The sequence below is a fragment of the Mauremys reevesii genome, linkage group 4, assembly GCF_016161935.1.
Source record: "Mauremys reevesii isolate NIE-2019 linkage group 4, ASM1616193v1, whole genome shotgun sequence".
NCBI classification, from domain to species: domain Eukaryota; kingdom Metazoa; phylum Chordata; order Testudines; family Geoemydidae; genus Mauremys; species Mauremys reevesii.
In genome coordinates, this window is record NC_052626.1 from 4383615 (window position 1) to 5537047 (window position 1153433).

Below are 1153433 nucleotides of genomic sequence, written 5' to 3' on the forward strand. Positions count from 1 at the left end.
AGTATTTGCAGATTTTTTCTGTAGGCTGTGTAGGGAAGTGTATGCATGTGCTATATCTACTCAGGTAAACTTATTTACTGAAAGCACGGGGTCAAGATTTTAAGGGTGATCGCTGTGCCTCGAAAATCCATTGGACAACATAGATTCTCCTGTCTGCACAATTCTTTGGAACTGTAGAATTCAGTGGGTGTGAAGGGACATGCCCTCCTACTGGCAGGGAGGAGGCTAACGAGCACCTCTGGCCTTGTGCTGCCCTAAGGAGGTGCACCTGTACAACTTGTTTCTCCTGGAGGAGAAGGGGCTTTCAAGGGGAAGCTTACCAGGAAGAAGGCTGTTCCACAGAGACTGTTAGTAACAGCGGCAGGCCAGTTGAGGAAGAGACAGACAAGGAACACGCTGCTTCCAGAGCTGCCCTGGCTGACAGCCAAGCAATACACCCCAGGCAGAGGGGTAGGAGGTAAATCTCATGAAGGGCAATAGAGACTTTCAGAGACTGAGGCTCTAAAGCCCTATCCAGGGGCTGTCTGACAGATTGGCCCCTGTTGCAGCCAGACTCACCTTTCTTGCAAGGGGAAAGAAGGAAGAAGAACCAGTCCTCTGCCAGGGAGCGATTGCCCCAGAGAACTCCCCCAAGTGCAGCTGTAACCCACACATCTCCTGGGTGTGGTGCTCTGGCTCCCTCTAGTGGCACTGAGACCACTTTGAGAGCAGGGGGTGGGACTAGATGACCTCCTGAGGTCCCTTCCAACCCTGAGATTCTATGATTAATGAATCTGCTACAGCCTTAGCTAAGAGCCATGTGACTAGACGCGCATGCATTTAGCTCCCGAGGTCCCAGGTTCGATTCTGCCTGCCAACGACCAGGGTCTGTGGTCCTTACATAGCCACTGGGGGAGTAGAGAGGATAAATGAAGGACAGTGGGACCTGGGGGCGGGGGAAGTGTCTAGGGAATCTTGCCCCTTCCTATAATGGTTTGATAGTACTGGAAAAAGTGACCATACAAGTGTTTTTGTGCAGATGAGCTTGTGGCAGTCAGAGAGAGTCTTTAAAAAAATGGTATTAAAAATCTCCAAATATTTGAAGGAAATAAAGGGTAAGGAAGGTTTGGAGTTTAAGTTGAATATCAGCACTTCTCCACCCCCGTATAGTCTGTGGAAGAGTTGAAAATCCATCGCTTGAGTCAATTAGTCTGACTGAATAAATCTCTTTTGGATGTACTTCTGTACTGGTAGAGTTAGGCAGGATGACCTCGTTCAGTAGGGTTGTTTTTTTTTAGAATGGGTTGAATTTAGGGCTGGCTGGAAAACAAGAATTCCGTTCTGTGAAAAATGCTGTGCTTTTAGACATTTTGTTTTCTTTCCTCATTGGAACAAAAACAAGAGCTTTTTGGGGAAAAAACAAAACAAAACAAAAAAACATATGAGAGGCACCCACCCCAGAACTGCCAATATCCTGCTGGTCATGGCAGTCACCTGGGAGTCTCAGATTCAGGCCCTTGCTCTGACTGTTTTGTAGTGGAAGCTTGAATTCAGATGTCCTACCCACTGCACTATTGGCTTTTCAGCTGGGGGAAGGTGTCATTCCCTCCAGAAATTCCGTCCTGGACTTGAGACACTTTCCTAATGAAAGCTAGGTTGAAACTAGCAAGTTTCAGAAAAGTTTCAGTTTCAACAAATTGGTATTTTTCCAAGAAAAAAAAAGGTTCATTGAAAAATTCCTGACCAGTTCTAGCTGAATTCTTCACCGCAAATTATGTGTTGAGAATGTAACCCTTATTTATGCCTCAGTCAGTTGGTGTTTTAATAGCTATAATTAAAGAAGCAGTCAAAGGAATTGGTTTTGCCTTTTTGGAAGAGTGCCGTTCATTCCCTTCTGTGTAGGAATTACTGTACAACTTCCTTTCCACTCTAATTTCAATAGAATACAATGCCAGGTTACTGGTTTGGGAATCCAAAGTGGCTGTTTTAGGTGAAGCTAAATTTTGGATGTGTCAGACTTTCCCCTCTGGTTGCATGGCCTGTGTTTTTGTGATGTTAGGCGTATTTCAGACCATTTCTACAGAGATCTAATGTCTAGCTTTTGTAAACTAACTAAAGATAAAAAAAAATCTAATCAACCTTCTAACCCTCACCAGGTTATAGGCATAAAGATGCTCATACTTATCTACATAAGAGAGCCATCCAACTGTAACTAAAGCCAATAGAAAGTCTTCCACTGATTTTTCGTGGGAGATGGATCAGATGCAAAGTGTTTGCATAATTCTGTTGTTATAGCCCTTGTCCTCACCTCCTTCTATCCAGTGCCTTTGGGTTTTTTTTAATTGGCTTCTTATGTTTCAATGTAAATTGAGTAAAGCATCTGGAACACTCCAGGTGCTAATCAAATAAGAGTTTTCATCCCATTCACTTCTGAGGGTTGAAATAGATTGTATTTTAAATAGTTATGTTGCTATTATCCGGCATTACTTTCTGACTGGCCTACGATATACACACCCATTGTCTTCAAAAATACATTCAGAAAGTACATTCACCAACATGCTGCTTTTTATCTGGGGAATCCTACACTTTAGAGGACTTTTATGTTGAGAGATTTCTCTGGCCACTGTTTTCAACAAGATTGTGGTGCTGAGAGTTTCAAACGTCTTCCTTGGAACATTACATTAATATTTGATCTTCATTAAGACCAGAGAGTTGTATGGCTTCTGTAGACAGGACAGAGAATAGCAAAGCTTTCATTTCCCCTTGCTACATGACAAAAAGGGAGCTTCTTGTCTGTTGATGTAACGTGACTGTGAAGAGGTTCGTGAGTGGAGAGACTAAAGTCAATCACATGCAGCTTTGAGCATTCATACTGTTTCCAGAACTTTATACAGAGAACCCAATAAGTAAGGCACTATCACAATGATAGCATGCATATAGCACTGAATAACGTGGATTTTATTTGTCTCTATTCTGTGTGTGTTCAAAGAACTCCACTGTGAAGGAAAAATGCTACACAAGTTTTGTGTGTGTGTGTGTGTGTAAAAAAGACATTCATATCAGAATGAAGAGATTCAAATGTAGCTCCATCCTATCTTCACAAGAAAATCTCTGTTTTACAGATGTGCCCTAGTGGATCCATAGTTATGTTTCTGTCAGCTTTTACACTGGGAGAAGGGCTTAAGTCCTTGCAATTTATATTTTTAAACAATATACGAAAGACTAGTGTGACCCAATGTGAAGACTGAGAAATCACACATTTGACAGTAAGGATATTTGGAAAGTTAAAATTTCTACCAATGCTCATCTTGGCACATTTTACATCCCAGGCTGATGCCTGGGACCTACTGAAGTCAGTGAGGAGGGTTTTTGTTTATTTGTGTGTTTGTTTTAACAGGGCCACAGTTTCATCCTGAGCGCACCCTGGTATTGATTAAATAGCACAAACACATTCCATTTCATGTATATGGAAAGGAAAGTGAATACAAAATGCTAAACACATGGGAAAGATATTAACGAGGGTTAAATCAATCTCTCAATCATTAGATGAGACATAAAGTGGGGGCACCTACCTTTAAAGTAGGGTGACCAGATGTCCCAATTTTATAGGGACAGTCCCAATTTTTGGTCTTTTTTCTTATATAGGCTCCTATTACCCCCCACCTCCTGTCCCAATTTTTCACATTTGCTGTCTGGTCACCCTATTTAAAGCATCTGGTACTAGCCAATGTCAGAGACAGGATACTGGGCTAGATGGACCTGGGGTCTGATCCAGTCAGGGAATTCCAATGTTCCTATGCAAAATGGCACAGGTAAAATTAATCTAGGAACCTTCATTTTAGAATGAATGCCCTGATTTGTGAATGCTTCATTTCTCATCCTTAACACTGTGCTAAATAATTTCCCTCATTTTGGTTGTTGTTGTTTTAAAGAGAAGAATAGAAAAAGATTGAAGTGGGCAGGGTGTAGGCAGAAGAAAAGAAAGGGGAAAAATACCCACTGGTTAATGAGCCCAATGGTGTGTCCAGATGCATCTACAATCTAAGGTGTCCCAGGGCTGCCCAGAGGTTTCCGGGGTCTGGGGTCTTCGGTGGCGGGGGGCCCCCACAGCCGAATTGCCACCAAAGACCTGGCACTTCGGTGGCGGGTCCTGGAGCGGAAGGACCCCCCGCCGCCAAATTGCTGCCGAAGACCCAGAGCAGAAGATGCTCCAGGGCCCCAGGCCCCGTGAGTTTTCCAGGGCCCCCAAAGCAAGTGAAGGGCCCCCGCTCCAGGGGTCACGAAAAACTCTCATGGGGGCCTCTGCGGGGCCCAGGGCAAATTGCCCCACTTGCCCCCCACATCCCCGGGCGTCCCTGAGGTGTCCTAAACTCAGAAGGCCATATCCAATCTATCTTTAACTGCCAGATCCTTCCCTGAGGAATGTTTTAACAACCCATTGATTACCGAAATGCTCATAACCTTATATCATCAGGAACAAATATAATGTGTGTAAATTCCAAGTTTAAGCATTCATAGTGTTAAAGATAATACTGAGCCAAATTAGTTTTCCCTCCCCAGTGAACTGTAAAACAAGCCCAGGTTTCATCTAACTCCTATTAAAATCGACAGCAGTCTTCCCAGTCAAAATAATGGGAGCTGGATCAGCCATTTTAGCTCAGCCATTTTTGAGTTATATGAAAGTGTTGTATTTTTCACACTCTTAACTCAAGAATGGTGGAACCAGTTTTGCTCATCCTTTCCACAGGACATAAAAAATTATCTTTGGGCTGGGACCAAATGTGGAGGGCTGGATTCTGGTCTTGGCTTTGTTATAGGAAATGCAGAGTAGATCCACAGCTGTTAGCGGTTTTACATCTGTGTAACTGAGATCAGAATCTGACAAGTACGTTTTGGTCTAAATGAAATTTGGTCTAAATCACCGATCTTAATGCCTTAATTTCTCTTGCTGCCAGGGTCCCTCTGCAGTGCCATAGGATGGCGAGGCTCCTGGGGCAGGGTTTGCAGAGCTTCTCCTGGCTCCCATCTGTATGTTCCGCTCCCCTCTCTCTGTAGGGCTGGCTGCTGCCACTGCTTGCTGTCTTTCTGCTCATCATTGTCTTTGGTGAGAGGAATTCTGAGCCCTCCCTGCCTCTCTCTCTCCGCTTGTGCTCCCCATGTCAGAAGCCCTAGGACTTGGTGGAAGAAGAGCAGCTGAAAAGATGTATGCAACACTTTCCAGCGATGCCTTCTGGGTTAGCGAACAGGCCCTTCTCCGCCAGGCCGGGGACCGGGGAAGTGGAAGAAGCTGAGAGCCCTGTTGGCAGAGCTGGTGCACATGCTTTCATCCTGCAAACAGAAATAGCCACACTCGCTACACCATAGGTCTTTTGTCCTCAACAGATCAGCGCCAGGGGGACTCTCACCCCTTAGGACACATGGACAGATTCTACTGACCTCAGGATATTTTCAGTCTCTCTGTGGAAGCTATTAATTAGGGGAGGGGAGTTTTCAAAGGCAGCAGCTAATTCCCATCTGCGCCTTTTGCACATCGCTCCCCTAGTTAATAACATCTCATGTTCATGGTCATGCTGCAATCTCCTGCCAGGGACTGGGAAGGACTCTTACCACCCTAGATCCAGTATTGCAGATTGTTACACCATGGAGAACTTTTCACCCTCTTCAAAACAACAGGCATGAACCATGTCTCCCCTCCCGCCTTTGGGGAGGTAGGAATACACCAGAAATCACTCCAACATCAGTAACAAATCGTCTTTATGAGCATCAGTCGCCTTCATCACAAACCAACAGCCCCAGTGCCCCCAAACCTCAGCCCATCAGCCACCAACTGGGGGGTCTCCTTCCCTCTGGGCTCTGGCTGATGCCCATCTGCAGCCCAGTGCAGGCTGAGGGGGGTCCAGTGCTCCCTGGGCCTGTCCTACATGCAGCATGCAGACTCTTGGCCTGTTATGTCCCAGTAGCAGCACATGTCCTTTCCAGCAGGCTGCACAATCCTTTCTCCAGCGACAGCAGAAGAGCTTGGCAGCAGGAGGTAGGGGCGGGATTTCGTTCCAGCTGTCTAACCAACCAGCTTCTCTTGTTTGCTCATCCCCTCACCAATAACAGCTCCAGGGGCAGGGCACTTTCACAGCACAGCTGTTGGTCTGTGGAGTGGAGCTGCACACCATGTTCCTATTAAGTTAAATTCATCTTAAGTCACAAAGATGATTCCACCGATTACATGGAATAGCTGACAAACATCTGCCTCTCAAATCTATGGTAGATAGATGGACATGTTGATATCCCTACACAGATCTGCCCATCAGCCTGGCAAACATGTTAGCTTCCAAGGAAAAGACACACATTCTGTTTCTTATTGATCTTTCATAAATATAGTGAATCATAGACTTTAAGGTCAGAAGGGACCATTATGGTCGTCTAGTCTGACCTCCTGCACAATGCAGGCCACAGAATCTCACCCACCCACTCCTGTAACAAACCCCTAACCTATGTCTGAGTTATTGTGTGGTTTAAAGACCTCAAGGTGCAGAGAATCCTCCAGCAAGTGACCTGTGCCCCACGCTGCAGAGGAAGGCGAAGAACCTCCAGGGCCTCTGTCAATCTGCCCTGGAGGAAGATTTCTTCCTGACACCAAATATGGCGATCAGCTAAACCCTGAGCATGTGAGCAAGACTCACCAGCCAGCACCCAAAAAAGCATGGAAGGAGGGATAGCGCAGTGGTTTGGGCATTGGCCTGCTAAACCCAGGGTTGTGAGTTCAATCCTTGAAGGGGCCCACTTAGTGATCTGGGGCAAAATCAGTAGTTGGTCCTGCTAGTGAAGGCAGGGGGCTGGACTCAATGACCTTTCAGGGTCCCTTCCAGTTCTAGGAGATAGAATCATAGAATCTCAGGGTTGGAAGGGACCTCAGGAGGTCATCTAGTCCAACCCCCTGCTCAAAGCAGGACCAAACCCAACTAAATCATCCCAGCCAGGGCTTTGTCAAGCCTGACCTTAAAAACCTCTAAGGAAGGAGATTCCACCACCTCCCCAGGTAACCCATTCCAGTGCTTCACCACCCTCCTAGTGAAAACGTTTTTCCTAATATCCAGCCTAAACCTCCCCCTCTGCAACTTGAGACCATTACTCCTTGTTCTGTCATCTTCTACCACTGAGAACAGTCTAGATCCATCCTCTTTGGAACCCCCTTTCAGGTAGTTGAAAGCAGCTATCAAATCCCTCCTCATTCTTCTCTTCTGCAGACTAAACAATCCCAGTTCCCTCAGCCTCTCTTCATAAGTCATGTGCTCCAGCCCCCTAATCATTTTTGTTGCCCTCCGCTGGACTCTCTCCAATTTATCCACATCCTTCTTGTAGTGTGGGGCCCAAAACTGGACACAGTACTCCAAATGAGGCCTCACCAGTGCTGAGTAGAGGGGAATGATCACATCCCTCGATCTGCTGGAAAAGCCCCTACTTATACAACCCAAAATGCCATTAGCCTTCTTGGCAACAAGGGCACACTGTTGACTCATATTCAGCTTTTCGTCCACCGTAACCCCTAGGTCCTTTTCTGCAGAACTGCTGCCCAGCCATTTGGTCCCTAGTCTCCATTTATTTATTTAAGAATTCTCTGTAGTAACTCAGATTCCATCCCATCACCGGCCACTGGGCATGCTTACTGCTAACAGTCATAGCCTTCCCACCTAAAACCTGTAAATCCGGGAAACACAAACCAAACCACAACAGAACCCACAGCAAACCAAACCCCCAACGAGCACCAGAACACTGCCAGAACACCACACACTCCCATCACTAGCCTCTCTTCCTCTGCCTGCCTCTTAGTCTTCCCCCCAAACTCCCCTTGCAAACTCCTACTCAAACTCCTCTGTTTACGGCTCTGTTTGCTGGCTCCTGTGCCACTGCCTGACTGGCTGGCTACCTTTATAGGACCCCTAATCAGAGAAGCCCCGCCCCCTAATTAGGGCTCAGCTTCTCTCCCAGCACCCTGCCCCTACCAGCCTCTTCTCCTCCAACAGAACTCCCACTCAAACTCCCCTATTTACAGCTCTGTTTGCTGGCTCCTGTGCTGCTGCAGCTGTCTAGTATCGGACTAGTAAGAGTCTTGTGTTATAACCTATAACCATTCAGCAACATAGAGTCCAGTAAATCACAATCCATTGCCTTCCCACAGTCATCCCATCTGGTTTGCTGCTGCGGCACAAACATTTGAAGCAGTTTCTGCTGTGTTTAGTTCTCCCGAAATGCCACAGCCTGACACATATTTCTAAGTGGGTGGGGGGAAAACCCTCTTTGGACCACTGACGTCAGTGGAGTTATGCCAGGGATGAGTATGACCCATTATTTTCAACTCTCTCTGAAATCTGCTGTCATCTCTCATGAGGTGGAAGCTGCTTCCTGGTTCTCTGCCTGATGGCTTTTGAGGCCGTAATAAAACCCAGCCTCTGGATGCGTCCTCTTCTGTGTATGTCAACTAAGCTGGCTTGAGTGCACTATGAAAAGGTGGCATGTTATCTCTTCGTAACACAAACAAAAACCCAACGATGTAATCTGTAGATAGTGGCTGTGAGGAACTTGTTTGTTGCATTTCCTTTATAGCTCAGCAAGCACAACCAGTCAAAAGCAAACCGTGCAGTATATGCAACCATCTTCCCTGATTTCATTGCTTTTCAATGGTCCCTTCAATAAGGTAGTTTTTAATCTCAAGTCCTCTTGTGTCCATTGGAGGAATAATGTATTAAAATAATGTATTAATACTCTCAAATTCATCTGCCCCATAAGCCCTGTGATTGAAGGACCAATTTTACAGGAGACTTCCTCAAAGTCTCCTGTCTGCCCTACCCTAATTATTCATCACATCTTCCTTTGTGCTTCCATCATCATCGTCTGTGCATAAAACCAAACCACTCCTGAGCCCAGAGCTGCACAGGAAATGGTTTTCCTCTCCCACGATTATTTTTGAGAATTCAAATTTTTTTCTGGTCTTGAATTGGGGCATGTGGTCCATCTTGACATTTTCTGAACCAAAAAATGATTTTGGGGGGGTCAGTTAAAATATTTTGTTTCTATTTTGACCTTTTCTCATGTTTGAACTTTTTTTTTTTAAAAAAAAAAAATCAGCCTAATTAGTTTAAATTTTGAAACCAAATTTCATTTTGAACTGGAAAACTGTATGTGTGTGTGTATGTGTATATATTAAAAAATAAATGCTCTGTAAACATCAAAACTGTTTTTCTTGAAAAAAATTCAAGTCGGGAAAGTCGTCGAACCCAACGCTGTTTCATGAACAGTTTTTTGATTTTTGACAAATCATCATTTTCAATGAAAACATGATTAGTCAAAAAATTCCCAACTGGTCCTCGTTAATGACAAAGTCTTACATTCTACAGAATGGTCAAGCTTGGACCATCTCCTGAGGGAAGAGATTGCCTGGTGCCCTCTACCAAGTATAGTTTGCCTCCACCTCCTGTAAATTTCAACGCAGGATGTGTCAGTCTTAGTACCCTAATTATTTCAGTGCTGCTGTCCTAACAGGGGCCAGATGAGAGGCAGTTTCCAAAGGTTATAATATGATTGACTAATGGCATGAGCCTCCTTACAGACACGACCCAGCTACTTACTCTCCCTCGGGCAAATGGGTGGAGAAAAGGTGGAGATCCATTAATGGCAGCCCAGTTTAGCTGAGCTTCTGCAGGTGGAGTAATACCTTGCTGGTGGCATAGGCCTGTAGTCTAATGGAGGAATATTGATGGTTCTGACTCGGGGGTGGGGGTTCTAAGGGTTAACTGTGTGGACACTTACAACTGTCTGATTTAAGACTCGCTTTAAGTTTTCCTTTGAAAAGTAGTTGATGAAAAATGAGTTTTCATCTAAAATGCTGATTTTTCCATGAAACTCAAAATTGTCCTATAAACACTTTTAGCAGCTAATAGCATAAATATAATTCAAGATGGTTTTTCTTCTTTTCCTTTTCTTTTCTTATAAAATTTCATATTTTCAAAATTTCATATTTCATAGGAAATTTCAGGAAAAATGGGATGTTTTTCATTGGGAATTTAAAAAATGGTGTTTTTCGGTGACCTCTACTCTGACTCTGATATTAGTGGAAATGGAGCTAGCAGTTTTTGAACATAGCTCAGTAATGGCTAAAACCAGTGGTTCTCAACCAGAGGTCTGCCAGGGGGTACATCAAGTGATATAGATATTTGCCTAGTTTTACAACATGCTACATGAAAAGCACTAGCAAAGTCAGTACAAACTAAAATCTCATACCGACAATGACTTATTTATACTGCTGATTATACTATACAGTGAAATGTAAGTACAATATTTATATTCCAATGTATTTTATAATTGTATGGTAAAATGAGAAAGTTGGCAATTTTTCAGTAATAGTGGGCTGTGCTGTGACACTTTTGTATTTTGATGTATGAATTTGTTAGCAAGTTGTTTTTAAGTGAGGTGAAACTTGAGGTACACACGACAAATCCGACTCCTGAAAGGGGTACAGTTGTCTGGAAAGGTTAAGAGCCACTGTCTTAAACGACTTCATCCCACCTCTACGGTCAGCAAGAATCAAAGACTGCTGCTAGGCCCAGGGGCGGCTCTAGGTATTTTGCCGCCCCAAGCACGGCAGGCAGGCTGCTTTCAGCGGCTTGCCTGCGGGAGATCCCCGGTCCCGCGGATTCGGCGACCTGCCTGCAGGAGGTCCGCCGAAGCCACGGGACCAGAGGACCCTCTGCAGGCATGCTGCCAAAGGGAACCTACCTGCCGCCATTGCGGCAACCGGCAGAGCGCCCCCCACAGCTTGCCGCCCCAAGCACACACTTGGCGTGCTGGTGCCTGGAGCCTCCCTTGACTAGGCCAGTGAGAAAAGAAACCAGTGCTCTTTTCCTAGCTTCTTTCGCTGCTCCACACGGTGTCATTTATAGCCTTAAGTATCAGAGGGGTAGCCATGTTAGTCTGGATCTGTAAAAGCAGCAAAGAGTCTTGTGGCACCTTATAGACTAACAGATGTTTTGGAGCATGAGCTTTCGTGGGTGAATGCCCACTTCTTCGGATGCAAGGGATGAAGTGGGTATTCACCCACGAAAGCTCATGCTGCAAAACGTCTGTTAGGCCTGGTCTACACTAAGGGGGGGGGGGGTCGAACTAAGGTACGCAAGTTCAGGTACGCGAATAGCGTAGCTGAACTCGAAGTACCCTAGTTTGACTGACTTACCCGTCCAGACGCGGCGGGGTCGAACTCCGCGGCTCCAAGGTCGACTCCACCACCGCCGTTCGCGGTGGTGGAGTTCCGGAGTCGACCGGAGCGCGCGGGGAGTTCGAACTATCACGTCTTGATTAGACGCGATAGTTCGAACTCTGATAAGTCGAACTCACCGCGTCGACCCGGATGGTGAGTATAGACCTACCCTTAGTCTATAAGGTGCCACAGGATTCTTTGCTGCATTTATAGCCTTGTTCCACTACAACTGTGGGGTTTGTTCCTGACATCGCTGAATGATCAGCTCCTGTGCTAAACATCAATACAGCGTTATGTGAAGCATCACAAAATGGAATTGCATTTGCATTTTAAAAGGGATTTATTGAAAGAACTTTGGTTCCATTCAAATTTAAGAGGTCACCGAGTGTTCGAATCCCCTTGGGAATCAGTGTGTGTTTGCGTTGTGGGGGAGAGCTTGAACCGAATAGAAACCATTAATATTATCCTACATTATTGATTGTTTATAATTTGCAACACAAATTGGAAAAAAAATAGCATGTTGGGAGTGCTCTCGCTGCTCAAGAAGCCTATTATAAGATGTGTAGGGGTGGCATATTTGTGAATTATGCTGTGGTGTCTTCTGAGAATGAGAAACCCTTTTAAATTTAGGTTGGGGTTATATGTCCAGGAAATGGCGGTTCAGTGCTACGTCAACAATGCAAATGTATTTAGAGGTGAACTTCTAAGATGTTTCCATCACTTATATTTTTCTAATATTATGTCACTATTTCTGTCGAATTCGAATGTGGAGGTTATTGTTTCTGGGCCTGGATGGCTGGGCTTGGTTGCCAATCAATAACATTCCAGTGAAAGGCTTTTTATGGCTGGTATTTTTTATTTTAAGTCTAAGGTGCTGTAAAAAAGAAATAGAAGCAGAAAACAAACCATGCTTCCTGTCATTCACTAGTGTGCATAAGCCAAAAGGATTCGGAAAAAGGAAAGGATTTGGAGAATTAATTAAAGACTTTACTTTAAGAAGCTGCATTTTGTCAAGTATGTCTGAGATAGACTAACTCTAAATGGAACAAAAATTACATTCAAACTACACTAAAGGCCTGTGTGAAGATCTGGGGAATGTCTACGTACAGCTTATGAATTCTAGTTGAAGTTATGAAGTTGTTGGATCATGGAATGCCTTGATGTGGAATTCACCATTCCACAGGACCTATAGCATGTCTGTCACAGACCAGATACAATGGGGGTTCATTAGACCTTTTAGTGATAGCCTGTTCAGGTGGAAGCACTATGGGACAATGTGTATGCTAAAGAGTTTGCCTGAGTGGAGAAGCTAGTCCCTCCAATTTTTTCTGCATGGATGGGGCGTGGAAAATTCTCAAATGCGGAACAAAGAAGCCAGGTTGCGATAGGGGAGACTCAAGAGACTTACAGAGACAGGAAGCTTTGTACAGAAGAGAGGAAGAGTTGGGCAGGCTTTCATAGCAAGAGGGGCAGTTCAGCTGTGGGACCAGTTGAGGTCGGTCGAAGCTAGCTGGGCCGGAAAGATTCCATGATTCTAAAGAGAAGCCATGAGCTGAAGGTGAAAGATCCTGGGCACCTCAGAGGACACTGCCCAAAGAACTTTACAGAGAGGTGAGGAAAATGAGGCAGAGAAATACATACTGGTGTGTTTATTTTGTCTAGATCTGTCTTTCTCTCCCATGCTGGTAAGAAAAGAACAATAGTGTCTTACAATCCTGTGCAGTCTGTGTGTGTGTCTGTTGGCCTAGATTGTCCTGTGCCCCCCAAAAGGAGACTTGTGACCCGGAAGGCTGCTGAGGAGGCTTGGGAGTGATGGCAGTGGCTTTAAAGCCTGGGCAATTGCATTGGTGGGTCCCCCCTGCCAAGAGGGGTATCAGACAGGAGCTCGGCAGCTAGAGTGTATGCCCAGAGGACCAAACCCAGGGCCAGTGCTTAACCCTGCCCAGCCCCAACAAGCAAAGGGCATGTGGGATTTAACATAGGACCAGATCTATGACAATCGGACTTACACCTTTATTTCTCTATCTGCCCAACAAGGGGATGTCTCTTGCAACCTGGGTGCCCGCAGCCCTATGCACAATACGCACGCTGTGTACCACTGGCAGCGGCAAGGAGGAGCAGTGCTGACTGTCCCGCTGGCCCCACGTACATGACTCGGGGCTGAAGAGCCAAACCTGAGCTTGCAGTGGGTGGCCAGTGCTGATGCTCCTCGTTGCTGCCCAGAAGCTTGCTCCTGCCTGGCCTCGTCCCATTCCCAGCAGCCCGCATTCCCTCTCGGGGATGGGGAGTGGCACTGCACCTGGGAGGGTCAGGCTGGAAGATGGGGGCTGAGTGTGCATGGATGTGGCGGGCAAGGTGCTGGGGTTAGCATCTGCAGCCCAAATGGTTCCACAGTGTATACCATTGGAAACATTTCTGGCGGTGCCCTTGCTTGGTACAGGACATAACGGGCATAAATACCAACTATTCATTATTTACAGTGATTTCCATCTCAAAATAAACTCCACAGCGAAGATCATCAACGGGTAGCCAGGTACCTTATTAAATACACACAAGCGGTTTTAGAATCTTGTTTTCATTTAATTTCCATTGTATCTTCCAACTTGATCAACTTTCTTTACCAGTTCTGTGTGCTAGAAATCTGACAGCACTTTTATTCATGTGCTTTGAGTTAATTATGCAGCAACCCAGGTTTATTTCTTACATATTAAATCTCAGCAAGTACTCGTTTAACAATCAACTGATATTTAATTACAATGCAGTAGCTGCTCTATTAAATATAAATTAAATGCTCATTCAAGACTATTAAAATGTTACCAGGCTATCAAATACCAACTGCAATACAATGAAGCACAAACTACTGTGCAGTTGAGTTTCCCCTGGTGTGCTACCGTCCTGAGTAGAAAAGCTGACCTCAGAAAGATATTTCCCTTCATTTTAGGTGAATTATTTAACAAAATTACTTTTTCAAAATTGATATTTTTATTGTAAGTAACGTGACTTTCTTTTGTGTCTTGTAGCTTAACCATAATGGTTTTAGAATGAAAGAATCCACAAGAATTTCTGAGAGTGCAGCAAACAAACAGAGCTAACTCGCATCATTTTACTCTTGGAAGAGGATTGTGGCCAGATAGAGAGTTTGTGGTGGGGCATTGGCCCCACACAAATGTAAAAAAGGATTAACCCCAGCAGGGAGCAGTCGAGGTGAGTCCTCCAAGGGGCCTAGAGAGGCTGCAATGGAGCACAGCCAATAGGAGAGAGACTGCAATCAGCAGCCAATCAGGGACCATCAGGCTCACATTAAAGGAGCTGTAGGGCAGAGCCAAGGTCAGTTGCTGCTGGGAGCCCAAGAGGTGAAGACTGGGCACCTTGCAGGCTGAAGGAAAGCTAGCACCACGGACAGGTCAGTTGCTGTCAGGGACTGGGGAAGCAAGAGAGTGTCTGTCTGGCTGTAGGGACTGAGCAGCTAGGATGCCTTGAAGTAAGGGTGAAGAAGGTTCTGGGGCCATGGGGAAGTGGCCCAGTGGATCGTAGCAGCGGTGAAAGGAATTAGAGGAGCAGCAGGAGGCTGCCATCCAGAGGGTTCCTAGGCTGGGACCCAGAGCAGTGGGCGGGCCTGGGTCCCACCCACTCGATACAGGGAAAGTGGCATGATTATTGAACTGAGACACTAACCCGCGAAAGGGGGGAACACGGTGACACAGTCTGGGGGCTTTGTTCTGAAGAGGGTGCTGCAGCTCCTGAGACTGTGAGAGGGGCTGCAGGCAGAGACAGAGTGATGGTGTGCAAGCTGCAGCCAGGGGGCATCGGCCACCAGTTAATCCCCAGAGTGACCAGGAGGAGGTGCCAGTCTGGCAGTGAGTGCTGGGCCTCATGACAGGGTTCAAAAATACAGCGGCTCTCATGGAGCCACAATCCTCCCCAGTCAACATACACAGATTTGGGAGAACCATTGTAGACCTGCAGATGAAACAAGCAGGCTTTCTTCAGCAGTCTCTGCTTCCTCTTCCTCGCTGTTGTTTATCAGAGGCCACTCGCTCCCTTTCTGGGACATTCATCACAGTAGGGAAGCATCTAATGGCTGAATACCATATTGGGAGTGGATAGCCTCACATCTTTAGGGCAGGAGATATTGGGTCAGCAGCAATGCTGTTCAAAACGATCCGGACAGAGAGAGGTTCCGTGGGCCTGGAACATACTTATTCCAAAGCAGTGGGCTGACTGAGATTGCCGGAGCTTTAATTGTGTAGGAAAGAGGTGCCAGGCAAGCCCAACACTTAGCAGGCCAAATCCAGAAGGTCTTTGTCCGGTTTCACTCGGTCCTTACTCAGGCAGAACACCCACTGACTTCAGAAACTGCAAAGGGGTATCTGGGTTTGGCCCGTAGAACAGTTGAACAATGAAGCCATGAAAAGCAACCACTTCTACAGTTTACCTGACTCCAAACCATCGCCTGATCCAGAAAATGCCAGCCGCGCTGTGGCTGTTATGCCGGGCTCTCTAACCGGGCTGCGGCTCTTTTGTCATGTAGGGTTATTTTGTCCCACTCACTGCAGGAAGAAAGAAAAGAACAAGACACACAGGAATGTGGTTTAACGAGGCTGCAACTTTATCAATTTAACACAACTGGGAACCCCACAGTATAGGTCAGGTCGGCCATTTAATAGTCCCTACCACCTGGTTAGCTACAGTCCCCCAGCCCATTAACCTGGTGTCATGGGGTGCATGTATCTCACACTAGTGCAGCGACCAAAGGATGAATACAGACACTGCCAGGCTAACAGCAGCTGGCTGGATGAAGGAAGAAGGGTGGGGCAACCCTTTTGTCTCCCAACCCTTTTTATCCTGCCAGCTAACAGAGGAGTGAACAGGCAGGAGAAAGGAACTTGTGCCAGCAGATTTCTAGAGAGCTGCCCAGCGACAACACCCCAGAAAGGGGAGAACAGGCCAACAAACTGAAGAGCCTGCAGAGGCCCAAGGGAACAGAGGAAGAAGCTCAGGTCACTGTCAGAGTCAGCAAACCCTGATTCTCCTTGTCTAGCTTGAGGGCTCTGAGCTGGAACTTGGTGGAGTACGCAGGTCTGGGTTCCCCTACCTATCCCCCATGCCGAATGGAGAACAGAGAGGGTTTCCGTGCTCCTGGACACCAGGAATGAACTGACAACTCCGCTGAGCCGAGTGAGCCGGAGCCATGCTCCCCTCCCCCTATTTGGCCAGGGGGGCACGTTTGCACTGACACACTGCCTCACACCTGGCCCCTGCACTGCTCTTGGAACCTGTCACCATGTCCTCCCAGGAGTGCGGAGGGGTTGGGAAAGAGGTGAAACTCCAGAAGTTGGAGCCCAATCCCTTCCCCTACCTTCTTTGGGGGATGCTTCCTCTATGCCTGGTCCCAGTTCCAGTTTACCAGGGAACCAGAACATGTTTTAAGGTGTATCCATACTGGATCCTGGACAAGTCCAGACAAAGTCTGCTGAGGCCATAGAGGGTGTGGGGAGAGGGAAGAAGGCCATTCTTGGAAAATGGTCACCATGTTTAAGTGGGAAAGACGTTCTTCTGTTTTTACAAAGAAAGCAGCGTTTGAGTTAGAGATCGAAAAGGTGTTTGCAGTAGGATGTGGAATGCATTTGAGTGACTAATGTGTCACCTTTGAAAGATGAACCTCCATTATTCAGCATAAGGCATTGTTTCTGATGCGTTGTGGTCATTCATCAGTCAGCTCTGTGATGCATCATACATATTCATGTGGATGATTTCTTTGACAGGAGTTAATTTTGGTTTTCCTTGACATATTTTCCATCTTCATTTAGCTGCACTCCTGATAAGGTGCCATTTTTTAAAAAAATGGGTATCTGTTTGCTAATTTTGATTAGGGCAATTAGAAGTTAAACCCCAACCCTGTAAACATTTAAACACATGCTAAACTTTAAGCATGTGAACAGTCCCCATTTACTTGATGGGGAATGCTCATAGAATCATAGAAATGTAAAAGTGGAAGGATCCTGGATGGGTCATCTAGTCCAGTCCCCTGCACTGAGGCAGGACTAAGGATTGGACCATCCTCAACAAGTGTTTGTCTAATCTGTTCTTAAACACCTCCAAGGCAGAGATTCCAAAACCACAACTACTGACAGTTAGGAAATTTTTCTTAATGTCCAGCCTAAATCTCCCTTGCTGCAGTTTAAGTCCATTACTTCTTCTCTTGTCCGTGGTGGTTATGGAGAACAATTTATCACCCTACTCTTTATAACAACCTTTTACATACTTGAAGACTCTTATCAAGTCCCCCCTCAGTCTTCTCCAGACTAAACAAACCCACTTTTTTCAATCTTTCCTCGTAGATCATGTTTTCTAGACCTTTAATCATTTTTGTTGCTTTCTCCGATTTGTCCGCATCTTTCCTGAAATGCGTTGTCCAGAACTGGACACAATTCTCCACTTTGGGCCTTATCAATGATGAGTAGTGGAAGAATTACTTCTCATGTCTTGCGTACAACACCCCTTTGAATACATCCCAGAATGATGTTTGCTTTTTGCAACAGTGTTACACTCTTGACTCATATTCAGCCTGTGATCCACTCTAACCCCGAAATCCTTTTCTGCAATACTCCTTCCTAGGCAGTCATTTCCCATTTTGTATTTGCAATTAATTAGTCCTTCCTAAGTGGGGTACTTTGTATTTGCCCTTACTGAATTTTGTCCTATTTACCTGAGACCATTTCTCCAGTTTGTCAAGACCAATCTGAATTCTAATTCTGTTCTCCAAAGCACTTGCAACCCCTCCCAGCTTGCTATCATGAGGGAAAGTTAAGCACATGCATAAGTGTTTGCAGAGCTGGGAACGTTGGTCCAATAAGACATTAAAGATTAACTAATGTTAAGTTCCATTTTAATTAAGTCATATTTGCACTCAAGGTGTACTTGATTAAAACAGAAACTGCTAATCAGCTCTATGTAGAACAACAACAACATATAAGCAGGAAAAGGAACAAAGGAAATAAATCCCAGGCATTAAATAACATTTTTAAAAGGCCGATTAAAATATTCCTTTCTTGCTTTCGATATGGTCTGGTCTGTTGGGCCTGGGGCTGCGAGTCAGAAGACCTAGGTTCTATTCCTGATGCTGCTGTTTTCTTGTTGTGTAAACCTTGACTATGTCCCTTTGCCTTTCTGTGCCTCTGTTTCCCCCTTGTCTGATTTGTCTATTTAGACTGCAAGCTCTTCAGGACATGATCTGTCTCTCAATGTGGCCCTGATGTAAGTTGTTTTGATGTAAATAGTTTTCCTTTTTTGCATTGTTTTTTTTAAAGATGAAGAGCAAAACTGATTGAGTCGCATCTTCCATTTGCCCTGTGAGACGCATCTTGCTCTTTTCACACAGCAGGATAAGGATGGGGGAAACACCTTTGGTGGAATAGGAAGAGTATCCAGTGCGTGATTGTGTTGATATTTCAAAAGTAAGATTTAAAAAAAAATACTTTAAAGTAGCTAGAAGTTATTTCAACATTTAGAAGTAAAGAAGTGAAAGGAAAGATGATGAATAAATTAGGATAGCAACAGAAATGATTAAAGGTCTAGAAAACACAACCTATGAGTAGGGCCCTACCAATTTCATGGCCACGGAAAATGTGTCACAGACTATTAAGTAAGCCCTTCCCCATGAAATCTGATCTTCCCCTTGCTGCTGGGAGTGCCCCAGCCAGGGGGCTCCTAGCTGGGAGTCCCTGCTGAGCTGGGGAGGGACAGGACTTGTCCTTCCATTGCTTAGCAGCTGTGTGTGTGTGGGGGGGGGAGATCAGACCCACCTCCGAGTGCCTCCCCTGCTACATGAAGCTCCAGCCCCGCACCAGAGGTTCCTGCATCTGGAGGAAACTTGTGGCGGTGGGGTTGATATCTCTCTGCTCCTGGAAGCACCCCAGACAGGGGGCCCAGCTGGGCTGGGGAGGGAGAAGACTTGTCCTTCCCCTGCAGGGCTGCTCTCACTCTCCGGGGGAGATCAGACCCACCTCGGAGTGCCTCACCCTGCTGCAGGCAGCTCCAGCCCAGAGGTTCCTGCAGCTGGAGGAGACTTGTGGAGGTGGGTCCGATATCCCCCTGCTCCTGGAAGTGCCCCAGACAGGGGGCTCCTAGCTGTGAATCCCTGCTGGGCTGGGGAGGGGCAGGACTTGTCCTTCCTTTGCATGACAGCTTGGGGGGGGGGGGACAGGAGTGGGGAGATCAGACCCACTTCCGGGTACCTTTTGGGTTGAGACACCCACAGTTACAAGACCCTGAAATTTCAGATGTAAACAGCTGACAACGTGAAATTGACCAATTTTAAAAACCCTCTGGCTGTGAAATTGACCAAAATGGACCTGAATTTGGTAGGGCCCTACCTATGAGGAAAGATTGAAAACACTGGGTTTGTTTAGTCTGGAGAAGAGAAGACTGAGTGGGGACGTAACAGTTTTAAGTACCTAAAAAGCCGTTACAAAGAGGAGGGTGAAAAATTGTTCTTCTTAACCTCTAAGGACAGGACAAGAAGCAGTGGGCTTAAATTGCAGCAAGTGAAGTTTAGGTTGGACTTTAGGAGAAACTTCCCAACAGTCAGGGTGGTTAAGCACTGGAATAAATTACCAAGGTAGGTTGTGGAATCTCCGTCATTGGAGGTTTTCTAGAGCAGGTTAGACAAACACCTGTGTGGAATAGCCTAGCTACTATGTCCTCTCTTGAGTGCAGGGGACTGGAGTAGATGACTTATTGAGGTCCCTACCTGTCCTACACTTCTATGATTCCAAGTAAACAATTTAGCAGCCTCTCTCTGTTCTTTTAAGAATAGCATTATGCTCACAGCTTTCACTGAGGAACTGGAGACAACAATCAGTCTGTCAATATTTAAAAACATTAAGTGCTTGAGGTGTGCCAAAGCAGCTAAGAGAACTGCGATTTGGGAATTATCAAATAGAGCAATGCTAAACTGATAGTTTTCAAGTGTGAAATCAATCAAATGCACACAGCCCTGAACAGGTGGGGAGCGTGAATGTTCAAATTAATTCCTACCTTCCACCAATTCGCTGTGTATCTTTGGTTTTCTAAGGGCCAGTTCCTGACACTCTGACTCAGTGAGTAAAGTACCATGCAGCCTCAGTAACCCCACAGGAATAAGGGACTATTCAGCATGAGGAATGGTATCAGAATCTGACCCGAAGGAAAGAAAAACTTTCTTTAATTGCATGTTGTCCAAATCCCTCAAAATTCTCTTTGGTCTGGCGAATTCTTCACAAATTTAGTTAGCAGCTATTTGGGGAGGGGGATAAAGGCTTATGAGTCTGTTCTAATTCCCTGGTCTTCTACTGAAGCAGATGCTCCGGTCCTCAGATGTCCCCAAAACTGCAGTGCCAGTTCTAATGGTGCTGTCACAGTTCAGGGCAACCACACCTGTATTTCCACCTCGTGGTCCAGCAAGGACACTCAGGCTTCCGGATCCTAGCTTTGGGGGAGGACCTGTGTTCCTCTTTCCCTACTGACCCAGCATATTTCCAGACCGCACGGTTCCCTGACTACTCTGGCTTCCCCAGCAAAGTCAGACCGTCTAAGCAGGCCTGTTCTGCTTTGCTCCTCAAAGGCTTCAAACTGCGTAGCTGTCCACCTATACAAGTTACCCCACAACTCTTTCCAAGCAAGTATGCTTATTTTTAAGGTAAAAGCATTACAGAGAAAACTATAAAAATGATAAAATACCTACATATGTACTATTAAGCTTACAGGCGATCATAGAATCATAGAACTGGAAGGGACCTCAAGAGGTCATCTAGTCAGTCCCCTGCACTCAAGGATTTAAGCCAGTGAGCAGTCCTTCAAAGCCCTCCATGTGGTTTTTTTGTGGTCACAAGTTCGAACCAGCTGTGCCTCAGAACAAGCACCCCCTTAAATCTGGGAGTCAGTCCTTTATCCAGTTTGGGCCTTTCATCGTGTCCTTACATAACAGATTGTCAGCAGACCATGGGTTACTCCACAGGGTACAGCTTCAAAATGATGGACCTGGAAGTGGGTAATTTGCATCCCCCTGTATTTCCTAGGACATTCACTCAACTAAAAAAAACAACTTTTGTTTTAAGTGTCTTTTGATGGTCATAACACCTCCAAGGGTTTACATTAGTCCTGTCTCCCCCTTAAAGAGGTTACACACAATCCCATAGTAACACACAAACATCTGTAGTACAACACATTCCTAAGATACTTAAACTTAATTCAATAAGGTCTGTCCAGGATATTGCAGGAAACTGCCATACCTGTCACAAGTGCCTCCTCTTTGGAAGCAGAGCAAAGGATTCTGGGATGCTTGTTGACACAAATACCAAAAAAAAGTACTATTTCTAGTTGGCAGTTTTCACCTAGCTCTAGCCATAAATCTTGTTCCTTGCACTGGTCTCATCTACGCAGTCCTAAAACCAAAATATAATAAGCATCCTTCCACACAGTGTAAACTTGATTGAGGCCAAAACCGGTACCAGCATGGTCTGGCTGCCGAGTGGGGACAAGGTCAATCTGTGTTAGAACCGTGCTCAAAAGTTGTGCCCTGCCTATGTGGGGACTGAAGTGAGAGCACAGGTTTGGAGCGCTGGCTGGCTACACTGTATTAGAACCACATCTCAGTTAAAACTGTGCTTCATAACAGTTCTTGGAATGAATTGACAAGGCTTGTGCAGACGGGATCAGTTCTTTTACACAATATCCATTTCAGACCCTCTCCTGCCTGTGTCTGTTGTAATAACAGAATCACTCTCTCTTCCATTGCTGTTCTCTGCATTGTAGCCGATCATTTATTCTATTTAAAAAACCTTCCCAGAGCTCTTTGAACATACTGCGGTACATGCATTGTATGGCACGCAGGTACTCCAGTGATGGACAGCAGTAGGAGAAGATAGTTAGATTTACTCTGCATCTAAGTGTCGGCACACAAAGGCTGAAATGTTCAGCAAATGCCTAGGGGAGTTTGACACTATTAACATGAATGGGAATTGGGTGTCATTGAAAATCTCATCCAAAAGGTCTAGAATCTGAAAAGGCCCTTTCTGGTCACCTGAAGAGTCCTCTGGTCGATATATATGAAGCGTGCAAGATCTTTGCAGCTGCTTCAGGTGTCCACGCTCTCCGCTGTTATCTTTTAACCTTATCAAAAGTGCCTTCCCCCCAAAGACAGCTGTGTAATCTAATTTGTCTTCCATACGAATTCTTCAGGCATGTTGCAACGGTTATTTTGCACAGGTTCTTGCGGTCCAGTGCACATTCATCTAGATTTTCTTTTCAGATGTAGTTTTAATGCAAAAAAACAAAAGCAGAGCTTCTTTTCATAGCGGTGCTTACAAACCTTCTGAAAGATATTCAGGGGGAGGGAGGGGGAGAGAGAGAATAAACGAGGTAAGGAACTGAAGCAAAAAGCTTGATTGAAACAGAATTGGTTTCAGACATCTGACAGCTCCTGGCAAGAGGAAAAGGAAAGCAACTGTAACATCTTCCTTGGACACAATCTATTCACATGCACATTAGTCATTTTTCCACACTGATTCATAGGAAAAAAAAATCTATTAAGTTATCCAGTTCGTCTCTTTCCCATTGTACTTCTGTGCCTTGCAGTACAAGCTGGTTTGAATAACCCCAGAGCCCTTTGAATCCCGGCCGCAGCTCCGGTGGCTGGACATGGGCTGGGATTTAAAGGGCTCAGAGCTCCCTGCCACTGAGGGGAGCCCCGAGCCCTTTAAATCCCAGCCCCCGCCCAGCCACCAGAGCTGCGGCCGGGATTCAAAGGGCTCTGGGCTGCCCGCAGCCGCGGGGAGCTCTGAGCCCTTTCAATCCCCGCCGTGGAAGCCAGTGCGGTCCAGCACGGAGTACTGGCTCTTCCCGGTACGCCGGACCGGACCGGCTTACTTTCACCTCTGGATAATTCTACAGATTACTGAAAGTTGTTCCTGATATGCAACTCACATCTTCTCTCTCTTAATGTTATCTCATTGTTCCTCATCATAGCCCCTTGTCACACCCTAAGTCATTTCTCTCCAGCCTTGCCATTTACACTGTTCAAACGCTTGCAAATGTAAATGGTTACAGTGCGTCTTACCTTAGCCTCAGTCTCTGCCAGTGCTCTAGTGATGTATGCTCGGTTGTAGCTGTGTCAGTGGCAGGATATTAGAGAGACAAGGAGCGAGAGGTGATCTCTTTTATTGGACCAACTTCTCTTGGGAAGAGAGACAAGCTTTCGAGCTACACAGAGCTCTTGTTCAGGTCTGGGAAAGGTACTCGGGCTGTCACAGCTAAACTGAAGATCAAAAAGAATAAGTAGTTAGTGCATATGCTAAGGGCCCCTTCAAGGTGAAATGGTCCGTAACACCCCTCTAGTCAGAGGACAAAAAGTGGAGTTAGCGAGTTACAGATTGTTGTAATAAGCCATAAATCCAGCACCTTTATTAAGACCAGGCTTTTTAGTGTCTGGCAAAGTTATGAATTTAAGCTCCCAGGCTGGTCTTTGGAAGGTGGTTACTTTGAGGATGAGTTCTGATAGGTCAGACACAGAGTGTTCGCTTTGTGAACAGTGTTCACCCAGAGGTGATGTGGTGTTTTTTTTTTCTTTCCCATGTCAGTTCATTCGAGAGCGTCGTGATTGTCTGTCTGGTTTCACCCAGGTAGTTTTTGTTGGGACTAGCTCCTCCTAGCGCACTAAATGTCTCCCTCCCCAACAGATATTGGTCCAATAAAAGATATTACCTCACCCACCTTGTGTCTCCAATGCACTAACGAGTCTCTCCAGCCTCCTGGTAATTTCAGAACTCCCTCAAGTTTGTCAGTAGCTTTCTGCTATTGTGGCACTGAGAACTGCAGATGGTATTCTAGGTAGGAAGGCATGCAGCACGGCTCTGTCTACCTGATCTCTCTCTCCAGTCATTCCACCGCAGGTATTTATACTAGTCCTCTGCAGCACCCAGGAAGAGCTGTCGTCTTCCAGTGCTGTGCCATGACATGTCTCCAGAGCAGCCCAAAATTACACTGGACGCATGTGTGGCCATGCTAACAGCAAACACACTCCTAACTTGCTGCCCACACCTCTGCTAAGTCTATCTCAGAACATTTCTGCGCACTGTGGCCCTTTTCTGCTGTCTTTCAGCTAATTTCTAGTCCACATGAAAGTGCTGCTATCCAAGCCAATGTAATAAATTTTTCAGGCAGTGAGACAGTATCTGACGCTTCACTAAACTCCAGATCTGTTACTGGTTCCTTTCATCTAAGTTGATAATTCTACGAACAAAGCAATCCAGTCTGGCTGGCAAGATATATATATAGTTTGATATTCTGTAATGTTGCTGCCTCAGCTGTAATGCTGAACAATGCAGAGGCCCCACTCAGTCCAGATATGGAGAGAAATTGCTTCCCAAAGCTGATGGTGGGGTGCATGCATGCATACATACATACAACTAGCCAGATACAATCTCTGGGATTAGATTATCTTCTTTTCTTATGCAGCCACCCAGGGGACGAAGGGGGGATGGGACACTCGACCCACTCAGCCTCCTGTTCAGTCATGTAAGAACTGCCTAGATTGGGATCTGGCGAAAGTGAATGGCACGGACAACCTGGCTAATACTTTCCAGCCACACAGAAGCATGCTGGGAATGGCAGGAGAGCCAGGACTTTGTGAAGCCTGACCTTAAAAACCTCTAAGGAAGGAGATTCCACCACCTCCCTAGGTAACCCATTCCACTGCTTCACCACCCTCCTAGTTAAATAGTGTTTCCTAATATCCAACCTAGACCTCCCCCACTGCAACTTGAGACCATTGCTCCTTGTTCTGTCATCAGGTATCATGGAGAACAGTCTAGATCCATCCTCTTTGGAACCCCCTTTCAGGTGGTTGAAAGCAGCTATCAAATCCCCCATATCGTTTGGGGAAGTTGGGCCAGGTCTACACTACAAACTTACATCAGTATAATTCCGTTGCTCGGGGATGTGAAAAATTCAAACCCTTCAGTGACGTAGTTATACCAACCTAACCCCCAGTGTAGACAGTGCTACGTCAACAGGAGAGCTTCTCCCACCAACAGAGCTACTGCCTCTCAGGGAGGTGGATTAACTACCCTGCTGGCAGAAGATCTCCTGTTGGCATAGTAGCATCTTCACTAGAGCAGGACATCCCGTCCATGGAGACAAGCCCTGACTGTGTGTAAGGGTGTGCCGGGTCGTGTTCTGTAGGTGATGGAAGTAGGAGGCGTGTGTGGGATGCTTGATTTTTGTGAAGTATCAGAGGGGTAGCTGTGTTAGTCTGGTTCTGTAAAAGCAGCAAAGAATCCTGTGGCACCTTATAGACTAACAGACGTTTTGCAGCATGAGCTTTCGCGGGTGAATGCCCACTTCGACGAAAACGTCTGTTAGTCTATAAGGTGCCACAGGATTCTTTGCTGCTTGATGTTTGTGGTTGGTGTTAAGGTTGCATGTTTCCTGTGGAGGCGCGGAGGCATGTGTGCTGTGGATGGTGTGTACAAGCTGCAGAGGAGCTGCATGCTTGGGTACAGGGCTGTCCTTAGGCATATGCAGCATACCTGGCTGCTTAGGGCACCAGAAAATTTGGGGCACCCCTGGGTCTTAGTGTCCACCCTCCGAACCTTTCCTATTCCTGTTCTGATCCTTCTGGCAGGCTCCCACAGCTAGCTGTGGCAGCCTGGTGACTCTTACTCCGGAGGGGATCTAGTAACTTAACAGTGAGAGAGCCTCCCAGCCTGCCAGACCTATCAGCACAATGCTGAAACTGTTAAAAAGCCATTCAAGTGGTAATGAAGCCATTTAAGTCACTTGCCAACCCCCAGGTATATCCTGTCAGTTTCTGAATGTACTGAGGAAACCAGATGGGCATTACAGTAATATTTACTCAGAACATGTCAGTCTACAGGGCCTTAGTTTAAAATTTGCTTTAAAAATATTTCATTAGTGAGTTGCTGAAGATGATAAAATCACATCTAAAAAATTCTTGCATAGATTTTTAGCACAATCTAAAATGCACAATCATCTTTAACCTTAAATGCTTGGATCTTCAGACATATAGTTTTTAAAATAAATCCTTCAAAAGCCCACCCTTATGTAAAATACACATTTTAATTACTATAGTACCAAAAACTTGCTTCCAAAGCCTTCCTGTCCTTTCTGTCCATCCCTCCCCCCCCCCCCCTTTGAAGAGTGCCCTTAAAGACAGCTGGACAGAGGAGTTTCCCTTTCTTTACTTATGACCATTTCATGAACTAGTTTTAAGAGAACCCTCTTGCAAAATCGGTACCTTAATAAGACATAAACTCCTTTGTTATGCCTAAAATCTTTGGGAACATATTTTTAAAGTTGGTGAAATTTCATAATCATGTCTATTGTTATGGAGATCACACAAAGTAAATTAGTGTTCCCTTTTTCTAAAAGCAATGAACACACTAAAACCTCTGTGACTGATTAATTTAAAATAATGCCTTTGTTTCAGTGAGTTAACTCTGTAGTAATCTGGAATGAGGACTTTATGAAGGCTTAAGAGTACATTTAAAATATAACATCAGCTTAGAAATACTGATTAAGAAAATGTAAAACAGAGAAGAGCTGCATCATGTATTTCATAATATTTAATGTATTCAGCAGGACAGCTGACTTGCCCTTACTACAAAGTTTTTGCAAATAAATCTCTGACAAACCTCAGGGTATATAAAAAACCCATGCCTGACATTTTTTTATTCCCAAGTTTAGTGCTTTTAATTAGGTACCTTCTGCATGCCCAGTCTTCACCTTCTGGCATTCAGTGGAAAACATGCTCCATTTTCTTTAGAAAGAAATTGCAGAAGAGTGCTTTTTTCAAATGTCATTTGCTTCATTTGGGTTCAGGGATTTGGATGGGAAGGGTGATCGGGGGGGACTGGGCAGAGTGGGGGCGGGGCCTAGGGCAGAGCAGGGGTGGAGTATGGGCGGGGCCACAGGTGGGCTGGAGAGCTGGCCTCCCCAGGCGGCATCTTCACCCACCGCCCATGACAGCAGGTAAGAGCGGGTCGGCTCCTGCACACCCAGCGCACTGCAGTCTCCGTAGGCAGGGTCCGTACTCACAGAGCCGAATGCGTTGGCGCCTCACATTCTGTGTGAGGGAGAAGGTACGGGACTCTCTGCAGGGAACTGTGACTCTCCACCTGCCGTGAGGCGGGCCGGGCAGCTCAGTATCCTTTGCTGCCTTGTCCCGCCCCCTTCCCCCAGGCTGCTAGCCCAGGCTGCCATCGGGCATAGGGGCACCCCTTTAATAATACTGCGTAGGGCCCCATAAACCCTAAGGACGGCCCTACCTGGGTAAGCACCTTTCTAAAAGCCCCTGCATGGAGAGACCATCAGACTTATTCCCTTTCTTGTTAATCTACACCATGTTTGAATCCATTTCACCGCAAGCAAAAAATGGATACATTCATCTATGACCACGGAACAGCCCTTTCCCCTGACGTTTCTCGGGTGAAAAATAGGTAGTATTCAGTATCATTATAGTCCACTTTGGGAGAGATTTATGTTTCTCATAGTGCAGTTGGATATTATAACTAATGACTTTAAGTAAAAAAATTATTGGAAAGCTGCTGCCTTCATGTCAAGTTGGATTCGTAAATGCCGATGAAAAGTAGTTCCTCATAATGGATTCATCTTCTGACATTGAGCATCTCAGTGTATCCTTGGCAGCAAAGCTCTAGAAGAACAGCGAAACAAATGTACTTGTTAGGTTGGCTGAAAATTGCCTGGACCAAATCTAGATTGATCACTTCCTCTCCGCAGAGTTCAGCCAGCTAATGTGTCCCCAGCTGCCTCTTCCTTCAGTGTTCTCATCTCAGCCTTTTCATGTATATCCGAAATAATCTGCAATGTGCTGAACCAGAAGGGACCAAACCCAGAGCAAACCACAACGGCAACAACAAAAGAAGAGAACAGGACATAGTAATTCATCCAGTGAGCTTGTCTGCTTGAAGGAATGGGCACATGGATATGAATATTTATATATATGGCCATTAGTTATTTCTCTGCAGGTAACAGATTCATTAATGGTGGATCTAGGCTATATAGATCTATAGCTTCTATGTTTGAGGGGAATCATCCATGGAATTAAGTCTGTCGGCCTGCAGATCACTGGTACCGCTGCAATGTCTAGCACAGTGGGGTTCCAGTCCCTGATTGGGACCCATAGATAATGAGGGGAAATAAAAAGGTAGCAGTGGTCCCCAACTGTGGGGTGCACCCTTCTAGGGGAGCACCGAGTAACATTCTCGGCTCCCAGCCCAGCCTTGGCCCCCAACCGCAGCCCAGCCACAGCCCTGGCCCTGCCCCCAGCCTCAACCCCTGGCTGTGGCTCCCTTCTCAGCCCCAGCCTTGGCCTCCTTGTCCCTGTCTGTCACCCTGTGCCGTTATCTGATTAAAATCTGACCATATAGATCATTGTTGCAACCACTGTCAGATATTTGCAGCAAATCTTGTCCAAAGGTTATCGAGTGAGGTGTCTATGAAAAGGTTATGATTTGCTGGTTAGGATTTTGCTGTCTGTATGCAGGTGTCACTTTTGTATTTGAAGTTATAAGTATTGGCTCTGTCCCTGGATTTCAAATGTTTGCTCCTGGGGTACCGCCCACAAGGTAATTAGCCAGCACATCTCGGAGGGACTATTCAAATTAAGTGGTTCATCAAGAAACACTTGACTGACAATGGACCATGGGAGATGCCCATCTACACTGATGGACTGTCCTGTAAACGTGCTGTCTGGAGTGTAGGTAATGGCTTCCTGCAATGACTGAGGGCAGTTGGGCATGAACATGGGACTTGCCCATTTAACTCCAAACTCCATCTTGTTGCTGTAATTTTCCACAGTAAGAACCATGGGATGCCCGCCACATGATACAAGCTATAAAAGGCCCTGGAAATGCCTCCAATTGGTCTTCAGTCCTGCTTCTTACCTCTGGAGGGACTTTGCTACAACCTGAAACTCTGATCAGCGGGGGATGTGCTCCAGAGACTGACTTAAGCCAGCAGTTTATTCCATCACTGCTACAAGCCTGAACCAAGACCTTTGCCATTGCTGGATGTAATTGATTCCATTTAACCAACTTTAGCTCTCATCTCTATTTCTTTCTTTCTATAAACAAACCTTTAGATTTTAGATACTAAAGGATTGGCACCAGCATGATTTTCGGGTAAGATCTAAGTTGTATATTGACCTAGGTGTGTGGCTGGTCCTTTGGGATCAGGAGAGACTGGTTATAAAGAACCACTCATTTATGAACCCAGTGTTGAGGTGGTGACATAAGAACTGGGATGCCCGAGGAAACTGCCTTTGTTTTCTTGTTAGCCAGTGTGGTGAAACCGGAGTGTACTTTTGTTGCTGGTTTGGTATATCCTATGGGGGATTAGCCACCAGTCTTGGGGTGTATCTGCCCTATTTCTCAGCTGTTCATCCTGAATTTGGCATCCTCTATTGTGACCCACTGAGGCAGTTACACCCTCCCCCTTCCCAGGAGCCATGGCCACACTCCTAGCCTGGCTCCAAGGGGTGGGGGGTGCAGGCAGGTGTAAGGGGGGATGCAACCCTAAAAAGTGTGGAGACCAGTGTCCTATTGGAATAATTGGGAATCTCTCAGAATAAGACCTGACTAAGGACCCCAGTATTCAGCAAAATACTTCCTTGTAAAGAGATTTACATCTGCACACTGTGTTACAGAAAGCATCAGCTAATTAATCCATCATCTGACTTCCATGTAACCGAAATGTCTTCTGAAAGAGAGATTAGCCCGGGACACAGAGGAGAGACCCAGGATGGTTCTGACCTCCCCAACAGCTCTTACAGGTGCTTAGAGCCAGGGTTTTGTTTCCCATTGTAGGAAGGCCAGACAAAGAGTTCATTATGGGACAGAATTTACACACCATGCTGGGCTATTTTTTATATAGAGCTTTGTCTCCTCCATAGCTGCCGAGTACAGATGCAAGGCCTATCAGTGAGTGAAGCAGCAGCCATGTTCTTCCCTGGTAACCCACTAGATCCTAGTGGGGCTGTTTCTTATGAAGAAAATAAGTTCAGTTCATGTGGTCTAGTTCTTTGAAATATTTGTATTCTTCTCATCTGAAAAATGATGATTAAGCAAGGCCCTGATGGTTACATGGTCACAGCTGGAGTGGGGGCAGAAAAATCGCTGGTGGTTTGGCTGAATGAGAGGGAGAGAGACCACACCTGATTTGCTCATAGTCACACAGTGAGTTAAAGGCAGAGCCAGAATTGAGAACTTTGGTTGACATGTATCCGCTAGTTCTGCTGCAGCAAGCTAAGGCCTGTTGTACCTTTATATGCACAAGTTGTGGAGCCTGGCTTTCCTGACTGCAGCTTGCCTGCTGTGAGCCAGGATATTTTTCTTTCTCTTTTGGCCGGATTAACCCTCAGGATGTACAGGTGCAAGAATTTACCTTTTACCGAGGGGGAAATGTACTTGAATTTCAGTTCTGAAGCTGATGGTTGAAATTCAGGTCCATTCTCAAGGCAGAAAAGGAGTAGAGCTGTTCTTTACTGTGCCTCCACAGCATCAGCACCTTGAAGACAGTGATGCTAATCAGTTCTACCTAACTAACAAACAAACAAGGAGACAATGCTGTAATTGAGATCAGTTTTAAATAAACATAATGAAGATAAGGGAACTTAACACAGCCTTAGAAAGTAACTGATTTACCATTCTCAATAGCCTGGAGGAAGCTAGCAGATAATGCTTGTAAATGTTTCATGGGAAGGAATCATTTGTGTTCAGCCAGGCCAGAATCATTATCAATTTGCATATCTGGTTTGATTTGCTCCAAGTACTATTAGTATTTATTTGTTACATGGCTGGCTGTGTAAATTCATCCATGTAAATTCATAGAAGTCGATCCAATAAAAGGTATTACCTCACTCACCTTGTTTCTCTAATATCCTGGGACCAACAGGGCTACAACAACACTAAATTCATCCAGGCTGTTGAAAGAATCTCTTGATGTTGGCAATGAGATTTACATTTCTACTAATTAAAGTTTGGGGGTCGCTTCTGGGTCAGAAGGGAATCAGAAAGAGGCTTTGAGTGGTCTGCACTGTGGGTCCACTCCATAAATTGTTTGTCCTCTATTTGGGGATTGTCAGAGACACTGTATTACAGTCCAATCCAGTTCTCACCAGACTCCCCAGGAATCTTCCAATTGATCATAGTGGAGTTACCAGTTACCACAAGCCCCCCAGGTAGGAACCACTGGGCCAGACCACGCAATATGCTTTCCTTTCCCATTAGCAATGAGAGGGAAATACACTCTGAGGTTTGGAGACCCAATTCTGTTAGTATCTGCCCAACAGTATTTTTCAGTCCTTTCTGGAAGTGTCAGAGAAGGACTAGTGCTCACCAGGAGCACAGCCACAAAATATCCTCCCCAATCTCAATTAATCCTGGAGTGGGCGCTCCACAGAATGGTAGCCTGCCTTGAAAGAAAAAGTCAGCTCTGTGGCAGCAATAAGATACAGAACATTCCACAACTCCAAATAGCTGTTTATTTTGAACTGCAGAAAGACATTTTCCAGTGGTGGTCTCAGCTATTTAAACAATCATGGATTTCCCCAAGTGACTGGTGTGAAATCTGTATTCAAGAGGGGACAGTGTCTTTGCCAATTTTTCCTCTTTGAGCTGCTGCTCACTGCCCATTCTCCATTCCCCCAGCCTCACTGTGCTTCTGTCCGGCAGCAGAAAGCTGGGATCTCTCACACACCAAATCCCTGTGTTTAACCACAGATACAACTTTAAATATTCAGGAGCAAAACATAACGCCTCCCATGAGACTTAACATTTACAAAACTCCTGAGCAGTAGGTTTGCCAGCAGCAGCCCTGTGAGAATAAACAGAAGGGAAAATGGGGGAGGGGAGAGGTAAACAGGGACTCAGACATGGTTAGAAAATGCTATTGACATGCGTGACTATATTACCACTCAGTAGGTTGGCGAAACTGTGACTGGTGGCATGGAGAATATTGCAGCGATCATCGATAACTATGGGTCAGATTCCGTGTGCCCGCATTCGGTGTGGCAGGTGCAGGGCACTAGGCATGAGGCTAGACGTTGACTTGCTGCTGAGACAGGTAGGTTTGATACACCCCCACCACACACACCCCGTTAGATCTGAAAATATTCTGTCTCTGTTCTTTGTATACCCCGTTATCACTCCCTCTCTCTGTTTATGCAGCTATCACAGGGTGGTCTACTGCTGTCAATCACTGCAGTATCTGAATGCTTTCCGTGTAAAAGCCGTTGGCAAATGCAAAATCTCTACTGGATGTAATGGTGCGTCTGGCTCTTTTCCTTCCAAAATTCAAGCTGCCACTGCCCATACTGCTGCAGCTACCATACTATTTATACTCGTGCTAGCTCTCCTCAAGCTAGTGTGTGTGTGTGTGTGTGTGTGTGTGTGTGTGTGTGTACGAGCTGGAGATCGCACCCCTAGCTCACAGTGTAGATATAGCTTTGGGGTCTGATCCAAACGTCACTGACGGCAAAGGAAGCCTCCCTGTTGACTTCAGCGGGCAGGGCAAATTACAGAGGCAGATGCCATGGTATTTGACTCGGGCCATGTTATCACTCTTTGTATTGCTCTAGTGCCTAAAAGGCCCAAGCAATGTTCCCATTGCACTAGCATTGCACAGCCACTGAATAGGAAGCAATCAATACCCTAAAGAATTTACACTCTGCATAGGGCCACAAAGGAGCTCTGGCGCCCCCTGTCTTAGAATTGAGGCATGCTGCAATTCTGTGGGTTGCCCAAAGCCACGCAGGAAGTGGCAGGAATTGAACCCAGATCCAAGTGGTTTAACACAGGACCATCCTTCCCATCTGCTCCTCTTGCACCCTCCCATCTGGACCTCTCACGCAGACACACTGATGAAAGAACACTCTGCTCTGCCTTCACATGGAGAGCTTATCTTCTGATCAGCGTAGTCATTTGTTTAATTATTAGCATGATTGTGAGTTTTGGAAAATGTGATAATGGCTTAGTTAGCTTCAAATGCATCCGACGTTCCTTGAGCTTGCTAACTGATTATGGCAAAAAGAATACCCATTATGGTGCATTACGCTGAAGTGTTTGTTTTATACTAATTGTTGTGACCCTTTTCAACTGTATTTGATGAGATTTCTATAAATAATTAAAAGGCTCTTGGGGGGTGGAGGGGGGAATGTGTTGGCAAACTAAGCCATAGGACGGTAAATGCAGATAATTCCCATCATTCGTTTCAGATTCATAATCTGTTTTTCCTTAAGGTATTTTCTTCATCAGTGGCTGAGATGATCTGATTATGGGCAGGGCTTAAGCACCATGTACACTTACAGTTGCCAGACACATACCATTGTAAGACTCTGTTTTCTGTTGTTTCTAACTTTGACAAACTTTAACCATCTGGGCTGGAATTTTCCATGCTGGGCTAAATGACCTTAGGCTAAATGCTCTTAAAAATGTCTCCCCAAATGGTTCCGCTGTTTCTAAGAATGGAGTTAGGAAAAATGCTTTATTTTGACCACATTAAAATTTTGTAGTGACCTTTTCTTTAAAAAAAAAAAAAAAATGTCTAGTGTCCTTGTGCTTTGGCATATGAACATAAAATTTGGTAGGGGGCCTTGGTGTCAGTGACGTGCCTTTTTGCCATTGAAAATCCACCCCAATTTGGCCAAGCTATAGGCATCATGCTCCGTAGAGATGTGGTAGAGCTTAACTGCTAAATCTGAGGATCCTATCACTGATCCTTAACCATCTCACAGCTCCTAATGCTGACCCTGCATGTGTCATCCCATAAACCGACTAAACTAGAGGGTCTCAGAAGGACTTTTCCCTTTCATGGCTCCTCCTAGCTCCTCTGGGATGGGATGGTGCAGGCCCAGAACTGAGAGCAGAGAGCCTGTCTCTCCTGTGCTCTGCTGGCATCCAAGTAATATCCCGATGAAAATACTTAACTAGAAATGATTTTATCTTGATCTCCCTCCTCCCCGTTTAGTCTTTTAATGTATCTTATATTCTGTCTCTAAAATGCCAAGCATGGTTTTGGGTACTATATAAACAGCGATATAGACGTGGACAGTAAGACTGTGATACACTGGAAGTGAGTGGAGGGGGATAAAAGCTGCCAGAACGGACATGGCAATAAGGGGTAGAATGTCATCAGTCTGGTTGTCTGCAATCAGATTTGATTTCTGCTGAGCATCTCTTAGTATATAGCCCTAAGAACCCATAAACATCTACCTGGATCAAAACAGAATCCTGAACTGAGGTTTAAAAAACGGACTAGTGCAAGTAGTTGTAGCCGTGTTGGTCCCAGGATATTAGAGGGACAAGGTGGGTGAGGTGATATCTTCTATTGGACCAACTTCTGTTGGTGAGAGAGACAAGTAAAGTTGGTCCAATAAAAGATATTACCTCACCCGCCTTGTCTCTAATACCCTGGGAATGAACCAACAACACTGGAGGCTTGGTGCATGTCACTTTTCACCTTCATAGAATCACAGAATATCAGGGTTGGAAGGGACCTCAAGAGGTCATCTAGTCCAACCCCCTGCTCAAAGCAGGACCAAACCCAGCTAAATTATCCCAGCCAGGGCTTTGTCAAGCCTGATCTTAAAAACCTCTAAGGAAGGAGATTCATACATTCAAACACACAAACGAACATTTTTAACTAAAACCAGGACACTTTCCAAGGTGATGACATGTTATGTAAACTTGCTACTGAGTTCACTGAAGAGAATTAAAGGAGATAAAACGAACAAAGGTGGGAACCATGGCTTAGAACCGAGTCGTCAAAGTCAAATGTCCAATTGAACAGTAACTCTGTGCTTACAGGACACGATCTGCATCTCTTTAATGGTCTTTCTTTCTTCGATCTTGACATTTTAAATTGGTCAGTGGCTGTAACCTTGCATTGATTCCTTCATACTTTAAAGCAACTTTGAAAAGCAACTACGATGCATTTTAAAGAAAGACACATAGGCAGAAAGGTGAATTGTTGATTCAAACTATTTGGTAGAATCAACAGGAAACCCTCATGTTTTCTATGTGTGGTTTTTAAAAAAAAAAAAAAAGAAGCAAAAATCTTTGACACTCAGGTAACCTGCCTACTTTGCAGTGAGGACACAGGTTACATCACTTAAGTGCTGATAGTCCTCCAGTGCCTTCCCACAATTCCCCCGCTTTCCCAGAAGGACAAACAGGTTTTCTTACAATTCACTGGGAAGAATCATAAAGCAGCTCAGCTTACTGCAGCACAAGGTACCATGGGATATTCCCCCAGAAGTCCTAGCTACACACTCGTCAGCGCAGATGAGTGAGGGCACAGTGATCGGGGATGGTTTGGCAGTGTGGCTGCTCACAGCGAGACTAGACACACCTGCGTGCTGATCAGCCAGGTTAATTTTGCAGTGGAGATGGACCCTAACTGCAGCCCCTGGAATTAACGACTACTGAACACTGTTGTGTAATAGCCGCGTGATTGGTGTTTTTATAACCCGGCCCCATGTCGTGGGACTGCAGCTGGAAATAAATGCTCTGATCGGCACTCCTGTTTTACACATTTATTAACACGGTACAGACCAAATTAACTGCAATAATTAGGGATTAATTTTTGCTTTTAACCTCCTGCTCTCTTTGGGTAGACTTGCATCCTGTTGTAACTGTGGTACTGGCAGATTACTGGAAAAAGTGAATAGTATAAATATACTAAAGCTTCTTTGCCTGTTTTTGGCCAATGATCCTGTCAGAAAAAAAAATCTTTCAAGAGGCAAATTCATAGATTCCAAAGCCAGAAGGGTCCATTATGATCATCTAGTCCAGTGGTTGTCAACCTACCGGCTGCTTGTGGCCCAATCAGCACACAGCCGTGGCCCATATGACATTGTCAGGGCCATACAGGTAGTGTGTGTGCGTGTGTGTGTGTGTGTGTATCCCACATAACTCATAGAGAGCTGCATATGTGGCCCAGAATAGTAAATAGGTTGACACCAACTGATCTAATCTAACCTCCTTTATAACACAGGCCATAGAACTTCCCCACAATAATTCCAGTTTGATATAGAGCAAGTCTTAGAAACATCCGAGCTTGATTTAAAACTTGTCGGTGATGGAGAATCCACCAGGACCCTTGGTAAGTTGTCCCAATGGTTAATTATCCTCACTATTAAAAATTCTATGCTTTTTTTCCAGTCTGAATGTGTCTAGCTTCAATTTCACGGAGGGACAGTTTATATAAGCAGCTAATTTACAGTTTAGTGCACAATGGGGCTAGTGATATTTGTGATTTGGCTGGCAGGATAGTAAATGAAACATAGAATTGGACCTCAGGAGGTCATCTAGTCCAACCCCCTGCTCAAAGCAGGACCAGCCCCAACTAAATCATCCCAGCCAGGGCTTTGTCAAGCCGGACCTTAAAAACCTCTAAGGATGGAGATTCCATCACCTCCCTAGGTCACCCATTCCCGTGCTTCACCACCCTCCTAGTGAAATAGTGTTTCCTAATATCCAAACTAAACCTCCCCCACTGCAACTTGAGGCCCTTGCTTCTTGGTCTGTCTAAGCACGTCAGTGAGTTGTTATGAAAAGGAAAGAGAAGCTTTATAGAATTAGCAGTACAAATGCAGTTCTGCATGAAGTAGAGTTTTTAGGTATATTGCTCATATTTAAGACCTGCTAAAGTTCAAAGCACCCTAGCCTGCTCTCTTATCACCATTCCCACAGTGCAGCATCCTTTAAGTGTCATGATTCCAGAGCTTCTGAGCTGAATCGTTTCTTTCTGAGTGTCACTTTAACCATGTATCTAATCGTCTTTTTCCCCACACTGATCTCACTTAGATTAAACAATACAAAATCAAAAGCTCCTTTTGTTTGACCTAAAATAATGGATTAGATTTAACATCCTCATATTCTTCCTGTGTGGTGACTATGGGTAGCAAATTTAGCTGGGGGGAAAAAACAAAACCCCTGCACCTATAGAAAGATACTCTGATCATCAAAAGTACTTATGATTGCCAGTTTAACCTCCATTTTTTGTTAACGCACATTAAAACAGTTTAACGCAAGTTTGCCGGTGAGCGGGAGGTGCGGGGAGGGGGAGGAACTGATTGGGGGGCTGCTGATGTATTACTGTGGCTCTTTGGCAATGTACATTGGTAAATTCTGGCTCCTTCTCAGGCTCAGGTTGGCCACCCCTGCTCTAAACGTTCAGTCCAGAGTTCCAGGAGCTGGCAAACTCCACATGGGGATTACATCATTCCAGCTCTGTTGGGCTAGGAAGAGTGAGAGTGAGTCGAGCCCAGTGGTTAGAGCACTTCTCCGGGAGAGATCCTGCTCAATGGGTTCGGAGTTGCTTTGCTCTTCTTTAGGGTCTCGTGTGTGTTAACAAAGCCAGTCCTAAGCAAAAGAACTGCAAATGGACTATGTCTGGGGGCTTTATTTTACCTTCCCTGCCTAGTGTATTGCTTACACATCGCTCATCCAGACAATCTCCTGACCACGGCATGTGTCTATCGGTGGAATTAGTCCTTCGTTAGAACTGGATATAAATGCAGGCGGGGGCTTCAGTGTGAGTTAGTTGTCCAATTCCCATTGATTTTCAAAGGGGGGGGCAGCTACTCCTTTGAGCCCCTTTAGATATCCCAACCCTAGTGACTTATATGCACAGAGAAAAGAAGTAAGGGCGTCAATTGACATACGATCTATAACATTAATTTTCTTAACAGACTGAGTTTCTCCAGTATTGTATAAAATGCCATTTTGTTCCATTTCTGCCTCTAAGTGAAAAGCCTGACTCTTCTCTTCCCTTTCCCCTTCACCTGTCACTGGCTAATCACCTGTTTCCTAGACGACATAGTCTTCTGGGACACATGCCGGTTATTTCTGGACATAGAAGGTGACTGTGTTTGGGTCAGAACTAAACCCCTCCCCCGTCATAACATTTTACAGATTTCAGGTCAGTGGCATTGATAAAGGAAATGAAAGATTTCTTTTTATCTCCAACCCCTCTAGTATTTGTTTCCAGAGTGGTTTGGTCTTTATTTTAATCCGGAATGACTTGAGCATGATGCCTTGAGGGTTAATAATGTAAAAAGATCTAAGAGAGAGAAAAGCTAGTCTGAGCAGCTGGGAATGAAGTCAGTCTTCAAACTAAAGGCCATATCTTGCCACCCCCTTTCCACTAGCAGGAGTCAATGGAAGTTGTGTGTATGGCTTGATGGCAAGAAATCCCAGGTGCTATCTCAGCAGTGAAAAGGAGGGATTTTGATTTAGTTGATAAGCAGTTGGTGAGTGGGAGATTTATTTCTTTGGACAATGGTTTACCACTCTTAAAACTTTGTCTTGTGCATCAGTCAAAATAGATACAAGACCAACTACAAACGGAGAGTGGGTTTCACAAATTGGAGTTACTCCTTTAATGTTATCATCACTGTGCAGCGTTTGAGGTAGCTGTAAAAATGAATTTTCTTTGTCACAATTTTGCAGTGGAGACGTTTGGGACAGTTTCCTTCCCCTTATGCTTTAGGGTGCAAGTTTCTCTAACCAAGTTGGCGGGGAGGGAAGAGGAAGAGAAGGGTTTCTGCAAAGCTGCTCTCCTGCCAGTGTTCAGTAGGGAGCAGGACTCCTAGTTCATCCAATCCTAGAGAAATCGCCTGCCATGTAGCTTGGCAGGGCAGGGCGGGTCTGGGGAAAGAATTTGGGCCTAAGTGACTTTTTTTTAATAATCTCAGTCCAGAGAGTCTTGCTAATGTTAAGCATTTCCCAAATGCTTCTCAACTGTGTGCAAAGATGAAATAGCCAGTTGTGAACCCATCTCCTTAGGATACATGTGGAGATGTCAAAGAATGAACTTTGCTGTTTGGCGGGACAGGGGGACAGAGAAGATTAACCATCAATGCTGAAAACAGAACAAATTTTAGAACAGGAATCATGTGAATTTACTAGCCTACAGTAATTTGATTTTTTTAATTAATATATTTTGAGACCAGACAGGACTTTTCTGGTCATTTATGGCCTATACAGTGTTGTTAAAAAATAAGCCATGGAAGAAAAATAGAATCCCTCACTTACAGGTGTATGTGATTCTAGACATCAGTTCTTCTACCAGTGATGTCAATCAGCATTTATCAACTTAGTGGCATTGCTAAAAGTATCGCTTTCAAAGACCATTCATCTGGGGATGATATATTTAATATGGCAGATTCTAATCCAGACGTTTGTCAAGTAGTCAAAATACATCATGTATTGTAGCAATAATCCAGAAACACCCCTATCTGTGAAACTAACCAGTGTTTCCAAACCAATCCATCCATCTTAAGTCAGAAGCTTTGGCAACCCACTCAAGTTTTATTTTTGTATTACACAAAGACAATATAAAGATCTGAGTTTATATATATTAATTCAATGATATACCAGCAAATATGCAACACAGAAGTGGAGAATCTATCCATCAATCAAATCTTTTATCATCTTGTATTGGCACCTCCAGAAACAGGGGAGAAAAGAAGCACTAAATCTGTCACAGTAAAATTGCATTGAATGTTCTCTAGTTCAGGGAACACACAGTCTCTCTATCTATGTTTCTTTGTCTCTTGCAGCTCATGGAAAAAGCATTTTGACAGACTTAAACAGAGAAATCCTCTAAAAATGCTTTGCACATCAAATTGTGATGAAATCTGGATGGCCATAACTTTTGTATTCCTGGATCAGAAACAAACGTGATGGGTTTTGTTACTGGAGATGGGTGAATAATTCATTTCATAAAGCCTTCAGGTCACCTTTTGGAAAAGTGAATTAAATCTGTTTGTGGAATTGGGAATTATGTTGCTTGAGAGGAAATACACTTTGAAAAGAACAGGAAAGCATGATTTTCCAACTGCAGTCCAACCCTGCCCTTTAAATCCCTGCACTTGGTCCCATTAATATAAGGAGGAGTCACAAAAGAGAGAGAGATCCAACATTTCTGTATGAAAAGGAGCATTTAATTAGAAAGACTAATTGCAGGCTTCCATTGGCCCCTGTCTGGCTGTCCCCCATGCCAGACAGAAGGGAGCCAAGGTTCATGACAGTTCTGCAGCACGGTCCTGACCCTTCACTGAGAGTTTGCAGAGGAATCAGGGAGAAAGTGGGGTTGTTATCGCTGCTGGGTAGAGCCTGGGGGGCTGGAGCACTGCACGGCTCATTCCTCCTCCTCTGGCCCAGACACCCAGAAATGGTGTCTCCACAGTGAATGCCAGCTGGGGCTTTATTAACCATTGTCCTGAGCCTCTGTATAACACAGACCCATTTGGTGGCATTCCAAGAGCATGGAAAAAGCCCTGTCAACGCAGCTTCAGTGGAACCTTGCTGCCTGGGAGGAGACATAGGCACAAGAATTCTGGGCAGTTGGCCCAGACCCCTGCTGGGCGAACGCCCCCTGCCCATTCTGCAGGGCTAGGGTTGTGAAACATCTCCCACCCACTCCTCGTGTGATGGAAGTCTGGTGGAAGCTCCACCAGTTTGATGCCCAGTGTACAGAGGAGTCTGGGAATGCATGGCGAAGCCACCAGCAGTACAAACCCAACTCCTCCAACCAGAGACAGGCCTCAGCAGTCTCCCAAAACCCACAGCCAATTCACTGCTGCCTTCCAGCACCACCCCCCCCAACCCTGAGCATCTGTGACTTTAGAGAGCTGTGCAGAAGGGATGATGAGACGTGAGGGGAGTCGGGTCTGTTGGTGGTGGAAGGTGCAACTTGGGGAGGGTGTCCTCAGAAGCTGGCATCCCTACTGGAGCAGAGTTGAGGTTGTGGTGTGTGATGGTCATGCCGTTGGTGAGGGCTGTATCTACTAGGTATGTTGTACGTAAAGCGGCCTTAAGTGACACATAACACAGCTTAATATGCAATAGAATTAATCTTACTGGGCCTGATTCTCCTTTAGAGTAAGGCCCTTTTAAACCATTCTGACTACATAAAGGGGCCTTAAAATGAGTGTAGCTAATTTAGATCTGCTGCATGGCCCATCCACATTGCAGGAGTGGTATAAGGCGACCTTTATACAAATGAGAATCAGGGCCACCGTGTCCACGCTGGCTATCCCTGAACAGGAAAGGTTAATGTCTAAGCCATTCCCCCCAGCTAGTGCAAGCATCAGCTGTTTATGTTCAGAGCAAAGCGGCACTAAAAAGAAATAGTTTATGGCAGTGCTGTGAGAAGGAAACGTGGTGAAAGGCCATCACAATCACCACCCTTCAACACCCATTACAGCGTGGAGCACTAAACCCTAAGTGACAGCCTAAAAAGAAAGAAGTGTCATCTTTGATTCATGCCGCTGTAGAATTAAGCTATATAATCACTGACAAATCAATCATTACCAGCCGTAAACAACTGGTTCGTTAGTCTGCCTTCCTGCGGCAAAGCCATCGCCTATTAACATGTTATGCGCCAGGCTGTTCACAGCGATAAGGTTACTTGATGCTGCCAGGATAATTACCGAGGATAAAGACCAGTTTCCATCATCATGGGGTTGATCTGGATCTCCCTTTACACCAGTGCAAGTCATGAGTAACGCCACAGAACACAAAGGAGGCACTCTGGCCTGAATGCAGTGTGGAGAACAGCAGAATCAGACCCAGCATTTTAGCTTGCCTTGTGAAGAAAGTTTTCATCGGGGCTCGTGGGTGTAGGCAGGAAATGTGTCAGCCCTTGACAGAGGGCTTTTCCTGCAATGCACAGAGGGCCTTTATTACAGGGAGAAGCTGACCACCTGCTTTCCAGAGAGGTCTTGCCTTAAGACGAGCCTTGGGAGGCATGCCGACTTTTTCTAACCTTCAAAAGCGTTAAGCTCAGGGCAGCTTTGATTTGATTGAATTCCCTTACTCCTTATTTTAAATTAAAAAGCAGCCTCTAATGTCATTGGTTATTACAGCCTATTTTGTTGGCTGCTCACTTGCAGCAGAACGGCATCATCTGAGACATAAGAGATGGTTTATTAAACTGAGGGACATCCTAGCAGAGGAAGAATTCTAAGAATGACTCATATGCCAGTTACTTAGCCTCTAGGCTGCCGTTCAGTGAATGGCCACAAGGGGGCCTGCTCTGGATAAGCCAACGAAAATGCTTCTGTTTCACCTTATGAATGTTACACAGTCTTAGTGTCTTGATGGACTGAAGACTTGGGTGTATGTGGGGTGCTGTGATACATGGTATCTCAGCTTGCTCTTGTTGTTTATCGTTGTACTTTTTCTTTACTGTCTCTTCTCTGCCTCCCCACCCCACCCCACCCCTCTTATGTACAGAGAGAGACAATAAAAACTCATTTAAAAATAAAGCAACATATGTTAATTTAGGGCAGAATTCTCTTCGATCCACACATATTTATCTCTACACAGTGAATTAAGCATGGTCTATTGTGGCTAAAGGACTTAAATTATGCTCTTTGGAGCTGCTGCTCTTTATTTGTCTGCTATAACTTTCAACAGCGAATAATGAATAGATGGAAGAGCGATGTTGTCAGCAAACCAAGGCACCTATGCAAACTGGATGACCCATATTCCTGCTGGTCATAATCCTACCATACTTTGTATTTTTTATATAGGGTGATATTTGTTTTGTTTTATATTAGGATTTTCACTCATATTTTTAAATGTGTACCTTTGATTCGAGTGGGTTTTCCCCATTGATGTCTTGATATTTGATGAATAATTCACATTAGCATTTAAGAGAGTTGCTGTGAGCAGGCACAAATAGGGACAGTCCAGCGAGTGTTTCAATTAGATGAAAAGCAAAGCTGATAAAAAAAAATTTGTCCCAAGAAATGTGTTTTGGAGCTAAACAAAAGTGTGTGCAGAAATTATTTATCGTGGCCAAAATTGTCTGGTTTCTTGATGAAAATGCAGGTTGTTTGGTTTTGCTCTTTCTTCTTCTTTCCAACAGCTGTTTTTCCAGTGGGGAAAAATGGAGAGAGAGGTAGCGAAAACAACAGTTTGAAAAAAAAAATCTGCTATGTTTCATTTGAAAATTCTGCAGGTTTTTAATTAAATTAAATATTTTTCATTTGAAAGTTGTTGTTGAAAATGTACTACAGTTTTTGACTAGCTCTGCTAAAAAGACTGTAATGAAGTCGTGATGAAGGTCCTTGCAGCTGTTGAAAGAAAGTTAAACAAATAAGGAAGCATTATCGATATCATCTCTAGTCTCCTTTTCATCCATTTTTGTACTTATATAAAAATAAGTGTCAAAGGCCTAAATAAATAGGCCTACAGTCCTAGGCATGCTGTCTCACGGGGATGTGGCTGAGTCTATCCCAGAGACCAGATGTTCCTACAGCTCCAGACTCAACTGGGGTCATTAGAAAGTCTATCGGGGAGTACTTATTGCCAACGCAGTACAGCAGGGAGACAACAGCCCTCCAACGCATCTGTTTAGGTGACCTGAGTGGGGCAGTTGGTTTTAAACCCTGTTGCCAAGATTAGCTTCCAAAGTTGAGATCCTCTGAAACCTAAGAGAAATGAGAATAAAGCCTGTACCTGCACAACCAAGTCAAACCTGCACAATCCTCATCCCGCTGATTGAAAAGACCCTCAAATAAATCCCAGCAACCATAGGAAGGTCATTACAAGTGCATTTTTCAGAACTTTAATAATACCATAGTGCACAATACAAGAAGACACATGACACCGGTCGCACAGGTCGTGCTGGTGGGGGAGTGGCAGTATAAGTGAAAGAAAGTGTAGAATCAAATGAAGTAAAAATCTTAAATGACCCAAACTGTACCACCAAATCTCTATGGATAGTAATTCCATGCTTGAATAATAAGAATATAGCAGTAGGGATATATTACCGACCACCTGACCAGGAAGGTGATACTGACTGTGAAATGCTCAGGGAGATTAGAGAGGGTATTAAACTAATAAAACGCAATAATAGTGGGGGGATTTCAACTATCCCCATATTGACTGGGTACATGCCACCTCAGGTTGGGATGCAGAGATAAAGTTTTTGACACCTTAAATGACTGCTTCTTGGAGCAGCTAGTCCTGTAACCCACCAGAGGAGAGGCAATTCTTGATTTAGTCCTAAGTGGAGCACAGGATCTGGTCCAAGAAGTGAATATAGCTGGACCGCTTAGTAATAGTGACCATAATATAATTAAATTTAACATCCCGGTGGTGGGGAAAACACCACAGCAGCCCAACACTGTAGCATTTAATTTCAGGAAAAGGGAACTACACAAAAATGAGGAAGTTAGTCAAATAAATTGAAAGGTACAGCGCAAAAAGTGAAATCCCTGCAAGCTGCATGGAAGCTTTTAAAGACACCATAATAGAGGCTCAACTTAAATGTATCCCCCAAATTAAAAAACATAATAAGAGAACCAAAAAAGTGCCACCGTGGCTAAACAACAAAGTAAAAAGCTGTGAGAGGCAAAAAGGCCTCCTTTAAAAAGTGGAAGTTAAATCCTAATGAGGAAAATAGAAAGGAGCATAAACTCTGGCAAATGAAGTGTAAAAATATAATTAGGAAGGCCAAAAAAGAATGTGAAGAACAGCCAGACAAAGACTCAAAAAGTAATTGCAAAACATTTTTTTAAGTATATCTGAAGTAGGAAGCCTGCTGAACAGCCAGTGGGGCCTAGGGTGACCAGATGACAAAGGTGAAATATTGGGACTCGGGGGGCGGGGGGGAAGCCTCTGGAGGCCCCCCCGCACCAGCTTGCCTTGGGACCCCTTGGAAACCTGAGACATAGTCTGTGGGCCCCCGGGGACCCCAGGTTGAAAACCGCTGCTGAGTTCAGCCAGCCCCTCCAGCCGCACCGCAGGTGTCTGGGGAGCCCAGCAAGGGACAGGCAGGACGGGGACCACAGCCGAGCAGTGCAAAGAGGAGCAGAAACGGGGTCCCAGCTGCGGAGCAGCGCCCATGGAATTCTCCAGCTGTGGCTGCAGCGGGTGGGAGCCGGGCCAGGGGTGGCCAAGCTGGGCTGGGCGAGCAGCGGCAGCTCCCTGCAGCCCGGCTAGACCCCCTGCAGCACTAGATGGGGGGCTGGCGCGCCTGCAGGGCAGAGCCTTCTTGTGATGGCCGCCACCAGGCAGCACAGCCCCGTCTCCACCCAACTCTGTGGTGGCCACAACAGCTGAGCGTGCCCCGGCCCGGAGCTGCCAAGCCCACATGCTGCGCTAGATCCCCGGGGCAGCCTGGCTCGCTTCCCAGCCGCCCTTTGCGCCCAGGCCGGGCCGCTCCGTGAGCCATGGGCATGGCGCAGGAGGCCCAGGCCTGCCTCGCCTTCTACCGGGGGCTCAGGCGGAGGGAGCCGCTGCGAGATCTCAGCCGGGCCGTGCTCACCTTCCTAGAGAAGCTGGAGCAGGTCGCAGGGTGAGTGCGGGCGTCACCCCCTCCTTCCAGCGCTTGCGCCGCCATACAGCTGATCAGCACAAGCCTGGGAGGGAGGAGGAATGCGACATGCTTGGGGAAGAGGCGGGGATTTGGGGAGGGATCCAATGGGGGAAGGAGTGGGCGGATTCGGGGCGGGGGGGGCACCAGAGCGGGGGGCAAAATTGCTTGTTTGTCCACGTCCTGACCAAATCGGGACGTCTGGTCACCCTAGTGGGGCCACTGGATGATCCAGATGCTAAAGGAGCCCTCAAGGATGATAAGGCCATTGTGGAGAAACTAAATGAATTCTTTGCATCAGTCTTCACGGTTGAGGATGTGAGGGAGATTCCCAAACCTGAGCCAGTCTTTTTAGGTGACAAATCTGAGGGACTGTCCAAAACTGAGGTGTTACTACAGGAAGTTTTGAAACAAATTGATAAACTAAACAGTAATAAGTCACCAGGACCAGATAGTATCACCCAAGAGTTCTGAAGGAACTTGTCCCTGCCAGCAGGTATATGGGATCTTGGGGAACAATTACCACACGGGTGGGGTGCAAAATAAACTTTATTAAGAAAATACAAAAACAGGGAAAATTCAATAGTGAGGGGTATGGGGTTGTTAAGGTAGACAATTGGGGAGGGGTTCCTTTTTGGTGAACAGTAAGGGGGTTTCAATAGTGGGGTACAACACAGTAGGATACAATACAGTGGGTAATCAGTTAACACTGAGGTATAATTGTAACAGGTAACTAGCGATTTCTATGTAAAAAGGTGTGTCACAGCAGCATATAACCAACTAACAGTTATGGAAAAATATGTTAAATAACAATTTTAGGTAAAATGTGTCACAGTGGTGTAAATGTAGAATGTGAGGTGTATCAGAGAGGAAAAAGTAACCAATGGGGTTTTGTGCTAGACTTCAGCAATACAATTGAGGTTTGGCAGTAGGAGCACAGAGAGACAGACACACAGAGAACAAGCAGGCTAGGAAGACACAGAGAACAAGCAGTCTGTAAGTTTAAGCAGCGAGGACTTCTGGGAAGTTCAGAGGGTGATGCAGACGTGGGGGAAAAGGCAGCAAAAACCTTATCTATCTTCTAACTTAATCAAACTTATATAAAATGACAAGCAGCTTATATGGAGCAACAAAACAACGAACTATAGCAAGGCAGGTGAGACTTACAAGCTTTACAATCTTAACAAACTATGACTTATCAAACTAAGAAAGAAAAAACAAAACCTATGGTACACCTTATGCTATGGGGAAGTTACAGAGGGCAGAGTGGTATGTGCCCAGAATACAGCTCCCAAGGCAGCCCCCAAGGAAGCTAAGGGAGGTGGCTGCAGCAGTGGATACAGCTGAAAGCAGTCCAAGGCAAAGCCCACAGGAGCAGAGCTTAGCAGCAGCACCAACTTACTTTTAGTGGCAGAGTGCCACAGGGTTTAAGAGAGAGGTTTTAAAACACAGACCAAGGTTTAGATTGAGTCTGTGTGCTGGGGAGACAGAGCCAGCAGCTAAAATAATAAAATAAAAGTATAGAAAGTTTCACAGAGGGATTCTTACCATCCCACAAGGCAGCAGCACAGGCAGAAGCAGTAAGAACATCAGAAGGCTCGGTACAGTCTTGATAATCAGGAGATCTCTCAGGCAGCAATTCGTTCTTCGTGTTTTTTTTTTTCAAAAACGGGGGTACGCTCAAAAATAAAACGAGAGCTGAGAAAGGACCCCCAGAACCCCTGGTTGATCAGACTAGGCAGCAATGCAAGAACCTTTCTGAAGTCTGTTCAAAAAATGTCTGTTTTTAAAGGCAAACCCTGGCAGCTTCCCGCCAGTAACTCTGATTGGCTCCCCCTCTTACAGGTAGGAGAGAAGGCAGAGAAAAAAAAACTGCAGGCAGCCACCAAGACATGTTTGGACTAGTCCTGAGCCCAGAGGTATGACTCATGCCCAGGATCTTAAAAACACAATAGGTCTTGCAGCTCTGGACAGTGGCCACCCTACACCAAGCCCAGGTTTTGACAAGGTGATAACAGGACTAACCCTTTGAACAGGGCAGTGGTCCCACTTAGCATACGTGGCCATCCCTTTGAGAAGGGCAATGGCTTTTGTTAAACAACTTAAGGGGCCCTCCCTTTGAGAAGGGCAGAGGCCCTGGTAAACGACTTAACAGCCAGGGAGGGGCGGCCACAGAGGAGAACAAGAACAAAATGGAGTAAGGGGACAGCTTTAAGAAACAAAATGGAGCTGTAACAGACAGAACTCAAATGTGAAATTGCAGGACTACTAACTGTAGTCTTTCAGAGTAGCAGCCGTGTTAGTCTGTATCCGCAAAAAAAACAGGAGTACTTGTGGCACCTTAAAGACTAACAAATTTATTGTAGCATGAGCTTTCGTGAGCTAAAGCTCACTTCTTCGGATGCATAGAATGGAACACACAGACAGGAGATATTTATACATACAGAGAACATGAAAAGGTGGAAGTATGCATACCAACAGGCAGAGTCTAATCAATTGAGATGAGCTATCGTTAGCAGGAGGAAAAAAAACTTTTTGAAGTGATAATTAAGATGGCCCATAGAAGGTGTGAGGAGAACTTAACATAGGGAAATAGAATCAATTGGTGTAATGACCCAACCATTCCCAGTCTTTATTTAGACCACAGTTAATGGTATCTAGTTTGCATATTAATTCAAGTTCAGCAGTCTCTCTTTGGAGTCTGTTTTGAAGTTTTTGTTGCAAAATTGCCACCTTCAAGTCTGTCACTGAGTGGTTAGGAAGGTTGAAGTGTTCTCCCACTGGTTTTTGAATGTTATGATTCCTGATGTCAGATTTGTGTCCATTTATTCTTTTGCGTAGAGACTGTCCGGTTTGGCCAATGTACATGGCAGAGGGGCATTGCTGGCACATGATGGCATATATCACGTTGGTAGATGTGCAGGTGTACGAGCCCCTGATGGTGTGTCTGATGTGATTAGGTCCTGTGATGGTGTCACTTGAATGGATATGTGGACAGAGCTGGCATCGGGCTTTATTGCAAGGATAGGTTCCTGGGTTAGTGTTTATGTTGTATGGTGTGCGGTTGCTGGTGAGTATTTGCTTCAGGTTGGGAGGCTGTCTATAAGCAAGGACTGGCCTGTCTCCCAAGATCTGTGAGAGTGAGGATCATCTTTAAGGATAGGTTGTAAATCTTTGATGATGCGCTGGAGAGGTTTTAGTTGGGGGCTGTAGGTGATGGCTAGTGGTGTTCTGTTATTTTCTTTTTTAGGCCTGTCCTGTAGTAGGTGGCTTCTGGGTACTCTTCTGGCTCTGTCAATCTGTTTTTTCACTTCAGCAGGTGGGTATTGTAGGTTTAAGAATGCTTGATAGAGATCTTGTAGGTGTTTATCTCTGTCCGAGGGATTGGAGCAAATACGGTTGTATCTTAGAGCTTGGCTGTAGACAATGGATCGTGTGGTGTGTCCGGGATGGAAGCTGGAGGCATGTAAGTAAGTATAGCGGTCAGTGGGTGCTCATGCTACAATAAATTTGTTAGTCTTTAAGGTGCCACAAGTACTCCTGTTTTTTTTAACTGTAGTCTGTAAACTATCATTTAAATCAGCATCTGTACCAAATGACTGGAGTATAGCTAATGTAACACAAATTTAAACTGGTTTAAACTATAGTAAAGAACAAAATTGCCAGACACAGAGATGGACATAATTTGTTGAGGAATAGTCAACATGGTTTTTGTAAAGGGAAATCATGCCTCACCCATCTACTCAAATTCTTTGTGGGGATAAACAAGTATGTGGACAAGGGGGATTCAGTGGATACAGTGTACTTAGATTTCCAGAAAGTCTTTGACAAGGTCCCTCACCAAAGGCCCTTAAGCAAAGTAAGCTGTCATGGGATAAGAGGGAAGGTTTTTTCGTGGATTGGTAACTGGTTAAAAGATAGGAGACAGAGGGTAGGAATAAATGGTCAATTTTCAGAATGGAGAGAGGTAAATAGTGGTGTCCCCCAGGGGTCTGTACTGGGCCGAGTCCTATTCAACATATTCATAAATGATCTTGAAAAAGGGGTAAACAGCGAGGTGGCAAAAATTGCAGATGATACAAAATTACTCAAGATAGTTAAGTCCCAGGCAGACTGCAAAGAGCTACAAAAGGATCTCTCAAAACTGGGTGACTGGGCAACAAAATGGCAGATGAAATTCAGTGTTGATAAATGCAAAGAAATGCACATTAGAAAACATAATCCCAACTATATGTATAAAATGATGGGGTCTAAATTAACTATTACCACTAAAGAAAGATTTTGGAGTCATTGTGGATAGTTCTCTGAAAACATCCACTCAATGTGCAGCGGCAGTCAAAAAAGCGAACAGAATGTTGGGAATCATTAAGAAAGGGATAGATAATATGACAGAAAATATCATATTGCCTCTATATAAATCCATGGTACACTCACATCTTGAATACTGTGTGCAGATGTGGTCACCTCATCTCAAAAAAGATATATTGGACTTGGAAGAGGTTCAGAAAAGGGCAACAAAAATGATTAGGGGTATGGAACGGCAGCCATATGAGGAGAGATAAGACAGGGACTTTTCAGCTTGGAAAAGAGATGACTAAGGGGAGATATGATAGAGGTCTATAAAACCATGACTGGTGTGGAGAAAATAAATAAGGAAGTGTTATTTATTTACTCCTTCTCATAACACAAGAACTAGGGGCTCCAAATGAAATTAATAGGCAGCAGGTTTAAAAAAAAAGTATTTTTTCACACAACACACAGTCAACCTGTGGAACTCCTTGCCAGAGGATGTTGTGAAGGCCAAGACTGTAACAGAGTTCAATAAAGAACTAGATACATTCATGGAGGATAGGTCTATCAATGGCTATTAGCCAGGATGGGCAGGGATGGTGTCCCTAGCCTCTGTTTGCCAAAAGCTGGGAATGGGTGACAGGAAGTGGATCACTTGATGATTACCTGTTCTGTTCATTCCCTCTGGGGCACCTGGCATAGGCCACTGTTGGAAGACAGGATACTGGGCTAGATGGACCTTTGGTCTGACCCAGTATGACTGTTCTTATGTAAGAGAGATTGGATACATCCTTTGTGGATATTCTAGTCAAGGAGTCCTCAATGAGCCTCGTGATTCGCCCAGAGGAGTATTTGCTCAAGACACTCAGCTGATCTCAATGACTGGGGGATCACACAGCAATGAAGGAATCTTGGAAGTAGTTGTAGTTGACAATTCCAGATTTGGAGATCAAATTAGTATTGTAAATTGGACCCAGAAACAAATTGGCAGCCACCACAGATCATTCTCCTTGTGAGAGAAACCTCATAGCTAATAGGTTGGCCCATTCTGCACAAGGACTGCAATCCAGCTATTGTATGAACACTCAATGGAGTTACTCACATGATTAAAGTTAAGCACATGCTTAAATGCTTTACTGGATCGGTGCTCAGCAGAACTTTGCAAGTGGTCTTAAGGTATAATCCTGTGCATGGCACCATACATCGATTTAATACGGAGATGACAAAGGAGTGGGTCACTATGGGCACCTCTGCATCTGAATGAAAATAGCTCCATTGCTCTATTTCTAAACCGAGTTGTGAGCTGGACAACACAGGAAGCATAATGCGGGGGAAGGGAAGTTGGAATGAAAGGAGGGGAAGACGTAGAGGACAGCAGAGCAGCGGAATAGCTCAGTGGTTTGAGCATTGGCCTGCTAAACCCAGGGTTGTGAATTTAATCCTTAAGGAGGCCACTTAGGGATCTGGGGCAAAAATTGGTCCTGCTAGTGAAGGCAGGGGGCTGGACTCGATGACCTTTCAAGGTCCCTTCCAGTTCTAGGAGATTGGTATATCTCCAATTATTACCTAAGTGAGACGCTGTCAGCTCTTTTAAGGCCAGTACTGGGGACCCAGCCATTTCGTGTAGTGTGGTTGTGTCTACACTGCAGTAAAAGACCCACAGCCAGCCCGGATCAGGCTTATAAGTCTCAGACTGTGGGGCTATAAAATTGTAGCGTAGACATTTGGGCACAGCTAGACCCTGGGATCTAACCTCCCCACCCCATGATGGGGGTGGGGGTCCCAGAGCCTGGACTCCAAACCGATCCTGAACATCTACCGGGCAACTGTGTAGCCCCACAGCTTGAGCCCTGTGAAACTGAGTCAGCTGATCTGGACCAGCTGCGAGTCTTTTACTGCAGTGTAAACATGGCCCCACTGTGCAGTGAGGATTAGCGAATGGTGAGCCCCCATCAGCATGTGTCGTTGCCTGGCTCGATAGAGTGCCTAGGTGCAATGCAGTGACAGCTAAATGCTCATTTATCTAGGCCAGCGACAGAACAGACACACAAGGCCTTTTACAGCTGGGAGATGGTGGAGTCATTTGGGATGAACAGTACAAATATTCTCTGTAACATTAACACAATGTATCGTTTTTGAAGATAGACCAGGATAATATGTGCAAAACCAGAAATCCTCCAGTTAACGTAAAGAATCAAAACCAAGTCCCAAACCTGGATGCGTGATTATTTTTGTATTTTGAAGGAAAACACTCGCAGTTTTCGGCGGTTTAATGCAAATGCAAAACCAGAATGTTAATGAAAAAAATCTAGTGCACTGCACAACTTATCCCTTATGTTTTACACATGAGTTTCAGCTCATCCAAGGAACATCAAAGGTTTATCACTGATCATTGATAAACATATTCATCCTCGTCTGACTGCTTTGTTGTAATGTCATTGGCTTTATTGTCTTCTCTGATGTTTTCTTAGCAAACACGATTCTCATGGGAGCTTCCTGCAGTCCAAAGCCTGCTTTCAAGGGAGTCTTCAGCTCGAGCAGGCCTTTTCCAGCAAAGCTTCTGAAATGCAGGGCTCATTATTTCCCAGGTCTCCTTTTGCAGGTGAGAATTTCCATTCCCTTTGTTTTGTTGTTCTTTTCCTAGAAGCCTGGCTGGTTAACAGAGCACGATGCTAAGGACCAGGCCATGCCATCCTTGTAGAACTTGACATTACTACAGTCAGCCATTTTATGGGTCCAGTCACTGCTAGCTGAAAACCAAATACCACATAGCTAGGGATAACCTTAAGCTCTAAGAGGAAAGGCAAAACCGCTGCATGTTTGCAGTTTTGCTAATCAGAATGGGAGGATGGGACAGAAGGTTAATGTGTCATGAGAATGGAAGGACTGTTGACAGCCGACCTTGGTTAAATGCCCCTGACACATGTGTTATTGCTGTTATGACTAGAAATAATAGAAAGGCTTTGATGATAAGAGATCATGAGTAATTTGCTGAAATTAGGAGAATTGGTGACCCACTAGGAGTCACTATGAGTTATGTGCTGTGTTTAAGTTAGCTATACAAGATTAGACAAAAAAGATACACTTTGGAGCAGTCCAGGGAACTTTTCTTTGGGCAAGGAGCTGAAACTTAAACTCCCCAGCAGCTGGATGGACGTAGGGTCCCCAGAATCCTGGCTCTTGATTACATCTCAGACTTTGGGTAATGATAAATGTTTGGAATGCGCTGAATCTACTGCTACAGCATATGCATGTGTGTGTGTGCTTGAGACCTAATAAAAGAGTATTTTTAGGTAAAAGCCTCTTGTGTTTGTACCAGTGATTTATCAGATGGAGGAGCTGTGTCCCCATTGATTTATTCCTGACACCACTTGGAGAGAAACAGTTAAGTTACCACTGCTTTCGGTTCAGAAAACCCTGAGTAACATCCTGATGCACCTAATGCCAAGTTAACTCAATGAGAGCTCTGCTGAGGATTGGGCTATAGCTAGAACTGGGAGAAAAAATTTCAACTAAACACTTTTTGTAGAAAAATGCCATTTTGTCAAACTGGAAATGTTTAGTGGAAATGTGTTGGTTTTGATGAAAAATTCGTTGGGAAGGTTTCTCAGGCTCAGAGACACCTCCAAATCAGGCACAGTAAACACTTGAACCTGGAGTTCTCTCATCCCAAATGAGATACCCTGATCCCTTACTCAGTAAGGTAGATAGGGATATTGCAGAATGTACATCCATATACTCACACCATCTCCTGTAGAACAACCTGAAATGTTAGCCACCATCTTCCTCTTCACCGTCACCATCCCCCTCATCACTGGTGGCCATCATTTTGGCACCTCCCAAGGGCTACAGCTCTCTTTCCCACCGCCTTAGACTGGGATGCCACTTTTATAATACGTTACGCTGAAGCCGCTATGTTCGATGCATATTCAGTAGGGGATTTTTCCCCTTTTCCTTATTTGTATTTCCTCACCTTACTAATGTTGGGTGTCTTTTTTCTATAGGCTAGTATATCAATGACTTCAACTTATTATCACATATGTCCATTCATTACCATGGCCCTTTTGGGGTTATGTATCACATTTGGTATTTTTGTCCTAACGGGTTCTTTTGGTTCTTTCCAAGTGGTGGTTTACCCGTTAAGTTTTAAAAGGGTATGAACTTAGGAAAGCCCCTATGCCAACCTGCTTCAACACATCCTCTATGTTAAAGGTCGCAGCCATATATGGACCTTATGCTTTAGCTCATCTCCATCTATCTAGGTGAAAGGTCCCAAACGTGTATGCTAACTTTGCCTTAGCTCACCATACAGAATGTGGCCTGCAGGTCCCTTGTGTTACAGCCAACATATACCCTAATATAAACCTGTTATAATAAATAATCAAACCCATAAGAAAAGATATATAGACAAGCAAGCCCACCGTGCTACAGTAGCAGTGAATAAACTAAAGGCAAACTAGCCCACTGAGCTACATGTGGGAGAGGTGGGAATTGAATCCAAATCAACCTGAGTCCCAGTCACTGCTGCTTTCAGCCCAGGAGCACGCAGTCAGAGTTTGGGGGATATGTCTGTGTGAATTCTGTTTTTGTTTTGTGAATGCCCAAGGCGTTTCAATCTCTGTTCCGAAATGAATCTTTCGTACGGTTTTGCACATTTGTTATGTAGCAGGACTTGACACCTAGGGCAGAAACGCTGTCTGGAAACCTGTGACAGAGCTGTCAACATTGAATGACTCTTGCCTCCTAGAGCAATGGGGGTTCTCTAGGCAGCGCTATTGACTTTCAATGACTCTCTGCCCAGAAGCATGGAAAACCCCAGCAGAAGTAAAGTGCAGAGACTGTTCTGAAAAAGGGAATGTGCTCTAAGCCAAGGAAGCCATTTCATTGCCAGCAACATAACACTCAGCTGTCATTATATCAGGATGGAGTTTGCTTCTCCTAATGGCCTCAGACCAAAGCAGTTACTCACAAAAGGAGAGAGATCAGACTGAAGGGGATGGTGTTCGGGAGTTTGTTGTGTTCCACAGATCTGTTGCTCTCCTGTGCTTTTTAAGATTAAAGTAGGGATGCATAATTTTTTTTTTTTTTGCTAAACCGGTCTGTCCCTGCTTTACAGCCATGCTATCCCTGAAGGCGTTAGCTAGACACCGAAGCTCCCACACCCAGGTGGACCCTGTGGGGGCAACATGTCTAAGCAACTGGAGAACCAGGAGGGCTGAGTCACTGGTTCCAGGGTCTAAGTGACCATACTGTATGGTCCCACTGCTCAAGAAGGCCATGACTACAAACACTATAACCATTGATTGACATATAATAGAAAATAAATGGGGATCATATAAACCCACATTGGATCACTCTGTCCATACTGACAATATTCTCAGCCTTATTTGCCACAAAATCGTCACGGTGTCGTCTTCCAATTGGCTCCTTATGGAAAGACCTAATTGAGCTGACTTGCCTCTGAATTCCCAGTTTTGTTCTCGTTCCCCTAATCCCTGTCTACTTCTCTGCTGGTCCTCAGCCTGTGAGCTCCTTTGGTCAGGCACTGTCTCTTCTTGAATATTTGGAAGGTAGCTAGAGCATCATTAAGTGACTACCCTGATATCAATATACTATCAACATCCCACAGCCACCACCATTATTAAAGGACACAGCCGTATAGAAATATATGATACTGTCAATTAGCTAATGTAAAGACTGACACTGTAGCATGGTTGAAGATGGTGTTTTTTATGAATTCCCTGTGCCAGCTATCCAGCTCCAAATTGGATTGTTTTCATCTATTTTATTATACCTGCTAGAAGACCAGCTGGTCAATTATATCCTACTATCAGTTCTGGTGATAAGGGATTCAAACATTGCAGAGAAAACAAAATCTGGACAATGTAGGAGCTGGCTAGTTCTGTGTATACTCTAGAGAGTAAACATCAGCTGCGTTTTGCTGGTGACCACATCAGCCAGTTAATCCATTAACATGTTTTTTAATATGTAAATAGAAGGCTGAAGCCCAGGTGCTGTATGAATGTACAGAGAAGGTCTCCTCCAAATGCTCAGAGCAGTTGGGACCTTCACAGTTTCTAACAGATGGGCTCCTACAGATCTGGTCATGGCTTCAGCTGCCACCAATTTTCCCTTTTGTTTTACTTTCAATTTGCAGCATGTGAAAGTCCAAATACATATAAGGACTGTCACACAAACAAACAGGAAGTGAAAAACCAAGAGGAAGATGCAAGGACTGAAACAAGTCACTGTTAAAGAGTCAAAATTTGTTAACAGTCCCTGTACTGAAGTATCAGACACACCCCTCTCATTTTTTGTGATAACTATAGTGAGCCACTGTGGTAGCTGAAATACTGTGGTGTGTTACTGGTAATTGATGTCTTTGCCATGGTGACCATATGTGCTGATGAGACATCAGACACTGCCACAAGCCAGGAGTTTAGGTTTCTATTAAGAACTTTCATATCAATGAAGACAAAGGTCCAAATATTGAAGTCTTTACACGATTTTTACTTAGTCCATAATCTGGCAAACTCCCACTGAAGTCCAGGGGATATTGCCTGAATACATCGTGAGTAAGAGGGAGGAGAATTTTTTTAAATAGCTCATTGTCTTTCACATGCATGGAGCTGCTATACAGAATTACACCTTGCGCACAAATGGGGCTTCTCATGAAAGGGTTTATTTAGCTTCAGTCCATGAGCAGCCAATGAGAATTTCTTCCCCTGATGTAATGCATCTCATGATGTATACCTATCTCATAGAGCTGGAAGAGACCTTGGAAGGTCATCAAGTCCAGCCCCTGCCTTCACTAGCAGGACCAAGTACTGATTTTACCCCAGATCCCTAAGTAGCCCCCTCAAGGACTGAATTCACCACCCGGGGTTTAGCAGGCCAATGGCCAAACCACTGAGCTATCCCTTCTCCCATTATAATATATGGAGATATACCTATCATATATGGAGATATAATACTGATTGGCGTTTTTTGGTTGAGCATTGTCAGTTGGTATTCTGCTGTGCAGATATGGAGGATGGGATCATGGAATGAGACCTCTAAACTAGAACATGATTGTCATTAAAACACCAGCCATGTTGCACAATAGTTATAGTACCGAAAATTAAGAATACCGATATATTGGGTAAGGGGAGTGGAATTTAGGTATTTAGTCCCCTATATTGACTAGTTCACAGGGATTGTGACTGCTAGCACTGCCAAGAAAACGTTAATGACCATTACATCACACTCAGAAGACTGCACTTCTGACAACATGGTGCCCTCCAGAACCAAGCTGTGACACTGGTTGGATGCTGACAAAAGGGGAAGTAGCATGGCATACTAGTTCTAGCAAGATACTAGCTCTTTTACAGGGATTGAAGCACCAGATGATTTTCAGATGTCCAGTTACCATCACACATGGAAAAGTAGACCTCACTCCAGCATGCTGATCTTTTTTCACCACTTTTTTTCTTTACATCATGATTTTAATTTTATAATGAACATTTAATTTTCTCATCCCTGAAAAATTAAGATTCAGAGCCATCATCCCAAGAGAATATCAGCAGTCATGTCCAAAGGAAAAGAGCAAAACATCATCCCAATGAAGAATAATGAGGGCACCCTGCTGGGTCAAGGACACCCAGATTGGCTAATGAACCAAAGATTACAAAGAAATTAAAATTGCTTAGGAACTTTGCTGGGGTATTCATGAGATAAATTAATGTTGTAGAGCAATTCAGAGGAGGGAGCAATTACTGCCCATGGAAGTGACAGGCAGAATGGCTTTTGAAGTGTGAGACATACTGCAAAAAATAAAAATAAGTCCATTATATATCATTGGGACCTGATGGGACACATGCTTGGATAATAAGGGAGTTGGTTTACCTTGCATTTGAAAAGGCACTAAAAAGCAATACTAGACCATTATCATTAGATGTAACTAGGACTCACTAAAGACTGTTTAGAAAGGGGGAACAATCCAGGAAGAAGAGACCACTTAGCTTCAGGAAGTAGCATGAAGGAGGAAAGCTGACATGAATAATCCCGAGTAGGTATAGACCTATCCACCTGATTTTGATCCTGGGAAAATATAATGGCTGATATGAAACTCAACTGATAAAGAATTAAAGGAGGGTAATATAATTACTGCCAGTCAGCCTGGGGTTATGGAAACTAGATCTTGTCAAACTAATCTGATATTTTTTTTATGAAATTACAGGTTTGGTTGACCAAATAGAATAATAGAATATCAGGGCTGGAAGGGACCTCAGGAGATCATCTAGTCCAACCCCCTGCTCAAAGCAGGACCAATCCCCAGACAGATATTTGCCCCATATCCCTCAATGGCCCCCCTCAAGGACTGAACTCACAACCCTGGGTTATGGTTTAAGGCTAATGCTTAAACCAAATAGTATTGATGTATCATACTTTAGGCTTCTGTAAGACAGTTGACTCGGTACCACACAGCATTTTGATTAAGAAATGAGATGAGACATAATTAACATTGATTAAAAACTGACCCTTGATAGGTCTCAAAATGTAATTTTAAATAAGCAATCATTGTTAAGGGGTATATTTCTAGAGGGGTCCTACAGGGACCAGTTCTTGGCCCTATGCTATTTAATATTCTTATCAATTACATAGGCAAAAACATAAAATCACTGTAAAAGTTTTCAAATAGATCACTGATTTTGGATCACTTGATCAGCTGGGCAAGATAAAAAATGTGTTTTGCTACAGCCAACTGTATGAACAGGCTAGGGAACTCTACCCTAGGAAGCAGTGACTCTGAAAAGGACTTGGGTGGGGGGAGAGAGTCATAGTGAATAATTAGCTAAACATGAGCTCCCAGTACAAAAGGGCTAATGCAATCATGTAATGTATAAATAGGAGAATACTGAGTAGGAATAGGGAGGTGATTTTCCCTCTGAATTTGGCACTGATTCAGCCACTGCTGAAATACTGTGTCCAGTTCTTCTGTCTACAATTCAAGGAAGATGTTGAAAAATTGGAGAGGCTTTAGAGAAGAGCCATGAGGATGATTTCAGAATTGGTAAACGTGCTTTATATTGATAGACTCACAGTTTTTTCAAGAAGAAGGTTAAAGGGTGATTTGATCCCCGTCTCTGAGTAGCTCCGGGAGGAACAGAATTTGATGATAAAGGACTGCACAGTCTAAAATGCTTTTCTAAAACATATGCTCTAGTTGAACCAGAACTGTTGGACTTGAAGCAGGAATAAATTTAGTTAAGTCCCAGGGCCTGTGTTATGCAGGAGGTTAGACTGGATGACACACTGGTCCCTTCTGATCTTAAAATCCACGAAGACCAAAAAGAGTATGTTAGTGGGCCTTAGGGAGGTGGGAGTGGTTCTTAGAGGTTCTGTAGAAATTTAATCACCAACCAAACCCACATGAGTTTTAGCCAGTTCCAGTCTTGTGAATGGATCATGCAGGGACTGATTGCATGACCCAACTTGGCCTTAAGGACTGCAACACATTTGTACCAATTCCAGGCAGATTTGCTGCCATTCACTCTAAACCCACCTTCCGTACATTTGAGGGAACTCTCTAAAGAACTTGCCTGGGCTTTTCAGACAATGTCATTGCGATGGCTGGACTAAGTCCTGAGGCCCCCTGCTGGAGGCCTTGGGGCCCTGCCACACCCTGCCCCAAAAAGGGCAGTAGAGAGGTCCTCCAAGCTGCTTAGAGCAGCTGTGGAGGAAGCAGCCAATCAGGTTCCAGCAGGCTAGTAGAAGAAGAGCTGCACGGCCAGCTGGAGACTGGTTCCCTGCTAGAGCTGGAGGAGAGTGGATGGGGTGCCTGGCTGAGGGAGCTGCAGGACCTTGGACAGGGCAGTGCTGCCAGAAGCCAGGGAGAGCAGAAGGAGCTCCAGGCCAGCTGCTGGGACTCCACCAGGAGGAGGCCGTTAGGTAAGGGTGAAGAATGGGCTGGAGTCATGGGGTAGTGGCCAGGGAATTAGAGCAGCAGTGCGGCTTAGATTAAGGAGCATGGCACAGCTGCTATCTAGAGGGTCCCTGGGCTGGGACCCTGAATAGAGGGTGGGTCTGGGTCCCCCAGCCAGTGGGAAAGTGGCCTGGATTTGAGGCACCCCAGGGGAACTGAACTGTAGTTGTCCAGCAGGAGAGCTGGGGCCAGAAAGGGCCTGAGAGAGTAAAGACATTGCCTCCAAGGAGGAAGCCCTGGGGCACCACTCTATTCCAGACCAGGGACAACTTGAGAGAGACATTACAGAGAGCCCTGAGAGATGCCGCTGTTGGACTTGTACCATGAAAGGGGTTTGCTTTGATTTTATTTCACATGCAGATGGTGTGTGACTTGGCCGGAGGGCTGAGTCAGCGAAGACCCACCACAAATAGAGAGAAAGAGAGTGCAGGCACATGCACTTGGCCGGGGGGCTCTCGCAAGAGTTGAGTGCACCCCTTTACAGTCATGTGTTTGTTAAAGACTGAATCCTTGCGAATTGCAGCATGATTGGGGTATTCTGTATGATCGGGGAGTACAAAGAAAACATCCAATCCACCAATGTGCTAAGCACCTCTGGATGTTCTGAGTCCCAGTCCTTCAGTACTTTGCAGGACTGGACCCATAATCCATACAAGTCAAGCTATTTAGCTATGAAAATTAATCATCACATGATGAAGTATAGAGAGTGCTCACGTTAGAGCACTAATTTCACTAATGTAAAGTTTCTGTTATTTAAACTTTGACAAGTCACATATCTAAACTATGACCAGACTATTTGTATACATTACGTCACAGATGCTTCCATAACATTTTTTCCTATTTACCTTAAAAGCCACTATGATCGTGCACCCCCAAAGGCTTTATGGAAATATGCTTATGAATGTATAACTGGAATATATTTTATGCTACATATGCCATGTAACATATATCTGTAAAGGTTATGATCTACTTAATCTATTCATCCTATTTGTATGCACATATCATTTTTGTATTCAAAGTTATGAATATTGGCTGTGTACTGGCTTGATTTTTAAGTAGCCTTAGTAAAGCATTTGGTCAGCTTCTTGAGAAAGGAATGTGCAAATTAAGTGCCAAGTCAAGAAACGCTTAATGAACAATGGATCTTGGAAGGCTCCAATCCACATAAGTCTTCCTGGAGACGTTCAAGATAACATGTGGGCAATGGCTGCTGCCTGTAAAAACTGAGTCATGAATGGACATGTGACTTGCCCATGTGACTCCAAAACTCCATCTTGGAGCTGGACTTTGCATAGGAAAGAGGGGGTCTTCACTCACAAGAGAGAGGTCTATTTAAGCCTGTGGGAAACCCCTCCATTTTGTCTTCAGCTGGCTAGGGAGAGAGCCTCTCCACCCCCAAGCATACCTGAAGGAAACTAGAACAAAGGACAGTAACTACAGGGCGTGTGAGTGATTGCTGGACCCAGACTAGAAGGAGACTAGTCTGCAAAAGGAAGCTTATTGGAATTCCTCTGAGGGTGAGGTTTTTATCTATATTCAATTTTCTTACTGTATTAAACATAGACTTGCGTGTTTTATTTTATTTTGCTTGGTAATTCATTTGTTCTGTCTGCTATTACTTGGAACAACTTAAATCCTACTTTCTGTATTTAATAAAATATTTTTACTTAGTTAACCCAGAGTATGTATTAATATGTGGAGGGAGGAGGGGCAAACCTTTCTATCAGTGTTATAGAGTGTAAACAATGTATAAGTTTTATACAGGGTAAAACGGATTTATTTGGGGTTTGGCCCCCTTTGGGAGTTGGGCATCTGAGTTAAAGACAAGCACACGTCTGTGAGGTGCTTTCAGTTTAAGCCTACATCTGTTAGGGGACATGGTTCAGACCCAGGTCTGGGTTTGCAGCAGGCCAGTGGGTCTGGCTCAAACCAGGCAGGGCACTGAAGTCCCAGGCTGGGAGGGCAGGAAAGCAGGGGCAGAAGCAGTCTTGGCACATCAGTTGGCAGCCCCAGGGGGTTTCTGTGATCCAACCCCTCACAGCTACATTTTTAAATTACAATTTTTATCAGTAAATTTACAGCTCACTGAAGTGCAGCCTTGGAAAAGGTAGGGGCAAGTTGTTGTTAGGATGCCAAAAGATTGGCCCCAACCTCTCTGGTGTCAGTGAGGCTGTCCCAGCCACCAAGTGGTGATCTGAGAATAGGGCCAGCCGGATGCTGGAGGAGTGGCCCTGCGAGATGTGAAACGTAAATGTGGTCCAACTGGGAGTGGCATGACTGAGTGTCCTCCACCCAAACATAGATGCAGTTGGAGAAGTCATCCAGGCAGGTGCTAATAACAATAGCAGAGAGAGAGTCTCTTATGTTGCCACATCAAATCTAACTGAAAGGTCCAATGGATGAGGGTGTAACTGACTTCCATGCTTATTTATGACTTGGTTCAACTCCCATTGAAGTAAATGGAGAAACTCCTGTTTGTTGCAATGGGAGTTGGATCAGATGTTTGTTCGCTAATTCTCTAATGAGGAGCCAGCAAAGGACATAGTCCTGTCACCCCTACTTGTGGTAAAGTGATTACCCAGGTGACTAAGGTATCACTTCAAGGAGTTGTGTTTTACAGAGCCAGGATATTAAGATTATGAATGCAATTAAATGCAGTGATAGAAGAGAAATTAGGTCCCCAATAATATTAGATCTTCATTTCTCTTTTTCGCCAGCCACAGAATTTTCTTAGTGTAATGAAACCCAGCCTAAGCAACAATTCAGGGGACTGTAAAAATCATCTGCTTAATCCACAGGGGCTAATCAAGGTGGAATGGAATAGTAGTCAGTGTGTTTGGGGATATTTGGAAGCTGTCTCTAAAGACAGGAGGTTGTTTAATAAGAATGGCCTGTTGTATCCATTTAGATGGAATAAAGGCTCCCGAAGAGTCAAAGGTGTTAACAGGACTCTGAAAGTGTCCAGTATTAAACACTGTTGAACAAGATTTGGGGTTTGGTACACAGAGACCTTAGCCTGCTTAGTATGATGGCAAACACACTAGGAAATTCATGCCAAAGGTTAGAAATGTATTGTGTGAAACACACAAAAGGAAAAGACTCAAAACAAGGCAAAGAGCATTGAAACTAAAATTGAGTGATTATGCAAAACAAACTTAATTAAAACCTACCAAAGGCCCTCTTTGGAGTCAGACAATATTTGTTAAACAGCCCATTTTGGTGGGGAAGAAAAGGGTTAGCTCTGTTTGGAATAATAGTCAGTCTCCTGCTTTGAAGCAGCCAGACATACCAAAGGGAGAAGAGTGACAGGATAGTAAAGATGAGGGAAATACGGCTTTTGTTGATAGTCTCAGGCTACGGGGTGGGTAGTCAGTTACAGACGGATACTTTGGGCTAGCAGGTCGGCCACAACAGCTGTTGCTCTAGACCCAGCTCACCTCTCCAGGCAGGGACATCATCTGGTGGGTCTGGTCAGGTCCATCTCCTTCACTGGTCCTTCTCAGACCAAGCAGAGCTGAATGGGCCATCTCATCTCACCATGCTGGTGCTGTGAAGAATTGTGGATTTCAGGATCAGGTGAAAAGCCAAGAGAGATAGAGGAAGACCCAAAGGATCACACAAGGGAGTTGTTAGGGTTAATATAGAGCAGGACCTTACACGTATCAGTCTGAGGTCCTCACAGGCGCAGCACTGATGGTCATGTCCCTGCTGGAGTACCAAGATCTGGTGTCATGGCAACAATCCTGCTGTTGCAGCGATGGTAAAATGTGAATACCCACTTCGTCAGACGCATGTAATGGAAATTTCCAGAGGCAAGTATAAATATGCAGGCAAGGATCAGTCTAGAGATAACGAGGTTAGCTCAATCAGGGAGGCTGAGGCCCTCTTCTAGCAGTTAACTAGTAATCATCCTCCCTGATTGAACTAACCTCGTTACACAGATTAATTCAGCAGAAGAGTCTCTAGGTGGTACTGAACTGTCAATTTGGGACTAAAAGCAAATAGTGTCCATACAAAGAAGCCTGCGTTCACTGCTTGATAGCAAAGCGTTTCCTGCCACAGGGATTGCTTTAACCCCGGGTATGCTAAAGCTTTGTGCTCACTCAGTCACACCTCATTGGCATGTTACTCCTTGGGGCACAGAGGTGCCCTTTTGCCAGGTACAAAGGGACTTGCAGCAACCCACACATCATGGAGCAGGTTTAGCTCCAGCATGTTAGTTTGGAAAGGCAGTTCAGCGCTGGGAGCACGGCCTGCTAGTCCTATTGGCCTAGGGAAATGCTGGAACTTTCCATGCACCTCATCGGGTGCTGGGCCATAGGGTAGAGCACAAGAATCACCCTCAGCTTTTTAGAACCCGGTTTCTTTGCCCTCACTGTTCAGTACAACAGGTCAAAAAATACCCCTGGTTATTCCCTGACACAATTCTAATAACAATGGTTCATTTGAAATTTTAAAAAATGTTCCAGGGAAGTGTTCCAAACAAATGAACGTTTTCATTTCGTTTCAGTTCAAATTGCAGTTTTCACATGGGGGTGAGACCAGTCAGAAACTGAAACGCAATTTAATTACTGCCAATGGAACCTAATACTCGGATACAAATTACAGACAGAACTCTGTTTAATTTGTCTCCGTGACCTGCAATCCCCAGAAATCCCACTCCTCCAGTTTGCACGGCAAGACTTTATAGAGCGTTCTGCAAGCTATCATATGCCATCTCCCATGAGACTCCAGAGAGGAGCAAGAACGTTCAGCAAACACATGGCAAACTTCCCACCAAATGTCTCATAATCTCATCCCACCAAAATCTAGAATAATCCTCAGAAGTCAAGACAAGCCTCTTTAGGCCTAATGCCTAGCATACAAGGATCCTGATCTTAGTTGGGGCTTCTAGGAACTATTATTATTATAATACAAAGAAAATGGTTCTTATTTCAGTGTCATGATCTGTTACAGCAAGATAGCCATATGTGGATAAATTACAGTGACTAATAGTCTTCATCCTCATTAGGTCTGATTCAGAAAAACATCCTTATTGAGAATAGAATGCAACTTTAAGCCTGTTCTTAAATCCCATTGAAGTTGATGCATCTTAAACACATGATTAATTTAAGCATGTACACAAATGTTTTGATTTTTTTTAATTGGAGCCTTAATAGTTCAATTCCCTAGTGGAAAAGTCCTGTCAGATTTATGAGAAAACTTTTCAAAGGTTATTTTAATCCTCATACAGAATGTTTTAAAATTATAAACTGTAGAGAGGATTTCATTCTCTGTTATATTCTATGGGTTTTTAAGAGTGATTTCTATAGAAACCCATTGATTTTTATCCTCGTTCATTTCTACGGGACTCCGGTAAAAAGATTTGCCTTAGTTATCAGATGCATCAAAATAAAATCTATCTTCGATACTAATACTTTAAAAAAACAGTCGTTTTCCTTCATTGCGGGTGGAGCGTGCTAAGCCAATGAATGTAGTTCATGACATCTAGCCCTCCTCTAGGCACTGCAAGCATTAGGGGAACATTATGATAAGCAGCTCAAATCAGCTGCAGCTGCTGCATCAAGCCTGATAAAAATCTGATAGCTCTGTTACGCTGCTAACCAGTGTCCAAGGCTCATTATTCCCTTAGATAAATAGAACGAATATTGGGTGCAATACGCAGTTATTTTGCACGGCGGAGGAGTTATTCTAGCTGAAGGCGTACACTTTGTTTACTTTGGCCTCATAAGTCCATCAGATGGAGCTTTTAAAAGCCGAGCTCCGAAAGGAGAATATTGACAATAATTTCTGGGTTAATTCTTCCCACTGTTGAAAAAGCCACATTGTATTGATTTAGTGGTTTAAATTTAATCCAGAATTGGAATCACTGCATTTTATATAAGTAGAGCTGCTTGAAATTTTTTGAATGTCTGTAGTTGCACAATAGCTAAATGTTCTGGATAGGATAATGTCAACAGTACATGTATCTTTTCATGTTCATGAGGGGAGCAGCTAGCACGGTCCCAAATACAGTACTTGGGGAAATTTCCTATTATGTAATCAGTATTATGTGCAACTGCTACATCCCATAATTGAGATAGACCTGGTGCCTCCTGTATCCTTCTGAAAATAACCTGTGTCAAGGACTCTGAAGGCAGATAGCACCTTTGCAGACACTAAGGCAGAATTAAACTTTTCCTTTAGCAAAAGTGTCAAGAAATTTCCAAGTTTTCAAATGATACATTTCCTTAGCTGGTGTTGGAGCTCTATCCTGGCACTCCTACAAGGGCATTCTTGCAATGCAGTCATCTCCCAAAACAAAACACTCCCTCTAGTCCACAGATGTTTTGCAGATACACCATTGTGAAAGTTCATCCATGTCTAGCTTAAAGAACCACTGCAGAACTCTGGCAATATTTCCAAACTGTAATGTTAATCAAAATCTCATTCATTAGCTGTCATGTACTTTTTCTATTGTTATCACTGCTGATTGCAAAGATTTTTTGTATGCCTTCTTTCTAATCAGCATACTCCCTGCCTTGTTTATTCGGTAATACCACAATCCAGCACTTGTGATCTCAAAATTGCTTCCATGGTGATGAATGGATTATGTCAAAAACAGTTGAATGGATCAGGCTGAGTATAAAGGGAGTAGCTTCTACTTAGGATATTTGTATGTAATAATCAGCAATGATGGGAAAGGAAATGAAGAAAGATTGTATGACAATTTAATGGGGTTTTATTAATGGATTATAATTTTTAATGTCTAAAATGTGACAATGCTTTCTAATTGCAAAGTGGGAAAAACAAGAATTAAAGGCGTCTCGGCAGGATTTTGTGGGATGAAAATGTTGCAGATACAATTTTGGAAAGATGCAAAAATTTCTGCCTGGGTATTTCTTCCATGCCCTACCAAGGCCGGTGCAAGGATATTTTGTGCCCTAGGTGAAACTTCCACTGGCCCCATTCGGCCCATTGCCAGCCCCGCTCAACCCACTGCCGGCTGAGTGAACGGAACCCCAGACCGGCAGAGGGTTCAGCGGCAGCCAGGACCCACAGCCTGCCATTAAAAAAAAAATCGCCTTGCGTGCCACCTTTGGCACGCGTGCCGTAGGTTGAGGACCCCTGTTCTAGTGTATACTGTGTGTACTGTACTTTATGGTAATTTTCACTATATGCGATTTTCCTCTTACGCGCTGACCTTAGAGCCCAACCCCCGCGTAAGATGGGACTGCACTGTAGTGTGAAAGAAAATTTTGGGGCCCCGCTTTTTGGCACCCCCAAAACTTGGCACCCTTGGCGGCCGCCTAGTTCACCTAGTGGTTACACCAGTCCTGTGCCCTACCAGAGCCAGGAGTTCTGGTGAACCATTAAATGGTGGTTGTTTACAGAGCAATCGCAAAACAAAAACTATATTTGTTCACTCAAATTCTTTTTCTGTTTGGGTGAGGTCATGACATGCGTGCCATCAGCGTTCAAGGCGGACACTCCAAAATAGAATGTGTTATCACATGCCACATCCTACAGGACATGTTAGAAATGATATGCGTTTCCACTGTTCACAAGGGGTCGTTTTTTCAACACTGCCTTCATGACTAAGGAGCACAAGTTTCACACTCACATGCACCCACCCACATTCATCTTACCTATCAAGACAGTCTCTCTGACGAGCTTCCCTAGGTGAGTGATGCAGATCTGTCTAAAATTCAGCCCCACACCTGGCAGCGTTCCAGATGAAGCACAAGGCCACGACTAGGGACACTGCACTTACTGCTGAGGCTTCAGCCAGTCAACAGAGGAACTCTGTAGCACAGATCACAGGGAGAGCCGCCTACCAGCCACCCACTCAGCTGCGGTGAGGGAATCCAAACCTCTGTTACTCGGGATCCCCAGGTGTTTCAAGCCCCTGGAGCAGGAGCACAGTCTAGCCACTACCCCAAACTCAAGGTCTCAGGGTGCAGATCTCCTGTGACCCCTTCTGAGAGTTGGAACCAACTGTCCAGCAACCTAGTGCTAAACACCCCCCTCTCCCAGAGCGCTCCCCGCCCCCCAGGTGCAAGGCTTCTGCGTAAAGTTTAACTCTTTCAGGGACACGTAGCAATTGTGAGGCACAGACCGACGGACAGCCACACCTCTCTCGCAGAGTCTACATTAGAGAGACATGGTGGGTGACAGGTAGTATCTTTTATTGGACCAACTTCTGTTGGTGAGAGCCATGAGCTTTTGAGCGTACACAGCGCTCCTCTTCAGGTCATCACGGTTGAGGATTACGATGGAACCCCCTTTGTCTGCTGGTTTGAGATCATATAAAGCACAGAGAGTACAGAACATACAAAACGACAAACGTTGCACACCTTTCCCTTGCTAGCTCCCTGCTGTCTTGGGCGGCCTTAGGGACCGTCAGTGTCCAGGCAGCCCAGGTGTCCTCCACCTCATGCAGGCTGTTACATGGGGAGTGGGCTCTCCCTCCTGAAGCCCCTTATACAGCTTCTGGGATGATTACTCACTCATGCCTCATGCCCCATGTTTACTCATCCTGTCTCTCTATCCACCCCCCACCTCCCCTTCAGAGGATGCATCTTACCCATTGTTCCCAGATGTTTGCTCCTGAATTGGGTTGTTGAGTCCTAAGCACCTTCTATTGGATCTGGTCCGGTGTATACCTGCTAGAGGTCCTGTCAGCAATGGTGGACCCACATATACACATGGACACAAATGATACAGCAGTTTTGCATAGTACAGCTTCACAGTATCACTCAGAAGTCATAACTTGTACAGAAGTAGCCCCAATTCAGTACACCATGTTCTTAAAAAAAAAAAAAAAAGCCACCGAAAAGGTCCAAGATGAACCCGCCAATCAGTGGAGTGTGCGTGGGGCAGAGCCTGGGGATTCTGTGGCACTGGGAGGATAGCTCGCCAAAAGTGGGCCTGACAGGCCAGGTGACTGGGGGACCCGGGAGGACTACAGAGCTCAGAGGCAGCTGTGATATTGGAGCTGGCGCTGCAAGTGGAAGGATGGACTGAGGGGTGCACCCCAGGTGAGAGGCCTGAAGAGATTATCTCCTTAATATAACCTGTGCTGTGTAGACCCTCAGTGTTATGATTCAGCTATTTGGATGTCAGTCATTCATGGTCATGTAAGAAAGATCTCATAATATCTGCATGGGACAGAGGCAAATTTGGTTCTAAAATGAGGGCCAGTTGAAAGGAACGCTGATCTTCTGCCTAAATATACTGGATCAAGGTCTTGATCCAAAGTCCACTGAACTCAAAAGGAGTTTTCCATTTGGTTTGGATCAGGCCGTGAAAGCACCAACAGTTGCCTGCTGCCCCAAGGGACTCTCTCGTTTCAACCAGCCGGCAATTTCACAATCCCTCCTTGCTCCCACTTTGGCCTCAGCTCTCCAGCAGAGGCTGGTGGAATTATTTTGGGGACGTTCTGTGGCCTGTGTTACACAGGAGGTCAGACAATGGTCTCCTCTGGCCTTGGGATCTATACATCTACTTCTTGATGCGGATGCACTGAATAGCAAGATAGCTTAAAAATCAGTTTTATGTTTCTCAGATATCAAAAAAAAAGGCAAAATTCTTTGTTAAAAATAAATCCATTGTTCCCTCTCCACAGCACTTGCTGTCTCTAGTTGTCCAGTCCGGCTGCCTGGAGGTACCACTACCCTTTATCACACACAGCACTTCCGCCTCACACACACAGAAGCGAAATGCAGTGTACAACAAAGGGGAGGCAGATTCAACATAGCAAAATGAGTCTGGCACTTCATGAAGCCTTTTGTTCTACTCTTTATCTACTTTCTCAAATACCGCCGCTAGATGGAGAGGCCAGGTCTGTGACTTTCTTTCAGTTAGGCACTGGGCATAGGCCTATCCTTTTTTTCAGGTTATATACTAGAAAGACCTTAATAGTTTTCTCCCTTGATGTGAGGTGCTGTGGTCCATTCAGGCCAGTTTATGCCCTGGATCAATTAAGTTTATTATAATGGGAAAACATTTATTTCAGCTCTCCTAGGCTGTTATATGTCCTATGAAGAAAAGCAGTTCTTTCTTTCTGCTTGTAGTATACTTGACTGCTAGCACTGACAAAGGGGTGGGGAAGAAGGGAAATCATAGTGAGTATAGCTATTAGAAAAGAGCCTTTTAATCAGCAGGTCTTAATCAAGAAGCTCAGCAGGATAAACCATGTAGCTAATACATGAGTCTGTCAAACTGAGCCCTAGATAATGGCTAACATGAGAATTGACAGGTAAAAAACTCAATTATCCCAAATTTCAGAAGAATAATGGAGGAAAAGCAACCTCCTGGACTTATGTTTGATCAGAATCACTTGCAATATAATGGAACGGTGTCTCCTTTGCACTCGTTAGCAGTTAAAACCCACATTATAAAATCACTAGCGCTCTTTTCATTAAACACTAACCATGCCTGACCTGATGCTATCAACCAAGACAACACAATTCTGCATTTGGGGAGGGAGGACAATGAAAGGGAGGGTATTTCAACTCTAAAAGAAATAGAGCTTTGGGTAATGAGCACCTCTGAAAACCAGGCCCCATTCACCTAGGGGAACGTTAGGTACCCCGGCTTGAAAATGTTGACTTTAGCCAGCTGTTAATGCTTTATGTGACTCCAAATCTCAATGCTGATGTAACAAGTTTGTTCATCACCTACACACCCCTCATGGTCAGGGGGCTCTGCAGTGCCCTGTTTCAGTTTCCTTTCTTGGTTCTGCATAAACTCAGAGACACTTTCAGAAGCCAATAATAGCCCTTCTCAGGGTCTGGTTTTATTAATATAAAGTTCCAAATAAGCCCCAAATGTCCTCCACCCAGCCTTAAGTTACACATAGCCCCTCCTCCCTGAGGTACCTTCTCCTCTGCTCTTCTCTGAGCTGCGGGAGAAGACAGAAGTCCTTGTGACGGGATCCCCAGGGTGCAGCCTTGGACTGTGGGACTGCAGTGCCCCTTGAACTCTCTCCAGCCTGGGCTGTCTCTCTCAGTGCCTTGCTAGTGACCAGCAGCAAACCCCTCCAGGTGCTGTAATCACTCAGCACAACCACATTTGGAGATGCAACACCAAGCTAGATTGCATGAATGTTCCCAGATCCACTCATGAATCACACAGGGAAAGGCACCAGCCAAATCCTCCCAGCTTCCAACACTGTACCTCAGGAATATACCATCTTGCACTGCTCCAGACGAGCAGTGCAAATTTATTACTTGGTTCACCACTTTATCAATGGAAACAGCCTTTCCAAACATGAGCAGTTTTGCCGCACACTTCATACAAACTCACTGGTAAAGATAAACAGTAAAACAAATGTATTGACCACAAAAGATAGATTTTAAGTGATTATAAGTGATAGGCAGAAAGTCAGAGTTAGTTACCAAAATAAAATATGAGCATAAAGTCTAAACTCTCAACCCTATTAGACGGGGCAACATCTAGATTAAGCAGTTTTTCTCACCCCACTGGATACTGCAGTTCATAGTACACAGATTTCACCCTTGAAATCTGGACCAGTCCCCTCAGTTGGAGTCTTCAGAGTGTCCTTGTTGCTTGCAGTGTAGGTGGGTGAAGGAGAAAGGTCCCACATGGGGCCCCTGTGTTCTGTTTTATACCCTCAGTCCATGTGCTTGGGGAACACAAGTCCAGGCGTGTCTGCTGAGCATTGCTGAGTCTCCAGGCAAGGTTGAGCAGTTCCCCTGGTGTGGCCTCATGCAGGTGAGTCATTGAATTGTAGCTCCCCTGCTGGACAATGGTGGGTTGTTTGACACCCTGCCAGGGTCTTGGTTACTTTCCTTGCTATTGCCTCTGGGGAGCTAATATCTGGTTGATTCTCCAACTTACAGAATGTTTTAGTGACAACCATACAACACAATTCTCATAATTTCATAAGCATTAATGAGATACGTATATGGATAGAGAAATGACTTTCAGCAGATCATAACCTTTCCCCGATACCTCACATGACCTGCTTTATATGTAAGATCACAATTATGTAAAAATTGAGGAATATGGGGGTTACAGGATGCTCCCCCAAAGTATAGAATGGCACAGTCCTCTCCCACCTCTTTTACCTTCTCACAAAAGGAAAACAAAACTTCAGATGGGTCTGTCTACCCAACCCCAAATCCCTTCCTTAAGGACCATTGCAAGAGAAATCAGCACTCTCCCACCAACATTGTTTTGCAGTCACCCTTTGGGTGTCTACAAGCCTCTGTTTTATTGCTCTTTCAGATGCCTGCTTTAATCACATGACTGCCTGCCAAGTGTCTTAATTCATTCTCTCCACCTGGGGAGGTAAATCAGCTACATCTCAGTTGAGCTCAGACTTCTCTCTCTTTAGAAAGGTAAGATACCCTTTGAGCCTTTTTGTTTCTCTCCTCTGGACTCTCTCCAATTTATCCTCATCTTTCCTAAAGTGTGGCATCCAGAACTGGACACAGTACTTGAACTGTGGCCTCACCAGTGCTGAATAGAGCAGGACAATTACCTCCTGTGCCATACATAAAATGTTCCCGTTAATATAGCACAGAATGCTGTTAGCCTTTTTTGGAACTGCATCAATTTACTGGCACATATTCAGTTTGTGATCCCTATTACCCGCTAGATCCTTTTCGGCAGTACTGCTGCTGAATCAATTATTTCATATTTTGTAGTTGTGCATTTGATTTTTCCTACCTAAATGAAGTACTTTGCCCTTGTCTTTATTGAATTTCATTTTGTTAATTTCAGACCAATTCTCCAATTTGTCAAGGTCCTTTTGAATTCTAATCCTGCCCAACAGTGTGCTTGCAATCCCTCCCAGTTTGGTGTTGTGCACAAATTGTATAAGTAAATCCTCCACTACATCATGCAAGTCATTAATGAAAAATGTTTAACAGTACTGGACCGAGGACTGAGCCTGTGCAGGACGGCATTAGGTTGGCTTGCTGTCAAACTGGGAGGACATGTGATCACTACTCTGAGTATGGTCTTTCAACCAGTTATGCACCCACATTATTGTAATTTTATTGAGACCACATTTCCCTAGTTTGTTTATGAGACTGTCTCATGGGATTGTGACAAAAGCCTTACTAAAAGCAAGATATATCACATCTACTGCTTCCCCCACCCCATACTCTAAATCAGTAACCTTGTGAAAGAAGGAAATTAGGTTGTTTTGTTATAATTTGTTCATGAAAACTTATTACTCTGTAAGTCTCTAGGTTCTTACAAACTGATTGTTTGATCATTTGCTCCAGCATATTTCCAGGTATTGAAGTTAGGCTGACTGGTCTATAATTCTCTGGGTCCTGTTTGTTCCCCTTTTAAAGTCAGGCACCATGTTTGCTCTTCTCCAGTCCTGTGGGACCTCACCCATACTCCAGGAGTTCTCAAAGATAATTGCTAATAGTTCTGAGATTGCTTCAGCTAGTTCCTTAAGTATCCTAGGATGAATTTAATCAGGCCCGGCTGACTTGAACACATCTAATGTATCTAAATATTCTTTAACCTGTTCTTCCCTATTCTGTCTTGTGTTTCTTTCCCCTTGTTAATATTAATCATGTTAAATATTTGGTCACAATTAGCCTTTTAAATGAAGACTGAAGCAAAATAGGCATTAAGCGCCTCAATCTTTTTGATGTCATCCGTTATTAGCTCTCCTTCCCCACTAAGCAGTGGACCTAAACTTTCCTTCATCTTTCTCTTGCTCCTAACGTACTTAATGAATCTCTTCTTATTTCCTTTTCTGTTTCTTACTGGGTGTAATTTACTTTGTGCCAGAGGCTTGGTCTCGATTAACGAGGTAGGTCGCTCTAGGTTATGCTAGTTAAATTATGTAACCATGGGTGGTGGGTGAACCCCCCCTTTGGAGATGCTAGCCTCTGGCCCTGCCCCTTCCACACGAGGCTCTCCCCTCCCCCACCCCTTTCACCCCCACTCACTCACCAAAGCCTCAAGGCCACGACCACCACTGCAGCCAGAGGAGCCCTGGCTAACCCCCCATGACCCCAGGCTGGCTGGAGCACTGGACTGAGCACCTGCCCGGGCCGTCCCGAGCTGCCCTGGGCTGCCTGGGCTGCTGGCTGAGCCTGGAGCCCTGGCTGGCTTCCAGGGAGAGAGGGAAGGAGGGAGGGGAGAGGGAGAGGGGGGAGAGCGGGGGGGGAGGGAGGATGCAGCGAAAGGGGGGGGGGGGGGGGGGGGGGGTGGGGGGGATGGAGAGGAGGGGGGGGGGGGGAGGATGGGGGGGGGGGGGGGGGAGGAGAGGAGAGAGACACAGGGGAGAGGGGGAGGGGGGGGGTGGAGTGGAGGAGAGGAGAAAGACTCACGTGACATCGGGGAGCTGAGGGGGAAGGGGGAAGGAAGGAGGAGGGAAAGGAGGGGCAGAGGCAGGGCAGGGCCACCATCCAGCAGCAGTGTCCAGGCCTCCCCCCCCTTATATACCTGCCGCCCATGTACACATAATGACACATTGACATCGCTTAGATCTCCCATTGATCCACCTCCACCTGGGGGGGGTGGACTCTCCTACTCCAACCAAGCAAAACGTCACCACCTACCAAGACCTACTAAACTGATGGCACTGCATCGATCACAGCAGTGCTGATTTAGTCGGTAGTGAAGACAAGCCCTTAGACTTTCTAATTTTGCCCCTATATGCTTGTGCTATTCTTCCATACTCATCCTTAGCAATATGTCCATGTTTCTACTTTTTCTAGGATGTCTTTTTGATTTTTCAGGTCATATAGGAGTTCCTGATGGAGCCATTTTGGCTCCTTACTATTCTTCCTTTGCATCACAATAGCTTGCGTTGTGCATTTCATATTGTCTCCTTGAGAAACTGCCAGCTCTCCTGAACATCTTTCCCCTTATATTTTCTTCCCAATTGACCTTACCTAGCTGTTCTCAGTTTGTTAAAGTCTACTTTCTTGAAGTCCATTGTCTTTATTCGGCTGCTGTTAGGGTTCCCTCCCCACTCTGAACTCTAGGGTACAGACGTGGGGACCTGCATGAAAGACTCCCTAAGCTTATTTTCACCAGCTTAGGTTAAAAACTCCCCAAGGCACAAATTTTCCCTTGTATCTTGGATTAGGTAAACGCTGCCACCACCAAGTGATTAGACAAACCTCCGGGAAAGGACCACTCTCCAGTTTCACTCCCAGGTTCCTTCCCAGCTCCTCTCCCTCAGCTCCTCCATTACCCCTGACTTCCCCAAGCCTTTGCACTGCTTCTGGGGGGTGCAGGAAATACGGTTCTGTCTTGTAGTTTAAATGAATTATTACTCAAAGTTCTGTATTCATATACTTCATAAGGAGTCTATTTGTCACAAAACATTTCCTGAAACTTTTTTGTTGTTGTCACAGGCATACTTGCTGACTGGTGTTTTGAAATAAATTCCCAAAATAATTGAAACTGGCATGATTATATTGTGTAATTTTGACAAATAAAATATGCAGAATTTTGAATTCTTTGGTGCAGACTTTTTAGGCCAGAATTCCTGCAGGAGTAGTTGCTCCCATGATCCTATTGTAATTTTTCATGTCCTCCCACGAACATCTAACCCCCTATTAAGGTCACATTTTTTTATACCTATCTGTGGTCTTTTGTCACCTGTTCCCTTTTTTACCTAGTTTAAAGCCCTCCTCACTAGGCTGCAAGTCAGAGTCCAAAGATGATCTTCCCCTTCTTGGTCATATGTACCCCCATCTCTTCCCAGCAGTTCTCCTTCATGGAACAGCATCCCATAGTCAAGGAACCCAAAGCCCTCCCATCAACACTGTGACGTGTCATTCCATATTCTTTATGAACATATGCTTATGATATGAATATGACATAACTGAGATATATTTTACGCAAGAAGGCTCATGTGAGATATCATTGGAAAGGTTGTGATTTACTGCATGTGATTATCCAATGTGTTTGCCTGTATCATTTCTGTATCTGAAGTTAGGAATAGTGACTCTGTAGCTGTTTTTCAACTGTGCTACTTTGGGTGACGCCCACTGCTAACACTTCAGGTACAACAATGAAAAGCCAGACATGGGGATGGCTCCTCAGAGAGGACAATGGCCTGTGAAAAGCTTAGCCTTCCTGTGGATGCTCCATACTGCCACTGACTCATGACACTGTGATACTTCAGGGTCAGGTGGTCTTCTCACCTGATACTAAATCATTATCTGGGACGTCTTGTAACTTTCCACTGTAAGGGTGGGTGGGGGTCAAGTTTGGGAAACGAAGGATTCCTGCCTTATGTAAATCCTATTTAAGGGTGGGGAGGAAGGCAAATGGGGCTCCTCCTCTCCATGGCCTGTCTGCCCAAGAAGAAAGACGTAAAAGGGAAGGCAAGGGGGAAGGCCAGTCTGAAAAGGATTAGAACTGGAACTCTAAGCCACAGAAACTTTGCAAACTGCCTGCAACAATATCTAGGGTGAGAAATACTATTTGCAACTAATTTCTTTAGTGAAACTAGCTTAGTTTGCGGGTTTGTTTTCATTTGCTTAGAAATCTGCTTTGTTCTGTTTGTTACCCCTTTTACCACTTAAACTCTGCCTTTTCTAATTAACATCTGTTTTGTTTATTATTAAACCCAGTTTCTGTCATTTCTAACGGGGGTGGGGGTTAAGAAGTGTGAACACCTCTCTCCACATTGAGGGAGGGGTGAGTTTCATAATATATCTTTGGGTCTGCACTCCAAGGGAGGGGGATGTCTGAGTGCTGGAGCAAGTCTCTGAAGCTGAGTCTTCCCAGAGCTGATCTGTAGCTGGGTGTGGCCCTGCCTGTGAGTATTAGAGGAGGTTTTAAGAGCTTGGCTCAGCAAGACAGGTTAAAGGGGGCCCATGCTGGCAGAACAGGTTGACTCAGTGCATCTCAGCATATCAGGTGGCTTCCCAAGGGGTCCAACCCATCACAAACACCATCTATACACCCATGCATTCATTTCCACAATATGTGTATTCCTCCCTGGGCCCTTACTCTCAACTGGAAGAATGAATGAGAACACAAGCGGTACCCCCGACCACTTCACCCTCACTCCCAGAGCCCTGTAGTCACTGCTGATCTGCTCAGAGTCATCCCTGGTGGTCTCATTAGTGCCCAAGTGGCTGAGGTGGCATGGGGTAGTGGTCAGACGGGCAACTTTTCTGTCACATCTCAGGTGCAGGCTCTAGGCAACAGCACACCTCCTAGGACGTCGTGTCAGACTCAGAACCATCTCTGAAACCTTCTGCTGAAGCATTTATAATGTTCCACCACACATACTACTGATGGATGTAGCATGCAGTTATGACATCTATTAACCACTTATTAACATTTATAAACTATAAATGTCCACTTAATATACAGCATGACCACAATTATTAAGTGGAATAGTGTACAGTCACCAGCCAATTTCACCTACTCACTGTGCCATGCCCACTCCAAATCATTCAACACGATGGAAATAATTGTTGGTTCTCCTGTTATTCCCTGGAACACCTGTTGTTAACCTCTCCCGACAATAAGAAACAGCTATTCATTAGGACACCTTTTTTTCTTATCGCTTATTAAGTTTTTAATACAGGTCATAACGTTCCCCTTTCTCCTCTACTTATTTCTTTTCTTTAATAGTCTTTTATGTGGGAGCTTATCAAAAGTCCAAGTGTATTATATGTCCATTGGGTTACCTTTATTGCTCAGGATTATTACTAGTCTATTAATTTTGCAGAGGATCCCCTTATAAGTGAGAGAAGTACCATAGAAGTTATGCCTAGTTAACTCTAGATCACTGTCTATTCAAAGACAAGGACTGTGCTATTTTCTCTTTTAGCCCACCCAGGCCAAACTGTCAGTAGCACTTCATTCCAAGCTCTGGTCACATGCATGCACTTTTTTGCATGCAGCTATCTTGGGTGTAGAACTGTCGTAGTCTTTGGGCCCAATCCTGCAAATACGTACGCATATGTAGTCCCTCTGTCCCAAGATCTGTATACAGAAGGAATCCTGGCAAAGAGTTTCACCATCATAGCTCCATGCTATGGAATTTATCATGTCAGGGTTCAAAGAAGCTACTCATGACAAATAGTTACTCATGTGCATAAGGATTTGTAGGATCAATACCGTGGATGTATATGCACATATGATAACATTTACAGGCAAAACCCCATTTGATCTTCATTTATACAAAGGGATATGCTTTGCCTGTGCATATTCTATCATTTGCATGCCCAAATTTCACATCTAAATTGGTGCACACCCAAGACAGGCCATGTTTTGAAAATCTGTTACCATTTCCTTGGCCCAGAGGGGAGGTTACCCACTCTTCGGACCTTGTGTTCTTCAGTGTTTGGTTTTGTTTGTTTGTTTTTTATAAATGGCATCACATTAGTAACTTTCAAAATTTTCAGGGACAGATGCTTCTTTTCTTCAATATTTAAACAGCAAGCGTATATAAAACTTCTCTGCGCTTGACAAGAAGAAAACATCTCCAGTTTTGCATGCATCGATAATACTATAATTAATATACATAGCTTATTGTACATGACCTCTCTCTAAAACAAAACAAAAGGCATGCATTCTAGTCCCATCTGTGTCATATAAATTACTAGAGCAAAGGGATATTGTATTTCCTCTTCAGTGTCTCCAGTATTTCACAATTCATTTCCTTCAGAACCCTCCAAACTTTCACTCTTGGAGATTTACTGCACTTGAATTTCTTTAAGTGTTTCACACTTCCTCTTTAAAGACTTCAATCTCTGTCAAGGCCATATTTTAAACTCACATAAAAAGTGTCCTTGGATTAGCAATTCTCCATTGTCGTCTGAAATTGAAGAGTAATGAAAAAACGTAATTTAACTTTCCAGCTACTTCATCATCTTTTTTTTATCACTTCCTGTTCCGGCAGTCCCACAGTCATCCATTCAACTTCCATGGCATGAACCAGACCTTAATGTCTTCATTATGCACAGCACTCTGTGTAGTGTAAATGAGAATCTGGCTCTTGCCACTTCTCAGAATGAAATTAGAAAGACACTCGACAGTTGGCTCAATATGTACCCTCAACATTATGAGAAAGTTAGGAATATTTTTTCTAATCTTGTCACTTACAGCTTTGTTTTCCTCTTTTCACTGTACTTTTTGATTCAGGTCTAGTGCCCCAAGAGGGTTTGAAATGCCCAGCTACTTTTTAATAGTATTTGTCCAATGTAACATGAGATCTTATGCGCTCTTATGCTTTGTGAACAGAGGCCGCTAACAGGGAGTTTCGAGAGGAAGTTCTCCAGGTGAAGGAGGAGCCAGTACAGGAACACACAAGATCTTATGTTCTTAACTTACTCCAGTAAAGGTTGCTTGTAGAATGACTAAATTTCTTCCTCACGCCATCTCTCAGATCCAAACTTTCCTGTTCATCCATCCAGCTAAAACTCTCATGCAGTTCCTCCTCATCTCACATCGCAGGCCCAGCAACTCCCTCCTTTCTGGCTTTTATAACTCCCATCTTGCCCCACTTATTGCCATTCCAAATGATGCCACAAAGAAAAAAAAATCTGGCTTGTCCACATCCACCCCATGTTTTCTGCTAACTCCTTCTCCACCGCAACAAACACCTATTATTTTGTCGTCTCTTTTAAGGCCCATCACAAAGTCTCACTCATATGTTATCAGGATCTTGATCTCTCCACCTCTACGCTGTCCGTGATGCCCGCCTTCAATTCTCATTTACAAGATTTTTTCCAATAAGCACTTTCACATTTTCTCCCATGCTGGCACTTGCACGGGAGGAACTTTGCAGAAACATCCACAAAGCCACTACATTGTTCCCCTTCAAATCTCTCCTTAAAACTCTCCTCTGATATGATGCCTACAAAAAGCCTCACCCCTGGCTGGTGCACTAGGAACAGTACATACCGTGTTGATGAGTTCTGTCTCCTTGTTTCATTGTGATGGTCTTGGCTCTTTGTGCTAACCTAGTATTTATAGCTTTACACTTAGGTTATAAACTCTCTTTGATATTTTTGTAGAGCATGGAGTACAATAGAGCCCTGACTTTATGCTCTACCACAATATTACTAATAAATACAGGCTCATGAATGCACTAGCACAATAATAATAAAGATTTTTTTCCTGCACATAAGATGACAGTACCTGCCTGGCACATTTAATCATTTAAAATATAGACTTTAATGTCTTGAACTAACCTCCACTGACGTCAAAGGGAATCCTTCCACCGACATCACTGGGCACTAGCTCAGACCCTGTGTGAATTTTCCATCTCATGTTTCTTTTCTTCTTTGATTTTGTGTGACTCATTTTGATATGCTCTTCATAGAGGGTGATGTTTATTTCAAAATGCTCTACAGACACCATCATATTTTTTAGCTATGAGACAGTCCATAATTGTACACATCTATAATCTGATTGTATGCCCCTCCCCCTCATAAGATATGGGATTTTGTAATATAGGAATAATCACAGTAGGGTCAGATTTACACTGTAGTGGTAAAAATCATAATTTGACCTTGTTTATATAGGTTCATTCAGGTTGTTTAACTCTGTCTGGTGTTTGAATTAAACAATAATACTGAAAACAGAGTTTTTAAACTGAAAATCCTGATGTCCAAGATATTTGAAACTGCTGCGTGTGATTTTTTTATTGGTAAATGTTGAACTACATATCTCTGAATTAAATATTTTTTCCACAAATATTAGTTTTCTGTAATATTTTGAAATATTCACCATCTCCAAAAAGATCTGATCAACCTGCTGCAGCCTTATGAAAATAAGATTAAATTCGGTCTGTCTTTTTTTTATTAAAATTCTGTTGTGTCTTTTGAACCCCACAAAATTTAATAAATCTCTGCAGGACTTAATAAAGGAGTAGAAGATTTATATTTGTAATAAAACATTCATTTAGTCTTGATAGCTTCTATTGAATTTGTTTTCAATGGATCCCTCATCAGCTTAGAGCAACCATATTTATTGTCAAGTATCAGAGGGGTAGCTGTGTTAGTCTGGATCTTTAAAAAGCTACAAAGAGTCCCATGGCACCTTACAGACTAACAGACGTATTGGAGCATGAGCTTTCGTGGGTGAATACCCACTTCGTCAGACGCATTTATTTATTTATTGTGTTATCTCCATTGGTTCCCAAAGCATGCAGGCTTGAAATCTTCTGGGGAAGAGTTCCGAACCCATGATGAACTCATCAGGTTAATATAATATAGCACAATTGTCTCTTGAGGCAAGATGTTTGAACTCAAATGAATTGAGAGGTTCTGGGTTCAAGTCATAGCTGTCAGTGCTGTGCAAGCTTGCTAGAAAGCTCAGTTACCTGCTTTTCTCCTCAAATCAATATTTGCTATCTCAAGCAATAACTGCCAAAGCCAAATTTGCCCAAGAAACAGATATTGCATTGAGCAGATGTTGCATAATCACAGAGCAAATATATCATTTAGGGCAATGCAGGCCCAGTTTAGTCAGCCATCGATCCTTCAGAAAATTCCCAGGTTTAAGATTGTCCAGAAGTGGCGAGGGTTATGTTAGCAAAAGTGCAGCATGTTACAGTCTCTCTCTGGATGTTACACTGCTGGCCATCCCTGTGGTATCTGAGTCCTGCCTTTCAGCCCCTTGTATCGCTCCTCTCAGCCCTCAGGGCACCTTTGGGCCCTTATTACCTGTTCCCGAGCATTAACGAGCATGGGAGGTAATAAATGCTATTGCTGATTACTCTACAATATACACAAGGTACAAATAATCTGAGCAGTCTCTTCTGTGAGTTCTACGCCCTCCTTTCTGTTGGGCTTTCCAGGGCACACAGGGTGCAGAGAAACTCCTCCCCTACACACCTGTTGACCACGATGCCCTCCTACTACCGTCCTGAGTCCCCTCTCTCTAGCCATCACCAGCTCATCTCCTTCAGTTTCACCCACCAACTTGTATTTCCAACTGGCATGTCCATGAGCTTCAACCCTATCAATGTCCGTGACATGTCTGCTTCTCTCAGCTGTCTCTCCCCATTCTCTTCACCATAGGCAAAGTTCACCTAATCTCCAGTACCATCTCCCCACCACCCTTACTTCTTTGCACCTCTCTCACACCATAAAGTCCAACCCACAAGTCCCTAACCCTCCCCAGCATCTGCTTCATCTGCTCCTGCTCCCAAGCAGCCGAACACGACTGGAGGAAAGCTCTGGCCATGCACACCTCCTCCACTACAAAAGTGTTCCTCTAATACAAATGCATTCTCTGCACCTCTAGTTCTGCCACCTGTCTGTATCCTAACTGAATCCCACATCTGCCTTGCCAGCCTCCTAAAACCCTCCCCGGTCCTCCAGTACTCTCTTCTTTCCCCACACTGGATTGTGCTGACTCCTTCAAAGAGAAGCTCAACAATAGCCCAATGGATCCCGTCTCATGGTCCGCTGTCAACGGGACAGTCAGGGATTGACACTCAACTGATTAGATGGGCCTGATATGTGAAGGGGAGATATGGTCCAGAGGAATCTTAGCACTAGACGCATAAATTATCTGCTGCTTCCTTGTGTGCTTATCACAAATGGGCAACAAGGAATGAAAAGCAACTTCCTTTTCAATGATCAGTGAGCAGCTATTAGTTCTAGTGCATCTAGGAGGAACTGTGTTGTCTTGGATAAGGCTGGTTGTACACAGAGTGCTGAATATTTCCTAATATCATGATTGGATTTTCGTGATTAGAAGCCCCTTACAGACCTTTAATCAAGGAGCCGAATTGCTATTGGGAACTCAGAGTCCTTGAGGTCTTGTCTGATCCCATTTACCTTACTTAATGAAACAGCTATACAGAAAATATCAGCTGCACGAGTTGAATGGAATCTGGGGCAGTGTCAGTCATGAACTATGTAAATATTTTCTCAAAGCAACTGATTTTCCTACCTACTTTACTCTAAACCTTGCTAGCTAAAGGCTAGAGGAAGATTTGGATGTCGGGTACTTTGTGATACTATCGGTTGCCCAATATGCCCAATTCAGAACTGAGATGCCCATGTAAGCGGGGGAATGGTCCTGCTATTGTGAGGAACTTTCCTGGCTTCTGCACCACCCCGGTGAAGTAGGCTAGCAAAAGGAGCTGAGTCCTCGCTCCCACTTCCTTTACCCAGAGGCCTCCCTGCCCTTGAGGGCTCCCCTTCCACTCTCCTGTCTGGCAGAGTCCTCGTAACCCCAACAAGGCTGGGCCCAGGATTCCTGGGGGGGCTTGACCCCCAACCCTGCTGGTCACCTAGGACAGGGGCTAGGGTGTCCCCACTCCGGGGTACCCTCTCTGCACTGGGCACCGCCCTGACCCACTGATCATTACATACAATTTAAAGCAAATACAAGTTGTTTACTTAACAATTAATTTAAAGAAAAGAATAAGGAAAAAGTTAAAGGAAAACACATCACCCTGCTCTGTGGCAGGGAACATCACAAACAGTCGGTTCCATGTAGGTCCCAGGTGTCCTTCTCGGGCCCTGCCTGTGCTGCAGGGACGCTGCGGGTTGGACACTTGCAATGGTGGTGGCCACACACCTCCGGGCTTTGGGTGGGGGGACCCTTCTTCCCAGCACCAGCCCCCCCGTCGGGTTAAGATCCCCCTCCCAGTCTGGCCTGCAAGGACCCTTGGCTGGGGGTGTCTTTCTGTGCTGGGCCCTTTGCCCAGGGTCCCCCCTTGGCTGGCCCCAGTTGCTCACCACACCTGGTTCCAGACTGCTCCAGCGCCAGCCCCAGCTCCACTGTTCTAGCTCCGGCTCCACTCTGCCTCAGCACTGATGCTGCTGCTCTGCCTCCAGCCCCCTGGGCTGCTTCTCTGCCCCCCGGCTCTGTGGCTGCAGCTCTGCTCCCAGCACAGGATCTGCTCTCCCTGGGCCATGTCTCTGGCTCTGTGGCTGCTTCTCTGGCCCCTCTGGATCTGGCCTGGCTCTGCTCCCCAGCTCAGCTTGGGCCCCTGCTCTCTCCTTAGCTCGGCCCCACTCCGTCTGACCCAGGCACATTCCAGCTCACACGGAGGACGGGACCCCCCCCCGGCCTCCTGACTCCCTGATTAGCCGGCCTGCCCTGTCAATCAGGCTGACCTGGAGCATTGGCCTCTTGCCATTGTTCCTGGGGACTGTCAGTCTCATGCTCCTGATTTCCCATCGACCCTCCCCTTTTAGTGCTGGGAGCTAGCAACCAAAACACCCCCACCGAGTGTTAGTAAGGGGGCAACAGTCCCCTTACACACAGCAATGGAGCCTGAGGAGCTCCTAAAAGAAACCCGCCGAGCTTGGCATGAGGTTGCAAAAAGGCAATTTTGCATGGAGAAAAATGCAACTCCGCTGTCGCTATGAGACTTCAAATCCACTCACAAAGCCCTCAAAACAAGATGTAAGCATTCTTTACTAGTGCTAGTTGAAACCGGAATGAATATCCCTCACACAGAACAAAATGATATCAGAACAACCCAGCTGGAGATTGTCAAAGTAGAAATCTTTTCTGGTAACTGATCTATCTCAGGGAAAAAAAGAAAAACAAACAGCACATGTAGGCCAGTGCTAATGAATATCATTATTCATAATGCTGTTAATGACTCAGGCATGGATACCTTGTGTAATTAGATTATAAAGAAACATAGTTTAAACAGATGGAGCCTGTCGGAATTTTAATATGCCGCAAACTGCATTCCATACTAGAAACAAGACCAATTGATGTGTCATGATTTATTTTCTGGTAACATAATCTATTGCAATTGAATATAGCAAGTTACATCTTATCCAATGGTTATGTCATAGGCACGTATTAGCTCAATAATTGTCCAAGGCAATTATTTGTTATTGTTTCACCTTCCACAAAGTCCCAGAATCCTCAATTTAGTCTCAATTTTCGAATCCATAATAGTGTAAATTCAAATTATACTTTACCAATGAAGTTACATAAGAACATAAGAACGGCCGTACCGGGTCAGACCAAAGGTCCATCTAGCCCAGTATCTGTCTACCGACAGTGGCCAATGGCAGGTGCACCAGTGGGATTGAACCTAACAGGCAATGATCAAGAGATCACTCCCCTGCCATCCATCTCCATCCTCTGACAAACAGAGGCTAGCGACACCATTCCTTACCCATCCTGGCTAATAGCCATTTATGGACTTCACCACCATGAATTTATCCAGTTCTCTTTTAAACACTGTTATAGTCCTATCTTTCACAACCTCCTCAGGTAAGGAGTTCCACAGGTTGACTGTGCACTGTGTGAAGAAGAACTTCCTTTTATTTGTTTTAAATCTGCTGCCTATTAATTTCATTTGATGACCCCTAGTTCTTGTATTATGAGAATAAGTAAATAACTTTTCCTTATCCACTTTCTCCACATCACTCATGATTTTATATACCTCTATCATATCCCCCCTTAGTCTCCTATTTTCCAAGCTGAAGAGTCCTAGCCTCTTTAATCTTTCCTCATATGGGACCCTCTCCAAACCCCTAATCATTTTAGTTGCCCTTCTCTGAACCTTTTCTAGTGCCAATATATCTTTTTTGAGGTGAGGAGACCACATCTGTACACAGTATTCGAGATGTGGGCGTACCATGGATTTATATAAGGGCAATAATATATTCTCAGTCTTATTCTCTATCCCCTTTTTAATGATTCCTAACATCCTGTTTGCTTTTTTGACCGCCTCTGCACACTGTGTGGACATCTTCAGAGAACTGTCCACCATGACTCCAAGATCTTTTTCCTGACTCGTTGTAGCTAAATTAGCCCCTATCATATTGTATGTATAGTTGGAGTTATTTTTTCCAATGTGCATTACTTTACATTTATCCACATTAAATTTCATTTGCCATTTTGTTGTCCAATCACTTAGTTTTGTGAGATCTTTTTGAAGTTCTTCACAGTCTGCTTTGGTCTTAACTATCTTGAGCAGTTTAGTATCATCTGCAAACTTTGCCACCTCACTGTTTACCCCTTTCTCCAGTTCATTTATGAATACATTGAATAGGATTGGTCCGAGGACTGACCCTTGGGGAACACCACTAGTTACCCCTCTCCATTCTGAGAATTTACCATTTATTCCTACCCTTTGTTCCCTGTCTTTTAACCAGTTCTCAATCCATGAAAGGACCTTCCCTTTTATCCCGTGACAGCTTAATTTACGTAACAGCCTTTGGTGAGGGACCTTGTCAAAGGCTTTCTGGAAATCTAAGTACAAGTTGGTGTCTCACAGGGAGCTGTTCTAGCATCGTGGATGAGTATCCCCAGGTAGCCTATTAAGCCATTTCATAGTGACTTTGTGCACAAAACAGAATTAGTGGGGCCAAGTGTCTGGCCCATACTCAGGAGAATATCAAGAAAAACACAGACCCCCAATTCTAGCCAGGTTTGTTGTGAACACATGATAGTTGGTCAGCTAGCTCACAAATCTGTTACATCCAGGAGGTGATCCACCAAGCCCCATTACCATGAAGAAGGCCACATGCACTAATGTCATTGATTTGCTTAGAAGTTATGTCTATGAAAATAAACCAAACATTCCGGATTTCAAATGCCAGTATAATGAAAGGTGGACAGGGACAGTGTGCTTTATAATGGAGTCAGATTACTTTCAATTCATGTAACGGTAAAATCATATCATCATGTGTATCACTCAGCGTTTCCTTCTAAAATACCCTTACAGAAGAGGGAGAGCTGCTTTGATATATCCGGTCTGTAAGTAGCAATTTCATTTCCACAAAGCCCCAGGTGGCTGTGTCTGCAGTGCTCAGCTGGTATTTGTATGGCACTAGACTCGAGATTTACGATGATCATGCATGAGTAGGAACCATTGGATCCTGTTTCTATGGATACTAGCATCTAAGACAGGGAACTAAACTCAATGAGATGTAAGAGACATTTTAAATTAACTGGAGACAAAATATCATCCAGACAAGACACTCTTAAACAGTAATAATAGTAATCCCATATGGAGGAGAAACAAGATTGGATTGTAAATGCTTGTGCTTTAGGCTTCTTATTTGTTCTAAGCCTTCTCTCAATTGTTAATTTTAGCGTCTTCCAGAGATTAAGAGTTACTGCACATGAAGAAAGAGAAATGTAGATGGCATATTAGACTCAGATTAGTATCAGAATAAAAAGCAGCTCAGCATGGATGTACTTACAGGCCTCAATCCATCCTTTAAACCATCAAAACTCAGTCTTGAAGTAACATTTAACTAATGTGGCTGGTGGGAAGAGGAGAGTGTAAATAAATGAGAACCTGGATGAATGGGCACTTAAATGGACAGGATATTTTTCCTTTGTCCAGCCATCTTTTTATACTGTGCCTTTATTGTAGAAGCCAAGACCATATCAATGGTGTCAATGAAGCAACAAATCAATGGAGTTGTCCCTGCTCACACCAGGTGGAATTTGACTTAATGTTTTAATAAGAAGTCTCGTCTCCTTAGGAAACAATGCATATCAACCTGGTGCATTATAACGAACATGAATTGAATGTTAGTTCCAGGAGCTCCCATGGGACTGACTATGGAAATGTTATCTTTATATGGTTTTAGGGCAAAATACCGTGAAGTTTCATTGTATAGCATGGGAGATCCTAGCCTGTGAATATGGAATTGTTATGTAGCGCCACTGTCTAGCTCTTCATCTCAACACAAACAGTCTAGCTGGTGACTATATGTATGTATTTTCTCCTTTAAAATAAAACTCACACATACCTCAGGCAATGTCTTCAATAGATATACTGTACATACAATATTATATTTTACTAACATATAGAAATAGAATATCATAGAATATTAGGGTTGGGAGAGACCTCAGGAGGTATCTAGTCCAACCCCCTGCTCAAAGTAGGACCAACACCAACTAAATCATCCCAGCCAGGGCTTTGTCAAGCCCAATTTTAAAAACCTCTAAGGAAGGAGATTCCACCACCTCCCTAGGGAACCCATTCCAGTGCTTCACCACCCTCCTAGTGAAATAGTGTTTCCGAATAGCCAACCTAGACCTCCCGCACTGCAACTTGAGACCATTGCTCCTTGTTCTGTCATCTGGTACCACTCTGAACAGCCAAGCTCCATCCTCTTTGGAACCCCCCTTCAGGTAGTGGAAGGCTGCTATCAAATCCCCCCTCACTCTTCTCTTCTCAGACTAAATAACCCCAGTTCCCTCAGCCTCTCCTCACAAGTCATGTGCTCCAGCCCCCTAATCATTTTCGTTGCTCTCCGCTGGACTCTCTCCAATCTGCCCTATCCTTTCTGTAGTGGGGAGACCAAAACTGGACTTTATTCAAAGTCCACTGCAACCAATGGGCCTCGTTCACTGACTTCAAAGGGCTTTGAATCCAGGTCCCAGTGAGTGTATTCATATATAGCTCACCATTCAGTAAAGAATAATGGGTTTATAAATTATTTTTGTTGATAGAATTTTTAACACATCGTTACATTCCTAATGCGGGATGAGCAAATTGGTTTAGATATAATAAAACCTGGCTTGAATTTTGGCTTAAAACGTGTGCCAAAACCAAAGGGAACATTTTGGAACTTCAGCAAAGTTGATTTGCTTTAAACAAAAATGTTTTCTTGTTGCACCCCTGTGCCTTTCCTCTTTTAATCCAGGGCCAGAAGCAAAGAACAGAGACATTCTGGCACATGGTGGTTTTCTTGTGTTCCTGGCTAGCTCTGAAGCAGTCAGTATGGGAAATACATGATAACAGACAGAATCTATTATATAGCTGATAAGCATCGAATGCTGTATGATTTGTATAACCGAGATGTAATTATTTGAATAGAATAAATGGGGAATAAACCATGGTCCATCATTTACTGTGGTCTGTCCTCAACTCCCACCATGAGACAACCCAAGGACTCCTGCAGAGATGGGTTCCTCATAAAGCAGGGTTACCTGCCTCTTGCAAAGTCTCCACAAATGCTTCCCCACATTTGCAGAGCAGAGTCATGCCACTAACCCAGCAGGAGGGTCCTGAATACCAGACAAGGTAGAATTCAACCCTGACTTGTCTTAGCCAAACCCAGTAATTCACAAGAACTATTCAGTGTGAATTAGTGAGGTTCTGCTGTATTACAAGGAAAAGGCAACACATGGTCACACATCTGAGGTCCACTCTCTAGCATGAAGTTGAGTTAGTTGCAAAATGGAAGTTGAGGGGAGGGAAACTGCCGTAATTGTTACCCAAAAAGTCCTATTTTTTATGTCTGAAATTGGACATTCCAATGACATTTCCATCAAAATTCGGCAAATGTTGATGAGTTCTAGAGTAGGTTGAAAAGTGGGACGCTTTTTTCATGACAAGTTTAGTGAAGAGTTCCTGTCAAAATTTTGATGAAAAGTGTCAAAAACTAAAAAAAAACAAAAAGACAATTTCAACTAATTCCATTATGAAGTGAGGAATCGGAATAATGAGCTGGTGAGCTTACTGCATGCTCTTTTTCACTGTTCCTTTATCCTACCTCTATTTCCCACTTCTTCTTTTTTTGTCTTATCCACCCATTGCCCCTTGTCAGAACCTGGACTGTGAGCTCTTTGCATCAGGGACTTTTTTTCGCTCCATGTCTGCACAGCACCCAGCGGATCCTCAACTGGTGCTCCTGTGTGCTGTTATCATACAGATAAGTAAGAGTGATACACTGAATGTTAGGAAATGTAACTGAATGCAGAATACCCAAGTCAACATTCCAGCTGCACATCTAAGTTAGATGAAAATAACTGAATGTATTCACAGATTTTCACAATACAGAAGGTTTTCAGATAAATTTGTACTAGTGCATTTACACACACACACACATATATATATATATATATATATATATATATATATATATATATATATATATATCCACAATGCCATGTAATTTAACAAACATGATATAAAAATATATACACATAATTGTGGATTCTAAAATAATACCCAGCAATGGGTATGAGTCAGTATTTTAAGCAAAGGTATACACATTGAAATTACACTAACCACTGTCATATCGACTGCAGCTCTCGCTCCCCTGGTCTCTGAATGAAGCCGCTCAGGTCTCAGGCCTCAAGCTGTCACCTCTCTCTTGGGGTGGAATCACGGGATGCTCCCACTCTCAGACTGGGCACTGGGCTAAAGTCCTCTGCAAGCAGCTGTGAATATCTTGGCAGGCGTGACGTAAGCTCCAGTCCTGCAGTTCTGTGCCCACCGGGTGCAGTGCCCAGTGGTTAATACAGTGACCAGACAGCCTTCTGAAAGCAAAGCATTGTTTATTAGAACAAAAGCACTTCTGAAAAAAAAAGGATCTGAAAACAACCAACCAGTGTATACACATGCCAGCCTCTCCCTAAGGCTTCCATTCTATGGGGCTGCAGCTGGCTCAACTTCTTCTGACCCCAGGACAGCCCCTGACAATTTACTCCTCCTTCTCTTGTAAGAGGGCCTTTTAACCATTTAGTGTCCCTTTGCTGTCTAGCCTCACTGTGTCACACAACAGCTGCGTATCTTCAGGCTGCAGCCTGGAGATAGGCCATTGTTCTGTAATTGCCCCAGGTTTTGTTAGTAGGTCACTAATCTAGAGCTATTGTGTTGCTTTCCTGCTTGCTCTTCCCACAGACCCTATTTAACTAGCGAATACTTTCATACAGGAGAATGTCATAACCCAGTACACAGTACTTCCCCTCACTGGCTGGGTCATCTGCAGTGTTCATCAAGGTATTTCTATTTAGCAGTCTTGGATTGTTCGCAGCTCCATGGGACGTTCCACTCACCACTGTCAAAGTGAAAAGAACAACAGTGTATTGAAGAACACTTGGCTATTTGAGGACAGCTATAGCCTTGTAGCACACGGTAGGCAATCCACAAAGTCACTTCACAATCCACCATGCTTAATTAAATTGTTCTCAGTGTTAAAAGCTGGAAACATGCTCAAAGTAGTTTCACGTAGCATCTTTTGTTACCTAGAGTATGAGGACAGGAAAGGTAAAAGCAAACACTGTACAGGGGGGAAAAATCCCTCAGATCTTCAATGGTTGTAATCGTTTCTGAAAAGAAGCTAATGCTAATCATTTTCCTTTTGTGGTCATTCACAAAGATTTCATGTAGGGAAAATGTGCTTTCCCATGCCACCTTACGGCAACAGTCAAAGCCAAAATAATATTTGCCTTATTACACTTCTAAAGGAAGAGACTACAGAAAGAGAGAGGTCTTGTATCATCTCAGTCTTCTTTTCTTGCTGCCTTTTATCACTGCACACTAGATTGCCATAAGTATGAGCAAACAGCAGGCAAAGCCTGCAGGGTTCTGATTTTTTATTTTGGTGATATTAATAAAACACTAACACACATAATATCATTCCCGTCACTACATCATTCTTCCCATATACACACTTAGGGCTGGTCCACACTAAGAAGCGGGGTCGAACTAGGGTACGCAAATTCAGCTACGTGAATAGCGTAGCTGAATTCGAAGTACCCTAGTTCGAACTACTCACCCGTCCAGACACCGCGGAATCGAAGTCCGCGGCTCCAAGGTCGACTCCGCCACCGCCTTTTGCAGTGGTGTAGTACCGGAGTCGACCGCGGCGCTTCTGGAGTTCGAACTATCGCGTCCAGATTAGATGCGATAGTTCGAACTCCGAGAAGTCGAACTCACCGCGTCGACCCGGCTGGTAAGTGTAGACTAGCCCTTAGTCAATATAACAAAGAAGCTTAGAGAAATCGAAAAAGATCAGAAAAAGAGTGGAGGAGATGCACAAATCTGCTTTCTGACTCCATCTGTTTCCAGGGCAAGGCCAAGGGGCAGAGGCAGAGGCAGAAAAGAGACAGGTATGGACAAAAGGAAAGGAATATGTCAAAGGGCCTATTTTATATTTTCACCCATTAACACATCTCCCTCACAGCTCAAACACCTCCCCCACTCTCCCGATACACACACACACACACACACACACACACACACACACACACACACACACTGCACTAGAGCTGGTCTCGGAATTTTCCACTGGAGCGATTTTCTGATGGAAAATGCAGCTTCTGCAAAAATCAAAATTTTCTATAGCAAAATTTAAATGTTGCTGAAATTTTTTTTTTATTTTCCATTGGGGAAAATTGAAATTAAAGATTTGATTTGGGATCCATTTGACTCAAATCAGAATATTTTGGTTTTTAAACTGACCAGAAATGTTTTGTTTCTTACCAGTTAAACACTAAACTGAATTTCCCTATCGGGACATATTGCCTTATGGGAGCTGTAGTTCAAGACCCAATTCCCTCCTAAGAGCCATGGTCCCCGGAAGACTACAGCTCCCATAAGACCAGTGTTTCTCAAACTGGGGTTGCCACTTGTGTAGGGAAAGCCCTTGGGGGGCCGGGCCGGTTTGTTTACCTGCCCCGCCTGCAGGTCCGGCCAATCGCGGCTCCCAGGGGCCGCAGTTCGCTGCTCCAGGCCAATGGGAGCTGCTGGAAGCGGCGCGGGCTGAGGGACGTACTGACCGCCACTTCCGGCAGCCCACATTGGCCTAGAGCAGCGAACCGCGGCCACTGGGAGCCGCGATCGGCTGGACCTGCAGACGGGGCAGGTAAACAAACCTGCCCGGCCCGCCAGGTGCTTTCCCTAAACAAGCAGCAACCCCAGTTTGAGAAACACTGGGGTAACCCTTCTGCCAGGCATTTGTCAGCAACAACAAGGGCCAGGGTGAAACAGCGAGGAGGGCCTCTTGAAACTAACAAACACCACTTCTTGAGGTTAAACAGAGGTTAAAAAGACCCTAATTAACAACTAATAGTGTAATCCTAGCCCCACCGAAGCCAACGGGCGTTTTGTCATTGATTTCAATGGGGTCAGGATTTCATTGTGAATGAATTAAAGACAAATATTTGTGAAAATGGACAGATCCTGCAGCTCTTTGATTTAGTTTTCTTTGTTGATTGATGGTATAATAAACTGCAGAATCTTCTGCAGGAGTCTGGGGGGCGGGTTATGACTGCAATGGTGACCAGTGCAGAACCAGAGGCTCAGCTGGTGTAAATCATTGTAGCTCTGTTGACTTCAGTGGAACGATATCTGTTTACAGCCAGGGGCAGCTCTAGACATTTTGCCGCCTCAAGCAGGGCAGCAAGCCGCGGGGGGCACTCTGCCGGTCGCTGGTCCCGCAGCTTCGGTGGACCTCCTGCAGGCGAGCCTGTGGAGAGTCTGCTGGTCCCGCGGCTCCACCGAAGCTCCGGGACCAGCGGACCCTCCGCAGGCATGCCTGCGGGAGGGCCACCGGAGCCGCGGGACCAGTGGACCCTCCGCAGGCATGCCGCCACAGGCTGCCTGCCTGCCGCACTCCCGGCGACCGGCAGAGCGCCCCCCGCGGCATGCCACCCCAAGCACACGCTTGGCGTGCTGGGGCCTGGAGCCGCCCCTGTTTACAGCCAAAGAGAATCTAGCCTGTAACATTTTTATAAAAAGATTTGAGATCTTTCAGAATACAAAGCCACCTTTTCCTTGTTAGCCACCTCAGATGCTCACTATCCAGTTAAGCAGTATATATCGGATGTGAAAACAATGTTTAATTGCCTTTATTATAGGGTTTTTATGTCTGGTGATGTGGTACATATTGTTAAGCTAGTGCAAGTGAGGAAATTCAGCACTTTAAAATGAAGAAATTGTAATTCAGATGGTACTAAAGCTGTGCAGATGCTAAGATATCTGCAGCATTTACAAAGTGCCAGATCTTGTGATCTGTCTTCCACCCCAAACTGGATTTAAATAATTCAGCATATCATTCTAGTTTTTGTGTGTTTACATTTGGCTGTTAGAGCTCTGAGTTACCAAATTATCTCCCTGAATTCATTACAAGATATAGCACAATAAAATGAGAATCTAGAGGTAGTACAATGTTTGAACCATACGGAGGAAGTGCTGAGTACATTTGAGCTAAGTGTGCATTGGTAAAGGTCAATACAAATTAGCCTTCTTTTTCCATGTGGTCCCATTCTTTGCTGTGTAAAAATGTTAGCCCACATGTGTGATTTAACAGCTGCTGAGAGCCTGGGAAGAAAGGTTGCTTAACAAGCCTGGGATCTCATCAGTTCCAGAAGCATGTGTTCACAGATACTTTTCTCAGCCATTCGTAAATAAATGAAAGCTGGCCTGGTAATTTGCAGCTAGTTTTCACCATGCTAGAATCACAGAGAAGACATTAGTTCTTGGCAGTTTCCTTACTGGTACAAACAAGCTTGTAAAGCAAGCTCTAAATAACATGATCAGAGGTAAATAGCCCACTTCACACTGTAGCGCTTCTCCTGAACTTCCATAGCTTCCTGATACATTTCATTGGCCAGGTTGTACATAGCCAAATGTTGCTTCCACAAAAAAATAACAAATCAGCAATCTGGGGCAGGAGTGTCTTGTTGTTCTGTGTTGCACAATTGGATCCTCGTCTGTGCCTACGGTTCCTAGGCACTACCATAATAAACCTAATAAATAACGTACCGTGCCTAGCCTGGTGGAGCCCTGGTCCCTGCCTAGAGCTCCTAGGCTCTAAAATAAAATAATATAATAATATTAATAAAGTTGAATAACATAAATTATACAGTTGGGGGGGGGGAGTGAGACAGAATGAGCGAGAGAGGGAGGAGTAGAAAGATGGTTGCAGTTATTTTGGTCCGAAGAGAGTTGTCTAATATTTTCACTACATCCTGATTTCTGGTTGATGATGCGTGAAGTGGGCCGTGGAGCAAAGGGTCTCATGAACACAGTGCAGTATTGGTGTGAGGTTGGCTGGGCACCGTGTGTTGGAGATCAGTTGAAGCTTTTGTGTAAAACAATTCAGGTGTAGCCCTTCAAACTGCAAAGATAAATTTCCAAAGGTGACTCCATGCCCGGAATCTACAGACAACGAAGCAATAGGCCAGGTCCTGGCTCCAACGGCAGAGCCAGGTTTTGCAGCTAGAAACAGGGGAGGGATGGGTTATTGGTAGCAGGCTGGAGACCCACCCGCCTCGCCAGGTTTCAGAGCAGAAGCGGGAATAGCTTCACTGCTATTTTTCACCCGAGACCACAAACTTGTGTCAGTTGGCCTGAGCTCTGAGAGTCGCTGCCGCAGGTTTTGGGCTTGCAGCGTACACACACCCTAAGTGAGATTTGCTGAGGGAGATGGCCAAAAATCCAACTGTCAGACAGGGCACTAGGCAGGAAGCTGGACGTTACTTTCCATGTCCTACTGAAGGCCACTTCCCCAGCCTATGGGCTGGAAGAGTGAGAGACCACTGACCTGCCCCACTCCTGTGCTCCTGCCACTAAAGTGGCAGCAAGGTTCTAGTGGCTTCTTACCTGGCCTGTCCCTGTGGTCCCCTCTGTTTGGGGCTGGCACAGAGCCCACCATCCCTGTATATGGAGGCCCCCTGGCTGTTATCTACCTGCGTAGGGAGGCCATGGCGTGTCCATGTGTTGTATCAATGGCAAAAAATGAACTTTCAAATACAAAAGAAATGCAAGTTCTATAAAATAGGGGGAGAGAGAGAGAGAGAGAATGTGTCTTCCTATTCCATGGCACATGCTTCGCCTACACAATCAGGGACTCATTTATGAGACTTCTTCTAAGAATTCTCCACTCAAAGCTGAGGGATAGCTCAGAGGTTTGAGCATTGGCCTGCTAAATGCAGAGTTGTGAGCTCAATTCTTGAGGGGACCATTTGGTGGGGGTTGGTCCTGCTTTGAGCAGGGGGTTGGATTAGATGATCTCCTGAGGTCTCTTCCAACCCTAATCTTCTATGATTCTAAAGGCAGAAAATGAAAGGCCTGCAAAGACACTAATGGTGTATTTTTTTTAGCGCAGTGATGAATGACGGGCTGGAGTCCGAGGGCCTTTCCTCTTACGCGTCAGAACTGTACCATAAGGCCCTCAGGGACGGTCAGTCAGTCCGCTCATTGGCCTGGGTCGCTGGTGGGTTGAGCAGCGATAGCTCTCACGTTTTGCATCCATCTGCTGCCTGATGCTGCAGAACTAACTGCTCTCTTTTTAATGGCTGCATTGTTCCATTTGGTCAGGGTACGCTGAGGTAGCGGAAACCGCCTTCATTTCAATCCCATTTGATTTCATTCATTATTCGTATTGTTTTATATTGCTCTGGTTTATTATGAATGCTTGGGATGCCCTGCAATTGCCTCTTTGCACAATTAATCTATGATCCTCCCTTCCCTACCTGAGCACCAGTTTCCTACTTGCCTCTATTTATTCCTTTCTTCTCAAGACGGCCAAGGCAGACCTCTGTTTGATGGTATTGTTCTTGGAAAGATTACAGTGTAACATCACCAGGAATGCCTGTAGCACTATGTATTCACGCTACCTAGTACCTCACTCTGCAAGTAATTAATTTCAGTGGTGCTAAGGAACTACACAGAGTGAGTGAGAGTTTCAGAATCTGACCTTATGCAATCAATTATCAAATAAGAGACTGTTTGCAGTGTTCTTGTAGCTTGTTGGTCCCTGGATATGAGAGAGACGAGGGGGGCAGGGTGAGGTAATAGCTTTTATTGGAAGAAGTCCTGTTGGTGAACAAGGCCACCTTTCGAGGTATACAGATGCTCTGAGTGCCTTTCCCAGAGCTGAAACAGAACTCTGTGTAGCGTGAAAGCTGGCCTCTTTCACCAACAGAAGTTGGTCCAATAAAAGACATTACCTCATCCACCTTGTCTCTCTTGTATAGATTTTTGGCACTTTATATATGTTTATACATATGCTAAAACTTCAGAAAGTAGCATTTCACCAAATTAAGGTGCACACAGAATGCCAAATAAATGTATGAAAGGAAAACAGTTAAACTGTATCATTGAGGTATGTATGGTGTACTAAGATGGCCTTATTTTTGCTAGGTTAGATCCACGATGTAATACATGCACAACCACTGCACGTACAAGCTCACTGTGCTGCCTTTGAGAATCAGTTTGGCTGGTAGAATTGCATGTGTTACACACACACACATACACATATAAGTGTGCATTTCATATTGCGTGGACACAGCAATACTTAGTGCTTACGTAGCACTATACATTTTCAGTGCACTTTGGAGATGTTAATGAATTAAGAATCATTAGTGTGTATACACCATACATTTCTGATCTACTGATTGTTACAGTGTGGATCCGGCCCGGCAAAATGAAAGCCATCTTAGTCCACCGTACATATCCCAATGATTCCCCTGTTTTATCCATCCAAGGATCGCATTAGCTCTTTTGGCCGTAGCATTGCACTGGGAACTCATATTCATGTGATAATCCACCATGACCCCCAAAATTTTTTCAGAGTCTCCATTCCAAGGATAGAGTCCCCCATCTTGTAAGTATGGCCTGTATTCTTTGTTCCTAGCTATAGACATTTCGATTTAGCCATATTAAAATGCTCATTATTCGCTTCTCCCCAGTTTACACCCTGTCCTCTTCATTACATACCCCTCCCCCAATCTTTGTGTTGCCTTCAAGTGATGATGATATGTTTTCTTGCAGGTCATTGATAAAAGTGTTAGTTAGTGTAGGGTCAAACACCGATTCCTGCAGGACTCCCATTCAATGGTGATTCCCAGTTTATAATTAAATCTCAAGACTTATCATTTAGGCAGCTTTTAGTACATTTAAGGTGAGCCATGTTCATTTGATATCGTTATAGATTTCGTATTAAAATCTCACGCGCTACCAAGTCAAATGCCTTACAGAAGGGTAAGTATGTTGCATCAACACTATTATCTTTATCAGACAAACTTGTAATCTAGGGTGGCCAGATGTCCCGATTTTATAGGAACAATCCCGATTTTTGGGTCTTTTTCTTATATAGGATCCTATTATCCCCCACCCTCTGTCCTGATTTTTCACACTTGCTGTCTGGTCACCCCATAGTAATCTCATTTAAAAATAGATAAGTCTGACAAGATCTATTTTCCATAAACCCATGTTGACTGGCATTAATTATATTACCCTCCTTTAATTCCTTATGAGTCAGCTCCGTTACCTCAACTGGGATCGATGTCACACTGACAGGCCTATAATTACCTGAGTCATCTCATTTACCCTTTTTTAAAATTGGCAGAACACTGGCTCTCTTCCAGTTTTCTGGAACTTCTCAGATGATCCACAATATATTGAAAATCATTACTAATGGTCCAGCAAGCTCCTCAGTCAGCTCCCTTTTAAAACTCTTGGATGCAAGTGATCCTGACTTGCTGATTGAAACATTTCTGACTTTATTAGCTGTTCTTTAACATCCTCCTGAGAGACTAGTGGGATGGAAAGAGTGTTAGCATATGACATGAGTACGCCATCTGGTTCATCCTAAATATAGAACAGAAATATGTATTGATGTACAAATGTATTGTAATATATACTGCCTCCTTTGCATTAGCATTGCTAGTTCTACCATTCCCATTTAGCAATGGACCAATACCATTGCTAGGATTCTTTTTGTTCCTAAGATGCTTAAAAAACAACTTTGTATTGTCCTTAATTTCACAAAGCCTTCAATGCCATGTTATACCACCTGGCCGTCTGCTTTTTAGCAGCTTGACCTTTTGCTAATCACTGAATAAGTTGGTGAAGTTTTAGCCCTGTTCATGATGCTGTAGTGCCCATCAGCCTGCATGGCACACCTGCCCATCTCCTCAGGAAGGTGCTTTTCAATTCCAAAATGTACATTGGTCAGCAGTTATTTGGTTAAAAATATATCCATCAGCTTCTTCCCTGTGTGAATTGTGACGGCACGTCATTGTTTATGGGCTAGTGTTTGCAGTCGAATGACCAGATTTCATTCAATTAGATCTACTCATGTCCTACAGTATCTAATAATACAGTTGCTACAGAAAGACACAGATGAGAAAAAGGATCTTTTGGTCTGATTCCTGCATGATTTAATTTCAGCACTGGAATGGGTTACCTGGGTTACCTAGGTAGGTGGTGGAATCCCCTTCCTTAGAGGTTTTTAAGGTCAGGCTTGACAAAGCCCTGGCTGGGATGATTTAGTTGGGGATTGGTCCTGCTTTGAGCAGGGGGGTTGGACTAGTTACCTCCTGAGGTCCCTTCCAACCCGGATATTCTATGATTCTATGGTTGTCCCAAATTCAACCCAAAGTATTTAGTCCATTTTGTCACAAAAGAGAACTAGCGACGGGAACCAGGAATACGTTGGTATTAAAATGCTGTACCTCTGCTCTGATTAAGTTTCAATTTTCTATTAAAACTCTATGCCTGTTTTCCTGTAGCTTGTCTAGCTTTGCCCACCAGCTCCCCTCCATGCCAGCCTCAGCATATTTGTTTGGCTGCTGCTAGCTTGCAAACCTCATCCATGTGGGAATTACTAGGAAATAAAAATAGGTTTGGGCTTGTTCCCATTCACCTGCTGTTTGCAAGATGAAAACACACAGGAAAGCAATTTGGAGCAGCAGAAAGACTCTTTTAATTTAAAAACTATTTTGTTATGGAAACCTAGAGCATCAGCTGCGTTATGCACCAGGGGAGAAAGCGTTGCATTTTAGACTTCCCAGCATATCCTACACCATCCAATGCTGCTAACGGCCAAAAACGGCTGCCAGGAATCTACAGTACTCCAGTCAATTCAATCAAATTGATCCAAGGCAAGAGAGCACATTGGATATTTGTTAACATCTAAATAAAGCAAATATTTTTATCCGATACTGTATCTCAATTGTTAAACACAGCTCTGGGCCAACCCTGTTGGCCTTCTAGAGCCAGAGACTTCCTTGGGTCTTGTACTGTGGCTGGCTTAGGGCAGATTTAGGTCTCTGTGGAGTCTAGTCTTTGCAAGCCTGCTCTTTGGTGCCACCATTCACACAGGGTGAAATCCGGGCCCCTACTTCTGCAGGAGTGCAAGGCACTGAGCATCCTGTGTGATCAGGGCCAGCTTTAGGCCGATTCCCCCAATTCCCCTGAATTGGGCCCCGCGCCCAGTGGTGAGCTGGAGCCAGTTCCCAAGCTCCGGCAGCTGTCCGCCCGGCCCCGGCCCCAGCTCACCTCCCCTTCCTCCCCTGAATGCTCTGCACCCCTTCTCCTCCCCCTCCCCTGCTTCCCGTGAATCAGATGTTTGCGCAGGAAGCCTGGAAACAAGCAGCGGCAAGTAAGCTGGGGCGGGGTGGTTGGGCGAGGAGGGCTCCAGGGAGGCGCAGCACAGCCCAGTGCGGCTCCGGCCCCGCAGCTCCGGCCCCGCAGCACGGCTCCAGCATGGCCCCGGCCCTGACTCTGGCCAGGAGGCGCAGCTCTGGCTCCGGGTGGCGCGGCTCCAGCCCTGGCCGGGCTCCGGCAGGGGTAAGCAGCATGGTAAGAGACCGGGGCCGTGGAGGGGGGAGGGTTGGATAAGGCAGGGGCAGGAAGTCTTGGGGACAGGGAGCGGGTCGGGGGGGTGGATTGGGCAGAGGTTCTGCGGGGGCAGTCAGGGGATGGGGAAGAGGGGGGTTGGGTAGGCGTGGGAGTTCCGGTGGTCTGTCAGGGTGGTGGTGGATGGGGTCAGGGCAGTCAGGGGACAGGGAGCGGGTGGAGGGGTCGGATTGGGCAGAGGTTCTGCGGGGGCAGTCAGGGGATGGGGAAGGTGGGTGGGGGTCGGATTGGGCAGAGGTTCTGGGGGCAGTCAGGGGATGGGAAGGGGTGGGGTAGGCGTGGGAGTTCCGGTGGTCTGTCAGGGTGGTGGTGGATGGGGTCAGGGCAGTCAGGGGACAGGGAGCGGGGAGAGTTGGGTCAGGAGTGTGGTCCTGGGGGGCAGTTAGGGTGTGGGGGTCTTGGGAAGGAGTGGTCAGGGGACAAAGCGCAGGTGGGGTTGATGGGTTGCGGTTTCTGAGGGGGGCAGTGGGGGGCAGGACATCGGTGGGGGTCCGATGTGTGGGGGGGGAAGGGTACTCACCGGGCGGTTCCCTACCAGGTCTTTGGCGGCGGATCCTTCAGTGCCGTGGAAGACCCGGAGCGCCGCCAAGTGTGTAATCGCTGCCGGGGCCCCATCGAATTGGGCCCCGCACTTCCTAAAGCCGGCCCTGCATGTGATGGCCATGCCACAGCAGTCCTGTGCTTCTGCATACCCGGGAGCAGTCCTCTGCAGGGGCTTTCTGTCTTGGGATCCCAGAGCAGTGAGCAAATGACAAGGGAATAACAACTGGTCTGCACACCCACAACCACAGTGGTACTCCAGGCTATATCATTGGCTTTTAGTGTCTGCACACACGCCCTGTTTACTGTCTCTGAGGTGTGAGGGGAGGTTCCACCTCTTTTATCTTCTGTGCTAGGCCCACCCTGCAAAGTCTAGTCTCTCAGGCTTTATATGGGGGAGGGGGCCATGCGGAAACACCCATAGGAATGGATCCTACACACTTCTGCTGGGAGCCCAAAAAGGGTTTCTACAAAATATGCAAGCCAGAGGGTCTTCAGATTCTTTGTCTGCAACTTGGTGATGATCAGCTATGGCCAGCAAGAGTCACAGAGTACGTTACTCCGGACATCTGTAGCCTTGTGAAGCTAGAATGTGAGCTGGATACACGAAGGTCTGCAGTAATCCAGGCGCAGATGCAGCCAGGCACCTCTCTCACTTGAGGCCCCATTGGCTACGTTGCTGAGTCAGATCCTTAGTAAACACAGGGTTTCCTTCTGAATCAGATCTGATTGCTCTAGTTATTATCAAATTGCACAATAGTTGTGTTTCTTTCCAGTCAAGCAATCCCATAACCTGGGTGCATCTTTGACCTCTGACACCCCTGGGCCTCATTTCCAGGCAGTGTCCAAATCCTGCTGACTCTTTCTCCATATCACTGCCAAAGTCTGATCTTTTCTTTGCGTCCATGCAGCTAGAACACTAGTTTAGGCACTCGGCATCTCTGGTCTTGATGTATGGCAGCCACCCCCTTTCTGGCATCCCGAACATATACCCACATCTCTTGACCCCCGTCACCCCTTCTTTCAATTCCTCCACTCGCTCCCCTTCACCATTCTGCCTCTCCTTACTCATTCACTGTGTCTCTTCTCATGGCAATTCCTATTTTCTTTGCTCCCCAGCATATCCCAGCCTTTTCAGCCCATTTGCCAGCGTGTCCCACAGCTGTCTCCATGCCTCCTTCAGCACCACCCCGATGCATGGATTGTCCTCTCGGAATGACTGAAAATATGACCCACGTCCTCTCCTCCTTTAAACACTTGTTCAAGACCTAACTCTGCTGCAATGCCTATAAGAAACTAGCCAGCTGAGCAGGATGGATTTTATTTGCTTATTTTATGGTAAATTTTAAAAAGCAAACATTCGGCATCATCAAGAACCTCCACGTTATGCAATTGCTACCTATGTAACGTGATCTTGTAATGTGCTGCAGGCTGGGGACCGACTGGCTAAGCAGCAGTTCTGCAGAAAAGGACCAGGGGATTACAGTGGATGAGAAGCTGGATATGCATCAACAGTGTGGCTTTGTTGCCAAGAAGGCTAATGGCATATTGGTCTGTGTTAGTAGGCGCATTGCCAGCAGATCGAGGGAAGTGATTAATCCCCTCTATTCAGCAGTGCTGAGGCCACATCTGTGGTGGGGCCCCCCACTGCAGAAAGGATGTGGACAAATTGGAAAGAGTCCAGCAGAGGGCAATAAAAATGATTAGGGGGCTGGGGCACATGACTTACGGGGAGAGGCTGAGGGAACTGGGCTCCTATAGTCTGCAGAAGAGAAAAGTGAGTGGGGATTTGATAGCAGCCTTCAACTACCTGAAGGTTTCAAACAATAGCCAGGTTTATAGCTGTGTGTCCCGCTGCTGTCTGACTACTTCCTGTTCCAGGGGGTGTCCAGTTGACCAGTAAGTCTGGAACTCTGGTGTTTGTATCTTTGAGGTTCTACTCTAGTTAAAGTAGCACCACCCCTGTGTGGATGCTGTTATACCGGCATAGCATTTGCCTATATAGGTATCACTGTGGGTTGGAAATCCACAAAATGTTTTTCTGGCAGAAAAATGCCAATTTGGAGAAAGCAAAACATGTAGATATTGATTAAATTTATTTAAAAAAAAATCAGAACCGAGTGTGCCGCCTTTTATGCATCAGAACTTTTTGATTTTCTGTTTCCAAAAGCCTCTTCAATTTTCATTTTTAAATTATATCATAGAAAATAAATCAAAATTAGAAGAAAACATTTCAATTTTATCACAGTAAAATGTTTCAATCAACTCAGAACAGTTTTTATTTTTAGGTTGTCATTCCGGTGGGCGGGGGGAATAGTTCACTTTTGTTTGTTTTCGTTCTACTCTGGAACAGGGAATTTTTTTGAAATTGTGGATTTCCCCCCAAAACAGAAAATCCTGTTCCTGCTCAGATCTAATCAGTCCAGCTTATTTCTCTATACTGATAGAAGCATCTTTATACAGGTATAACTGCGTCCACACTAGGGGGTTGCTCTGCTTTAACAAGATCTGTTTCCTCCTCTTTTCATAGAATCATAGAATCATAGAATTCAAGATCAGAAGGGACCATTATGATCATCTAGTCTGACCTCCTGCAAGATGCAGGCCACATAAGCCGATCCACCCACTCCTGAACTAATTCACTCCCTTGACTCTGCTGTTGAATGCTCCAAATCATGATTTAAAGACTTCAAGTAGCAGATAATCCACCAGCAAGTGACCCCTGCCCCATGCTTCGGAGGAAGGCGAAAAACCTCCAGGGCCACTGCCAATCTACCCTGGAGGAAAATTCCTTCCCGACCCCAAATATGGCGATCAGCTGAACCCCGAGCATGTGGGCAAGACTCTCCAGCCAGACCCTCTGGAAAAGGCTAACAATATCCCAACATTGACCCTTTGTACTAATTACCAGTGTGGCACGTTATTGACCTATTGACTAAACCCGTTATCCTATCATACCATCCCCTCCATAAACTTATCCAGCTTAATCTTAAAGTCATGGAGGTCCTTCGCCCCCCCTGTTTCTCTCGGTAGGCTGTTCCAGAATTGCACTCCTCTGATGGTTAGAAACCTTCGTCTAATTTCAAGCCTAAATTTCCTGACTGACAATTTATATCATGTCCACATTAGCACTGAGCTGAAATAATTCCTCTCCTTCCCTGGTATTTATCCCTCTGATATATTTAAAGAGTGCAATCATATCTCCTCTTATCCTTCTTTTGGTTAAGGAAAACAAACCGAGCTCCTCAAGTCTCCTTTCATACGACAGGCTTTCCATTCCTCGGATCATTCTAGTGGCCCTTCTTTGTACCTGTTCCAGTTTGAATTCGTCCTTCTTAAGCATGGGAGACCAAAACTGCACACAATACTCCAAATGAGGTCTCACCAACGCCTTATATAACGGGACTAGCACCTCCTTATCTCTACTAGAAATACCTCGCCTAATGCATCCCAAGACCGCATTAGCTTTTTTAACGGCCACATCACATTGCCGACTCATAGTCATCCTGCGATCAACCAGGACTCCTAGGTCCTTCTCCTCCTCCGTTACTTCCAACTGGTGCGTCCCCAGCTTATAACTAAAATTCTTGTTAGTCATCCCTAAATGCATAACCTTACACTTCTCATTATTGAATTTCATCCTGTTACTAATACTCCAGTTTACAAGGTCATCCAAATCTCCCTGGAGGATATCCCGATCCTTTCCCGAATTGGCAATACCTCCCAACTTGGTGTCATCCGCAAACTTTATCAGCCCACTCCTACTTTTGGTTCCGAGGTCAGCGATAAATAGATTAAATAAAATCGGACCCAAAACCGAACCTTGAGGAACTCCACTGGTAACCCCCCTCCAACCCGACAAATCACCCTTCAATACGACCCTCTGCAGTCTCCCCTTTAACCAGCTCCTTACCCACCTCTGGATTTTCATTTCGATCCCCATCTTTTCCAATTTAACCAGTAATTCCTCATGCGGTACTGTATCAAAAGCCTTACTGAAATCAAGATATATTAGATCCACCGCATTTCCCTTGTCTAAAAAATCTGTTACTTTCTCAAAGAAGGAGATCAGGTTGGTTTGGCACGATCTACCTTTCGTAAAACCATGCTGTAATTTGTCCCAGTTGCCATCGGCCTCAAGGTCCGTAACCACTCTCTCCTTTAAAATTTTTTCCATGACTTTGCATACTACAGATGTTAAACTAACAGGCCTGTAGTTACCCGGGTCATTTTTTTTCCCCTTCTTGAATATAGGAACTATATTAGCTAATCTCCAGTCAAACGGTACAACCCCCGAGTTTAGAGATTTATTAAAAATCATCGCTAACGGGCTTGCAATTTCACTCGCCAATTCCCTTAATATTCTAGGATGAAGCTTATCTGGGCCCCCTGATTTACTTCCGTTAAGCTGTTCAAGTTTGACTTCTACCTCAGATACCGTAATGTCTACCCCCATATCTTCACTCCCATCAGTCCCTCTACCACTATTCATTAGCACTTCATTAGCCTCATTAAAGACCGAGGCAAAATATTCGTTTAGATATTGTGCCATGCCAAGATTATCCCTAATCTCCACTCCGTTTAAAGTTTTAAGCGGTCCCACTTCTTCCTTCTTGGTTTTCTTCCTATTTATATGGCTAAAAAACCTTTTGCTATTGGTTTTAATCCCCTTCGCTTGGTCCATCTCCACCCGGCTCTTTGCCTTTCTCACTGCTTCCCTACACCCTCTGACCTCAATAAGGTAGGTTTCTTTGCTGATCCCTCCCATTTTCCAGTCCTTGTACGCTTTCTGTTTTTTCTTAATCACCCCTCTGAGACGCTTGCTCATCCAGCTCGGTCTAAAACTGCTACCTACAAACTGTTTTCCCTTTCTCGGGATACAGGCCTCTGACAGCTCCTGCAACTTCAACCTGAAGTAACCCCAGGCATCTTCCGCCTTTAGATCCCTAAATATGTTAGTCCAATCCACTTCCCTAACTAGTCGCCTTAATTTAGTAAAGTTAGCCCTTTTGAAATCGTAAACCTTAGTCTCAGATGCAATTTTGTTTATCCTTCCATTTATTTTGAAACGAATTAGCTCATGATCACTCGAGCCAAGGTTGTCCCCTACAACTATTTCCTCAACAAGGTCCTCGTTACTCACCAAAATCAGATCTAAAATGGCATCCCCCCTCATCGGTTCAGCAACTACTTGATGAAGGAATTCATCAGCTATCACGTCTAGGAAAAGCTGAGCCCTATTATTATTACTAGCATTTGTTTCCCAATCTATATCGGGGAAGTTAAAGTCTCCCATGATCATACAGTTCCTATTAGTATTTACCTCCTTAAAAACATTAAAGAGCTCTCTATCCATATCCAGGCTAGATCCCGGCGGTCTATAGCCCACCCCAATCACTATCCCAGGGGACACTCTAGTAGTTTTCTTCCCCAATGTCACCATTGCCCAAACAGACTCCGTATTATCCATTGCATTGCTAGTTATTTCGTTACATTTCACCTCATTATTGACATACAATGCTACTCCCCCACCTTTACTTTTGTTTCAGTCTTTCCTAAACAGCACATACCCTTCCATACCTGTACTCCAGTCATGGCTACCATTCCACCATGTTTCGGTTATTCCTACGATATCCGGTTTCAATTCTCAGACCAGGAGCTCCAGTTCCTCCATTTTGTTACCTAAGCTTCTCGCATTGGTGAACAAACGTCCTAATTTTTGCTGTTTGGCTCCTCTCACCCTTTTCACCCAACTTGGTAGGGACACAGTACTACCAGTATGACCTGTCGGTCTAGTATCCGTCCCCCACCCCCCTTCCTTATACCTAACCCTGTTGTTCTCACTCTCAATGTATAAATTTGGCGTGGAGAGTACCTGGACCTCTCCCAACCTTTTCTTTGGGGTGGGATCCCACAGCCTACCCACTTTCCAACTGGGTCTCCAGGTTACACTCCCCTGGCTGCCAACGGTGTTACCTCGCAGTTCCAATGGGTTTGGCACCTCCGAGCATTTCCCTACAGGAGCCCGTGGACAGCACCAGTGTCCAGGGAAACAGGAGCAGCTCTCCAACACCAAGTCTGATTTATTCCGCCAAAAGGTTCCCAGTGCCTAGAGAAGTGGCTTTAAAATAACACAGGCTTGGCATGGCCTCCAGGCCTTGAGTCACCAGCACTTCCGCCATCCTCCCTGGGCCTCCCCTCCCTTGTTGCTGCCGACCTCTAACTCCCAGTCAATCTCTGTGTCAGCCTGCAGCTGCCGACGGCTTCCGCCCTCCCACTCTATACAGCAGATCCGGTAACAGACCAGATCTTGTAGGGTCTTCAGCCTCGGCAAACAGCCCTGCTACCTCGGCTGGGGCTGAGGAGTCCCTGTTCACAGCTATAAACCTGGCTATTGTTTGAAGAAATGCTCCTTATTAGGCCATTGTTTTACCTTTCCTGCCTCGTTTATTTTTACAGCCCCTTTCGATCAACCACAACTAACGAGTGACCAGAATCAATGGGGAACCTGGACTGCCTGATGGCCTGGTGACCGCCTGATGGACCAGTGGTGCAGGAGAAACAAAGGTCTAAGGTTTTGATCTCTCTTTCTCTGCACTCAGGCAGGGTAATATCACACAGAGACATGCCTGAGGGGCATAGCACATTTATAAATAATAATACGACTATTTCTCATTTATCCACAATTCCTACCAGCGTCAAGCTTGCTGTGAGTCATGAAGTTCTGAGAGCTATTTATTTCCCCTGTTTTTAGAAAACATTGTTCGCATTTGTGGAGGCGATGAGGAAAGTATTGAATTTTTAGTAACCCAAATGTCTGGCTATTAATGAAGAATTTTGAATCCGCCCACAGACGTAGCTAGTACATTTAGAGACAGATGTCAACGTCAGCAAAATAGGGGCTTGTTCCCTGCATTCTGGCACCAGGACAACACCCACAGAGCACAGAATGCCAGAAAGAACCCAGGCCCCAAAATTAGTATCTGAAGCATGATAATCAGCGTATTGTACTATGGATTGGTCCGTCATTTTAAATTTTGGATAACTGCTGACATGAAAAATGAAACAAATACAATTACTAATTCTCTTTCTTGAAACTGATCCTAAGCTGTGAAAATGATTTTCCTACTATCCGTAATAACACACACAAATATACCACATTTTCCCTAATGCCCGTGCCAGCATAAATAATCGCACTGGATTTCTGTACAAATATGTTTTAGGTAGCAGCAGAGTATGACAGATTTTCACAAAGGAATAAATGTAGCAAGATGCAGGGGTTTACAAAAAGGATTGCTCTTTATCCGAATAGACTGGCATGCTCTCTGAACAGGGGGTTTAGATAAGGGCAGCTAACATAATGCATGCTGGGAAACATGATGGGAGAAAATATTTTTTTAATATGTCTTTAAATTAGGTTGCCTCTCATCTGGGACCACAAACAGTAAAATACCTTAATCGTAATTGCATGGTTATTGAATCGTGTCATTACAAGGCAGAGTTAAGGTCATTTGGTGCATTTCTTTATTTTAACATGTTTGGATTTGGTATGAATGTAATCTTGATTTGGATTTCTTCCCTGGGGGTGTAATTTTTGGTTCTGTCCCTCTGGTTTTTACATGTACTCTTAACGTTAACTCCTTATTAATGTGGGGGATGGGTCTGGGAATTATACATACCGGGTTAGATCCTCAGCTTGTGTAAATCAGCATCAGTCCATTGATGTCAGAGGAATGCTGATTTACAGCCAGTGAGGCTCTGGCCCAAGGTGCCGAAGAAAGGATTTTACTCCACGCTGGCAGTGCCGTTTAATGAGATTCCCATTTTGAAAAAGTGACTTAGGCTCCTAAGCACTTAAGCCACTTTTGACAATGGGATTTAGGATCTTAAATCCCATCGGGTATGTCTACACTGCAGTTATACACCCGAGGTGGGCCCATGTCAGCTGACTCAGGCTCCCGGGGCCTGGGCTACAGGGCTGTTTAGTTGTGATATAGACATTTGGGCTCAGGCTGGAGCCCGGGCTCTGGGACCCTACGAGGGGGGGAGCCCAAATGTCTACACTACAGTTAAACATCCCTAAAGCCTGACCCCCTCGAGCCCTAGTCAGCTGATATGGGCCAGCCTCTGGTGTTCGGTTTCAGTGTAGCCATAATCTTAGGTGCTGCCAAAAATCGTATCCAGAGTCTCAAAAAGGAAGGAGGCTTGCAAATAGTATATCCTTCAGCTAGTGATACGATCCCCTAGCGAGAAGAGATTGAATTTACTGGGAAAGCAAAGGCAATGGGTATGGGCTGGAAATGAGATAGGAAGGGGTTAAAATCTGACAGACTGTCTCACCATCTGGGCACTGAATGTTTGCTTTCCTTTAAGGGACAAGAGAACCCCATTGAGGAGGGTGCCAGGAAATACCAGTCAAATCACATTTTATCCGCTCAGGCCTCTAGATCTTGTGAGTACTGCAGCTGTTTCTCTGTATTCGCTCCTACTCTGAAAATGTATTCAATTCCCCTCTGGTTTGCAGCACAATACCCAGTGTATAATACTGACTTTGACAGGTTTGCTCCTCCCTGTATTCCAATAGCCGTGGGTATAAAGATATTCTCTCTGAATGATCACCATTCAGCTTCAGTCCGTGACCTGTTACTTTGCATGGAGTCTTTATTTAAGGCACTATTCAGTGGAAATGTTCGATGCAGTCCCACCCTGGAGCCCAGCACATTGTAAGAGAGATGGTTTCCACTCTCAAATGAGCAATTCATCAGGAGCCCCATTCAGGCTACAAAGATTACTTCTGTCCTCGACTTCAGACCTCTCCCATGAAGAGAGAAAAAGGTAGAGCCCAGCTCACCTAAATCTGAACCAACTCAAACATCAAGTTTGAAACTGACTTAAACATAATTACCTCCAGTAGGGGCCTATTGCCAGACTATTTATTGTGGAACGCACCCAGATAGTGGTGATGACTGGCAGTATAAGATAGACAGATAGATGGGGTGGCTGGGGATAGATAGATAGATAGATAGATAGATAGATAGAGGGGGTGGCTGTAGATAGATAGATAGATAGATAGATATTCACGTTGAGAGACTGTGAAAACAAAAGTAAGGGATGTGATGCCCTGTTCCTTCAAATATTTGGATGCTCTGTACTCCTCCTACCCCGGGAAAAGCCTCACTTTGGTTTTGGTTTCTGTTGCTGCAGAACACTAAAGCCGTCACATCTGATGGCTGTGCTAAATCAGCACCCCCTGTCTCTATCTCCTTCTCTGCTAGGCCCAAAGATAACAGGGCGGTTATATTTCTGTACAGAAGGAGCAAAACCTTGTAGGCAAGTGACCTCTTCTGGATGAAACAGAAGAAGAAGGAACAAAAGTAAAGTCTCCCCGGACGCAGTTAGCCGCATGAGCTGCTGCATGCTCTATTTTCTACCTATTGTGGGCATGATATTCCGACCGTCACCACCCTCTTATAGGAAGAGAAGTGAGGCTGTAACACTGGAGCCAGAGGAAATATTCAAAAAAGTTCTGGGGAGCCGGTATCCTAAACTTGTTCAAACAGTTAGGAAGGAATCGGTGAGGGGAGGTCTTCTGATGTCTCTGACTGAGGATGTCTCTCTCGTGAACTCCAGTCAGCTCCCAATTTGATTAAGGCTGAACCGACATCCTGGAAGGAACTGCCTGCACACTCTGGAAGAAGATTGACTGTGTTGGATCGGAGGCCTCTCTCTGTTCTAAGTGAACCAGTGGAACTTCCGAAGTCTCTCCCAGCTACGACACCGGCTTCTTGTGCCACCTTGGGGGAGCCACTTGTCTTGTTTGGGGCTCTCTCTTCATGTATAAAACCCGCAAAGTTGTGACCAGTGTTCGATACCCTCTGAGAACATCTGGACTTCTCTAGCTGCTGGACAAAACCTGCAAGGGTTTAGGGTCGAAAAAGACCCCCCTTTTCCTCCAGGTTTTCAGTTAAAGCCCATGCAGGGAAGTGAGGAAGCACAAGGCACCCTCTTACTCTCCTGTATGGGCTTCCCATACTGTGGGCTGCAGTGCAGGAGAAGTGCGGCCTCCCCGGGGGAGGGGGAAGTAGACAGGCAGGGGCAGGCTGCAAGCAGAGTCTTGATTGGCCCCTTCCTCCAGCCGCTGGCCTGCAGAGAGGAAGCAGGTACAGGCCTAGCACCTCTCTCCCATCCTCCCCTGAGCAAAGGTGAAAGAGTTGTAATAGGTGACATGCTGCCCTTTGTGCATGGCTTGTATTCTCGTGTGTGTGTGTGTGGTGTGTGGAGTTAATGTTCTGTATGCAACATACACGGAGGCATTTGTAACTGTGGATTGTTGAGGTCCACAACGAAAGGAAAGCCGTAAACCATTTGCAAATGATTGGAAATAGTTTTCTGCCAGTAAGTTCGGATAAAAACCCCGTCACTCCGCACATATGGGGGCGGGTCTTGCTCGGCTTGCCTGCCCGCTAGGAATGGCGAACGCTGCTCTTTAAATCATCCATTGAAATTCTGCCCCGGCTCTAGTCCCGTCAGTGCCAGCAACCCATTCATCAGCTCTCTCATGCTGGTTCAATTAAATTCTATAGCGCTTGGAGGCAATGTAGCATCGGCTCTGGTGAAGAATTTCAATGCAGTAAACAGGCATGTAAATACGCTGCTGTGGATAAATTGGTCATCAGTGAGATAGAGAGAAGTAAAGTAAAATGTGTGATTACAGCTCGTTTTTATGTGGTAGGAAGATGCTGAGCTATTACGAAGAGACACAACAATGTTTTTGCACCCTGTGCTTATCTGGCAGTTTTGCACATATTTTATATTAGCTATTTCTGGGCAAATGATCTATGTCTGACTGATACTTCTCACTTGGAAAGCTACTTTTAAAATAATCTTGACCTAGATTTTCATGAGAAGAAAGCAGCAGCACATGTTGCAGGAATATGTTTTCACCTTAGTGCCATGTCTGTGTCTTTTTTCCTTAGTTACAGGAACACGTGGTTTATCTGAAAGATAGAAATTCAATCCATGATAGAGGACCAATGGACAGATACTTAGCCACACAAGCTGGAATCTATCTTCAAGCTGAGTGTTCAGATAAAATGTGGTTTTGCAGGTGACAAAGAGCTTTCTTTTTCAGCTGAGTTTGTTGTTTGCTGTTAAAAAGAAAAGCCCCATTTGAAGCAGTAACTTAGCAAAGGTCTCCATTACACCCTCCTGTTGTTTGGCTGTAATTATGGAGGCTAGTGCCTTATTCATCACGAAATTCACTTTCTGGAAACCTGGAGTCAGAGCCCAGAGGATAATCCCTTTATTCCAGTTCACTGGCCATGTGAACTTAAGGCTAAGGATCAGCAGCAGCTCTCTGATTGCAAGTGCTGTAGTGGATGGAAGGAGTCCAACCTGGTACCCGTGACCAAGATACCAATAACCACCTGTGTCTTAAAAACCATCACAGAGTGAGATATAATGGGCCATTGAAGAACCAGAACCAGTAAACATTCAGTCCTCATTCAAAGTCCCACTGTGCATTACTTTTCTTTGCTCAACTACCCTACATCTACTGTGGAGCCGGAAGTCATGCTTTCCCTGTCACCATCTGCTGAAAGTGGCAATATCAGCTGGAGGCCTTTCACCAAGTTGTGGAAGAACAACCATCCCAGTACGAAGGGGATCTCACCGAGAGGAGCCGTGATGCCCCTACTGCAGCAAATCTCTTTGAAAGGAAAAGAAAGTGCACACAGTTCAGCTGAGACGAAGCATCAATTTGCTCAGCAACGGGGAGGGATATGTTTGTACCAGACAAAAAAGCAAAGCGCCCAGGAGACATGATCTATTTTTTCTGCCACCGAATGACACTCAATTTAAACTGCTTGGCTGGCGCAAGAATCTGGTGCGTGAAACACAAACATGAAGAATAAAGTTTGCACCTACGAGATTCTGTTTCTGTGGGTGTGTTCTTTGGACTTGTGTGTCTCACGCTGCATGTCTCTGCCAACCAACCGACTAACACACAACTCCCACCGTCAGTTTTTTCACTCATAATCCGTCCTTCAGTTCCCCATTGATGTGGTTTCCACTGCACCTTAGAACACAGTGGTTATGTATCCTGTGGTTATAAGGAATATAGGTAAAATAAGCATCTGGCAGGACTCACCCGATCGTCTGCTTCCAAGGGCTAACCAGAGTGCATTCCTACTGGGACTTAATGCAGTTTTATTTCTTTATTTCTAGCTGGTTTAGGAAAAGCTTTTCTAGATGCAAAATGGCCAAAAGGCAGAGTTTAGCCCACTGGGTGGTTTTCAGTCTGTGAATTACGCTTTTCCGGGACATCCTCCGCATAAAAAGACAAAAAGCAGGAGAATGTACTAGGAGGAGACCTTGAGACATAAGCTCTTGTATGACAGGCCTGGTATGAGGCAGGACCTGATCACCAAATGTGGCAAGAACAGGGGAGAAATACACATTCCTAAGAAGTGCTAGGCACAGAGCACTCATGCAAACACATCCCATATCAAGTGGTATCAGAACATCTCTATATCAAGAGTGGTACAAAAACATTCCCCAATGATAACAAACACACTGACCCCTTCTAAAAGATAAGGTCGGGATGACAGTATATAATTGAGATGTTTTCATCAAACCAACATGTATGTGATAACTAGCCACGTCAGGAGGCAATAACTAACTATGTCATAGACGCAGTATGTAACTTGTTCATATCAGGTATAAAGATGTATCTCAGAGGGAGGAATGGAAAGTCCCACTATTCACTGAGCTGCGTCCATTGTCACTGACATACACGTCTTAGTATCCTCGTGGAGTCTGCCAGGAGCTATTACTGTGCTTTGTCGACAATAAACCTGGCCTGGCGTCTTTGTAACTTAACGGATCTTGTGGTCATTGGGCAGTTTGCTCGAGGTCTGCTGTGCAGCTGTCTGCGCAGAGCTGGGACAGCACACAGGGAGAACACACACATGCAGCCGAACGTCTAGCCAGAGATCCGTTTCAAACAGGACTATGTTAAGATGAACTAGGTACCTTTTAGTTCATGCTAGCAGGGTCTACACAGGGCAGTTGCAGTGCAGCATTTTAGTGCATGCCACAACTCACACCCGCTGTAATCCCCATTGTGGGGCCCCCTTAGACAAGCCCTGACACCTGCACTAGCATCAGGCCATAACAGGCAAAATTACATGGAAAAAAATCAGAAGTGATCCAAACCTTGGCCTGCTGCTTTCTGTCCAAGTGAATTCTGCTCAAGGTTTGAATTGGTGACATTAAGACATTCCAAATAGGAAACCCGTATCCCTTCCACAAATCTCCAGCTCATCCTCCTTCCCAGGCCTTTGAAAACAGGGAGGAGATGTTGGAGGGGGAGTGGGAATTGAATTACGGAGTTACCTAGTTTGCTAGTAGTGGATTATATTGAGCTTCACTGCTGCACATTAGTTATGTTTGGGTATTAATTTTGCTGTCTTTTTATGTTACGCCAAAGGCACCTGGAACATATGGATAGTGGGGATGACGAAATAAAATAAGCGCATAAAATATTGTTCTTTTTAGCATGCTTTGCCCAGAGCATCAGGATAGTGCTGTATTGCGGGAGACAGGTAAACTACACCATGCGATTCCCTGGCTTTCAGTGATCGACGTTGCAACAAGGGGTTTTCTGGTGAGGCAGCACATCTGAGAACAAGTGAACCAAGCATTGCTACTTCTGTACGATCCAGCATCAAGGACCCTCACAGCAGGACGGCGAGCACAGGCCCCCAGAGTGGGAAGGTGGGAAAGGGCTGTTTTATAAAGATGTGCTTTGGTAGACGCCACTGAAGTATTCTTCCTTTGGTGCTGTACAAGTAAATGTACCTGTATTCACCGATAGCAGGCCCCGGCAGTGGGATTAGTGATAGACTCATTGCTTATCTTCTCAGTGGGCTTTTCTGTTTTAATTTGAAATACTAAAACTCCCTTTTTTTCCTGTACCTCTCGGACTATAACACAATATTCACAATATTCAGTGAGAGCCGGTCACGATTACAACTGCCTGATGAACAAAACCGAGTGAGCTCCCAGCCCTCACCTAAGAAACGACTTGGCTTTTGTAGAGATAATCCACCTTCCTTCCCAGCCCAGCTAAGCCCCAGTTTAAAAGGGGCATGCACACGGTGAACATCAAATAAACCAAGAAAAGGCAAATACCAGCAAATCTAATGTATCACCATTTTGTACGACATATAGGCAACAAAATGTAAATCCTAACGATATCTGGCAGCTCCCTTCCTAAAGTTTCAAAACCATTTGCAGATTAAGTTCTCTCCTGCATTTACACCTCCCTCGGGAAAATCCCAGGCCATATTGAGTCTGTCAGTGCGCTAGCTTGAAAGTGAGTGTTTCATTTATTTATTTTTAATGTTACCTAAATTACCTTTTTAATGAGCACTAGCTACAATAAACCAAATGGAGGAAACATTCTTCTCCCAGATAGGTCACCAGTCAGCCCTCATCAATCATTCAGCATGACAGCTCACCTTTGCCAAGGCTTCAGCACATTGACAATAGCCCGGGGAACCGTTTGTTCAAAAGCTCAGTTTAGGTGGAAGTCATAAAGTTTGGAGCCGTCATCACCTTGCATGAAAATTAGTTGGTTAGAGGGGGAGGGAGGACAGTTCTCCTTCTATTTGTAGAGATGATCCTAGCGTTGTATGATACCTTTGGGATCAAGAGAGTGAGGCTGCTTAGCAACATTTCGGATATAGCCCCTTAGTGGAAATACATACTGTGATCTCCAACCTTTGTACCTGGAGTAATATATAAACTTTACTCGTGTTACTTTTATAGCTATTTCCTACCACATAATATCTTCCTTTTAAAGTTTTTTATATTACCAAAATAGATTTTTCCCTACAGTGTTTTGTGTTTGCCTTGAGAGACAGCAATGAAATCTTTTCTCCATCACCGAAAGGTCACAAGCAGTAAGAGAGTTCACATTGTCTGTAGCCAAGTCCCTTGCTTGCACATATAACACAATTATTGGCACTAAATCAGCTGCCTCATCTCTCACCAGCCCCAAAGGAGCTCCTAGGAGCTGTAGGTGCTTGCACTCCATTAGAGTCGCATTGATCACACCAGGGTGGTATGCAGCCTCGCTTTGTTTGGTTTGCCTCTGACTTGTGCTATTTCATTGTTTGCCCCATGCTTTATATGAGCTTATTTTGTGGACATTAAAATGTGTGACTGTATTGAATTTAAGCCATTTATCTGTACAGAGATTTCAGCAGAGCTGGAGCCTCCAATGTGCATATCCTAGTAAGGCCAAAAGAGACATTCCTCAATCACCACTGCTATTTATTCACCAGCCATACCTGTTTCACTGTTATACCAGCCATCTCCCCCCTCCTGTTTGTCTCCTGTATCTACCTGTTTTCCTCTTCCTATGTTATGATTGTAAACCCTTTGAGACAGGGACTGTCTTTGAGTTACATGAAAATAGACTCCTAGACATTAAGGTCAGAAATGACCATCATAGTCATCTCATCTGATCTTCTGCATATTTTGGGCCACAGAATCTCGCCCACCCATTCCTGTAATAGACCCCTAACCTCTGGCTGCGTGACTGAAGTCCTCAAATCATGATTTAAAGACTTAAAGTTACAGAGAATCCACCATTGACACTAGTTTAAACATGCAAACGTGCACCATGCTGCAGAGGAAGCCAAAAACAAAAAAACAAACAAACAAAAAGGGTCTCTGCCAATCTGACCAAGGGAAAATTCCTTCCAGACTCCAAATATGGCAGTCAGTTAGACCCTGAGCATTTCAGCAAGACCCACCAGCCAGACACCGTGGAAAGAATTCTCTGTAGTAACTCAGAGACCTCCTCATCTAGTGTCCCATCACCAGCCATTGCTACTAGTAGTTGCAGACGAGCTATATACCATTGTAGGCAGGATCATAATACCCTCCCCTCCATTAACTTGTCAAGCTCAGACTTGAAGTCACTTAGTTTTTTTGCTCCACTGCTCCCCTTGGATGACCTTGAAATTCCAGAACTTCACTTCCCTGATGGTTAGAAACCTTCCCCTAATTTCAAGCCTAAACTTGTTGCGGGTCAGTTTACATCCATTTGTTCTTGTGTCAACATTGGCACTTAACTTAAATAACTCTGCTCCATCCCTGGTATTTATTTACAAAAATGGACCCTGTGGTCTGGTATAGAAACACAGATGTAATAATCTCCAGATTGCTTGAGGGGCACTATTTAAAGTGTGCCCCCATACCTGAGTGTCCATACACCTGATTCCTGCAGGAAGCACAGTACTATACCCGCTGACAAATAATCGGAGCTGTTACAAAAATTGAAAGGATTTCTCATGGAAGATTTAAAATGTCAGAATTATATTATTTCTGCCATTTTAAAAAATAATGATCTTTTTAATTAAAAAATTTTCATGAAATTTATATGAAAAATTTGATTAGTTTTGGAATTCATATTTTCCATCTCTCTCCTTCCGCCCCGCCACCCACATTATCTCCCCCACCAAGATACTTTTTCCTGTTTCCCTTCCTTTGTGCCAAGAGAAAAAGAGGGGAAATATTTGTCTTCATTTCTTTGTTGAAAGAATAAAAATTTAGTAAGGTAGGGGTGTGTGTGTGTGTGTGTGTGTGTGTGTGTGTGTGTGTGTGTGTGTGTGAGAGAGAGAGAGAGAGAGAGAGATACCTGCATCAGAGCAAATATCTCTTTCATTTCTTAATAATGGACACGTTTATGAAAAAAATTCAAAATTTCAACCCACCCTATAAATAATCCTCCTCCATCTGCGACTCTGCTTCTACAGAACCTTCCTTTCTTCTCCCTCCCTACCTCGTCCTTATCTGAATTTCCTCAACTCAGGTTCTTGTTATTAATATAAAGCCTGAGCCTGGAACTGCATATACATAAGTAGACCTTTGCGCTGCATGAAGGCAGTGGGAGCTCCACGTCGCATTACAACCATAGATTACAGCATGAATTTTCTTCAGGATCATTTTCTAAACACGGCCTACATTTTTCAAACCATCACTACCAAAATAGCCAGGTGCTTTTCATAAGCAACCTCCACTGTGTTCTCGTCTTCCTATATATTAACTCAGTGCTTTATAATTACCCTCTGGATTCAGTAATGTTGGTGAAGGCTTTAGGACCTGGAAAGCAGAGTATAAGTGTGAGGTGTTAGTCCTGTGTATTATCATTGGGCTATTTTAATCATCACTTCCTGGGACTCAGCTGGAGTGTGGAGAAAGATGGAGCAGGTGGTTTAAAGGAGAATCTGGTCCTGCAAATCCCACTCCTTCAGGTGTCAGCAGCCAATAGGGCATCCTGATATCTTTGGGATCCTAAGCTCTCTGAATGGTCCTGTGGCTGAACTGTCCATTACTGCTGGTAGCCTCTGCCTCTGGCATGTAGCCTACACGGGGGGCATTTGAATAAACATATACAGTTAGCAGGGCCTGTTGCCAATGTCTGGCACTTCAAACAAAGGCAATTTGAGTTCATTAGCCAGCCAGGCATGGTTGGCCAATCAACCGTCTAAATCCTGGAATATCCTGGAGAAACTGGGAGGAGAGAGCGTGGATTCCTATGCTGCAGTATTATGTGTGTCCATGTCATTGCAACAGCCACCATCACGTCAGATAACGGGCATGTGATATTATCTAGAGCAGCAGCAGACGTGCATTGCTGCATTTTACGTTGCTGCATCAATTATTTTTGGAAGCTAGGAGAACGTGTCAATGACTGTTGCCCTGTTGGCTTGTGTCACCCCCTGAGTGAACAGCCCAGATTTTGCGTCTGACATAGTTCTAGCGGCAAGCTAGCTTGGCCTATTGTATTGTCCGTTCTAGTCGTCGACGCAATGGCATTGCACAAACTCAACACGCAAAGGCTGATCTGCGGCCACCAGCCTAGAGAGCAGCTTTCAAATGTTATTTCTTTGTCTGGCACATCACGATTCACAAAGTTGCTGCTAATTACAGTGGTAGTAGCTCTCCATGCAGGCAGCGGCATGATGAATCACGGTGCTGTCTCCTGAGCGGGGTAGGATTTATCCGCCAGCCCCCTGGTGTGTTAAATCGCTGTGCCACAGTTGGCTTGTTTAGAAAGGCTCCAGTTCTAATTAAGATTAAAAATAAGTTAAGATTGAGAGTCCAATAAAAATGTGGTGTGACTTGCATTCCTCAAGTCTTAATTTACTCGCCCGTAGGCTGAGTATCCTCATGACTTTAGAAAGAGCAGGAAACAATCATACCCGCAGTTTGGTCCACTTTCAGGGAGTATCAGTATTGCTCACCTGCAAAGGCTCATCTGCTTTTTTTAAAAGACTTTTAAGGGATTTGAATTGAATTATAGATTGGAAGCTAGCTGGCAAATGCAGCAGCACAATAGCCCTCTAAGACAACAAACAAAGGGGAAATGGAACAACAAGCGGGAGCAAGCTCCTGGATACATTCCTAAGCACTTTCAATGGCTGTTAGCGATCGCCAATCTGCATTCTTGCACTGTACAGTTAAAGTGGGGATTTTTAGGGGGGAGGAGAGGGCATCCATAGAAGAACTAAAACACCTTCATTCATATAGTTTAGGATTGACCACTACGGAGCATCCATGTGGTGGGAGGGTCAGCCCTATCTCCAGGAGCTCGGCTTCACAAAAAAGTGGGCAGAAAAGGGAGCTGGCTCTGGAGGCCGCAGAGGAAATCCCACTGCTACCATCATGTTGCCAGCCAGCCTCCCCTTTAGAGGGGAGGAAAGTCACTCCAGAGCAGGGGCAGGGGACTGGCTGCTGGAGAGCTGATTAGATGTGGGCCAGTCATTGGCACGGGGTGGGGCTAGTAAGAGAACACACATGCAGAGAACTGAGCACATGAGGCTGCTTGGTGCAACTGGAAGGAGCAGGCCCAAGGGTGGCCTGAAGTGGGTGTAGGGGATCAGCCCAGGGAGCAGGCCTGGGGCATGGCCACAACCAGGCTGAAGGGGCAGCCGAAAGCCAGCTGAGGAACTCTGGCCAGGCAAAGCTCCAGAAGCCAGGACTCTAAATAGATTGATCTTCTTTAGTCTCTCACTTTTCACAAGTTTTCCAGACTTCACATCATTCTAGCTCTCGTGTGAACTCTTTCCAGTTTTTTAACAACCTTTTTGAAGTGGGGACACCAGACCTGGACACAATACCCGGTAACATAAGAACGGCCGTATGGGTCAGACCAAAGGTCCATCTAGCCCAGTATCTGTCTACCGACAGTAGCCAATGCCAGGTGCCCCAGAGGGAGTGAACCTAACAGGTAATGATCAAGTGATCTCTCTCCTGCCATCCATCTCCATCCTCTGACGAACAGAGGCTAGGGACACCCTTCCTTACCCATCCTAGCTAATGATCTCCCTAATGCCCTATTAACCCGAAATGCCAGCTCCCTACCGCTACTTCATATTAGCTTGCTTATACAGGCCAGGACTGCATTTATCCTGTTACCTGTCATGTCACAAACTCAACACCCAAACTTGATCATGGGCTACATGTGTGGGGAAGAGATTTATGGTAGCAGGTGGCTTGTTAATCCAGGAGAAAAAGGTTGATAAGATCCAGTGGTTGGACGTTACAGCTAGAAAACTTCAGGCTAGAAAGAAGGTGCAAATTTCTAACATAAAGGGTAATTTACCACTGGAAGAACTTACCAAGGCAAATGGTAGATTTTCCATAAATTTAACTCTTTTAAACAAGCCTGTATGTCTTTCTAAAGTATATAATAAATGATGATATACCTATCTCATAGAACTTGAAGGGACCTTGAAAGGTCATTGAGTCTAGTCCCCTGCCTTTACTAGCAGGACCAAGTACTGCCCCTGAGGGGTTGGGTTTTTTTCCCCCCTGGTCCCTAAATGGCCCCCTCAAAGATTGAATTCACAAACCCTGGGTTTAGAAGGCCAATACTCAAACCACTGAGTTATCCCTCCACCCTATGCTGCAGCTCACTCAGAAGTTATGGACTTGATGCAAGTGAATTTTCTTTAGCCTGTGGTAAGCAGGAGACCAGACTAGATGATCCCTTCTGGTCTTAAATCTATGAGTCTATGAATGTTCATCAGAAAGTAATCTACACTTTATCATCATAATGCACACACAGTCCTCTGGCGACTGATAGATTAGCAACTCAGTGAACACCAGCTGAGTTGGAAATTTTTGTCTTGGACATTTTTAAGGAATATGTTGATGTGACAAATATCTCTCCTCTTCCCATAGTCATGTTAGATCACAAGAAGCTCAGTTTTGTAACACATCCATAGTTGGAGATATTGTTCCTAAAGATAACTGAGCATCCTTAATCTATAAATCTCACCCAGCATCCAGTCAGGCTGGGTATCTGTCAGAAATGACTTTTTACACAGTAGTTCAGTATTTCTGCTTCCAAATTAAACCAGGCATGGCAGAGGCACAAGATAATAATAGTAACCCTAAAAAAAGAAAGAAAAAAAACCCAATTGTTTCTTCAATTTTGACTTCAGATCTAGTTTGTGCCGGGTCTAATTCTGAATCCCCGTTGAAGTCAATGAATGCTCCTTCTGTAAAGTGGAGAGAGGATATGGCTCTAAATAGTTGTCTTCCTGAAAAACACACAGCATTATTATTAATACTGATAGTCATAATGATTCATATTATTGTTTATATTGTGGTGGCATGTTGAAGTCAAGAGGTTGGGCACCATTGTGCAAGATGCTGCACAAACTTTTAGAAAATGATGCTCTCTTCCTCAAAGAGCTTACATGCAAAAATGATTGGCCATAACAGGTGTTTGAGACAAACCAGGGGGTCAAGGTTGAGTGGGTAGGGCAATGAAAGACACGTTAACAGAAAGAACAGGATGTAGAGAATGACAGCTTACTACCTCCCTAACCATTGTCAGGTTACTGTTTACTGTATTCATTGAGCTATCCCGTTAGCATAGTAGGCTCTATAACCAGAAACAGGTGATGATAAACCTTACAGAAAAATTTCCTGGTGAACAACAACATAACATACACGATTAGCAGCAGAGCTGTGCTTTCGTAACTCATCTGCCATAAACTGTATGGACGGCAGACATCTGAAACTTTCTGCTGATTTAACACCATACTCTCTGGCACATATCATTAAGTCTATCGGTAATTTACAGGATGACTGAACAACTGTAATGATTTACCCTCAAATCCAATGCCCACATCTAAATATGGTAATGCTACTTGTCATTGAAATAATTACCAACTGTATTCAGAATGATCTGCAGCTTCTAGGAAAAGAATTCTCAAATAGATATACACTGAGTAATTCAGGAATGGTTGCATCCATTGGAACGCTAGCCTGTTTTCAGTTTGCATACCGCCACGCAATGTAGTTATACTGACCAAACTTCTGGTCAAGACAATGCTATGTAGCGGGGAGAGCTTCCCCCATCAGTGCAGCCACTGCCTCTTGGGTAGGTGGATTAACGAGGCTAATTGGAGAAGCTATCCCATTAGCATAGTAGTCTCTTCAATGAAGCGTGACAGCAGCACAGCTCCACCCCTGTATGGGAAATCAAGTCCTTTGCGACACTCAGAAATAGAGTTTTTTCTTCATACTTATTATAACTTTTAGTACAGGTCAGCAAGGTTTGAACCCATGACTTTTCACTCCACAGAACAAGCTTCTATCATTCCAAATAAAGGAGTAAGGCCTAGTAAACTGCTCTGCTAGTTGACCCACTAGACAGGAATGCAACGCCTGCTTCAACGGTATATTACAACTTCACGCTTCAGTTTTGCTTGGCACCAAAAAATCACGCAAAGTTTGTAGCTCACTACACTTTTGCTGAATGCACCTTCATTCTGCTTTCCTTTCCATACATAGAATCATAGAACTGGAAAGGACCTCAAGAGGTCATCTAGTCCAGTCCCCTGCACTCAAGGCAGGACTAAGGATTATCTAGACCATCCCTGACAGGTGTTTGTCCAACCTTTTCTTAAAAATCCCCAATGATGGAGATTCCACAACATCCCTGGGCAATTTATTCCAGTGCTTAACCACCCTGACGGTAAGAACATTTTATTTTCTAATGTCCAACCTAAACCTCCATTGCTGCCTATCCTCAGAGGTTAAGAAAAACATTTTTTTCTTCTTTCTCCTTGTAACAACCTTTTACATACTTGAAAACTGTTATCATATCCCCTCTCTGTCTTCTCTTCTCCAGACTAAACAAATCAAGTTTTTTCAATCTTCCCCCTTCCTTTGATCATTTTTGTCGCTCTTCTCTGGACTTTCTCCAATTTGTCTACATCTTTCCTGAAATCTGGTGCCCAGAACTGGACACAATACTCCAGTTGAGGCCTAATCAGTGCAGAGTATTGCTGAAGAATTACTTCTCGTGTCTTGCTTACAACACTCCTGCTAATACATCCCAGAATGATGCTTGGGTTTTTTTGCAACAGTGTTACACTGTTGACTCATATTTAGCTTGTGATCCACTATGACCCCCAGATCCCTTTCCGCAGTACTCTCTCCTAGGCAGTCATTTCCCATTTTGTATGTGTGCAACTGATTGTTCCTTCCTAAGTGGAGTTCTTTGCATTTGTCCTTATTGAATTTCATCCTATTTACTTCAGACCATTTCTCCAGTTTGTTCAGATCATGTTGAATTTTAATCCTATCTTCCAAAGCACTTGCAACCCCTCCCAGGTTGGTATTGTCCACAAATTTTATAAGTGTAGTCTCTATGCCATTATCTAAATCATTGATGAAGATATTGAACAGAACCAGACCCAGAACCAATCCCTGCGGGACCCTACTCATTATGCCCTTCCAGCATGACTGTGAACCACTGATAACTATTCTCTGGGAATGATTTTCCAACCAGTTATGCACCCACCTTTTAGTAGTTTCATCTAGGTTTTATTTCCCTAGTTTGTTTATGAGAAGGTCATGCGAGACAGTATCAAAAGCCTTACTAAAGTCAAGATATACCACATCTACCACTTCCCCCCATCCACAAAGCTTGTTACCCTGTCAAGGAAAGCTATCAGGTTGGTTTGATATGATTTGTTCTTGACAAATCCATGCTGACTGTTGTTTATCACCTTATTATCTTCTAGGTGTTTGCAAATTGATTGCTTAATTATTTGCTCCATTATCTTTCTGGGTACAGACGTTAAGCTGATTGGTCTGTAATTCCCTGGGTTGTCCTTATTTCCCTTTCTATAGATGGGCACTATGTTTTTTAGACTGCCAGTTCCTCAGAGTCATATATTCTGTAACAAGTTAATATTAGATATCTTCTTCTGCCTAGCTATGTCAACTGTATTTCAGGTGCTTGCCCATCAATCAGTCCAAATACCCTGGCCTGGCATTACACACTGGTTGATTAATAGCTTTAATGATGATCTCAGCAAACTTGTCACATGTATTGTGCAACTTTCTCTCTCATCATTTTGTCATTTACCCGATGGTTTTCCATACGCAAAAGTATTTGTAAAATTATCTGTCAATTGTGGGATAACATATTTGGTCCCAAAACTTTCCAAAGCTTTTATGACATGCTTTCCTAGGAGAACCCCTTCCGATTCTAAGGGAAATAGTTTTCACTCTAATCTAATATTAGATTTCATGGATAAATTAAACAACATTTCCCACCCAAATTAAATTTGTCTAACATGTTTAAGAAACTGGAGTAGCCAGTTATTACAGACTTCTGTATTGTAGCCCCTAAATCGCACAGTTGGTCCTCTGAATCCCAAAATGAGGTTTGCTTGTCCAGCTGTAAGTAGGAATAATAAATAAATTATTTGTTATAATAATAAATAAATGTCCCCCAGTTTCTTAAAGAGACATTGATCAATTAGTTTAGTGGATTTTAAACTCGGTCTTTCACTTTTCACCCACTAGTGTCTGCAGGTACATACTCCTGCATCTTGGCAGGGGGTTAAACTAGAAAACCCTTTCGGTCCCGTCAACCCCTATGGGTCTATGATTCTATATAGCTATAGCTACGATGATGGCAGCTAAATTCTACAACAGCTGCTGAATTGTGGTCACTGAGCCCAATCCACAGCTCACTGAAGTCAATGGAAAGACTCCAGCAGTCTTCACTAGGCTTTTGAGCAGGGCTCGATACTTGGGCCATTCTCTGTCCCTGCAAAACTGGGCACGCAAATACTTGAGGGTGCAAAATGGGAAGCAGATGTGACAAGTCATTGCCACTAAATTAACCTAGGCTCCATAAAGCTAGCACAGCTCCTGAGCCAACTCCTACCACAATACTATGCACAGTGGAGAGCACTGTTTTTTTTCTTTGTATTCAGTTCTGTGCGGCTGCGGGGGAAATAAAAGCATTCTACCTGTTTGTCACGAACACAGCGAAGAGGATGAATGAACCTGCATCCTGTTGTCGAATCACAGCTGGATGCTTGATTTGATTTGTTTAAAGTCACTGTTTGCATTGTGCTGAGGCATGTTGGAGAGGCTGGAGGTCTCAGCTAGCCAGCCACTTCCCCGCACTACAGGGTAGCAATGAACAAAACTAACACTGAGATGAAAAGCTACAACTATTGTCATGTTAAGAAATCGAGTGGAGGATTCTGAGGTAAACATGAGCTGGCCCGGCTCTTCCGAGAGGGACAAGGGCAAATGGACATTTAAAAAGAATAGGACATGGGCACAGATGTGGCCAGGGCAGAATATAGTTATAAACCAGGATAAAGGCGAGAAGGGATGCGAATTTCTTAAGTGCTCATTGAGACAGTTGTTTCTGACACTCTGAGGGACACTCACCAGTCTGCTGGAACTGGACCCAAGCTTTGGATCCTACGTGCTTCCAGGCCAGCTGGGTATGGTCAGAATCCAGGCACTGTGTCTAGCTCTGGTCTTTAAGGCTATATCTACACGACGAGCTAGAGGTGCGAGTCCCCTGCTCACGTACACTTGCTAGCAAAGGATCAATCCCCAGTGTGGTTACAGTAGCACAGTTAATGGCATCAAAGGCATGCTGAGCCATGCTGAATGGATAGTTTCACTGTTGCTGTTTGTGCTCCCACGGCTGTTTGTACTCACGCTAGCTCAAAGTCACAACTGACGACGTGCTGCTTAATGCAGTAGGAACATTTTGTTATCTTGGCAGCACTTCGTCTAACAACGCCATGATCGATGATGAAATCAGGCAGCGCAGGTTAAGGCCAGTCCTGCCTGTGGTCGACTTTGTTGCCCCCTGTGGAATGTGAGAGGCATTCGACACCACACCACAGTGACTGCCTCTCATGCAATCATGTTAAGCACTATTCTCTATGGCTGTGAAACATGGATGTGCTATGTCAGGACTGGGCTGTCGGTGGCCTGTGTGCACTGGTCAGCTGCTAAATTGCAGTCAAGAGATGAGTTGCAGGGTCGGGAGCAAGCCAGGACAAGACACTAGGAAGTCAGGGTCAAGCGCCAGGTCAGAACTCAGCATCGAGGGACTACAGCAAGGAGGGGCTGGAGCAGAGACAGGCAGGCAGTTTGTGTTGTTGCTCAGACATCTTCCCCTGTGGGCTTCCTGGTTAAATACCATCCTCAGCCAATCAGTGGACTGTGGGGGGCTGTCACTCAGTCCTTGCTGTGTGGTACTTCCTGCCAAGCCTAGCTTCACATGGTCCTCTAGTGGAAAGCCAGCGTAAGCTGCAGAAAAGTCAGCAGCCCGGACTCCAATGGTCCTTATGCTCTATACCAGGCGCTTGGAACAACTAGAGCATTTTCACATGCGTTGTGTATACCTCATGAATAACATCCAATGGGTGGCCAGGATACCGAACATCAAAGTCCTGGACTAGTGTTGCATGACTAGCATTGAATCCCTAAGAGGTGCACCGTCACTGTCTATGGACAGATGATACACAACTCCCCAAAGCCATATTTTATGGACAGTTGAAATCAGGAGCACATATGCGCAGAGGTCATGGAAAATGATATCAGGATGCCAGAAAAGCTGGCCAAATTGACCCAAACACATGGGAAGCCTCTGCCACCGCCAGGGCATCAGGATGGAAGCAGACCTGTTGGACTGCGCTTAAAGCCATTAGGAAGAGCAGACCAGAGACCATCGGAAAGAAACTTGAGTGAAGAGAGCAGGCTGTGGCAAAAACATGCCACCACGTCAGGCTTGCGTGGAGCCCTCATCAGTCTACATTCACACAAGCAGATTTACTGAAACAAAGTGATTCGCTGGCGTCGATTGGGACAAGAGACAGCCAGCTCAATGCGAGTCAGTGTGAGTACGTGTACGCGAGCAGAGGAGTCACCCCCTCGCTCCGACACAGCCTGAGCGTATGTCCACACTGCAGCCGGGGCGAGGCTGGTATCTCGTGAAGATGCACCCACTTTAGCTGTATCTCACTAGCTCACTAAAAATAGCAGTGAGAAAAGGCCTTTAGCGCAGATAGCACCTACCCAGCAGGTCAGGCGGGCTTGTGCTATCTTGCACAGCTTGTGCAGAAGCCCACGCTGCCACAGCCTCCCTGCTCTTTGTAGCAAGCTAGCTAGATTAAAGCTGGCACAGGTACTTCTACACGAGGAGCAAATCACACCCCCAGCCGCAGCGTAGCCGTACCCAAATGCACGTTCCCGGCTCCCTCCTGGGGATGTGGGACTCTGCAATCTCACTGCCTTAGATCCCGAAACCAGAGCTGGGCTTGCCAAACCGCTGCCGTGTGCGCCCCCAGAACTGTGCCCTGTGGGCGCTCTGCATGATGGTTAACTCTTCAGGGCCTTGTAGCGGGTAAAGGACGGGAGCACAGGTTTTGCACAGGGGTTTCTAAAGCCCTGTGACTTTTACTCTCAAAGCATAAAGAGTTACCTGTCTCTAGGCAAAACAACAAAAGTCTATATGCTCTTCCCCACCCCCGCCTCCAGCCTAAGCTCACCACAGCGTATAAAACCTTGGGCCCAGTCCAGGTGTCAGGCGAGTAGGTCCCCTCTACCTCCTGCTGTCCATCTGTCATTGCTCAGCCACTGAGGCAGGGGGAGCCTGGAGCAGATCCTGCCCTTAAATAAGGTTTCTTTCCCTTCTGTCATGCAACCAGCTGATCAGGTGCAGACCTCTGTTAGGTACTTAGCAGAGGAGGCCCCGTTCCCTGGACTCCAAACTGGGAAACCCAGTTTCCTTCAACCCAGCTGCACCCTATAGTGGAAACATGGTTTTAGGGTGCTTCCCTTTGAACCAATCCTAGCTGATGGCTCTGTTAGTCCATACATGGAAGTGTCAGGCAGTATAATAAACCGTGCTTGCTCTGGCCTAGACATCTCTAGTCATTTCCACTGACTGTCTCAAAAGCTAAGTCATGTTCTTCAGCATAGTGGTCACAATGGCAGCTGAAAGTCACGATTTGATACAGCCTTGTACAGACACATGCCAACCTCCATTGCAGCTCGAGATGGGTTTGGGCACAATTTTGGAATTCTTATTGCAGACGCTGTTTTCCTGTTCCAAAACTCATACGCTCATGCAGTGTTGCATGAAGGATCCCTGTGCGGTCACAGGAGAGTCAGTGCATATAGTCAAAACAAAATAGACAAATGGGATTTCATTCATCTGTGTTCCCCTTTGTGGAAGAATTGTATACACACTGAATTTCACCCCAAAAGCATTTAGTACATTTTTTTTTGCAGATCTTTGGAGATTTTACCATTTTTTGGGAAAACTTTATCACAGATTAATTGCAGTTGATGGAGTCCCACTCAGATTTGCCCCCAAATAAGGAAATTATAAGGTTTTTTGAAGGAGAAATCAAAAGCCATCTCTCAGAAATGACTATAAACATTGACAACTAACTGTCACAGTTCAGGGTAACTGCACCTGTATTTCCCACCCCATGGTCCACCAAGTGCACATGCTCTAAACTCAAACTCCTCATCTGTCCCTGCTCTTGGGCTGCGACCCCATGTCACACTCTCTCCTGACTGTTTTTTTCCAGGATGCATAGTTCCCTGCTGTTCCCAGCAAGCCAGACTGCCTAAGTAGGCCAGCATCTGTGCTTTGCTTTCTCTTTGAAGGATATGGCCAGCATAATTGCCCACAGTTACAAGTTTCTGTTGTTAGATGTTTGCTGTGTGTGTGTGTTCTCCCTGTGTGCTGCTCCAGCTCTGCACAGACAGCCGCACAGCAGACCTCGAGTGAACCACACAATGACCACAAGATCCGTTAAGGTACAAAGGCAACAAGCCAGGTTTATTGTCAACGAAGCATGGTCATAGCTCCTGGCAGACTCTACAGGGATACTAAGACATGTATGCCAGTGACAATGGCCGCAGCTCAGTGAATGGCGGGTCTTTCCACTGCCCCTGAAGCTGCCCAAAGATACTCCCCTCTGAGGTACATCTTTATTCCCCGATACAAACAAGTTACATACTGCCTCTGACACAGTTACTGCCCTGTGACGTGGCTAGTTATCACCCATTACCTTGTACGTGTTGGTACGATTAAAACTGGAATTCTGCAAGTCCCCAGGACCCACTCCCATAATAGGAGGAGCAGGTAAAACTTACTTTGTTGCGGATGGGATTGGGTGGGCAAAAAACCCAGACTGTGATAATTTGCAGGAAAACACTAAATCTTTATGTTTTTTTAAATAAAGGTTTTTATACTTAAATTTAAGCAAGGGCTAGAAAGAGATTCAATGTCTATTATAACTGGAGTTAAAATGTATTTTTCCATGGTTTAAGCAAGATTTGTATTATTTGTAAAAATTGTGCCTGAATTCCATTTGTATATATAATATATTAACCAACAGTTTTTGTTTTTCTCTAGTAGCATGAGGGGGAGGGGTTCTCTCTCTCTTGTGGGCTGTAAGGTTTTTGCAGGTGGGAGTCAGATAAAAATGCAAGAAACAATGCCGGAGGGAGTGGGAGTGGGTATTGCGGAGAGGGACAGGAGCAGGATTTTTAAAATAGTCCCACGCAGGGCTCTACCGCATAGCTCTTTCTAAGCTAGCACATTTATTCTCAAGGTGAAAGCATTACAGAGACTACATTTAAAATCAATTTTAAAACCTACATGCATTCTAAAAAGCTCACTAGAGGCCACCTCTCAACTCCAACCTTGGACTCCAGTAAGTGCCTGTCCTTCAAAACCCACAGCCGGGTTTTCCCCTTGGTTCCAAGTTCCTAACTGTCTCAGATTCAGAACCAGAGCCCAGGCTGGGCAGAAAAAACATTTCTTTCTACAGCTCAGGCCTTTGATCTTGACCTTTGGTAACAGGTAATTACCAGACAAAGACTCTCCTCAGAGCGGGCAGGGGTTTTGCACAACTGGAGCTGGAGAGTTATGAAACTCTCCCCAGGGATTTCCCAGGAAATCCACCTCACACTCATTGTCCCAAAAATCCATTCTTGTCTGGCACATTTTCAATAGAGCCCTTTGAACGTCCAGTCTCACATCTCCCCTCCAGAGAGGTTACATACAACCCCAGCCCACAATACTATGTAAACTCTGCATTTAATACAATGGACCCTAAAGATACCTAAGCTTAACTCAATGAGGTCTCCCAAGGATGTGCAGGACGGTACATGCTGCAATACTTACACGGTATGTCAGTTTACAGAAATACTTAGCACAGTGGTTCTCAACCTCTTCCATACTATGCTACAACAGAAAACAATTTCAAGACCCCCATCCCCACAAGTTTCAAGCCTGCCCATCCCATATAGCTGTAATGAAAGCTGGAAGGGTTGTAACCCTCAGAAACGTGTTTGCAGCTTTCAGGTTGAGACCACACAGTCTAGTACATAGATATTATTTTGGGGTGGTCAGCTTTGAGATCTCGGGCTAGGTAGCATAGGAGCTAGCATGCTCCAGTGGAAAGGACATTCAACTGATTGTTAAGAGAACTTGGTTCTACTCTTGTTTTTGCTAGTGACTTTGGACCAGTTACTTCACCTCCCTGTGCTGCACTTCCGCCTCCTATCCTGGCCTAGTTCGAGTGTAAACTCCTCAAGGCAGAGACTGTCTTTGTACAGCACCTAGTGTGGTGGGGAGCCGGGTTCAGCTGGGGGCCTGTCGTAGCTTCTGTAAAACAAGCAATGAATAGAGAGGGTTGAGTTGTTTTGAACAAAAAGCTTTTACATTAAAAAAATGGCCTTTTTTCTTCAAACACAAAAAAATGAAAAAAAAGGGACTCTTTGTTTTTTCCCAATATTCCTTCATTTGTTTTCATTCTGTATCAGAACAAAATGAAGGCAAGACCCTAGAATGGCCAATAGCCTAGTGAGTAGGGGTCTGACTCTGACAGGACAGGGACTTGAACCTGAATTGGGGTCTTCTACATCCAAGGTGAGGCCCTTCAAAAGAGTTCTGAGGAGCTGAAGATGCTTCCATTCCACTCAAGAGCAGATTTTTCCCTTAATTCACCACACCGGATTAATTATTTAAAAGCAAGGACTTTTGTGTGAGTATGACTCAAATATGTGAGTGGTTTGGTTTAGATATGCACCTTACCTGAACCATCCTAATATCTTGAGTTTGCCCAAAAGTCATTTGCTACAAATGTCACCAGAGCAGCATTTACTGCGTGGTCCCAGCATTGTTTTGCTCCAGTTGTTTTCAGATGTGCAACCAAGAACCTAGTGAAAAATCCCTCCTATTATCATCACACCTTAAAGGGTGAATAAATATTTAGCAAATAGTGTAAAGTGTCTGAAATTTGAATGCGGCTTGCATACTTTTCAACCTGAAACAATTAAACATCTTGAGACTTATGGTAGTTAAAAAACCCTTGATACGGTTAAAATGTCACTTTAAATAACAGGCAAAGGTTTGAGTTTTGCCTTTGAGGGAAACAAAACTCAGACAGCTGTTCCGTCAGAAAGGTCTCAAATTGCAGAGTTAAACTGAAGGGTTTTATTTAAAAAAAAAAATACTTTGTACGTAATCAGTCACACAGATCAATCAGCAAGGTTGATTTCTGATTGCATAAGGTATTTAAAACACAAACTGAGCATATTGCACGCATTTACCTCAGTCTGAATTAAGGTGGCATTTTTATGGAAATAGATAAGGCTGTATACATTTGACTGACACCAAGATTTCTTGGGCTTATTTTTGTCATCTTTGTAACTGCTTCCCAGGTACATTATCACCATCTGTGCAACGGTACAAGTAAAGGGGGAGGGAACCATTGAATGGCTTTTTAAAAGCACAGGGAACTGCTTTTAGTATTACTGGTATGTTATATAGGAGCTTGAATTTAACTTGAATAAAAAAATAGATAATCCATGTGAGGACCCTACAGTGAATGCAAAGACAGCATAAACATCACAGCCTGCTCAGCTGCCCACTGCTTCTGTCACTTTATATATTTGTTTGTGTAGGGTAAATTCACTGTGCAGACCAGGCATCTAAAATTGGACTGTGAGGAAGTGATGACGCATGCATTTGCTGGCTCTTTGCTGCAGTCCCTGGGCAGTAGCAATGCAGGCGACAAGGTGCAGTGAAAACTGGGAAAGTGGTTTGGAGAGTGTTTATTTGAACAAGGACATTTGCACAATTGTTCAGGTTGGAGTAGTGCTGGGGGACAGGCTTCATCCAGAACTTCCCTCCCACGCATGGAAAAGTGCAGATTTGGGTCAACCAAAACATTCTGCGAATTCATGTCAGCTTCGCCAAATTGTTTCAGCCCCAAAAAAATAAATCTGAGAAAAAAGTTCAGAGAAGAATCAAAACATTTTATTTCACAATTAAACATTTCAATTTTTTATTCAAAATGGTTTCAAAAGTAACTTCCATTTTATTTAAAAATATAAAAAATGGGGGAATAAAAGCAAAACATTTTGTTTGACTCAAACAATTTTTTCCAACTTTTTGCTTCATTGAAAAATTCAAAACTCATTGTTTGGGGTCAACCCCAAACTAATTAGTTTTAATTAATTGATATCTTTGGGAATGACTCATGAACCCAACAATCAGTTGTTCATACAGCTCTCGTGAGAAGTAGGGTTCTATGTTCTAAATGCACTCAGCACCCCCATGGACTTCAGGGCATGGCTGTGTGTGGATGGGATGCAAAGCTGGGCTCTTATTCCACAGCTAACAAAGAGGAAATGTGAAAAACCAGCTTGTGTCACTATAAGGTTCATCATGAGCTAATTCGGTTCAAAATAAATGGAAGGATAAACAAAATTGCATCTGAGACTAAGGTTTACGATTTCAAAAGGGCTAACTTTACTAAATTAAGGCGACTAGTTAGGGAAGTGGATTGGACTAACATATTTAGGGATCTAAAGGCGGAAGACGCCTGGGATTATTTCATGTTGAAGTTGCAGGAGCTGTCAGAGGCCTGTATCCCGAAAAAGGGAAAACGGTCCGTAGGTAGCAGTTTTAGACCGAGCTGGATGAGCAAGCGTCTCAGAGGGGTGATTAAGAAAAAACAGAAAGCGTACAAGGAGTGGAAGATGGGAGGGATCAGCAAAGAAACCTACCTTATTGAGGTCAGAGGGTGTAGGGATGCAGTGAGAAAGGCCAAAAGCCGGGTAGAGATGGAGGAATTAAAACCAATAGTACAAGGTTTTTAGCCATATAAATAGGAAGAAATCCAAAAAGAAGAAGTGGAACCACTTAAAACTGTAGATTAAGGATAAGCTAGGCATGGCACAATATCTAAATGAATATTTTGCCTCAGTCTTTAATGAGGCTAATGAAGGGCTTAGGAATAGTGGCAGAGTGACTGATGGGAATGAAGGTGCGGGGTTGGAAATTACAGTATCCGAGGTAGAAGCCAAACTTGAACAGCTTAATGGTAGTAAATCAGGCGGCCGGATAATCTTCATCCTAGAATATTAAAGGAACTGGCGAGTGAAATTAATGAATCTCTAAACTCAGGGACTGGAGATTAGCTAATATAGTTCCTATTTTGAAGAAGGGAAAAAAGTGACCCGGTAACTACAGGCCTGTTAGTTTAACATCTGTAGTATGTAAAGTCATGGAAAAATATTAAAGGAGAGGGACCTTGAGGTCAATGGCAATTGGGACAAATTACAACATGGTTTTATGAAAGGTAGATCATGCCAAACCAACCTGATCTCCTTCTTTGAGAAAGTAACAGATTTTTTAGACAAGGGAAATGCAGTGGATCTAATATATCTTGATTTCAGTAAGGCGTTTGATATGAAGAATTACTGGTTAAATTGGAAAAGATGGGGATCGAAATGAAAATCCAGAGGTGGATAAGGAACTGGTTAAAGGAGACTGCAGATTGAAAGGTGAGCTGTCAGGTTGGAGGGAGGTTACCAGTGGAGTTCGATCTTATTCAATCTATTTATCATTGACCTCGGAACCAAAAGTAGGAGTGGGCTGATAAAGTTTGCGGATGACACGAAGTTGGGAGGTATTGCGAGAAGGACCGGATATCCTCCAGGGAGATTTGGATGACCTTGTAAACTGGAGTATTAGTAATAGGATGAAATTCAATAGTGTGAAGTGTAAGGTTATGCATTTAGGGATGACTAACAAGAATTTTAGTTATAAGCTGGGAGTTGGAAGTAACGGAGGAGGAGAAGGACCTAGGAGTCCTGGTTGATCGCAGGATGACTATGAGTCGGCAATGTGATGAAAAGCTAATGCGGTCTTGGGATGCATTTATTTCTAGTAGAGATAAGGAGGTGCTAGTCCGAGACCTCATTTGGAGTACTGTGTGCAGTTTTGGTCTCCCATATTTAAGAAGGATGAATTCAAACTGAACGGGTACAAAGAAGGGCCACTAGAATGATCCGAGGAATGGAAAGCCTGTCATATGAAAGGAGACTTGAGGAGCTCGGTTTGTTTTCCTTAACCAAAAGAAGGTTGAGAGGAGATATGATTGCTCTCTTTAAATATATCAGAGGGATAAATACCAGGGAGGGAGAGGAATTATTTCAGCTCAGTACTAATGTGGACACGAGAACAAATGGATGTAAAGTGGCAGTCGGGAAGTTTAGGCTTGAAATTGTTTCTAACCATCAGAACAGCCAAACAGTGGGGCGAAGGACCTCTCTGGCTTTAAGATTAAACGATACGTTTATGGAGAATGGTTTGATAGGATAACGTGATTTAGTCAATAGGTCAATAACGCCACTGGTAATTAGTACCGAGGGTCAATGTTGGGATATTGAAAGTCTTTTTCCTGAGTGTCTGGCTGGAGAGTCTTGCCCACATGCTCGGGGTTCAGCTGATCGCCATATTTGGGGTCGGGAAGGAATTTTCCTCCAGGGTAGATTGGCAGTGGTCCTGGAGGTTTAGCATGGGGCAGGGTCGCTTGCTGGAGGATTATCTGCTACTTGAAGTCTTTAAATCAGGATTTGGGGACTTCAACATCTGAGTCAAGGGAGAGAATTATTTCAGGAGTGGGTGGGTCAGCTTTTGTGGCCTGCATCTTGCGGGAGGTCAGACTAGATGATCATAATGGTCCCTTCTGATCTTAAGTTCTATGATTCTATGAAGCTCCTCGTCAGTTTGACTTTTCCATCACATAAGAGTTGCATGTCTCTGGATTTCTCCTCCCCTTCCTCTGGCTGCCTATAACGTGCTCTTTGATGCCTGGTGGAATTGTGACATCAAGCATTAAGAACATAAGAACGGCCATACTGGCTCAGACCAGAGGTCCATCTAGCCCAGTGTCCTGTCTTCCAACAGTGGTCAATGCCAGGTGCCTCAGAGGGAATGAACAGAACAGGGAATCATCAAGTGATCCATCCCCTGTCACCTCCTGCTTTATTTCTCATACCTCTCACCTTTTCCTCCTCTTCCTCTTCCCTTCATCCTGTTCTCTCTTGACCCTCTACTGTTGCCTTTTGACCAGCTTGTTGACCAGTGATGGTACTGGGACAATAGAGATAAATCAATTCTTGGACAGTCCACTGGGTATCACAGCAAGGAAGGAGCCGGACTGATTCCAAATAGGTTATTACAGAGGGGCAGGCTGGCCCCTGACTCACTGACTGGGGAAAGTTGGGTTGTCCTTTAGTTTAGGCAAAGTGGATCCTGGGTCTTTCTGTTTGGCAGCTGTTTGCTTTGCCCAGGAGCAAGGACAGGAGGGTGGAGTGAAGAGGAAGTTATACACTCTAGACTGCAGTGGCTCAAGCCCAGGTACCCAACTCAATGACTATCAGTAAGTAGGAGGAAGGGAACTCACAAACACCATTGCACAAAACAAATTTACATTTTGATTTTGTTTCAGACTGCTCTGCGGAAGGGTGTTTATCATGGTTAAGATTTTATGGTCGGACTGCACCATCTGGAGATTTTTTTCATACTATCTCTCCTCTATTTTTATTCAATTTGCAGGCAAGCAAATAGGTTAATTTATAAAAGGTTTCCAAACTTTTCACCCAACTTTTGAGTAGCAGTGCTGTGCAACTGCTGCTGGGACTCGGGTGCGTTCGCATCTCCAACTTGGACCCAATTATCTGTTTCTCTCTATGATAGCTGAGCAAAACGCTAGCAATCAAAACAGCTTCGCACCGCTGGGAGCTGTCTAAAAGAGGGGTTTTACCATCAGAGTTTGCATAATGGCATTAGAGGCAGATAGTGAAGGCTGCTGGAAAACCTCAAGCACCCTGGCTTGGCGTGGAATTGTTAGCTTCCAAAACCCTTTTGAAGGTATTAGCCTTTAATTGGCCATTTTTTTTATTAAATATTGATCTGTAAATCTGATAGAAGAACAAATCAAGGGCTGTCACACCCCCTCTGTCTCTCCACACACATGCAGCGTCCTCCCGGCAGTCAATCCCTGTGGCCTCACAGCCATGTCAGAGCTCCTATTCTGAGCTCATAAACAGTTCCAAATCCATCTGCCTCAGAAGCTGTTTGTATTAGCCCCTCCCCCCATTTGGTGGGGTAACTTTTCTTTTAATTCCACATCTATAGGGGAAGCTTTGAAAGCTTTTGCCAAAAGATGGGATAAAACAGCAATTTCTTAGGAGGGGAAATAAAATCCAAAGTGATAACTATTAACCACGGTGCACCCCGAGACCGTGACCTCAACCAAATCTGTTTTCAGCAGGACACTGTACCTGCACTGTCTGCAATCTAGAGCCATTTGTTCTCCCTGCCAGTAGCAAAGTAATAAACTGCAAAACTTCTGTAGTGGAAAGTCATGGACAGACACCTCTCCTTAACTAACATCTTAACAGTACAACTGCACAGTGCTACCTAAGGGTTACCCAGCATGCACGTCCTAAGGACCTGCCCTTATCCAGGCTAAAAGTACCACATGCCGTAGGTAGGGCACAACTAGCGTACTAGCCCCCTGGGTGGAACTGAATACAGGACCTTTTGATCTACAAACAGGCGTGTCTACTAGTGAACCAAACCTAGAAGCATTTGCTGAGCGCAGGAGCAGATTCATAAACCTCACAGGGTCTGGACACTAGAGGGAGACAAAGACCTACATTGGGTTCATATGGGTTACACTACCATTGGCCATACTGTACTTTGTAAGTAAAGGGCCCTATGTTCTCACTATTGTCAATGAGTTAGATTATCTCTGCCTCTTGTACTGAGTGGTGGGGGAGGGCAAAGGAACCTACCCATCCTGCCAGCACTGTAGCCTGTGTAAGGACCAGAGACAAATCACAGTTTCCTACTTCCTACCACCCCCATGTGTGCAAACCATCTCCTAGGGGGTGGGGAGGAGGCAGGGCCATCACCTTCCCTTTCCTCCACAGTCAGCCAGCAGAGTTGGCTGGAAGCGCACGGGGCAGGAGGCTGAACCCCCCTAAGGTGTGGTGCCGCACACACACTCCCATGCATGCCTGGTATTAGACCTCAGCCCTTCATCACGCCAGTGTGTCCCTTACACAATCTGGCCCAGCGTTAACAGGACGCTCAACACAGTAATTAGTCCCGGCCTGCCTTCCCCGCCTGCTACTGTAACCCAGGCCTGCTGGGTGTGGCGCTCTGTCCCCCACTGGTAGCACCTAGCCCAGCTAGAGCTTGATGAGTCTGCTGCAGCCTTGGGCTAAGAGCCAGGTGCCTTTTAGCTCATGCAGTAGAGGCTCATGCATTGAGGACCCAGGTTCAATCCCACCCACCGACCACCAGGGTCTGTTGGCGTTACGCTAGTGTGTTAAAAGAGCAAACATCAACTGCTGCGCTCCCAATAAGCTGAGCACCCAAGGGTAGGTGATGCAGTAGCTCTCAAAGGCGACCACGCTTCCCTTTTGACAAGCCAGGCCCACTTTTCCTACCGCCTGCCTGGAAAGTGAGCAAGGCATATGCAGCCCCCAGGGTCAACAGCCTAGATCATGAGCTCTCTAGGGCACGCTCTGTCTTCTTCTAACTTGCTTGTACAGCACCTTGCACTATCGAGCCCTGGTCACTGATTGGCCTCACTGCGATCCAAATAATAAATAATAATGATGATGATAAAGGGCAGGATCTTTTCAGTATAATCTACATTCTTACAGAGAGTGTATTGTACCCACTATGTCAAATGCTTTCCAAGAATCAGCTGGAATAATCAGGCCCTTGGGCAATAAAGCACTGTTGGATTTCACACTGTATTTCAGTATGATAACGCAAGAGTTAAAGCCATTCATGGACTTGCAGCTTCCTGAGCGACTCGTGGTGACTAGTTCTCCTTGCTCTTCGGCTCCTTATGGAAAGCTGTAAGGTTTCATAGCCTGATGTCGGTGATGACAAATGCGCTAGCTGAACGGAACGTTCAGACTATAAACGAGAACTGATTATTCCAGGAGGACTCTGATGAGTTTAGAGAAAATCAGACATCACTTTCTGTCTGTACAGTCAGTGAAACAAATGACGGTTGCTGGAATGATAGTAATCTGTAAAAGCGTTTTTATGAGTAGTTAGTGATGTCCCTTTCTGGTTGGACACAATTATTTTTCATTTAGATAATCAGAATGACTAAACTAAGGAATTTGCGACTCATTTTATTCCCCATAACAGTACAGAAGCTGAAATCATCCTCAGGGTAAAAGAAAACAGAACAATGTACTAAGCAGGAATTTTAATTAATCATATAAATTCTTTAATAACCTTTTTTTTAATTGCACGGTCACACATTCTTGAATTAGACAATATATTTGGCACATAAAACAGTTCTCATCTGGGGGAGTCTGAGCTAACATCTGCTATTTTATTGCCTAACAATGAGTATATCCATAGATAAGTGACACCCTGGGAAGGACTAGTCAATTACAGTCATTTCTAGAACAAAATCGACAGGACTGGATTAGCAGCAAATAGGTTTGGATTGTTTGGTATGTGGAAATATTCCATTAGAATAGAATGACAACACAGAAATTGCTTTTTACAGATTTGTGTCTCAGCCTGACAATTATTTTAAAGTAGGATTTTACTATTTGTTTCCTTTGGTTCCTATTCAAGAGAACAAAATGTTCCCTATAATATAACTCAAGTCTGGTAAATATTATACTCAGATCTCCTGCACCATTTCATAGGTGATAGGAAAGCTTGAAATGCACCCATTGCTTCGCATTCAAAGGCATGGTACATCCTTGGCCACTAATATTCAATTTCCATCTGCTCCGTTAAAGTTATTTGTTTTCATGTGACTATAACAACTCAATTCAGTTTCAGAACCATATAGCCTTCGGCTAGAAATTACAAACTGGCCACATACTATCTTGTTTGTGAGTGTGAGCAATTAAAACCTTTTCAAGCATTTCATTTGCATTTCAGTTTTAGAATATTTGTAAAAATGCTGTGAATGCCTTTGGTAAGATATTGAATAAATTAGCAGAGCTCCTCCAATGGTGTCTCTCTGACAATGAGGAGATGCACTGTTCTTCCTGCTTGTTGTTAATAATGTGGTTTGAAGATTGATTTTGTGCCACCCTTCACGGCAGCTTCTTGCCAAGTAAGCATAAAGGAGTGATAACATTCATCACACTCGATATAGTATAGACATCCCTGTCCAGGTACATATGTGAATAAATATTTCAAGAACGGCCCGTGAGACTCCCTTTCTTTGGAGAATAAGGAAAATATGAAACTCTACACAGTCCATTCCCCTCTTTCAGATAAGAAGAATTTATGCCTAGAACCTACTCTGGCAGCTGGTGCTCTACCATTATAGTGATGGGCAACCTAATATGACAGGCAGATGCCTCCATCCCTTCTCCGCTGGGTTTCCTGCTGCTGACATTTACCATAAAAACTGAAGAAGAGAAGGTTCTCTAAGCTCGAAAGCTTGTCTCTTTCACCAACAGAAGTTGGTCCAACAAATGATATTACCGCTCCCACCTTGTCTCTTCAGTACCATGGGACCGACACGACTACAATCACCCTTCAGATAAATACATGTGGCAGATGTCTGTACCGTATTCAAGTAGAAATACAGCAGAATGTTAAATAATAGGAAAAATTACCCAGGCTTACCTGAAAATGTCCTTTTTTTGAGTAATAAAGTCCACAAATCCGTTACAGTGGGTACTTTGGCCAATATGCAGCTCGAGGGGAAGAACCAGCTTTGTTAATCACCACCAGCAAAGGAACGTCCCATCTCCTGAGGTTCCCTCCATTTCAGAAAACTTCCACAGTCAAGTTAGTTCAAATCTGCTCTCCAAAATTATAGTAAAATATACTTGGAGGGGGAAAAAAACAACAACTTCCCTACTGCAGAGCATCTCAGTTTCCATCTCAGTTCTAGATGATCCATCATTTCCAGGGTGGGATGGATCTTATTCAAAGGAAGGTAATTTTCAGATAGGCACAGGACATTCATCTGATTCTTCATGTTAAGGTCCACAGAGCCAATACAATAGGATTTTCATAGCTGTGTGCCTCCAGCATGGGAAACAGATTATGCTTTAAAACCGTGAACATCCAAAATGAGTAGATTGTACATAATCTTCTGCCTGGCACTGAAGTGTGGAGAAGACTTGTGCCAAAATGGGGGAAATGGTTAAAGCTTTGCAGAGAAAAGAAATTCTGTTTCATGAAGTATTTCATGATTTCCAAATCCGTTTTCATTCCGTTTACGAATGAAACCTAAAAATTTCAAAATTCTCAGTGAAAAAAAATTCTGGTTTTTTTTAGGTTGATTGATTTTTTAAAAAAAAATGTATAATATAAACTGAAAAATAAAATTAAATGCAAAGTTGGGACATTTGGACATTGTTGGAGCAAAAATTGATCTGCACTGACAATTTCACAAAGCATTTCAGTTTCGATGTATTGCATTTTCTGATGGAAAGTGGTTCTGTTGAAGTTTTTCTGACCAGCTTTAGCAATAGCATTGACTAAGTTGGGGTGAGCAACATGCAGAATTTGAACCGATGTCTGTCTTGCAGATCTCAGCACAGGGGGCATGACTAATCAGCCCTGACATGGTCAGTGCTCAACCTAAGGAGGAACTTTTCTTCAATTTACTTAAGGAATGAATGGTATAGCAGTGAAGAGGACTACCTGCCTGAACCAATAGTGTAATACTGGGTCTTCTTAGAGAAAGCTCCCAACTTCAAATAAAAAAAAACCCTCATCTGACTGGAGATAATAGCCATTGGGAAATCTACTGTTATGAAACAGTAGTACGGGTCAACTCAGTAGGGGTCCTCAAAGACTCAACTTTTAAGGAACACATCAAGGTACCTCAGATACTGGCGAGACACACATATGGATGGTGGCAAGCACCCCTTCTGAACTGCTGCACAGAGGTGTGAGCCAGATGAATCAGCTGATGTGATGCCCAAGGGGCGATGCAATCGTAGCCCAGACTATAGTAACGGGAAGGGATGCCAAGAAAGGGCTCATGTCGATTGCCCAGTTCGGCGGAGTGCCTGTAACGAACATCAACCATGTGCCACTTATCTGGGAAATGGTGAGTGATGTGTGATCATGCAGCAGTTATATATGCCCAGTTAATTAGTCCAGTTGGTGTTTTATACCTAATTTTGAAACTATAATTGGATCAGTCAAAAATCATACTTATACCCAGCTTTGTTAAACCAATAGTAGTAAAAGATTGACCACGCTTTGGTTCTGAGGCTTTGAGGTCAGCTCCCTAATTTTACAGGGCCTGTCGCTAAATGAAATCTACTTAAAATCTTGGATAAAATGAAATACAAATATTTTGCTCATATGCGAGAAAAGCTGTATATAGTAAATCATCAAGTAGAACGAGCTGGTGGGAATCAAAGGAGTACAACTGGGAGCATTCAGTGTTAAGATATTGTTATGGATACAAGTGTTAATACTTATATCAATGCTCACAATGTGTTGTAAATATGGCAGATGCTAAAAGATTGGTAAAAAAGACAGAAACGAACTCAGGCATTGGAATGTGCCACCCTACATTATCACAAAAAGTGAGGAGGACACTCCCGTGAATATTATATTCCCCAAAATGTTGGGCAACAGCTAAGCCAGGGCCTTGGTTAAAAAAAAAAAAGCCTCACAATGCAACTGGGAAAACTGCCGGCAAGACTCTTTAATGATTTACAAGCCTAGATAATAAATACTGAGCAAAAGTCCCCTAAAAAGCCATGTTTGGAAAATATAAGAATATGCTGACATTAGGGCATGTTGTTTCTCATAACTTTCCTACTCCAGTAAGAAAAATAAGGCTAAGTTAATGAGTAATTTAGGATGACCATAACCCCATTGTGTAGAAACCAGAGCCCGATATAACCGGCCTTTCCCTGGTATTGCCACTCCACCTGTGCAAATTGGGTGTAAACCGCTATCAAACAAGCATTCCCCACTCCGACTGGTGGGAGCGTCTGCACCCCTGTTACACAGATGTCAATGATACCCAGGAGCGTACGGCAGTGGAGATCCCGGCCAAAATGTAATTATTTACAGAATGATCCTGTACCCACTGATGTCACTGGTGGCAGGACTGGGCCCAGAGTGAAAAGAAAATTCAACAAGTACTTTCATGCCCTCCCAGGCTTTTCTCTGCACACTGTCAGCAGGTAAGGAAAACAGGGAATAGACTGTTTATGGGCCTTCCACAGTCCCTTGAGTTCTATTGTTGGGTTAGTTTACTAATGCAAGTGGCAAAGTTTGGATCGTCATACACTGATCAAGCCTAGGCTTGTCCCCCTTTGAGAGCCTGATCACCCGTATAGAGCTGTACTGGTGAACCAAGACGTGAAATAATTGTTATTCCAGACCTTCCTCCTGAGGAGCCCGGTTCCCATTCAGAAAGAGCTGTCGCACTTTTCACAAAGTGGGAGCTGTTAGTTGGTTCCCCACGAAGTTAAGGCAACATCTGAATTCTTGTAAAGAGAGGGAAGAGAATATATAATGACAGAGGAACATTCTCAATGAGCTTAACTCCTCATCCGAAGCTGTTTGCTATTTCTCTGCTGCTCTGTTGGGGTTCTTACCCTCCAGATACAGGCTTTTATTCTAAACAAATGATTCCATGTTGGTAAAGGGATCTAGTTGAGTCATAAGAAGATCTTACTGTTTTCCTATCAGTCGTAGCATTACTGATTCTCTCCTTCACAGCTGCATATAGGCCACTTCTCCATGATTACAGCCGCTCCTTGGGACATATTTATCTTGGTTCTGTACCTCCTGTGGTCACTTCAGTCATGCACAGTGAGTGTAAAAGGCTACTCCATGCTGTTTGCTTTCCTTTCCTTTCTTTCTTCTTCTGCCTCTCACTTTCTCTCTGCTTTTTCTGACCCTTTCCTTTTTTTTTTTTTTTTTGCTCACTTCTGCTGGGGAGCTAATATCAGTGTCGGTGTTGGCATCAGCCACTGAAGTAACCTGGCCAATATATTTGGAGCCCGTCACAATCTTCCCATGGCTGCATTAGACAACCACTTCCATAACACAATTCATCTGTGTCTCTCATCAGACACTCCACCCAAATCGAAACCCTGACAACCTCTGTTCTCCCACTCTTGGGGGGACATGAAATGTTTAGTTCACAAGACAATGTGAACTATTCTCATCTTTAAAACTCACTGCATTAGTCTGTGGAGTGATGGGCTTGTAGGTAAGGCACTGGGCTGGGACCCAGGAGATTTGGGTTAGGTTCCAGCTCTGCTACACGCTCCCTGGGTGACCTTGGGCCAACCACTTAGGCCCAGATACTCAAAGTTATTTCGATGCCTGTGACGGGGTCTGGGCTTACTGGTGGTGGGTAGAAGAGCCCTGGCCCTCCACTTCCCCCAGACTCTGACCCAGGTGATAGCCAGCACCCTGGAGAACTTCACCCCTGCCTCCCTTGCTACTTCCTATCACTTGCCTCCCACAAGGACTCAAATTTTCACTTAAAGACCAACAGAAAATAGCAAAAATAACTGTTTCTTCCTTGCAAGCTAGCCCCAGCTTCACACTGGCCCCAGTTCCGGGCTTTCGCTCCCACCGCCCGAGGCTGTCACGCTCCCCTTTGCCCAGAGAAAGCTCCCAGCTGCCTGTCACCTGCATCTCTTCCCTGCCTGCCCCACCCCCCCACCCCAGGGCAGCTACTGCTTGCAGGTCCCTCCCTTGCAGCGCAGACTCAGGACCTCCCAAGATGGGACTTTCCTCATCCACCTCTTCTCCCCACCACTTCTGAGCCATCTGGCTCCCTTTAAACTCCACCCCCTCCAGCCGGAGCAGACTCTGCAGGTGTAACAGGGTGGATTCACTTAGACCCAGAACTGCTCCTTAACCCCTTCTGTCCCAGCGTGAGGTTTACATGCCCCATCACAGTGCCAAACTCTCATCTAAATGCCTTTAGGGATCTAGACCTTAATCTCTCTGGGCCTCAGTTCTCCATCTGTAAAATGAGCACAGCAGCCCTGCCTGTCTCCCTCTCTGTCTGTCTGACCTCATAAGACTGCAAGCTCTTGTGGGCAGGGACTTGTTCTTACTACACATGTACACAGTACTTACCGCACCGGGGCTCTGATTGTTGTCAGGGCATCAGCGCTGCTGTCACGATTACTAACGGTTTGTATTAAAGACGCATGTCCTGGGAAAATGAGAGGTCGTTTAACACTAGCTAAAGCAAAGGACCGAGAAATGAAATTTAATCCCCTGATATTTTTCAGCTTTGGAAGGTCTAACCGACATGTGAACTCCTTCGCCATTTTATGACTCTTGAGGGCTTGCTCTACCATCTATTAGTCTTATTTTCTTTATTTTACACTCCAAGTCTTTTGTGTCAATAGAGTCATTTACAAGAGTCTAATAGGATTTACAGCCTTTTTATAAATTAGAGTTATGGAATATTACCTACTGCTCCTAGTTCTCAGCCAGAAAGCCTGGTGATTTATGACAGTTAATGACACTGTCTGGCATAACACATTTATTTATTTTAACATTTAACAAAGCACTGTACGATGAAAAAAAGTCATTTCTAAGGGTACTTGGGTGATTCAGACTGAAGATGTAGAAGGATACGTTCTATTTCCAGTCTGGCAGTCCTGCATTTATTACAGCAATTCAATATAAATAAAGGTAGCTTTTGATGATCAACCATCTTTAAAAAACACCCTATTCCCCCACATCGGTTTTATTCTTCTTATTTTTTTTAACCTTTCATGTCTGATCTCTTAAGAAATTAAGAGCGATATAACTTGATTGCATGAAACCTTTGGAAGTATTATTTCTGGAGAGTGTTAGAATGCTGAACAGGGAAGGTTATTTTCCTTCTCTTGGGTACAGGCTGGGCCCTGATCTCATCTACCCCATGTGTAACTTCACTGACATGACTAGTTCCTGGGCTCGAGTAGTTTCAGGGCTGGAGCCTAGGTGAACAGCCTGGGTGAAGTTCAGTTGCCTTTAAACCTGGGGAATTTGAAATCCATTAGTATTATGCCTGCCTCACCTCATGTCTGTCAAAGTCAATGGAAAGATTCTTTATTCTTCAGTGAGCTTTGCACCAGGTGCATATCTGGACAGATAAACACCATCATGTTAGCTGTTATCCTTCCTAGAAATATCACCTTAAATGTGGTACCACTGGAAACTAGATCACAGAACTAGACAACACGGCTTAGCTAACATTACCCTGAGGAATCCCAGTTTCCAAATGACAGCTACTTCTTGGAAGGATTAGACCCGGCAGTGCCTATAGATGGGACGAGTATTTGGGAAATACTGAAAATTACCAGATAACCTCAGGTGTGCCCTTTTCTGAACGTTTACTGTACTTCTGCTAATGAAATACCTGAATATTTAAAAAAAAAATCTTAAAATCACTGGATGAATATCCTGGCCCCACCAAATTTAATAGCAAAGCTCCCAAGCTAGAGTTTCACCCAATGTACGCAGCTAATAGCATGGGATTAGAAATGAACTTGGATACCAGTAACAATGGATGTTCACTGCCCCACAGTATTAATATTGACTGTAGTATCTGAAGTATTTTCAACGTATAGCATGGCAACCACAAACATTACTGTAAATGAACTGACCAATGATAATAAATATTCAGTTTACAGTAGGGCTCATGATACCAGTATTAATTAAATGGAGGATCAGAGTTCTGATTTTATTGATCATAAACTGAACAATAAGCTTCTGAGGTACATTGTTATGGTGTGGCAGCTTAAGAATGTGCATCTTAATAAAGAAGCAAAAAATGTTTTAAACAACTTAAAGATGATGGATGGAAAATGATTCTGTGGAGTTCCACATGTCCAGGGACCATCTAGGTCATGACCGCGAGATGCCAGACCAACAATCAAGTAACAAGAAGCAGGTGATGCAGACCGTGTGTATTATTCAGTCATTATTATACAGTGTATGGTGGTTGTATGCCACACGGAGGATCTGAAAAATATGCATTTTGTTATAACATCCTTGCGGATGTGCTAAATGAATAACAAGATGGGGCAACATCATTTCAGATCGTTTTGGGAAGATGATCAGAGCCTGGACAGATGCTCACATGTGATTATGTACAACTGCAACTACGGACTGTTATTGCTAGATCAAATCTGGAAAGGCAAAAAGACAACAAACCCTTTCACAAAGCCTGGTATGGAAGTTAAGCAAAATAATGATCTCAGCCTTCTCTAAAACACTGTCCATGCAATGGACCATGATTAAGGCTGCAAGTCTTTCACAGAGGTCACGGAAGTCACAGATTCCATGACTTTCTGGGACCTCCATGACTTCCCTAGCTGCAGTGGCTGGTGCAGCTGACCCCAGGGCCGCCCGAACAGCTGGGGCAGCTCTCAGGCCAGCCACACTGGCCGCTGCTTGGGTGGCCCTGGGCACCTGATCCCAGGTGCTGCCCCGGAGCAGCAGCAGTGATGCCCCGGGCCGCCCCTCCCCCCGCCATCAGCACCTAAGATTTAGTCACAGGTATTTTCAGTAAAAGTCATGGACAGGTGTAGCAGATCGCAGACTCACCGCCGCAGCACTTCCTGCTGGTCTTTTGGGAATTAGCTTGATTCCAGTACTCGGAGCGCCTCCTGCTGGCCAGTGTCTCTCCTGCCTCAGGCCCCCGTATCCCTCCCAGACCCCGGTGTCCCTTTCCCTTGGGCTTCTGCCCACAGCTGTACCCCCACACTCTGTGTCTCCCCTCCCAGGGGAATCCCCAACCCTCTAAGTCCACCTTGCCTCAGTGGTTACCACCAGTCGTCATCTAGCCCCCGTTCTCCGGACTATGCTAAATAGCATCCCTGTAGTCAAGGGTCAGCACTTTCGTTGCAGATCCCACTATGTGAAATTTAATTGAAACAATTTCATATGTCTTTGAGCTGGCACCGAATATCCAAAAACTTGAAGCTTATAAGTGAATTTCATACTTGAAATTATTTTCACTTCATTTATGAGCACCTAGTGCTTCTGGAGAGGCATTTTTAAAAACTCAAAATAAACCCACAAAACTTTCATCCATTTTGGCCAAGCAATTACCTAAAGCAGAATGGACTAACTAGTAAATCCAGAAAGTCAGATCCTCACCTGGTGTAAATTGGTATACCTCCATTGGGGTAAGCAGAGCTCCACTGATCTACAATGACCAAGTAACTGGCTGGCTTGAAAGTTTAAAACAGCAGAGTAAGCTTAGTTAGCATTGTTTGTACTGCATTCAGCACGTGCCAGCCAGAGATGCACGCTGCCCCTTCGTAACAACACAGCAGCGCCTGCCCATACCCATATCTCCATGGCCCCGGCAGCTATCATGCTATCACCACTGTGCCCCTTCCCTCTCAGCCCCACCAGCAGGGCTTCTGCAAGAAACAGCCAGATATTAGTTACTCTGTGTATAACACTCCAAACAGACAAATCGGAGCAGGGAAGGAATCTTATCCCCATTTTACAGATGGGGAACTGAGACAGAGAAATCAAGGGGCCTTCTCTCCTCACACCAGTGTGACTCCATTGATTTCAAATGAGTGACTCCCAGTTTAAACCAGTACAAGAAGTCAGTTTGATTCAATGCATCTCTCTTGATTTAGTTGGGAATTGGTCCTGCTTTGAGCAGGGGGTTGGACTAGATGACCTCCTGAGGTCCCTTCCAACCCTGATATTCTATGATTCTATGATTCCCAAGGTCACATAAGGAGCTTGTGGCAGAGCTACAGATTGAACTCAAATCGTCTGAGCCTCAGTCTAGTGTTCCAACCCCACTGTTCTTCCTCCCTCGATATATATAGCTTGATCCTGCAGTCATCGCCTACTTAAGAGGTCCTATTAAATTTCAGTGGGACTATTCTTGTGACTAAATACTGCCTGCCTGGGGAAGGGTTACAGGATCAGGCCTGTAAGGCCTTAGAATTTGGAGACTGTTTCCACTTGTCACCTATTAAAACAACATAATAATAATTTTGTCCATTATTTTATGTTAATCAGGTCTGTGACCCAAATAAAAAAAAATCTCAGTTAGAATATACAAAAAACCGAAAACATTCTGTGATGGTCTGTACCCCTATGTTCACCCCTTTTACAGGACTAAGATAAATTTTGTACAAAGTATGCCTTGTGAGGTGTCATTTGAAAACTCATAATTTGCTGAACAGTATTGTACTGGCAAAATATGTGTGGCAACATTGTATTTATTTAAAATTATAGGATTCCTCTGTATGGTATTACTAAGGCATGTTCCAAGTCTGGGGAGCATCCACAAATCAGACCCCAGAGTCAGGATGGCATATTGGGCTGTATTATTAGTAGGAGCATTGCCAGCAGATCGAGGGAGGTGATTATTCCCCTCTATTCGGCACTGGTGAGGCCACACCTGGACTATTGTGTCCAGTTTTGGTCCCCCCACTACACAAGGGATGTGGACAAATTGGAGAGAGTCCAGCGGAGGGCAACAAAAATGATTAGGGGGCTGGGGCACATGACTTATGAGGAGAGGCTGAGGGAACTGGGCTTATTTAGTCTGTAGAAGAGAAGGGTTCCAAAGAGGATGGAGTTAGGCTGTTCTCAGTGGTGGCAAATGACAGAACAAGAAGCAATGGTCTCAAGTTGCAGTGGGGGAGGTCTAGGTTGGATATTAGGAAAAACTATTTCACTAGGAGGGTGGTGAAGCACTGGAATGGGTTACCTAGGGAGGTGGTGGAATCTCCATCCTTAGAGGTTTTTAAGGTCAGGCTTGACAAAGCCCTGGCTGGGATGATTTAGTTGAGGTTGGTCCTGCTTTGAGCAGGGGGTTGGACTAGATACCTCCTGAGGTCCCTTCAAACCCTGATATTCTATGATTCTATGATGCAAGCTGATGCCTCAGCCAAGTGTCAACAAAATCAAATGGACCATCCCCTGGTTATATCCTTGGCTTACTCCTTGGCAGGAAAGAGTGTGTGGGAGAAACATCTGCATCTTGACAAAGAAACAGCTTGGGGTTCCTGTTCACATGGACTTTCAGTCTCCTGAACCCCCGCTAGAGATGCTTATCAAAGAAGAGAAAGAACTATAAGAAGGGAGAGCAGACACCCCAAAGGAGCTCTCCTTTTCTCTCTGCCCACAGCATCCACAAAACCGGAAGAACAAAGGAAGCAGCATCAGACTGGGGGAGGGATCCTGACTGAAAGAAGTTTCAGCCAGTTGGACTGCTGAAACTTAGTGAGAATAATTTTGCTTTAAATTCACACTAGTTTGTTAAATTAGGCATTAGTTTCATTTTACTTTTATTCTTCTTGTAACCAATTCTGACTTTTATGCCTCATTACTTATATCCACTTAAAATCTATCGTTTTGTAGTTAATAAACTTGTTTTATTGTTGTACTTAAACCAGTGTGTTTGAATTGATGTTTAGGAAATTCCATTTGAGATAACAAGATTTGTGCATATCATTTTCTATTACTAAAATGATAGACTTTATATGATCTGCTATTGTCCAGGAGAGAAGACATACATTGCTGGGGAAAGTCTGGGACTGGGAGTTTGCTGGTGTCACTCTGCATTGTAATTCAAGAGGAGTTGGCTGCATAATCCATAACTGGGAGTAATTTACATGCTAGAGGCTATGTGTAAGCAGACCAAGAGTAGTAGCTCTCTCAGTGAAGAAGTGTAAAAGCCCCCCTCAGAGAACTGGAAAGACAGCTGTTCCTCAATCCAGATTGTACCTTGGGTATGTCACACATTCCCATTCTAAGTGTTCTCATTTCTTCCTTTGTCTAACAGAAACTGAAATATGGCAGAATGCAAAACAATCTGTAGAAGCTGGAAGCATGAATTCACTGTAAGAATCGCCTACATGTCATCAATGTTATTTCCATGTTATATAATCTGCCATCTCTCTCAATAGTGTCTGTTAGACTTGACAGTAGTTCAAAAGTCAAACATCTATATTACACTCACGCAAAACAGTTTTACCGAGAAGCTCTGCAAGAGGTACCATCAGTGGAATTTCTTTCAACTTCAAATGTCTTTCATTTAAATAAGATGGTGATTAAATGTATGGAATAAATCACATTTATATCCAAGAAGCATAACAGCAGAATAAAAGTAACATTGCTTGTAAGCTTTTAGATCATTGCAGAATTCCACTGTACTTGCATGAAAATATAACTGTGGTAATTAACGCATCTAGTCAAATCTATGTATCTACCACTCCTAATGAGCTGGAGGATGGTGTGGACTGCACCCTCAGCAAGTTTGCAGGTGACAGTAAACTAGGAGTGGTAGATATGCTGGAGGGTAAAGATAGGATACAGAGGGATCTGGACAAATTAGAGGATTGGGCCAACAGAAATCTGAAGAGGTTCACCAAGGACAAGTGCAGAGTCTTGCACTTAGGACGGAAGAATCCCATGCACTGCTACAGGCTGGGGACCGACTGGCTAGGCAGCAGTTCTGCAGAAAAGGACCTGGGGATTGCAGTAGATGAGAAGCTGGATATAAGTCAGCAGTGTTCCCTTGTTGCCAAGAAGGCTAATTGCATATTGGGCTGTATTAGTAGGAGCATTGCCAGCAGATCAAGGGAAGTGATCATTCCCCTCTATTCAGCACTGGTGAGGCCACACCTGGAGTATTGCATCCAGTTTTGGTCCCCCCACTACAGAAGGGATGTGGACAAATTGGAGCAAGTCCAGCAGAGGGCAACAAAAATGATTAGGGGGCTGGAGCACACGATTTATGAGGATAGGCTGAGGGAACTGGGATTATGTAGTCTGCAGAAGAGAAGAATGAGGGGGGATTAGCCTATCTGAAAGGGCTACTCTAATTTCTTGCATGCCTTAAAGACACAGATGTGACTATGTACTTTACCCAACTGCATAATATACAATTTAAAAGCAATAACTATTAGGTATTCATCTCAGATCGTGACTCGATGCATTTATTGACAGGAAACTGGCCATTGTAAAGCTGCTTAGTAAAGGTATTCAGATAGGATGGATTTGGGATATTAATCAAATAACATTTAATGTTTCTTTTCTAACTTTTTTTTTTAAATTGGGGGGGAAGCTGACATTAGATAGCCCTGGATTATGAAGCCAGTGACCCCCTATTTCCCACCTCCAGACCCCCTAAGAAATAAAAACATTGCAATGAAATGAGCATAGGAATTGCCATCTTAGATCAGACTAGTGGTTCATCTAACCCAATGTCCTAAATCTGAGAGGAAGGATAGTTTTATAAATGGGACCAAGAAGAATCTGGATTCAGTTCCCTGCTCTGCAACAGACTTCCTGTGTGGCCTGCGGCAAGTTACTTAGTCTCTCTATGACTCAATTCCCCATGTGCAATAGGGATAACAACACTCCCTTTACCACCTCTGTTTTATTTACTTAGATTGGCAAAGTTATGGGGCACAGTCTCTGTCTTGCTGTGTGTGTTTACAGAGCCTAGCACAATGGGGACCTGATCTGCATTGGGGCCCCACAGTGTATAAATAACTGGAACATAAATAATAAACTTTATCTTGTCTCTGCTTCCGAGGAAGGTACAAGGCGGCCTGCAGCAGGCAGTTATGGAATAACCTGTCCCTAAGAAAAGTTTCTGCCTTATCCCCTCTCAGTAAGTTGTTGATTAATGTGCCAAAGATGGGTTTATATCCCCTCCAAAGATGATAATGAACTTTACAAGCACATTAGACCGATCATTGAAAGACCATTGAGCACCTTACAAATGAGAGATGTAGCTCTAGATAAATTTGGAAGGGCATTATTCTAATGCCTTTCAAAAGTGTGTCAAATATTTCTGTCTTGCACATTACCCAGCCATTAAACATGTATTAACTTTTGGAGGAAAAGCAGAGATGAATGACCCCAAACCAAAGTGATGAATGCACTGAGCAAGTGGAAGTAGACGTCCGAAACAAGCCAGCAAAGAGAAGCAAAAAAACATTAATGCTGGATAAAAAATGGAACAAGAAGGTCGAAGAAGGAGAAATGAATAGGCTTTTCTTTTAAATTATTTCCATTCCATACCTACTCTTTAAAAAAAAATTAACCAGACAAAATTGCATTTACATTTCTTTTGACTATCATTCCTCACACAAGAAATCTCTCTGCAGCTCAAAACTTCTGTGTAGCAAAGCAAATTCTGATGACTGCAGATCACTATCTGGGTGATGGCTGAGTAATAGGAAGGGAGACTGTGATACATATTGGTTTTAACATTTTAGAATTATTTTGGCATCTGAGTTGGGAAATCTGGTGAATTCACCATGTCAGACTCAGGTTTCTGCGCTGCATAAGCCACTGGCTAGTTTGGGCACGTTAGAAAACTCAGTTGGGGGATTGTTTCTCAATGCCCCCACCTTCTCTCTTCTTTTATTGCTTCCTCCGCTTCCTGTATATGCTGTACACAAAATACCATTGCTGAAATGGAAATTCGTTACATAAAGGATATTAATGTGGTTAATAAGACAAGCAATTGCCCACCAGTGGCCCTAGACTCATCCAATAACTGTGTAATGATTTTTTTATTGTTACAATTTGCTATTGTAAAACCACAAGACCAATTCCTGCCTGTCTCGTCTTTAGCAAGAGACTTTGTGATGAAAAAAAGAATTAATGGGTTCAAATATGAGCACTTCTTCCTAGGTGTTTGGATGTGTAGCATGATCAACTAGTATTAGCCTGCAGAGCAGTCAGCTTGTTCCAAACTTAGTGTAGTCAGCACTAAAGGCAAATGCTGAAAAGAAAGTCTGCTCAGAGGAGCAGATCTGAGTAGACATCAGGCACTTTGCAACAGAAGCCACCAGAACTGCCATTCCAGGCTACTGTGACCCAGAAAATTAAAGAAAATTGTCTGTATTTGGGGACAAATTGGTAGGAGACTCCAGGGGGAAAAGCACACGCAAGCAAGCAGTCACACAAAGGAATTGAATTTGAGAAGCCACTAAATGAAACACTATATGCAAAGAGCTACTACCTATTGAAAGCATGAGAGGTCCTACTGGCCAGGCAAAACAGCAGGAATTATTATGCTTGGTGCTATACTGTTGTTTCATGTGCAAGGCACAACTCACTGGTTCAGTGTGTGCTTGATGTCCCCCTCCGTGGCTGATCCACATAAATTATGTGACACAGTTCCTCCTCTACCTTGGTGGGTCCTGCGCTTATTGGCAGATTTGCTCACCTCAGAGATCTTCCCCTCTGGCGGAACCCACAGTCTGGGTCAACTCCTCCTGTGTCTGATCAGGAGTTGGGAGGTTTGGGGGGAACCCGGGCCCGCCCTCTACTCCAGGTTCCAGCCCAGGGCCCTGTGGATCGCAGCTGTCTATAGTGCCTCTTTATAACAGCTGCATGACAGCTACACCTCCCTGGGCTACTTCCCCATGGCCTCCTCCCAACACCTTCTGTATCCTCACCACCGGACCTTCCTCCTGGTGTCTGATAACGCTTGTACTCCTCAGTCCTCCAGCAGCACCCGCTCTCACTCTCAGCTCCTTGCACCTCTTGCTCCCAGCTCCTCACACACGCACCACAAACTGAAGTGAGCTCCTTTTTAAACCCAGGTACGCTGATTAGCCTGCCTTAATTGATTCTAGCAGCTTCTTGATTGGCTGCAGGTGTTCTAATCAGCTTGTCTGCCTTATTTGTTTCCAGAAAGCTCCTGATTGTTCTGGAGCCTTCCCTGTTACCTCACCCAGGGAAAGGGGACCTACTTAACCTGGGGCTAATATATCTGCCTTCGATCACTCTCCTGTAGCCCTCTGGCCTGACCCTGTCACACACAGTGGTGAGCTGATGTCCATAGGACCCGTAGTGATTCCACCAGGGGTTAGAGCAGGTCAAGCCAAGCACAGGAACGACGCCTTCCCCTTGAAGATGAAGAAACTGGCTTAGTGCCTACTGGGGATTATGACATATTATGCCCAGTGAGCCTGCTACATCTTTGTGAACGCTTCGGTGCAAAGATACTTGTAAAGGGGGCCTTGGTCCACTCACTGCAAGTGCACCCGCTGGTGGCTAGGTCTGGAAATGAGCTCTTCTTCTATCTGGTGCCCCCTTTTATCCACTGCTCACGCTGGGCCCCCCTCTCTCTGTGACTCAGCCCTCTGACTAGCTCCCGCCGTAGCCCTCCCCTTCCAGAGTAACAAAGTCCCACCAGACAAGCTGGCCAGACAAAGTCTGTTCCAAGTGCTATTTTCCCAGTAGCTAGTAGGGGAACCCAGGCCTGATGCTACTCTGGGTTCCAGCTCAGGGACCCTATGGCTAGCAACTGAAATCTACTCAATCTCAGATCCTGTGGCTGTATCCCTGGGCTCCTTCTTATCAGACCTCACTAGCTCCTTGCCCATCTCTCGAGAGTTTCCTCTGTTCCCCGTGGCTACTTCACCCTTCTCAGCCTCCTGCCAGACTGCCTATCCCAGGGCAGGACCCCAGGACTTACTATCCCCGACACTGCCTCCTTGTCCCTGGTCAACTCCCTTATCCTCTTGGGAGTGACTGAAGACCTCTTCCTTGCAGCACCATTCCTGCTCTCACTTCCTGGCTTCATCATCCTAGTCCAGCTCTTCCCCGGGCTGGGTTCATCTTCAATTAGGCCCTAACCCTCCCCTGTCCCTGTGGTTAATTGGCCCCTCCTAGCCCACATTAACCCACTCAGACCTTGTGCCATCACATTACTATATGGTTTTGGCGGGTCACAGCAGGATAATGCCTTCAATTGTCTGAAAGTAGCTCTGTGGGAATTTGAGCCACAGACACCAATATAGATTCAGGTTTTGGCATCAGAAAATACGTGGGAAAGGTGCTGAGTGCAACAAAGTTATTCAGTAGCCACACAACCAGCTCTCTGAATTCTGCTGGGTAGACCTCCGCCCAGACAGAAAAATTGCTACTGAGAGTGCTTAACACTCCAAGAAAATGTAATCCGTATTTATTCTGCAGAGAAGCTGCACAGACTGATCACAGACTGCACTTAATAAACCTTTAAGAAAAGCATCTGCTAGATTAGAGGGAATACTATTACAGCCGAAAAGGCATTTATACTCCATTCAACCTCACCAGTAATAGGCATGCTCTCTTAGATTGCCCACAAGAAGAAAAAGACACACACTGACAGAAGAGAGAATAATATTTGCTGTAGAAATAATTGAGACACTTAACAGTGAGATCAGGTAGAAGCTGGGATCTGAAGACACGAAATGATGCTGTATTGCCACTAGTCATGCAGCCCATATCGAATAATTCACCCAGGGAAAGTAAACAGCTAGTGGCTCATGCCAAACGATTTAGGACTCAGGACAGACTAGGTACAGTGAAGGACAAAGTAGTTCTACCGAGAGGGACAAGGAGAGAAATATTGCAGTGAGTCACCAGGTTCAGCAGACATCAGGGCAGCATGACCAGGGCCGGCTCTAGGCACTAGCATGTGCTTGGGGCGGCGCTTTCCAAGGGGCGGCACTCCGGCTCCTTTTTTTTTTTTTTGCTTGAGGCGGAAAAAGCCGGGAGCCAGCCCTGAGCGGAGGTGAGCTGCGGCGGTGGGGGGCGCGGGGAGGGCCGCAGGAAGTAACCCTGTGGGGGGGGCAGAGGAACCGCTCCCCCCCAGCTCACCTCCGCTCCACTGCCGCCTGCTCCCCCGAGCGTGCCGCCGCTCTGCTTCTCCACCCTCCCTCCCAGGCTTGCTGCGCGCATCAGCTGTTTTGCGGCAAGCCTGGGAGGGAGGGGGGAGAAGTGGAGCGGCGGTGGCGCCGCGCTCAGGGGAGCGGGCGGAGCGGAGGTGAGCTGCAGTGGTGGGGGCCATGGGGAGGGTCGCAGGAAGTAACCCGGGAGGGGGCAGAGGAACTGCTCCCCCCCAGTTCACCTCTGCCTCCTCCCCCGAGCGCACCATCGCTCCACTTCTCCCTCCTTCCCTCCCAGGCTTGCCGCAAAACAGCTGATTCATGCAGCAAGCCTGGGAGGGAGAGGTAGGAGGGGAAATGCGGCGCGCCCGAGGATTTGGGGAAGGGGTTGGAATGGGGCGGGGAAGGGGCAGTGTTGGGGCGGGGCCAGGGGGGCGCAGGAACATTTTTTTGCTGGGGGCGGCAAAAAACGTGGAGCCGGCCCTGAACATGACTCATGAACTGGCTAGGAATGGCTCAGGATGCCATATCAAGATGCTCAGGACGTAAATAAAATGTCAAGGCCAAAGCTTGATGTGCTGGCCCCTTGTAAACAACATGAAGCCGCAAACCACCCTTTTGCACTGAACACCGTGTCTGCATATGGAGACACTGGCGAAACCACATGAGGGTGAGTAAAAACACTGCAGGATATCGTCACGAGAGTGGCTATGGAGAGGAATAGTGAAGGTTCTTCCTGCCGACTGTGAGCTCATTTGTTGGAAAGAGGTTGCCTGTTCCTAAAATGCTACAGCAGCCTTTCTATCAATATTCATTGTTCTAGGTGACGAAACGGAGACAAGGGCCATCTGGCTGACCCCAGAACAATGAGAAGGTCGTGATTTGCAAACAAGAGGGAACTACAACAAGAAAATAAAGGACCAAGATTTGGGTGTCAGAAATTCGACCTAACAGGTGGACACAGTAATGAGGAGATGGATGGGCTATTCTGCCCATTACCCCTCATTGGGGTCCTTAAAAAAGAGACTTTGAGGAGCAAAATCAGGGACTCCTGCAGGGGAAGGGAAGGCCTCAGAAAAGGCCAACAAGTCTCTGCTGCGCTCTGGGGACTCTGCCCTTCACTGGTGAGCCTTGAGGATCAACCAGACCTGCAAACACTGATGAGGACTAGACCAGCGAGGACCCTGGGTTGATGCACGTGAGAGCCTGATCTGTCTCCTTTCCATCCCTCACTATCTCCCTCTTATGTTTCTCGGATTTTGTCCTTATCCTGAGACCAGCTGCACAGTATGGCAGCAGGACAAAAAGATGAGTCAGCCCATCCCGAGACGGACCAGGGAAAGAGAGGGGCCTGCCAGACCAGCCAATGATGTCCCAGAATGGGGAAGCGAGCGGACGTCTGCAGCAACAGTCGCTGAGGCCAATCTACCAGCTCAGAGCATCTGTCTGTGACTGACCTGCCACTGCAAGTCCTGAGAATTTCAACAGAAAGTCATATCCCCCCCACACCCACACCCACAGTGCTTTGCTATCTTGTGTGTTCCTCATCTTGTGCTTGTCTGTCTGGTTTTTGATAAAATTCACAGCTGCTTTAAAAATCCATCAGAAGAACTATCCCTTCCTTCCTCACGACGAAAGGCTGTTTGACAAAGTAAGGAACTCTAACCAAAACCCTTTCTCTGAAAAAGAGACTTTTAAGAAATTGAAATTAAGATGATTTTGCATAACTGCTCAGTTGCAGTTTCAAGATGCTACACATTTTGTTTTGGATTCTTTTACTTCTGCGTATCCTATTCGCACATTTCCAAATTTTGCCATGAATTTTCTAGCATGTTTGCCATGGAACTAAGCTGGCTGAGGTCTCAGGTCTCAAAACCCTGAACAATGTTTAACGTTATAGAGTAACTGGGCCACAGTAACTCTTTTCAGTCTCTGGGCCCATCAAAATGAACACAAAAGGGGTTATTTATTATCAAGAAAATACAGGACAAGCACATAGCTGTAATCAATGTAAAATGGATATGAGAATGAAAAAAAAAGTCTTTCTTTTGAGTCCCTTTTGCAATTATTATGATTTCCCCCCAAAAGGAAACTTCCCCCGACTGAGCCTGAAGAGTTCTTTTAGAGGGAAAAGACATTCCAAGAGTGGCTTGGCCATTATAAAATAAACTATAACCATGTCACATTATATTAGAACCCTGACAGGTTAGAAAGAGCTGTTAAACTCCAGGAAGCTGTATCCTTTGTGGGACACAAAAGCCTGCACAGTCATGATGATAAAGCCCAGGAAATATAATCTTTATCTCTAAATGGGAGGCCAGGGAACATGGAGAGAGAATCTGAGAAATAATTTCATCTCCACTTCATAGAGTGGCCCAGAAAGAAGAAGTGAGAAATGCCTATTACACTTTTTCATCAACAAGGCTACCCAGTGACTCTTTCATCTCTTTTATCTTTCTTGAAAAACAAGTGTGGCCTTTGAGGAGAAACTGACTTTTAATCTTTTTTCTTTTTGGCACTAGAGGAACAATAATATTTTGAAAACGCATTTTTTTGCATGGGGAAGAAGCGGGGAGGAGATCAGATTGACTGTAGTTGCCCAAATTGACCATTTTGTTACAACCTTGACACATTAACTTGGGCCAAAGTGGCAGATAGCTGGCTTTACTTACCTAGCGTTCCCGAGCCAATGTCTGCAAGCTTCCGTAGGGCTGAGGAATTTGCTGGTGTTCATCAGAAAGAGGAGGAGAGGGACTGGAACACTGGTGAATTTCACAGCTGATCTTTCTCTCCAGTCTTACTACTGACTCTCCAGGAAGGGAAAGTGAAGAAAGGAGGAGAGGAGAGGTCCATAGGACTACGGAAGAGCACAGGAGTAGAAGTAGGATGTGGATAGCAGGAACATCCTGGATGTGCCCATACGGGTTTCACTCTTGGCCCCCATGTCTGACACCAAGAGTTGCTGCAGGATTGATAGTATGAGTCAATGGTGTACATAATGAACAATTGCTGCTGTAAAGAGGTGAGCACTGGTCTGTGGAAGTGTATTGGAACTGATGGGGAAACACCGTGATATCAAACTCGTGGAGGGGTTAGATGGGCTGGATGGTGTCATGATGCAAAGGGCCTAAGGAGGATCATATGCAATAGCAGCAGCTGATTCTGGAGGGGAACTGGGCTCAGCAGGTGCACTGGCTGAGCCAGGACTCTGGATCGGGACCCTTCCCATTCAACTATGACGGTCATATAAATGATCTAATGAAGATACACAATGCCAAAGTTCTGCATGTTTCGGTTTGTGTTGCTTTTGTGACTTCTAGGACTGCAAGCCGGGCTCACAGGGTTGAGTCCTTTAATCCCTGCAGGTTTGCTCAACCTGAAGCCCCAGCAGGAACCCCCTGAGAATCCGTTGCTTTTCCTGATGAGCTACCCACGTGTTCTTCCCAGGAAGACAACCTCTTACCATTGAAGTTCTTCTGCATGGAGCAGGATGGTTCACCTTCACAGACACCTCACACAATCTGCCTCCAGTCCCATCTTAGCCCTCTCTAGGATCTTCTGCGGCACTGGGAAGCTCCCCCTGTTATGCTGATTCTTCACAGACATTGCCAAATAGTTTTGTTTAAAAAAAACAAAAACTAAAATATGTCTGAAAAATTGAAACATTTTTATTTTTTATTTGAAAAAAAAGTCTCAAAATTCCCTTTAATTTTATTGAAGGAAAAAAAACCTATGACATTGCTCTAAATCAAAAAGAAATGTTTTGTTTCAGGTTAAATGAAACATTTGATTCAACTTGAAACAAAATTTCTTGACTTTCTGATTCACAAAAAAAATTTCAAACAATTTCATTTTTGGTTTGACCCCCAAAAGATTTTTTAAATTATTTTGCAGAATTGCCAGTGATGCAAACAATTCATTATTTATCCAGCTGTAGCGATGCCAAAACACACCCTGTTCCTGCAGCTGTGTGAGAAGGAATTACTATCCGTGCCAGGTACCGCTTGTAATGAGGTGGAGATGCCTCGTTGGCAGTTTAAAGCCATGTTTTTTCTTAGCAACTGCTCAGGGATTTAGAGCCATATAAGAACCATGTCTGCAAGAGGGAAGAAGGAGGAAGATGTATTTGATTGCTGAACAGAAGAGATAGATGTCTTTCCATTAAAGTGTTATTTTGTTTCATACAAAGATACCCCTAAAAGGACTGGGTTGATAGGTTTTATGGTCCATCCATAGACAGCTGTCTGATACCTGAAGAATCACGGTATTACTCCTCCATTATATGGAGGATTTGAACTAACAATCACTTCTGCCATAACTAAGGCCATGACTGTGCTACAGGTATTACAGTCATACCATTGTAGTGCCGACGCTTCCTATAGCAACAGAAGAGGGTTTTTCATCTGTGAAAGGGCCTTCTGGGGCTGGGTGGCCTAGTGGCTAGATCACTGGTCTTTTTAGTCTGTAAGGCCAGAAGGGATGTTAGGGAGACCTGGACCCTCCCTGTCTACCAGGTCCCAGCCCAGGGCCCTGTGTAGATCAACCCCAAAGAGAAGATGGTGCGGAGTCAAGACCTGTTTCCCAGGGCTACTTCTTACAAGTCTCTTCAGTTTGGGGCGTGGTCCCGAGTGCTAGGAGTTACTTGCAGCCTCCCCATGGCTGCATTGGCTGGCAGGTCGCTGATCCATCCGTTCAGGCAGGCTGATGGAGAGCCTCGACTCCTCGCCAGTCCACCCCAACTGAGCCAGGCTCTCTTCTTTTCTCCCCGCTCCAAGCCTGGCATTGGCTGCCAGTATAGTGGGGCGGGGCTAGCAGAACCCAAAGGTTTTCTTTAATCCCCGCTGTGCCGGATGGCCGTTTCTCTACTCCCTCCCACCGTCGCTGTGGTTAATCCACCTCTCCGAGCAGCAGTAGCTAGTTCAATGGAAGAATTCATGAGTCTACACTGGGGGTTATGTCAGCTGAACTCTGGGGCTCAGCGATGCAAATTTTTCGCACTTCTGAGCGACATAACTGTTAGTTATTTAGTTGGGTTTGGTCCTGCTTTGAGCAGGGGGTTGGACTAGATAGACTCATAGACTTTAAGGTCAGAAGGGACCATTATGATCATCTAGTCTGACCTCCTGCACAATGCAGGGCACAGAATCTCACCCACCCACTCCTGTAACAAACCCCTAACTTATGTCTGAGTTATTGAAGTCCTCAAATTGTGGTTTGAAGACCTCAAGCTGCAGAGAATCCTCCAGCAAGTGACCCGTGCCCCATGCTGCAGAGGAAGGCGAAAAACCTCCAGGGCCTCTGCCAATCTGCCTTGGAGGAATATTCCTTCCCGACCCCAAATATGGTGATCAGTTAAACCCTGAGCATGTGGGCAAGACTCACCCGCCAGCACCCAGGAAAGAATTCTCCTTAGTAACTCAGATCTCACCCCATCTAACATCCCATCACAGATCACTGTCCATACTTACCTGCTGATAATCAAAGATCAATTGCCAAATTAATTGCCAAAATTAGGCTATCCCATCATGCTCCTCCCAATGTCCACACACGGCCATTTGACCTCCTGAGGTCCCTTCCAACCCTGAGATTCTATGATTCTATAAGTAAATAGGGTAGAGACTACATAATAATAATCTTGCTTCTGGCCTTGTTTTTAGTTTAAACCGAGTGAATAAGCAAGCAAGAGAATGTAACTGAAAGCACAAGGCTGCACCCCCCCGTCCTCCCGCCTTGCCTTTCAGTAACCAGAGACGATAAGGGGCTAATCGAGCAGCAGGAAGGCGTAAGGAGGAGATGCAAAGTCTGCAAAAAAGTGACCATGGCCAAAAGTAACCCCGCTCCTTACCCCTCCTATCAGGTACAAAAGAGGTGGTCTCCTCGCCCCCAGACCGAACATGACCATATATTGGAAGGGGTGGTACCGGGGGAGGGGCACTACATGTATAATGAAGGCAGAAGGGGAATTTCCCTTGGCATGCAGAGCTAGGGGTCAGAACAGTATAGGACAGCGTATAGAACAGTCGTTGGGGGAGGGAAAACTCTACCAGCGTATAGAGATAGCCTGACTGGTGTGAAGGGCTTCAGAATACGCTTGCTTGTTTAGCCCCAATAAACCCATTGAATTGCCTGCAGACTGGACCCTGGCAAACTGTGTCTGGGAACTGAGAGGGAGGAGGGCGCTAGATCCCCGCCAACAGTAACTAGGTTGATCTAATTTTAAGTGTAGACCAGGCCCAAGGTCTCATATGATCATTCCCATATCTCCTTACGGTATCTCTGGTTGGGGGGGGTGCTTTCAGTACAGCAGCTAACATCAGACCGCCTGAGAAATCAAGGATGGGGAAATTGGACACCTCTAGAATGAACTGTGACTAATTATGGCTTACTGAATGGAAACCTGAAGATCTCTGCAGCCGTGATTTCAAGCTGTTTACTTTTCTTCATTGAAATTTTTGGCTGTTGTCAGTCCAATCAAATTTATGTTTTCTTACAGGCATCTCTCCTTGTGTTATTCCCTCCTCAGTACAGGATTCCACAATTCACTTGCTTATTCAAACAGAAAGATCTATCCAAGTTTTACAATTGCTCACAATGAAATACTCCCAGATTTTTTTAAGGATTTCCTCCCCCCCTCCACACACACAGTATTGAAAGAAGCAAACTCAGAAATATTAACTCACTAGATACGTCTGGATTAGTTCTGAAGGTTGCGTGGAGATGGCATAAAAGGGATATATTAAACTCATTATTCCTTCTTTTCAAGTTAGTATTGCTTCTGTTGAGAGAGATGAAGCTATTCCGCTCCCTTTATACAATTAGATTTTTTAAAAGTATTATACTACTGATGCTGCTGGCCTGATAACCGCCAACACCGAGGAAACTCAAGCTCAACTTCAAAAATATTTTCAAAATTATATTTTCAGGTCATAAAACTTAAATCAGAACTGAAAATATGAAAGGCACTTTATGACAGTTGAAGGAGAACATTGGGAATTAGAATTTTTGAACATATTTCCAGAATTAAAAATCTGCATATTTTGGGTCTAAGTGAAGGTCTGATGTTTATTCTTCCTGGCTTGCTAGGGAAAAAAGAGAATTATGGTTTTAAATGTATACCTCATTTACAAGCTGAAAAAGCTTTATGCATTCCTTTTTTGACTTCTGGCCCTCAAGGCATAATTAGTGGTAATAAAAAAAAATGGTGGAATCTCTTTTACTGATCACAGCTGAACTCTGCTTGTGACCTTTTGTTCTATGTGGTGGATAGGGACAGAGATTGCTTTCAAATTAGAAAGAAAGAAAAAACAGTGACTTTGCTAGAAAAATGTTCAGGGAATGACTCAGCTGTCACTTATATCAGCATAAATCAGGGACAACTCCAGTGAAGTCCAATGAGTTACACTGGTGCAAAACCAGCTTAAGTGAGCTCAGAGTCAGTTTCACCATATTTACATGTTTCCTGATGTGTCTTGCGATACTCAAGCAAGCAGATTTGGAGATGAATCACTGAAAGCAGAGTTTGTTTAACTGGGTGCTGAAGCTTCAGGCTTTTTTAAATCCAGCCCATCTTTGAAATCTTTTTCAAGGGTAATAGAGACACCTTTGTAGAGTCTGGTGACACAAAAAGATTTTTAGATTCCAAATCCCTGCCCTCTGAGGTTCAAGAAGACTTGTCTGACATATCTGCCGATGCTGTTCCAACAATTTTGCTTTTTTACTTACCAGAGTGTTGATTGATTTATGCATGAATTCAACCCACTACGTAATGTATTTTGTACTGTACCTGCTTATTCTAATAATTTAGTACTTTCATATGTTGAGATCTATTAGGCACTTTCTCCCCTCCCAGCAGTCCCAGAAACTGAGGTCAGCCTTTAGTCTCCTCCACGCTTGACCTTATTCTTTTAATCATTTGTACCCTAGTAACACCGCGAGGCCCCAGCTGAGGTCGGGGTCCCATTGTCCTAGCTGCTGTACAGGCATATGGTAAGACACATCTGACGCCTCTCCTAGCACTGAGCAATGACCTACTCCGTGAGTAGACCCACCAAGGCAAATGGAGGAGTGGGACTACGGTCAATGAGTGTGTTTAATAAGAAGGAAGGTGCTACTCATGGTGAGTAGGGCAGGGAGACTTTCTGGCAGCTGGACACTCACCTCCTTTCCTGTCCTTCAGGCCGGGTTTGCCAGAGGGTTGGTATAGCAGCTGCTACACAGAAGGCCCATGTTTTAGGCATTAGGACAGCTTTGTGTTAGGGGACAGTTGGCCCCCTACTAAAATTTAGTGGGGAGTTTTGGTTGGCCATCTCCCAGTACCAAAAGAGAGGCAAAACAAGACCTTGAGACTGTCCGTCTCCAGGACAATGGGGAGAGGCCCCCTGGCCAAGATGCCTTGCAGGCCAGACGGGGAGGGGCGACGCTGGGAAGAAGGGTCCTGCCACCTAGCGCCTGAGGGCATGTGGCCACCACCAGAGCAAGTGTCCGAGCCGCAGCCTCCCTGCAGCACAGCCAGGAGCTGAGAAGGAGCCTGGGCCTTGTGAGGAACAGACTGAACTTTTCTGACATCCCAGAGACGCTGGTTGTGATGTCCCCGTGCCACCGAGCGGGGTGACGGGTTTTCCTTTCACCTTTCCCAGTTTTTTCCTTATTTTCTTAATTTTTTGCTGTTTAATCAATTGTATTTACTTTGAACTGTATGTAATGATCAGTGGGTCAGGGAAGTGCCCAGTGCAGAGAGCACCCCGGAGTGGGGACACCCTGGCCCCTGTCCTGAGTGACCACAACAAGACTGGTCAAGTCCCCCAGGAATCCTGGGCCCAGCCTTGTTGGGGTTACGAGGAGTCTGCCAGACAGGAGAGTGGAAGGGAGCCCTCGAGGGCAGGGAGGCCTCTGGGTAAAGGAAGAGGGAGCGAGGACTCAGATCCTTTCGCTAGCCCACTTCACTGGGGTCGTGTATAAGGCAGGAGAGTTCCCCACAATAACAGGACCATTCCCCTGCTTACATTTGCACAACGTACAAGAGGATCTGACCTTCTAGCTTCAACTGACTGAGCTGCAGCACACCGTGTCGGGGTACAGGCCTTAGAGCTAATCTGCAGCCCCGGGGGACTGTTTCTTTCCCACCTTTGTAGATGCTGGTGGAGGCATGGGAGATACTGCTCAATCAACCACGTTTGAAAGCCATCATTTAATTGTCCATGTAAATTTCAACAGGACAAGTCTCAGGTCAGAAAGTGACTTTTGGATCGTAGAAGGCTTGAAAATGATTGTAGAGCATTTCTGGGCCCAAATGCTTCCAGGAAATCTGAATGGAGACTGAAGGATGCCACTAGGCTGAAAAAAGGGATTATTGACCAAATGGCTCTGAAAAGAGACCAGCTCACAACCTTGCTAGACATTTATACATGACCCAATGTTGCTAAATCTTGTGATATCTGGTCATTTTCTTAAAGGCTCTGCTCCTGGAGTCATGTTATAACATGAGAACATCAATTTTCCTTTAGAAAATAAAGTACGTTTCTACCCCTCATGACTGACAAGAAAGTATGAAAATGTGAACCCTGAAGATGCAGATGAGAAGGCAAATGGAAGAAACCCGTACATTTATTATTTTAAAAATATCATGATTTGGAGGTATTGGGATCTGCTCAGACTTAGTCCAGTGTCCTATCCATAAGACTTTCCTTCCTCCAGTGCTAAGCCAAGCAGGAGATTAAAGGAGAAACAGAGATGGGAATGGAGAGCACAAGGGAGAGAGAGAGAGACAGAGAATGTGAGGGTACAATAGTGAAAATGAGAGGCAAAGCTCTGAACAGGAAGGGAGGCGAGGAGTGGTTTTAGCAATAGAGGAACAGAACGTATCAGAGAAGGGTTCAAAGAAAATGCAAAAATTCAAGAAGGGTAAAAGCAAGAATCCAGCTTCAGGGAAAACTTCTAGGGGCTGCATATATAAAAGGTCAAACTAGATGATCAGTGTGTTCCCTTCCATCCTCAACCTTAGACACATGACTTCTAGGGGAGTTAATTTCAGCTTCTGTTCCTGTGTGTTGTTGCGTTTCTTGGAGAGATGTTCTGGGGCGGCTCTAGGAATTGCGCCGCCCCAAGCAGGGCGGCACGCCACGGGGGGCGCTCTGGCGGTCGCCAGTCCCGCGGCTCCGGTGGACCTCCCGCAGACGTGCCTGCGGATGCTCCACCCCAGCCGCGGGACCAGCGGACCCGCCGCAGGCATGCCTGCAGGAGGTCCACCGGAGCCGCCTGCCGCCCTCCCGCGGCACGCTGGGGTCTGGAGCCGGCCCTGGAGATGTCCCATCTAGCTAAGCATTTGGGGGAGAAAGGATATGGTGGCTATTGTAAGTACTTATGTTGCTGGACACTTATTCGGGCTAGGTTAGCTTGGTAATCAGTGTGTTCTCTTGGGGTCTGAGCTAATAACACCTAGCTCCTATTTCATCACCTGATCTCAAAGCGCTGCTGTCTCAGTTGCTGCCTACTTCCTGAATTCCAGCTATGCACTCTTCAGGGATGGCATGACTATGCAGATAGCAAGTTGCATCCCAGCTCCTTATGAGACATGCTTGAATCCTCTTCCAGAAAAGCACTCACTGTTCAAAGCAATGACAGGACCAACTGCAAACAGACATTATGCACTAGAGATAGCTTAGAACAATTTTGCAAAATTTCCCCCCATTTTTCATTTGAAATTTAAAACGTTGATGAACACTCTGCTGGAAAAGCTCTCCGCTGTGTTACATAACCATCAATATCCTGATGGGGAGCTTTGGTGGGAATTGTGGCATAGATGGAGCGCTCCAGTGGCCCAGCACCGCTTGCAGGGAGTGCTGCGTATGGCTGTCACGTCCAGTGTGCACCTGAAGTAGAATGCATTACACCACAGCAACTTGCAGTGCTGCACATACTGTTGAAGCTCCATAATGCAGATACGATTCCAGATTATGACGAAGTTTGAGACAATGTTTAAAACAAAGCATAGTATCTCGATCAGCTGTAGCACAGAGCGGTGCTACATATCTTCAAGATCCTGTGTGCACTGCAGTGTCTGTATTGGGAACTAGGGGAGAGGAGGGGTCTACTGGTAGGGTGACCCGCTTGTATTCATTACCACACTTACTGCACAGCACATTTCTGTTATGATTAAGAATGAAAGGAATTGTTGTGTGCCCACGAACAAAGAAAAACTGTAAAATAATGGAAGTAGCAACTGTCTGCAAATGAAACATTCTCATTTTTATCCGAAATCTTTTCAGGTCAATCACCCAAGTTCATGCAAAAAGACCCGTAGATTTATTCTGTGGATGGTTATTACTAACTGTGCTAACCAATACAGAAAGACTAATGGGTTTCTTGAGGGAGAATTTATATGCAGGGTCAACTATTTTTTTTTTTGAGAGAGAGAGAGGCAGGCAATTACCACTACTTTTATTTAATGATGCTTTCTTTTATTCCAAAAAATATGTCATATTCAAAGACTACAAATTTGAGCATTCATTTTAAAATAGAATTATTGATTCATCTGGCATGGAATCTGCTATCTCATATTTATGGATGATGAAAAACTCCTCTTTTTGCTAACAGCATCAAGCTGTTCATGTCAATCTAAAAATGGAGAGGTGCACTACAAGAGAATGAACCATTCACAGTGAATGTTGGGAACTGGTGACTTGCTATTAGGTGCATCTTGCAAGATGCTAAGCACCCTCAAGACATACTGCATATTACATAACACATCTGCGTTACTTCCTTGTTAGGTATAATGGCAGACAGCACAATAATGATGTTCTCTACAGCTTTTTAATACAATGCAAAATGTGTTTTGCATGGTTGGAGCTCAATATAAGTCTATACATGTGATCCTAGCATTAGAGCCAATCAAAAAATTCCCATTGAACTTTTTTTTAATGGAAAATGGCTGGTTTTTTGTTTGTTTTGCAAAACAACAATTTGTGAAAAATGTTGATTTTATTTGAAATTTTCCACTTTTTCATTGAAAAAACAAGGAGAGAGACATTCTGTAAAAATACTTTTTGGTACAAACATTTTGGCTTTCAGCCAGCAAATTTACAAACATTTTTGAGGCAACCAAAATGTTTCATTCCTTTTTAAATTGTTTGTAGCCAGAGCACAACTCAGTGTGAATTGTTCACTCTTTTATAGGGCACTTATTGTCTTCTGACCAGCTCTGCCTAGCATAATAGCAAAGGTTGAAAGCACATGTATAAACAAGTTTAAAGTCTCCCTGAGAGTCAGAGTTTAAAATTTACTTATGAAAACAAACCTTTGCATGAATTTTGTGTTCCCTGAAACACAAACGATTAAGGCAAAGTTATTGAAACCTGGGTCCCTACAGTTAGGCACTTAAATAAGCGGCTTGATTTTCAGAAGTGTTGAATTAAACCTCCTCGGCTCCTCTTGATTTCATTGGAAGATGGTAGGAGTCCACCTCTGAAAATCAGACCATAGATTTTACCGAAATAGGTGCGTACATTTCACCCACAGGACATGCACGTGCAGGTGAAAAGAGAACAAAGCCTGCACAATGTACACAGTTGTTTGAATATTTAGTTACCCATTATGCTTGGGCAACTGCTTACTCTGTACTACTCTGCTTCCTACAGGCTCTACCCAAGAAAATGCCCCATTGTGCTAGACACTGTCCATACATATTCTAAGAGACAGCCTCCGCCCCGCAGTGCTTATACCTAACTAGGCAAGAAAGAACATATTATTTTGCCGACAGAATGCTGAGGAATTGAGAGTTGAAGTCCCTCAATCATGATCCCACAGGAAGTCTGAAAGATGCTGGAATCTAGCAAAGATCTCCTGAGTCCCAGTCTAGCGCTTTAACCTTCCCCTCTTATTAACGTTTTGGATATGCTCGTGTTTTTCAACATGTGGGCACAAAGGTTCGCATAGCATTGCCCCTGCTACTGGGAGATAGATGGGCGAATATCAAGCTAATCACCTGTGAGGACACATCAAATCCGTAAAACGATCAGAAGAATGTAGAGACGCGTAGGTGCTAATGAGTCTTTAAGAATGAGACATGTAGGATGCAGCAAGAATCGGTCATAATAAAATGAGCAAGAGTCAGCTAAGGGAAATAAAGCAGAAAGGAACAGTGAGGCCATGGTGAGCACTGCCCGCCCAGTGCGATTCAAGGCAAGGCATCAGAGAAGAGGTTTTTACAATAATAAACAGCCCGTGCATGTGTCTGCCTTACCTAAGGCTTAGGCAGGCCTATCTTATCTCATCCCAGAGCCCTGGCCTCTGGGGTCTGAGTGTCCATCTAGCCCCCCAAAGTCTCCACCCGTCAGTCTCTTTCCTTGGTCTCCCTCACTGTCCTCCAGCGACTCCCTTTTTAAAGCCAGCCAAAGACTTTTGTTCTCTCCTGTGTCTGCTGAGCTTGGTTAAACTGGTTCCTGCATCTTAGCAGGATGTCAGAGGTGGACTTCAAAGTGGGTGGTTCTGGATTGTCTCTGATCCCTCCGCACGTTTGCCAGGAGATGTGAGCATCAGGACCCATTCCTGCTTCCTGGTGCCAAATGAACTCAGTCTTTGCATTCAGTAAATACCACACTAACCTAGGGTTGCCAACTTTCTAATAGCACAAAATTGAACACCCTGGCCCCGCCCCCTGCCCGAGGCCCCACCCCTTCTCTGAGCCCCCTCCCCCCACTCACTACATTCCCCTTCCCTCAGTGGCTCCCTCTCCTCCACCCTCACTCACTTTCTCTGAGCTGGGGGTTGGAGTGCAGGAGGGGGTCAGGCCTCTAACTGAGGGTTGCAGGCTCCAGGATGGGGCCAGAAATGAGGGGTTCAGGGTGCGGGAGCGGGTTCCAGTCTGGGACAGGGAGTTGGGGTGCAGGAGGGAGTGAGGGCTCTGGATGGGGGTGCAGGCTTGGGGTGGGGATGAGGGGTGTGGGGTGCAAGAGGAGGATCCAGGTTTGGGGGGTCTCAGGGCCGGGGCAGGGAGTTGAGGCTCAGGCTTACCTTGGGCGGCTCCCAGTCAGGGGTGCACCAGGGCTAAGACAGGCTCCCTGCCTGTCCTGGCACCATGCTGCACCCCAGAAGCAGCTAGCAGGTCTGGCTCCTAGGCAGGTGGACCAGGAGGCTCAGCGCGCTGCTCTCACCCACAGGCACCTCCCCCCCAGCACCCATTGGCCGCGGTTCCTGGCCAATGGGAGTGCGGAGCTGTGTTTGCAGTGGGGGTAGTGCACAGAGCCCTGTGGCCCCCCCGCCTAGGAGCCGAACCTGCTGGCCACTTCTGGGGCGCAGCGCGGTGCCAGGACAGGTGGGGACTAGCCTGCCTTAGACCTGCAGCACCGCCAAATGGACTTTTAATGCCCCGGTCGGCGGTGTGGACTGGAGCCGCCAGGGCCCTTTTCCCACTGGACATTCCATTTGAAAACCAAACACCTGGCAACCCTAGGGTTTGTCTACATTACCCACAGGATCGGTGGGCAGCGATCCATCCAGCGGGGGTCGATTTACCGCATCTAATCTAGACGCGATAAATCGACCATCAGGCGCTCTCCCGTCGACTCCTGTACTCCACCGGAGTGAGAGGCACAGGCGGAGTCAACGGGGGAGTGTCAGCCATCGACTCTCCGCAGTGAAGACACCACGGTAAGTCAATCTACGTACGTCGACTTCACCTACGTTATTTGCGTAGCTGAAGTTGTATAACTTAGATCGATCCCCTCTCCCCCGTGTAGACCAGGCCCTATGCTAAACCAATCAAGAAACAGTATTCAGAAGGTAGTACAGGCAACTCTAAATCCAGGCTTTCAAGCAATCTAATATTGCTCATATGTGGCTGCGCACGTCTCCCCTTTCTCTCAGTAAACCTCTGTACGGACTTTATTCGGGCCAAAAGCTGGTACACTCCCAAGTTTCATGACCATACAACTGAACATTGCAAACATTCCTCCCCTTCCCTGTGTTGTTTGGCTTTAAGGTGACCAGACAGCAAGTGTGAAAAACTGGGACAGGAGGTGGGGGGTAATAGGCGCCTATGTAAGACAAAGACCCACATATCGGGACTGAACCTATAAAATCAGGACATCTGGTCACCCTATTTGCGGCAGCAGCAATATTCAGCAATACTATCTTTTACTGAATAGTGTCAAGTATCAGAGGGGTAGCCATGTTAGTCTGGTTCTGTAGAAGCAGCAAAGAATCCTGTGGCACCTTATAGACTAACAGACGTTTTGCAGCATGAGCTTTCGTGGGTGAATACCCACTTCTTCGGATGCAAGTAGTGGAAATTTCCAGGGGCAGGTTTATATAGGCAAGCAAGAAGCAAGCTAGAGATAACGAGGTTAGTTCAATCAGGGAGGATGAGGCCCTGTTCTAGCAGTTGAGTGAAAACCAAGGGAGGAGAAACTGGTTCTGTAGTTTCTCTTTGAAGTCTGGTCCTGAAGTTTTTTTGCTGCAGGATGGCCACCTTAAGATCTGCTATTGTGTGGCCAGGGAGGTTAAAGTGTTTTCCTACAGGTTTTTGTATATTGCCATTCCTAATATCTGTCCAGTTTGGCCGATGTACATAGCAATGCCCCTCTGCTATGTACATCGGCCAAACTGGACAGTCTCTAAGGAAAAGGATAAATGGACACAAATCAGATATTAGGAATGGCAATATACAAAAACCTGTAGGAGAACACTTCAACCTCCCTGGCCACACAATAGCAGATCTTAAGGTGGCCATCCTGCAGCAAAAAAACTTCAGGACCAGACTTCAAAGAGAAACTGCTGAGCTCCAGTTCATCTGCAAATTTGACACCATCAGCTCAGGATTAAACAAAGACTGTGAATGGCTAGCCAACTACAGAACCAGTTTCTCCTCTCTTGGTTTTCACTCAACTGCTAGAATAGGGCCTCATCCTCCCTGATTGAACTAACCTCGTTATCTCTAGCTTGCTTCTTGCTTGCCTATATAAACCTGCCCCTGGAAATTTCCACTACTTGCATCCGAAGAAGTGGGTATTCACCCACGAAAGCTCATGTTGCAAAACGTCTGTTAGTTTATAAGGTGCCACAGGATTCTTTGCTGCTTTTACTGAATAGTGAAATCCCAGTTATTGCAGCCAATGCTGACTTATGGAATGCACTGGGATAGTTTTGCTGTTTCTAGGTTCCTCTGGAGCACCGTATTCCTCCATATGCTCTGTCCCATTGCGATGGACATGGGTTACAATGAGGGGAATGCTGCATATTTCAAACATGCAGCTTTTCATTTGTTTTCCATTAGTCGGGAAGAAATGAGGCATGCCTGCCTGCCTACTGCTCCCCAGGTAGCGTCTGTAAGGAGGAAGAAAGATATTGAATTCTGTGGGCAGATACAAATGCTAATTTTTCAGCACAAGAGGTTGAAAGTCTGAAAGTAAATGAAGGGAAGAGGAATTACGTGCAGGCTGAAGGTTTTTAGTCGTGGAGAGAGGGTGTTCTCACCCCTACTCCAGAAGGAAACTGGCCCCCCAGGCTCTGAAACAAAACAAAGGAAACTTGTAGGACTGCTGCACCATGAGGAACATGCAGCATGAGTGGGAGTTTCAAAAACACTCAGTGCTGGCCTAGCACTTCTCCCACTGAAGTACAGAGTCACACTCCCATTGAGTTCCGTGAATAGATTTAGGCCAGCTTGAAGCATGAATTATTTGCCAAGTTAGCTTGCAAACTTCACCCAGATTTTTTTTTTTTTTTTAGAAGTTCAGCAAAAGAGGTACATACATGTCACCTACAGGACATCCATGTGTGAGTGAAAAGAGAAACCAGTTGTTTGAATATTCAGTTCCCCATTGCGCTCAGGTTTGCCAGACTATGAAGTATGAACAAATAGTGACATTTGCCAGTGTTGCCATTTTCATTTTTGGGCCACAAGATGCATTGCTTCAATTCAGATCCCAAAATATTATCGGTCATCACGATTTGCAATGCCTTGTTTCCCAGTCTTTCACTTCTTTGACTTATCAAATATGCAGAAAGGTGATTTTTTTTTAAATAGCTAAATTTTCTTCAAACTCTAAAAACCCAAAGCACTACACTGTTCTGTTGCATTTATTTAATCAGTTATGCCAGCAGTCACCTAGGCACTTTCCACCACCAAAAACCACTAATGCATTAACAAAGTATGACATCCCAAATAAAATACTCACAAATAAAGCCACTGCTCACTGTGATTACAAAATCTAATAGTTAATTAAAAGCTTGAGCAAACAGATAGGCCTAACATGCCATTTGGCAGTTCATTAGAGAGAGCAGAATCCAGAAGCATGAGGCCTCTACTTAGAAGATCTGGCAAATCTTCAAATCCAGGAGTGGACAGCAAAAAGACCTTCCAGGAAACGTGGTGCAATGGGATTGCTGGGTTACCCTGCTGTGTTAAGACAATGTTTCTTGTTGATCACTGACAGTGGGAACTCATGGGACTAGACAATCTGATACATGGCAGCAGTGGGGCACAGAAGAAAGAAAATAGTATATTAATTGGCACTGGGATAATACCAAAATCACAAAGCAACCACCTTAACTCTGTCCCAAAATAAACAGTATTCTTTCAAGTGTACTCTCAGGCACAAAACCCTTCCAAACACAAAACAGTTATGTGTACCAGAGACGACGTGGGGGGAGGAGGGGACAGGCAGGGAAAGTGATGTGGAGTCACATGCCTCTCCCCCCAATTTTCTCCTTGGTTTGGACTGAGCATGCTCACATGGACTGAGCATGCTCAGTAACACTGCTGAAGCCCGCTGCCCTCATTCTGCCCCCACCGCTATCAGCAGGCATTGGTTGCCTCTGATCTGTATGCATTAACAAGAACTCTTAAATACAAGTCCATGTGCATATCTAATTAAACCATAAATTAATGTCATACACTTTTCCTCTTTAAATGCACATACAGAATCATTCTAAACATCCAGCAGTTACAAGTATTCTATGGGAAAAGTTTAGTGTTGACAAAAATATCTTAATAACATTACTCAAATAACAGTATCTTTTAAGAAAATATTTAATCACCAAAATAAAAATAGAATACATTAAAAAACTGACACTCCAGAGGGTACAGCTAAGGTGGTTGTGTTTTGCTGAAATATGCATATGTGTATTTTTTTTAATTAAAAAAATCTCTTGGATTGAGACATTTTATGCCACGCTTCCGTCATGGAGTACAATTTGACACCTGAAGCATAAACCCCTGGATTTGTGAGCATGGTCCAGTGGGCAGGGTTTTGTACTGAGGTTCATAACATGTCTCAACCACTGATCGCTTGGGCAAGTCACTTTGGCTATATCTCCTCTCCAGCCCTAATGTCTGTCTTGTCTATTTAGCTTGTAATCTCTCTGGATCAGGGAGTGTCTTACTATGGGATCATTTAGTGCCTAGCACAATGGGACATCCACCGATGCAATAATCACTAATCAATGGACGGACTCTAGCAATTCAAAAATAAACCAAGTGCATCAACATGAGAGGGAGGGAAAAATCCTAAACCTCTCCTTGTTTGACTCGTCTCAGTCTGTTAGCTGTTTCAGGAGAGACTGCAACAGTAATTTAATAAATAGTATTTAATTAGATATATCAAATTAGAGTTGCACAAATATTTGCAAAGCTCATGTTTGTGGTATGCTTGAGGTAATTAACCAAACATTGGAACAAATTCGATTCCCCCCCCCGCCTTTTTGGAGGAAACTAGGAGGAATAAATTATGTACATATACTGTGGGGGCCTTGTGCTGTCTGGTTGTTTGTTAATAGCTTTGCTTTTCCTTCTGAATATGTATTATTTATGTACGTTAAGAAACAGCACACAACACAAAAGAACTTGGCCCTGAGCCCGTTCACTCAGAGCAAGGTCACGCTGCAGATTATCTGTTTCATAGCAAACGGTTTTATATGCTAATTAGGTGGGCTGGTAAATGCAGATTGAAACATCTCACGATTCCTAGCACATAGCAAACGGTGGAATATGATTATTTTAATGCTGTGTTTTGATGAGATTTCATGATGTGTGCAATTTGGACCTTGCCTCCTCCTCTCCCCTCAGTTGCTACCACGGCTGGTGAAAAACTTCACATCTGAATGAAAACAGGCAACAGGCATTTTGTTGTGGCCACTTGTTTCTGTGTTTTTGTTTTGTTTGTTTTTGTTTTTATAGGGCAGAATAATTTCATTCTCTTTCTACCTGGCAGGATTTTCCAGGATCAGATATGAACTAGGCACAGAGCTGATCAGCTTTCACCTTCTCTGCTGCCCATTGCTGATTGTGCTCCTAACCAGGTGTGGCTAGTTGTAAGCTAAGACCTCCAACCCCAAATGATCTAACTACGTCAACTTCAGTTATGTTTTTTCACGTAACTGAAGTTGCATCTCTTAGATCGATTTACTGCGGTAGTGTAGAGCAGGCCATTGTCTCTACAGTCTGTTGGCGAGTCCCTTGTAACACATCAGAGTAAGATACTTTATCCCACCAGTGGCCACCAAGTATTCTCCGCAAGCATCTCTGCTGGCGTGCGGTAAGTTTCCTGTGCTGTGCTTCTAGCATATGCCAGTTTTCAGAAACGTGTAACATAGGGGAATTCACAGTGACATTGTATAAACCTAAAAGCTCTCAGCCTGGACCAATCCACACAAGCGGTCCACTTCCTGGACACTACTGTACTCATAAACGATGGTCACATAAACACCACCCTATACTGGAAACCTACTGACCGCTATACTTACCTACATGCCTCCAGCTTCCATCCAGGACACACCACTCGATCCATTGTTTACAGCCAAGCTCAAAGATACAACCGCATTTCCTCCAATACCTCAGACAGAGACAAACACCTACAAGATCTCCATCAAGCATTCTTAAAACTACAATACCCACCTGCTGAAGTGAAAAAACAGATTGACAGAGCCAGAAGAGTACCCAGAAGTCACCTACTACAGGACAGGCCCAACAAAGAAAATAACAGAACACCACTAGCCATCACCTTCAGCCCCCAACTAAAACCTCTCCAGCGCATCATCAAAGATTTACAACCTATCCTGAAAGATGATCCCTCACTCTCACAGATCTTGGGAGATAGACCAGTCCTTGCTTACAGACAGCCCCCAAACCTGAAGCAAATACTCACCAGCAACCACACACCACACAACAAAAACACTAACCCAGGAACCTATCCTTGCAACAAAGCCCGATGCCAACTCTGTCCACATAGCTATTCAAGTGACACCATCACTGGACCTAATCACATCAGCCACGCCATCAGGGGCTCGTTCACCTGCACATCTACCAACGTGATATATGCCATCATGTGCCAGCAATGCTCCACTTCCATACACATTGGCCAAACCGGACAGTCCCTATGAAAAAGAATAAAAGGACACAAATCTGACATCAGGAATCGTAACACTCAAAAAACAGTAGGAGAACACTTCAACCTCTCTGGCCACTCAGTAACAGACCTGAAGGTGGCAATTTAGCAACAGAAAGACTTCAAAAAAAGACTCCAAAGAGAGACTGCTGAGCTTGAATTGATTTGCAAATGAGATACAATTAACTCTGGCTTGAACAGAGACTGGGAATGGCTGAGTCATTACACTACTTGAATCTATTTCCTTATGATAACTATCCTTACACCTCTTGTCAATTGACCGTGTTGATTATCACTACAAAAGTTTTTTCCTCCTTGTAACTGGGTCCTTTCCTGGCCTGCCTTCCCGCTGCTCTGGGCTCCTTTAATAAAGCACCTTCAGGCTTCTCTTTTGCAGCACCCGTGGTCTTTATTTATATCTAGTACTCACCACCAGCAACACTATATACAAAGTTTACAAGGCTTTGGTCTCCTCTTTACAGGGGTTCTCCCTTCTCTCTGGAGACTGCCCCTTCCCTGGCCAATCCCCCCTTTGCACTGGCTGCCTGCAGCCTTTATAGCTCTCCTCTGAGCAGGCCCACAGGTGCAGCCAGTTCCTGAGGCCAAGCACCAGCCTTCTCCCCAGCCCCAATCTATTTCCCCTGATTGAGGCTGGCTGAGCAGGGGCTAATTAGGTGCTTGTGCACCAGCACCCTGCTACACTCCTGATAACAGGTCATCTTTAGTAATTAGCCTCTTAGAGCTGGTATGGCACCTTCTCTGTATGTATCTATATATACACACACTCTTCTTATATGTTCCATTCTATGCATCCGATGAAGTGGGCTGTAGCCCACGAAAGCTCATGCTGAAATAAATGTGAGTCTCTAAGGTGCCACAAGTCCTCCTGTTCTTTTCACTTTGAGCTGTAACAGGAAAAGTCTCTGTACCTACGGTGTCTGCAACCTTTCCTTTTCCTGCCAGCCGTAGCGACCTACCCCCTCCCTTAGCCATGTGTCTGAGTGGGTCTTGGGACCTGTAGAGTCTAACAGCTGCCTAAGAGTTCCAGGGCACCTTAGGGATCGGGTGTGTACTCCAGCACTGAGCAGCTGTCATAACTGCATGTGCATTCATGGGGCACTGTGCAAGCAGCGGGCAGATGGGCCCTTATGATTCACACCTCCCTGGCCAGCAACCTTGGCTATTGCTTTATGCCTCGGAATGAAAACACGGCCCTTAAAAGAAAGCACCGTGTGCATCAGAAAGCAGCTGCAGAGCATTGAGAACATAGTACATCCTCCCTTGCTGTGCCCATTTTGATGATTCCTTATGGGCCCCAACGTGGTTCAAGCCTTCGGTAGTACGACGGAGCAGCTCTCCCAGCTCCCTGCTTGCCAAGGCGCATGCTGCAGAGGGACTGCCCCACTCTGTGCAGGAACAACGGCCAGGCTGCTCCGTCAGAATGGCCCTGCCAGCCGCAAGACTGGAGGCTACTGAGCCGGGGGACACAAATCGAGGGGTGGGAACATGCATTTCTTAGAGCTAGCCCCCTTCCTCCGAATGGGAAGCTGGCAGCTGCCTGGCTTCGAATTACTAAAGGGCTCAGAGAGCAGAGAGGACGGATACTGCAGAACGTCTAACACGGCGCTCGCCACAAATATGGTCACTTCCGACTTTCTTCCAGACGTTGCCAGGTGAGCAATTTGCTGTGCACATCTCTGGTCTAGTCACTCCCGCTGCAGACAGCTATGGTGGTGCTGGCCTGTTCTTCCACAACGTCGTTCCACTTCGCTGAGCAGGCGGCAGGAAGCGCCATGTGTGACCCTCAAGGGCTTGCAGTCCATGCCCTGACGCTGTGTGCTGAATACAAACAGTGCAATGGCAGGGCCTTCTTCGGAAAGCCGTGGTCGTGAGCAGGGATAGTGGAGAAGGCTGTTCTCTAAACAGACAAACAGTTCCTTTCAGACAGAAAGTGGGGAAGAAAAGAAGGAAAGGGACAGGAGAAGAAACAGGTTACCATAGCAACTAGCACCACTTTCATTAGAGAAAGTGAGGAAAGAATCAAAGATAAGAAAGTAATCAAACCAGCTTAAAGAATATAAAAAATAGAAATTGTTTATGAATTATATATAAGCTCGCAGAGCCCTCTTATGAATCAATTCAAAAGAAAATAGATATGTTGAATACATTTAAAAGAAAAGGAAAATATATTTGAATTCAGTCCCTTCACTATAAATTATGGCTATTTTATTTAGAATTACTGGTCTGCTTGGGAAATATCACAGCAAGGGAAGTGAATTAATAAACATCCAAATATCTTGCATTTTCACTGTAGTTCTTTTTTCTCATGATGCAAAAACAGGGAAAGATTCAATTAAACTGAAAGGTGGCAAATTCAAAACTGATCAAAGGAAATATTGTCCCACACAATGCACAGTTAGCTTGTGGAACTCATTGTCACAAGACATTGAGATGAAAAGCTTTAAAAAAAAGATTGTCCATTTATATGGCTGATGACGGAGCTGCATTTAGGGGTAGGCAACCCAGGCAACCGCCTGGGGTGCTGGGCTCAGGGGGTGCTGGGCTCGGGGTGCTGTTTTTGTGGTTAGCGACAAAAGGGAAAATAGACTCGTGATGTTGCACTCTATATGATTTTATGAAAATATGCTAATGAGTGTGTATATAATGTAACTGGAATACACTTCATGCAAAAGGTCTCTTGTAAGGTATTGTTACAAAGCTTATAATCTACTGAGTGTGATCATCCTATTTGTATGAATGTATCATTCTTGTACCTGAAACTAGAAATATGAAATATAACTCTGAGGGCCTATTGTAATTGTGCAAAGTGTGGGCCATTAATGGTGGTTTGGAATTTTCATGGCTCCCATTAACCAGGACAATTGTCTGTAGTTGGCTCTGTTTTACTTGTAAGTCTTTCTGTATATGTGTGTGCTGGCAAGAGGGTAATGAAGTCTTACAGTGACACCTGAACTAGAATCCATCTTTAACCTGGTGCTTTTCCATTTAGAAGTGGGGGGGGGGACCCAGAGAGGCAAAAGATTCCCACCTTAAAGATATATAAGAGGGTGGAACAGAACAAAGGAAAAGGAGCCATCATGAGGAACCCCCTAGCTACTACCTGAGCTGGAACAAGAGCTGTACCAGGGGAAAGGATTGTGCCCAGACTAGGAAGGTGTCCAGTCTGTGTTAGAAATTTATTGAAACATCTCTGAGGGTGAGATTTTATCTCTCTTCAGTTTTATTACTGTACTAGGCTTAGACTTGCATGTTTTATTTTAATTTGGTTTGTAATTCACTTTGTTCTGTCTGTTACTACTTGGAACCACTTAAATCCTACTTTCTGTATTTAAGAAAATCACTTTTTACTTATTAATTAACCCAGAGTATGTATTAATACCGGGGTGGTAGGGTAAGCAGCTGTGCATATCTCTCTATCGGTGTTATAGAGAGCGAACAATTTATGAGTTTACCCAGTATAAGTTTTATACGGGATAAAACGGATTTATTTGGGGTTTGGACCTCATAGGGAGTTGGGCATCTGAGTGTTAAAGACAGGAACACTTCTTAAGTTGCTTTCAGTTAAGACGGCAGCTTTGGGGCATGTGGTTCAGACCTTGGGTCGGTGTTGGAGCAGACGGGCGTGTCTGGCTCAACAAGGCAGGGTGCTGGAGTCCCAGGCTGGCAGGGAAAACAGGGGCAGAAGTAGTCTTGGCACATCAGGTGGCAGCCCCAATTGGGTTTCTGTGATCCAACCCGTCACAAGAACGTTTGAAGTAAAACATTTCAGGTATTCTTTTTCAGGTCATTTTTCACTAACCTCCTAGGATGTTCTGGACCTTTGTAGAATTTCATGGAATCTACTGGAAAAGGCCTAACAGAACTGTTTATGAACATTTTGAGTGAGAATAAAATAAAGCTTCATGACTGCTGTGGCCAAGGCTACGACAATGACGCACACATGAAGGGAAGAAACAGTGGCGTCCAGGCAAGGATCATTGTGCTGAATCCAAGAGCTTTCTTCATGCCTTGTGGCTGCCATTCCCTCAACCTGGTTGTGTCAGATGCAGCGTCATCATCTTTAGATTCAGCATCTCTCTGCGTAGTACTGCAAAGGAGATACGTCCTGTTTCCAGAATCAACTATCAGGTGGAAGATCCTCACGGACAGTGTTACAAATCTGACCCTCAAGCCACTAAGTGATACTCTCTGGAAGAGCCGCATTGACAGTGTAAAGCCAGTGAGGTACCAAGTAAATGAGATTTATGACTCCCGTAGAGGGCAGCGTGTGTCAGTTAGTTACATGTGTTAATTAGCTACACCCAGTCCTTTTTGCAGAGTTCAGAAACAAGTCTCCAAGTCTTAGATTACATCCTTTGTATGCTGCAACAATCAAGAAAAAATTTGCTGTTCTCCAAAAACATGCTAAATAACACTATTAATCATAGAGCTACACAATAATATTGGCATGCCACACACATTACTTCATAAATAGTGCACAGTTACTTAGCGGCTTCTTTTTTCTCAGGCTGTCCTTGATGTAAGACGTATTAGCATTCTTCTCCCCTGCGCCGCTGAAGTGCATTAAAATCCTGCTTTGTAACTAGCATCCCACTCAGATACATAAATCCCAAGTTCTTAAAAGGAACTTTACAAAGAAGATGCTTTATTTATTAATGCACACATTTATATCAAGTGCCAATCCCTGCAACAACTTACAGCTTTTAATACATATACCAGTAAAACAAGGCCACCCACAAAGAGCAGTCAAACCCCGCTGTTCTGATGAGCAAACCTCACAGTCCTACAGACTTCAAAGGTCACCTGTCAGGTAGGAATATGATGTCATTTAAATAGCAACTTTATGTTAGTCAGTGGCCCCTGCAGGACAGAAATTCCCCAGTGAACAGCAGGAATTTTCCATGCTTCAGGATTTTCCCCTGCTAGCAAGACAGGAGTAGCCTCAGTGCTTATAAAGTCCTCTTGCCAGGACTTTATAATGCACCGTTCCCTGAAACCCACTGATCTTGGCTCCAATGAATCATCTGTGACAGCAAGTACAAGAACAAAGGGCCAGCTAATGAAACTGGAAAGTGGCCAGTTCAAAAATAATCAAAGGATTTTTTTTCACAACACCCACAATCAGTCTGTGGAACTCACTGCCACCAAACTTCATTGAGGCCAAGGGAAAAAATGTCCAGAACACCTAAGTGACTTTCTAACACCCATTCAAAGTCCATGGAGTGAAGAGCCTAGCTGGGGTTTGTGCCTCTGCTAACCTCCTGCTTAGGCTTTTGGGAAGAGACCCTGTGCTTTTTAACATCGTTATCAGTGACCTGGAAGGAAACAGAAGATCACTGATAAAGTCTGCAGAAGACACAAAAAGTGTGTGGTGGGGGTAAATTGTGAAGAGGACAGGTCATTAATACAGAGCAGTGTGGAGCGCTTGAAAAGCTGTATGCATTTTAATACAGTCAAATGTAAATGGGCACATCTAGGAACAAAGTATGTAGGCCATTCGTACAGGATGGGGGACTCTATCCTGGGAACCAGTGACTCTGTAAAAGATTTGGAGGGCATGGTGGATAATCAGCTGAATATGAGCTCCCAGTGCGATTCTGAGGCCCAAAGGGCTAATGCGATCCTTGGATGTGTAAATGGGAATCTCAAGTAGACAGGTTATTTTACCTCTGTAATTAAGATCGTAAGAATGGCCATACTGGGTCAGACCAAACTAGCACTGGTGCAATCACTGCTGGAGTGTTATGTTCAGTTCTGGTGTCCACAGTTAAAGAAGGATGTTGGTAAATGGGAGAGGGTTCAGAGACGAGCCACGAGAATGATTAAAGACTTAGAAAACATCGTTTATAGTGAATTAAAAAGACTGGACATTTACATGTCTAGCAGAGATGGAATAGTAAATACTAACAACATACACAAGAGTTTGGAAGGGTAAACTTCAGCGCATACGACCACTTCTAACTATCTGTGTTTAGGAAGAAGCATTCCCTGGTGATAGGTTGTCCTATAACTGTGTGGCAACATCCCATGTGTCTCTTTGGAGGTTTGAGAGTGAGGGTCTAACTTAAATGGACAAAATCTATTTATTGTTATGTATTTATTTAGCTTTAAATAATAATGAAAAGGTGCCTATCCAAGACTGTACGTGCCCCCACTACACCATTCACCATACAAGAAAATCCCAGCAGCATCAAGATTATCATTTGGTCGATGTTTTATTTCCCATCGAACTGGCATTAATTATCATGAACCAAAGGCCAGGAGCCTCCTTTCCCAATAACTCCTCCCTCCTCGGGATGTGACACCAAAGGAAGAGAAATTAAACAACTTATTTGTGGCTTACCCCTTCTCCTTACCAATCTACCTCGTCTCCCTCTGCCAGCGAGAGCTGGTTGATATTTTTCATATGAATAATTTATTCACCAAAAGATGAAGTTTGGGTTGACACAAAGCTATTCGCGAATTTGACATGAATTTCCCCAATAGTTTCATCCCATGTATTTTTCCGAGACATGGATGCCATTCACAAAAGAAGAGAGGGCGGGGGAGGAAGATGGCTATGAATTGCCATTATTATTATTATTATTAATGGCATTGAATAGGCTATGAGGCAGGGAAAGAGTGTGAGAATCTATAGTCTAGTGGTTGTCCGGGCACCCACAGAGGATGTGAGTAGACCCAAGTTCATGTCCCTACTCCAATGACTAGTTACTTGTACAGTGTGGAACAGTTTCCAGAGGAGAAACTGCTTGAGTTCCTTGCCAGGATTCCCCTTAGCCTAGCAGCTAGACTGTTCCTGGGCAATTTGTGAGACCCATGTTCAAATCCCATTTTCACATCAGCCAGAGGCGGGAACAGACCCTGTGTCGCTTGCCTGCTGGGTGAGTGCCTTGACTACTAGGCTAAAAGTTATAAGCAGGTTGCTGCAGCCTCCTCTTCTAGCTGTTTTGTGAATCTAACCCTTTAGAACAATATGTTTTGTTTGTCCTGAAACAGACTTTTTTCAAGTTGCCATTTTAAAAAAAATTGGGGGGGCGATTTTTTGGATTCAGCTCAGGTTGATCAGATTTTGTATTAGTAGTAATTATTTATTATTATTATTATTATTATTATTCAGAACCACCAGCAAACCGAAACCCCAGTTCTTTGCCCAGTTCTATTGCCAGCTACCAGTGGGGTCAAGGACTCCAACACAACCCTACTGCACGCTCGGAACTCCATGTTCCCAGCACACGGCTGTGTCGTCCCGACAGCTGTCAAAGTCAGCTGGGCAGGCACCTAGTGAACCCCCCCAAATTGCTGTCAGAGATCTCTTGTCCCCGTCCTCCACCAGCTCACTACCTCACAGCACCCATCTCTCGTATCTAAGGGCCTCATGCCTACAGCCCCATCCCTTAAAACACAAAGGTCCCTCTCATCACTGCACTCCCCTGGGCCTCTCCCCGGCGCGTCTGTTCCCAGCCCAGATGCTGCTGAGGGGTCAAGGCCAGGCTGTGATTTGCCCACATGCTGCTGAAGCTCCCAGCCCTCGTGGTGCTGAGGGCTGTGGCCAGGCTGCGACGTGGCAAAGCAGTGGCTCCTGTCCCGGCCATAGGCTGTGCTGGCGGTGACGGGGTAGGGCAGAAGGAAAGTAGTTCAGAGCAGAGGAGGCTGTTCGGGTAGTTGAGGACACACCGTAGTGATCTAATGCCCAGGCAACTCCTGCCAGCACCCCATGGGTGCAGGACGTCCGGAACACCGTGGAACGGGGCGGTTTCAGCACATGGATTAAGCAGGATTTGGAAAGCGAGCACATGGAGGGCCTGATCCAAGCCCCCTGAAGTCAAAGAGCCTCTTTCCATGGACGTCAAGTCAGGCAGAGTGCATGGTCTCTAGCGATTGTAACACCATGATCCCGAGCTCATCGACAGCACTTTTCATTCATAGCGCTCCAAAGACTTAACGAGAAGATAAGCAGCATTCTCCCCATTTTACAGTTGGAGAAACCGAGGCACAGAATGGGGAAGTGACTTGCCCAAGGTCACCCAGCAATCCAGTGGCAGACCTGGGACTAGAACCCAAATCTCCTGACTCCCAGTCCAGTGCTCTACTGTTGCCTGGTCTGTTGACTGTGTATTAATTATGCTGATTACTTAGGAAGTCCCAGTTAACCCTCTGCGGTTTGGTAGGTTCTCATCCGAAGATCAGGCTCAGTTTTATCAGAATTACTGTCCGTGCACAGTTGCAGCGCTCAGAAGCCTTCTGTGTTTGCAGTAGTTTAGCACTCCAGCCCAGCAAGGTAGAGAGAGAGAGAGAACATGGAATGAGCATCCATATACTCAAACCATTCCTTGGAGAAAAAGCTGAGGCCTTAGCTATTATCTTCCTCATCACCTTCATGAGTGGCCCCCATTCTGGTACCTCTCAAGACATGCAAGCTGGGGTACAACTTTTATAATCTGTTACACTGATGACACTCCGCCTAGTGCATGTTCTGGAGGGGTATCCTCCCCTTTTCCTTATGTGTATTTCCTCACCCTACTAATGCTTGGGTGCCCTTCTCCCTAAGGGCAGGGCCAGCGCTAACTTTTTTGCTGCCCCAAGCAAAAAAAACAAAACTCCACCCCGCCAAAACACCCCCCCGAGCACCACCTCACTGCGCTGTAACAACCCCCCCTGAGTGCCACCCCGCCCTGCTGAAACAACCCCCCGAGCATCGCGCTGCCGAAACAACCCCCCAAGCACTGCACCACCCCACCGAAACAAACAAAACCCCCGAGTGCCGCCTTGCCACCCAAAGATTGGCCGCCCCAAGCACATGCTTGGTCAACTGGTGCCTGGAGCCGGCCCTGCCTAAGGGAACTGCTCCATTTACTGCTAGCTTATTAACATACACATCAATTAGTCACTATGGAAGTCTTGTGGTTGGGCATCTGCATCTGATGCTGTTCCTAAGCTGGTGTCACTGGTATCCTGTGGTTACCGGTGAGCAGTGCAGGCATTACAGCATTCTGTCTCGTCACACCCTCTGATCTAGGGTTACTCCTGGTTAACCACGTATGCTAAGACTTTGGGGGACCTTATGGCTTGTCTAGCTAAGTTATTGTCTTACAGGCTCAAGGCCTGACTGCCTTAACTTGCTTCTATGCCTTACGTAGCAAATACCTATGCCTAGAGGCTACACTATCCACTAGGCCAGGCTGCCTCTGCTTCCTCATATGTACAAAGGGAGAAACTGGGCATGGACTGAGGTCAGAGCCTGTGGACCTTTGACTAAGTGGATCCAGGACATATTCCCCCTGCACGGGAAGAGCTCACTTGTTGCAGAGATTTCACCATATCTGCGACTGCAGCAGGAACCTCAGAGTGTGTCTGAAGACCTGTGTAGGGACCCTGAGAGATCATGTTTCATATGTGGAAAGGAGACTGGCCCCCTAACTAACTGAGCCTCACACTGCCACTGTGAGGTAGGTCTAGGTTTTGTACCCCATTATACAGATGGGGAAACTGAGGCAGAGTTTGTCCAAGATGATACAGTGAAGCAATGATAGACTCAAAAGTAGAACTCAGAAGTGCCTGTTTCTTTTCTGAGTCTTACAATCTCTTGTATCAATCTATGTGATTCCTAAGCACTTTTTTCACTACACAGCTCTTTATAAAAAAAACTGCAAACATACACGGCAATATTTGAAATGCAGCCACAACAGCACAGGTTGACACCAAACAAGAAAATTCAAATGCACTAACAGGCACCTGTCTAGTGTCACTGCTCAAGCTGAGAGAAATACAACAGAGTGGGGGGCAGGGTGTAAGCAGTGAATAGTCAATGAAATGTAATATTGTTCAGTAGCTCTGATCTAAGATGTAGCTGTTCACACAGCCAATATCATTCCACACGCCAGAAACTTCACCGGAGCATGTGCCTTTTCCAATCCAGTTCACCTAAGTACAACAGAATTAAATGTGTTTGGGCTGGTGTACGACAAACCTGAACTTGACTGCAAATTTGCCTGATTAAAATAGTCAAACACTAAGCACTATGGAAATGGGACTAAAAACAGCCTTATTTAGTGTCTGAGGAAGTTTCTTGATTAAAATCCTTTTGGCTATACACATGGATTTTAAGTGCCCCAGTAAATCTGCCATTTTGCCAATTGGGAAATGTGTTTAAAGATGTTCTGAGTAAATAAAGCAAGAGTCAGGAAAGGCATCCATGAAATAATGCTGAACGTGCACTTCAGTGCGTGCACTGCATTGCAAAGTGCAGAAAAGCGCTTGCTTTCTCGTGGTGCAGCCAGAGATTGCATTGAAGATTGCTTACAAGCACCACCTATGAATGTCAAACTGGAAGCACGTTACAAACTCTTCATTATTCCCATGGAACCATTATTGCTGCTGAAGCAGTTTAGAAGCAGCAGAAGCTGAAATCAATACTTGGCATTGTTTTAAATAATAACAGAATGGCATTTTCTCTTGTTCCCAGGCAATTATAAAGACATTTTAAAGGGATGGGATGGGACAGGGCACTGTGATACTAGCGGTTATTTTATTTCTGTTCCTCTTTATTTTAATTAAACCTATGCATCATACGTAATGTGGTCTTGGCCTTGGCTAGTGAGACCAGGGGCCTGATCCTAGCCAACAACCTGAATGGGCGTCTTTCCCTTGACTCCAGTGGACTTTGCATCGGGCCCCAATTTTAGACAAGATTATTGTTAATTAATGTCACGGGTGAGCAAACATGCTAGGCCCAAAGGTGACTTGGAGGGGGAGGGCATGTGGGGTTATGTGCCCCCGCCCCAGATTTGCTGCTTGGCTTGTACTGAGCATGCTTGGTAAGACTGCTGAAGCCATCCACCCTCACTCTGCCCTCACACTATCGGGAAGCACGGGTCGCCTCTGCTAGCCCTCTTCAAAACAAACAGCATGACATCATCCTGGCCTCAGAGATTTGGCAGCCTGAGGCCTCTGATTCAGGCAAGGCTTTAAACCCCATTAATTGATGGCATTGCCAGTCACTCCTGGATTAGTGAGTTCAGGAAAGATTGATTTGTTCATGAGCTTTGAGCGTTTCCTTGCAAAGAACGAAAGGAAGCAACACAAAGCAAACGCTCCAGCATTCACACAAGCCCTTTGTGAAATGTATATTGTTTACTTGCTTACCATGGGTCTAAACCAGCTACTGGAATTGCGTAATTGGCGAAAGCTCTGCCATGAGCTTAAAGAACATCGTTTTCCACTCAAGAGCTGGAGAGTCTGACAGGCCAGCCTGTTCTCACGGCAGCGAGGGGAGACTGAAACGGGAGCTCAGAGCTCCCAACTGTTTCACTAATCTCTGGGAGATGGGGCCTGGTGTCTGGGAGCTGTCAGCTTTACCCACATGGTTCTACTCTACCTGTGTTGGATTCTTGGGTCAGAAGGGGTCAGTTTGTACTGAAGGCAGTCAGCCCACGGGAAAAAAAAATTATATTTGTTAATTCTTTTCTGTTCCAACAGAATAGGTGCAGCCACTCACCTAGGTTCTGGAGACATATAGGTTTATTTTAGGGCCAAATTCTACTCCTACTGAAAGCAATGGGAGTTTTTACCTCGATTGCAAAGAGAGTGGGACAGGGGTCTTTGTTGGCTCGATCATTTCTGCATAGTAAGAATCCTCCTTGGTATGTGTTAGCTATTTAGCTTCTCAGCGAGGGCTAGTCATTGTCAATTCCTCAACCATCCTTTTATTTCTGGATGGTGCTAAGTATTCAGACATGGCTTAAAGTGGTTTCTTTAGCTCTGGAAGACACAGCAGCAGCTGGGAAGAAATAAAATGGGAAGCATATGACCCTAGCAGCATCCCAGTGCAAGAGGCTGGGGGCTCACTGGTAACTGATAGTGAGTTTCAGCCGGCCTGCCCAGTTCAACGTGACCCAACTCACTAGTATCATAACCTGTATCTGATATGTGTCATGCAAGGTATCATTGGGAAACTAATAGCACATTGGTCATTAATATTCTTGTTTGGGTGTATGTGGTAAACACTCAAGGGATCATAAAAATATAAAGCAAATGTGAAACTGAAATGTGTTTACCAGAGAAGTCTGAGGAGGTTTCTCCCAGACAAAGGACAGGCGACAGCTCCAGACAGGTGCCATCAGAGTCCATTAGCAATCACCTGCCAAGTGGCCATTCATTTGCATTTTAGCAAACATCAGTGGAGCTAAAAAAACAGCCTGGAATTTCCTTCACCAGCAGACTCCATGACTCCCTCACAGCTTAAATGAACGTTACTTTGGGCATAGCCTTCAGAAGGAGCTATTTCAAAGGTTCCGTGGACTATAAAAGAGATGAGACATTATCTTTCACCTGAGAAGACAAAGGAACCAAGCACTTTGAACTTCTGGGCGATCCTGGGCAATCCAGAAGAGTCGCCAGCCGTCTTGCTGGAAGGTATGTTGAGAATCTTACCTTGAACCCACACTATCGTTTTGTTAAGTCTTAGCAACTAGAATGTGTTTTTCATTTTTTTGTAACTCTATCATTCATACCTGAGCTCATTTAAAATCCTATTTCCTTTTGTTAATAAACTTGTTTTACTTTTAACCCAGTGCTGGGTTGGAACTGAATTGATTGCTAACTCCAGTTAAATTCATAAGCTGGGCAATTTGTCACTTTAGAGAAACAAACAAACCTGAATGATCCAGGAAAGGGATGGACGCTGTTGGGATCATCTTGCCAGGCATCAGCAAGGCTGCAGGAATCAGAGCTGCTGATCCAGAGCTGCTTATCACACAGCGAGTGCTTGTCTACTGGCTGGGAATGGCCAAAGAAGGTAACTACAACTGCCGAGCATTTTAAGGCACCCAGGGTCATAGGCAGTGACTCTGTTGGTGGAGCATCCACGAAAAAGAAAAATAGCAGCCCCTCAGATCAGCTCCTCCGCTTTCCCTGCAGCCCGCTGGGATCAGCCGTTCAGCAGCGTGTAGTAGTGCTGGGGGGAGGTGAGGAGCGGGAGCAGGAAGAGTTGGGGGGACAGGAAGAGGTGTAGCAGGGCAGAGAGGGTGCAGAAAGACGCAGGGTGGTGGTGAAGGCTTGGGAGAAGGGATGGAGTGGAAGCAGGACCTGGGGCAGAGCGTGGGTCAAGCATCCCCTGGGAACTCAGGGATGCTCAGGTTTACAAGGCAGGTAATGACAACCCCTCACTTGTCTGGATTGCACCCCAGAACATGACAAAGGGCCACCAGGAGGTGTGAAAAGCTGTTAAGTGACTTCCACCTGATTCAATGCCAGACTTTCTCTCTTCACCAGAGGAGCCAGGTCTGGACAATAATTAACAATTAAGAAATATGTTGTGTCCCATTTATTTCTAAGATTCCCCATCTGCATATGCTAATAATCAATATTTCTTAGTCTCAATATTTGAGGGGTCTATAGAAACACCTGCCTTCTTTTCAGATCATTGTGCTTGGATTAATGGTGTACATTTTAATGGACTGAATCATTTCAACAGAATGCAAGGCACTAATTTGTATTGCATAAAAAGCTAATGCAACCTGAACTGTAGCCATCGCATTTTGAATATATCAAGTCACATTCAAAGACAGGCAAATCCTGTGTCAAACCAAATACTCTTTACGTAGTTCGCTAGGCAGGTTAGACACTTCTACCCACTGGTAAAAGACATCAGTCAATAGCAATACAATTAGTGTAAAGGATCTCACAGTCCGGGGCTGTGGCCTTTGACACTGAAGAGTAGGAGGCTTACACCCTGCCACCTGGGATTTAAATGGGCTACTTAAATAACGGCACAGGATGAGTTCATTCCCACAGGGTTCCTCATATTTTTCCGACAGATTTTGACAGATTTCTGTCTCCTGCATCCTAGCTGTAGGTTGTCATAACTACTATGAGGAAAGCAATTTACACCCACGCACCGCAATAAAACCATCTCTAGAAGCTTGTCAATAAGTACAAAAATAGAATAAAGCAGGAGACTTAGTTACAGGGCCCAGCTCTGATCTCATTCACACCAGCTGCAGGGAAATAGCTCCACCGCATGAAGGGGGGTTACCCGGGAGTTCCACTAATGGAACTGAGAGCAGAACCAAGCCTACCCTTGTCATGTGATAGAATATTATACACTGCCTCAGGATAATGGGAGATTTTTAAGCATTAGTGAACCTAAGTCCTGGATTGGGAGTGACCTGATATTCCATGAATAGGAGACAGACCTCTTTTCAGACAGCTTAAAAATAGAACTTACCATAGCAGATACGTGGCCTATTACCCGCAGGAGTTGAGCACATTAAAATATGGAGGTACCACATCCAGTAAAGTAAGGCAGCCTCAGAAGTTAGTCACACCAGTGTATTTTGCCAGAAGATAGATGCATTTTGCTCACCAGAGAAGTTACATTTGGGGAAAAAGGGTCTGGAGAAAGACAAACCAACACAGTGAATCAAAACGTTCAAAATATATTTGAATGTAATAGAAAATGAAAACTCAAGATGCTGTGCACTTAGCAGAAATGCCCAAGGGAATTTCATGAGGCAGCCACATTCGGAAGTGAGGACGGAGACATAATCAATAATTTAATCACAGTGCGTAGACCTCCCTCAGCACATACCGTGAGCACGGCTGAACTGTGTCATTCAGAAACACAGAACTTACTGCTACCATCTGAGCTAAAGGAACCTCCTCCTCAATTGTGACTAGTAGTAGGCTGTTATCTTCTAGTGAATTGGCTACTGGAGGGGAATGCAACACACTTCTGCCAACATTTTGGGAATATACAAATACTGTGGTGGAAGAATTGTCTCACCAGCTTCAGTGCTGATGAATGGGCAACTTAAATCCAGGCTACCAGACTTTGTCCAAATATTAATGCCAGCAGAGACGACATGTAGCGGGACCATGGGGGTCACGTGCCCCCCACCCCCCAGATTGGCCTGCTGGGGGCAGGGAGGGAGAGGGGCTCTGTCTTTCTCTCCCTGTGCCTTCCCCCAACACATTCGCCACTCTCCCTGACAGCTGGAAGCGAGCCAGAAACATGCCAGGGAGGAACAGGGGCAAAACAAACTTACCATCTAACAATTGGGTGCTGTTGCATCAACTAAAACATTTGGGGGCCACTGAACTGAGCCCATATAGAGTCACAGATTTTGAGTCTCCTCTCACTACATAGGTTTCAAACTTGTGAAACTAGATGGACTCGGGTGAAGTTACTCCTGATTCACACCAGTGCAGTCACACCAGATTGAGGCCTGTAATTCCTCCACAGTAAATACCCAAACCCCATCCTAGCTGAACCACAGCAAAGCATGTGAATTGGCTGTTATGCATGAAGTGGGATTGTAATTTATGTAGATAGAGAGATGGGTAAAATCTGGGGCTTGATTTTGTTTTTTCTAAGCCTCAGTTGGGGTTGGTCGTTCAGATTTGGTTCCAATTCTATTCGAACTCCAGAGTTTAGAAAATGTTCTTAATTCAGGTCCAGATCTTTGCAAACAGGCAGGTGTTGGTAAAGCCAGAGGTTCTCTTCATTTGGGTTTTGTAAATGTGAAAACCAGGGGTGTGCAGAGCAGCTCTTACTACTGTGCAGAGATGCGTGGTGGTCACTGTCCTTATTGGAAGGTGGAACTCTGGACTGCAGAGCAGAACAGACAGCTGAAGGCTACAGCTAACAGCAAGCTCTGGCTTCCATGGTGACACTTTTGTAATCTCTAATTAAAGAATGAAATAGTTAAATACAAGCTCCCTTGGCTTTCAAAAGAGCCCCACAAGGGCTAAGTTAGCCCTTTGCAAAATTATAGCAGCAGAGGTTACACTTTTTCCATTTGCCATCTGAAAATGAAGAATTTTCTGACTCCATACCAAACTTTGTAACACCTGGGAAGATGGAAGCACTTGGTCACATGGTAAACTCATCCCCATATTCAGCTGAAGGCAATAATACATGAGAAATGGGTTAGAAGCACAAAGTTCAGACCCATATCTGAACTTCTCCAAAGTTTGGGAAAGTTTGGAATCAGACAGAGCTTCACTTCAGGTTCATCTCCAGCATATACGCTTTTACCTCCTCTATCCAGGAGAGAGAGAGAAGGCAAGGTTTAATAAATAATTAAGGTCAAATCAACATCTGCGTTAAATGTTATGTTCCTCTATGTCTCCCATGCAATCCAGTATTTTTAGATCAGCAAAGTGCCAAGCACAAAGCTTATTAGATGCCATGTCTCCTTGTCACTATAAATGGCCTCCTGGCCTTGAAAACTCTTCCCAGAATTTTCTTTGGACGATGGAGAATTTTTCTTGAAGGAAATGGTAACTCTGATTTACACTGAGGAAAAATAAACTGCCTCAATTCACAGACCAGACATTCTTAAGAATATGGCCATAGAATTTTTCACTGCAATCCTGTAGACTCAAAACGAATGAAGATTTACAGCCAAACCTAGCTAAAAAGATCATCAAAACAGAGGAAATGGAGAAGGTGATGTGCTTGGAGGGAGCAAAAATCAGAGCGATTTGGAGTTCTTGTAGCAAAATGTCTGCTAGAGCAGAGACGTTATTTTCCACAATTTGTTTCCCCCTCGTTAGTATATTTTCTTTGTACCTGCCTCGTTATAGAGATGCTTGTCAGCAAGAAGCCAGTCGGTGTACTTCATTCAACTTCCAGCACAATGGAGCTGCAGTAGATTTTACTGCAGTGTCCACTCTGGCTTAAAAGAAAAGTGTGCCTGTGGTTATTAGATAAATTAACACAATAACCCCCTCTGCACAGAGCATTGTTATTATTTATTCATGGGGTCCCAGCGTGCTGATCACTGCACAGACGGAGAGGCCGACACAGTCCCTTGCTCTCGACGTGATCACGGCCCAATTCAAACAGCGCTGTTCAGATGCAAGTGCTTCTCAGAAGGAGGGTAAAATCTCAGAGAGGTGTGCTGCTTCTGGGAGGTGGATGATGCTTTTATTCATTGCAAAGACCTCAGTGGATTATCCAGCTGGGACTATTGTTCTTTGCAAGAGGAGCATGTTTTACTAGGGGATTGAAAGGAAGAGGAAGAGGTCATTTGACACACTGGGAATAGGAAGTAGTTCCATAGGAGACACCTGTTCTTGGCTTAATTTGAAGGATAATGTCTAGGGCAATGGTGGAAAAACCTCAGCAGTTTAATTTCATTACTGCACATCACCAGAGTGTGACTGTATCCAAATAACCCCATCTAGGTATTCTCACTTTCACAGCCACGCGTCCTCCCAACACAACCACAGCATTGTCCTTTCCCCTTCCTACTCCTGCTCTCCCTACACCTGAATCCTAGCAGGTGTCCGGCAAAGCCCACTGAGCTGGAAATATTGATTCTATCCTCCTCCTCAAACTTAATTCTGGTGTTTTCCACCCAGGGGACAGATTGGAAGAGAAAAAAGGGGGAAGAGATTCTAAGCTCCACACCACTCACAGAACACTATGCAAAATATGACCACATGGGTCTCTCTGTTCCTTGGGCTGTGCTCCCCATGGGCTGTTCTGGGCTCCTCTGCTTGGCTTCTCTTCAATGAGGTTCATATGCCAGGTTGGGCTTCTAACACTCGCGTGACACATTAGACTTCTCGAGCTTGGCTCTTCCTTGGCGGAGGCTCAGATGCCCTGTTGGGCTCCGCTAGGCTTCTTCTTGACTGGGGACAATAAAATGGCTTCACCCTCCCAAGCCCAGGCCCTGGCAATGCCGAAATGAGCTGACAGGCACAGTAGCTTGTGCAGCTCTCCATAATCTCCTCCCTGCCCCCACTTTATTTCATTGGCATCTGAGATGAGTGTGGGCCACATCACACCTCTCAGAGCCATCATTTCAGGGCCAGCAAATGCAGGCCACTGTTAGCAAAAGAGTTTCATGCAGGTCACAATTTTGAGGCTAACAGCTTGAGATTTTATTTTTAAAAAAAGCTGAGATGCTGGTGCACAAGGTGGCAGTATGGGAGTGGTGGGGCTTCACCTTTCCACTGCGTTCCAGCTGAGCTTGAGCCCTGCTTCCAAGCTGTGTTTGTCTCTCCTCCGAGCCATTACCTTTGGGCCACGGCCCTATTGAGACGTATCCTTTATGGGCCTGATTGAAGTCTTCAGTCTTGTGAGCATCAGGGCTTGTGGTGTGTCCTTAGGTTTCACACAGCAATCATCATATGAAGGACCAACACGGACACAGCGGGGTCCAAATAAGTGTTTATGGAACTGGCTGGAAATTTTCTGTCAACATTTTGGAGAAAGAATTGAGTTTTTTCTAAATGAATTTTTTTCACAAAAAGAATCTGCTTTCCATGGAAAATTTTGATTTTTGTTGAAAAAAACCAACTTCTGAAAACTGAGCAATTTTTTTGTAAAACCAGCAATTTTTGATTCAGCACACCACGCTGGTGTTGGGAGTTGTAGTTCAAGTGTCTCATGCCCCCATTCTCCTTTATGGGCCAAGTTCCCCAGACAGACTACATCTCCCATGATACACTGTGGCAGCTCAGCAAGAGGGGACACAGCCTGGTGCCTCATGGGAGATGAACTTTGGCTGGGAAGCCCAGCCTGTAGATGAGGTTGGGGGAGCATGAAGCACCTAATCTACAACTTCCAGGAGGTACCATGTCAGCACTTTCAAATATTTCGTTTCCAGTTGAAAGGTTTTGGCCAAAATTTTCCAATTTTTGATTTATCTCTGAAACATCAAATTTTCCATAGGTGGGGGAACCACTTTCTGACCAGCTGCAGTGTTCACTAATAAATACAATATATATACACTGCTGCTTTTGCAGGTGGCTTCTGAAATGGAAGACAGTGAGGGTCACTACAGTGCTCAAAAACTATTTAGAGGGACTACCCAGGTCCTGTACACTGTAGCTTCCTGGAAAGTAAAATCTGGAAGAGATTTTTCTTGCCAAAATATGGAAAACTTCTGCAAATCTATGGACAAGTTGAGGAAATCCCAGATTGCCTCACAAAACAAGTTTCTTTCATTTCCACTTTGAAATGGCCCAAACTAATGTCCCCGCACCAACCACCCCAAAGCTTGGATCCCTACGTGACTTTCTTGGTTGATTTCAGTCTGTCTAATGGGTGAAAACAAAAGCCTGGCTTTGAATTTAAGGAAAGTACGGATCTAATCCACATTTTGCAGCATTTTCCCTCTACTAACACTGAAAAATGTTATTTTCTGCAAATTGTGCTCCTCTAGTCCCCTGCCTTTAAACTACACCTGCCAGCATAGAAGGGAATGTGCAACAACCACCTGCTTTTAAAAAGACAGTTGGCCTCTGGCTAAAACATACACAAAAGAAGGGTCACGCAAATATCCATGTGCCTGTTGCTATCGTGAGCTGTTGCTCACTTATGTGCCGGTCACACAAAGATACACGCATATTAACGATATGCACATGAGTAGTTCCCTGGGATTAGTCACATGAACAAACTTAGACACATGCAGAAGTCTTTGCAGGATCGGGACCTTGAATTGCTATCCCAGAATAGAGACAACTAGCAGGAATTGCTGAGCTCCTCAAAAAGTGTTTTAATTCTGCCATCCCAGGAATTGACGTGAATTTTTCCCATTGCTTTCACTAGACATAGGATCAAGATAAATTTGAGCAAACATCCGGTACATGGAAAATGGAGCCCTTCTGTCGGTCAGTAAAAAGCAAACATCAGCCATAAAAAAAATCTTTCTAGCAAAAATTATGAAGACTTGTCAGCTTTCAGGTTAATCAAAGATGCCATAAAATAATATATTCTGACTAATGTCTACCATTGAAAGTGAAAGATAGTTTAGTCTTGATCTCACTATGATCATGTTCCTTAAGGGACTTATGTGAAAGTTTATTAGAAAAATAAATACACCATTTAAAAAGTGAAATGGAACATGTAGTTTAGGTAATGAAATTAAATCTCACCATATACAGCAACAGCTGAAGCAAGAAGATTAGTTGTTCAATTAATTTTCCATCTTAAATAAAAAAATCTCTGTATTAAAGAGAAAATGTTTTTTATATGCCAGTTGCGTATAGAATGTATGTCCCAGATGTGAGGAGATTTTCATTAGGAACGACAAAGGTAGAAAATATAGTCTTCAGCAAATTTCAGGAAATTTCACTGCGGTCCAAATTCTTTAGCTTCCCTTTAAAAGATCATTGCCCCAAACAACACGTATGTGCCTCACACACTCATTATACACACTAGGCCTGATGCAGAACTCAGTTAAGGCAATGGAAATCGATCCGGTCACTGGAAAGGGTTGTTCACCGTGCCGTATGGGTGTGCGAAGGGGTAGGGTGCATGTCGCTTTACAGAGGGCAGGATTTGGCTGTCAGTGCAGTGCCGAGCCAGCGAACGTTGCATGTGTTGCACCGTCTCCGGAATTGCACGGGAAGCACTGGGACTTGCAGGCAAACCTCTTATAGATGTGTATGTTCTAAGGCAGGATGGGACCACTAATCTGCCCGCCTGCATAACCCACGCCACAGAACTTTCCTGGAACAAGCCCTGTGGAACTAGAGTGTATCTTTGAGAAAAACATGCCGAGGCACATCTCCGTCTTCCTGGTACACTGGTCTGCACCAGCAGCAAGTTACACTCCCCGAGCACTGGCCCAGCGCTGCTGGCTGGAACGTCCCTCAGGGATGGAACCAAGGCTGCACCCATTCCCCACTCCTCCCTGCCCCCTGCTCCAGGGTGGGAGTGAGGGAGCACTCACCCGAGGCACCTGGACCCAAGGCCCTGCTAGTTCACAGGGAGCTGCAATGGGATTTCTTTGCTTCCTCCCTTCTGCTCCCTGCACAGATGTGTAATCCAAGCCCAGCAGGTATGGAGGCAGACTCCCTGCTGCAGGATGCTTAGAAACTAGGAATACAGCTGAGCTCGCTTAAAGATAAAGGGCCACATTGTGCCCTGCACACTCCGGACCTTTCAGTGAGACTACCGGCAACGCTAGCGTCCTTCTGTGCCTGAGGAAGAGGGGCAGAAACTGGCCCAAAGCGGCCGACTGTTTGCCTGTTACGCAATTCCACTGAGATGGGACAGCTGTTTTCTCCGTCATCCTCTTGTGTAGCTGGACAGAGCAGCGTTGGGCTCAGTATTATAAAGGTCCTGTGCTGAAGCAAATCCCCCTCCGCTAGGCACCATTGGTGTTTTGAAGACAACAGCTAAATGAACAGCGGTTATAAAGCAAGAGATATTTTCCCCCAAAGTTATTTAAACCATCACTATTTAAGGAGCCTCCTTCTGCTCTCAGCTCTGTAGGCAACACTGCCAGGCATTACCCTGGTTCTTGACTTGGGAACGTTGAATTGATATCACTGCATTAGACAAGACCATCTATCTGCCTAGACCCCCAGATGGCCCCATCACCCGGCTAAGGATTTGCCTGCACCACTGACATTCAAGGCAATTTCACTTTCCCTACGGAAAGCGGAGAAGAGGCTTTGGATACTGTTGTGCTCCTTACCAATACAACAACACTCACAGGAAAATGAAACCGAAGCAGCTGGATGTGTTTAAGTGGATAATTGTTATTCCTGTTCCTCAAGACTTTTAGAGGCTCTGACTGGGATTTGGGGGGGCCCATTTTGATAGACACGGTGCACCTATATGTAGACTTGGCAGAATTGAAGTGTTTTATGCACTTTTTGATGGATAACATTGATGTCTATTTTAAGCATTTTTTTCCTGATTTTGATCCATTTAAATTTCCACAGTTGCGCAAAATTATGAGGTTTAAACATTTTATTTGATTTTTCTTGATTTCAATTTTCACAACTGTAGGAAACTGGAAGGGGTCAGACAATAAGGTGAGGAGCGGTCAGGCAAAAATATTTAATTACAGTAGACGGGGAGATTCAAAGAGCTCCTGCTTTATAGCTTTTGAAACACAAACTGTCAAGATCACACGTCAAAATATGCACCATCAATATCCTTAAATTAAACTTCAACAAGTTCTCAAGGAGCATTTTTCTTACTTTGCCTAGCTGTCAATTTTGATTAACGATGGAAATACTTTATTCACCAGGGTCTGGTGAAATCGACGTTTGCCAATAAAAATCTAACCCTTCCAAGCCAACGTATATGTAACAAAGAGTCAGTCAGCGCACCAAGGAGGCAGTTGTACATATGACAAGAGAACAGTAAGTGGATAACAATGGATCCACCTCTGGTGTCCCTTTATTAGCCTGAGGCTTTGCTATCCAGAGCTAAGCCTCCTATATAAAGCGATCTGAACTCTTGCTGCCACTTCTCTTCCAACACCCCAAAGTTACACACCGTATTAGTTGTACGGAGTTAGCACACAAAAGCCTTATTTCATGCTTATTATGCATGAGACGTTTCCTGCCACATAAAAGGAAGTGGTTCCTGATGTGCTTTATTCAGAATCCAAAGGAAAATGTCAACCAGCACTTTCTACTGGTTATCAATTTAAATACAAGTCTTTTGCATTTAAAGAAAAGCTCTTGATTGTTTTTCCAAATCAAATCAAATATCTTATTTCCTTTCAAGTGGTCAATCTCAGCCACATTAGCCATGTATTAGCATTCAACAGCATTCAAACCCAGCAGGGAAGGAGCCTTACAATGGGAAGACCCTCGCTGAGTGAATGACCAGGCCTGTAATGACAGTTATCATTTAAACCTCATTCAGAATCTCTCAATGCCGACACATAGGCTGTGATTACCTTTGTGAACAAAGAAGCAGGTTTATTAGCAAGTTTAGTGCACTGGTGTCTTTTAAAGGAAAGCAAGAGGTACATTTCTCCTCATCCCCATGGAGTAGAGAGTTTGGGGAAACTGTTAACCCTTAAATGTGTGCTCTCTGGGCTCTTGAAATAACGCTTAACCAAATGACCACTCGCCCACACTGAGATGCCTGGGGGTGGCTGTGGGGTGCCACTTGAATGGGAGCAGAAATATAAACCCAAGCAAAATTGGTTCTAATTTCTATAATATCACAGTCGTGGAGGAGAGGGAGGGGTTAAAAATAGAGGATAGACAACATCACTCAATGATCCATATCTAATCGCGTTCCAGTCAGCTGGGAGACTTCACCAGCCTGTCGTTTGCAGAGTCACACATTAATACAGCTCAGTTGTGAAGACATGGGCTCATATAACCCACAACGCTGCACTCTGCTTACAAAGTGTGAGAGAGGCAGCCATTGCAGAGGTAATAATTGGAGATATACCAATCTCCTAGAACTGGAAGGGACCTTGAAAGGTCATCGAGTCCAGCCCCCTGCCTTCACTTGACTCACAACCCTGGGTTTAGCAGGCAACCACACCTTGTGATTCTGTTGTGCACTGGGGAGGGGCAGAGTTACAGCAAGGGCTGTTGGAAACAAAAATTAAAACAGTTCTGCGCAAGTGTGGAGCCCTGAGCAAGCTTCCTGCACCGTCCCCGTGGAGTGACCGTCAGTTGCATTGCAGCAGGATTGGTAAGAATTTCAGCACATGGCTCTTGCTCAGCAGCATCTCACTGCTGGAACAGGAGTCTTGCTAGCCCTTCCCCTGGTGGATGGGGTAAAATCCATGAGCAGAGTGTTAGAAATCTGACTGGGGACTATTCCAGATGGAAGTAATGGATCCTTTGTGATTATCCAACAGATACAAGACACCCTGAGCTTGGCTCAATCCAACTCAATTAAAGTCAAGGCAAGTCCTCTGATGGTGGACTTAAAGGTGAATTGGATCACACCCCCTGTGCCTATAGATAAAAGAAGAAGAAAAAGGAAACCGAAATGAAATTTGGGTCAGCTTGAAATGGATTCTGGGCAGAACTGGTTAAAAAATTGAAATTCAACATTTTTCAATAAAAATAATGGAACAAATTTTATCCAAACTGTGTGTTAAATTTTCTCATTCTTGACATGTGCCGACTCTGGGTAATATGCTTGTGACCCAAGGACCATGAGATGCCAACTGGCGGGCACAGGAGTACATAGAGACATATAAGGGTATAGGGACCGCCTTGGTTCACAATATTCTTGCTCACTATCATTTGAATCTCTGTTTTTTGATAACAAACTTACTCTTGTTTTCACTATAAATATATCTGAGTGCTATGTGGAGTGAGATCCTGTATGCTGCTATTCCTTTGCGAGTAGCATGTATGAGAGCTCTGCAAATGTTTGGTGGAACAGGGGCTGGGCAGCTCAGAGGGATGCTCAGAGGACTGGGGGAGGCGGGTGCCTACCACTCACCCGTACCGAGAGAGCAAGGCCTGCAGATGCCTGGAAAGCAGTACTTGTGCTGCTGGAGGCTGGTGGTTTCAGGGAGCTGACATCCAGCAGGCACAGACAAGACTTGCTTGTGCAAAGAGAAGGTGGTACCAAGGTGCCTCACAACCTTGGGTACTCACGGAAAGTGTCACAACACTGCTTGACGAAAACCTTGATTGATCAATCTACACCTCTGTGCTAATGAGGGAGGGGCCTATGCAATCTGTTGTGTGACATGAACAGGAATGATAGGAAGGAGGAAGAGACTTTGAACAATGACCATGTCCCAAGGAAAGAATGGGCAGCCAGGCTGATCTGAGAGGGTCACGTATGCCATGGGAAAACTCAGAGACAGCGGTCTAGATGGCAGCAGAGTAGGAGTGTTCGAAGTGAAGCTGTGGAGTGCCTCATAGCCCCAGGTGCTAAGCACCCCCAGCTTCCCCTGAAATTTGGTTGGTTACCAGGAATTCACACAAGCCATTGATGTGACTATACTCAGCATTCTTTGCGCCTGGCCGGAAGTCAATAGCAGACTTTCCAGTTACTTCAAAGGGCTTAGGATCAGGCCCTTTCTGAGTTATACCTTCTTTTTCACGCTTTAAAGTAAGAGTTCCTGCACTTACATGGCTTCACCCCAACCTTTCTCCCCATCCTAGGCTGCTAGCAATTCTGCATGGCTCTTGCTTCGTACTGTATTACCAATCAGAGTCACAGGCATCTGCTGCCAAGGAAGTAGGAAAACACCACCAGGGTGACACGTTCTGATTTCAAACAGAAATGGGCCTGAGCTGTGGTCTAAACTACTCCAAAATACAACATAAGAATGTCCAGACTGGGTCAGACCAAAGGTCCGTCCAGCCCAGTGTCCTGTCTTCCGACAGTGGCCAATGTACAAACCCCATTCAGAGGTTTCTCACGCCCATGGGCCTGTGAGGAGCAGCAGAACCTGAGGGTGCTTGAATCTGGCATTCCACTTTATCCCCAGCTTTAATTTAAAAACTCTTTAATGATCCCTTGGCACACAACTTTGATTAGCCTTTCCTAATGGGAATTGTGTGGTTGAGGTATTCTGTGTCACTCAGCTTCCCCTTGCCATCACGCATGGGAAGTTCCAGACACAATGGCGCTGTGACCATGGCAGTCACCAATGGCACCGTGGTAGATTATTTGATGTTCTAGGCTTGTTTCTTGGCTCATTCGTTCATGTCACAGAGGCACCGGTATCATGTTTTGCAACGTTTCAATCCTTGCCTGCCACGGCACTTCCAAGCTAAGGAATAATCCTGCAGTTGGATCCCTGTGGGCAGATACACCCACACAGAGCAGGTAAAGTAGATTGAAACAGGGGAAGACACACTCACTGCAAGATAAAGGGGCTGGGGTCGAGAGGGAAACTCGTGATTACCCAAGCTGGAGACAGGCGGGGGAGGGTCTCTATCCGCTTTTAGTGAAGGAAGGAGAGCTGCATTGCCCCCATTCCCTCCTAATTTAACTCTTGCCTGCGTGCATCTAACTGCAGGATCGTGGCCTAAAACATTGCAAACTGCTAAACTTTGCCAATTCTTTCTCCATGCGACGTAACCTGGAGTGGATTGGGAGCAATAGCCTTTAGCAGAAATTTGCATGCCTTTGGAGGAATTCGATTTTTTATTAATTTTCGCTTCTTAATTGAAGAGTGAGACAGAAGCAATGTGTTCCTAGGAGATTAATGCAAGCAACAGGGACATTGCCAGGCCTGGAGCCACTTCCGCAGTGCTATAATTCTCACACATCTACTGCCTGTCATCTTGTCTTTAAAAAATGGAACTTACTAAAAACCACAGTCCACTCCTCTCAGGAGGTCAAGGTCTCCCATCCGCCAGCTGCTCACAAGACTCCATTTGTGTCCGGGGCAGGCAGACGGCAAAGCCTACAAAAGAAGCAGCTGTTCGGGGATAAATATTGACCTGGCTGTGTGGTTTAGCCTTCAGGCTGGCCCCGTTCTGTTGTCTGACTGAGTACAGATATTAACTTTCTGCAAGAACAGAATTCATTAAAGAATAATGATAACAAAGTAATTTCTTTGGGCCTGATTTTCAGAGGGGCTCACTCCTGATGTCAGGAGGAGTCATAGGTGCTCAGAGTCTCAGAAAAATCAGGCCACTTGTTTACATATTACAACAAGGGAGTCAGCTTTCTTGTCAGTTTACATTGTGTAGATCCTGCTGTACACAACGCTGTTCTTTGCTGGTCATCAAAGACATTTCTTACAAGGTCTAGGATCTTCTGAAGCATGTACCGTAACCTTAACTATAGGCAACACTTAATTCTCTGCATATAACTTGAGTCAGAAGAGATAAATAAATTACAACCATGGAATTGTTACTGAAGACCTTCATGATACTGGGGTAGAATGACCCAAAAGAAAACCGCCAATGGATCATTGCCTGACAATGATTTCAAAAAGTAGTCAAACTGACAGTGAAATCTTCATCCCGATCCTTCTCTAAAATACCTACATGTTTGGGAACCATATTAAGTCAAGCCTTGTTCCTTCTCCACCTTATCTTGACAATATGCTGTTCTTGGGACCAACAAGTAGAAAATGTAACATAGCAAAGGATCTCTGCAAGAAGAATGTGTTTGGCACAATGAAATTACACCTGTAGATCTGCCTTGCTGCTACGACTGGTCAAACATTTTCAAACCAAACATTTTTCCATTGAAAAGTGGGATTTCATCAAAAATCAAATGTTCCCCAGGACCTCCTGTGAAGCACTGTGGTGCTCAGTTGGATGCAGAGATGAATGTCAAACCATCCTGAAATGAAACGCTTCATTTTGGGCCAATAAACCAAACTGAAACATGGCAACAATTCTGAATCAATTTGTTTTTGAATGTTTTATTCCACAACAAGTTTTGATATTTTGACTTTTTGCCCTGATTTGTTATAAAAACAAGTGTCAACATACCAGAATTTCTCATGGGATGCCAATTTTATTCCTCAGCCAGCTCTAGTAGGTGCTGATACATCTAATTACTCTTTGACAGCTTCTGAGATGCTCATTAAGAATATCTCTAATATACCAGTTCCTGAAGCTTCTCTAAGTTTGCTCACTCAGAGTCTCTTAGGCTATACATGTAAATAAGCAAAGTTCATTTATTTGCAGCCCATCAGATCTGAAGGGCCTGGGGAGTATGTTTGTGTTTGCACAATTAACTCTCTGTTTATCAACACTGGTTTATCCCCTGCATAGGATCAGGCTGGCGAGAGATGTTTTAAAGCACTTGATTTTTAAAAGTTATGTGTGAGTGCAGGTCTCTGGTGGTCCGACTGCCTCTCCTCTACAGATAGAAAATAGATTCTGGTGTCATGACTACTAGTGGTGTAATCCCACCATAAAGATCCTCCCTTATAGACACGCCAAACCATGCTCAAACACCATCTGAGCCATCCAGCTTCCTATGCCCTCATCCTGCAGCATCCAAACCTCCTGCAACACAATCCTCAGAACATGGCCTTCCATTGCTCATCACATGGCACCCCTGTACATAGTCAGTGCGTATATGCCCCCTATGAAACACTCAGCTATTTCAGCATTCCCTTTTCTATGCAACACCTGCCACCCATGGCCTCACCCCATGAGACACGAACATCCATGTGAATTTCACCTCCCCCATCACATGATGAAAGTCATTAACATGTTGATTCCAGCACATACTCAGCCTTTGAGCGGCCCTGGCATGAGAAGGAATATAATTGAAGGGACTGCCAGATTCTCTAGTCCAGTGGTTCTCAAACTGTGGGTTGGGACCCCAAAGTCAATCACAACCCCATTTTAATGGATTTGCCAGGGCTGGTGTTAGACTTGCTGGGACCTAGGGCAATCCATGATGTTATTACAATATTGCTAAATACAATAGCAATATTACAAATGATGATGATAATTTTTAATTTTTTCTTCCATTTCACATGTGATCATTTATACACCCATTTCCCTCAGCTATCCTGCGCCTTCTGGACCATGTCCTATATTGTATGTAGCTATGTCGGTCCCAGGATATTAGAGAGACGATGTGGGGGAGGTGATATCTTCCATTGGACCAACTTCTGTCGGTGAGAGACAAGCTCAGAAGCTCCGGGGTGTGGATTTAGTGATACCAACAGAGGGCTGCGGTACAGACCGAGCCTTATTCTTGTCTTTAATAAATTATTTACAAGCTGTTTTGCTGACAGACTGGCACTGCCACTCCTAGTTGAATCTTGCACATTATTCTAGCACTAGGCTGTGATGAGGACACCACTGTGCTAGGTGCCAGTAGATTACTGAGGATTTAACCATGCCATAGAAAGAGCTGAGGGCTGATTTCCATTTTGTGAGCTGCCGTAGCACTTTGAAATGGAACATCAATAATTCCTGGGGAAAGAACCTATGCAGAGATCTGTCAGCTCAATGCCAACTGTACAAAATTAAAATCAAGCCATTGTCTGGACATTGGTCTTTCCGTGAGGAGAAGTGTGAGCGAAAGAGTGTGACTGACAGCCATAAAATCCAGAAAATTGTGCCACATGTTACTGAACTTCTGCCTGTGCATCTCTTTGCTACATAGTTCACATCAGGGATCACAGCATGCCTAGATCAGGCTTAATTGTACAGGTAAACAAACCGGCCCGGCCCGCCAGGGCTTTCCCTACACAAGCGGTGACCCCAGTTTGAGAAACACTGTGATACATTAACAAAAAGATCTCTATGGCGGGTGTTCCAATAAAATAAGAGATTAAGTTTAGGGTACATACAGTAATTGAGCTGGTTAAATCATACTATTCACTTCGTATACTTTAGATATCTACAGTTACATATATATGAAGACACACACACTGACACATTACAGGTAATGTGCCTGTTGAAGCACATATGATCTTTCCTGAGAAGGTGCTGAAGCTGCTAACCCTTATGACCTCATCTTCCTTGTGTATTACATAGACATACCTTTTATTGGACCAACTTCTGTTGGTGGAAGAACAAACTTTCCAGTTACACCGAGCTCCTCTTCAGGTCTGGAAAAGGAAACAGAGTGACTGAGCGAAATACAAGTTGAGACCGATTGGTAAAAAGAAAGAGGCAGTCACTTGAAGTGAGCAATTGGGGGTTAGAGCAGGGGTCGGCAACCTTTCAGAAGTGGTGTGTGAGTCTTCATTTATTCACTCTCATTTAAGGTTTCGCATGCCTGTCGTACATTTTAACGTTTTTAGAAGGTCTCTTTCTATAAGTCTGTAATATATAACTAAACTATTGTTGTATGTAAAGTAAATAAGGTTTTTAAAATGTTTAAGAAGCTTCATTTTAAATTAAATTAAAATGCAGAGCTCCCTGGACCGGTGGCCAGGACCTGGGCAGTGTGAGTGCTGCTGAAAATCAGCTCGTGTGCCGCCTTCGGCACCCGTGCCATAGGTTGCCTACCCCCGGGTTATATTATCATCATAAAGGGTTTAAATGTGCAATTAAGAGTAGCAGGCAGTGTGGTGTGCTACAAATTGTTGTAATGAACTATAAAACCAGTGCCTCTGTGAAGTCCATGGTTTTTGGTGTCCAGCGGAGTTAGGAATTAAAGGGTGTGTCTGCAGTACAACACCTGCCTCTGGCCAGCGTCAGTTGGCTCAGGCTGGGACTGCAGGGCTATAAAATTGCACAAGCCTGGAGAGAATCATAGAAGATCAGGGTTGGATCATAGAAGATCAGGAGGTATCTAGTCCAACCCCCTGCTCAAAGCAGGACCAACCCCAACTAAATCATCCCAGCCAGGGCTTTGTCAAGCCGGGACTTAAAAACCTCTAAGGAAGGAGACAGCTACACTGCAATTTTATATCCCTGCAGCCGAGCCTCACAAGCCGTAGTCGGCTGACGTGGACCTGCTGGGGGTGTTTTATGGCAGTGTAGACAGACCCTAAGTGCCTTTTGAAGGTGTTGCACAGGGTTCCACTGAGGACAAGAATTGCAAGATCAGATACAGACTGATCACTTTGTGAAAAGTGTTCATTCGTGGGTCATTTTGTTGTTGTTGCCTTTTATCATTTTTCTATGTGAGTTCATTCGAGAGTATAGTGCTTGTCTTCTTTCCTCTAAGTAGTTGTTATCAGGGCATTCGATGCTCTGGATGAGGTACACCACATGTGATAAGAATGTGTAGGACCCACAAAGCTTGAAAGGTGTGTTGTGGTGGGTACCGATCATCATAGTAGTGGAGATATGGCCACTGGGTTTTGCAGCTGTTGTTCTGGCAGAATCTGGTGCCGCTTTGCAGGGCTGGCCCCAGGCACCAGCGAAGGAATCAGGTGCCTGGGGCAGCCAATAGAAAGGGGCGGCACTCCGTCCGGTGTTGGGCCAGTATGTCCAGGTCTTTGGCGGCAATTTGGCAGCAGGTCCTGCACACCCTCTCGTTCTCTTCGGCGGCACTTCGGCAGCAGCTCAATCGGGGGGGGGGTTCCTTCACCACTTGGGGCGGCAAAAAAGCTGGAGTCGGCCCTGCTGCTTTGAGTTGGTGTGTGCTAGTCTGTGGGGAACTTGCTTCTGATAACGAGCTTGGTGAGACTAGGGAGTTGTTTGAAGGCCAGAAGACCGGGGAAAGATTTATTTCAGGATGTGGTCCCCATCATATATGGTTATAACTCTTTGATGATGCTCTGTATGGGTCCTAGTATGAGGTGGCAGCAACAAACTCAAACTGCACCACACCTTGAAAAGGCAAGCCTGGGAACTTAAATTCAGAACTCTAGTAGACACCAAAAACCATGGGTTTAAACAGGTTTTAACACATTCTAGTAATGGTTTTATGGCCCATTACAATTAGTAACACAGCACACTGCCTGCTACCCTTTGTTGCACACTTCAAACCCCTTTGGGCATAATGATCTAACTCCCAACCGCTCACTTCAAATGACCACTTCCTTCTGCCTAACAATCTGTTCCAATTTGTATTTAGCTCAGACACTTTGCTTCCTTCCCCAGGCCCAACGAAGAGCTCCAGGTAGCTCGAAAACTTGGCCCTTCTACCAACAGAAGTTGGGCCAATATAAAATATTATCTTATTCACCTTCTCTCTTTCATATCCTGGAACCAACACAGCTTCAACACTGCAACTCAATGTAATAGACACTTTCTTCAATTAGCTTTTGTGGTGGGAGTTGTAAAATACACATCAATATACATTTTTGTTTGTCTCCTTTTCCGTATTTCTCCTTTGTGGGAGAACAATCAGAAGATCTGAGGCATGCAAGAGTTTTGTCTCCAAAGAAATCAGCTATAACATTTTCACAAGGCAAATTGTGGCAGTCTCTTCAATTTTCACTTGTCTCCGTTGCTATATAAGCAAAGTTTGAGTGATATAGGCCTGAGAATTTGTCAACAATAAAGTCACTTCTGTAATGTATGAAATACTCAGAAGATAGAACTGAAAGGAAATTGGTTATGGGCGACCTTTTCATAGAGCATTGGTGAGCTCAGAGCAAAACCAAAGCATATGGTACAAAGAACCAGCATCAGAAGAAAACTTACGAGAGGGGGAAGCAATCTCTTTAAGCTAATTTGCTTCTATGTAACACATTAAAAGTAATCAGTGATGGTGTTTTTTCATTAGAACTGCCAAGTTTATCATGTTTTTCTACAGATCTCTTGTCAGGAGTGCCAATGTTCACTCTATATTTCAATCACTTTGGTTCATTGCATCATAAACTTTTTAACACACTGAATTGCAAAATATGCCCCAGGATTATTCATTGTTGAAATAATAGTCTTATGCTTAGTGCATTGGGGGAGAATAAGGTATTCCACACACACAGGGCTCCGATTCCTTTTCTGAATACTCTATTCTCTATTACACAACAAACATTTCTCCTACAGACATGAATAAGACGCCATGTTAGAAAAGTTAAAAAAAACCCATAATTTAATATTGTTAAAGTATATGTGTAAGTTGTTCTCAAAAAGCTCTCACCTGTAACCGGGCTGACACTTCTCCTGTCTTGCCTCAGTTCATTTTCACTTTTTGACTGTAGTGTTCTGGAAAGAAATGGGGAGATTCCCCCCTAGATGACTCTATGGTATATAAAGCATTTGCCCAGAGACACTGAGATAAATATACATTGTGCAAACAGGATGTTAGGAGTCATTAAAAAGAGGATAGAGAATAAGACTGAGAATATATTATTGCCCTTATATAAATCCATGGTACGCCCACATCTCGAATACTGTGTACAGATGTGGTCTCCTCACCTCAAAAAAAATATTCTAGCACTAGAAAAGGTTCAGAAAAGGGCAACTAAAATGATTAGGGGTTTGGAGAGGGTCCCATATGAGGAAAGATTAAAGAGGCTAGGTCTCTTCAGCTTGGAAAAGAGGAGACTAAGGGGGGAATATGATAGAGGTATATAAAATCATGAGTTGATGTCGAGAGAGTGAATAAATAAAAGTTTTTTACTTATTCCCATAATACAAGAACTAGGGGGGTCACCAAATGAAATTAATAGGCAGCAGGTTTAGAACAAATAAAAGGAAGTTCTTCTTCACGCAGCGCACAGTCAACTTGTGGAACTCCTTGCCTGAGGAGGTTGTGAAGGCTAGGACTATAACAGCGTTTAAAAGAGAACTGGATAAATTCATGGTGGTGAAGTCCATAAATGGCTATTAGCCAGGATGGGGAAAGAATGGTGTCCCTAGCCTCTGTTCGTCAGAGGATGGAGATAGATGGCAGGAGAGAGATCACTTGATCATTGCCTGTTAGGTTCACTCCCTCTGGGGCACCTGGCATTGGCCACTGGTGGTAGACAGATACTGGGCTAGATGGACCTTTGGTCTGACCCGGTATGGCCGTTCTTATGTTCTTATTAAAAGGCCTCATCAGGTGTTATTCACTAGTGTTCTCTTCTGGAGTTGGATTTTTGCTAAACCAGGGATCCCAGTGTTAACCCAGGGATCCCAGTGATGCAGCTGGAAAGCAATAATGTTGGCCTGGATCAGTTGTGCTCATGACAAATCTCTGCAAAGAGGTCCCCACATTGTCCCATCAAGCAGGCTGGGATTTTCCACCCCATGGAACATGGTGTGGAGCCTGCGTTCAATCCCAATGGACCCCAGGAGCTCTGCAGAGGCAATGCTTCCATGGTGACTCTGGTCCCCAAGCCCCTCTTCCCAACAGTTATGGGGGCAGAGGAGGTCTCCATGCAAAATTCAGCTAGGGTGACCAGATAGTAAGTGTGAAAAATCTGCATGGGGGGTGGCAGGTAATAGGCACCCATGTAAGAAAAAGTCCTGAATATCAGACCCTCCTTATAAAATTGGGTCATCTGGTTGCCATAAATTTAGCCCCTGGTGGTTTTAACATTTCAGGGAAGTCTCCACAGCATTGGAGAGGGGATGATGCACATTCATCCCCACCTGCCGAAACATACCATTGGTTAGCCTCCTTCTCCTTTGGCTTCCACCTCCTTCCTGTGTGGTGCGCTCAGTCATGGAATGCCCTCTGCAAGGTTTGTAGAATGGGGAACAGTGCTGTGGAGGCAGGTACCACCACCTGCTTTTCCTGGAAGGTGGGGAGATCCGGGTGTGGAAAGCCCGATCTGCAACCCTGATTTGGGGACATGATTCAAGTCTTTGAATGGTAAGTGACTCCAGGCCACCTTGTGATACATGAAGGAAGAGGGCTTCCAGAATTCATTCAACCCTGCTGTTGAATTAAATATACTCTGAATCTGTTTGCCAATCTCAGATGGAAGGAGATTGGCTGTCCTCCCATTTTTTGTTGGCCTTCATTTGGCTAATCAATGAATGTGGGAGTGGAGTCCAGAATGGGAGGCTCCTTAGGACACTTTCTCAATGACTGGACCTGCTTTCACTAAACATTTGAGTCAGTGGATATTAATTGGGTGCTGTCAGATGGTAAAATTGGGGTCAGTGGGATCATCCCGGGTAAGTTTTTGCCCAGAGATGATAGAGAACTGAAAAAGAATGTCCTACAAGTGGGGGAGGAAATGCCATGGGTTCATGATTTGGGGGTTGGTGATCTCATCTGCATAAAGTGAAAGCAGATTATTAATTTGTCACATTCTAATTTTTTCTGTACTACTGAGGGTAACGTTTTTGTACTGCAGTGGTGAATGGAGCAGGTTACGTGGATATATTTGACGTGTCCCTTTCCTGGGGAAAAGGATTAAGAAATTGGTGCCTAACTTTGTTACTGCTTTTAGGAGCTGCCCACAAGTATGAGTCCAGCTGAAGCCCTGTTTCTCACAACAGCAAAGAGAGAGCCCTATTCTATCAAATCAAAGCCTGTTTCTAACTCAACACTGAGAACTCATTAGTCTGAGGGAAAGGGATTTGCCTTAGAAATGGAGGTGGTGTACAACAGTCCATTTCAATTAGAAAAAAGTTCAGATGAGGAAAACCTTCCTAAAATACAGCTAAATTGGCCTTCATCATTAAGGGAGGGAAGAATCTTGTGTGTGTGTGCCAGGCCAGAACTTTCACTACAAAACTGGGATTTTACAGAGTTTAAGAAATAACAGAAGTAAGGATAAGGCCATGCCTACACTACAGAGTTAAGTTGGCTTAAGTTACATCGACGCGCATAACCTGCTGTAATGACATCACTTGTGCATGTTCACACAACACTGCATGTGTCACTGGAGAGCATCCACAGTTGGTGCTCTAGCACCGACAGAGAGAACAGTGCCCTGTGGGTATCTATCCCATGGTGCAAATCACCACCTTCGCCCACTAGGAGTTCAGGGAATGATTGCAGTGCATCATGTGTATTAGAGGGCTTTCCCTTCAGCCTCTCCCCTGGTTCTTGTCATGCAGACAGAAAGCAGAAGAGCAGAAGTCTGAAGTGTAGACAATGTGATGTTTATTGGGGTTAGTTTCCAGCAAACATGTTTCATAACTGACACCACAGAGGCTTGTTTCTCAGTGTCTCGTCCTCCCTTCCCCCTCAGGAGGCATAATTATACCTGCAATGCAGGACCTCAGTCCCACCCCTTACAACTTAGGGTCATGTTCCATTTTGGTTCTGGGGTCTTCATCCCACCTCTTTGTACCCCATGGGAGGGGTCAGGAGTGAGGTTCTGCTCTAGTCAGGGTTGGGCATTTCTTTGGTCTTGTAATGTTTTATACCTTCCCCCCAAAGTCCCTCCCGACTGGTTGCTTGACTTTGGCTTGAGATGGGGTTGAGGCAACCTGAAAGTGTGCTCTGAGGAACATGTTCACTGCTCCTATCTGTTCCCACTGTCCTAACAAATCCAGCTGACTGGGCAGAAGCAACATCTCAGTGTCTTTTATACTAATATGTGTAAACAAGGGACATAGTATCAAAAAGTCAAACCCAAAATTCTATCCCAGGCTAACAAACAGATCTAGATACTAACAATGTAGGTGGATCCTATGATGCAGCTTTGTCCATTCCATAGTTCCCAGGGCTTCCAACCGTACTATGCGCCATTTTTAAACTGCCCCCATAAACTCTGCACCTGCCATCTCTGCCTGAACGCATAGATCCTGAATTGTTTACCAGCCTTGTGATAAACATTATGAACACAACGCAGCTGATGCTGCAGTATTTCATGAGCTGTGAATCTGAACAGGAATCCCTGGTACCTGCCCAGCTATGTGCCATGGAAACAATTCAAGAATGATGTTGGCATTCATGGAGCAGCTGAACATGGTGGACCATCGCTATTGGTCTCGGGAAACAAGCAACAAGTGGTGGGATTGGATTATGATGCAGGTATGCGATGATGCAAAGCGGCAGCAGAAACCACCTTCCTTGAACTCTGTACAGAGCTCGCGCCGATCCTGGCGCAAGGACATAAAAATGAGAGCTGCGCTAACAGTGGAAAAGCATGTGGCAATCGCTGTGCAGAAGCTGGCAACTCCAGATTGATACTGGGCAGCTGCAAATCAGTTTGGAGTTGGAAGGCCACCATGGGGGTTGCAGTGATGCAAGTGTGGAGGGCCATTAATCACCTCCTGTTACAAGGACTGTGATGCTGGACAATGTGCAGGAAATAGTGGATGGCTTTGCAGGAATGGGATTCCCTAACTGCAGTGGGGCAATAAATGGCAGGTATATGCCCATTTTGGCCCCACACCAACCTGTGAGAGAGTACATCAACAGAAAGGGCTTCCTCTCTATGGTATTGCAGGCGCTGGTGGATCACCGAGGTCATTTCACTGACATCAACTTGGGGTGGTCAGGGAATGTGCATGACGCATGGCTCTTCAGGAACACTGGCCTGTACATAAAGCTGCATGCAGGCATCTTCTTTCCAGACCAGAAGATTCCAGCAGGGGATGTGGAAATGCCCATAGTGATCCTGGGAGACCCAGCCTACCCCTTAGTGCTGTGGCTCATGAAATCATACTCTGGAAACCTTGAGAGCAGCAAAGAGTGCTTCAAGAACTGGCTCAACAGATGCAGAATGACTGTAGAATGTGTGTTTGGCAGATTAAAGGGTCGCTGGAGCTGCCTTTTTGGCAGGTTAGACCTCAAAAAAGAAAATATTTCCATGGTCATAGCAGCCTGCTGTGCTGTCCATAACATTTGTGAAGCCAAGGTGGGGGAAAGTTTCCCCAGGGATGTGGTGTTGTGCTGGATCACCTGGCAGCTGATTTTGAGCAGTCAGACACTATTAGAGGGACTCATTGGGGGGCTATTTGAATCAGGGTCTCTCTGTAATGAATTGAGCCAGCCATTGTTAACTTGCAACAGAAATGCATACAAATTGGCAAATCAGCACATTTGCAGACTACAATTTACGGTCAGGCAGGAATCATTACAGGGGTCATTCAATGTGGCAACTGCCCTATGTAGGTCACAAATAAAGAATCACAGTCTTTGTGAGACTAAATTTTTATTAAACAGCAATACACAGATTAACGTTTCTTACGAGGGACATGGCAGTGAGCAGCACTCTCTGAAGTGAGGACCTCACAGCTGTAAGTCCAGCTGTTGTTATATGGCCCCGGGGAGGAGTGCAAGGGGCACTGCAATGGGTCAGGATTGTGTTTGGGGAGGGCAAGGAAGGCAAAGCAGTAGGGGCTGCAGGGGGAGTCGAGCACGCATGAGTTCCACCAGCAGTGCAATCAGGGACCTCAGCATCGCTGCTTGGTCCTCCATGAGCTTTATCATCTGGTTCTGACCCTCTATCATGTGCTCCTGGCCATGTCTCCTCTCCTAGCTAGCCATTTCTAGCTTTTCATTTATTCTCTCTCTCCACATTCTGTGCTCGCTGTGGGCCTGATCTGACGATGCAGCACTTCGCGAAACGTGCCTTCCTTACGCCTCCTCGTTCATCTCCTTATCTGACGGAGGCGCTTTGCTCGGTTGCTGGAGCTGGCCCTCCGGGGCACATCTGCAGAAGCAAAAGAAACAATCCACAGAGTCAGTATTGTGTGTGCACTCACAGTCTTGAATCATAAAAGTTACATACACCTTTCTCACTTTCCCGTGGCAAGCACGCAGCATGGCCAGAGCACTAAACATGGCGAGTTTGGGCTGGGGGGCAGGAGAGCTGTGCAGGAAGGGACAAAGGGTCTGGGTGGTTTCAGAAGGGGATCAGTACAAGCGCCTAGGGACACTATTCTGAATACTGACACCATTTTCCACAGGCAGAGGTGATCGAACCTAATATCTCCAGGGTGCATCTCCTGCGTGCATGCGGCTTCAGACCCGGTCCATATGCTGCTTCGGTTCCTCCAGAAGTAATTGCCAATTGGGGTGGCAAAGTTTCCTACAATGGGGGAAGAAACAAAGCAGCTCTACCAAGGAACCTTCGGCAGAGGAATTGCAGAGTATCTGCAGGAAAGTTTCCCAGAGATCTCAATGGAGGATTCCCAGGAGAGCTTGGTGTGCATGAACAAACTTTTCTGCAGGGCCCCCTACTGCATAGGTGCACAAGGGAATGCAAAGTAGATTCAAACAATATCTAGTGTTGTTAAGTTCAATCCCTTCTCCCACATACACCATGTAACAAAATAAAGGACACCTCTACTTCATATAACCGTACAGTATCAAAGCAGAGAGTGGTTAGACCCCGCTGGAATCAAAAAGAGGCCCTGGTTCAGCATGCCACCCAGCGAGAACGTCGCCTGTCTCACATCCTCCTTCAACTTGTCCACCACTTCACCCTTGGGACTGACTCTGCTGGCCACTGCCTCCAGGCCCCCTGAAGTACCCACGGGGCTCTTCGGGTTGGAGGTGGGGTCGCCGCCAAGGATGTCATGAAGCTCCTTGTAGAAGCAGCATGGTTTTGGTGCCGCACCAGAGCGACAGTTGGCCTCCCTTGCCTTCTGGTACGCCGGACTCAGCTCCTTGACATAGCACGGCACTGCTGCCTGCCCAGTTTGTGCCCCTTCACATCCATGCCATGAGCAATCTGCTCGTAGGTGTGAAAGTTCCTACAGCTGGATTGGAACTGCAACTGCACAGACCCAACAGATCCAGGAACTTCTGTGTACTTCAGGTGGGGGCGCATTTCCCGCAGAACACTCACAGTTAGCTGGGAAGGTGTGATGTGAGCTGTTCATGCTGAGCAAACAGAAAGTGGAATTTCAAAAATTCCCAGGGCTTTAAAGGGGGAGGGGTGCATGCCTGTGTACCTGGCTGCAGGGAAGCAGAGTTGAAACTGATTACCAGAGTGGTCATGATGGGCATTGTGGGAAATCTCCTGGAGGCCACTTAGGGCAACATAAGCAAGAGCAGGGTCTACACTGACAGTGCGTCACTTTAACTTTGTCGCCAAACGCTCTATGCTGCTCATCGAGGTGGTTTTATGACGTTGGTGCAGCATGAGAGTTAAACCAGCAGGAGGAGCATTTTTGTGTGTACATCGCCACGGTTTCATCAGCAAACCCTGACGTGGCCTTAAAGGGAGGAATGAGGCAGTGCTTTAGCTGATAGGTGGTATTTAAAAAGTATGGGGTCTTGATTCCCCAACTCTGTTACAAATCAAATGGACTCATTGGAGGAAGGCTGTTGAAACAAAGTGGTGACAGAAGCCATCGAGTTGAGAGAGGGTACACCGAAGGCTGTAAGAAGCCCCATTGTGCATGAGGCCGTTAACGGCATGAGGACTTTCAGCTGCAGTTTAACTTACATCCAGCTGACCAAGCAGTTCTTCTTCCAAGGTCTCTAATGGACATTTCAGGAGAGAGATTTCTGGGCTTGAGCATTATTGTGGATTTCACATTTATACACATTTGAAGATTGTTCTGAAAAAGGCTTGGCTGATATAAAGTGGGTTGAGTGCAAAGAACCTATCCTCTACTCGTAGGGTAGCTAAATTTGCTATTTTTCTCCAACTACACACAGCCTCTTTGAGAGACTTGAATGAGGAGCCGTTCCCTGCCTTTAGAGTCTAATTAATGGAGCTGGCTTGAGTCAATGTTGTAGGTAGCGAGATGCAGTGTATTTGCAATGTATTCTGCAGTAATTTGTCCCTACTTAGCCTATGTTCTTTTGTTTTCCCATGAGAAACGAGGGTGTCCCTGGATAAGGCTGGCTGCAGGGGAAGAGCTGGGCTGGTATAGTGAGATCAAAGAACTTGGCTATATTATTTAGGATTTCATGTGCAAACTACACATTTAGAAAAGATGTGGGTTACAGTGCCATTGCTGGGTATAAAAGGAGATAGAGAATGGCAAATGCTAAGGTAACACCCCAGCTCTCTCAGATCCTGCTGGCATATTTACAAGACATGGGATGAAAAGGCTGCTGAATGTTTAATGTAGAGTCCACTTACCTGTGACTCTGAGAAGGCTCAGTTGGGACACGCTCTTGTAGCCACTCTACACCCATCATTCTCGCTGAAGTCAAGGGGATTTAATTATCCAAACTTTGCTCTCCCCCCCATTTTTCTTTAATAGAAACATTACATATGAACTGACATTTTTGCAAAGTTGACATCTGAACAATTCATTTTCATGACTAATTTAAAAATACACCAGAAACAGGATTAGATGGCTCAGGGAATTGGGTAACCACATATAACACCTTTCACTGCTCAGACCCCACTTCAGACACATCCTGCGTCTGCACAATAACCCAAAGTCTTTGCCACCTCATTGGTTTTCCAGTGGCTTACTAGAAAGACAAATACAAGTCCAGTCTATTCTCGAGCAAATAATGAACAAGAAGATCCGCACTAACTGGTGCTCTCTTTTACACCCAGTCAAGGAGCAAGGTTTGAAAATGAGCATGGAAAATAACCTATCCTCTCACCCCAAGAGTTGACCTCTGCAGGTCAAAGCTAAGACGGAGGGGTAGGGTAGTGTGTGGAAGGTGACTTACTCTGTGTTTACACTGCACTGGAACTACCAAAAGGACTTTCATCTCTGGAGCCGTTAAACCCGAACTTTAATAAACATTCAATTCATTTTAAAATTGAAAAAAAAAGATACTCAGACTAATTCTGGCATGTGCAAATCTGTTTGTATTTTGGTTTACAATCCCCCAAAAGAAAAAAACCCTCATTTTTCGCAAACTATCTTGATCAAAACCATTTGAATGTGAGTGGGCATTTCAAGAGCCTCTCCAAATTCTCTCTCTGCATTATTCTCACTACTTATGACAGCCAACGTCACGGACTGCTGCTGTCCACACAACACCAACAAGGAATCTGGTGGATTTTTTGTGGATACAGACTAACACAGAGTTTTTGTGGATACAGACTAACACAGCTACCCCGATACTTCATACAACACCGTGACTGTTTAGTACGATGCCACGGAACCGCTTCCGGGATGCTTCTGCGTCCCTGTGCTGAAGAACAGGCCTTCAGATTTCAGTCCTAGGTTGGTCTGGTTTTAGCAGTCATGAATTAGAGGAAAAGTAGCAAGCATAAAGGGAATGGTGCATGTTTTACTTTTAAAGGGGCACAGCCAATCTACACAGAGCAAAATGGTCTGGATTTTATAAAACAAAACAGCAACAGAATTGACAGCAATCTACTGTGAAGGATAAACCAGAAAACAGCATGCCAGATCCTCAGCTGATATGAATCTGGATAGCTCCCTTTGTACTAGCTGAGATACCAGCCCAGCCTCAGGTCCCTCTGCTGGCAGTCTTCAGGGACAGTCATGGGAAGGGTTTCCGACCTCTCTGATGAGAGGACCACTGAAGCTGGTGCTCAGACTGAAAAATGACCAAATGTGTTGTACTGCTTTCACGATGGCAGCTGACATACCGTACCTAAACATTAATGATGGGGGACCTGCAAAAGGTTCAGATGGGCTTGAAATAATGTTTCTGGAAATGTTGGAAATCTTGCAAGGCAGGCTCTCTCCAAAGACAGCCAAGCCAAAAATATGGGGCGAAAAATCTTCTCCGGTGATGTGTCACTACTTTGACGTTATCAGAACTGCTCTGAACCTCAAAATATACCAAGTGCAAGTTCTTATGGTTCTCCCATCCTTAATTAATGCTGATGCTTGCTAGCTGGAAGTGCCTTTTATTGAAAAGCATATAAGGCCCCAACCTCACAGTCAATCCATGCTCAGAGCTCCCACTTGACTTCCAAGTGGACTCCAGTTAGGGCACTCCCATACGACCAGCGTTTTACAAACAAGTGAAATCGCTTACAAATAGATAGTTGGCAGTGCCCTTGGGAAAATCTCTGTCCCTGAACGTCATGTAGTATTATGGATTCAGACAATGACAGATTACGACACAAGAAAGCGACTCTCGGTTACGCCCTTTTCGTGAATAAGTGCACAGAGCGCAACAAACACGCGAACCACTTAGAATACCTTACCTGGAAAGAGGCTTTATTGAACATAGCTGTAAAATTGTCTCTTCAGTTGAATTACTGAATTTGCACAAACATTTTTCTACAGAATAAAAAAAAAAATCAAGCCTTGTAATTGTTTTACTGCATCTTGTTGTGCTTTTTATATTAATATTTGCAAATGTTATATTTTGTGGTTGTTGTTTTTAATATTTGTAACCCAATTACTTGCATATCAGTTTTTTTAATCCTAGGGTGTTGAACATATAATAAAATAATCATCATCATCTTTAGACAAAAGTCTTTTTTAAATGAAGTTAAAAGCTGAGATAATTTAAGGAAAAAGGTTTTCAAATTTTCATAACCCACTGTATAAGGGAAATTTACAATGCATTGGAAAACTGGCCGGTTAAAGGTATGGTAGGTACTCAGGTAGCTCAAAATCATTTTTACAGGTTTTTTTTTTTTTTTGTAAAAGTGTCTTTTTTAATTATGCTAAAATAATAAAATAATATTTCACAATCTGCACAGAGTCTGACTAACGGGCAGAGGCATTATACCATCCGTGTTTTGAATAAAGCCAGATTTGCAGGCCCCCTTTGCGTTGGTGGCCCCCTTTTTGTGTTATTTTGTATGCACTGCAATCGCACACACACACCTTCTCGTCTCTCTAAAGCTCGGGCCAATTTCTTTTCAAATGGAGGTTAGAGTAAGAAAATCCCTTTTGTGTTTTACCACCTGCTGCGCTAAGTACATCTTAACAACCTTTTTCTCTGGTTGACCCACTTGATCATCTGGAAAAAAAAAAGTGCTGCTCCCATCTCCAGGACCAATGGAAGCTATTTTCTAATGGATAATAAGCTGAAAGGCCATGGCTGTCTGGAACATCTCGTCTGAAAGGGTCTTACGCAGCAACTTAGGTCCATCCTTCTCCAGAAGCGGCTCTGTTTCCTTGCCTGCTGTTTGCACACTTAGGCTCTGTGGTTTGTTTAGAAAATAGTTTGCACAAACCACATTTTTAGCAGTGCAAGCTTCTGTGTTGATTTTGTTTGTTTGTTTTTTAATCAGGCTTGTTTCATTGAAGGCACTTGGTTTCCATGGCAATTTATAAAAGACGGTGGTTTGGTTTCTTCACTTCATTAGAACAGATGACTTAGTTGGGGAGGAAAGGTGTTGAAGTGGCTGCAAGCAAACTCGGATAAGCCTGTGTCATATGTAAGCCCAGGTTACACACCCTGGACAGTAATGCATGCAAAAGGAGACAGCATACAGTTATCTAGCATAGCCATGAGAAAATGAAACAGAAATGTCTTAAACATCTTTGATCGAGGGTTATTCTCTAGGGGAGGTGACACCCCAAGGTGAAAGGGCCTACATTTATTTAATTCTAGACTAAAAACCTTCTTGAAGGGAAAATAAACGCCAGCTCTTCAGATACCCTGTTTACAGTGAGGTGTTGTTTCTCTCTCTCTCTCTTTTTTGGCCGGCCATTAGGTTTCCATGGTAACAAGCAAACTATTCATTTGAAACAAAACCAGCCATGACTTTGTGCTTTGACAAGGATTTCTATAGGTCTTTTTTTCAGAGTTCAACCAGATGATGCCGTATTTCTTATAGACCACAAAAGCACCTGAAGGTCTCTTTTACGCCAGATCGCTTTTCATATGTGGCTCAGAGTCAGTTACGCTCCCATGATGCCTTTTATCCCCAGTGCTTTTTTTTTTTAAATTTTTATTTATTTATTTTAATGTTTTGAGTCAGTCAGTGGAGGAATCTTTGGTAGTTTGTTTTTAAATGTCCATTTTACAAAGACTCTTTCTTCATGCCAATGCCTGGTGAATCTTTCATAGCCTCTGCCAGGATAAGGTCACCTTTGATGACTTAAGACAGACATGACGAGGATCACTGGAAAAAGCCATATATGTGCTAATGTCCCAACAGCACCTGCTCGTAAATCTACAGAGTGGGGCAGAAAAAAAGTAGAATTAACAAGCAGACAATCAAGAGTTTACCACGTAAGGGTAAATGGCAGACTGACACTGCACAGATTGAAAGATCCCGTATGGAAATGCAGAGGCTGGGGGACAGGATAACTCAGGGGTGCCGGCACCACCTTCCTGTCTCCCCCCCCCCAACTTTTAAAAGTGCGAGGGCCATGCCTGGCTGCTTTTTAACATGGGCATAGTTTGAGAGGAAGGAGGCCACGTTGCCTTGGGCAGATGCAGAGTGGTGCCCGTGGGACTGCGCTTCACAACGGAGGAGGTAAGCGGCTCCCCCGCTGCAAACTCTAGCCCCTGCTGATGCTGCCAGCCTCTTCCCGGTGCTGGCCAACAGACCAGGTCCCTCTCAGTAGCCCCGCCCCTGCCCTGCCTCTTCCCCCCAAGGCCACGCCCCCTGGCCAGGCTCCCTACTTCCACCAAGGTTCCCGCACTGTGGGATAAACTGGACGATATTTATTGATAAATAAGGGGACCAAGGTCAATCCTGGGGACTGAATAAGGCAGAGGTCTTGTGAGAAAAATAGTAAGTGATCATATCATTAAAGACTTTATCATAAAACCTGTGCACAAAGTGTCTGTGTGTGGGGGGTGAATTAAGGTTTCATAGGCAACCTACATTTGGGAATTTCCTAACTTTTGAGTGTTTGGCTTTGCAACCTTAAAATTCTTTTAGCATAGATGTGTGCCTGCAATAGCTATCTATCCATCCCCATACACCCAGTGCGTTCTCTCTCTCTCTCTCTCTCTCCCAATAGCTATCTATCTAGCCAACCATCCATCCCCATACACCCAGCGCGCTCTCTCTCTCCTTCCCTCTCTTTATTCAGTCAGATTTATAAGTAGGGTAATGGAGATTTTTATATATAATAATAAAATAAATAAATACATACGCACGCGCACGCGCACACACACACATATATCATGTTTATTAATTGTAAAAGAAAAGGAGATCTATACACTTGTAAAATTAAGTATGTTATTAATATCCAAATGTCTATTGTCCAGGGGACAGATTCTGATATCCTGACTTCAGTACAGTTGTACCTTACTCCACAAACAGTTCCACTGACTTCGAGAAGACCTATAGAGTAAGGCACAGAGCAATGGCTCTATATGAGGAGAACTAGTATTCCTTTAATATAGACCAGTGCCATTATATACATACATATATGCCCTCTAGCTACACAGCACAGTGCAATTTCATGGTTCCGGCCTGCCTGACTCCCATTTGGTTTTCCTTCTCTTTGCTGCCATTACATTTTTTAAAAAATGTCATGCATTTCATATTTGACTAGAGATATTTTGGCTCCAGATTTTGGTTCCAAAGAAATCTTTAAACATCTCCATCTTAACTGGGTAACGTTTTGTTTTGTTTTCTGCAGCACAGGGTCTGGTTCAGAACATGGCTCACAGTTACAGTGATGGGGCGCGGTATAAGTATCTAGACAGCTCATCACACTTACTGTTGGCTGGCTGGTCTGCTTTCATACACTCTCCTTCCACAATTGATACATCATCAATAGCAATATCACCTTCTATGCCAGGACCTCGGATCCCTTCAAAAATGAGCTGCAAAAAAATAAATATGATACAATTAACAATACAGGGAATTCATGACACAGAGGAAATATTCAACTCTATTCATGGACACAAATTAATGTGGTATTAAAGAGCTGTAGTTAATTACTCTCTGTGTGCCTTCAATAATGTACGTACACCTGTTGTGCTAGCAGGTCAGCATCCCAGTAAAGGAGAAATCATTAGTGCAGAGTCTGGGCATACGTGAACTGTAACTTGCTTTGTTTTCAAGTATACACCAGGCCTGGAACAGCCTGCAGGGATATCCTGTCTCCTAGGAGTCTCAGCCCAACACCAGTGACTAGTTCCAGGGAGCAACTCTATCCCCCCACAAAACAAACAAACAAAAGTCAGCAACAGCCAGTGGCAGCACAGCATGTCATCCCAAGACTGGACATTTGCTCGTCTGCTGCATGGCACCTGCGTCCCTCAAGGGGAGGCACTATAGAAATAAAGGTATGATGATAGTCTGGCACCATAGAGTAAAGGCATTTCAGATAATGTGCCATGAAAAAAGGGAGGCGTTAGCTAGCTATACAACAGGCTTAAACCCGAGTTTGCCCTCTGTGGGAGGTCTCTTGGCATTAAAACTTATTATTGCACTTGACCACGTTCCGGGGAAGACATGAGGGTGTGTCAATTAGACAGAGTCCAAAGACGCTCCTGGGTAAGATGAGATCAGTGGTTCTGCACTTTACCCAACTGGTTCCACCCATTACATTTCCATATGGCGACACCCATCTCATCTAGCTGGGATCAAGCCGGGATCCCCTTGCTACTCAGCAATATGGAAAGGACAGGGTGGTCTTAACCCCCTCGCACCTGTTTGCAACCTACCCCTGGTGGCCATTACCCCCAGTCTGAGAGAACCTGTGGAACAGACTGGTGTTGTATTCGGTCCTTCCTATTGGGAGGTTCCAGAGAGTCACATGGACACTCATTCACCCACTCTCTCTTTCATTTGGGGTTCTGCCAGATTCCATGGCTCTCTCACTGAGACAAGCTTGAGAAAATATTCATTGCAAGTCACTGGAGGACATGACTGATATTATGTCAGCACCACTGCTTATTGGGGTATATGTCCGTCATGTTTTTCCCAGGTTCATACACTGGAGGGGCCTGGCTGGATACTGGTCTCTCAGGAAGCACCAGGTGTCAACAGCACTTCCCGTTATTGCTTTGGTGAAGGAAATGAGCAGATCCTAGCTCAAAGATGAATCGCGAGAGGCTATTCCCATCCTTGTGATGATTAGCAGATCTCCAGTGTAGATGTTACCCCTTGTTTTCAGGGCAACTTGAGAAAAAAAATCAGACTTGGTCTAGTGTGTTCTCAGAATATGGTAAGCTCCAACCAAGAAAAGTATGTGACTGAGGAAAAAGAGCAACATTGTGAGACCATTAGAGGCAGAAATCTGTATTACTTCAGCTGGAGAGGAAAACTATCCCAGTTTGGAGATGTCTGCCCTGTAGCAAGGTAGTTACTCATATTTGCCATAATACCAGTTATTAATGATGGATTACTACGGTACTGTAGAACCATGAGAAAATGTATTCAATAGCAAACTTCAAAGTCTTTCTGTAGAGGTGATGGGAATTATGCAACACCTATTTTGCAAGCAATTGAATTCACACAGCTATCCTTTTGAAATGCTTTCAGTTGACAGAGATGACAAGTTTTAAACTTTCATCTACTACAACATATGCATGAAATTCAAAGATCATCAGACCGTGGCACTGATCCAGAAATTAACTCTTGGGGGTAGAGTCAATTGGCAGACGTTTAATGCTATGTGGAGTAATACAGTGCATTTAGTAATAATCTAGTTACAGTGCAGATGTATAGAGAACACTTAGCCGGATGCTGCTGCCATTGATTTCAGCAGCAGTTTTACCAGTGATTTATTGGGGCACAGGATTGAGTTCTTTTGGCAGGTTCCAACTTTTCTTTGCTAATTAATACAGTTCAGTCAGTGTTATGCAATGAGAATGAGCAGCTTTCATTACAACTGTCCAGCAAGTCCTCAGTTCCCAGTGAAACAGCGCACGGCTCAGCACCATGCCTGGATGGGCACAACCATAGAAATAATAGTCAAGCACTGCGATGTGCCAAAATACCAGATCACAAGACATGATGCTGGGCAGAAGCAGCTTTTACTTTCTTTATTAGACTTGATTGTGGGACTCACGCCCTCAGCAGTAGACACGTGTGCTACTTTCATTAAGCCAAATTTACTCTCTAGGCTATTGACACTACAGCGGTAAAGTGGCAGGGCTTGGGGATGTTTTTCAAAGCTGACTCGTGCGCCTTAAGTCACACGGCAAGTTCTGTACACGCAATGCTAAATAAACTTGAAAGCAGCACATTTGTAGTGGATGGCTCCATCGTTATTTTACTGAAGTGTGATATTGTAGGTTAATTACTGTAACAAGGCAGGCATTAGTGTAACCAGGAGCAGTAATTGGGAAAACAGCAAGCTTTTCCATTTTTAGCCCACTGTCTGAAAACAGTGTTTCCAGTAATTACCCTCTCATCACATTTCCCCCACTCTAACACCGATACTGGAATGTATTCAGCTTGAAAGGAAAATATCTTTCTCCTCTTTTCTCCCTCTCTTGGCAGACTGTACAGAACCTATCAACCGGATTTAAAATCAAATCTCTCCCGGTTAGGACAAGCACTGCTTCAAGACACCAAGAACTCTATAAACAAACATACAATAGGTTGCATTTAATTAAAATCTGCTTTTGGCAAGAAGCTGCATAGGTTTCAAAGATGGCTCCCTATTAGCCAGGCTGGCCACTGGCTCAAAACAAATCATGGCAGGAGAGTATTGGCAATGCATGAAGCACAGTCTAGTGTGCAGCTCATAGTTACTTGCAGGATGTGCCAGAGGATCACAATCCCCTACCAGTCTCTAGCAAAAGCTATTATCTGTACCCATGTAATTTTACACAGCTCTTGTTAGAAATGCTGCATTTAGCAGAAGAATAGCAGGGCTTACAAATATACTGAAGGCCACTTTACTCTCTTGACAAGTAAAATGGAAACTATTTCTTATGTTGTCCCATCGATCCAGGGAGTCTCAAAGGGAATTTAGCTTTTAGTTGCTTTTTCCAGTAGATGCCAGGCTGAGCGTACTTCCCTGGAGAGACTCCTCAATAGAAGTAGAAACAAGCCCAATCAAAATCCCAAGTCTGAACGCCCCCAAACTTGGCAAAGATTTCAACCTGGATCTAAATGTTGATGTTCAGACCACCTCTAATTGGAAGAAATGATGCAGTGGGCCCCATCTTGTATCCTTAGGGCCAGTCGACACTGGCAATGTTAAAGTGCTGGCCGTGGCAGCGCTTTAACATGGCTTGTGAAGGTGCGGCAGAGTGCTGGGGGAGCTCTCCCAATGCTCTAAAAACCCCTCCTGCACCAGGGGCATAGCTACCAGTGCTGGGGCACTGTCTACACTGACCTTTACAGTGCTGTAACTTGCAGTGCTCAGGAGGGTGTTTTTTCATACCCGAGTGAGAAAGTTGCAGCGCTGTAAAGTGCCAGTGTAGACAAGCCCTAAGTCTTCTTGAGGCCTTTTTTTATTCCCAAAGCCCAAGTAACAATTGTAGCCAGCTTTGGAGTTTATTGCCAACATTTCATTTGGGTCTAAGATGATGATGTTCTCAGCCTGTTTCTAGTAGCTGAAAGTCAAAATAATGAAAAAAGGGATCATCTCATATAGACTCTCACAGACTCATAGACATTAAGGTCAGAAAGGACCATTATGATCTTCTAGTCTGACCTCCTGCACAATGCAGGCTACAGAATCTCACCCACCCACTCCTGTAACAAACCTCTGACCTATGTCTGAGCTGCTGAAGTCTTCAAATCGTGGTTTAAAGACTTCAAGGTGCAGAGAATCCTCCAGCAAGTGACCTGTGCCCGACGCTGCAGAGGAAGGTGAAAAAAACCCAGGGCTTCTGTCAATCTGCCCTGACGGAAAATTCCTTCCCGAACCCAAATATGGCCATCAGCTAAACCCTGAGCAAGACTCACCAGCCAGACACCCAGGAAAGAATTCTCTGTAGTAACTCAGATCCCACCCCATCTAACATCCCATCACAAGCCATTGGGCATATTTACCGCTAGTAGTCAAAGATCAATTAATTGCCAAAATTAGGCTATCCCATCATACCATCCCCTCCATAAACTTCTCAAGCTTAGTCTTGAAGCCAGATATGTCTTTTGCCCCCACTACTCCCCTTGGGAGGCTGTTCCAGAACTTCACTCCTCTGATGGTTAGAAACCTTCATCTAATTTCAAATCTGCACTTGTGATGGTGCAGCCGAGGATAATGGGGCCCTGACCTTGTCTGGCATCCTTGTCGGGGGCTAAGTAGAGAGGACATGGACTGATGGGAATGAAAACTATGCCACATCCATAACCCCAGAGATGGCCCATCCGTTCTAGCTGAGGCACATGACATGCAGCTTAACTGCTTGCCTTGGGCAACCCCTGTGCTGTACCTGTTCTGTGGAGAAACAAAGCATTTAATTCCCCAGAGCAGCCTGTTCATCTTTCACAGTCTGTCAGTCTGTTCCAGGCACTAAAATTCATGTTATTTGTGTGCACGCGCAGGCTATTTGTTTATTTATTGACAGATCCATCCTTTAGTGTAAAATATCCATTTGTTTCTGAAGAATTAAATGAATCATGCTCATTATTCTGGACTAAATCACAACAGGTTTCAGAGTAGCAGCCATGTTAGTCTGCATCTGCAAAAAGAACAGGAGTACTTGTGGCACCTTAGAGACTAACAAATTTATTTCAGCATGAGCTGTAGCTCACGAAAGCTCATGCTGAAATAAATTTGTTAGTCTCTAAGGTGCCACAAGTACTCCTGTTCTTAAATCACAACAGAGGTTTATAAGCCTAATTAGATGTTGGAAGGCTGACATCTTGCCTGGCTTTGGATAACTTCCAAAGCAGTAAATTAGGGAGATAAGATGGGTGAGGTATTATCTTTTATTGGACTAACTCCTGTTGGTGAGAACATAAGAACGGCCAAACTGGGTCAGACCAAAGTCCATCTAGCCCAGTCTCCTGTCTTCTGACAGTGGCCAGTGCCAGATGCCCCAGAGGGAACGAACAGAACAGGGAATCATCAAGTGATCCATCCCCTGCCACCCATTCCCAGCTTCTGGCAAACAGAGGCTAGGGACACCACCCCTGCCCATCCTGGCTAATAGCCACTGATGGACCCATCGTCCATGAATTTATCTAGTTCTTTTTTGAACCCTATTATAGTCTTGGCCTTCACAATATCCTCTGGCAAGGAGTTCCACAGGTTGACTGTGTGTTGTGTGAAAGACAAGAGAGACAAGCTTTGGAACTATATAGAGCGCTTCAAGTCACCTGAAGAAGAGCTCTGTGTAAGCTAAAATGCTTGACTCCCTCACCAACTGAAGTTGGTCCAATAACCGATATCACCTCACCCACCTTGTCTCTCTAATGTACTGGGACCAACACAGCTACAACACTGCAAAAAGCCGTTAATGCTGGTTGACACAGGTTGCCCAGGTGCAAAACAAAGTCACATTAAAACAGACGCAACCACCAACTGAGTGTTTAATCTTTGTACATTGCAATTTTTTGGGGGGGGGGGTGTCAAAAACTGAAAATGTTCACTGTTTAGGTTTTCCAACTAAACATTTTAAAGAAAAGCAATCACTTTCTGTGAAAATTTACATTTAGTGGAAAATGTTTCCCTCGAAAAAAGTTGAGATGGAAACATTTTGCCCAGACATAAATACAACATTTCTTGTACTTGTCTTCCTGGGCCTGTTTTTTTTTCATATAAGAAATAACAAAACCCTGTAAAAAACAAATCAACCAACAAAACGAGCTGACTCATGAACAAACAAAAAGACTCTACACAGAGTTTTAATTTAAAAAGAGAGAACAATGAAGCCAAAACAGGCAGCTGCCAAACAACTAGAAGGGAGCATTTCACAACTTTAAATGAGCATGTTCCCTAATTGATCAGCAACTTAACATTGAAACAACGTTAACCAGGACGACTTTAAGTGAGGAGTTCCTGTATCAATCAGATTTCTGTGGCACAGCTTTCTGAAATCGGGCATGTGAAAAGACGAGTGGAAAAATATATAGGAAACGGGCCATTAAACTTAGAAGTGGTCGTTAGAGAGACAAGGTGGCTGAGGTAATAGCTTTATTTGAGAGAGACCAGCTTCTGAGCTTACAAAGAGCTCTTCTTCAGAAGTGAATGGTAAGAGAAGGGTCTGTGATGGGCTGTTAGATGGGCTGGGATCTGAGTTACTACAGAGAATTCTTTCCTGGGTGTCTGGCTGGTGAGTCTTGCCCACATGCTCTGGGTTTAGCTGATCGCCATATTTGGGGGTCGGGAAGGAATTTTCCTCCAGGGCAGATTGGCAGAGGCCCTGGAGGTTTTTCGCCTTCCTCTGCAGCATGGGGCACGGGTCACTTGCTGGAGGATTCTCTGCACCTTGAGGTCTTCAAACCACAATTTGAGGACTTCAATAACTCAGACATAGGTTAGGGGTTTGTTACAGGAGTGGGTGGGTGAGATTCTGTGGCCTGTGTTGTGCAGGAGGTCAGACTAGACGATCATAATGGTCCCTTCTGACCTTAAAGTCTATGAATCTATGTTGCTAGTGCTATTGATATTACATGAAAAGGGATTCACATACGGTGGTGGGTGGCGATATAAAACTCTACGACAGACATGAAGACAGTAACTGCAGTTTTTTGAGATATGAGTCCCTATGGGTGCTCCACTTCAGGTGCGCATGTGCCTCTTGAGCCCTTGACTAGAGATAGTATCAGAGGGGTGGCCATGTTAGTCTGGATCTGAAAAAGCAGCAAAGAGTCCTGTGGCACCTTATAGACTAACAGATGTATTGGAGCATGAGCTTTCGTGGGTGAATACCCACTTCGTCGGATGCATGTAGTGGAAATTTCCAGGGGCAGGTATATATATGCAAACAAGAAGCAGGCTAGAGATAACTAGGTTAGTTCAATCAGGGAGGATGAGGCCCTCTTCTAGCAGTTGAGGTGTGAAAACCAACTACAAAAGCAGTTTCTTCTCCCTTGGTTTTATTTTGACAACTATAATTTGCAGAATTTTGCAGAATTTTAACATATTATGTGCAGAATTTTTAATTTTTTGGAGCAGAATGCCCCCAGGAGTAAAATATGGTTGCCTAAAATTAGGCACCTAAGTCCATATATAAACTCCTAAAGGAAGGAGACTAATTTTCAAACATGCTGAGTGCTCAGTAAAATCAGTGGAAACGGCAGGTGCTCGGCATTGCTGAAAATCAAGCCACCTACTTACAAATTTACATATGGGTTTAGAGCCCTAACTTGGGGTACCCACATTTGAAGACATGGGCCTTCGGGTACTTGCGTGGGATGAGATGTTATTCAAAGGATTATCTTTGTCAGCCACGGTTAACGCCATTGAACAACCGCTATTGGAAATACAGAAATGGAGCCGGTTCTGTCATTCAACATCCTTCACAGCAGCCACCAAAAAAAAATTAGACAATAAAGATGACATGTAGCCACTGTAGTTTGGTAGCTCCACTGACTTCAATGGTATCCCCAGTTTAATGGCACTATGTTGATTAACGTCCAAGGACAACTAGTGACAGCAGCTGAGGATCAGGAAGATTGTGTCCTTATCCGCATCCTATTCAATGCTGGAAGTTCTTCCAGCAAAAAGAACCATTTTGGAAACAGCTCTTTGTGTGCGCCAAACTATGCAATATATTGCTGCAAGGAGCTCGAAAGCAGCAGTAGGAAGACTTCAAGGAAGTTGCAGCTAATGTTGGTCACAGTGTCTCTTCTGAAATGCGGTTTGAGAGCTGTTATGACACAGACAGCAGTGAGTGTTTCATTTTTATATGCTCTATTCTCATTTTATTTACCATTGCATACATTATTTGGTGAGGTAATACCTTTTCTTGGACCAACTTCTGTTGGTGAGAGAGACAAGCTTTCATGCCACACAGAGCTCTTCTTCAGGTTATTTAACAGACAGAATAAGCATTACATAAAGACTGGTTCTAAGCATTCATAATACCTTCATAATCTCTTCACCAGGAAGGCTTCGGTACTGGGTATGTGGATTGGGAAAAAGTACAAGAAATCTAGGAATAAATTAACCCATTAACAAGTTTTAATTTCTGTGTCAGAGGATACAGTTTACCACAGACAAAGATTTGTTTCAGTTCACTCCCCTTAAATTTAACTATAAAAACACAAAACTTGTGAACTGACTGGCTACAGATCTTGCTTAAACAGGTAGTAAATATTTCTGTGATGCTCCTCTGTCCACATTTTCGCATAAGAATGCTGAAAGGTGAGGGGCTAATTAGAAGTTAGTAGCACAGTGGGATAGGCAGGCAGAAAATATCTCCCTGCTTTGAAAGAAATAGAAGGAAGGTGAGGTGTGCTGGGTCCAATGGCTTCTCTTTTTGGAAATGCAGCAATGATATGCTCTTTTAATCACTGTGCAGACATCACAATGAACAATAACTTTATAAAAACTTAGATAAATCATTATGAACAGGAGGAACCAATACTGACAACTCTTTTTGTTGTTTGGAATATTTCTTAAAGCGCCAGCCCCCGGAGTCATGTGATTTTCTGAGACTCTCACTTTAAAACATTGTGATGTAAAATGCTCCTGGTATGTAAGTTCAGGGTCAGTTTCTACTAACATGCCTAGCTAGCCATACTGACTGCAGAGTTACATATCACGTAACGGGGAAGATTAATAGATCAAAAAACATCCATGAAAAAATCAAATAGTCCTTCACCTCATTCAGCAAAATATTTAAATCAGACTAGCGAAAAATGAAAACTAAAGTTCAAAAAACAATTTTGCATTTCAGAGGTTTTATTAAAAAAGCAATTCTTCATTTATTCAAAAATTTTCACTATTTTTTTTTAATAGAAAATTATTCTAACTCTCCCCTCCCCCCCCGGATTTTCAATTTTTTGGATCTGCTTTCCTCCCCTTCCTTTCTCTTTCTTATTTTTCCACTTGAAAAGGGAGAAGTAGATAAAAAACCAGAGATGATAAACACAAAAATAAAACCAAACAACACATTTTTCTCTTTTTATTTTTGCTGAAAAAACCTGAACCTTAAAACGAAATGACAATTTTCTGAGTGCCAAAACCCATTTCCATCAAAAAAAAGTTTCCATTCAAAAATTTCAACCAGTTCTCTCTAGCAGCATGTGCTCAAGTTCATCCTTTTTTAGCAAAACTCTGAAGCGTGTACATAGGTGCGCTGCTGAACAGGGACAGACTGCTGAATCGGGGGCTACGGCAGTGGTTCTCAACTTTCTGGGGCTCAGGACACATTTGTAAATATTGACAGCCTGTGGCAACCCAGTAAATAGGTTGGGGGGGCCGATCCTCCCCTCACAGTACCTACCCTGCAGTGCCAGATCTGGTTGAGCAGGGCTGGCCTTCGTTCCCTGGCTCCAGGCATTGTGACCTCCAGGGTGGCAGAGTTTGGCCCCAGCCCGGCTCATGGGGGCTACTGAGTCACATTTGTGTGTGTGGCCCTGGCTATACCTCAGCACTCATCTGCCTTCCCCTCCCCACAGTCTTTGCTCCGTTCACATTTTCTGGTTTATCACCTCCTCCTCCATGTCATCTTTCTCTCATTGTTTTCTTCCCATCCTCCTCCATGCTGCCTTTTATATGCTTGGAACAGCCTCTAGGAGCATGAGAACCAATAACTTTCCTTCTATCTCTGCCCCTTCCTTTGGCAATGAAAAATTCAGGGTCAGGCTCAGGAGTAATTGCCAATCCATGTTTTCAGGCTAGCAGCCTGGGAGGTGCATACGTTTTGGAGCCCAGAACCATAATCATCCTTGACGAGCAGGACAGCTTTAAAGACATAAGGTTCATTTATGCTGGAGAGGAGTTTCTCACTCAAGCAGCTATACTGAGTCCACTGGGCCCATTCATCCTCGTGAGTAGGGATAGCAGAATTGGGCCCATAAAATCACTTTTTTTTTTTGCAGAAATCTGTACACATCTCATGATCAAACCAAGCACAAAGTTTGTGACAAACTGCAGCAAGCTGTGCAATTCTAATGAATGCTGTGTGTATCTTTGCAAAGTCGGGAATTTTCTACAGGGAATACTGTTTCTTTGTCACCTAATTGTTACCAAAGATTCAGAGATAATTTCTTTTTTGTGGCGAAAGCATAAATTTCTAGGGATCTGATTGTGTATTGCTCCTTGGTCCCCAGACAAATTACACATGAAGCAAACTTTCTATTCAAGTTGCTGAGCTAAAAAAAACATGTTTTACATAAATTGCTAGCACCATTCCCAGCTGAAAACAGGTTACTATTCCAGCTAGGGGTTGGCATTCTGACATTAAATATGCATTGCTAATCTCTGCGATCTGCACCTATTTACAAGAGGGGAAGCAATTATCTGTCCAGAAAGCAGCTTTCAGAGCTGAAATGGAGCTGTGAAATGCTGTGTCAAAAAAGCAGGAGAAGTGTAAACAGGCCACTTGCTTGATTCCCCCATCAGTGTCAAAGAGAATGCTCTGTTTCCAGTGTGTGCACCAGAGAGCTTCACTCTCCTCTGCCTTACCTGAAACGAAGTGGTGGGGTGTATATTAACCCGGGCCTGGTTCCAGTGTTGTCCCTTATTCCCACTTGAAGACCATACTGGATTTTCTATTGTGGTCTGTCCCTTTAACCGCAGATAAACATTCAAGCTTCCTGCAAAAACAGCCAGGAACAACATTAGTCAGTTTGGTTCTTTTGCACAGACAGTTTCATTGTTAACAGTGTTGAGGTGCGTGCAGATTCCAGGGCAGACACTCTTTGCTACAGGTAACAGTCCGTCTTGCTGCTTTGCAGCCCCTCATGTAGGCATTTGCCCCTTTCCCATTGTGACACACTGTACACCAAAGTAGCACCCTGGAACCCCCTGATTCACCACTGTCATACAATTATATGTTTTGTACAATGCATGGCTTGTAAGGTATCATTTAAAAAGTCTCAATATCCCATTGGATTGTCTGTGCTGCCATTGTACATGACGTTATGACGTTTTGCGAAATGTGCTACTGAAGTACCTTGTGAGGTTGGGAGACACCACAGCCAGCTTTTCAGTAAGGACAAAGGAGCAGCTATTACTGGCCATCAAGAAGAATCCACTCTCTGAGAGATTGCTTGGAGAGGGCATGTACCCAGATGGGGACTGTCTGACTAACGGGAACTGCATGGTCAGGGCAAGGATCTTTCTAGCAGATGGATCAAAGTATAAAAGAGGGACTGTGAAATCATCACTTGGCCTTTCCGCCCCTGGCCCCATCTCAACTCCTGGAAGATCCTCTGGAAGACAATAACTTTGAACTAGGGAGATTGGTCCCAGTCTGTACATTGAAGAACTGTGAGCTGCCTGTAACGTCTGTTAGGTGAGAGATTGCTTGATTCCAATCTTGCTTAGTCTGTTTAAGATAGAAATGCAGCCTAAATTCTATTTTTATTTCTTAGATAACCAACTTTGATCTCCATGTCTGCTATTTATCACTTACAATCTCTCTTTCGGTGGTTAATAAACCTGTTTTATATTTTACCTAAAACAGTGTATGTTTTTGTTGCAGTGCTTGAGGAAGCTCAGCTTGGATTACAAAGCCTGGTGCATGTCCACATTCCTTTGAAGTGGCAAACTTACTAACAAGCTTGCACTATCCAAGGGAGACTTGAGCAGTGCAAGATGGTATATTTCTGGGGTGCAAGGCTGGGATGATTGACTGGTGCCGCTCTCTGTATGATTCATGGATGGCTCAAGGAGCATGCCTGGAATTTTGCTGGGTGTGGGACTCTACATGCTGATGATCGCAGCGTCTGGAGGGATTTTGCTGCCTGTCACTGGCATAGCATTGTGTGAGAGCCCAGGCTGAAGAGTTAAGGGAGCACAGAGGTCCCACAGATCCAGATTGTACCCCAGGGTGCCATCATACCCATACGTCTCCCTTAGGTATTCTTTATTCATTCTGCCTTGGATTAGGAACGTGACATGTTTTTTTCCTGCTGTTTCAAGTGACAAAATCATAAGTGTCACATAGAATTTGGCAGGATTTAAGAAGTCACAAAGTTCACAGACTCGGTGCATGTTTCTCATACGCTTCCCATCAGACACAGCTTTCTCCTGCTGCCTGGAGGCTGGAGGTGTCCTTTATATACCAGCCTTTTTAAAAAAAAATCGTTTTTGCCTTGATTTGAAAAAGTTCACAGCATCAAAGCTCTCAAAAGCCACTGTTCTCTGGGGATGCAAAGAACAGCAAAGCCTTGAGTAAAACACGTCCCCTGGAACATTAATTATGTAATTTCTCCAGCACCCTGGGAATGCAAAGTACAAGTTAAGTTTACAAATAGATCTCTGCTATGAGAGACACCTGCACAATGACACAGCTCAAAGTCACACAAAGTTCTGGTTCCTAGTGCAACTCACTGTCTTGAAAAACACAAGGTTAGATTAAAAAACAAAAACAAAAACGGAATGAAATGTGCATATGTAAAAAGCAGCAGGAAATGTGCCTGCAGCTGATGGTTACACAGGCACACCAAGAATTAGGCCCACACCTTACCTTCAAACTGGGTGAAAATCTGGATGTGCCTTAGTGCCTGAACAGTTTTTTTTTTTTTTTTACACTGTAGCATTTGATTTTTCAATCGAAAGGAAGAGGGAGAAGCAGTGGGGAGGAGACATGGACTTTAGGTGGACATGCTGTCTCTCTCTTCAAACACGCAGTGGGCAGGGCAACTCAGCTAGAAGGGCCCACAAACATCCAGAACGAGGGTGTGGCAGGTACTGCACATGCACTGTAGCTGTTTCTGAAGCTGTGTGGGAAGCTTGGGCCAGCAGTCATGCCGGTTCCACACATGTTCACCATCTGTAAGATGAGCCAACCAGGGCTCAGCATTGGGGGACGGGTCGCTTGGCTCTTGTGAAATAAGAACCAGCTCCAAACTGAATGGGAAGCTCTTGTAAGATTCATGCCAGTTCAGCTAAAATAATTCTCCTCCTTTCCTGCTTGCTTCTTCACTGGTCCTGGGTGCAAGATTTGAAATGAGGAAGCCTCCAAGGCTAAGCAGAAAGAACAGCTGTCGTTAGAGATTTCAGCTTGGCTAGAAGTATGGTAGCTTAAAGAGAGTTGGGATGGGAAGCTGGTAGGCTTCACAGCCCAGGTGGATGGGTGGGAAGAAAAGAATCAGAGGGCTAGGGAAGGTGGGGGGAGGGAACTGGATGAGTGCAGTAGTGGAAAGAAGAGTGGTGAGGAGAAACCCGGAAGAACAAAGGGAAGGGGAGCCAGGAGGAGGAAGATCCACCAAAGGTAATGCTGACACATAAGTCAACACGGAAGAGTTCAGAGTTATGGGCTCCCAGGGAAGAGAAGGTCTTGAGCAGACAAGAATGGCTTAGAGTGTTAAAAGCAGTAGTGAAGAATGACTATGGAGGGGAGACCTGTAGAGCAGGCGAAGAAAGCAACGAGCAGTGAGTTTTGTGCGGGCAAGTTCAGGGCACATGCCAGATTGGAGGGGATGAAGAGGACAGTAGGTGCATGTTCCAGGATGTTAGAGATGAAGGGAAGCAGGAAGTTAAGGTGATAACCGGGAGAGGAAGGAGGGTCTAAGTGAGGTTTTCTTATGGGCAGGGAAATGGAGCAGAATTGGAGCAGCGAGTTAGAAGAGTGAGATAAGTCGCCAGGGACTGCAGCATGGGAGCTGTTACGGGAGACATGGATTGTTTAGTACAAGGTTGAGCAGAACTGCAGGAGGAGAGTGTGGTACCCTAAAGGCTTGGGCACTTTCCAAACAACTACTGCAGATACATTAGAGAAAAGCCAGCCCACCTCTGACTAGTCACAGCATGAACTTAAATTTAATGCTAGTTTAAAGAAAACTATTACATATAATTTGACTTTTCATGAAGATTCAAAATAATGCCAATAGCAAGCAATGCACTGATGCTGTTTCAATGTATTATCCACTAGTGCTGAGAGATGCAGATTGTGGCATACAGCTAGGTGGGTACTACACACTGATCCAGGAGGAGGGATAGCTCAGTGGTTTGAACATTGGCCTGCTAAACCCAGGGTTGTGAGCTCAATCCTTGAGGGGGCCATTCAGGGAACTGGGATAAAAATCTGTCTGGGGATTAATCCCACTTTACACAGAGGGTTGGACTAGATGACCTCCTAAGGTCCCTTCCCACCCTGATATTCTATGATTACAAGACTCAATTATTTAGGCCATACAGGATGCCAAACATAAGATCATTCATACCACCACCAAACTCTGTCATGTAGTTCAAACTAATGACAAGACGACTACATCTTTGAGCATTCTTACTTAAAAGAACAGGCATTACTTCACCAGCTATGCGCAGGCCTTCTCAATCAAGCTGGCAGCTTCTTGAGTTTATTTACACACACCTACCTGTGTCAGCCCCAAATGCATTTGCAAGTTTGATGGATTCAACCTGCAGTAAACACCTACTCTTGAAATGTATAACTTGCTGCCAGTCATGGCTGTGCATACTTGCAGAAGACCACAAGTACTGCATGTAAGACTCATTTTGAAAAACTGACCCATGGTGAACATTTCTTTTAAACAGAGAACAATTCTGACCTACAGGAAAATGAGCAGCCAAGTGACCCTTGAGCAGATAATGCAAATTGCAATGGAGACATGTTACATTTTTGCATAAAAATAAATCAGAGGAGTTCACGTTTCGGATAGTTTTATAGCATGGGAACTCTTGAGCTAACTTGTTGAAGGTGAGGAGAAGCTTTAATGACTGTATTAGCTTTTCAGTGGCATCTACTGGACCCTATCTTACTGAAAGAGTGACAGTCAGACAATATTCTGGTACACTGTTGTTTTTAGTTTGGTTTGCCAGTCTTTCAATAAATACAGACTGACCCTGGTGCCTCTTTGCTTTATTCCTTGTTCCCCCAACAACACGACACTACACTGAGAGGCTGCCGTCGATCACGTAGATTGGAAATAAGGTGATGTAGGACACAGACCGACTGCACCACTTGTGAAAATATTTATGAAAATATTATTGTGGCCCAAACCTGCCAAGTGCCGATCACGCTGCACTCCCATTGAACAGGAGCTGGAGTTACAGGAGCTCAGCACCTCACAGGAAAGAGCCCACATGAGCAGCCATTCACAGAGACAACAGACACAAACGATCTTCTGTCTGTACTTTCAGGGATAATCAATGTTAACCCTTCGAAAACATGGCCATGCAAATTGCATCCGACAAAGTGGATATTCACCCACGAAAGCTCATGCTCCCAAACGTCTGTTAGTCTATAAGGTGCCACAAGACTCTTTGCTGCTTATGCAAAGTAGATGCGCCCTCGTTGGACTGGCAGTCAGGAGGATGTGAGCATTCTCAGGGTTAATTCTGTATGATCTGACAGGAACTTCTCATATGATTCGCAGTTAGAAGCAACGTATATTTGGGAGTAAGATTAGAAACATAGACCCTAGTTCCAAACCTAATTGTGATAGGACAGGGAATTCCATGCCTGCTTTTCTCTTGGGAGTTAGGCGTTAGCCTAACATTATAATGAATTTGGTAATCTCATACCCAGTCCTCATTTCTCCACATAAGCTCCCTTTTCCCTCTTGGCCATTATACCAATATTAGCGTGATTGGCAGGCTGCGCTCCAGAGGCACCCAAGCCCTGACAAGCAGAAGTACAGCTCCTCAGGACTGAGATGCTGTGGCAGAGCTGTCTCAAAGCAGTGCTATTATTTCACTCTCATCCTGGGGAGCACTAAACTCACCCATTTTTCAAAATGGCCAAACCAAACCTACCCATCTTACAACCACCATCAACTGTTGTCCTTGGAATCCTCTGCCATTTGGTTGGGAAGCTGTGCTGAGGGCAGAATTTGGCCCTGTCACCATTAGCACACACTGAACTCCCATTAAGTCTCAGCAGACAAGAATTGAGCAGACATGGAAACTTCCCCTGATACGTGGCCCCTACACTAGGCTGAGCAGCAGCGGAAGGAGCAATGATGTGATGATGCTTTGGACAGAAGTCCAAAGGGATGTCAAGCTGACACCTTACTCAGCTCTACCATTACCTTAGAAAATGCTGGCTACTTACACAGCCTCACTGTATCCTTTACTGCCCAATACCATCAGCAGCTTTCCATGGGATTTTAAGTTTCTTTGACTGATACTCATTAAACCCGACGCGGCCTCAGCATCTCTTGCCATTATGAAGAAAGCTCCGACTGAAGACCTGCCTTGGGGCTGCCTCGAAGTGGTTAGTCATGCAGTGGCATCTAACAAAACTCATTCAACTCCTCTGCTTTATTTAAGGGCTAAATCCTACCTGGAGATAGGCAGGTGAGTCCAAAAGGAGCCACTAACATGCATCTGAGGGAGGGGTTTGTCCCGAAAAATGTAATTTTGGCAACAATAACTTGAAATCAGCTTGATGCTGGAAATCCATTCAGACACATTCTGATATTCTGTTCACTTATATGGGGTTTTCCAGGATACAGAGAGATCTGCCAGCTGTTGCTTATGCCTTCTTAATACATAAATATATATCACTGAGATACACCAGGGTCCTTCAGATACGGCATGTACGTCATTAAAAAACAAAAACCTACTTTGGGATGTTTCTTTTGCTTTTTCATCTTGGGCCAGGGCCAGCCTGCAGAAATCCCTCCTGGGCTGTTGCAATAGCCATCAGAAGAGAGTTATAGCTGCTAATCAACTGACCCCAACCCTCGCCTCCCCACGGCAGGGGACGCAAAATACTGGTGTGTACCAGCAAAGTGCTTACAGCCCTTTCTCTCTGCCATACTTGAAAATTCCCTTTCTCAAAGCCAGTTTCACACGCACTTAAAAGGGTTTCCTGTTGCTGCCCCATGCATTGAAGGGAGTGGTTCTCTACTGCCCCCAAGCGTGGGCTATGCTGAACAAGCCCAAAGCGATGAAGGTGCTAATTGGCACATCTTATTATAATCTGTATTACCATAGCACCTGGCAGCTGCAGCCACGAAGCAGAACCCCACGGTGTTAGGTGCGGTACAAAGGGGTTACCATCTAGATGCTGCTGACCTTTCCTTTCTCGGTCAGATGTGTGTGTTATTTTTCCTTTAATAAACCATAGTTACTCGTGTAATTTAAATGACAATATGGTTGGGTTCCTCTCACCTATGTGCTGTCCGTACATGTGATAGTAGAAACTAAAACAATACGCTGTGTTGGTGACTCCATAAGGGTTTTTAGGGGCTACACTGAAAACAGGACTAAGAAGTCTGGCCTTTTCTCCTTCCAGCCGTGGGCGTGATGTTTCAATGTACATGTAGAAACCTAGAAGAAGGCCAGAACAGAAATTGTTAAGTTCAGTCTTTAAACAAACACTCTCTCTCTCTCATTCTCTCTCTCAGGGTATAGATGCTCAGCACCAGAGCTGTTAAGAACCTTGAACAATTTTTCACATTCATCTGACACCGCTGGGCCTTGTTTGCTGCACTTGACCTGCATAAATCCCATTTGCTTCCACAAACAAATGCTTCAATGAGATTTTTTTTCTATTAACGGTAAAAATCTCTGCTAGTACTTCAGTACTCACAAGCAACAGTAAAGCGATAAACCAGTGCGTATACTCAAGGAAGGGGGAAATTATTTGTTTAGGTTCCAGATCTCAGTCTCAAGGTTGCAAAGTGTTTATATGAATAGTGAAAGAAGAATTATTTTTAAAATAATGAAAAATTTCTTCATGGCATCGCTTCAAGGAGCCTTTTCGATAGCCCTAATAATCACAGTTCAAAAGCCCATCCTCAGTGAAAGAACACATTATTTAATTATCCTGATTCTAGTCTATGTCAGCATTATATATACTAGTTTTTTAACGTGACTTGCTCAATACTGTAACCAAGCACAGGCAACGCAAGCATTACTGTGTTTGGTAGTGCAGGTGGGGTGTGGAGTATATAGTTGTCTGAGCGATCATAGTCCTGCACTGTGAGTCTGAAAGTCACCATTCGAATGCATACAGAAAGCAGAATCCAGCGCTTTAGTTAACAGGGATGGCAGATTTCAAATCATGCCCTTTAGCAGGATACAAAATGAAGACAGGACAATTAAACTTTTAGCTCCCACAATCTGCTAGTAAGAATTTAAATGACTAAAAGCTACAGAACGTTGTAGGAAGTTTGAAATATACATCACTACAGAACCTACTGTCTGAATCTGATCATCTTTAAAATGGCATCAGAAATGGTAACAAATAGGACTGGTCAGGAGCCACAGAGTTTGGTTTTAGATACAGATCTGACCTCTGTATGTAAATGTTCAGATGCAAGATTTTGCTTTGGGATCATCTCTATTAAACGTTATGGAGTCCCTACAGAATTAACATAGGTCAGTATTTTCATCCTAAATACTGCTGGGGGTCAGTAAGAAAAGACAAGAGTTTGGGCCTCAGCATGTTGGGTAGATCCTCAGCGGAGCTCTGTTGATCTGCACTAGCTGAGGGTCTGTTACTGCAGAAATCTAAGCTACGCTTTACCTTCTTTGGAGCCACTTCGGTCTGCGTTGGGTCCAGTGTTTGGGGTGTATTTTGTGTCCCTGGTGGCAGTGCTTTGTTTCGTCCAGTCAAAATTATCCGTATCATCTTGAGTGAATAGACAGATGTTGCCATCTTCAAATCCACAGTGAAACTCTCCTACAGCCAACACAGTAAATGAACATGATTTCAGTCATTGCAACCATTGTATGCGTAACTGTCAAAAGTCTTGAAGTGCAACAACCTTTTTAAAGGACAACAGCCATTATTAACATTGGACATTGTGATTTTTTTTATAATCCAGGTAGAATGTCAAGGATGTGTCTTCCTTTAGGCTTGTTATTTTATTTATTATTGTCATTGCTAAAAAATACATCTGACTGTCACTCCAGGTGTACGTGTAAACGGAAAACGTACAGATCTTATCAAATAGATCCCCCTCCACCATTCAGCATAATCCTTCAGCCCTTCTTAGCCCTCCCACCCTTCAGAAAAGCAACAGAGAACAGATAAGCATTGCAGCATGCCCTTAAGGCCAAGAGAGTTGGACTCCACTTTAAGGAGTACGCAAGGCTTACAATCAAAGACTTCTAGCTGAGTAATTGCCAGAGGTCTCCTCCTGTTTACACATGCAACTCAGTGTATCACAGCTGAGTTTACATGAGCACAGAGTTGTAGCCAGTGGGTAGCCAGGTACCCAAACCATCCAAGGCTTTGGGGCCTGGATTCTCATCTCCCTCCCAGCAGTGTAAGGCCCCAAGGCACCTGCTGAACTTTACGCACACGAGCAGTCCCAGTGAGTGCACTGCTCCAGCAAGGTCAATGGATGTATTTCTTCACTGTCTGTATAGCATCTGTTTGTTACACCCTCCTCCACAGATGTGCATTTTGTACTCATCACTGTGGAGTACTGCTCCACTGGCCTCCAGAGAACTACAGCTGGGCAAATATTGGATTTTTTGGTTCACTGGCACGTCCAAATTTTTTTAAAAAAATAATAATTTTGGGTCAAACCAAAAATGAATTTAAAAAAAAAACTGAGTGAATTGTTAAGACAAAAAAATGTTGAGTCGAGGCAATGCTAAAAGTTTCATTTAAATGCAACTCCAAAAATTCCATGCCTATTTCAGGGATTTTGACCAAAGCCAACGAAGATGTAATTCACAAAATGGGTCAGGTGGGGTAGGAAGGAGACCTAACTGATAATCTTTAGCACAGTGATAACCTTTAGCCTCCTGGCATATGGGAGAGCCACATTCTATGCCCCCTACACCTCATATGAAAAAGGGATTTGAACATGGATCTTCCCCATTACAACAGCATGCACTAACCATCGAGCTAGGGGTCTCTATCAATTTCTCATGTTGAATCTGTTCTGTTTCTTATAAATAATTAAATAATTATGGGGGGGAAGGGATAGCTCAGTGGTTTGAACATTGGCCTGCTAAACCCAGGGTTGTGAGTTCAATCCTTGAGGAGGCCACTTAGGGATCTGGGGCAAAAATTGGTCCTACTAGTGAAGGCAGGGGGCTGGACTCAATGACCTTTCAAGGTCCCTTCCAGTTCTAGGAGATTGGCATATCTCCTATTATTATTTATTAATCATTGAAGCAGGAACTTGAACTTAGAGCATTCTCCTGGAATGCAGGAGATCCAACTACCAGTTATAGAGTCATTTTCTCATGTGCTTGCTGGCACAACAGCTATTTTGATAAGCTCTACATAGGACTACTCAGGGATGTTAAGTCGAGCAGGTGTCTAAATGTTTGCAGGTTTGGGAGTTTAAATATGTAATATATCCACTCAGGTCAGTGATGTTGTATTGTGTCAGTGAGATCAGCATACAGGCTAGGTTTGGGTAAGGATCCCAAAGAATGGAGGCCACCCTGAAGCTGATCTGAAATCATCTAATACTCAAGACTGAAAAATGAAGCTTGAAATTTCATCCCAATCCCATGGCCATTTTGAGAGATTTTTCTGGTTCTTCCTCATCCCGTTTCTGATTAGGCTAGGAGGACAGTAAGAAACGTGTCTACTTCATAGTACTGAGCGTGAAATATTCCCCTACAAAACCAGGTTATCCCAGACACACACGTCTACTCCCTCAGTACAATGATCAGTTTTACTTCTTTTCTCAGATAAATCCACTGAGCTGAGTAGAGTTGTCACCATTTGACTGTAAGAATCAAGTTAACTAAAGCACAAACCCTCAGTTGATCTGAAAGGATTGTTCACCATCAGTATGACTGAGAGTCAACTGTTCATTTGTTTAATTATGAAACCCTCCCCCCACATCATTTTGGAATCTAATTTAATGGAAAACTTGTAATATACACAATCGTTAAATACATGAGCACTGTCACAACCACAGTAGAGAAGAAATCTGAAAAACAGTTACACACTCTGTGGAATCCAATAACCCGAATAATGATGCATGTGAACTGATGCAGATTAGCATCTGCTGCTTTATTTCCTAGCTCACAAAAGAGTACACAGTGACACTGACAAAGCTCATGAAAGAAGCAGTGCAGTGCGATGCAGATGAAGGACTATGAATAAAATAGAAGCTGAGCGTGTCACCTTTAGAAAAGTTTCCACCACCTGATGGCCGTTCAGTAGCCATGTCTACACTTGACGCCAATGCAATCAATGCAGCAGCATCAATTTAGTGGGTCTGGTGAAGACATGCTAAGTTGATGAGAGAGTGCTCTCCCGTCGACATGTACATGTACACTGGGCTCCCCTCCACTTAGACAAGTCCTTACTGTAGCTTCCAAGGTGCTTAGCTGCCTAGGAATATGACGGATGGATGGAAACTGCAGCCTCTGATCCTTGTTTATATTGTGCTCAAAGGACAGGGTATTGCTAGCAGGTGCCTTGGAGGACCGGGGTGGGACTGGCAACACTTCCACTAAGATCCCCACTACAAAACCTGCAGGACACGCTAATGCTATAGAACAAGTTAATTCAGATCAATTTGGCATTAATTTGCATTGGCTCCTCCCACAAACCCTCCCTTGAGGTGATTCAAGGGGCAGTTGTGGTTCAAGGGGTGTCCTGACAACAGGACTCATGCTGATGAGGGGCTTGAGAGAGCTAAAAGTGGCCCCCTTTCACCTGCCCAAACATCCAAGCAGATCTTAGACAAGCCACAGGCTTTGTGGTCCCAACCCACTGCCACTTGTGGGGGCTGGCGTGGGAGCCCTCTCCCCTCTCTACTGACCCAAAGCGTTGCATTAATAGCAAGCTCGGAGGATGGAAACTCGGAGTCATCAGTATCTTACGCGCGCTGCTCCTGCACAGAGTGACACAATTCAAGGATGAAATATTGCTTCCGTGACAGCTAACCAGAGTGGAGAATGAGTAAAATCTGATTCAGCTCCAACAACAAACTGAGTTAAACCCAAAGTCAGCCTCACCGTCTGACTTGCCATTTCTAACTCTGCGGCAGTAGTTTAAAGGCTACATTTGCACTTTGAAGCAGGCTGCAGAAGGTTCATTTAGAAATTCCACATCAGCAGATGAAAAGCCTTTTTCTTTTGAGTGAGCAAAAAAATGATCAGGCCCAATGAAAAAGTAGGCACAAGTTTGCCATTTATTTAACACAGCGTCAGCTGCTAATGGGATTCAAGCATTTGGAATAAATTGGAAAGGGCTGGTGCCAAATATTTTTGGCGCTATATACATATAAACAAATAGACAAAAGTATAAACATGAAAATAACTTGAGAGATCAGATCTGTACATTTCCTGTCTGAGAATTCAAGAGGTTTTGAACAGATCTTCACTGTCCTTTATTCATCCATGAAATAGGTATATCATGAGTGCTGGCAGTCTGTGCTTCCCCACACAATCCTGTCTGGCTGAGATGCCCCAGCTCATGATAAGTTGGATAGGTCTTTAGGTGCATTCAAATTTTGTCCTATCTTCTAAGTGCATCAATAAGGGAACCATTTAGCACTATAGCCTGAGATTAATTTAGGTTGCAAAGTGCACCTGTCACAAAGAACAGGCTATTTGGTGCTAATTAAGAACATGAGATTGGTGAAAAACACACAAACTTTATGCGCTTGACTTAATACAAACGACTATAATTGAAATAATAGAAAAAAACAAATCCAGAAGTGTAAGAATAAGAGAAGTGCAGAAGTTTCCTGCATTGTTCATACTTACAGTTTTACACTACGCATACCTACAACCTTGCAGAGACCGTTAGAATCAAAGATGGAAGAACCAGTCGGTGGAGCACACCACAAGAGAGATGACGGTTTTGGATGTCACCTCCACTGTCATTCCACATCTCCCCACTAGGGCTAGGTTTGACAAACTTTTATACACCTTTCTCCATTCCACCCACATACATCTGAGGCCCTATCTGATTAAGTCTCAGCCCTTATTCATAGCGAGTATTCCAGGAGACCAGCGTTACGTTCCACCTGTCTACATGTGTTATTTCAGTTGACCATAGTCATATTTCCAACAGGTAAGCCAGCCACTCACATCAGTCCCATTCCCAACAGTTTTGGTATGTCAATGTGGTTACCGCTTATTGCAAAAAGCCCCTAAGATGCTACCATCTGTTTGTGGTTTACCTGTTTACCATAAAATGCATTGCTAAACTGTTACAAGACACACACTACTAAAATTTACAACCTCCAGCCCCAGGACCTCACTGGGCAGGGCCCCATAAATGGAAACGCTGGGATCAAGACACCTCAGGCTCCTGCGTCTCTGTTTACCACACCCCATGCTGCCTTTGGTGTGGGGAATGTGCAGCTGTTATGTATCATTTCATAACCTTCGTTCAGGGAATAATACCATGCTGACAAACGTATGCCTAACACACCTTAGTAGGCCTCAGCATATTCCAAGCCTCACTTAACATGAATATTCATACTTTACATCCTCCTATTTGCGTCTCAGCCATATTGGCTTCACTCACAATTATTAGAAGCACTTTTGCAATACGTAAATATTAAGCTGGCCTGATAATTCAGGATCAGGTCATGGGCCTCTGGTCAACAGCACCAATATGGTGGTGGCTTTTATTTTACAAGCACATGGCAATTTAGGAACTGGATTGAGGCCATTAATTAATTTTACTGCTAATCAGAGCCAAATGTGAAAAAGCATCCTCAAGATAAAATGCTCTGCATGCTATCATTAATCCCTCAGGTCATCCATTCCCCTATAAAACCCAGATTTAAATATGAATATTTATACTTGAATATCTTATTGAGACATAACTTCTGTTCACATTAATGGGAGCTACATACATGTATCATAACAACAGATTCTTAGTGGTCATTATAAACTCACAAAAGAAAGAGAATACAGATTTAAGGCTAAATCTCAGTCTTTAACCCACTGGAAAATGCTCATTTAGCTATTTCAGAAGTCTCATAATATGGAATAAATTTATGCCATTTGCATGCTGCAGAATTTATGCATGAAGGGAATGATTCTGGTCTCACACAAACCAGTTTTATCCAGGGCGAATCCACTGACTACTCTTGATTTACACAGAATCAGGCCCATCAAGTTAAATTAAAGGGCAGAATTTCCTGGGTTTTAAATCAGTTCTTAGTTGCCTATGAACACAGGTTTTTGGTGGTTTATTTATACAGACAGACGGCATCTTTAAATTGACACTTGTGAGATAAATAAGATGAGAATCTAGAAAACAAAGATGATGTGGGTAATGGAATACAGAATCTTTTATCTCTAGTTTACTGGTTTGAATCCATCTAAAGGATGAAGACCTGGCCCAACTGAAGTCAGTGAGAATTTTGTCATTGACTTCAGTAGGGCCAGGCTTTTTGCCCCAGATATTATTGACCTAAAGTTGTTACCACCTGATGGCCGTTCAGTAGCCATGTCTACACTACTCTTGATGCCAATGTGATCGATGTAGCAGCATCGATTTAGTGGGTCTGGTGAAGACATGCTAAGTCGATGAGAGAGCACGCTCCTGTCGACATCTTTAATCCACCTCAACTAGAGGCAGAAGCTATGTCACCAGAGAGCGTCTCCCATCAACATGGCGTGGTGCGGACACTGCTGTAAGTCGAACTAAGGCACATCCACTTAAGTGATGTTACTTATGTAACTTAACTAGCGTAACTTAGATCGAATGACAGTATTAGTGTAGCCCAGGCCTCAGTAAAATAATTGGATGGGCTCACTCCAGTTCGTGATTGACATGTTTCCCCATCTTCACGGACAGCTGGAAGCTGATCCTGACAGACCAAGGGCATGGGCATAGGTAGGGCAATGAGATACCCCAACTCACTGCTCAAAGTGATCCTTCTTACTAATGCAGCTCTGATGTTTCCCACATCAAAACTGTTCTGTAGACAGAGGACTTAATATCTAGGACTGTTAGTCTGGGTCCTTTAACTGAACAATAAATTTGCCAAGAAAGAAAAAAAGAAGGCAAGAACTTTTGAATTTTAAAATTGGAGACAAATGTCATTTAATGCACCTGGGATTGCTATTAAATATTTTCTTAATAAATTAAATATATATGTAGCCAATGAAGGGCTGATTAAATGCCCATTAAAGTAAATGGGAGTCTTTCCATTCTGCCCTAATTATTAACACACTACATGGGATCATCAGCGAGCATGTTTAAAGTGTTGAGTCATCTACAATAGAACCTCAGAGTTACGAACAGCAGAGTTATTAACTGACCGGTCAACCACACACCTCATTTGGACCGGAAGTATGCAATCAGGCAGCAGAAGAGACATTAAAAAAAAAAGCAAATGCAGTACAAGTGTACAGTACAGTACAAGCAAATACAGTGTTAAATGTAAACTACTAAAAAAAATAAAAGGAAAGTTTTAAAAAAGATTTGACAAGGTAAAGAAACTGTTTCTGTGCTTGTTTCTTTTAAATTAAGATGGTTAAAAGCATTTTTCTTATGCATAGTAAAGTTTCAAAGCTGTATTAAGTCAATGTTCAGTTGAAAACTTTTCATAGAACAACCATAATGTTTTGTTCAGAGTTAACAAACATTTCAGAATTACAAACAACCTCCATTCCTGAGGTTCTACTGTATTCTAGGCTGTTCTCAGTGGTGGCAGATGACAGAACAAGGAGTAATGGTCTCAAGTTGCAGTGGGGGAGGTCTAGGTTGGATATTAGGAAACACTATTTCACTAGGAGGATGGTGAAGCACTGGAATGGGTTACCTAGGAGGTGGTGGAATCTCTATCCTTAGAGGTTTTTAAGGCCCGGCTTGACAAAGCCCTGGCTGGGATGATTTAGTTGGGGTTGGTCCTGCTTTGAGCAGGGGGTTGGACTAGATGACCTCCTGAGGTCTCCTCCAACCCTAATCTGTGATTCTATGATTCTTGAACTTTAGAATCAGAGAAACTGTTCACAGTAGCTGAGAACCAGTTTTATTCCCACTGTAGTTGACTGATAGCAAGAATACTGATGGGACTGAAATATTTCCTTCTCTTTCCAGCTGCATTTCTGCACATCTGACTAAACACAATGTCTGGGCAATAAAAGGTATGTTTCTCATTGCCCGTAGCAGTTTACATCTTATGAGTCTGCCACAGGAGTCCCTAAAGCTCAACACACAGCCAAAATGCTTATTGAGATTTATTTTTGTCAAGTATCACTAGCGGGATATTTCATGAAATATTACCAACATAAGTAAATGTCTATGGATTTCAGCTTAGTAACATCCTTTTATAAAGCTAGTTTGCTTTGCCTTTGTTCTAGATAGAGTTATGTGTAGTGCTGGGGAGGAGCTGGTGGTCGTGGTATATGTAGGTACCAATGACCTAGACAAGGGTAGGAGAGATGTCCTGGAGGCCAAATTTAGGCTGCTAGGAAAGAGATTGAAATCCAGGACCTCTATGGTGGAATTCTCAGAAATGCTCCCAGTTCCACATGCAGGGCCAGGTAGGCAGGCAGAGCTTCAGAGTCTCAATGGGTGGATGAGACGATGGTGTAGAGAGGAAGGGTTTAGATTAATTAGGAACTGGGGAAACTTTTGGGATAGGGGGACCAGACTGCTGGCACTTAACATTAAAAAGGTTGCAGAACAGTTTTTAAACTAAGAGATGGGGGAAAGCCGACTGTTGCAGAGGAGCACGTGGATCGGACAGAGACTTCTCTTAGAGGAGAGTCTATTGATAGAGATTCTCTAGATTTTAGTCAGGAGGAGAGGATGGAACGGGATAATCTAGGGGCCAGATCAGATGAGAAACATTCACATAAAAAAGAATTGGATACATCAGAAAGGGGCAGACAAACAAACAGTGACAATTTTTTAAAGTGCTTGTATATAAATGCTAGAAGTGTAAATAATAAGATGGGTAAACTAGAGTGCCTCGTGATAAAGGAGGATATTGATATAATAGGCATCACAGAAACATGGTGGACTGAGGACAATCACTGGGACACAATCATTCCGGTGTACAAAATATATTGGAAGGACAGAACAGGCTTAACAACCATGCAAAAGAAGCAGTGAGAGATTAAAAAGGCATCTTTTAAAAAGTGGAAGTCAAATCCTAGTGAGGTAATAGAAAGGAGCATAAACACTGCCAAATTAAGTGTAAAAATGTAATAAGAAAAGCCAAAAAGGAGTTTGAGGAACAGCAAGCAAAAACTCAAAAGCTAATAACAAAATGTTTTTTAAGTACATCAGAAGCAGGAAGCCTGCTAAACAACCAGTGGGGCCCCTGGACAATCGAGATACAAAAGGAGCGCTTAAAGACGATAAAGCCATTGTGGAGAAATTAAATGGATTCTTTGCTTCAGTCTTCATGGCTGCGGATGTTAGGGAGATTCCCAAACCTGAGTCAGCTTTTGTAGGTGACAAATCTGAGGAATTGTCACAGACTGAGGTGTCACTAGAGGAGGTTTTGGAATTAATTGATAAAATCAACAGTAACAAGTCACTGGGACCAGATGGCATTTACCCAAGAGTTCTGAAAGAACTCAAATGTGAAAATGCGGAACTATTAAGTATGGTTTGTAACCTGTCCTTTAAATAGGCTTCTGTATCCAGTGTCTGGAAGTTAGCTAATGTAACGCCAATATTTAAAAAGGGCTCTAGAGGTGATCCCAGCAATTACAGACCAATAAGTCTAACGTCAGTACTGGGCAAATTAGTTGAAACAATAGTAAAGAATAAAATTGTCAGACACATAGAAGAATAAAAATTGTTGGGCAAAAGTGAACATGCTTTCTGTAAAGGGAATCGTGTCTTACTAATCTATTAGAGTTCTTTGAAGGGGTCAACATGTGGACAAGGGGGATCCAGTTGACATAGTGTACTTAGATTTCCAGAAAGCCTTTGACAAGGTCTCTCACCAAAGGCTCTTACGTAAATTAAGTTGTCATGGGATAAGCGGGAAGGTCCTTTCATGGATTGAGAACTGGTTAAAAGACAGGGAACAAAGGGTAGGAATAAATGGTAAATTCTCAGAATGGAGAGGGGTAACAAGTGGTATCCCCCAAGGGTCAGCCCTCGGACCAATCCTGTTCAACTTGTTCATAAATGATCTGGAGAAAGAGGTTTAAAAGTGAGGTGGCAAAGTTTGCAGATGATTCTAAACTGCTCAAGATAGTTAAGACCAAAGCAGACTGTGAAGAACTTCAAAAAGATCTCACAAAACTAAGCGATTGGGAAACAAAATGGCAAATTAAATTTAATGTGGATGAATGTAAAGTAATGCACACTGGAAGAAATAACCCCAACTATACATACAATATGATGGGGGTTAATTTAGCTACAACGAATCAGGAAAAAGATCTTGGAGTCGTCATGGATAGTTTTCTGAAGACTTCCCTGCAGTGTGCAGCAGCGGTCAAAAAAGCAAACAGGATGTTAGGAATCATTAAAAGGGGGACAGAAAATAAGACGGAGGGTATCGTATTGCCCTTATATAAATCCATGGTATGCCCACATCTTAAATCCTGAATACAGATGTAGTCTCCTCATGTCCAAAAAGATATACTGACATTAGAAAAGTTTCAGAGAAGGGCAACTAAAATGATTGGGGTTTGGAACGGGTCCCATATGAGGAGAGATTAAAGACGCTAGGACTTTTCAGCTTGGAAAAGAGGAGACTAAGGGGGGATATGATAGAGGTATATACAATCATGAGTGATGTAGAGAAAGTAAATAAGGAAAAGTTATTTACTTGTTCCTATAATACAAGAACTAGGGGCCACCAAATGAAATTAATGGGCAGCAGGTTTAAAACAAATAAAAGGAAGATCTTCTTCAGACAGAGCACAGTCAACTTGTGGAACTCCTTGCCTGAGGAGGTTATGAAGGCTAGGACTATAACAGCATTTAAAAGAGAACTGGATAAATTCATGGAGGTTAAGTCCGTTAATGGATATTAGCCAGGAGGGGTAAGGAAGGGTGTCCCTAGCCTCTGTTTGTCAGAGGGTGGAGATGGATGGCAGGAGAGAGATCACTTGATCATTGCCTGTTGGGTTCACTCCCTCTGGGGCATCTGGCATTGGCCAATGTCAGTAGACAGGATACTTGGCTAGATGGACCTTTGGGTCTGACCCAGTACGGCCATTCTTATGTTCTTATGAGAAACAGCAAGAAAGCTCTGCTTTCAGCTATTTGAGCATCTCATCCAATAAATGATCATAGTTTTTTTCAAAATCACAGTTATAAATAATGAGATATTCACTAAAGAGACTCAATGTCACAGCTAAATTTTCTCAGACCTGAAGAAGAGCTCTGTGTAAGCTAAAATGCTTGACTCCCTCACCAATTGAAATTGGTCCAATAAAAGATATCACCTCACCCACCTTGTCTCTCTAATATTCTGGGATCAAAATGGCTACACCACCACTGTATACATAGATATTGGATTCACTCATGAGGAGATAACTGGCTCTGTGGATATGAGGAAAGCGGTGGTCATGATATACCGTGACTTTAGCAAAACTTTTGATACGGTCTCCCACAGTATTCTTGCCAGCAAGTTAAAGAAGTAGGGATTGGATTAATAGACTACAAAGTGGATAGAAAGCTGGGTAGATCGTTGGATTCAACAGGTAGTGATCAACGGCTCAATGTCTAGTTGTCAGCTGGTATCAAGCAGAGTGCCCCAATGGAAGGTCCTGGGGCTGGTTCATTAATGATCTGGATGATGGGATGGATTACACCCTCAGCAAGTTCACGGATGACACTAAGATGGGGGAGAGGTAGATACGCTGGAGGGTAGGGATAGGGTCCAGAGTGACCTAGACAAATTGGAGGATTGGGCCAAAAGAAATCTGATGAGGTTCAACAAGGACAAGTGCAGAGTCCTGCACTTAGGATGGAAGAATCCCATGCACTGCTACAGACCAGGGACTGAATGGCTAAGCAGCAGTTCTGCAGAAAAGGACTTGGGGATTACAGTGGATGAGAAGCTGGATATGAGTCAACAGTGTGCCCTTGTTGCTAAGAAGGCTAATGGTATATTGGGCTGTATTAGTAGGAGCATTGCCAGCAGATCGAGGGAAGTGATTATTCCCCTCTATTCAGCACTGGTGACACCATATCTGGAGTATTGAGTCCAGTTTTGGGCACCCCACTACAGAAAGAATGTGGACAAATTGGAGAGTCCAGCAGAGGACATAAAAATTATTAGCGGGCTGGGGCACATGACTTATGAGGAGAGGCTGAGGGAACGGTCGTTATTTAGTCTGCAGAAGAGAAGAGTGAGGGGGGATTTGATAGCAGCCTTCAAATACCTGAAGGGGGGGTTCCAAAGAGGATGGAGCTCAGCTGATCTCAGTGGTGGCAGATGACAGAATAAGGAGCAATAGTCTCAAATTGCAGTGGGGGAGGTCTAGGATGGATATTAGGAAAAACTATTTCATTGGGAGGGTGGTGAAGCACTGGAATGGGTTACCTAGGGAGGTGGTGGAATCTTCATCCTTAGAGGTTTTTAAGGTCCGGCTTGACAAAGCCCTGGCTGGGATGATTTAGTTGTGATTGGTCCTGCTTTGAGCAAGGGGTTGGACTAGATGACCTCCTGGAGTCTTTTCCAACCCTAATCTTCTATGATTCTATGATATTCACTGTGCCTTCCACCCTATCTCCTCCAGCTCATTGAAAACAACCTTTCTTGTGTTTTTACAACACATCTGAACTCAGAGGTGTGTGAAGATGAGAATGAATAGAAAGGAAAGGTTAACCAACAAAAGTATAACTGGATTCGAAAAAGAATTTTATATGTTCACAGAGGACAGGTCCATCAATGGCTATTAGCCAAGATGGTCAGGTATTCCTAAACCTCTGACTGCCAGAAGCTGGGACTTGACGATGGGATGGATCACTCAATAAATTGCTCTGTTTTATTTATTCCCTCTGAAGCATCTGGCCCCTGAGCACTGTTGGAAGAGAGGATATTGGTCTAGATGGACCATTGGTCTGATCCAAAATAAGCATTCTTATGTTCAATACAGTAGTTTACAGAACCTCAGTAATGATTCAGGTTCACTCTCTGGTGATAGGTCTGGTTGGTTCTTATTTTATTTGAACCAGTTTGCCCTTCCCTAGTGCAAGTGTACACGTTCCCATAGCAACGCACCTAATCACTATGGCATGGAGCAATAGCTTCTCTCTCTTATCAATCCTGGAAGTAGGTGTATGCAGATGAGGTTCTGACCAGAATCAGAACTGTGAAAACATCATGACCAATACAATGGTGTTTCTGGTCCAACAGAAGAGGAAGTTTTAATAATCTTAGAAGAGTGTCTTTTCTTTCAAGATTATTAGCCTAATTTTGCAAACCCAGGAAGTTTGGATGTGGAGCTACATACTCAAGTATTTATGTATTTGTGCAAATTACACTGAGGAATCCATAGCTTCACCCACTCATTTACATTCACTTTCTCCTTTCGTTGTTAATCAAGGACCATTTGGAGGACCTTTGAAAGCATATGCGCCTTTTCCTTAGGGATTATTCATTGGTTTCGGACACAGGGGAAGGGGTACGTCCAGCAGCCGCAATCTTCTCTTGATCTGAGTACTATCTGTTTAGCAACTGGAAATTAAAAAAAGTTCCAGTCTCCCACTGCAAGCGAGTGCAGTCCTGTGTGACAGACTTAAAATGGACCTTATGGAATCCATGGACTATAGCTGAAAATGAAACGCTGCATAACCATGAAGCAACAATTAATGCAAAGCTAATTCTTCCAATGATGAAGTGCAGCAAAGGATAAAAATACTTACTTAAGTGAGGATTGACTGGAGCTGGAAGAAAGACAGAAAAGAACACATTTAGTGTCATTTGAAAGCCTTTTTAAAAGCAGTTCTCTACTCATCCTACATCTTCCCCTGGGGGCCATCTGAGAACGCTGATGATTGCACACGGTGAGGGTCAGCACCACAGCCACCATCCTGCTCTTTAACTATCTAAAGACATCGGCATGGAGTAATGGGAGACAGCCCGTCTTTCCAGGGATGAGCATGCTCTTCCACAGCGCACACAGTCAGGCATCAAACCTAGACCCTCACATCTATTTTAAGGAAGAAAGCTGTGGTCCAGCTAACAGCAGGCTGATGTCCTATTGCTGAAGCCAACACATGATAGAAAATGGGTAAAATTGAGCGTGCAGAGGGTTCACATTAGACTCTGTTCATCCCTTAATGTGGGGTCCTAGCAGTGCACTGGATTACAGGGAATTTCACCTGTAACGAATCCATTCTCATGTGTTTAAAAATGCTGCCATGTGAAATGTCAACAGCCTAAATCACACTTCCCATCTTACACTGGTTCAGGTTTCTTTAAATGCAGGGTGCAAAGGGGGGGGGGTCAGGCTCCCCCCGGATGCTGACCAGAGCTGGGTGGCACAGCAGCAGAGCCCCTTCCCGGCAGGCATGATGGAGGGGCAGCCAGGGCTGGTATTGCAACCCTGTGTGCTCCCCTCACACACTTTGCAGTCCTTTAAGTGCCATGGGCAACAGGCACCCCCAGCCTCTGGGAGGAGTGGAGCAGGGAGCACTGGGCATCCCAGCCTCCAGGAGGGTTCGGAAGATTGGATCTGGGCTTTTGATGCTTCCTGGGGAAGTGGAGACCAGATGGAGGATGCGGTCAAGGGCTCCCAGAACTGCCTGGCCTCTCTTGGGGATGCTGTCCGTCAGCCTGACAATCTCTCGGTGTGAGACCATGGGGCTGGGTATGGGGCAGGGAGACTGCAGGGCTGGGTGTAGGGGGCAGAGCTTGGGGCTGGGGATGGAAAGAGTGTGGGGCTGGGTGTGGGACAGCAGGAGGAGAGTGTGGAGCTGTGGGTGCAGAGAGGACAGCATGCGTTTTTGGTGCAGAGGCAGCATGAGAGAGCTCGGGGCTGGGGGGAGGGAAGAGTGTGGGGCTGGGGAGAGCTGAGAGCTCTGGGCTCCCTCCTTAGAGAAATTTCAGTTGCGCCCGTATTTAAGTGAAGTTTTATGTCAGAAAAACATGCTGGGAAACAGAACTTGTAGCATCCCCAAAAGCACCCATCTGACTTTCAAACAATAGCAGGGGAAACATACATAATTTCTTCGTAGTCAACGACAAAGTAATATAAATAAAGTATTCTATTCTAAAAACCAGTACACGACACTTCTAGGTATATCATTGCTCACTAGTTACATGATATACTTACCGTTAAAACAATAAAGGATTAACAGCTATTGGCCATGATATTAATAAAATACCGTTCTGAAATGCATTATCCCAGTGTCCTCTCTGTGATCTTCCAGGTACAATATATGCATATCAGAGAAGGATTATAAACTTGGAAGGTTAAGGCAGTAATTTTATAAAATATTACAGTAATTACTCTGCTAATCCCCACAGATCCAAAGTAGGATGATAAGGCACAGTGATTTTAAGTCTCAGAGCATGGTAGATAAACTTGGTTGTGTGATTCAAGATCTGGTGTGTAATTGCTTTGAACGCCTTTGGATCCATATCCCTTTTCCCATCTATAATTCGACAATTCCGCAATGTCGTATTTTTAATGGAGTAGGGATGAAATTCACCCCTGCTGAGAGGGTCAGCACCACGCCTGTGCATCACTGAAGACCTCAAAACAAGGCTGAAGTGGGAATTAGATGGTGCATAGGCCATGTGCTGGCCACACGCACAGGAGAGGATTTCAGCCGGATTATTTAGGAAACAGAGACCTGTTCCTGTAATCATGAGGGATTGTGGTTTAGGCCCGGAATCAGAAAGGGACAATTATCTAAAGAAACTCTGCAATCTAATTCTGGCTCCAAACGACGTTTGATGAAACCCTGTAACCCTACTGTACTGTAGATATGCAGATGAAGGCTTTGTTAATAATAGACTTCTACCCAATTATTGCTCCATGTGTTGATACTACTAGTCACCTGCTCTGTTTATGCACATACACACTTTGTGTCTGACCTTCCCTCATGAGTTATACTTAGCTGCAGATTCAACTTGACATTTTAAAAAAACCCTCCATTTAGTAGCTCTGCCATTTTATCTCACTCCACCTAAAAGAATGACCTGTGATTTGCCAGAGGAACTTAGTTGTTAACTTCCATTAGCTAACCTCACATGCATTTGTTAAAAAGAAAAAAATTACCTTTCACTCTTCAAGAAACATTCATTTTGTGTGCTTCTTGAGTGGCTGAACTCAGAATTAGCTGAAATTGCTAGAAACTGCATTTAGTGAGCTTGCTTTGTAATTGTACAGAGAAGCTTTTTTAGAAACTATCATTAATAGGTCACCTTGAGCCACGCTAGTCAGGCTGCTCAGAGTACAGCAACCAGACCGAAAAGGGCTGGCTGCCAAGCAAGCGTCAGCTCAGACTGATTGACAAAAGCAGAATAACCGATTAAGCTATGGTTGGGCTGGACTTATTTACACATGGTGAACTGGCAAAAAAGTACTTTCTTAAGTAATGCAGCAAGGAGCTATAAAACAGGGGCAAATGATTCTCAAAGTCTTATTTCTGAAAGGTCAGGTTGCTGTGTGAGCCAGAAGTAGTACGTAAAATTAGCCATGAAAGGAAACTAATGGATGACTGAAGGGCTACATTCCTGAGGTTGAGTTTGAACTGTCTAGAAAATCCTTAAAGTTCAGAGTTATAGCCATTCTTCGGTGAAATCGTCTGTGAGCTTAAACTCAAAGAGGAAGCTTACAAGAAGTGGCAATTTGGACACTAGGGACACTAAATGACTAGGGAGGAGTATAAAATATTGCTAGAGCATGCAGGGGCGTAATCAGGGAGGCCAACGCACAATTAGAGTTGTAGCTAGCAAGGGATGGGAAGGGTAACAAGAAGGGTTTCTACAGGTATATTAGCAACAAGAAGGTGGTCAGGGAAAGTGTGGGGCCCTTACTGAATGGAGGAGGCAACATAGTGACAGATGATATGGAAAAAGCTGACGCACTCAATGCTTTTTTGCCTCAGTCTTCACAGACAAGGGCAGCTCCTAGACTGCTGCACTGGGCAGCACAATATGGGGAGGAGGTGAGCAGCCCTCAGTGGTGAAAGAACAGGGTAAGGACTATTTAGAGAAGCTGGATGTGCACAAGTCCAAGGTCCAGATCTAATGCATCCAAGGGTGCTGAGGGAGTTGGCTGATGTGGTTGCAGAGCCACTGGCCATTATCTTTGCAAATTTGTGGCAATTGAGGCAGGTCCCGGACAACTGGAAAAAGGCCAATATAGTGTCCATCTTTAAAAAAGGGAAGAAAGAGAACCCAGGGAACTACAGACCGGTCAGCCTCACTTCAGTCCCCATTAAAATCATAGAGCAGGTCCTCAAGGAAACCATTTTGAAGCACTTGGAGGAGAGGAAGGTGATCAGGAACAGTCAACATGGGTTCACCAAGGGCAAGTCATGCCTGACCAACCTGACTGCATCTATGATGAGATAACTGGCTCTGTGAATATGGTGGAAGCAGTGGATGTGATATATCTTTACTTTAGCAAAGCTTTTGATACAGTCTCCCACAGTATTTTTTCCCAGCAAGTTAAAGAAGTATGGACTGGATGAATGGACTATAAGGTGGATAGAAAGCTGGTTAGATTGTCAGGCTCAACAGGTAGTAATCAACAGCTCAATGTCTATTTGGCAGCCGGTATCAAGCAGAGTGCCCCAGGGGTGGGTCATGGGGCCGGTTTTGTTCAACATCTTTATCAATGATCTGGATGATGGGATTAATTGCACCCTCAGCAAGTTCACAGATGACACTAAACTGGGGGAAGAGGTAGATATGCTGGAGGGTAGGGATAGGGTCCAGAGTGACCTAGACAAATTGGAGGATTGGGCCAAAAGAAATCTGAAGAGGTTCAACAAGGAAAAGTGCAGAGTTCTGCACTTAGGAAGGAAGAATCCCATGCACTGCTACAGGCTGGGGACCGACTGGCCAAGCAGCAGTTCTGCAGAAAAGGACCTGGGGATTACAGTGGATGAGAAGCTGGATATGAGTCAGCAGTGTGCCCTTGTTGCCAAGAAGGCCAACGGCATATTGGGCTGTATTAGCAGGAGCATTGCCAGCAGATCGAGGGAAGTGATTATTCCCCTCTATTCGGCACTGGTGAGGTCACACCTGGAGTACTGTCCAGTTTTGGTCCCAGAAGGGATGTGGACAAACTGGAGGGAGCCCAGCAGAGGGCAATGAAAATGATCAGGGGGCTGGGGCCCATGACTTACGAGGAGAGGCTGAGGGAACTGGGCTTATTTAGTCTGCAGAAGAGAAGAGGAGGGATTTGATAGCAGCCTTCAAATACCTGAAGGGGGGGTTCCAAAGATGATGGAGCTAGGCCGTTCTCAGTGGTGGCAAATGACAGAAAAAGAAGCAATGGTCTCAAGTTGCAGTGGGGGAGGTCTAGGTTGGATATTAGGAAACACTATTTCACTAGGAGGGTGGTGAAGCACTGGAATGGGTTCCCTAGGGAGGTGGTGGAATCTCCACCCTTAGAAGTTTTTAGGGCCCAGCTTGACAAAGCCTTGGCTGGGATGATTTTGCTGGTGTTGGTCCTGCTTTGAGCAGGGGATTGGACTAGATGTCCTCCTGAGGTCTCTTCCAACCCTAATATTCTATGATTGTGTGATTCTAGTCAGTTCACCCTGACTCTAGCTGATCTGACTGTTTTATACAGAAAGCGTTCTCAGAACAGAAAAAATTGTTATAAAGCTATTGGACTCTGCTGGGTCCACTTTGTCTGTTTTGTTAGCTTTTTACCTCAGGCACGTGGGCCATAAACCACACTTTCATTTTGAGACCTTATTTCTGGTAATCCTTGTCCATGTAGATTACACCACACAAATCTTGGCAGAGAGCTCTGTTATGCTCTTATCTTTTATTCTTAGTAAAAAAAAAATCCCTTTCACATTCAATGGGCGATTCTCTCTCATTATAAAACCTATCTAAAAACCTATTTAAATTTACCACAAATTCTTCCAAAATTGAAAACTTGATTAAGGAACAATTGAGGTGCCCTTATGTGCTAGTCCAAAGAACACATAAAATTACACTCATTGCCAGGGGAGGTTGTGAAGACTAAAAGTATAACTGAGTTTTCAAAAAAGAACAGGATAAGTTCATGGAGGACAGGTCCATCAATGGCTACTAGCCAAGATGGTCAGGGATGCAACCCCATGCTCAATTAATTGCCCTGTTCTGCTAATTCCCTCTGACGCACCTGGCATTGACTACTCTCAGAAGACAGTTTACTGGGCTAGATGGACCATTGGTCTGACCCAGTATGGCTGTTCTTAGACATCTCATTAAAAAAACAAACAATTTTGTACGTCAATAGCTAAGCTTAAATATACTCTATTATCAGCTGTCTGATTATATTTTTTTATTATTGGTATGATAATTAGAGCTTGGTGGGAAACAGTTTCCCCATCCTATGAAATTTTTTGAGATATCGGAAAAAATGTCCATCCAAAACTGGGACAAAAAGTCTAAATCTTCAAAATTTTTGCAAACCAAAAATCTTAAAGTTTTGGTTCAGGTCAATCAAAATGTTTGGTTTTGATTCTGACTTCTCGCTCTCTTTTTTTTTTAAAACATGTTTTAGTCTAAATTTACTAAATTTTTAAAATGAAAAGTTGTTTCAACTCAAACCTCCAAAACTTCCCAATTTGAAAATGTGGAAATGAGATTTTACCCAAAAACTTTTCCAGTAGGGACATTTATTGAAGTGGATCCTGTTCTGCAAAAAGGTTGTTGGGTTTTTTTGCAACAAACTGGCATTTTTCAGTGAAAAAATGGTTTGTTGAAAATTTCCTGATCGGCTCTTATACAATAGTGCATTAAGGCCCCAATCAAGATCAGGAACTGATAATATTAGGCAATACACATACACATGGTTAGAGAGAGCCCTTGCTCCAAAGAACATGCAATCTAAATAGGAAACACAAACAAAAGGAAAAAGGAAATATTAAGCCAATTAAGCTAAGAGACACAAAAGAAACCAGGGATGGGTGATGATCTGGCCTATTAATTGTGACACCTAACTTAACATGCTGTTTTAAACACACACCCGTGTCCTGGAATTTTTTGTTTGCGCATCCCCAAAATGGCCTTAATTTTGTGCTGTAGTGCTGCTCTCTAATCTTTTTATATAAGGTCCCTATCCTGCAACTGGATCCATGAGGCTGGATCTTTGTACACATCTGCGGTCTGATCTGACCTCAGGATCAAGGTGTGTAATAGTGATATACTTTTCTAACCTACAGAAAAGTCGGTTTTTTTTTAAATTAACATTTAGCCTATGAAAATGTAAGTGTTGTAGTAGTAATTGACAGCTTCATTGGCAGACCATTCCTGTTCTGTACACGTGTCCCAGTCTACAGACTGTGAAGAAATACTGCCCATTGCTTTTGGAGTGGTAAGAAGCAGCTCAGTTTGCAACTTTAATTGCTGCTTAAGATTTTTTTTTTATATAGGAAGTTCTATAAGGAAAATGTGCACAGATTTGAAATGGAGTCATTGAACATTCAGAGATTTTATAGTTGCCTTTTACCATACCAGCCTACATGGATTTATGTGAAATGATGATGATGATTTTTAAAATTGTTACTACAAGATGTATTTATACTGCACTAGCCTACACAGTCGATTAGTGCTATTTAAATTGATGTGATTCTGTTTACTTGGTGCACTGAATGTTCTCTTGCAGAATAATATATGCATCTAATAAGTGATTCGTCAAGCGTTAGCTGACTGTAATCATGATGTCATTAATACTACGCTGATTTCTCCTTTCTCCATGCCACAGTGGAGAGAAGGTAGAAAACCAAGCATGTGTACACACTTTTGGTTGATAGTATCCAGATACTAGTGTGTTTTCCCCTTTTTGTCTACGCCCAAAAAGTATGTGTTAGGAAAACACTTTACTGAGATTTTCCAATTTATACAGTTTCCACATTTCAAACATTCATTCAAACAGCTCCTAACAGATAAGCTCATTGAAAGTTGCATGTGTTTGTATCTGAGCAATGTAAATGTTAATCTGCAGTTGCTGATTTCATTCACGCTGTGCTGTGCTCTGGAACACTCCCATATTAGATTAACTTCATACTACTTGATAGTAAATATAGAAGTCACCGGAATATGTTCAGATTCCAATGCATTCATTATAGCCACGAAGAACTGTGACACATCTTGTGCATTTGTATATGAAATGCAGATTTTTCACTGTTTAATATTTTAAATGGTAAAAGACAACAAGAAACGCCACATCAACAGATATAAACATGAAAAATATTAATCTCAATATATTTCCATACAGTTATTCCAGTTGTTCAGCAATGAACTTGCTGATGGGAATATCTTTCGATGGGAAATTCACTGATGGTGCTAGATTTCAAGGCCAGAGATCCAACTTATAATTAGGAAATTTCATCTGTAAAAATTATGTTATACTTCATTTCCTGCAGACCTGTACAAATGTATGGATTTGGGAGTTATAAAGCAGCTGAGAAACTGTGGGTGGAAATTTTATGATGAACTGCATTATTGTGAATGGGAATATTTTGAAAACCCAGGAAAATTATGAATACTTAGCATAAAATACTCTTTGGGCTAGACCTCCAGCTCATGTAAACCAGCATAGCTTCACAAAGGGCTGGTCTTCATTACGGGGAGATCGACACTGTTGCAATCGCTGCAACAGGGATTGATTTAGCAGGTCTAGTGAAGACCCACTAAATCGAGAGCAGAGTGCTCTCTGGTCGACCTCGGTACTCCAGCTCTCTGAGTAAGGGAAGTCGACTGGAGACCATCTCCTGTCGATTCAGTGCAGTAGAGACACCGGGGTAAACTGACCTAAGCTACGTCGACTCCACCTACATTACTCACTTAGCTGGAGTGGCGTAACTTAGGTTGACTTACCCCCATAGTGAAGACAAGCCAGTGGTGGTATGTCTACTTGCATTAGTTGAAGATTTGGCACTTCAATCCCCAATTTACTACAAATCTCTTAAAAAAACCCTTATTCTAGCCTAAGTCAAGCATACCTATTTAAAGACAAATCAGATGCTTCAATCAAAAATTGTGCGATATATTGAAAAGCTTTGCAAAATGGGGATTTACAGTCAAGCTACCAAAGTAATTTGCACTTGTAACCTAGGACAGGGTTTGGAATTAGGTGGAAGGAAGGAAAGTTGGTGCACTAACCTAGCAGGGTCCCGGTTTCAGTCAATGGGAACTGAGGGCTATTGGACTCTTGTAGGATCCAGGCCCTGGTCCCAGTAAACGGTGCACTTAAAATCAGTCTGTTCTGTTTTTACTTTTCTGTAGTTCACAGACGGCTTTTTAACCAGTGCGAAACCACATAATTATAGTTACTCTGCCTCTGAACCAACATACTGTGTGTGCAAACTGGATTTATTTTTTTCATGTACGTCTTTCAATTTTTATGAAACTAGAATTTCATATTTTAACTCTTTGCTGGTAGCCAGAACTCTGCTACCTCTGCCAGAAGCACTGAGAGGAAATCAATTTCTGTAACTCATGAGGCCATAGAAGCAAAAGACATGATGAAAATTGATTGTTGATTCTTGAAAATGTTCCAACAACTCTTAAAGGGCGAAATTGGCTCTATGTGGAGCCAACACATAGACAATACAGGGGATGGATCACTTGATGATTACCTGTTCTGTTCATTCCTTCTGAGGCACCTTGCATTGGCCACTCTTGGAAGACAGGATACTGGGCTAGATGGACCTTTGGTCTGACCCAGTATGGCCGTTCTTATGTTCTAATGATGCACTATGTAAACCAGGGATCGGCAACCTTTCAGCAGTGCTGTGCCGAGTCTTCATTTATTCACTCTAATTTAAGGTTTCGTGTGCCAGTGATACATTTGAACGTTTTTAGAAGGTCTCTTTCTATAAGTCTATAACATATAACTAAACTATTGTTATATGCAAAGTAAATAAGGTTTTTAAAATGTTTAAGAAGCTTCATTTAAAATTAAATTAAAATGCAGAGCCCCCTGGACCGGTGGCCAGGACCCAGCAGTGTGAGTACCACTGAAAATCAGCTCGCATGCTGCCTTTGGCACGAGTGCCATAGGTTGCCTACCCTTGACGTAAACCCACCTTAAGCCCTCAAAGTAGGATTTAAGTTGTGCCCTGCCCATCAGTTCCCCCTTTGTACACTTGTAGGGTTCAGCTCCGTTCAAAGAAAGATGCAGCAAACAGCTCTAGCATCTCTAATTAGAATGAGTCTGATCTGCATTTTATCCGGGATAAAATAAAAAGTGAGTAAAAATATAATTAGCCTGATGATAAATATATAATATACTAAGAGATGTAGGTTACCAATAATAGAGCTCACAATGGAATACTAATCTATTAGTGTGAGAATTAAACCTACAGTATGTTTCAATAAGAAATGTTCAAAGAGATGATGTGAGAAACATAGGCTGGCACTGCTGGAATCCAGGATACATTCCTCTTGGAGACAGAATGCAACTCAACACACACTTGATTCAAAGTATATTGAAAATCTTACGATTCCAATGCTTCGCTGCTTGGCCAGATGCCCCAAAGAACAATCATTTGCAGTGAAAAATGGTTTGCAAATAGTTACCTTAATTGTCCTTTCTAGCCACGTTCCCTCTGCTTTTATTTTAATTCCTGGATAAATATTTACGGTTTACCATCTACATTTATGTGGACTTGCTGCTGTGAAATGCATCCTGTCAGCCTGTTAACAACATCTCTAGGAACCAAGCATTTTGAGGTTATAAATATAAAACTCTACACTGGGATAAATGTGTGAGATCTCATTATTTTATGGTTGAATCTATAACACCTTGAAAATAAAGCTTTATAATAGGTGTGCTGAGACAACCGTTATGATAATGATGCTCAGACGCACCCCATGTTTGAAGTGCATGAAGGTTAACTATCTCGAGTTCTACTTTAAGGGAAAGCAGCTTGAGATTTATCCTGTTGATTTGCAGCCTATTCATGATCTTTAAAACTGCAAAGTTGCAGGTACCAGCATCAATAGCACTGAACCGCGCTCCAAAACTAAGGTACCCATCTTGCATATAATGCAAACTGCTTGTTTTCTGCTGGGTGGTTTGATTTTGCAGCAGGGACCTGATCAGCACATTTGAAATGTGTGTTTATTTCATTCAAATCTGTATTAGTGACAGATCTGAGAACAAAGTTCCCTCCAGCAGAAACATGCCCTTTCTGTGGCAGGAAGGAGGTGTTTCTGCCAGTGCAGGGCTAGACACTTCAGTTGACTTAACAAGTCAGCAAAATCCTGAATTCAGCAAGTGACCTTGAGGGGTGTGTGAGTGTGTACGCCTCTAGCACACTGCCACAGCTAATACTTGAAACAACCTCTTGTGCTCCACAGGCCACAAGCACTGCCAGATGAGCCAAAGGAGAGATGAGTTCACCAAACCACCCATAAGTTGGATGCTGCTCTTTGCATCTGTCAGGAAGAGGAAGGATGATCCAGGAGTTAAGCTGCTAGCCTGGGACTCAGGAGACCTAAGTGACCTAAGCACCTGCTTTGGTAGTTCATACATTTGGACACAAATACATTGCTCAGACAACTACTTTCTGCAGGGCTCATCTTGTGTGTAGGGGAACTGTCCGGAAATGGAAAGTACAAATATGTGCCTGTGGAATCAATATTTTTGGTTGTCTCATCTCATTTTTTTTGTTGATATTAACACACTAAAATAAATTATTTGCATTGGGATTGAGCACAGCAGAGCTAATAATTGATCATGAATAATTTATTTGATAAATGTAGCCTATTTTTCTTTTCATGAATTGTGCACAAGCTGCTTACAGTTTCCTCAGTTCTTTTCATTATTCAAAATTATTTGACAAATAATTTCTGGGAGTAATTCTTAGTCTGCAGATTGCCTCTAAGCCATCTATTATAGCTGTTTTATCCAAAATTAAGCTCTCTCAAGTTTTTATATAGCACTGCTCATTGGGCTAGCTAGCTGCCAGAGTGTCTAGGAATTATGTTGCTTAGTTTTGACTCGACACGTCACATGCCGTCTGTTTCCTCTTTGGACGAGGGTACCACAGAATCAGGTTTCTAATGCCAACACTTGCATTTCCAAACTTTACAATTCCCTTGCTACAAAGATCCTCCAATATGTGCTTAAATTTACGTCATTTTTTTCAGTTAAAAATCCTTCCAGTCATTGGGCCAGGTCCTCAGCTGGTATTATTTTGCCCCAGCTTCACTGACTTCAGTAGAAATACCCCACATGGGCATGTGGTCCTTTCATTATGATATTTACAGAATGTGAACACAAAAGGGAAGCAAACAGGAAAAGAGAATTCAATTCATTAAGCAAATATTCACAAAAACTAAGGTATTTGTGCAGCTCTAGGAGTCAAATGTAGGAAATATTTGGAGATTTCTATAGCAACCAAAACCCGACTAGATCCATGTGGACAGGCTTCTGTGCCCACATGGCATCTGGGGGTCATCGTGGGAAGACTCTTGCACTTGTCCTCAACTAGAGCTCGTCAGAATTTTGTGGTTGAAACATTTTGTGCAAAAAAGAAGCTGTTTTAATCAAAACTGAAATGTTTTAAAAAGTGTCAAATCTGACAAAATTTTGTTTAGAAAAAGTTCCAAAATGAAGTGTTTTGACATTTTCTGAAAGGAATGTTTAAATTTTGTTTTGACACAACTTTTTGAAATGAACTTCATTGTTTTTATATAAAAAAAAAGTTTTAAAAAGTTGAAAATGGAACAAAGTATCCTAACAAACAAAATGTTTTAATCTACTCACAATGTTTTTTTCTGAATTATGTTTCAGGAGAAATTTCATTTTTTTTTTTTTGGCTTTCTTCCATTTTGGAATTGAAAAAAAAATTGAGACTGTGGAATTTCCTGGGAAATTGAAAATCCTGTCACTGTCCAGCTCTCCACAGAGCAGCAAGCTTCATGCAGGCACAAGGGTCTGCCTGTGACAATCTGGGCCCTAATTTGTTCAATTTCATAGTGTCCTAGAAATGTAGGACTGGACAGAACTTTGAGAGGTCATTGTCCAGCCCCCTGCACTGAGGCAGGACTGAGGAAACCTAGGCCATCCCTGTCAGATGGTTGTCCAACCTGTTCTTAAAATCTTCTCATGACAGGGATTCCACAACCTCCTTTGGAAGCCTATTCCAGTGCTTAACTATCCTTACAGTCAGAAAGCTTTTCATAGTATCTAACATCAATCTCCCTTGATGCAGATTTAGCTGATCAGTACTCGTCCTACCCTCCATGGACATCGAAAACAACTGATCACCATCCTCTTTATCACAGCCTTTAAAATATTTGAAGACTGTTACCAGGTCCCCCCCAGTCTTCTTTTCTCAGGACTAAACATGACCAGTTTGTTTGTTTGTTTGTTTGTTTGTTTGTTTAAGCTTTTCCTCACAGATCAGGCTTTCTAAACCTTTTGTTGTTTTTGTTGCTCTCCTTTGGAAACTCTCTAATTTGACCACACCTTTCCCAAAGTGTGGCACCTAGGATTGGTTACAATGCTCCAGCTGAGGCCTCACCAGTGCCAAGCAGAGCAGGGCAGTTACCTCCGGTGTCTTACCTACAACACTGCTCTTAATACACCCCAGGATGATATTACTTTTTCACAACTGCATCACATTGTTGACTCATATTCAGTTTGTGATCCATTATAACCCCAGACCCTTTTTAGCCGTACTACTGCCTAGTTCACCATTTTGTATTTGTGCATTTGATTTTTTTTTCTTCCTAAGTGTAGTACTTTGCATGTGTCTTTATTGAATTTCATCTTGTTTATTTCAGACCAATTCACCAATTTGTCAAGGTCATTTTGAATTCTAATCCCTGTCCTTCTAAGTGCTAGCAACCCCTCCCTGGTTAGTGACATCTGCAAATTTTAAAAATATCCTCTGCATTCCATTATCCAAGGTGTTAATGAAAATATTGAACAGTACTGGACCCAGAACAGACCCCTGCAAGACCCCACTAGATATATTCCGTCTGTTTGGCATCGAACCATTGATAATTCTTCTTTGAACATGATTATGCAGCTTACAGTGACAGCAACTAAAGTTTGCTCTTAACTGCACATTACAAGTTACATTAAACTGTGTGACCCATATTCCAATATGTCTCCTGTTACCATAACATCTCCTTACCACTATATTTGATGACACGAATGGTTGAATCTCCCTCCCCAAATCTGGTGATGGGAGTTAGGCGGACTTCATAGGCCTCTGGCTTGATCAGCTCAGTCAGGTTGTATGTAATTAACTCTCCTTTCTGAATGTTTCCGTTTACCGTGATCTCCTGTTCCCACCAACGCTGTTGTCCAGCCTGAAATCAGAAGAATCATGGAAAGATTGGAGCCACCCTTTCATTCTGGAAATGGAGCACAGGGGTCTGCAGAACATTTCATCATTTGCTTGATTGGCTCTAGATGAGAACACAAAATCGTTCGTATGCCACCTAACACATAAAAGCCCCATTTTTATAACTAATGGATCACTTAATTGAGGTTGCAGAGATAACTGGCCTTAAAACCACAATTCCTGCCCACTGCAATCTGCGGGCAAATAAATTATTTCCATTCTCACCTGCCTTTCCTATGCATCAAACTCCTCATTGCATTCTTTGTTGTAGCATATCTGCTCCTATCAAACATCACATAACTCCAGGTCTTTCAGAGTAACATGAAAGCAACCAAGCCTTTTCAGTTTTTCATCTTAAAAAGTTTCTAACACATCAGGGAAAGAGGCCTAATGCAAGGCACTAAGGGCCAGAGTTTTAAAAGAAATTAGTTGCCTAAAACTGCAGATAGGCATGTAGATGCTTTTATAAATCCCACTAGCACCTCTTTGCATCTTTAGACACCTAGACACCTTTGAAATTCTGGCCTTAAGTTCTAGATTCAACTGAGAGAATCAATTAGGTTTAAGAATGTTTAAAATGTGCCCTCTTAAAAAGCTGCCGTTCAGCTGATGCACTCGTAGGTCCCAAATTTGTGGGTATTTATAGTCCTTGATGGCCATTCACAGTGTGGCTGTATCCTGAAAAGAGACTACGTATGAAGGCAACTTTGTGCCTGGTAGACCTGCTCCCAATGTGTATTTGGGATCACACCAGCCGACTGCAGTGACAGAAGTAAGTGCTTTCGCCTAGAATTGCTTGGAAATTTTCTGATGAAACTCAGTTTTGTTGGAAAATGCCAATTTCATAGAGTGAAATGTTCTGCCGAATCTATTACAGACATGATCAAACATTCTGCAAAACACAGGAAAGTTTCCCTGCCTCACTCCCAGCTCCAGGGAATGGAGTGGAACAAAACCAGGTGCTCTGCCTTCGCACTTCCCCCTAAGCTCCAGAGCATGGACAATGCCTCTGCAGCTCCTGGAGCTGGCGGGGTGGCATGGAGGTAAAGTGAGGGCAGCTGAAAATTTCTGTTTCTGGTCTCCTGAAATGGAGTTTTTCCTGAAACCCCTTTCCGTGAATATTTTGCCTTTTTAACGCTTCGTCCCTGCTTCAGGATGAAACCTTTATTCGAAAACATGAACATTGTTGAGGAAAGGGATTCCCTCTTTTAGGCCAGCTCTCCTTACTCCTTTTCTGCTTGCAGAGCTCTCAGCCATGGCAGAGTGAGCTGAGATCCATTCCTCCTCATCAAGAGCATTGCCAGGTGCCCCCTGCAACCCCATTCACGGCAATGAGGTTGCCCATGTGTCACCTAGGGCAGAACCGAAGATAATGAGAAAGTACAGGAGTAACACAGTGCAGTATGGCTCCAGTGCTTTACCACTTTGTCGCTGAGTAAGAAGGGAATCACCCAGCTTGACTCTCAGAGCTCAGACTGAGTTTGCAGAGTCGGCAGTTAGAAGGAAATGTCTTTTAGTTGCACAATGAGCACATTTGACATGGAAATCATTGAGAGACAATTACATGACCCCAGGATGTCACACTTCACAGTAGAATTACACCATAAGTCAACAGGAGTTGAGGACACTCAGCACTGCATAGGAACAGACTCCACAATTATTAACAGCCCTGGTCACCTCAGAAAGGTGGATGGATTGAAAAGAACAATGAAACGTCAATATGAAGCAAATAAGGAGGAGTTGTATATGTTTACACTTCACAGAGTGTACAGGATTTTCAACATCTAAATCAATAAACTGTCATTTTCAATGCACTTGACCAAGAGATGAAAAATCTAGTTAGAGAAGATATCAGAGGGGTTAGTCTGGATCTGTAAAAAGTGACAGAGAGTCTTGTGGCACCTTATATACTAACTGCTATAGACTAACAGTCTATAAGGTGCCACCGGACTCTGTTGCTAATTAGAAAGAAAGTTTAACAAATACTGAATGCTACATTATTTCCTTCATGCTCTAAGTGGTTTATTAATGACCCAAACCACTCAAAGCGTGTGCATTTTGGGGAGCAAAGTTATTGGCTACTTCAATATTACTGAAGATACACTGGCTTATTACAGGCATTCTCTCCAGGCTATCAAGAACAAATCATTAAATATTTACTACACATCCCAAAGGAACTCTGCAGGTGCTATGCTGTTATAATGAGATGTTCTACTCAACTGATTCTGCTTGGCAGGTGCATTGATGTCATTAATTATTACAAACTTGCTATTATAGAACTTCATGTTTATTAAAAACAACCCCCCCCCTTTTCAGATTTGTAATTCAAAGTGGTCAGAAAAGCGTGTACAGAAATAGTTGGGGAAATAGGCTGCCAAAGCATCACATTTGATGCCAGCAAATGATGTGAAAAGCAAAATTAAAACATTGACTGGAAGGTTTATATCCGCCTCCCCGGAAAAGAAAGCAGGACTGGTCTATTATTAAACATACAGCACAAACCCACCTCAGATAAAAAGAAGGTTGAGAAACCAACAAAATGGAAGAACGTTCCAAAGGAAGGATGGGAAGTCCACTGAAGACAGTGAGGGTATTACATTAGCTTCCGAGGGAACTGAGTTAGACCAATGCTGAGCACTTTGGAAAACCTCATGCTAAGGTTCTGACCTTGCTAATGTTTAGGCTTCAGTGGAACTGTTCACGAGTTAAGGTATGCACCTGTGAAATGCAGGGGGGGGGGGAATAAAAACAATGGTGGTCAATTAAGAAAAAGCTGGAAGAGGAGAGAGAGATGGAACCATTTAAAACAAAGTATACATAAGAGGACCAGTATTGCCTATAAAAGATCAAAGTTCTGCTCTTTATTAAAAATGGTGTGTGTGCAGTATATGGCACTCTACTTGTTAAAATACATCCTTTCACTACAATGCTCTCCACTGAAAAGGTAGCTTTGAAATGGGCCGTGCAGTATGCTGTTGCAGGAGAAAGATTATTTATGTCATAGCAGTACCCAGAAGTCCATTAATACACGATCTGTTCATTCGTGGGGGTCTGTCAGTAGAAACAAGCAGCTGAGGCAGGGTACAGCAGCAAAAGCAACAATTTCATAGCCGCGTATGACAAATGACTACAGAAGAAAGGCTGGTTTTAAACTGCAGCCACGAAGAGACATACTCTAATTATTCCTTTCCTGTGCCTGGATCAGATAGGTAAAAAGGGAATTTTGCTCTCAAAATTGATTATATATTCCAGTAAGGCCAAACTGAAATTAACTGTTATACGGAAACATCTTTCTCTGCATGTGTAACTTATTTAAGCAAAATGTGGCAATGCAGCTCTTTGTTTGTAATTAGTCTCAGTAGGCTGTTGCCGCATTACCACCACCACACAGGACTTTGCAGAAAAGACCAAGTTGTCTTGAATTACAGGGAATTGATCTGAATCAGTCTCTACTTGCTAGGAAGGGACCGAACACATGCACAGTCATAAAACTGTGGACTTTAAGACTGTCAGAGTGGTAGAAAAGGAGGCAAATGCGTGGGATTTAGGGCTGGAAAGAATTTAGGGCTGGATGGGACAAGTGCAAACTGTAGTTCATCAAAGTGGACAGTTCTACAAACGTGTCATTGTTACTGTTTATACTGTCGATTCAAAGCTTACCATAAAAACGTTTGAGTGCGCACTGCATAGCCATTCTTCCTCTGTGGTAAGGTATTTAAAATATCACTCGGATACAGGAGGAAATTACACGTCTGCTCTCCTTGATGTCTTACTTCTAGGCTACCTAAGGACTACAAAGGCATGCAAATCTCTGACTAGAGGGAGACATGGGGAACAATTATTTAATTGTTTAATTCCATTTTAATTTAAGCAGAGCAAGGTGTAGCATGAACCAATGGCTGGAAGTTGAAGACAGACACATTCGGACTGCAAATAAGGTACATTTTTGACAGTTAGTGTGATTAACCATTGGTACAATGTACCAAGGGTCTTGGTGGATTCTCCTTCATTGACAATTTTTAAATCAAGACTGGATGTTTTTCTAAAAGATCTCCTGTAGGAATTATTTTGGGGAAGTTCTCTGACCTGTGTTATCCAGGTGGTCAGACTAGATCATCGCTGTGGTCCCTTTTGGTCTTGAAATCTATTAATCTAATTTTAAGCTTGTGAACGGTCCCACAGACAAGTGCTGAATGAGGGCTGCTTGCTCAGCAGCTTACAGGTTTGAGCCCTATACAGAAAGTGGTATTAACCTTCCACATTCATGAGCATGGAAATACCCAAACTTCAAAGACCAAATATTAATAAAATGTCAACTAAGTAGCAATGGGCCTACGTGTTTGTAGGATTCCTAGGCCACCACAATAAGTAAATAATTATAACTATATGACAAAATATGTGACATTATATTGTATCTTTAAAAAAGACCATATGAGCATTTTTAATACAAAATTACAAATTGACAGATGTCTGCTAGATGTCGGCTCCTCTGGTGTTAACTACTACATCACCGATAAGAGCCAATGAAATGAACTATGAAAGCCAAGGTACTCGTTGCATAACAGACATTCAGTCTCTTCTCTCTCTCCCCAGTTTGGATTCCCATGAACATAAACATAGTACGAATATCTGATATATTCAAGTTTTGCAGAATGCGTTATTTTGCAATCACACAGCTTACAAAGGAAATATTTGCGTACATCAGCATTTATGCCACTCTGAGAATTGCTCCTTATGTCGTTTGTATTGTATATGTTGTTATGCCACATGTACCTCTTCTATTCACGGCTCAAACCAACCCTTAATTCAAATGTAGTGAATGAACCAGGCTAAATGTGACTAGGGCAATACGCTGGATAAACTGCACATCACTTGTATGCCATGGTGAATGGGAGGGGAAAGAAAGCAGCACATACCCCTTGGAACTCAACACCGATTACACTTGCGGCTAAATTCCGACCTACATCAAATGCTCATAACATAAAGTGGAAACAAACACAAAGGACACGGGGACGTTTAATATTCCCTGAATAATGCATAATACACTGTGTACCTTCGCAATCTGTCAGGAAACTTTACATAATAATGAATAAACCTTGTCTCAAGTAGACGGTGCTGTCCTTGAGAGCTAAGCAACAAGAACGCCGCAGAGAAGATGTTAAGGGTAATTATAACAAGATTTAGGGCTACATTTTCAAAGCGGTGCATGGGGAATTCAGCCCTATGACTGTTATTCATCAAAATGGGAATCTCACGGACAGATGCATTGAGAGCTCTTACAGAGTTTACCTCAGCATTACTGATACTGGTATCCTGCATGCAAATCAGAACAAGCGTTCTAACTTCTAACCACATTTTCAGCAAACCTTTCAGAGACCCAATAAAACGGTTAGACTGTACGCATTTAGACATGGAAGCAGTCTTTTTGTTATATGTGTATACAATGTCTATCACAATGGAACCCCAATCCTTCAGCACTATACATAATAATAAAAACTCCTGGTGGCATGTTTCAATTCTTCACATTCTTTCAGCCTCAACTTTTTGGGATCCTTCATTTTGATTGGCTGACATAGGTCACCAGTTCTACCATGCTGCACATGTATTCCTGAGACCATCACTGTCTGAAATCCTTGTCAGTCACTCACTTTGTGCCACCAAGGCTGCCTTAGGCCTACTAGGCATTTCACTTGCATTCAGGCAGGTAGAATCATAGCATTGTGGGGCTGGAAGGGACCTCAAGAAGTCCTCTAGTCCATCCCCCTATGCTGAGGCAGTACCAGTAAATGGAGACCATCCCTGACAGGTTTTTGTCTAGCCTGTTCTTAAAAATTTCCATTGCAAGGATTCAACAGCCTCCCTTGATAACTTATTCCAGTGCTTAACTATCCTTACAGTGAGAACTTGCTTCTGATGTCTGAGCTACTCTGCTCCAGATTAAGCTGATTACTGCTTGTCCTTTCCTCAGCAGCCATAGAGAACGATCGATCAGCAGCCTCTTTAAAACAGCTATTCAGATTTTTGAAGACTATGATCAGGTTTCCCCTTCAGCCTTCTTTTCTAAGTTTTTAAAACCTTTCTTCATAGGTCATGTTTTCTAAACAGGAGCTAGGTTTGCTCTGTAAGACAGAAGCTTCCTTCACTGGAGTCGCATGTATAACATTCACTGTGCCATGGGCTGCTGGAGTATTCATACGTTGGTCTGATAACTGGATAATCACCACAGGGCTTACCTCTACAGAGTAACATCTGAGAAAGGATCTAGGCAGCAATGATCTTTTGGATATTTGTAGACTGTTCTATTTTCCTCCTTTAACAATACTTACCAAATGTGTACATATTAACTCTTCTAATCTTTCCTCAAAATTCAGCCCTTTCTGCTTCCTTGACACTTCTGGTAGGAATGCAGGAATTGCCATTATCCATATAAAGTGACTTAGGCCCAGATTTATAAAGGCATTTAGTCTTTGCTCTCGCTCAGCATTGCAATACCTAACTGACTTAGGAGCCTCAATGTCCTTGGAAACCAATGGGATTTTGTGGAGAATGTTAGGTAATGAGTTGAGTTACTGTCATGTTCTGCACGGGGGTGTGGGAAGTAAAGCCTGTGGTTGAACACGAGACAGGGATTTAACATCTCAAAACTCTGTAACGGCCCATTTTGTGCCTAGGAGCATGTTCGTTCAATTCCAGCAGTTGGGCAAGGACTGGTGGAAGGGAGAGGTGAGGCTTACTGGCTGGACCTGGCAGAAGACCAGAGACTAGCCCACCAGGAAGGTGGCATTAAGACCAAGTTTGGAGGATCTAGGAATCAGCAGCCTTTGAGAAAAAAGTCTGAGCTGGCATCTGTAGAAAGACTTCCCTGTGCTTGAGAAGGTAAAAAAAAAGGCACTTCTTGAAGAACAATGAATGAGTTAATTCATTGGTTCACATGTACGTAATAAAGCAAGATTTTGTTAAGCAGGTCCGGAGTGGACTGTGGTGACTGGGTTTTCCTGCAGTGATCTTCAAAGGGCACCTTCTGCATCTATCAGCAAGCCCCCTGCTCCTGGGGACACGGCTTTTGGAATAAGGTAGCAGAGTGAGGGATGACATGAGGCCAAATTTCCAAATGTGAAGCTCAGTGGGGGAAGCAGTTTTGTGAGCGTGGGACATAGGAAACCAGGGATTTTTAACATAAGGCTTGGGCTCCTAATCAGTTAGGCATTGCAACCCTGAAACAATGCCTAAATACATTTACGGCTTAAATTTCATTGACTTCAAAGAGACCCAGGGTACATTAAAAAGCACCTAAATAATGTAGGAACCACTCTTCCTGAGACTTAGGCTCCTAAGATTTTGAAATGTATATAGTTCCCTAAAGATGCAGGTAGGTACCTTTAGATGCCTAATCCCCATTGATTTCAACCTAACCTGCTTAGGTGCTTTAGAAACATCCCTCTAGGCACATATCTGCATCTTTAGAGCCTAAATACCTTTGCACACCTGGCCCTCAGTAGATTTTGAAAATGGCACCCCTAGCCTATTGTTCTGTTCCTATCAAATGAGTCAGAGATAGGTGCAAGAAGCTCCACAACTGACTGTTACGGAGTATCCTGTCCAAAGAGGGAGTATCTTCTGATCCTATCACTAAGCCCAGTTGTTCTTCTCTAAATGTCATCCTTCCATGTGATGTCCATCATCAAATTCCAGGTATGGCTGTGCCAGAGCCATAAACAGAGGGATTTTATCTCCCACTGATGTCTTTGGTATCCTAGGGTGTCATCAAATACTGAATGTAAGAGTCTCAGTATGCAGCCCTTTGTGTGGATAAAGTACAACACAGTCTATAATTATGTGATCACATACCATTTCCCACACACAATCTAGCATCATACTTCTTTTTCCTCACAACCACAGATATGCATGAGTAGACTCTGTGAACAATTCCATGCATGCCAGAGAGAGAACATATAAAGCTGTAACCAAATAAGGCAAGGGCTCCTGCTCTGCCTATGTTGTTTCTTGAATACTGCAAGTATCTCAAAAAAGATATGTTGGAATTGGAAAAGGTTCAGTAAAGAGCAACAAAAATTATTAGGGGTATGGAACGGCTTCCGTATTACGAGAGATTAATAAGACTGGGACTTTTCAGCTTGGAAAAGAGCTGGCTAAAGGGAGATATGATTGTGGTCTATAAAATCATGACTGGTGTGGAGAAAGTAGATAAGGAAGTGTTGTTTACTACTTCTCATAACACAAGAACTAGGGGTCACCAAATGAAATTAATAAGCAGCAGGTTTAAAACAAATAAAAGGAAGTATTTCTTCACACAACGCACAGTCAACCTGTGGAACTCCTTGCCTGAGGATGTTGTGAAGGCCAAGACCATAACAGGCTTCAAAAAAGAACTAGATACATTCATGGACGATAGGTCCATCAATGGCTATTAGCCAGGATGGGCAGGGATGGATCACTTGATGATTACCAGTTCTGTTCATTCCCTGTGGGGCACCTGCCATTGGCCACTGTCAGAAGACAGGATACTAGGCTAGATGGAACCTTTGGTCTGACCCAGTATGGCCGTTCTTATGTTCTTATGTCTCACTCATTTCATACCACACAATATTAATATTCACAGTGAATGAGGCAAGGGCTCCTACTAATCAAGATTCATTACAGGTCCTATATATGGCAGAACTGGCAGCCATGTATGTTAAGATGGAGACCAAGTACCCCATAGATTGGAATGCAGATCATGATCCAATGCGTATATTTGATTGACTTTAACTTGCACGTGACGAGGCAGCAGAGTTACTACAATTCAGAAAGAGAGAGACCACAGAACTCATTTGCCTGCACATACTCATCTATTTACAAATTGAGATGTAAGATCTAGATTTATTTTATTTGGCCTGGACAGTGCTTTTATAAAACAGAGCAATGGTAATATATTGGGAAAGAAGCAGCTCTGTAAACCCATTTACAGGTATGAGAAGTGTAAAAGGAGATTGTCACAATTCAGGGCAACTGCACCTGTATTTTCACCTCCATGGTCCAGCAAGGGCATCTCCTCTAGGCTGCCAGCTCCTCAGCTGTCTCCTCCCTTAAGTGGAGATATGGATCTTTCTCTCCCTCTTCCCTGACGGGTATTCCCAGGCTGCACAGATCCCTGCCTACACTGCGAATTCCCTAGCAAAATAAAACGGTCTAAGCAGGCCTGCTTTACTTTTTTCCCTCACAGATGGTAAACAGTGTAAATTGCCACAGTTAATTTACCACACAGCATGTTTATTCTTAGGTAAAAAGCATTATGGACATAAGAACATAAGAATGACCATACTGGATCTGACCAAAGGTTCATTTAGCTCAATATTCTATCTTCCAACAATGGCCAGTGCCAGGTGCCCCAGAGGGAATGAACAGAACAGGGAATCATCAAGTGATCCATCCCGTCGCCCATCCCCAACTTCTGGCAAACAGAGGCTAGAGACACCGTCCCTGCCCATCCTGGCTAATAGCCATCAAACATGTTAAAACAATACAAGAACCTACACACCTGCTAATAAGCCTACCAGAGATCACCCTCTCACCTCCACAATGGCTCTGGCCGGTGTCGGTCCTTCCAACCCTTCCCTAACGTTTGGGGGTCTCCCCTTGGACAGATGGTCCTGTTCATGTGCTGCATCAGAAAGAAGGCCCTGAGTCACTTTAAACTCAAGCTATTTATCCAGAAGACCTTTCTCTGCCTGACAGCCAGCTTCTGGAAAACCCAGTTTGAAGTAGTCCAGGTGAGCTCCCCCAGGAGATGTTACCTCTCTGGAGGTGTTACACCCCGAGTGAATTTGCCTAATCATCTCCCACTGTTCTTAGTTGCTGGAGGAGCTTCAGTTACCCTCCCCCATGGGATTACATAAAATCCCTGGCCAGCAACGATACTTAAACCCAAGACAGTACGGTATCTCAAAGATATCGCACGGAACTGCCACATTTGTCACAGAAATGACACTGATTTTATTTCTGCTTCAGTTATTGTTGTTCTCTGGCTTGGCAAAAGAAGCTTTTTATATTTAGAGTGCAAAAGACTTATATATAAGTGAAAGGAAAAATAGGGATAAAACATAAAAGCAATCTTTGCACTGAAGAGGAAAACAACTATCTGTACCGCAAAAGCAAACTACTTGCTGTTAAAGGAAAGTCCTCCATTCTGGAGTGGAGAACATTAGATAATTTGTAACAGTAAATAATCCAGCTCTTTCTTGGGACAGACAATAGAGGAATTGTACATTGGTAGCCTTATCTGGCTCCTACAAATGGTGTTTAGTCACAATTTTGAATATTTGTAATATCATCACTATGCTGCTAGATGCATGAACCAATGATTGCTGGGTTTCCAACGCATACGTGTTTTGCTATTAGTTATCTGTTTCTTACAGCCATTTGCTGAAGCTAACAACTTCCTAGAGTTGGGACTCTCTTATTACACTTAATTTTGGTGTGGGGGGGGAATTTGTCAAATAATTCTTGTTTGATAAGCTAGTAATTTGGGGTAAATTTTTTAAAGAGCCTAAGCCACTTAGGAACCTTATTTCAATGGGAATTCTGGAAATTAAGCATTGACATAAACACAGTATCCACTGAGTCCAGAAATATCTTATTCAGAGATATGTAATAAGTAATAATCATTGAGCTGCCTGTAAGATTCTGTCAGTGACAAGAGTGGAAATAGGCCTGTTAATTAACAATACAATCCTTGATGTGGCCAGCTAGTTAGTCATGCTAGACACATCCACACTGCCACATTCATTCAAGGAAGGGAAACATCTGAAATCCAGAATGAAAACCAGTGACATATTTTAATGGTAAATATTAAAAGCAAATGTATTGTAAAGAGTGTCATATACTGCGCCTACTATGTGCTTTGACAATTAGTTCAGCTACAGTAGTAAACATAACTGATTCCCAGTACTTGGATCCCTTTGCATGCATGAGGCTCTGCTTATGGGACATATCTCCTAGTAATTACATCATCAGCTAGTAATTACATCAACCAGCCATTTGTTTTAATGCAAGAAGATATGCTGGAAAAGATAAAAATAAAAATCCCTCTGAACTCTGAGGGGAATATAGGGGGATGGATCGGCATTGATCTTATAGAATAAAATTGTCAAAAGTGCCTACGTGCATTTTCAAAAGGCCTATAGGAGCCGAAGTGACTTTTGAAAATGGGGTTAATGCTCCTCAATCAAGCACTTTTGAAAATGTTATCCTAGGCTTGACTTTCAATTGAATTTGGCCCATAACTGACTTAATGCTTCTGAAATCTCTGTCCATAGTTACTTATTTATCAGCCAGATAGGTTAACTAATTTTCAAAGCACAGAGCAGACACAGTAGATAGCCTCTGTGTAATATGTTTCAGAGTGGTAGCCAAGTTATTCTGTATCAGCAAAAAGAACAGGAGTACTAACACATTTATCTGAGTATAAGCTTCCGTGGGCTGAAACCCACGATGCATCCAATGAAGTGGGCTGTAGCCCATGAAAGCTTATGCTCAAATAAATTTGTTAGCCTCTAAGGTGCCACAAGTACTCTATGTAATATGTTTACGTTAGTGTCAGTTAAGTTTCACATAGGTGCAAGTCTATCCACGCTGAGCTCATGGGCGAAAGGATGCAGGGAAGAAGGAGAGAGAAATCTAATGTTTCTGAAATGCAACAGAAGCTGGGTTCCAATTGTGTTTTGGATAAAAGTTTTAAAAGGAGGCTTCTTATTTCATCCAGATCAGTTTGCCCAACCTACACCCAGCTGAAATTCACTGAAGGAGCTCTGCCTATGCGCTAAACTGCAAGAGGAGCAGCTCTGATAGCTTACAAACACTAGCAGAGCTTTGAGAAGTGGACTCACCCTATGGGCATTTATTAATTATGATTATCCTGTAGCTAACACCTGATTACCTTTCCATAGCCTACCAAAGTATACACAATTCCAAAGCAAGGCAACTTTGCACTGACATCTTTTTGCAGTTCTCTTTTAATGTTTAGAAATTTTAGGTCACTGGTGTGAAGAAAAAGGGTAGAACAGCTTCCTGACGCCAGCAAAAGTGTAGTGTAAACACCTGGCAACACTTTATTATGATGTGCTGAAAATACCTTCTCCCTGTTGTTGATGAAAAGGTATTAGCAGTTTAGTCTTTGACTGTTTGCTAAGCAATATACTGGCACTCTGCCCTCTAAAAGGTTTCAACCGGTAGTGTTGTTTTGACAAATTAATCCCATGGGACATTTAAATATTGATTATATCACATGCACAGTTATGTTTATATAGACTAAATGCTTCCTTAATCCAGCGTACGTGGCCTATTGATTGCACCCACAAATTGTCCACATTGACTCAGATAAATCAAGCAAACATGTCTTTAGTTAATGAGGGCTAATATAAATGAATGTATTGCATCATTCCCATAAGTATCTGTGACAGCATTTAGTTAAAATCAATACATTAATAAATAATAAATAATAATAAAAATAAATAGATATGTAGCAATCCCATTTATTTTCCCCAATAAAACAAAAACTGCGAATGAGTTCTTCCTTGCTAAATACTTACTTATACGCACGCTCTACAGGGAATGGCCTTCCATACACTATGCAGCTAATCTGATTTACAGCTAGCAGGCTGTTACATTTCATTAACAATCTTGTTCAATATCATCTATCACTGGTGTCTCACTTTCACCATAAAGCTTTCCAAGTTAACATGAGGTTATTATACTGCCCCATTATATTTCAAAGCATAGGGGGAAAAACCCAAATGCACCTATATAGAATTGGGGGGTAGCTGGCTTGGCTGCAGCACTGCTCAGGGGGATTTGGGAGTTGTGGTGAATCAAAACCTCACCATGAGTCTGAAATGGGATGCTGTTGCAAAAACTGCAAATGCAATTGTAGGTTGTATTAACAGAGGCATAGCATGGAAGCCACGGGAGGTGATGGCACCACTCTATGCAAACATTGGTTAGGCCTCAGCTGGAGTGCTGTGTCCGATTTTGGTCACCGCCGTATAGAAAGGCAGTAGAGAAACAGGAAAGGATCCAGAGGCGAATGACAAAGATCATCAAAGGCTGAGCTTAAATTCTTATAGGCCATTTCCTGGAACCCACCACGCACCCCAATTTTCCAAGGGAGGCACCGGGGCTTCAGCCCAGCAGGAGGTGTGCTGAGACTCAAGGCTTCAGCGCAGGGCTCCGTGGACCCCTGAAACTGTCTCTAGAGGGCCACAGACCTCCAGTTGAGAACCGCAACACTAGCAGGCTGTCACCTGGATTTGAGGGATGTGAGTACCCCAGAATGTGATCAAGCCAATTGCAACCATTTTATGTGCATTCGGCCACCCTGAATTAATAAAATGGAACAGCACATAGTTAAGGGTTAATTGGAAAGCAGGCTTTTAGAGTCAAGGTGAAAATCTAGCTGGCAGTTTCTGTTAATCAGAATGGGAGGAGGAGAGACAAAAGTAAGTAATTGAGACTGAGAAAAGATGAGTGGATGGAAACCTTGAGTCTCTGATATTAGAAGTTTATTGGAAGTTAGGAAAAGTGATGATCCAGTAGGCGTCATTATGACCTATGTGTTTTGTAGAAGTTGGTTATAAAAAGGACTAGCTATAGAACGGGAGTATTTGTGGCACCGTAGAGAATGGAACATACGCATCCGATGAAGTGAGCTGTAGCCCACGAAAGCTTATGCTCAAATAAATTTTAGTCTCTAAGGTGCCACAAGTCCTCCTGTTCTTTTTATGGATACAGACTAACACGGCTGCTACTCTGAAACCTGTAGCTATAGAATGTACTTTGGAGCAGTCCTCGGAAGCCAGCTTGAGAGATGTTTTTCCTGACACCTTTTCTCCCCAGTGAGTGAGCAACTGGCCATTGCAAACCTGCGGTTAGTTATGCAATACCGTTCTAGAGTTTAGGTAAATATCTGGGATGATCTAAACCTATTGCTTATGTCTCTGTGTGCTTATATCTAATAGACTGCAGTTTGAGATAGAGCACACTTACTTGCATTCATCTTTTATCAGACAGAGTCGCTGTGTTCCCATTGAGTTATTCCTGACACCACCAGCAGTGAAATAGTTAAGTTGCCCCTGCTGTGGGTTCTGAAAACCCAGGGTAACAAGGTTGAAGTCAAGGTTTGAAAATATTTACGGAAGCTCTGCTCTGACCAGCTCCGGCTGAATTTAAGCCCTGACCAAAGGGACGGAATGCAAGCCATACGAGCAAAGGCAGAAGGAACTCAGTATGTTTCATTTGGAAAAGAGGAGATTTAGGGCGGACATAGTAGCGGTCTTCAAATAGTTGAAAGGCTCCATAAAAATGATGGAGAAAAGTTTTACTATCTTGGCACAGAGGGCAGGAAAAGAAGCAATGGGTTCAAATTGGCGTAGAGACACGGCCAGCAGAGCGGGTGGCGGAGAGGTGTGGCAAGCTGCTAGCGGGGCAGCTTGCAGAGAGGGTCAGAGCAGAGCCCCGCAGAGAGTCGCGGCAATCTGCTGTTGGGGCGATGAGTGAGTGCCAGAGCAGTGGAGCGTGTAAGGTGCCTCCACAGACCCCTTGACCCCTGGGAGGTGAACTCTGTGGATGAACCTGTGAACTCTGGGGCTGCACTGGCCAAGGACAACAACTGTGAGTGGGGTGCAGAGAAAGGACGGGCATGTGAAAGGGGCTTTTGGGTTGCTGGATTTAAGAACCTGAGGGGAAAAGGACACTGCCGAACTTATTTGGGGAGGGGGGGTCTTTTCCTCGTGGTTTATGTTCATAAACCCTAGCTGCGGTGTTTTCCTAAATTAATGCTGCATTACTTTCCTCATTTTATTAGAAGTTTTTGCTACACTCAGACTCTGTGCTTGCAAGAGGGGAAATATTGCCTCTCAGAGGCGCCCAGGGGGTAATTGTCCCAGGTCCCTGGGTGGGCGCTCAAGCTGGTTTTGTGTTGTATTGTTGAAAAGGAACCCCTAGATACTGAAACCGGCCCTTGTTGCTGCTGGCTCCACATTTTTAGATTAAATCTCAGGAAAACTTCCTAACTGTAAGAACAGTAGGGCAATGGAACAGACGCCTAGGGAGGTTGTGGAAGCTCCTTTACTGGAGGTTTTCAAAAGGAGGCTGGATAACTGTCTGCCTTGGGTGATTTAATCACAACAAATCCCACATCTTGGCAGGGGGGTTGCTTAGATGACCCTTGCGGTCCCTTCTAACCCTATGGTTCTATGATTCCATGGGACGAAAATAATCCAAAGTGATGAATTTCTGTAATATGGATGAAAAGAACTAAAGCAGAGCTGCTCTGAATCTTTTGCCATGGTCCCTAGTTTTTTTTTTTTTTTTTGCTGTTGTCTTAGTTTCCACTTTACGTGATGTGATAGAGCCATTTATGACATTTCAATTTTATCACATTTTCCGATGCAATCACTGGAACTGTCACTCAGCTCTGGTTTAGATGTTTAATTTAGTCTTTGGTCCCAGTTCATTTCGCAAGAGTAGTGGTTCAGCCTTTGTGCGTCAAGAAAATTCAGTCCCAAGGGCCAAATTCAGCCCTGGTATAAGCAACCTCAATTCCGCTGACGTTGTTGGAGTTGTGCCCATTTGTGCAAAGACTAAAGCTTGAGCCAATTCTCATGAGTGGATTTTGACGTAGGTGTATTACAAACACTGCACATATTTGGCTAGAGGATGATTTTGGAGGTGTAAGGAAGAGAGGCATCTGGGTGGTCCAGCATCCTTCTGCCTGTCCAGCCAGTACTGACTAGCCAGTAACTGTCCATGCTAGAATCCACATGCCTTCTCCTGCTCCTACCCATAAATGCTTTGCAGAAAGGGTATCAGTAGCAGACACACATGGACATAACAGCTGTCCTGCAAAATTCCCCCACACGGCGCAGAATAGCTGTTATGCAGAGCTCTGCTTTGCACAGAGGAGATGAATGTGATTAGATGGTGGAGCAATTGGAGTAAAGCAGATATCAACCCAATGTGGCATGTTCCCACTGAGCACTGTTGCCACCAATGAGGTAGTAAATTATTGTAAATCACTGCTCCTTGGAGTAGCAGCAACTCTTCTTCCCTTGTTTTTATAGACCAGGGACCTGTGGGGTTTCCATCCCCAGTCCTGCAGCTCTGCAGGCTTCCCTCCATGAGGGAGTTACGCAAGGGACTGAGAGTGCGTCAGGATATGTGTTTCTGTCCTTTCACCCAAGAAGGAAAAGATTTGTCCCTCAATGCTTAGTCAAAACAACCAGGAAATAACTGAATAAAAAATTAAGGATCTTAACTCTAATCCTAACTTTACAGCAAGCATTAAATACCTTAATGCAAATGATGACTCTCAGAAATAGAACTGTAGCAATCAGCAAAGGTATGGCAATATAGACATATTGTGCCAGAAACTCAGATTACATCCTGTCAGTGATGGATAAAATTTACTGCAATAGCATCACTAGGACCGAACACTAGAAACAAATATAAATAAGGAGGTTCAATGAAGTTTAGACAGCAGATCTCCACACTTTGTAGAGGAAAATATTTCATAGTGTAGTGTATGTGTATGCACTAGACTCTTACATTTGTCTCTGAGGAAATTGTGTCACTCTGTACCCTTACGTTCACCTCTTTTACAAGATTATGATACATTTTCTACAAAGTATGCCTTGTGAGATCATTTGAAAACTCATAATTTGCTGATCAATATTGTCCTGGCAGGGGTGGCTCTAGGCATTTCGCCGCCCCAAGCACGGCAGACAGGGTCCCTTCGGCGGCTTGCCTGCGGGAGGTCCGCTGGTCCCGCGGCTTCGGCAGACCTCCCGCAGCCATGCCTGCGGGAGATCCAGAAGCCGCAGGACCAGCGGACCTCCCGCAGGCAAGCCGCCGAAGGGACCCTGCCTGCCGCCCCCATGGTGCCGGCAGAGCGCTCCCTGCGGCTTGCCACCCCAAGCATGCACTTGGTGTGGTGGGGCCTGGAGCCGCCCCTGTGTCCTGGTAAAATATGTGGGGCAACATTGTATGTAAAGTTATAACATTCTACTGTATAACATTACTAAGACATGTTCCAAGTTTAAAAAACCAGGCACAAGCCAGTTCTTCAATAAGAAAAGGCAAATTGATGTCTCAGCCAGATGTCAACAAAATCACCTGGTTAGTGGCCATTGTTTGGCAAGAAAAAAGGTGAGAAAGAGAAATCTATATTTTGGCCAAGAAACAGCTGTAAGTTCCCATCCCTCCAGATCGTCTGTCTCCTGAACCTCAGCTGCAGGTGATTTTCAAAGAAAAAGAGAACAATAAGAAAGGGCAACAGACACCCTAAAAGACTCCTCCCCTTTCTCTCTGCCATAGGCATCAAGAACACCTGAAAGACAAGGACATTAACGCTAAACTGGGGGAGGAGTTTTGACTGAAACAAATCCAGCCAGTAAGTCTGCTAAAGCATGTGGTGAGAGAAACCTTTGCTTTAAATTCATTTAGTCGTTAAATTAGATGTTAATTGTGTTTTACATTTTATTTTCTTGCAACCAATTCTGACTTTTGCAGCTCAGCACTTGTAATCACCTAAAATCTATCTTTCTGTGGTTAATAAACTTGTTTTACTGTTTTACCTAAAACAGCGTGTTTGGATTGAAATGGTTGGGAAAATCCATTTGGGATAACGAGATTTGTGCATATCGTTTCTTATTATTAAATGATGGACCTTTATGAGCTGGAATTGTCCAGGAGAGGCTGGGCAGTACAAGACGTAAATTTCTGGGGGAAAGTCTGGGACTGGGAGTTTGCTGGGGATGCCCTGCAGTGTAGTTCATGGGTGGCTGGCGATAGCACTCATACAGTAGAGCTGGGAGTGATTTACATGCTGGAGGCTGGCTGTGAGCAGACCAGGAATGGTTGCTTTCACAGCGAAGCAGTGTAAAAGGCACTCCAGGTTAGAGACTTGAGGAGACACAGCTGTTCAACAGTCCAAATTGTGCCATGGGTAATGTCACAGAAACGTCAATTTAGGGTTAGATTGTTCATTTTGAGGAAGCTGCCCAGGGGTCATGATGAGTCAGAGAGAGACCTCTGAACTGCAATTGCTCTCCATAAACTGCAAACCTTTCTGCACAGGCCCTGCTCTGCCGGCCAGCAGAGGTGGTAGTGCTAGAGCTCTGCTCACTCCCTATCTACCGACTCCAGGGAGGGAGTAAATGGCCACTTCATCTAGTCATTCCAGAGAAGAAGGACTGTCCCATGGCTCAAGTGCTAGCCTGGGACTCAACTCCCTGCTCTGCCACTGTCTTCCTGTGTGACCCTGGGCAAGTCCCACAGGGGAAGAATTTCAAACACACATGGGTATATAGAGGCACCCAACTCCCACTGGAAGTCACTGGAAGTAGAGCATCTCCTTCTCAACCCTTCCCTTCAAAATGAGGATAATGAACCTGCCCTAGCTCCCAGGCGATCGTGAAGATAACTGCATTACATGCTGTGAAGTGCTCAGATACAATAACAATGGGGGATATATAAGCACCTACAGCATAGATTAGCCCCATTTACCTTTGTGTGCTCAGAGCCAAGGTCTGTGCAGGAGTAGTTCTTAGGCTCACTTGCATGGGTGTCTAGTTCCTGTGTAGCCCTTGGTAACTTGTAAAACCTGTTTGCAGAAATAATTCTAGCGCTGTTTGCAGCAAAGTAAAGCCAAGCTCTAATGAAACCGAGAGAAATAAAATTAACACCAAAAATACATAATCTTCATTCCGCTATCCTAGTTCTCCTCCCAATCTACACAATAAGCAAGGATTGAGTGGGGGTTTACACTACAAGTTATGTCATTTGTAGTCGGTAAAATTACATTTTTTATATTATTTGCTTCATTAGACAAATAGTATCACATTCTCAGCATCATCTTCAGTTATTCTGCATTTCTTGTGGCAATAAAAACCCACCAGCAATTATTTTTCTAGTGGTTAGACTCATAGATGTGCACGGCCCTGGAAGCCATCTGAGGCTAGTTTTGTGCTCATGCAACAAGGGCAAAATCTGGTGTTGGCTCATCTCAGCAAAGACTGAGGCACTTTACATACCAATGAATGACCCGGCCATCTCACGGGTTGCCTGAATTGTACCATTCTCTCTTGAAAAATCTGGAGAATGACAGTTAGTGTGTCCCCATCACTGCTAAACTAATTGATTTTATTGTGATTTGTAAACGCTATTCATGAACCACCACTCTTTCATACTAAATAACTGTGCAGTGACAAGTTAATGAAGATCGTAGCAATCAAGACGACAACAGAAAGCCTTTTTAAGTATCGCAGAGTAGTGCTTTACTACTCAGCCAATACTGTAAATAAACAAGGATTCTTAAATAATGAAATGGAAAACCAAGTCTGCATTACAAGCAACCTTCACGAGTCTCTTGCATAAATTGATCACTGAGTAACAAGGCAATTAGATGATGTTGAGGTGCATTTCCATGGAAAGTTCATGCCATTGTTGCCTATGTTGCTTTCATCAGATAATGCTATTTAACAAAAATTAGGTGAATTTTCAGACATGAATGTTTTCCCTAACCCATTGTTGAAACACTGCAGATAGTTACGGTTCACAAGAGTAAGGGAAATCTTGACCAGGTTCATTAATGAAGTTCTCAAAGTGTGAATGTGTTTTTGTTAAGAAAGCACAGAGGCAGTTCATTCCTGGTTTGTTTACAAGTGAATGATGATATGATTTTTATTCATTTAAAAATGGATACATTTAATTTAGAGGATGAAATGGTTTCTGTAACAAAAGAACAGATCAAATGGCCCCATTCAGTGGCCAGGAAGCAATGCAGTCCATTAGAGAAAAACTCACCATCAATCCTGTGTCTCATCATTTGTATAATACATGTTATTTAAGGTAAGCATGTATCCGCTAGCACTGGCTGTGTGCTGTAACACTCGTTATGCCGTTCCCACAGCTAGAAGCTTGGGGGAATGTGTGATGAAGGGATTACGAAGCGGGGTTGGTTTTAAAAAAACAGCCAACAAACTTGCCCATCATCTGCCCATCTCCTGCCATAGCTGAAATGTTATTCGGATCTTCTAAAAATATTGTCAACCCTCTTGGTCACAGTTATGGCAAATGCAGCTACCGACAGATCAACAGTGGCTCCCTGCTCCAGCACAATTGTGAGACGTTCTGACCATCTCAGCCCCATTTAAGGGTAAGACTATTATTACTGTTCTTGAGTAGTGCCCAGAAGCCCTAACCAAGACTGGGGGGGACATTGTGCTAGGTGATGTACAAACACGTGGGAAGAGAAACTCCCAGCTCCCAAGAGCTTACAGTCTCAGGCTCCCATCCTGCATAGACCTACACACGAGCAGGCAATAGACCTAGTCAGAGCTTCATAGGCCTTGTCTACAATGGCGGCAGCAGGTAGAGTATGTGGAGCCACAAGCCAGTAAAAGACTGGTGGGGGGAGGCAGAAGAGAAAGGATCTGGTAAGGGGGAGCTACAAAAAAAGCAGTGTAGATGTGGGAAGCACTGCTTGGGTTTTTAGTGACCCATGTGCATACCCTAAGGTCTGGCGTGTCTTAGCCGTGCCTCACCATCTACAGTGCTATTTATATCTCTGCTAGCTGGGCTTGCAGTGTCTGTACTCGACAGACCTACCCATAGAGTTTAAAGCCAGAAGGGACCAGCAGATTATCCCGTCTGACCTCCTGTATAACACAGGCCCTTAAATTTCACCCAGTTACCCCTGTATTGAGCCCAGTAATGTGTATTCAGGAGAATGACTACCTGTGTGACAGAAGGCTTACAGGATTGGCTGGAAGGCTATGAATCCATTATTGCTAATTGGGTAAGCAATAGTCTTGTTTGGAAAGCAGCTTTTTATAGATGCCCTAGTTATTAGCAGGGTTATACTAGTTCTAGGCAGACATCAAAAGAGTTAGGAGCTTCAGTTCATACAAACATCCAGGACTTTAAAAGTTTATCCACATTTCTTGGGTCTTAGACACCAAGCCACATATCTCATGAGATCAGGCTCTCTTTAGAGATTGCCACAGCTTCTTGGGTTTTGGCCAGTAGAGACTTGCTGAGTGAAAAAATCACTTTCCCCTTGATGTAGTATTTCCATTTCTGGCCAAAACAAGCAATGCAAAGATTATTTTAATACAGCCAACAACAAATTTTAAGCGCACTTTTACCCCCACACCAGTGAAAGATCAAATGTTTGGTTGTCTCTGATTTTATTTAAACTCTTTGCCCATCCATCATGCAGTCCCCAGCCTCTCTAAAAATATAGCAAATGTTCAGTACAGTTAGAGATGCATAAATCACATTTAGGCTTTTCCTCAGCTCCTCTCCTAATAGCACCAATAACTTGACTGAATAAAAATTAATAAAGAACATAAGAATGACCACACTGGGTCAGACCAATGGTCCAGCTAGCCCAGTATTCTGTCTTCTGACAGTGGCCAATGCCAGGTTCTTCAGAGGGAGTGAACAGAACAGGCAATCAAATGATCCATCGCCTGTCATCCACTTCCAACTTTTGGCAAACAGAGGCTAGGGACACTCCGAGCATGGGGCTGCATCCCTGCCCATCCTGACTAATAGCCATTGATGGACCTATTGTCCAAGGAACTTATCTAGGTCTTTTCTGAATCCTGTTATAGTTTTGGCCTTCACAACATCCCCTGGCAAAGAGTTCCACAGGTTGACTGTGCATTGTGTGAAGAAGTACTTTGTTTTGTTTATTTTAAACTGCTGCCTATTAATTTCATTGGGTGACCCCTAGTTCTTGTGTTATGTGAAGGAGTAAATAACATTTCTTTATTCACTTTTCCCACAACACTCAAGATATTAGAGATCTCTATCATATCCCTCCTTAGTCATCTCTTTTCCAAGCTGAAAAGTCCCAGTCTTTTTAATCTCTCTTCCTACGGAAGCTGTTTCATACCCCTAATCATTTTTGTTGCCCTTCTCTGTACCTTTTAAACAAGCCGCAGTTACAAAAAAAAGGCGAAGAAAAGAAACAAACATCTCATTGGCAGCACAAGAAGAAACATGCAAACCATTGTGCACATCTTCACACATTCAGATCCAGTTCAGTGCGCTCAGGTGTGTCGGAAGCCGTAAGACACTTAGCTGTTGTAATGGCAGCAGGAGGACAAGGCTCTGAAGTTCACCAAGTAGCTTTTGTACTGTGACTAATGCAGCATTTCTTTTACTGCAGAGGCAAATGTATCTGGATGTGAGTAAAAAGGCACTAGATACAACCAGAGATTAATTGCTTCTTGCTCACATGGAATTCTTAAACAGCCCTTGTTATTTTCCTCCTATGCAGCTTTACCAGCGGTGAGGAACAGTGCGTGTACTAAAGACCTTTCAAATATTTTTTTTGACAGGGAGCTATTTCTTGAAAGTTGAAAACCTTCTTTAACTTTCCTGAGGCAGCTTCCTCTCACTCTGCCTGGCAGTGGCATGGCTCAGTGAGATCCTGGGGAGGGGAAAAGATTGAGCCGCCACAGAGCCAGCACTGGAGACGGCAGCATACAAACTGCACACAAGCATTCTCCTTTCTAACTCTCTGTGGGCACTTGCTCCCTTTGGAGTGAGTGTCAGTCCCACCTTGGAAACACAGCTCAATAAGCTCCTTTGGGGTTGTTTTAAATAACTGTGGTGCCACCCCCCATTTGGGAGTAGAAGAGACCCACCAACCCCCTACTGTTCCTCCTGTTTGTCAAATGTTCACTCACAGGAGGCCTGATCCGAGCCCACAGAAATCAGTGAGAACCTTCCTGCTGAAGTCAATGGGCTTCGGATCAGGCCGATACTGTCTGTAAGCAGTCTGTGAGGTATTGCTTTCTGCACATGAGAACACTGCTGGAAGAGAAGCGTGCATTGGCTAGTCACTATATACTGCATTACTTCATCTTAAATCTCACACCTCGCAAATCTACCTGTCTACTGACGAGCTGTCACCCTTCATCCTATCTACTGTCTTAGCCTATCTTTCTGACATCTCTTTGTGGGTGTCCAGTCATCATCTTCATGGCCTCAACATGGCCAAAACTGGGCTCTTGCTTTTTTTGAAACATCCCTATCCTCTTCCCTTTTCTCCATCACTGTGGAGACCACCACTATCGTCCCAGCCACTTAGGTCTCTAACCTATGTGTTATCTTTGACTTGGTCTTCATACTGGACCTACATATTCCAACCATTCACAAAACCAGCTAGTGTTTCTTACTTCTTACTCGCCTTCTCTAAAATCCAGGCTTTCCTCTCTGCCCACTCAGCCAGAACTCTTGTCGAAGCCCTCATCATGTCAAACCTTGATTATCACAGCCTCCTTTTTTCTGGCCTGCGGACCACCAGATCCTGGAGTATTTTCTGGGTTTTGGATCCAACCTGGATCAGAAACCACAGGGGTATTTTCAAGTTTTCCGATTACAAACCTGCCCCACTCTGCCTGTGCTTCTCAACCCCCTTTTTCAACTCTTCACCATCCCTCTCCTTGTCCCTCCTCAACTCACTCACTGTTAAGAGTCTTCAGAGAGACGAGTCCCTCAGCCATCCATCCTCTCCCTGGCAGGAGCAGTCCATTCCTCAAAATTGACACTTCTGGGAAGATTACCACCCATGTGGCTCCTTCACTCTGTCCCATCCCAGCCTACTGCACACTCCCAGGGAGCTTTCCGCAGTGAATGGTAGCTGGTCTGACAGGCATGCACATGGGGATTGAGCCTGCACCATTCAAGTCCATAGCTCTGCCTGTTATTAGGGTTGCCTAACATTTCCCATTATAAGACCCTGTTTTTAGTTGCTTGCAACTTGGGCAAACATCAACAGTTTGGGCTGAGGTTAATTTTTAATTTAAGCAAAAATGGGTCAGCTGTTTCCAAGACTGAGGACGGGGAAAAGAAAGTTGTTTCTTCCCATGTTAAAAAATTCTGGGAACTCTTTCTTTGAAAAACTCTAGCGCCTCCATGCTTCGGAGAATGGATTTGGATATGTGGTCAGGGAGGAGGCTTTGTGGCAGGGACTTACAATTTGCCATCCTTGTGAAAATCTGCCCACATTCGGTACTAAGTTATAAGCCTTTGAAAAATTACAGTTCACAGATGCTCAGCAGAGACTTTAAATGCCAGGTTTAGAAGCTATATTCCCCAAAGATTCCATCCGCACTAGGTATGCTCCTGTCGAGGGCTGAGCGGGACTTTCTCCTATAATTGCAACTCCGGGCTGCTATGAGCTGTGCCCGGTCAGAGCACCTGACCTGAGAGCCTGGAGATTGTGACAGTGAGGTGGAAGCTGCCTGATTTGACTGCAGAGGGGACAAGAGCCAGACATGCAGGTGGGGAAGGGGGAGTAGATTGGGACAAACAGTCAGGGGTGAGGGGCAGGGAGACTGACACAAGCTAGCCACAGACACTGTGGGTTGGGAAGTGTATGTGTGTGTGTGTGTGTGTGGAGTGATATTGGATGAGTAGTGTGACAGAGCCAGGCTAGTGGAGTACAGGAATCTGGTAGAGGGCAAATATACTGGTCACTGGATGAGTAGTTTTCTGTTCCCTGAGTGACCAGAGCAAGGGCTGCACTAGAGTAATCAGGAACCTGCTAGAACCAATTAAGGTAGACAAGCTGATTAGAACACCTGCAGCCAATCAAGGCAGGCTAATGAGGGCACCTGGGTTTAAAAAGGAGCTCACTCCAGTCAGGGTGGGGGGAGCCAGAGGAGAGGAAGTGCGTGTGAGGAGCTGGGAGCAAGAGACACAAGGAACTAAGAACTGAGAGGGTGTACTACTGGAGGACTGAGTACAACAAATGTTATCAGACACCAGGAGGAAGGTTCTGTGGTGAGGATGCAGAAGGTGTTTGGAGGAGGCCATGGGGAAGTAGCCCAGGGAGTTGTAGCTGTCATGCAGCTGTTACAGGAGGCACTATAGACAGCTGCGATCCACAGGGCCCTGGGCTGGAACCCGGAGTAGAGGGTGGGCCCGGGTTCCCCCCAAAGCTCCCAACTCCTGATCAGACACAGGAGAAGTTGACCCAGACTGTGGGGAAGATCACGGAGGTGAGCAAATCTGCCAAATAAGCGCAGGACCCACCAAGATAGAGGAGGAACTTTGTCACAGTAGCTTTGAGTCACGCTGGAAATGGCCTGGCAAGGACACGGGATTGGGAACCAGGGAATCTTAGAAGATCCGGGTTGGAAGAGACCTCAGGAAGTCATCTAGTTCAACCCCCTGCTCAAAGCAGGACCAATCCCCAGCTTGAGGGAGAGGAGACAGATCTGACAAGGAGATAGGGTGTGGGGAGAAAACACCACAGACATCCTTAATACTGGCGTTTCCTAACTTTTCAGTGCTTGGCTTTTCATCTTAAAAATGTTCTTTTTTATGCAGGCTTGTTCTGTGTGTAACATATCTATATTTATTCAAATATTTTAGTGGAATAAACCTATTACAATCTGCATTTTAATTATGTTCTGCAGGATTTAGTGCTGCGCTGCCTGAATTGTAGGCATCCTTATAAACACACTCTTAGCCATCTCCACAAAAGAGGATGCTGTATCTGTCGGACTTTTCATTATGTTGACTGGTCTTTTAATATAGTCGTTATTTTTTTGCCATCTTTTAAGTTGCAGAGCATGGTGAATATGAGGCACGCGGCACTAACTTTTCCTGTGTCTCTCTCATAAAATGCATTGTGAGCTATTGACACAACATTTATGCTTATCCTGAATTTTAAAAGGTTTCTTGAGCTATTTTCCCTGTCGGTTTCCATGGGTGAATGTTCATGGACTTGGGGAACAACTATATGAAATCAATGCTAAGAATGAATCCACTGTTGTTGCCCAAAGAGAAAATTTGTACATTTGTAATGACAACAAATGATATAAAAAGTCAAAGCCCAGAATTTAAAAATCTTTTTAGCAACTAACATTAGGCAATTTGGATCTGATACCTGAGAAAACATGTGTCCTTCTGGACGGTGTTCACTGCTGGGTGAAGAAGAGATTAGCTTCCCACCTTTCTTGCTCTTGAAGTCACTTACTGTACTTTTATTTTCCTAACAGCTGCAGCTATCCCAAGACTGTAGTAACCCCTGTGCATGACCCCATGATCTAAAGAAGGTTATGCCTCAACCTAACCTGTGAATATAAAAGAGTTTGTATCTCAGCTACACAGATCACTGGATTGGGGCCTAAATGTGCTATCATGAAAATCTATATACTGCAGCTCGGAGCATAACACATTAGAAGCAAGAGGGAGACCAAGGACAGGGCAGGCCCATTACTCAATGAGGGGAAAAAAAACCGTAACAGAAAATGTGGAAATGGTAGAAGGCTAAATTACCTTTCTGTTTAAGTTTTCACCAAAAAAGTTTAGTAGCAATTGGACATCTAACATAGTGAATGCCAGTGAAAATGAAGTAGGATCAGAGGCTAAAATAGAGAAAGAACAAGTTAAAAATTACGTAGACAAGTTAGATGTCTTCAAGTCATCAGGGCCTGATGAAATGCATCCTGTAATACTCAAGGAACTGACTGAGGAGATATCTGAGACAGTAGCAATTATCTTCAAAAAGTCATGGGAGATGGGAAAGATTCCAGAGGACTGGAAAAGGGCAAATATAGTGCCCATCTATAAAAAGGGAAATAAGGACAACTCAGGGAATTACAGACCAGTCATCTTAACGTCAGTGCCCAGAAAGAGAATGGGGCAAATAATTAAGAAATCAATTTGCAGAGACCTAGAAGATAGTAAGGTGATAAGTAACAGTCAGCAGAACAAATCATTTCAAGAACAAATCATGTCAAACCAACCAAAGCGCTTTCTTTGATGGGTTAACAAGCCTTGTGAATGTGAGGAAGTGGTAGATGTGGTATATCTTGACTTCAGAAAGGCTTTTGATACGGTTTTGCATAACCTTCTCATAAACAAACTAGGGAAATGCAACCTAGATGGAGCTACTATAAGGTGGGTGCATAAGTGGTTGGAAAACCGTTCCCAGAGAGTAGTTATCAGTGGTTCATGGTCAAGCTGGAAGGGCATATCAAGTGGGCTACCACCGGGATCAGTTCTGGGTCCGGTTCTATTCAATATCTTTATCAATGATTGAGATAATGGCATATAGAGTACACTTACAAAGTTTGTGGATGGTACTGGGAGGGTTGCACATGCTTTGGAGGACAGGATTACAATTCAAAATGATCTGAACAAACTGGAGAAATGGTTTGAGGTAAATAGGATGAAATTCAATAAGGACAAATGCAAAGTACTCCACTTAGGAAGGAACAATCAGTTGTACATATATAAGAGTACTGAGGAAAGGGATCTGGGGTTCATAATGGACCACAAGCTAAATATAAGTCAACAGTGTAACACTGTTGCAAAAAAAATCAAACATCATTCTGGGATGTATTAGCAGGAGTGTTGTAAGCAAGACACGAAAAGTAATTCTTCCATTTTACTCTGCACCGATTAGGCCTCAGCTGGAGTATTGTGTTCAGTTCTGGGTACCACATTTCAGGAATGATGTGGACAAACTGGAGAAAGTCCACAGAAGAATAACAAAAATGATTAAAGGTCTAGAAACATGACCTATGAGGGAAGACTGAAAAAACTGGGTTTGTTTAGTCTGGAGAAGAAAAGACTGAGAGGGGACATAACAGTTTTCAAGTACATAAGAAAGTTGTTACAAAGAGGAGGAAGAAAAATTATTCTCCTTAACCTCTGAGGATAGGACAAGACACAATGGGCTTAAATTGCAGCAAGCAAGGTTTAGGTTGGACATTAGGATAAAGTTCCTGTCAGGGTGGTTAAGCACTTGAACAAATTGCCTGGGGAGGTTGTGGAATCTCCAGCATTGGAGATTTTTAAGAGCAGGTTAGACAAACACCTGTCAGGGATGGTCTAGATAATACTTAGTCCTGCCATGAATGCAGGGGACTGGACTAGATGACCTCTTGAGGTCCCTTCTGATCCTATGATTTTATGTTTCTATAAATGGGTGAAACAACTCAAAACTTTTTGTCATGTAGGTGGAGTCTGAATACCTAAATCAAGTGTCAAAATGTAATCAGATGCAAATAATGTTATGAAAATACATCCCTCTAGCTTTAGCAGCTCCGATCATGAAATTGCTTTTCCACTCACATCATTTTCTTCTACTGCCTCTCTAAAAGTCTGACTGATCCACTACATTTATCAGTAGAAATCCATTCAGATTATACAGTTTTCTGCTGAGAAGGAAGTAATGAAAGTTAAGGCATAATGCTATGCACAGGCTGAATTTTTTATGTGGAAATTAATTTTGGTAATGATAGATGAGAGTGTAAACTCTAAAGCATATGAAATTTCATATTCTTCACTGAAGTATAAGGTCATGCCGTTGTCATCGTTTTGTGTACAAGGTTATGATAATGCCCCCATCCTCCCCCACACACATAATGGATTAATCTTTTGGTAAGTTACCAGTCTGATAGTGTTAATCAAAGTCAGGAATATGACTTAGGAATCCCAGACATCTCTGCAGCATGAGAGTGCACGTAAAGAATGGATGTGGTGTGTGTGAGTGAGTCCGTATAGCTGGATTAGCTATTGTAAGAACAATTAATTGAGGACTCTTTCTCTTCTCCCTCTACACATCATCTCTGGGTAATCTCATCTGCAAACACAATTCAATACCCTCTCTATGTTGACAACTCACTGTTATCCCTACCTCAGACTTGTCTCCTTTGGTCCAAACTAAAATCTTGGCCTATCTTTCCGACATCTTCTTGTGGATGTCTAGCCACCAGCTGAAGTCCAACATGGCTAAAACCCTCCCTGTTGCCTCTTTTCTCAATCAGTGTGGATAACACCACCATCCCGCCTGTCACTCAGGCCTGTAGCCTGGGTGTCATCTTCGACTCAGGCCTCTCTCCATCCAGCCCGTGTAGATTCTTTCTGCAGAACAGTTCTAAAATGCGGCCTTTCCTACCCATCTGCACAGCTAAAATTCTCTCTGCCTTGTGCCTTTTTCACGGCAACATCCTTTTCTCTGGCCTTGCCAAATGCGGTCTTGCCTCACTCATATCCATGCAGAATGCTTCTGCAAAGAGCTTTGGCCACATCACCCTTCTCTTTGCCTGCCTTCACGGACTCCTCCTTCTTTATTACATCAAACATAAGCGACTTTTCTTCACTTTCAAGGCCTTTCATGGCCTATCCCCACCCTATCCATCATCTCACATACACTATCAAGATGTTGACTCCCGCTTCCGATCAGCCCATGGTTCTGGCCTCCATCACCTGCTTGTTACATTTTCAAACAAGCACCTTTGTGCTGTCTCCCATGCTGCCCCAATAAACATCCACAGATCTAATGCATTTTGTCCCTCAAATACCTCCTTAAAGCTCTCCTTTGCTGTGATGCCTATAAAAAACTTGACAACAATTAGGAAGCTGAAACCACTGCCTGTCATGATGACCAGTATTGCCACATTCTTTTGGTGTACTGCTTTCACTGTATTAGTTCTCTCTTGTTTTATAATTAGATTGTAAGCTCCTTGGGCAGGGACCAACTTTTTCACAAAGAATCCTGGTTCACAGGTAGGACTTCTAGGCACTATGTTATATATATAAATACCTATAAATAATAAGAAGAATGAAATAATACGAGCAAAAGAATAACAATTCAAAACAGCCAAAGGCTAAGTTTTCCAAACTTGGGAACAGATTTTCAAAGGAGCTGAGCACCCAACCTACAGCCAATGTACTGAGCTCATTTGAAAATCGGGCCACTTCTTTAGGTGCCTAAACGGGAGCTGAGCTCTTTTGAAATCTGGGCCCACTTGCAAGCCTCTAGGCTTTCTCAGCAAGTTGGCAAGGGGGTTCCTTTCAAAGTGGGCCATTGAAAAATTAACAAAAACAAAATAAATAAAAAAAACCCCATGACAATAATATGAAAGATTCAGAATTCCTAAAACATAACTGAACGATGAAATCTGAGCATACCATCTTATGAATGCTATTATCAAATTGTTTCTTACTTCTTTGTAGGCACTGAACTTTGGAGTTATGGAAATACTGCGTCCCTAGAGATGACATAATGTGCTCCCAATTGGTTGAGGCACCACCAGACTGCTAGCACTCTCCAATGTATGTCACCTTTCAAGAAACGATGGTTCCTACACTGCCCCTCATCCCTGGGATGAGCGCCCTGCAAACACCTCCAAAGTCATGTCATTGTACTCTACCAAAACCCTTCTTAAAGCTCTCCTGTGTGGTGATGCCTACTAAAAACTTCAGATTAAGTAGGAAGCTTGTGTGCTGTGACCACTGCCTGTCATACTGACCAATATCGTCTCCCGGTTTCCTTGTGCTCCCCCATCTGTCTGTATCTATCTGTTGTCTCTTGTATATTTAGATTGTGAGCTTCTTGCAGCAGGTCTGTTGTTTTGTTCTGTTTGTTTGTATAGGCCCTAGCACAAATGGGTACTGGGTCTATGATTAGGTCTCCTAAGCACAACAATAATACAAACAACAACAACATTAATGGTAGAGTAACAGAAAGGTTCCATTCAAGACCCATTCTTGCAATTATTGTAGTTGATACAATTTGGTATCTGCTAATACATGACCGGACAAAGCAACTGTCTTTCCCGTAATGCTCAAGAGGTAAATTCATTAATGCAAGCTAGATACTAGAAGTGCTAATAGAGCTGTGCATCATACCCACTGCATAAAGATATGTTTTGTACCGTAATGTGCTGAGCAGGTTTAAATTTACTCTTGCACGTTTATACTGTATAATGAAAAACTAATCAAGGCAGTCTGAGCAGGCAGCAATTACTTGTATTGACAGAATATGCCAGCTTCTGTGACAAATATATGGTGGCAGCGTATGGGGCATCTGTAATGGTGTGAATTGCATAAGTGTCAACAGCAGTGAAAGCAAGTACCTTGAAGGAGCAGCAAAGAATCCTGTGGCACCTTATAGACTAACAGACGTTTTGCAGCATGAGCTTTCGTGGGTGAATACCCACTTCTTCGGATGCAAGCAGTGGCACTGCATCCGAAGAAGTGGGTATTCACCCACGAAAGCTCATGCTGCAAAACGTCTGTTAGTCTATAAGGTGCCACAGGATTCTTTGCTGCTTCTACAAAACCAGACTAACACGGCTACCCCTCTGATACCTTGAAGGGAAAAGCACAGAGAAAATCTGCACAGCACGCAGAGATTTGCATTTGCAATGCAATGGACACCAAAGGTACTAAATGCAACTCAATATGGTTTAACTTAATTCCACAAGGTTTGCCCAGGACATTGCAGGATACCATCATATCTGTCACACTGCCCATGTGTAGCATCACGAGGACAGAAATTAGCTCAATGACCTGAGTTCCCTGTTGGTGTCAAAGGATACAGTTCTATTGACTTCAATGGAGTTTTGTCTATTTACACCAGAAGAGAATTTAGCCCATTATCTTCAGCGGGAGTCAAAGGTCCATTTAGGCACTTCCTGGAAGGAGAACTTCAATAGCTAGGACCTTATTCCAGCAGCAGCACCATTAACGTAAATAGGACTGGTGAGCTAAGATGCTCCTAGACCAGAAGTAGAGAATCAGCATTTGCTGGGTTAAGGTTTCAGGTAAACTCTTAACTTTGAAATTTCTTGATTTTTGAGTGATTAACTGAGCAACCTTCATGTTCTGAATATTGTTCTCTCTCTCTATTGTTGCCAATTGAATGATTTTCATATAAATACAGTCCCCTGCCTAACTCATACAAAGAATTTCAATTAAAAGAATCATTCACTACCTTATTGGCCATTGCATATAATGTTTACAATGACAGGGCTCCGCTTGCCACATTTGGAATTCAAGTCCCATCTGCTGTGGAATGAGCCTAACAGTTATCAATAATATTACAAAATGAAAATTGTACAACAGCACCGTTGTGTCTCCAACTCAATTTACCAAACTCCACAGAATCAATAAGAAGCATGCCTTCGCATGCTGTATTCACTTTATTTGCCAAACTCTCTCTCTCTGTTATTTCACAAGAACTGATGTAACAAGATGAATTTTAAAATAGCCTTATCTAGCCTCACAAAAGCAAATTCATGCCATGAACAACCCTGTAAGACTGCACACGTCCCTCTGCTGGAGGCTGTTTGAAATTTTCCATAAAGAGAACAATGTTAAAAGCATTCAATATATATTTGAATTAGCCTGCTCTACACCTTCTCTTCTCCCCCTCCCCATATGAAATACTACAGCCATGAGCACTTGTTTCTGGGTGGCTGAAAAATAGAAATATTTGCATTTTTAATCCCTAGTTTTTATACATGCTCTGTGACAGAGCAAATGAAAATGCCTTGATCTTAACTGGCTTTTTCCCTGCACCAGGCCGAGTATGTGGAAGATGGCAAAAGGTCCTCCTCTCATGTAACTTACACAGCATTTGTTTCCAGCAACTTGGATTTTGTGTATGTTCAAGTGAATATATTTCACAAAACTCACTTTCATTTAAATTATAATTTGCTGGTAAATATAGGTAAATATACAGGCGGCATTTTCAGGGCGATGTTTCCAACCACTCTAAGGCCTACTTATCCCCCCACAGTGGCCTAAAGTAGCATAACAGAGTCAGGCCCCTGTCTCATAAGAACATAAGACGATCCATACAGGGTCAGACCAAAGGTCCATCTAGCCCAATAGCCTGTCTTCTGCCAGTGGCCAATGCCAGGTGCCCCAGAGGAAATGAACAGAACAGGTAATCATCAAGTGATCCATCCCCTGTCGTCAACTCCCAACTCTTTCCCCTGTATGTTCTCATTGTCCCTGTTCTGCTGGAAACAGGACAGGAGACACTGGATGTGATTTAATTAGGGTGCAGTTTTATTCTTAAATGTCTGGGAGTACCTGGCCAATAAAAGTGCATGGTGCAGGTCATTCCATAATCATTTCAATGTACAGTGTGGGCTTCTGTCAGCCCACCCTATCACCCATCCTGGGCCCCAGCCAACGTGCTGCTGGGACTTCACCCCCTCCGCACCCCCTGAAAGAGGGTTAAGCAATAGGCTATAAAGGAGGAAGGGTTGGCTCCCTGTCATACCTGTCATGGGAGCCCTGAGCCCCGTTTCTGCTCCTTTAAAGAATACCTCTTTTAAATCCCTTCCCAATCCATTTTATCTGCACTGGACACCCGCCCCACATTTACATAATGAGTTCAACATCCTAACCTAGTTCCCATTTCATGTTCACCAAACTAAGCAATCCCCGAACCTGCTTCACCTTGGCCAATCTGGCAGTGAGGGGAAAATTCCTTCCCAGTCCCCTGAGAAAGAAACAACTAGTGCAATGCCCACAGCGCATCCTGAGGAGACCTGGTATTTCACCACTTCCGTGAGCAAGAGAGTGGGCGCTGCTCCACCGGGTCCCGGTAAATGAGGGTTTTCCCTGCACTGGCATGGACCTAGATAGTTCCCCCTCTCTTCTGGGGGTAGAAATGAGTCATGCTGAGCTGGGCTGCCACTGCAGTTGAAAATCACTCCCTGGCACTCTAGCCCTCAAAGGGGCACACACCATTTCCAAAAAGCCAGACAATGGCCCCCACCGCTTAATGTGAGGTGAGATCGTTCACTGCCATTTTGGAGTTTTCAGCTTCTGCTGTGCTGCCAGCAAACATGTGAGTGCCTGAGCCAGTCAGACCAGAGACTACATAAATGGAAAAATCGTACAAAGAGATACCTTTAACTCTGCAGCATTACTACACTCTGATTGGCTGACACCCCAATTTCCTTAGAGTGCTCTATAATCAAAGAACGATTTTACAGCACCACAATTTCTTTTTCATGAGGAAAAAGTTAGTCTGCAATCTTTTACCATCAGGTTTCTTTTATATTTAACAATTGAACTGTGACATTTATACCATGCACAAGCTTCCACAACGGTCCACCAAATGCACAAAATGTTGAGGAGAAAGCAAACATTTTATGAAAATTGCATTAAGACATCAAGAGATTTCATCTTGCTTCAGTCTCTTTACATTCACACTGAAGAACCCAGCAGGTATAAACATGCCATAGACTGTATACTCTGAAAATGGTATCTGATTTTTTCCCAGAATAAAAAAACAACGCATCGATTTTGTACGGAAAGCAGGAAAAGTTTTTTAAGTCTCTGGTTTCAGCATTAGTAATGTAACAATTAGTTTGTTAATGGGATAAATGTAGCCCTCTTTATCTATCACACACAGATACTAACCTTCCTACCTAGCCAATAATCTACCACTAGTGCTTCACAACACTTTAGGAAATTTTAAAAAACTCACACACTAAAAACTGCCACTTTCTCAAACAAAGCCATGCAGAAGTCTTAATTTTAGAGCAATATACTCAATATTGGCTGACTGATGAAAGCATGGTCTTGTGCTTCATAAAATGGCCTGGAACTAAGGATATTCTGGGTTCCACTTTGGGCTCTTGCAGGATTTGCTAATACCATAGGAGAACCTGTGTTCCTGTGGGCCTTCCACCTCTAGCTCTAAGTTTCTAGTGCCTTCCTTGTGGGTTATCTTGTTTCTGGGCCACCTCCCAGGAGTATCCTCCAACCTGCCAATGCATTCATCTCCTTCCCCTTTTTTATAAGAGTCTCCCTCTTCGTTTTTTAATTAAAGAGGGTGTTTGAGGACCTTGCTACCTAGGCCATTTGTGGCCAGCCAAATAAAAAGAAACATAGAATCAAACAAAAAAAAAATACCCCCCACCAACAAATGCTTGAAACCTGCATATAATAAATAATAGCTACAAGAATAGACGTTTCCTTGCCTGGGATGCTTTGGGAAGCCTGCAATGTGGCAGGTCGTACAAAGAAGGTGAGGACTGGGCACTTGTCAGTTCCCCATCTGGGTTCTTTATCTAAGCCAGGGGTCGGCAACCTTTCAGCAGTGCTGTGCCAAGTCTTCATTTATTCACTCTAATTTAAGGTTTCGCGTGCCAGTCATACATTTTAACATTTTAGAAGGTCTCTTTCTATAAGTCTATAATATATAACTAAACTACTGTTGTATGTAAAGTAAATACGGTTTTTAAAATGTTCAAGAAGCTTCATTTAAAATTAAATTAAAATGCAGAGCCCCTGGACCGGTGGCCAGGACCCGGGCAGTGTGAGTGCCACTGACAATCAGCTTGTGTGCCGCCTTTGGCACCCGTGCCATAGGTTGCCTACCCCTGATCTAAGCCTTATCAAAACAGCCAGATCAGCCAAGTCTTCCAAAATAAATAAGACAGAAGTAAACAAACTGACCTGCCCTTCACTTTCCAGGAGTGACATGGGGCACTGACTCCTAGTTCTGAGAGACAGAGCTTGGCTGGAAGCGTAAGGGACCAACCTGATTTCTCACCACTTCTGAGGGAAGTTCCAGCTCCTCCTATTCGTGGAAGATCAGCCTCAAGGGCTTAAACCAAAGTCAGCAACATGATGTCCTGACTGCTTCCCTGAGACCACTTCACCTCATCAGGAAGAGCATTGTCTGTCCCAGGAAATCCTGGTACAGGCCCATATGGATTCCCTTTACAAGCCTTAAAGGGCTGGTATGCTCTGTTACAAAGTGAGAGGAGAATCAGGCCAGCTGGATTCAGAAAGGCTTAGAACATAAGAACGGCCATACTGCATCAGACCAATGGTACATCGAGCCCAGTATCCTGTCTTCCGACAGTGGCCAGTGCCAGGTGCCCCAGAGGGAATGCACATAACAGGGCAATTATCGAGTGGTCCATCCCTTGTCATCCACTCCCAGCTTCTGGCAGTCAGAGGCTTAGGGACACCCAGAGCATCCTGGCTAATAGCCATTGATGGACCTATCCTGCATAGAGGTGTCTAAATCTGTTTTAACCAAGTTATAGTTTTGGCCTTCACAACATCCCCTGGCAATCAGTTCCAAGGTTGACTGTGTTGTGTGAAGAAATACATTCTTTTGTCCTGCTGCCCATTAATTTCATTGGGTGACCCCTAGTTCTTGTGTTATGAGGAGTAAATAACACTTCCTTATTCACTTTCTCCACACCAGTCATGATTTTACAGACTTCTATCATATCCCTGCTTAGTCGTCTCTTTTTCAAGATAGACAATCCCAGTCTTTTAAATCTCTCATATAGAAGTTACTCCATGCCCCTAATCATTGTGCTGCACGTCTCTGTACCTCTTCCATTTCTAATATATCTTTCTGAGATGGGGCAACCAGAACTGCACGCAGTATTCAAGGTATGGGAGGACCATGGATTTACACAGTGGCATTATGACTTATTTTCTATCCCTTTCCTAATGATTCCCAACATTATGTTATCTTTTTTGACGCCCGCTGCACCCTAAGTGGATGTTTTCAGAGAACTATCCTCAATGGCTCCAAGATCTCTTTATGGTCTGGTAACAGCTAATTTTGACCCCATCATTGTGCATGTATAGTTGGGATTATGTTTTCCAATGTTCATTACTTTGCATTTATCTACACTAAAAGAACAGGAATAAGTAATTTCATCTGCCATTTTGTTGCTCAGTCATCCAATTTTGTGAGATTCCTTTTTAACTCATCACAGTCTGCTTTGGATGTGACTATCTTGAGTAATTTTTGTATCATCTGCACATTTTGACACTTAACCCTTTACCCCTTTTTTCAGATCATTTATAAATATGTTGAACAGTATTGGTCCCACTACAGATCCCTTGGAGACATCACTATTTACCTGTCTCCAGTTTGAAAACTGACCATTTATTCCTACTCTTTGTTTCCTGTCTTTTAACCAGTTACTGATCCATGAGAGGGCCTTTCCTCTTAGCCTATGACTGCTTGCTTTGCGTCAGAGCCTTTGGTGAGGGGCCTTGTCAAAGGCTTTCTGAAACTCTAAAGTACACTATATCCACTGGCTCAACCTTTGTCCACATGTTTGTTGATCCCCTCAAAGTATTCTAATAGATTGGTGAGGCATGATTTCCCTTTAGAAAAGCTATGTTGATGCTTGCCCAACAAATCGCATTCATTTATGTGTCTGATAATTCTGTTCTTTATTATGGTTTCAACCAATTTGCCTGGTACTGAAGTTAGGCTTACCAGCCTGTAATTGCCAGGATCGCCTTTGGAGTTTTAAAAAAAATACTGGTACCACATTAGCTATCCTCTAGTCATCTGGTACAGAATCTGATTTTATCTAGTAGTTCTGCAGTTTCACATTTGAGTTCCTTCAGAACACTTGGGTGAATAGCATCTGGTCCAGGTGACTTATTACTGTTTAATTTATCAATTGGTTCAAACACCTCCTCTATTGACACCTCAGTTTGGACAGTTCCTCAGATTTGTCACCTACTCAGGTGTGGGAATCTCCCTCACATACTCTCTAGTGAAGACCAAGCATAGCATGACAGTGTCCATTTCTAGCTACAGTATGAAAGCTGATTCCATATCATTCCTGCCCAATCTGTCTGAAAAAAAACCAGAACACATATTGCAAAGTAAAGTATCTGAACACAAACATTTCTGAGGGCAAACTGCTGTTAGCAAACAGAATCAGAACTCTTAGCACACTTGTTTCAGGAGAAATCATATGAAAACGTGTAAATGGCTCACACAAAATGTAAATGTAGCCCGATAGATGAAAGAAAAATATTTTGAGTATGTTGATGTAAAGTATTGTTACTGAAATTTGATTAAAGGATCTACTAATTTAAGACCCAATGAAAGGTAATTAAAACTAAATTAAAATGGAATGGGTAAGGAAGGCTAAAAATTCTAAAATACACAGAAATATTGTCATGATTTCTTTTTTAATTCACCATAGACTTTTTGACTTTTAATCATTTTCTGGGGCTTTGGGCCTGACTGGCAAAGGTATTTAGGTGCCTTATGATGCAGACAGGTGCTCTCTGAGATTGTAAAAAATGTCTAAGTGAGTTAGGCACTTAACACCCATTTTCTTTCTGTAGGCGTTAGATGCTTCACCTGCTGAGGCACTTTGGAAAATCTCAATAGGCACCTGACTGCATAATTAGGCACCTAAATACCTTTATCAATCTGACCCAATAGCTAGTGCTACAGAACGAAAGAAAACAGAAACAAAACTAGCTGCAAAAGTGAAAGTGGCCAGCCTCTTTCATTGGCTAATCAGAACCAACTTTGTTTAGCAGAAATGTAAAACAAATATCACTAGCAATGAGAGACGGGCAAGGAACAGTTTCAAAACCTTATGGCAATGAACTGAATGCCAGTGAATTGTTCCATTAGCTGAAATCCCCCTGCATGGCTTTCAGCATGCATGTATCCTAACTGCCAAGGTAAGCAAACTCCCCATTGTTAACATTCCAACCTTTGAAAAAGATTCTTATCTTTAGGAACATTCTTTGATTTGCTTCCCAGGCCTACCCTGGAGGCCTTTTTATTTTAACCACCAGTCTGTGTAACACTTAACATGTCCTACAGCATTTCCTTTTGGTAGAAGAGTCAATTTACAAGTGTCAGCTGGAAGGTCTTAACATAAAGAATGAAAGGTAGCGGGTAATTTCTCAGATATAAATTATACGTTTAAGATCACAGACACACTTACACAGAATAAAAGGAAAGACCTCTTCTTTCTTTGTTTTATTAGCAGGTAGTAATTGTAGCTCAAGAAAGAGGTAATCAACCTGCTCCACCTCTCATGCTATGCCTGGTGAAGAATTTACCGATCAGGAGGCTGTCTGGGATATATGATTGTTAGTATTATAGTGGCACTCAAAGGTTCCAGCCAGGATTAGGGCCCTATTGTGCTATGTCATTGCTCCAAAGAGTTTAATTCTGATACATCACCAACAACTATGGAAGCCAACGGAGTCTCTTCTTCTTTTGCATCAGAAAATGACACAATCCCTCCTGAAGCAAATTGTTAAGGGAAGGCCTTCCCACTGTGGCTTTTCTTTGATTCTAGAATGCAAGCGTCTCCCTGCGCATCTCTGGATCTAGGTGTTTGAGGACACAGAAATCTCTGTTTGGAGTTCAACTAAAGATGGGAAAAAATTAGGTTCCAAAAGAGGGCTGCCTCAACTGCAAAATCTCCTCATTGGAGGCTGATGTTCTTTCAGGTCTGACCCATTGATCCAAACCAATTACTCGTAATAGTACTTAGCTTTTAGGTAGCACTTTTCAGCAGCAGATGTCAAAGTGCTCTGCCCAGGAGAACAATACCACGATCTCCACTGTACAGAGGTGGAAGGGAAATGCCCAAGGCCACCAAGCAGGCTAGTGGCAGAACTGAGACTACACTCCCCCTCCCTCATGTCTCCTTAGTCCAAGTCCAGTTCTCTACTCACTAAGCTACAGGAACTGAGAGCAGCTGTCCTGAAGCCAGTGACATTGCTGGGGACTGAACCCATATATCCTGAGTCCCAGTCCAGTACCTTAACCATAAGATTTCTGGATCAGACAGAGCAGGGACTATACCCTGGGTCTCCCACTTCCCATGCCAGTGCCCTAACCACCAGGCTATTGAGGGTGACAGTCATTGTGCCAAAACCATTCTGACCTATTCTAGGCCCAACGCAAAAGCGCCAGACACTCACAACAGCACAAATATATTGGTTAATCGTTATAGGAAACATGCTTACATTGTATGCAGGCTTTAGCACATATAAAACTCAGCCCAGTAAAAGGCCTGTAAGACATTCATGATGGAAGAAATACTTTCGCACTTTATAATTTTACAAAGGTTTCTCTTTAAGAATCATCCACAGTAGCTGATCCATATTCCCTCAGCACGAATATGCTTTCTTAGGTACAATGTAATCAAACCTTCTAGTTCAGAAACAATTAGTGGCAGTCCCTAGTAAGAAAGGCATGAATCACTGATACTCATAAAACAATTTAATATCAAATAGATTATGACAGAACCAGCACAATCACTTGATTCAGTCCACCATGGATAAGGCTGTAAAGGAGACACAACAACAGCTTTTTATAGTTGAGCGGTTATGCGAAGCTGTGCGCCAAGTGGCAACGCCACTCACTCGCGGGGTCACCACACCAACTCAAATTTGGCCCGGCCCCTCCTCCATCATGCTTGCCTTCAAAAAACCCAGCAGGACCCACAGCGTCTCTTCTGTACTGCTGCCCTGCTTTGGAAGGCATGCTCCATGCTACACCAAAACCAGCCCTTTAACCAACTATGACTGCATCTTTTCAACCAGAAATCTTACAGCCTTAATCATGTAGGACAACGGAGTGTAAGTTTGAGTTCAGGGCAGCTGCAGCTTGACTTGGTAAGGTCTGGGGGCATCACAGGTCTGATGCATTCATTCAGAAGGGAAGATATAGTCTGCCTCACCCTGTACATCACCTCTCCACCAGCTGTAGGTTAAAACTTGGACTGAGAAAGTGTTAGTGGCTGAGGAAGAACCCATTCCACAAGGATATTTTGGAATCAGGCATTTTACCCTCTACAATGTGTAGAAATATTGTAGATAAAAATGTCTTCAACTCGCATGGTGATTAAGCTACAGTACATCTGTAGGGCTTAGCACATACAAGTACTCCAGAATCCAGAGAGGACCATAATAACCAGCAATAATATACTCTAGTTTAGAATACATACTTCCAAGGTTTAGGTTAGGCGTACTGAGATCAATACAGAAGTCCAAAACCATCCATCTGTTTGGCCACATGTTATGGGTGGGAGTAGGAGGAGGCATTGCCTGTTAATCACAGTTTAGCAATGTACAGTTTTGTTCTGCTAGTTTAATTATTGCAGTCATCTTATTAGAAGATAGCTGATGTTGCTTTAAAAAATTCCCAAATGACAGACTAATTCTGACTGCTAACTTTTGTATATTAATGTAATAGTTCTTCTGCAGATGGACTGGTACTGTCCATCCTTCACTACATCAGTTCTGTTCTAAAATGTCAAAATCACAAGGGCTATATATTGAAATATGTTTAAGTAAAGTTTTCAAGATCTCAAAGATGACAAGATGCCCGTGTATGAAAGATATAACAGTCTCTATATTTATCTATCTTTATAGGGAGACATAGCAAAAGATACATCGGTATATGGCTAGATATAAAAAGTTTAATTTGGTTGCAAGTTTCTTTCAGGTAATCTTTCTAATATCTCTTGAGCGCAACTTCCTCTGAACCCCCTGAGGAATACCTCTTTAATCTCTGTGTTGTCACATGGGAAATACGCAAATTAGGTTCAAGGATTTGTAAGTGGTTCTGGACTGACTTTGTGGAACTGCAGCAAATCTTCAAAGAGAGGAAAGTATAAATTCTGAGTTTCACACAAGATGAGACGAAAACAAAGGGCAGGACAGTTCTCACAGAGGGGCACAACAGTAAACAGGCACCTGTTGTAAGAAGCAAATTATAACCTCACCTGTCTAATCCCTAAACGGTATGCAAGGATGCGGTCCACAGCATCGGGGTTCATTTGCGTCCACTGCAGACTGTAGGAGTAAACCCGGGGTCTGTTCTGCCAGAGGGGGCTGTAGGTGTCGTAGTAGAACTCTGGGGCATAGGCTTTGCCTGCAGAACACAGACATACAGAAACACGGAATGATAAAACAGTTCTCAAAAAAAGGATTCGATTTTTCAACTGCAATCTTTATTCATCTGCTAGAGTACCGTTTGGTGAAGGGCCCTTTTGCTACATGCACATCTCAAGTCTACCTTTAAATGTCTCACCCCTTGAGGAAATATGCACTAAGCTTGTTCATTTCTCCTTGGTTATTAAGTAATTCTCAAGTGTCATTTTTGGTCCAGGAGAAAATTGGTCTGCTAAATAAAGAAATCTTCTACAAAGAGGTCTTGCATGGCTAAAGTGACTGACATTGGATATTCAGACTATTATGCCTCCAGATCAGGGGTGGGCAAACTTTTTGGCCTGAGGGCCACATTTGGGAATGGAAATTGTATGGCGGGCCATGAATGCTCACAAAATTGGGGTTGGGGTGTGGGAAGGGGTGCAGGCTCCATTTGGGGGTGTGGGCTCTGGGATGGGGCTGGGGAGGAGGAGTTTGGGGTATAGGAGCATGCTCTGGGTTGGGACCAAGGGGTTTGGAGGGGGATCAGGGCTGGCACAGGGGTGTGGGAAGGGGCGTAGGTTCCGTTTGGGGGTGTGGGCTCTGGGGTGGGGCTGGGAATGAGAAGTTTGGGGTGCAGGAGGGTGCTCCGGGCTGGGATCGAGGGGTTTGGAGAGTGGGAGGGGGATCAGGGCTGGGGCAGGGGGTTGGGGCATGGGGAGAGGCTCAGGGATGCAGGCTCTGAGCAGAGCTTACCTCAAGTGGCTCCTGGAAGCAGTGGCATGTCCCTTCTCTGGCTCCTACAGGTGGAACGGGCCCCGACCCTCAGAGTGGGACCATGCTGTGGCTTCCGGGAGCCACGTGGTACATCGCCCCGGCACCCTGGCTGGAGTGCTGGAGGGCCAGAGCAGGGCCAAGCCACGTGATGCAGCCCCCGACCCAGTGCCCTGGCTGGAGGGCCGGAGCAGAGCCGAGCCGCATGGTGAGGTACCCTGAGCCGGCGCCCCGGTGGGAGCTCATGGGCCAGCTTAAAATGGCTCGCGGGCTGTAGTTTTCCCACCCCTGCTTCAAATTCTCTGTCAGAGCAAATATATTATGCATAGCTGCCACACATAACAGAATCAATTCCAAATGGCGTCATGTACTGCAACCTGAAAATACAAGACCTCTGTTCCATACTTCAGTCCTAGTCCTACAAATGTATAGTTATAGCCACAGTATATTATTTAGATACGTATGCAGATATTGCACAATAAACACAGAGTTTGAAGTGGCATTTTCAAATGCACTGTGATATACTAACAGTTTACCACAGTGTAAATTTTTGTTCCTTAAATTAGGAAAAGCCTAATATGATTTGCTGTACATATGATGAAATGATATTTGAGCTCTTATTAAAATGCAATCGCCTTAGGGTATTTCTTGATTCACACACAGAAATGCCATTAACATCTTTACATGCAATGTATTTTCTCACTGAAGGAGGAGACACTTTGCTTACAATTAGAACTGGCTGGAGAAACTTGGAGAGAACCATAATTCTGTTAGAATACACATTTCTGTTGAAACTGACACGCTTTTAAAAATCAGATCACTTTTGCTGGAATGTCATTTCAGACGGCCTCCTGCCTCCCAAAAGTCTGACAAAGTCTAAATCAGACATTTCAGCATTTTCATAATGAACAATTTCAATTTTTCTTTTTGAAACGGCTGTAGATTCTCTATCACTGGCAATTTTTTAAATCAAGATTGGATTTTTAAGAAAGATATGCTCTAGTTCAAACAGGAATTATTTCAGGGACGTTCTATGGCCTCTCATTATACAGAAGGCCAGGCTACATGACCACAGTGGTCTCTGTGGGTCTTGGAATCTGCAAACTGGTTTTTTGGTTTTGATTTTTGGGATTTTGTATTATATTATGTATTATAAAATAATACAACATTTTAAAAAGTCAAAATCAAAACAAAAGAGTTTGATTTTTATAGAAACACCTTTTTTTTGATTGACAAACATTGACTGATTATTTTTTTAATTTTCCTTTATGGAGAATTTGAAAATTTAAAATTTTCACTGCAATTTGGAATGAAGTCAAATGTTGAAATCTCAAAATACTTCATGAAATGGAACCTCCATCCTCTGCACAGGTCTGCCTACAATGTTAGTGTTAGTACAGTTATCAGACAAACAAAAACTGGTTGTGTTGGAATGAGAGTTGTAACTCTTAAAACAACATTGCATTTTTATCAAAAGAAACATTACAAAGCCAAAAAAATTTAAGTTCAGGTAAAATTTGAAAAATAAACCCCCTCAAGTTTAACAAAGTTTTTGTCTGGGAATTTCCTCAAGTATTTAAGAAGCTTTACAAAATGTTTTAAGACAGATTGCTAAAACATGTAGTCTATGAAAGATTGAATGTATTTGCATGTCGTGAAATATTAGTGTCATGTAAACAACTGCAAATCTCATTGTGTGGATTAAAATCTCCACTGGAGCCTGTGCTCAGAGAATGTAAAAGACCTTTATGGGATTAGGTCTGCCAAAACAGTCCATGAGAATTATTGGTTTTGGTGACCTGGTGCTCTCAGAAACCCTGTTCTAGGCCAGACCTTTCCAGGCCTTGTTTTCTGCTTCTATCATCCTGATAGGCCTTCTTCTGTGTCCAAACCCACCAACGTGTCAATGTTTGCAGACCACAGCTGTGCACATTGTAACATTCACATCAGATCTCCCAGAGATTATAATATGTGTGTATTCAAAATACTCTTTAATATCATCGTTGTCTAATTACCCACAAACATTATGAAAATTAAATGATGTTGTAACCTGGTAGAAGACCACAAGTGAAATCCCAGCCCTACTGAAGTCAATGCATGTGTTACCATTGATTTTAATGGGATGAAGACTTCACTCAACATGTGCAAAATTTCAGACAGATTGGCTTGGTTTGACCCACCCCAGGGAAGGGGAGGATCAAGACTAAGTTCACAACCAAAAGTGAGTCACAACTTAAATTATACAGAGAGAACTTCTAGCACTAATCGTGTGTAGCACAGCTAGCAACCCATCCAAGCTGATCTGCAGCTCAAGTTATCCTGAAGGATATAGCCAGGGTGGGTAGGTTTCAGACATCTTGGTCTCTGAACCCAGCATAACCAAATGGAGTTTGAGGGTCAGGCATTTTCAATGTGTGTCAGTGTTATAAACCATGGATTAAGAAGAATTAAGGACTGAAGGAACTACAATACTGTGAAGGTATAATGCACTGGCCAAGCACGTACAGTCGTGTCTCCCTCTAGTAGCTGTCTCCTGCAATGATGGTATACAGCCTGTGACTGCAGCCCAGCCCAGCTGACTGCAGCCCAGCCTTTCACTCTAGTACTGGGGCCTTGTGCTTTAGACACACAGGGTCTTTGGCTTCATTACCACTCATAACCATAGTGGCCATATATACAAATGGCCATCACTGCTACAGAGAGCCAGTAAGGTGGGGAAAAGTGAAAAAGGGAAATGAAATGTGAGATGAAAAAAATATAATGAGAAAAGACAAAAACCTTTGGCCCAAACTACACTATGCAAAACTCATAACCCTGACATTTATTTCAGCAATAACAATGAAGGCCCAGGGCATTTCCTGAGGATCACAGAATGTGAGGGTTGGAAGGGACATCAGGAGGTATCTAGTCCAACCCCCTGAGGTGAAGGTGAGAGCCAGGAACCTCAGTCAGTCATTGAAGCCTAGGGAAAGTTCCTAGACCGAGGACATTATTGCTATCACAAGTAGCTGCTGGAGGAAAAGTTTAGAACTAACTATTTGAAAAAGTCCCATATCTTTGTAATGTTCCATTCTGTTGGTGCTATGTTATGCCAGGGATAGACAAATATGTTTATGTTGCATATTGACCCTTTATTACTTTGGCTCATACTTATCTTTCAGAGAAAAAAGTCACATGAGAGTTTAAGCACCTTTCCTGTGTCAATCTTTATTGAGTACAGTTTTGCTGAACACAAATAATAATCTTCTCTCCTCTACTGCAGATAACCATAATGGCATCTCTAGAGGCCTACAGAATGGATACATTATCAGACTCTCGTCACAACATGGGTACATAGTCACCTTTTCTAATATAACAAGGACTCATGTACACTTCCAATCCCATCCTAACACACAAGCCTTACTTTATTAATGAAAATGTAACACCACAACATTAAGCACCTGATTTGTGAAATTTAGGAGCACCAGAAAGCTGGATATTGTTTTGGAATTCACCAAATGTCTCTTTTGAAGATGGTTCACTTGGGTCTTGGAGATCTAAGCCCTCACTGAAATCATTTGCTTTGAGCTAGGACAGATGTATAATAAATGCAAATCTGCAACAGTGCAATTGTGCTGCTTCCAGCAGACGGTGCTGTTCAGCAAAGGCTGTCCTTGGAACTACCTAGAGACTGGAGAGAAATGATCCAATAGCTGTAGCAATGACATTTGGCCAAATAAGGATTAAATGTCAGGATGCAGCAGTGCAAAGCAAGGCAAACGATCGATTCTATTAAGCGCTAGCTCACTGACCTGTTCTGAGGTGTTACACATAGTCGCAGCTAGCCAGTCCCTTGTGTTAATCCACTGAGCCAGGAAGGGTTTGTAACCACTGATAAGTGAGGCCTGGTTGGAGACTCCTGGGAGGACCAGTCCTGCCTCTCCCCATTTCCCTTCTGGCAATGATCTCTGCCTTCCTCTGCTGGGTCTCCTGTTGGGATGATCTCAGAATGATCACAGGTGGTCATGCGCCTCCCCTGCTTTACCTGGATACACTCTTAGGTGTGCTGAAGTCTGGGGTGCACAGCCCTAGGGTATGTGGAATTTGCACTGCCAGTTGCCAGGCCGTGTGAGAGAGAGTTACGGATATCGATGCATAACTGTACACTACAGGGCTAACCCAGTTCCCATTCGACGCAGTGGGCATCTTTCCACTGACTTTAATGGGAACTGGACCAGTCCCAGCGTCTCCTGGTGTCAGTAAAAACAATATCGTCCAATGTGTATGGGGGATACAATTCTCTCTCATTTATGAGGTCCCTAATTTGTCAATCCCTTTTAAAAATTAAAACACACATTCCTTATGGAGAGCGACGGACCAGATCTTCAGCTGCATTCTATTACGCCAATGCTGCTGAAGATCTGGCCCCATGTACCTGCCAAGTTTTATAACCGAAACCACTTTCAGTTACCTGAGCATTTAAAAGAAATGACTGACTTGAATTGTGTATTGAAGTGCAGAGGCAGGAAAGTGTTTTCGTATCACACTGTAAGAAAACAAAAAAGGTTGAACATGCATCACAGTGACTAGCACACTGGAGTCTAGTCCTTGGCTGGGGGTTCCAGGTCCAAATGTCATCACTACATGTTACAGCCCTTAGTGGGTCTCTCCCGCAATCGCACACAAGCTCTGCAATCTACCCGGTCTGCATGTTAATTGGTCAAAACCTGGCGATACTTCAGAAAAAAATCAGTGTTACCGTTTTCCTTTGAGATTATATTTTTGTAATAAAAACTGAGGTGCTTTTTGTAGCATCAGCTGCTGCTTGCATTTGGTGAACTGCCACCATAAAACAGATAGGGTTTGGTTTTTCTTTAAGCGATCTGGAAAACAACGCACACAAATCTCACTTCTGAACTGAGATCAAGCGTGAGAAATCTCACCCCAAAAGGTCTACGATTTGGAGGGTGAGGGAAAGTTATGCAGAGCACTGAATACAGTATTTGCTCTTAAGAAAGATACCATAATGTGTCTGATTCTTTCACTGATCTGTTCACTGTTCAGGGCACACCCAGAAAACACCACAATCTGAGCAAATTGCAGGTGCTCATGCAGTGTCTGCCAGGGTGCGCTGGATAAGCTGGGCTGACCATACGGACATGATGGATAAAGAACTTGGGTGGAAGAGAAGAGTCCATCCCCGGAGAAAGTCAGGTGAGGTGGGGATAGTATACTAGACTGGAAAGGGCTATTTAGGGGCACCAAGTGGTGAACCTTGTGGTTAAAATTTTAAACCTCCCCTGCCTGAAATCTCTGACCCCTCATCCCTTAAGAAGCTCAGGTTGCCTCGCATATCTTCTGTTCCGGTTTGAAATGTGGGCATGGCTCCTCAGACCATCAGCATCCTAGAGCATGAGACTTACAGCAAGTCTTCACCGCAGCAGAGACCTGTCTCAGTTGTAAAGCAAGCACATAACTGGGACAGAAATGAGGCTGTTTATATAAACCTCCCATCATTCCCCATGGGTCAGCAGAGTCATTTCTAACAGAGCAGCACAAGTCAAATATGCCTAAATGAAATGCAGCAAAGCCTGGAAAGGATTTTCCTCCTTTCCATATATGGGAGCCTCATGTAAGCTTATGCGTCTGAGCTGTGTTCAGTGTAATACAGAATGGAAATTCTAGGGTTAGATTCTAGCAGACTGTTTATATTCTTATTCATCCGCCTACTAATCAGCACTTATATTATCTAACCGTGGCCTCTACATGTTTCCAGCCTTTGATCTGCACACAGAAGTCCCACTGTTGTCATAAGAGTTGCAACATGGGGATCATGACGAGTATGCATCACCTAGAAGTAATGTCATTATAGCACAAATTCATTGTGTCTAGTAGCGATGTTACCCACAAACAACAACCCCAGGATAACCTTGTTAACAATACAGGTGATTTTCCCCTCAATAACAGCAGAAAATCAAGGTGAATACTTTCTTTGCAGATCCTTAAAATTGAGTAACTAAACAATTGTAGTGTACGCTATTTACAGCTGGGAGACATTGCTGAAATGTTATTCCACACAATGTTTAGCTGGATCAGGACATACAGGTGAATGAAAGACAGATATGGGTAGATTTAAGCAGCAGGATGCAAATTTATGAACTTAACAACTGGGAAGGGACTTGCTATCCACCCTCTATCTCTCATATACCAGGAATTTAACTGGGTTCAGTGCAGGGTTACAGGGTTCCCAACATATAACCAATAACTCAGGGTAGACCCTCGTCATCCTAGCCCCAGGATTCAGCTCACTTCTGAATCCTCTTCTGCCCCCACCCTCTGCAAAGGAGGGTAGATGATGCCAAGAGGGCTCTCAGCCTGTGAAGACGTCAGATTATAAAAACAGGAGCATTGTGATCATCTAATCCGATCTCCTGTGTAACACAGGCCACAGGATTTCCCTGAATTAATTCCTGCTTGAACCAGGGCATGACCTTTTAGAAAAAAAAATCCAATCTTGATTTAAAAATTTCCAGTGATGCAGAATCCATGTCAACCACTGGAAAATTGTTCTCATGGTTCATTACCATGACTATGAAAAATTTGCACCTTATTATACAGTCTAAATTTGTCTATGAGCTTTCATGGGTGAATACCCACTTGAAGTGGGTATTCACCCACGAAAGCTCATACTCCAATATGTCTGTTAGTCTATAAGGTGCCACAGGACTCTTTGCTGCTTTTACAGATCCAGAATAACATGGCTACCCCTCTGATACTAAATTTGTCTAGTTTCCACTTCCAGCCACTGGACCTTGTTAAACCTTTGTTTAAGAGCCCTCTATTATCAAATTTCTATTCCGCTCATAGGTACTTACAGACTGGTCAGTCACTCCTTAACCATCTATTAGTTAAGCTAAATAAATTGATCTCCTTGAAGCTATCACTTTAAGGCAGGTTTTCAAATCCTTTAATCATTCTCATGGCTCTTCTCTGAACCCTCTCAAATCTTTCAACATCCTTCTTGAATTGTGGACATCAAAACCGGACACAGGATTCCAGCAGTGGTTGGACCAGTGCCAAATACAGAAGTAAAATAATTTCTCTATTCCCACTGGAGATTCCCCTGTTTATACATCCAGGGATTGCATTAACCCTTTTGGCCACAGTGTCTCACTGGGAGCTCAGGTTCAGCTAATCCCATACGACTCGCAAGTCTTTTTCAGGGTCACTGCTTCTCAGGACAGAGTATCTCATCCTGTAAGGAGAGCCTGCATTTATGACCTTACATGTGGTTGTACTGAAAGAAGCATTGTTTGCTTAATCCAGTTTACCAAGTGTTCCAGATCGCTCTGTATCTGTGACCTGTTATCTTCATTATCTGCCACTCCCCCAATTTTTGTCTCATCTGTAAACTTTATCAATAAAAATTTTATGTTTTCATTTAGGTCATTGATGAAAATGTTAAATGGTGGAGGTCTGAGAGGCAATCTCTGCAGGACCCAGTAGAAACACACCCACTTGATGATTTCCATTTACGGTAATATTCTGAGATCTGTCTGACAGTTTTTAATCCATGTAATATATATTTCGTTTTGTTCCAGTTTCTTATTCAGAATGTTGCGTGGTGCTAAGTCAAACATCCTACAGAAATCTACACTGTTACCTTTATCATCCTAATTTATAATCTTATCAGAAAAAGGCAATTAGTTTGACAAGATCTATTTTCCATAAACCCATGTTAATTGGCATTAATTGTATTATTTGTTTCTTTATTACTTGAATCCCATTCAAGCCATTCCTTTATTTTGTCCATGATCTATGTCAGATTGACAAGCCTACAATGACCTGGGTCATTCTATTTATCCTTTCAAATATTAGCAAAACATTAGCTTTAATTCAGTTCTTTGGAACCTCTCCAGTGCTTCAAGACTTCTGAAAAAAAAAATCAGGTCTCCCTTCCCCTTCTCCCTGGAGGCAAAAGATCACCCATCCACATTGTGGATTTCATTCTCCCCTGGGTTATTGCCCTTTTATTCTTTATCTGCATGGACAGCAGCCACTAGTCGAGACAAGTGACGCATTCTTCTATTATCTCTTAGCATTAACATTTCTGTACTTACTTCTTTTAACCTAAACTTGAACACCACAATGTTGTGAGGAGGGTAAAAATACCTCCAGCCTCTGCCAATATGACCCAATGGAGGGAAAAAAAAAACAAAAAACCCTCCTTCCTAATTTCCAAAACAGGCCATCGGTCAGACTCCTGGCATCCTGGAAACCCAGCTCAATATCCCGCACCTACAGGGACAGAGAGCAGCAATATGGCAGATGGCCCCTGGGAAGGCTTTACACATTGAGAAGAGGACTGTGAAAGCCAATCAGTTCCCTTCATCCTTCCCTGGCTGGCCAATTGGAAGCAAAGGGGTCTCTCCCCTGCAAGCACATTCCTATGTGCACTTAGAGGTGCAAGGAATGGCTTGACTCCAACATGTCTGGGCATGAGCTATTCTCTCTTATGATTTGGCCATCCGCCCGCTGATCTGACCAAACCGCCACCTCACCCACCCGCTGCCTAATGGACATAGGAAGGGGCGTTGTCGGACTGCTTCACTGTGTGTGAAAGGACACACAGAGAGAGTGTGTATATCATAATCACTGTACATCACCAGTTGATAACCAGCAACTCTGCAGAGGTAGAAATGGAAGCTTTGTAACATAGGAAGGAGCAGCTTCCCAGCAGAATCTACCCCTAGCACTTCTTGAGGGATCAGACTTTAATGTCATTGTGTCTATTAAAGCAGTTGTGGAGGTGCTTTAAAATACAATAGAATATCAAGGTTGGAAGAGACCTCGGGAAGTCACCTAGTCCAACCCACTGCTCAAAGCAGGACCAATCCCCAGACAGATTTTTGCCCTAGATCCCTAAATGATTGAATCTCTCAAGGATTGAACTCACAACCCTGGGTTTAGGGGACCAATGTGCAAACCACTGAACTATCGCTTCCCCTGCCTTTCAGTTATTCTCTACTTCTCTACCCTGAACTGTTGGCCTCACAGTAACAGCTTTTACCAGGGAAAAGATACAAAAATAGTCAGACACATTTGTTCACCTCTACAGAACATTTCTAAAGTATTTTTTTTTGCCATGCATGATGTGGCATACATGGAATACGTGATGGCACGGTGGGGGATACAGAATTTGATTGTGCTCCATGGGTACGGCCTGTATAATGTACAGGGATGGATAGAGAAACAGAATGGTTGTATTCCGTGGCCTCCCACACAGCTAAAGGAGGCTGTGGATTTTTCAGTTTCTCTCCAGAGCTACCGCATGAAAGCAAATACACATTCTGATGTGTTTGCTAATATTGCTTCACCAGCGTGTGGCCCGTGAGGGCTATATTCACCATTAGTGGTACTCGGAGGAACTACTCAAACCTTTAGCTGGAGCAGATACTCAGATTGAAAAAAACCCACATGTTCATTGGCCTACTCTCCCTGGGATTCAGATGTAATGTTCTGGAAAGGAAAGGCAGCCCCCTCTTAACTCAAGCTCACTACATCCCCACAATTATCTAAACCTGGAAGTGGTTCTCGGGCCTAGACAGCCTTTCTGCATCTGTCACTTTCCACATGTGAGTTGTCCTAGTGCAGAAAGCCAGACATCATTATTGGTGAATACAGTCTTTGCCCCTTTATATCCTTCTGTCAGGGTTCCCTCCCCACTCTGAACTCTGGGGTACAGACCCCCTTATTTCTACCAGCTTGGGTTAAAAACTTCCCCTTCCTTGTCCTTGGGTGAGTACAGCTGCTACCACCAAGTGACTTAAACAAACATTCAGGGAGGGCCACTTGGAGCCCTACCTCCCCCAAAATATCCCCCCAAGCCCCTACACCCCCTTTCCTGGGGAGGCTTGAGAATAATATCCTCACCAATTGGTTACAAAGTGAGCACAGATCAACCCCCCTGGGTCTTTAAGACACTGAAAAACAATCAGGTTCTTAAAAGAAGTTTAATTTAAAAAAAAGATAAAAGCACCACCTCTGTAAAATCAGGATGGAAGATAACTTTACAGGGTAACAAAAAGATTCAAAACACAGAGGATTTTCCCTCTAGGCAGAACTTTAAAGTTACAAAACAGGGATAAACCTTCCTCTTAGCAGAGAGAAAATTCACAAGCTAAAACAAAACATAATCTAATGCATTTCCTTCCTATTACTGACAATTTGTAATCTTAGAGGCCTTTAGTTCAGGTCTGGCTTTAGGAGATGTATTTTCCCTGCCCTGTTTCCTCGCTGACCAGGAGAGAACAACACAAAGAGACAAAACAAAAACTTTCCCCACAGATCTGAAAGTATCTTCTTCCCTCATTGGTTCTTTTGGTCAGGTGCCAAGCAGGTTATCTGAGCTTCTTAACCCTTTACAGGTAAAGGAGGGATTTTATGCTACCCTTAGCTGTATGTTTATGATACCTTCATTTCAAGGCAGGTTTATGCACGGGGCATTGCTTGTGCATATTCTCTAACTCTAGCTGTTACCAACCATCTCAGCAGCAAGTTCAACAGCCTATATACACAAATAGAACCCCGCTCCAGGGAAATAACTATCCATGCTGAGAGTGCTAAAGAATATGCCTCCCCACTCACTGTCATTGCAAGATCGTTGAAATGAAATGTCGCAATATATTGGTCTCTTAGAAAGGCTAGAATAGAAATTTGAAGGAATGTAATATTAGATCTCAAGAAACATGAACGTGAGAATTTAATATTTCTAGTTCATTAATGGTGAGCAAAGGAGTTTGTTTGCGTTTATTCTTTAATGGTTCTGTTCATGAGAAGGGAAATTCTAAGAGGACAGCCAAAGCATCTTCTATCTAAATCAAACAAATGAGAGTTCCTTGGCTGTCATGCCTGCCAGGGTCAAGATTTTCAAAAGTGGCCAGTACTTTGGGGTACCTTAATTTGTAGGTGGCCAGCCTGAAACACTTTAAAGGGAACTGATTTTCATAGGATGGCTACATAACACATTCTGACACTTAGTCCCTCTTACAGCCACCCAAATATGGAGGTGCCCAAAAATCACTAGCCACTTTTGAAAATCATGGGCCAGGGCCATATCAACCATATGAGAAGGGCACAACGGGCATGATCCAAAGCCCACTGTTAATCGAAATCTTTCCATGCACTTTAACGTGCTTTGCATAGGCCCTAATCGCCCGGAAAATGAATAGCCTAACACGGCCCTTATCACATAGCACCTTGATTTTCCATTGCACATTTTCAGGCAAGCTTTAGGAAGAATCTTTGGGGGTGTGCAGTGGGATAAGTTAACATTGCCTTCTTTCCCTACCTGAAACCTCTCTCTGGCCCAGCATGGAGGTGGGCTTGTTTTATGTTGGGAGAAGATCCAGTGTTCTCAATCCACTTCCCTAAGCCAAAGTAAACTTGAAGCAGCCCAGACATTCCTAACGTGCTGATGAGCCACAAAACCATCATAATATGAGGTCTCTCCTTCCCCCCTGTCCCTTTGCAATTACAGGGCATGGAGCTCAAGGAGCTGAGTCTTCTGAGTTCCCTCTAATGTCAATGGGAGAAGAGGGCATTCAGCACATGCAGGGTTGTGAGTTCAATCCTTGAGGGGGCCCTTTAGGGATCTGGGGCAAAAATTGGTCCAGCTAGTGAAGGCAGGGGGCTGGACTCGATGACCTTTCGAGGTCCCTTCCAGCTCTAGGAGATTGGTATATCTCCAATTATTACCTTTATCACACACACAAGCGTACCCGTCACTAACTGCACACCGCTGATCCTGTTCTATGGAAATCCAGTACAGCAAAGCAATCTGCAATATTCCCACAAGAACCCACACATGACGGAGACATGACAGAGCTTTTTCACAAATGGCACCGGCCATCAAAATCTTCATGCTGTGTTCATCTACATTTCTGAACAATGCACACACACACACACTTTCCTGACAGTGTGCAGGAGAGGAAATCAGCTCAATGGTATTAAAGAAAATGTTATGGCAGATGGTGTTAAAACATTTTCTGAGGGATATGAATTGTCGAGTTCTGGAACGTAGCTTTCAGAATTACCTATTTTGTAAAGAATGCAAGAGTGGAGCAGACAAAGAAATAAACAGAACTCTTCCCATTTCTAGTTCCTCAATGTTACTGAAAAAGCCAAAGGACACACTACCCCACTACTGTACAAGCCCCTGTTATTTCATACTGTGCTTATGTGGCCATTAGCCCATCTCTTGTGCAGCTACTTCCATACATCACTTTGATTCCTCTTTGTGGTACATTATAAAATGCTGGTGAATAAGCGACCTAGTGGTATATTTTCAGCAAGGTATTCAGGGAGGAGAATACTATGGCCTCAATTCAGAAAAAAACCCAGAAACATTCAATGTGTTTAACTTTGAAACACACACTGAAGTCCCACAGCAGTCAATGAGACTTCAGCATATGCTTAGGTGCTGTCCTAAATACAGATGGAGTGAAGCACATGTGTAAATATTTCTTGGATGAGGATCTAGTCATCCAACTCCTGTTGTTTGTAGAAGATCTTTGCTTGATTTTTCACATATGACACTGATTTTCATCCCTTAAAGCTTCAGAAACTAAAACAATGTACACTGGAGAATTACATTTTGTCTAAGTTGACCATGTATAGTTTCCAAGTAGCATAAGACATTATGTTCCAGGAAACTTACCATACGCCTTAATGTGTATTGTATATTTAAATTATACTGGGTGCAACCACTATCTTTCAATTTCAAAAGGTCCCTCACAAAAGGCTTTTAAGCAAAGTAAGCTGTCATGGGATAAGAGGGAAGGTTCTCTCATGGACTGGTAATTAGTTACAAGATAGGAAACAGAGGGTAGGAATAAATGGTCAGTTTTCAGAATGGAGAGAGGTAAATAGTGGTGTCCCCCAGGGGTCTGTACTGGGCCGAGTCCTATTCAACATATTCATAAATGATCTGGAAAAAGGGGTAAACTGTGAGGTGGCAAAATTTGCAGATGATACAAAACTACTTAAGAGAGTTAAGTCCCAGGTAGACTGCAAAGAGCTACAAAAGGATCTCTCAAAACTGGGTGACTGGACAACAAAATGGCAGACTAAATTAGCTGTTACCACTCAAGAAACAGATCTTGGCGTCATTGTGGATAGTTCTCTGAAGACAGCCACTCAATGTGCAGCAGCAGTCAAAAAAGGGAACAGAATGTTGGGAATCATTAAGAAACGGATAGATAAGAAGACAGAAAATATCATACTGCCTCTATATAAATCCACAGTACGCCCACATCTTGAATACTGTGTGCAGATGTGGTCACCCCATCTCAAAAAAGATATATTGGAATTGGAAAAGGTTCAGAAAAGGGCAACAAAAATGATAAGGGATATGGAACGGCTTCCGTATGAAGAGAGATTAATAAGACTGGGACGTTTCAGCTTGGAAAAGAGATGACTACAGAGGGATATGATAGAGGTCTATAAAACCATGACTGGTGTGGAGAAAGTAAATAAGGAAGTGTTATTTACTCCTTCTCATAACACAAAAACTAGGGGCCATCAAATGAAATTAATAGGTAGCAGATTTACAACAAAGAAAACAAAGTATTTTTTCACACAACACACAGTCAACCTGTGGAACTCCTTGTTAGAGGATGTTGTGAAGGCGAAGACTATAACAGGGGTCAAAAAAGAACTAGATAAATTCATGGAGGGATAGGTCCATCAATGGCTATTAGCCATGATGGGCACGAATGGTGTCCTTAGCCTCTGTTTGCCAGAAGCTGGGAATGGGCGACAGGGGATGGATCACTTGATGATTATCTGTTCTGTTCATTCCCTCTGGGGCACCTGGCACTGGCCACTGTCGGAAGAGAGGATACTGGGCTAGATGGACCTTTGGTCTGACACGGTGGCCATTCTTATGATCTTAAACTCAACTACAATTTCTCCCTAATTATACAGGCAGACTACAGATGGAGTTTCAAAGTACCATCTTAGTGTTTACTTTAGCATGTCTTGCGTAGACAAACAGCAATAGATTTGCAGGCAGGATGCCACTAATAGTGAAATCTTAAGTAGATATGGAGATTGTTATTTAACTCCTTTGTCTGTTTATGCCCTCCCCCTCCCCCGATTCATATCTATTTCTGCTAATTTGTTTGGAATCAGTTTGTGAGTGCAGCATCTTGATGATCTCTGCTTCCTTTTGGGGAGGCATTCACAATTTTAACCTGACATGATCAGCAGTTCAGTACAGGAGATGATCAGGGTGTCTTGCACTTAAAAAAAAGAAGCTATAAACATATATTTTTTTAAATCGTAGATTTACAATTCTTCCCTTTGAAAAATGTAGCTGCACACCTCTCCTGAAATGCACCTGGATTATAAATCCTAAATGATACAATATATTTAACCGAATAGAATACTGCAAGATACGGTGTATGAAAGATGCTACACCTGTATTTTATCACACACTATACATACATTTTTGAAGGATTTCCAATAAAAACGGAAGGCACTTTATATTCTTTATGTGCACATGTGAAAGGAAACATATGTCTTCCCCTCTCGATTCTGATCCCCTACCAGCACAATCCCAGGTCCCACATCCACATCCACAATGTCCTCCTCCTCTCTGGTGATATCTGTCCCAAACCCGATCCTCCCTCCACCCCCACCCATCCCTGTGCCTCCATTCCTAACCTCACGCCTATCCCTCCTCCTTCCCTCACCATTTCTGTAATGTCCACTCCATCTCCAAAGGATTGCGGCCACCCATCACCTCTTTATAGCTGACTCCTTCAGCCCCTGTCCTCTCTCTCATCTGACAGAGCTGCTCATTCTTACAGAGGCCTCCGCTTCTCTCAGTTCCCCTTCTGTGGGTCAGACCATGGTGGGGCTGTTGGGCTTTTCCCTTTCCTCCTCCCCCTTTCCACTCTTACTATTCTTTCAAGCAGCCCTTCATCACATTCTTCTCTCCTCTCCTCCTCCATGTTGCTGTCATCTACTGTTTGCCCAACTCCTCACCAAAAGCTTTCCTCTCTGGCTTCAATTCCAGGCTTTCCCTCCCCCTCTTCTCATTAGTTCCCACACTCCTCCTCAGTGCCCTTTCCAACCCCGCCTCACCTCTTTATTCGACCTGCTGCCTGGGTTCAACCCTTCCACTTTCCAAAAGGGCCATTCACTTGACTTGGTCTACACCAAGCACTGCTCTCTTTGATCTCTCTCTGTTGTTGAGCCCCTGTCTCTGATCATCAGCTGGTCTCCTTCAGCATCGCCTGTCAGACCCCACACCCCGTCACTCGGTCTGTCTGTGACTTCCAGTCCTTTAGTGCTGATGACGTCTAGTCTGCTCTCAGCCCTCTCCTCTTTGCCATCTCCTCCCTTCCGTCCATTCATACAGTTGTTGATTCTCTCCAAGCTTCACTCTCCCCCACACTTGACTCTTCTTTCTCTCCTTCTCATGGCAAGATCTCTGCCAATCCCATGGCCTGGCACATCCACAACAGATGCTTCCTCCACTCCTGCTCTTGCATCATGGACTATCCTTGGCAGGAATCCCAGGACCAGGCTGTCTTCCTCCGGTACAAATTCATTCTCTCCTCATTCCATTCTGCCATCTTCATGGCCAAGCAACTCTGCCTCTCCACTCTCACTGACTCCATTGCACATGATCCCAGTGACCTTTTTTGCATTTTTGAATCCCTCCCCCACCTCACCTTTCCATCCCCTTCCCCCCTATCCTCCTACAATTCTTTCTTTCATCTCCCCTGGCCTGGACTCAGATGGTTATCATCGGCTCTTCTTCTCTAACCCCTCCATGCATCCAATGGACCTTGTAGCGAGGCGGTGGGATACCCCACAGCCCCGCTGAGGGACGGACCTCCCCTGACACCAATGAGGGCGGAGCCACTGGGTCCTGCGCCCGCCCCTCAGAGGTCACGGCGCAGACCCGGAAGTATAAAAGCTCACCTGCAGAGCTCAGTGGAGAACCTGCCGCCGCAGAGAACAGATGTCTGCGGCCGAGCTCCCTCGGGGGAGACAGCAGAAGGCCGCGGCCGGCCTGAGGTTGCACCGGGCTGGCCGAGCCTACCCCTCGCTGGTTACCCCAAGGAGGACTGGCCGATCCTACCCCGCTCCAGCTACCCCGAGGACTGGCCGAGCCTGCCCCTCCCCAGCTACCCCGAGGAGGAGCTGAGCCTGCCTCTTGCCAGCTACCCCGAGGAGCAGCTGAGCCTACCATCCGCTACTTACCCAGAGGAACCGATGGTGTTCAAGACCGCCGGCGATGCTACCACGACTCAGGTACCCTACGAGGGGGAGTGCGGAAGTAGCCCAGGGGCAGCCGACCCCAGTCTGGCTGCAACACTGCCAGAGCCTATGTCAGTGTGTTGCGGCCTGGATCCCCACTGACAGCAGCGAGTCTTTGCCGCTGCTAGGGCCCCGGGCTGGGACGCAGAGGAGTGGGAGTGCCTGCGTCCCCCCTGCCACCCACTCCTTGGGTGGCAGACTCCCCTTTCTCTCTGGCCTGGAGAGGGTAGGACCTCCTGATATTGAACTAGTGACTCAGCCCCTGCCTAAGGGCCTGAGTCCCTGATTATTTGCTTGCTGCCCCGCTCTGACCCAGGGCCTGGGCTGATAGTGAATTGCTGACTCAGTCCCTGCCTAAAGGCCTGAGTCTCTGACTGTTTGCTGGCTGCCCCGCCCTGACCTAGGGCCTGGGCCGCCACTTGACTATTGACTCAGCCCCGCTCCAAGGGCCTGAGCCGTTAACCGAGTGTACGCTATTCCCCCCGACCGCAGAGCCAACAGCCGACGAACTAGAGCGAGGCGGTGGGATACCCCACAGCCCTGCTGAGGGACGAACCGCGGCAAAGCTGCACCACACACCTCCTCCTATCCTGCCCCCTCTCCTGATCTGCCTTGCTCCCACTCTCACCCACTCCCTTACTCTTCTCCTTAACCTTTCACTCTCCTCTGGTTCTTTCCCCTCACAATGCAAACATGCCTTAATTTCATCCATCTTTGATTGCCCTTGTGTCTCCAACTACCATCTATCTCCCTTCTCTCTTTCACGGAATGTGTTGTCTACAATGTCTGTCTCGAGTTCCTCGCTTCCAATTCCATGCTAGACCCTCTCCAATCCTGCTTCCACCCCTTGCATTCCATTGAAACTGCTCTTGCCAATGTCCCTAATGACCTTTTCCTAGCCAGTGCTTCATCCTCCTCAATATATCAGCTGTCTTTGACACTGTTGACCAAACTCCTCTTCTCAAGATCTTGTCTTCTCTTGGCTCCCATGATTCTGTCCTCTCCTGATTCTCCTCTCACCTCTCTAATCATTCCTTCAGTGTGTCATTCAGAGCAGTGTCTCTCAACTTTTCCAGACCACTGGACCCCTTTCAAGAGTCTGATTTGTCTTCCATACTCACAAGTTTCACTTCACTTCAAAACTACTTGCTTACCAAATCAGACATAAACATACAAAAGTGTCACAGCACACTGTTACTGAGAAATTGATGCCTTTCTCATTTTTACCATATAACTATAAAATAAATCAATTGGAATATAAATATTGTAGTTACGTTTCAGAGTATAGCATATAAAGCAGTATAAACAAGTTGTTGTCTGTGTGAAATTTAATTTGTACTGACTTCACTAGTAGCCCGTTGTAAAACTAGGCAAATATTCAGATGAGTTGATGTACCCCCTGGAAGAGGTATGTGTACCCCAGAGTGAGAGCCATTGATTCAGAGAATCCTCCTCAGACACCCTCAAACATTCAGGGGTGGGGTACCAGAGGGCTCCACTCGTGGTCCCCTTCTCTTCTCCTTCTATGCCTTGTCTCTGGATAATTTCATTAACAAATTCAACTAGCATCTCTATGCCAGTGCACACAAGTGCAGCTATGGTGATGCAAATGGCAGGAGGGTCTACCCACACCAATATGTGCATAGGGTCTCAGACAGGATTGTGCCTGGTATGGCTGGCCCCTCCCACTGCTGCAGCTACCCTTCTATTTCTGGCACATGGGCTCAATCACAGATCAGGTGTGTCTACTTGAGATGGAATTACTCCTTCCAGCTCAAATGTAGACATGGCCTCTAACATCTCCTTCTGGATGTGTTGTCATGACCTCAAGCTCAACACGGCTAAAACAGACCTCTTAATCTCCACCCCCCAAAGGCCTCTATGCTCCCGCATTTCTCAATAATGGTGGACATGACCCCCATCTCACCTGTCTCTCAGGTCTGTAACCTGTATGTGATCTTCAACTCAGACCTCTCCCTAGATCCTACCATTCAGGCAATGGCTAAATTTGGCAATTTCTTTCTGTAGACACCTCTAAAATACAGCCTTCCTATCCAGCCACACGGCTAAAACTCTGGGCTCTCACCATCTCAATTACTGTGACATCCTTTTCTCTGGCATGCTACCGTAAAGTTAATTTTCCTACCTCATCGGGTCACTTTGACCATGTCACCCTTCTTTGCATCCCTCCACGGGCTCCCCTTTCTCGGCCACATCAAGCATAAGCTACTTGTCTTCACTTTCAAGGTTCTTCATAGCCTATTCCTCAACCAATCATCTTGGTTTCACTATCGAGATATCAGCTCGCATCTCTGATTGGCCCACGATGACAACCTTCATTGCCTGCTTGTTAAATTTTCAAAGAAGCACCTCTGTGCTTTCTTCCATGCTGTCCTCCTGCTTGGAAGGAGCTCCCTGTAAACATCCTCAAAGTCAGCTCATTGTCCTCTTTCAAATCCCTCCTTTAAACTCTCTTTTACTGCGATGCCTACAAAACAAACAAACTTGCAATGGCTAGGCTGCTGGTGTGCTAGGACCGCAGCCTTCCCTGGTGACCAGCACTGTCTCATTATTTCATGGTGCTCCCTGTTTTTAGAATAATAGAATCTCAGGGTTGGAAGGGACCTCAGGAAGTCATGTAGTCCAACCCCCTGCTCAAAGCAGCACCAACACCAACTAAATCATTCCAGCCAGGGCTTTGTCAAGCCTGGCTTTAAAAACCTCTAAGGATGGAGATTCCACCACCTCCCTGGGTATCCACCTGTCATCTCTTGTCTTATACTTAGATCATAAACTCTCTGAGGCAGAGACTTTTTGTTCTGTGTTCATAGAGTGCCTCGCACAAGGTAGTCCTGGTCTGTAACGAGGGTGCCTAGGCAATGCTGCAATACAAATAATATATAATGGCTTAGCACTTTGTGCAGAAAGGATGATTTTGGAATCTCTGAAGAAACAGGTACAAAGGCTCATTTTGAAAATGGATTAAAAAAAGATTCAAAAGAGATATTTGCTCTTTTCAGATGATTTAACATTCATCAGTTGCAAATGTAGCAATCCTTTTGCGCCGAACCAATAAACTGGTGTTTCAGTCAACAATCCAATTAACGTAAAAATGAGCAGTCATAGGAAATGCCCCACATTTCATCCAAAGGATTCTCTGCATTCACTTTACTTATTTCTTTTCCCTGTGATTCTTCTGAACCAATCAATAGCTGTGAACCTACAGCAGTTGGACTGCAGTGCTCACATCATGTATTGTCAGTGATAACCAAAAGTGACATCTGCTGGCTGAACTGGAGAAGAACTCCCACTATTTTGCCTTTTCCGATGTTTCTAATGTAATATTTGCTGTAAGAAGCATTTTCTCTTTTTCCTTGAAATCAGACGATACTGAGAATTGACCACATTGCTCCTCAGCTGAAATGTAATTTAAAATTCATTATTTTTGTCTTAACAAGTCATTTGATTATCTAGAAAAGTTTCAAGATAAATTGTAATTGGTTATATGAAATGTCTTTGTAAAATTTCTTGGAGCTGTCTTTCCAACTGGTCAACATGATACATGACCTGCATGATGACTCAAGATACTTGGAAAGGTAAATATTTAAGAATCAGATTAGTTTAGAACCGTCTCTGGAGTTCAAAATTCTCTTATCTTAGTCCTTTCAGATGTATACAAGGATCATATTTACCTGCACAGTAAATAAGGACTAATATATAGACATACACACACCCCAGGGAGATCAGTTATTGGCAAGTGTAGAAAAATAGTGAAGTAGGAAACAAAGTGGAACTTATGTAAGTAGTAGAAGTAGCAACTTATTTGCTGGTTGAACTGCACTCACTAAGGAAATCCAATGGGATTTAAAACATAAGAACTGGGGGGTGGGCAAGTGCTGCGTACCAACTAGTGCTACAGATCTGATAAATGAAGGATCAGTGTAAGAATTAGAATAAGTGTTGTACGGAAAACAGAACTGAGTGTCACCAAAAGATTGCTAAACAATAATATCTTGTCAACACAGCTATATGCAGCAAAACAGAGCATCTAAGTAAGAGGTGATGCAAATGGAAGCTTTCGACAGTGTCTGAAAAAATGTTCCTAGATCAGATAGCAACACTGAAAAATTTGAAGGACAAGTGATCGTTTGTATCAAATACAGTGCAGTCCTTTGGGAGCAAGTGCTATACAGGAGTGCTGCTGCATTTAACAGAGAGGAGCCAGTGGAACTGGTCTGTCACTTCGCTACTGCATTATTTCCACATTGTCTTAGGCATGGCTACACTTGCGAGTTAGAGAGCATTAAAGCAGCCCCGTGCGCTCTATCTCCCAACGCGTCCGCACTGGCAAGGCACGGAGAGCGCCCGGACTCCGCAGCTAGAGCCCTCCTGGTATTCCACCTTGGCGAGTGGAATAACGTTTGATGTGCCCCCCGCTGGAGCACGGCAGCACCAGTGTGGACGCCCTGGTCTGTGCTCTGATTGGCCTCCAGAAGTGTCCCACAATGCCTGTTCTAACCACTCTGGTCATCAGTTTGAACTCTACTGCCCTGCCCTCAGGTGACCAACCGTCAGACCTGCCCTTTAAATTCTCTGGGAATTTTGAAAATCCCCTCTCTGTTTGCTCAGCCCCCAGGCATGGAGTGCTCTCAGCGAATCTATCCAGGCGGCCATGCCTCCACGGGCCAGGCGATCCCCGCTATGGAGCAGTGGCAAGGTACTGGACCTCATCAGTGTTTGGGGGGAGGAAGCTGTCCGGTCTCAGCTGCGCTCCAGCCATAGGAATTACGATACCTTCAGGCAGATATCAAGGGACATGATGGAAAGGGGCCATGACCAGGACGCACTGCAGTGCAGGGTTAAAGTGAAGGAGCTGCAGAACGCCTACCACAAAGCCCGCGAGGCAAACTGCCGCTCCGGCGCTGCCCCTGCGACCTGCCGTTTCTACAAAGAGCTGGATGTGATACTTGGGGGTGACCCCACCTCCACTCTAAGTACCACCATGGACACTTCAGAACCCAGTTCAACAAGGCAGGAGGAGGAGGAGGAAGAAAGCAGGAGCGAGGAAGGAGGAGGAGGAAGACACCCTGTAATCCCTAGATGCATGCAGCCAGGAGCTGTTCTCAAGCCAGGAGGAAGGTAGCTAGTCACGGCGGCTGGTACTAGGGGAAGGACAAACACCAGAGGAAGTGCCCGGTAAGCGGCTTTTATTTTGGGAAGGAAGTTATTCGGTGCAGGCTCTTCGGGCGAGGAGGGTTAGGGCTGCATGCATGCCTAGATGTGGAATAGGGCGTTGATATGCTCTCTCACATCGTGGTAATCGGCCTCAGTGATCTCTTGAAAGATCTCATCCAGAACTTGGGCAATGCACTTGCACAGGTTTCTTGGGAGAGCCATTGTGGTCCTTGTCCCAGTCAGGCTTCCATGTCTGTGCCACTGTGCCGTGAGGGGTGGGGGGACCATTGCTCCACACAGGCAAGCTGCATATGGGCCAGGGCGGAAACCGCATTGCAGCAGAAGACCCTCCCTTGCTTCCCAGGTCACCTCAGCAGTGAGATATCTTCCAGGACGAACTCCTGTGGAAAATGTTGGGACAGTGTTCAGTATAGGGGCCAACGGGAGCTGTTGGCTCTTCCCAAGGCACAGAAACCCAGAGGACAGTACGGCCATTAAACAATCAGTCCCCCTTGACCCAGTGCTATTATATAGATTGTGCTTGCCCTTAAGTACAGAGGAATCATTGCTCTATCTGGTGTGAACAATGCTGCCTCTGCTAACTGTTGCATTTTGCCTTTACAGATACAACGTTGAGATCTTAGCCATCCATGTTATCACCGGCCGAAAGATTGCAAAAAATTAGGAAGAGGCCATGTGGAAGCAAAGAAGACACACTGCATGAAGTCATGCAGCACTCCCTTAATGAAAATCAAAAAGTGCAGGAGTGGAGGGATAGTGAAAGGAGGATGCACCAGCAGAACGAGGAGCACAGGCACAAAAGCGCGGAACTCTGGCAGCAAAGCACAGATCGGCTGATAAGCATCATGGAGCGCCAAGCGGACTTGATCCAGGTGCTCGTAGCCATGCAGGCGGAGCACTACCATGCCCCCGCCCCACAGCCCTTGTCCCAAAACTCTTTCCCTTGTGCCCCCATGTCACCACCAACCCACTTTCCCCAATATCCGGGTTCTTATCGCCACCAGCTGCCTCCAATGCCTGTAGCTTCACCATGCAGCCCTGAAAACTACAACCCTTACCCACTGCACTCAACCCCCATCACCATGCAGTACAGCCATCTTGAAGTGCAACACTCATGGCACAGCACTCCAGACAGGACATATGCAAACCTGTGATTGTACCATTCCCCACACCACCCCCTTGCCCTTTCTGTTTCCCAAGCAGTTGTGTTTCTTTTCAATAAATGAATTTTCTTTTCAATAAATGGATTTTTTGGCTTTGAAAATATTCTTTATTATTGCATAAAGCAGAAGATACCTTAGCCCAGGAAAGCAACAGGCACTGCAAGTCAGCTTAGCAAACACAGATTCCTATTAACATCGGAACCACTGCACTTCACTCCCGTGCAGGGCACCAGACATTACTGGTGGCTTTCCGCCTCAAATTGCTCCCTCAAGGCATCCCTAATCCTTGCAGCCCCACGCTGGGCCCCTCTAATAGCCCTGCTCTCTCGCTGTTCAAATTCAGCCTCCAGTGCTGAACCTCCGAGTTCCATGCCTGAGTGAATCTTTCACCCTTCCTTTCACAAATGTTATGGAGGGTACAGCACACGGATATAACCACAGGGATGTTGTCATTGGCCAGGTCCAGCTTTCCATACAGAGAGCACCAGCGGCCCTTTAAACGGCCAAAAGCACACTCCACAGTCATTCTGCACCAGCTCAGCCTGTTGTTGAATCACTCCTTGCTGCTGTCAAGGCTCCCTGTGTAGGTTTTCATGAGCCATGGCATGAAAGGGTAAGTGGGGTCTCCAAGGATCACAATGGGCATTTCAACTTCCCCTATGGTGATCTTCCGGTCTGGGAAAAAAGTCCCGGCTTGCAGCTTCCTCAACAGGCCAGTGTTCTGAAAGATGCATGCGCCATGCACCTTTCTGGGCCAGCCTGCGTTAATGTCAGTGAAATGCCCACGGTGATCCACAAGCACCTGGAGAACCATAGAGAGACCCCTTCTGACTAACTTACTCGCAGGCTAAGTGGGCTGGTGCTAGAATTGGATGGTCCCATCTGTCGCCTCTCCGGAGTTAGAGAAACCCATTTGTGCAAAGCCAGCCACAATGTCATGCACGTTACCCAGAATCACAGTTCTTCTGAGCAGGATGCGATTATTGGCCCTGCAAACTTGCATCAACACAATTCCAACAGTCGACTTTCCCACTCCAAACTGGTTAGCAATCGATCGGTAGCTGTCTGGAGTTGCCAGCTTCCAGATTGCAATAGCCACTCGCTTCTCCACTGTCAGGGCAGCTTTTAATCTCTTGTCCTTGCTCCGCAGGATGGGGGGCGAACTCCTCACACAGTCCCCTGAAAGTGGCTTTTCTCATCCGAAAGTTCTGCAGCCTCTGCTCATCAACCCAGATCTGCAGGACAATGTGATCCCACCACTCGGTGCTTGAGCGAACCACGGTGGTGAGCATGTCCGTGAATGCCACAAGCAATCTCGTGTCGTATGCGTTACTCGAGTAGATATCATCGTTGGAGTCCTCACTGTCAGTTTGGATCTTAAGGAGTAACTCGACTGCCAAACGTGATGTGCTGGTGAGACTCATCAGCATGTTCCTCAGCAGTTCAGGCTCCATTCCCACAGACCGAAAGGGAAGACAGAGCGTGTAGTACAAAAAACGTTGAAAGATGGTGCCAAATGTGGACGGAAGCACAGGGATTGCTGGGATGCAAACGATGCATCACGGGGCATTGGGACAGGACCCAGAATGCCCTGCACCCTTCCCACAAGCCACAGCGCCAGAATGGGAAGAGGTTCTCTGTGGGATAGCTGCCCACAATGCACCGCTCTCAATACTGCTGCAAGTGCCATAAATGTGGCCACACCAGCGTGCTTGCAGCTGTCAGTATGGACAGACTGCAGCGCTTTCCCTACTGCGCTCTACGAAGGCAGGTTTAACTCAAAGCGCTCTAGATTTGCAAGTGTGGCCATGCCCTTAGTTATTATGAAGCATGAGTTACAACTCATGGGGAACTACGCTCTCCAGGAAGCATGAAAAGGTCTGCAGTATATGGTGGCATATTCAAAGAATGTGAATTCCTGGCTATCTGACATGCTCTCAACTCAAAGATTTTCCTCTATGATTTAAATTCATTCTCAGCAGGCATTATCCAGGTTTATCTGGCAAGGCTGCAGCTCAGCAATACTCACCAGTTGCCAATGCGGCTTCTCCTTGCCAATGCTCATTAGGGTTGGCTGGAAAACAAGAATTTTGTTTCACACAAAATGTCGAGGTTTCGACATTTATTTTAATTTCACATTAGATCAAAAACTAGTTCTTTTGGATTTTTTTTGTGTGTGAAAAACCTGACAGAGTGCTTCCTATTTGCAATTGGGCTTCCTCCCAGGAAGGACACACTTCCTTCCTCTCTCTCCATTTTACAGCCATTGAGTTTCTATTGCCTCCTTCCTATATCCCTGGTACATGGAGGTCTTCCTAACGAAGAAACAGCTGTATTCAGCTCAGACAACCAGAAAGCAGCATACAAAGTGACCCATATCACACTCATAAACAAGCACTTTGGCGGAAGAAAGTCAAATACCAAATACCGACTAAACTCCCTCCCTCCTTCCCACCATCAATATTTCAATAAAATGCTTAGCTCTTCTCTTGCCATCCCTATATAGAGCACTACACTGGCAATCCTCGAGGGCTCTCTAGTAAATGCTCTTTAACATAAATTCTTCATGCTCTATAGGATTAAAATACTTACGAGAATATTTTTAGCAACCATGGCAAGCAGGGTTATTTCTTTTATAAAAAAAAAAATCAGCAGAGAAATAGAGTGTTTTTGCCCATTCATGCTTCTTAAAAATAAATCTTTCAGACCTGTGAACAGCAGAGTACAATCAGAAAACCTGATACACTCTGCATCCAAACTATGGAAGATTTCTCTTGCTGCTCCTAGAACAGGCAACATTCCACCTAAACAGGAACAGTATAAAATAATCTTCTGCGAGATTTGACCCTTACATGCTCAAAAATTGTTTGCATCACGTACAGTAATGGTTGCAAATTATATCGTATGAGATGACAGAAGTTTGCCTTCCAGGCAAATAGGGCTATTGGCGTCAGCAGCTGGAGCACAAAGGTTCACTTACAGCAAGGTCTGGCGTTTTCAAAGTTCTAACATTATTTACTTAGATTATTCTAATTGCAGAGAGCAGGCTGTGGAGGATAAAAGGGATCCTTTCACTTAAATCATTATTCTCTTAATTCTAAATTTGCAGATTCCCAGCCTCTCAGTAACAATGCAATTCTTTCCACGCATAATGTATGGTAGAAATGGAAGAAGCAATTTTGGAGTGCATTAGAACACTGTGAAACAGGTGGGCAGGCTATACTGATATCACACTTGGGGATGTGGGATTGCCTTGATGGAGCTTACTTAGATGGAGACAGGCTGCAATACCTTACACCTGTTAAATAGTACTTTCAGCCACATGCAATACCAGTGAAGTCAATGGGCTTATTTCAGAGCAAAACGATATTCAGAAGGAGTACCAAAACCTGGCCCACCATGTTTTTCCACTAGGTTTCTAGTATCAGTGCATGAATAAGCACTGCCCCCAACCTCCGCAGGCCAGTCTACTACTGCTGACGGACAAATGAATCTCTCATATGGCACCATTAATACTGCATGGATTATTTTCTGTAGTGTGTATTTGAGAATCATATTTATGGAAATCTTCTTGGCCAGAACAGGATTTAAAACCAAACATAACTCTGACCACCTCACATAACCTTTGTTTTTCCAAATGGAAGACCTCACTGCCAACTTGGAATTAATTAATATCACCTTTGGAAATTGCTATCCCTAATATAAAAGGGCACTTGAATGGTTGAAAGTCAATAAAAATTACTTGTGACCTTTGATGGAAAGGTCAAATTTGGTGGGTTTTTCTATTCTTAGCAGTCCATAGTGAATAAATGAATACATTTCAAGTTTTAATTCAGCTGAACCATGGAAATTAATGATCAATCAGTCAGAGCCTTCATAGACCATCAAAGTTAATAGGCGCCTTTTTCATGGCTTACAGTGGGCTTCAGAACTCTACATCAATGAACAACCAGTTACATTAAGACAATTGTCTTTGTTACATTAGATTGCACAATGGATAGTATCGCTCTGGTCAAGCATCTGAGGTGCTCCAGTTACATGTCTTCGAGTAGTCAGTTACAGCAATCCAGCTTTTTCACCAGTAGCGAAGTCAGAAGGAAACAAATTAAAATCAATCGCCTGCATTAATTGGAAATTGCGTCTTTTATACTACTCTTTTCCTGTAGTTTGAGGAGATATTGTTGGCTCAATAGTATTCTATTTTAACCCCCATGGTCATAGAGTCATTAATTAAAATCAAATACCAGATGTGTCTAGAAGAAGACTCAAATATATATATTTTTAAATTGTCGTACAAACTTACAGGAGGTTTTACGACTTAACAGATGTGCAAACAGTAGACATATGGTCACAGATTATTTTATACCTTCTATGTTCCATGAAATACACTACTCTATCCTGATTACAGGAATCTGTGAAAAAAAAATTCAAACTAGTGATGGGAGGAATTTATTAGCCCTGAATGCAATGGGACTGTTCATGGGTTAGAGGTAAAATCAGGACTTATATTCTCTGAAATATTATTATTTGTTAATATAGAGCAGGGTGTTGGCAACCTTTCAGAAGTGATGTGCCGAATCTTCATTTATTCACTCTAATTTAAGGTTTCGCGTGCCAGTCATACATTTTAACATTTAAGAAGGTCTCTTTCTATAAGTCTATAATATATAACTAAACTATTGTTGTAGGTAAAGTAAATAAGGTTTTAAAAATGTTTAAGAAGCTTCATTTAAAATTAAATTAAAATGCAGAGCCCCCCGGACCGGTGGCCAGGACCCGGGCAATGTGAGTGCCACTGAAAATCAGCTTGTGTGCCGCCTTTGGCACTCGTGCCATAGGTTGCCTACCTCTGATATAGAGCCAGGCTTTCAAAACTCAGGCAGCTCCACTGACATCAATAGTGCTAGACTAATTTATATCCGTTTAGGATCTGGCCCATAAAGTGCAAGTTTCAGAACATTTCAGTTTCAGAACAAAAGCGGAGCCATTTCCCAGGACCATTTCTTCACTGATGCTCCTGGACGTTCAGCGCTGTCTCTCAATGCTTAGAGCGGCCTCTCCCCCTCCCTGGTCTGCTGCCAGGCTTCTTCCTGAGGGTAAGGTCTAAAACTTTTTTGAGCTCAAGTGCCTCCAAGTATTCAAAGGAAACTCATTGCTGGGACCTTTCTCAAGGCTGTTTGGAGATGGGCCTGGATGAAATCCCTGAACTTTAGAGGGTGTTTGAAATGCAAACCTGACTCTGAACCCACATTCTGCAAAAGGGGCCTAATCTGTAGAGGAGGCCAAACTGAATCCCTGCAGGTGAATACTCACAAACATTTACGTGTTCGGAGCTGAGATCCTGATCTGGATGACAATGTAGACTGTGAGCTCTCTCGGGGCAGGGGCTGTTTCCCTTTGGTGTGTGTGTGTGGGGGAGGGGTGGCCACCTTTCTAATTACTGGTAATTGGACAGCCAAGGCCCCACCCCTGGCCCCACCTCTTCCCTCCAAGGCCTCCTGGGGCTGGACTGTCCACTGTTGAAAGCTGTAGGAGGGGGGTTCGGAATGGAAAACTCCAGTCAGATCCCCCTGTGGAGATTCCCCACGACTGCGCTGTCAAAGGTGGGGCAGAGGCAAATCACTGGGGCTCTGCAGGAGGCTCTGTGACTGCACCCCAGCTCTGACCACCATGTGTCTTAGTGCCAGCTCCCTGGCAGCATCTTTCCTGCCATGGACACCCCCTCTCCATGATAGTGAATGCCCTTTGGAGAAGAGACACACATCAAAATGGGTCTGTATTAGCTTTCCTGGGCAAGGTCTACAGGGCCAGGGTAGGACGATGTGTCATCCCCAAGCCCACCACATCTCCTCCCCCTCCCCAGCAGAGGTCCTGGACTTGCGGGGTGGACTCCACTGGAGCCGGGGTGCTGCTGCAGTGCCTCAGTCCCACCTCTGCTGGAGCACACGGGTCATAGAGCACAATCTGTCCCCAGAATTGTTTTAAAGAGTTTCAGCATCAGACTTGAGACATCCAATTAGAAAGGATGCTGGTGTCTTATTGTTAGATAGGTTGGTGGGAAGTGAGGCTGCCAGAGTCAGTGGTACAGTAAGAAGGACTTCTCCTGTCCTTGGGAAAGATATAGACATTACTGCAACAATCATTAAGACGTACACGAGAGCTTGCAACTTACAGTCAGTTTATAGCCTGCAACATTCCTTTAGACATACATGAAAGGTAATAACTTACAGTCAGCTGGTAATCAAATCTTCCTTTACAGAAACACTGTTACCGCCAGCCGAGATTTCCAGGTAGTTTGTATGCATGTCTTCATAAGGAAATAAATTAATTTCAATGATAATTCAAATCATCCACTCTATAATCTTGCTCTATATTTAAATCTAATATTCTCTAGATGTTAAATGAACCTTAGCTCTGCAGCAGAGTCTCAGGTCCTACCTCCGATTCAGGCTTGCTCAGATCTTTTTTACTCTAGGCTGCAGGGTACCTGGCCTTGATTTAGAATTAACCTCCATTTTTCATTTTCTTATTGGCATCCTGTGAAGTAGCATAAAGCTCTTTGCTCATGGCTGCAATAATTCCATTTGCTAATATATATCATATTAACTATTCTAAAACTTACCTGAGGAGAATCATTATTCCTGACATTTCATATTTGTTCTGAGAAGGGAAGGAAATTTAACATATTGCACTTAGCAGGTGTAGCATTAGTAATGTTCAAACACTTGGCATTTCCTCGTGAACGCTCCCAAGGTTGGGGTGCGGGAGAAGGCGAATCCCACTAGCGTGATAATGTGACAGGCTGGCCTCTGGCGCGTCTGCTAGCCATGCAGTTCACTGTGTCTTTCCGGAGGGCCAAGGCAATGATGTCGGCTCTAGGGAAAGACACTTAACCATAGCAGGCTAACTTGCCATAAGACTGAGCGTCCTAAATGTATGGAGGGGATGTGATGATGCGATTGCCTACAATGGCGTATGGCCCATCCGCTACTGCTATTAGCTAATATCTCTAATGGCCAGCACAGAGGGGAAGGGCTCTGAGTGACTACAGAGAATTCTTTCCCAGGTGTCTGGCTGGTAGGTCTCGGCCACATGTTCAGGGTATAACTGATAGCCATGTTTAGGATTGGGGGAAATTTCCTCCAGGTCAGATTGGCAGAGACCCTGGGGCTTTTTGCCTTCCTCTGCAACATGAAGCCTGGGTCATTTTTTGGTTTCAACTAGAGTAAAGGGTGGATTCTTTGTGTATTAAGATTTCAGGACTTCAGTAACTCAGCGAGAGATTATAGGTCTATTACAGGAGCGGGTGAGGTTCTGTGGCCTGTGATTAGCAGGAGATCAGACTATATGATCATGATGGTCCTTTCTGGCTTTAAAATCCGTGAGCCTATGAGCTAGATCTGGGCCATTGAGATAAATTCCTGAAATCTTTCTGATGGGAAATAGGAGACACAGAGCAGAGCTAAAAGGAGGAGACAATAGTGCCAGATTCAGATGCCTTACTCCTCAAGCAGTCCAGTGCATACGCGCTACCTGTAAATCTTTCAGTGGGGTTGTTAGCTGGAGGGGAGGAGAGGAGTCAAAATCTGACCCATAATTCTCGGCTACAGCAACTCAAACAACATCTGAACTTTCTATGTAATTGTGAGCTTCCTTAAGTACTAGAACATCTCTAGCAGCTAAACTCAATGAATTTAGCATAAAGCACACTCAGCAAGCGTCTTTCTTTTAACAAATCAACAGACAAAAGAACAAGAGAGAGGTTATAGACTTGAGATTGGCTTTCCAAAGTGGGTAGAGGGAGATACCTGTGGACAGCCAGTTATTTGTTTATTGATGACACTGATGAAATCTGTACATGTAATTCCAAATGAACTGCCTTTCACCTAAGCTGTGTGTAACTCCGTTCTAATGAGTGCTTCTTCCATGCATCCCCAGTCCTAATAGAGGCAGGTTGGTAAATCATAAACCACCTGAATAACGAAAAATTCAAAAAAGCAGCAGGACAGGTTATGAGCATGTCTGCACACAATGGAACAAAAACAAAAAACAATTATCCCATTGATGTATATAGGCTTGCATATGAATAACTGACTTCAAATAAAAGTGTGATAGGCTCAGTAATCCATGTTAGAACACATCCCATTATCTCATCCTCTACTTTACAGGGGATGAGACCTGTGCGTTTGGTGATGCTATTTTTCAGTGTAAACGTGATATCACAGCTGGGTGCAACTGGTGGACAACTGCAAGCGTGTTTTCTGCAGAGTCACAGACTCTTTGAGATTGCAGCAGCTCTCAGTGCTGGGGCTGAACTTTGATTCCAGATACTGCAGTTTACATTCCTTTTACAGATGAGTTCTTTCTAAAATGGGGCTGTTAGTGCCCTATAGCACTGGCTTGTGGGTACGGCTATCACAGAACTCCACTAACAATGTGGCGGGTGAACCTTTTGTGGACTCAGTTTCCCTCTACATAGTAAAGCGGTCGCTTGGCTCCCAGGGTAGGAGAGTAGGTTTTGGAGTTACAGATAATAAACTAAAATTCTGCAGCCCAAAGCATATTTCTATCACACCCTTAGCGATCATAAATCCATGTGCTTGATGACAAGGCCAAAGATAAACAACAAAGGGAAGGAGAAATCTGAATTGGAGGCAGAGGCTTGCAGACCTCACATCTCCCCATTACTTGCATGTAACGTTAAGAAATATTTAATGTTTGTATTACAACAGCAACTCTAGGCCTCCGGGGGGACCAGAACCCCATTGTGCCAGGGGCCGCAGAGACATGAAGTAAAATGATAGCCGAGGTCCGAAAGAGTTCACCACCTTGGTTTAGGAACAAGGTGACAGTGATCACCAACCGGTCAATCATGATTCACTGATCGATTCTGGAGCCTCTGCCAGTCAGTCGCCATCTCTGTCTGCTAAATGTCTAGCGGCATAGCGGGGCTAAGGCAGGCTGCCTGCCTGCCCTGGTCCCGGCCCCACGCCGCTCCTGGGAGCGGCTGGCATGTCTCTGCAGTCTCTGGGGGGTGGGGCAGGTGGCTCTGAGCACGGCTGCTGTCTCCACCTCCAGCTCTGACTCTGCAGCTCCCACTGGAGGGAACTGCAGCCAATGGGAGCTGCAGCGGTGGCACTTGCAGCCCCTGGGGTGGGGCAGCTGGTCACGGCATGCTGCCCGCGCCCGCAAGCACCACCCCCGCTGCTCCCATTGCCTGAAGTTCCCAGCCAACGGGAGCTGCAGGGTCGGCGCTGGGGATGGGGCAGCACGTGGAACCCCCCAGCCCCCCCAGGGGCTGCAGAGACAGGCCAGCCGCTTCCGGGAGCGACGTGGAGCCAGGGCAGGCAGGGAGCCTGCCTTAGCCCCACTGCGCTGCCGACCGGGAGCTGCCTGTGGTAAGCACCTCCTGGCTGGAGCATGCACCTCACACCCCCTCCTGCACCTCAATCCTCTGCCCTAGCCTGCACCCAAATGCCCTCCCAGAACCCACACCCCTCACTCCCTCCTGCACCCCAACCCTTTGCCCCAGGCCGGAGCCCCCTCCTACAGCCAAACGCCCTCCCAGAGCTTGCACCCCTCAACCCGCTCCTGTATGCCAACCCTCTGCCCCAGGCTCAGCCCAGAGCCCCCCCCAGCCTAGAGCCTGCATCCCAACCATCTGCCCCAGCCCAGTGAAAGTGAGTGAGGGTGGGGGAGAGCGAATGATGGAGGGAGGGGAGAATGGAGTGAGTGGGGCGGGACCTCAGGGAAGGGGCAGGGTAGATCCTGGGTTGATCTCAAATTTAAAAAGTGATCTTGTGCGTAAAAAGGTTGGAGACCACTGTTGTGGAGGAACAGGGAGACAAGGTATCAACAAACCAAGCAATTTCTGATTGATAAGCAGCAGCCAGAGCTCACCACGCTGGGATCAGCTGATGGGGCTTTGTAGGCATTACTGCAGAGGTGAGTTAAGGAGGATTTGAAGGAGGTAAGGTAGTGGCTTTATGGAATGCTGCAGGGACTCTGAATACTGCACTGCCAACTCTGTTTTCTTCTGGCATAGGGACTGAAAAGGTGATGGACACAATAAGGTATTAAGTGAATTCCCTCTTGCAGCTACACAAACGTTATGGGCTGTATTGTACAGCATGTTAAATAGGCAGTTAATACTGCTTCACCCTTAAACATATTAGCTTTGATACTGTGGCTGAAACACTAGCTAATATTTGGCAGCTAGGAATAAAATACAATCTGGTGGGAGGAGAACAGCTCCTTCGAATCAGTTTTAGTTTTGGATCTGCTCCCAGAACACAGAAATAAGACTCAGGATTGATTAAACTGTTTGGAATAATTGTAAGGCCGTCTTGATATCCAATTAGAGAGAGATTATTTCTCCAAATATGAATGAGATCTGATGAAAGCGCTATAGTCTTATTAAAGTGCAAAGAGAAGGGCACCTTAGGGCAAAAAAAAGTACCAGTTCACAGAATCATCATGGGCCTCAAGCAACCCTGTACAAAGTCCAAAGAGGTTCAAGCAACCTGTACAAAGTTTAGATACTAGTTCAGTGACGAGAACTGGAACTGGTTGACATTTTTTGAGAATGTGAAATTTCAGCAACGGAAATACTGGACAAATGTTGAGTTTTTTAAAATGTCACAATTTTCGCCAGCTTTTAAGAAAGCAAAAAGTAGCTGCTAGCGGGGTGTGCTCTATTGTAACATCAGACCATTCAGATAGATAGAAACAGCAAGATAAAAACGGAAATATTACGCCATGTATAGCTTGAAGATTAGGTAAGGGTGACACTATTGTTATATGACCTCTGAGTCGGAACCAGCCGAACGTAAGGGTTGTGAATGTACGTGGTGCTCCACAGAAAATGTGAATTAGTCACTCCTTAATGAAACTGGGATGTTTTTCCCTGAAAGATTTTGGTCACTTGGCTTCCGTGAGGCTTGTGGAGTAAGATGCTCTTTACTATGCATAAGGGAATCAGAATATGGCCTTGAGGGAATAGGGATTCTCCAATCAGTGCAATGACCTGAAACTACACAGGTCCTGCCATCATCCATATACAGGAGGACATTGGTCACTGACAAAAAAGTGAGGGTTGGATGAACTAAAGATAGGCCAAGTCATTTAAAATGAAATGCATTCAATTACCGTATGTTAGAATCTGTCTGTATAATTACTAGTTATTATTTCATAAATCTGCATTGGTAACCTAAACTGGTTTGATACAGAAACTTCTGGATGAGGTTCTCTGGCTTGTGTTATACAGGAGGTCAGACCAGATCAGAGGTCGGCAACATGTGCCGAAGGCAGCACGCAAGCTGGTTTTCAATGGCCCTCACACTGCCCGGGTCCTGGCCACTGGTCCGGGGGGCTCTGCATTTTAATTTAATTTTAAATGAAGCTTCTTAAACATTTTAAAAACCTTATTTACTTTACCTACAACAATAGTTTAGTTATATATTATAGACTTATAGAAAGAGACCTTCTAAAAAGGTTAAAATGTATGACTGGCACGCGAAACCTTAAATGAGAGTGAATAAATGAAGACTCGGCACAGCACTGCTGAAAGGTTGCCAACCCCTGGACTAGATCATCATAATGGTCCCTTCTGGCTTTAAAATCTCTGGTTTACAATAGTACAAATAAAGCATCAAGAACTCTTTTGCGACAAGAGGTCAGGACATCTGAGCGATACAGCATACAACCGAACATTAAACCAAGGCGGGAATGCACTAAAAACATACACTGGTATGAACAAGGAGAAATTCGAAATCACTCTCCTGGTCCAAATCATGGTAAAGACAAAGAACCTCTCTCCCACTGAATGCAAAGCAAGGACCCATTAAAATAACATTAGATTTCTCCCCTACACTGGGTATGTGGAACTGTGATACAGTGGTATAGGATATCCTGCAAAGCAGAGGAAGCACTCCTGTGTTAGCTATCACAAAAAGAGAAGTAAAAACAAACAAAACAAAAATGCATTTTAAGAATGTGTAAAAAGTTGCCACTTGAAATTGTTGCATACATGGATAATTTAAATCTGAAGATTGTTTACTCCCATCTGTCCTTTTAACTCTATTTAGGTTCAGTACAACTCAAAAGATTGATGGTGGGGTTCTGATCTTCTAAATACAGCTGCCAGAGATCTAGCCCCCCTCCCCCCAGTAATTGCTTAAAACACTGACCGCATACAAGGCAGAAATCACATCAGTGAAAAATATCTGCAATCTTTGATTTTTAAAAAGCTTAGGCTTCCTTGATAATTTGCATAGATTATTTCCATTGTCAGACATGAGCTGCCACAGAACAGAAGGAGTTTGTTTTGTGTTCCAGATAATATAAGCAGCACATCCTAGTGTCAATGGTGGCTCCAAGCATATGCATTAAAAACAAAACAAAATAAAACAAAACACCACAGAACTGCCAAACTGCTGTTGGGACTTGACCCATGTTACAGCAATGAAACCTACAATTATCTTTGGGCAGAAGGCCACAGAGGGGGTTTTAATTAGTCAGGATAGCCTGGAACCGCTGCCTAATTAGGTTTCAGGGTGGTAGCGATCACTCATCAGTTGGGGAGTCAGTATGATGAGTCTATGATCAACTGGGTAGAGCACTGGAGTGGGACACAGGAGTACTGGGTCCTATTGCCGTCTCCTGGGTGACCTTGAGCAAGTCAAGTCAATTTCCTGTGCCTCAGTTTCCCCTTCTATAAAACTGAGACAATGATACTGATCTCCTTGGTAAAGCACTTTGAGATCTACTGATAAAAAGTGCTACGTAACAGCCAGGTGTCATTGTTATTATTGATGGCACCATACATAGTGCAAACCTGCCCTTAGATTCCTAATCCAGTTATCAATGGGCGTGAAGGATAAACTGAGTTAGATTTTTTAAAATACCTTGGCGGTGAGTCCTACATCTCACCAGTGCTTTCCTGCTAGTCCAAAAATGTTTTACGTATGTGGTTTAGTGCCTGCTTTTTCATTTTTGCATACATCTGTAATGATGTATTTGGGCTGGGATCAGAAGTGGGACTATGGAAAGGCTGTTCTGTACCTTCAGCCACAATCAGGAAATCCCCCAAATTTCATCAGAAAGCATGTTCACAAGATTTCTAACCTGTTTTGCCAGATCTCAAATGTTTCTGACAAACTTTAATAAGCGGAGAACTCCTGAGTCCTTATCTGAAAAGCACCTGAACCTTCCTTTGGAGACGTGCATAGCACTACTTTGACATTCTGAAAAAAACATAGTGAAGTACAACCGAGGGCTTTGGGAGCAGAGAAATTTGGCTTCCTGTCTTTGTTATTCTGCTAACCAGTACACTAACACTGTGTACTTAGTGAATCACTAAGCCAGATCCACCTACTCAAGGTTTTGTTGCCAGCTAGCTAGTTATGGGAGCAGCCAGTTCATTTGTTGTTTTGATGTCAGGAGAACAGAACAGTTAAAACCCCAGGAGATGCCATCAAGAGCAGATAGCTTAACAAGGCAGGGGCAAGGACATCCAGCTCAGTCCCAGATTCCCTTTTAGAAAACCCTGAAAAGCACTGTCATAAACATACAGCTACGGGGAGCATAAAATCCCTCCTTTACCTGTTAGGGGTTAAGAAGCTCAAATAACCTGGTTGGCACCTGACCAAAAGGATCAATAAAGAAAGAAGATGCTTTCAAATCTGGTGGAGGGGGAGGTTTTGTTTGTGCTCTTTGTTTGTTCCCTCTCGCTAGACAGAAAGAGACACCAAGCAGGTAACCCACCTCCTGCTGAAATTATACATCTAAAATTACAGAAATTGTAAGTAATAGCAAGGAAATGCATTAGATTATCTTTTGTTTTAGCTTGTGAATTTTCCCTATGCTAAGAGGGAGGTTTATTCCTGTTTTTTGTAACTTTGAAGTTAAGCCTAAAGGGGAATCCTCTGTGTTTTAAATCTTTTTATTACCCTGTAGAATTACCTTCCATCCTGATTTTACAGAGGTGCTTCTTTTACTTTTTTCTTTATAATAAAGTTCTTTTTTTAAGAACCTGATTGGTTTTTAGTGTCCTAAAACCCCAAGGGTCTGGTCTGTGCTCACTTTGTAAACCTATTGGTTGGTATATTATTCTCAAGCCTCCCCAGGAAAGGGGTGAAGGGGCTTAGGGAGATATTTTTGGGGGGTGGGGGAGATAGGGCTCCAAATGACCCTCCCTGAACATTTGTTTAAATCACTTGGTGGTGGCAGCAATCCCGTCCAAGGACAAGGAAAGGATTTGTGCCTTGGGGAAGTTTTTAACCTAAGCTGGTGGAATATAAGCTTAGGGGGTCTTTCATGCGGGTCCCCACATCTGTATCCCAGAGTACCACACATCATGTGCCACGGACCTGATAATTGGTCATATTTGCAGCACTCTTTGCAGTTTGCCCCTGATGCAGCAAGCTCAGCCGGAACTGGTGAACCACTAGCACCGCGGCTGCACATATCGAGCCATTCATCTGAAAGCTTCTATGAGTGGCAATTCAAACACACTTTTCTTCCCCACTATTTGGCCGGTTAAATTGCAGGGATGTACATGCTGATGACAATGAAAGAGTGAGTGGTTCTTCAGTGAAGCCAGGAAGGTGTGGGGATGAGGAGCCCATCAGCCTCCACAAAGCCAAAGTACCTTGATCCTTGGGAGCTCAGTTTAAATGAACATGAGCACCTCAAAGATGCTGAATTGCATCTGCCGTGCAAGCTACTATTTTACCAGCCAAATGTTAGCAATTACCATGTGGAAATAGGCTCCTTATCAAGTAATAACTTTCTATTCCTACAATAGATGCTTGCAGAGATCACATCAAGCTGCGGTAACATACACTTCTCTTGTAGGGTTCTATTATGCCTTTTAGTCATTGTCTTGGGCAGGGAGAGATGTGCAGCCATTCAGAGCTGCTGGGAGCACTGGCAGTCCTTGTACCTCCCACACCCCCTAGTACACAGAGGGATTGTGCCTGCTGGTGCAGCATTTAATAGTGCATAGGTTCCCCCTGTGCAGCTGGGCAACCTTGATGGCTCATACGGAGTTGGAGGAACCAATCTCCCTGCCCTTCATCATCCACCTTGAAAAGGCTTGCACCCAAGTACGCTGCATGGCCTGAAAATGCAGCCAGCCCCTGCATGGGGACATAACGGAGTGGGGGAAAAAGCTCCTTGTTCCTTTCCCACTCCTTGACCACCACAACAGGACCAACCACAATCTAGCCCTTGCTTTGACTCGCTGCACCTCAGCGTGGTTAGAAACCGCATGCTGCACTGGAGTCCTGCTGGGCAACCAGCAAGCTGACACAAATTAAGCATTCGCCATAAAGACAAATCAGCCTGTAGAAACAATCCTTCTGCTTCTAATGCTATCTGGAGAAAAACACAACCGAAGATCAGAGGAAAATGAGAACGGCCTCCTCAGCTCCTAGGGTGTGAATTAGTACTAATCTTCTGGGAAAGTGGAGAAATTAAATGGGGCATGAGAATGCTCTTTCCCCTGCAGGTTCTATGTCTTTGTCACTGGTATGCACGGCACTACAGGTAGTGCGCGGACGTGCTTCAGCCAGCGACAGCCACACATCACTCATGCACAGCAGTGAAGCCGTTACCCAGTGAAGAGGTATGCACAGTTCTAGGGTGTGAGTCAGCAATAGCAACTGAAATATTTACAGCCTCTACCTTTCTGTAAACATCTTCAGAGCATCAAACAGAATATATCCAGCATTGCTGATCAACACCAGCAATCACTAACTAAAACCACATTGCCTGTTTCAGAGCATGTTAACTAGCCTTTAAAGAGTTATTAATAGAGGGAGCATGTTAATTCATCCAGAAGGATTTTACCAATGAGAAGACTAGAGATGATCAAACCACAATGGAAGATGCAATAAACATCTTCACATGCTGACAGAGGATGTAGTTAATGGTGAGGGTGGGGGAATAATCACTGATTTCACCATGGCCTTGCCCTTAGTATATAGGAAAGCCATATTAGCAGTTCACATTCGTTAGCCTTTGTAGATTGTCCCTCTTAAATAGGAATGCACAATGCCAAAGAGCAAAATTCACTCCAGTAAGCCCCACAGTCCTTCCCACATATATTGAGACTATCCAGAGGGTCCTTTCCAGAACAGCTGCATAATAATATTTTCACTGACTGCAACATTGGTAGTAGGGGAAAATAATCATGTTTTAAAGATTGCATGGAACCCATTTTCTGGGGTAGCCTCAACCTATGTAGCTGGTTTCTTCAAAAAAAAAAAAAAAAAGAGTGAATTCTGGATGGGAAAAAATCCTGTTTCTCAGTAGTAAATATGATATTTTGAGGTGAATATGATGAGATTTTCTATGAACTTCACAATTTTTTTAATACCATGCCCTCTTTTTCATGATTTGATTGTTCTGAACTCAACAGCAAAGCCCTTGTTTTCACGTTTAAATCCCTCTTAAAACTCACACAAAAACAAAACAACAATAATGAGGCCTTTTGCTTATGGCATGAACTGCACCACAACTAAAACTGACAGCTGTTTTTGGCAGTGGAAATGGATCAAATTTGCAGACTCTTGGGAAAATCTGAAGTGCAACACGTGAATACTCATGAAGAGAAAAGTATTAGTTTCGCTCAGCTCTACTCCCCAGACAACAGTTAGATTCTGTAGATTTGCTGAAACACTATTTTCTCCAGAACAATCAGTACAGGGTTTGATTTTTTTTTTGCCAGGAGATACCTTGTGTAATACAATTTATGGTTGGAATTTTCAGAAAAGATCAGCCCCCAAAATTGGAGTCAGATTTCAAACAAGCTCATCTCTCTTTTAGGCATCAGATTAAGCAGTCAGACTGTCAATAGAGGTTATCACGCTGGACATGGAGCTCTTCTGAAAATCCAGCCAGAAGTCTCATGTTGGGAGATGGTGGGTTTGGAGAACATTAAATCTGGCCCTTATTTAAGGTGTCTGAATTTGAGCTGAGCTGCCTGGCCACAGTTTGAGGTGCTGGGCACAGTCTGGCCCTGGGCTCCTCTGGAGCTGTAAGTCTACCTCCATTTCAGAATCTCCCAAGCTTCAGACACCAGACTGTTTTCAATGGTCTTTTCATTTTTGCAACATGATTAGATCGCTGAAGTGTTCACTCTTCAGTAGATTACTCCTGGGGGAATTCTGCACCACTGCGCACGTGCAGAACTCATGTCCCCTGTGGATTTTTTCTCTTCAAAAAGTACGTTCTGCCAGAGACACTGCAGTTACACCTTTCGCCCACCAGGGGCTGCTGTGGTGCCAGAACGGAGGGCAGCTGGCTCACCAGCAGCTGATAGGGATGAGGGGATGGGCTGCGTTCCTGACAGCACCCTGCCTGCGAGGCCAGGTGAGGAGGCACAGGATGGGGGGGCGACAGAGGGGTGCTCGAGGGTCACATAGACTGGGGTTCAGAAGGGCTAGTGGGGGGGACCACAGAATGGGGATGGGCTAGTGGGGGCTGGGACACATGGGCATGGGAAGAGGAAAGGGACACGGGCAGATGGGAAAGGCTGGGGTCAGCCCGGGTCTGCATGGGGGAACTCCCCAACTCCCTAACAATCCTTCCTCCCCCCCCCAATAAAAACCTCTTCCATACTTCTCCCACTCAGACCCAATAACGTTCCAAGTTCACTCCCAGGCTCCTTGCCAGGAATTACTTCCCTGTCCCTCAGCTCCTCCATTACCCCTGACTCCCCCAAGCCTTTGCACTGCTTCTGAGGGATGCAGGAAATACATTTCTGTATTGTAGTTTAAATGAATTATTACTCAAAGTCCTGTATTCCTACATCTAGTAAGGGATCTATTTGTCAAAAACATTTCCTGAATCTTTTTTGTTGTCTGTACTATTACAGACATACTTGTTGACAGGTGTTTTGAAATAAATTACCAAAATTATTGAAACGGGCATGATTATATTGTATTATTTTGACGAATAAAATATGAAGCATTTCAAAACATTGCATGCAGAATTTTTAATTTTTTTGGCACAGAATTCTCCCGGCAGTAAATAGATCCAGGATTTCTGTTAGTACGCTGGCATGCACGTCAAAGACACACACAAAAAGAACGTATGTTCACTCTAGTGTGATAAGGAATTTAAGAAATAAAAGAAACAAAGCGGGAGTGGCATGTATATTGGCATAAGAGAGCTCTCTATTGTTTAGTAACAAAATTAATTCACATCTCTTGTTAGTGATATTGATTCCCCTCAGGATCTTCGAGGACAATTCCCTTCTCCACAGCAGTGCAGAAGAAGCCCTAATGGAGTAGAATTCTATCTACTACAAATAAGATGACAAAGTTCTACCATAGCTGGGGGGTCTCCTCCACTGCAGAGGTGGCAGGACAGAGACCTTTGCCATTACTATACTATACTTATTAAACATAGCTTATTGGTTGGGAACTGACATACACAAAGTGTATGAAAACCTAAAGCAAGAATTTCCGTGGGATCTCAGTCTAAACCCTGACACAGTTAAGCAATGACACCCTACGTACAGTATATAAATCTGACTCCAATCAGCCATTTAACTAGTCCTTTTTGTGAGAGTATGTAAAATAGCCCAAATCCATCCCCAAGTTGATTTAAAAATAAAGCTTTCAGTGGGCTGCCACTCAGGAGACGTAGACATCCAGTCAGAGAAGCAGCTGATGTTCCAGTCGTACATTGGTGGCCTGATTTTTCAGAAATGCGGAGTGTTCACAAGTCCCACTTAAGTCAGCAGGCTCTGCACGTGATCAGCACCTTTGAAAATCAGACGGCTGGTCTTACCGGCACTGAGATGTAAAAAGGAAAACTCCTCCTCCTCCACTTTTGTATGGCTTAAAAGCAAATTTCAAAAACAGAAGTCAATGAGATACCATCTCTGCTCGAGCTGTAAATCTGTAAATCAGCAGCAAGGAGATGAAAATTCAATCCAAGGCTCTCAGTAATACGACTGAAGAGAAGAAGATAAAGAGCAAAAGGAATCGGACTTTGGACTCAACCCTGCAGTATGGCAGATTTCAAAAGGAGAACTGTGAGAAAATTGTCCATTAAAGCAAACTATCCGAGTATGTCTTGAGAGATAAGAATGCAGTCAGGGAATGAACCTGGGGCCAAACTACAAGCAGTATCTTAACAGTTCAAGCAAATGTCACAGCTAATCATAAGGTAGATGAAATAATATCTGAAAGCAGTAAGTGGGTTACTTCACCAAGATCAATGCAAGTAGTCGATCAGAAGCGACCCGTAACAATGCACTCGTGAAATTATGAGCAACCTAGACACCAGATGAGAGTTAAAGGACCACTTTATTTTAAGAAAAATACCTGAATGATGGGCTAGCTACAGGTTCTCTGAGCATTTAGACTTTTGTGGATAACTGTTACAAAATGAGTTAATACAGATTTAAAAATAGTCTGTCAGACACTAATTAAGAAAACAAGTCATTTGACTAAGATTCAGACAGGATGAGACAGATGATAGATTTTCTTGGAAGCAAAAACGAGATCCTTAGAAGACCAAAACACCACAGATTCACATTAGAGCACAGGAACTTTTTTAGATTCATTTCAAACATCTTAAAATGTGAACAGTCTATTTAAAAAGTGAATCCTGAGCGATCTGTGGGATATACATTTGCAGAAGTTCTTTAAAGTCATTTGTCTTTTCATGTCTTCACTGTGATGAAACATTTGGATTGTTCTGACATTAAATGTGAGTTAAGCTGCACCAAGATGATAAAACAGCTAACAAATACCTCCGGGAAGAGGGAATGCTAAAAACCCTGATTGAATTCACTCAGAACACAGCACAAAGCATCATAAGATTGGCACAGGATCCCTGCAACAGAGACCTACTTTGCAGAATCTTCACAATGAATTGTAATAATGGCCCTTGAGGCTACCATTTGCAGAGACAATTTGGGCTTCAAGATAAAATGAGAAAAAACAAACAGAAACAGAAACGCCAAAGAAAGACTCTTTAGATTAATGTTAATGGCAACCAGCTAACAGATGTTACTCACTTCGCTCAATGCATTATTGGAAGGCACTCAGATAGAATAGGAATGATTATGGTATAAGAACCTACATAGAAAAGAACAGATCCTCACGACAAATGTTAGAAACTACTGACACAAAACCAAAATTCTAGCAATTAACATATGCCGAACTATGACAGATATCACTCAGAAAACACCGGAGCCAACAGACTAGGTCAAACCTCGGATCTGCTGAAGTAATGAGTTTTGCCACTGACTTCAGTGGAACTGAATTACATCCTAGGAAAACTGACAATTACAAGTTTGGGAGAAAAATTGTTACATTTCTTAAAACACATCAGAAAATTCAGTGAAGGGTCACTGACTATGGGACATTTATGTAAGAGAAATTGAGGCCCGGAGCACCAAGAACAGTACCAATATCTTCAGGAATGCCTGCAGTTCATCCAAAGAACCTACTTTTCACACATTGGCAAGCTAAAGGTTCATCGATCATCAGAGTTGCTGTTCATGCCAAAATGTAACATACCTATGATGGTGTCTTAATCTCCTTCAGATTACAGAGACACCATCAGTTTAAAAACGACACTTCCGCCTGAAAAATTTTTTAACTACTGTTATTATAAGTAACATTTAAGATGATTAGAATGGAAAGAGATTAGAGAAAAAATCAGGTTTTTTTAATTGCACTTTGTGTTTAGACATTTTCATTGTTTCCCCCATATAAATCAGATATTTAGTCAGTTTCCCCATATCTTTACAAGCACCTTCCAACACATCAGCAGGAAAGAGAAAAGCATGTTTTTGAAATAGGAAAATGTAACTGCCAATCCATTAAAATGAGCTGGCAGAATTGGGGGAGGATGTAGTACCTGAAACTAGTTTTCACTCTAACAGATTTCAAGTTGACGTGTCCTTTCAAACAGGGATCAGGCAAACAGAGAATATTTTATGTTTCTGAAATACTGAGCTAATGGGCTACGTCTAAGTAGTCCCTTTAATTAGCTCTTTATGCACTAATGAAGTAAAAAAAAAAATCTGGTTAGTTTTTCCACACTGATTTCAGCTCATCCGTTTATCTTTTGTCACTTTAGAGCTACTGGTCTCTGAGTCAATCAAAAGCACTGCAAACAGGAAGAGTCTGTGCCTCATTCTGCCTTTCCTACTTTCAGTTTGCTAATGAGAGATCTTAACTCCGACCACATTCAACAGACACAGATTGCCAGAAATGTGCCCTCGATACCTGAAGGAAACCACTGAGGAAGACTGGGATGAATTAACAGGAACCAGACGTGTTTTAATTATTGAGGGATAGATTCAAATACCCTTGCTCAGACTGAATAATAATTCTTCCTAGAGCTGTCCCAGGGACTACTCAAAGTAAGCATATCATTATCTGGCCCTAAACACTTTGCAGCCAAAAGGCCTATAGCAAAGAGCGACTCCGACAGAGCTGGCCATCTACCCAGTTGAGCTGCTGTAGTCTATCACGTGAAATGACATCTCATCAATGGCAAAAATAAAAGGCCGGTGTTTTAAGAGCAAAGGTTAATGCCAATTTCAATGTTCTTTAGGTCAAGTAATTCACCTTTCCCCTGTTGGGCCTTTCATTCTGTGATGCCTGAATTAGCATCATTTTATCCTCCTCCACTCCTGCCTCTTCCCTGGTTTTACTTCTCTCCTCTTTTACCAGGCCCCTCTCCATTCTTCATCCATTCTTTCCCTTCTTACTTCTCTTAGCCCCACTCTCTTTGATAGTCTTCACAAGAGCTTTCTCTGCAACATTAGACACTAGAGCTACCATTACACATTCCATGCAGTCAACGTCTAATTCACGTAGCATTTAGCTGAGTTACTTGCATTGAATGTGAGCTGGGTTCCTGATGATCCCGCTGGCAGAATGCTCCACGCTACCCTAGGAAGATAAATGCTCTCTGACATCGGTTTGGGATCATTTGCTCAAGCACATTCCTAAATCCTGAAACAAATCCTGATGCTGTCAAATAAGCTTTCTAAAATCTGCGATTTTCCTTGTTGCTTCATGTGGTCTTTTGTTAAAAAAGACTTGGGAAGTGAACGTTCTGGTTTTGCTGCAAACAATATATATTTCATGTTTCCCTAGAAAGACTCTACTCTAAATGTATCGCACAATCTGAGATAACACGAGCTAGAAAAAAATCAAGAGCTAGAATAGGTTTAACTTGGCTAATAACTCCATTAGAAACGCATACAAAATATTTTAAGATGATGTCACAGGAGTGAAGCGTATAGTGGGTTTTATCAAATACAGCACTATAACTCTGATGCCATTTCAAGGTCATACTGCACAGTGCAGGTGCAGGGTGCTGTACAGATATATAAGCATAAGGGTAAAATGTGATGAGTCCAGACCCCTTAATGACCTGCTTTCTTAGACCAAAGGAAGAAAGGCATGAAACGGACTTGGAATTCCCATGCAGAACGGAAGGGATATACTGATTGCTTAAAGTGGAATCCGACTCTGAAAAGTAACTAGATTAAAAAAATGCTCCCTAGTTACCCAACAGCTCTGCTCCCTGTGTGTATTTAGTCATGTTTCTTTAATTTAGAAATGACAGTAAGTTTTTGCTGCTGCTAACTCCTGCCCCCCCTGCAGAGCCAATACAGCTAAGAGGAACTGAGTCTGATTCTATTCCTTTTTGTGCAGCATTGACAGAATTGTATATTATGTCCCAGTCAGTTTCATCTACACATGTCCATTGAAGGAACAGGGTTGAACAGGTATCGCTGAGGGCATATTTTGAAGATTATAAGTTCGTACAGCTATTTCTAAGGGCCGAAGTAGACCTGCAAAACCATTACCAGTTGGGCAAATAGCTGCCTCTTGGCTGACACATCAGGGACTTAACAAGGCACTTCCAAAGCTAAAAGCATGAGCTGCAGCAGCTTGAACTAAAGAGCCAAGGCTCTGTAGCTGGGGGCTCAAACAACTGATATTCTCTGTGCCGATGCATGGAGGGGAACTTATAACACACACAGGGACTAGTAGGTTACCAAACAGCCCCAAGAAGAAAAGAACTCAGTTGGACTCTGAGATGATATTTTTAAACTTCCAAAGCCTAATATTTTTTAAAGACTTGACCAAGAAGCACTCTGAACCACAGAGGTAAATTTTTAATACATCTTGGAACACTGGGGAAGTTCCAGAGGACTGGCAGAAACTAACTTTTTGCCAATATTTTAAAAAAGGTGAATGGAATGATCCATGTAACTGTAGACCAATTCATTTGGAATTAATCCTGGGCAAAATCATGGAACGGCTGATACGAGAGATGCAATCAGTAAAGAATGGAAGGATGGCAGCGTAATAATTTTCCATAAAATCAGTTTTTATACAAAAAGATCAACTAGCTCTCATATTTATTTTTAAAGGCAACTATCCACGGACCCAGGCATTTCTATCCACATTACAAGGAAATAATGTGTGAACGGGATTATTGCAGAATATTATCTCCCTTATGCTTATTTGATAATACTACATACAAAACCCTACATTAACTAAATGAACGTTAAGGTTGAAAGTCAAACACACAAAAGTAAGGAACTGCCAGTATTAAGGTTGCCTGTGCAACCTTAATTCAGCCCACCTTGTGCACATGCATTATGATACAGCCTTTAAGTACACGACCCCATGCTATTTTTTCCACAGGACCCCTGCTTCATTTAATGCACAGCATCGATGGTGTCACCCCCAGGGCTCCGCACCCATCTGCACTGCAGTCAGGAAGCATCCTCCTCCTCCTCCTCCTCCATGCTACCTAGTTCCCAGAGCGGGAGCATTGATAGCACAGGAGAGAGAGTCTTCCTGTTCTCAGGTCATATGCATTGCACAATAGCCGCCCCTGACTGTCAGGAGGATAAACTGCAGGAACATTCCTGCTGGGCACCTGAGCATGCTCCGTACTGACAGAATCTTTGGAGAATTTAGCTGCCAATTAAAACAGGTCTGTACTGAGCATGTGCAACTCAAATTTTCACAGAATTGTAACATGCACAAATGTGGATAGATTTTCATAGGGATAGCAAACGGTACATCCCTGACACCAGGCCGACCCTGTGGCTCAGTTTCAAGTGCCTGCTACAATGCATGGACTTGCTAGAGTTGCTCAACAAAATAGTTTTAAGTATTTTGTAATGTATAAAACTGACATCATTTCCCCTAACTTTATGCTTGCAAGTGACAACAACTGTTCTTGCTGAAAATTTCCCAAATAATTCAGCCTGATGCAGACACCCAACATGGAAAATTTCAGTCCAAATGGTTAAAGTTTGGCAAAGCTATAAGCAACTAAAACAGGGTCTTATAATGTGAAGTGTCAGGTAACCTTGAGCGTAGGCAGCAGAACCTGTAGTGCTAATAATACTCCATATTTCAGTGCTAGTCCTACAAATGTACAGTTATAACAACAATCCATTTGCCATCATGGAACTATTTGATTGACTAATGAATTTCAGCTCCCCCCGTCTGCCTGTGGGAGGTGTCTTTGAGGTGGAATTCATACACTACCACTGTGCACAGAAGCAGCTGGATGTGGGGAGGCATGCAGGTGGTGTGCAATCTGTGCAGCATTGAGTCCCACTTCCCACCCACCACCTGCGTGGAAATGAAGGGGTGGGAGAGATTAAGCGATAGGTAGGGCTACTTTGCAGATCTCCCCCCCAACATTTCTGCCACATGAGGAAGGGTGATGTGTGTAAGGCCTTGTGAATCTTGAACATTTTTATCAATGACTTGGATCAGAATATAAAATCATCACTGATAAAGTTTGTAGATGACACAAAAATTGGGGGAGTGATAAATAATGAAGAGAACAGATCACTGCTACAAAGCAATTTGGATTTCTTGGTAAGCTGGGCACAAGCAAACCACATACGTTTTAATATGGGCAAATGTAAACATCTTGGAACAAAGAATGAAACCCGTACTTACTGGATGGGGGACTCTATCCTGGGAAGAATGACTCTGAAAATGATTTGTGGGTCAAGGTGGATAATTAACTGAACATGAGCTTCCAGTGCAACATTGCAGCCCAAAGGGCTAATGCGATCCTTGGATGTATAAACAGGGGAATCTTGAGTAAGTAGACGAAGTTTCTATTATCTCTGTACTTGGCACTAGTGTTACTGCTGCTGGAATACTGTGCCCACTTCTCGTGTTAGCAGTTTTAGGAAGGATGCTGATAAATTAGAGAGGGTTTGGAGAAGAGCCATGAGAATGACGAAAGGATTAGAAAACATGTCTTATAGTGATAGACTCAAGGAGGTCAATCTATTTACCTTAACAAAAAGGAAGTTAAGGGGTGGTTTGATCACAGTCCCTACATGAGGAACAAATATTTGACAATGGGCTCTTCAATCTAGCAATTAAAGGTGTAACACAATCTAGTGACTGGAAGTTGAAGCTAGCAAATTCAGAATGCAAATAAGGTATACATTTGTAACAATGAGCGTAATTAACCATTGAAATAATTTAAAGAGGGCTGTGGTGGATTCTGTATTACTGGCAATTTTTAAATCATGACTAGATGTTTCTTCCAAAGATTTGCTCTAGGAATTTTTTGGTGGGGGAGTTCTCTGGCCTGTGCTACACCTGATGATCACAATGGTCCCTTCTGGAATCTTCTCCTGCCACTGGGTTCTGGAGCATCTCAGCAGCCTTAGGACAGTGGAAGGGAAGGTGTCCTTGTCGTGACACCTCCAGTGCATTTATCTAATGCTCGACCTGGCTATCTAGGCCAGACACTGTAGTCAGGAACTGAGTCTTAGGACACAGTTCCGGAGATCTTGTACACACAGAAAAATATCTCCTACTGAATTTAATGAGAGTTGAACAAAGTCTTCTGAATATGGCCTTACATCAAGAAGTCTGCCATTTACCTCATCCCACACATGTTCCACGGTGCCACATGCAGTAATTCTCATCTGCTGATTACATTTCATAACTGAGCATTCAAACAGTTCTTCCACATGCATGAGGGCTCATATACAGTCAGCAATATTCATGTCATTTTTCTGCATTCAAGCATTTTGTCAATTTTCTTTCAGTCTCTGCTGAATCTTAATTGCACCACATAATGCCTGAAAATTGCTTTCCATTGATCTTCACTTACGATGCGTGATGTCAGACTTTGAGATAAATATAGAATATTTTCATTTGTGAATGTTAAAATTTATCTTCATTTTGCACATGATTTGTGATTTTTCTAAGAACACTGAGGTCATATTTGACTCTGGTGAAACTGGAGTAATTATTTTTTTGTTTTCCATATCATTTGTTTTTTGTTTTTTTCCTCAAATTTGGCTCAAAAATATAAGTTTAGTAAAACTGAATTTTACAAATTCTAAGACCAATATGAATATTTCCACATACGTTTTTAATTCCGTAAGTTTTTTTTGCCTAAGTGCATGCATTTTCCTCTGCAGTCTTTGCAACCCAAACGTTGCGGCACTGTGTTACCGCATGAGAATTTAAAAATAAAATAGAATAGAAATAGACCCATCTGATTTATCATTGTTCAAGCTGACTCTGAGAGAAAAGCACCCTGCTGCTGTCAGATTCCTGCAGTAGTTTAAAAAACAATGGGGTTTTGCTGTAAGATGTGAGCTAATTTCTCTGTATTCACGCTCTGTAAAAAAATCTATTGGGTTCAGTCATTTCTTCAACCCTTTCCCCACTTCCTTTCTCTCCAATTCTTCATGTGCCTTGTTCAGATCTAGAAGCAGAATATGTCCCCTTGGCTGCAATTTGTCTCTTAACATGAGAGGAGGGTTTTGATCACACACCTCTAAAAGGCATATTTACCAACCATGAACATGCAGGCTTTAACCTGAAAGACTGAGAAAAGCATAGAGGTCACACCAGAAGAGGTTATAATGTTACTAAAAACAGGAAAATAAGAGCTGAACACACATAATGGTACAGATAAAAAAGTGATGTGGCACACGGTGGGATGGGGATTGAGTACATCATAAAACTATTTCATTACTAATTTCAGTTAGGTTCCTTGTTTTGTCACAGTAATAAATCACACCGAGGCTACACAGATTACCCCAATCTCAGCAAAATAATTGCCTTAGAATAGCTTTCCACAGTCCTGGGTCCAAAGAGTGATGAACAATAAATTGGATTTCATTGACTCATTCGAGGAAATGGACTTTTTCTCGCGTTTCCTTCCAAGCCACCCTGTGGATTAAACACCAATGCTTGGGAACCACAGTCATTGCAAAAACATAGGGTCGCTGGTAACAACTGCCTTCATTTAGGATCAAAATAGACAGGCCAACCTAAAGCTTGATTAAATTTTACCAAGGACCACAGACATCATTCATTGATATATTCACCTAGTCATGTTTGCATGGCATGTTGAGATCCATGGTGCCAACACTAAGAAAAAGATGCCAGGCAGCACTTGTTAAAAGAAAAAAAACAAAATTTCTTTAAACGCTTTGCAGTCTTCTTGGTCTTGATTTCTTCTACCACCATATTCCACATCTGTTGACTAAGGGGGCTGAATTTGGAGATAAATCTCATCACTTCTTTATTTTTAAGATTTGCGAGGCAGGTTTAACAACAATATGCAATGATCACTTCATTATGGGCACAATCCTGTAAATATTTACTGCCAGGCATAGTGCTAACTGCCAACATGAACTAGGCCATGAGGTCATATGGGGATCAGGCCCTCGAAGAGGACGAATACTTACAATGGCAACACAATTCCAACTGAAAAAGAACCAAGACATGTATTTCTGATAAATGCTTTACAGCCCCATCCTACCATTGATGCTGAATATTAAAGACATGTTATAAACTCAAATTTAAGTTTAGTACATTAATTATGTGATACGGTTAGACTAAAGCTGAGACCGTAAATCACACCTGACTTTGTGGTACTGCATTGCTGAAACATAAACTCTCTCTGTATGTCTTTTAATGAGGGATCCAGATTTCCACCCTCATTGTACAAGAGTTTCTTGAATCATGAGTTTTGGTCTTTTAACCTATCTTAAGCCAATGAGAAAGTCAGGGTTGATTGTAAAGTTTGTCATCTGTTTGCTCTCCCAGCAATGCCTTGTGTCACAATCTCGACCACAACCGTCTGCAGACATAATGAAGGATATTTGAGCAATTTTTGTCCTTGCACCAATGAAACATGCTTAATAACCTACTTCATTACCAACCTTGCTTTAATTCAAGCATTAGGCATTAAGTCGCCTAAAGTGTGTTACCAGAGATGCAAATCTTATGTTAAAAATAAACCCACTGGAGCAGCAGTGGTATTACTGTAGGACATACATGGATACTCAAAATGCTTTTCTTCTCATTCTCTCTGGTAGAAAACACCATTTTGCAGGAAAACTCATTGCCGGCACCTTGGAAAGCTTACCTGTAACGAGGAAGCTGCATCGGCCCGCCCCGGCTTCATTGATGATGTTACAATTGTAAATCCCATAACTGTCCCTGGAAAGGCTGCTCACTATGTACTCCGTAGAATCGTGAGCATCAAACTGACCAGTCCGCAGCAACTTGTTGCCCAGTCTCCACTCATACGTCAGAACCCGAGTTGGATACGCTCTCAGCACCCGGCAACTCATAGTGATGCTTCGACCCTGGCCCTGTCGAATCTCCAGAAATGCTGGTTCCACTGCAGGAGGATCTATAGGAGACAGATTATTAGAGAAGGTAAGCTATGAAAACAACATAAGTATGGCAAATAATGATAACACATCCCCAAAAGGTTTACAATATGGCAAATCTACCACGTGTCCATGAGATTAGAGGTGGATAACCATCAATGGGGATATTAATTTAAAAAAGTAACATCCAGAGTACTGTATTGTAATGTTTTATAGTCGATGTCCAATAGCGGAGATAAAACTTAATTTTGTAGACAGCTACAGTGTTCTTTAAAGGAGAGGAGGAGACACAACAGGAATTATTCTTTCACGTGACATACCAAGGGTGGATTGCAATGGAGAATAGGGGCCCTCCAGAGTGATGGAGACGTACACCAGTTATTGGTCCATGAACTCAGAGAAGAGTCAAAAAGTTGGACATGGATAGGTAATAGGATGAAGATCAGATTGTCTGAAAAACCTACTACCTTGATTTTTGTAGTCCCAGAGGGTGAGCCTCCTTGCAGGGTGCCAGGACTACAGTGAGAAGCATGGTATAAGGACCTGAACAGAACAAAACTCAGCAGTAGCTTAGGGGACATGAGATAATTTGGTACAATTCTCACCAGGGTGTTGCCTCCAGGAAACAAAGTGAGCAGTCCCATCCTTGTCTTTTCCATCTACCTGTTAAGTTAGTTTACTCCTCCAGTTAGCAGATGCCTGTAATTTTTACATGCCCTGATCTGAAATGCTATTTAAAGCTATTTAGATTTGCAATTTGGCACTTTGTCAGACTTTTGATTCTAATGGAATAAAAAATATGTAAAAACTGATATGTCTTAAATTTGTACTTGCCTTTCACTGGTTTTCTAATTGTAAAACAGAATTTTTTTTTTCAAAATCAATACTTTCTGAAAAAAAAGGGTTGATTTTGACAAAATTTTATTTGAATACATCCCGTTCTGACATTTTCAGAATGGAATGTTTTGATGTTTTGTTTCAAAATGACTTTTAGAAATCAAATGAATTGTTTTTATCTAAAACATTAAAACAATTTACAATGGTCAAAATCAAAACAAAAATATTTATTTTATAGGTTGTTGGTTTTTTTGCACAAAAATTTAAAATCTTTTGGTTTTTATTCCCTCTTGGAATGAAAAAAAAAAAAAAGAAATTGTAGAATTTCCCAGGAAAAGAAAATCTGGTTTCTGTCCTAGTCTAGCCAGAACTTTCTGAGTGGCTCTCTAGATCAGAAAAATCGGAATATGAAAGGGGAAGATATTTGGTGGTAGATAAACACAGTTTTAGAGAAAACTCTTAAAAGCTATGTGTCATTGTTATGCTCCTTTTAGACCAATAAAGAGAAGAAACCCTGAAAAGCTCCTATTCCAGAAACACACGAGAAATCTACATATCACTATTAAAAGGACTGTCTAATAGGTCTTACTTTCAGAGCCAGCCCTAGGCACAGTTATTACATATTGCATGAAACCTAGCTTGCTCATTCCAAACCCATCAAGACTCCCTACAGAGAAACTGCTCTCTTGTATGAAGCTTTCCTTCCATGTGACGGGTATTAATGGGGTAGAACTTTCATTCAAGGAACTGCCTGTTGAGAAGCGAAGACCTCTGCGGTTGTGTTTGAAACCATGTACTACAAGAGGCTTTGAATGGTGTGATAAAAGAGTGTACAGTCTATGGAGCACAGAAAGTTACAGATCACTCCTATTTCTCGGCAGGATGATTAAACTCTCTCTCTCACCCTTTCTCTTTCTCTTTTTTTGTGCTTTCCAAAAGTCCCAAGGCAGATTTCATTCCGTGTTAAATTTCCTGTCTGTAAAGGATGAAGTAAAATGTAAAACCTCTAAAAATAAACCAAACCTCTCCAAGTGAGCTGTTTAATGGACTGTAAAGCAGCCTTCCGTCAAGGAATTTGCAGTAGAAACTGGCTGTGGCTGCACTCATCAAAGGCCCTGCAATGCAGCAACCCTAGGACTGAAATTTTCATCAGGTAGGATTTAGCTGCACTATATGGCACATTACAAATTGTTCAATGTTAATAAGTAAAAGTCTTGCTGTGATAATACTACAAGTTTACTGTGGAATAGCACTGAGTGAAAACTGGAACTGTGGTCTGGTGGGAAATTTTGATATTTCAACCTTTGCTTTTGCTCTGATGAAAATAAGAATGAGGATATGAGACACCTAAACTACAACTCCCATCAGGCAATGTGCAGCTTTGACAATAAACTGCTTCAGTTTGAGTTGATGACTATAAATGTTTCAGTTCAAACTGACCAGAAACAAAAACAAATATTTCATTTAATTTTTCCCATGGAATTTTTCAATTTTGCTGAACCTGCATTTCCCACTGAAAAAAAATCATTTAGACAGAAAATTGCTACTGGAGAGAAATCTTTACTGAGTGTGTTTTGTTGTTTAAAATGTTACTATCTATTGGCAGCATCTGATAAAAAAACATATTGTTCCTAGATTCTTCACTGCTTTTAGCTTATTTTGCAGAGATCCCAATAATCTTCAAAGTGTTGGCATTTAACCCAGGTATGATATAAACTGAAAACGGCTACCACTACCCACCCAAATAGGAACTGCACCTCCAATGGTAGGGCATTGCTAACTGCCTGCAGCTTAAAGACAACACATAACCAGCATACTTTAAATGAAACTAAACCTTGCAGCATACCAGGTTTAGACAACATTTGTTACAGATGATGGTATTCAGCTGTTGTACTTCATGCCTGTGTAACAATCAGCAAGATGGACCTTTTAACAATGATTGTAAGCAGCTTGAAAGTCATAGGGAGGTAAAAACATCACCGGTGTGAAGGAAAATACCTGGGCAGAGACAGTCATGCAAAACAGAAGAATTTTGTTCATAGTATGTTGAGGTGGCAGACGTTAACTCTGGGACAGCCACCTCTACACGGGTGCTCGGCTGAACAGACAGAGCACAGACGGATCTGCACATCCATGATCCCAAGCCCCCATCCTCCCCCAGCCTGGGCATGCCCTGTCCCTTTCCATCTTTTGTGGCCCTCCAGTTCTACCACCGCTGGCAGCTAGGGTTAGACCTTCATCAATAGACTAGAGCAGCAGTTCTCACACTGTGGGTCGGGACCCCGTTTTAACGGGGTCGCCAGGCTGGCTTAGACTTGCTGGGGCCCGGGGCTAACACCAAAGCCTGAGTGCTTCAGCCTTGGGCAGCAGGACTCACGTTACAGGCCCCCTGCCTGTGGCTGAAGCCCTTGGGCTTCGGCTCTGGCCCCCCCACAGGAGTGGTGGGGCTTGGGCGAGCTCAGGCTTCAATAGCCCCTCCCAGGGTCCTGTAGTAACGTGTGTTGTCAGAAGGGGGTTGCGGTGTAATGACGTTTGAGAACCCCTGGGCTAGAGATGAATTGGGCTAGATCCTCAGCTGGTGCCGTGACGTCCACAGATCTGTACAGCCTGAAACCAGCTGACGAGGGGCCCCATTAAGTGTTCCAAAGAACGTAAAGCTTCTAAAACAGCAACATCCCTACATCCCTACCCCGCTCTCGTTTCCAGCCTCTCCCTATTAGTGTAGTATGTGTGCAGAAAACTTCTGGCGGTTAGACAGGTAGCAGGCAAGGCCATATTCAGTATAGTGAGTAGAGCTACCCAGAAACCCCTCAACTGTTCAGGTTTCAGAGTGGCAGCCGTGTTAGTCTGTATCAGCAGAAAGAACAGGAGTACTTGTGGCACCTTAGAGACTAACACATTTATTTGAGCATAAGCTTTTGTGGGCTAAAGCCCACTTCATCAGATGCATGGAGTGGAAAATACAGTAGGACGATATATATACACACACACACACACACACACAGAGAACATGAAAAAAATGGGTGTTGCCATGCCAACTCTAATGAGACTAATCGATTAAGTGGGCTATTATCAGGAGATAATACAACTGATTTTTTTTTCCTGCTGATAATAGCCCACCTTAATTGATGAATATAATATATATATATATATATATATATCTTCCTACTGTATTTTCCACTGCATGCATCCAATGAAGTGGGCTGTAGCCCACAAAAGCTTATGCTCAAATAAATTTGTTAGTCTCTAAGCTGCCACAAGTACTCCTCGTTCTTTCAACTATTCAGTTTGTCATTGGAGAATGCAGACACGTTTCAAAACGCACCTGATTTCCTGCCAGTTCATTTGCCCGGCTTCTCAACAGCTCACCTGGCGGGTTGCTGGGGAGCCCAGATTCCAGTCTTACAGCTCACTGGCACCCTGCCCGGTGGGCTGATGAGGAGCCGACAGAGTGGAAGCTCTGGGAATGCTGGCTCCCAAGCTTTGAGGTTCCCAGCTCAGCTGGCACTCCCAGAGCTCTTATGCATCAGGCTCCTCTTCCGCCTGCTAGGTGGAATTTCATATTGAAGCAAAACACTCCAGTGTTTCTAAACCAATAGTTTTCAGATTCTGTTTTGCAAAGATTTTTGAATGTTTTGGCTTTTGTTCCAAATCAGAAAGTAACTAAGTTTTGAAATTCTGAAATCCTCCACAAAATGGAATTTCTGGTCTCTGCAAAGATCTAATTGGGAAAGAGTTTACAATAGATTCTGATGGTACAGTTGTCAGAGCATCTCTCCAAGTAGGGGTGGACAGAAAGTATCTGGTCATGTTATTGCAACAACTTTGTGATCTGCGTATTCAGGTCAACAAGGTAAGGCCCTCATCCTTCATCCACTTCCCTTCCCCCAGCAACCTTGGGTAGGGAAGAAGGGGTGATTGGGGCTATCTTAGATTCCAACATCCCCTCCCCCCAACCAAATGCCTTGTTGTCCACAGTGTGAATAGTAATTTGCACTGGTTCCTCCCCATATTATTTGAAGAGTCACCCCCTCTCCGCACAACCCACTACAAGGCAGGTAGCATGTGATGTGGGAAGTTTCTGTGGGAACTATGAGTTCATGGGATGCAACGAGATGGAGCTGCGGGCAAGGCGAGTGACATCCTTGTGGATGTGCCTTAGCTCTGGAGGATTCCAAACTCTCAGGGAAATCATAGGGAACCACAAATCTGTGTGTGTGTGAGTGAAACCCAGCCATATGTTCTGCATCAAAGACGACCCTCACTCCTGATGGAAGAAAGCCATAGAAAATCCCACAAGTTTAAGTTAAGAATTCCCACTCCCCACCCCAGATAATGCCCGTATTGGGGCAAATATGGGGTATTTACTCTCATGAGATATTTGCCTTTTAAATAAAAGTTTCTTTGTTTAAAAAAGGCAAAAGCTCTTTAAATAATGAGGCTCAAACTCAGCATGATCCAACTATACCAATTGACTGGAAGAAACAACCAGCTCAGAACACTCATTCATTATTTATTTTATCTTTGCAGGTAATAACAGTTGTAGCTTGCATTAAAAAAAATAAAAGGTAAAAATCAACAATGAACACCACAGTTAGGATGGAGACCTGTTGTGTTAATTTCAAAGTCATAAATAAGCCCCGAGAGTCAAATGTGTTAACATGACCGTCCCCATATAACACTAAAGAGTTAACATTGCTTGGGGTCCGAGGGCTCACTCTGCTTAGTTCCATGGCAACAACCACTATTAAATATGTATTCAACCTTTTATAAAGGACACAGACAGGAAGGAAAAAACAATTATTACAACAGGACAGAGCTCGCAGTAGAATCTAGGTGAGGACCTTTTGACACGATATGACGACTCCTCAGCTGTTTCAGGATAAAATGGCATAGTCTGAAACTTCCACTGGAGGTGTTAATGGCCAGGAGGAAACGTATTCCCTTGCACAATAGGAATTATATGCCTGTCTGGCTCATTTGCATTATTTGTTCCCGCATTTCAGAATTCTATCCTCTCTGGAAAAACATTTAAGGAGAAATTGCGAAGGAAGTACACTTCACTCTCTCAAACAATTATCCTTGGGAGATGGACATTCTAGTGTTACAACAGAAGTTATTTGAATGTTTAATATGTTTGTGAGTCTAAGTACCATTGCATCATAATGATTATAACCCGGAAGATTTTAAGGATCTCTAGACGACAAGCTGAATGACAGCAAGTTTGGTTTTTTTTTTCTTTTTTTTTAAACTAGGTAACTGCTTTTCACTGTACGTTCTGTATCAAGGCAGTCCCGGGCTGTAGTAGGCTTTTCTAATGAGATAATATCCCATTCAGTGAATTTATTTAGATTTTGTGGCCATGAGTGGCAACTCCTCCCTATTAATTTGGTTTCTCCAAGTTCTTCTATACCAGCCCAGGCAAGATTATTTGCTCCTGTCTCCCAGTAGGCTGAGACAGGAAGAAATAAGACCTGTAATATCACTTCTCTTGGAGGTCACTTTTCAGCTGGTTCATCTCATAGGAACCATAACAATATATGCCCCTAAAATGGAGAATTATCCCCAAGCCTTAATACGGAGTAAACCCTGGTGAGATGTCTGGGCTGGTATAGGAGGACTCAGAAAAAACAAATCAATGGATGGGAAATTATTTTTCATCAGTATCTCCCTATATCAGCCCAGGCAAGTGGGCCTCCAACAGCAATACCTGATAGTAATAGCCAGCAGATCTAGCTGCAGAAAAGGACGTAGGGGTTACAGTGGACGAGAAGCTGGATATGAATCAGCAGTGTGCCCTTGTTGCCAAGAAGGCTAATGGCATTTTGGGCTGTATAAGTAGGGGCATTGCCAGCAGATCAAAGGACATGACCATTCCCCTCTATTCGACATTGGTGAGGCCTCATCTGGAGTACTGTGTCCAGTTTTGGGCCCCACACTACAAGAACGATGTGGAAAAATTGGAAAGAGTCCAGCAGAGGGCAACAAAAATGATTAGGGGGCTGGAGCACATGACTTATGAGGAGGGGCTGAGGGAACTGGGATTGTTTAGTCTGCAGAAGAGAAGAATGAGGGGGGATTTGATAGCTGCTTTCAACTACCTGAAAGGGGGTTCCAAAGAGGATGGGTCTAGACTGTTCTCAGTGGTAGCAGATGACAGAACAAGGAGCAATGGTCTCAAGTTGCAGTGGAGGAGGTTTAGGTTGGATATTAGGAAAAACTTTTTTACTAGGAGGGTGGTGAAGCACTGGAATGGGTTACCTAGGGAGGTGGTGGAATCTCCTTCCTTAGAGGTTTTTAAGGCCTGGCTTGGCGAAGCCCTGGCTGGGATGATTTAGTTGGGGTTGGTCCTGCTTTGAGCAGGGGGTTAGACTAGATGATCTCCTTAGGTCTCTTCCAAACCTAATCTTCTATGATTCTATGATCTAGATACAAGAGCCTACCAAACCCACCTCCCAAATTCAGCAATGGATGAAGCTGCACAAAACCCCAGAACATTATGTATAATACTAGTGGAAATGCCTTTGGACACTGAGTCCACTAGACTGACATTCCTCTCCTGGAGTGACCAATCTTTAATTATACTAATAGCCACGCTAGGGGGCTCTCGTATCTTTTTTGCTATCCAAAGACAATATAAGTGATCTGGCCATCTCATCACTTAAATCTGTCCCAGTCAAATCCTTCTATCAATCTGTGTATCTCAAGGTTTTTCTACAACACCAGTTGTCAGGCTAAAGTTTTTCCCTTCTGATAACAGTATCCGCTTCTAATATGTCCATGTCAGTGATGTCTGAGTATTTACTAGGGACCGGGCAAAAATTGGGTATGGTTCTCTCCATATTCTTTGTGATTAGAATTCCAGTTTTGCTTTTCCATGAAGAACAACAGAGTAACTGGTGATGTGATCTGCGATGGAAAATATTATATTCCTAAAATTTGGGGAAGACCGATAAGCATTTGATTTTGGCTCCTGATGTTGCTTTTCAGTGTTTAAAATGCTGGCGACGCAGGGCAAATTTAAACAAGTGCTGTTTCCAATAACTGACTGAAACATATTGTAAAGTGCTGCCTGAGGGATAGGCAGTGGAAAAGGCAGAATCATTCTAGCATCACTTAAAAGGCATTTTTTCCCAGTTACTGATGAAATGTTCGCCTTTGTAGCTAGGTTAGATGTTGTATTTGTATGATGCTTAATAACGAAGGTCAATTGCTTTTACAGTAGAACCGCGGAGTTACGAACACCACGGGAATGGAGGCTGTTCGTAATTCTGAAATGTTCATAACTCTGAACAAAATGTTATGGTTGATCTTTCAAAAGTTTACTACTGAACATTGACTTAATACAGCTCTGGAACTTTACTATGCAGAATAAAAATGCTGCTTTTAACCATCCTCATTTAAATGAAACAAGCACAGAAACAGTTTCCTTACCTTGTCAAATCTTTTTTTTTAAAGTTTCCCTTTATTATTTTAGTAGTTTATGTTTAACACAGCTCTGTACAGTATTTGCTTTTTGCTTTTTGGGGGGGGGGTCTCTGCTGCTGCCTGATGGTGTACTTTTGGTTCCAAATGAGGTGTGTGGTTGACCGGTCGGTTAGTAATTCTGTATTTATAACTCCAAGGTTCTACTGCATTTCTTTTATTTTTGTGTCTGTGTTTGGGTCTATAAATATACTTGGATGTGGGAAGTATACTTCAGGAATTTCTTGATACCTACACATGTATGCGTATGAGTGAGTGTTTGTCTGTATATACACACAGAAAATGTATATCACATATATAGCTTTTCCACATTTGATCTATACCTATAGTCTGATCTTCAAAAAAAGTTTGAGAGTAATTCTGCTTAGGCGAGTAATCCCACTGGCTTCTTTGGCAGTTGCTCACCTGTATTTGCAGGCTCAAGCAGTAGGAGGGAGGGATGGCTCTCTCTTAGATCCCATTGTTAAACCAAAAACATTTATAACAAAGCGCAAGACTACAGGAAACTCACCTGGAGTCATGTTTCCTTACAATCTCAGACCATGTTTACAGAAAGGTCAGGGAAATTCATATGTCTTTCAAGTGAACCTGGGCCAATTTAGGGTTGTATATGGATCTTCCATGATTATGATGCACAGCTAGGTGAAATGCAGCAATTGGAACACTGAATTTGGGGGTTGAAGGGCAGAAATTCAGAATTTTAATCTAAGAAGGGGCCATTTTGATAATCTTATCTGACCTGCTGTATAATATAAGCCACAGTATGTAACACAATAAAACCAAATCTCTTAACAGGAAACTGCACCAATACCCTCCGCGTGCCTCCTCATCTGGTCTGGATCATGCACTGAGCTGCTGGACTAATTACAGTGAAAGCCTCATTGACCCGCGCAGAAGGAAATATTCTCAGAAAGCCTTTGACAACTCCAACCCCTCGTATCCAGTCAGCCCGAGCCCTCCTCTTCTCTAACAGCTCTTCATGGGTGACTTAGAAAAAGCTGCACTGGAAACTTCCTAGCTCCTGATTTAGCCTCTTTAACAGGAAAAAAAAGTCTTCAAAGCAGCAGCCCAGCTGTCTGTGAGAAGCAGCTGGAGGAGGAGCAGCTGGTCTGAGAGAAGGGAGTTGAAAGCACATCCAGCTCCATCAGTGCTCCCTTGCCACTGACTTTTAGGCATTTGTATAAACGCTGACCTGGGAGTGTTAAACAGCTCCCGATCCAGCTCCTGTAAAACAAACTACACGTTAAAAATGCTGATGACAAGGGAAGCACCGAGGAAAGTGACTGGGAGCAGATGGCAGCTCTGCCTTTGACATCCCTTCCTGCCAGACACACTCAGCTGTGCTTCCTTGATGACTGAGCCACTGAGAAAAACTAAGGGCTAGATTGCACCAAGCCATGCCTGGGTCTGCAAAAAAGGTTAGATGATTTTCCCAAGGTTACGGAAGACATCACTGTCAGAGCTGAGATTAGAACGCAGGAATTCCTGGTTTCCCACTCTGGCTCCAGCAATCATAACAAACAGTTAGGGGAAATAAATATGGCATTTTTAAAGGGAGGTTAAATTTTAGCCATATCCCAAGCAGATCAGAGACTCCAAGGACGTTGAAAAATTGTAGAGGCTGCAGAAAAGAAAGACAAAAATGATTTGGGGGTCTAGAGAAAATGACTGACAGTGAGAGACTTAAGGAGCTTAATCTATTTAGTTTACCAGGAAAAAAAAAAGACTGAAAGGTGACTTGATTACAGTGTATAAGTGTATTCACAGGGAGTCAATACTGGGCACTAAATGGCTCTTTAATCTAGCAGAAAAAAGGCAGAACAAGAACCAATGCATGAAATTGAAACTAAACAAATCCAAATTAGAAATAAGGCACAGATTATCAAGTGAGGGTGATTAGTCAGTGGAACAAACTGCCAAGGGAAGTGGTGGATTCTCCATGTCTTAATGTCTTCAAGTCAAGACTGGAGGCCTTACTGGGAAATGTTTTAATCAAAAACAAGTTATTGGTGACATTTAATGGTCCCTGTGTTACACAGAGCTGACTAGAGGATCTAGTGGTCCCATCTGACCTTTAATCCATGAATCAATAACGTTCATGATCTCCATGAAAATGGTGCCAACTTTCCAGTGGAAGCCAGAATGCTGGATATCTCCAACCCAGATTCTGAACCTCTTTCACGAATGTTAATTACACGAAAATTGTAATTAAAAAGACACACTTGCACACATTTTAAAAATAATACCAAACAGTTCTGAAGCTTTACATTTAAAAAAAATGACTAAATAATTAATTTTCTTAGGTGACTGTTTATCAATTAAATGGAAATTTATTCTCAGTTCCTGGCATTAGCAGTTTCGAAGCGAATGACAGCTCGTTTCTATCCACAGCAATCTATTATTTTCCCATTTAGCAAAACACACTTTCTAAAATTCTAAACTATGAGAATAGGTACCTACTGTAGACTTGTTTATCATTTTGTACTGCAGATGAGGTATTTTATCTTACGATTATTATGTATGAGTAGAACAGTGGTAAATTAGATGCCTTTCTGAATCACATCTTTGATAACTAGAGATAATTAGAACAGGCAGGATTTTTCCTATGCCAATGAACCTGAAAAACTGCACTAGCAATGTTACCAATCACATCCTATGAATTACATAATTTGTATCTGAAAAATACCCGAGAGGGAAATAAAAAATAAGCTTGCCTACTGCAATGTATTCTCACCTATTTGCACAGGATTCTAAATACTGAGATTATTTCTCAGGCAGATGGCTTTTTAACACACTGGGTTAGATTCACACCAAACGTTGATTGGCACAGCTCCATTGACTTCGATGGAGCAACATCTATTTATGGCAGCTGATGGCATGCCACAACGCTTTTTATATATGCATTTATTTATTTTGCAAATAGGCAGGAGATAACTGTCGGTGACCATGCTGTAGCAGAGGTGAATGAAAAAGGCAAAAATATTTTTGTGAAAAATGTGCAACATTTTGGGTGACAATTTGTCACCAGCATTTTCACTACTCTGTCCAGAACTGTGAATTGGCCAGAAAACGGGGGATGGGGGGATGAAAAAAGAAAAAAAATAACCCTCATCAGTATTGTGATATTAAAAAAAAATTTCTACTAGCTCTTCTCCTGTGCATTTGTTATTAGCTTGCCAACATGTTTCACATTAAAACCTGACAACTTACATATTCAAACTTGTCAGGTGGGGTGCTGAGAGCCCTGTTTATTATGCTGATCAACACTGTCTCATTGTTTCCTTCTGCTCCTGAATCTGTCCACCTGTTGTCTTTTACTTAGAGTGTAAACTCTTTGAGGCAGGGGTCGTCTTTTTGTTCTGTGTTGGTACTGCTCCTAATGCAACAGCGTCCCGCTCCAGAACTAGGGCTCGTAGGTACTATGTTAGACTCATACTAATACATTTCGGTTAGTCTAGAAATGCTGAGCACTGGCAGTTCTGATAAATGCCAACAGCTCAGATAACTAAGATTTTTAGTTAGAGAACTTCAGTGTTTGCGGTATTCATGGGACTGTCCTTCCTCTAGCAGATAAGGAAAGTTCAGTTACTGAAGTAACCATATCTACTTATTTTAACTTAGAGTGGCAAGTTTACGAGTTCCCCCACAGTGAGAGGGCCTAGCTAGAGAGTAGTCAGCTAATGATACTCCACTTCTATTTTCTAACTATTTCATCCACTCTACTTGAGGTTGTGAGTAGCAGGACAAAAAGATTTTGTGGGAAGTCAGAAGAGCAGTAACAGAGGTTTGAAAAACAAGGATACCGCAGAAGAGCTTTAGCGGTGACAGACACAGCCTGTACAAGCAGGGACCATGGGATTTGTATAATTTATCTTCTTTCTAAACTTCTATCTTCTTTTTATCTTCTTTCTAAACAATCTACTCCACTGCTTATGTTTTATGTTTTCTGCTTCCATACTTCATATTCTGGCAAAAGCATTTGCATAGCAGAAGTATATTGTATAAAATAATAAACCATTTTATTGTAATTTCCCTTGTGACAGGACTAGCCAAACAATTTAAAAAATACTATTATGTTGCCCAGCTCGCCACTGTCCTGTGCCCATGTAATTTATACCAGTGCAAAGTGATTGCAAAGGGGATGCAGGATGCTACCATTCTGATGTAGGAGCCCAATACCCAATTTGCCTGGCTGGATATGACTACACAAGAGTGGCAATGGAGATGCAGACCCATAATTTCTTAGCCTATTGGCAAGCATCACCATATGCTGAAAGCAAGGCCATTACCTCTGATAAGCAACAGAGAGCTTTAAATACAAACAGCTCAAGACACTTACATCTGAATACTGCTTTTTATGATTGTTGGATATCATCATTATTAGTTATTTGTATTACCATAGCACCAAGGAGGCCTAGTCACAGACCAGGATCCCATTGTGCTAGGTGCTGTACAAACAGAATGAAAAGACAGTCACTGGCCACAAGAGCTTACAATCTAAGTATATGAATAGAGACAACACACAGCCAGACCAACGGGAGAACGCAAGGAACCTGTGAGTCAATATTAGTCAGCATGACCGGCAACCCCCTCAGCACACCAACGGCCTAACCATTGTCAAGTTTCTTGTAGGCATCACAACAAAGGATAGATTTAAGTAGGGTTTTGAATGAAGACTCTGAAGTAGTTTTGTGGATGTTTACATGGAGATCCTCCAAAGCATGAGATGCATGATGGGATAAAACACCAAGGGGCCTGTCTGAAAATTTAAGAAGCGGGCGATAGAGTATGGTGTCATGGGCTGATCAAAGGAGGGAGTCGACAGCTCCATAGTGAATGAGAGATGATAGTCAGGGTGGAGATAAGGCCTTGAAAGTGAAGACAGACAACTTGCGTTTGATGCACTAGGGAAGGGGGAACCAGCAGAGGGTACATGGGTTCCAACATAGCCTGTGTCAGCAGTGAGACATCTTGCAAATTGCCAATTTGTTATTAAAACATTCTTTTCAAATATTTCCTGTTTTCTGTATGTTGTTGGGATGAGGAGCAGGAAGGAGCACAGTTTATGCTAAAGACCCATGGCTAGATGCATTGAACCCTGCAGAGTGTGGATGGGCCTATTTGGGAGCCTAGCTGTACAAACATATGGATTGTGGCTGACTGTATGAAGTTATTATGAAGTGTTAGGATGACAACTGCTACTGTCACGAATGCCTCTCTGCATGTATCTTTACCAAGCCGCAAACTCCATTTTGAATGTGTAGCCTTTTGCCTTCTCTATTGCCTGTTGGCCTCCATGTCAGAAATTCCAAAGGCTCGTGGCAAAAGAAAAACAAAAGAGTCGTTGACGTGAAGTGCTCGGCCAGTGAAAGGAAAGAGCTCGAAAAGCCAGAAGAACAAGTTTAGCAGAGGACAGGTGGCTTTGGCAACGAAGTCTGATCGAGCTGGGGTCTTCTGCCATTTTGTCTCCAGCTCAGGAGGAGAGAGAGAAGCAACCCAGCTTCTAGGGCCTGCATGAGGCGGGAGACACTGTCTGCCTTCCTGAGCCCAGATGATCCCCCAGGACTCCCAAGGGAAGGGTGAGCTATACAGGGGCAGTGCAGTTAGAATGTCTGTTCTCTCTTGGGCTTTAGCTGATTAAGTAAAAGAGCGATTATGTCAGACCTCTGTAGAATGCCGGTGTGTGTTATGTGCTTCACAGCTACTGTAACCCTCCGGAGAGCATTCAGATGCAAACCAGCAGGCTCTCCCGGGGGGTGGAGTTCTGGGGGATGGTATTTTTAAATGCAGGGGAGTCTGAAGTGTTACTATTGCAACCAGAGGGGCTATGCAGCTGGACAGCGGGTTGCAGCTCTCAGGAGGAGTGCTATAGTCCAGGTCTTCACTCTGCATGTTTGCCTGGGGACCCCAAGATTGGGGTGCTGGCTTGACTTTCTCCAGGGGCTTAAAACACTCAGGGATGAAAGGACCCAGAGACGTAAATGCCCCTGGTGGGTGAAGAGCAGGAGACCGGATCGGTGACTGGACCAGGGCACATCTCTCACCTGCAAACAGAAATTCCACTCCTATCTCGACACTGATGATTCACAGATCTACCTCTCTGCTCCAGATCTGTCGCCTGTGCAAACTCGAATCTCAGCCTGTCTCTCTGACGTCTCCTCATGGAGGTCTTGAGCTGAACACGATGAAGACAGAGCTCTTAATCTCCCCCAGCCCCTCTCCCTACTACCTCTTTTCTTGGACAACTCCACACTTCTGCCCATCACTCGGGCCTGTAACCTACGTTATCTTCAACTTGGGACCTCTCTCTAGCTCCTCACATCCAGGGTGTGTCTAAATCTCGCAGACTGCTGCTGCATAACATTCCTAAGATACAGCCTTCCCGATCTACCCACACAGCTAATGCTGTCATCCAGGCTTTCGGCATCTCGAGTCTCAGTTACTGCAACATCCTTCTCCCTGGTCTCGATGAATCCAGCCTTGCCCTGCTGGTCTCCATTCACAAGGCTGTTGCACGGATCATTTTCCTAGTCTATTGCTCTGACCACGTCAGCCCTCTCTTTGCATCCCGCCACTGGCTCACCCTTCGCCATAAGCACAAGCTGCTTCTCTTCACTTGCAAGGCTTCTCCCTGTCCTACCTATTCTCTCTCATTCACAGTTGGCATGTTGACTCCTGCCTCTATCGTCCACTTGTTAAATGTTTACTTTAGCCCCTTTGTGCTTGCCCCATGCCGCCTCTCATGCTTGGGAAGAGCTGCATGGGCAGCGGGTGGAGCCCCCGCTTCGGGGAGGCTAGGCCCCAACTCTGCCCCTTCCTTCATGCCCCCCTCGCAGCCAGAGCCTCCCTGCCCTTCTCCCTTCCCCCCCTCCTGGAGGAGCCCTGGACCAGACAAAGCCCCAAAGCCTCCCCCTGCCACATGCCCGGAGGAGCCCCGGGCCAGCCGCAGCTGCAGTCCCATCTCCCCTCCCCTCCCCAGACCCCAAGCCGCCCTGGGGAAAGCTCTCCTCTTGCAAAGCAGCTTTTGAAATGCCCCAGGCAGGTTTGGGGGCATCTGAGGAGGCGGTATATGCTACTCCGCTTCCTAGGTTTCTTAGGCCTGGTCTACACTAAGGGGGGGGGGTCGAACTAAGGTACGCAAGTTCAGCTACGCGAATAGCGTAGCTGAACTCGAACTACCTTAGTTCGAAGTCCTCACGGCGCGGGATCGAAGTCTGCGGCTCCCCCGTCGACTCCGCCACCGCCGTTCGCGGTGGTGGAGTTCCGGAGTCGACGGGAGCGCGTTCGGAGTTCGATATATCGCGTCTAGATTAGACGCGATATATCGAACTCCGAGAAGTCGAACGCTAGCCGCCGACCCGGACGGTAAGTATAGACGTACCCTTAGTAATCACTCTGGAGGGCTGCCCCCATCAGGCTAGTTTTCAATGGCGCTACATTCCCACTTCAGGAGACAGTGTGTCCAGAGAGCAACCTGTCCCCAGAGCCAGAGACACAGTGGTGGATCCTCTGACCCCACAGAGCTGAAGACAATGGTGAACATGGGGTGCAAACCCCTCCCATGACCTCCTCACATCCACAGATCCTCTGCCAAGAAGCCAAAGCAGATGCCGCAGTTAAATTTACTAGAACTATTTTGCATATTCAGTGGCGGATTAGCCCCTGTGCCAATGGCTTGTTCCCCAGCTCCGGGAAAATGGGTGCCCCTGCACCCTGACCTGCTCCGCCCGATGCTCCTGCTGGGGAGCAGGGGAAGCCCCCGTGCTCCGCCCTGCTCCCCAGCAGATGCACAGGGCGGGCAGGACAGGGCAAGCCCCCACGCCCCGACCTCGCTCCCTGGCAGGAGAGCCGTGGGGGAAGGAATGGGGGAGACTGCAATCGGAAGGGATGGGGAAGGATCCCCACTTGTTCTGGTGCAGGGCCCCACAACCCCCTAATCAGCCTCTGTGCATACTCAGATCAATACTTTGTCATCTGAGCAGCTACAGAGATTTTTCTGAGATGCCAATTTTCCTTAAATGGTTGTTGTCAAGAACGGTTCAATATTTCACCTGAGGCACAGGCATATTTACTAGCAGGCCCTTTGCTCCAGTCCCTTTTGGGTATTACACCAGAGCCAACATTCCTTCTGCACTTTGTATGATAAAGGCCTGACAACAGCATTATTCCCCCCCCCACCCCCGATAAAGCCTTGGAACATTTCTGGCTAAGCCTCCATCCAAACTTGCAAAGCACTGTAACTTATATGTTTTGCAAAGGAGTCGCCTGACAGCTTAAGGGGGTAAGGGAAAATACAATTCTCCACACGCCATTGGAGCGTTCTTATGCCGGCAAGTTGTTAATACACATAAAAAAAAATGCAAACTTTGCACTCAGACCCCATTCTAAGCTGCATTCAGTTTTCGCCAACTGTGCACTCGGTTTCAAAATGTTTTATGGATTCATAAAAAGAAACTGCAATCCCACAACAATGCTGTAATACAAAGGAGAAACAGTACCATGCAGTGTCTTGTAATCACATAACAACAGCTGCGTGGGGCTGCAAGTCGGATGAGTTTATTGTGCACAGAACTGCTACCCACCAGAGCTAAGGTTCATAAACCAGCCCATTTGTTTTAAAAGTTCATACACAGGTTGTGAAAAAATAAAATCATGAAACAGCAGCCCAAGGTACATGAAACCCCAGGAAGCTTGTTTTCAACAGGATGTGGTGGGTTTTCTCATACATCTCTCCCCTTTCTTCTCTCCATAACGGACCCCCAACAGTTACCAAAGGTCTGTTCTACTCTGAGACCCCCTCAAAATAAAATCTAAAAGAACTCCTGCTGGAGCTGACCTTCCATAGATTTTCACCGCGTGTATCCAGACTCTTCATATCTCACTCCTCCCCGCCCAGCTCTCTCCAAATTGCTGCTGGTGAGATCATCCTCCTCCCCTGCCAGCCAGACCATATTGCTTTCCGTCTTCAAATCTCTTCACAGCTCCTGGATATTTTTGTCACTTCAGATTGAAGCTCGACGCTCTCTACCTCAAGTCCCTACACGATCTCATTGCTATTTATATCACCGCCTACTCTTCCTAATTTGCTGCTTCTAACTTCTCAGTCTAAGCTTTGCACTTCTTTTCCCACCGTGCCACAAGCAGCACCGTTGTCTCTCCCTTATTCCTAGATGTTAAGGCCAGAAAGGACCATTAGGATTATCCAGTCTTACTTCCTGCATAACATGGGGCACAGCGTTTCACCCAGTGATTCCAGCAACGAGCCCCATACTCTGTGCTTGCGCATCTGTAATGGTGCGTGTTCATGCCTGGAGGCAGTGTTGCAAGAATGTGTCTTTTGCACCCCTTTTTAACCACTTCCTCAACTCTGCGATGGCCTCTCTCTCTCTGGGTCTTGTGTGTCCTGGTCCTCTTGCACAGTCATGTAGAAGTGCACTCCTCTCCGAGGTAAAACAGATGCAACTGAAAGTCCAAAACTAACAACCAAACTAATAGTTTTTCTGCCCCTCCACTGAAGTCCTCTGCTTTTGGCTCCTTCTCCTGGCTCCTGCAGAGTTTCTCTTTTCTTGTTTCCTCCCCAGCAGGTTTCCCCCACTGCCTCCCTTCCCCAGGGACTCTGGCAGCTTCCTTTAGGGAGCTCCCTGCTTCGTGTAGGCTCTATCTCCGGGGTCCCTCATAGGAGCCTGCCAAGCTCCATGTGGGTTCTCTTACCTGCAGGAGAGTCCCTCCACAGTCTCTCTCTCATTCTGACCGCCAGCTCTATCAGTCCTTCCTGATTCCCTGCAGCTGAGGTCAGTGGTCACAATTAAATCCGCCTACCCCATTCAGCTGTGGTCACTGCTAGCTCACCAGTGAGGCTGAGAGATAGCTGCTAAGTCACGGGAAGGCTGATCCCAGCTTGTCTCAAAGGGCCGGTCAGATGTGATAGCATCTATTCTAGGAAGGTATCCAGTCTCAATCTGGACACTTCTGGTAGTGGAGACTCCACTGCCTCCCCTGCTAAGCTGTCCACATGGGGAATTACCCTCACTGTTAGAAAACCACACCTTTCTACATTTAACTTCCACTTCCAGACACAGGATGCCGCTACGCGATTGACTGGCAAGTGAAGAGCCCTGTGAAAGCCTGACAGTCCCCTTCTCCCAGGAATCATCCTGCAGCATGTTTTCTCCTCGACAAGGACATCGTCAAACCCTCTCATATCTGATCTGTTGCCTCATAGATCTGTTTTGTCTGAATTCACGTTTAAATTCCCTGTGGCAAGGACCACAAAGTGACACCCATATGGGTCGGAATCTGCAAAACTCTGAATGAGGAGTCTTTACTCATCTTCGGGGGAACTACTCATCTGAATAATGGTTCTTCACATGAGCTGGCAGGCTCAGGCCCTGTGTTCTCAGGGCAATATAATTATTGTAATGATAAAAAATTAGAATTGCAGTTATATCTTCATCATTTATTACAGCTGCCTCTTAGCTAGCACAAGCAAACCGTGGCACACAATAATCCGGTGGAGATATTTAGAAATAACCCAGCAATATCATGAAGCTTCCTTCCAAAAAGAGTAAAATCTGCACTGAATCCAAAACAGCTCAAGCAGTATTTTACCATAACTCTTCATGCAGTTACGGTACAATAATTAGATGTATTTTATCATATTTGAGTAAACATAACTTCCCAGAATCAAAGCCATCAACTCTAATCTAGCTTTTTCCATTTGTCAAATATAAACAAATTGCTATTTTTAAAAGCACGATTCACTTAGGCCCCTGTCCTCCAAGATGCCTCCAGGGGATTTAGATGTAAATGGAGGTGCTGAGGCTCTCTCAGGATTAGGCCCATCATAACGGAAAGGCTCATGGCTTCAGACTTTGCACCAGAAAATAGGCTGATAGTTTCTCCTTCAGCGTTTGGTCTGGAAAGTATCGTGCAGACCAGTGTTTCCCAAACTTGGGACGCCGCTTGTGTAGGGAAAGCCCCTGGTGGGCCGGGCTGGTTTGTTTACCTGCCGCGTCCGGAGATCCAGCCAATCGCGGCTTCCACTGGCTGTGGATCGCTGCTCCAGGCCAATGGGAGCTACTGGAAGCGGTGTGGGCCAAGTTTGGGAAACTGATGTAGGCTCTTTGGGATGCCATTTGGGTTGAGAGACCGGCTACTTCAATGGTGCAGAGCCTCTCTCTCATACTCACACCTCTCCATATTAGAAAAGAGAGTGTGCTATATCACTGAACCAAAGGAAAATTCAATTATAATACATAAACATACAGTTGTAGGATACATTAAGGACTACAGAGCATCTGAAAATGGGGTGGGAAAAACGTGGCTTTTCACTGAAAGCCCAAAATACTATTTTTTCCCAATCTTTTTATTTCAGTTTTCACATTATTGATTTTATGACACAAACAGTTTTTGTTTTTGTTGTTGTTGTTTTAAGAAAGCTGACACTTCCTTGGAAAATGTAATCAAATATCCAGTTTTCCATCAAAAAAGTGTTGATGAAAATATGTTGACCAGGCCTATTAAACATTACTACACTCAGGACCTGAAGACTGCCACACTACTGAATGCTTAAGCTTTCACCGGTTCTTCAGGATGATGCCACTGAAAAACACCGAGCTCCTGTTAACAAAATGAAAATAATAAAAAACCCCAATCCCTTCCAGCAGGATCAGTAGAATTTACGGGTCAACACTACTTTAGATGCCACCATTTATAGTGGCAGCACATGGTATCTGATTAAGCTAGTAATACAATTAAAATAGGGAGATGGTTTTTATTCCAAGACTGAATTCATTGAAGAGTGATTTTCTTACCAGATCTCCAAAGAGATCATCAAAAAGATGAACAATCTGTGCATCTGAGGGACTAACAGCAGCCTACATGCCAAACTGTGACTTCCTGTGATCATGCCATTCTCTACTTACAGAATTCAGACAGCTACTTGTGCCTACAAATTGCAGAAAATATGCACACATCTCCCAAACAGAGTGTGGTTTTAGTAAAAGTGGGAGTTCTTAGCCCTACGCACCTTGTCCTACAATCTCAAATGGGCACATCAGGAGCAAATGTATTGGGCAGACTCTGTCCTTGAATGATCACACGTAACCTGCACTAAAATCCCTGGAAACCATGCATGCACATCAAAGCACTGAATAAAGCTCATGTACAAATAATTGATGCCTCGGCTTGGAAGGATTAGATTTTTATTGGTAAATGTCAGTAAACATCAGTTTCTCCATATACGCACAAACCGACGAAAAAGTATTTCCATCAATAAGAATTGACATGTGCAGATAAGCAAAGTATGAAAAATGCTGCTTGAGAACTTAGAGCTTGATTTAAGGATATTCGCTTTCAACCTTTTGACGTGCGATGCTGACTTTTTGAGTTTTAAGTTATAAAACCATTAACTTTTCAATCTCAACATCTACTGTCCAGTGCTTAATCTTTAAAGAGGTGCCTGGGCTCAAGTAATCATAGAAGATTAGGGTGGGAAGAGACCTCAGGAGGTATCTAGTCCACCCACCTGCTCAAAGCAGGACCAACCCCAACTAAATCATCCCAGCCAGGGCTTTGTCAAACCGGGCCTTAAAAATCTCTAAGGATGGAGATGGCTTCTCCTGCAAAGTGTGACCTTGCACACACGGTATGAGCAGTGGGGTCACATCTTGCATGCCACTGACAGAAGAGTGCCCCAGCACAAATTAAGCTCTGCTAGTGTCATTAATTATTGTCTGACACCCCATAAATTTCCCACAACTATAAAAATTTAAATAGATAAAAATAAATTAACAATGCTTAAAAATCAACATTGAGATTATCCATCAAAATTATATGTCAAATTCGGCCAAGCATACTGGTTCCACACAGTTGCTGGAACACACACACCCTCCCTCTGGCTCAGATGTGCTCCAAAATCAGCTCAGTGTGCAGCAATTATGAACAAAGCTGGATAAACAATGGGATAGAAAACAATGCTTTTAAACTCAGTACCAATGTGGACACAAGAACAAATGGATATAAACTGGCTATCAGGAAGTTTAGACTTGAAATTAGATGAAGGTTTCTAAACATCACAGGAGTGAAGTTCTGGAACAGCCTTCCAAGGGGAGTAGTGGGGGCAAAAGACATATCTGGCTTCAAGACTAAGCTTGATAAGTTTATGGAGGGAATGGTATAATGGGATAGCCTAATTTTGGCAATTCATTCATCTTTGACTACTAGTGGTAAATATGCCCAATGGCTTGTGATGGGATGTTTAGATGGGATGGGATCTGAGTTGCTACAGAGAATTCTTTCCTTAGTGTCTGGCTGGTGAGTCTTGCCCACATGCTCTGGGTTTAGCTGATCGCCATATTTGGGACTGCAAAGGAATTTTCCTCCAGGGCAGATTGGCAGAAACCCTGTGGGATTTTCACCTTCCTCTGCAGCCTTGGGCACAGGTCACTTTCTGGAAGGTTCTCTGCACCTTGAAGTCTTTAAACCATGATCTGAGGACTTCAATGGCTCAGACACAGATTTGATACAGGAGTGGGTGGGTGAGATTCTGTGGCCTGCGTTGTGCAGGAGGTCAGACTAGATGATCATAATGGTCCCTTCTGACCTTAAAGTCTATGATTCTATGATGTCATGCCCTGACATAAAGGAACAATACACACACCCCTAGAATACCATGTTCCATTCTGGTCACCCAGTCTCAAGAAAAAAAATATATAACAGAGATACCAGGATTCCATAGACACATGCAGAAATTGTTTAGATGCATGGAAAGGCTGAGGGACAAGACTGAAGGGAGATGACTATGAAGGCATGTGATAGTCACAAAAGAATGAATGAAGGTCTGAAGAAGGCTATGAACCCTCTCTCATAGCAAAAGAACAGGGGGACGACCAATGAAATTGGAAGGTGGCCAATGTAGAAGTGATAACAGGAAATACTATTTTGCATGCCAAATTAACCTGCTGGAAGATATCATTGAGGCCACAAAATGAGATTCACCAGCATTTCTTAATTAATAGTTTCAGGTTACCCTATGTGAGAGAACATACCGGACTGGAAGATGCTTAAACGAAAGGTGAGATGAGATGGCGGCACTTTGTGTCACACAACATGGCTGCCAGTGAGGGGAATGGCACAACGCAGGCACATCATGGGCCAACCCTTCTGCTGCATTGTCCTGAGACCGCTGGATGAGGCACGCTCTTCACTTTAACGTTGAGACAGACAGACCTTTGTCTAGCTGCAGAAAAACAGTTCGGTTTGAGACAAGTGTATTACGTTGGAAAGGAAACCATTCCCCACTTGGTGAACAATTTCTCTTGGTTTGATTGGTTTCTCGAGGACTTTTCATACAGGCAGTGAATGATTGTTCAAGCGGCTTCTGTATAAGGGCTATTTACTAGACTGCTCCGTGTCCCTCTCCGCTACATCCCTGCCCTCGGTTAATGAGCCGTAGTTGGCATTTTAAAAATCAGCAGTAAAATGATTGCAGGTGTTAAAAGCCTCCCGTAAAACGTACCCAACAGCTTTAGATTTCCCTAAAATTCACTGCTGGATGGCAGAAAGCCCTGCAAGCAAACAGTCTTCAAAAGCATCCTAAACACAAATGAAAATAATTGCCACACTAATTAAAAACACGGAAAGGTTTGGGTCTGGGTTTATACCTTTTGCAAGCAGAACAACAAGGCTTGACACGTGCATAAGTAAAAGCATTTTTAATAATGAAAGTGTAAAAAAATGGAAAAAAAAATATAGGGATAGTTTCTCCATCCTGACTCACGCTGAGCAGTATCTTACCCTGTGGAGCACACATGCCGGAATCTAGTGCAGAATGATGATAAAAAACAGCTCTGCTAGTTTCTGTCTGACATCTTTTAGTGGGATTCACATTGTAATTTAAGGGGTATTATGTTTGTTCAGACATGAAAAACTGAGCCCAGTCAGCGTGCAACAGTTCAGAATCTGTTGTATAACAGACTTTTTGACTAAGTCTGTGGAGGTTAATATATGTCTTGAAAAGGAATGTTCTCCTGTGAATTCAGTGGAATTCATTTATTTCCTCGGGCTGAGCTTGACATGCACTCTGCATTCAATCTTTTATAGAGCCACGAGTAAAATGACTAATTAGCTTAAGTGTTCGCAGGATTGGACCCTAAAGTGTTACACAACACGAACCCCAGATGTAAGGAAAGCTCTGAATGACAGTCCTTCCCAGGTGCATCCATTCACAATGTAAGCATTCAGAAATAAGACTTATCAATGAAATTATGGCACACATCTCAAATGCACACAGTGCAAGAATTAATGAATTGGCCTAAGGCGACTATTTTACAGGACAGAGCTGTGCAGGTCAAGATTCCTTCTATCACTCAGTTCCTGCACGTTGGGTTCAGTGAAGAATCTATTTCAAATACTCTGTAACAAACGAAAGGCTTTGATGCTGCCGCCATCAGTACTGACACTGAATCAGTCGTTTCACTAAATTATTTTTCCGGTCATTGTCTGGCCCTTCAATCCGAATGAAGCAGTGTCAATATATTTAACTGGCCTTATCTAGGTCATCCAATCGCACACATTTTTCTATTATTCAAGTACTTCTTTGCTCCATACTTTCATATTTCTATTTAAGGTTCTTTGGAAATGTCATCTGCTTCAATAGAAACCTCAAGGTACAGTATAATAAGAGGGAAGTCATCCTCTTTTAAATTACCCTTCGTCAGAAAGGTCATCTACCGAGGATTATTCAAATCCTTCATGAAAAGTAAAGATCTTGTAGCTCTTCTAGCAAAACTACACTCTCCCCTCAAGCCTCAGAATCCTTGGAAATAACTTTTCCTAACATCGTATTAAGCTTTTAAAGATATTTCATAGTTACATCCAACATGGAGTCACTATTTGCTACCAGCGGGAGTTTAACCAAAACACCCCCTTAAAATGGGGGGCTAACCCACCTTCTTCGGTTAACTCATGTTCTTTTCATTTCAGTAGCTACAGAACAGACACCTTATATATTTAAGAGTTAATGCTTCTTTATTAACCTGACTTTACATGCAGTTTTCAGTGGAATCACATAATAAAAAAAGCCCTTTTGCAAAAGCAAGTGTTAAAGAGTGAAATACAGAGAAACTTCCTGTGTGTGAAAGAAGCGGTTGAAATTCAAATGCACGTCTTCTGGTTTCCTCTCCGTGTTACTGGTAGTTTCCCATATAGCACGTTTCTATGTAACAGGGCATATTCCTTGTGACCCTGCCTCCTTCTGCCACACACTACATGCAGGGCCTGATTCAGCAGCGGGGGCCTTTCCTGAGGTTCCCATCCCCGGGGAATAGCTGCACGGCTTCATCTAGAACAAGGGACAGCGCAGAAAAGTCCTTGCCCAGAGGGAGCACGGGGCTGCATTAGGCCTCGTGGGGTAACATCACTGTTTCCAATACTGACTTAAGGAAGCCTGTGAGAGGCGCATGGTATGTCCTGCACTGAGATCCCAGGTGGCCGGGTGTGACAAAACCCAGTGGCCAACCAAGATTAAATTGTGAACTAAGAACTTCAGATTTTAGTGCAACACAAAACCCACAGGACTCCTTGATAGTCTGTGGTCGAACAAGATTTGATGCAGGTGGCCAGATGATAACCGGGGTCCCTCCTGGCCTTAAAATGTCTAAAAAGAAACTCGTCACCTGTGAAACATGGTCTGTTGTTTTTTTTTTATTCTCACGGGAGATAAAGAACTAGATCTCCAGCTAGCCTAAGTTGGTGTAGCTCTATTGAAGTCAACAAAGCTTTGCTGATGTAATACCAGCTGAGGATCTTACCCTTAAACTCTGTAACCATTTTTTGAATTTATTTATTTAAACTACTGCATGGCATGAATAAAATGCATTACAACAACTGCACACAATTGGAAAAATGACTGTTACATTCATTTAATGCCAAGTAAATGAAACAAGATCTGAAAGGCCAGTATAAATGATCTCACAAACAAACATCAAAATATTAAATAGCACCGATTGTAGATAAGCTACTATGGATTTTAAACAAATGTCTAGGTTCCACTATTGTCCTTCAAGCATTGGCACAAAAATAAAGTTCAGGACTGGAGTGGAAATAATTCACAACAGCATGTACTGTATAACGAAATGTTACAAAGCCATGCACTAGTAATTTGTGTAATGTATTAGCTAGAATCAACCACTTATGTTTAATTTCTAACCAATTAGAATCATCCAGGGTGGTAATATTTACCTGCAAAGTGATTCTTTTCAATGTGGTACGTGTATGCCAAAAGAAAATACGATGGCCATTTGGAAATTTATTACAGAAGTAGCCTAGAAATCAGATTCCTATAACAATCCTATTCTTATTTGCACGTTTGCTAATAGGCCCTTTTCAATGAATTAGATTTATGTATATTATGTCAATTGTGAAGATCTGTCACAAGAATTAAAATGCAAGGCCAGCATGGAAATTAAATGGGATATAAAAATAGCTGCCACGTATTGTTTCTAATGACTTGCTTGACAGACATGAGGTTGATTAATACAGTGCAATATGCCTTGGCTGAACTTAATCACTTACATATCAGTTAATATTGACAAAGGGGAAATGGATGATATGGACACATCTACATACAGAAGCACAAGGATGGCATGAATTTTAAAGACTAAACCAGGGTCAGCATAGTTAGTGACAATGCTGCATATATAGTCTTCAGCCCAACTGGACTATTGTTACTTATCATTGCAGCTGTCTGAACTCCATTACAAATAATATCCATTACAATTTTTTAAGCCACCCTTTTGACAAGGAATCCTTCAGAAACCAAGCTTGATTCTGGAATATATTCCTATAGCTCTTACATAGCCATTGCATCTAGAGCAGGGATACTCAGATCTCAGCATTTCAGGAGCCAAATTAGCAATTAACATTACCAGAAAAACCCACAGTAGTGTGAATTCACTATATCATTTACTATTTATATTATACTTTATGCTTTAATATAATTTCTCACAGCAATTCACACAGTGTTTCAAATAAAAGGAAGTTCTTCATACAGCACACAGTCAACCTGTGGAACTCCTTGCCTGTGGAGGTTGTGAAGGCTAGGACTATAACAAGGTTTAAAAGAGAACTAGATACATTCATGGAGGTTAAGTCCATTAATGGCTATTAGCCAGGATGGGTAAGGAAAGGTGTCCCTAGCCTCTGTTTGTCAGAGGGTGGAGATGGACGGCAGGAGAGAGATCACTTAATCATTACTGTTAGGTTCACTCCCTCTGGGGCACCTGGCATTGCCACTGTTGGCAGACAGGATACTGGGCTGGATGGACCTTTGGTCTGACCCAATACGGCCGTTCTTATGTTCTTATGTTTTTAATATCACATGCTGCAAAGAGCCACAGGAGACATTATAAAGAGTCATTTGTGGCTCCCAAGCCTCAATCTGAGTATCGCTGATCTAGGGACATCAGCAAGGTTGGAGCCCTACTGTGCTAGGTACTATACAAACGTGTTGCAAGATTCTTAGATATTGAAGTCAACAGGGACCACTGTGATCATCCAGTCTGATGTCATGCACAGCACAGGCCAGAGAACCTTCCCCAGTAATTCCTGCATGAATACCCTAATTTCTGTTTGAACTATAGAATATCTTTTAGAAAGATATCCAGTCTTGATTTAGAGGCTTCAGCTGATAGAAAATCCACCACATTCCTAAGTTGTTCCAATGGTTAATTGACCTATTTAAAATGTGTGCTTTCTCTCTAGTCTCAGCTTGTCTAGCTTCGGCATCCAACCACTGGAATTCGTTTTTCCTTTTTCTGCCAGGTTAAAGAGCGATCTACTATCAGAAATCTCTTCCCCGTGTACGTGTTTGGAGTCAAGTCTTAGCCTTCTCTAGGATAAACTAGATTCAGTTTCTTAAATCTCTCACTGTCAGATGGGTTTGTCAGAACTCATATAATATACTTTTGTAAGGTGTTTGAGTTGGTGTCACATGACATTCTGATTAAAATATAGCGCAATCTAGTATCAACAGAGCACACATTAAACAGATTAAGAACTGGCTAACTGACAGATGTCAAAAAGTAGCAATCAGTGAGGTTCTGCAGGGATCAGTACTAGGTCTGACACTAACATCTTCCTCAATGATCTGGAAGTTAATACAATATCACTGCTGACAAAAAAAGGTGAATGACAGAAACGCTGGTGGAGTGGTAACTAATGATGAGGACAGGACAGTCATACAGAGTGATCACTTGATAAGCTGGGCCCATTCAAACAAAACACGTTTTAATACAGCCAAATGCAAAGTTATACATGCAGGGACAAGGACTGCAGGCCACACCTACTGAATGGGGGGCTGTCTTCGGGAAAGCCGGGCCTCTGGGAAAGGATTTAGGGTTCATAGCGGGCAAGCAACTCAACAGGAGCTCCCTGAGTGATGAAAATGAAAAATGTCTTACAGTGAGTTTTAAAGACCTCAATTTTTTCAGCTTATCAAAACGAAGAGTGAAAAGTGACTTGACTACAGTGTAATGCCTTCAGAGGGTACTACAGAGCTCTTCCATCTAGTGGAGAAATGCATAGCAAGAGCCAATGGCTGACAAATTCTAATTAGAAATGAGGCCCACATTTCTAACAGCGATGGCGATTAACAACCGGAAGAAAGTACCAAAGGAAGTGGTGGATTTGTCATCTCTTTATGTCTTCAAGTCAAGACTGGATGCCAGCCTGAAAGATACACGTTAGCCAAACACAAGTTATTAGACTCAATGCAGGAGTAACTGGGTGAAATTTAAAGGTCTGTGATATACAAGGGATAAGGCTAGAGGATCTAATGGTCCCCTCCTGGCCTTAAATTCTATGAATCACTCTTGTATCTCTTTTCTGAACTCTTTCCAATTTTGCAACATATTTTTGAAGTGTGGACACCTCCCTACATCTACACAGTATTCCCCTGTTTATACATTAAAGGATGGTATTAGTCCTCTGAGCTACTGCTTGTTCAACTGGTTATCTGCCACGACTCCTCAGTCCTCTTCAGTGTCAGTGCATTCCAGGTTACTCTCTCCCATCTTGTAATTGTGCCCAACAAGATTTTTAACACTTCTGAAGGAGATTTGCCAGTAACTGACAGTCCTTCCCCTGAGAAACTTATAGTCTAAAAGAGAACACATAACAGGTGGAGGAAACAAATGAGCAGGCATGGGGAAAGTGTGCGTCAGGATAACAAGAAGAGCATGACTAACACAGTCTAGCTGTACGCACAATACATCTGCAAACACTTGGGTTACATTTTTGCCATCTGATTATATAATACCTTGCAATAAACCCCATTTTCACCAGGATCGGGGACAACTTTTTCTGGGAAAAGCAGCCTGTGATGGGACACTCACCTCCTAAATGCCTGTTCTCAGCTGGGTGTGGTACAGCAATCTCTATTCCACGCTCCTGGCATCCCCTGTAGGTTGCTCCCCTCACTAGGCAGGTCTTCAGAGTCTCAGCCCCAGGGGCGGCTCTAGGCACCAGCAAAACAAGCTGGTGCCTAGGGCGGCAAAATCTAGGGAGCGGCAAAAGGCTGGGGCCCCAGCTCATCCTGCCGCTGCGAGCCGAGGAGCGGCCCATCCCCTGCCGCTCCTCGGTCCGCGCTGCGGACGGTTCGCGGGTCCGGCGGCTCCGCTTGAGCTGCCGCAATCATGCCTGCGGGAGGTCCACCGGAGCCCCGGGACGACTGGACCTACCGCAGGCATGAGTGCGGAGGGGGCGCTCGTCCCGCGGCTCCGCTGGACCTCCCGCAGGCATGACTGCCGCAGCTCAAGCGGAGCCGCCGGACCCGCGAACCGTCCACAGCGCGGGGTCCAGCCGAGCCACGCGGGACCAGCGGTCCCTCTGCAGTCATGCCCACGGGAGGTCCACTGCTCCCGCGGCTCCGGGACGCCTCCCGCGCATGACTGCTTGGGGCAGCCAAAAAGGTAGAGCCGCCCCTGCTCAGCCCTCTGGCCAAGTCACACAGTTATAAATGGACGAACCTCTTCCCGGGTAGCAAAAGCCCAAGCTATCTGCTCTCCCCAGGGTCCTTCAGCCCCATCTCTGGACCCTTTAACACTTGGGCTTCTACATGAGCCTCGTCCTCTTCCTGGGGCGTAGGTAACTTTTTCAGTGGCCAGAGGGAGAACCCGGGCCCGCCCACCACTCCGAGTCCCAACCCAGTGACTCCATAAACAGCAGCAACATATCGCTGTCTCCAGTCCACTGCTGCTATCCCTGGGCCTTTTCCCACACAGCCTCTCTCCCTTCACCCTGACCTCCAGGCTGAAGTTCTCAGTCCTCTTCCTCATCAACGAAAGCAAATGCCCCCAGAACCCACCTTCTGGTTCTCTGTCAAGCTCCTGGGACCCTCCATTGTTCCTCTGGTCCCAGCCAGGAACTGACCTGCTCAGCCCCAGCAGCTGCTTTTGTCTGATCCTGCTGCGCTCTGATTGGCTGCTTCTGTGAAGCCTCTCTAGGCAGGTCTGGAAGACCCACCTTCACTGCTCCTTTCCTGGAGTGAGGTGACGTCCCCCGCAGCAGGGACTCGAAGGGCCAGGTATACCCCATCACACAGCCAGTATAGACTGTAGAAGTATAGCAAGTGAGTTCATTTAAAATGACAAAGTCAAGGGATTTCTGGTGATTGTTGAAATGTTATTTTACACGTGGTTTGCAGCAACCCCTTTGTAAACAGAAATCAGTTTCCTTACTGAATATTTTCTTTTCTGCATATGGTATTTTTTTTGAGGAACCAGATCCATTTCTAACCAGATGGTGTTTTGCTTTCTTGATAGGTTGATAAAGCGGGACCAAACGAGAAGATAGATTTGTGTGTCTGTGTGCATGTGCACCAACACAGGTGATGTCCTGGAGACCCTTTTGAGCATTCCAGGTGTAAATGTCAGAGTACTAAATCTAAAGACATTGATGTAATCCCAATTACGACAGGGAGGGCCTTTGTCTCCTCTGGTGGCTGGACCATATAACGAGGTATCTGAATCTACTAATGATTCTAAGCTACTGCTTTAGCTCAAACAGGGGACGTTCATGCTTTGAAACCCAGAGGTCTCGAGATCAACCACTGCATATGTCCTGACCTAGCACATTTATTACCTGGTGAGAGGGGACAGGCACTTGGCTAGTAGGAAAACAGATGTTACGGAAGAGTCTGACTCATTAGAGAAACCCCATTCGCAGCTAAGAAAGACATCTCTTCTCTGAACTGCAAAAGTTTGCTCTCTAACTTGATGGGATCATTGCAGAATTCGTCAGTGGCAGAACAGGAGTGAGCACAGAAGGGCCTCATCCCAGGCAGGATTAGCAACTTGTGTTTTATTCTATTCCAGCTGGTTTTCCCACCTGTAATATTTGCCTTAAATATGTAGGCACAACCTTGGAGGATGTATAGATGTTTCTTCTGTTTGTGCCCTAGGGTGAGTAAGCTGTAATCCACTCTGTTCAACAAAGAATTCTCAGCTGTGTTGTACGATTACCTGTACTGACAATTTTCAGCACAGACGATCAATAACTCACAAGAGCAAAATCTCAATAATGATGCAAGTGAGTTGTGGAGTTTGTGTGCATATGTGTTTTTTTAACCTTATATGATTAAGAGAGAGCCAGCCTTGGAGAACAAAATCGAGTTGCAGTTACTGAATGGATGTCACCGTACAATGAAAGCACACCATACATACCACAATGCTACCTTTTTCTCTCTGGCTCGGGTCCATCTGTGATGCCTGAATTTAAGTGCTGTGCCTCAGATAACCTGGGCTCCCTCCCTCTCTCTCTCTCTCACTCACTTTAAACAGACTAATATTTATTGTATTAGAAGTTAAGAGGCTACAAAGGGCTGTTACTTGCACTTGATGAGGTGATGACTTTAACCATTTATCATGTGGGCATTTAAGATAACAAATGAAAACCATAACCATAAAAAGCTCACCTGGGTGTGTTTGTCACCTACAATGGGCTCTCAGTTGAACGCATCTCCTTGCATTGCTATGTATAGAACGTGTTTGTGTTATTATGAACCCCACAGCCCACACCGGTGGGGAGGTTGGGAAGGCAGTGTCTGTGCCTCAGGTGGCATCTGTCCTCATCCCAACTCCCCAGCACACAGAAGGAACACAACGCACACACTGCTCTATCCCTTTGCATGGGGGAACGTGCTCTCCGAGGCATATCTGGCCAGGTCTGCAGGCAGCTCAGGGAAGCCCAGACCCACATACTCCCCTGCTGCCTTAGGGAGGGAGAGTGCATCCTCAGGCACTAGGAAGGGGAAGTCCCTGCACTTATCAGTTCGAAGCAACAAAGGAGAAGAAAGAGGTGAGTGTATTGGTTGATCACAGGAGGACTATGATCCACCAGCATGATGCACCTATGAAAAAAGGCTAATGCAGTCCTAGGATGAATTGAGCGAGGTATTTCCAGTAGAGACAGGGAAGTGTTATTGACATTATACAAGACATTGGAATACTGTGTGCAGTTGTGGTCGCCCAAGTTTAAGAAAGATGAATCCAGACAAGAACAGTTGCAGAGAAGGGCTACTAGGATGATCAGAGGAATGGAAAACCTGTCTTATGAAAGGAGACTGAAAGAGCCTGGCTTGTTTAACCTAACCAGAAGAAGGCTGAGAGGAGATATGACTGCTCTCTATAAATACATCAGAGTGATAAACAACAAGGAGGGAGAGGAGTTATTTAAGTTAAGTGCCAATGTGGACACAAGAACATAAAAACTGGCCATCAACAAGTTTAGACTTCAAATTAGATGAAGATTTCTGACCGTCTGAGGAGTGAAGTTCTGGAACAGCCTCCGAAGGGGAGCAATGGGGGCAAAAAACCTAACTGGCTTCAAGTCTGAGCTTGATAAGTTTATGGAGGGGGTGTAATGATGACACTGCCTACAATGGTATATAGCTGATATGACACTGCAAGTAGCAAATATCTCCAATGGCCAGTGATGGGACACTAGATGGGGAGGGCTCTGAGTTATTACAGAGAATTCTTTCCTGGTGTCTGGCTGGTGGGTCTCACACAAATGCACAGGGTCTAACCGATCATCTTTGGGGTCAGGAAGGAATTTTTCCCCAATCAAATTGGCAGAAAGCCTGGAGGTGTTTTGTCTTCCTCTGCAGTCTGGGGTGTGGGTCACTTGCAGGTTTAAACTAGTGTAAATGGTGGATCCTCTGTAACTAGAAGTCTTAAAATCGTGACCTGAGGATTTCAGTAATTCAGCCAGAGGTTACAGGTCTATTACAGGTATGGGTGGGCGAGGTTCTGTGGCCTGTAATGTGCAGGAAGTCAGATGAGGTGATTGTAATTGCTTTAAAGTCTGTGAGTCTACCAGTGGAAAGGTTGCTATTGTGTCTCAGCCTTATGCAGGTAGTGAAACAGGACAGACCCCTGACCTCTCTGCAATATGCACCTACACCACAGACCCATAGTGTGGCCCCGTACTGCTCGCAGGTTCAGACAAGCGTGCCCCACTGGTTTGCTTCTCCACAGCACCTTCAGTGACACCTACAAGCCGGAATTCCATCCTGACCTCAGGGACACGTGGGTCTGCCATTTAGCTGATACAGGGGGGAGGGATAGCTCAGTGGTTTGAGCAGTGGCCTGCTAAACCCAGGATTGTGAGCTCAATCCTTGAGGGGGCCATTTAGGGAACTGGGATAAAAATCTGCCTGGGGATTGGTCCTGCTTTGAGCAGGGGCTTGGACTAGATACCTCCTGAGGTCCCTTCCATCCCTGATATTCTATGATTTAAGAGGGATCCCACAGTCTGGCAAAATGAACCTTTACAAAACACTGGGCGTGTAAGGAGCAAATCTTGCTCAGCTAACCCTTGCAATATCCCCACTGACTTTGAAGGGAGTTCTTCAAGAATAAGGTAAACAAGGGATCTGCTCCAAAACACCAGTCCAACGACAGCAATTAGAACTATTGTTGCTGTTACTAGAATCTCTAGGTGGAAAAAAATTCCCACTTGTCTACATGTATTCTGGAGGTGATTATCTCATTCAAAATATTTTCACCATCAGAGGCATCCTCACCCCTTTTGCTACCACACTGTGCCATTTCCTCACACATTTGAAACCAAAGGGCATGTTCTTCTGGAGCTGAGGCAACCCTGAAAACTAAGGACCAGGCCCTCTCATGTGCCGAGATCTGCTTGGCGCAGGAGAGGCAGAGGGGAGCCACTTACAACTTCCTGCTTTTTGGGCCAACCTGCTTCAGCCCTGGCACAAGTTAGAGCAGCCCCAGGCTGTGTGGTTCCCAAGGGAGCACACACCAGCTTGGGAAGGCGGGGCATGCTATCTTCAGGCCACACCCCCTTCACACACACACACGGTAACCATCTCCTGTCCACAGTTCTGCCAGTTCTGCACCCATGCGGACTACTTGATGCCAGGGCCCTACCCAGCTGGGGAAACATGGAACCTTTCTGCTCCCTTTGCATGGCAGGAGCAGCACAAAAGGAATGGAATGGGGCCAGAGAATCCAGCCCTAGAATATGAAGATGCACAATAAAGTGGAACATTTTTATGGGTGAAACCTGTTGTCTGCTGGCATGTTGCATTCTGGGGTTTCCGGAAGGTCCATATTTCTTCCTACAGAACTTTGCTGCACAGAGATTAATTATTCTCACTTGCCATGACAGTAAAATAAGGACTTGCGGCTCCTGCACTATATTGAATAAACTTGAGCATGTGAGATTAAAAAATGAAAAGTGCAGCCCGTTTGGTGTAATTGCAAAGAGGCGAAGGAAATTACTGCTTGCCAGAGAAGTTTTGGCAGGCACAGAAAATAATTTTCATTCAAGTAACAATGCAGCTATTTAGTGCTGAGTGAAAATGGAACTGGTACAGCCGAGGGGGAAAGCAGAAGGTCCCAGCACCAATTCTTCTTGTTGGGGCATATTAAAACAGGTTGGATATTACCCATGTCAACATCAACTTAGGGCCAGATTCTGCAGCCTTTACTCAGGTTGAGCTGGATCTACTCATGGGTGTATTCCCACCAAAGTCAAAGGATTACTCACATGAGTAAGTGCTACTCAGTGTGAGTACCCATTGCAAAATGAGCCCTAATGTGCTAAGATTGTCTCCCTTCTCTTCCAACTTGCCCCTGGCTCCTCCTGTCCTCCCAGGACTCCGACCCTTTCAAGCTTTGCGGTTAGGTTCAGACAGCTCTCTACAGGGACCTGCCTACCTCCGTTAATTCTTCAGGCTTGATTAGTTCCTGGCTGCACAGTCCGAGTCACAATAGGCAAGCTGAGTTCGCAGACGAGCAACTGGACTTTGCAACAGGTCTTAAAAGATGGCAGGGATGGGGGTATTTTTTTATACACCAAGTGCAGCAGAACCGTTGCAAGTTATATCTTACTGTATTCTCACGGATCAGTGCAAAATACTATGCTGTAAACGACAAGATCCTTTTTAATCTAGCAAAACTAACAGTTTGTGCACTAGTTTCCTCTCCCACTGGTCTGCAGAGTAGGCTGATGCATAGCAATGTAGCTCACAAATTAGCTACTACAGGTCAAGGATACTGATACTCTGAGAAAGAATAAGAAGTGGCAGTGATTAACGGTGTTGAGTCAGAGTGCCTGCTCCCTCATACATTTTATCGTGTGCCCTCCTCTCGCTTGTTTTCCTTGCTGCCTGGCTCCTTTCATCCTCGGAGTCAGTTACATTTTGCACACCTGCTGTATGTCAGGTTGGCGAAAGCTTCCAGCTGTTCTCTGTCCCACGTACACCTGACTCCTAAGAGAGGACACTGCTTGGCTCGGTGTGTTCACGATAGTTGTTCATGAGGAACGAGAAATGCTTCCCTTTCGAGCAGTACAGAAGAAGCAGTTTCTTCTCAATCAACCTTCAGTTTCACTTTATCAGCAAGGTTTTTTTAAAGACAATTACCCAGGTTGTGGTCTAGCGCCCTTACGGCATCAAAAGATGGGTGTGGGTATTGCGTGCTAATGAGCCTTAAGGATGGATCATAATCAATAATTAAATTAAAACTATTAGAGGGCCACACATGTTGCTTATGCAGGGCAAGCTGGCAGGTACTGGGAAGGGCGGGGATGCATTTCTGTAGCAATTCTACAGGGTACTGCCACAAACCTTACATTTGCTTCTTATGTCACCCTCTAAGGATAGAACAAGAAGCAATGGGCTTAAACTGCAGCAAGGGAGGTTTAGGTTGGACATTAGGAAACAGTTCCTAACTGTCAGGGTGGTTAAACACTGGAATAAACTGCCTAGGGAGGTTGTGGAATCTCCATCTCTGGAGATATTTAAGAGCAGGTTGGATAAATGTCTATCCGGGATGGTCTAGACAGTATTTGGTCCTGCCATGAGGGCAGGGGACTGGACTCAATGACCTCTCGAGGTCCCTTATAGCCCTAGAATCTATGAATCTATAAAACCTTAATCCTGCTGTCTGGCTTGGCCATCTGTCTCCTTGACAGTGCCCGTTTGGTGCTGCAGGCAAAGCAGCATTGTGGCACCAGAGGTACCTCTGCCAGTCATCACTCCCTCTCTCCAGGTAAGCCTAACACTAACCTTAAACCCTAACTAACTGACAGACAGGCAGACAAATGCCATGGAGCTGCGTGTTAGGCCTCACTTTGCTTGGCCAGTGAGAGAAAAATAACAGGAAGGAAAGAAACTAGGCAATTTACTGTAACACAAAATCACAGGCACGGTATGGCACGTTATTGTCCATTTTCCCCTGTCAGATTAGATTTTATTCCCATTTAATGTTTAAATTATCTCTGTGTGCCTTGAATGTCCTGCCTAATTAATTGTTTCAACTGCAGCATGCACTGGTAGGAGGAGAACTGGCCATCTGGAGGCTCTACTCCTGTTTAACTCCTTAAAGCAACTTCCTGAAAACTTCATTTTCTTTAGGCCAAACTCCATTTTCTTGTGAGCTCATTTAAAATGCCTGTTAGTAATGAGTGTCAACAGCATCTGGAGCCTGATGAGTGCCATGTGAATACCTCTGGCCAGAAAACAAGAATACCCCTTCCTGAAAAATTGTGAAGTTTTGAAATTTGGTTTCATTACACATTGTAATGAAAATGAGACCAGTCATTTTTTTCCCCACAAAATAAAATCTATGAGAGAGAGACAGCGAGAAAGACAGAGACAGAGAAAGAGAGATCCTTGTCCCCATCTCTGCCCGTGAAGTCTCTGACCTGAATCAGGCAGAGGTCTAGTGAACAAGATATTTGCTATTCTGAGGTAGGTCTCTCTCTCAGACACACACACCAGAAATTCCCCCCTGAGCCTCAGAAACCTTTCTGGTGAATTGTCGTTTTCCGATGAAAAAACATTTAATCGAAAAATTGTTGACCAGTTCTACATCTAAAGTAAAATGGAAACCACCAAAGGCGATGCCCCACACAAGGGAGTTAAACTGTGATCCTTCGGAGCAGACCAGAGACTAGACCAGGGCATCCGTCTTTGAAGCTGTTATGACACCATGTGCATTTGCTAGTCTTTGCTCTGAAAACATCATAGGAGATCATCTAATAAGCTAGGGCCTTTGACAGCTCGGCTTGTAAGGCTGAACATATCATAATTCCATCAAAAACATTTACTGGAGAAAATGTATCTGTTGCCCTTTCTAATGCTATGTAAGGGCTCTTTGAGGAAAAAATGAATGTTCTCCCACTCAGAGCAAGTGTTCATACAATACGCATTGGCTATTGCTCTTAACAGAGATAGTACCATAGTTACTGATCATTGCTAACGAGAAGGAAGGAAGTGAAATCTGAGTCACATGGGCACGAAAGATTCTCAGCAGAATGAAGGGCTGGGGTCTCATTCACACTACTAACATTTGTGCCTATCAAGGCAGGTAGCAAACAGCTGGGAGTGCAGCAAAACGATCTGAAACATTCCATTTTCCAACTACCGGAATCCTACTTGAAACAATCAAGTTATTTCCTCTTTGGAATTACTGTAATACCATCAAGGGAAAACAACCAGACAGAGTTATTCGACAGGAGAAAGCTATTTCAAAAGGAATCGCATAAAGAGATTTAGGATGATCTAGGACAGCAAATTAGGTAGGAACCAGCAATGTGCTATAGCAGTGAAAAAAAAAAGGTTAATGTGATGCTCAGCAACACACCTAGAAAGGCAAGTGGGTGAAGGGTCTGTATGACCACACCATTTGCTCTATACGAGTCTGGTAAGACTGTTTCTTGACTACTACATACATACCCACATAGGCATGGGAGGGAGGGGTGTCCGAATAACTGCATTTACTATCTAGGTACACATGCAAGGCCTAGCTCTATATACATACTGCTGCTCTGGACGGGTTCTGGTTGCTTCTCAAACGTAGAAGACAGTGAAGCCCACTAGAGGGCTCAAAAACTATTTAGAGGCTACTACTTAATTCCTCTACATTACAGCCGGCATGACAGAGAGCTTTAACAACTCATATAGGGGGCTCTGCTTTCCTCCGGCTTTATCCAATTTGTCACAGCATCAGTAGTGGCCAAAGCTCTGTGCGAGCTATCCTTGAAATGATGCTTCTTCCAAAAGGATCAATTCTGTACAAAGGGCAAGTTTAGAATATAGCAGGGTGCAACCAGGGCTCATGCCTACGCCTGACAGGTACATTGCTCCATGCTGATTGAGATTGGTATTGTGTGAGTGATTGAGCTAAAATCTCAGTCACGCCAGGGCAAAGCAAGCATTTTTTCCACTGACACGGAATACAGATTATTTTCTTCCCAACAGAAGCTCACATGTGAAATCAGGAGGCCTTGAGTTTGGCAGAGATCAAATGTCATTGCACTTTAATGTCCTGTCTTAATACAGACAACCCACTTTGTGAAGATTTGCAAGAATGTAACAGCTCAAGAGCCATTTTAAAGGGCTCGACTGTATTTCCACTGTTTATTGCTTTCAGTAACTTAGTCTCAACAGGCAAGGCTGCTTGATAATCCATGTTTGGAATATTGACTTTCGAATAGAGACAAGCACTAATCATGAATGTTGGACCTGAATATGGGTCCAGATTTCAATTAACCACCCTCATTCCACCCCCCACTAAAGTGCAGAGTGACTGTTTTTGAGGATCCGCCTCAGGCAGGCAGATTTATCTTCTGTGTCCAGCATTTTTATGCAGAGGGGAATAAATTTCAGCATTTAATTGTTTTCCTCTCCCCCTGGGATTCCATAAAATTTAACGTTATTTCTCCCAGGTCTGTTTTCTCAGTGTTTTACACATAATTGCCTTTGTGGCTTCAGTAAATCTGTATAATGCAGTTCTCTCTCTTCCAGCTGTTTCAGTCTCTCTTTCTTCCCCTGTGTTCTAGTTCATCTACCCTCACATCCATTTTTATCAGCCTCTGTTTTATCTCCAAAATTGAATTTTCAAGGTTATTGAAGAAAGACGTTTTTCTTCATTTTCATTTCCTTTCTGAACTCTGCCATGGCTTATGCTATGCATATTTTGGAGCACCGCATAGTTTCTGGTGAGGCTGGAGTTATTCTCAGTGTTATACACAAGCTAGCAGACAACCCCTTCCTCAGCAACCTGGGCTTGCCCACAAAAAAGAGAAAATCTTGTTCAATTGTTTTCCATTGTAGAATACACCAGTCTAATCCGGACGGCAGTACATGGGAACCACCAGCTCTCCTCCGACTGCAACTGGAATTCTCTTATGCTCATTTCAGTTCATACCATCACACCCAGCCAAATTTTACTAATTCTTAAAGAGGAGGTGCTCTATATTTGTTTAAGTCTTTCCAAATAAAGACAGATATTCATTCGTCCAGCTGTCCTGTGTGCCTCAAAAGAAGTTTCTAGTCTATTCTGCACAAGTTTTCTCTCTTCCTGTTTATAGAATGGGGCAGGAGTTCTCATACAATAGCTACATTCCTGTCCCTTATGTAAACAGAGTGACCATAACACTAGTAGTCTAAGACACTATGGTAAACTGGAATACTTGATTCTCCATAAGAGCATAGCTCTTAAATGTTACTGCACGAGAATGGTAACATTTGATACCCTCTCGTGCACAGATGTGCACTAGTCTACAGGCTGCAAATCAGGGGAGAATCAAGTTGTCAGTATTTTAGAGCATTGCTGTACCGTTGCTATCAGTGTTTCAGCTTCTCATGTCATTTTCCTTAATCTTATTTTGGTGTGTTTAACAACCCCTAGAACAAGCCGCAAACAGGGACCAAGATCATTTTCTAAAACAGCTGCTACACATAATGAACTTCAGTTCAAGCTGCAGACAGGCACCCTAAAAGTTTGGACAACAAAATTTCGCAGAAGTTTACAATGTAGCAAATAGGAATGAGAGACTATATCACTGGGATATAGGGCCCAATCCTCAGCTGGCATAAATCGGTACAGGTCCACTAAAAGTCAATGGAGCTACATCAATGTGTGCCAGTTGAGAACTGCACCTAAATCCAGCGATGTACTCAACTGAAAACAATGCATAGCATCATATACCACTCTAATCTAATGTGCAGAATCTGGATATCAGTCTCCTTCCTCACATTTTTTCTCTTCTCCACTTATGCTCATTTGAGTTCATACCATTGCATCCATCCAAATTCCGAATGGTAAGCTCTTCATGTTTTTGTACACACTCATGAGGTGGTCAAGAAGAAACGATGATATTCATGGGATGAATGTCATCTCTACATCTACATCTATATATATTCACACATGCATACCTATCTTTATGATGCAATTTGGGAGCTTTAAGCATATTTTTGCTAGAAGCAGTCAGTATTGATTGGGGAAAAAAATCAAGAAAGTTCTATGAGTAGCCAGAAGCTACTAATTAACTTCTTTAATAAAACCAAACTACCAACATTTATTCTGGAGGAGGCCGTATGAAGGACTGGTCCCTGACTATGAAGATTCCATGGAGCTGGAAAGTTACGAGATCTGCCGTAGCAATCATCTTGCATAATTTGTCCAAGAAGGGATAAGCCTCTAATTACCAGTTTTCAAAAACAAAGCCGTTTGAGCTTGTAGGAAAGGGCATGAATGAAGGATTAGTGGGACATAGCTGGAAAATTGGAGATTTGTTCAACGTGACTGTCCAGCATAATCATTGCCCAGTGAGGATGCTCAACTTTCTTCTACACAATACAACTGTTCTCTTGTCTGGATTATTTAATACAAGTATTTCTTTTCTCATCTTCCTTTACACCTTCAGAAAGCCGAGATAGTCCCTTGTACACATTAGGCTGCAAGTCAGGCTCTTGTACTAGATCTGAACTGGCTATAGACCTTCTTACCCAGAGACATATACCAGCAATGTGTTCTCTGCAGGAACCTTTAATGCACTGCCCGATAAAGTTGTATGCTCACGTCAGGTATGTTACACACGGCACCACCTGGTGGCTGAAAACAGTATAACAGAGTTTAGCATTCCATGACATTCCCTGTAAACCTCACTGTGTTATTGAAATGTATATATTTCAATAACAATATATAGGATCAAATGTATATGGAATTTGCTACGGCTAATGTGAGCCCCTTAGAGGATTCTCTGAAGAGCTATACAAGCAAACACTGAACATTATTTCAAAGTTACTGGATCTGTGAAGGTAGAGGGGGTGAACTGTGGGTTTCTTGTATATAGTTGTTTGTAGGGTTCTGTTGTTGAAACTAATCATGGTGTCTGGGAAGTTGATGCGGGAATGTTCTAGAGAGAGATTAATGGATGAGTGGTGGAAATCTATGAGGGAGTTTAGTTTGTCTGTCCAGAGGATGAAACCATCATTGTTGTATCTCAGGTATATCATCAGTTTTGGGGTGCATTTGCCCAGAAATTCTTCTCCAAGGTGGCCCATGAAAAGGTTGGCATATTGGGAGCCATCCTAGTACCCATATTTGGACAAAGGGTTTGTTGTTGAATGTAAAATTGTTATAGGTGAGGATGAAATGGATGAGTTTGGCAATGTGTTTGGGGTTGATTTCTGAGTGTTGTCCATTGTCTTGTAGATATTTGAGGCAGGCAGTGATGCCGTCATTGTGAAGGATAGTCATGTACAGGGAGGTGATATCCATGCTGGCAAGGACACTGTTGTGAGAGAGGCTGTTAATGTTGAGGAGTTTCTGGAGCAACGTGGTAGTGTCTTGATGGAAGCTGGCCCTTTGTGTGGTGCGTGTTTTGTTCCTCTGAATATTTATGAGAGCTGTCCGTGGGCAGGAGATGATGAGACCGCAGCAGCCTGGTTTTGTTTTGTATGCTTTTGTTGGGTTTTTGACCAAAAGATCCAGTCTGTTCAGATGGAGTTTTCTGGATGATCAAACCCTTGAGAGCTAGGTTTGCAAAGTGGATAGCTTAAATAAATCGTCTGGTTAGAAATGAAATATTATCTCTACATGGTGTTCAACTAGAACTGCAGATCCCACCACCTTCTTCAATTGTAATTAATCAACATCCAAGTTAAAAGGGTAACTATGCTGGAAATGAATTCCCATAGTGAAATACTCATTAACTTGTGCAGGTCCTTCCGCGAGGTGTGGCTTACATCTCCTTTCTCGTCCCTGATGTTTGCTACTTGGATTGGCTTCTCCCCTCTCCTTACATGGGCTGGGTCTTGGCTTCTTTGTTGTGACTCCTGGTGCCTCCACCCTAGGTGACGCCTCACTGTGCCCAGGAGACATAGGATGTGGTCCCTGGGGAAAACGGATAAATGCTACCACTGTGTTATGGACCAGGATGTAGGTGGTCTGGCCTAGTAGTTGGAGCGGGAGTCAGATCTGGTGGGTGGAGCAGGTGTCCAGGTTGGGGAACAGAGCCGGGGTGTCAAGCCAGAGTCAGAACCAACAATTGAAGCTGAAGGTCAGAGCTGAGGTCAGATACCAAATGCTCAGTCAGGCTCGGAAATTGGAGGCGGGGGTCCAGGCCAGGGCTGGTGACGTGTTTAAAGGTGAGTTGTAAGGGCGGGAACTGGAGGAGAGGAAAGGATGAAGCACGGAGCAGGAGGATGATGGGAACAGGAGAGAAGGCAGGGGTGAGGCAGGAGCAGAGCAGGAGTCAGGAACAGGGTGGGTGCAGGAGGCAGGCACAAGTAGAGTCCAATGCAGCCACAACAGGAAATCCCCTAGTTCCTCGGTCAGCCTCCTTCTGACTTAAATAGCCTGGTTGGACCAATCGATGAAACTGGGTGATCCTCCAATCAGGGCTCCCTTGTGCGGTGCCTTGGCTGAGCCTAAGGTCCTACTAGTTCTCAGCCCACCAGATTTCAGCAGACATTGGGTGGAAGCCAGGAAGCAGCGGCAGTCAGGGGACTGCCAGGCCTAGGTTCAAGACCCTGGACATCACACACTGCTGGCCCGGAGTATAAACCCCAGTAAACAAGGAACAACAAAGTATATCAGCACAAACACCAGCAAGGAAACGACACACCCCAAAACAACAAGCTGACAAAGGGGATTTTAGTGGGAACAGGAACATGGAATCTGGGGGCAGGAGATGGTTAGGGGTAATTAAATAAATACTAAACCATCAACTAATCCTCCTCCTTCCAACACTCAACTCTTCCCAACCCCCAGCTTCCCACCTGGCATCTCCCCAGACAGATGGACTACCAGTGTGCATGCTGAGACAGGTGCTGAAGCACTGTGAATGTTGGTCAGCTTAATCAAAGGGGACCCCCACATGGTGTCTCGCCCCTGGGTGGGGCACGGCCCTCTCCTTACTCCCAGGTCTGGAGATCTGTAGGGGGGTCTCAGCTGGCTCTCAGTAGCTGGCGCTGAGTGGGATCTCTGCCCCTCTGGACACTGGTCTCTGCAGGGCTGGAGCAGCCTGGCCCATGCACTGGATCCCACAGTCATGCAAAGGCTCCTTTGTGGGGAGGGGAGTTAATCAGAGACTCCCTGAGCTGTTCTGCGTCTCTCTCGGCTCCCCACTCACAGCTCAAAACTGAAACTAAACCTTGTTTCTGCCTCTGGGTCAGGCTGTCCCCTCCCTCTGAGGGGCTGAGCAGCCCCAGCTCATCGGTATCCCAGCAAACAACCTGTCCCGCTCACCTCATGCAGAAGCCTCCCTATGGGCCTCAGCAGGAGTGGCTATCCTTTCCATCCCTGCCCTGACTCAAAGCATGCTGGGAAAAGGCACTAGAGGGCTCTGGTAGCCATTATGGGTGTAGTCCATAGAGTAAGACACTTTAGAAGCTCAGTCCAGAGTTCCAGGAGCTGGCAAACTCCAAGTGCAACACAGATTCCCCTCTTCCTCCCTCAGGCATCATAGAATATCAGGGTTGGAAGAGACCTCGGGAGGTCATCTAGTCCAATCCCCTGCTCAAAGCAGGACCAACCCCAACTAAATCATCCCAGCCAGGGCTTTGTCAAGCTGGGCCTTAAAAATCTCTAAGGATGGAGATTCCACCACCTCCCTAGGGAACCCATTCCAGTGCTTCACCACCCTCCTAGTGAAATAGTGTTTCCTAACATCCAACCTAGACATCCCCCACTGCAACTTGAGACTATTGCTTCTTGTTCTGTCATCCGCCACTACTGAGAACAGCCGAGCTCCATCCTCTCTGGAACCCCCCTTCAGGTAGTTGAAGGCTGCTATCAAATCCCCCCTCACTCTTCTGTCCTGCAAACTAAATAACTTCAGTTCCCTCAGCCTCTTCATGTAAGTCCTGTGCCCCAGCTCCCTAATCATTTTCATTGCCCTCCGCTGGACTCTCTCCAATTTGTCCACATCCCTTCTGTAGTGGGGGGACCAAAACTGGACACAGTACTCCAGGTGTGGCCTCACCAGTGCCGAATAGAGGGGAATAATCACTTCCCTCAATCTGCTGGCAATGCTTTGACTAATACAGCCCAATATACCATTGGCCTTCTTGGCAACAAGGACACACTGCTGACTCATATCCAGCTTCTCATCCACTGTAATCCCCAGGTCCTTTTCTGCAGAACTGCCGCTTAGCCAATGGGTCCCCAGCCTGTAGCAGTGCATGGGATTCTTCCTTCCTAAGTGCAGGACTCTGCACTTGTCCTTGTTGAACCTCATCAGATTTCTTTTGGCCCAATCCTCTAATTTGTCTAGGTCACTCTGGACCCTATCCCTACCCTCCAGCATATCTACCACTTCCCTTCCACCCTCCCCACCAACTTAGTGTCATCTGAAAACTTGCTGGGGGTGCAGTTCATCCCATCATCCAGATCATTAATGAAGATGTTGAACACAACTGGCCCCAGGATTGACCCTTGGGGCACTCCGCTTGATACCGGCTGCCAACTAGACATGGAGCCGTTGATCACTATCCATTGAGCCTGACAATCTAGCCAGCTTTCTATCCACCTTATAGTCCATTCTTCATAGAAGGCAATCAGGTTGGTCATGCATGACTTGCCCTTGGTGAATCCATGTTGACTGTTCCTGATCGCCTTCCTTTCCTCCATTGCCTCACAGCAACTGACCTCTAGCCCATGTGCCCCTACACACATCCCATCCAAATCTGAGTGCACGGCCCTGAGACCTGGGTCACGGTGCCACCCAGGTTTGGCCTGTCCAAAAAGTGGTTGGGCCATGGCCCCAGGTGCCCTCTTTGGTCTGTGGCCTAACAATTGTTTTGTGGCTGAGTAGCTCTACCATGTAACCAGGCTTATGAATTTCCAGCTCCGACAATCACAAACCAAGGAAGTGAATTTTGTAGCTCCCAGGAATAAAAAGAAGGAATAAATGAGCAAATCCTTAGAATGACTACGAGACCAAGGTAATATCCATCATGACAATAGACATACATCAAAGGAGGGGGCCGTGTCTACGATTAGCTGCTCGAGGGTTTGAAAACCAAGACTGAATATATGTCTTTTACAGAGGCTAAGACATTCTAGATTTAGGGCCTCCCAATCTTTAAATGTCTCTATCGTGAAGGAACCAAATGAATCTTAATTTACATGTGATTTGGGAGAACTGCCTAGCATTGCCTCAAACCAAGCAGAAATAGAGACGATAAATAAGACGGAAGACTTGGAGGCTGAATTAGCATTGACATCCCTAGCTGACTGTCTTTTCTGAAAGATGACATTATTTGGGAGAACTCTACTCTGTGAGTCTGATTAGATCAAAAGCCATTCAGAAACTGATCTGCAGGGAAGGAGCACAGACTTTACATGGAAGTTATTTTGTGTATGGTTTTAAGAACTATGGTGACTGTGTGTGGTCAATGCATCTTTATGATCTGGAACTACAGTGTGGCAGGGTTCACAGGGACTGGTCAGGTGCTTCTGAAGACTTAACCCAAGGCTTTAATGGGCTCTGGTTGCATATCAGTGGGGCTAGATGCAGGTTGTACATAAGAACTTATTCAATGTGGGTCAACTTGATTCATTTTTCTTGCTACTTTACATTTTCCTGTTGATATTGTCTTCCAGTTAAAGTCACTGCAGAAAATTAATAAGGAATATTTGTTTTGGAGCTACTGGGTAGATATTGTCAGAATGTCTGTTATACATACACACTGTGAAGAAGAGAATTCTTACAAAGCTAATTCCCTTAAAGAGGGAGGGATGGTCGGTTTTCTGCCTTCAGAATCATGGAGTTTTCCTTGTAAAATGTGACAAAAACTGAAGGCCTCTTTTTTTTTTATTGCACATGCAATTTATTTAAAGTATTTCAGAAATCTAAGATTAATGTCTTGTTCTACTGCAGTCCGCTAAGTGACATGTGCTGTTCTTCAGAATTTGTTGAGAACACCAAAGATAATTCATAGAAAACATATTTAATTGGACCATCAGATAAGCAAGGGGCTCCTTGACAGATGAAAGTGTCTGGCATCGTTTGCTTGTAAGTCTGATCATATCATAAATACCATCACAAAACAATTTAGTGAAGAAACTACATTATAATGCTAACTAGGACTCCAGGAAGAAAAGCGAACTTCCCCAGCTTCAGAGTAAGCTATCATCCTGAATGAGAACAGGCCCCATTCCTTTCTTAAATGCATATCCATAACTCATGCTGGAAACAATAGGCGCAGAACCGGAGCAAATACATTTTATTGGTCACCACAAACCAGGAGAAAAAAAGAAGCAATGATCATAATCAAGGCTAATAAGTGAAAGGTAAATAAACTCACCCATCTCATGGGAAAACACCCGGAGGATAAAATTGCTTTTTAAATACCAAATCTCATTACTGAACTGGCTATGAAGGGTCTCTATAAAGTTAGGAATTACTTATCCAGAGTGAAGGATCAGTATATATTTTCAAGGGTCTGGACTACCTGGAAATTACAATCTCTCTAGAAAAGTATAACAGAGTCCCCTCCTCATCCTAGACACAACAAACTGCCAAAAGAGCGGGTGTCAAATTCCCCTCCATCTGGACTTTTATGGTTACTGATTTGAAAGGCTTCTCTATGTAAGAAGCATTGTTAAAAATCTTATTTCCCTTATGTTTCATCAGTGAAGGAGTCTACCCCAGCCTCTGCACAAGTTCACACAAGGCTTTCACCTTTTACGGTAGAACCTGGAAGATACGGAATTGTCACAGGCTCAGGAAGAGACTGAGCCCACACTGATACAGCTAAGTGGATGATAGTAGCCACCCTGCAGAGTAGCCGGGCTGGGCGTGAAGGAGATGGGAAGTGGACCCCAGGGGGATGAATTCACACTCTTCCAACAACATCTTGGAGCCGCTTTGTAGTGGATACTGTAGCCATTATATTGGCTGCAGTAGACTCTACGGGTGAAGTCCAGTTGCACTGAAGTCAATGCACAATAACCATTGGGGCCAGGATAATAATCAGTGGGGCTGGGATTTTACTCTGGGAATCCTAGCATGGCACACAAGGTGGGGGTGGGGGCACAGGAAGGAGGCTCCACACAGCAGCAGGGTCTCCATGTTCAGCCACAGCATGGAGAGCCCGGCTCCCGCTAAGTGTGCTCTGTGCCGTGCAGGACTTGCACAAGACCCTGCACAGACATCTGACGTCCTGCTCGCCTACCCTCTTGCGAAGCGTAACTACCGGCACCAGCTGGGCTGCCAAAGAGCACGTCCTCTCTGAACACGGAACTCAGACGCCTCTGCCGGGAGTAATGCAGCCAAGTGGGTTCTTAACTGGAAGGGAACTGCCCCCATAAACAAGGCTCATCTTATTACCATGAACACGGGGGCTGTTATAACAAATCTGGTGTCCTGTTTGTTAGCTCCACCAGAAGATAGTGACTAATATCGGGCACAATTGGAATCTAACTTCATCCCCACTGCTGCATGACGGAGTGTGGCGGATGAGAGCAGGGAACAGGGCGGGCAGAAGGCCTTGCTAAACTTGGAATTAGCAGCAGTGCACAAAATGCCTGCACGAAAATGTAACTGCATGGAGGGAGTACAGGGCCACTTTCTTTAAATTATAGATATTGCAACCAAAAATGCTATGTTGAAAGGACATTAAGGTTGCAAAGTCAAGCATTCAAAAGACAGGAAATACCAGAATTAAGGGGCTGTGTGGAAAAAAATGGCACAACAAAATAGGCGTCAGTTAATGACTACATCATAATGAAAACACAAAACAGACAATTTAAGGTTTCACAGGCCACCTTCATCCTGCCATTCCTAACTTCTTAGTGCTTGACTCCGCAACCATAATGGTTCTTGGATAGAGTTTCTGGATGTCATATGTATTTATGTTGTAGGAACAAGTCCTCAAAGTACCGTAAGCCAAAACACCAACCGCGCACTCTCTCAGCAGCACTGTGCTTCTTGCACTGTGTAAGAAGTCAGAGGGCTTGACTTGCAACCCATCCTGTTGACAAAGGCGAAAATCTAGCACTCATGACCTTAGAACTAATTAAGAAATCGATTATTTTAATTCTCCTTTCTCTTAACGGGTTGGAGTTTTTGTTTGCTTGACTTTGTTTTGTATTTGTGATGCCCAACATACACGTGTGTGTGATGGCAGGAGGTATAGTATGAGTAGGCTTGAAAAAGTTACATTTTTATTGGTAAATATTGATAAACGTCTATGTCACTGTACACACACACAAACCAACAAAAAGATCGGAATGTAGGAACGGCCAGACTGGGTCAGACCAAAGGTCCATCTAGCCCAGTATCCTGTCTTCCGGCAGTGGCCAGTGCCAGGTGCCCCAGAGGGAGTGAACAGAACAGGGAATCATCAAGTGATCCATCCCGTCATCCAGTCCCAGCATCTGCCAGTTAGAGGTTTAGGAACACCTGGAGCAAGGGGTTACACCCCTGATCACCTTGGCTAATAGCCATTAATGGACCGATCCTCCATGAATTTATTTAATTCTTTTGGGAACCCATTTATCCTTTTGGCCTGTACAACGTCCCCTGGCAACGAGTTCCACAGGCAGTCTGTGTGTTGTGTGAAGAACTACTTCCTTTTGTTTGTTTTAAACCTGCTGCCTATTAATTTAATTGGCTGACCCCTGATTCTTGTGATTCGTGAAGGGGTAAACAACACTTCCTTATTCACTTTCTCCTCTGTCCTATATCACTATAGTCTTTTTCCCCAAAGATGAACAATCCCAGTCTTTTTAACCTCCCCTCATAAGGAAGCTGTTCCATACCCCTGTCATGGGGTCACTCACCACACTGGTGCCTCCTGCTGGGCGTTTCGGGAATTAGCTCAGTCCAGCTGCAGGCCCATTACAGCTCCTTTCTCTCAGCGTCTGCTTCATGGCACAGCCCTCCGGCCGAATCACCATCTGTTCCCCACCCCCCTTCCAGGGGACTCCTCCAGCAAGAGTCTAGCCACTCCTCGCAGAGGTTTGGCAGTCCACAGCCAGGCTGCTCCTTCAGCGGCTGGGGGCAGGCACAGGCTTGCTCACTTCTCCGGGCCCCGGCCCAGGGACCCTGCAAACAGCATCTTCCTGCTGCCTCTTCCTTCCAGGTCACTGTCTCTATTCCCTGGGCCGCTTCCCCGCAGCCTCAGTTCCTTCCGCTCCTGCCTCTGGCTCCCGCTCCTTTGCTCTCTTCCCAGGGCCTCAAGCCTGTAAGTCCTGGCAGCCCACCAGGAGCCCTCTCTAGCTCCCCCAGTCCCTGCTAGCACCCAGGGCCGGCTCCAGACACCAGCTCGCCAAGCGTGTGCTTGGGGCGGCATGCCACAGGGGGCGCTCTGCCGGTCGCCGGGAGGCGGCTCCGTTGGACCTCCTGCAGGCACGTCTGCGGAGGTTCCGCTGGTCCCGCGGCTTCGGTGGAGCATCCGCAGGCATGCCTGCGGGAGGTTCACCGGAGCCGCGAGACCAGCGGACCCTCCGCAGGCACGTCTGCAGGAGGTCCACTGGAGCCACATGACCGGCGATCGCCAGAGCGCCCCCCGCGGCGTGCCGCCGTGCTTGGGGTGGTGCAATTCCTACAGCCGCCCCTGCTAGCATCTGCCCTTCCCTAGGTCCGGGTCTCTCTGTAGCCCTCTCCGAAGCCAGTCTTCTCCCTAGGGCTCCTTGCAGCAGACTCTTCGCTCTGGTCTGCAGCTTCCTTTTATATGGGCCGGCTGGGCCTTGATTGGCTGGTCCAGCCGCCGCCCTAATTGTCTGCAGCTGCCACCCTCCTTAGCTGTTTCCCCTGCAGCCCCTCCTTTGGCTGCCTGCCGCTCAGCCTCCCTAGGCTGGTTCTAACCCTCCCAGGGCCAGCGCAGGGCAGGCGCCCTGTCACAACCCACAGTTATATATATCTCTCTCTTTTCAGACAGGGCGATCAGAACCGCACACAGTACTCAAGATGTGGGCGTGCTATGGGTTTATATAGTGGCAACATGATATTTTCTGTCTTATTCTCTATCCCTTTCCTAATGGTTCCTAATGTTCTGTTAGCTTTTTTAACTGCTGCTGCACACTGAGTGGTAACAGCTAATTTAGACCCCATCATTTTGTATGTATAGTTGTGATTATGTTTTCTAATGTGCATTACTTTGCATTTAACACTGGATTTCATGTGCCATTTTCTTGCCCAGTCACCTAGGTTGGTGAGATCCCTTTGTACCTCTTCGCAGTCTGCTTTGGACTTACTTATTTTGAGTAATTTTGTATTGTCTGCAAATGTTGGCACCTCACTGTTTACCCCTTTTGTCCAGTTTATTTATGAATATGTTTGGAATTTCCCCCCCCTACAAGGATGTTACATTTAATTCTATTACGGTCGCTATTACTGAACAGTTCAACTATATTCACCTCATGGACAAGATCCTGTGCATCACTTTGGACTAAAACAAGAATTGTCTTTTCCACGTGGGTTCAAAGACTAGCTGCTCCAAGAAGCAGTCGTGAATGTCGTGTAGAAAATATTTCTGTTGATAATACTCAAAATTTACAGATTGGCAAATTAAGAAAAATGCCACTTGAAAATTTAGTAGCGTTTGATTAAAGGCTCTTTACTTTGTATATTTTGACATGTGATATTGACAATGTGTGTTTTAAGGGCTGGAAAGCTTTAACTTTTTGAATCTCACTGTGTACTGTCATTAAATAATTATTGTCTGACCTCCCACTGTGAAAATTTAAATTGATCAAAACTGAAAAACATGGTTAAAACCCATAACTTTGCAGAACTATGAAAATGGAAATAGAAAATTGCAGTGATCATGGAAATACTGTCTGATTCTGTGGGGAATTAAATAGCAGCACTCAGCCAGTTTGTGTGTTCAGGGCCCAGGTAACACTTAAAAATCTGTGGCAGCCTTCAAACGAGTCATAAGATTCCCTGAGAAATAGCAAACCTGTCATTCATTCCAAAAGAGATGATGTACATCTAGCAGCTGAAATGTAGGCAGGCTTGACTGATGTGCTAATGTATTTGCCTGCTTTTCCCCAGGATTTCACCTACAGTTTATCTTCTCATGGAAGCACTTTGTGCAGGGTTTCTTTGCACAAAGAATACTGGAAGGTGGAACACATTCCCAGCTAGCCAGAGAAATGAGCGATGTCTCTCACTTCAGAAGGACGCTGGAGCAGTGTGGGAAGAAGAGAGTACATGGTCACTGGCTTTCCCGGGAAGGAAGTGTATGCAGGAAGGTACAAGCAGGCCTGCATGTTCAGAACTGACTAGTGAGTTCATTCATCTTGGCTTTTAGGTGCCCAACGGGAGACATCGTTAAAGGGCCTGCTTTTCCGACAGTGCTGAGCGACCCCTCTAGGCAAATCAGGCCCCTTCAAAGGTGTCTCAGATTTAACTACCAACAATTAAGGTGCACACAATTTAAGCCTAGATTATTATCTCTGTGAGGCCGGCTTTTCCCAAACCAGAGAGACTTCACCCTGCCATGACTTTCCTTGGCCTCCATCTTTACTGCCGAGCACTTGGAGTCCAGCTGGAGCTCTCATATGGAGCATTCCTCCAATTCCCGCTCACGCCAACTAGCAGGGGCTACAGAATGTCTGGGTAGCCACACGCATCCCTGCCGTTGTCTCAGTGACACTTCACTCCTCACTTTGCTGGGCAGTCAGAGAGAGCTCTGCCCCCGCATGTGCTCCAGGTTGTATTTTACCTCCTGTTCTAGGGAACACTTTCAACAACAGACACGATGCATCTGATGAGGTTCTTCCACTGACCACTGGATAAGAAAATATTCAAAATTATCCTGCTCTCATTAATAAATTTCCTCTTTGCCAATGTTCGCGTATTCATCACCTCCACAGGTCACCGGACACACATTGCTTTCGACCTGGGTAAATGTCAGAATACTAATATTATTTTGCTTTACTGATCAAGCCATCAGTTTTGCCAGTGTTTCTACATATTTTTTCAATGATTTTTTCCTCCCTTGTTATGTTCACATAAATTACATATAGAGTCATTGTTGTTTATTTACCATGCTAAAATTGTGCACAGAAGCCTTTCTCCAAGGAACTTTTCCCTGGGTTTTTTTTGTTTTTTTTTAACTCTCTGCACTGGCTAGAATTCTGACAAACACCAGGATTAAAACACCACTTGCAGCCTGAATCTCAAGGAGAGCAAGGACGGCCATCTCAGTTGTCTGAATAACGAGGGAAGGCTGAACAGAACCTTCAGGCTCATCCCTGAGTAAATGGGGGTGTCTGACTGCCACATCAGAGCAGCCCTGGGAAGGAATTTTGACTCTGAAAGCAGCAAGTCCTTTCTTGCTGAACTCTATCTCTGGAGTAGGGAAGCAAGTTACTGCAGCCCTTGGTTGGCTCTAACTTCTTGCCAGTGAGCAGAGAGGGTAGAGTCAAGGCTGTGACCACTCACCACCCTTCTCCATCTCCTCCTTGCTCACTTACCTCACAGGAGAAGTACTCCGAGAAGAAAGGCTGTACTCCAAACTCCAGGCAGGCCAATTAAGGGCATGCAGGGTCATGAGCTAACGTCCCCTTGCTACCCTGCTAGTTTAAGTACTGCAAGCGTTCAATCTAGTCATAAATATTTAAAGAAAATGGTGCAGTGTTGCCAAACTCAAGTGTTCAAAAATTTTGAATCCAGACCCCTCAAAAGCCATGAGACTGGCTTTTAAAAAAATCATGAGTTTAAAAATAATACATTTTGGGTTCTTTTTCTTTGCCTTCTGGTTTTTGAGCTAGTAGTCTCTTTCAGGTCACATTTTGCAGCTTAGCTCCACAAGGGCTAGACATTTACTTTAAAAAAATGCAAGCTGAGATTCACTAGACTCCAGGAGCTGGGTCCTTATGAAATATTGTGAGTTCTAAGATGAAATTGCAAGAGTTGGCCACACTTGTATTGAATTGCTTGCACGGTCAAACTTGTAGTGGCTGAAAACATTAGTTTTCCCTGCACACTGAGTAAGATATTATTTAAACATGAAGCAGGTTTGTAATTGGACTACATCTTGGGCTCTCGTACCCAGAAGAGTCTATGCGACTATTCACCACCTTTGCTTAGTATAGCTGCAAAGGTGAGATGTCAAGAAAAGAGCAATTTAGCTGAAGAGAGAATTGAAAAAAATGATCAAAATGCTCTAATGGAACAGCACTGAGAACGCAATCCTCCCAGGCAAAATGTCTGCAAAGAAAGAGCCTAAGGCGCAGGATACTATAAAAGCTGCAAGGGGGCAAATGCACCATAAAAATCAAATGAAAAGTTAAGATGGGAGAGAAAAGTTCATCAGTTTAATAAGTGAAAATGGGATGATAATGATCAAAAGGAGAAAAAATGCACAGGGAAAAAAAAAGCAGCTACAGACACATTTGCCAAATGCAAAAAGTGCAGACAATATAGCAGCAGCAGCAGTAGTAAGACCAGGACTTTTGCTGGGAACAAAGATGTGGCAAAATATAACCTTTGCTGAAAAGTTCTAATTTCTCAGTGAAATAAATGTAATGAGACACTTCTTTGTAATGATAAGACTGTAGTATTTTCATACATGCCTTTTAATCATCCACTGCAAATGTTGTAGGTACCCTACAAAATATGATATTAGTATTATGATGCTATCAGAAAAAACCTAACCAAGATTGCTGTCCCACTCTACCTACCACCACCCTGAACCTGACAAGGGGCACTGGCATATGAACTTTTCTTTTACCGCCTCTACTCAGCCTTTCTCAATTCCAAGCCAAGCCAAGCCCACCTCCCCAGTTGTGTTGTGTGTGACTTTAATTATGCATTTCATGGTCCTACAAGTTTGTGGTTTGATTTTGCTTGTAATCCTAAAACTCAATGTGGGGGTATTCTAACTGAGCATTTCCTAGTGTTCCCATGATTGAGTCTGGAGTTTTGAAGTCCCATGCTCCTCAAGGCGATGAGGAGCATAAGGCCACTGGCTGTATAAAAGTTGTTTGTAGGTGAATGTTAATGAACAGGGTAGGGAAAAAATAGCTATGGGGTCAAGCCAAAAACTATGGAGCCAGGTCTGAACTTTGAACAGCCATGAAGTTAGGAGATATTTCAATCCAAGATTTGCTTTGGTCTATTATTAACACCATTTGAAAAATTTAAATCTAGATCCACTTTTGAATTTCAATCACCCCTAAAGTTTGGGGATCTGTGATTCTGCAAACTGAAGTATCTTCATTATTCTGAAATTAAAAGTTTACATGCAACTTTTATTACGTCTGGGAGATCACTGGTAAAGTCCCAAAACCAAAAGAATTACAAACTAGCACAGAAACATTTAGTGAAAAATAAACCTCTAAATATAGTCAGAAGGTAGTAGCTAATAACCAATAAGGGAATTAATTCAGAAAACACTGAGCCAAAGAGCCTGGGGAATGTACTAGATTCTATAACCTCCATCCAGAATGTCAATCAGTATCACTCAAAAATAGTGTGGCCTCAGGCTTCTGCTAATGCCTTCCCTGCAAACATGAGAAGAGGAATGCTAAGGCTTTGATAAGCTTGGCCTTTAGGGTTTGATCTAAATGATATGGCTGTAAATGACAAACACTGATTTACTTTGTGGCCTCTTTGTTTGTTTTAAATACTCATTTCATTCTCTTTTAAGGAAAGCGTTTTTTTCCCCTGGAATTATCAACGCGCCCTAAATAGCTTTCTAATCGACTGCCATTAGATTTCTCCCTTTTCCATTTCAAACAGAAAATTAAGAAATATATTTTCAAAGTCAAGAGATTCCCACAAATGTCTGAGCTGTGATCCAGCATGACCCTCCTCACCCCGTGTCTGTGCACGCACACACAGGCACAGACACACACACACCCCAACTTAAAAGGGGCGTCAGGCCAGTTAATAAGAATGTTATACACAGACATGCAAATATCCTGGGGAGGGTTCGGTATCTCACTGTTACACAGATACAGCAGAGCACTCTCTTGGGGGTGGATGTTAGTTGACAGTTACTGTGTTAGCAATATTAGCTTTAGATGAAAGAGGTAGTGATGGGTACCATCCTCTGGGAGTTTCTGTTTGTGATCCCGAATATAGTTAATGAAGCAACGCCATGAACTCCTCAGATTGTATCAGCCAAAGACATGAAGAAGTTTAGTGGACAAAGGTTACTAAGAAGTGAGTTTTGCTGCTGTGCATGGAGGGGAGGAAATGTCCCAGTTCTCCGGAGGTGTAACTTAACTGAAATCAGTGATCAGTGAAGTCAAGCCAGGGGAGAGCTTGGACCAAAGTCTTCACATCAATAAATGGCTCGATTTCTGCTCGATACTGAAATTCCAAGGTCAGCAGGGCAACTGTTTCATTCTCATATTCATTTGCACTGACCTGCCCTTGCAAGAGACATAACTATGTAAAACCACAGATGTTCCTAATTTCTTTTGTCACAATCATGAACATTAGACCAAGGGCCACACTTTGTATGAGGGTCTGATTTTCAGATTTGATTTATTATTTATATTCCAGTGGTTCCCAGAGGACTGAATGGATCGCAGGGCCCTATCATGCTAGGCACTGTATGAACACATAGTAAGAGAGTCCCCGCTCTGAAAACTTACAGTCTGAATAGACAATATAACAAAAAGACGGCCCGTGAAGTCCATCTTATTATAGGGACACTAAACAACCATAGATCCCATTGAGTGCAACCAGTATTCAATAATTCTGAAAATCCAGGGTGATGTTATTTTAGCTATGGAGAAGGCATGCAACTAGTTCTTTTCCACTTCACTTTAGTGAAGGCCTGGCAAAACTATAAGCCCACGGGCACAATTCCTATTCAGGTCAGGGATACTGCAGAATAGCTACCAAATTAGACCTTAGGAAGTCAAAGGGTGTGCAGTGCTACATAATAATAATAATAATAATAATAATAATTTAAAAATTACAATTTTTTTTCTAAGAAACTCTGTGGTGTTGCCAGTCCCAGCTTCAGGTTTCTGCTGCTGAGACTCCATGGAAATCCTTATACACACAGATTTATTAATTTTCTTTAAGGAACCCATTTTTATGTACTTGTCACCTTCCAGGGGGCAATCCAGACTAGTGAGGGGTTGTGTCCCTGCCTGCCCTGAAGCTCTGGGGTGTCTCACAATGCTTTGCTGTTGTAGCTCCCAACCTGGGCCACTAGCAGGCAGGTCACCCCCTGAGTGAGTGTGTATAGCTGCAGCGCTGGCCCAGGCGCTCTGAGCCCAGCAGCCTGTCAGCAACACTCCACTCACACTCTGGCTTCCACCAGCCTGGGTTACTACTTGCAGGGTGACCCCAACACACTCCCAGTCCCAAATTTCCCCGAAAACATGGGTTCTGCACTGTACTGCCCTCTTCTGGGCAGTTCAGATATCAGGGGTCCGCTGCCCCCGTAAGGGGTCAATATGCAACAGTTTGCTACTTTAACTGGCATTACCCAAACCATTCAGTTGAAACACAACACTGATTAGTTTTGATTAAAAAATAAACCAAGTTTAACTACAAAGAGACAGAGATTTTTCAATGAGTACAAATATATGGTATTAAAGTCAGAAATGGTTACAAGAGACAAAGATACAACACTTTCTAGCAGCAAAACTTAACAAGCTAAATTAGGTTGAAGGGAAAATCCTTGCCACATGTTCCCAGCAACAGGGCTGACCAAATTCTCAGGCCAGGATCCCTCCCAAAGTTAAAGGGCTGGTTCCTTGGTCTTCTTAGGTGAGAGAGAAAGAGAAAGTGTGCGCACTTGAGCAAGCTTGGGCTGTTTTTGCCCCTCACTTTCATCATCCAGTTTCCATTTTCCAGAGGGTTACCCCTGGATAAAGCTCATTCCAGCTGTGAGGACGGAGACATGGAGTCCCGTGGTTCCATACTGTTGTTTGCTACAATGCAGCTCAAGCTGTTCCTGCCCCTCTTCGTTGCCGAAGAATGGCCACTTGACTGGCGATTGCCAATCAACTTTGATGACACCTGTCTGGAGGGTCCCGCTTGTTGTTGTCTTTGAGAACCCAGTTTACCTCCTCCCCAGACTTGTCTGCTAAACACATTGTCGTCATAATTTCAGCTTATGTCCACAACTCTCAATACGCATTTCACACAGGCATTACACAAGATGACTGAAGATCAGTGCGTTACTAGTTTTTCAGTCGTATCTCACAACGCATGCTTTGCACAAAGACTCTTACAATGATGTAGAGGGTGCGAATACAGGGGTGCCTTCAGTGACAGCGCTCCACTCTGCTCGTAAGGCACAGCATTCAGCAGAGGGTAGTGCAATGGTCAGAAAGCTCCTGAAGGCGTCGATTCTCATGCAGAAGCAGACGCACTACGCCACGCTTTTGACAAGATGTTCTGCCCCTGATACCCAGAGCGATAAGGATGGCAGGTGCAGAAGGCAGCTGGTTACATGCCCCTGTCTCCTCCCAGCGGTCTAGGACTGACAGAGGGGGCCAGTCTCGCACCATCCTTTGCTCAGAGAAACTCCAGGCTGCCACCACTGACCTGACCCCAGCATCCAGGGATCACAAAGGAGGCATAACGTCCCTTTTGTGCCTCCTCTTAACCCTCCTGCACTGTGCTGAATGTTTTTCTTCCATGGCATAGGATCTGGCCCCAAATGCCTCTTCCTTCAAATGTTGCTCTTTCCTCTTTGGCAAGGATTTATATATATATATGTATTTAATTTCTGTTCTTTAGGTAGCACTGGCCAATATGGTCCTGTCCTTTGCTTCCCAGTACAGCCCTGCCATCACAGCAATAGGTTGAGCTGCTTAGTAAGTGTATAATCCCTCTGCTAGCGCCACAATAGCACAGCACTAAAATACTGTAGGTCCCATGTAACGTGGGGTTTAGAGAGAGAGAGAGAGACTGACAGACAGACAGAGACCAACAGTACAGTTTTTAAAAAATCTATTTCAAGTTTTGATTAAAAAATAAACCAAGTTTAACTACAAAGAGACAGATTTTCAATGAGTACAAATATATGGTATTAAAGTCGGAAATGGTTACAAGAGACAAAGATACAACACTTTCTAGCAGCAAAACTTAACAAGGATCGTTTCCTTGTCTTTACTATAGACTTTGTACAAAAAAAGCACAAGCAGCCCAGGCTGCCTTTCACCCAGGCTATAAAGACCAAGCCTAGCATGAGTTCAATTACGGAAGGGGCCTATATTGCTCGCTGGTTTCCCTTCTCACCTCTCTATCTCCAGCCAGTCTCTACATTAGATAGACAGCAGGTACTTTCTGCCTTGACTTTAATTTATAAGCAGAGGGACCAGAGTAATGGATTTACCTGCTTGTTACAGGGTACAGTATGGACAGACTCACTGTGTCACTACGGTGTGACACTTTGATAGATTATATTGCTGCAGTCCAAGGGCAAATGAACATATACAGGTAAAATTCCCCAGCTGGTTATTTCATTAGACACACGTTTGGACAATTACTAAGGAGATGTGCTAACAATCTTGCACTAGCAAAGAGACGGACTAGAGAACAATAGATCTTTCCTATCTCCAGGGGTACAAGCACAGAATCAAAGTAAAGTGGACTCGATTCTGAGCTCAGTCACACTGATGTAAATCCAGAGCAACTATTCTGAATTCTCCTGATTCACTCCAGATTTACATTAATGAAACAGATCATCATCAGGCCCAGTATTTCTTGCTAATGAACTATGCTCTATTTCAAACACTGTTCAAGTACATGAAAGGTTGTTTTAAAGAGGAGGGTGATCAATTGTTCTCCTTATCCACTGAGGACTGGCCAAGTAGTAATGGGCTTAAACTGCAGCAAGGGAGATTTAGTTTAGACATTAGAAAAAAAACATCCCAATTCTCAGGGTGGTGAAGCACTGGAATAAATTGCCTAAGGAGGTTGTGGAATCTCTGTCATTGGAGGTTTTGAGGGACAGGTTAGACAAAGAACTGTAAAGGATGTTCTATGCAGGGGACAGGACTAGGTGACCTCTCGAGGTCCCTTCCAGGCCTACGTTTCTATGATACATACATAAAACCTCAGCGTATAGTGAAGGGAAATCAGTGTATCACACTCCTGCCAATTGTTGTGCAAATCAAATTACCTGGAAGTATATCGGATGTTTTAAGAGGCTTTACAAGAACGTGGGGACCAGTACATTTGAAAACCTGTTTAAGCTATCAGCAATATTTTATTTAGCACCAACGTAAAATTACAGCATATAAAATGTGGGCACAAGAGGAAGGAATAAACTTCTCATGAAAAACTATTCTGTCCTTTCCAGTAGCAGCACTTGATAAGTACATGATGTAAACATTTGATTACATTGTACCTGATGGCATTTTTATTTGTTGAGTGTCCTGTTCCAGTGGAGAATACGGAACATTTAAATCGCTCTTGGACTCCATTCTTTTGTGCCAGCACAGCCGCTTTTCTTTTATTCCCCAAAACTTGTATTAAGTTAAGTTTGCACATGGGGCTGCAGAGAGACAAAGGAAATGGCCAACGGTGTGAAGAGATGCTGCCCAGGGGCATTTCACTGCATAAATGTCTCCCATTTCCTACTTGGTGACCTTCAGCTCAGGCTGGATCGGGAAGAGCAATCTTTGACAACATATTTCAGGGCATGGCTACACCTGCAGATGTAGCGCGCTTTGAGTTAAACCTGCCTTCGGAGAGCGCAGTAGGGAAAGCGCTGCAGTCTGCCCACACTGACAGCTGCCAGCGCACTGGCGTGGCCACATTTGCAGCACTTGCAGCAGCATCGAGAGTGGTGCATTATGGGCAGCTATCCCAGCATGCCAGTGGCTGCAACGTGCTTTTCAAATGGGCGGGGAGTGTGACAGGGAGTGTGTTGTGTGTATGTGGGGGGAGAGAGAGTGAGGTTTTGGGGGGCTGAGAGCATGTCAGCGTGCTGTCTTTTAAGTTCAGACAGCAGCAGACCTCTCCTCCCCCCTGCCCCTCTCTCTCTCTCACAGCATTCCACAGTGCTGGTTGCTTTGTCCCGGAGCAGATAAGCAGCCGGCTGTCAGAAATGGAGCTTTGAAAGGGCATATCCGCATTCCTGCAGCGATTCCAAAACAATGACAAGAGTGGCCACTTGACTTAAAGGGATTATGGGATGTTTCCAGAGGCCGATCAGAGCGCCGTAACACAACACCTCGTCCACACTGGCGCCACAGCGCTCCAGCAGGGGCGCAGCAAATGTTATTCCACTCGCCAAGGTGGAGAACCAGCAGCGCTGTAGCCGCGGAGTCAGAGCGCTCTACGTGCCTTGCCAGTGTGGACGGGGAGTGAGCTAGGGCGCCCGGGGCTGCTTTATTGCGCACTAACTCACAAGTGTAGCCAAGCCCTTAAGTGTAAGGCCTCCTGCTTGGGGACTCCTACCCACTTGCCTCTGGGCAAGGATGCTTCTTGTCCAGGCACCAGTTCCCAGGTTGGATAAGGAGATCCGTGTTCACTGGAACCTCGTCTAGGCTCTGCAGGAGGGCAAGACCAGATTTAAAATGCATGGAGCCTCAGCGTGAAGGCTGTGATCCCCCAGGAAACTCTATAAGTAGACCCCCCCCTTACACTAATGGGAACAATGCACCTAACAACACACATTGGACAGGGAAAATACTGAAGGTGAGCAGCCCTGCCTAAGTGACTTTATTTAAACTCCCAAGGGACTGAGTTAACTGAAAATACACAAATGCAATGCAAATGGACTAATGCGGATACAACACCCCCCCACACACACACCCACCAATTTTTTTGCCTGCACATCAGGGCTCCCTCCTAATCTACGCACTGTAAGATAGATAATAGTGCTGAGTACTTATAGGCCAAATCCTCACGGTGAAGTGCCCAATTTTTGGCCATTTCTTAGACGGTGAGGCCCACTGCAGTGGATAAAACAGTTCAGTGATTGTGCAAGAAACTGCAACAGGGTAGAGACCCCTTAGAAGCCACTGAGTCTCTGTGAACCTGCAAAGCTGAGGGGCCCGATACCATTCATCTGTGTCCCTTGCTGTCAGTGTGAACGAGATCCATCAGAGTTCCTTTGTTCCTTGCTAGGGTGGGACACGGGGGCCAGATGAGGTAGTCACCATGTCCTGGAAAAGGCCTCTCCTCTCTTGTTCTCCTTGATATCTCCAACTGGAGTCTGCGGATGACTTATTGACATAGGACAGAGACCCCATGCCCCGGGCACACCTCTAACTTTAGGGCTGCCTCCTTTTACCATCCCTCCCCTTGGGTGGGGGAGGGGAAATCCTTGTGTGGTGATTTTCCCCACAAGGATTCTGGTGAGCATTCCCAGCCAATCATGAGAAGCTAAGGCAACTGGAACCAAAGGGTATGGGTCCAAGAGAAGGTTGGGTGGGGAGGGGCAGTCGTTATCCTGGTTTGACTGTTGAAATGGGGCTGTACTTATCTGAGTCCCCAAGGCTCTGCAGGGAAAGCCTGGCATGGCCCTCACACCCTGTGGGATGGGGTAGCTTGGTGGGTTACACAAGCAATTGATGCGTTTAAGATAAAATGTCAAAAGAGTCCACAACAGACCCCAAACCTGCAGCTCTCCGGTGTGAACTGAGCATCCGTGTGGCCTTTAACGTATTTATCTCCACACACCCAAGGGAGGAACGGAAGTGCTACTATCCCCATTTTACAGATGGGGAACCGAGGCAGAGAGACACTAATTGATGTGCCCAAGGTCACGCAGGAATTTTTGGCGGAGCAAGGGAGTAAACCCAGGACTCTGGCTAATGACCTAAGCACTGGATCATCCTCCCAGGTCACGCATAAGGAAGGAGTGTAGATTTTGCTGTATTTGAGTATAGAGTGGTCTCTCGAGAAGGTGGTTGGGACATTGACTGGGGGCTTTTGAAACCGCACTAGAAAGCATGCTGACTAATTCTGCACTAGCAGGAAGGTGGACTAGATAATGCCACTGGCCTTTTCCATCTTTGACTGCCATGATTCCTTTGCCATGCACGGCACATCTCCTACCAGAATGTCATGATGCTGAAGAGGCTTACAAGGCCTGAATGATGACTTAGTGCTCACAGTATAAACCTGTACCACAAAGACAGTCCCTGTCCTAGGAAATTCACAATCTAGGAGTTCGACAATACACAATATGGGAATAAACACACATCCATGGGGTGGGCAGGTGGCAATGGAACAGTAAGGATGGGTGCGTTTGCGTACGATAGTAGTGATGTGGGGTTCAGTATTCACAGTGGCCACTGAAATATGCCTATTCCTTTATACATGTGATGCAGCTGACTTAAAACCACTGGCAAGGGGAATTTTGCCTGGGTATGAACTGAGGAATTGGACTAGAACGTTCAGTTGTATGGAATCGGTTGTATCCCAGGATGGGACGTAACTAAGTTTCATTCAGCTTGGCCAGAGAGGTGATTTGGTCCCCCACACGGTTTGTTTTTATGCCCTAAAGAACTGGATTGTATGCAACTAGATACATTACACTTCCTCACACCTCTCTCATCACACACCCACACACTGCAGAAAAAGCAAAACTAATGAGTTATTACATAATTCACCAAGTTTCGCCAAAATATCACTTTCTATTTAGAACACAGAATCATCCAAGAATAAATCGTACAGAATTACTGATTTAAAAGCACTGAAGTTTCTTTATCTCAGACAAATTTAATACTATTACCATTATAAAAAGAACATTGCAGTTAATGTTAACACACACACACACTTTTCTTCTCCAATACCTAGAAGATCATTATGAAATCCATGCTTTCCCCATTTTTATTCAAATGCTCACTTGCTAATATCAGAATAAAATGAATAGGAATCTAAACAAAGACATTAGAAAAAAACCTCACCCAAAGACTTTTGATATACTCCTGGCCTCTCATAACCATCTTCTTCTTGTTTCTCCCAGCACTTTCAAATCACATCAGCTGGTGCATATAGTATAGTGGTCGTTTGTTTTTAGATCTCGAATATAAACCAGAGCTTTCCCCTCTAACATTATAACAAAGGTATTAGTCATTTGTAGTTTGAGAGGCATGGGAGAGAGACTGTGTTACTTATCTCTCGGCTATCTGAGCGCTTGTGCCAGCAACAGCCACTGAAGTCAAGTGGAGTAATTCCACTGAGTTTAACAGGGAACGGATTGGGGCTAGTTGCTGAGACGTCTATAGAACTGTGGGAAGCATTTCTGGGACGCAAGGCCCAGCTTTCGCAGTCCATCCCTATTCAGCAAAACGTGCTTAGCTCCCACTGACGCTAATGCTGATCATGTGCTAAAATGTTTTGCTGAACTGTGGCCCAGGTGGGTGAGCCACAGCCCACTGGAATCAACAAGAACCTTTACATTGACTTCGGTGGGCTTTGGATCAGGCCCTGACATATGCAAGATGGGACACAAACAGGGCCACCCAGAGGATTCAGGGGGCCTGGGGCAAAGCGGGGGAGCTGCGGCACTTGTACTCACCCATCGGAAGTGGGGGGCTCTTCAGTTGCTCCGCGTCTTCGGCAGCACTGAAGGGCCCCCTGCCGCCGAAGACCTGGACCGCCGCCGGGCCAGGGCTTGTGGGGCCCCTGCAGGGCCTGGGGCAAATTGTCCCCCTCCCCCCCGGGGCAGCCCTGGACACAAAACACAGCTAAAAGAACTGAGCACACTCAGCAGGGCTAGTGAGGCACTGTATGACCAGCGGGTCTCAAAGCCGGGCCTGAAGAGTTGGCAGGCAGCAAACACTTCCAGGCTGCCAACCGTCTGCAGCTATAACCAGCCTGTATTCCCCTATCAACGACCCGCTGTGGATAGAGATTGCAGGAAGTCCCACCTCAAAGGAGTCTGACAGGCAGCAGCCTCATAGCTCCTGCATCTGCATGGCTCCCACCCTAGATAAACCCAAGGGGCATTCCAGGAAGTGCCCAGGCAATAGCACACATCTCCTGTAGCTGCCACGACAATAGAGGCTCTTGAACGACCTCAGCTTGATTCAGACCTCACCTCCTGGCCTGGCCCCTGAAACCTGACTCGGACTCTGACACTCGGTATGCGCCTCAGGCTGGAAGCTGCCTACGAACTCCTCCATTACTTGCAACCTCAGGTTTGACTTTGCTCCTCTCTGCCGTCGGCAGCATGCTGACAGGCACAGACTGTCCAGAGTGCTCTTCCAACATTCCCCAATAAACCCACCCTCCTCCAAGGCCTCCACAAACAATCCAGTGCCCAAATGAGGTTGAAAATCATGTTTCTGGTTTCTAAATGGATTAAACAAGGCTCTCCAAGGTTGTGTCATCACAGGGAATTCCAGGGTGGAGGACAAGGCACACGAATCACAGATTTACCATTACCAAGGGGAATAGACTGGAGAAGGCAGGAATATGGACATCTTAGCAGCTTCAAAAAGCCTAAAAACAGATTTTCATTAGGAATATTTCTAGTTAATCTCTCTCTAGTTAAGCAAGCCCCAGAGTCCATGCTCCTCAGCCAGTACCCTGCCCACCAGAACAAGATCATTGCATTTATTTTGCGTTCACTTCCCCATCTGGGGGTCTGGAGACCACTTTCCCCCAAGGTCCCCGCCACGTTACATTCAATCTCACACTCACAAGAGTTTTCCTGAGCACATCTGCAGGCGGACACGACTCCTCTTGCACTCAGCAAAAAGTACAAAGGAAGCTAATGTAACCTTTCTTCCTCTAAAAGCTGACCTCTTCTGTGGCACTGAAGTCTTAACGTATGAGAAGGAATTAGCCATTTGGGGTCTTTATTAAGGAGGGACTAGCCTGTCTCCTGTGGGGGTGATCTAGAGCCATTGTGGCTTGCATAGGCATCTAGCCCATGGAGGGCCACTATTTCATTGGAAGAGCGGAGAGGAGAAAGTGGAAGCAGCAGGCAATACATTCAGCTACACAGCTTTGGGGCAGAATCTTTAGCAACAAAAATCCACGTGGCTATTTGTCATGAGCTTTCATATAAAAGGGATGTGCCAGTGCACCTCCACATATCTGATTTAAGTGTAAAAGAGCAGCTCTGCTAATCACAAATGTTTTCTTCAGCAAGAGACCATCCAAAATTAAAATGCCATATTAAAATAAGTGACTATATTATTAATTGGGAGGAGAATAGCAGCATTACCTCAAGGCCCCAACTGAGAGCAGCGACTCATTGGCCAAGCAGTGAACATACACATGGTTAGAGACAGTCCCTGCTTGGTTCATCTAAGTCAGGAATAACTGAGTGGTGCATAAGTCACTTTATTTAACAGTGAAAATAAGAACCAGCATTTTTAACTTGATTTGATTTTTAGACTTGAAAATCTCTTAGGGAACATCTTATCTGTCACTTACAGACATGACAATGAATTAGTGTCCCCACCTCAAGTCTGACATCTTATTCTCTGATCACTATTGCACAGTGTTTGCAAAGTAATTTATTTCCCCATATTTTCTCCTAAATGTGACTGGATTTTATGGCAACACTGTTTATAATTCACAGATTGAGAATCTAAAAAGTTCCCTGTGCAAAGTGTGTTAACGGTTCCACATAGACCAAGACCCATTAACTTTTTTTCTTATCTCACATAATGTCCATAAGTGAAATCAGTATGGGGGCCAATATTTATAGAAACATACTCTTCTACATGAGATATTTGTTCCCGCACTTAAAAAAGAGTAATGTTAGACATCCACAGAACAACACAAGTTCATTAAAAATTGACAACAGCATCATCATATACTTTTTAAATCAATGAGTAGCTTGTGTCATTTTTACTTATATGGTATCTGCATATTCTAATCATGAATTCTGGGAACCACAGAACCAAAATAGCAGGACACTGATGCATGGAATAATCAGCAGACTCCTATTGCTATGAGTTTACCAGGAAACAATTAAGTCATTTCCCCCAAAAAATGCATAAGAAGGAAATAAGAATTTACTTACACTGCACAATGAGCTGCACCAATGCTTCTCTGGGTTTCACATTAAATCCATTGTACTGACTGGTCTGACATCTGTATGTTCCTGTCATCTCCCTAGACACATTCACTATCCTCAGTATTCCATCATAGCTCTCCATCTGCATGGATCCATCTGGCATTGCAATCTCCTTATCAGCTCTGGACCAAAGAATTATAGGTTTGGGCTTTCCGGTCACCTGGCATTGTAGTTCTATAATGTCTCCTTCCCGGGTGACTAAAGGTGATTTTTCTTGTGGAACAGTCAGATTGGGCGGAACTTCAACGGGAAAGGGGGGGGAAAAAGAGAAGGATCCCTGGTTAGTATTTACAGGAAAAGTAGTTGCAAAAATGAAGAAACATACAGTGCTGCTACTAGTATTTTCATGAGATGAACCTCTGGTCACATGGCTTTCCGATGAAGTATGTTTGACCTTGCAAACTTGTTTTATAATAGAACTTACTACAGACCACGTATATAACAGTCAAGGACTAAGGGCAACATTCATGTTGGATTCAGAAATCAAAACAAACTTCATGAATGGAAGGAAAAAAAAATGCTGTCACGACATTACCAGCAAAGGCTTTTCTTAATGCACATTTTAAACCTACAACCAACCCTGGGAAGGAACATTTGAACAGTTTTTTCCAACAAGTGTCATGTAATTCCTTGACTAGGAGCACGGCATAACAATGATAAGAAGAGGCGGTCAATGAAATCAGTGCTAGTGTACGAAATACATGATAACATTTCCATTTTTCCCTAGACAGTTTGTTCCCGAGTGAAAGAGTCTACCGGGGAAGGTGCGAGATCAGAAGTAAGTGCAGCTTGTAACCATATACTCATGTCACCAGTCCAGTGTTTGTACTAGGAGCCTATTAGCATTCAGCAAAGCATCCCGCAGTTAACCCCATTAGAGATGGCACTTCTGCCTCTGTACTTTACGTAGCTACTTTTGATAAGCACAGAGCACTAAGAGCGTCAAAGGCTTGAAGAGAACATTTTTGCCATGTTCAATTATCGTCGCAATCTCCTCATGCCTATATTCATTTTGTAACCCAGTTTTTCCTTCTCTCTGAGCCATGGGCTTAAGGCAGCCCAAAATACAATTCCTGGAGCTGTGTGTGATTTCTAGACGTGAACTGCCACATCTGGCACCACACAGTGTTGTGTTTACTTCCATGGCTAACACCTCCGGGTTGCTTTGTAGTGGGTCCATTTAAATACAAACAAGTGCAGTGTGCGGAGGGAATACCATGCGATTGGGTGCACAGCCATGCAATAAATACATGTGTTGAGTTTAATTTGCCTGCCCACCCCTCAAGAAACTATCCACCCCTTGGGACTTGTTCTAATGCTTCAAATCTCTCAGCACTTCAAACACCCACCATTTCCTTTTAATCGGCCTGCCAGAGAAATTTTGCTTCTTTCCCCCAAAAACATTGACTTTTCCAAAAAAAAATTACCCTGCCCCCAGCCAGGATGGGCAAGATTCAGTCTTGCAGCAAATCTTCTGTCCATTCAAACTTGCCTCAGTGAAGGAGGCTATTGAGTTCCCTTCCAGCCTTACATTTCTATGAGTCGTTGATTCTACCTCACAGCCCCGCAGGGCCAGAAGTGGAACCTTTGTACCGGTGAGAAGGGGAGACAGCCCCATCATCCCCCTGGGATCCAGCACTCACTTCTAGGCCTGCAAGATCCTTCGTATCAGACTTTAAAACAGGGGCGTTTTCAGGCACAGCAATGCTCTTTTAGACTATTTCACAGGCTTTAGTAGCACCCTCGGAACCCTGCCCAGTGAGACATGCCATAACTGAAGCAAACTGGTTTTACAGAAGGATATAATAAAATGAACCTGTACTGAAAAAGCAAATCTTTCTAAAACGCTGCTAGAATATATCCTTGTGTAACATGTGAGGCACACACCTACAACACAGGCGATGGTATTGGGCACAATGGCTTGATCGGGCATCATTTGGCAAATCCTGCGTACCTCACTCAGAGCCTCGTCAGCCATCAGTACTGCAGTCATCCCAAGCTCACGGTGATAAAACCACGACACCCCCTGCCCACGTTGTGTTCTTTCACTCATGGTGAGAGCGTGTGTATGCATATACATGCCTACACAGCAAACACACAGAACAACAAACTATCAGGAGCAGGCCGAGCGAGCTGACGTGAAATGAAGCTTTCTCACTCAAAAAGAACAGACATGGGAATACAATGGCTTGAGAAAAATATATCTGACGCCTTTCTCTTTACACCAAATGCCACATACTGACATGGGAGAAAGAGAGAAAGATAGCATGTAACTCAGGGCACAGCTGTCCCCAGTCCCCATACCTGTTATAGCAATAGGGTCCGGGAGGGGGCGGGGGGGGTTGGACAAAGTGTCATTCCCCCATGGAATCACCATGGCCCAGATGCTTCCCCCAAAAAGAGGCGGAAGAAAATACAAATGGAATTTCTGACTCAGCAGAAACAAGACAGCACTCGAAGAATAAATCCTTATCAGATACAATATTTATCAGCACACTCAGACCACATCTCACTCTCCCCCGGCCCACAGACACTACTGCAGCAATAAATGATTTGTCAGTAGAAGTCAGGCAAGTTAACAAAAGCAGCCCAGCCCCAACACACACATCTCTGCCCAGAATCTCATAGACTCACAGAAATGCAGGGCTGGAAGGAAACTCAAGAGACATCAGGTTGTCTAGCAGAAAGTGAAGCAGGGCCAAGTAAACCTAGATTATCCCTGACAGGGGTTTGTCCAGCCTGTTGTTAAAAACCTCCAACGATGAGGATTCCACAACCCCCTGGTATCTAACCTAAATCTCCCTTGCTGCAGATTGAGCCAATTACATTTTGTCCTACCTTCAGTAGATATGGAGAACAACTGATGACAGTCTTCTGTATAAATTATATATTTGTGATCCTTTTCTGTAGTACTACGGCCTAGCCAGTTACACCTCATTCTGCATGTGATTTTTCCTTCCTAAGTGTAGTACTTTGCAATTGTCTTTATTGAATTTCACCTTGTTGGTTTCAGACCAATTCTCCAGTATGTCAAGGTCATTTTAAATGCTAATCCTGTCCACCAAGTTTTAGAGAACCCTCCCAGGTTAGTGTCATGTGCAAATTTGATAAGCATCATCTCAACTCTATTATCTCATTCATTAGTGAAAACAGTACATAGTACTGGATCCAAGACAGACCCCTGTGGAACCCCAGTAGGTACATCCACCCAATATGGCATTGAACCATTGATAATTAGTTTTACCCATCCTAGTTTGTGGTCTGTTTGATGAGTATTCCAAAGGTGGCTGAAGTATTTAATTTAAAGAGGCCAGAACAAAATGGAAGAAAACAAAAGACATGAACATTTATCTGGGCAATGATAGCTAAGAAGGATGCGCAAAAGCATAAGAAAATTTACCCAAGAGATCTTAGATTTAAAGTTCAATAGGGCTGGGACCATTTTTCGTGATGGTTTTGTACAGCACCCAGCATAACGACATGCTGATCCCTGATTAGGGTCTCTAGATGATACCACAATCGTCATTCATAGGAGCAAAGACGGATACAGGAGACGAGTTGCACAGAGTGCTGATGGCGAGGACAAGAAGCTTGTGTTCGACGCAGCTATCAAGAAGACGCCAACGGAAAGATTTGGAGAGGGCACGAATGGAGTCAGAACAGTGTGCAAATTACTTGACCTCTATCTCAAGTATCTAGTATGCACACATCACCCATAGCATCCAGGGACATGAGTTTCAAAGCACTACTTGATTTACAGCAGCATTTTGCATGGACAGTTGGAGGACAGAGAAGGCGAGAGAGAAGGAGACTTCAGAGGAGGGTGTAGAGCTCAAGGTAGGATATTACCAGCCCAGGATGAGGGATTTAGAGGTGGGGAGGGAGAATAAAGGATAACATTCTGAAATGTTGTCAAATAAATGCTCAGGAATTAGTGACAGCCCAGATATGGAGGTGGGAGAGGATTATTACTTACACATCTCCGCAGGTGTGCACAATGCTTTGCAGACATAGGAAGACGGTTTGCAATGAGTGGATAGCCGAATTAGGAGAGAGAGAGAGGTTGTGGCTCTGGGAGAGAGGGATAAAGTTCACAAGTATTTGGTGCATGTAAACACCAAGAAGGGACTAGGCTGTGTAGAGTGGGCCAATGGCAATTGCACTAGTAAGGATGGATGAAGTCAGGCAAAGGAATGTTTGGGCTGTGCTTCAGGAAATAATCCCAAACTGAGATTAGATTGAGTTAATCTGCCAAGAGAATTGACGGAAGCCCCTCACATGCGCCATTTAAACCTATACTGCTCAAGGCACTAAAGAACATTGAAGGGAACTACATTGCTGGGCCAGGGAGATAAGAGGCCCCCTTATTTAGGGCTTTACTTCCTTCAATTTCTACAAGGTCAAAGGTGATGTTCAGGACCCCTAAAGTGCATCCCCTGCCACAAGTGGCTTTGCGACAGATTCAGAGTTCACGGCAAAGACAAAAAAGCTGCTTTGGAGAGAGGGTTACCAAGAGGCCTGGCTGAAACTGGTGACAGCCATCCAAGATGGTCTGTGAAAGGGAGCTCAGAGCTACCTCATTAAGCTTTAGTAAGGCAGCCATTAATCATCATTAGGAACCTTCTCTTTCTTAATGGACCATCTCCTGGAAGGAGAGTGAAATTGTTTACCAACACATACTGCATGTTTGTCTTCAAACAACTGTTTGGGGAAACCAGGAAGGGGATTTAGCAGGCATCTTGAGAATGGGCAGAAGAAGAGTTGGTATCTGGACAGCTAGTGAGACTGCCAGTCCTGCCAAAGGGGAGTGCTTTCAAAAGATGGAAACTTTTGAACCTTTCATTCACCTTTCCTTTCTTCTTCTCGGGAAGTAAGTTGAGAAGGTCTTATGTAGTTTAGCTTCAGAAAAGTGTAAATCCAGAGGTGTCAAGCAACGCAAAGGTGTACACAGATAAAGAGATTGTAGAGCCTACACACCCAGGCCAATTTCATTCAAGGGTCAGGGATGGAGTTGTCTGTTCCCATCAAGTTGTGTTGCAGTCAGCCTGTGGTGTGCAAACAAGACCAAGGAGGAGATGAGAGTCAGAGAAGATGTGGGTCAGTGAGATCTGCTGTGATAGCAGCTCATCATCATCACCTTGTGCAGTAGCACAAAGGCAGGGAGACATGTCACCACACAAACTGTGCTGTAACGTGTAGTATACGGGGCAGCTCAGTCCACAAATAAAGAATAAAAGTCCTGTACACATTCAATATCAAGTAATCATAAAAGGAAAGCATTTTAAAGCAACCCACAGTTTCTTTTTCTCCTCATGAATTTATTGCTTGCAATGATAAACATTCAATGGATGATGTCTCCAAAAATCAATTTACTCCAATAATAAATATGTCATTTGTTTCCTCCAGAACCCATTTGACATCGCTAGACTACTTATAAATGATCACTGTTGGACAATGCTTGTAGCTTACAAATGTCTTAATTATCCCACTAATTATACCAAAGAATGCTCTTTGTCATCATGGACATAGACACTACTGTGATTTTAATAAACAATTTGAACTAAAATGAAGATGATTCTTTCATGTGTTGTCAAAGGCAGAATGAGATGACCAGCAAACAGAATGCTTCGTCAATAGATCAGGGCCCCAAGTTCTAATGAACAAATGAGGTTTAATTAGCAAATTCTTTAGCAGATAATTGATCAGTTTAAAGGGGAAGCCCTCTGAACAGATCATCACAGGGAAGATTTGTGGCTTGATGTTCTACTGATACATTCTTGCACTTTATGAGTTACTCTGCCAGTTCGCATTAATGTGTTTGTATGGAAAATACGAGTCTCATTCTACAGTCCCATCAAAAGGAGTGACACCAGTGAACTCTGATCAGGCCAACACTGGACCCGTTGTCCCATCCACATTGTGCTCTATTCCTGGGCTTCACAGCCGCAGAACTAGGATGTTTCCTAAGAGGATACTTCTGCTTCAGCTTCTGCAGCAGTGGTCGGGCAAAGTCCAGTCCAGCCTCGCACAGCTGGCCAAGCCTGCCAGTTTCAGAGCCAGGGATTTGAGTCGATGTGCCCTCTTTTTTACTGCAAGATGGGCCCTTATCTTTAAGATGTCCAATGGTCTGGGCTGAGCATATTCAAGAAGTTCGCCTAAAGTTCTGGAATGAACTTCACTCCTCTGGCAAAATGGGACTTTGTACTATAAGAGCAAAGCTCACTGGTATAGGAGAAGCACTTTCTCGCCAACAGATCCAAGGCTGTGGAACCAACTCCCCCCTGGAACTAGGGATCACCAGAAATCTCACCAGATTTTCTGCTCCAAGTGCAAAGTGTGTTTCTTTTCCTGCCTTCTCTAACGGAAACATACAGGATCACGGGCATTTAAAAGCAAAACCCTGCCAAAGTAATACACAACGCTGCATGAACAATTCTCCTAAGAGGATGAGAAAGAACAAACCACATGAGACAGATGTTTTGGTTTGGTTTTGATTTTTACTCAAAAAAGATTAGTAGTGATTGGATGTCTAACATAGTGAATGCCAGTGAAAATGAGATAAGATCAGAGGCTAAAATAAGGAAAGAACAAGTTAAAAAATACTAAGACAAATTAGTTGTCTTCAAGTCACCAGGACCTGATGAAATACATCCTAGAATACTCAAGGAGCTGACTGAGGAGATATCTGAGCCATTAGTGATTATCTTTGAAAAGTCATGGAAGATGGGAGAGATTCCAGAGGACTGGAAAAGGGCAACTATAGTGCCAATCGATAAGAACGGTCACACTGGGTCAGACCAAAGGTCCATCTAGCCCAGTATCCTGTCTTCCGACCATGGCGAATACCAGGTGCCCCAGAGGGAATGAACAGAACAGTTAATCATCAAGTGATCCATCCCCTGTCACCCATTCCCAGCTTTTGGCAAACAGAGGCTAGGGACACCATCCCTGCCCATCCCGGCTAACAGCCATTGGGATGGGCCTATCATCCATGAATTTATCTAGTTCTTTTTTTAACTCTGTTATACTCTTGGCCTTCACAACATCCTCTGGCAAGGAGTTCCACAGGTTCACTGTGCATTGTGTGAAGAAATACTTCCTTTTGTTTTAAACCTGCTGCCTATTAATTTCTTTGGGTGACCCCTAATTCTTGTGTTATGAGTGTAATAGGCATAGTTTGACTACTATTTGGGGAGGGGGCAGCTCCAGTCAGGCCAACGGGGATGCACGTGTGTGGGGGGGATTCCATGCCTGCTAAAGAGGTGTCATTTCAGATTGGGGGGGGGCTTTATTCGTGATTCCAGAGGCTACTTAGGTAACTGAAAACTCCAAGTTTTTTGTTTGTCTGGGTTCCTCCCACCCCCGCAGATAATTACTTGGAAATTATCTGACAGGAGCACTGTATCTAATTCTGATATCAAATTAAATAAATATTAGACCCAGTCAAATCTAATACTAACATGTTCAGACACCTTGTGGCAAGTCACTTAAGGAACACTGGTTAGGTTTAAAATTGTAATGTCTATTCTTACTCAGATACTCTTACTAAAGTCAAAAAGGGCCATCACGATCATGTATCTGACCTTCCGCACATCGCAGGACACAGAAATTCACCCACTCGCTCCTGTAATAGACCCCTAACCTCTGGCTGAGTTACTGAAGTCCTCAAATCATGGTTTTAAGACTTCAAGTTACAGAGAATTAACCATTTACACTAGTTTGAACCTACAAGTGACCCATGCCCCATGCTTCAGAGAAAGGCAAAAAAATCCCAGGGTCTCTGCCAATCTGACCCAGGGAAAAAATCCTTCCCAACCCCAAATATGGTGATCAGTTAGATCCTGAGCATGTGGGCAAGACCCACCAGGCAGATACCTTGGAAAGAATTCTCTGTAGTAACTCAGTGTCCTCCCCATCTAGCACTGGGGATTTTTGCTACAGTCAATCGCTGATGGGCCACATGTCATTGTAGGCAGTCCTGTCATACCATCCCCTCCATACATTTATCAAGCTCAGTCTTGAGGCCAGTTAGTTTTTTTGCCCCGACTGCTCACCATGGGAGGCTGCTCCAGAACTTCACTCCTCTGGTGGTTAGAAACCGTTGCCTAACTTCAAGTCTAAACTTGCCGATGGCCAATTTATATCCATTTACTCTGGGATCCACATTGGCACTTAACTTAAATAACTCCTCTCCCTCCTTGTTATTTATCACTCTGATGTATTTACAGAGAGCAATCATATCTCCCCTAAGCCTTCTTTTGGTTCAGCTAAACAAGCCAAGCTCTTTGAGTCTCCTCTGTTAGGGTAGATTCTCCATTCCTTGGATCATCCTAGTAGCCCTCCTCTGTACCTGTTCCAGTTTGAATTCATCTGTCTTAAACATGGGAGACCAGAACTGCACACAGTATTCCAGATAAGGTCTCACCGTACCTTGTATAACAGTAACAACACTTTCCTGTCTCTAATGGAAATATCTCGCCTAATGATCCTAGGACTGCATTAGCCCTTTTTCATGGCCGCATCACATTGACAACTCATAGTCATCCTGTGATCAACCAGTACACCCAGACCTTTCTTCTACACTGGCACTTCATAGCGCTGCAACTTTCTCACTCGGCGTGTGAAAAAACACCCCCGGGAACGATGCGAGTTTCAGCGCTGTAAAGTGCCAGTGTAGACACTGTATCAGCGTTGGGAGCTATTCCCCTCATGGAGTGGTTTTTTTCACGGCGCTGGCAGAGCTCTCTCCCAGCGCTGGTGCCACGACTACACAGCCACATTAAAGCGCTGCTCAGGTCAGGAGTGTTTTTTAGGAGATGCGGGTCAACTGTTTAATTTGCATCAGAATTGGATTTGGGACTCTAAATGGTTTGGGAGCACATAGATCTGGAAAGGTAATGGCTTAGGCCCATTACCACTGAATCTTTAAAATGACACTTTAATTTCACGAACACCCAATGAAATTCACTCCTGATGCACAACTGGAATTTTAAAGGCTCCAGAAACGTGTCATGTCCCCTTGTCCTGTTATCCATTTCTGATTGGTGGGAGGCTGAAACAGCACATCCCATGAAAGTTAGCTTCAGCAAACTCTTCCCTTCTTTGCAATGCAGCGCATGAGGTTTTGCGTCCTCCCCTTTCGACAGGAGTGGGAATCCTGCCGGAGTAAGGAATGCAGGATGATGCCCAAAGTCAGATAACTGATGAACAGCAAGATGTCTAGGACAGCAATGCTCAGTTCTGGCACCTGGACGATGTGTTTGTGCATGGACCTTATGTTCATCGCTATCACAGCACTTATGAATCTTGATGAATCACTAATGACCTTCAAATTCAGACTGAAACACTTTCAGCTTCCCCTAATTGGATGATGAAGTCATACAAATAGACATCATGTCTTTTAAGACGTTAAGGAAGACTGGTTCTGAATTATATTTTTTCCTCCCTCTTTCTGTTTGTCTTGCATGTTACGGGAGAGTGAACCTAAGTACGGACATAATTCATCACTGCCTGCAGAAATTATGAAAAGCTTACAGGGATGGTCATCTGATGGATGCCTCTCATTTATCCCATTACTCTTCCAGATGATCCTATGGCAAGTAAAGATAACGCAGTGGTAACTTTCTGCTAGAGAGGTAACACATGAGTGCACAGAATGTCATTCTCCCACATGCATCCATCATACCCCAGCCTTACATTTGCCAGCTAACAATCTTCTCTCTCTTTCCACTTCACTCCTGTCCTGGTTAGTAAGATGAGCACTGCTAAGCTGTACACCTGGAGTGCATGCTACACTACATCGTAACCTCAGGGGTGTGAGGCTGTTGCTCACGGTCTCTGCCTTCACTGCCTTTGTGATAAAGAAACATGTAGATAGAAATTAGTACTCCAAGTATCGCAATCACTGACTGTTTTGTCTGTAAATCTGTGCTTCACTTCAGGTTTCACTTGGCATAAGATTTTGGCTAAAGACAGAAACTGATGGGAGGTGGTGGTCTTTGAACAATGAAAACAGAGCGATTTCTAGAATGGGGTTTTGTGCTCTGATGACCCTAAAATGCCTGTATAGTTGAACGGTGTTTTGCTGGGTATGACAGATAAGAAAACCAACTGTGTGAGTACTAATTACATACTCCTGTGCATCCTGATTCTGCAAATCAGACCCACATGGGCAGAAGCTCCTGATAGGATGGACCCAAATGCAGGATGAGAGCCATGGCCAGTACAGATCACATGTGAAACAAAACCCAAAGAGAACCCTGATTGTTGGGTATGATGGTTGTAGAGGAGCGGGTGGAATTTTTCCACGGGAGGTGGGTGTGGGGGAGATGAATCTTCCACATCTTTGTCAGAGCCAGCCCAATTTCAGCTGGATAACCCAATTTCTGGATAAGGCCTCCAGAGAGGAGGAGGATCTGACCACCTCACAATCATTAAATGTATATATACACTCAGCATTTCACTGGGAGGCAGGGAAGTGCTATTAGGCCCATTTTACCAAGGGGAGATTAAATAAGCCTTTTAGAAATTGGGCAGCACGTTTGTGTGCGCGTGGCAGGGTCAGAATGAGGCTGTTCCACAACACCTTCGTACTCTGCTGCAAAACTGGACCTGGGATGCATGTTCTTTGCTGGCTTACTCCAGTGGCCTGTCTGACATCCACAACATACCTCAGATCAGCGTATAGGGGAGCAGTGGAGGCCAAAAACCTAACTTGTTTCAAGACCGAGCTCCATAAGTTTAGGAAGGGGATGATATGATGGGACTGCCTACAGTGGCATGTGGCCCATCCACGACTGCTATTAGCAAATCTCTCTAATGGCCAGTGATGGGACGCCAGGTGAGGAGGGCTTTGAGTTACCACAGAGAATTCTTTCCCGGGTGTCTGGCTGGTGGGTCTCACCCACATGCTCAGGGCCTAACTGATCGTCATCTTTGGGGTTGGGAAGGAATTTTCCCCCATGTCAGATTGACAGAGACAAAGGCAGGGAGTATTCGCCTTCCTCTGCAGTGTGGGGCAAGGTCATTTGCTGATTTGAACTAGAGTAAATGGTGGATTCTCAGCAATTTGAAGTCATTCAACCAAGACTTGAGGATTTTGGTAACTTAGCCAGAGGTTATGGGCCTTACGCCGGAGTGCGTGGGCAAGGTTTTGTGGCTGGCAATGTGCAGGAGGTCAGACTAGATGATCAGAACAGTCCCTTCTGGCCTTTAAGTCTATAGGTCTATGGCTGCTAGCATAACCTGAAGGAAGTTGTAGACATGTATCATATCAAAGACAGGAACTATAATGCACATAACACTGACGTGCTTTGCCTCTGTACTATAACACAAATTTGTTATTTTAACATATCTGGAAATGCACATTCATTTTTACTGGGAAAATTGACTAGCACCCCTATTTTTCCTAGTGATGGCAGAAAGAATATTTTCTATTACAAAATCTATTTTGTAGATTATTAAAGCAGCTTTCATTTGGACCTGGTTGAAGGGCCTTTGTTGTTGTTTTTGTCAAACTCATGAGAGAAAGGTGATCATCAGTTTTGCTCTATTCATATTTGATTTGACATACCTGGGGGAGAAATCCCTTCTAATTGATAAAACCCCAATAATGGGTAACAAATGCAGAAAATAACTGACTCTACCAGAAAGCATTCCATACTAGCCGAAGGCCTTTTGTTGTTCTGTGGCCGCAGTAAGAATGGGGACTGGAAATTTCCACTGGTTGCATCCGAAGAAGTGGGTATTCACCCACGAAAGCTCATGCTGCAAAACGTCTGTTAGTCTATAAGGTGCAACAGGATTCTTTGCTGCTTCTACAGAACCAGACTAACACGGCTACCCCTCTGATACTTAAGAATGGGGACTGTGTCAGTCGCTAAAATCAGCCACTGGTAAAAAAGGGTAAGAAACTGCAATATTCACACCTATGTGTTCATATGAGTTACAAGCCATCCATCAGTTGAGGGAGAAACACACACACTCCATACGCACTGGAAGACACTCTTAGCTGAGACAATTGCCAACAGAGGGACATACTTTCTTGTAAGACATAGAAATGAACACGCACTGAGAACCTAAACCACAATGGGTGCCTATGGGATTTTGCCAACTAGGAGCAGCATGAGCCCCAGTATTCCCTTACATACGCATTAAAACAGCTGCCTGCCCCACACCCAATGTCTACTATTAGATGCGAGCAGCTGCGTGACCTCCCTTTGGGGAGTAGAGCATCATCTGCCACCTAGCCAACCTTCCACCTTCTGTTCATGGGGGCAGCACACTCTGGGAACCAGGAGTCCAAGTTATGGAGAAGCCTGCTAGGTTCATTCCTCTTCTCTTGCATACGCAATGAGGAAGAGCCACAATTGTAAAGCCCAAGTGCAAGGGAGCAGTCTTACCTGTACTGCTGGATATGTTGACATCAATGCTGATGTCGGATATGCCTCCGCCTTTCAGGGATGCCACGCAGGTGTACGTTCCAAAGTCAGTGAATTTCAAGTCGATGATGTCCAGGTTGGTGGTGCCAGGGGAAACATCAGGGTCCGTCTGGGTGATGACCATCCTTTCTGAGCTACGCAACGGGCGTCCATTTTTAAACCAACTGAATGTGAGCTCCTCAGAAGGAACAGCTTCCACCTGGCAGGAGATTTTCACCTCGCGCCCAATCTGGATGTTGTCGTCTTTGTGATAGGGGTCAGGCGTGATCCAAAACCGGCCTTTTTTTAAGGCTAAAATATAAAAACATGCCCACAGTTAGTCTAATATGGTACAGCTCTTGCAATCCGAGACCCTGATCCTGCAAACTGGTATACCCATGCACATTAATGGTCCCACTGAAGTCACGGTAAACTACTCAATGTGCATAAAGTGGAACACGTGGATTAAACGTTAGCTGGATCAGCATCATAACTGTGGCATACATATGCATTGCTAAAGCTCTCACCACTGTTGTCATGCAAGCAAGGAATAGATACAGTAAATAAATCTGGCTGAGCTGCTGGCAATTGAAGGGTAATAAAAACAATTCAAGATTCCTCAGTGTTGACTATGTATCGCTCTAGGTAGATCCATGCCCCCCTCCCCACTGCCCTATCAGAGTCCCGAAGATAAGCTTGCTGAAGATAAGAAAACACAGAGATCAATCTAATATCACTGAAATGATCAGCAGTGTCATCTCAAATCTGTCTGCGGACAGAGAGAGCTGTGCAGAACAGCCCTTTGCCACTTCGCTACATGGGAAAAAAGCAAACAAACTCCTAGGCTAAAATCCTCCCTGAGGTACACACATGTGGCTCCTTCCCCCATCAATGGCCTGGATTCACCCCTCACTCATACAGGCTGCAGCCTCCATAGGCTTGTCTCAATGAGGATCCCCCTGCCAGAAACTGCAGCCCCACAAGTGGCCAGGTAAGGTGCACACCTGGAGCATGGATGCATCTTCTGAGCAGCCTCCATTAGCGGGTCTGTTCTGAAGTCGCAGCAGCAATTTAAAGCTGCCCTTCCCCAGTGTATTCCGCATGAGAGGCTGTGCAAATGTAATCCACACACCTCCTGGCTGTGGTGCTCTGTCCCATCTAGCAGCACTGAGACCACTTAGAGAGAATTAACCGAGTTCAATTGGTAGCCTTAGCAAAGAGCCAGCTGGCTTTTAGCTCCTGCAGTAGAGACTCATGCACTAAGTTCCAGAGGTCCCAGGTTCAATCCCGACTACCAAGGGTCTGTCAGTGTTATACAAACACAGCATGCCCTTCCAAGGGGTGAAGCGGGGCTGCCCATCCCTGGTGGAGCGGTGCCTGTCAAAGTGAAGTGAGGCCAATAGGTGCACACACGGCTAGGAATAGACTATTGGCCGGAAATTGCAGTGATGGACCTGGCCACAAGCATCAACAGGTTTTGTTATTTATTTTGTTGTTGTTTTATTAATAAAAGTTATTTTCTTCAATTCACTGGGACAAGAATTAAGAACAGAAAATAATTCTCAACCCTCCAGCCAACGAGGGGAAGTACTGCCCCAGTTTTACAGAGGAGGAACCTGAGTTACAGAAATTAAACGAGGGCTTAAGGAGACAGTGTCAGAGCCAGCATTAGAACTCAGATGCCCTAGGTTCCAGCCAAGAACGCTAACTGCTACCCCATGACACTCTCGTGAGGCAGGACAGTCTTCAACCAACGAGAGTCACTAACACAAATTCAGCAATTTGCCATAAAAAAGCAACTTGATGCCATACTTCAGACATTCGTTTTCAATATTTTTGTTTAAAGCAAACATAAAACTATCCTGAAACTGTAGCAATTGGAATGAGCAAAGCAGCTGGTACGATGCTAATTCTTGGAAGATGTTCCAGAGTCAACCATTAAGCTCTTTAAATATGTATAACTTCTGATATATTGCATGTGAATGCTACTTGTATAATCTCTCTATCTCTCTCTCTCTCTCAGAATATATCTCTATATATTCTGTGTCAAACTGAAAAGCCCCACAAGGAAAATACCGGTTGCAAATTTTATAAACAAATATTCAGGCTAACCACAAAAATTGGAAGACAAATATTTAAATCTGACATCTCTGCTGCATTATGTGACTTTTCATCACAGTGGAAAGTTCCTTTGTTTTTCCCCCTTTATTCCTGTGACTGCCCATACACTGCTTCATGCATGGAGCATTCTGAGGTGAAATTAGGACACACAGCAGCATTCTCCTGTCTGGCCTCATGTATTTAGATGCTTACAGCAAATGAAGTGTGACATCGTTACAAATGGTAAAGGCTGTATACTGAACATTTTCTTGTCAGGATACCATACTTTGGGTAATAAACAGTTTGCTCATATACAGAAAGCGTAACAATATGAAATGGAAATGAACTTATGAGGTACAAAGCAAGCTAGGAGCATCCATTGTCAGCTGTTTATGAAGTGTTGAAAATGCTAATTCAGACTCTCTGTCCTTAGCTCAGTAACTCTTGGAATAAAACTGCTTTGCAGCTAACCAAAGTGAGGCAGAATTACCATTTTCACCACTTTCTATAGCTATAAAAGAGCTGACACTTCATTGACGATATTTTAATTGTATTTTTTAACTCCTCTTTTTTTTTCATTCTCTACCCACAAATCTAAAAATCTTTCAAAATCCAGATAACAGCCCACAAACAGAAAGAGATGGACAAACACACAGGCAATAGACCCAGAGAGACACAGTAACAAACTTTGGCTGGTGAAATAGCATAACCATCTTAATTAGAGAATGAAAGAATTGGTTTGTTTGTAGCACAGGTTGGAGAACACAAGAGGTTATTTGAAAACTCATGTACTTCATTGTTAAGGTATATGGATGGCTGCTGGGTTTCTAATTAAGTATTTCTGAATCTTGAAAGGTTCATGAATTTTAGTATGAAAAAAAAATCATGTCAGAATGTTAGTAATTATTCAGCATTTGTTACTCTGTTTAAAAGTTGCCATAAACCGCATAGGAAGCAGAAACCGGCGCATTGACTTAGCTGACCAATCCCACACAACAAATAACGAAACTGAAAATTGTCAAAATGAACATTTGTAGTCAGCTGCTGCAATTTGTTCAAATACCATTTCCCACAAATACATGGATGTAACAAATAGAGAAAAAGAAAGTTAAGCAAATGATTTAAGGAATAATTCAGTCAGCTCTGTTTGGTAGTAAAATCACCAAGCTGGTTTCACTTCTGAATCTTTTTTTCCTTGTCTGCACATAGTGAGTTTTAGCCATTTCTCTTTCCCAGCAAATGGATAGCAAAGTTGAAGAGAAAGTTTTAAATCTCATCCATTCCTGGTTTTGGCTAAAACCATAAGAGCATCTGTAAGCTAAGGAGAAAAGGAGTCTCAGGCTTCAGGCCATAAGCCTCATGGGTCAGGAACACTCCTTTCATTGCCCATGTACTACATTGCATAGTTGGCTACCAGCAAGTGAGGTGCGGTTTGGTTTGTTGTCTTACTTTTACTTATGTGGAAGCATCAGGTATTAGCAACAACCAGCGGCAGGATATTGGACCTGGACCAGACAATGTTCAGCCCTGCGATGGCAAATCCTGTATTTCTAAAACCACTGTAATGACAGAAGAAGTTTTCTGTCAGGTAGGTCCCAGGGGTTGCTGTACAACACTCACCTTAGCCAAATCATTCTCCCAAAGGAGATTCAGAGGCACAGAAACTGGGTGCTGAAACACTGTATTTCTTGGCAGAAACTACAGGAGCCTATAGATCCTATAAAATTGGAGCTAGTGAAAGCTTCTGTGCCATTCCCCTCCTCCTCTCCCTTCTGTTCTCCACACACGAGGCTCTCCCTTCACACGCCATCCCGCTTCGCTAGCCTCTCAGCAAGCATCACAGCCATCGCTAACAGCAACAAGGACTCCCAATTTTACACCTGGTTAACCAGAATGCCTCTCCTCTCTCTCTCTCTGGTCGCGTTCTCCAGGAGCCTCACAAAACCTGCACTGCCATTGCACAATGCCTCTCTTGGCAACATGAGAGGAACAATTTTGGTTTTATAATCGTAGCCCTGAAGCATTAAGTACCATTGTTAACCAATCAACAGCCACAGCTCCCTAACCTCACTCACCTGCAGGGGGAGACAGTTCAGTTCCACCATTAGCAGTTCAAAGGCTGTGTTGGAAATCGATTCATTTGCCTCAAAGTTAATTCCTTTCCTATTACATTCGCTGGTTACATGGGGCCGTTCTAGTCACACATTCAGGTTGTAAAAGAGCCAAGAGCAATCATCAAAACTCTCCACGTTCTAAACATTTTTTGAGGGACAATTGTCCAGATAAATTGACACCCTGCAGGCAGCCACATCTTCCTTGCCCACAAAAACTTCCTCACTCTCCCAAGAGACTCTGCCCCTCCTGGGTGCTGGTTTTTAGGAGGTTGCCAGGTTCCCAGGGTAAAGAATCACAGAAAGAGTCACTTTCATCTAGTGTTGAGCAAGAAACATCATGAGACTTAGGGGACCAGTGTTATCTCTAATCTCATGTATTTCCCTCTCTGCTTCATTGCAGAGCTTTTGGCTTGCTCTCTGCCCAGCCCAGTCGCTATGATAGCTGGAAGGAACAGGACACATACCCTCACAGGGGGAAAGCCTAGGGATTCACTAACTGCTTTCTTCCCCGAGCAAGCTAATGCTCATCATCAATATTAACTTATGAAGACTCTCCCTCCACACTTGCAAACGTTCCCCTGAGAGGAGGGTCATGGGCAGCTGAAGGCAGGTTTCCCAAGTCTGCACGACTCCCATGGAAGATTCTTGGCTGGAAGAGCAGTGAGGGCAGTGAACAGCCCTGGAGCATGCAGTCTCTGCGCCAATATCCCGACCCTTGCTGCACTGAGCTAGATTCAGGGGATTTCTCCATGGGCTGTTGGACCTTCTGTAGGGCCAGGAAGCAAAAGCCTACTCCAAAATCTGAGGTGCAGAATCCCTGATCCACAGGCTGGATGATGCCTCTGATGGTCCTCAAGGCATTTAAGTTTTCTGCCCATATGCTGCCCCCTCTCAGGAGCACTTCCCGTCCATCTGTCAGGAGTTGAAGTATCACCTATCACGTGAAAGTTTATTTACAGCTATATTTTCAATAAGGTCTCAGGGTTTGCGTGCACCGAGGAGCCCAAATTAACAGCTCTTTGTCCATTCCTAGTGCACCTGTTCTTTGAGCAGGTCCAGAATCGTTTCCAATGACCCCCCATACCTAATAGCAGGTGGATTGATATAAGCACGGTGCCCTGAGTTCTGCCCAGGAGTGCACTGCTTATTTTGTTTTGTCGCTACATCCGTTACATTCAGGGCAAGCTTTTCTTCACAGCCCTGAGGGTTTGGCACAATATTTAAAAAGAAAGAAAACTTAGATCTGGACGTAATCACATGAGTCTGGGAGCTGGGGCCCTGGAGACATGCTTACAATATCTCTGTCCTGGCAAGGTTTTCTGCACACTGTCAACAAACAGTGCTGGAAAAATGGCAAATGTCTATAATTGCCCTGTGCGCTTCGGAACCAGTTCAGGAAATTGTCAGTGTCTGAAAAACTGTGATGTGATCAAATAGAAATCGGGGAAGCGACCTTCTCCATTCTTGCCCAACTGTTTTCACAGTTAATTACATTTCAAAGTTATGAAATACATTGAAAGTGTCTCCACTAAAGCCTATTTGCATTCAGATATATCTTACCTCCCCCACCCCAATCAACCCCAAATGCTCCTTTAATCCATCAAAATGTTTCATATCTTACAAATGCATATTTTGAGATATTTGAATAGCATCAAACAGAGTGATTGAATTCATTAGTTGCTGCACAATTTGCAGGCTTTGACACAATGGTTTACTGGCCACTGCCTGCCTCCTAAGCTGACACAGGGGAGCGGGGGAATGCTTGGCCTTGTGTTTTCTGGTATCTTCAGCAATGGCAATATTCAGTAGCAGAACAGTGCAAAATACTAATTTGAACCTTGAACGCACAGTCAGACTCCACTTGGTCTGAAGCTCTGTTCCCAACAAGCAGTGGTTCTGTTTGAACGTTGATCATGGCTGTGAGCATCTTGTCAGAGCTGGAGAGCAACTTTGCTTTATCTCGTTATCTATGAATGGTTTGAGACAGTCATCTGCTGGTGCGAAGAGCTGATGTAACTGCTGCCCAGACATGTGATTTGCAGCGCACACGCCCACCAACAACTTTTATTGGCCTTACAAAATCCAGAACTATGCTACATATTCCCAAGCACCTCTACTGGCAATTTACAGAGCGAAAGGTAGAGAGTGCTCTTGAAACAGCTGGGGTGCTCTGCGGGTTTGTCCACACTTTGAGCGAGGGGTGGAAGAGACACACCCATGCTAGCTCGGATTGAGCTAGCACGCTAAAAATAGAATGCAGCGTAGGCTAGCAGCTCCGAGTATGTGCCTGTCAGAGACTCCAGGTATGTCCTTGGGCCAGCTCACCGGGCCCACCGCATGGGCTGCCACAGCTATATTCCGTTCCACACGCTTGATCAGAACTAGCGTGAGTCTGTCTCTTCGAGCCAGCAGTCACCCCCTCAGCTCCAAGTGCAGACATGCCAAGAGTCTGCTCTGCATTGGTTGACAGGCCTCGTGGGGAAAGTCACACGGAACCCACCGCGGGGACAACAGGATTAGCAGACAGTGTTTTCACAGAGGAGTGGCCAGTGTGTCAGTGTCAGAGGCTCGTTCACCTGCACATCTACCAATGTGATATATGCCATCGTGTGCCAGCAATGCCCCTCTGCCATGTACATTGGCCAAACCGGATAGTCTCTACGCAAAAGAATAAATGGACACAAATCATATGTCAAGAATTATAACATTCAAAAAACAGTTGGAGAACACTTCAATCTCCCTGGCCACTCGATTACAGACCTAAAAGTCGCAATATTACAACAAAAAAAACCTTCAAAAACAGACTCCAATGAGAGACTGCTGAATTGGAATTAATTTGCAAATTGGACACCATTAAATTAGGCTTAAATAAAGACTGGGAGTGGATGGACCATTACACAAAGCAAAACTATTTCCTCATGCTTATTTCCTCCCCCCCCTACGGTTCCTCACATCTTCTTGTCAATTGTTGGAAATGGGCCATTTTCATTACCACTACAAACAGTTCTTTTTCTCTCTTGCTGGTAATAGCTCACCTTAACTGATCACTCTCCTTAGAGTGTGTATAGTAACACCCATTGTTTCATGGTGTGTGTGTGTGTGTGTGTGTGTGTGTGTGTGTGTCTTCCTACTGTATTTTCCACTGCATGCATTTGATGAAGTGGGCTGTAGCCCACAAAAGCTTATGCTCAAATAAATTTGTTAGTCTCTAAGGTGCCAGAAGTACTCCTGTTCTTTGAGCTCTCTGAAACATTTTAGATGTCTGATCATTTATCTTACACACACACACACACACACACACACACACACACACACACCCCTAATTCTGTAGAAGCGGGAGAGAAATAGACTCTTATTCCCTTTTCTGGAGGGCCAGGGCTGTCTATCAACTATCTCACACCAAGTGAAAAAGGTTTCTGAGTAGGCAGAGGGCCTGCACAGAAACCCTGAGCAGAGGACTAAGGCCTGATCCCCAGCCCATCGAGGGGTCTGTCTACACTGCAATTGGGAGGTGTAATAGCAACACAAGACGACATACCTGAGCTACCTTTGATACAGCTCAGGTGCCAATCACCGGGAATCCGCACCAGCAGGGGGTTCAGGGCCACCTGTACAAGCTCACCTGGCACCATAGACAACTCCTGCCTCCCGACATGGCACAATCTAAAGGGAAGGACACGGTGACTACTCCATTTGTGTCCTCTGCAATGCGAGCTCCCCACCCTGTGCCCATCCAGGGGGGGAGGGGAACTCTGTCCTTTTCCCGCCAGGTCACCCCCCTGCCACGTTCAGCCGCTCTCCCTGGCAGCCGGGCCCAGGCAGGGAGTGGGACCAGCCACTTCTCACGCCTGCCGCTCCAGGTTGCTGACTCTGTGCAGCGCAGCGGGTGCCTGAGGGAGAGCCAGGCGGGGGTGGCAGACTGCCCTGCCCTCTCTGCTCCCCACCCGGGCCTGGCTGCCAGGGAGCCAGAGCCCCCCCATCCCCTTGCCCATGGAAAATTCCCAGCTCGCTCGGCTCCGGTCCCGGCAGCTGGTCCTGGGCAGGCCGACACCCCAACCAGGCTCTCACAGGCACCCAACGTGCTGCACAGAGCAGTGACCCAGAGCAGCAGGTTTGAGAAGCGGCTGGTCCCGCGCCCCACCCGGGCCTGGCTGCCAGGGAGAGCGGCTGAACGTGCTCAGGGGCAGGCACCCTGGGAGAAGAACCTCTCCCCCGCCACACAGCAGGCCAAGCAGAAATCTGGGGAGGCACTTGACCCCACATGCCCCCCCTCCACACACACATCACCTCTCCCTGGGTCCCTGGACAGTTACTCGGGTGACTCGCAGCGCTGAATCCCAGGCTTCCACAGCTTCACTGCTATCAGTGCCCGAGTTAGCCAGACTAACGATTACTTGGGTATGCCACGATTGCAGTGTAGACATACCCCAAGTCATCAGCAGCCTTTCCATTGCCTCCAGTGGGATTTGGACCAAGCCCTTTGCCTGAACCCCCAGGACCAGGACAAACAGGAGGCTCCATGGAGGTAGTTCATTACAAGCATCATTCCCTAGAAACTCCATGCCCGTGACTCTGAGGGTGTTTATTGGCTTTAGAAGGAGCCACTGCCAGCTCTCCAGGTCACCCCGGTGACTTTTGGGGATGGAATTTTCAGAAGAGGCGTGAATCTAATGGGCTCTTGGTGCTAAGATGAAAGACAAATTAAACACTTTAAGCAATTGTATTACCGGTAACTCCAATTTAATTGTTTAGTAAAAAGTTGGAATGTATTTCCCTGGCCAGGACAGTGCAAAACCAGCATTTCAAACTAACATCCACAATTTTTCGCACTCATTAAACTTAAAAAGAAAAACCACCACCCCACATTTTAAACAGCAAAGTTAGAGATCCCTGAAAATGGAGGTTTAGAAGAGAAGTGCTGAAGCACAATCACAGCAGTGCCATTATTCTGCTCATCTTATTAGCGTGATGACTGGAGCCTTTTAGATTACACAGGCATGTGTGTCTTCTTGCTCGTTGATTTAGAAGTAAAATACTTTGATAATGGCCAGAGAGAGACAACACCCAGAGAGAGAAAGATTTTCTTTCTGAGTATGTGCACAAGGGAAGGAAAGAAGATGTAAACAGTCATTTGTTCTTATATGCAAAGTTCCTGTTTGGAGGCGTGATAAGGTGTAGGATTCTGTGCTATTTTAACCCCACCATGCACAAAACCATCGACTCTTTCTTAGGATTGACATGTAGAGGTAAATCTATGTGCTCACATAACAGGCCCCCCAATGCCTCAGACAGGATACCTCAGTTTTGAATCCAGCATCCCAGAAGTAAGCATCCCACAAACACAGATTCCATCATCATCTCTATGCAGATGTCTTACAGATCCACCTCTATACCCTAGACCTGGATCCAGGGCCAGTGCTTCCATTAGGCGAACCTAGGCGGTCGCCTAGGGCGCCAGGATTCGGGGTGCGGCATTTTGTGCGCTTCTCCCGGGGCGTGCTGGAGCTTCCAGTTCCGCTCCTGTCACGCCACCGAAGGAGAACCTTCTGCTGACATGCCGCGGAAAACAGCGGCAGGCAATTGAGTAGCTCAATGACTGCCGGTGTCGCCTGTGGCATTTCGGCAGAGGGTCCTTCTTCGACGGCGCGATGGGAGTGGTACTGGAAGCTCCCGCGCATCCCGTGGGGAGTGCACAAAATGCTGCCCCTCGAATTCTGCCTAGGGCGCCAGAAACCCTGGTGCTGCTCCTGCCTGGATCCTGTTCAAACTAAAATCTCAGCCTGCTTCTCTGACATCTCATCCGGTATGTCTAGCCACCTGCTCAAACTCAACATGGCTAAAACAGAGCTCAATCTTCCCCCAAAACCTTCCCTGCTACATCCTTTCTCAATCACTGTCATACAGACCCATAACCTGGGCATCATCTTGGACTCAGCCCTCTTTGTAGGTCCTCACATCAAGACTGTCTCTAAATCTTGTTAATTCTTCCTGCATAACATCTCATTCATTACCAATCTGCCAATGTTGGCCCAGGATACCAGCCGCCACCGCCCACTTGTTCAGTTTTCAAGCAGGCATCATCTTGTTTTCTCCCATGCTATCCCTCATACGTGGGAGGAGTTCCCCATAAACATCTGCAAATTTACCTCATTAACCACCTTCAAATCTCTCCTTTGCTGTAATGCTAAAAAAAACATGAAATTTCACAACAATTAGGTAGCTCACTTGGTGAGACCACATCTTGTCATGTTGCTCAATATTGTCTTATTGTTTCCTTGTACGGCCCCACCTGTCTGTACCCATCTGTTGTCTCTTGTCTCATCCATAGACTGAGAGTCTCTTGGGACAGGGGACATCTTTTTTTCCTATATTTGTACTGCGCCTAGCACGATAGGGTCTGGATCCCCAAAGAGCCAACAGGGGACTCACCTGGACTGTGGGAGACCCAGGTTTGAATCCCCTCTCTGCCTGATTTGGAACAGTGATTCGAACCCAGGTCTCCACGTCCCAGCTGAGTGCCCTAACCACTGGGCTATTGGCTATAACAGGGGAGGGGTGTCACACTCTGCTTTTCATGAGAAACGGCTGACCTGGCTTAGGAGCCCAACTCCAGGAGACAGTTTATGGCTGAGGATCCCGAGTGCAGACAGGCGTGACAGTCCTACGGCAATGGGAGTTGGGGCTTGTCGAGACAGATGGAACAGAGCAGCATGCCAGGGTGGGACTCGCTAGTAACATCCCATGTGGGCTTGGTCACAGCTCAGTCAAAGCCCCGGAGTGGGCTTTAGCAATTCCCAGTTGTCCAATGTAGCCAATCAAAGTGCACTCTGGGGCTTCTAGTGCAGAGTCCCTTGGGAAATTACTGCACAGCAAGCCAGGGCGCTAGAGGTCTTCCAGCGGGTACATCAACTCCTCTAGAGATCTGCTTCGACAGGCTACATAAAAAGCACCAGTGAAGTCAGTACAAACGGAAATGTCATGCTTTGCTTATATTGCCCTACGTACTATCCACTGAAATGTAAGTACAGAATTTATCTTCCAGTTGCTGTATTTTATAATGATAAGGTAACATAAGAAAGTCAGCAATTGTATTTTGATGTCTGATTTGTAAGCAGGTAGTTTTTAAGGGAGGTGAAACTTGGGATGTGCAAGACAAATCAGCCTCCTGACAGGGGACCAGGAGTCTGGAAAGGTTGAGAGCCACTGACCTAGAAAGTTTTTTACCCACGAAAGCTTATGCCCAAATAAATCTGTTAGTCTTTAAGGTGCCACCGGACTCCTTGTTGTTTCTGTGGATACAGACTAACACGGCTCCCCCCGATACCTGACCCCGGGCATGCTACTCAGTCACGTCCCCCCTTCGGCAGCAAAATCCCTTTGTAGATTGGGGCTCTTAGCACTGCCTCATTGCTTTGCATTTCACTCCTGGCCAGCACAGGCAGATCCCTGCTCAGCTTGCTGGCTTCTGGGAATCCTTTTCATGGGTGCAAAAGTCTCCCCATTCGATGCCTGAGGAACCTGGGCCCCTAATTCAGGGCTGTGAATTCCACTGGATGGCAGGGCAGCTAGGAGTTCGCTTTTGCAATGCCTACGTCCCCTTCGTAAACCCAGCCTGTAGTGGTGCTATAGGCAAAGAGTAAATGACCACCCCGCAGGAGCAAGCAGAGAGAAACTCTGACTCAGAGGCATGTGGCCGAGGCCCGATGCTACTCAAGGAGTCGGTGCAGTTTACACACTGCCCCATAATCCAGCTCATGGTGAGAACAGCAAACCACAAAGCAAGTGGAGCCCTGAAAACCATTCCCCCTTCTTCCAAACTACACAGGGCCGTGGTTCTTCGGGCCCGGCGCCCTCCCCGAGTCCAACTGACACCAACGGACTCCTCACACATCCAAGCAATTGCCATGTGACCCCCACTGCAGGATCAGGACCTTAGCCAGAGATGAAATTCCAAAGGGTCAGAGCTTGGGGGGTAGTTCACATAAGGACCTAAAAAATGTCAAAATGTATTTTCACAATGTAAACCTTTTGATTCTCCAAAACCTTGTGGGAAATCTTGGGAAACCAGCTTCTCTCGTTGTCTGCTGGCACCCCTGCTGCTGCTTCTGGACACGGCCTAGGCATGCAGAGCCAGTGGAAAATAAAAACGAAGGAAAACAAAGGTTGCTCTAATTTTGCTGAACAACATTTTGAGCTGCTGGACTCACCCATTCACAACCAAAGTGTGAAGAACAGGGTTTGCACTATAATGCTTTCAGCAATAAATGAATGGAATGGCTAGCTCCCTACAGCACGCAATTTACGCAATCCAGTGTGTTTTGTGCCATTCAGAGGGAACTATTGAATCTACCGGTGTGATCCTGAGAGGATCTGCTGGCCGGACTGGGGCCACACCTTGCAGAGTTGTGACAATCCTGTTTTTGAGGCCTGAGGAGAGCACAGAGTATGAATTGACTCACCGTGTTTTACAATATTAAGAGAAAATGTGCTACTGCATGAGAGAAATGTTTTATTTCAATCATTTTGAACTGTCCAAGCTTCCTGAAAATTAGCCCAATTAAAAATCAAAAGGCAAAACAATAAGATTTTTCAGTTCAAGCCATAATACTAAAACATCAGTTTCAATGACCCGAGCTTTGATGAAGTAAATCCTTAACAAGAACTTGCTGCAAAACAATGCCATATGGAGGCTGGCATGCAGATCAACTCGGTAAAGTCAAATAGGGCTGTTTTTAGCCTAGTAGCCATGTTCTTCACTGATAGTACTGTAATTTGTTCGATTCCAATGTAAAACATGAGAGTTTAGAAACTACAGAACACAGATTTTATTTCCATATTGTGAAAGTGAAGTGACAAGCTTAAACAAAACACAATAAAACACGCTATGGATTTAATTTCATTCGTTGTTTCCAGACACATTTCCTTCAAAGCTGCTATCAAAAAACTTAATCTCTGAGTTGAGTTCCAGTGTTATTTGTCTGTATGACTGAGTGAGGCAGAAATCCACAGATGGAGAAATCTCTACTCCAAAATCAACCCTCCCCATGGCAAAGAGATCTGAGCACACCGCCTAATTTCTGGCTTTAAGTGAAAACACCATATAAATGGAACTACACGTTAAATAAACAGCCATTTCCACAGCAGAGCCCAGCTAATGGAAAGTCTTCTCTGGTATTTCTCTCTTCGTTAGTACATCCAGTTCGATCTCTTCAGTGGAGCCAATAATAAGCATTCTGCCTCCAGCACCATGGAAACAAAGTTTGTTTGTTTTTCGCCCCTGTCAGTATAGATGCATTATCTGAGTATTCCACAGCATATAGCTACCAAATAACAGAGCATAGACCTATGGGGGGAAAATGTTCTGCAATGATGAACAGAACACACAGTGTTATCCTGAAACATTCATTTGGCCATGTTGTTCATGTTAAGAAACAGTTGGGGATTTTTTTGTCTTTTTTATGTATATATCTATATCTACACACACACACACAGAGAAAATAATATTAGCATCACCCAAAAATGTGTTAAGGTGAATTCCAGTCCTGATTTAAAGCCATTAAAGGAAGGGCTCTTCTAGCCTAACTCAATTCACTGTAAGAATGGATGTCAGGTATGAGCGATCCATTAGCAGAACTATTGTGTAGTGCAACAAGGAAGTGAAATCTGTAACTACAGAGATGACACGCCCTTCAAAAGCGGTTTACTGGTGTAGGTTTAATTAGATCTGTAACAGGTTTTACATAATCTCTTAAATTACCTCATATTGTTTATCTGTCATTCATCACAGTTGGTGCCAATATGTACATAAACAAACTAATAAATTAGGTAATAAACAGGAGACAATTTGTAGATTCCAAAACCAGAAGGAACCACTGTGATGACCTAGTGTGAACTCCTGGCTAGCAGAGGCTAGAAAACCTCTCTGAATAAATTCCTGTTTGAACTGAAGTATGACTTTTAGAAAAAAAATCTAATTTTGATTTTAATATTTCTAGTGTTGAAGACTCCACCACAAACCTTGGTGAATTGTTCCAACGGTTAACTATCCTTACTGTTGAAAAAAATAAACTGGTTTACTTGTAGTTTGTATTTGTCTAGCTTCATCTTCCTGCCAGTGGATCTTATTATACCTTTATCGGCTAGACTGAAGAGGCTTCTATAATCAAATTTCTGTTCCCCAGGCAGGTACTTATAGGGCATGCCGCGCAGTTCAGATCATGGGGGTGTGAATGCCAGAGCACATCAGGGTGATGTGATGTAATGCCCCATGCAGACACTGCAGGCATGAACTAAAAGGTTCCCAGTTCATATTAGCGTGAATCTCTTCAAACAGGACTACATTAATGCAAAGTAGGAACCTTTTAATTTACACCCGTGGCATTCACCTAGGAGAGTTTAAAAGCAGCACTTTTTTCCGCACCCCCATATTCCAGACTGAGTGGCAGTGTAAACGTGACTGTAGACTGTGATCCAGTCACCGTTTAGCTCTCTCTTTGATTGAGCTCCTGGAGTCTATCACTAGAAAGCACGTTTTCCAGTCCATCATGCTCCTGGCTCTCCTCTAGACCCGCTCCAATTTATCAACATCTTTTTTTTTTCGAACTGTGGACTCCAGAAGTGGACACAGTGTCCAGCAAAATACAGAGGTGAAATAACTTCTCTAGTCCTACTCAATAGTCCCCTGTTTATACTTCCCAGGATTGCATTAGCTCTTTTGGCCACAGCGTCACATGGGTAGCTCGTGTTCAGTAGATTATCCATTATGAGCCCAAAGGTATGTGAATAACTGATTTTTTGGTTTGTTGGTAGCTCTGAAAAAACAGGAAAAAATTGGTTCAGGTTGAATCGAAACTGATTTTTTTCTTTGAATTTTCAGCAAATCAAAAAAGTTGGAAAAATTATTTTGTATCAAACTAAACATGTTTTCATTTTGAGCATTTTTAGCCTTTTCTTTTTAATCAAAGCAAAGTCAACAATGGCTGGCTTGACAAACTCTAGAAAGAGGAGATGGTGGTGAGGGTGGCCCCCCTTCTGACTCAATATCCTAGCTGTTAGAGCACTCACCAGGGGGTGGGGAGAGACCCGGGTTTAAATCCCTTCTCCAGAGCAGGGATTCAAACCTGACTCTCCCACTTCCCAAGTGAGTGCCCTAACACAGCTAGCTTATTAGATATAAGAGGGGCACCACCAGAGCCATTTTTTTCCCATCTCTAATCTGGATTGCTTAGCAAGGTGAGGGCAAGTAAACAATATGTCTTTCAGTACGTCCAAATGTGAAATCATACATCTAGGAACAAAGGATGTAGGCCATACATACAGGTTGGGGGACTCTGTTCTCAGAAGCAGTGACTCTGAGAAGAACCTCATGCTGTTTGTGGAGTATATATCATGACTTGTACTCCTATTCCAATTGTCCTGAAACATTCATAGATTCATAGATTCTAGGACTGGAAGGGACCTCAAGAGGTCATCGAGTCCAGTCCCCTGCCCTCATGGCAGGACCAAATACTGTCTAGATCATCCCGGATAGACATTTATCTAACCTACTCTTAAATATCCCCAGAGATTGAGATTCCACAGCCCCCCTAGGCAATTTATTCCAGTGTTTAACCACCCTGACAGTTAGGAACTTTTTCCTAATGTCCAACCTAAACCGCCCTTGCTGCAGTTTAAGCCCATTGCTTCTTGTTCTATCCTTAAAGGCTAAGATGAACAAGTTTTCTCCCTCTTCCTTATGACACCCTTTTAGATACCTGAAAACTGCTATCATGTCCCCTCTCAGTCTTCTCTTTTCCAAACTAAACAAACCCAATTCTTTCAGCCTTCCTTCATAGGTCATGTTCTCTAGACCTTTAATCTTTCTTGTTGCTCTTCTGTGGACCCTCTCCAATTTCTCCACATCTTTCTTGAAATGCGGTGCCCAGAACTGGACACAATACTCCAGCTGAGGCCTGACCAGTGCAGAGTAGAGCAGAAACATGACTTCTCGTGTCTTGTTCACAACACACCTGTTAATGCATCCCAGAATCACGTTTGCTTTTTTTGCAACAGCATCACACTGTTGACTCATATTTAGCTTGGGCAAAATAAATACAATGTTTGGAAAAGAAAAGTTCTGCATAATTTCCACTTCAAACATACTATTATTTAACATCGCTCTTCCACGATGAATGCAGACCATTACTAAAGCACGAGCTCCATAAATACATTTAACCATCCACAATTTAGTCCCACCATCCCAAAAGCACCCAAACCCTCTCCCCACCCAAACTGCCAATAATTACTGCCCTGACAATGGAACTGACTCCTCCACACTCTCCCTTGCAGTACGCATCAAGGACACAGGATATAATTAACAGACATTATAATATATGGAGAGAAACCTGCTGTCAACATAACTGTGGGTGACTAATCTAAAAACAAAAGATCATATTTAGTTTCCTGCTTCCTCTGGAAGGCCCAGCATTGCTTTAAAGTGTGTGCACAGAGAGTTTGTAATTTGTCAGCACAACCAACAGCCAGCTGTGCTACTGAAGTAATACCCGCAAGGACAACACCTTTTCTGTCTGGCTATGTACAGGTTGTTGCAAGTCCTGCCATCTCCTTATTCCACTCTTTACCTTTGGTTTGCTTATCTTACTGTATTATAACATGCAGATATTATAATCACGTTGGTTATCAAAGGGTGATTGCTGGGCAACAGATGTATCCTCCTTGTGTTTAGTCCCTCAAACCACTCTCCAACTCCACCCTGTGCCTACAGAGTCGAACAGGCCTGTTTTCCAGCTCTGTGCAATCTGGGAATGGTGTCCTTAGCCAGGGGAGAAATGGATACACAGGGTCCCCCAGAATCATAGTGGAGATTGAAGCCCCATTAATTCCAATGTAATCGAAATAGTGGCCTCCTCTGGCTGTTCTTGAAAATGACAGAACGTTGAAAATTTGCAGCATGGGTTTGGCCGGGCCATGCTATGCCCATGACCAAGAGCCTGCCAGGATGTTCCATTAAGGTCTTCATCACGGGAGCACAAGACTCCTTTAGACGCACTGACTACTGAGCATGTGGGGAGACAGGGAGAATGCAAGGGGCACATTGGGTCATCAATAGTTCCTGCAGAATTTGTGAATCCCAGTTGGTGAAAGCCCTCAGCGATCTCTGATACAATGGATGCTTGATCACATGCCCTGACTGATATATTTCAAAGCAACGTAGGGAACTTAGACACTTCCATAATGCCATTCGCACCCCTCTACAGCAACCATGTCCACTCTGGACTCCCTAAACCCAAATTTGTGCTCAAGTGTCCAGTAACTATCAGGGTAGCCCGATTTCCTGAGCTGAACACCCCTCTCCCTTCCCCCAAGGTGCCCTCATCTTCATGGTCTAGAGCTGCAGATCAAGTCGTGCTGGCTCTCTCCAGAAATGTAGAGACCTCTCCTTATTCATGCTGAATTCATGTCACCACTTCTGCTCCTCCCAAGCCTTGAATACAACTTAGTCCAAACCAGTCTGGACTCAAAATCAACACACTGTCCCGTCATCCCCAAGCACCTCACAGAGCTGTCTGCTCCATGGCTGGGAGCAAACGCTCTGCCATCTGCCGGTCTCAGTCCCCGACACTCAGCAATGGCTGGCAGAAGTCCCTCCAAAAACTCCAGCAGAAATCTCTCTTCCTGGGCAAGGAGCAAGAGCAGATTGTTCATTCTGGCCTCCATCTTAAGGCCAGGACTAGAAAAAGGCAGTCATGGATGGCAAGGTCAAAAGAGACCACTGTGATTATTTAGTCTGGCTTCGTGCATGACACAATCCACAGGATTTCCCTGAATCAATTCCTGTTTCAATTAGAGTAAATCTTTTAGAAAAAAAAACATCCAATATTGGTTTAAAAATGGCCAGCAATAAAGAATCCACCACAACACCTGACAAGTTGTTCTAATGGTAGAGTTTGTCTAGCTTCAACTTCCAGTCATTGGCACTTGTCTGATAGACTGAGAAGGCTTCTATTATCAAATGAATATTCCCCATGAAGGTGTTTCCAGACAGTGATCAACTCACCCCATAACCTTCTCTTTGTTAAGCTAAACAAATAGACTTAAGCACTTCAAGCTCAATAGTATCTGTCACTTTCACAGTGGTACCCAGGAATTTGTAAGAGTCTTGCAGGGGATTATGGGAACAATACCCATAGTGCAGGGCAATGGAAGTGCGCTGGTGGGCAAAACTTCAACTAAAAAACTGGCTAACGTGGGTGCACAATCCCACCGGTTCCATCACCAATCGCTCATTTTTCTGCTGATAACGTGGCCTCAGTTTAAGCTTTTAAACCCCTTACTTTCAATAACTGTCAGAACAATTAGGTTGTCAAGCATTTTCTAGCAGAGCATCTCCAAACTTTTGAATATCAAGTAATTATTTGGCACTTATGAGACCAGATGCAGTCACATTTTCAATTTAAATGCAAATAGCATGGAGATATTTACACAGTTTGTCTGTATTTTTATAAATGCTTTAAAATTTTTAAGACAGAAGGGCTTGTTATTCTGGAGGTGTACCGTGGCAAATGGCTGTTTTCACCTGGGATCAAGTTAATTAGCTTCTGTGTCTTTTATTGTATTTTTTTCTGGTGGGGGGCCAGTGAGATTTCAGCTTCTCCACAGAGTGCGGCAGTGGAGTTCACTCTGCAAATAACTCAGTATATGAACCGTTAAATAGGTGAAACTGAGATCCCAGTGTATGTCCCGCAGCTTGGGTTCTCCTTTTACTGCTTCAAGTAGTAAATATTCAGAAGATGCAACTGTCACCAGAAGAGCGAAGTGATACCACGTCCTGGACCTGATTCCCCTCTCACACTTGCGGGAACATGAGTAACCCCAATAGAGTAAATGCTGCTATTAGCTAAGTACTACAGTTATTTTTGTTCATTCCATCTGAAGTACCTGGCATTGGCCACTGTCGGAAGAGAGGATACTGGGTTAGATGGACCTTTGGTCTGACCCAGTATGGCTGTTCTTATGTTTTTATTTGTTTTGTTGTGGTAGCAACTAGCAGCCCCACTCCTGGACCAGGAATCCATGGTAGGACACACTGTATGAACACAGCCTGATCGCAAAAAAGTACATCCTGAGCATAATGATTCTATGATAAGACAAAAGAAAGCAGGTGTGTATCAACAGACCAACCAGGGAGCACAAGGAAACAATGGGAGAGAGTACGTTACTGGCAGGTTAAGATGTGTAACCACAAGAAAGAGAATCTATAATCAAAAGTATTGAAGAATCATAGAATCATAGAAGATTAGGGTTGGAAGAGACTGCAGGAGGTCATCTAGTCCAACCCCCTGCTCAAAGCAGGACCAATCCCCAACTAAATCATCCCAGCCAGGGCTTTGTCAAGCCTGACCTTAAAAACCTCTAAGGAAGGAGATTCCACCAGCACCCTAGGTAACCCATTCCAGTGCTTCACCAACCTCCTAGGGAAATAGTCTTTCCTAATATCCAACCTAGAACTCCCACACTGCAACTTGAGACCATTGCTCCTTGTTCTGTCATCTGCCACCACTGAGAACAGCCGAGCTCCATCCTCTTTGGAACCCCCTTTCAGGTAGTTGAAGGCTGCTATCAAATCCCCCCTCACTCTTCTCTTCTGAAGACTAAATAAACCCAGTTCCCTCAGCCTCTCCTCATAAGTCATGTGCCCCAGCCCCCTAATCATTTTTGTTGCTCTCTGCTGGACTCTCTCCAATTTGTCCACATCCTTTCTGTAGTGGGGGGACCAAAACTGGATGCAATACTCCAGATGTGGCCTCAACAGTGCCGAATAGAGAGGAATAATCACTTCCCTCGATCTCCTGGCAATGCTCCTACTAATGCATCCCAATATGCCGTTAGCCTTGTTGACAACGAGGACACACTGCTGACTCTTATCCAGCATCTCATCCACTGTAATCGCCAGGTCCTTTTCTGCAGAACTGCTGCTTAGCCAATTGGTCCCCCGCCTGTAGCGGTGCATGGAATTCTTCCTTCCTAAGTGCAGGATTCTGCACTTGTCCTTGTTGAACCTCTTCAGATTTCTTTTGGCCCAGTCCTCCAATTTGTATAGGTCACTCTGGACCCTATCCCTACCCTCCAGCATATCTACCTCTCTTCGCAGCTTAGTTTCATCTGCAAACTTGCAGAGGGTGAGGTCCATCCCATCATCCAGATAATTAATGATGATCATTAAGAGATGGAGTCCAGCCACAAAATCTGGGTCATAGAATACTAGGGTTGGAAGGGGCCTCAGGAGATCATCTATTCCAACCCCCTGCTCAAAGCAGGACCACTCCCCAAATGGCCCCCTCAAGGATTGAACTCACAACCCTGGGTTTAGCAGGCCAATGCTCAAACCACTGGGCTATCCCATTTGGAATGTGGGATGCTGTTTTAGATCCATCCCTAGTAATTAGTGTCACAGGACTGGGATATGGGTGGCTGTGCCTAGTGGTTGGAACAGGAGTCAGGCACTAGTGGTTAGAGAAGAACTTGGTAGCTGGGAACGGGAGCCCAAGATCAGAACCAGAGCTGGAACACAGGGCTCAGAGCCAGAGTCAAAGGCCAGAGGAGTCAGGGATCACAGCCAAACACAGAGGTCAGAATCAGAGCAGAGGTCAGAACTGGCTTACCTGGAGTGGGATTAGGGTGACCAGATGTCCCGATTTTATAGGGACAGTCCTGATTGTTGGGTCTTTTTCTTATATAGTCTCCTACTACCCCCACCCCCTGTCCTGATTTTTCACACTTGCTGTCTGGTCACCCTAAGTGGGATAAGACAGAGACAGGTCTGGGTCCCAGGCAAGAGCAGGGGCTATCACATATGTGGGCGAATGCAGCTGCTGAACTGCTGCTGATACATTTCATAGCTGGTCTGCTGACTCTTCCAGCCACTCCAGGTGTCCAGCTGTTCAGGCAGCCCATTACAGGCCTGCTGTGCTCCTTAGGCTGCCCGGGACTACCTCTGCTGCAGGCCTTGATTCCTGACAATTAGTTCTCTAACTATTGTTTGTATTACTGTAATCGAGAGCACCACACCAGGGATCAGATGTCAGTCATGTTGCTTCAGGAACTACAGGAAGGTGCTAAGACACCTCAGCCATAGAGACAGTAAAAGAACCTTAATACAACACAACAGAACAGAATAGAAACCCCACTGTCCTTGGTGTTGTAGAGAAGAAGTAAAACAAGCTTACAGGGAGTAACGGGTGGACACAAATATACCAGGGTTGCATCTCGGGGACTAACGAACAAGTGTTGCACAATAAGCAGTAGGACGAGGTCACCACCTGCCTCGCTTACTGATCAGGCATTCAGCCTTCTTTGGAAACACAAAGCCGAGGACAGGAAACAAACTAAGACGTTACAGACTCCAGCTTGCCAGTTCACCAGACGGGCAAGCAACAGCAACACAAGCATCGATTCAGGAAAATGCCATTCTGCAAACTGTCGTCACAAAAACAAACTGGAAATTTGCAAGTTTCGTCACAAAGCCGGTCAAGAATTGGAATCTAAATGAAACAATTAAGAGAAGTTGACGTCATTCCCAGTGGGTTTCATACTTGCCAAACAAATTATAAATCCTTTGTTATACTTTACAGCTGGGTGTTGAGCCGGGCCAATGCCTTTATAAAGCCCACCTCTAGTGCCTAATCTGTCAAAAACTATCCTTGCGTGACTAGCCAAAAGGCAGTGTATTGTAAATCTGCACTTTTCACTCTGCCCACATGCAATAAATGAAACTTAACATATATTTGCCTTTCTTCAAAAACTTACAAAGCAAAGAAACAAGATTAGTCCCCACGCCAGGAAGTCTCCTATGTCCTAATGCACTGGAATGAAAATAAACTTTGGAGTGGATTGAAGGTTAAAATTCTACTTATAAAGATTTCATTAAGGGCTTTATTCTGCCACCATCCGTTGTGCTGAATAGCTCCTTCCTCCGCTAGTGGCTTTTATCCCATGGTTTAATGACTCAAAAATCATTATGCAGGTTCTTGTAAAACTTTCCAAAATTATTAGTCACTGGGAGTTGAGAACTTTCAGTCCAACATGTAATTTTCTGACAATATTACATATGACTAATGGCTACTCAGTCTTCACCGTCCTTGTTGTCATGGGAGAATACTGAATGTTACGGTTATTTTTGGTGGTTTGTGTTTCCCTTTTTATGTTAATTTTTAAGCAAAAAAAAATGTCAGCACAGCAAATAGATGGACACTCCGAAGGATTCTAGTCACATAGGACCCATTCTGATACTCTCCCCGATACGGGTATCCTATTCTGTGGGTAGTCTCCTTCACTTCAGCGGGACTCTTTGTGGAGGAGGGTGCTAGTCAACAGAAGAAAGGGTGTCTGAATCCAGTCCCTGTTATTCACCTTAGTTAAGAACTATGACCAAATCTATTTTGGAAACAGTCATAGCAAAGCAACAAACTCACACAACTCCTGCCAAGAACCATCAAGTAAGCCGGCAGGAACAAGACAGGACAGCTCATGTATAAGAGCAATCCAGAAGGGAGGCCAAGCTATCGTCTAACCATGTACAGCACAACAGCGGAGGCTTGGCGGCCCTTTCCTCCATGAATAGCCCACTGGATGCAATGGGAACAGGCGAGGGAATGCACGTTGCACAGTCACGCTCCAAGACCTCGCTCCAGCCGTCAGATATCACAGGCGTTGCTGAGAATCACATACAACTGGTGGGTGAGTTTATAATCCCAAGCATACAGCTAAGCCTCCAGAAAGCGTGACATTATGCACTTTGGTATGGCAGGGCAGAACCAAGCCACCATGTCCCATCGTCAAGTCAAAACAGAGTATATTTAAATTCAGATAGATTTGGCTCATGCAATCCCCTAATAATTAGCAATCTGCTAATAACCCGGGTAGCTCTTCACAGCAAGGTCCACTTTCACTGCAGGATCAGAGAAGTATTTTACATTTGTATTCTCTCAATGGCTCGGTTTTGGCGGACTGAGCCACTTGTAAATTGCCTGACCATTCCTGCGGGGGATTATACTGCATAGTTATACAATGCGCCTGCTACCACCTTCAGTATAAAAATAGCACACTCAATCGCCCTCTCTTCCCTGTCCCACCTCCCCTTTAACCTGTCCAGCTCGGAAGCGGGAATGCAAGACAGACCTTTCAGCACTGCTGTAATTTCTATGCCTTGTTGAAATGCAAATCACGCTGAGCTCAGTCAGGAGCCTGGTTGTTGAGCAAGGGGCTACATGAGCGACCTCTCTCCCCCGCAGTGTGGGTGATCTGCATTGCCATGCGCTGTGAAAGGGGCAGGCTGCTACCTACCTTCCAAACAGCTGAGCCTGACCTGCCGGACAGTGCAGCTAGGGCAGCCTGGCGTGGGGAGTAAGGAAAAGGGATGGCACAGCTTAACTCTCCCCTCCCATGCAGGAAGGGGGAGGGAAGGACCAAACAGTAACTGGGAGTCACTATTCAGTCCTCTCCCTGCTCTTGGGGGGGCACTGTTACACGAGGCCTGTTACAGGAACTCCAGCCCTATGTGTTCCAGTTTGCGCTACCCACCCCTCAGGGCATGGCCGCTCTCTCTTGGGCTCAGCGGGGCACGTTCAGGTTTTGCTTTCGACTTCTCAATAGTTTTTGTGCTTTCCGTCTTTTGATGCAAGTGTCTCCTCACCACAGCCATCGCTGGCAGACTACAGAGGAGGAGCACTGCCTTAACATCAGCGGGCGCTCTGACCACACACACAGGCAGAAGAGGCCGGGTGGAATCGGTGAGTGAAATGCTCTGTCCTGTGCTACGCGTGGCGTCAGACTAGAGATCATAAATGGCCCCTAGTAGCCTGAAAAGTCTATGAACTGCTTGCAGTCATAACTGTACCTCAGGGTTTGTCTATACTAGGAAACAACGTGGTGTTGGGGGGGGCGTGTTAAACCACATATAAGCTAACACATGGTAACATCCCAGTTAGCACAGGCTGAAAGTTTTCCATGGGAATGTTTACCTTTGGAAAATGCTCACTCGATGAAATTGAAACATTTCAGCCTTATAAAAACGTTTCACTGAGATAAGGTCAAAACATTTCATTTTGACATTATTGTTACAAATATTAGATTGCTATGTTATATTAAGTTCAAAATCAAATTCAATTTTTTTTTCAAAAGCAAACCCATTTTGAAAAAGTCAAAATAAAATATTTGGGGATATGTCTTTTCATGAAAAAAAATCAGATATGTCAACTTTTCATCCCAGTTCAGATCAAAATGAAATCTTGAAATCTCAGAATATCCCACAGGATGGTAATTCCATTGTTTGACCTTTTCTATTCCTACTGTGGTTAAGGTATTTGTAGCTTTAATATGTGTTAGCAGGTCAAGGTACGCATATGCTATGAAGTGTTAAAACAGCTATTGCCACGTCTACACTAGGGTTTTAGAATGTTATTTAATACATTTTAGCCAACATGATTAAAAACAAAAACAAGCCCCTTATTTTCCTTGTGAAGACAAGGCCTTAAAGAGCAACATCTCAGGAAAAAGACACAAGTTGAATTTTGCCTCCTGAACCTAGCCGGGCTGCCCGCAGGGGGGAGGTGGGGGGGGGATTTTCCCCAGGCCCCGGGCCCTGCGGGGGCCCTACGAGCCGCTCCGGGTTTTCGGTGGCACTTCGGTGGTGGGCCTTACACTCGCTCCGGGTCTTCGGCAGCGGGTCCTTCAGTGCAGCGGAAGACTCGGAGCGAGTGAAGGACCCGCCGCTGAAGTGCCCGGAGCACCTCCCGGTGAGTGCAAGCAGCGGGGGAAAAAAAAGCCGCGCTCGGCGGCACTTAGGCTGCTTTACCGCCACCGCTTCATTCTTCAGCAGCAATTCAGCGGCAGGTCCCTCTCGGAGGGAAGGACCCGCCGCCGAATTGCCGCCCAAGACCCGACCCTGCCCCGGGCCCCCTGAATTCTCTGGGAAGCTCTGGAACCTAGTCTGTAAAGTATTTTACAGAAATCTTGATTCCTGGCAGCACAATCAGATACAGAACAGGAGCAACGTATTATTTAGAAATAAAATGTCTGTACAGAAAGGTTCCGCGGTGTTCCAATGAAAAGAACTGCAGAATCAATAAACTATCTAGATTTTTATGTGGAATTGCTTTATGAACTTATCCATGATACACCACATCCTGACAGAGTGAGAGAACGCATTTGGTGTTGCAATTTCAGATAGTAAAAATAAATGGGCTTATTAAATTCTGAGGCTCCACTCTTCACACCTTCAGTCTTAGAGCTGTAAACTTTTATGAGAAACCTCAGATAACTTATCATGACTATAGCAACACGTGGGAGGTTTATTTTGTAAATTCAGGTCAGAGGAAGTTTTGTACCACTAACCTCTTCTGGGCTGGACCACGGTTGTAGAGATGTGTTTGTCAATAATCAGGAGAAGGAGAGCGGGTCGGGGATTTTCCATATGAAAATGCCAATCCGTCCAAATGACAACTTTGTGCGGAAAGGTTTCCTGGGCCCAGGATGGAATTCCTGAGAAACAGAGAGCGACTGACCCGCCCCAGAATAGCCCAGTGGTTACACACTCACTTGGGATGTGGGAGATCCAAGCTCTGAATCGGGCACAGCAGGGAGCTGAACCTAGGTGAGTGCCTTGACCACTGCTCTATTCCTGCAGGGTCCCTCGTGTGTTTTTTCCCCCCACAACAAATGTTTAAAAGTCTCATTTTTATTCCACATCAGAACAAACACAAATTTTGAAACCTCATTTTTAAATTTTTTTGCAAACTAGAATTCCAGAAGGTTTTCCAGCCAGCTGAAGGAGACGAGAGATGCTAGAGGCTGAAAAACTGTGTGAGGGTTGCTTCAGTCATGGTCCCCACCTCATTCCCCCACACACGCAAAATAAGCCAGTAGGGTCTCAGTCCTACCAGGTGCTGAGCACCCTCAAACTCTACTGCGGTTAGGGGAGTTCCAGACCGTCTGCACCTTTCTGCAGAATCAAGCTGTGAGGTTATGCCTACGAGGGAGTGGGTGGCGGCCTTTGTGTCTGGTCTGGGTAGTTATGCCTGTTATGTGTATGGATCTTTGCCCTGGCCTTGAGCTTTTCACAGCCATGAAATCAGGCTGAAGCTGAGACCTTCATAGACCGCAGAGAGGACAAATCAAAAGGATCCCTCTGCCAGCTCCCCAGAAAATCACAGCATTGTAAAGGAAGACCGCTAAAGTGCATAGTTAATGGCTCTAACAACCCACTATCAGCATTACAAGTGATGGCATCCAATGACTATGAATGTCAGGGCTGCCACATCACTTTTCAGACTGGCAGCATGTAATTTTAAAAATTTCCATCCCACCATCAACCTCATCCTAGACCAATCCATACAAGCAGTCCATTTCCTAGACACTACTGTGCTAATAAGCGATGGTCACATAAACACCACCCTATACCAGAAACCCACTGACTGCTATACTTACCTACATGCCTCCAGCTTCCATCCAGGACACACCACACGATCCATTGTCTACAGCCAAGCTCTAAGATACAACCGTATTTGCTCCAATCCCTCCGACGGAGATAAACACCTACAAGATCTCTGTCAAGCATTCTTAAAACTACAATACCCACCTGCTGAAGTGAAAAAAACAGATTGACAGAGCCAGAAGAGTACCCAGAAGCCACCTACTACAGGACAGGCCCAACAAAGAAAATATCAGAATGCCACTAGCCATCACCTACAGCCCCCAACTAAAACCTCTCCAGCGCATCATCAAAGATCTACAACCTATCCTGAAAGATGATCCCTCACTCTCACAGATTTTGGGAGACAGGCCAGTCCTTGCTTACAGACAGCCTCCCAACCTGAAGCAAATACTCACCAGCAATCGCACACCATGCAACAAACACTAACCCAGGAACCTATCCTTGCAACAAAGCCCTATGTCAGATCTGTCCACATGTCTATTCAAGTGACACCATTATAGGACCTAATCACATCAGCCACACCATCAGGGCTCATTCATCTGCACATCTACCAACATGATATATGCCCTCATGTGCCAGCAATGCCCCTCTGCCATGTACATTGGCCAAACCGGACAGTCTCTATGTAAAAGAATAAATGGACACAAATCTGACATCAGGAATCATAACATTCATAAACCAGTGGGAGAACACTTCAACCTCTCTAACCACTCAGTGACAGACTTGAAGGTGGCAATTTTGCAACAAAAAAACTTCAAAAACAGACTCCAAAAAGAGATTGCTCAACTCAAATTAATATGCAAATTAGATACAATTAACTTACGTTTAAAGAGAGACTGGGAATGGTTGGGTCATTACACTAATTGAATCTATTTCCCTATGTTAAGTTCTCCTCACACTTTCTATGGGTCATCTCAATTATCACTTCAAAGTTTTTTTTTTCTCCTGCTGACGATAGCTCATCTCAATTGATTGGACTCTTCCAGTTGGTATGCATACTTCCACCTTTTCATGTTCTCTGTATGTATAAATATCTCCTGTCTGTGTGTTCTGTTCTATGCATCCGAAGAAGTGAACTGTAGCCCACAAAAGCTTATGCTGAAATAAATGTGTTAGTCTCTAAGGTGCCACAAGTACTCCTGTTCTTTCTGCGAAAGAAGACAACTAGCTGCCCTGGGATGCTGGTGCTAGATAATTAATATTGCTATGGCTTTTTAAACCCAGACCCTATCTTTGCCTTGAACAGGGGCTTATATACAAATGCAAGAAGTCTAAATACTAACATGGGTGAACTTGAGAGCCTGGTATTAAATGAGGATATTGACAGAATAGCCATCTGAGAAACTTGGTGGAATTATGACAATCAAGGGGACATGGTAATACCAGGGTACAAATTGTATAGGAATGAGAGCAGGTCGTGCTGGTGGGTGGGGGGTTTCACATTATATGTGAAAGACAGCACAGAGTAAAAATCTTAAATGGATCAAAGTGTACCATAGAATCTCTATGGATAGAAATTCCATGCTTGAATAATAAGAGTACAGCAGTGGGAATATACTGCTAAGCACCTGACTAGGATGGTGATAGTGACTGAAATATTCAGGGAGATAGAGAAATAGAAAACTCAGTCATAACGGGGGATTTCAGCTATCCTCACATTGCCTGGGTACGTCACCTCAGGACAGGATGCTGAGATACAATTTCTAGACATTATTAATGACTGCTTCTTGTAGCAGCTAATCCTGGAACTCACAATGAGAGTGGCAATTCTTGATTTAGTCCTAAGTGGAGCACAGGATCTGGTCCAAGAGGTGAAATAGCTGAACTGCTCAGTAATTGTGATCATAATATAATCAAATTTAACACCATTGTAGGGGGGAAATGTAAAAAAAAGGCCACCACTGTAGCTTTTAAGTTCAAAAGGGGGAACGACACAAAAATGAGGAAGCTAGTTAAATGGAAATAAAAAGGTACAGTCACATGAGTGAAATGACTGCAAGCTGCATGGAATCTTTTTTAAAAAAACAACACTGTGATAGAGGCTCAAATTCAATGTATGCCACAAATGTTAAAGAAAAAAAAAGTAAGAGGATGAAAAAAATGCTACCAGGATAAACAACAAAGTGAAAGCGGTTATTAGAGTAAAAAAGGCATCTTTTAAAAATTGGAAGTCAAATCCCACTGGGGAAAATGGAAAGGAGCATAAACTCTCAAATAAAGTGTAAAAATATAATTAGGCAATACAAAATTTGAAGAGCAACTAGCAAAAGACAGAACAACTAACAGAGTTTTTATTTAAAGTACATCAGAAGCAGGAAGCTTGCTAAACAACCCGTGGGGCCACTGGATGATTGACTGCTTAAGAAGCTCTCAAAGAAGACAAGGCCATTTCAGAGAAGCTAAATGAATTCTTTGCATCGATCTTCATTGCAGAGGATGTGAGGGAGATTCCCACAGCTGAGTCATTTTTTAGGTGATAAATCTGAGGAACTGTCTCAGACTGAGGTGTCAATAGAGGAGGATTTGAACAAACTGATAAACTAAATAGTAATAAGTCACCAGGACCAGATGGTATCACCCAAGAGTTCTGAAGGAACTCAGATGTGAAACTGCAGAACTAAGAACAGTGGTATGTAATGTATTGCTTATATCAGCCTCTGTCTCAGATAACTGGTGGTTGTAAAGTTGTGTGTGCGTGTTGGGGGTGGGGGTAGGTAAAGCTTCAGAGAAGATCCAGGCTGATTAAGTCTAACTTCAATACCAGGCAAATTGGTTGACACTATAATAAAGAACAGAATTATTAGACACAGAGATTAACACTATTTGATGAAGAAGAGTCAACACAGCTTTTGTAAAAGGAAATGATGCCTCACCAACCTATTAGAATTCCTTGAGGGGGTCAAGAAACATGTGGACAATGGTGACCCCATGGATACAGTGTACTTGGACTTTCAGAAACCCTTTGACAAGGTCCCTCACCAAAGGCTCTTAAGCATATTAAGCAGCTGTGGGATAAGAGGGAAGGGTCTCTCATGGGACTGTAATTGGCTAAAAGGAAACAAAGAGTAGGAATAAATGGTCAGTTTTCACAGTGCAGAGAGGTAAATAGCAGGGACCCCTAAGAATCTGTACTGGGATTGGTGCTGTTCAGCATATTCATAAATGATCTGGAAAAAGGGGTAAAAGTGAAGTGGCAACGTTTGCAGATGATACAAAAGAACTCAAGATAGTTAAGTCTAAAGCAGACTATGAAGAGTTACAAAGGGGTCTGACCAAACTGTGTGACTGGGCAACAAAGTGAGAGATGAAATTCAGTGGTGAAATATGCAAAGTAATGCACATCGAAAATACTGTCCCCACTATACATACACAATGATGAGGTCTGAATTCGCAGTTACGGCTCACGAAAGAGATCCTAGAGTCTTTGTGGATAGTTCTCTGAAAACATCTGCTCAATGTGCAGTAGCCGCCAAAAAGCTAGCCCAATGTTAGGAACCATTCAGAAACGGTTAGATAATAAGACAGCAAATATCATAATGCCACTATATAAATATATGGTATGCTCTGAATACTTCATGCAGTTCTGGTCTCCCCATTTCCAAAAAAGATACATTAGAATTGGAAAAGGTACAAAGACGGGCAACAGTAATGATTAGGGGTATGGAACAGCTTCTGTATCAGGAGAGTTTAAAAAGACTGGGACTGTTCAGCTTGGAAAAGAGACGACTAAGGGGGGATATGACAGAGGTCTATAAAATCATGACAGGTGTGGAAAAGGCGAATAAAGTTGTATTATTTACTCCTTCGCACAATAGAAGAACGAGGGATCTCCCCATGAAATTAAAAGGCAGCAGGGGATGTTGCGAAGGCCAAAATTGTAATTAGGTTCAAAAAAGAACTAGCTACGTTCATGGAGGACAGGTCCATCAATGGCTATTAGCCAAGATGGTCTGGGATGCAACCCCAGGCTCTGGGTGTCCCTAAACCTCTGACTGCCAGATACTGGGAGTGGGTAACCATTGACCGTTATTTGGTTTGAGTAAATTATAGCAGCAAAGCTCATTTTAAGCCATCCACTCCTTAGTAACAGGGCAGGTGATTCCAGTAATGCTAGCTGTCCACCTTGGGTTTTTTGAGTGTATTTTTGACAGTCTGAACAGTTTGTTCTGCTATCCCAGTTAACCGGGGGCACTTTGGATGTGATGTCTAGTGCTCAAAATCCTAATGTTTGGCAAACGCTTGTGTGCTCATTAAAGTGTGGGTCAGGTTTTCAACACCGTCAATTGGGAATTCCACTCTTGGAAGAAACAGATTTCAGGTTTTGTGAAACAGATTCACACAGGGAAGACCCAAAAGTCACTTAAAGAGAGTGGCCACAAAACTCTCTTTGCCTTTAAAGTAAAAGACGCTATATGACACATTTTCTCCTGATCATTCTAATACTTGCTGAAGGATGTAGTGATTCTCTGAGCTGGTGCAAGCACTACATGAGAGACACTTCCAGACCATATCACCAATCTGTGTGATCACGCCAGCACGGTAAAGGATTCCTCTGGCTCTTCCTTTTGCATAATACCATGCCCACATGTCCTTCAAGAATGCTACCTTGCATTTTTGCCCTAATGGTGAATGGAATAACCTTCAAGGTTTGTATCATCAAAAACCTTTCACTCTTCACAGACGAGTAATGAAGAACCAGGGAAGAGACTTTGCTCTTTGTCTCTGGAAATCCCTTTGGAGGACTTGTACCCCCAGGGCAAGATTTTCAAAAGTCACCAGGGATTTTGGGTGCCCAAGTTGAGACACCATAAAGAGGCCTGATTTTCAGAAAGCGCTGAGCACCTGAGCTCTCAGAATCAGGCCCCTTTGAGGCATCTCAAGCTGGGACTTCCCAAAATGGAAGTAAGGAAAATTCCTAATCATTCTGAAAATCAATCCTTGAATCCTTACCTATTTATGGTACTTATATGGCCTCTATCAATGTAATATCAGAATATCTAGCAACCTTTATTGTGTTTATCCTCACACCACCCTGTGAGGTAGGGAAGTGCTATTTCCCCATTTTAGAGAGGGGAAACTAAGGCACAGAGCGACTATGTGACTTGCCCAGGTTCACACACAGAAAGACTGTGGCAGAGCTGGGAACTGAATTCCTCCTCCCTCCCCACTCACAAACATCTTCCTATGTTTTTAACTTTTTTATTTTTACAGCACTTCGGAGACAAAACCGTCAGGAAAATTTGTGCCCCAATCTAAAGCCGACATAAAAGCCAATACAGACAAAGAAGGATAAAGGACTGGAAGCAATATACCAACATGTGATAGGGGTCTGTTATATTTGGCATGCATCTCACATACGTGTGCGCACACATGCATGCAAGCGACAGCGTTGACAGTGACACAGGTGTGGTGTAACCAGGTTAAGTCTCAGCTCAGACAGTGCGGCCCTGCAGAAAACTTCATATCTAGCCTGAAGGGAAAACCAAACAGGCCTGTTTAGTAGGGGCACAGCAGATCCTGGTCAAAGTGCACAGAGCTCCAGAGGACACAAGCTAATAGCATCTCAGCAACTACAGGACTCTTAATAACTCAGAGCACTAAACTGTAGGTGATTTACACCTTAAAGACTATTCAGTTACCTAGAGGTATGGGGAAGGCAGGAAGTGCCATGTTTGGGGAACTGAATGGTTCTGGGAGGTGGGACCAGGTTAGGGCTTTAGGGTGAAGCAGTCCTGATCAACCATGTCGCAGGTAGAAAGGGGAAGGTTCCCCTCATCCTCTCCTGGCCAGTTCTTGTGCTGGATCCCACTAGCACTTGTTGCCAGTTCCTGAGCGTTGTGTCATCCTGGAGAAAGGCAGCCGTACACATTAAGAGGGCAAATGAGGTCAGAGCAGGGTGGAGTTAGACTGAAAACCACACTAGCTCTGCGCAGTGAGGCGGAAAGCAGCTGAGAGGAGAAGGCTGCAGAATAGGTGGAACTTCTCTGGTGCCCTTCATGGGGAATCATAGAATATCAGGGTTGGCAGAGACCTCAGGAGGTCATCTAGTCCAACCCCCTGCTCAAAGCAGGACCAATCCCCAACTAAATCATCCCTGCCAGGGCTTTGTCAAGCCTGACCTTAAAAACCTCTAAGGATGGAGATTCCAGCACCTCCCTAGGTAACCCATTCCAGTGCTTCACCACTCTCCTAGTGAAATAGTCTTTCCTAATATCCAACCTAGACCTCCCACACTGCAACTTGAGACCATTACTCCTTGTTCTGTCATCAGCCACCACTGAGAACAGTCTAGATCCATCCTCTTTGGAACCCCCCTTCAGGTAGTTGAAGGCTGCTACCAAATCCCTCCTCACTCTTCTCTTCTGCAGACTAAATAACCCCAGTTCCCTCAGCCTCTCCTCGTAAGTCACGTGGTCCAGCCCCCTAATCATTTTTGTTGGCCTCCTCTGGACTCTCTCCAATTTGTCCACATCCCTTCTGTAGTGGGGGAACTAAAACTGGATGCAATACTCAAGGTGTGGCCTCACCAGTGCTGAATAGAGGGGAATAATCACTTCCCTCGATCTGGGAACTAGAGGACTAGGACAGCAGACAGGATAATGACAAAGGAGGGGAGGAAGGGGCATCTCTGGGGGTAGGGGAACAGAGAGATCAGGGCTCAGTTGACATCTCCTTCCCTTTTCAGGCCTATGCTCATCCCAAGAATTCTATGGGTTAAAAGGCATTTGCCTGTGTGTACTGCACTAAGGATAACATAAGAATGGCCAGACTGGGTCAGATCAAAGGTCCATCCAGCCCAGTATCCTGTCTTCTGACAGTGGCCAGAGCCAGTTGCTTCAGAGGGAATGAACAGAACAGGTAATCATCAGGTGATCCAAGCATAGTCCACAGGTCTACTTCTGTGAGAAAAGTGGCTAAGTTCTGTCCTTCCAGGAATTTCCTGACTGTGATTGGAAGGAGTCCAAAGCTCCTTAAGCTCCATGCACTTTTTCAGGGTTTAATCTAGAAATGCAATATAGGTGGTTAATTTCAATAATCAATGGTCTTCAGTCACAGGGATTATGAGAGCAGGAAGTGGCAAATACTACCACTGAGAACATCCACCAGCATCCTAATTCAACTCTGCAAATGTAGCCTGAGGACCATTTCAAAAGCTCATTAATTAATCTATAAAAGATACTTGGAAAGAAAACTTACATAATTAGAGTTGGGTTTTGGCCACTTCTGATGAAACCCGAATTATTTTTTTGACCCAGACCCCATTAGAATATTCTCTGGAAGGAATGACATATTCTGGGATATCAGGCAGATTGGAATGAGTTATTAACTGTATTCGGAGAAATGTCTGTATTTCGCCAGATTTCTCAATAAGTGGTGATCTTGCCAGGTAAACAGCACACAAATTTGTTATAGAGGCAGCTGCTCCAACAGTAAAAACACAATTCAACAAGTCATTTATTTGTCTCTAGTGTGCTCTTGTTCAGAGCAAAAAGGAGGGAATGAAAGATATTGCATGGTATCTGTGCCTCTTAAGGAACGACACTGCAGTACTCAAAACAATTTCTCTTTATCATCTCAGCAAAATTTTTGTTAACATTATCTGACTGCTACAAGGGAATGGCACTAACATGAAAACCTGGCAGTAGGGAAACAAAGGGAGCTGACTTTGTCAGCTTAAGGCTTGACTAGGAAAATACTATCTTTTAGGAATGGTACTTTATTGTAAAATTTTCATGATAACTCCTGCGGCAGGTTCTGTATGTGAGGATCTATCACGTCCCCAGTATAATGTCCATTGATTCAAAAGGAGTTATTAACAGAGACACTAAGGGCTTGTGTTCACTGCGGAGCTAAATCGGCGCTGCTGCAATCGAGGCAGCGGCATCGATTTAGCAGGTCTAGTGAAGACATGCTCAATCGAAGGGAGAGCACTCTGCCATCGATTTCTGTACTCCACCTCAAGGAGAGGTGGAAGCAATGTCAGAGGGAGAGTGTCTCCCGTCCACATAGTGTAGTGTGGACCTTGTGGTAAATAGATCTAACCTACGTCGACTTGAGTTACGCTACTAATGTAACTCAAATTGCGTAGTTTAAATCGACCAGCAGCTGTAGTGAAGACAAGCCTTAAGAAGCAAATATATTATTTTTGTGGTACAGGAATAACAATTAACTTTATAGGGACGAAAAAAAAATCCCACTAAGCAAGAGGACCTTCAAAATGAATTGTATGATTCTCACACAAAGAAAATTCTGATTAAATGTGATTAAAGCTGTAATTGACACATTGGCCTATTCTCTTCTCAACAGAAATGCAAAATTCCATTGCACGCACAGATGTAAAGAGAGTAAACAAATTAATAACGGCATGGAGAGGGACAATTCATTCAACCTTTATACAGACAAAAGAGCCTGAAAATGAAAATGTGTGGGTAATAAACTGGTAAAATTATATAGTATGCAGTGTTGCTGTAGCTGGTTCTTTGTGTGGTGAGTGATTTGAGGATAGTTTGTAGGAGTCCCGATATTCCTTCAGGAAGGGTGCCAGGGCCAGATATGACTGGGTTCCCTTGTTTGTGTATTTCAGGAAGCATGTAGAAGGTCCCAGCAGTGGGTTCACGGGAGAGGTTGTAGAGTTTCTCTTGGGAGTTGTTTGGAGAAGGAATTGATTATATGCTTAAATTTCCTGGATAAATTGTGGTGTGGGGCCTTCTCTGAGTTCTTTTTAGTATATGGAGTGGGAGAGCTGTCCATTGGCCTTGTTAATATACTGAGGACTATGATGGTGCCCCCTTTGTCTGCTGGTTTGATCACTATCTAGTGGTTGGATTTCAAGGACTGTATAGCTGTCCTCTTGGCGTTGGAGAGATTGTGGCAGATGTGATATTTGTTAAGGATTTCACAGCCACTTTCTTTCCTGGTTTCCTCTGCTGTGTGGACAACACTCCAACATCCACCCCAAACATATCACCAAACTCATCCATTTCATTCTCACCCATAACAACATTTCACTCAAGAACAAACACTTTGTCCAAACTATGGGAACAGCCATGGGTACTAGTATGGCTCCCCAGTAGGCCAAGCTCTTCATGGGCCACCTTGAAGAATTTCTGGACAAATGAATTATGAAACCAGTGATATATCTGTGAGACAATGATATTTTCATCCTCTGGACAGATTAATTAAACTCCCTCAAATTTCAACCACATTTTCAACCACCACCACCAATCCCATGATGAGGTGTTCACCCGATACCAGACCCTAAAAGGGTTAAGGTGGCTAGGACGACCAATAAACCACCTGAACGGCACCTGGAGGAGAAGCCAGGGAGTAATGAGGACTTATTAAAGGATGAAGCTCACCTGGACAGAAAAAGGCCTGGCTGGTACAAAGCTAGGTAGCTGAGGGCAGAAAGGGGCTATAGGGAGGCCAGCAGTCACGCTCCCTGAGGCTAGGGAGAGCAGGAAGCTTGGCCCAGAGGGAAGGGCATACCCAGAGGAGGGTAGAAAACAAACCTAATACAGGCAGTGTATGAAGCAGTCCAGGGAAACAGGAGCAAGACGTGGGACAGTGTAGGCTTTAGCTGATGGTCGTAGGTCCCTAGGCTGAAACCCAGAGAAGGGGCCAGATTCCCTTACCAGCCACTGGGGAAGTGGCACCAGTGGGGGCCAGTGAATTGGAAGACTGCCTGGGATGGTCAGGACAGAGAGACTTTTTGTTACACAAATCTGCCTCTGGAAGAGGAAAACTACAGTGACCTGGCCAGAGGGCCGAGCCACAAAGAGGGAGCCATTGGGGCCTGAGAGGGAGGGATCCCCGCAGAAAGAGGTGTTAGACTAGCAGAGCTAATCCTCAGCCGCAGCCAAAAGGAGACACTCCAGCAGTGAGTAGAGCTCCTAGTGACACATCCATTAAGATCCCTCTAGAACATCAACTTCCTGGACACCATAATCATCTTCAACAATGGAATCCTACAGACAACTATATACAAGAAACCCACGGATCCCCACACCAACCTTTACAGATCCAGCGACAACCCCAAACACACCAAGAAACCTGTTATCTACAGACAGGCACTCCGATAACACAGAATATGCTCCAAAGAGAAAGTCTGGGATGTACACCGTAGCACACTTAAAACTATCTTCACCAAACAAGGACTCTTCACAGAGAAGTAGATTGCATCATGGAATGGGCCACCCAAATACCCCCAAAGAACCTGTTTCAATACAGAAATAAAATCCCCTCTGACCGCAGACCCCTAGTTGTCGCCTACCACCCCACACTGGAACCCATATAGGCTATCATCAAACAACTACAACCCATACTCAATGGGCACCTGAACCTAAAAGAAATCTTTCCTGAAACCCCACTTCATGCCTTCAAACAACCCCCACAAACTTATCATCAGAAGCAGTCTGAGCCACTGACACCTCCAGTGCCGAAGGCGTTGTCAAGGGCGGCGCCGCGGTCGGAGCCAATGTCGGTGCCGGTGGCCAATGGCGTTGATGACGGAGGTAATGGCTCAGTCTCTGGTCATGGCAGAACAAACGTTGCAGACACCACTGATGCAGCTCCCAAGTGGGATCCTTGGTGGAAAACCTATGGAGTCCAAAAGGGCCACTGAGCTGGGTCCTACCATTGTGAGAGCTAGGGAGTAATTAGGACTTATTAAAGGATGAAGCACACCTGGACAGAATCAGTACCTGAGTGTTCTCCTGAAGGAACTGTTCTAAAATTACTGCATCCATGATCTCACCCAATGAGAGGGTCTGGCCTCAACCAGCGAGTGGCCCAGTCCATCAGTTTCTGGGCAAACGCCCAGGGCCATAACACCCCAGGCCATCTAGCATCCCAAAACTTTTGTGGTTACTTTTCATTGGATAAGCCCCCACCCCTGCTCTAGGAAGGCTGCCTTAACCACATCATAGTCCAGTGCTCGCTCGTCACTTAGAGCCACGTAGGCTGCCTGAGCTTTCCCTGTCAAGTAGGGTGCAAGCCGTAGGGCCAAGGTTCCCTTCTCTCAGCCTTCACCCACAGCTACTCTTTCAACAGTGACCAAGAATGAGTCGGGTCATCTGCAGAGCCCATGTCCCGGAGGCCCTACTGCCTGTGCCCAGCTGCCATTCCCCACTGCAGGACTCACTGCACCTCGGAGTAGCTGCTGCTGTACGCGAGCATGCTCTCAATTAAAGAACTGTTTCTCCAGGTGGTGGGACTGCTGGGAGGCCTGCAGAGTCTTCTGCATCTCCTCCTGTTCTATGAGCCATTGAAGGGTGTGCTCCATTATCCAGACAGCCAGACCTCTGCATCAGCCCCCCACCATTCGGTTATCCATGTGGACGGATAAGGCAATGCCTGGATAAGCCCCCAGTTGTGACAGGGTGTAGCCCTCCACTCCTGTCCTCTCACCTATGGCTCTGACACCGCCAGTTTGTAACCACCAGTGTGTACTCTGCGTGTTTTATCAACCACCACCCTCCTACCGTCCCGTGCAGCAATTCTATTCACTGGGTCTTACAATCTTAAGAGAAGACAGACATCTGTCCATGCAGAGATTCCCCCTTTAAGCTGGCCCTGCCGACCTTTCTCTCTCTCTCTCTTTCCTCCTCCTCCCCTTGCACTTTCTTACTGAACTCCTTTTCCACTCTTGCAGTTAACAGGCTAATTAAATCCTTAGCATCCCCCCCCTACCACACACAAGCTGATCTAGTAATTTGGCCACTGCTTCCCTCACCCAGGTCCTCTTGCATTCTCCCCACCTCTCGGGCAGCCATACAGCGAATGGACTTGATCAACCACCTAGGTTAGAGGTGGAAAGGCAGGAAAGGCTACAAGCAGCAGCAGAAGTTGGCCCATTCCAAGGAAAGGTGGCCACAGCTGCACCCTTCCGCTGGTGTAGCAGCAGGTACGCTCCTCTAGCACTCAGTGTCCCTGGGACCTCCCACCAAGTTGCTGTGCCTATACAGCCCCCGTGGAGGGGTATGGCTTGCAGCTACGAGTGCAACCCTTCATCTGTGTGCCTTGAGAGGGGATGTGCCTTATCTCTCGTTTGCTGCGGTGCTGGTGATTTCTTCCCCCCTCCTGACTGAGTTAGGAATGAACTGGGCCAGGCGGCTTTTCAGAAAAGGAAAACCCAGATACATTTTTAATGATATTTTCCCAGGCATGGGCTCCCATAAATAAAAATGCACGAGCAGAGTATTATTATCTTATGACTCATGACATTTGTTTCTGTGGGGAGCCAGGGCCTCTTGCTCTTGAGCCGCTAGTGCTGCTTTTTGGGTCAATGAAAATATCAAGATTTCTTTACATGAAAAGCTTTTCCTTCCCTTTTGCTTATTCCAAACATGCGTTCCAGGCACCTCCTCATTGCCCAGCCTTATTACAGTTGTAAATCACAGCAAATGAACGTGGATGCTGGATTCTGGAAATAACACAGCATTTTTGCTTCGCGACAATAAAAGCTTTAAGCTGAATGTCAAAAGATTCCAATGGAACTATTCTACAAATAACACCATTGCAATAGCCTGACAAACTCCTACAGATGCCTGGTGCTATGCTCTCTCCCAGACCTCCCTAACAAAATATACGACTTAATCGGCCTGTTGGAAAGCATAACATGTCGGGACTAAGGAGCAAACAGAGGCCACGCTCTCATGAAATAATCACTCCATTGCTCCTTACACAGCAGTTTCTCCCGAGTATGATGAATCACAAGTCATTACTAAAAGCACCCACTGTGGGGGAGTTTATGTTTCAGTACCATTGGCAGTTTAGATTATAGAAAATTAGTTTCAACTGAACTATTTGGTTCAGGTAGATTAATCCACCTACCAGCCAACAGGAATCTTCCTTCAAACTAATCAGCCATATCTCTGTGGTTAGCCCAGGCTCACACCGTAAGCCAACACGACTATGAAGATTTAGTTTTCTCCTAGGAGTAATTATTGGGCACATATTCTTCATTGTCCCCTTATCTGGATTAAATTATAGGTATCATAGACTCAGGCCTGTTGTAATAACCTGGGCTACAAATTTACCCTAATTGTAAGGTCACCTTTAAAAAGTAAGTATCAGAGGGGTAGCCGTGTTAGTCTGGATCTGTAAAAGCAGCAAAGAGTCCTGTGGCACCTTATAGACTAACAAACATATTGGAGCATGAGCTTTCATCAGTGAATACCGATGCATCAGACGAAGTGGGTATTCACCCACGAAAGCTCGTGCTCCAATACTTTTGTTAGTCGATAAGGTGCCACAGGACTCTTAGCTGCTTTTAAAAAGTAAGTGTCAATTCATAAAACGTCATAGTAACCTATAACATCAAATATTAATGAAAAAAGTTATAAACCCTCAATCTAAGCCCTGGTCTACACACAGCCCCTAATTCACTTCTAAGAACTGCGCGAATTCAGCGTGAATAATAACGCTGAATGAATTGCTAAAATAGTTGAAACTTATCAGATGATGCCGCGCGCCCGCTCGAGCTCTCTCGCTCACGACTCACTCCTCTCCTCCTCCTGGCGGCGTGGAGTACGGAGTTTTAACTTAGCGGGTTCAATTCAAACTCTAGATCAGAGAGACGAGTAGAGTTCTCGAGAAGTCGAACTCGCCGCATCGACCCGGACGGTAAGTATAGACGTGGCCTAAATTCATCCAGACAAAAAGAGCTGCTAAAACAACACAAAAACTGTGGTAAAATTGTGCCTAGCAATCCAAAAAAGTGGCAAATTAAAAATCAGTCAATGAAAACTGGTATGTCAAAAACTAAGCCTAAGTAATAACAAAATAATGAGGGGATGAGCTATTTTGCCTCTCACTCCTGTGGTGTGCCCTTAATGAAAGAGATTTTAGGGAGAAAAACTGCTTAGCTACAAAAGCAAACAGTGTTTACCAGAGTATTAAGCAAGCTAAAGTTTCTATAGACCAAACCCCAAACCTCGTGTGATGCTGTTTAATATTAGTCAGTAACTAAGTTATATAAACACCATTAGCCCATTTATTCCAATACAACAAGCCCCAGCACTTGCAGACGTGATCACATCAGAATATCAGCTTTCAGGTAAACCCCCAATGTAGTAAGCTTCCCACCCTCGTGGGCATGAAGAAAAGAATGAACATGTGACCCTGGTGACATTTGCAGAAAGCCTGAAGCAACAGGCTAGCAGGTGACTGCCCCATGGATCTCAGTGGGGAGTTAATTCCAAGACCTGCTCTCTCGGGGGCTCCTGCCAACACCACCCCAGTGTGGCTGGAGAAAAATGCAGAAGGTCCAGCCAACCTGCCCACAGACAGCATCCAACAGGACAGGAGGCCCCTGGCCGCTTGTCCTCCCTTTCCAAGGGGGCAGAAAAATGGGGCCCCAGCTGCTACCCCTTGGCAGGCCCTCAGGGCTGGACTGTAGAGACCCCTATGCTATGGTGCCTAAAGCCCCGTTGAAATGGCAGTGATCCAGTACTGATTTATTCCGTATGTTGTGATAATTGGCCAACGCCACGTTTGGCACAGTAGGACACAAATATACAGGCAGCCACCCTGCCAGAGAGGAACGAAGGAGAGACAGTCCTCAAAGGGGCATTCAAGCCCAGCTTACCTCTGACAATGATGTTGGTGGATTTTTTTGCAGGGTTCCCCACGTTATTATTGGCGATGCAACTGTACGTGCCGGAGTCATCCGAAGTGATGGCCGGTATCGTCAAGGTCCCGCCGTTCAGCACAGTTTTTTCAGGCAGGGCTCCAATGGATCTCACCCAGGTCAGCGTGGGCGCCGGCTCGCCTCCCGTCGTCACACAGACCAAGGTGATGGCCTCGCCAGGGTTCACCACTATGGGGTCGTCCACCAGGAGCTTAATTGACGGAGACGCTGGAAAAGATTTTTAAGAGACATGTTGTTTGGAGGCTGACAGTGTTATTTCTGTATCTGATACACCAGAGCAGCTGAGGTCAGCAGAACTGCTATATATAGACGAGAGGGGCTGCTGGCCGGGTGCTCTCTGAGAGCATGTCTACATAGCTGTCAGAGGTGTGACTGCAGCACAGGTAGACACATCCTTTGATCTAACCAGCTTCAACAGCAACAGCCAGGAAGCTGCACCAGCATGGGCTGTACAAGCCCACCTGGAACCCTGGTATGTGCACAAGGGGCTTCAGAACTATTGTTATTCAAGCTAGCTAGGTGGGAGCCAGCTCAGGTGCACCTACACCTGTGATTGCAGAGCAGACATACCCTGAGAGGGGTCCTCGATTTTGGTGCAGATTTGGGAATGCTGCAAACCCACCGTCACACCCCTTTGGGTAGAGTCGTTGTGGAGGGCAGGGGTCGAGACAGACCTACTTACAGGCAGCCCATTGTCTAGGGTTTCTTTTGCAAGGATTAATTTGAGAGAGAGATGCACAGAGCACTGGATCTTAAATACGGAGCCTGTGTCAGGAAACGCTACAGCGGCACAGGGATCCTTCCATCACTGGAGTGAGTCCACCTCCCCGGGAGGCAGTAGCTAGAGTGACAGAAGAATTCTTAGCACTATCTATGCTGGGGCCTAGGTTGAGTTAACTGTGTCTGTTACAGGGGGTGAACGTTTCACACCCCTCAGTGACGTAGCTGGCTCAGCCTTGCTTTCTAGTGGAGGTCAGCTCTGAGGGGAATTCGTTAATAGCATTCCTGTTATTCAACACAGAAAGCACAGCCTTCTCCATTCTCCAGATCCTGCCAGCGAACAGCACCCTTCCTCTGCAAGACACCCGCTGAAACCCCGGGCCCTCCATGTCTGAATCTGGGCCAGCAGTTATTTAACAAACAACAAGACGTCTCATGCTGGGTAAGACCATCGCTTGATGCATCTGCACAGGGGAGCAAAGGGGCAGACGGCACCCCCTTATTCTCCTGAACGGCTACACGACCCACAGCTCACAGCACATGAAGGGGAGCAGGGCCACTGACCCCCTTCTGGCACAGGTGGGTGGGGAGAGGCCGGTGCAAGGAGCAGGCACACGGGTGAAGTCATGTGCTCACCCACTCCAGCAGTACCGAGTAGAAGCAGATTCCCCTGCTCCTGGAGCAGAGCAGTCACAGTTCACCCCCGATCTGCTCTGGGGCAATGCAGCTGTGCTTGCTCAGGGCTGTGCCAATGGGCACAGTCTCGCCCACAGAAGTGCCGCACTGATTTCCAAACCCCTCTTCTTGGGCTATGAAGGGTAATTCCGTCAAACAATGGCACCACACAGAAGGAATCCTGTGCAAAATGCTTGGAAAGAAACATCTTGCTCAGATCCTCGGAATCACAAGCTACTATCTACGAAAGAAGAGGGCTTTTTATTCTGATCTGGAGACATTAACTACATAAATGTTAAAGGGACATCATAATTGGGCTTGGCAGAATTGGATTTTTTTATAATAATTTTGACAGATATCAATTGATTTTTAAGCTTTTTTTTTCAATTTACATTTTCACTGTGCAAACATTATGGGTTTTCATATTTTTTCTCTTTTTGTCAATTTACATTTTCACGGTTGTAGGAACTCCTGGGAGGCTCAGACAATAATTATTGAAGGGCAACCGATGTTGAGATTGAAAACATAGGAAGTTCTATCCCCATTAAAGCACAAACTGTCAACGTCACATGTCCAAATCTACAAAGCCAATATCCTTAAATCAAACTCTAAGTTCTTAAGCGACATTTTCCTTACTCTGCCTCCGCTGAATTGCCACCAAAGACCAGGAACTGGAGAAGCTCCGGGGGGCCCGGACCCCGTCAGAGCTTTCCGGGGACCCCAGAGCAAGTGAAGAACCCCGCTCCTTCCCCCAAGCCCCCACCCTTGACCCACCTCTTCTCCCTCCCACTTCCTCCCCCTTTACTTCGCTCGCTGCATCCTGGCTCCTCTCCTCTCCCTCCCCTCCCTTCTAAAGGCAGAGCCAGCTAATCGCCGAGTAGGGGAGGGAGGGGGGAGGCATGCCGAGTCCTCGCTCCTCCCCCCTCCCTTCTGCCCGGGGCAATCAGCTGGCTTGGCATGTTCAGGTGGCAGGGGAGGGAGGGGGAGCCTGCGCGCTGAGTCCTCGCTCCTCCCCCTTCAAAACGCCGCCGGCCAGCTGATTGCCGCGGGCAGGAGGCGGGGGCGGGAGGGGGAGGCGCTGATCCACAGAGCCTGCCGGCGGGCGGGAGGCACTGGGGGGAGCGGGCCGTAGGGAGGCTGCCAGCTGTGGAGAAAGCAGGCAGCCAAACAATGTAAGAGTGGAGCATTGCACGACTTTAAATGAGTCTGCTCCCTAAGTGATCAGCAATGTAACGACATTAAGTGGGACGACGTTAAGTGAGGAGTTCCTGTATTGAGATGCTCAGAAATGGAAATATTGTTGTTGGTTTGCATGTGGACAGTGACATCGATGTTTACAGACATTTTCCCTATTAAAATTGAATCCTTCCAGGGCAGCATTACAGGCAGCACAAGCAGCAGCATCTCCAGTCCCAATCATGGACCTCACTGGGCCAGGCACTACACAAAGATGGTACCTCTCCCAAAGAGCTTCCAATCTAAGCCACGTGTCAAAAATGGATATAGTCAGAGGGGAAAGTGCAAGAAACAATGAGACAACATTGTCTAAACAGACCAGACACGGGGTGAGGAAGGGGTAGGACACACAAGCAGCATGAAGAATGTGATGGTAGGAAATGTGGGGTTAATTCTACAATTTTGCGGGGGGTTGGCGGGTTATTTTGGAAGGGATCAGCTACAAGGGGAGGAATGAGGAGAGAAGGGGGGCCTTGATTACAGTTAAGGCTACGTTTCAGTCACGGTATTTTTAATAAAAGTCATGGACAGGTCATGGGCAGTAAACAAAAATTCACGGCCCATGACCTGTCCAAGACTTGTGCTATTCACCCCTAACTAAAACTTGGGCCGGGGGGGTCGCGGGTGCTGCTGGGGGGGCAACCCTGGGGGCCACTGGGGGAGCGGAGGTGGGCGGCAGCATGTGTCCCAGAACTCCTGCTGCTGCTGCAGCAGGGAGGTTGGCAGGCTCCCTACATGGCTCCATGCAGCTCCCCGGAAGTGGTCAGCATGTCCCTGCAGCTCCTATGGAGAACCCTGGCCAATGGGAGCTGCGGGGGCAACGCCTGCAGGCGGGGACTGCAGAGACATGCCAGCTGCTTCTGGGGAGCCCCACCGAGGTACGCGTGGCCCCACCTCCCACCCTCCAGCCCTGAGCCCCTTCCCACAACCAAACTACTGCTGCTGCTGGGTGAGGGGGTGCAGTGGCCCAAGACTGCCCCAGTAGCCGCCAGTGCAGCTGGCCCAGAGTCTGCCAAGCTCCTCAGGTGGCCCCTGGACCAGCCACACCAGCTGCTGCAGAAGTCACAGAAAGTCACGGAATCCGTGACGTCCCTGGCAGACACGCAGCCTTAATTACAGTCTAGAACTAGCTACCACGGGGAACAAGTATTTAATAATGGGCTCTTCAGTCTATCAGAGAAGGGTATAAGACAAGCCAATAGCTGGGAGTAGAAACTAGACAAATTCAGACTGCAAGTAAGGTGCAAATGTTTAACCGTGAGGGCAATTAACCATGGGAACCATTTATGAAGGGTGGTGCTGGATTCTCCATCCCAGCCAATTTTTAAATCAAGATTGGATGTTATTTCATTCTCAGAGAATCCGCTCCTGGAAGTATTTGTGGCAGTTCTCTGGCCTGTGTTACCCAGCAGATCAGACACGATGACCACAGTGATCCCTTCTGGCTTTGGAATCTACGAGTCTCTGAATAAGAGGCCAGGACAGGGGAGGAGGTGGGTAAGGGAGGGGAGGTGGCTAAGGAGCAGGTGTGGAGTAAAGCTGAGGGGTGACACCATGAGGGTTGGAGCAAAGAGCGAAGGAGTCAGAGAACACTCTACAGTTTGGACTGGAATGTCCCAAGGTCAGAAGGTTCCTGTTCTGGCATCTCCTGACCCTACCAGGTTAATTTCTGTCCAGCTCTTCCCTGAAACCCACATGGTTGGTGGGGAAGTTTTGCATTGCTTAGGTCCTAGTGTCGCCAGAGTCAGGGAGTCTCTCCTGCATGGTTCTGGATCCGGGGGAAGCAGAGGGGTGGCCCCAGCTTTACCCCATTTTCCCTCTCCCCTCCTATTGCACCAGACCCTGCTTTGGCTGCTGCCACTCCAACCAGGTGGAGTCTCTGGATGGCTCCTTTCTGCAGCCTCCTGAGTTCAGGTTGTCCAACACTTTCAGTTGATTCCAACTTTCCCAAATTACCGAGGGCTGACTAAAGCTAAGGGTGGTTATTGGAGCTTACCCGAGGGTGGAGAGTGTCACGGAGATGGAGGGCCTGTTGAGGGAGGGAGTGGTGATGCCTATGGGAAGAAGAGACATTGGAGACAAGTGCAGGGAGGGAGGGAGTAGATAACGGAAGGGAAAGCCACATGGTTGAGTGGGCAGGGGATGGCAGCTGGCAGCAGAGGGAGGTGCGAATGCAGAGATGCATGCTGGGTGGGGAAGAGTGAGGCTGGGGAGTGGGACCTGCATGCAGGTCCAGGGGAGAGCAGGAGATGAGGAACAAAGGGGGGTTACTAGCCAGATGGGACGTCCATCGAGTGCCAAGCATTGGGGTCCTGCTGTGTCAGGAGACATCCATGTACATACATGAGAATCACAAGCCCTGACTCTGTACCTCTTCCTACTCCCGTCACTGCTGGTCTTACGTTTTGGGGGCAGAAGTGAGAATCACAGTGGGCACCTCCCAATCCACAAAGCTGGGCACAGCTTTTCAGGCAGGTACCTCCGTGCAGCGCCAAGCTAGAATTCATCCCTGGAGCTGGAAGTGCACTGGTTGGGTGTCAGTCAATATTGGTGTGGCTTGACTACCACCATTCTCCTTTACGAGCCAAGGCTAACGTTAGCTCCAGAAGGACCCGTGCAAAGAACAGCCTCTGCCCTACTCTCCCTAAACATCAGCTGCAGACCGGGAACAGCAGCACCACAGCTGATGCTTCACGGCTAGAACACAAGATGAAAGCTTCGACAACGTCAACCCACACGACTGCTGCTGTTACCATAATGGCCTCATCATTCCTTAGATGAAAGGAGACCCCTGGCTGTGCTTCAAACAGAGAGGCACAGAGAGTGGCTGATGAGATAAAAATGCTGGGATACGACCCTTTCATCCCAGCATTCAAAATAATACGCACATGAAAATCCTGATTTGAATACGGTGATTGGCTTCTGCTCACACTACACAGCAGACTCAGTTAGAATGTATTCCACCCAACTCCAGAAGCTTGTTCAAATACTAGCTTCAAAGGCCTGCTTCCCAGTCAAGACAGCCAAGAAACTCAGAGGTCATGTTTAAGGTCTAGCCTTCATCGAGACCATCCTGGAGCACCCCCGGGTCAAATTCTGCTCTGTGATGTAAATGGGGGGATGAATGCAAAGCAACAATGACATCAACAGGCCACTCCAGTGCTCTCCGTGTCTGCTGGACTCCAACGCTACCCAGCACTGTATGGTAACGCAATGGTGACTCCGCACCTGCAACCGAATGGAGTTACGCTAGCTCTACGGTGGAGCAATGGAGGGCATAATTTGGTCTATTATACAGTATGTTGGATATAACCCCACCACAGAGCTGCCAGGTTCTGGCTGGTTAGCAACGGTGCTCAGGGGGATATGGAATTACCTTCCCCACCTTTCAGACCTGCCCATCTCCTGCTATTCCTGCAGCACTGCTGGCAGCATGAGGCTTTCCATACACCCAGAGAGCACAACCTGCTCCTCTCACTCAGTCAGTCCAGTCAGCAGCAATCCATGCACAGCCGGACACACACGGCCAAGAATGGGAGAGGGGTTCTCATCATGGGAGCGAGCCCTCTTCATGTGTCAGGGCGAAAAGCAGGGAGTGCCCACCCCTGGTCTGTGCTCTGCTTGTCCGCTTCAAGAGAGATGGACTTGTGGGGAATTACTAGGGGCAGGGAGGGCTCCCCAGAGAATGGAGGCAGGCAGAGGAAAAGCTCTCACTGCTAGACACCAACAGCGAGGAGAGTGGGAGAAAGTCTTGTTTCTAGAGACACCCTGGACATGTCAGAGAGGGCTGAGAACACAGCTTCACCCTGAACTCGGAGTTTTGGCTTGTGCAATTTAATTTCCATTGGTTTCTTTTTTAATGTAATGTGAAAAAAGAGCTGCCAAGCTAACCAACTGTACCCCTGTGACACGCGCTGGGGCTTCTACTGGAGACAGGAAGGGAGAGGCCCTCTGACTTCTCCTACAGTGCCCCTCCATTTGTCAGTCAAAGACACCACTACCCACTATCGCCGCCGTAGCGCGGTATTTTTTCAGGATCGAGGATCGATATATCGCGATATATCATATATAATCCGATCGACGACGCGCGCATCGATTTCGACTCCCCACCGCCCCGAACGGCGCGGCGGCGGCGGGCGGCGGAGAGGCCCCGACACCGATCGCGCCGCCGAGGAAGGGGGTAATATAAGATATATTTCACTTCAGCTCACGCTATTATCGTAGCTGAAGAAGCGATCTTTATATCGATTTTTCCCCTTAGTGTAGACCAGCCCAAAGGAGCACCAGAGGAGGGGGCACGTTGTGCTAAGCGTTGAGTGCCTATGCGCTCAGCCCATCCCATTAATCGTGTCCATGAGTTGGACACGCAATGCTTTGAAGTAGGGAGGAGAATGGTCTCACGGTTAAGGGACTAGACTGGGTCTCAGGAGATCTGGGTAAATTCCAATTCTTAGGCAAGTCACTTGGGGCCAGCTTTCCCGAGGGTTTTGATCACTCTAATTGATTTCGTTGCTTTTGAAAATCCCACCGGGCACCTACCTGCAACTTTGGGCTTCTACAAATATTTGAAAACTACCCTTTATTCTGTCTGTGCCTTAGCCCCTCAGTAGAGGATAGTACTACTTTAATGGTCTGCCTTATCCATTTAGATTTTCAACTCTCTGGGGCAGAGACTGTCTTTTACTACACACATTGTGTGACTGGACTGTGGAACTCATTGCCACTGGAAGGTGCTGAGGCCAAGAACTCAGCAAGGCTATAAAATGGATTGGACATTCACATGACTGACAAGAATATCCAGCGTTATTAGAAATAATGATGGCAAAAATGATATGGAAGGGATATTAAACCTCAAGTTTCCAGGCTTCAACTAATCTTTAAATATTAGAGACCGAGACCTAACATGGGGGACAGATTATCCTGAATCATCTTACTGCAAGGCTCTTGCACCTTCCTCTGAAACAGCTGGTACTGGTCCTATCAGAGACAGATCTTAAATCTGACGGTAATTCCCATGTTCCTACATCCTATGCGTCTGTACAGCGCCAAGCACAATAGGGTGCTTATCTCAGCTAGGGCCTCTAATACAGCTGCAACACAAACAGTAATATTGGTTTATGGAGAGAAAACAGCATAACAATTACCTCCATTTGGCATCGGCAGCAAAAAGACCTCTCTGAAAGGTTGACTATTACTTTCCATTTGAAATAATAAATACAATTTTCAATATTATTCTCAGCTATATTATGTATCAGCATTCAAAAATTAGACTTTCAAAAAACGTGTTTTCAGGCTTAAAGTAATTACATGCTCATCACAGAAGAGAACTTGAACAAGATCCCAGTCGGGAATATCATCTGAAAAGAAGCATATTCCAGTGGCAGCAAGCAGCTAATTCATTCCTCTACTATAGATTTTATTACTTAGGTTACTAAAAGATGTTTTCCCAGACTACACCATTTGGACCGCGTCAATGTTTACATCGGTTTCTTTTCACCTGAAAGGCACTTTAAAAATCCAAGCACTTTGAGGTCTAAAGAACATAGCAGACAGTTGAACAATTAAAAGCAAAGACACATGAGAACACTACCCCAAGTTATGTCTGCCAGTCAAGTTTGCACTTTCATCCAAAGGTCTGTTACTATGTATAGCATGAGAGTTATTTAAGGCTGTCAAAAATCCCACTGGAAATTTCATATTCAGAGAAAATACAGGGAAATAAAATGTAAAAAAATATTGCTCATTATAGTTCCACTTTTAACATGCTCCATTGAATCATAGAAAATTAGGGTTGGTAGAGACCTCAGGAGGTCATCTAGTCCAACCCCCTGCTCAAAGCAGGACCAAACCCAACTAAATCATCCCAGCCAGGGCTTTGTCAAGCTTGACCTTAAAAACCTCTAAGGAAGGAGATTCCACCTCCCCCAGGTAAACCATTCCAGTGCTTCACCATCCTCCTAGTGAAATAGTGTTTCCTAATATCCAACCTAGACCTCCCCCACTGCAACTTGAGACCATTGCTTCTAGTTCTGTCATCTGCCACCACCAGATAGAATGGAAGCATATTCTGATTAGTGACCCGGTGCTGATATTCTCTGAACCTAAGAGAAAAACTAGGTTTCTACTGATGCCTGTGATGATTGCCTTAGATAGATATTGCTTTAGAGGGTAAAGGTGCTTTACTTTCTAGATCATATGCTGCTAGATCAATGACACCTGAATCAAAAGTATGTTCATAAAAACATAAGAATGGCCGCACTGGGTCAGACCAATGGTCCTTCTAGCCCAGTATCCTGTCTTCAGACAGGGATCAGTGCCAGACACTTTAAGGGAATGAATAGAACAGGGCAATTTTCAAGGGATCCATCACCTGTTGTCCAGTCCCTGCTTCTGGGAGTCAGAGATTTAGGGACATCCAGAACATAGGGTTACATCCCTGATCATCTTGGCTAATAGCCATTGATGGACCTATTCTCGAGGAACCTATGTAATCATTTTTAACCCATTTATACTTTTGGCCTTTACAGTATCCCTGGCAACGAGTTCCACAGGATGACTGTGCATTGTGTGAAGAAATACTTCCTTTTGTTTGGTTTAAACCTGTTGCCTATTAATTTCATTGCCCTTCTTTGTACCTTTTCCAATTCTGGCATATCTTTTATGAGATAGGGTGACCAGAGCTGGACACAGCATTCAAGGTGTTCGTGGATTTCTATAGTGGCATTATAATATTTTCTGTCTTATTATCTATCCCTTTCCTAGTGATTTCCAACGTTCTATTCACTTTTTTGACTGCCGCTCCACACTAAGCAGATGTTTTCAGAGAGCTATCCATGATGACTCCAAGATCTCTTTTGTTAGTGATAACAGCTAATTTAGACCCCACCATTTTGTATGTACAGTTGGGATTATGTTTTCTAATGTGCATTGCTTTGCATTTATCAACACTGAATTTCATCTGCCATTTTGTTGCCCAGGCACCCAGTTTTGTGAAATCCTTTTGTAAATCTTCACAGTCTACGTGGGGTCTAACTAAATTGAATAATTTTGTAGCACCTGCAAACTTTGCCACCTCACCTTTACCACATTTTCTTGGTCATTTATGAATATGTGGAACATTATTGGTCACAGTACAGATCCCTAGGGTTCTTTAACTCTCTCCATTGTGAAAACAGTCCATTTATTCCTACCCTTTGTTTCCTGTCTTTTAACTAGTTAGTGATCCCTGAGAGGACCCTCCCTCCTATCTCATGACTGCTTACTTAAGAGCCTTTGGTGAGAGACCTGGTCAAAGGCTTTCTGACAGTCCAAGTGCATTATATCCACTGGATCACCCTTGTTGATGCTTACTGACCCCCTCAAAGAATTCTAATAGATTGGTGAGGCATGAGTTCCCTTTACAAAAGCCACATTCACTCTTTCCCCAACATACCATGTTCATCTGTGTCTCTGATAATTCTGTTCTTTATTATAGTTTCAAGCAATTTGTCTGGTACTGAAATCAGGCTTAGTGGTCTGCAATAGCCAGGATTGCCTCTGGAGCTTTCTTTAAAAAAAAATCAGTGTTACATTAGCTATCCACCAGTTATCTGGTACAGAGGCTGATTTAAAGGATAGATTACATATCATAGCTATTAGTTTTGAAATTTCATACTTGAGTTCCCTCAGAACTCTTGGGTGAATACCAACTTGTCCTGGTGACTTATTACTGTTTAATTTATCAATTTACTAAAAACACCTCCTCTATTGACACCTCCATCTGGGACAGTTCCTCAGATCTGTCACCTAACAAGAATGACCCAGGTGTGGGAATCTCCCCCACATCCTCTGCAGTGAAGGCCAATGCAAAGAATTAATTTAGCTTCTCCATGATGGCCTTGTTTTTTCTTGAGTGCTCCTTTTAGCACCTCAATTGTCCAGATGCCCCACTGATTTTTTGGCAGGCTTCCTGCTTCTGATATACTTCAAAAAATTGCTGTTAGTTTTTCTGTCTTCTTTTTGTCCTGCCTAATTACACTTTTACCCTTGATTTGCCAGAGTCTGTGCTCCTTTCCACTATCCTCAGTAGGATTTGACTTCCAGTTTTTAAAATATATCTTTTTGTCTCTGTTTGCATTTTGGTCCTCTTGCTGCCAAAAAGAGATACAGTTATGGGCCAAATTTTCAAGTAGGTTTGCACCTAAGCTTGTGTGCACTTCATCACACTCCCAAGGGGTGTGCAAATGCCCTGACACTGGGAAAAACAGGTTTGCATATGCACAAGGATGTGCAACTCTGACACACACACCTTGGGCTAGAGGGTGGGTTACACAGCTAAGTCAAAGGTGCACAAAAATTCAGTCACCCTTAAGCAAGAAACTGCTTGAAAATATGGAACTATAGAGCAATCCTATGCTTAAAGTTCGTGGACAGATTGGATGGACAGAGGAATGATGACTGTGTCACAGCTAGCTGACAATGCTAAATTTAAACCATCTGTAGATCTTCAGCAGTTTAGCCAACCCTGCTCTGGAGCATAGAAATATCTCCAGTTAATGGATTACTTATGAATACATTTGGGCCAGATGCATTGGGTACTCCAGAACCTCAAGAAGGTTTTATTATTGTGGAGGAGACTTCCTGGATTTACTGGGCCAGTGGTATCCTTTTATGATTTTCCGGCCCAAAAAACCCTGCCACAGATTGATAATTTGAGGTTGGCTTGGAGCAGAGATTTACATACACAACTATCTCCAACCCAGTGGAGTACAAGTCTATCTAATGTTAAAAAAAACCGATAGACCTGAGACTGTGGCTTATTCACCAAAAGACACTTTTCCAAATATGCTGGCCCCCACATAGGCTAATGGTAATTGGCCTCATAAATGCTGACCACTGTTGGAAATGTGATTCTATTGCTGCTGTATAAACTCATATGTTTTAGCTCAAGGGTTAGCCCTCCCGGATCAAGAATTTCTCCTGTGAGGTGGGTCAAAGGACCAATTTGATTTTGGACGCTAAGTTGGGACACTCCTTAAATTTCATTTTTGGATATATTCCTGATACCTGGAGATTACTTGGTAACAAGGCAGCATGGTCCCAATGTGCAGCTTTGGACGCTAAAAAATTGATTCTGCAAAAATGGAAAAGCCGATCCCCACCAAATATTGATGCCTGGTTTGGTGATATGGTCAACCTGACAGCAAACACATGGAAGGGAATGCCCAACAAATTCAAAGCAACTTGGGCTGACTTTTTAGAGGTCTATGATTAACATAAACCCTGAAGTGTGAGATGTCATTTCTCCTCCCTTCCCTGTATCCTAACCCTCTTTATTTACTTTGTGTATTATGATGAATCTGGTATTTTGGTGCATTTGTTGTATTTGGAAACAATAATACAAATTATAAATACAAAATAAGGTATGGAACTATAAGTCATGACCGAATATACATCTCATGCCCAACATGGACTCAGTCCTGTAAGCAGATCCATGTGGGCTCACCCATTTGCCCATGCAGAGCCCCTTTGCCGTCAGTGGTACTCCATTGTGGCACCAGAACCTAGCTGCATGGATCCATTTGCAGGATCAGGCTCTATATTAGCTAAAATCCAAACCATAAACAACAGACCATGCTGGCAGATATTTTTAAAAATCATTCACTGTAAAAATTCCGATTAAATCAAAGCTGGTTTTGAATTGCAGAAGTGGGGAAAACAAAGATTAAAGGTTAAAAATTCCAACGATTTCCCAATTGTGTCTTTGCTCCTTCTTTAACTTACAGATGGAGGAACCAATAGGAAACGTACCATGATTTAAACACAATATCCCCAAAATGAGAATCTGGAGGCCAGCAATCAAATGGAAGGAAGGACCTTTTTATGACTGTTTTGTAAACCCGATAAAATGTGTCTTGTACGGAAAACAACGATGATCCCTAAAATACAGCAGTACAAGTAGGTTCCACTAGCATATCATGTTAACTTAGTGTAAGTATCTATAATTAGTTGCTTTATTTTTCTACTACACAGCTAATACCATCCCCAGCCTCAGCATTCAGTTCTATTATACTGGCTACATTTTTATCTGGGGATTTCGGATACCTGCAGAGCGTTTTCATGTACTGTCACCATATTCCTGGAGAACACCATGGTTCGTGAAGAGAAATATTTATTTTTTCAAATGAAATAATTCTGTAATGTTGTATGGAATGAACAGAGACAATATAAGTTAGACAAAAAAAATGCTGCTGAATGGGGAGATTAGAAGCGAAGGAAACCTTTCCAATTTGATTCCTTCCACAGAGGATAAAGTGCCAGCTTAAACTATGATTCAGTTTAACTCTGTGTGACCCAGGAACCTTTTGATGCCAGCTAGCAGTAAGCGGGGGGGAACACAGAGTTTTAGGGATCCCCTGGGTCATATAGATGTGCACTAAATTTACCAAAGGGTGGCATGTAAGGTCTCTATCAAAAGCCAGTAGCCCAGCGGTCATCATAATCATTCCAAAATGTCTGCATGGATAATGTTTAAGGAGTTATGTATCTATGCTGGAAATTATGTTCTCAAAGCCTTGGAGTTAAAGCAGGTGATCAGGAAGTGATATGTCTTAAGCAGGTTCCTTTCAAGCAGACGCTTATTCCCCGTCTGATCATGTGTGCATGGGGCATTGTATGTCTCACAATAGAGACCCGTTTGCATACTGAGTCTGACAGCAGTAGAAAAGTTGCAAAATCTACAAGACAGGATCTTTACAGGAAGACATCAACAGCAGGAAGGGATCTTGTTTATGAGCAAAGACAACGGACTGTGAGAGTATAGCAGGGAACACCCTGGATCCTTCACGTAGGAGACAAGCTGACAGCATATCTTGTATCATGGGAAAGGGATTACAGCCTGCTTAGTGCGAAAGTACTGGTGACCAATACTTCATCAGACGTAAGAGGCTCTCATTAATTAAGTCTAGGCTCTGGAATGCGTGTTATGATTTTATTTGATATGTAGCTGTTTGTTTCCAAAATGTCTACTTGCCATCACTGCAATCTCTGGGCTTTGTTAAATAAACTTTTGCTTGCTTTCCCTGTAAAGGTAATAATTGGAGATATACCAATCTCCTAGAACTGGAAGGGACCTTGAAAGGTCATTGAGTCCAGCCCCCTGCCTTCACTAGCAGGACCAATTTTTGCCCCAGATCCCTAAGTGGCCCCCTCAAGGATTGAACTCACAACCCTGGGTTTAGCAGGCCAATGCTCAAACCACTGAGCTATCCCTCCCCTATTGAAGTACTGTGCGTGAAGAGGAGCAGTGATCTGAGGGGTTACTGGCAAGCTAGGGTGCACTGTTTTCTTGGCAGCAGAAAATCTGTAAATATTGCGAGTGTCCAGCGGAGGAGGGGCCAGCTATTCCAAGGAGACGCTCAGATGTTGGAGCGTGCCTATTCCTAGTCTAGCGAGAGAGGGCCCTGCCCATGCCTAGAGGGGAGGGCATGTGCTGCCTGTGGAGTTGGGGAGTGTCTGTGGCCAGTGGAGATGGGGAGCCAACCCCTGGCAGGCACAGACAAGGCTCCCTCGTGCTACGATGGGCAGGTGGTAGAGAGGGGCTCTCAGCCCTGCGTATTATAGAATCACAGAATATCAGGACCTCAGGAGGTTCTAGTCCCACCCCCTGCTCAAAGCAGGACCAATCCCCAACTAAATCATCCACACCACACTGCCTACAGCTAGGAAACACGTACTAAAAGCTGGAAGCTGTTGGAATCCAACCTCCATGTTATATTTTAGTCATGACCCCTGCTATCTAACTAGGCCGATTTGACTAATCCACACCAATATATTTTCAAATGAATCTATGGCACCGAGAAAGCTTTGTAGATTAAGATCAAAACTTCCATCTATTTTTAATTAATCATATTAAGGCCAAAAATTATCTGAAGCACAGAATTTCAATATTTAAAACTGCCTCATTACCTATTTAACCCTTTCAAGTGCCCTACAGATCTTTGATATCATTGTCGCAATGCAAGAGCCATGTGGACTTATGGATATATATTATGTATCTTCCCTAATGCTTTCAAAGGAACCGTGCCATTTTTTAAGGAACTCACGCACATCTCGATGCATATTATTACATCTGAGCACCTTTATTAAAAGTCAGCTTCCCTGGCTCTGTAGATTAAGCGGTAAGTCATGCATTTTACTATGATCTGTCAGTTCATGTTTGACACAGAATAGAATTAATGCTGAACTATCTGAACCCTGTGTCTTTACAAGCAGGCTGATCCGGCTGCAGGGTTAACACATTCAAGCAAGACCCCTTAGCTGGCCAGAACTGGGACACTACACAGGCAGGCCTTGAGAAGGGAGACACTTATGTGGGCGATAAGATGAAACCATGGCTATTGTGTGGCTCTGCCGATCAAAGGAACTATTTTAAGTTGGTGAAAACGGAACAGGAAAAAGCAGACGTGAGACAGTGACTCCAAAGCAATGAACCTAAGTGGAAGTGGATCTGGGACACAGACAAGGGGCAGAGCATTGCAGCCACAAGGGGTCATTCCCAGGTGCAGTGTGGGGGGCGGGGTGGTGTCTGCTAGGACAATGAACCAAGCCCATCAATGAAACCTGAGAAGTGCAGCAGTGCTGAGAGCCAGAGAAGGGGAAGGATCCTGAAGACCAGGGATCTTGTTCCGGCTCCTTAATTACTAATCCTTAGCGGACCCTCCCCTACAAGCCAGTAGGGGATAAACACAGAATAACAGAGTTTGTCTTCTCTGTCTCCCCCACACACCTTCCTGACCTACTCTCTGCCCCCTTCTGTGCCAAAAGGTGGGGACAGTGCTGCAGATGCAGGCCCCAGATCCCACACACCGGCACCTATGCCAGGGTACTCACTGCTGGATATTAGTAGAGAGCTCCTGAGTGGCACAAGATCAGATCTCATTAGAAAATACAGCTCATAAGACCCTGCAACCTTTAAGTGGCCGCATCCTGGAAAGTGCCTCTTGACTGACTGATCTAATTGGCACTCTTTCTGCTCCCTGCCCTTGGAAACGAAGATCCTTCCCTCCCGGGGGAAACGCACACTGACAATTAGGAATGTGCATCGTGTAGGTGGATTGAAAAATGCACACAAATGATTTATAAATGGGGCCCCATTTGATGTGAAGCCCAATGGGCGTGGATTGACTGCAAGCCAGCACAGACTACGGGTCCTGTGTCTCCCAGGCTAATTGGCAAATTGCCCTTTTTCAGAGGCCTCTCTTGGTCAGGATAGCCCATCGAGTTTGCTGCAGAACAGTCGGGTTTGATTCTGCAGGCTGCAGCCTTTACTCACGGGAGGGATCAAATGAATGTTGAGACAGTGCTTTTAATGGGACTGCTCAAATGTGAAAATGCTGCTAAAAGAGAGCAAGGGCTGTGGAACAGCTGCCTTTAAGTTAAAGCCTCAAGCATGCCGGCACCGCTGCCATATTCTGGCGAGCAGATTTAGAGCTATTTACCTGCACACACTTACATTAGCCAAGAGCAGCACTGCCTATTTTCAGCACATGCCAAGCGCTATGATGCTAGAAACCCAACTGACCTTCTCACACCTTTTGCTCACTGCTGCCCTCCCCACACCTCTCAGAGCTCTCTGTCTAGTCCGTATGGCGTTAGTACGTCTTCACATTGTCAGCCTCGGGGGAGAGGGGGTGGTAGCGGCACTCACACTAATGGTGCTTAGGATTTTGCTCTAAGAGGCAGCCTGGTCGAGCGGGTAGTGTCATACACTGCCCAGCTCAGCGGGTTTCTGAGCTTGGCTGGTTCCTTTCAGGCCTAGGTGCTATTCTACACAACCAAAACATAACACAACTGTTGCATGTCCATTGTACAGTCATTGCAGTGTTGCGGTAGCCGTGCTGGTTCCAGGAGATGAGACAGACAAGGTGGGCAAGGACCAAAGTTTATTGGACCAAATTCTGTGGGTGGAAGGTGCCAGCGCTCACAGAGCTGGGGAAGGAAACTAGAGGTGTGCACAATAATTTGGAGGACCGAAGGAACCAGTGGCAGGAGAAATAGCTGTGAAGGACCCAAAGTGGTTAAGAGAGAACACTGGGCCCAGATAGCCCCACCCCTCCGGGCAGGGCCGGCTCCAGGCACCAGCCCAGCAAGCAGGTGAGAGGGGTGGCAGGTCCGGCTCTTCAGCGGCAATTTGGCGGAGGGTCCCTCACTCCCTGTCAGGGCGAAGAACCAGCTGCCGAATTGCCACCGAAGACTGGAGCAGCGGCAGTAGAGCTGATTGTGACTTTTTTTGTTTGTTTGTTCTTTTTTTTTTTCCCCTGCTGCTTGGGGCAGCAAAAACCCTGGAGCCGGCCCTGCCAAGCATGCTCCTACTGGAGGAGCGAGTTAGAAGGGAGCTTAGAAAAGGTAATAATTGGAGATATACCAATCTCCTAGAACTGGAAGGGACCTCGAAAGGTCATCGAGTCCAGCCCCCTGCCTTCACTAGCAGGACCAATTTTTGCCCCAGATCCCTAAGTGGCCTCCTCAAGGATTGAACTCACAACCCTGGGTTTAGCAGGCCAATGCTCAAACCACTGAGCTACCAGGCAAAGATGGTAGAGCAGCTGCAGGAGAGCGGAACCCTTCCCCAGGAAGCCAGGCAGAAGGCTGAGCATGGGAGGGGACCACAGAGTGAGTAAGGCTCCCAGGCAGGGCCTTCTCCGATCACCCTCCCTTTTGAGGACCTGCAGCGCCCTGCTCATTTGGACTCTGTTTGCTGAGTGAATGGTTGGACTATGGCAGACATGCCCCAAACTGAAGGGACCTATGGGTAGGAAGTAGCCCAGGGAAGCGAAATGGGACTTGCTGCAGGGAAGACCCTGCCGGTGTTGCTTCCCACAGGTCCCTGGGACGGGACCCAGTGGAGGAAGAGGACCCGAGTCTCCCTATCACACCTTCTTAAGAGACAAGGCCTGGATGTGGGTGGAAAGCTGGAGATTCCTGGCTTACGATCAAGAACAGGCAACCCTATTGGGGAGGGGGGGAAGGTGCAGAAGTCAGGCACGCTAACCACTAGGCTGCCCAGCCCTCTGAGCCCCCATCACACTGTCACAAATGGTCTTTGCTATACCCAGCCCTCTCTCTAATCAGTAACAGCAACGGGATCTTTGGCAACAACTTTCTCCTCCAGTTTTGGTTACAGAGTAGATTGATGGAGACTAGTGACATTATCTGTGATGCTCAACACCCAGGCTGAGCTGACTTTCGCTTGCCACCACTTTCATGCATCAGAATTGCTACATTTCCTTGTCACTTTATAGCCCCTTCTGACTGTTTCTCTTCTTTGGTTACTCCTATTTAAATAGCTCCACGCTATAGACCAATAAAAGTACAGAAAGGTGGAACAAATGTGCATGCAGAAACTGAATCAAATGGACACAGAGTACACCAGATTCTGCTCTGTTACACCAGTATAAATCCAGAGAAACTCCACTAACTTGTAGGGAGTTACATCAGTGTAAATGAAAGCAAGTTTTGGCCCAGTTGTCACATCTTTCATAGTTCTTAATAAACCACTAACTAGTTATTCTAATCCCGTCTCTGATGATAACCCCGATACTTCCGAATGAGGTGTGTGCCCCCACTAATGGACCCATTTTAACAAGCTCACACAGGGGACTTTCTCTAACAGTGCTAAAATATACTACAGCAACAGTCATTTAAATAGCATCTCTGAGAACTCAGAGCAGGAGCAGGATTCTCCTGGTCTCACCTGGTGAAGAGGCAACAACCACAATCTTGGCCACCACACTGGGGACTAAACTCGAGACCGCTAGAGCAGAAAGCAGGAGTGTGTCTATAGTTTAAACTAAAGAGCCAAGCTCTGTATGTAGCTGGGGATGTAACCTATGGACCAGGCATAGCAACGGGGAATCAAAGTACATATTGATCTTTGGGTTATATAGTTGCTGACTACCATCTCCAGGCCTGATTCTGCTCCCACTCACACAGGGTTTACATGAGCGTGTCTCCTTAGATGTCAATGGAGTTACTCCTGATTTACACCTGAGCAGAATCAGACCCTCGGTCTTTGACATTATACCTACTTTCGCAACCATCAGAGATATACAAATAAGCTGGTCACACTTTGGAATCGAGCCATGACTATAGAAAAATGGGAAAATGTGCAAATGTAAATACCATGAATAGTTCAACCTAGATGCAGAACTCTTATTAAATCTTCAACCGGCAGCTTCATTCATTCATTATCTGTTTTCAGCGCCCTTGCAGCATATATTATTAAAGCATAACCTCACTTAATCTAACTTGCAATCTTCAACATGTTTTGACACTTGCTAACCAACGATTCTCGAGAAAACATCTACTTGAAGTTATTAATTATCTACACTTGACTTTGAACAGAGCTAACACAAGGTTTTTGCTGTTTGGCTTCCAGTTCACAAAACATTTCTTGCAAATTATCTAATCAACATTGATACAAAGCATGAAAGCTGGTCAAAAATTCGAAAAGGTTGTCCTGTGGGAAAGTTTGATATTTTGACATTTATTTTGACTAGACTGTACCTCCCAAGATGCGTCATGCCAGTTCAACCAGAGGGGAGACTGTGATGCATCATGGGAGATGTAGTCCAGACGGGAGGCCCAAGCATGGAGGACAACCGGAACATGAGGCACATGAACTGTAATTCCCATGTGGCAACTCAGGAGACACCGATTGATAACTAACTGACCCAACACAAAATGTTTCAATTTGACAAATCAAAATATTTTGATTGAGGTTAACCCAATCTGAAATTAAATATTCTGTTCCCAACAGAAAATCAAAACACTGGCAAGATTCATTGTTTTTCTTTTTAAAAAAGTAATTTTGAAGAAAAAAAGGATTTTCTTTTGCCAAAACATTCTGATGGAAACTTCCTGACTAGCTCTACAGAGCATCCAGAGGGTTCTTATGAAATCTTCCACACAAGATCTTTTTATAGGGCTCGACTGTGATCCTCTCACTCTTGCTGAATAACATCCAGCTCTACAAATAGTCGCACTGACGCCAGTGGGACCTTTCACAGAGTAAGGTACCATTCATCCTGGCCCACAGCTATTTCTTTTAGACTTTAGATTAAGGGTAAATTTATAAATAGTTTATACAGGTTTAAAATTATTAGTAGTTATTTTAATAAATGATTAATTGACTGTAATAGAGTTCAACAGATCAATATATTGCTTATTACCATCTACAGAACCTTCTTCGGTTGTGTTTATAGCACATGTCTGTAACACACTTACATCTTTTAATCATTTATTATCCCTTCTAAACAATATATTAAGGATACTTTTATATAAAATGTGGCTATTATTTGTATTCTTTGAGGACACTACATGCAACACTTTTGTATGCATATTTATCAAACTAGATCATAGAGAAATCCCCTAAATGCAGATCATGATACAAATTCCACAGCTGTCCCCTGTCATATAAGGAGATAAATCAAAATCCCTGATCCAAACACATTCTAACCGCAGGGCATTTTGGATGAATATCTGAATGTTGTTGCTTCTGCCCATCACTTCTAGATAGATCATAGCTTAGCTTTAGGACTATAACAATGTTTAAAAGGGAACTGGATAAATTGATGGTGGCTAAGTCCATAAATGGCTATTAGCCAGGATGGGTAAGAATGGTGTCCCTAGCCTCTGTTCGTCAGAGGATGGAGATGGATGGCAGGAGAGAGATCACTTGATCATTGCCTGTTAGGTTCACTCCCTCAGGGGCACCTGGCATTGCCCACTGTCGGTAGACAGATACTGGGCTAGATGGACCTTTGGTCTGACCCGGCACGGCCGTTCTTATGTTGGTTTGTGCATTGGCACATATTTTAAATTATAGCATAATCCTGTGCAGTCTGTACATTTGGAAGACACTGTATAAGTACCAGATCCGCTGGGACAGTAGATAGTTTCACACAATACCTGTTTTATTGGAGAGTCTGAAAGACACCATCTTGTCAGGGATGTTGCACACACTCCTCACTGAAGCAATGCAGCTGTAATTAGCATAGTCCTGAGGCCGAAGATTCTTTAGTTTCAATATCTTTGTTTCCCCCTGCACACAGTAGAAAGGTAAATTAGGACGAGATTAAGCCACAGGGACAGGCGGATTATCATAGCTTTCTGAGACAGACTGCCGGGGCCACAAGAATATTGTATTGGGATGGCTAATTAGGAGCAGGTGACAAGTTGGAACTGTCCAGAAAGAAAAGTTGATTTTAACCAACCCAGCTGCATGCGAAAAGTGCTCTGTAAAAAACGCTTACAGGCATGACCTAAAAGGTTAACTCCCCCACATACACTTAAACAAATGAAAGAAAAATCTTGTTTTGGCAGCAGCTTTGATGTCGCAATTGCTGACTGGGTATCATTTCAGGTAATGCATCCTGAGCTAAAACCTGTATAATGAAAAATCATAAGCTACTGTAAACGGGTTCCTGTTGCTTTCTTTTGAAAGCCGGCTTCCTAGAGATTTTATTTTTAGACAGCAGTTATGCAAATTATGGTGCAAAGATCTGAACAGAGTATTTAATAACAGAGCTCTTTTCGACAGGATCTAGAGAAAATTATAGCATCCAGGCAGGAAATTTTCATATAAAATACTATAAGAATTGGGCATAACAGAGAACCTGCCAACAGAAACATTTGAGAAAACAACCCTTAATGAAAAAAATATACAAAATCTTATATCATTGCTAGAAAAGACACAGGTGTTTATGTTTCCCTGACAAAGTGATACCAGATGTCTTCAAGAAGCATTGCTAAATGCAAATACTCAATTTTAGATCAAATACAAAATAAAGACATCATGGGGATAAAGAACAGAAATGTGAAGCATGGCAGATTGGGGAAAAACAGTTACAACAGCAACATTTTTATGGTAAATCATTGTCAGTTAACAGCGCGCCACAGAAACAGAAATTAAATACAATAAAGTTGTATTAAAACGTGCATATGCAATTAGTGCCAGCATAGAAACAAACATATTTTTTCAAGCTCAAGACTCCCCACGTTCAACAAATATCTAATCTGAGTTGATATCAGGGAAAGAAAGAGACTTTTGAACAGTTGTGGATAGTTCACTGAAAACACAGCAGCAGTCAGAAAAGCTAACGGTGTTAGGAACTATTAGGAAAGGGATAGAAAATAAGACAGAATAGCTCATATTGCCTCTATATAAATCCACAGTGTGCCCATACCTCCACGTGTCCAGTCCTGTTTGCCCCATCTCAGAAACAATAGAGCGGAACTTGAAAAGGTTCACAGAAGGGCAGCAAAGATGGTCAAGGGTAAGGAATGACTTGGAGTAGGGCTGTTCAGCTTAGAAAAACAGATGATTAAGGGGGGTATGATAGAGGTCTATCAAATTATGAATAAGTGTGGGAAAAAATGAGGGGTCACCCAATGAAATTAATCGATGGCATGTTTAATACAAACAAGAGGAAGTACTTTTTCACACAATGTACAACTAACCAGTGGCACTCATTGCCATGGGATGCTGCAATGGCCAAAAGTACAACTGGATTCAGAAAAGAATGAGGTACATTCATGGAGGAGAGATCCATCAATGGCTATTAGCCAAGATGATCAGGGATGCAACCCCATGCTCAGGGCAACTCTGAACTTCTGACAGCCAGAAGCTGGGAGGGGAAGACAGGCGGGATCTCTCCAAAATAGCCCTGTTTTGTATCTTCTCCCTCTGGTACTGGCCACTGTCAGAGACAGTCTACTGGAATAGATGGACCATTGATCTGACCATTACGGCATCAGTTCTTAAAATAAAAGGATATAAAAGGACAAATCCTCTTTGACTTACTCAGGCAGAACTCCCACTAAAGCAAACTGAAGCTCTGAATAAAGCAGCCATGAAGTGGCCTACAAACTGAAAAACTCCTTATTACAAGATTTCCACTCAGTTGTTAATAATATTACTGTCTGGTGTATAGTTTTATTGACACAAAATTGTTGCACAAACATCAAGTGCACTGGGTTAAATAGGAAGGATTTGGATGGCTATATGGGCTGCATTCAAAAATACTGCATGTTATGAATAAGCAAAAAGAGATGAAAAGGAAATAAATGGTGCACATGCCTCATTCAGGAAAGAGGTAGTCTTAAATGCAACCTTCGGTCCGAGTCATAGAATCTCAGGGTTGGAAGGGACCTCAGGAGGTATCTAGTCCAACCCCCTGCTCAAACCCCAACTAAATCATCCCAGCCAGGGCTTTGTCAAGCCTGACCTTAAAAACCTCTAAGGAAGGAGATTCCACTACCTCCCTAGGTAACCCATTCCAGTTCTTCACCACCCTACTAGTGAAAAAGTTTTTCCTAATATCCAACCTAAACCTCCCCCTCTGCAACTTGAGACCATTACTCCTTGTTCTGTCATCTTCTACCACTGAGAACAGTCTAGATCCATCCTCTTTGGAACCCCCTTTCAGGTAGTTGAAAGCAGCTATCAAATCCCCCCTCATTCTTCTCTTCTGCAGACTAAACAATCCCAGTTCCCTCAGCCTCTCCTCATAAGTCATGTGCTCCAGTCCCCGAATCATTTTTGTTGCCCTCCGCTGGACTCTCTCCAATTTATCCACATTCTTCTTGTAGTGTGGGGCCCAAAACTGGACACAGTACTCCAAATGAGGCCTCACCAGTGCTGAGTAGAGGGGAATGATCACATCCCTTGATCTGCTGGAAATGCCCCTACTTATACAACCCAAAATGCCATTAGCCTTCTTGGCAACAAGGGCACACTGTTGACTCATATTCAGCTTTTCGTCCACCGTAACCCCTAGGTCCTTTTCTGCAGAACTGCTACCCAGCCATTCGGTCCCTAGTCTGTAGCAGTGCATGGGATTCTTCCGTCCTAAGTGCAGGACTCTGCACTTGTCCTTGTTGAACCTCATCATATTTCTTTTGGCCCAATCCTCTAATTTGTCTAGGTCCCTCTGTATCCTATCCCTACCCTCCAGCGTATCAACCACTCCTCCCAGTTTAGTGTCATCTGCAAACTTGCTAAGGGTGCAGTCCACACCATCCTCCAGATCGTTAATGAAGATATTGAACAAAACCGGCCCCAGCACCGACCCTTGGGGCACTCCACTTGATACCGGCTGCAAACATAACGTAGCATGCTTTACTACCATCATGTGAATAGTCTCAGTGAAGTTAAATGTGAAAGTTAAGCAGATGTTGCATAAGCGTTTGCAGGAACAGGGGTTCAAACTAGACTGTTCAAATGCACACAGTAATACAAAGGGAAATCTGTACCCCCTTTTCAAAGAAGGATCAATATGGGTGACCAGCAAACAGTGGTGGAGATGGAAGTTAACAGAGTTATTAAATCTCTTTGGTCAAATTCAGAGACCAGCGTAGATCTGCATGAGACGGGAATGCAGGATTTCATACCTTACAATGTGCTCAGGTATCTCTTGGGGAGATAGGGGCCAATTTAAAGCTCATTTAAGTTGACATGAAGATGACTGTAGAAGTCAATGGATTGTGGATCAGGCCCACAGATACTGTGAGTTAGTGAGTCTTGCAAGTTTAAGCCTCAGCTGTTAACTCTTTGATGTTGTGGACTAATCTCACAATTGTAATGTGGTTTATGTTATGTCAATTTCTATGATTTGTTAAATATAATTTTAGCTGATTTGTGTAATTACTGTAATTATGTCTAATTATAGAATTAGTGTAAATACAGCAAATGTAATCTTATAATTGAACTGCGCAATTACAATATCTAATGATGATGATGATGAAGAAAATCCGTAGGGAAAAAATTGTGCAGCAAGTTTGCAGCTTTAAAAAAATCACCATCTGAACTGCTTTAGTACATGACTACATGTATGAATGATTGGGTTCCCACCCCCAACACACACACAGTTGCTAGACTAAGTAATCCTTGTTAACAACTGAATTGCAGGAATTCTGGTTTTAAAAATCTAGAGCTAAATTTGAGTGGCAGGATTCCTAAAATGCAGATAAGGCAATAATGTGGTTTATGTTTTACCGTCTTTTATTTAATAAAATAGGAAGGTTAGTGGAAACAGGCATAAAATGGAGATACGGATAAAATATGCTGCTTCCTTCACCCTTCCTCTCTTTGGCAACAATACGAGAGAAAAGTGAAAATATTTCACTATTTGTTTTCCTTAAACTTCATTTGATTTGGACTGATAATCCAGCTTCAAAGCTATCACGAAGAAAATGCCATCCTCTAATGTTCTAAAGTCAAATCTCTCCTCCCTCTTCACATCAGCTCTCACTGTTTGCTACTGTATCATCAGCAGAACCAGTTATGCAGGTATATGCAGTAAACATGTATGAGTTGAACTTTTAATTACATTTTGTCCCCTTGTATATCAAATCTCATATGCACACAGATAGATGTGCTAATTCAACCTGAGCACCAATAAATGTAGAAAGGTTATGGATAAGCTTTTGACAATCAACATGACAATCTGATTTATTTATTAATTTAATACACACGCAGGTTTTACCAAGAGTGTTCCTAATAACCTAGGAACCATGTTTTATTTAAAAAAGGAATCTAATTTAATGTGACGCTTTCTAGACTAATAAGAACATATCTAACTAAAGAGATAATAGTAAACATTGCCATGTTGAGGTGTCATTAGTCAAGAAATCCCATCTCAGAGGAAGCCATTCAAAACCCTCCAATCCACACCTTGGTGTTCGCTAGAAAACAGACCACAGAATAGCTAAACTGGGTCCATAGATTATAAATTAAGAATAATCTCATTGCATTCAGAAGTCCAGGAAAGGTACTCTACCAGTCTATTTCTCATCTTTGCAAGGGTCCAGTCTACACGTTTCTCTGTAGTATTGCAAGCTATGTTAGCAACACAAAGTGTAATACACAGCAAAAATTACGGTGCTCTCAAGTCAATAGCTCAGAATTAGTCAGAATTGTTCTGCTCTAACTCTGACTGAATGGGCAGCTGTTTGTTTCTTTCCTCAGTGTTTTTTTTCAGATTTTCAAAACTCTCTCTCTCTCTCTTACACACACACACACACACACACACACACACACACACACACACACACACACACAGAGTTTTCAGTAGACTGGATCTCCTTCTCCCTCACTTTCATATTGGGGCTGATTTACAGTCTTCAGAAATACAAATGTGTTAAAAAATGTGATCTGATCGGCAGTTTTGGTGGCCAATACACCTGAGTTGCCAGAGTTTATTAGTAGGAACACTTCAGAGTAACAGCACCTTTCTCTATTTTTCCAGTCAGTGTTTTAACGAAAATGGTTTCATTCCAAAATCTGGACCCAAAAATTAAGTTCAAAGGGGCGAGAGTCCGGATACAAGTAAGAGAGTTGTTCCTTGAAAGGCTTTTCCGCCTGTAACTTTCTATACAGAGACACGGTACATTAATTATTTGGAGCATAGGTAGGAAATAACAGTATGATGAGGGGCAAATCTTTAATTTGTGCACTTCAATGACTTCAAGGGAGCTACTTCAGTTTGCACCTGCAGCAGATCTTGCCACCTGTTCTTATCTTTTGACTTAAATTCCTTTTTAGAGGGTAGCCCAACAATCTCAAAATAGAAGGTGTTTTCTCTCTGTTAAATGATGCTTACAAAAATAAAGGCACTCAGTAACTCCTAGGCATGTCATCATTACACAGCACACACACACACACGATACACACAGCACATGCAATCTTGCCCTATAGGCACTTTTGAAATTTCCACCCCCCTGTAAAACATTGTTTGGAGCTAGGACCCACAAAGGGGAGGAAAGGCAAGAGAGGAGGCTCCCAGCTCCCACCGGAATTAGATAAGAGTGAGTTTCTAACTCCTTCAGAAATGAACCATGTTGGTGAAACCCCCTAAAACATGCAGTATGGCTATTTGATCAGCTTTCGTGGGGGGGAAACAACAGATGTGAAGCCTGAAATGGAAAGAAGGGAACTGTTCTTTAAAGGGTCAATATACTGTGTACGTAAGGGTGAAAATATTATGAGGAAAAGAAAAATACTGTACCTTGATTCCTACCTGGGTAAAGAAGGGTTCGTAGATTTCAACTCCTTTATCTGACCCTTGCAGTAATACCTCTTGGCCACGCCTCCAGCTGTACCGTACTGGTGGGTTGGAGTTAGCAACGCACCTGAGAAACACTGTTCTCTCATAGTAAAACTGTTCTTTTGCTTCCCCGATGCTCTGGTGAACTGTCACTATTGGGTCATCTAAATCTGGAAATGCATGAAAAAAAAAGCACAAAAACACACAACTGGTTACAGGGCTTACATAGATCCTAAGGTGCCTCCTACACACAAGTAAGCAACCAAGACTGCACATCTTCTTTGAAAACAACGGGCAAGTATGAGAATGTTTGGGATCCGTTCTGAGAACAGTTACTACCCCAGGTATATACTCTTAGATTGTCAGTTATTCGGATCGTCTTTCTGTGTTGCATTTGTACAGCACCGGGCATAATGGGGTCCCTTCCCACCACTGGGGCTCCTAGCTGTTACCACAAGAGAAATGACTTCAGAACCATTCATGGTGTTAAGCGTGAATTAATGTTTCATTTAAACAGTTTCATTTCTTTTTCTTTCTTAAACTCACTTAGATAAAACACTGTTGATCAAACCCTGGAAATAATTAGTCAAGCTGTTTTCATTTGCATCGTAAGAGAAGTTTGATGGTATTTGGCGAGAATGTTTTATCTTTGCCTCTTATCGGATAATGTGAGTGTATCTGTGCTTCTTTAAAGTAATAAAATAGAATATTTTTAAGGCAGACGTCTCTTTAGCTAGTTAGATCTGTATTAAGCTACAAACAAAAAGATCCATCCCAGGCTTCGGACACCCTTGACTCTCAATTTCCCTTGACTCTCCCATTGCCTACTCTGTCCCCATATCTACTCTAGCGACACCATCAGAGGACCCAACCACACCAGCAGGGCTCATTCACCTGCACGTCTACTAATGTGATATATGCCATCATGTGCCAGCAATGCCCCTCTGCCATGTACATCGGCCAAACTGGACAGTCTCTACGTAAAAGAATAAATGGACACAAATCTGACATCAGGAACGGTAACATACAAAAGCCAGTAGGAGAACACTTCAATCTCCCCGGACATTCAATAACAGATTTAAAAGTAGCCATACTTGAACAAAAAACTTCAGAAACAGACTGCAACGAGAGAATGCAGAACTAAAATTCATTTGCAAATTTAACACCATTAATTTAGGCTTGAATAGGGACTGGGAGTGGCTGGCTCACTACAAAAGCAACTTTCCCTCTCCTGGAATTGACACCTCCTCATCAATTATTGGGAGTGAACCACATCCACCCTGACTGAATTGGCCCTGTCAGCACTGGTTCTCCAATTGTAAGGTAACTCTCTTCTCTCCATGTGTCAGTATATTTATGCCTGTATCTGTAATTTTCACTCCATGCATCTGAAGATGTGGGTATTTTACCCACGAAAGCTTATGCCCAAATAAATCTGTTAGTCTTTAAGGTGCCACCAGACTCATCGCTCTTTTTGTGGCTACAGACTAATGTGGCTACCCCTCTGATAACTAAAATATAGACTTCCTGCTTCTGCAATATCAATTTAAGCATCCCTGGAGCCCACACCAGAGTTTGTTCCCATTCCGAGTTCACACTTCACAAATACCCCACTGCCTCTAAACATGAGAAAGGAAAGTTAGCCCTTGGAGCACGGCCTGTAAATCGAGTAACTTGGCATAGTTGCATGTTGAATCAGCAGGACCCAAAACAGGCCAAAACCCAGGTTTAGCACAGACAGTGACAATCAATATGCCATCAATTGTTTGTTGCACTGTATACAAAAACCAGGGGTATTTCTCAGATCTTATCTGATCATACTGGAGCAAACCAGGATGACAGTGTTATTCCTGGGTTTGATTCTTTTCTGATTCTTCTGATCAAATGAATGTGTGTTATGATATGGATGTAGGAGTCACTTATTATTTAGGCTTTTAGCGACGTTTAGAGCAATTGTACAAATACCAGTGGTCTTTAGATTTTAATAAAGAAATTTAGGGTTAAATTGTGTAGTGGGAAAACCCTGCATAAACAAGGATACCAATTAGCTTCCGACACTTGGCTATCCCCTATCAAAGGGGGAGACAATTCCTTTGTATGTGGTGTTGTTTTACTGTCATATCTTGGTAAATTATCTAAAAAATAATGGCTAAATTGAAGAAAAACATACAAATACCCCCCTCCCAGCCACCTTTACTAACTTATGTTGCACAAATTTTCCACCCGCAAATAGCTCAGCCTGCAATGTTCCACTCACAATTAGTGGCAAATAGACATCTAGCTACTAAAACTTCCAACAACCAGTAGGAGGTTGCTTCTCCAAATTAAGCACTTAGGTTTCCAAAAGGCTAGGTGTAGACAGGTAAACCTAGGTATGCTCCCAATCTGCATGTGCATTCACTGTAGCTGCACACTCATATGGGGTGACTGCATACCCAACAGTGCCTGCTTATCCACACTCAGTCTGCATGCACACAGTGATTGCTTGTGTTAATTTGGCACACATTTTATTTGTTAGAAAAAGGTATAGAAGCCCATGAAACCCCCACACTAAATACTAGGATATGCAGGATTTCTTCAGTTAATTCTGATTTTACCCACTCATCCACAAATTACAACCCCCGTCCTGCAAAGACTTATGCACCTGAGTAACTTTGCAAATGTGAGAAATCCCACTGAATCAGTTGGAACAACTCCAGGCCCTGATTCAACATGGTGCTAAAACACACGTCTAACTTTCAGCATGTTCCTTGTCCTATTGGAGTCAGTGGGAGTATACTCACATGCCTGAAGTTAGGCATATACTCCAGTACGTTGCTGAATCAGGTCCAGGAGAACACAGTTGCTCCATTGCATATTTCCAGGATCGGGGCCAATCAGTGCTAAAAAATAGACAGCTGCCTTAAATATGTAAGCTGCTCTTTAAAGGTGTACATCTTGATTTGAATAGTAAGACCAGTGGCTGCGTGCACATTGCAGAAAACATCTCGATTAATACGAAACACATGTTCCATATATCTATCCGAGTAATACATACAATAATTCTTGGTAAGAGTGCATGGATTTTAAATAAATGCTACCTTAGTTCTACCCTGAAAAATATTGGATGTAGTATCACAGAAACAAATTATGAAACAGTTGTTTCAAATTAGGATGGTATTTTATAATGAGATGTTGTTTTTCTTTTAAAGGTTATTTTATAATAGAGTAACATTTGCAGAGGAAGGAGAGTGTTGAAATGTTATGTCCTCCATTCATTCAATGGCAAATAAAATACTTAAAATAGTTTCCTTAAACTTCAAGGCCAAAACACCTGGTTGCCCACAGCCCCAGCGAAATGCAGAACGTAGCACACAGTAGTGGCTCTCCATAGTCTTTGTTGATCAACAAAACCGTTAACACAATACATAGTAATGACAGAGTGGAAATTTGAAACCTGTCCTCTCACGGAACTTCTTCTCATTTACTCTTTTGAGGAAAGATGACCTTGTGGCTAAGGTACTGTGGATTCAATTCTGAGCTCTGCCACAGACTTCCAATATGAACTTGGGCAAGTTACTTAACCTCAGTGTACCGCTGATATCTATTTGTAAAACGGCAGTGATGATAACACTTCCTTCATCTCTCGTCTAGTAGGATTGTCAACTCTTTGGGGCAGGTGCTCTCTTTTAGTGTGTGTTTGTACCTGCCTAGCACCATTGGGCCTTTATCTCCACTGGGTTTAAAATAATTATCATCTTGAATCTCGAAGAAGTCAAAGCTCAGGACTGCAACAGAGGGCAAGGTCCCTGCCACAGCATTTTCATTATGTCCACTTAATGGAAAATTCTCATGGCAGAAAATGACTGATTGAGTCATTGGCAGCAGAAAATCTCTCCAGCTGCATAAGAGCAACAGAAGCAGCACGAATAGAAAAGACAAAATAATGCTGTGTTATTCTGCCCAGTAGTTAGGAGCTTTCACTGAGCATTCAGCTACATGTTCCATTAGTATGCCGGGTCAGAGAAATGTCCTCTTGGATTATTATGTAAGTAGGCATTTTGCTCAGGCAATATAAAAAGTTACAAAACATATTTTGTAGCGCTACCAGGCATTTGCTACAGGCTGTAACTACCCAGGAATGGCAACTGCCAAATTAGTTTCACTCAAGAAGGCCATTTTAAAGCTATCTGATCAAAATGGCATTCCTATACTGTAGTCAAGGCTCTCTTGAAGTTCTGATTTCAATGCATAGCTGAATCACCACCCAGCTGTATTCAAAATCCCAAATGGACTTCTTTTTGTAATTGGTTAAAACTGTATCTGTGCATTTTTTTTCTCTCCAACAGCACTTGAAGGAGCAAGCCGATCAACAGTCTGGGCTTGAAGCTATTGACTTTAGTTCTTACAAGGCAATTAACTAGCAAAGGGGAAATGCAGAAGGAAATCTCTGGGGGGTCCTAGCACAATAGAAACAGATTCAGCACAAGGTGTATTTTCCTCCCTTTGCTTTGCAATAAGACTTGCATTTTTATTATAGAATTATGAAGAGTAAGGTGATTAATCAGTTATAAAATGGAACTGAAGACATGGGGTGTTTTAAGTTAAAAAGTCTATTAATCCCCCAAAATAATCCGAATTATGTTTTCCACAGAGACTGATGCTGCCATTAGGTCCAATTTTTCAATCTTTAAACTTTGAATTGAACCAAATGACAGTGAAAACCCAGATGGTGCACACATGCTAAATACTGTATGGGAAATGTTCCCTCCAGAAAGCATGAAAATCTTGCACAAGCAGAAATCTAAACAAAAACTGTGAAACAAAATTAGAACAAACATGTCATGACCTGCAGGGCAATGATATGAGCTGGCACAATGGGAATCAGCATTGCACAATGATGCACATTGCTAATGTCCAATGTTTAGAAATGCTTGGAGAAAACTTATCAAAGAAAATCAGGTTGAAAGGGACCTCAGGAGGTCATCTAGTCCAGCCCCCTGCTCAAAGCAGGACAAATCCCCAGACAGGGTTTGTTGTTGGCTTTTCATTAACACCTGAGTTCCCTAAATGGTCCCCTCAAGACCTGAACTCACAACCCTGGGTTTAGCAGGCCAATGTTCTAAACCACTGAGCCAACAATTCAATACAATACAAAAAGATAACGACTTTGGTTAACAGCCCATCTAAGTTCTGTGGCACTCTAAAGGCTGCAAGTAGGAATAAATAAATAAAGCAATATGTAACAAATTGGAAAACATTTATATTGAATGATAAAGTACTAAAAGTTGATACGGGAAAATAAAGCCATCAGGGGAAAATAATCCAGCCTTGGCAGGGCTAAGGACAATAGGACAATAAGGAGTTTTTAAGTTTATTGGGAACAAAATGAAATCATAGCAATGGTTTAGGCCCTTTACTAGATGGAGGTGGTAAAACTGTAAATAATGATACAGGAAAGGCAGAAATGTTCAATAAATACTTTTGTTCTGAAATTGGAAATAAGCAGGATTGATGTACTCATATCACATGAAGATGATGAAGCACTTTCCTGTCCATTAGTAATTAAAGAAGTAGCTAAACACCTCACCTCAACAAAGATATTCTAGCACTAGAAAAGGTTCAGAAAAGGGCAACTAAAATGATTAGGGGTTTAGAGAAGGTCCCATAGGAGGAAAGATCAAAGAGGCTAGGACTCTTCAGCTTGGAAAAGAGAAGACTAAGGGGGGATATGATAGAGGTATATAAAATCATGAGTGATGTGGAGAAAGTGGATAAGGAAAAGTTATTTACTTATTCCCATAATACAAGAACTAGGGGTCACCAAATGAAATTAATAGGCAGCAGATTTAAATCAAACAAAAGGAAGTTCTTCTTCACGCAGCGCACAGTCAACTTGTGGAACTCCTTACCTGAGGAGGTTGTGAAGGCTAGGACTATAACAATGTTTAAAAGGGGACTGGATAAATTCATGGTGGCTAAGTCCATAAATGGCTATTAGCTAGGATGAGTAAGAATGGTGTCCCTAGCCTCTGTTCGTCATTGCCTGTTAGGTTCACTCCCTCTGGGGCACCTGGCATTGGCCACTGTTGGTAGACAGATACTGGGCTCGATGGACCTTTGGTCTGACCCGGTACGGCCGTTCTTATGTTCTTAAGTATTTTTAAATCGTCAGACTTGGATAATTTGCATCTAAGAGTCCTAAAAGAGCTGCCAAAGGAGATCTTGCCCATTCATTTTTAATAAAGCTTGGAATACTGGAAAAGTGTTAATGTCATGTCAATATTCAAAAATACCTGAGTAACTATGGCCTGGTTTGCCTGACGTCCGTCCCAAGCAAAATAATAGAAAAGCTGATATGGGAGTTAATTGATGAAGAATTAAAGGCTAGAAATACCAGTGGTACCAGTTCACACGGTTTTATGTAAAATACGTCTCGTCAAACAAATGATGTAATTCTTTGATGAGATTACAAATTTGGTTGATAACGATAACTGCACAGATGTAATTCACAGGCTTTTAAAAGGCATCTGACAGTACTACATGACATTCTGGTTACAAAATCAGCACCACACAATATAAATAAAGTGCACATTCAGTCGATTAAGAACCGTGTATAACTGCCAGATCTCAAAAATAGTTGTCCGTAGGTAACTGTAAGGGTGCAGACTCCCCCCTGCAGCACCTCCTGCTGGTTGTGATCTGCCTTACCGCTGGCCCCCACATCCCTCCAGGGCCCAGGGCCCTGTTATCTGGGGTGCTGGCCCCTGGCAATAACCCCCCAGTCTTAGGGTCTCCCCTCCCCGGGGAACCCCCAACCACTATCCCCATCTCGCCTCAGTATCAGTCTACTGCCAGTCATCGTCTAGCCGACGCACCCTGGGGCAGACTGCAGTCTCAGCCAACTCATCACTGGCAAGGCTGGGTTTGGACCTTCTGCCTTGGCCTACCCCTGGGCTGCCCTCGGCAACCCCCAGTACGTGTTGGCCTTATGCTAGGCCGCAGCCTGGGGCTTTCCAGGCTGGAGCTCCCCAGCTCCTCTGCCTTTCCCCAGCCCTGCTCTACTCAGGTACCCTGTCTCTAGCTTCCTGCAGCCAGGCCTGTCTCCTTCTACAGCCAGAGAGAGACTCTCTGTCTGTCCCTGGCTTCTCTGCCTTTATAGCGACAGCTGGGCCCTAATTGGAGCGTGGCCCCAGCTGAGCCTGCTTCCCACTCAGCCTGGGCTGTTCGCCCAGCCCTCCGGCCCTCTGCCAGGGCTGGTTTTAAGCCTGTCAGGGCTGGAGCCGGGAACCACCCCGCTACAGTAACCATCATCAACTGTGGGTGTTTCTAGAGAGGTTTTTCAGGAATTTGTATCAGGCCTGATGCTAGTCAACATTTTCATCAATGATCTGGAAGCAAATATAAAATCACCGCTGATAAAATGTGCACAAAGATTGGTGTAGTAGTAAACAACAATGAGAACAACAGTCACAAAGAGTGACCTGGACTACTTAGTAAACTGGGCCCATTCAAACCAATGCATTTTAGTTCAGCCAAATGCAAAATTATAGCATCTCTGAACAAGGAATGCATGTCATACCTACAGAATAGGGGATTGTATCCTGCAAAGCAGTTACTCTGAAAATCATTTCATGTTCACAATGGACAAGCAACTCAACATGAGCTCCTAGTACAATGCTGTGGCAAAAATCAGAGCCAGTTTACATCCAGGGAAGTAGCTAGTCAGAGTAGGAAGGTGATTTTACATCTGTATATGGGATTGGTGAGGCCAGTACAGAAATACCGTGCACATTTTTAAAAGGATGTTGGAGAGGGTGCAGAAAAGAGCCATAAAAATGATTTCAGGGTTGGAGAAAATGCCTCACAGTGAGAGACTTAAAGAGCTCAATCTGTTTAGTGTCTCAAAAAGAAGATTGCAAGGTGATTGATGACAGTATTGGAACCTACGCAGGGAGAAAATACCCGGCACTAAGGACTCTTCAATCTAGCAGAGAAATGAACAATAAGAAACAGTAGCTGGAAGCTGAAGCCAGACCAGTTCAAATTAGAAAGAAGGCACACTTCTTTTTACAATGAGGATAATTACTAACCATGGGAACAAACTGCCAATGGAAGTGTCGGATTCTTCAGATCCAGACTGGATGCCTTTCTGGAAGATCTGCTTTAGCCAAACACAAGTTATTGGGCTCAATACAGATATAATCAGGTGTAAGTTAATGATATACAAGAGGTCACATTAGTTGATCTAATGGCCTTAAAATCCATGAAACTAAGAAACACCATTAAAAAAATACAGGATTCATTAGGGGGTTTCATACAATGTATACTACAGCACAAATATTTGAAATAAAGTCTTTGAAATCTTTAAACTATCATTTCACTCAACTGACATTAAAATATATCTGAGCCTCAGAGGCTACTCCCAAATGGAGACCATAGGAAACAGGAGTTAAACCCATCCTTACATCACTATCAGTTAAAAGGAGCAGGCTGAGTTAACATAGCTAGCCGCCTGGACAATTTTGACTCCGTATGACCTTGAAACAAGAGGTGTGAAAATCCTGTACATTACCACATCTTATTATGACCTCAGCTCAGTCTTAAGTACCTTAGAGTGCTAAAATTCCCAATCTAATCAAACATTGTTTCTCACCTTGTTATGTAGAGATCCTTAAAACCAATATTAATGAGGGACCCTGTAATCGTAAATCCTGATATTCTTTCTTTTTATTTTCTACCGTATCTCTACTGTAACACCACAACACATTACATTTAAAGGGATGAAGGATTTACCCTCCTCTCCCCTCTGAACCAGAAGGTTAAATGATGTAAATGACCAAACTGGAGAGCTTGGTAGAGAAGAATGATGTATTCCCAGTAATAATGCACATAAAGAGTCTTTAATATTCTGTAAATGAGGAGTTATTAGTTGCATAATTCAACAACTAATTTATGCGTCCTTTCTCCCTTTCAAAGAGCAGGAAAACATAACTTTGGTGACCGAACAGACCCTATCATATAGGGGAAACATACAAAATAGGCTTAAGAATTACTAATTCTACTTTATGTTCTCCCCAACCTATCCCCAAATCAATGATTTCTGTAAAAATCTTCCAGAGGCAGTTCAGCTCAGTATTATATTCAGGAAGTATCTTGAGCACTGCTCACTCATGTACATCCCTTGCAACACTTAATCAGTTGCTTCCACATACACCAACTGGGACTAGTGTTTTATAAAAATATCTAGCCACATACAAAGAGTTCTTTAGAGACTGCACCAGAGTAAAAAGGTATGTTCATTCTGCTTCTCTATATGCTTATCTCTTCCAAAATTCATATGACTTTCCCAGACTCAGGTTCTTTACCCGCCAAATACAACAACGCACAACGGCTTCTGGGGCTCCACACACTCTCTGGCAATCACAACTCCTACATCAGAACATTCTTCCTCCCAACTTTGATTCCAGAGAATGGAAAGGGAATTTTGAAGTGACAGGAAGGGAAGAGAAGACCTGAACTAGATGGAAACAATGTTGAGTTTACAATGAGAAAACAAGGAAACAGGGCTCCATTAAGACAAAAGACCACTTTTGGCAGGAGATGAAGGTTACAAGTCAGAAGAATATGGCTAAAGCTACCACAAAAAGAATAAATAAAATAAACCAGTTCAGAAAGTAGCCTATTGGGGCCTAATCCTTCTCCCAACAATGCCAATGGGACTTTTGCCATGGACAATAGCAGGAAAAGGCCTATCTCCAATGAAGTCAATGGAACCGATTTAGGATTTCACCTGGAGAGTTGGAATTGTGCAGGCTACAGAAAAGCAAGGGGAAAAATAGATTTCTGGGTCTGATAAAACTCAGTGGATATTATCTTACTTTAGAGCAAAAGCTATAACTTTCATAGGCAAGCAAGGCACTCAGCTACTATGGTGATTAGTGCAGTATAAGAACCTAAATAGAATAGAAAAGTTACAGCAGTTACTCGTAAACTTCTTGACCCAGATTTTCAGAGGCAACAAATGATTTTAGGTGCCTCAATCTGTGGGTGTCTAATCTGAGAAACGTAGAAGGGGCCTGATTTGCAGAGGACAGTACTCAGCGTTTTCTCAAAAACAGGGCTCTTCAGAATGGGCATTTAAAACTTCAGGCACCGAACATCGCTAGTACTATTTGAAATTTTGCTGTCTAGTGTTATAACCTAGGGACACTTACAACATTATTTCTCATGAACCTAAATTTGACATGTACACATTTGAGATGGATATGAGTTTAGGAATTCTTATGAATTAGAGACATCAGTTTAAATTTAGAAAACAAACAGTGTAATAGGTATTTATTCATATAACTTTACAATGTTCTTGGCAGATTCTTTGTCTAATTAAAAAAAAACAAACCCAAAACAGATCTTCATATGCAACCAGCGAATAAGAAATTATTATTATTCCACAAGTAATTGCTAGCACTCTGCTGTGGTTCAAAAATAGCCATTTCCTAATTAATATATTGTAAAAATTCTGCAAAGTAGTTCAACAGCAGCTATTCACGACTAATTAAACATCATTAAAATACACTTGACAAGAAAATATAAATCTTCTTTGGTTTAACCTAATTTGAATCTTCCATTTTCATTCTAGCAGGCATGAATATTTAATCTTAATTTCTTAATTTTCGCCAGCAAAGTTGTCAGTCTAAAGTAGCCATGCATTTTAATGTTTTAACTGTAAAAGTTTTATATCTTTGGACACAGAGATAGCGAGCACACACAAGCAAAAACTCAACTAAAAGTCCCGATGGTGATAGTTACCAAATGACAATCAATGCATTCACATGAATACAATCACAATTTTTACCTTTCATAAGAAGCCATATTTTTAACAAGAACTTCCAAATAATCCCAAAACAAAAAAAGCTGTAAAAAAGAAAACAATCTTCCTGTTTTAAAACTCCCAGTTCCATCAAATGTCAATTGGATTATAACAGCCATAGTAGAGTAAGGGTCAATGGATGGACTGGTGCTATCGCAACAACTCTGGAGTAGGATTGTGCATGCACAGCTCCTATTGACAAGAGAATCAAACACATTGGGTTGCACTAATGCACCATGGAGTTCAGGACAACATTGTGCTAAGCACTGTACATACACCTAATAAGTCAGTCCCTGCCCCAAAGAATTTCCAATCTAACATGCAATAATGGACAGGAGCCTTTCCAAGAGATTTTCCCATTTCTCACACATGAAGAAGGAATTAATTTTCTTGACAAAACAATCAGATCACTCCTGCATTCCATAGAAGTAACTCAAAGAACTCCTGTTCTGCTCTTGTATAAGGTGATATGTCCACTATATTTAATACATGCCAAGGAAAGAGAGAGGAAGGGAGCTGGAAAAAAGACTTGTACACCTAATTTTTGGTTAAAGTTCAGAGCTAAAATATTAAAATCCAAATGACTTCAAAAGGTATCTTCTTGTGATCCTGGGTAATGCTGTTTATAATCTCACCATATCCAAAGAGAGACTGCTGAACTTGAATTAATATGCAAACTAGATACAATTAACTGTGGTTTAAACAAAGACTGGGAATGGTTGGGTCATTACACCAATTGAATCTATTTCACCTTCTATGGGCCAAGACTCTGCCTGTTGGTATGCATACTTCCACTCTGAAACCTAAACTGTGCAGACTCTCATTGACTTCAGTGGACATTGGATCAGGCCTTGAGTCATTCTTGAAACAAATCTTCTGTCCTGAAGCAGCACGGAACTTTCCCCATCATTTTCTCCTCTTGCTTTGCTTTCTGACTTTTTTCTTCTTCACGTGACATTGCTCACTTTTTCTTTTGACAAAGAAATTAGGCAATAATATTGAAGGGGACAATTTTCCAAAGTCACAAGTAGGAATTGGGCACTGAACACATCTGTGCCTTTGAAAATTGCCCCCTGAAAGGTTATTTTACAGACACGGCCTCAGAACGTCTTAGCTGGATGTTTCTACTGGACTTAACCTGAGAAGACTGCATTTAGTGTCAGCGAACACTCTGAGACATTATGGACTTGACAGTCATTTTCAACGGGCTGCCATTACTGCTGAGAAAAAGAATGGATTTCAGTAGTTCTAGAGAGCTGATTTTACTTTGCCACCCTGGCAGCACCTGGAAAGTGACTTGCTGTGTGGATGCCCAAACGGAAAAGGAAATTCAATGGCTAACGAAGGTTGCTTCTTCTTAGCCTACGTGCAGCATGCCTCATGCGGCCCATGACCAGGATTCATCACCACATTTGGTCCGCTAGTCGGATCGTTGGCTTCCTTGGCGTGGGCTGGGTACTGCTGGGGAGCGTGACATGAACGCTGATCCATGCGCCCCATGAAGGGTCCTGACAAGCACTCATACGGAGATGCTTAAACTATCTGTTCCATCTCTGCTCTTTGTTTCATTTTCTTTTCATCCCTAGGTTCCTCTGGTTTTGTCTCACTGCTATTTCTTGTAATGGTGGTAGCTGATTTGAATGGAGAGTTAATCGGGTAAGGTGGCAGGTTTATATACCTGAGTTTTCGATCTGCTTAACTGAGTTTATCAAAATAAATTCCCTTAAGACTAAACTACCAACACCACCAGGCTAGTTTTATGAAGCACTCGGCACTGAGCAGGTTTGGGTCCTATGTGATCCAATTTTTTGGCCAGCTAAAATTTTGGCCCATTATCACAACAGCGCCCACTGACCTTGGTTCGTTTAGCCAAAGGGAAGAAATTCAACAGGCTTATTACAAAAAGCAGATTTCAGGGGTTTGCTGTGAACCTTCTATGTGTCTGTAGAACGACACATGGTATTCTGCAGCTGTGTTTCTTGAATTCTGTAACACTAACTAGTTTGAAACAACAGAAACGCAGTGATCCCGCATGCTTCTTTTTTAAGTCAACAAATAAATTAATTGTAGCTTTACTGCCCTTGGTCAAATTCTGTCAAAAATGTGTGACTATCCTTAGAATACAGAGCACTCGGAGGTCTTCCCAATGCTAATATTACACTGGACACTCTCAGAACATGGGAAAGTGCCCAGCACGTGGCATTACAAAAATGTATGTGACTCTATGTATTCTACACACATCAGAGTGCAAGGCAGCAGAGTGCTGAATTCTGTTGTGAGATCCATAATACACGTGCAAATTCTGCATCAGCACCCTCCCCCCTGCACAGACAATAAATTCTGTAGGATGTTCTTCATGCACAAAGTCACAGAAAACAGAGGACTTATGATAGCAGGAGGCAGCTTTTTGTACTCCGACTCTCCACACTACCTGGTCTTTCAAAGTACTACGTCCTAGCAAGGGAATCATTAAAGTGTCCTTGCTGATTTTATTATACATGTCATCATCCTTACATCACACTCACTACAGGAGGGGTTTCGATTGACCCATGGGATGTTGTCAGAGTGGAAATGGACCCTCAGTATGTTTATAACTGTCTGAGAGAGACCCAATGCATAGTAAATGAGCACAAGGACTTGTGTGTGCTGCATCTTTCAGGTTTGAAACTCATTCCATTAAATTTTGTCATCTCTCGCAATAGTCCAGTGTATTTGTCCACTGGGGGAGCTAGTGAGGCCCTTCTGGCCTGTAGAGTCGTTAGTATGAAAATGACACACACATCTCTGTTGTCTTTTAGTTGAACCTATACGCGGCCACCTTACCCCTTTCCTAGAGTCCAAGAGTGGTGGGGATGTGGATGAGAGAGCCTGAGCGTCATGCAAGGAGAACAGAAGCGATACTGAGGGACATGTCGAGGGGCTGGGGCTCTGACTGTGACCTCGTTTGGAGCAGTATTTGAGCTCTTCCAGTACCGTTTGCTGCCTCACCGACCTATTAGAGCCCTCACTGCTCTTTGATTGACGGACGATGGAGTCACAGAGAGTGATGCTTTTTCTGTCCACAGCTGCCAGCAGGCTGCAGCTACACCTCTAAGATGCGGACCCTGCCACAGTGACTTTCACCTTTGCAACAGGAAGGCTCAATCACTGGAATGCAGCCTCCCTGGGGCTATGCAGGAAAAGCAGCCACAAACGTTAGCTAGGGAGAATGCAGCAGTTTTGCTCACCAGAATGGTGCAATCAGCTATGCGCATCAGTGCCCTATGCTGGCATCTGGCTTGCTTCCCGATGCAACTCAGGGTGTTGGTTATGCTTAGCAAAGCACTAAACACAGGGCCCAGCTGCCTGAAGCTTGTCTCCTTATGGCCCATTGCAACACTTGCTGTCTGTTCCAAGAGCAGAAGTCTCCAGGTCTGGTGGCCTCTGGAACTTACGCCCGAGGGCTGGGCTCTGGTGAGCTTCAGCAAGCATTGTAAGGCCATGTCCACACTAGACCGCAGTAATTACTGTGAATTTTGATGGCCACTCTGCTCTCCGTCTGCTGGTGGTGCGCGTGCACGACAGGAGCACTTGCACCGCTTTAAGTGGGGCAAGCCAAGGGGCTCACAACTGAAGCTAACAGCCCAAGCATAGGGGAGGTGGACTCCAGCAGTGCGCCCTGCATGGGGCTGACAGCCCAGAGGTGATGTCAGTAACGCAATGTCTATGTGGACAATGCATCACCCTAATTACATCAACCTAAGCACCGCGCCTCTCGTGGAGGCGGAGTTATTAAGTCGATGGGTGACTGACATTGGCAGGAGCAATATTGGCGTGTGGATGCTTACAAAGTTAGGTCAATGTAATCTGCTATATGTCAGCCGAACTCCACAGTGTAGACCAGGCCTGAGACTTATCTGGCTGCCCAGACCTTTCCTTATCTGATGGAAATGCCACTGCAGCCAGCTATGAAGCTGCTTTGTGAAGTCTGTTAAAATAGCCATAAGTCACCCAATGCTAAGGCGAAGGGCATTATTTCTAAATGTGAAAACAAACATAAATATCTAAATAAACTGCCTGATTTGTATCATTGTGAGAGAAACCGAGTCTGAAGGAACTGCGATTTCATCACTCGGTAATGAAAAAAAGCCGCACAGCTAGTATGAGAGCTTCTGAGAGACTTATTGTAGTGCCAAAGGCTTAACCTTGTATCAGTTTTATGCTTGACTTGTTATTATTAAAATTACTGTAATTTGATTAAAATTACCTAGCAGTTCGAATATCTCATCTTTCTGCCTCCCAGTTTGTGCGTTCTGTGTCTCTCTGATATTCATCACTTTGTAGCAAACAAGGAAACACACACACACACACACAAAACTTCCCATAATCCTAGAGAGTGAGAGTCCACATTTCTCTGGTGATATTTCAGGAGAGTAAATCCAGGAGCATATGTATTGTCAAGATCAATAGCTAAATCAAATCATAAACATCTAGCAATTAGAAGGGCTTCAAATGAAAGTGTGGTAAAGCAGCCTTGGATCAAGCATTCTTAAAACTACAATACCCACCTGCTGAAGTGAAGAAACAGATTGACAGAGCCAGAAGAATACCCAGAAGTCACCTACTACAGGACAGGCCCAACAAAAAAAATAACAGAAAGCCACTAGCCATCACCTACAGACCCCAACTAAAACCTCTCCAGCGCATCATCAAAGATCTACAACCTATCCTGAAAGATGATCCCTCACTCTCACATATCTTGGGAGACAGACCAATCCTCGCTTACAGACAACCCCCCAACCCGAAGCAAATACTCACCAGCAACCGCACACCATACAACATAAACACTAACCCAGGAACCTATCCTTGCAACAAAGCCTGATGCCAGCTCTGTCCACATATCCATTCAAGTGACACCATCATAGGACCTAATCACATCAGCCACACCATCAGGGGCTCATTTACCTGCACATCAACCAATGTGATATATGCCATCATGTGCCAGCAATGCCCCTCTGCCATATACACTGGCCAAACCAGACAGTCTCTACGCCAAAGAATAAATGGACACAATTCTGACATCAGGAATCATAACATTCAAAAACCAGTAGGAGAACACTTCAACCTCTCTAACCACTCAGTGACAGACTTGAAGGTGGCAATTTTACAACAAAAAAATTTCAAAAACAGATTCCAAAGAGAGACTGCTGAACTTGAATTAATATGCAAATTAGATACAATTAACTTAGGTTTGAACAGAGACTGGGAATGGTTGGGCCATTACACTAATTGAATCTATTTCCCCATGTTAAGTATCCTCACACCTTCTATGGGTCATCTCGATTATGACTTCAAAAAGTTTTTTTTTTCTCTTGCTGATGATAGCTCATCTCCATTGATTGGCCTCTTACGGTTGGTATGGCTAATTCCACCTTTTCATGTTCTCTGTATGTATATATATCTCCACTCTATATGTTCCATTCTATGCATCCGATGAAGTGGGCTGTAGCCCACGAAAGCTTATGCTCAAATAAATGTGTTAGTCTCTAAGGTGCCACAAGTCCTCCTGTTCTTTTTGCGGATACAGACTAACACAGCTGCTACTCTGCAACTTGGATTATATAATACTGATTGGGTAAACACAATCAGTAGACCAGTCACATCACTTACTGCACCACTGGAAAGCACTAAGATGCCAAGGTGATGATATAGAATGGAACAGAATACAGAGTATCCTGTATCTTCCAGAAATCCAGAACACATGTCCCAAAAGTCCTGCCAGGAGAGCAGTCTACAGTCATTTTATGATTGATTAGACTAATGAAGAAGACTGCAACATCACTGATCATTTCCTGGGAGATGGAAGCGTTATAATAAGCTGTGGAGAAGGGAAGGAAGAATTCTGTCACAAATGGGATACACATTTTGGGGCTAAGTTAATTTGTTTAGCAAATAATAAAAGTAGGCCTGTCAATTAATCACACAACACACGATTAACTCAAAAAAATTAATTGTGATTAATCACACTGTTAAACAATAGAATACCAATTGAATGTATTAAATATTTTTGGATGTTTTTCTAAATTTTTAAATATATAGATTTCAGTTACATCACAGAATACAAAGTCTACAGTGCTCATTTTATATTATTTTTATTACAAATATTTGCATTGTAAAAATGACAAAGAAAAAAGTATTTTTCAATTCACCTCATACAAGTACAGTAGTTCAATCTCTTTATCATGAAAGTGCAACTTAGAAATGTAGATTTTTTTTGTTACATAACCGCACTCAAAAACAAAACAGTGTAAAACTTTAGAGCCTACAAGTCAGCTCAGCCCTACTTCTTGTTCAGCCAATCCCTAAGAGAAACACGTTTGTTTACATTTATGGGAGGTAATGCTGCCCACTTCTTATTTACAATGTCACCTAAAAGTGAGAACAGGTGTTCCCATGACACTGTTGTAGCCGGCATCGCAAGATATTTACGTGCCAGATGCACTAAAGATTCATATGCCTCTTCATGCTTTGGCCATCGTTCCAGAGGACATACTTCCATGCTGATGATGCTAATTAAAAAAAATGCATTAATTAAATTTGTGACTGAACTCCTTGGTGGGGAGGGCAGAAATTGTATGTTTCCTGCTCTGTTTTATCCTTATTCTGCCATACATTTCATGTTATAGCAGTCTTGGTTGATAACCCAGCACACGTTGTTTGTTGAAGAACACTTTCACTGCAAATTTGACAAAATGCAAAGAAGATACCAATGTGAAATTTCTAAAGATAGCTAAAGCACTCAACCCAAGATTTAAGAATTTGAAGTGCCTTCCAAAATCTGAGAGGCATGAGGTGTGGAGTGTGCTTTCAGAAGTCTTAAAAGAGCAACACTCCAATGCGGAAACTACAGAACCCAAACCACCAAAAAAGAAAATCAAGCTTCTGCGGGTGGTATCTGATTCAGATTATGAAAATGAACATGTCTTGGTCCACACTGCTTTGGATTGTTATCAAGCAGAACCAGTCATCAGCATGGACGCATGTCTCCTTGAAAGGTGGTTGAAGAAAATCAAGGGACATAATCTTTAGCGCATCTGACATGTAAATATCTTGCAGCGCCAGTTACAGCAGTGCCATGAGAACGCCTGTTCTCACTTTCAGATGACAATGTAAACAAGAAGCAGGCAGCATTATCTTCTGCAAATGTAAACAAACCTGTTTGTCTGAGCGATTGGCTGAACAAGACGTAGGACTGATTGGACTTGTAGGCTCCAAAGTTTGACATTGTAGAAAATGTAGAAAACATCTAAAAATATTTAAATAAATGGTATTCTGTTATTGTTTAACAGCACTATTGATCATGGTTATTTTTTTTATCGTACGATTAATCATGGGTTTTTTTAATTGCTTGCCAGCCCTAAATAAAAGGTGATGTCGTGCAGATGGACAGAGGAATACCCATCGGATGAACAGACTAAGTAAGCAAAATTTTTCTGTGAGAACCTTGTGAATCCGCCTGGAGAAAGTGCCAAGATACCTGCTACAATACTTGGGAACTGTTGTTATTTATTATTTGAATAATAGCAACAATATGCTAGGTTCTGAAAAATGACACTAATATAAAGACAATACAGCCTAGGGATTGTACAGACCAAATCTAAAATACAGACACCGAGCAGAAAAGATACACTGGGAGGAAGATGTTTATATTATAAACTATATTTAAAGGTAGCAGATGGAACTAAGTTAATCAGAATACTATCAAGTAGCCAAGAGTTTGGGGAGGGATATAAAGTCGGTCAGGAACCAACCTCCAGCTCATAGGGTTTAGGGAGAATCTTCCCCTAAGCTTCCCCCATAACTAGCCCTGAAGGACTTTCTTATGCCCTCTTCTGAAACATCTGGAACTTGCAAGAAAGAGTGTTTGATTAGCTGGATTTCTGCCACAAAACTCTTACTCAGGTAGCTAGTGGCTGGCAGCTTGGCTGAAGTGGCTGGATAGAGAGTCAACCAGGTCTGGGGGTAGAGAAACAAAAGGAGAATATTCCTATCAGATTTAGCTCTGCTCTACACATCAAATTTAGGTAGACGCACATACAGTGCTCACTTGAAAAATCAACACCCCCGAGCACTGCAGTTATGTCAACCTAACTGTCGCTTTAGACAGAACTAGGTCAACAAAAGAATGCTTCTGTTGACCTACCTACCCATCACTCCTGGAGGTGGCGTTCCTATAGTGATGGGAAAACCCCTTCCGTTGCTGTAGGCTGCATCTGCACTACGGAGATGTAGCTTTGCCATTACTGTCTCCTTAGTGTAGACGTGGCTGGACTGGAAGACAAGAGTGACCTTAATTTGTCAGGTTCTCAACTGGCCAGTCCTAGAGTTGAGAAACTAGGCTTTTCACTTCCTCTTTCTCAGTTTGGAATCATTAGCAGATTTTGCTAAGCAATTTTCCAGGAACAAGAATCCCTTGAGAATACATTAGCACATGCTCCCTTTACCATAAAGATGAAGGGGGCAGACGGGTGAGGAGGGAGAGAAGATTATATTCAGTCCAATCTTATGGTGACATTGCCAGGAAAAGACAGTAACTCATTAGTACATAGATAGCAAATCAATACTAATTAGCCAAAGCAGATTATTCAGCAACTGAAATCTACATTTCCCCATGTAACATTTTGTTCTGTAAAAATTACAGTGTGGAAAAACCTGACCCCACTGAAGTCAATGGGAATTTGGCTGTTCACATCAATGGGTCCAGGATTTCAACCTCCTCCTAAAAAAAATTAATTCTTATGGTTTTATAAATGCAAAAGGGAATTATATCAAGTTTGTTTGTACACAGTCTTTCTTCAGGTCTAACTATTAGAGTTGAATATATGGAAAGAATTGCATCTTTGGGGAAAAAAAGGAAACAACAACAATAAAAATGGGTGGGATCCTCAGCTCTGCTCTAGCTACTCTGTGCTACTCCAGCTCAGAGCTGTGGTGGGGCAATCTTCACATGCAGAGCCTCTGACTTTCTTCCTACAGCTCATCTACATGAGGGGCTGCAGGGAGTGCAGCAGCAGCAGCTTGGGATTATTTGAGGTGTACTCCCTTCTGCAAAGACTTCCTGCCAATCAATGGTATCTGAAGGAGCATGGACTGTCCTGGCGAAGTCTGGAGTAGCTGTGCACTTAAGTCTACCCCAAAAGTGTCATCTCGTGCTGCCTCAGTCAAAGGCACCGGCTACTCTATGAATTTTTCCCCACCATTGCTACTACTCATGTTGAGAAGGCTCCGACAATTATTTTAAGCACCACAAGGTGTAAACCCGCTCTGAGCACCTGTTTTTAACATGCCCTCATCAACCTAACCTGAACCCTTGTCTGCATTTGTGCTCCCATGGAGCTGAATTCATGGTCGAAATGGTGCGAAATATTAGCAAAACAATCCACAACCTTAGCAACCTCCTAGGTATCAGAGGAATAGCATCAAGTGAGAGATCTGTTAAAGCCCTCTGCAATGCTTATTCTTGCTCTCCATAAACACCTACGTGAAGCCTCAACCGGCAAAGATGGAGATGAAAAACAGCCCAACAAGTCCAAGAGCATCAAGCACCTGACTTCATTGCAATGCACCTGAGAAGACAGACGGGTGGTAGCAATTCCCACTTCCGCAGCTGAACCTGAAAGAGGATTCCCCACTACAATATACATCTGCTCCAGCCTTTCAGGCTACAAGACTGTTTCTCTGTGATGTTGTATGAACACCACGGTAGGGCATCTCTTTCATCCAGGAAAGTTAGATTATGAGTTCTGGGTATATGATCAGCTCATGCCACCACAAGCAATGCATGTAACAAAAAAAAAAAAAGAGGCACAGTCATATTATAAACATGTCTGGTCTACTGCAAGTGGTGTTTTGTGGCTAATTTGTAGGCTCTGGGCAGTTTGGGACAGTACAACTGCTTTTCATTGTCCCACTAGTCTGTTCCCGATACTGAAAATCCCACCTCTGTTACCTCCGTTCAATGTCCCTTGTTGGGTGAATCAGGAAATATTGGAACCTTCCATTCCAGCTCAAGAAATAGAAAACAAATACCAAAAACTAGTCTTCATGTCAGTTCATTTTAAAAGGCCAAATCTGATTGCCATTCCCTTTACCTGCAACTTAATTTAGTTTGCAATTTCAAAGTGCTGTCTAGGTTCTTTAATTAACAATTAAGAGATTTTTTTTAAGTATTGCAAGTTCCAAATAGCCCTTTAAAAAAAAAAAAGCTAACATTATACTTTTGGTGGTTTTTGGTGGATTGATTCCCAAATCACTGATGTAATCATGCAAGGTGTTTTTTTTGGTTTATGTGTTTTAACACAGCTGTTGAATTATAATAATATAATATATAGAGCTATACCTATCTCATAGAACTGGAAGGGACCCTGAAGGTCATTGAGTCCAGCCCCCTGCCTTCACCAGCAGGACCAAGTACTGATTTTGCCCCAGATCCCTACCCTAAGTAGTCCCCTCAAGGACTGAACTCACAATTCTGGGTTTAGCAGGCCAATGCTCAAACCACTGAGCTATTCCTCCCCCTGGATTCTTTTGGAGTGACAAGCAGTGGGAAGTATGCAACCGGATGTCTGTTAAGCAGGGCTTGGAAACAACCAGTGTGTGCCCATGTGCTTTACTGGCACCTCTTTTAAGCTGCTCTCTTGTTATCCGAAATCTCAGCTTTTGCTTACAAGAATCCTAACCAAAGAAACCCAAACCAGGTCTCTAGCTGACCTGTGCTAAGAAAGCACAAGCATGGGAATGGAGCGTGTAATTGATGCGGAGATGAGTCTGCAGAAAGACTAGAACAATAAGTCTGAGAAGTGTGACATGCCCCATTCATGTCAGTGAGGGGTTAAAAAGAGATACCAGCAATGACAAGTTCATTGTAAACGTGGCCATCTATTTTCTCAGGGAAGCAGGAGGTGGAGGTTACAGATCTGCACAAGGGCTGGCCAAGCTGCCATCACACCTCAGACTGCAGTGTAGGTATACCCTGAGTCTAATCAAGTTCTGTTTGCAATCTGTTGTGTTGACTCAGCTAACGGGACTGAAAAGCCATGGCCGAGAGAACCGCATGTTTCCCTTTCTGACTGCTTCTCGGCACCCTTAAGGTGACTTCCTCTTCACTGGCTTCAATTACAAAAATAAATAAAATAACTTAAAATTAAATATAATTTTATCCCCAAATATAGCAACGGTGATAAGGTTCCTCCCACCACTTGCCTGAGGCATTTTAACAACATATTATAATTATTCTCTTTCATGCCTTTTTTCCTTTATTTTTATTTTGTATTTAGCAAAGTCTGAGATGCGAGCTGTGCTGCAGATGAGGTCGTTGTTTACCATAAGCTTGGCACACATATCATGATTAGCAATGAGCTTTTCTAAAATGTCTCAATCCACAATGAAGAAGGTCATCACTTGATTCTGGGAGAATTTCGTTTACAATCTGGGCTGCCTGTACCTGTGTGATGGCTCATTTAAAAAGCTAAATCCAGCACTGATGCAGCATGGAAAATCATGATTGTACTTGATAAAATCAGGTCATCACCAAATCATCCATGGCAAAAGACAGATGAGAATTAGGTGTGGTTGAGTGCTTCTGATTGGAATCCAAGCCCCTTTCTGATCTTCACACTAAAGAGAGGACCTAGAATAGGCTATCCAGACTCATCTTTTGCCATTTCACAGTGACTGATGTATTCCCTATTCTAAGGAGGACTTACTGTGGTTAACTGCATGTGTCTGGGGATAGAGAAGGGTATATTTTTAATAGCACCCACTGACGCATCTCTGAGATGCAACTTCTGATTCCATATGTACAGAGTAGGTGCCAGGTCAGATTTGGAGTCAAGCCAGGGGATCTTCTTTAAGGAAGGAAAAGAAATATCTGTGTGCAAAGAGAAAATGTGGGTTCCTTGAATATTTGGATGGGGTTTTCAAAGGAAACAAACGGTGACAGGTGCCCAGCACTCATTGAATTTCACTCCCTTGGGATTACTTGAAAATTCCAGCCCCCAAATGTTTGGCCACCAGTGTAGCTGCATCAGTACAAACTTTTAGCATAGACAAAAGTTCCAGTGGTGTAGCTCCTGTTTTTACTGGCGTATGTTGTGTCTATATTGAGGGACCTGTTGCCACATGCCTAAAACTCCCATGGACACCTGGCTCAACCATTTTCCTAAAGAAAACCCCTTCCTTACTCATCCCAGCAAGAACTACTGTAAACACTAGAATTTTGGAGGACAAAATATTACAGTGAAACAATTTTTTCTTTGATAAACCTAATCAAATGCATGAGTCATGCAAGGTAGTGATGTACGAATTGGCTATAAGCAGCTGGTTTACTTCTAAACACTTCATAAAAATATAAGCACCATAAATTACTCTTCCTGGTAGACCCAGATGCCTTATTGTTATAAGAGTTATTGTAGACTTGCTAAAGGAACAAGGAAATGTCATCCACTGAATCACAAATCACTATTTATCCTGGAGGTGCTTTTGTGCACCTTTTGTGCAACAATTTTTTTGCTATGGCATTTTGGGATGCTTTGTAAATTCAGCATCAAACCATCACGGGAATAGATGCTACCTGGATGTACATCAGCAGCAGCAGGTTAGTGACAAAACTTCTAGATAAACTGCTATTTGCTAGGAAATCTATCAGTCCAAAAATCTTCTCTAGGATATGAGGGTTAAAATCCATGTGCGTTTTATATAACAACCTGATATATGGATTGTGCCATCTCTTTTCCAGACCTAAAGTCCAGAATTTGGTCAAGAGACCAGAGGCCTAGCAAATAGTGATTAGCTAAGAGAAAGCAGAATAAACAAGATAACACTGCCTTTGCTAAGACATGCTTGGTCAGTAGAAATGCCCGATGTTGAAGCAATAACTGAATAATTATGTTTCATCCAATGTTTCAAACTGAACAAATAATCCCTGTCCCTATTGTATTAGTTTCTTCTTTAAGGAGACGTTCTGCCCACAGATCCAACCTTGAGGTTATGAAAAGTTGGCACATGTCAGTATAAGATATGGCATCCTCCCACCTCCCTTTCTCAGGGACCAATGCCTGCCTTAAAACACAATCTTTATTGCCATATACTTTCACTGTTTCTTTGCTTTAACCCCTAGGAATGTACCTGTTGGACAACCAAAGGAGTTGCTCCATTCCTATGGACTACAAATCAAAATTCAACATATATATTTTACACTAATAACATTTTATTAAAGTATTAATTAAATGTTAACTTGTTAACTTGAGACCATGGGCAGAGACATTATGTAACCTGTTAACCATTGGCTAATGTGCTATCTTGTCTTGCGTCTAGACCTATCCCGGGGTGTGGAAGTGCCTAGCCCATCACTTTACCCCGCCCATGGAAAATCCATATATTCCATTGTAATCAACTGATTGGCAGTGTGTCTGAGCCTAATAAGCAAGGTGACACCCTGCCAGTGCTGTGTGTAATAAACTCCTATGCTTGACTTCTACACACTGTGGATTTATGTTCCTTCAGGATATTAGAGTGCAGCTTAAATTATTACACACACACACACACACACACACATTATGGGTTCAGTTTTCAGAAGTGCGTAAGTGCCCAAGGAGCTGAAATGCCATTTTCAAAAAATAACTTACCTTGGAGCCTACGTTTAATTAAAAGTAAAAATGGGACCTTCTATTCAAATACATCTCCCCATTATCAGTACACATTTCCATGTTTATCACACTTCAAGAAGAATATTGAAAAACTGGAGAGGTTTCAAAGAAAAGCTGCGCGAATGATGAAAGGCTTAGAAAATATCTTATAGTGACACACTCAAGAAACTCAGTCTATTTAGCTTAACAAAGGGAAGGTTAAAGGGTCACTTGATCACAGTATATAAGTACGTATGTGGGGAATAGGAATTTGATAGCGGTTTCTTCAATCTAGCAGGAAAAGGTATAGCACATTGAAGCCAGACAAGCTCAGACTAGAAATAAGGCTCAGAGTTTTTGTTGTCAGAGACAGTAATTAACTATTTGAATAATGTATTAAAGCAGGGGTAGGCAACCTATGGCACGTGTGCTGAAGGCGGCACGCGAGCTGATTTTCAGTGGCACTCACACTGCCTGGGTCCTGGCCACCGGTCTGGGTGGCTCTGCATTTTAATTTAATTTTAAAAGAAGCTTCTTAATCATTTTAAAAACCTTATTTACTTTACATACAACAATACTTTAGTTATATATTATAGACTTATAGAAAGAGCCTTTCTAAAAACATTAAAATGTATGACTGGCACCTGAAACCTTAAATTCGAGTGAATAAATGAAGACTCGGCACAGCACTTCTGAAAGGTTGTCGACCTCTGCACTAAAGGTTATGGAGGATTCTCCATCACAGGAAATCTTTAAATCTAGACTGGATGCTTTTCTAAAAGACATGCTCTAGTTCAGCCAGAGCTATTGGATCTGAAGCAGTAATTAATTCAGGGACGTCCCAGGGCCTCTGTTATGCAGGAGGTCAGACAAAATGATCACAACGGTCCCTTTTGAACCTAACAAATCTATGAATCTATGAAGACCACAAATCGTAGTTTGGTGGGCCCAAAGAGGGAGTTTCTGGGGGAGTTTCTTGGAGGTGCTGTAGACCATGGTCTAACAACCACACCTGAATCTCTGTATCTGAAGTAGATGTCAATCTACAAAGGTTAGAGCCCTTTGTAAGGTGACATGTTTTAATTTGTGGATGAAATGAGCTTGTTTTAAGATTTTGTTTCTACTTCAATTAATTTTCTTGGAAGAGAAAAGAAAAAAAATCAATGTGCCTGGAAGTTTTATGCTTCAATCAAGTGCACAGGCTGGATATATTATTTGGTGTATGGTAAAAAAGCGTCCTTTTTTGAAACTCAACCTGCTTTGCCATTGTTCATCTTGTTGATTTAAATATTTCTATTTCAATGTGCCATCATTAAAATGTTAGTGGTCAATATTTCCTTGAAAGCCACTCAAGAAGTTTTAATTCATGTGTAATTGCTGTGTAGATAATGCCAGATTAAAACAATCAAACAGCTGGCAAATAAGCCCTCCATTTGGATATTTAAAAAAATTTCATGTTCTTCTACTTACTTTAAAATCAGCCCATGGCATTTAGTATTTTACAGATTCTCAGTGGTATTAGGTTGGGTTGTTTCATAAAGGCAATGGAGCTAATTCTGCTTTTAGGTACTTCAGTGTAAATCCAAAGTACATCCGTTGGCGTGGATGGGAATACATCAGTGTACCTTTCGTGTAAGACTATAGCAAATCTGGTCCAGTGCCTTCACAACCAGCACATCTTCCCCGCAATGCTGATGAGTTTACACAAAGATAAGCTAAATAATGGGCTACCGATTTAGTTTGAAATTCCCACTCTAGAAAGGAACTAATTAATATTTTACTGAACTAACTGCAATACCACCAGGCTGTGGTGCAACTCTTTTTCTTCTTTTAATCAGGACTTTATTTTCAAAAGCTTACTATTAATATCCATACCTAATAGCAGATGTATATCTGTTAAAGAATTAAACTCAATTCTTTGAATAATACAACATTGAAATACTACAACCACAGCTCCTTCAAATTAATCTGTTATGCTTTCCTTGCCTGCAACCATACCACCTTCGGCTCTGAGATCTCCCCCATGAAACTGGGTCATGTCTGGGTAACATTGGCATTGAAAGGAAAGGCAGAATGGTACAAAGGTGGATTCAAGACGGGGCACTGTCTGTATATGTCAATACTGAATGGATGCTGAGCTGCTGGAAGTATCTTTCAGAAGAGATGTAAAAATGTAGGTCCCCAACCATTTGTAGCCATGAAAGATTCCACTCTACAGTACCTAAGGAAGAGCTCTTAAGTGTCAGATTCCAGTGTGGCCTAAATTCTGACTTGTGTTCATGTTATCATCTGTACTGCAGCTGCTCACGCCTGCCCACGAGACCCCATCAGCTCATCAGCAATATAGGACTTTTATCGTGAGAGTTTCTTTTAGCCTTTGTGGACCTGAAAGGTGCAGGCAGACACACACATCTGAAACTCAAAGAGTTACCCAAAATGGCTAAACAGACTTTCAATATTTTACATTGAAAAAAGATAGTCTCAGAGCCCATATGCCAGCCAAATCTTAGCGGCATGCAACTGGAAAGGGTTTGAGATATTGGGATGTTCAAATCCCAGTTTGCACTGCATGTTTCAATTCTGTACTAAATATTGTTAGATTCACTTGTGAGCAATGCCCATAGCATGTTGGACAGGTGCTATAAACATGAAACAAGCAGCGGAGATTCTAACAGATCTTTCACGACAGCAGCCCTACTGGTCAACATTAGAACATCTGGTATGTCTAGAAAGTTTTACTGTGCTTGAAACATCAGTGTTTAGTGTGGAGGGTGATTGGACATTTAAGATAAAGTTAGCTAAAATGCGTAAAGGTATACATTGACAGAGGAAATTACACAGCAAGATGGAAAAGAATGTATTTAGTTTTGACACCAGAAGTTGGAAATGTCCTTACCAACTACCAGAAGTTATAGCTGGTTAACAGAGAATCATACGGAAGTGACCTTGAGAGATCATCTAGTCCAGTCCCCTGAACTCAAGGCAGGACTAAGTATTCTCTAGACCATCCCTGACAAGTATTTGTCTAACCTGCTCTTAAAAATCTCCAATGATAGAGATTCCACAACCTCCCTAGACAACTGATTCCAGTGCTTAACCACCCTGACAGGGAGTTTTTCCTAATGTCCAACCTAAACCGCCCTTACTACAATTTAAGCCCATTACTTCTTATCCTATCCTCAGAGGTTAAGAACAACATTTTTTCTTCCTCCTCCTTGTAACAAGCTTTTATGTACTTGAAAACTGTTATGTCCCCTCTCAGTCTTCTCTTTTCCAGAATAAAGAAACCCAATGTTTAAAATCTTCCCTCACAGGTCATGTTTTCTAGACCTTTAATCTGTTTTGTTGCTCTTTTCTGGACCTTCTCCAATTTGTCCACATCTTTCCTGAAATGTGGCACCAAAAATTGGACACAAAACTCCATTTGAGACCTAATCACCATTGAGTCTTGCCATTAACACTCCTGCTAATACATCCCAGAATCATGTTTGCTTTTTTTGCAACAGCATCACACTGTTGACTCATATTTAGCTTGTGATCCACTATGACCCCAGCTCCCTTTCTGCAGTACTCCTTCCTAGGCAGTCATTTCCCATTTTGTATGTGTGCAACTGATTGTTCCTTCCTAAGTGGAGCACTTTGCATTTGTCCTTATTGAATTTCATCCTATTTACTTCAGACCATTTCTCCAGTTTTTCCAGATCATTTTGAATTTCAATCCTATCCTCCAAAACATTTGCAACCCCTCCTAGCTTGGTATCATCCGCAAACTTTATAAGTGGGCTCTCCATGCCATTATCTAAATCACTGATGAAGATATTGAACAGAACCAGACCCAGACCTGATCCCTGTACAACTCCACTAGATATGCCCTTCCAGCTTGATTGTGCACCTCTGATAACCACTCTCTGGGAACAGTTTTCCAACCAGTTATGAACCCACCTTATAGTAGCTCCATCTAGGTTGCATTTCCTTAGTAAAGTCAAGATATACAACATCTACCGCTTCACTTCTATCCACAAGGCCTGTTACCCTGTCAAAGAAAGTTATTAGGTTCATTTGACATGATTTGTTCTTGACAAATCCATGCTGACTGATTATTTATCACCTTATTATCTTCTAGGTGTTTGCAAATCAAATTGATTGCTTAATTATTTAAGCCATTATCTTTCCGGGTACTGATGTTAAGATGTCTTGTCTGTAATTCCCCAGTTTGTCCTTATTCCCCTTTTTACAGATTGACTCTATATTTCCAGTCCTCTGAAATCTCTCCCGTCTTCCATGACTTTTCAAAGATAACCACTAATGGCTCAGATATCTCCTCAGTCAGTTCCTTGAGTGTTCTAGGATGCATTTCATCAGGCCCTGGTGACTTTTGAAGTCATCTAACTTGTCTAAGTAATTTTTAACTTATTCTTTCCCTATTTTAGCCTCTGATCCTACCTCATTTCACTGGCATTCACTATGTTAGACATCCTGTTATTACTAAGCTTTTTGGTGAAAACTGAAACAAAAAGGTCATCATAAGTCCAAGCTCAATTTGCAGTGCCATAGTGTAACAAGAGAGTCTGTTTTAGGATATACATAATTTTCATTTTGCTAAGCCTATGGAAGCAGGACCTTTCTAAAGACAGAGGAGCATTTGAATAAACTTCTAACTGCAATGTACATATTATCCAGACACATTTGACAGCAATGTACTGTAACAGAACAACATTTGGTTTACCACAGGAAAATATTCTGCAAAAGAAGATAAAGATTATAGTAGAAAATTCCCTATGCCAGTACCTAATTAACCAGTTTACAAAGTATCCAATTTCCATGATGGACTGCATGAACTGATGGGGTGGGGTATAAGGTGTCTACACTTTTATTTCTTCCTCGATGACTTTTTGGAGTGAAAATGGCAGTAATCTACTAAACAGACTACCGCTGGAATGTTATTGGTTTAGTGGAGGGTTACCAAACAACACACTGAAAACCACAGCTCAGCACAGAAACTTATACGTGTGTTTTGCAGGAGCAACACAGATTACAGAAAAGCCCGTAGCTGTATGTCTTTGCCTGAATGCTGGAAGGCTATTTGAAAATCCACTCTGTATTCTATTAAGGATTCTGCAGTCCCAACCTCTTCCACCTAAAAAATCCTGAGCTATTAGACAAACCAGCATAATTTCAGATCAGCCCATCAGCATTTTTGTCAAGCCTTAAAAATAGCAACTGCATTCAAAATTAATTTTAAACATCAGAAGTGAGAAACTCAGTCCCGATAAAACATGGCGTTGGGAGCGAGATGGTGAAATTAAATAAAGCTGTCAGTCACCCTGTCAGTTAAGGAGATGGACTCATATTTCTCAAAAAACTTTTGGTGGTCTTCCTGCCTGATACGGCTGCAATTAACATCTGAAATGCACCTCAGTGTAGCAATGAAAGAAATAATGAGGCCGTGCTCCAATAGCCTGCTAAAATGGCATTCTTTAGATTACCTCTCTGAAATTTCACTTGTCTGCCAAATCTCATCACTCCCCTCATTTATCTACCGACCACTGGCAGCCTCTTAGAGAGCGATTCTCATTCTTCTGGGTCTTGTACTTATAACATAAACAGGTCATGATAAATTCCAACCTGCTTTCCTTGCACTCTGTACCCAGCAGGGCCAACGATTAAAGACCTGAAAAGCACATATTCACTTCACTTTACTCTCATCACCCTCTGGGCGGCTTTTCATTCTTCGTCTAAAAATGGGAGAAGAATGACCCTTCGCAGCACAAGTGCAGTCAAATATAATAGACATATAAAGGGCTCTTTCTTGTTCCAATATACCAGTGCTATATAATCCAGTTCATTACTACACATTAAAGATGGACACTTCCAGTACATTCCTGACTTCCAGCTGTTTGCCCCTAGTTGGACTTGTTCTCTTATAAAACTATAGAAATCAGTGGGCATAAGTATGAATTATACATTATGTCCAAGCCAATTTGTAAAGGTTTAAGGGACCAGTAAAGTCAGATATGTAATAGAGGACTGTGGTTTGCTGTAAATAGGACTCATGACCTTTGTATTCTTATGTTTTATTACTCATCCCCCTTCTGTGTCTCAAAAAAATCCAGGGAACTCCCTTACTGAGATTTATTTCCTTTCGATCATTGCTAATATACTTTGTCTCATCTATGAAAGAATACAAACTAGAGTTAGAAATAGCTAAATAATGCAGTGGAAAAATCACTCGAGCAGCAAAATGCTAAGCACATTGGCATTTAGAATCATAGAATCATAGAATCTCAGGGTTGGAAGAGACCTCAGGAGGTCATCTAGTCCAACCCCCTGCTCAAAGCAGGACCAAACCCAACTTACACAATTCTTTTTGTGACAATATAGTAAGGGTTAGTAGCAGCAGTTCTTGATAAATCCAGATGTTCAGGACCAATTTAAACAGCCTTCAAAATGGCACGTAGTTGAAAATTGCTATAAACATCTTGATCATATGAATTCACCATGTGTGTCTTTCAAACTGAAAAAAAAAACTTGAAATAAAATGAAATCAGTGTTCTGCCTTAAAATTTGTTTTATTAAAATAGGATTATTATGCAGTCATCCTATATAAAAAGTTGTTTACGTCAATGAAAAATCTCAACAAAAATCTTAAACACCAAATGACAAGCAGGAAAAACTGAAGGTCATTACAAAAGCATTTGTCAAATAAGTGTTTTTGCAATGACAGTATGTTTAATTGTAAAGACTTAGTCACTACGGAGCATGTGAAATTACTATAATGTGGGTGCACAACTGGCTGGAAAACAATACTAAAAGCACAGTTATCAATGGCTTCCTGTCAAACTGAGAGAACATATCTAGTGAGGTCTTGCAGGGGTGAGTCCTAGGTCCACTATTTAGTCAATATTTTCATTAATAACTTGGATAATGATGCAGAGAATGCTTATCAAATCTGTTGAGGACATGAAGCTGGGAGGGGTTGCGAGCAGGCTAGAGGACAGGATTTAAACTCAAAGGGACCGTGACAAATTGGAGAATTGGTCTGAAATGAACAAGATGAAATTCAATATAGACAAGCACAAAGTACTTCACTTAAGAAGGAAAAAAATCAAATTCACAACTACAAACCGGGGAATAACTGGGTAGGTGGTAGTACTGCTGAAAAGGATCTGAGGGCTATAGTAGATCACAAATTAAATATGAGCCAAACATGTGATGATACAGTTGCAAAAAAGGTTAATATTCTAGGCTGTATTAACAGAAGTGCCAGCTCTAGGACATACAGGGCCCTGATTGTGCAGCCCTCACTTGTACGGGTATTCATGTGCAGGTTAGGGCCTGTATTTTATAAAGTGTTGTGAGATAATCGTAGCAATGAATTATTTCATTGGTGCCCTTCATATTCCCCTCATTCATGCTGACAGCTATAATTCCTCCTTGTGTTAGACACTGGAACCAGCACAGAGGAGCTGTGAAGCGTGTACAATTTAGTCAAAAGCCTGGAGAGAAAAAGGGTTCTTCCCTCCATTTTACAAATGGGGACCTGAGGTACAGGGATTATGTGACTGATCCAAGGTTGTACAGCAAGTCTGTGGCAGAGCTGTGGACTGAATCTAAATCTTTTGTTCCCAGTCAGGTTCCCTTTCTCCTAGTAGTTAGACATTGCTTTGCAGAGTCCTATGAAGACATACAGGCTGATTTACAAATGAGCAGCTTTATCCCAGTCATGGTACCATGCTGAACAAGGTGAATCAACCACACACATCATTGTTTTTAGAACCGCCAGCTTCTGCCAATGTAACCACACCACTTCCCTTTCACTGCAGCCCCAACATACTGTATCTCTGTTCGCTCTTCAATGAGCAGCCAGCATTACCACTTGCAGAGATTAGAAATATTCTAATTTACAAGTTTGACCTCAGACAGGGAATATTCAGAAATCCTCAAATTAAATTTATATTTCTGTCATGTTAAAAGAATACATTTATCAACATTGGAAGGCTTCTAAATGCCTTCCATCTGCATAATATCTCATTTCACAGCGTCTTCAGAAGACGAGTTTTATTGTGCCATGCACAGGAAAGGGAGGAAGAATGAAAACGTTTGGTCTCCTCATATGCTAATGCTTACACTAGTGCCTTTAATATATATACATATATATTCTTTATTCTGGTCTTCCATCCAAATACTCATCTCAGGATTTAACCACACTAATGGGGCTTGCAGTAAATGAAAAAAAAAAAGAAAGAAAGAAAAAAAAAGAAAATCAAATAGTATACAGCTGAATATTGCCAGCTATCTTGGATGGAAATTAAAAATGTCATTGCAATAAGAAGGCTTGATTCTCTGCAGACAGAATCAGGCAAATACAAGTCAGAGAGGCGACACAGGGACTAATGAAGCAACTGAATTATATTTTCAGTCCCTGAATTACATCTTAATTACTGCAGCCAGGAGAGACTGACAAAACATTTTCAGAGAAGTGTGAAGGAAATATGCTTCACATTATACCACTAGAAAGTGGGCGACTCAGAAGATGCACACCATAGAGAGACTAAAGGGACACATTGTATTTTTGAACAAACCATTAACCACAGGCTTAATTTGCTAGAAGAGAAGAGTTCACTGACATCACAGTTTAGCCCACTAGAACACATTTTTTATTTATTTACTTCCTTTGCTCTGGCGCATAAGGAGAGTCCGACCCTCATGCTAATAATGGCCTTCACGCAGGGCTGGCTCCAGGCACCAGCGGAGGAAGCACGTGCCTGGGGCGGCACATGCCAAGGGGCGGCATTCTGTCCAGTCCGGGCGGCTTTTATTTATTTTTTTGCTTGGGGCGGCAAAAATGGTAGAGCCGGCCCTGCCTTCACGATCCCTTCTCCCCACTCCAACCTCACCCCAAACAGTACCTCAGGAATGGGCCCAGCTCCATACAGCAGAAGCAAAAAGCCACGTGGGCCAGTCCCGTGGTTGTCATGGCAGCCATGGAATGTGGTGCAGATCCAGAAGAACTGTTGCACGGACACTGAAGTCACCAAGAACGAGCCTTGAATGCTCTGGTGCCACAACCGTGAGAAAGCTGCTCAGTGCAGCTAGGGCCTCTGTTGTGTTTAGGGCTAAACACCACACCACATCAGCCCCTTAATTTACCACCATCTCATTTATCGTCTCATCCAACTCCTCAGTCAGCCAATGGCAAACCTTCCATCGTTTCTAAGCGGGGGGTGGATTGAGACCTTACTGACAGGGCTCTGATTTGGGGAATGCGGCAGACGTGCATCTCATTGCCTGCTCTTTGGGAACACAGAGCATGAAAAGGATCATTCAAAAAAATGTCTGCAGTTGGCATGAATTAGATTCTTCTTGGAGCTGATGATCAGAACTTGGGAAAACACTATTGGTGTATTCCTTTCATAGAAAACTTCATAGTGTATGTGCACTGGGTGTGTAATACAATCTAAATAAAATCACACTGCAGCAAATAACCTAGAAATCAGACCTTTGGAACTGTTCCAGATTTTCAGTGAAGGATTTTCAAAAATATTTCTTTTTATAAAAATAATGCAGCCGTTTTACCATTTACAACTTCATCTGCATTTTCTGTGTATGCTATTGGCCTCGTGCCTAGTTTGTCTTTATTTATGTCATCATAATGCTTCAAAGATTGTGAACAGCTAAGCATCCAAAGACTCTTCTGGGCTTGCTGAGAATGCAGCAGGATATGAACATCACACCGGATGCTCTGTTTATGACATGCAAAGAAAGAAAATAATAATAATAATGCTGTTGAGGTATTATAGTCTTTCCGTAAAACCAACACCAAAAGTCTAGAGCAGTCAGCTATGCTAGCCACAACAAGAAAGGGGGAGAAATCATTCAGGGGCTGCAGGGAAATCCTGAATTGTGAAGAGGCAAACAATTCCAACCCCCACCCCACTCACTCACTCTCTCTCTCTCTCTCTCTCTCACACACACACAAATGTGTGCCTGGTTTAAAGGAATAGCCTTCCATAGACACAGCAGGTGTCTATCTCTGTGAGGATGTTTACAACGTATAAAGCTAAATGGCTTGTCTAATTGACAAGGGAATTCTTTAACACACTCCTATAACAGGATCTGAAAAGCACAGGGTGTCGAAAGGCTGAGACACATGAAATTATCTAAAGAACCACCATCAGAGTGACTGGAGAAACAGCTCTGACAGCAGCTCTTCAATAATGGCTTTCATCTCAAATGTATGCATAAACCAGATACAATACTATCCTTTAAATCTTTAAATTGTGAACTTACTGTACTAATTGCTTCAATAACTTCAGTGCAAAATGGTTCGACCACACATCTTTTTTTTAACGCTAAGCTCCTGAATCCTTGACTCTCGTGGGTGTCAGGTGGATGGGTCTGCATCCCACCATCGCACTAAAAGTAAATCAGGAGCACAAGCCTCCTTATCATTCTGGCAGAGTACATCATTATCTTCATCCAAACCAAAAATAGCATATGGGGAGAGGGGAACATCACTTCCTCTGCATCTTATCAAATTCAAATCCAGCATCCACTGGCTATATACAATTATCTATTTAGTGGGGCGTGGGTGGAAGATAAGAATGGCCGAGCACAGAAAGCAATAAACTGAAAGTAACTTGCCAATTTCAGCCAATTCTCCATCTTCCCATATTTTACTGTCTTTGAACATTTGCTTCTAGTAGCCTTCATTTTAATTTTATTTTTTTAATTATATGAAAAACTGACTTCACTGAGCTGCAGCTCACACTAAGTAAAGAGGGAATTAGAGCCTAATATCTGTTGGGGTGTATCTAAATGGAGAACTATTAAAAGGAAAGGCTACAAATATAGCTGACCTGCCTGGGTGTTCAGAATGCGCAGTGTTACATGTCTGCAGAAGTTCAAGCGTAATGCAAAGTAATTCTGCAGTGGCCCAGCGAAATCATTTCCAGGGTTTAATTAATTATTGACATCGGGTTGGATTCTGCATTTCCACATTACGATTTGTGCAGCGGGTGGAAAAGTAGGGGTAAATTTGTACTGCTGCGTGTGGAGATGTAGCCATATGACTGCCATTAACATTAATGAGAGAGAGCAGGAGGTGTAACTAGATCCCTCAGAGCAGCACTCAACAGTTCCCTGCAACACAATACGTCTGTGAGGGTACGTCTACACTACGGGATTATTCCGAATTTACATAAACCGGTTTAGCAAAACAGATTGTATAAAATCGAGTGCGCGCGGCCACACTAAACACATTAAATCGGTGGTGTGCGTCCACGGTCCGAGGCTAGCGTCGATTTCTGGAGCGTTGCACTGTGGGTAGCTATTCCGTAGCTATCCCATAGTTCCCGCAGCCTCCCCCGCCCCTTGGAATTTCCGGGTTGAGATCCCAGTGCCTGATGGGGCAAAAATCATTGTCGTGGGTGGTTCTGGGTAAATGTCGTCAGTCACTCCTTCCTCTGGGAAAGCAACGGCAGACAAGCATTTCGCGCCTTTTTTCCCTGGATTGCCCTGGCAGATGCCATAGCATGGCAATCATGGAGCCTGTTTTGCCTTTTGTGACTGTCACCGTATGTGTACTAGATGCCGCTCACAGAGGCGATTCAGCAGCGCTACACAGCAGCATGCTTTTGCTTTTGCATGACAGCAGAGATGGTTACCAGCCATACTGTACCATCTACCATACCATAAATCGGTAATAAGATGATCATGGTTACCAGTCCTTTTGCACTGCACCATTTGCTCCTGTCATAAGTGCCCCTGGCTGAGATCAGCCAGGGGCGCAAAAGCCAAAATTGGGAATAACTCCCTGAGTCAATCCCTCCTTTTTGGTATCTAAAAATAGAATCAGTCCTGCCTAGAATATGGGCAAGTGTACTAGAGAACCACTGTATCATAGAACCAGAGAGCACAGCTGCTCTGTGTCAGATCCAGCAGAAATTATGAGCTGTATGCTATTCACAGGGGGTGCTCCTGCAACAACCCCACCTGTTGATTCCACTCTTCCCCCAGCCTTCCTGGGCTACCGTAGCATTGTCCCCCCACTTGTGTGATGAAGTAATAAAGAATGCAGGAATAAGACACAGTGACTTGTTAGTGAGAAATGAGTGGAAGGCAGCCTCCAGCTGCTATGATAGTCCAGACAGGACATTAAGCAGTGTGGAGGAGAGGAGCCCAGCATCCCGCTGCTAGTCCAGGGGCAATTGAATCTTTTCTTTACACATGAAGGGTGGGGGCTGATGGAGCTCAGCCCCCTGTTGCTATGATGAGGACGGTTACCAGCCATACTGCACCATCTACCAGGAAAAATTAGGGCCAGGCTCCCTTGATCGACCTCACGGATGCTAGTCGGCATGGTTACCAGTCCTTTTGCACTGCCCCATGTGCCAATAGGCTGATGATGACGATGGATATCAGTCTTACTGCACCATCAGCCACCCATGGCGGGGGGGGAGCAAGGATGTTGGTGTTGAGTGCTGCAGCATCGCGTCTATCTGCAGCATTCAGTAAAGACAGGTTGACATGTAAAAGAGTCAAGAGAGGATTGTTTTCCCTTTCACTTCTGGGGGTGGGTGGGGGGGTGCGTAAATTGCCGAGCTATGCCCTGACCCACCGCGGACACTGTTTTTGACCCTAGAAGCATTTGGAGCTCAGCCAAGAATGCAAATGCTTTTCGGATACTGCAGGAACTGTGGGATAGCTTGAGTCCTCCAGTCCATGAGCGTCCATTTGATTCTTCGGCTTTCCGTTACGCTTGTCACGCAGCAGTGCGCTGAGTCCCTGCTATGGCATCTGTCTGGAGATTTTTTAAAAATGATTTTGAATTTCGACTTCTGTAACGGAGCACTGATAGAACAGATTTGCCTGCCCTTACTGCGATCACATCCGCATGGTCCATGCTGGAGCTCTTTTTTTATTTTGATTTCGGACTGCATCGCCACCCGTGCTGATCGGAGCTCCACGCTGGGCAAACAGGAAATATTCAAAAGTTCGCGAGGCTTTTCCTGTCTACCTGGCCACTGCATCCGAGTTCAGATTGCTGTCCAGAGCGGTCAGTGGTGCACTGTGGGATACCGCCCGGAGGCCAATACTGTTGATTTGCGGCCACACTAACCCTAATCCGATATGGTAACACTGATACTAGCGCTACTCCTCTCGTTAGGGAGGAGTACAGAAACCGGTTTAAACAGCCCTTTATATCGATATAAAGGGCCTCTCAGTGTGGACGGGTGTGGCGTTAAATCGGTTTTACGCTCCTAAAACCGGTTTAAACGCTTAGTGTAGACCAGGCCTAAGTCTATAAAGTGACACAGGACTCTTCCCAGACTGACAACGAAAAGCAGTATCATGATCCCAGCATTAAAAGTCTCTGTGTTCCACCTTTATAGGACTGCTCAGAGAGACCAGTGACTGCACATGCTCTTACGGGGCAGACCCTAAAGCAGGAGCAGGGTAGGGGCTTCAGATCTTTCTCGTCTGACACGCGTTATCGACAGCATTCCGTGCTCTGCAAGCAGAGGATGGCGGCTCTGTATTAAGCTAACCCACCTTCAGGCAGCACCATTCTGCAGTCAGTCCCAAAACAACACACACCCAGGTGTCATGGCTCCATTTCTCATCATTCCAGGCCCATCTGTCTGGGCGATGTAGCCTAGCATTAGGGCCAGACTATCATAGCTTTCCCGTGAGCAGTATACTTGAGGTAGGGGGTGGGTGGGGAGAGGAACCGTTTGAACAGACTTTGATAAAAACAAGATTTCTTGCAATAGATCCCCCCACGCAAACATTAGGAGTAGAACTGGTGCCCTCCCATGGGTTGCTGAGAGCAGGTGCAGAGAGCTTGCTCTGCATTAGGGTCGCACCACTGTAGGGATTGTGCAGGGAAGTGGTATGCTCTCTCCCGACCAACTGGCTTTGAAGGCTCATTAATTTCCAGGCTGCAGGTCTCCCCCTGGCTGACTTCTCAAGCCCAGCTAGTAACCAGGGACAGCCTGATTCTTATTTTCTGCATGCAATGCCTTTAAAAAAAATTACAGCTATAGATAGAGATACACACCCACAAATGACAGGATACTTTAGCTGACACTTCAGACAGGAAAAAAAATATCTTCCTCTTCTATAGCACTCTCTTGCTAACAATCCCTATATCCATTACACACAATATTGAAAATAACTCTCACAACACCTCTGCAAGGTAGGTTCATGATCATTATCTCCTCTTTCAGAAGGGAAAACTGAGGCACAGGCAAGAACAGAATCCAGAACTTTTGACTCCAAGATTATTCACATGCATGTTGTAACATACACATACATCGGTGTGCACTACAATAACTCCTGCTGTGAAAGCGTATGCCAGTCACTGGTATCCTATTCACCTCGTCAGGAAACAATGGGAACATAATATTTGTTTGGGTTTCATTATTTTTATCCCCAAGTGTTTGCTCTGGAAATGTTCTGTTAAGACTCTGGCTACCTACCAAGATGCCTTTTTGTCATTCTTTCCCTCTTCCTGAGCTTCCCCATCCAGAGAAATATTTGATGCATACAAAGGAAAAGTGTTAAGGCAAAGAACGCACCAGTAGTCATTTTAAACGGAGGGGTGCAGGACACATCTTTTCAGTTCAGGGTACGATTGTGTGCGACGAATACACTGGCAACATACAGACCTGACCTCCCCCAGGCTGTCAACTTAGAGAGATCAAGGAAAAAGCAGCAGGAAAACACAGGCAAATGTAAATACTAGCCTTTTTAATGCGCACACTCCACAGATTGAAAACCCAACAGCCCCCATTGTATTTAACTATTTTTACCTACAGGGCTGGTTCTGAAAACAGATTCACACGCAGACTTCAGTAGGTCTTCATGCAAGAGAAAGGATCTCTGTGTGTAATGTTGTTTTGCTAGAATAGGGCTCTTAATCCTGGCATGAAAGATACATTTCAACACCCACTGTTACCTACCCAACATTTGCGTCTTATACGGCATGCAATATATTCAATATACGCATTCACTAAATCCAGTCAGTGTTTTTCATTCTAAATTTCCAAATGATTTTGAAACACCTTTTGGCCAAGGTGTAACCTTTAAATCTGCCTTCTGTTATTCTGGGTGTGCATTCTGGCCTGGAATGCATAAATATGAGTGTCATAAGAGGATTAAGTAAATATGCTCTCAATAAAACAGTTAATACACCTTTGTAAAAATCTGGTAAATTGCCCTCCTGGAAAAAGGAATAAAGCGCTGCTTTTTTATACCACAATGCTCATTTTATACCATAAGCTGCTTCCCTTAAAAAAGGGGGACCTCCTCCGTGACCCAGGTAAATTTCTCAAGAGGAAAGCACAAAGGCTCCCTCCCGGAGGAGGAGGGCAAAGATTGGAGGTAGGTAATGAGGCACCTTCATGGAGAGGAGCTGCAGTTTATGATGAAATGGCACATGGATTTTGGAGAGCTAACAAAAGCTGGTTTCTGTCCATAATTTATAAGTTAGATTTTATGACACAGTGGAGAAGTGGGGGGTGAGATGATTCCACCCAGACAGTGATACCTGCCAAAAAGGGGACCAGGGATTTTTACAATTTAACACCTGAGAGATCGGGAGACCCAGAGACCAGGGTTGGGATGCAGCCTGTATCTCAAGAAGCTTGGGGTGGGGGAGAAAACTGTGTCTCCAGAAAATAGCTCTTCAGCACAAAGGCCATTGCCAGTATAGTAAGTACCTCAAACCTATAGCTGTATAGAAAGCGAGAAGTTCTCCTGAAATGGATGGCACCACAGAGACAATGGATGCAGGCTCGGCGAGCGGTTCTGTGGAGATTGTTTGTCCGACCAAGATGGAGGCACAGAAGCGTGCTCTCTCTCCAAGGACATGTGAGAACATAACAGATACATTTTCCTTTTCTATGGGTTAAGATGAGGCAGCCTGTCCTGCGTAATCTGCAGTGAGCTTAAACTCAGATGCAAGATGACTGACATTCATTTCTGTTTTGTTCAACTTTTCTCAGTGCTTTAATTCTTCAAATAAACTCACTTTACTAAGGGATCTTCTGTGTGTTTGGAAGGGTTAACCCAGCTGTTCCACTGCCGAAAAAGACCGGCACAGGGAGCCACAGGCATATGGCCCTACCAGGTGAAGGAGTCTGGAAGTTCAAGACACCCACCCTTTTTTCGGTCTATAAGGGCCAAGGTCACAAGAGTCACCCTTGAGAAAGGTTTTTATAGATTCCAAGGCAGGAGGGACCAATGTGATCATCTAATTTGACTTCCTGTATTAACACAGGCCATAGAACTTCCCCAAAATAAATCCTAGAGCAGATTTTCAGGAAAAAAAAATCCAATCTTGATTTAAATATCATTAGTGATGGAGGGAGAATTCAACACGATACCCGAGAATTTGTTCCAATGGTTAATTACTCTCACTGCTGAAAATTTACAACTTATTTCTAGTTTGAATTTGTCTAGCTTCAACTTCCAGCCACTAGATCATGTTAGACCTTTCGCTGCTAGACTGAAGAGCCCATTATTAAATATCTGTTGCCCATGTAGATACTGAGGGACAGTAATCAAGTCACCCCTTAACTTTCTCTTTGGTAAACTAAATAGCTCGAACTCCCTGAGGCTATCACTATAAGGCAGGTTTTCTAATCCTTTAATCACTCCCATGGTTCTTCTCTGGACTCTAATTTGTCAACATCCTTGAACTGTGGGCACCAGAACTGGACCCAGGATTCCAGCAGTGGTCACACCAGTGCCAAATATAGAGGTAAAATAATCTCTCTGCTCTACTCCCTGGTGAGTTGCAATAGGTGAAAGGGGAGCCTGGGAGCCATTGAGCTGAGAGACTGAGTGGGAACAGGAGGTACTAGTGGTCCAAATTTCACATAAAGATACATTTCAGTGTAGGACTTCTTTATTTACCAGTGCTGCTGTATGTCTCCAAGACTCCACACACATTAACTAGTTGGTGGTGGTGCTTTCATAAGCTCAAAGGATGGTTTGTTGAAAGTTAAGAAAACAAGCATCAATATCAGTTGAGTTCCTCTGGGTCTTAAATGTCAGATACCTTTTACAATGGCCAACAATATTCGACAGGGGGAATAGGAAGGTGTGTATGATGCGCTCATGTTTTATGAAGCAGTTTTTAGACTTCTAACATTTCAAAGCATTTATGTAAGACCTCTTTAAATGTGTATGCCCACATGTGCCTTTCATTTCAACCTAAAGAAATGAGTATGGTCAGGCGACATCTGTGCTTCCACATAACTGAAAGAGGCCACTATGGTGCAATGCTAGAGCCAATCTGAATTCCGTCGTCGTGCATCCCAGTGCCGCTAGGTATTTACAGCAGTCTGTTGCTACTGTGTTAAAGCTGTTGTTATACCTGCTCTGACCTAACAACCCTGCTTAGTCAGCAGGGGCTTCGCCTTTTGCTTCATCTGGCTTCCCAATATATCTGGAGTCCACAAACATTGAGATTCCTTTAAAGTTTAATAAGAATCCAAGATTGCTTTTTAAGAGGCTGCCTGGGGTTTGGCCTGGAATGAAAATAAGGATTCCATCAGCCCTACCCAATTATCTATCTTTTTAAAGCTCAAACACACGGGCATCACCCACAAAGAGGCCGCTGCTGCTATTTTTAGGCATGCCAGCCAAGCGTGAACACTAAAAGTAGGGTCTTGAATTGATACACTTTGCTAGGAAAGGTGTATCTGAAGGACTCCCTGAAAACGCTCTAATCGGGATTCAGAAATATTGTAGGCAGGTTTAAAACGAATGGAAATAAAGCCAGCCCTCTGGGGTAGACAATTATCTGCTAGACTGTATATGATGTAAACCACTCATTCTTGAAACAGCTCTCTTCCCTTCAATCCACACAGGACTTAGATCCCTGGCTATCTATAGAATGATTGCTTAGTTTAACTCTTCAGAGGTGCTCCATTCACATTCATATTTGTATGACACACATATTTTACATATCCTGGAGCAGAAGAAGAATAAACCAGCACATTCAGATCACACTCAGTTACATATCAGAATAATAAGCAGGTTAATAACTTTAACAACACCTCAAAATATAATCAGGGGTAACTGAAAATAATACAAAAGGAACACGTAGCCCATCCTCCATTTGTGGGAGTGCAGGAATGAGATGGATACATACTTACCCCGATTTTGCCTATTTCCAAACATGGAGGCTATCCCACCCTTAGGCACTGATCCTGCGGTGAGCTCTGTGTGGTTGAACCACCGTGCCCAGGCAGAGCCCCACTGACTTTAGGGGGTCCCCCTAAAGGGGAGGGGGGCTGCCCGCACAGAGGCAATTGCAGAATTCGGACCTTCAATAGCTGGCAACAGTTCACACACAGTACGAAACATCTTGCATAAAGCTTATTATTAACACCTTGGTGCCAGGAAACGCAGGCCAAAACCAAGCATGGTAATAAAAACCCTAAAGGTCAAACATTTATCCTAATTGCAAGAATATTTCCCCCTTGTCCCTTCACAGCTGAAATTGTCAACATTATGGAGCAGCAACTGCTTCTTCCCTCACTAAGGTTACAGCCAAGTTTACATAAGCATCCCAATTTTGCTCTACTTTCTACAACCCACAGGAAAGAAGCTCTAAAACCAAGATAACATTTTCTATTGCATTTGAAGTCATGTGGACACAGGGGTTCCTGAACTGTGATATCCTAAAGATAAAGGCGTCCACCAAATTCCAGAAAAATCTTTAACTTGCTATTTTGTACCGAACAACAAAACACAGAAAAGAGGTTTTTTTTAAAACCTAGTTTTGTGGCACGCTCCAGATCAGATCTAGTGCACAGGACCGATGATTAGGCAATTAAACTCAAACTATAAAAGTTATTAAGATTTTAAATAGCAACATCGAGATGCCTCATTGGCTCAGACAAGTTTAAAATAAAACATTCGAGGATTTCAGGAGCACTCGGCTTTCTTTAGGGAAGTAATGAACTGATTTGCACAAGAGCTTAGCTGTCATGAAAGCACCCGGGCCTTAAACCTGCAGTTGATTCCATAGATGGTTCTCTTGGCCTCCCCACACCCTGCAGCAGTCAGAATCAAAGAACTGGAAGGGACCTCGAGAGATCTCTAGTCCAGTCCCCTGCCCTTATGGCAGGACTAAGTATTATCTAGACCATCCCTGACAGGTGTTTGTCCAACCTCTCTTAAAAATCCCCAATGATGGAGATTCCACAAGCATCCTGGGCAATTTATTCCAGTGCTTAACCACTCTGACAGTTAAGAAGTTTTTCCTCTTGTCCAACCTAAACCTCCCTTGCTGCAGTTTAAACCTGTTGCTTCTTGTCCTGTCCTCAGAGGTTAAGAACAACAATTTTTCTCCCTCCTCCTTGTAACAACCTTTTATATACTTGAAAACTGTTGTCGTGTCCCCTCTCAGTCTTCTCTTCTCCAGACTAAACAAACCCAGGTTTTTTTTCAATCTTTCCTTATAGGTCATGTTTTCTAGACCTTTAATCATTTGTGTTGCTCTTCTCTGGACTCTCTCCAATTTGTCCACACCCATTTGTGAGAATTCGGCAGCTTGCCGTGGTCTAAAAACCTTGCCCCAACTCTCCAGCCCCTTTTTTTTGTGGAGACACACATCCCACGTAAGCCAATCACTAGGAAAGACTCATCAGGGGGAAAAGGAGGGTCCCCCACGTACTACAAAACTGAAGTGCTCTTTATGTTCCTACCCTCAGTTACAAAACACTCCCTATGTGTCTTCCCAAGCTCCACGCTGGAGAGCAGGACATGGGCGACAATAAAAAATAATCTTCTAATCAAGCAGGGGAATGTCTCCCTCTATTCTCCGATACCCTCTCCCTATAGAACTCCTGCTTCTCGGGGTCCTAGCAGACACATGGGAGCAGATCAACAGGAGGCGGGAGCTGGGGCGAATGAAGAATGCAGAGGGGAATTGGAGGAGGAGAGTATGAGGGACAGCAGAGCAGGAGCCGTGGAGAAGAGGGAGCATGGAGGGTGCCAGCTGAGCGTGAAGGGTGGTGGAGAAGGGAACGAAGGGGAAAGCAGAGCAGGAGTGAGTATTAATGGAAAGCTTATAATGGGCACATCAGTGGCCTCAAGAATCCCTCCCAGCCACAGATCTGCCATTCAATGAACCTAAACAGGCTCATGGGGGGGTTGATCATTCTTTCGGAGTCATCAGGAATGAGCAAGTCTTGCTGAGGGTGGAGGGCGGGGTTCTGAGGGCCTCCCTGAATCTCGGAGGAATTGGCATGAAGACTTCATTCAGCTTGTGGGCCCTGAGCAACCCAGACTCTTTCACTCCTGCATCTGTAACCAAGAGTCAACTTCTTAGTAATGGCAAAACTAGGATGCTTTATTCTGACTTGGACCTGGAGTTGAAATTTCCATCAGTCCCACGTGGAGTAACTTGTGGGATGGTCACTATCATTCCAATCAGTGCTCCAAGTGCTAATGGACGCTTGAGCAGACTGGAATGTGGAAAAAAATGGGAATTTTTACTTTTCATCCAAATTTTGTTCCTATCAACATTTTCCAAGCAGCTGGGAGACACACATCGCTAGCAATTCTACAGCAGAGACATGCAACCAGCCACAAAACAAAATGCTCTTGCCCTTTCTTCAGGAAACCACTTGCTCGCTGTACAAATAAAGTGGCTTTTCAAACTTTAAGTCGTAAGCAGACAATTTCATGTAGCTCTTAGAAATATCCAAAGCAACACGTAACCCACATTAAAATAGTGTGGCTCTGTCTCCCTCTAGTGGCTAGACTACACAGAGGATTAGGAGTAGTGCAAGTCGGGAAATGGTTTTGTTGGGGTGGGGACATTTGCCCATGTAAAATTTAAATAAAAACTAAAATCCTTCTCCCCAGTTTTTGTCTGCAACATGTTTTTCTGGGAAAAAAAACCCAAGATTGTTTCTGGCTTTGGCCTGAAATTCCTCTTTTTCAGTTGCTGAAAAAAAGCCTAAACGACACAAATGGTTTCCCAGGGTACTGGGTTAATAACAATCCTTCCCCCTTCAATTTTGACAAAAATGGACACTTTCCACAAAAATTTCCATGTAACTGAAAAACTAAATTTTTGACCAGCTTTATTTGAAAGTCTTCTACTGGCTCTGATCTGAAGGACCTGGCATTTTACAGCTTAAATAGAAAAGGCTCATAGATCCAAAGGTTCCAGGTTCAATACTCTGTGGAGGACCTAATCTAGGGCATTGCGACAAATACAACTTACAATGCAGCTAAAAAGGAGCAAAGAACTGAACACAGAAAGTTCTAACTGCTCAATGATTGTAAAGTATTTTAGGTACCTTAGCTGGGAAACTTCAGACTTTTATTATTTTGTTTTTCTTTAAAATTTTCATTAGCTCTGAGTTTCCTGGGTTTTTTTTAAAATCTAGGTTCAATCCAGAATTTGCATTTTGAGCCCACCTCCACAGCTGTCTGCTCAGAAATATTTGACCATAAAATAGTTGTCAGAACACGGACTGGTTTATCATGCCAAATCCTCAGGGACTTAATCATGGCCGAGACCTAAAAGTTATGACATGGTCAAGAAGCATGACAAATTCTCAAGCACAAGCAGTGGAATGAGCTGTAAATAGATAATAAATAATAATAGATCTCAGTAAATCCAAGAACATGACAGCTAAAACAATTTATAAAGAGAATGAAGAATCTGATCCTCAGATCTAACCTCAGTCTAAGTTAAGAAGGATCCAAACTTTAAAATTACAAACATTTCCAAAAGCAGCAAAGAATCCTGTGGCACCTTATAGACTAACAGACGTTTTGGAGCATGAGCTTTCGTGGGTGAATACCCACTTCGTCAGATGCATGTAGTGGAAATTTCCAGAGGCAGGTATATATATGCAAGCAAGAAGCAGGCTAGCGCTAACGAGGTTAGTTCAATCAGGGAGGATGAGGCTCTCTTCTAGCAGCTGAGGTGTGAAAACCAAGGGAGGAGAAACTGCTTTTGTAGTTGGTTTTCACACCTCAACTGCTAGAACAGGGCCTCATCCTCCCTGATTGAACTAACCTCGTTATCTCTAGCCTGCTTCTTGCTTGTATATATATATATACCCGTCCCTGGAAACTTCCACTACATGCATCCGACAAACTGGGGATTCACCCACGAAAGCTCATGCTCCAAAAGGTCTGTTAGTCTATAAGGTGCCACAGGACCCTTTGCTGCTTTTACAGATCCAGACTAACACACCTACCCCTCTGATACTAAACATTTCCAGAACAACAGCTCTCAGAGCACTAATTATATGTTTAATGCAAGGCCAGGCTTTTATGTTACTTTTAATTAATGTGCCTAAAATTAAGAAATTAAGGAAATTCCAAGTGATGGATATTAAAAAGAGCCCTTAAGTCACCATCATGATAACAAGACTCAAATATTTCCCTCTGAGGTTTTCAGCCGCTAGCTACCTGTAGCTGAACTCAGTGATCTACCCCTTAGGCCCTGGGTATATGGCAGATTCTGGGGAAGCGGAATACGTACAGAAGGGCATGTCTACACTAGGTTAGGTCAACTTACACCCACCGCAATAACTGTTGTTATGGTTCGCGTGCACACTGCCCTCCCTCTGTTGGTGCAGCGCCTCCTCACCAGGAACGCTTACTCCAACTTCAGTGGAGCAGTGTGGGGGACTGAGAGCCTGAGCACGCAGCTTCCTGATGGAAGCCCAGCTGTCCCCTGGGATCCCCGCTCCCAGGAGGCTGGCTGCTCCCCCGGGGTCTTGGCTCCCTGTTGCAGCTGGGCTCCTGGCTGCAAGCTCTGTGCCCAGAGTCTGGCCTGCTCCCAGGGGTCTCAATCAGCTGCTGGGCTCCCTGCGGGGAGCCGGGAGCCTTCGGGCAGCTGCCAGGCTGCGCCTGCCCAGCTCCCCATTCCCAGCCAGGCTGCGCCTTCAGCTCCCGGCTCCCTGTGGGGAGCCCAGGGGTTGGTGCGAGGCTCCTGGGAGCCGCCTGGACTCCAGGGGTAGAACTCCCTGCTGGGAGGCCCAGCTGCGGTGGGGAGCGGAGAGCCTGTGGGGAGCAACCAGACCCCCAGCGGGGAGCTGAGAGCCGGGGCAGGCAGGCAGCCCCCAGTGGTGGGCAGTGGGGAGCCAGGAGCCTCCAGGAAGCACCAGGCTCCAAGAGGGGAGTGTGCAGCCTGGCTTGGAGCAGGGGCGGGGGGGGGGGAGGGGAGGAGACTGGACTGGAGCCCCACCCCCACCCCGGTGACAGCCCAGCTTTCTCGTCAATTGGACTCATGAAATTGAAAAGAATGACAGCCAACAGCCAATGTAATTAACAGTGTCTACATGGACACTGTGTCGCCCTAAGCACACCGACATCAAGGCCTGCGCCTCTCGTGGAGGTGGAATTATCACATCAGCGGGAGCAAGGCTGCAGAGTGAACACTAATGCTACGTTGACAGCACCACTTACATTGACAAAACTTATGTTGCTCAAGGGTGCGGGGAAAAACCCAATAACCCCTCAGCAACGTAAATTTTGCCAGCATAAGCGCTCACGTGCACTGCTGGTGGGAGAGCGTCTCCTGCCAATCATTGAGGTGGTTTTATTATGTTGACGGAAGAGCTCTCTCCCATCAGCACAGAGCGGCTGTATGAGTGATTTTACAGCCGCGCGGCTGCATCGATACAGCTTTGCCGCTATAAGCCTGCTAGGGTAGACACGGCCTAAGTGTGTGCGTGTATGGATGGTACTTAGCACATCAAGTAGAAGGTGTTAGATTTGGTTCTTAAGCAAGGTTACCAACAATCATTTGGCCCACTGGACTCTAACAATCTGTAATAAATGAACAAATGATTAAAACGGTGTTTGTTGTAGCCATGTCGGTCTCAGGATATTAGAGTGACAAAGTGGGTGAGGTCCAGTAAAAGATATGACTTCACCCATCCTGTCTCTCTATTTATTAAAACACCTGTTAATCCTTTAGGAACAATTTATAAATTCACCATTGATATAGGGTGACTAATCTGGTGAATTAAACAAGGCACATCAGTAAACCGAGTGAATAAAAGAGTGGGCTGGGAGTCTCTTTAGGGAAGGAAAACGCAGTTTACTCACATTTTAAAAACTGATAACTAACCTAACAGCAGGTACAACTGGTCTTCTAAACCAGCAAACTATCCTACCCTACGTCAAAAAGCAATAGGGTGCTTTTACTACTGATGAAATCTGTACATGAGACTCACACTTCTTGAAATCTTATAGCGGCCCATCGGCTTACTTTTTAGAGGGTTCAGTAAAAGAAAAACAAAACGGTCACTAATTGAGAACTCTGCTGTCCTTTTAAAAACCATCTTTGAGACAGTGCCTTGTACATTATAGGATCCTCCAAATGTTCACTGCAAGGACCTTCTCCTTTGAAGTAGTAAAAAGAAAAGACTTTGATCCTGTTTTCTTTATCCTGCGGGCCGTGTAAATGTATGTGCATTAGGCACTCAAAACTTCCCACTGTGCTATCGGCAGGTACAGCCATACTGAGTATAGACACAAATGCAGGGGAAAAGTTCACAAGACATCTAGTGGGAAATGCTCTATCCAGTAATGAGAAGGGACCATATTTCACTTCTGTGACTAGTTTTGTCTTTGTAGCTGGGACATGCACAGGTCAGAACCGGATTTTCTTTTCTGTTAGCCCAATGAATTGATTTTACTGCAAGCTCCCAGTGTGAGGAAATGGTCAATTCCATTCCCCATTCATTGCCTTTGTTCCATGGTTCTGGCGAAGGGCTTTGGAGACCAGAGCCCTGGCTGCTTTGGCAAGCAATGTACCAAGTTCTACTGGGCACTCACTTTCCATGAGCGTGTGTGTTGTGTAGGAAATACAGTACTACTGCTCACCTGCTCACCTCACATACTCCATTTGGGGGAGAGTTTCAAAGGTACAAATGGACACCTGACTCCCTTTTATAGCGTTGCAAGTTTTCCCCTAAAGTCTCAGACGACTTCCTTTGCCTCTGGGCTCATTTTGTGCAGATAGTAAGAGGTCTGGGCTTTTATTGGTTTTTGAGGTTTATTAATTTTTGCTCACTTCCCTTGATTAAGCACAATAACTATTTCTGGACACAGTTTGTATAAACAATTGTATTATCCACAACACTTCATGGGGCTGTATTGTGCAGCAGAATGCATAGAAAGAAGATTCATCAAGGTCTCAACATGTATTTTTTTTGATGATGCATTCAACATGGAATACAGAGGTGCCCTGAGAAGGGCACCATTTATATATTTTTATAATAGGAGATATACCTATCTCCTAGAACTGGAAGGGACCCTGAAAGGTCATGGAGTCCAGCCTGCTGCCTTCACTAGCAGGACCAAGTACTGATTTTTGCCCCAGATCCTTAAGTGGCCCCCTCCAGGATTGAACTCACAACCCTGTGTGTAGCAGGCCAATGCTCAAACCACTGAGTTATCCCTCCCCCTAACTATACTCCCCATTAACTAACAACAGTGGAATCTGGAACACTGCACTTGCTGCAGGCAACTGTTGATGTGTCCGGGGCAATCCCTGTACGTGTGGAGAACACAGGAGCACTGGGAACTGGGGAGTAGTGACTGCATGCACTCAGAGCATATCCTGATCGCACTGATCTCAAGGGCAAAACTTCCCTTTCCAAGGTGCTCCATCAGCTCCTAACTAATAAATGTGCCTCGTCATAATACTATTAACTTTTTTCAACGCAAGAGTCTGAACTTGCAACCCCTACCCATGTGAACAGCCCCTTGAACGTCAATGGGAATATTCACAAGAGTTAAGATTACTTGCAGGGGTAAAGGCTGCAGAATTGGACCCAGAGTGTTATCTCTGAACTACATTGCAAGAGTTTGCGTGTTTGTACTTTGTCTGGGGCTCCCCACTTCCTTAGTATTCCTAGGCCCCCTTCACACAATGCCAGACAGTAGAGGAGGTAAATGGAAACTGCGAGCTGTTTACTTACAGTACACATCCACTCGGATTGATTTTATAGCTGGGGAACCCAAACCATTCTCCGCCTTGCAGTAGTAGCGGCCTCCTTGGTGTCGCTGGATATTTGTAATCCTCAGAGTTTCATTGAAGACACTCGAGTCTTGGAATCTGTCAGAGGCACTTCCTGCTGTTTTCGTCCACCTGATCTGAGCAAGCATCGAAAAAGATTGTTACTTTAGGTTGGCAGTTTGTAAAAATGAATGCAGTGCAGCTCCAGAGATTCCTCTACAAACCTGAGAGCAGCATGGGTCCTGTGGCTATGAGAAATCAAAGAATACCACGAGTGGGGTCCTGGAACTAGTCTCTGTTAGCAATAGCTGATTACTCTAGTTGGAAATACCTTGTAAAGAAATCAGTCCTGCTGGTGAGGGCTATATGTGATGACACAACCACCAACTGTAACCCATCTGCTTAAATAGCTGCAGAAAAACCCTGTATGAGCAGAATTAAGCAGAGCACATCAGGTCTAGCCCTGTGCTGTTCTTTTCAATATTTTATATTGAATTTATTTTTGTATTGTTCTATCTAGGTTTATATATACAAATATTTCAATGTGCCAAAGCACTAGTTATAATAGATACATTTTCTGAGATTTTTGGGCCCCTGCAGCTCCCATTGAAGTCAAATTAATGAAAATCAGACCACAAATTTCTATTTGGAAACATTTTAAAACATAACAGAAGCCTCCAGCTGCTTTTCAATAGCCATATCAAACAGTGTCTTACAATTTCAGGCAGCTGTCTATACCTGGGGGCGGGGAAGGAGTTAAAATAGTTACTTGGCTTTTTTGTTTTTTAATTGTCTGTTCCAATAATTAGAACTTCTCCTACATCAATAATTATTTTCCAAAAAAGTGCAAACTTTTCAAAGTGAACACTTCTGTTAAACTGCCAACACAGTTGGGATGCCTATAACATTCTATTACGAACAATGCAATTCTTTTAAACACAGCTGTGCACAACAGAATCCGCTCTGGTAATGATACAGACAGTTACTATGGTATGACTCAGTTAAAAGTTTGTACAATTGAATGAAACATGCATTGAAAATACTTGAGCAAGTTGCAATGGCCGCACTTCACAGCACAAGAAAAGGGACATGTTCGGCCCAACATTCCGTGCCATTAAACCAGTTTGACACCAAGTCGCTCCACTGACTTCACAGCTACGCTTCAGTTCCAGCGGTGCCAACGACTGGCCTAGTTATTTTGTGAACGACTTTTCCATCTCACGTTCAACAATGATGCAAAGTCTCTGTTGGAATTACAAGTCGAACGAAACAGTTTCTTGTTAAAAAGCAAACCTCTGGCAAATGCCACTTAAAGGAAAATGGTCTCAACAGTGTTTTCTCTTGCTGAGTCTCTGGCCATCTACACGTAGCTGTTAAAGGGATTTCTTTTTCAACTAGCAGTGAATGCCAATGGAAGAAGGGACTGGATCCCTAACCTTATGGACAACACATTACAGAAGTAGTGAAGTAATTATTGGTAAAATATCCTGCTGGGCATGCTTGTTAATGTGGTTACAGTTACTTTGTTATATACTGGAAAAAATTAAATATCTCATTCTGTGAACCATTAATGATGTTGAGTAGCACATTGTTGTTGTTGTTGATGTATATTACAGAACATCTAGAGACCCCAGCCAAGCTTGGGGGGCCCACCATAGGAGGTGTTGTACGGATACAGTGGCCTGGAAAGCTTACCAGATGAATAGACAAGAAAGATGTAGGTACAGAGAGGTGAAGTCACTTGCCCAGAGCAACACAGCAGATCAGTGGCAGAGCTAGCAAAAAAAACCAGGGTCCAATGGACTAGGCTGATTCTCACTGAACACCACCATTATCCATGGACTGCAGTGTTTCTACAGCACCTCTTCTGTGCTTCCTACTACAGCCCATCATGAAGTGCAGCTCGCTATCCTCCCAACCTCACGCACCACAGTCCAGGAACGGTAACACTATCGGTCTCCCAAAAACTCCTTGAGCTTCCTTTCCCTCCCCCCCCCCACACACACACTCTGCACCAGTAAGAATCTGGTCCCCAATTAATATTATTCAACCAGTTCTATGCCTTCCACCATTGTGTGGTATGCGAGCACGATTTTCATCTGAAAAAAATACATGGAAACACACTAGATCCTGCACTGCTGGAACTTTTCCTATTTATCCACCTCTTCCAGCAGCTCTAAGCACCTTCGAAAGCGATGCCATTAAAAACGAAACAAACGTTTCCTACTTTCCCACAGGAACTCCTCCCTGAAAATTGCACTGGTCTAGAAGCCACAACAGGCAACACTCAATCCTGGACCAACAACAGGGTTTGAAATCCCACCTTTTCTGATCCATTAGGAACCGAAATGGGAGCTTATATCAATATTTCCCCCCCTCCCCCGGAAGGGCTGTAGGTTACAGACAGAAGAATAAAATTTTGAAAGCTCCCCAAAACATTTTGAATCTCTTTTATAAAATACACAGGATATTAACAATATATGATGGTGTTGCATGCAGGCAGGCATTACATTCTTTGCAGCTGATCTGCGTAACTCAAACATAGCTGGACCACTCAGGAATAAAGCAAATACCTAAAACTCTTTATATACATTATTCTGTCTTTGTGTGAGAGAAATGCCATTACCACGGCTATATTTACAAATATTAATATGTTTGCATTTCTACTGTAAAGCCCTGGCTTTGGGGCATTTTAAGTCATCCATAAAAATGTGTTCCTGCTTAATTTTGCTATACGGAGTGTGCAGAAGGTTGCTGTCAAACTTATTTTTTTTATTTATTTAAAATTAAGCATTGGTTTAGTGTTAAGGGAACACAAAAAGGAGAAGATAGTCACTGAATCTCCTTCATGCTTTATTATTATTACTGTTATTGTTTGAACCAAAAATTGCCAGGCTGTTGTTAATTTAAATTAATTGTTTTAAAAGTAAAATAGAAAAATGTATCGAACAAATAGATTTTTGTTCTTTAAGGGGAAATATTTTTTCTTGAAAAATTCAAAAAGTTGGCATTTAGTACATCGAAATAATCCGTCCCAGAATATTTCTTTTAAAATCACTCACTATTGTTACAATCTATCTAATCTTAGAAACAACATAGCCCAGTCTACGATTCCTTCATCTAATCCGTCTTCCAACACCATTTCACAGAGGTCTGACTTCTGATGGCCAGCATTAGCCCCTACAAGTGGATTTTCAGTTTTATGAGGATTCCTCACTTTTGGGGGGTTACGATTAATGATATGAACTCATTTTGGAGCTGACCTCTACTTAGCAAGGAGGATGATCTTCCTAAGGGAAAAAGGTGTAAAATGGCCAACCAGGTTCTCTCTCTTTCAAGTGAGAGCAGCTCTGGGGGAAAAAAATACCATGTTTACATTGCAGTTGATTTAATCTCAATTCATTATTCACATTGGCTTTAGCTCAATGTAAATACTACAATGATCTGATTCCAATCAATATAATATTATTTATTGAGTGCCAACAATGGAAAAAAATATGACTAATGCACTAATGAAAGCAAATGAATACAGCAAAATAAGATGACTGAGCCTAGAGGTCTTACTCAAGGATAACTCCCTTCAAGATAGACCTGTGCTTTTTTGGTTCACTGGATTAAATGGAAAAAAATAAAATTTGTTTCAGATCAAACTAAACATTTTGGGTCAAATGAAACACTTTGGTTACCTCAAGTGACTTTGAGAATAATTTGTGAACTTTCTTGGTTGACCCAAATCTGCATTTTTTGGGGGGAAAAATTTCATTTGAAATTTTTTACCCAGCTCTAATTATAGAAATTTAGGGGCTGTAGTACGGCGCCTGGTACAGTCATTGGGTGATATGCAGAATGTCATTAAGTTCTTGCCCAATATCCATTGAATGAAAGCCCTTTCATTGATTTCACTGGGCATTGGATCAGGCTCTAAATACCACATGAGAAAGCTATCCGTCAGCACCGTTCCATACATCATTCCCATAGTATCTAAGCCCTCACAATTGTTAATGCCTTTCTCCTCTCAGCACCGCCATGAGGTGAGGTGGTGCTTTTAATCTCTCCACCTCTCCTGTGAGCAACTGAGATGTAGAGAGACTAAACAGCTCACCCACGGGCACAAAGGAGATGTATAGTGGAACGGGGAATTAAACCCATATTTCCCAAGTCCCAGGCTAGCCTTGATCATTTTATTCAAGTGTTCAGCCAGTTCCTGCATTGAAAATTTCCAGCCAATTGCTTTTATTGCTCAGTGGATATTTGCACGGTTCATAAATCCCAATATTTTCCAAAAATGTTGCCTATGGAATGTGATTATTCATCCAAAACCATGTTGTGAATGTTTCTTATTCAGAATTTGTTTGAAAATTTCCATTGTCCCAGTACTGGAGCAGAAATAATACCACATGAATTGTGTGACATAGCATGAACAAAAAAATATTCAAAGAAAACAGCTTGCGAGCAACCAATGGGCTAAAGCTATACTTTTTCATAATGTGGCTTTTTACTGAAGTCACATCCATACATCATGACTTATACAAATCAGACTAATAATGCATGTTAATACAGAAATATATACAGAAATATATATAATACACATACATTCACCTACTGCACTGATCTTGGCCTATTAGGGTGAGATTTTCAAAACTGCTCAGAGTTGGCTGCTTATGTCACTTTTCAATAGCCTCCATTTTTGTTTTCACAAGATTCTGCTCTTTGTCATTCAGAATGCCAATAAAAACCTAACAAAACTGTTCTGCTGATGGGTCTGATTTTACAGGTTTCATCTGAGTAATCTACTCCTGTAGTCTTGGCTTAGGAACTAAAAAGAAAAAGTTGATTCCTGTCAGCTTTTTCCACATAACAGATGGCCAGTCAGAGAGCAGCAGCAAAACATATTTTCCTTATTTATTCGGAAAAGGAACCTTAAGAATTAAGGAATTATTTTAGGGCAGTTCTCTGGCCTGTGTTATGCAGGTCAGACTAGATGATCACTGTGGTCCCTTCTGAATTTAGAATCTATGAAAGAAACGCAGAGGTTTACAGACCACAATGCATTGCAGAAGTATTGGCTCAAACACTGTATTGCCTCAAAAGTACCCAAATGTCTTTCCTTTATTCAAAGCACATAGCCTGCTTGGTCAGCATCGATGGATTGGTTTTAAGCCACCATTCAATATTTCCAATAGATTTCGCAATGGATTTATTTTTCTTCTCTCGAAGTGATCAGAGGGAAAGGAGAAGTTTGGCAATCACTTTTTTACATTGCAAAACGGAAACCTCTGTTAAGCACCAACTGCAAATATATAAAATAATCAAAATAAGGTTATCCTACATGCTCAGTGAGGAATCACGTTGGAATGGCTTGTAAACATCCTACTCTCATGTCCATGAGAATTTTATGATAAGGAAATCTCTGAGCCACCCTCCCAACATTGAAATCCCTGCCTCAGACCAAGCAGCCTTTTTTGCATGCACACAGTCTGGAGTCAGCTGGGGGAGAGGCCAAAGCATAACTTCCTCCTCCCCTCCCCACAAAAAAGGATCTCAGTATAATGTAATTGGAATGGATGGGGACATTTGTCACACCAAGATGAATCTGAACCTTTACAAACAGCCAGGCTTTTTATTACAGATTGTTTTCTGCCTTTCTGACTGGATTATTTTTGCTTTCAGTTAAAGTTCTGGGTGATGGTTCTCGATCTGACCCATGAGTCGTTTGTATTTTCCGTAAAACACCTGGGCTTTCACTCAGATGACTCCTCTTTGGCTTCATTTAGCAAAACAGATTCAGAGAGTAGCTGCTACAATCACAGAGCAGGGAACTATAAGCCACAGCTCTCAGGACAGCAAGCTTTCCAGTGCACTTCTCCCCTACTCTCCTGCTGATAGACTTCTGTTTTCTCTTCCTTTCACACTCTCATTCTTCAGACGCCACAGCTGGCCTATAAGGTGGACAGAAAGCTGGTTAGATCGACGGGCTCAACGGGTAGTGATCAATAGCTCCATGTCTAGTTGGCAGCCGGTATCAAGCAGAGTGCCCCAAGGGTTAGTCCTGGGGCTGGTTTTGCTCAATATCTTCATTAATCATCTGGAGGATGGCGTGGACTGCACCTTCAGCAAGCTCGCAGATGACACTAAACTGGGAGGAGTGGTAGATATGCTGGAGGATAGGGATAGGATACAGAGGAACCTAGACAAATTAGAGGATTGGGCCAAAAGAAATCTGATGAGGTTCAACAAAGACAAGTGCCGAGTCCTGCACTTAGGATGGAAGAATCCCATGCACTGTTACAGACTAGGGACCAAATGGCTAGGCAGCAGTTCTGCAGAAAAGGACCTAGGGATTACAGTGGACAAGAAGCTGGATATTAGCTTGCTAACAGCATTTTGGGCTGTATAAGTAGGGGCATTGCCAGCAGATCAAGGGACGTGATCAATTAGAATTCTAAATTATCCTGCCAAGCTTTGACCTTGCTGGGTTGCTTTGTCTACACCCCAGATCATCAAAAACAGATACAACTATTCCTGAGATACACTTGGTCTATACCCACAGGATGGCTAGAGGAAAGGCAAGCCAAAAATGTGCTTGACTTTCCTGCTCACTGTGTTTACTTTAGGAATAACGGGGTACTGTTCTATTGAATCTTCCAAGTGTTCACCATTCGTGACAGGAGAACGCCCACACAGACCTGGCAACTATTGCTAAAGTATCATGGACAGGTATGGGATTGGCTCTGCATATATCTGTAAATAAAATGATTTTTTCTGTGTACTGAAATTTTATTAAACCAGAAACAACAAGACACACTGTGCCTGAAGAGGCGAAGGGTACAGAATGTCTATCTTCATTTGAATATAACATTGCTACTGGCTACGGATATGCAACTGAGGTATGGACATTTCTGTTCCTGTTTATTTCTTATGGTAATGTCTCTGAAAGGCTCAGGCTTAAGAAATGGCCCCCAGTAAAAGTAATGCCGATTGTTTGAAACTTTCCTCATGAAATATTAGAGGGGTGAAACATCCAATTAAAATTAATCCTCAATTTCAGTCAAAAATTATAATCCTGTATCTTGGAGAGCACTAGAAAACTGCTATCAGTTAGGAACTGAATGCAAAAATGGGAGAGACTTTGATTTACAAACACATTTCTCAACATTTATTGTAGCCAGACTGTGCCCACCTAACAATGTCCCGCTTTTCGAAACGTTACATGCCGTGGTCACTCAGAACTTTACAGCAGGACAGGGATAAAACTTAGCTCTCTCTCTGCTCCCAGGAAAACACTTAAGCACATGCATCATGACATGGGCGTCAACGGCACTGCTCAGGAGCTTAAAGTCACACATCTCCTTCAATGCAGCCCAGAAGCACAGACCTCTATTCCTTTAGCTAAAGTAAGTTTCTACTACAGTAGCTGTAAGTAGCAAACGGGATGTGAGAGATGCATCATCAATTCAGAATTTATCCAGAAGGCAGCAGAGGAATAATTGTATTCTGATCACTTCGTTAGAGTGTTAAAAGGAAGAGATCTTTTTATTTTTAGTAGAGAAACAAATAATGCTGCTAATTGACTGCAAGCTATACAGACCGATACTGGAGATCAGTCCAGAGACAATCAAGCTACAAGTAGCCAATAGCTATGAGAAAAACGTTTATACTATGTTCAAAGTCTGTATTAGCACATCGCTCACTAGTCATAAGAAGACAATAGGTGGAGTTTATTATGAATTAAGATTTAGGCACCTTTTTACTCATGTCCCTACAAGTCAAGGAATTGACGAGATCAAATAAGGAACCTGACATCAGAGAGGTGGAAAAACATGTGCTTGAACTGATTATTACTTCATTTCTAGGATCCATTTGATCAACTCTTTCTCTTTCTGTGAGACAGGTAACATCTATTTCATACCCAAGTCCAGGTTATCTAAGATTTGCTTTTCAGGACTGCAAAACCCACTGCCTAGAAGCTGGAAGTTTAATAACACTTGTGCAACATATGGAATTCCTCCAGTACAACTTAATATCTTTCCTACAACTTAATATCTCCAGCTCTTCATTGCTTTGGCAGACTTTTAAAGCAATCATGTAGAGCATCGTCATACTCTCTGATTCCCACAGGGCAAAAGAACAGTCACGTGTGCCAAACACAATAGGAAAAAGAACTAGAAGACAACCTAGCCAAATTAAAAGGTAAAAAGGGCAGCCTTTAAATCCACTTTTAGCCCTGAAGGCAAAAATAGATATTGCATATAACAACCAAGTATATTCTTCTATTGCAACATGGGTCATTTTTGCACTTAACTCCTACCAGCATTAACAGGAATCTTCCCTATAAGGGAATAAGAATGGAGTAGTACTGGGATACACCTAAAAAGTTGCTAGCTAATCTAAGTAGAAACAAAGGGTAATCTTCCCATATGCCAGCTGTAAGGTTCATGTCAGCATAGGTGGTTTGTTGTTGTTGTTTTTGTGTTTTTTGGGGGGGGGGCGGTTGGAGGGGGGGGTCACGGTGAGATGGCGTAAAGGCATTTGTAGAATTTTACTGAGCCACAGCTCCATTTTTGTATACAAAAATAATTCACACTCAGATAGGAAAATCTAACAAGACTTCAAAACAAATATTTTATATGGACTCCATCTTCTCAAAAGAGCAGTGCCGTTTTCAAATGTGACCTGAGATTTTCACTGTCTCAGTTGCTTGGTGCCAAATTTAAGACATCTTGGGCCTGATTTTACAGAAATGCTGAGCACCTGCGGGTCCCGTTGACTTCAAGTGCTATGGTAGGTGTTCAGAACTCATGAAACTATAAGGATCAAGTTAGACACACAGTAACTGGGGCATACAAAAAATCAGATGATTTTGAGTAATTTCCTTGATGTGGCTGGATAGCTATTTACTTAAAATGAAATCCTTCTGTTTGTTGGAAACATGGAGTCAGGGAAGCACTGGAGCTTAGTGAATATACTGTACTATATTTATCTATGGCTGCAGGTTGGGTTGGTTAATAGTCATACACAGGCCTTGTGAATTATTTTGTGTTTCCACCATTTGTGATGAAGGTCTTCAAAACGTTTATTTCGCTTAATCCTCTAAAAAGAGAAATAGGACCAACATGGTCTGAGATACAGCACTGGACTCTATAACAATTGATTATCACTTTATTAGAACACCTACTAATAATTTATTAACATTTATAAACTATTTATACATGGAACCGTCATGTTAAGAGTGGCCATTTATTTTGTAATTGACCCCTACGTTATTTACCAAGGGCCAAATTCTGCCACTTTACTCACTGAGTAGCACTTTATTTTCATCTCTGACTCATGGCCCTTCTGCACTCAGTCACCTGAAATTAACATTCCTAGTTCCACATCTGTATATTTTAACTATTCAGAATCCCAAGTTTTACTATGCGGTGCAAATGAGTTTAATTCAGATTTTGTTGGGAAACAGATAACGTCAAGCACCTGACAATTAAGGTATCTAATTTACTAGAGGTTGTGTTCCTCTTGACCTGCTGCTCACAAACAGGGACAAATTGGTAGGGGAAGTAGAAGTGGGTGGCAACCTGGGCAGCAGTGACCATGAGACGGTCGAGTTCAGGATCCTGACAAAAGGAAGAAAGGAGAGAAGCAGAATATGGACCCTGGATTTCAGAAAAGCAGACTTTGACTCCCTCAGGAAACTGATGGGCAGGATCCCCTGGGAAGCTAATATGGGGGGAAAGAAACCTAGGAAAGCTGGCTGTATTTTAAAGAAGTTGTGTTGAAGTTGCAGGAACGAACCACCCCAATGTGCAGAAGGAATAGCAAATATGGCAGGCAACCAGCTTGACTTAACAGAGAAATCTTTGGTGAGCTTAAACACATAAAGGAAGCTTACAAGAAGTGGAAACTTGGAGAGATGACCAGGGAGGAGTATAAAAATATTGCTCAAGCATGCAGGGGTGTAATCAGGAAGGCCAAAGCACAATTGGAGTTGCAGCTAGCAAGGGATATGAAGGGTAACAAGAAGGGTTTCTACAGGTATGTTAGCAACAAGAAGGTGGTCAGGGAAAGTGTGGGACCCTTACTGAATTGGGGAGGCAACCTAGTGACAGATAATGTGGAAAAAGCTGAAGCACTCAATGTTTTTTTTGCCTCTGTCTTCACAGACAAGGGCAGCTCCCAGACTGCTGCACTGGGCAGCACAGTATGGGGAGGAGGTGAGCAGCCCTCAGTGGTGAAAAAACAGGTTAAGGACTATTTGGAAAAGCTGGACATGTATAAGTCCATGGGTCCAGATCTAATGCATCCGAGGGTGCTGAAGAAGTTAGCCGATGTGATTGCAGAGCCATTCGCCATTATCTTTGAAAATTTGTGGCCATCGGGGGAGGTCCCAGACAACTGGAAAAAGGCCAATGTAGTGCCCATCTTTAAAAAAGGGAAGAAGGAGAATCCGGAGAACTACAGGCCAATCAGCCTCATCTCGGTCCCTGGAAAAATCATGGAGCAGGCCCTCAAGGAATCCATTTTGAAGCACTTGGAGGAGAGGAAGGTGATCAAGAACAGTCAACATGGATTCACCAAGGGCAAGTCATGTCTGACCAACCTGATTGCCTTCTATGATGAGATAACTGGCTCTGTGGATCTGGGAAAAGCAGTGGACATGATCTTGACTTTAGCAAAGCTTTTGATACAGTCTCCCACAGTATTCTTGCCAGCAAGTTAAAGAAGTCTGGGCTGGATGAATGGACGGTAAGGTGGATAGAAAACTGGCTAGATGGTCGGGCTCAACGGGTAGTGATCAATGGTTCCATGTCTAGTTGGCAGCTGGTATCAAGTGGAGTGCCCCAGGGTTCGGTCCTGGGGCCAGTTCTGTTCAACATCTTCACTAATGATCTGGATGATGGGATGGATTGCACCCTCAGCAAGTTTGCAGATGACACTAAGCTGTGGGGAGAGATAAATATGCTGGAGGGTAGGGATAGGGTCCAGAGTGTCCTTGACAAATTAGAGGATTGGGCCAAAAGAAATCTGATGAGGTTCAACAAGGACAAGTGCAGAGTCCTGCACTTAGGATGGAAGAATCCCATGCGCTGCTACAGGCTGGGGAGCAGAGATTGTTTTATTTTTATTTTTTGAGGAATGAGATGGTGAAAAGAGCATTTAAAAATTTGACCAACACAACTTGTTAAATGGAATCTCTCCTCAGCTACAAGTGTCAAGATTTTCCAAAGGACCCTGTGATTTTAAAATACAAACACACACTCACATTTTCTCTCTCTGCATCAAAATCAAGAGAGAGACTCAAGTGCAGACACCTTAGACTTTGTTTCCCAAGTACTGCACCTCTATGGCAGGTGGACTAAGTCCGGAGGATCCTGCTGGAGGCCTCATGGCCCTGCATCACCCTGTTCCGCAGCACAAAGCGCTCCAGGCAGCCTAGAGTGGCTGCAGAAAAGCAGCCAATTAGAGGGGCTGCTGGAGCTACCAATAAGGGGCCAGAACGGCCAGATAAAAGGCAAGCAGCAGAGCAGAGCCTTCAGTTGCTGTGAGGAGCTTGACGAGGGAGGACCAGGTGCATGGCTGGCTAGACGAACAGCAGGACTGCAGAGAGCTCATGAGACAGAACTGAGCCCAGTGAAGGCTGCCAAAGACTGGGTACCTGGCTGGCTGGAGAGAATAGCAGCAGAGCTGTCGAAAGGTCAGTGCGGGCAGGCTGAGCCCAGGGAACTGAGCACAGAATCTGGCCAGCCCAGACGAGGTTACTGAGATGGGCCCTGCTGGTCTGGTTGCAGACTGAACCCAGGGAGGGCTGCTGAAAGGACACTGCTGAGGGAACCGAGATGGGCCCTGGCAGGGTGTCTGAAGAAGGCAGTGACTCTGGGCTACAGCCCCATACCAGGGCCGTGATAAGAACTCGGGTCTGTGTACCCCAGAAAGGAGGAAGCGTATGCGACTCGGCCGGAGGGCTGAGCTGCCAAAGACCAGCCACGAGAACCAGCAGCCGGGGATGCTCACGAGAGGCAGGTGCCGCCCTGATGTAAGACCAAAAAAGAAAAGCAGGTTCACACCTAACTGAGCAAAGGGGGACATCCATGAGAGGTGGGTGGCCCCCATCCCCTTGAAAAGAACTGTGTTGGCAGGCACTATCAAGCCAGAGAAAAGGGGGCACACATGCGAGGTGGCTGCTGACCCCGTTACAAGTTCCCATTGACTTCAATAGTTATTGGAGGTGCTCAGCGCTCCAGAATTTTAAGCCCAAGGTACCCCAAAATGGAGGCACCCAAAATTCAGAAGCCACTACTGAAAAATGTGGCCCGGATGATATGGCTTGACCAACGTTCTGTTCCTTGAAACACAAAATCCCAGACTGATTGGTAGCAAGAGCTCGTACGTAACCATTTCAACACATTAACCAAAGTTTAGATTAAAAATAGATCTCAGAATATTGGATCAAGCCTATACAATATCCACCAGGGTTATTAATTTAGGGGCAAATTATCAACCAAATACCCAGCCCAAGCAGGGGAAGGGAAAGGAGGATTCCTTCCCTCAGACTGCAAAGGTTTTCTTTGAACATGGTTGCAGCCCTATGGCTGTAGTAGATCTCCCGGTGGCAAGGGACAAAGGTGGAAGGGTTGATGTTGCAGCTGATCTGTCAGTTTTGCCACAGGGCATGCTGGTAAGCAGGGAGTTGAGCACAGAGACTCCAGCCTATTTCTGGCCCTGCTAATCTCGCCCTCCTGACTGTGGGGCCACACCCGTTCCAATGCCAGGAGTTTTCTGCAGCTCTGGAGGCAGGCATAGTTGTAGGAACATGTCAGGTTGTTGACTTTTCACTTGCATTTCCATTAATCATCACAATGATTTTTATGTTGGAGAGGCTGGGTGGAACCTCTCGAAGGCTTGATTCTGCACAGGATAGAGGCCTCTTCCTAATCTAGACCAGCCCGTGTTGTCCCAGATAGAGATAATCTAGTACCGATGGATGGGGCAAGGTAATGGAAATAATAAGACCGGGGTTTTATTCAAAAGCTCTGCCACTGAGCTGTGTGGCCTTAGGCAAGGCAGGGACTATCTCTGATGTGACTGAACGGTACCTAGCACAGGGAAACCTCAAGCTGCTACAATAACAGAAAGAATAATAAATAATATGTCTACAATTGAATAATAACGATGACCCCAAAGTAAAAAAGGAAACTGGGTCTTCAGGATATTTTACTAAATCTTAAGTTTTGGTTTTGTTTTGCCTGTTACATTTTGTACATGTTAATTCAAATGGGAGATTTTCTTCAAAAGAAATTAAATCTTGTTTTTCATAATTTCCATAAACTAAAACCTACAGTGCAGAGAAACAATGAGTTATATTCAGTAGACGTTATGCAAGGTTTGCTCCCCACCCTTCACACACGTCATCAGCCAAACTATTTAAAATCAGGCAGAACACAAGATTAAAATATTAACATTTGGATGCCTCCTGAATTAGAAACTTGCTTTGGCTTGGAAAAGGCAATAATATGATTTTACATGTTCAAAGGCTGAAAATGCTAACGACTAACGAGGTAAGTGCATAAATTGCAAATGATAGCTTAAAAGTTTAGGAGAAAATTAATGAGTGGACGCCAGTAGTTAAAAAGGGAAATTGATAGAACAACCCTACTTTTAAGACCATTTCTACAATAGCCAGTTGTAAATGAATCAGGTAATGGGCCATTTGTATGACAAGTGGTGCTGGAGTCACACTTAGAAGCACATTCCAAAAACATTTTTGAGTAACCTACCAAGTGATTAAATGCAGCCATTTCTCCTAATTTCGCTGTTACATTTTTCTCTGTGACTGTAAGAGGTTTCACTGCTTTAAATTTAAACACTTTTATACTGAACAATCAATATTGATTTTGCTATAAATATCTCACTTAAAGACAGACTTTTTTTCCCCTTCTGCGCGGCAGCAAGTGGCTGGTAACTGCTCAAAGCAGTGAAGTTCTGAGCACCTCAATTCCCATGGAGGTCAATGGGATCTGAAAGTGCTCGGTCTCTTGCAAGAATTACTCAGGACCTCGCATAGTAAGACCCTACGAAGAGGAAACTATTCACTGTTCATCAACTAAATTATTCAATGAGTTTCATGAAATGGTTCGAACAACCGTGAATAATATATCGTTACTATTCACCCAGCTCTATTATTCATCAACTTCAACTTGCTTTAAAATGAAATATATTGCTTTGACTTCACAAAAGGGGATAGAATCTAATTTCACCACAGTGCAGACGTGGCAATGTGTTAGAAATTTAACAAATTATTTTTCTCTCATTTTTCCACCACCAGAATACTAAGGCAGTATGTCCAATTCCAGTGTCAGAGTTGAATCCTGATTAATTCAAATGCATGCAAATTCCCCAGCTGTAACTCTTAAGGGGTAAATAAATACAAGCTATTTTGTAGCATTTTGCTATCATCAGCAGCGCAGAAATTTAAATAAATGACATCACCAATGAAGCAATGGACTTAGTGGGAAATTCACCTCTCATCACATTTTTGGTGATCTGACTTTTACCTGAACTAAATCAAATCTCAGCTGTGATATGTCTTTGCTGATGACAAACTTAGGCTTACCATTCCAGTTGTAGTAGTATGGGTATGATACTGGTCTTAAATGTTCACTCGTCAGGAAATCAAGCCTGTTCTGATTAAACTCTTGTGAGTTACAAGAGCAGTACAGCACTCAGAAACAGAATACAACTCAGTGGGGTTCTACTCTGAAAAATGGCACCAAAAATGACTGTTTATTGTCACAGCCTCTTCTGGAGCAAGTGTGCTTGGTTTACATGGAAAGTGGTTTTGGTTTAGTATTTTCTTGCTCACCCTGTAAGCGCTATCCGGGATCACAAAGTCAAGCTGAGCCCTTTCTTCCTCATACACCATGACCACAAATCAAGGCTTTACAGACCAAGAAAGATGATCAGACATACTCCTGTAATTCCATTGCCTTCAGTTCGTTTGCACAGTTGTAACTGACTGGACACTAGCAAACAATTCTGTTGATGCACAAAGAGGAATAAGAAACCAGCTCCCCCCATTACTATTTTTTGCCTCTTAAGAGTGAAAAGCTTATTTCTGTCACTAAAATCAGCAGACTGAACATATACAGGGGAAAATAGCTGTTCAAAAGAAATTTGCTATTTTAGAGTCACTCTTCAGAACAGAGCCAGATTTGAAAGTGACAGACATCTTGAAATCTAGCCAGCTTTATCCAAAAGAGAGTCATTTTAGGTGTAAAACCTGCTTTTATTCCCCTTACCTATTTTTGGTTTTCATTCCCCTGACAGACCCACAGGAGAAAGTGACTATACAAGGGACACAATGAAACTAACATCACCCACGGTGCTGTCAAAGGCATACAATGAGCAAGCTGAACAGCGTGAGGACAATGTATTTTCTCTCGTCTTTCAGTGATGCTAATCTTTGGTATTCCCTGTGACAGTAGTTAGACAAAACATATTCAGACAGAAGTGTAACAAATACATATATATTCTTCACTGATATGCACATCTCCCTTCAATGTCAGTAAGGCTGCACACATGGACAGATCCCAAAGGTTGCAACATGATATTTAGATGCACCTGTAGATGGTTGAGAGGCAGGGACAATATTTTTCAATAAACACTAGCAAGAGTGGAAAGTCAAATGCATTCGTTTTCATTCTACAGCATAACCAAACAACCCCATCACGATTCCAGAGTATGGTTTTTCCTTTAGACGTATAATATAAAATCCTGTGGGATCTAACCCCCATTTCCCACCAGCAATCCAAGAAGCATTCAAGCCTGATAGAGATCATGAAAATAGCTTTCAGCCTATAGCAAACTGCTGACCTGACTGACAGCCCTGTAATTTGAACTCGAGTCCTCAGAGGCAAAAGGTGTCAAAGATGTATTAGTCCACAGAGCCGTCCTGTGCGTTCTTCTAACTGTAACACGGACACGTTTTTGGCCCACCTCTGCCTGTTCAAATTAAATCCAGTTAACTGAACATCATAAAACACTTTGTTTAAATGTTCTTTTTCCACTACATTGTCTTCAGTAAATAGCACAGAGATTATTGATTTCCTGCATTGCAGGATCAGCATGTTTACTTAAAGTAGTTCCCATTTTCTTCACTACCTGTAAGCCAGAAGCACAGTGTACTTTAAAATATTAAGGACATGGGCTTCCTTTCAGAGTAGCAACCGTGTTAGTCTGTATCAGCAAAAAGAACAGGAGTACTCGTGGCACCTTAGAGACTAACAAATGTATTTGGGCATAAGCTTTCGTGGGCTAAAGCCCACTTCATCAGATGCATGCAGTGGAAAATACAGTAGGGAGATTATATATATATATATATAACATACATGCACACACACACACACACACAGAACATGAAAAAATGGGTGTTGCCATACCAACTCTAATGAGACTAATTAATTAAGGTGACCTATTATCAGCAGGAGGAAAAAAAACTTTTGTAGTGATAATCAGGGTGGCCCATTTCAAACAGTTGACAAGAAGGTCTGAGTAACAGTAGGGGGAAAATTAACATGGGGAAATAGTTTAGTTTGTGTAATGACTCATCCACTCCCAGTCTTTATTCAAGCCTAATTTAATGGTGTCCAGTTTGCTAATTAATTCCAGTTCTGCAGTTTCTCGTTGGAGTCTGTTTTTGAAGTTTTTTTGTTGAATAATTGTGACTTTTAGGTCTGTAATAGAGTGACCAGGGAGGTTGAAGTGTTCTCCGACTGGTTTTTGAATGTTATAATTCTTGACGTCTGATTTGCGCCCATTTATTCTTTTGCGTAGAGACTGTCCGGTTTGGCCAATGTACGTGGCAGAGGGGCATTGCTGGCACATGATGGCATATATCACATTGGTAGATGTGCAGGTGAACAAACTTCTCCAGCGCATCATCAAGGATCTACAACCTACCCTGAAGGACGATCCCTCAGTCTCGCAGATCTTGGGAGACTGGCCAGTCCTCGCTTACAGACAGACCTGAAGCAAATACTCACCAGCACAACACACCACACAATAAAAACACTAACCCAGGAACCAACCCCTGCAACAAAGCCTGTTGCCAACTCTGTGCGCATATCTATTCAAGGGACACCATCATAGGATCTAGTCACATCAGCTACACTATCAGAGGCTCGTTCACCTGCACATCTACCAATGCGATATATGCCATCATGTCTATGCAAAAGACATAATATAATCTTCCTACTGTATTTTCCACTGCATGCATCTGATGAAGTGGGCTGTAGCCCACGAAAGCTTATGCTCATATACATTTGTTAGTCTCTAAATTGCTAGAAGTACTTCTCGTTCTATGGGCTTCCTTGTGTTTGAAGGAACTCTGAAAAGACTCTGAAAAATGTTCTGAATCTTAGAAACAGAAGAACCTGATGGACACCAAGCACTGTCCTACTCTGTACTGACGTCCAGTTAAAACCTGATCAGGAGTTTTTTGCATTATCTGCAACATTGCATCACTATATGCACTATGCTATAGATTAAGGAGGAGTCTCGACCTTATTTTTGATAATCTTTACAAATTAAGCCAAAGTCTTAATATTATAGTAGCATTTTGGTTTTATTTTTTGTTTTGTTTAACACTAGCAGGCAGTTACAATACAGGTTTACAATACCCAGAAATGAACAAACAACTCATAAATGGAATTAGGAAGGCCCCTCTCAGCTGCCATCCAACTGCTGAGTTCTAAATCTGGCTGCACAGGCTCAGAAAGCTCCCCCAACAAGAGGGGCAGGGCTCTTTCAAGCATCATTCATAATCCTATAGCTGGCAATGTCCAAGGACCATCTTCCCTCACACATGCAAAAGAGGTGCAGATCACAGGCACTCAGCAATGGCCATGCATGTTTTGCATTAGTTTTTACGGAAGGTGCTTGTCCTTTGTCACATAGTGTCACCAACATGGGAATGCCGCATGCTCAGAAAATAACAGAAACCAAAAAAGCCCATTAGATGACAAGTGAGGCCTGATTCTCCACTCTCCTGCATCTTGCATAGTCATTTAAAGATGCACCAAGGCCTCAAGTCAGGAAAGCACTTAAGCACATGCTTAAATTTAAGCTTGTGTTTAACTCCCATTAATTTAAGGATTTTTTACTTTCCTGAACTCGGGCATTGGTACAGCCCTAAATGACTGTGCAATGTGGCACAGATGTAAATTGCTCCTGTTAGTAATGAAGAGCGTACATGGAAATCATCCACAAATATCAAAGGTACTGCACCTATAAAAATGTTAATGTAGGATGTAACTAAAAATAAAGGTATTAAATTTAAAAAGGGATTTTTAAAGTACATATCAGGAGAAAGCTTATGACCATAAGATGAAGTAAGCTGTGGTTTTTCTCAAGGGCATTGGTGGAAGCATCAAATCACTGGGCCTTTAAAAACTAGATTTGATAAAACACTGGAAGTGGTATTATAGGGAATAATTAATTACTGTATTGTCGGACCGATGGCCAAGATGAACTAATGTTCCATCTCAAAGACTTGTCTACACTTGGAAATTTACCAAAATAACTGTTCTAGAATATTGATTTTGGTAGAAGACCCCATGTAGGCATTCTTACTTCAGAATGACTGTGCCTTTTTTTTTTTTTTTCAAATTTAGCTTAATTCGCTTAGCTATTTCGGTAACGTTCCAAATGTAGAGAAGCCCTAACTTCCATGATTCTGTGAAGAACAAACCAGGCAAACCTTGTACATCTGGAAAAAGCCTATTATGGGTCTGCTGATAAATGTTTTAATCAGTTTTTATCCAGCATCCTCAGCAGGTCTCCAATGTCATTATAAATGTATTGCTGTTTTATTACAGCCATACTGTCTGTGTTAAAATAGAACCGACTAATTGACTTTGAACTTTTTTCTCAGTTTCATGAAGGTATCAGATCAAGAGTCATAGAAATGTAGGATTAAAGGGACCTTGAAAGGTCAACTAGTCCAGCCCCACATTCTGAGGTAGGACTAAATAAACATAGACCATCCCCGACAGGTGTTTGTTCTTAAGAACCTCCAATGACAGGCATTCCACAATCTCCCTTGGAAGCTTATTCAAGTATTTAACTATCCTGATAGTTAGAAAATTTTTCCTGCTATCTAACCTATGGTTTCCTTGCTGCAGATGAAACCCATTACTATTTCTCCTGTCTTCAGTGGAGATCACCATCCTCTTTATAACAGATTTGAAGACTTAATAACATACCTGAAGCCATCAGGTCTCCTCCAGGTCTACTTTTCTCAAGACTAAACATGACCAATTTTTTTAGCCTTTCCTCATAGATCAGGTTCTCTAAACCTTTTATCAATGTTGTTGCTCTCCTCTGGACTCCCTCTAATTTGTCCACATTCTTTTAAAAGTGCAGCACCACAGAACTAGACACAATACTTCAGCTGAGGCCTCACCAGTGCCAAGTAGAATGGGACAATTAGGTCCCATGTCTTAGATATGACACCCTTATTAATACACCCAGAATATTAGCCTTTTTTGCAACTGCATCACATTTTTGGCTCATGTTCAGTGGTGATCCACTATAACTCCCAGACCCTTTTCAGCACTAGTACCCCCTAGCTCAGTGTTTAGCCCAGCAGCGTGGGCCGAGGGACATACTGGCCGCCGCTTCCAGCAGCTCCCATTGGCCTGCAGCGGCAAACTGCGGCCAGTGCGAGCTGCAATCAGACAGGGCAGGTAAACAAAACGGCTCGGCCCGCCAGGGGCTTTCCCTACACAAGCGGCGACCCAAGTTTAAGAAACACTGTGCTAGCCAATTATTCCCCACTTTGAAATAATGCATTTCATATTTCCTTCTTAAGTGATGTACTTTGCACTTGACTTTACTTAATTTCATCTTGTTGATTTCAGACCAATTCTCCAGTTTTTCAAGGTCATTATGAATTCAAATCCTTTCCTCCAAAGTGCAACTCCTCCCAACTTGGTGTCAACCACCATTCTATCAGCATCCTCTCCACTTCATTATCCAAGTCCTTAACAGACATATTGAATGCTACTGGACACAGGACAGCCCCCTGTGGTACCCACTAGACCAGAGATTCTCAAACTGGGGGGCACAGAATGTACTCTGTGGGGGCCTGAGAAGCTTTAGGAGAGCAGCGGCTGCTGGCCGGGCACCCAGCTCTGAAGGCAGTGCTGCCGCCAGCAGCAGTGGAGAAGTAAAGGTGGCAATGCCATCCCATGACTCCCTTACTTCTGCACTGTTGCTGGTGGCGGTGCTGCTTTGTGAGCTGGGTGCCTGGCCAGCAGCTGCTGCTCTCTGCTCTGCCTTCAGAGCTGGGTGGCGATATATGTATTATTTTGGCAGTGAGGGACATAAATGATTATAAACACAAAGGAGGCGGCATGATCAAATCAGTTTGAGACTGCACTAGGCACATCCTCCCATTTTGACGGTTAGCTGTCGATAACCACTCTATGGTCTTCCGACCCGTTGTGCACCCACTTCATATTAATTTCATCCAGACTACATTTCCCTCATTTGCTTATGAGACTGTCATGTGAGACTGTCAAAATCCTTACTAAAAATCAAGAGATGCTATGTCTACTGCTTCCCCACTATGCACTAGGCCGGTACCCTGTCAAAGATGGACATTAGCTTGGTTTGACAAATCCATGTTGGTTATTACTAGGGTGACCAAATGTCCTGATTTTATAGGGACAGTCCTGATATTTGGGGCTTTGTCTTACATAGGTGCCTATTACCCCCCACCCCATCCCGATTTTTCACATTTGCTGTCTGGTCACCCTAGTTATTACTTACTACCCTATAAATACAAAAAACAAAAAGGATAAAACCCACCAACCACACAAAAACCCATCAAACATACACACACCCGAGAGCCCAAGAAGCTTGCTGCCAGACACCAAGAGAAATCAAAGGAGTAAGGAAAAAAAGAAGTTTGTAAGGCAAAGCTAAAATACATAAAAGGCAGTTGAAACATGTTTCCATCAGCCAATAGTGAGAGGACATGGGGCCAACTGAGGATACCGCATGGCAGACTAGAGCTAGCGATTACCACCTTGGCAGGAATCTCAGAACTTTAACTTTTTTTGGATGGGCGTACGAATTTCCTTGATTTGAGAAGTGATTTTCAGTTAATGGTCTGTTTACCTAGTTAGCATAATTGTCTTCAATTATGTAATTAGAGTTCATATGTGTAATCATTTTAACATGTAATTATACCTAATTACACCCTTAAAATGTGCAAGTCATAAATATCCTTATCATTTTGATTGATAGATGAATAGGGGTGGGAAGATTCACTCCTGTTATTTTTATCAGCTGGATCCCATGAATTGCAAGCATAAGAGCATTTAACATAGACTTTTATTACAATTGTTTACAAGGCCCTATCAATGTTATATCTAAGGCAGCATTACCAGAGCTAGAAATAATCCATCTACCCACAACCAAGGACCAAATGCAGTCACCCACTATGGCAGCAGTGTCTTGGAAGAAACCTCAGATGGTAGAGATCACCTAGAAAATTATTTTTTGTTATATGCTGATTGTGTGTTTGGGATAATACAGATGATAAAGGAAAGCAGCAGCCCTGTTGTGAAGCATTTACATCCAGTACAACACACCCAAATTACACTGTGCCCCCAGAGGCTGGGTCACACTTTAGAAGACAGCTTCCCACAGTGAGGAGGGATAGCTCAGTGGTTTGAGCATTGGCCTGCTAAACCCAGGGTTGTGAGTCCAATCCTTGAGGGGGCCATTTGGGGAACTGGGGTAAAAATCTGGGGATTGGTCCTGCTTTGAGCAGGGGGTTGGACTAGATGACCTCCTGAGGTCCCTTCCATCCCTGATATTCTATGATTCTCTTAACAAAATACTTAATTGATGGGGGACAGCATTTCCAGTATCTGTGAAATGAACGAACTTTACGGAGTGGTTTGATTAGAAGGCTGGAAGGTATGTGGTTAGGAAAGGCGGTCAGGCAGTAGAGGGCAGCATGGAAGGATACAGAGGGATGGATGAGATGAGATTGGTAAGGACCAGAACGGGTGGTGGGGTGTGTGTGTGTGCAGAGAGAGTTAGACATGAGAGTAGCTACGGATGCAGGAGCAGAGTAATATGTCACCTGGAAGGTAAGGTTGAAATGAGTGACTGTGGATGTGAAACAAGAGGAAGCCAGTGGAGGGATTCAAGGAGAGGGTACAGAAGGTGAGAGAATAACTGGGAAATCCAGCGTACATCACTACTGAAAAGTATGGACAAAGAAACGTGTCTAACGCCTCATCCTGAGCCTGGCCATTCAGGGACGTGGATGAATTAGCAGAGGTGGGGGCAGCCACTGAGAAAGCCTACATCTCATCTCTCACAACAGTGCGGGGCTGAGCAAGGGGCACATACGCAGCGTGGCTTTGAAAAGTGTTGGTTGGTTTGTTTTTTATTTAAAAAATGGCATTGTTTCCTATTCTGGATAATAGAAAGGGCCTCAGATCCACACTGTTTTAGACATTCAGCACTCACGAGTATATTTAGCTCATGCTTTTTAAGCCATTTGTCCTTCACTCTTAAGAGACCCTATTCTGTTTTATTTTTATAGTTACTGTGTTTCATTTTGTTCGTCCTGTAGTACAGTACAAAGAACAAGTACCTGGTGCATACAAAATTAATTAGGACAAGGGTTATTCAGTCTTTTTTTCCCTAATTGCCTTTTGCTACAAGGGCAAATATTTGCACACAGATTAAATGGTTAAAGCTTATTTAAAGTTCAGCTTTTTCCCCCCCGGATCAGATTTCCTTCTGCTACTAACAAACAGAGCAATTTGCAAAAATTTGTGCTGGAACTAGTTCCAGAACCTCCGAAGAAAGCCTAACATAACGAGAACCCTTCAATAACACTTGGGAACAAGCCCTGTTATACAGTCTGCTTCAGCACCAGGAACGCATTCCCTATGTCACACACAAATCTGTTAGCTCCTCTCACTTTCTCTTTAGAGCGTCCGAGTACAAGCCGGCAGAATGCACAGTGCCTAAAATATTTCAGGTGTTTCCAGAAATGGCAACTGGCAGCCATTCTGTGAGGAGGTACGGCTCTGCTACTGTGTAACTTTATTGGTTGGAAGAACCTGCTAGGAGTCCAGAGAATAAAGTAACAAGAAAAAACCTAGTATTGAGACAAAGAAATACCAAATAACCAAAATTACCCAACATCCCCTATCCATCAGGCCTCATCTGAAAGAAAAAGCCTCCTAGAACTAATCTCATGCTCAAATGAACCGGTATTTCTGGGTAACCCCCACCCTGCTGGCAGGCACTAGCCAATGTGCATGACAGACCTGGGTTAAGAGATTGGGATGTTGCTGACCTGACCTGCAACTGCCTTTGGGGTCAATTAGTGATGTCAAAGCAGTGCCTCCAAGCTCCTGTGAAAATGTGTACAGAATAGGTTCCATAGAGGCAGAGTTCTAAGGAGTTACTGAACCAGTTGGGATTCAAGCAGGCAAGTATAGCTAATGCATGGCAGTTGGTGGGAAAAATTTACAGGGAAAGAGATTACATAAAGTTAACACTTTATAAAGGAACAGAAAGCCAGTTCTCCCATCAATGTGTCCTCCATCTCGGCCAGTTAAGCCCCATTCTCTGGGGTGCAGAATCTGACTCTCGAAGACGCAGTGGGCTGACCACTTTAATACGGTACGAGGTGCATTCGGCCTCTTCTGCACAAACCCATCTCTCTTAGCGCTCACTCTCAGAACTCTAAAAGGCAGTGTTGCAGATGTGCTCTGTAAGATAGATCTATACATCAGTAGTTTGCAGTGCTTTTATAGCCATGTTGGGCCCAGAATATAAGAGTGACCAGGTGGGTGAGGTAATATCTTCTATTGGACCAACTTCTGTTGGAGACAGAGACGAGCTTTCGAGCTACACAGACCTCTTAGAGCGCTGTGTAGCTCGAAAGTGCCAGTAGATGACACTCAAGAATATATAGATAATTCCTGGGTTTTGATGGCCCCATATGGCTCATGCTCTGCAAAAATCTTCTTGTGTGCAATTTGCTATATCAGCTCTTAACGTGGGATAGTGGGCCCCAAAACTGGGGACATGGCAAGAGATTTTGTGTATTTAAATGTGCATGCCGGTCACAGCAAATACTTCTATGATAGCATAACCCTGCGTGTGGCTATCAGGTATATCCACCCAAGGAAATGTAGCAGCCCTTCTAAAATCCAAAGGCAGAATATGACCCTCCAGGACTGGCTACGCTTCAGAGTCTGATGTCATGTACACAGGAGCTGAGCTTCAAAGTTCAGATTCAGAACCAGGGTTCGGTTGTGCTTGGACCTGGGTCTCTTCTTTCAGTCCCCTCCTCGAATATTAAAGTAAAATGGCGTCAATCCACAGGAGGATTAAAGATGTTGGTTGTCTCCAACGATGTGCACGTCCTGCTGCCATGGAAACCAATACCAGGAACGGACCGCACTGTGATATTATATCGAGATGCTTCAGAACATGGTATTCTCCCCTCCAGATGGGTCAATTCAGCAATGGAAACAGTGATTTCCAGGCGCTACCCCCAGCGATAATGTCTTGATTGGTTCTATTTCTCAAGGAATTGTAGATTTATTTGCACCAATAGGAGTTTTTGTTTTCATTACCAAAAACACCTCTCTGCAGCCAGGCTCCGGTAGACCACAGCTGCATCACTTATTAAGTTACTTGAATTATTCTTTATGCTTTATGCAATTGCTTGTGTTTCTCCTTGTGGCTCTGCCTTCTAGGTGCAGGTAACTTCATACCCACCCCTCCCGTCCCGTTTCATGAACAATGAAACCTATGTTCTTATATGCTGGGCTACGGGGAATGGGCACAGTCACTGTGGATACGTTGCTGTTTGCATCATTCTTTTGCGATGGATACAATCAACCTGCCATCCTCTGAAGAACTAGAGGAAGAACAAGAGGAGAGAGAGACAGACAGAGGAGAGGCTGCTTGTAACATTTTCCCCCCATTGGAATGTTTTGTTCGGTCTGTCCTGAGAAAAGCAGAATCCTGCTGGGTGTCTCATTGACGCTCTTTCGTAGGAGATCTCTCAGCCGCACTTGGCAAGGTAAATCGCCATCCCATACAGCTACAGATACAGATAGATAATTAGCTGAGCATGATTCTCTGATGGCCTCATTTCAGTGATTGCTGCTACATTAGCAGGCCGGGGGTGGGTGGACAGAGGGCTTGATATCCTCAACTGAGAGAATACGACCAAAAAACTTTACTTCAATTGCTCTGATGCTGCATTTATCCTGATTTAACTTCATCTCTTTTTCCCCCCACCTCCAACCTCTGCTTACAAACTGCACTTCCTATCAAGGAGAGCAGCCTCCCAGAAGATCTGGTGAAATTATTAATTACAAATAAATCTGACAAGTTGAACTTTGTTATCCACTTGCAAATCATCCACACCTTAACTCTGATTTCTGTGAATGTGTGTGAGAGTGGCTTAACATTATGTGAATACATTTCAGTCTATGCCCTGTTTGCAACCATGACTATAATTTTTTGCGGCATGTGATTGGTTGCCTAAGTAAAACGATGTTCCTGCTTCTCAATTGGTTTATGGTATTTTAAAAACCCAGGGTAATTTATAACCAATAATAAAAGATGAAAAGTAAATACAAAAATTAGCAATCAGCAAATACACTTATTGGCATGCAAATGCCATTAATACATTAATATGAGCATTCCTCGGGCGAGCAACCAGCCATTCTTCAAACATCTGTGTGAAAAAAAAAATATATATGTGTGTGTGCAGAGGGTTTTTTTCGGACAGGAGTCTGAACATGGCTGAACTATAGAGCTATTTAGAATTCAAATAAATATTCATGATCACCACGATGCTATTATGCTTCAAGGTGCTAGCAAAGGCTGATGGATGCAGGAAAATCACAGACCTTGTTAAAATAAATGGGCATGCTAAGCATTTGCCAGAGTCCCCAACTGGAGGGAAAACTAAGATGCTGCAGACGGGGAAAACAGCTGGATGCAAAGGAAGGGTTGTGCCTGGAGCCAGCCCTGTTGGCCAGCAGGAGTGTTGCACCAGTAGGGTTAATGCCTAGATTCCAGGTGTCGGGTTGGGTGTTGGTTCCATGCTGGGTGAGTGAGGAGGAGCAGGAGCAGGTCCAGAATGACTCTGCCGGGAAGCACTTCTTGGACCTGGGGCTGGAGTGTTTCTTGAGATTTCTGCAAAAACCTGTGTGCTGCACCTTCCTATGGTTGTTCAGGGAGATAAAGCAATTACCCCACCTGTGTGTCTGATTTCACATTGAGATAGAACCACCAGGCCCCACATTCTGGTTTGCAACTCAGACGAACGAGCATCGGGTACCTGCTCAGGGTCAAAATCTCTAATTCTGCAGCATTGGGTTGGCTCCACAATAAGACTGACTTCTACACTGCCAACAAATATTTTTGGGATTTAAAAAAAAATTGAGTAGGGTTTGTATTTCCTCCTGGACTGATTTGCAGAAGTGCTGAGCACCGACAACTCCAGCTCTAGAAATGGGAACTGAAGGTTCTCAGTATTCCTGAAAAGAATCAAGTCATTCCCTTCCCTCCACCCCTGGCTAGTCCAGATTCCCCTTCCCTCCTCTTCCCGCTGAAATACCTTCCTTCGAAAATTGGTGTTATATGAATAAACCTTGGGGCTCAGTAGGTACAAAGATAATCAGGAAATGAGAGCTACAAAGTCAAGACTATAAAAAAAACCCTAGATAAGTTCATGGGGGATAGCTCCATCAGTGGCTATTAGCCAGGATGGGCAGGGATGGTGTCCCCAGCCTCTGTTTGCCAGAAGCTGGGAATGGGCGACAGGGGATGGATCACTTGATGATTCCCTGTTCTGTTCATTCCCTCTGGGACACCTGGCACTGGCCACTGCTGGAAGACAGGATAATGGGCTAGATGGACCTTTGGTCTGACCCAGTGTGGCCGTTCTTATGATATTTTGGAACCTGTGCATCTCGAAATGTAGATTTACATAAAATCATTCAGGGAGTATCAAATAAAGAATATTGTAATAATAAATACACTCAATGGTTCATTATATAATTGACAGATAAAATAACTAACACACAATCATACCTCAGCCCTTTCCTAGATTTCCAGAATGAACTCCAGCAACGTTCTTGCAAACAGCGCTTGAATCAGCATTCAGCAAGACACATACGGCAGGATTATTCTTCAGAAGAGGCATTCTGCAGACTCAAAGCTGCTGCATATTACTGAAACACCATAATTCATTTACATGTGTGTCAGTTTAATTATTCTGTGGAGTGATTGTAGCACCCTGCTTCAGAACATTCCAGTACAGACTGCAACCTTCATCTGCTCAGTGTTTGCAAAGAAAATATTAACATTTTCTGTTCATCCATCCACTGAAAAATTCTACTTAAAAAGCAACTTTTGGAAAAAAAAAACCATGCAATTTCCTTTGATTGATTTTAAGTCAAACATAAAAGACTTCTCTTGTGTAAAGTTGATATTAGAAGTTCAGTTTTAATTGCTAGGATTTCGTATTAACCTCTAACGCTGCTCAAGAAAACGTAATATTTGAGAAGGAGATTGTTTACGCTGAAACAGCTGTTCTGTTATTACACTTTGCTTACAATTATTACCATAATTGCACTCTAGTTAAGAAAAATTATTATGACTTTGTGAGACACAACTCAACTCACTGGAAGATTCTACAAATGTTCACTGAACACTTGACAAAATTCAATTTGACTCATGACTAAGTTTGTCAGGCTGTATTTTATGCTGGACAAAATCTTCATAAAAGTTTTACCGAAGGAGGCCAGCATTTATGCATTGTTTCGCCGTTGCTCCTCAGCAACGGAAAGAATTGGTGATTACGCCCTACATGCTTCTGCTGTTGTTGCTGTATTCGTCCAACAACACAGCAGCGCGAGTCATGCCTCTTTGAAATACTTCAAGTACATCCAGCACTCGCTCCAAGCTTCTCTTGATCTGTCTGACAAGAGAAATGAGTGATACGTGTGAAGAAAATTGGAGACAAAGCAACACCATCCATCCTGAAGGGTAGCACTTTTGCAGAGAAAGAAAAAGGCAATCAAAGGACTTGACGAGTTACACCATGCAGCTTAGAGAAACAGTACTCACACGTCTGAACGCATTGGAAGTGGCATGCATGATACAGAAAATGACAGCCGTGCCTGGTGTAAAGATGTGCAGCTGGCCATAGGGAAGCTAGGGACTAGCAGAAATTGAGTTGGAAGGAATGGCTAATTCGGGGTCTGTAATGGCTAAGGCTGCAAGTCTGTGACTTCTGCAGCGGCCGGTGCACCTGGTCTTGGGGGCAGCTCAGGCAGCCCCTGCACCAGTTGTACTGGCCAATGTTGGGGCAGTCTTGGGCTACCATGCTCCACCCTGCCCCCAGCAGCAGAGTTTGGGTGTGGGAGGGGGCACAGGCACAGGACAGGGTGAGGTGGGCTCTGGGCGGTGCTTACCTGGGGGGGCTCCCTGGAAGTGGTACATCCCCCTTGCCCAGCTCCTACGCAGAGGCATGGCCAGGCAGCTCTGCGCGCTGCCTCTGGCTGCAGGCACAACCCCCACAGCTCCCATTGGCTGAGGTTCCTGGCCAATGGAAGCTGAGAAGCCGGTGCTTGGGGTGGAGGCGGTGTGCAGAGCTTCCTGGCCACACCTCCGCCTAGGTGCTGAGCGAGGGGGATGTCGCCACTTCAGGGGAGGCACGGAACCAGGTAGGGAGCCTGCGGGCCCCGCCAAATCCCTTCCCAGCACCAGCGAGGGTCCTGGGCTGTGTGCCACCACCCACCGCCCCACCCCCAAGCACCTGTGGTGCCTCCGGGCTGTCTCCCCCCCACAAGATTTAGTCGGGGGTATATAGTAGAGGTAATGGACAGGTCACAGGCTGTAAATTTTTGTTTACTGTCCATGACTTTTACTAAAAATACCCGTAACTGAAATGTAGCCTTAGTAATGGCCCTCGGGGTCAGTTCACATTCTCCAGGGATAGCTCAGTCTTTGAGAGAGAGCACGACAAGCAGAGACGTGCCCTACCCCTAGTTCCGCCACCATCTTGGGGAAAAAACCCAAAACTGGGTAAATTTTGCCCTTGGATATGCATGCACTGAAATCAAAGTAAGGCCTCCACGCAACCCCTCACCCCTGACTTTGCTGAATTTTCCTCCCTTGCCTTCTTTTCTAACCCTAAAGATGCGCCCTCCATCCCTTCAGCCACCTGCCTCCCCACCTCCGCCTGCCCTCCCTCCCTACTCCCCCTCTTGGACTGAAGCTTGCCCACTCCCAGCAGCTTCTCTGAGCCAGACGCTGTCAGGTTAGCAAAAGAACTGAAGCAGAGCAGACACTCAGTTCATCATAGACTAAGCCCCTCCTAGTGGGAAGTCTCATGGCGCTTTGGGACCAGAGTACGGTTATACATTGCCTTGGGCTTACCGGCACATCTGCTGGGCTTGCTTCGGAACGGAGAAATGAGAGAGCCCAAAGCCTTTTCCTTTGTATGTAGTTATTTCCCTCTCACGTCTATTGTTTTCTTTGGCCACCCACTGCACTCAGTAACAATGTTCTATACCAACACCACCACAGCGCTATGTGCTATGTCTGCAGTAGCCTGCCTGCAGGACCAGGGTGCAGGGAGTTGCACCTGGAACATAAAGCAACAATATGAAGTGGGCTCTCCCTCTGCCTTGCAATAACTCAAGCCCCCTGCCCCCTTCCTACGCCCTGCACCTTGTCCAACTTGCCAATGGCACCACCTCCTCATAGAATCATAGAAGATTAGGGTTGGAAGACACCGCAGGAGATCATCTAGTCCAACCCCCTGCTCACAGACACAATCTCCATCCACTCTGTTCTGTCCTCCCACATGAGATTTTCTCTCTCTTTCTAGCACCAGGCAGCCCTATATTTCTCCCCTCCTCCAAGATACACATCCCTGCTTCTTCCTGTTCTGCTCACCCCCCTTCTGGCTCCCTCTCTCTTTCTTTCTCCTTTCAAGCACCAGATCGACACATGCACAGGACGGAGCTTTCAAGTGGGGCCTCCACAAAGGCCACCTTGGCTAGTCACTCTGCCCCCACACCTCCCAGCTTCCCAAACCCAGCAGAAACTGGGCAATAGTGTCATTTCCAACCCTCCATTTCCCATCTGTGATGGAATGTACCTGTATTCACACCCTACACACTATTGTAATCATTCTTGTATAAGGCATGTCTTGTAAGGTATCATTTGATAACTTGTAAATTGCTGGTCAGCACTATCCTGATAAACTGTATGTGGCAACATTGCCTGTAGAATTGTAAGATTTCCCTGTATAATGTTATTAACACATGTTCCAAACCCCACAGCCCGGACCAAACAGGTTGGCAAACAGGTATGTCTTAAACAAAGCAATGTATGCTCGGCTACATTTGCATTTAAGTAGTAAGCAGAGTAATCAAGCAGGAAAGGAAGCAAAGAAAGCTCAAACAGGTGAGAAAATGCCAGCAGGGAGCATCCTTCCACATAGATGCTATGTCTCCTAGTGCCCAGTTTTTCAAGAGAAGGACTGAACTATAAAAAGAGGGAAAAACACCCCCAGGCACCCTTCTCTCTCCCCCTGCCCAGCGACCAAGGAAGCAAGGGTTGTACTCGGGGGGAGGGGTCTACAAGGTTTGGTCAGTAAGACGCCCGAAAGTATGCGGTGAGAAACTTTACCCAAATCTGATCTAGTTTATTAAGATCAGTATTAATAAATGTCCTATCTTTATTTGTCTTCTAACCATTTCTGACTTTTATGCCTCATTACTTGTACTCACTTAAAATCTCTCTTTGTTGTTAATAAACTTGTTTTACTGTTTTACCTAAGTGTGTTTAAATTGAAGTGTCTGAATTACTATTGGAGATGATAAACTGGCATACTATTCCCTTAAAGGAATAACAGACACAGTGTTTGAACTGTCTAGGAGAGGGCTGGGCAGTATAGGATATACATTTCTGGGGGGAAAATCTGAGACTGGGGGTGTGCTGGGGTCACCCCGCAGTATAACCCAGGCTGGTGAGAGCCAGAGTATAAGCAAAGTATGGCTGGCAGGCTGCAGTTATACACAGGCACTCAGGGTGTGGCTTGCATGCTGGAAGGCAGTTTGGGAGAGGCCGAGGTGGGAGCTAATTCAGCAAGGCATTGTAAGGCACCCAAGGTTACAGTGCAGGGGAGACACAGCCCCCGCCCTCTCCCAGGCTGGATGGTACCCTGGTATGTTGCACCATCTCACCAAGCGGTGCAAACACATGACCAAATCCTGCACTGGCTCCTTCTTTTTCCCGTAATATAAATGTAATCTTCATGCTACAGGTGGCCTGCACCCCAAGAACACTAGCTGCACAGCAGATGCATATGCACATTAGGTTAGCACGTTAAGCTCTTGTTTGTACTGAACTGGCTAGTTTTTGTCTTTGCAAGCTCTGCAATTACTCAGCCATTTAGCACACACTAAGGGAACATTCCCCACTGGCCACCACATAAATCCACCCATTTCTTTAGCACAAGCTGTGTACTCAGCGCCCCGGTGCTCCAGAGGACGAACTAGCATGCACCAGGCATTGACTAAGCATCTCGCTGATTTCCACCCCCCTAAGGAGAAGAGCTATGTTTAAGAACAGCGTGGCATGCCAGCAGCGAACACCACAACAATCTTACGGCGAATACAGGAATATAGTGATACATCACACACATTTCAAACAGAGTTACCCACATAAAGTAGCGCTGGAAAATAAGTTGTTATCAAAGAGTACTGGAATTCAATACTCTACCTCCAACCTAAGGGCCCAATCCTGCTTCCTTACTCAGACTGACCAGTTCCTTACTCTATGATAGTCCCAATGGACAAGATTGTAGCTAGGAAAACATGGCTCATATTGAGAGCAATCCGCCCGGCAACTCGCACGCTCATCACCCTCTGAGAGCTGAGCCAATCAGAGCACAATGATGGGGGACCAGGTTATAATCACAGGAGTAAAAGACAGCCCTGTGGACTCAGCACCAACAGATATGTCAGCTATGTGCGTTGGGATCCAATGCCTGTACACATGGACACAGACAACACATTTCTGATTCACCACCACCCGTCACTTCTTAGCCCCCGGCCTGGGATGCTGCTAGCTCTGGGGACCCCAGACTGTCTGTTTGGTGCCCAGATTCTGAAGTGTTTGAAAGGATCGAGATGTTGCCACTTTCCTCAAGCTCTGAAGTTGCCCCACACTGTCCAGACTGGGAAATCATCTCAGAGAAGACCAGTGGGAAATGTCTTTAGATGTGTGGGTTACAATACAGACGTGTTAATATGATAGTGAAACAGCTTATATTTCACTATATGTAACAGCAACAAGTTGGGAACAATCTGTCTGAGGGGCATGTGCAGATTTACTGTCTGATAACTTTAAACGTTATTCCTAATATTCCAAATACTATTTGCAATTTTTTATATTATTTTAAAAAAATTCTGTGTGCATGAAATGTTTCTTAGTAAAACCAAGTGTATAATTCTCTCTTTTTGAAAACTGTCTGGGAATGATTAACATCCATTTCTCAGGGTTGCACAGATAATAGCCCTAAGGTTTAATTCTGTGCAGTGCCTTCTGAAAAGTCCTAAAAAGACGGAAGTCTGCAATAAAAAGGATGTTATAATAGTTATCTGTAATGTCGCCTCTGCACCCACCTGCCTGGTTACACACACACAAAAGAATAGTTTGACTCACTGATTCCACTGAGATTCCTGATGGGTCAAAATACTCCTCAATAGTTGTTAAGGCAGCAAAATCAGACCCTAAAGGTCCAATACCTGACATGCAAGGAGCTGTACAGAAGGAAGAAATGTGACATTAGAATAGGCCAGGCCCTCAAAACAGGAGCAGTGCAAAGAATATCAGAGTCCCCTGGAGCAGGGATCCCAGGTGAGCGTAACTTGATGTCCAAGTCACAGGACCAGGATGGAATCATGTTTGGGCCAGGTCATCAGCAAAGCGACATGCGGAACTGCTCCCTTGCTGGGATTTGTTGGGAATCGCTAGACAGTTGATTTAGCTTCTTGCAGCACTCAATCTTCCATTCCTTGCACAGCCACCACTCAGGACTATGTCAGCCTGAGTTCTGGGCACACAAGGATGGCCGCACTGGGAGCGTAGTTGAGTGCTGCAAGAAGCGAAATCAACGGTCTAGTGATTCCCAACAAATCCCAGGTATTCATGGAAGAGGTGGCGTGGAAAGTGCCGCACTCCACAAGTAGTCCAGTGTGGTATGATGATTCCGACACACCGTTCTGAGGCAGAGCTCATTCCCTGCTTCTTTCTTGCTCAGCTGGGGAGAGCGGGAAAAGCAAGAAAGTAAATTGCTGCTCACCTATACCAGCACCATGATGATACTGCCCAAGCTAGCTCAATATGCTGGGCCATACTTTGTGGTGGGGGGAGCTAAGGCTGCCATTCCCTGCCCACAGGGAGAGAATAACCAGATTGAAGCACCTCGGGCAGAGATCCAGCGGTTCTCACTCTCCCTTATTGCCCTGGGGACGTGTGCTGCCCAACTCAGAGATCTCATTGGTCTATTCGGAGCAGAGCTTCAGGATGTTTATTTTGTGGTTTAGTTTGATTTTAAATACACTGTATTTTTATGCTAAAGAAAATACGACATTGCAGGGAGTGGCATGCATAAAGTCAGATTGCCTCTTTAAAAACAGACTGCTAGACACCTTACGGGTTACCTCTGGATCAGAATCGAGATCATTCATAGTCCATTGTTAGAATACATCAGCAATAATAGGGCTTTTTCAACTTCACTAAGTACAAAGAAAGAAAAGCTGAGCACAGGAAGCCTACATCTCCAGTATATTTGGATAAGCCTGATGTTTTCCAGGTTCAAAGACTATTAGAAATCTTTGGGACATAATCATTCAGGAAAATCAACGTGAGAGTGCAAGGAATTTATTAAACCCCAAATTCTGTTTTCAGCATGTGTCCTGCAGACCTGATCCTCCACCTGCTCCCAAAAACTAAACTATTGTAGTTAAAACACACCACAGAGAAGCAGGCTAGAAGTCAGTGGTAGCCCATTTCTTCATATTAATCACATCTGATGTTGTCAAAACACCCTTTAAACAAAGGCCCTCAAGGCAACATACGGTGTTTGTCTACAATTAAGTACAAATCACAGTTCAAATCACGTAAAATCAAGAGTTGCACAAGTTAAGCTTTCAGCAGTAACATGCATTCATGTCCATTGCACATCCTGCTTGTTTAGGACTAACATTTTATGACATGAAGAAATATACCAAGCTACGAACAACAGCACATTGCAACAGGAATAGAAAATATTATATGTGCGCAATGCAGCTCAGTTAATTAACCTTAACATGTGCTTTGCTGACTTTTGCCATTTTGACTGTGCAGCCATAGTACTGCATTGAATTTCTACGCTATTTACCAGAAAGGGAAAAGAAACCCCAGAGGATAGAAGCTGGAGCTACTCAATTTACAGATTACACAAACTGACTTTGTGAACGAACCAATGGGCACTTAATTATTTCTGTATTAAGCTAGCTGTGCATACATATGCAACAGAATGCGTTTACATATTAACCGGGAGAGAATATTTTTCACTCCTCTATAACTCTAAAATAACAAAGGAGTTTGTTTAAACTTTGCGGAAAAATTCACCTTCAGGCAGCGGCCAAGCATGGGTAATTTATGAGCATCTGAGCATAGGGGATTAGAAAGGAAAAGTCTTTTGCAACCACATGATAACAGTCACCTGCGTTAATACGAATACCAATAATATTTTAAAGGCTAAATCAAGAAAACTTAGTTTCTATGGCAACTAATGGGCCATTTAATGGATCAAGTTATTAGCATCGAGCCCACTGAGTCAATAGTCAGTATGAGAACGGCACAAAATATGATTTAAAGTAATTTACTAAAGACTATAGTATTACAGCAGAGATAATGACAAAAAATGTATTTAGCTGCACAGAATCTTCCATGCAGTGAAAAGCCAGGCTGTGTTTTGCAGAAAGATTATCTAGCATATCAGCAGGTTATATTATTTTTCCTGGAGGATATTTTCCTTTCCTTTATTTTGTTCCCTGAAGACCCTACTGGTTCTTGTTAGATCCAGATTTTTTTAGAGGCTTTAATCTTGCTTCCATTTTTGCAAATGCAGCCAGCTACTTCGATATCTAAATGGTAATAATTTGCACCTGCAATAACTGCCAGGACAATTTTGTGACTGCAAAAAAAGGCAACATGTTTTCACAAAGGAGGCCCTTACAGATCAGTGTCATTTCCACAACAGTCTGTGAGCAGAACCAGATGAGCTGCACCCACCATTTGCCAGTTTGTTACAAACACACATCAGTCAGGTGAAAAGTCAAAAGATAACAAGGCTCCATCGTGCACTTTGGTAACACCTAGAGGAACAGTGACATCAAGGAAGATAGGATTCGGGTTTCTAATCACAAACTGTTGCCCGTGACACACATCTGCCAAAGGCACCATCAGATACAGTATGTCACGAAAAGCTTAAACAGATGGCACAATGGCAGATCTGCACCACACCACTGCAGAGTCTGCAGCCATATTAGCCCCCGTGTTGTGTTAAGCAAGATATCAAGTGCCATGCAAAACCCACACCAGGGGAATCCTAAAAGGAGCCGCTTCCAATTCAAGAAGAAAAAAATATATTGGGTTTACCAGAGAGCACTGGTTTTCTGTGAGATTCTGCCACTGCCTTGCACCTGGGCAAAGCAAGTGCAAAATGCTACTGAATCAGAAAGGCAGCATCTTACACTCTGCACTGGTGTCAGTGACCAACAAGGTGCAAGGCAGTGGAGAGCCGGCCCTGGCTCACTCCTGCTCACCTACAAGGCAGTCACAGATCAGCCAGGGCCGGTTGCCAGACCTGCCCCTTTGGCCTTCTCCACACATGAAACTTTCCGTAGCTAACTGACCTCCTCGTGTACAAATCATAGAGCAGAGTGGGTGATATAAGTGCCAGAGTGCAGAGCTGGGTGCCGGGAGATCATCTTAGAAAGGGAGGAAAGACTAGTGAATCCCACCCCCGTCCTGTGGGATGCTGTTTGTACCACCAGACCTTGCTGAAGATCTTTGATGAGGCTGAGGGCCCCATGTTCGTAAGGGCAGCCTACTCTGGGCGTGGGAGACAGGAGCGTGGCATCTAGCGATGCTAAGGCAGCAATGCAGTTGGCATAAGAGAGAATTAACTTTTCTATCCCCCCACACCACGGCTCGTGTTGGGGACTATAGAAAGGGCAGCATAGGCTCCTGGGACGCTCAGAGAATGCAGGACTAGACAGACAGCACCAATCTGTAGCAGTGGTCTGAGAGCATCTACCACATGCTCCTGCTCTAGCAAATCCCTGAGTGCTGGGGGTACAATGAAGCATAACTTTGGAGTCCATTAAAACTGTACAGCAACCGCCTTCGAAGTAATCTTTAACACCCACCTGTCACTGCGCTCCTTTCCCATGCCTTGAGAAGAGAGACTCTGTCTGACCCCCATCATCATGGCATGGGCATCAAGTGAGGGGATGCAGTGTCCTGTCCTCGGCCAGCTGGAGGTGGAACTCTGGGTTTTGTCAAACTTGAGCTACCCTGTGTCATTCCGGTGGCGAGCCCCTTCCATGGACTTTCTGACAATACGCACAAAATGAACTATTCCCACTGGAGCAGGGGCCACATTCCCTTCTGACTGGTCTGTGGGAAGGATGGGGGTTTCTGCTGCCTCTCCTCACTGTGCTCTGTGATAGCTCCCAGCAGTTGTCCTCTTGCTAATCTGGCCATAGTCAGTATGAGAACAGCACAAAATATGATTTAAAGTAATTTACCAAAGACTATAGTATTACAGCAGAGATAATGACAAAAAATGTATTTAGCTGCACAGAACCTTCCATGCAGTGAAAAGCCAGGCTGTGTTTTGCAGAAAGATTATCTAGAACAGAGCACCTGTTGAAAACCTATTTTCCAAGACCATAGCTGTATCTGTCACCTGACAACCCAGTTGATAGCTAGTGATCTGGCTGATCATTTAACAACATCCACATTAAGGAGTCTAAATGGAGATTTTCTTTATATTGGGTTTAGATTCTTGCCTTGAAATTGGTGCACCAGACTCGTGTGGTTCAGAAGTAGCAGGTGAAGGAAGTTAAGCTAGCCCAAAAGCAAGAAAACCACTGTGTTAAGCAAAGTGCATGATTTTTAAGAGAGTCTCTCATTTTGCAGGGGCAATTAACAGCTGGCCAAATACTAGTATTTAGACTCTAGAGGCTTAATTACCAGACTGTTCCTGCAAATTAGGGAGGTGGATTCAGTGCTAGCATTTGCACCCAAAGGCAGTCCCAGAAGGGAACGTTTTGAATGATGCACCTTTAAAAATTTGGCTCCAGGGGCCCAAATACAGATTCTTTTACCTCCATGCCGTCTCAGGCTCCTTTTTTTAAAGCCCTGCTGTTATGAGCACAGTGCAGCACCAGACAGAAAGAACTGATATTCCATTAACGCACGACCAAATCGTTTACGGTGACTAAGGGCCAGCGTTCAGCTCTCCAACTGATGCACTGGCCATTGCACATGTGTTTAAGGGCAGAATTTGGCAGCTTCGGTTTGTTTTCTCCCATCTCCCTGGTGATGGCAAGAGTAATATTAATGAACAGAGCTATAAAGCAATAGAGTGAGCACGACCAAGTGTACTCATGGATGGCAATTGGCGTTACTGCTGTTAGTAATTAGGGAACACACGGCTAAGCATAAGCATGCCGCTCTCCTGCTTATTCAGATGTGAAAGGGCATGTGAATCTGACTCACCGCCGTGCTGATGTGCCATTTCTTCTCCTTGACATACCCCTGGGTTCATTTTAGATCAAAAGTCCTGCCTGGTCAGCGTTCTGTCAACACGGAATGACAGGAGGGGGAACAGAAAAGTCACAGCCCACGCTCAAGGTGGGACACGCCCAAGAAATTAGCATGTTCCAGAAAATAATGGATCGGGGCATAATGTGAGTTTGTATTTATTTGCTAACATGCTGTGGAAATCGCTGGAGTGTACAAATGTCAGAGAAGTGCAAAGCAAAACACTCGCAGAGAGTAGCAGGGCTAATGCAGCCGACCACCCGAAAAGCGATGGGGAAAATTGTGCCGGGACTTATGCCCAGAGAGGCACCAGGATTGCATGGGATGTAAAGTCAAAGGATCTGGCCCTTCACAGGGATGGCCCCAGATGAACTTCAACCACACGTCACTGTCCCCTGACCCCACACTGGGGGCCTGTCTCTCCTTCCCTCTAAGTGTTCTCTTTCTCTCCCTTTCAGAAAGACAAGAGGCTTTTCCCACTGAGAGCCACCATCTCTCACCCGCAATCCTCCTATCCCATTTCCACTCGTTCTTCTATCCATTGTCTCTCCCCCTAGACAAACAGAGCATCTTTGCTGTACCCACACATGTCCAGTGCCTCCCCTTACAGCCCCGCAGTGGTAAGCACAAGTACTGGCTATTAACCCTTCCCTTGTCCCAGTGAATCAGTAAGCGTCTTCTGGCAATAAAGACAGCTGCTCGGACACATTTCCATACCTGCTGTGGGCAGATGACCAGATGTCCCGATTTTATAGGGACAGTCCCGATTTTGGGTCTTTTTTCTTATATAGGCTTCTATTAGCCCCCACCCTCTGTCCTGATTTTTCACATTTGCTGTCTGGTCACCCTATGTGGCCAAATTACTGAGAAGGCAAGGCTGTGAAGTTGTGCAAATCTCCAGCAAAAAGACTCTAATTTCCCTGCGATGTCCATTCCCCTTTCTGCACGTTCTCCCCTTGCTACATTTCTCATCATCTTCACTGATTGTGTTTGTCTTCGCACTGCGATGCTTGCTCCGCTAATACTGTACAGAAACATTACATCTGCGGTTTACACTTACCACCCCCCATCAGTGTATTTTCTTTCCAAACCGCTGGATTTACTTTCCCCTTTCACCCTTCAAGTTTCCCAATGATTAACTGACAAAGATGACAAATTTCCTCCAGATTGATAGACACTTCGGATAGTTTTGTCTTCATATGTTTTGGGCCCAAGCCACAAAGTCTGGAAATAGATCCTAATCTAAAACTTCTTGAAAATGTTTCGGACACTGGGATCTAGGGTTCAGACTCATCTCTAGTTTTCAATTGACTTTAGAGAACGTGTTATTCATGATAATTTAACAAAGTGAGCCCTGTGGATGCTGAATATCCCACCCAACCCTTTAAATGGCATTTGCTGGCTTCAGATACAGGACAATTTTCATTCTCAAACTTTCCCGCTGGTCTAAAGAGTTCCTCTTGAATGATTAGACATTAGGATCATCTATCCAGGTTCTGGCCTACTCACCGATGTTTCAAGAGGTTCATCCCAGCGGAGCTCCATTCAGGATAGATCACTAGTACCTTGGCATTAATTACGGAAGTAAAAATAGACCGGGAAATAAACTTATCGGTGTCCTGAGAGTGTTGTTGCCATGATCCCCTCATGCTGCCGTGTGCACAGACAACAATTCCGCACTAAAAATGGCTGACATGTCACTCCAGCATGTCTTCAACTGCTTTACACAGATTTAGCATTTTTAAAGATTATTTTTTATTAGAAATGTTGCCTTCAAGACTAGGGAAAAATGTACACCATTACCAAACACATCCCTAACACAAAGCAACACTGATGAACCCACAATCCTTATCCTCCTGACCAAACCTAAATTAGACACATTCTAGGAGCTTCTGTGTCTTCAGTGAAGCATACAGACATGTAACCCCCTCTGGAGCTGGTTGTTCATGGCACACTCCTCCAACGCTTTAGGAGACTCACCCCTGTACTACAACAGCAATGGCTACAGAGGCTCAGGACTCCATTTCCCAGGCTGCCCAGAGTCCAGGGCAGAGCCAGAACACACTGGAAGCTACTACAAGAACATATTTGTGAGCCACAATGCAAGCAAAGCTATTGGTTTGGGCTATTTTTGGAGTGGAATGGAGAGAGAAGTGCTACAGCTGGGGAGATTCCCAGCAAACTTCCTTTTGCTACCAAAATGGAAACTTTGAACTCTGTTGGTGGTTACTGGCCTGATGAAAGGTTTCAGTCCAGCAGAGACCAGCAAGCCAGGAAGCTGAGGAGCGATTCCACACTGGGCTATTGAGAACCAGCCTAATTTTCCACTGGACTCCAGAGCAGGGCACTTCAGGACGACCCTCCCCTTTAGGGGTGAAGAAATCCTATGTTTATTTTGCTTGTGAGTTTCAAGCCAGCTAACAATTATAGCACATCAACTCACCATCTGCCTAGGCAGGTGCTGGGAGGGAGCTGAGGGGATTGGGCCCATTGTAGATGTTGGGGGTGGAGGCTTTAAGGCATTGTGGATGCTTTATGATGTTACCTACTCCTGTTCTTTCATTATCCCCCTATCCTTTGTTCCCTGGACCTAATAAAGTCCCCCTGTTGCTGTACTGATACTTTGGGAGTAGCAATAATTTTATTCCTTGTGTATTGGACTGCATTCCTCATGTATTGTTTGGTAGTAAGCATTTCCCAAGGGACAGCACCCTTGTGTTCCATGTACTGGGTGAAGTCCTCCCCCATTGGGTGGAGGCACCAGGCACCAAGATAAAGAACCCATACCCATACCCTTGAGGTGAGAGATGCCACCCCAAGCAGCAGGCTTGAGCCACATCTTGAGGGAAACACTACATATAATCAACCCTTGGAACATCAGCAAGAAGTAGACCTAGGGCCTCTTGTACTTAAAGCAGGAGCTTCTGACGTTTGAGCTAAAAGACTAACACCTCTAGCTGTCAATGAGTCTGTACAGCTGCCCTGTTCTATGGACCAGCCACTAGAGGAGGACAAAAAGTCCCAACTTCTTGTGTGTTACATATAGATTCTAACCACAGAGGACCAGATCCCATCAGGCTCTCATTAATCACTCAGATTATCAGGAGTCCATGTGAAAGCATTTCAGCCGGCATTATGACTATTCTGTCAATCAGATTGGTCTGTAGTCTTCCTCCTCCTCCTCAAAATCAGCCCGTTTGTAATTCTTTCAGGGCCTCGGCTAATGTTCCCATTTTCTTCCTAACATTTCCCATTAATTTGGTTTGGCTTGCAAAGCTAATTAATGTGGCATTTTCTTTTCTTTTTCTGTCTTATTTTTCCCCTCCCTGAATTCTCTCTCTTACAAGAGTAGACATGGACAAAAAGCTCTCCTTTCAGTGCAAAAACACCTACGTCTAAATGCGGGCATACTACGTCTAAATGTATACTTTACCTGTACAATAACATCAACTGGATACAAAACTCTATGGCTGCGGTATGTCTTTCTGTGTGTTTTAAAGTCTTGGAGCTGCCTTTCACCAGTTCTCACAGCATTGTTAAGCAGGTAAAGAGAAAGGGAAAATAGGTTTTTTGGGGAAAAAAAGACTTTTCTTTTTAATATATTATACATTACATCAGCCAGTCTTACCCTGCAGTTGTGATTACGGCATTACGGCTTGATTACTAGCTATTACTTCCACAGTCAGAAAAGCAAAAACACAGTATGGTGCCATCTCCATTAACAGAACGTGTAATTCCATAACAAGCTTGGTAGACCGCAGGGCTTCAGTTGTGTTAAACTCTAAAGTACATAAGTGTCTGCTCCAGCCATTATTTTAAAGCCTTTCAAAATAGCACCTTAACATACATCTTTATTTTGCTTTACTTTCAATGGCTCTAGGGATATTCTGTAGAGCAATTTTAGGCATTTTAACAGTTCTCAGGCATTTGAGATTCTCTCTGATAATAACAGATGTTTCTACTTCATCAGCCTAATCACAACATTTTCAGCCCTTCATTTTCTTCTTGTACAGCTTATTTTTATATTAGAAGGATAATCTTGTGACTCAGGCCCTGAATGTGGACTCGGGAGATCTGGATTCAATGCCCAGGTTTGCCACATATGCCTCTTGTGAGCTTAGGCAAATCTTAGACAAACCTCTCCTTGTATGTTCTGTACTGAGCTTAGAGAACAAAATGGCTGCTGAACACTCAGAAAGGTCAAGGGGCAGTATTCAGAAAACAAAAGGAAGGAAAGTTTGGAAGATGCACACAGCATAGTATAAAAAGATTATAATTTGGGATGTGGGGGCTGGCAGGTTATGAAACCTGGTAACTGTTCTTCCGAATTGCCACTGGGCCTACAAATGATCAGGACGTGATCCAAAGCCCACCGCAGTCAAAAAGAGTCTTACCAAGGAGTTCACTGGCCTTTAGATCAGGCTCTTGGTCCCCAAACTATGCAGTTATCCCTCATTCCTCCCAGTAGATCACAACCAGCTAATTGGTGTAAAAATGAGAGAACTCAAATAGTAGTAGGGTTGTGGCTTGGAGATATATCCCAACATTTATATATTATAAATATATAAATGTTGGGATATATCTCCAAGTATTTTTCTTTGGACATGTGTGGAGGTAAGGGGGAAGGTTGGTAGGGTGGCTACATATGGCCAAGAATTATTAGGAAGTTGGCATACTGGGAAGCTAATGATCGTACATCACAGGAAAAAGTCTCCTTCTACATGATGATTCTCAAATACTCAAAAGGGACTCTACGGAACCAGTGCATCCAAGGGACAAGTATATTGGGAGTTTGGTCACTGGCAGGGCTGGATGTATCTAATAAAGCTGCTAACTCTTTCCCTTAATGTGCATCAATTATGGATTGTCACTCAGCAAAATAGTCCGACCTGTTTTAAAAAGTTGTGTGTCCTTCTTCCTGTGAATTTCTGATCTATGTCCCTCATCTCTTGCTCTCAAATAGATCCTAGTTGGCTGGGGAGTTTAATGGAGTCGTACTCCACAGTGTTGTAATGGGCAAATACAAATCTATTTGTGAATCACTGTTAAGCCACAACCCTACTACTATTTGAGTTCTCTCATTTTTACATGCCACAGCTGCTCTGCTGTTCACATTCATAAGGGTTGTTTTTTTTATAAAAAGCTGTTATGAGTTCATAAAAAGAACCATTCCCTAAAAGAATGAAATAAATGCTGTTTATTATTTTTGTCTGTGATTACCAGCAGGAATGATTGCAGCCTGAAAAACTATAAGCTGAAATGAAATTAAAAAAGATGGCAAATGGGGGAAAACAACTCATTCATTAACCAGATTTTCTCAGAAAACTTCCACTGTGTATATTTAGGCAGCTTTAGGTATTCTATGTATCCCAGTTAGTATAATAAATTAACTTACATCACAAGGTAATTGCTTACAATAAAGCTATTTCTCCAAGTGCAGTGTAATATCCAAGGATATTTTGCATATTTCCAGGGGGTTCTCTTTTTATTCCTAAACATCATCAGCTCAAACCATTTCATATCAAACAAAATTGTCAACAATTTCCTTGGACTCACTGCATCATAATCATGTTATGTCTTTATTAGCGGCACATGAAATACAAATGAAATCCGTGATTGAGTCACTAAATGATATTTGAGGAATCAATGTGTAGCAGCAAGTGAGAGCCTTGCTCCTTCAGTGCATGTGGGATAAATGAAGGGGAGGGAGAGGGGAGCTCCCTTTTATGGACACCCAGCCAGCCAATTAGCTACAAAATCCCTCTTAGTGGCAGTTCTCTGCTTACTTGGTGACTGGGGCCCCAGGAGCAGAGCCCCGGGTGCGGGGCCGGAAGTGGGGCCCTGGGCACAGGGCCAGCAGCCAAGGCTGGTAGCCAGGACCCAAGCTCCTAGTGTGGGGTTGGTTTTTTTTTTTTTTTTGCTTGAAGCACAAAAAGCCGGGAGCCAGCCCTGAGCGGAGGTGAGCTACAGCGGTGGAGAGCACAGGGAGGGCCACAGGAAATAACCCTTCGGGGGGGCAGAGGAACCACTCCCCCCCAGCTCACCACTGCCTCCTCCCCCGAGCGCGCCGCCGCTCCGCTTCTCCCCGCTCCCTCCCTCCCAGGCTTGCCACGCGCATCAGCTGTTTTGTGGGAGGAGAAGCGGAGCGGCAGTGGCGCCGCGCTCAGGGGAGCAGGCAGAGCAGAGGTGAGCTGCAGCAGTGGGGGGCATGGGGAGGGCTGCAAGAAGTAACCCCCGGGGGGGGAGGGGCAGAAGAACCGCTCCTCCCCCCAGCTCACCTCTGCCTCCTCCCCCGAGCGTGCCACCGCTCCACTTCTCCCCTCTTCCCTCCCAGGCTTGCCTGGGAGGGAAGGAGGGGTAGGAGGGGAAACGTGGCGCGCCCGAGGGAGGAGGCAGGGCCGGGGATTTGCGTAAGGGGTTGGAATGGGTCGGGGAAGGGGCGGAGTTGGGGCAGGGCGGGGGCATGAGAAATTTTTTGTTTGCTTCGGGCGGCAAACAACTTGGAGTCGGACCTGAGCTGGGGAGTGGAGCCCCGGGTGCAGGGCCAGCAGACCTGCATAAAACCTGGGGGGATACAGCACCCCCAACAGTTCCTGTGCCTATGTATACATACCAACTGATGGGGGCTAAATTAGCTGTTACCACTCAAGAAAGATCTTGGAGTCATTGTGGACAGTGCTCTGAAGACATTCACTCAATATGCAGTGACAGTCAAAAAAGCTAATAATGTTATGAACCATTAGGAAAGGGATAGATAACAAGACAGAAAATAACATAATGCCTCTATATAAATCCATGGTACGCCCACACCTTGAATACTGCATGCAGCTCTAGATGCCCCATCTCAAAATATATAATAGAATTGGAAAGGGTACAGAGAAGGGCAACTAAAATGATGAAGGGTATGGAACAGCTTCCATATGAGGAAAGATTAAAAAAACGATTGGGACTGTTCAGCTTAGAAAAGAAATGACTAAGGGAGGATATGATCGAGGTCTATAAAATCATGACGGATGTGGAGAAAGTAAACAAGGAAGTGTTATTTACTCTTTCACATAACACAAGAACTAGCGGTCACTCAATTAAATTAATATGAAGCTGGTTTAAAACAAACAAAAGGAAGTATTTATTCACACAATGCACAGACAACCTGTGGAACTCTTTGCCAGAGGATGCTGTGAACATTATAACAATGTTCAAAAAAGAACTAGGTAAGTTCATAGAGGATAAGTCCATCAATGGACAGTGATACAACACCATGCTCGGAGTGTCCCTAGCCTCTGTTTGCCAGAAGCTGGGAGTGGACGACAGAGGATGGATCACTCAAAAAATTGCCTTGTTCTGTTCATTCTGTCTGAAGCTGTTGGAAGACCGGATACTGGGCTAGATTGATCTGACCCAATATGGACATTCTTATTTTCTGAAGTTTTTGTAGACTAGATGGACTATGGTTCTAATCCCATGTGGCACTTCCCACAGGAAATGAGGGAAATTAATGCGTGTTGTCAAGATTCCTTGTAAAATTAGCACAAATATGCTATGAAAAGCTTCAGAATAGACACCTCCCTCCTTCCCTAACCCTGGTTTAAAAAAAAAGTCACTATAACTGGGTTATAACACAGAAAAGTTATGGGCCTGATGCTTAAGAATTGGGCCCATTAAGAAAAAAAACAAAACACCACCACACAGCGGCTGGCACTGAAAACAGCTGCAGCAGTTATTACTCGCCAGGCTCCACCATGCTATTTCTCTGCGCAATAAGAAGAGGGAACAGTCTAGATTCTTGGGTACTGTGGGGATCTAAAAGTTGACATTTTAGTGGCCCATGAAGACAAGACACTGTACGCACCCAGGATGATCAAGGTCTGGCTGAAATCACAACCACGGGTTTGAATTTCCTAACTTCTATTCCTTTGAAATCTCAATCTCGTCACTGCATTTACGTTAAGTAATTTCTGAAGTGTAACCACTGTCTAGTTTAGAAACAAAATACTTGAGAGTAATGAATGAGACACAAAACCCCACTGCCTCTTCGACGGAGAAGATACTTGGCAAATGCTAACCTTAAGGATTCACCATTTCTTTTCTGATCTCATATGAAAACATTGATCTGTTTAACGTGCCCACATCTTGTAATTTCTCTCTTCCTCTGCTTGTCAAATTCACAAAACCAACTCAGAGTTAGGCCAGATTGGTCTATGCCTTTGATCAACAGACAGGCAGAGACTATAAAGGTCAGGAAGATTGAAGTTTCCATAGGCAGATGTGTGCATGAACTTAGATATTGTCTGGCTGCATTATGCCAAGTTCTAGCCTGTTATCATACATTTGCTTTCGGGAGCACTAAAATTCAATGAAAATGTAATAGGAAGGTGATAAAAGAAGGCTAATGTTCAAATTCAGTCTTGCAAACCTCCTACATTTTGGAGCAGAATCACACTTCTGAGACCATCAGACCCATCCCCCTGCTCCAAGCAATTAATCTTCAGAAAATATTGCAAGTCCCTTGATTTTTTGTGAGCTGTAACATATGGGAGAGAGAGACAGATGATCGAGGTGCTAGACGAGTGAGAAAAATCCATAAACAGGTAAAATGAACTGAAATCAATTTTCCATCCTGGATCCAAGATAAGAAAATAGAGATTTTATGAGAAAGCAGCAGCACGGATGCTGTCTGATAAAACATTTTGGTTGAACAGCTTTTTTGATACAGCAGCAGCAGCTTCGTGACTGCTTAAGAAAGTACCTTTTATAGCCAGTCTGAAGGCAGCCTAAGAGCCCTGCCTTTTTTTAGGCTGCTTTGAGCCTCAAGACATGCAGGTCTGGAAAGGATCTGCAGCTTCAGAGGTCATCATGCTGTCCCAGCCCACACAAACGCACAGCCACAGAAAGTTCCGCCTCTCGCATCTGCTGATTGGCCGGGGATCCAGTCGGAGAGCTGTCAATCCAGCACAGAGAGCAAATGGAGGGTGAGTGTAAGTGGCCCCAGGACCATGCAGAAGCAGAGAAAAACGATACTGGTGCTAAAGCCCAGGAGAAAGGGGGATCAGTGCAGCACTGGCTGTGTGGGACCCGCAGAAGGAATTTTCCTCCCTCTAGCTGAACTTGCTGATGGCTTTGTGGCTTTATCCAAGGGCATTAGACTAAGACTTCGGAGAGCCTGATTCAACTCCCTGCTCCGCCCCGGGCTTCCTGCGTGACTCTGGGCAAGTCCCTTAGGGTATGTCTCCGCTACCAACAACAACGTGGCAGCTCATCTCAGCGCCCGGGTCATCTGACTCAGGCTCTCGCTGCGTGGCTAAAGATAGCCGTGTGCAAGCTGGGGCTCAGACACCCGCTGAAGGGGGGGGATCTCCGAGGCCAGGCTCCAGAATGCCTATTGCCTGTGCTGCTATTGTTACCCCTATAGCGTGAGCCCCACAAACCCAAGTCAGTTGACCCCAACCCTGAGACTTGCTGCCTCTACACTGTAGTGTAGACATACCCTTAGTCTCTCTGTAGTGCTGATCCAAAACATGCTCTGCTGCCCTCCCCATGGGGACCCCAAGCAGAGGGTCAGCCCTCAGCGCAGGCAGGCTCTTGGGAGCAAACTGGAGGCCACCCAGTGTCAGGTGCTTTAACTGTCTTGCTGGACCCCGTGTGGGCCCCTTATCTGTTGCCCAGCAAGCAGGAGGCAGTTCAGCCACTGGTAGGCGTGTCCATCCTAGCACATACCCCCGGGCTGGTAAGCACTGGGGGGAAGCCTCTGGTGCAAAGGGATTCTGCCCCGAGCACTACACTGTGCTCCAAATACAAGACTCCTTTGCTGAGCGTGCTAAGGCTGCTCAACCATTAATGAGGCCGAGGACTTCCCGCTAGTCTGGGGAAGTGCCCTGCCCTCCCCTCCCCTCCCCGCAAAGGGGGGGAAGGTCATCCCAGACAGCAGAGATGGCAACAGCCCATCTCTTCATGGTGGCAGAAAGACTGGAAAATTGCAATCAGGTCAGCAAACATGCCAGCAGGAGAAGCTGCCTGTTTGTGGGAAAAGAAATATAAGAAATGATGATAAAAATAAGTACAGAACTTTTCCTCCAGGCTATTGGATTGGAGAGAAATTCCTCTGTTATGACTTCGGCCAGGAGCCGCGGAGCCACCACAGGGGGAAAATACTGGAAACTGATCAGTCAACGTGTCCTCGGACATCAGCTTCGAAACGGAATCTTCTGTTTTAAAAGGGCACAGCTGAAAAGTGATCTGATTTCGGACCTCCGATTTGAAACCGTTACACTGTGGTGGGAACATGCGCTGAAACCGGAATAGCTGGCTGCTTACAAATCCACTGTTCTGAGGGGCAATATTTCTAGTCTCTCTTCAACCTTATCGATACGATTTATTCTGGCCTGGTGTGTGGGAATAATAATGGAACTGCATTGAAGAAGAGGCCTTGGTTAATAAGAAATAACTCCTTGCAAAAAGGCTGTCTTTGCAGAGAGAGTGCAGGGAACATCTCGTTTTATGAGCTTGGGATTTAGGCTGTGTCTACACTACTGCGGTAAGTCGACCTACGCTACGCAACTCCAGCTATGTGACTAATGTAGCTGGAGTCGACGTACCTTAGGTGGAGTTACCGCGGGGTCTACACCGTGGGAGGCGACAAGAGAAACTCTCCCGTCTACTTACCTTACTCTTCTCATCGGGGGTATAGTAGAGGGGTCGACTGGAGAGCGATGTGCTGTCGATTTGGCGGGTCTTCACTAGACCCGCTAAATCGACCGCTGGTGGATCAATCTCAGAGCGTTGATCCCGGCTGTAGTGTGGACCTGCCCTTAGGGTCTGATTTTGCACCACTGAAGTCAACAGCAGTTTTACCATTCACTTCAATGGGAGCAGGACTGGAGCCTTCATGCTGTTCCCACAGGCTACGTAGAAGGTAGCAAACTTGCCCATTTCCCCAATGTTTTGTAAACTACAGGACAGTTTGAAATAGAAACCTAAATGTGTGAGGTGTGTGTGTGTAATATATATATATATATATATACACACATATATACACACACATATATATATATATAGTGTGTGTGTGTATATATATATATATATATACACACATATATACACACACACACAGGGAGAGACACACACACTTATTCTAATCTTGTATGCTTGCCAGGTGATACACTGTATTTTCCTTCAAACAGATGCTAGGCAGAAGTCAACACACTAGTGCATACAGTACAAGCTTGATTATTTGAATGCTGCAGAGACTCTGAAAGGTTGCATGAAAAAGGTTCTGATAATTGAGGGAATATTCAATGTAATTAACAGGCACTGAGGGATATGAAGCTGTTTCAGATGACAGGTGGTTGGATAATTGAAGTTATCCGAGATGGATGAGATTCTGTCACTCTTACACAGAACAGTTTCAGGCTCCATAAGTAACTCCAATGAAGTCAGTAAGCCCTACTGGAGGAGTAAAGGGCTTCTCACCATGAGTAAAAGTATCTAAATATGGGTCTCTAGTCGTTTTCCTCTCTTGCGAAATATTTTAGACTGTGTGGATACATACAAAAATATGTACCAATATCTTTAAAACAGAGTTAATATTTATTCAGGGAATTAAATTCAGCTAATGGGGAACCAATCAGCCAGCACAGCAGCATCAGAAAGTCACCAAAGCCCTTCCCTACAGCTTCACTGACATTTAATCACACCACTGATGTTAGAGGACTGTGACAACTGAGAGGAAAAAAAAAAAAAAAAGTGGAGCGAGAGAAATCACTGTTTGCCAAAGAGGATAAAGTCAGCAAGGAAATAAATGTTACTTTCTACTTTTAAGAGGTATTGCAAACACTGAACAAAAAAACCGAAAACATAACTTAAAAAGGAATTGACTTACAACCCTCTATTTATTTATTTTTTTCATATGGAAAAATTTTGAGCAGTGAATCAATGCATGGCTTCTTTCCCCTCACCTCGCATATGCTGTACTGAGATTCACCAAATTTAGAAGAAAGGTGTCTTCTATTTGTAATCTGTATTCATTTGTTGATCGCAACAAGCAGAATTTGCCCTTACTTGACTGTGATTATTGACTGCATGAGGGGAATTCTCAAAGTTGCATAGTGCTGACATAACTCTTCAACAGGAGCCATTTTAGGGTAATATTGAGCAGTTTTGAACCCCACCCTAGAATGCAAACATCTGTAGAATGAACCTCTAAGCATCTATATATCAAAAATATTTCCAGGGAGAAGAGCCCAGGTTTTAGATTGAAGATCTCCTGTGAATTCACTGTCCCAATTCCCGGCTCAGCTAACCACACATCACAAAACTCCCACTTATTGCAATACAAGTTCCATGTGTGACGGCAAAACTGGGCCTCATGAAAGCGAGAGACGTTTAATTCATCATGACTGTAAAGAGCTCTCTGCAAGTCTTTATTAGAGAGTTCAAAATGCTATACAAAGAATTCACACCATAGAATTTTGTTCCCTGATACTTTATTGAAACAAAATATTATTTGATTAATCTTATTAGGCTGCTAATGGTAGCTACAAAATATATCTGAATGGGTGAGCCTGGCTAGAGAAGAAGTTGTCGGACACATTCCAGCTGTGGCCTTGCTCGGAGAGCCTGCTTAGCTTTTTATGTCTTTAGTTCTGAGATCGGCACCAAGAATTAGCCTATCCCTACAGTGAACACCTTCAAGCTCTGTCTTTTGAAAACTGTGTCTCCTATCCTCGTTCCTCACCCCCACTTATCTCCAAATTCCCAATACAACTCCCTTGTCACATACAGAAAGGAGGAAGCGGATGCAGCAGAAGGGAAAGACTGTCAGAAGAAGCAAAGAAGGGATGGGTTCAGAAAGCAGGGGAATGAAGAAATGGATGGAAACCCACCCAAAAAAAGCAGGTCTGAGAAGCTAAAGGAAGGAAAAGGCAGAAGGAAAATGAAAAGGAATAAACCACACTTTCTCCAAGCTCTAGAGTTTGAAAGACCTTGGTTCCATTAAATTAACTAATGATGTGCAGAGTAGGGGCAGATGAATCAGCCTGGACAGAACACGAACGAACCAGAACTTTTGCTTAAAATGTGTCCATGAAAAACATGAAACCTGAAGCTCAGAAAAGGTTGGTTTGATTTTTTTTTTCATTATGTTTCATTTTTATACATCTCTGCAGCTTCCTTGTTCTGGTCAACCTTTCCTGCTCCAGAAAGAAATCTAGATGTCCCTTGGGCTTATATATGCATCTGCTTCAATTGCTTAGCCTGGTGTTTTATTTCATATGTTTATTATTTTCCTGGCAACGTACGTGCTTTGAGTCACTAGCAAACTGAGCAACATTTAATGTGAGGTTCAGTAAGACCAGTGGTTCTCAAACCCTTCCATAGCATGACCTGAAGTCACAACCAAAAAAGTTTCAGGGACCCACTGCCATAAGTTTCAGGATCCCATCCCTTCTAGCCATTAAAAAAAAAAAAAGAGAGTGGTTGCAATCCCTTGAAACTTGCCTGCAATGCCAGGCTTGGAAACCATGAGCTGGAGCAATCCCATGCTCAGGGCTTGGTCATACTGTGACACTAATTGGGCTAAATGAGCTTCACTGCACTCAAGAGAGTCCAGCACTTATAAGAGCAAGTCGCATCAATGCCTCTGCAAACAAGATGGCCTGAAATGGCTACAAGGGCGAACGACAGGAGAGTTATAGCGAAACGGCTACTGGAAGAGGCTGGGTCACCGTGTGGGACTCACCTGTGGCCGAGGGTGGCCCGTCACCAAGCAGGTGAGCTCCAGAGTCTCCCCCTCGCGGATGGTGTATACCCTTTCCGAGTAGCGCTCCTCCTCGATGTTACACGCCAGGCCTGAGTGCACGATCCGCACCGTGGGGGGGGCTGTCAAACCAGCAGAAAGAGAAACGTGTCAGTAAAATGTTTCCACACAGCACCTTGCCCCTTGTCCCCACAGGAACAACTGCTAGACATAGTCCCAGCCATGCACAGCCCAACTCAGTGCCAACAGTCTGAGTTCACGTGAGGAGTAAGGCCCTTCTCTGATGGAAGAATCCGATACCCTGTTTTTAGATGCAAAATCAATTATATCACTACTCATACAGACACCTCCCCCCCTCCTCCACTGCTCCACTCTCCCCACCCCGCCATAAAAAGCAGGGCCACAAACAAGGAACCAGGTAACAGCTCCATCTCTGATGTTTCATTTGATTGTTTTTCCCTTCCATTGCAAGCGACTCTGAAATGACATCCCTGACGTATGCGCACAAGAGCTGCAGGGGCATTGCAGATCTGCCCTCACAGCCTCACAAACTGGGTTCACCCTTGTCCTGGTGGGGCCTCTGCTAGAGATGCCAGGACTTCAGCCTCCTGCCTATTCAGCTGTTGGCTCTCCGGTGAGGTTGTGAATATGGGGCACAGAATATGGTGCTTTTTCAGACACCTTTACTGTAACCACTGGCCTGAAATCCCCTGCTTGCTTTGCAAAGGCATGGAACAGTCTGAAGCATACTGACTTCTGGACTAGGTTAGAACCAGTGCCCAGATCCACTGACTGTCTCACTCCCATTTCTGTGACCTATCCAATCGGTGTAGCCTTTTGTCCATATGTTCTCGTAGAGGATGGGTGCCTGAAACTTGAAAACAACAAACTTACGGGAAGTTCAGATCCAAAATCCAGATACTCAATGTTTGGCCCAAGCCCATTTCTACTGTGGTTATCTACCAACATAGATTAGCATCCACTGGCATTAAAGGTACGTTTTAGTAGGACTGACACCTTTGTTTAATGATGCCATTTCTTATTCTTTACACATGGGGAACCTCAAGAACAGTGGAAGACACAGCGTGACTGCTAACACTGAAAGAGAAAGATGTTTAACTGCAAACATATTGCCCTGAAATATGGCACTAAAACACAATTATAATGACCCCGTCCAGGGGTCACCAGCAGGATTTGAATACAGGAACTTTAGCACCATAGCACAGCATCCTCCCACAGGAACTGAAAGACTAACTCCATTAGCTGGCAGCAGTAGTAGGCTGTGAGAGACAAGTTTAGTGCCATGAAAATTGGCTGTAATATTTATGTATACCCAGCTGTCCCCTAAAGGATGCTTTTTCAGACTCATTTGCACTCTTGTTATTTTTGTTTTCCTTTCCAAAATCAACTTTCTGTTTTTGTTCTTTTTATTATATATCTTTCCAATTCTATTATAACACTTATTAGGTAAATAAGAAGCTTTAATTGAACCACTAAAATAAAGTAGTCAGCACAACGGGGTTGATTCTACTCCCATTTAAAGTGAATATTAACATCCATCAACTTCACTGGGACCAGGAACAGGACCAGAGTTTCAGTTAGGACAGATTCCATTTTGCTGGTATATTTAACCTGCACTAAGAAAAGCGAAATGTTTCCATGTGTCCCACATGTGTGGCATGTGTCGCCTATGCCGGAAAATTACAATGGTTGTCATATCGGATGCACAACTCACAGTACTGTTTTAACAGTCCAGGAGAGAATAACAATGGTTCTGTGGGATGTCAGTAATTCTGTGCCATGCAATTCCCACTCATTCAAATTCCACATGAGCCGATCAATAGGAGGATAAGGTCAAGTACTCATTACGGTGCCCTCGCTGAATGAAATGTAACAAGACACTAAACGGCAGAAATGGCAAAAGGTAAATCAGATGTATAAAAAAATAAGTCAGTGTTAACTCTCCGGAGCGATGCTATTAGTTATTAGGGGCAAACCCGACTGTTAACCTGCTGGTGGCCCTTCAATCAGAGAGCCTGGCACAAGCCTGCAGGACAGTGAAATTAGATCCGGTGGCCAAGTCTTGGCCCAAAGGAGCTCCGAGGCAGGGGCCTGAGCAGCCCACTTTGTCGATGACCTGGAAGCCTCAGCCCCGGCCTCACTGAATGGAGGCTAAGTAGGCTCTGATACGGCAAAGACTTACACACATGCTTAACTTTACACTGTGAGAACGCCCCTCTTTCGTCACCTCAGGGCTCAGTGTTTCTCCCTCCGGCGCTGAGGGAGCCTGTGGTAAATCAGTCCCACTCCGGAGGTTTAGTACTGGACATTGGTTCATTTACAGTATTCAGAGGGTAGGCCAACAGGCTGGCCCGAGGGCTTCTTTAAACAGAACCAAAAAATATTAAATTGCCTCACTCCCACTGGAGAACTGCCTCTCCTCACGCCTATCACCAGCCATCCTCTTTCACTCACCCTGAACCCAGCTATGCTGCGAACAAAGGTCCTCTCCCCAGACAGAAATAACACCAGATTTCCCTTATAGGGAAAAACCAGCCTTTTCCCCTTGCCTCACACAACCCTTCTGCATCTTGCATCTCATGTCTCCTCGTAGCCCGTTCACTGGAGCTGGTTTTTAATGGTCCCAGGCTGCACTTAATTAGACTCAGGTGTCCCCAATTAACCTGAGGTCACCTCTTTCAGTGTATAGGAAAAAAGACTTTAATCATTCTAAGACTAATATACCACCCTCCAAGCACCCTTCTGGAACAGCCAGGGTCTGAGTCTAATGGCTGTCTGCAGAGTTGTTGTGTGCACTGTTGGTCCCAGGATATTAGAGAGAGAAGCTGTACGCTCAAAAGTGTGTCTCTCTCACCCACAGAAGCTGGTCCAATAAAAGACATCAACTCCCCCGCCTTGTCTTTCAGCTCTGGCTTGTCACACTGCATAGCTTTATGCGCCAAGCGTGTCCCTAAATCTTTGCAGATCAGGGTTTTAGCACCTGAGCAGAAATCCAGGTTTAATAATCAATCAGGTGACAACAGAGATTTCTTTTCACATGAAAACATCCATATTAAGCTAAACCACCCGAGGGTGCGCTCTTAGGCTGTGTCTGCACCACAAGCTAGGGGTGCGATTCCCCTGCTCACGCACACATACTCGTGCTAGTGCCATCGAGTCAGTGCAAGTATAACTAGCGTAGCCATGGCAGCATGGGTGGTGGTGTGGCTTAGCCATGCCGCGTCTGTACCCACTGGACTCAGGCAGGTACATACTCAGCATGGCAAAGCTGTGAGTTTGCTGCCCCTACCCAGCTTCCTGTGGTTGTGCTGCTACTTATACGCATGCTAGCTCAATGGCGGCTGCCGTGAGCGTGGGTACACGAGCCGGGGAATCACACCCCTTGCTCATAGCATGAACATAAGCCTGGCTGCACAGCGAGAACGTGCAGAGGGAGTTAGTGCGGAGTAGCGAGTGTGCTCTGAATTCACACACTAGCTTGCTGTGCACTAATTTCCCCATATACACCAGCCCTAAGTAAAACCTTACGCCCCCTCATTGACTCCAGCATGATGACTTGGGGCATAAGGTATCATTCAACATGAGTAAAGGCATCACAATCTAACCCCTAACGATCATCTTGTCCTCAGCCCCACTAATCTATTCGTCCGAGTAAGAATGAAGCCATTTACATTACCGCTTTCCCCACGTACAGGGTCTGGAGTTGTGTGTCTTTAGTAGCTCACTGTAACAAAGGGGCGTGTTTCATGGAAACTAGCCAGGTTCACTAGCTGCTTAAGTTTACAGTCACCTCACTTAAGTCTTCTAAAGCTATTTGTTCAAGCAGACGTGCAGCACGAGACCATTGTGTTCATGGTCCTCGGACTGAGAGAGGCTCCAGGGGTGCAGTTCTGGGATCACACTGTGTCCAGCCCTTGTGCAATGTGCCATGCAGGAGGCACTGCAGAGGGTGGGGCCAGCGTGTCATGAGCCTCGTGCAGCCTGTGCAAGGCCTGAGTAGAACAGCAAGCCCTGTGCTCCAGGGAGTACAGAAACTGCTCCCTTCCCGCTCCCTTGGGGTCCATGCCGGGGCAGGCTGCAGGCAAATCCCCACCTCCGCCTAGGTTCTACCCAGTCTCCCCAGAGGTGGGGGGAAGGAATAGGCTGCATCTCACAAAGGTACGTGGCAATGGGTGCACTGGCTTTGCACCTTTGTGCCCTGGAGAGGAACTAGGCTTCCTGAGGCCGAGTACCCCTCTTGGCTAGGGCTCTCCTGAGCAGGACAGTTCTGCATTGCCCCTAATTATGCCTAGATGAGCCAAGCCTCCTCTTTGCATAAACTACATTCTTCCCATTTACCTGAGCGGCTTCTCTGACTTCAGCTGCGAAACAATGGCACCTGCCAGCACTATCAGGCCTGGCTGGAATGCACTTGGAGGAAACCAGGTCCCCAAGTAGGTAGTCTGCCACGGGGGCCTTGAGGCACAGAGGACACAAGGAGAGAGCTGAGCTGCTTTGAACCCAGAACCTTAGGAGCCAACGGGAAAGCCGCCTGCTGAAGAGAGAGCTTTCCTGCTACAAAAATAAAATAATACACTTGTGACTGGAAAATGAAAGGAGGGCCAACCTCGACCGGCTACGGAGCAGGCTGCTTGCCCACTTATATTCCTAAAACTTGACCTAACTTAACGTTAAACGAAAATACCTCAGAGGGAAAAATAATTAATTCGCTGAACACAGGCATCAAAAATACTAATGTGGGTCTAATTCGATAGTAGCGATGTACCTGATCCTTACACCCAGATCCAATCCCCTCAGACGTTGGAAGGGTTTGTATCCAGACCCAGAGCCCAAGGCTGACTTCTAGTTCTAACCTCTAACCATTTTCTCCCTAAACCTCCTCTAAATAAGCCACCCGTTCTCTAGGAAGTAGGACCTTTGATCCTCTTTAGGATAAAAACGATTGCCATGTGACCAGCAGAGGGTGCTAGCACATTATGATGGCTCACAGCCACCTCATTGAGCACATGACTTTAGGAATCTGAAGGTCCCTTTGCACTGCAGCTGGGAGCATACCTCCTAGCCTGGGTAGAGAGACTCCTGCTAGCTCAGCTCGAGCTAGTAATAGCAGTGTGGATGTGGCAAAACTGATGGTGTTTCAGGCTAGCCACCTGAGTCCAAACCCTCCCAATCCCCTAGGTCTAGGGTGACCAGACAGCAAGTGTGAAAAATCGGGACGGGGGTCGGGGGTAATAGGAGCCTATATAAGAAAAAGACCTAAAAATCAGGACTGTCCCTATAAAATTGGGACATCTGGTCACCCTACATAGGTCTGAGCTCTGGAGTGCTAGCCGGAGCTCAGCTGGTCCGGTAATATCCAGACTGCTATATTTAGCATGCTAGCTTGAGCCCAACTAAGGTGAATCTGTCTACCTGGGCTAGGAGGACCACTCCATCTGCAGTGTAGACATATCCCAAATGGCTGGGGCTATAGTTTCCTGAACATGTGCCCTCCCTGGTGCACTCACATGGCTTGGGACATATTTCGCAACATCACTTTCCCTCATATCCAATCACCAGTGAAAAATCAGGGCAAGAAAAGACATTAGGAAAACATATAGCTCCCCGTCTAACATTGTATTTCTATGTTCATTACGTATTTTGATCACACTGATTTTAAAGCATGGCAGGCATTAGGAAGTGTTTAGATCCTAAATTTTGTAGCTGCTGTCAGGACCATGGCAGCTTACTGTGAAGTGACTCCACATCTGTCAACAGAGCCTTTGAAATAGACACATGAGTAGATGCTGCTGGCTGGCTTTGAAGATGGAAGCGATGTTTGCAAAAGAACCTGGCTGGAGCTTTTTGAACTAAGCCTTATTTTTTAAAGCTGCTGTTTCCTCAGCTTTGTAATGGATAAGTTTAGTTTGCAAACAGCAGCTATGTTTTGTCATCTCTCAGAGTTCCAGCAGGTCCACCCTCTCTGCCACCCTTTCAAAGACAGAAAATATATCATGATGTAAAGTTGTTTTCTACTCTGCGCTTTTCTGGGTTACTTTTCAAAGCCTGGCATGCACAATTATTTGAGTTATACACACAAATACCTCATATGCTGGCACAAATCTGGTTTCTGGGCACAAATAACTTGGTCGTTCCTGTTAGACTTTTGTTAGTTTCAGTTCTGAATTTGATGGCACACCCTTCCATATAGCAGAATTCTTCTCTTTGAGCATCTAGTGTTCCCTTTGCAGTCACAGTGGAAGGGCAGGTGTTCAAGTTATATAGGGCTTAAGAGCTGGCTGAAGAACTCGCTGGACTGTTACTGTTGATTTTTTATAACCCTGGAAACACTAAGTTCCAGAAGACTGGAAGAAAGTGAATGTTGTGCCAATATTTAAGAAGGGTAAATGGATGACCCTGATAATTATAGGCCTGTCAGCCTGACATTGATCCCGGGCATGATAATAAAGAGGCTGCCACAGGACGCAGTTAATAAAGAATTAAAGGACGGTAAGTAAGCAATACCAATCAACATGGGTTTCTAGAAAATAGAGCCTCTCAAATAACTTGATATCTTCGTTTTGATGCGAGTACAAGTTCAATTGGTAAAGGTAATAGTATTGATGTAACATACTTAGACTTCTGTAAGGTGCTTGTCTTGGTAGCACACGACATTTTGATTAAAAACTAATGTAAAATTAATGTGGCACAAAGTAAACGGATTAAAAACTGGCTAGCTGACAGGTCTCAACATGTATTTGTACAAGGGAACGATCAACAAGCAAGCATGATTCTGGGGAGCATGGGGTCCCACCGGAATTAGTTCTTGGCCCTATGCTATTTGACATTTGTATCAATGACCTGGGAGGCGAGACTTGATTACCGTTGGTTAAGTATCTACATGGAGAAGAAAATTTTGATAATGGGCTCTTGAATCTAGCAGAGAAAGGTACAACACGATCCAATGACTGAAAGATGAAACTCACAAATTCAGACTGGAAATGAGGCATACACTTAACAGAGAGAGTACTTAACTATTGTATCAACTTACCAAGGGTCGTGGTGGATTCTCCATCACTGACGCTTTTAAAATCAAGAAGGGATGTTTTTTCTAATAGATGCACTGTAGGAAGTATTTGGGTGGAGTTCAGACTAGATCAGTGGGTCTCAAACAAGGGCCACTGCTTGTTCAGGAAGGGTGGCCAGCACGTCCCTTGGCCTGCGCCACTTCCTGCAGCCCCCATTGGCCTGGAGCAGCGAACTGCGGCCAGTGGGAGCCGCGATTGGCCGAACCTGCGGACGCTGCAGGTAAACAAACCGGCCTGGTCCGCCAGGGGCTTTCCCTGAACAAGCGGCGGCCCTACTTTGAGAAGCACTGGACTAGATGACCACAGTGGAGTCTTGGAAGCTGTGAATCTCTGACTGGCCCCTTAGACACTGATTGAGCAAAGTACTTAAGCATGGGACTAGGACTATTCCCATGCTTAAAGTCAGGTATGTCTTACACGTTGATCGTAAACTCCTTGGGGAGCAGGAACAGTCGTTTTGGTCGGTTGTGCACACTGCCTAGCTCCTGGGTTCCTATCCACTCCCAGAATACAAATAATAAATCATAAAATAAGTTTCGGGCAGAATCAGAGCCCTAGTGCAGCAACGTAAGAAAAGGGTCACCATGGTTTTTTTTTTATATGCTTCAGAAGTATTTTGTAGATTTAATAAAAAATAATTATTGAGACCCTGATTTTGATTATTTTCTGTCAATCTGGTCTATTAAATCAAAATGTAACATTTTCTCTCTCTCTGGTCTAGCCTATCAGAAGCATTGCCAACCCCAAGTGTTCAAAAATCATGAGGTCAGATTCCAAAAAATCATGAGACTTTTTTAAATAATGTGTTTTGGATTCTTTAGTTGGCTTTTGATTTCTGAGCCTTTGGGGTACACTTGGGTTTTGTTTTCAAGCTCCTTTCTGCAACTCTGAAGGCTATATTCTTGCTTTAAAATAATAGGAGGAAATTTGAGATTGTCCAATAATCAAAGGATTTCAACAGCTGATGCTTTAGATAACACAAATACCACAAGACTCCCAATAAAACTGAGAGAGCTGGCAATACTGTGTCAGAAATGGTGCTTTTTACATTCAAGTGCCCTTAACTTTAGTGTAAATACATTTTCATACAATAACCACCGGGTCTCTAAAAGAAACACATACATGCAAATATTACCCATGATGCACAATTATGGCAAAAGTGCACAGTCCTGTAAGTAACGATCAAATAAACAAACACAAAAATATCCCTTTCCTTTTTATATTTTTACTTTTTATGGTTCAGAAGTTATTACGTAATTATGAAATGTCACCACTTTCTCAACTATAGGAATATTCATTACAGCTCTTTCTGAAATATGCCTCCCAAGATTAAATACCAGATGAGCCATTATAGTAATATACTACTTGGCATTTATTTTGTCTGGTGGCATTTTAGAAGAACTTGTCTTGTTATTATACACAGTAAATATTGCATGAAAGAACCCATTACACTTCTATACCCCTCAGTAGATACACCTAATGCAACAAAAACAAGCCTGGGGTCAGAAATGAAAAATAAATAAAATAAAAATCCATATTACTCAGAGTGGTACCAAGATAGCCCTTGTTTTCAAATGGAAGATGTGGCCATTCTAACTTATCCTCACATGTCAGGATCCTCATATTAGCTGTATCCACTGCTCTCGGCCAGCAACCGCAATTGATCACAAAAAAACGAGAGTGGCAATTTGTTAACTAGACACAACAGTTGTCCAGTGAAAATGTATCTTAAGTTTTCTGTCAGGGGAGTACTAGAAATGCCACTGAACTTGAAGACATATGTAGGTAACTGGTCAGATTTAAGGAAAGCAGAACAAAGAATGAAACTGATGCTGGGACGAGCAGTGCACCGGAGAAGCGTGCAGGTTAAAGGTTTTTGGTTTTTTTTCATTTCACTGTGGGAGCAAGGTGCCATGTCCCTACAGGGAACACAACATCTGTGTTTATAGACTATAGCAGGCCCAAGTAATACTAAAGGATTTTTATAAAAATCAGAAAGTTGGGTCCTGTAGGATTTATGACAGTGCTTTTCAACCTTTTTTTCATTTGTGGACCCCTAAAAAATTCCGAATGGAGGTGTGGACCTCCATTTCCTTTGGAAATCTTAGACATAGTTCATGGACCCCCAGGGGTCTGCTGATCATTGGTTGAAAACCACTGTTCTATGGTAACAACCATCTTTCCCAAATCCCTTAGACGCAGTCCGTGCACCCACAGGGGTCGGTGGACTACAAGTTGAAAGCCACTGTTTTATTGAATGTATGTCAGTCACTGGAGTTGTGTTAATACATGATAACCCCAGCTTTTTTAAAAAAGTAAGTTTCTAGCCTTGGTGATTGGAGAGAAAATGAGAATGAAACAAGAAAATGAAAATGTGACCCCTGTGCACCTCAAGGGCTCAAAAACCAGAAGACAAATAAAATCCAAAAATTATTATTTTTTTAAATAAGGCCTCACTTTTTTATTTTAACCTTTGGTGTTGGAGATACTTCCGTTTGAATGAGACTGAGTCAAAAAATAAATAAATAAATACACCCCACAGCAGGTCATTTGGGTTTTGAGTAGAGTGGTCAAACATTTTCATGCTTTGGGAAAGATGTAAAAATTCTTGATCGTAGATAGTTTTCTCATGGAACCAGTTCCACTAAAACATGTTTGTATTGAAAGATTAGGAGACAGAATGAATTCTCAAAGACAGTCTTGTCTACCTCTTCTTGCACTAATGGGGACAAAATGAAAGTGCCTAATTCATGTCTGTTTTGCATCCTACTGCCAATTAAGTCTGCTTGATTTTGTCCATTGTCTTCAATAAAAACAGGATTGGGTCCAAAATGTAAAATGTGTTTTCTTACCTATATCAATGATCAGAGAAAGAGGACATTTCAAAGCCCTTCTTTTAAAATACCAGACCAAGGCAACAAAGTTTATGACCATCCTAGTCCATGAAGGAATATGGTCACCCGTTGTAGCCAGTGCACTTGTAATACGAAACCATTACTGGCCATTCAAATAGATCAAATCTGATCCTCATTCATTGTTCTCCAATTCCAGAACAATCAGTTTTTTAAATGATCACAGACCCTTCATTAATTTTGCCCCTCATTTGCCCACACATATTTCAGGAGGGAAAACTACTATAAAGTTAAAAAGTTTCCTGTGCCATCTTGTTTTTGAATCTTTACATAGCAGGTTAAAAGCACAAGTCTTTTGTCTCTCTCCTTGAATATTCCTGCAGAAATGTGCAGGTCTCTAGCATATTGATTTATTTAGGACCTAGACTCTAGGGCATCTCAGTGCAAAACTGGAGTGCACAGTGCCTCCACTAAGAAATAACTCCTATGACACCTTTAGCATGATTTGCTACTCTAGGTTTCCAATGACAAAGCAAGTTTACTGCTTCCCATGCTCTAAAGTGCATCACTTCAACTAGTACATCGGATGCCAATGCTGAACTAATGATTTGCAACTATGTTTTTTTTGTATTATTTCAAATCACAGTGAAAAGGAAATTAAAACTTTAAAAGATCACAACCCAAGAAATAGCATATTTCTGTCTGAAGAAATAACATGGCCTTTTCCCCATTCCTCCTTTAAACTGGAGCATCCCTACTGTTCTAGAAGCAGATACTGACAGACACAGACCATATGTCATAGATCATAAGTTTTTAATACTTTGCCCAGCAGGAGGAACAATAAACAGCAGTGTAATGAGTTGTAAGGAAAAAAAATCTAACTGTTCTTAGAAACAGAATTATGTTTCCTCTAACTTAATAGATACTCTGCTGATAAGCTTTGTAGTGTCAAAATTAGGTCAGCCTCTGACTGTCGCGTTGGGCAGCAGTACTGTGATTTAATTAGCTCGGTGCTTTTTTTGTTAGTGCTATCGATCAGGAAAGCTTCCAGAGCTCTGGAAACACAGTCGAAGTTACAGAAATATGGGCAACTGTCAAGCAACTTGGCAAAAGGAGCCCAATCAATGGAAAAAGGTGACCCTTGTCCTGGTTTCACAGCCTTGGCAGCAAGGTCAGGTTGGGGTCAGCACAGCGGAGCGTCATGGGATCGATGCCAGAGATTGCAATAAGTGAAAGTGGCATGGCTGCGAAGTATTTTCTTTTCAGTTGAACACCCGTCACTGGCGCTGGTTCCACCAAAACAATTGATGGTGACCTCTCCCCATAATGTTATTTTCAGCTAGCCAAAGAAAGACCAATACACCTCTAAAATGTTACAGAGTTAAGTGAATTTAGGCACGACTTTTAACAGTGACTTGTGATTTTGTGTGCCCAGGTATTTCTGAAAATCACAGAGGTGTTTCAACTTGGGCAACAAAAGTTACTAATCACTTTTGAAAATCTTGACTTTAATGTATTAGACCAACAGCCCTAGAGAGAAACAACTTCATTTATCTAGCAAGTAGCTGCAGAAAGGGCAGTTCTGCTCCATGATTCCCTGTAACACTCTTGCAATGTGGCTCAACTCTGTTCTGCTTATCATTACTAAAGATAAGAAACTCCATCTCCATTCAGTCAATGGCTTCTGTACTGAGAGTGGACACACAAGTTTAATTGGGATGTCCTGTGCTGAGAGTGCTTCTGTGCTGAGAGTGGACACACAAGTTTAATTGGGTTTTTTCTGATGTACTCTTGCCCAATAACCATGGCACTGGGAACACCACAATGCACTTCATGTATCAATAAATGGACAAAAAAAACCTTATTTAGGCAGATGTAATGTAAACCAAATATAAAACTCATACAATGCTTCAAATACTAGGTACTTGGCATTCATGTCATCCAAGAGGCAAAATGAATCTAATCAATATCCTGAATATTTAATTTAATAGAACTTGATTATGTAACCCAAAGAATTTTATTACATTTTCTAACAATAGAAAACGCTGATCCAATAATAAAATGCTTTTGTGTCCTGAATATTGTACTTGCCTATTCTCTGACAATAAAGGGACTTTACAATTCCCACAGACTACCTACAGGAAAATACCCTCATTACTTGCAAGAATTGTTTGCTATCAAATCACATACATCTCATGACAAAACTAGAAAAACTCAAGGCCAGCGTGTTTGCAACTGATAGAATTCAATGCTGATATGTGAGTATTAACACTTAATTCCAATAGTTGCAGATGCTTCTGCAGTTCTTCTCATTCGGAGTCAGATCATTCCCCCTTTTTATATTCCAGCACCCCATGAAGTCTGCTAGGGGTTAAACTATTGCTAATCTGATTTACATGGTAGATGCTCAGATACTACAGTGATGGAAATCAGTACAAAATCCTAATAAAAAAGATAAGTGGACTGTATGGGTGCAATCCACTGACATTAACCCCCTTATTTTCAATGGGGCCGCATGAGGGAAATTAAGGGAACCGTGGATCTATGTTTATATTGTGATTGTTAGTTACTGAACAAGCAGAGATTGTTCTAGAGATTTAGGTGCTGATCCTGGAATAAGCTCCATGCAAAGTCAAGGGGCCACCTGCATGAAGATGATTGCAGGACTCAGGTCTTATGTTGCAAAATATTCCTTGCTAGGATCTGAAGTGTGTTGTGATAAATATATTCTGTATTTCTCAGAGAATCATTCTGAGCCTCCTATTTCAAATATATTTTCTTTAATTACATTTTAAATAATCCTGGAAGTTCTGCAGACCATGAAGATTTTATCATTACTTAAATTAAAAAAAATAATTAAAAGGCTGCTTAAAGTAGTACAGGACCTCTGAAAAATGTTAGAGGTCCTAACCTCTATTCTATTATTTTCATGTTTATTAAACGGACAGATTTTCAATAGGTGCTCAATCTATTTTTCACTTGAAACACACTGTAATCAGAAATATTTGCAGGCAACTACTCCCCGCATCCCCTGTAAAGTATTTAGACCTCCCTCTACTTGACTGCAACCCCAAATCAGGTGCCTCAAAACGTAAATAGCACTGTGTGCTCCAATTAACCATAGGTACATACCAGCCCCATACATATGGAGGACTCTCCAGAATAATGTTCTGATTCAGATTCACCTCTATCCAAGAGCAAAAGAGCCCCCTCTTAAGATGTTATTTAAATCACCTCCACTGAACAGCATTAAAATGTAAAAACAAAGCACACACTATCACATTTAGAAATCTTGGCTGGGGATAAGAGAACTGGCCACCTAAACCTCACACAGTATTAGAATCTTAGCCAGTCCATAGACTCATAGACTTTAAGGTCAGAAGGGACCATTATGATCATCCAGTCCGACCTCCTGCACAATGCAGGGCACAGAATCTCACCCACCCACTCCTGTAACAAACCCCTAACCTATGTCTGAGTTATTGAAGTCCTCAAATCGTGGTTTGAAGACCTCAAGCTGCAGAGAATCCTCCAGCAAGTGACCCTGCCCGACGCTGCAGAGGAAGGTGAAAAACCTCCACTTGTGGACAGGAGTCTTCCTTGTATCTCATCCAATGGAGGCAAAATTTGGATTCACTGGAGACAAGACACCTCCTTGAGCATCTGTGTGTGTTTCTGAATCTTGCTGCCCTAAACCAAATCTAAGGACAAGAAATCATGGCATATTGCCTTGGCCTCAGGCATGTTTGTTTTACATGAAGTGGCATTTTGCCATTTCAATATTCTGCTCATAATTTAGAATTCCCTTCGTTTTCTAGCTCTCTGCAATACCTACCATCACTCATGTCTAACAGTTAAGGTGGCATTTAGCCCACTCACAAAATGGTATGCCACTGGAATGCCATAGAGTCATAGCATACAGCAGAGAAATAGAGAATAGCCTGCCATACGTCAAAAGTGACACATTCAAGACATATATTTTGGTGGGCTGAGCTTTCTGTATTCATGTTCTCTTAGACCAGTGACTCCCAAACTTGTTCCGTCGCTTGTGTAGGGAAAGCCCCTGGTGGGCCGGGCCAGTCTGTGTACCTGCCGTGTCTGCAAGTTCGGCTGATCGTGGCTCCCAGTGGTCGCAATTCACTGCTCCAGGCCAATGGGAGCTGCTGGAAGGGGCAGCTAGCACATCCCTCAGCCAGTGCCGCTTCCAGCAGCTGCCATTGGCCTGGAGCAGAGAACCACAGCCACTAGGAGCCGTGATCGGCTGATCGTGCAGACACGGCAGGCAGGGCCAGCTCCAGGGTTTTTGCCGGCCTAAGCAGTGGGGGGGGTGGGAAGCCGCAATTGCTATCGGCGGCACCTCGGCAGCAGCACCACCGTGCCGCTTTCTTCTTCGGCAGCAGGTCCTTCCTTCCGAGAGGGACAAAGGGACCCGCCACCGAACTGCCGCTGAAGAGCCGGACGTGCTGCCCCTTCCCCTTGGCCGCCCCAAGCACCTGCTTGCTGGGCTGGTGTCTGGAGCCGGCCCTGGCGGCAGGTAAACAACCCGGCCCGGCCTGGCCCGCCAGGGGCTTTCCCTGCACAAGTGGCGGAACAAGTTTGGTAACCACTGCCTTAGACCTTAAAACCTGGACCATACATTTCCTTCGGAGTGATCATATTTGGTGACACTTACAGACAATAAAATGATTTTATCCTGCTGCTTTTTCTAAACACCCAGTGCACAAAAAATTTGACATCAAATGAATAAAAAAGATTCATTTTATAAATAACAAATTCAGTCTCTTGTTGAAGCTATTCCTTATTAAAACAGCGGCTGGGTAATACTGCAGGGTAGGGCTGATAGGAAAATAACAGTTCTTTTAGAAAAAAAAATCAAGGTATCTTGATTCCAACAGTGGCCCATACTAGAGCATCAGGGAGAGAACACAGAACAGGGCAATTTTCACCTTCCCCTCACGGACTGCTGGTACTCAGAGGTTTAGGATCACCCCTAGCATGTGGTTGCATCCCTGACCATCTTGGCTAATAGCCATTGATGGACTTATCCTCCATGAACTTATATAGTCCTTTTTTTTTTAACCCAGGTATACATCTGGCCACCACAACATCCCATGGCAACGAATTCCACAAGTTAGCTGAGCATTGTGTGAAAATGTACTTGTTGTTTGTGTTAAACCTGCTGCCTATTAATTTTGGGGTGACCCTGGTTTTTGTACTGTGTAAAAGAGTAAGTATCACTTCCTTGTTCACTTTCTCCACACCATTCATTAATTTATCAACATCTATCATATCCCCCCTTAGTAGTTTCTTTTTCTAAAATGACCAGGCCTAATCTTTTTAGTTTCTCCTTATATGAAAACCAGTCCATACCCTTGATCATCTTTGTTGCCTTTTTCTGAACCTTTTCCAGAACCACTCTATCCTTTTAAAAAGCAACAGAGAGTCCTGTGGTACCTTTAAGACTAACAGATGTATTGGAGCATAAGCTTCCGTGGGTGACGAAGTGGGTATTCACCCACCAAAGCTTATGCTCCAATACATCTGTTAGTCTTAAAGGTGCCACAGGACTCTCTGTTGCTTTTTACAGATCCAGACTAACATGGCTACTCCTCTGGTACTCTATCCTTTTAAGACAGGGCAACCAGAACGGGACAATGTACTGAAGGTGTGGGTGCACTATGGATTTATATAGTGGCAATATAATATTTTCTGTCTCATTTTCTCTCTCTTTCCTACTAGTTCCTAGCATTGTTAGACTTTTTGACTGATGCTGAGCATTGAGTGGAAGTTTTCATAGAACTATCCACAGTGACTCCAGGATCTCTTTCTTGGGTGGTAACAGCTAATTTAGAACCACCATTGCGTATGTACAGTAGGGATTATTTTTCCCAGGTACAATGTGAAAATGAGACCCTGGGGAATTTTTCATGAAAAACCATGAGAGAAAGAGACCAGAATAGTCAAGTGGTTAGGGCACTCACCCGAGATGTGGGAGACTGAGTCAGACCACTGACTTGAACCTGTAACTCCCACATTCCAAGGGAGAAAGTACCCTAAACACGGTACTATAGAGTCCGTCTCCCTCAATCTCGGCTGGTCGAGCTGTTCCACTTTGTATAAATAATTCAGTATTCACTGGCTGGAGAGCGAGAACAGGGGAAAACTAGGTTTCCCATATCCCAGCTGCTGCCTTAACCATACTGCGGTGTTTACCCTCCCCCAGAAATTCATCCTAGAGCTGAGAACTTTCCTGACACACACTGTCAAACTGATACATTTCCACAAAACATGTTGGTTTTGACAAAAAAACATCGTCTTTTAATGGAACAAAGTTGAATTGAAAATTTTTGGACCAGCTCTACTGTAGGGTTTTTACCATGAGCTGTCTTACAAACGCTCTGCGAGGTGAACAGGAAAGCCATTGATAATTAGCACATAGCACAGGCAATTGAGAGGGACTGGACTCAATCTTTATTCAGCTTTAACCCTTCACATACTTGCCACATGTCCTTTTACAAGCATCTTTCTGTCCTACCTCAGCATTACAGAGCAACAATATCTTTAGGTGCAAGAACCCCATTTATTCATGTCCCAAAAGGCCTGTCTTCAAAGGAGAGGCCTGAGAAAAAAAATAGGCCTTTTGGTGTTTCCTCGCCTGCTATTATAATGCAGCACTATCCCATGACACACACAGAGCTCAGCTCCTGACCCACCTTTGCTGAGATAATGTTAGGAGAGAATCCCCCACCAATTGTATGTACCCTGGTTTGAAAGCTCTTTCATATCCATGGAACTAATGGGCTGTAAAAACCTTCTCCAAGCGAGCTTTACAAACACCTCTACTGATTGTCCCAGAATATCAGAGATAACGGACAATGCTGCCAGCACGGACAGGAGAAGAGAATCTTTTTCTGCTAGAGTGAACACCTGCTACTCCCTCAGCTTTCTACTACTTCCCCAAATAAGCCACCAGAGAGGTACCTCTCCATGTCTGTCTTTTGTGCCATCTCCACAAGAGCGAAGAGCTATTGATGAAGCTGGGGTTGCTGGAGCAGGATCATGTGTTTCTGCAAAGGCAGAGAATTAAGAATAATTTTCTTGATGCTCTTCCAGGAATTTATCTCCTGACTTATCTGGTTGTTCTTTCTCTGCCCATTAAATAGCCAACTGATTCAATTCAAAGACACAAAGCGCTCTTGTCCATGGCATGCAGAGATGGTTATAATTTGCATACACTGATAAGAATCAAGAAAGTTAGACACCAGGTTACCCCTTTTACTATAAATCTGAAGCCAACTTAGAGTAGGTCATCATTGGCAGGTCTCAAAGGAGGCATATAACCATAACAGCAAAGTCCTTCTGAAACTGGGGATGAAATTGAGCTAAACAGGATCTTAGCGTGAGAAACACATCAGTCCACAGCAGCAATTTCTACAAAGCTGGATTTCTGAAGAGGGGAATATTTCTCGACTTGCTGATTCTTTACAGCTGTAGCTAGGACATGAAATCACAGGATACGGTAAAATCCAATTCTTGGAGATTTTTAAGGCCCAGCTTGGGATGAGTTAGTTGGTGTTGCTCCTGCTTTGAGCAGGGGGTTGGACTAGATGACCTCCTGAGGTCTCTTCCAACCCTGAGATTCTATGATTCTACGATCTGCTTTAAAATATCCCTAGTACTGACTCATGTAAGGGTCATCATAGGAGTCACATTTCACTGCCCTATAGAACATGCATGTGCTTGATTCCTTCCATGTTATAACCCTGGCCTCTGTCTTATGTATTTCCACATATACCAACCAGATGTTCAGACAAATTCAGGAAGGACCATGTCATGATTCTGTTGCTTATAGTACATCATGCCAGGTTAATACATCCTGTGCAGGCTACAAAATGTGCCACGGCCCCAAGACAATAGGCAGATGTCTGGGAGGTCACACAGGCATGCATAGTGATACATCTTCCCCCACTAAACACTTCCTCAATGCTCTTCATGTATTTTGTGATCCTTGCCCTCAACCACAGATCTCAAGCAGTGAGTTCGATGAATCTTCTGAAATAAGTGAAGAGACTATCCACAAGTGATGGGCTAAATGAGGAAATATTTCATTGTTCCCCACATCCTAAAGCAAATGATGTTGCCAGGTTTGTTTCAACAGTATTATAGCCTAGCGGTAAAGGTGTCTGACTTATTACTGTATGCTCAATGCGGCCAATTTGTTCACTTCCCCCACTCATAACAGTATAAATATATAGAACTGAAAGTAGTTTTCACTGAGTTAAGTATCACACTTTGACAATAAATCCTGAGATTATAACTATCATTCCCATGTTAACAAAATGATACCTGTTCCAACAATACATTAAAAACATTAGGGTGACTCAAGACACTACACGCATTAAGAAAACTGATAAAATACTAAAGCAATTTGTGTGTGTGTGTGTGTGTGTGTGTGTGTGCATATATCTAAAGAAATTAGGTACAGAGTATAACGCTCTGTTCCCATGACAAGGGGTGTTCCCTACATTTATAAATCTTAGTCTAGGTTCCACCCTGAACTACATGCCCATGGACAGGAGTGAGGCAGAACAAGAATCTCCCTTGACTACTGCATTGGCTGCCCAGCCTGTGGTTCAGATTACTCAAAGCAGAGTAGGTAGGCTTAACGTGGGTAGCCGCGAGATTAATCCCCCACCCTTAACTGATCAGCCAGCATTGCTAAACTGGCAGGGAATGTGCCTTAACTTAATGTTGTGCTGGTCTGCAGTAGCAGCAACACCCCCTGCCAAATGCAAAGATGCAGCAGCAAGGGAATTAAGATGCACTCACTGGGGTGTCTCCAAGGCCTGATCTATACTGGAAGGGGGCGGGGAGGATCAATCTAAGTTACGCAACTTCAGCTACGTGAATAATGTAGCTGAAGTCGAGTACTTAGATCTACTCACTGAGGTGTCTTCACTGTGGTAAGTCGACTGCTGCCGCTCCCCCGTCGACTCCGCCTGTGCCTCTCGTGGCAGTGAAGTACAGGAGTCAACAGGAGAGTGCTCGTGGGTCGATTTAGCGCGTCTAGTTATCGACCCCGCTGGATCAATCGCTGCCCACTGATCCGGTGGGTAGTGTAGACATACACCAAGGCACGAAGGCTCCAAGGCCTATTCGTGGGGTGATGCCACATACATGTCATGTCATGTTCAGTTCTGTACCTAAAGCCACAATGTAGTTCAACATTTGCCACAGGGTATTTATTTGCAATCAAGTGGAGAGAGACAAAAGCAAGGTTTTGACTTGCATGCCCATAAGGCCATTGCAGAGAAACTAAATGAATTCTTTGCATCAGTCTTCACAATTGAGGATATGAGGGAGATTCCCAAACCTGAGCCACTGTTTTTAGGTGACAAATCTGAGGAACTTCCCCAGAGTGAGGTGTTACTAGAGGAGGTTTTGGAACAAATGTATAAAATAAAAAGTAATAAGTTACCAGGACAAGATTGTATTCACCAAAGATTTCTGAAGGAACTCAAATGTGAAATTGCAGTACTATTAACTGTAGTTCGTAACCTATCGTTTAAATCAGCTTCTGTACAAAATAACAGGATGATAGCTAGTGCGGTGCCAATTTTTAAAAAGGGCTCCAGAGGTGATCCCAGCAATTACACGTACCAGGCAAACTGGTTGTAACTATAGTAAATAAAACAGAATTGTCAGACACATGGATGAAAATAATTTGTTGGGAAATAGTCAACATGGTTTTCGTAAAGGGAAATCACGCCTCACCAATCTACTAGAATTATTTGATGGGCATCAACAAGCATGTGGACAAGGGGGATCCAGTGGATATAGTGTGCTTAGATTTTCAGAAAGCCTTTGACCAGGTCCCTCACCAAAGACTCTTAAGTAAAGTAAGCTGTCATGGGATAAGAGGGAAGGCCCTCTCATGAATCAGTAACTGGTTAAAAGATAGGAAACAAAAGGTAGGAATAAAAGTTCCGTTTTCAGAATGGAGAGAGGTAAACAGTGGTGTCCCCCAGGGGTCTGTACTGGGCCGAGTCCTATTCAACATATTCATAAATGATCTGGAAAAAGGGATAAACTGTGAGGTGGCAAAATTGTCAGATGATACAAAACTACTCAGGATAGTTAAATCCCAGGCAGACTGCGAAGAGCTACAAAAGGATCTCTCAAAACTGGGTGACTGGGCAACAAAATGGCAAATGAAATTCAATGTTGATAAATACAAAGTAATGCACATTGGAAAACATAATCTCAACTATACATATCAAATGTTGGGGTCTAAATGAGCTGTTACCACTCAAGAAAGAGATCTTGGTGTCACTGTCGATAGTTCTCTGAAAACATCCACTCAATGTGCAGCAGCAGTCAAAAAAGGGAACAGAATGTTGGGCATCATTAAGAAAGGGATAGATAATAAGACAGAAAATATCAGATTGCCCCGATATAAATACATGTATACCCATATAGAATAGAATATCAGGGTTGGAAGGGACCTCAGGAGGTCATCTAGTCCAACCCCCTCCTCAGAGCAGGATCAATCCCCACACTGATTTTTGCCCCAGATCCCTAAGTGGTCCCCCTCAAGGACTGAACTCACAACCCTAGGTTTAACAGGCCAATGCTCAAACCACTGAGCTATCCCTCCCACAGCTTGAATATTGTGTGCAGATGTGGTTGCCCCATCTAAAAAAAAAGATATATTGGAATTGGAAAAGGTTTGAAAAGGGCAACAAAAATGATTAGGGGCATGGAACAACTTACACATGAAGAGAGATTAATAAAATTGGGACTTTTTAGCTTGGAAAAGAGACGACTAAGGAGGGATATTATAAAGGTCTATAAAATCATGTATTTCTTCACACAACGCAATCAACCAATGGAACTCTTTGCCAGAGGATGTTGTGAAGGCCAAGACTAGAACAGGGTTCAGAAAAGAACTAGATAAGTTCATGGAGGACAGGTCCAGCCAAACATCCATGGCTATTTGGCGTCCCTAGCCTCTGCTTGCCAGAAGCTGGGAATTGGCAAAAGGGGATGGCTCACTTGATAATTACCTGTTCTGTTCATTCCCTCTAGGGCACTTAGCATTGGCCACTGTTGGAAGACAGGATACTGGACTAGACGGACCTTTGGTCTGACCCAGTATGGCCGTTCTTATCAACATGCTTTCCTCTGACTACGCTCTGACACAATGACAGAAAATGGTCCAAAATGTGATTATATAAAAATAGTACCTTCCGGTGGGTCCAGGTCCAATGGGGAGAGGGAGAGCTCAGTGGTTTGAGCATTGGCCTGCTAAACCCAGGGTTGTAAATTCAATCCTTGAGGGGGCCATTTAGGGATCTGGGGCAAAAATCTGTCTGGGGATTGGGTCCTGCTTTGAGCAGGGGGTTAGACTAGATGACCTCCTGAGGTCTCTTCCAACCCTATGATTCTGTGAAATAAACAATTATAAACCCTTGAAAATTGCCATGAAACAGAATTGTCATCCTCCATTGAGTTGTACTGCTAGAAGCTATGGGTGCAGGGGTCTGTCTGCTCAGTGCATGGATAGAGTCTATGGATTCTAATGAGTCACTGGAAACCTAGAACCTCATAATGCAGTTTTTAGAATACTGGCAGAATCCCACTTTAAATGCCTAATGCATCTGAGACCCCCTGCTACAAATGGACATCTTTGATTTTAGTAGGCATTTTAGTGCTGTTGTAGCCATGTTGGTCCCAAGATATTAAAGACACAAGGCAGGACCCTTGTCTATCTATGATTTGATGTTTCTTGTCAACCAAAGGTGCTGCCAAAGTGAAAAAGAGACAGGCACTGCCCGGGAAAGGAGGATACCTGAATCACAACGTAGCAGAGCCTGTTGTTTAGTGGAGTGCTAGCTACAGGATGAAAGTTTTGGAAAGTGCAGTGTGGGCCTCATAAAGGTTTTCATTTTACTTGAATGAAAACAATATTATGTTGAATATTAAAGAGGAGTTTGAAAACACAGAGCCCTACATGAATTCAAACACACACAAAAAATCACGTTGTAATGCTGAGCCAGCACAAAAAGCTTTAAAACAAAAAAAGTGCATCCCTCGTGAGATAGCACAATTCTGCCATCAGTATGCAGAGCCCAGCAAGAACACATGCCAGCTTTCAGAGGGGAAAAGAGCATTTCTTGAATTAAAATTGTGTTCACTGTTCCTCAATCTGCCAAATTTAGCTCTCATCTCTTTGTTTAGAAACCCTGGGAATAGGAGTAACCGTTGGATGACTGGAATACGTTCCATTACATGCAGCAAGAAATCTAAACACTAATCACTATCAGGGTCATTCCTTTTTAGCTCTAACAAGTAGTTATCTAGCATGCCCAGCAAGGAAGTCCCCTATGTGCCTCATAGCACCTCTTTGCCCACAACATGTTAATAGTTTCAAATTCATTTTGATATAATCCTTCCTTTCCGCCCCAGAAAAGAAAGTGAAGTATCTGTAAGCGCTGCCATGTGGTAAATACAGACAACCCGAACTATGCAAACACCAAGAGGCAGAATCCTCCCCAAAGTCATGAGATTGTAAAAACATAAGAGATTTGGGGTAGCTTTATTTCTGTTTATTGAACCTGAGGGCTCATGTTTTCAAGCTTTTCTTCGTCACTATAAGGGCTAGAAAAATGTACAGGAAGCTCCGATTTTCACATGATTTAAGCAGCTGGGCTTTTAATACCAAATTAGAGCTGGTCAAAAAATGGCTGTCCCCTCCCACCCCCATAGGGAAAAAAAAAGTCTACATTTTCATTCCGATTTTTCATCAGAACTTTTTGGTATTAATCAAAAACTGAAACATTTTGATCTGAAAATGCTGCCACAGGGCCTCCTGAGAGTTATATCTCATGTGCCTCTCCTTGGCCAGGCTCCCATGGACTGACTTCATTGCCCATAATACCCAATGGCCTCCCCTCTTGATAAAGCTAAGCACATAGAGGCGAACCGGACCACAAGGCACCTGAACTGCAATTCCCATGAGGCACTGCAGCAGTTCAGTATCAAAATATTTCAGTTTTCAAGTGTTTGGTTTTTTTAAAAACAAAACTGAATTTTTCCACTGCAAACTTAATTTAGTCAAAACCCTGTTATTTTTTGTTTGTTTGTTTGTTTGTTTGTTTGTTTCAAAGCCAGCTTCAAGGGAAATTTCAGCCAAGCATTGCCAGGTTTGGGTCAAAATGGTAAATCCTGGCAATACTGACACAGCTGGTCAGAGGCTTCTCCAGCAGTTAGAGAGCAAATGCTGCCAGATCAATTCCTGACCTGCAAGGGTCCCAGCGTGGGGCCCTCCATATTCTGCTGCTGCCACAATGCCCCGAGGCGCCATACTCCGAGTAAACACTGCACAACTATCAATCAATCAGAAATCTCAGTCCTCCAAATACATTGTCCCAGTGCAGTATGTGAAAGCCAGACAAACCTGGCATTCTCCTGCAGATTGTAATCGTTGCCAGCTCTGGCCAACAAATCAACAGAAACACACATTGTTATGTATGGAGAAGGAACTGTATGAGCCAACTGCCCAACTTCAATACCAAACCTTTACTTTTACGGTACGATTCAGAGCTCTTATGCTCCAACCCAATCAACACATTCTTCTAGGAGAAATGGGCAAAGCTGCGAGTCTTTCACGGAGGTCATGGAAGTCATGGATTCTGTGGCTTTCTGGGACCTCCGTGACTTCTGCAGCAGCTGCTGTGGCTGACCCTAGGGATGCCCCAGCAGCTGCGGTGGCCCCAGCCAGCTGGTCCCGGGTGCTACCCTGGAACAGTGGCGCTCCAGGCTGCCCCCTCCCCAGCAGCAGCTGCAGGTGGGTCCAGGCTGTCTCCCCACCCCCACTCCAGCAGCGGCGAGGCCCAGAGTGCCCCTCCAGGATCAGTAGCATCCCCCAGAACCCCACCCCCCAGAGTATCATCATCCCCAGAAGCGCCCTTCCCCCCTAAACTTTAGTCAGGGGTAATTTTAGTAAAAGTCATGGACAGGTCACCAGCCCACGACTATTTGGTTATTGCCCATGGCCTGTCCATGACTTTTACTAAAAATACCCCTGATTAAATCGTAGCCTTAGAAATGGGTAACCACGGGTTTCCAAGTTAAAAATAATCTGGTGTGTGTCCCACTAAATTAGCATAATGATTTGCTTCTCCTAAAGTGGGAAACTTTCAATACCACTTTGCAAACAGAGCCCACAGAAAATGCACATCTAAATAAATTAAAAAAAAATCCATGTCTCCCTTATTAGGTGGGAGTAAAACCTTCAGTGTGATTAAGTTACTGATAAAAATGAGTCCTGGGCCTATGATGTCATTTTATTTCCTGTGGGAGCCAGGCAAATTATAGCTGAGTGTAGCATACCCCAAAAATGACCTAAAATTAATCAGTTTCTTTGGCTTTTTAATAATCTACCCAAGGTGCTATAACCTACGGGCCAAATCCTTCCTTTTCGTCTGTGTAGAGAGGCTTGAGGAAATCCAAGCACAGAGGATTCCCCACATTCCTTCTCTGTGCCCCCTCTCAGAGGCAGGGGTCCCGCAAGAGCAGCATCTTGGCCTGCATGTTTCTCCTCTATCTCCATCCACACCCAGCAAGGGGCATCGAAGGCACAAGGCGAAAGCAGAACTGGCCCCCTCCACATTCCTGCCAGTGTCATCAGAAGTAAGTGGGCTCTGTGGAGCAGCTGCTCCCCAACTGCCTCCTGCCCCAAACTCCCAGAGTCCGAAGCACCCGACAAGGTGGTGTCGATATGGAGTAGCTCCCACAAATGGCTGAGAAAGGTGAGCAAGTTGCCTTTCCTCTGACCCGCTTCTGTGTGGATCCAGAGGCCTTTCCATTCCGTTTATTCCCATTTGCATCCATCCATCATACAGAATGGAGAGCAGGGTATACACACCTTTATAGGGTTGAGTATTTGACTTTGTATTTAAATACTTATTCGATGGAACTCAATGCATGCTACAAATGTGCAGCCCCCCTGCATTCTCATGGAAGCCAGTAGTACTGGAAGAAAACCACTATTAAAATGAAAAGTCTTATCAGAGCCAAGAGAAATTAGCCCATGCTATACACAGTGTTCCGGGAGACTGAGAAAAGTCTCTTTAGTTCAAATGTACATTATGCTAATTGCTCAGACCAGGTATAGTTCTGTCTTGTATCATCCAGGTCTTCCATGTCCACTAACGCCATCAGGAGGATTATAGTGAATATGACTCGAATTGCTTTTACTTTTACCTTCTTTTAAACAGCCGCTTGTTTTGTTTAATGCAGTGGTTCTCAAACTTTTGTACTGGTGACCCTTTTCACATAGCAAGCCTCTGAGAGTAAATTAAAAACACTTTTTTATAGATTTAACACCATTATAAATGCAGGAGGCAAAACGGGGTTTGGGGTGGAGGCCGACAGCTCACGACCCCACGTGTAATAACCTCGTGACCCCCTGAGGGGTCCCGACCTCCAGTTTGAGAACCCCTGGTTTAACACATGCTGTTCAGACGGACAGCACCAACTCAAATTTGGCCTTTTTTTAAAGAGATATGCTTATGAAACCTAAAGGTCAACAGCATCGTGTCTATTTTAAAAGTAAATGGCAATGAAAACCATTATTTTAAACAAATGAACATTCCCCTGCATTACTACTAACATGGGCAGAAAAATATATTTGTTCATAAGGTATGATTTTTTTAAGCTGACAATGATCCTTTAAAGTCAACTGATACCCACAAACTCAATTGACTTTCCTGAAAATACATTTTTAGCTATGGGCATTAAGGTGCTGGGTCAGGGTAGAGGAAGGAAGATTTGTGCATTTCATGACTGCTTTAAGCCACTTCCATTCCTGGGAGCTAAAGTTGAAGGATACAGATGTACTATATTCACTGTGGCTGTGTAACACCGACAGCCCCCGGTCGTTGGCGGGCAGGATCGAACCTGGGACCTCTAAAGTTTAGTGCATGAGCCAAAAGCCATATATGGCTGTTAGCTCAGGCTGTAGAACAGACTCATTAATCTCTCTCTAAGTGGTCTCGGTGCCACTAGATGGGACAGAACACCACACCTGAGGGGGTGTGGGTAATAGCTGCATCAGCTGGTTTTCAAACTGAAGGTATAAGCAAAATGCCAACTATTTATTTACTGTAAGTCAATAAAAATTCCATATTCTAGTCAACACATGTGATGGGTGTAGGCCTTGCATGAACAATGAACAATGTAAGGAATCAGAGGTTGATAATGGACAAAACATGAATTCACAAGTGACCCTGTAAATAATATGTAGCTAGAAGATACATAGTAAGGAGAGTAATGTGTGAAAAGCATGAAGCTGCAGCTTCGCTTACTAGCATGCTTCATAGCTCATGATCTATACAGGGATTGGGTCCCAAAATTTGTAAGCCAATCAACCAATCAAAGTGTGTGATAGCACGTAGACTGTAATGTGCATGTGTTAGTCTGGTTTAGAATATGCATAGAATCTGATTTATAATTCTGTAAATTGGAGTTGTGGTGTACACTGGCCCACCCCCTACACCTGAGCCTGATCCCCTGAGATGTAGCATTATGAAATGTCAATAAAGAAACCGCAGTGATGAGTCTGGATTGGAACCAAGCTTTTGGATTCCAGACAGCTGGATAACGTGTTCTTCCAGAACTGGATGAGGTGTTCTGGATGCGCTGAGAGGAAAAAGGTTTCTGCTTGGAGGGAATCCCAGCAATGGACCCTATAAATAGGTCAAAGGAGAGTTTGATGCCTTATTTCTTTTCCTGAATCCCCAGGTAGTGCTGTTACTCGGAACCATACCGTACAGGTCCATTCTTTACATGCAGGACACAGGAGTTACACAAATCCTGTTTTATGTTCATAGTACACCGCTACCTTGATATAACGCCACCCGATACAACACAAATTTGGATATAACGCAGTAAAGCAGTGCTCTGGGGGGGGGGCGGGCGGGGGAGCTGCGCGTTCCAGTGGATCAAAGCAAGTTCAATGTAATACAGTTTCACCTATAAAGCAGTAAGATTTTTTGGCTCCCAAGGACAGCGTTATGTCGAGGTAGAGGTGTATTTATGTGCAAACTTCCCATGCTCAAGTTTACATGACACTTGCATGTGCTCTCACTGCCCAACCCTGTACAAAAATAGCATAGTAATAATGTAAACATTTATTTTAAGAAGAAATATCCTGAGTAACGATCAGAAACTTTATGATTTATTTCAACAGATACCAATGAGTGATCAGCAAATGGTGAACATTATTACCTACCCATCGTGATGCTCAGACAAATTAAGGTCATGTATTATTGTTTATGTGATTTACCAGGTCCTTTTTTCACTGGCTTGGCTTATAACATTTTCAATGTAATTAACAGAGTGCAATTAGCCATTAACTTTCATTATGGAGCCACTCATTACATGAAGAATCTGCGTAAGCCTGCTAAGCATTTAAAGGCAAAACATATCTCATTCTTCTAGCCAAAATTAGTCACTGGCAATAAGCTTTTTTTTAGTACCTTCTAAGGCCCTCAAGTTTGGCAACAGCAGTCAGCCATATGTATCCAAACAGGGCCAGATCCAAAGCCACTGGACGCTACAGAAAGACTCCGTGACATTCATAATGTGGGACCAGGCAGAGTATGCAGCCCACAACTATCAATAAGCACTAAAATAAGCAGGAGACTGATTTGCAGATGAATGCAAACAAAACGGAGAAGGCAAAGAGCTTCATTCTATGTTAGCAAATAAGAACTACGTTTAGTGACAACTAAAGCATCAGGACCCACCCTACCCACCCCAAATGTTAAATGCACGGGGCAAAGATTTGTTGCATTCTATTTCACCTCCATATTGCCCACCACACTGTCGATAACGCTCCAACTCTCCATGAGGCTTTTGCATCCATCTCCAAATGGAGGCCCTAAAGCAATGGATCCCCCAGCTTCATCAAACTCTCATTCTAATGCAAAAACCTTTCATAGAGTCTAAGGCCAGAAGCGACCACTGTGATTATTTAGTCTGACCTCCGGTGTAACACAGGCCTGGGAACTTCTACACAATAACACCTAAAGCAGAGCTTTTAGAAAAACATCCAGACATGGCGAGTCCACCATAATCCTTGGTACATTTTTCCAAAGGCTAATTATCCTCATTGTTAAAAACGTATGCCTTATTTCCAGTCTGAATCTATCTAGGTTCGATGTCCAGCCAGCTTCCTTCACAGGGACCTCAGCAGTGTTAAAGCAAAATAACTTACCCAATGCATGGGCTCTATAATGGTCAGATATGCTCATCTGTTGATATCATGAAGATCAGAGCACGTGAGGTCACAATGACAGTTTTGTGTTATGCTCTATAGACAAACGCTAGTGATGTGTAAGTGATATTGTAGGACTGGCATATGAGGAGCAACACCACACTTCAATAAAAGACCTGTAGCATGCCTGCAGCTGGCTCTGGTCCGTTGACTTGAACTTGCAGGGCTATAAAACTGCAGTACAGTATAGACAGACATTCTGGCTCAGAGGGGAGTGCGGCCTCTAAGACCCACCCCCACTCCCAAGGTCTCAGAGCCAAACACTCTGGAGCTGTCCTTTGGCCACGCTAGGTTTTAGATTTCTTGCAAAAGGAGTACTAAGAAAAGTGAGACAGTCCAATAAAAAAAGGAGTGATTTGATAATTACTATTTCATTTTTCACAAAATAGTGCTCAAAGTTTATATTCTGCATGGGGATTTTTTGCCAAAGGTGTAAAGCTGCTGTTAAAACTCCACTCTATAGCACAGCCTTGACTACGGTGAAGCTACTGCTGCACCATAATGTATAAGCATGAAAGGAAGCCAACGTCTCTGACAGCTCAAGAACAAATTCACAAACACTGCAAACACTTTATGCTCCCCATCCTCCTTTTAAGTAATATAAATAGAGATGCCACTTTCCCCTTCCATACTGAGTTTTCTACGAGCAATCCTAGCTGCAACCCAAGCAGAGTGACAGCAAGTTATTTCAAATGCCTCCTTGGGGTGGAAATGCTTAACACAATAGAGTCCTGCTACATCGCATTCAGCCAGTCATTGCACTGCGTTTTAAGTCTGCATTCCCCAGTTGCTTTGATTACGGTTGCAAATCTTATGTCACCAAAGGGTTTCTGAGGACATTATAAACCACAGATCAAATTTTAGGCTCGTCTGACCGAGATGCATGAGAGCAAGCTAGTGAGAGACATTCTGCCTGTTCAACTTGCAGCGAAGGTCTAAAATGAATGCCTCTGCTGGCCTTAATCCTGCCCATTCTCTTGTCTCCCATACTACTAATTCTCATCTTCTAGCAGTAATTACCTCTGAGGTGCACCACCTACTCATCAGCCCTGTCAGTGAAAGCTGCGACATCTGGCCATACAGAATCATGAGCATCCACCGCTAAACCTCCTCAGAGCAGCTCTGTCTGCCTGCAATAGTGTCAAGCTGACTGAAAAAACAAAGGGGAAAATTATATTTTTTTGAAAAATAAGGTTTTTTTAAAAATCCAGTTCAGACTTTAAAACATTTTGAATTTCAAAATGATGTGACCAGTATCAAAAAAGAAACCAACAAAAAAAAAACCTAAAAAATCAGAAATGTCCTCAAAATGTCATCCCTTTTTCCAATTAAAATTGGAAACATTTCACCCCGCTGTAATAATGAGTACGTAGCAGCCTCCAATGTTGTTCCTAGGATATTACAGAGACAAGGGTGGGTGAGGGAAAAGACGGTTACTCACCTGTAGTAACTGGTGTTCTTCGAGATGTGTTGCTCCTATCCATTCCATTGTAGGTGTGCGCGCCGCGCGTGCACGGCTCTTCGGAAGATTTTTACCCTAGCAACTCCGGCGGGCCGGCTGGGCGCCCCCTGGAGTGGCGCCGCTATAGCGCAGGATATATACCCCAGCCGGCCCGTCCGCTCCTCAGTTCCTTCTTGCCGGCTACTCCGACAGTGGGGAAGGAGGGCGGGTCTGGAATGGATAGGAGCAACACATCTCGAAGAACACCAGTTACTACAGGTGAGTAACCGTCTTTTCTTCTTCGAGTGATTGCTCCTATGCATTCCATTGTAGGTGATTCCCAAGCCTTACCTAGGCGGTGGGGTCGGAGGTAGATGTCGCAGAATGCAAACTGCTAAGCCAAAGGCTGCATCAGCTCCGGACTGTTGGACCAAAGAGGCAATGGTCTGGATAGAGGACCAGGTAGTAGCACGATACATCCCCTGGAAGGGTATGTGAGCCAGGAAGGCAGCAGAGAAGCCTGAGCCCTGGTGGAATGTGCAGTAAGGCGCTATGGAACATGGGCCAAACACAGGAGGTGCGTATGCACCACATCATTGAAGATGAAGTCCTCTAGGAGGAGACAGGTATGCCCTTCATCCGGTATGCCGGTACGATGAAGGTTTTGGAGGCGTTACGAGAGGGCTCTGTCCACTAGATATAGATTGCAGACGCCCTACGGATGTCAAAGGAGGGCAATTGTTGCTCTCCACCTGAAGGAAGATATCCTGGTAGATATAAAAGGCAGACACCTCCGTAGGGAGGCAGGTCGGACGTGGTAATAACTGCCCTTGTCCTTGAGGAACACAGTATTTCAAGGAGCATGTTGACATTGGCTCGAATAGGGCAGTCATAAAACTGGGTAGAACTAGAATGAAGAGCCAGGTTTATGGCGGGGCCCCACTGGGGGGGTGTATAAACGCTCCAAGCCCTGAGGAACCAGATGGAATGGAGCGGGATCTCGGCGGGAGAAACATTGCGCGTTTCGGAGCAGCATGAAAAACGCTTCCACTCGGCCAGATACTTGAACCGAATGGACGATTGTCTACCACCCCGGAGAATCTCGCAGAACCGAGGCCGAACAACGTAACTCGGATCGGTTTAGCCACGCAGGAGTCCTGCTGTGAGGTGCCGGGATTACAAGACCGGGTGGTGAAGGTTGTCGTGATTCCGCGTCATGGGGTCTGTGCCAAGAGGGTTGCTACCGACAGGCGTAGCAACATGGTGTGCCAGTGCTGCCCAGGTTACACTGGAGCGATCCCGATCAGGGGCGCTCTGTCCCTGCGGAGTGTGAGCAGGACCTCGTGAACCAGCGGGGACAGTGGACAGCGTACGGCAGATGGCTGATCCACGGCCTCAGGAAATCCTCCAAGACCGAGCCTGGGGAGAGACCTTGGAACGCGGAGAGTTTCTCTCTCTTTGTCCGTTCTCGCGAGAGCGAGGAGGGCTATGCGGGGGAAGACCCACTTCTGGAAAACGGAATAGATAAAGACGGGAGGAAACCACCACTTGTGAGATAGGCACAAGGCAGACTGCTCTCAGCTCTCGGACATTGATGTGGAAGGCCAGGACTTGCGCTGACCGAAGGCCGTGAGTGCGAAACTACACCAGGTGCGCACCCAGCCGAGAGATGGGCTGTCTGTCATGAGGGACCCCGAGGGGTGAATGAAACAGCAACCCGGGATACACCGGGGAGGACGCCGACTCCCGGTTTGAGGGAGCCTAGGCTGCTCGGGGGGAACGAGACGACCACGAGTATGCCACCTCTGCCCGGGTGGCACACCCAGGTGAGCCACGATTGAAGTGAACAGAGGCGAAGCCTGGTATGTTTGGCTGCAAACGTGTAGGCAGCCATGTGACTCAGGAAACCGAGGCAAGAGCGAGCCGAAGTTGGCGGGAAGGTCCGTCGACCTTGTACAATTGTTACCCGCGCCTGAAACCAAGGCTGATGAAAGCAGGCTCTGGCGAGTCTGGAGTCCGGGGCGGTCCCAATGAATTCCTTTCCCTGTATGGGAATCAGAGTGGATTTTACTATTGATCATCAGGCCTAGACACAGGAATAGGTTCGTGTCGGTGCCCATATGACTGGTACTTTGGGCCTGGGGGTTCTTTGAATGAGCCACTCGTCTAGACACGGAGAACGTGTATCAGACGGTGGTGAAGAAAGGTGGCGACTACAGCCATGCACCTTGAATACCCCTGGGCTGCATAGAGGCCAACCGGGAGGGCCGTATACTGGGAATAACGATGGTAGGCCCCAAACCGAGGGTACCTTCTGTGTGGAAGAGAAAAGGCAACGTGAAAACACGTGCCCTTCATATCGAGCCAGCCTCCGGGATCCCAGGATGGGATGACGGTCGCCCTGGGTACCATGCGGAACTCATCTGCATCGTGACTTGTTGAGTTCCTGCAGGCCTAGGATAGGTCTGAGACCTCCCTTCGCTCAGGGGAATAGGTTTCGCCCTTAGGTACCTCCTGTATAGCTCCGATGAGGAGGAGCGTCCGCACCTCTTGCCAGAGGAATCGCTCGTGAGAGGGGTCCTTAGGAGGGGCGAGGATGGGAAGGCTTTTGCCCCATTGGTGGTCAGAAGGACCCTAATTCTGGCTCCTTTGGGGTGCGGATTGATGGCCACGACCGTGTAAGCCACGCCCGCTGGCCATGTCCCGACCTTGTCAAGGCGTAGGGTAAGAGCAGAGGTTGGGGACGGAAACGTCGGCACTGAATTACCGGCGTGTGCATGCTGAGAGAGAGCAAAGTGACCCTGCTGCCCTTTAGGTTCTGCAGCCTAGGGCCAGCGTTGTCAGAGAACAGGCCTGTGCCATTGAAGGGCAAGATCTGTATAGCGTGCTGCAGGTGCGAGAGAAGGCTCGATAACTGGAGCCCGGAAACGCGCCGCGTGGCAACACCCGAGGCCAGAGTCATGGCAGCGGAGTCAGCTGCGTCCAACGAGGCCTGGAGGGAAGCTCTCTCCAGCTCCGTCTTTTGCTGCAGGAGGGCCTCGGGAGTTCCGAAGAACCGACTCTGAAAATTTGCCCACTGCCACCCACAGTAGCGGATAAGCAGGGCTTGCTGGTGCGCTACACGAAGGTGCAGGGCCCCCTCCGGGTACATCGTATGGCCCAGTAAGACCACATGCCCAGCCTCTTTGGATTTAGTGGCTGGTTGCGTTTCGATTAGAGGAGGGCCGGAGGGGTATGTTCCTGCCCCCGCCTCATCTGGGGAGGAGGAAGAAGAAAGGCCCGGGACAAGCGGGTCCTGTGTGGGCTCGAGCTCCTGGACAACCTCCTGATCCGGTGGGATCTGGGAGCCTGGTGGCGAACCGGGGGTTGCTCTGTACCAGTCGGACGGGGACGACTAATTGTCACCTCTGGCCCCCAGAGCTCGGAGGGAATGGAGCGAGATGGGATCACTGGTACGCCTCTGGCGTGGTAGTACACCCACGGCGTCCAGAATGACCACTGATAGGTCTCCTGGAAGACCCTGGAGGGCACATCGGAAACCAGAGTGCTACGCATATGAAGTGTCCGCACGGGACGACACTGATGCGTGGCTGGATGGCCCTGGAGGAGCAGCAAGCTCTTGGTAGAGTCTCCGTCTGTAACTGACGTCGCTCGATGCGGCACCGGGGATCGGTACCGGTAGACCGACCGGTACCGAGAACGGGACCTGCCACCGAAGCTGTGCCGGGCGGTCAACCGAGGGTGCAAGGCTCGATGATCAGGAGTGGCCACGAGTGTCCCGGTGCCTGGGGCTTGATTGGTGCTGAGTGTCCCGGACCGGCGAACGGGATGCTGACCGGTGCCGCGAGCACTACTGGTACCAACATGGAGAACGGTGCCGAGACCTAGAATGGTGACGGGACCGAGAACATCTGCGGGACCGCGACCCTGAACGGTGCCGCTGTGCGGTGCCGAGGTAGGGTGGCCTGATCAAGGCAGGCTTGCCCATCGACTATGCAACCCCCACCGGCGGTGCCGGGGGTTGAGGCAGCGTAGATGCTGTCGTTGCAATCAGCCCCCTCGCCGTGGACACTGTCTCCGGCGTGGAGGGAACAGTGAGCTCGACCATAGCTGGCACCCCAGATGCAGCTTCATAGCGAGCTCGACCACGTCCGTACCGGGGAGTGTTCCGGCACCAGACTCGACGGCCGTTGCCTGGCCGGAGTTAATGGTGCGGGCATTGTCGGTGCCGGGCGATCCGATGGAGCATAGCGCTCGGCTGCGGAGCAGGCGGCTCGGACGCAGCATCAGGGCGAGCTCGACCACGGTCCGTACCGGGGAGCTTTCCGGCACCGGACTCGACGGCTCTTGCCTGGCCGGAGTTAATGGTGCAGACATTGACGGTGCCGCGGCAGACGTCGGTCCCACTGAACATAGCGCTCGGCTGCGGAGCAGGCGGCTCGGACGCAGCTTCCTAGCGAGCTCGACCACGGTCCGTACCGGGGAGCTTACCAGCACCGGACTCGACGGCTCTAGCCTGGCCGGAGCTAACGGTGTGGATACTGCCGGTGCCGCGGCAGACATCGGTGCCGGGCGATCCGACTGAACATCGCGCTCGACTGCGGAGCAGGCGGCTCGGACGCAGCTTCCGGGCGAGCTCGACCACGGTGCGTACCGGGGAGCTTTCCGGCACCGGACTCGACGGCTCTTGCCTGGCCGGAGTTAACGGTGCGGATATTGTCGGTGCCGCGGCCGACATCGGTGCCGGGCGATCCGACGGAGCCTAGCGCTCGGCTGCGGAGCAGGCGGCTCGGACGCAGCTACAGAGCGAGCTCGACCACGGTCCGCACCGGGGAGCTTTCCAGCACCGGACTCGACGGCTCTTGCCTGGCCGGAGTGAAAGGTGCGGATATTGTCGGTGCCGCGGCAGACATCGGTGCCGGGCGATCCGACGGAGCATAGCGCTCGGCTGCGGAGCAGGCGGCTCGGACGCAGCGTCAGAGCGAGCTCGACCACGGTCCGTACCGGGGAGCTTTCCAGCACCGGACTCGACGGCTCTTGCCTGGCCGGAGTGAAAGGTGCGGATATTGTCGGTGCCGCGGCAGACATCGGTGCCGGGCGTTCCGACTGAGCGTAGCGCTCGGCTGCGGAGCAGGCGGCTCGGACGCAGCTTCCGGGCGAGCTCGACCACGGTGCATACCGGGGAGCTTTCCAGCACCGGACTCAACGGCTCTTGCCTGGCCGGAGTAACTCTTCATCCTCCAGGAGAGAGGTCCATGCCGAGGGTACGTCGGAGTCAGCGACGGTGGTGCCAGGAGGCCTTGTCGGCACCGGCGGTCCGGTGCCGAGGGAGCGCGCCGTGAAAACGAACTAGCGGTCGGCGCCGAGAGCGGAGGAGCAAGAGCTGCCTCCTCAGGAGCTGTTCAAAACGAAAGCCCCGCTCCCCTTTGTTCACGGATTAAGGGCCTCACAAACGCGGCACTTATCTGTGAGGTAAGATCCCTCGAGGCACTTAGGAGAAGATCTCTTGTCGGCAGCGGCTTGTGGCCGGCCGAGCAGTAGAAAACCCTGTGGACCGGGCACCGGCCCCGGCCCCGGGTGAGGGGAAGGGGATAAACCCCAACCCCTGTAAAATAAGTACACTATACTATTCTACAAACAAACAGATTTAACTACCACTATAAACAGAACGAGAGAAAACTACGAGTAGCTAGGGAAGTGGAGGTCAGCTAAGCTGTGCTCCACTGTTCCAACGGCCGTCACGGGCGGAAAGAAGGAACTGAGGAGCGGACGGGCCGGCTGGGGTATATATCCTGCGCTATAGCGGCGCCACTCCAGGGGGCGCCCAGCCGGCCCGCCGGAGTTGCTAGGGTAAAAATCTTCCGAAGAGCCGTGCACGCGCGGCGCGCACACCTACAATGGAATGCATAGGAGCAATCACTCGAAGAAGAATCTCTTTTATGGAACCAACTTCTTTTGGAGAGAGTGAGACGTTTCAAGCCACACAGAGCTCTTCTTCAGGTCTGGGAAACTAATTCAAAGTGTCACTGCTAAATACAAGGTTTGAACAGAGACTGTTTAGCATAAAAAGTTAACATAGTGACATTCTGAGTTAGTTTCCCAGAGCTAAAGAAGGGCTCGGTGTAAGCATGAAAGCTTGTCTCTCTCACTAACAGAAGTTGGTCCAATAGAAGATATCACCTCACCTACCCAGTCTCTCTAAATAGCACTCTGCCCAGGGCAGGCTCCAGGTTTTCTGCCGCCGCAAGCAGCAAAAAAAAAATGAAATAAAATAAAAATAATAATAAAAAAAAAAAAAGCCGCAGCAGTGCGATCGCGCCGCTCCACTCTTCGGCGGCAATTCGGCGGCAGGTCCTTCGCTCCGAGAGGGACTGAGGGACCCGCCGCCAAACTGTCACCAAAGACCAGGACATGCTGCCCCTATAGAGGCCGGAGGGCTGCCCCTTTTTATTGGCCGCCCCAAGCACCTGTTCTGGTGCCTGGAGCCGGCCCTGACTCTGCCAACTTAGGCTCTTGGACTGGGATTATCTGGCATATGCTCACTATGCAACAACCACAGCAGTGATGCTAGTGTGATGCTACTGCTGTGCAAACATCAAAATAGCAACACACAATATTTGAGCGTTCTACCTCCTTTTTCAAAGTCCTGAACTCTGGTTCCGTATAGAGCCTCCAAATACAGAAGTGAATGTTGGTGATGTTCTAGCTGTGATGAATATGTACTGGTGTAAAATCATTTTGAAACCCAGATACTTAACATGTGAAACTTCTTTCTGGAGAAGAGACAATTCTGATGATAACCAAGATGCATGTAAGAAGAAAAACAGAAACTACGACAACAGGTGTTTACATGGAATAGCTTCATGTAAGAAGCCACATTCACTGAATTCCTAAGGGATAAAGTTTCTAGGACCAGATTGTCAGCTGGTGTAAATCAGTGTAGCTCCACTGAAGTCAATTGAGCTACATTGATTTATACCAGCTGACAATCTTGCCCTGATTTTCATAGATTGTAAGGCCAGAAGGGACCGCAGTGACCATCTAGTATGGCCTCTGTCATTTCACCAGCCATAGGATTTCCTTGAACTAACGCCTGTTTGAACTAGAACATGTATTTTAGAAAAACATCCAAACTTGATTGAAAAGTGTCCAATGATGGAGAATCCACCACCATCCTCAGTAAATTGGACCAATGGCTGATTACCCTGTTAAAAATCTGCACCTTATTTCAGACTGAGTTTGTCTAGTTTCAGCTTCCAGCCACTGGATCTTGTTAGACCTTTCGTTGCTAGAGTGAGGAGCCCTCCATTATAATATTTCTGTTCCTCATGTAGGTCCCTATAGTCTGATCAAGTCACCCCTTAACCTTCACTTTGTAAAGCTAAGCAGATTGAGTTCTTTGAGTCCTTCACTTAAGGCATGTTTCTCAATCCTTTCATCATTCCTTTGGCTCTTCTCTGAACCCCCTCCAATTTATCAACTTCCTTCTGGAATTGTTGACACCAGAACTAGACACAGTATTCCAGCAGTGGTCGCACCAGTGCCAAATTCAGTGGTAATATAGCCACTCCTCTCCTCAGTATTTCCCTGTTTATGCTTCCGAGGCGCACACTAGACCTTGGGTCACAACATTGCACTGGGAATTCATGTTCAGCTGGTGCAGTGATCCTACTAACAAAATCCTAATAAAAATCAGGAGAAAAAACAAAACAAAAAAAACAAAAACCAACCTCCCCCCCACAAAAAAACAATGGAAAATTAGAACTACATAAGCAATTTTTTTCTAAATAGAATATTTTTAGTGTTTATTATTAGGAGGTTATTGGCTCTTTAAATGCACTCTTAATTAGTGTACCATAAGATATGCATAATGCATTTTTCGGTGCACTCAAGCATTGTCAGATTATATGGACTCACGGCATTTTAAATTAATTGAAACAGCTAACGATAATGCTCAAGAAGCAAAAGAGCTACATATGCATTATAACATTAACAATAAAAATAATGATGGCAGAAATTCTCCTCCAAGCTTTAAAATCACAACATGGCTTCCTAATGTCTCCCAGGCATCTCCCCAGTCAGAGTCACTTGATGTCTTTGCATTTTCTGGTTTGGCTGATTTCAGAGACTGATGTTTAAGATAAAAATAGGAGCTAAAAGGTTAAACATTCCACACCACATAACTATGACCACCAACCCTACTAGGAAATTTATAGATGCAAGATGGGGTTTTATATACTCTTCAAATGGTATTAAAAGGCAGTGGGGGAAAAAATGTGAGGGTCAAAGTAGGCAATACCTCCACTGTGTATGAACATTGTGTGATGTTTGCCATCTTGCCCGACACATCGGAGACTGAACTGGGGCCTGCCAGGGCTAAAAACATGAGCTAAAGAGACAAGGCTCCTAGACTGGGGCTGGAACAATTCATCATCAGCAGGCCAACAGTCCAGGGGCCACTTATCAGGAACCAGGCTTGGCTGGATGCCAGGAGATCAGAATTGAGAGACAAACCGCAGGGATCAAGAGTCAGGACGAGTCAGGGTACTGGGAGGCCAGGCTCAGGTGGCAGGAACAGGTAAGCACCAGACCACTGATCGATGGTGGGGTGAAGCCCCCGTGTACAAACAACTTCCTGTTTCCTCTTCTATCTTAGGGTACGTCCATACTACCCACCAGATCGGCGGGTAGCAATCGACTTCTCAGAGTTCGATATATCGCGTCTCATCTAGACGCGATATGTCGAACTCCGAACGCGCTCCCGTCGACTCCAGAACTCCACCACCGCGAACGGCGGTGGCGGAGTCAACAGAGGAGCCGCGGACTTCGATCCCGCGCCGTGAGGACGGGTAAGTAGTTCGAACTAAGGTAGTTCGACTTCAGCTACGCTATTCGCGTAGCTGAAGTTGCGTACCTTAGTTCGACCCCCGCCCCCCCCCGCAGTGTAGACCAGGCCTTAAATAGGTGCCACAGCCCAATCAGGAGCCTTCGATCTCTCCCAATCAGAGCCGGGCTGGGGCTTGTGGGGCTTCACCTTGGTCTCTGCTGTTATCTGTAGGCTGCTGGGTGGAGGATTAGAGTGTGATAACTTCCAGAACCCCCATGGACCTGGTCCGACACACACACACCCCGACTCTGACAGAAGAAGACAAAGCTCCTGTGGCACTGAACCACAAACCCTGGTTGGAAAGAAGGCAACAATAACATCTATGAGCTATCAAGAGTTCAGTATCCCCCTCTCCTACCGTAGACCCCCAGCAATCACATGTTTTATGCGAAAGTAGTGAAGAGCAGTCTCCCATAAGTTAGCAAATGCCAGTGTAATTTCAAATCCATCCCTCTGTGGAGCATTTAAATCGTGAGTGAGTGACTGTGTGTAATATGGTAAATGAAAGCTGAGATTCTCATTAACCACTTCACTCCAGGAGCTGGGGCTTACACTAAAAATAAACCAGTAAATACCATGAGAACTGGTGCCACTCATGCAACATACACAAAGCAATGGGATAAAAGGAGCCGGCCTCACTTTACTGTGGTGCCTTATGCTCCAGCAGAAAGATGATTTATTTCGACTGTAAACTCTTGGGGTCAGGGGCTGCCATTTCTTGTGTGTTTGCACAGTGCATAACAGGCCTTTTGCTGCTCCCAAAATACAAATAATACTATGAATAAAGGGGAAGAGGCAAGAACAATAGAGAATTGATGGGATCCCACAGCCCTTTCCTATTTGTGGCTGATTTACTGTAAGTGCCAGTGTTTTGTGTATGGTTTTACTCATAGAGCTGAGGAAATAACGCGGGATGTCACATGCATATATTACTGCAGCCCAACCCTTCTCCCATTGGGAATCTGGGCTCCTCCAGTGAAGCCTCGAGAAATCCTAGAGAAAATGGGAAACAAGGACGTCCTCCCCTCCCTCCCAAGTTACAACTTGGCAAAACCATACCCCAGTATTGACTGTGCAGTTCTGAATACTAAATACTCACCAGATGGTTCCTCGCTCACTGAGCCCAAAATGGAAATGAACCAGAATGAAAGAAAGAGTAGCAGCCTGCCCTGTCTACATGATTAAATTAGACTTCCCAAATGCACCATTCTTCTGCACCAATAGGTTTCTACTCCACACGCAGATATGCATCATGGGAGGCCTAACAATGTTGGCCTGTGTTTAGGGGGAAAATGCTCTAAGGTGATTTAAGAAACTTTGCTCTAATACAGCTTAATCCCAATTCACTAATTATACGGGCGCTCAGATAATTATAATTAGAGGTAGTCAGGAATATTTTGCATCAGTAAAAATTGAGAAGAATGCTTTCATTTTTGCTGAAAACGTTCTTTGAAATTTTTCAAGTTTTCATTAAAAAGTAAAGTAGTTCAACTGAGAATGGAAATTCCCTGTGGAAATTTCTGTATACACAAAAAAGCCATTGTGTGTCAAACCTTCCCCCCTTCCACACACACACACACACTTTCAGTTAGAAACTTTTGACCAGCTCTAGTTGTATTTCGATGTGTTTGTGTGTATAAAAATACAATCAGAGCTGAATTTTGAATTATCAAAATCCTCCGTGAAATGGAATTCCCTTTCTCCAGAGCTCTAACTTTAAGTATAGATAAGCTCAACGTGAGCAGATCAGACTGAAATCAAGATCTGAACTGTGTGGACTCCAAAGGTGGAGGGGCTTTCAGACTCAGCGTTTCCATTCTGGTTCCACCTTAGAGCAAAGAGTCCAGTCTGAGAAATCTGAATCCTGATCTGAAGCCCCTCAAGGTACCAGGGGGGTTAGAGGCCCGGCTTCAGGTGTGTCCCACTTTCATTGTGAGGCACAACCAAAGCAACGTATCTGGACTGCATTAAGTAGCTTTAGAGTGAGAAGGTGGGTAAAGTTGTATCTTTTATTGCACCAACCTCTGTTGAAGCTTGTCTCTCTCACCAACAGATACCCACCCACCTTGTCTCTCTAATATCCTGGGAGTTGGGACTGACACGGTTATCACTACACTGAATATATGAGCAGCTTTAAACATTGATAGCTCTAGTCGGAGTTGGTATAATAATAAATTCCTTTTGTCAGCCAAGGATCTTAAGACAAACAGATTGTTTCATACAGCCGCGTTGTCTCTGAAGGAATAGCCTTTCTATGGACTTCCACCTGCGGCAACTTGTCCAGGGTTTTCTATATTAAAAGGCATTATTGATTTTCTGGGCACCACTGAACAATTTAACATGGTGAACAAATTTGATCCTAACATGCGATTGCCTGTGTACCTTTGCTGATACACTGCCATTCACAAGAAAGGAAAGCAGGTAAGTGCCGACCCTGCTCCCAAAACACAGCATCAAAGCTATTTAAGTCAACGCCAACACTAGCTAAGCATGCAGGCTCGGATTTCCGAAGGCATCGTTCTGCTCAATACTGTGGCACCTAAATGCCTTAGGAGCGCAAGGCTCATTTTAAAAAAATGACTTAGGCACTTAGAAGTCAAAGTCCCATGGACTTTCAACCTGGGTTCAGCTCCTAAGTAGGGCGACATCTAACTACCTTTAAAAATCAGCGTCTGGGCTAATCACGGTAGCATCTGAACACAGCCAGTCTCCCACGGACATGCCGAGGAGAGCGGGACTGAGCAAAGGAGTCCGTTATCATTAAACCTGCCTGTTCATTTCCTCACTTGGTCTTTTGTTAGCACTGTTTAGTGCCCGAGGGTGCCTGGCCATAAGCCGTAGCCACACAGTAGATCTGCATGTGAGGCAGGGCGAGGGGAAGGGCCAGTGGAAAGAAAGAGCTGGAAGGGGATGTAGCAGTGAGTGCACTGCTCCTGGTGATCCCTTTAGGTCTCCCTCAAGGCAAGACTGAGCCCTCTCTGAAGGCAACCATCATGCTTGGGTTTAATAGTCCACAGGTAAGACTGTAAGTACTCTAATGGCAACCAATGCCTTAGTGTTTACTGTCATGGGAATAAGGGCTGCAAAACACCTGTTTTCACGAGGGCTTATCCAAAGCCCATGAGAATCACTGGCAGTCTTTCCGTTAGCTCCAATAGTGTCTGCATCAGGGCCATACAGCATAATGGCACCTCGTTTTGGTTGCCACAAGCTGCTTTTCAAATTCCTGTCACCCTTACCTTGCGTTGTAAGAGCTGTCCAAATCTTTGTTACTGTGAGTTCAGCACTATTGTGCTTCTGGGAAATATTTCAAACAGCTCCGCAAGCTGCTATTCTTGCCTATCTTGTTTGGGCAGTGGCTACTTTTCTGGTGTTCAAACTAACTAAAAGGCTCCGCACACACATTTTATAGGGAAAAATGAATATTAATATATGGAGTTTCTGTATGATGGAGAATAACCTATACGCCTTTCTGGTCCAGGTCACTTGAAATTTTGCTGGTACCAATTGGCACAAATTTGTCTTTAGCTGTGCAATATGATTTAAGATTACTGTTCTCTGAGGATTGCAAAGAAAGTCAACTTGTTCAAAAAGAAATCTTTCTATGTCTACTAGGCTATTATTCACAATCACATTGCCTTTTCTTATTTGAACTGCACTCAATGGCAAAGCCCTCAATGACCTCAATGGAACGAAGATTGGTGCCTCTGTATTAAATGGATACAAACAAGCTATCCTGATCATCTCTATCCTCTGAACACTTTCCTCCCTGATCTATCTGTGTGCGCTCTCTGTCACACTTCTAATGTATCATAAATAATGGAATACTTGCAGTCTTCAAAATGATTTGATTGAGCTATCCACAATATATTTACTACAATAGAGTAGGACTTAGTTCCCCAGCCTCGCCTGCTCACTCAAAATGCCACTTAACATCAAAGAGAGCGACAGAATGTGGTTTGATATCAAAATAATGTTTAAATTATGCAGATGAGTATGTCAATAAATATTTCAATTCTTTCATAATTGAAAAAAGGCCCTAAACTAGACACGACGGTTGGTTCTGCATTCAGCTGGTACAGAGCGCTGTGATATTCCCTATGCAATGCAGTTCCTGTTGCTACATGTAAGCAATAAGTAATCTTTGCTATAAAAGCATTCAAAGTTGTTTCCTAAGGAATATTCAGGAATAACGGTAAAAGAAGCCAATACTGAGGAATGTTGGCAATAAGATAATTTTGCATTTATAAACGTTCGTGTTCAACCAGAAACTTGAGTCTAAGATGCTCCAAGGAGAAAGTCTGGGATATACACCTTAATGCACTTAAAACTGCCTTCACCAAACAAGGACACTTCACCAGACAAGTAGATTTCATCATGGAACAAGTCACCAAAATACCCCAACAGAACCTGTTTCAATACAGAAATAAAACCTCCTCCGACAGCACAGCCCTAGTTGTCACCTACCACCCCACATTGAAGCCCATATGGGATATCAAACAACTACAACCCATACTCGATGAGGACCCCATTCTGAAATAAATCTTTCCGGAACCGCTCTTCTGGCCTTCAAACAACCCCCCACAACCTCTCCAAGCTCTTCATCAGAAGCAAGCTCCCCACCAACTCAAAGCAGCACCGGAGCCTGCCAGAAAAAGAGATGCAAAACCTGCACCCATATCTCCACTGCTACAATGATCAATACCCCCCACAATACACCTTCCAAAATCCATGGATCCTACACATCCCTAACACAACATGTGGCGTACCTCATCCAGTGCACTAAATGCCTCAACAACAATTACATGGGTGAAACCAGACTATCACTACATTCTCTCAAATGAACTCACACAGGAAAATGATAAAGGACAATGTCATAGGTCTCACCCCCACTTAGAGCTGTTGGGTTCCAAAATGGGGACCTGCCTTGGTTTCCCTCTAAACTAAAATCCTAGTTTAGATCTGGTAAAAGCTGCCACCATTATGAGGTACGCTTTTAAAAGACTCACCTGGGAGCTTAAATTCATGACTGCTAGACTCCAAAATCATGGACTGAACAGACACACTGGATCCATGGCTCATTACAACAATCTGAAATAACCCACTTCCTCCCCCCTCCCATTTCCCAATAGAGATATCGGGATCCAACTACAGAGGGATGCCTCCCTTTTCCCCTTTCCCTGAGAATCCACCCAAGGAAAGATCAACCAAGTTCTTAACAGAAAATATTTATTAAAGAATAAAAAGAAAGTAACTTGTCTCTGTAACCCAAGATACAAAAATACAGGGTCTAAACTTATCAATCTCTGGAGAGAATCCCCCCTCCTTTCTTTCTCAGTAAAAGCAAAGTAACAGCAAACAGAAAAAGAATTTCCTTCAGCAAACACACAATTGCAAATGTAGACATCAAATTATAAGACTAATCCGCCTTTCTAATTAATACTCAGTATTGGATAGTAGGAATTACTCCAGGAGAACTTGGAGACATGACTGGCCTCTCTTAGATCCAAAAAGAGCGCTCTAACAAAGAACACAGACAAAGGCTTCCCTCCACAGAGATTTGAAATTATCTTGTCTCTGATTGGTCCTCTGGTCAGGTGGTCATCAGGTACTGCATGTTAACCCTTTACAGGTAAAAGAGACCTTAACCCTTAACTATCTGTTTATGACAGACAAAAACACCACATCCCCTGTGGGTGAACACTTTTCACAAAGCGATCACTCCAGATCTGACCTATCAGCCCACATCCTCAAAGGAAATAGACTCATAGACTTTCAGGTCAGAAGGGACCATTATGATGTGCACAACGCTTTTAAAAGACTCACCTGGGAGCTTAAATTCATGACTGCTAGACTCCAAAAATCATGGACTGAACAGACACACTGGATTTATGGCTCATTACAACAATCTGTAACCCACTTACCCCCCCTCCCCCCGTTTTTGTCCCATGACTGCAGAGGTGTCAATGGGCCACTCTACCTTGAATGGTCCCCCACAATATGCTAACTACTTATGTGAAACAGTCTGTTCCACCTTGCATGTTGCTGTGAGGCTGAGAATTCCTTTCCCAGATCTGAACAAGAGCTCTGTGTGGCCTGAAAGCTTGTCTCTCTCACCAACAGAAGTTGGTCCAATAAAAGATATCACCTCACCCACCTTGTGTGTCTCAAACCCTGGGACTAACATGGCTACAACTACCCTGCATCTAAGACTTGTGCTCATCTAGTGAATGAACAGAAACATAGCAAATGGCCTAGCAACATGGCCAAATAGAAGTAGCCAATTTTAAATAGTGAATACTAATGAACTGCTCAACCACAATCTAACCACCGGGAATTATTCATCGGCAAATAATTTCAAACCAATACATTGAAGAGAACCTGTAACTATTTACAGACAATTAGCAAGCAGAGAGGTGAATTTTTCCACCATGGATCTGAAAGTTTATTGAAGTCAGCGGAAAGACTCCCATTAACATCAATGGCCTCTGGATCAAGCCCTAGACAAATTGTTAATTATTACAAAGTTAATTAAAATAATGATTTATCCAGCTGTCTTGGTGTTTTTAGACAACATGCTGATAAGCTTCTCTTACAGATTATTAAAAACAAGAGTGTTAACATGAAACCGTATACTGCTTCCAGGAGCACCAAGTGCTGCAGCACCACTAAACAGAATGTTCACTACGCTTTGCCTTGATCCTTCAGAGAGTTTTCAGTCTGTAAGGTTCCACTTATAACCACGCTAATTCACACTTAACTTTCCTAGTAAGATGTCATGAGACAACCGTACCTAATGCACTGTTCTTCCTTGCAAGGCCCGCGAGCCAGTGGTGGCTCCCATCGACCCTCAGTGCGGCTCCCTAAGTTCCCTCTAAGCTGCGCGGCCGTGCAGCAGGCTGTAAAGCTCTAAAGGGCCACGCAGCAGGGACCTGGAGAGGAGGGATGTGGGGGGGGGGGGCGGGAAGTGGGGAGGGGAGCAAGTTGGGGCTTGCACGGCTGCTGTGGGCCTCTCCCCCGGCCCCAGAGCTCCCTGCTGCCGGCAGGGGGGAGAGAAACGCCCTCCCCTGGAGTTTTGTGCTGCCTGCTGGCAGGCGGGAAAGAGGGCCCCTTTTCCAGAGCTAGCTGCTGCCGGCAGGGAGAGGGCTGGGGGTGGCGGGGAGTCCTCTGGCCCCAGCCCAGGGGCAGCCTGCCTGCACCCCAAACTCCTCATCCCCAGCCTCACCCCAGAACACCCACCCCCAGCCCTCACCCCCCCGCATCCCAACCCTCTTCCCCAGCCTGAGCCCCTTCCTGCACCCCAAATCCCTCATCCCCAGCTCCACTTGAGAGCCCTCCCCTCAGCCAGAGCCATCATCTCTGCACCCCACCTTCTGCCCTACCCTGGGCCAGGCCACCTTCCACCCTCCGAACCCCTCAGCCCCACTCCATGTGTACACTTTTCTACAAAGAGTGGCCTCCAGTTTTTGAAAATCTCTATTTTCTGAGTTATTTAAAAGTGGGCAAAAATAGTAGAAGTGGTTGCCAAATGTTTTCGCTTGAAACCAGTGATACCTTGCCCAACGTTACCTAGATGCCAGCCCAACACATTTGCTGAATTGTGTTCCTCTTTGAACTCAATTCACTTTAGACTGCTTGCTTTCAATAAAACTAAAGCTAACAAAATGCCATGAAAAGTTGATGCATACAGGCAGCAGTTACCAATTCCTTTAACAACCGTGGTTACTCATTTTACAAAACAAATGCTTAGTAAACCCACGGCCTTTACCAGAGGTCAACAAGAACATAATCATGACCTTGCTTTGCAGTAATAAAATAAAATAGAATCCCATGGTACTGAAGACTGGGCTTACTCTTGGTAAGAATCAAAAAATAAAATGCAATAAAAAACAGTGACAAAATATGATGGAGAGATTTTTTTCCTCCTACTGACTATTCTGCATGAACATAAACTGAAAGGATGATTCTTGGCCTGCATGTGATGTAATAATGAATACTGGAGACGGAGACAAACTACCTGGAGATGTAAAGCATTCCTCTGACCAGGCAGCACTGGTCTCTGCTATGCAGTACATTTCCTAGTGTTCTGCCTCTTCACATCCTATAATTCTAATAGACAAAGGCACTGATCCTGAAAACACTTTTGCAGGTGCTTAACTTTATGAATACAAGTAGTTCCATTGACTTCAAGGTACTAGCTTATGGAACACAGGAGGCTTTTAAGCAGCATTTGAGGATATCAAGTGGACTATCCCTTGCTCCCAGTACATATGCAAAGATCTGCCATAGCCTGCCAGTCTCAGACCTCCTTCTCTGGCACCCGTTTTTGTTGTTTGCCTGCAGGTTACCCTCAATCAGATTTTCCATTGTTAGTCTACTGGTCCTATTAGCCATGCAAGTTGAAATATATCCTGTCCACCTTCCAAAGATAATGTCTTGTTGAAAGACATGATCTACATCCCCTTTGAAGAAGGAATAATAAAGTAAAAGAAAGAATCCAAAATAGTTGAGACATCTTTTGTTGCCAAAACAAAAAATGCTGTTTTCATCTTGAGTACACTCAAGTCTTGAAAATGAAATATTCCTTGTGTGTAAAAGCTGGCAATTTTAATTTCCCGTAATACTATTATGATGATGATGATTATTAATTTCTACTGCGGTAGTGCCTGGGATCCTCAGTCATGGACAAGTACCCCACTTTACAAACACAGAACAAGAACCTTAATGCTGCTTTTTGATTTATTAAGAGTAGAACAAATGTGCTATATATTACCTTTTGAGTTGGGTTAATTTTCCTTGCTATTCTTTTTTTAGCAAGATGGAGATGGATTGCTGCATAGGGATGGTACCAACATCTAAAGCCTAAATTTAGTATTTAAAAAAAAACAGTTTGTGTTTTTATGCTTTTAAATGTCATATACAATTACAATATTTTAAAACAGTCATCAAACCAAATTCAACTAGTATAAATCTGGAGTAAGTCTATCACCAAAAATGGAATTACACTAACATAAAACATACAGCTTGCTAAATTCTACTTAAGTATAAAAATAAATCCTATCTTGATAATCACTAATAAAAAGAACTAAATAATCAGTACTCCAGTTTGCAGTATGAAATATGATTTTTGTAAATGTGCTAGTTAAAACTTTTTTCAATCATAACTTAGTATCTTCTAACAGTGATTTATCCTCAAATAGAAAACATTTATATTCATAAAATATTTATCAGGATTTTTAATTCAGTAAATTATCAGCAATTATAATTTTCAGAGCTTCTATCCAAAAACATTATTAATTATTATTATTATTATTTGCTGACAAGCATAAAAACATGTTTTCTCCTTTACTTTAGCCATAGCATATACACAAATGTAGCAGGAACAATGGAAATAAATAATGCTGGTTTTCAGGCCCACATGATGTGAAACAGCGCTGGTTCAAGCAAAACAACTAAATCCAGATTTCAAATCCTGCAGAGTTCAAGGTGGTTTAGATTCCTGGTTTCGGTCTGGCCCATTTTACAAAGAGGGCAATTTGCAAATTCAGATCTAGATCCAGGTCTGGATCTCAAAGAGTCCTAAAGTTTCTAGGTATAGAGTCTGATTGGATGGATGTGACACAAGATGGGAATTCAGGAGACCTGGGTTCCATTCTGGATTTACTGCTGACCTGTGCAATCTGGGGCAACTCATTTAACCTCTCGGCCTCTCTTTCTACCTCTGTATAATGGGAATAATTATTTGCAGTGCTTTGAGATCTACAGAAGAACACTGTAAGCTCTGTGTCATTATTCAGATCCAGGTTTTGCATCAGACTCATCTCTAGCCTTAGTATATAACTTTAATCCCTGACGGTGAAAGGCACCCTGCTGCAGAGGGCCAGCACAAGGCAGGTGTTAAGTGGAATTTAAGTAGCACCTAGACCTTGTGCCAGGCCTCTGTGCCATGTAGGGTGACCAGATGTCCCAATTTTATAGGGACAGTCCTGATTTTTGGGCCTGTTTCTTATATAGGCTCCTATTGCCCCCCACCCCCTGTCCTGATTTTTCACATTTGCTGTCTGGTCACTCGAGTGCCATGGTGAATTTCACTCTAAGGCCTTGCGTGGGGATATAGTGCTTCATAGAGCCTCGAATGGACCTGCTATACTGGGGTGAACTTCACCACAATGGCCTGATGAAGCCATTTCATGTCAAGTGACAATCAATCTTGTGCAAAATAAAACACTGCCGTGGTGTGAGGACATGGGGTCCTACTTTGTGGCTGCAGTACAGTGCACCTCTGTGGATTGAGGAAACACCATAACGAAGATCTCAGGAACCAAACCGAGATTCCAGTGATGGTAAGCACCTGGCACATGTGAATCTGTATCTGTACCTGTCCTTCACTGCAGTATACCCACATGGAAATACCGAGCCATAGCAAAATTACCCATGCCCAGAGAGTGTGTTTTTTTTGACAAAGAACACAGGAAATGGGAGGATGGATAAATATGTGTCATCTTGACAAGGAATTTTCTTCTACAAGGAAGATCATGCAAAAAAAAAAAAAGTAACAGCAAATAGAACAAGTTATTTTATAGCTTTTTCCCAGTTCACAGCTTATATTTAAGAGAATTATGATAGAACTGGCATTTCAACAGCATTCAGTAACCACTGTGATGGGCAAGCGTTTCACAGGGAAAATAAATGATGGAAAATTGCATGCACTATCATTCTTCTCCCCCCCGAGGAAAATACAAGAAAATGTCAACAGCTGTAAAACATTATTGTAATAGTTTCTTGTCTGAATCATTTTAAACAATATATTCATACAATGGGAAAACATTTTTAAAAAGATGCAAGACACATTAAGACGTTTTCAAAATTCTTAACTCCTGTGGTTTTGTCTGTTCACTATATTCCATTGTAGTGTTCCTTTATACTGACTGTATTTTTAATTCAGTGTTAGCTTGGTTATGTCATAGACTCTTTTGGGTTCTCCTTGTCCTACTAACGTGAATTAAAATATAACACTCCCTGTCTACACTCGGGTTTAAAATGTGTTAGCAAACACAACAACTTTTTACTCTAGTTTGGACAAGCCCTTAGTGTTTTGTGCTGCAACATCATAGCCTCTGAGCACTCTTCTACATTAGTTACATTGGCAGAGTGAGATCCCTAGTAGACTTCATGGCATCTCTTCACCTCTTTCTCTTTATGGGATTCTCTGCTGAGGGGTAGGGTATTTTTTTTTAAGAGGGAAGGAGGTCAGAGGTAGCAGTTGTCTCATTCGGTTTATGGTGCAGAAGAAGGCTTTCAACATGACCTAAGGGTCATCACAGTTGGATTATCTCAGAAGTTTATTCCACAGTCCGAGAATGCCTTATCCGCTGCTCTCCTGTGCTTTCTGATCTGCACTGCCCTAGAAAAATGCAACTAGCATAGCAGTTTCTAAGCAGAGATGCAATGTCAAATGTAGCTGGACTTTGACCCATTAATGGCTTTGAAGTTCAGGACCAAGGCATTGAACTAGCAGCAAGAGCCAACTGGGAGCTGGGGAGGGAGGGGAACAAAGGCAAAGGCAAGATGGACTCATGGCAGCCTGAACTTCTATAACTGTGTTCTGAGCAAGTTGGAGTGTTTCCACTTGTTTTCTGATCCAACTTCAGACACCGTGAATTACAGTCTGGAGGTGACAATGCCTGGATCATTGTGGCCATGAATTTATCTGCGAGCAAGGGAGGAGGTTTCTCATCTGAGCTGCCCATTTGTTTCTTGGTGAAGTTCAAAGAGGTTGGTTCTTATCTACAAAGCCCTTAATGGTATTTTGAGAGCTTGTCTCTCTCACTGTCTCTCCTCAGGTCAGTTGTGATCACCAGTCATTTCCTGAGACTGAGCTCTTTGAGACAAGTGGGTTACTCTCTTATGGACAATCCAGGCCTCTGGAGCCCACCACACCTTGCGCAAACGGCCAAAGCCAGAGTTTAGTGTGTTCCAGAAAGCAGCACAAGATCTATCTGTACTCCCTGACGATGGGGGCTATACACAGATGGCAGGGTAGGGATGTACTATTATAGAGTCCTTTGACAGAGATGTAAGCCATACATTTTGAATTTCATTCATTCATGGCATCCAGAGGCTGAGTCAAGGTCACTATTAATGATTTCAATAGATAAAAAAAATAAATCAGTAAAACTTTGTTTGAGAACAGACAACTTTCGTGCAAGTAGGAAGCACTCTTAAAAGGGAGCATTTCTCTTTGGGGGTTATACTTCAGCACCACTTGTAGAGCTTGGCATGACAACAACAGAGCACTGAGTAACTTTAAGAACAGCAAACAATTGTTGTGAGCACATTTGTAAACTAAATATATTAGAAATCCAGTAGACTTCTGAAGATGAGCTGAATATTTGGCTTGGTTTTGAACAGCCCCCCAAATATCTGCCTAGATATTCAAATATATGAAGACAGCCTGGTTTGGCTTGTCCTCACTATAAATGTTTCAGTCAGGCCATGCACTCGCTTAACAGTCTGGGCCTGATTCCAACCCACTGAAATTCATGTGAAACACTCTGGTCTTCAGTGAGTTTTGTTTCAGACTCTTACTCCAGAAGGGATTTTTTTTAAGGTTAGCCTGTAACCGGGTTCCTTCAGGCTCTGTACCTCTTTGTAGTTAGAAATATGCAAAGAGTTTTCCCGTGAACTGTGGCAAAAATCTGTCCATGGCTAATCATGTAAAGCAATGTTTTCAAGCATGCCGTTTGTTTTTACTTAACGGTGATTAAAAGCACAGTGTTAGCATCTGACTTGACCCCGCTGAAGTAAACATTTTTCCTGTCAGCGTGTAGCAGCAAACCTTTCCACGGGGACAGAAAGCAGCACTGCTGCGAGTCTGCTGCAGACGAATGAGCCGCACGGTCAGAAGAAAGCGGCAGGTGGCAGCACACACAGATTTGGATTGTTTCCATGGTTTTCGATAGATTTCATTAACAGTCGTGTGGAACATGGTCCTGTCAGGGCCAAAAACGTGGTTTCTCCCCTTTGCCAAGGCATTCTCTTACACCCCATGATTCCTGGCATTTAACACCAGTGCCCACACACATACACAGCCCAGAGAAGCATCCCACAGGATGAGGAGTGTTTTCCTGTTCCCCCAAGCAGCCTGTGTTCACAGCAACGTGTCAAAAGAGCTTAGAATTATCTTGTGCACAAAATGAGCCAGACAGAGCCAGAGCCACTCCACACAAATGGATTTTTTCCCCAACTCCCATAAACTAAAAGAGCTTTTACTGCTGCTTTTGTCTACTTGTAGTTCACCCTTTTTCTTCCTAATTGCTTATTCATCTCCTATGTGCACTGTTTCAGGAGATGATTGAATTGATACCTGAAATGCATGTTATAGGAAGATTTATCTAGTATGCCCCACAAGTTTGTAAGAATATTTACTATGAGACCCTATTACATTTCTGTAAGGCCCACTGAATCATCCGCATTAAATTCAATCAATGTTTTTTTCATAAGGATTCACTTTTAAAATGTTGCATGACCGTGAACTCTGGACACTTGTTTATCTCTGTCTCTCTTTCTATAAATGTGTCACCAGCTTTTTTGGGTCATGTATTTAAAGGGTCTCTCTCTGTTTTGATTCAAACAAGTCAAAAAGCTATTTACCCTACCTCTACCTTTAATTTTAATATTCTTCCATTTATTTTAATTACACTTGTGTATTGCCCAAAGAGCAACAGAAGAAATAAAAAGTTAGTACACCCAATGTTCCTGTAACTAATGCACTGAATTGCAGCCAAGAATTCCTGCTCATTTTGCTAAGGAAAAAAAAATATCCATCTATTTCTCTGAATCTGATAGGTAAACCCCACAATAGCTGAAGTCAATTGGACTACGCACATTCTGAAATTAAGCCCATGAGTAAGTGTTTGCAGAAAAGGGTCTTAGAATCATAGAATCTCAGGGTTGGAAGGGACCTCAGGAGGTATCTAGTCCAACCCCCTGCTCAAAGCAGGACCAAACCCCAGGCAGATTTTTACCCCAGTTCCCTAAGTGGCCCCCTCAAGGAGTAAGCTCACAACCCTGGGTTTAGCAGGCCAATGCTCAAACCACTAAGCTAACCTTCCCCCCATTACATCGTTGGTCTGTAACTTTTCATAAGACAACAATGGCTTACTGAGTTCAGGACAAGGCTAATTTTTAAGAAACCCCACTCAAGAATGTTTTATTCATGGGACAAAACTGACGCACTTTTATCATCATATATAATCCTGTTTGTCATGTCCTTGAAAACATATGCCCTGATCCTGCAAAGATTTACACATATTTCATCCCTCAAGGTCACCATGGCCCCAATAGCCACAGGGAGTGGAAGGGCACAATGATAGAACGTAGCCACCTTTGCCTCCCTTTCCCAGGCCCTGGCCCAGTAGCCACTTGGCTGCACCCAAAGATTGGACCTGAGTTCTTCATTTTAATTATCTAGATTCCCAAACTAAGCATCAAGAACAGGCGGCAATCAGTAAAGAGTCATGATAGTGTAACGGTTCCTTATACATTCCTGGTTTTTATGGGGTGCCCATTAGTCATTCATGTGTTGTGTTACTCACTGGATCACTAAGGACTATGTACAGCAGGGAAATGACACACTCAGTCTCTGTGGAGGAAGGAAGGAATGGCTTGTCTTTTGTGTACCTACAATGGACAAATTATCTCCGAGATCTTCTAAGGAAAGTCATTGATGTTGGTTAGAGAGGCAGCTGCTTATCCATCTTTACAGTGCAGGGACTGTGCTGGCCAGGAGCCAGTAAAACAAGTGACAGTGAGAAAACTGTGGCCAACGGAATAAAGACCCAACCATTTCCAATGATGTAATGGAAGAGGTGGGGCTCTTTTGGAGTGTTGAGTGAATGAAGATGAAAGACACAGTAAGAATTCCATATTAAAATACTCTCAGTGGTTATGATTCAAGATACTGGTAAAAATTATGTGGGGAAACAAAGGAAAATGACTGATAATGAGTGGTTTATTGAATGATAACGAACAGCACTAAAGCAGCTTAATAAAATGGTCACTACTACAATAAAAATGTGAATGCAGTAATCAAGTCAGAATACAGCTATAAGAAAGTGACAATTACAAGGTGATGAGTGCTCAGGAGAGGGCACTGTTCATTATGGGATGAAAAGAAGGTACTGATTATATACAAAAACATACTAAAAGATGAAAAGAGGAAATTACTGCCCTGAAGCTAATGTACCTACTGGAATATACCTGGAGGGGGCTGGCTATGCCATATCTTCTGACCACTCGCTGAGCTTATACAGAATCACCAGATCCAGAAATGGCCTCAATTACTGTATATTAAAGAGATATTTAGCAGCTTCTTCATTAACACGCTTGCATAATTCTTTTGAAGGATATAGAAAGTTATTTAAGGAGCAGACCCTGTGACAACCTGGGAAGAAACAGCAACTCCTTGGGTAATGTGGAATGCACTTTTAAGATCCTTCTTTAGACCCACATTACTATTTGTATTACAGTGTCTGTCAAAAGTGCACGATCAATCCAGTTTATCACACAGCCCTGCATTGCATCACAATATCATCAACATTATATATGCAATTTTACTCACCCCCCCCTTAAAATGGAAATATCAGGGAAAAGACAGTGTTTCAAACACATTTCTTTAAAGCTAATCAAAAATAGATTTGATTGAACTACAGAGGTAGACTTGAGACTGCTCCTAGTTAATGCCTGCTGACCACAGATATTTCCAGACCAATGAATCCAGACTTATTTTGCTGCATTTACAATTTTCAATGCACCAATCACTTAGGGTTTTGAATTACAACTTGCTGGCCTGTTCGAAGTAGCGAGCACTTGCACAACGTCTGCATGAGCTCCTAACAAACTGCTGCTTGGGACTGTTACTGAATAATGGAAATTGTGGCAGAGAAAAATCACCCCTGGATGAGCAAGAGTAGTAAACCCTAAGGGTATTTTAACAGCAAACACTGTTGCTGAAATCTAACAGAGGAAGTTGAAACCAGCTGCAGGATGCTCACTGCAGAAGCCTTAGCCCGCCCACCACAAAGAGACCCAGGTACGCTCTCACCTTAGGGGAATGCCTGCCTGGTGTTCTCTGGATCTAACAACCCAAGACAAGCCACCAGGACTCTTCCTGGCTAGGAGCCACCATTTTGGAATCAATCAAGTGGACCTGGACCAGCTGGTGCTTTATAGCTTCACACAGCGCTAGCCGGTGGCAGAAATGGGGTATTGCAAACTATTGAGATGAATAAGGAACAGTAACTGCTTAACTGTCCCCTTTCTCTCCTTTGTTTCTTTTGCCCCTTCCCTGCTCTTCTTCTATCCTGAATGGGTGCTGCTGGTCTCCCCTTGCTTGCTGTTAGTCAAAGGAGCAAACTGGTTTAGCTGAAGAAAAAAACAAACCAACCATGTGCTTTATCCATGAATCAGACCATGGAAAGACAGCAGGGTTGAAAGGAAACAGATCCAGAAGCCTCTAACATCATCACTGAGCACCTGGGCAAGGCTATTCAGGCCACACCTCAGAGGCAAAAACTTTGTAAGGCACAGTAATTACCTGAAGCTCAATTTTTAAAAGCAGAAGTGACCATTTGATCATCTAGTCTGACCTCCTGTATATCAGAGGAAAATTGTGTGAGCCACAGATGTATCACTACATAGACAGACAAATCAGGGATTTGAACCTGTGGCCTTACATAGTTAAGGGAAGGGGCCCACACCTAGGCCACAGAGCCACACCTTTTGAGTAAGCTTGCAGTCTCAATCACAGCACACTGTTTAATCCTGACTAGCCCTGATTAGTCCCAATCTCCATCCTTCTCCCCCACACTGCAAACCTCAGCTCCACGCACAGGAGGAGCACTCACCCTCTTCAGTTACAAGCAGGGCAGAGGCCTCACAGAGAGCTTTGAAGGACTGAATTGTGGATTGAGTGTCCAAACGTAATACTCACCTGGGCGAACTGTATTCATCGGGATAGACCCGAAGCTTGAGTCATAGCCCTGAGGGAAATAGTTGAAGTCAATGTATAGAGTACTAGATTTTAAAGCCAAAAGGAACCATCAGGTCATCTAGTCAGACTCCTGTATATATAGGGTTATTCAATTTCACTCAGTTACCCCTCTGTGGAGCCCAGTAACTTGTGTTTGACTAAAGCACACGTTGCAGAGAGGCATCCAGTCTTGATGTGAAGACATCATGAAATCTACTATTTCCCTCTGTCATTTGTTCCAGTGGCTCCAGCAGTTAAATGCATGTGCCTTCTTTCTAGCTTGACCGTGTCTGGCTGCAGGGTCCAGCCATTGGCTCTTGCAATGCCTTTCGCTGCTCGGGTGAAGAAGTCTTTAGTACCGGGTATTTTCTCCCTATGAAGGTCTGTACACACTGTAATTAACTCACTTCTCAGTGATACACTAAGCAGATTGAGTTCTTTATATCTCTTACTCTGAAGTATTTTCTCCAGCCCTTTTGTCTGCACCGTCTCTAATTTTTCAACCTTCTTTATAAAATGTGGACACCAGAACTGGACACAGTCTGCCAGTATTGGGCTCATCAACATTGTACACAGAGGTAAAACCACCCACCTACTCCTGCTCCCTCGTTCATGCATCCAGAGATCTCCTGTGCGCTTTTTGCCACAGCAGTGCACTGGGACCACATGTTCAGTTGCTTCTCTGCTATAACCCCTGTGAGGCTGGCAAACCAGATGCCAACTCAGGTCAGAACCCCAGGCCCATTCACATGTGTGTTAGTACAGATCACAGTGTTAAATGACTAAGTGGGTATTCAGCTGTTTAAACTTCATGAAAACTAATGGAATGTTACATGCATTGTTTTCACTTATCTTGTTATAATTGTAATAGCAATCCCTTGTTATAATGTAATAGCAAACATTTACATTGTGTATACCCCGTGTCTAAATAACCCACCAAAGAAATCTTGTGAAATGCTAAGGAAGGACTTAAGGGCTTTAACAGAAAATGCTAATTTCAAATTTTATGCAAGGGCTCAGTGCATTCCTCACTCGTCATCATCACCACAGGAAAAGCCCACATGGGTAGAGACGCTATCAGCTTGTCTTCTGTCAGAAGAAGCTATACATATGGAGTCAAAGACAGATCCTGGATCTCTGACTGTTTGGACTCTTACAGGGAGGTGTACCAGATGCAAAGTGGAGATCCCCAAAGACAATCTGGATACCTTGAAAGCCTTTTGGGAAACTAGCAGTTTATTACATCACTGCCACCAGGTGGAGTTACAAACGGTGATTCACCTCTGCATATATTTTGCCAGCTTTAACCTCTCAATAACTCCCATTTCCTTTTCTCAGCTAATAATCTATAGTTAGGTTGCTGTAGATTTGGCTGCCAGCGTTGTCTTTGGTGTAAGATCTGGAATACGAACTGGTCTGATGTAAGTGGTTGGTCACTTGAGACTGGGAGAAACCTGCTGTGGTGTGATTTTAGGTTTAAATCACCTTTTATCACCCAGTTCAGTTTGTGTGAGTGGCAAGACAGGCTGGAGCGTCTGTGACTCTATGGTAAAACTGGTATAGCGATCCAGGAGTGCACATTTGTTCCTGGCCTGGGGAAATCTAATTCTAGAATGTACTACCAGCTTGGGGTATCTCCCCTATTTCTGACAGTCCATGCTGAGGTAGGCACTCACGGTTGTGAGTCACTCCAGACAGCGTGACAACCCCTATATCCTTTCCAGGATACATGCCCTGCAGTCCCTGTGCCTAGGTGTATCATTTTGCATTTGGCTGCATTAAAACACATGTTGTTTGAATATCTCCAGCTTACTAAGCAAACCAAATCACTGTGTGACTGCCCTGTCCTCCTCATTTATCACTCTGCTAGTCTTTGTATCACTCACAGATTTTATCAGCAATAATTTTACATTTCCTTCCAGATCACTGATGAAAATGTCGAATAATGTCCTTGCAGAACCCCACTAGAAACATCTGCATTTGAAAATGTTTCCCCACTGACAACTACTTTTCGAGATCTATCAGTTAGCCATTTTTAATCCATTTAACATGTCCTCTGTTGATATTGTATAGTGCTATTTTTATCAGAAGGTCAGGCAGTACTAAGCCAAATGCCTTACAAAAGTCTAAATTTATTACACTTACCTTTATCAACCAATTTTGTAATCTTGTGAAAGAATGAAATCAGGTTTGTTTGACAAGACCTATTTTACAGAAAACCATGTTATCTGGCATTAATTATGTTCCTCTCCTTTAATTCTTCTTTATCCATTATTTTGTGCTGGATGCAATACCTTTTCTATTTTAAAAAATCATCTATAATTTTTAGAAATTCTAATGATGTTTTATTACTGGCTGCATAAGGCCTCCAGCATATGTCTCCCAAAGTGAAGTCCCCAGTAACACCGCATCTTTCTTTCCACATTACAGACAGGCGTTCAGAGAGTAAGTCATCCTGTTCTCTGGTTTGCTTTGATGGTCTGTAACACTCCCCACCCAGTACCCGCTCCTGGGCTTTGTTAGCTAGTACATCGAGCCACATGCATTTAAGACACTGTGGTTGTAAGTTATCAGTAATTCTAAAACAAATAATGGGTGTTTTTAATGTAGAGCGCCCACCCCAGACACCGCTTTTGCCCACTTTCTCCTTTCTGAACAGGCTAAAACTACTGATTTTAATGTTCCCGTCATTCCTATTGTCCCACCAGCTTTAAGCAATGCCAATTATATCAAATGTCTTCTGATGAATGAGGATTTCCAGTTCCACTAATCACCTACATTCCTAGCACCTGTATGAAAACATTTCAAATATTTCTTCTCTTTGTATTGTCTTCTCTTTGTCATGTCCATTCACTTTGTTCGTGACATGCTGAGGCTATGCTGGTACTACATTTGCCTCCATAAGCACCCTCCCTGGTTTCAGTATGACGGGAGGGATAGCTCAGTGGTTTGAGCATTGGCCTGCTAAACCCAAGGTTCTGAGTTCAATCCTTGAGAGGGCCACTTAGGAATCTGGAGCAAAAATCAGTACTTGGTCCTGCTAGTGAAGGCACAGGGCTGGACTTGATGACCTTTCAAGGTCCTTTCCAGTTCTAGGAGATTGGTATATCTCCAATTATTATAAATGCCTTCCTGGCTGCTCCAGCAAGTCTTCAATTGAGAAGATTAGCCCCCAACACACACACCCCTGTGAGTTTCAGGCTGTCCTGTTCATTTAGGCCACCCTCCCATGGGAATGTGGCCCCATATGCCACAAAACCACACTGCTTGTCAAGATGAATAGGTGAGTCTCTCTCCTCTGTAGGGAAACTGAGCAGCTGTTTTTGTCCATTACATCTCCAGAAATTGACTCCACCAAGGTGGTCTCAAGCAATGGTCTCAAGTTGCAGTGGGGGAGGTCTAGGTTGGATATTAGAAAACCCTATTTCACTAGGAGAGTGGTGAAGCACTGGAATGGGTTACCTAGGGAGATGGTGGAATCTCTATTCTTAGAGGTTTTTAAGGTCCGGCTTGACAAAGCCCTGGCTGGGATGATTTAGTTGGGGATTGGTCCTGCTTTGAGCAGGGGGTTGGATTAGATACCGCCTGAGGTCTCTTCCAACCCTGATATTTTATGATTCTAAGTGGGGGAGGGAAGATTCCCTAAATCAGTGCATAAAAACCATGTAATCCCCAACACGAACGAGGCCCAGTGTTTGTGGTTTTCTTTCTTTAGTATTTTCTGGCAGAGACACAAAACGGCAGCAAGATGCAGCCACGGTGGTCACCTTCCTCCATGGTATTCTGAGAGATGGAGGCATCAAACTAGAGAAGCCAAATGAGGGAGCCCCAGAGTGTGGGAAAATCCTAAATACTGATTGAGCGACATCCTGCCTGTCAGAGCAAGTGAGGAGGAACTCACTGCATTTGGTGCTGCCAATGAACCATGGGGGAAAAATCATACTTAATTAATTAATAATATGCATTAAAATAAACCTTGATATCCATTGTAAAATACAACAGCAACCAATTAGAGGTCAAATTCCTGGATGGTACTGATTATTCAGTGAGAACTATGAAAAGGTCAGTGGAATGCTCACGAAGTAAAAAGCAATGTTGTCGTTTAAAGGAAAAATACTAATTAGAGTGTTGTTTTGATCACAGAATGAACACAGACACCTGGCCCTTATGCTACACATCCACCACCCTGGTTTTGCTCAAAAGCAGTTTGAAGAAAATGCTCAGTTCTACCCAGCGAAACACAAGGAAACATGTACGATGAAAGTCACACAATAACACAGCGAACACATGGTCCATTAAGATGGGTTTATGCCAAATATTTAGACAAATTTTCAAACGTGTGCAGACAATAGTATGTATGCGCTTTTCAGTGTAGTCAGTGCCATATGATAACCACCTACCCCAAATGGGGTTCCTAGATTCATATATTTTAAAGCCAGAAGGGATCTTTGTGGTCATCTAGTCTAATATCCTGTGCAACACAGGAAAAAAGACTTTCCTGAATTAATCCCTGCTTCAAGACCAATTGCTGTGCTTGAACTAGAGCAGATCTTTTAGAAAAATCATCCTATCGTGAGGTTAAACATTTCCAGTGATGAAGAATCAACCACAATCCTTGGGGTAAGTTGTTCCAATGGTTAGTTACCATCACTGTTAAAACATTGTGCTTTATTTCCACTCCGAATTTGTCTAGCTTCAACTTCCAGCCATTGGACCTTGTTCTACCTTTGACAGGTTGGCAGGAGGGATTAAAGGCAGGAATTTTGGTGCCACAGCACAGACCTGTAAAGCTAAAGGAGCAATGCTATTAATTGGTAGCAACAGTAGGCTGTTATCCTCTACATGGCCCAGCCACTATAGGAGGAGATGACAGACTTTGCCAGTGAGTTCCATACGTTAGTTGGGGTTGTGCAGACTTTGGGTGCTGCATAGACAGAAGTTGGGTGCCCATACTTTTGAATATTTGGGCCCTAATTTGTAAGAAAACATGATACACAGAATGAAATCCACAGAACAACAATGAAACTGCAGCTAATATGCAGGATACAAAAACTGTGTGATGGAGAAAATGACTGAAGAAGAGTGAAATAGTTAATGTATATGGGAAGGAGTGCACAGAAATACATGCAGTGTAGCAAGCTAGTGAATGCAGGTTAATAAAATACAACATGGTCAAACAGTTACATATGGTGAATGCAGCAGAGTAACCATAGTGAAATATTAGACATGCAAAGTTTAATAACTTGATGATCATCATCACACAGTGAATGTCCAGTTTTCATCAAATGCTTTGCTCATGGTGATATCAGCATAAGTTCAAAGACACATTAACAATGAAAAATATCTGATAGACCAGGTATATCCCAGAGTATAAATGGGAGATCTGCCTGATCTGTATTCTCTGTAAGTATTTTGCTAAGTTGGTATTGCTTTTAGTAGCTTGGAGGCATTCCATTCATAAGACTTCTCAGAAGCTCTTCAAACTCTTATCGCTGTGCTCTGAAGAAATTCAAATCCTGTAAAAACCAGAGCTACTGTAAACAGAGGTTCAGAAATGGATTTATTTTTGTAATCACACCCAAATATGAGCTCACTCTCTAGTTTATATATAACACTGAGACTGTACACACACACACACACACACACACACACAGCCAGCAAACAAAACCATTTCTAATAGCTATGCATCATGAAGAAGTCGTATTTCAAAACTATTTTCTGAATTCATTGCCAATATAAATAGTGACATTTTATCCTATGGGACAAAATGCAAATGAACTAAAGTACAATTGTGACGCGACACAATGCCTACAAAGCCAAACTGATTTGTAACTCCCTTCCCATCAAACTCTAAGTGCAAAAACTTCACAACATGCCCTGCAATTACAAATATCAAAGAAGGGGAATATTGCAAAAGAACTACCCTTGGCAGGATGGAGGCCTAGACAATCAAGTCTTGAGTGCTTTATGATGGTTTTAAGGGCCACTGGTTTGTGTGTGTTACTGAAATTGTAGTTTCTTGGGGACCACATGTTTGATGGCTGGCTCACAAATTATTTTTAAATTATTTGCTATAGCTCAGATAGTCCCTCCTGGCCTTAAAATCTGTTCATTTCACAAGGAAAATATCTTTATTAAACTTATTTGCACAATCTCTGTGTTTCTTTTTCGGAGCCAGTATCTTTGAAAATATTATGGTAGTGGGGGACAGGGGAATAATATATTGGAGAAGTATTCATCGTATTCATTCCTGCAATGCTTCTTCTGACCACAAATATTTGATAAGCAGAATTCAAGGCAGATTTTCATCTTTTTTTCTTCTCTCCATTAATTATTTTCCCATACATTGGATAAAATGGTTTGTTGTCTATAAAGTTTAATGTTCTACCATGTCTGTACATTTCATGAAGCCTTGAGAGGGACAGGAAGATGGTTATATGCTGATTATTTTTAATGTATTGTGCAGTGAAGGAATGTGTGCTTTGCATGACCAGTGGCGAATAATGCAAATGAAACAATGACACTATCCCCAGTCCTTAGCGTTGAAGGACTTTACAACTCGAGGTGAACAACCAAAATGCCAGAACCAACCCAAAGGTCTAGTGAACTTTCAGCAGTCAGAGTGTGCTCCTTTGGGGGAGGGTTGCATCAACACCTCTCTTGATTTAAGGAATACAAAACTCTTTGACAGATAACAATTACACCTCTACCCTGATATAACATGACCCGATATAACACCAATTTGGATATAATACAGTAAAGCAGTATCACCACCAGTGCACTCGTCCTGGGGATAAATGGTTATGAAAACCAACACCCCAATAAAAGGAAAAGGTTTTCTCGATCCCAAAGGACCAAGCCCCAGACCCAGGTCAATATACACATCAGATCTTACCCACAAATCATGCTGTTGCCAATCCTTTAGAATCTAAAATCTAAAGGTTTATTTACAAAGGGTAAAAGGTAGAGATGAGAGGTAGAATTGGTTAAATGGAATCAATTACATACAGGAGGATTCTCTGCAGCTTGAGGTCTTCAAACCATGATTTGAGGACTTCAATAACTCAGACATAGGTTAGGGGTTTGTTACAGGAGTGGATGGGTGAGATTCTGTGCCCTGCATTGTGCAGGAGGTCAGACTAGATGATCATAATGGTCCCTTCTGACCTTAAAGTCTATGAGTGTCTTTGTCACATAATTATGCATAATCTTCCAAGTACTTGGAGCATAAGGGGAGATATACCAATCTCCTAGAACTGGAAGGGACCTTGAAAGGTCATTGAGTCCAACCCCCTGCCTTCACTAGCAGGACCAATTTTTGCCCCAGAACCCTAAGTGGCCTCCTCAAGGATTGAACTTACAACTCCTAGGTTTAGCAAGCCAATGCTCAAACCACTGAGCTATCCCTCCCCCCACTACCTTACAATAGAGAAGAGACTTTTAGATTATAAATATCTGAGGTGAGATAGAGAGAGAAGTGGGTCAAATTTAATCCATGGATTAAATTATCAGCAAAGGAAAATGATTTTCTCCAAAAAATTAGCAAAAACTTCTTTCTCTGATCAGTATTTGTGAGAAGGTGAAGGGTAGACAAAACCTTTGGGGATTTCAACTAGTAATACTTTCTTGCAGTAAATTAGCAATTGTAGAAAATTCTCAGCCTGCTATTTTGAATGATCTTAGAGTTTTGGTTTTGAGGGAAAAAGTAATTTATGTCACAGCTTGCCATCAGCTTTCACAGTATCCAGTTGTGGAACTCCTGCATGATTATGAGAGAAAGAGAGTGAGTGAGTGTGAGAGAGAGTGTGTGTGTGTGTGTGTGCAGAGAGAGAATACCCGATGGTGTTCTGTATTAATGCTTTTGTTTACAAATCTGGGATGTCTGCACAACTTGTGAACTGTGAAGCCACAAGTGTTCAATCATAGAATCACAGAATATCAGGGTTGGAAAGGACCTCAGGAGGTCATCTAATCCAACCCCCTGCTCAAAGCAGGACCAACCCCAACTAAATCATCCCAACCAGGGCTTTCTCAAGCTGGGCCTTAAAAACCTCTAAGGAAGGAGATTTCACCACCTCCCTAGGTAACCCATTCCACTGCTTCCCTACCCTCCTAGTGAAAAAGTTTTTCCTAATATCCAACCTAAACCTCCCCCACTGCAACTTGAGACCATTACTCCTTGTTCTGTCATTTGCCACCACTGAGAACAGCCGAGCTCCATCATCTTTGGAGCCCCCCTTCAGGTAGTTGAAAGCAGCCATCAAATCCCCCCTCATTCTTCTCTTCTGCAGACTAAACAATCCCAGCTCCCTCAGCCTCTCCTCAAAAGTCAAGTGCTCCAGCCCCCTAATCATTTTTGCTGCCCACTGCTGGACTCTTTCCAATTTTTCCACATCCTTCTTATAGTGTGGGGCCCAAAACTGGACACACTACTCCAGATGAAGCCTCACCAATGTCAAATAGAGGGGAATGATCATGTCCCTCGATCTCTGGCAATGCTCCTACTTATACAGCCCAAAATGCTGTTAGCAAGCTAATATCCAGCTTCTTGTCCACTGTAACCCCTAGCTCCTTTTCTGCAGAACTGCTGCCTAGCCACTCGGTCCCTAGTCTGTAGCAGTGCATGGGATTCTTCCATCCTAAGTGCAGGACTGGAACATATAAGTAAAGTCCATGGCTTCACAGGTAATAATCCCAATAAAAAATATTTTTTCTTTTGCTAAAAAGGTTTTGTAAGATAGGTTTTCAGTAACACAAGTGGCCTACACAGAATCCACAATGGGGTAGGATGGAGGGAGATGTTATATGTACTAGTTTGGGAATGACCGGCACAATCCACTTCTAGCTTTGCTGCTCCAGAGTAATGTGGCCACTCCAAGTTCATGCCAATGAAACATTTTTACCTCACCCCTAGTTATAAACTGGCTCCATCACATCTAGAAACCTCGTTCCTTCACTGGGACCTTCTCACACCAGCCTTTTCAGAATCCGACGGACGTCAGGAAGGGCACGTCTACGCTGCCCACTCTTTGCAATGATGTGTAGAGTACACACACGGCCCACACCCCCTCAGATGGATACAAAGAGAAGTAGACCATGAGCCACCGCTGATGTGCCTGAACCCTTAGGGTACACGCCCTACATAGCTCTGTACTTGCCCAAGCAGCACCTCCCCCAGCTACCTGCTGTTTTTAGCAGTGCCGTGTCCTGCTGCCTCTCCTCTGCCAGAGCCTTTCACTGCCGCGTGTGGGTACACAAACATACACTACATGCCGCCACCAGCTGTACAGACAGACCTGAAGATTTCTCCCAGGTGTCCGGGGCCATGCAACTGAATCCAGATCTAGCTGCGGAAGTGGGGCAATAGATACCAGCATCACATATTTGGTGAGGATGCAAAGCTGGACACTCTGCAGACGCCCATTTTGCTAATGGAACGCCAACAATATTTTTCAGTTAACAATAACACTGACATGTTTCTGTGAATCAAATTAATACTATCACTCACATGCTCCATAATAGGGTAGGCAGCCTCACCTATGGAAAACTGTGCATTGCATTAATGAAAACCTGCAATTTATTAATGGCATGTTTGCTTCTGATACAATGTGTAGCTGCTTAATGTGAGGAAGGATGGCTCAGTGGTTAGTGCACATGGCACCCACACACCTCCTGGGTGTGGCGTTCTGTCCTATCTCGTGGCACCGAGATCACTTAGACAGAGATTAACAAGTCTGCTCTACAGCCTTAGCTATGGGCCACATGGCTCCAAAAGTCCCAGGTTCAATCCTGCTTGCCAACAACTGGGGTGTGTCAGTGTTACACACATGCTGAGGCAATAGGAGACCTAAGCTCATTCCCTGCTCTGCCATGGACTTCCCGTGTGACCTTTGGCAAGTTGCTTATTTTCTCTATGCCTCAGTATCCCATCTGTAAAAGGGGGGTAATAATGCTTCCCTATCTCAGAGGGGTCCCAGGGAAGAGACAGGTGCCACTAGCATAAAAAGCCACCCATTTAAATGTTGTGGAAATGAAGCCACTATGACCAAGTCGGTCATGGGATACACTGACATGGAAAAACAGAAGAGCTGCTCTGAATTCCCTACTTTAGAGGTAGTCCTCTAGAACTGGATTAAATTCACATGAGTTCTTGCTCCTCCAGTTCCTAACAAGATCCAAGATGCACTGTTTGGGAAATTTTATATTAATGCTACCTGGTTTGTACCTAGGTAGGAATAGAAACCATGTCCTCTGAGACAAGGGTAGCACTCTATCCTATTAGACCACACTTCCCCTCCCAGCAAGAAGGTCATTCTGTAGCTCTCTGACAAAGCACATGGTGCCTATGTTTCTTCTCTCTCTGCTCCCTCAAAATCCTCCACCAATACAAGGCTAAATCCTGAGAGGAATAAGTCTAAGGAGAACTGTAGGTGGCCACACCCATGGTCAGGAGTCGTCCCCTGTTCCCATGGCCCCTCCCAGACAGTCATGGACTGGTAGGAGACTACAAGGTCTTTCAAAAAATTATGTCACTAAAGTTTCTTCCATGTTCCAGTTTCCGGCTCTCCACTGTGTATATGTTATTGTATAAGCTTCAAGAAAACTTCCTTTTTGTTCTTGCTTTTTAAAATAGCTGATAAACAGGAATAAAACTGCTCTCACCCATGTGAGTAACACACAGCTGTGAGGAAAAGGCCCTACCTATTTTTCCATGTTCATCACCTGGAAAAGCAAGGAAAAGCAACACCCCACCTTCTCAGTTTTTAGCTGTGTTCTATAGGTACAATAACGGTCTAGGAGAAGACTTCTGCATTGTGACACACTGCAGGGCCTGTAAAGCACTTATCTCAGAACTTCGGATATCTGAGATTATAAGCAGTACCTAGGAAAAACAGGTCTCTTTTTTTTCTGAGGTAATTTTTAAACACACAGGTAGCACAGGCCTAGTGAAGGTCATAAAAAGAATCAGAAGATGGTTGTCTTCTGAGTTTTTCCTTTAGATTCAGACAACTAAAATACATGTCTCCCTAAAGTCACTAATTAATTTCAGTCACAAAACACCACTGTCCTCTTCCTGTATTTTAGCTGGGACCTTAGTTTGGATTTAGGGAATATTCTCTGACAACTTAATTCACATAGCCTTTAACTACACCAAATTTGTATTTAATACATATGCTTGGAAACAACCAGTGAGTCCAGCTCTACTCAGTCCTGAAGAAAAGGTAGCATTTAAAGCAGCTGTCTCTGCTAATGGCTTGATGTCAAATCTGCATCTGGCTCAGGTCACTCCTTGAATAAAAAGGAAAACTTCAGAGCCAGGAACCTTGCCAACTTCTGTGACGAGACCATTTTGAGATTCTAATCATTGTGCAGAAAGCAGCGCTTGCTAGACTAATTCTGGGCACTATGCTTTAACTATTGCAATACTAATATAATAATTACACATCATCAGATTATTTACAGTCTCCCCAAAGATGCTTGCTGAGTCCAAATTAAAAACATAACCAATGATAATAACTGGATACACATGCATATGTGCAGTTTGCAATATATAGTCTAGTCACTGGGAATAAGAGGAGCCTTTCTGCACACTAATGTGGTCATTTTCAAAAGAATGGGCTGTCATTTTGGCTTTTCTCATCCATTGATACTCTGACTATAGTCAGCTGTATTTCCAAGATTCTGGCTCAAATCCGTAATTATTCATTAGTTTATTTTAATTGGCCTACCTCCACATTTCTAGAGTCCTCTGTATTTTTTACACACCAAAACATCAGCCATAGGTGGATACGGACCTTTTGAGCAGAGCCCCCCTGGCACTGTTCCATCTCAGCAGCTGAAGGAGAACAGAGATTCAAAGCCAGCTTAGGCTTTTCTATCTCAGGAGGTGGGAGCAAAGCAGACGGTGTCAGAAGCGTATGGAGTAGCATTAATCTTTGGAGACAATGCAGCAGAGCCATTCTTAGCACAGACGAAGCAGGTCCCATGCTAGAATGCCGGCACAGGCCCTAAACATTTTGGGGTGGATGCAAAAAAGACGTCGGGAGCCTAAGTCCCCGTTTTAGGCACCTAAGATTTCATTTCGGGACGACTGCAATGCACAAAACACCTGCTGAACCCTGTAGGCACCTAAACTCACTCGACGCCTAAGTTTTGGGGTAAAAGTTCCCTACACCGGGGTGCCAGAACAGGGGGAGCCAGAGAGCCGTGGCACCATCACTTTTAACCTGCCTTAACGGCGTGCAACGGGAGGAGAGGGGGCGGAGAGGAGCGAGTGGGGGGGGGGGACCATGGGGGAACAGGCATTGCACAGGGTGGGGCCTCGGAGGAAGAGGTGGAGGGAGGGTGGGGCCTCAGGAGAAGGGATGAAACAGGCCCGGGGCCTTGGGTGAAGAGGCAGAGTGGGGTTGGGCCTCGAGGGTAGGTGCTGAAGAAGGGGTGGGCCATGGTTAAGGCACCAGTGACTCCCCACTTCTAGGGAGCTTCCGACCCTCCTGCCTGTGCTCTGGTAATTGAATATGGAAAGTGCTGCCTCACTCTAGGAGTCCGGACACCTCTCTCCCACCTAAGCCCCAGAGTGAGTCACAAATCAGGGGGCAATAGGCATTCAGCTGCCTCTTGCATGGCTGGGGCCTGATCTGGTAGGTGTGCTCAGAGGCTGGCTGCCGGATCAGCTCCCGTTCAAAATGCAGCTGGAGGTGGAGGAGTTGTGCCGGGGCTGTGGGTGACCCAGGTTCAATTGACCCCATGACTGTTCCACCGAGGATAAATGCTTAACTAGTCACTGGGCCAGACAGAGAGTGAGAGAATGGCTCTGTAGCCCAGGGATTAGGAACTCACTTTGGAGAGTGGGAGACCCTGGGTCCAGCCCCTCTGTTCCAGTCCTTCTTTCATTATTTAGCCACAGTGGAACAGCATCAACAGGAGAGGCTCAGGGAGCTTTCAACTAGCCCATAGCTCAGTGGTTAGCTCATTCTCCAGAGAGTTAGGAGACCCCTGTTCAAACATTCCTTCCTCTCTGGCACAGGGGAATTGAACCTGGGTCTCCTGCCTCCCAGGTGAATGCTCTTCCCACTGGGCTAAAAGTGAGAAGGTGGACAACACTCTCTCAGCTTCTTGCTAAACAGGCACAGGTGCCTAACTCCAAAGAGGGCTCACAGCTGAGATCAGCTACCACAGTGAGGTGCCTCCCCACAGCCTCGATTTAGGCACCTATCACGGGAGAGGGGCAGGGCTTAGCACACACCCCTCCAGTTGTGTTGGGCACCCAGGCACCAAACTCACAACACCTAACTCCTTGCGTGTGCCCAGGCCTTTTCCCCTTCCCCTTCATCCTTTAGACACACCGAGAAGAGCTCAGACGTCAAAGTGTTGCAGTGATACCATCATGCTGCCCATCTTCCCTTTCACAGAACCAGCTTTGCTTAGCTGTCCAGTCTTTCCCCCACCAGCTATAGAAAATGGAATATGAATAAGGAAGGTCTCCCAGGCAGAAGCCATAAATCATGGCTGCTTTGTTGGGTCACTGTTCAGAAGACCTTCCCAATATCCCTTTATAGTCTTAGATATGTTCAGCTTCCAGAGATCATTACTATAGAACTGCTGTAAGAAACAGTGGCACAAATGTTCAGAAATGACCGGTGCTCCTGGGTGGCTCCATTTTTAGGTGCCCAACCTGGGACACCTTAAAGGGGCCTGATTTCCGAAAAGGCTTTGCAACTGCTCTCTGAAAGTCCAGGCCTTTTAAAGTATCTCAGGCTGGGCAAAAGTCACTAGCCCCTTTTGAAAACTTAGGCTAGTGAGTTTATAAGCAAGGGAGAAGTGAAATGAGAAGAGAAATAGTTAAGGACTAAAATGAAATCCGGAAAAGGGAGACGAGATTAAGGGCTGCTCATAGAATACCTATGCTGCTTGTAGCTGTGCTACTGACCAGGAAATACTTTGTAAGTACTCGACTTAAGCCATGGTTAATTGTGCATTCCACACATGTACTTTTAAACATTTGGTAATTATTAAGTTTTGTGAAGTTCAGCCCTGATTTAACTTCACGGGGACACATTAAAAACCCTGCAGGATAACAGATGTGATAAATTAGATGTTAAGAAAAGCCAAAAGAAAGCAAAGAAGAGAGCATCACAGAAACCTTACATAATTCTCTTTACTTATCAACATTTTTTTTAAATAAGCTTCTTCATTGTGCTGCATATAAAAAAAAAAAAAACAACCCAGCACTACTATAACATGTATTTGCAGATGCTGTCTGCAGTTTTACCCAGTAATTCAACACCACTGTGGGAAAACAGTTACTTTACAGGAGCTGTGGTTCTTCAGGATGTGTTGTTCACACAGATTCCACTCCTGGAGCTTAATGAGTTTAATGTGTGTGACTGATCTCACACATACGGGGCACGTGCATACTGTGAGTGGGAAACCTGTGTGAATAATCACATGAAGAAAAATTTGACAACGTGAACCCAAACAGCTCAAAAATCAGAAAGCTATTTTTTAAAAGTGCTGATTTTCAAAATCTCATGATTTGGGGGCCTGACTTATGATTTTTGAGTGCTTGGGGTTGGCAATACTGATAGGTCTGGAAAATGCAAGACAGGCCTTTCAAGAAGAGCTATAGGGTTTGTTGTCATTTACATATACAGGGAAGGAATCTGGAGAAGATCACGGGAACAAGCTACTGTTCAGTTGCAGAAAACTCAGGGAGTCATTTTTTACCTGTGATCACAGATCATGACTTTGCTCACATTATCCATTATTTATCAGGCCTACCTTGCTCTGATCTACATAAAAATACAAGTGCAAAGACTTACACATGTGCTTCATTTTAGTGGGACTACTCACAAGCTTAATGTTTAGGATGTGCATAAAGCTCTGTAGCATTGATGCCTTCGTTCGTAAGCCCTTTGGGCAAAGAGCATGCTTTCAAATACAAGTGAGAGTGGCAATTCTAATGTAAAGGACAATGAAAGAAAACACAAGAAAAAAAGAACATTGACAGGTAGAACAAGACAAAAGAAATGCAGAAAGGGAAGAAGCAGCAGCAGATGATGCCGCTTTAAGGGTAATAAAATATATTTTAGGTATTCATATGTGGTTTGTTTCCTCTAAATGTATCATGGGGGAATATACACGGATACAAAAGTCCATATGTATTTATGCAAATATATAGGCATATCGGTTGCAGCCCTTGAGTTCTTGGTAAGATACCAGTATGGCTCTTGGTGTTGAGTTATTGTATCTATTCCTTGATCAAGGCTATTTGTTTGATATAGGACGAAATGTCCTGCATCCAGTGTTTCAGCATTAAGATAATCTTCTGATCTCCAGTGAGTCAAATATCCAGTGAGTACTGATTTGGATGCCAAAACTCAGGAAGCTCTTTAGTTTCCAGAAGGTGTAACAAACTTGTCCTCCTAGCTTGGCGGTACTATCTCAAGAACTGTACTAACATATGTGTGTGCTGCTCAATCCACTCTCCCTCAGCAGTCAGGAATTGTCCATCAAAATTGGCTTTGACAGACTATTCTGTTTCTGCAAAATCAAAATTTTCCACAGGAAAATTCAATTTTGCAGATTTTTTTTTTACTGTTCTGTTATGAAAATCTAAACCAAGTATTTTGTTTTGGGTTGGTTTGACCAGAATTGGAACCTTTCAAATTGCTCAACTGAGCTGAAATGTTGAGTCAAGGGCAACATTAAACTACATTTCCTCATTTTGCAGCATTGCCTCATGGGAGTTGTAGTTCAAGCCCACATTCGTCCTTCTGGACTGGGCTCCCTAACTGGGTTCCATTTCCCATGATGCAATGCACTCTCTCTGCTGAGCAATTGTGTGCAGCATAACGGGAGTCACATGATTGCAAGTACACCTCTACCCCGATATAACGTGGTCCTTGGGAGCCAAAAATCCCTACCGCGTTATAGGTGAAACCCCGTTATATTGGGGTAGCGGCAGCAGGGCTCCCCCGGTGATTTATAGGGTCTGGGGCTCCCCGCAGCAGCTGGAGCCCCAGGCCCTTTAAAGCGCCGCCGGAGCCCCGGGGTTACCGCACTATATGCGAACCCGTGTTATATCAGGTCGTGTTATATTGGGGTAGAGGTGTACATTATGGGAAATATAGACCAGCTAGGGAGCCTGGCCCATAGGGGAGAATAAGGGCATCAGGTTCCCAAACTATAACTCCCATGACGCAGTATGCCACAATAGGGAAATATAGTTTTACGTTCAACTGACTTGAAATGAACTGTTACGGGTCATTTCAACAAACCAAAATGAAGCTTTTCTATTTCAGAATGTTGAAATGTTTTGTTTCGATCCAAATGTTAAAATGTACTGTTTCGTCATGTTCAGATTGAAGTGTTTCAGAACAGTTCGTTCCACCAAAAATCTGATATTTTAACTTTTCATCCCAATAAAGGACAGAAACATACCTGAGATCTCAGAATTTCCGGCAGGATGGAAATGACGATCTTTGTTCTGCTGTGCTGTGAGCAAAGGGGAAATGAGGCTAAACAGCAGGGCATCTGGATGAGCAGAAACATGATGAATGGTGACCCTGTCACTCCCTCCTGTTAGATGTTGGTCTTCGTGGGTGTCTCAAAGAAGTGCTAGGTCTGGCATTGCCTGACAATGGGACCCATTCCTTTGTAGCAAAGGGTTAGCGTAGGGACTGTTTAAATGCAATGTGACCATAGTTCACCTGGAGGACTTGTGGGGGACACGGAAAGCCTTTGAACATTTGGGGTTTCAAGTAAATGGGGCAGCTTTTAAATCCGCACTCTGATCCAGGGGATTCTCTGAGCAAAGACTTGAAAGCTCACTAAGCCAGTGCCTTCAGTGGTTGGAAAGCTTTGCAGCTCCATTCTGGAAAAATGCTTTCATCCTAGGCAGCATCTAAACTCTCAACCCACGGAACTCTTCCTCTGTGCAGGAGTGCAGCACATGTGCAGCGTCACATCCCATCATCAACAGGCCTTTAAAAGACAGGGAAAAGATGGATGCTCCAGCTTAACTGCTCATAACTCTGTTCTCTTACAATGCAAATCGAATGATCAATGATCTCAACATCTAGTGACGTTCCACTTTCCAAGGGGCTTGAAATCATTAACCATTTGCCTCCCACTGTATTATTTGCTCACATGCTCCTGGTATGCAGTGTTTCTTTTTTTCACTTACGTTTTGTTATCTAGTTATCTCTGTTTCATTTGTATGACTTTCCCAGAATTATTTTTCAATTGTGTGTGTGTGTGCGCGTGTGTGTGTGTGCATGTGTGTATGTATTCATACAGCTTTGGCAACTGTCTTCCATGAGAAATGCTTTGTTTCCTCATAATGCTATCTAGTTACGCCCTTAGTGGGAGAGCATCCAACATAGAGTAAAATCTAATGCTTGCCAGCATGGGCGGCAGTCCCATGTCGGAGGGCAGGTAGACTAATTCAGGAGGGTGCATATGGCAGAGAAGTCCCATGGCAATGGAGAAAGCTACATAACCCCCCCATCCCCCCCGATGTGCTAATCTGCAATGCAATGTGCTCCTCCAACAGTGGGCAAAGCAGTGGGTGGCCTGAAAGCCTTCCATTCCTACGTCTAACATGGCCTGGAGACATGTGGTTCTCTGCTCTGTCCCTGTTGTACTCTGCAAATACACAGGAATGCATGCACTGACTTCATGGATCCACACACATGGACACCAAGTAGCATGAATGGACCAAACTAAGCAACTCCTGTTTTTCTTAAAATGACCATGTTTCTAGAGAAAAAAAACAGGAAAGACACAGTATGCCAGTGTAACACCGACAAACCCTGGTCATCGGCAGGCGGGATTGAACTGGGATCTCTGGAGCTTAGTGCAAGAGCTTCTACCGCATGAGCTAAAAGCCACATGGCTGCTAGCTAAGGCTGCAGAGCAGATTCATTAATCTCTCTCTCTAAGTGGTCTCGCTGCCACGACATAGGACAGAGCACCACACCCAGGAGATGTGTGGGTTACACCAGCAGATTTGGTTTTCCCCTCGGTAGAACATTTTCTCATGAGGCGGCAGCAACTCCAGAACAGCAGCTTTCTATTTCCCTGGTGACCGTCCCTTAACCTAATACCACAAACACAAATGATTTCTCATTTTCTTTCCTTAAAGATTCACTTAGCCCATTTATGTCACAGAAACACATCTTACCGCATGGAACTTAATTCAAATCAAATCCACACGTAAAGCTGAAATGCCACCAGTGTGCTGTTGAGACGCAGGCTTTGTGCTTTTTCTGTTTTCCATCTCAAACCACTCATGGGGCTAACCAATCAAACTCAAAACAAGCTAATTGTAATGACTGCATGCTACGGATCTGAGCATGCTCTGCGACGTGGCCCTGGTATGCTGCTCCCGCAGTGTGAAGAGATCATTAAGCTGGCAGAGCCAGCCATGGGGAATACCGCTGACATTATGCCTCTATGCTGCTCACTCCCACCGCATAGAGAAAGAGAACTCGGAGGGAGCGTTACTGTGCTCTGGCTATTCTCTCATCTCCAAGACCTGCATCAAAGTATACTTCCACACTTAAACAGCCTGGAAGTTTTTCTACTGTTGCTGGGACGTATCCTTCCACCCCAGGGAATGGGTACTTCCCAGGTGAGGCTCCACTGCATAACCGGGACTGACAGGATGTTAGTTATCCAATGAAGAGGTGAGAATCCCTATGCACTGTAGATCTGTAGAAAATCCATGCACCCTAGCATGAAGGTGAGGCAGAGGCATGGTCATGGGAGGGTTGATACTCAGCTGTGTAGATCCACCCACCAGCCACCCACAGGCAGGGGCAGCCCCAGATCAATCTAGGGGAGAGGATTTCATCCCCCTTCCAAAGTGCAATCCCCTTGTGATAAATGAGAGCAGGGGTAGCTCCCTTTTATGGACACCCAGCCAGCCAGTTGGCTATGGAATCCCTCTTGGTGTCTGTTCTCTACTTGCTTTACCTGCAAAGGGTTAACAAGCCCACAGGTAAAAGGAAAGGAGTGGGCACCTGACCAAAAGAGCCAATGGGAGGGCTAGAACTTTTTAAAATTGGGAAAAAACTTCCCTTTGTCCGTGTGTTGTGGTTCTCCGGGGAAGAGGGGAACAGGGCAGCAGCTATGCTGTGAGAAGCTGAAAGCCAGGTATGAAAAACCATCAGATCATACCTAGAGACTGCTTATCTGAAACACCACATATGTACGTAAATCAGGGAATGTCTAGAAAGACGTTTATTTCTTATTGGCTTGTGGACTCCTCTGTAATAAAGCCAAATGCTTTTTGTTTTGCTTGTAACCTTTAAGCTGGATCTCAAGAAGGTTATTCTTGATGCTTAATTTTTGTGTTTTTTTTAAATCTAGCAAAAGCCTAAGATCCAGATGTATTTTCTCTTTTTTTGTTTTTAATAAAATTTACCTTTCTTAAGAACAGGATTGGATTTTTAGTGTCCTAAGAGGTTTGTGCATGTTGTTTAATTAGCTGGTGCCAGCAGCTGGTTTCCCTGGAGGGTGGGGGGGGGGGTGAAAGGGCTTGAGGGTACCCCACAGGAAGGAATTCCCAAGTGCCCTTTCTAGTTTCACAAGATTTTTTGCACTTGGGTGGTGGCAGCATCTACCCATCCAAGGTCAGAGAGAAGCTGTAACCTTGGGAATTTAATACAAGCCTGGACTGGCCATTATTAATTTTTTTAATCCTTGTGGGCCCCCACCTTCTGCACTTGAAGTGCCAGGGTGGGGAATTAGCCTTGACCCCCCCTGTGCCAAACCTATTTACTTGGGATCGGTACAGGTACCGCAGTTTAGTACAATGGAGCAGACCCATAGGAACTTCCCCAGTTGTCTTCAGAGAAAACCATCCCACTCACTTTACTCATTTGAGTAGAGTAAAACTGTAGCCATAAAACCTGCACAGCAATTAGCCCAAAGGTTAGCTTTCAATCTACAAGAGTACAAGGCCAGCAGAAGAATTAGGTCTGGGCTGTGTACATTGTTAACCACACAACAGCCTGCTTTCCCAAAGATGCTGGGCGCTTGTAGCTCTCACTGATCCAGTGAGGGCTGTCCTGAAAATTACTCTCTTAGTTTTCACCTTCCCCACCTCACCACCTTAGGAGAAAAAGAGAGACAACGCACCCGGGGGAAATCAAGGAATGCACATGTTCATAATGGAACACGGATACATACGGCCTGAACAGCTAGAATAAACCAGACTCCAATTCCACCAGGGGAACAAGCCTGGTTTAGGAGTAGCAGCCGCTCGCAGGCTCAGGGATTTCATTGCCTTCACAATTATCTTTCCCCCGATTCCCTGTGCCCATCATCCTTTCCAAAAGATTATAGCAAGGCAGTTTTATGCTGCAACCCTGCAACTCATCTTACTCACAGTAAGAAAGTCTTACGAGGCCAAACAAAATCCACTAGGCAACACGCCGATCTTCGAAAGGAACTCACAAGATGTCTTGATTTGACTTGACATGGGGAGCCTCCCCTCCAACACTGCTTTGCTAAATTGCTGGACCAGCAATTTTGTGGGTTTCATCTTTAAACTCGTACATTTTGTGAGCAGCAAAGTATCCTCAGCATTTTCTGAAGGCAATAAATTCCAGAGCTCGGTCTTTTTTGTGAGCAAAATCGCAACAGGCCGAAAGGAGAATGTGAATGTTGATGTTGACCTTTCAGTTCTTTTTGTCTCCATGGGAAGGCCACGAATTTAATTTTTAAAGAGGGTTTCATCTGACACTACCTCCCATGAGGCTTTATCAGTGTCCCTCCAAAACCTACAGGAGATTGAAAGTTACGATGACCTCTTCTGCACCGGAAATCTCTCTTGAAATAAAACAGAAGTCCTGAAAAAATAGCACCGTTGATGAGAAGAACCAGCCTGAGAGGTGCTGAAAGCAAAGGAACAGTGCTATGGGGAGCGGTTTGTATTTTAATTAATCATTCTTCTTTAATTAACGGAGATATCCTATCTCCTAGAACTGGAAGGGACCTTGAAAGGTCATTGAGTCCAGCCCCCTGCCTTCACTAGCAGGACCAAGTACTGATTTTTGCCCCAGATCCCTAAGGGTCCCCCTCAAGGGCTGAACTCTCAACCCTGGGTTTAGCAGGCCAATGCTCAAACCACTGAGGAAAATATCAATGTTGCTTTCCACTTGGATAAGGCAGGCATACGAGATTAGAGGTGCACTGCAATTGGAGTACCTATGAGTACACCCAGCTGCTGTTTTGACATGTAATTCTCAGTGGTATCATGGGCACTGAGCTGTGTAAGAAAAGTGGGTAACTAGGAGGTATGGATGAAGCCTCTGGAGTTCAAGATGCAAACCTCAGGAACTATTTTATGTTTGGAGGTTCTGCAAAATTAGTTTGAGTTGATGAACATATTTTCTCCTATAATATAAACCATTTTTTTACCCAGGGATGAGCCCATGTTTTTTGTTGTTTTTTTAAATACAGACTTTTTTTTACCACTAGTTTTGCACCCGTGTAACAGCATTTCAGTGGAGATACACCAATATAAACTGGAGTAACGTACTGGTGAATTGGACCCTAGATCTCTTTCTAGTGATGGGGAAGCCTTTGCTATGCATTAGGAACAGAAGTGTACACATTCCATCACAGTGCGGGGGGTGTACCACCGAGTAGATGTATAGAGTTTGGGTGGCCTGCATACAGTATAAACATATTGATTATTCATTCGAATTTTTCTCTCCCCTTTCTGCTCCCAACAACTCCACTTTGACATCTAAGGTGAAGCTGAAGAGCCTGAGAGAACTATATTACCACTAGGGGGCATTACATGTGCTAGACAAATATCACAGCATATGTAAAAGTGCCTGGATACTACGGTAATGAGTGCTTTAGAAATAGGTGAAATAATATTTCAGAACACTGGACTGAAGTCAGAGCTGGGCCAGTTTTCTAAAGTTGGACAAAAGAAAAGAAAATTGAGACCAAAAGCAATCCGTGGAGTGTCTCCTGAAATATCAGCTTGAAGAGTGAGGCATAACTATAGCCTCGTTTGACAATTGCACTAAGATAAATAGACGAGTAGTCAACACATTCATAGAATACCTAGCTCTCACAGAGCCCTTTTCATGATTAGATAGCCAAGTGGTTCACTGAAGAGCTCAGTATCATTATTCCCATTTTACAACAGGGCAAACTGAGGCACGGGAAAGTGAAGTGACATGCCCAGATGATTTGGTTGGGGATTGGTCCTGCTTTGAGCAGGGGGTTGGACTAGATGACCTCCTGAGGTCCCTTCCAACCCTGATATTCTATGAGTCTATTCTATGATTCTAAGATCACCCAGCAGGCCACTGGCAGAGCTGGAAAAGAATGAGGTCTCCTGACTTCCACCCCAGTGCTATGGAATTAGGCCACACTGCCTCTCCCATCTTGTTTAGAAGGTACATTTTTGGTCATCTACTTGAGTTTTTCGTGTCTATTTTAGAAGTCCATTTTTCGTTTGGACCAAGGGAAAAATATTGGGCCTGATTCTCCAAGGACGTGCACCCTGAGCTGTCATTTACGCAGGCTGAAAGTGAGTGTGAGAATTTCTCTGAATCAGAAGGGCAGAGCTTTACGCCAACTTCACACTGATGTAAATATCTCAGTAAGGTGCAAAGCAAGGACGAAGCAGTCCCGGAACCCACTGAATGTTTACCTACTGAGGAAGTGGCTCAGATTGCAATCTGGCTTTTGGGAGACTGCCAGCCAGTATATTATAACTAGCGATACCTGTGATGATCACTTTGTTTTCCACATTGGCAAACTCTAATAATGACTGATAAGCTTTTCATTGAGCGTGTCCCTTTTCATGCTGTCTGGAGCTTCAGCAAATTCATACATTAGCACGTGCATTAGTTTGTGCTGCAGAAAGACAAGAGACTTAAATAAGCAGGGAAAACTCGATCCTCCTATGAATGACAAACAGACTCTTTCATTTTCCCCCCAATATGTTTGTAATGCAAGACTATATACAGCCTTATTCGCTTCATGGAATGGGCATGTACTGATAGACTCACCTCCAGTCGTCAACAGCCTTGAATCTTGATGCCAACCCTTTCACCCACGTCATCTAGGTTCTAGATCTACGTTCCAGTCCTTTATATTAATGTCATTAATCAGCCATTTTCAAAAGCCAGACGCATGTTTTATTGAGAAACCATAGTGCAAGCCTCAGATTTTTATTTCTAATAAAGAAATACCCTTTCTTCTCCCTTACCTGATCTGTACAGACGAGAGTTCAAAGAGAGTATTATTGATATGCTACATTATTCTGTTGTTTTCTCTGGAGTAAGATCTAATTTAGGAAGAAACAAGAAAAATGCACCTCTGAATTTACTAGGGGCAAACCAAATCCAGAGATTACATGGGCGTCGGGTCTGTCTACGTACTCCGCTGTGCTCAGGGATGCAGAATCTAAGCTTTTGCTTAAAACCTGGTTGCAAAGATAATCTTCCTGTACAAATCAATGCACTGCTGCATTTTCCAGTCTATTAGCCAGACGGTCTGAAACAAGGATGGAGACATAGGTGCGAGCTTTCCCCATGCACCACAGATGCCTGTTAATTTCCACGCCTACTTGTGACTAATTAAGAGCCAGATTGTGACCGCCCTGATGTGCAGAGTTTGGAGAGCACAACAAGCACCCTCCACGCAGTCACAAAACTCCCAGTGCTTCAGGGAACACTGGGACTGCTCTCTTCACCTGTCCCAGGGGTGCACGTTCCCCTACAAGGGGTGGAGAAGGAGGTAGACGCAAACTGGCCTAAGGAGTAGACAGTGCCCTCCTAAGGAGCTGGGCAATCAGTGGATCCCCACCTCACTGCACTGCCAATACCTCTCCAAGCTCCCCTGAGGTGCTGCATCTCTGCGGTGCATCAGCCCTGCTCTGCCCCTGGGCCCACCCCCACCCTCAGCGGCCTGGCGGAATGGTGCTGGGAAGCCAGCCAAATCCCCTTCCATGCAAAAGGGCTCCTCTCTGGGCACAGATCGTGAGGGGAGGGACAATGTGAACTGGCATATTTGGCCTACTCCACTGCGAAGTTGGCCCAATCCTTATATCCATCAGCTGTGCCATTCCCATTCAGACGAATAAAGAACGTGAGGGGTGGAAGCGGAGAAGTGCCAGCCCAAGGCTCACTCTCTGCCTAATACTCCATTTCCCCAGGATGCAATCTCATTCGCTTTTCTTGAATGATTCCATTGTTTAAGTCTCAGTAAATCTTGTCTTAAATTGTTTTAATCCTGATTTTGATTATTCCTCTTCATCTCCATGGAACAAACGTGGTTGTGTACCCTGGGTGACTGACAAAAATAACTTTGAAGTTTGTTCTGTCGCTACAGAAAACACTTCACGGTGGGGAATTCTGCATATACAAAGCCTGTAAGCTCTTCAGGACAGGGCCTATCTTCCACTCTGTGTTTCTACGGTACCTAGCGCAACAGGGCCTCGCTCTTGTTTGGCCTTGCCATAATAAAGATGATTCATATCAACAGCAAAGGTCATGCCATTAGCAAGTTTTTAAGGTGACCAGTCATAGAATCATAGAATCATAAAATATCAGGGTTGGAAGGGACCTCAGGAGGTCATCTTGTCCAACCCTTTGTTCAAAGCCAGACTGTAGTGGGGTGGACTGCCCCACTCCCTGAGAGTGTGGGCTGCGGCAGGCCAGGGCACCTGCACAGACAGGGAGCCAATTAAAGAAGGGCTTATTGTGAGCCAATCAGGGCCAGGCTCAGCCCTATAAGAAGGCTGCCCAGGAAGGGAGCAGTCAGTCTGTCCCAGGCCTTCGAGAGGGGAAAGTCAGTCTCCAAAGGTGGGAGACTAGCACCACAGACAGCGCAGTGCTTGCTAGGCTTGGGGAGCAAAAGGGAGCGCGCTAGCCCGTAGCCTGCCAGGCTGCAGGCCCTGAAGGGAAGGGCCTAGCAGGTGCAATGGGCTGTAGGGGAAGCGGCCCAGGGAAGCAGACAGACGAGGGGAGAGGAGGAGGACAGCGAGGCTGCCGCCAGTGGGTCCCTTGGCCGGGACCCAGAGTAGAGGGCAGGCCTGGGTCCCCCCCCCCCTTCCCTCTTGCAGTCCACCCAGCCATCGGCAGTAGGGAGAAGCCATTATAGACTATGCCAGATCCCTGAGGAGAGGGATTGGACTCAGAGGGTGTGATTGGACATGGTGGCTGGGGTACAGGACTGCTGATCACCCACCCCCCAGAAGGGGGTGCAGATGGACTAAGGGGCACTGCCGGAGGGCAGTGGCATCGAAGAGGTCACCGCCAAGCAGGGAGCAACACAGGTCCAGAGACGCCAACCGAGGGCGGAATGATGGCCGGGACACCACCAGGAGGGGGCACTCCACTGGACAGAGCTAATTCCCAAAGTCACCAGCAGGAGACGTCAGGTGGTAAGTTCCAACACCATTACAAGGACCAATCCCCAACTAAATCATCCCAGCCAGGGCTTTGTCAAGCCTGACCTTAAAAACCTCTAAGGAAGGAGATTCCACCACCTCCCTAGGGAACCCATTGCAGTGCTTCACCACCCTACTAGCGAAAAAGATTTTCCTAATATCCAACCTAAACCTCCCCCTCTGCAACTTGAGACCATTGCTGCTTGTTCTGTCATCTGGTACCACTGAGAACAGTCTAGATCCATCCTCTTTGGAACCCCCTTTCAGGTAGCTGAAAGCAGCTGTCAAATCCCCCCTCATTCTTCTCTTCTGCAGACTAAACAATCCCAGTTCCCTCAGCCTCAGTGTGCAGTATTGCATTGTGGAGGAATTCATATTTTTCCTAGCCTGTTCTCATGGATGATACTTTTTTTGGATCAGTTGTTTTGGTCTTTTAAAGGTATTTTTTCCCTTTTTGGGGGGTGAGGGGTGCATGTTGATAGAAAGAAGAGTATTTGGTTTCTCTCTTGTTATTGGATTGTCTGCATTTTCCTTTTCTTCCGGATCCACAATATCTACATCCTCAGCATTCAGACAATGATTAATTAGAAACATGCCAATGTACTTAGCGCTTACATAGTGCTTTTCAGCCTGGGATATCAAAGTGCTTTGTGAAGAGAGAGTCAATATCATTAGTCCCATCATAGAAATGGAGAAACTGAAGCATCAGAGAGGTGACGTGACTTGCCCATGGTCACACGGCAGGTCAGTGGCAGAGCCTGAAATAGAGTCCCTGCCTGTTATCCCACCCACCTAATATTGATAGGTATCCTGCCAACCGGAGGAAATAGCTGAGCAAATTCTCTCAGCTGAGAAAAGGTTCCAGAGCCCTGAGCTGATCCACTGAGAAAGAGATCTTTCCCTGAAATTCCCTTGAGAACCCTGCTCTCCATGGACTGATGTCCTTCACCCTATTGTCTTCACCCAGAGGACCCATCAGAATAGCTGAGGTGGCAACAGCGCTGCACCTTTCTTACAACAGGAAAAGGGTGTACGCCATCTCTGCCAGGTTCACTTCCCAACCCAGGCCCCGATTCTCCTCTGGGGACCATACCCACAGTCGGACCCTGCGTGAGTCAGTACTAGTGGCTGTTCCAGTCTCACAGTGTATGGAATATTCTCTGGGTTCTCAACATGATGGGTTTAAGGTAAGCCACTATAAAAGAAGCAGTTGTGCCACTTGGGAACTGTGTTTACCAGACAATCTTTCTGGAAGACAGTGGGAGGGTGGATTCCTGTTTTTAAAGGCACTATCAAATTGCTACTTTCAGGATTCCATCTATTAATTTTTCTTTTGCAAACCAATTTTGGTGTTGCTTAAAGCAGACACAAGTATAAGAAGACGTGACAAGTCAATATCTTTAGCTTCATTGCCAGCCTAAATTTAAGCTATCATAATTAAATGAATGTATACCATAAAAAGATCAGATAGATTTACATAAATGTTTTCTATGATGATATGTATCATTTACCACACAAGTATTAAATAATAAAATGTCTTTGCTACAGTTAAGATTTCTATGTGCAATTTAAGAGAAGATGGATCACTGAGCACCTATATGAAACAATGTGGAAATCACAAGCTACTCAGATGCATATACACCAAGAAGCACAGAGCCAACCAATTTTCTCTCTGAGTAAAGATGATCAAGTAATCCATCAATGAAATACGTTAGCACATGTGTACAGTTCCCCTGTATCCATTCACTCATTTCAGCAATGAGAATTGCAGCATACAAATTAACTGGAGAGGAACGCCTGGGTTATCTCTGTGTCACAGTAACACTGCTTACGGATGACCTGCGCTTACCCTAGCTATAAGAATGATATATCGCAATTTAAATTTATCTAACATTCTTTTTCTTGGCCTTGCCACATCAATCGGGGTCAGTGGCTCTTGTTCTTCATACCCAAGCATTGTCATCAGGTGTGTCTTCCAAGCTGACACCAACCTACATCAGTGTCTCACATGACTCATCCATCTCAGTCAATACTCCTTCCGTTTTTTTTCCCAGGATGGAGGCTACCTGCATCATAGCTCGTACTGTAAAAGATGAGAGCTCTCATCTTTTCCAGTATCCATGTGAGCATTCTCAATTCTGCAGTGTTAAGTAGTTCTTCTTTCTTCCTCGTCGGCCAGCATTACAATCAATACGTCGTGCCTGGCCTCATCATATACTTCGCTCTTCAGTTTCCTCAGTGTGTTCTTACTGCAGAGAATATCCGTTGATTCCCTCCCTTGACACCAAGTGCTCATCATGTGGTGGTAACATCCGCACACTCACATTCCAGTCATGACTCAACACTGAGCTGAGATATTTAAATTGTTGCACAGACTTTAACTCTGTACCATCTAGTTTTATAAGCTTCTCATTGTCCCTCTCAATGAAACATCTCCGTCATTCTGTCCTTTGTTGGCTGATTTGTAAGTCATTTTCTCCTAATGCAGCCCTCCTTAGTTCTAGGTCCCTTCCAGTTTGTATGGATCTTCATGGCACAACATGTCATTGGCAAAAAGCATGCTTCAAGCATCTCCGGTGTCAAGGTGTCCATTACGATCACAAATAGGAATGGGCTTAAGACTGATCCTTGATGAAGACCTATCCTCACACTGAATGACTCACTGTAGCCACAGTTGCTCCTCACTACTATTGTGCTATCCTCATACATGTCCATGATAGTCTCAACATATGCCTCTGGGGAACTCTGTTATAAGCCTTCTCTAAATCCACAAACACTAAGTGCAACTCCTTGCATTTTTCCTGCAATATTTGGGCTGCAAACACTGCATCCATTGGTGACCTTCTTGGCATAAGTCTGAATTGGTTGTTGCTTTCTTGACACTCCGTCTCCTTCCGAAGTCTTTTCTCAATCATTCTTTCCAGCCATTTCCTTGTGTGATTCAGTATCTTGAGGAGGGGTCAGTAATTACTACATCTCCTTTATGCTTGAAAATAGGGATTAATGTGTAAGGATCTGAGGGTGGGTGTCCTCAGTTTCAGTGGGTCTAGAACCTAGGGGTTGGGGCCCTGGGTCTCTGACACTTCCTCGTCCAACACCAAGGGAAACAGACAAAGCAGCACCTCACCAATCCTGAAATTCAGCCCCCACGGGAAGTCCTATCAGAAATGCCCAAGCTGTGTGGTCATCTGATTGGCTCGCATCCGCTCCTGAGGCATGGAAATGATGTGTAGGGGCTCTCTGAGCAACTGCACAGACTCTCTGTTCCTGCTACACCAAACCCCGCTCTTGCCTGTGTGCTGCAATCAGCATCGAACCCCTATTCCTGGTTCCTACTCCACTCCCCTCCTGTTCCTTGTTCCTGCCTTCGGTTCCGGGCCTGCTCCTGTCTGTGCCTGATCCTCGCCTCATCTCTGGCTCCTGCCCCTATGTTCTACTCCTGACCATTGGCTACCACTTCTGGCTCCAGCCCTGGGCTTGACTCTCTGCTCTGAAACTGGGTCTAACTCTTGGCTTGACTCCCAACCCCAGCTCCAGCTCTGAAACTAGGTCTGGTCGCCGACACTACAGTTCCTCACGCCATGTGCTCCTCCTGCACTCGTCAGGCATTTTTCCAGCATGGAGAATTACATTAAAAATGTTCGATATCATCAGCTCTCCCTTATGGCCTACTGCATTAAATGCCTCAGTTGGTACACCGTCCAGTACCACTGCCTTCCCATGTTTCATCATCTTGAACACTCTCTGAGTCTCCATCATGGTGATAGGTCTTGTGAGGTTGTTGCTTGTGCATACTTCCCACGGCAGTTTCTTCCCCTTTTTTTCTTCATTGAGCAGTTTCTCATAAAACGACTGCTGACTCCTAGTGGTTTCACCATGTTCCACCCGTTCTCTTCCATCTTCATCTTTGACACACTTCACAGATCCCAGTCCTTTGTGCTTCTTTGCCTAAACTTAGCTAATCTATGTATTCCTTTTCCCCCTTCCTTCATTAGTAGTCCTGCATATGAGGCTTAAAATGCCTGACCCTTACCTTCCGCCACTGCCCTTTTCAACCTTTTCTTTACCAGCTTGTTTTTCACATAACTTTCCACTATTCTTGTTTACTGCCACCCCTTAAGCCTTTCCTCCCTCTTCTTCTTTACTGCTTCCAGCAAGTTGTTGGACCACCACCGTCTCTCCTTGCCATGAAATTTCCCTCCTTTCCTTTGACCACAGTCATCTTGTGCCTTGTTTGGGGAGAAATATCCAGACTTCATTGGTGTCATCATGGTCAGTCTGGTCACTGTCCAACCTGACCCTTAAATCTCACAGTAACTTCCCTATCCATGAACCTTCACCTCTTTGTCTTTTGTCCCACACTAACCTTCTCACCCAAAAGTCCATTACAAGTAATCCATGTTGCTCCGCAAGCTGCTGCCCCATGACTTTACAGTTTCATGTGTTTTAGATCTCTTCTTGCTGTCCAGAAGTAATTCACCTGGGACCTGCTGGCACTACTCTCATATGTAATTAAGTGTTCCTCCTCTTTACAAAGTATGTATTGGCAACAATCAGGCCATGGCTCTGGCTAACTATAAGATATCCTCACCTGCCTTACGTCTGGTTCCAAAGCCTTTACCCTCTGTGAAATCACCCTAGCCCTCACTGGGTTCTCCCGCATGTCCATTGAGATCTGCTCCAATAATCAGATACTATCAGCTTGTAGTACTTCACATATCACTTGGTCCAGTGTTATCTGGAATTCCTCCTTCTCCTCAATTGTACAACCAACCTGTGTCACATATCCACATATATCATTAAATATTTGTTCTCTACTCAGTGCTATTCTAACTTTCCTCAGATGGTCACTCTTCCTTTGGGATGTCCACTACCTTATCCTGCAATATTTCTGCTATGATTACTCTTACTGCATTCCTCCTGGTTACTGAACCCTGATACATTATCTTGTAACCCTCACCGATGTTCATGGATTTCAACCCCCTCCATTTTGTGTCTAGTATACAAGCAATATGCACTCCTTTTTTTCAACATATCAGCTGCTTCTCTTGATTTCCTGCCACTGTTCCTACATTCAGGAAAGCCAGTTATAGTTCTTGATCTCACTTCTTTAGCCACATGCACAGAGAATGCAGCGGCTTTTTTCCTATTTTCCACATCCATCAGGCAAAGCCATCACGCATCGCTTCTGAGGCATACCCTGGCATTATACTGATGTAGTACCTGATGGCGAAGACCAATAGAGCATGTGTGACTGGCATACCTTTTACAAATTGTCTGGCCAGACCTCAGATTGTTGGTTTGAAATCAGAGTCCCTTCTCCTAGGTGGACTGCCTACCACAGTTAACGACCCCCATCTGCCCACAGCAATTGGTTATAAGATGCCAGGCTCCCACCTTTTGCACCCCCACTTTCTGTTAGGAACACCTCCACCCCAGGAAGGCAAGTGGCAGGGAGGTTACCTGTTGGAGGCTATATATTAAGCCAGCGGGATGAGACATTTTCTAGGGAGAGAGAACTCATCCTCAAACCCACCTCAACTGTGAAAGCTCCTTAGGTTAACATATATCCATTTCACGTAGCTAAGTATAACTCCATTTAATTGAAAACTAATTTATTTCAATGTAGCCAATACCCAACTTACAATGAGATTTAGCTATAAGGGAAACGTGAAGGGTTAATAACAAGTATTTTTCCACAGGCAGATATCTCTTCCTTCGTCTTGCTCTAGGTAGGTTACAAGCACGAGATCACATTCCTAACCAAGTATCCATATGCATTTATTATTTGTTAATTGCTGACAGTGTGCTCTGTGCTGTACAGCAACAAAAGACTTAATCCTTTGCCCAAGGAATTTACAGTTGAACACCCCGATCCAACAAATCACTTAAGCACATGAGGGGCCCCCAAAGAGACGATGGTTTAAACACTTTCCTGTATCAGGACCCAAAGAGATAGAAAAAACAGTGCACAAGAGGACATCTAGAGGAGGTTCCATCTTAGAGCATTTTTATTGTAAGATGTAATGGCATTTAGAGGGTTACGGTTTCTGTGACACAGTAAATCTTAGTAATGGGCATGATCCTGTGACATGTTCAGCACCTCACCGTTTCAAGACCCATGGTAGCTCCTTGACGACTTGACCCAACTCTCATTGCTGAATGCATAGTTTTGAAGCTACCCTTGACTTCTTGCCAACAGCACACTCTGAAATAAACAGAGCATTGTCATTTCACCTACAGCGTGTTTTTTTCCCCTGATTGAAGAAAAGGATAAGAAAAGGATATAAACTTCCTCATAAAAAGGGATCTGACATTCACAATGGTGAGACACTGCTAGACACTAAGTCCTCAAGTAACAAAAGCCGACCTTGGTTGGAAAGAGTGAAAATCTATTATGTTGTTAGCAACACAATTCACCCTACAGCTAGAGAGAGCCCATACTTTTCAACATTCAACCTTCAGAAGGAATCAGCACTGACTGGATCTGAGTGGATTATTTTAGTAGGATATAATCAGGGGTCCATGTTATTATTTTGAAATTATTATGACATCCTCCCTCTCCACTACCTGTTGGTCTTAGTTAGCAGTTAGGCCTTGTATGTAAAGGCCCAATCCAAATGGAATCAACGGGAGCCTTTCTATTGACATCCACGTTTTACATCAGGTCCTTAGACGGTAATCTCGTTGGGTAGGTCTACACTGCAATAAGACCTGCAGCTGGCACACAGAGCCCAGGCTCCAGCCTGAGCCCGAATATCCCTGTAATTTTATAGCCTCGTTGCCCCTGCCCCAGTTGCTAACCCAGGCCAGTTATAGTTGTGCAGTGGGTCTTTTGTCACAGCGTCGACATGCCCTGTCGGGAAAGGGTTAGCATTTATCATATGCCTGTTCAGTGCCCAGCACAATGGGGCACAAACCTGGCAAAGACGCTAGGCAATGGCACAATATACATGTTAAATATCATCTCACGCAGGACTTCTGGATTTTACACTCACTCAGCCATTGTACTGAAGACAGACAGCATACGAGAGAGTGTGAGTCCAGGATTATGCCCCTATACACAGTGGAAACTATTAAAACAAAGCACTCGCCTGGAATGGACTAAAATAGTTTGACTCAGTTTATAAACTGTGGCGCAAAGCCGAATGCTTTAAATAGTATTAGCATATTGTTCATTTATTCAAAAGCATATATCTATAGCTATATTTATATCTCTATCTTTTGGAAACACTGTGACATAGACCTTCTTGGGACCAAGCCAGCTAGACTAGGGTGGATAAAATTCTCAATCATGTTTTCTAGCCGCAAAGTGAGCATTTTGGCCTAAATCCGTGTGTCTGAAATGAGTAGTGCAAGGGGTCGATACACCATCATGAAAGAAGATCCTTAGAGGGGTTAATTAAAACTGGAAAAAAGGTCAATCTCACTGATTTTCAGAGAGAGTTTCTTTTCAAGGCATGATGGTATATTTCTATTAATAAAGTTTGCCATAGAAGTGTTATAAATTGTTCAAACAAACTGATTGGTAGGTAACACAACTGAGCCAGTCTGGGATTTGCACATCCTACAGACACTGAACGGCATGTGTTTCTTGTTTTGTAAATCTAATACCCAAATTTATTGTTAATATCCTCTGGACCTGCAGTTATGGTATAACCCTTCCATCTAAACGGGAGATTAATGAGCAGGCAACTTTTTCCTTTGTAATTAAACCAAGTTTTGTGTTATTTTAAATTGTCAGCTCTTTGTGGCAGGGACTGTCTTTTTGTTCTGTTTTTGTACAGGGCCTACCACAATGGGTTCCTGGTCCATGACTAGAGCTCTTAAGTGCTAAGGAAATACAAATAATAAATAATAAGTAACATCTTAAATTTTGGGTTCAAAGTATTATTTTTCAGGAATGGTAAAACTTGACTGCAGAGACCATATAGATGTACTATATTTCTATCTATCTATTTTAGGGTTTTATACTAGCATCTATCAATAAAATATCTGGGCACCTTCCAAGAGAAATTGATAACAATACTGAAGTCCCCAGTGAATTTTATGGAGTCTCTGGCACTCCTCCCTTTTCAGGGTAAAAATTCTGCTTGAAGTAGGGGTTTTGCATTAATGGCAGATGAGAATGCTCAATATTTCACTGATACTTAAGTTTGCATCAACCAGTAACAGATAACTGGGTACCAAATAAAGAACCTGAATACTTTTGCAACCTGTATTCATGCAAGATGTCACAGCTGGCTTCATTTGGGTGTGTAGGACATACTCCTGTGAATGAGGATTTCTCAAATGCGATTGACCAAGAATGAGAAATTTTGCTCAAAAAGAAGTATATTTTCAGAAAATTATCAACTTGCACAACTATGACCTTTGTTGCCAGAGAACTCTGCAGACTGACAAAGACAGAACCCTAGGAAACCCTCTGTCAAGTGTAAGGTCCATTCTGGAATTTTACCATTACATTCACCATAAATCTGGCTTTATATGGACTGTGTATATAAAGACAGCTAAAGGACCATGGGGTCTCTGAGGAAAAACAAACAAACCTCACTGCTTTCCCAGATGCTCAGGTGAAGGGCAACATTATAAAAATATCGACAGATAAAGAGATAGAGTCAAGAAGTTCTCAGGAGAGAGAAAAACAAACAAACCAAAACAGCAACAGTAGCAGCTTTTCCCGTGTTTGTTCTGTCATTATTAGCCTCAGGCAAAACTCAGTATGAGGCAACAACAAGAAGTGAAACCCCGCAGGTCCAGATGCACAGGGTGTACTGCAGGAGAATAAAGGCTTCAGCAAAGCCGGCTGTGTGCTTACTGGCAGAACCGCACACATCCTGACTGCACGTTTCACAGAGTGACCGAAAAACTACTAGCCAGAGCATCAACGGGATTTTCATTTCAAAAGAGACAATCAAGCTAAAGGAAAGAGAGAACAGAAGGGTCACAACAAAAGAGAGAGATTCGTAATGGTCTTTCAGGGCCGTTAATTAAAGAATTAAAGCTCTCCCAGGTGAGCAGCAGCTGTATTGTCGTTTTGCTGTTGTATAAATACTTACATGCTCACCTTGGAGTGGTGAGTAAATGGGCTGGTGTATAATTACTCTTTGGGCATTGGCACTTGAAGGCTTGGTAAAAATTAATTAAAAGAAAAAGAAAAAGAACCTGGATGGTGTAATTAGACAAACTAGAGGTGGGCACAGCATTGGTATTGGCTAGACAAATGGGGAGCTGACTCTGCTGCTCTGCTAGTCTCGGTTTAATTGCAACCTCTTCCTCCAAACCCACCCACACCCACTTGTTTTGGCCACCTCTTTCTGTCCTGTCTGACATGTGGTTTAGAAGATCGCTGGGACCGAGGACTCTCTTTGTTGTTGATGTCTCTGTACAACACTTAACGCAATGGGGCCATGAGCCCTGATTTGGGTTCCTAGGCATTTCTGGAATAAAAAAATTGATAATAGAAGGTCTGGAGTTGCCAGAACACGCCAAAGAAGAGCCAAACCAGCGTGTGGACTGAGACAGGCACCAAGGCTACTGCTGAGTGTGACGTCATATATGTTATTGTTGACATGGGACCAGTTCCTTGAATTGTCCCTTAATGCCGTCAGTCGATCATTTATTGCATTACCCTACTTATCTGAATGGAAGTCATTGTGCCACAACTGGGGACATTTCAAGTGGATGGAGATGGATGTGTTCAGCTAACAGATACACAATCTATCTATGGATACACAGTCTTCTGCATTAGGATAGTGAATTACACCAGCTTTCGATACTAGAGATTCATACAAAGGAAATTAACAAAAATAACCCAGTGCATTTTCTGACAATACATATAGTACATTACACTCAGAAGAACAGTAGTAAGGTTGCAAAGTCAAATATTCAAAACTAAGGAAATGCCACAGTTAAGGTTGCCTGTGCAGCCTTAATTCAGCCACCCCCTATTCTTTCAACAGGAAAAAACGGTAAGAATATTTTTTAACATGGGCAAACCAATGTATTTTCCCTAATCTCATTTTGAGAAATGGTTGATCCATTTTAGCTCAACTATGCCAATACAAATTCAGTCGGAGGCAGTATGGCAAACTTGGAATGGAACATTTCAGTTTGAACTGTTTACGTTTGATAAAGTTACAAGCCACTGAACTCCGGACCTTGCCATGGGAAATGTCAGGCAAGCTCAACCACAGCCATCACTAGCTGTGCTGCCCATAACACAGTCAGGCATCTGGACTGCAGCTGACGAATCCCACATGGGCCAGACCCTCTGCAGGTGTAAATTAACATAGTTCCATTGGAGCCGATGGCGCTACTCTGCTGCGCACCAGCTGAGCATCTGATCCTATATTAAAAAACAGAATTCCCAGCTGGAGAACCATGTGTGTAAATCTTGATATTTCAATCACCCCCATATTTATGCATATTCTCATTAAACTGTATTGCTCAGGAAGAGATTTTCATGGATGCACCCTCCGTTTCAAGATGAGCATGGATGATGATACAAGGCAGGGTCGCATGCACATTTCTGTACCAATGTAACAGGTGCAGTAGCAGTGTCCCCTGCTTGCTATGCCACCCTTAAAAACAGCAGGTCAGGGCTTTTCTCGAGATGAGGCCTAGATGGACAGAGGCTGTGTCTCAGAAAGCATGCCTCTGTGACGCAACACGGAGTGCCACAGGGTATTGATTACATGCCAGAATGCTGCTTCATAGGCCCACTGACCCGAGATTGATACACTTCATCCTGTTTATGAGGCTCTCTCTTGTGGTTCCCAGTTACCCTCCATTACAATCACCCATGTTATACAACAGTAGCACTTGGAGGGCACTTTGCTCCTTCTCCGCATGGTTCCTAGCGCAATGGACATGTGACCCTGCTCCATTACGGGAATCGCGACACGCTACAATATTCATCATCCTGGATTTCATAACACAACCGATGACACCGAAATGGGCATGTCCTACTTGTGAGGATCCCTCCGGGTCAAGCAACCCTTTTATATAAGCGCCCATTAGCACAGCTTACAGTTGCTTCCCGCTCTCATTTTTACCTCTACTGCTCTTTTGCTTATTTTAAGCCATTTGTTTCTAAATCAGAATGGTGCGGTTAAAAACAATGATGCTGGCCTAACCCCACCCTCCTACCCCCACTTTCTAACCAACAGAGGCTGCGGAACAAGTTTCAGCAATGCTCAGCGTGTACCGCAAAACAGACTACATGATTAACACCGTGCTCCTTAGCATGGAGCTACGTGGCTTTTTATAATGTTAGCACATCGATAAATACTTTGCACCACATTCCCCGCATCTACCAGGCAAGGGAAGAGATCTTTCCTTAAACAAAAAGAACCTCTGGGAGCATCATGTCTGAAATGCGTGAAGCTACTGTACTGTTCTTCAGCAGAAGTCGCTGTGTGGCCCCTCCATACAGGCTAACAAAATCTTTCTGCATGACTCATTTTCAGGTTGAATTGTCTTGATAAATAGGCTGACTCAGTGCAGAATTTAGCTGGGCACTAGGCTCTATTAGTGAATTAGGCCCTTTGGTTTTGTTTTTAGAGTGCTGTCAAGAACGGTAACAGCTTTTCTGATTAATAAAGACGGGATCAAAGTTATTTCAAAGTCAAGGGGAGTTTTCCATGCAACTTTAGAAGGATCCATATGATGTGGATAAAAATAGATTGAGAGGCACAGCAGTGACTCTCACCCAGTGAGCAAGGGAGAACAAATAACTCTGTTGCCATTACTGCAGGGGTAGGCGACATATGGCACATGTGCCGAAGGCAGCACGCAAGATGATTTTCAGTGGCACTCACACTGCCTGGGTCCTGGCCACCGGTTCGGGGGGGCTCTGCATTTTAATTTAATTTTAAATGAAGCTTCTTAAACATTTTAAAAAACGTATTTACTTTACATACAATAGATTAGTTATATATTATAGACTTCTAGAAAGAGACCTTCTAAAAACGTTAACATGCATTACTGGCATGCAAAACCTTAAATTAGGTGAATAAATGAAGACTCGGCACAGCACTTCTGAAAGGTTGCCGCTCCCTGCTTTGCTGTCTACGCAGAAATGAAGGTGGTGGTCCATTCAGATCATTGCCCTGGTTAGGCCAGGCAGTCTCTCATGTTGTAGAGGACGATAAGTAAGGCTCTGAACTGGGACTTGAGACATGTGGATTCTGTTCCCAGCTCTGCACAGACTCCTTGTGTAACACCGGCCAGTCACTAACCCCCCAATCTTGCAATCATTTACACATGTACATAATTTTACTTGTGTTAGTAACTCCTTTGGCTTCAATGGAACTACTCACGTCAGTAAGCCTAAGTGTTTTCAGGTTCAGGCCGTAAGCCTCTCTGTGCATCAGTTCCCCATCTGTAGGCTTGGAAGGATTTGATCATTTGGGTAAATAGCAGCAAATGCTGATTTCACCGTGCGCACAAACCAACACAAAATATTTCAATTGATAATCACAGAAATGTACACAAGGGCAACGAAAGAAAAATGCTGCTTAAGAACTTAGTAGACTCCTACCGTAATGTGTATAAAACACGCTGTTATGCCAGGGTCAAATAATTATTGTCTGATCCTCTCCCCCTCCCCCAACAATTTCCTGCAATGATGAAAATTTTAAATAGATAAAAATCTTTAAAAAATGCTTAATAATAAACATTGACGTTATTCGTCAAAATTATAAAAAAGTAAAAATCAGCTTCTGCCACCTCCCCGGCTGTGAAATGGAGCTGAGGATCCTTCCTTTCTCCCACCCTTTGTCTGACTTCTCTCTTTAGACCATCTCTCTTTAGGGCCGGGACTGTCTCTCGCTAGATTTGTACAGCACAGGGCCCAGTGGGGCTCTGCTCTCCCCAAGGCCTCTACGTGCTACTGTAGTATAAATAATAATGTTTCCATAAGCCTTTTACATCATCTCCTTTGAACAGGTGTCCAAGCTGTGCAGAAATGTGGGACTAAAACCAGCCAACGATATTATTCCTTGTTCCAGTCTTTGAACTCATGTGCCCGATGATCACACTCGGACTAGTCATAACTCTCCCTTTTCTCACCAAGTCCTACCCATTCCCACCTGCCACTGGGCCTGTGAGACCACCTTCGGGTGAATGTTCTTTGGCGAAATGACAAGAAATCGACAATGCATCCGGATTGTGCCCCACCACTGCACAACCCCCTGTTCTGATAGGCCAGAGCCCCTCTTTTATTTATGGTTATCTTTCCACATCCTCCAGGGCTGTTTTGCCTTCTGTCTAATCTGTCTCTTTTTATTTGCCTGTGAAGCATCACTCACAGCACCATCCCTATGTCAATAATAAATAACAACAGTGCAGCATCAAGATTGGCATTTTAACAAAGACAACAGGCAGCTTCCTCTGGCTTGCTATGAGAAATGCTCTAACTCGGAACGTTTTTGCCTTTGCCATTTGACTTCTGGCATTTTAAACCTCCCCTATGCTTTAACTCTAATTATTCTTTAGTTTGTGTTAACACATGATCCTGCAGCTTCATCACAACATAACCTGAGAGAGAGGAGGCGGCGGCAGGACGAGAATGAGAAAGGAAATGATCTTAAGGCTGGAGTGGTTTCTCGCAGGTGGCCAGAGCACTGACAAACACAAATAGGAACAGCAAAGAAATGAGTCAGAAATGGAATTCAATTTCTTGATGCTGCTGGTGGAAGGTACATGACTAATGGAATGGAACAGAGAACACAATGAAACAGACTATAATATATTTCCAGTACTCCTCAAGGGGTGTAAACCAGCATTATTTTGTAATACTTTTCTAGTGACAAGTGTGTAGCTTTTGTATCCTCACTCTGCTGAATCATTTAGCTGCTCACACGCCGGATGCTTATAAATCCCGGGCAATGCCCCTTCGGGCTAGACTACAAATTAATTATTTAAAAGTAGCATGTCTGAGATTTTGGAAATGTGACATCGTGAGAAATCGCAGCCTGAAATATAGTAAATACTGTGCATTTATTCATAGGACCTTTGTAGTATTCTAATGTATTTAAACTGTCAAACCAATGGAGCTATGTTGATTTACCCATCTGAGGATCTCCCCATGATCCACCCAAGATTGCCAGCAGTGCCAAAGTGTTATGCTGGTAGGCACAGAAAATTAAGGAGAAATCAAGTCAGCCATCAGGTGTGTATTTAGCAAACTTAGCCATTAAGACTGAGTAAACTGAATCTATGGAAAACCTCAGCTGAATATGATGAAGATGCTTAGAATATGCAAAAGAATATTTGGCAAACCCATGTCTGGTTCATTTCATTTCCCCATAAATAACCCCTCCCCACAAAAAAAAACCTTAGTGTCAGCATGTAACCAGCTTCTTTAGCCAAAGACAATGAACTATATGCCAGTCAATTATAACACAAGACATATGTCAAGGGTGTCAGACTGCAAACAGAAAGCAGGTGGGTTCCTGCCAACATATCCTCTCAATCATCAGCACTAAGGGCATATGTCATGAACATACCAGGACATCAGATCGACAGATGGAATGGAGGTCATTTCATCAAAACCCAGGGGGCCACGGGCAATATGTTTCTTGAGGACTTCCAGAGGGCTACTGACAATTCTCCTAGGCTAACAGACATAACATGCCCACCCAGTCACTGACAACTAAACCGCTAGGGACATCGATCACAGAATCCTGCTCAGAGAAGGAAGAGGACTCTGCGGATGGAACTGTTGCGGGAACAAGAAAGCCACTGAGGTTCAGAGACAACAGCCACTGATAGATACCCAATAAGAGACAGAATAACCCTCTTATCTGTCAGGGGATTCAGACCTTCATCCTAGACTTCTCATGTGTGTTTGATTAACTGGCAGGGTTCTATTTTATTAGCTAGCATTGCATTTTATTTGCAATTGATTGCTGAATGCAAGAGTAGCCAGTGGAGTCGGCAGATATTCACCCCATCACGGGACATGTCAGGTGAGCAGAGCCCAAGAAATAACGTTCAGTCTTTTACCAGCACACCCATGGGTTAGGTTTGCTATAAATGAAAATCCCAGTGACATCAGTGGGATCTGCAGAGACTCAGCATCAGGCCTGGAGTTTGTTGTTGCCTGAGTAATGCTCCTATCCCCTGCTGGTCTGGGAGCAAAATTTGAGCTTGGAGGTAGATATGGGTCATGAGACCATTTTCTTGCCAGCACAACAAAAAGTTATGGTTGAGATTTTCAGAGGTGACTAGAGGATTCAGAGTTGAGATTAATGGGAGTTGTGTATCTAAATCCCCTAGTAGTTGATCCCCTTGAAAATCCCACTCTCTATCTTTGTCTATCCCGCGGAGGACAAGTTGTTTCTTCACCAGTTTATTCTCTAAACTCGTGTTATTACCTTCTTTCCTTAAAATTATGGACCAAATTCTTCCTTTCACTTAAAATCACTTAATTTATAGCAGGGATGAATTTGGCCCAATATTTATATAGCAGTTTTGACATGAACAAGCTACTCTTGCCTAATTAACATAGTTTAACATGACATGTCAATCAATCAAGTACCAATTGATCTTACGCTATTCAGTTCTTAAATTCCAAAATGCATTATCTAAATTCCCTGAGTCAGTAGATAGTCAAACTGAATAATGTCGTCTCCATGACTGAAAATTATTGCAAAGGCCTTTTATTGAAAGTCCTGAGCAGGCTTTTAACACCAACTAAAATCACTGAAGCTTTTGCATGCAAAAGAAACGCAAGATCAACCCTATGAGATTAATCAATTCTCAGTGAGGAGAATGAAAGGAGTAAACACGGGCCTAGGATCAGCTGGGTGCAGCTAATGGTCAGAGGGTGTTTGCTGGTCTGAGACCCTGGGGCCAGCTGGGTGTTGGTTTGACCCTAGGTGGAATTTAGAGCCGCTCTAGGGAAGTTAGTAGTTTATAGGAGAGGCCGCAGTTGAAACTATGTCTCCAAGTGGCCATTTGCAAGCCAGGGATTGTGGGAGAACAATGTAGTCTGGCCACACCACGGCCAACAATCACAGCATGCCCCCAACATGAAGGGACTTCAAGGGGTACTGGTTCTATGACACTGACACTATGATACCCGTGGATCCCCCTCCACTGGGGAAATCCAGTGGCTTTCTGGCAGTGTGGGAACAGGGCTAAGGATTGAGCCCCAAAATGTTTTCTTTAGTCTTCGTTTCCCTCCTCTTCTTTAATCAGCTCTGAATCCTTATCCAAATCCCAACTCATTTTGCTTGGTAGTGCCAAGCAGCTCACATTTTCCAGTCTTCTAAAGGAGCAGCAAACATCTAGTACACATAGAAATCTAGAAAGGGAGAATGATTTCCTCCCCAGCTCCCATCCAGGGTTCAATCTCCTGGGTGAAGTCCTCATTGTGCAATTTATACAACTCCAGTAAAATCTTCACCCTCCACCCCCTTCAACTCAGATATGAATGATTTCTCTATTTAAATGATCACTGTCAATTCTGCTGAGTAAAAAACAAACCTGTTGGCACCAATACTATTTTTTAATCTTCTTTCAAAGACGTGAATCACCTCTGCCTCCTACAGTGCTGGACTCGGTGCTCAGCTTTGCAAAAAGGAAATAATTTGTCCTTAGCTATACATTTCCTTTCTACTTCTAGCTGCCTCCAAATTGTCTCTCTGTTCCCATGGGTTACACGCTTCTTTCCTTTGATGTATCAGATAACAGAGAATGTTCAGAGTAACACAAAAGGCTATTGTTACAGGAGTGCACTATAGCTATCTAAATATAGTTAGTTAATGGAAAAGGCAGGGTGGAAAAAAATCAATGTGTTTTTCTTAAATCAAAACTATTGGGTTTTTCATTTAAATTAAATACATTTTTTGTTTTTAAAAATAAATCTATTTAAAAATATGACAACGCATATTAAGGCCTACACTTATCAATTAAATAAAAAATTAACATTAAATAGTAGTTGTTTGTTGCCGAAGAATGTCAAATCACTGAAATGGTAGCGGTCGCTGGCTTAGCACCCGGAGCTAGAGTTCGTTGAAGTGCTAAACCTCCTTTCAACAGCAGTAGCCTCTGCTGCAAGTGCAGAAAGAGCATTTCCTTCATTTAAGTTTATTAAACTTGTTCAGCTCCATGACTAGTTCATTCAAAATGATGAAACCAACTGGGAGTTGAAAAGCAGGAATGCTTGTTTTCCTCTTCCAATCAATTAATAAAAAACTAGGTATGAGATCTACTCTACTAGTTCTAAAATCCTGAAGGACATGGTGACTGGAAACAATCACTTTCGTTCACTAACTATAGATGATACTTTTTTTGGCATGTCTCCACGATGCTGACAAAAACACACTTGAGGGGTAAAACGGTAAAGTTCTGTAATGAGTTGTGATCTGACTGCTCCACGGAGATCATGCTTGTCTGCATGAGCGAGGTACCTTTCTGAGAAACCCAGCAGGATCTAAGTGGGACAGTTAGAGCGTAACACGTTACAACACATTATAAAACAAACCCTTCAAATGTGCTTTGCTGAATCATGTAGACAAGCCTTTTGTTTAATAAATCACTTAGTTTCCAATGCAAACTATGTTTCAATAAACTTTTTTCCTTATGTCTCCATCACATTTAAGGTAGTTTTATTAATTAATTAAAAATCTAAATGTTGGTTCACGATTCTAAGGAAGGGTAGAAGGGAGTACAGCAAAATAGAGACAATGGATTTCAGGAAGGCGGATTTTGGTAAGCTCAGAGAGCTGATAGGTAAGGTCCCATGGGAATCAAGACTGAGGGGAAAAAAGAACTGAGGAGAGTTGGCAGTTTTTCAAAGGGACACTATTAAGGGCCCAAAAGCAAGCTATTCCGCTGGGTAGGAAAGATAGAAAATGTGGCAAAAGACCAGCTTGGCTTAACCACGAGATCTTGCATGATCTAAAAACTAAAAAGCAGTCATATAAAAAATGAAAACTAGGACAAATTACAAAGGATGAATATAGGCAAACAGCACAGGAATGCAGGGGCAAGATTAGAAAGGCAAAGGCACAAAATGAGCTCAAACTAGCTACAGGAATAAAGGGAAACAAGAAGACTCTTTATCAATACATTAGAAGCAAGAGGAAGACCCAGGACAGGGTAGGCCCACTCCTCAGTGAGGAGGGAGAAACAGTAACAGGAAACTTGGAAATGGCAGAGATGCTTAATGACTTCTTTGTTTCGGTCTTCACTGAGAAGTCTGAAGGAATGCCTAACATAGTGAATGCTAATGGGAAGGGGGTAGGTTTGGAAGATAAAATAAAAAAAGAACAAGTTAAAAATCACTTAGAAAAGTCAGATGCCTGCAAGTCACCAGGGCCTGATGAAATGCATCCTAGAATACTCAAGGAGCTAATAGAGGAGGTATCTGAGCCTCTAGCTATTATCTTTGGGAAATCATGGGAGACGGGAGAGATTCCAGAAGACTGGAAAAGGGCAAATATAGTGCCCATCTATAAAAAGGGAAATAAAAACAACCGAGGAAACTACAGACCGGTTAGTTTAACTTCTGTTCCAAGGAAGATAATGGAGCAAGCAGGGGTCTGTTTTGGGACTGGCTCTGTTCAATATCTTCATTAATGACTTAGATATTTGCAGATGATACCAAATTGGGAGGGATTGCAACTGCTTTGGAGGATAGGGTCATAATTCAAAATGATCTGGACAAATTGGAGAAATGGTCTGAGATAAACAGGATGAAGTTTAATAAAGACAAATGAAAAGTGCTCCATTTAGGAAGGAATAACCAATTTCACACATACAGAATGGGAAGAGACTATCTAGGAAGGAGTACGGCAGAAAGGGATCTCGGGTTATAGTGGACCAAAAGCTAAATATGAGTCAACAGTGTGATGCTGTTGCAAAAAAATCAAACATGATTCTGGGATGCATTAACAGGTGTGTTGTGAGCAAGACACGAGAAGTCATTCTTCCGCTCTACTCTGCACTTGCTAGGCCTCAACTGGAGTATTGTGTCCAGTTCTGGGCACCGCATTTCAAGAAAGATGTGGAGAAATTGGAGAGGGTCCAGAGAAGAGCAACAAGAAAGATTAAAGGTCTAGAGAACATGACCTATGAAGGAAGGCTGGAAGAACTGGGAGTGTTTAGTTTGGAAAAGAAGAGACTGAGAGGGGACATGATAGCAGTTTTCAGATATCTAAAAGGGTGTCATAAGGAGGAGGGAGAAAACTTGTTCACCTTAGCCTCTAAGGATAGAACAAGAAGCAATGGGCTTAAACTGCAGCAAGGGAGGTTTAGGTTGGACATTAGGAAAAAGTTCCTAACTGACAGGGTGGTTAAACACTGAAATAAATTGCCTAGGGAGGTTGTGGAATCTCCATCTCTGGAGATATTTAAGAGCAGGTTAGATAAATGTCTATCCGGGATGGTCTAGACAGTATTTGGTCCTGCCATGAGGGCAGGGGACTGGACTCGATGACCGTTTGAGGTCCCTTTCAGTCCTAGAATCTATGAATCTATAAATTTTGCATGTTAACTGAATTCCAATTTCCATCCAAACAGAGTTTGACATGAATAAAAAGTAAAAAAAACCCTAATAATCATCTAGCAAACAACAAATACAGTATTCACCATTTTCTAACATGATAAAAAAGGTAAAAATTAAGAATTTGCATAAACACAAATTAAGCTATATAATTCCTTATGTAAATGGGTATATTGTGTATCCTCTTGGCTAGCTAAAAGAACTACCAAATGTAGTGTAAAGGCCATATTTAGTAACCAACATATTTTAATGGTTACCAACCAATGAGAATCAACTTTTTTTTATGAAAATAAGAAGAAAAATAAATATAAAACACAATTAAAAATTAATTACAGGTTTCCCATTGGCTGATTTAAATTAATATGAAAAACAGTTACTTAAATCACTTTGATTTACATCACTCCATCCTGAGAAAAGGTGCCAAGAGATGGAGCTCAAGAATATGGAGCACAGTTCTTGCGGTTTGCAGAACCAATAAAACTTCTAGTTGTGCATAGCAAACAGTTTCTTGTGTGCAGTTCCTTACATCAGCTGTATCTTCAAGGAAGTTGATTTCCAGCATCAGCACAGATGTTAACAAAGTTTCTCCTTCCTCTTTTTTAGGTTTTCCCTTAGCACCCGTTGGAATTCCTACAACTTTTAACATTCTTTTACTTCGACCCATTCTCTGTGCTCCCAGATCTTCTGAGCAATGTTACTTTAGAGCTTCAAACTTTACTGAGGGATTCATGGACATTTGTTTTGACAATATTGTTTTTTTCTTTGAATGTCAACAACATCTAAATTATTTTCCAGTGGAGGCTTCCTATCTGTCAGATTATCTGTTTTAGCTTCTGAAGATTCAACAGCAGTAAATAAAGAGCCAAGACAGTTGCATCCCCCTGGGACATTGCAAATCACAAAGCCCAGAGCCAGGGACAAAACATTCTCAGTTGGGGGATCCGGGTCTGCACCTTTCCTAGGAGATAACATGAATCCAGTCTGACCACCCTCAGGAAGCGCTTCAAAAACCTCCTCTTTGATAGAGCTTTTCCATAATAACCAAAACAATATTCAACACATCAATCATGTCTCTCTTTCTCCAGCTTTATCCCCTCACCAGCTTGGGGTAGGTATTTATCCAAAACACCTATCTCACCCAGAGTTTCCTATAAGGAAGAGGAGCCACAGTCTGAAGTAGGGAGCTCACTATGGCCAAACTATTTTACATAGAAGCCACTCAAGATACTACGGTGGCAGTACAAAACACTGCAGATAGATTAATAGAGAGGTAGAATCTGACAAGTTTCTCCAGGAGATTCATTCTCTTATCGTACCACTGGGGCTAATGGCCTGGGCTCATTTGGAAATACAGGGAACCTTGAACAACAGATCCCCCAAACCTCACATCTTTTTTCGGGCAGGTGCTATAATGGGGCAGGCTCTTTCTTTCAGTTTTTCCACTGTGTCATTAATGAGCCTAACTCCTGCTGAAGTTAATGACAATCTTTCTAATGATCCCAACAGGAGTGAGACTGTGCACAGACACTCTGACATGAATGCACACGCGTCTACACCCCAGTTCCAAGAACCTGTATGCTGCATGCCAATAGCGCTCTGTGCCTCTCAGAACTCCTTTGCCAGTGGGAGCTTTTGCCATTCTCCATTCACCAAGGGTACTTCTGGGCTTCCTTCTCCTATTCTGATGCCCTGCTCATAGATACTAACTGATGCTGCGCCTCCCCAGTGTAGCTTCTACACACGTATTGCAACAGCTGGCCATCTTCCCATGCCATGTTTATTGCCATGGTATCAGCGCAGTAAGGAAGGGGAGGCGTGTGCATTGAGCAACCAAACTATTGATATCAAGGAATAAAGATGAACGGAGAGTGTTCAACCTGACTAGTGTGACCCATCAGCCAATAGGATTCTTCATCAGAGGCACCCGAAACCCAACCCATTCTGTTATGCTTTGATCACTAAAAACAGGCCCTGTACCACAAAGGAACAGACATGACCCCGCCCCCAACCTGAAACTGGCGGGAGCAACAGTCCATCTTTTGTGTGCACTTTTCACCCTTTACCTCCAATTACAAACCAGAACCTGGTTTCAGTGTTGAGCCAGACACCAGGTGGGATTGTTCCCTGAGTGGCCATGGAAATCTGGAGCTAATCTAGAAGAGTCGTCATTCTCAGGGATGCTGAAGTCACCCAGGATGATAATCCAGGTTGACTATGTCTAGTACAATAGTAGGTAAAGCTCGGTTTCCTTTGAACCTCATCCTAAATCTCCAAATCGAAAGAACTTTCAGACTTTTCTGCCTTTTTTTGATTTTTGCCTTGCAATACCATTGAGCGAAGAGTTAATCTTATTGCTAAAACTGCCATTCCTTTGTGCTCCTTGGTAACATTTTCCCCTTGCAGCATAATCATCCCAGATATGTCTCATCTTGGTGCCCTATTGTACGTAAAGATCACAATCTTTAAACAGCACCTGGTGATACAAACAAATGAAGTACAAGGCCAGTGAACATGCAGCTTTGAGTTTTCTAACAATGCAGGTATCTGTCCTAGCTGTTTCCAACTTCTGTAGAAAAGGCAGGGCTGCGTCACATAGGGAAGGATGCAGTGGCTAACACAGTCCTCGTGTCTAGTGCTTGATTTCATTAGAAATCACTGAATCTGACACTAATAAGATGAGCTGCAAGTCTCTGGGTTTCTTCATGCATGGCAGGTAATGCTTCTCCTTCTTGCAATTTAAAATTATTCTTAATACACAGATACTGTTACCTACTGGAGACTTGCTTCTAAAGACTAATTTAGGCCTTATAAATAATATCCTCTATATTCCACAGCCAAGGAAAGTGAAACTCAGGCAAATTACTTCACTGTTCCGTTACACATGCACTCTCTGCTCTTTGTACATGTTCACATGAATTGTTGTATTGTTGGTTATTTTCCTTTTTGTTGCAGAAAACCGCTGGTACTTTTTACATCCCTTCATAGGATGCTCATCACTTTGTACATTCTCTTTCAAAGCTTCTACCATCCGCCTACAGAAACACAAAAAGTGAAACTGATGGCGAAAGATTCCAAACACTTTGTTCTCTTAAAAAAGCGCCTTCACTGAACCGACGTTTGAAAACACAATGAGCTGGTTTCGGATCTCTCTGACACCACTTTTACCCCCGTGCAAGTCCATTCACAGAGCTGTGAAATGCCCAGAAATATCGGAAACCAGCTCACTGTGTAAAATGTCCAGTCCAAGTAAGAGACTATATATATAATGTACAGTAAGAAAGCTCACGTGGGCAATTCTCTGTTCCAGTCCTGTTAGTGTTGATCTAGGAAGGAGGAGGAAGCAAAGGTAGCTTTATGACACCTGTCATTAATCCAAGATTTTAGAATATGTTGTGAAAGACAACACAAAGCAACGGGGGTAAGAGAGGAAAAGAAATGGGGGAAAAGAGATGTCAAACTTTAGATAACTGTGTGGAATGAGAAAAGATGGGCTGTATATAATAAGGGGAATGTTGACCTCACAGTAAATTATACCCCTGGAAATACTGTGCTGCTAACACAAATTCTCTGTTCCTGGTCACAGATCCAAAAGTACTTCTCTTACAGAAGATGGGTTATTAAATCTTGACATGATGCATGGACGGCAGTGACCCTGAGAGCAAAACTGATTGTACTTTGTGAATGTGTCACCTGTGCTTGATGTAAATGGTGGATGAATAGTTCAGCTCACCTTAGAATTATTTCAAGCTAACTAAAGGAGCCCAGGAGCTCAGCCAGTAGAGATGCAAACAGCACAAGAAAGCACTTTTTTGTTCAGTCAGAGAGCTTGAGAGTTCAGACTCAGATTATTCATGGGCATCTGAACGTTCATTATATTCATGTGACTATCACAGGGAAAAAGTTTTAGATTCCACATTTTGCAAGGCAGTAACAGCTGCAGCTAAAGTGAGATATAGACAGGCGCATTTGTAGCAAACATATTCGCTTATAAATCGGTCCTGCTGCTGCTTTCCCAAAGTAAAGTTTGTTCCACAATCCCTTCCCGCCAAGGAAGAGCTATGCACAGATTTGGAATGGAACAGATAGGAGAACAGAAGGCAGACAGGAAAGCCACCATCAAACTCCCATAACACAGCAATAGTGAAGAAAAACCAATGAATCTGCTCAGATAGAAGAGGGCATCATTAGCTAACAAATGCATTCTGAACTGCAAGATGGAAAGAGGAACACAAGAGCGATAAGTGGGTGAGAGGAGGAGGATAGCTCAGTGGTTTGAGCATTGACTTGCTAAATCCAGAGTTGTAAGTTCAATCCTGGAGGGGGCCATTTAGGGATCTAGGGCAAAAATCTGTCTGGGGATTGGTCCTGCTTCAAGCAGCAGGTTGAACTAGATATCTCCTGAGGTCCCTTCTAACTCTGGTATTCTATGAGACATTTGCTTAGATAGCTAGGTCAAGACAGGGCAAATAACTAACAATAACAGAGCCTTAAAGATTTCTTTAAAAACCAGGAAAATGAGACTTGGAAATAATATACCAGCACACACATAAATCCTATAACCAGAACAGCACTAGGAAGAATGGTAGCAATTTAAATTTTCAGTGGTACACTTAGTTCTTGGGAAAGTGGTCTCCAGCTGAGATTATTCTCTCTTTAGCTGCCTCTGTGCCAATACACAAAAACATTCAGGTTCCAAGAGTACCTGTAATGACTGTGAAGTGCAGATTTTACCACAATAAGTCATAAAAACCGGGTGACGGCAGACACTTTCCAAATGGCGATGTTAAAAATGTCTGATAAGTCCAGCATGTGGTCTAAATGGCATTACTGCCTTTCAAAGCCAGTTTGTCTGTGCTTGTTACAGAGGGGAAACATCTAGCTTCTTGACAATAAAAAGTCCCTAAACAAAAGTGCCTTTAGTAGAACAATACTAAATTTTCACTGCCTTTGTGATCTGATAGTAGTACCTAGGATTTTGCATCAGACATGTTGTATGGGCCTCATCCTGACAGCATCCTGGTTTTACTCCAGTGTAACTCAATTTACTTCAGTAGAATTATCCTGATTTATACCAACATATGTACGATCAAATTTTGGCCCAAGATTTTACATTCTGCAAGAGGCTTTGGGATGAATCTAGTGCAAATCAAGAAGAACTTGACTGAAGCCAATAGAGCTATACTAGTGTGAACCTAATTTAAATGAGATGAGAATTAAGTCCTGAGTTTAGAAACTTGGGAAGCCAAATGGCTTGAGCCAGAAAGTGATCTCTTTATTTTTGCCTGTTGGCATTTCTGTAAATACAAGACAGCAAATTCAATTCAGTGCAGCCGGGAATGAACTGGTCCAATCCCCAACTAAGGCTCAGGAGCACATCTGGAGTGACACAAACACTGATGTAAGTTATGTGTCAGATGCAAAACAGATACAAATGACATGAGTACCGGAAATTGCACCTGTTTTGCATTTAGCGGCTGTTCTAAATTGGTAGAGCTGGGGAAACATGGGAACATATTTTACAAAAGTTTCCCTGAAAATTTTGTCCTTTTTATTTTTGTCAAAAAATTCTAAAATTAGAGATCCAAAAAATGAGTGTAACGTATACCAGCAGTTCTCAGCTGGGGGTCCGTGAGCCCCTTCAGCGGGGGCACGGGGCCCTGCGGCTGAAACCCAGTGCCCCGAGCCATGGCACTGAGATGGGAGCAGCACCGGGCTGAAGGCGGCAACCCCCTTCCCCCCGCCACCAGCCAGGAGCAGCGTGAGGCCGAAAGAGGTGTTTTCCCCCCCACCCCCAAAAGCCAGGAGCGGCACAAAGCTGAAGGTGGGGGAGGGATAGCTCAGTGGTTTGAGCACTGGCCTGCTAACCCCAGGGTTGTGAATTCAATCCTTGAGGAGGCCATTGAGGGATCTGGGGCAAAAATCTGTCTCAGGATTGGTCCTGCTTTGAGCAGGGGGTTGGACTAGATGATCTCCTGAGGTCTCTTCCAACCCTAATAGTCTATGATTCTAAAGCAAGGAGCCCGAGCACCCTCACCCCTGCTGAAGCTGGGAGCCCCCCCCCCCACCTGTACACAGCCCCTAGCTACCCCCCTGCCTCCACACAGCCCTAGCTATCCCCTGAGTTACCCTCCCTGCGCCACATACAGCCCCAGCTTCCCCTCTTTGAGTTATATTTTTGGTTGCATCCCCTCACAGCCCAGACAGGCTGGGTGGCCTCCCAAGTGAGTCAGGGGGTGGAGGTGGTGCTACCTCCCTGGACCCTGATTTGCAGAGCCAGCTCGAGTCCTGCCAGCCCTTGCCCCTTCCCCCCCAAATAGAAGTAAGCCTATGCCCAAGGGTTCCCCCCCAGCCCAGAGCCCCGCCACCCCGGCTGGGCCCTTGAGTTTTTATAGCATGTTGAGGGGGGCTCAGCAAGGAAAAGGTTGAGAAGCCCCGGCCTACACAATGGATGTGAGAGACGTTGGTCAAAACGGGCCTTTCCCTGCATCATCCTTAGTAGTTCAGGGCCAAACTGAACCCTGATGTAAACAGGAACAACACCAAATGAGAATAATGGAGGTTATGCCCATGAAACCGGGACTGAATTTGGTCCTGCAGAATGCCAGATTGGACTAAGTTGCATTCATTTTACGCATCCCTTGAATGCCAAATTAGTGCAAGTTACATGACGTATATGCATTGGTACCTGTTCTATGGCCAACTGACAAGCAATATGGAGTTTATGCCACTATTTGTGTCACTGCTGAATTTTCTTCCAGCCACTTTACTGACTTGTGATCACTAAACACAAGGGAAGAGCTGCGTTTGGTGCTTTCGGTGCGTGATGGTGACCACAATAGCCACTTTCCCTATGTACACATGAGTTCATGGATGGGATCTGGAATTCCATTCTAGAGTTTATTGCAAAGATCACATATCCATAGGATCATTTATAAACACAATCACCACCGTTTTTCTCCTCTCTCCTCTTTCATTCTGGTTAATAAAAATGAAATGCAAACAAACCAACTCCACATAGACCCCTATGTGATAAACAAATGTTAAGACCAGGAAACTGAAATTAACAAAAGTCACGAGATTCCGAAGATGGTGACTGTTCTTTAGCCACACTGCACATTTATCTGAAGTCACAAATTTAACAATATGAGCAAATGAACCCAATGGGATGGACTCCACCACCCGCATTCCTACTGAGCAGTGTGGCAAATTGCCGGCACTATTATGATGGGTCTCGCGCTTTCTCTTCTTTGGGGGGGGGGGTCAGGGCACCATTTCTTGCCCACTAGTGTCCTTGAGGAGGGGAGTGGAGAGGGAGGGACCTGGGCCCGCCCTCTACTCCAGGTCCCAGCACAGGGGCCCTGAGGATAGTGGTGAACCACTTGAACTGACGCTTCCTTCCCCTGGGCTACTTCCCTCTCCTGCCCTTCAGCTTGTGGCTTCCTGCCCTCCCTCTGTACAAGCCAGGTGCCCCTTACCTAGGGTCTTGGACTTCTTAGCCCACCTCAGCACTCCTCCAAACTTTCCTCTGCTTCTCTTCAAACCGTTCTCTGCTCCAACTCCTTCAAACTGTTCTCTGCTCCAATACCAATCCTTTCTGCTCCAACTCCCACACTGTCTGATTGAAGCAGGGGGTTCTATCATGTGACTGACTGCAGGTGTTCTAATTGGCTTCAGGTGCTCTAGTTAATCTATAGCAAACTTTCTTCCCCTTACAGCAGTTACCCCACAAGTAGGTCCATTTATTGCAGTAGGGCTGCTGACAGAGTGAAATAATCCGCAAGTCAGTTATCATGGAAGAATCAGCTCAAGATTACTTACGCACCCCGGGGGTGAGTTAGAGTTGCTCTGGGACCATAACTTCACTTTTCCTTGACTTCTGCAGGTGTAAATCTCTGCCAGGATGTTGCGTTAGATTTACACTGATTTCAAGGTGTTTATATGACACAATGACAGCACAGTATGTGGGCTACAAGCGGACAGACAGCGCCTCCTTACAGCATCAAACAGAGGCCGAATGAGGGCTAGGACAGCGTCCCTGCCTTGGGACACACCGGGGTGCCGGAACCTGTCTCAGGCTACTGCGGGAGGTACCCAGACCTTGGATGCAGAAGCACACCCATTAGTCAGCGCAGGTGGGAGAGACGTGGACGGAGCCTTGGGTCCTTCCCCCAATTCATCAGGTCATACAGCTGAGCCAGCCTACAGGGTGTTGTCATTTGCTGATGGGAGGGGGCAGCCACCCATTATTCTACCCCAGAGCAAGGGAGAAGCGGGGAGGACACTGTGCCTCAATGGGGTAACTCAGGTACCATGTCCCCAGGGCTACTCCTTTGGCATGGTGCAGCTCAGCCCAATCGAGCCCCTATGCTCGGGAGAGGAAGACGTGCCCACATGCTCCATGTGTGCATCTGCTCTCTGCACAGCATGTGGGGGGCGAAGGCCTCTCCCTTTGGGAAGATGTGGTGGAGCCCGGCTTGCCCTTCCCAAGACGGGGTGCCTGGCGTCTCTGGCCACGCTACCTGAGCTGCGGTAGCACACAGGCCGGCTTGCCGAGAAGCGGGGCCGCCTCTGGCCATCAGTGACTGTTTCTCACGCTAGTCCTGGCTACGGTGCCAAACATACAGCCTGCACGGTGGGTGGTGGTTGTCAGGGCCTCCCAGGAAGCAGGTTTTGACTCAGAGACATAATTTCTCCCCCTCTCTTGTCCCAGGTGGGACACAATCTGTCACTTCTCTTTCAGAGGCTCAGAACACACCATCTTAGCAGCAGCTGGAAACCCTGCCGCCTCCCCCCACCCCCCGGCCCTCCTTTTGGCCAGTCGCAGCCTGGGAAGGGGAACCGCCGGTAACAACCCCGCACTGATCTGAGGGCAGGGGCTGCTCCTCCGGGTGGCATGTCAGCTCTGCAAGGGGGGGCAGCAGCTACTTATGTGATGGACCCGACACACCAGGGACATGCAGTGCGAGCCCCTGAGTGAGCTAGAGAGCCAGGCTAGGGGACACTAACACGTACGCTGGCCGGAGGCTCACGCTTATTCTCCAGCTCCCCAAAAAGCCCAGCTGTGTCTGACGGGGCCTCTGCTTAGCCTGCATTAAGGTTACATGGTCTAGTCTTCTTTGGAAAAAGGCCAAAAAGAAAATAAACCAATCACCCAGTGACATGAGACCCATCTTTGAAATCCAAAGTGCAAAGGCAGGAAGGGTCCATTGGCCTGGAGCAGCAAACCGCGGCCAGCGGGAGCCGCGATCAGCCGGACCTGTGGACGTGTCAGGTAAACAAACCACCCGGCCCGCCAGGGGCTTTCCCTAAACAAGCGGCGTTCCAAGTTTTGTGAGATCTTTTTGATTGTGAAGAACTTCAAAAAGATCTCACAAAACTAAGTGATTGGGCAACAAAATGGCAAATGAAATTTAATGTTGATAAATGTAAAGTAATGCACATTGGAAAGAATAACCCCAACTATATATACAATATGATGGGGGCTAATTTAGCTACAACAAGTCAGGAAAAAGATCTTGGAGTCATCGTGGACAGTTCTCTGAAGATGTCCATGCAGTGTGCAGAGGCGGTCAAAAAAGCAAACAGGATGTTAGGAATCATTAAAAAGGGGATAGAGAATAAGACTGAGAATATATTATTGCCCTTATATAAATCCATGGTACGCCCACATCTCGAATACTGTGTACAGATGTGGTCTCCTCACCTCAAAAAAGATGTTCTAGCACTGGAAAAGGTTCAGAAAAGGGCAACTAAAATGGTTGGGGGTTTAGAGAGGGTCCCATATGAGGAAAGATTAAAGAGGCTAGGACTCTTCAGCTTGGAAAAGAGGAGACTAAGGGGGGATATGATAGAGGTATATAAAATCATGAGTGAAGTGGAGAAAGTGGATAAGGAAAAGTTATTTACTTATTCCCATAATACAAGAACTAGGGGTCACCAAATGAAAATAATGGGCAGCAGGTTTAAAATAAACAAAAGGAAGTTCTTCTTCACGCAGCGCACAGTCAACTTGTGGAACTCCTTACCTGAGGAGGTTGTGAAGGCTAGGACTATAACAGCATTTAAAAGAGAACTGGATAAATTCATAGTGGTTAAGTCCATAAATGGCTATTAGCCAGGATGGGTAAGAATGGTGTCCCTAGCCTCTGTTTGTCAGAGGATGGAGATGGATGGCAGGAGAGAGATCACTTGATCATTGCCTGTAAGGTTCACTCCCTCTGGGGCACCTGGCATTGGCCACTGTCAGTAGACAGATAGTGGGCTAGATGGACCTTTGGTCTGACCTGGTATGGCCGTTCTTAAGTTCTTATGTTCTTATAAGTTTGGGAAACACTGCACTAACGTATGCTATGGGTTTCTATCATTTTTTATTAGAAAAGACTAAGGAGGGTATTAACATGAGCCAGTTTTCAAAGAAAACCAGGGAGGGGCAATCTGTCTATCTATCCATCCATCCAGATGGCACTCAGTACCCTAGCAGTACTGCCTCCTATTCTTGCCAACACACCTTCTCCATTCCATCACCTACAGACCTATCTGGAGTGTGGTGGAGTTCTGCAGTTCTGCCGTGCTTGGGAACCAGGCAGGCTGGCAGCGTACACAGCAGTAGTTGGTTTTGGAAAACGATTGCCTTTGGACAGATTTAATGGGAAACGGGTTTTACTCATTTAAACAAAGCTCATCAATGAAAATTGCCCAAGGAGAAGGCAACAAGAATGAACAGAATAAAGAGATGAAATAATTTATACCATTCTGGGAATTAGGAGTGAATATGATTATGGAGGTTTCAGAGGAGACGGACGCTCTCAGTGGTTTCTTTTCCCTTCATCTTGGTATCCATGCCTAGCCGCCTGACAGCAATTATTTGTTCCTGTGCGTCAGAAAGCTCTTAATCAGCGCTGAGCGGAATAAGTAGTTTTTCTTTCTGAGGCCTCTTCAGGAAAAGATTTATGAGTAGCGTAGCAGCTCTGGTCTTGATGAAGGATGGCAGTTTAGGCCAAAATTAATCCAATCCTAAATGATACTTAATAAATCAGCTAAAAAATGCAAGCTCCAGTCCTTAGACATTCAAGAGACCTTTCATTTCTGACCTCTCAAACTGAATTGCCTCAGGGGTATCCTGCGCTTGAACCAGAGAGTCAAAGGAACCTTATGACGCTGACCTCAACCAATAAAAGTTGTTTTAAAACACTCCCCTTGAGATAAAATGCTATTTACTGATCTTCGGCAGGTCGGTACAAGGGTGGGATCATCCCGAGATAGGATTAGCATTCCACAGTGGGATGCTTATAATTAAAACAAAAATATGGGACCAAACAGTGATGTCACTTGACGTTTGCTTGCATGACACGTTCTTGGGATCTGGCCCCATTCAAAGTAGCCGCTGCACAATTATAACTCCTCCATTCACAATAGCTTTTAGGGGTAAAATTCAACGCAAGAGGCTCAGGACCTGGATATTTGAAATCCTGATATTGAAATCCTCAGGCAGGCAAAACTCCACTGATGGGGCCATATCCCCAACTGGCGTAGCTCCATTCAGGTCAGTGGAACTGTGATGATTTACACCAGAATGTGGCTCATTAATTTCAGTGGAAGTGACGTACACACTAATGCTGCAAATTGGGCCCTTAGCTTTTACTACTAGGCCAGCATTCTCAACCTGTGGGTTGGGACCCCAAAGTGGGTCACTAGAGCTGGTGTTAGACTTGCTGGGGCCCAGAGCTGAAGCCCGAGCCCCACCGCCCAGGGCTGAAGCTGAAGCCACACGTGGAGCCACACGCCGCAATGAAAGGCTCCCCCACGGCCGGAACCTCCTGCAGGGATGAGACAGCGGGACGCAACACTGCTAAAAACAGCTGTGTCGACCTGAGAGGCCCAGCTTGGGCTTGTGCGTGTAGAGAGCCATGTAGGGTATATACCCTGGGGGTCAGGCATCTCGATGTGTCAGCTCTACACACAACAATGATTAGGGGGCTGGAGCACATGATTTACGAGGAGAGGCTGAGGGAACTGGGATTATTTAGTCTGCAGAAGAGAAGAATGAGGGGGGATTTGATAGCAGCCTTCAACTACCTGAAAGGGGGTTCCAAAGAGGATGGATCTAGACTGTTCTCAGTGGTAGCAGATGACAGAACAAGGAGCAATGGTCTCAAGTTGCAGAGGGGGAGGTTTAGGTTGGATATTGGGAAAAACTTTTTCACTAGGAGGGTGGTGAAGCACTGGAATGGGTTACCTAGGGAGGTGGTGGAATCTCCTTCCTTAGAGGTTTTTAAGGTCAGGCTTGACAAAGCCCTGGCTGGGATGATTTAGTTGGGGATTGGCCCTGCTTTGAGCAGGGGGTTGGACTAGATGATCTCCTGAGGTCCCTTCCAACCCTGATATTCTATGATTCTAAATTAGTGCCTCACCCAGCTATTTGGACCCATGCTCACTGGGTGAGCGGGATCTGTACACTCTACATGCTGCTGTAAATGCAGGCCTACCCTAAGTAAATATGTTTTTATTAAGAGATTGATTATAACGTAGGTTTCCTAAAGGGAACAGTTACATCATGAGATACTTACGTAATGTATGCGTGAACAAGGAACAATGTCACTCAGACAGCTAAATATTTGGGGACGTGGCAGCTGCTAAGGTAACTAATCTTTGGTGGATAAATACTGGAGCACAATGATAAATTAGAAGGTGCTAAGACACCAGTTGCTCAGGGAAAGAAGTAATTTCTGAGGAAATACCAAGTTCCATGCTTCGTGGAGTATATTATTATGCATGTAATATATTGCTATTCTAAACTAATCACATTTTCATAAGTTGGAACCTAAAGGTCAAACAGCAGCATCTCCAAATGTAATTAATATTTGTTCTGAGTTACCAGAGACGGGCTGCCTGATTATGAATGTTTGTTATTAACTATTAAACGAGAGAGTGCTAAGTTCCTTAACCCATAACTACCAGCTTCTTTCATTTCATAATTGCATTAAAATAGAAACTGTGTCAACCACAGCTTCATTTTAAAAATCCCAGTGGGCTAAAAGTAATGAACTAATCTACTTTTATTGCAAGCAGAGATTCCAGATGGTTATTATGCTCTTCATGCTGGGGGAGGGGAAAAAAGTTTTATCCTGTTGTTAGAGCTAAAAATGTGATGAATTTGCACTTAATTTAACAACTACAGTTGACAAAACAAAATGAAAAAACTTAATCTACCAGAATTATCCCCTTTATGCCTGTAGTGGTTCTGCTAACCAGATACAAGTGACATTACAGACAAGGACGGAGCACATGGGATCCAGATTGCCAGCTACTGTTGAGGCTTTTAAAGGCTGCAACAGGAACTAGGACACTTGATGTAGAAACTGCTACAAGTTCAAGGATGATTAAATGATTTACTTTCCCTGATATGCAGAGAGGGCTAAGCACCCTAGGGGATCGGTCAGGTAATTCTAATTCTCTCTCTCCTATGATGGCAGTCCCGTACAGTAAGCTAGTGGAAGCTAAAGAAGTCAGGTCAATGAAGATTTATATGGTATGTTGTACTTCATTGGAACCTTGCATTCAAGGATCCCAAGTTGCTTAACAGATAATTAGTTGAGCCTCACAATGCCACTGAGAGATACCCATTTTACAGAGAATAAATTGAGGCACAGACAAATGACTGCCAAAGTCACTCAATGAGGCCTTGTCTACACTAGAATGTTGTACTGTTGTAACTATACCAATACAGTTAAAGCAATAAACCCACCCCCGATGTGTGTACCAGGATAACGGGCTTATTCTGGTATAGCTCATTGTCGTGGGGAAGGAAAACAAACTATGCTTGTACAAAGCACCTTTGTACCAACAAGAGATGGATAGAATACAATTAGTATAACTATTTTGGTAAAAAAAAAAAAAGTTCTAACTGGAAGAGTTATGCTAGTATAAAATCTGTGTGCAGATCGGATCTGAGTCAGTGGCAGAGGGAATGGAATCCAAAAATCTTGACTCCAGTCCCCTGAAAATCCCTTTCTTCACCTACAAAAATCACATTTGATTTCCAGGATGGTAAGTGATTTCTCTTAAGAACCCTCTGCACTAGTATCCACATCCCTAACGTCTCAGAATTCTCTCAGACAAGCTTCATGTTAGATACACTGCTTTAGATGAAACAGGACTTGTATGTAATAGCCACTGAGACCAAATAAGGCCTATGGATATTTACAGACCATTTATTTCACAAATACAGTGTTGGCTAAAACAGAGGAGCATGTATCAGGTATTGTTAACCATTAATATCTGAACAGTGCCTTCCCCCAGAGTTTCTCACATGAGAGGAAGAGATAGCGACCTGGACACTCGTTCCATACACTGCTATCTGCACCCGTTCTTTTAGATTACCTTAAATTATTTATCAATTGTCACATGAATTCTACCCCCTTCCACTGCTTTTAGGGCACAATGTACAAGAACTGTTTTATTTAATACTTCATTTAAAGTAGGAAAGCTTATTTCATACTCCTTCTGTGACTGCAGTGAGCTCACACGTATCAACTGGGGTTAAACCTATGGTTTTCTGCTCCTAAAACACGTCAGAACAGAAGAACGGCCATAGTGGGTCAGACCAATGGTTGATCTAGCCCAGTATCCTGTTTTCCAACAGTGACCACTGCTGGGTGCCAGGCCACATGATATTTTCTGTATTTTTGTCTATCCCATTCCTAATGGTTTTCAACATTCTGTTCGCTTTTTTGACTGCCGCTGCACATTGACCGGATGTTTTCAGAGAACTATCCAGAATCACTCCAAGATCTGTTTCTTGAGTGGTAACAGCTCATTCAGACTCCCATCATTTTATATGTATAGTTGGGATTATGTTTTCCAATGTGCATTACAGTACTTTGCATTTATCAACGTTGAATTTCATCTAACATTTAGTTGCCCAGTCACCCAGTTTTGAGAGATCCCTTTGTAGCTCTTTGCAGTCTCTTTGGACTTAACTATCTTGAGTAGTTTTGTATCATCTGCAAATTTTGCTACCTCACCGTGTACCCCTTTTTCCAGATCATTTACGAATGTTGAACAGGACTGGTCCCAGTACAGACCCCTGGGGGACACCACTATTTACCTCTCTCCATCCTGAAAACTGACCATTTATTCCTACCCTTTGTTTCCTATCTTTTAACCAGTTTCTGATCCATGAGAGAACTTTCCTTCTTATCCCATGATCCAACACAAGCTCCTGACAGTTGAGAAATCCCAAGTAGCATAATAATATTAGGGCTTTTATCTTTTCTTTTTTTTTCAGGCTAGCTGCTAGCGGGTGGCAGTCACACATCTTTGAGCTCGTCACCCAGCACAGTTACAAACCCACCTGAGGTAGCACATTGCAAAGCAGAGCTCATCCTCCCAAGAAATCACAGGGGTTCTGATCCAACAGCCAGGTGCCCATCTATGACAATTCCATGACACCCGTAGGTAGGACGGTTCCCAGCTAAACTGCCCATCTGTGGGATAGAGCCCAGGGCAGCCTGCCTTAGCGGAAGTAGCATTAGGGTTTATGGCCCTCCTGATCCACCCCCCATTCAAGCCAACGGGGCTCTTATTCACTTCAGTGGGAGTTGGACATATCCTGTGTCCCTGGCAGACTGGCCATTAGAAGCATGCAGGTTTGTGCGCCTACGAGACTATTGTAGAGATCTGTGAACCGCCTCTAAAGCAAAAAGAGTCTTGGAAGCAATTTTATGTGGTGACTCCAGAGATGGTTCCAGAAACGTGGCGAGAAGTTTGCAGCAAACACAAGAACACAGCGAGGCAAAGTGACAACGCTGAAGCACAAAAGCTCTGGCATCCCGTAGCTTTCACAACCGAATTTCACTGGGGAAACTGCCAATCTTCAGCAATCCAGCACTGAGACATTTCAGCTGGCAGGGCACTCTCTGAGAATCAGTCCACCTCACAGACTTGCCCTCTTTCAGGAAGAGTTATTTGCAGAGACTTGAAAAACTTACCCAGCGCTTACCAGTCTGATGACCAAGCTTATTAGGCATCAGAGGGGTAGCCGGGTTAGTCTGTATCCACAAAAACAACGACGAGTCCATTGGCACCTTAAAGACTAAGAGATTTATTTGGACATAAGCTTTTGTGGAGTCATGCATCTGAAAAAGTGGGTTTTCTACCCACGAAAACTTATGCCAAAATAAATCTCTTAGTCTTTAAGGTGCCACCAGACTCCTTGTTGTTTTTAAGCTTATTAGCCAGGTTTAAAAATACCAATGATACCAATTCTCCCCCCCACTGACTCACGCCCACTCCAGTGTCACCCCCTCAACCTCTCCCCTCCCCCCCCGCAGTTCAAAGGCATAAAGCAGCAATGTACTGTTTACTGTGAATTGCATTTAATTACAGCAATGTTAGTCAACTTGCTATATAAGAAATACTTTAAAATGTATTAACTTATTACCAGAGCTGGCTGGGTAGTAGACAAAATATTGCTGAATATATTATTCAGTGAATTTCTCTGGCATTAGTAACAACAGATTTGCCAAATATATTGCTGACTATATTACTCCGTGAATTTCTCTGGAATTAATCTAACAATATATTTGCCAAATAGCATTTGGCCAGTTACATACCACTGAAAAAAAACCCCAGTGTTGTTTTTTTTTCCAGTCATGTAATATACTTGCAGAACACAAGTATGGTTACCGTTATGAGGTGTACTAATATGACCACAGGGTGGTGTCCCCCCCCCCCCCCCAGCCCCACCCCCCCAGGCTCCAGTCCCCCTGGGCCTCTCCCCCTCCCCCCCCCCCTCCGCCCCCCAGCCCCCTCCCCCAGACCCCCCCCCCCCCCTGATCCCCCCCCCACCCTTCCCCCCCCCCCCCCCCCCCCCCCAGGCCACTGCCCCCCCCCCCCCCTGACCCCCTGACCCCCTTCCCCCCCCCCCTGCCCCCAGCCCCCTCTGAGCCCACCCCCCCCGCCCACCCCCCCCCCCCCCCCCCCCCCCCCCCCACCCCCCACCCCCAGCCAGCTGCCTCTGAGGTGCACTCCCCCCATCTCCCTCCCTCACCCAGACCCCCCAGCCCCACCCCCAGCGGGCACCGGCCCCCCCATCCCCCATCCCTGACCCCAGCCCTGAGCCTGAGCTCTGCTGCTCTGTGTGGGCACCCGACACCATCTCCCCTCCCCCCCCCCCACCCTGAGGCCCAGCCCAGCCCAGGCGAGCCCCCCCCCCCCATCCCCAGCCCTGACCCCTCTCTCTCAAGCCCAGCCTTTGAGCTGGGCACCCTCCGACCCCATCCTCCCACCCCAGACCCCAGCTGGGCAGCAGCACCACCACCCACAGGCAGTGACAGCCCATTGGCACCAACCACCACCACCCAGCACAAGCCCATTATGTAATTGCAAATGTATACAGACCAGTTAAAGTTTTTAATTTTTTTAAAATATATATTTTGTGTATTTTTCAAATTATAAAAATTAATTTTCACTAGTTATTTTTACATTTCCAAAATACATGTTACTACAGTATTGCAACTTTTTTTATGGAAGGTGGGCCAGCACGTGAGGCTGAAGAGCAGCAGGGGTACTAATACTGACATCAGGCCAGGCACTTGTATAACCATCAAGGGGAAGTCAGTCTGTGCCCTAGAGATCTTGCAAGACCGACAAAGAGCGGGAGGGCAAACAGAGGCAACAGTGCCCAGCAGGTCAGTCAGAGAGCCAAGAACAGAACCCATATCTCCTGAGTCCCAGCCAGTGCCCAGTAGACCATGCTGCGTTTCTCACAGTCAACCATCTCTATTGCCTGCCTCGCCTTCGCTTTTCTTTAGCCCTGGTTTAACTCCAGGTTTTCCATTCCTATCATAGACCATTGTGGGGCGCTTCCCCCTGCGTTACCCTCAGTGCTCATTTCCTCCTCGCCCTCCATTGTTCTCTTTCTCTCCAGCCTCATATTTTCCCTCTTGCTTCTCCAATTTCTCCCCTCAAATTATTTTTTTCAATACTGAACTTCTCTGTTCTAACTTATCCCTTTAATCGCCCCCATCTTCGTCTCCTGCTCTCTTACCAGCATCCATCCATGCCCCCGCACACCCTTGGGTTGGAGATTGTACACTTGACCTGATGCCTAATATCCAAAGAACTAAGCCTGCCAGCCACTGCCCATATTAAAGATGGGGGGTCCATTATACAAAGGACAACACCTAGGTTAAAAACAACCCTTCCCCACCCATTTCACCCAGCTGCTGGAAAAGCAGAGAGAGCTGGGCCCCCTCCATCCCTGGAGATAACATCCTGGAAGGGTCTATCTTTTCTAGGGTGACCAGATGTTCCGTTTTTAAGGGACATTCCCGTTTTTAAGCCCTCCTGTAGGTGTCTCAACTGTTTCTCAAAAATGGGCAAATTGTCCCATATTTTCTATATCCCCCCCCGTCAGCACTGGTGGGTCCTGCTGCTGGCCAAATCCCGGCTCGCCAGCCGCACGCCCACCAGCGGTGACTGGGGGGTGGGTCCAGTGGCTGACAATGGGGGTGGGTATGCGAGGCTGGTAGTGGGGCAAAGATGCAGAGCCTGGGGCCAGCTGCTCCCCCTCCTGGTCCGTCAGCGCAGCCCCCACTGCGTGCTGGCTCTTGGCCATCAGGGTCCTGCCCCCTGCCCCGTTTCCAGCCGGCACTGGCTGCGCACGATGAGCTGCGGTGGCTGCTGAGTGCAGGCAGGCGCCAGGCGGCGGCCGGTTACGGGTGGACAGCAGAGGTGACTTTACCCTCGCAGCCCCGCTGCTCCTCCAGATCCCCACTGGCGGGGTGCGTCCCGCTCCCAGCACTGTGCGGAGAACCAGCGCCTGGTCGGAGCGCTCAGCCCTCCTTCTCCCACTGCCTCTGGCTGGGCCCGCATCTCGGGAAAGCCCAAGACCCTTCGGCCCAGGATATTGGCCAGAGGGAGCCGAGCCCTACATGTGCCAAAGCCCCACACAGCGCTGTTAAGGGGCAGCATCTCTGCCCCTCAGCTGAGCTCTGGAGTTGGGGGGAAGCGATTTCCAGCCCGTTCGTGCCCCGAACCTGCAGGTTCCACAGCAGCACCTGGGGTAGGGACTTAGCACCCTCTTCAGTGCCAAAAGGCTGCCGCTGGCCACATTCTAGTGTGAACCCTGACAGAAATCTGGGGGGAGGGGCACTTCACCCTGCGTCCCCCTCCCCATGGGTTGTCTTGGGAAGACACAGCACCAGGTACCAGGAGAGGCGGTTCTGTCTGGGGGGCCCAGCCAGGCATGAAAGGTGGAAAGCGCCGGGAAGGTTGGGCCGGTTGGTCACCCTCCCATGTGAGAGGGGTGTATGGGAGTGTGTGTGTGTCACCTCTCCCCGTTTGTGTGTGTGTGTGGGGGGTAATGGCTGTTTGTATCACCCCACCCCTGTGAGCCCTGAAACCTTCAAGATAAGAAGGTAAATAAAAAGAATCCAACTCCGCAGTATTTCTTTTTAACAGGGGCTCAGTCAACTGGATGTTAATTTAAACGTCTGTTCTGCCTAGTTCTGACTGATTGCCATTGAACTCCCTTGAATACCAGTCATTTTACCAGGTGTCCTGTATTCAGCATAGGGAAATATGGGCACCCTAATTTTTTCTATTCTAATCAAAGAAGAATGAACAAAACAGACGAGCTGTGACACCACTTCAATTTCTCTGTTTATTTTTTTTTCTTTTCTTCCTTTATATTTCTGCTGACACCATAACACAGTATTTCATGTGCCGGCTCTGAAACGTGTTTGTGTGAGTGTGACCATGTCTGTACACATTGTCTCCAAAGGGAGACTGGAAATCCATAGAGCCACATAACACTAACACACACTTAACACTAACACACACACACACACACTTTCCAGTTCCTCCCTGGACTATGACATTCTAACTGGGGACATTCTCAGGAGCCTTCAAAACTCTCTATTCCTGAGTGCATGCGTACCCAGCGCTGATTACTCCGGCCAACCCTTCCATAATATGTGGGGGGAAACAGGTGCTAAGCTCCTATCAGGAACTTACAGCAGCTGCCTCAGTGTTGCCTAATGTAGCACATGCTAAACACGCCTCTGGTGTATTGCTGATACACCCCTATGGAGCGCTTTCCGTTCTGTTGGAAGGCTGGGGCATTTCTTTGCAGCAGAATCCAGTAAGGAAGGGGTTAAGTTACGGCAAGGACTTAATATAAATAATCAGCCAACCATCCCTAAAATAGCTAGTAGGTGGCTCTTGTTAGATGCCACCCACAGTTCCACCAGGCATCCAGAAATTGCAGCTCCAACTCAAACCCATTCGCTGCTGGCCTTTCCTCTGCTTAGGAAACAAACAAACAAAAATCCACCTTGTTCTCTGTTTGTTTTTCAAACCGAGTACTTTACTGACTAGCTAATTCCATCACCCAATCACCAAACTGGTGACTTCTTGGGAACATCCCTCTGCAGCATCAAGGCTTCTTGAAATGTAGCATCAGGTCATGAGTCTTCTGTCACCACATCAGCAGCAGCTTCACTGCAGCCTCCTGGGAAGGGCCACTAGGGTAAATGAGAGGCGACTGAGACGCCCGTTGGCACTGACGGATGTCACACACCCCAAAGCCAGTTCCTGGGGCTGAGCTCGGCAGCAATGGCTGTAAGGGGGCCAGTAAATCATACCACAAAAAAGGATTCCTCTGACTCCATTCAAATCACACAGCCTGTGCCTTTCCTTCTCCCTCCATATTCACAAGTGCCTCGTTTGTCACAGGCGTTCCATTTTTATTTTCGCATCACAGCGGCAAATCACAGTGTGCACTGACTAATGGCAGCCCGTATTCATCTTCCACCAGCACTTTAGTCTCCATTTTCTAACCAGCCTGCTGTTACAGAGATCAATGCAGGGGACACATTTTACAGCAAAGCCCAGAAGGAGAGAGGATGTGTGCGCGCGCACATCCCTTAGAAACAGCTCAATGTAGCTGGGCCATTACTGCTAAAAGCTCAACATAAAACAGCAGCCTCCATTACAGCAGTCACGGCATCTGACTTCAGAACCTTTGAGACTCAAGGCAGAAGCTGCAACTATGTAACATCCTCACTGGTGCTAAAATTAGTCTAAGGGAATATATATATCAAAAGTTTAAAACCTGGTTATTTAGTGTATTCTCTTCTAGGTCACAATGAACTCCCTAAATATCTCTCTCTCCTTCCCCATTGCTGCCCCATCTGAGCGCCTCACTAGCTTTAACATAGCTAATCTCACAAGCCCCTGGTGAGGTACGGCAGGCTATTATCTGCATTGTACAGAAGGGAAACTGAGGCACCAAGAGAGTAAGTGACTTGGTGAAGGACACACAGGAAGTCTGTAGCAAAGCAGGGTTCAATCCTAGGTCTCCCAAGGCCTCTAGAACCACTGGCTCATCTCTCTCTACTGGGCATGGGTGTTATGCATATCGATGTCTGAACTACCGCTTGTTTTCCTTTTGGAGCATGCTGCTTTTGCATTCGTAGGATGCAGAATGGTACCACCAGTGGCTATGCCAACTATGTTACCCCTTGTCAATTTCACTCTCTTATCCAGCCTTAGGCTTGGAAGGATGCGATTTTTACTGGTAAACATTGATAAACATTGATTTCCCCGTCCACATAGAACCCCCAGAAAAGATACATCGACTGATGACAATCAAAATGTACAGATCAGCAAAGTAAGAAAAATGCTGCTTGGGAACTTATTCGAGTTTGACTGAAGGATGTTTGCTTTCTATATTTTGACTTGTGATGTTGACAATTTGTGTTGTACCAGTTATAAAGCTGTAACTTGCTGAATCTCAGCTTCTACTGTCATGAAATAATCATGGTCTGGCCTCTCCTCCATTAGTGGCCCCACAACTGGGAAAATTTAAACAGATAAAAATGGGGGGGTGAGGGGGAGGAAAGGCTTAAAACCCATCATTCTGCACAGCTGTGAAAACTTATCTGTTTAAAAAAAAAAGCTTTAAAATAAACATTGATGTAATCCATCGACGTTATAAAAAAATAAAAATCAAATGCTGCCCAAGCCCATCCATCCTCGTCATGTCAGCTGTGCACAATCAAGACCAAGCGATTCCCACTCTGATTTTGCACAGTACGGCCTAGATCTTTGGTGAAGCTGAGGAGAGGGAAAAGAAATGGCGGCTCAAAGCCACTTCTCTCTTCCCCGATCCTGGGGCTAGTAGAGACTGAAATGGCCCCTCCCCCACCCTTCTTGGCTGCCCCTGAAATGCCCCCTATATCTAGGAGGAGATGGGGAGTGGGTGATATGTGTCAGCTTCACACCAGCCAGGACCATTCTTCACTGGGGATCCTCACCTTCCTGTCTGGGGCAGCTTTCAGACAGGGTCAAAGGTAGAGGGGTGCGTGCGTCCGTGCGTGGGTGAGAGAGAAATTACGTCACAATTTAAATATGGCTATAAGCAGGCAGAGAGCTAAATGCTGGGGGAGTCCAGCAGGCCTCCTTTTGATCCCTTTCCCTGCAGCCAGTGGGAGGGGACAACAGCTCTCCAGTCCCAACCTACACTGCTTTGAACCCGTGGATGAAGCAGTCTCAGTGGAGTAGACAGGGGCGGCTCTAGACATTTCGCCACCCCAAGCACGGCGGCAGGCCGTGGGGGCGCTCTGCCACTCGCCGGTCCTGCGGCTCCGGTGGACCTCCCGCAGGCAGCCGCGGGACCAGCGGACCCTCCGCAAGCATGCCGCCGAAGGCACCCTGCCTGCCGCCCTCCAGGCGACTGGCAGAGCGCCCCCCCGCCCCACGGCTTGCCACTCCAAGCACGCGCTTTGCGTGCTGGGGCCTGGAGCCGCCCCTGGGACTAGATCGATAGCTGGGTGGAAACCTCTCCCAATCACTGATCACAGAATCATAGAACTGGAAGGGACCTCGAGAGGTCATCTAGTCCAGTCCCCTGCAGTCAGGGCACAACTAAATATTATCTAGACCATCCATGACAGGTGTTTGTCCAACCTGCTCTTAAAAATCCCCAGTGATGAAGATTCCACAACCTCCCTGGGCAATTTATTCCAGTGTTTAATCACACTGACAGTTAGGAAGTTTTTCCTAATGTCCAACCTAAAGTGCCCTTGCTGCAATTGAAGCCCATTGCTTCTTGTCCTATCCTCAGAGGTTAAGAAGAACAATTCTTCTCCCTCCTCCTTGTTACAACCTTTTATGTATATGAAAACTCTCAGTCTTCTCTTCTCCAGACTAAACAAACCCAATTTTTTTCAATCTTCCCTCATAGGTCATGTTTTGTAGACCTTTAATCATTTGTGTTGCTCTTCTCTGGACTTTCTCCAATTTGTCCACATCTTTCCTGAAATCTGGCGCCCAGAACTGGACACAATACTCCAGTTGAGGCCTAATCAGTGCAGAGTAGAGCTGAAGAATTACCCGGTACTTCTTGGGTCTTGCTTACAACACTCCTGCTAATACATCCCAGAAGGATGTTTGCTCTTTTTGCAACAGTGTTACACTGTAGACTCGTATTTAGCTTGTGATCCACTATGACCCCAGCTCCCTTTCCGCAGTGCTCCTTCCTAGGCAGTCATTGCCCATTTTGTATGTGTGCAACTGACTGTTCCTTCCTAAGTGGAGCACTTTGCATTTGTCCTTATTGAATCTCATCCTATTTATTTCAGACCATTTCTCCACTTTGTCCAGATGATTTTAAATTTTAATGCTATCCTCCAAAGCACTTGCAACCCCTCCCAGCTTGGTATCGTCCGCAAACTTTATAAGTGTGCTCTCTGTGTCATTATCTAAATCACTGATGAAGATATTGAACAGAGCTAGAGATGATATGTATCATATCAGGCCGGGTCCAGAGCCCAGGGCTGAGGCTATGTGTGGTGGTTCTGCTGTGTCTGAAACGTGTGAGCACGGTAGGGGTGTACACGGAAAGCCTTTATTCCCCGGCTATGAGGCTTTGGGCCTGTTGGCGGCTCACAAGTGTCCCCAGTCACAGGATTACTCCTTTGTGCCTGGAATTTAAACACAGTCTTTTTCATAATCCCCTGCCTTCACTGCAGGCTCTGTTACTCTCCAGTCACAGAGACAATGGGAAGAATAGGGAGGCAGATGAGTGTCTAAGCTTCATGTCTCTTGATATTGCTCTCTGATCTCATTTGGTAAATCCCTTCCCTAAATTTAGCCAATGCAGCTGTAAACAGAAAATACGCACAGAATACCCCCAGGAACCTCGCCGCAAGGTGAATTTGGAGTTGGTGAATGCTAACCCCTTCCTGCTAACCTTTTTGCAGCCCTCTTCTCTCACTTGACTTGACAGTGACTCAGAAAACTCCATTACAATTGGCAAGGGGATTCACTCGCAGGAATTAACCTGTGATTCCATTCCACAGAAATATATAGCAATGCATAACCAGTGACAAGTCCCGGGTGCATATCCCTGGGCAGTACCTGACCCCGAGTCAGTTAGAAACAGACTGGTTCTCTCGTTTGTTGCCTTGCTAATGCCATCATTTTTTTATTTAACTGCCTGGGACTATCCGTTTTTATTTTGTCTTTGTGTATTGGGGAGATCCTAGGTTTATTTTCATTTTTTAAAGATTTTTTTTTTGACTGAATTCCCTTTACATCTCCTTTGGTTCATCCCGTACCTGCCATTTTCACATCTGGTTAAATCATACAATGTCTCCTTTTACCTGATTGTCAGATAAAGGTTCTTTGCTCTTTTCAGACCTTTTACAGCTTTCATTTTGGGACAGAAAGGCTCCTTCTTCTGTACCACAGATTCAGAAAATTAGGGAGGCCCCGATTCAGGAAAACAGAAGATTGGCCAGAGTGGGTCAGACCAATGGTCCATTGAACCCAGTATCCTGTCTTCCAACAGTGGCCAATACCAGATGCTTAAAAGGGGATGAACAGAACAAGGCGATTTATCAAGTGATCCATCCCCTGTGGTCCAGTCCCAGCATCTGCCAGTCAGAGGCCTGTGATGTCCAAAGCACTGGGTTGTATCCCTAACCATCTTGGCTAATAGCCATTGATGGACCTGTCCTCCATGAGTGATAGACCTGTCCTCCCTGGCAGCATTTAAGCATATTTTTACATCAATTCTTGTTCAATATAGCACTTTAAGCATGCAATTAACTTTACAATTTCCTTAATTGGGGTTTGAAGTTAATCACCATTAGAACTGGTCAAAAATGAAAAGTTTTCATGAAATGTCTCTGTTCATCATCGAAAAATCACACAAGCTGGATTTTTTTGACCTTCTCTTTCCATTGCATTCATGTTCAGAACAAGGTAGGCAAGCTCCAAGGGGACACGGGTGCCCTGGAATAAGTGGGCACTCATTTTGCACTGGTTTAAATGACTGAGGTATTTCTTCTCCTCTTCAACTGGCCAAAGCGAGGAAAGCATTGGGTTGTTAGTAGCCAGTATCTGAGTGCATTTGCTTTTGTCTTGAACTCTTGTTTGCAAGTAATGCCAGCCACAGGGAGTTTGGTGAAAGTTTAGTTCTACCTTCTCCTGCCAATGAATCTGCCACTGGCTTATTCTGACCATTCACAGCTAACCCTCATAGTTCAAACAGGGAATACCTAATATCGCATTCTTGCAGAGAACTGCTCTGGTCAATCCACAGAACCAAAGACTCATAAAAAGGGCCCTGGATACGACTGAATAACAGATCCATTTGAGGAAATTATTTGTTCATGCATAATTCTCTATTTCTATAACAGGGCACTTGTCTCCTGAGTGCCCCCTTGTACTATGTGTGGTTCTGCAGTGCCCCACCTCAGTTTCCCCTTTTCTCAGGACTCCTCAAAATCTCCACACAGTCCAGAGGTATAAAACAAAATTCCTCTCTTGGGGGACTAATTTATTAAGTTTTTACACCATTTTGTTGGCCCCAACTGCTTTCCCCATAGCCAAGGGCATACAAGGTCTTCCCCCTGTACACATACAAGCCACATCAAAGGGCAGACTGGTCTGTGCTTTGCTTCTGACCACTTTATTCCAGCTGGACCTTTTAATGTTCCCCTAATCCAGCTCCCCCAAACAAGCAGCAAAGTCTTTCAAATACAAATTAAACTCAAAGTAGCGTCCTCAGTCAGTCTCCAGCTGGGCACACCCCTCTTCCCTGAGGGTCTGCCTTCCTGCTCTCAAAGCAGCAACTCCCCATTGTCTCAGGGTCTCCTTCTTGTCTTCTGCAGCCATCGGCAGCCACCTGGCTCCTCCCCAGCCCTCGTCCTAGCAACCCAGAGGCTAGGATGAGCCTAGAGGCTAGAACTGGTCTTGGCTCATTCTCCCTATCTGGGGAGGAGAGTTGGCTATGGTGGGCCTGGGCCCATCTCCCCTTAAAAGGCCAACAACCCTGTGACACTGTCTATCTGCGTTTTTATAGGGTGGCCCATCCCCATGGTATTTCAGTGACTATAGAGAGTTTTCCGGATCATACAGAGCTTTGGATTGCTGCTTTGATTTTGTGTAGACATGTCTGAGCAAATTCAGAAGTAAGTTGTAAGTGGGTGGGCCCCACCACAAACACATTATACCAGCCAAGTCTCCTTCGAGACTCATTTATAATTTCATAGGCTCACCCAAACTCACACCCACTCACCCATGTGTAGATGATAATCCTCTTGCACACTGGATTTTGGCCACCTGCATCTGACAGTGTGTAAGAGAGTCTAACCGAGGGTAACTCACATGCTGAGGGGCCAGAAGAGAAGAGTGTAGCAAGAAAAACAATTAACAGGAGCCCAGTATCAGAGGGGTAGCAGTGTTAGTCTGTATCCACAAAAACAACGAGGAGTCTGGTGGTACCTTAAAGACTAAGGGCTTGGCTACACTTGCGAGTTAGTGTGCAATAAAGCAGCCCTGGGCACCCTAGCTCACTCCCCGTCCACACTGGCAAGGCACGTAGAGCGCTCTGACTCCGCGGCTACAGCGCTGCTGGTTCTCCACCTCGGCGAGTGGAATAACGTTTGCTGCACCCCCGCTGGAGCGCCGCGGCACCAGTGTGGACGAGGTGTTGTGTTACTGCGCTCTGATTGACCTCTGGAAACATCCCATAATCTCCTTAAGTCAAGTGGCCACTCTTGTCATTGTTTTGAACTCTCTGTAGGAATGCGGATATGCCCTTTCAAAGCTCCGTTTCTGCCAGCCGGCTGCTTATCTGCTCCGGGACAAAGGAATGCTGCTTGCTTTGAGTGAGAGAGAGAGAGGCGGGGGGAGGGGAGGTCTGCTGCTGTCTGAACTTAGGAGATAGAATGCGGACATGCTGTCAGCCTCCCAAAAACCCACTCTCTCTCCCCCCACATACACACAACACACTCCCTTGTCACACTCCATCCCACCCCCCACATTTGAAAAGCACGTTGCAGTCACTTGAACGCTGGGATAGCTACCACAATGCACTGCTCTTTGTGGCTTTGCAAAAGCTGCTAATGTGGCCACGCCAGTGCACTTCCAGCTGAGGGTGTACACACACGGCGGCATTTTCCCTGCTGCGGTCTCCAAAGGCTGGTTTAACTCTGAGTGCTCTACAACTGCAAGTGTAGCCAACTCACATGCTGAGGGGCCAGAAGAGAAGAGTGTAGCAAGAAAAGCAATTAATAGAAGCCCAGTATCAGAGGGGTAGCAGTGTTAATCTGTATCCACAAAAACAACAAGGAGTCCGGTGCCACCTTAAAGACTAACAGATTTATTTGGGCATAAGCAATTATCAGGAGACTGTCAGAATGCATGCACAGAAGCAGATCAACCCATGATTTAATGGACACCTTTTTAGACTAAATTTAAGAGCCCCAGCTGTAGATGGGTGTGAATAAGGTTAAGGAAGTCTGAGTGTGTTTAATGTACAAGGTTTATTAATTTGGCCTGTTCAGTCTAACCCACACTGATTTAACAGGTGAGGATGTTAGGGGAAAACGTACATTTGGAACAAAAGGTTTCTATGTTTAGATCCCACGAGGACTGTGATTTTATCACGTTTCTGTTTTTCTCTCTGAATGTTTTGGGTTACTAGGTCCTCACTGCTTAGCTATCTTTGTCACCCAAAACACATTGCGCCTGGCTAAGATGTTGCAACCGAGATTTTCTTAATGAAGAAACTAAAGCAAATAATCCCTACAATTGGCCTGAGGCCAGTCTGCCCGGCACTACACCTCTAGGCAGCAAACACAAGTGCTCTAGCTAATCTCAACAGAGAATAAGAGAGATGATGTCTAAGGCGTCACAGACTTCAGAAAAAACAACGAGGAGTCCTTGTGGCACCTCAGAGACTAACACATTTATTTGGGCATAAGCTTTCCTGGGCTAAAACCCACTTCATCAGATGCATGGAGTGGAAAATACAGTAAGCAGAATATATATTCTAACATGAAAAGATGGGAGTTGCCTTACCGGGGTGTGGGGATCAGTGCTAACGAGCCAATTCAATTAAGGTGGAAGTGGCCTATTCTCAACAGTTGACAAGAAGGGGTGAATACCAAAGGAGGGAAAATTACTTTTGTCGCACTAACAAGGCCAATGCAATCAAGGTGGCCCATTCCCAACTGTTGACAAGAAGGTGCGAGTATCAGCAGAGGGAAAATTACTTTTTGTAGTGACCCATCACGGCTACCACTCTGAGACTTTTCAGACTGTCCCTCTAAAGGGCACTGAAAGCCATTCTGTTACATGCTGTATAAATCAATACAGTGCCAATAAAATTTATAATAAATCATCATAAAAGAATTTGACATCTGCACATCACTGGCAAGACCCCATTCTTGGGAAACACAACGGCTAGGAAAAGGACTGGCCATGACTGAAATCTCATACCCATACTGTCAACACACTGGTAGCACCTTGCTCAATATGCACCCACTTCACTGTGTGCTGCACAACAGCATATGTGCTGGGTGTCCGGCCACACCCTCTAGCCAGCAGGCCACGCCTACTTCTTAGACTCCTTATCTAGCATTCTCTATGGAGCTAGCAATGGGGACACTGTGCTGATGCAAATGAGGAATCATGACTTTGCACAATTAACCTCACGCTTCATCTGCACAACAGAGAGCAGGGACCTGCCTTGTAAACAATCATAATTTGTCATGGCCATTAAGCCCAATTTTTCTTGACTCCTCATATGCTAGAATACGATTCCTTTTGCCTCTAAGCCAGTACCAACTAGACTTTGTGCACACACGATACACTTTCTGCAGTATCTGGCATGAAGAATGTATCTTTCCCCTCAAAGTCCATTCTTAGAAACCATTAATTAAGAGCCGTACAGGGAGGCAAGCTGAGCCAGGTCTAAAATTCCAATGCATTGTCTAACTAAATCACATTAGTAACAGAGCAGTCTCCCCAGACATTCTGTGGTAGGCCTGGAGGATTCAAAAACTTTCCAAGGCATCTTGGTAGACGGACTTCATTCTCTGTTTGTTTTAAGATATAGTGTGCATGGGAAAGAACTGAAATCTGTCCCTGTAAGGTCTAACTCTAGGAACTCCTTTATGTTAATAGAGCTTCACCGTAAGGTTATTTTACCCATGCCTGGAAGCAAAATTAAAAATTGACCACAACTTTCCAAAATCCTGCTACGGTGAGCTAAGCAGCCAAAGGCATTGCAATGACACTGAAGTTCACGTGTCACCATCTTATTCCCCAGACAACTGTTCACTGCAAAAGTCCATGTCAGCATTTTAGTTCTGCTTACAGATTTTGGTTTCCTTCCTCCCCACACGCCTTCTCCCAGAATACCATAGAAAGAATGGAGCCAACAGGCATGCTACTAGATAGCAACGTCACAGGATGAATGAATGAAACAAGACATGCCCATGTATTCCATCTTTTTTCACGTCTTCCAGCCACTAAAGAAGGACACGGATACACATTTGGTTAATGGGGTTACAATGGTTCCAGGCATTTAGGCTGGATTCTGGAAAATAGTCCAAGTTAGGAAAGGCCTTAAAGAAGTGCTCAAATCATGGGGATTAAATCCCATTGAAGTACTTTCCTGGATCCAAATCTTACAAACTTTCCACACTTCAGTGACAGAATGAGTGCTGTACCTCTGAACGTCACTTTCATTTAGGTGCCCAAATATAATTCAAAGGTCGAGATTTTCAAAGGTGACAGGTGATTGTGTCCCTGATTTTATGAATGCCCAACATGAAACAAATTGGACTTGATTTTCAGAAGTGATGAGTTCCCACAATGCTAAGTGAAGTCAGTGGAAGCTACACATGCTGACCACCTCTGAATTTCAGGCTCTTGGTATGTCAAGCTGAGCACCCAAAAACTGAGGTGTTATGAGAATGTTCTGTGACTGGATATATGTAAATAGTCAGTTCCTAGATAAGGTACCAGCAGATGGTGCTCCAGAACATGCAGCGTAGCTCTCGGGTTTTGTGGGACCAATACAAATTGTTCTTGTGCACTGCAAAGAGTTTCCTTGGCACAGCTCTTTCCAACAATACCCCACGTGAGGCATCTGTAACCACTAGACACTTTTGAAAATTTCAGCCTAGGGACCAGTTTTTTAAAGGTATTGAGTCATTGATGCACTGAGCATTGCAACGTCTAAGTGATTGAGGAGCTTAAATCTCATTTCCAAAAGGGATTTAGGCACTTAAGACGGTCCATGGGATTTTGGCTTCTAAGTGCCTAAATCCTTTTTGAAAATAAGACTTACACTCTTGAATCAGTTAGGCATGGCAACACCAACACAGCAACACCTACGTTCTTTTAAAAATCAGCGCCTACGTGCCTAATTTTAGGCACCTATGTAAGAATTATTGGCCTAAATGCTTAAGGGTAAAAATTTCAAAGCCCTCTAGGGAATTTGGATTCCCAGATTTAGAAATCTCAGCTGAACTCTATTATTTACAACACTGGTTCCTCTTGGGTTTATTTTCAAAACATGGTTTGGGGTGGAATTATTTGGATGGGCTTGTGCACATTTCATACAAGCACTCATGACTAATGTAGAAAATCTTTCTGGGGTCACCTACTTGTCATCGCTTTAAGGTAATTTAGAAAGTCACTGGATTTGCGTGAAAGACTAATGACATGATTTTAATTTTTAAAAGTCAGGCACAGGAAAATAAGCTGCTGGCATCACACTAAGATACCAAGCCCTGTCTGTTGTCATTACTTAGCCCTTTTGGATGCTGAGATTTTATGCCATCCATTGTTATTAATACACTTGCAAAGTTAGAGAATACTGGCCCTTATGTATTGTTCTTTGCCAGATCAAACATAATACGAGCTAGATTGGGCCCAGCATGTATGGATGCATAAAGATGTGAAGCGAGGAGCTCTCTAGTGCTTTTGAACTGTTACAGTAGATTTCAAGGTTCACAAATTCAACACGGAAAAAAAATCTCCCTGAGGGCAAGGTGTGGACTCCTCCCCGGTCCATCCAGGCCTTGGTTCCAATCCCACTTTTAGTTTTTGGCAGACTGCTTTATAACTCCAGGGGAAAGAGCAGATGTGGCATTAAAAAGAAATAAAAAAAATAATTCCAACCAGCTGTGGAGAAAGGCAACCCCAACAAGCTGGCATTTGCAGGAAAAGCAACTTTGGTTTCAAGATTTCAAAATGAAACTCATGAAAAATCCTTGGGGAAGAAGGAAATTAGCTACCTAAATGTCATACACCAGAATGCTGAGATCATTTGTTTTTTAAATAAATATTCCTTTACAGCTGCTGTAAAAATATTAATTTTGAAGTAAAGGAAAAGCTTTATTCCTCTATTAAACACTTATGTAGATGATCTGGCAGCAGAATCCAGACTTACAATATGTTAATTAGCGCTAGACCTGCTAAGTGACCTGTTGACCATAAATCTTTTTAATAGATGTTATAGACACAAACAATATTTTAATGGCGTCTTCATCTTATTTCTTTACCTGCAAACTCCTTCCTATATGCTCTGTCCTGCATCTTTTTTACATTAAAAATGTAAATTAAAACATTTGATTGGGAGAAATTTTTCCCCCCAGTTATAACTGTCCAGTATAATCCTGATATGGAGAATAAGGATTATTACATGGATCTGATCACTGTAGCTTCTGAGTGACCCCCCCAGCATGGTGAAGTAGGGAAAATCTGCTCTCCCTATTCTACAAATGAGGAACAGAGAATTTAAGCAACTTGCCCAAAGTCACAAAGGACACTCATGGCAGGGCAGGGAATTGAACTTAACTTTCCTAAGTGAGCACTTTGACCATTGAGCCATCCCTCCTCCATTACAGGGCAGGGTGCAACGTGGTTGTATCTAAAAGATCATTCCTTTGAAATGCTTATTCAGATTTCTCTATTTATTATTACAGTGTGTGTCTTGCATTCAGATAGGTTTGTTAAGGAAAGCTTCTGTGGTTGAGTTATTTTTTACTGGTATGTAAAGGCTGGTTCCTTGTTGCTGAAAGGAAAGGCAATCTCTGACAGGCCATATTGTCAGTAATGATACTTTGCATGTAGAACAGAAAAATACATCAATGAAACCAATAAAGATGTCTTTAAAGTTTAATGGATGAATCCAAAGGTATGACTCAGCAGGACAAAAGGTTAAATAGGATAAAACCAATTTTCATGTGAAATGAAATGAAAATAAAAAAGAATTGTGACTTATTATTAGCGACTGAGAAAATGTTTTGAATCTTTGACCTTTGCTCTGTCTCTGACAGCTGTCAAAATACCGTGTGACTGGACTGCTAAACATTACTGGGAATAAAGTCGCTGGGCAATATTACATACCGATGAACTCTGAGGCACCCTCAACCGTTTGCTGTCCAGAAGTGACTCCTTGAGTTTTAAATCTTTCCCAGACTTCTGAGCAAGATATCCTTCCCAGCCCCTCTGGAAGTATCTGCTTTGAATGGCACAGGGTGGGATAAAAGGAGGAAATGGGATACATGCTAGCCAGTTTGATTACCATCACACTGAGTACAATTTTCAAAAGTGCCAAGGACGAGCCTCCATTTGGGATATGTGATTTCCCCAAGCAAAACACACACCTGCTGCATCCATCCTTCAGGGGGATTGGTCCACTGCTGGACAGACAGGGCCTGAAGCCAGCAGGTTTCATCTCTGCCATGATCAGAAGCCCTGTACAGGGGGTCTGACCAGTACTGTTCAATCCAGGCAGGTTGCATCAGTTACGGTGATCAAAGTGATCTGAAGATCTGAAGACTTTAGAAGGTTTGGATAAGGTTAGCCAGAGCTAAGAACTGGGGGCCTGGACAGGTTCCATCTCGCTGCCATGGGTGCTGAGGGGAAACTGAGCGAGAGCTGTGACCATACTGCCCTTTACGCCCTCACATGGGAGCAGGACGAGGCACAGGGCCCTGACTGACACTGCTAGTCAAAAAATCTCCAGTCTCCTGTGCATGCACACCTGGAGTGGGATCCACACCGACACATTTCAAAGAAGAATGTCAAGATTGTTTTTAAGACCTTAATATTAAATCTGTCGGCCTTGTTATTAACAAAAAGAGTTTTGGTGCTTAGCATAAGCTAAATAAGCTTCCCCTTCCACTGAAGCATCACAGCCATTTTAAAATCAAGATTGGATGGATTTTTTTGTTTTGTTTTGTTTTCAAAAAGATCTGCTTTAGTGCAAACAGGACTTAATTCAGGGATTATGTATGCAGTGCTGGAGTAGCCCTGCCAGTCCCAGGATATAGAATCATAGAATATCAGGGTTGGAAGGGACCTCAGGAGGTTATATAGTCCAAACCCCTGCTCAAAGCAGGACCAACCCCAACTAAATCATCCCAGCCAGGGCTTTGTCAAGCCTGACCTTAAAAACCTCTAAGGAAGGAGATTCCACCACCTCCCTAGGGAACCCATTCCAGTGCTTCACCACCCTCCGAGTGAAAATTTTTTTCCTAATATCCAACCTAAACCTCCCCCACTGCAACTTGAGACCATTACTCCTTGTTCCGTCCTCTGCTACCACCGAGAACAGTCTAGATCCATCCTTTTTGGAACCCCCTTTCGGGTAGTTGAAAGCAGCTATCAACCCCCACCCCCATTCTTCTCTTCTGCAGACTAAACAATCCCAGTTCCCTCAGCCTCTCCTCATAAGTCATGTGCTCCAGCCCCCTAATCATTTTTGTTGCCCTCCTCTGGACTCTTTCCAATTTTTCCACATCCTTCTTGTAGTGTTGGGCCCACAACTGGACACAGTACTCCAAATGAGGGAATCAAGGTGGGCGAGGTAATATCTTTTATTGGACCAACTTCTGTTGCTGAGAGAGACAAGCTTTCGAGTTTACACAGAGCTCTTCTTCAGGTCTGGGAAATGTCACCCTAAGACAAACCCTTGGAGTACAAGATGTCCCGACTTTTGGGTCTTTTTCTCATATAGGCTCCTATTACCCCCTACCCCCGTCCTGATTTTTCACATTTGCTGTCTGGTCACTCTAGTTTGTCTACATTGGGCTATGGGGCTGTTTCACTGCTCTGTAGTCATCTGGGCTCAGGCTGGACCCAGAGATTTAGGACCCTGCGAGGTGGGAGGGTCCCAGAGCTTGGGCTGCAGCCTAAGTCTGGAAGTCTACCCAGCAAATTAAATAGCCCCTTAGCCTGAGTCAGCTGGCATGGGCCAGACACAGGCTTTTCTTCACTATGTAGACATACCCAGACTGCCACAGCTAAATACAAGGTGGAACAGATTGTTCAGCATAAATCGTTAACACATATTTCAAGGGACCATTCAAGGTGAAGTGGCCCGTTGACACCTCTCCAGTCATGGGGAAGAGGGAAAGCTGGGGGGGGTGGAGCGTTTAGTGGGCTGCAGTCTGTTGTAATAAGCCATCAATCCAGCGTCTTTATTCAGTTCATGATTTTTAGTGTCTTGCAAAGATATGAATTTCAGTCTTCTGGAGGTTTCCTTGAGGATGAGGACTGAGAGTCAGAAACAGAGTGATCGCTCTGTGAAAAGTGTTCACCCAGAGGTGATGTGGTCTTTTATCTTTTCCCCTGTGAGTTCAATCCAGAGCATAGTGATTGTCTGATTTCACCCCCCCAGAGCTGTTATTGGGGCACTTAGTGTTCCTCATTTAGTGCACCTATAAGGCCAGTGCAGAGTGATCATTCTGGCCCTATAATTTATGGATATTAGATTTTCTTTCCCCACTGAGCCGGGGGAAATGCTTGTTATTACGTGTCACTGGAATACTCAACAATTCCCATCCCTTTTCTTTTTGTGTGGGAAAATCTCCTTTTTGAACTCTAACCTTCATGTCTTTTCAGCTCCCCATTCTGGAATGGTTTGCTCTTCACTATGCATTAAATGATTTGAAGTTTAATGGGTTGAGACCCTCTGGGGTCAGATTTCACTACTGTAAATAAGGGTCTCAACCATCCTTTTGATATGAAATCTACTCTTGTAATTTATAAATGGTTTTGAATGTAACCATTAGGAAATCTGTGGGCAGGAATCAGGTCTCTTTTACCCCACTGTAAATCCAGAACACCTCCATGAATTTCAGCCACTGACTACCCCAGCGGTAAGTGGGAGCAATATCTAAGCTTCCTTTCTCTAATGAGGTTCCATATCGTGATGCAACTATGGAGGCAGAACCTCCTGGACTGGATTTGAAAGAGCATCCTGAAGAAGGGTTTTCCCCAGTGGTCATGCTGCATGAACAAACCCACATGCAGACTTTGCCTCCTTTGAAATCCATTCATTCCCTGATCTCAGAGGATAATCATAAAGGTCATTATTGTAGATAACATAACCACTTCTAGGCAGGTTCAGCAATAAAAAAATCCTCCATCCTTCTTTCTTTTTAAAAAAATTCTTTTTAGGAGCTGTTGGGACATCAGTACTTTTGTTATCACCATCAGCACACTAGACAGAACTTCCACCTCTACCACCATGAAGGGTGAGACAGCCTTTGTCAATACACCTGATCCTTGATATAGCCACAGATGAAACAAGGTCTGGGACCAGAAAACCTTACTGTCTCCTGTACTTCCTTTCTTCACCCTGATGGTAATGAATAGCACAAGTGGGACAGTAGGAAAAGGCCCAGCTCTGACACAGCTGGAAAGAAAGAACAAACATCAAATGTATTAGAGGGGAGACGAAAACTAAGAGGAGAAAGCAAAGAAGATAAAATAGCAAAAAAGAAAAAGAAACAGTGGTGAGACCAAGGGGAAAAGGTGACTTTTGATATCAAGCTTCATAAACTGATTGCATGTACATCATTTGTACCGAGAGGGAGAGAGACAGATTCTGCTCCAGCTTGGGGAGTTTTTTTCTTATCCTAAAGATAAAAAACAATGGTAATAAACATGAATTACCCATGACACCGGGTGGGAAGGAATTATGCTTTTATTACATTTCATGCTGCATATGAGTCACGTGCACGTGCCATTCATCAAAGCTCAAGGAAAACAGTTTCACGCTCCTCTGAGCGGCATCTCTCTGAACCTGAGTGCAGCTCTGACAGATGATCTAAGGGATAGGAGTGAGGATGGGAAGCACAGGCATGTCCCAGAGAACCTGGGAGGCCTTCTCCATCTCCATCGTCTGTGATCCGGGTAAGTAGGGCTGGTTCAGCAGAAAAAGCACAATATAGAAATTTTAAAAATTGAGGTAATAGAAGCAAAGGATCACCTCAGAGGTGAAAACAGTGACTGCCACCACTAAGGTAAAAAATGATGTGGATTTCTAGGTAGTGGAATCTACAGATAGCTGTGCATAGCGATTGTACCTCTATTCTGACCTGTTCTAAGTTCATGTCAGCCCAACTCAGAAGTCCAAACAAATAATAATAATAAAAAAAAGCAAGGAGATGACTAGGGAAGGGCAGGAGAAATACACATAAATTCTTACCATTATTACTCCTCTGTCTGGAGCTAGCCTTCATATATGCTTCAATTGCTCTCACTCCTTTAACTCCCTCTGCCCCCAGCACTTACAGTCTCTCAAAAGCACCTAAATCAAAATAATCTAAAAATTTCTCAGCTTCCCGGCAAAATCCCAACTCCAGAACCGTCAGACAATGACTGCACCACTCAGCATCTTCTTGCCTCACCACCGCTCCAGTGTGCTTGGTTCCTAAAGTTGGCTAGATGAGATGATGAGCCATCTCAGTCGTGCTGTGCGTGTGACAGGCTCTCTGACATGTTCTTAGCTGCCTGTGCCACCCGGGACACTACTCCCAACATTCTTCGATGCTTTTTTATTTTCTTCTTGTATTCCTAGTGTTCTAGCATCATCTTACTGCCCAGTTGGGAGACCACAGCTACACTCTTAGTGTTTTAACACCACAAACAAGGCCCTGGCCTCAGTAACGAAACCAAGTTGCATGTACTGTATCTATCTGCCTTCATAAAGTATATTCTCCAGTGAGGATTGAACCAAGATGTTTGCTATCTAGAGACTCTTCCTTGGCTATCAGAACAAGGATGTGACATCTCTCCAGCTCATTCATTTTCATTATGATGGTTTGGTCTACTCCCAAAAATCCCACAGAAATGGAACACTATGTTATAATTTTTTTCAATCTGTCTGAGAATGTTTTTGTTAGCTGATAGCAGGAGATCAATTGAGAGACTCCATCATAATAGGCGGTACAAAGAACAGTGCAGTCGCATAGTTCACCATTATCAGAATGCTCCTCTGTAGCTGCAGACCCTAGAGCCATGACAGGAGAAGAAGGAGGAAGACAAGCTGTGGCTGTGATAACAAGATGGATGGCAGGTGAAATAGGAGCAGTACCTAGACTTTCGGTTTTGATGAACCTTTGCATTCACTAAATTAGGGCTAGTCTAGCTATGTCACTTGAGATGGGACAATCCACAGCAACAGCAATTCTGCACCCCAGAATTTGCAAGTGGATTTTCTTTTTCAATCAGGACTGGTTTAGTCTAAGAAAGCTATACAATTTGCTTGCTCAATGGCTTGGCATTCATTCTCATCAGAGCAATCGCAGGGAAATACCTGCCAAGATCCTAACGTGAAGATGAAACAAAAAGTAAATTTTCATGACAGCCATTAGAAGCCCCCTGCCCCCATCCACATTTCTAAAAAAGGAGAGAGAGAGAGAGAAAGACTGAAAAAAACCCTCTAATGGGCAATAATCATAAAAAGGTGGCACTTAAGCAAGTTCCTTTAACCAGGCCTACTCACACTCTTACAGAATTGGCAGACATTAATCAAATTATATCAAATGTGCTGCTCCTTAAAGAGCTTTTATGGGCAGACTGGGCAGGTTGTTGATACACGCCCTGTCTCTTGGTTGCCTTCTAAGAAAAACTGCACACGTCTTTATGTGCCAACAGTGAGGTTAAAAACGGACACGTTTTGTGCCAAGTTTCTCATTGCCAATTCAGGGCTTGTCGACATGGAACTGCAGTGCGTCCTCCAGGGGGCGTGAATTGTAGAACGCTCCAACGTGATGCACTCTAAGTGCCCTGTGTAGATCCTGCTGGAGCGAACTAAAAGATAGCTAGTGCCCATTAACATCAGGACAAAGTGGGTCACTTTCAGTTCATGCCAGCGATCTCCATGTAGCAGTTGGAACACACGTTAGTGCGCTCTACAATTCACCCCCCTGCAGAGCATGCTGCGGTGCCATGCAGATAAGCCCTCCACATTTCCAGCCCCAATGTAAACTGTATCCATGTTTGTGGGTGCAAATTATTGGGGGCACTGTTTTATGGAGACTTGGGGACGTCTGCACTTAAAACACTGCACTGAGGCAGCTGCGCCACTGTGTGCTTTAATGAAGGGAGAGAGTTCTCCCTTCAGCGTGCTTAATCCACCTCCCCGAGTGGCAGTAGCTACGTGAGTGGGAGAAGCCCTCCCGTTGCCATAGCGCTGTCTGGGGGGAGAAGGGGGAGGGTAGAGGCATGTATTGGGTCGGTATAACTACATCACTCAGGGATGAGGATTTTTCACACTCTTGAGATTAGGTCTACACTGCGAGGGGAGGAGTTCACCTAAAATACGCAACTTCAGCTACACAAATACTGTAACTGAAGTGGGTGTATCTTAGGTCGATTTACCTGGCTGTGAGGACGGCGACGAGTCGACCGCTGCTGCTCCCCCGTCGACTCCGCTTCCGCCTCTCACCGCGGTGGAGTTCCGGAGTCGATGGCAGAGCTATCGGGGATTGATTTTATCGCGTCTACACTAGACGTGAGAAATCGATCCCCGATAGATCGATCACTACCCACAATCTGGAGGGTAGTGTAGACGTACCCTGAGTGATGTAGTTATACTGCTATACGTCTGTCATGTAGACCAGACCTCTGATTTCTAAATCTCTGACTATACGCGCAGAAGAGACCTAGCCATTCGAGTAATTTATTGGCAGACATTGTTTTTGCAGGCTAGTTCTAGTTTCAATAAATCTCTATATTATTCCAAACGAAAACCCACTTCTTATAGAGGCACTGAATACTTAGCATGCCCTGCAGAACGTGGCAGTGCTGACTTGGATTTTTCTCTTTCTGGGGCAAAAGCCCAATGGAAGCTTAAGCACAGAATGGGTTAACATATGGGCAATGCTCTAATGTTGACTAAATGGCAGAATGGTTGCACTTTTTTTTTTGCATGCCTCAGTATTGATGCAGTAACGCTGCACTTTGTAAAAGATAACTATAAATACCTCCTGCAGTATCTAGTGAACTATCCAAATTAAATGAAGGCAGTGCATGGCACTCAGAATCTGAAGTCCTGCACATTTAGTCTCTGGGTCAAGCATAAGAGGAGAGCTGAAATGGATTTTCTTGAATTCCCTGGCAACATTAATCAGGTTCACAGGATTCCCAACAAAATCTTTTGATTTGGAATTACCAGTTTACTTTAGTTTAGGGCCTACACCATCAATCCTTTAGCAGTTTGATGGACCTAAAGAACTTCAGCAAGGAAGTCAAATACAATCCTTCTCTCTCCACCATTCATCCTGTATACATGCTATACGAGGAGAGGCTTACAAGGAGACTTACAAGGAGAGGCTGAGGGAACTGGGATTATTTAGTCTGCAGAAGAGAAGAGTGAGGGGGCATTTGATAGCAACCTTCAACTACCCGAAGGGGGTTCCAAAGAGGATGGAGCTCGGCTGTTCTCAGTGGTGGCAGATGACTGAATATGGAGCAATGGTCTCAAGTTGCAGTGGGGGAGGTCTAGGTTGTATATTAGGAAACACTGTTTCACTCAGAGAGTGGTGAAGCACTGGAATGGGTTACCTAGGGAGGTGGTGGAATCGCCTTCCTTAGAGGTTTTTAAGGTCAGGCTTGACAAAACCCTGGCTGGGATGATTTAGTTGGGAATTGGTCCTGCTTTGTGCAGGGGATTGGACTCCTGAGGTCTCTTCCAACCCTAATCTTCTATGATTCTATAGGGAGAATTTAGCCTCACCTTCACATAGGCACATGCAACTTCCACGTAGCTCAATGGGGTGTATCTTGGATTAGAATCGAGTCCACTGAGTGCACTAAACTGCTAGTTGAGCAGTCCTCTCCTTTGCTGGATTCAATATAGCAACTACAACGAGGAGTCCTTGTGGCACCTTAGAAACTAACACATTTATTTGAGCATAAGCTTTCGTGGACTAAAACCCACTTTGAAAGCTTATGCCCAAATAAATTTGTTAGTCTCTAAGGTGCCACAAGGACTCCTCATTGTTTTTGCTGATACAGACTAACACGGCTACCCCTCTGAAATATAGCAACTGGAGAAGTCATCCCTGGGATTCCAAAGGCCAGGAATACAGTATATTCAAACATTCATGCTGGCAACTCTATCCATGTGTAAATGCAGCTCCCTCAGTGTGAAACGGAGCAATGCAAGCAAAGAGATCCTTCTCCATTGTCTTAGGGTTCATCGACACAGCCATTAAACACTCATGGCTGGCCCATATCAGCTGACTCAGGCTTGTGGGGCTTAGGCTTCTGGACTGTAGACATTCGGGCTAGAGTCCAAGCCCTGGGATCCTGTGATGGTCCCGGAGCCTAGGCTCCAGCCCGAGCCTGAATGTCTACACTGCAATTTTTTAGCCCAGTAGCCTAAGCCTGAGTCAGCTGACCTGTGCCAGCACATCTGTGCCACTTTTATTCCAGTGTAAATGTACTCTTTGTCTCCAGCAGTAGTATCGCTAAATATGGATAGTCCCAGGTAGTCAGCAATCTATCTGGAAATGACACATTAAATCAACACAGTAGGTAGTACTGCTAAGATGTTAACGTATCTCATCAAAGAACCTATGAGATAATGTTGCTTGGTTTCTTTAGTTAACATTTGGCTCCTGATTTGTGAGGACAACCAACTTATGTATCAGCATATGCAAGTAGGAAGTGGCATTCTTAGTACAAGGGGCTTTCAGATGATTTCATTGTGTCATCCACAGCAATTGTTCTCTTGAATGTGAGTCACTTTTCTGGGCTGGATGGTTGCTGAATGACCGCACCATGGGCATGGGGAGTGGGGGGAGGTTATTTGACAATGCTAAGGCAATCAGTGCAAACATTAGACCATGTGCTCCGAAACGGTCATTACCAAGCCGAAAGAGGAAATATAAAGGTTCTAAGAGTATATGCTAGTCCAATGGTATGTATGAACGGAACCTTCTTCACTGACATTTTGCTGGGAGTGAAGAAGACTGATAAAATGACCAATGTCAAAAGAATTTATTTTTATGTTGTTTTGTAAAGATCCAGGGCCAGATTTTTAAAGGTGCTCCCCACTCATTTACGTACCAAAATAAGTTCTGCTTTTCAAATAAACTCAGATCTATATTGAGACCAATGGATGCTCAGAACTTCTGAAAACTCAGATATTTCATTTAGGTGCTTAAGCAAACAGTGCTGGGTGCTGAGCAATTCTGACCATGGGACCCTGCTGCTATGGGAGTGTTATTGCAATTATTTAGGGTTTTTTTATAGAAATGTCATAAAATATCAGGGTTGGAAGGGACCTCAGGAGGTCATCTAGTCCAACCCCCTGCTCAAAGCAGGACCAATCCCAAAAAGATTTTTACCCCAGTTCCCTAAATGGCCCCCTCAAGGATTAAACTCACAGCTGTGGGTTTAGCAGGCCAATGCTCAAACCACTGAGCTATCCCTCCCCCCATCTGCACAGGCATACACACACATACATACATATGTATAAAGGTGTGTGTGTGTAAGAAAGAGGCACTACTTTCCTTGAGTTTTAGCGGGTACTACTATAAATTAATAATAATACATATACACGGTATATGAATGAAGCTACATAAAAAGAAAACCCTTTGACATTTTAATGGACCTTTCATTCTCATTTTTTCAGGTCCCTGGCTCCCTTGTGCCCAGCAAAGTGCCTGCGGAACAGCTTCTGTTACCCAGACAGACTAACAGCTCGACAGATGTTACCAGCAAGTCAATGAAATTAAATAAAACCCCTGTTAAACTCATGTTCAGGATTTAACTACAACTGACTAAAGCAAAACAGCTCAGAATCAGTGCTGCTATTTTGTCCTTAAATCCCTTGTTCTGCCCGAGTTTTGAAACATACTGTAGCTAACGTCTGAGGTCATCTGCTGCAATACCCGAAGGCAATGGCAGCCTTGGCTCTGGCTTTCTTTGTGTTTGTCTGTTTCAGTTAGGCCCACATCATTGTTTTCATGTGGATTGAACAGCGCCTGGCTCCAGTGTCTGCTCCTTTTTATTTTTATCTCTTGGTACATAAAGTAAAACAGCAACATTGCTGGAGCTTCCAGGTCTCTGTGCGTGTGTGAGTGTGCATACGAGCGACAGTGCATGTGTGTTTGTGAGAGCAGATGTGTGTGCATGTGTGAGACAAAGCATATATGTGTGCATGTGTGAGGAAGCATGCACTTGTGCACGTGCGAGAGTGATTGTGTGTGAGTGTGAGTGAGTGCACACACGTGTGTGTATGCGAGTACTGAGAAAGTAAGAGATCTGAAAAGAAACTCACCCTGTCCTGAACAATAAGTGTGTGGGGGGAGAATGGGGGGCAGGGCTGTAAAATCTCCCTTCAAAACACAAACAGCCCAGGTGGCTTCACTGTTCATGCAGTTTGTTTCAAAGCATCACTCCAAACCCTTTGGATTTGCTGATTTCTTGGCAATACAGTTACACAAACCCAAGCAATAGGTCTGGGGTAGTTCAGTAATTTACTAGTGCACGTCCCACACAACTCACATTCTTCTTCTCACAATGTCTCTCCTACATTATAGATTCGATTCCTGTTCATCCAATGTAGTCACTTGACCTCCTTTTCTCCCTCCCCCCCTTTTCTTTTCCTATCCTAGGGAGACGCTAATCTCTCCCATGAGGAAACAAAACAAGCAGGAGGATGACAAAGGGCAGAGAAAGGGATTCTTCTCCAGGCAAGGCTGGGAAAAGCAGAGAGAAAAGAGCGAGCCACACACAAATGTTTCTTTACTAGCATTAGCAGCACTCTCTGTCAGCGTGATAGCACTGACCCAATTGCAGTTGTCATTAGTCCTCTCCCAGGCAGTATATTGGGGGTGGAGCATTTTTTTTACTCTCACAAGAGCAAGAGCAGCCTTTCCAATTCAGACACCAGCATTTCTGCACTTGCAAAGACCAACATGAGGTCTGTCCCTCACTGCGCTGAGTATGTTGGTCCCAATCCAGCGAGCGCATTTCATTTCCCCACTGATTGCAATGGAACTACCCCCATGTTAACGCTAAACGTGCGCCTGAAGGCTTTGATGGATCAGGACTCTAGGCACGATCTGATTTCTTCTAGGCATTGTGACAAAAATGGGTTTTGAAGCATTTGAAGGAGGAAAAGGTTCAGGTCCGGGATGGTGCCCCCAGTGTATGAAAGCGTGAAGATGGCTGTAAGGACCCCGGCTACGGGGGCGTGGGCTGGAGGAGTCTTGAGAACATGGTCTGAATTCAGTCTAGAGGGTGAAGGCCAGAAGCTGGAGTCCATTGCAGTGTCATGCCACAGGATCAGGTGGGAGTCAAGGTTGATAAGCCGCACTGGCTCAGAGCCAAGCGAGACAGCCAAAGCCGGGTGAGCGGAAGAGACGCAGGGCGAGATTAGGGTGAACAGATATCCCAGTTTTATAGGGACACTCCTGATATCCGGAGCTTTATCCTATGACCTGCCACTTTTTTCACACTTGCTATCTGGTCACTCTAGGCGAGGGATCAGGATCAGGGTCGGAGCCAGGAACCAGGAGCAAGGTAAGGCATCTGCAGCATGCACCAGGGTCTGTTTGCAGAAGCAAGCCAGGGATCAACCTAGTTGCATGGACAGCCTCCAGCTGTATCCTCTAGGCCTCATGAGTGTGCCTGGGCCAATCAGGGAACACAGCAGGCTCCTCCAGCCAAAACCTCCAGGAGCAGGACATCCAGTGGTGCTTGACTCCACAGAGATCATAGGCTGCTCTTCCCTCTTTTGCCAGCGCTGCCCAAGGGGGTGGGTTGAGGGCCATATGGACTCGACAGCAGTAGAACCGACCTGTGGATCTTAACAAAAGCAGACACACAAGCTCTAGGGGTGGCGCCATTGGTGGTATAGAGGGGGCACTGGGTCAGAGCAGGTCAGAAGTGAGGATAGAGACATGAAGGACCTTGAATGCAAGGACAAAACCTTTGAGCTTGATGCTGTGGCAAATAAAGGGTTAGTAGGGGGAGTAAGTCACAGTGAGTGGCAGGGAAAATCGTATTTCTCCCCACCAGAAAAAAAAATAATGGCCATCATTCTCTTCTCAGTTAAACCACTTTTACCCCAGTGCAAGTGAGAGGAGAACCAGACGGAATCTATCTGGAGTGTGGGAGGAGGCTAGGTACAATCTGTGTGTTTCAAAAACAAGACGCAATTGAATTCAGATGGATCTAAGGGCATTCAATGCCCCATCTTCATCTGTCACCAAGGATCCTCCTCTGTCATTATCATGCAGTTCAACTCCAAGGAGAGACCAGTAATACTTGGAACCGTATGAAGGTGAATAAGCTGCTCAGTTGAGATTGCCAAAGAAATTGCTGCTCTGAAGCAGAGTTCTGCATGCACCTGTTCTCAACGGATAAATATTTGACTTCCTTGGTAAATATGCATAGTTGCTCCAAAGAGCCACGGGTAGGCTCATATTTGGCAACATCTGCTTTTGATCTCAGTGGCTGGCTTTGAGTAAACAGGTGCATGGTGGGATTTTGTACACAACAAAGAGACGGTTTTGTAAATGCGACTACAAAGAGAGGGCATGACACTGGTGCAGAAGTAAATTTTCAGCAAACTAATTTCAGGGATATGGGTCGGATAGATTCATAGATTCCAAGGTCAGAAAGGACTATTGTGACCATCTAGTCTGAACTCCTGTATAACGCAGGCCAGAGAACTTCACCAAAATAAATCCTAGAGCAGATCTTTTAGAAAAAAATCCAGTCGTGATTTAAAAATTGCCAGTGATGGAAAATCCAGCATGACCCTTGGTAAATTGTTCAATGGTTAATTACTCTCACCAGTAAAACTTTCCACCTTATTTTCAGTCTGAATTCGTCTAGCCTCAATTTCCAGCCATTGGATCATGTTACAACTTTCTCTGCTAGACTGAAATGCCCATTATTGAATATTTGTTCCCTATGACAGTACTTATAGACTGATCAAGTCATCCCTTAACCTTCTCTCTGTTAAGTTAAGTAAATTGATCTCCTTGAGCTTGTCACTATCAGGCATGTTTCTAGTCCTTCAATTCTCATGCTTTTCTTTGAGCGCTCCCGAATTTATCAACATCCTTCTTGAATTCTGGACACTGTAGTACAGCAGTGGTCTCACCAGTGCAAAATAAAGAAGTAAAATAGCCTCTCTGCTCCTACTTGAGATTCCCCCATTTATTTGTCCAAGGATCGCATTAGCTCTTTTGGTCACAGTGTTGCACAGGGAGCTCATGTTCAACTGATTATTCACCACAACCCCCAAATCTTTATCAGAGTCTCTATTTCCCAGGATAGAGTTCTCCACCTTATAAGCATGGCTCACATTTTTCTTTCCTATATGTATACATTTAGCTGTATTAAAATGCATATTGTTTCCTTGCACCCAGTTTACCAAGCAATCCAGCTACTCTGAACCAGTGACCTCTCCTCTTTCTTATTTACAATCCCGCATTTTTGGGGTTATCTGCAAAACTTTATCAGTGATGAGTTTGTTTTCTTCCAGGTCACTGATAAAAATGTTGAATAGTGTAGTGAATAGTGTAGATCAAGAACAGATCCCTGTGGGATCCTGCTACAAACACATCCGCTTGATGGTGATTCCCCTTTAAATTACTTTTTGAGACCTATCAGTTAGTCAGCTTGTAATCCATTTAAAGTGTGCAACGTTAATTTTATATCAGTCTAGTCTTTTAATCAAAATGTCATGTGGTACCAAGTCAAATGTCTTACAAAAGTCTATTACAACAACACTATTACCTTTATCAACCAAATATGTAATCTCATTTAAAATATATCCAGTTAGTTTGACAGGATCTGTTTTCCACAGACCCATATCGCTCAACATGAATTATATTATTCTCCTTTAATTATTTATTAATTGAGACCCTTATCAGCCACTCCTTTATCTTGCCGGGGACTGACGTCAGATCGACATGCCTACAATTATCCAGGTCATCCCATTTATGCTTTTTAAAATATTGGCACAACGTTAGTTTTCTTCCAGTCTTCTGGAATTTTCCCATCATTCCAAGACTTATCGAAAAATCAACTTGGCCAGTTCTTTTAAAACATAAAGGCCATGTGACTCTTCAGTCACTAAGCAAGTACATCGTGAACAACGGGAATCCTTCCATTTGGTCCAGGACCTTAATAACCACAAACCTTCAAGATAGTCATAAAAGTGCATGTCACTTGCAGATCTGTTCAGAAAAGTCTGCAATTAAGAGAGATAAAAGGATCTAGAAACATCAATTAATATGTAGTAGTAGTAAATAGGCATCCTTCGGTCTTGAGAGACCATGGGTATGCGCCCCTGAGAAGTAAAGAATTTACTCAGTTTTATGGCAGCCACAAAAGTGGCTGAAGAGACTCACTCAAGACAGACGATCTTGGCCGCATCTGTCACATTTAAAGGTGATGTTTCGACCCTTTGGGTTCTTCCTTCTGCGAGCTCTTTTCTCCTCTGCTAAGCTGGAATGCTTCCTCTCCTAACTCCAGAGACCTTTGTTAAGCTCTTGTTTCCAAAGGCTGTGGTCTTGAGTGTGATGTTCCCATTTGTCCACGTCCATGTCCATTTCTTTGAAGTCTCACTTGCACACATTCTTGAAACGCAATGTTGGGCATCCTTTGGGTCTTTTTCCAGATGCCATTTCACCATAGAGAGTGTCCTTTGGGATGTGCCCATCATTCACTTGGCACACGTGCCCAAGCCAGCGGAGGTGTCTCTGTTTGAGGAATGTTTGCATGCTGGGTATGTTGGCCCATTTGAGCACCTCAGTGTTGGTGAGACTGTCCCTCCACAACAGTCCAACGATTCGATGAAGGCAATGCCTATGAAAGCTGTTGAGCCTCTTTTCCTGTTGAAAAGCAGCAAAGAGTCCTGTGGCATCTTATAGACTAACAGATGTATTGGAGAATAAGCTTTCGTGGGTGAATACCCACTTCGTTAGACGCATGTAATAGAAATTTCCAGAGGCAGGTATAAATATGCAGGCCAATGGAAATTTCCATTACATGCATCTGACAAAGTGAGTATTTACCCACGAAAGCTCATGCTCCAATACATCTGTTAGTCTATAAGGAGCCACAGGGCTCTTTGTTGCTTTTTACAGATCCAAACTAACACGGCTACCTCTCTGATACTTTTCCTGATGAGAGTATAAGGTCCACGTCTCACTCCCATACAAAAGTGTGCTGATAACACACGCACCATACACACAGATCTTTGTGTGTTCTGTCAGTTTGTTGTTTTGCCAGACCCTCTCTTATTCAGTTTACACATTGTTGTGGCAGCTTTTCCAATCCGGATGTTGAGTTCTGTTTCAAGTGAAAGGTTGACTGCAATAGCGGGCCCCAGGTATGTGAACTCGTTCAACACTTCAAGTTCATAGTTGTTGATCTTGATGGAGGGTGCTTCCTCAACTACCTGGCACATTAGGTTCATCTTTTTTAGGCTTATGGTAAGCCCGAAGTCTTGGCAGGCTTTGGAAAAACTGTCCATTGGGCTTTGAAGATGAGCTTCTGTGTGGGTTGTCACTGCTGCGTCATCAGCAAAGAGAAGGTGTTGGATAAGGGCGTCCCAAGTCTTGGTTTTAGATCTGAGTCTTGCAAGAGTGAACAGCTTTCCATCAGCTCTTGTGTGCAAGTAGATTCCCTCAGTTGAGGAACCAAAAGCTTGTTTCAGTAGCAGGGAGGAGAAGATCCCAAACAGAGTTGGGGCAAGTACACAGCCTTGCTTAACTCCGCTACAAATATGGAAAGCCTCAGAAACTGAGCCGTCATATTGGACTGTGCTGTACATGTTTTCATGGAAGGATCAAATCATGCTTAAGAGCTTGGGGGGCGGGGGAGACATCCAATCTTTTCTAGAAGCACAAACAGTCCACTTCAATTGACAAAGTCAAAAGCCTTTGTGAGATCAAGGAAGGCTATGTAGAGGGGTTTTTGTTGTTGTTGTTTTTCTCTCATAGTTATCGGAACGAGAAGATCATGGCGATTGTAGACCTTCCAGCTCTGAAGCCACATGTGATTCTGCCTGCAAGGGTCTGAAGTCTGTTCAGGACAACTTGGGCAAAGGCTTTTCCCATAACACTAAGAAGGGAAATGCCACGATAGTTGTTACAGTTGCTTCTGTCACCCTTGTTTTTATAGAGAGTGATGATGTTGGCATCTCTCATTTCTTATGGTACTTCGCCTTCTTTTCAGCACAGAGCAACTCGTGAAGATGATGTAGTAAAATAGGTTTTCCGCATGTTATGACCTTGGACAGAATCCAGTTTTTCCATTGGAGAGGCCATATATGGCAAAGCTAAGCTCCTTGACAGTCTGTTCATCGTTGAGCTGGTTCATAACAGGCAGGCTTTTGATGGCATTGATAACTGTGTCCCTAACAATATTTTCATGAGAGTAAAGCTCTGAGTAGTGTTCTACCCAGCGATCCATCTGCTCGGTGCGGTCGTTGATTGTTTCCCCTGTTGTTGATTTCCATGGGGCTGTCTCCTTTGAAGTTGGACTCAAGGCTTTTTTGATCCCATCAATTAAACTGACTGTTGTACTAACTGACATGATCTCTGCCTTTCAAGTGCCAGTGATATGAATCACTTATGAAGAGTTGCCTCACGCTGTGGACCTAGTAAATCTATCTTTGTCCGTATCAAGGTCTACACTTAACAATACTTCAGCAGCAAATGCTAATCTAAATCTACAGTTCAATGGTTTTTTTAAAAGATGACAGCATAATGTTGAAATTATTGATGTCAGTCTCTTGTACAGTAGATTCCCTACAGGGCTGCATAATGCACCATTTCCCCTAATGCTAAGGCACTAGCCATCTTTGTATTAGTCAAAGAAATCTAGAAATAAAATACATCTTGTCAGGCTCCTTTAATACACTCCGATTTTTAGTCTAGCTGTGCATGTATGCAGCACTCTAAGCAAACAAATGAAACTGCACTATATGACTTTATCGCAATGCCAGTGAAAAGATGCTAATAGAAAATTACATCTAGGATAACTATAGAAGTGTTTTTTCAAGGGTAAATCTGAGACCATAATAAAAAATAAATGGAATCACAGAGCACACTAGATAGGAGACATTTATTGAAGAAAACAGCTATAGCCAGAATCAAACATGCTTCCACACAGCTCTAGTTCCTGCTTTGTCTTCTTTGTTTACCAATTAGCACAAACAGTCTGGAACTCTCTTCAGCTCCCAGAGGCATTTAACGGCTGAATAATATTACAAGTAAACATATCATTTCCATTTTACAGCTGGAGTTACCAAGGCACAGAGGATTTGCCCACATATAGAGCCAGTGGCAAAGTCAGGAATAGACTCCTGGTCTCTAGTTCTCAGCCCTGTGCTTAGTTTATTAGAAGCAAAGAATAGCCTATCCAATAAAAACTACGGGAATGGTGGGTGGGAAGAATGAAATTATTAGAGCTGTAGGAAATATTCACAATATGAATCCAGGCTGACCATAACCACAGCATGAAGCCACCAACCTGGTTTTATGTTTTCTTGCAAAACCAAAATCCAACACAGGATCACCAAAAGAGTTCCAGAAAATGGATGGTGTGTTTGTGTGTGTGTGTGTGTGTCTGCACGCGTGCAAGGGAGGGCAGGGGTTGTATAACTGTGAGTCTTCCCTCTCTTCTGACCTCACAGCTATGAGCCATTGGATACATTCACCTCACCCGTGAAGAGTTCTGAAGGTGCAAAGGAGATAATCTAGTCACCTATAACCCCTCCCTCTGCTCCATCTTCAAGAAGGGGACATCTGGCTCCCTCTCATCTTCTTCGTATGGTCAGAGTGTGTCAGGTGCCCACCCTCACATATTTGCATCTTCAGAGGAGCCTTTTGGTGGGCACTAGAAAACTTCCAAGGTGGCACATGGTCCGACAGCCTGCTGGGGTAAAGGAGCATCTGTGCAAAAGAGACATCCTTTGGGATTCACACCTCAGGCAGGAGTGCTAGAGAAGAGAGCCCCGTCCCCTCCCTCATACTCCCACACAGGAGGCAGCCATGTTTCAAATACACAATATTTGGTGGAAGTCATCCCTAGGAAATGTACCGAATTGGCTGCAAACGTAAAGAGAGAGGGCAATGGATAATGCTACTGACAGTGCCAGCTGGTGCAGAACGGGGGGGCCATGGTTTTGCTCTATCCTGCCCACTGGACAGTGCTGGTATTTGCACAGGCGTAATGCCTAGTGGCTAGCCAAGAGGATATAGGAGTTATCACTACAGGTGTTTCCCCCTCACCTTAAGAGGCAGAGGCTTGTTGGTTAAATTTGAAGGCCGTGGGTTCTGCTCTCAGATCCCTGCAGGTGATTTACAATATATAACAGTGTCTATTATATGCAGCACATGGATTCAGTGGGCCTCATTCCCCACTGTGTTAATCCAGACATACCAAGTGTATAGATAGTATAGCCCCTGTAGATCCTACTGAGCTCAAAAGGAGCTGGGTGGTTGCGTCTCACCTGAGGCCAGTTCCAATTAGCTCCCTAAATATCAATCTAGGCATTTAACTTTAGGCACCTAGGTCAGATTAGTTTGGCCTCTCTTTATACTGTTACTTTCCAGCCAAGGTATACCACAAAAGTGCACTGAAAAGTTCCTTCCCCTCTCATTCTGTCAAACCGACAATCTATTTTTATTCCTCTCTCGTCAAAGAAAGAATTTTAACACTATCTATCATAAGGGAAAATAATCAACCTGAGAACCCAGAGCAGCCTGAATTCAGAAGTGACATACTCACAGATCTGTCAACAAAGTTCAGATAACAACAAATAATCTTCAAACATCAACAAATATTTCCCTACCACGAGTCTGCTGTCTACTTGTCAGGCTGAGGAACCATCAAAGCTGGGTGCCAATGCATTTGGAGCAGGACTTCGTGCACATGCCGAAGTAGTCTAGAAAGGGATTTTATATATGAAAAAACCCCGGCCTGCCTGCTGAAATCAGGCCTGCAGCTGAGTTTTACAGATAACAGAATCTGACTGCAACGTAGGAGTCTAACAGTCATTAAAATCAAGAGAAGTCAAGTAAAAAACATCCAGCAGATGTGTAGGGAAATGATGGCATAGAAACACATCCTTCAGAGGAAGACGACAGATTCTGCCGTTGGAGGTAAAAATGCAGATATATAAGTTTTGAGATTTGAAAAAAAAATACTGATCTAGAGAAGGAACACAAACTCCCTCCCTTTCCTAGCAAAGAGTCAAACATAAACAGAGGAACCTCAGGGAAACAATTGTTTCACTGGTTTCGTGAAATATTAGGTAGCACGTCTTTACATTGGTGATAGCCTCCATTCCATACACATAACATACATTTTATCACTCATTTTTCAGCACTCCAGTTAAGCTATTGTTTCAGAAAACACCTGCCCACAGGGGATTTTCCAGTGCACACACTGTTACAAAGTCCATTTTTTCAAAAGACTGCTATAGCAATTATCAGCAAGTATCTTCTTCCATTGGGTCCGACGCTGTTATATGCTAGGTGCTTATGTGCTCTGGGAGCTCCTTTCTTTCCCTTGAAGTTGGAGAATGGCATGTGTTTCCCTTAAGCAATTTAGAAATAAATGAAACATTTTCATTTCAGAGGAATTAGAAGGCTAAGAGGTGACTTGAATTGTTATAAATACCTACACGGGGAACAAATATTTAATAATAGGCTCTTTAATCTGGCAGAGAAAAGTGTAACGTGATCTAATGGCTGGAAGTTGAAGTTAGACACATTTAGACTGGAAATGAGTGGTACATTTTTAACAGTTACGGTAATTAACCAGTGGAACAATTTACTAAGGTGGTGGTGGATTCTGCATCATTGGCCATTTTTAAATCCAGATTGGATGTTTTTCTAAAAGCTCTGCTCTAGGAATACTTTTGGGGAAATGCTCTGGCCTGTGTAATGCAGGAGATCAGACTAGATGATCCCAGTGGTCCCTTCTGGCCTTACAGTCTGTGAATATCTGAAATTTGCAATGGAAATTTTCAAGTTTTTGGATGAAAACTGAATTTTTCTCCAGTTTTAGATTTTCAAACAAACAAAAAAATGATTTTCAATGCTTCACGAAAGAACATCAACATTTCAAAAGAAATAAAGATTTTCTTTAAAATAAAAGACCGTGTTTCATGGATTGTTGTTGACTAATTCTACTTAGAGCGTCAGTCCCCTGGCTTCCATCTAGCAATGCAGGTGGGCACAGTGATAATGGAATAAGAGAAAGAAGCAGCACAAAGACATTTTGTTCAGTGATTGTGCACAGTAATAATTGGCACAGGCGGTATCATCTTTCCCAAACTCACACTTCTGATAGCATATACATTGATCCCAGCTCAAACAGCAGTGTCATGCAAAGCCTCTTCCCCACAGTGAATATTTTCCACTTCAAGAGTTCCTCGCTATTAGATCATAGTTTGCTTTGCCACCAAATGTTCCCCTTTAGCTGCAACCCAGTCTACTAGGGATACATGTACTCAAGCTCCTACAGTGATGGAGGCCAGAAAACCCTAATTGTGATGGAGGTCTTAGAAAACCCTAAGATGAAGACAAGCTCTACTGCACCTAAGTCTATTCTTCTGTCTGGCTGAACCCAATTGACAGAGTTTGCCCTTTCCTCGCCTCCCCCAGGCAGGCCCTTCAGATCCACCAGGCTATTCCAGCAGTTTTCTTTTTTTGGTGACTTTTTTGGAACTTTTCTTTCACTTGTGGTTTCTGGGCTCTTCTTCAACAAGCTGTTCTGAGGAGTCTCTCTTCAGACTAGCATCACATCATCCAGTCAAATCCCCCACAATCCACAATCCATATCAAAAATTTCAGGAGGGGATAGGAAGGGAAAGGGTCTCAGGTTCCAGCATCAGAGGTATCAGACTCAGGTGGACCCACTACATCCTGTGCACCCCCCTCTCTGCTCCCTGTCCTGGTGGGCCTGCCCTCCCTCTCCCTCCTCTCTGCCCTTAGTCCCTCATCCTAATTAGTATTATCCTGGTGGTCTCAGCCCTCAGCCCTGCTGCCTCCTGCAGGGCTCTCCTTCTCCTTCTTTTCCTTTCTCCTTGTTTTCCTCCCCAGCCTTTCAGCTGGGGCTCTCTTGAGTTCAGTTCTCCTTCTGGGAGTTCTCAAGTCCAGACCACTTCCACCAGTTCCCTTAGGGGGGGTGGGGGGGGGTGGAGGGACCCAGGCCCCGGCCCTGGCGGCCCTGGCCAGAGAGACCCTTGCAGCCATCTGCCCATGCCATGTCCCTGTAGCTCACAACACACACAACACTCTTCTTCTCTCCTCTCAGACCCCCTCCTCTGGCTCTGGGGCAGGTGTGGGCCCAGCAGGGAGCCCTCAGGGCCTCCAGCAGGGGCCTCAGAGCCCATCACAGTTACATACAACAGTTACATAATCTGTCAACATTAAGGAACACAATGTCGGACAGTTCTTGGCTGGAATCAAGAGACCTGAGTTCTAGTCCCAGTTTTGCCACTAATGTCCTCTGTGACCTTGGGCCCTTCACGTCACTGCTCTGTGCCTCAGTTTCCCCATCTGTAAGATGAGGATAGCGATACTGACTTTCCTGCGTAAAATGCTTTGAAACCTACAGATGAAAAGCGCGATACAAGAGCTAAGTATTGTTATCAAATTCATCATTGCCTCATCTGAAAGTCATTCCCCAAATGCCTTGCCTGCTTCAGTGGAAGAGCTGCATTTGACAGCGAGAAAGCCCCATTACTATGTGTGATCTCCATTCCGTAGGCCATAAATACTAACTCGCTTCTAAACTTTAGATTCTGAAAACACTCCCATTGCCACTTCAATCCACAGAACTGGGTTCTCTTCCAAAGGCTTGACATGGTCACAGCATTTTGTGACTTACTCTCTACTCCCACAGCCAAGACCTTCAGTTCAAAAGCTCAAGCTCAACTTAAAAAAGAAGCCCCAGAATTAGATATTTACAATACAGCCAACTGTACAATAAATACACTCCCTTCAAAATGACACTATCGATAGCTCTCTGTCTGAGAGCACAAATGCAAAGTCACTAGCCGTTCCTGGCTAAGACATCCTGAAAGAGGATATTACAATTACAAATAAAAACATGCATCGATAACCTTTATGCGTATTTTTGCAAGGATAGTTAAGATGGATATTACAAAGGAGAACATCCTACAATCCAAAATCAGGAGATCTTCCTCCTGCCTGGGCCAGAACTAACTGCAGAAACCTAGAGGTGGAAAAGCATTCTATGAGACAGCTGACGGTTTATTAACGGCTCCATTCAAACAAATGCGAGCGCATCCAAGCAAACAAGGGAGACTCAGGAAGAGAGTTTTACATTAAGAATTTGGTTGAGTTGAGGGAAGGGGGGTTTGTAAAGTAGCCAACATGGCAGGGAATATTGGTGACTTTATTTAGAACGTGATTGAGAACTTCTGAACTCTGAGCCACCGGTAATTTGATAAAACTGGCCAAAATAACTAAACAAAGAACAGCAGGCATGCTATGGAATAACAATTGCCTGGATGCAGAAGGGTTAATATTAGCGCTTAGAACTGGCAGAGGAGTGGGAATATGAACATGTGTGGGGTCCATTGAAATTGTAAAACCGCTGGGTGAAATCCTGACTCCACTGGAGTCAATGGCAAAGCTCAGTGGGGCCAGGATTTCACCCGCTGTGATTTAGAGTATTGGTACAGCTAAAAGGAAGGGGGATGAAGTTCAAGGAGAATTTTGCTCCACAAATATTGGTTGACCCCTGTCTTTCAGGCCTCTTTTCTGACTCCGCTCCCCAGGCCATCTCTCTCTAGGGATTTGTAACAGCCAGAAATCATCCTGTAGAGCTAGAGAAAAATGCTGGGATGTTCTACCGCTGAACAAGGGGCTCCTACTAACAAAGATCCCTTTTTGGCCTGCGATACACCCCACAAATATGTATAAGGGAGGCGTCTACTTGCAGGGAGGGAGCCGGTGGAATCTCTTCCCTTGGTACACAATGGTCATGCTCATGGATGGATGCCAACTAGCATGCTCTGTGTGCTATCCTGCAAAGGAACTTGCTTTGAAAAACACGCCATGTGCACAGCTAGGCTATCATAGTGCTCAGTCTGGGGGGTGGAGCCAGCGCTATCCTCTCTTAGGAAGTTTTGGAAAATACCTCTGATTTGGGAGCTGCCTCAGCCATTTCAAAGGCAAAACCTTTGCTCTTCAGAGGTGTATTTACAAGCTCCCAGTGCACATCATCTCTCACAGGGACTGTTCAGCAGCATGCAGAGAGAGAGTGAATCCTCTCAGAGACAGGGAAATCAACCCGACGCCCCTTCAGGAGGGTACTGTAATATTATCAAGAGCCCATAACTCCCATTCTCCATCAGAGAGCTGTGAGAGGAAGGCTGGTCTAGTGGGTGGAGCACTAGTCTGTGATTTAGGAGACTGGGGCTTAATTCCTAGCTCAGCTGCTGACTCTGTGTACTGCCTTGGGTCAGTTCACCCTCTGCAAAATGGGGATCCTGCCCTACGGGGATATTGAGAGGATAAAATCCAAAAAGAATGGTGAGGTGCTTGGCTGCTGTAGTGATGAGGACCAGATAGATGTACTGAACCGGTATGTTTGGGTCATCGGGTTTTCCTCTTTAAGAACTGTAAGTATTTATTATATCCGTCTTTATGTACAGAGTCAAACAAGGCCTGGTTAACACTGACAAGTTAACGCCAGTCCCGGGATGAGCTTAGGTAGCAGTTGGCTAATGGGATGGGCATTTTTACACGCTTTGTTTTCCTTGTCAGCCGCAAGAAGATAAAGCAGCATTTGCTACTACATCGGCAGAACAATAGCAGGGTGTAATCAAATGGCTGCTCGCCACCGGTTCCAAGTGCTAGTGTCACTGGGTGGTGATGTTTGGTTTATGAAACTAGACTCCAGTTTGGAACAGCATCATGGGATATCATTACGCACTTTGTAACTATCATAGGCAAGAGCTGAGATCAACAGCATGCCAGGATTTTGATTTCCAGCGCAGGCTACTCTTTTAAATAACAAACAAAAAACGCGGCAGCAAATTTTGGTTTTGTTTTGAGTTATAATCGGTTAGCATCATAGGAGAGAAAAAGAACAAAACCAAAAACCAACCACAAAAACGTAATTGAATTGTGGTGCTGCTAATCCAAGCAAATCAAGCCATGTGTTCCATTCTATTACTATTACATCAAAAAATAACAGGAATTTCCAAAACCAGAAACCAACAAATCTCTAGATAAGTCCTTTATTTAGTTTCTCAGCATCGCTACAACTCAGTGAATGCACCAAATACCAGCATGCTTTTCAAACTGTAATCAGTGTGACTGTCTGGTGCCGACTTGTGAATGACACTGGGATGGGAGACAGAAAGTAACCCACACAAAAGAGGCAGTATTTGAATACAAATCATCAGAGACAGGTTCATTCATATATTTTAACAAAAGGTCTCACTCCCCTTGTATTTATTAGTTTCAAGTCTCTTCTCCACAAAGATTCCAAAACCCCAGGGATGAAATCAATGGGATTGAAGGGATGGGGGTTGCCATAGCCTTCAAAGAGGTTAGGGTTTCACTATATCGTTCAACACATCCCGTTGCTGACATGAAACCATCTCTGGGGTAAAACTCACAACAGAGGCTCTACGAAACATCACAATGCTACATAGCAACTGAGGACAGGAAGTGAAAGACACTGGCCAAGTATTTTAAAAGGGACTAATGATTTTGGGTAGCCAACTTGCGATACTTTAAAAGAGTTTGAGTTGAAGAAGAGTCTGTAAGCCTGACCTCTGAAAATCAGGCCCACCCTTTAAAGAGTCTCAACCAGGTCTCCCACAAAATGAGGCCTCTTTTGAAAATGTTGGCCCCTAGATCCAACCAAAGCTACAGGAGGAGTTTAGCTGGGCAGAGCATAATTATCCCAATTAGAATTTGGCCAGACTTTGGGACTGTTCCCACTATCTTTAAAAATTGCCATTAACCTAAATGGAGAGATCACCATGTTGACTCCTCATCCTAATTCATATTAATACCCAGGCTTGATATACTTTACACCAGTGGTTCTCAACCTGCAGTCCGGTCAGCACACAGCTGCGTCCTATGTGACATCCTTAGGGCCATTCGGGTAGTGGATAGATAGATAGATAGATAGATAGACAGACAGACAGATAGACAGACAGACAGATAGATAGATAGATAGATAGGGTGGATGCGGCCCACATAACACACAGAGCTGCATATGTGGCCCACAATGGTAACCAGGTTGAGAACCACTGCTTTACATGTGAAGGCCCTGATCCAAAGCCCATTGAAGACAATGGAAATGTTTCAATTGCTTGTCACAGATTTTGGATTAAGCCTGAAATGTAGATCTCCTGTGACTGTAATTAATGGTACCAGGTGCACTGTTACTCACTGATTTCCTTGTTCCTTCTTTAACTAGCATCCCTGCAAACTATACCTGAGCTCTGAGAGTCAAGCTGGGTTCTTTCCTTCTCACCCATGCTCCTTAATACTGAAAGCTAAAGCCCTCAGCGCCCGCCCCACCAGCACAGCCCCATGATGTCCTATAGGTTAGCGCAGGATGAACTGACTGGAATTTAGCAAACAATTCTCAGCGAGGCACAGACTGCAGTTCCGAGATTGACCGGGCATGTGCCAATGGCAGTAAAAAGGAGCAAAGAGGTATTTCTGTCACTAACACGAGCAGATCTGGCTGTGAACACGCAGGGGACAGACCTGGCAAGTCAGATGGCACCTTTTTGCCTGAGTCGCTTTGCTGAGTAGAAATGCACTCTGTACATCCTTTTGTCTGTGAAAATGATGCTGATGGAGATGTGGGTTAGCAGAGGAAAGTGAGTCACGGGCAGGGACAGTTCTCTTTCTCCTCCCTTCAGATCCTGGTGTGTAGGTTTTGTGAAGGTGTTCACTAAACTCAGCGCTATGGCACTTGCCTTTGTGTGCACCTAGAGCTCAGCCGCACAAAGGATTCGATGAAGCCTTTAGTACGTGAAGATAAAAGGACATCTGCAGTTTTGTATCACTATCTATCATATTAAAAACAGGCTTTCGCTGTGGTTTGGAACTGAAACAAAAAATGTCCCTATTTCTTTCTTCCGCAGTTTATAGACTGAAAGGTGTATCGAATGGGAACATAGCTCCACAGCTGAAACATTTATTTTCCCCCAAACAATCTCCATACAGTGGAACTGACAATATTTTTCACTAACGCTTGAGGGCAAATCAAGGACAGACAAAAAAGACCCGCAGTAGGTAGCAATTCAGGGTTTTTTCCCTCCAGTAAAAACAGCACTTTTAAATGTAAAATAACTACATTGCAAGCTCTTTGGTATACAAAGTATGTTTGGGAAGAAACATGTCATTATCATTTCAAACTAGAGTCCATGCAAAGCTCTGCGCCTGGGTTATTAAAAGATGTGATCAAAGGTTTACAAGCCCAACACTCAGTAGAAAATGTTTTTATGGGAAAATAACTGCATAAAATAAGCCCAGTGGAGCAGTAAGTGCATAAAATAGTTAATATCAAGAGTCCTGTTAGTCTGCACATCGCTGGAAGATATATTTGTTAAAATACCGAGCCATATTTTTAATGGCTGCACTCAAAAACTGCACGCTTCTGCAAAAACATGTTTCCGCATCATGCCGAGGTACCAGTTTCCATTTGCAAAAAATAATTTGAATATAAATAAGGGGGTTTCCTGGACAATCAGTCCCCACCCATAGTGCAGGTGGGCTTCTTGTGCCCTCAATTCAAAATCTAGCCATTCATTTCACTGTAACTATATCAATACTGTGTAGAAGGGGCGTGACCGAAGGTATATGTGGAGCTCAATCCAAAGGGTCTGGAATCCTTGTTGTTTTTTTAAACAGGAATGTTTATGCCCTCTTATTCCATGGAACATACCATTCCCCCCTGCTTAGCGGAAGGTAAAATATATGTGCAGCGGACTTCAGGACCTACATACGTATCCTGGGGATAGCTCAGTGGTTTGAGCACTGGCGGTTGTGAGTTCAAAGTTCTAGGAGATAGGTAATAATAATTGGAGATATACCAATCTGGTGGTGTTGCCCACTTGTTCAACAATTCAAAATCCAGTTCTCCAACCATATCCAATTCAGCTTCCGTGGACATCTATGCAAATTACATATTTGGTAGGAATCTCTCTATTACAAACATCTGATGTGTGCAGCTAGAAACACTATTTCACAGATACCTTGATTACGGATTGGTTCCCGTCAGACTTTCAAGAGACTGGCGTGGAGTGAGCTTATGGATATGAAGATCTGGAATCTAAAATAATGACTTTTGGTAGCCTTTTGCCATCATCGCTATAGCATTACCTGATAGATTTAGACATTTTACCTCCAGACAATTTTCTAAATGTGGATAGATATGATTCCCTAATTTTCTAAATGTGGTTTGATATGACCCTCTAATTTTGTAAATGTGACTAGAGTCAATCCCACCCATCTAGGTGAAATTCCTACCCCACCCTCCATTCAGAGATCCCCAAAAAGCCTATGGACAACTTAATTCCCACATATTCCCATCTGGAGGGTTTAAGTGGGGCTGATGCTGTGTTGCGCAGTGAGCTGGTGCTGTGTAGGACAGAATTACAGGTCGCATGTTCCTTTCATAACATTAAACCACAATAAAGAGCTATTGAAAATTATTCTCTCTCGATTCTACCATTTCACAGATGAGCTCCGCTCCTCTGATTAAACAGTGCATAACAAACACAGGTTCAGATCCTCCAGAGATTTCTGTGCATGCAATCGCTCTTACATGCCATGATTTGTCCTTCGGTTACTCTCATTATAAGCTGCAAACCATTTTCATATGGAGTAGCTCTCCGAATGGTGTTAACCTATAGGCCAGAGCATACAGATGCTTCCACTCTCAGTAAGATTGGGATGCATAAACTGAAGATGGAGGGCTTGATCTGAAATGATCTTCCATTAGAAGGATTGAAAGCCACCTGATTCTACTTACTGGTGTGACCTTGAGTTTTAGAGCCAAGGCAAAAAGATGATGGATACTGATGCGTCTCCATCTAGAGTCATCGGCTCATTCCAGTATCTGGAACTGTTCATAGATGTTTCCCTAAGTGTTGTGTGCTCATGCTTAGAAGGCTAAAATAATGAAGGGGTGAATCTAACCTGGAAAAAAGTATATGAAATGAACAAAAGACCAGCAAACAAATTATGGCGATCAAATGAAACATTGCATAAAATTGACCATTTTAAGACTTTCTCAATACAAAGCTCCGCTTTTCCCCAGCCTCTTCCACATCAGGGGCTTGTTACAAGGCTAGACAGCCTTTGATATAATTTGCTGCTGACAGCCCCTGGTGAACAGCGGATAGCTACAGGGTTGAAGGAGCATGATTATGTATCAAACAGCAGCCTTTGCCTGCTAAGCAGTTATGATTGATTACTAGGCCCACTGCTATAATTCAAAGTCAGTGCAAGTCTTCTTCCTGCTTCAGAAGCATTGCCGCGTTCCTTTCAGGAAACGCGTTCCCCCTGACTAACCTAGAGATTTTTAGTCCCGAGTCAAGTCTTGCAGACGAGTCAAGGACATGGTGCTTTTAATAACCTCCACTGGAATTATCATCGCTCCCAGGCCCTCACAATAAGTGGAACATGTAACTAAAGCCATCTGGGCAATGAGTTGTAGCCCCCTGTCAATGATGATTACAAATTTGCTATCAGCCAATCTGGAATATTGCAAACACGCTCTTACGAAGGAACCAAGACAGGAATTGATTCTTCACTACAGCCGTAAAGCTGCCAGCAAAGCAGCTGACAGTTTGGAAGAAGGGAGGTAAGAGAATATCCTGCCTTCAATCACTCACAGGAACATCCAATTACACTGCAGAGGGCTGGTATCCCCGAAGAGGTGAATTTGGACAAAAGTACGTTTGTCTTCTAACGGAGCTCAAACTTCAGGGCAGACTCTTATTATCAGTGTGACACTACACCCCATATTCTTTAGAGTGATATTATGATATGATTATGACACAGTTATGATGTATTTTATGCAAGATAAGTTATGTAAAATGCCATTGGAAAGGTTATGATTTGTTGAATATGATTATCCTATTTGTATGCATGTATCATTTTTTAATCTGAAGTTATGAATAGTGACTATGTCTCAGCACTTCAAATGTGTTTACACCTGGGGAACGCCCACTAGACAAGATGCTTTCATTCCGGACAGTGGGTGGGGAATGGGCCCTTAGGAAAACAACAGGCCATATCTCCCACCTGGGGCGCCCTCCTCAGGACTCTACAGACAGCCTCTGAGTAATGGCTGCTATGACTCTACAAAGACGTGTGATCGATTCATAGATGTGAGCACATGTCTCTAGACTCCATCTTGGGATATCAGTTTTTCTACAGACCGATCTGGGAACTAAGCTTTGAACACAAAGGGTTCCCGCCATACGCAATAGCTATATAAGGCAGGGAGTGGCACCATCTGGGGCTCTTTGCTCCCCACACAAGAAGACTCCTAGAAACACCTGAGGAACAAGGACAGAACTGGGGGAAGTGCTAAAGGGATTTTAAGCCTGTGAATGGAACAACTGGGGATTCCAAGCTGTAAGCAAGTGCAGCTTGGCCGTTAAGAATCTGCAGCCTGCTTGTGTCATCTCTTAGGGTGAGAATCTGCTAATTCATATCCAATCTATTTAGTATATTAAGTTTAGTTTGCAGGTTTTGTTTACTTGCTAGGTAATCTGCTTTGATCTGTTTACTATCCCTTATAATCATTTATAATCTATTCTTTGTCGTTAATAAATGTATTCTTGCTTTATCTATACCAGTGTGTGGGAATCATAACTCAGGGTCATAAGACCGTTGCATATTCCTCTCCACATTGAGGGAGGGGGTGAATTTTATGAGCTTATGCTGTATAGTTCCCAATGGAGCATAAAACGGTATAATTTGGGGTTTACACTCCAGAGGTGGGGTGTGCCTGAGGAGCTGGGAGGTGCTCTAGCTGGAGCCTTCCCAGGCAGGCGCTGGTCACAGAGCCTACTTGTATGTATCTGCTGCTGGGTGTGTCCCTACCTGTATGTATGCTGGTGAACGTGCAGGCTAGAAAGAGGGCTTTGCAGCTTGTCACAGCAGTATAGCGTAAAAGGGAGCCCAGGCTGGTGGGTCAAGGGGGCTCAGTGGTACCCCATTTCCAGGTGGCACCCCGGAGAGGGACCCATCACAATCAGTTTTACCTAGAGAGCTCTGACACTGAGAATGAAAGTAAAGCAACTAGATCAGTTGCTTTGAGAAATAGGAGGCTTTTTTACCATTTCGGGTACAGGAAGGATGGAAATTACCGGACGGGAACATTTTGCACAGGAAATGGTATAGGCCTACACTTGTATGTCTCTCCCTTGTGTATTTAGACGGGAGGCAGGGCTGTCTGTCTCTGTGTGCATACAGTGCCTCCCACAGTGGGGCCGTTGTGTGTGAACAAGGGATGCTGAGGGTGCTACCGCACCTCCTCAGCTTGAATTAGTGATAAACACCAAACGTATGGTTTCCATCATCATGCCCCCCCACTATAAAAATTCTCCCAGCACCGCTGAATGGAGCCTCATTCTCAGTTGGGGCCTGTAGCTTTTACTGTAACACAAATAGTAATAATGATAACATTGTACACATCCTAAACATTTCCTAGCAGTGGGAGAGAGATGCTACCATTTGGGTAAAGCCCCAAACTGAGGAGAAAATCTGGTGTCTAGCGATGCATTCTCCATACAGACAACTGTGAGTCAAGCAGAGTAGAGCCACAGTAGGGCAAAGCACCGCTTTAGTGTGTAAATCCACCATGGACAGATGGTTGATTTCACTAAACCAGCCTTAGTTTACACTGGAACCGATCCATTTGGCCGATGCCAAAGAGCTGTGGCTTGTGACTAACCCAGCTTTGCTACTCCATAAATTTCAGGAGACTATCTGTCTCAAGAGGACAATCTTAGGTTTCCAGCATACTCCCCATGTGCATGAAGGATGGATGGGAGTATGTGAATATATGATGGGCAAACAGCTGTGCAAAGGACAACATAGTGAAGGATATCTAGGCTTGTAAAGGAGACATGGGCAATCATGGAATTTAATGCACCAGGGAAAGGACGCTATTAAGCTGATGCTTTTGAGAATATACCTCTCGGATTATTCCAATGCTAACTCTTTGCTTCTGCATCTGCCATTTGAAATTTAAATTATAGCATTAAACTATGCTAATCCTTATTTAAAAGAGGAAAGAGATAAACAAGGGTTACTGACGCTTTGATGGGACATGCTGAAGCCTTGATAGCATATTTTTAAATGTATGCAAATAGGCGAAAAAGTACGTGGGGAGTTTGCATATAGTGATGGAATTGTTATAAGAATGGCTGTTTGCACCAATATTCTACCATTCTATTTCACTGATGAATTTATTTGTAACACCTGGGTAAAGGGAAGGGTAGCTCTTGGTAGATGTACAAGTCTAATTATTTAAATGTGCTTTATTTATACAGTTAATACGAAGGATTCATGTTTGTCACGGAGGTGACAGATTTTGTGACTTTCTGTGACCTCTGTGACTTCTGCAGCAGCTGGTGCGCGGCCCAGGGGCCTCCTGAGCAGCTCAGGCAGCCCCCGGGCCAGGCACACAGGCCACTGCTGGGGCAGTCTCAAGTCCCCACTCCACCCCCCAGCAGCAGGAGGTTGGGTGTGCGGGGGCTCAGGGCTGGGGGTTGGGGTAAAGGGTGGTGCTCACCTGGGGGGGGCCTTGGAAGGGTGACAGGAACTGCCCTCCCTCAGCTCCACATGCTGCCTCTGCCTGCAGGCACCGCCCCTGCAGTTCCCATTGGCCACGGTTGCCAGCCAATGGGAGCTACAGAACCAGGGCTTGGGGCGGAGCAGAGGCAGTACATGGAGCTAGGATCACCACTTCCCAGGAGCTGGGTAGGGACCCCACCCCAGCACCCACGGCGCCCCTTCCGAGTACCTGCAGTGCCGCCCCCCCAGGCACCCGCAACGCCCCATCGGGACACGCCACTCTCCCGAGCCACCCCCCACCCCAAGTTTTAATCAGGGGTTTATAGTAAAAGTCATGGACAGGTCACTGGCCGTGAATTTTTGCGTCACCCCCACACACTGTACAAAGAGCTACAGACGACAAAACTCACTCCCAGCCAGTGAAAAGAGAATTTCTTATGGCTTTGGTGTCATCAGAGAGTTACCTTCCAGGCTTTATTGTTAAGCCAGCGGGTTTGACTTTAGTTTCACTTTTTGATTTGATTGTAAGCGTTTTTGGGATCGGCTAATTCCAAGACTGAGTGGCTGACTGGTTGGGTTTCCCATTAGTCACAGCTATGTGAGAGATGTCAGAAACAATCAAAGAACGACGTTTTCCCATCAGGCTCTCCTGCACAATGTCTCAAGCCCAGTAAATCCTGCATCTTCCTTCTGTAAGTGTCTCCACCTCACAGGTGGAATCCTTCCCACAACAAGCACTGACAACCTGTGGCTATGATGATCCAGGAATTAAATCACCATTCCTTCCCCAGTCAATAATGAATATAATTTTCAGACCCCTCGTTGAAATTAAACAGGCACCTATATTTATTATGGAAGCACAGCACTTCTAGCACACACTTCCACAGCCTTATTAATAACCCCCAGCCGGCGCTTCTGATTAGTATTCTAACACATGTGGTAAGCTGGAGGTTGATTACAGCTGATCCAGTTGATGTTCCTTCAGCTTTCCCCTAATGCTGGCCACGTTCCAGATCCTTGCTGATACAGTCAATGTCAACTGTTGCTGCAGCCTTAATTCAGAAGCAAGCCAGGAGGAAATGGGAGGTTAAGCCATTGCAGGGAAGCGGAGCTCTCTGGTCTGCACGTCTGCGTCACCGTTGGTGTGTGGACATGGGGCCCAAAGCCATGGTATTTCCAAACACCAAAGTGACGTGTTAAGCAAAGCAGAGTTGAGAGAGAGCAACTGGAAGGCGGGAGGTGTTGGTGTCTGAAGGGCCTGAGGGTGCCCTGCAAGTTCACCCGCAATGAGAGTTGTAATGAACAATTCCTGGAACGGAGGCGGGATCAGCCTGGCTAGACATTACCTGATTTCCCCCTCAGGAGAGATTCTTGTTTTCTGTGAAATCGGCTGGGATATTTGGCCCCCACGCTATGCCCAGGGAAGAGCACGCTGGCTGATTTCCTCTGGAGCACAGGGTGATTAAGTATCAATTATTTACATGGCCCCAGTCAGGGAGATGGCCGTTGAGCTAACTGCTGTAGTAAAGAGAGAATCCTGGCTCTGAAGACCTTGCAGACTGGGTAAAACAAGATGGAGCAGGGCTCTGATCCAGACAGCGGGGTCAGGTTCCCACCTGGCTCACTTTAGCTGACACTAATTTGAGCTCACCCTGATTGTGCCCAGTATGGGGCACGCTACGGGACACGGCTCTGGCACATGGCGAGGGCACAAGAGCGATCTCTGAGCTCAGGCAGCAAAGGGGCTGCTCCTTGTGGGTGCGCCTGTCCCAAAAGGGACACAGGAGGGCTGACGCCATCACCCTGCTCCCCTGCAGAGCTGGCTGGGCCTGCCACACAAGGCACAGGGATAGGCTGCACAGACATGCAGGTGCCCACCCCCTTTTGGTGCGGGGGGGGGGGCTGTGTGTCTGAGTCACTGCCTCTCTTGGGACTCGCTCTGCATCACTCCCCAAAATCCTCCCACTGTCATGTGATGGGAGCAGTCTGCCCTTCAAACGGGCATACCCGTGTTAAAGCAGCCAGCCTGCTAGCAGGACTCTCCAGGAACTAGACATACCAATGATCCAAATGCAGTTGACACCCTCTGGCCCTAGAGTCGCTGCATTTATGGACGACATCCCAATCACAGCAACTGCGGAGCGACTTCACCAGCTCTGACGGGATGACTCTGAGTGACGCCAGCGTGACAGAGTCAGAACATGACCCTGTGCTGGCTCTGGAGACTGAAATCACAGACTGCCCTGAAACTGATATCTAGGTAAAAAGGAGCCAGTAATCCCGCAGCTGGAAGAAAGCCCACTCATTAGGTAAATGGAAAGTGGGCCAGATGGGGTTGCATAGGTGTAACTAAGGGCACTGTTCGGCTTGGCACCCTCATCGCTATTCTCAGCAGTGTACTCACGGCAAACAAAATGGCGTCCTGTGGACTTAATCCCAAGCACCTGGAGACTTCTTAAATATTATTACAACAGATACAAATATTTATGCCACAAACCAAAGACCGGGAGCCATTTTATGAGACCAGCGTGCTGGTCTTTCTGCTACCATGGACTGGACAGCACAGCTAAATGAGGACATGTGCCTACTCTTGTAAACTGTCCAGGTGCTTAAGAACAGAAGAACATAGGACCAGCCATACCGGGGCAGACCTTTGGTCCATCTAGCCCAGTATCCTGTCTTCTGACAGCGGCCAATGCCAGGTGCTCCAGAGGGAATGCACAGAACAGGGCAATTATTGAGTGATCCATCCCCTGTCATCCAGGCTTTCCTTCTGGCAGTCAGAGGTGTAAGGACACCCAGAGCATGGGGTTGCATCCCTGACCATCCTGCTAATAGCCATTGATGAACCTATTCTGGTGAACCTGAACTTATCTAATTCTTTTTTGAACCAGTTTATACTTTTGGCCTTTAAAACATCCCCTGGCAACGAGCATCCACAACATCTTACTGTGGGAACACAAGATCTGAGACCCCTGGGCCTGTGCAGATGGCTTTAGGGCCTGAGAACTGCATGGCTACAGGGACACTAAGTTAATGAGATCCGCAATATGGCAGAGCTGTAGTTTATATTTACCAAGCTAAGAGCCACAAGCCATCACCACCTGGGTTTTAATTGCACCTACATGCATTTCAGAAGGTTTGCAATACAGAACGCCTGGGAGAAAATATTTCTTATTGGATCCAGTGGAATCGCTGTGGGGCAGCATCCTTTATATTCCCGGTGGGAAGATGGTCCTAGGATTGTCTCAGGTGAGATAGTGCTTAGACCCTGCAGCAGCCTTGCATGCTGAGCCCGTGAGTTGTTTGCATGGATCTCCACAAGTCAATGGGCTGAATACAAAAAGGGGTCTATTTTCAGGCACGTTTTATATTACCAGAAGTTACTGGCGAGACCAAAGTCACCCTCTCCACCATTCATGCCAAATGAACTCGGACAGCACCATGCAAACGAGAGAGACAGTGCCAGCATCTGCAGGGAACAGGTGGAAAACTCTGTGTCACAGGGTCAGCCCCTATAATGGGCACCTTTCTCAACAGAGAACTGGCTACTTTAACATCCACACATAAAAACGCACAGAGTACCAGGAGAGTGAAAGCTGAAAGCTGATTGCTGAGCTCTACAGTGTATTTTTAGCCCCAGCATTTAATGATTTGGAGACAGTTTTAACTACAAACCACAAATCCATCAAACTGCCCTTTTCTTTAAAGAGGAAATCCCAACTTTGTAGCTGTGAAGTCCAATTATTTGGTTTAATACCATCCTGTATATTTATAGATTAGAACAGATTACAGGGAATCGAGGGGCGGGGGGAGATAACGTGACAGTAGCTGGGAGCACTTACTCATTCAAACATGAAAGCCTACATTGACTTGCGCAGACTTGTGATAAACAAGGCATGCCTTTGTGCTTGGGCTGCTGATACTTTGAAAATAAAGTCTACATGCTCTAAAAGCCTGCAGAAAGGATAACTCGGGGTGTTATTTGTGATTTATTATGTACACAGATAATTTGCTGTCTGCGCGTCCTTACCCTTTCAAATGTGGAGTCAATCAATGACATTTAGAAGCTCTCGTTATGGTTAAAAAAAAACCCAAAACTTCACCTTGTCCTTTGATGGGAGCAGCGTGCTCTCCGACCGGGCAGTCCGTGAAAAGCAGCGCACCCTTCAAGCAGCCGGCCTGCTAGCAACCTAAAACCACCTTCGGATTATTATTCAGGAACTAGACATACCGATGATCCAAAGCTCGTTCAAATCAGTGGAATGACTCCCATTGACTTTCAGAGTCTCGATTAAGGCCCAGTAAGAACACAGCTGGTCCCCTCTTCTTCAAAACACCCCGACACTCTCTAACACTGGACAACAATGACCCATGTTCCAGTGGTTGGAAGTTGAAGCTAGAAAAGAGCTAGACTAGAGGTCAGACAACAGGATCCCAGTGCTCTCTTCTTGCCTTCGAATCTATGAATCTATGAAACCATTGGGTTTGGTCCCACAGTCTCTTTTACTATGCAGACATTAATTACTATCTGCGAGGGCTCAGACTCTGCGAAGGAGCCTATGTAGACAGATCTCCTGTTTAAGTTGATAGGAGTTTCAGTGCAGTTTAAGTGAGTAATTACTTCGTGTTGTATTAATTTGTATTTATTTGTTATTCTTCTGTGGACTGCTTTTGCTGTTCTACTGCATCTAGCTGTCTTCTTTTTTTAAAAAAAAATTGCACATACTGATTTTATGGATGCATCAGCCATGGGGAAAAAAATAGCTAGATTATTTATTCAAGAAAAAAACGTTAAAGTTTCAAAGTCAAGCACTCAAAAGCTGCAGACCTAATGGAGCCCCTTCAGGGGTATTGTGAAGATAAGCCCATGAGGAAATTCATCATTCTAAATTCAGAGCAGCATTTGGATGCTATGGTGTCTTTGGGTGGCGTTCGGCATCTAAGGTGTCCATTTAGCTGAGTTCCTGCTGAAATGAGAACTTTAACACTGCTAGGATATTATTCATTGTGTTATTAATGATGTTACAGTGCATAGAACATTGGAGAGGCATTTTATTCTATTATTTAAAATCTAAACACAGAAATAAACAAGGCATTAGGCTATACATTGAAGGAAGAGGAGAAAAAGAAATATTAAATAACTATCCCTTCAATGAGCACTGCCACTCAGTACATTGAATGAGGTAGGAGTCCCGTGGAAATAAATAGTACGGCATTGTGTAATGAAAGCCTATATCATAATGTAGATGCTCAAAGGGCTGAATTCAAGTTGATTGGGTAACTCCACTCTGCCATTTCCTAACTTTTGAGTGCTTGAATTTGCGACCTTAACAACGTTCTTTGAATGTAGTTTCTTGTATACAACAGTCTAAGTTTTTTAAAAAAGAAAACTGAAGAAATAGAAGTTCCACCACATGGACCCATATGGACCCCACATGGGTCGTCATCATTTAGGGTGTCCACATTCAGGGACGGCTCCAGGCCCCAGCATGCCAAGCACGTGCCACGGGGGGGCGCTCTGCCAGTCGCCGGGAGGGCGGCAGGCAGGGCTCCGGTGGACCTCCCGCAGGTGTGCCTGCATAGGGTCTGCTGGTCCCGTGGCTTCGGTGGAGCCGTGGGACCAGCGGACCCTCTGCAGGCACGCCTGCGGGAGGTCCACCGGAGCTGTGGGACCGGCGATCGGCAGAGCGCCCCCCGTGGCATGCCGCCGTGCTTGGGGCGGCGAAATGTCTAGAGCCGCCCCTGGCCACACTGCAGTCAGAGGTGATTTGCAGCTCTTCTAAGCAAAGCTGAGCTACCTTAAATCTAGCGTGTTCACTAAAAATAGCAGTGCAGGCTTCAATTATAGCAGAAGCATGCTCTTAGATCCACAGCACAGACCTCTCCCATTTGAGCTAACAGATAGCTGTAGTAGGTTGTCACTCTCATTAAAAAAATAGCACTATACAAGACCAATGTAGCCCATATTAAACGGATTAAAAGCTGTTTAAGTGATAGATCATCAAAAGTAATTGCTAATAGAGAATCATCATCCAATGGGGTGTTTCTAGTGGGGCTCTGCAGAAATCTGTTCTTGACCCAGTGCTATTCAATATATTTATCAGTGATCTGGAAGAAAATATAAAATCATCATTGCTGGTAACATTTGCAGATGACACAAAAAATGGATGGAGTGATAATAACGATGGGGACAAGTAGGCACGGAAGCCAAGCTGGATCACTTGGTAAAGTGTACTCATTTGAACAACATTGCCTTTCAACGAAGCCAAATGCAAAGTCATACTTCTAGGAAGAAGGAATGTAGGTCACACTTATAAGATGGCAGACAGTAGCCTGGAATGTAGGGACACTGAACAAGTCTTAGCCGTCATGGTAGACAACCTACTGAACACAGACTCCGAGTGTGATGCTCTGGTTAAGATAGCACACATGAATCTATGATGCATAAGCAGGGGAAGTTCAAGTAGGAGTAAGGAAGTGGCACAGAATTAAAAAGAAGTAGTGACGCCTGCCCAGAGTGGTGGATCCATCACAGGAGCAACCTAAATTACATGTAAAGTAGGGCTGTCAAGTAATCGCAGTTAATGCATGCAATTAATGCAAAATAACTAACTAGATTAAAAAATAGTTGTGATTAATTGCAGTAATAATTGCACTGTTAAACAATAACAGAATACCAATTTAAATTGATCATAAATATTTTTGGATGAATTTCTACATTTTCAAAATATTGCTTTCAATTACAACACAAAATACAAAGTGTACATTGCTCACTTTATATTATTATTTTTATTACAAATATTTGCACTATGAAAAAGATAAACAAAAGAAACAGTATTTTTCAATTCACCTCATGCAAGTCCACTCAGTCCTACTTCTTGTTCAACCAATCACTAAGACAAACAATTTTTTTATATTTGTAGGAGATAATGCTGCCGGCTTCTTATTTACAGTGCCACCTGAAAGTGAGAATAGGCATAGCTGTAGCTAGTGTCGCAAGGTATTTATGTGCCAGATACGCTACACATTCATATGCCCCTTCATGCTTCCACATGTAGGCTCTAAAGTTTTACACTGTTTTGTTTTTGAGTACAGTTGTGTTAAAAAAAAATCTATATTTCTAAGTTGAACTTTCACAATAAAAAGATTGCACCACGGTACCTGTATGAGGTGAACTGAAAAATACTATTTCTTTTGTTTATCTTTTTACAGTGCAAACATTTGTAATAAAATTAATATAAAATATTATAAAGTATTTTATAAGGTATATTATAATTTATATTATGTATTGTACATTATTATATTATAAAGTATAAGTATATTAGTATTTCTGTGTTGTAATTGAAATCAATATATTTGAAAATGTAGAAAAGCATCCCAAAATACGTATAATACATTTAAATTGGTATTCTGTTATTGCTTCACAGTGCAATTCAAACAGTGATGAATCGCAACTTATTTTTAATCTTGCGATTATTTTTTTAATCATTTCACAGCCCTAATGTAAAGATAACGGAACGACTTCTGCCTGCTTTGCACATTTACAGCCTGCTCCCGCTCCCACTGCTGTCACTGGCAGTTTTGCTCCACACACCAAGAAACCGCAAACGACATGGACAATTTCCAGTTGGGGCCAAGCAGTGAATGTGGCCTGTGCTATTACACAAAACCTGTGCCCCCTCAAGTCCCTCCCCCACCCCCATCAGCAGGAGGAGAGGGAATGCAGTTTGTTTGGAAACAGGAGCTCTTTCATCTGTTTGGAAGAAGGTGCATGTTTTTAACAATTAGGGCAATTAACCAGCTCAACAGCTGGATTCACTGTCACTTGGCGTCTTTAACCCACATGTGCTTAAATTAGTCAAACGCATGTTATTGGGATCAATGCAAGAATAAGCGGGTGAAAAAGTCTACGTTTTGTGAGATGCAGGTCACCAGATGTGGGCTCCAATCAGCTCGTCTTACACCTCAAGTGTATCTCAATGCAAAGTACTTACAAAAGGCTAATATAACGGTCTCCTTTGGACTGGACTCGATGAACACTTTGCTGCAAGTTTAATATAAAAGAGTTTGTTTGTTTTAATTGACTTAAGCCATCCGTGGCATGGCAAAGAAAAATACCCAAAATCGTAAACAAAACAAGATAGGATTATTATTTCTAAAGATAAAAATAACTGCACCTTTATATTCCTAGATACAGAACAAACCAGAGATACAGGACAGTGTCCCTATTTCTTCAGATAACCCGGATTTGTATTAACATCTTCTTTGAAAGAAACAGTGAAAGCTTTGAGCAAATTGTTGGTTATGTTAACTCTGAAACGTGGAAGAACCTTTATCCCATTCAGTACCTAAATATAAAGATGCTACTTTTAATTACCACCTCCTGCTCAAATAAAATACAGCTACTGTACACGTAACTGCATTTCCAGATGCAGATGCCAGGTGCAATTCACCAAAACAAAGACTTCTGCCTTAAACAGATAAAAGTCTATTTAATGGTCTGACTTTGTGGGAAACTATAATTGAGACATCAAACACAGTACTGTATATTTCCAAGGCACACAAAATCATTTAGTTAGCTTGAATTTCCCACAGTAATGTGACCATAAAAAAATATACACTCCAACAACATTATCCTGGTCCATACCATTATAGTGTATAGAAATGCTACGTTTATGTTAGAGGGATAAAAGGCCCGATTCACCACTGCATTACTCCAGTTTTAGCTGGTGAATATTAATAACTTAGGGGCAGAATGTGAATCTCTGACTCTCATGAGTAGTCTCATTCATGGCAGTCGGGTTATTGACATCAGTTACTGTCCACCATGGCAGGAGTTTCATAATCTAGGCACCCGAGGCCTTTGCATTATTTTTGTAAAAGTATTAAAAGCAACATTATTTTAAGTTCTAAGCGCACAAAAACATTGTGGGCTGCATTATTCATGGGTGGATGGATGCTCTTGTGAAAAAGGCACTAAACTGGACTCAGGGGAGCAGGATGCAATTCCTGGCTTTGCCACAGACCATGTGACCTTAGCCAAATCACTTGATGTCTCAGTTCCCCATCTGGAAAACAAGGAAAGTAATATTTCCCCCCTTTTGTCTCTCTTTTCCAATGCATATATATGCAGCACCTGGCTCAATGGGGCCCTAATCTCAGTGAGTGCTTTTATGCAGGACTGCAGTATCAATAACAATGAGTGGTATAATACTCACTACATTAAGGGTATATCTACATTATCTGCCAGATTGGCGGGCAGCGATCAATCGAGCAGGGGTCGATTTATCATGTCTAGTCTAGATGTGATAAATGGATCCCCGAGCACTCTCCCGTCAACTCCTATACTCCACCGCCGCGAGAGGCGCAGGCAGAGTCAACGGGGGAGCAGCAGCAGTCGACTCACCGCGGTGAAGACACCACAGTAAGTCGATCTAAGTACGTCGACTTCACCTACGTGAATAACGTAGCTGAAGTTGCGTAACTTAGATCGATCCTCCTCCCACCAGTGTAGACCAGGCCTAAGTTTGGAGTCACCACCAACACCTCCATAATATTATGCATGACAGAAAGGTGGGGCTGCCCTTAACTAGCATTTCGGATGCAAAACACAAGAAAGCTTTTGTTAAATATTCATTATCATGGCACTCATCTAAGAAAGGAAAAAACTGCAAAATAATTAGTGATCCTTGCATGCAAACCCAGGATGTCAGTCGAGATGTGCAATTATAATTTTGCCATGGCACTCAAGGGATATTTAATGAGTTTATTTGTTTGAACATTTGCTATTTTCCAAAGCAGATGTCAACACTTCTATTTCATGAAACAAAAAGGTTTTTTTTGTGATTACCTAAATATCTCGGTATTCCATATGTGAGTGCTCTTCTGTAAATTACAGAAATGACTCGAAAGATGTGATGTTGAAAACAGCATTTTGCATCAACATCAAAGATACCATTCCATTTCAATATGCCAGGGAACAGCAGCTTTGGAAAGCCATGCCCATTTGTGGAGAGAAGAACATGAGTTCTATCATTGGCGGGTAAATGTTATAATTAATTTTTGTGCTGTAATATCACATTTGAAGCTCAATTAGTCAAAATGGATCCATGCTAAGGTAATGCAGCACTATTATCTTCACGCCTAAGTGAAGCCCACCATCTCAGAATAGAGAAACAAAAAGGCGTCATATGCTATCTGGAACAGTGGCTCTCAAACTTTTGTACTGATGACCCCTTTCACATAGCAAGTCTCTGAGTGCGACCCCTCCTTATAAATTAAACACTTTTTTATATATATTTAACACCATTATAAATGCTGGAGGCAAAGCGGGTTTGGGGTGGAGGTTGACAGCTCGCAACCCCCCATGTAATAACCTTGCGACCCCTGCGGGGTCCTGACTCCCCGTTTTAGAACCCCTGATCTAGAACATAAGAACGGCCATACTGAGTCAGATGCATGGTCCATCTAACCTGGTATCCTGTCTTCCAACAGTGGCTGGTGCCAAATGCTTTAGAGCAGGGGTGGGCAAACTACGGCCCGCAGGCCAGATCCGGCCCCTCAGGGCTTTGGATCTGACCCACGGCGCCGCCAACACCATGTCCCTGCAGCCCCCGGGCGGAGGAGCAGAGAACTCTGTGTGTTGCCTCCAGGCACTGCCCCCACAGCTCCTATTGGCCGGGAATGGGGAACCGCAGCCAATGGGAGCTTCGGGGGAGGTACCTGGAGGCACAGCAAGGGCAGCCTCAACTCCCTAGCTATAAAACATGGCTAGCAATACTTCATCAGTATATGACTGATTAGCTTCCATTCAAAGCAGGCAGCCATACGACTGCCATTAATTCCCTCCCTCCCTCACCCACCTTCCCAAACAACCTTTGAAAAATGTTGTGGCAAATGTAAACTGCTAATTTTGTCTTTTGTGCTCATGCATCTAAATTAGTTTATTTGTGTGACACCACTGTTTTCCTTTGCTTCAGGTTTTGCCCAGACCAGACTAAGACATCTGTTCCCTTGAAATTCTGTAGTCATTTCATGCACTGAAATCCTAAATTTGCTCACTAAACATTACCGCCACAACTAGACATCTGGAAAAATCCCCACGACACTCTCTCCATCACCTGCGACGGGTGAGGAGATGGGAACCGAGATGAGACCGTTTTAGGATGAGTTACGGCTCTGTGATGCTTCACGTACCTTTCCCAGACCTGAAGAAGGAGGTAGCTCAAAAGCTGTCTCTCTCACCAACAGAAGTTGGTCCAATAAAAGATACCAGCTCTCCCACCTTGCCTCTCTTAAGGATCTGAAGTGAAGTCCGACAGCTGCTGCCGCCTCGTGGAAAGCTGAAATATGTTCCCTCTAGAAACAGTTCCTTCCACATATCATCCTTCAGGACCATCTGGGTTGCAGTTCAAGGATGCCGAGAACATCCAGCTTCACAGCCTAGGCCTGCTCAGTGCACTCAAGATGGCTTTCACAGTAGCGGATACTGGAGCCCGTGACAGCACACTGGCTCAATCCAAGTAAGAGAGAGGTAAGGCCAGGGGGGAACATCCAGTGAAAGTTGGCAAGATGCCACCTGCCTCACTGACTGAAGAGGCGTCCCTGGTTTCTGTTGCCCTGCAGTGACAGAGCTCTTTCCGTTTGTGTTCAGCAAGGGCCCTATGACCCTTCCGGAATGTGGCCCTCACCCTTCTCCCCATCCCACAATTTATACTGCAGTGGCACTTAGAGGTTCCCCCCTCGGCCAGGACCCACGGAGTTAGGTGCTGTACAGCGATAGGGGGCCAGATCCTCAGATGGTGTAAATCAGCATAGCTCCATTGACTTCATTGGAGATATGTGGAATTACACCAGGCAAGCATCTGGCCGTGAGTGAAAGACCGTCCCTGCCTCACTCACCCCTGGGTTTTAGGGCTAACAGGCAGCACTTTATCGCCATGCCAATGGAGTTTGTCCCTTTACGGGCAGGGCAGGTCACGCTAGGGAAATATATCTTTAAAAAGAAAACCTACAGAGCACAAGTTATTCAGATATCCAACGGGGACCGGCTGGATCCTCTCTTTCACTGTTTTCAGTACAATGTGGTTCTTGTTTCCTTAGGACACTCCCATCTCCTTGCCTTATGTCTGACTCAGCTGCCTTGAGGAATTCACCTTTTTAGACCCAAAGGCATGGGGGGAAGGGTAGCCAGCTATTTTGGCCTGCTGGGTATGGTGGGGACATTAGGGTGTTAGCTGCGGGTCACTGGTTAAACCACGAATAAGGCTCTGACTGGGCACATGTCCCCTTTATAATGCGTGAGTGTCTTTACCCCATTGCTTTCATTCTCCCGTTTGCTGCGGTTGGCTTGGGGAATTCTGTTCCTTTTCCCTTCTGGGTGATTATTGTCTGATTCACTGCCAATGTGGATTCACTCCAACAGCCTTCTCACAGTGACTCAGGCCTCGGAAGACAAGCGGTTCCTTTAACTGTAGGTATATGCAAAGGGCACCATTTGACTCATCTTTCAGATTGTTTCCTTTAGCGATGGGTTAGGTGGTCAATTGGCTGCTTGTGTAGCTGGCTGTTCGCTTAGTAGCAAGTTCACCTCTCTCCCAGTGCTCAACATGTGCCGATGTGTAAGTTACTATCTGCCTTCTTCGATGTGTACAGTCCTCGGGGGAAATGGAGATCATACACTGGCGGTTGGCTCAATGTTTTGTATTTTTTGCCCTTATGGTACAAAATCTTTTAAACATCTTTTTATAGGTATTATTGATGCTCATATCTATGGGTCATGGGCTGCAGCTATTACTTCTCAGGCTGCTTTGGCTTTGCTGTTTCTGTTTCAGTTACTTCCCAGTGGTTTTTAATCCTTGTCATCATTTCAGAAATCCATTAAGCTTCAGTGGATGTTCGATTGCTGCATTTCTTCTGCCCCGGCACAGAGTTCCCTTGCTCGGGCTGCTGGGGTCCACAGCATCCAGGCTGGTACACCTGAAGGGCACGAGAGCTCACTGATCTGAGTTAGACTATTTCCTGCAACCTGAGCTCTGGATTTTAGTATCTGACTCCCCAGGGGACAGAACATCTTCCAAACGTTCATCCAGCTCAAATGCACACAAAAGACTCGAGCAAGCTTAATACTGTAGGGCAGGGTGAAATCCACCCCTGCGCACAGGAGAGGCACAAGGCCCATGAAACAGTTATGTCCCATGCAAGTCCTATGACCCACATCCTCAGAGGTACAAGGCACCCAATCAATCAGTGGGCCCCAGGTGCTTAAAAACCTGTGAGGATCTCGGCCCGTGTGACTCCTGTGGTGTAGAGGTGATTAGCCTATTTTGTAGCTGCATCACATTGTTCACTCATATTCAATGATTATTGAATAAATAGATAATAGATAGACTGAATAAACAAACATGAATATCGATGAATAGAAAACCCCCACTGAAAATGTCATTTCTTTAGGCTCACATGGATGTCAGCTATAGACCCTCTGTGTCTATACCTGTGATTTCCTTTTCATGCATTCCAAGCGCCAGATATTCGGGTGGAATAAATCAGTGTGGCTCTGTTGAGCTCAATGGATTTACACCAGCTGATGATCTGGCTGCAAGTGCTGTGAGTGTGTTTCAGTAATTATTGCTGATACTACAGACCCTACTGCTCTTCCATCTGGCAGGGTGCTGTATTGAGAACTGTAGGTAAAGCAGGTTTGACCAAGACATACACGAGGGTAATTGTAATACGAGGCTGATAAGAATTGGTTACTCTTTTCTGCACTAATATCCACATTGCATGTAAGGCAGCACTGCCAAACCCAAACATTCAAAAACCATGAATCAGGCGTGGAAAAAAAAATCATGAGATTGGCTCCAAAATCACGAGTTTTCTAAAAGAAAACATTTCAGGTTGTGGTTTTGGAGCCGTTACGGGTCATGTTTTCAAGCTGTTCTAGTCATCAGGGCTAGACTAACCTACAAAAATGAAATGTGAAATCCCTGCACAATATTTTGATTGCAGTACCTGAGGCTTTAAAAAATACTGAGAAACTTGTGATAAAAACAGTGATAGTTGGCAATACTGCTAATGAATAACACCACCACCTAGCCCTTTGACAATGCTGTTCATCAGTAGATCTCAAAGCACTGTACAAGGAAGTCAGTATCATTCAGGGTTCTTTCAGTGGAATGTTTGTGTAGACATGGTAGGCTATCATTTCATTGTGTATGAAATTTGAGTCTTTTTCCATGATCTAATCATTTAGCTGGGATAAATGCATAACTGCTAAGGGCTGGTCTGTACATGGATTTATACCAGAATAGCTATTCTGGAATAATTTATCCCGATTAACTCCATGTGTGGACACTCTTATTCTGGAATAAGAGTGCCCTGTTCTGGTTTCACTTACTCCATTCAAAGTGAATTAAGTGAAACAGGAACAGAGCACTCTTATTCCAGACTAAGTATCCGCACATGGAGTTATTCCAGAATAGCTATCGCGCTTTAAATTTACTCTCTACCTTAATCTGAATTAACTTTCAAGTGTAGACAAGCCCTAAGGGAAAAGTCATTGCCTGACTCATTTAATGGAATGGAATTACACAAAGCACTAGGGATTGGCAGGTGGCTATTTGACCCAATAGGTATTTTCCATCTGCGATTTCCATAATTCCCTGGTTATAGGATTACTCCACTCAATGTATTTACATGTCCCTGTGATATACATCGAATCATAGGGTTAGAAGGAGCCATAATGGTCTAGTCTAACCCTCTGCCAAGATACATCTGATCTAATGATCTCTTCTAGGAATCTATGTGTTTATACCTGGATATAGATAGACTCAGGTAAGTTTACCTAAAATGCAGTCCCACTAAAATGCAATTGCACACCATCCAGTATGGTGCATGGGTATCATTGTCATCGACTGGAAGAAATTGGATCTGTTCAAATGTTTCTGGTTTTCTAGCTCCCCAAAGATGTCATGAAAGGAAAATGGAAGCCCCATTACAAGTGACGGCAAAGAGTTATTCTTCATTCAAATGGCAGAGGCCTGTGTCTTCATTTTAGGTGGCAAAAGTTGTGAGCTATAGTCTTCACGTCAGCAGTTTAGCTGAAGATAGCAGTATTTACGTACACATGGTGCCAGGTGTTCTATAAAATTGATGTGCGTAACAGCGGGTTCACAATATTGATTCCCAATTTTAAGAGTTTCTGCACAGCATTCACAGACCCCTTACATTCTCATGCCCGTGCAGTTTCACTGATGACAGAGGCAGTGGGATCACTGGTGGAGACCCCATACCAGCCTTTTTTAACCCAGGACACCCTCTAAATCTGCTCTAAGCAATGATAGGAGACTAAGAGAAAGAAAGTTTAGATGTAACAACTGCCATCCTGCGGGATTGAACCCACGATGTGCAGAGCTAAGCGCATGAGCATCTAACGGTTGACCTAAAGAAGTGAGTTACATGAGCTCACCCTCTAGAGGCCTGTGCTCTTTGCTAGGCTCAATCCCTTGGTTGGCAGATCTGGTAGACTCACATTCTATGTGGAACAGGCACATAAGGGGACAAAGTGTGTGTTAAAGACACAGCCATTCCATGCTGAAGGAGAAACACTGGGCCTTCGCCACAGCAGAACAGAACAGCTGTGCCAGCACTCTGCCATTCTGAAATCGTCATTAGAAGTTCTAAGGCCAGCTATTGCTAGGGGAGAAGAACTAACAACAGGAAAGTTTGCTGGGAATTATTCCCGCTCTATTCGGTTTGGAGGGGAGGAGAACTCTCCCGAAAGAAGATGAGGATGAACTGTACAGGGTAGTGGGAAATAGACACATCATTTAGCTAGACAAGTGAGCTGCCTGTGCAAACTCAATGGAAGTATGTTTCTCAGATTCTGCTCCACAATCTGAACTATTTTCCTGGGAAGTTTTGATTATATTCTTTATTTAGCGCTTATGTAACAGGATGGTTATTTTAACGTTAAATCTCCTGAGCTTCTCAGTCATGTACTCCACACTGTATGAAGGAACAATGTGTCTTAAAATAATCCCCAATTTGACTTCTTTTTCCTTGCTCTCTCTCCCTGGAGATTTTTAAAAAGGACTTTTCAGAACTGATTTACCTGAAACACGTACAGTTAAGAACTCTAGCATCTGTATCGTTAAGAACTCTATAGTTAAGAACTCTAGTGAGCAATTTCATTCATGTGCTATAAAAAGCTAATGCACTGAACTGTTTCAACTTTCACCGCGGCCGTTCGCTTAAGCAGCATGATATCACTCTTCACGTTTTCATTTAATTGACATGAAATGGAAGATAATAAAAGGGAGCAGTTGCACTGAAATGTAAAAGGCCTTTATGACAATGATTCATCCCAATTGGGAATACAGAGCCCAATTTGGGAAGAATGGAAGATTTGATAGACAGAAGGACAATCTCATATATCCTGGTTCAGAACTGTGTGTGTGATAAAAAGAGGACCCAAGTTCACTTGAAATAAAGCCTATTTCTATAAGTTTTTCTTTGAAGAGAAATCAGAAGCCTGTCTCTCAGAAACCCCCTTTAATAAGCATGCAGTCCCATTCGGGTAACGGATATTAGATGTTATGTAAAACCATTTAGAAGACTAGAGGCTAGATAAATATTTCAGACCCTAAACAGAGATCAGGCAGCAAACCAGGGGGTGAGAGCTCTCCCTTCTTCATGCAGAACTGAACTCCATCTTGGGAAACATCTTCATCCACTGTTCAGCTTGTGGCATTATCTGAGACTGAACTCAGTATGTGGAGCTCCTTCTGGTTTGTGAAGGAAAAGTCCCTGAAGATTAGCACAACTCATTCCTTCTTCTCTCACTATGACGTGTATGAAAGAAAAATGCAACCCAGCATATAACTAAAATAGCCTCAAGAGTCAAGGTGATCTATTAAAACAACAAACAAAAACACTCAACAACTTCTTTTTGCAGGTGTCAGGTTTAGTTGTGATCTATCCGTGAGGCGCGCGCTCTCTCTGACACACCCACACAGTCTGCTGCTGTCCTGGGATTTTTCATCCCTGGCATTACAAGACCCGTTTCTACCTCCTCAGTCACAAACCTGCTCATTTTGAGAAGTCAGAACCACTGAATAGGGGCTCTTTTAGGCTTGGAGGATTCGTCTTTGCCAGAAGGAAACCACATAGCAATCTTCAACCTTCGGTTCCTCCTGTGGCCCGAGCCTCTGTCTGCTGTTAAACTGAGCTTGCTTTGCCAGGCTCCAGCGCCCAACTAAAAGAGGGTTAATGTCAGTGCACTGTCAGCACAGAAAACCTTCAGACGTGCTGGTGCGAATTATTCACAGGAGAATTCAAAACCAATGGCAGTGTATCGGAGACAGTAATCGGCTTCCTTGCCCTCCATAATAGACAGAGTGTGCACAGATGCTACATTTTACAATTCCTCTGCTTTGAAAAGGTCAGGTTTAATAAATGCTGTGCCATAAATGCTGTAGACTCGGCTGAAAACAAACACTTGTGACAGCGAGGGGGTTAGAAGGAATATTTGTAACTATATCAGGGCAGGAACCAGTCCTTAGCCGAGGGAATTGGGAGGAAAACACCATGACCAGGCTTATTCCATAATGACCCACTTGAATTTTTCTTGACCCTTCCCCTGAAGCAGTAGGTGTGGCCCTGTTAGAGACAGGACACTGGCCTATATGGACCTTAAGGCTCCCTTAGTTTGGCAGACCCAGTGCTGTTGTTTCTCCTCCTCGCTCTGTTTTTTCCAGTTAAGATACCATGGCTAAGGCTCCGTGTTTGTCATGGAGATCACAGAAGTCACGGATTCCGTGACTTTCTGTGACCTCCATGACTTCTGCAGCATCCAGTGCAGCTGGCCTGGGAGCCACCTTTGCAGCTCGGGCAGCCCCTGGGCCAGTTGCACCAGCTGGGGCAGTCTCGGGCCCCCCGCTCTCCAGCAGCAGGAGTTTGGTGGAGGCTCAGGGTTGGGGATTGGGGTGCGGGGCAGGTTTACCGGGGGGCTCCCCAGAAGGGCGACAGGAACTCCACTCCCTCAGCTCCTAGCTCCACGTGCTGCCTCCACCCGCAGGCACAACCCCTGCAGCTCCCATTGGCCGCGGTTCCCAGCCAATGGGAGCTGCGGAACCAGGGCTTGAGGCAGAGCGGAGGTAGCACATGGAACTAGGACCTGGAGGTTGCCAATTCTCAGCCCCGCCAACCCCAGCCCCCGAGCCATGGTACACACACCCTGAGCACCGAAGAGGGGAAATTTGCATTCATCTCCCCCTAGAAATTTCCCAGGAAAACCATGTAACGTGTTTTGTTCCAAGAGTCCATTCTCACCCGACACATTGTTCAATACAGTCCGGTGAACTCCCAGGAGGCACAGCTCTCATGTCCCCCTCCTCGGGGGGTTACATACAATCCCAGCCCACAATAATACATAAGCCATTCATTTAACACAATGGACCCCAAAGATACTTAAACCTCATTCAGTAAGGTCTCCCAAGGACATGGCAGGAAATTGCCATAGCTATCATTCCTTTATTTTAATAATTACCGATTATCCACAGAGTGCCCAGGGACATTGCAAAGGGTGCCTGCCCCAGTGCATTTACAAAATAACTCTGATAAAAGGGGACGGCAGCTCAAGGTGCAAAGAGGAGTGGTGACAGTCTGGGAAGAGATGGACATGCCAAAGAGGTTCCTGGGTGGATTCAGAGGCAGGAGGGAGCACGTGCACCAGGTACGATGCCAAGAGGCAAACCCTGGCCCCGCTGAGGTTAATGGGAGTTTTGCATGGACTCCGGCGGCACTAGGATCTGGCTGGAAGAGAATGTTAGGCTTGCCAGGAGCAGCAGGGGTGTGTCGGATGAGATGAGGGCAGAGGTGGAAACGGGGAGGGACTCTCTGCTGGGCCAGGAAGGTGAAGACAAGAAACAGGCCACAAAGTTGAGGGGGTATGAATTTATTCTGCCACGTTAGCAGGTACAAAGCTGACTTCCTGCTACCATGCAGAGGATCTCGAGCCTAATGGACGTTCTAAACAGAGCTGCATTTGTCTGAGCATTCAGAGGCATCGGAAAAACCACCCACGCCTGGGACTTCCCCCAGAACCCTTGTCAGTTGAACAGCTGTATACGCAGCAACGACGCATGTTTCTCTGACACACTCCGGCCATTCCCTGTAGCTAATCAGTACTTAATTTAAAGGTGCACAGAGCTGCTATTCTAACTGCCAGAGCCAGGGGCGAGGTGAGCAAACCGAAATCCCCTGAACCAGAATCAGCATCTGCCCGGCACACAGTCACTCAGACAACAGGCCTCAGCCGAGACCCTTTGAGAAGCAGCCCCGGGTGGCTGCCCAAGAGCGCAGCTAAGAGCAGAGGGTAAAGGCACAGGCAAGTCATGGGACCCGCAGCCTCAGTGAACTTGGGCTGGGGATTACGCCTGCTGCCACTGGGAGACAGTTCCATCGGCCTCCACTTTGCCTCTGGTTAATAACCAGCAGGCTTCAAAGCTGGTTAAAACAGCCAGGCTGGTCTGCAGTTTGCTTTGCAAGCAGCTAATCCAGCTGCTCCACAGTTCAGAGATCAGCTGCACTGGGGAAGAAAAGGAAATTTCACACTCAGATGCCTATTCCTTCCATCCCATTTTACCCATTCACACCTGGTACTTGGACGTATTTCACTTCCCTTCCCCAAATCCTCAGCCAACTTCACGTCAAGTCCCTGACTTCTACCACCAACATGGCAGCAGCCTTCCCCTCCTGCTTTTACGTTTGTTTTCCTTGTCCTGACTGTTTTGCTTTCCAGTGCTGGGATGCCCCAAACACCGCCCAGACATCGCTACTGCTTTGGAAGAGCTGCTTCCAACTGGGCCCAAAAGAGAAAACTAAACTGGAATCAAGATAGGCCAGATTCCACCAGTCTCTTGATCCCTAAACTCCTTTAGAGTAAAATGTCACTCCTGTGCAGAGCAGCACCTCGTACCCACTCCAAAGAGGGCTTCTGTGAGACATACGTAGTGCTGAAGTCCTGCTAGCTCTCAGCTAATTTCATTCTTATCAGACAGAGAAAGCTTCCAGCTGGGACAATGTACACTGAGGAGAGACGCTGAGCGCAGACTTGCGTCCTCTAACTTCAGTGTAAATTAGGGAACCTTCTTGCTGTCTTTGAAAGGGGATTAGTCACCCCAGGTATTATGAACACCTCACTCTTCATCTGTAGATCGCAATGCACTTACAAAGTAAGGTCAGTATAGTTATCCCTCATTTCACAAATGGGGAAATAGAGCCACTCAGCAGGTCAATGGGAGAGGCAGGATTAGAACTCAGGTCTCTGAGTCCCACTTCAGTGCTCCAGTGTCTAGGCCACACTGCCTCCCAAAGTGGTGTGAGAAACAGCAGCATTTCAGACTAGGGAAGAAGAGGTTCATTATAAAAGAAACAAATTGTGTGGGCAAGCGAAGTGCACTGACTTGAAAGCCTACAGCACAGACAACTATATTCTGTAAAGTCTCCAGGCAGGTCCCTCCCATTCAGTCTGTATCACAATCCCATTTGCACTTATTTCTTTTTCTGTATAGGGCCCTGATCCACCAAGGTGTAAGTCACTCAGTGGGAATATTCTCCTGTGTTAAGTTATATGCCGGTTTACAGGCCTGGCTGGAATTGGGATCTAATGAAGCACAACCAACAGGTGAGTGCTGGAAGGTCACTGTATTTGTAACCAAACACAAGGTCCCTCCAGGGGACAGACTATCAAGACAACAATCCCATGACCTGATGGTTCTTTACCAAACACCTCCCCGAAATATAAATGGATATACAGTAACCGAGCTCCAGCACTCTGTCTCCCATTTCCCGGGTATAGGACGTTTAACTCAGAATTGATATGTCAACAGCCAGCCCAGATGTTCAAAGGGAGGATGAGCTGGTTCATTCCAAATCCATCAAAGTGACCTAACTAAAGAGAGTTTTCAGAGTTTGCCTTACTGGCACTGTGGGTATTTGGTTCATCAGTTGCCTCTATGCTATTCACGCTATCGGCTACTTGCTTGTGACAATAAGTAACGCTGCCTGGGCAGTTAACCAGGGGCGCTGGAATGATTTTTATAGTGGTGGTGCTGAGAGCCATTGAACCAAACTGTAAACCCTGTATATGATGGAAACCACCTCAAGCCAGGGGAGGTGGAGGTGATGGAATCTCTTTCCTTAGAGGTTTTTAAGGTCAGGCTTGACAAAGCCCTGACTGGGATGATTTAGTTGGGTTTGGTCCTGCTTTGAGCAGGGGGTTGGACTAGATACTTCCTGAGGTCCCTTCCAACCCTGATATTCTCTGATTCTATGTGGCAGCACCTCCAGCACCCCTAGTTTCAGCACCTATGCAGTTAACAGCTCCAAAACGACTACTTTGCTCAGAGGGCTAAACAGCCTTTCAAAATCTTCCAAGTAAGTGGGAAACCAGGGGTGAGGGACTGTGCAAAATGGATGATCCTTTAGAGTCTTACTCCAAGAGGAGATACAGCAAATCTCTCGTGTACAGTAGCAGTTTCCTAGGAGCACAGTTGCCACATTAACCTGAGGGTCTACATGCATCTTTGATGCTGTAGGTTCCGTATCAAATACATAGGACTCGGAGGTGATGGGGGAGAAGAGAGAGGCACTGCATTTCATGTACAGCTTATTTTAGTTGACAAGTTGCATAGATGAGGCATGATTTCTAACGTGGTCATTATTTCAAAGCTATACCAAACCATTACCAACAGGCTTCTGTAAACCAACCCCAAGGGTATGATCCGCTGGCCACCGAGAATTCAAGCAAGCTACAGCGCTGCATCGGAAACCCCTCCCTCAACAGCAAGAGATCTTAGATTGACAGCAGCAGAGACGGTTTGGAGCATGAAATATTCCCTTGTCAATATTCCGTAAAAGGAATATCCAAAGTATTTACCCAGTTAGGGGCACCACAGAGAAAACGCAGCTCGCCTCCTGTAACTTGGTTATTCTTTTGAAACAAATATGGCTTCTTTTTCTTCCTGATCCCTTCAGTCAGAAGCAGTAGCTGATTTTCTGAGGCAGTGGTTTGGAGTCATGAGACATAATGCAGCCTCTACATAGCAGTGCCTCACTCCGAAACACCGCAACAAGTCTCCGCCCCCTGAAATCTGCCCCCCATACAACTTGCACACGGACAGGGTCACCATCAAGAGCGCTCCGTTTTAGTTAGTTTACTACTCTATCAGTAGATCTGTGAGAAAATGAAATGTTTTCCAAGGTCGTTGGATTAAGTGAAATATTTCAGGAGGAATCTAGTCCCTGCTGCAGGGCTACCCGAGATTTTGCACAACTCGGCATTAACAGCACAGACAACATTGCATGTCAAGCCACCACCGGGTTGCCCCTTTGTTTAATTTACGGCTTTTGCAACTCAGAAAAGAGCCCTTTTCCTTAGGGTGAATGTTCAGGTTGGCAAAATGCAAGTTCTAAATCTAAATCCCATCAGCACATAAGAGGATCTACGTGGCAGCAGGCTTTGTAACTTTCCCTGCTTAGGTCTTAACGGACTCACGTTCCAACACTGAAAGAAGGGGGTCTCTCTTGCTGAGTGGTTTGGAATACTGTGATCCGCTGCACCTACAGGAACATTCTTGTTTTTAGGAGAAAAAAATCTGAACGATGAATGAACTGGGAATGTAACTGGCTGTGAATATGGACTATTCAGACCAAAAATATGAAAACCTTGAGATTGTACCAGTATAAACAGATCAGTATTTATTACCCATTATTGCTATATTTGGATTGCAGCAGCATCTACAGAGCTATTGTGCTAAGAGTTGCATGCACTCCTATAATAATAACAACCATCCCTGCCCCAAAGATCATTGAATATACACATATAATAGAGAGAAAAAGTGGGTTGGTGGGAGGAGAAGTTAAGAGCCAAGCAATGTTATTTGATACCGTATATTGCAGTTGCAACTAGGGCTGTCAACTAATCGCAGTTAACTCATGTGATTAACTGTGGAGCTCCTAGCCCCGGAGAGGGCCCTCCCCCGGGAGCAGGAAGGGGCCGGGCCCAAGGGGCGGGGCAGAGGCAGGCAGAGGGAGCCGAGCGAGCGGGTCAGCCGTCAGGCCAGCCTCAGGCTCAGCTCAGGAGGAGCTCAGCAGACGGAGGGAGGGAGCTCCACCAGAGGAAGGAGCGGCGAGAGCCGAGGCCTGAACTGGCGGGACGCACCTACCTAGCGCTCCTGGGAAGACAGCCGGGCCTCCCCCCACCTACTACGAGAGGAGGGGGAGACGAGGCCCTGGCTGGCGCCAGCCCCCCCCCCGGCCCCCCGGGCCGGGATTTTCAGCCTACCTGAGCCTACCCCCCCCCCACTCCCAGGCGGCCAGCCGGCAGGCCCAGGCACGGGCCAGGACCAGGTAGGGCAAGAGGGGATAAGGGGGAAGGGGGGGGGGCTGACCCTCAGTCAGGCTGCTGCTGCTGACTGACCTGAGTGTGTGTGTGTGCGGTCAGTGTCCCCCCGCACTGTCAGCGACCCGTCGCGCTGCCTAGGCTGCCCCGGGGGACAGCCGGGTGTGTGTGTGTGTGTGTCCCCCCCCACCCCCCACCACCCGGTGGGCCCGTCCCCCCTACCTACCTACTGGCTCAGCCTGCAGCCTGAGCTGAGCCCTACTGCTTGCTACTGGCTCAGCCTGCCCTGAGAGGCCTGAGAGCCCTTATTTGTGGTTCAGCCAGCCCCAGAGGGCCTGGCCTGGCTGGGCGCCCCAGACGTACTAGTACTGCTTATAGCTCAGCTGAGCAGCAAAGGACTGCCCCCCTGACTTCTGTCTTCATTTACCCCTCGTAAAGGGGGAGGACAGGAGCACCCCCCTGAGACAGCGGGGTGTGGCTCTCTCCCTCCCCTCAGAGGGTTGAGCCCCGGACCCGCCTGTTACATTAACTAAAAAAAATGAATTGTGATTAAAAAATTAATTGTGATTAATTGCACTTATAACAATATACACTGTAAAATGATAAACAAAAGAAATAGTATTTTTCAATTCACCTCATACAAATACAAGCAATCTCTTTATTGTGAAAGTGTTACTTACAAATGCAGATTTTTTTTGGTTAGATAACTGCACTCAAAAACAAAACAGTGTAAAACTTTAGAGCCAATAGTCCTCTCAGTCCTACTTCTTGTTCTGCCAATCGCTAAAACAAACAAGTTTGTTTATATTTATGGGAGATAATGCTGCTTGCTTCTTATTTACAATGTCACCTGAAAGTGAGAACAGGCGTTCACATGGCACTTTTGTAGCCGGCATTGCAAGATATTTACATGCCAGATATGCTAAACATTCGTATGCCCCATCATGCTTCCACCACCATTCCAGAGGACATGCTTCCATGCTGATAATGCTCGTTAAAAAAAATAATGCGCCAATTACATTTGTGACTGTACTCCTTGGGGGGAGAACAGTATATCTCTTGCTCTGTTTAACCCGCATTCTGCATATATTTCATGTTATAGCAGTCTCGGATGATGACCCAGCACATGTTCGTTTTAAGAACACTTTCACAGCAGATTTGACAAAACACAAAGAAGGTACCAATGTGAGATTTCTAAAAACAGCTACAGCAATCGACCCAAAGTTTAAGAATCTGAAGTGCCGCTCAAAATCTGAGAGGGATGAAAGTGTGGAACATGCTTTTAGAAGTCTTAAAAAAGCAACACTCTGATCCGGAAACTACAGAACACAAACCACCAAAAAAGAAAATCAGCCTCCTGCTGGTGACATCTAACTCAGATGAGGAAAATGAACATGTGTCAGTCCGCCCTGCTTTGGATCATTCTGAAGCAGAACCCATCATCAGCATGGAAGCATGTCTCTGGAATGGTGGTTGAAGCATAAATATCTTGCAACGCCAGCTAGAACAGTGCCATGCGAACACTTGTTCTTACTTTCAGGTGACATTGTAAACAAGAAGCAGGCAGCAGCATCTCCTGTAAATTATAACCAACTTGTCTTAGCAATTGGCTGACCAAGAAGTAGGACTCAGTGGACTTTTAGGCTCTAAAGTTTTACACTGTTTTATTTTTTAACGCAGTTGTTTTATACATAATTCTACATGTGTAAGTTCAACTTTCATGATAAAGAGATTGCACTACAGTACTTGTATGAGGTGAATTGAAAAATGCAAATATTTGCACTGTAAAAAAAACAACCCCCCCAAAAAATAAATATAAACTGAGCACTGTACATTTTGTATTCTGTGTTGTAACTGAAATCTCTCTCTCTCTATATATATATATAAATGTAGAAAACATCCAAAAATATTTAAAATAAATGGTATTCTATTGTTGTTTAACAGCGCGATTAATCGCGATACAGCCCTAGTTGCAACATGCCTAGTCCTGAAACAATCAGTCTCAGTCTGTCCCTGCAATCATTCAACTGTCCTAGCTGTAAGAAGTGTGTGTGGATGCCCACCAGCTGAGGAGAGCACAGAAAGAGTCTAGGCCAAAAATAGGACTGTTCATTACAACCACCACCTGTTCCTTATTTTAATCCCTCATTTTGATCACGGATTAAAACCAGTCTGAAATCACATCTGTTGTGTAGGCTAGAGAAATGTTTCCCAGATCCTGGAGATTAATTTTTCAAGGATTCATTTTTTTTTTTTAGTAGTTCTTAGAGCTGAAAATTATTATTAGATTCTTGAGGTTAAACCCCAACTGCTATGCCAGGCGAGCACACGGGGGCCGGAAATGCCCCTTCTGACGTCTGGGCGAGGATTGGCATCAGCATCAGAGCAGGATCACAGTTGTGTTCAGCCCTTTGGGCAGTAGGAAAAGGAGGTGACAAATGACCTTGCTGCTGACAGGTGCACTGGGATCTCTTCTCTCTGTCACACCCTGATTTGGGGGAGGGTCTCTTCTCCCCTAAGTGATGCTCAAACCCCATTAACACAAAGAGCAGAAAACACCTCCTTTCCCACCTAAATCAGTCCTGGCACGGCGTCTTGTATCTGAGGGTGCATAACCATGAGCTTCCTTCCCAGCCTCCAGTGGACTTAGATTTATAAAGTCCGGTCCCTTTGAAACCAATAGCCCAGGGGTGGGCAAACTATGGCCCGGGGGCCACAACCAGCCCTTCAGACGTATTAATTTGGCCCTTGAGCTCCCGCTGGGGAGTGGGGTCCGGGTCTTCCCCACTCTGTACGTGCCGTGGCTCCGCGCAGCTCCCGGAAGCAGCGGCATGTCCCCCCTCCGGCTCCTCCACGTAGGGGCAGCCAGGGGGCTGCACATGCTGCCCCTACCCCAAGCACCACCTCCATAGCTCCCATTGGCTTGGAACCGAGGCCAATGGGAGCTGCAAGGATGATGCCTGAGGACGGGGCAATGTGCAGAGCCACCTGGCCGCGCCGCTGCACAGGAGCCGGCAGGGGGACATGCCGCTGCTTCCGGGAGCTGCTTGAGGTAAGCGCTGCCCAGAGCCTGCACCACTGGCCCCCTCCCATGCCCCAAACCCCTGCCCCAGCCATGATCCCCCACCCACCCTCCGAACCCCTCGGTCCCAGCCTGGAGCACCCTCCTGCCCCCTCAACCCCTCATCCTCCATCCCACCCCAGAGCCCGCACCCCCAGCCGCAGCCCTCACACACACACCCTCATCTCAACCCCCTGCCCCAGCCCTGATCCCCCACCCACCCTCCGAACCCCTAGGTCGCAGCCTGGAGCACCCTCCTGCACTCCCAACCCCTCATCCCACGTCCTACGCCAGAGCCCGCAACCCCAGCCACAGCCCTCACACACACACCCTCACCTCAACCCCCTGCCTCAGCCTGAAGCCCCCTCCCGCTCCCTGAATTCCTCATTTCTGGCCCCACCCCAGAGCCCGCACCCCCATTCAGAGCCCTCACCCCAACCCCCAATTTCATGAGCATTCATGGCCCACGGTACTATTTCCATACCCAGATGTGGCCATCGGGCCAAAAAGTTTGCCCACCCCTGCAACAGCCCATCAAAAATCATAGCTAGTAACTTTAACTATTGATACTGCTTCTGTCCCAAGAGTATCTGGCTGTCTCACAGGTCATTGATTAGTTACCCAGGTAGACGATGTGATTTCAGCATAGGCCCTTTGTCTCCCCAACCATGAGAACCTAGCTTATCCCAAAGCTACTTAAGGGAGGCAGTGTTGCCTAGTAGACAGATCACTGGATAGGATTCAAAAACAAAATATCCAGGTAAGAACAGATTCCATCACTTATTCCTTAGAACATACGTCCTTATTTTTAAAATGGCCATTGTCCCTTTGGCATTCCTGACCTCTCAGTAACACCTACTGAGGTGGATCGGGACTTCAGAAACAGACAAGTACCTCCCGAGTAGCTGCCAGACACTGGGGCCTCTCCTGCGCCCAGTGCATTTATTATTAGGAAAAGAAACAAAATTTCTATTCTTCGGCCCAGAACAAAAAGCAAAAATCCTTGAATGACCAGAGTGCTAAGAAAAAAAAATCAGACACATACCGAGTCAGGTCTGCAACTCCGGCAGCAGGCCACACTAAACAATTCCCTCTGCCGAGTGCTGGGGCAAGATCCCTGAAGTCGTTTTTCCATCAGCAGTCAGGAAGGACAAACACTCAGTACCTGAGCGTATGCTTAGAGTTATGCATAGGGATTAAATAACTGCCTAAATCAGGGCCATAAAGTTCTGCTGACTCCCATACTGATACTCATGCAAGAAAGCATTAGAAGATTGGAGGGTCTAAGGAAATAAAACTTTTTGCTGAATTCTTCCCCACTGCCCTCGAGGCTAAGTAGTAATTAGCATCTCTCACTGAACATACAATCATAGAATCATAGAATCTCAGGGTTGGAAGGGACCTCAGGAGGTATCTAGTCCAACCCCCTGCTCAACGCAGGACCAACCCCAACTAAATCATCCCTTGGTTCTTCTCTCTATCATACCAAATCATTATGTAGGTAGAGGATTGCTGATCACACCCTAGGTAGACGGCAGACTTGCACCCTGGGCATCTCTCCAAGGAAAGATTTGTCATCCTCAAAAAGGTCAACATTTGCCAACAAACATCACAAAGACTAGGAAAGAACTGAGGTAACTAAGAACAAGCTACTGCAACTCAGGCACCAAATGTGGTAACTGCTAGTGGCAAAGGCTGATTACTTAGGTGCCGTCTCTGCAAATACGCCAGTTTCTACCCAGAGCCTTTTCTGGGATTTTAGAGCACTGGCACAATGCAGTAACTCTCAGAGAAAGCACAGTCCAAGCTTCAAAACATTCAGCAGACAAATACAAAACAGCTGCCCCCCATTTTGTACAGACGACGAGACAGATTTAAGACTGAGGTTATGGTCAGCAGAACATACATGTTTCTTAGTGAAATGAGGTATCAGTAAAACTGAGGTAATAGCTACTGTGGCTGTAAAAGGTATTTTGTTACTTCTTTCACAGCCTTTGTGGATTACAGGTCTCAGAACAACAAGGAGATCGGTAGCACCTTAGTCTTTAGAAATCCACTTCTTCAGATGCATGGAGTGAAAGTTACAGATGCAGGCATTATATACTGACACATGAAGAGAAGGGAGTTACCTTACAAGTGGAGAACCAGTGTTGACAGGGCCAATTCAGTCAGGGTGGATGTGGTCCACCCCCAATAATTGACGAGGAGGTGTCAATTCCAGGAGAGGGAAAGTTGCTTTTGTAATGAGCCAGCCACTCCCAGTCCCTATTCAAGCCTAAATTAATGGTGTTAAATTTGCAAATGAATTTTAGTTCTGCATTTTCTCATTGCAGTCTGTTTTTGAAGTTTTTTTGTTCAAGTATGGCTACTTTTATCAGGGTGTTATTGAATGTAAGGGGAGATTGAAGTGTTCTCCTACCGGCTTTTGTATGTTACCATTCCCGATGTCCGATTTGTGTCCATTTATTCTTTTGCATAGGGAGTGTCCGGTTTGGCCAATGTACATGGCAGAGGGGCATTGCTGGCACATAATGACATATATCACAGTAGTAGACGTGCAGGTGAATGAGCCCCTGATGGTGTGGCTGGTGTGGTTGGGTCCTCTGATGGTGTCACTGGAGTAGATATGGGGACAGAGTAGGCAATGAGGTTTGTTACAGAGATTGGTTCCTGGGTTAGTGTTTCTGTGGTGTGGTGTGGTGTGCAGTTCTCAGAACAATCATGTACAACTAACAGATCTATTTTTTTTAAATATCATCAGCTGTTATTCAGATGGACTGAAGGTTCTGATAATCACACCTTTTAAATGAACAAAGTGCTCACAGACTTGACAAAATGGCCACAATGGGTTTTCAGAAGCCACTTTAGTAAATCCAAAGGGAATTTCAGGAAGGCAGAAGAGCTGGAATTTAGCTCAGGTACCAAGGCTAATATCCCTGCTCTGGCAAAAAATGTCATGAAATGTTTACTGTGAACTAGTACTCAGGGATTTTGGTTTACATCTCTGCCAATGGATGGCTTCCAGCTGCCTCCTTGTCCATTAACACCATGCTGGCCCATTGGTTTTGAAACTTGGTGTCCCCAATGATTTAAGCCTGGTTACGGTACAGAAATATTCTAACTTTGCAAAGATTTTTTTTTTGTAATTTAATTTGCTAAGAAGAACAAATCCCCCTGATGATGCCATGGTTTGCACCCCTGTCCCTTTCCTTCAGTTCTGTTTATAAAGCAGAAGGCCAAACAATCAAAGGTGTCAACCTGGATTCTAACCTGGCTCGCTCAGGCCTGTTTTACACTCATGTAATGCCACTGTAAAAGCAGAATCCGCCATGCACGTGTGCATTGGAGAGAGGGGCGTAAGGAGAAGATGGAGGGAGTCTCAGCATTTCAGATTCCACAGCCTCTCAGAAGCCCAATCGCCAGCTATAGCTGCCAGCACTGCAAAGTCAGAAGCAGACGACTTGGGGGAGATATATAGAGACTTCAGACCTGATTCTCCACTCATTTACATGGGAGTTTGCCTGGGTGAGGAATGAGTACAAACTTCGGGATGAAACCCCCAGCAAATACCAAATTCCAACACTTGCATTAGTTCACCAAAACATAAAGCACTTAACCACAATCACACCAAAATTACTCCATCTTCTTCCTTTGCCACCATCCCAATTATGAACATTTCTCACTTATTTCAGCCCCTGTTTTTCCCACTCCCTCGTGTTGCAATGCAGATGGCAGGTCTGGCTCCCAGTGCAGGTAAACAGCAGCGAGCGCTCTCCAAATAGCAGAGTGGGTGCCGTAGCACAGGGGGTGGCTTCAGCTAACCACCCAAGCTCAGACCCAGGCGGTCAGGCAGGCTTGGACTCAGGAGACTAACCTGAGCGGCGCCAGGGCCACAACATCCACCCCGCTATTTTTAGCGCACTAGCTCGCGCTGCAAACACCTCCTGGGTGCAGTGTAGACGTACAGTTAAGAGGTCTGAAAGCACATGGATAATGATAACGATCACCATCTGACCTGGGCTTTGGGTGGGTTCAGAACTAACACTGGGATATTTTTTCTCCTATGAAAGCTCTTTGATTGGTGACGCTTGCTCCAGGTCAGGAAAGATGACCTGACCTCTGTCCTCTTCTGTTTCCATTGTCTGCTTTCTCTGGGAATTGTCAGGTTCACCTAAATGCCACGGTGGGCAGAGGGTTGCTGTTTTTCATTCCTCATGCTCTCAGATCAGACATCTCCAGCATATAGGCTCGGCCTGGGCCTAAGTGACTGAGGAGTCTATATCCTATTGACCTGCACTGGGACTTCGCTCCTAAGTCCCCCTGGGGAAAATTCCAGCCACCATCAACTATGTGATCCATGGTTGATTCATAGATTCCAAGGCCAGAAGGGACCATTCTGATCATCTAGTCCAGGGGTGGCCAACCCGAGCCTGAGAAGGAGCCAGAATTTACCAATGTACATTGCCAAAGAGCCACAGCAATACGTCAGCAGCCCCCCATCAGCTCCCCTCTCCCAGCTCCTCCTGCCCACCAGCAGCCCTCCCAGTCAGTGCCTCTCCCTCCCTCCCCACACCTCCCGATCAGCTGTTTCGTGGAATGCAGGAGGCTCTGGGGGGAGGAGCGAGGGCACAGCAGGCTCAGGGGAGGGGGCGGGAAGGGGTGGAGTGAGGGCAGGGCCTGTGGCAGAGCCAGGGTTGAGCAGTGAGCACCCCCCGGCACATTGGAAAGTTGGCGCCTGTAGCTCCAGCCCCGGAGTCGGTGCCTGTACAAGGAGCCGCATCTTAACTTCTGGCTCCGGAGCCCCAGGTTGGCCACCCCTGAAGTCTGACCTCCTGCAGAACACAGGCCAGAGAATTTCAGACAGCGAGTTCTGCATCAAGCCCATAATTTGTGGTTGAGTTCAAGGCTCCCTTTTAGAAAGACGTCCAATCTCAATTTAAAGGCTCCAACTGATGGAGAACCCACAATGCCCCTTGCAAAGCTATTTGAGTGGTTAGTTACTCTCCGTTTCCAACTAATGTGAATGCTGAGAACTGCGGGCATCCATCTTTCAAGCACTATCCATTTATTTCCCGAGAGGGAAAATAATCCATTCTCTCTGACCGAGTCTACGTTTCCAAATGCCACTCATCTCCTTCTGTCCTAAGCTGAAGATTCGACCCCCATGTATTAAGCTGGTCACAGTCTGGATCCAAATTATCCAGCTTTTTCTTTAATTCTATATAGGACGGTTCTTAACTAGTTGTGCTACCCACTGATACATGCTGCAGAAGAAGACCACTGTCCTGAGATTCAGAGGCACTCACTCCCCCAGGTTCTTAGGTAAGGGAAACATCGGTCCCTGTCTTTTTGTTTATTGTTTATCATAGCTAGAGACTGAGGCACTTATTTTGCCCATTTTCTAAATTAAAAACTTACTGAACATTTTAAAAACCACAACAAAGAAAACATGTTTGTACACCTTGGGTTTGACAGGAAGAATGCAAGTCTGTTCAATGGCCAAAGATACTGCAGGCATATGCCTATTTTATGGAGTGGAACATGTCACTGTTTACATGTCAGTCTGTTTTCTATGTATTGCACTTTTATATTTAAAGTTGACCTCCTTAAACTCTCCTTGAGAGTAACTTTGAGATGGCTGCTGGCAGGGAAGGAGCCTCACAAACCATGCTCTCTCCTGAAGACTTTATGTTTGTACTTTCTTTCCTTGTTGCTGCCTTTTATTTAAATTAAAACCCACCCAGGCTGAAAGTTAATGATCTGCTATGTGTGTGGGAAAACCATATCAGGCAGTATGACAGAAGAAATGGTGCATTATTTTTTTTCCATTAGGATGCTGGAATGAAAGCATCCAATTGCATTTGATACACCCTGAGTGAATCGGTTTGAGTTTTTCTCCAAGCTATAGCCATTTTTGAAGGTTGTGTGTAGGTTTTCATCACACAGCATGCACCCATTGTATCTTCTCTGCATCCCCCTCCTTCACACCTCTCTCAGACGCTGCATCATCTTCTCGTCAGAGTAAATAGAAGCATACAGTAAATCAGGAACAATTTTCAGGATTTTGTATCGCAAAACATTGACTTTGCTGGGGCTGCATTTCTCCCATAGAGCCAAGAAAATGAATTGACTTGTTTCCGTGGGCCAGGAACTTACATTGATGTTCCCAACTGCAAAGCTCAATGGATGAATGAAATACAGCAAATAACCCTAATATACACAGAGTGTGTTTGACACTGACTTTACCAACAGTTGCACCCAGGGATGGTGATGCACCTAAAGACCTCTCTTAAAATGAAAAAAAGAACAACAAACGACTGGATGGCAATTTCAGAGCCGAGCTTCCATCTCCATTTTTAACTCAGCCCATTGTACTGCCAACTGCCGAGGCACCGTAAGGTGTGAGTGGCAACTTCTACTTAGGCTTCAGCATTTTAAAATCAGATCCTCAATGTTATTTTAATGCCTTTGTGTGTTTAATGGATACGGTCCCCAGGGGCTCTTTCCTAAGCATTGAGGATGCTATAATTGGAGCTTGTTCCAATGATTTATTACAGTAATGCATCACCAGAGCACGAGCTCACTCTTGTGAGGTATTCATGCAATGCATCAGAGAACGTGCACTGCTGATGTACACTTGAAAGGGGGCCCTTTTCGAGGAGGAAGAGGTTGTATAATGGATTCTTTTAATTATGGGATGAAATTTTTGCCAATGGCAGATTACTCCTTGCAACAACAAGAGAAGATCTGTGTTCTGCAATATTCTGATTAGGACACACCGTGATCCGAATTTGGTAACGGGACTATTTTCTCTTTCTGTTCCTCCTGCTGCACTGAAATCTTGGAAGTATTGGCTTGTTATGCATCCTAGTCACCGCCAACTGAAGCAGTCAGGATGACACCTGCTGGCAGTGGGAGAGCTGTAACCCTCTCCTCCTTTGCCTCTGAGTCCTCTACTCTGCTAACCTCAGTTTTATCTTTTAAATGGAGACCTATGGACAAACCTGCAGCCTAACGTTTTGGGAAACCTCTAACTACTTTTGAGTTTATGCAACTCGCTGGCAAAGAGAGCATCACAACCCTTTCTCGTGGCCGCTCCACTAGTGGACAACAGTTTACTACTGCTACTAGCTATTGGAGCGCCTCCTTTAGTTCAAGAAGTAGCAGTCTGTGCTCCAGGGTTCACATCCTGTTATACGCACACAAAGGAATCACTATGTTTGGAGACCCGATTTGCCCTGTACCATAGTCCAGATTCACCCTTGGCTCACTTTTTCACTCTGGGGTTTCACTGTTCTTCCTTCCTCATCCCCCAATAAATCCTTGAGTCAACCTTTCATATCTGCAAATTTGGAAAGGCTTTCAAAGAAGGCAAAACAAGCCTCTCTGCTCCCTTTTATGGGCCTGATCCTGCATATCCCAAAGCCCTTGGCAATGCTCTTCTGCTGCTGCTGCTAACGCCCCACCACTTCTTTGCCTGCCCAGCTGTGGCCAAAGCTGAAGGAGGAGGCTGGGTCACAGGACATTGGCTGTAGCAGCTGCAGTACTGGGACAAGGCTCCTTCGGTGCAGCTCTGTTAGGTATAGTAAAAAACCCAGGCTCAGCAGGATTTCACAAAGAGGGATTCTGGGGGTGAGAGAATGAAGGAAACCCCTGGCAGCTCTCCTTTACGTCTCTCTGTAGTGCTGATCCTCCACGCAGCTCCTCAGAAGGGATGAGTCCCCCCAACTCCCGACGGACATTGAGGCCATCAAACTCTGCGTGCCCAGAGCTAACAGGGTCCTAAATTTTACATAAGAACGGCCATACTGGGTCAGACCAAAAATCCATCTAGCCCAGTATCCTGTCTTCCAACAGTGGCCAATGCCAGGTGCCCCAGAGGGAATGAACAGAACAGGGAATCATCAAGTGAATCATCTGGCAAACAGAGGCTAGGGACACCATCCCTGCCCATCCTGGCTAATAGCCATGAATGTACCTATCCTCCATGAATTTATCTAGTTCTTTTTTGAACCCTGTTAGAGTCTTGGCCTTCACAACATCCTCTGGCAAGGAGTTCCACAGGTTGCCTGTGCATCGTGCGAAAAAATACTTCCTTATGCTGCCTATTAAAATTTTACTAACCTTTTTAAAATGCAGTGGCATTCAGTGGTTAAGGGACTATCGCTGTGCACCTATCCTGAAAGCAGGGAAATATATTTAAGCTGCGAAACTATACTCCCCCTGCCCCACAAACACACACAAGATGGAACGCCCCCAATGCTAACACGAGGCTGGCACATCCCTCGTGTCCCACTTTAGACCGTAAGGCAAGATTATTAGAAGAGGTGAGAGTTGCCAGACTGCTCTCCATGCAACCTTGAGGAAACCACATGGACCCAACAGGGATCAGGCCTGGGAGCCAAAGCTGGGGCCTTGCCTGGGGGCAGGGCCGGGGCCAGAGCCCAAGTGGAGCTGGGGGCACAGTGAGGCCAGGAGCCAAAGACGAGGCCTCAGCTCATGGTGGGGCTGAAGCTGGGAGCGGAGCAGGGCTGGGTGGCACTCCCTCCCCACCCCCCTGACTGTTTCTCCGTGCCCCCCTAAGGGGGTCCCCCTCACAGTTTGGGGAGCACTATCTTTGTATTTCAAAAGCCAGGAGAGTAGCTGTGCATATAGGTAGCTAGGCCTGGAAGTTTGTCATCGGTAAACACAGTTATTTTGTGCACAGGTAGGTTGGCTTTATTCCCTGGCCAATCACAGAGCACTCTGTTCATGAAGCTCATCAGGGTTTTCCCTCTAGTACCCAATGCTTTGACCTATGTACGTTTTAGTAACGTTTTAATGAATAATAAGACATTTGTGTTTTAAAACTATGAAGTTAATGGCTCCCACCATACTCTGAAGTGGGAAAATGCATGTTCTGCTATAACCAAGCAACTGTCAACTTTAAATTTTAATTGAAAAAATCGACACTTAAGAGGGTCTTAATTCTCCACATTATTTTTTATTCATACTAACAGTGATTTCATAAAATCGTTTTTAAAAGCTTCTCACTTCATCAGCGAGAAACATCCTCACAGAGAACAGCAGTAGCAGCAGGTGATGCACATCTTTCAGCAAAGTTGGATATTTACTACCGCTGGGATTTTTATGTCATTTATATCACTCGAAAATGTAATTTGTGCTGTTCAGATGCTCCCTTTTCTGGTCACACAAACAGCAAACTTCACAAGCAGTGAAGGTGAAACTTCCAGTGTGGTGCATGGCAAGCTATACAAAACCTTCATTGAAAATATACACCACGAAACCTTATTACAGATCTGATTCTCCTCTTGTTCACACTGGTTTAAAATTGGTGTAAGAACCCTAATGTCAGTGAAGATACACCTGATGTCCAGGGGTAAGAGAGAGAGGTCTCATTGTTAATTATTAATTATTATTAACCATAGCAGCTAGAGACACAACCAGGATCAGGGCCCCATCGTGTTGTGTTGTGTAGACAAGGTGCCCCAAGGAGCTTACAATCTAAACAGACTAGAGAACAAAAGGTGCAAGGGGAAGTGACTTGCCCAAGGTCACACTGAAGCTCAGTGGCAGAGCTAGGAATTAACTTTGGAGCCAAGACTCCTGGTGTCTGTTTCTCAGTCATCGGACCACAGGCTAAAGCACGCATTGCCCTTTATAAACGGTCTGTAAACACACAGGCAAAACCCACGTGTAGCTGCACGAAACCAATGTATTATGCTGCGTACATGCATATGTACTAAGGTGAGCAGTGGGTTCCTGCAGTTACAGGGTTGTGTGAAGCCTTCTTGTTCACCCACCTCCAGAGCTGGTTGGACAATGCATAAAAAATACGACAATTTGTATTTTCAAATATCAAAATGTTAATTTTCATTTTCTAAAACAAAGTCTAAGTACCAGAAAATTTAAAAAACAAAAACAATTCTGAGAATGTTTTCTTAAAAAATAAAATAAAATCATTTTTTCAGAAATAAATAAATAAATGAAGACGTTGGAATGGACAATTTATTGACCTCTCCGTGTCTCTGTTCCAAAGTGTCTCTCTTGTCTATTTAGAACACAAGCCCCTCAGGGCAGTGACCGTCTCTCAGTAAGCTCCCAGGAGCCGCCGCTCTGATCTCGGCCAGTGTTACTGGAACACACATAAGAAATGATAACTTGCGATGATAAGCCTGAAATTCCACGCTCACCATTGTGTGTGGATCAACTTTTCGGATGGGTGTCTAATGCGTAAGGGGATCGGAGACCCGAGAGGGGAGTTTTAGTCACTCCCCGGCTTAAGGCTATGAACAGCTTTCAGGCTATTTTTCATGCTATTAACATTCACACCACCATTAGATCGCCGGTTCAACAGCTCAATAAAGCATGCTTTTAATAAAAAGTAAACAATTCATTATCTTTGGGCTCCGATTTTTTGAAAAGCAAGCAAACTTGTGCATGCTTAAAGTTCATGTTCAAGTACAGTGATTGCATATGCAACTGGGGTACTTGGATGCTTAACTATCCGTAGGTGTATGCACAGAAATAACTCCGTGGAAGTCAATGGTCTTACACTGGTGTAGAACCAATATAAGTGAGATCTGAATCAAGCCTTGATGTTTCTAGGCCCTATGGAAGTCAATGGCATTTCACCCATGGTCTTGTAGCCCTAATACAAGTCTTGGTTATAACTATAGTATTTAATTTCAAAACATTAAACAACATGTGATATTAAATGGCATAGGAAGTTGCTTTTCTAACCCCAGAGTTGCACTATGCATTGTCTATTAAATAAAGTAATGGCTCTTCCTTCTGCTGAGTGACTTTACACTTCATTAGGAGCATCCAAGTCAGGTGAGTCAAGGCGTGAACTCTGTGGCATAGAGGATGAAGAGAAAAAAATACCTAGCCACACAGTTCACCTACCTCAGAAGGGCTATTAATAAAGTTTTACATCCGTCAGCATTCAGGAAGAGCTACAGCTTTATTTAATATACAATGCGTTAGGCCACTTTATACATTAATAAGCGCAGAACAAATAGCTGAGTGCTGGGTATTTTTTGTATCAGAATGACACAAGGAAATGAGGAGTCGACTGATATTCATTACTGCAAGAGTGAAACCACTGGTGCATCATTACAGACCTAGGTAACCCAGATCATATCAACTAAAAAACGAACATGCAAGCAAAACACTTGGTGAATTCAGCTCCCAATAGCATCAATTCCTTAACATGCAGCCCTTAACTCCTATTAGCCTTCACCTCGGGGATCAGAACACATACACATGACTTGTTGGTCTATTATGCCTGCTGAAAGAACACAGCAGCACACAGCCAAGCTATTGCACATTATACATTTTAAGAAAAGTGTTAAAAAAAGAGAAATTCTTCTGTCATAATCTCTAAATGACGGAGAGGTTTGGAAATATGTAAATTTTATGGCAGAACATAGTTTGCTGAGCCCCAGCGTAAACAGAGTTTTTCACCCTCCCCCCCCCCCACGCTAATGTATTTACCCCTTTCTTATGGATTAGTCTACCTGACTAGCTCACTTGTTCCAAGACTCAGATGAGACTTTTACTTTTAACTCTGGAAATCTCTGATTCAATCCCTGGTGTGTCAGCCCAAACTAACATCTAACAAGAGATGAGCAGCCTGGCTTTAGATCTTCCACACAGAGACAGGTCCCTGAAAACGAATGGCGAATGACCACACCACTCACCACTGCATGAGCAGTGGCCACGGGGTACCATTTTGAACAGGATTTTAGGCAGCTGTGCAACATAACCTCATTCTGATCTCCTAAGCCCTGCAGTCCGTACTCAGAGATACATAACAGACTATATAGCTTGGGCAAGTCGAGCTGGGGTGGCCTGCAGCGTGCAGACAGAGCAGCATTTAGTGGTTCTTGTCAAGCTAGACAATGCAAGAGCTTTCAGTCATGGAGCTTGTTCTTTCGACTGGAAGGTTAACAACGTTTCTGGCCTTTAGCTTTAGAGGCAACAGAAGCAAAGAAAATGACAGGAGAGGAAAACGGAGAAGCTCTGAGTTACGGCAGATAAGCAGGGCCTGATTCTGGTCTCCCGCAGCTGGGGTAAAGCTGGCTATCACCAGTGAAGGTGGTGGCCTCAATTGTCAGCGGCTCTCAGTTCCTGCTGGCTGCAGCAGAGCTGGGAGAGGTTGTTTCCAGCTCTGGGCCCCCAAGGTGGGCAACGGCACTCAGGCCAGGCCTTCTCTGACCCCCAAGAACATGTCCAACCAGCCCCTCATGCCAGCTGGTGCAGAGAGAGAGAGACCCACATGCTTTCCAAAGAGGGATGGTGCACCCTGGGGAGAAATGGATGGAGCAGACTCGCAGACACAAAGGGCAGCCCTGGCCAAGCCGGTCCCTGCTGGATTTCACAGGGCATTTCCCGGATCAGGGAAGCTCCACAGCACATCCTTCTCAGGTCTGTGACCTCCCTGCCCGAATCTAGCCCTGAGTCTTCTACAGACCTGCCAGGTGCCCCTCCGTTTCTAGCTCAGCCAGGGTTTCAGCCTCCAGTTCTGCTGCTACTGGACTCCAGGGGAGTTTTGTGATTCGGTGGGACAGGACTTGGTTCATACTGAGAAAATTTACTCTACGACTCTCACTCGTATCAACCCCAATTCTGCTAAACTAGAGTTAAAATCATTGGAAGCCATTGTGAGGACAAAGCGCCTCTGGCCTGGGCCATTTTTCCAGCCACGTCACTCAGACTTGCGTTTCATCGGGCTTTAGTAGAACAGCAGTAAAATCAGGCCTGGACACTGATGCCTTGCATGCATTCTGGCTCCCACTGCGTCTAACACTGATCAGGAGCTGGTGAATTTCCCCAGCGTTGACGCGGCTCTGGCAGGGCAGTTAAAGGATGAAGTGAAAGAAACTGTGTAATACAAAGGACAAATTAGGCTTCAGTCAGGGACAATTGTATCTTCCAATAATAGAAGGGAACTTGGCTGGCCATATTTCACTGTACAACCAATTCCTTGAGCAGGTTTACAACACCGATCCTAAATGCTGTTGCAATTGAATTTCTTCCTGTGTTAGCTACGGCTGTACAACTCTCAGTGGTGGAGCATTATTGACCCACGAGATTAATCTTGCGCTGTCCTCATTACAGCACACTCCCATCTGCTTGATTTCATCTGCCTGCATCTCCACTCCCAGTGTCAGAAATGAAAAGAAGATCATGGGAAAGGTCAAAGGACGCTCCTCGCTTGAGGTGAAGATGTTGCCAAGTGAGTGCTGGAGTTGGCCGCTTCTGGATGGTGCGAAGTTATGAAAAAAGCCAGGACATGGGAACAAAGGGTTACTCAGTGAAAGCATGTTAAGGCTGCTGAAGCATGCAGGGCAATACAAATAATTGACACAGCAGTAGCAAAGAAGTCATGAACTAGCTCAGGGTCTGACCTGATCTTGATATTCCCACCCTCCCTCCTTTCCCACCCTGCCTTCACAACCTTTGTCAGACTGCAGTGCTCCTGGGCGGTGGCACAGACACCTTCATTTGAGCTGTCATGCAAGTAATTGACAGCATCCAGTGCTGTCATGCTTCATGTCCGTAGTCAGAAGAAATCCTGGGGCTCTATTATGAAGAGGAGATGTTATCTAAGAATGCCAGCCTCCAAAGTGCGAGGTCCCCGACAGACACTTGTTCTGCTCCCTGCAGCCCCGGCTGAACTTCTCAAGAGCCACGTTAGCCTCTGAATAAAGAGACCATTTTCTACTTTGATAAAATTGTAATAGGGAAATTCCCAGTTCCCTTAGCTTTATATTAATACTGGAGGGATTTCTGGACTGGCACAACTTTTTCCCCCAATACACGGTTATAAATATTTCAGCATTCAGAATCAGCAATTACTGAAATGTGGAAAGAAACCCTGCCAGGTTCCAAGTTCAGGGCTGTGAGCCAACCACTATCAAAGACCCTCTGCGTACAACTCCCCCCACCCCTGCAAGGAGCTGAGTGCACAAGTCAAGGGGAGCATGGTAGCAGCATCTGATTCCTGCGCACTGGTGGACATGTTCTTGTAGCTTTCAATTTAGCTAACCGGGACTAAGGTTAATTTATTATTATTATTATGGGGCAAGATTCTGATCTTAGCACAGTAAGTCTGGACTGTGCAGAATTATTATTCTTTATTTTATGTATTACAGCAGCACCTAGAACTTCCAATGAAATGGACCCAGCTTACAGCCCACTGAGTGCATAGTGGTACAGCCCCCCTTACTATGGACCTCGGCTAGGAGAAGGCTGGACTGAAGGCATTTGCCAACTAAACTAAGATTTCTTGCCAGTGTCATTCTGTATCCATCCAGGATATCAAGATGTCAGAGGTGATTAAACTAGTTGGGTTCCATGCAAAGGTTTCATTGAGTTGATGCTCACCTGTGAGGGGCTAACAAACGCAGTTCGAAGGGGAAGGGATTTGCACAGAGCAGCTGTGTCACAGCTCACAGTGTTCTGGGTTTATCTTTCAGCGCTTGACAATAACCTTAACATTTAAACCAGAGCAGAGAGCTTTGTTCATTTTACTAAAGCCGTGTCCAAAAATATTATAAGAGAAACACAGAATTCAGGTTTTGGCAGGAAAGAGGAAGAGAAAATAATATGCAACTATGCTGTTGTGAAATGTATTTATTTGTAATTGTGATTTTGCTGAGGCTCTTCCATGCATCCTGTGTTCTCTTAAAAAAAAAAAAAAAGATGCTTTTCCTATTCAAGTAATATCATTCCTTTCTCCTCAGCTGTCTTCTCAGGGATGGGAGGAAATCCAGCCCCTATTGAAGTCAGTGGCTTGCACGTCAACAGGTCCAGAATTTTGCTCCAGGTTTTTAGTCAGAGGGTATTAGTTTTTATACTTTTAAAAGGCCCCTCGAGCTTAGAGGGAGATCTGTTTTAACATGGAGTGGCCGTGGGCGGCAAAGTGTATTTACATAAAAGATATTTATCCTTGATTGTAATTTGTCATTTTTTTACAGGTGCCTGAGGGTCAGATAGGCACGTTTCATAACTCAAAATAAATACATTAATTAATTGAATGAATTTGAAATTGTGAGAGGGGCTGCTTCTGCCAAATGAAGAGAGACGAGCATTCTTTGATCTTACTGCTGAAAGAAAACCTCTTTGATGTGATTGACAACAGATTATAAACAGATTCCTTTATTTGAATGTAAAGAAGCAGTTGGCCAAAAATGAAGGCCTGACTATACTCTCACTGCAGTCAGTGGAAGTTTTGCCCTCAACTTCAACTGGAGCAGACCTAGACTATGGAGACAAATAATTTAGAAACACATTATCCACTTGGCTCTTACAGACCTGGGGGGAGCAGACATTCTAGCACAGACACCCATGGTCTACATGGGTATTTACAGTCCTGTAACATGGATTAATTGGCAATCAGTTAGCATGTGCTACCATGCATGGAAAGCGCTCAACTAGACATGGTCATACACCTTTCAGTGGGAGCTGGGCCAGACCCTAGCTAAAGACAAAGAACTGGCTAGTTAGGGAAGATTATTTCATTTCTTTAAAATAGATACTTACATACTCTTACATTAAAAAAAAGCTTAAAGATCACAGAAATGTAGCACTGGAAGGGACCGTGAAAAGACATCTAGTCCATCCCCCCTGCTTAGGCGGGGCCAAATAAATCTAGACTATCCCTGAGAGTTGTTTGTCTAATCGGTGCTTAAACACCTCCAGCGTTATCTGATCTCCAATCACACAGCAATACCTTATGAAAAACTGATTGAAAATGCAAATGTAACCCACTGATGAGTGTGTGTTACAGGTCCCCATCTATGTTGATCCACAGCTGTTACGGTCCCTTCCGAGTTTTAGCTTGGGCGGCAGCACGACATGCCTTTATCTCTGAAGGGCCCTGGCTCAATCCCTGGCGTGTGTTGGACAAAACGGCACCGTCACACAAATCTTTTTTTATGATCATACGTGATGGGCTCAGCAACTTGCCACCATTGCTGGGCATCCAACTAAGATTTGGGATAAGGCGGATTGAACATAATGTGCTTGATTCACCACGGTTACACCAGTTTAACAAAGAAGTTACTTCACTAGCTGGACATCTGCCCCATTCCAGATATTGTCCTCTGCTTATGTGGCAGTTCCTCCTCTTTCTCCCAGAATTTCCATGGAGTAACACCATCAGGAAACTGGAGTAACAGTCACAGCACTGGAGTCGTAACTTCTTCAGGGCTCTGTTACTTAGCTGTTCTATGGACTTTTTTCAAAAGCACATAAAATGATTGAATGATATGTGCCCCTCAAGTAGCTACCTCCATATCCTGCATTTTAACTCATTAACACTGTATGCTTAATTAACTACTGTTCTCTCCCTTTAGCCTGCACACCCCTCTATTAATATGGCAAATGAGTAATTTCAAAGAAGGAAGAAGAGAAACTGCTAAATTGAGGGAAGTTGGTAGCTAGAATAAACCAGATTAGCCAATTCACTTCTGCACTATTTGCTGCCACTGTGGGAAGGCAGAGGAACTGTGGTCTTGCTTGTGCTTTAAATAATGATCAGAAGAGATTAAAGATGTGGGCCTACGAACGTGCCCCTGCACCACTGAGTTACATGTCGGCAGCCTCCTTCACAAGGTGTCGCGGGCTGAGGAAAAATGAGGCTCTGCTACATTTAGGGGAAGCTGGTAACCAGAATGTGTCTGACTTTTCCGCTTCTCCTGTGCACTATTTGTCACTGATCTGGGGAGAGAAGCTCTGGCTCGCAATTTAAATAAGGAGCTCTTTAAACTCCAGCTGTGGGTATACAAGCAGGCAATCGACAGTCAATGCAAGAAATTTCCCCAGCTCTGTATTTTAAATTGCTTCTTGAGGAAGAAAAGTACAGCACTTGCATAGTATGTATACTTCTACACCAAACAATTTTAGGAGATTCTGCTACTTCTACAGCTTTACCTTCAAGGATACCCTCATAGAATCATAGAATATCAGGGTTGGAAGAGACCTCAGGAGGTATCTACTCCAACCCCCTGCTCAACGCAGGACCAATCCCCAATCCCAGTCAGGGCTTTGTCAAGCCTGAGGTTAAAAACCTCTAAGGAAGGAGATTCTACCACCTCCCTAGGTAACCCATTCCAGTGCTTCACCACCCTCCTAGGGAAAAAGATTTTCCTAATATCCAACCTAAACCTCCCTTACTGCAACTTGAAACCATTACTCCTTGTTCTGTCCTCTGCTACCACTGAGAACAGTCTAGATCCATCCTCTTTGGAACCCCCTTTCAGGTAGTTGAAAGCAGCTATCAAATTCCCCCTCATTCTTCTCTTCTGCAGACTAAACAATCCCAGCTCCCTCAGGCTCTCCTCATAAGTCATGTGCTCCAACCCCCTAATCATTTTTGTTGCCCTCCGCTGGACTCTTTCCAATTTTTCCACATCCTTCTTGTAGTGTGGGGCCCAAAACTGGACACAGTACTCCAGATGAGGCCTCACCAATGCTGAATAGAGGGGAATGATCACGTCCCTCGATCTGCAGGCAATGCCCCTACTTATACAGCCCAAAATGCTGTTGGCCTTCTTGGCAACAAGGGCACCCTTAGTAGCTTTGGCCCCATGGCAGACATAAGGCTTTTAAAACTGCCTTGTCACATTATAGTCCTCCAATGTAATGTCAAAAATATCATGGCCAATATAGTAACTTTAACTCTACCTTCAGAAGAATGGCTATTAATTAACTAGGCAGCTCTATGTTAGTACCAATATCTGTCTAATCTTTTCAGCTTCTTCCACAAGGAAACTTATTTATTTTTTCTAATTCATAATCTGGGCTCTTGAGCCCCCACTGTCTAAGGTTTTAGATAAGAGGAAAATTTGTTGTGCCTAGTAAGGAATGCATGACAGTCTAGGCTAAAATCAGAACACATGACTGCTGCCGGAATATGACCTTGCAAGATGAAATTCTTAATAGCTATTAGCTTTCTAGTTGCTATTTTTATTAATGAGAAACAGTACTGTTGACTGTACAACTTATTTTCTTATAGAAGTATTAATAAATGTGTCATATTTAAAAGATAATGGACTATGGAGGAAGTAGAGGTTACATACTGTTGCTACAAAGATGATCTGAACAGGACAGGGAGCTGCAGACGGGAGTTTGAGAGGATACAGGCTACCAGCAGGTGAGAGTACTAGCTGTTGGTGAGGAGTGTGTGTGAGTGTGTGGACTTTTTGAATTTGAATCTGATTTCACTTCAGTTTCAGTTTCAGTTTCAGCTACAGTTGCTGTGGCAGTGAGTGCTGACCCCTGACCTTTTGATTGCTCCCTTGACTGGCCTCCCAGTGTGGTGTGACATGGGGGGGTGGGACTGACCTAGGCAAGCAGGCTAAAGCCAGCAGAGGCAGAGCGACCAGGGGGGCAGAGCAGACAGGGAGCTGCAGACGGGAGTTTGAGAGGGAGTTGGACAGAGGGAGACATACGATGGTTAGGAAGACCCGCAACACCTGTGCCAGCACTGCTTCTGTCTCCTCCACCTGCGCCTGTAGCCAGACAGAGCACCTGAGCATGGATGCTTCTACCCAGATCCTGGTGTGGTTTTGCAGGGACTGTAACTTGCAATTTCCACTTACTGATATCCAGGCTGCGGGGGGCATCCAATGTGAAAGGTGCCTACTGGTGGAATCTCTCAGGCAGCAGGTGGGAGAGCTACAGGAGGAGGTGGCTAGGTTGAGGAGCATCTGAATCCACGAGCAATTCCTGGACAGTGTCCATGTGGAGACAGCTGAGGTAGCTGTCCCAGTACACAGGACTGCTGACACACCACTGGTGGAGGAGGAGATGGCTCAGGGTGGACACTGGCAGCTGGTTACTTCTGGCAGCAGGCAGTGCTCCACCCCTGCTCCGAACCCTCCCACCGTGGTAATAGGTAACCGTTATGCTCTTCTTGATACAGGAGAGAAGGAATCACCCCCTACAGTAAAGGAGGAGAAGCCTCGTACCCTTAAGGCTGAGAGGTCTGCTGCCACCACTGCGAATAGGAAATGTAGGGTAGTAGTGGTCGGAGACTCTCTGCTGAGGGGGACAGAGGCGCCCATCTGTCGCCCTGACATTTCATCTCGGGAGGTATGCTGCCTGCCAGGGGCCCGTATCCGAGATGTTACAGAGGCATTGTGAGGATTATCCAGCCCTCTGACTACTACCCCATGCTACTCATCCATGTGGGCACAAATGATACTGCAAGGTGTGACACTGAGCAGATCAAGAGTGACTACAGGGCTCTGGGAGTACGGGTGAAGGAGTTTGGAGTGCAGGTGGTATTCTCTTCGATTCTTCCTGTCAAAGGTAGGGGCCCGGGCAGAGACAGGTGCATAATGGAAGTGAATGCCTGGCTGCGAAGATGGTGTCGCCAGGAGGGCTTTGGCTTCCTCGCCCACGGGATGCTATTCAAGGAAGGACTGCTAGGCAGAGATGGCGTTCACCTTTCGAGGAGGGGAAAGACCCTATTTGCACACAGACTGACTAACCTAGTGAGGAGGGCTTTAAACTAGGTTCGACGGGGACAGGTGAGCAAAGCCCACAGGTAAGTGGGGAACATGGAGACCTGGGAGATGGGTCAGAAACAAGAGGGAGCATGGGCTATAATGGCAGAGAGAAAGGAGGGTCAGGGCAAAACTGGGAGGCAAGATCAAACCAGTATCTTAGATGCCTAGATACAAATGCGAAAAGTATGGGTAATAAGCAGGAAGAACTGGAAGTGCTAATAAATAAATACAACTATGACATTGTTGGCATCACTGAAACTTGGTGGGATAATACACGATTGGAGTGTTGGTGTGGATGGGTACAGCTTGCTCAGGAAGGATAGATGGGGGAAAAGGGAGGAGGTGTTGCCTTATATATTAAAAATGTACACACTTGGACTGAGGTGGAGATGGACATAGGAGACGGAAGTGTTGAGAGTCTCTGGGTTAGGCTAAAAGGGGTAAAAACCAAGGGTAATGTCATGCTAGGGGTCTACTACAGGCCACCTAACCAGGTGGAAGAGGTGGATGAGGCTTTTTTTGAACAACTAACAAAATCATCCAAAGCCCAAGATTTGGTGATGATGGGGGACTTCAACTATCCAGAGATATGTTGGGAAAATAACACCGCAGGGCACAGACTATCCAATAAGTTCTTGTACTGCATTGCAGACAACTTTTTATTTCAGAAGGTTGAAAAAGCTACTGGGGGGAAGCTGTTCTAGACTTGATTTTAACAAATAGGGAGGAACTCGTTGAGAATTTGAAAGTGGAAGGCAGCTTTGGTGAAAGTGATCATGAAATCATAGAGTTTGCAATTCTAAGGAAGGGTAGAAGGGAGTACAGCAAAATAGAGACAATGGATTTCAGGAAGGCGGATTTTGGTAAGCTCAGAGAGCTGATAGGTAAGGTCCCATGGGAATCAAGACTGAGGGGAAAAACAACTGTGGAGAGTTGGCAGTTTTTCAAAGGGACACTATTAAGGGCCCAAAGGCAAGCTATTCCGCTGGGTAGGAAAGATAGAAAATGTGGCAAAAGACCAGCTTGGCTTAACCACGAGATCTTGCATGATCTACAAGATAAAAAGCAGTCATATAAAAAATGGAAACTAGGTCAGATTACAAAGGATGAATATAGGCAAACACCACAGGAATGCAAGGGCAAGATTAGAAAGGCAAAAGCACAAAATGAGCTCAAACCAGCTATGGGAATAAAGGGAAACAAGATGACTTTTTATCAATACATTAGAAGCAAGAGGAAGACCCAGGACAGGGTAGGCCCACTGCTCAGTGAGGAGGGAGAAACAGTAACAGGAAACTTGGAAATGGCAGAGATGCTTAATGACTTCTTTGTTTCGGTCTTCACCGAGAAGTCTGAAGGAATGCCTAACATAGTGAATGCTAATGGGAAGGGAGTAGGTTTAGAAGATAAACTAAAAAAAGAACAAGTTAAAAATCACTTAGAAAAGTTAGATGCCTGCAAGTCACCAGGGCCTGATGAAATGCATCCTAGAATACTCAAGGAGCTAATAGAGGAGGTATCTGAGCCTCTAGCTATTATCTTTGGGAAATCATGGGAAACGGGAGAGATTCCAGAAGACTGGAAAAGGGAAAATATAGCGCCCATCTATAAAAAGGGAAATAAAAACAACCCAGGAAACTACAACCAGTTAGTTTAAGGTCTGTGCCAGGGAAGATAATGGAGCAAGTAATTAAGGAAATCATCTGCAAACACTTGGAAGGTGGTAAGGTGATAGGGAATAGCCAGCATGGATTTGTAAAGAACAAATCCTGTCAAACCAATCTGATAGCTTTCTATGATAGGATAACGAGTCTTGTGTATAAGGGAGAAGCGGTGGATGTGGTATACCTAGACTTTTGATGCGTAAGGCATTTGATGCGGTCTCGCATCATATTCTTATTGATAAACTAGGCAAATACAATTTAGATGGGGCTACTATAAGGTGGGTGCATAACTGGCTGGATAACCATACTCAGAGAGTAATTATTAATGGTTCCCAATCCTGCTGGAAAGGTATAACAAGTGGGGTTCCCCAGGGGTCTGTTTTGGGACCGGCTCTGTTCAATATCTTCATCAATGACTTAGATGTTGGCATAGAAAGTACGCTTATTAAGTTTGCAGATGATACCAAACTGGGAGGGATTGCAACTGCTTTGGAGGACAGGATCATAATTCAAAATGATCTGGACAAATTGGAGAAATGGTCTGAGGTAAACCAGATGAAGTTTAATAAAGACAAATGCAAAGTGCTCCACTTAGGAAGGAACAATCAGTTTCACACATACAGAATGGGAAGAGAAGGAGTACGGCAGAAAGGGATCTAGGGGTTATAGTGGACCACAAGCTAAATATGAGTCAACAGTGTGATGCTGTTGCAAAAAAAGCAAACGTGATTCTAGGATGCATTAACAGGTGTGTTGTGAGCAAGACATAAGAAGTCATTCTTCCGTTCTACTCTGCGCTGGTTAGGCCTCAACTGGAGTATTGTGTCCAGTTCTGGGCACCACATTTCAAGAAAGATGTGGAGAAATTGGAGAGGGTCCAGAGAAGAGCAACAAGAATGATTAAAGGTCTAGAGAACATGACCTACGAAGAAAGGCTGAAAGAATTGGGTTTGTTTAGTTTGGAAAAGAGAAGACTGAGAGGGGACATGATAGCAGTTTTCAGGTATCTAAAAGAGTGTCATCAGGAGAAGGGAGAAAACTTGTTCACCTTAGCCTCTAAGGATAGAACAAGAAGCAATGGGTTTAAACTGCAGCAAGGGAGATTTAGGTTGGACATTAGGAAAAAGTTCCTAACTGTCAGGTTGGTTAAACACTGGAATAAATGGCCTAGGGAGGTTGTGGAATCTCCATCTCTGGAGATATTTAAGAGTAGGTTAGATAAATGTCTATCGGGGATGGTCTAGACAGTATTTGGTCCTGCCATGAGGGCAGGGGACTGGACTCGATGACCTCTCGAGGTCCCTTCCAGTCCTAGAGTCTATGAATCTATGAATGTCATTACCAAATCAGTTCATCCCATTTGGGTCATCTTTCCCCAAATAGTTGAGTTAGTCAATTTACAGATAGCAAGTCAACCATTCCTCTCAATTCTTTTCCTCCCATCAATCACATTTCAAGACCTGACCTTTACTTTTACAGCCACAACGCTTAAACACATTCAAAAAGGTTCCAGATTAACCACATCCCATTGTGAAGGCTAACAGTTAGCAGAAAAATTGGCTGCCAAGTTTGTCTTCAGGCCTTCAGTGAAACAGAACTTAAACCAACCCAATGCATCCCTTACTCATGCAGGTGAACACTTCCTCACACAAGCAATCCCACTGAGCCAATGTCTGCTCTGCGAGATACTGAGTTTGTTAGTCATATGAAATATAACGTGCACCACTCTAGCATGGCCCAGAACAGGATGCCAAAACAGAGCTACTTTTTGTTTCTAAGGCCAAAATGAGTATCTAAGTGTTGGCCTCCCTGATCGCTCCACCTTCCCTTTTCTTTGTATTATGTTACGTGACGCAAGCCAAGCATACCTGCCAAAGGAAGGGGGAGGTGTCACCTTCCCATATGGCCCACCTTGTAGAACAATTCCTGCTGCCAAGAGGACAGACAGGCTACATACTCCAGTAGGGACCTAATGACACTCCACAGTCAGTCACCGGGAAGAGTTTGCTTTGAGGACAGCTTGTGTGCAATAAATAATTAACCAGTTGAAGCCAATGTACTTAGCTGAGAAGATCTTCAAACCCGTTCCCAGGGACTAAACAATCTGAATACCTACACGAGCAGCAACGGCCATGCATTGCTGAAATGAGCAGTCAAGTCATATTTTTTTTATCAGTCACCAAGACTAGGTTATTAGAGTGACAAATCTTCATGGGCACAGCAGGCAGAGAGGAATTCAGAAAGGGAGCTGAGGAAATAACTCAGGCACAAATCCTCAATGGGAAACTCCATCCAAATAACAGTAGCTCGGAGAGACTGGGCAGATGGCAGAAATGACCTGAATACCTGTCAATCTTCCTGTATTCCAAAAGATTTTTTTTTTAAATAGCCAAAATGAATAGCTTAGAAAATTTGCTTAACATGAATATATAGGGCCAGATGCTCCACAGGAGTCAACAGCCTTGGCTCAGTTGTCTTCAAGGGAGTCTGGCTAATTGACATCAGCTGAGGGCCTGACCCCGGAAATTTGAACGAGGCTGCACAGACACTGCGTACCTCATTTAAAAAAAAAAATCATTCCAGGTTGTTTGCGTGAAGAGGACGGCAATGTACCTTAGCTATGACAACATCTTATTACAACACGTCATCTTTCTAGTAAAGAAAATCCTCTCAAGTTCAGCATTAAATTCATAAACAAGAACTGCACTAAAAGGTCTAACTGGAGTTTAAGAAAAGAGATAGTAACCCAGAATATTAATCTAAGTATTAACAGCAACAGCTACTGTACACAGCTGCAAAAAAGGATGGTGCAAACCAGTCTGTGGGAAAATACTCTCTTTCCTGAATGCCTACGAAGCAGACCCAGGTTTTTACTGATTCTTAGGTTTGAATTAAGCATCAGAGCACACCCCACTAAAATGGTGCTACGTCTATTAGTCTATAGAATCAGTAGATCACTTATCTCCTGGCCACTTTGATCCATATCTGATAAATCCTTAGGCCAGAAGCCAGCATTAGTGAGTGGAACCCTGTAAAGTATAAAAAAAAAGTCTTGGCAAGTTCAAGTTTGCGGTATGGTGCTGCTTTTAAAGCCTCTTGTGGATTTAAGGCAACCGTTTTTTATACAGTAGAATTCTCAGGGAAGAGACAATTTTTACCTTTACCATATCCAAATTCCATGTGTTATAATCGAATATGGGACTGCATATAAAGTTCCCAGTCTTATCAGAGTTTCTGAACTGAGTCATTCCTTCCATTCAGACTGGGAGAGCCTAACAACCTTAACAGGTTAAGCATCCTAAAACCCTCAGTCAGCGGAATATGTACGCTGCATATACACTGCCTGTATTGTTCAAACCCATTAATAGCACTAAGTCCTCTACATGGCGAGCAAATGGACAAACAGGACCAAAGAAATGCATTTCTAGCTGGCTGTCTAAAGAGATGAGATGACAAACCTGCTTTGTTTGGTTACTTTGAGCCCTGTCATTAACATTTGCTGTCAAACACAAACAGGCTGTGGACAGGCTTTGAATGTCTTACTTTTGTCAGCAGTAGCACAAGCTTCATGCAAAGGGCTCAGATGGACCCACCTGAGTTTTCAAAGTAGCAAATAACCCAGTCCTGCAGACATGCCGTCTCCTGCCCGGGTGTGAGGGTGCACATGCACACACGCGGGCACATGCACAGAACCTGCATGCCAGCAACAGATTTCCACACCACAAGAAGCACATTGGGAGGGATGTTCGGAAGCACTCAGCGTTGGCCCAGGTTCTGCTCCCACTGACATCAAGGGGAGTTTTACTGTTGACTTCACAGGGGCAGTTAGGCCAGCGAAGAGTAACTTCTGGGATTTATTAAAGGTGCACCAGGGGTGATGCCCACAGTTGCACCCCCAATCTGAAGTAGCATGAGGATCCAATTTCCCTCCAAGGCGCATCACCAGGGGTCCCTCTGCACCCGAGAAGCAGGATGGCAGGAAGTGGCCCCCACTACTTACACCAGGAATTGGGGTTTATCAGCCGGCCAGGCCTGTTGCTTCTTTCTCCTGCCATGTACTTAGCCCTCTGCCGGGTCGGTGCGCCCCAGGTCAGTGCGACTTGGAGTTATCACTCCATTGGCATGAATGGGGCACTTCCCTCTCTAAGGAGTTTCAGGCTCTCCGCACACTCAGACAGATGTCACTGCAAGGGTGAGGCACAGAACATTTTCAAGCATTTCTTGGCAGCCACTAGATCTAGAAAGTTTTATATTTAAAAAGTAAGCTTTGATCCTGACATAGTTCTCACTCCAGGCACTTGGGCCATCGGCCTGAGCCAACAGTGCCTATCCCGGGGCTCTCAAACTGTTGTACTGGTGATCCCTTTCGCATAGCAAGTCTCTGAGTGCAACCCTCCCACCCCCCTTATAAATTAAAAACACTTGTTTATATATTTAACACCATTATAAATGCTGGAGGCAAAGCGGGGTTTGGGGTGGAGGCTGACAGCTCGTGACCCATGTAATAACCTCATGACCCCCTGAGGGGTCCCAACCCCCAGTTTGAAAACCCCGGCCTATCCCTTAATCTGACCAGAGTGTTTTTGAAAATCCTACTTGTTAAATATTCCCTCCCCAAATAGCAGCATTTTTCTCGGGAGGGAGGGAGCGGGGAAGAAAGATGACAACTTCCTCAGCCCCAGGAAGAGCTGGAATTTGCTATTTTTAGTCAATTAGCAATGGGAATTGGAGTCTTCTTAGAAGTTCTTCCCACTCACAAACCTTCATTAGCTTAGTTCTCTTTGCCCAAATTATCTCTTCACAATGCAAACACTCAAAAGCAAAGAAACCAACAGATAAAGTCACAGTTATGTCCAAGACAACATCCACATCCAAGCACTAGCCACCAATACACTAACTCACTCCATTTCAGTTCAGCCGGGCCTTCCACACACGCACCAAAGAGCTGAACATCGCACTGCAATGCTCAACCCTATTGTACACAAAGCCAATGATCTGCCCATTACTTTTAGGGTAAAGTGCTGCCATGATGGGGTTACATTCAGATCATTCTCTGACAATTGAAACAGCTTTGCCTAGGGTTGGTTCTTTCTTTCTTTTTTTTTTTTTTTAAATTCCGATCTCCTTTGGTTATCAAAATCACAGCCATTTCTAGAACTTGAATTTCAGGGTTTTTTTAAGGATGCATATTTTTTCCTCTTAATCTCTTTTCAAAAAGGGGAGGGGAGAGAGAGGGGGAAAAAACCTGGTGTCTTTTTAGATGACCTGATTCTAAAGTGACTGTCTATCATCAAATCTAATGTTTAAGCAGCTGTCTGTTTTAAAAACCACGGATTTCTCACCGCACAGGTATCTCGTGACTCACGCAATTAGTGCATATGCAAACTGTTGACAGATTCTCTCTCGATCTAAAAATCTGGTTAGTTCCAGGAAGTCTGGAGGGGTAGGAACGAAATGACAATTTCTCCCCAATTACTACTGATGCTTCTATCTAATAGATCTCTGTCACTCTTACCAAGATCCTTAACCGGAACAATTTCTCTTTGCCTCTCTGGACTTGTTTCTCAGAGAGAATACGTTAACTTGTCATTCACCTGGCAATGAAACCCACTGATCAAGTACAGGAGTTTGTAGACAAATTTTTTAAGCAAAATTATACCTATCTGTATCTCTTTGAAAGACTGGACGGCTGGTCCATTGAATGGGTCCATTTGCAGTAGCTGAACCATCCAGTTCACATTTGCATTGTGTGATCAATTAGGCATAAAATTGTCTATTCCCAGGATCTGCACATTTGTATCCACTAATTTATAAGCACTAAGGCCCAATCCAGCAAAGAGGCTTTTCAGATGCTTTACATGTAAGAGTTTGCTGGATTGGGGGTCTGACAACCCAGTATAAAACTCACAATATCGTATCTGGCTACTAAAATGCTCGGTCCATCCCACAGCCGGTGCACACCGCTGAACTTGCAGCCGTAGACCTATAACCTTTGCTGGAGATTTACGAAAGGCGCCACATTGAAGCAACATCATGATTATCTGAAAATCGTTCCCTACCATTGCTTTAAGTATCACTTCAGGTTGCTATCATGCAAAGAGATGTTTATTGTGCGTATGGGTCTTTCAGTCAAGGACAAGGGAGAGAACATTTAAAAGAAGAACAGGGAAACGAAATTGTAAAACCTCACCCCAATCACCATGGGGACTCAGAGGCAGGTGTAGCACCTGAAATGCTTCTTTTCTCCAATCAGCTAGATATCAAGCTGGTAGTGTTGCATGATCAGAAAGTATAGTGCAGTGGGAATTGCTCTTCTGCTGTGTAAGGGACTTTGGAGACCTTCTCTCCTCCTAAGAAAGGTGTATTTCTGTTCATATCGTCCCTTGGAAATGCTGCTGGTGTATCTTAATAATCCTGGGTGTTTCAGACGGTCAGTTCCCACTGCGTATTAAATTTAACTCACTATCTGTGAATGACTCTCTCTATTATTTTAGAAAACTTCACAACAGAGAAGATAGATACATCTCGGCTGGGGCACTCAGTATTGGCCCAACTCTGTCCTAGTTTCTGTCATCTGTGTCTACAACTGATTGCTCTGGCAATCATTTGCGGGTGCAAAACTTTCTTTTATTGAGAGGGGCATAATGAGATGCTGGGTTGAGGCTCCAAAGAGTGAGTGAAACAGGGGGCCGCGCTGAGGGGTTATGTTGTGCTACCTAATGTGGGGAACAGACATTAAGAATAGTGCCTTTGAGCAGAGGGACCCCAGAGCTATCTGAAGAGTTTTTTCAGGGATCATTGCATCCGTCACAGAAATGCAATTACCTCGGTGTGGTACACAATTGAGTCTAGGCAGGAGAATAAAGAGGAACTTCTCCAGTGAGAGCTACAGAGGGAGGTCAGGGATGCAGAATGTAGTTATCGGGATTGGAATCAGAGCAGCACTAACTGCTACTAGTGGGGGGTGGGGATATCATGAGACCTTTAATGACCGTATGTAGCCAGAGCATCTCCAATAAGATGGTGTCCCTTCATACTATACTGGGGCAGTGGAGAGAGAGAAAAGCCCCACATATTGAGGCACCCACACCACTTGCTCTGTGGCTGGGTTTCTTTCCCGCAGTCTGGTTCTGACTGAATCCAACCCTGCCCAGCGCTACCAAGTGGACACAACTCAAACAGTGAGCACCACTGTTAAGAGTGCCTGCTGCTAGTCCCCAGGGCTGTTACACCACATGGCAATACAAAGCGACTTGGCTGCCATCCACACCAGGTGAGACAGTCAAAGTGTGTGCATGCATCCAGGGCAAGATACGTCACAGTGCCACAGCTCAACCAGGGACTACGATGAGGATCATGGGAATTCACAGAGGGCCTGGTAGGGATACATTAAAGCCCTCCCCAGCCCAAATGAACAACTACCCCGGCACTCTACTAAGAAGTATGAGGGGATTTCTTTAGGCTACCCCCTGGGCAGCTTCCACCTAATTTCCTAACAAGCAGGGATATAAGAACCTATGGGGACAGACTAGCAGAGAAGAAGCAGGTGGACTCAAGAGAAGAAGTAGGAGGTGTCTTTCCTGTGACACCTGGGATCTATGAAGGCTGAAGCAACCACCCCTTATATCGTATGCCTGGATGAAGCGAGCCCTGGTGTGTTTTTCTCTGGACTGTGACTGAAGCAAAACTTGGTGTCCTAGTGAGAGAAGATACAGCTGAGACAAGCTCTCTCTCCTTGGGAGCAGGCTGGTGGTTGCTACTTTTAAACAACACCATGCCTTGTCCATAGACTAATTCCCCACCCAGACATGCACCTTCTTTGGCCCAGTCTCCAGCCGTCCTGCCACAGAGTCTCCATCACCAATAACACTTCCCTCAACACACAACAGACCCTCATCAGCCTCATCACTGGGACCTCGCCAAGCTACCAAACGAAATGGGGGTACCTAACTTGTTTAGCATACCAAAGACTAGTGACCACCTGTGAATACTGAGACTGCAGTGGCCACCAACCTATACAAATGCACCTCTCTCTGCCTCAGTCCCATGATTTTCCTGTCTATTTACCTATTGAGTGTTGTCTACATCCTAGTTTGGGAGCTCTCTGGGACAGGGCCTGTCTCGGTGTAGTATCTAGCACAATGTGGCCCAAACCCGTTTTTGCATCCTGTAGGCACTACCAGTAATTAGCGAAACAATCCAACATATTTTCCCCCAAAATACATTTGATTAAGCTCGCCCAAGTGGGTATGATGCATTTAAGTACACTGTCTATCATGACAAACGGCAGGTCACCTGGGTCAAAGAAGGCATTTTAAAGCATCAGTTCTGCATAGGCCAACCCCTGTTGGAGTGAGGAGTATCAAAGTCAAAGAGGAACCAATGGCATCTAAGGACAGGCCAGAGCCTGAAAGTCTAATTTTCAAAGGACTACCATTCCAATGGAGAGACTCCTGGCACTACGGAGGGCTCCTCTCTCCAACCAATTTTATCAAGAGTAGGCAAGATTCCAAGCGCTTGCCATGTATGGAGTATTTCAGGCTAGCTAATTTTCACAGTGGCTAACATGTTGGCAAGCCATCTGTCTAGCCTAGGAGTACTGCTGTGTATTAAACATGCCAACTACCAGTTGTAATTGGGAAATATCTTTACAGTCACAAACAAGGCTCCTCGAATTCTCTAAAAAGAAAGACCACCACAGAACTCAGACCACCAGGGTTTTCTGAAGTGAACCTTCTCTGCCAGGCCAGGGTGCCAAACACACAGGCCAAACTGTGCCTAGCATTATCCTGGAGAATAGCCCGGCACAGTACTCAGCATCATCGAGTACAGCAAAGGGCTCCTCTGGACTAGGGGTCTAGAAAGATGAGATACTGGTACCATTAAGCATAGTGCCTGATCCTGAATTCCTTGCTCAGGCCAAGTCCCTCTGCAGCCCTTTGCTTCAATGGGGGTTTTCCCAAAGTAAACAGTAAAGGACTGAGGCCAGAGAATGAGGCAAATGCATGAGATACAGCTCTCATTGACAAGCAAGGTAGATGTGTCCATTTACACCAGCACCACATTTGGTCCCGGATATTTAATTACTATGTATAGAGGGCTGGGGGGGGACATTTTTCATTTTCTTTAAAAATGCATCCCATTGCTTTTGTAGGAAACTCTAAATCTAATTTTTTTTCCTCCAGTTCTATTTGTCTTATGAATGACCCTAAAGCAACTATACATCTGTTTTTCCCCCAAGGACAATCCTGATTTTTCATATGATATCAAGGGAACTTCTCACAGGAGGCCAGAGATATCCCAGTTTTTCATTTAAGTCAATGAAAACATGGTTTGTTTGTTTTTTGATATAATTATAAAATATTTGCTCAGAGTCAAATTTACTCTGTGTTTCCCAATAGAATGAGGGCTCGGTGCGATGAGCAGCGTTTGGAGTGAAGAGAAAAGGAGTGCAGAGACTAACTACTGCCTTCTTTTGCTCAGAGAAAACGTCAACATTTGCTCAGTATTTCATGACAAATTCATGCCATGAAGTTACTGTGAAAACTCCTCCTCCACTCCATGAATGATGTACCGGTTGAGTGAGAAGCTGGCAGTAGCAGTACCAATACATTTTTCTTTTTATGTGCACTTTTGTGAGACTACTTCATGAAACTAAAAAAGTCACTACAAAAGTGTCCCCAATTTTTATTTTGAAATTCTGGTTGGCTTAGGTAGACCCAATCTGTGAAGTTGGATTCCAGAACCAAATTCACACACGGTTTGGGAGTAATTGAATTATGTGGTTTGGATCGGTTCATTTAAAAGACAGGGTCCAGATGGAAAGTTCTGAACTTCCCTGAAGAAGTTCAAGAGTGTCTATAACTCTGGTTTGGGTCCCTTATTGTTACAGCCATATATTGATTATATTCAAATGCAAAGAACACTACACTGAAATTAAGGTTATATTTTAAGCAAGAAATTTAAATTCATTTAAATTCAAAGAAACATTGCAGTTATTGCACACACATATCTACAGGCAGGTTTGATATCATACCCTCTAGAGCATATATATTCTTTTAATAATGTAAAACAGGTTACAGTTAAAGGCCAGATCATTTGCTGAGTAACTTACATTGTTCTGATATTTTCATTAAAGTAATATTAAAAAGGGATTCACTGGTTCATTGAGTTCAAGGCGAGAAGGGACTTATCTAATCTGACCTCTGCACAGCACAAGCCATAGATTTCCCCCGTGATTCCTGCTTCCAACCCCGCAACTTATGGGTGAGCTAGAGCATAACTTTTAGAAAAGACATCCAATTTTTAAGGTAAAGACCAAGCGACGAGGAATCCAGTACACCCCTTAGTGAGTTGTTCCAATGGCTAATTACCCCCACTGTTAAAAAATGTATGTCCTAGTTCCTGTTTGCATTTCGCTGATTTCAACTTCCAGCCAGTGGCTCCTGCACCCTTGCCAGAGACTAGATTAAAGAGCCCTCTCCAATGAGAAATCATCTCCCCTCTGTAGATACTTCTAGACCACAATCAAGCCACTTCTCAACATTTCTCTTGGATAAACTAAATAGGTTGAGCTCCTTTAGCCTCATTGCAAGGCATGTTTTACAATCTTTCCTGCAGCCAAACCTCAGTTCAGTGAGCAGTGCCTTGCATCACAGTACATTCATCATTGAGCAGCATAGGCTGAGAGTTACCATACCTTAGTAATAGCAGGCTGTGGAAATAAATGTGTACATTACTCCCGGGCTTGAAAACGGAAAGCCGGGGCCTGCCTACTCTTCCTTGACCGTCTGACCAGAGGGTTAGCGGAGCAGGAGGCAGGCTGGTATGAGCCTCGGCCGTCATGCTGTGGCTTCATTTTTATCACTGTTGCATAAGGACCTAGAAGATAATGTTAGGCATTTTCCAGGATCTTACCCGTGCCCAGCTCTGAAGCTGCACTGGCTTACACCTGGCGTAGCAGGGGAAGTTTGTGAAGGGGCAATTAATAAAAATGTGAAAACCCAATGCCAAAATCCAATCAAACTCCAACAAAAGGCATGGCAAAAACGGGCACACCTGAAGAGAGGGTATTCCTCCTCCTGCTCAGCCTTGAAAGCACTTAGCCTGTGGATAGCCCTGTCTCATGTAAGAAGAGAGATGCAGGATCAGGCCCTTTGTTTGCTGTCAATCAGGAAACAGTAGCTACATTCAAGTTGAACAAAAGCCTATTCCAGCATAGTGGGGCCCCAAAAGCCAACGGCCTGAGAACAGGCTCTGCTATTGCCACTGAAGTCAACTGTATTTAGTATTCATATTACTTATGGCGATGACAGGAAGTCATTCAGACTGAAATGTTCCTTGGAAACAAAATCTATGAGAATAAACCTGCAAAGACCCAGCCAGTAAGCAGAGGACAGCATGAGCGTCGCAGTGCGGGAGAGCCCCTCTGGCTAGAGGCAGAGTGGTTGGTGGGATTAGAACATACCCAGGAACACAAGCACAAGGTAGCGGATACGTGGCTGATGAGGACTGAAGCCCAGAGACAGGGTACAAAGGAGTTGCTTGAGCTGTGTGGGTGGAAGGTGGTACTATCCTTTGTACAAACAACCCTTCTCCGTGGATCCTGGAGAACTCCTTCCTTCCCAGCAGCTGAACCAGATCTGTTGCAGGTTGAAGAAAATAACTAATTTGTAAAAAGTCCCTCTGGTTTGTTGTGCTAGTTTCTTTTCCCCTCAAGGTACATCCACACTGCAGCTTCCCCGCTTGGGTAGACACTAAAACCGGCCACATGCCTAGGGGTAGCACAGGAGAGAGCTCGGGCTGGCTGTCTGGATACATGCTCAGGCACTGGGACCATACTGGGGTGGCTGGGCCCAAGCTGCCTCCCGGGCTATTCCCGGCTACACTGCTATTTTTACTGTTGGCTCAAGGAGAGCTAGCGCGTCTGTCTGCCCAAGCGGAGAAGCACACTCCCAGCTGCAGTGTAGACAAATCCGAAGTGACGCTGGGGTTGCACTCTGAATTATTCCGACCCACCGCATAATGCAAAAATTAAGTCATTGTAAAAGCAAATACATACACCACCTTACTATTCAAAGCCAGGAGCGTCTTTTAAAATCGATACCTGCTGGCCTTTAGTGACAGGCTATCGGCAGTATCCACCTCAATTGTTACCCTAGACACTAAAACCTTTACCTGTCACAATAATAATACAGAGTAGGGAGAGAAAATTCAAGTGCCATTATGTGTTTGATGAACCACAAAGACCCTTGAGAATGTTCATATTAATGAGAACATATTATGTATTCAGAGCAGAGGCACTGTAGTGTTTAGAGTATAATGTACCTTTAAATGGACACTGTCAGCTGAACAATCACACTGTGTCCGAGAAAAGCTACCTGCAATTATTATTTTTATCACCTAATGCGAGGGCTGAAAGAGATTAGGGGGGAAGCAGCTCGCTTATTTCAGTCTGTCTCCTCTGAGAACTGGGCGGCACACACTGCGTGAGCTGTTCGAAAGCACAAAGCACCGCTGGGTGCATGGCTCCCTCTGGAAATCAATGGGAGTTAAGAGGCACCCGTCATTAGTGCCTCTGAACATCTCCCGCACCGTGGGTGCAGTCAGTGTCACTGCTTCCCCCTGGAGTCGTGATTTCAAACGGGGAACAATGCATTTGGCAAAGCACAGTAATTGGCCTAGAGACCTAAGAGGGTCACCTGCAGGAGCTCCCCCTGCTCCTACACAGAAGGAGGACCGGCTGCATCCTCAGCACTATATCCCCTTCTGTCAGATGCCACCAAGCACCCAGGGTCCACCCCACAGCAGTGCAAAGAGTGGGTATGGGCCTGGAGGGGTCACACTAGCCACCCTCCAGAGATTGCCACAGTCCACTTCCCCCCTACATCCCCTCTCCCCCGGCACTCAAGGAGTCCCAGGAACAGCTGCAGCCAGAGGAAGTCCCCAGCTATGGACCTGTGCTGCAAGCAACCGGAGCTCAGTGTGGACCAGAGCTGGTGCAGAGAAACAGGGATGCAGAGCACACGAGCTGGTGATGGGCAGGCAGGCCTCTCACCAAGGGCTGCAGCAATCCTGGGCCAGGATGAGCTGGCCATTGCAGATAGTGTGCAGCCTGCGCCAACAGCCAAGAGACCCCCTTCCATGAACACGAGGGCTCTGTGGGACACCAAGGGGGTGTTCTCAGCTGTAGTAACTAAACACCCGTAATCACATCATGACTCGCACATCCTGCCATTGCTTCCCAGTCTCCCGCCGAACACCCCACTGAGCCTGCATTTCTGTAACTACGATGCCAGTTTGTGGGTCTGCGGAGTCGGTCTGTCTCTTTTCCCCATTGACTCCCCCCCTCAACCTGTGCCTGCCGTCAGTCCGGTTACTCTACAACGGGGTCTAAACATTACCTGCTTGGGCCAGACTATGAAAACTGGCTTTGATATCACTTTAGAGACCCCCCCCCCCCAGCATTTATTTCTGAGGCTTTTCTATCAGTTCTGTTGACGTCGCTATACTGCCCCAGTAGACAACAGAGAACTGCTTAAGCGCCTTCAGGGACTGGATGTAGTGGGAGGGGGAGACATTTTAGAAACACGGGACAGCAGCCACTGCAGAGCCCAGCCTCCTACAGCAGTGAAGTTTGGCTATCCCAGTCACCGGGCCCCCAGAGGGTTCAAAGGCCCAGTCGTGAGAACACGTCTTCAAAGAGCAGGCCTCTCCCACATTCCCCTTTGAAAATGACCCTGGTTTTCCCAGCCGCCCAAGCCAACCCTTGAGCCCTTTGAAGCCAATGTCTCAATTGGTTTTATTCTCAACTGGCCCAAGATACAAACTGCTCCGTTTAGAGCATCTCCAAAGGGGTTCCAATGAAAGCCACAGCCAACTGTGCACTAGGGAATCGAAACCGGGCGAACCAGCTCCTCCAAGCTTGCTCACGAAAACCTTTCATGCTCAAGCCCTTGAGCAGCATGCACACGGCTCCCACCGCTGCTGACGGGAGTCGCGGGCGCAGATCAAGGGCGGCGCGTTTACTGATGAACAGGGAGTCAAAGGTGGCACCTCTGAGCAGACAAGCTGCCAGGAAAGATGCGAGGAGAGGGAGAGAAGCCGGGCCGAGCTATTTTTCCTCTTCATTTGTTTTCCCACTGACTCTAATTAAACTGGATTTAGCTCATGAGCCAGGAGAGATTTATTTATTTATTTTGAAGTGCCTCCTTGCTGCCAGACTTCCTCCCAATTCCCCTAGCTCGGATTCGGAGAGAACACCTTGACCCAATATATGCAGAGCATCAACCATTTCCTTCTATGGAGATGCAAGCAATGTGCTAATAAGCCACTCAAGCCAGCCGACAGAAAACGCTTTAAATGTCAAGAGGATTGTTTTGGAGTTATCATCTTCCTACTCTGAACGCGGCACAGTCGGCGGGGTAGCGCCTGCGTGGGTATAAAAGTGGAGTAGGGTCCACTGGAGACAACAGAGCGGCCACCGCTTACACCCGCTGAGGATACGGCCCACTCTTTTGCTTGCTTGAAACTTAATGTGTTTTAATGATATTTATCAGATCTATAAAGGTGGATTTTAGTTGCCACCTACAAGGAAAGCATTACACGCCATGTTCCATGTGCCCATTTTCCTGTCGTATTTTGCCAGATTTTGACACCATTCCAAATATCTTTGCCTTTCCTGCCAGTCACAAGATGCTCCAATATGAGAGAGACATGGTGGGCGAGGGAATCTCTTTTCTTGGACCAAGTTCTGCTGGTGAACGAGACAAGCTTCGGAGTTCCTGACCCCCTTGTCTCTCCCATATCCTGGGACCAAGACAGCTACAACACCATCACCGCAAACTCTACGATATGAAATTTACCAATGGACTAATCCTGCATTACTGACTCCCGTCACTAGCACTCAGTAACACGCCAATAGAACTCCTCTTGTGCATAACGGCTGCAGTATGTGTCTGTAAAAATAGTACTTCAGTGATGCTTCAGCCCCATCGAAAGACGGTGATAGGAGCTTCTCCATTGACATCAGTGGACTTTGGATCCACCCCCAAAATTCATTTAATCGCAGTTATTTAATGTTTTCCTACAAATCGGTGAACATTTCTATACGTTGATTCTGCTCCCCGGATCATGCTGGTGGCAGCACAAAACCAGTGCAGCGGAGTGCAAAACCAAGCCATGTTCCTCTCCATTAAAATCCAATCCCCTTTGCACGGTTCACCCATGTAAAATGCTGCAGCATGTGACCTAGTGCATTTGGCAGCAGCCTCTAGGACCGCCAAGAAAAGAATCAGTTTGAAAAGCCATTTCTATTCATTTGTGTTGGTTAATGGGCAGGTTGATGGGCTAGATTTATTTCCCTCTCTCCACATTCTCTAAGTGCATTAGCTTACATGCAGAAAATGAAATCATCTCCCAGCATTAATGAAATCTCAGTGATAAAATATGCGGGGAGAAGAGGGAACAGCCTTCAAGGGAATCTAAGTGGGTTGAGTTAAGAGTTAAAGTTTTGAAGGATCGGCTGCTCAGTAAATGGTCCTGGAGTTAGCGGTTGTAGAGCGCATCAGCTGCTTAGAAATGCATAGCACTGCAGCAGGACATAATACCTTTCCTGTTCTCGGGTGAGACTGCTTTGGTTTCTGTCACACAATATCCAGAATTGTACAGGGTTAAACCATATGATACAATAACAGCATTCAAAGATATCCATGATGGGGAGCCCTGATTCAGAAAACCAGCCGTACCATTTGGGGGTTGGGTAATTAAGAGGCTGGCTTTTGAATATAAGAGCTAATGATCAGCTATTTTCCTGAACCTAATTAGTTTTCTTAACAGGGAAAATGCATTAGTGTTGGGGTTCCCACCTCCATCCAGCCTCACTTGTGTCACTAGCTTCAGCCAGAGTATTAGGTAAAAGCAGGGTCAGCTATGACATACAGCCATCAATATTGCTAAAGCCAACAGTCATTAATCTCCTTCTCTGGTTCGCTGCTAGCATGCAGCTAAAAAACAAAAGCAGCAATGTAGCTGACAAAAGTTCTTTCTTGACAAGACATGACCACCAGTTTATGTTGAATGGCTGGCTGTATTTTCTATACAGGATACTTCATCAGACCCCAAATCAAGTCGCCATATGGAATGCCAGGCTCAGTTCTTATTTTTAGATCCATTGATTGATTTTAAATGTGCATCTTTGTAAAACATAAAAATATTTTAAAATTAAGCCTGTTGGATAAAGGTTTTAGCAGGCATTAAAAAACAAACACACCAGGAGCAATCTTTCTAGTGCTTAGTGTCAGGAGCGCTCACCCTTCCACATTAGTCACGGCAGCAAGCGAAAGGATCATCCTTCACTTACCCGGGGTGCTTTTTGAGAGGGGGACACTTCCCTGTGCGTATTTCGTACTACGAGATACTGGTGTCAAGCTGGCTATCGCATCACTTTGGCCCATCTCGCCGATGCCCTGAGCACCATGCCTATTCTTTTCAATTTCTCTCTTTTCTTCGGGGTTCATTTACAAACATTTTGAGGAATGCTACTCCTGTTACCCAGGTCTGTCAGTGGGGTTTTCAGCTCTGAATTATAGATGCTGTTATAAACTAGTTTGTGTGTGTGTAGAGATGGACACACATTACATACACATGCTTCTCTTTATATGAAGATACCTGTCTTTACATACACGAACTTGCACTCACCTTCAGCAGTATTTTGACACCAACGAATTGATGGACATTTATGATTACTAAGGGCCAGGTCTTTCCTGTTCATGGGGAAAGAGCACGGAAGTAACAAACATATAAAAAGAGAAAAGATGTGCAAGACATAGGCATGTAGTGAAACATGGAGTAGCACACAGCTGGAGGGATGACCACCAACTAAGGCGAGGAAGAGCCGCCTATGGAATACACTGTGCGTAGCAGAGCCAGGCCTGCTTCTGGGAAAGGAGACTGGGTTGCATTTACGTAAGCTGTGGCTGTGAACCTCTTCGAATTTGCAAATGAGCCTCCCTCCCTCCCACACATGCTGTTTTCAGACAGCCACCGTACGCCTGGTGAAGCCATTGCTGCATTTAGATTATATATATCTCACCAACAGGGCCGGCTCCAGGCACCAGCATTCCAAGCTGGTGCTTGGGGCGGCATTCTGCAAGCGGCAGTCTTTTTTGCCCCAAGCAGCGCGCGCGCCGCGCCGCCGAGCGGGGGGAGTCCGTGTGCCCTTAGGGCGACAGGCGCGTTTCCACGGTGGCGGCAATTCAGAAGCAGCAGCTTCTATGTTTAGCTGTCCGGGGCGGCTTCAGCTAAACACAGAAGCTGCTGCCGAATTGCCACCGCCGCGGAAACGCGCCTGCCGCCCTAAGGGCACATGGACTGCCCCCGCCGCCTGCGGCGGCAATTCGGTGCGCTGCTTGGGGCGGCAAAAACTGTAGAGCCGTCCCTGCTCACCAAAACACTTATAGCTGCTCATCTCAAGTTACTTGTGCAAATTGTTACAGAGTTGGAAATTTTGTCTCTAGTATAACAGGCCGTGATTTTCTGTGACTCCTTCCATTCTTCCTCCAGGCCACACCCCCCACCTCTGATATTATAATTTTGGCAGTTCATCCAGGTTGTGCCATTTCCCTGCTGTAATTCAGTTTGGTGTAATATCACGCAGAAGGGTGTGGATCGCAGTCAGACTTTTCAGGGGAGCTTTGTAGTAATTTGCTGCACTTTTCTTCATTCTGCAGCATGCAACGCATGGGAGTACATGACTCTAAGACATAATGGTTCAGAGCGCCTGGTACAATACAAACCATTTATAACAGATCCAAAAGCCTGTGAAATTCGGCATCCTTGGCCTAAAGAACTTGTAAAATTGACATAAGAATTTTGTTCTCTCGTCTTTACTACATCCTTCATCTTTACGGAACACAGTTTATTCAAGTTATCTAATAACAACACGTCGTGCCCATATTAAGCCTTCTCACCAAGATAGTTTCACACTGCACTGCAACTCTTCTGTAGAATAGTAACAGTAATGTTCTGAGCACTTACTGTTTATGCGTTAGTAACCATGCATGGCATCCAGAGAGAAGTAATTTAAAAAGGGGAAAGTGCATGCAGCACTTGAGTTTTTCGAAGAATTATTTTGCAGAAAACAAGCTAGTTAAAATTAAGGAGGTGAAATAAATAAGAGAAAAGCCACTAGGCTGGAAGTCAAGTAGGTCGGAGGTCTGTTCCTAGCTGTGCGCTGACCTGCTCCGTGACCTTGGGCAAGTCACTCCACCTCGTCGAGCCCGTGTCCCTATCCACCCAAAGAGCTTGTACACGTGGTGTTAAATGGGACTACGCAAACAGGTACCTTCTAGTTCACACTAGAAGGGTCTACATGGGGCAGTTACTTCAGTACGTGCTCCAACTCACCCCCACCCCCCGTAGTCCGCACTGCCGTTAGTCGGTCTTCCAGGCTCACCTGGAATATTATTAATAATTTTATCAGAACTAGCGGATAGAGCACTGGGCTGGGACTCAGGAGCCCGGGGTTGTATTCTTGGCTCTGGCACTGAGCTGCTGGGTAACTGTGGATAAATCACTCCACAGCTCTATGCCTCCATTTCCCCATCAGTAAAATGGGAACACTGAGACTGACCTCCTTTGAAAATCTCCGAGAGCTACTGTTGAAAAGCACTACGCAAGAGCTAGATATTATTATTACTAATAATACTCTGAAGTAATGTTAGTTTAAAACAAATGTATGCCCACATTTATCTTAAGAAAGTGAACTGCATTCTTCTGGGATCTTGGAACCTATGTTAACATGGACCGGTGGTTTGCATGTTAAAATACAAAGGGCCAGACCCCACTGTTACCAGTCAGCAGCACTCCAGTGACGTTCACTGCCATTTAGACCTGTTGAGGAATTAGCCCAAAGACAAGTGATATTAAAAAATGAGAAGGGAAAAGATAATAAAATTTCTTTGCCTACTACTGCAGTCAGGTCCATTTTGGGCATTAATTGTTGTCATTATTTATCTATGAGTTTCATTAAGTGGGAGGGTGTACACAAAAGAGGATGTAGTCCCTGCCCCAAGGAGATTACAATTTGGCATGATCCTGCTGTCATTGAAATCGGTGGAAAAATTAACATTAAACTGCAATGGGTGCAGGACAGGCCCCCACATTTTCAGGATTCTTGGTGCAATATTGCCCTAGTTTTCCAGTCAAACAAAAAAGAAAAAAACGATGAACAAAACGATTTCAGGCGCAATTTTCAAAGGCACCTATATTTTCAAAAGTGATTTAGGCACTAAGTTGCCGAAAGGTGCCCACGTCACTTTTGAAAACAGGACCTAGGCAATTTGGAACATTTTACCTTTCCTCAAAATGATTCTGGAAATATAGAGTGGGATTTTCCAACAGCTCTCACTGGAGCTAACAGGAGCTTTATGATGACTGCTTAACTTCAACGGGATGCTGAGCCCTTTGGAAAGTTACTGTTCCATAACGTGGTAACAGATGGGAGACCTGGGCGTCAAAGGACTGTCTTGAACAATGTGCCAGACACGAATGGACTCTTGGAACAAAACATGTTACATGGTTTTCCTGGGGAATATCTACGGGGAGGCAAATGTAAATTTCCCAGGCTCCAGTTATCCAAACCCAGCCTTTTGAAGCTACACCCTGAGGACTGAGCTATTGTCTGCTGATCAACTGCTACATGAGGACAAGATCAAAGACCTAAGCTGCATAAGGGAAAGACTGAACTATTCATGATTGTTCTGGTTCTGAATCTGAAACTGTTAGGAACTTGTAACCATAGGGGAAAAATCAGTTCTGGGTTTTGATGGACTGACACCTACCAGGGCCTGAGGTTGGAGTTGGGGGTGATCTCTGGGGAACTTTTTTCTGGATGCACACAGGTTCTTTTATTGTATTACTACGTTTTCCCTGTAATGCTTTCACCTTAAGGATAAATGTGCTTGCTTGTAAAGGGCTGGGTTGTAACTGTGGGTACGTCCAGACTATCCGCCGAATCGGCGGGTAGCGATCGATTTTGCAGGGATCAATATATCGCGTCTCATCTAGACCCGATATATCGATCCCCGAACGCGCTCCCGTCGACTCCGGAACTCCACCGGAGCGAGTGGCGGTAGCGGAGTCAACGGGGGAGCCGCGGACGTCGATCCTGAGCAGTGAGGACGGGAGGTAAGTTGGGATAAGATACTTTGACTTCAGCTACGGTATTCCCGTAGCTGAAGTTGCGTATCTTACCTCGACACTGCCCCCCAGTGTGGACCAGGCCTTAGAACTGTAGGCCATTACGCTTTTCATAGCCTCTGGAGAGAAAACAAAAGTGCAGATGCTGGCCTGTTTAGGCAGTCTGGCTTGCTGGGAATATCACAGCATAAGCAGGGAACCGTGCAGCTGGAAAACCCCAGGCAGGACAGAGAGAGTCGTGGGTCTCTGCCCAAGAGAGATGATGGCTGAGGAGCTGGAAGCCTAGACTGGTGCCCTCGGGGAAGAAATAAATGTGCCATTGCCCTGAACCGATATATTTTAAAACAAACAAACAAAAAAGTGAGGAGCTTGCCAACTGAAAAACAAGACTGAGTTTAATGTATAATTTTAAAAAATCCTATGTTCTCGTATACCTCAAAAACCACCTTGTTTCCCAACATTATGAATGTCTGCAGGCCCCTAGCCCATCACAGAGACCAAGTATAATGTGCATTACAGAATGACAATACATCACATTTAACTCTTATTTATAAATAACTCTTAACCCAGATGTGCAATCCTTTTTTCAGTAACAATTTCAGCAGAATTGCTAGCAACCAACTAAGGGCATGATCTCCTTCATAGATGCCCACGCACAACATATAAGCCTTAACAAATACTCTCCTATGCAATGCAGAAACTTATGTTCCAAGAAATCCAACAATGTGTGTCCCTGTGCTTGACAGGCGAAAGGATGCATTGGTGGCACACAGAGTGTAATGCTTCACGTCAGTAATGCAAACGCTAAGGAAAATCCTCATGACAGTTCCTAATGTTTTGAATTACATCAGATTTCAAAAAACCTAAAGCCATAAGTTTGCTTGCAGGGGGGTAATGGACACGAATGGCCTATTGCATTCATGTGTGTGCGCACATCTGCCGAAAGAAGCGTGTACAAAGATTCCTTAACATGTACTACCACAATACTCTTGTGAGCATGGGAGGCATGAGAGCCATGACACACACCACGCTACACTGCTTATGTAATGTCGAGCAGTAACTAGAAACACTGGGGCAAGTGAGAGACAGAGGAACGCATTTAGCCCTAAGCAAACAAGTGCAGCTTATACTGTAGTTAACAGGGTTGCATCTACTTAGACCAGTAATTAATGTGACCCAGAGCTCCCTCATCCCCAGGCCACCCCTTGGCTATCAATGAAGTAACACAGGGTCCCAGAGGTGTGTATTGTGTTTGCACTCCACCAGCCCCATAACGTTACCCTGCTCTTTGGACTTTCTGGTTTATTACGCTGTCACAGCTTTATCGTAGATTACGGCTGCCTATGGTATGTACCATGGTCCCCTGTGAAAGTGCTGCATCTACCGTACAGCATGGGCTTCTCTTCTACTTGGAGGGGTTTCGCATAGCCTACCTTTTGATACCATTTTTAATGACCAGCCGATGAGCTAAATAAAGGACTGATTTACATTCTGGACAAGGCAGTAAGGCTGCATGAGGAGGAAAATCAGCAGATTGTGGCCCTGTAATTTCCAGATGCACAAAATTATTGTGAACAAACTACTTGCATTCATCTAATCTGCTCCTCCGGGCTGCAGTGCCCATGTTCAAATTCCCATCCATTTGCACCAATAAAAACCGTGCAAAGCCAGCTCTCAAATCAAGGGTTCTCCCCCACCCAGAGCAACGCATTATGTTTTTAACAGGTGTGTGCCAGTGCAAGCAAGAGAAATACAGACTGATCTTAGATGGGGTGATTCACAAGCCACTGTCAGAAACGTAACACGGCTAATGAGAAGAAATGTTCCTACAGTAAAATGTGTCCTGTAAGTTGATCCCTATGGTGGCTACTCCAGGCTGTGGTATGTTACAGATCCCGGTATTCCGGGTTGTCTGTTTTACCACCCTACATGATTGCTACAGCAGCCACTCTCCAACATGCACCAATTTGCTTCCCTCTCCATGTCTAACGGGGATATTGGTCTTCTCTGAATCTGCGCTGTGCCAACAGGCTGGGGTCAGCATTCCTGACACCAGGATGCTGTTGCCAGGGCAGGCATCTGGATGAGGGAAATTCACGGGGAAATGCAAAATAAATGCATCTAAAAATCCTCTTCAGGGAGAGGGGCCGGGAGCCGGGACCGAAGTGCCGGCTCCTGGCTGAAGGGAGGAGCTGGCTCCCCCCCAACACACACACACACACACCCCTGCAGAGGGGCTCCCAGGACCCCTGGAAGAGCCCGGGCTGGACTTGGCCATGAATTGGGAGCCCCGCAGACCCTGGATCCCCGGGTGGCTGCGGACGCGTGGCTCGTTCGCAGGGAAAGCTTATTTCGAGGGTCCCCCGTCCCGCTCCACGTTCGCTCGGGCAGCGGGGGCCCGGGCTGGGAGCCTCACTCCGGCCTCGCTGCAGCCCCGTTCCTGCGCCCCAGAGCTGGATGATCCCAGAACGGGGAGGGTCCCAGCTGGCGGGGCACCGCGGCCGTGTGGCGCCCACGGAGAATGGAGCCCCGGGTGGGGGGGGGGGTCGCTCGCTCCCCGCTCCGGAGCGGGGACTCCGCTTTCCGTTCACACGGCGGCTCATCGCCGCCGCGCGGCGGGGAACCGGGCGGGACAAATGGGTTTACAGCGGGTGATCAATGGGTCTCTCAGCTCCCAGCCCAAGCCGCCCGCTCCCTCCTCTGCCGCACACGGCCCAGGTGGGAAGTGAGGGCTGACGGGTCCCTGGACCGAGACCCCAGACGCGCTGTTTGCAGCGGGAGTCCCGTCCCCCGACCCCACCTTGAATCCGCCTCAGTCCAGCCCCGTTCCCCGCATCTTGCGGTCTCTGGCCGTGGGAACCCGGGCTCTCGTCTGATGCCAACGCTCATGGCAACGGGGGTGCACAAAAAGCGAACTCCCTGCCCGTCCCGGGCCCGGTCTCTCCGGAGAAGCGGGGGAGGAGGGAGATGAGCCGGGGGGAGGATGGGGAGGGTGCATGCCGATGGGGGGGTCAGGAGGCAGGAACCCTAAGGGTCGCACACAGCAAGTTTGATCCGGCGCTGCAGGTCGGTCCCGCGCCCCGGCTAACAGCCACGGACCGGGGGGGGCTCCAGTCTTGCAATGCACAACGACACCCGAGCAGTGCCCCCCGCCCCAGCAGCCCGGCCCCATTCTGCAGGGGGGGGGACCCAACCCCCCGCCTTAGCGGGCTGGGGGGGGGGTCAGTCCCACCTCGCTCTTCCCCGCGGCGGAGAGCCCCCTCCCAAGGTCAGGCTGGGCTCGGCGCGGGGGGGGGGGACTCACCGTACACCCCTTGGCCGGAGATCCCCTCCAGCAGCACCGTCAGCAGCCACACCAGCCCGTACGCTAAATCCATCTTCGCGGCGGCGGCATCCACATCTCCAGCCCCGGGCGGAAAGGAAGCGCGGGACCTGCCGGCGGCCAGTGCCCAGCCCGGGCTGCTGCCAGCCGCGGGGCGCACCGGGGCGCACCGGGGGTGGGGAGCTGCCCTCCCTGGCGGCCGAGGCGGGGCGATCCGGGGGGGTCCGCGCCTCGGCCCCCCGCCGCCCTCCAGCCCCGCGGGGTCCCCCCTGCTCGGGGTCTCTCGCCTTCACCCGGTCACTCGCCAGCAGGACCGAGCCGCCCGCGGGGCCACCCCAGCCGGCTGCCCGCGGCCGTCAGATGCCATCGCAGCGCGGCTCCCGGGGCATGGTGCGCGGGGCCCCGGGCCCCTCCGGGGCAGCAGCAGCAGGAGCCGCCCCCGGCCCGGGGCAGCAGCCGGCGGGGAGCGAGGCGCGGCTGCCCAGCGGCCCCCAGCCCGGGGCGGATCCCAGCGGCGGAACGAAGCGGCGGCCGCCCGGGGATGCAGCGTCCGGCGGCGGCCGGGCTCGGCGCGTGTGTGAGCGGCGAGGGGCAGCCGGGGCGAGCGGGGCGGTCACGTTGCGCTCTACGTGCGGGGAGCCGGGGCTCGGGAGCCGCAGCCCGGCGACGTCAAAGCCTGCGTGGCTCGGCCGCCGCCGCCGCCTCCTCCGCCCCCTTCCCGCGCCGGCGCCGAGCTGCGGGGGGCGGACGCGCCGAGGGAGGCGCTGGGGGAGCCGAGGGGCCGGGCGGCCTCGCACGTGGGGGAGGCCGGAGCAGAGCCTGGCTGGGGGGGGGGAGGAGGAGATGGCGGGGACCCTCCTGCCCCTGCCCCGTCGCCAAGGGGCCACGGGGGCTGGACGTGGGGGGGCTGCAGCACCCCCCGGCCCGCAGGGGTTTCCAGCAGATCCAGGGGTCACAGCTGGGAACCAACTGGCCTCAGCTCCGCCACTGGAGAAACGGCCCCACGCCCCTGCAAGGGGATGTTGCTGCTTCTCCTGGTGCTTCTCCTTCTCCACTGGTAGCGCCTCGGCCAGCGGCTCTGCATAAGAACATAAGAACGGCCGTACGGGGTCAGACCAAAGGTCCATCTAGCCCAGTATCTGTCTACTGACAGTGGCCAATGCCAGGTGCCCCTGAGGGAGTGAACCTAACAGGCAATGATCAAGTGATCTCTCTCCTGCCATCCATCTCCATCCTCTGACGAACAGAGGCTAGGGACACCGTTCCTTACCCATCCTGACTAATAGCCATTTATGGACTTAGCCACCATGAATTTATCCAGTCCCCTTTTAAACATTGTTATAGTCCTAGCCTTCTGCAGGTCACAGGCTGCCTGGCCCAGGGCTCCTTTTGCACGTTGTTTTCATGAAGAGCCTGCTCTTTCCTCAGGACACTTTGCCTTCCTGGCCTGACTTTCTTCCCCTCCTGGAGGGAGTGTCCTCCGTGTTTGCTCCCTTCCCAACATCTCCTCCGGGGCTAACATCACAGGGGACCTGGGGCTGCTGGAAATGAGCATCAGCCACTAAGCTGGCTTGTCTACTGGGCCTACTGATGTACTGAGACGGATCAGCAGTCTGGCCAAACAGGTACTTTCCTCCCCTGGTGTTTCCTCTCTGGGAAAATCACTGGGAATTAGGAAGCAGCAGCCATCTACTACTTTCCTTGTGTATCCAGCCTAGCAGCAGGGGGTCCCATTCGTGGTTGGCCCTTCCCAACTACTCCACTAAACATGATTAACAACAGCACTGTCTTTACACAACACACAGTCAACCTGTGGAACTTCTTGCCAGAGGATGCTGTGAAGGCCAGGACCATAACAGGGTTCAAAAAAGAACTAGATAAATTCATGGAGGATAGGTCCATCAGTGGCTATTAGCCAGGATGGGCAGGGATGGTGTCCTTAGCCTCTGTTTGCCAGAAGCTGGGAATGGGCGACAGGGGCTGGATCACTTGATGATTCCCTGTTCTGTTCATTCCCTCTGGGGCACCTGGCACTGGCCACTGTCGGTAGACAGGATACTGGGCTAGATGGACCTTTGGTCTGACCCAGTGTGGCCATTCTTATGTTCACTGTGATGGCCCCCCATTGGGCTCTATTTAAGGAAGGCCCTACTCTCCATCAACTCCACTGCTCCGCCACTCTCTTTATCCCCACATGGTCTTTTCTTCCTTCATATATTAGATCTGGATTGGGGCAGCCCCATTACTTGGGATGCTGTAGAAACTTGGAAGCGGAAGAAAGCCCCTGTCCCAAAGAGCCCACTGTCCAGGTTTAGGACGTGACACGGCCGGGGGCGCGGGGGGGGGGGGTGAAAAGGGCAAATTGTTGGAGAAGACATGGAGCAGTGAGATGAGCCTGTCATTCAGCATAGCACATGCCGCCCCATTGGCAGGGCCTGCCAGGGAGCTAATCAGTCTTCCCTCAGTTGCGGCCAGTCCGTTAGCCAAAGCATGGGGCATGCTCGTCCTCCAGGTGGAGGTCAGGGGGGTGCTTGGAAGGTATGCTGGTGTGGAGCTGAGAGGGAATGTGAGGTGTTTGCCAGCTCCCCACGTGCACCGGAGACCTCCCAAAGTAAGCCCAGCGTGAGTTTGAACATAATGCAAGGCCCATCTTTCCTCCCGGGCGCTGGGGGAGGAGGCAGTTTTTATGTGGGGAATGGGCAGCTGTTGATTGGAATCCAACATGAAATGGGGGAATGTGGCCCTCTTACTACAGGTGAGTAGACCGAACCAAAGCCCTATTTTTAAGTGAAAATTTGAACATTGCAAGTGTAGGGAGCAGACCCCTGTCGTCTGGTGCACTGCATGTCCACGGGAGCTCGGGTACAGGCTCAATTCCTATGTTAAGGTAAGAGTCAGACTGCATCAATCTGCTCTTACGGTGCCGTGTCTTGCTAAATACCCTGGCTGAGAATGGCCTCCCGTTACTCCAGGACCGAGGGCCTACTGGACATCACGTGATCTTGGACCCAATCCCTACCAGGTTTCTCCTTAACCCGCGCCGCTCTTGAGTTATCCAGTATTTACATTGATGTTAGTGAGGTCAGAATCTGGCCCTTCAGCTTCAGTTCCTACCGTTCCACACAACCGAGAGCTGGGATTGCAAAACAGCTCTTTAAGGAAAAGCTAAATTTCCCTCTTACATGCCTGCCTATATCAATTAAGGATTAGTGTCCGAGACCAACAAAAGATGACACACTGGAAGAAGCTGCCGTCCTCTCAAAGTCTCTTGTGACACCCGTGGCCCAGCGAGGTCAACAGCATTAGCGAGGCTTGGAATCTTTGCAGTCATTCTGTAATCCCGGCCAGCCGCCGAGCTCGCTTCTTGTGCTCTTGGGTTGAACTGATCTAGTGTGTTGGGGTACGAGCACTCGGCACACTATTAACTGGGAGTCAGAGTAGTGTCCAGGACAAGCTGTTCTTACGTGCATTAATAAATGCTGTGGGCCAGCTCTCGCGTCCCACTGGGGCTGCTTTGTGCTGGGCTGGCTCAGCCAGCTATCCTCGTGCTCCCGATGAGGGAATGTGCACCGGGTATACGTAACGAGCTCTGTGCGAGTGCACGGGCATGGCAGGGGTCTGTGCTGTGCTCCAACAATTCCTGCTACCCACACAGCCCCTTGGGAGTCAGGGCAGTGCTACACACAGAGAGCATTTCCACTGACTTCAGTGGGAGTTTAAAGCAGTGCCTGAATCTTGCTGGCCTGAGAATCTGGAAGTGGCAGGGAACTATAGCCGCATTTGCCTCTCCCCTCCCGCACCCATCCCAGATCCTGCACAGATATTTGTTCAGCTGGACACAAGGATTCCGCCTTCTGATTCCTAGGTTCCTTGTAAATCCAATAGCAGGAGGCGGCTCACAAGAACACTCCAAGCACAGCACGCTGGGGCATTTGTACAGTGATAAAATCCATTTCCTTGTTCCTCACTGATGAGCAGCACCGGTTGTGAAGTGCCAGGTAACAGAGTACATCTACACTGCAAGCAAAAACCTCCTCGGGCAGCAAGTCTCAGCCCATGTCAGCTGGCTCAGCCTCATGCTATGGCACTAAAAATAGCAGTGTGGACATTCCCAGTGGGGCTGGAGCCTGCGCTCTGGCACTCAGGGACACAGGAGGGTCTCAGAGCCTGGGTTCCAGCTGGAGTGGGAATGGCTGCACTGCTATTTTTAGCGCTATAGCCGAAGCTCAAGTCGCTGCTGCAGGGTTACATTTTGTTTGTTTCTGGGGGTTTCCTTTGTTTGTTGCAGTGTAGATCGGCGTTTTTCAAAGTGGCATGTAAGGCCCTGGGGCACTCTGCTCAGCACCGCTGACTGGGACCTTAAAAGTCCCGTTGGCAGCACTGCCCAGCTACCTGTTCTGACACTGCGCCGCGTCCCGGAAGCGGCCAGCACCGGGTCCGGCTTCTAGGCAGGGGGGCCACAGGACTCTGCGCACAGCCCGAGCACCGGCTCTGCACTCCCATTGGCTGGTTCCCGGCCAATGGGAGCTGGGGGGCGGTACCTGCAGGCAAGAGCCGTGCGGAGCCGCTTGCGCTCCTCCACCTAGGAGCTGGACCTGCTGCTGGTCGTTTCAGGCGCAGTGCGGTCTGCGGTGCCAGGAGGGGCGGGAAGCCTGCCTCTGCACCGCGGCTGCGTCGCTGACCAGGAGCCACCGGAGGTAAGTCTGTGCCCCAATGCCCTGCCCCAGCCCTGAGCTCCCCCAAACTCGGATCCTCTTCCTGTACCCTAAACCCCTCATCCCTGGCCCCACCCCAGAGCCTTCACCCCCAGCCCAGATCCCTGACCCCCTCCCACACCCCAACTCCCTGCCCCAGCCCAGAGCCCCCTCCCACACCCTGAACCCCTCATTCCTGGCCCCACCCTGCAGCCCTCACCTCCACACCCCAAACCTCTGGCCCAGCCCTGAGACCCTCCCACACCCCAAACCCCTCATCCCCAGCTCCACTGGGGCACGGGCATCAACAATTTTCTTCAACTGGGTCTCTAGAAATTTTTTTTTAAACCAGTGGTGTAGATGAAGCTGTACAGTCTACTCCACCTTCCAGAATGACCCTGCCCTCCCTCCCCCCAACAGACAACACTCACTGGACAATCCCAGCTTTAAACACCCGAGTGGGGGGGGGGTTGACCTGCCAATACAACTCCATTCATTACCCTTTCCATGAAAAAAAATTAAAAATCAAACCAGCCTAAAATAGAGCCAGGTAACACCAAATATGAAGAGTACTTGCATGCCCCTCCTGGCTTGTCTAAGCTACACAGACAATAGTGCTGTGCCGGAATCCAGAGTGCAGATCCCCAGAAGCAAGCCACTCCCACCCCACCTCCGATGGACCAGCAGGTAACATTGTGAAGACAGAGTTCATAGTGTTTAAGGCCAGAAGGTATCATTAGATCATCTAACGTGATCCTCTGTATGGCACAGGCCATTACATTTCATCCACATACCCCTGTATGGAGCCCAGGAGCCTGGGTTAGACCAGGGGTAGGCAACCTATGGCACGCATGCTGAAGGCAGCACGTGAACTGATTTTCAGTGGCACTCTCACCCGGGTTCTGGCCACCAGTCCGGGAGGCTCTGCATTTTAATTTAATTTTAAATGAAGTTTCTTAAACATTTAAAAAACCTTATTTACTTTACATACAACAATAGTTTAGTTATATGTTAGACTTATAGAAAGAGACCTTCTAAAAATGTTAAAATGTATCACTGGCACGCGAAACCTTACAGTAGAGTGAATAAATGAAGACTCAGCACAGCACTGCTGAAAGGTTGCCGACCCCTGGGTTAGACTAAACCACTTCAGTCCTCAGGAGACTGATCTGTTGTGAGCCACAGGCAGGGACCAGGGGAGCCCTAGGTGTCTGCGATGTCCCAGGGCCTGGCAATGGCAGGGAACTGATCAGGTGAGACATGCCTAGAGGATCCATGCTGGTAATTGATGTGTAATGCTGCAGATAGGATTGTTGCACTTAGTGCACTGGGTTACACCGGGCTTGCTCGCTCCCTGCTCACTCCCAGCATGCCTAGCAGGAAAAGCGTGGTGAGGAGGGTCACCAAGCAGAGTAACTTCTAATGCTGACTGTGCCCAAGAGCAACATAGCAGCCTCTCTTCATCTCTGCTGTTACTTCCCCGCCCAGACAGAGAGGGCTCCGTTCATTATTCATTTTTCTGTTGCAGGGCAGGGCTTGTTGGGGATGCAGGGGGAGGGCTGAACAGGTGCACAATTTAGCCCTAGTGGGAGAAGCTGAAGGTTCTGCTCCCTGAATTCACAAGACCCCAGGGATAAGTAGGATCAAGTGCCCCCACTCCCCATTGGAACCTGTGGAGGATGAAGAGAACCTGAAGGAACCGGGTTTCTTAGACTCCTACTGCAGATGCCCTAGGAACCCGTCCAGAGGGGTTCTCCGCTGCGTGGTAGTGGGGGTGGGGAACGGTGCAAGTTCATTCCTCAGGCAGCATTAACTTCTGATGGTTTCTCCCATGGGATTGAAGGTGAGGGATAACGAGCACATCGGAGCTGGCTCCTTAGCTTACTGCTTATCCTCCGGGGGGTTCCTCTAGATCTGCAGAGCCCAAACCAAGGATGGGGGGAAATGAGAGAACCTGCCCCAGAGCTGAAATTGCAGATTAGGCCAATGGGCAGGAAAGGCAACATGGTTGCACACAGCCTCCCCACAGTTAGATATGCCAACCGTGCCGAGCTTTGAGCTGCACAGGCAGCAGAAAAGCCAGCTGAGGAGCTTCACTGCCCAAGGCCTACCACCATATGCTGCAGAGTTCCTGTGCACAGGCACGCAGCACTAACAACGAGGAGTATCAGGTAGTTACTTCTCTTTATGGAGCTGATGTTCAAAACACCGAAGTCTGCTCTTTTGGCACGTCGGTTTTGTTTAGTGTCCCAAAGCTGCAACAAACCCCCCATCTGTGGATATCCATAATCAACATCAGAGCACAGATCTCTACCATTTGAGCTAAAGGAATAACACCATTAACTAGCGGTTGTAGGAAGCTATTATTTCCTGGTGAACCAGCCACTAAAGCGGGACATGAACATTTTGCTAGTGAATTGAACACAATAAAATAAATACTACCAAGACTAAAACACATGCTTAACTTTACAAACATAAGCAGTTTCACTGAAGTCAATGGGACTTGTCATTGGCTAAAGGTAAACATGTATGTCAATATTGGCAGGATTGGTGACTAAATATAAAATCAAATATGTAGGGCTGGCAGGAACGGTGAGAAATCAAGTTCAGACCCCTGTGCTGATGCAGGTCCAAGTAAACATAGACCATCCTGACAGGTGTTCTTAAAAACCTCCACTGATGGGGATTCCACAACCTCCTTTGGAAGCCAATTCCAGAGCTTTACTACCTTTATCATTAGTAAGCTTTCCCTAATATCTAACCTAAGTCTCCCTTGCTGCAGGGTAAGCCCATTACTTCTTGTCTTACTTTCAGTGGCTGTGGAGAACAATTGATCACTGTCCTGTTTATAACAGCGGTTGTCATACTTAGAAGACATGTCAGGTCCCCAGTCGGTCTCCTCAAGACTAACCAGAACCAGTTTGTTTGTTTTTCAACCGTTCCTCATAGGTCAGGTTTTCTAAATCTTTTAGGATTTTGTTGCTTTCCTCTGGATTCTCTCCAGAGGAGAGTTTTTTTCCTTTTATACAAAACAGTGAAATTGCATTTTTTTGCACTGCTATCTAAAATACAATTTTTAAACACTGTATTCTTAAATGGTTAAACATGACTTTACTGATTTTCAGACAAATGGTGAAAAAAACAACAACCCGTTAAACACCGCATTCGTCTGACCATGATCTACATAGCCCAGGTATATGGGGGGGGGGAGGGGGAAGAGAAGGAAAGGAGGAATTTAAAACAAACCACAAGTCAGATCTGTGACACCCAACCAAATTCTTACAAGAGAGTTGTTTTTTGGGGTTTTTTCTCCCCCCCCCCCCCCAGTGTTGCTGTCTGTAATCGAATTAAATAGCCATGGAATGGTTCTGAACAATGAAATGTAGAACACAGACCACAATGGGCACTGAGATTCAGCTTTCTGTGCTTAGCGAATCCTCGACGGATTCAGCCACCAGGCCTTCTCAGCGCCCCTGCTTCCAAAACAAGAGGATATTTATCATTCGAGTATTTCTTGGCACCGCTGCAATCTGGGGAAGCACACTGGGAACGCGGGAGGGGCCCTGCTACAAAGACTCCCATAGACATCACTGAGCTTTGCATCAGGCCCTGTGGGAGGCCTTTCGATGGGCAGCCAGGTGCCCCCAGTCTTTGTGTGCCCCAGCATCACACCCCATCAGCTCCTTTTTTCTCCCTTGTCCTGTGTCAGGTGAGTGGAAAAGGAGGGCCACTGTCAGTGCCTTGGGGAGGTAACTGGAGGTGCATCTGTGGGTGGGTTTAGTCCTAAGGAAGGGGAACAGAAGAGCCATCTAGGTAGCAGCATGCTGAAGGCCTGGCCTTAGGAGCAGCTCCTCTGGCTGGCTGGAATTAGCGTTGCCAACTTTCTAATTGCACAAAAACCGAACCCCCTAGGCCTGCCCCTTCCCTGAGCCCCCCCCCCCCCGGCCTGCTCCTTGGCTGAGGCCCAGCCCCTGCTCACTACAGTCCCCCTCCCTCAGTGGCTTGCTCTCCCCCACCCCCACTAATTTTAACTGGGCTGGGGCAGGGGGTTGGGGTGTGGGAGGGGGTGAGGGCTCTAACTGGGGGGCGGGCTCTGGGGTGTGGCCAGAAAGGAGGGGTTCAGGGTGTGGGAGGGGGCTCTGGGCTGGGGCTGGGAGTTAGGGGCTGAGAGCTCTGTCTGGGGTGTGGGTTCTGTGGTGGGGCTGGGGCTGAGGGGTTTGGGGTACAGGAACCCCAACAGCTGGAGCTGAGGGATTCGGAATGTGGGACCGGGCTGAAGGTTGAGGCAGAGGGTTGGGTGTGGGAGGGGGTGCAGGCTCTGGGCTGGGGGTGTGGACTCTGGGGTGGTGCCAGGGATGAGGGGTTTGGGATGTGGGAGGGGGATCTGGGCTGGGGAAGGGGGTTGTGGTGCAGGGGTCAGGGCTCCAGCGGGGGGTGCAGGCTCTGGGCTGGGGGTACAGACTTTGGGGTGGTGCCAGGGATGAGGGGTTTGGGGTGTGGGAGGGGGTTCTGGGTTGGGGAAGCGGGGGTGAGGGCTCCAGCTGGGGGTGCAGGTTCTGGGAGGCAGGGATGAGGGGTTGGGGTGTAGGAGGGGGCTCTGGGTTTCAGGAGGGCTCAGGGTTGGGGTTCAGGGTTGGGGTGCGGGATTACCTCAGGTGGCTTCTGGTCAGCGGCACAGTGGGGCTAAGGCAGGCTCCCTGCCTGTCCTGGCTCTGTGCTGCACACCAGATAGGGTGTCCAGACAGCAAGTTTGAAAAATTGGGACATAGGGTGGGGGGATAATAGGCTCCCCAAATATTGGGACTGTCCCTATAAAATCAGGACATCTGGTCACCCTAGCCCTGGAAGTCACCAGCAGGTCTGGCTTCTAGGTGCAGGGGCCAGGAGGCTCCGCGTGCTGCTCTCGCCCACAGGCACCACACACCCCCAGCGCCATTGGCCGTGGTTACCAGCCAATGGGAGTGCGGAGCCGGTGCTTGGGCAGCGTGCGGCACCCTGTGCCCTCCCACCCCCGCCTGGGAGCCAGACCTGCTGACCGCTTCTGGGGCGCAGTGTGGTGCCAGGACAGGCAGGCACTAGCCTACCTTAGACCTGCAGCACCACCAAATGGACTTTTAATGCCCCGGTCGGTGGTGCTGACCAGAGCCGCCAGGATCCCTTTTCGACTGGGCATTCCAGTAGAAAACTGGATGCTTGGCAACCCTAGTGGAACTAGGGGCAGCAGCAACTTTCTTGGCACTACTGCCTCTGTACCTTTGAGGGAACAGTTGGTCTGGGCTCATTCTCCTCTTCCCTGTGTCCTCTGGGCCTACCTTGGTGCCCCTGCCCCTCCAGAGGCCCCAGCTCCCCAAAAGTGTTGGTAAAGCAGCTTGAGGGCATTCTGCAGATCATGTCAATTAATGAAGTTTATTCACAGAGTAAGAGGTGGTCAAAAGTGGGAATTCTGTGAAAAACTTCGAATGAAATGAAAAACATTTGTTTAATTCAGAACTGTCTGGATACTCTGTTAATTGGTTCTTTCACAACATTTTTCAAAAAGAATTTGGTTTGAATCTCTTTGAAATGGAAATGTTTCATTTCTACCCCAAATGAATCAAAACTCCTTCCACACTTCCAGTCCTCTCTCTGCTCCCTCTCTCCCTGCTGAAAAATGGAGGAGGCTGAGTAGAGGGAAACAAAACACAAAAAATAGTTTCAAGCTGATTCGGTTTGAGTTTTGAACAGAAAAACATTTTCATTTCAAATTGTGTAACTGAAAAAATGGAAAACCTCAAACAACAGGGAAACATCGTGGGGCAGTGGCGGGGGGGGGGGGGGGATGGTGTCATGTTTGAAAAGTCTTGTTTCATTAAATCTTTCCATCCAGCCTCACTATAGGGACCTGGGGGATCAATTTACAAGAAATAGTGGGGGCCATTTTAGAGACCGTGAGAGCCCCTTTATTGGCAGACAAAAGCCTTTTCCCCCCCAGTATTACTGTACATTGGCAAAGTGTCTATTACTTCAGAAGTGGCTGGTATTCTAAAATATAATAGCCTACTGCTACTACCAGCTAATGGAGTTATCCTTTAACTCAAGTAGTAAAAGTCTGCTGTGTTAAAGGTCCCAAATTCAAGCCCTGCTCAGGACTCCGGGGAACACAGCTGCCTATTTTAGTAGCTTCCCTACTTCCATAATGGCAGAAGGAGACTTTAAAGAACTGGCTGCAAAAGCTGAAGTGCCCCCCATGACTGACATGCCCAGTGGGGTGCCTAGCTAGAGATTGCAGTGGGGAATCCTGCAGATTGTTCTTTGAGAAGGTCAGTCAGCAGGGTGCATTCTCAGGGCATTCTCTTATTTGCTAGATTGGAGATCGGTCAAGGGGGAGAAGACACCGTTGGTTCCTGAGAAAGCACAACAATACAACACCTTTGCAACATAGTGGTTCAGGCTGCAATAGCAGCAACACAATGTCCAGCATGCCAACAACTCACTGCCTGCCTGCCCAAAGCTGCAAAGCATCATAGAAGATTATGGTTGGAAGGAACCTTAGGAGGTCATCTAGTCCAACCGCCTGTTCAAAGCAGGACCAATTCCCAACTAAGTCATCCCAGTCAGGGCTTTGTCAAGCCTGACCTTAAAAATCTCTAAGGAAGGAGATTCCACCACCTCCCTAGGTCACCCATTCCAGTGCTTCACCACCTTCCTAGTGAACTAGTGTTTCCTAATATCCAACCTAAACCTCCCCCACTGCAACTTGAGACCATTACTCCTTGTTTTGTCATCTGCAACCACTGAGAAGAAGCTGAGCTCCATCGTTTTTGGAACCCCCCTTCAGGTAGTTGAAGGCTGCTATCAAATTCCCCCTCACTCTTCTCTTCTGCAGACTAAATAAGCCCAGTTCCCTCAGCCTCTCCTTGTAAGTCATGTGCCCCAGCCCCCTAATCATTTTCATTGCTCTCTGCTGGACTCTCTCCAATTTGTCCACATCCCTTCTGTAGTGGGGGGGCCAAAAATGGACACGATACTCCAGACATGGCCTCACTAGTGCCCAATAGAGAGGAATAATCTCTTCCCTCGATCTGCTGGCAGTGCTCTTACTAATGCAGCCCAATATACTGTTAGCCTTCTTGGCAACAAGGGCACACTGCTGACTCATATCCAGCGTCTCGTCCACTGTAATCCCCAGGTCCTTTCCTGCAGAACTGCTGCTTAGCTGTTGGTCCCTAGTCTGTAGCAGTACATGGGATTCTTCTGTCCTAAGTGCAGGACTCTGCACTTGTCCTTGTTGAACCTCATCAGATTTCTTTTGGCCCAATCCTCCAATTTGTCTAGGTCACTCTGGACCCTATCCCTACCCTACAGCATATCTACCACATCAGTGTCATCTGCAAACTTGCTGAGAGTTCAGTCCATCCCAACATCCAGATCATTAATATATGGAGATATACCTATCTCATAGAACTGGAAGGGTCATCAAATCAAGTCCAGTCCCTGGCCTTCACTAGTAGGACCAAGTACTATCCCTGACAGTCCCCCCTCCCACCCTTTTTTCCCTGATCCCTAAATGGCCCCCTCAAGGATTGTACTCACAACACTGGATTTAACAGGCCAATACTCAGACCACTGAACTATTCCTCCCCCCCAAAATGAAGATATAGAACAAAACTGGCCCCAGGACTGACCCCTGGGGCACTCTGCTTGATACCGGCTGCCAACTAGATACTGAGCAGTGGATCACTACCCATTGAGCCTGATGATTTAGCCTGCTTTCTATCCACCTTATAGTCAATACATCCAATCCATACTTTTTTAACTTGCTGGCAAGAATACTGTGGGAGACTATACCAAAACCTTTGCTAAAGTCAAGATATATCATGTCCCCTGCTTTCCCCGTATCCACAGAGCCAGTTATCTCATCATAGAAGGCAATCAGGTTGGTCAGGCATGACTTGCCTTTGGTGAATCCATATTGACTGTTCCTGATCACCTTCCTCTCCTCCAAGTGCTTCAAAATGGATTCCTTGAGGGCCTCTCTTAATTTCTTATCCCCAAAAAGGCACAGGGCAGACCCTCAGCTGGTGTCTAGACATGGTTCCATGGACTCCAGCAAAGCTATGCTGATTTATCCTGGTGGAGAAGCTGGTCTCCCACTCAGAACATCATCCTTACGGGATATGCTGTTTGCCTTTCCATCTTCATGTTAAAGCAGAGACTTCAATTTTCTGGGGTAAAACTCATCAGATACATTTAGATGAATTGTCAGATGGAATCCAATTAAGTACCCTGCGACCCTCAACGTTAATTCCAACCCCTTCATCTTCCAGAAGGAAAAACAAGTGGCTTTGAGAACATTTTAATTTTTTTTTGTGCTAAAAGAAGATGCTGAGAAGGGAGAGTGGCATTCATGGCCATCGCTCCAACAGCGAAGCGAGAAGAGCTTTATAAATGACAAGCAGAGAGTGTGCAAGATGTAGACACTTGCAGCCAGCTAGATTGCAACTGTCCCTAAATGTAGCCAAGCAGAGGAGTAGTAGTGGAGACAGCATTCCCCGCTTGTGCAGCTGCATTAAAGCTATGCCCACCACACCTTTTAGCTTTCGGTCAAAAGCATGGATTTTCCCCAGGTGTTTCCGTCTGGAGCAAACAAATGGAAGGGGCAGGTGAGGGAGCAGAGACTCCGTCACCCTGTGCATCATCTAGCAAAGCTGCCAGTGCAAAAGGGGCAGGATGCATTTGAGGTTTGTGCGGGGCATAATGCAGCCCAGAGCTCCCTCCCAGGATGGTACAGGTTACACTCTGCCTTTACTTACGGCTCTGCCAAAAGGCACAACTAGCTCAGTTTTAATCTGTGGCATCCAAGCCTCCATTGACCTCAGTGGGAATTTTGAATGTGTGAGGAATACGGTTCCTAGCTCCCGTGCAGAGTTTGGTTAATGCCATCCAAGAAGGTCATCTACAAATCTTGAGTTACTGTTGTTTTTAACTAGAGCCCTAGAGCAGTTTTTGTTATAGCCAAGGGAAAGGCACAGAAACATTCACACACACACCCCCGGGAGTAAACACCAGGTACGTTTTTAATCAATTACTTTAGCTGAACTTCTGTCATCACCTTCACTTTGCGAGAATGCCTCGTCAGATGCTTATTGCCAACTGGCTTGCGCTGCAACAAAATGACAGGTTGGTTTTGTCGGGATATCGCTGTTGATTTAAAGAGATGCTGAATCCAAGAGAACCTCCAAAATAACTACACAATATTGTAATGCTATTTTTGGAATACAGTCTTTCAGTGCATTAAAAAAAATCATTCCATATTCATCTCCGACTTCCGCACACAATAGACGAAAACCCATAGAGACTCAATTATTGTAGGGCTGATGCAGTGCGTCCTCTTAAACTAAATTGTAGCTCTATTTCTGTGGCTGCAAGAATAAAGAGCTGTCAGTAAACTTCATCACTGGTGACAGATTTGCATTTTGCAATATCAAGAGACTCGCATAGTATTATGTAGTCCTGAATGAATATTACAGTCCTCTGTGTTGTGGGAAGGAGAGATGTAAATAAAGAAAATTCAAAGTGAATTAAGCTAATTGCTATAACTGCAAAAACTCTGGAAATCTAAGTCATTGCAAACTCTACCAGTCATTTGCTCCTGAGCAAGAGATATTTCAGTTCTTCCCTATGTAGCATTTTCACCTTGAGTCATCTAAACACAGGACACTAAGCTAAATTGACGTCTCTCTCTGTTGGGACTAGGTCCACAGTTAAATCAGATATTGAAAAGATACCATGAAGTGGGCTCAAAAGATGGAGCTGCTCATGCTTCGGGCCCTCCAGGTGCCTCTGTGGGGATTGTGCAATGTCAAACTTGCCACAAAGCTGTGGAGCTGTAGCACTGTAGTTATACCAGTTGTATGCCAGTGTAACGTGGATGCTGAGGAACCATAGACTCATAGGACTGGAAGGAACCTCGAGAGCTCATCTAGTCCAGCCGCTTGCACTCAAGGCAGGACTAAGTATTATCTAGACCATCCCTGACAAGTGTTTGTCTAACCTGCTCTTAAAAACCTCCAGTGATGGCAGTTCCACAACCTCCCTGGCCAATTTATTCAAGCACTTAACCAACCTGAGAGTTAGGAATTTTTTCCTAATGTCCAACCAAAACCACCTTGGCTGCAATTTAAACCTATTGCTTCTTCTCCTATCCTCAGAGGCTAAGGAGAACAATTGTTCTCCTTTCTCCTTGTAACAACCTTTTATGTACTTGAAAACTTATGTCCCCCTTCAGTCTCCTCTTAAGGCTGAACAATTTTTGATTATCATCTGATCCATCAGCTATTCCATATCAAGTGGCAGGACAAGATCAGAAACGAGGATATTTGAAGCCTAACCTAGCAACTGCCTCCATCAGCACTGGTTTGGTTTTGGCATCTCTCTTGCTACTGACATGTTTTAGAATGGAAGATCAACAAATTCCAAAGCGTGCCCAACAAGGAATGCCACCACATCGCCAGTGATCATATCAGCACCAAAAGTGTTAGCCGTGCGGTAAGAGCGTATGTTCAGTTTATGGCCATCACTGGCAATCGGGCCACCTTAAGGATATAGTCAGAGATCTATCTGGGTGGTATTTGAGCCCTTTAGAATTTGCCGTAACTGTCAAGATTCTGTTGTAAATTGGCTGCACCAATAAGTTGTCTGGGTGTGTCACATTAGTTCATCCATCTGTCCAAACTGGTCATAGATCTTATGCTCAGCAAAAATGATTCAAACTTATGGAATTGCAGTCACCTTCTTCAGCCAGGGTATCTCCGGGTTATCATATCTTCAGGCCCAACAAGTGAGTTGTAGACAACCAGGAAAGATTTTCCGGGAAGCGAGGAGATGGTAAGGTTATAGGCTGAATTACTCAGATGGCAAGGGGCAGGAAGGCATCTGCCACATGATTGATTCAAGCCAGGTACGTTTACTGTTTCAGCTGCCCTTGAAGTGATGGAGTGCATCATCACGCTGTAACATCAATGCTTCCTCAGCGGTAGCCCGGTGAAGCTATTACCATTGCACTCTTTGTAGTGCACCTCTCTGGAGTGGGGGGAGCTCTGCTTCTGCCCGGGGCATCCCTAGTAGGTTGAAGCGTTGATGGCAAGAACATCCAGTTTGCCCTGGTAAGGGATACTAAGCATGGGAGATAATTCGATCCCTGAACCTGCTCTTGGTCAAGTCGATGGCCAGACACTGACCCTGCGGTGCTTCAGGCAAGGAAGCCCCTGCCAGGCCTGTATCCATGGAGCAGTACTGAGGTGAGAGCCAGAGAGACATTGAGGGATGATGAGGCTAGAGTGGCATAATCAGCTAGCAGGTGGTTTCTTGGGCCCCACACTTCTTCTCCCTAAGGCAAAAGGAAGTGGAGGATGTTGCAGGCCAACAGCTTCCCTCTCCCACAACCAGATGTTGTTGGGGGATGCGCACTGAACCCCCACCTCTCCATTCCTACCCAGTACAGGTACCCAATGGACTTTTACCATTGACATCAATAGGAAATAAGAGCCTGCACCTGTCCCGAGTAGGAATAGGTGTGACATCAGTTCTTTAGAATCCTAGGATTAGAAGGAATCACAAGGGTCATCTAGTCTAACCCACTGCCAAGATGCAGGATTTCTTTGATTCTTCTTGTTTCCCTGTTCCCATAAGCTTAAATTCTAGCCTCCTTGATTTATGGCATTTTGTATAAGGGAAACCTTGCTCTCCCAAGAAAGCCTTATTGTTGCCAGCTCTCATCATTTTACTGCGAGCTTTGTGATATTTGGTGTTTGCTAGAGTGCCAGCTCCTGGAGTCATGCAATTCTTAAAAGCAGCAAAGAATGCAATTCTTAGTATTTATTGATCCGGATTAACTATAAGCCTCTAGCCCTTATGGCTGCAGAGAAAGACTTGAAAACATCAATTCTAAATTCTCAAAATCACGAAGGAAAATAACCCTCCACAAATGTATTCTTTGTATAAATCTCAATTTTTGAATGGTTGTAGGTTCACTATGGAAGCTTTCATATGTGCTGCAGGCAACACTCCTCTCCCTCCTCCACTTGGAGCAGGTGAAGTCTGAATAATATTTTGTTTTCCAAGTCATGAATGGGAGTGTACAGTCCTCAGATATATCTTTCCACGGACCTCCATTTCCCACCCAGACCCACTCACCTATTCCAGCCCACAGACTCCCCAGACATGATGTAGTTCTGAAAATCGAGACAGGTTCGCTTAACAATGTTTAGGTCCAAACCTCTAAGGGATGGAGTCATTAGCTAAATAACTAAGTGTGACAGATCCTTTAGACACACTTGTTCTCTTCACTGGTACAGTTAATGTCAGAATGATCGCAAATGACACCAAACTACTTGTTTTAGGGCCAGATTCTGCTCTCCCGCCTAGTGTAAATTCAGAGAAAGTCCATTGACATCTCTCTGAATTTACACTAGGAGGGAGAGCAGAATCTGGCCCTAAAATAAGTAGTTTGGTTGGTGTCATTTGCAGTCATTCCGAGATTAAACTGCAAGAAGAATTTGGACCTTCGACAGGAAACAAGTATATTCCAATGCTAAATTAGTTTAATAATATCCTGTTTATATTAGGCTTGCTTTCCCTAAATGGGGTCTAATTTTTGTTAATCTTGAGTTTCTTGTCATGATCAGGACAATGCCAGTTAAAAATGCTCTGTAATGCTCCATGTACTTCCAAATTAATTACCCAGCATGTTGTATTGCTCTGCAACCAGCAAGGCCAAACTGCAGTTCAATAAAAGCCGCTATAGCACAAGACAGTGGTCCTGTCCTTTCTCCACTCAAAGCACACTCAATGTTGCCAGTGGGAGCTCCACGTATGGAACAAGTATAAATATATAATGCACACAGTATATTCTTGGTTAATCTTTGACACTTGTTACTTTGATGCTTTGAGGCAGGTCTCAAACTATGACTCTGAATGTTGTTGCTAGCTGCTTGTAATGGAAGCTGAGAGCCAGAACTGCACAAGCTGAGAGCCAACCTGCTATTACTAGCATCAAGGGAAAGCCTTGTACATCCCCAGCCTCATGCATCTTGCTTCTCTTGGAAGAACTGAGATTGCATGCGTGGGTCTGGCTGTAGGAGCATTAGGAGAAGGCTTTGGTGGCCCATGGAACTTAGCATCCATGGACATATGGTCTACAATTCATCATGCACTAGCCCAAGCTGTGGGGCCAATTGTGAGAAGCTGTTTGCTATTCCAGAGAAAGATTTAATTCCTTTTTAAAGCATTTTTGTGTTTTGTTTTTCAAATGCATTAGGTAAAAGTTGGAAATAAAAGCCACCAGTTTTTAAAGCATGAATACAAAACTCAAAATGGAAAGGCCAAAACATTGTAATACATACAATTCTTCTCACATCCCAGATCATAGAGGATTTTCGGTGTGTTCCTGTATTTGCTACTGTTATACTGGGAGTGGGCGAAAACCTCATGGAAGCTGGTGGGCATATCCATTGCCTTTCTTTCAGGCTAGTTGTAAGAAGTGATTAAGCTCCTTTATGGCACCAGAGAGCTGGAACCATAGGAGCCACCACCCAAAACACAAGCACATGGCAAGGTTTGAGTAGAAGCTGAAACACATGGGCTCCCTGGAAACCAATCTAGCAAATGCAGGGGTAAAGGGCATTGATTGGTGGAGCTGTGAGTGTCTGTACATGAGACAGAAACAGGATAAAGGCCAAAGGGGCAGACAAACAAGGCAGCCAGAAATCCAAGGACAGTCACAGCTTTACTCTGAGCAAAAGCTAAGACAGCTTTTGGGCAGTGATGGCTAGGAAAGAATGAAACTGTCTCCTACTGCATCAGAGAAACAGACCTGTAGGTACATTCTTGTAAGCAGACAAGACTGCATCAAAGAAATATCCTGACTCCATCGTCAATTTCTCCTCCTATCTGAAACAGCCCGCAGGATCCTGACCACAAGCTCACTAGTTGGGTCAACAAAAGTGGTAACACTATTTAAAAATGCCCAATGCTAACATGACAACTATGTGTTTTCCTCAGTTAAGCTGTTTACACTAATTTGATTTGAAATGTAGCTGTAAATATTTAATACATTGTATTTTACAAGTTAGCACTGGGAACTTTAAATTAGCAGTTATACATGTAAAGCATAATCGCATCACATCACTCAAGTAGTTACCTAGGAAAAGTAGCCGCAGATGGCCAATTACTTCTGGTAAGAATTGATTATAACCCGTTATTCTCAATACGTGTATGGGGACTATCTAAACCTTTCCCACTGATCTGCCTCCTGTTTGGTCCTTGGCTCGCTACCGGGAGGGGAAGCAGGACAGGAGAGTGGTGCTGACTTTACAGGGGAGGCCGATCAAGGCTCATTCGCTCTGTTGCACCTATTAACACGACTATAATCACACATCATCAGAAAGCGGCCCCACAGCACAGCTGGCAGGGTTGAATGCCGTGGTTGTTATGGCGTTCCTTCCAGCAGGAATTCCACGCTGCTTCCAGCCCAGAGACCTCAGTAATGAGACTTGTGCAGCCTCACATATTAGATAAAAGCTCAGACACATTAAAAAGAGACAGAAAAATAAATCTTTCTCCGCTATTCCTCCCCACCCCATTCTTTTAAGTGATGGCAATATGAAACAGCCCTTCGGCGGAAGGATGAAATGCATTAGTAAACAAGCCAGCATTTTACGGTCAGTATACCCATGATTAGGGTAGTGTGAAAGTTTCGCAATATCTGGGAAACAAAGCTTTGGTGGGAAATATCCAGCTCTGCCCAGAGCCGTCGGGCTAATTCAGTCATAAATACGAAGCATTCTATACCCACGGAGAAGCCTCTTGGCCCTCCAAACTGCGCTGTGTTATGGAGGAATGTGTGTGTAACGGTCAGTGTCAAGACATGGTGTGTTGTGTTACATGGTCCACCCCTGCCTCTCTGCAATGGGAACAGCTTAGTGGGGGGATCTGTCAAGGAAATAGGACACCAAATGACCTGATAGTAAGTCAATGTACCTGTGTGTTTCATTTACTCCGGTTGTACAATCCCACATAGTTGTTCTGCTTGTTTTACATCCTGAAGGTGGATGGCTCATCAGGCCTACGTCAGGTCTGAAATCCGGGGCCCACAGGTTCAAATCTAGCCTTTATCCATCGAAAGGAGATCATTTCCTATGGTTTTGGCTCTCACATAGGCACTTGTCTACGTGAACGTTGAGTCTGTGGCCAGCTGGGGTGTAAATCACCCGACCCGAGCCTGCCACACAGTAACTGTCTGCATGGGGCTTGCTGATGCGCATTAATTATTCCACAGCGCACTTTGCTCTACCCTGCTTTGAAACGGGAGTTGATCAAAGCACACCAAGGAACCATTCAGGGGCGTGTACACTGCACACCTCTTTCAGCAGCAGGCGGCGTATCTACCCACGGAGCCCGAAATAGCAGTGTAGACTGTGCGGCCCGGCTTAGGGGAGCCAAGACATTCCTGACGGGTGCGGGCATGTAGTCACGTACGTACCCTGCACAACTGTCTACTTACCCAAGCTGCGCTTCCCCTCGGCACAGCTGTTTTTAGCAGTATCGTGTGCCGCGGCCTCCCTGCTGCTCCCACTCAGGGAAAGACTGCAGAGGTTGGAAAGGCAGCCTTTCCCCAGCGCCTCCCCTCTGCCAGAGCCTTTCACTCACATGGATAGCAGCCTGCAGCCACACATACCCTATGCGCTGCCTGAAGTGGTGCACAGTGTAGACACAGCTCGGAGGGTAGGGATAGGATCCAGAGGGACCTAGACAAATTAGAGAATTGGGCCAAAAGAAATCTGATGAGGTTCAACAAGGACAAGTGCAGAGTTCTGCACTTAGGACGGAAGAATCCCATGCACTGCTACAGACTAGAGACCGAATGGCTGGGCAGCAGTTCTGCAGAAAAGGACCTAGGGGTTACAGTGGCCAAGAAGCTGGAGACGAGTCAACAGTGTGCCCTTGTTGCCAAGAAGGCTAACAGCATTTTGGGCTGTATAAGTAGGGGCATTACCAGCAGATCGAGGGACGTGATCATTCCCCTCTTTTCAGCGTTGGTGAGGCCTTATCTGGAGTACTGTGTCCAGTTTTGGGCCCCACACTACAAGAAGGATGTGGAAAAATTGGAAAGAGTCCAGCGGAGGGCAACAAAAATGATTAGGGGGCTGGAGCACATGACTTATGAGGAGAGGCTGAGGGAACTGGAATTATTTATTCTGCAGAAGAGAAGAATGAGGGGGGATTTGATAGCTGCTTTCAACTACCTGAAAGAGGGTTCCAAAGAGGATCGATCTTGACTGTTCTCAGTGGTACGAGATGACAGAACAAGAAGTAATGGTCTCAAGTTGCAGTGGGGGAGGTCTAGGTTGGATATTAGGAAACACTATTTCCCTAGGAGGGTGGTGAAGCACTGGAATGGGTTACCTAGGGAGGTGGTGGAATCTCCTTCCTTAGAGGTTTTTAAAGTTAGGCTTGACAAAGCCCTGGCTGGGATGATTTAGTTGGGAATTGGTCCTGCTTTGAGCAGGGGTTGGACTAGATACCTCCTGAGGTCTCTTCCAACCCTGAGATTCTATGAGTCTATGATTCTACATGCATCAACAAGGTCTACAGGGACACTTTGTGTGCAGGTGGCTAGTGAGGGGTAGATTCACATCTCAGCTTCGTACAAACCACATTGTTGGTAAACTGTGTAATTAATTGTGTTAGTCAAATATAGATACTAACCAAGGTTGGAGAAATTATTATATATAACATACATAAAACTAGGAAAATTTAAAGGAATTTTGCTGACACAACAGTCCAGGATTTAGCTGAAAAAGGTCCAGGGTTGCATAAACCAGGAAACCTGGTTTGTGCGTGTTACCTTGTAAAACTTTAGTCTGTGTAAATACCAGAGAGAAAACAGAAGGTCGTGAGGGAATTGTTAACTTCAGGTGCCCCTCTTTCCCCCAAGAAAAGCTAACAATAAAAAAACCTAAGGCCATTAAAAACTGACCAGTAAAATGATAAAAATTGTAGGAGCCAATGGGATTAACAGTAGAGAATAGATGAGAGACGTCGACAACAAATATATTTTGTGAGGTAAACATCATGTATTAGTTCTGGCTACTTACTGTGATTTATGGATGAAAATGTTTTAGGGTTTAAAATGGTTAGGTAGACAGATGACATAACTGAGTCATTATTAAGTTACAGAGTGTAAGAGAAAGTGATTGACAAGTGTGGAGAAGACACAGAGGAAGTACGGAGACCAGAAATTTTGATAAAGTCACCCTGTCCCCGGGAGAGGTAACGATCGATTACTTTTCTTGCCTGATGTGTTCTTATATGTCCATGTAAGTCATAGGTGATATGTGCATCGTCTTAAAACGTACAAACTAAAGGCTACAAGATCCTGTTTAAACCTAAATTGGAGTGGAGCTCCTTTGCCACCCAACAAAATGTTCGTTTAGACAAGCCCTGAGCCTCTTAAAAATGAGGGCCTATATGCTCTGCATAGACCATGCAAATCCTGTCACAAGACTAGATTTTATCCTCTTGTCCTTGATCAAAGCTTCTTTCCCCCCTGTTGTAGAGTGCACCGCTAGAGTGTGTAGGAATAGGGTAGTGTGCCTTTAAGTAGTTGGTGAGTGCTCTAGAGGTGCTCAAAGGCAGCAGAAGGCAGTGAGAGCAGCGCCAGGTATGTAGCCACACTTGGCATGTTCGTGTATATTTATTAATCATGGTTATTTGGGACACAGCTGTGCCCAGGTGGTTTCTTCATTTTATTTTTGGGGAATAAGTGGAGCACAACCCTCCAGCAGGAGCTGCACTTTGGTGGTTCAGTGTGTATCTATGCGGGTAACGCCCGGGCCCACACAGAGGCCCCATACTTTCACCATGGAAGAACTGTGCCTTCAAGGCACAATCTAGACCTGAATAGGAAAGCCCATTAAGGGCCCAATTCTGCAAGATTCTGTTGGGTGCTGACTCTGAGCCCTCAACTCCTGTCAACTTCCCAGGCAGGTAGGTGGGAGCCAAATCCACCAGTGAAAGAGGCTAGCAGGGTTCCTCTTGGTCAGTATCAGACCAAAAGGTCTTCCTTAGAGACATTTGAATGTCTAGCCCCCTATGTCTGGTGGCCACTGATCCTGTGGGTTATCATGCTGGTAGATCTCATCAGGAAAAGCACAGGATACTTATAGGCCCATAGTCAAATTGTCCTAAGGTTACCAAGCTGATGAAAGCTGCCATCCTGTACTGACTGGCCACAGCCAAGAAGCCATATCATTACTGGGTTGGAAGGGGGCTGCTGAACTATACCGCAGAGACATAAGGACTTTGGTGGAGGTGGCTAACACCATCATTAGGCTGGTGACACAGGTGGCAGGGCTATCTCGGCAGAGCTCCTGCAGGTTCTCTCCATGGTCAGGGAATGGGTAGGTAGACACTGGGAGAAATCACTGGCTGAAGCAGTCCCCCTTATAGAAAATCATCCACAGGCTCTGATGATCTCCGAAACCTGGGGCAAAGGAAAGTGAGTAGCTACTCGGGACGTCAGATCAACTGGAACATGTGCCGAATGAAACAAGGACGTACCCCCACACCAAAGCCTGCCCAATTGCACAGGGCAGGAGGAGGGGAAGAGGAGAACAAACTGACTTCTGAGTACAAAGGGCAGCTGAGAATTTAACCTATCTGATTCCACTGAGAAGAGACTAGCACCATTTCACACAGCGGAGAACCAATGGGCTCAACAGTGCAGAGTCCTGAGAGGAGCATTCTTTGGCTTTGGGGATATACACGTTTGGATCACAGAACCCAGAAGGAAAAGAGAGGGAGGGATGGCTGAGGGGAGGGAAGAAACAGGAGAGGGTTAATGGCCATGAAAGAAGGCAGAGTAGGAGAATGGCCTCAACACAAGAATATCTCAGCCCACCCCACCCTATCGGGTGAGCCCAGAACCTGAGACTGGCTGATATGGAGAAGTTCCTGGGCTTTGTTGTGTTGGGAGTAGGACAGCAGAAGGAAGTCCCCTTTGCCCCTATCCACAGTGGAAGAGCAGAGGCAAATCAGCTAGTTGACAGGGGTTTTGCTGAATTTGAACTCCAGCAAGACTTGCTGTATCAGATAGTTAAAGTCAAGCCTCCTGCCCTGATGGAAAGATGCATTGGGTAAGCATGAGAAGTTGGTTATGTACCAGTTATCTCACAAAAAGCCCAGGGGAAGGTCAGTATCAGGGTACTGGCATGTTGCTTCTCGAAAACAGTAACTCTAACTTGCAAGTTTCAAGTAAAGGCTCCATGGAGTTTCTCAAAGGGGTAGAGCTGGTTCAGAGATGCACACACCAGCAAGAGTATTTTCTGAAGCCACTGCAAGTTTTTTCCATCAGGCTGACTGGCTGTACCTAGAGTTTCATTTCGTTTCGTTTCGTTTCGTTTCCTACCCTACCTTACCTCTCTCTCTCTCAGTTCCTCCTAGCAGGTGCCAAGCACGCTGCTTTTATATCCTCTTGGCCTGAGGTTAACAAGCTACACCTGGCACAGTGAGTCAGCATTCCTCACCTCCCCGTTTTGAGGCGTGTATCCATATCTCCTATGAGCTAGTCAGGGCAGCAAAAAAGCCCTGCCTGCCTACACGGGCTATCGATCCTCCATTGCAGAAAGTTATAACCACTGCACCTGTAAGTTATCCATCCCCAGGGTGTATTTCATCCCAAGTGCATGAATCCCTTGTGAAGGGAAATGTTTAACCTCAAGTACCACAAGTTAGCACGCCTTTCAGGACGGGAGCTTGGAATAGCTCAGTTACGTCCTGCCTATTGATCCAGGTTAAAAAATCACCTCTGGTTATTTGTATACCCATGCTGCCTGAATTAAATTTAATCATAGGCGTTCAAACACAGTCCGCTGCCTTGCTTCTGCTATCTTGCCTCTCGTTCAGTGGCTCTATTCTTGCATTATAATATACACACATACACACAATTGGCTGCAGACTGGAGCTCTGTTGTGTCCAGTAATCAAAAGGCATCTTACACTTGTGGCTTAATCAGACCGCGCTGACTATGGCATGGGAACAATGATTCCTTGGAGTGGAAGAGAGGGACAGCATAGCAGGCCAAGCTCACATTTAATTGAACAGTGACAAATGGGACTGCTTGACAAAAACGTACCAGTGTTATTGGGTAATGGGTGGCCGTTAGGCCTGAATACACAGGCAACGGCAGCCTCATATTCTGACTCCCCTCCCTACAAAGGGAGCTCTCAGGTTTGCCTGGCTGTTTTGCAAACAAACAGCACACCAAAGATCATTCGAATAAGGCTGACATTCCAAAAAGAACAAGTCTGCTGCACGTTATCAGCAAGAAAAACAAAAGTGAATCCTTGTTTAAGTTATACAGAAATATTAATGCACAACCCTCCTGCTGGTAAAGTCGCCCCTGTTGCACCATGGAAATGCATCCTGGGAATTATTTAAAGTAGCACAATCAGCCCATGTTTATTTCCCTGAGTAAAATCACCTCTATTCTTCTTCATTGTGCACGGGGAAACAATTACGTTTCAGTAGCTACTCACTACAGCCACTCGGTATTATTGTTATTAGCCAGGAAGATTAGTGCATGTTGCTCACAAAGGCAGTTCTGCAGCAGGGATGTGTTTGAGTGCACTCTGCTGGCCAAGGGGGTTGAGTGAAAAAACCCAGTAGCTGGGTTTGACTTGTAGTTTCCCATCCTGGATCAACACTTAAACTGAACAATCACTGACTGGGGATTCTCTCCTGGGTCCCAACACTCCCCTTTTCACCAGCTGAAAGAGAAACCTGTCTTCAAATCACATTTCTCGCTGAACATTTTTTTAACTCACTGTTGTTACCAGTAAAACCTAAGATTAGAACATTATTTTTCTTCAGTGTGTTTGCTTGGCGCATTGGACAGCACGGCGTGTGTCTGGTCACTTTCTCTGTTCCCTTGGTACAGTTAGTTAAGCCTCGATCCTGTAATCATATCTGCCCAGGACGCTGCACAAGCACCTGGCTCGGCCCACATGGATCAGGGCTAGAGTAGTTTTGTGTGGGGATTTCACACAGCACCCTCGAAGAGGACTCTGATTGTGAATGCACAGCTGGAGCTGGAATGCCATTCTCACGCTTCCTTTGCGACTGGGAAATGAACAAATTCATTTTTAGCTGGGCTGTTTTGATAACAAGTGTCACAGATGAATCAATTGGCAGAGATCTTACAAGAGTGCAGTGAAGTGTTAATAAAATTACAAGGGGGTGAGTGCAAGTTTAGAATGATTTAGACACATGGGGCCAGATGCTCAGTGGGTGCAAATCACTATAACTACATCGACTCAGAGCTATGCTGATTTACACCAGCTGAGGAGCTGACCCACAGTTTTTTACTGCAGTCGGCTGGGAGATTAGCAGTGGGAGAGTGAGCTCCTAGGCTTTGAAGTCAAATTGGCCCAGTCTACCTAAGGAAGCATCTACTACCACATTTCCTGCCAGGTAGGCTGGGCTGGTGGAATCCTATATTCAGTCTTCCAAAGCTAGAAGACAGGGCCTTCCCTTCCCTGGGTCCCCAGCGCCTCCCTGCTCTGTCCCTCTGTGGTGATCCACTAGGTGATGCTAAAGACTCTGTTTGCTCACGATTCTGGGCTTTTATGATGTGTGACTGTTCAGTTTGGGAGGTTGGTTATGGAAGCTCACTAGCTTTAGGCTGGTCAGGGTATTTATTTATTGTCCACATATTGAAGTGTCCTTTCAGCAAGGGGCAGTGTGGTCTAGTGGCTTGGATGCTGGCTTAGGCCTTAGGAGACGCAGGTTCTGTTCCTTGTATGTCCCCCTTGTAATTTTATTTTCACTGTACTCTTGTAAGATCTCTCTCTATATCTACCTTTGCTTCTCTCCCTTATCTAACATAGGGTAGGACATTTCATGTAGTTTGTGTGTTTACAGTGCCTAGCACCATGGGGCCCTGATCTTCACTGAGGGCTCTAGGCACTAATGTAATGCTAATAAATCCTTTCTAATGACTTGTCTGCTAGAGGATAATTACCTGCTATGAGCAAAGGTGGTTTCACTTTTAGGTGAAGTGGTAGAGACCTGTGAAGCACAGAGCAGCGCTGAAGAGCCCAGGTGCAAAGGCCACTATTCCATGCAGAGGTTACACTCCGAATGCCACCCAAACAAGGTGGAAGCTGCTGGAGATACAAAGCCCACTTCCACTCTTAGTCACACCTGTGCAAACCCATTGAGATAAAGGCATCTCTTGGGCGTAACAGAGCTGGGTTTTGCCCAAGATTTTTAACCAGTGCATTCTAAACAAATAGTTTTCAGAAGGGTACAGCCAACTTAAGAGAATCCTCCCTCCGATGATAGCTCTCACCAGTTAGCAGCATGCCAGGAGATCCATTGCAGAGACCAAGCTCAGTAGTTGTGATTCATATAAAAGAACAGCAATCAGACTAAGACCTCTTTTTTTTTTTAAAGGAGATCAATTTTTCAAGCTAAACAATGTTGTTTCGGGCTCTGTTTTCTGTGTCTCTAAGTATCTGCCACCTCTTGCACCTCTCTCTTCTTGTGGTTTTTTCAAGATTTTGTGTCTCTAACTGTAGGTGAATATCTGCCTTTGTTTAGCTCATGATTTCTTTTTAAATTGACTGAAAATAAATGGTTCAAGGTGCTTTGCTGAATGATAAATCAACTGCCTTTATTCTCCTGGTAGTCAACATGGTTTTTTCTCTGTCTACGGCTCTCCTGATAAAGGCTACAGAACACCGTTGGTGTCTAAACTGAGTAAGATGCAGGCTTGGCAGGGGAGTGAGTCTAGGTGGAAACTAGCGTGAGGGATGATTTTAGGGGAAAAAATGGTGGTGACATATTGTGGGGCCTCCTCAGTGTCAGACAGGGAGCTGCTACAGCATCTTTGGCTTTGCCAGCTCTGTGGGGATGACCAGAAAGAGTGAAGAGCAAGAGTTCTTATTTATACGGTGGTAGCATCTAGCAGCCTTAGTCACAGGCCAGGACTGCATTGTGCTAGAGGCTGTACAAACATAGGATGAAGGGATGGTCCCTTTCCCAAAGATCTGGCAATATTTTCCTTGACTCTTTCATAGATTTAAGGCCAGAATGGATGCTAGTCCTCATCTAGTCTGACCTCCAGTATAACACAGGCTAGAGAACTTCCTGGAATTAACTCCTGTTTGAATGACAGCATATCTCCTAGAATAAGGTCCAATCTTATTTACATTCAACTCTGCTGGAAGCGGGGGCAAGCCCATTAGCGTCAGGGTGTGCTGGACCCTGTGACTCCAGGGCTACAATGGAATCACCTTGCCAAATTCAGCCCTGGGGTCGTTCCACTAAGTGCCAAGTTTTATACCCGTATAAACAAGAGCAAACTTCAGACCAGCAAGTTCCTTCTGGTTTCTGTCAAACCATGTAAACCTCCTGGCCTTGGACTCAAGTCATCAGGGGGAAAATAACAGATTGTTACCAGAAACTGATTGCAAGTTTTGTAGGATCTGGTGGGATTTTTTTTAGCATTAGTTTTATCATCCCAACCAAAGGCTGGCTTCACTAAATGTAACTGTAAGAACAATGATGCAGAGTCCAACAAAAATAATTGCATATATTTGTTCTTCTTGAACCTTATTTCTTTACTGTTGGGGTAATCCAGTAGCTGAGGTCTAGGCAAATTTAGCACCACTCCATTCCTGCTGTAACTCCATTGACATCATGGATTAATTTTGCCCACACCAACTGGAGATCAGTCAAATTCTTGCACTGAATCTAGTCCTGCATAAGATACAAAAGTGGGAGGAGACAGATGTTTTGCCCATGATATGAAAGGATTTCAGAGGCTGATGCTCTGCCAGAGAAATCTCATTCCAAAGCATTTTCTTGGACAAAAAGTATGGAGCAAGTTTCTAATCAATAGACTAAATACTAAGGAGGAAATTATCTCCAAACAATTGGCAACTAATGGATACTTCACAGGCTTTTAATGTCTTTTCTAAACTCTCTTCTCCTGCTTTCATCAATCGCAGTGTGTTGGTGACTCTGCTGATGCTACTAGTGACAAATGTTACTTATTCCCTTCTGTGCTGTAATTTATGATGGAGCAGCATTAATAATAATCCCTAGCTCTCACACAGCATTTTCAGATCTCAAAGCACATTACAAAGGAGATCTATAGCATTATATAATACTTAGTCCTTCCTTGAGTGCAGAGGACTGGACTAGATGATGCTTGAGGTCCCTTCTAGTCCTACAATTCTATGATTCCCCTCATTATACATATGGGGAAACCGAGGCACAGGGAGGGAATGACTTGGTCACCCAGCAGGCTAGTGACAGAAGCTGAACACGGGTCTCCTGTAACTAGTCCAGTGCATTATCCACTAGGTATTAGCCACTCTAGAATTAAGGTTGCAGATATGGATATGTTTATGGTGAAAAACAAGCAAGCACGTCTACAGACTCAGGCTTGTGCTATGGTACCATGGAGCCATTCAGGCTCAGGCTGGAGCTCGGGCTCTGAAGCCCAAGAAGAGAGGTGGCTTTCAGAGCCTGCGCCCAGCTGTCCACATGGCTATTCTTAGCCCATTAGACAGGCCCTGGGATCATGAGTCTGTAGACCTGAGCTCTGAGACTCACTGCTGTGTTGCTGGTTTTTTGCTGGGCAGATGTATCCTGAGGTTCCGTTATAAGCTGCATGTTGCCCCTGTTTAGGCTTGTGGGGGTGGTGAAGGATACAGTTTTAGCTCATTGGGAATGAACACTTCTCAGAGAGTGGAGAGAGGTTGATTGACCCCTGACATGCATGAAAAGGTTTGCTGGAAGCCACAGGTTAGGCTCCTCACTGCAGGCTCATTGCTCTTGGAACAGTGAGCGCTGGTCTGAGTGGGTTCTGACCCTTGTCATGTCCCAGGGAGATGTTAAAAAATAATGCTGATGTCAAAGCCTTCATTTTTGCCTGGAGACACCCTGAAGAGTTTGGCTTTGAGAGGACAAGGGCTCGGGAATTTCTGACAAATCAGATCCCTTTATGGCTTCTCAACCTGGGCCCCCTGAAATCACTGGTCACTTCTGAAAATCTTGGATGTGGCCTTTGGAACCCTGAGCCTGATAGGGTGACTGTAGGGCAGACAGAAAACTGAGACAACAATCATGAAGGTTGAGAGTATGTATCAGTTACCTGAGGGCGTTGTGACGTTGCACACTGTAATGTTTTATGGAAATATGCTTCTGAGTGTAAATATCATGTAACTGGAGTATGCTTCATGCAAAAGGTCTCTTGTAAGGTATCATTACAAAGCTTATAATCTACTGAGTGTGATCATCCTATTTGTATGAATGTATCATTCTTGTATCTGAAGCTAGAAATATGAAGTATAGCTTTGAGGGCCTATTGTAATCATGCAAAGTGTGGGTCATTAATGGTGGTTTGGAATCTTGATGGCTCCCATTGACTAGGACAGTTGGCTGTAAATGGGTCTGTTTACCTGCAAGCCTGCCTGTGTACGGGTCAGCCAGCCCAGGAAGAATGTGACAGGACATGTGACCAGGTCACATGATACCAGAATCCATCTTAAATCTGGTACTTTTCCATTTAGAAGGAGGGGTGGGAACACAAAGAGAGACAAAGGATTTCCGCCTTGTGCCAAAGCTATAAAAGTGGATGGAACAGAACAAAAGGAGCTTCCAGTCATGAGAAAAACCCTAGTTTCCACCTAAGATGTCTGCTGGAACTGATAAGGTCTGTACCAGGAGAAAGGATTGGGCCCAGACTAGGAAGGAGTCTAGTCTGTGAAAAATGCTGATTGGAACATTTCTGAGGGTGAAATTTATCTGTAATAATTTTCGTAATGTATTAGGCTTAGACTTGCATGTTTGTTTTATTTTGCTTAGTAACTTACTTTGTTCTGTGTGTTATTACTTGAAACCACTTAAATCCTACTTTTTATACTTAATAAAATCACTTTTGTTTATTAATTGACCGAGAGTAAGTGGTTAATACCTGGGGGAGCAAACAGCTGTGCGTATCTCTCTATCACTGTTATAGAGGGTGGAGAATTTATGAGTTTACCCTGTATAAGCTTTATACAGAGTAAAATGGATTTATTTGGGGTTTGGATCCCATTGGGAACTGGGTATCTGGGTGCTGGAGATAGATGACCTGCTGAGTGTTTTTTCAATTAAAGCCTGCACCTTTGGGGGTGTGGTTCAGGCCTGGTCTACACTAGGCGTTTAAACCAGTTTTAGGAGCGTAAAACCGATTTAACGCCACACCCGTCCACACTGAGAGGCCCTTTATATCGGTATAAAGGGCTCTTTAAACCGGTTTCTGTACTCCTCCCTAACGAGAGGAGTAGCGCTAGTATCGGAATTACCATATCGGATTAGGGTTAGTGTGGCCGCAGATCGACGGTATTGGCCTCCGGGCAGTATCCCACAGTGCACCACTGACCGCTCTGGACAGCAATCTGAACTCGGATGCAGTGGCCAGGTAGACAGGAAAAGCCCCGCGAACTTTTTGAATATTTCCTGTTTGCCTAGCGTGGAGCTCAGATCAGCACGTGTGGCGATGCAGTTAAAAATCAAAATAAAGAAAGAGCTCCCGCATGGACCATGCGGATGTGATCGCTGTAAGGGCAGGCAAATCTGTTCTATCAGCACTCCGTTACAGAAGACGAAATTCAAAATCATTTTTAAAAAATCTCCAGACAGACGCCATAGCAGGGGCTCAGCGCACTGCTGCGTGACAAACGTAACGGAAAGCCAAAGAATCAAATGGACGCTCATGGACTGGAGGACTCAAGCTATCCCACAGTTACTGCAGTATCCGAAAAGCATTTGCATTCTTGGCTGAGCTCCAAATGCTTCTAGGGTCAAAAGCAGTGTCCGTGGTGGGTCAGGGCATAGCTCGGCAATTTACGCACCCCCCCCACCCACCCCCAGAAGTGAAAGGGAAAACAATCCTCTCTTGACTCTTTTACATGTCACCCTATCTGTACTGAATGCTGCAGATAGACCCAATGCTGCAGCACTCAACACCAACATCCTTGCTCCCCCCCGCCATGGGTGGCTGATGGTGCAATACGACTGGTATCCGTCCTCGTCATCAGCCTATTGGCACATGGGGCAGTGCAAAAGGACTGGTAACCATGCAGACTAGCATCAGTGAGGTCTATCAAGGGTGCCTGGCCCTAATTTTTCCTGGTAGATGGTACAGTATGGCTGATAACCATCGTCGTCATAGCAACAGGGGGCTGAGCTCTGTCAGCCCCCACCCTTCATGTGTAAAAAAAAGATTCAATTGCCCCTGGACTAGCAGAGGGATGCTGGGCTCCTCTCCTCCACACTCCTTACTGTCCTGTCTGGACTATCATAGCAGCTGGAGGCTGCCTTCCACTCATTTCTCACTAACAAGTCAGTGTGTCTTATTCCTGCATTCTTTATTACTTCATCACACAAGTGGGGGGCAATGCTACGGTAGCCCAGGAAGGCTGGGGGAAGAACGGAATCAACAGGTGGGGTTGTTGCAGGAGCACCCCCTATGAATAGCATACAGCTCATAATTTCTGCAGGATCTGACACAGAGCAGCTGTGCTCTCTGATACAGTGGTTCTCTAGTACACTTGCCCATATTCTAGGCAGGACTGATTCTATTTTTAGATACCAAAAAGGAGGGATTGACTCTAGGAGTCATTCCCAATTTTGGCTTTTGCGCCCCTGGCTAAGAGCAGCCAGGGGCACTTATGACAGCAGCAAATGGTGCAAAACGACTGGTAGCCATGATCATCTTTTTACCAATTTATGGATTGGTAGATGGTGCAGTATGGCTGGTAACCATCTCTGCTGTCATGCAAAAGCAAAAGCATGCTGCTGTGTAGCGCTGCTGAATCGCCTCTGTCAGCGGCATCTAGTACACATACGGTGACAGTCACAAAAGGCAAAACAGGCTCCATGATTGCCATGCTATGGCATCTGCTAGGGCAATCCAGGGAAAAAAGGCGCGAAATGCTTGTCTGCCGTTGCTTTCCCAGAGGAAGGAGTGACTGACGACATTTACCCAGAACCACCCGCGACAATGATTTTTGCCCCATCAGGCACTGGGATCTCAACCTGGAAATTCCAAGGGGCGGGGGAGGCTGCGGGAACTATGGGATAGCTACGGAATAGCTACCCACAGTGCAACGCTCCAGAAATCGACGCTAGCCTCGGACCGTGGACACACACCACCGATTTAATGTGTTTAGTGTGGCCGCGCGCACTCGATTTTATACAATCTGTTTTACAAAACCGGTTTATGCAAATTCGGAATAGTCCCGTAGTGTAGACGTACCCTCAGTCCCTGAGTCTGGGTTGCAGCAGGCTAGTGTGTCTGGCTCAACAAGGCAGGCTTCTGAAGTCCCAAGCTGGCAGGGAAAACAGGCTCAGAGGTAATCTCAGCACATCAGGTGACAGTCGCAAGACGGTTTCTGTGACTGAACCCGTCACAGGCATAACCCAAAATTAGTTAAGAAAATCAGAAAATTCAGAGCCAGGGTAAAGTTTATAGGTAATCTCAAGCCTTTCAAAATATGCAGCTTCATAATTAAGGCCCCCAAGCTACCCTAAATCTGCCCCATAGGAACTGGGGAATGCCTCCTCAGTGCCTTGAGAAAACCAGAAACTCAGGTGACCTCATCCATCGGGAACAAAGAAAGTTTCCTCTGGACAGAGGTCAGAAGAATGAGAATGCTCTGCTCTCATTACACAGTAGTTGTGCCTGTGTGACCCACCGGAGAGCATGTGCTATGAGTACCTGTGCCCAGGCCATCGGCAATGCAAGTCTGTTACAGTCGCAAGCTACAGGGCAGGCTCTCCAGCAGACATTATACAGCCTCGTGCTTTAGCTGGGGAGGTTCCTGGTTCAGACTCTTGTGCTGGCTAACACAGCAACTCCAGCTGTATTTACTGTAAAACAAACTGGAAAAGTTCCTTACAAGTTCCTGATCAAACAAACATGCTGTTTCCAGACTCATCCCCAACCCCAAACATACCATCTAGGAAGATGCCAGGGGGAGAATTGGAAGTGTGGTGAGCTGGGGAATTTGTTGATGCATTTAGTATTTGTTAGTTAGCCCGTCCCTGCCCCGGGCCCTTTGGTATATATTATTTCGGGCTGAGTTATTTCTTTGCTGGGGTTGGTGTTGATGTATTTTATTGTTTCTTGTGTACTGGTGTTTGTTTTGTAAAACTTTCTTTTTATATAAAACATCAACACAAACCCGAAAGTATATATAAATGCATGCACAACATGGAACTAGCATATACATTACCAAATTCAACATTCATTATTGGCGAAACCAAGAGGAACCCTCCAACCCTGCCACAAACAACCAACCAACCCCTGGACCCATAGAGGTCATGCAGGGCATTAATTATTAAAGTAACTAAATAGATAGATAAATAAATGAGACCATAACCTATAAGTATCGGGGACTAACATATACTAAACTCCAAAAGTATGCAATCGTTTCATGTGTGACCAGATATCCTCATATTTTTTCCAAGCATTTCTATTAGACAAAGTCATTTTTTCCATTAATGCAGTAGTAGAGAGCTTACTGAGCCAGTATGCATATGAGGGAGGAATTGCAGATTTCTATTTTTCCCAAAATAGCTCTTTTAGCCGTTAAAATAATTACTGCGATCTGTTTCTAATACCAAGTCATCCAGCACCCCTAAAATACTCAAGTTTGGAGAAGAAAAGATAGTGACACTTACAATTTTTGAGAGAGCACTGAATAAGTTTGTCCAGAACACCTGCATTTTTGACAGGTATAGAGGATGTATGAAAGGTGGGAACGTGGCTGTTTGCATCTCCAACATTCTCTCTGTGTTGCCAATTTAACCTTAAGCAAATGTTCTGGAGCCCAGCAGTACCTGTCTAATATCTTGTTCTGGAAGAATTGCAAGGATGAAGAACTTGAAGTATCTTTCACATTAAGCCAGGTGTCCTCCCAGGCTTCTCTTGGGCTAATAAGGGTAAGTTCTTTTCCCTGTTTTTCTCTGTGACTGAGATTGAGAGGGTACCGCAAAGCGTTAAACCAGCTATAAGTAATTCCTACAAAGTGACTTTTGTTTCCATATTTCTCAACCTATTCTTTTAGAACTGAGAGAGTTGAAATGGACCAGTTGTCCCCTATCCTTGCATGAATCCTCGAGCCTAGCCGCTGAAAGACGCAGTTACTGTTTGTCACACATGTAATCAAAGGAGGCCAGTCTATTATCTCATCTTAGATCCTCAATGTGTGTTAATCTTTTTTTCTACACAAATTGTCCTAAGCATTGTGTTGGCCTTGATCCTTAGGTGCAGGTTATCTCATAGTGGTGTGAGAAGAGAACTAGTAAGATCGGATGCTATAATTGTCTTAACGCATTGCAGGATGCCCCACAAAGAGGCAAAGACTGGATTTTTCCAGTATATAAAAGAAGAAGGAACCAAATGGGATAGCTAAGCAAACCAGGCTGGTGTGGATACAGAGCTATTGGATGGGAACTACCTTGCAATAGGACACATTTGGAATGCTAGATAATGTAGATACAAACCTGGCAACCTCATACTTCCCTTTGCCCAGGATTTTTTAAGGGTCTTATGTGACAAGTGAGGCTGTTTTTATCCCATATAAACTGCATGACAAGCCTATTTATTCAAGCAAAGAATAAGGGAGAGGCCTTGAAAAGCAATAGGCTAATGATATAAGTCAGTCTTGGGCAGATATTCATTTGGGCTATTTCTATTCTCCCCAGTAAGGGAGAAGACCACCTCTCTACATCCTTGAACATTTCTTTGAATAGATAGTCCATAGCCATAGAAACAATTTGGGGAAGATTAGGACAAATCTTAACACCCAAAGAAGTTATTTCATTGCATATTTGAAATGGAAAATGCTGAAATCGAGAAGGATCTAATCTGTTAGATATGTCCATTGCCCTATGATTTATTCCAGTTAATGTGAAAACCAGACAACTCTCCAAAAATGTCAACTACATGCAGTAGCGATGGATTAATGAGGATGGATTCTTCAAGAGTATTGAAATGTCATCAGCATTTTGTATTCTTTCCTGTTTACAGTCACACCTTCAACAGCTGAGTGCTGACGTATGTATATTGCCAGTGGTTCAAGACAGAGATTAAAAAAGAGGCATAAGAGGGGACAGACCCATTGTGTCCCTTTTTCTAGTTGAAACGTGGGAGAAATAATTCCATTAGTTGATAGTGAAGCGAGGGGAGAGTTGTATAGTACACCGATCCAATTCAGGAATATTGGTCTAAACCTGAATGTTTTTAGGACAGCCATTAGATAAGGCCATTCAACCCTATCAAAGACCGTCTCTGCATCTAGAGATAAGGGTATTGAGGGAACATCTGATATCTGAGCTTGCTAGATCAAGTAAGCAATTATTCTCATATTATCAGCAGCCTATTCTCTTTTAATGAAACCAACATGATCTGCGTGTATAATTGATGGGATGATGGTGTTCAGTCATGTTGCTAAAATCTTTGCAATTATTTTGCCATTTGTATTCAACAGAGATATGAGGCAAAAGTCACCAAAGTTGCAACCATCTATGTTCTACTTTAATAATAGAGTAATGAAAGCAGTTCTCATGTCACGAGACATGGTTCCATTTTGGTGAAGACCTTTGAAAGAATAGAAGATAGCGGACTACAAAAATGTTTTGTAGAAATCTGCCAGAAAGTCACCCATCCTAGGGGCCTTGCTGAATTAATATTTGTATAGCCTGTTCATTCTCTTGTGATGTGAAAGCTTTGTCCATAAAAGCTTTGTTCATAAACAACACTTGTTCCAGGGTAGAACACTTGTTCTAGAGTATTAAAAGGTAGATTGAGTAAACAGACTTCTTTATTGTAGTACTTGTTCCCCTTGACCCAATTGTCAAGTAAGCCCCGAATTAATCACATCACACTCTTTTATCTAAGTTAATATGTAGTAACATTTACTACAATGCCCCAAAACACATATTTAATAATATGAATGCCCATATAATGAATATTAATAGCTATATACTGAATATAATTATACCCACCCCGGTTTACTATTCACAGCATTAAGCATATTATACAGACATTTTTACCTTGAAGATACATTTCTTTGCAGTATTTGTAGCCACAAGTTCCCTTAATCAGCAGTTCACAGGGGAGGCAGGAAGGGGCCATGACCCTGAGCTCGTTTATGTAACTGGGAGAGGAAGGGAGGGGGAGATAACACTTTTTCACACAAGGGGATCCTTCAGACAACCATATTTCATATGCAGCTGCAACACTTATCTATCCTTAACAAGCAGAAGGGAAGGGGAAAGAGTGGCAACTTTATCTATCAAGCGAAGAAATAGTTCTTGTCTGCGCCTCACTCCCTATTACCATGATAGCAGTTACCCAGGTCTTTACTTAACCCTTACATACCCCAACACTGTTGAGTGTAAATTTGACTTGGCTGGAGAAGCATTCATTATATTTATATTTGGCGTTGATTAGAGAACATAGGAGGCTTTTCATTATATGGGTCAGTCTTGCGGATGCTCTGTAACTTATCTATTTCTTGGCCAGAAAGTCCAGTAACTTGAGTCTTTCTCCCTTCTTTTTGGGAGGCATACTTAATGCATTCACCTCTATTAGTAGTTTTCAGAGCTTCCCAAAAGATGGTGTCTGACTGAGGTAACTGAGTGTTTATTTTCTTGTGTGAAGTTGGAGATGACTGAATCAACTGTGGAACAAAATTTTGCATCTTTTAGTAGGAGAGTGTTCAGCTTCCACGTAGAAGACTTTCATGATATGCAACCAGCATCTATGGTAAGTATAATTGGAACATGATCTGAAATTAATATATTCTCAGTAGTTGTTTCTAGGCATGCCGGAATACGTTCTGAAGATACAAGAAAAAAGTTAGTTCTGGAGTAAGATGAATGTATTGTAGCGAAACATGTATAGTCATGCTCCTTGGGGTAGCTCAGTCTACATACATATTTTAAATCTAGTACATTCATTAATGATGAAGGTTGGCCTATTGTGTGTTGAGAGCTGGCTCTCATGAAATTGGATTTGTCCAGATGTCGATTTAGCAGTGTTCCGATTGAATCCCAGTGTTACAGGAATGTCTATTTCATTAGAAAGAATGTCTGCAATGTCTTTGAAAAATTCAAAATTGCCTCCACTTGGAATGTAAATGCTTCCTAGAATGAACGCTTGAGTTTAAACAGCCTTCAAGAAGAACATATCTTCCTTCAGTGTCTGACCAAGTCTGTATACATTGAAAAGTTAAACTTTTGTGCATTAAGATGGATGTGCCTTTTAGAATTCAATGTTGAATGATACTCAACACATACCCACAGCTTCTTGATTCTGTCAGCATCTTCTTCTGCGAGATGAGTTTCCTGCAATAAAGCTACTTGGCACTCTTTTGATCTGAGGTGTCTCAGGATTTTAATTCTTTTGGAAGGTCGATTAGGTTCCCTCACATTCCAAGAGAACACTCTAGGAAAATTCATGGCAAAGTTTTAAAAGATATATTAACATGCATAAACTTATTCTAAAGATACATATTTCCCCATTGATATTGTAAAACTACATCTCTAGGATATTGTCTGTATTTATACATATTGGATACTGGTTAATTTTGAATGAGTTTATGCCTTCAGTTGAGCATCTGAAGGTGTCAGGTATACAAAAAGGTAAGTAGTTAAATATCACGTGTCTTCCAAATTATATTTGTAACAGAAAACAAACAAAAGACTTAAACCAAGCCATTGTGGGCACGTTCAGGTCCCTGAAAGCTTCAGTTCCATCTGCTCCTCAACTCCCTGTATTATCTAATATTACTCTAAACATCTCAAAATGCAAATACATTTAAACTCACATATTACCAAGTAAATACTATTGAGTATTCTAAGAACAAGCATAATGTATTCCTACGTACAGAAGTATTTATGTATGCATATACACACATCTGCATACAGATATACATACAGACAGACTCATGACGTACATTTACAGTTGATTTGGTAAATCAAATATAAATTAGTACAAAATCTAAATATGAAAAATACAGCCATATAAAAAAGTTCCATATTCCTACTATGTCAAATGCCCTGCACAAATAGAATAACTGGTGCTATTTATGGTTTAGGTGATAGTCTACGTTACATGTCAGAAGCACTGACTGCTCCGACGCACTTGTGGTTGCCATTATACAATCCATCAGAGGCAGAGCTAGTGAAAAGATTTTGTCTAGCAGTGCAAGTTGTGATGATTAGTGTAGATAATACTTAGTAACTGTTACACTAAACTGGGGTTTATTGTATCGGTTGCTTTATGGATTGCAGTGCTATCTGGTTATTGTTATATCTGAGAGGCTCTGGAAGATTATAGAAGTGAATATTACCATATCTACAAGGGTATATAATAACACAAACTGATTTTTAAACTTGTTGAGCTATGCAGTTCATAATAAAAAAATCATACTGTTATTTTTGGCCAATCTGGTCTCGGTATTTGAAGTGTCTGCCAGGCTTCAGAGGGGGTTTTGCAAAATCTTGTGCTGTTTGCTAACTCCATAGTGAAAGTAGATGGGTACTTGATGCTGTATCTGATGTTGGTCTCCCTCAGGATTTGGTTTATGCCTTTGAATGCAGCTCTCTTTTTGTTAAGCTCAGCTGAGAAGTCAGGAAAAAGAATTGTTGTGGCCTTTGCACGTAAGGGTTTTAGCTTTTCTGGCAGCAATCATCAACATTACTTTATCATTGAACTTCAGCAGCTTGAAGATGATGGGTCTGAGCTTGTCAGATTCCTGTCTTCAAGTATCAGCCATTCAGTGAAGCCTTTTGAATGGGTAGAGTCCTGCATGGGTATAAAATGCATATCTGCAGATGCGGATATCCACGGATATAAATTGGTCCCTTCCATGCAGCAGTATGTGTCTCCTCTCTGGGGACATGCAAACCACTTGCACACACTAGCGTGACCAGGGACAGCTGCCAGTGAGCCCGGTGCCTGCCCCAGTAAGCGGAGCTGGGGGAGGTACAGCCAGGCCAGAGGAGCTGCTCACACAGGGCGCTGGCTCATGTGAGTGGCAACCCAACATGCTGCTGCTTTGGTCACTGTGCTTTCCAGTAGACTCCTGAGCTCCGCGGATGTCTGGTTTATATCCACGGATATCCTCATCCGCAGATATACATTCTGCTCCTATATCTTTTACTTCACACATCTGATGAAGTGGGTTCTAGCCCACGAAAGCTTATGCCCAAATACATTTGTTAGTCTCTCAGGTGCCACAAGGACTCCTCATTTTTTTTGGTGCTGATACGGACTAACACGGCTACCACTGAAACCTTTATCCACAGAGTGATCTATTAACGGGGGCAGCTGGGGCTCCAATTTAAATATGTCAGGGAGCAGCTTCTGAAGAAAGCTGATAATAACCTTCCCTTCTAGACCCTCAGCAAGGCCCAAGAGGGGAAGGTTGTTTCTTTGAGATCTGTTTTCTAAGTTACCCTGGTTTTCTTCCAGTTTGTCTAGTCTAAAGCTTTAAAGAGGCAGTTTCTTTTTTCATTGCACTGGTTTCAATGGGAGGCTTTTATAGCTCACTTCCCAAGAGAGCCATTCAGGATTTTACATCACATACATCTTTAGAGAAGCCACAAATATATTTTGAGATGCAATCCAGTCAGTCTGTGAGGAATTCTTTCAGTGCCACGATATCCTGGGCTAGGTTCTGCTCTGGCCGTGTGGTCTCCCCTTTCAGCTGCTTTAGGTGATTCAGGCTTTGGTCTTTTGTTGCCTCTCATTTTTTCCTTGGAATCCATAGTCAACAGCTTGAAGTTTATCCAGGGGATTAACGTAAATGTTTATGACAGGAACTTATTGCCAATTTGCTAGGAAAGTAATTATTAGAGACGAATTGATATGTGGGGAATGAGGAGGTCTGAGACTAGGCAGCCATATTCCTCATGGGTAACATGTGACCCCCTTGTAATGGGGTTTATACTCCTGGCCATAAATAGTAGCATTATTCATTTTCCCAAGGCACAGCACCCTATGTGGCCCAGGCATGGTGAGGAGTCACCTGAGGTGGAGGCACCAGGTGTCACAAAAAATAACCCAGGACCTAGTTCATATGAGGAGAGGGGAGAAACCACTGTAGTAGCAAGCACCTGGGAGGGGATTTGAGTGATTCCTGATGGGATGAGTGATCCCTGATGGGATGGGCTAATGAACAATACTATAACTCAGTAGAAAATTCTTCCTGACCCCAGCTGGTAATTATTTCATATCCTGAAGCATGAGGCTAGATAGCTTTTTAAATTATGCTAATTATTTTTGCTGGTATTCCATAATATGCCATAATTTTCCAAAGACTGTATCTATGTATGCTGTCAAATGCCTTCTGGAAATCTAAAATATTCATCTCCAGAGGTGCTGTCCATGCCATGCTTTTGTTCTATAATTCATAGGTTCATAGATCCGAAGGCTGGAAGGGCCATTGCAATGATCTGGTCTGACCTCCCATATGACACAGGCCATAAATCTTCCCCAAAATAATCCCTAGAGCAGATCTTCTAGAAAAACATCCCATATTGATTTTAAAAATTGTCAGTTTTGGAGAATCCACCACAACCTTTGCTAAATTGCTTAAATGGCTAATTACTCTCATTATTAAAAATGCATGGCTGAGAACAACAGTATGTTCTGCATATGATCTTCATGGTCTAAAACCTGTTTGTTTCTCTCTACGTTGAAGGTCTATTTGTTTCTTAATACATTACAGGATGATGCTGTACATGATTTCCCCAGGCACTGAAGGTATTGTGATTCCTCTCCAGTTATTGCAGTTGATAAGGTCACCTCTCTTTGCAATTTTACTAAGAGGCCTCTTTTCCACTGGGTTGCAGTCTTTTCTTCATTCCATATTCTGTGCAAAAACACAAAGAGAGTCTGGAGGGCTCCTTGGACACTTGCTTTAATCATCTCTCCAGCTGTTTTGCCATTCTTGAGTTTACTGTTGGCTTTTCTAGCATCTTCCATTGTAATATCTTCTAAATCAATATCAAGCTCTAGTGGTAAGCCTTCATCATGTGTTTCTAGTAGTTCACTTGGGCTTGGTCTATTTCAAACAGACTGAGAATGTGCTGTCTACTTTTTCCTTTGCTCTTCTTCTGTACTAAGAATCTTTCCATCTGCATCTTTGATAAGGCCTCCAGTCCTGCTAAAGTTTCCTGTTAGTTGCTTGTCTTATACAAGGTTGTAAGTAACCTCTTTGGGTAGCATCTTCAGCCTCTATCACTATATGCCCTTTTATCTCTTCTAAGCACTCCTTTTTACCTCTCTGTCTAGCACTCTGTATTCATCTTGTCACTTGCTTGTCTCTTTGCATGTTTTAGCATTCATGAGTTCTTGCTTTACACTTCTTCTCTATTCCCTGCTGCCCAAGTAGCATCGCTAATCCATTCTTCCCTTTTAGATTTCATTGATATGAGAATTGCCTTGGTACTTTCTAGAAAGCACTCTCTGATCTTTTCCCACAGAGTATCAATGTCTTGATTTTCTTCAGTTAACTCCATTAGAACATTGAACCTGCTCTTGAGTTCAAGCTTTGTGTTTGGATCTTTTCATTGTGCGCTGTTGATGCACAGTCTTCTTTTAACTTTCTTCAACCACTTTAACCCGATCTTCAATTCAGTGATGCAAAGGCTATGCTCACTTCCCCCCATCTGTCCCCCCTATATGCATGTATATCTGCCAACGAGCTGCAAAACATTCTGGAAATGCAGAAGTGATCTGTCTGGTCCTTTGTGGTAACATCTGGGGAGTTCCATGTCACTTTGTGAATTTCATTATGAGGAAATATTGTTCCACCTATCACCACGCAGTTCACACTTTTACTATCCTTACTCATGCATTATTTGCTTCCTAGAATCAGAAATGTGAGGTTTGAAGGGATCTCAGTAGGTCATCTAGCCCATCCCAGAATTAGGTACACGGAAACCATCCCTGACAGGTATTTGTCTAACCAGTTCTTTAAAACCTTCGAGGATGGGAATTCCACAAGCTCCCTTGCTAACTTATTCCAGTGCTCAACTATCCTTACAGCTAGATTTTTTTTTCTTAATATCTAACCTAAATCTCCCTTGCTGCAAATCAGTTACTTCTATTTGTTAGAACAAGGAGCACTTATGAGGAAGAGCTTCAGAACTGGGGTTTTACTGATTTGTTGGCTGCCTGTACATTCTGAGCTCTTTCCTGCATTTAGCTACCTAGGAATGTCTAGATGCTTTTGCTGAGAGACTGCAGCTGATTTGAGAACTCATCAGCATGTGCCGGTAGATTAAATTGTTCCTTCTAATATGCATTACCTTGAGCAGCACTGAACGACATCAGTCAGGGGGTTGCCCTGGTACCTAGTTCTTTTTTGCCTGCTGGGCAGTTCCCGTCTGTGACAGGAGGCCTAGCCTAGGCAGCATCTCCGCCCTTTCCTCGCTGCCACTATGTAAAAGGAAAAAGATTCAACTGGAAATAGAGGGGTGAGTCCTTAGCCCTGCTGTGGTCAGGCAAAACGTCCTAACAGATCTGGAACACCAGCTTACCTGGCCTTCTGAGAGTTCTCACTGCAGAGGGCAATTATCCGGTGGCAGAGAACGGGCATAGCAGCTCCTATGCCACTCCTCACTGCCAGCCACTGGCACAGGACATGTCCCTACAACCTGGTGATCCACAGCTGCGACAGCAGCCCTTTGGGGGACGTTGACAGCTGGTTCAAGTCAGAGCATTCCTGAGGAACTTGTGTCAGGGGCCAGCCGAGTGCTCTGACAACCTCACTATTGGGTGAGTAGAGAAGTGGCTTAAAGCTACCCTTGCACACACAGCTATTTCCTGAGATACACCCTGAACACATCTTGTCGGATACCTGTGTAAATGAGAAATACTTGCATGGAAATTAATGGAGTTATAATGGTGTCCACAGGTGAGAGATGAAATCCAAGCCTCAGGAGTCCACATGGGCTATGCAGCTCAAATGAGGACCCAAACTGTTGTCTCATTTCAACTTACGCAATAAATTAAAATATCAAATATTCATTGCATAATCTCTGGTTGACATTTCATTCCAGTCCATGCATTTCAGTGGGGATACACATTCGCCCATTTTATTAATAACACATCTATTATTTACACATTGCTGTATTATTAATAGAACAGCAAAATAAAGCGTGTATTTCCATTGAAATGTAAGAGCTGGAGTAAAAACCATACAAACAATGATTATAAGGAGACCTCTGGATGTTTTTCATATATTCATTGCACAATCAAATTTCAGACAGATTACCCCTCCCCTCTAAAGGTGTTTAAAATAATTTCAGCTGTGGGGCACTTGATTAATGGAGTTAAGAATTCAAACTAGTTTCTAGAGTAAAAACAACACATGTAGGATTTCAACCTGCTTTCAAGTAAAATAATGGTAACATTTACTGAGACTTCATGATTATTTAAGACTGCCTTGAGTTCATTCTCAGACTTTACACAGCTGCAAAAATATTACGCACAAGAAGCAACAAACACTTCTGGGTATATCTGATGCCAGCGCTCACACGGAGTAGCATCTTATTCTGCAAGTACTGTAGTCTCCTTCATTTCAGCTGGATCACTTGTGGTGCAGTGTGAGCAAGGCAATCAGCATTTAACCCTTAGTCATGCTGTCATGGGAGTCAGCAGTGCAGCTTGACTGTTTGTGTATGATCGTGGGAGAAATAAGTCCCGATACTTTTTACCACAGACCCTACGGAGCCACCAGGTTTCTACTCTAATAGCATAAAAAAAAATACGCACCAAGTCCTGCTTACTGAAGGCCTGGTTCAACATGCGTTCAAGTCAATGTGAGTCTACTCACTGGCTTCACTGGGCATTAGATTAGGTCCTGGTTGTTCAATGTGAAAAACTGGCATTACCCAGTAGCCGTATTTAGCATCAGTATAAAATAGACTCTGGGCTAAACGCTATGGGATAATGATAATACAATTGTGCCATCAGAACTTTCTATTGAAACCAATATCCAGGCTGGCTCTGCTGCTGAAAAACCAATGAACCAATATGACCCCAAATTCTGCATGTGGAAGCTGAGTTAACAGTGAAATAAATGATCCAATTTCATGTCTGGGAAAGTTAGTGGAGTTGTGCAATGGATGAGTTTGGCCAGGTGTGTGTGTGTGTGTGTGTGTATCTATATCGTCTATGTATCAGAGGGGTAGCCATGTTAGTCTGGATCTGTAAAAGCAGCAAAGAGTCTTGTGGCACCTTATAGACTAACAGACGTTTGGGAGCATGAGCTTTCGTGGGTGAATACATCCGACGAATGCATCCGACGAAGTGGGTATTCACCCACGAAAGTTCATGCTCCCAAACGTCTGTTATTCTATAAGGTGCCACAAGACTATTTGCTGCTTTTATATATCGTCTATATATCCAACAGAATATATATATATAACAGAATAATTTGGATCTAAATGCACATAAGAATGAATCCTGTTACTACATAGAAAATATTGAGCAAATTAAGGAATTTGTGAACTAGCCAGCATTTTCCAATATTAGAGTTTGAAGGGCAAAGTTCTGTACTCCCTTATGCAGGCAAAAGTCAGTAAGAGTTTTACTTTCCTAAGGAGCATTGGTTCATACTCACAGACTCCATAAGATCTGAGTAGAAGCCACTGTTTCCCCACTGTTACAGTATGTTGCTATTATGGACACTAAAGACAGTACCACATAACTAGCTCCCGGTTTTTGACCTTTGCCCTACCAGTGCCATTATTCTTAGTATTCTAGCAAACTACAATATCTCCTAAGGGGATCCTACTTTATTTGAAGGGAACTATTTTAGATACAAATAGAAAAATGTAATTTAATGCAACTTCCCTATGAGGTTTTGAGACCTGTCTCTTTGTGACCACACTTTACATAGTGTTTGCTAACACTGGTGCACTTGCTTTATTTAGAGCTTTTCACACACAGGCCTCAAGACACTGTCCCAAAGTCAGTATTCTTATCACTATTTCACCGGTGAGTAAACAAGACTCGCCCACAGTCACAGAGAGTCAGTAGCAGAAGCAAACGCACAAGCCTGGTCTCTATGGCTCCATTTGGAGAGCTGCAACTATCTCTCAGCAACTTTGTCACAGTGGGGTGCACATTAATTTAGTGTGGGGTTTTGTCTCGTTCTAGCTGTGGGGTCCCCATAAGATGTTTATCAGTCATGTACAGCAGCTATGTAGGGGGCTTTATCCTTTAGGTCAAGCAGCCGTGGTTCATGCTTGCAGGTGGAGAGTACCTAGGTTCAGTTCCTGCTGATGACCCAACTAGGGGTATTACAATGAGGCCACAAAAAGAAATTCAGTAGAGTGTATGGATGTGTTACTGGACTGTTCCATTATGCCAGCATTCATGGGCCCAGTCTTAATGAAGAATGCCCTGCCTTGAGTGCATGGGACTGACTAGATGACCTATTGAGGTCCCTTCCAGTCCTACACTTCTATGAATCTATATGACAAAACTGAATAGGGACTTGGTCTGCAAAATGGAGGTCAGAATCGAGTCTCAACTCTTTCGTTGGTCAAAGGCTAATAGAATGGATAGATTCTGAAATTTTAGCTATCACCTTTGCAAACAGAATAAAGGATGCATCTTCATAATTGCATGTCCATATAGTTCATTACAATATTCCAAAAGGATTAGAAGCAAGATCATCTTTTGAGAAAAGGTAATAACACAATAAATGGAATATTTTAGTTACAGTTTATGTGAGGGTGAGGCAGGGTAAGGAGACATTTAAGGGACAACATGGCTTTGGGTATGTCTGCACTGCACTCAGACGTGATTGCAGCACAGGTAGACATAATACTAGACATAGCACAAATACTAATATGAACACAAGGATTGCCATACCAGATCAGACCAGGCAATCACAAGTTTAGGGTTGTCCCAAGCATGGGGTTGCATCTCTGACCATCTTGGCTAATAGCCATTGATGGACCTAACCTCCATGAACTTATCTAATTCCTTTTTGAACCCAGTTATACTTTTTGGTCATCACAACATCCCATGGCAATGAATTCCACAAGTTAACTGTGCTGTATAAAAAAGTCCTTCCTCTTGTTTGTATTAAACCTGCTGCCTATTAATTTCATTGGGTGACCTCTGTTTTTTGTATTGTGGGAAAGGGTAAATAACACTTCACTATTCATTTTTTTCACACCATTCATGATTTTATAGACCCCTATCTTATCCTTGCTTAGTCGTCTGTTTCCTAAGATGAGCAGCCCTAATCTTTTTAGTCTTGCCTTGTATGGAAGCTGTTCCATACCCTTGATCATCTTTGTTGCCCTTCTCTGAACCTTTTTCACTTTCATTATATTCTTTTTTGAAATGGGGTGACCAGAACTGGACACGGTATTCAATGTGTGGACATACCAGGGATGTATATAGTGGCATTATGATCTTTTCTGGCTTATTTGTATCACTTTTGTTAGTTTTTTTGACTGCTGTTGCACACTGAGCTTAAGTTCTCAGAAAATTATCCATGGTGACTCCAAGATGTCTTTCTTGAATGGCAACAGCTAATTTAGAACCCATCATTACATATGTGCAGTTGGGATTATTTTTCCAATGTGCATTACTTTGCACTGATTCGTGTTCAATTTCAGCTACCATTTTGTTGCCCAGTCACCCAGTTTTGTGAGCTCCCTCTGTAACTTTGGACTTAACTATCTTGAATGATTTTTATCATCTGCAAACTTTGCCACTTCACTGCTCATTCCTTGTTCCAGACCATTAATGAATATGTTGAATGTCACAGGTCCCAATACAGATCCTGGGGGGACCCCACTCTTTATCTCTCTCCATTGTGAAATAGCAGAGAAGCTGCAGCAGCTTGGACTTCAGCGGTGGCTAGTTACTGGCTAAGTATCCAGGGTCCTGGGCTGGTATGTGCAGCCTGTGCTACGGTTGGAACCTAAGCTAGCTTAGGTATGTTTCCATGTGCTGCTATCACACCTCCTGATTCCAGTGTCTCGTGTTTTTAGCTACAAGGGCTGTTTTGTCTTGTCTGTCTTTGATTGAAGGGATAATAAAGGATGTTCGTAAAAGCTATTCTCATTCTAGGACTGATTAATAATTATATTAGATCTTCTCTCTGCAGTTGTATATTCCCCATTGTGATGGACTATTTTCAGCTTTAATTACACAAATATGATAAGAGCGGAGAAGAGCAGAGCATTATCGCAAGGGGATGAGGAAGGAGGCACTCAGAGCTTAAAGCTGAGCCTTCAATTGGCCTAAACCAGCCACATAACAATAATACCAAATTAAAATATAATAGGAGCATCTGGATCAGAAGCCATCAACTTAATCAAACCAATTCAGAATTAATTCCTCAGTCCCTGCTTTAGAACAATCCCAGGTCCTGGCCCACATGAATGGACCCTGCGCTTGCGTGACTCCCCTCCCCACATGGACTCCACCAGAAGTCTGTGCAGGGGCTAGTGCCTGCCTGCAAAGGTCCAATTGCAAAACACGGCTCAGATCTGTGAACCGATTCAAGATATTTCAGTTGGGCCCGTTAAAAGTCACCCAGCACTGAAATATTGCTGAGATGAGCACCACCACCGAACTTCTAGTCTACAGCCTCTTTGGGGCAGGTCAGTGATTAGATAATTGTACAGCACCCTAGCATTGTGTGACCTAACCTGCTTGTGGCTTCGATGTGCAACCACAATATAAATGTTCAATACAACTTGGGTCTCCCACATTGGACTTCCACTGTATATACATAATTAATAAGCATTGAAGCAGGGGCATTGAAGCTGGGCTTCCCACACCTGAGAGCAGTGTCCTAACTACTGAGTATAGAGTCACTCTCACTTTGCCTTTGGGCCAATGGATATTGAATTACGCATACGCAGTGGGACAGCTTCAACGGGCCAGCCTGAGAGAGCCCTGACCCAGCCTATCCCATAGCCCAGTGCTTGAAGGCTGCACCGAGGAGGAAGGAGGCCCATGTTCACAAACCTTTCTTCACATCAGGCAGAGAGGAATTGCGCCTGGGTCTCCCTCCGCCATGTGAGTGGCCGAACCACTGGCCTGAAAGTTCTGAGGGTGGTGCACCACCACAAATCACCCCTCTTCCTGCATCCTAATTAGAAAAGGAATGACTGGGGTTAGGTACCTAACTCCAAAAGGGGGTGCATGTCTGTGACTCGTGAGTGGAGATAGACACCTCTGTCTAGCCCGGAGGTAGATAGCTCATTCCCTTTGAGCGACAGGGTTTTGGACACAGCCCTCCCTTCAACATTTCCTACTGACTACGTTGGCAGTTCCCCACTTCGTTTGCTGGCTTTTGTGAAGCCCATTCACAAAACGGGCCTCACCCAGCCCAGGCCTTGCACCTAACTCGGGGTTGCCGATTTCAGAAGGCGACGGGGCAGCTAAACGTTTGGTGTCGCATTAGTGAGCTTTGCAGCGGCGGAGGCCCCTTTGTGAATCTACCCCTTCATTGTTGCACGGGGACCATCAGCGAAGAAGGAGTTAGTCCCGCTCCGTGGGTGTTGTTATGGGAATTGAGGCAAGAGAACAATACACATGGAAACCCTTGATGGAGGTTGTGTTTGAGATTCCACCCGCTGCTTAATAACGTGGTGTAAAGACTCATTTGGGCAATAAAGGTATTTAAGAATCATTACAGTGAAATTGCCACTCCCCATCAGCAGCAAAGTGCTTTACGCCAGATTTGCTTAAGTCCTCACCAAGTTCACCATGAACTAAAGAGCAAACTCTGTGTATGTTTCCAGGAGCCAGGCTCTGAATTTCCTTTCCTTTCAAAAAAAGGAAAAAAGAACCGTCTCTCTACACACACGATGACCGGTCTCCAGCACTGTGCTATTTACAGAGGACAAAACAGATGGCTCTCTCCTTTGACGTTTTCAATCATTCTTCCCTGCAGAAAGCTACTGTTCCCTTGCAGTAACAGCAAACAAACTGTACAAGCTGGGATGTCTCAGGGCCTGATCCAAAGCCACTAAAGTCATGGAAAGTCTTTCCAGTGACTTCTGTGGTTTGGGGATTCAGGCCGGAGGGAGCATTTCTTCATGGCCAAGACAGAGCAATTTTAAACCCACCTCTGTTTTCGAAGGGGAAAGGCCTTCCAGGCTAGTAATATTCAGTAGGCTGATGCAGGTCTGTGGGACCCCACCTGTGGCTCTCACAAAGGCCAGAGAGCCAGTTACAAGAGCAGTTCCTGCACAGGCCCCATAACACCCCAAAATACTGATGCATATTCTTGAGCACCATCTCCTAATGAACTCTTCACCCATATGCAGACCTCTCTCCTTTACACCGCTGTCCTGTCACAATCTCCAGTGTGACACCTCAGCAACGCATATGAACAATACCACATGCCTGCACAATGTCAGCAACCCAATGGGCCAGATTCTGATCCTTTTGTATCGCCCTCTCCCGGAGAGCTCCAGGCACCTCAAGGAGGGTTTGTCCTTGACTCCTCAGGGCTGAGTGCCACCCCTTGGGAGCAGTGGGCCCTGATTTTTTGTGCTTCTCCTCTAAGAGCAATGGAAGGGTTGCATCTCCTGCTTCTGCAATAGGGTTGCCAACTTTCTATTCACACAAAACCGAAGAACCCTGCCCCGCCCCTGCTCCTCCCCTTCTCCCACTAACTCTGCTCCTGTGTTGCAAGACAGGGAGAACAGAAGCTCCCAATATACCTTCCATAGGACTGTCATTTTCAGTACATTTTCACCGTATGCCCTTGTCTCTGTCTCCTTTCTAAGGAAAGCAATCCCAATATTTTCAATCTCTTTTAGGAGGAAAGTTTTTCCAGGCCCCTAATCATTTGTCACCCTTCTCTGAATCCCCTCTAATTCTGCAATATCCTTTTTAAGATGTTGTTACCAGTACTACACAGCATTCATAGAATCATAGAATATCAGGGTTGGAAGGGACCTCAGGAGGTCATCTAGTCTAATCCCCTACTCAAAGCAGGACCAATCCCCAACTAAATCATCTCAGCCAGGGCTTTGTCAAGCCTGACCTTAAAAACCTCTAAGGAAGGAGATTCCACCACCTCCCTAGGTAACCCATTCCAGTGCTTCACCACCCTCCTAGTGAAAAAGTTTTCCTAATATCCAACCTAAACTTCCCCCACTGCAGCTTGAGACCATTATTCCTTGTTCTGTCATCTGCTACCACTGAGAACAGTCTAGAGCCATCCTCTTTGGCACTCCTTTTCTGGTAGTTGAAAGCAGATCCCCCCCATCATTCTTCTCTTCTGCAGACTAAACAATCCCAGTTCCCTCAGCCTCTCCTCATAAGTCATGTGCTCCAGCCCCCTAATCATTTTTGTTGCCCTCCACTGGATTCTTTCTAAATTTTCCACATCCTTCTTGTAGTGTGGGGCCCAAAACTGGACACAGTACTCCAGATGAGGCCTCACCAATGCCGATTAGAAGGGAATGATCACGTCCCTCGATCTGCTGGCAATGCCCCTACTTATACAGCCCAAAATGCCATTAGCCTTCTTGGCAACTAGGGTGCACTGCTGACTCATATCCAGCTTCTCGTCCACTGTAATCCCTAGGTCCTTTTCTGCAGAACTGCTGCCTAGTCACTCGGTCCCTAATCTGTAGCAGTACACGGGATTCTTCCATCCTAAGTGTAGGACTCTGCACTTGTCCTTGTTGAACCTCATCAGGTTTCTTTTGGCTCAATCCTCTAATATGTCTAGGTCCCTCTGTATCCTATCCCTACCCTCCAGCATATCTACCACTCCTCCCAGTTTAATGTCATCGCAAACTTGCTGAGGGTGCAGTCCATGCCATCCTTCAGATCATTAATGAAGATATTGAACAAAACAGGCCCCAGGACCGACCCTTGGGGCACTCTGCTTGATACCGGCTGCCAACTAGACATGGAGCCATTGATCACTACCCATTGAGCCTGATGATCTAGCCAGCTTTCTATCCACCTTATAGTCCATTCATCCAGCCCATACTTTAACTTGCCAGCAAGAATACCATGGGAGACCATATCAAAAGCTTTGCTAAAGTCAAGAAATAACATGTCCACTGCTTTCCCCTCATCCACAGAGCCAGGCAATTAGATTAGTCAGGCATGAGTTGCCCTTGGTGAATCCATGCTGACTGTTCCTGATCACTTTCCTCTCCTCTAAGTGCTTCAAAATTGATTCGAGATGGGGCAGCACCATTGATTTAAAGAATATTTTCCACAGTATTATCCATAACATTCTTCATGAAATCTAACATTTTGGTTGCTTTTTTGATCACAGCTGCATGCTGAGAAGAGGTCTCCATTGCATGGTCCATGGTGATGCCCAGATCCCTTTCCTAAAGTGACACAGTTAACTTAGAGACCTGTAAGGTGTATGAATAGTTTAATTTTTTCCCTTCCACTATACTTGCTTTTAGTAACATTAAACTTAATTTGTCATCATCTTGCCCAGTCGTCCAGCTTGGTTAGTCCATTTGAAGTTCCTCAAAGTCGTCTTAGTCCTGACTAACCAAAATAACTTTGTGTCATCTGCAATTTTTCCTGCTTCTCTGCTCACCACTCTTTCAAGATTATTAATAGCTATATTAATCAACATGGGACCTTGTATGGAACCTTGAGGCACCCACTTGAGTAGTCTTTGGCAAGAGACCGTGCCAAAGGTCCGTCACAACATCATTGTGAGGTAGAGAAGAATTATTAGCCACCGTTTACAGTTGGGAAATGGCACAGAGAAGGACAGTGACTTGTCCAACTTCACACAATAGGCAACAGGCTTAAAACAAACAAAAGGAAGTATTTCTTCACACAACACACAGTCAACTTGTGGAACTCCTTGCCAGAGGATGTTGTGAAGGCCTAGAACATAACAGGATTCAAAAAAGAACTAGATACATTCATGGAGGATAGGTCCATCAATGGCTATTAGCCAGGATGGGCAGGGATGGTGTCCCTAGCCTCTGTTTGCCAGAAGCTGGGAATGAGCGACAGGGGAGGGATCACTTGATGATTACCTGTTCTGTTCATTCCCTCTGGGACACCTGCCATTGGCCACTGTCGGAAGACAGGATACTGGGCTAGATGGACCCTTGTTCTGACCCAGTAGGGCTGTTCTTATGGTCTAAGCTGTGGTAGGGCTGGGATTGACACCCAGATATCTGTCATGTCTGTGTAGACTTGGTACAGGTCTGTCCTTCAGCATTCCATGTAAACCCTGTGAACAAAAATCCCTATGCAACACAATGACAATTCACCTCACTGTTAGTAATTCACTGGAGGTTGCGCTGTACCCTGGGATGAGATCATCTTAATATTTCATTGAACCTTTGTGGGGGAATATTTGTTACTATTTTGTATCCAGTGGTATCTACTCTGTACATCTAACAGAGTCACTTCCGGGGCCGAACTGTCTCCGGGGCTGGCCCTCACGCATAGTTTTCCAGAACTGGAACATATTGCAAGATTCACTTAGATACGGAGGCATTTCCCCAAAAAGCCAGGTCAAGGCTCTTTCGCAAGCCAGTTGCGAGGGTCTGACCACACTATAGCCCAGATTCAGCCACCCTATCTCATGGAGTAGTAACTAACCCAGTGAGCTGTCCTACTGATTTCAATAAAGTGTTAAGCTTTGTGTGAGTAAGGCTGGCAGAATGACACCAGCAGAGCAGCTGCAATTCAAAGAGAAGGCCATTCGTCTCTTTTAAAGGTCTAACAGTGTCTTTGATGACTAAATAGGTCACCCAGGTGCTAGGATTGTTATAGGAGGGCTTTCTGTCCATATATATGTATATAGTTAACAGATAAGGTGCTGGTAGAAGATAGCGCTCAAGACTACGCAGCATAGTCCCTGTGTTTTGTAGGACTGATAAAATGTCTTGTGCTCTGCAAACAGCTCCCGCCGGCAGGTGTTAGCATTGCTGAACAAGTATTAGGAATGTGGTAGCAATGTCCCTAGCAACAAAACCGATCTGATGTGAACGTCCATATTACTCCTACAAATACCATATTTCGAGTTCCCAACTAGAGGGCACTGCTACAGCAGGGGAAGTTGTGGGGACGGGGGGCAGGGAAGAGCAGCTTCTGCTCTCCATCTGCCTAGGTCTGAAGGCAGTGCCGGCACCAGCACCAGTGAAGAAGTAAGGGTGGGAATAGTACATGATGGCACTCTTACTTCGGCGCTGCTGCTGGTGGCGGCCCTGCCTTCAGAGCTGGGCGATTGCTGCAGCTTCCCAGCTTCCCAGCTCTGAAGGCAGCACGGAAGGGCAGCAATACCCTATCACGGATATTTGCTCATAGTTCCCAAATCTGCCCGGACGGAAATCGGACGACCAAAAAAGAGTCATTCCCAGGAAAATCCAGATGTATCATAACCCTACCTACAAACAAAACTGATCTGATGTGCAATACCTGAAACGTTAAGGTCTAGACCTTTATTTTAATAGACGGTGTAATTTAGGGCAATGCACAATTTTAAAGAAAAGCAACAGTGGGAATTGACATCCAACTCTTCAGCAGACACCAGACTGGTCTGTATAATACCCTCATTTATGTAGCAATATGAACATAATTGTAATCTAATTGTAAAGGTCAGATGTTTTTTGGAAGAGTTACAAAATGAAAATGAATTTTCATGTGGTATAGGTCCAAATATACCAGATTAGGTATAGTGCTCATTTAGGCTGAAATTCACCCTAGTGTTGAGGGCCAGCACAAGTGCTATGCATGACTTAACTCCCATTTAAGGCCTTGAGGTAGGAAAGGAAAAATGGCCTTGTGATTATAGCAGGCTGGGACCCAGTGGACCTGGGCTCACTTCCTGGTTCTGACACAGAATTCCTGTGAGACCTTGGGCATGTCACTTAATCTGCTGTGTGCCCTAGTTCCACATCAGTACAAGGGGGATATTTCCCTACCTCACAGGAATGTCATGAGGATAAAATCCATTGATGAGGTTAAATCCACGAATGAGAGCACTGAGGTAACTATGGTGATGAAGGCTGTGTAAATCCCTAGATAAATTAGAGGGGATATGCCAGAACATAGCCCTTCTTGTGGCTCTTTGTAAGAGCAGAGACAAGGTGGGTGAGGTGATATCTTTCACTAGACCAGCATTCAGCTATATTATGCTTCTCCAGGACTGATGAATTGTGTTGTGGAACATTAAATCTCCTGCAGAACACATGGAGGTGAGGTAAGAAAAGTGATCTTCATTATAAGGAAAGTAAACAGGCTTCAAAGCCACCAAATCCTTGAAACGTCAGCCACCTAAAAGCCACCCATTATTCGACTTACAAGCCGACTGCTCTAACGGCTTGAAGAGTCAGGGTTACTGAAGGGGTCTGATTTGCAACTGACCGAGCGTCATTTTCAAAGAACATTGATCGAAGAAAAGACTAGCTTGGAGAGGGGCTGTTTATGTAGGTAGCCTTATTTGTTTTGTTTTGTTTTCCCAGTCTGATTGCCCCTGCTCTCTAGAGGCTTGGAGTGTATTGCCTGCTGCTCCTCTGCAGCTAAGATCAAGCTTATAATACAGATGGAGTGTTTCTGCTTCTGAATACGGCTGCTCTGCAGAGATAAGGGAGCCTTTAGCAGAGAATATTCAGCGTTGCCCCTCTCTCTCTGGAAAAGACTGTGCAACCATAAATAAAAAGCTGTTACTTCTGAACTGTTAAGTTAAACAATACTGACTTGCATAAATAGTTGGAATTTGATGAAAGGAGGCTGTTTAAATCACTTGCAATGCCCTAAAGCTGCTACTGATTTCAGGTCTCTGTGTGCTCTCTTCATTTTGTGTTGCTGATGCCGCTGCCAACATGCAATCATTTAGGAACCTGGATGAAATATTGGCTCACATTTCTTCCCTCCTTGCCTTGAATGCGTTTGGCATGCTGTTCTTCAGCCACTCTTGTCAGCAGGACGCCTTTCACTGTATTATATCTCTGTGGAAGTGAACACAGCAACAGATTGTTTCCGAATAGCTGTAACATTCCCTATTTGTGGTCATGGATGGGAAAACGCACAGGCCCCACCTTCCAGAAATGGATCTGCCTTTGAAGTCCTAAAATAATTTTCCGGTCGACTGGTAGTCTTTAGTATAAAGAGACAGTAAAGCAGTGAGAAGCACTGCCTGCTTAACCAATCCCCTTAAAGAGGAAAAGCTAAAAGAGTTTTAATACGAACCACCAAACTTTAAAGCTGCATATATAGCATGAAAGCTAAAAGGAGCGAACTTGTTTAGCAAAGAAAGGTTTAGCTCCGATAGGGCGATCATTTAAAATGAAGCCATGTGGAAGAAGAGAGGGGGGCTTCCTAGACTTCGCAGAGTTTAAGTTGTACAGAGCACAGCTTCAGTAATCCTTCATTTTCCAGGCTCTCCGTACAGGCAGAAAAATCACTGCACCCAGGAACGTGCTACCATCATATTGCCACTGTATTCTGAGCCTGTAAAGAGATATGTTAAAAACAAAGGTAATAATAAGTGTCAGCAAGACCAGGTGAGCTGACTCCCATCGAGGACTGGCATATAGATCCTGCAGTTAGACTCTACCACAATAATTAGCAGTGTTTCACATCCTGATGTGCCAGAGGAGGGAGTAGGGCTGGCACAAGGGCAAGGGGGAAGCCACTCCTAAGATTTGCATCCTGAGAAAAGGAATAAAGCAGAAGAGAACTAGCGTGACTTTGCACTCTGCAGCCAGCACACTCACACTCTGATTGCAACAGGAGTTGCACGGCTGGGGAGTGGAGAGGCTTGCATGCAGCAGCATCACTAGCCCAGTGTTCCTCACTGGTACTGGGAGCGAGATCTCCTAATGACAGTGAAAGAGCAGGTACTGTAGAGTGCATGGAAGGACAGGCAGGGGAATGTTCAGACAAGAAGAGATGAAAGAGGATCTTTTGCAAACTAGACACTGAGATACAAATTTTGGGATTTGTCCTGCATGGTGAAGCCTACTGGATCAATTAAAAAAAATATACATGGAGATATACCTTTCTTATAGAACTGGAAGGGACCCTGAAAGGTCATTGAGTCCAGCCCCCTGCCTTCACTAGCAAGACCAAGTACTGATTTTGCCCCAGATCCCTCAGTGGCTCCCCCAAGGATTGAGCTCACAGTTCTGGGTTTAGTACGCTAATGCTCAAACCACTGAGCTATTCCTCCCCCAAAGGGGCTCTTGCTGATTAGAACATCCCTCCTACAGAACTGGCAGGTTTTAATGGCTCTGGAACAGAGTACCTGGGATGTTGCTGGCTAGCATATGAGGCTGTTTTGGGGGCAGGTAGGAGGAGTATGTGGTAATTATATTTCTAATTGTTCCTGTGATAGCATAAATACAAAACACACCAGAACCAACTGTAGACGGATGGCAACCTGCCCCACCAAACCCACACATCTCTAAGGGTATGTCTACACTACAGGATTATTCCGATTTTACATAAACCGGTTTTTTAAAACAGATTGTATAAAGTCGAGTGCACGCAGCCACACTAAGCACATTATTTCGGCAGTGTGCATCCATGTACCGAGGCTAGCGTCGATTTCTGGAGCGTTGCACTGTGGGTAGCTATCCTGTAGCTATCCCATAGTTCCCGCAGTCTCCCCCGCCCATTGGAATTCTGGGTTGAGATCCCAATGCATGATGGTGCAAAAACAGTGTCACAGGTGATTCTGGGTAAATGTCGTCACTCAATCCTTCCTCCGTGAAAGCAATGGCAGACAATCATTTTGTGCCCTTTTTCCCTGGATTGCCCTGGCAGATGTCATAACATGGCAACCATGCAGCCCGTTTAGCCTTTTGTCACTGTCACCATATGTGTACTGGATGCTGCTGACAGATGCGGTACTGCAGTGCTACACAGCAGCATTCATTTGCCTTTGCAAGGTAGCAGAGACAGTTACCAGCCCTATATCACCGTCTGCAATTGGAAATTGGCGATGACGTTTATCAGTCATTTTGTACCGTCTGCTGCTGTCATGGGTGCTCCTGGCTGGCCTCACTGAGGTCGGCCGGGGGCGCATGGACAAAAATGGGAATGACTCCCCGGGTCATTCCCTTCTTTATGTTTTGTCTAAAAATAGAGTCAGTCCTGCCTAGAATATGGGGCAAGTATACTAGATAACCAGAGAGCACAGCCGCTCCGTGTCAGAGCCCCAGAGATCCCGCAGAAATGATGATGCCATTCTAGGGGGTGCCCCTGCAACAACCCCATCCGTTGCTTCCCTCCTTCCCCAACCCTCCTGGGCTACCGTTGCAGTGTCCCCCCATTTGTGTGATGAAGTAATAAAGAATGCAGGAATAAGAAACACTGACTTTTTAGTGGGATAAAATGAGGGGGAAACAGCCTCCCGCAGCTATGATAGTCCAGGCAGTACAGAATCTTCTTTTGACATGAAAGGGGGGGTGCTGATGGAGCTCAGCCCCCAGTTGCTATGATCAGGGAGGTTTTCAATCCTTTTGCACCGTCTGCCGGGAATGACCGGGAGTCATTCCCATTGTTGCCCAGGCGCCCCCGGCTGACCTCACCGAGGCCAGCCAGGAGCACTCATGGGATGATGAGGACGGTTTTCCACCATTTTGCACCGTCTGCCATCAGGAAAGGAAGGGGAGGGGCTGCTGTTGTTCAGCGCTGCAGCACCGCGTCTACCAGCAGCATGCAGTAGACATACGGTGATACTGATAAAAGGCGAGGAACAATTTTTTTCCCTTTTCTTTCACAGGGAGGGAGAGGGGTAAATTAATGACATATACCCTGAACCACCCGGGACAATGTTTTTGACCCTTCAGGCACCGGGAGCTCAGCCCAGAATGCAAATGCTTTTTGGAGACTGCGGGAACTGTGGGATAGCTGGAGTCCTCAGTGCCCTCTCCCTCCCTCCATGAGCGTCCATTTGATTCTTTGGCTTTCCGTTACGCTTGTCACACAGCACTGTGTTGAGTCCCTGCTGTGGCCTCTGTCTGGAGATTTTTTCAAATGCTTTGGCATTTCGTCTTCTGGAACGGAGCTCTGATAGAACGGATTTGTCTCCCCATAAAGCGATCAGATCCAGTATCTCCCGTACAGTCCATGCTGATCAGCGCTCCACGCTGGGCAAACAGGAAATGAAATTCAAAAGTTCGCAGGGCTTTTCCTGTCTACCTGGCCAGTGCATCCGAGTTCAGATGGCTTTCCAGAGCGGTCACAATGGTGCACTGTGGGATACCGCCCGGAGGCCAATACCATTGAATTGCGGCCACACTAATCCTAATCCAACATGGCAATACCGATTTCAGCGCTACTCCCCTCGTCGGGGAGGAGTACAGAAATCGATTTTAAGAGCCCTTTATATCAATATAAAGGGCTTCGTTGTGTGGATGGGTGCAGCATTAAATCGGTTTAATGCTGCTAAATTCGGTATAAACGCGTAGTGTAGACCAGGCCTAAGACAGTAACTCAGTTGGCTGGGAGACCAACAGAGGGGTCAGAGGAGTAAACACATATCCAATACTCAGGTCACTACCTCGTCACGGTATCTATAATCAGTGACATGATGACTTTTCCACCACTGGCTCACATCTCTCCCTTTCCCTCAATGAGAATAGTAATAAGGCTTCATTGGGTAACTCACTTCTCCTTGAAGTGGTGTAGAAAAAGCTTCTGATGTGTTCATCTATAATAACCACATTCCATGAGTCTTATCAGATGGCAAACAGAGGCTAGGGACACCATCCCTGCCCATCCTGGCTAATAGACATTGATGGACCTATCCTCCCTGTACTTATATAGGTTTTTTTTAACCCTGTTATAGCACTAGAAAAGGTTCAGAGAAGGGCAACTAAAATGATTAGGAGTTTGGAACAGGTCCAATAAGAGGAGAGAGTAAAGTGGCTAGGACTTTTCAGCTTGGAAAGGAGGAGACTAAGGGGGAATATGATAGAGGTATATAAAATCATGAGTGATGTTGAGAAAGTGGATAAGGAAAAGTTATTTACTTATTCCCATAATACAAGAACTAGGGGCCACCAAATGAAATTAATAGACAGCAGGTTTAAAACAAATAAAAGGAAGTTCTTCTTCACGCAGCGCGCAGTCAACTTGTGGAACTCCTTACCTGAGGAGGTTGTGACGGCTAGGACTATAACAGAGTTTAAAAGGGAACTGGATAAATTCATGGAGGTTAAGTCCATTAATGGCTATTAGCCAGGATGGGTAAGAATGGTGTCCCTAGCCTCTGTTTGTCAGAAGGTGGAGATGGATGGCAGGAGAGAGATCACTCGATCATTACCTGTTAGGTTCACTCCCTCTGGGACACCTGGCATTGGCCACTGTCGGTAGACAGGATACTGGGCTAGACGGACCTTTGGTCTGATCCAGTATGGCCATTCTTATGTTCTTATGTTCACAACATCCTCTGGCAAGGAGTTCCACAGGTTGACTGTGTGTTGTGTGAAAAAATACTGCCTTTTGTTTGTTTTAAACCTGCTGCCTATTAATTTCAGCTCAGACATGCCTATGCTGCTGCTGTATGTGCTACCGCGGTGACATTACTATTTATCCTTGTGCTAGGTCAATGCACGCTAGCATGAGTATGTGTACATGGGCAGGGGAAGGCACACCCCTAGCTCATAGTGTAGATGTAGACTCCGAGAAGCATTCTCCTCTGGTCTGGCATTTAAATGAACTCCTTGAATCAGAGGATGGCATGCGTGGAACAGAGTCCCCTTTGGTCTTCTGGAGGATTATGTTGTTCTTGTCATTTGTGACCGAAGATGATGCTGACGGTGGTTTTATGTCTTGGGAGGACAGTGGTGGCTAAAAAGAATGACGCGGGAGTGGCAGTCCTCTGTGTATGAAGTGCATGGGTAGCTCGATGCTGAGGAAGGGATTGCAGTCAGTGCCTGCTGAGTCTGATGCTGTTTACAACCCAGACTCTGTGCCTGAAGATCCATAGGGCAGCTGATCTTAAACTGGGTAACCCCATAGCTGATTACTGCCGGCAGCCTGATTGACCTGTTGCTGATGATTCCCAGCTGTCAACATCAGTGGTGCACTGGATCATGGTATGCTTCAGTGTGTCCTTGGAGCACGGCTTCTGGCCGCTTCACATCCGGTTTGCCCACTTTCCGTTTGCCATCCAGCAGCTGCTTTAGCATTCTGGTGTCGTCCATCCTCAACACGTGACCGGCCCGGTGTAACTATGGTGTGGTAAGCCTGGCTTCACTCCCTGTGGAGCAAGTATAAAGAATCATAGAAGATTAGGGTTGGAAGAGACCTCAGGAGGTATCTAGTCCAACCCCCTGCTCAGAGCAGGACTGTCACCAACTAAGTCATCCCAGCCAGGGCTTTGTCAAGCCGGGCCTTAAAAACCTCTAAAGATGGAGATTCCACCACCACCTTAGGGAACCCATTCCAGTGCAACACCACCCTCCTACTGAAATAGTGTTTCCTAATATCCAACCTAGACCTCCCCCACTGCAACTTGAGACCTTTGCTTCTCATTCTGTTATCTGCCACCACTGAGAACAGCCGAGCTCCATCCTCTTTGGAACCTTCCTCAGGTAGTTGAAGGCTGCTATCAAATCATCCCTCACTCTTCTCTTTTGCAGACTAAATAACCCCAGTTCCCTCAGCCCCTTCTCGTAAGTCATGTGCCCCATCCCTCTAATCATTTTTATTGCTCTCCACTGGACTCTCTCCAATTTGTCCACATCCCTTCTATAGTGAAGGGACCAAAACTGGACACAATACTCCAGATGTGGCCTCACCAGTGCCGAATAGATGGGAATAATCACTTCCCTCGATCTGTTGGCAATGGTCCTACTAATATGCCATTGGACTTCTTGGCAACAAGGGCACACTGCAGACTCATATCCAGCTTCTTGTCCGCTGTAATCCCCAGGTCCTTAGAAACCATAGAAACCATATTCTGTGATTCTATGTACTTGCTCCACAGGGACTGAAGCCATGCTTATTACGTGCCAGAACTTCGTCAATGGTAATTTTATCCTGCCATTTGACGCAGAGCATGGCATGCAGATGTCATAAATAGAACTTATCTAGAAGTTTAATGTGATGCTTGTAGCAGTTCCAGGTCTCACACCCATACAAGAAATTGGACAGCACCACCTCTTTAACTTTAACTTTGAACTGGGTTTGAAGCTTAATGCCATGTTGCTGCCAGATTCTGCCCAATAGTCTGCCAAACTATGAACTGGCTTTGTTGATATGCTGTTTCAGCTCCTTGCCAGTAACACCATTGGACAATATACTACTGAGATAGCCGAAGTCTGTGACAGCATTAAGATGTGGGTTGCTGATGGCAACTTTTGCTTTCCTGGAGGGTGTCCCTGGCGTAGGTTGATACATGACCTCTGTCTTTTTCAGATTGATTGTCAGCCCGTACCTTTCTGCAGAGTCTGCGAATCTGTCCATAATCAATTGTCTATCTGCCCAGAGTATGTGCCTCAAGAGCACAGACACTGGCATATAGCAGCTCATCAACAATTGCCTTGAAGACCTTTGTGGAAGATCACAGCCTGCTCAGATTAAATAATTTTCCAGAGGATTGGAAACGTATCCTGATACCAGCATTCAGGTCTCTTGTAGCATCATCAAGGATAGCTTAAATGTGAGTGGCTAAATTATGAAGTCCTGCTTAATACCATTAATGATAGGAAATTAGTCCAACAGAACATCTATGCTGACTCGACTTGAGCATTCCATCAGGAAATAGTCTCATCACATTGGTGAATTTTTCTGGACAACCAAACTTATGTAATAATTGCCAAGGGTGTCAGATGCTTTAGCCAGGTCAATAAAGACAGTGTAAAGATCCTGTTGCTGTTCTCTGAATTTCTCCTGTCTGTGGTGGGCTACCAATATAATATCTGCCATTCCTCGCTTTGACCTAAAACTGCATTGCCGCTCCAGTAGCACACGATTAGCGATGTTGCATAGCACATGACTGAATGGTACTCTAGTCAGAACATTTCCAGCGACAGCGAGTAACAAAATACTGAGATAGTTACCACAGCTGGACTTTTAACCTTTCCTCTTGCCTATGGTGACAATGGTGGTGTCTTTGAAGTCTTGCAGTACATCTTCAGTACTCCATGTATTGAGAAATAGTCCATGCAGTTGCCTCAGCAGGTTCTCATCTCCATACTTGAATATTTCTGCAGGAAAGCCACCAGATCCGGGAGCTCTGCAGTTCTTCGTGGCACTGATTGCAGTGATGGCTTCGTCAAGGGACTGGACTACATCCATGTTGCCATGACATGTTGGCTGATCCACTACTCTTATTAGTGCCTCATTTGTGATACTGGATGGTGTCACAGAGTGTCATGCTGTTACCCAGGGTTCTTTCAACCCAAAGCTCTTGGTAACTTTTACTCTGTGCGAGGAGGTGTCCGGAAATAAATCAGGGGAGACCCGGCTGTCTGACCGATAGATGGCTGGCACAAACAGGACAACACAAGAGTGCTTTACCTTAAAGCTAAACTTTACTAGCCTCAAGCACTTGCACACGTCCACAACAGATTAGTAAAACACCCCCAACCCTTGATAATTACCAGAGCTGAGTGTGGCTTTCCAGTGACACAGCGGCAGCCCGTCTGCTGCTGGGGAACAGAAGATGCATCCAGAGGGAGAGACCAGTCTCGAAGAGTCCCCAAACGAGTCCCCTTATTTATACATTAGTAATAGAATGACATGTCCCTTAAAGAAACCTTGTTAAGTGAGCAGTTCCAATGATCAAGCAAGAAGTTCCTTCTGATTATTGATTAACCAGGTGTGGGTTTTTCCAGAGCCTGCAGCCTTGAGACCCCAAGAGACATTCCTGAGGGTACATCCTGCTCTTGTAAAATGTATCAGCAACTTCAACACCATTTTTATCAAGAAGGATGCGGGGTCAAGCTGCCCTTTCTGTGGCACCCAAAGCCCCCTCCCCTCCTGCCTTTGTCAAGCTGAGACTGCTGAATGGCCAATTTACAGCTTGCTGACTAGGCTGCCTTTAACAATAAGCCATAGTGGTTCAAGCACTTTACTGGTTTGCCAAAGTCTCCCCGTACAATGCGTGGAACAGAGCACCTTTGGGATTGCATAAGGACCATGTAAAATCAGAGAGAAACACAGGAATTGCCATAGTAACAGATAATCTCACTGGCTCATCTCACCCAGATTCTGTTTGATGGTGTCCACTACCCGTGGCAACACATCCCACAGTGTCTAATAAGTGAAGTTTCTTCCTGACCTCCATTGGTCAGTGGTTGCCTTGTGCCCTCAAGCAGGAGGGTTTATAACCCTTCTACATCCTATTAAATGTAGCTGTAGCTATTCTAGGGATCCTTATAAAGGTCTAGTCACTGAGGAGGACCTTGTAAAGATTCCCCGGCCCTTGGGTTTTCACATCAGGAGATGACGAGGCCCTCACATCTCACTCAACCTTAATGTAGACAAAGCTGTCATGAAGTTAATAGGAGAGCTGTTTGAGTAAATATAAGGCAGGGTAGCACCTACTGTGCAGGTAGGCACTGAGTGAATGAATATCCCTGTGAAACTACCGCTGAAGCAAAGCAAGCTTTCAAGGGAGATGGAAATACAAAGCAGCAGCACCTGACTGCTCCTCAAAATGAACTGGGTTCACCCAGAAGACCAGAGTAGCTGTTACAGGGAAAATGGATGGAATATATGGAAGGCTCCATTGGCAGGTAGCTGCTGGAAGGATTTAGGGCAGGAACATATTGTTAGTACATGGATACGGTTCCTTGCTATCAGGTGGTTCCTTTGGGAATTCCTCAGCAATGGACGTGATTTAAAACCCTGCTGGGATTTCCCGTTCTGGAAAGCAAATTGGAGAGAATGGATTTTTTAAAAAAGTTTTGTTAATTTTTGTTCAAGATAGTTAAAAGAAAGACACATTGTTCTGAGATGTACCCAGCAATTCAGGGCCTGCTATGGAGTCTTACACTGGGAGCAGGGGAGATGCTGTTAAAGGTCAGGTTGCAAAACAGTTTCCATTTGAAGGCCTCATTTTCAAGTGCCTGCTGTTCACAACCATTGTGGGCCCCTTGCAATTTCCCTCTATTAAGGGCAGCATGTAGCTGCCCTGCCTCAGGAGCTAGGCAGGGCCTGAGGTATAATGCAGAAAGCCACCGTCTGATCCCTGCTTCCCGCTCACTCCATGCAGGAAGGACTCTATGCCTGCTTTTCCATGGTGCAGATCATTTCTCCCTCCATGTGAGCCTGGCGTTCGGGCTGGTGCTTTGAGGGGGAGTGGAGCCACGGTGTTGTCCACGCCCACCCCTGCATGCCCATTCCCTGCCCACTTCTGTAGGAGTAGGAGTAGCAAGCCCTGGGAGGCTGCTCTCACCATGTGCTGCAGCCTGCAATATGAATAGCCCATGTAGGAATGTAAAGGGCTTCCTCACACCCCCCTTCATAGGCCAGGGCTCAGCTGGGAGCTGGCATACGAGTAAGCACGTAAAGAGGGGTATGTGAGTGCAAAGCCTTCCAAACTTTAAAGTTATTGACTTAGCTACATACAGTCACTCCCCATCATCCCCCCCTGTCACACACACACTCTGTGAGGATCTTACAGCATCAGAAGCTTTGAGTGCACTGAGAGTCACATGGATGGACCTTTGGCTGCGTCTGGACGCAAGCACACCCATGCGGCACTCGGTGCAGGATGGAAGCCTACAACAGTGAAGTTCTATGACACTGAAGGGACAGGATGGTTTGGAGAGGAAGGATGGTCTAGTGGTTAGAGAGCTAGCCTGGGATTCTGGAGACCCTGCTCGACCACAGGCTATGGTGGCAAGTCTCTGGGAATTGAACCCAGAACTCCTGAGTTCCAGTGCAGGGCCTTAACTGCAAGACCTTCCTTCACCTCCAACTTGGGATTGCAAGCCACTTGTGCTAGAAAACATAGCTCACTTTACCAATCAAACAAGTGACTCATCCAGGATGTGTCTAGACACTCTTCCAGGTTGGCAGGTAAGGAAATACTCGAACAGCTAGCTAGACAGTGATATTCCACAGCTACACATGGCACAGAAAGCAGTTGTGATGTCAGGATTGTCAACGACAGGCCTGATCCTTGAAAGAGCAACTTTCCTGATATTATTTCCAATCCTGATATTTGAGGCCGAGAATTAGAAGTCTGGTAGTGTGGCTCAGGAGAGAGTCCACTGCCGACTGCAGAGTGTCACACTGGTGGAGAGAGGAGACTTGCAGAAGGAAGATTCAGTCTATTTACTCTGACATTTTTTAGATTTCAGCAAAACTTGTTTTGAACTGAAATTTGATAAGCAGAGCATCATTTGCAAAGGGCACTGGCAAAAAATAGCTGGCATTTAAAAGGAGGTTAAGCCATCTCAGTGCAGCTGAAGAAAATCAGGGGTGATGTAGCGGGGTGGTTAACCGCTCCTGCTGTGCCAGGCTACAAACAGCCCAGGAGAGGGCTGTGGCTGGGGCAAGAAGCCTGGGCTGATTGGGGGGAAGTAGGCTCAGCTGGGGCCATGCCCCAATCAGGCCCAGCTGGCCCCTATAAAAGGCTGTGAGCCAGAGACCTAGGCAGTGTCCCTCTGCCTGTAGAGGGAGAAGGGTCTGGCTGCAAGGCGCCAAGCAGGGAATCTAGACTGGAGCAACTTATTTCTAGTCTGAATTGGTCTGGTATTGGCTTCTAAACTGTAGATCTTGTTACGCCTTTTTCACCTAGATTAAAAAGCCGTCTATCATCAGAAATTGGTTCCCTGTAGGTACTTGATCAAAACACCTCTCAGTCCCTTCATTGGTTGGCTTCCCTAAGTCTCACTATAAAGCATGTTTTCCAGGCGTCAGATCATTCTTGTTGCTTTTATCTGAACCATTTCCAATTTATCAGCAAACTTTCTGAAGTGTGGACACCAGAACTGGACTCAATATCCAGAAGCAATGTTACCTTCCTACTTCTATTCAACATTCCCTTGCTTTATGCATCCTTGAACTGCGTTCAGCCTCTTTGCTACGGCACTGCACTGGGACCTCGTGGCCATTTGGTATCTACGAGTATCCCTCAATCCTTTACAAAGTCACTGCTTTCCTTTCCCTTATCTTAAGAGCTATCAGGGCCCCCAGTTGATAGTTCTTTAAAGTATTCATGCTGCATTAAAGATGACATGGGACACCCTCAGGATCTAACGGTGGTCATTATATTGCATCTTCCAGAGGAAAGTAGCAGTGAGAACCAAACCAAGATAGTTCATGAGCATTAGGGAGCAAACATCTAGAAGAACTGTTTCAACAATCTCTCTCACTGTTGACATTAGTCATTTTCTAAACTCTCCAAGGAGGTATTCAGAAAGTTCAACCTCTTTCCCTGCTCCAGAAGGACATTTCAGGTCTTTTGCTTTGCACAATCCATAACAGCCTCTAAGAAGATTATGTAGGCAGCAAATAGCACTTCATAAGAGGTCATTTTCTAAACGAGATGACCCATTTGCAAACATTGCTGCCAGATAGCAGGCTCTCTAGATAGCATTTTTGCAATTCTAATAGTTTCCTCTCTACACAGACACATGGACCAAGCCCATCTCTAGGATCCCTGAACCTTAAACAAGACCCTGAGCAGGGAGTGCTGCAAGAAATCAGACAGCAAATCTCTGGCTTGTGAGAAGTGTCAGATTAACAACAGTGAAGACCGAAACTCTCTGTTTAAAGGGGCACAAAATGCTCACAGCTGTGCAAGCTTCCCCGCGCTGCTCAGCCCATGTGCGTCCACTCTGTTCTGGAGGAACCGTCTCTAGAGATGAGGGGGGATGTTGAGGCTCCATTCCCATTCTGTTAGTGTTGGCTGCTGTACACAGAGTTAGTGAGAGATGGCCCATGGCCTGACGAGACAAGATGGACAAAGGGAGGGAGGGGAAACAGAGGCAACAGTGAGGTGAAGTGACTTGCCCAAGGTCACACAACAGATCAATGGTAGAGCCAGCAACAGAAGTCAAATCTCCCTGAATCTGTCCAGTGCCCTGTCTACTGGGCCATTCTGCCTCTCATGTCCTTCTGAGGCTGCCAGCTGCGGTTGGACCAAGATCATCCGTTCATTTTGCACAGGCCATTGGGCAGTCTTAGATAACAAAAACGATGATGCCATTTTTGGCCTCGTATGGATTGGAGCCACTAATCTAGATGCAAGTGTCTGCGGATCCCATTCCCAACTATTTGAGCCAGCTAGTTTCTTCCACACTATTGTTTTCCTTCCTTTAGCCTTAGTCCCATTTATATAGGTTTGGCTTTTTGCAGCTATAATGGAGCACGCCCCATCCTGTCCTCACATGCCCCAGGAATCTCTCAGATTCTCTCTGAGTGGCAACTTCATGTGATTTTATTTACATTCCCATCAGCAGATGTGTGTCCGGGTCTCCTGCATGCCACCAAAGGGCCAGGTGTCGTGGAGGGGGGTGAACTGCGCCAAGTACACGCCCGAGCTCATGGCTCCATGAAGGAGCTGCCAAGTAATATCTCTGGCAAGTCAGGGGACCAGGGTGGAAGACAGACTGGCCTACTGGGAGGTGAGTCATTGCAACTGAGTGAGCAGCCCTGGTGTGGCTGTGTGTTTGCCTCACTCAGGACCCAATCTAGTCCCTTTGTCTCTCCTCTGCATTCAGATCAGGCATCATCCTTCTCCAGGATGCATATGCCCAGTGGGGGATCATTGAGAGCACGGAAAAGACAGGCTCCCGCTCTCTGTTCTTATGCGCGGACTCAGCACACCCCATCTGGAGCTGCAATTGAAGGAAAAGTCCTACCCAGGCCCAGGAGTGGAGTGTAGCTAGTGCAGATAGAACGAGGAGTCCTTGTGGCACCTTAGAAATTTGTTAGTCTGTAAGGTGCCACAAGGACTCCTCGTTCTTTTTGCTGATACAGACTAGCATGGCTACCACTCTGAAACCTAGTGCAGATGGAATTCCTGGGCAATTTAACTGCTAAAAAGCTAAGACGTCTCAACTGAGCATGTACCAAATGCTATTTTTCATAGACTCGTAAGTTGGCCAAATGTGGATGGATTTTCATAGACATGACAAAAGGCATATGCCTGACACAAAGATCACGCCCCAGCCAAGTTACACATCCCTGCTCCCTAGCATAGGAGTGCTAGACCATTTCAAATAAAGTGGTTTTCAAACTTTTTTCATTTGAAGACCCCTAAAAATTTCAGATAGAGGTACAGACCCCTTTGGGAATCTCAGACATAATCACAGAATATCAGGGTTGGAAGGGACCTCAGGAGGTATCTAGTCCAACCCCCTGCTCAAAGCAGGACCAAACCCAACTAAATCATCCCAGCCAGGGCTTTGTCAAGCCGGGCCTTAGAAACCTCTAAGGAAGGAGATTCCACCACCTCCCTAGGTGACCCATTCCAGTGCTTCACCACCCTCATAGTGAAAGTTTTTCCTAATATCCAACCTAAACCTCCCCCACTGCAACTTGAGACCATTACTGCTTATTCTGTCATCTGATACCACTGAGAACAGTCTAGATCCATTCTCTTTGGAACCCCCTTTCAGGTAGTTGAAAGCAGCTGTCAAATCCCCCCTCACTCTTCTCTTCTGCAGACTAAACAATCCCAGTTCCCTCAGCCTCTTCTCGTTAGTCATGTGTTCTAGCTCCCTAATCTATAGTTCCCCAAGGGACTGTGGACCACAGGTTGAAAACCACTGTTCTGTGGTAATGACAACCTTTAATGGACTCCTTAGACATAGTCTACAGACCCCCAGCGGTCCCCGGACCACAGGTTGAAAAGCATTGAAATAAAAGGTTGGCAGAATTTTTTGACATGGGAAAAACAACTTGTTTCCCGCTAGCCTCCTCCTTGGGAATGGCTGAACTGTTTTGGCTGAAATTTTTCAAGAAAATTCAGGCGTAGTCAGATACCTATCATGGAAAATTTCAGACCAAATAGTTAAACGTTGGAAAAGTTACAAGCCATTGAGAATAGGATCCTATCATGGGGAGTGTCAGGCAACCTAAATAATGGACGATGCTACCAGCCCTGTCTATAATAATGTAGCTCAAATACGTCTTTCTTTTCCTTCCAGCATCCCAGCACTCTTTAGGTGAGCAGGGATCTGTTCTGATTATTCTTTAGGGAACTTTTTAACTCCCTGTACATTAGACAAATGCACAAGCACATATTACAGGAATACAAAAACAAAGTTTACATTATTTTGGTCCAAGGAGTCAAATTAATTATCTTTTTTGGTGTGAAATATTTTGGATTAATTGAAATATACTATTCAATTTTCTACACATTATTATAGTATTATACAGTCAGGTCAGAGAAAATACCCAGCTCTGCAATAGATTGTAATTGGTTTTTCAGTCGAATTTCTCTTATTTCAGGAAAATGAGCCTAATCAGACAGAGACTTTTAGCAGGATCTTCAGATTGCCCTTGCATTTACCACATTTCTCTTCTTTCATCCCTTCTGTGTCTCAGGGCTAATTTGATCCAGTGATGGATGAGTCCAGACTGTATGGAGCAAAATCATTCTCCTCTTTCTGGTCTCTACCCACATTTTCATTAGGTATGTCCATGCCCCATCTCATATTTGCTTCTCTGAATCATTCCCTCACTACCAAGGTGCTGCTTGATACATTGCTTCAGGTGCTGGTCTGCTTTTCCCAGTTCTGGGTTTTAATGTTGCACCTTTTGGCTTCCACTAAGACCACTCACGGGAGTAAAGTGACTCATGTACAAATATTGCTCGAGCATGCAGGGCTGTAATCAGGAAGGCCAATTGGAGTTGCAGCTAGCAAGGGATGTGAAGGGTAACAAGAAGGGTTTCTACAGGTATGTTAGCAATAAGAAAAAGGTCAGGAACCCTTGCTGAATGGGGGAGGCAACCTAGTGACAGATGATGTGGAAAAAGCTGAAATACTCAATACTTATTTTTTGCTTTGGTCTTCACAGATTGGACAGCACAGTATGGGGAGGAGGTGAGCTTCCCTCAGTGGTGAAAGAACAGGATATGGACTATTTAGAAAAGTTGGACATGCACAAGTCCATGGATCTGGATGCCCTGCATCTGAGGGTGCTGAGGAAATTGGCTGACATGATTGCAGAACCATTGGCCATTATCTTTGAAAATTTGTGGCGAGCGAGGGAGGTCCCAGACAATGGGAAAAAGATAGTGCCCATCTTTTAAAAAGAGCAGAAGGAGAATCTAGGGAACTACAGACTGGTCAGTGTCACCTCAGTCCCTGGAAAAATTATGGAGCAGGTCCTCAAGGAATCCATTTTGAAGCACTTGGAGAAGAGGAAGGTGATCTGGAACAGTCAACATGGATTCACCAAGGGCAAGTCATGCCTGACCAAACTGATTGCCTTCTATGAGGAGATAACTGGCTCTGTGAATATGGGAAAGCGGTGGACGTGATATACCTTGACTTTAGCAAAGCTTTTGATACAGTCTCCCACAGGATTCTTGCCAGCAAGTTAAAGAAGTATGGATTGGATGAATAGACTATAAGGTGGATAGAAAGATGTCTAGATCATTGGGCTCAATGGGTAGTGATCAATGACTTGATGTCTAGTTGGCAGCCAATATCAAGTGGAGTGCCCCAGGGGTCAGTCCTGGGGCTGGTTTTGTTCAACATCTTAATTAATGATCTGGATGATGGGATGGATTGCACCCTCAGCAAATTCGCGGATGACACTAAGCTGGAGGGAGAGGTAGATATGCTGATGGGTAAGGATAGGGTCCAGAGTGACCTAGACAAATTGGAGGATTGGGCTAAAATAAATCTGATGAGGTTCAACAAGAACAAGTGCAGAGTCCTGCACTTAGGATGGAAGAATCCCATGCACCGCTACAGGCTGGAGACCGACTGGCTAAGCAGCAGTTCTGCAGAAAAGGACCTGGGGATTAAAGTTGACGAGAAGCTGGATATGAGTCAATTGTGTGCCCTTGTTGCCAAGAAGGCTAACAACATATTGGGCTACATTAGTAGGATCATTGCCAGCAGATCAAGGGAAGTGATTATTCCCCTCTATTGGGCACTGGTGAGGCCACATCTGGAGTACTGCATCCAGTTTTGCCCCCCCCCACAGAAAGGATGTGGAAAAATTGGAGAGACTCCAGTGAAGGGCAACGAAAATGATTAGGTAGCTGGGGCACATGACTTATGAGGAGAGGCTGAGGGAACGGTGGTTATTTAATCTGCAGAAGAGAAGAATAAGGGGTGATTTGATAGCAGCCTTCAACTACCTGAAAGAGGGTTCCAAAAAGAATGGAACTTGGCTGTTCTGAGTGGTGGCAGAAGACAGAACAAGGAGCAATGTTCTCAAGTTGCAGTGGAGGAAGTCTATTTTGGATATTAGAAACACTATTTCACTAGCAGGGTGGTGAAGCACTGGAATGGTTTACCTAGTGGGGGGGTGGAATTTCCTTCCTGAGAGGTTTTTAAAGCCCAGCTTGACAAAGCCCTGGCTGGAATGATTTAGTTGGGATTGGTCCTGCTTTGAGCAGAAGTTTGGAGTAGGTGACCTCCTGAGGTCCCTTCCAATCCTGATATTCTATGATGTAAGTGTCTGCAACTTTGAGACCTAACTTTGTTGTCTCTTTTCTATTGCTTGTGCTCTTGTCCAGCTTTGCCCTCTCTGCCAGCTCGTTTGGAATACCTGAATGACTCACTAAGAGGGGTAATTGATTTTTGCCTTTTCTCCAAATAAAATTTGGTTCATTAACCATGGCAACTATCTCCTTGTTGTGGATTTAGGAATTTGGATTTGCAAGATTCACACAGGTGAATTGTTTTCTTGCATCTTCCACACACATAAGGTGATGACACATGAGACCCAAATCTCCCCTCTGCTGCATGGTGGGATCAGACATGGGGTGCATGACTAGCATGTTTCCATTTCCCATGGTCTGCTGGAAGTCCCTCCATGGCCAGTGAGCTTTTGTGGTTCCATCAGTACTACAGGCTATCATGGGTTAAGGGGAAGGATTCTCGGAAATGGCTAATCCATGTATCATGCGCCTGATCCAAAGACCATTGAAGATAATGGGAAAACAGGACCCATATTTGTATTTCAGGGCAACATAAATTATGATGAAATTTGAAGCCGTAGCTTCCCTCCATAGCTTTAATAGAAGGCAAATAGGACAGCGGCGTGTGGCTGCTGGTGTGGAAAGGCTAAGAGATATAGTGCGGTGCCGCCGGAGACCTACTTGGGAGGTGTAGGTGGATCAAGATCCCTTGTATCTGCAGCTCTGTGAACTGCTGGACATTCACCACTGGCCCCATTTTCGAGGGGAGACAGTGCAATGGAGCCGATGGTGATCCCATGAGAGGTGGATCTGTTCTTCCAGTCGTCCCCTTTTCCTTTGCAAGGCAGGAATTGGCTGGTGATCTTTGTCTCCCTCTTCCTTGGCAGGTTGGCCTCTCTTGTGCATAGGGGTGTTCCAGTTCCCCTGCAGTCAGGCTACCGCAGCAAGGCATTTGCAATGTGAGTCACTCAAGAACAGGATCTGAGGAGGCACCTGTGTTTGGCGCTTGAACAGGTGCAAGTTATTTGCTTATCCCTGACCTACTTCCATGCAGAGTGAACAAAAGAGGTTGTCTTCCCTGTTCTTTCTCTGTTTCGACATGCAATCAGGGCGGGGTAAGGCCTGGCCCATGCTGCTCCAAGCGAGGCTGATGGATCAGATGCTTGTTGTTTCACGTTGTAATGACTGATGTGCAGGTCTGAGCAAGCCAGCAGCACTCCAAAACCTCTTGAAAATATTCGAGACAGTCTGGAGACCTTTCATCCACCGCTCTGCCTGTTTTCAGAAGACTGTTTGTTTTGTTTTTTACATCAGTGGATTGTGAGTGCACTGAAAGCACTCACAGAAGCCAGCATAGAAATTGGATAATAATAGGAGAACAGGACTGCCACACTTTGCTGCCCTGGCTGAGGGGACTTTGTATTATCCTGTATGTGGCAATAGAAGTTTATATATAGCACAGTAAGAGCCCAATTCTGCTTTGAGAGATGCGTGAACTGCTCCCGCTGTCTTCAATCAGAGTTTCATGTGGGTAGCTGAGTGCAGAACAGGGCCCTTGTTATTGATTAGGACGTCATAGAATTGTAGAAGCTACCAACAGAAAATACATACTAGGTCATCTGTTCGATCCCCCGACAATGCAAGAGTTCTGTATTTACTAGGGTTCTGAGCACTGTAATTGTATCCCAAGTAATGTGATTTCCATCTCTTCCCATGTGAGACTATTTCACACCCCCATCAACTTCCTTCCTTTTCCAGATGCTAAGTCTAAATGTTCCCCTTTCTTAATTTCATCTCCTAACTGTCGGGTCAAGACCTTCCTCATGCCTTCTTAGACACTACTGCAGTACAAATAGTCATGAATAAAGACAATAGCAACTACCCCAGTTTTAAGGAATGACAAATGTGCACAGCATTACACCAGAAGGATCCTACAATATTTTCCGCACTCTAAAGAAGAAACACTTTGCCCACCTCTCGGCAGACAGACCCAGTTTGAGGGCTGAATACTGCAAAGTGCTGAACATCCCTGAGAGATGTGAAGAGATCTCTATTCCCACTGACTCCAATGGAAATGGAGAGTATTCAGCCTCCCCCAGGAATACTTAGCATCTTTCAGGATGAATCTCTAATCCCTAACAGCACAGAGGAAACCTCCAGAGGTGTTTGGGACAGGGAGGAGATTTAGAGGTACAATTTCAGATCTCATTGTTTAGATCACACACTTGGCTGGCTGGTTCTTGCTCAGGGTCTACCTGATCGCCCTATGTGGGGTCAGGAAGGAATTTTTCTTCGGGTCAGACTGGCAAGGACCTTATGGGGTTTTTGTTTTCCTCTACAGGGTGTGGGTGCCAGAATTATCTGGGTATATGTCACTCGATCAGCCCTGGCAGGGGTCTTGGAAACATGATAGTTTAGTTTCCTGTGGCTATAATACTTCAGTCTAATTTTGTTTGTTGGGTTACTGTGCGGGTGCTGGGGGGTGTTGGTGGCATGTCCTATACAGGAGGTCAGAGGAGATGATCTGGTGGTCCCTTCTGGCTTTAAACTCTGAGTATGACTCTGTGACTATGGCAGGGGTTGCAAGGTTATTACATGGGGGGTTGCGAGCTGTCAGCCTCCACCCCAAACCCCACTTTGCCTCTAGCATTTATAATAGTGTTAAATATATAAAAATATGTTTTTAATTTATAAGGGGGGGCACACTCAGAGGCTCTCTATGTGAAAGAGGTCACCAGTACAAATGTTTGAGAACCACTGGACTATGGCAATGAGTGTACCTCTATGAAGATACACATGCACCTTCCTTATGAACATGCAAACACTGGCACACACACTTTTACTTCTCTGTCACTTCCTTGTGCAAGTGATAGGATTTGCACTTAGGGTATGGAAGACACTAGGTCCACTGCAAGTCAAGGTCAGTGGGACTTTTGCTGTAGATGAGGGCAGAATCAGGCCCATTATTTGCATCATGGAAATTGAGTTAATGTTTCTGTAGCTAGGATAGCAACAGTTAATAGTTTAAATGCAATATTGTCAATTGAATACTGAAAATGTCAGCTGTCGTATTAGTGGTGAAGAGTATACGTCATGCACAACAGAAATGTGATGATGGCTAGCTATAGAGTGGAATAAACAGAGCCCCCAAAATTCCAGATGTGGCTGCAGACCAGGTGTTATTAATATTTATCATTTATATTGTGGTCATGCCTAGAGGCCAGTCAGGCTAGGTGTCCTGCAAGCATGTAGGAAGGGAGAATAGCTGCCTAAAAGGCTCCAGTCTAATTGCAATCCAGCTGACCCGGGTGGGTGTAGGTAAGAATTGGAAGGGGTGGACTGAAAAGAACACTGAGATACATGCACAATTAGAGAGGTTTGAGTGAATTACTTTCTGTTGTTAATTGTAAAACCTGAATAAGCAAGAAAGTCTCTGTAATCTCTACAGGCATCTGTCTAGCCACTGTCGATGGATTATCACTCTCACATCATTTCTCTTAATCTCTGGGTTTTCTTCTTCCAACACACCATTCTCTTGCACTACAGGAGACATGCTTCTTCACTGTAACAAATAACGTTCTTACCAAGGATAAGGGGTGGCACAGAGGATAGGATGCCAACGTGCCTCTTCCCGTGGTTCATTAGCAAATGACTTCAGTGGAGCTGTGCCTGTTTTTGCCAGCTGAGAATCTGGCTCAGAATGCGCTCTGGCACAACCAGGATTGTACAAGACTATGGTGCAGTACTGGACAGGTGGACACTGCAATGGGGGTGGACAAGGACATGTGTAAACATTCTCCGCAGTAGCAAAGAGAACCCAGAAGAGACACTGGTCAGGTGCTTTTCTGACAGAAATTTGCTATTTCCAAGCCTTATATATAGGTGAAAGTCTCCCTTTAGGGCAGATCATCTTTGGAAGACAGTGTGACAGGGTAGACACACCCCACAGTAGCAGGGAGTGGGGTTAGGAAGGTGCTTTGGGCTGGAGTAGCCTGGCCTCTGTGCACCTACCAGTCATACCAGGATCGGAGGAGAAGTTAAAAGGAGGAAACACCGCTCAGATGGGAGTAACCCTAGGAAGGGAACAGGCTATTAAGCATCTCCAGCCCCGAGGAGAGGGCTGGCAGCCAGCAGACCTCCTGCCCTGACAGAGGGTGCTGATCTCTTGAGCTAACGGGTGAAAAAGACTGAGATTTGCACGAGAGACCCAGAACTCTCATGTGGACAATGATATTCCCAGCACCGCTGTGAAGTAAGAGAGGCCCATAGCCTTTTGAGAGCCAGCTACAGGTTTTTCTTTTCCTTCATACCTTCGTTTAACCTTGTTTGCTGGCTGCAGGCAGCTTTGTTTCACCCTGAGAGGGGAAGAAACCGCCAAGTGGCCTTGGCCAGAGGGTTGAGCGCTGGCCCTCTAGAAAGACAACCCAGAGGCACTCACTGGGGTGGGGGTAATTGGACTCACACACGTGGCCGGCTCTGCCTGTCTCCAGCACACGGCAGCTGCTGCTGGATGTTGAGGCTCAGTGGGTGTCTTTGTTCTTTAAGGTTTCAATGCCGTTCTGAAAGGAGGTATCCGCTTGAATAAAAGCTAATAAGTGCTTATTATATTGATTATCACAGAGGGATTAAAGCTAATCCCTGGAGGGATCAATTCCCTATTGTGAACTGTGCTGGTTCTTTTCAAATTGAAACGGCGACAGGCCAGTTGAAACACTAATCCAACCTGTGTGGGCCAGCACCCACCGACGAAGGCTTTTTCTTCTGCCCTCCAGCTACTTTGTCAGCTTTGACCTGAGTCGGAGGTTAAGGACCATGCGGTCTCCTCCACTGGAGGAACCCATGGTTGGGGACAAGTTGACTGACAAGCCGAATTTTCAGTTATGTTAAGGCCCTATTGGTCCATGCGGGAGCGTAAAGGGGCACTGAAGTGAGAAGAAATAGCCCCTAAGCAAACTGCCTCTGCAGTGGGGCTCCCTGGGTGGTCATAGCTCTGTACTGGCCCTGTTCCTAGTCACCAATGTAGGGACAATTGGGGGCACTGTGGCTAGTCAATGCTTCTGAGGGACCCTCGGGCCCAGCCCCAGAGTGCGGGGAACACTTGCCCCTCCCTTTTTGTACTTTCCCCAAGGGCAGGAACCAGAATTGTGGAGAATCAAAGCCTGCATGTTTACTTCACTGAGTTTCCCAGCATAGACTCCACACTGATACCAGGCCATGTAAGTACTTAGCTAGGAGCTTAGGGTGCGAAGATGATGTGGTGAGTAGGGGTTCGTTTAGGCAGAGTGCTTAGTCCTCTGGACCCAAAGATGGAAATGTTGTCACTCTGGCCAATGGAAGAGACTCCTGGCATTCCACGGTAGAGTTAAATTCTCTGTCTGCATTTCTTTGCGTTTCAGCAGCTAACAGGAAACAAGCATTCTCAGCTATTGTGCCACCACAAATCTTGCTCTAATATTATCAGGCTGTGATGTTCAGCTATTAAGATCCTTAGCTTTCATCAGGTCATTCCTATAATCCCATATTACTGCTGATTTCAGGCAGCGGAAACCAGCTCTGCAGTCTGTATAACACAGGCCAGAGAACGACCCTAAAATAATTCCTTGAGCAGATCTTTTAGAAAAATACCCCATCTTGATTTTAAAATGGTCAATGATGGAGAATTCACCTCAACCCTCAGGAAATTGTCCCAATGGTTAATTACACTTAATGTTAAAAAATTTCACTTTATTTCAGTCTGAATTTGTCTAGCTTCGACTTCCAGTCACTGGATCACGTGATACCGTTCTCTGCTAGACTGAAGAGCTCACTATTAAATAGTTGTTCCTCATGTACATACTGATAGATTGTAATCAAGTCATCCCTTGATGAGTTCTCTTGGTTAATAAATAGATTGAGCTCTTTGAGTCTATCACTGTAAGTCATGTTTTCTAATCTTTATGTTTCTTCTCTGAACCCTCGCCAACGGATCAACATCCTTCTTGAATTGTGAGCACCAGAATGGCACTCAATATTCCAGCAGTGGTCACGCCAGTGCCAGATACAGAGGTAAAATAACCTCTCTGCTCCTGCTCGAGATTCCCCTGTTTATGAAGCCCAGGATCACTTTCACTCTTTTGGCCACACTGTTGTGCTGACAGCTCATGTCCAGCTGATTGTTCACCACAACTCCCAAATCTTTTTCAGAGTCACTGCTTCCCAGGATAGAGTCCTGCAAGGTGAGAAGGTCCCAGAGTTCAGGCTGTAGCATGAGCATGAACGTTTACACTGCAATTAAACAACCTTTTAAGCCCGAGTCAGCTGGCACAGGCCAGCAGCGGGTGTCTACTTGCAGTGTAGATGCTAAAGGAGCACTCAAGGAAGACAAGGCTGTTCCAGAGACGTTAAATACATTCTTTGCATCGGTCTTCACTGCAGAGTATAGGGGGAAGGTTCCCACAGATGAGCTATTCTTTTTAGGTGACAAATTTGAGGAATTGTCTCAGATTGAAGTGACAATAGAGGAAGTTTTGGAACAAGTTGATAAATTAAACAGTAAAAAGTCACCAGGACCGGATGGTATTCACCCAAGAGTTCTGAAGGAACTCAAATATGAAATTGGAAAACCACTAACCATGGTATGTAACCTATCGCTTAAATCACCCTCTGTACCAGCTGACTGAAGGATAGCTAACGTAATGCCTATCTTAAAAAAAGGCTCAGGAGGCGATCCTGGCAATTACAGGCTTGCTAGGCTAACCTCAGTACTAAGCAAATTTGTTGAAGAACAGAATGATCAGACTCATAGATGAAATGATGTGTTGGGGAAGTCAACATGGCTTTTCTAAAGGGGAATCATGCCTCACCAATATACTAGAATTCTTTGAGGAAATGTCACATGGTTCTCCGTTCACCGCTGGTCTGGTGCCTCCTTCTGGTCACTCTAGGGATTAGCTCTCAAGGCAAACACCCCCTACTGCAGTTTATATGCCATCACTCTGACTCTCTCCTTGGTTTGCAGACCCTCTCACCGCAGCATCGTCTTCATGACTCAGCCCTCCAGCCAGGTCATTCAGTGTTTTTCCTCCTTCCGGGGTATATCAAAGACTTTCCTTCAGCAATCCTGGGCAGTCTTCCCATTCACTGCCTAAAGTCTATGCCACACCCACGGCGGTTGGTAGGGGAACCCAGGCCCGCCCACTACTCTGGGTTCCAGTCCAGCAGTTCATGGCTCTCCTTTTCCAGCCCTCACTGCTCCGTCCTGGACTCCTTCCTACCACTCCCGGTTCCCCTCCTTGGTCTGGCTGTAGTATCTCCAAACCCTGCTCCCTCTTCCCAGGCAGTGACTGCAGCCTTCAAACCCTCCTCCCTCTTCCCAGGCAGTGACTGCAGCCTTCAAACCCTCCTCCCTCTTCCCAGGCAGTGACTGCAGCCTTCAAACCCTCCTCCCTCTTCCCACGCAGTGACTGCCCTTTCCCAGCAAGAGCTACATTCTGTTGCCAGCTTCCTGGCTTTATAGGTGCCACCTGTTCCTGCTCAGCTGAGCCTGCTTTCAATTAGCTTCCTACTCCCTGGCTTCTCCTCCAGGTGCAGCCTGTGGAAATAATTGGCCTACTGGACCATCTTAACCCCTGTCAGTCCTGTGTGGGGTGGACACCCCATTACAGGAGTCAACAAGCCTGTGGACAAAGGTGATTCAGCTGATACAGTGTACTTGGTCTCACCAAAGGCTCTTAAGCAAAGTATGCAGTCATGAGATAAGAGGGAAGGTCCTTTCATGGATCAATAATTGGTTAAAAGGCAGGAAACAAATGGTAGGAATAAATGGTCAGTTTTCACAGTGGAGAGAAGTAAATAGTGGGGCCCTCCAATGATCAGTATTGGGACCAGTGCTGTTCAGCATATTCATAGATGATCTGGAAAAAGGGATGAATAGTGAGGTGAAGACGATCCACAGTACTCAAGATAGGAACATAAAAACAGCCAGACTGGGTCAGACCAAAGGTCCATCTAGCCCAGTATCCTGTCTTCCAACAGTGGCCAGTACCAGATACCCCAGAGGGAATGAACAGAACAGGTAATCATCAAGTGATCCATCCCAGCTTCTGGCAAACAGGGGCTAGGGACACCATCCTTGTCTATCCTGGCTAATAGCCACTGATGGACCTATCCTCCATGAACTTATCTAGTTGGGTTTTTTTAACCCAGGGACTGTCTCTTACTATGTGTATGTACATTGCCTAGATCGACAGGGCCCTGATCTCCACTGGGGCTGCTAAGTGTTACTGTAATACAAATTAATTAGAATAGAATAAATCTGAACAAGGAATATGTACAGTTTAGCATACAATATGCTATTCATAGCCTATGAACTAGAATCTATTTTGCTGAGGCCAGGTAAATCTCGGCTGCATAATTTTCATTTACACAAGGGAGATAAGTCAAACAAACTCTGCAGGTAGATTTATTTTCCCTTTGCCATGCAAATATGGATTCCTGACAAATATTTATAAAAGGACGCAGTCCTATAGATGGCGCCATAATGTATAAAAACTTAGATTGGCTGCTAAATCACTACTGTAGCACTAAGAAACTTGAGAAAGAAAAGCCAAGGGTTAGAATCAGGTCACCAAGCATTTGAACTCAGTTAAAGGAAATCAATGTGTTTTATGGATAAGTGTTTAAGATGTGTCTCTGTGAAACATTACAAGCCTCTTGTGTGGTACGCACAAAGTACCAGATGCACAAAGATTAGCCTGGCTTCTTTACCCACCTGTCTGTTGGAGCCATACGGGTCTTCACTCTGGCTTTGGCTGCAGTAATATGGCTGATACATTCAGGATTCAGACACCGTAAAGGGGAACATTTTGCTGGCTAGCTAGCTCTGCTTTGTGATGGTGATGACTGCACCTTGTGGCCAGCATTAAACATATTGGTACCATATGTTCACCATAAGAGAATGATGGGCTCCATTATTCATATGAACCAGCACCACTGGGGTTTTGGGGTGTGTCTCTTAGGGTGCGTAAGGACAATGGAAACCCAATATGGTACAAGTTACTTCTATCATCCAAAGCTTTGGGATATTGGCAGATCTGTAGAGAGTCCAGGTGACTGTGCACCCAGGGTCTGGAACTGATTGTTTTATGGGTTCTAATTTGCACTGCCACAGCCCAGCAAACTCTAAACAGGGAAACCCATTGGGTCTCAGCCCATTGGGTACTCTGCCATTTCCCTCCCTTTCCCATCGTTTTCTGACCGCCAATAAGCCAGCACACAGGAAGGCTCTCAGTGCTGATAAACATGTTTGTTTCAGAGATCAATACACTGCTGTCAGTTACATTGGATACCATGGTGCCTAGAGCTGGGCAAAAGTTTTGCCCCCTCCAAGAAAATGATGTGGAGCCCCCACAAGAGGTCCTGGCTCCACCAACCCCCCTCTTACTTTTCCCATCATGCCAGACTTCCCCAGCCTTGGTTTTGAACACTCCCCTGCCCTTCCAGAAACTCATCCCAACCAGCTGGAAAAGTGGCCAATTGTCTGGGGCCAGGCTCTAGGTGTCACTGCCTTCCCACCCTTGTGAGGTTCTTCTGTGTGAAAGGAGGAGGTGGCCTGTCTGTCTCCCATTCACCAACATTGGGACACAAGAGCCTAGTGCTGCCCCTACTGCAGATGGCAATTTATCTAAGGAGTAACATGAGGACTGAGCTATCCCAGAAACTAGGGGTGCTCTCCCACTCTCCAGAAGAGCCTTTGGACAGCAGTGCTCCCATGTGGGAGAGAAGGCAAATAGAGAGAGTGGGGGAAAGGACCTCACTTGATGGGATTTCAGCCTTGCTTTGAAAACTCCAGGTGGAACTGGGGCAGCATCCCAAAACCCAGCTAATCAAACCCACTGGCTTGGTGGCCAAAATTAGGTGCAATGAAACAAGGAGGCCTAGGTATGATGGAGAAGCCACCATGGATCCAGTCAGGGTGTAGGAATAGGTGAAGAAAGGAGAAGATCCCTGCTGGTCCAGAAGTCTCCAACTGAGCAAAGCACTACTGGTGGAAATGAAAGGTAGAGAAAATGCATGGTGAATGAGTAGGACTTTGCCTGAGCATTTTAGTTGTTCTCTAAGTCCCAATAGAGATAAGACCGTGCCATGCTTGACTCCAGACAGTGCCAACAAACATTCCATCCCTCATGTCCCGTTATTTGAAGAAGGCACATTTGCTGACACTACCGTCTCCCAGCTGAGATAGTCCATTGAAATGTGAACAAAGTACTCCACATTCCTAATCCTTTTATTGGTTTACAGGAAGAGGTAGAGCTAAATCCAGAACCAAAATTCATTGGGGTCCTCCAGAAAATCAGAATTAATCTCACTGTTCCATGAATTACCGTGTTTAAAGCAGATGATGAGCAGTGTAATGACACTATTTCCGTGTCTATAGATGGTATTATAAAAATCACAGCAATACCTGCTATTAAACAGTGCTTTGCCTAACTGTCACAATAGTCTGTCTTTTTAATTGTGGCTTAAATTGTAATGATTTATCCATTTGATTTCTTTTTAATTCAACTCTTTGCCTGTTAATACAACTCTGGAAAGTTTGATTAGAGGCTGAACCAAGGTCCCTTTTGTGCCTACCCTTTGCTAACCAAGTGCACTATCCTAGGGAGACAACGGGGGTGGAGACCAGGGAGAGTTATTTCTAGACAGCCTGAATAATGGTCATGTGACCCGCTGCACCACAATGTTTAGTGGGCTTGTTCAGGTCATTTATTGCTGTCTATCTCTAAGGCTGAGATTGGTCCTCAGCCACACTTGGCTGTGGAAGGGAGTAAGATCTTCCCAGGCTTTTTCTTCCTAACTCTGCAGAGTAAAGACTGCTCAGTTTGCAGCTCCAAGAGTTGCTCACTTGTTAATCCCTCTGGGGAACAAATGAATGGGGTGTGGGAGGAGCCCTGGCCCCACCCCTGCTCTTCCTGTCTGCCAAACTATCTGACGATGTGCACACTGGGAAGAAGTTGCACCCTGAGAAGGGGTGAAGTAAATTACTCCTGTGTCAGAGCAAGGAGGGAATAAGCAGGAGTCACGACTAGGAGGCAAAATTCTTTCCTACGGCTCCTCCTGTGGTGGGGCAGGTACATGCTCGACTAGGCCTAGTGGCTCAGTCTATGTCCCAGTGCAGTACTCTGTCCACATTCAGTGGTGGCTGGGTTGATGAGCCTCTTCCATTCTTGTCTAACAGAGCTGGGTCTTTTAGCTCCAACAATAGACGCCCAGCAGTACAGTTTCCAAATGGCACCACAGGGCACACAGGCCATGGAACAGCTGGAAAAGAGACGGCAGTGGCCTAAAACACGGGGAACACTATAGTTAGGAGAATATGCCAAATGTTAACACGGAGGTGAAGTACAATTGGTACCATGGAAAGCTTCTAAGGATGTCTTGTAAGTAAGACAAGAACAGAAGAAATCCTTAGAAGAGCCCAGGAGGTTGTGTGGAGAGGATGTCTCATCATCTCTGGTATGGAGTTACAGTAACAGAAGAGGTGTTGTTAGCACAGAAAGTCCTCTGAGCCAGTTCCTTCGCTTGCGTAAATCAGCCTGGCCCTAACAGCGGCCCCCCCCCCACTCTCTCTCTGTCTAGACCACTGTAGTTGAATGACTGGACAGAGTTTTACAGGGTAAATTGCATGGTCTGCTTGCGCTTGGAATCTTCCTCTCTCCAAACTGGGAGAAAGGCATCTTGACATGGGCATGAGGGACAGCCAGAAAAAAAATGTATCATACTTGCTTATAGAAATTAAAGGATTTAGTGGGACAAGGATTTAGCAACTCCAGCACACGCAGACAGGACTCAAACTTCCTATAACACTCCTCCATAATCAGACACAACAACATCAATAGAATAGATTCCAAGGCCAGAGGGGATCACTGGGATCATCTAGTTTGACCTCCTGTATAACACAGGCCAGAGATCTTCCCCAAAATACTTCCTAGAGCAGATCTTTTAGAAAAACATCTGATCTTTATTTAAAAATTGTCAGTGATGGAGAATCCACCGTGACTCTTGCTAAGTTGTTCCAAGTTAATTACTCTCTCTGTTAAAAATGTACACCTTATTCCCAGTCTGAATTTGTCTAGCTTCAACTTCTAGACATCGGATAGTGTTTATTATTAGTTTCTCTGCTAGATTGAAAAGTTCATATTAAATATTTGTTCCCCATATAGGTATTTATAGACTGCAATCAAGTCACCCCTTAACCTTCTCTTTGTTAAAATAAATAGAACAAACTCTTTGAGTCTATCACTATCAGGCATCTTTTCTAATCCTTTAATAATTCTTGTGGCTTTTCTCTGAACCCTCTCCAATTTATCAACATCCTCCTCGAATTGTGGGCACCAGAACTGGACACAGTATTCCAGTAGCGGTCACACCGGTGCCAAATACAGAGGTAAGAGAACCTCCCTACTCCTACTCAAGATTCTCCTGATTATGCATCCCAGGGTTACCCACAGTGTTACACTGGGAGCTCATGTTCATCTTATTATCCATCGTGACCCCCCGAGCTTTTGAGAGTCACTGCTTCCCAGGATAGAATCCCCCATCCTGTAACTATGACTGACGGTCTTTGTTCCTAATATATGATATCAAAACAAGATGACATCTTAGCACTAGGATAAAGATGCAGTGCCACCTATTGGGGGAGGTGGGCCTGGATTGATCATTACAGTAACTATGAGTTGTTGGCTGGACCCTGCTGAGACCAACGTTATGCGGAGTATAGACCAGGAAGAAGAGCTGCGCAGGAGAGCATTTCTCTGGGCCTCTCAACCAGGTATGTTTGCACCAGATTGTACCAGGATACAACAATGACTAGTAGTAAAATATCCACTGAAATGTATCTAAATTTCTCTGAACTGTGACATCCCATATTTGCTTAGAACTCTGAAATTCTTTGCCGGAGGATGTTGTGATGGCAAAGACTATAACAGGGTTCAAAAAAGAACTAGATAAATTCATGGAGGATAGGATCATCAGTGGCTATTAGCCAGGATGGGCAGGGATGGTGTCCCTAGCCTCTGTTTGCCGGAAGCTGGGAATGGGCGACAGGGGATGGATCACTTGATGATTCCCTGTTCTGTTCGTTCCCTCTGGGGCACCTGGCATTGGCCACTGTTGGAAGACAGGATACTGGGCTAGATGGACCTTTGGTCTGATCCAGTATGGCTGTTCTTATGTTCTTATGTAGAAAGCTAAGAAAAGTGAAGCACCCCATTAGTAACACTGCAGCGCAGTAGGAATTAATGAGCCTTTCAGTAAACAAGTGATCCTTGCAATACATTGGGTCAAAGGCAAAGAACACTTCATATTTGTGCAAATCCAGCTACTTGAGGCAGTGCTACTGCAAGAGGCATTTGCAACTGTTGCATTAATTGGATTTTTTAATTGGTTGTAAAACTGACTTGATCTGTGAAGTACTCAATAATTACAGGGGATTATGGCCACATTTTGAAGAGCTGATGCAGGAAGAACTTGAGCGAAGCAAACCCTGCTTTGGCCTAATTTACAGGTGTGCACAAAAGAGTGTGGGTCTGACTCTCCTTTCACACCAGTTTTACCCTGGAGCATGTCAAGGAAGTGACTCTTGATTTACACCAGTAGGTGTAAAGGTGAGAAGAGAATCAGGCCTAATGGCTCTTTTTAAACTCAATTTTTAATGGTTATTAATAACATCTTTAGTTTCAGTCCGAACCCCCTCCAAGGGAACTTGCCAGTGCTGATCCTTTGCAGAATGGCTTTCCTCCCCTGTGCAGTGAGGAAAATCTGAGCTTTCCCTAAAGCACCAGTCAGCTGAAATAACAAACAAACCTAGACATAACCACACATTTACCAAACACTCCAAAAAGATGCAATTATTGTTCACTCTTCTTCCAACACCATGGCTGTGGCCTCGCAGGTTGGTTAATTACAGGAGCAAATTAGGGGCATAATTGCACATGCAAGCATGCATGCCTCTTTTTTTTCCCCAGGACTTTACAAACACACTGTGTTAGCACTGGTGAGAAAGGCAGACAGCAGCTGAAGGAGAAATCAGCAATGAGCATATTGTAATTGTAACTTTCTTCATTTACATGCGTATATATAAGTCCTGGAGCAGCGGTGGGCAAACAGCACCCAAAAATCCCTTCTTTCTAGAATCTCAGCCCAACTCCAATGCCCAAGGAAGAACTCTACTTTAAGAATTAACTCCAATCAGAGACCAGTGCAAACGGCAAACTTTCATATTGCTCCTATTGCTCCCTCTTTCTAGAAGCTGCCTCTCCAGAGAGCCTTGTCAAAGAAAACTGACATCAACATATCATGTCTTCCGAAGAGGGAATGGTCACTCGCAACCTAAGAAAAAGAACTTGGATGACTAAATGTAACAGCACCACCTGGTGACACCTGCAGTTGTCCCAGGAGAGGAAAGGGACAGATTCTATCTGTCTGTTCTGGCCCTTTGCACCACTCAGATGGCACAAAGGAGCTGGAATCTGACCCTAAGTGCACGTCTAAGAATTCCCTTGATCTTGGTTCCCAGCTGACGAAAAGCCTTCATAGAGGGCAGCTGCACTGTGCCAGTTCTCAGCAGTTCCCTCAAGGACCATAGCCAGCTGGTGAAAGTAAAAGCTGCCTCTAGGCTGCTCTAAAGTATGACAGAGCCAAAGTTGGAGTAAATGTGGCTGGTGAATCAAGGAGCCATAATCACCTTCTGGATAATATGCCCTCCTGCACATACTGGCTCTTGATGCAGGAGAGTACATGGCCAAAGTGTTTATAGTAGTGCCTGACAGATTTTCTGTTTACGTGCTTTACCAATTGGTAGCTTTAGGCAGGAAATGGTTGTACTAACAGAGTTTCAAACAAGTTAAGTGTATAAACATGCATGAAACTGCGACAACTGAATGTGCAAACTGGGAATTGTTATCCACACGTATGCCTGATTAGCTATTTGTGTGCAATTGCTGGATTTTAGTGTGCACACACCTTAATTACAGGAGCATATTAGGGGCATAATTGCACATGCAAGCATGCATGCCTCTTTTTTTCCCCCCTAAGACTTTACAAACACACTGTGTTAGCATTGGTGAGAAAGGCAGACAGCAGCTGAGGTTAGATTTTGTTTTTCTTCATTTTTAGGAATATGCCAAATAACGATAAGCAAACCTGAAATAATGGGTAGGCTGAGCCCAAATCCTCCAGTGGAATGATCTGTGCAGCTATCTAGAGATGGTGCCAGACTGGTCCCACAGCATAAACTGAAACAGTAGCAGAGTTCTCTAACAAGGGCTTGCTGTCAACATGCAGTCCATACTGTTGCGGGCGACCGCTAGTGCTAGGGATCGCCTAGCCATGCAATCTTTCATCTGGCCATGCCACTGGGAGCTAGCAGCTATGACAGGAGGTGTGATCAAAGCAGTAGGGTAGCTCTATACCACTGGAAGGTCCCACCACACTAGAGTGAGCCTTCCATGGCCTCCTCTCCCAGCTTCAGGTTTGCTTTGTGCTGCTGCATGGTCTCTACATAAGAATTTGTTTTTCTTAACTAGCACTTAGGATGAGATTATAAAAAGCCAAACTGAATCCTGTGCCTCTTGCTGAGCCCTCAGGCCTGTTCCCTTCCCTGCTCTGACATTCTGCCGCTGACGGATGGCTACTGACAAATTTGGGGTTCCTAGGTTGTTGTTTCTTGTTTTTCCCCCTCTCATTCTGTTTGAGGTTTCTATGTTTCACTTTAAAGCTTAGGCACGGATCTGCTGTGGGGTTATTTTGTTTGCTTTTTTTGCAATACATTCATTTTATTTTGTTTTCCTAAATCTAGGGCTGAAAAATGAAGATGGAGATTATAAAGCTGGATTTTTCTCAGGAGAGGATTATATTTTTTGTCCTTGCTCTTTGTTGGAACAGATTGGAACACTGTACATTGCAGGACTCAATTGAAAATGGTCCACATCTGTGCACTAGTGAAATTGCTTTCTATTGCTGAGCGGCTTTTGTCTGGAGCACTGTGACTACCTCGACCTCACTTTGCACGCAGCATGCCGCGCTTCCCGCCACTCCAGCTGCATCAGCATTTGGGAAGTGCAGCTTCCATGCAGGAGCCATTTACTAAAAGCTCATGCCACAGAGCTTTCAAATCTGGAAACCTATTTAAAAAAAGTTTGGAGATAAAGCAGAGCTAGTGCCTGCTCCCTAGCTGAACCTGAGCGATCCGATGAAAGATAAATCCTGGCCCTCTTGCTGATGGGGGTCACTGAAATTACTACCCTTGTGACCGGAAAAAAAACAGCGGGAAGAACTATTCTTTAATTTCCTTCAGTTCAAGTGGGTTGAGGGGACACAGGCCCTATATTTATTCACAGCAACTAGAACAACTCAGCTATGAAGCTCATATTTTTCTTTTTAGAATGAATGGGAAAGTGGAGGAATGACTTTCGCACCATAAAGACTGGTAACAAACTTTGAAACAAAGGCATGAGAACAAGAATGTATCTACTGATATATCTATCTATCTCCTAAGCTCCAGAGCTGGCCCCTCTGTCTTTGCTCAAGCTGTCAGTACACTTGGCTGTCATGCCAGCAACAGTACTTAGATCTTCCTGGAGTGGCTTTAAAGCTGCAAATCTCTGCCGGGTTTGGGAATCAGTTGTTAGACTGGGATTTTGGAGGTGGCCCATAGAAATTAAAGGGAGAATATGATACGTTTTTCTGCTCTGGTTGCACCTAGGGATTGGCCAAAACATGTTGAATTGAGACTTCAAAAGAACCAGCTTAAAATTGCCGGTTCTATCCTTTAGAAATTAACGAGCTATGGTCCCTTTTAACCGCATCCCTGTTAACCAAAACTGAGCTGAACTTCACCCAACTCTGGGGTTACATGCCACAGGGTTTACCGTGCCTCTCCTCTGGCACCCACTTGTTTCATGGACTGTGTTCTGGGTAATAACATGAGAGGACCCCATGTTTCTAAACTGACGCTTTGTTAAAAGAGCTAGTTACAGTGGTGCTGCAGCTAGCTTCCTACCCACGTGCACACAGATTGACTTCCTTTTGCCTCTTCCAAACTCTTCCTCACTGCAACCTGTGCTCCTTCCTCCAAGTTCCATGCAGGTTGCTGTACTTCTTACATCATACCAGGACCAAATGCCAAATGCCTAATTTTGCTCCTGTTGAAGCAAACTCCCATGGACTTCACTGGGAGCAGAATTAGGCCAGTGTTGCAGGTATCTGGAAATCCCACCCTCAGACACTGCCACCTTCTCCTGAGCTAGCCAGTCTTGGGGAGCAGACATCACTGCACTCCAGGGTCCCACAAGCTTGGCTTGTAACTGTCATTATGGGTTGGTGGCCTTGGGGAAGATGTTTATAACTGGAGCACTAGCTCAACGGGCTTTGAAAGCTGTGTTAAGATGCCCCAATCATCCAAGCCTCCAGTTATCCAAAGGCTTCAAGACCTCTCCAGAAATGGGGATAATCCAGGCTCTTGTATACTGTAGCTGTATGATGTGTAGTTTGCTAGGAGTTTCGGATGAGCCCATTACTCCCTTGGATGCATGTACAGTAACGGGCTTGCTATCCTGTGTGGGGGGGTCTCTCATCTCGCTCTCTCGCACTAATAATTAAACGAGAACTCATAACAAGAGGCTAATGGCATCTGTAAGTGGATATTTCTGCAGAGGTGGATAAAGCCAATTTGACTAAGTCACTGTTTCCCCACTCTATAGAGAACTCAAGCATGTACAGGATTAGAGAAGTAGTTAACTGGCATTTTAAATCCCAGGCTAAGGGCAGTTTAATTTAAAGGTAATTTTTGGTGTGTTGTACAGCAGTAACAAACAGGAGACGAGCCCAAGAGCCCATGTCTCTTGCTGTTTTCTGTGGAGGATGGGGAAGGAAATTCTCGTTTGGTTACTGGGCAGAAGCGACATGCAGAGCAAGACACAAGAGCAAGACATAAATCCCCAGCTGCGCCAAGTAGCACGTGACATCCCACGGGGCCCGTGCAATGCTGGGCTGGTCCCAAGGCACAGGTTAGAGTGGCCAGGAGGTTGCTGGGCCAGCTTGAACAGCACGTGGGGATTGCCATGGTTCAGGGAAGCCTTGGCCACATGGTCCTTCCCCCAGCTGTGTCCCCTATCATTGAATCATAGAAGATTAGGGTTGGACGCGACAGGGCCGCCCAGAGGATTCGGGGAGCCTGGGGCAAAGCAATTTTGGGGGCCCCTTCCATAAAAAAAAGTTGCAATACTATAGAATACTGTATTCTCGTGGGGGCCACTGTGGGGCCCAGGGAAAATTGCCCAACTTGCCCCCCACCCCCCTGGGCGGCCCTGGGAAAAATAAACATTTAAAAACCTTCTGCATCTCAGCACAAACCTAGTTTTGAGAAAATTTCTTTTCCAGTCACCTTTACAAGGTATCACTGGTTCTCAGCATCAGCTAGTGCTAAAGGGAACTAAAGCTCATTAAAAGGGTTGGACAAATATTTTCTGTCAAAACTTTTTTTGGATTGAAAACTAGGGGTTTTAAAAAAGCAGAAAAAATCACGGCCAATGTCTGCTTTCCTTCAAAATTTGTTGTGGTTTTTCTAATTGAAAAAGTTGAAATAAATCTGCCAAAACCTGAACATGATTTGGGGTTTCAGAAGTGTGTGGCCAAATCTTTACTGCTTGCTGTGTTTGATTGTTTAAAGAAACAATAAAAAAATTCTGCTTAAAAATCCAAAACTTTTGAATTTTAATGGCCTTAGATGGCTCCTTGATCTTCTCTGGCAAAAGCACACACAACAACAGACAGACAAAGACTTTCCTCCCTCCCAGATGTGAAAGTATCTTGTCTCCTTATTGGTCCTGTTGGGCAGGTGTCAGCTAGGTCATGTGATCTTCTTAACCCTTTACAGGCAAAAGAGGAATTAGCCCTTAACTGTATGTTTATGACACACTCTAAAAGCTGATCAGATGTCACCGTTCAATCTGATGGGGGCTCTAGTAAGCCAAAGTTCTTCCAAGTCTTTGGTCAGAAGGACTTGTCTGCTGGCTGAATCAAAAGGCGGCCCTGAGTCAGTTTAAATGCAGACGTTTTATGCCAAACATCCTTTCTTAGTCCGTTGGTCTCTGGAAAACCTAGTTTGAGCCGGTTTATGCAAGCGTCCCCAGGCATGGTACCTCTCTGGAGGGCTTTACAAGCTGAGTGATTCACCTTAAATCACCGTCCACTGCTTTTAGTTCCTGGAGGAGCTGGGGTATCATTCCCCCTCACTCTCCTCCACTGCCCCAGGTTGCATACAGTCCCTGGCCCACAGTGATACATACACCATTCATAAGCTTAATACAGTTTGTATCCCCAGAGATACTGCACAAGGTTGCAACATATGTCATAACAACCTAGTACGATATTAGTCTCTTTTGTAGCTGCATCATATTGTTGACACATTCACTTTGTGATTCACTATAATCCCCAGATCCTTTCCAGCAGTGCTATTGCCTAGTTAGTTATTCTCCATTTTGTAGTTATGCATTTGATTTTCCATTCCTAAGTGTAGTACTTTGCACTTGTTTTTATTGAATTTCATCTGCTGATTTCAGACCAATCCTCCAATTTATCAAGGGCATTTCAAATTCTAATCCTGTCCTCCAAAGTGCTTTCAACCCCTCCCAGCCTGGTGTCATCTGCAAATTGCATAAGTGAACTTTCGACTCCATTATCCAATTGATTTATGAAAATATTGAATAGTACTGGACCCCTGCGGGACCTGCTGTTTGGATTCCAACATGTGTATGGATGGGGATTTATAACCCATTCTGCTGATGCACTTCTAACTCCCTATAATAAATAATCATGTCTATAATATGTATCAATATTTCTATCAGTACATAGAACTTTCATATAATGTATGACACAGTGTTTGTCCTTAGCTCAATGGTTATGGTAATAAGGGCTTCAAATGTCTTCTTATGACACCAATTGAAGAAAAAAATTGAAGAAAAAAGTAAAGTGTCAGAAAAAGGTCTCTGCCTATCAATCACTGTGTTTATTGCTTCCAGTCCCGGAAGCCATCTGACCATTGCTGGTGATGGTCACATGCACACAGCATGGAAGCCCCTATGTGCACATTTATAGTGTCCAACAACATAGGATGGACACAAGAGCATTTTGAAAAGCTGCAAATCATTTCCATGCTGGCATGGATCATGCAACACAGAGGCCTGCAAACAAAGTTTTGCTTTATTTAGGGTTCTCACAGAATTTCTCTGTGTTACTTGCATAAGCCCTGCGGTTTCAGACAGCATATTCATCTAATACTTTCTGCAACTTCTGGATTCGGACTGATACAACTTTGATATATTGATGAGTTGGATTTTCTGTGGTATTATTATTGCGGGATTTTTTCTCTGTTTGTTTTTGTTGGGGGGATACTATTGGTTAACAAAATCCTCAAAAATCTTAATATAATTAGAAATATAGCTATGATACATATGCATTTGTGAATGACTTCATAAGGAATACTAGTTAAGGTTATTATTGCAATGCATATGGTAAACTTAATCTCAATGCCTTCATCAACTGAAAACGTGACTACAAGAGTAATAAAATACTTCTGTAAGGTGACTGAAATGGTCATTTCCATCCTCTTAACAATCAGCGAGTTTTTTAATTGTAATTTTCTTGTTAAGTATTTTGTTTAAGGGTTTTATCATTTACTCTGGCACCCTTAACTTGCTAATTGCCAGAGGTCTTTTTGGGTGGGAATTTATTATGTATATAAGTAGGCCTGAAATTTTAAATCCAGCTGGCATACTAAACATTTCTAGGCTGGCTGGATGAAGTGTTGCAGTTGCTTATTTACTGTCAAACACAAGACATAAAAAACTTACTCCTGATTAGAACGTGGAGTCAATACAACTCTGAGGAAGTAAACTGGATTATGTTGCGACTCCAGCATGATCAACAGAAATGTTAATGAAGTGTCAAGGTGTGAAATGTCCATTATTAATGATGGCATGAAAGCCAGAAGAAAGACAGCTTGACTTTCCGAGTCAGAGAAAGCTTGTAAACTGAACAAGCTTGAACTAGACATCATTGCTAGAGTTTGACAGTCACTTCAGTAACTTTTTGGGTATAAATGCACTTTGAGGGAATAGATTTCCCTTGAGTAGCTTCAGAACCCACCCTAGCAGGAACATGGAAGAGAAGAACTAAAATCATCCTTTTTGTTAACGTACTTCTGCTCTGTACACTGCTTCTTTATAGGCTGACAGTGAATGGTCCTAGAAGGAGACTAGTTTAACTAAATATACAGGATGGACATACAAAGCAATCCTCACAGGTAGAATGAGATGCCTTATCTAAAATATTTTTGATTGTGCTTATTTTGATTCCTGTCCTACTTGAGCACAGTGATTTTCTCAATGAAAGAGATATGACTTGGGGGTTTGATTCAAATAAATTTTTTGTGGTAAATGAGTGACCAATGCAGGAAAGGCATATTTACTGTTTTCTTAAAAATATAACTGTAGGCCTAAGGTTCTTAGTGGTTGAGTGCTGCTAAATATAAGGAATATTTCAGAGCATAACAGATGATTTAATATGAGACTACAGGAAGACAATGTTTTGGAGAAAAAACACCACCACCACAACAAACTAGTGTCGGATGCTGTTCTTCCCGAAGTAACAGCTTTTCTAGCAGATTTAGTCTTTATAATTCAAAATAGATTATTTAGATTTTATGTGACACGAACCTCATCTTGAATAAATGGGCCTTGAAAATGGATTCTATTCAACACATTTCCAAAAATCAATCATACATGAAATTGATAGCGCTTAGACAACATCCATGAAAGCACAATGTTAGGGACTCCATGATATAGATCTTTATTGTAGAATTTGCCGCTAATGCATACACTTTCAGACCTTGCAGAGTTTATAATGCTGTTCAAAGGTCTAAAGTCAAATAAACATTTCTTGTTAGTCTTCCTAAATGATGCCTACTCAGGTATTTGCTTTCTGAAATGCTGTGGGAAATCAAAAAGGACACACATAGTAGATGAATGTGTTTACTGCTCATCAGATATACTGTGGAACAACATGTTCCTTCATTAGATGCTGCTGCATATGAAATAGCTTTTTTTCAATCCCAGATGGGTAATTTTGCAGAAAATGTTATTCAGTGCATCTAAAAAGAAAAAGCTGAAATTTCCACCTGTCTGACAAATATCCAGTAAAATCAACATGTTCAATAAAGATGTGAACCACTGGACATATACAGCAACTAACAACCTGAAATTGGTGCATTTGACACATCAAAAATAAATAAAGAAAAATGAATCAAGGTAAAGAAATAAGTAGGTTTTCCTAACATTATTCAGACCTTATTCTCCTTTCATGGAGGATAGGTCCATCGATGACTATTAGCTGAGACAGTCAGGGATACAATCCCATGCTCCACGTATCACTAAACCTCCAGCTTCCTGAGGCGGGATTTGGATGACAAGGGATGGATCACTTGAAATTGCCCTCTTCTGTTCATTTCCTCTGAAACACCTGGCACTGGCCACTGTCAGAAGACAGGATACCGGGCCAGCTGAACCATTGGTCTGACCCATAATGGCCAGTCTTATGTTCTACGTTCTTGTGTTCACTTGCACAGGGGCTATTTTGATGTAACTCAGTCGACCAGCATGCTCCACATTCACTAGTACAAGCAATCCAGCTTACTGTCTCCAGAGTGGACTGAGGCCAAACGTTTCAAAACTAGAGGCCGAGTGTGGCCCACCTTAAAAAAAAAAAAAGGAAAAGGCGTACAAAGGCACCACATTTGTGTGCATAAATTGGGGTCTTGCACATGATAATCCCCTTTTGTGCTTGCAATTGTTCATTTGCATGTGCAAATGTCAGGGAACACATTCACACTTGGTGGGTTTAAGTCAGTACCCACTTTTGGTAAAAGACAGAGAGATGAGAACATGATGAAGAATTTTAGGGAAACCTGCTAGTTTCTGCCTCTGATGTGCTGTGTGACCTGGGGTAGTCTCTGTTTCTCCTGCCACCCTTTGTCTTATCTATTTATACTCTATGCTTCTTAGGGCAGTGAGTCTTTTACTATGCATGGGAATAGTGCCTAGCATAGTAGGGTCTTGATCTATATTAGGGCTTCTAAGCATTACTAGAACACAAATAATAAGTGACTATTGGATGATGCACTATATGATCGCACCTCCTCTCTCCTAGGTTCACAAAGAAAGCTGTGGCATGACTTGCAAACTTTATTTTGTGTCAAGCAAAGACAGCCATTTTAAGAAATAAACGATGGCAATTATTTGGTACTGGGGTTGCCGATGTTCTTTTTTAGATTTTTAGTGGTTTTACACCTTCCCGTGGAGTTGAGATATTTATACTCTTTGGATCCAGTTATTCAGCAGTGGGCTATTGGAAATGAACTTTGTACTGCTTGCTAGCTTTGAATTTGTAATCTTTTACTTTGTTTTTGCAGTGTTTCTGTACTGATATTATTAAAAATGTTTTAAAAGTCAAGTCTCTCTCTCTTCCCCCACACCCCCTACAGCCTCCAGGGGCACCTTTCCTGTTCTAATCTTCTCTCCGTACTTGCAGAGGATGAAAGAGCAGGAAGGTAGGACTGAGATTCGGATAAGAATAAAGGGCAGGTTCAGTATGCTGAGCTAGTCAGAGTCAGTGTTTTTCTTTTCCTAAGATCTTATGTGCTTACAGAACAAATGATGCTCTTATGTTCTTACCTGGACCAGGTTCTTTAGGAACGGAATCAAAGCTTCAGAGATAATCCAGCTATTGTAAAAAAGGGAAGGCTATAAAAATAACATTAACCCTCCAGCCCCATCTGTTGTGATTGGGAAAGCTAGTTCAAACATGAGGATGATCCTCTGTTTAAAGAGCAGTGACGCTAATCTCCGCCTAGGGAAAAGTTTGCCCTCGCTTGTTTAAAGAGTAGCATTTCTTCCCAAAAAATCCATTGTTATTGCCCACCCAACAAAGCCTTCTTCAGAGCTGTGCAACCTTTCAGTGAACACTTGCAGGGCCAGCCTGTTTTCAAGTTTGTATACACATAAGAAACCTGCGAAGATTTAGTCAAGTGATTTTTGACCCTGGATACCTCCCTTTGAAACGGGGGGAAAGACCATGACTCTGTCTGGAGAGATGAAAATTCTCTAGCCCAAGGCCAAGATTTTCAAACTGGCTGCTGGGATTTTCTGCGTAAAATAAGAGCACTACATGCCCAAATCCCTTGAGTTGACGCCTAATTCCTTTGGGGAGGCTCCCATAATTTAGATGGGCTATATGAACCCCCAAAATCAAAGGAGTTACCATGACCCTGAACCTGTCCAACATTAAACAGTTTTAAACAAGGCTTGGGGTTCGGTTTACAGAGACCTTAGCCTGCTTAGCACCATGGAAAATGCGCCATTGAAAATTCTTGTAATGTTTGATGAAAGGTACGGAAAAAAGAAGGAAAATCAGTTAACGTGTTTTATATGTAAAGACTGAAATAAGCCTTTCATTGTAACGATGTCCCTTGCTCCCTTTCCCCAGAGAGAGTTTTTAGAAAGAAACCCCCTTTATTAACACTCTTTTAGATGGTAAAAACTGTCCTTTCGTGGGGTGGCAGGGGGGAGAAACAATGAGCGGAGATGGGCTGCAGCTGTGAAGCTGCTGTTGTTGTTAAAGTCTGATCCTGTTTCTTAGAAGACAAAACAACACAAACAAACACAAAGGGGGAGCGAAAAGAACAGCAAAGACAGAACAGGCAGCTTCTGTCTCTGGTGCTGACTCTCACTTGCAATCTCGCTTCTGGAAAAACACAGGCACAGTTCACAGTCTGATTAGCCAACCTGAGGCCTGCCAAACTTGTACCAGCAGCAGCATCAGGCTGTTTGATGCATTGCTTTTAGCTGCCTCTTTCTGGTCACAGGTTTACCGCAGTGTTGCAAGCTCAGCCAGTTAAGCCAGACTCTTATTAGAAGGCAAAAAGAGAATGATAGGAAAATAAAAAAAATGGGTAGCTACGGAAAAGGACACATGGGGGAGTTGGGAAGGGTGTGTGAAAGAGAGAGACAAAGGCACTTTTGAAAATGTTACCCAGAATCTAGAAATATTAGAATACCAAACAACATGGGGATAGATCCAGAGCCCAGAGAAGTCAATGCAAGTCTTTGCATGACTTCAATGGGCTTTGGGTCAGCTTTGCATGCTCTCCTCTTTATTATTCCCTAAATAGTTTTTTATCGTTAGGAGAGACACTGCATAGAGCAGGCACAATTAGGGTTCACTCCAGTTTTAGAGATTGTAACGGTACCAACAATTGCATTCCCCATATTTGAAATAGGATCAATCACTAGAACCAGTAACAGCTCTAAAGCCAGAATGAGCTTCATGGGAGTGCCTAGTGTTTGCACGCAGAACACCAGAAAACCAGCAAAGCAAATGGGAAGAAGCAAACCACTGGTTAAAGCTTGTATCCACTGTGTAGCAAAGCACCACCCAGAAACAGAATTTAATAGGGCCGATCCTGGGCATCCCATCTCAGAGCTGTACAAAGAAGGGGACAGTCCTGCTGAATTAGTGGAAGAAGAGGAGGGAACGTTAATACACAGTTCAAGGAAAATTCAGATATGGATCTTTAGTAATTTAAATAATAAGGTTAATCAGAAGACCCTATCACAAATGATTCGTTACAATTCCAAATTTAATTGTATTTAGCTGCTTAACTAATCTTATTACCTTCACAAGCAATATCTTACTGTTTCAGTAAAAGTACGTATTGATCCTGCATCAAACCACAGATTCAATTATTCAGTTATGGAAAAAATATGAAATGAAACATTTGCTTGAAAATGAACAATTCCATAGGGAACAGGGAGTGAAAAGGCAAAAATGTTTCTTCCCATAAGCGACCAGATTCTAACACCTTACACACAGAGAGCACTGGTGCTCCACAAGCCGGCTGATTGACTGGAGCTGCTTGATATTTTCCCAATTAGATATTTTGTCATGAGAAAATGTTGATTTTTCAGAACTGAAATCATTCTTGGAAAGGGTTGGTTTCAACCAATCCTCCAAAGGGAATTTTTTTCTGAACAATAAGAGTTTCAATTTTTTTATTCCAAACAATTTTTTATTTCAAAATTTTAGTTAATTGATGCTAAAAGCAAATTTTAAATGGTCACAATTGAAACAAAACCTTTTGATTGGCCCAATCCACATTTTTGTTTTGGATTCTTGGTTCACAAATACTCACACAATTTCAAGTTTTCATCCATACCCGGCCCACCTCCACTGTTGACCTCCACACAATCAGCCCTGGACTAAGATGCTAGTCAACATGAATAATGGTGTCAGATTCCAGCCCACTGACCCTTACCATGGTATGGGAGGCAGTGTTAAGATTATGAGGTATAATATCAATGTTCTATCAGGTTGCAAAACGTATGCTATACAAAGGGCTCCTGGAGTCTTGGATTGTAGCAGAGAAAGCAGATGTTGTTATAAGGATCACTGAACTGAAGCAATGAGGAGTTTATACCTCGCTTGCCCTGTGTCTATACCGTAGCTACTTCCATTTTGGGTGTGTGTAAATATGGGATATATGCAGGGCTTAAACTCTTATAGAATATTTCCTGGAGCTCAATACCCCCCCCCAACATTCCATGAGGGGGGGGGAGGGGGAACGCCCTGGGGCTCAGGGATCCGGGCTTCAGCCACAGGACTCCACAGACTGCCTGAAACCAGCTCCCATCCCCCTGCAGAGGGTCATGGACCCCCCCCCCCCCCGCCGGGTTGAGAACCACACCAGCATCATGCTGGAGTCAAGGTTTGAAAAATATTTACTGGAGCTCCGCTCCGGACAGCGCCAGCTGAATTTAAGCCCTGGATATATGATACAATCACTTGCAAGACATGGGCTTGTAACAAACCTGCGCAGCTGACAGACACCCTATTCTGACTTGCCATTCCACAGTCTTATTAAACTTCAACATCACTTTGCCAATTTCAGAAAAGACGTATAGCAGTTGCCAGTTCAATTGGTCAGTACAAGAGCGTCTACATGTTAGTTTAGTAACGGCCCTCATGGGCAAGGCTCACCTTGCTAGAGGTGTTTTCTATTGACTGTCTTACACCATTATTTAGATGCACTCGAGTCTTTGTCACTGACATCAGGAAATATGCAGACCTGGAGCCAAATTCAGCTCTTGTTTACAACCTTTAACCCCTCTGTCTTTTAGAAAAGGACTTGGACTCCGTTCCTTATTTAAGGCCCAGATCTACAAATGTTACTCACGTTACCTGCAATGGGACTACTCACGTGACTGAGAACTACTCATGGCCAGTGAGCATTTAGCTTGTTCAGCTCCTGGGACAATCAGCTAAACCAGCACAGGTTGGTTAAGGTCTTTGGTTCCATCAATGGGGACTCAAAGTGATTCTGAACAATTGCCTTTAATTCAGTCAGTTACATGCTGCCCCATCTAAGATCCTGATCACTCCTGCACTGGTGTCAGTACTGATTGTGCGAGTGGGGCACTGAATGCTCACATGGATTATAAGGGTCCCAGTACCGAGCTCCTGAGCCCCTGGCAGTACTAGGAAGAGGCACGTCCCGGTGTGTGAGGTTATCCACTGGAATGCCAGCAGGGAACAAGCCAGAGGCAAACCTTGCCGCTGAGGAGAGACTGCTGCTGCATCAGACAGCCTCGCCTCAAGAGTGCTGGAGTATAGGGCTGGGGGAGGGGTTTGCTGAAACAGTGACTTTTACCTTCCCCGGTCAGCTCCAGCTGCTGCCTCAGTTAGTTTCCTCCATGCTGGTTGAGTCGTTTAGCTCCTCAGTTAAATTGGCAGCTCCACCCCTTTCGAAACGTCCATCCCTCGTGGTCCATGAGTCACGGGCAGTCCTTTATCCCACTACCAACATGCACCTCTCGGGGGTTCCCTGCGCTCCGGTCTGCCTCAGGGGCCCTGTCACAGGTTCCCTCTCGGCTGAGGGCCCCACCACAGACCTTGCCTAGCCACTGGCCAGGCCCTTCCAGTCCTAGCCCATCTCCCAGAATGCTTCACCACCAGACCCACAGTCCCTCCCAGCCCTGGGTACCAGAAGCCCCAGAATGCCTTGGCTGTGGGCTGAACTCTCTTAAAGTGGAAAAGTAACATAAGTTGCTTAGATCTCAAGGAGTAGCACTATAGCTTGGGGTGCTCACAGGCAAAAATTAAGGGGGTCTCTGGAAACCCCACCCCTCACAAATTGCCCTGTATCCAGGCAACTTGCATGCGTTGATTGCAAGGGATGAATACATTTTCTACGCTAGGCTGAGGCTCTGCCACAAAGTGTCATGGGCCCCTTGGAGGCTACTTCCACCAGCCAAGGATCTGCCCTGGTGATTTAAAAAAAAATCATGAATTTGCCGTCATGAAACAAATCAAAACTTCCGGTGCACGTCGAAGTGTACTGCAAATAGCAGATGCAAATCTCCCCATATGACATTGTATTTGTAGTACAGTAGCATCTAGAAGCCCTAACGGAGATAGGGGTCCCACTGTGCTACTACAACCTGAACTAAAGAGCCAATGTGCCATAGCTGGGGCTGTAACAGACTCAGCAGGGGCCCTACAACCCTAATCCACACTGGGCTGCACACGCTCCTCCAGAGCCTTTCGTCAAGAATTCCCAGGCTGACTTCTTCTGGGTTGGTGTAAGCAGATTCTGCAGTTGGCTCAGCTCAGCGTGTCTATCCAAAGCTGCTCCAGGGTACCGGAGGAGCAATCTGATGACACTGTTTGCTTAAGACACGAGTGAGGGACGTGAAATCTCCAGCCCTCTGAATACTGCCCCGCTGTATCGGTAAGGTAGGATAACTATGGTACTCTCACATAGGACTGTACAGTGCTGAAAGTCCGGCCTGAAATAGCATCTTCCTGTCAGGCTCAGATGCGGCTCAGGTCACAGTTCAACACAGCGCTGCTGGCAGTAGCTTTTCCTGTATCGTTGCATCTGACATGCCACTTAACTTGTTTTTCACTGGAACAGACATTGACAAACAGGGGGTTCTTATGAATCTTTTATGAATGTGGGACAGAGAACACCTTTTCTTGACAGCCCTTGACCTCTAATTATTGAAGGTGACTCTCCTGCAGGTTCCTCAAGTAGCATGCGTTAAACATTTGCTTTGTACCCTCCTCTGAATTTACACGTGGGACATCAGCATCCCTGGGGGGTTGATTTCTTCTTGCTGCTTTCCCTTCAACTGCTTTAAAGCCTGATCCAGTGCTCAGGGAAGCCAGCTGCTTTCCATTCCCTTCCACTAGTGTTGGCCTGGGGACCTAGCCAATATGGAGCTGCCCGTCTATTCAGCACAGTGACAACTCTGTGGTGCACAGAATCCATCAAACACAGCTAGTTGTTTGGAACACCAGACACGCATGGAAATGCTCTGCAATCTGCAGGGGATGGTACACGCTTACCATTTAGAAATGAGGTGCTTTTGCAGAATAGGCAATAGCCTTTCAACTCCCGGCAACTCATTTGCTTCTGGAGTCTTACTGACCCTCTTCAGAATGATAGAGACAGGGCTGTACATTGGAAGGGACCTGAAGAATTAATTTAGTCCATGCTCCAAGGCTGAGGCACGAGACCTCCCCTGACAGATATTTGTTTAATAGACATTCACTCTTACCCACTGGACTGCTGTTATTCCACCTCCAACCTCATTCCTGCTTGGGTCTGGCTCGGGTGTCCGATTGGGATAAGGTGGTTTTGTGATAATTGGGCCTACCAGTTTACTTTAATTGTGAGCTCAACTGTAAAAGTGCGTGAAAGCTCAGAAGATGTCACAATAAGCTAAAATAACCCATGTTGATGGGAAAAGGTATGAAAGAGAGAAAAAACGGAATGAGTCCAAAACCGAAAGGCCAACTGCTACAGTCCAAGGACTAGGTTAAAATCATGCTTGGTACAAACAGAAAATGGGGAATTGGAAATTAATGAACCAAAATTGGCATGTTGGAAACTAGACTAAGTGGTAGAGAAAGTAACCAGGGCACAGCCTACTCCACTTGCCATTCCCTTTGTGGGTCCTGAAAGAAAGAGACTTTGGTGAGGAGAAGTAGAGAACAACAAACGGGAGCTACTGGAGGGAACTTCACCATCATGGCTGCTACCCCCCACTATCTCCTAGAACCCTGGGCCTTTGCCATCCTAATCCTGAGAGATGTCTCAGCAGATCAATCCAGTGAGATGGATCCACAGAACATCACCACCCATACGAGCTCCGGCTGAAACCCAAACACCATCTGAGATGAAATGGGATTGGACTTTAACAACAGCACCAACGACGTCTCCAGCCCATCTCAACTAACTTCTTCTCCTTTCCCCCCACAAGGACAGTCATTGAGACTGTCAAACAAGGGGGCTTTCCTTTTAAAACTCTCTCCAGCTAAAGGGAACAAGAAATATTGTTAAAATCAAAGCCTTACATAATACCTTACATTTCGAACGTTTAACTGTTTTTCCTGCTTTTCGGTATCTTTAATAAAAGGTATAAAGGATTTGTAATGGTTTGTTTGCCATGGTACTAAGCTGGCTAAGGTCTCTGTATGCCAAACACCGGACCTTGTTTGACAGTGATTAATGTTGGACAGACACTGAGTTGTGTTAACAGCTTTGGGTCGTTTACCCCACCTAAATTAATACAACATATTGTAACAAGTATTTTATCCATAGTGGAATCTAAACCTCATTTGCTAGGCACAGCAAATCTTTTGTAAGGAGATAAAGTTCCCCAAATACAGTAAGTATGAAATAGCATTTTAAGTCCCAAAAGGACTGGAGCATTTCTCCAGTTAGAAGCTTAATAGAAAACAATCCAGCATGAAGCATACCAGGGCAAGGTGGGAAATAAAATCATCTGAACTTCAGTTTCCTAGAAAAAAGAATATTTTTAAGCCTTTCACAGGGATTGTTTGCTTTTGTATATATTTTTTCCTTTAAAAAAAAGAATACTTCACAATGTACGTTTTCCTTTCATCACTTTTAACTTAAGGCACGCTGTTTTGACCTGTCTCTTAGATCATCTGTTATGCTGATTATGGAACACTAGATCTGAAGCTAACATGGAGTATTTAATCGTGAAATGCCACAAATAGGTTCAACAATTTGTTTTAAAGCTGTAAACCAAGATTTACCACTTTTCTACACCGGTTCTTGTTTCTAAGCTTCACCCAGATTCAGATGGAGCAAACTACTAGTGCTGCAATATTTATGGAATAAAACTTGTTTCTATAGTCCTTGTAGTGAGGGTTGTAGATAACATGAGCTTAAGTGAGAGAGACTGCAGGGCAAAGTTTCCAAAACTAGGCACCCAACCTGCACCCATTAGCACTTCATTTGTATATGTGCTGCTTTCATTTGCACCTGCAAAACCTACCTTGGAGAGCAAACAGATGTTTGCATGTTCAAATGTGTGTGCACATTTTTGTGGGAGTAAATGGGCCTTATGTTTTTGAAAAATGTATCTGTTTTTTTTCTGATTAGCGGTCCTCGTATTGTGTTACCAAGCTCAAAGGGTCAGCCTTCCAAATGAGAACCCTTATCTTCTGAGGCTGCACTTGAGAAGTGGTGGAGAAAGTGTAGGTGTTATTTTCCCCGAACTGTACCCGAAAGCATTTTAAAGCATTGCCTGTCATAATACCCAAAATGGTGGAGAAATGAAAAATCAGGGTGAAAACATTCACAAGTTGGTGAGGGTTGTACCAGAACTGGGGGAAACTGGAAACTCTGCCCCCTGCCCCCACTAATATTTGTCCCAAATTTGTTTTGCATGGTTTGAGCGCATTGTTCTCAGTAAAAATTCAAGGGCACTGAAAGCTTCTGCTGGATCATTTTCACCAGATTCACTTCTTGCTCAAATATTTCATCTGCTTGTCATTTTGCAGGGAAGGGTCTGGCAATTTTTTTTTTAAATTAAGACATTTTAGAATATCAGGGTTAGAAGGTCATTTAGTCCAACCCCCTGCTCAAAGGGGAAATCAATACCCAGACAGATTTTTGCCCCAGATCCCCAAATGGCCCCCTCAAGGATTGCACTCACAACCCTGGGTTTAAACAGGCCACTGTGCAAACTGCTGAACTATCCCTCTGCCCCTACACTACCCCAATTCCAGTGGCTTCTGAGCGTGGCTTGGGTGTGATGCAGGCTGGGGTAACCCTGAAAGCTGCCAAAATTGTGCACTAGCTGCCATGACCCCTAAATTGGAGGTGGACTGTTCACAATTAAAACAGGGTAACTAGCGAGTATGTGACTAGATTAATAGCTAATATGGGAACTGGGAACTAAATAGGTAGGGTGAAATCCTAGCCCCATGGAAGTCAATGGGAGCTTTGTCATTAACTTTCATGGAAGAATGCTGCTTCAGTACCTTGCTGCATCAGGGCCTGACTATGTATATTTGTAACAAAATACTCAACTTTACAAGTGGATAATGCTGTGTACAATATAACAAGCCGTTCAGGGTCTAAGACTAGGCATTCACAGTCCATTCACCACTCAACCCGCTTTGTTTTCTCCTCTCTCCTACCTTTAAGCAGAGTTGATATAATCATTCATTGTGGAGTTTGTACTGTCCAATATTCTCAGTAATTTGGTTTGCCAGATGGACGCTTCCAAGTCATTAATCTGCACGCGGTCTGGTTTGAATATTTAATAGAAGAATACATTTATTTGTTTGTTTACCTGCAATGTGGACAAACAACTCTGGTATCAGTTCAGTCTAGACTGGAATGATTAAAACGCTATCTAAAAAATGGATGCATCTCTAAATATAGACAAGCCAAGAGAATGCAATCTGCAGTCCAGGATAAATCATATCAGGTTACCTTTGATATAGTCAGATTGCAGGAATGAGGAAAGCAAGAAAAGAAATCACTCCGCATTGATAAGGCCCATAATCTTTGTTTAAGGGAAATACTGGTTATGTCTGTACCGGTACAATGATCCTACTGTAACATAGCCACAGGTGACACAACAGTTCAAGTTCTATGCATGGTTTAGTTATTCTTCATTGTTTTTTTTTCTTGTAATCTCACACCACTTTGCTCTCGCTCTTGTCCACATGGGCAAAATACACACTGAATGTGTTCTTCTCTGCCGCACAACATGCTAAGGAGGCAGTGTGGTGCATGAAATAGGGCATAGGATTGGGGAATCCTGGGTTGTTCTCTGCCACAGACTTGCTGTGTGTTCTTGAGCACTTTACTTAACCTCCATGGACATCACAATGGCGAATTCATTGCAGCTCGTGAGGTACTCAAATATTCAAGAGATGAAAAAGTTCTAAATGCTAAGTATGATTATGCAAATTCTAATCATTACTAATTAGGAGGTGGAATAATAGTCTTTGTTTTTCTGTTAAAAAAATAACAACACAGGATTAGATATGCCATTTAGTTTGTGCTGTCCTTTATGCATGGGAGAAGCTCCTGTCAAAATCCACGAAGTCCATATTGTTCACCTTTACTTCTCCTTAAAACTCCACAACGTAATGCAGAGAGCATTGGTGAAGTGAGGCCAATGCTCATGATTTAATCACGAGGCTTGTAATATTTGGTGATTTTCTCCAAGCCCCAGCTCTGAGAGTCAATTGATTGCATTGGAATCTCAACTCCAATTAAAACAAAGTACATTTCTCGTCCACATGCTTGAAGACAAAAGCTTGGAACTATGACCAGAGTGCACCTTCAGAAGCCAGAAGGCAATCCCCATCTCCCCCCAAAAGTGTACTATTAAAAAAATAATTCCTCATGATTAGGGGGCCATTGTTTGATGAGATGTGAACACTTGGGATTGCCAATACTGCTGGTGATTAAAGTGATGGTTTGGTACATCATCATGATCTCTGCTTTACACACTAAGATAGGGTTAGTGAAAGAGGGAGTTGCTCTTTACCTGAGATATCCTTTTTGAAGCCTAGAACTGCCTGTAATGAGGACAAGAAGCTAGGAGATCTTATTCTGGGTTGTTTACATTCAACTTTGAACCATGGTCATGGGCTTCTGGAAAATGTAGTTTTGTTACTACAGAATGGCCATTTTGCGGTAGGCATTTTTTGCTAGTTAAATTAAAGATTGTTGTGGGAATTTTTTTAATAAAAAAGGTTGACGGGTTACCTGGTCTATCTGCAGCATATGTGAGTTAACTGGTGGTGTCTTTTGAATGAAGAGGAAGATTTTAATATTTGGGGGGTGAGAGATTATAGATAATTGTGTCCAACAGAGAATGAGTTGAGAGAGTAGGGGAGACCTTTTTCAGAAGAGTTTAAGCCCTGCTAAAGATAACGTAGAACTAGGAAAGTGAGGCTTTCTAATGAGGACTGGTCAACAACATTTTTTTGAATGAAAAATATCATTGTGACCAAAGAAAACATTTTCTGGTCATTTTCTTTTTTTGCTAACCATTGAAAAGCCAGAATCCAGACACCCAACATTTTTCATGACACATTTCCCATTTTCAGCTAAAATTGTCAGTTGTTCATTTTTCAACACTTTGCAAATGTTGACTGCAAACCAATTTTTTTAATCAAAAAATGGTTTGAAAACATAAAAATGTTGAGTTTCAGTTTTGGTTTTTCATTTAAAAAAAAAACAAACTCAAAAAGGGACATTTCCCACAAAAAAAATGCATTTTTGGCCATCTCTACTATTACTGCTTGAATAAATTAGCAGATAAGCCATTTAATTCAGTGGCAGGGATTTTGTTGGTTGCTTTTGTAATTTTGTCCATTTGTTTCTTCTCGGTTTAATATTTAAAATAAAAATAAAGTCTGGGTTTTTTCTCTCCCACCCATGTTTAATTTGAAAGAGGTGCCAGGAATAAGCAATTAGGTGCTGGGGGGGTCAAGCAATTTTTTTACATTCATAACGGATGCAGCCAGCCCAGCAGTGCCAGGCTATGAACTGCCAAGCCTCGAGGTGCCGGATCTCAGCCCTGGCAAGTCCTGGCACAAATGAAGCACTGTTCTCACCCCTTCTTCTGTAGAGCGCCCATCCTGTCTTGCAGACTGTCCCTTCATGAGGTGGGAGGCCTGTGTGTTCCAGTGACACAGAGCTATGCTAGCTGCAGCTTCAGCTCCTGCTAGGGTCACCCCTCGTGGTTTGAGCAATAGGCCAACAACTTAAGTTATCCAAACACAGCAAGGTAGACATGTCTGTGCCTTAAGAGTAGGTCTCCACTGCAGTTCGACACCTGCAGCTGGCCTGTGCCAGCCAACTCGGGCTCACGGGGCCTGGGACCCTGGGGCTGTTTCATTGCAGTGTAGACGTTCAGGCTTGGGCTGCAGCCCGAGCACTGGGACCTTCCCACCTTGCGGGGTCCTAGACCTGGGCTCCTGCCTGAGCCTGAATGTGTACACTGCAATTCAACAACCCCTTGGCCCGAGTCCCACAAGCCCGAGTCAGCTGGCATGGGCCAGCCACTGGTTTTTAATTGCAGTGGAGACGTACCCTAAGTAACATTTGATGGTGCAGAAAAAATTCAAATTGAGTCCAGTACAAGGGGGTTCTGATGCTCAATTATATTATGGAAATACCTCAGAACCTCAAATAATAAGGAACAATTATAATTCCCTGGTTCTTCAGTGAACTATCCGAAACACTCACCCTCATAACCATCTGCTCTGTGTCTAGTAAAGTTCTCTTGCCATCTTCTGTAGTGGTTTAACATTCACTTATACAATTATTATTTATATTGCATGAGCACTCAGAAGCCCCAAGCAGCCACTGGGGTTAAGAACTGAATGAACATTTACCATATTTTTGTGTATGAAAAACGCAGTCGGTGACACGGAAATGTTTTACAAATGTGTCAGTATCACTGAAGTGTTCATCTACAAAAGAAAAAACAAACAAAAAATCTGAACAAATGGAAATTTCAAAACAAAAACATTTTGATTTTTCAGATTGACACGATGTTTTGCTTAAAAATGTGCTTTAATTTTATTTTTAACGAGTTCAAAAAAGAAAATTAAGTGTTCAATATTTTATTCCACCAGAAATTAAAAAAATTATTTTCTCATTCACCAAAATTTTTACAATTTTTCATGTTTTGTCTGACCCAAAATGATGTGTTTTGAGTTTATGAAATTGCCAACAAAATGAAAAATAACTTATTGGCCCAACTCTACTCAGGAGCCTATTGTTCTAAGCACTGCACATTTGTGTAAGAAGAGTCTCCCACTATTCCATTTTTTCACAGTTTATTTGTACACAGAACCTTCCCCTCTGCTCAAATCCATCTTTAAAAGCCATTCATGCTGTGTTCTGGGTTTCTGCAGAAAATCCTTCTTAAAAAGTGTAAGAAGGAGACAAGAAACTAGGAGGAGGAACTCAACATTTCAAGATCAATTCTGTTAAGCTTCCCAAATGTTATAGATAGATATTGCATTCGAGGCGTATGTTTCACAATGCGGTTGAAGACATAGAGGAATGAATTTAACTTGTGTGCCATTATCTAGGACTGTTAGATTCATGCAGAATAAATGGATTCATCCATTCTCATTAGAAGAAAAGCTTCTTCTAATGAAATAGCCCACCTGTTACATCAATACAAATCACATTAATAATTTTAGGCCCTTTGCTCCACATAGACATACTGTTCATAGGATTATCAACGTCATTCCTCGCCATCTTCCTCTTGGTTTGGATTTTAGCCACAAGTGCTGTATGAGAAATCTTTTTTGTATACTACTCGTGTCTTGTAGTTGCACTAAAATAGCCATAACTAGTTACTGAGGCCATATCAGCAATGAACAGTGGTTGCCAGATTATGATACACTTAATAATGCTGAATCACATCTAATGCCACAGGTAGTCCACTGAAATCAATGGATGGTTTGTAGAAAAAAATATTACTCAGCATAAGGGTATCACGGTCAGTCCCTGACTGGGAATGAATGAATACCCCAATCACCTCCCAGCATATCCAATAAATAACTAGCCAAAAGGTATTGGTTATTAATGTATACGATTTATGTTTGGAAACTAGAACCATGGTTAAAATTTAGCAGAGGGAGAGCGTTTAATAAGAAAGGTTGCTAAGTAGTGTTGCACATATTGATTAGGAACACAACGACAAAGTAGACTATTTACTCAATCACAGCAGATGGCAAATAGGCAAACAAAGAAACATTAATCTGGATTGAAATTGGTTTTAAAGTTTCTGGGAGGGGAAGAGAAATGCACAAAGCATTTATGGAACAAGAAGCAGGCAGCAGCGGGAAGAAGGAGATGAAAAGAAACAGCAAAGTGGGAAAACGGAGTTATTAATCAATTATCTTTCACCCAAATGAAAAGGAAATCACCAAGAGTTGAGCTTGAAACATGGAGCCTGGAAACCGATTGATAAAGAAATCCTCATGCTGTTCCAAGAATCTCTGCAGCTAGGGAGCTGTAGTTTGTGAGACCACACCTCTGTCTACAGTCTAGGCAAGCAAAGATGCTTTTCTTATACAAGCGATAAGAACAGACTCAGCTACTCTAGATTTGACAATTTAAAACCACGTAACAACCTGCCTACACACACCTTAATCATTCCAGCAGCTTTTCCAGCCCTGTGGAGCAAAACAAAGAATTGAGAGAGATGTTATCCAAAGCCCAGTGAAGTCAATGGGAAAAGTCGCACTGCTTTCAAAGTGCTTCAGATTAGACACAAAAACCACAGGGGATGGGAAACAGAATGTATATTGTAGCATCTTAGGTTGTAAGAACCTCGAGGAAGGTGCCATCTTTTTCTTTAGTGTTTGTACAGCCCTTAGCACAACAGGGTCTTGGCCTATGATTAGGCACTGCTGCAATAAACACATGATTTATACTACAGCCGGGTACAAATATGTAATATTAAGTGAGTGCCAATTCCAGTAGAAAAGGCTCAAGTTCTCTGACAAATTAACCACCCTGTAGCATACAATGGCAGTATACACACCCAGATCCCTAGGCTGTAGGAGACTGCAGGAAACACTGGCAGGCTACAGTGTTCTCAGAATGCATTTTCATTCCACTAAAAGCTTAGGAAACTAATGCCAAAGACAAAGAGGGTTAAACAGGATTAGACGTTGTCTCTTCTTCATAACAAATAATTGAATTGTTATTCAAAAAAGAGAGGATACTGTTTAATACACCAACCTTGCATTCCCTAGGTTTCTTACCTACCACAGGTACTAATCTCCTGGTATCAGGTTTCCTACCATGCCTATCTAGGTCTCTGTATTGCCTGAAGAGGAACAGATAAGATTGAGACGCACTTCAGACAGCATTTTAGTGGAGAGAGAGGGGACCTAATTCTGGTTTCACTTACACCGCTGGAGATCAGAGGTGATGGCATTGAAGGCAATGGGGCTGCCTCCATATAAAGCGTGTGGGAGACAGCAACACTTTTCATTAGCAGGCGTGACAGCATTGTGCCTCAGGCAGTGAGGAACTTGCCCCTAGGTGCAGTAGCTCAGGAGATCCCTTTGATTTCTGTTCTCTGATATTTACAATGATTTGGCCCCCTTTGCCATTTGTGGGGGGCGCTTCAGGTTTTTGTCTTGCACACAAGAAAAGGAGAGAGAGAATAATTGGCTGCTCTGCCATTAACAGTCATAGCTGGGAAAAATAAATGTGTTGATATTAACACTAGTGCCTGGAGCTCCAGTCAGGGATTAGGGTCCCATTGTTCTAGGCTTTGTACATTCATATTGTAAAGAGACAATTCCCGCCTGAGTTTTCAGTCTAGCAGTGAACTACTCGCATGTGTAAGAGTTTCAGCCCAGGGTCCTACATGCTACTTTTCACTCTCACTTACAGCCCTGCTCCTATTAACTGGGTCAGCACTAGGAGACAGGTAACAGCATCATTTCAATTCAGTTCTGGCATTCCAGCAAATCAACGATTGACTGAATAACCAGCAGATAAGAAAGCAACATACCTGCCGCTTAATGATGCTCACTGTTACTTGACTTTGTGGGCCCGTAACTGTCTTTGTTCCAGCTGTGTTTTTTCCAAAGCATTATCGGTGCTATTCCATCAGGTTTTCTGAGTGTAAGAGAAAAACGCATTCATTGTGAAATATCCACCACAAGCAGTGAGACAGCGGTGCGAGAAGTGGTCTTTTAGCTCTCGGATGAAGGGGTTGCAGTTGAAATGGGGCTGAGAAGAATTCCAGCTGAAAGTGAGATTCCCTTGTCTTCCCTTCCGGTCTAAGATTTCAGTCTCCCCTAAAGAACGGAGTGACGTTGCCGGAGGGCATCTACCAGGCAGTCTGACAAAGAGGCTTCAGGGAGCAGGTTACTAGTTATGTCTCCATGGGAGATTGAAGTCAAATGACAGAGCAGGCTAAGTCCCCACTGAGTGGATGTTTGTGCATTTTTCTCCAGGGGAGTCTAGTATAATTTATTATTTGGACTTGCAGTTTTTGCCCACCACAGACAGGGACACCAAAGAAGCTAGTCCATAAAAATAAAAAATCTCTTTCCACGCTGCGTTAAGAAGGGAGTGTTGTACAAAGATTACTGCTGGGCGCTGGATGTTAAGTCTTGAATAGGTGTCTTGGCACTCCTGCTTCCTGTGCCATATTATACAAGTCACTGAGACGCTGCAGCTTAGTTTTCCCCTCTGCAAAAGGCTTTTATGATACCTCCTGCAAAGAGAAGTTGAGGGGAGGCTGGAGACTAACATGCGTCTGACGAAGTGGGTATTCACCCATGAAAGCTTATGCTGTAATACTTCTGTTAGTCTATAAGATGCCACAGGACTCTGTCACGCCTCTCTCTGTATTAGTAGTGCTCATGGAAGTCAGGTGCATAATGTTACATATGCTAAATGTTTGCAGTACGGGGCCTTGGTTTGTAAAGCTTTTGGATGAAATGTATTATTATTATATCAGCTTTGCTGGGGGGAAATAGCAGCCCAAGAAAACACGCGGTGTGATGCCCAGTCTTATAACCAACCTCTCTCCTGCTCAGCGAGAAGATTTATCTGCACACTGGATGCGACGTATACAAAGGGCACAAACACAGAGGCAGTCAAATGTGAACTGCTCAAGTTCTCTTCATACGGTGATGTGACGCTCACATACCCAGCTAGCCAACGATCCAAAGACCGTCCCACCGTCAGACTATCAGCTAGGTCCTTCCACGGCTCCTCTCACCTTAGTGCCTTAGCATCCATGTAACTGTGCATCCTCATGTGGGCACCCACTTGTCTCCGGCTGCAGCTCTCAGACGATCCTCATTTCTGACACTCCTTATTGGGTTCTCCCTTAGCCCCGCAATGGCCTTTCTCAGCCTTCATCTTCTCGCCACTCCCACTCCAGGTATTCTGTGGCTTGGCCTTCTGGACAAATCAGAGGAAAGCCTGCTCCCTCCCCCAAGGTAACACTAACGGGTCCAAAGGAAAGTCCAAACAAACCTTCAAACTAAGAGCCCTTCTGTGGCCCACCCCTCTCAGACTTCACTATAGTTCCCTTGTTGGCCTTACCGCAGGGCTACCCCTGCAGAGGCCTACCCAGCGCCTGTACGATTCTGCCTTCTGCAACTCCTGTTTGTTCCACAGCTTCTCTCCACTAGAAACCTGTAACCTCTGCGGTCTTCCCCCATCTGAGCTTCCCTCAGTTTACCTGTAAGGCCTGCCTCCACCTTCACTGGCCAGGAGTCAATCAGCTAATGCCCCCACCTGTGCAGAGCACAACTAATTGGGGTTATTTCCCTCACCTGGCAGGTGATGCATCGTAAGCCCATCACAACCTCACATAAATTGGATCTCTTCATCGTGGCCCCATGAGGTGGGGAAGTGTAGGTTGGTGAGCTACTCGCTGATCTGGGAATAACCAGCCATGCCCAAATCAATCCTTACCCTTGCCTCACGGCTTTGTTTATTCTTCCAAATGGAAACGACAGTGTAAAGCAAATGGCCTGTTTTCAGCTGTAGGTTGTGGCCTTCCTGGCCTCTGGCGGCCTACTACCCAAGGTCTTACCTCAGCCCAGGCACCTCCTCAGGACCTCTCACCTCACCCCTGTTCCTGTTCTTTCATTTGTTGGCCCATGCATGCACTTGTGGCTTGGGCTTAGCGGTTCCTCCCTCTTCACTGACTAGGTGGGCCTATACCTGCCTGTCCCAGATCTGAAAATAGTCCACAGGGCCTCTCACTCCACCATACTGTCAGTAGCTTGGGGTCACTGGATGCTGTCTGGTTGGGTCTGATAACTCCCAGCGGCTGCCTGCTTGCCAGGTGCCTTCCTAGCCCCTCTGGCCCGCAAAGGGGTAGAGTTGGTGACATGAAATATTACTCCATCTTAGAATCATAGAATCATAGAATATCAGGGTTGGAAGGGACCTCAGGAGGTCATCTAGTCCCACCCCCTGCTCAAAGCAGGGCCAACACCAACTAAATCATCCCAGCCAGGGCTTTGTCAAGCCTGACCTTAAAAACCTCTAAGGATGGAGATTCCACCACCTCCCTAGGTCACCCATTCCAGTGCTTCACCACCCTCTTGAGATGGGGAACTGAGCCACACAGAGGTGTAGGGCCAGAGTCTCAAAACTGCTCTGCAGCCACATTTGGGGCTAGGTTTTCATATGAGTTCAGCTCCCCATTTAGGGATCCAATAGAGAGGCCGTAGTTTCAAAAGAGCTCGGCTTAATTTTGGTCCCCAAATGGGAGCTGAACTCTCCTGAAAATCTTGCCCCAAATGTGGGTGCTACATGTTTGAAAATCTGGTGCTGTGTGACTTCCTGAGTCACCCAGGATGTCAATGGAAGAACTGGGAACACAACCCAGACTTCTTGTGTCCCAGTGGAGTATTGTAGAGGTGTGGACTCACCCCTGCGGTGCCTCCTGCCGGTGACTTCTGGGAATTAGCTCGATTTCCAGCCCGAGCGCCCTCTGCAGGCCAGTGATCCGCCTTACCACTTGCTGTTGGGCCCCGTGGCCCTCCCTGGACCCGGTGCCCCTTTTACCTGGGGTGCTGCCCCCTGGCAGTAACTTCTTTCTCTGAGGGTCTCCCCTCCCCGGGGAACCCCCCACCCACTATCCCCACCTCACCTCAGTATATGGCTACTGCCAGTCATTGTCTAGCCCCACATCCTGAGGCAGGCTGCAGTATCAGCCACTCATCACTGGCCAGGTTGGGTTTGGTCCTGCTGCCTTGGCCTACCCCTGGGCTGCCCTCGGCAACCCCCAGTACCTGTTGGCCTTATGCTAGGCCACAGCCTGGGGCTTTCCAGGCTGGAGGTCCCCAGTTCCTCAGCCTTTCCCCAGCCCTGCTCCACTCAGGTACCCTGTCTCTAGCTCCCTGCAGCCAGGCCCATCTCCCGCTACAGGCAGAGGGAGACTAACTATCTCCCCCTGGCTTCTCTGCCTTTATAGGGCCAGCTGAGTCTGTTTGGGTCATGGCCCCAGCTGCAGCCACTTCCCCCAATCAGCCCAGCCTAAAAGCTGCTTTCTCCAGCCACAGCCCCCTCCCAGGGCTGTTTAAGCCCTTTAGGGCAGGAGCAGGGTAACCACCCTGCTGCAAGTATCTTAGCCACAAGACCACGCTCCTTCTCCATGTTTTGGAGGAGTCACTTCGTGCTCCCCACCCCACCCACAACCAATCCTCATAGGTTCATCTCTTGACATTTTCTATTGCCCGTCTGTAATGGGGCGCACTCACCTCTCGCACGTGCCCCCTTGGCCGAACACGTGTCTGCACTTTCTGTACGAGTCTTCAGCGACCCAGCCCTCCGGTCGAGTCACGGACAGTCTGCATGGGAGATATATCCCAGCAGGGGGTTGCTCCTTGCAACCCCTTTCTGATTGGCTGTGTTCCATGCAGCTTCTGTAGGCCGCTTGGAGGAGCTTCTCCACTGCTCTTTTCTGCAGCGGGCTGTGGCAGAACCATGAGACCTCAGGGCCTTGTCCACCCCATCAGACGGTCTTAAGTGTAGCCTATTTTATAGCTCACAGGAACTGAAAGTCTCCTTTCTTTTAAAAATCGGAGAGCTGCATTTATTGTCAAGGTGCAGCTGGGTATTACTGTAATAAATGAGCTAAGGCAAGTCCCTCATGGCCCTTATTAATGCAGCATTTATACAAGAGTGAGCTTCCTGGCAGGACTGATTTCTTTCCTTTCTGAAACAGGTGATCAGCATGTTATTCCAGAGCTCTACAGTGCAAGGTAGCCTCAGAGATGTTTCTAAGGTGATCGCCATCAGTATATTGCTCATGCCTGGCTACATAGCTACGCTCCTCTCGCGGTGTGACATTCCTCCCAGTAACAATGAAACAAGACAACCAGCAAGATGTCAGTGAGAGATGAAGCTTCTGCTGTGTAACTCTGGCGTGGGCATAGGTTATTTCAGAAAGACTGGCGAGAAATTTTTTGAAAAACCCAACCCTACACATGTATTTGTAAGGTCTGCACTAGCATTTCACTGACACGTCCTGTTCAAAAAATATAATTAAAAAGTATCTCCATGTAGGGCTGAGTGATCACAGCGTGACGTCCCCAAGTGATTGACTGACAGACTCTAACCCTATTGAGGAGTCAAATTCTCAGTCTAATAATATGAGATTTATTGGCAAAATAATGAGCTCTAATTAAAACGCTCACACTTGAAGCAAATGTCATTTTACTCTTTTTCCCCCCAATAATCTCTTTTCATCTTCCCCCTCTGTAGCTCAGCTTTTATCCGTTCTGGTGCTGCAGGAGTTGGCTTTGATCAGGTTCGCTTCTCTAGCTGCTCTCAGCAGGCTGAGCTTTCCCTCTGAGTGGCTCGAGCCCATAATTGCCCAGATGTAAATAGTCAAGTCAATGGCTTTACATTAGGAATGAACCTGGCCCAACAGGGGCTGGATGGTGCTTGATCCGCAGGGAAACTGCATCCCTTTGGGATTTGCCACGAGGATAACGAATCTGGATGGTGGGGCTCACCCATGGGCTCAGAATTTAATGATCACCATGTCTAGGGTTGGGAAGGGAATTCCCCTCAGATCAGATTGGCAGAGACCTTGAGGGAGTTTTGCCTTCCCCTGCGGCCTGGGGCACAGGTCACTTTCTGGGTCAAATGAGAGAAAATGGTGGATTTTCTGTGAGTTGAAGACTTTACATCAAGATTTGAGGACTTCAGTAACTCAGCCAAGGTTATAAGCCTACTACAGGAGTGGGTGGGTGAGGTTCTGTGGCCTCCAATGTGCATGGTCATGATGATCCCTTCTGACCTTAAAGTCTATGAGTCTATAACGGCCCAGTAGGGGATAGAGCCGTGTGTACTGGAGAGAGCACTAGACCGGGCGTCAGGGTTATAGACCCGGCTCTGTGTGATTGTGGGCAAGGCACTATGCTTCTGTGCCTCAATTTCCCCTCCCTCCCTTTGGCTACGTAGGTGACATTCTCTTCAAGGCTTAGACTGTGTCTATATACTATGGGCCCCAAACTCCAGCTGCTACTGCAATGTTAATAACAGTATGCTGGCAGTGCTTGTTCTTCCAAAGACTGAAAATGAGACACCCGTCATGTCTGAGACAAGGCCTGGACATTAAGTTGCTTTGCAAATTGGGGTTGTTCATATAGCCATGTTGCCAGCTGGCCCCTTTAGCACGTTCTTATATGTGTTTGTTAACCCTCCACTCCCCCACCCCCCAAAATAAGAATAATATAGGGCCACATCCTCAGCTAGCGTAAATCAGCATCATCCCTTTCAGTCACTGGACCTACACCAATTTGCAGGCCATGAAGATGTACATCCAACATTTGTCAGAGTGGTCAGCATATAATTATCATTGATAACACAGTAGGACCCAGCGGAGATCAGGGCCCAACTGGCCAAGCGCTGTATGAAGACATGTTCTTTGTCCCAAAGAGATGACACAGACTTTGCAATCCTGTGGCATTCCCTAAACCTCCCTTTGACACAGGATAAGCTGGAGAAGAGTCGTTTTTTGAGAGGAATGAACTTTTTTTAACCTTAAAATATGTATGAAACTCTTATGTATATGTTTAATGCCATTTGAATCAGTAGATTTCTGTGGAACTCAAGCGGTCACATTTTGACCTTATGAGCCTCCCTTCCGTCCCCTCGCTGGTAATGGTGGGCTCTCTCCAAGCCCCTCCTCCCGCCACCACTACCTTTGAGTTCAGGACACGAATGCTCTATTTTAAAACAAATCATTTAGGGTAGCTTTAGCATCAACCTCAATTCAAGGATATAAAACTGAACATAATTTCAATAGCCTCTTCTTATCTAACCCATCCTAGTCACCAGCGATAATCTTCTTATGAACTCAAGATCAGATGGAGGCTGGCAAACAGCTGGCAATAAACCAAACCAAACCCCAAACAAAGTCAATTTCTACCCCAGTGATGGATGTGGAAGTGTTCAAAGCCCCCAAAGGGCTGCGAGGCTACGGGTGCCAGAACAGAGCTGTGTTGTTCCAAGAGACCTGGGCTGATGGCGTCACCTCACGTCGGTGGAACATATTCAGTGTCTGGCTCCATACTTTAAATTCACATCCTGAAAGAAAAGAGGAGCTGATGAACTGGTTTGTTTTCTTTCTATGGAGCGATGCTTTAAAAGGGTGTATCTTGAGTGCCTATGTACACACAGAATTTGACCCAGCAGGGCAAAGGGTTTAATCAAGGGGGGGATTTCTTTTATATCATCAGAACAGCCAGATGGATATTTGGAATGGTTCGTGTGAGATCTTTTTAATCCTCTGGGGGCAAAGGAGAAGGCCTTTTGTTCTTCCTCACTTTGTATCCAGTCTGCCTGCTCCATGTTTACATCATTAGAGCGAGAAGGGAATAGTTTAATCCTACTGGAACCAACTGCCAGAGAAGTCAGCAAAAGTCCCTCCAAAACACGGACTAGGAATGTGAATGGGCCCCTGTATTGAGCTTTATATTCAGAGGTTGCACTTTTATTATTCATTATGTGTATTTCTGTAGCATAAGAATTGTGCCAGGTGCTGTACAAACACATAGGAAAGGGCAAACCCTGCCCCAAAGGGTATGAGGAGACAAATAGACAAAAGGTGTGAGGAGCCTCTGTCTCGGGGCTTTTGCTCAAATTCTGGCTGCCCTCGGACATCTCTTATCACTGGCTTTGCCTGGGTGAGGTGGGGAAAAATGCAGTAGAAAAAAAGACCCTGGTCAGAGGAAAGAACATAAGAAAGAAACACATAAGAACAAAAGTCAGTCCATCTAAACCAAGGTCCCACCACCCCCAGTCCAGCCTGCCACAGTGAGCCAGGTGCCAGGTGACATGCCCCTGCAATGATGAAATGATCTCTCCTCCATCCTCATCCATCATCCTCTCTCATCATCCACCCAGACACCATGAATCCTCTCCACTGATCCTGGGCCATTTAGGACTTAGCCACCATGAATTTATCATTTTCCCATTAAACATTGTTATAGTCCTAGCCTTCCTCTATCCCTCAGTTCCAGTTCCTCCAGTTTAAAGGAGAAGTGAAAGAGAACTTTGTTTTTTTTTTTTTTTTTTATTTGTTTTATTTATTATTTTTTTTGTTTTTCATTTATTTTCTTCCTATTATGACTATTATAAATAACTTTTATCTTTTCCTTATCCTTTTTTCTATATACCTCTTCATATTTTTATATATTCTATCTCTCTTTTTCTTCTGAAGAGTCTAGCCTCTTCTTTCTTTCCCTCTCCTCTCTTTCTCTCCCTCACCTACTAACCCCTACCCTTTTTTTTTCTTCTTTTTTTCTTTTTTAGAATATCTTTTTTTTTTTTTTTGAGTGAGGAGAGACACACTGTAGTACAGATGTTAGATGATGGATGATATATATTATTATAATATAATAATATAATAATATTCTTCTTCTATCCTCTTTTGATTTTTCCTTCCCTCCTGTTTTTTTTTTTTTTTTTGACCCTCTCTGCACACATCAGAGAACTATCCAGAGAATCCAAGATCAAGATTTTTTTTTTTTTCTCTGACTCTAAATTAGCCCCCATCATGTTGTATGTATAGTTGGGTTATTTTTTTTTTTGTGCATACTTTTACTTTATCCACATTCATTTCATTGCCATTTTTTTGTTTAATCACTTAGTTTTTTTTTTTGAGATCTTTTTGAAGTTCTTCACAATCTGCTTTGGTCTTAACTATCTTGAGTAGTTTAGTATCATCTGAGGCCCTCACACCCCCACAGCTGAGCTCATTCCAGGCTCGACCCCAACGAGCAGCATTCCTAGTAGAGTAAAATACTCCAGCTTTAAAATGGAATACGTTCTGCACAGCCCAGCAGAGAAGGAAATATTAGGGTAGGTCGTCACTGCAGAGTTACCCTGGGCTCGTGCCAGTGCCCCAAACTGCTATCCCAACCACACAAAAACCTCTCACCCAAGTTTAGTGGTGCCTTTACTCCGGGCTAGCTGGCCTGGCAGGGGTGTGGGTTAAAGCCTAGGATCTGCTTTTACTTTGCATTGAAGACGCAGGCTAAATCACTTGAACGCTGATGGTCCTCTATTACCTTCCTGAAGTTCCCTCCAGGGGCCCAGGACAGTGCTCCCACAATGCACCGCGAAAGAATCAGAGGGATGCTCAGCTTACTGCAGCACAAAGAATCCTGGGCTATGCCCCCAGAACGCCCAGTGACACATGTGGGGGAGCACAGAACCAGGACACAGTAACACAGGCAGGGCTTTGCCGTGTGCCTGCTCACACCTGGGCTAGGCTAAGCCAGGTGCGCAGACCTGGCTGCTGATCACCTGAGCTAACTCCGCCACGACGGCAGACCCTTAGGGCAAGTAGAGCAGCAAAACGTTGGGTGGGTCTTCGACTGGCAGAGTGGGGCTGAAGTTTGCACAGAACAGGAGGACTGTGTAACGGACCATGGGAATGTGAACCATGGTACAGGCGGGTGCACAAAAGAGGATTTGATGGCCCCAGATTCAGGCAGTATCTTCTCCTTGGATGTTGGGCAGGGTTCTGCTGTTAGCCCCTTCAGAGACTCTCCTGACCCTAAGAATTGAATGCTTAGCTCCAGCGCTGATGACTGAATTTCTACACTTATGGCAAACGAGCACTGGAATGACCGCATCGTGATATTACACATACAGCTGCCGTAACCACCTCGCTGAGTCTGGAGTCTCTCTCAGGTGCCGTGCGGTCCTGGCCCTCATTTTGAATTCTCTCCTTCTGAGCAACATTTCCCCACAGCTTCTTGTTAAGCTTCGAAATCCTCTTTCCCACTGACCAAGGCATATTTCATGTTGAACCCAGGCAATGCCTCCTTTTCTCCATTTCTCCCTGGCATTGTTACCTGTTACTTGCCATTTACTTTCTAAGTCCCAAGGTTTTCTCACTGGTAAAAAAAATCACTTCTGTCCAGATCCTCAAAAGGTATTTAGGTTCCTAAATTCCCATGAAATCCAAGTGAGGTCAATGAAAGTTAGGAGCCTAAATACCTTTGAGGATCTGGGCCTTTGCTCCCATTAACTTTTTCTCTCTGCAACAGATACTGAGCCGGGAGATGCATACTTTCCTCACATGAAGGAGGATTTGCCTTTCCTTGAATGAAGAAATGTGGGGGTTTATCCAGTGAGAGAACCACCCGTGTGTATGTGCTGGCACAGGAAAGTCCTGCCCATCCCATGTCTCCTAGCATCCCCCATCTGATGTCTCTGGGAAAAAGCTGAACAGCCACCTCCAGGCCGCTCCATCCATCCCTGTGAGAAAGCATAAGCGTGTCACCAAACCTCATGATCCGCTGTGTCCAAGTCAGCTGACAGCTCTACAAGACTCAGCCTGGCCGCCTAATAACCATCTCCAGGAAGAGATTGTCAGCCAATACAACCGCCTGAGGGTTATTCACACCATAACCATGCACGCAGCCGGAGGACTCTACACAGCTATTGTGGCGTTTTCCCCTCTTGGCTACAGCTGCTGGCTCAAGCCTTCCAAAGAGTGACTACCAAGACAGGGCACAAGAACTCCCTGACCCAAGCCAGGCTGCACCATCACCCAGATACTCCACTGCCCTGCACCTGCTATCGACCTTCTCACTCTTCTTATCTCACTGATGCAAAACAACCCATCGCCTCGGAGCTCTCACCAAGGACAAGTAAGTGATCTGAGGCCCCTAGCCTTCTTCCCACAGCTGATGGGCAAATCAGTCAACATGCACTCACATAGTCGAGTCCAATCCTCCCCATCAGCATTCTCACTGATCTCAATGGAATGGGTGGTGACCCTTGGCCACCCTCCCACATTAGCCAGGGATAATGTGTGGAGCAACTCCACCCACTTGGCTCACCAGATCCCTTCCCCATATTATGATTAATGACCATAGCGCCGAGGAGCCCTAGTCATAGACCAGGACCCCCTTGGGCTAGGCACTGTCCAACCACAGAACAAAAAGACGCTCCTTGCCCCAATCTAAGTATAAGACGAGAGACAACGAATGGATCCAGACATACAGAGGAGCACAAGGAAACAATATTGTTTGGCTGTGGTGTCTGCACATCAACTGCCTAATTCCCCAGGAAAAAGCGAGATTAAGCAATTTGTACCCTTAGCTGTTCTCTCATGGTAGTTTGAGATAATTTGTACTCAGACCCATGTACCAGACTCAGCATTGCCCTCTCTCCCTACCTTTTCTGCATTCCCACGCTTCCATTCATAATCCCTCCACTATCTATCATTTACACTGACTGTCCTGGAGAGAAAGGATGGTCTGTGTAGCACCCTTCAGGGGAATGGATGGGAATGCAGGTTTTAGAAGGGGAGCGTTTGGAAGATATACCAGAAAGTTAATCTGCATGCTCATGGCTAGAAAGTTACCTGCACTTGCAGCACTTTTGGGCAGAGTCCCATTAAATTTAAGCGCAGGAGCCTCTCGTGTTATTACACTACATGAAACAGTGTTGTGGTCTCAGGAGGTCTAGGGCCAATGCTCACAAATCTGCCACAGGTTTCCTGTGTGAACTTGGCCTTTCATTCACAGATTCATGGAGTCCAGAGCCAGAAGGGACCAAAATAATGAGTCTTTCTGTGTCTCAGCTCCCCAGCTCTAAAATGATGATAATAGCCCCTCTTTTCTCCCACTCTCTGTCTGTCTTGTCTGTTTAGCTTACAAGTTTTTACTGGTGGTGTCCTAGGCACTGTAGAAACACAAAGTGGCCCTCATCTCAGCTGGGGCCTTCTCATACCACCGTAATGCAAAGATAATAATTATCCGCTCGCTTGGAATTCTGTTCTCCTGGAAAAGTGTGTCAGATAACTACTAGCCCTCTGCAAAAGCTAAAGTGATATTTTATTTTATGACAAAAGCTCCTGACAGATTTAATTTCCTACCTACAGTCTATTTCCATTAGTTCCCCTTCCCATTAATGGATTCTAATCACTCTTTATTTATCCTGTATTTAATTTAGACATAAAAGAGTCTAAATTCAAGGCTGTTTGTAATTATTCAATTAACATTCCCAGGACAGGCACTCGTCTGTCATGTCTAAGCCAAATGTTGATGTTGAGTTGACATGCACTGTGCTAACGCAAGACCATTTTGCTCGGATATAGACCATGCCGAATCCAGGAGTGATCTAATTTCTGTATTTTAAGGGATTATCCCTCGTACATTGAAACAAAGTTCACATTTAGTAGACAAAAAGAATTCATTGCAATTTGAAAATTTGAAAAAAATTGGTGGTGGCTCCAGTTTTGATGCGTGAGGGGAAAAGTTGGTTCAGTGATCGAGGCACTAGCCTGGGACTCAGGAGAAGTAGGTTCAATTCACTGCTTCGCCCAGACGCCCTCTCGTCTGGTGGGCTGGTCCCTGAGTCTCTCGCTGGCCCTGCTCCACAAACATGTTTAGGTGCCTAGGGTCCAGTTTTGGCTCCACTGCAATCCACAAAACTCCTGCAACATTTCTCAGGAAGGCGTTCATTCCAACCCCATTGTCAACACAGTGAAGTCTGCATGAATCATTTTGACTTTCTTACTTAATTTCAATAACATCAACATGTTTTGTTTCAATAATGGTCAAATGTTTCATTTAGACTTCATTGTTTTGATTCATTTTGTTTTTGACTTTTTTATTATATTATATTACATATGTTAATTTTATATATTATATTTAATATTTAATGCAATATTAAATTGATTAAAATCAATCAAAACAAGAACATCTAAACAAAACATTTTGCCTTATTGAAATGCCATGTTTTTACCTTCTTTACATGAAATATTTCACCACTAAATAAAATGATTCAACATAATTGAAATGAAATATTTTGATGGTCCTTGTCATAGGGTGACCCTATCTAGGGCCCCCTCCAGTGGCAAGTTCTGGCACAACAGGTGCACCCAGCCTCAGCTTCCCTTTTTGTCCAAACTATGATCAGAACATAATCTCTCGGTATCCGAAACAAAATGCACCTCCAGGTATAATTTATTCATAGACATCAGTGCACTAATTCCCTCAAAGCCTTGTAGTAAAACATTTCTCTGATTTCACAGTAAATGCAAAAAGATCCAACAGGTTTTTCTGTTCCCAGAACAAGGGGCCCCATTGGCGAGTCAATAGCAACACTAACAACAAGGAGTCCCTGTGGCACCTTAGAGACTAATACATTTATTTGGGCATAAGCTTTCATGGCTAAAACCCCCTTCATCAGATGCATGTGGGTTTTAGCCCACGAAAGCTTAGGCTCAAATAAATGTGTTAGTCTCTAAGGTGCCACAAGGACTCCTCGTTGTTTCTGCTGATACAGACTAACACAGCTACCCCTCTGAAAATAGCAACACTGTGTTCCCAGTTCCTTTTGCCATGAACCATGGCTCCACTGCACATGCCGCCCTGTTTTAAGCCCTGCCATGCTTGATTATGAACTCAGCTTTCCCCCAAAGCTGGTTCTTTCCCTTTTCCCCAAACCTTCCACTCCTCAGGGGTCCCCAGCTTTCATCTGTTCTCATCAGCAGTTCTGTTCCAGCTGTCCTCAGAACTCAGCTTCCTCAGTCTTCCCCCTTTCAGGTAGTTGAAAGCAGCTATCAAATCCCCCCTCATTCTTCTCTTCTGCAGACTAAACAATCCCAGTTCCCTCAGCCTCTGCTGTTCTCGGCCGAACAGCTCTCACCTGCTGCTTCCTGTTTCTCCAAGTCTTCTCAGGTGCTGACTGTCCAGCTCTCTGTTTCACCAGGCCTCAGGCAGCTCTCACCAGCCAGTCTCCTCCCTCGAGGGCCAGGTGCCATCTTTTAAACCCAATTGGGGATCAGTTGACCAGTCACATGCGCGCTGGCCTCTTCCCTCTTCAAGGGCCTTATTCAATTCTGGGAGACAGGTGGGCGGGAGGCCCCTTCCCCAGACTTGTGGGAAAAGTTACTGGATCTGGGACCCAAATGAATACAGGGGACAACTAAGGAATAACAGGGCCTAGATTGGCGGGGTCATAGGTTCAAAATTCAGGATCCAGAGGGGGACACCAAGCAGAGAACCCCGGACAGCGCCCACTGCTCCTCAAAGCTGTATAGGGAGCCAGCGGCCACTGCCCGAAGGAACTCCGCCCAGATATGTGAGACCAGGGAGGAATGGAAATAGGCCCCGCAGTCGCAGAGCATCTCCCTGTCCAAGCATCCTCCTCCTAGTGCTGAAGATGGTTACTTTGGCTAGCGCCAGGTGGAGGTTGCTGAGGCAGTCTCGCCACTTCCCGGGGCCACAGACAGGGTGTGTGTATATGAAAAGGTGTGGGGCAAAGTGCACCCAGAACCTCAGCAGGAGGTTCTGGAGGAGCCGGAATAGGGGCTGCAACCTGGCGCATTCGAGATAAGCGTGCACCTGGGTCTCCCTCACGCCACAAAAGGGACAGGCATTGGGGACGGGGGATGAACAGTGCCAGATACACAGCCTGTTCCCACAGCTCCATGAAGGAGCCACCAACTGATATCCCCAGCAGGCTGTGGGACCAAGGTGGAGTACGGGCTGGTAAAAGGTATCCCGATGCCAAGTGGCAGGACATGAGGGTGAGGAAGTGGAACGTGTGAAGCACAAGCGTGTAGAGTTGTTCTCTAGGCATGGTTCAGAAACAAACTGGCTGCAGGGCACTCAGCCAGCTCAGGTTGTGGAAAGGATGGGGCGGGGGAAGTGGGGTTGGGCTCACAGAGCAGGGGCCCGATGAAAAGGTTCAGAGGGCCAGGATGAGGGGCGGGCAGGGGGCATCCTCGCTCAGGAACTGCTCAAGGAAAACCCAAGAGGTGGGCGACAAGGCTTCCCCCACCTCCTGGAGTACGTGCAGGGTGGAGAGCCCCATGCATCAACTGAGCGCCTGGGGATCTGCCCAGTCCCCCGGGTCGTAGTCCAGAAATTCTCTGACTCTGGTGCTTTCTGCCAGGACCAGCCGCTGGCGCACCGAGGGGGACTCCGCCAGATGAGCGTTGTGTAGCAAGGGCTCCATGAGCTCTTCGGGACCAGTGACATGTTTCAACAGGTAATTTGGGGTCATTTTATTTTGCAGGAAGCTTTGATATTTTTGGCTTCTCCTTCTGATTGGGAATGATTACCTCCCCCCACCTCCTCCCACCAAAAAATCCCATCAGAATTGCAACTGGAATGGAAATCCTGGCTTCCCACCAGCTCTCTCTAGGCAGAGCTCAGATACCTTATTGACACACCTCTACCCTGATATAACGCGGTCCTTGGGAGACAAAAAATCTCACCGCGTTATATCAAACTTGCTTTGCCCCCCGTTCCTTGTTCCCTGACCGCCCCCTCCAGAGACCCCCGTCCCTAATCACCCCCAGGACCCCACCCCTACCCAACCCCTGACTGCTCTGACCCCTATCCACCCCCCCCCCCTGCCCCTTGACAGGCACTCACTGGCAGAGGCGGGAAGTGGAGCAACGCGGCCCCAGCCCGCTCCACTCTGCCACCTCCCAGCCGCGGCGCTCCGCTTCCCGCTGCCGGTGAGTGCGGGGAGGTTGGGGAAAGGACGTCCCCCCGCACTCACCGGCGGCGGGAAGCAGAGTGATGTGGCCTTGCCCCAGCCTCAGCCATGTCGCTGGGGGGCGGGGGAGGGAGGGGGTTGGGGAAAGGTCCCGCACTCACCTGCGGCGGGAAGCAGAGCTCTGCAGCTGGGAGCTGGCGGAGTGGAGCGGGCTGGGGCTGGGCTGCTCCACGTCCGCCGCTGCCGGTGAGTGCGGGGGAGTCCCTTCCCCCAAGCCCTTTCCCCCGAGTGACACGGCTGGGGCCGGGGTGAGGGAAGTGGAGTGGGCTGCTCCCGGCCGCCCTGCTAATCCCCCGGGCCACTCTGGGATGGCAGGACCCCCAACATTGCCCCCCCACAGCTCCTGCCTCCTAGACCCTGGGGGGGAGCCCCTGACCGCCCCCGAGACCCTCTGCCCCTTATCCAACCCCTTGGCCCCGGCCCGGCCCCCTTAACATGCTGCTCAGAGCAGCGTGTCCGAGCTTTACCGCCTTGTATGCGAACCTGTGTTATATCGGGGCGCGTTATATCGGGGTAGAGGTGTATTTATCTTCTCCTCCTGGTCGCACATTCTGCAGGCTCCGGTGGGCTCAGCTGGCCTGTGAGTGCACGGACCTTCCCTTCCTCTCTTGTACAGGAGCTGGGCACAATGGAAGAGCAAAGACCGAGGGGCAGAGTCTGATAGCTTCTTCCCCACTTGACTCCCCTAGAAGCCCCATTGTCTTCACTTCTCTTCAGTGCGCACAGGGGGAGTAAGATCTTGCCCCGTCACTTAGGCACTACCATCAGCACTAGACACCCTGGGAGGGTGTCAGTGGTCCCCTTCCTGTCTCTTCCAAAGGACCTAACACCTTGTGGGAGGGAGTACACACAGCCACACTCCCGGCTGGTTCCTGAAGGCATTTTCCCTGCCCGAGGCTCTGTGCCTCTAGGAGCTCTCGCTGGGGAGCTCATCTGTGCACTGTTCTTTGCTGTGGCCTTAATGACACAATTATCCTTTACTGCATACAAACGTACTTCCCAGTAAGTAGGAGCTGCATGACTAATGTATGTTTATTTAGCACTTCAGCATCAAAGCTCCTATCGGAACACCAGGTAACGGTCCGTCTAATCTGGTCTTTGGTCCCCTACAAATAAATGACTCAAATTACAGCATTAAAAACCCCATAATGGAAATAACTGTGCAAACCATGCAGGATGCCTTCTGATCCCATCCGGCGAAGAGCTTAAGCACAAGGATTTTATCCTAGTGCATGAAACTGCAGATGTTATTCTTGCCCACATATGTCTCTTTGTTTCTGCAAACTCCCAAAGCTATTCTGTTCACTCACCAGTATCTTGCAGCAGTGAATTCCACACATTAATTATTCATTGCATTAAAAAACATTCCTTTGATCCTTTTTTCATTGATTGATGGGTTCCAAGGCCAGAAGGGACCATTGGGATCATCTAGTCTGACTTCCTGTATAACACAGGACAGAAAACTCCCCCCGCCCCCTCCCCCTAAAAAAATTCACAATGCATAGCTGTTAGAAAAAACATCCAATCCTTAAAGATTGTCAGAGATAGAGAATCCACCGTGACCCTTGGTTCATGGTGCCATAGTTCATTACTCTCACGGTTAAAAAAAGATGCCTCATTTCCAGTCTCAATTTATCTAGTCTGAACACCCAGCCATTGGCTCGTGTTAGACTTTTCTCTGCTAGACTTACGAGCCCATTAGCCAATGTTTGATCCCCATGTAGGTACTTACAGACTGGGATCAAGTCACCCCTTAACCTTCTCTTTGTTAAGCTAAATAGACTGAGCTCCTTGAGTCTCTCACTATCGGGCGTGTTTTCTAATCCTTTAGTCATCCTTGTGGCTCCTCTCTGAACCTTCTTCACATCCTTTCTGATTTGTGGGCACCAGAACTGGACACAGGATTCCAGCAGTGGTCACACCAGGGCCGAATACGGAGGTAAAACCACCTCTCTGCTCCGACTCAAGAGTCCCCCATTTATGCATCCCAAGATCACATCTGCTTTTTTTGCCACAGGGCCACAATGGGAGCTCATGTTCAGCTGATTACCCGCCACATCCCCTAGATCTGTTTCAAAGTCCCTGCTTCCCAGGGTGGAGTCCAGCCCCTGGGCAGACATGATTTAGCCCTGGTGTTCCCCATTCTCCACTTGCTGCAAACTCTGGCTCTGACTCAGTCTGTGTGTCAGCCTCACAGCCGACTGTCCACTCCCCCCCTCCCCGTACCTTTCTGTCAGGGGTAGCTTTTAACTGACCAGCGTCACGTAACTGGTCTCTCGGCCAATCAGCCCTGGTGCAGGGTTGAAACTGAGGAGCCCTTCTTCATGGCTATCAACCTGGTGATTATGTTGGAGGGGCTGCTCCTTCTCTAGGTCGCCATTTTACCTTTCCTGCCTGGTTGCTTTTCATCTAACTCTCAGCATGCAGGATAACATCACAAAGACACACCCAGGGACACGGGATAGTTATACAAAAATAACACAACTATTCCCGTTTGCCCACAAGGGGTGAAAAGAGAGGCTCCAAGACAAAAGAAAAGGGCAGCTTGGATAACAAGGACCCTATTCTATCTTCTGCTCCGGAGTTCGGTTCCACGCTGCAGAAGGGAGGAAAGGTAGCGTGTATGTGGGTGGGTGGGGTGTCCCAAGTCCCAAGTGTCATCACACATGTCACCTCCTAAACCTTGTTGTCATTCCTCTCCCTGTGAGGTGAGGTCGAGGGAGAGAGGGGTAGGGCACACAACAACACAGGGAGCTACTTCTCCGGGTCTATTTTGACCAAGTTCGAACTGAGGTTAGAACGCGCGAATGTCAAGTGCACTGGGCATGTCCATGCTACAAGTTTTCGCCATTTGTTTTTAATTGTAAGTTTGTCCTGTATGTCATGTGTGTGTCTTGTGTCTATGTTGTGTGTGTCATGTGACTATTTTTTTTTTATTATTATTTTTATTTTGTTGCAACAAAAGTCAATTTTATACCCTTTTAAAAATATATATGAAATGTGGTACCACACTATTTTTAAATCATGGTTGGGGTGTAATCATAGTATTATTAGCACCACTTTTTGTGCAAAGTTCAAAAAGGTTTCAGCTACAAATATATGTACATATATTTCTGCCTCAACAAATAATGCAAATAATGCAATTGCAGTTTTGTTTTTTAAGTTTTTTTTTTTAAATTGTTATTCAAAGAAAAAATGTAAGGGGAAACCTCAACATTAAGGTAAAAATAATACTAACAAAATGTCAATTTCTTGTTTGGGCTTTTTTATTTCTCATATACATAGCACTGTGGGACACACTATCATAATCCCTATCCCAGTATTTCAAAACACTCAGCCTACTACTAATGATGAGATAGGTAATAACTAAAATTGCCCTAATAAAAGTGTGTTTCTATCTGTGTCACCAAAGTAAAAGGGCCAAAGTACACCAGCAAATTAAAAAAACATGGTTATGCTTAAATATAAGGTGGTGTCATATGTACACATAGATACTATACATATATGCCCATACATGCTACAAATATATATGCCATATCCATATAATTCATATATATTAATTATTTGGGAGTGCCTCTAAGGCTCAATCATAATACTACATTTATATTTTACATTTACATTTGTATGTTCTCACAAGGCCCTCAATAAAACACCAGAAAGGCTACTGACCCCCTATGTATCCAAGGTCCCAGGCCTAACATTCCCAGGCCCACCATAAGGGACTAAAATAACTGGATAATAAAGTCTGTCTAATAGTCATACAAGGGAATGTGCAGACTAAAAAGACAGATGGGGCATGAGTGTGTGAATGGTAAAATAAGGTAACCACATAACAGTGTTTAGCCCACTGGGTTATCTTTAGTCCGTACATTATGCTTTTCTGGGACGATGGGTAAACACCCTCCCCATAAAAAGACAAAAAGCGGGGGAATGTAGTAAGTGCAGGCCCTGATAAAGGCCCAGTATGAGGCCTGAGGCCTGAACTAAAGTAATGGTCAAGACTTTGCTAACATAAAGCAAAGTTAAGCTGTGAGCCAGAGGTAGGCCCTGCTCACAGAAGCTGGCATGAAAAGGGCTGATGCTGCATAAACATATATTCACCTAGCACAAACACAGCACTAGAACACACTATACTGAAACATTCCATAGATAACAGGAGAACAGGCCGACCCATCCCAATGACAGGGGCAAAAGGGTAAAATGATGGATAGAGTTGTTTTGATCGAACCAACATGTACAAGGTGAGGAGTGGCACCGTAATACGTAGAGAGGTTGAACCTTGCTGCGTAGAGGGGTGGCACCTCAATACGTCAGGTGTGATGTGTAACTTGTTTGTATCTGGGTATAAGAATGCATCCTTGGGGCGGTGTCTTTGTCCAGCCTAGGGGGCAGTGGAAAGTCCCGACATTGACTGAGCTGAGTCCATTGTCAGGGAGCACATATGTACTGGGTAGCTGTATCGCAGCAGCACCTTGGACTACGTTTGCCAGGGAGCTGGAGACTGTGCTTTTTTCGACAATAAACCTGGCCGACGTGCCTTCATACCTTACTAGACTCTGTGGTTATTGGGGGTTCTCATCGGGTCTGCTGGGTCACCTATCTTCAAAGAGCTGGGGCAGCACGCAGAGGGAACTCACGCACGCAGCCGAGTGATATCAACAAGGAGAAAGCAGAGCACCATACCGGTAACACTCTGACAACAGCTGTAACTGCACAATTTACAGAACTACAAAAGCTCATGCTGAAGCCTATCCCCATTCAGCAAATCACTGAAGCACGTGCTTCAATAAGTTAAGTATGTGCTAACACGCTTTACTGAAAAGGAGTGGCCTGCTGAATTGGAGCCTGAAAGAACAGAGGGGAGATTCTTTACGCTACTCTTAACTATGCAGTATTTCACATGTCATCCTAACCATCGCTGTACCATTTGGGTCTCCTTTTCTCCTGCTTGGAAACACCTCCGCGTAATATTTCTTGGCACATTTTTGTCAAACTTAGTTTTGAATAGTGAATGACTTGGTGGAAAGAGGAGATGCACATTTCAAACTGCCTTGAGCTCTGAGAACCCTGAGTTCAACTTGCAGCTTCTGACAAGGATGACAAAGAGCTTGCCGTGAGCAGCTCATATGTTTTCATCTAATATGAGATTTCACATGAGGCATCAAAGTGGGAATTCTACCAGGACGAGTGTCCCCGTGAAAATGCTATGCCCTTCGTAGCTGGAGTCAGTTTTAATGTTTTAAAAGCCATTCTTATTGTTATTATTCGACAACTGTCTGGTGCATAAATCTCATCCATTCCTTATGGCTTTTCTTTCATGGAATACCAAATCAATTCAAGTCAGAAATGGGGAAAATAAGAAAATGTACAGAAAAGGAAATGGATGTGGTTCATAATGTGCTGGTGTCAATTCACTTAGCTCCATTGAAACCATGGGAGCTATGCTGGTTCACACCAGCTGAGGATTTGGTCCAATCAATATTACAATACAGGGCCTCATTCTACGATAATGAAGGTGGCACCAAGGGCACTAGAAGAATTGTGGTTAAGGCATTGCACCATAACTCAAGGAGATTAAGATCTAGTTCCCAGCTCTGTCACCAACATCTAGAGCGACCAGCCAGCAAGTGTGAAAAATCAGGACAGGGGCTGGGGGGTAATAGGTGCCTATATAAGATAAAGTCCCAAATATTGGGACTGTCCCTATAAAATCGGAACATCTGGTCACCCTACCAACATCCTTTATTACCTGGGGCAAGACATGTCTCTGTCCTTGGCTCAGTTTCCCTTCTGTACTATGGGGATATTAGCATTGTCCTGTCTCCCACTCATTGTCTGTCTTGTCTAGTTAGATTGTAAGCTGTTTGGGACAAGGGGGGTTTCTGGGTATGTACATGAGCTTACCTAGCTCATCTGGCATCTGGTATTAGGGCTCCAGGTGCTACTGTAATAAAGAACGATTAATAACAAAGGGAATGCCCTCAAGAATGTGTTTGATCTGGCAGATATGCTCCAACCATTGCAAGCCTGCACGGCCCCCCGCCAAACAACAGAAAACATTCAGGATAAATACTTGCAGATCAGTGCTGAAGGCTGAAGTCCCTAATTTATTAAAACAATGGCCTCATTAAGATCACTGGAAGTTGGTGTTCCATATTCCCCATCATTTTTGGACATTTCAATGCACATAAGCTCGAATGATCATTTACCTTTAAGAAATTAAGCTATCACTTTCCCGCTTTTAATTTACCTTTCACTTTTATCGTGAGACATGGAAATGAACAAAAGTAATAAATAAGCTGAAAGAAGGCCGAAGCCATAGGTCAGATCTGTTCTCTTCAGCTGGTGTTGGATGCGAGCTACTGGTAAGGGAAGTAGAGGTAATACAGTAACTCCCCACTTAACATCCTCTCGCTTAATGTTGTTTTGATCTTACATCCCTGCTCAATTACAGAACATGCTCCATTTAAAGTTGTGCAACGCTTCGCTATAACGTCATTTGGCTTTGTCCACAGCTGGCAGCCACCTATCATCTCCCCTATGCCCCCCCCAGCACCTCCTGCCCGCCGGCAGACCCTGCAGATCAGCGCCTTCCCCTTCTCCCCCTGCCTCCTGCCCACAGCAATCAGCTGGCTGGCGGCATTCAGGAGGGAAGGGGGAGGAGCGAGGACTTGGCGCGCAGGCTCCCCCTCCCTCCCCTGACTCCCGAATGCCGCAAACCAGCTGATTGTCCCGGGCAGGGATGGGGGAGGATGCAGCATGCGGAGTAAAGCGGGAGGAGGGGAAGAAGAGGTGGGTTAAGGGTGGGGGCTTTGGGGAAGGGGTGGAGTGGGCGGGCCGAGGGTTGAGCCCCCTGCACCTGATACTTGCAGAGTAGGGGAAGCTGCCACTACCACTGCGCAACGTGCTTCTCCCAGCCTACAGCACCTTCAGCCTCCTTGCCTGCCTCATTGCCTCCAGTGCCAGTGGGTTGTGCCTGGAGGGGAAGGGTAAGGCAGGGGCACCTCCCAACTATAGTACTGTGCTGTATAACAAAAAACTTTTCCCTGGAACCTAACCCCCCCATTTACATTCATTCTTATGGGGAAATTGGATTCGCTTAACATCATTTCACTTAGTCATATTTTTCAGGAACAGAACTACAACGTTAAGTGAGGAGTTACTGTAATTATTGTTGAAGAAATGGTGACCATTCTAATAGGCTTCTAGATGTATTGCAAATCCTAGCAAGCATATCTTAAGAGCTTAATGATAATAGCACAGACTTTTTCTTTCTGTGAAGGCAAGGAAAAAAATCTGCCCTATAGAAGAAACCTCCTCATTCCGGAAGCATACAGATAACTTCTCCACCATGAAATACATATGAGAATGGGTCTCGGAGAGAGAGAAATTCGGCTCCATTGGTAAACCTGGGCACAATCAAACATACATTTAAGTTAACCCAGCCAAATGCAAGGGCATAGACATCTTGGAACAAAGAATATAGGCCATTCTTAATGGATGGGCGAAACTGTATCCTGAAAGCACTGTAACCTGAGTGGACTTAGGAATCATTGTTGATAACCAGCTGCCCATGAGTTCCCAGTGTGATGCTGTGGCAAAAACACTAACATGATCCTTGGGTGTATAAATAAGGGAATATGGAGCAGGAGTGGGGTGGTTGTATTGACTCTGTATATGGCATTAATGAACATATGAATGGAATACTGTGTCCAGTTCTAGCGTCCACACTTGAAAAGTATGGTGAAAAACTGGAAAGGGGCAGAGGAGACATACAAGAAGGAAGTGATGTCAAAAAATAACTAGATAAATTCGTGGAGGATGGGTCTATCACAGGCTTTTAGCCAGGATGGGCAGGGATGGTGTCCCTAGCCTCTGTTTGCCAGAAGCTGGGAATGAGTAACAAGGAATGAGTCACTTGATGATTCCCTGTTCTCTTCATTCCCTCTGGGGCACCTGGCATTGGCCACTGTCGGAAGACAGGACAATGGGTTCGATGGCCCATTGGTCTGACCCAGTAAGGCCGTTCTTAAGTTCCTTTGAAAACACTCCTTCCTGTGAGAAAGTAAATAAACTCAATCTAGTTTCCAAAGCAAAGGTTAAGCGGCAGCTTGATCACGGTGTATAAGTCTGAAATGAGAAGGTGTCTTAATTTCGTATAACAAGATCCAGTGGCTGGAAGTTGAAGTCAGCAAAGTTGCAACTGGAAATAAATTGCAATTCTTTTATCAGTGAGGGTAACTTCCTCGACATTCTGAGACTTGAACGCAGGATTGGATGTCTTTCAAAAATATCTGCTGGAGTGGAACTACAAGTTATTGAGCTAGGTGAAGGAACCACTGGGTAAATTTCTCTGGCCTGTGCTATGCAGGAGGTCAGGCTAGATGATCATAAAGGTACCTTGTGGCCTTAACATTTAATAATCTCTGAATCCTCTTGGCACCTGTAGTATGGAATGTGAAAATGTCAACATGAGGTTGTTTTCTGGCTCATAATTTACACGGGGAATATGTTATAAACTAGCCTGATGATGGATGGGAGGAGGGGATGGCTGTTTGAAGCATGTTTACAGAGCCATTTGTAGAGTATGTCATGCCCTTTTATAATCAGCCGTTTGGAATCATGTTCAAATTCTTTGCACGGATGCCTTTTTTTCACAATGGCTGGAAATTAGCTAAATTCCTCACTTCCTGAGCACTACAGCTGTGGAAAAACTGCCTTTGCAGTGATAGAGACCTTTTGGTCATGTCTGGCCAGGAAATAAATCCCTTGCTTCTCCCTACTGTAATTTTGCAGACACACATTGCTGGGTGTTGATTGGTGCTGTTTTCACTTTATTTTTAGAAAACATTTTCCTCGCCTGGGTTTTGAAAGACCTACACATCTACTGCAGCCTCAGCAAAGCTGTCTCACATGAGGTGTGAATTAACATGGCTCTGTTAATGGTGTCCATGTTGTCAGAAGGAGCAGAAGGCCAACAGGCTGCTGATGGCAGATCACTTAAACCAAAAGCTCTTTACACTGTTAGAATGGTGCAGAGGGATTATCTGACAACCCTGAGATCTTTGGGTAAGGATTCTTTCTGTTCTGTGTCTGTTCAGTGCTTAGCACAATGGTCCATGACTGCTCCAAAGTGCTATAACAAAGCTGGGGTCGGTCCTGGGTCCACTAAGCTGTGGGGAGAGGTAGATACGCTGGAGGGTAGGGATAGGATACAGAGTAACCAAGACAAATTGGAGGATTGAGCCAAAAGAAATCTGATGAGGTTCAATGAGGACAAGTGCAGAGTTCTGCACTTAGGATGGAAGAATCCCATGCACTGCTACAGACTGGCTAAGTGGCAGTTCTGCAGAAAAGGACCTGGGGATTAAAGTTGACAAGAAGCTGGATAGGAGTCAACAGTGTGTCCTTGTTGCCAACAAGGCTAATGGCATTTTGGGCTGTATTAGTAGGAGTGTTGCCAGCAGATTGAGGGAAGAGATTATTCCCCTCTATTTGGCACTGGTGAGGCCACAGCTGGAGTATTGCATCCAATTTTGAGACCCTCACTACAGAAAGGATGTGGACAAATTGGAGAGAGTCCAGCAGGGGGGCAATGAAAATGATTAGGGAGCTGGGGCACATGACTTATGAGGAGAGGCTGAGGGAACTGGGGTTATTTAGTCTGCAGAAGAGAAGAGTGAGGGGGAATTTAATAGCAGCCTTCAATTACCTGAAGGGAGGTTCCAAACAGGATGGAGCTCAACTGTTCTCAGTGGTAGCAGATGACAGAACAAGGAGCAATAGTCTCAAGTTGCAGTGGGGGAGGTCTAGGTTGGATATTAGGAAACACTATTTCCCTAGGAGGGTGGTGAAGCACTGGAATGGGTTACCTAGGGAGGTGCTGGAATCTCCATCCTTAGAGGCTTTTAAGGCCTGGCTTGACAAAGCCCTGGCTGGGATGATTTAGTTGGGGATTGGGCCTGCTTTGAGCAGGGGGTTGGACTAGTTGACCTCCTGAGATCTCTTCCAACCCTGATAGTCTATGATACTATGGTTCTATGAAATAAATAATCCATAAATATGCATTTATAAGACAGCTGTACACAGGACCAGATTAATCTTTTATGGGCCTTGGCACCCAAACCAAGTGCCACCTGCCCTAGTGCTCCGCCCATGCTCTACCCTGAGCCCCAGCCCCCATGCTCTTTCTATGCTTCACCCCAAAGCCAGCCCCGACTCGTCCTCTTCTCCCCGAGGCCCCGCCGACCACTCACATGGGGAGGAAGCGGCAGAGAGGAGCAAGCAGCAGGAGAGGCCTTGGGGGTTGGGGGGAGAGGCCGAGTGGCAGGCAGGGCCTCGGGGCCGAGCGGCAGGCAGGGCCTTGGGGGGCAGGGCCATGGTCCAGGCACTAGGGCCTCTTGTGAGTGGGACCCAGCACCACGGCGCCATTGGTGCCATTGTAACCCCAGTACTGGTTGTACAACAGCTATCTTGTACATTCCCAAGAGTCCGGCCCTGATCAGATCAGTGCTGAGACCCCTCCACTCAGTGGGAATGGCAGGTCCTCAGAACCCCTCAGGAGGCAGCAAGCACCTTGAAGAACTGGATCACAAGGGCAACACATCATAAAATAAAAACTATTTTCCTTTGCAAGTCCAGTGTCCCTTCCCCCTTCTTTTCCTCCTCTGTCAGGGAAGGCAGAATTGTTAGGCAAAAGGCAATATCACTTCTCAAATCTAGAGAAAAGTTGCAGTATTAGAAGTAGTCCTATGCCAAATGTTGAAAAAGTCCAGTGCCTGAATATAGCCCCTCAGCAAAAAAGATCAATTCCTATGCAGATGATTTGCTGAATTATAAGAATAAAACTAAATCCAAAAATCTCGTTAAAAGGTCATCCGAGGTCTAAGAGTAAAAGACAAGAAACCTGGAATCAAAGAGTTCTTCTGATCCATTAGTTGGGGGATTTGCAGTGTCTGATACACCTTGATGCACAGTGGGGTCAGCAGCAAAAATGCCCTTTTTAATCTCAGAAGGAATGTGGCTTGCTGCGATTGTGTCAAATGGATATTTTGGCTTTACTGTATATGTGAAGCCTCAATTTAGGAAGATAGAGAAGAGAAGTAATAGCACCATTTCTTATGAATTCTTCCTTCAAACATATGAATTCATGAAGGTGTGATTGAGCAGTTTTAGCGGCTTCTGGAAATAAATGAATTCAGTACCCTTGAAAGGTCAGTGCTTAGATCTGCATCTTCTTAGAAAGACTGGGCTATAATTCTTCTCTCACACCACTTTTCCCCTGGCATAACTCCACTGATTTCAGTAGAATTACTTCTGATTTACACTGGTGTAATTGAAAAGAGTATCAGGTCCCACATCTCTTTGTGAAGGGAGGACTTTGTGAAGGTCCATACTGCAAACCCTTAAGTACATCCGGAATGTGACCAGTGCGAGTAGTCCCACTGAAGTGAAGGTGATTAATTCATAGAATCATAGAATATCAGAGTTGGAAGGGACCTCAGGAGGTATCTAATCCAACACTCTGCTCAAAGCAGGACCAATCCCCAACTAACTACATGAGCAAAGTTAAACATGTGTGCAAGTGTGTGCAGAACGGGGCCTAAGGAAGTAATCAGAGTCAGTATGTCCTGTATGTAGGGCCCTCAAGATTTTTTTTATACCATCATCCACCAGAGGGTGCAGTGGATTCTCCATTACACCAAGACCGGGTGTCTTTTTCTAAAGGAGATACTGTACCTCTACCAAAAGTGATGGGTTTGATGTAGAAATCCCAGGGTGAGATTCTCTGGTGCATGCAATGCCAAAGGTCAAACAGGATGGCCGTAAAATCTATGCCTCTCTTAGGTTTTTGGCAGTGCTGCTTGAAAAATGGAGGGGAAAAAAAATCTGCTAAATGTTTGTTTCCATTTTTCATCAAAATTCTTAAACATTTGTAGTTGGGTTATTGGCCTGAATTATGATTTTAAGGTCCAGCCCCAAAGCTTCTTTCAGTACATTACTTCCAAACCCCACAAATATGAATCATTATGAATTTAGCCTGACTGCCCGGAATCTTCACCATTCTCTCTGTTTCCCATTGTGTCACACTAGAAAAGCATGCGCTCTTTCATCGTAGTATTTAATCCGGGCGGCAGCATAAAACCCAGGCACAAATTCTTCCATAGATTTATAGACTTTAATTTCCTTTCATCATTTCATTCAGGGGTGGCCAACCTGAGCCTGAGAAGGAGCCAGAATTTACCAAAGAGCCAAAAAGCCACAGTAATACGGCAGCAGCCCCCTATCTGCTCCCTTTCCCCCAACTCCCAGCGCCTCCCGCCCTCCGGCAGCCCTGCTGATCAGCACCTCCCGATCAGCTGTTTCATGGGGTGTAGAAGGCTCTGGGGGGAGGGGGAAAGCGAGGGCATGGCAGGCTCAGGAGAGGGGGCAGGAAGGGATGGAGTGGGGGCAGGGCCTGTGGCAGAGCCAGGGTTGAGCAGTGAGCACCCCCCGGCACATTGGAAAGTTGGCGCCTGTAGCTCCAGCCCCGGAGTTGGTGTCTGTACAAGGAGCCGCATATTTACTTCTGAAGAGCCACATGTGGCTCCGGAGCCCCAGGTTGGCCACCCCTGATCTAGTTTAACCTTGTACATCACACAGGCCAGAGAAACTCACATAGTAATTCATGCCCCAAGCTCCCATTGTGTGGACGAGGCAACCAGCCCACTAACAAAGACTCCAGTAACTCACTGGTTGTTGGCAATGCAAGCAGTTTAGCTTGTTAAGGACAATCCACCAGAGCATCACAGAAGGTATCCCCCAAAGTGAAATTCCAGACCAGGTGATGCATCACAGAAACCATTGAAGACCCTTATTTTGAAAAAAAAAACATGCAGAGGATGCATCTTATCCTATGTTTTTATCTGTCCCCATTTTTATGATTTGGCTTATTTGCATCAGAACAATGGACTTAATTTTGATCTCACTTTTGTCAGAGGAGATCAGAAGCAACTCATCAGTTCCACCAGTGTAAGCTTGCATGAGATCAAAATTAGACCCACTGTCTATATTACTTAATCATTTATTGGGTCTTATTACCCGTTTCCTGTTTGAAGGCACTCATCATCCTGTATACCTGACACTGCAATTAGTTGCTGTGGAAATGGTGATGATATGCACTCTGTTTTTAAAAATATCTGCAGCAGGAAGCCATCAGGCAGGGCTCGGTAAGGGTCGAGGCAGAAATTGCACAGGGAAGATGGACAGTGAAGAGATAACATTGTTTTCATTATTCAAATAAGGTTCCCTGTTCAGTGTTAGAATAAAGTGACCTGTTTTTGTAACTCTACCACTGTCAGGTGACAGGTGATGAGGATGTCACAATCAGAAGGTGATGAGGAATGAAAAGCAGGTCATTTTCATGCAATTGTCCTTACTAATTAAAAGAACTGTGAACAAATTCTCCAACCCACTAGAAATAGTTCCTTAGCCCTGGTAAAATGTTCGCAGTTGCAGCCTTTCCTCCATAGACCAGGCACAAAGGCAGTATAAGCATCCTTCTAGTACCTACAGGACACTGCCACATTTTGCTGTAACTAGAGCTGGTCAAAAACTGCCACATTTTGTTTAAAATTGATTTTTTTGGTGGGAAATGTTATCAGAAAATTGAAATCTGGAAAATTTTGATCAGGGCAAACATTTCTAAAATGGTAAAGTGATTTAGGAACTTAAGACAGCCTCAGTGCCACTGACTTTCCACTTCTGAGTGCCTAAGTCACTTTTGTAAATGGGTCTTACACTCCTAAATCCCTAGGAACTTTTGAAAATTTTACTCCAGCGCTAGTTATAATCCCAGATAGGTAGACTCCAAGGCCAGACGGGACCATTGGAATCATCCAGTCTGTATAACACAGGCCAGTAGAACTTCCCAAAATAATTCCTAGAGCAGATCTTTTAGAAAAACTTCCAAACTCGATTTAAAAATTGTCAGTGATGGAGAATCCACGACGAACCTTGGTAAATTGTTCCGACGGTTCATTACATCACTCTCACCTTATATCCAGACTGAGTTGGTCTAGCTTCAACTTCCAGTCATTGGATCGTGTTAGATCTTTCGCTGCTAGATTGAAGAGCCCATTAGTAAATATTTGTTTCCTGTGCAGGTATTTTAAGACAGTAATCGAGTCACCTCTTAACCTTCTCTTTTTCACACTAAATAGAGTGAGTCTGTCACTAGGAGGCAGTTTTCTAACCTTTTAATCATTCTTGTGGCCCTTCCAACCCCTCTCCTATTTATCAAAATTCTTCTTGAAGTGTGGACAGCAGAACTGGACACACTATTCCAGCACCAGTGACAAATACAGAGGTAAAATAACCTCTCTACCTCATTGGTGAACCGGACTCTGAAAGGCCAGCACTAGGGAAAGAGCAAGCCCTGCCCACTTACCTATTCGAGTTTTGGCCTCTCTGCTTAGACTCCCATCATGGGGTAGAATTCTCATGTTGATCTGGGTGATGTGTAGACTCCTGTGCACAGGGACTAACCACACGAGTAGTAATTGACGTCACCTAGACCCACAGATTGTAATGATTTTGGCTTCTGGCAGTGCTGGATGGACATAGACGTTCCGGTTTGTTTTTTTCCCTTACTAATCCGGAAAGCCGTCTGTTTCTTTAAAATGTGGTAATATGTCGGCTACATAGTGGGTTGGGTTATTTTTAGCCAAGCTCTGTCAGATTAAATTAAAAAAATAATCTCAAGTGTGGGTGTGCACCTCCATTTCCGCTAGCGTTTCCCAGATCCCCTCCCACCTCCACCCTTCTGAGACTGTAAATAAAAAATGAAGAGAAGAACGGGCAGTGGGAGTTTGAAAACACGATGGGTTCTTGCCTAATCCCATATCACATCAATGTTTCATCTTGTAATTTGATTTGATTCCTGATAAAGTTCTAGGCAATGGTGCTGTTTCAGGGATATAATGTTTACAGCTCTGGTCCTTATGAGTCAATAACTAAAAAAGACTTCCCTACTGGATTAAAAAAAAAGGAGAGAGAGAGAGAGAGAGACTAAATTATGCATAATAAAGCTTTACTCTCAGGTAAATCATGTAATAGGAACCTAGAGCTTTCTTACTGTCTCTTGCCACTGCAGAAAAGTGATCAATCAGCCTCTGTCCTAATCATCCACCAATAAATCAGATACCAAATTGCCATTCTTTACTTTAAAAGACTTGGGAGAAACTAAAAACATGGCACCAGAACATCAGCTCATGCAAATCAGCACAAATCCATTGATTTCAATGGGACTATGCTGATTTTCATCTGCTGGGGATCTGGCTCGTCCTATCCAAACTGCTAACACATAATAACAGCATCTGAACTCAAGGGGTGAAATCCTGATTGCATTGATGTCAAAGGCAAAACTCCAGTTAATTTCACTGGGTCAAGGGTTTCACCCCAGGTGTTTAATACAGGGCACACAGCATCCTGAATTGGAGAACTGTTCTAGGCGGTAGACGAGGGGCCTGGAGGTGCTGCTGGAACGTCAGCTGATGATCTCTGAATCGGGGGTTCTAAATCTATTTCTGGTTGATTGTCAACAGGAGTTTAAATTCCATCTCCTCACTCGTGGCCTCTGCCAGACTGGGAGGCCGAGTACCCTAGAAGCCCCTTCTGCTGAGCACTGGGGCTGGTTTCTTTTGAGAATCTCTGCACTCTGCTTGTTTGCCTCTTTGTGCAGCTGTCAGTGCAGACTTCTCATCAGTGCTGCTCTGAGCACAGACAATATAGGTCACTGCTTACATAATTCACATTCTGCTGAGCCTTATTTCCTTACTGACCGTGAGCCAGAAAGAGAGATCAATCCTTTTGTCTGGGAATTTTTGATCTCACAAGGAACCTTCTTTTCATCCATTGGACCTGTTAGTTGAATGTTCCCTGTAAAATGTAAGGTTTCAGAGTAGCAGCCGTGTTTTTGGTGAGTATTTGCTTCAGGTTGGGAGGCTAGTCCTCGCTTATAGACAGCCTCCCAACCTGAAGCAAATACTCACCAGCAACCGCACACCATACAACATAAACACTAACCCAGGAACCTATCCTTGCAACAAAGCCTGATGCCAGCTCTGTCCACATATCCATTCAAGTGACACCATCATAGGACCTAATCACATCAGCCACGCCATCAGGGGCTCGTACACCTGCACATCTACCAACGTGATATATGCCATCATGTGCCAGCAATGCCCCTCTGCCCTGTACATTGGCCAAACCGGACAGTCTCTACGCAACGAATAAATGGACACAAATCTGACATCAGGAATCATAACATTCAAAAACCAGTGGGAGAACACTTCAACCTCTCTAACCACTCAGTGACAGACTTGAAGGTGGCAATTTTGCAACAAAAAAACTTCAAAAACAGACTCCAAAGAGAAACTGCTGAACTCGAATTAATATGCAAATTAGATACAATTAACACTGGCCTAAACAGAGACTGGGAATGGTTGGGTCATTACACTAATTGAATCTATTTCCCTATGTTAAGTTCTCCTCACACCTTCTATGGGCCATCTTAATTATCACTTCAAAAAGTTTTTTTTCTCCTGCTGATGATAGCTCATCTCAATTGATTAGACTTTTCCTGTTGGTATGCATACTTCCACCTTTTCATGTTCGCTGTATGTATAAATATCTCCTGTCTGTGTGTTCCATTCTATGCATCCGAAGAAGTGAGCTGCAGCTCACGAAAGCTCATACTAAAATAAATTTGTTAGTCTTTAAGGTGCCACAAGTACTCCTGTTCTTTTTGTAAAATGTAAAAGGCTCTTTCTAGTTATGGCCTGACAAGTTCCCCGCTGCCACGGACAATCGGGATAGGAACACAGTTATTATTAATTATTATTTTTTGTTATCTAATCTTCCTAGGAACTGAAGACACACAGGGCCAGATTCCCAGCTGGTATAAATCAACATCACTCCGAAGTCCCTGCTCACCTATGCTAACTTACGCCAGATGAGGATATGGCTCGAATAGTGACAGACATAAAGAAACAAAGAGAGACCAAATGGGACTCCAGCCTGGAATACCCACCCGCATCTGCTGTGTCTGGATATAAACAGCCAGAAATGCCCACTTGGAGCTAGAGTTCCCTGTTCCCAAGTAGCCGTAGAGTGGAGTAAGGAGAAGTAAGCCACCACGTGTAGCTGCGTAGGATCTCCCTGGGGCTGGCTTAGGATAACCTGATACTATGTGACCAAATAGGTGGGGAAATGGCAGAGATAGACAGAGCCACAGCTGCAGCCAAAATCTGCACAACACACTGTTGATGTACTCTCCCCCCCATATTAAAACTATTTTATAACATAATTTCTCCCACTCTTCTCAGAAGAAAAAAAAAGTCCCTTTTATTTCTCGGCTGCTATCCTGCTCCTTAGAAAGAGGATCCTATTAAATCTGGAAATATAGTCAAATAGACAAAGATTGCTGGAGGTCTGAACTCTGTCCCGTGCTGTGTTCTTGTCACAGTGTCTACTCACCACTAAAGCACCTCCCCCAGGTTGCTGGGGATTAGCTCCTGGCAGGTTTGGTGCCCTGTTCTGCCGGTTCCCCTCTGCAGGCCCTCTCTCTTCGTCTGGGACTTGGGGTGCTCCTTCCTGACTCAACCAGGTCACTATATTCCTTCCCTTCCAGGGTATAAAAGTCCCTCTATATAAAACGGCAGTCTTCCCTTCCCTTCACTGCCCTGACCGTGTCACTCCTCCAGTGGCTGGCAGCAGAACCCGGACCCACCCTCTCCTCTGGGTTCCTGTTCAATGATCCTATCTCTAGCAACAGTAGCCTTCTCAGACCATGTTGCTTTTCCCCTAGACTCCTTCCTACATCTTCCTACTTTTCAGCTCTACCTTATGGCTCCCCCCAGCTCTGGGTGTCCCAGCCCAAACTCCCTCCTCCCAGGTAGTAACTGCAGGTTACCTGGCACTGTCACACCAAACACAGCTCCCTTCTCCCAGACTTCCCTCCCTCCCCTCTCGTCCCTGTCTCCTGCCTGTCCCTCTTGCTCCCCTCTCCTCCAGCCTCTCTGCTGGGTTCCTGGGTCTCCCTCAGGTTCAGCCTTTCACGTTAATTGGCTCCCTTTTCAGCTTCAGCATTGTTTTTCCTTGGGAGGGGAGGGGACCCCCATCACATGTCATCAAGGGTTAGGTGCAAGCCTGTTGAAGTGTTGTGAGGAGTGGGCTTGCTGCATGTTTGCAGGAAGAGAGAGATTCTCCTGCAATGTGCCTGTTTATAAATCAGAGCACCATAAATGAGAGGTCAGTCAGTCAGTAGTGGTGTGTGGTAGAGATTAGAGCCGCATTGGTGGGGCTTTGCTATTTTGCTGTCCTGGTCTGGGCGTGGGGAAACAACAGTCATCCCATCTTTCTCCCTCTCTCTCCCTCCCAGTGGTTTCCCTTCAAGACATTTATTCTAGTTTTTTTTAAAATGTCCAAGCATGGGAACGCCGCCCCATCCTGGAGAGACTATTCCACAGTCTGACACGTCTCACTTTTCTTCTGACGTTCACGGCAGATTTCCTCCCTTAATTGCATGCCATTGCTCCTCGACCTACCCCATGGACCAGTTCTCATGAATCTGTCTGTGGCAGGGCTCTGCTTGTAGGTTATGTGTGGGGTGCACGCACATGAGTCCACTTACTTCACTCCCACACCAGCGGGTGCTACAGGACGTCTCTCTGGTGGGCAGGCCTCTCGAATGTGTCCATCTTTGTGTCCCCGGTGAGCCACCAGCAGCCCCTAGTCAGCAAAAGGGGTTAAACCAAAGAAAGGTACAGAAAAAGCTGCAAGCAGCTCCCTCCAGGCTCTCAGCCTCTCTTATTGCAGAGGGGCCTGGGACTATCAGTGTCCACCTCAGAGCTCACTGGGCTCACTGGGCTCCTGTCCAGCCTCGGTTACTTTCCCCTTCAACTGCTGGGTCCTGCACCCTCCTGCTGCGAGGGCAAGGGCTCTGCTGGCTGTCGCCCCTTCTCCAGGGCTGGAGAAACTCAACAGCCTGTCCCCATTCCAGGGTTGCCCCCATCTTTCCAGACTTGCCTCCTTCTAACTCCTCCTCCTGTCATGGGGTGATTTGCAGGTGCAGTGGGGGCAGGAGCACTCCAGACCGAAGCAGCTCCTTAACCCCTTCCATGCTAGTGCAGGGTATATGTTACCCCTCAGACCTCTTGGAAAATGTGTAGACAGTGATCATTCCCCACCTGCACCCCCGTCTGAGTAGCCTTTTTCTACCAAACGATACATCTTAAACTCTAGTCGTCTGTCCATACAGGTCATTCCAGCCAGAACTTTGATCATTCCAGCCAGCACCTTGATCTCAATTTTTGTTTAAAAAAAAAAAGAGGAGTCCGGTGGCACCTTAAAGACTAACAGATTTATTCGGGCATAAGCTTTCATGGGCAAAAAACCTACTTCTTCAGATGCATGGAGTGAAAATTACAGATGCAGGCATAAATAGCATTGTTTCTGTGGATACAGACTAACTCCGATACTTACATTTTTGTTGCTTTTCCCTGTACTCACTCCGGTTTGTGAGGATCAGTCAGGAAATACAGGGCCTGGAACTCATATCTAAAAAAAAATAAAAATAAATACTGAACACAATATGCCCCGTGCAGTCAAATGAGAGACATATTGAGAGGAACTGTGGTCTTCCTGCTCCGAGACATGGTGGTTCTGTGTATGAAGCGCACAGGCTGTATGCGTGCCATATCACACTGCAAACTTATGCCTAAGAACTGTTGGACTACATCAGCCCTGAGATCTTTCAGCCCTGCATCCCCAGTACCAGATGCTTCAGGGGAAGGTGTACAAACCCGTAGAGACAGATATGGGATAATCTGTCCTGATCTTTAATTGTTAGAGATTGACTCAAACCTTGAAGCATGAGGTTTAATATCCCTGTCACCAAATTCTTATAATTATTATTAAAACCTTGGATATTCATGGTATCTATATGTCCTGCCTCTTTTTTAACCTTCTTAAGTTCTTGGCCTCAATGACTTCCTGTGGCAGGGAGTTCCACAGATTAATTACTGATCTTCAATAACTTGTGATATCTGCAAACCTGGCTACATTACTCCTCATCCTTGTTTCCAGATCATTAACAAATATATGAAACAACGTGTGTCCTGTCCTAATACAGACTCTTGAGGCACCCATTGTTATTTTCATCCATGACAATACTTTGCCTCTCACCCCATGACTTCTTAGCCTTTTTTGTATCTTGCATGGGACCTTGCCAAAGACATTTTGGAAATCCAAATAAATAACATCTGATTGTTGTCTTTTATCCTCCACTTTATTGACGCGTTTAAAGAATCCTGAAGGATTAGTGAGACACAATTTTCCCTTGACAAAACTATGCTTATTAGACACTATGATATAATGTTCTCACAGGGGCTATGTATTTTGGTTTTTATTTTCATTTCAACCAACTTGCCAGGTACAGCTGTAAGACTCATTGGTCTGTAATTCCTTGGATTACTCCTAGAGCTTTCTTACATATAGGCCGAACATTTGCCACCTCCCAGTCCTTCGGAACAGTGACTGGCTAGTTTGCTGGAACTATCACCCATAGGTCTCTTTCACTGTTACTGATTTCCAGGTTTCTCCTGCCTTCTACCTCTACAAAGGGCTACCGGAATTAATGAGCAGAGATAAATGTGAGTTTGTGCATACAAGTAAATCTCATTCAGGTAGAATAAAGTACTGTATAATTTCAATGTAAATAGCTTTCCTTGTGTGCACAACTAAATAATTTCAGTGTTTTCTTAAGTTTCATTAGGCCTATGCAGCAAACCTAATTCTTGTGGCTAGTTGATTTGTTGCTGTTTGTATCAGAGAGCCAGTTTTACTTGAGCCTAGCCGAGGGCATGAAGGGATTTCTGATGCAGGACTTCATTTCCTGTCCATATAAGCAATTTTATCTCATCAGGAGCTCAAAGTGATTTCAGTGAATCTGATTTTCAAGGGGCATTTTAGTATGCATTTGATCCTCTTGGATTTCTTTACTTTTGAATTAAGAATATTGCTGTTTTAATACTATACAGTATCTTGAGATTGACGCATGAGATCGAGAGTGAAACGTTCATTATCCATCTGTTGGTTTGGAGCTACAGTATATTAATCAGTTTATGTACGATTTAAGGTACTACTAGACTTGCTGGTCAGTGCTGTGAAAGCAACAGAATATTCTACAGGGAAATGAATAAATATTTAGTGCCTTCTACATTTATAGGTCATTTCAAGCTGGAAGGAATTACAGCAAGTAATTTCCCTGCTTGTAACTTCTTGCGTCAAGTTTTTTTTTTTTGCAACTGGTGTTAGCATCTGTATCCTGCACTGGTAACAGTCAAAGAGCATCCACAGCTTCCACCCTGGAAATAAATGCTTTTGGGATTGAATGGCCTTGACTAGCCTTCTGTGCAATGAAGGCTAGAGGTATTTTCTGCCTACTTTTCCCTAGCAAGCCCCTAGATGCTGTTTTTTTGTGAAGGCTGGTGGTTCATGTTAATTTGCATGCAGCACAGAGATGCATACACACTGCCAGAGAGGAGACAACTGCATGAAAAGTAGCTTTCGTTAAAGTACTCCTCATTAAAAGTAAGGGATTTTCAGGGAAATCACACATGGGAGCCGAGGAGAAGGGAGTGTAGGGAACCAAATCCTCAAGGGCTCCCTGGTGAGGGATCCAGAAATTAGAGTAGGAGATCATCCATCTCTAGAGTAGAAGGGTCATTTGGCTGCTGGAACTCCCTTTGGAAACATAAATCTCCTTCCTCAACAAGCTATAACAGATGATATAGTCTCATCATATGGTGATGGTAGCACTCTTTCCATTCCACTAGTATGTCTGGAGGATGTTAAAGAGAAGCTACTAAAGTTAGATATTTTTAAATCATGAGGTACAGAGAACTTGCATCCAAGAGTTTTAATATTGATTTTCAAAAAGATTTGGAGCACTGGGAAGTTCTCAGCCTGGCATTGATCCCTGGCAAGATAATGGAGAGGCTGATATGGGACCCAGTTAATAAAGAACTAAAGGAGGGTAACATAATTAATGCAAATCAACATAAGCTTATAGAAAATACATCCTATCATAATAACTTGATATATTCTTTGATGAGATTACAGGTTTGGTTGATAAAGATAATGGTATTGGTGTGATAAACTTAAACCTCTGTAGGGCATTGACTTGGTACCACACCACATTTTGATTAAAAAACTAGAATGATATAAAATTAACATGGCACACATTAAATTAATTAAAAACTGGCTAACAGATAGATCTGAAAATGTAATTGTAAATGGAGAATCATCATAGAGCAGGTGTGTTTCCAGTGGATCCTGAACGGATAGGTTCTTGGCCCTACGCTATATAACATGTTTATAAGTACCTGAAAGAAAAGATAAAATCATCACTGATAAAGTTTATAAATCACATAAAAATTGGGGGACTGATAAATGATGCAGAGGACAGGTCACTGATATAGACTGAATTAGATCAGGGTGGCTTAGTAATTGGGCACAAGCAAAGAATATGCATTTCACTCTGGCTAAATGTAAACATATTCATCTAGGAACAAAGAATGCAGGCCCTACTTACAGGGTGGGGTTTCCATCCTGGGAATCATAGAAGATTAGGGTTGGAAGAGACCTCAGGAGGTCATCTAGTCCAACCCCCTGCTCAAAGCAGGACCAACCCCAACTAAATCCAAAGCAGGACCAATCCCAACTAAAGCCAGGGCTTTTTCAAGCCTGACCTTAGAGACCTCTAAGGAAGGAGATTCCACCACCTCCCTAGGTAACCCATTCCAGTGCTTCACCACCCTCCTAGTGAAACAGTTTTTCCTAATATCCAACCCAGGCCTCCTCCACTGCAACTTGCGACCATTTGTCCTTGTTCTGTTATCTGCAGCCACTGAGAACAGCCAAGCTCCATCCTCTTTGGAACCCCCTTTGAGTAGTTGAAGGCTGCTATCAAATCCACTCTCATTCTTCTCTTTTGCAGACTAAATGACCCCAGTTCCCTCAGCCTCTCCTCATAAGTCATGTGCTCCAGCCCCCTAATCATTTTCGTTGCCCTCTGCTGGACTCTCTCCAATTTGTCCACATCCCTTCTGTAGTGTGTGTGGAGGGCAAAACTAGACGCAACACTCCAGATATGGATTCACCAGTGCCGAATAGAGGGGCAGGATCACTTCCATCAATCTGCTGGCAATGCCCCTACTTATACAGCCCAAAATGTTGTTAGCCTTCTTGGCAACAAGGGCACACAATTGACTCATATCCAGCTTCTCGTCAACTTTAATCCCCAGGTCCTTTTTTGCAAAACTGCTGCGTAGCCAATCAGTCCCTAGTCCATAGCAGTGCATGGGATTCTTCCATCCTAAGTGCAGGACTCTGCACTTGTCCTTGTTGAACCTCAACAGATTTCTTTTGGCCCAATCCTTCAATTTGTCGAGGTCACTCTGGACCCTATCCCTACCCTCCAGCATATTTACTTCTCCCCCCAGCTTAGTGTCATCCACAAATTTTCTAAGAGTGAAATCCATCCCATCACCCAGATCATTAATAAAGATGTTGAAGGAAACCGGCCCAGGACCGACCCTTAGGTATCCGCTTGATACCAGCTGCCAACTAGACATCGAGCCATTGATCACTATCCGTTGAGCCCGACAATCTATGCACCTTGTAGTCCATTCATCCAATCCATACTTTTTTTAACTTGCTGGCAAGAATACTGTGGGAGACTATATCAAAAGCTTTTCTAAAGTCAAGATATATCACGTTCACTGCTTTCCCCATATCCACAGAGCCAGTTATCTCATCATAGAAGGCAATCAGGTTGGTCAGGGAAGCCGGGACTCTGAAAAAGATTTGGGAGCTGTGGTGGATAATCAGCTGAACACGAGCTCACAGAACGACACTGTGGCCAATAGAGCTAATGCAATCCTGGGATGCATAAACAAGGAATCTCACGTAGGAGTAGAGGGGTTATTTACTGCTGTATTTAGCACTGGTGCAACTGCAGTTGGAAAACTGTGTCCACTTCTGGTGTCCACAATTCAAGAAGGAGGTTTGTAAATTGGAGCGGGTTCAGAGAAGAGTCAAGAGAATGATTAAAGGATTAGAAAACATGCCATAGAGTAATAGACTCAAGGAGCTCAGTCTGTTTAGTTGAACAAAGAGAAGATTAAGGGGTGGCTTTATCACAGTCTCTAAGTATCTATGGAGAACAAATATTTAATAATGGGCTCATCAATCTAATAGAGAAAAGTGTAGCATGCTGATGCTAGACTAATTGAGACTGGAAATAAGGCATACATTTTTAACGGGGAGAGTAATTAACCTTTGGAACAATGGATTCTCATCACTGGCAATTTTAAAATCCAGATCGGATCTTTTTCTAAAAGATCTGCTGTAGGATTTATGTTGGGGCCGTTCTCTGGCCTATGTTATACAGGAGGTCAGACTAAATGATCACAGTGATCCCTTCTGGTCTCAGGATCTAAACCTCTTTGAAAGATAAGATGGGAGACCACAGATTCTTGCAAGTCTGCGAAGCTAGGTAGAGGGAGTGGGAATATTCAAAGGCCAGTTTCCAGCAATGGTTCGGAGGTTGGTATTAGTTATCCATATTCACTCATAACCCTCATTCTATTATGAATATTATTCTGTGTTTTCTGCTTCAAGCATTCCCCTGGCTGTATTAGTTTGGTCTGCTAGAAGTGCTGCATGGCAGATACGAGCATACACGAGTACATGTGTAGCTGAGATGGACATGAGGGGCGGAACGCCAAAATTGCGAACTGCCTCTCTCTATGCCCCAGGCCAAGGGCTGGTTCAGTCCGTAGTTTAGATCTGCTCTAAACTAGGCCCGTCTGGTTATGTTCCCCAAAGGGCTTTAGGTTAGTTTGGCATTGCCAGATCACCACGATGATCCAGCTCCACCCCTTCTCTTCCAGTAATGCTCACAGCATGCCTCCTGGGCTGTGAGATGGGGCTGGTGTACGAGTTGGCTACAACATCTCTAGATCACCCAGTGATGCCAGCACACTAGGAGAATCCTCAGCTTTGGGATTCTGGTGGCTTTCCCATGCATTTTGGTACAACAGATCAGAGTAGTGCTCAGCACTGAACCCTGAATGGCTATATTGAGATAAGCAGCATGAACTGCTCCCCTCTGATCCTTTCTCCATTTGGTCCTAATAAGTAAAACCTCCAATCCACATCAAATATTTCCACCTTATTTCCTGTCACACTGAATAATTTTTCCTGGATATTTAGCATCATCAGTAGTTCCCGTTACTTGACCTAATTTCTATGACCATATACTGCACGAGGCATCTCAAAACAGACAGCCCAGTAGTCCTAATCCAGATATTCTTGCATACAGATATGGGACTTTGAAATCGGTCTTTCCTTCTTTCACAATGATTTCAGTAGCGAAACCCCCAAGGAGAACTCAAGAGGGAATCTTTAACAGACTATCCTAATTCCATAGCTGGTGATCTGGCGAATCCAGCTAAGCTTTGTAGGACACCTGGCTTGGCCTGTTTTGACAAGGAATCATATAACCTGAAAGAGGAAATCTACTAGCATTCTCTTCAGCTTCAACTGTGTTATATCCAAACTGAAAACTCCGATGATCACTTAAATATGAAACCAAAAGTTTTTATGGATGCAGGAAAACGATTTACTGAAAAGTGTCAGTCATACTTATGGGAACAGCAATTTAAAGTGAATACTCAGAAATATTTGCAGAAAATGAATTCTGAATTTGAAAACACAGGTATTCTCACCAGTAACCTAATTCAAGTTTAAGGGTTATGTGCTTCCAGGCAAGGAACAAAAACAGTATCATGTGATGTGGGTGTCCAATTGGCATAACTTGATTTTCAAATACCGAACACTTGCAGCGAACTCACTGTGAGCAATTGACAAGCCAAGAACTAAAGTAGATTCAATGAATAATTTCAAATAGATCTAAGAAAGTCCTAAGTGTTCACATACACATACACAATGTTTAATACATTATTTGCTTTCCTAGAATATTTAGGGAAAAAAATCTTGTGTTCTGTATTTACTGATTTGTTTGACTAAGCTTTTTATCTCTCAGTTCGTTTACTCTTGATAGTATAGTGATTGTAATCAGATAGCAATTATAGTGTAATTAGGAAGTGTAAGTCATGGAATTAACCTTCTGATTCTAGGATTTTGTGTTAGGCATATGTATCAAAATGGTATAATTGCAGAGTAATTTCTGTGTAATGTATTTAGTATGAAAATAAAGGGGTAGCATTAAGTCAGTCATGTAGATATCCTTCCAGGTATATGCGGTAATGGTATTGACAGGCCATAGTCATAGATGATAAGGCCGAAAGGGACCACTAGATTGTCAGGTTTGACCTCTTGTATATCACAGGACCACAACACCGCCCAGCAGCACATACTAAGCCCCGAAGGCATATCCATCATGTGTCATCTCTGTGTGCTGAGCCCAAAACAAAACACTGGATGTGAATCCTCATCCCTCAGAAAAATGGAGAACTTCAGATTCAGACTGGAACGTTACTGCTAGTTTCTGAGTCTATAAAGAGCTCAGCCAGAACTTCAGATATGAACACGCCTCCGAAATGGGGCAGTTAACAGCTGGATCTTAATCCGTCTCTGAAATGTGTGGCCCTGTCTCATGGCTAATCTTTTGCTATTTCCCTGAGCTTTACAGTATCTCATTTTCAGAGCTGTGTGTGCGGGACTCTAGGTAGATTTGAACTGTCTGGAACGATAACGTTTGTGAAATACACCATCACAGGATGAAAGCTACAAATTATCTGGAGACAAAAACTTCTCTGACAATGTTCTGAAGGGTACAGTGTTGTAGATTAGTGACATTCACTGCTTGATGGGTACGGCTCTCTTTGTAGTACTAAACCACAATTCACTTCTGGCTGCGTTTTGTCAATGGGTCTAGCAATTCCAGTGGTGTCACCTCCACTTAATCCATTTTTATTGTACGCTAATTGCATTTCTTTAAAAAAAACCCTCAGTTTCTTGAGTCTTTTGTTTCATTCTCTCTACCTGGTACTACTGCATTAAAAGGCAGTGGTCACCTGGCATGTCATTACCATTTTTAGCATTTTCTATTTTTTAGCAGTGCATATGCATTGAGCAAGAGAATTACAGTAAAAGCTGTTTTATTCGCATGTTGGGGGAATGGGGGGTGCCAGTATGTGAAAAATGCTGGTTAACTAAGAGGAAGGGAGTTTGGGTGCGGGAGGGGGTGCGTGGCGTGGGCTCTGGGAGGGAGTTTGGGTGTAGGAGGGGACTTGGGGCAGCAGGTTGGGGCACAGAAGGGAGTGCAGGGTGCCGGATCCAGGGGCCGCTCACCTCGGGTGGCTCCCCGCAAGCGGCGACCTGTCCCGGCTGCTCCTAGGCGGCGGTGCGACAGATGGCTCTGTGCGCTGCCTCTGCCCACAGGCACCGCCCCCACAGCTCTCATTGGCTGTAGTTCCCAGCCAAGGGGAGCTGCGGAGCTAGTGCTCTGGGGGGGGGGGCAGCATGCAGAGCCCCCAGCCGCGCCTCCACCTAGGAGTAGCAGGGACAGGTCACCTCTAGTGAGGAGTCGCCTGAGGTGAGCGGGTCCTGGATCCGGCACCCCACATTCCCTCTCATGCCCCAACCTGCTGCCCCAAGCCCCCTCCACACTCAAACTCCCTCCCACAGCCCACAGCCCGTACCTCCTCCCCCACCCCAGCACCCTGCTGGCCCCACATTGGGATTCCAAGGAAGACCAGACATGCCGGTTTATAGAGCTTTCTGACTGGTGAAGTGCTGGATAAAACAGCTTTTCCTGTGTATGCTTTTACTTCCTTTGTCATTAGCTATTTGTGAATCAAAGGATGAAGTGCAGTTCTGCTTTATTTTTTAATAAGCTCATAAAATGATGGGTAATCCATTAGGGGAAATTAAATAAGGTGATGATGTATAATTACCTACTCACCGTAACTAAAAGGGGCTCATGTTGGCCATTCACAAAACAGCCACAGGAGCAGGGGTGTTGCTGCTACCAGCCCTGCCCTCCCTGCCCTCCTAACAAAGCCTTGTAAATTGTAGTCCAGGGGCTGGGGTACTCGCCTAGGAGGTGAGAAATGCAGGTTTAAATCCCCAGCTAGAAATCAACCCACCATGGACTTCTTTTGATTCATCAAAAATTCAGATTTGGTTAGACCCAAACCAATTATTATTTTTTTCTGATTTTTTTTTGGAAGTGACACTGAACTGGAAAATCAGTTATTCACCCAAAGGCCCTCCCTATATGTAGTGCAACTTTAGAGTCCCATTGCTTCATTCACTACTGGAAGGATCTCAGGCGCTACTGTGATGAGCATGGTACAAGAACTGATATGCACTCGAACTCTGATGTGATGTGCTTAGGCACTGTGGCCTGCTATATTTTTCACTCTCCTTTCAACCTTCTTGCTCTGGAGTAATGTGGATAAAGTCTTTGAGGAGCTTTTTAGAGCCCAGCATTTTTATAGTCAGCAGGTATCCCTGTACTACAACCACAGGATACATCTTTGGAATGCAAAAAGCTGGAACAGAAAAGATTATGGCGAGACAAAAAGGGAACATAACAGCTCTACCTCTACAGGTTACACTTGAAGAGTCTAAAATTATAGCCTTAGAAATAGCCATTCAGACTCAGAAGGACACAACAATGATTTTGAATTTGTTTTCTTTAAATAAAATGTGCTTCACATTGTCAGCAACTTTTTCTTTTTCTGCTGCTTCAGCCTTCATGGCAGGAATCAGGCCAGAACAGTTAGCCAGAGGTATTGGGTCCATTACAGAAGTGGGTGGGTGAGGTTCTGTGGCCTGTGATGTGCAGGAGGTGATGATCAGGATGCTTTCTCAAGGTTCACTGTGGGAGGTCTAGGTTGGATATTAGGAAAAACTATTTCACTAGGATGGTGGTGAAGCACTGGAATGGGTTACCTAGGGAGGTGGTGGAATCTCCATCCTCAGAGGTTTTTAAGGTCAGGCTTGACAAAGCCCTGGCTGGGATGATTTAGTTGGGAATTGGTCCTGCTTTGAGCAGGGGGTTGGACTAGATGATCTCCTGAGGTCCCTTCCAACCCTGATATTCTATGATTCTATGATCCTTTTGGCCTTGGAATCTGTGAGTCTATGAGCTATGCTGGCATTGGATATACCATGAAGGCAAGTGTTTGCAGTGCTCCCTTCTTATTCTGATGTGATCTTCACTGACACTGCTTCAGAGTATATGGGAAGGTGAGACCGGGGGGAGAAGATGAGCCACAAAGCATGTATTGGGAATGGGTTATTATTAATGGATATAAAATAAACGGAACAGTGTAAAATCTTATTAATGGACATAAAATCAAATACAGAGCAGAGAGGAAGGACCCTGTTGTGGCTCACCTGGGATTCAGGACCTTGGATTCTATTCCCAGCTCATCCACAATTCCTCTGTGAGCCCAGGTAAGTCTAGAAATCTCTGTGGGTTTGATCTGTAAAATGGGGATAATGAACATTCCTTTTCTCCACCTGCCTCTCTCTTGTTGATTTAGGTTGCAAGATCTTCAGGGCAGGGACAATCACTTACTATGGGTGTGACTACAATACCTGCCAGATCGGCGGGCAGCGATCAATCCAGCGGGGATTGAATTATCACTAGTTTAGACGCAATAAATCAGCCTCTGAGCACTCTCCCATCAACTCCTGTACTCCAGCGCCACGAGAGGAACAGGCAGAGTCGACAGGGGAGTGGCAGCAGTCGACACACCGCGGTGAAGACACCACGGTAAGCTGCTCTAAGTACGTTGACTTCAGCTCTGTTATTCACATAGCTGAAGTTGTGTAACTTATATCGCCCCCCTCCCAGTGTAGACCAGGGCTGAGTGTCTGTCCACACCTAGTGCAATGCAGCCCTGAGCTTAGCTGGGGCCTCTAAGTGCTACACTCTAAGTGCTACAGTAATATATATAATAGCAGTAGTGTCTAAATAAAGGACCATATATTATCTCCCATTTTAATTTGTGGTTCCTGTAAACGTTACCTAGTATTTGTCCTTATCTATTTAATAGTGATTTCCTCAGAGATGAACGTACAGCCATTAGAGCAGACATTTTATAAGGTGTACATCCAAACCGAACGCACGCAATAGTGCCAGGCTGTCGTGTCTGCACAAGAGACTCGATGCAGCTCCATTACTTAACAGGTAACTTTGTGTAGCGTGAAGACTAATTAACTGCTGACATACTCAGGCCCTCTCAGCCTTCCTGACTGCATCGTTAATGACTGCAGCAGGCATTAAAGAGACTGAACGGGAAGGTTTGATGAGAGCCTGATGGTCGAATATTATTGAATGGCTTGCAAACACCTCAGCGAAATGGAGAAAGATGGAAGAGGAATAGAGTCCCCCAGGGCCTGTCTCCAATTCACTGGACCTGGATTCCAAGAACGTCAGGTTCATTCCCATTAGTTACATGGCTCTGTGATTTATTTGAGCACTAATTGGGCACTGACCAGCAGAACCCCTGGATGTGAAGCCTAGTCAGCAAAATAAAAGCAATTAAGAAGTGTTTGTTGCAAAGGTCAGAAGTGCTCATTTTAATAACTTGCAAATACTCTTTTCTTTGAATTCAGGGGGCTTTGGGGCATAATTTACAGACTTTGACTCCTCACCAATATATAGATGCTTGTATGTGTCACTGGGTCCCCCTGAATGGGAAATGATACACTTAAAATATTAGGAAAACTGCAATGTATGTGAAACATTTGTTATCACTCCTTCTAAGCCCTTGAAGACTGTGGTGATGGGCCCAAGATGAAAACCCTAAGATGAATAAACAGACAGTTTTAAAAATGTGTCAATCATTGATTTTGTTTGAAAAACAGTTATTGGTATTATACTATTACCAATAAAAATACCTGACTCTTGTATAGCACTTTCCTCAGTAGATCTCAAAAGCGCTTTATTAGAGCATCCTTGGTATGGTTAGCCAGCTGGAATTGGTCAGGAAGGAAGGAGAAAAGTACTTACTAGTTGAAACCTACTTACAGTATGTCACCAGTGGCTCATGCCAGCCCCAAGGGGCAGAGTGAAGGTATATACCAGCCCTGCCCCATAACCTTAACTCTGCCCCCTAGATCTGGCACAAGCCAAAGGGGATATACTGTAAGCATGTTCCAGCCAGGGCTGCCCTGTAATAAGCAAACATGAGGTACGACTAAGGGCTTGTCTACACAGGGAAGTTGTATCAGTATAAACTAAGGTATGAATTCAAAGCACTATAGTTATACTGATATATACACAAATTCCAATATCAAAGCCTTTTCACCATTTGGCTTTTGTCGCTTGGGAAGTGATTTAAGCTAAACCAGAAAAAGCCTTTCTTAGAGATCAATAAGGGTACGTCTTCACTACCCGCCGTATCGGCGGGTAGCAATTGATTTCTCGGGGATCGATATATCGCGTCTCATCTAGACGTGATATATCGATCCCCGAACGCGCTCATGTCGACTCCGTGACTCCACCAACGTGAACGACGGTAGCGGAGTCGACATGGGGAGCCGCGGACGTCGATCCCGCGCCGTGAGGACGGTAAGTAATTCGATATCAGATACTTCGACTTCAGCTACGTTATTCACGTAGCTGAAGTTGCGTATCTTATATCGATTTTCCCCCATAGTGTAGACCTGCCCTACGAGTGTAAACACAGGAGGATTATACTGATATAAATAAAGTGGTTTAATGATACTGGTTTAATAATACTGGTAAAAGTGGAAAAATCTCTGTGTAGACAAGCCAGGAATTTTCAAGACAACCTCAGCCAGAATGTAAATTTTAAAGCTCTTGAAAAAAATCAGCTTTTAAACTATCAGCTAGTCACAACCTTAACTATACACCTTAATCACCGCACTATAATAAAATGCTCTAAAAATGCTAAGTACGCTGAAAAATCCCTCACTGTTTCAAGTTCGGCACCCAAAATTAGTGAGTACTGGCAATTTTAGCCTTAATGCCTCTGTTCTTCAGGTTTCCAGCTATAAAACTGGCACAAGAGACACAGATTTGTTAATATTTGTAAAATATTCAGACACTATGGTGAGAGCCCTATGGAAAAGCCCAAGAGGAAATTATTAATTTTGTATACAGTTGCTGGGTTTGGATTGTGTGTGTTGAATAAGACACTGGACCACAGATTGAATGAGGAAGATAAAAAGAAATATTGAGTAACCACGCCATTCACTGAATGAGCCGGAGGTAGGTCCTGTGGAAAATACACTATTTGATCAAGTAATTAAATACTTTATCGGAATACATATGCACAAGGGAACTGAATTAAAGCTGTACCGGGAATGTTTCCAGGGCAATCTTCAGGCTGGCATATCCTAACCTTTGAGAGTCTGACTTTGTAACCTTTGAACATCGTTTTTTGGGATGTAATATATACCAAGGTACACATTCTGAGACCCGATCCACCCTGATTTACTTAGTTCAATAGCAATACTCAAGGAGCAAGTCTCCTACTCAGTGTGAGTAAGGGCATCAGAACCTCGGTCTTGGCTATTACATATCAAAAGAGTTTTCATTAATCAGCTGCTATTTAATTAATAGAAAAGATCTCCCTGATTAAATTTCAATTAAATGCTTATTTGAAACGGTGACATTTCAAGTGGTGCTGGACAATATTACTGCCCAAACAGATGGCAAGCAATGAAAACATTAGCCAAATATTTTACCATGACTGGTTGAACAAAATGAAGCACATCCATCATAATGAGCTGCATTATATAGCACAATCCTCTGTAGTACAGCATGCAATGAAATTACAATCATAACAGATTGCTCTTCACTCTAACATATGCTGACTTTCGAACATATTCTGTATTTATGTGTACAGACAAGGATATACAGATGCATTGAGTTCTGTGATTTGTAATGGGTGCCATTTCCTGAATTTGCCTGGACATGACTCCATAGGTTCCAGAATAATAACATTGCAGATCAAGTGGCTATTACTTTATTCGAATAAGATGACTTTTTTTCTATTTTTCTTTTTGGATTTACATAAAAAATACCCTAAATCCAGGAGGGATATTAATGACCATTTGGCTAATTCATCAATAAGAAAACAAACCAAGCAAAATCCACAATCCATTGCAGTGAAAAAGCCTGAGCATAATAACTTGGATGTGATGACAATATTACAGGAATCTGAATTAATCTGACTTTGAAATGACACATTTCACAGCAGTTTATTAGGATGTGATGGTAAAATGACTTTGATGTGACAACTACATATGTAGTAATCATTACCTTCTAATGTATCTGTACCTTTTTCTCCCCAGATGTAGTCATGATTTGAAGACTTTGCTCTGAAGGAACCTCTCTTCTACTATACTGGCTATAAGCTCACTAAATGCTGTCTTTTAACAATCACTATAGACTCCCATTATACTGTGCTGGGAAACTAGCTTGCAGCAAACTGGGCTACTGGGTATTGATGTTCAAAGTGCTGCCATGGGGCTTTCGACTATAATTAAGAGATAACATTAATAGAATAAGCATTTGCACTCCAGTAATGGCCTTGCCATTTAGTAATGAAGTACATACAGACTATTGTTGAAGCAAAATTTCCTATTCTGTTTACACTCTTGCTCTGTACTTGAGCAAAACTGCTTCAATGGGACTTTTGTTCAATAAAGGACACACGGGAATTTGCTCCACTCTTTTTATTCTATCAAATTTTAATAGAAAGGCCAGAGGTTTTAGATCTCCTAAAATGGCTCCTTGGATTCATTGTCAAGGAGAAAAATAAAATCCAACATGGGCAGCACAATTAAATACACCCTTCTGGCCTGAGAAACCTGAGTTTTAATTTTTCAGTCAAAATTCCTTCTCTACAGCAAACAGCAGTCTTAAGACCAAAGCAAAGCCTTTAAGATTTGGTCTGGGAGGAAGTTATACTGACATTGGAAAGTGTAGGGCCAGGGAAGTGGAAGATGGTGAAACCAGTTGACAGTGGATCAAAGAGGGGGTGAGCGGAAAGGAAGTTGAAGCAGCAGGAGTAGGCACTGCGCTCAACATTTCTGGATTGTTTGAAATAGTCAAAGAACTAGGCACCCTGGTCCCGAGCCTGTCAACCATGCATACGACCTCATCCAACTTTGAAGTCAATGGAAGGGCTCCCATGGATTTTGGTGGATGTTGGATGGGAGATGGGACACAGCTGAGACCACTAGACTGATCCATGCAATGTAAGTGTAAATAAAAGTGATATGCAGATGCAAATAAGGAGATATCAGCACTGAGAGGGAATATGTCCCAGCTCCCTTCCTTACTCTGAAGAGTGCAGGGTGAAATGAGGGTGTGGGTGTTGAATTGGTCTTTGGATATAAACATAATCCTCACAGTAATGAGGCTTAGTTACATGCTGCACTCACTGGGCTTACTCCTGTGAGCAGGAAGGAATAACCTGGTGGTGCAAAATCAGGTTCTTCCACGCTCACTGTTTTGGTTCTCACTTTTCAACCTTGCAATTTTAAGCACAGCTCTTTGAAGGTGTGCCATGCCATTCTGAGCCCTGTACAAAGTGGGATTTCTCTCAATGCAATCGGTAGCGTATCACCAATGCTTTGCAATCAGACTACACATGGCACATTATGTGATTCTTAAAGAATCTCCTGCACTTTGAGGGGACAAAGACGCTTAGCATACCAGCTCTACTTCTGGGGAATTACTTCTATATTTAGCTGAAATTTCCATTGCTGCCGCACCTGTAAAAGAGCTTTATTATCCTCATTATTCAATTAGACATACACACCGGCAATAAAATATTCATTTTGTGCGGCAGAAGCTGAATATTTCCTTGAATACCTGCAGACATATTCCTTAATTGTTGCCTCATCTATCCTAACTGTATTATTTCTGATTTGCAAGTGTAAATAAATGTGCTGCTTGGGATGATCATATTTCACACCAATTTATTTGAATGACATTAATGAGTCCTCTCTGCCAGCAAGACCTTGCTTAGCGAAATAGGCTGTGGTTTGCTACCCATAATATAATCTAAGAACATTTCCCATCGTCATCTTTTTTGAAAAAAAAAATTCTGCCGCAGGAATACTTTTTAAGGACTCTAAACTTTTTGTTATGCATCAGTTTTGTGACTTTTTCATAATCATTAACTGAAATTCTAACTTCAAGTAAAAGCATAATTTGCAATTATTATTTAAAATTCTTCTAATGCTGAGAGGTCTCAATTAGGCATTGTGACGGGGTGCATTCAGCCATTGCAATTCCCTGCTGGGGGGGTCCTGTTGTTCTATTATACCCCACCCCAAGAAACAGTGTAGAGACAAGAAAAGAGCAGCAAAAGTGGGTCCTCCAAGCTTGCCTAGAAAGGATTCTCTGGAACAGCCACTTTGGAAAAGCACAGTGACCTGGTCCTCCAAGGGCTAGAGGGACCAGTAACAGCCAATCAGGGCCTTGCTGACCCAGATAAAAGTTGTTGAGTGACCTTAGCTGGTCTGTCCCTGGCTGAGGCCAGAGGAGTGAAGAAGGGGGCTCCTCTCTGGCCACCAGAACCTGACAAGTGGCCATAGTTTATGGCTGGCTGAACTTACATAGCTGAGACTGCCGAGGGAAGAGAATAACTGAGGATGCCGACCCTGAGAGAGGGATGGAGATAAAGGGTCCAGTAGGAAGAGGCCCAGGGAAGAAGCAGCAATGGATTGAATCAAGCAATATGTGGCTGCTGTATATAGGGTCCCTGGGCTGGAACCTGGAGCAGTGGTGGTCCTGGATTCCCCTACCAAGCACAGGTAAAGTTGCATAAACCCAGATGTGACACTGGTAAACCAAGTGCCAGTTCCGGACAAGGCTGTAGGCATTAGCTCAGAACGGACAAACTCATAGCTGGAAACCAAACCAAATAATCTATAGGTTAGTTTTGTTCAAAGCAGGTATTAGTTTTATAAGAATGCATTTGGTGTTTATAGTCTATGAAATGTTTGTGTTGCTGGATGCATTAATCTCACTTGTAATGTCTGCATTCCATGCTGCAAGGTAAAACATGTTGGTTTTATAATTGTAAAAATGCCTGCTCTGAACATGTGAACTCAGACGGGAAGAGTGGCTCCCCCAGCCCATCCAGAAGGACTATCAACAATTAAGTGGGCCATCACAGGACAAAAGCTTTGTTAATTGCCCCATCCACCCATGGAGAAGTACCTACCGGAGGCCTCCTCCCATCTGTTTCAATGCTGGAAACGAAAATAGTTGAGTTGAAGATTTTTTTTTCTTCATTTCCTTGCTGATTGAACTTCCAAAGGGCCAGAAACACTAGACTCATAGACTCATAGACTCTAAGGTCAGAAGGGACCATTATGATCATCTAGTCTGACCTCCTGCACAAAGCAGGCCACAGAATCTTACCCATCCACTTCTATAACAAACCCCTAACCTGTGTCTGAGTTATTGAAGTCTTCAAATTGTGGTTTGAAGACCTCAGGCTGCAGAGAATCCTCCAGCAAGTGACCCGTGCCCCATGCTGCAGAGGAAGGCGAAAAACCTCCAGGGCCTCTGCCAATCTGCCCCGAAGGAAAATTCCTTCCCGACCCCAAATATGGCGATCAGTTAAACCCTGAGCATGTGAGCAAGACTCACCTGCCAGCACCCAGGAAAGAATTCTCTGCAGTAACTCAGATCCCACCCCATCTAACATCCCATCACAGACCACTGGGCATACTTACCTGCTGATAATCAAAGATCAATTGCCAAAATTAGGCTATCCCATCCTACCATCCCTTCCAAAAAACTTATCAAGCTTAGTCTTAAAGCCAGATATGGTCTTTTGCCCCCACTACTCCCCTTGGAAGGCTGTTCCAGAACTTCACTCCTCTAATGGTTAGAAACCTTCGTCTAATTTCAAGTCTAAACTTCCTAAATGAAGACAGCGATCCCCAGGGGTTACCTACTACACCTGTCCCTGGGCCCACTCTGAAAGACATTTTGAATTGACAGATTACTACATCTCTGTCATCTTTAGGAACCATAGATGTCACTCATTTGTGTGTGTGTGCTCGCTTGTTTAACAGGTCAATAACTATCTCCTGTGTCTTTTTCCTAATCAATTAACCTTGAGTTAGTTTATTATGGGACTGGCTACAGGCATTGTCTTGGTGTGAGATCTGAGATACAAAATGACCTGGGGTAAGTGACTGGTCTCTTGGAACTGGGAGCAACCTGAACGTTTTGGTGTAAGTGACCATTTATCACTAAGTCCAGCTTGCCTGGATGGCAAGATAGATCGGCGAGCCCGAGGGGACTGTCTGTGACTTAATGGTAAGACTGTTAACGGTGATCCAGGGGTTCACGTTTGTTGCTGGGTTGGCGAAATCTAATTATAGAACATAGCACCAGTTTGGGGTGTCTGCCTTGTTTTGGGCAGTCTGCCCTGAGATAGGCGCTCACAGTCATGAGCCACTCCAGACAGCATAATGGGGCAGGGTTTATATGGGAGCCTGAACAAAGGGCTGAATTTAAAGGCCCCACAGCCAAGGCTGAAGACCCTAGCAAAGGCAACGAGACTGTTACTCTTTGATACCTTGGAAAGGCTCATTTGGACTTTGTAACTTGTCCAGAGAGCCAGACCACCGAGGCCAGCCAGCAGCCTCCAGGAGCACCAGGGTGAGAAAAGGTGGGAGGTACTGTACCCACCCCCAGTGAGATGCTCAAGAGGTGAGTGCTCCTTTACAGAGCTCAAGGCCTCAATGCACTAGGTGCTCTGCAAATATGGTAAGCTTGGTACCCCAACATTGCCGTGCATAGGCAAACTAGGGGGCCTCTGTAGCTGGACTTGCCTCTCTTCCTTGACAGGGGGAACGATGGGCAAAAGAGGAATAGGTCAGATTATGGCCTGGCTGCCACATTAGGCCAAATTTTCAAATTTCTAAGTTGCACATCCAACAGTTGCACACGCACTCATTACAGCTTCCAACCATGAATCCCAGCTGGTCTGCTCTCCCATCTTACACCATTCCCTCAAAATGGCAACCAGGAAGTGACATCATCCACCCACCACCCTCAAACCTACGCTGCCTCCCCCATGCCAGAACCCACCACTGGAAGAGAGACTTGTCAGACTAGAGAGGTGCACACCCATTTCCCATCTCTCGTAGTTCACTCTCTCTCTTGTTTATACACTTGGGAGTCATCTTGAAACTGGGGCCAGGCTGATAGTCTGAGGAAACCAGGGATCCACAGATAATGAACACATGAATGCCACTGGCAGTCAGACATTAACTCGACTGAGACAGGAGAATCCTCTATTTTAGAAAACACTGTGGCTTGTGATGACTCTAGAGAGGCAGGATGACCCAGTGGCTAGAGCAGGACACTGGGAGTCAGGACACCTGGGTTCAATTACTCTGCCTATATGACCTTGGAAAGTCTTAGTGTCTCTGTGCCTCAGGTCCCTGTCTGCAACACGAGGAGGATAGCATTGCCCTACCTCACAGAGTGTGTGTTGACAAATCCATTGAAGAGTCTGCTGAGGGAATACATGGTTGGACGCTGTAACGACGCCCTGAGATACTATAGCAATGGAAACCGTGTAGCGCCCAGTGATAGGTAGATGGGCTGCATATCGTGGTTTATGCCAATGCCAACCTCACCATGGCAGTTAAAAAGACGACTGCAAGTGCAATAAGTCCTGATCCCTCTGAAATGATCCTTCTGAAGGAACACGGTGCCTTGGGTGGGTCCATGGCCTCCCCAGTGTAACCCTGCATTTCATCCCTTTACAGCCCTTCACTAGCTTTCTCCTCACAGGAAAAGGACCAGAGGAAGTCAGCTGAGACCGTGACTCAGCTCTCTCAGGGACCAAGCTTGTCTACCATCTGTAGAGGAAAGGGGAAGTTGCCTGAGCAACATGGAGTTTATTTGTATTTAAAGCCACAGGGCTGTGGGTTAATAGGTGTGGCACCAGTGCTCAGCTCCTGCCTGGATGCCAGGATTTTTCAGTATAAATGCAAATGTATTCTCCAGGATACGACTCTGTATTGATTCTTTAGGTTGTTCATCTTACATTGTTTATCAGCAGGATTTCCACTGGGCATCTGCCTCAAAATTCATGTGCAACTAGCCTACTCAGTGAAGCATGGTATATTCGCCACTTTATATTCAAGGCAGCTGAACGAGTCTACTTACTTTGAGTGGCATCCTGCCACCCATACATTACACAGAGCGCAAAACGCTGAGGAATCATTGAAGCTAACCGTACATTACATGCATGATGGGCTTACCAGATGTCATTTCTTACATTGTTATGGTTTCATAAACTACACTGACATTGTCATTATGTTCAGAAATTTGATCCCACTCTGCTGTTCTCACAGTGGATGGTTCTGAAGGTTGTTGCATTAACAAATGGAAGTTTGCATGAAGGCAGTTTTGTCACAGTCGCTCGTGAATCACTAGGTTGTAACATTTACTGGTAATAGCATGAGAATCGATTCACTGCTGGAGATGCTAGCCAAAGTAGGCCATGGAAAAGGGATCCATGGAGGAAAAGCAGATTTCTGGGAAGGAAGAGTCATTCTGCCTAGAAATTGGAATCAAAGCTGCCTTCCTCATACTGATGATGCAATGACTTGATCATCATATCCAGAAGGTAACAACTAAGGTGTTAGGCCCAGATCCTCAAATGTATTTAGGCTCCTAACTTCCACTGAAATCATTCAAAATATAAATATCTTTGAGATCTGGGTCATAAGAACATAAGAATGGCCAAACTGGGTCAGACCAAAGGTCCATCTAGCCCAGTATCCTGTCTTCTGACAGTGGCCAATGTCAGGTGCCCCTGAGGGAATGAACAGAACAGGGAATCACCAAGTGATCCAACCCCTGCCACCCATTCCCAGCTTCTGGCAAACAGAGGCTAGGGACACCATCCCTGCCCATCCTGGCTAATAGCCATTGATGGACCTATCCTCCATGAACTTATCTAGTCCTTTTCTGAACCCTGTTATAGTCTTGTCCTTCACAACATCCTCTGGCAAAGAGTTCCACAGGTTGCCAGTGTGTTGTGTGAAGAAACACTTCCTTTTGTTTGTTTTAAACCTGCTGCCTATTAATTTTATTGGGTGACCCCTAGTTCTTGTGTTATGAGAAGGAGCAAATAACACTTCCTTATTTACTTTCTCCTCTTCATTCCTCTGATTAAGGTCTATGTTCTTCTGTATGTTCCCATTATTACTGCTTGTTTGCGGTAGCATCCACAATGTGCTGGACTCTTTCCAACCCCACAAGAAGCTCTTGGCCTAAGCACAGACAGAGAGAGGCCAGGGAAGGGGAATGACATGAGGGTTTTTCAATATATATCAGCAAGATCTTCTACAGGCAGCATGGCAGAAGTGAGTTTTTAAGAGGAAGCTGAAGATGGGGATGGAGCTTGCTGATTAGTTCAGGGAGTTTGAACCATGCAAAGAAGGCTGCGTAGAAGATGGGTGGAGGTAGTTGTTTGAGAGGCACACAGGTGAGGCTGGAAACATTGGCAGAGCAGAGCTGCGTTTCAAAATATTCTTCACTTATCTGTATGGGAAACTGGAGAAAGCCTTGGTTGATGATTGGCATGACAGGGAAGGGCTCTAGTGGAAAACTGGCATCTGCTCCTGTTTCTAGTTATATAGCAGAACACAAGCCAATGGCCTGATGTACCATGACTTCAACGGAAACTATGGGTCTTGAGCACCTCTGAAAATTCAAGCCACCAATGGACAGCAGCCAACCATAGAACCTGAGGCCAAATACTCTGTTGCTGTTGGATTGTGCACACCGTTGACTTCCGTGGAATTTCATTTGTTTACACCAGCGGGAATTTGACACTGCGTCTTTCCAGCAGGGACCAAGAATGACTGCTAGATTTCTTTTTTCTAGATGGGTGACTTCTTTTGTTCCCCCCTTGCAGAAAGGATTGTGACAAGAAACACAAAAGACAACAGAGGACCCCAACAGAATATATTATTACCACTGTCTGCCTTCTTTAGTGTCCTTGCTGCTAAAATTAACACAGCCCGAGTGGCACCCTGCCAACCTGAGCAAAAGTGTGTGTCAGAAGCAATACAAGGTGGGTGCAATGTAAAACCATTTGTCTGTTTCTGTACATGTCCTATCACATCCTTCTTGGCCTAATAATGCCCTAGGTAACTAAACTGAGTAATAGTTTACACAGACTAATGATGACTTACTTTCACTGACTCTGACTTTCATTTGCGACCTCACTGTACGTTTTCAGTTGTATATGGCATGCCTGACAACCAAATGCATTTTTTCTCTTTCATTAGGAGTACACTAACTCTTTTTCATGGGGGACTAAAATGTCTACCCACAACAAAGGATACTAGAGGCGAGATCATCTAATTTTGAAGAGATGTGGGGCAGGCAGAATAATTTAGGTCCCTCCCATTTTATCTCTGGAGAACTAAGTTCCAAACCACAGTGGAATATGAGTTACAAAGATGGTCTTGTGGTTAACGCACTGTCCTGAGCCTCAGGAGAAGTGGGTCCAATTCTTTGCTCTGCCACAGACTTTCTGTGTGACTTTGGGCAAGTTACTTAGGCTCCTAGTCAGCAAAGTACTTATGCATGTGAATAGTCCTATTGGAGTCAATAATCTTCATGTGCTTAGCGTAAGGACTCAGGGCCTTAATCTCTCTGATCTTGAACTCCCCAACTATAAAACAGTAGTAATAAAAATACTTCCTTCCTCTCCCTCAGGCTGTAGGGTCTTCAGGGCAGGGACAGCTTACAGAGTATCTCTAAACAGCTTAATGCAATGAGGCTGCCATAATACAAACCACGGCAATGGCTTTAGCTCCTAGAAGGATCCTCCAAACTGGATCCCCGGAGCTTGACTGGGATTCTCTCTGGTGCTCAGCAGGCTTTTCCAGTCAGGGGCAAGGGGCCGTCATTGTGATCCCCGCCGTCCTTGAGCGTTGGCTAATGCCATTGGGCCCATGCTCACATGTGCACCAAGTCCAGAGAAATCTTTTATAAAGCAAACAAATTAATAACTAAACTAGGCCCACACTTCCTGGGCAGACAACAGAGTAAAGGATGCAGCAGTGGCTCCACCCACCCTTTCCCCCATGCTAACCCACAGCCCTGATCTCCATGCCCCAGGGCCCAGGTGCTCAGACTACTGTGGGGGCAGGATTCGGCCATTCAAGCAACGTGATGACCGTCCTTGCAACAGTCAAGGCCTTGATCTGACGATGTCTCCATCACTGCAACTTTTCATTCTAGATTGGATGTTTTTTCCCCCCCTAAAAGATCTGCTGTGATTCAAATGGGAATTAATTGAGGGAAGGTCTGTGGCCTGTGTGATACAGGAGCTCAGACTAGGTGACCACAGGGGTCCCTTCTGGCCTCAGAGCCTATTGAACTCTTTGTGGTACGCAGTGGGGAGCACCAGGCTCCGGCTCATCTGATCAGGCATGAGTAGAAGCTATGTGTGGGCTTCTGCGCTGCTCAGAAGTAAATCTTAAGCCCCTCAAATGCCCGCTCACTATCAGGATCACAAGGCAGAAGAGGGGCAGCGGGTGGAGGACGTATCCGAGCACCATCAGCAGCATGCACAGGCCGTGCACTCTCCTGTCTGGCACTACTGCAAACAGGCGAGACGCACTTTCATAGCTGCCCAGCGTCATCGTCTCGTGTTCCCTGGGGCCTGCCCAGGAATTCTGCACTCACGCATTCCGCGCAGCACCTGGCACCCGGGCTGCGCAGGATGCACACCACCTGTACTTAAAAGACAGCTGCTGAAATATTGTGTCAGGAAGCCTGGTTCACTGCACAAATTGTAGCACTTGAACTCTGTCTGCCCGCACTGCAGGAGAGGAAATGCAAATAGGGATGATATCTCAGTAAGTTCAGAGCCTGGCAAGTGAAGAGGTGTTATTCCTTAGAGCTTCTGCCACACTGTTATGGGGCCATCATCAAACCCACGTAGAACCCAGTGCTACTGATGCTCTAACAGCCTGAATTATTGCACTCATTTCAGGCTCTGTGAACCATACTTAATCCACTTAAAGCCTCCAGGTTTGTGAGAGTTTAGGGCTCCCAGGACAGTCCGAGGACAGCTGCGTGTTCTAATTTACACAGTTAATGGATCCTTCCTCTGCTTTAAGGAGGGGAAGAAAACAGGCTCTTGGATTTTCCTGCAAGCCTGGACATTCCATAAGTTAAGGGCCCAGACCTGCAGGTGGTGTAAACCCCAGCTAATGATTTGGCCCATGGCTTCTACTATAAAGGTTGCTTGGGCATCTTGCCTATCCTGCATTCTATAAGGTCGTGATGGGGCAGAGAAGCCCCCGCACTGGCTATGAGAGGTTAAGGAGGGTGCCAGGCTCCTTTCTGGCTATGAAGGGGTTAAGGAAAGCCTGTGGACCCACTTGGCCCTGCCCCAATGCACCTTCAGCCAAAGCCAGGCACAGATAAAAGGAGAGGGCCTTGCCCAGCTCAGGGCTAACCAGGCAGCAGGGCAGAGCTCTGGTTCTCGGGGAGGGGAAGAGAAGCCTCCCTGCAGCCCGGAAAGCTTACTTCCCGGCCTGATGAACGCCCCCGGAAGGGCTGATCAGACCCTGGGAAGGGACTTGGTGGCAGCACAGACTGTTTTGGAAATGAGCCATGTGGGGCCATGTTGAATGTTTGTGGGATAAGCCTTGTTTTGAGTTGGGCTTATTGTTGCTCCTGATCACCTTTGAACCTTAACTACCCTGAGAAGGGTAGGACTGAAAAGGCCAGAAGGCCCAAAGTGCACTGTGCTGGACCTCAGTGGGACAGAGACCCACCAGCAGCAGGGTGAGCTATTCCTGGAAGGGCCACAAGGGGCCCCACCCCAGCAACCTGGTTACCAGGGTATCTATTAAATAGCAAAAGCAATTCAGTAAACATTGTCCATGTGCATGAGGCTGGAGTTAATTTTGCGGTGGCTCCATTAACCCTTGGAATGTCCTGGTTTCTCAAGATTAACAATGCATCAATACGAGCTTTTGCATTTAATTACACTACATGAGGGAATCACAAAACATAGAGATGGAAAAGACCTTTTAGGCTGTTTAGAACCTTGGGTTCCACTGAAGATAATGGCTCAAGACCTTATTCTACGCAATGTATGGTAAAGGGCTATATTCTAATGGTGCAATCTTGGGAGGGGAATGACATTTACTGATGTCACAGATTTATCCTGGTATGATTCAAATCTTTTTCGCAAACATGAGTTCAGTTACTGTTCAGCTGGACAAGATATCCTTGTTACGAATTTGCCAATTATCTTTCCTTATTTCAGAGCACCTTTGGCTCACCAAGGATTTCATTCTTTATACTCGGGACCAAATAAATCGCTTGTGTAACATCAGGAATGTCTGTAGAATTACATTAGGGTGGACGTTGGCCCATCTTGTCTTCTAGGTTGTCCTGGTCCTGTCCTGCCTAATCTAGCAATCGCTGGAAGTATTTCTCAGTTAGCTGCCCTCTCTTCTCATTCTCTTTGTCTGCTCATTGCATTAGTCAGTTTTGTTCTGTAACATGAACTTCCAGTTCAATTTCATTCTTATGCAGATGATATGCAACTTCATTTCTCAGCTTGCCCTCCGGAGCTCCCTCTGCACTCCCACTGTTTTACTACCATTAGTAATTGAATGTCTCTAAATTTTCTAAAACTCTTCTCAGTTCAGTGTAAAACTGAAGTGACCCCACAGGATTCAGCTGGAATTTTTTTTTTCAAATGTAACTTGCACAGTTTCAGAACTAGGAACTTTGTCTCTAGCATCAAAAATATGCAGTTCTGGCTGCCTTTATGACCTGGGATTGAATTATAATGATCATGGCAAGTGAGCTTTGCCAGATTACCTATTATTGCCCTTGTTAGAACTTGCCTGAGCTGGAATTTTTGAATTCATCCCACATTTGTAGGTCATTTGGAGATTTCTGATCTTCTGTCAGTACTTTAGTTTTTGCCGGTATCAGGTGGTTATGAATTATGCAGGTCAATATGAATTATGAATTGGAAGGTCACTTGGCTAATTAAAAATGAAACACATCACACAAGAACATGGAATTTTCAATATCTGACCCAAGCATCTAGTCCAGAATCCTGGGTGCTAGTGGCTATGCTGTACCCTACTCAGGAAGTGAATCCTGACCATGCACCTATGCAGTTGTGGAAGGTAAGAAAGGAAAAAGTTCCTGTCTGTCTGAAACTACCGATCAGCTTACAGGGAGATTATTCCAATAGGAAAAAAACTCAATACATGTAAAACACTGATAAAATCCTCCATAATTACAGTAACAAGAGGCTTGGTAGCCTAGCTAGCATCTGATCCAACTGTTATCTGTGAGCAGATACACAACGTATATCCAGGAAGCTGGTGACTAATGTAAGATCTAAAATCAGGCATCAGGTTGTTCTAATGTCAGTCCCTTCATCAGCTCCTTATTGGACAGCTCCTTTAAATGATCAGCATAAGCAGGTGGGATTTCAAATTTCCCTTTCCTGCAGATGGCCTTGGTTATTGGGAACCATTTTTTATTGTTGTCTGGAAGACTCAGGACCAAATATAGTCCATGGTGTAAGCATCCTTTGGCTTCTGTGGAGTTGGAACTTGGTTCATTCAGCTGTCTCAGAGCACAGACTGTTGAAAAAGATGTGTATTAGTTCTCAAAACTTACCCTATGCTATTCCAGGACCTCCGTAGTCTGACATGAAAGCAAAAATGTGTGGGACAGGGTGATGTGTTTGCTGTGACATCTTGAGCATTTGCTGAAGGGGGATATGATAGTGGTCTATAAAATCATGAATGGTGTGGAGAAAGTGAATAAAGAAGTGTTATTTACCTTTCACACAAACCAGGGGTCACCCAATGGAATTAATAGGAAGCAGGTTTAAAACAACCTAAGGAAATACTACTTCACACAACACACAGTCAACCTCTGGAATTTGTTGCCATGGGTGATTGTGAAGGCCAAAAGTATAACTGCATTTAAAAAAGAATTGGATAAGTTCCTGGAGGATAACTACATAAATGGCTATTAGCCAGGATGGTCAGGGATGCAACCCCATGCTCTCAGTGCCCTTAAATCTCCAATTGCCGGAAGGTGAGACTGGATGACAGGGGATGGCTCACTTGATAAATTGTCCTGTTCTGTTCATTCCCTTTGAAACATCTGGGAGCAGCTACAGACAGAAGACAGGATATTGAGCCAGATGGACAACTGGTCTGACCCAGTATGGTCATTGTTATGTTCTTCTGCAACAATTCATATGGTTGGTCCAGCAACTAGCTTTTGATAGCTGTTATAGAATGTTGGGTTTTGTTTAGGAACACTTGAAACATTCACACAATGGAAGTGAATTTTATGCCTGCCTATTCTCTTGCTGCATAGAGTGCTTTGAATAAAGGTGGGTAAGACTAAGGGTGAATTACATTTGAAAAAAAGAAAGAAGTCTGGGCGGAATGACTTAATGAGAGCTTCAGCAAACCAAGGAAACATTCAGAATGGTTGCACAGCCAGCCCAGGACTGCTTTCCACATCAAACTGTTAAGCAATGAACAATAAGGCAAATTTTAATTTAGTAATGAACAGAAGTTATCAATAACCCAGTGGTTTTACACCATCTAGGTGCCAGTGATAACAATATAATTAGATTTGAAACCAAAAGATGGAGATGAAAAAATGCAATTAGTAAGATAAAAAATGTAAATGGCAGAAAGTGCAGTTTGCTGGATTAAAGGAAATATGAAAGGTTAATTGGGAGCAAGAATTGAAGGAAAACTATTAGCAAGAATCTGGAAATGTTCAAAACAGTGCTGGGAAACTAACATGATAAAACTGGAGTCATACACCTAGAAATGATAAGGAAATTATGTACAGACACCCTCTGTCCTCACTCACGCACTGGCCAAGCAGGCAACGTCTAAGAGGAACATTTTAAAGGGATGGTGAAAGGCAGAGGGCACTGTGTCTGGCCCTCTACAAACAGGCACATGTAGAGGGCCAGATTAGGGATGTAAGTAGCATTTTAAAAAGTAACCATTTAAACTATTAAAATGCTATCAGTTTAACTATTAAGCTTACCTGTTAAGTTCACATCATTAGGTGGGGAACTAGGAGTGTGGAGGTGCTGCAGCACCCCCACGTTTTATGTGGGGCTCCGCTGCCACCCTGGGCCTGGGATCCCAACTTCCACCCTGGGCCTGGGATCCCAGCTGTCGGCCCCGCCCCCAGGATCCCGGCTGCCGCCCATGCCCATCATCCTGGCTCCTGCCCTGCGCCCAGGGCTCTCCTGCCATCCCATGCTCAGGATCCTGGCTATTGGCCCTGTGCCCGACATCCCGGCTGCCGTCCCACGCCCAGGATCTCAGCTGCTGGCCCCATGCCCAAGATCTTAACTGCTGCCCCCACGCCCGGGATCTCAGCTGCCACCCTGCGCTGGGACCCGAGCACGAGCCGGCAGAGGAGTTTAATGGTTAACTGAATACATTACCGATAAGACTGAAGTTATCGGTTAACTGGTTAACATTGTGCGCCCTTGGGCAGATCCCCAGCGTATGCCAATCATCACAGGTCCCTTGCGTCTGGTGCAGTGACTAAGATTAAGAAGCAGCCTCACAATTGGGCCACATCCTTTAGACCTTTCCCTGGAATGCCTCTCAATGTCTTCTATGCGAGAAGGGCTGCAGGTGGGGAGATAGGACCATTCAGAGCTCACTGCTGAGATACAGCCCTTCCTGCCTCCCAGTAGCTACAAACCCCTCCCTCAGTAGCCCAGGCAAAACCCCCCAAATTAGCCAGTTGCCCAGCTGTAGTTCCCAAAGGGTGAACTTTTCCCTAATAAACCATCTTGCAAAGTGTTTGTGTAAATGTAGTAATAGAAACATAGCAATGAAGGGCAGGAAGAAACTTTGAAAAACGTGACCAAATATACCTAGACCACCCCTACCAGGTGTTTGTCTAGTAGCCAGTTCTCAGAGATGATCCATGCCTGCCGATAGCAAGGCGGGGGCAGAGTGAGGGCAGCTGGCTTCAGCCATGTTACTGAGCATGCTCAGTCCCAGTCCATGTAAACATGCTCAGTACAAGCCAAAGTAGCAAATCTGAGGGGGCATGTGACCCTGCATGCCCCACCCCCTGCATATGTCTTGCCCATTCTTAAACACCCCATTGACAAAGATTCCACAGTCTTGTTTGGAAGCCTATCTGGTGCTTCACTATCCATAGAGGTGGGCAATTTCCCCCTAATATCTAAGCTAAAAGCTCCCTTGGTGTAGATTAAGTTGCTTCATGTCCACCACTTCCACGGAGGATAGAACCATCCTCTTTATAACAGTGTGTAATGGGGTACCTGCCCCCCACTGGCCTGAAAGGGGTTAAAGCAACCCTAGGGAGGCTAAGCAACAGGCAGCCAATTGGAGGAGACTCTAGGCGTACTGTGCAGGAGACAGCCTATTGGAGAGGACTGCGAGGAGCAGCCAATCAGGGCCGGAGAGGCCCATATAAGAAGAGCCACAGGGCAGAGGAGGTCAGTCACTCTCTGGAGCTCAGGGAGGGAGGAGGACTGACTGCCTTGCAGGTAGAGGGCAGCTAGCACCTTGGACAGAGCAATGCTGGGCAGGATCAGGGGAGCGAGAGGGAGCTCCTGGCTAACTGCTGACATACTGGGGCCCTGAGACAAGGGCGGAGAAGTGCTGGGGCTGTGGGAAAGTGGCCCAGAGAATAGACTGTGGAGTTGGAGGGGACGCAGCACATGGCTGCTACCCACCGGGTCCCTGGGCCAGGACCCAGAGTAGTGGGCGGGCCTGGGTTCCCTCCTACTCCCACTTGCCACTGAGGAAGTGGCTGGACAGTGGACTATGGTTCCCCCGGTAGGGGGTTGAACAGCGGGTGATACAGCAAGAGGGCTGTGTCCTGAAGAGGATGCTGTGTTCTTTGGGACAGTGGCTATTTTTAATGAGACTGCATATTTTTGTGAGCAGCTCAGCCACCTGGCTGGCTGACCCAAGGCTGTGGACCCTAGAAACCCTGGGGTCCCCAGCTCTGGGGCAATCTGTCTGGATGGCTTCCCAAGGGTCATGGACTCTAGCAGCATTCTGCATGCCAAATAGCTACCCTGGAGCCACAGTCCCTGGGTTCTCCAGCATCCTGCCAGGAAGGTTGCCAAGGAGGTAGTCAAGTGAGCTGACCAGTCTTTGCAGAACATTTAGATTTTGACCAATTGGTCAATTACAATGAAAATGTTTCATCATCAGCTTTTCCAAGCAGCTCTACTAACCTTCTCTCCATCCAAATCTCCCTTTCTAAAGTGTGTCCCTGCATCCCTTCATGACACCCTACCTACTTCTAGCATGTTGAACCTCATTTTTAATGCTGCTTCATAGAATATCAGGGTTGGAAGGGACCTCAGGAGGTCATCTAGTCCAACCCCCTGCTCAACGCAGGACCAATTCCCAACTAAATCATCCCTGCCAGGGCTTTGTCAAGCCTGACCTTAAAAACCTCTAAGGATGGAGATTCCACCACCTCCCTAGGTAACCCATTCCAGTGCTTCTCCACCCTCCTAGTGAAAAAGTTTTTCTTAATATCCAACCTAAACCTTCCCCACTGCAACTTGAAACCATTACTCCTTGTTCTGTCATCTGCTACCACTGAGAACAAACTAGATCCATCGTCTTTGGAACCCCCTTTCAGGTAGTTGAAAGCAGCTATCAATTCCCCCCTCATTCTTCTCTTCTGCAGACTAAACAATCCCAGTTCCCTCAGCCTCTCCTCATAGGTCATGTGCTTCAGCCCCCTAATCATTTTTGTTGCCCTCTGCTGGACTCTTTCCAATTTTTCCACATCCTTCTTGTAGTGTGGGGCCCAAAACTGGCCACACTACTCCAGATGAGGCCTCACCAATGCCGAATAGAGGGGAACAATCACATCCCTCGATCCGCTGGCAATGGCCCTACTTATACAGCCCAAAATACCGTTAGCCTTCTTGGCAACAAGGGTACACTGTTGACTCATCTCCAGCTTCTTGGCCATTGTAACCCCCAGGTCCTTTTCTGCACAACTGCTGCCTAGCCACTTGGTCCCTAGTCTGTAGCAGTGCATGGGATTCTTCTGTCCTAAGTGCAGAACTCTGCACTTGTCCTTGTTGAACCTCATCAGATTTCTCAGACTTCCTCAGCATGTGTGAAGACCCAGGTACCACTTAAGTCCTATGCTGCTGTTTTACTAGCATGATTCACCTAATGATGAATTTCACCCTGAAAGAATCCCCTCCAGTTTAGTTTCTTCATCTCATGGTATTTCTAAATCTTTTTTTGATTCTACAACCTGGGAAAGTAATTCTGAAAATTACAAGCACAGGAGGGTCACCAATTGTTAAGTGCTCTCTAGATGAATTAAATATGATTTCCCTGATTCTTATCCTTCCCTGTGAAATGAAAAAACTCTGGCAAGTCTCCAAGGGAATTGTTTATCATTTTTGGCTACATTATATAAGTGAGTAAATCTATTCTTTCAGGCTGTAGAAGTTAGGAGGATCTGGATAATTCATGTCCAATAAAGTGAGGCTACTGTCTTGATATAACTCAAGGATTTTAAGATCTTACTTCTGTGGGAAACATTTTCAGCACCATTTTCCTTCACATTATGAAGCTCATTCTGACAAATTATAAAACTGCTGTAAGGAGGAGCATTCTGCAGGTGTGTGATAGGGTGTGCATACCCCGCACTAGCCAAGATGGGGTTAAACACACATTATGGACAGCGGAAGTCCAGCCCCCTAGGCTGGACTGGGCATGCTCCAGATGCTGCAGCAGTATAAAGGGAGGAAGCCCAGCTCATTGGGAGCTGGATGCCGGAGGGAAGGACTTGTACTGGAAGCTCCTGCTGAGGACTGGCTATGGTCCCCTGCCTGCAGAGATTGGAGGCCCCAAGGGTCAGTTTGGACCCCTGTAACCAAAGGTGCCCCAGGAAGTGACCAGTGCTGCAGAGCCTGGAGACTCCAAAGCCTCATGGACTGCCACACAGAGACAACGGTAGGAAGTGATCCAGGGAGGGTGATGGAGTGTTATCTCCCACCCAGGTAAGCTCAGTGTGTTTTGGTGGGATTCCTCGCTGAGCCAGTGATGGACTGCTCTGCCACTGCCAGCGCCTTGGGTCAGGGCCCACTGGAGTCGGGTGGACCCACACCCCCCTACCTGGGTAGCCAGCCACTCTTGATGAATGGCCGTCGGGTGCTGGCCATTAGGCCATGCTGCCCTGCACCAAAGGGCTGTGCTATTGACTTTTTGCTGGTCCTTCGACTCCGGGGTGGTGAGGTCAGAGATAGACAAGCGGACTTAACGGTAGTACCTGCGTACCCCCAGGCACCTCCCTTTCGGGCTGGGGCATGCATACGCTGCCACAAGGTGCTTTATGTCCATTGGCAGCACTGTAAAGTGTTGTCTCTTAATATTTCAGGAGGGATTGTGCTGTATTTTACAGCATTAGCTCAGCTACTCTTCTCCACACCAGTTCAAATTCGACCTGCAAAGACCTCAGAGATAGTGCTCCTATGGGTCAGAGACACGGGTCTCTGACCCGTAGGAGCACTGTGACAATCCTGCTGGCTTCCTTTCTTGCACCGTGCAGGATGAAGCTAAAAATCCATGCTTAGTAAAAAGTATCGAGCTCCATTTAAAGCATGAGCACTTGCAACACCACTAGCAACCACAGCAGTCATTAGCCTGCACTCAGCTCCTCGAGAGAGGAGAAGATAAAAGACAAGACCGAAATCAGAAGATGTTTCTGAAGAGAGGGAAGCGTGGCCAGGGAACAGCTGTAGTATGCTGGAGGTAGCATCGCACTGTTTAACTGCAGGCATATAGAACTAAAGCAAACAGTAACGTGCTGGCATGTTCACTTTCCCCTCTGGACACATGGAAGTCCCTTGGTGTGAATGCTTCATGGGGATGCTTTTCACAGGCTAGAAGATAGCTGCTCCAGAAGGTGATCTTCCCCCAGTAGTCCTGTGGCATTTACAGAGGAAGTTCCACTGGGAGCCAAGGTTACTTGCTGCCGTGCTCAGAGTGGAAGGCCAACAGCAGCGTGGTGACAGAGAGAGACATGCTGCCAATGGGCCGAGGGGCAAAGCACCATGGAGAAGCAGCCCTTCCATAGCAAGCTCCACATATCTACAGGGAGAATTCCCTGCAGGACCTCAGAGCCCCAGACACAGCTGCCAGACCTCTTTCCACAGACCTGGAGTGGCTGCCATAAGGGAATGGAAATACCATGTCAGATTCTCCTCCTGCAAGATTCTCCATGGAAGAATACGGAGCCTTTGAAACTAGCCCAAAACCCAGGTAAGTAATGCAATTCACTAAATAACGCGTGGTGAGTGCAATAAGGAACAGGGAAAGCTGTGAAAGTTGTGCTCTTTACCAATTGCAGGCAAGCAATGGGATGGTGGTGTAGACAAACCTGCTGAAACTCTACTGCAGCAATCCAAAGGTGAGCCACATGGGGGGAGAGCAAAGGCTCATGGTTGTGCAACTGAAATGGTTATGTATTTACAAACTGCAGAGATATTAAATAAGAGACAGCATCAGGGGACAGCTAAAGAACCAAAGTGACATGGGAAGAGAAGTCAAAGTCCAGGATACCACCCAAGTTCTTGGCTGAAAGTTACCAAGCACACCCGATCTGCCTGCCCCAAAATGTAATCCAAAAGTAGAACGCAAACTCTGTCCTAGTTAATGCAACTTTTGTCTAGTCACCTTTGTAGACTTAACACACGCAGTTACAGAGGTGAAAATATAAAGTGATTACATGCTAATAAATAAACCAAACAGGCAGTAGGACCCAATGTAGGCTGAAACGGGTAATTCTTTAATAATTCAGTCTGGAGGCTGTTTGCATTTAATTTGTTGTTTTATTAGCAGGTAGTAATTAATCCTTGGCCTCAATATAGTGAGAACATTGTGGTGAAATAGAGCAAATTAAACTTTGATGCGGTGGTGATGACTGCTAGGTGCTTAAAGGTGAATCATAAAGGCTTTAAAAGAAGCTTGCTTGTAGGAGTCTGAAATTTGAAGGTAGAATTTTGGCTTCCAATGGAAGTTTTTTAAAAAGATCTGGGATTAAAATGAGGGCCAAGAGATTCTTAATTTGTAATGAAAGAGGTGCTGGGGCTCAAGCAATTCTTTTTTTATTTTCACAACTGTTGCGACAAGCCCAGAAGTGCCGGGGCTCTGAACTGCCAAGCCTAGAGATGCCAGGGCTTAGTCCTGGCAAGTGCTGGCACAAATTAAGCACTGCTTGGTTCCCCATTCCATGGCCAGAAAGTCTATCAAACTAGGGCATGTTTATGATGGAAGTGAAAGAGTCATTGGATTCCAAACCACTATTCTCCTTCCTGCAGGGGTAAATATCCTTCATGGCCATTGGCCATTGCTTCGCAGGGCCCATCACTCACTGAACTGAAGCAGCACTTCATGGTGCAAAGGCCACTTCAGTGCAAATACTTGCAAAGTCTACTTGTGTGTGAGTAAGTGCTACTTGGTGTGAATAAAGGCTGCAGAACCAGGGCTCAGAAGGGCCGGCTCTACCATTTTTGCTGCCCCAAGCAAAAAAAAAAAAAAAAAGCCACTCGGACTGTGCCACCCCAAGAATGGACAGAATGCCGCCCCTTAGCATGTGCCGCCCCAGGCATATGCTTCCTCCGCTGGTGCCTGGAGCCGGCCCTGGGGCTCAGGCAAGTAGGGTCTGGCCCTTTTCAGATTCTCCCATCGTTACTCCCTAGTCTAGTACTTTACTCTGCCAGTAGACCTACTGATCTCAATCTACTAATGATGGCATTATCTAGCCCATAGATGTAAGATTGCACAGAGCTTATATTTCACAGAAATAGGTCCCCAGGAGTGGCTTTAGATGCCCTCAGAAAAGGATTACCAGGGCATATCGTTTAGGTCTGTTTGATGTAGCAAACATGGGGCACACGTAGTCACAGAGAGCACAAATAAGCCATTAACATTTGGATGTTGTGCCCATTTTGATTCTTCTGAGCACTGTGCTGTGAGAGAGCCCAGATGTTGCGCCGAGACAGATTGTTGCTCAGTTATTTTTTGTTTTGGGCCTGTAAAGCTATTTTAAATTTCTGGAGCGATCCCAAGTCCTTCTCTTCCCGTCTGGCATGGTTTAGTCAAGCAGGTAATCTGAATAGACTTCATTACCAACAAGGTTATGTATGAGCTGACAGTCCGCGCACTTTGGGACTCCTTTATGAACACCACTGCCTTTGCCATGCAATAAACATATACTTTATGGTTTAATGAATGATGGCTGATTGTGGCACAGGAGACAGCACAGTTACCTGGGAGACAGTTTGCTTAATCTGTAGTGTGTTGAAATTTCCTTTGGGCCTTGCTCAGTCTTTAATATTATGAGAGATGATCACAGCTGCTGGGAATATTTTTGCTATTTTTTGTTAGTTTTACTGCTGGGCTGATTTTGATTTTTCTCCTTTTGTCCTTACATTGTCATTGGGGGGAGGGATAGCTCAGTGGTTTGAGCATTGGCCTGCTAAACCCCACATTGAGAGTTTACTTCTTGAGGGGGCCACTTAGGGATTTGGGGCAAAAATCAGCACTTGGACCTACTAGCGAAGGCAGGGGGCTGGACTCAATGACCTTTCAAGGTCCCTTCCAGTTCTAGGAGATTGGTATATCTCCAATTATTATTTTTTATTATTTTCTTTGCATAAGCTCTGCATGACAAATATTGCTACTATGGTTCTGGCTAAGGGCTTCCACTGAGATCAAGGTCTTGCTGTGCTAGGTACTAGAAAGACAATACATATCAGTCCCTGCCTAGAAGATCTGACATTCTGAGGCTCTGATCCTGCAAAAAAGTAGAACCTCGGAGTTACGAAAAAACAGAGTTACAAGCTGACCAGTCAACCATACACCTCATTTGGAACCAGAAGTACACAATCAGGCAACAGTAGAGACAAAGAAACCAAAACCAAATGCCAAATACAGTACAGTACTGTGCTAAACATAAGCTACTAAAAACATAAATAAAGGGAAAGCACCATTTTCCTTCTGCCTGGTAAAGTTTCAAATCTGTTTTAAGTCAATGTTCAGTTGTAAACTTTTGAAAGAACAACTAGAACATTTGTTCAGAGTTATGAACATTTCAGAGCTATGAACAACCTCCATTCCCCAGCTGTTCATAACTCTGAGGTTCTACTGTAGTACTTTGTATGCTGAACTTTACCCACGTAGGTTGCCCCATTGAAGTTATTTGTGTGTGTGACGGGATGTAGCAGCTCTGCACTGGTGCAGAAGGGGTTAACCCTTTTCTCTTGGCCGAGGAGGCCACACCCTCTCATCTTCTGGGCATGCTCCAGCTGGAGACAGAATATAAAAGACAGCAGAGCAGCTCAGTCTGAGCTGACTGTCAGCGAGGAAGGAAGTGCACTGCTGACTCCTGCGGGAGGAACGCCCGCACTCCAGGATGCGGAGGCCAGCCAGACGGAGACAGACCACGAAATACAGGCTCCGGACACTGCAGAGGGGGAGAGATCGTGGAGACCCTGAGGCGGGAAACTGCAGAGGATTGGGTAGGAAATGGAAACTTGGCGGAAAAGGGATGGTAGAACCAGAGACAGGCTTGGTGTGTTTTGGTAGGTTCCCCTCCAAGTTGGTGGTGGGCAACCCTGCCACCTACATTGCCCTGAGTTGGGACCTGGTGAAGAGGGTGGGCCTGGGCCCCCCTGTCCTGGCCACCAGCCACCCTGGGGTGGTGGCCAGGCTCACCTACACTATTGACTCTGGCCTCACTGCCCTGAGAGCAAAGGTCGTATCACTGACTCTGGTCACTGGGCCACAGTGCCCTGAGCCCAAGGGCCGGGCTACAGTCTAAGGCCAAAGGGCCATGCAGCCCCGAGCCTGGGGACAGCCCTACAGACTCAACCATGGGGCTGTAATGCACCTCTCTCCTGCCCCAAAGGGTGACAGGGTGCATCAGCCCTGTGACAATGTGTTTAACCAGAACCAAATGCATTAGTGTTTGCAGGATTGGAGTCTAAATAGACAAAGGGTGGAAGATGGAAAACATTTAGGCCTCAATCATGCAAACAGACCTGTGTGGCTGGACATTTGCACCCATGCAGAGCCAGCTGCAGGACAGGGGCCTTTGGCTCCTTTCCTGCAAACAGAGTTTATTCATGTGGATAGTCCTCTTGGCTTCAATAAAGACACGATGGCTGGATAAGGGCATAGATCCTTTCAGCCCAATCCAAACTTGAGCTGTTTTTGTCCAGCTCTAGCTTCAAGATATTGACAGCCTTCTGGGATCTCTCCTGGCTGTTTTGTGCACGTGCTAGGTGTTCCAGATGAGCTCATTTGCACGGCTCTTGCCCTTGCGCTTTGCAAAATAGAGTTTCTGTGGAAGCTAATCCTAAGATTTTTTTTTCAGCTTTCCCAAAACAGCCTTTAAATCTGACAAGTGAAATATACGGAGAAGAATCCATAACTTTCAGCGATTTGGAATATACATTCTGGCCTGGCCAGGCTCCAAGAACATTTGAAGAAGATTAAGGAATACAAAAGAATTAACAGCATTAAAAGGCTCATAATAACTTACTCCTGCCTGGAGGCTGAGGTTTGACACATAGCAGCAGCTTTTTGCAGCTCTTGACAGCCAGCAGAGTCCCTGCATTATTCTAATCCCTGGAACAACAGTACTTTGAGATTTTAGTGTCCCAAGCTTTGACACATGAGGTTTTGTGTTTATTTCCAACACCTGCCTGGCTTGCTGTCCCAGGGGAGAGAAATGGAATAATCTCCCTTCTGTACCCTGCTGTTCAGAACGCTTTTTCCATGAAAGCACGTGGGCAGGCTTGACTGACACAAAAGTTCTGTCTACACTGTTTTCATCCATGTTACTATGTTTGCCTCCAGCCTGAGGAAGAGGATGGTACTTTGAGGGCACAATTCCTTCCTGTTTGTCTGGTTCTCCTGCTCTGCTCTAGCTCCACTGGTGTGCGATGCATTTTAGTCTTTGTACCAGTTACACTTACTTGGGGATGCTGGAGTTCACTTAGGGTATGTCTACGCGCCGCTAAAAGACTTGGCTGACGCTGGCCCAGGTGAGGTGACCCTGTCTCTGAGACTTGGTGCCATGGGTTTTTTATTGCAGTGTAGACATGCCCTCTTGCAACATGTGTGGTCCTCCTCTGACTGATACACATGGAGAATAGCAGCTGTGACAAGTTCGGTCACAGAGAGCCCCATGAGACTGTCACCTGATGTGCCCTGACCCCATTTTCCCTGCCAGCTTGGGACTCCAGAACCCTGCCTTGTTGAGCCAGACACACCAGCCTGCTGCAACACAGAACCAGGTCTGGTCCACGCCGCCAAAGCTGCAGACTTTAACTAAAACCAGCTCTGCCGGTTACCTATTTCTAACACCCAGATGTCCAGCTCGCAATGGGATCCAAATCCCCCATAAATCAGTTTTACTCTGTATAAAGCTTATGCAGGGTAAACTCATAAATTGTCCACCCTCTATAACACTGATTGAGATATATCCACAGCTGTTTGCTCCACCAGGTATTAATCACTGTGGGTTTACTAATAAACAAAAATGATTTTATTGAGTATAAAAAGTAGGATTTAAGTTGTTTCAAGTGATAACAGACAGAACAAAGTAAGTTACCAAGCAAAATAAAACAAAGCATGCAAGTTTAAGCCTAATACATTAAGAAACTGAATACAGGTATCAGAGTAGTGTTAAAGTATCACAAAAAAAAAAAAAAAAAAAAACTTGTGTTAGCTAAACAAGACTAAAAATTTATTGTAGCATGAGCTTGAGTGAGCTAAACATGGATGCATTAGATGGACACAGACACACACACACACACAGTACAGAGAACATGAAAAGGTGCATGACATACTTCACTGCCATATTCTTTTTGTGTATATTATCTGTCTGTAAATCTCCTGTGTGTGTGTCATTCAATGGAGCTGTAGCTGTAAAAGCTCAGCTCATGCATAAAATGTGTTAGTCTCTAAGGTGCCACAAGTACTCCTGTTTTTTTTGTGAATACAGGTAATATCTCACGCTCAGAGATGTTCCAATCAGCTTCTTTCACAGACTGGACTCCTTCCTAGTCTGGGCCCAATCCTTTCCCCTGGTACTATTAGTTCCAGTTCAGGTGGTAACTAGGGGATTTTTCATGACTGGCAGTCCAATTTGTTCTGCTCCATCCCCTTTTATAGCTTTGGCACAAGGCGGGAATCTTTTGTTTCTCTGGGTCCCCATCCTTCCTTCTAAATGGAAAATCACCAGGTTTAAGTGGATTTCAGTACCAGGTGACATGGTCACATGTCCTGTGAGACCCCCAAGCCTTCATTCTTCCTGGCCTGACTCACAGGAACACAGGAAGGCTTGCAGGTAAACAGAGCCATTTACAACCAATTGTCCTAGTCAATGGGAGCCATCAAGATTCTAAACCACCATTAATGGCCCACATTTTGCATAATTACAATACGACTTCAGAGTTATATTTCATATTTCTAGTTTTAGATACAAGAATGATACATACATACAAATAGGATGGCCACACTCAGTAGATTATAAGCTTTGTAATGATACCTTACAAGAGACCTTTTGCATGAAACATATTCCAGTTACATTATATTCACACTAATTAGCATAGTTCCATAAAACATATGGAGTGCAACGTCAAGCAGCCAATGTTTGCTGCCTGCTAATGGAGTTCTTTTCCTTCCGCTTAAGTCAGGGGCACTCAATTATTTTTTGTCAAAGTCCAAACTTCTTGGCCAAGGTATAGTCAAGGTCCAGACTCTAGAGAAAATAATACAGAAATAATGACATTAATGATAAGTAAATAAAGAGAGTCTGTGGTCCATTCAAAAGCATCTGGTGCTCCAGATTTGTCCCGCGGTCTGCCTATTGACTACCCCTGGCTTTAGGAGTGGTCTGTACTGTGGATCTTCTGAGGTTTGCCTAGTGCTAGACAAGACAAGGGGAAGGGACTCTCTGAACCTGCTCAGCAACTCTGTGCAAAGCAATCATGCTGGGTGAAACCGGTGACTTTGTCCTTGAGGAAAGGGCTATCTGGTGTCCAGAGGCTAATAAAACATGAAAGCTGCGATCAAAGGGCAAATAGCCCTTAGAACTGAGAGCAATCTGCATGGTGGATTTGGGCCAGACACCTTTTTAATCTTTTTCTTTGTCTGAGTGCTTGTGACAGTCGCCAGGGATGAAGTTATCTGTTGCCCAGTGCACTGTGTAAGACCTCACCATTCCTACAGCAGTGCATGTTTTCCCAGACTTCCCAGCATGCTTTTCACTCATGTGCTGAATGAGTCAGTTCTCAGGATGAAGTAGCTCAGCGTCCAGGCCAGCTGCATTCTTCACCTCTTTGCCAAGTTTGCCAGCAAGGGTGCTAACTGGCACAAGCATGGCACTCCTAACACCTTCCAAATCCTAATCCAGACAAGGCCTTGTCCAGGGGGAACCACACAGATCATAAGGAGATTTCACATAAGTCACTACTACTGCTCTGATGTGGATTCCAGCTAGTGACCTAGATGCATAGCAGTGTAGCTCCTAATATGAATTCCTTAAGCTAGCCATCTCCTGGTTCCCCAGTGTCTATCTGTTTTATGATCTCTGCTCTAAGATCAATATTTGCTCATCATTGAGAAGATCTCAAAATCTACAGTTTCGCACCCTGTCAACATCAGGGAGCTTTGGCAAAGTTTCTCAGGCGAAAAGACACCAATTTTTAAATTATAGTTGTCTATATAGGTCAGATACAAAATCTGTGTTATAGTTTTGTTGGTTCTTTTTTTTTCTTTGTTTTTTATCTAAAAACAACTTCTGGAGCTCATAACCTCAAGCATTCAAGCCAACTTTGATTTCCTGTTTACCAGATTACGGTCCTTTTTAGCTGAAAAGGCTTAAATGTCTGAGTCCAAAGCTTGTAGGATAAATCACATTCAGTTGACACTTATGTTTCCCTTGTGTCTCGCTCTGCAAATATAAGGCCAATGCTTCATTAACAGCTGCATGACTTCTGTGCTTGCTTCAAATCTTGCTGTTGCGTGGAACAAATGTGCTGCACTTACATCACTACATGTTCTCATTTCTTTTTTAAATGTATATGTAATTGACTAATTTAGATCTATATCAAAGCTCTAGACCCTTTTTCAGTAATTAAAACACTATCAGAAATGAATGGAATTTTACTGTAATTTTGATCTTATTTTCACTTTCATTTAAGGGGATGTAATTAGACTCAATGACAAAATAGCCAGATTTGTCACAGGTCTTTGATTAGGATATTAACAGTATTTTCCCCAACATATCGACAGTATGTATTTCTGTCTCTATAATTGTATTATAAATGGGGGAAATAAAAATGTATGATTAGCTGCCTATTCCAATTCAAGTACTATTTACTGTCCATAACAATAATATTCTTAACAGCACCATGACTAATCTTTCTAACTCCTCATCCTACTCACTCCGCAAACTCCTAGGAAATGTATGGACTCTACAACATATCCAAAGGCCTAATCTAGAATGAGAGAGGGGGTTTGAGTCCATCTGTGATGAATACGGATGTGATTAGTATTCAGTAGAGCTGGGTGAAATTTTTCAGACTGGACATTTTTTGCCAAAAATGCAGATTCGGGTCAACTAAAATATTTTGTGAATTCACATCTGACTCGTCAAATTGTTTCAGAAACGTAACAAGAGAAAAACCAGAATATTTTGTTTCAGCATTTTGAAGGCAAACCTTTCATTTTCATTTTTTCTTTACTGAAAGTCACTTTTTGTTCAGAAATGAACTTCAGTTTTAAAAAGCTCAAGGTAAACACAACATTGTGGGTTGAAAGCTCTTTGTGTGGTCAAGAGCAATAATCCAGAGCAAAGGACTTATTCAATTAGCAACCGTACAGTCCCAGTGGCAGCTATTCCAGGCCTGCTGGAACTCCACAGGAAGGCAGTGGAAGTGTGACTTGATAAAAGGAATTCTAAGAACATCACATCATTTCTGTGAGAAATTTCACTGAATTTTATCATTTGAAGCATGTTAACTTCTTCTGGATGGCCCTGTTCCTAGTCCTCTCCTTTTTCCCCTGTTGTGGCTGCAGTTAAATTTCATCCTGTCTCCCAGAGCCATGTTTCCTTAAATCTGTCCTCTCCAGGCCCTTTTGAAATGAATGGACAAACTCCCCTGGATTTTTTGCGTGTGTGTGTATATATAGATTTTCCTCCATCCTGATGGCTGGAGGATACACAGAGAACCCCCAAGAGGGAAGATTGATGAGTCTGGAGTAGAAGGCCATCTTTGAATCCATTGGCAGCCTGATGGGAAGCCTGCAGTTTTGTGATGCTTCAGCTTAGGTGTTTGTTTGATCGTTAAAAGCTTTTAACTACTGTCTTAATGTCATGTTTAAAAAAAAATAGAGTATTGGCTTTCTCTACATACTCTCTTGAGCTAGGAATTCCAGGAAAACTTCCGTATAAAGGAATTTTCCTGTGTGAAGATATTTCCTGTCTCTTCTCTGGCTTGGCAGGTACAAATTAAGCTTGCAGCCTGGCAGTATACTGCAGTTCTTCGGGGAGTTTTACCGGTGATACAGCTCCTGTTTGAAATAAGTCTCACATGTAAAGGCTTTTCACACAAAGAGGAAGAAGGACATGGTTTGCATCCGGCTGCAGTGGGTGAATTTCTGATAGCTTAGGAGGGAGGAGAAGTCTTTCTGTATCCTTAAAGGAAATTCCAGCATGGGGAGCACTGAAAGAAAACTCAAAGATGGAGAGAACACTGATAGTGTGTATTTTTTTTTAAAAAGCCAGCCTCAGGCCGGGGGTGGAGATGTGTCAGAATTGCCAATGTGTACTAACCAGCCTATTCCCCTGAGGTGCTCAGGATCAAGACAGAGAGAACGAATTAACCTCTCCTCCTTTCTGGTGGTGCTTCCAGGTTTAGAGTCAGATGTGAGCATGTGCCCATTCAGCACAGACACAGAGAATGCCAGTCTCCTGTGCTGGTACCAGGCCTCACACGGGCAGCACTGAACTGCCGCAGGCATGAAAGGGAAGGCACCAATCATGTGTACATACAAACCAACTGGAGAGAAAGATCACCCAGAGCTAAACACTCTCCCCAGTGTCCTCTGAGTCACCTCTCGTTGTGTAAATGGATGGATGTTTTCTATAAAGCACCCTGCGTGTATATTAGGGGAAGTGACATGACTCAGTGGCTGGGTTACTGGGATGGGCCTCAGGAATCTCAAGTTCTTGCTCTAATTCTAACATCCCCACCCTGTGTTCTCCATAGTATGCACTGCACTAGGCAGCTAGTGCTGATAGATTCATGGCTGACAGTTTCTTCCTTTTTTTCCTCTCCTGTAATTTGTATCATCCTCAGTTTTCCAGTTGGCAACAAACAGGCAGATTCTTACATTACTGACACATTTTGGTATCATGAAACAATACGCACTAAGCAACGTATTTATTGTAGGACCCAAAGGTCCAAATCAGGACCTGATGCTGTACAAACCCACCACATGACACTCTGGGTCCTGAAGTGTTAGTCAGGTCTGATATATCTTCAGCTTGAACCTCCGATTACCTAATACCGCAAGTATGCAGAGCAGCTACGTTCAACTGCTGTTTCTTAAAACGATCCATTGCTTAAGTCCCTAGTGCCTCTGACTCAACAGTGGGCTTGGGAGACAGTTCCAGAGACCACTTACAGCTGTGAACATATTTGAAGGAGAAAGCGCTCTGAGGCATCTGTCCTAAGTTCTTCTTGCTTTCCCTTGTCAGGTTTCACATGCAATCCTTTAAGTAACCGTAAGACTTAGCACGACCCTCAATGTAACTCCCTTTGACTTAGCATTTTTGCATGGAACAATGTCATTTAGGCTTGTGTTTTTCAAAGGAGCCAAAGGGCGTTAAATGGACAAATCCCACTGAATTTCACTAAGTCTAGAGGCCTCCTGGAAACTTCCAGCCTTCCAGCTCAAGATGTTCATTTTTGAGGGGAGCAGGGGAGGGTTGCCTGTCTTCCTATACATCGAGCTTCAACAACTACATGAATGGCCAGGCTGTCGTGGGACTAGATACCATAAGATGTGGAGATTCACAACCCACAAGTGCTCATTCAATACTTTGGTACAAGAGGACGCCCAATGTTTCCCTAGTCCTCATAATTTTACATCAGCTGCAAAGTTCCCCCTCTGGACCAAGGAGCTCCAGGAATGGTCTGGCACAGTTTGGCAAGCGGCAGTAGGCCAAGCTCTTGCCTTGGGAAGTGCTCCATTTCTGGGAGTTATATGTGGATTGAACAGGCTTAATGCTACAGGGGTCCTGTGAAGACAGTTGGAGACATCCCAGGCACTGCAGAGCCCCTCTCGGTGTAAATCCTCAAAGCTCCGTTGTCTTCAGTGTGGTGCACATCTGAGGGTTTGGCCTATTCCTTTCACTATCCAAAGAAACAGAGCAATTCAAAACTGCCAGACGCGACTGTTCCATTCCTTTGTATTTCTCTTTCGGCTCTCTCGTTTCTGCCTTTTCATGTAAATTTCACTCTGTGTCCTGGTCTCCCTCAGCTCCCTCTGCACAAAGAAGGGGGCTACAGCTATTTTTGAAATACTCACCCATGTTTGCTTCTGCATTTATTGTCAGAACCTGCTGTTTACTCTGGTGTCTTGTACAGCAGGGAGCGCCTTGCCAGTGCTAACTAGTAACAGGTGAAAATGGGTAGGAAAGACAGCTGTCAGTGATTTGGGTGAGAAAAATGTGAGGAGGGGAGAGATGAGCAGGGGGAAGCCCCTAAGGGAAGACTCATGTCGGAAGACAGCACAAGGGGTCAGTAAGTCGTAGCATAAGTCAACATCCACCTACGGCAGTTGTGTCTTCTCCAGTGGGCACAAAACTGCCTAAACTAGTCTAGTCCTCCCGCCTCTGGTACTCAAAGACTGTGCTGTGCAGATGGCAGCAGTGACTTCCAATCCCTGTGATCTCCCTACATGATTCGGACAGATACCTACAGAAGTGAATCGACCCCCCCTCCCCCGGCTATAGCCCGGTTCCTGTGTATTGGCCTCGTTACATCACCTTGCACCTTTGCACCAGTCTTTGTCATGTGTCCCAGCTTACTTAAGCACGGCCGAACTTGATTGTTATAATTTTGATGAATAACATCAATGCTTATTTGATAACGCCGATGCTTATTTTTAAGCATCTTTTTTTCATTTTTACTGATTTAAATGTTCACCATTGTGGGAAACAAGGGTCGGTTCAAACAATATTCGAATGAGTAGACACTGATTTCAAAAAGTCAAAGCTTCATAACCGTTAGAGCATAAATTGCCAATATCACATGGCAAAATGTACAAAGTAAATATCCAGAACTCAAACTCCATGTTCTGAGGCAGCATTTTTCTGACTTTGGCTATTTGTAAATTTCTATTAGCATGGATGGAAATGTATTTTCATTGGTTGGTGTGTACGGTGAAATCAACATTTGTTGATTTTAAAAATCAAATCCTTCCAAGCCTATGTGTATCATTGAGGAACTTGCATCCGAAGAAGTGGGTATTTACCCACGAAAGCTCATGCTGCAAAACATCTGTTAGTCTATAAGGTGCCACAGGCTTCTTTGCTGCTTATTGAGGAACTTGCATTTGAGTAAGGTAACTGCCCCCTTCACCACCCTGGTAAATCCTGTTGGGCTCTGCCTGGATTCTGCAGTGTGCTGGGCTCTCATCTCCTAACTCTTCTTATCTGGGGTGTGTGTGTGCCTACACTGCTGCCAGGCCCTGTTTGTCTCTCCCCAGTAGAACATGACAGGTGAAATGACGGTGGTTATCTATGTGACAGTAGCACTGAAGGTCCTGCTGTGTTAGATGATGTACCTTCACGCTTCAGGTTCTTTCCCCGAGCCCATGTGACTGCTGGGGAGGGGGATTTGTTCAGAAATGGCAGAGAAATCTACAGATATCCCATCAATTGTTAAAGACTGAGATCCAGGAGGCCACACTAAAGGGTCTCTCACCCTTTGGTCTCCCCATATTTTTTGTGCCAGGTTTCTCTACCATGGTGACAGGACACCAGTGAGTTAATACACATTAGATATTGGTCACTGGCTTTCGCAAACCCTTTCCCCAAGATGGGAATCATAGAATCATAGACTATCAGGGTTGGAAGGGACCTCGGGAGGTCATCTAGTCCAACCCCCTGCTCAAAGATACCATGTTCTGGCTGCAGTGGCCATAATTCTAGAAGCAGGATGGAACTCGGGGCAAGTTGCCACAGCTTCTACTTTGACTCTTGCACAGCACTAAGGGTGGGGGATTCTGTCCGCAACAAAGCACAAAGTTTGTGTTTGCTGCAGTGCTTGGTGGTGTCCCCCAACTGTCTGGCAAGACAAACTCTCAGCTAGCTCTGCTGTGGCTTCCATCAGAGGGTTAAAGGAGACAGAATCTAGCTAGATCCCTCAGCCGAGTCATCACTCACATCATCAAACACTTCACCAGCCTTACGGGATTCTACCCCACCAGGGCCCCTCTGGCCTAGGGAGGGATTGTTTCTATTTTAGGCTTGGGGTGCAGTGTAGCTGAATGACTTGCCTAAGGACACTCAGGAAGACAGTAAGCAGGCAAAGAACTGAAGCCTGCTGTCCTGTGTGTCCAGCTATTGTCCTATCTACTGCAAACCCCTACTCCCCACCCCTCCCCTGCAAAACTTGCTTTTACAGCATCTGGGGCAGGAGCCACTGTTTGATTTTCAGGAGGGATCCAATCCAGCACTAAAGCAGTTCCTCCTCCCCCTCCCCCAACCCCTGCTGTTGTGATTAAGCCAAAGACTGACCACCTTCTCAACCACCCTGCAGTCGCACCAATTCAGACCATATCAATCATTTAGCAGACTTCTGTAGCTGCCCACTGTGGGACTGTATCTTCTCAGGACATGCCAGGCCACTTTTGTTAGGGCATCAGTGCCAACCAAAGACAGGCTGAGTTAGCTAGGGACACCCGCAAGAGGAACTCTTTGGGGCAATATGTGATTTCCATTTGTATCACACTGGGTTGCATTTTTATGACCCTTTCTTAGTATTCCCAAAGTTGCCCGCATAAGAGTTTGTTCTCCCAGTTTTTCCTTGAGTTTGTATTCTGCTCTCCATGGAGATAAGGCACTGCTCTCAACAGCACATAGCAGGCCATGGAATTTACCCAGTATTCATTATCTGCTCCCTATAATAATTAATGAAGGGAAGTCTTTTTCAGCCCTTGTCAATCAATGCTATGCATATATGAATCATTCAAGCATGCATGCAATATCCTGAAGGTGGTAACTAAGCCCTTCACAAAGCAAAAGGACTAGGTCTCAGCAGGAGAAAATCAGCAGAGCTCCATGAAGTCAAAAGATCAGCTCAGTGGTGAAGAGTTTTCACCAAGCCAAAATGGTTTGAGCCAAGATGAATAGCCTGTTGTCTCTCATCTTAGATCTCAAGCTCTCTGGGGAAGGGACCATCACTTCATTATCTGTTTGCTCTCTGCCTGGCCCAGTGGGGCCATGGCCTCTAGATGCTACTGCAAGACAAACACGAAGTATCAATACACTTAAGAACAACGACAGGATGAAGGGAAGGCTGTGTTTCACTCCTAAAGCTACTCGAGTGTTGCAGCTGCCGTCAGGTTAGAGAACGTTCTTTTGATTTTCTAATAGCCTGGTTTAATCTTTATTAAAATTCTCTCCAGAAAGTTAAAAGGCATTCATTTCATTTTTCGCCTGCCAGAAATGACATTTATCCCTTGGCAAATCTGAAAGCCTCAGTGTGGGTTGTATATTTTAGTTTCGTGCAATGAAAAAGCATTGTGGTAGTGTCCATTCCAAGATGGACTTGTTTTCAAGCCTGCCACAGTAGTATTAATCAATAATTACAACCATCATCAACATGTCAGCCTCAGGAGCTTTATTTATATTGCAGCCACATTGCTCTGTGACCTAGAGCTATATACAGTAGATTTGCCTGCTAGAAAATAAATCATATTACATTTTTGCATGCACATATAGTTAAAGCTTATCTTCTTTCCTTGTAAAGGAACAGAATTTTCTCTTGGAATTGCCTCTTTCATCTGCATTTAGTAATCTTATGATTTGGGCCACAAAAATGATTTTCCAAGCCATGTTTGCCAGTTGGATTTAATCCTTTGAGTTTTTAATTTTGAAAACTACATGACTATGTTAATTTGCAGAAGTGAGATTAAAATAAAAGTCTTTATGTTTGTACTTAGAGTGCCTAGATTTGCATGCCTGAATATCTGAATAAATAAATACACGTTCATTTGGATTTTGAGCACTAAACTTTTCACAAGAGGGAAATGTCTCATTCCTTGGTCAGCTTCACAAAATACATACAACTCCTTAGTCAATATAGGATGTTGTACCTTTGTTAAAAAACTACATTAAAAAAGGAGGGGATCGAAAGAAAAAGCAACGGTTATTTCCATAAAATGTGCATAGGTTCTGAAAAGAACAGGGAAAATTTCCAAAGGTGAATATATAATATCTACAGATTTAAATGTGGTGCCTGTTTCAAATGTAGACTGAGTTGGTAGAGATGGGAAATCATTACCATTTGCTGTCTATCTCATTCTATTTCCCAGTGCACAAAAATCTACTAGTATCTGGATGGAAGCATGTTGATGAGGCAGTTAGGAATCTTGTGTCGTCAGAGTTTGCAGATGAGAATCATAGAATCATAGAAGATTAGGCTTGGAAGAGACTTCAGGAGGTCATCTAGTCCAATCCCCTGCTCAAAGAAGGACCAACCCCAACCAAATCATCACAGCCAGGGCTTTGTCAAGCCTGACCTTAAAAACCTCTAAGGATGGAGATTCCACCACCTCCCTAGGTAACCCATTCCAGTGCTTCACCACCCTCCTAGTGAATTTTTTTTCCCTAATATCCAACCTAGACCTCCCCCACTGCAATCTGAGACCATTGCTCCTTGTTCTGTCATCTGCTACCACTGAAAACAGTCTAGATCCATCCTCTTTGGAACCCCCTTTCAGGTAGTTGAAAGCAGCTATCAAGTCCCCCCTCTCTCTTCTCTTCTGCGGACTAAATAATCCCAGTTCTCTCAGCCTCTCCTCGTAGGTCATGTGCTCCAGCACCCTAATCATTTTTGTTGCCCTCCGCTGGACTCTTTCCAATTTTTCCACACCCTTCTTATGGTGTAGAGACCAAAACTGGACACAGTACTCCAGCTGAGGCCTCACCAATGCTGAGTAGAGGGGAATGATCATGTCCCTTGATCTGCTGGCGATGCCCCTACTTATACAGCCCAAAATGCCGTTGGCCTTCTTGGCAACAAGGGCACATTGCTGACTCATATCCATCTTCTCTGTAACCCCTAGGTCCTTCTCTGCCTAGCCATTTGGTCCCTAGTCTGTAGCAGTGAACTGTCTCCTGGGACTGAAAACTTGCTAATGGTAACAGCAGAAGAGCAATACGGTATCATACTGTGGGCAAACGTCTAGAGCCTGATCCTGCAAACACTTCCACTTACTTGCCTAGAAAGCAACAGTGAGAGCGCACCCCTTTCCTAAGTATACCCAGTAGGCTGGGTTCTGTAGGCATCATGGTAGTGGTGACTAGGAAAGGGGAATAGGACAGTACCTTTGTGTATTTTACAGGGTGTTTGCCCCATGCATAAGGGGTTGCCATTGTAGAACGTATGAGGGGTGGAAATATGGGCATCCAAACCAGAATGAGATTCAACTTGGAAAAATGCAAAGGATGACAGCGGTGGGTAAATGATCCTGCACGCAGATATTTAATAAGAGGGAAAGAGCTTGTAAAGCAGTAATTAAAGAAAAAATTGTCTGAGGTTGATAGCGATTAGCAAATGGGCTGCAAGTTCTCAATGAGATGTGGCAGCTGTCCCTCCCTGCACAGAACAGATGAGACTGCACCTGCAACTCTGCATACTGATCAGGGCAGCTGAACAGGTGCCAGTGTCAGCATCTTGGAGACAACTCAGCTGAGAGCAACCAACTGATTAAGAGGAAGGGCGTGCATGGCTTGTAGGGAGAGATTCGGAGAACTAAATGTGCATCGGTTGGCTGGATAGCATCCAAGGCTCATCCCACAAGAACATGAAGGCAGTAACCACCATAGTTGGTCCATGCTTGTATCCTCCAGGAATTGCCATTGATAGAGCATTGGGGATGTGCCACTTAGTTTCTGCATCTGCCCCCTGCTGGCCACTCCATCACTGCATAGGTGGGGAAGGAGTGAGAGGAGGCTGGGGTGGAGGCAATGCAGATGGGAGGTCCTGCAGCTGCTGGCCCATGCCAATGCACAATTTCAGCCCAAAGTCTAGAAGGCTGGGACGGGGAGTGGGGATAGATCCTACTTCATCCCTGCTCCCCCTGCCATCACCCAGACAAAACTTCCTCCCCTAACTGTCCCCCTACACCATCATGGGGAGACCTGCTCACCTTGAGAACCAAAGGAGACCCATTCCCCACCTCTCCCATCAAAACAAGTACCACAGGGTGCCCACTCCCCACCCCACCAGCCCTCCCACAGGACGATCTGTGGGCTTCCAGCAAGGGCTGTGGTAGCATTGTTTGCTGCTGCTGTTGGGCAGGGAAGACTCCGAGAATTGCCTTCCTGAGGTGTTAGCGAGTGGGAAATGTGGTCGGGGTTGAGGTGGAAGGAGTGATGGATCTACATTCGAGAGGATGGTGAATGAGTACTGAGACAATAGGTTATTCTTTGGAAGATGGGACAGAGAGTATTTTACTCAGGAATGTTGTATGTGTCGTCCGTTGAGGCAGACATTTGTTGAGGGACCCCCTTGTTTGAATTTGGACTGGTCCTCCATCTCTACTTCTGTTGCCATAGCAGCAAAAGTGCTGCAGCAGCAACCACAAGTATATGGGCCCCAGCCCAGTCCTGCAAACCTTTACAAATGCAGGGACTGCATCTTCATGTCAGTCAGTGGAATTACACCATCGTTCGCCTGTGCTCTTGGTCTAATTTAGTGCCTGACTCTGCTCCCCTTGAGGAAAAAGGCCAAACTCTCCTTGGCTTTCATAGACTGTAAGTAATTTGGACAGGAACTGTGTCTTCTTATATATTCCCTTGTCAGAGCTGGGCCCAATAAATAGTAAATATACAGTATTGCCAAGCATTTTCTTTTGTGACAAGTTGACTTTAACAGTTCTGACACAGAATGGCTTAGCAGGATTCAATAAAGGGCAGATCCAACCACCTTCAGAGCTTACCGAAAAAAAGGTATTTTTATCCCCCTGGAAATTTAAAAAAAAAAAATTGGCAGAAATTCAAATACTGAAAAATTTCATCTGAAACCCACATATTTTGGCCAAACTCCAAAATATTTAGCATTGGCAATGCTGCCATTTTAACTCAGGGAGTTGTAGTTGAGTTGCTGCATGACCCCTATGGACAGGGCTCCCTGGCTGGACAACATCTCCTTTGATGCATCATGGTCTCTCCTCCATAACTAATCCTACTGAAAGGAATGGGCCAACCCATGGAGTACGGTACCACTTCACGTGAGTGAGGGTGCCAAATCTGTCCCTAAAGCATTAGACAATAGCAAAAATATCCAGAGTTTGAACAGTAAAGAGTTAAAAAAAAGTCAAATGTTTGGCAGGCATAAACCTATCTGCTTACAGGCCTTAAACCAGCCTCTAACTATTGGAGACTAGGAGAAAACTTTCCCTACTGCAGTGTTCCTTGTACCGTCCCATGAAGCTGCAGGCCACTGATACTGGACTAGATGGACCACTGGGCAGATCCACTGGGCTGACCCCTTTGTTGTTAACTATCTGGGGGACATGTTCAGCAGTCTAAATCCCTGGCACTTCCTCCAGCTCCAGGCTGGTAAACTCTGTGCCCCTACACAGCTCATTTGCAGGACTGGGGCTTAACTTGTTTTCATATAGATAAGTTGTTTTATACTCAGGAATTATTGTTTTCTCTTGGATTTTAGCAAGAGTATTTGGGCAAATGAGTTTTTACATCTGACAGTACAAAGAGCAATATGTGCTATAATTCCTACCTAATCTGGGCTGTGCATAATTGTCAATGCTATCAACATATGCCTTGATTTAATATAACTTATGAAAAGAAGCTTAGTTATTGATATAATTTGTGTAGATGAAAGCCCTCGGTGCTTAAGGAATATTGCCACATAAAACTCAGTGTGGAATAGATGATTCAATATCCTACAGCAAGTGTAGGAGCAAACAATGCCTAAATATTTAAACACAGCGAAGAGATAATACCCCCTCTCCCTAATATAATATGCACATATCCCATAGCTCTGATCCATATTCTTTAAGTCTATAAAATGAACTATGAATTATTTGATTTACCAGTTTAAGTCTGAGCTAATAGCTGTGCTCTGATTGAAAAAAAAAACCACACACACACACACAAGGATTCTATTTGAAAATTCAAATGTAAACGTAAGCAGAGGCAAACTCCCTTTACCTGAAATCTCTAGAAAGGGCTGAGGGAGAAATACGTCTGGGTCCTTCCTTTGTATTGCCCAAGCAATAATTGGAGCTCACCGGTTCAGAGTCTTTCACATCAAGAACCCTGGGATCTGATTCTAGCTCTGGAGACCTTCTATAAACTTGGCTTTCTCATCGCTGTTCCCAGTTTTCAGGATTCACCATATCATTGTGTAAGTGAGGCCAGAGCAGGCCTGTGTTTTTAAGGCTATATCGCTCTTACATATCAACAGAGTTGGACAACATAGGGGACCAAATTTTATGTGAAGAGGAAGACTGGGCTTGTAGTTAAGGCATGTGAGTTGGGACTCTGTGTATTTCAGGAAAGTGGTTATAAAATTCATAATACACAACACCTATACATTTAAAAAGCATCCCACAGCTCCCCATACCCATACACAGCACAACTTCAAATACCATTGCATTCCCCCTCATGCACAGGACTGTGCAAACCCATTATGCGGGCACACACAGCATCCCTGATTTCTGTTGTGTGCGTGAATCCAGTGCCAGTTATGACAGATGCACTCTCTCGCTGTGTGTAGCAGTTCAGAAATCCAGCATTGTCCTGAGTCCACTCCTGGCAAATAAGTTCCCCTTGCTCCTGGTAGGCATTGTGCAGAACACAGCAGGCCATAATAATGCAGACTTCATTGACGACACTGGCACACAAACCATTTTGAAGGCATTGCCAACGGGATTTCAATCTGCCAAATGCACATTCCACCACCATTCTACAGCTCCTTCAGTGTATCGCTGATCCTTCTTTGCCAGGTCCTAATGGTCCTATAAGCCATGGCAACAGGGAATAAGCGAGGTCCACCAGAATAACAGTGGGGACAGTGACTCCATGTCTAACAATGTCATTCATTGGAATAATGTCCCAGCTTCTCCATGGAGGTAAAGGCCAGAGCTCCAGAATACCCTGGCAACTCCTCCCACATTAGTGCCCCTCTGGTCGACCTGGGCCTGCGTACCAATAGAGAATTGCAGTTGATGTACTCACATGTTTTATGAGGAGGGCAAATTATGGCCACATGAGTCCCATCTGAGGGCCTGGCACAGTTTGAAAAGCCCATTCTCTCAAAGCAGCAGTTACTTCAGCAGCATTTATAATGCTCACCACCTTTGGGTACCTCGCAGTCCAGATTGCCTCACAAACCTCTGCCACAAAGACCCCACAGTTGATTTACCAATTTCAAACTGGTTAGCCATGGTCCTGCAACCGCCTGTGTTAACCAGCTTCCAGATGGCTATAATGACCCACTTCTGGATGAGTATGGCAGCCCTCATGTGGGTGTCGTGTCACTAGAGGGCTGAGGCAAGGCCTCCAGGAATGTCTTCTTCATATGGAAGTTCTGGACCCACGGTTGGTCATCCCAGATCCACATGATGATGTGATCCCACCAGTCTGTGCTTGTGGCCCTGCTCAAGAAGCGCTGGTCCTCATAGGGAGTATCTGCAGCTATGGTAACAAGCGTGAACAGCATCAGCTGGGTCACAGATGGCATGTGAGTTTCCCCCTCTGAGAGGTGCCTTCAGCAGGTTAAAAACTGCCACCAAAATGTCCACCAGCATCTCGCGGATGCGCCGCTTGATTCCTGAAATAGAACTGACAGCATGAAGTGGAGAAGTTCTTCCACTGGGTAGGGATCCATGTTGATGGCTCAAGCGGTTGGAAGTGTGCGAACACAAAATGGCTCACTAGGATGTACTGGTGAGGTAAAAGCCACCCAAAATGCTTCTTGTCAACTCCTGAGGGACGGACAGACAGGCTCTTCCACAGCTCACTGTGATCCAAGCCCTAGAGCGGTGGGTGACAGCTGGTGAGAGTGCTAAGAACCCAGGCACGCGCTCACAGAAGCTGAAGTTCTGACTCAGGTCTGCTTAGTGCAGTATGGGAGTGCCAGCAGGGTGGTGACATCCAGGTTTCCCAAACGGTGTGGACGCTGAAGAGACACTGGGTCTGCAGACATGGCCCGCACAGACCCAGGCTTGCAATGCTCTGTAGACATACCTTTAGTATCTCTGTACCTCAGCTTCTGTAACCATCCTTCCTGTCTCTGGCTGTAAAGGCCTGAAGGCAGGCCTGCCTCTAAGGATGTGCTTGCACAGCTCTTAACACTAACTGGTGCTGCTCTTGGTTTGACCCTCTCGGCCCTACTGTAATGCAAAATATAAATTAGAAGAATGACTCCTATGGTATGTCCTTTTGTCTTCATCTGGACTACTTATGTGAACAAGGTGATCATGCCTGGAATAGAGCCACCGTAGGAAGACTCTACCCGCACTTCAGATTCACACTAACCACTATAATGCAGCTATTGCCGAGTTGCATATGATGAAAACAAAATATTGTAGGTTGGCCCAGGGCTGCCCAGAGGGGGGGCAAGAGGGGCAATTTGCCCCAGGCCCCAGGCCCAGCAGGGGCCCCCACGAGAGTTTTTCGGGGCCCCTGGAGCGGGGTCCTTCACTCGCTCCGGGGGGCCCGGAAAACTCTTGCGGGGCCGGGCGCAGGAGCTTCTTCGCTCCTGGTCTTCGCCTGCGGGGGGGTCCTTCCGCTCCGGGGAGGAAGGAACCCCCCGCTGGCGAATTACCGCCGAAGCGGGACCTGCCGCCGAAGTTCAGCTCGGTCTTCGGCGGTAATTCAGCGGCGGGAGGCCCTTCCGTTCCTGGACCCGCCGCCGAAGTGCCCCGAAGACCCGCGGCGGGGCCTCCCGACGCCGAATTACCGCCGAAGACTGGGCTGCACTTTGGCGGCGGGTCCCGTTTCGGCGGTAATTCGGCGGCGGTGGGGGGGGGGCCCGCCGCGGGTCTTCGGGACACTTCCGCAGCGGGTCCCAGAATGGAAGGGGCCCCCCCCACCGCCGAAGACCCCAGGCCCCCGGAATTCTCTGGGCGGCCCTGGGTTGGCCAAGTGTGGAAGCATGTTGCCTTGGTGTCCAGGTTCATGTACACCAGCCATGGAAGGTTTCCACAGACATGGTTTAGACAAGAAGGCAGGAGGCTGATTGGCTGGTATAATTTCAGTGACTTTCAGGGTTCATTGTTGGCATCTCTGTTATTTTTTTATATAAGGATGGTTTGCCAGACCAGCTATTTGTGCCAAATGGAAGTTGCTTTGCACAGAGTTTGGAATCCTTGGTAGCATGACCTGCAAATTCCTCTGAGAACTAGCAGGGAAAGCTGTTTCAGGGGCTGGGTTGGAAGCTCAGATCCTCAGACAGCTTCACTGGCAAATTTACTTTTTTCCTGCCTTCTTGCAAAGCTGAGAGGATGCAGCGACAGGGGAGGGGCTTGTTCATGAAGTAATTAGAGGAGCCATACGCACAGCTCAGCTCCTGAGACCTGTTCCTCTTCCAGTCACCCATCTATAAATCACCAGCTGGTAAGTTCTGGTCTGAAAAAGTCCCATGAGTTCATCAGACTGGGCCTGGTATAGGTATGGGAAGCCTACCCCCTGGGAATAAAAGGCTTTAATAAGGGGAAGGGGTGGAGTGGCTGAAAGTGGGAGCATAGACAGGGAGCCCAGATAGAACCCCTGACCTCCACCTCTTTCTGGCCACCTCAGTCTCCTTATCCACTCACCTTACTTGTGCTGAAACACAGGTGAGGACCCAGAATTTCACAGGCGGAGCTACGTCAAGTTAGGGTGAAAATCTTGTCTCTATTATAAATGGCAGTATTTGAAGCGTGTAAGGGTTTTCTACTCAGAGAGGCTGTGTCTAGTGCTCTGACAGGTCTGAAGTCTGAACATGCAGGGTTTGTTGGCAAAGGGGTCAGAAAATGTTGAGGTATGCAAGCCACAGTTTGTGAAAAGTGTGATTTTTCATACCTGCCTATCTTTTATAGGAACTGTTCTCAGTGACCAGCGTGCCTTCAAAACTTCCTTACGCACCACCTGTTTATACCACGGAGCAATGTTAAGGTCCCCCTTTGCTAAATTGTCTCAGAGTATTTGTAAGAAAAGGGTGTCATTATTTAATATTAACCCCTCTCTCTCATTCTAGCTTTAGAAACCCCAGGCTTTATCACTGGTGTGGGAAGCTTAACTGTACGTTTTGGGTAATTCCTTTTCATCTTGAAAATTTTCTCAAGCATAGAGGTACATAAAAATGAGTAAGGACTGTTATAGGAACAGGCTGCTGCTCCTAATATGGGCTATTTGAACGACTACAGATCAAGAGAGAAGAAAAGATGTCAAGCTACGTGCTTTTGATGCTTTTTTTTAATGTGGCTTTTAAAAAAATATGCCTTTTGATGTCGGCTTAGCACCTTCTGGCCATGTCCTCAGATGACTCACATTATTTTGGTACCCTGCTGCTCTTGGTGTTGTACTTGCCAGAACTGCATCAAGGTGCAAAATGAGGGATCAATAAGTGGGATGCAGTTGGAAATTCTGAAGGACTTACCCATGAGAGTTTGCAACTGTTCAATACTCCTCCATACAAGTAATCACTAGCTACACCGACGGCAGACAGTTTACGACTGTACCAGTGGAAACATCTGTCTGCCTGTATGTAGTAAGGCAGATGGGTGACTTTGCACCACTCATAAAATCAATAAAACCACAAGCATTGTTTCATCCTCCAGAGCAGAAATGCATGAACTCTCAGCTGCTTCAGGCAGTGCTGGTCTCAGATTCTTGCTAAAAGACGGTCAGCATGTCAGGTCTCAATGTAAGAAGCACTGAGTGGGGTGAGGGATGGTTTGCTGGAAGCAAGCGGTGAAGTGCTCCAGACTTTATTTTCTGGCTATTTTTAGTCGATAGTGCAACTGGTTAAGCTTTCAAGGCCTGCATCTCTGGGAAATGCCGAACAAGATGCAATCAAGCCTGGAGCAGCAAACCTCTTTCCAGCAGTCTATTCTGACCCTGGCGCCAGTAGAGGTCTCGGTAATAGATACTGAGCAGAACCTCCAAGAGCTCTCAGCTATGATTACTCGGTGTAATAGGATGATGATTGGATGCATGACAGGGACATGTCACAGCAACCATAAGAAATTCATATACAGTTGGCCGCTAAAGTGGCTGCAGCCAGTAATGGTATGGAACTGTCGGGGTGCAAAGGAGGGGGAGGGTTGATTGCAGACCTGATAAAGGAAAATAGCCCTCAGAGGGACAGAAAGGTTTTAGGCCATGTCTACCCTAGACACCTGACAGCAGTGCAGTGGTACCAGTTTGCTCACGTAGCTGCTTTATGCTGATGGGAGAGAGATCTCCCGTTGACATAATTAAACCACCCCCAATGAGCAGCAGTAGCTATGGCAGCGACAGAAGCTTTCCCGCCAACGGAGCGCTGTGCACACTCCACTTATGCCGGAGAAACGTACGTCACTCGGGGGGGGGGGTGTTTTTTCACTCCCCCAAGCGACATAAGTGGCAGAGTACACTTGGCCTAAATTTGAAAGAGTAAAATCTGAGGATCTTGGAGTTCTGGCATCTTCTTTACTGAGTCACTGGGGCAGTTTCCTTAAAACTTGGGATTTCTGAGCTTTCGAGAGCATGGGCATGACCAGGCCCATGGCCAAGTTGACTCTGAGATGTCTCTCTCTCTAGAGAAACTAGAGTGTGAATTTCTTCGAATTACTTTCATGTCGTAAACCACATTTGGGTTTACTGTATTTTATTTCCATGCTCAGCCAAGAAAGGTGGAGACCTTAAGACCCACATTTGCAAATCTGCCCAGCTTTATCTGCCCAGGTCTTTGCACGTGCATGTATTTACCAACTGTCTGGTTCAAGTCCTTGAGCACAGTCCACAAGCACGTTGCTCTGACAATGGAGGTACTAGAGATAGGCACCCTGCCTGCTGTTTACAAGATCCCCCCTGCTAATAGCAATGTTGTCACCAAACACAATTTATTGCACCTGACACTGGAAATTGAAAAGGACTCATTTCTGTTCCAAAAGAAGTTCAGGTGCTGTATGCTACCGTTTTAGCACAGCTATAAATCTGTTCATCCGGTTCCACTGTCACTAGGTGCTGTAACTCCTTTTAATGGAATTTTCATCTCTTTTCTTCCTGAAAAATGTCACCCCCTTTTTTTTGGCTCATGGGCAACATCGGTTCAGTTTCCAATGCCAGCTGGAGCAGCGTCCATTCAGAAACCCCTGACAACCGCTTCTTACTGTCAAAGTATATTACCCATAAGTAGAAACCAGTTTATTATGTAGATTAAGACAGTTGGATCTCATTGACTTGGATCCCAGCCACTAAGCAACTGTGCCATAGTTATGAATGAACACCCCAAACAACATGGAAGAATGCATCGTATTAGAGCATGCAAGTATGCAAAGCAGCCTGTGATCTGTAGGGGGAAAGCTCAGTGCGATGTTTTTAATCCTAGTCATGGGTTGCACTGGTTTACATTTTCAAGACATTGGGTCAGGTTCTTAATTGGTGTCAATCAACATCACCATTCCTCTGAAGCCAATGGAGCTACACTGATTTACACCAATGGAACATCTGGCCCTGAATTTGTAAGTAAAATGGAAAGAATGTTTTATTCAAATGAACGGTTCCTCCAAGTTCTGAGAAGGACTGAGGAGAGACCAGGGGTTTTGTGGACCCTGAAGAAGGGCTTTCCTATACCAGACCTCTGTTGACTTCAGGGGAATGGAGACAATTGACACCAGATGGGGCAGTAGCCCAAAGTGGGATATTTCATGCTATCTCACAGGACCCCTTGGCTGGGTCGTTGACACTTGGCTGTCTTACGACTGGCCCACTCCTGCACTACACATGACGTTTGTTTTCGTTTGCTTGCCCTTTTCTAATGCTTCTGTTGCTCTCCCCTTTAAATTGCTCCTTTTTTTTTATTCCTTCTTTGTCTCTGTTTGTGAGGCTGGGCCAGCTTTTTTCTTGTGTGAGTGGACAGATCTTTGTTGAAGTCTTTCCAGACAGACTGTCCTGCCTGCATGCGCCTCATTAGTCAGAATGTCCTTTCAGTTGGCTGAGAAGTGAGAGTTTCATTTGAAAAGGTAAACTCTTTTGGGAGAGGAGAAGGGGCCAATGGTGACTTTCCTCCTTGGACTGTGGATGTATTTTATATCGAGCTTGGGTGCACCTACAGTAAGGTCTGTTCATCTGTAGGGGTTAGTTATGGCTCTGCCTGACCGAGCGAGGCACTTCAGCACTCGCCTAATGTTAAGCAAGTGACTTGTTACTTTGACTCCAAAGAAGACAAAACTGGCACCAATAGGACTACTCAAGTTCTTAGAGTTAGGCATGTGCTTGAAATTAAGCATGGGCTCAGATATCTTCCTGAATTTGGGCCTTAATCAGTGCTAATTTCAACTTGTCTATACAACCAGTCAGATCTTATCATAATGAACAAGCGATCAAGACGTGCAGATGCAAATATACATTGAATTGAAATTGTTCATTTAATTTTGCATGTGGTAAATAATTGAGCACATTACAATCACTTATATGTGAAAAGTGATACAGATACGATGTCATTAATTTTCTGTGATAATTGTTTTAAGTTTTAAACTAGGCGAGGCAGAGTTTAAATTGGAATCCAGCTACACTTGAAGACAATTTCAATTAGAGAAAGCTCTTGTGATCTAAGATTTTTAACTTTAAAACCACACTGCATAAATATTTAATTCCATATTTAATAACACTTTTTTAATAATGAAGAAGCTAATGCACATACCTAAAATCTGTACACTTAAAGAGCTGCTGACACTGCATGGGAAACTTTGAAAAATGTTCCATTTGGGAATAATTTGGCTCTGGAGCAAAATGCAGAGGTAATGTGTAAGTGGGAGGGGTGAATAAGGAATACATTGGTATTTGGGTCAGCATCTAAGGCCCTAGTCCAGCCAGGTGCTTATGCCCCTGCTTAACTTTAAGCATGAGAGTATTTGTAATGACATCAGTGGGGCTACGGATGTGCTTACAGTTAGGCACATGCTTAAGTTCCTTGCTGAATCAGTGCCCACATTAAACATAAAAGAACAGACCAGCCAGTAGAAAGTTTTGAGAAATATTAAATGTAAATATTAATTGTCAAGGGAGTTTGATCCAAACCAAATTTTAAAAACCCTCTCAGGGAACCAGTAAGGGAACCACTGTATAATTCACCAGGGAAAAGCAATCATAGTATTAATGAAATCCGCAAACAGAGTCTGGCAATTTAAATGTGCCAATTTGTCTCACTTTGATATTTCCCTCCGTGGATTTCTGTGATGTTCTGGTAAATACACTAGTCTGAGGGGTGTAGTGGGTTAGCGGTGGTCTCTCCCCCAATGGGAGACCACTGCACCCCATTACGTCAGTGGACACTGCCCACAGTCAGGGAATTAGCAGAGTCTAGCGTGAGGATCTGGGCTGGAGCAGTCTTCGGGAGATCTGGCTTTCCGGCCGTGCAGGCTATAGGCTGGTCAGGGTAAAACACCAAGCAGTCTAGGGCTCAGGCCCTCAGGCAGGGAAGAGCAGAAAACAGTGAGACGGCCTGGCTCTGGCCTAAAGGTGGGGAGGCTGCCAATCCAGGGTGGGATGGCAGGAGGTAGGGGGATCCAGGCCCACCCCCTTCACCTGGTCCCAGCCTAGGGCCCTAACAGTGGTGGAGGGTTCTGCCACTGAGTCAGTGGAGATCCTGGCCACAACACTTCAAGCAGAAATGCAGCCAGACTGGAGTCAGCTGTGCCTGGGCCACTTCCTCCCCTTCCGTCAGGGTATACGTGGATTCATGGGTGTCCACCTTTCCCCGGGGGTAGATGGCCAGCAGCAGTCCCAGCGACTCCTCAGTGCCTCGGTTGGCTGGCGGCTCCAGCAGCTCTTGTCAGTCCTCAGCTCGGCAGGGCTCCTCTTCAGTCTCCAGCCTCAGGAGCAGGCAGGAGACATCTGTCTCCTCCAGCAGCTGCAGCCCAACTGAGCTCCAGGACCTACCATTTATACTTCCTGTTCTGCCTCTTAATTTCTGGTGAGAGGGGTGGGCATGGCCTGGCTCCGCCCACCTGGGCTCAGAGAGTCGTCCCTCCCCCTCTGGCTCAGTGGGAGGCCACTCCGCCTCACTACAAGGGGTCATTGCTTTTTGCAAATGTTTCACCATGTCTCCCTGCCAGGTCAAGAGAAACTAGAAGCCTTTCTGAAAATCCAAGACAGGTTCTCTGGTTAACCTAGAGAACTGATTGTATGTAAATATTCCATGTGTTCTCATGAGAAGTTTCATAAAGTTTAAAGCCAAATAGTCTGACCTCCTGTATATCACAAGTGGGGGAGGTGCTTGGGTTAATCAAATATCATATTATAACATTTGACCACCCTAGGTTCTCTTATATTAGTCGTGTTAGCCAAGGTATTTCAAGCACCAGCAAATAAGGAGACACAGACCAGGACCAAGAGTCAGTACAGGAGAAATGGTGGTGGTTAGGGACATTCCTTTTCTTGTGTCATTGGAGTCAAGCTAGGAATTTTCATGCACTTCAAGAAGCCAGTACACAGAATGCACAGCGTAAGCTCCAGACCAGGCTTAAATCTTTCTAACATTCTTGTACCTTCTGTCTTCACTCACAGTAGAGGATACATATCTGAATGGGCCATAGCACCAAGCTGTGGTCATTGTCACATGCAGCAGGGCACAGAACGGTATGTCAGATTGTGCATGTGCTGCTATTTTTAGCTACCTCATTCACTGGAGGCATGTACAGCTAAATTCTGCCCCGATGTTCACCCTCTGAAAGCCAATTGACTTCAGCGGAGGAGAATTGTATTTGACTATTGTCTACCTTTGGGTCTCTATGTAATTACCGGACTCTGTAGTCCCTTTGACCAGCCCAATTTCAAAGGAGCATTGTACTCTTTTCATGCATGAGACTGACAGGAGTTATATCCTTCCTGAGATCAATTGCTACAGCACATAGTGAACTCACCTTAGTTCCTCAAGCTAGGTGCATTTCTCAGTAATCCTTTGGAGAAAGGGAATATGCTTGGCTTCTAGTCCAAACTGATAGAGTCTGCTAACCACAGGCTCCAAGTTCAAAAGCTGCTTCATGCCATTCCGAGTTTCCCATGCTCTGCCTGACAACATGGTCTACCATTAGGCAATGACATTTGCGGGAGGAAACTCAGGCATCAAAGCATCAGGTCCTCTGAAAATTTATTCCTAAAAGCTGAAGAAGAATCCAGGCTTAGAGGACTAATCCTACTCCCATTGAAGCCAATGGGAAAACTCGGGGAAGAGGTTAGTGTCTCCACCTCATGTGGTACCTGACCTCCCTTTGAGTCTCTGGGCCCAGACTTCAGACCATGGTAGGAGGCCTACCCTGGATATGGGAGTGCAACATCTAATTTCAGTGCGCTCCCTAGGCAACTGTCCCACTAGGGTCTGCATTCACAGCGACACTCCAGCATAGTAAACACCGGGATAACGTTTTCCACTGCACACTCTCCAGCTCCTAGAACTGTCTGTCCCCACAGTCCAGTGCATCTCACCTGAGCCTAGTCCCAAAACCTCAGACACCTGTGGCCTCAGCATTGCTTTCTAAAGAATGGATTTTGGAAGATGTCTTATACCCCAAAGCTTGCAGCCAGTACACATCTCTGGGCTGGACACCTTGGGTGGGTTGGGTGCTCCTCTGAAGGGAATGCAATATAAATACCGGGTAAGCACTTGTTGCACAAGGGATTGCTGGTGCTGTCCTCCTTGGGGTCACTAAAGCTCAAACTGTGAACTTGGTCTGTTTAGCTGGGTCATGCAAGGATAGGACTAGGAGTCTGATTTCTCAGTGCCTAGAAGAATACAATTACAGACTGTAACAACCCCCGACCCATACACCACATTGGAGGTAGGCTGGCTTGGAGTCTGCAATGGGGTTGATCCAAAGAGGAATCACTTTCTGCAGTGCTTGGGGCTGCTTTGTATGGCTCCAACATGCCCATGTGCCTGGCTGAAGTGCAGTGAAGCTCTTGGCCAATGCGAGAGAGGCTGCTATACAGAGGGGATCCAGGAATATCCTGTGTACTTGTGTTTGTCCTCTGAGTGGCCCCACTATACACATTGCCATAATTTTGCTCTCCTATGTGCCACTTACTGTGGGAAAGGGGTCTTAGCGGCCAAGATAAGGACTTCATCGTTATTATTACCTGTAGTGAGCCGGTGTGGCTCCCCGCCGCCCCGTAGGGGGAAGAGCCCATCCGGAGTCCGGAGTGGGTGGAGCTGGGGAGCTCTGAGCCCTCCCCTCAGAGGGTCAGGCGATGACCCAGAAGTATAAAGGCTCGTCCTCAGTGTTCAGTAAGGCCCCAGCCGCCGGAGAAATCAGACGTCTCCAGCCTAGCCCGCAACTGTGAAAATCCCGTGGCCCAAGGCGGCCGCCAGGACTGGCCGGGCCTGCCCTGCACCTGCTACCCGGAGGTGTTGCCGGGCCTGCCGACTGCCCACTGCCCCGAAGAACCCATGGTCCTGGACCCCCCCAGAGGACAACACCTGGACCCAGGTATGACCGAGGGGGAGGTAGGAAGTAGCCCGGGGGCAGCCGACCCCAGTCTGTCTGCAGCACTGCCAGAGCCCATGTCAGTGTGTTGCAGCCTGGATCCCCACTGACTAAGCAGCGGGTCGTCTACCTGTGCTAGGGCCCCGGGCTGGGACGCAGTGGAGTGGGAGGGCCTGCGTCCCCCCTGCCACCCAATTCGTGGGTGGCCATCTCCCCCTATTGTTATTGCTCAGCCCTGCCTGAAGGCCTGAGCTTCTGGCTCTATTGCCCTGCTCTGACCTAGGGCCTGGGCTTGCTACTACATGTACTGCTACTGCTCAGCCCTGCCTGAGGGCCTGAGCCCTTGACTCATTGTCACCCGCCCTGATCCAAGGCCTGGGCTCACAGTGTTTGTTTCAGTTACCGCAAGGGCTGCTGAGGGAGACCCCGCGGACAGACTAATTCCCCCCAAACAACAACTATGTGTAGTGAACCGGTGTGGCTCCCCACCGCCCCAGAGGGGGTCGAGCCCTGGCTAACCCTTGTACATTACCACTTTCACTTTTTATCACAATCTATAAATAGCCATTCAGGAGAATAAACACCAGGTACTACAGGTCTCTGTAGACATGCAGAGTGAGTCATAACAAGGCCTAGTCATTGGAAGTTGAAGCTTGGCAAATTCAGATTGGAAATAAGTGGCCTATTTTTAACAGTGAGGGTAATTAACCATTGGCACAACTTACCCAAGGATGGGGTGGGTCTCTAGATCACAAGTGGATGCCTTTGTGAAAGATACACTCTATCTCAGCCCGATGTACTTGGGTTTCATGCAGGATCCACTGGTGAATTCCTGTGGTCTGTCACTCCAGAGGTCACACTAGATGTTCATGATGATCCCTTCTGGCTGTAAAATCTGTGTATATATGAAGATCAGAAAAGTCTGTGTTTAAACTTGGCATGAGTCTTTCCAATTAGAAATACGCTGCCATTATCAAGAAACTTATATGTGATGGGGCGGACTAGGTCCAGAGGCCCCCTGCTGGAGGCCTCACAGACATGCTACACCCTGCCCCAGAAAAGGGCAGTAGAGAGGTCTTCCAAGCTGCCTAGAGCAGCTGTGTGGGAAGCAGCCAATCAGGGCCCAGCAGATTAGTATAAGAAGAGCTGCAGGGCCAGAGTAAGTTCAGATCCTTGCTAGGCCTGGAGGAGAGTAGATGGTGTGCCTGGCCGGCTGAGGGAGCTGCAGGACCTTGGACAGAGCAGTGCTGGCAGAGGCTGAGGGGAACCTGAAGGAGCTCTGTGCTGGCTGCTGGGACTCCACCAGGACAAGACCCTGAGACTGTGTGGGACTCATCCCCCTGGCTGAGTCACCGTAGATCCACCACAAACTGAGAGAGTGTGCAGGCACATGCACTGTGACAGGGGGCGCTTGTGAGAGATGAGTGCACCCCATTACAATACATTATACTGTAACAGCACAATGCTCGTCTTTGGGTTAGATGGAATATTAGTGTGAAGAGAAATTGCACCATCCTAATTGCACCCACTTCTGAAAGGTTGCCGACTCCTAGTCTAGGATTGTACAGTTTAAACAAGAAAACGGATGTGTTGGCATGTGTAGTTAGTAATTTAATGTCAACCTAATGCCTCTGATGGTGGCACTTCCTTGAAGTGAAATGAGATTTGTAATCCTCATTCACCACAGATTTGTGCAGTGATCTCCTTCTCAAATAAATCATTAATTTAAAAGTATTTTAAGTAGCCTCAAAATAGAATAATTGATCCCAGAGGCAATAGACTGGCCTAAAATCAGTGCTAAACGGGTGTAAATTAAACTCTCTTAAACTTGGTTAGAGCCTGATCCAAAGTCCACTGAAGTCAACAGGAGTCTTTCCACTGGCTTTGTCTCGGGCCCCTAGACTCCCTTACATGCAGACTCCTTGAGACCTATGTGCACCCATGCCAGCAGGGAATCTAAAATAGCGTAAATACTACGCTGTGGCAGCCAGGAGGGAGCAGAAGGGCCCATGCCGTGAGCTCGGCGGCGAGTAGTGACCAAGCTCGAGATTGGGCTGTCTGTGCCTTAAGCAGTTCCCCTTTGTGTCGGTTAGTTTAATTGCAGTGTTTAAGCGAAGGACTTGATCTAGTCCTGGCCTGGCCCTGAAGCAGTCCTGGCAGCTCTTCTCCTGCCCCAGCCTCACTTACCATTGCTCTTTTTAACTGGCTTGCTGGATCCCTATTGCTCAGTGATTCCTCCTGGCCCTTCCAGGTCTCTGGAGGATGAACGCTATGCGTACACTAGGGTTGTGGGTCCCAGCTCGGGTAGACGTACCTGAACGTTCATCTGAGCAGCGTGCTCAAAGTATTAGTGCAACTGCAGTTACACAAGTAGCAGCAGTATGAGCCAGCTGCCCTGAGTATGTACCTATGGGGGCTGGCGGGTTGCTGCCCCTGCTTGTGCTTCTACAGATACTATTTTTTGTATGCTAGCTCGATGGGAGCTAGTGTGAGTGTGTCTGCATGAGCTGGGAATCACACCCCTAGCTCGTAGTGTAGATATAGAAGCCCAAGCTTCATTGGTAGCTCAGGCTAAGTCTGTTTTCCTTAGCGGGGAGTGCCAGGGTGCCGACCCCTCCAGCCAGGCCCAGAGAAGGCCTGATAGACCCCATCATATATACGAAGGAGACAGAAGAAGGTGAAAGATGCTTTAAGTTAAAATAGATCAAGTTATCCCCAGTTTTCGCTGGAGCACTCAAAGGAACTTCTCCTTCAGGAAAGCCAATTTCCACTTTCTATCTCCAGCTCTTCCAACAGAAGAACAATTCAATAGGAGTTGCAAGAAGTTTTTATAAAAAGAAGACATGTGGTGGGGAGAGAAGTGTTGTGAGGGGCTAAACATGGAGAAGTTTATCTCGAAAGAGGACATTTTGGGAGTGTTATAAGTGACTCTAAATAGGGTGTCATCTATGACAGTCCTGCCTTGTCTATGACAATCCCTGCTACTCCTGTTATATTTACCAGGTAGCCTCCCTCTCACCTCCAAAGACTATAGCCCCAGAGAGCATTCCATTCTCTTGTTGTAAGACCTACATTATCCTGCTGTATTACCAAAAACTATGTATCCACATTCTTTCCAAAATAAGTCCATAGATCCCTTAACACTCTTGAATTTCCTGCGTATGTGCTCTTCACTTATTTTCAGTTTTGTAAACAGTCATTTGCTGTCTTTTTCCATTTTAGTGGACTGCCCTTGCTGTCTTTTTCCATTTTAGTGGACTGCCTTTATTCCTGACTAGATTAGTACGGATGTTCTGTTATGGTAGAAACAAACAGGCTACTCAAAGGAAATATATATTTCATACATTTCCATTGGTTATAAAATTGGACAGAAAAATCAATTTTAATGAACATTTTCTGGGCATTTTTAGTGCACTCAAGAGGTAGGAAGTTAGAAAGGGGAGTTGGCAGATGCAAAATGACACAGAGATACATTTGCGCTAAATAATTATACAGATGTTGTATAAACCATCGTGTTTAGTTTGACAAATATTCTGCAAAGGGATTCTACATTATTTTCTGTCCTTAGAAGGGAAGAGATACTCCAGTCGATATGGTTTACTACCAAGAAAATAAAAAATGCTATATGACTCTGAACAGCTTGCACAGTAAAAGTCCTTAGGTACTATGGATGGAAAAATTTAAACCCAAGCACTATAAAAAAGGAGAATTGTTAGACAGTATTCTGAGAAATATACACTCACTTCTCATTTGTTTTGGCCTGGAACTTCATAAAATGGTTTGCTGTTGCATCACAGCCCCTGCACCCCTTTTATTTCTTTATGAAGGCTGAAATGTTACCAGGGCGGATATGCTGTGAGATTTCGAGGTGGGATTTCATGCGGTTTTTTCCATTTTTGCTACTTTTCACCATTTGACAGACGGATGCAGGTTTTGTTTTCACAAAAGTTGTTAAATCTTTCAAAGCTGGTGATTATATTTTTTTAACCTGTGCAGTGTTGCTATCAGGAAAAGAAGTGATTAGGCAGGCAGAGCAGATGGCATGGTGGACTGCTAATGGGATATGGATTCTTTCCAAACAAAGGGCTCCGACTCACCAAAACGCTTAGGCGCAGGTTTTCAAAGGTGAGTTTGGAGCCCAACTTCCATTGGGAACAGATGCCCAGATCCCCAGAGGTATTTCAGTGGCTAACTCCCATTGATTTCAGTGGCTGGCGCCTGCCTGAATACCTTTGAGTATTGAGTATCAGAGTGCAAGTGCCTTACTCTCTTAAGCCCCTTTAAAAATCTCAGTCTTTGGGCCAAATCCACCTCCCAGCGACATCAATAAAAAGACTAACGTTGACTTCAGTGGGAGCTGAACCAAGCCTTTAAAGTACAGGCCTAACATAAAGCACAAGGGTAAGAACTGCAGGCTCTGTGCTCCCAAATTACTCTTCAGGGCTGTGTGGTGCCTCAAAGGGGGATGGGAGGTGGAGAGTAGGTGGAGTCATGACCCCTATGCGCTGACCACCAGAGAGTGAGGGCGTATGCTGCCCCGGTAAAGGGATGTAGCAGTGAACATTCCCTCATGCATCAAATGGCCCTTCTGGTGCTCTGAGGGTGGGGTGGGGGTGCATCTCCACCCTGCCCCCAGTGTAGGTGTAGCAGGGTGGTCACCCGCTCCTGATCTGAGGGGTTTAAAGACAGCCCTTAGAGAGGGCTGGGGTTGAGAGAGAAAACCCTAGTCTGATTGGGGAAACAGACGCAGCTGGGCCACGCCCCAATCAGGCCCAGCTGGCCCCTATAAAAGACTGTGAGCCAGAGGCCCAGGCAGTCTTCCTTTGCCTGTAGAGGGAGAAGGGCCTGGCTGCAAGGTGCCAAGCAGGGAACCTAGATTGGATCAGGGCTGGGGAAAGGCCAAGGGAGCCGGGGAGCTCCAGCCTAGGAAAGCCCCAGGCTGCAGGCCTGGTAAGGCCTATTAGGTACTGGGTTGCAGGGGGCAGCCCATGGGTAGGTAGAGGCAGCAGGTCTGAACCCCCCTTTGCCTATGTTGAGTGGCATACACTGCAGTCCACCCCAGTTAGTGGGGGCTAGATGGGGACTGGCAGTAACCTAACACTGAGGCGAAGTGGGGATAGTGGGTGGGGTTCCCCTGGGAGGAGGAGACCCTCAGAACTGTGGGGGTACTGCCAGGGGGCAGCACCCAGTTAAAGGGGCACTGGGATCCTGGGAGGGACATGGCAGCCCAGCGGTAGCGGATCACCTGCTGGCAGGGGGCGCTCCAGAGGGCTGGTGAGCTAATTCCCGAGGATGACCAGCAGAAGGCGCCGCCGGGTGAGTCTGTGCTTGACTACAGTAGGCCTATGCCTACAAGGCCCAGTCTAGTCCCAAATCACTGCGATCTGATGGCTGGTTGGTGGCTAAGTGAAATAAGTTTGGACATCGGAGGAGTAAGGTAACAGCACTGTCATTGCCCAGCATCCCTAGAGGCTCAGAAAAGTTAATTTCCATTTTAAGGACATTCTGGGTTGTAGACATTTAGGGCTCGTTGTATTAATTGAGATGGAATATATAGGCCCAACCCTATCATTGCCCAACTTTAAATAGTGTTAAACAAGGTTTGGAGCTTGATATATAAAGACCTCAGCCTGCTTAGTACCTTGCAAATGCATCATTAAAAATCCTTGTAACTCTTTTATTAACGATACAGACAAGAAGAAAAAACAGTTAAGGCCTTTGAAATGTAAAGTATTAAAGCTTCCATTTTAGCAACTTCCCTTTCCCTTAGCTGGAGAGGGTCTTTAGCAGGAAACACAAACAAACAAACCAAAAAACCCCAAACCCCTTGTTATTCCATCTTAGATGGGAATAACCATCCTCTCTGGACAAAGGAGAAGAAGTTAGTTGAGACGGACTGGAGCTGTCAGTGTTGTTATGCAAACTCTGGTCCTGTGGCCTACAAGATAAAATAAGACAAATGTACATATGAGGGAAGAGAACAGACCAACAAAGTTAGAAAATGCAACTTCTGTCTCTGGTGGTGACTCTCACTTGCAGCCTCACTGCTGGAGAAACACAGATCCAGCACACAGTGTTGTCAACCACTGTGAGACCCAACACGCTTCTACTAGCATTGAGCTGTGTAGGGTGTTGCTTTTAGCTGCTTTTCTGGTCAAAGGCTTACAGCACCGTTGCAAAGTATGCAGTCTTGGCCAGCTATGCCGCAGTCTTGTCAGGGCTGTCCAGAGGATTCAGGGGGCCTGGGGTCTTTGGCGGCAGGGTCCCGGGGCAGAAGGACCCCCCGCCGTGAGTCTTCGGGACACTTTGGCGGTGGGTCCCGGGGCAGAAGGACCCTCCACCGCCGAATCGCTGCCGAAGACCTGGAGCGGAAGAAGATCCGGGGGCCTGGGCCCCGCGAGAGTATTCCGGGGCCCCTGGGGCGAGTGAAGGACCCTGCTCCAGGGGCCCCAAAAAACTCTCGTGGGGGCCCCTGCGGGGCCCAGGGCAAATTGCCCCACTTGCCCCTGAGTCTTGTTAAACAGAATGCAAACCGAGAGAGGAAAAATAACTAAAGCTGGGGAAAGAAAAAGACACATGGGGATGTTTCTAAATTAATCTCTGAGCCCAGGGGAGACAAAGCCTTACATCCCTGATGGTGTTCGGAATGTAGCTGAAGCTGGTGGAGGGGGTGATCATTGTCTGGGTCCCTCTCTGTGGCCCAGTCTGGACATCTCTCATGATTGGGACAAAGAAGGTGCAGGGTTTCAGAAGATGGTGGAGATAGCAGCCATGATGGTGAAGCTTGCTCCTCCCTCTTATTTTGGTCAGCCAGTATCACAGTCACTAGCTTACCACAAAAGAGTTGTCTATAAAAACATTTAGTCCGCAGCAATCTGGGGTGCAAATCTACTCTGCACTAGCCTGCTGTGCACTGTGTCGGTGTGACCTTGCTGCCACACATTAAATGTTCCCTAGTGCACTTTAGTCCACTCCCATGTCAAAGTGGGGTAGATGAAAGCAACTTCAGGAACATTTAACGCACAGCAGCAAGGTCCACGTGAACACTCGGTGCATAGCAGGCTAGGACAGGGTAGATTTGTACCCCACCTTGCCATGAACTAAGGTTTTGTCTAGTTTACTTTTCCATTGGAACAAAATGTCAACATTGTTCCATTTCACGGAAAATTCTGCAATGTAGCAGCCCATCCACCTGCCGGGCAGCTGGGCAGTCAGGCAGATGGCCGGCTTCCCTCCTGGCTGGCTTGCCAGCTGCCCAGCGAGCTATCTGGGGACCTGTGCAGCCTATTTGTGTGCTTGAAATTAAGTACCTTGCCAGTTCGGGCTGAAGGATCTTGTTCTTCGGAGGTGTAACACGTTGAAGGGAAAGAAGATGTCCCACCTCTGTGTCCAGGCCATCTGCTTCCAATTCACTTAAATATCCATTAAACCTAGCAAAAGGCTACACATTGGAGTTCCATAATAAATGATTGCTGGCACAGAGAGAAGTTTCCTTCCAGGGTTAACTGGCTCCCTTCAACCCCTCCCTTTGGACTGCCGTCCTGATGCTGGGAGAATGCCGGCCCGTCCTCAGCACAGTTTGGAAGTGGGGCAAGGGAAGAGCTTTGATGGAGATTTAAAACCTCTGTTGTTGGTGGGAGCGAGCAGGGTGAATGAAGGGGAAAACCAGACAAAACTCATCAAACCTGTGGCTTCTTTTGTACACACTGTGCCAGATCCCTACCTGGTGTGAGTGAGTAACTCCATTGCCTTTCAACAGGGCCATACCAATTTATATTGGCTGAGGCTGTGGCCCACAACGTCACCTTTCCCCAGGAAGTCCTAGCTAAACAATTACCATTGTGAAATTTCATTCGTGACGGAGAAGAAGATCTACCCAGCTGCTTCATCTCTGCACTGGGATATGTTCAGAGTTTGGGGCCAGGTGCTAAACAACCTGCTGAGATAATATTCAGCTTGAAGCCAATGAATAAGGAACATAAGATTGAGCCTTAGCTGGTTTAATTTTGGCAACACAAGAGACATGTATGTTCAGAAGGAAATATCACTTCTCCCTCCCCTCCTACCCAAGGCTCTAATTGCATTGACTTTTGCTCTAGCTGAAGGTAACCGACATGTTTTTTGTGCAGGATATAAATGAAGGACTCCAGAGGTTTCTCCTTCCCCACTCCTCCAGGACCCTGTAGCAGCAACCTTCCTTGGCTGAAGAATTTGGCATGAAAGTCTCTCAAGAGTCCATTGATACTGGTTTTTTCTGGTCCACACAGGGTCACCACAGGATGCGAACACACCGTCTCTCCTCCAGGACTAAGGGGCCTGATCCAAAGCCCACTGGCGTTATAAGAAAGACTCAGTGGAAAGACTCAGGGCCTTAGTACGTAGCTCAGGTAGCATTCCCAACCACTGCTGGCTTGGGGAGCAAGAGAGACCCATCAGTCAAGAACAGCATTGCAGTCAGAGTAATAAAGTGGTGAGCTCCTCTGAAAGCTCACTGCATTTTCCTTTGTAAGTTGCCACTCATAATTTCACTCTATTGAAAATGATTATTAGCCCCAGAGGGAAGAAGTTATTACCTAGACCCCTAGAGCCAAGTAGCTGTGCAGAAAGCACTAATAAATTAATGTGAGTATAATGTATTCTCAGCTGTAAATACATTCAAACACAAACAGAACAAAGAAAGAATTAAAGCAACATGCTCAACAACCCATTTACCAAAAAATATCCAGAAAGCACAGGACAACTTAGCTGTTATACTTCCAGGGATTCATTTCCTGGGTCTAAACCGGCATCTCTTATCTCCAAAAACATACGGCAATGAATTCCCTGTGCTCTGGAGACATCTGTGATTTGACAAATACCAGTATTAATTGATTGCACAAAGTCACTAATAAGCCAAGGGTTCGATTATGATTAGTCTTCTAATCAATGTATTTGATAGCAAGCGCTCTACAGTTTGTACATTAATGATTGACTTCTCTCTCTCTCTCTAGTTTGGCTAATTAGCAGCCTCCTCTAGTCAAGAAAAGCAAAATCTTTCCTTTTAAATTGCCTCTTGACCCATCCTTACACTCCAGTGCTGCTTCATCATGAGGAAATGAAAACACCGTCAACACATTAAAAATATTGTTTAGCCCAAAGGAAACTTTCCAACATGTCTGTGAATCATCTGGAGTCATATTTGCTGGGTAAAATCTTAATGCAAATATCCTGGCTTGCCCTTTAGTTAACACATGCAGATAAGCAAACTTGTGTATCCCTTGTGGCTTTGCAAGGAACTCATTCAGTAATGGCTGATTGCAAAATCAGCAGGAGCAAGGCTGCAATGCGAGGGAGAATTGCCTGGCACATGGAACAAGGAGCTGTTCCTCAGTAGCCGAAGCAGACTGGAGACAATCTCTTGGCTGGCTCAAACAGCAGCATCATACGTCTATTGCAGGTATGTGCTAGGCAGACATAGGAAAACTAGCACCTAAAGAAACTCCCAGAGAAAAGATTCAAAGCTGAGAGGGAAGTAAAACTCAACAAGAGCACAGAGATGAGATTTTCAGCTGTGACGAGTGATCAGAGGCGCCTTGTTTGCCTGATTTGGGATACCTTCAAGGTGCCTGCTGTTCAGAGGGAGATGCTCAGTATTTCCTTAAAATCAGACCCGCTCACATGTGCTAAGTTCCGCACCCCACAAGGGAGGCGCTCCACGTGACAGTCTTGGCCTATCTGCCTAGACAGTGAGTATGTATTAAAGGCCCAAGTTAATAAAGGCCTGGGCTGGGAGTCAGACAGTCCAGGAGAATAAAAGGAAACAGGACCCCTCCAGTGAGTCCTGCCCGTACACTGGAGGGAGGTGTGCAGCTGGGTTATTCACCTGCTTATTCCCTGCCCAGAGCACGTTGCCAAGGAGGAGTAGAGAATCATAGACTCATAGAATATCAGGGCTGGAAGGGACCTCAGGAGGTCATCTAGTCCAATCCCCTGCTCAAAGCAGGACCAATCCCCAACTAAATCATCCCAGCCAGGGCTTTGTCAAGCCTGACCTTAAAAACCGCTAAGGAAGGAGCAGGGGATCAGCACTCACCTACTCCTGCCTGCCTGCACATCAGGGCAAGGCAGCACATGTATGGGGATGAGGGTTCTGTGGGCACCTTGTCCATGGCACGATCTAGCACAGAATCATTTTCTTATTGGACAAAACCTCTGCCTCTTCCTCGCGGGCGTCGCCTTGGTACGCAGCTGGGGGTGAACAGCAGAACTGGGAGAAGGGACTTTGCAGAGCACAGAGTTTACCACTGGCAGATTCTGCAATGGCCTAGCTTGAGGGACTGGCCCGTGGGGAAGCAGTGACAGGCCTGCACATCCGTAGCGTCAGTAAAGGCTTTGGAGGCGTCAGCTCCCTCCCCGCCTGTTCTCGCGCTGTGGAGCATTTCTGGTGCAACCCCCCTGCCAGGCTGACTTCCCCCCGCTGCAAATTCCTTCTCTCCTCCTTCAGTTCTGCCCTCTCCTTGCTAAGCAATTCCACTGCGCCAACTGCATGGAGCCTCGAGCCCGCAATCCCAGCTGCCTCTTCACCACCGTTGACTCCCTACTCAAACCCTCCATGGCACCTGCCTCCACTTCCCTCTCTGTGCAGGATCTCGCTGATTTCTTCCAAGAGAAAACTGACAAACTGACAAATTACTATGTGACCGTCCCTCTCCCCTGGGCTTGCCTTCCCTTCCCTCTCCCCTGGGCTCGCCTTCCCTTCCCCCTCCCCTGGGCTCACCTTCCCTTCCCTCTCCCCTGGGCTCGCCTTCCCTTCCCCCTCCCCTGGGCTCACCTTCCCTTCCCCCTCCCCTGGGCTCGCCTTCCCTTCCCTCTCCCCTGTACTCACCTTTCCTTCCCCACCTACAACTCTAGCTTCCTCCTCCTCTGTCAGACACAGAAGTTTATCATCTGCTTTCCTCCTCTAATCCCTCCACTTCTCCCAGCACCCCATCCCATCTCCCAGTCTCCCTCGCACCCACTCCCTTACTTTTCTTCTTAGCCTCTCCCTCTCCTCTGAGTCTCTCCCCTCCCAGTACAAGCATGTTTTAGTCTCGCCCATCTTTAGACCCACCCTTGTCCCCACCTGCCTCTCCACCTACTGCCCCATTTACATTCTCCCTTTATCACTCATCTCGTTGAAGCCTGCTCTTTACAAAGGCTGTTTGATGTTTCTTTTCTCTCTGCCTCTGTGTCCCTTCCCATCCTGTGTCTGGGGTCTATTTCGATTGCAAGCTCTTGAGAGCAGGTCCTGTCTCTTATTATGTGCTAGTACAATGGGGACAGGTAGTTGTAAAAGAAATATGAGATCCTTCGAAGCAGTGATTGGTTGGCATTCTCTGTCATATCCTGTAACATTGACCACAGCCATTGTCACAGAGGACTTTAGGCTAGTTCCTTAAATTCATAGGGAATTTAGAAGAGAAATGGAATGAGCAGATATATGTCTGGATCCAGATCTCAGCCACACCAGTGCAGAACAGGAAAGATAGTGATGTGAAACCAGTGTGACTGAGATTGGAAACAAGTCCATTGCCTTCCTGTACAGACACACGTCTCAATCTTATTGGTAACACCATAATTTCAATCCACCTGCGGCTTTAGAAAATTCTCTCTTTCTGTCTCTCTCTTCTCAGTCCCCTGCCTGTGTTTTGTTTAGCTGAATGCCAACACTCCAGCTGCACTACACTGTGAGTTCAGGGTCTGATTCACAGCTTGCGTCGACATACTCATGCTAACACGCACCGAGCTAGCGCACTAAAAACAGTAGTGTAGCCTTGGTGGGGGTGAGCCGCAGCATGGACTAGCCATCTTGAGTACCAACCCAGCTGGACCCCGTGGGTGCATATTTGGGGCAGCCAGCCCATGCCACCACTCACTGCTGCCTGTGCTATCATGGCGACAGTATTAGATTTAGTGCCCTGGCTCAATGAGAGCTAGCACAAGTATGCCTGCTCGAGCTAGGAATCACAGCACCAGCACCAAGTGCAGACATGACCTCAATGGTGCGATGCAAAATGGTTACCCTATGTACCGCTGAGCCGAAGTATGGGGTTTCCCATTAGGATTGGACAGTCACTCATTGATCTAGCTTTATTATAGTTCCTGAGAAGGGGAATGAAGGGGAATGAATGGGAAAGCCATTTCTCATGATCAGCTGCCCTATTTTAGCAGATTTATGTTTACACCTGGAGCTAGAGAGCATGGGCCAGAATCTTGGCTGCTGGAAATCAGAGTATTCCATTGGCTTCTGTGCAACTATACCAATTTGCACCCGCTGTGACTCTGCCCCTATGCATCTAATATTTACAAAATACTGGTTTTCTGAAGACAGTAGCTACCGTTAGAATTAGTCTTTTGAAGTCAGATAAAAAAAATGATTAGGAGAGCCTTGTATCTGTCCATATGTGGCAAATGAACGCAGTGCACTGGCTATTCTTCTCAAGACTCCAACCCAGTCGTGGTCTCGTGTTCTGTTTGTTAGGAGTAAGTACGGTGCCGTTAAGAGAAGAGCACATGTTAGGGAGATGGACATTGGCCTAGGAGGAACGGGCTGGAAGCAGCTCAGAGTCATCTTCACCAGATGCACAGCTAGGAGCACCTGGCTCTCCTGTGTCTTATGTCACTCTGTTTTAGTCCCAATAAAGCCTTGCTTCTTCAGTTCCAGACCGTGCTTCCTTATGAATCCACAGGACAAAACACCATTCAATTGTGTTTGAGGCCATTTTGCAGATTTAACTGAACAGTATTGGAAAACAGGGACCGGTCATTCCCATCACATTGGGCTTGATAGAGTTTGGAGAAAACTGGAGCACGTGCCCATTGAACTACTTTTACTTCTGAGTCACAGGCAAATAAATACCCAGGCTAACAGTGAAAGTGATGAGCTGGAACCCGATGAATTCAGCAGGTCCCAGAGCAAGAATTTGGTAGTCAAGCCCCTGAGGTTATTTTCCTAATGCCAATCAGTGACCTAACCTATCAAAACATATGACCAGGTGAGGTCCCACCACCAGAATGCACCCAGTCATTCAGGGACTCAGTCTGGGCACCAAAATTTTCCAACTGTTCATTTCCCTTCTTCAAGAGGCGAACCCAGCACTGAAATGAGCTAGCGCTGTAACAAATATAAACAGGGACAGGAGAGTAAGTTATGTTCTCAGGCTGCTGGTGATGGAACCTGCTCCTTGCTGCCTGCCTGCCTTTTGGGCTTCTAAGGGATGGCTGAGAGTCTGGAAAGCCCGGTAGGTCATGAACCCCCTCATTCACAGATGGTTCACGTCAGTTACATTGGGGACAATGGAGGGTCTGGAGGGCAGCCCAGGCCCATGAAAGGAGGTGGGGATCTGTACTAAAACAGCTCTATACTATAAGAAAATAGAGGCTGTCCTAATGCAATGGAAGGCTTTGGTGTCAGTGGTCACAGACAAGGATATTAATGCCCATCACCCAGCCCAGATCCCAGGTCTGGAAAATCAAACACATTTTCTTCCCAGCTTTCCTGTGTATCAGGCCCTTATTCCAGAAAATTGTCCTCTCCTGGGAGTGAGCTGACCATGCATTGTTAATAATGTTCTGGGCTGGAGCCTGACCTCAGACACACCAGTGTCATTGTGAGAAAGTGCCCAGCCTAATCATTTTGAACTGTCAATCCTGTGTCAGCTACTAGGTTACCCAGAGCAGAGTTATTTGAATGTCCATTTCTGATCTGTGTAGCATGATGACTTAAGAACCCTTGCTACTCTGAAATCTGAGGATGCAGTTACAGGGCCTGACTCTGATCTCACTTTACGCCGCTGCAAATCAGCGGAAGTCAATGAAGTTGGAATGGTGTCAAATTGGTGTAAATGAGATGAGAATTAAGCTCAAAGTCTGAACACTCTAAATCTTTCATTCTTCCAAAGTAGAAACATTGGCTCTTCTGCAGTTTCCTAGTGGATATGGGAGCCTGTCAGAAGAGACCTTAACGTTGAGCTGGGTGGAGAAAGGGAATTCTCTTTCATGAAGGATTTAAATGTTTTGAAATCTGGTTTCATTCCCATTTGGGCCCAAAACCAAAATTTTCTACATTATTTGCCAAAGGGAATGGAAGCTTTGGGGCAATCCCCGCGGTGGGATTTCCCCAGAGCCGTGACCTTTGGAAGCCCCTGGCATCGCAGACTCCAAGGCAGTCCATGTGGTGGGACTGCCCCACAGCTGCACACTCTTGAAGCTCCAGGGTCTCTAACTCAGGCTACTTCTTCATTACGAGCTCGGGGTATCATCCCCTGCAGTGTGCACATAGAATCATAGAACATTAGGGTTGGAAGAGACCTCAGGAGGTCATCTAGTCCAACCCCCTGCTCAAAGCAGGACCAATCCCCAACTAAATCATCCCAGCCAGGGCTTTGTCAAGCTGGGCCTTAAAAACCTCTGAGGATGGAGATTCCACCACCTCCCTAGGTAACCCATTCCAGTGCTTCACCACCCTCCTAGTGAAATAGTGTTTCCTAATATCCAACCTAGCACATACTCATGCTAGCTGTCTCTCGTGGAGCTAGTGCGAGTATAAATAGCAGCGTAGTCGTGGCATCATGGGTAATGGCAGCTGAGGCCTGGCTGAGCGACACAGTACTTGCCCACCAGTTTCAGGCAGGTTTGTGCTCAGCATGGCTCAGCTGTGCCCTCTCTGCTGCTACCCATGCTACGGGGCTAGGCAGCTGTTTATACTCATGCTAGCCAGGGAATTGCATGCCGAGCTCCTACTGTACATGTAGCCTCAGTGGCAATCTGCATGGCCTCAGATGGAATTCATGGGGTCTGGGGGAATTTTCTTAAAATCAAACTCTCTCCCCAGTGATTTTAACAAGTGGGCAAATTCTGACCGAAAAGATGTATTGTCAGAGTTTTTTCTGACCAGTTCCACTTTTCAAGTGCATGGGCACTAGAGATCCTTTGAGGGTTTGTCCTCGTGTCCAGTCCAGAATTTCCCCTTCCTGACTGTTCTGTAGTGTCCCAGTTGGTTGCTGCACTCCACCACGATGGTGACTGCTTTTCAGCAGTGGTGTGTGTGTGTGTGTGTGTGTGTGTGTGTGGGCAGATGCTTAGCTGGTGTAAATTGCCATTGCTCCATTGTCTACAATGCAGCTGTCACCATCTATCTACAAAAGCTAAGGATCTGTCCCATTGTGTCCAACCTTATTGCTAAACATGAAATGGTTCCTCATCATTTGGGTCAAGTAGGAGACAGGCAATTTCCCAACAGACCAGGGAACATGTCTGGCTGTGCCTATTGCTGCAGAAATGCATTAGGGGAATTGAAGATCAAAGATGCCCCACCCAACCTTCTTTTACACCGGGATTTCTCACACAGGGGTCACCGCTTGTATAGGGAAAGCCCCTGGCAGGCTGGGCCAGTGTGTTTACCTGCCCCATCCTCAGGTCTGGCTGATCGCGGCTCCCACTGGCTGTGGTTCGCTGCTCTGGGCCAATGGGAGCTGCTGGAAACGGCGGCCAGTACGTCCCTCAGCCCACGCAGCTTCCAGCAGCTCCCATTGGCCCGGAGCAGTGATCAGCCGGACCTGCAGACGGGGCAGGTAAACACACTGGCCCAGCCTGCCAGGGGCTTTCCCTACACAAGCAGCAACCCCTGTGTGAGAAACACTGTTTTACACCCTCTGAGGATATAGGTGTTGTTTTTTTAAACCCACAGCAGGAAACCAGGCAGGAGTGGGTCTGGGGAAGGTCCAAGGGAGAAGCATAGCAATGATGCAGAGAGAAAGAGGAACTTTAGAGGTAACAGGGCTTCCCTTAGTCTAATACCGATCCTGGTTCAGTTTTAGAAGAAAGAAACAATTTCTGAGCTGTTTCACAATAGTCACATGACACACCCCTACCAAGGCACAAAGCAGTCCCTGCTCTTCGCTCAGTGCATGGACTGATCCCTCTTTGAGCCCCCTAAGGAGTCCAGTTCTGGTGTTCACAATTCAAAAAGTCTGTTGTTCAATTGGAGAAGGTTCAGAGAAGAGCTGTGAGAATGATTAAAGGGTTTGAAAACCTTCCTGACAGTGGAGGTCAAAAAAAGAGAAGGTTAAAGGATCACTTGATCACAGCCAACAAGTGCTCACATGGACAGCAAACATTTGATAAAAGAGGGCTCTGCTGCCTTATAGACAAAGATATAACAGATCCAATGACTAGAAGTTAAAGCTAGACAGATTCAGACTAGAAATAAGATGCACATTTTTGACAGTGAGGGACATTCACCACTGGAATAATTTAGCAAGGGTGGTGGTGGATTCTCGATCACTGGAAAGCTTTAAAGCAAGACTAGCTGTTGTTCTAAAAAGGATGCTGTAGTTCAAAGAGGAATTAATTCAGGGACCTTCTCTAGCCTGGGTTGTGCAGGAGGTCAGATTAGATAATCTCAGTGATCTCTTCTGGCTTTATAAACTGTGAATCTCTAAATAAGACACAGCATAGGTGGAGAGGAGGAGGGCAGAATGTGGTTCCAACTCTCCCTCCCACACCAGCTGGCAGAGCTGGCCAGACACACACAGGGGAACATCCTGAAAGGAGTAGGCATTGAGAGCTCCAGGGAGTTCCAGGATAAAGTTGGACCAGGAGGCAAGACTGAGCCCTAAATAAGGGATGTGCAAATAAGTCTTCTGCTGTCTCCCAGTCTCAGTATTTATCATGGCCCCCCATCCACACAATATCTGAGAACCTGGAGCCACTGTCCCAACCCTACCCACTTTGCCTACTCGGCATGCAGTTCCTTGCTCTGAACAGCTTCAGTTCTTTCGTTCCTCTTCACCATCCAGGCATCTCTACTTTTCTCCCCAATTAACCTTATGATATTTCTTCACGTGGGCCAAAGTACTTTATCCAGCAAATGAAATGTCCCTTCCAATCCTGTTTGCTTTATTAATAGCTATTTTATTAAATGTGGAATCTTTTTTTTCAGTTTTATACTGTGTCCAAAAACTGCACCAGTCTGCCGTTGTAAATTAAAAGTGCCCTTAAGAAACCCTATACAACTCTAATAATATTTTTATGTGCAGAGCTTAATTCTCATTGATTTTCAAGTGGTTTCTGTCAGTAAGCAAAAGTCAGTTGCCTTGTTTTTAATAAGACATTGCTTTCCCCTTGCTGCAGAAGGGGCCCAGGCATATAAACGATTCCATGGGACGTTACTTACCCACTACAGGGAAATCAGGCAGCAAAAATACCAATAATAATAAACATAAGAAGGAGTCAAAGTTAAAAATGGGATGTGAAATAAATAAGGACGCTGCCTGCAAATATATGTGGGTACTTAAATTATTAATTGCAGACATAAGCAATTAAAATTGGAAATAGGATAAGACATTGCTTTTTTATTTGGCTTTAATTTCAGCTAGGCAGGAGCACAGATCATACAGCAATAACAATAAGAAACTGCTAAAAAATTAATCAAAGCATCGAACAATGTAGAGGATGATCTGGCAGACATGTAGGACCAGATATTTGTTACCATGGGAAGTTCCATTAATGGGTAAATGTTTGGAGCTTCAGATCCATTATGTACTGAGCTATTTCTACTTCCATAAGCCCTGAAAAAGATACCTATCAAAAAAAGGAAAGGAAAATGTATTTATTAAAACTTTTGACAATATATATTAGTGGGGCTACACACTTTACACTTTTTGAGGATCTGTCTCCTGGTTGTTTATTCTAATGTGGTGAGAGATATATGTGGGTATATATAGACTCAGAGAAATGTCAGGCTGCACGGGATCTTGGAAGTCATCAAGTCCATCCTCCTGTGCTAAAGCAAGACCAATTAAGCCGAGGCCATGCCTGACACGTGGTTGTCCAACCTGTTCTTAAAAAGCCTCTAATGATGGAGATTCTACAACTTCCCTTGGGACCCTATTCCAGAGTTTAACCACCTTGTCGTTAGAAAGTTTTCCTTAACATCTCATCTAAACCTCCTTTGCCACAGATTAAGCTGAGAACAAGTGCTCACCATCCTCTTTATGACAGCCCTTAACACATTTGAAGACTGTTGTTGAGTCCTCAGTTCCCTCTAAGCTGCATAGCCGCACAGCAGCCTATTAAGTGCAGCACAGACGCTTCAGGACTGCAGCGGGACAGATTCCTATCCTCCAGCCCTGGACCCAACCCAGCCCAGGCATGGACCTGCCGTGGCCAGGGGAGAGATGCCTATCCCATGTCCCCAGCCCTGGAGCTGCCACGGTGGGGAGAGGCTGCCCTCCCCCTCAGCCCAGGTGCTGTTGCAGGGACAGAGAGCTGGGGGGAGTCCTCTCTCTCCGTCGCAGCCCCAGGGCAAACTGCACCCCAAAACCCTCATCCCTGGCCCCACACCAGAGCCTGCACCCCCAACTGGAGCCTTCACCCCCCTGCACCCCAACCCTCTGCCCAAGCTGTGAGCCCCCCCCAACTCCTAACCCCTCGGCCCTATCCCCACCATGTGGATTTTGTTATGTACACCAATATGGAGGCGATGTATCACACATGGCCTCCATACTGTTGCACATAACTAAATTAATTCCCCACATGAGTGGGAAAAATTAGAGGCAACCTTGGTCAGGTCCCTCCTCCGTCTTCTTTTCTTGCTGTCGTGGTCATATATATTTTTTTACCTTTTTTCATAGGTTGTGTTTTCTCAACCTTTTATCAATTTGTTGCTGTCCTCTGGACTCTCTCCAATTTGACAACATCTTTCTTAAAGTGTGGCTCCCAGAATTGGACAGAGTAGTCCAGCTGAGGTCTCACCAGTGCTGAGTATAATGTGATAATACTTCCTGGGTCTTACATGCAACACTCCCGATACTATCTTAGCCTTTTTTGCAACTGCATCACATTGATTGACTCATATTCAATTTATGATCTACTATAATGCCCAGATTCTTTTCTGCAGCACTAACACCAAGCCAGTTATTCTCCATTTTGTAGTTGTGTGTTTGATATTTCCTTCCTAAGTGTAGTACTTTGCACTTATCTTTATTGAATTTCATCTTGTTGATTTCCAACCAATTCTCCAATTTGTTCAGGTCATTTGGAATTCTAATCCTGTCCTCCAAAGTGCTTGCAACCCCTCCCAGCTTGATGTCATTTGCAAATTTTACAAGCATGCTCCCTACTCCATTATCCAAGTCATAAATGAAAATATTGACTAGTACCGGAGCCAGGATTGACCCCTGCAGGACCCCACTAGATACATTGTGCTAGTTTGTCAGCAAACTATTGACAACTACTCTTTGAGTGTGGTCTTTCAACCAGTTGTGCATCCCCTTACAGTAATCGCATTTTGACCACATTTTCCTATATATAAGAGAAATGTATTATGTATACTTCTATGCGTGTGTGTCTATGGAAGACCTAGATGTTATGAGGCAGATCCTCAGCTGATGTAAGCTGCCATAGCTCCATTGATTTCACTTTATACCCACTGAGGATCTGCCTATAGATAGATAGATAGAGGGGGTGGCTGAGGATAGATAGATAGATAGATACATAGATACATACATACACTGGCTTCTGTGGTGCTGACTCTAACATCCTGGGAACCAGGGCCTTCTGTTAGCTGCCTTCTATAGTTGCCTGTTCTACCCTTCAGGCCAGGGTCTCACCTTCAAATAAAGAGAGTGACCTTTTGGACCTCTACCAGCAGAGAACCTGGTCTTCCATTTAAACAGCCTTAAAATCCTTGAAATCGTCTCTGCAGTCAAGCTCTTTCTTCGGGGATGCTTTACAGGGGCGTGACACTGAGCTAGAGAGGGTTAAGCAACCAGCAGGCTGTGTGACCTGAAAACAGCCTGTAAGGACACATTAGAAGAGTTTTAAAATGGTAAACAGGGCTATTCCTTGTAGATAGTTAGCAAAGCCATGTTAACTAGGCCTGTATTGTTAGAGAATCAGAAGAAGAAACTAATTTTATTTGTCTGTGTTTACCTTTATCTTGTTAGAAGTCTAATTAGCTTGTAAATGCTAAACGTTGGTTCCTGTCTATAATATATCATTACTATATTCTATTGATTTAGAGATCAAAAGGGGATATTAACATTAACATTTAGATGGAACTTGTGATGTAATAATATCATTGTCTTTATTTCTCTTTGAAGTTTGTAGTAAACGACCTATGAATATTTGAATGATTAACTGTCTTATGCTAATGAAAGTAATTCATTATCAATGTATGCATAGGAAATAGAGATTTACTTCAAAGCAACAATGCACATTACCTATTCTTCATCCAAGGAATGCCTGCTGTGCTCATTTGCTGCCAAGAGGCTTATCATCGGAATTTCAGCTATAAAGGAATATTCAGCCTCATCCTCACTATCTCAGATCTGCTTCAACTTTGTCAGGGGCAGTCTAAGTCACAAGACTGAGGTCTCCAGGTCTATTCTGAATTAGCCCTGCAATTTTTATGAAAAAAATTTGAATAAACTCTGCACATGGATTGCCTGTTAGACTATAACTTCTTTAATTAATTCCAGAAGGATTTCTACAAATTAGCAGCATCACCATCTCTGCCATGAAACTGACCTAAGAACTTTTTTCATATCTGTATGTATAATAATCTTTTAACCACAGTAACTCTCTTTTCTTTTTTAGTAAATCTTAGATTTAATTAATAAGGATTGGCTTTTTTGGGTATATTTGAGTAAAATCTGAAATATTCACTGACCTGGGAGGTAATGTTTCCAATCTCTTGTGATTGGTAGAACTTTATATATGGTTATTAAGGTTTTTAGTAACCCTCACTGTGTTAGACTTGGCTGTGTGGGTGGGAGCCAGCAGCTGGGTTGCTTAAAGGGAACCGTATTTTGGCTTCTTGGCATTACAGAAGCAGTTTGGTTACTGGTTTGGTGAAATTTAATCTAATAAACCACCAGTTTTGAGGATCGTCTGGCCTATTCTTTGCAGTTTGCCCTGATTAAGCATTCTCAGTATATCCCCTCCAGCAATCACCGTCACAGGTGGGAACATCATTATTTTGCCTAAAATACATTTTATAAATAAAGCTAAGAAAGGTGTAAACATGGGGAGTGAATAATTTAAATTCAAGTGCAAAATAATCCTAATTAAAAATGTTTTAAAACCATGTTTAAGAAGGAAAAGGTCAATGCTACCCCCAGTGTCATTTTAGCAGATCATATTGATGAGTTTGTGGAGCTTCCCTGCCAGTTCATCACTTCCAAACTTGTAGGCTTCAGCTGATTTGCCATCTGGCCCTGCTTCTTTATTGTTCTTAGTTCGCATAATGGCTCATGTTACTTCTTCGAGGGTGGGGGGGGGTCATCAAGAGATTCTCTTTCATGCCGTTGAGGTATAGCTTCGGTGGTGGCATAAGAGACAATTGACTCACGGTTCAGGAGTAGCTCAAAATGCTCCTTCCATCTGGATTTGCTGGCTTTGCTGTCCTTAAAATATGTTGACCAATCTTGGGCTTGGAGTGGTGTGGGTCCATGGGAACGTGGGCCATAAATGGCCCTTATTGGCTGAAAGAAACTCCTCATGTCATGTTTATCAGAATAAAGCTCAAGCTCCTTGGCCTTTTTTTGCCACCACTTATATTTGATGTCACAGATTTTCCTTGGGTTTCAGCCTTGAGTTGCTTGGATGGCTCTTTCTTCTGCTGATGTGATATGTCGTTTTGCCACATGCAATGAGCTTGTCTTTTCTGGTCAAGCAAGCCCTGAATCTCAGCATCGTTCTCATCAAACCAGTCTTGGTGACATAGCCAATGGACTCAGCACATGCCGAGAGAATCCCTTCCAGAAATTTTAATTATCATCATCAGCTGTAGGCATAGCGACAAACTTCTCTTGGAGACACTGCTGAAGTTTCTCCCGAATCACTATATCTTCAAGGGACTTGACGTTGAATTTCTTTCATACTGATTTTGCCTGCTTGCAATGTCTTGAGGTGATCTGGAAATTCATGATTGATCTAACAAGGCGATGGTCTGCCCAACAGTCATTGGTTCCATGCACGGCCCTCGTATGCGGACATCCTTCTGATCTCGAGCTCTAACAATAACATAACCAAGCAGGTGGAGTGAGCGTGTCTCCAGGTGGTTTTATACTTCTCAGTTTGTCTAAAGATCAGGCTATCTTCTATGCATTTGCTCAGAAGGAGGATGCCATTGGAGTTAGCCTTTCCTATGCCTTCTTTTCCAATAGTGCCATTCCAGAGATCTGACTCCTGCCTGACTCTAGCGTTAAAATCTCTCAGGAGAATGATCTTGTACTCGTTAGGAATGTTGGTCAAAACTCTGTCAAGATTTTCATATCTGGTATAATGAGACTATTCCAGAAGATCTGAGAAATGCTAACATTGTTACAATCTTTAAGAAAGGAGATAAGTCAGAGTGTGGAAACTATCAAGGTATTTCCTTGCTAGCTACAGCAGGGAAAATTCTTGCTGGTATCCTCTTCAACAGATTACTTCCCCTTGCTAAGGAAATATTTCCGTAATCTCAGTGCAGTTTTAGACCATCCCGCCGGACAACTGACATGATATTTGTTGCCCGCCAAATCCAGGAAAAATCTTGGGAGCAAAATCAGGACTTGTACATGGTTTTCATTGATTTGACAAAGGCCTTTGACTCTGTCAATCGCGAAGCCCTGTGGAAGGTTCTGGCCAGATTTGGCCACCCTCCAAAATTTAGTAAGGTCCTAAGGCTTCTCCATGATCAGATGACTGCAACGGTTCTCGGTAATGGCCTTGAGATGGAGCCTTTCATCATCAAAACTGGGATTAAGCAAGGATGCGTTGTTGCCCCAACCCTGTTTTCCATCTATTTAGCAGTCATTTTGGTCCTTGTTAAAGACCGTCTCCCCAACGGAGTTGACATTTCATATAGAATGGATGGGCAGCTCTTTAATCTTCGTCTTCTCTGCTTGAAGTCTAAAGTCTTCAGGAGATCCATTACTGATCTTCACTATGCTGATGATTGTGTCATCCTCGCACAAACTAAGAATGACCTTCAGTCCATACTGGATTTTCTTGTACAAGCTTACTGAAGCCTAGGACTCTCACTCAAAGTTGAGAAGACTAAAGTGCATGTGACCACCACAAATCACCATTGAGTGTCAGACTCTGGAGACAGCTGAACATTTTTGCTACCTCAGTAGCCAACTTTCTCAAAATGCAAAAATCAACAGTGAGATCTAGCACAGGATCCAGTGCAAAAGTACTTCCTTTGGGAAATTGCTCTGATGCATTTTCATAGACTATGACCTATGCGGGACACCAAAATCCCGGTCTATAAGACAATTTTTGTTCCTACTCTCCTCCATGGGTGACCTATCGACAACACCTCAACAGTTTGGAGGGATATCACCAACGATGCCTCCAGAAGATCCTTTGTATCAAGTGGGAAGATGGCTGCACAAACACCAGCATCCTCACTGAAGCTAATGTCACCAGCATTGAAGCAACGATCCTCAAGCACCAACGTTGCTGGGCTGGACATCGTGGGCGAATACCAGACTCTCACCTCCCAGAAAAATTCCTCTACCCTCAGCTCACCCATGATCAGAGACCCCGGGATGGTCAGAGGAAATGCTAGAAAGACACACTGAAAACATATCTTAAGAAAACTGATGTGGACATCACAAGCTGGGAAGAGCAAGCCACCAACCAACCCCAATGGCGCCATATACTCCATCAGACAGTGGCCCACATCTAGGAGAAACACCTTGCCCTTGAAGCTGAAAAGAGAGAGAGGAAGAAGGGGAAAAATAACCTTCTCCCAGCAGGCTGCTTTACCTACTGCGGGCAGATTTGAGGTTCCAGGATCAGACTCCTGAGTCATTTCAGGACCCATATGTAAATCCATGGTAGAGATAATCCTGGAATCGAGGGATTGCCAATCAAATAATCAATCATTGCTGAGTATGTGATCACCACAGAGTTCCTGGGAGCTGCAGAAATGAAAGCAGATGACTAAGGCTCCATTAGAGCAGAAGACAGTGAGAAGGTGTGGTGCTGAGACCACTGCCTGTCATGGTGATCAATGTTCATAGAATCATAGACTATCAGGGTTGGAAGGGACCTCAGGAGGTCATCTAGTCCAACCCCCTGCTCAAAGCAGGACCAATCCCCAACTAAATCATCCCAGCCAGGGCTTTGTCAAGCCTGGCTTTAAAAACCTCTAAGGAAAGAGATTCCACCACCTTCCTGGGTAACCAATTCCAGTACTTCACCACCCTCCTAGTGAAAAAGTTTTATTCCTAATATCCAACCTAAACTTCCCCCACTGCAATTTGAGACCATTACTCCTTATTCTGTCATCTGGTACCACTGAGAACAGTCTAGCTCCATCCTCTTTGGAACCCCCTTTCAGACAGTGGAAAGCAGCTATCAAATCCCCCCTCATTCTTCTCTTCTTCAGACTAAATAATCTCAGTTCCCTCAGCCTCTCCTCATAAGTCATGTGCTTCAGCCCCCCAATCATTTTTGTTGCCCTTCTCTGGACTCTCTCCAATTTTTCCACATTCTTCTTGTAGTGTGGGGCCCAAAACTGGACACAGTACTCCAGATGAGGACTCACCAATGTCGAATAGGGGGGAATGATCACGTCCCTCAATCTGCTGGCAATGCCCCTCCTTATACAACCCAAAATGCTGTTAGCCTTCTTGGCAACATGGGCACACTGTTGACTCATGTCCAGCTTCTCATCCACTGTAACCCCTAGGTCCTTTTCTGCAGAAATGCTGTCTAGCCACTCGGTCTGTAGTCTCTAGAAGTGCATGGGATTCTTCTGTCCTAAGTGAGGGATTCTGCACATGTCCTTTGTCTAGGTCCCTCTGTATCTTATCCCTACCCTCCAGCATATCTACCACTCCTCCCAGTTTAGTATCAGAGAAGTAGCTGTGTTAGTCTGGATCTGTAAAAGCAGCAAAGAGTCTTGTGGCACCTTATAGACTAACAGACGTTTTGGAGAATGAGCTTTCGTGGGTGAATACCCACTTCGTCGGATGCATGTAGTGGAAATTTCTAGGGGCAGGTATATATATGCAAGCAAGAAGCAGGCTAGAGATAATGAGATTAGTTAAATCAGGGAGGATGAGGCCCTCTTCTAGCAGCTGAGGTGTGAAAACCAAGAGAGGAGAAACTGGTTTTGTAGTTGGCAAGCCATTCACAGTCTTTGTTTAATCCTGAGCTGATGGTGTCAAATTTGCAGATGAACTGAAGCTCAGCAGTTTCTCTTTGAAGTCTGGTCCTGAAGTTTTTTTTGCTGCAGGATGGCCACCTTAAGATCTGCTATTGTGTGGCCAGGGAGGTTGAAGTGTTCTCCTACAGGTTTTTGTATATTGCCATTCCTAATATCTGATTTGTGTCCATTTATCCTTTTCTGTAGAGACTGTCCAGTTTGGCCGATGTACATAGCAGAGGGGCATTGCTGGCATATGATGGCGTATATTACATTGGTGGATGTGCAGGTGAATGAACCGGTGATGGTGTGGCTTATGTGGTTAGGTCCTGTGATGGTGTCACTGGTGTATATATGTGGGCAGAGTTGGCATCGAGGTTTGTTGCATGGATTGGTTCTTGAGTTAGAGTTACTATGGTGCAGTGTGCAATTACTGGTGAGAATATGCTTCAGGTTGGCAGGTTGTCTGTGGGCGAGGACTGGCCTGCCACCCAAGGCCTGTGAAAGTGTGGGATCATTGTCCAGGATGGGTTGTAGATCCCTGATGATGTGTTGGAGGGGTTTTAGCTGGGGACTGTATGTGATGGCCAGTGGAGTCCTGTTGGTTTCTTTCTTGGGTTTGTCTTACAGTAGGAGGCTTCTGGGTAAATGTCTGGCTCTGTTGATCTGTTTCCTTATTTCCTTGTGCGAGTATTGTAGTTTTGAGAATGCTTGATGGAGATTTTGTAGGTGTTGGTCTCTGTCTGAGGGGTTAGAGCAGATACGGTTGTACCTCAGTGCTTGGCTGTAGACAATGTTTAGTGTAATCTGCAAACTTGCTGAGGGTGCAATCCATGCCATCCTCCAGATCATTAATGAAGATATTGAACAAAAATGGCCCCAGGACCAACCCTTGGGGCACTCCGCTTGATACCGGCTGCCAACTAGACATGGAGCCATTGATCACTTCCCATTGAGCCCGACGATCTAGCCAGATTTCTATCCACCTTATAGTCCAATCATCCAGCCCATACTTCTTTAACTTGCCGGCAAGAATACTGTGGGAGACCATATCAAAAGCTTTGCGAAAGTCAAGGAATAACACATCCACTGCTTTCCCCTCATCCGCATAGCCAGTTATCTCATCATAGAAGACAATCAGGTTGGTCAGGCATGACTTGCCCTTGGTGAATCCACGTTGACTGTTCCTGATCACTTTCCTCTCCTCTCTGTCTTATTATTCCCTTGTACTCCCCCATTGTTCTGACTGTACCCATATGTTGTCTCTTATCTTATACTTAGATTGGATGCTCTTTGGGGTAGGGAGTGGCTTTTTGTTCTGTCTATACAGTGTCTAGTACAGTGGGATCCTGATCCATGACTAGGGCTGCCAGGCGGTATGGTAATGAATAATAATAAAACAGGGGGTAATGATTCTCGCATAGTGGAGGCATAGTTCTGTAGGTACATTCACATCTCTGTGTACATAGTATATTCCTCAGGGATTGGGGCCCCAGTCCAGAAAAGCACCTAAGCACATGTGCATGGATTGCCCAGTTGAGTTCTCTTGAATAAAGGTTTGCACATCCTCAAATGCATTGCAGGATCTGGCCTTAGGCTCCTTTGCAGCCTAGGGGACCATATACTCTTCCTACTGGAAACAGAGGAGAATGTGAAGGTTCCCATTTCACTCTTAGTTTGCATTCACATTGAACATGGTATCACAAAGAACATGTCTGGGAAGAGTTTACTATGCAAGTTGATGAGTGATTAGCTGTAGATGGATGTTTTTATCCTTGTGAAGAGATAGTTAGAGAGAAGAGAGAGTGGCTGCCACTATATTTCAATGCCATAATTGAGTTGGAAGGACTCTTAAATCCTGGAAAATGCTTTTCAGTCCTTAAAAAGGTAGTTTTAAAAACCCTTTATATTTGCTTTTGACAGCTGCTGGAACTATTACAGTAGGAGATCACATAATTAACTGGGAAAGTTCTTTGGGAGTTTGATACCATCATTTATCATGATAATACTAGCAACCAAGAACATCTTGGCATGTGATGGATATTTATTCAGCATTACCTACTCACAACACTAAAAAAGAAATTACTCATTGCTAAGATGGGCACAAACCAGAAGCCCGAATCCTAACACCTACAACCATGCAGGGAAATTAAAATCCAAATCTAGATCTGGTGCCATATGATTGATCCAGAAAACAACCTCCTGGATCCAAACATCAGACTTGGGGAGTCAGATCTGAGTGCATTTTATGACTTGAGCTCCTCCGCAGATAAGGATGCATGGGCTAGGCTGTGTGCAAGCCTTCCCTTTTATTAATACAAAGTCTATACATGGAAAAAGCCCTCAACTTGGGGTGCCATATAGGCAGCAGAAATACACGTGCTCTGTCTGTGTTAGCACACCAGAGTGTGCAGTGAGCAGATGATCCCGTGGCCATGTTTCTGGGACCTATATTTAAAATCGATAGATTGATCTAATTCAATTAATTTATTTATTTAAAATGCATCCATCTAAAGCTCTGGGGCCACAAACAGAAATTATGAATACTAATCAAAATACAGCAGAAGCTTTTGTTTTTAAAATGGCTTTAAAATGTTTTCTTAATCCATTCCACTCAGCTGGTGAAATATAATCTGTTACAGACTCCAATGTCAGAGTTCCTCAGGAACTTACTTTACAATTAAGCTCCAGTGTGCTGTCACATCTGCCAAGTCTTAGCCATGGCAGCACGTGGCTTGCTAATTTTGAAGCACTTGGAGGAGAGGAAGGTGATCAGAAACAGTCAACATGGATTCACCAAGGGCAAGTCATGCCTCACCAACCTGATTGCCTTCTATGATGAGATAACTGGCTCTGTGGATATGGGGAAAGCAGTGGATGTGATATATCTTGACTTTAGCAAAGCTTTCGGTACGGTCTCTCACAGTATTTTTGCCAGCAAGTTAAAAAAGTATGGATTGGATGAATGGACTATAAGGTGGATAGAAAGCTGGGTAGATCATTGGGCTCAATGGGTAGTGATCAAAGGCTCGATGTGTAGTTGGCAGCTGGTATCAAGCGGAGTGCCCCAAGGGTCTGTCATAGGGCCATTTTTGTTCAACCTCTTCATTAATGATCTGGATGATGGGATGGATTGCACCCTCAGCAAGTTCATGGATGACAGTAAGCTGGGAGGAGAGGTAGATACACTGGAGAGTAGGGATAGGTTACAGAGTGACCTAAACAAATTGGAGGATTGGGCCAAAAGAAATTTGATGAGGTTCACCAAGGACAAATGCAGAGTCCTGCACTTAGGAAGGAAGAATCCCATGCACAGCTACAGGCTAGGGACCGACTCGCTAAGCAGTAGTTCTGTAGAAAAGGAGCTGGGGACTATAGTGGACGAGAAGCTGAACATGAGTCAACAGTGTGTCCTTGTTGCCAAGAAGGCTAACGGCATATTGGGCTGCATTAGTAAGAGCATTGCCATCAGATTGTGGGAAGTGATTATTCCCCTCTATTCGGCACTGGTGAGGCCACGTCTGGAGTATTGTGTCCAGTTTTGGGCCCCCCACTACAGAAAGAATGTGGACAAATTGGAAAGAGTCCAGCGGAGAGCAACAAAAATGATTACGGGGCTGGGACACATGAATTAAGAGGAGAGGCTGAGGGAACTGAGATTATTTAGTCTGCAGAGAGAAGAGTGAGGGGGGATTTGATAGCAGCCTTCAACTACCTGAAGGGGGTTCCAAAGAGGATGGAGCTTGGCTGTTCTGAGTGGTGGCATATGACAGAATAAGGAGCAATGGTCTCAAGTTGCAGTGCAGGAGGTCTAGGCTGGATATTAGGAAACATTATTTCACTAGAAGGGTGGTGAAGCACTGGAATGGGTTACCTAGGGAGGTGGTGGAATCTTCATCCTTAGAGGTTTTTAAGGCCCTGCTTGACAAAGCCCTGGCTGGGATGATTTTGTTGGGGTTGGGCCTGCTTTGAGCAGGGGGTTGGACTAGAACCTCCTGAGGTCTCTTCCAGCCCTAATCTTCTATGATTCTATGGTTCTATGAATTCATCATATATCTATTTGCCCAGTGCCACCATTTTACTTTTCCATTCAGGCTGTCAAATCAGGTATCTGTTCTGTGTCTTCCTCCTCTGGTTCTTGTAGATCCCTCCTCATCACAGTACCTGAGTTCCTTAGAGAAGTGTACTGAATGCCTTAATGAGCATCATTTGATCATTTGTGTGTGGTTCTTTTTTTGCTGTCTTCCTCTCATAACTTTGCACTGTCAAATCTAATTCCCGAAGGAATCAATAGCTTTCACTGAGTCTCTGAGATTCATTTTAAATCAGTCTGCCATTAAATAAATAAGTAAACAAACAACGCAGAACAGCACACTAATTGTGATTATAGCTAACTGAAGGATTATAGCCTATATTTATAAGGGAAAATTTATTTACCTGAGATCAGAATTCTGCTGTATAATCCCACTTTCCGTTCTTTCAAAGCAGCCAACTAGTGTGAGATATGGGTGTAAACCTCTGTACCTTGCCTAGAGGATTGTGATGAGATGCCTGAAGGAGCACAAACCTTTTTGATCTCTTGGGTCTGTAAAGTCCTTGTAAATCAGCATTCGCTAAAGATGGGTGAACCCATTTTGAGCTGAGCTTGGAAGGACTCACACAGCTTCAGGAGTTAAAATGGACAAAAGGAAAACTCCGGCTCTCTGGAAAAGCTTCCTGATGATGAAATGGATTAGACTGTGAAATAGTCTTAGGTGATAGGACCACCAGGACATGGGACATTAAAAAAATATAAGGCCTGGAACAAACCTGCATTGTCAGAGGTATGGATTAGATGATTCAAATGGTATATTTCATCTCCGATTTCCTTAGTGTTCTATCACGTGCTTTGATGAGTTGCAAAAAATACCTTCCAAAGCTACCTCCTGTATATTGTCAATTTAACCTTTTCTGCATTAAAGTTAGAAAGAATCAGCAATTGAGTTTTCTGTCTGCAAACACAATTAAGAGTGACAGATTTTTTTAAACACTAAAATGCCTCCGCACTAATGCAGTCACCTTCTCGGCTGGCATACTGGGGATCTCCAAAGCTAAAAGCATGAGTTGCTATCAGTTGAACTGAAGAACAAGTCTCCCAAATGAAAAGCTATAAGAGATTCCTGCCTTCTGTGGATTGGGCACAGAAGGAGAATGCATAACTCCCTGAACAGTGGGATACACACGCATTTACTCCTCAATGACAACTTGGCTTCTCTTTTGAAACAGAGCAAATCTTTGGCTTGTCCACACGAGTCTTTTCCTGTCTTCAAGCTTTGTCACTATTGAAGCTTCAGCACTTGGGCAGGAAACGTGTGCCAGCATCTGCTGGCATTTAAATTGCAGTGCCTAGAATTGGTAAAATGTTCCAAATTAAAAGGTTTTTTTCAATGAAAAATGACCTTTTTCCAAAATCAACATTTCCCACCACAAAAAAAACAAAACAAAAATGTCATCATTGCTGATATTTTTCTTGAAAACTCCCATGCCTTTCTGGATATTTTTTTCAAAATATTGACTGAAAATATAATCCAAATGGTTTTAGATTGTTTTCATTTATTGAAAACCATTTTTGATATTTTCAATAAAAGAATTAAATGCATGATTTTTTTTTTAAAAACGCAATACACATTCAATATTTTAAAGAAAAATTTGTCATTTTTGACCTCTCTGACTGAGTGACCCAGTTAGACAACACAATCGTCAGGACACCAGTGGACACATTTAAACTGGTGCATCTAACCTTGCAATCATTAGTGAAGGGTCTAGTGTAGACATAACATTATAGCTGCCTGTCCTTGCTTTGAATCTTGGAGCTTTATGCTCCCCTTAACCATCCTTGGTAGCCAAATCTCTTCCCACTCCCAATGTCCCTCTGCCCACACTCCACCCACTAGTGGGTGAGTAGCTCCTGGTCTTCCCATCATGGCTGGAGTCAAACTGTGATTTACTCTCCACATGCCTTCTTAGTTCCCTGAGTTATGAGACAAGGGCTGTGATCATCTAACCTTGAGTTAGTTTTTCTTCTATTCTCATTTCCCTTCTTCCTAGAAATCATCACACTCTGTTTATATTAATTACCTTAGGTAGTGCTGCTTGGCCAGAGTGCATAACCCTTACTCATATCGATGAGCACTTCGACACACCACGAGCCCCAAAGAAGGCAAGTGCTCACCAGCAAGAGTCAGGGTTGTCCAATCTCACCCACAGATTGGTCAATTATAATATCCGTTTGCGCAGATGGTTTAAGACAGAAAGATACTAAAAGTTTTCCGGGTCTGAACTCACTCAAACGGAACCATATATTGCTTCAGTTCTTTTGGCCGTTCTGGATCTTCTGTACAACACACATTCCTACAAGTTGCATTTTACTAGTATTCGCTCAAAATCACAAGTCTCACATTCAATTTCTAATCAGATGCAAAGCCACACTTCTTTCAAATGACAAATAAAATCTTGTGTTATAGGACTATGCACATTGTACTGCAGAAATCATTATATTTGATTGTATTCAGTCATGCTTTATGGGACTGACTTTCCAGTGAAGGGCAGTTATGTAAGCAGCCACCGATTTGTCAATGAACCCAAAGGTGAAAAAATAAACAAACAAAGCCACTCTGATTTGTTAACTCTAAAGATTCTGGGCCAGAGTCTCAGCTGGTATAAATCAGCAAAGGTCTTGAACTTAAGAATACCTGTTACATCCAGAAGTAAATTATAGCATCATAGAATCATAGAACTGGAAGGGACCTTGAGAGGTCATCTAGTCCAGTCCCCTGCACTCAAGGCAGGACTAAGTATTATCTGGACCATTCCTGACAGGTGTTTGTCCAACCTGCTCTTAAAAATCCCCAATGATGGAGATTCCACAATCAGTCTAGGCAATTTATTCCAGTGCTTAACCACTCTGACAGGAAGTTTTTCCTAATGTCCAACCTAAACCGCCCTTGTTGAAATTTAAGCCCATTACTTCTTCTCCTATCCTCAGATGTTAAGAAGAACAATTTTTCTCCCTCCTGCTCTCCTTCGCATTTGGGGGAAGTCGCTCTCCAGAACCACTTGTGTGAGTAAGGATTATTCAAGGTGAGGATGATCCAAGGGCTGCAGGACTAATTAGTGGAAACGAGCTCGTATCAAGTGCTCAGGATGGCCTGGAATTTGGGTAGCTACAGAGCTAAACATTCAGGTTTGCTGATGCTTTGCATGGCACAAAGGGGGAGTGGGTCAAGGAGGTCTGAAGCCACCTTTCCATCCCCTGGATACTGGGATGAGCCTGGACCCAATATGACCATCTCAGAGCTGCTTTAAGTTTCATCAGCTGGTAACTGGCAGCACCGCTGGGCTGTTCTACCGGCTGGGATCACATCACCCCATTCCCTCTCCTGCTCCTGACATGTACCCAGAAAACCACCTGGTCTGGGGATCCTCGTGGCTCTTACACCCCCTGAGAATTCCAGGCAAGCAGAATGCCCAGCTAGCTAGTTCAGCAGCACATAGAGAGGATGGGGCGGGGGGGTCAGGAATATGGACCATAGAATTTAATCCTACATAGCAACCCCTGAGCCTGTATCTGTTTGTAGTTCCAATTGAAGTCTATGGGAGTTTTATGTATGTAAAGATTGTCCAGTCCTAGGAGATTCATATTCGGGGAGCTGAGGTTTCATTGGGTTTAACAGTAAAAATACTTCCCCAATATAAAAACATATAAAAACATACAATTATATTTTACTCCTAACTCCCCACCACCACCACCACTGTTAGGCTGTTTCTTGTCAGGCCAGGCAGCACTGTGCTGTGCAATATGTGCTATCAATCAATCAGTGATAAGGAATTTCTTTTTCGGCTACAGATTTCTCCCTACAAGAGAAGAGAAGCATGAAAGTCATTTCATCCTCCAATATTTTGCTGCTCCTCCCCTGGGGCAGGATTTTAGCAGGAATTCCAAGAGCATGAAACACAAAGCTAGATGACTACTGCGAAAACTCATCTGTGAATATTCATTTGAATTTTTAAGTGGAATCTAGCTTTACCTGCCTTTTGTGTGCACTTCCCATGAATATTTTAGCAAGTGAGTTTACCAGAAGAGATGTCCATGGAAACGGTGCATTTTATGTAGCTATAGGAGAATTTTACATTGCTGAGGACGAGCATTGAAACCTACATCAGAAACGTGATTTTAAGAGGGGAGGCTGCACAGTCTACTGCATAGGGTGCTAGTCTGGGAGTCAGGAGACCTGGCTTCTCCTCACAGCTCTGCTACTGACTTGCTCTGTGACCCTGGGCAAGTCACATCCCTGGTCTGTGCCTCAGTTTCCCTCCCCCCCACCCTTTGTGTATCGTGGCAATTTATACAGTGAGCTGTTCAGGAGCAGGGGTTGTCTCCCATGATATGCTTGTATGATGCCTAACACATGGGAGCTTCTGTCTTGGTGGGGACCTCCGGATGCTTCTGTCATTCAAATAATACTGTGGAGTTCTATTAATCTAATCATGGCACACTGGTGGGAAGCCAAGGAAACTCATTGTGGAAAGCTTCTTCCTAACTTGCCAAACAATAATTACCCCCAGCAGCTATTTAAGGAATCATTTTGAATAACAAAATATATGTGGGGAATGAAAATCTGCTCATGGACAGTTTGCAAACAGAAGAGAGAGGTGGAATTCCTAGGATAGATGAGTCATTATGAATTATTCACCCTGTTCTACTGAAGAAGAGAAGCCAGCCCTTATCCTCCTTGGGGATAGGCTGCATTCCTGAGAAGCATCAGGTTGGGAAGAACACGCTTTCCCCATTATTGGAGTTCAGAGCAGCATTGGTATGCACTGTGGGTTCCTCTCTGCCCTTCTCTCTGTCTGGGTTACTTGTGCAGATAAGCTGTACTAACAATACACTAGACATCTGAAAAATGATGGCCCTTTCAAGTGATACACATATTTCATTTAATTCCAGCTGAGAGGCCGCCCTGGTGCTCTTTTGTTAGAAGGAAATGTGACCTTCCCCACCTCCCATTTGAAGCTCTACCAAAAACCCACTTGTTATCATCTCATTATTGTTTTATTTATCAAAGTCGGAACACGAAAGCAGCAGCAACATCTGAGAGCAGCGTTCAAGGATGATGGTGTTTTCAATTTCACTTGGCTAGTACGACTGTTGCATCTTTCTGAAATGGCAGCAGGGCAATACTAAAAAGAAAAGGCTCCATCCAACTCTCCTTATGCACAACGGGCCGAATTCTGCCACCTTCACCCATGCTGAGCAGTATTTTCTGTACTTAACCAAGGTCCTACACCAAACACAAATTGGCCATGCCCAACTATTGGAGCCGGTGTCCAGAATACATGGGAAAAGGTGGTTAAAGTCCAAACCAATTCAACCAACTCAAAGGATGAAGAATATTTTTGAAGCTTGTGAGCACGTGGCAGTGCAGAGCAGAGAAAGCAAAGGCAAGCCCCAGTGCTGGAAGGGGTCAAAATGAAAAGCCGCCATCTGCTTCCCATGTAGCAGGAAAGAAACAAAGCTAGCTCTGGCAGACTTCATTTATCATTCTGCCCCAGTGTAGTTCTCTACGCATTCTTTTGCTGTACTGTTGAGTTTGTTTGTGTTATGGAAATGTGATTATCTGACGCATGGAAATGAATTTATGGAAGGGGGAGAGATTGTGGAAGAGATAGCCTAGGGACCGTGATTCACCTAGCCTGTGGGGACTCGGATTGGGTAGGGAATCCCAGTCCAATGATGCTGTATTGCTCTGGGGTTTGTTCCCAGAGACTTTGTAAGTCTGTGTGGAGTTGATACCATAGCACAGCACATCTGACTGCACAAAAAACAACTGCAGGGTACTGAGTCTGTGACTTAAAAATAGGGGGTTATTTAGCTTGGAAGCTCTTTTACTATGTGTCTGTACACGGCCTTGCGCAGTGGGGCCTGGATCATGGTTGAGGTCTCTGGGTGTTACTGTAATACAAATAATTAATAATGAAAATGAGTGAAAAGGATTATTTACCCAAGAACAGAATCTGGTTCTGTAGAAGCAGCAAAGAATCCTGTGGCACCTTATAGACTAACAGACGTTTTGCAGCATGAGCTTTCGTGGGTGAATACCCACTTCTTCGGATGCAAGCTTGCATCCGAAGAAGTGGGTATTCACCCACGAAAGCTCATGCTGCAAAACGTCTGTTAGTCTATAAGGTGCCACAGGATTCTTAGTGTGCATTTGCTTTCAGAAGGGCATTTATACCTATTTGGAAGCACCTGCCAGAATTTAGCCATATATTGGCAAAACAACTCTACATATATACAACTCCAGCTGAATAAAACTATGTGGAAGAGAAATCAATCAGAGAAATCACAGATGCTGAGATGAGTGAAGATTTAACAAGCTGGGACAGCCACAATCCAACTCTACTTTTAGCACCTCTGGCTAGATTCTGTTCTTGGGTAAATACGTCCTTGGAGCCGGAAACGGTGCACTGGCCTTGGGAGCTACCCCCTGCTGTAGCGGGTTAGCAATCCTGGCTCTCTTGGTAATTTTCAGCCCCGTCAGATTCTGGCTTTCTCTCCTCCAGCAAACATTCATGAAGTTGTGGTGATTTCCTATTGATTTTCTGGCATAGGCACAGGTCAGAACTTCACTTCTATGCTGTGGGGCTCATATGTTTTGCAGTCATTCAGCTTAAATGACTTTTTTTCTTTCCCCCTGTGATGGCTGAATAAGAGAGGAGATTGATGCGCAAAAGGAAAATGAGATTGCTGCTGTTTCCTATGCTGTGCCTTACTGATATTAATAATTGAATACATCTAAGATTACTTTTATTGGGGAAACAATAAATGTTTAATAAGTGAATGAGCAGTCCATCATAACAGTGAGTACTAGTCACAAGGCTGTTGGGGAGAGAATTGTTGGTGCATTAAATCATCATAGAGACATTTTATTACCCTTGCTGTGTCATTAACACCAAACATTATTCTGCAGCGAAATGAGGTAACTAGAAAGATAAAATGAGATTTTAGTAGTGACAATATGCAGTCTCATAAAATGTGTGAGCTTTGATGCTTTTAAATTGAGCTCGGAGACTGATATACAGTAATAAAGCTTTCTCAAGTATGCCGAGCCCTCAGCTTTAGGGCACGGGTGGACGATGCTGCCAATCTAAACTAGAGTTGCTTGTTAGGCCAGAATTAAACAGACGTTGGTTGTCAATGCGTTGTATGAAAGGTCTGAGACCTTGGTTCTGTGCAACAAGAACACACTTAATAATTGAAGAGATGAGGAAAATGTCAATAGTTACATGAGGCCAAGGGAGGCATTTGAATTTTGCACTGGCATTGCTGCAAGAGAACTCGAGGACAAGCTGCAGCTGAACAAAGCAAAGCCAATTAAAAACATATTAACAATTTGCTATTTCCGATTGTTGTTTCCTGTGGTGAGGTGGCCATGTTGGTCCCAGGATATGAGAGAGACAAGGTTGGTGGAGTTTGAAGGATTGTCATTTCCACCAACTTCGTTGGTGCAATAAAAGACGTTACTTCAGCTCCCTTTTCTCTCTCATCTGCAGCTGGAGGCAAACAGAAACATGGAACGATGGGAAAGGAAACAAAAAAAGTGTTTTCTATATTGCTATTGTCTCTGGGTGTGCTCAGGCAGTGCCTCCGGAAAAGGCTTCCCTTGGTGTATACAGAATAAACTACCTCAATAATACTACTTATCACCATGGAAAAGAGAAGACCCAGGCTCCATTAAGTCTACTGAGGCTCTCACTCACCAACGCAATTAATGTGGGCAGCTGGGATGGCTGGATAGGACTGTCGATTTTCAGTACTGTATCTGTGCATTTGCCCAGACAAAAATGCATGCACAAATCTACCCGTGGTTTTATCATGACTGCCTGCTCCAATCAGGTAAGGCATTTCCAGTGGAGATAGGGTATTATTAATGCCATTGGACAAAGCACTGGTAAGACCCCGTTTGGAATCACGTGTGCAATTCTGGTCACCTCTGTTCAATAAAGAGGAATTCTAACTGGAACATGTGCAGAGAAGGGCTACTGGGGTGGTCAGGAAATGAAGAGCCAATCTTACAAGGGAAGATGAAAAGAGCTTGGCTTGTTGAGCCAAACAAAAAGATGCTGAGAGGGGTCTGATTGCTCTCTATAAATGCATTGGGAGGTAAACGTCAGGGAGAGAGAAGAGCTATTTAATCTATTGGAGAATGTTGGCACCAGAACAAATAGGTATATATCACCATGAATAAATTCAGACTGGAAATCAGGTGTCTAGCCATCAAAGGAGTGGGGTTTTGGAACAGACTTCTAACTGGGCAAACAATCTAACTAGTTTGAAGATTGAGCTTGATACGTTTCCTTCCAGTCATATGTCTGTCCCATACGTAGGACTTTCAGAGTTCTCCATGCATAGATGATACGCTTTTTGCCTTTATCTGGTACCACTAAAACAGCTCAGGTAAAATGTTGAGAAGAAGTTTGATATATATGAGTGGCCATCCTGCATCAGACCAAAGGTCCACCCAGTATCCTGTCTTCCAAAAGTGGCCAATGCCAGGTGCTCCAGAGGGAATGAACAGAACAGATAATCATCAAGTGATCCATTCCCTTTCACCCATTCCCAGCTTCTGGCAAACAGAGGCTAGGGACATTTCAGAGCATGGTTTTGCATCCCTGCTAATAGCCATTGATGGATACCCTAGATAAAGGCTCAGTAAATTATTGTGTGGGATTGGATTGTTTTTAAAGCCCCCAGCACCACAGCTACAGACTAGAGCAGAAGAGAGAAAGGAGAGCAGTGAAAAAACAGCAGAGACCACTGCCTGCTGGCACTCCTTAGAATGTGAAGAGGAATCAGACCATGGGCCCATGGTACCAGCCCAGGCCACTGGATGGCTGTGCACAGAGCATATGCTGCATCCATTTATGGACTGCAGGAGCAGACCTGTTTATATTTTCTGCATCCCCCACCCCCACGACAGGCCATTGCCTACAAGTCACAACAGAACCCTGAACTCTCTGTTTGTCTCTGTCTCCCCTTCAAAGGCTCCTGGATATATGCAGTGCTTGAAGACTAAGGTGTCTCCCTTTTCCAAATAATGCAGACATTGAACAATACCAATGCAATGGTTGAATATGCCCATCATTTTACAGCCTATCTGTGTTTACATTTTACAGCATGTGTATGTGTGATACAAAACACTATGGACTGCTCAGGTAGGCTGGGATATGAAATTTTACTGATAAAACATAGTTACAACATGGGGGGTGGGGCTCTATCCTGGGAAACAAGGACTCTGAAAAAGTTTTGGGGGTCATGGTGCATAATCAGCTGAACAGAAGCTCCCACTGTGATGCTGTAGTCAAAAGGGCTAATGTGTTCCTGGGATGCATGATCAGGGGAATCTCGAATAGGAGAAGAGAGGTTATGTTACCTCTGTATTTGTCACTGGTGTCACCACTGCTGGAATCCTGTGTCCAGTTCCGGTGCCCATAATTCAAGAAGGATGTTGATCAACTGGAGAAGAGAAGAGCCACTAGAATCATAGAATCATAGAATATTAGGGTTGGAAGGGACCTCAGGAGGTCATCTAGTCCAACTCCCTGCTCAAAGCAGGACCAATCCCCAACTAAATCATCCAGCCGGGCTTTGTCAAGCCTGACTTTAAAAACCTCCAAGGAAGGAGATTCCACCACCTTCCTAGGTAACGCATTCCAGTGCTTCACCACCCTACTAGTGAAAGAGTGTTTCCTGATATCCAACCTAATCTTCCACCACTGCAATTTGAAACCATTACTCCTTGTTCTGTCATCTGCTACCACTGAGAACAGTCTAGATCCATTCTCTTTGGAACCCCCTTTCAGGTAGTTGAAAGCAGCTATCAAATCCCCCTCATTCTTCTCTTCTGCAGACTAAACAATCTCTCAGCATCTCCTCATAAATCATGTGCTCCAGCCCCCTAATCATTTTTGTTGCCCTCCGCTGGACTCTTTCCAATTTTTCCACATCCTTCTTGTAGTGTGGGGCCCAAAACTGGACACAGTAGTCCAGATGAGGCCTCACCAATGCCAAATAGAGGGGAATGAGCATGTCCCTCGATCTGCTGGCAATTCCCCTACTTATACAGCTCAAAATGCGATTAGCCTTCTTGGCAACAAGGGCACACTGTTGACTCATGTCCAGCTTCTCGTCCACTGTAACCCCTAGGTCCTTTTCTGCAAAACTTATGCCTAGCCACTCGGTCCGTAACCTGTAGCAGTGCATGGGATTCTTCCTTCCTAAGTGCAGGACTCTGCACTTGTCCTTGTTGAACATCATCAGATTTCTTTTGGCCTAATTCTCTAATCTGTCTAGGTCCCTCTGTATCCTATCCTTACCCTCCAGCATTTCTACCACTCCTCCCAGTTTAGTGTCATCCATGAACTTGCTGAGAGTGCAGTCCACACCATCCTCCAGCTCATTTATGAAGATATTGAACAAAACCGGCCCCAGGATCGACCCTTGGGGAACTCTGCTTGATACTGGCTGCCAACTAGACATGGAGCCATTGATCACTACCTGTTGAGCCCAACGATCTACCCAGCTTTCTATCCACCTTATAGTCCATTCATCCATCCCATACTTCTTTAACTTGCTGGCAAGAATACTGTGGGAGACAGTATCAAAAACTTTGCTAATTCAAGGAATAACATGTCCACTGCTTTCCCCTCATCTACAGAGACAGTTTTCTCATCATAGAAGGCAATTAGGTTAGTCAGGCATGACTTGCCCTTGGTGAATCCACGTTGACTGTTCCTGATCACTTTCCACTCCTCAAAGTGCTTCAGAATTGATTCCTTGAAGACCTGCTCCATGATTTTTCTAGGGACTGAGGTGAGCGTGACTGCCCTGTAGTTCCCCAGATCCTCCTCCTTCCCTTTTTTAAAGATGGGCACTACATTAGCTTTTTTTCAGTCATCTGGGACCTCCCCTGATTTCCAGGAATTTTCAAAGATAATGGCCAATGGCTCTGCAATCACATCCACCAACTCCTTTAGCACCCTCAGATGCAGAGCATCCGGCCCCATGGACGTGTGCTCGTCCAGCTTTTCTAAATAGTTCTGAACCACTTCTTTCTCCACAGAGGGCTGGTCGCCTTCACCCCATACTGTGCTGCCCAGTGCAGCAGTCTGGGAGCTGACCTTGTTTGTGAAGACAGAGGCAAAAAAGTATTGAGTACTAGCTTTTTCCACATCCTCTGTCACTAGGTTGCCTCCCTTATTCAGTAAGGGGCCCACACTTCCCTTGACTTTCTTCTTGTTTCTAACATACCTGAAGAAACCCGTCTTGTTATTCTTAACATGTCTTGCTAGCTGCAACTCCAAGTGTTATTTGGCCTTCCTGATTTCACTCCTGCATGCCTGAGCAATATTTTTAATCTCCTCCCTGGTCGTTTGTCCAGTCTTCCACTTGTAAGCTTCTTTTTTGCGTTTAAGATCAGCAAGGATTTCACTGTTAAGCCAATCTGATTGCCTGCCATATTTACTATTCTTTCTACACATTGGGATGGTTTGTTCCTGCAACCTCAATAAGGATTCTTTAAAATACAGCCAGCTCTCCTGGACTCCTTTCCCCCTCATGTTATTTTCCCAGGGGATCCTGCCCATCAGCTCCCTGAGGGAGTCAAAGTCTGCTTTTCTGAAGTCCAGGGTCCGTATTCTGCTGCTCTCCTTTCTTCCTTGTGTCAGGATCCTGAACTCGACCATCTCATGGTCACTGCCTCCCAGGTTCTCATCCGCTTTTGCTTCCCCTACTACTTCTTCCCTGTTTGTGAGCAGCAGGTCAAGAAGAGCTCTGCCCCTAGTTGGTTCCTCCAGCACTTGCACCAGGAAATTGTCCCCTACCCTTTCCAAAAACTTCCCGGATTGTCTGTGCACTGCTGTATTGCTCTCCCAGCAGATATCAGGGTGATTAAAGTCCCCCATGAGAACCAGGGTCTGTGATCTAGTAACTTATGTTAATTGCTGGAAGAAAGGCTCATCCACCTCATCCCCCTGGTCTGATGATCTATAGCAGACTCCCACCACGACATTACCCTTGTTGCTCACACTTCTAAACTTAATCCAGAGACTCTCAGGTTTTTCTGCAGTTTCATACTGGAGCTCTGAGCAGTCATACTGCTCTCTTACATACAGTACAACTCCCCAACCTTTTCTGCCCTGCCTGTCCTTCCTGAACAGTTTATATCCATCCATGACAGTACTCCAGTCATGTGAGTTATCCCACCAAGTCTCTGTAATTCCAATCACATCATAATTCCTTAATTGTGCCAGCACTTCCAGTTCTCCCTACCTGTTTCCCAGACTTCTTGCATTTGTGTATAGGCACTTAAATTAACTCGCTGATTGTCCCGCTTTCTCAGTATGAGGCAGGAGTCCTCCCCTCTTGTGCTCTCCTGCTCGTGCTTCCTCCCGCTATCCCACTTCCCCACTTACCTTAGGGCTTTGGTCTCCTTCCCCCGGTGAACCTAGTTTAAAGTCCTCCTCATTAGGTTAGCCAGCCTGCTTGCGAAGCTGATCTTCCCTCTCTTCGTTAGGTGGAGCCCGTCTCTGCCTAGCACTCCTCCTTGGAACACCATCCCATGGTCGAAGAATCCAAAGCCTTCTCTCCAACACCACCTGCATAGCCATTTGTTGACTTCCAGGATTCGATGGTCTCTACCCAGGCCTTTTCCTTCCACAGGGAGGATAGACAAGAACACCACTTGCACCTCAAACTCCTTTATCCTTCTTCCCAGAGCCACGTAGTCTGCAGTGCTCTGCTCAAGGTCACTCTTGGCAGTATCATTGGTGCCCACGTGGAGAAGAAGGAAGGGGTAGCGATCCGAGGACTTGATGAGTCTTGACAGTCTCTCCGTCACATCGTGAATCCTAGCTCCTTGCAAGCAGCACACCTCTCGGTTTTCCCGGTCGGGTCAGCAGATAGATGACTCAGTCCCCCTGAGGAGGGAGTCCCTGACCACCCCCACCCCCCGAGAATGATTAAAGGATTAGAAAACATGCCTTATAGTGACAGACTGAAGGAGCTCAATCTATTTAGCTTAACAAGGGATGACTTGATTACAGTCTTTATATATCTACATGCAGTATCAGTATTTAATAATGGGCTCTTCAGTCTAGCAGAGCAAGGTATAACATGATCCAGTGGCTGAAAGCTGATCCTAGACAAATTCAGCCTGGAGATAAGGTGTACATTTTTAACTGTGAGGGTAATTAACAATTGGAACAATTTGCCAAAATTGATGGTAGATTGCCCATAATGGACAATTTTTAAATCAAGATTGGCTCTAGGAATTATTTTGGGGAAGTTCTGTGTCCTGTGTTATGGAGGAGGTCAGACTAGATACTCACAATGATCCCTTTTGCCCTTGGAATATATGAATCTATGTCTTCCATAGCGAGGGACTGAATTCCTCAGATGCCGCTCCATCAGGATTCCTCATTAAATTCTCATAATTTATTCCAAGCTCTAGATTTAACTTTCAATACAGTATTTTAATGGCTCCCATAAATATGATTTCTTGGCTGTCTAATGTTGCTATTGGTTTCTGGAGCTTCAGAGGGTAATATAAGAATATGAAGATGATAAATCTAGAAATCTGGTGAACTATCTAAAACTGTTCCAGAAGTAAGTGAAGTGGAGATATGCAGGTTTGCTCTCACTTTAGACACTTTAATGTTTGCTCTACTCCTAGCTAGCTGAATAGCTTGTGTTAAAGAGTTCAGGGATCTTGAATGTCAGTGTAATTTTCTTCTTCATTATGCCATGATGTCGTGCTACGTGGCTTACATCATAAATGTATTGTTCTTTTTGCAGAATACTGTAGGTCAAGCTAATGCCCTCAACATGACCCAATATCAATGAGATACCGTTCCTGCTATTCATAGGCTTAATGCTTGCTTTTCTGAACATAGAAGTCTTAAAAAGACATTGCCTGTGAGGATTGTCTTTCCCATCCCAAAGGTGCAGAGCAGGGCACTCAGGAAGAAGTCTCTGCAAGGGCTTGATCCTCTACCAGATGAAATGAAAGACAAAACTCCCATTGAATTCAGTGTGCAGGGTTGGGCACCCACAGCCTGTGTAGGAGGAGTGGGTATGTCCCTAAGATGTGCTTTGGGGCAATACAGCTCTGCTGGGCCCAGGGTCTTTAACCACCACCCCCTTCCACACCTCTCTCTGGAGAATCACTGTGCAGTTTGGCTTTGTGCAGAGGAGTGTAAGGTGTCCCTCTGAAAGGGTGGTCTTCTTCCTACCTTCTTCCCCAGGCATGGGAAGTGTAGGTGTTCTGCTGTGTTTCCGGCCTTGTGTCTCTCTGGAGTGGGAGGGCCGGTTGAGGATTAGACGGTCTATGGTACTACACATCACCCATCACCAGAGTATCTGAGCACAACTGTTACTGCATTATCCTCACAAGCCCCCTGAGAGGAGGGCAAATGTTCTTACCCAGTTGTTCAGATGGGGCACGCAGGCGCAGAGGGTGGGGTTCACAAGTGAATTGAAATGAATGGGAGTTAGATGCCAACATGCCTTTGTGAATCCCAGCCAGGAAGATTAAGACCTGGGTGCACTAGAGGAGTTAGGCACCTCAGACCTACATCCAAGTTTTCACTCCACAGCAATGCACGAAACTCCTGCATAACCGAGGGGGCCTGAACTCACTCAGCATCTACATTTTCTGGGTAAAAGTCCCCTTGGTGTCCATGTTTCTCTAGGCAGCCAGACACCTATTTTGTACCTAAACCATGAAGTGATTCCCAAACTGGGGGAAGATGGGTGTTCAGCCACCTAAGTCATATGAGGGGCCTGATCTGGTAGGTGAGCTCAGAGGCTGCCTACTGGATCGAGTCCATTCAAAATCCAGCTGGAGGAGGAGGGCTGTTCCACTGTGGATAAATACTTAAATAGTCATTGGGTGAGAGAGACTTGGCAGTGAAGTGGATAGGGCAAGGGTCAAGTCCCCCATCTCCAGTGACTTTCTTTCTTTAGCCAAAGCTTGAATGAGAGAGATTGAGGGAGACCTGCATCACAATATCCCATAGTGTGATTAGAGCATGCTCTTAAGAAGTGGGAGACCTTCAAATCCTTTCTCCCCTTCAGGCAGAGTGGGGAATTGAACCTGGGTCTCCTACATCCCAGGTGAGTGCTCTACCCACTGAGCTAAAAGTTATACTTGGGGACACCACCACCCCAACATCTTCCTCCAGCTTCTTGCAAAACAGCATAGATGCCCACTTCCAAAGAGGGTTCCTTGCTGTGAATGAGAAGCAGAGACAGGTGCCTCCCTGCAGCCTAGGCTTAGCACACCCTTCCCATCATCCTCTACCATTGGCTAGGTTAGGCTAGCGTGCCGGCTTTGTGTATTGCATTCTTAGGCATCTATCTGTTCCCATTCATTGTAACAGGAGCGTAGGAGCCTAGCTGCAGTGGTTTTCCAGCTGCCTAAAAGTTAGAGGTTGTGACACTGAGCATCACAATGCCTGACTCCTTTTGTGCATCCAGGCCTCAGTGACTAGCTCAAGATCAGACAGAAAATCTCCAGCGGGGCAGGAATTAAACCCCAGTCTCCCAGGCTAGTGTGCCAACAAGTGTACCACCTTTTCTCTTGTGGCTGAATGGGGGGGGGAATAGAGTGTGATGAACACTAACAACATAGGGGTGCCTAGTTCACGTTTTAAACACTAAGTAAGTGCTTGGGAAAGCAGCCAGACTGAGCCCTGGGAGTAGAGGCTCTGTCTATTCATCCCCGCAGTGCAAACTGCCTCAGACTGCCATGGTGTGTCTCTCAAGGGACAATCAAAGGGATATCAACCTTCATGCTTCATGGCAGAAGCCAACCTCTAACTGGTGAGGGTTAGAGAGAGGTTAGCTAGAGCATCCCAACATTCCCCATTGTGGGGTTTCTTGCACCTTCCTCTGAAACACCAGGCACTGACCATTTTTAGAGGGAGGGTACTGGGTTAGATGGACCCTGGGTCTGAACCAGTCTGGCAATGCCTACAAGGTGTAAGATATGAGATCTGCTTTCATGCCTGTTCAGTCTCTAACACTGCCAGCTCATGCCATCGGCAATGGCTGAAGTATGGTCTTTAATCAAGGTTGGAAAACTATTTTCAGCCAATAATGTATTCCATGGATTTATCCATATGTCTGTTTGCCAGATTTCACATGTTTTTCATTAGTCAGAGTGATTTGGTGATGAATGGTGTCTACAAACATATTTCAGCCTACAGGCCTGTTGGGAACTATCCATAGACCCTGTTGTTTAGAATAATCACAATCTCTAACTCAATCTTAATGCCATATGATTGGTCACCTAAATCACATGATACAACTTCTGTGTTTGACTAAATGACTCCTTAACCCATAAAGGGCATTCAGCATTGCTGGATGGGCACTTTCCATGTGAACACTCATATGAATGTGTATTTTCATGAGGATACATGATACTTTGAAGATGCTGGCAGACCAAATGGTGCTCTTAGGAATGTTTGTAGAAAGCAACATGAATCCAGGAGTTTATGGATGCTGACAAATCAAGCAACTATTTGTAAGTTCTTTGACATTTGCATGAAGCTCTAGCTATTGAGGAATATGCAAGCAGCAGAAATACAATAGAGAGGTGATTATGGGGATAGTAGCAGAGAAAAGTATTAGAGGGCATTGCAGACTGAGAGGCCTGGGAATTACAACAAGGAGCTGCAAAAAGAAATGAAAGCAAGAAAGAGGCTTGAAGAAACAATAAATAAAGGTAAGGGTGATGTGCAGACTGGAGGCTGGAACTGTGTGGGAAGGAAAAAGTGATCAATATGGTAACTTCTTGCAGTACATACGAACGGCCACACTGGGTCAGACTAAAGATCCACCTAACCCGGTGTCCTGTCTTCCAACATGGTCAATGCCAGGTGCTTCAGAGGGAATGAACAGAACAGGGAATCATCATGTGATGCATCCTGTGTTGCCCATTCTCAGCTTCTGGCAAACAGAGGCAGGGCCGGCTCCAGCTTTTTTGCCGCCCCAAGCGGCAAAGAAAAAAAAAGAGAAAAAAGAAAAACCCAACTGAGCTGCTGCCGAAGTGCCGCCGAAGAGGAAGAGAGGGAGTGAAGGACCCACCACCGAATTGCCACTGAAGACTGAAGCAGAGCGATTGAGCTGCTGCCGAAGTGCCGCCGCAGACCGGGATGTGCCGCCCCAATAACAGACAGAGTGCCGCCACTTTCTATTGGCGGCTCCAGGCACCTGAACAGAGGCTAGGGACATTTCAAAGGATGGTTTTGCATCCCTGCCCATCCTAATAGCCATTGATGGACCTATCTTCTAAGAAGTTATCTAATTCTTTTTTGAATCCTATTATAGTCTTGGCATTTACAACATCCCCTGGCAAAGAGTTCCACAGGTTGACTGTGTGTTGTGTGAAGAAATATGTCCTTTTGTTTGTTTTAAACCCACTGCCTATTAATTTCATTTGGAGACCCTAGTTCTTATATATGAGAAGGATTAAATAACACTTTCTTATTTACTTTCTCCACAACAGTCATGATTCTATAGCCCTTCTTTGTACCTCCCTTAATCTTCTCTTTTCCAAGCTGAAATGTTCCAGTCTTATTAATCTCTGCTAGGACTGTCAAGCGAATAAAAAATTATTAATTGAGCAATTAAAATGAATCATGATTAATTGTGCTGTTCAACAATAATAGAATACCATTTATTTAAATATTTTGATGTTTTCTACATTTTCAAATATATTGATTTCAATTACAACACAGAATACAAAGTGTACAGTGCTCACTTTATATTTATTTTTGATTAAAAATATTTGCACTGTAAAAAACAAAAGAAATAGTATTTTTAAATTCACCTAATACAAATACTGTAGTGCAATATTTTTATCATGAAAGTTGAACTTACAAATGTAGAATGAAGTACAAAAAATAACTGCATTCAAAAATAAAACAATGTAAAACTTTAAGGCCTACAAGTCCATTCAGTCCTACTTTTTGTTCAGCCAATCACTCAGACAAACACGTTTTTTACATTTCTAGGAAATAATGCGGCCTGCTCCCTGTATACTATGTCACCTGAAAGTGAGAGCAGGCATTTGCATGGCATTGTTGTAGCAGGCATCACAAATATTTTCTTGCCAGATGTGCTAAAGATTCATATGTCCCTTCATGCTTCAACTACCATTCCAGCTTCATCAGTTCCAAATAGCCTGTGTCCACATGGCAGCTTCGCTGCTGTCACAGACCTGCTTTTTTACCCAAGCCTCAAACTCTGCCTATCCACGATTTTATGAGTTCATCCTGGGATATAGAGTCACAGATTCTAAGGCAAGGAGGGACCACTGTGACCTCCTGCATAACACAGGCCACAGAACTTCAGTAAAAAAGTTCGTGTGTCAACATCTTTGACATCTATCTCCTAATGTCTCATCAGCAGCTGCCTGAGCCAAGATATATGAGTATTTTTCAGCACACCCCCACTCCCCGTCCTTCTAGGTTTATGGGATTTCTTATGCAAATTTCAGTAGCTGTCATACTGGATATCTCAACCACTTTGTGCCTCACAGTCTGGATATGGCTATATTACGTGGAGCACATTTGTAGTGCCTCTGGAAGACAGGATGAGTCAACTGTTAATATGAAAGATTTTTCCACAGTGGATTATGCCAGAAATTGTCTCTGCACACATAAACCAAAATTCATATAACTTCACTGACAGTCCCCTGGTCAAGTCAGGTTCACCCTCGGCAAGAACTAAAGGTTAGATTCCCAAGGCACTGCAGCCTTTAGTAGCAGATAATGCAGGCATGAGTGAACCAAATAATGTAGGAAACATCCTAAAATGGAAGAGAATTCTTGCTTCAGAGCAAATATCCTGTAGTAATTCAATTTCTCACTCATAAGGAGGGGCTTATTGAAATGACCTTTGGTTGGCTTCCCTCACAAAAGTGTGGCCTCCCTGTGCATATCTCAATTTTACAAAATCATATTGATTACTCTAAATGAGAACCAAGATTAGTTTATTTTGTCAGTCGATTTGGCAAACAATTTTGTAACCGGTTATATGTGGCAAACAATCAATTGTTGTATAATTAATTACATTTTCTGCCATCGGCACTAAAGTTCACCAGGTTTTAACGTCGCTTCTGTCCTTCCCCGTTCATTCTAACATCATTTCGCATTCCTAACAGAACAGCTTAGTTTGCTTTTTACTTTTAATTAAAAAGACAAACTTTTGGCAATCTCAAGCTCTGAAAATGCAAACAGTTCTTAATTAAAGTGCAATACAGTGCCAAAAATAAGCATAATTAGCTGTGTAGTGCAGCAGTTAATAACGTTCTTTATTATGTGTATACAAAACCACAAGAACTTTAGAAAACAGGAGCAGAGTCTAGACAAAGGGACAAAATAATTACAATAAATCAGTGTTAAATCGTTTTGAATCCTTTTGTTTTCCTTCCATTCCAATTACTCCCATCAGATGCACATCCGTTTTCACGTGGCATTCAATTAAGATCCTGAAATCATGTTTTCATATTTAATAGGTTATTAATAATAATCATGGAGCTGTATAATTATCAGTGCTTATTGGGTCATGTCTGTGGTTGAATACATGAGTACTGGAATAGTCCCTTACCTTCTAGTACAACATAAGCCTGTCCGCATTTTCCATTATGCCTATTACAAGAGACAGATCCAAGAGTATGTCTACACTACGAAATTACTCCGATTTTACAGAAGTTAATTTTTGGGAACAGATTGTATAAAGTTGAGTGCATGCGTCCACACTAAGCACATTAATTCGGTGGTGTGCGTCCATAGTACCGTGGCAAGCGTTGACATTCCGAGCAGTGCACTGTGGTAGCTATCCCACAGTTCCCACAGTCCCCGCTGCCCATTGGAATTCTGGGTTGAGCTCCCAATGCCTGATGGGGCCAAAAATTTGTTGCGGGTGGTTATGCGTAAATGTCATCAGTCAACCCTCCCTCCATGAAAGGAACGGCAGACAATCTTTTTGCGCCCTTTTCCTTGGATTGCCTGAGCAGACGCCATAGCATGGCAAGCATGGAGCCCGTTCAGCTCACTGCAGCAGTTATGAGCATTGTAAACATCTCGTGCATTATCGTGCAGTTTATGTAGAACTAGAAGCTGAAAAACCAGGCGAGGAGGCAACGGCAGCGCGGTGACAAGAGTGATGAGGACATGGACACAGACTTCTCTCAAAGCACAGACCCCGGCAATGTGGACATCATGGTGTTAATGGGGCAGGTTCATGCTGTGGAACACCGATTCCGGGCCCAGGAAACAAGCACAGACTGGTGAGATCGCATAGTGTTGCAGGTCTGGGATGCTTCCCGGTGGCTGCAAAACTTTTGCATGCGTAAGGGCACTTTCATGGAACTTTGTCACTTGTTTTCCCCTGCCCTGAACCACAAGAATACCAAGATGAGAGCAGCCCTCACAGTTCACAAGTGAGTGGTAATAGCCCTCTGGAAGCTTGCAATGCCAGATAGCTACTGGTCAGTCGGGAATCAATTTGGAGTGGGCAAATCTACTGTGGGGGTTGCTGTGATGCAAGTAGCCAACACAATCACTGATCTGCTGCTATCAAAGGTAGTGACTCTGGGAAATGTGCAGCTCATAGTAGATGGCTTTGCTGCAATGGGATTCCCTAACTGTGGTGGGGTGATAGACAGAACCCATATCCCTATCTTGGGACTGGACCACCAAGGCAGCCAGTACATAAACCGCAAGGGGTAGTGTGGACTGCAGCAGGCCAGTGAGCCTGTGCAGATGGGCAGCCAATTAAAAAAGGGCTTACTGGGAGCCAATCAGGGCCAAGATTAGAGCCAGCCAATGAGGGCTAGACTAGGCCCTATATAAAGGCTGCCTAAGAGAGAAGGCAGGCAGTCTGCCCCAGGCCTTAGATAGGGAAAGGTCTGTCTCCAGAGCTGGGAGACTAGCACCTGGAACAGCGCAGTGCTGGGCAGGCCCAGGGGAGCAGAAGGGAACTCTATTCTGGTGTCTGCCAGGCTGCAGGCCCTGAGGGGAAGGGCCTAGCCGGTGCGAGGGGCCGAAGGGGAAGCGGCCCTGGGACACGGACAGAAGGAGGGAGAGAAGGAGGGCAAGATGGCTGCCACTAGCGAGTCCCTGGTTTGGGATCCAGAGTAGTGGGTAGGCCTGGGTCCCCCACTTCCCCCTTACACCTGGCTGATGGGAGTGGCTGTCTAGGGCTGCACCAACCCCCTGCCAAGAGGGGTGTGACTTTGGGGGTGCAGTTGCCCACATTGGCTGGGGTGCAGAGAGACAGCTGATTGACACACACACACCCGAAAGGGGATGAGGATGGAGTAAGGGGCACTGCCGGAGAGCAGTGGCTCGAAGAGGACGCCACAGGTTGGGAGCAACACAGGTCCACACGCCAACCGAGGGCTAGACGACAGACGGGACACCACCAGGAGGAGGCACTCCACTGGACTGAGCTAATTCCCGGAGTGACCAGAAGGAGGTGCTGTGGTGGTGAGTCCCAACACCATTACAGGTTCTTTTCAATGGTGCTGCATGCACTGGTAAATCACAAGGGACGTTTCACCAACATCAAAGTGGGATGGCCGGGAAAGGTTCATGACCTCACATTTTCAGGAACTCTGGTCTGTTTAAATGGCTGCAGGAAGGGACTTACCTCCCAGATCAGAAAATAACTGTTGGAGATGTTGAAATGCCTATAGTTATCCTTGGGGACCCAGCCTACCCCTTAATGCTCTGGCTCATGAAGCTGTACACAGGCACTCTGGACAGTAGTAAGGAGCTGTTCAACTATAGGCTGAGCAAGTGCAGAATGGTGGTAGAATGTGCATTTGGACATTTGAAGGATCGCTGGCATAGTTTACTGACTCGCTCAGACCTCAGTGAAACCAATATCCCCATTGATATTGCTGCTTGCTGTGTGCTCCACAATCTCTGTGAGAGTAAGGGGGAGACATTTATGGTGGGGTAGGAGGTTGAGGCAAATCATCTGGCCGCTGATTACGCACAGCCAGACACCAGGGCGATTAAAAGAGCATATCAGGAAGCGCTGCGCATCAGAGAAGCTTTGAAAACCAGTTTCATGACTGGCCAGGGTACCGTGTGACAGTTCTATTTATTTCTCCTTGATGAAAACCCGCCCCCTTGGTTGACTCTAATTCTGAGGGCCAACCGCCCTCCCCACTTCGATCACAGCTTGGAAATAAAGTCACTATTGTTTAAAAACCATGTATTAATTGATTATAAAAATAGAGAGATAGCTCACAAGGTAGCCCGTATGGGGTTTGGGAGGAGGGAAGGGAAAGGCCACTTCAATACTTGTTGAATGACAGCCTTCTGTCCACTGGGGTGGAGTGGTTGGGTGCCTGGAGCCTCCCCACCCACGTTCTTGGGCGTCTGGGTGAGGAGGCGGCTATGGAACTTGACGAGGAGGGACGGCGGTTAAACAGGGGCTGCAGCGGCAGTTTCTCCAACTGACATTCCTGAACCTCCACTAGATGCCGGATCGTGTCCGTTTGTTCCCGCAGTAGCCCCAGCGTTGCATCCTGCCTCCTCTGATCTTCCTGCCGCCACCTCGCCTCACGTTCACTGGTCGCTTTCCTGTCCTGTGCTATTGTGTCCCTCCACACTTTCTGCTGAGCTCTTTCAGTGCGGGACGCCTGCATGAGCTCAGAGAACATTTCATCGCACGTGCGTTTTTTTCACCGCCTTATCTGAGATAGCCTTTGGGATGGAGGAGGGAGGCTTGAAACATTTGCAGCTGCAGGAGGAAAAAAGGGAGAGAAGTATTGACAAAGATAAATTTTACAGAACAGTGGGTATACTCTTTCACAGTGAACAACACTATTCACATTACATAGCACATGTGATTTCGGTAAAAGGTCATTTTTTACATCTTATATTGAGTGCCTGCGGCTTTGGTGTTAGAGATCAAACATGCCGGGCAACAGATTTTGGCTTGCAGGCGGCCATGGTAAGCCATAGTCTTTTGGTTTCTGCAACTTTCATAACAGTAGCGCCCTCCTTTCCCATACTAAGCAAAGCCCGTTGAGTTGTCCATTTAGGGCTGCGGTTTTTGTGTTAATATGCAGCAGCAGAAACCAAACTAATCCCCCCCATCCTTTTCTCTGGGATAATTGCTTTAACCCTCCCCACCCCTCACTGCATGGCTGGTATCAGGGAAGATCCCTGCTAGCCAAACGCGAACAGCTCAGCATGAAGCCCCCCCACCATCCTTTTCTCTGCGATGATGGCTTTAACCCTTCCCCAACTGCATGGCTGGTATCAGGGAAACCAAACACAAACAGCTCAGCACCAATGCTTCCCCCCTCCCCCGCTTGGCTTACTGCGGGGAGGATTTATTTTCAGCCACAGGCAAACAACCCAGTAGGAACGGCCACCTATGAATGTCCCCTTAATTAAATTCCCGTATTTTAACCAGGTTGCCATGAACGATATCACTCTCCTAAGGATAACACAGCCAGATAAACAACGGATGTTGCTTGAATGCCAGCAAACACCGGGACCATATGCTGCCAGGCTTTGTCATGCAATGATATCAGAGTACTTGCTACTGGCTTGGCGTAGTAAAGTGTCCTACCATGGAGGACGGAATAAGGCTGCTCTCCCCAGAAACCTTCTGCAACGGCTTTTAGAGTACCTCCAGGAGAGCTTCATGGAGATGTCCCTGGAGGATTTCCGCTCCATCCCAGACACATTAACAGACTTTTCCAGGAGCTGTACTGACCATGAATGCATCCCAAGTCCTCATGGCAAATTAATCATTTAAAAACGCTTGCTTTTAAACCAAGTTTTATATTTACAAAGGTACACTCACCAGATGTCCCTTCTACGGCTTCATGGTCCAGGATACCGCCTTGGGAGGGTTGGAAGGGTATTTCAGTCAGAAAAAGATCCTGGCTGTCGAGGAGAACAGTGTGCTGTGCTCTCCTCAACCTCGTCCTCCTCCTCCTCCTCCTCCTCATCTTCCCCATCCACAAAATCCTCAGGCATGGCGACTGAGAGTACCCCATCATCGGAGTCTACGGACAGGGGTGGGGTAGTGGTGATGCCCCCCAGCCCCTAAAATTGCCTGAAGCTTAGCGTAGAAGCAGCATGTCTGTGGCTCTGTTCCAGAGCGTCTGTTTGATTCTTTGGCTTTCTGGTACGCTTGTCTCAGCTCCTTAAGTTTCACGCAGCACTGCGTTGAGTCCCTGTTGTGGCCTCTGTCCATCATGGCCTTGAAGATTTTTTCAAATGTTTTGGCATTCTGTCTTTTGGAACGGAGTTCTGATAGCACAGATTCATCACCCCACACAGTGATCAGATCCAATACCTTCCGTACGGTCCATGCTGGAGCTCTTTTTCAATTCTGGGACTGCATAGTCACCTGTGCTGATCAGCTCTCCACACTGGGCAAACAGGAAATGAAATTCAAAAGTTTGCGGGCCTTTTCCTGTCTACCTGGCCAGTGCATCTGAGTTCAGATTGCTGTCCAGAGCGGTCACAATGGTGCACTGTGGGATAGCTCCCGGAGGCCAATACCGTCAAATTGTGTCCACACTACTCCAAATTCGAGCCAGCAATGTGAATTTCAGCACTACTCCCCTCGTCGGGGAGGAGTACAGAAATTGATTTTAAGAGCCTTTATGTCAACAAAAATGGCTTCATTGTATGGACAGGTGCAGGGTTAATTCGATTTAACGCTGCTAAATTCAACCTAAACTCGTAGTGTAGACCAGGCCCAAGTTGCAAAACTGAGATCTGGATTTTGGATGGTCAAAATCCCCAGTGGGTGGATCTGGTGTTTGACTTAATTCCATCTTTACTATCTAAATCCGTTCATCATGCGCTAAGGGTTCGTTTTTGTTTGCAGCGTCCTCCCCCACAAAAGCCCCAAATGCACATTCAACCTACTTCTCTGGTGGCTTCATTCACGTGGAGCTGAAAAACCCAACCCCTGCTCAGCAGGGTACACTAAAAATGGGAGAGGCTGGAAGCAGGTCAGCAGTTGGCAAGAACTTGAGGAGCAAGAGGAGATATGAAGAGAATCTGGACCTCAGCTTGTATGAGGAGAATTGCCATCTTCCCTTCACAAATGGAGGAGATCAGAATGCGTACTAATAGCTGAAAGGCCTTGGTGTTGCCCAGGTGCAGCAGTTTGGTCAAGTATTCCACATGCAGTCTCCCTCATGCCGCCAATGACACCATTATGTGCAAATTAGCAGTAGAGTAAGGTTGGTGATTGGTCTCAGACTCTTGGCACGGCATAGATACAGGCCTTGCTGTCATTGAAAGCCAGTGTTGTCACAGGGGTATCATATGTGAAGTCAAAGTGACTGAGAACATTAATATTGGAAGGTAACAGACCGTAAATCCCAGTGATGATTGACCCTATTGATATTCTAAACAGAAAGATCTCTCAGACGTGCTTATAGCTTTTTCCATCACTTCACAGTGATGCAAAGTGTAGGCTTCAGAGGAACAATCTTGGAAGCTTCTTATATTAATGAATGAAGGCACCACAGCTTCCCAATTTGCTTTGAGAAGCCAGGTTGTGCAAGGTACAGAGGTGATGCCTCAAGTAATCCAGAATCCCACAGACATCCTCCTCAAAGACCACACTGGGCTGTACTAAAATCAGACAGCCCAGCAGGAGCCCACATTTCTAGCAATGTCTTACTCCACAAAGGACAGATTAGTTGCCCATTAACATAGGCAGATTCTCTCTTTAGTGGCCTGAAACCAGCTGGAGGCTGCTGAACTAATCACATGACAAAGCTAGAGGCTACAAGGAAAGTCAGTGACTTATTTGCCTTCTGATTTCTTGTTAGCTAAATGAATAGGTCACCCAAAAACCTGCCACATTCATTGGTGAAATAGGATAGCCCTATTCAGCAGGCATGGGAAGACCAGCAGAGAGCCTTGATGGAATGAGGGAATTCCTCACACTGAGTTAAACAGACGCCACACTGTCCACGAGAGCTATGGGATTATTGCTGAGTAGCATCCGACATTCCTCTGCAAGGAGACGCTTTTGAAATAAAACTAGTAGTTATTATTATCCTAATACTAAGGGCAGCAAAAACCATTTAAAAGGCCATTCTGCTAGCATTCCTCAGTGCTGTCTTGAAGCAACCCCCTGTAAGCATGTGTAGACAGTCTCCATCCCACCCAGTCCTTAGCCTCTGACACTGACTAATAAGCCTGCCAGGGAATATTGGTGGCTTTTGGAATGTGGACAGCTGCCCATTCAGAACAGGGAACCACCAGCTCATTTCACATAAGCCAAGAAACATCCTTTAAATGATAACGTGTAGTCATCAGCTCTCTGGCTGGGCCAAGAAATGAAGGCAACCAATTACCCATCTTCACCTGATTCTATATTTTAAGACCTAAAGCTCAAACCGAAGAGTGGCACATCCAGTGGGAGTCTCTCCATTAACCTCAATGGACTTTGGAGTAGGATCATAGCATAGTAAAGCATATAGCAGGCAGAGTTCTCTCCTTAAACTGTGTTATTTACCAGCTCTAAACATGCCTAAATAATATCACAACTAGGTTCTTTCAACTTTGAATTCAAACGGAACGGCAAAAGATGCTGAGATTATCAAATATAGTTAAGTAAATATTCCCCATGGTGCGGAGGAATTTATAGATTGTATCTGGCAGAGCTAGCGATAATTCATTCGGTTGCAATTACTGGGAATTCTAACTTGTCTGAATGTCTTTGTTCATTCATATAACATGTTTCAAGGATCAATTGCAGTTCAAGAGAGGCTATTGATCTGCTATGCAACAAATGCATTCCCAAGAAAAAATAAAGGCAGAGGAATGACTGCATTACTGTTAGTTGGGCCTTTACAAATATTTCTCTTTCCCTCCCTGACTACTTATAGACTACAATATAAATACGTCTACAAACCAGACACTACAAGTTCCAAGCCAGATCCCCAGCTGCTGTAACAGGCATAGCTCGATGAAGCCGCATGGAATTACAACAGGTGAGGGTTGATGGACACTAATCATTACAACACCACGGAATATATATTTTTTCCCTCTCCCACCCAGGCTGCTCTAAGAAATGCCACAAAATGGCCTACAAGGAAAGAAAAGCACCGAATGCTATTCCACAGCTTACTCCGGGAGACACTTTTCTTCTTTGCTGCCCTAGTTCTGACCTCCATGCAAATCTCCTAATGACATCAAGGAGTGCTCCATACAGGGATTCAGAGAGTGGAACAAGCATTCTAGAGACTTGGAGGCTATTTCAACTCTGCCCACTGGCTGGAAAGCCGGTGATCCCTGTCTCTCACACTAAAGGAAAAAGAAGCTATTTCAAAGTTCACTCCTCTTCTCTTTTGTCTTAGCAAGGTGCTGAGCCATAGTCTACTGGAGACAATGAAAAGATTCCCACCAACTATAGAGGTCTTGTTCAGGGTCCCAAGCACACTGTGGGGCTCAGCCCATAACACCCCATTCCACTCCTTCCATTTCTTGGACACTGAAGGAAAAAGTAGCCTGTGAAATTGCCCCATTGGATTCCAAGCATGCTCCCTCCTATCTCCCTTCCATCTTTTGTAGTCTTATTTACGCACAGAATCAAGCCTGCTCTTCTCATCCAACTCCTATCCAAATCATTTTAAAATGAGCTTGGGAAACATATGTCTCATTCTGGAATCTCCATTCAGAAGCACCAACAGATGAACGTTGTTGGCACTTATGTTGATATTTTAAGAGATCCCAGTTGATTTTCAAGTAGCTGATGGAGGGCGTATTCCTTCACTCTCCCACTTCCCTCGTCCTTCGCGCGTGAACAGAGAGCAACAATACCCAAAGTCCAAAGGTGCAAACAATTTGATGTTTATTGGGGTGAACTTTTAGCAAGCTTAAATCCAAGTTCCTTTTTCCTTATTTTCGAATCCCAATTTACTTCCTCGTCCACAGACTACCCGCCAACCTTAAGCATATTCTCACCAGTAACTACACACCTCACCATAGTAACTCTAACTCAGGAACCAATCCATGCAACAAACCTCGATGCCAACTCTGCCCACATATCTACACCAGTGACACCATCACAGGACCTAACCAGATCAGCCACACCATCACCGGTTCATTCACCTGCACATCCACCAATGTAATATATGCCATCATATGCCAGCAATGCCCCTCTGCTATGTACATCAGCCAAACTGGACAGTCTCTATGGAAAAGGATAAATGGACACAAGTCAGATATTAGGAATGGCAATATACAAAAACCTGTAGGAGAACACTTCAATCTCCCTGGACACACAATAGCAGATCTAAAGGTAGCCATCTTGCAGCAAAAAAACTTCAGGACCAGACTCCAAAGAGAAACTGCTGAACTTCAGTTTTTTTGCAAATTTGACACCATCAGCTCAGGATTAAACAAAGACTGTGAATGGCTTGCCAACTACAAAAACAGTTTCTCCTCCCTTGGTGTTCACACCTCAACTGCTAGAAGAGGGCCTCATTCTCCCTGATTGAACTACCTCTTTATCGCTAGACTGATTCTTACCTGCATATTTATACCTGCCTCTGGAAATTTCCACCACATGCATCTGACGAAGTGGGTATTCACCCACAAAAGCTTATGCTCCAATACTTCTGTTAGTCTATAAGGTGCCACAGGACTCTGTCACTTTTTACAGATCCAAACTAACACGGCTACCCTGTTGATAATTTACTTCCTGTTTGCCCCTAATTTATATAGTAATATTCTCAGCTATACCTTAACCAATCATTTTACTGAAATGTACCTAACCAATTCTAACATATTGTAGCATGATTAGCTAACCAATTATATCCCACCACCTTAATTAGTTTACACCCAGCAAAATTAATTATACAGCAGACAGAAACAATCACAGAACCAGACAGAGACCCTGCAAATAAACAATAGCAAAATGGGAACTATAATGACAAAACAATACAGAAGTGAAGATTTCACAACTACATCTATAAAGACATAAGGGCTTCCCAACTATGTCTATTGATAAGTGAGTTCTTACCAAACAGAAAACTATTAAACTAAACTTCCTTTTACATCTTCTAGGCTCTTCCCTTTCTTTGGAGGTGATAAATCGGATCCCCTTCCTAACAGCCCCAGATTGCCTTATTTCCATATGACTGGTTTGAAATGTGCAAGGACGTGACCGTACATTTTCCAGCTCATGGCTGCTACCACTGCTTAGCCAAAGGCTTTAGTTTAAGAACAGGGCCTCGGACTGTCACAGTGAGAAAAGGCCCTTACACAAGCAGACAGTAATTTTTATTTTTATTTTATACCACTATAACTAGCTAAATGATGAACATATACCTAAATTCTTAAAGTACAGGACTTTATAGAAAGGCCTGAATATCTGTATCCTAACACTAACCAAGTTAATTCTGGCTCCTATCCTGGTGAAGAAGATTTCTAATAGCTAGCCAGACTTGGTCTGTCTTCCTGTTCACAAGAGTTTAAGGACCTGATTTTAAAAATAATAATAAAAAAAAGCCCTCAAGGCCATATGAACTTTTGCTTCTGCACTTGAACACCTAAAATTATGTCTACATTTACTACAGATGCAAACAAGGTTATTTATGTATGCAGATGGTGTATTAGGTGCCCAATTTGCAATTTGCATGAGCAAATGCCTGATCTGTGTGTACAAATGTACCTGCGCAAAGGCACCCATTCTCTAATTATAAAAAATTGCCCCTAAAACCTGTTTTTTCAGGTTTTTTTAAGGTTAAAAATAATTGAAACACACCAATCCCTACAAGACCGTATTCCTGCATAGGGATAGCACAAGTTTGTTCATTTGTCTATCTCGCTCTGGGATGACAGTGAGATGACTTGCATTTTCTTGCAGGTACCAGAAATGCCCAGGATTTCACCTGCTTTGGCTTTCTTGTGGCTATGCCTCAGCTGCAGTTCAGATTCAGGGATGAAAATATCCCTTCCGCAACTTACAATTCTTTTAGCAATTTCATTCTTCTCTAGGACCCCAAGGAAAGGGCACTGATTTTGAAGAGTCCCATTAATTTTGCCATGGTTTCGGTCAGCATCCCCAAGCATTTGGATGTAACACTTCACTACAAGTCAGCTGCAGGACACCTTGGCCCGTTCTCAGGACCTTGAGACAAAGAGGAAAGTCTGATTAAAGTTTCTCTTTAATGCAGATTTATAAATCTCCTGTCGCTTGGCGTGACGTGGGACTGGCTGGCCTGGGCAAGAGCCTGGGCCAAAGATTGTTATCGGTCGAAAATATAAAGCAAGTGGGGAAGAACAAAGGGAAAACACAGCGGTGCCAACTGGACTTGAAATAGGGGAAAGTGGAGATAAAGGAGGAAAGAAGCTCTAACTGCGGGACAGAAAGTTTCTTTTAGGCTCTGATCTATGCAGTAATTTTCCCTGACACATATTTATGTTGGGTTCCTTGCCTGCTGTAAAAAGAACCTTCCCATAGTAAGATATGGTGTGAAAGCAAGGAGCTCTGGACAGAACAAGGAATTAATGCAGGGCCTGGTGCTGCTTCCTTTACTGACAGGTGACAGCACCTCGCTGTGGGACTGTTCAGGAAACCAGCATGAGTCAGGAGACCAGAATCTGGCCCTTAGGACTTTGAAAACATCAAGCTGTACTGGGCAGATTGTCACAGCCCTCACTCAGCTGGGCAGAGGAGTAAGGGGCCTTCCTTATTCCTTCTGCTCTGCTCAAACTGGGACTCCTGCCCCAAAGGGAAGTGCAAGGCCCCCTTACCCAACCCCTGCAAACAGACGGGGATGGATGGGACAGAGAAAGCCATGGAGTGGGAGGAGCCCAGACTCCGCCCCTCGCGCTCCTCCCCAATCAGGGTGCAAGCTGCCCCATGGAAAGGGATGAAATACTTACTCTCGCCCAAGAGCAAGCAGGGCAGGAATTGTGATTGTCACAGCACGTTCCCCAGTCTGCTTCCAGGGCAGTGCAGCTCCAACCGTCCTGGGCTCAGAGCAGGCTGTAACACTACACACTCTCTCTGTACAAATCCTACATTTTATTAGTATTGATTATCTTCTTAAAGCCAGAAGATTATTTCACCTTAGTGCCTTGTGTGTAGAAATGTCTGAATCATCAGGCTGTCTCTTAAACCCCAGAAATCTGGGGAATCCAGCTTTAAAATGCTCCCTTACCATTAATAACAGCTAACTCTTATACAGCATTTTTCATGAGGAGATCTCCAAGCACTTTGCAAAGGAGATCGGTATCATTCGCTCCACATTACCGATGCAGAAACTGAGGCACAGAGGGGCGGTGACTTGCCCAACATCATCCAGCAGGCCAGTGGAAGAGTCAGGCAAAGAGCTCAGCTCTCCTGAGCCCCGGTCCAGTATTTTATCCTCTAGGCAACACTGCCTCCTTATTCAAAAGTGATGGACCAGTGCCTGATATCGCCACCCTCAAACCTTTGGTGTGTTCAAAATCTGGATCCCTGAAATCATTTCTAAGGCCTGGTCCACACTAGGAAATGTCTCACCAGATTTTTTTTGGCAAAGGTGCAGTGGCAGCAGTTCTACCAACAGTTCAAAACAAATTGCCAAATAATTCCTGTGACTCGTTCTTGATCTTTAGCTACTCTGTGAGCTAGCTCATCTAGTCCAGTGTGAGCATCTCATCTTCAACATGTCAAATTGGGCTCGTTTTGATTGGACACCTCTGTCACCTGACCTGGTTGGATAAGTAACTGTTGGCCTCTTGTTCTGGCTAGGAAGACTTGCCTTTGCCAATTCAAATTGTGCTTTCTGTGAATAGGCCTTAATCCTCCAAGGTGTCGAGTGACTCCTGGAGCAACTGAGCGCTCACAAATCCCACTGGACATCTTGCTAGGTGTGCCCCATATTCGAACCAGCTTGCTAGGTTGACTGGGAAGAGTGGTACAAACACAGCTGAAGCAAAGTCACGTATAATATTCATTTAGCTGAATATGTGGAAATATTTTCATAGTACTTTCCCTGCCCCACTAGTAATGCTGTAAAGATGGAACTCCATCTCATGCCTGGAATGTTTTATATGTAGTGGGGGAGCCAACATTCCACTGAGTCAGGTGTTCCCAATACAGTATCACTGTGTTATAGCTACTTGACCAGAGGGTTGATGCAAGTAAGTGCTTTTCAACAATGCGATCAGTACAATGAATGGAGGATATAGTGCATACAATTTAGAATTTATGTGCTCTTATGGTTTGGTCTGCATTTTTATGGGAAAGGACCATGGAATTTGAATCTAAGTGGTGCAGAACTGATTTATGAAACAGACCAGGCTCCTGTACTCAACTTGGACTTCTTTCAAATAGTAATGCAATTACAGAGCAACAAAAGCCCATGCATATGATTCCAATACTGGCCAAATTGCTTCTTTGAGCTGCAATTGCCTCATGTTTGGTTGCGTACAGTAAGGAGAGAAATTGAGAAGATGGGGAGTGGAGTTTTTTCAAGGCTTGTACAAAGAAGGTGGCTCATCCAGTTCAGACACTAAGACACTGATGACCTGGATTCAACCCTCAACTATGCCACAAACTCCAGTTACTTTGGAGCTGCCAATTGACTTGTTTTGTGGATACTTGTCCATGTCCCAGAACCGTGAATCTTGGGCATTCTTTGCTCAGCAAAGTCCCCGGATTGTTACAGCAGTAGTGAGGCTAATTAGGATTGAGCTGTGAGTCACTATGTTGACCTTGAAGTCTCTTCAAGTAGATGGTCAAAGAGAAGGGATTCTGAAGAGGAACAGAATCCACTAGTCCAGTTGCAAGCACAGGCCCTCTCTAATTTAACACTCTACCCTGTATCAGTCATGGGGCCAGCCCACTAAGAACATAGTCAAGGGTTATTGGTTACATTTATCTTTTGAGGTTGGTTGTGTAATATTTGGTTGTAGAAATCAAAGGATTTATTGAAGCTCTGCAAGTAACAACTCCAGCATGGGCTTAACTTCCTCCTACCAGCCTCTCCACCCCCACCAAACCAAGACAACATAAAATCAAAACAAACCAACAACTCAACACTCTGACAAAGATACAGAACCTCTATGAGTGGTGGTTCTGGTTGAACTAAGCATCACAGTGTTGTTCCTCTGCTGGTTATGTGTCCATTATTTCTTTGATTACTGCAGAGAATGCCGGTGCATGTGTCTAATACCAGGGGCCTACCAAGGAGCTGTATGTCAAATGGGCCTAATTCTGATTCAAGAGAAGGTACAGCTCAGGAAGAAGGACTTTACACAACCTTTGTGCCTCCTGTTATTTGAGCTGCTCTGGCCTGGCCCCAGCGGTAAGATAGGGCAGCCTTGGGGGCTGCGTTGGTTTACTGCAGCCTTCCCTGGGCTGCCTATTGGCTACTGTAAATTAAATGATTGGCTTCATCCCCGCTCAGTCCCTGGCAAACCAATATGCTGGGGGCTGTGAGCGATGCTGTGGAGGGTTGCATACACCAGCTCTGCACTGGGATTATTTCCTCAGGGGCAGTTGCAGTTCCTTGTTGGCAGCTCAGGGTAAAAGGGGCTGCAACAGGACACCAAGGCCCTTGGACCTAGCCCACGCTGGCTTTCCTCTTTCTGAGGAATACAGTACATGCAGATCTGGCTGGCTCTGCGGATTAATAATGGGCAAGTCACATGTCCATGCATAACTGAGTTTCTTACCAGCCAAGCCACATTCTGGGGAAAGCTCCGATGTGGATTGGCATCTTCGAGTTCATTGTTGGCTTAAGTGGTTCTTGATTGGGCATTTAATTTGCACACTCCTTTCTCAATAGAAATCAAGCAAGTATACAGCCCATATTCCTAACTTCAAATACAAAAATGATACATGCATACAAATAGGAGGAATGTATTCAGTAGATCATAACCTTTACATAGGTATGTTACATGGCATATGTAGCATAAAACATGTTCCAGTTATATCATATATACATTCATAACCATATTCCCATGAAGCCTTATGGGGTAAACCAACACACAGTCCATAGAAAGAGTGCTCTGTTTATATCATGGGGCTACAAATAGGTCACAGCTTGTACAGAATTACCAATTAAACAAGGAGTCCGGTGGATCTGAAGAAATGGGGTTTTTACCCACGAAAGCTTATGCCCATATAAATCTGTTAGTCTTTAAGGTGCCACTAGACTCCTTGTTGTTTTTGTGGATACAGACTGACATGGCTACCACTCTGATACTTGACATCAATTAAATGCTAGTTTGAGCATAATGCTGGGTCATAATGGGGTTTATTATTCTGCAGGAATCATATTAGCTTGGCTACATTTGATTTTCTTGGATTTTCATTTTGTATGGTCATGAAATGTCAGGGTTTTTTAAGTCTGTTTTGAATTTTGCCAGCTAAGTTTGTCTATGATTTCCGAGTGGGAAGAGCATGGTGGTGAAGATTTAAAATGGCACCTGTAGGCTTCAAAAATATCCTTCCAGACTGTAATAAATTAGTAAAATAATATCAGTGTTGTGTCAGTGCAACCAAACCTACTAAGACATCAAGCCAGAATCAGTGTGCACCTATCCTGGAGGACCAGACCTTAATGAATGCATGAGCAAAATTATCCACTGGTGTACAGTGGTGTAGCTCCATTGACTTCAGTGGAGCTGTGCTGATTTACCCCAGCCAAGGATCTGGCCCATGCATAACAATCTTCTGCCAATTTGCTTAAATGACTAAATGCTTGTGAAAGAAATATTCTCCTGTATGTCACTTGTGAGGAGTTGGGCTGCTGGTTCTTACAAACAGAAGCTCTTGCTGCTGCTGCACACTTTATTCGTATGAGCCCTTCTATATGTTCTTTCAAAAAGGCAGGTGGGCAGGAGCATGTATTTTTACATCGTCAAGACTTCCAATTAATTTTCACCCTCTCCTCCTCACCATATCCCATTTGTCTCCTATGCCATCAATGTTGTTTCCTTTGCCACTCCAATAAATACATTATTTATAAATACCTTTGTGCTAGATCGCTGACCCGCAATCCCATGACCATAACTGAGCCTTCCCCTCCAAATACAATATTAGACATGTGTGAAACATATAGAATGAAACGTGTAAGTAGGTAAGTTTTGTGGTCTAGCCTGGAAGGGAGAGTGGGGGGAAATCAGGCAAAATGTGGTGAAACTCAGGGGTTGTGAATCCAAATGAACAGAATTTTTTAAATTAAATTTGCATGCAACCATAAAACTGCTGAGTTTCACAGACCCGTACCTAGGGTTGTAGCTACTCTCGATCTACGTTTGTAATTTATTTTTGCCAGCATAAATTATGTGGGTGGAAACTGAACTATGATAAAGGGTGAGGGCTGGGCTTTAGCCCTTGGGAAATGTACCCTCTGAGTGCCACAATATTTTTTTAGACATCTCCAAAGTAAGCACTGGAAGGTGGACTAGAGAAAAATACTAATCGGAAAGCAATAGAAATAAAGTGATAGCCACCACACGCACATACAAGGAAAGTGAGTAAGGCTGTTTAAAATGTGCAATTTTTTGGGCAGGAAATTTTGAAAAAAAAATCATGTTTTTTTTCAACTGTAAAAAACAGGTTTAATTTTTGAAAGCCATTTTGGTTTGGGAAAAAAAATTGTTTTCAAAAACAAAATCTAAAAAATGACCAAAAACTAAATCTTTACCAAAAAAGTTAAGGCATTAGTTTGTTGTTTCACTGGGAAATGTCTATCAAAATGGAAATTTTCATTTTGGCTGAACTATCTTTTTTTCATGGACTAGCTCCATCTCTGGGTTAACTAGCTGTATAGACAAACCGTCATGAAATGCTAAAAAAAAGAACAAATTACTTTATAATGACTCAGTAACAAGAATGGGCCCTAATGGAGGTATACAGTGAAAATGAACTTAAAAGAGAAAATAATTTCTTATTTGGGTGCTTGACTGCAGACTTTCATGCATGTTTCTCAGCGGAAGACCAAATTGTACAGGACTAAGCCCATACATTAGTTACCTGGGCTAAAAATAGAAAGCAAATCCTGACCCCATTTAAGTCAGTGGGAGCTATGCCTTTGACTTCATTGGGGCCAGGATTTCACCCATGAAGTCGGCATTATTAGTGGAGCTGGGCAGGAACTGGATTTTCTGTTTCAGGGGGTGTTTTGTGATTTTGAAATTTCTTTTGCTCTGGAATGGCACAAACCCCTCCAAAAATGTGGATTTTCGTGCAAAACGTAATTCTGAAAAACATACATTTACAGTAGCTCTAAAAACGGTTTCAAGACACGTTCTGTCATTTCCATTTTATCATCCCCTGGGGTGGGGAGAAATGTAATTCTGAAATGGAAAATTGAAACATTCCATTCTGAAAAGGTTGAAATAGAACATTTCAACCTTATTGATTCCCTCCCCCATCCCCACCAATTTCCATTACTAAATGAATTTTCAAAGGTGACAAGTTTCTCTGAAACAGTTCTGCTTTTGTTGAGACAGGATTTTCTGACGGAAAACTGTTCCGCTGGAAAATTTCTGACCAATTCTAGCTCCTGTCATCAGCTAATTGCCCATCCCTACTGAGCAACTTCCAGAGTAAGGTCCTACTCAAGGTGAGTAAGGTGACAGAATCAGACCCTCAGGGTCTGGGTTAGTCTATTTGTGAAAGTTCTTTTCACTTCTCTACTCCATTCACGTTTCTCTATTTCCTTTCCTTCTCCTCCCTTTTAGGTTTTTAATATGCTGCTGGCATAGTCAGATTCCTAAAGGACTAGGCTTCCTGAGAAGCAGACGGAGCACTAAGAAATCTGTTTCCGTAGCAATGAGTACCATGTCAAATCAATCTGCAGGCTAAGGTTCCCGGTTGTGGTAGGTGGTGGGTTGCTGATAAGAGAATTGAAAAGCACTCTTGGGGTTTTTTGAGAGAGAGAGAGGTAAACTGTGTGAGAGAAACAGCAGCAATGTTAGCTTCATTCATGAATCGGTGAGCATTCCTGGTTCTCTGCTCTGAGACTTGCGAAGGGCCGATTTATTGCACCTGGTTCTTACCCCGGAGACTTACGTTTATGCCTTGGATTCTGATAAGGATGTATAAAGCCGGTGTTTATTTACTTTTCTCTGGGGCATGGCTCTGTCCAGAATCCATCACTGTTTCATATACTGCCTGGTGGGTAACATGAAAGGACTCTGTATTTCTAAAACTAAACTGGCTTTTCAGTATGAAAACTATTCACAGAGAAACTGCAAGTGCAGCTAGCAGCCTACCCATGTGCCCACAGACCGACTTTCTGTTGCCCCCTCTAAACTCTTCCCTCCTGCAACCTGGGCTCCTCCCTCTAAGTTCCGTCCAGGTTGCTCTGATCGGTGCCACTTCTGGGATGGACACAATCAGAGGGGTTGCAAGAGCCATTCAAGGTAGTGCTTCAGTATTTGTATCACAGTAGTGCCTACGGACACAGCCACGGGGAGGGATCCCATGGGTATGTTGCACAAATGAAGCCTCTACCCAAGACAGCTTAAACTCTAAACGGCAAAGAGACAAAAGAAGCATTATTGTCCAGTTTTACTGAGGGGGATCTGAAGCACAGACAGGTTGAGGGTACATCTAAATTGCCGCTGAGGGGTTGAATGGTGGCCCATGCTAGCTGTACTCTCATTAGCTCGCTAAAAATAGTCATGAGGACTCTGTGGTGCAGACTATGTGAGTGAATACATACAGTGGGAGGAGAGGGGCAGATGGGCGGGCCTGTGGATCTGTGCTGTGACATCCTTACTTCTCTTTTTAACAGGCCAGCTGGAGTACAAGTAGTGCAGGTGGGTCTCCACACGCTGCCCTTCGCAGCCCTGCCTGCAATGTAGACACACCCTCAGTGACTCGCCCAGATTCATACAGGGAGTCAGTGGCAGAACCACAAATTGAACCCAGATCATCTGAGTCCCAGGCCTGCCTTAACCACAAAACCACCTTTCTCCCTCTGCTTTTTGTCCTTGGAGCTGTCTCTAAAGGGCTCACAGTCCTTGCTGACCTGGGAAATATGACCCAAATTCAGGTGACTTAGCACAGTCCACAGTTAAAGATGCCAGAGGGACCAACACTTTTGCCAGCTCTTGTGTCCTGCATGGTTCTTTTCCCTCTCTCCTTGTGTCTTCCTGATGGCAACACGGCTCCCTGGAAGACGGCACCTCTGTCCAAGCCCCTTGACCAAGCACCTATTTTACACTTCAGCACATCTCCCTAGGGGTTATGAGGTTCTCTTCTCCTTGAGGATGTCTTCATGAAATTGCTTAGGCAGCAGTAACCTCAGTAAAAATGAGTCATTAAACTCAGAGACAATGGAACTGAAACAAAAGAATTGCTTTGCTTAAACTAGATTATCCCTTCTCATAAGCTCACCTGGATATGTCTTTCTCTGTGCAGTAATAGAGAAAACAGAAAAGTGAATAGCTTACGTCTCCTGAGTGAAATACTCTCCTAGGACCAGCCTTTAGCCAGCCTGTGCCAAGACTTACTGTCCAGATACCAACTCACTCATGCTGAATCCAGCACCCATTTTTAAGTCCCTCTGACTGACTCAACCAGCACTTTCAGACATGCCTCTCCTGGATGTCCAGGCCTCTATCACCGAGTAGAATCCAGCCAGCCAGCACGGTGATGTTTCCTTAACATTTACACCAAAGTATTTGATCAGAAGATGTATGTGCAGGGAAGGCCCCATGGTTCTCTGCTAATTACCTCTGGGAACTTTCCTCCCACCTGCCTGTTTACAAGAGTTGCATGTCAAAAGTGTCAAGGATTTCCATTTCTTTACATTAAGTCCATTGATGGTTTAGACACAACAAATCCTGCATCTTGGCAGAGGGTTAGACAAGATGACCTTTGTGGTCCTTTCTAACCCTATGGTTCTATGATCATGTCTGGATCTGCACCACAGTTCCTTTCTATTGGAGCAGTTCAAACCATCTTGCTAAATATACCCAAGAACAAAGATAACTGAGATATGATCCATTTTAAATGTACTTTATTCACATTTTTTATGATAAAACATAGATTAGTGAAAAACCCTAGTTTCTGTGTCATATCCAGAGTGGCCATTTCTTAAAATAGGAATTTCATTCCAGTGGTTTCTGTTCTTTAGTGTTCTCTTCTTCTTGCCATGTGCTCTTAATTTTTCCCTTCTTATCCTCCTGGGTGGGTTTGCAATCCCTGGTTCTCTTTATTGCCGACCATGGTACATGCTAATTGAAAGGCTTGCAATTATACGATATAGCAGAGGTACCTGATAACAGAACAAAGGTTTTCTTTACTCACCCAGATGTGCTTAGAGAAAGGAAATTAACTGGGGTCAGATCGCACTCTCTGGGCCTTAATTGATGCTGTCATAGTAAGTAGAAAACTGGGGAGTACACACATTAGCCAATTGCCTAAACATACATCCCGCAATCACAGGATTACTTATTTAGATGGTATCTGGGGAACAAAGACTCAAGTGTCTTCTGCAAACAGAGCTGCTCAACCAGGCTGTCAGTATGCCAAAGCCTCTGGGATAAAGTACCTAGAAAACAGGTGGGATAGAAGAAGAAAGTAAAGGCTTTTTCATCATTATGGAATTGATGTGTGTGTGTGTTTGTGACTGTGAAAGTATTTGAAACCCTGGAAAATAAAGATGCCTTTATGCTACTGAATGTATTTTTTACATGGGTTCTACGCTCCCTGGGGCAGGGACTTTCCTTGTGCTCTTTGTCTATACTGTGCCAAACACAAGGAGGTGCTAACCTGGTTTCAGTGCCTAGACACCACCACCAAATTTTTGACTAGAGCTGCTCAAAAATGGACACATTTTTTCATAAAAATGTCCTCCATAAATATCCCTTTTTTGTCCAAAGAGTTCAAAGATAGAAAACTTTCAACCAGCCTCCTCCCTCCACCCTGCCCCACAGTTTTAGTTGGAAAGAATCATGTCCCTAATGCATCCCTTTTTGTTCATCGCTAGAGACCATGCTCCTCTCATACCAAGGGCTATATCACTCTGTACTTCTGCCTCTCACCTCCAGAGCTCCCCCATATGTCAGGGTGTGGTGTTGCAGGTATTCTCATGGTCCAATGCCCCTGCTAGTCATTCTGATGCCACAATGCTATCTCATTGTATGTGGCTGTAGTAAGATGAGGCCCTGAAACAAACTTTTGTGTCAGAGGCCCAGTCTGAGGCCTGAAGCCTGAACCAAAGTACTTCCAGGCATTGCTAAGCAAAAGCTGGGCTGTGAGCTAGAGGCTGGCCCCACTCACAGAAGTTGGTGAGAAGAGGGTTGTTAGAAGCAGCTGCATTCACATATAAGTGCTAATAAGAGGAACTTGTGCCAAGATGGAACTGGACAGCCTGATACGAGGACACTCCATAGACATAACAAGGAACAGGCAGGTGCATCTTAAAGACATGATGGATAGATCTGTTTGTCTGAAACAATATGATCAAAGGGGGAGACAACACCCTAATGAACCAAGGGGCTGTACCTTAATACGTCAGTAGGGATGAGTGATCTGTCCTGTAACTGTATAAAAGTAGGTCCCGGAGTGCACGTCTTTGTCTGGCCTAGGGGGCAGTGGAAAGTCCCACCACTGACTGAGCCGGTCCATTGCCAGGGGGCACATATTCGTAGTATGTCCTGTAGAGTCTGTAGGAAACTATTACTGTGCTTCGTTTGACAATAAACCTGGCTCAGGTTCCTTCGTACCTTACTAGAGTCTGTGGTCTTTAGGGGTTCTCTCAGGGTTTGCTGTGTCAGTGATCTGCGCAGAGCTGGGGCAGCACACAGAGGGGACACGCAGGCAGCCGACTGTATCATCATCGAACAAGAGGAGATCACCACACCGGTAGCTACTGACAACGGTGGCCAGATCGCTTCTTTGTCCAGTCCCCTTCTGGGGTTAACAGAAAGGTCTCAAATTGGAAAGCCCAGAGGTTTTTAAGCCTGGGACCATGATACTTGGCCTCTTCTCCTTCTGATGCCTGTATGTTCCCTCTTGGTCTGGGGAACCCAGGCCTGCCAGTTCCTCTGGGTTCTAGGCCAGGGGCCCTGTCCTAGGTGGATAAGGACTGCTTCCTCCATTTCTCTGTCCTTTCTCTGCACTGCTCCTACTTTTGCCAAGCTTGTTGCTGTCTTCCCCAGGTCTCTGGATTCTGCTCTCCCTGCGTGAGATCCCTGCTTCTTTGCTAGCTGCAGAGATGCCTCCTCGCAGCTGCTTTCAGCCCTTCTCACAGCCGTTGGGTAACTCCTCTATCTCTAGTTTAGTCTGTCTATCCCCGCCTCCAGGCAGGAGATCCCACCCAGCAGCCCTCTTCCGGGAGCTGGGGCTGTGCCTTAAATCAGCTGCAAGCCTTTGGCAAGCTCCTTTCTGTCTAGCACCCTGCCCAATTAGCCTTCCATTCCGGATAGTTCAGTCAGCCAGTCCTGTCCCACCTGGGCCCACCTGGTGTGAGGGAGGAGGCAGCCTTCATGCTGATTCCTTCCTCCCAACTCCTTCCCAGTTGGTTGACTGAGAGGGGAGCCTTGACCCACCCGCTCTGCAAAGCTTCAGGCCCTTAAAGGTACAGTGCCAGAATTCATTCCCCAAGCATGCCCAGGACCCTTAGGGGTGTTCCTCTATAATCCATGGGAGCCTTCCAATCCCTTAAAGGGCCATGCCGGCTGATGGGATGGGCTGACCCATATGTGCTCCAGCCCTGAATGGATGACTGCCCTGTCACACATCCCATCTGTTTATCTGCGAAACTGTCTTGACCTCTCTGAGTGCAGACCTCTAGCCTCTGGCACCCACTTCCTCGACGGGCCTGACAGAATCACCGTTTGTTGACCCTCCTAGGGCATCGCATAAGCCTTGTGCTCCTGCCTGGGTAATTGTATTGGAGGTGTCTTTTTTCATTCAGCTCTTTAGTATCAGAAACAATTTTATTCTACATGTACCAAGAGATTCTAGTAAAAGGCATCTGTAAACTGCGAAATATCAGTCATATCAGCGCCTCCGTCCTTCCAGCTAAAGAAGACTGGGGTAAGCGTGACATTGGTGGTCCACAATCAGCTGTTCTCATTCCAGCCCTTAAATGTTGTGTGAAGAAAATTCTGCCACTCCCAATATGTCTTGTAAGGTGTCTTATTTGGCTGGCCTGCAAATAAGGTTGCCCTTTCCCATTGCTATTCTCTCTTCCGAGGAGTGCAAATGAGTCATGACAGGATGGAAAAAAAACCTAGCTCAGTTAATTAGGTTAATTTTGATCCGTAAATTAAATGAAAAACTATTCAGATAATCAGATTTCGTCACAACGTTCTGTATAAGAAAATTAACATTCAATACAAATTTTATCCATATCTAATGCAATCCTAATCCACTAAAATTGATAGCCCTGGGGAGACCATTTTAAAAAAAGCAGAGGCGAGCACTTCAAACCTGAATTCATGCATAGAGAGAAGTCAAGCTAGCTGCAGAATCTGGTGGGGGAAAAGCAAAACCTGCGTCCTCGGTAGAGGAGGGATTCTGATGAATGGAGCTTTGGTTTAGATATGGTGTGTGCAGGGTTAGAAGATGCCTGCAAAGAGGGAACACTGATGCTTCATATTCTTCTGGTGAAGGTGAGGTGGATTGGTGACACTGGGTACAATCAATGCCTCCGTGACCAGCAAAAAGTATTTCCGAACCCCAAATTAAAAATTAAGGTGCATGGTACTGTAAAAAGGTTGTCCTTCCCCTTTAAAGGCTAGGAGACCTGGGACTAGCCTGCCCTGTTCAATCAAACACACCTGTGATATAATTAATGGCATCTTAGCCAGAGGGAGCTGGACTAACTGGGGTTAGAAACAGCTGAGTCTCAGACAAGGGCTGAAAAACCTCCATTTTGTGGAGGAATCATAGGAAGCGAGATGGGCTGTTCGCGGGAGAGGCTGTGAGGGGCCTCTAGGGCAGGAGATGAGGAGTCAGGGCCCTATTCTGCAGCCCAAGAGAGACTTAAAAGTAGCCCAGAACGGGCTAGGAGGTGAGCCAGAGGATGGGCTGAAGAGGGGGCCAAGCCTTTTTGTCTATGTGAACTTTTGTTGGGCTTTTGTTACCCCAGGAGGGGTTTGGACTAGGTGCGACTTAGCTGGAGGGCTAAGTTGTGGACAGCAACAGCCCACTGCAGGGCCAAGGAGGTGATCAACAGGGGGTGCTAGCGGTATGGACTCCTGCAAGGCCACGCGGTGCTAGGGTGGTGAGTGGAGATGATTGCAAGCACTTTGTGTAATGATCTAAATATTACATTGTGCTAATAGAACTGACCCCATCCAGGCAGTCAGCTGGGTTTGAACCCAGGACCTTCGGCATTAAAAACTGCAGTTTCCAGGATTTGGACTATATGTGCTATCTAGCAAATTTGTAAATAACTTACCTGGGCCAGCCTCTAGAGGGATGCAGAGACCACTCTCTCTTCCTACAAGTTGCGCATTGGGTAATACTTTATAGATATTTCCTTGGCAAAGTAGTGAGTCAAATATAGGGCCCCCTGAGGGGGAGAGAGCTGGCCCCAGGGAACCTTGAGCTCTGGAAGCACATTCCCAGAGCAGAAGTTTGGGAATGAATTTGTCAAGCTCCATGGTCAGTAGAATCTGAGCTTCTCTGTGTTTACCACTCCCCTCAGCCATTGTTCTCAATGGATGTTTTCATGTAGGAAGGCCAACATTTTCAAGGTTGGACATCTGACTTCGGGCATCTAAATAAATGGTAAAAGCAGCAAAGAATCCTGTGGCACCTTATAGACTAACAGACGTTTTGTAGCATGAGCTTTCGTGGGTGAATACCCACTTCTTCGGATGCAAGAATTCTTCTTCACTTGCATCCGAAGAAGTGGGTATTCACCCACGAAAGCTCATGCTACAAAACGTCTGTTAGTCTATAAGGTGCCACAGGATTCTTTGCTGCTTTTACAGAACCAGACTAACACAGCTACCCTTCTGATACTAAATAAATGGTCTGATCTTCAGAGGACCTGTGCCCCTAAATAAACCAGGCTACTTATTTAGGTGTCTGCGGGAAGCTGCAAGTGCTTACTTTCTCCATTCAGGTTTGAAAATTTTGGCCTGAAAGTTTTCCCTGCCAGTCAGCTGTGGGAAAGCAGATACCCTGTGATCCAATCATCCTTGTCTTCCAAAATGGCCCTTTGGGCACACTGGAAATGGTTACAATTTAAAACAGCCCCGAGGCTGCTGTAATTTATGCCAGGAAATTGATCCAGTGCACAGCTGGCTGAGAAAGTCTAAAAGCCACCTTTATGCTTTGCACCTCCTGAGCTGCATTATGTGCTTCTCAACTACCGCTGAAGATCAGAACCACAGAAACCAACCAGGAGCTAAAAGAACTTTAGAAAGCTGTGTAGCCTTCCCTTGTTCCCTCGCCAGCCTTGAGAAAGTACATTGCTTTTGTGTTCTCCTGGGCAAATATGGCTTTTACAAATAATTCTCTATTTCCCCTCACCTAGTGCAGTCAGCAGAACTAGAGATAAAATCGAATCAATGGTGGGGCTTTGCGATAGCTCGCTCTAAACTGGGAGAGCTAATTTATTCCCTTTGGAATAGGCACTGTGATCTTATTCACCGAGATCCCTCCAGGTGGGATTGGAAGTAAACAAAAAAAGGCTGCCAATCAATATTTTTAGTGTAAAAAATACTTTGCTCGGGGAAAAAAAATTAACTAGATCAGTGAATAAAGCTGGGAGGTGGAGTATAAAAAGTACAGTCAGAGCTTCAGAAAGGTGTGGGGGGGAGGAGAGACAGGCTGTACGGCGATTCTAGTACCCCAGGCACCAACCTTCCCTCCATTTGCAACTTCTTCTAGGATTTCTCTTTTCAAGAAGCACAGTCTGGACCCAGCAAATTGTTTCTAAAAGCGTCCCCACTGAGGCCTCCAAGTATAGTTTGCTAACACCATGATGTGATTTCTCTGTAATTTAACCCTTCATATAACTCAGCTAATGCACCTTGGAATGAACCTTTGACCCTAGTGATGTCATTGGGAGTGTTGCCATTGATTCCAGCAGGGCCAGGATTTCACCCCTTTTTAAACAACTGAAGTAGGAGTAAACGCTCGGGAACAGCTTCACTGTTGTCCTGTGCCTTGTGTAAAGTTGCTTCCTCCACGGCCAGCTGGATGTGAAATGCTCCCAGCCTGCTCTAATAGTGCTGTGCATACATTTTACACTGGTGCAAATGATGATACAAGGTGTCTGGTAATGGTGAATCCAGTCTGATGTTTAATCTATTTCAGGCACTTCTGAAAGTCAGAGATCTTGCCTTGTGATTATGGTTTCAAACATCACACACTGGACTGATTGGTTCAATAAGGACCAGCTCATGAACACGTTGGTAAAATTATGTTTGTATTAATTGTCCACTGATTAGGAGCATAAACATTTTCAAAATCCAATCCAGTTGTCCATGGATATAGCTAAAGCCTTTGCTGCAGTCCATGTATTTGCTCTCAACTTTGTAAGGCAGTTTCATGTTTCCTTTAAAAAAAGAAAAGGCAAGAATCTCCTCACCCCCAACAAACAAACAAAAACAACAACTAACCCAGCTTAGTAGACTTAGGAAATGAATAAACAGCTGAGACCATTCTCCCGACCAACCTTCCTCTGAGTTTAAAGAATTCTGCCTGGCCAGAGGGGACCGCCTACAGAAAGGACACATCATATTTCTGATCTTCCTGTCAAGAAGTAGGTTAAGATTTCTAAGGCCTGGTCTACACTGGGGGTGGGGGGGGCGGGCGGGACGCAGGGACAATCGATCTAAGTTATGCAACTTCGTACCTAGATCGACTTACCGTGGTGTCTTCACCGCGGTGAGCCGACTGCTGCCGCTCCCCCGTTGACTCTGCCTGCGCCTCTCGCCGAACTGGAGTACAGGAGTCAACGGGAGAGCCCTCGGGAGTCGATTTATCGCGTCTAGACTAGACGCGATAAATCAACCCCCGCTGGATCAATCACTGCCTACCCATCCGGCGGGTAGTGAAGTCATACCCTTAGTGCCTGAGAAGGTGCCAGAGGCATCCCAAATACCATGGAAGAGGTGGTAATCCTATTGCCCCAGCGTATCACAACACCAAAGGTTTGCCTCTAAAATGGGCACATTCGAGACAATCTTTAAACAAGAAACATTATGAGCTAGATTATGGAATTCACCACGTGGCCATGCAGGGAGGTGAGGGGAAGCAACACAGGCTTGTACACTCACACGAGCAACGGAATTGTGACTCGAGCAGAGGGAGATCAAAGGCTGTTTGCCAGATATCCCCCAGCCCATGAGCAGGTGGGGAAGGGTTGGACACAGCTGACTGGGCGTCGGCAGGATATGCTCTGGGCTCAAAGCACAGGAGGTAATTTTGCCTATCTGAGGTACGATTCCTCCCCTTTAAGCAGGTACATTTTGCACATTGTCTTTTCCTGTGCTCAGTCTAGCCCTTTATTCAGTGACTTGTACTGTGTGAAGTACGCAGAGAAGTCATGCAATGATGGGCCTATGAGCCTAGACAGACAGTCATTTTTTAACAGTACCTTTTAAACCTGAAATACGTTAATTTCAGGAGAAAATGGAAGATGTTTCAAGAAGAAAAAAACCCATTGCTGATAAAACCATAATGAGCACAGTAACAAGTGAATAAATATAAATAATCTGACATAAACCATACTGATAAAACCCTCTAGAAAGATTCATTATTACTACTGGGGGTCCTCCATAATGGAAGATAAGGGGCTCTGAGCATGGAGGCTTCAGACTATAATCAATCCATTTTAATATCAGAGCCAACATTCTGGGAGATGGAACGAAGGGCGGAAAAAACCTAAATGACACTAAAAGGAAACCTACAGATTAATTTATTGGTTTAGTTATGGCAGCTTTGACTTCAGTAATGAATCACAGGATACTAATCACTATCAAAGCATAAATTCTGTATGTTCAGTCATTTTGAATAGGTAACCCCAGCTGCTCACCTTTTGTGAGGCTCTCCGCTGATTAATGACCTAGGCACGTGCTTACCTTGAATAGGACTTCAGCAAGACAATTCATGTGCTTAAACTAAAGCATGTCTTGAAGTGGCTTGCCAGACGGGGGACCTAGTTGTTTACCAAGCTGAAGTCATAAGACTCAGAGTAGCAAAGTACTTAAGCGTACGTTCACTTCCCAGATCAGACCTTGACATTTACTTGTTGTTGCCTAGGACATAATCAGTGCCTACTTTCTAATTACAAATATCAAAATATTCATAAAGGTGTAATCTTGAGTGGGATAACCTTTTCCTATGTAAGTACAGTTGCTCTGCTTTCCTCTTTGTCTTCCAATGCCCTATTATGCAGTCTAATTAGGAGGATTATGGGGCAATCAATCTGGGACCTACTCATGCCATAATTAAACAACAACTCCTCACCTGCATCAACCCTGGCTCTTCAATAAATGGATCCTGGTTTAATTTTTGACACAGCCTATCTAGTCATCTGTTTTGCTTTCAGGTCACAAATCATGCTTCATCCTCAGCTCATTTCTGGGTCAGTAGAGAGACCATATCTCACATTAAATAATGGAAATCCCTTGTCTCCTGGTCTTAATTCCTCTTCCCGGAGTGACCAGGTGTGGAGGCGAGAGATGGCTGTAATTTCAGAGCTAGTGCTCCAATGACCTTTTCAGAAATGTCTTGAGAGCAGAGCTTTCCCTCCCGTTAGGGAGGGGATTTCAGACATTTTTCCCTCAAGGTGTTTGTACAGAAAGATGCCAAAGACAGAGCCAATGTTAGATTTATTTATATTGTTAAGAGGACAATGGTGGTGTGGGGTGTATGTCAGCAGAGAGGGCTACTGAGGTATAAGTTGAATCCTATACATTCTTATGCAGGCTGATAGCAGCATCCATTGAGCTTCTCCTGTCCCTTGTTGGCAGGTGGGACTGGGTATGGGAAAAACGCTGGCTCCACCCCCTAGCTCCATGAGCAGTATGGAACTAACATGATATGTGCCACCATCACATTGTTCGCTCTGCTTGTGTGTTTGACCCCTTCCCACACTCTGTGTTTGTCCTGTCTATTTAGATTGTAAGCTCTTCAGGGCAGGGATCAGCTACTACTCTGTGTTTGTGCTGCACCTAGCACAATGGAGCCCCACTCTTGGGTTGCTTGAGGCACTACCCTAATAATTAGAATAAGAGCTAAAAAGGATAATTTACTTTTTTGGCCTTGTTTGAGAAGTACAGAGTTGAATAGTTGAGTTATAAACTCCTACAGAATAATAGGAATGGTGTGGTTTCAGGCTAAGAAAGGTTTAATATATATAGAAAGCTACAAAAAAAATTCCCAGTTTTCAGACCTTATATATCATCACAGTGAGAATAAGAAAGAAATACTGGTATTCTAGTTATTAGAAGTTAATTGTGTATAATTAATCTAATTATTAGAATAAAATCCAACTATTTGCATAATAGTAACTAGCAAATTTCTATTTTTCTCTACAGAACAAACCACATTTATATTCCCAGACATTTCCTAGATAACATAATGAAGCTGTCATTAGCATATATGTGTTGATTTCCTTGTGGAAATAAATATAGGGACAAATTTCATTCTCATTCGATTCTGTGAGGTTCATTTGGTTTTACTTTGATGTAATAAAGACCAAAGGAGTCAGGAAAATGAACAGCAGTGGTCTGCACCAACTTGATTTTCAGGCGACCCGACAAATACAAAATGTCTTGGATGCATCTGAGATCAAAGCACGGGCACTTGATTCTCTATGTCATTATACGGCAAGGGCACATTAAGATCACCTGAATAATGCAAGGAACAAAGCGTTGGACGGACCACAGGATTATCAGAGCCATTTTTAATTTACATGCTGAACAGATTAAACCAAAACTGTATATAGGGAGCCGAGACATCCACGTCTTCCGAAAAAAAAATGGAGGGAAAACCCAGAGAAAGAAATTGATAGCATTACACCATCCTCCAATGCTGCATTTGAAAATTTTCATATATTTAAGGTGGCCATTTTTCGAGCCTCAGAAGAAACTGTAGTTGAAAATCAAAGACGGCACCAGGGTTGGCTTGATGAAAATGACAATGAAATCAAAGATCCTCAAGGAAAAGAATGATACATTTATGTCATAGCAAAATGACAAATAATCAACATCAAAGAAAGATACATTCAAGTATGTACAAGCCAAAGCTCAAAGATGCCTTCGTGACCTACAGGGTAACTGGTAGGAAAAGAGAGAAGAAGAACTAAAGTATTACGTTCATACTAACAACACAGATGTTTTATGATTCCCTGAAGGCCATTTATGGCCCATCAAAATCAGGACCAGCTCCACTAATGAGGGCAGATCAATTTGCCCTAATCAAGAACAAGAGAGGCATCTCTGAATGATGGGTGAAGCGCTTTACTGGACTACTCAACCATCCCTCTACAGTCTATACACAGCACTAGAGGAACTGACACAGCCCCCTATATCTGAAGCAATTGCCCAGCCACCTATCACCAAGGAAGAGCAAAAAGCTATTGAACAAATGAAGTCAAGCAAATCACCTGGCAAAGACAGTTATCTGCTGAAATCTTCAAACCTGCAAGCCCCAAAACTGTCATCTACAAGCAATCATTAAGGATATCTGGGAAGCTGAGGAAATTCCTCAAGACTTCAATCATAGTGACACTACACACAAATAAAGGGAGGGGCACCTTCTTACTATCTATCAGTGGTAAAATCCTCACCTGTATTTTTGCTCAATTGGCTTGTCAAAACAGTACTGGAGAAGTTTGTACTAGAGATTCAATGTGGATTTAAATCAGTTCAGTGCACCACCAAGGTGACTTTTGTTGTGACACAGATTCCAGAATAAAATATTGAACAAAACATGGAATTGTACGCTGTCTGCATTTATCTTTAAAAGCATACTACACGCTGATCAGAAATGGCCTTTGGAAATTCTAGAAAAATGTGATTGACCCCACAAAGTCAAATACTCTGAGGTGATGGCCTTTGTTTAAGCATTTCCATAACTAGTGGGGTGAAACTAGGCCAGTGATTCTCAGCCAGAGGTATGCGTATCCTAGGGTGTACACAGCGGTCTTCCGTCAACTCATCTAGACATATTTGCCTAGTTTTACAACAGGCTATATAAGAAGCACTAGCAAAGTCAGTACAAACTAAAATTTCATACAAACAATTACTTGTTTATATTGCTCTATATACTATAATCAGCGGTTCTCAAACTGTGGGTCATGACCCCAAAGTGGGTTGTGAGTTCATTGCAATGGGGTCGTGAGGGCCAGCATTTGACTCACTGGGGCCCAGGACAGAAAGCTGAAGCTGAGCAGCTTAGTTTCATGAGTCCCTCTATGGCATGGGGCTCCGGGCTTGTCACCCCCTAACATCAGCCATGAATACAGAAAGAATACACTGACCTTGGGAACCATGCTTTGAATGGTGTGTTACCTTTGGGGCCTACGTATCTTTGTGAAGACTCACTTTCTGCTATGACTGCCATCAAGACAAAGAGTAGAAATAGACTCATTGTGGAGAAAAACTTAATTGTTGCTGTCGCTTCACTGCCTCCCAGGATGACATGGCTCACAAGTGAAAAACAGGCTCAGGCATCACACTGAAATGGAAGCATGATATTTATATTCCAATCAATTTATTTTATAATTATGTGGTAAAAATGAGAAAGTCGGCAATTGTTCAGTATGTTGTGACACTTTTGTATTTTTACGTCTGAGATTGTAAGCAGGTAGTTTTTAAGTGAGGTGAAACTGGGGATGCACAAGACAAATCAGACTCCTGAAAGGAGTACAGTCGTCCGGAAAAACTGAGAACCACTGAACTAGGCCGAGTGCTGACACCAGCCCTTTTTGGTTTCTTCTTGGCAGCCGTTTTGAATTATGCAATGGACAACCTTCAAAAGAACATCTACATAAGCTGCAGAACTGATGAAAAACTCTTCCATCTCCAAAGGTTTACTTCAAAGACAAATGTTCTTGAGCAACCCTTCCTACGTGAAGCCCTTTTTGCGCATCATTGCACTGTATTTAGTCATAGCGAAAGTGACCTAGCGCTTATCCTTCACAGGTTCTCATTGGCAACTAACCAGTTTGGACTCATCATCAACCTGAAAAAAACTGATGTCCTCAACCCACCAGCTTCATCAACACAACCAGTGAGCCAAACATCACCATCAATGGTGCAAAACAAAAGAAAGTCACTCTCATTACATACTTTGGCAGCACCATCTCGAGTGACAGTTCCCTGGATCATAAAGTAGCCAATAAAACACAAAAGACCAGGCACTCAGAAGACTTCCCCATAGGATACTTAACGAAGACACCATCAAATAGTAAAAAAAAACCCAAACCTGATGATATACAATGCAGAGCTGATAGCATCCCTTTCATAAGAGTGTGAAACATGTACAGTTTACAGAAGACACATTAACCAACTTAAAAAATACCACATGTGCTGTCTCTGGTCTATTCTTAAAGTCCACTTACAACGCATAGTCTCAAACATTAATGTCCCTGAAAGAGCAAACCCAACTAGCATCAAGGCAATGCTCATCCATGCTCAGCTTGGATGAACTGGTCATGTTATCATAATGGGCAATGATAGACTCCTGGAAAAGGTTTTTTATGGTGAGCTGAAACTTGGAGATCACAAAAGGAGTGGCCAGTGAAAACACTTCAAAGACACCCTTAAACAGAATCTCACATCAAAGAGTAGTCTTACAGATATCTGACCAAAGACAAGTAAATTCCCTAATGGGAAAATTCACCAGCGCTACTTCTGCAGGCATTTCCGCAACCTGGTACCATTGAAGAGCTTTACTGTTGTTCTGTCCAGTTTTACTGAGAATTTAATGCCTCAGAAACTCCCCCAATTTCTGCAGAACAGTGCAGTGTCAGCACTGGCTGGCCGAAGGGTAAAAATTCAAACCGATACAAAGGGTCCACTTATTCGTTCTCCTCCTCCATAAAAGAAGAAACACTAGACTGAGACCATTACCAAGTTAACCTGGCCAAGTTAATCATTGTGCTCATTACATTCCAGCTAAAAAATACCCTAGTGATGGCAAAAGGCAGGGATTCTGCCTGGGAAGGAACGTGAGTTAGTGGTTAGTAGCCACTGTGTGAATTCAGAATCTTGTAGGTTCATGCATCTCTGACTTACACATGGTGAATGGAAGGCACTCCTGCGTTAAGGATCAAAACAAGGACTATGCACCATTAAGACCAGTTTTGAAGCCTTGGTGATGCAGAGACCTCACCCAGTCTAAATTTGGCCTATGTCTAGGACAGGGAGGATGGAGTTTTGACTGGGAAAATCGATCCTAACCAAGGAGACTACGTAGATTGTAAATTCTCTGGGGCAGAGACCCTCCTTTTGTCATGGCTATATACAGTGTCTAGCACAATGGAGCCCTGACTTCTGACTGGGATCCCTAATGCTTCCGCAATATTACTACTACTAATTAATAATAACCATAATGAAGGCAGAATCTAAAGGCTCTTGTAAAGATTGTGGCAAATCTCAGAAAGAGCCTTATTTTATAGACCTCAAAAGCCTCATTAATTCTAAGTTAAAGTTGCTCACCCCAACCAAATTACAAGAAGTAATACATTCTTGAAAAAAAACATTCTCCTAATTGACCCAGTGTGCTCCATGGCCTCTTTATCATTTTAAATGAAGGAAAAAGCACTGTGGGTACCAAACACATGACATCATTCTTGCTTCATTGATCAGTCACATATAAGCTTTCAGAGGTGAGACCCAGATTAAATCATGTGTAATGAGAATCATGCCACACCTTTCAATAAATCTAAGGAAAGAAGCTGGTGTTCAGATCTCCTGAGCATAAATATATATGTTAGGTCATTATCCAGCTAATTGTTGTAATTAGTACACCAATAAGTAGAATTAACCCTCAATTAATATAGACAATAGCCAGAAAGACCTATTGATTTTTATTTTTTATTTTCTCTTCTCAAAAGAAGGTGAAATCTCTCATGGAAAGGTCTACTGCAAACTTGCACACCATTGGAAGCATAGAAGACTTTTACCGTCCCCTTTAGGGGTGGAAAAGATTTTTCCTTGTCATTTTCCAACTCAGTTTTGCAAATGTCTGGCTCCAGATGTCACTATGCATTAGAATGCAGAACTGTGGACACATTTGTCTGGGGGTAGTTAAGCTGCTCTGGGGAGCAGGATAGTTCAGTGGTTTGATCATTGGCCTTCAAAACCCTGTGCTATGAGTTCAATCCTTGAGGGGGCCACTTAGGGATCTACGGCAAAAATCTGTGTGGGGATGGGTCCTGCTTGAAGCAGGACATCAGACTAGATGACCTCCTGAGGTCCCTTCTAACCCTGATAGTCTATGACAGGAGTAGGTATCTGTTTCAGATGCGGTTTAACTTTTGTTAGGCTCAATAAGTTTAAAGAACAGCAGATGTTTGGCCCTAATGCACCTAAAATGAACATTTCTGAACTACTGCCTATAAGATGCACCCCATTTCTTTGGTAGAACCTAGCATTGTGTTTGTACCTGTGAAAAAACAGTGACACCTGGTGGTTAGTCTGGACTAATTCTGGGAGTATTTCCTGTGGATATTGGTGGTAGTTAGAATTCAAGCCCGTCACCCCCACCTGCAAAGTGTCAGTGCTACCAATACATAGCTCTCTGACTGAAATGCAATAGAAGCTGCTTGTCTTTGTATACGAGAAAGACCGAGCTACATACTAACAACTGAAAGCAACCTCTGAACAATGCATAATTATTCCACTCAGGTGCAAAGAAAGGCAATGAATACCAGATACCTATTGATAAATTACTATTCTAGTTACAACACAGAGGCGGTCTCCTTGCTGTAATGGGAACACTGAGCCAGCTGCTGAGTCACTCGAACCTTCACTGTGCTCTGTTGTTATCCTTAAACCTTAGATTTCTAGCCAAGAACCCATTCTTACTTCCCTCCCGTTGTTATTAGTATCAATGACTCATCTAGTTATCATTGCTGATGCTGAATCTCGGTTGTACAGACCATTGAAAATAGTGAACTTCTGCACTGGAAAAACTAGAAGCAGAATTGAAAATATAACCTTACTGAAACAGGCCAAAAGGAACAAGGGAGTAAGCAACAGAGAAGCCAGCCTGTTGGAAAGGGGGCAGAATTCCATTGTGATGTAACTGGAAATCTGGGCTCACCAGCTCTCTTAACACTGCCAAATGAAAAATCCTTTTTAGCTGTGACAAACCCATGCTGTGGTTTAAATTGGCTCATTCTGATGAGACTATGTTTTCTGACTTTATGCTCCAAATTGTATCTTGTGTTCAGGATTGAAGTCTCTTCTACTTTTTGGGCTGAAGAAATGTAGCTCACTACTGTCGCCAGGCATCAGGTTATTCTATGGCTGACGGTCCCCTACAGGAAGACTGCTGCACTGGATAGGAGAGAGAAATTGCTTGTAATTGCTTTGTGCAAACAAAAGATGGCTTCAGTTGGGCGTGTGCAGTGTGACACAGAAGATCAACTCCATCGAGGGCATATTTCTTTGCTTCTTCAGCAGATGTGTGTCTCCTCTAGGCAAGTCATTTAGCTGATTACATTGCGCTTGGATGCTGACAAACCTTCAACATTGAGTTGGAGAACTCTTGAAGCCAGACCGATGACTAAAAAGCCAGGGAATGGCTTCGGGCTGCTAAGTTGGATCATTAGCTTCCAGGGGTTAGCCAGGTACCAATGCAGGACATGCCATGAATGCTGATCCAATGCCCCCAAGTCTTCAGGGAGCAATAAGGTCTTACATTTGCAGTAGTTATGTAAAGGGTAGGGGTATAGCATAGTATAATATAGTGTAGCATAGGGCTTTTTGTTTACCCATTGCTAAGACTCTGCTAAAGAATAGGTTGGATATTAGGAAAAACTTTTTCACTAGGAGGGTGGTGAAGCACTGGAATGGGTTACCTAGGGAGGTGGTGGAATCTCCATCCTTAGAGGTTTTTAAGGTCAGGCTTGACAAAGCCCTGGCTGGGATGATTTAGTTGGGGATTGGTCCTGCTTTGAGCAGGGGGTTGGACTAGATGACCTCCTGAGGTCCCTTCCAACCTTGATAGTCTATAATTCTATGATTAAAGAAACCATTTTTCTGTAGTGAGTTGTAGAATGGAGGGCAGGAGAAAAGAAGGAAGCATGGTTAGTTAGACGAAAAATGGTAAAAAATGGATGAAAAAGAAATATAGCTACAGGAGCTGTGACTCTCTGGTGTGTGTTGTCTGTGATTTGCATAATCCTGTATTTAGGGCCAGATTGTTAAACTCTTACTTATATTAGGCCCTGATTCAGCAAAGCAGTCCACATCTCTGAGACTTAAGCATGTGCTTAAGTGCTTTGCTGAAGAGGGATGTGCTGAAAGTTAAGCATGTGCTTTGCTGACTCAGCAGTTATTCAGCTGCGTCTACTGCCATGGAGCTCTTTGAGTGCATATCGGCTCAGCAGCATGAGAGGGGTTTACTAGCTGGCCCTAAATACACCCTGGTCCCCATGCAGCCGCATTCCCATTCCCTGCATTGCAGCTGAGCACCAAGGGTCGGGCGATGAGCTGCATGCCCAGCATTCTCCCTGGCTCCAGCTCGTGAGTGGGGAAAGAGAGGAGAAGGTCAGGGAATGAGTGGAGACCTTTCTTTGCCCCCCCAAAACACCAGCAATGGCTCGCCCCACCCCATGAGTGTGTGTTTGTGTCAAAGTGATGATGAATTTCACCACTCTGGGGACCTGAAAAGCATGATGAAGAGAGACATAGAATAAGAAACGCTATTTCCCACTAGCTTCGTCAACTTTAGCTAGTTTGGTGGTCAGCAGGCCATGCAGTTAGGAAAAAGAGACTACAAATCTGCTCAGTGGCTTTACCAATGCAGAAGGCATTAGTAGGATGATAGGACATACTGTGGACTCATTTCTCATGTATTCACTTTGACGGGGAAATAAGTCATTTTAGTGCATCCCTGGCAGGACTTTCACTTCAGATTAAATTAAATAAAAAAACAGTCAGGCCAATAAAAAAAAACAACCTCTCTGGCTCTTGCCTCATTAGAAAGAATATATACACATAGATCTGCAACGACGTGCTGCTCCTGCTTTTGGTATTCAAGGTATGTGGCTTCTTTTAATTTTCAGAAGCCATAATTTTCAAAAGTGTAGACCTGATTTTCAGAATGTGCAGGGCACTTGCCTTAAGCTTTTCACAGTCCCACTAGGTGCCCCTCCAAAGCTTTGGGCACCTGAAGACCTTTGAAAATATGTCCCTAAACTCCTAGACCCAGATCCTCAAAGGCATTTGGGCTTCAAACTCCCAGTGATTTCAGTTGGGCTCCTGTGTTGTGTCACCACAATTGTGTCTGCTGTGAGGGCAAAGCCCACGTGCATGGGCACTGAGGACCTGATTCTGCTTTAACTAAGGTCAATGGGGGCTCTGCCATTCACTGGAATGGGGCCAGGATCAAGCCTAATGCAGGCAACTGCATAAGTACCTGCTGCGTGAATCTAGAGGAACCAAGTCAGGTGCTGTTTAGGTGTCTCTTAGAATGAAGCTTCTGCCTCACTGAAACCATTCAATTTAGAAACAATTCTGCTTATATATTAGTCTCATGCTTCGTCTCCCTCCTCCCCCCCACGAAGGTCTCCCCACCCTCCAGATACCCAAGCCCTTGACTCTTTTCTTTCCGGAGAGTGGGGGTCCATTGCTCGGGAGTCAGGAAACCTGCATTCTATTCCCAAAGAGGCCTTTCCCTCATTGCATGACCGTGGGGAGAGGTACTGAACACTTCTGTTGCTCTGGGCATGCTCTGTACATGTGTGTGCAAGGGGAAAGGAGGTGGGGAGGTTGGGTTTATCAAGCCAACCCTATGGTGACCTACTCCTGGCACCCGGTCTGTGTGGGGGAGGCATGTGTGGAGGGAGATGGGGTGTCCCGGAGAGGTGGGTGGTCAACGCAGTAAAGAGTGGGGAGCTGTGTTTTGGATTCAATTTTGGTGTGTGACCCTTGTTGGGCTCAAGGCCTCTGGCTGAGGGGAGAGGATGGGTAATATCAGAGAAGTCAGAGCTGGAATAAACTGCTCAGCCCATGTAGTTCGTCTCCCTGCCAATGCATGGCTATTCCCTAGTGTAAGGTACATCCACTCGAATGCTGTCAGGTCTGCATTTAAATGTCTCCCACCACTTCCCTTGAGAGACTACTCCAGCGCCTAATAGATCCCACTTGTCAGGTAGATGTGCATGTCCGGCTTGAATTTACCTCTTACCTCTCCTCATTGCTTACACCTGATTCCACTGTATCTCCACTTCCTCTGGCTCGTACACTCTGTCAATACTTGCAGACTGTTATCGTGTCCTGGTCAGAGCATAGCTCTTTCAAATCAGTCCCGCTAGCCATTTTGAAGGGGCCTGTCCCAGTCCCTTGAAGAGAAATGAGTCCAGGAGGTGCCTCCCTGGTGGCTGTGATGAGGGACACCCGATTTTAATAAAGTCAGGAAAGGCATTTAAGAAAGAGGGGGAGGTCAGAAGAAGCTCGAGAAGGAAGGCTGGTACTGCAGAGAAGGAGTTGGGTGGGAGCCCCAGGATGCGCTGGTGAAAGGAGACTTCACAGGTCTCTGCAGGGATCCCTGGGTCTAGAGATAAAATAAATAGGAACTTTATGAGTCTGGGGAAAGCTATGGTGTGTGGACTAAGAGTAACCTATGGACCAAGGGTTCCTGGCTGAAGGCCCTGGATCTAGGGGAATGACTTGGAAAGGTCTGTATCTCAAGGTAAGACCTTTGAAGAACTATTGAATAACTGACTCTACTGGGGGCTCTTAATGGAGGGAAATTTGGGGGTGAAGATGGTATATGTGAGGCCAAAGAAACTGTGTGTGTCTTTGGTTTCAAGAAAGACAGTAATCACCTGAGGAAAAGGCGTCAGGCTGGATTTGATACCGGTTTTCTGTCCTTCTAGGTCTGTGGTAAGAGGAGAAACTGAGGCAGGCTAGACTTGCCATGTCTCGACTAGCAGGAAGGGGGTTCTTTGTGGGTGCTGAGCCGTCAAGGGAGTCTGCAACATTGTTCTGTTTTCATTGAAAAATAATATAGACATTTTTGTACATTTTGCTCTCCTAAAAGAAGACTGACAACACTAACAAGTTTTCCCAGCTGACTGTTCTGGTTTAATGTTTTTTTGAAACCTTCTGGAACCAGGAGAATAACAGAAAAGTTCCCCGGGAAGAATGTAATGGATGACCCAAGAACATTTACCTTGGGACTCAGACCAGCCGATTTATTACTCTTGACACTGTTATTTATTAGAGCTGGGTGGAGAAGCTAATTCCATTTGGTGGAGGATTTAGACATTTGGTTTTGTTCCGACCCGGCATGAAAATCAAAATGTTCGAAATACTCCATGAATTGGAATGGATCCCAGCCTAAAGGCAAGCTACCTGGGAAGCTGTTGAAGAGTTGCTGACCATGCAGCCCAGGTTGCTGTGGATCCATGAGCTTGACAGGGCTCCAAGGGCTTCCATGGTCCTTGTTCTCTATCAGCCTGCCAGGTTGAAAATTCCACTAGGTTCCTGTCTGCATCGTTAGGTGCCTAAATACCTTTGCAAGTCTGTCTCTTTCAGCCTAAGTAGTTAATTCACAAAATAGTATAAGGGCTGGTTTTCACTACTGGAGAGATCGACGCTGCTGCAAATCGATGCAGCGGGTGTTGATTTAGTGGGTCTAGTGAAGATCCGCTAAATCAATGGCAGAGCGCTCTCCGGTCGACCCCGGTACGCCATCTCTCCAAGAAGAGTAAGGTAAGGAGAGTGTCTCCCATTGAAGCAGTGCAGTGAAGACACTGGGGTAAGTTGACTTCAGCTACATCGACTCCAGCTCCATTATTCACATAGCTGGAGTAGCGTAACTTAGGTCTACTTGCCCTGGTAGTGAAGACAAGCCCTAACTGAAGTATCATGGACGTACCTAGTTCTAAAGGATCATTCTCGGGTTTTGGAGAAGTACCAGTGCCTGCCATTCATTTGCTAGCAGGTTTCTTGGCTGCAGACCTAAATGGGACACTGTGTGTGAAAGACCCAAACCATGGGCCACGAAGGCAAACTATTCATACAGGAAACTCAGAAGGCGGTGAGATTCCTTCTGGTAGTGTCAAGGACTTTTTATAACATAGGCCTAGTGAGGAGTACACAGTCGAAATAGAAACCAGTATCAAAGGGTGATACTTCCAGCTGAACATTACAGAGATTTAATCTTTTCCCCTGATTTTAATTTCTGAGACTACATGATCAGCAAATGCCGTGCCAGTTCTCATACTGGCAGGAAGCCTAAGATAGCAGCACTCTCATATGTGCGGCTACATTTATTACACACACCACATTTCCCATCTGCTAGAAAGAAATGAAACAAACCAGGATAAGTGAACAACAATTGAAAAGAAACTCAATGTAAAACTATAATAATAATCTTTAACATCTCTATAATGTTTACTGGGGTATATTTTTCAGTCACTGGACATCTGCAGAACAGAGTTCCAGACAGGGTTGGGTAAACAAGGTAGACAAAGGAGGAATTCAAGCTGTGTGGAAGCCTCTTTGTTTCTGTTTATAGTTGTAGTTGTTTTCTTAAATAAATACCAGTTTAAGACAGACTTAATTCCATGTAGCACTGGAGTGGATTGCCAAGCTTTTAACAACAAAAAGCTTGAGTTTGGATTAAAGCAGATTTCTTTGATGGTCTCAGATTGACAACTTTCTCTTCAATAATTTTTGTTTTCAGCTTGAAAAGCACAGTGAAAAGAGAAACAAGTGATGGCCTTGGGCTACAATCCAGGGTGTTTTTCCCACTCCGGCTAGTTCTTTGGCATTCATTTCCATCTTTGAGCTAATTGGTTGGGAGACAGAATTAAAGCACATAAAACAGAATACAGCACGAATGACAGGGGCATGTGTTTGATAGATGAATAATCAAGGACCTCCCTCCCCCCAAAAAATCTTTTGAATAGTTACTAGTATCATTCAGAAGGAAAGGAAGGAAAATAAGCCTGACTGATGAATCAGATGTATCTACAACCTTCACATTACGCGTACCCCAATAAGGAAAGCTGACAATGCTGGGAGTCTGCATTAGTAATTATCATTAATGAACCCCAGCTCTTCTTGTGCCATTGCAACAAACATTTATTATTTAATCAAAGGTGTTTTTCACTGCATAGCTTTGAAAGTTTTAAGAATGTTTTCCATACACCCCTCCCAAAAACACACACGTCCTGTTGTGAGTTGAATTTTCTGAGCACTGTTGATGCCCTTCATGCCAATTCATACTTTTTCTGAGGTCTTTCTAATGTCAGGGAATGAAGAAAACAAATCACACAGCCTTGGTATTGCATCAGGGTTTGATGCAGTTGAGTCACTTGACTCAGCCTGTAGGCCGCAGACTGGGAAATGCACAGGGCCAAAACTGCAGAGGGCAAACAGGGCCGGGATGGAACTGGAATGAACATGGAAACCAGGAGGGCTCATTAGCTGGAGGCAGAGCCTTGCTGGAGAAGCGAGGCACAGCTGGGCCCAGGCCCCCGGTGGGCGTAAATCAGCATTGCTCCAATGAAATTCAGGGAGTCATGCTGATTTGCATGCTGATGGGCCCCAGTCCTCAGGCAGCAGCCTGTAGAGAGATTGCGCCTGAGAACCTGGCGAGTTTAGGATATCTTTGCACAGCTCCCCTGGGGCAAAGCTGTGTTAATGCTGCCCCTTGGCAGATTCCCCACTCAGCCCTCCATCCTTGTGCTCTGCTGGCCAGAACAGGCTGGTTGACAGGCTGATGAGCTTCCTTAGCATCAACGTCCCTGTGAAGTGAGGGACATAAGCCAAGGGATGGGAGCTATAACCTGCTTGAAACCTTGAGCTTAGCCTGTAACGAAAGGACCCCTGTTCCTTTTGGGGGTGGTGAGGGTTAAGAAGCTTGGGTTTGGAGAAAGCTTTATTCAACTTCTGCTAGAAAGCACCAGTGTTTAAATGGTAACCCGCTTTGTCAAATCCTTCTCCTGATCAATAACTGCACTGATTACCCTGTGGGGAAGTTGACGTATGGGAGGAGACTGGGACTGGGTAGGCAAAGAGACTGGGAGAGGGAGCAGGCAGGAATCCAGTAAACGGGTGTTGTGAAAATTCATTGTGTGCGAAGCACTCAAATACTATTGGGATGGGCACCCCAGGAGAAACTTCTGTCTTCATGGCAGGGTTTGAATAGAGTGCAGTAAATAAGGTGCAGGGCCACACTCTGAAATATAACATGGATTATCCAATGGTAGATCTTGCCAGACTGACCCGTTTTCTTTCATGGGTCAGCTAACTGATTTTTTTCTACTAGGGAAATGCATTAGATTATACCTATGAGGACTTCAGTAAAGCATTAAACATTGTACCACATGGGAAATTTTTAGTGAAGTGGGAAAGGATGGGAGTTAGAGCAGGAATTGTAAGGTGGATAAGAAACAGACTAAAGGAAAGATGACAAGGAGTTGTGCTTAATGGAGAATGATCGGGACAGAGGGAGATTACTAGTAGAGTTCCTCAAGGATTGGTCTTGGGATGGACCTGAGACCATGGCAACACTACAAAATTAAGTCAACCTAACTTACATGGGCTTAGAGCCACCATAGTAATTACATTGCTTGTGCATGGCTATACGTTGCTCCTGTGTCCATGGTGCATGTCCTTACCATGAGTGCTTGTATTGTGTGTACTGTCAGTGTGAGGCATTGTTGGACTGAAAGCCAGTAACACTGACACCACATCGACCTAACTACATCAACCTTGAATTTACGCCACTAGTGGAGGTGGAGTTATAAAGTCGGCATAGTGGGGCAGTCGTATTGGTGGGAGCAAAATTTAAGTGTAGACACTTCCAGAGTTAGGTTGACATAACCTGCCTTGTGTTGACCTAACTCTAATGTAGATCTGACCTTATCTAATATTTGTCATTAATGACCTTGACACAAAACATAGGAGTGCGCTGATGAGATTTGCTGATGACACTAAGTTGGGAGACTTCATCAATACAGAGGAGGATTGGAAAATTTACCGGAAGATCTGGATGACTTTGACGACTGGAATTAAAGAAATGAGATAAATATAACAATACAAAGTGCAAAGTCATGCACTTAGGCACTCATAGCAAGGATTTGTGCTATAAGCTGGGGGATTATCAGTTAGAAAACACAGAAGAGGGGAAAGACCTGGGTGTATTAGGCAATCACAGGGTGACTATGAGCCTCCAATGTGATGCAGCTGTGGAAAAGGTACTTCCAGTAGAGATAGGGAAGTCTTAATGTCATTGGACAAGGCCTCATCTGGGATACTGTGTACTGTTCTGATCACCTGTGTTCCAGTTTGAATGCCTCTCTTGAACAAGTGCACAGAAGAGCTAGTAGGATGAGCAGGAGATGGAGAGCCTGTTTTACGTGAGCAAACTGGAAGAGCTTGTCTTGTTTAGCCTAGAAAAAAGAGAGGTGGAGAGGGTATCTGATTGCTCTCCATAATTGTATCGGGGGTAAACGCTAGGGAGGAGGGAGAGCTATTTAAGCTACAGGGCAATGGTGAGACAAGAACAATGGATATAAACTGGCCATGAATAAATATAGGCTGGAAATTAGAAGGTTTCTAACTATCGGGGGAGTGAGGTTCTAGAACAGCAGTGAGCCAAACGGCCTATCTAGTTTTAATACGGAGCTTGGTAAGTTTATGAACAGGATTCTATGATGCAGTTGACTGCGATAGCAAGGGACTGGACACAATGACCCAGGAAGTCCCTCCTAGTCCTATGTTCTATGAATAATGAGGAGAAAACAAAATATTGAGTTGAACTGCTTATTAATTGGCACTGTCCATCCTTGGCACTCAATGAGACAGAGGTGCTGTGGAAAAAATACTATGTGATCATGTGATGTGAGACTATCATTACATGCCGACCAGAAAAGGTGGACAGGGAACCCCAATTCTGGCATCTCCTAACTTTAGAACATTTGTCTTTGCCCCCTTACTAATGGTCTTTCAGTACATTTTGAGTGTAATTATATTGACCATCCTTTGGAAAGCACTTTGAGATCTATGGATGAAAGGTGCTACACAGAAGCACAGGTTTATTATTAATTTCTAATTAATTAATTATATTAAATAATTGATAGATTATTAATAATAATTATTTATTTATTTATTAACATCTCTTCAGAACTGGAAGATAATACAGTCACTGTGACTTTGTTCTCACGAATCTTCTAACACTTAATCTTTATGGCTATAAAATCATAGAAATGTAGGGCTTGAAGGGACTTCTTGAGGTCATCTAGTCCAGCTGCTCCCCACCCCCGCCCCAATGGCAAGACAGGAATAAGTAAACCTAAACCATCCCTGACAAGAGTTTGTTTAACCTGTTCTTAAAAATCTCCAGTGATGAGAATTCCACAACCTCCCTGGATAAACTGTTCCAGTGCTTAACTACCCTTAGAGTTAGATTTTTTTCCATTAATATCCAACCTAAATCTCCCTTGCTGCAAACTAAGCTGACTACTTCTTGTCCTACTCTCAGTGGACATGTGGAGCAATTGATCACCGTTCTCTTTAGAACAACCTATTACATATTTAAAGACAGATCTCATGTCCTCCCCTCACACTTCTCTTCTCTAGACAAACCTGCCCTCTTCTTTCTATTTTTCCTCATGGGTCAGGTTTTCTAAGTGTCTTAATGTTTTTGTTGCTCTCCGAACTCTCCAATTTGTGCACATCTTTCCTAAAGTGCAGCACCCAAAATTGAAAACAATACTCCAGCTGAGGCCAGCAGAGCAGAACAATCAACTTCCATGTCTGACGTAGACACTCCTGTTAATACATCGCAGAATGAAATTTGCCTTTTTCACAACAGCGTCACATTTTTTGCTCATATTCAATTTGTGATCCACTATTACCCAGGACCCTTTTCTGTAGCACCACTTCCTTGCTAGTTACTTCCCATTTCGTATTCATGCATTTGATTTTTCTTCCACCATGTAGCACTTTGCACTTGTCTTTATTGAATTTCATCATGTTGATTTCAGACCAATTCTCCATTTTATCAAGAGCATTTTGAATTAAAGTAATTCTGCAATGAACTTTCTTGTTCATCTACTTAAAGAATCAAGGCAAAACTAGCAGACTGAAAACTTTCATCTCCTGTGAGAGGTCAGATATTACTTTTCCAAAGATTTGCACATGTTTTATAATAACTATGGTATTGTTGATATCAAAGGCAAGCAACATTACACAATTCAAATGTTTCCGAGTGGAGCTGAGCATTTCAAGTTTTGGAGGAGGTTTATGAGTCTTTTATTCCTGACATGTATGATGCCAGCAGCTAAAATAAATGGGCTTTGACAATCACTCAGAGCCAGCGAGATCCTGAAGAACTACAATCCTGATTTTTCAGGGGACTCTGGCAATAAAAGGCAACGTTCCCTCTAGGCTACCTGTGCACTGTCTTCTCCTAAATAAATGTTACAACACCCTAAAACACAGATTGGTCTCTTGCTTCTCATTATTGCAGACAGAGTCCCTTTGTAATGAATAATTGACGTCCCTCTCTTCCTGGCACTGCCTTTAAGTGAAGGATTCTCTGAATTTCAACAAATGAGGACTGACTCAAAGTCCCTGAGAGCAGATGTTCCCAACCGCCGGTGGGTTACTATATGCCCATTTGGATTTTTGTTTTGTCAGATTTCCTAAGTATGATAAAAAGTTCCTACACAGATAGTTCCTGGAAGGGATACTCTCTAGTGAAAAGATCACATTGCACATCATGCGGCAGTAAGAGATGAGGAAGAGAGTTAAATGGAATCTATGTCACATATGTACGAGCATCAAACCCACTGTGAGTGTGTTTCACTCTGTGTGCACTCCGACCACCGCTACTGGCTTTTACAGACTTGCATTGGCTGAGACTGAGAAAATATGATCAACAAACATTGCAGCGTTTTTCATAGTGGCTGGAAGCCTAAGAAGTCATATGCTTAGCCCAGCATCATAGCCTCCTGAATAATCATGTTTAGGGCTATCCTAAAATTCTGGAGGGGAACTGACCCCAGCCTGAATTAAGAGCTCACTCATATGTTCTGCTACCTACAAGATGTGCTATTGATTTCACATCTGCGTTTTTCTTTCCCCTTGGGCCTTGCCTGTCCTTCATGTAGCATTGATGGAGCCAGACCATAATTTAATTTGTTATAGTTACTATATGCCAACAATTTTCAGACTCCAAGATTTAGCAAAACATGCCTAAAACTCAAAAGTACTTGGTCATTTTAATCAGTGTTGCTATAATACTTATTCTGATATTAGTCTTTAAGACAACCTGTGTGCCACCTGGTTGCAGCCTGCATACCACCAGTGGTACACACACTACTGTCTGAGAACTGCTGCCCATCTCCTTTTGCAATTTTTAAAGAAAGTTACCCATGTGTTTATTGATTGCTTAGTCTTTTGCTCTTTAGAGAGCGTTTCCTTGTTTTGTTACATGTGAAACTCCAAGACAGCACACATCAATGTGGTAGGTAAAGCCCAGGGGGGAGCAGATTTCCTTGACGGCATAGTCTTACTCAATATTCACACTGTTTCACTGCAAAATCTACTATTCTAAGCTGAAAATAAATACCATATATTATAAAAATGGTATAATGTCTCCTCTGATTTATATAAGCGCTTAGTATTTTTACAATGGCTTTATTCCCCATGCTTATGCACCAAGCATGAAAATTATGCACCAAGGACTTGATTTAGTAATGAGTTAAGCACCAGCTTAGCAATGAATATTTCTCACCTGAAGAAGAAATTCCCTGGGCAGAAGCCATACTATAGGGTCTGAGGTGGTCATCATATCTCTGCTGGGAAATGTATTATCTTCCACAATAATAGATCCTCTCATTGAGCAGTTTCACACTGTCCAAGCCTGATTATTTTAGACATTATAATGAGGGAGAGCCCACTACAGGAGATTAAAAATTGAGAGCAGAATCTCAAGAGCTACAAGAAGTTTGTTCTAGGCAGGGAAAAGGGTTTGCAGCCCATTCAACCATAGTAGGTAAAATTCACCCCTGTGTCCACTAGCAGCACAGTGCACCATGTGAGCCCCAGGGAGTTAGTGGGACTTGAGTCCAGCCTCTTGCTAGCACTCTTCTTTAGGGTGAATTTCAGATGGCCGGTCTACGCAATGGAGGGACACAGATGCTAATCTGCAGCAGCAAGAGGTGTCCTTACCTTGTGCAAGGTGAGGCAGCTGAACTGGGAATTGGGAAATTGTGGTGTTTCTATTGCTAGGAATACATTGGGGAAAGCAACCTTTCAGTGATGGTTCAAAGCTCAGGCAGGGGTGGTCACTTCCCTTGCCGTATTGTAGCAAGGAGAAAAGTCAGAGCAAGCTGTCTGTAGCCCTCAAGAGGGGTTTTCAGAGACAGCCTCTGGAGATGGATATTTGCCAGCTGAGTGTTATATAACAGAATCCTCACTACCTTAATTGTCTTTTCAACGTACCCTCAAGATTGTTTATGAAAATTAATTATACATTTTAAAATGATTATGCTTGTTGTTATATTTTCTATTGCTGTATTACAGCGGGGACAATAAATATCCCTGTCTGATTTCCCCAGGGCGCAAAATGGTCTTGCACTTAACTCAGTTACTTGGACTTTCAAAGTTAGAGTCTTCTAAATTTCATTGTGCATGTGTTAAACCTATTTCGGACGCTTCTTAGTGCTATATAAGGCCCTCATTCACTACGGTTCTTAAGAACATAAGTAGTTGTCATAGTTCATAGCAACTACACCTGTATCTCCCTCTGTGGCTCCTCAAGTGCACTTACTCTAGGCTCCTGGCTCCTCAGCCATCACCTTTCCTGGGTAGAAAATCTCTCCCTCCAGGTTTTTCCAGGCTGCATTCTGTTCCTTGCCTGCATTCAGCTATCCCCAGGAAGGCAGATTGCTTAAACAGGCCTGCATCTGTGGTTGGCTTTCTTACCGCACACTTGCCAGCAGTCACAAGTTACAACACAAGCTCTTTCCAAGCAAGCACATTGATTCTTAAGGTGAAAGCATCACAAAGAAAACATATGAAAAGCAATAAAAGTTTCTATACGCATGGTAAACTCTTACCAAAGGTCACTCATGAGTCATATGGGGTCTGAGCAGGCTAAAGAGTCCTTCCAACTCTTCTTGGGAAGGATTGGGCCTCCTTTGGACAAAGGGTCCTATCCATTTGCTGGATCAGAATGAAGGCATCGAGTCTGTTTAAACTCGGGCTATTTATCCAAAAGTCCTTTCTTTGTCTGTTGGTCCCTGGAGAATCGAGTTAGATCCAGTATGTGCAGCTTCTCCAGTGGGTGGTACTTCTCTAGATGTGTTACAACCTGAGTGAATTTGTCTAATCACCCCCCCACACACACAGACACACACACTGTTCTTAGTTCCTGGGGTAACTGTGGTCCCCTCTCCCATGGAATTACATACAATCCCTGGCCCACAATGATACATAAACTGAATACAATACGATCTCCCACAGATATTGCTGGATATTGCCATGTCTGTCACAGTAGCCAATATCACTACTCATGCACTTAAAGTTAGCCATATGGTAAGATAACCGGGTGAATCCCAGTCTAAAGTTCAAAACATAGGCTAGAAATCTAATGAAACTGGGATTCCATGGCAAATTCTCCATACATCCTGCTCCCAGTAGGGTCAGAGGCTCCACAAGAGCAACTTTGTCTCCCGGGATTACAGCATTTGAAAATAACAAATGACACGGGCAGTCCTTCAAATCCTTCCTTAAAGCGTACCAGTGCCTACACATTTCTTGACAATAGCTAGGCCGTTGCAGGGCTGAAACGGCTACACATTATGGTTATTTTTGCTTCACTGTATAACTTGTCCTCCCCTTTTTATATGTTTTAGGAACATGGGCCTGGAAGCAGTCCCCTGCTCTTGTAGGCAACCTCATCATATAGTCCTGTGAATAAATTTATCAAGCTCCATCTTAAAACTAGGTAGGTTGTTCCGATAGGGAATCTGTGTCTCGTTGTACATACTGACTATACATACTTGAGCGCAGGACTTTTCTTCAAAAAATACAGCACCTACCGCAAATGGGCTCTCTGGTTACCACCACGATATGAGTCATGTCAGGCTTTGAACTTTGTTTCCTGTTAGTTTGGGGTGAAAGTTTGGGTCAACTTTTATTTTATTCACACAGGTTCCTCACTCCCACCCTTTCTGCTTTTCTCACTAGAGAGCTTAAAAAGCAGTGAAAAGGCTCCTGTGGTGAGATTTTTTTGTTGTTGCTTTGCTTAAAGTTTGGCAAAACGAGGTCTAAGTAGAGGGTTTTAGTGACTGCGAGGCATCTGAAAA

General features: G+C 44.6%; 1 protein-coding gene and 2 long non-coding RNA genes across 15 annotated transcripts; 1 reads left to right on the plus strand and 2 right to left on the minus strand.

Annotated features, from left to right (window-relative positions):
• Nucleotides 1–213692: 213692 nt before the first annotated feature.
• MDGA2 (MAM domain containing glycosylphosphatidylinositol anchor 2) lies at nt 213693–846504 on the minus strand. 11 transcript variants are annotated; one of them, XM_039537889.1, is made up of 18 exons: nt 846184–846504; nt 609981–610120; nt 558246–558420; nt 507709–507917; nt 501611–501743; nt 480968–481237; nt 439657–439986; nt 427202–427495; nt 360927–361196; nt 308895–309043; nt 267295–267472; nt 253882–253902; nt 240664–240819; nt 239304–239462; nt 232683–232813; nt 221910–222015; nt 214348–214453; nt 213694–214075 (listed from the first exon to the last, which is right to left on the minus strand). In XM_039537889.1, the coding sequence occupies exons 1-18, from the start codon at nt 846254–846256 to the stop codon at nt 214000–214002; spliced, it is 2976 nt and encodes a 991-aa protein (XP_039393823.1). In that variant the 5' UTR covers nt 846257–846504; the 3' UTR covers nt 213694–213999. The 11 variants fall into 11 exon arrangements, with proteins under 11 accessions (XP_039393825.1, XP_039393823.1, XP_039393824.1 ...); XM_039537890.1 differs by lacking the exon at nt 846184–846504 and adding an exon at nt 666234–666351 and having other exon boundaries at nt 507721–507917; XM_039537888.1 differs by lacking the exon at nt 846184–846504 and adding an exon at nt 666234–666351.
• LOC120404856 lies at nt 508299–528420 on the plus strand. Its single transcript, XR_005598217.1, has 3 exons — nt 508299–508415; nt 525991–526053; nt 527612–528420. It is a non-coding gene; the product is annotated as an uncharacterized LOC120404856 (long non-coding RNA).
• A 226578-nt stretch (nt 846505–1073082) lies between the features above and the next one.
• LOC120405317 lies at nt 1073083–1107300 on the minus strand. 3 transcript variants are annotated; one of them, XR_005598492.1, is made up of 5 exons: nt 1085674–1085923; nt 1085302–1085580; nt 1075940–1076116; nt 1075228–1075513; nt 1073083–1073297 (listed from the first exon to the last, which is right to left on the minus strand). It is a non-coding gene; the product is annotated as an uncharacterized LOC120405317 (long non-coding RNA). The 3 variants fall into 3 exon arrangements; XR_005598490.1 differs by having other exon boundaries at nt 1075224–1075513; nt 1085674–1085921; XR_005598491.1 differs by lacking the exons at nt 1085302–1085580; nt 1085674–1085923 and adding an exon at nt 1107233–1107300 and having other exon boundaries at nt 1075224–1075513.
• Nucleotides 1107301–1153433: the final 46133 nt, after the last annotated feature.

Excerpts from the sequence above, each read along its gene's own strand:
- MDGA2 (XM_039537888.1), bottom strand. The coding sequence starts at position 666,309 with ATGTGGTCCCAGTGCACTGCTGTGGCAAAAAGCGCACAGGAGATCTCT. Across the intron at positions 610,121-666,233 it reads GAACGAGGGAGCAGGAGTAG|CCCCCCCCACGGTGCGGATC; the intron begins GTGGGTGGTTTT and ends CTGGTTTGACAG. Across the intron at positions 439,987-480,967 it reads CACCAACATCATTGTCAGAG|CCTTAAAAAAAGGCCGGTTT; the intron begins GTAAGCTGGGCT and ends TTTATATTTTAG.